The sequence below is a fragment of the Panthera leo genome, chromosome E2 (assembly GCF_018350215.1).
Source record: "Panthera leo isolate Ple1 chromosome E2, P.leo_Ple1_pat1.1, whole genome shotgun sequence".
Lineage (NCBI taxonomy): Eukaryota > Metazoa > Chordata > Mammalia > Carnivora > Felidae > Panthera > Panthera leo.
Window position 1 is genome coordinate 30,594,883 of NC_056693.1, and position 1,077,354 is coordinate 31,672,236.

The 1,077,354-nt window shown below is 42.9% G+C and overlaps 6 protein-coding genes, 2 long non-coding RNA genes, 2 other non-coding genes and 2 pseudogenes across 40 annotated transcripts; 7 read left to right on the forward strand and 5 right to left on the reverse strand.

Annotated features, from left to right (window-relative positions):
• Nucleotides 1-23,157: 23,157 nt before the first annotated feature.
• CHD9 (chromodomain helicase DNA binding protein 9) lies at nucleotides 23,158-256,205 on the forward strand. Of its 12 annotated transcripts, none has more exons than XM_042920638.1 (39): nucleotides 23,158-23,510; nucleotides 100,894-102,516; nucleotides 147,702-148,033; nucleotides 160,826-160,937; nucleotides 164,597-164,743; nucleotides 165,706-165,774; nucleotides 165,853-165,908; nucleotides 166,797-166,914; nucleotides 170,225-170,311; nucleotides 170,502-170,639; nucleotides 179,592-179,713; nucleotides 183,155-183,398; nucleotides 187,758-187,934; nucleotides 189,073-189,216; nucleotides 189,336-189,591; nucleotides 190,901-191,111; nucleotides 193,163-193,358; nucleotides 196,635-196,802; nucleotides 197,512-197,691; nucleotides 203,727-203,837; nucleotides 208,476-208,672; nucleotides 209,142-209,341; nucleotides 213,974-214,133; nucleotides 214,572-214,661; nucleotides 219,335-219,438; nucleotides 219,912-220,029; nucleotides 220,654-220,711; nucleotides 224,202-224,244; nucleotides 225,430-225,649; nucleotides 228,193-228,395; nucleotides 231,448-232,356; nucleotides 233,351-233,514; nucleotides 234,862-235,134; nucleotides 235,875-236,043; nucleotides 242,106-242,245; nucleotides 242,526-242,747; nucleotides 246,792-246,920; nucleotides 249,867-249,971; nucleotides 252,704-256,205. In XM_042920638.1, exons 2-39 carry the CDS (start codon nucleotides 101,059-101,061, stop codon nucleotides 253,580-253,582), a joined length of 8,709 nt encoding a protein of 2,902 aa, XP_042776572.1. In that variant the 5' UTR covers nucleotides 23,158-23,510; nucleotides 100,894-101,058; the 3' UTR covers nucleotides 253,583-256,205. The 12 variants fall into 12 exon arrangements, with proteins under 12 accessions (XP_042776572.1, XP_042776578.1, XP_042776571.1 ...); XM_042920644.1 differs by lacking the exons at nucleotides 23,158-23,510; nucleotides 252,704-256,205 and adding exons at nucleotides 98,728-99,159; nucleotides 249,283-249,337 and having other exon boundaries at nucleotides 249,867-249,946; XM_042920637.1 differs by lacking the exon at nucleotides 23,158-23,510 and adding an exon at nucleotides 98,729-99,159.
• LOC122209272 lies at nucleotides 247,029-247,132 on the forward strand. The gene has a single exon (XR_006197544.1). It is a non-coding gene; the product is annotated as a U6 spliceosomal RNA (small nuclear RNA).
• A 17,720-nt stretch (nucleotides 256,206-273,925) lies between the features above and the next one.
• On the forward strand, nucleotides 273,926-336,530 carry RBL2 (RB transcriptional corepressor like 2). 7 transcript variants are annotated; one of them, XM_042920796.1, is made up of 23 exons: nucleotides 273,928-274,260; nucleotides 276,474-276,604; nucleotides 279,229-279,429; nucleotides 282,620-282,684; nucleotides 286,203-286,331; nucleotides 290,718-290,878; nucleotides 290,968-291,032; nucleotides 291,671-291,857; nucleotides 295,773-295,939; nucleotides 299,455-299,564; nucleotides 300,272-300,375; nucleotides 302,852-302,989; nucleotides 304,219-304,383; nucleotides 304,901-305,012; nucleotides 307,617-307,886; nucleotides 308,074-308,354; nucleotides 308,445-308,621; nucleotides 316,251-316,322; nucleotides 316,962-317,067; nucleotides 317,669-317,874; nucleotides 318,968-319,132; nucleotides 327,957-328,128; nucleotides 336,447-336,530. In XM_042920796.1, exons 1-22 carry the CDS (start codon nucleotides 274,021-274,023, stop codon nucleotides 328,125-328,127), a joined length of 3,423 nt encoding a protein of 1,140 aa, XP_042776730.1. In that variant the 5' UTR covers nucleotides 273,928-274,020; the 3' UTR covers nucleotide 328,128; nucleotides 336,447-336,530. The 7 variants fall into 7 exon arrangements, with proteins under 7 accessions (XP_042776732.1, XP_042776730.1, XP_042776728.1 ...); XM_042920794.1 differs by lacking the exon at nucleotides 336,447-336,530 and adding an exon at nucleotides 332,487-333,058; XM_042920793.1 differs by lacking the exon at nucleotides 336,447-336,530 and having other exon boundaries at nucleotides 327,957-329,427.
• LOC122209125 lies at nucleotides 288,076-289,345 on the reverse strand (annotated as a pseudogene).
• LOC122208776 lies at nucleotides 296,335-299,440 on the forward strand (annotated as a pseudogene).
• LOC122209124 (AKT interacting protein) lies at nucleotides 329,627-336,567 on the reverse strand. Of its 2 annotated transcripts, none has more exons than XM_042920803.1 (9): nucleotides 336,479-336,567; nucleotides 334,734-334,939; nucleotides 332,478-332,542; nucleotides 332,290-332,390; nucleotides 331,712-331,800; nucleotides 331,536-331,634; nucleotides 331,336-331,443; nucleotides 330,454-330,514; nucleotides 329,627-330,287 (listed from the first exon to the last, which is right to left on the reverse strand). In XM_042920803.1, exons 1-9 carry the CDS (start codon nucleotides 336,518-336,520, stop codon nucleotides 330,180-330,182), a joined length of 879 nt encoding a protein of 292 aa, XP_042776737.1. In that variant the 5' UTR covers nucleotides 336,521-336,567; the 3' UTR covers nucleotides 329,627-330,179. The 2 variants fall into 2 exon arrangements, with proteins under 2 accessions (XP_042776737.1, XP_042776736.1); XM_042920802.1 differs by having other exon boundaries at nucleotides 329,627-330,290.
• A 2,982-nt stretch (nucleotides 336,568-339,549) lies between these two features.
• Nucleotides 339,550-342,411, forward strand: LOC122209126. The gene is made up of 3 exons (XR_006197459.1): nucleotides 339,550-339,644; nucleotides 341,762-341,900; nucleotides 341,995-342,411. It is a non-coding gene; the product is annotated as an uncharacterized LOC122209126 (long non-coding RNA).
• Nucleotides 342,412-387,783: 45,372 nt separating this feature from the next.
• RPGRIP1L (RPGRIP1 like) lies at nucleotides 387,784-510,761 on the reverse strand. 9 transcript variants are annotated; one of them, XM_042918165.1, is made up of 32 exons: nucleotides 510,677-510,756; nucleotides 507,930-508,081; nucleotides 507,723-507,814; nucleotides 505,968-506,112; nucleotides 502,358-502,656; nucleotides 498,424-498,526; nucleotides 496,921-497,064; nucleotides 487,629-487,734; nucleotides 485,180-485,326; nucleotides 483,785-483,858; nucleotides 477,402-477,541; nucleotides 472,432-472,538; nucleotides 472,074-472,124; nucleotides 471,212-471,391; nucleotides 470,553-470,670; nucleotides 465,757-466,209; nucleotides 462,007-462,158; nucleotides 457,191-457,569; nucleotides 453,920-454,104; nucleotides 453,715-453,798; nucleotides 450,435-450,536; nucleotides 449,830-449,989; nucleotides 448,052-448,125; nucleotides 435,158-435,341; nucleotides 427,840-427,924; nucleotides 422,077-422,210; nucleotides 419,918-420,063; nucleotides 416,290-416,367; nucleotides 415,680-415,715; nucleotides 409,647-409,768; nucleotides 404,327-404,450; nucleotides 387,784-388,094 (listed from the first exon to the last, which is right to left on the reverse strand). In XM_042918165.1, exons 3-29 carry the CDS (start codon nucleotides 507,805-507,807, stop codon nucleotides 415,713-415,715), a joined length of 3,918 nt encoding a protein of 1,305 aa, XP_042774099.1. In that variant the 5' UTR covers nucleotides 507,808-507,814; nucleotides 507,930-508,081; nucleotides 510,677-510,756; the 3' UTR covers nucleotides 387,784-388,094; nucleotides 404,327-404,450; nucleotides 409,647-409,768; nucleotides 415,680-415,712. The 9 variants fall into 9 exon arrangements, with proteins under 9 accessions (XP_042774099.1, XP_042774100.1, XP_042774097.1 ...); XM_042918166.1 differs by having other exon boundaries at nucleotides 416,290-416,371; XM_042918163.1 differs by lacking the exons at nucleotides 387,784-388,094; nucleotides 404,327-404,450; nucleotides 409,647-409,768; nucleotides 415,680-415,715 and having other exon boundaries at nucleotides 415,839-416,367.
• Nucleotides 510,762-510,828: 67 nt separating this feature from the next.
• FTO (FTO alpha-ketoglutarate dependent dioxygenase) lies at nucleotides 510,829-900,334 on the forward strand. Of its 5 annotated transcripts, none has more exons than XM_042918172.1 (9): nucleotides 510,829-511,084; nucleotides 622,318-622,395; nucleotides 640,295-640,919; nucleotides 655,422-655,565; nucleotides 687,798-687,877; nucleotides 694,244-694,387; nucleotides 702,343-702,462; nucleotides 743,813-743,937; nucleotides 900,011-900,334. In XM_042918172.1, the coding sequence occupies exons 1-9, from the start codon at nucleotides 511,040-511,042 to the stop codon at nucleotides 900,162-900,164; spliced, it is 1,515 nt and encodes a 504-aa protein (XP_042774106.1). In that variant the 5' UTR covers nucleotides 510,829-511,039; the 3' UTR covers nucleotides 900,165-900,334. The 5 variants fall into 5 exon arrangements, with proteins under 5 accessions (XP_042774106.1, XP_042774111.1, XP_042774109.1 ...); XM_042918177.1 differs by lacking the exon at nucleotides 900,011-900,334 and adding an exon at nucleotides 857,849-858,165; XM_042918175.1 differs by lacking the exon at nucleotides 900,011-900,334 and adding an exon at nucleotides 821,046-822,320.
• A 57,193-nt stretch (nucleotides 900,335-957,527) lies between these two features.
• On the reverse strand, nucleotides 957,528-957,631 carry LOC122209241. Its single transcript, XR_006197521.1, has one exon. It is a non-coding gene; the product is annotated as a small nucleolar RNA U13 (small nucleolar RNA).
• A 54,854-nt stretch (nucleotides 957,632-1,012,485) lies between these two features.
• Nucleotides 1,012,486-1,014,209, forward strand: LOC122208793. Its single transcript, XR_006197354.1, has 3 exons — nucleotides 1,012,486-1,012,676; nucleotides 1,013,362-1,013,437; nucleotides 1,013,806-1,014,209. It is a non-coding gene; the product is annotated as an uncharacterized LOC122208793 (long non-coding RNA).
• A 25,061-nt stretch (nucleotides 1,014,210-1,039,270) lies between these two features.
• On the reverse strand, nucleotides 1,039,271-1,042,441 carry IRX3 (iroquois homeobox 3). The gene is made up of 4 exons (XM_042918716.1): nucleotides 1,041,749-1,042,441; nucleotides 1,040,443-1,041,562; nucleotides 1,040,194-1,040,260; nucleotides 1,039,271-1,039,721 (listed from the first exon to the last, which is right to left on the reverse strand). Exons 1-4 carry the CDS (start codon nucleotides 1,042,013-1,042,015, stop codon nucleotides 1,039,667-1,039,669), a joined length of 1,509 nt encoding a protein of 502 aa, XP_042774650.1. The 5' UTR covers nucleotides 1,042,016-1,042,441; the 3' UTR covers nucleotides 1,039,271-1,039,666.
• Nucleotides 1,042,442-1,077,354: the final 34,913 nt, after the last annotated feature.

The window sequence follows — 1,077,354 nt, forward strand, 5'->3', positions numbered from 1 at the left end:
AGTAGGTCAAGTGTCCAGCTTTGGCTCAGGTCATGATCTCACGGTTCGTGGGTTCGAGCCCCGTATCAGGCTCTGCACTGACAGCTCAGAGCCTGGAACCTGCTTTGGATTCTGTGTTTCCCTCTCTCTTTCTACCCCTTCCCCACTTGTGCGCTCTCTCTCTCACCCCCGCCAAAATAAGCTTTTTTAAAAAGAGTGTGAAAGCATTAATGTAATGTTTCTTTTTAAAAAAGGAAATTAGAAGTTTTTATTTTACGTTTACTTAATCCTTCAATGCTCTTCCTTGCTTTGTGAAGATCCAAGTGTCTGATCTATATCGCTTTCTTTCTCTCTAAAGAACTTATTTTCATATTTCTTGCAGTGCAGTCTACTGGCACAAATTATCTCAATTTTATTTTTTTAAATACTTAACTTTTCTTTCTTTTTTACTTATTTGAGAGAGAGAGAGAGAGACAGAGAGAGACAGAGGAGAGAGAGAGTGAGCAGGAGAAGGGCAAAGAGAGGGAGAGACAGAATCCCAAGCAGGCTCTGCACAGCACAGAGCCTGATGCAGGGCTCAACTCCTAAAAGGTGAGATCATGACCTGAGCCGAGATCAAGAGTCGGATGCTTAACTGACTAAGCCACAGAGGCACCCCACAAATGACCTCAATTTTAGTTTATCTGAGAAATACTTTATTTTTCCTTCACTTCTGAAGGATAATTTCACAGGATTCAGAATCTTTGGTTGATAACTTTTTTATCTCAACACATTAAATATTTCACTCTCTTCTTGTTTGCATGGTTTCTCGGAAGAACACAGATATAATTCTTATCTTTGTTCCTCTTATAAGCGTGATTTTTTTTTTCCTCTGTCTTCTTTCAGGATTTTTTCTTTATCTTTGATTTGTTGTAGTTTGAAAAATGGCATACTCAGGTGTAGTTTTTTTGGTATTTATGCTGCTTGGTGTTCTCTGAGATTCCTGGATCTGTAGTTTGGTGTCTGACATTTATTTAGGGAAATGCTCAGTCATCAAATATTTCTTCTTTTCCTTCTCTCTTTTTTCTCCTTCTGGTATTCCCGTTATGTATATGTTATAACTTTTATACTTGTCCCACAGTCCTTGGATATTTGTTCTGGGGTTTTGGTTTTCGGCCTCTTTTCTCCTTGCTTTTTAGTCTTCAAGATCTATTGACATATCCTCAAGCTCGGAGATGATTTCTTCCAGCCAAATTCCAAGTGGTAATAAGCCCATCAAAGTAATAAGCCCATTTTTCATTTATGTTATGGTGGGTTTTTGTTTTCTTTTTTTTATCTCCAGCATTTCTTTTTGGTTCTTTCTTAGGATTTCCACCCCTCTTCTTACATTGTCCATCTGTTCTCGCATGCTGTTTATTTTATCCACCAGAGCTCTTACCATATTGGTCATAGCTGTTTTAAATTCCCAATCTGATAATTCCAACATCCCTGCCATGTCTGGTTCTGATGCCTGCTCTGTCTTTCCAAATCGTGTAGAGATTTTTCCTTCTTCTTTTAGTATGCTTTGTAGTTTTTCTTGATAACCAGACATCATGTATGAGGTAAAAAAGGAACTGTTGTAAATAGGTTTTTAGTCATGTGACAGTAAGGCGTGGAGAGAGGGGAATCATTTTATAGTCCTATGACTACATCTCAGTCATAGTATATGTACTGTCAAAGCAAGCACTAGGTCTCAATCTTTTAGTGATGTTATGCCACTGAACTATGTGAACTTCACAAATGTTTCTCAGGCTTTTTTTCCTTCCCCTTTGAGTGGGACAGGATGGCTAGCATGGGCTGGAGTGTTTCCCTTCTCCCAAGTGGAAGGCTAGAACTGACTGGCATTGGGTATTTCACTTCCCCAAGTCAGTTAGGCTCTGGTAACACCCCAACAAGTTAGGTTCTGGTCAGCCAGTTTCCCCTGAGGGTACACTGGCCAACAGAGTACTCTGGCACATTTCAAAATGGTTCCTTTCCTCCCTCCCCCCTACAAGAAGCATGAGGGGATTATTTTTTTTCTCTGATATTTACTCTGAGAACCTAATTGAGTTCTTGGAGGTAAAACTCATGAAGTGGGAGGGTCCCCAATAACTGACTTCCTCTAAAGTTGTTTTTTTAAGTTTATTTATTTATTTTGAGAAAGAGTGAGAGAGAGACAGAGAGCAGGGGGGAGAGGGAGAGAATCTCAAGCAGGTCTGACACAGGGCTCAAACCCACGAACCATGAGATCATGACCTGATCTAAAATCAAGAGTCGGGGGGCGCCTGGGTGGCGCAGTCGGTTAAGCGTCCGACTTCAGCCAGGTCACGATCTCACGGTCCGTGAGTTCGAGCCCCGCGTCAGGCTCTGGGCTGATGGCTCAGAGCCTGGAGCTGTTTCCAATTCTGTGTCTCCCTTTCTCTCTGTCCCTCCCCCGTTCATGCTCTGTCTCTCTCTGTCCCAAAAATAAATAAACGTTGAAAAAAAAAAATAAAAAAATAAAAAAAATAAATAAAATCAAGAGTCGGATGTTTAACTGACTGAGCCATGCAGGTACCTCTTTCCTCTAGAGTTTTTTTAACTTTCAGGTCTGCCCACATTGAGCCTCAACAACTCATCAATTATAAGTTCAGGTTTTCCTTCCCCAGCACTGGTTTCCAAGGCAGCTTCCATCCATAAGTCTCTCCTCCAGGTAAGCTGTGACTCCCTGTGTAAGCCGTGGCTCTTTGCAGCTGCAGCTCTGTATCCACCCCTCTTCTGCATCCAAGGAGTTGTTGATTTTTCAGTCTTTTTTGGTTTTTACTTGTGGTTAAGACAGAGTGGCACCTTTCAAACCCCTTGCATGTGGAACTGGAAACCGGAAGTTTATATTACTTTTAATGAGAAAAAAATTAATTTCATGGAGTAATAGAGAATTTCAGCCATTTCATCAGCATAATGAGGGTGTTTTCTCATGGTTTCGTTGGGTGCTGTTGGGAGTTAGGAAGAGGATGGGGTCACAGAGTTTTCCCAAAAAGATTCAGAGGAAGAAAAGAAGTATCAGGAAGTTGTTTGAGATTTTCAAACAATCTTTTTTTCAAAGTCTCAGTTTTGATGCTCAATTTTTTTGCTGCTACTGCTTGATTCAAGATGTTACCCAGTCCCTGGGCACAGTGACATTTCCTGTTTACCCTTTCAAAATATGACAGGGATGGGAGGACACAGGCAAACTCTCTGGGCAGAAACCAATTGGCCATGGAGTCCAGAAAGGGTCCGGTGGAATTACCCTTTTATGGGAAGAACTTGTCCTGATTATCTTCCAGCCCTCCCACCAGCCCAACCACAACACTCCCCCACAACACACACACACACACACACACACACACACACACACACTGGGAAAAGCCTGACTTGAGTCTCTCCATCATAGATGATGCTCTCAAGGTGAGCTGAATGCATGAACATGACACATTCTTATCACACTCAGTGGCTAGTGACAGCCATAGTGTGGAGAGTGACAAAAACTCTCTCTTTGACCTAACTAATCAGACTGCTCCAAGCCCTCAAGTCCTGACCGTGGGTTCTGTCATTGTCCATTTAGTCCAGTTTTAGCAAGAATCTTGCTTGGTTAGTTTAGCAAAAATCCCCCACTCACTCTTGATATCTGATCAAATTACTCAACCCTCACTCTTAACACCCTTGTCTGCATTCAGCAAACAAGGGTGCTTATTGATTCAGTCAAACAAGAATCTCCCCAGCCTTGATGTTTCCTCTTTTACCCATCCACTAATCCTTACCTTACTACTTGGCAATAAATTTCCACTTGTCTTTGGTATATTCAGAGTTGAACCTGATCTTTCTCTCCTACTATAAAACCCCACTGTAATGGTCCCCCGAGTAAGTCTGCCTTCCCACCTTTAACAAGCATCATGAATAATTTTCTCCTTAACAAGAGGAAAAGGAATGAGGCTTCTCCAAATCAAGAGAGTGAGCCATGCATACCTTGGAGAAACCCCAAGTGTGATTCAGAAACACACCTCTTACCCTTCCCCAAGCCCAAGAATCCATCCTGCCTCCTAGAATTCACTGACATCACTCTCTTTAGAGTCGTCTACACTAAGAAAGCCAGTGAGATCGTAGTGGTTGTATTGCTTTGCTAGGGCTCCCATAACAAAGTACCAAAAACTGGGCAGCTTAAAACAACAGAAATTCATTCTCAGTTCTGGGAACTACAAGTCCAAATTAAGAGCTATATTCCCCCTGAAGCTTCTAGGAAAGAATCCTTCCATGCTTCTTCCAGCTTCTGGCGGCTCCAGATGTTCCTTGGCTTGTGACAGGATCACTCCAGCTTCCACCTCCATCTTCCCCCGCCCCCACACCCCGTGTCTCTGAATCCAAATCCTCCTCTCCTTTCTCTCATGAAGACAACAGTCATCAGATGTAAGGCCCACTCTAATTCGGTATGACCTCATCTTAACTTGATTATGTTTTCAACCCCCATTTCCAGATAAGATTACATTCTGAGGTTCCAGGTGGACCTCAATTTTGGGAGGACACTATTCAATCCACTACCATGGTTAAACCATGGTCCCTAGAGTTCAGATCCTTACCCTGCCATTAACCAGTTGGATGAATTTGAGCAATTCAGCCAAGCCTCATAAATGTCTCACCCATAATGTGTGAATTTTACCTGCCTTATGGAGCTATTATAAACAGCAAATTAAATAATATTTGTAAAGTCTTTGAGCACAGTGCCTGGCACTTGGTAAGGGCTCCACGCATGGAAGCCATTGATTGTTACCTACATCTGTCTGACCTTTTGTCCCTCTCTTGTTTCTTTGTGGTTTTCCAGCCCACTGCCCTTTAAATCTTGTTTTTTTCCAGAGATCTTCCATTGATAGGTGCTCTTCTGCTATAGAAAGGTCCTCCCCTCAGGGTATCTGTGTGTGAGGGGAGGGTTCTGGGAGCTAATCTACTCCCGGGCTTTAACTGAAAGTGTTCTGATGACTCTGTTGGGAGGAAAACTTTACCTCTCCCAACTTGGGTCCAGTGGTTGGGGGCCTGAAAATAAATTCATTTATTCATACATTCAATTTTATTTTTTGAGAGAGAGAGAGCCTGCAACCCAGAGAGGGAGAGAGAATCCCAAGCCGGATCCACACCCAACCCAGAGCCTGAGCAGGTGCTTGATCTCACAAACCATGAGATCATGACCTGACCCGAAATCAAAATCTGGACGCTTAATCCCTGAGCCACCCAGGCACCCTGGGCCTGCAAATTTAAATTAAAAAAAAAAAAAAAATACAGGGGCGATTGGGTTGCTCACTCGGATAAGCATTTGACTTCAGCTCAGTCATGATCTCACAGTTCATGAGTTAGAGCCCCATGTAGGGCTCTGTGCTGACAGCTCAGAGCCTGGAGTCTGCTTCAGATTCTGTGTCTCTCTCTCTCTCTCCGCCCCTCCCTTGCTCACACTCTGTCTCTCTCAAAAATAAATAAACATTAAAAAATATGTATGTATGAAAAATAAAATTAAATAATAAAATTCAATTCAATTTTAAAAAATACATGCTGGGGCACCTGGCTGGCTCAGCCGGTTGAGCCTCTGATTTCGGCTCAGGTCATGATCTCACAGTTGGTGGGTTCGAGCCCCACATCAGACTCTGTGCTATCAGCACAAAGCCTGGAGCCTGCTTCAGATTCTGTCTCCCTCTCTCTCTGCCCCTCCCAAACTCATACTCTGTCTCTCTCTGTCTCTCAAAAATAAATAAACATTATAAAAATGAAATAAATAAATAAAAATAAAAAAATACAGGTTAACAGGGGCACTTTGGTGGCTCAGTCGGTCAAGCAGCCAACTCTTGGTTTGGGCTCGGGTCATGATCTCAAGGTTCATGGGTTTGAGCCCCATGTCGGGCTCTGTACCGACAGCGTGAAGCCTGCTTGGGATTCTATCTCTCTCTATCTGCCTTCTCTCCCTGCTTGTACTTTCTCTCTCTCAAAAATTAATTAATAAACATTAAAATCTTTTTTAAAAAATACAGATTAGATTAAAAAATTGTATTTAAAAAATACAATTTACTTTCACATTTACATGCAGGCAAGCTCCCATTGATGGAAAAGTCATGGAAAGAAAAGGTGTCTGGATACCAATTTTTTTAAAAAAGTGTTTTTCTGGGCTTCAGTGAGAGAGTATGGAAGTTTCAATTGGGCTCTTTGATGTTAATGAGAATGGACAATCTGTCTTCTTGGCAAACAAATTTTCAGGACACTCCCAAGGAGGGGAGTTAACAGCAGCTGTATTTTCAGAAGGCTAAGCTTTAGACAATAAGGGAAGTTCAGATAAGAATTCAGAGGCACCTGGCTGGCTTAGACAGTGCAGCATGTGGCCCTTGATCTCTCGGGGTCGCAGGTTCAAGCCCTAGGTCGGGTGTAGAAATGACTTAAAAATTAAAAACATAATAATTTTTTTAAAAAAAGATTTCTGGGGCGCCTGGGTGGCTCAGTCGGTTAAGCGGCCGACTTCGGCTCAGGTCATGATCTCGCGGTCCGTGAGTTCGAGCCCCGAGTTGGGCTCTGTGCTGACAGCTCAGAGCCTGGAGCCTGTTTCAGATTCTGTGTCTCCCTCTCTCTGACCCTCCCCTGTTCATGATCTGTCTCTCTCTGTCTCAAAAATAAAATAAAAACGTTTTAAAAAATTAAAAAAAAAAAAAGATTTCTTGGAGCACCTGGGTGGCTCAATAAGTTAAGCATCAACTTCAGCTCAGGTCATGATCTCACAGCTCGTGGGTTCAAGCCCCACATAGGGCTCTGTGCTGACAGCTCAGAGCCTGGAGCCTGCTTCAGATTCTGTGTCTCCCTCTCTGTCTGCCCCTCCCCCACTCATGTTCTGTCTCTCTCTCACTCTCTCAAAAATAAACATTAAAAATATGATAAAATAAAATAAAAAGGTTTCTTTCTGCATTTTTCTGTGTTCAAATGTTTTCACTTCAAAACAATCTTGGGGCACCTGGGTGGCTCAGTCAGCTAAGTGTCTGACTCTTGATTTCAGCTCAGATCATGATCTCATGGTTTGTGAGTTTGAGCCCCACATCAGGCTCTGTGCTGACAGTGCAGAGCCTGCTTGAGATTTTCTGTCCCCTTCTGTGCCACTCCCCTGCTTGCTCTCTCTCAAAATAAATAAATAAACTTTAAAAATAAATAAAAATAAATGAGTAAATCTTTATACTAACCAAAAGGGTTCCCACAACTCCCAAATAAATTCTCCAAATCTCAGCCCCCAGCCAAACTGCCGGGTTTTAGCTTTGTCCTTGACAACTAAAAGACCTGGGTAAATTATTTAATTCTCTGTGCTTTAATCTGTAAAGAGAGGATAGGGTAGTTGTAAGGATTGAGTGAAACCTATATGTAAAGCATTTGGAACAATGCCCAGACGTAGTTAAAGTGATATAAATGTTTGCTATTTTTTTAATTGAGGTAAAACTGACACATAACATTATATTCATTTCAGTCGTACAACATAATGATTCAATACACACACACACACACACACACACACACACACACATATATATATATATCATGAAATGATCACCGCGATAAGTCTAGTTAAATTAGTCATTATTTATTATTAAATTATTAATAATTTATTATTACTATTAAATTAGTTATTATTTTTGTCGCAGGAGCATCTTAAGCTCTACCCTTGCAACACTCAGGTCCTCACCCTCCCTCTAGACCTATCTCTCCTCCCAGAATCCCTTTCTTATATTGTGGCACCATCACCCCAGCAGGAACTTTGACTCCTCTGGCTCTCTCAGCCCCGAAGAAAAGTCAATCACCAAAGCTGGCTGATTTTACCCCCTAAATATTTCTTTAAAAAAACAAAAACAAAAAGCATTTATTTATTTTTGAGACAGAGAGGGATAGAGTGTAAGTGGGGAGGGGCAGAGAGAGAGGGAGACACAGAATCTGAGGCAGGCTCCACGCTCTGAGCCCTTCACTGGATCTCTTTTGTGTCAGAGTAGATTATTGTTTAGCAAAGAATTTGCTCCCGCACCCTCCATGCAAAAGGATACTTCCTTGAACTCAAGTCTCTTATGCGCCTGTAGTTTGTCACGTGAACACTCCTCAGGTAGCCTGATCACCTGAATCACAGTGACCCACACACACAAGAGCAAGGAGAGAAAGTTTATGCTTATGTGCCACTGAGATTTTGTGGCTGGTTGCAACATTGCAATTAATAGTAACAGCTACCAAATGTATCTTTCTTAGTTCAGGCAATTGTCTTCTAATTTGTATTCTCGCTTCTAGCTTTACCCCTCTCACCAGCTCCCAAGTTACTTCACCTAATATGCAAATTTGAGTTGATGGAATGTACTCAGAACTCTTCAAAAAGGACAGAAGCCAAATTCAAACCATTCTCAGCAAGAAAAAAAAGTGAAAATATATTGTCTTGTGTTAATCATCTAGGGATAGTATTAGCTTCTAGCTCCGATGGATCCAGTTGCCCAAACAAGTTCCTCAGGACTAAGTCTCCACCTGTCTCCGCCCCAATCTCCTCTATGGCTTAATTCTCAGGGAGGCCTCTCCCAGTGGCAGAAACATGCCACTGAGAGACTCCAGACTTAAATCCTACAATTTTATTAACTCCAAAAGAAAGTGGATACTTCTTTGCTAATTACTTCAACAAAAAATCTAGACTGGTTTGGATCAGATGACCGTCCCTGAACAAATCACTTTGACCAGGTACAAGCAGTGCTCAGCCTGGAGACTGAGAAGAAATCGTGCAAACTAAGAGTGGAAAGAAAAGGGTCCTACACAGGGAAAAGATGGGCTTTGTTACCAGAAGGCAGGATACCAAGCAGTCAAAAGCAGTCGATGTCCAGCATCGTTCTTCTGCCCAAAGTCCTTTGGTGGACTCCTCATCGGCATCAGGATGAACTCTCAGCCTCTTGATATAAAATACAAGGCCCTCCATGACCTGATCCTTTTTACATGTCAAGCTTCACCCCCCTGTTACTGTCTCACATGCCCTTCAGGCTCCCACAACACTGCACATCATGCCCCAGGCAGCCTCCAATCTTGGCTCATACATTCATCCCCCCTTCTCCTGAAACACCCATCTTCTCTCTCTAGCTAATTCCTACTTACTCTGGAAGGCTCAACTCAGGCCTCACCTGGGCTGGAAAGATTCTCTGGACCACGTTGTTCCAGGCTACGCTCCCACAAAGACACACTTCAACTTTCTATTAACACCAAGGAGTTTGGCATAGAGCAGTATGAGCTGGCATAGAGCACCCAGTAACTGCTAAATTAATGGACGAATAAAGAAAGAAATGAATGAATGACTGATAGTAAAGAGTAGAAACCCAGTAAGTATTTCCTTAATAAATGAATGTGGTTTGAAATGGGAAAGTTATTGCCTCATATAACTGGAAAATCCCAGGAAGAGCTAAATGGATAGATCGATAGACTGATAGACCAATAGATGGATAGATAGATAGATAGATAGATAGATGAGTGGATTGGATGGAATGGATGGGTGGAAGGAAGGAAAGAAGGAAAGCTGGGTGGAAAGACACGTGGATAGGTAAGTTGTCTAGTAAACAAAATCCTCCTCTTCCAGTAGTTCAGGAAATGGGCCGGAGCAATGGCTTTCAAGTGATGGGCAGAGTCTATGCAGACCTGTCTTTCAAAAGGTTAAAGTTATGTCCGAAAGGACCTAAATCTGATCACTTTCACCAGGCACTTGATCACTCACAGGGAGACAGATGAGTGATACCGGTTCCCATGGAATAATTGGAACGTCTTTAAAAAGAAATGGGGTCGGGGCGCCTGGGTGGCTCAGTCGGTTAAGCGGCCGACTTCGGCTCAGGTCATGATCTCGCGGTCCGTGAGTTCGAGCCCCGTGTCGGGCTCTGTGCTGACAGCTCAGAGCCTGGAGCCTGTTTCAGATTCTGTGTCTCCCTCTCTCTGACCCTCCCCTGTTCATGCTCTGTCTCTCCCTGTCTCAAAAAAAAAAAAAAAAAAAAAAAAAAAAAAATTAAAAAAAAATTAAAAAAAAAAAAAAAAAGAAATGGGGCGCTTTTTCCCATTACAGATAAACTTCCTGGCAAAATGCAGCATGTCTGTGACAACGGAAGATGGTTGAAGAATCTTGTCTTTACAAACCCTCAGGGGCGCCCCGGTGGCTCAGTTGGTTAAGCATCCAACTTCAGTTCAGGTCAGGAGCTCATGGTTGGTGAGTTCAAGCCCCGCACGGGGCTCTGTGCTGACAGCTCAGAGCCCCGAGACTGCTTCGGATTCTGTGTCTCCCTCTCTCTCTGCCCCTCCCCCGCTCATGCTTTGTCTCTCAAAAATAAATAAATGTTAAAAGAAATAAAAGAAATAAAAGCCCTCAGAGGTCTTGAATTTAATGAACTGAGCATTTTGCACAATCCCAGGAGGAAATAAACAAACCATCCCGTTTCTGAACTTCTAAGAAGCTGGAGCCTCCCTCCTTGATTTGGTAAGAAGCCTAAATTGGAGTCCCACCTCTCAGTAGGACGAGCACCACCCAGCCTCAAACCTCACCACCAGCTGAGAATTTTTTCCAGGAGTCCTGAGGGTGCACCATGAGCAGCTTTTTTCCCAAACAAAGCTGTTTTGCAGGGTGAATTTCCATTAGGAGGGAGGAGGGAGGAAAACAGTATTTTCTAAAAAAAAAAAAAAAAAAAAAATTGAAAGCAGTTACCCATAGTTTGGCCTATCCCCAGTAAGCTGTAGAAAGAGGCCCCAAACTTCCGGATCCCCAGCTGCAAGCCCAGGCCTGTTTCCTGGCCCACTGAAAGTTTTCCACCCTCTGGGACAGAGCAGGGCCCTGGGCCAGCTGCTGAGGCCCCATCCCTCCTGCACTGTCTTTGGAAGATATCAGGCTCTGCTGAAGCAAAAGGAACCTTTAGTCATCAATTTCAGACTGAATTGCTTTACTTCTTATCCTTCCTTCTTTTCCTTCTCTTTAGCCTGGTTGCCTTCTCATCTCAGAAGAATCCCGTTCGGGTTCTGAGGTTTCTATGGCCGAAAAGAAGGGTCATTTCCAATAGCTCACAATCTCTCTCTCTCTCCTTTCTCTCTCTCCCCCTCACTCTCCCATCTCCCTCCTCCTCCCCACCTACCCCCACTCCCCAGCACCACGTGTGTAAGAACAAAAGCCCCTCCAGGCATCATCACCGCACCTGCAATGCAGCGACACCTAGCGGACCAGCTGCCTACTTTTTCACGGGCAGGTCCATCCAAATGAGGGAAGAGAAATGGTCCCCACTCTGCACGGGCTGTCGTGGAACTTGGATTTCCGTGGATGCACACAGGAAAGACCCTCCACATTATTTGTGTTTTTTTAAATATAATTTATTGTCAAATTGGCTTCCATACAACACCCAGTGCTCATCCCAACAAGTGCCCTCCTCAATGCCCCTCCCCCACCCGCCCCAACCACCCTCAGTTTGTTCTCTGTATTTAAGAGTCTCTGGTGGTTTGCCTCCCTCCCTCTCTGTTTGTAACTATTTTTCCCCTTCGCTTCCCCCATGAAGACCCTCCACTTTAAAACAGGACGGCGGTGATGAACAGCATGAATTCAGGAGCCACACTGTTGGACTTCAATTCTGGGTCCTGCCCTCTCCTGAATGGCCAAGCTCAGGCAAGTGAACTAATTAACCTCTTGGTACCTCGACTGTCTCATCTCTAAAATGGGAGCAGTTGTGCTAGTCACAGTAAAGCACCCCGGTAAACTTGTCTGCACGGCGCTCGGCACAAAGAGAAGACGCTATAGCCCCTCGCCTCGCTTCGGTTTCACAGAGTTACACCCACCCCTTCCGGCCAGCCGGCCCTCTACTCTCACATCCCCAGTCCCGTCTTTCAGATGTGTTCTGTCACCATTTATTTGCAAACACGTCCATTTGATTTCAAATTAAAATACTTTTGCATGAAAAACAAAGCACGCGGCGGGGTTGGTGCGGGGTGGGGAGGGAGAAAGGCTGACAGGCATGTTAGTAAACAGCGAAATATTTTTGAGGGCTGGGTACAGATAGCTCAGATGCTAGAAGGTCCAAACTGACAGACTTCTGATACGAGGAGACGAAGGGATATCCGCAGAGGGGCATTTTTCTGGGGACTAAACAGCGAGGCACAAGCACCCTCCTCCTCCCTTCTCACCAGCACTCCAGGCTCCACTTCCTGGATGACCAGGCCTCGCTGCCTTCCATTCACCCCCATCACAGTCTGATCCTGATCGTTCCCATAATTCATTAACAACTCTCCCAGTTAAATATTAAATTATTCATACAAACAGTGTGGAGTGAGCCAGGCGAAAACGGCCCTGCTGGGGATGTTGGCGATCCAGCCAGCTCTCGAAGAAAAGGAGAGAAAAGAGAGCAAGCGTGAGGCAGGCCGGGGGTCCCTGGACAGTCACAGCTCGGCAAGCACATAGATGTGCCCTGGATCCAGGACCACCTGCCACCGAGGCTGTGAGAAAGTCCCACGATGTGTGAAGGCTGCTTTTGTCCTCTCCACGGAGAGCTGGGCAAACGGGATTCCTCACAGCTCCAGAGGGCCAAGCCTGAGGAGGGTACCTGGTGAAGGCAGAGCTTTCTCGGGACAGGGCTCGTGTCGGGTTTCATGGGCCAAAGGCAGTTCCGGGAAGGAGGTGAGGGTCCAGCCCCACTCTAGACGAGAGCATCTCGGCTCTTGGGCGCAGGGCCCCCATCCTTCGCTGAGGTGTCTTTGCCATAGGCCGCCTCAGTGCCAGCCTCCGGATCCGGCTCTTCCCCCGCAGGCTGCCCTTCGGGTTTCTGGGACGCCCCCACCACCTTGGTGCTCTTGCTCGTGTGGCACCCCATGTCACGTGGGGGCAGAGGGCCCGTGCTCTGGGCTGTTCTGAGGAGGGTCTGGGCTGCGGCCACGGCTGCAGGGCCAGAGTTAAATAACCCTTCGTCAGAGCACCGTTGAAAGAGAGATGGTGGGGTTTCTATGGTCACAGGGAGAGGCCGAGTCTAATCTGCATAATAAACCCCTTACCCCCCTCCCAGAGGTCCGCCCTCCCTGCCAACGCAGCTAGTTCCCATTCATCTCACCGGAAGAATTCCCTTTGTTAACCCTCAACTTCTTTACACGTTATAACCCCCCACCTAGTTACCTGTAAACAGCAGCCTGGGTCTCCACACACAAAGCAAGCCCTGTTACTCCGCAACTAGCTGTGACCTTCTTCCACGTCCGGGGTCACATTCAGTTCCAGGACTCACAGACCCCCTGCTTGGAGACCATCCCCTACCTCTGAATGCCAGCTCCACCCAAAGAACGGGGAGTCCTCAGACCATAGACTCCAGGGGTTACCCAAACATGTAATTGAAAGAAATAGCAAGTCGTGTGCTACCCTGGGCCAAGCAAAGTTTACATTCATCACCTTGCTTAGTCCTCACAACAAACCTAAGAGGCAGGTTATGTTATTTAAACATCATTTAACAGATGGAGATACTGAGACACAGAGATAGTGAGTAATTTATGTAAGGCCAGAGCTGGGATTTGAACCCAACTCATCTGGATTCCAGCCTCTCTATCACTGTGCTAATGGTATCTATTTTTTAATTTTTTAATATTTATTTGTGTGGTGTTTTTTTTTTTTTTTGAGAGAGAGAGAGACAGACAGACAGAATGTGAGTGGGGGAGGGGCAGAGAGCGAGGGAGACACAGAATTTGAAGCAGGCTCCAGAGAGCCTGATGCAGGGCTGGAACTCATGAACCACGAGATCATGACCTGAGCTGAAGCCAGAAGCTCAACGGACTGTGCCACCCAGGTGCCCGCCCCTGTTTATTTATTTTTGAGAGAAACTGAGACAGAGCATGAGTAGGGGAGGGGCAGAAAGAGAGAGAGACACAGAATCCGAAGCAGGCTCCAGGCTCTGAGCTGTCAGCACAGAGCCCGACGCGGGGCTCAAACTTACGAACTGTGAGATCATGACCTGAGCTGAAGTCCAGTGCTTACCCGCCTGAGCGAGCCACCCAGGCGCCCCGAATCGTATCTATTTTAAAGACTCCATCAGGCCATCTTCACACACCATCCTAGACATCATCATTTTGTAAACCAGTCGTTGCTTTTTTAATCTGAAACACACAAGTAAAGGTTTTCATAGTGATGAATTTTAGGGGTGATGGTGGAGTGCTCCAAAGGCCCATGGCCAAGAAAGAATTCTTAAAGACGTCTTTGGTGCATAAAGGTGATTTTATTAAAGCACGGGGACATGGGCAGAAAGAGCTGCACGGGGGTTGTGACGGGTAACTGATTATATACCCTCAGGTTGGGAGGGGGGTTAGGGATAGAGTAAGCCTCTAAAGAATTTTGGAAGCAAGGTCTCCAAGACCTTGAGGGGCTGGCTGCTGCTAGGAAAATGCCATTTACTACCAGTTAGTAAAAATCTCAGTCATGAGACCCTTCAGATGTTTATCAGGGGGCCATAAGCTTGGAGTATGATTGCCAGCATATATCCTGGGGGATTTGAGATAAAGGAAGTTTCCAAAGAAATTTTTACACGTTAAAGTAGACTTACAGGATCCTGGGCAGTGGGGGGAGGGGGGTCAGGATAATGTTAAGCCAGGATTTCCTTTTGCCCCTAGCAAAGTGTCATCATGGAAGCAGCTGAGATCCTAGAGAAAGGTCACTCTGCCGGTTTCAAGGACTTCTCAGTGGGCTGTGGGCAGTAAGGGAATTTAATTTTTCATCCGCCTTCTTTTCCCACATCACCATGGCAAGCACTTAAAACCCTTTCCTTTGTTTTTGGGTATCCAGGAGTGTCCAAGGGATATCACACATATCCCACCTGGGGGCAGGGGGTGCTGTTGGTCTGTATTTTGCCCTCAGCTTGCCCCACGCTCCCTCATCAGAAGCTGTGAGTGAACGATCTCAGATGTAATGCTTCTTGAGTGAAGCCTCACATGGTATGGAACTGAGGTTAGCCACTCCAGTGCTCTATATGTTTTTTTAAGTTTATTTATTTTTGAGAGAGAGATAGAGCAAGCAGGGGGGTGGGAGCAGGCAGAGAGAGAGGGAGAGAGGGGATCTCAAGCAGGCTCCATGCTGTCAGCACAGAGCTCAACCCAGGGCTCCAACTCACGAACCGTGAGATCATGAACTGAGCCAAAATCAAGAATTGGACGCTTAACCACCTGAGCCACCCAGGCGCCTGTCTATATTTTTTTTAAATGTTTATTTATTTTTGAGAGGGGGGTAGGGGCAGAGAGAGAAGGGGACAGAGACGGGGGCAGAGAGGCAGGGGGGGCAGAGGGGGACAGAGGACCCAAAGCTTGCTGCTGCAGAGCCCGATATGGGGCTCGAACCCATGAACCGTGAGATCGTCACCTGAGCCAAAGCCGGACACTCAACCCACTGAGCCACGCAAGCCCCCCAGCGCTCTATATTACTCCTAGTTTATTTTTGATCACCTAGCCTTTCCTTTTCCTAAATCTAAAAGGAGCCTGATAATCCTGACCCAACTCCTAGGAAGCTGGAAAAAGGATCAAGCGGGTCTGTGAAGTGGCTTTTCAGAGAAGTACAAAATTTATTCTTTCTTGGGTTGGTGCTGAGCCCTTCAAAAGGACATCAGCTCCGTTGTGCTTATGGAGGGTGGATGCATGCTGGTCTCAGGCACATGACAGAGTCTTCTTGTTGACTCCTCATGATCAAATTGTCCTGTGGGGAAGTATCACTAATTCCACTTTAGAGTTGAAATAATTGAGTCCAGAGTGCCTTAGGTCACACGCCTGCACGCTCAGCAGCCAGCTCAGGGTGCTGCCTCCAAAGACTGTGACCTCCCCATCGCCTGCCCCTCCCACCCTTGCCCTCAGTGCCTCTGGTTAATACCATTCATCCTCCTGGACCTGAGCATTCAGTGATCTGCTTAAAGGTGGTACAACTGTCCATAAATCACCTTTCTTTGAATGAGCTTCTTGCCAACTGGGCTGGCAGAGAGATGATGAAACGATATGATGACATTGTTGATCTATCTCTCCCTATACGGGAGAGTACAGTTTGGGGGTGTCCGGGTGGAAGAGGGAGGTTTCATTTGCCTTCCAGTCAAGAGGCCCTAATTAAGTCAAGTCCTCATTGGATACTGGGATCCTAGGGGAACAATCCTTTTGTGAAGCCTCCAAATTAATCATGGCTAACCCAACTCAGCACAAGAGACAGGCCTCAAGGGCACCCAGGAGCCAGGTGTAACCCTCAGGTTGTGTTTGGGTTAGTTTAGAGGCGTGGTCAGCAAGAAATGAACCTGGTGAGAAGCCTTGTCCTGCCTGTGACCTCTTGCACCCAAAAGAGGTTACATAATTTGTGGGGCCCAGTGTAAAATTAAAATGTGGGTCCCTGGGTGGCTCAGTTGGTAAGTGTCTGACTCTCGATTTTGGCTCAGGTCATGATCTCACGGTTCATGATACGGAGCCCTCGTGGAGCCATGACAGTGGCAGAGCCTGCTTGGGATTCCCTCTCCCTCTCTCTCTCCCTCTCTCTCTCTCTCTCCCCTCTCTGCCTCTCCCCTGCTCACACACTCCCACTCTCTCTCAAAATAAGTAAATAAAACATTTAAAAATAAATAAATAAGGGGCACCTGGGTGGCTCAGTCGGTTGAGCGTCCGACTTCGGCTCAGGTCATGATCTTGCAGTCCGTGAGTCCCGGCCCCGCGTCAGGCTCTGTGCTGACAGCTCAAAGCCTGGAGCCTGCTTCGAATTGTGGGTCTCCCTCTCTCTCTGCCCCTCCCCCACTCGTGCTCTGTCTCTCTCTCTCTCTCTCTCTGTCAAAAATAAACATTTAAAAAATTTATAAATAAATAAATAAAATGTGGATCCCTTGTTCAAAAATAATTGAGAATTTGGGGGCACCTGGGTGGCTCAGTCGGTTGAATGTCCAACTTCCCATTTCGGCTCAGGTTATGATCTCACAGCTCCTGAGATCGTGCCCTACCTGGGGCTCAGCACTGAATGTGGAACCTGCCTGGAACACACTCTCTCTCTCTCTCTCTCTCTCTCTCTCTCTCTCTCTCCCCCTCCCCCACTTGCACATGGTCTCTTTCTCTCTAAAACTAACTAAATAAATAAAAATATGATAAAAATAAATGAATAAATAATAAAAATTATTAAGAATTTCAAGATGGTGACCGCAGGACTTTAAATGATGCACAGGGCTCCTGAAGCCAGCCCCGCTTCCTCAACTCGCTCAGAAATAGATTCACCTGCAATGAGGGCTATAATTTCCCAGACCACTAGCTGGCTCTGACTAGGGGACGTTGCCCTAGAGACAGAATGAGGCCAGAAGAAAGACAAGAAAAGAGAAATGGGGTATGGATGACCCAAAGATGGACAGGACTTCAGAAGGATACTTCCAAAATATTTTCAGCTTCAAACTGCTTCCTCAGCTATTACTACCTACAAAACATAGCACATGAAAAATATCAACACAAATAAAAGCTACCGACAATGTCCTATGTCTGCAAGGTTGCAGAGCCTCTGGTGTGGGGAATGCAAAAGGGTGCGGCCATTTGGGAAACCAGTTCGGCCGTTTCTTACAAAATTAATCATGTCACTTACCATAGAATATCTACCTGCATGAATCTGCTAAAGCTGCCATAACAAAATGCCACAAACGGGGTGGCTGAAACGATAGACATTTTCTCACAGTTCTGGAGGCTATAAGTCCATGCTCTAGGTGCTGGAAAACTTGATTTCTGGAGCTCTCTTCCTAGCCTTCCGATGACCTCCTTGATGCATTCTCACGTGTATGGCCTTTCCTTTGTGTTCACAAAGAGAGGAAGTCAAATTTACTGTATACTAAGTGAGGAAAATAAAAAAAAAATTTTTTTTAAAGAATCATTCAAACAAAAAAACAAATAAAAACTGTTTGCCAGGGACCTAAGGGCTTATTTGTCGTCTGGTCCTAGTTCTGAAGATCACTGAAATCCTTTTTCTCCCATTTCTTACTCATTCAAACAAACAGATGAACCTGCCCCTAATTTAGCTCAACAGCTGTTTATTGAGTTACATGGTACAAAGTTCCTTTTTGGGTGTTGTATGGTTTCTAGAACCTTAGTGAATTGTACTTAAGGAGGCGTGAACATGGAGGCAGAGAGGGCTACGTGCAGAGCATCACCTTACAGCTATGACTACAAGGTCAGAACAGTGGCCAGCCCAAGGCACCCTGCAGAAAGGGAGCTGGGGGCATAAGCACCCCAACCTACTCTCCCTCCTCCCTCTGGTCTCTCCCAGGGCTCTCACTGGCCAAACCCAACTAGAAGCCAGTGGGCAGAGAAGCCTTTGGTCTTGCCCATTTAGATCAACCTCCCAGAACTAAGACCAGGGTAGAGAACAGTAGAGAGCAGATGTGGAAAGGCAAACAGAGCACCATCTAGCACAACCCACATGCACCCTGCTCTAGAACGGCATTGAATCCGGTAGGGGAGGCAATATCTCCACAGGGAATTAAACTATGAGGTAAGCGCTTTGACACAGGGAAAAGGTTACACTGGAAAGAAGGAGTAGGGGAGGGCTTCCTTGAGCTATACCTAGAAGGATGAGCAGAATATTAGCTGGCAGAAGAGGGAGAGGTCATCGTGGCCAAAATGAAGAAATGCAAGTCCCTCCCTAGGAGTTCAGTTTAATTCACATTCACTTATGGAAAGACAGCTGATGGTCATGGTTAGAAGCGCCAGTTTCAGTATGAGAGAAATCTGGGATTGAATACTAACTCTACTGTGTACATGCTATGCGGTCTTGAGCAAGTTACTTAACTCTCTGGCTCTTGGTTTCCTGGACTTTGGGAAGCCAATGGGACTTGACTTGTCATAACATCTGGCAGGGTTTGTAGGTACAGTGCATGAGCAGAAAGAGACCAGACTTACTCCTGCCAATCATAGATACACTGTGACCCCAAAAGCCAAGCTGCCATTCAGTCCCACAGGGCCAGCCTGAGAAGACCAGGTGTCCTTCCTGGGATAGGCACCCAGCTCCTTTCCCCTTGGTCTCTTTAGCATTCCTGCCTCCTTCCTTCTCTACCCCTCCTTTGCCACCCTGCCCATGCCCCTACTGCCCCCCTGTGTGGGTCCTTCCTCTTTGGATTCTCACCCTCTTTAATGGAACATCACTCTGGAAGATAAATATGCCCTTTCCTACTAAAAGTAGCTTGTATCTCATAACATGTAACTATGAAATTATTTTTTAAAAACAAAAGAAAACAAAATTCTTCCTTTTTTTTTTTAAAGTAAATTTTCTGGAAGAAAGTTTCTTGCTTGCTTGCTTGCTTGCTTGCTTTCAGAAAGAGCACGTGAGCAGGGAAGAAGGGCAGAGGCAGAGAGGCAGAGAGGGAGAATCCCAGCCAGGCTCCGCTCTCAGCACAGAGCCCAACGCGAGGCTCAATCCCACGACCTTCAGATCATGACCTGAGCCAAAATCAAGAGTCTGATGCTCAACCTACTGAGCCACCCAAGCGCCCCCCAAAATTCTCCTTTTGAAGGAAAGCATGGACAGAGCAAGAGCACAAGAGGGATTAAAAACGAGAATGCTGGGGCGCCTGGGTGGCGCAGTCGGTTAAGCGTCCGACTTCAGCCAGGTCACGATCTCGCGGTCTGTGAGTTTGAGCCCCGCGTCAGGCTCTGGGCTGATGGCTCGGAGCCTGGAGCCTGTTTCCGATTCTGTGTCTCCCTCTCTCTCTGCCCCTCCCCCGTTCATGCTCTGTCTCTCTCTGTCCCAAAAATAAATAAAAAATGTTAAAAAAAAAAAAAAAACGAGAATGCTTTGTCCATCCTGTACCGTATCTAAAACAGTGTCCAGCACGTAGTAGATGATCTCCAAACAGCAGCGAAATGCTCAGAGGCAAATATTCTGCAGTTGGGGCAATCCAAATAGAAGTCCTGGCCACCCCATTCGCTAACTCCTCCACCAAAGACAAATGACAACATGAGTCTCAGTTTCTTCATCTATAAAATGGGAAACCTAATAGTGCCTGCTTCACAGGATTGCTGAGAGATTTCCAGGAAATAGCCCATCTGAAATTCTTAGCGCCAAAGCCATTGCCAATCGTAATAATTATGATGATTAGGGACACTACCTCTCCCTGTCAGACGCTGTGCTGTCCCTCACAGAGACCACCGATGGAGAACCCATGCACACAACAGATTTGTGGGTAACTGCAGATTCCAAAACACTGCGATTGGTGGGGTGAGAAAAACGCCAGGAGGACCCAGAGGGGAAAGTCATTTAGAAAACCTTTAACCTCATCAGGTGATGCCCGACGTCAGAATCCCAGAGGTTGTAATCTAGGACTTTGCCCAGGCATGCTTTGGGGCACAGTGGGGTGAGGTGGGGGAGGGAGCTCTTGCTAGGACTGGGGAGAGAGAATGGCCTGGAAATGACTCAGAGGCACTTTAAAGCCAAAGAATGGGAAATGTCCCTGTCAGCACTTCTCTGACCGATTCACCTTCAACAAGGCACCAGCCTGCCATGTGCAAGCTGAGGCTGGGCCCTATCAGTCTCTCTCTGTCACACACACACACACACACACACACACACACACACACACACACTGCCTCTTGCCCTTCCAGGCAGTGCCCACAGGTGATACCTCCTTCTCCTCTTCCTCTGCCCTTGATGGTCACTTTGACCAGATTATATCAGGACAGAGAGGCCGAAGACACCTAGGGGGAGGGAGGGTTGGCACAGACCTCATTTTGACAAAGTGTCGCTAAATATTTCCACTGGTGATGTTATCTCCAAAAGTCTTCACACAGATAAATTGCCAGGATAAGATTAAGACATTTCCCATATAACTTTGTAAAACTTGTATCCGTCCCCCGTCCACTCTGCCTCTGGTGTGTGTGTGTGTGTGTGTGTATGCATATATGTGTATGTATATGTGTATGTGTGTACACACACACACACACATATATATATACATATATATAAATGTGTGTGTATATATATAGTTCTTTTTGTCCAGAGGGGAAACTGAGGAACTGAGGCCCAGGGAGGTCAGGGGACCAGTACGTTCTGCGATCGTCTGGTTCCTCCTATTCCTCCCCCATCGCAGGCCGACTGCTTCATCCATCCATTCATCCACCCAGCCGGCCATTCATCCACCTGACCCCACTTCCCCCTGCATGGCTGCTGTGGTCAGGTCCAGGGTCAGAAGAGGGTCAGGCTGAGGGTGAGGTTGAGGCACTTCACAGCCTTTCCCTGGAAGTGAGGAGGGGTAGGGTGGCTGCTGTGACTGGGGAAAGGCAAGGAATTCACTTTTCTGAGAACTAAGAAAGGTTCAAAGACAGGAATGGTGGAAGAGGAGAATGGACAGGTGGGCCAGGACCCGACCCGCTGGGCATTGTGGGCTGAGGTTAGGATCTTGGTCTCTATGGGGGCCAGTGGTGAGCCCTATGAGGGCTTGGAGCAGGAAGGGGAACATCAGAGGGTAGGGGGGGAACATGGAGGGTAGGGGGGGGGTTGGGAGGGGGTATGAAGATGGGGGAGCCAGGGGGGCAGCTGCAACTTTGGGGTGGGGGCAAAGGACTGAGGGCTGGATCTAGAGACTGAAGATCTGAGGACACCCCAACCCCACCATTTCTCAGGAAGCCCACCTCTCCTCTTTGTCCTTCTGAGTTTGAAGGATTGATACCCCCACATGGGATGGACCTGTGCCTTTTTTGCGGGGGGAGATGCATGACCCCCCCCTCCCCAAATGTTAAGTACTTGGCCTATCTATCTTTCACCTTCTCCCCGGAACAAGTAAATTCACTCCCACAGCTGTCACATCTTAACCCTGATGGCATAGGCTCTTGTGTCTCCAACCCAGCCCTAAGATTCCTTCTGGGTGCCCCTAGGCAGAGACATCTTTCTGGAGCTCTGTATTTATTGTAAATCCTGTACTTATCCCATAAAGAGCTCAATTACACCGCACTGTGTTTCTGTGTGTGCTAAAAGTGTTGTGTTAACTTGTTACATTAAATGTGAACTCAATGAGGACAGAGATTTTGGGGTGTTTTGTCCTTTATTGTATCCCTCATGTGTAGAAAGTGGCGCATTATAGGTGCTTAGTGAACATTTGCTGAGGGAAGAAATAAATGAAATGTAAACACTTTCAATAGTCCACCCTCTTTGTAACCCTTCGCAGGCCTTTGTAAAAAAATAATAAATACTGGAAGCGTGGGGAGTGGGGTGGGGAAGAGAGGTGGCCGAGGGTCTCCATTGCCCTCAAAAATCCTCACAGTGGGACTTCACTGGTCATTGCTTAATTACCAGCTAATTAGGTTTTCAGCCTGGGGCAATGTTACTTTCCCTCTCTCCCAGTCCCCCACTGACTAAGCAGTGGCTACTGGCATTTAGTATCAGGGAATGTTAGATCTCCTGCAGTGCCAGGAGAGCCCCAACCAAAAAACGCCATTGGCACCCGGCCAAGAAAGATGACCTGGTTTGCCAACTCCTAAGGGACCTGACCGTGTCTCCCAAATCAACACAGGATCTGACACGGACTAGATGTTTAATAAATGTCAGCCAAAGATATTGGAGGGACCAGGTAGGTGGGCGAGGGCGTGGAGGGGGTGGGGCCGTGGCGAGAAGAAAGGGTTGCCGAGAGGGTAAAGGCCTCCCTGCGCTTGAGAGAAACCCAGTCCCTTGCATCTTCAGGTGCTCCCAGAGTATTTTTAAAAGAGGCTATGCCAAATTGGGATGTACCGAAAGCTTTCGGATGAAAAGAAAGATCCCTGAGTGCGGCCAGGAAAATCCCAGGATGGCTCCCAGGCCGGGAGGCAGGGCCTGGCTGCCCCGCCGTGCCCCCAAGGGGAAGTTCAGCAAGTTCAGGTCCCAGTGCGGGATCGGGAAGGAAGGTGGTCCGAGCCGGCCGGGACTTGCGCCCGGGACTCGCTGCGACCTGGAGAGCCGCCCACGTGGGCAGCGCGGCCGCATTTCCGCCCGGGCCGCGCTCCCACCTCCCGGCCGCGTCCCCCGCGCCGCCTCCGCGCGCCCACTAGGTGGCGCCTGCGCTCTAGTGGGCGCCTCTCCGGCGCAGGCGAAAGGCACCGCGGAGCCGGGCGGCGGAGCGAACCCGAGCCCCAGGGTTCCGGGGACTGGAGGGCAGCGCCGGCAGCCTAGGTAGGATTCCGGAGCCTCGGGCGTTTCCCCCGAGCCTCTGAGGTCGGGGTGGGCAGCGCGGCGGCCGCGGAGCCCCGCGCGCGGTCTGCACAGATGAGCGGAGAAGTCGGAGCGGCCACACGTGTTGTTGCCTAAGGGGACCCGGAGCCCCGCAGTCTCCAAGCTGGGCCTAGGGGCAGCGCAGAACAGCAGGTCGCTGGCACGCGGACGTCCCCTACTAGCCTGTGCCTCTGGAAAGCGTGCCCGAGTCCCCGAAGGGCAAGTCCAAAGAGAAGAGAGTTACCCGTGACCAAGGCTACTTGAGCTTTGCAGCTGAGTACGGAAGCACCGTTCTCAAACTTGGTCGCACATTGGAAGCTCTTGGGGAGCATCCTGATGCCCCCGTAACACCCCCAGAGACTCAAAGGTAAGTGGTCTGGGTTGGGACCTGGGCATTTGGATATTTAAAAGCTTTTCAGGAGATTGCAACTAGCAGCTAAGTTTGAGGACTCTTGATCTAAGATTGCACAAAACCCAAGGACGTTTGTACATGCTGATTCTTCTTCTCCTCTCCCCTTCTCCTCCTCCTCCTTTTCCTCCTCCTCCTCCTCTTCCCTGCTTTTGAAGCAGGAAATATCTCCCCCTTTGAGCTGTCAAACCCAAGATAACAAACCAACACCTCCCCCTCCCAGTAGGACTGGTTCTGAAGGGGTTAAACAAAAAAATGGGCAGAGAACAGAAAGACACTGATGTGGAATGTGAGAGAAGACTCACCAGGGAGTCTTCCTCTTGATCCAGATCCCCTGGAAGTTCAGGGGCTGGCCAGAGCTGCCCCATCATTTGGTAAATGTCACTGAGCAGGCAGAGTAAGATCCCCTGTAGCTGATAAAAATGATCCCTTGTATTTAGGTAACAGCAAAGTGGTTACCAGCATGGGCTTGGAGTCCCCACAGTCAGCCCGTCCCTCAGGAATTCATGGAACCACTTGTAGCCTCAGTTTCCTCACCTGCAAAATGGGTATGATAGTGTAAAAACACGTAGACTTGTTGTGGGAATTATTAACAATTAAAGATAATGGGGGGGCGCCTGGGTGGCTCGTTCGGTTAAGCGTCCGACTTCAGCTCAGGTCATGATCTCGCGGTCCGTGAGTTCGAGCCCCGCATCGGGCTCTGGGCTGACAGCTCAGAGCCTGGAGCCTGCTTCTGATTCTGTGTCTCCCTCTCTCTCTGCCCCTCCCCCGTTCATGCTCTGTCTCTCTCTGTCTCAAAAATAAATAAACGTTAAAAAAAAAAAATTTAACAATTAAAGATAATGGTTACTAAGGGCCTACCTGTGCCTGGTGCTTGCCAGCTTTCTGTGCATTGCCACATTCGACTCCTCATATGGCCCACAAGGTAGGACTATAATTACCCCCTATGATGGTTGAAGAAGCTGGGCCTCAGAAAGGCCAAAGAACTTGCTCAGGGTTATATAATTAGGAAGAGGCACATCCCTGGGAATCTGTCTCTAGGGCCCATGTGCGGAAGTAATCTGCTGTTTCCCTCATTGACTGGGAATGTGGACAAAACACTTAGCACAGGGCATCTCAGTGGCGCATTCCCATAAACAACAGTTATCGCTGCTGCCAGCAAAGCACTTTCACTGAATTGACTCATTCGTTCATTCACAATATATTTGTTATTGAGAGCCCACTATGTGCCAGGCAGTTTCCCAGATTCTAGAGCTAAAACAGTGAGTAAGAGGGAAGCCAAGTCTCTGTGAATTCACACTCCGCTGAATGAGGGAAATGGGAGAAAGTATCATGGATCCTCGTTTTTTTGCAGATTCTGTAGTCGCGAATCCCCCTACTCGCTGAAATGTATTTGTAACCCTGAAATCAATACCTGCAGCACTTTTGTGGTCATGCATGGACATGGGCAGAGTGGCAGAAAATTGGAGTTGCCCAACATGCACGTTCCCAGCTGAGGTCAAAACGAGGCAACGCTGTGCCTTCTGGTTTTAGCTCTCATACTGTAAACAGGTGTCCTCTTTGTGGTTTATTTTGTGCCATGTTTTCTGCATTTTTGTGCTTTTTCTGTTGGTTGGTGATTTCTGTTTAAAATCACCCCCAAGCATCATGCTCAAGTGCTGACTAATGCCCCTAAACACAAGAAGGTTGTGAGGTGCCTTACAGAGAAAATGTGTATTATTAGATAAGCTTTGTTCAGGCATGAGCTGTCCTGGGTTTGGCTGAGTTCAATATGAATGAATCAACAATATTTATTAAATAAGGTGTCTTTAAAAAGAAACACACATGGGGTGCCTGGTGGCTCAGTCAGTTAAGCGTCCGGACTTCAGCTCAGGTCATGATCTCATGGTTTGTGAGTTTGAGCCCCCGTGTCAGGCTCTGTGCTGACAGCTCAGAGCCTGGAGCCTGCCTCGGATTCTGTGTCTTCCCCTCTCTCCACCCCTCCCCTGCTCATGCTCTGTTTCTCTCTGTCTCTCAAAAATAAGTAAATGTTAAAAAATAAATAAATTTTAAAAGAAACACACATAAAACAAGGTTAGGTATTGATTGATCTGTTGATGAAAATGTGACCAGAGGCTCACAGAAACCTAACTTCGGTTTTTTCTTCCCCCCTGGGAACAATGGTTCAGTATTTGCTAATTCCATATTCATGGCAAATTTACAGAACATAGCCGCTGCGAATAATGAGAATTGACTGAAATTACACATCACTGCACATGCAATGAAAGAATCAAGGTGGGGAGGCATACAGAAGGGGCCTGCCTTAGACTGGGTATCAGAAAGGTGTGAAGCAGCCAAGCACAGGATGAGGAAAAAGTGTTTAGGCAGAAAAAGTAGCATGTGCAAAGGCCCAGAGGTAGTCAGGAGCTTGGCAAGGTCAGGGAACTCAAGGAAAGCCAGTATGCAGGGAGTGTGGTAGGCAAATAGAACAGAAGTACGATAATGATAATATGCTGGAGACAGAGGTTGAGGCCAGGTGGCACTGTGTTTTGGGGACAGCTCTCATTTCATCCGATTAGCACAGTAATCCTGGCAGGCTGGGCAGGATGGTTTCCACTTCTGACAGATGATGAAATTGGTGTCCCATGCAGTTAAATACCTTGTCGTATGTTACACAGCTGGTGAGCAGCAAAACTACCTCCAGCACCTCCCTCTTAATCTGATGTTGAACAGACATCATCAGATGTTGATGAGAGATCTCAGGACACAGTCGTGGGCTGGAGATTTGGTTTGGTTTGGGGAGGGATCACTAAGCGGTTGCAGAAGCCCTCAAGCATGGATGAAACTACTTGGGACAGTGGGTGGAGTGTGGAGAAGACAAATCCCATGCCCTTTAAAAATAAAACTATTCCTGGTGTAAAACCAGTAATGCCTCAGTAGAAGAGTCCCAGTTGCCTGCAGGGGCAGAAGGAGGAGTGAGGATAGGCACAAAGTTGTAGACTGAGAAGGTCTGATGCAAGCTACCCCCTAAATTCTAGGTCTGGCACTGGGCCTTCCCGTCCATGGGATAGCCAGGTCTCAATCTGCCTCTTGTCCCTGCAGGATGGTGATCTTGAACAGGGGTCAGCAAACGTTTTTCTGTAAAGGGCCAGGTAGGAAATACTTTGAGCTTTGCGGATCATATGGTTTCAGTTGCATATGCTCTCACCTGTGTGTCTGTAGAGTAAAAGCAGCTGTAGAGGGTATGGAAATGAATGGGTGCAACTTTGTTCCAATAAGACTTAATTTACATGCACTGAAATTTGTGTTTCATAGGATTTTAATGGGTCACAAAATGTTATTCTTATTTTGATTTGTTAAAACTGTTTAAAAATGGGAAAAACATCCTTAGCTCACAATTGTACAGAAACAGGCAGTGGGCTGGCTGTGGCTCATGGGCTGTAGTTTGCCAACTCTTTATCTAGAGTCATGGGACCTGAGGATCATAGGAATATTAAATGTCCATCTAGCTAAATCTTTACCTGACCCATGAATCCCCATGGAGGGTCCTCAGCTATTTCTTGAGGTCTCCAATGACGTGGCGTTTACTCACTGGGCACCTCATTCCAGGGTTAAAGTTTAAACTTTGCCATGGTTGGGGTTTCCCCAAAAGCAGATCATGAGACAAGGATTTGGGTGCCAGGACTTTAATTGGGAAGTGATGGCAGAAAGCCCGGTGAGAGTGCAGTGGACCTGGGGAAGAGAGGAAAGCCATGTGGACAAGGGGAAAGGGTGTGTTGGTAAGTGAGTTACCACTGGGACAACAGCTCAGTCTCACTGGGGACCCTTGGAGAGATCATATGTCCCATGACGAGGCAAGGAAGCTGGGGTATTTCCCTGCCTTCGCGCTTCTGCTCACCGTCTGTGGTATACACGATGCAGCCAGAAAAAGCCTTCAGGCAGGAAAAAGGCCAGCAGTGCAAGAGTCTGCAGGTCTGCAGGTGACCTCTGGGGGGCGGTGACGAGTACGGGGGGGAAGCTACAAAGTGTTTCAGATTTGGGTGTTTTGGGTGTGCCGTGTATACGCCACTGGGGACCTTGTGAGATGATCTGGTGTGGAATAGAGTCGTGGCACTAAAGAACGTGAAGCCTCAGACTAGGATAGATGTTCCCTTTTAAGCTGCCTCTTTGATCCTCTCCAAGCTGCTGTCTGTCCCCAGACCAGAAGCTACAACCACACGGGCCTTATCCTTCCCAGAGCTCACCAGACTCTCCTGGCTACAGTCAACAAAAGAAGTCTCAGTGTAGTACTCAACTGGCTTGTCTCTCCTTTTTATGGAAAAGATGGCAGTCCTCACATTCAGGTCGTGGAACAGGCAGTCTTCATTAGCTAACATTTCATAACATCGTGTGGTTTATTTTTTTATTTTTATTTTTTAACGTTTATTTATTTTTGAGACAGAGCATGAACGGGGGAGGGTCAGAGAGAGAGAGAGAGAGAGAGGGAGACACAGAATCTGAAACAGGCTCCAGGCTCCGAGCTGTCAGCACAGAGCCCGACGCGGGGCTTGAACTCACGAACCGTGAGATCATGACCTGAGCCGAAGTCGCTTAACTGACTGAGCCACCCAGGTGCCCCACGTGTTGTTTATTTTTATAGCTCCCACCTCTACAGGGCAAGTGTTTGTCTCTCTACATTTACAGTAGTAATATAGAGAGCTTTCTTTAAAATAAATTTACATAGGACCGCCTGGGTGGCTCAATCCGTTAAGCGTCTGACTCTTGGTTTCGGTTCAGGTCACGATCTCACAGTTTCATCAGTTCGAGCCCCGTGTCGGGCTCTGCACTGGCAGCACGGGGCCTGCTTGGGATTCTCCTCTCTCCCTCTCTTTCCTTGCCCCTCCCCCATTCACACTGTTTCTCTCTCAAAATAAATTAAAAAAAATTTTTTTAACTTAAAGATAAAATGGATTTACATAAATTTATTTCTACTTAAAGAAAAACGTGAAAAATAGTATAGATAGTATGAGAACATGATAAAAATAATAGCTGCCACTTACTGAGCACTTACTATGTGCTACATGTTATTCTAAGCCCCCTTCTCGCATAATTTCATTACTCCTCACCACAGTCACATGGGTGTAGTCCTATTTGAGGTAGGTACTATTATTAGCTGAGAAAACAGGCCCAGGGAAGTTATTACATAACTTGCCCAAAGTTATATAGCTAGTAAGTGACAACTAGAAAGTGAACCTGGGTTGTCCTGCTCCACAGTTTATGTTCTTAATTACAGGTTTAAACTTCTCACAATTTGACAAAAGGAAGAAAGGAAGTGAAGATATTATTTGAATTATTGGTAGTAGAGGAAATCTGCCGTTGAAAATTTCCTCTTTCTTATCCACTTGGAATCCTTCTCCCTGAATCTGCTGGCCCTTGGTTGTCATACTTTCTTCTGGAGCCTCAGGGAACAAATCTGTCCCCTTTTCATTGCGACAGTCCTTCAGATATTTGATGACAGGGAACCTGCTGGCCCTACCAGATCTTCCCTGTTCTAGATTAAACATTGCCAGCTTCTTCAGCTTATACTCTATCGTGTGTTCTTGGCATCATACCACACCCCCCCCCTCCCCCAGCAAAGGGCCTCTCTCTTCCTTAATTCTTTTTTGTCCCGTGGGACTCATAAAGTTGCTTTTGGTGCTGCATGCTTTGTTTTCAGGGCCCCCACAGCTCACTCTGGGCACAGGGTTGATAGCTGTGGTTGGGGTGATTGATGTGGCAAAGAGCAGCTAGACTGTGACGTCCAGGGAGAGGCTGTCACTGAAAGAAAGCCCCCTTAGGGCCAGCATGGAGGGGGCCTGGACACTGGTGGAGCTCATTCTTCACGGGCCAGGGATGAGCTTGGTGCACCATCCATAGTTCGTTGATTCCTTGGTGCACATGCAGCTAATCAGGCTGAAAGGGACAGACTAACCAAATTCACAGGAGCCTGGTAAGGAAGCCAGACCACAAATATATTAAATCACAATGGGACAAGCACTGCGAGGCAGCCTGAAAACTTTATGTCAGCTTGTCAGCACATTCCTCCATCTGTAGGGAAGCCCGCATGGGAAGCCAAGGTCTAGTTAGAAGATTGGTATTCACAGAACCAAAACAAGGTGAGCAGGATGGATGATTTTTAATAGGACAGCCTAAGATGTTTGTATCCTCTGAGGGGTACAAGGGTCCACACTGACAGCGCGCCTGATCTAAGCCCCCGTCCCTGTGCCCACGGCAGACGTGACTGAAATCAGTGACCAAATCGTTGCCTTCCTCCTGCTCCCTGGACCAACCTTACGATTCTGTCAAGAGAGTATTCCAGGAAGCTCTGGCCAGCCCTCTGAGCCGCCTGTAACGTTCAAGAGTTTCCAGCAACCCCACTGCTCTGAACAACGTGGGAGATAAGACAGACTCTCAAAGCCTTCTCTTTTGTACCAGCTTTTCTGAGCTCCTCGCACTCCACCATTTCTGTCTACCTAATATTCCTTCAGCTTATGTTAATACAATCGGCCTTTTTCTCCCCCTCATTGTCACGTCTTGATTTGATTTCCAGGCCTTGCTCTTCCTGCTTTGTCCAGAGGCGCATCCTGTCCTGTCTTGAGAACTTCTGCAGATCAGTAATTACAGATACTGTGTGTGCATTCTGCTGATACACTGTCCCACATTTTGGGGTCACTTGCTGTGCACCTTCCAACAATAGCCTCTTGAAGCTGAGACACCGTTTCCTGGGATGCTGAGTTCCATTATAGAATTGGCAGCAACCCAGTTTTACACTGTTGCTACGGGGCGCGAGGTAAGAGGGGCGCCAGAGAGGAAGCTTAGGGTCCCAAACCCAAGAGATCGTTGAGCTTGCTGTTATGAGCACCGATTGTGCTTCTCTGAGTGTGTTGGGAGACCTATTATTTTGGAACAAGCCGAATTTGCCAGCTTTGAAAAACGTATGTTTTGGACATGGCCTCTCCTCCCACCCATCTGAAGAACCTTGACTTACCTAAAATGAAGACAAAATGCATATGGAGAATCTGTGGCCCCTGGGGCTACTAAGGGAGGCCTTCTTGAGATCCTCAAGAGGAAAAGCGGTCCCTGCCCTCAGGGGCCACCAGGCTGCCTCGCCTGAGAGGGGAGATCCAGTTCTCATATGAGGAAGGCTGCCAGTCTAATGAGAGAGGCGCCATCCCTAACCTCAGGGAGTCCGATGGAGGAGGGCATACAGGGAGTCCGATGGAGGAGGAGTCCAATGGAGGAGGGGTGAACTGTTCCGCCCACCCTGCCGATATCACTGTATCTGCGGCTTCTCTTAAGTCCATCAACAGGCAGGGAATGGGGCCAGCTTCATTCACAACTCTGATACACTTATGCAAAGTCACAGCAGAGGGCCAGAGGTTCCGAGGGTAAACCTGGGGATTTTTTAAAAATAGATTTTATTTTTTTTAGACCAGTTTAGATTTACAGAAAAATTGACATGATAGCATAGAGAGTTCCCACATACCCCACACCCAGTTTCCCCTATTATTAAGAGTAACAAATGTGCTATGGTACATTTGTTGTAACAAAATGAACTAATATGAATACATTGTAACCAAAGTCCATAGCTGATTCAGTTTTTCTTAGTGTTTACCTTGATTCCAAGAACTCATCTAGTATCACATTTAGTTGTTACTTCTTCAGTTCCTACTGTCTGTGACTGTATTAGAATTTCCTTGTTTTTGTTTTTAAGTTTTTTTTAATGTTTGTTTTTTGAGAGAGAGAGAGAAACAGAGTACGAGTAGGGAAGGGGCAGAGAGAGAGGGAGACACAGAATCTGAAGCAGGCTTCAGGCTCTGAGCTGTCAGCACAGAGCCCCACGCAGGGCTCAAACCTATGAACTGTGAGATCATGACTTGAGCCAAAGTCAGACGCTTAACCGACTGAGCCACGCAGGTGCCCCAGAATTTCCCTGTTTTTGATGACCTTCGCAGTTTTGAGAAGTACTGGTCGGGTACCCCTCTATTGGAATTTGTCTGATCTTTTTCTCATGGTTAGACTGGTGTTATGGGTTTGGGAGAGGAAGGCCGCAGAGGTAAAGTGCCATTTTCATCACTTCATGGTCAACATGACCTATCGCTGTTGATACCTCGATCACCTGACTGAACGTTTGTCAGGTCTGTCCACTGTAAGGTTACTCTGTTCCCGTCCCCCCCCCCCCCCCCCCCCCCCCCCGCCACTCCATTCCATGCCGTACTCTTGGAAGGAAGTGATTATGCACAGCCCATGCTTGAGGCACTGGGAGTTCTATCCTCCCTTCTTTAGGGTAGTATATCTACATTATTTATTTGGAATTCTTCAGCACAGATGATTTGGCTCTTCTCTCCCATTTATTAATTTCTCTTTTTATTTATAATAATATGGACTCATGGGCTTTATTTTATACTCTGGGTTATAATCCAATACTACTTAGTTTTGTTGTTCAAAAGATTCCATCTTTGGCCACTGGGAATGGAATTTGTGTTTTTAAACTAGCTCCTGGGGCGCCTGGGTGGCTCAGTCGGTTGAGCTTCCAACTTCGGCTCAGGTCATGATCTCACGGTCTGTGAGTTCGAGCCCCACATCGGGCTCTGTGCTGACAGCTCAGAGCCTGGAGCCCGTTTCAGATTCTGTGTCTCCCTCTCTCTCTGACCCTCCCCCGTTCATGCTCTGTCTCTCTCTGTCTCAAAAATAAGTAAACGTTAAAAAAAAAAATTAAAAAAAAAAACAAAAAAACAAAAAAACTAGCTCCTGAGGCATTTCTTCTGTGTATTAGAGTTTGAGACCCATGTAGTTCTGGGTTGATAGCCCAGCTCCACCATTACTGGCCGTGTGTGTGTTTTCGGCAAGTTGCTTAACCACTTGGGCCTCAGTTTCCTCAGCTGAAAATGGAGCTCATGTTGTTCCCTACCATTTAGGGTTATTGAGTAAGACGCACCATAGTAAGTCCTCTGTACACAGAAGTTGTTGTTATTGGGAGTTTGGCATTCAAATTCCTTCTGGATCTGCTCCAGAAGGTTACAGATCAAGGCCAAATATGCCTTTATAATACTTACCTTCCAAGACAACAGACTTGTGTGGCACATGTTCCTGTCATCTGCTCCCTGGTCACCTCCTCTCCCTGCTGAACTGGCATTCTCTTTAGAGACAGACAGACAGACAACCCACCTGAAGTTCCCTCCCCCAGTTCACACACACGCACATCCTCATTCTTTCAAAGCCCCCTGAAACACCACTTCCTCTGTGATACCACCTGCCAGCCAAGCAAAAGTCCCCCTCTTCCTCTCAGCTGCCAGAGTGCCCACTGTGCCCGCTCTTGCCTGACAGCCCTTATCACTGGAGACCCTGCATCAGAGCAAGGGGACTGTCCTCCCTGAACAGTCCTCATCTCCATTCATCTTTCTATCCCGCCTGCACACAAGGGGATCGCCACACCAGCCTGTGGTCTTGTTTCCACCTCTGTAAGTTTTGACAAGGGGAAAGAACCTATCCTGGGTGCTGACTGGGCTTAACTGGACAGACAGCCTGTGAGGGCAGAACTTCGCAGAAGTCAAGAGGCTGACTGTGTGTTATTTACACACACACACACACACACACACACTGATTGTGGGAAAATATACATGATGTAAGGTTTACCATTTTAACCATATAAAAATGTACAGTTCAGTGGCATTAAGTACCTTACATGGTTGTGTAACCAAACATCACCACCATCCCTCTCTAGAATTTTCTCATCTTCCTAAACTCAGTAAACAAAGACTTCAATTTTCTGATTAATTTTAATTTCCTCCCCATTCCCTCCTTCCTCCAGACTCTGACAGCCACCACTCTACCTTCCATCTCCATAATTTTGACTACTCCAGGTACACTGTATCCGTGATATCATGCCATATTTGTTCTTTTGTGACTGGCTTATTTCACTTGGTATAATGTCTCCAGGGTTCATCCGTGTTGTGGCAGGTGTCAGAATATCCTTCCTTTTTAAGATGGAATCGTATCCTGTTGTATGCGTGTATGGTATTAGGTTTATCCATTCTTCTGTCCACGGACATGTGGGTTACTTCTATGTTTTGGCCATTGTGAATAATACTGCCATGAGCCTAAGTGTACAAATACCCTTGCTTTCAGTTCTTTTGGTATATATCCAGAGTGGAATTGCTGGATGATAAGGTAATTCTACTATTTTATTTTTTGAGGAATTACCATACCATTTCCTCAGTGTCTGTACCATTTTTCATTCCCATCAGCAATGTGCAGAGCTTTCTATTTCTCATATCCTTGTCAACATTTGTTATTTTCTGGGTTTTTGGGTAATAGCCATTCTAATAGGATCTCATTGTGATTTTGATTTGCATTTTCCTGATGACTAGTGATGTTGAGCATCTTTTCATGTGCTTAATGGCCATTTCTATATCTTCTTTGGAGAAATGTCTATTAGGTCCTTTGTCCATTTTTGAAACAGGTTGGGTTTTGTTTTGCTTTGTTTTTGCTGTTAAGTTGTAGGAGGTCTTTATGTATTCTGGATATTCATCCCTTATCAGATGTATGATTTGCAAATATTTTCTCCCATCCTGCCTTTTCACTTTGTTGATAGTGTCCTTTGGTACACCAAAGTTTTTAATTTTAATGAGGTTCAGTTTATCTAGTTTTTCTTTTGTTATCTGTGCTTTTGTTGTCATCTGGAAGAAATCATTATCAAATTCAATGTCATGAGGCTTTTACTCTGTGTTTTCTCATAAGAGTTTATAGTTTTAGATTTTATGTTTAGGTCTTTGTTCCATTTTAGTTAATTCTGGTGTAAAGTGTCCAGCCTCATATCTTTTGCATGTGGATATTCAGTTCTCCCAACACTATTTGTTGAAAAGACTATCCTTTCCCCATTAAGTGTTTTTGGCCTCCTGTTAAAAATCATTTGACCATACACATGAGGGTTTATTTCTAGGCCCTCTATTCTATTGCTCTATATGTCTGTATACCAATGTCATGCTGCTTTGATTACTATACCTTTGTTGTGACTTTTGATATCAGAAAGTGTGAGTCCTCCTACTTTGTTCATCTTTTTCAAGATCATTTTGGCTATTTGGGGTTTCTCGAGATTCCATATAAATTTTAGTATGGATTTTTCTATTTCTGAAAAAAAAAAGTCATTGGGATTTTGATAGAGATTGCACCGAATCTATAGATTGCTTTGAGTAGTAATTCCATCTTAATGTTAAGCTTTCTTATCAATGAACATGGGATGTCTTTCCATTTATTTGTATCTTCTTTAATTTCTTTCAGCAGCGTTTTACAGTTTTTAGTGTATGAGTCTTTTACCTCCTTGGTTAATTTTATTTATAAGTATTTTATTCACCTTTGATGATTATTTCCACTTTTTAGAGTCTTGATATATTGAAAAACGAAGAAATACAGCTTAAACTGTATGACCCTGTCAGTGTTTCTCAGGGACAACATGTATAGACAGTGATAGAATTGTATAGTGTCAAAAGCCTAACTTTGAGTCCCTTTGTGAAGGTGAGGTTCCCCTGTCCACTCACCCCCACCATGATGGGAGGAAGGGGGCTGAGTGGTTCCTCTTACTGGGATAGGAGTGAGAATAGAAAAATATTCCTCCAGGTGAGCCCTGCTGAAGGATCCAGCAAAGACCTGAAGTCACCATAAGCCTAATCAAAACACGTCCTCAGCATGTGATGCTGAGAACATTCAGACTCCTTTGAAGCGTCAGGCTAGAAGAGCCTCAAGCCCCTAGGTCATGCAGGCTCTCTACCTGGAACGGAAACAGTGACCCAGCGATGCAGATGAAACAGAACCACCAGCTTGCCCACTCCCACAGTCTCACTAACCCCGCGGGGATTTTGTTGGCTGTGTTTCTGGCCCACATCAGTTTCAATTTGAAGAGTTGTGTGAGGACAAAAGGTGAGGGAGCACAGAGTGCGAGGGCCGTCCCTGCTCAGGCATTTGCTCATCCCCTGGAAGTCTTTGAAACAACAAGCCTCTTCTCTTCTGTCACTCAACTGTCTTAGGGCTTTTTTGACCTCAGAGTCTCCAGTGAAGCTCTGTTCTTCCTCAGGCAGTGATTTATTTTGCTTCTCTCTCTCTCTTTTTTTTTTTTTTTCTTCTTTTGGCCTGTGGGGATGTACATGCAACCCCCCCCCCCCCCAACACACACACACATGCACACGCACACACCATTCTCTATCACTCTACGTGTCTGCAGAATCCATAGGCAGCAGAATCTGTCTCCTCTCTCTTCTTCCCTCCTCCTCCTCCCTGCTAACGCCTGTTGTTGTCTTATCCCCAGCCGGAAGCCCCTCTGTCACAGGGCCAGGTTCCTGGCCACTTGTTCTACTCCAGCTGCTGCTCCCGCAGGCTCCAGCCAACTCCTATTTCCATAGCAACTGAAACTCATTTTTCCATCCCTGCAGTTCCACTTTGGAAAGGAAACCCATAACAGTCTCTTAAAAGAAAAAAAAAAAAAAATTGAGCTACATCTGGCATAGTCAACTTGGACTATACAGAATTCCCAGCTTCCCCAACTCCCTGGTCCCCTAAAGACCCCGCCTTCCCTCCATCAGCCTCCACCCCTCTCTGACTCCCCAGAGCTCCTGACTCAAAAACAAGACGGAGAAGTCTGTGTGGGTCCTTTCTCTCTTTAAATCAATGCAAGATGACTTTGTGCTTTGGCAACCCAAGAAGAGGAAGAAGTTAGAGGCTGTATTCCATTGTATCAGGTGATGTTAGCTTGCATCATCAGGGATGCCTGTTTATTCACCCTCACCTTGGCCAGAGGGGTCGGACATCGCCTGAATATGTCATATCATCTCCGAAGATGAGGTTCCCACTCTCCGACTCTCAGGGCGGCATGACTGTAGGTTGTTTGAGCAAGATGTGAGGACTGTATTCCCAGTGTGGTGATTTGGCTGGCATTATGCCTATGGAAGCCTACCAGTGTGATGTGAAGGGGTCTCTCCCCTCTCCTACCCCCAAGAAGACTTCCCTTACTCACCTGGTGCATATCTGATGCCCCAAATTCCACCAGTAGCTGTGCATAGCATTGGGCTCACACTCTGTTTTCTATTAAAAATGTGAAGTGCATGCTCAGTTGTGGTCCATTTGGATACTCCCACCCCTAGCACTGAACCTCGCACATAGTAAGTGGTCAGTTAATGTCTGTTGGATTGAAGTACTGTTTTAGCATACAGTGGTTCAGCAGCCAACTTTCCAACCTGACATTTGGCCAGAAGCATGTCTGGAGCTGAACTGTGCATAGGCACATTCTGGCAAGAAGGTTTTTGTTTTTTGTTTTTTAATTAACCACTTTTCCTGCACCTTATCCTCCACCACTGTCAATATGGATAACTGAGAGTCACATGCCAAGTGCAGGAATCAGGTTTTAGAATAGCAGTTTGTTCTTACGGCTCCCCAGAAAACAATGTGGGCTGGGCAAATAAGGAGTGTTATTAAATGCCTCCAAGGGGGAGACACTGTTTGTCTAAATGTGGGTCTTTATCTCTAAAACATTGCTACCCCCACCCACTCCTGTTGCCCATATGAGCTGGGTTTTTTGAGTCACTGGTGATGTGTTTTTGAACACAATGTGGGGGAAGAGCCCCCATGGGCTGTTCAGCTCTGGCTACGAAAAATACAAGCTGCGTTTGACTGAATGACAAAAAGAAATCTGTTGAGCCAGGAAGCGTAGTAAATACCGTGACTCTCTGCAAATGTGCACAGCCCAAACAGCTTTTTCCAGTCTGGAAAAATGAAGAGATTTGTCTGTGTGAAACCAGCCAGCACTCTGCCCCTCCTCCCTTTCCACCACTCCACCCCCACCTCCTGGCCCTGCCTCCCACCCTGCCCCAGACATTCAGTCATCAGCTTGCATCCTTTGTGACTTGCTTTGCCCCAGGAAATAACATTGCCCAGGCTCCGGGGAGATACACCCGCCTCTCCCAAACGTCTTTGAGAGATGTCTGTCTGGTCGGGTTTTGCCAGTCATTTCTGACCTTGGCCAGCTATGGCTCAGTAGAATTATCCAGGGGGCAGTGTGTCTGGTGTGTCCTCTTCCTGTGCTTTCCCCTGTTTTGTCCTCCTCCTCTCAAACCCCCCCCCCCTTTTCCTTTGAAAGAACCTTTACCCCATCCCTACTCCTGTAGGACAGTGTTTAGAGGGAAGACTTGCCAAAGGTGAGGGTTTACTTTATTTATTTTTATTTTTATTTTTTTGAGAGACAGTGCATGCAAGTAGGGCAGGGGCAAAGGGACAGTGAGAGAGAATCCCAAGCAGGCTCCAGGCTCAGCACAGAGCCCAACATGGGGCTTGATCTCACGACCACGGGATCAGGACCTGAGCCGAAATCAAGAGTCAGAGGCTCCACCGACTGAGCCACCCAGGCACCCCGAGGTGAGGGTTTTAAAGCATTCTCTTTAGGCTAGTACAGAGGGTGGAGGTGGAATAGGAAAATTTTCAGTGACTCAAAGACAACCAGAGCCTTGACAACCATTGGTAGGTAAGGTTTCTATATGGGAGGGGCTTCCAGAGAAAATCTGGTCTGCACCTTGCCTTGAAGATACATTTGCATAGCAGCTATGCTGTGTTTTCTTTGATGGTATGTTTGCAGGGGTGGGTGGAGGGTTGCTGACAAACACTGTGAGGCTGTGAAGACCCACCCACTGCAGCACTACCCCAGAGAACACATATCCAACGGGCTGTTCAGTGTATTGGAAAGGGCACTGGGATTGGAATCAGAGCAATGGGTTTGAACCTTGGCTTCTATGAGTAGGGAGTATTCGTTATTCACCATGTCCACAGTGCCTAGCACAAGCCTGCCAACAGCAGGAGCTGGGTTAATGTTGTGGAGTCAGTGAGTGAATGAAGGAGCCAATAACCTTGGATACTTTCCCACTTGGAGCCTCAGTTTCCTCCTCCATAAAAAATAATATAAGGGGCGCCTGGATGGCTCCGTTGGCTGAGCATCTGGACTCTTGATTTCAGCTTAGGTCACGATCTCATGGTTTGTTTGTGAGATCCAGCCCCACGCTGGGCTCTGTGCTGTCAGCGCTGTGTCCCTCTCTCTCTGCCCCTCCCCCGCTCTCACTCTCCGTCTCAAAATAAATAAATAAAAACTTTAAAAAAATAATATAAAAAATCTGACATTCTACCTAGCCCATCAGGTGTGTGTGTGTGTGTGAGAGAGAGAGAGAGAGAGAGAGCAAAAGTATGAACGTTCTTTGACCTCTGTAAGTTGGCATTTCGAAGTGAGTTTGTCTCAGGTTCTGTGCTTTACCTTTAGTGTTTATGTCCTTTATCAGGAGGAAGGGCCGTACTCCAGAGTGTCCCCTGAACACTTCCTGTTCCATCCTATCATCTGAGGACCTTAAGGACAGGAGGGCACTTTGGATGCTTTTAATGAAGCAGTTTAAATCTGACAACAGTGACTTTTAAGGTTCTCAGCCTTGGCTGCTGGCCACTGCCATATCAGTCCCATGCTTGGGCCCAGAGCTCCCGGGAACCTCTCCCTGGGATGGCCTGTGCCTGAGCTCAAACAGCAGATTTTCATCAAGCGCTGGGGCTGGTGGGAGAGAGGGAATCTGCCCCCAGATCTTTGCCCATGCTAGTTCCTCTGCCTGAAACACCCACCTTCCCTTTACCTGGTCCAGTACCAACTCAACCTTCAGATCTCAGCTTAGACCTCATTTCTTCCAGAATGTGGTCCTGGACTCCTCCCCTCTGCCTTTCAAGCTTGGCCTCCTCCGTGCCCTTTCCACGTCCACTCCCGCTGTCCAAGTGCTTGCCCGCTGATGTGCAGTCTCCCATTCTCCTGTCTGCCTCCATCTTAAACAGTGGGCCCCCGGAGGACTAGGACTGGGCCTTTCCTGTTCATTGATATCATCTCGGTGCCAGTCCCCCGAGAAGGTGCTCTGTAGACATATAATGATGAAATGAACAGCCGTGGTGTGTCGGGGAGATGGGAGACAGAGACTGAAGTCAGGAAGGTTCCCCTGGGAGGTATTTCCTGAAGCACAGAAACACTTCTCAACCAAAATGGCTTGCATACAAACTAAGCATGCACATCCGCACACACCCAGAGGTGCAGACACACACCCAGCTGCAGGCAGTTGCTTGTGCAGAGCACTTTCCCTTGCTCTGAAACGTCTCTTTGCCGTCCCCTCCCACCCATCTGCCTCACTCCCTGGGTGGAGGGAATTACGCGAATAAAAGAATCTAAGTGGCAGAGTAAAGGTGATGCCAGGGAAAGAGATTCGATGATCGTACCTCGGCCTGTGACCTTCCTCATCTCTCAGTGTTCTAGATTGCATCCCATTGTAAGGCAGTTCTACTTCTCTCTTTTAGGCACTATTCGGGAAGACCCCCTAAGCTTTTAAAAACAGCTTAGTACGTGGTTCTCCCAGCTCTTTGGAATCCTGCCAAATACGTGTATCTTTGACAAATAGCTTCTAGGTCTATGCCTCAGTTTCCCTCTTATCTCTCCCACAGCGATGAGGAACAGAAGCTACCCTTGAAGCGCAGTATGTTTCTTGGGGGGTTGGGGGAAAGAGCTTCTTAAGTACCCAGAGTCACTGGTCATGATTTTGTCAAGTATGAGAGAAAGGCAGGTGCTATTTGATTCTTCTACAGGCAGGTGAATTTTAAGTTGTTTTGAAAGTCGACTCAAAGGCACCCCTGCGTGGCTCAGTCTGTTAAGCTTCTGACTTCAGCTCAGGTCATGCCCTCTCAGGTCATGAGCTCTGCGTCGGGCTCTGTGCGGACAGCTCAGAGCCTGGAGCCTGGAGCTTGCTTCCGATTCTGTGTCTCTCTCTCTCCCCCTCCCCTGCTCGCGCTGTGTGTGTGTCTCTCTCTCAAAAATCCATCAACATTTTTAAAGGATTAAAAAAAAAAAAAATTGACTCAAATTTGGTCAGAGGTGGTGGGAATGGCTTGCCTTACCCAAAGAGAGGGTTCTGAACTGCCTCATGAACTGGCCTTGGAGAGGAAGAGAATTTCTGAAGTGGGTTAGAGGGCTGTTGGTAAGGACCCAAGTGGCAGCAGACGCAGCGTGATAGGATGACAAAAGTCGGACAGTGTTTCCTGAGCCCCGGGAATGGCAAGCAGCCTCACCTCCTCAGTGCGCCCGCCCCACGCAGCATCATCTGACCTCCTCCCTGACCTTCCCTGCCACGTGGCACCTGTTGAGGACCTGCCCCCTAGGTCAGGGCTGCACACGGGGCGTTCAGGTGAGCTCTTAGATTATGTTTGGCTGATACTGTCAGCCTTTGCAGTATTTTTCCTTTCAGTCCATTCTCAAGTTGGGAGACTTCGTGTAAAATCCAGATCTCCCCTTCCTGGGAAAAATGGAAGATCTGGCAGGACAGAGCTCACCTTCTTCCACAGCAGTAACCAGCCCGAGGTGAGTAGCTGCAGCCCCTTGTCAGAGAGGACTTGTCGTCTCCAGTCCCCACCTGCCACCACCCTTTGCTCTTTAAGGCTGACCGGTGTCAGCTGCCTTTTATGACCTCAGCCCCCAGGCCATTTGTGTTACCTGCTGGGTGGCTGCAGGTGCTAGTGGTCTGTGACCTCTGCCTGGGTGAGGACCTTCTGCCCCCCAGGCCCTAGATGGTGCATCGAACTGCCTCTCCCCCCTGGCCCCCGTCCATGCTGATGTGTACAGTTTCAGTGCTGAGGGTTGGGCTTTTGCTGCCTGCAAGGAGTAAGGTGCCATTATTGTGAGGAAATATAAGGCCACGGGCTAAGGAGCAGGCCAGGACCTGTCCCTCCCTCCCCAGATAATACACTCCCACTTGAGCAGTAACCTTCCGGGAATCGTGCCCGCTCGTGACTTTTCTTTTTTCTATTCTATTAGTGACTTTCAGAAAGGACATTTCAGCCAGCTAAAGGGAGCAGATGGTCCTATACCAGGCCTCCTGCAGGCTGAGTACTGGGGGGGGGGAATCAGGGCTTTCCTGTGATTAGTTCTTGTACCTGGTAAGCTTTGATCTCCCAGGCTATTGAGGTGTGTTCTCCTAAGGAAGGAATCAGGCCATGCTTAACCTTGATCACTGAAATCACTGTTCTCCTTGCCCTTCTTTTATAAACAAGGAAATTGGAACAGAGCTAAGAGAGGCTTTTTCATGCACTTTAGGAAAGAATGAGCAATGGAAAAAGGAAATTGAGAGCTTTGGGGAGTTTATAGGAGAGGAGCATTTGAGTTTGAAATAGGAGCTGGGAATCCATATGTTCGGAGGAAAGGAAAGAAAAGAACAGCCACACGCACAGAGCTTCAAGGGTAAGTGCGGAAATAGTTATGGGAAAGGGGGCAGGGAAGCCCACGTGGGTCTCCCTTTATCAGACCCAGATGTTCAGGCAACAGTTCTCAGGATGCCCATGAAAGGGTCCAGAGCCTGCTGTGCTAGACTCAGTGTTTTCTTAACTGCCAAGCAGCACGTGAAATCGGTGGCCAGGAGCTTTCCACTGCGCACTGCACGACTCCCTGAGGCCCTGCAGGGTCTGCGCCACACCAGTTACACACAGACTGGGCTACCTCTGGACCTGCCAGTGGACAGCCCTGGTTCACCTGGTTCCCCCCTGCCTGCCCACCCCCATCGAGCAGGGGCTGCCCAACCTGCCTGTGTTGACCTGTGGCCCAGACTGACCTTGGAAGGCAGGACTTGGAAGGTTCGGGTCCACCTGCATAAATGACAGCCTCTCCAGCCTTTGTCTTACCATCTTTATTTATTATTATTATTATTATTATTATTATTATTATTTTAATTTATATATGCTGAGAGAGACAGAGACAGCATGAGTAGGGGAGGGGCAGAGAGAGAGGGAGTCAGAGAATCCCAAGCAGGCTGCTTCATGGCCAGCGCAGAGCCCCGCACAGGGCTTGAACTCACGAAACTGTGAGATCATGACCTGAGCTGAAACCAAGAGTTGGATGCTTAACCGACTGAGCCACCCAAGTCCCCCAGTTTTACCATTTTTAAAATGGGGGTTGGGGGGGGGGATCATTTGTGAGGTGCATACAAGATATGTGTAAAGGGCTCTGGAAAGAATAAAACACAAAACATGTTTTTTAAGTTATTCATTATACTTTTAAAAATTACTATGGAAAATTTCAAACATATGTGCAAGTAGACAGAATAAACCCTCACACACCCATAACCTAGCTTCAATAATGATCAGCTCATGGCTAATCTTAGGTCATCTATGTCTCTATCCACTTTCCCCATCCCCATGTTATGCTGAAGCAAATATGGAAGGTGTTTGAGAGATATTATTTTATCTCATTATCCAACATAGATGGCTGACTTGCTCCCTCAACCTGTTGAAACTTATCCAATCATGAGATGTCCCCTTTTTCCCCTTCCAGAGTGCCACATCTAGCATCCCATCATGCACTAAGTTCCTCTCAAAGCCACCATTCCTACAAAACTCATATGACTGGTAGCAACACTGGTTGTCAGCCCCTGGAGGCCTGGGATGTATTTGTGTTTTGCCAGACTCCAGTATCTTCAGAAAGAAAGAGCAGAACTCTAAAAGGTGGATACGGAAGCATCGATCCCTGGAAGTAGAAGAAGATATTGGACCATTTCGAGCCCTCCCAGCCCTTGACATCAAGTTTAAGCCCTACAGGAATTGACTAAACTCCTCCTCCTATTGGTGCTTTTCTTCCAGGGAAGGGGTGCACGGGGCAGAGAACACCAGTGGATTATGTCTTCCCCTCAACCACTGGCTGCAGGAGAATCAAGGCTCTCCTCTCCCAGCAGATGCCCTACTGCTGACTGAAGTATATGATGCAGCTATGAGTGTGTCGAGTCTCACTCCTTCTCAAATCCTGGAGTGGGTAGAATGCAGGCTCTAGAGACCAGGAGACCTGGTTCAAATTCAAGATGAAATAAGATAATGCCATATCCATTAGGGTTCTCTTGGTAACAAGGGACAGAAAATCCAACCCAAGATGGCTTTGAGAAAAAAGGGAATGTGGGGGCTTACCTTAAACTGAAAAGTCCAGGTGTGGCAATGGGGATCTGCACCCAATTTCCAACGTGTGTGTGTGTGGTCAGGGGCGTGGGCTTCCCTACATCACCAAGGAATTCTCTGAGACACCAGCTAGGCATCCAGCAATTCACCCGCTTCTGACTGATCAGCTGTAAATTGGAGGTTCCCATGCCCCTCTCCTTGGGTTTGATGAATTTGTTCGAGCGGCTCACAGAACTCAGAGAAACAGTTTATTTACTAGATTACAGGTTTATTATAAAAGGATATAACTCAGGAACAACCAGGTGGAAGTGACCCATAGGGCAAGGTATGGGGAAAGGACACAGAGCCTTCATGCTCTTTCCAAGCTCACCAGATTTCCACATGTTCACCAGTCTAGAAGCTCTCCAAACCCAGTCCTTTTGGGTTTTTGTGCAGCCTTCATTACATAGGCACAATCGATTATACCATTGGCCGTTGGCGATTGATTCAGCCTTCAGCCTCCCACCCCTGTAACTTTCCTGGAGGTCAGTAGTTGGGACTGAAAGTTCCAACCCTCTGATCACAAGATTGGTTCTGCTGGCAACTAGCCTTTCCTCAGGTGCTTTCCAAAAGTCACTCATTAACATAACAAAAGACCCCTCCTCCCCACCCCCCTTTTTTTCTGTCATCTCAGGAAATTCCATAGGTGTTTTAGGAGCCGTAAGCCAGCAACCGGTGGCCAAATACCAAATATATACTTCTTATTATAAATCACAATATCACAGGTGGACATGGCTGGTGTTTGGGGTTCAACTGTTAAAATCAGGACTTGGTTTCACTCTACTTCTTGGCTTCACATTTGTTTCAACTTTAGTTTTGGGTTAGTGGGGTAACAAGACAGCAGCATCAGGCTTAGCCCCTGGACCCTTTTAGGATTTCCACAGAGAATCTCTTTTCCAAAAGTCCTAGCAAAAGTCTCATGGACCTGGATTGGGTCACATAGCCATCCCTGACCGCAATCACTGTGGCCCAGGAGCATGAGGCGCTCATCTGCTTAGGGAGTGTCACTGGATCTATAAGGACAGAGAGGGTGGGGGAGGGGTGGTCCCCTGGAATGAACTTGCAGAGGGGGTTGGGCATAGTTACACAAATGCAAAATGCGGGTGGGTCAGTACTGGTGACAAAACTAAAGACCTTGAGTGCATTATGAAAGCTCATAAAATGATAATTCCCTTCTATCTCATGGAGACTTTTTTTATTCCTTTTCAAATAAGTTCTACATATTTGATCTCCTGTCAGTCCTGTGAGGCCGACAGGAGTACAGGTAGTATCTTCCCACATTACAGATGAGGAAATCAAAGCACAGAGCAGGTAAAGACTTTGCCCACAGTCACAAAGCAAGGTAGTACGCACTTGCCCTAGAATCCCACAGAGACACAGAGGGCTCTGAATTGCCTGCCAGATCCAGTGGAACTGGTCACTGGGATATATAGGGTCTGACATGGGGTTTATTTATATCAGCTGCCTGGGTTTTCCCCTGAGTTAGCCAGCTAGACTGGTAGCACTGTGGGTGGTCAAGTATCCATTGTCGGTGCCCTCCCAGGTGGCTAGGGAAAGAGCTGGTGCCCAGGCCAAGATACTACCACCCACCCCAGGGAAACCCTCTCATAACTGATTCCCTTTACACTGGGCAACTGTGTGCAAGACTTGGTTTTCCTCGTCCTGGCAAAAAAAAAAAAAAAGTCAGTCCAAAAAAAAAAAAAAAAAAGCGTAAGGTTGGGGAGGCACTGCTAGTGACAAGGGAAATTGATCCTCAAGCCAAGAGGTGGAGGGAGAGCAGCATCCCCTGGTCAGATGGGAGTGGTTTGGCCAGAGTTGTCAGGGTCGTCCTCAGTGCTGTTGGGATCTCCAGAGCTTTCCAAAAAACAGCACGCCTCTCCCGCATCCAGGTTCCTAACACAACGAATAAAAAGACAAAGGAATGGCAGAGAGCCAAAGTACCGTCTTAATTGTCACTAAAGCCAGCATGGAGGATGTAGCTTAGTGTGAGAACAAAAGTGACTTCCTAAGGGAGCCTAGAAGGATGGAGAGAGCAGATCTTCACGGACAGCCTTCCCGTTTTCCCCCCATCAGGCAAGTCGTTCCATTGCCGTGGACAGTGAGAGTAAAGATAAAAAAGTTTTAGGGAAAATCCCTCCTCGTGGAAACCAGAAGCAGGGAAAGACACGGGACTTTGGCAAGTTATTAATCTCTCCGGGCATGGTCCTCTTCTTGGGTGAAATGGGCATAGTAACAGTATCTCCCTCGCAGGGAGGCAGTGAGGGTTCAAAGCGGTAATGTGTATGGCCGCCGTGGCGTGTGGAAATCCCTCAACGAAAGCTGGCTGTTTCTGTGTACAGGCCAGGTTCATGGCAGGTGGCCTTGCTTGTCTCTCCAGCATGAAGCCCAGGGCCCCTGGGCCCCACTGTGCTTGTGCAGCTCTCTCCAGCTGTAAAAATTCACGCGAATCTAGGTGAGCAGCGGCTTTTCAGTTCTTGGCTTCTTCCCAGGCTGTGTTCTCCCACTTGGGGGTGCAGAAGGGATGGCACACATCCTCTTCACAGTGGTGAATGCCACTGCCGCTACCCCATGCCCCGTTCCAGCAGATCCTGGCTCAAAGTTCAAAGCCAAGGTGGCTTTGTTGAGTAATTCGGTGACACCGCCTGCCCACCCGCCATCTGAGGGTAGTCTCCCTCCCACACACCCATTTGCTAAGCATCTGCTGCCCTGTGTTTTGTGGTGTGGAGGCTGGGAACAGGCAGGCCGCCCCAGCTGACCGCGGTGAGGCTGAGCTTCCTTCCTCCCCACGCCCCCACCCCCTCCCCTGCTGCCCTTGGGCTCAGTCGCACACACTTCTCAGTCCCACGAACTGGGGTTTCAGATCCGCTCCCAGGCTGGTTGGCGTTGACTGCATCTGGATTCACACCAACCTCTTCCTCCTGGGGGTTCAGAGTGTTCTTGGAAGGAAGCCTGGGAAGGGAAAGGCCTTCCCCAGCATTCCCCATGCCGCGGCTGGCTGACAGCATAGACGGGAGCTGCCAAGAGCTGCAGAGGCAGACAGACCTGAGTTCAAATCCCTGGGTGACCTTGGGCAGGCTGCTCTCTGCTTCAGTTTCCTCATCTGTAAAAAATGTGATAGTGACAGGACCTGTCTCATGAGATTATCGTCAGGATTCAGTGAGATACCAACTGTGGAGCATTCACCCCACGTCTGGCACGCGGGACGTGCTCAAGAGATCGTAACCCTTGACCATCGGTGGGGTATCCCCTGACTTCCTGTGGGGGTACTCACGGAGAGGAAGTGGGTGCCATCTCCTTGGGCCCGCCCCACTTCCCACATTCAACCCCTACCGTAGTTACTCCAGTGGGACCAAAGAGATTTGATTTTATGCAAAATGTCTCATTTGTCTAGTAACTCCCATGTCTGGTGTGGTGCCTGGCACCTAAACACTAAATGTTTGCAGTAGAAGAAGCGGAAGATAAAGGGCAAGGGAGTGTCTGGCAGGGAGCGTCTATTCTCGGACTGCTTTCTGAGCCCTAGGCTGTTCTTCTTGCCCCTTATCCATCCTTCCTTCCTCCTTCCTTCCTTCCTTCTCTTCTTCCTCCCTCTGTGCGCCCTTCCTTCCTTCCTCTCTTCCTCCCTCCCTTCTTCTCTTCCTCCCTTCCACCCTTCCTTCCTTCCTCCCTTCCTCCCTCCCTTCCTCTCTTCCTCCCTTCCTCCCTTCCTTCCTTCCTCCCTCCCTTCCTTCCTTCCTTCCTTCCTCTCTCTCTTCCTCCCTCCCTTCCTCCCTTCCTCCCTCCCTTCCTCCCTCCCTTCCTCCCTCCCTTCCTCCCTTCCTTCCTTCCTTCCTCCCTCCCTTCCTTACTTCCTCCCTCCCTTCCTTCCTTCCTCCCTCCCTTCCTCCCTTCCTCTCTTCCTCCCTCCCTTCCTCCCTCCCTTCCTCCCTTCCTTCCTTCCTTCCTCCCTCCCTTCCTTCCTCACTTCCTCCCTCCCTTCCTTCCTTCCTCCCTTCCTCCCTCCCTTCCTCTCTTCCTCCCTTCCTTCCTTCCTCCCTTCCTCCCTCCCTTCCTTCCTTCCTCCCTCCCTTCCTTACTTCCTCCCTCCCTTCCTTCCTCCCTTCCTCCCTCCCTTCCTTCCTTCCTCCCTCCCTTCCTTCCTTCCTTCCTCCCTCCCTTCCTTCCTTCCTTCCTCCCTCCCTTCCTTCCTTCCTCTCTTTCTCCCTCCCTTCCTCCCTTCCTTCCTTCCTTCCTTCCTCCCTCCCTCCCTCCCTTCCTTCCTCCCTCCCTTCCTTCCTTCCTTCCTTCCTTCTTCCCTTCCTTCCTTCTCATCTTCCTCCCTCCCTCCCTCTCTCCCTCCTGACCTCCCTTCTTCAGACCTTTCTTTTTTCTCAGAAGGAGCTAGCTTCCTTCTTTCCTTTCTTTTTGTAATATCCAAGCTGCGAGAGCGTCCCTTGAGAGCCCTTCACCCAGCAGAGAGCTGTGATTCCTCTTTCAAATTGAGTCTGTCCCCTGACTCATTCATTAAAATGCAAAGGGCATGTGACCAAACTGCATAATGAGTCTCTCATGAGGAAGGCTCCGAGGGAAGAGGCCGGCAGATGCTGCCAACTGCAAGGCAAACGTTACCCCCCGCCCCCCCCCCCCCCCCCCAGCCGTGGATCAGGCTCATTGGCCGCCATGCCCTGGGAAGGCTGGGGGCTGCCGTTCATCTCCAGTAAATCAGCCAAGCCCTGGAGAGCTGCAGCCTGGCGCGAGCTGTGCAGTCTTGGAAGCTGTGTTGCTTTGGAGAGTCCAGCCCATGACCTTTTCTCAACCTTCCCCCACTCTTGCTGTTTTACTCTCCCATTTATTTCAATATATTTTTTTAACTACCCGAGTAATATGTGAATATGTTCTAATCATAAAAAATTCAAACATACAAGCAAGCCCCCTTTAACAACTCCTCAATCCCGCTACCCCTCTCCAAGACAGCCTTCCCGTCGTGCCCCTCTTTGCCTTCCAAGGTTTTGGCTGCTCCATCACAACCGCCCCAGGAAGGTGACCTGGGGGCCCAAACACCCTTTCGCCCTCCTGAGGTCCTAAGCCAGTTCTCTACAAAGCTGTCAACATGCATCTCAGACACCTTATCAGGACACCTTATCAGCCTGCTTCGTGGCCAAGTCCCCTGTCTGCCATGTCACTGCCACTCACCCAGGGACCCCGCTGAATCCCATCCCTGCAGAAGAGCCTTACTGTCTGCACCACGGAAGCCAGATTATTCCCTGATTCGAAAGTTAGGTTTAACTGCTTTCCAGAGGCATCTGCAATTTCACATTGGAGTCCAGAAGAGTGAAAAAGGTGGCAAAATCCAGTGATCCTCATGGCCGCCTCTCAGGCGCTAAGACCTCTTGAGCTCCACTTTTGGGTGGTGAGCCTCTCTGAACCCACCAATTCATTTCCCTTGGGTAACAGCCTATCCCACTGTGGCCTTGGGAAAATCACTAACTTCCCTGAATCACGTTAACTCACCTGCAGAATGGAAATAACGCTAGTACCTCCTTCATTGGGTTGTGAAGTTTAAATGGAATTATCTACATGAAGCCATCAGTGGGACGCCTGGTGGCTCAGTCAGTTAAGCAGCTGACTCTTCATTTCAGCTCAAGTCATGATCTCATGGTTTGTGAGTTTGAGCCCCGTGTTGGGCTCTGCACTGAGGGGACAGAACCTGCTTGGGATTCTCTCTCTCTCTCTCTCTCTCTCTCTCTCTCTCTCTCTCTCTCAAAAATAAATAAATAAACTTAAAAAAAAAGAAGTCTTCAGTATTTTGCCTGGCACATGGTCAAAGATGCAATTAATGTTAGTAATCGTCATGACCATCATGATTTTTACTCTGATCTGTAATACTCCCAATTCATTCATTCAAGTATTTTTACTGAGTACCTACTATGTGCCAGGCACTGTTCTTGATCCTGGGAGTATAGCAGTGAATGATTCTGACACATTTCTGGCCCTCAGTGGGTTTATTCTAGCACAAATGTATTGCACCCTTCTGTTTGATAAGCACTTTGCCTCCTATTATGTCACGTGGTCCTCACTAATGTCTTCAAGTCCGGCAAAGGCAATATGAGTGTCCCCAGTGTACAAATAGAAAGCCACAGGAGAATTAAGCTAATGGAACAGCTAGAAACTGAATCAGCTACGACCTGATTGGGGGTCTTTCTGACTCCAGTTTTTGTGCTCTCTTGCAGTGGGCACTGATGATTATTCTCGGGTGCAGAAATAGGGGGCATGAAAGCAGTTCCCCAAGCCCTGACTCCACCAGGAGAAGCACAGAAAAGAGGTGGAATTACCCTTCGTGTGCCTCCGAGAGCCCTGGTTGGTTCTGTCCACGAGGTGAATCAGTCAACTGGGCCTAACCAAGTATCCCTCTTGCTGCTGCTAGTCTCAGAGGCCTGGAGGAGATTTTTTTTTTTTTTTTTCCCCAATGAAAAAGCACTTCAGCCTGTAGCCTATGGGGCCTGGCTGTGACAGCTGGCTGCTCAGAGGTCTGAGAGCACTTCCCCCTGGGGTCCTCATGGCAGGAGAAGATGGCTCGGACTGTGGGTTCAGTGACCAAAATGCATCTTCCTGGGGAGGCACCCGGAACTCCTAGCTGTAACAGGGTTCTCTATGCATACCCAGTGTCCTCCCCGGTCAGAGCTGGGCAGAGCAGAACTGGCCCTGTCTGAGAACACCATGCAGAGGAACTGGAAGTCTGTCTTGCGGAACGTGGCAGGGGTAGGCCTGGCAAAGATCCCAGGGAGAGGGCACTGTGGGCCGGCCACTGTACAGAGAGACCCATGACCTAAATAGGGCTCAGCCAGGGCATTTCCCTGACCCCATCATGGTGACAGCTCACCCCTCCCCTCTGACCACACCTGTGGTCTATAGTACTGTAGACCTGTATAGACTATACACAATATTTAGTACTATAGTACTAAACCTATACAGCAACATGTGACTGATGAAGGGGTCCCTACCTCCAAGGTCACCTCTGCCTACTGCTCATGGGAACACACACACCCCTGCCCTTCTTTAGAGGTAAATCCCCTTTACCTGCCTTCTCTTTGGACATGCCTACACCCTTCTGAAGTATACTCTGTATCTGTCCCAAGACTAGGTTTCTGTTCTCTTTCTTAATTGAATCTACACACACAGGATTAGTCATGCTCTGATAGAGGACATCCTTTCATCTTACGCTGGACCTTGCACAAGGTTATTTATTATTTATCTATGTTTCCTTATTTGTTTACAGTATAGTAAACACCATGAACCCACCACCCGTTCTTCCACTGTGTTCCTGACCTTCCCTTCACTCTGCCTCCCTCACCACGTCCTGAATCTTGAGTTTACCATTCCTTTGCTTTTCTAAGAAGTAATCTTATTATATTTTTCTAAAAGGTGTATTGTGTGGATTTCATGTTTTTACCTTAAGAGAATATCCTGTTCTATGTAGCTTTCTGGAATATACTTTTTTCTCATGATATTATATTGCTAAAAGTCACCCATACTGTATCATAGAGCCATGGTCCATTTGTTTTCACTATTATAATCATCTCTGTTATGTTCCACATGTGTCTATTTATTCTCCTGTCCCTGGACATTTGAGTTGTTACCAGCTTTCCTCTACTTCGAATGTATAGAGCTGAACATTCTTGTACATGTCTCTTGGAAAACAATGTGAATGTAGCAATTTACAATCCCACCACCAACAAGTATATAAAGATCCTATTGGTCCATGTCCTCTCTAACACTTGGCATTATCAGACTTTATAATGTTTTCCATCTGAAAGGTTATTAAGTGGTATCTCATTGTGGTCTATTCATTTTTATTGGCTATCCAGATATGGTTTACAATGATCAATGGTGAGGTGCGGATCATCCCACAAGGGATCCATGAGGATTTCATGAAGCACACAGTATGCTTGCAAAGCCTCTCCCAATTAGGATCATGCCATTGTCTTGTCCAGCTCTGGGTCCCTGGTAGCCAGCAGAAGGCCGGGTACCTCATCATTACCATCATTATCATCATCAAAACAACAACAAAAATAGTAGGTCACACTTACTGTGTGCTTACTAAGTGCCAGATGCTATGCTAAAAAATACCTTTCTTTTATTATCTCATGTAATTGTTCTGGAAACCCTAGAAGGTAGATTCTGTACTACTCCCATATGAAGACGAGAGACTAATATTAAGCATCTTTCCCAGAGTCACACAAGTGGTAAATGATGGAGCCAGGATCCAAACCTTGGCATTGGACACCTGAGCCCTTAGCTCCTCTGTTACAGGTGTCCAATAAATACTTGAACGAGGCACCTTTACTTGCCCATAACCAGAAGCAGGGTCAGATGCCATAGCACATTTTAATTTCCTGTCAACTATATTTAAAATGCAACCACATTTCGGTTATAAACAAAGCTTAATGTTTATAATTTTACTCCAGTCGAAGATAACTCATTTAGTTTATGATTGGTGAAAATTTCTTGGTAATCATTACCCAGATGGAGAACTCTCACTGTGAGAGAGATCTAAGGTACAAATTATTCTCAAATATCATGGGATGCTATGAATTCCTCCTTTCCCAACAATTCCCCTGAAATTGTTGCTCTGTTTTTTCTCTTATCAATCACGCTTATTATCTCTAACATACCATATAATTTGCTTATTATTGTGTCTTACTATTGACACCCAGGGCAGGAATATTTGTCCACTTAGTTCTGTCTGTATCCTTAATTGACTTAGCACTTGTGTATCCCTTGTGCCTAAAATTGTGCCTGGCACAAAGAAGCAGTTCAACAAATATTTGCTGAACGAATGGAATAAATGTATGCTTCCAGGAATGAATGAATGAATGGATGGATGGATGGATGGATGGATGGATGAATGAATGCATACTAAATTGAACAGTTAATGAAGATTGACTCTATGATTTTGTTTTGTGGTTTTATCTTTTCATTTTGGAGCCAATAATTTTTTTCAGGCTTCAGGTTTCAAACATTTCTGTGATCCTAGGAGGCCTGAGATTTCATGCCCAGTATACCTAAAGGATAAAAAGATCCCGAGATCCGAAACAATGTTTCATTGACTTTTCCTTTATCTCTTAGAAACCAACATCAACAACGAGCAGCCTGCCTCAAATGAGACTATTTGGCAATGAGGCAGGAGGCTCTTAAAAAGAAAACAAAGCAAAACAAAACAAAAAATTCCTGTTGGCTTTAATATAGCAATTTTTCTAGCAATGTACATGGATGCTTAGGTCCAGAGCATCTGACATATGTGTAACGGGTCCGAACCCCTGGCTGTTATTCTTATTTCCAAACTGGGGTGCACTAGATAAATGCAGGAATCAGGAACCATCCCTCCTAGTCAAGCGTCTGTGGCTCGGTTCCCAGAGCCGGGCCAAACGGGTAATTATAGCTTCCCTCTGTGGTGTACAGGGCAGGAGGCTGATTTAGTAAAGGAAGCCTGCTGTCTGTCTCCAGCCTGGCTCTGACTCATGGAACCAGGGAGTCCCAGAAGCGCTGCCCACAGAGGGTGGTGAGCAGCTGGGGGGTGGGAGGTGAGGGTGGCCAGCGAGCAAGGCTGAAAGCCCCGAGAAGGAGGAAACTCCCTGCTTGGCCTGGAAGAACCTGCAGCTGGAGCCAGAGGAAGTGAGGCTCAGACAGAGCAGCTGCTGTTCCAGCAACCGCTCAGCCGCTGCTGTGCCCTGGGAAGGAGGCCCCTGCCGTGCAGAGATGTAAAATAAAATGGGTTCGTAATTCTCATATTCAAAATTAATTGGGGGGAAAACCCGAATTGCCTCTGACTAGAGACGGCTGCCTTTTGTTCCATATACCAGCGGCTTTGGTTTCTTTTAGGGGGGCTGGGCCTTTGGAGTCTGGAGTGATGAGCATTCTGTTCATTTGATTTCCCTCTTTGGCAGCCGAGGCAGCTAATTGGGTCTTTACAAGCCACAGAGGCAGACTGACCTGGGAGAGGCTTCAGCTACACGGAGGGTAACAGGCCACTCCGGCGTGCACGTAGATGCCACCTTAGATAGGTCACCAGAGGTCATTTACCCTTCCTTCTGTCTCCAGCAGCTTCTTCCTCCTCCCCTGACAGGCAGCCAGACCTGACAGGCAGCCAGACAGAGACAATTTGACCTCCTCCTGCAGGCCCCTGGGCCAGGAGATTCCGGGTCCCACCCCTTCCCTTCCCGCTGAGTCACCCACCTCCCAGTCAGGTGATCCTCCCCTGGGCCCTTCTGAGAGCACCTTGACCTATATTGCAAACACTCCATTACAGCAGATTCTAATTGTCCCACGAGAGGGCCCGCCAGGCCAGCGGGCACGGGGCCCGAGTTTCGCTGGGGGCAGCCCCAGGCTGCAGACGAGGCCCCCGTGGGCAGTGGGAGGAGGCACTCCCACTCTGTGAACAAGAACAACGCCAGACAGGCCTGAAAATGGAAAGTTGGGAGGTTGGAGGCTGTGTGCAGAGCAGGGGCAAATGGGGTGGTGATCTGGGCCAGGCCCTGACTGAGCAGACTGCTGGGGACCAGGGGTGAGGGACAGATGCAGTCCCCCTCCGGGGCTGGGGGATGTTGCGCCCAGGGAAAGGGGAGAGGTGAGAAACCATGCAAATCGAGGCATAAACCTAGATGACTCATCCAGATCGTCCCAGCCGAGAAAAAGCTCCCCTAGACAGGGAGGGAGTTCTTGCCCCAAAATTAGCCACAAAGTGGCCTCTACTGATGTTGTCTATGGGTTCTTTGTGCCGTGGTTGCCTGGGCAGTCTTTGTGTCCTTCGGATGTGAGGGTAACGGGGAGGGAGTGGGGGAGCTGTAGGAAAGGAATTAAAAGGGAACTGTTCAGAGTCAAACATTAAGCCTCATCCTTGGGCATCAAGCCTGTACAAAGTGGTATTAAGTGAAGATTGCAGTTCTGTGGAATTAGAATGGGCGCTGAACTTGGAGCCTTTCTTCAAAGCCTGACCTTCTCGATTCGTAGCTCTGTGACCTTGGCAAGGCACTCTAGGCCTCAGTCTTCAATCTGTCTTATGGGGGTTTTAATAAAACCGCATTAGATCAGATGGTTATGAGCATTCGCTCAGATGATGTGTGTAAACATATTATATCAATTATATGTAATTGTGCGTAGCTATGTGATATTCTTTTCTCTAGATTGTTAAGCCCCTTCCCACTCCCATCTGAGAGGATTATTTTATTTGTTGACTGTCCCGAACATAAAAGAGTCTGCTTCTGGGTATGTTTACAAATGTAAATAGCAAACCCTAGCCCCTGGCTTCCTCCTGTGGTCTGCCTGAGTCTAACAGCCCCACATAGCGTGTTTATGCCTCACCCACAGGTTGGTTATACATGGTTTTATCCTTTTATATCAAGAAAAGCTATGCATCTGTACAGTGGAGTAAAGTCCTATTTTTAAACCAGACTGTAAACATATAAAGTTACTGCCTGGTGCACAGTGGATGCTAGTTATCAGGGTAGGTGCCAGTGAGATGGATGGAAGGAAAGAGGGGCAGAAGGGGGGAAGGGGTAGAAGGAGGAAAGAAGTTAGATAAAGGTATAGGAGGAGAGCTGGATTTACCAAGACGCTAATTATGCTTGAACTTCAGGACGCTTCACTTACATGTGTCCCTTCCAAGGCCTGGTACCTAATTTTTAATTCATGTATTCCTTTCCTAAAGAGAGCCCTTTGTACTGTATTCTCTTCAGGCCCCACCAAACCTGGATCTGCCCCTTTACAGAAGGTCTCTGAGAGACCCACCCCTTGTTCATGTTTAAGATTCCTAAGCACAAAAGAGGGGCGCCTAGGGGCTCAGTCGGTGAAGCATCTGACTTCGGCTCAGGTCATGATCTCACAGTTCATGGGTTTGAGCCCTGCATCAGGTTCTGTGCTGACAGCTTGGAGCCTGGAGCCTGCTTTGGATTCTGTGTCTCCGTCTCTCTCTGCCCCTCCCCATCGCACTCTGTCTCTCTTGCTCTCAAAAATAAATAAATAGAAACAAAATGAAAAAAAGAAAGATTCATAACACAAAAGAAACACAGGTGGTGTAGGGGATGTGCACCTTCAGGTTGTCTCCACCATGAACCCCAAATCTGGAATTTGCAGGACGATCCCCATATAGCCAGGCAAGAGGAACACCATAAGGAATGACATGGAGAAAGAGGGTGGAGGTCAGGACTGGGCAGAATTATAGGATCAATTCCAACTTCCAGAATCTACTCTGGTGCTTCCTGGGCTCCTCAGTTCCCAGGCCTTCTTGAATCTGGTTGCACAGCATGGGGCAGTGCAGAAATGGTGGCTTGCAATCTGGAATTCTCTCCCCAGTCCTGACTAGTCTTCCCTCACCCTCCTCACTAACCAGCTGAATCTCTTTGGGCCTAAATCTCTCTACATTTAAGATTGTGGCAGGTGAGGGGCACCTGGGTCGCTCAGTCAGTCAAGCGTCCGACTTAGGCTCAGGTCATGCTCTCACCATCCGTGAGTTCAAGCCCCACATCAGGCCCCATGCTGACAGCTCAGAGCCTAGAGCCTGCCTCAGATTCTGTGTTTCCCTCTCTCTCTGACCCTCCCCTGTTCATGCTCTGTCTCCCTCTGCCTCAAAAATAAACAAACATTAAAAAAAAATTTTTTTTTAAAGATTGTGGTAGGTGATTTCAGAGCACCTCACTTAAACTGCCTGTCCACCACTGTATTCCCATGAGTAAAGTGTCTAATAATCGTTGTTTTATATTAATGGCAAGAATTTACATAGTGCTTACAGATGGGAAACCTGAAGTGCCAAGCTGTTGCATATGCTGCCCCAGGTCAGCTGACTAGTAAGTGTCAGAGTTGTGATTCAAACCCAAGCAGTCTGGCCCCATAGTCCCCCATTCCCAATCACTCTACTGTATGCTCAATAAATAACTAATAGACTTTACTTTTTAGAACGGTTTTAGATTTAGAGAAAAATTGAGATAAACACAGTTTGATGAATGAAGTCAGTCAACGAATGAAGAGTCCCTTGATTGAGACCATGATTCATCACCCAGAGGACATGGGTAGGTACATGCCCAGCATTTTGTACAGGTTGCTCACTTCATTTTCATTGTTAAGTAGGTAACATTCACCCTATTTTGCCATGAAAAAACTAAGGCCCAGAGAGGTTCAGGGGCTTGCGCTAGGTCACACAGCAGATGAAGGGTTAGGACTAGAACATTCTGATATGTCTGACCCTAAAGACCACATTTGCCCCTGTGAAAATTTCATAATCATCATCAAAAGATATTTTGTCTCATATTTATTAACCTAACAGTCGTTTCTAGTGCCTTGCAGTTTTAAAAATACTTTGTATCCTTTTTTTTGTGGGGGGTGGGGGGTTGCTTTTGGTCCTCTCTACTGCCCAGGAAGGTAGGTGAGGCAGTGATCACGATTCTGTTTTATAAAGGAAACTATAAGGTCATATGATAAGTGTTGAGATAGGATCAGGAATGAAACACAAATATATTGACTCTTAATACATGGTCCTTCCTTCTCACTGAAGCTTTCCTCCATTATAAAGCACTTCATTATACATCAACTCATGCTAAGCCCTCACAGAGGAAATACCTTCCTTGTTAGATATGAGCCCTCAAGGGGTTGCCCCTCTTCCCAGGGGTCTGTCAAGAGTGTTTTTCCAAACTCTAACCTTTGACTGCATGTAAGTCCTTTCGTACAAGTTTGGCATTTTACCTGATCTGTTGCCAAAGCATGGAAGTAATGGGTTGACTGTGACATTTTCTTTTTTTCCCCCATGTATTTAAACAACACAAGGGGGAGTTGGCCATTTTCAGTTAAAAAGGCTGTGTCTTTTCTTTTTTTAATTACTAAATGTTTTTATTTATTTTTGAGAGAGAGAGAACGCACACTCAAGCTGGGGAGAGTCAGAGGGAGAGGGATAGCAGAGAGCCTGACGTGGGGCTTGAACTCACAAACCACGAGACCACGACCTGAGCCAAAGTTGGACGCTTAATTGAGTGAGGCGCCCGGGTGCACCAGGTTGTGTTTGATTCTGATGACAGTCAGAGGCTGCATTGCCAGCGTTGGAAGCCCACTTCATGATGGCAGCAAAGAAAGGATTTCCACTCTGCCCTTGACTCTCAGGCCAATGTAACTATACCTCTGAAGCAAGCAAATTATCTTTGGCACTTCCCATTACTTGACAGCCTCTACCCAGAGCCACCCAACTTATTACCCCAGAGCAGAGGGTCATGGTGGTTTGTTTGTTTGTTTATTTATTTATTTATTTATTTATTTATTTATTTATTTTTGTCTGGGGTCCGGGGGTGGGGTGGGGGGGGGGGGGGCGGGGGTGCGGGGGTTGGTGGTTTTGTTTGTTTGTTTTGGGTTTTTTTTTTTTTTTTGTAATTTTATTTTGAAAAACTTTCAAACCTACAGAAATGGTACAGGAATGTTACAATGAGCTCTCTTTTCTTATAGCCCCTAGATTAAGCAGAGCTTAATTTTTAAAATCTCATTAATGAAATTTTCTTTTAAAATACTGATTTTATCGCTTTTGAGAAGGAATTACATTTGTTTGACTCAAAATTCCAAAGGATTATACAGTGAGGAATCTTCCCTAAACCTTGTTCCCCATTACCCAGAGCCTTTTTCTAGAAGAAGCCAATGCTTCAGTTTCTTATGTACCTGTCCAAAGAGATGTCATATGTACACAAGGACATATAGTTGTGGGGCGCCTGGCTGGCTCAGGCCATAGAGCATGCAACTCTTGGTCTCAGGGTCGTGAGTTCAAGCCCCACATAGGGTGTGGCGCCTACTTAAAAAAAATGTTTTTAATTTAAAGAAAATACAGTTGTATGTATGTATGTATTCTTGTTTTGCCTTTCCACACCCCGCCCACCCCATACTTTATTATTCTACACCTTGGATTTCTCATTTGAAATAACTCTAATTCAGATCAGAAACAGTGTTCTCATTTTAAAAAAAAATAATTTTATTGTGTTCCACTGTGTGGGTGTTCCCTTAATTTGGTTAACCAGGCCTGGCCTCCAAGCTGGCCACTGAGGTTGTTTTCAAACATTTGTTATTGCTGCCCAGTAGTACACCGAATGACCTTTGTTATTCTTGAGAATAGTTTGCAACTTTGAGTAAAGACCAGAATTGAAATGCTATGAGATTATGTCTGGGGAGTTTCATCAGTTCAGGTGCTTAGAAGGTAGATCACTTCCTCATCTCTGTGCTACACTCCTTTGATCTGGGGGACTGGTAACCCGATCTTACATGCTCTGGACCCTAACATCTTCACTGGTGATACCTCTGGTCACAAAGGTGATAAAAACTTGTCTCAATAGGTTATTTTCTGGTGCTGAAATGGCCTGTTTGTCACTGTTCTCCTGAGCCCACTTTTGGCCAGCACATCGGCCTGTTAGTTCAGTCCAGGTAGCACATACACTTTGCCACTGTCAATCGAACCTGGTCTGGGATCCATCAGTCCATTTGCGTTCTGACCTTGGTGCTGGGTTAGAACACTTGAATGAGAAGTTCAGGTTTCATAATGTTTGCATTTGGGAAATAAACCCACGTTTCCCACATGTGCTGTTTGAGGAATCCCAAGAAGCATAGCAAAACGGTATAAACACCAACCAAAAAACACAATGCGGGGCTCTTTCTCCAAGGACAGCAAGAAGGCGGGGCTGCAGAGTTAAGTAGCCAGGAACATCTGCTTCGTTTTCAAATGATGTCTTATTGCACGTATTCACGAGGACACGTTTCAGATAAAGGACTGAACTCCATCATTGTTAGCTCAGAGGAAAAGAAGAAAGCTCAGAATCTAGTTAAAGATGCACCTGCTTTACTACACACACACACCACCACCACCCCACACCCTACACCTTACGTATGGTGTGGCTATACTGTAGCATTTTGGGGGGGGGGGGAAGGGGGGGAGGTCATCTCATTCAGTGTCCTGCTTCCCAGATGGGCCGCTTGACATCTATCCTAGATTTTTTTTTTAAAGAATGTATTTCACATTGAAAAATATTGAGGACAGGAAATATATATGTCCGTTCCAAAATAGATGTACATAAAGGAAAGGCAGCATCACAACTTTTGAGATAGATCCCTTCCAGCTTTTAAATCTGTAGTCAGTCTCATCATTAAGAAATGCTACTTCCTGTCCATTAACTGTTGAAGTAATTGTCACCCTGGGGGCTTGGGCCCAACAGATTCACTTATTTAACAGACCTTCAGTGAGCATCTGCTATGAACCAGGCATGGCCACAGTACGGAAGATGTAGGGGACAGACAGAAATCCTTATCCCATGGAGCTTATGTTTTAGTGAAGGTAGAGGAAAAAAGTAAGTAAAACATAGTAAGCCTATCATGTCGTGCTATGTGATATGGAGGAGAAAAAAGCAGGGAATGAATGCACTAGGGAGTGTGGCGTAGAGGAAAGAAGGTAACAATTTTTATTTTATTGCATTTTAATTTTTTTTTTTTTTTTGAGGGAGAGAGTGTGAGCTAGGGAGAGGCAGAGGGAGAGGGAGAGACAGAATCCCAAGCAGGCTCCACACTCAGTGCTCGATCTCACTAAACCATGAGATTGTGACCTGAGCCGAAATCAAGAATCGGAGGCTTAACTGACTGACCCACCCAGGCGCCCCTGGAGGGTCACAATTTTAATTTAAGGTGGTTAGGGAAAGCCTCATGGAGAAAGTACCATTTGAACAAAGTCCTGGAGGAGGGGAATGAGATAGCGGTGGCCCTTTGGGTAAAGTAAATAAACCTTTTGGCAGTGATTTGAGGGTAAGGCCTTTTACATCTCCAGATGTTCTTTTCACCTACTAATCACAATCCCTAGAATTCTTTTATTGGTCATATGTACTTTTATGTTAAAATGCTAAAATAAAAATACACAGTTATCAACTATTGAAAGCTCCCTGTGAACTAGTTTATCCGATGCTTTTGTAAAGTCTAAGGAGGAAAGAGAGTAAGATGGCAGGACAAGAGGAGGTGTGTGTGGAGGTAACAGATGTGGGGAAATAGAAAGGAAGAGCCTGCTGGGAGAGTCTGGATTGCCAGGCTGGAGGCCAGGGTTGAGCCAGCTCCTTCTCACCATAGTGCTGAGTGAGGTGCCCTGGGATGCAGGAACAGGCCAATTTGGCTCAGGTCATGATCTCACACTTCGTGTGTTCGAGCCCCATATCTGGCTGTGTGCTGATAGCTTAGAGCCTGGAGCCTGCTTCAAATTCCATGTCTCCCTCTCCCTCCCTCTCTCTCTCTCTCTCTCTGTCCCTCCCCTGTTCACGCTCTGTCTCTGTCTCTCGCTCTCTGCCGCCCCCCCCCCCCCCCAAATAAACATTTTTTAAAAAAATACTGCATCTCCTGAGGGGCTTGGAGTGTTTGGGGTTGTGCTATAGATAGATGTAACTCGGGACACACAGGAAAGCAGTGCAGGGACTTGTAACACTATTAGTCTCTCGGTTAATTTAACAGGTCTCAGGAAATAAATGAGTCAGGAAAACTGTGAAAGTTTCCTCTTTAATCGGTGCAGGAAAGCAGCATTACTTATGATGACATCCACCTCATCTTTTGAAATTAGATGGCCCCCTGTATCTGCATTCTAGGTTCACCATGGTTCCTAAAAGGTCAATTCTCAAAAATGCTTCTGTAGACATAAGCTTTAGACCCTGGGTCACAAACTCAGATGCCTATACGGAGCAGACACCGGTGGCCACAAGTAGGTGTGGACCAGCAGGGGACTAGGACAAGTGGGAGAAGGCATGCCTCCCTCCGCTGAGCTCGTGGGGTTGTTACCAATGGATTTGGAGGGCTCAATGTTGCTAGAACTTCTCATTTTCGACAGAAGGTGGAAATCCAAAGTTTTAGACAAGACCTTCTGAGTTTTAAATGTTGACAACTAATTCAAGGTAGTTGGATACACTGTGCAGGCCAATTTATGATCTCTGATGTAAAGATAACTTTGGTACATCGTGGAACATGATAGGAAAGGTGGGCAAAGGAGGGACATCTGAGCAACCTGACAAGGGCGAGAAGGTAAATTGTTTTAGGGAGTCGGCCTCTGCCAAGTTGACGGCTTTATCAAGGTTCCGCCTCATCTATTTAACCACTGCATTATTTGGGGAAGACTTGTAACATCTGAGTAGTGTTGGTAGAGGGGGAGAAAATGCTGAGCTGACAGACAAGCCACAGGCCCAGGTCCTAGTATTGGTTCTCTCACAAACTCACTGTGCAGCCCTAGGCAGGTCCCAGCCCCTCCAGGTTTAATTTCTTCAGCGGCGGAATGAGAGGCTGGATTTAAGGGTTTTCAAAATGGGCCCCTCCCAGCCTAGGAAGGCTTCAGAGATGCCTTTGAGGGGTGGGGAAGGGTGGAGCATCCCGGGGCTTGCAGTAAGACAGCTCAGCCTTTGTTCTGTTTTCTCTTTGGGGCTTCTGCTTTTCTGTGTTTTACATCTTGAAATTCTGCCAAAAAAAAAAAAAAAAAAATTTCTTGAAGAGACAGTTTTCCCACTTTCAAAAAAGCTTCAAAATCACCAAATGAGCTTATCGGCCCTGGTATGAGAGTCATTAGTAGAGGTCTGCAGCTGATCTGAATGAACGAACACTAGGTCTTTTCCTCCATTTGCTGCTGTCCTGTCCACTGTCTGTCTGGTTACAATTGCTCCCGCTCCAACCTCAGGCGTCGATCAAATCAACAAGCAGCCGACAAATATCGGAGGGATTCTGACACATTACCCAGTCTCATAGCTTGTTTGGGGGGGATTTTCTTTCTGTGTTTTGGCGAACACATGTGTCCTTTTTGTGGTAGTCTTGATCATATTTGCTACTAAAAAACTTTTCCTGACTTACAGGATTTGATTAATTCTACCGACATTTCATAAGTTTGAAAATCACTCAACTGACTTTTATTTTTTAATTAAAAAAAATTTTTTTAATGTTTATTTGTTTTTGAGAGAGAGAGAGAGAGAGAGAGACAGATAAACTGTGAGCAGGGGAGGGCCAGAGAGAGAGAGAGAGGGTGTTATGCCCAGAATTCCTGATCCCCGAAGACCGCCAGGGAGCCGAGTCCGATATAAAAGCAAAAGAGCCTTTATTCGAGCTAGCTCAAGCTCAGTCCCCTACCTGCACCGATGCAGCGGTGAGATACCGGGGAGAGAGAGCGAGTTTCAAAAGGACAAAGGTTTTATTGGGGCCTAGAGGCAGTTGGTGAGGTAATGGCTGTGGCCTCAGCCGATTGGCTGGGGAAGGGTCCGAGTCCTGTTAGGCAGGTGAGGGGGGGGGGGGCATTACTCAAGGGGAGGAGGTGTGGTCAAGGTGAAGGACACAGAACAAGATGGAGTCGGCCGGCGTAGGCCCACCTTTTCAAGGGAAGGCACAGAATCTTGAAGCAGGCTCTGAACTGTTAGCACAGAGCCCGACATGGGGCTTGAACTCACGAACCGTGAGATCATGACCTGAGCCAAAGTCAGATGCTTAACCAACTGAGCCACCCAGGTGCCCCTATTTTTTAATTAAAAAAATTTTTTTTTAATGTTTATTTTATTTTTGAGAGAAAGAGACCAAACACGAGCAGGGGAGGGGCAGAGATAGCGGGAGACACAGAACCCGAAGCAGGCTCCACGGTCTGAGCTGTCAGCACAGAGCCTAATGTGGGGGTCCAATCCACGGAACCGTGAGATCTTGACCTGAGCTGAAATTGGATGCTTAACCAACTGAGCCACCCAGTCGCCCTAGAAAATCACTCAACTGACTTTTAAAAATTAGCTATAATTTATTGATAGTCTCATATGTGCTGACTTTATGTATATCACCTCTAAGCTTCAGATGATTAACCCTGCAGGGGAGGTATTTTTGTGTCTGTTGTACTGACAAATAAGGAAACTAAGGCTGGATGAGGTTAAAGGCTTACCGGGATCACATAGGTTTTCAGCCCATACCTGTCCCAGCATATTCTCAACCAGACAATCTCTCTAAGGTTGTTTCTAGCCTTGAGAAGTTAGGAGGCAGGAGTTCTGCTGTCTTAAGCTGCCCTACAGTCAACTGCAAAACTGCTGTCAATTTTCAACTTTCCGGAACCCATCATCTACCCACAAACCTTAAATGGAAGCTTGTTGAACTCACAGCTATTCAAGTTTGTTGCCCTAATCTTGACTGATAGAAGGGTCTCTCAATTTGAATAGTCTCTTCCATGGTCTGGACCTCATCATTGGGAAATGAGAGAACTTTAGGTCTGGGGGTGGAAATAGACTTTTGGGGATGAATAAGTGGATTTTCAGTGTTATTTCTGCACTTGGCTGAGCTGAGTTTCTCCTGCAAAGGAAATTGCTTTCCCTGTTTGTTGATCTGCCTCAAGTTCTGGTCCAATGGATTCAGTTACCCTAGTGGCGGGTGTAAGCCAAGCATGTGGCACAAGGCAAGCATTGACTGTGGACAGTTGTGTTTTTGTTGTTGTTGGTAAGCACTTTGCTGGGCACATAGTATATCCTAGATCAGTGTTTCTAATTGCTGTAACCACAGGATTTTTTTTTTTTTCTTAAAAGCTCACCACCAAGACGGTAACACTGTAACATTTTCAGAGAATGTTTGTGAACATTGTAAAAAACAACAACAACAATGTGAAACAGGCAGAAGTGTTATGATTCTCTTTGCACAGGCAAGAAAAGTTTCTGATCATTCATTCAGTTGGCAAGTGGAAGCGCCTGCATGGTAACTCGGATATTTCTACCATAAATCCTGTGTCCTCTCCATTTTATTAGAGTCATTGGCTTTTCTGACTGGAGGGGAAACCAGTGGACTTTCAGGATCAACCTAGTTTTTGTTAACATCTCTGATGGTGATTTTGAAAAATAAAGAAAAAAAAGCCAGTTTATTAATCGCATGGCTTGAGAAAAACACGAATAACCATTGTTTTTCCATTAAAAAAAAAGTAGAGGTCCCAATTATAAATAAGGCTGAAAGTTTAGAGTTTGCCATGATAAAAAATATGGGCAAGTGTTTTTTTTTTTTTCTTTAAAAAATTTTTTGATGTTTATTTATTTTGAGAGAGAGAGAGAGAGAGAGAGGCCATGAGCAGGGCAGGGGCAGAGAGAGAGAGAGAGAGGGAGAGAGAATCCCAAGCAGGCTCTGTGCTGATGTGGGGGTTCCATCCCACAAATTGTAAGGTCCTGATCTGAGTGAAATCAAGAGTCAGATGCTCAACCAACTAAGCCACCCAGCTGTCCCCCAAATATGGGCAAGTGTTTCTGGGCCCACTCCTACCTGGCCTCTGTTTCCTGCAGAGACGAGAATGGAATTTGGATACTGCCCACTTCTGGGAACATTGTTTTTTGTTTGCTTTGCAGCTCAGATGCTTGAATGATTCATTGATTGATTGGCTGCCTCTGACATCTACAGCCAAGTGAAGAGGTTTGTGTATGTATGGCTTTCTTTTACGAAGGAAAAGAGAAGAACGCTGGAACTCGCTCCCTTTGCTTGGAGCTTTTCAGAGCCCATACTAACAGATGAGCCTAGGTTACCTGGATGCCTTTTCTCTTTCCTTAGAGGTTAATTCTTCAAATGGTTTGTGCCCAATTCTGCCCCTCTGTGATAATAGGCAGGTATTTAGAAGCCGCAGGAGTAGTCTGAAGAACGCTTTGGGTCGCCCTAGACAGAGGGGACACAGGAAGGGCTCACGAGGATGAGAACTTGGTAGTCAGGTAATCATTCCGTTTCCTGTCACTGAGAGCCGCGCTTTGGGACCTTGGCTACACAAGTGAATTATACAGAGAGCTTTTCAAACATACTAATGCCTGAGACTCATCGCCCCTCGGTCAGGGCAGGGTCTAAGCAAAGGTCATTTTTAAGCTTCCCAGGTGATTCTACATATGCACTGAGGTGTGAGAATCTCTGGTGGCGGCTTCCAGTGTCTTGTTGAAAACCAGGTGGGATAATCCCAAGTGACAGCAGCTTGTCCTGCCAGGACGTTACAGGTATGTTGGGTGAACAGTTCCTTCAGTGTAAAACACACATTTATTGAGCACCTCTGTTCTAGGTGCTGGGAATACTTCCAGGAACAAGACAGCCTGTGTCAACAGATGCTTTCTTTCTAGTGGGCGGAGACAAATAATAAACACACCGACAGGACTGAGAGGAGTGTCAAGAAGGAAACAAACCGAGAGATTAGGGGTCAAGGAAAGCCTCCCTGAGAAGCTATTTTTGCAGGACTTGAAGGAGCAGGGGTACCTGGAGCCAACGATAAGGCAGAGGGACTAGAGGGTGAAAAAGTCCCGAGACAAGGAGGGTGGTGTGTTTGAGGAGCAGAAAAGCCTGCAGTCACTTTCCTTTATCTCGAAAGAGGAGTGGCAGATAGTGAGCAAGTGCCAGCCTGACATTTCTTGCAGTTCACACAGATCACTCAGTATGCTCTTGCCAAATAGGACACACTCTGCCAAGGAAACACAAAGGGAAGTATCCTGCCGGAGCCAGGGTACTGGGTGCTGGACAAAGAAGTCTCCGCGGTATTAGCCAAAAATTGCTGACGATGAGAAAAAAATTCGGCAGTCCTACGTGGCACCGAGATAAGCTATGAAAAGGAAAAAAAAAATGCAATTATACATTTGATATCCAGACGATTTGGCCTCATTCTTTAGTCTTTTATCTTGTTGCTCACCATCACTTTGAATGCAGCCTATCAGTGGGGCAGAACTGGCCTCATTTGAGAACTCATTCAATTCTCTGACACGCTGCTTTTGAGGCCTCCCCCCAACCAAACTTTCTGGACAGGGGAATGTTTGTCAGACATGTATAAGGTCAGAGCCATCGGCTCTATGCCTGTAGGAGACCCTAAATATTTCTGTGCATCTCTTGTTGTTGAGAAACACAGACCCAGCTCCCTTCCTTGTTTTCACACAAGACTTCTACTTAAATTGTGGAGGCTCACCAACTGCTTAACATCTCATGGCAACCAAAGAAAAAAAGCTACACTGATTTATTTTTAAAGGTTGTTTTTCTTTTTCTTTTCTTTTCCTTTTTTTTTTTTTTTTTTTTTGGAATCTCTACACCCATCATGGGGCTCAAACACACAACCCTGAGATCAAGAGTTGCATGCTCCTCCGACTGAGCCAGCCCAGGTGCCCCGACACGTATTTTTAGCCAAACTTTCTGAGGTCCCTCTCCTATTAAATTTAAATGGTTTTTTTCAATCACGTAACCTGGAATTAATTTTTCTGGTTGGCATGTTGTTACTCATACTCTATAAAACAAACCATGGGGTTCAATGCAAAGAAAACAACTGTAATTAATATATATCCTCAACCAGAACATCCAAGAATTCCAATAATTTCCAACTGCTTTTGCATAAGAGATCATAATGATGCCCGGGTAAAATAGGAGTGCTTTAAAAGATGATTTTAATGAGAAAGATAGCCCTTCTTAAATTCTTATGAGGCGAGGAAAAACTTACCCAATTATTGAAAGGAAAAAAAAAGGCTGTGGCAGTTGTTAAAGGATTTCTTTTATTTCTAACAATAATATAGGGGTTTTATAAGCTCTTCCCATGCCGTAAGTAGGAGTGTGAAACTTAGCCGATGGGATCATGGAAAGAGGGTGACTGAATTATAGTCATGGCTACTACTAATGAGGAAAAACAAGTCAAGAGGAAACCTGGGACAGTTTTCTCTTTTTCTGAGGCTTAAACAAGACAAGATGGATTTAAATTGCATCAGGATGGGTTTCTTCTTGAAATAAAATGCCCGTAATGCCTATAAAACAAGCCAGTTGGTTAGAAATATACATGTCTATGGTTTCCATCAATTCTTATGTTATGTGGTATAGATCGTACATGGTTTTTGAAGCACTACAATTATGGCACCTGGAAGTGAAGGTTAAGTATTACCAGAGTTAGTAAAAATAATTAATTGGTGGGTATTTACATGGCAAAACAATTGGCCATGAGGCCAAAGGACCATGTCTGTCTTGTTCATTGTATTCCCGGCACCTAGCACTTCGTGGATACTCTTCAAATATTTGTTCAATGAATTCATTTTTCAAGTAGCAGCCGCACTACACGCATTTGATCCCTCCAAACTTGATTAGAAGTAACTTCTCCAGGAGAGCTTATGTTACCCAAAGACAGCAGATGCACCAAGAGAGCAAATGAGATGCTCAAGGATGAGCAGTGATGTCTTATCAAGGAAAACAGCAAAACCTCTTTTTTCCTGAAGACCTTTCACCATTAGGACAAGCAACTGTTGGTAAAAGCGAAACAGCAGGAAGATTTGAACTGCCAAGCAGGATCATGCTTTCAAGTATATTCCTGGCTACAAGCAGGAGATAAACTGGATAAAACGTAGAAGCCCTGAGATCTGTCCCTGATTAACTAGGCCTAAGAGTAAGAGTCTAAAGAACGGCTGCCTGGCTGAACACATCCTTTGGATATTGTTATCATCAGCAGCCTCTAGATTTGAAAACAGTGCTGAACACGCTTTCAAATGATCTTTGAGGTACTTTAAGCTACAGCTGAAAGCTTACCTCGCCTTCTTTTCTATTTGCTTGAACAAGAGCCTGAAAAAGAAGGTTAAAGAGCTCTCTAGTGATGTCCTTCACTCCTGTCCTAAAAAGAACCTCTATTCTTTACTGAGTTAAGGGGATTTCACAACTCCCAGAGGATAATGTGAAGTTAGTTTTCACTCACTGCTGAACCAACTAAAGTTCCTTTCAAATTCTTTTCCTAGACTGGAAAAGTGTCTGAGCTCTTCAAGCTAGTATTCGTTATTGCAGAAAGATGGAGATTATGTTATATTCTATACTATAATGGGGCATAAAACGTTTAAATCATGAAGCTTCATAAAATGTGTAAAAGGTAAAAAAAAAAGCATACCTTAACATTTATAAGTACTTATCACTGGTCTGTGAAAGGACATTTTCTTAGTGCCTCAACCTGTAAGTGAATATCAATAAAGATGAGTGGGAAGATATTTTATACACTTATTTTTCCATATTTATTATACGAGGTATTTATTAATAATAATTTATATTTATATGGAGATAGTAATCTCTTCCATAATTGACACTGCACCCAGTCCTGGTGTAGCTATTTAAATGCACGTAAATTAAGTAAATTATAGCAAAGTCACAAAACTGACAAGCCCAATATGAGAACAGCAGTCTTCAGATTAAAAAAATTTTTTTTTCATGTTTATTTTTGAGAAAGACAGAGCGTGAGTGGGGGAGGAGGAGAGAGAGAGGGAGACACAGAATCGGAAGCAGGCTCCAGGTTCCCAGTTGTCAGCACAGAGCCCGACTTGGGGCTCGCGTTCATGAACCGTGAGATCATGACCTGAGCCGAAGTCGGACACTTAACCGACCGAGACACCCAGGCGCCCCTCAGTCTTCGGATTTTAAAAAATTATTTGCTGGGGCACCTGGGTGGCTCAGTCAATTAAGCGTCTGACTCTTGATCTCAGCTCATGTCACGATCTCACGGTTTGTGGGATTGAAGCCCCTGTCAGCTCTGTACCAACAGTGTGCAGCCTGCCTGGGAGTCTCTCCCTCCTTCTCTCTCTGCCCCTCCCCTGCTTGCACTCTCTCTCTCTCTCAAAAAATAAATAAATTTAAAAAATAAAATAAAAAAAATAAAAATAAATTAGTTGCCGCTGATAATTTGATAAATATAATTAAAATGTATCTGTTGGATATATATGTTGGATTTCATGCATATAATACTAAAATACAAAGTTGGAAGCTGCTGGCTAGACATGACTTTCTTAAACAGCTTTATTGAGATAGTATTCACTTAGCATAAAGTTCACACTTCCACAGACTTGTGCAGCCATCGCCAGAAACTAATTTTAGAGCATTTTCCCCACCTCCCAAAACTACTGTTAGCAGCCACTCTCCACTCTTCATCCCCTTTCCCCCAACTCAGCTCTGGGCAACCACTAATCTCCTTTCTGTCACTATGGATTTGCTCATTGTGGACATTTTACATAAATGGACTTGTACAATATATGATCTTTCGTATTTAGCTTTTATCACTCTGCGTGTTTTCAGGGTTCAATCATCTTGTTGCATGTATCAGTGTACTTAATCCTTTTTATGGCTGAAAAATCTGAAAAATATTCCAGTGTGTGGATAAACCATTTTTGTTTATCCATCAGTTGATGGACATATGGTTTGTTTTCACTTGGGGGCTATGATGAATAATGCTGCTGTGAACATTTGTGTGCAAGTTTTTGCGTGAACATATGATTTCATTGCGGGGGGGGGGGGGGTTGCTGGGTCATTTAATAACTGTTTAACGTTTTTAAAAACTGTTTTCCAAAATGACCGCACCATTTTACATTTCCACTAGCGATGTGTGAAGGTTCCAGTTTCTCCGCATTCTCATCAACACTTGTTGCCTGTCTTTCTTCTTAGAGCCATTTAATGGATGTCAACTAGTATCTCACTGTGATTTTTGAGTTGCACTTCCATAATAACTAATGATGCTGTGCATCTTTTCGTGTGCATATTGGCTATTTGTTTATCTTTCTCGGAGAAATGTGTGTTCAAAGTATTCAAAACTACTTTGACTCTTTTTCATCTGGGTTATGTATTTTTTTATTGTTGAGTTGTAAGAAGTCTTCATATGTTCTGGATACTTGACCCCTATCAGATGTATGATTTGCAAATATTTTCTCTCATCCTGTGAGTGAGTGGGTGTCTTTGCACTTTCTTAATGGTGTCCTTTGACTCAGGAAAGTTTTCCTAGTTTGATGACCAATTTATTTTTTCTTTGGTTGCTTGTACAAAACTTTTTAATTTTAATGAGGCCCAATTTATCTCTATTTCCTTTTGTTGCTATGTTAAGGTGTCATACACTATATAAGAAACTATTGGCTAAACCCAAAACCATTGCCTGAAGATTTACTCCTATGTTTTCTTCTTAGTGTTTTATAGTTTTACCTCTTACATTTAAGTCTGTGATCTCTTTTGATTTATTTTTTCTGTATGGTATAAGGTAGGGGTCCAGGTCATTCTCTAGCATTTGTATATCCAGTGGTCTTTCTCAATTTATATGTCTTAGCCCTCTTATTGAAAATAAATTGACCATAAATGTAAAAGTTTATTTCTGGACTCTCAATTCTAGTCCATTATCTATATAGATCTGTCCTTGTGCCTGGCGGTACAACCCTGTCTGGATTACTGTAGCATTGTAGTAAGTTTTGAAATCAAGAAGTGTGAGTCCTTCAACTTTCTTGTTTTGAAGGAATTTTTTAAATTAAATTATTATTTAAAATTTTTTTTTGATGTTTATTTATTTTTGAGAGAGAGAGAGAGAGCATGAGCAGAAGAGGGGCAGAGAGAGAGGGAGACACAGAATCTGAAGCAGGCTCCAGGCTCCCAGCTGTCAGCACAGAGCCCAATGCAAGGACTTGAACTTACAAACTGTGAGATCATGACCTGAGCTGAAGTCAGACACTTAACCAACTGAGCCACTCAGGCACCCCTATTATTATTATTATTATTATTATTATTATTATTATTATTATTATTTAAGTAACTCTGTTCTCGATATGAGGCTTGAACTCACAACTTTGAGATCAAGAGTCGCATGCTCTACTGACTAAGCCAGCCAGGTGCCCTAAAGGAATCTTTTTTTCTTTTTTTTTTTTTTTAAATTTTCAATCTAGTGTAGTTAACATGCAGTGTTATATTTATTTCAGTCTTCTTCTTCCCCCCCCCCCCCCCAAGGATCTTTTGACTATTCTGTGGGCATCCCTTTTGCAGGTCTCACTGAGATAGGGTCTAATCCTTAGTTTTGCAGTTGTAGGCCTTTAAAAAAATTCTCGAGGTATAACTGACATGGGCTGGTTTCAAGTCTACCACATAATGATTTGATATTTGTATATACTGGGGAATGATCCCCACAATAAGTCTAGTTAACATCCATCACCATATGTAATTACAAATTTTTTCCCCTTGGGATGCAAACTTCTAAGATTCTCTCAGCAACTTTCAAATATGCAATACTGTATCGTTAACTATAGTCACGATGCTGTACATTACATCCCCATGGCTTATTTTGTAACTGGAGGTTTGTATCTTTTGACCCCTTTCACCCATTTTTCCCACCCACTACCCTCTCCTCGGACAACCACTAATCTGTTTTCTGTATCTGTGAGGTTGGTAGTTTTTTTTTTGTTTTTTGTTTTTTTTTTAATATTTCATACATAAATGAGATCATGTGGTATTTGTCTTTCTTGGTCTGACTGACTTCACTTAGTCTAATACCTTCAAGGTGCATCACTGTTGTTACAAGGGCAAGATTTCATTTCTTTTTATGGTTGAATAATATCCCATTGTAGATACATATACCACATTGCCTTTATCTGTTTCTCCATTGATAGACACTTAGGGTAGGGCACCTGTCGAGAGCCTGTGGCTCTCGATCTTGGTGTCATGAGTTCGAGCCCCATTTTGAGTGTAAAGAGTACTTAAATAAAGAGACTTTTAAAAAATAGGTTGTTGCCATGTCTTGGCTATTGTAAATAATGCTGCAGTGAACAAGGCGGGGGGTGGGGCATGTATCTTTTCAAATTAGTGTTTTGTTTTCTTCAGATAAAAACCCAGAAGAGTTGCTGGATCATTTGGTAGTTCTATTTTTAATTTTTGAGGAACCTCCACACTGTTTTTCTATAGCGGCTGCACCAATTTACGTTTCCATCGACAGTACACAAGGGTTCCCTTTTCTCCATATCCTCTCAACACTTATTTCTTGTCTTTTTGATAATAGCCATTCTAACAGTTATGGGGTGAGTTTTGGGATCTTGAGTACATCAGTTTCCCCCAAAAGTGAACAGGTGACAGAGCAGGAGTTCATATTCCTCAAACTTGCAAGAAAATGTCATCTGATGGCTACATTTTGTGATATTTCCTGTTTGGCGCCCTGACCCAAAAATGCCAGTAGGGAAATTCCCCCTTCTAAAATGCCAGATTAGTTGCCAAGAGGTTGCTTGCTAAACATGGAATTGGAAACTAGACAGAGAGGAGGGATACAATGTAATGGTTAAGAGTTACAGGCTTTAGGACCAGACAGCTCTAAGTTTGAATCCTGTCTCTGCCACTCAATGATTGTGTAACCAGGGCAAGACTTTGGACCCTATTCATTTGTACAGGGGGAAAAAGAGTCCTTTCCTCATACACTGGCTGTGAAGGTAAAATGAAACAGGGAATGTAAACCCTTAACACTGCCTATGACTAATTAAACTTAAGTACATGGTACCTATTGGATGCACTTGTAGAATGTTTCCTTCAGAGTGTGAAGAACTGGTCTTTGTCATAGCACAGGCTTTCTGGTGACTTGAGTCATTGTGTCTGCAAATAGGGGGACGGACCTTTTTGGTTTGAAAATCATTGGCCAAGACTGGGGCCATTTATACTCTAGAGTGGGATAGAGGGACCTGGAGAGCATTGTCACCACCTGCCTCTGGACATTGCATTGCCTGATGGAAATGGTAGGCCAGTGTCGTTCGATTTCAGTGTTGTTGATGATACTGATTTTTGGTCATTTAAATTGCAGAGGGTAGGAGCACCTGGCTGGCTCAGTCAGAAGAGCATGCGACTCTTGATCTCAGGGTCATGAGTTTGAGCACCACGTGGGGTGTAGAGATTACTTAAATAAATAAAACTTTTAAAAATTAATTAATTAAATTGCAGAGGGTACTATTTACTGATCTAGCCTTTTAAATCTGGGATTTGGAGCCTTCCTTTGCAATGGCTTTTTCAGAGTCTGTATATTCAGAAACCTCAGTTACCAAGAATACCACTAAGATTTAAGAAATAAATGAAAACAGGGGCATCTGGGTGGCTTAGTTGGGTGAGTGTCCGACTCTTCATCTTGGCTCAGGTCATGATCTCACAGTTTGTGGGTTTGAGCCCCGTGTGGGGATCTGTACTGACAACTCAGGGCCTGGAGCCTGCTTCAGATTCTGCGTCTCCTTCTCTCTCTGCCCCTCCCCCATTTGCACTCTGTCTCTCCCTCTCTCTCTCTAAAAAATAAACATTAAGAAAAGAGAAAAAAGAAAAAATAAAAAAAAGAAAGAAGTGAAAACGGGCGCCTGGGTGGTTCAGTTGGTTAAGCGTCCGACTTCAGCTCAGGTCATGATCTCTTGGTCCTTGAGTTCGAGCCCACATTGGGCTCTGTGCTAGCAGCTCAGAGCCTGGAGCCTGCTTCGGATTCTGTGTCTCCCTCTCTCTCTGCCCCTCCCCTGCTTGCGCGTGTGCTCTCTGTCTCTCTCTGTCAAAAATAAACATTAAAACAATTTTTTTAAAATAAGTGAAAAACCACTCATTGAAAAGTCAAAATAAATGTCGCAAAAACTGATGCGCTTAAGAGAATCCCACAGAAGATCTTTACTCAAAACCCAAGAGTCTAATGAAAGTTTATCAGTGTCTAAATTCATAGTAAATTGAAGAATAAAAAAAAAAAAAAAAAAAAAGGAAAGAAGGTTGTCAGCTAGAAAAATAGAGAAATGTCAGTCTGGTAGTGAGGAATGAGACATACAAAAAGACAGATGTAAGTTTAAAGTAACAGCTTTCTAGAGGCCATTTTTCATTAGGACAAATAGCTCTGCATCTTTTTTTTTTAAATTTATTTTATTTATTTTGAGACAGAGAGAGAGCGTGGGAGCAGGACAGGGGCAGAGAGAGAAGGAGAGAGAGAATGCTAAGCAGACTCTGTGCTGTCAGCACAGAGCCCAACATGGGGCTCAGACCCAAAAACCGTGAGATCATGACCTGAGCCGACATGAAAACACCCCTCTACATACTTTTGAAGGCATCCACTGATCATAGTAGAATACAATGATGTTGATAATGATAATGATGCTTTTTAATCACTGAGTGTAAGTACTTTTTCAAAGATTCAAGAAAACCTGAGTTTTCTTGGGGAGAAACGTTCTGTAAAAAGGAGCTAAAGTTTTAGGCAAGATATGGGATATCTTATTCTCTTGTTTGATCACAGATAAATGTTACTGGCCTTAAATTCTATTCAACAGGTTGAATTTGCAAACTAAAGGAGTATTCAAATAAGTAGTGTAGGGAGCTTGGGGTTGAACTGTTTCTGTGCATTCTCAGCCTAGTATGTGGTTGTTATTAAGTATCCTTGAGGGGAATCAAAGCTGTAATTGTAACTTCTCCCTCAGCAGGGTTTCCTCCGAGCCCCTTCAATATCTGAGCTAAATAGACTTGTGTTGATCCACTCTGGAGGGCCTGCATGGGGAATATGAAGAATGAAATTACCTGGCAACTAGCACTCTGTATACCGCAGCCATTCCGTTCCGGTCAGGCATAAACAAGCACAGTGACATTGCTCTATGCTTCTTTTGTGGAGTCTGCAGCTCAAGAGATTTCTGTCAACTGGAAGGTGAATGCTGAATATCGCCCACACTGGATTTGAACCGGTAAACAGTTTCGAACAAACATAAGGTAGACAGACTGAAGTTCTAACATCCCATTATTTTGTCTACCACCCGTTCTAATGTGGATTTTAAAGCTTTAATTAGGCATGGGAGCCAGCACAGAGCCTGAAAGAGACCCGTTAGAATTTTAGTTACAGCTGGAAGGCTTTTGGAAAATTTGGCCCAGCCTCTTCATTTTACAGAAGGGAAAACCGAGGCTCTGGGACATGTTATGATTTAATGTAGGTCACACAGTTAATTAGTGACAGAGCGAGAGGGAACCCAAGGTGTCCCCACAACTCCTTCGGCCAGTGGTTTTCTAGTAGGCCACCTACTCCTAGACCGATGTCCCTGTCTCCCTCCTTTCTTTCTTCCTTCCCCCCCCCCCCCCCCCCCCGTCTGTTTGTTCTTTCTTTCCCTTCATCGCTGTGCAAATCAGAACGTGGGCCTGAACACCGGGAAGACTAGGTGTCAGCCCCAGCTCTCCACCACTTGAGGTGCGCGCTCGCTCGCTCTCTGCATCAGGACTTGGGGCTGGGTCTCTTCTCTCCATGGCAGGTGCTTAGCACCTGGGCAGAATCGCTGCATCATCGCGGCGCCCCTCTCCCTGCTCCCGATTTTACAGCACGGGCGTGTGTCACGGCGGCGGTGGCCGAGCAGGAGAAGGACGCGGGTCCGAACCCACGCCGTTTGAAAAGGGAGGCTCAGGAAACCCTCTCGGTTCCCGGCTGGCCCCGGGCTGGCGGAGAGATGCCCAGCGCGTGAGTGACCTCGGCGCCGACCCCGCCACTGGTCAGCTCGCGGCCGGGGCGTGCCCGCCGGGCCTGACGTGGCGGCGGGGCCGCGGGGAGGGGAGAGGCCGTCGCGAGGGCGCGGCCTGACGTGGCGGCCGCGGCGGGGCGGCGAGGGGAGCCCGGGCCACTGCACTGCCCCGCGCTCCGGCCAGAGGGCGCCCGGCGCCAACACTTCCCCGCCCCGAGGCCGCCCGGGGCTCCGGGAGTAATCGCACCGGCGATTGGGTCGGCGGCGCGGCGAGGCCATGTTGGAGCGGGGCGGCGACCCCGCCTCCCGCCGTCCTCCGCCCCGGGTCGGGCCGGGCCGCGGGGGGGGAAGCGGAGCGGCGAGAGGGATCCTCCCTCCCGGGTCGCCCGACGCGGCAGGAGCGACGGCGGGAGCGGCCGCGGTCACGGCCGCCCCTCCGAGCCCCGGCCAATCAGCGGCGCGGGCACAAATATGCAAATGGCGCGCCGGTGCTGCCGGAGTGCCGCTCGCAGGGGCTGGTGGGGTCGCGCTGGGGGAGTGAACTGGGCCAATCAGGCGGGTGCGTGGCGGCGCGGGGGAGGCGGTGCCCCTTCACTCCTCCCTCCTCTCCCTCCCGGCCCCGCGCTGACAGGGGGGCCTGGCCGCGCCGCCGGTAAGTGCCGCCGCCGCCCGCCGTTGCCACCCGCCACCCCAGGCGTGGGGAGCAAGCCCGGGGGCACCGCGGGGCGGCGGTCGCTGTTCAACTGGTGGGGAGAGGCGGGGGCGGGTTCTGTCAGCCGGGTGGTCGCCTGAGGCCGCCCCCGCCCGGCCAGCCGCGCGTGTCAGTCTCGGTCGAGGCGGGGGGCGGCGGGGGCGCCTCAGTCATGGCGAAGCCCGAGAGCCAGCGAGCGGCGGTGAGTACGTGCCGCCGCCGCCGCCGCTCGGCCGGGGGTAGGGAGGGGGTGGTGGTGGTGGTGGGGGCGGGGGGTGGGGTGGGTCGGGGCAGGCCGGGCCGCACCGCCGCCGCTGGAGGTGAGGGGCCCGCGCCCGGGGACGGCCGGGCGCGCGGGGAGGCCGGGGAGGGGGCGCTGCCCGCACGTGCGGCCCAGCCCGCCCGCGGCCCGCCCCGCGCCTGTCATGGCTGCGGGCTGCTGCCCCCGCCCCCCCCACCCCCACCCCTCCCCGCTGCCCGCAGACCCCGGGGTCGGGACCCGGCCGCCGCGCCTGTTGCGTCGGGCGGAGGTGAGGGCAGGGTGGGCAGGGCCCGGCGTCCCCGCCCCGCGCGAGGTCGGGGCCTCCCGGCCCGCCCGCTTCCCCTCCCGAGGGTCGGGCTTCCCTCCATCCTGCAGCCTCTTCCCCCCGCCCGCCCGCCCGCTCTCTCGCCTCCGTGACTCATGACAGGGCGTCCCGCGCGAGCTGGGTGCCCCCGAGCCCGGGACGCCCCCGGCGCTTTCCCGGGCCCTGCCGGCCGGGTTCCGACCGCACTGCCCCCACCCCCACCCCGCTGGGATCCCTCGCCCCGAGCGGCAGCCTCGAGGGCCGCTCCACGTCTGCAGCGGGGCCCGGAGCCCGCCGCCGCTTTCTTGGGCTCTGGGTGTGGGACGTGATGGGTGGTTCCAGGGCTGTCTTCGCGGACATCCATCCCGAAGCCAAGCACGACCCGGAAAGCCTGGGTGTCTTACTGGCCTGGCGTCGCAGTCGCCAGCTCAGAGTGGTTTCTGTTTGTTCCTTTTTTAGTTCTGTTTTGCCTTTTTTTTTTTTTTAATTTTTCAGAAAAATAAAACTTTTCAGAACAAAGTAGACCAAAAATTTCTTAAATTGTGGTATTAACAGTGTTCCATAGTTAACTTTTCCTGGGAGTCTGGGATTGACACTACTGTGACTTTTACCCATTGTGTGAAATGCTCAGAACTACCTCAGAATCATCCCGTATTGAATAAAGTTTATTTTCGTTAATAAAATCACTATCACATTTTAGTTTCTCAGTTTTGCATGCTACTTTTCACCTTTTCCCTTTCTCTGATTTCCAACTCCAGTTCTACTTAACCAACTACCATCTTGAAGGGGGGGAAAAGGGCTTCTCCTGTGTAGTATTACTCTAGCTAAACTGTGCATAATTGCACAGGTACTTTTCAAAAGAATGGCTAGGTCCACAAACACTTTAATGTACAGAAGGTGAACTTACCTGGGGTGGGTGGGGGTGGGGGACTCCACATTGCAGAGGGAGCAGTGTGTAGGTGGGCACGAGTGTGTGTGTTTTGGTCTTTTGGGGGAGGGGGTTTCAGTGCAAAAGGATGAACATAGCGTTTCTTCATTTCTGTTAGATTTACAGAACTTGAAATTAAGTGGGACTTTTTGCTAATAGTAAAGAGTCTTCCGTAGGATACATACTGGATAAATATTTGTTAACTGAAAAACATCTATTGCTCTAAGCAAGTTAAACATGCATTTTGTATCTTCCAGGACTTGGCCTTTGCTTGTATTGCTTAGACACTTCACATTAAGTAGTTACAGTGTACTACAAGGTATTAGCAGGTCTCAGCCCTTAGTGAGTTTCCTGTAAACCACAGATCATATAATACAGACATGAAGTGCTTTGGGAGAAAAATTTTAAAAAATTGCCTCCCAGATTAGATTCAGGTATCTTTGTCATTCTGGACGGTTTTAGGAGAGTGGTTGTTGTAGAATTAAAAAACAAAAACCTTGTGATTGAAGAAGTAGGAGAAAATATCCTAAGGACATAAGAAATAGCATTAGGAAAATACATTGTTAAGCCTTCTTGATTTAGAAGGAGTTCTGACTGGAGAGAATCAGGTTTTGTCACTTTACTAGCTGTGTAGCTGTACTCAAGTTTTGTAACTTCTGTGAACCTAAGTTTTCTTGAGTTTTATAGTTCTGTGATTCTGAGTGTCCCAAGAGATATGTCCTCTGAAATATAAAACTTACGCCTGGGTTGAAGTGTATGGAAAGGCAGAGGTTTTGAAACAAATAGTGGTATAGTTGGCCTTACCTGAAAATGAAAAAGAACATTTTTAAAAGAGTAAGGTCACGTGGGAGGCATGAATAAAGATAAGAAAGCAGTGTTGTTAAAAAAAAAAAAAAAAATCCCATGATATAAGATTAATAAAATCATAGAATTTTCAACTTGGAAGTATCTTTAGAAACTTTTAATTCCAAACCCATTTTCTGATGTAACCGAATGCCTTCTATAAGACATCGAACTAGACGTTGGCACTTTACCTATGGAAACAAGGTAGAAGTCAAGGAGGGGCTTAATGTATAAAATTAAGAGTCAGAAACTGAAGAAGAATGACAGAAGTGAAATCTATTGAAGTTTCAATAGTAAAATAAAAATTTTGGTACATGTGAACATTTTAGATATTATGAAGGGTTAGATGTGTTTGTCACTGATACAAATGTAGTAGAAGTAAAAGTCAACTAAATACTTTGACAGAGAAGACAAAAACGAAATCCTAGAGAAGTCAAAGTATGAAGGAAAAATAAATATGACTGAAATAATATATACGCTGGGGAAATAAAGACCATTGGTAAGAATATGGAAACTTAAGGCATTTGGTTAGACTGAAAATGAATTATGAAACTAATAATGAAAGCTTGTTGTCATAAGTGTTTGAAAAACTTTGAAAGCCAAAAATTGGAATCAGAAGAGATTTATGAACACTGAGGAGATAGACCGATTTTACTGTAACCTTTTAAATGTTTTGTAGCTGTCTTGGTGTTAAGATGATTAACATGTCTTAACCATATTCAGATTTCTTACATGATAGAAGATTTAGCTTTTTTACGCTAATTTACTTTGTGAATATAAGTTGCCACATTCCAGTTTTATAACTGTCTTCTGACACTGTATTTCTGTTTACTTGTTTGGGCTTTGCTCCCCTACATTCTGCCCCTGAATTTTACCAGTCTGAATACTCAGGTCAGATTCCACCCTGTGAATAAGGTCATCTTTTGTCATTGTGGCCCTTAGGGATTTCTCCTTCCCATGACCATAGCATTATAATTTGTCTCACTTATTTGACGTATCACATACAACTTCCTGACATTCCCCCTACTGAATTGGTTTTAATTTTGCAGGAACACCTTTGGCTCTTCCCTTTTAGAAACAGTTGGGTGCACTTGGCTCCATAGCTCAGGAGTTAGAGCACTGGTCTTGTAGAAACAGTTGGAAAGCTGATCAAGTGATTAAGGGGAAACCCAGAGAAGCGGAAGCCACTTTAAGCTATAATTTATTCTTTGAACTCCAGGTCACTCACATGCATTGATTCATTAAAAAGATTTATTTATTAAGAGATTCCTTTATTTAGTTATTTATTATATTGCATAATAAATTTATTTATCCCTGCCTTTGTAGAATTTACAGTCTAATAGTGGGAACAGTCTAATAATGGGCATGTAAATAACAAATGTAAAGTTACTGTTTATGATGAATTCAGTAAAGGAAAAAAATGCTATGAGAGAAAAATGGGGAGGGTTTGAGATTGGTCAGAGAAGGCCTCTTTTAGGTAGTGATATTTTTTAAGTCAAGACAAAGATTAAGAAGCTAGATAGGGAAAGGGTTTCTTGGAAGAGAAAAGAATATGAAGTCAAGAAAGAACTTAATTATGTTGGAAGAAATGAAAGAAATTCAAAGTGGCAGGAGTATAATAATCAAGGAGAACCATGTAAGATGAGAGATAGGCAGAGTGCAGATCATACAGGGCCTTGCAGGGCACATTAAAGACTTGGGTTTTACTGAGGATGTTACAGTGAGTCATTGAAGATTTTGAAGCAAAGATTTTGAATGCCTTAGATTTTAAGACTAATACTAGTTAAGAATGAATTAGAGAAAGGCAAAATGGAAGCAAAGACTACTACGTACAGTCGTTGAGGTAAGATGATGGGAGCTGGCCCTAGGGTAGCAATATCATCTAGTTTGATAGAGCTGAGAGTCGCAGGGGAGTTGACAACTTCATGACAGATTGGAGGTTAAAGGAAAGGTGTCAGAGTGACCTCCAGGTCCCTGGCTTGAGGACCTAGAAAGATGGTGGTGAGATTTTCTGAGTTGAACATGAGGGGAGAAAGAAGTTTGGCAAGAAATTAAGTTTTGAACACCATTCCAGGCAAGAGCTTTAGAAGGCAGAGTGAGGGGAGAGGGACTACCTTTATCTGACCAATCCGTGCCTCTGCTACAGTAGGTTTAGCTGTATACGCAACACCACACCATCACCGTACTCTTAGCGTGTATGTTGAGAAGAAAAAGCAAGCTTCATATTTATGTTAGAAGAATTAGGAACTTGAAATGATCTTAATTTTTAACAATACACTTTAGTTTTTGAAAGTTGATTTGTGAAAAAAGATTTAATACAGTTCTTTGTAACATATAATAATACAGACTATATTAGATAAGAAGGTTTGAGAAAAAAAATTAACCTGAATGTAGTATCAGATGGGTTTCGATATTATTTGGGTGATGGCACAGAATACAAGTCTTGTAATCTTGATGTTCTCAAGAAAGTTGCACTCTTTAAAGTTATTAGCTTGTAGGCAGTCTGATATTAATCATTTTTAATGAGGCTTCTGGTGCTTATGAGTAAAAATCCTAAGTGCAGGCCATTAGGAGCTATTATTTATCAAATAACTGTAGATGGTGATATTTCTTATAATTTGTCATTACTAACTAAGCAAATAGTAAGTTTTTTAAAAAAAAAACTTTAAAACTTAAAAAAGATTTTTTTTTAATGTTTATTTTTGAGAGAGAGACAGAGCGTGAGGTGGGGAGGGGCAGGGAGAGAGAGGGAGACACAGAATCCAAAGCAGGCTCCAGGCTCTGAGCTGTTGGCACAGAGCCCTATGTGGAGCTTGAACCTGCAAACCATGAGATCATGACATGAGCCGAAGTCAGACGCTTAACTGACTGAGCCACCCAGGCGCCCTTAAAACTTTTTTTAACCAGCAATTTTAAATATTGTTATTGCCTCCAAGGGACACAGTTTGAAATCTGAAGGGAAAAATAAAGATCATTTTTCTTGTTCAGTGGTTATTTCAGTTTAGTTTACTTGACTAAGCAGCAGCAGTATAAAGTATATTGAATTTTATTCTCTTAGAAATCAATGGCTATGCTTCTGAAAGATAACTGCTAATATATCTTATTCTTATATAAGAAGAAGGAAAAAATGGTTCAGATAATGGTTAGGTTTCATATATTTTACATAAATTTTGTTTTATCTTAAAATTTTGTGCTTTTTACACACTGAATAAAAGGTACTTTTTCATGGAATTAACTGGAATTCCATATATTTATGTATTTTGTAGTTATCTTTCCAGTGTTTATCTTTAGGCGATTAAATATTTATTCATTAACATTTTTTCTTCCAGTCAAGGAGCTGGACAGCTTTACCTAAAACAAACCTAGAAATTAAAGATTATAGATTTGGTGTACTGATTCAGTCTGTTTTATCGATGAAGAAATTGAGCTCCAGATAAACTGAGTTGCCTGAGGTTTCTAGTATTAAGGAATATTTTATTTCAGAGGTTGCTTAAGTTAGTGAATTCACTGACTACACTTAGTTCTAATCTGGTGAGCACATGTTAAAATCAGTAGTATACAAAGTTTACTTGAGTCCTTGCAGAGACCATCCTATATTTGCTTACCAATATTGTTTTGAATGACATGTACTCTAAATAATGACACAAATACTTATGTTTCATCTTGTTTCCGTTAGGTTTTTTATTTTTATTTTTTGATAAGTTATGACATTCAGAAACCTGTATAAGTCATAAGTTTATAGCTTTATGATTTATTACAAAGTAAACACATCTCTGTGACCACTACCCAGGTCAAGGAATAGAATGTTATGGGCACTCCAGAAGCTCCTCTCTTACTCCCTTCCAGTTATCACCCTCTTTCAGCCTCCCAGAGGTAACTGCCATGCTGACTCCTAAAACCAAAGAGTAGTTTTGGCTGTTTTTGAGCTTTATGTAAGTGAAATCACATGGTATGTGTTTTTTTGCTTAATATTATGTCTGAAACTAATTTGTGTTTTTCTGTGCAGAAGTAGTTCATTCATTCTCATTGCTATTGATTCTAATGTATGATGGACATGTTTTCAGTTTGGAACTGTTATGAATAATACTGATACGAACATTTCTGTACATGCCTTTTGGTGGGCACACATATGCACACATTTCTGTGGCGTATATATTTCTAGAAGTGGAAAAGCTGGTCATGGGTATGCATATATTCAACTCTACCAATAAAGCCGTATCATTTTCCAGATTTGTTGTTCCAGTTTATACTCCTTTTAGCAGTGTATGAGAATGCCAGTTACTTTATATTCAGTTATGTGGTTTGATTAAAATACTATTACATGGTATTTGAAAAATCTTGTGCTATTTTTAAAAAATCTCCAATGGTGGATATTTGGTGATGAATAGCTATTTCTACCTAAATGAGACATAGTATAAAGAAATATGAAAGAGCAAATCTAAAGATTTTCAGTCCACAAATGAGCACCTATGGTGTGCCTGTTGGATTACAGCATATTCAAACAAAACATAGTTTTTTGTTTTCAAAGTTATAGTCAAATAACTTCTGAAAAATAACTTCTAATATATCTTATTCTTTTATAAGAAGAGGGAAAAAGTGTTAGGATAATGATTAAGTTTCATATATTTTGCATAAATTTTTTTTCCAAATTTTTTTTTTAATGTTTATTTATTTTTGAGAGAGGGAGAGACGACAGAGTGTGAGCTGGGGAGGGGCAGAGAGAGAGGGAGACACAGAATCCGAAGCAGGCTCCAGGCTCTGAGCTATCAGCACAGAGCCCGATGCGGGGCTCGAACCCACGAACTGTGAGATCATGACCTGAGCCAAAGTTGGACGCTTAACCGACAGAGCCACCCAAGTACCCCAAATTTTGTTTTATCTTAAACAGTGTCTTTTCTTGATCCTTAAAAATATTTGGTTGTGAAATACAGTGAATAGTACAGCATTTTAGGGGATATCGTTTGGAAAGAATGAAAAAATAACATGTGTCTATAACTTAAAGAAATCTTGAAGGAAATGGGAAAGAACTTTTGGTCAAAGTGAATTTGGTAACTATTAGGTGAAATGTACGTGATACTTTGAAAGATGGCCCTGGGGAAGGAGGAGGGAAAGTATTATAAGGTTGTGTATTATTCCTGAGACGAATGCTGGGTGTTGTGTCAGGAATGACCAAAGCTCAAAGTGCTACTAACAGGGACATGCATCATTAGGTAAATAGGGACCCCAGCTATTGCTTCCTTGGTATGCTTGTGGTCAGATACTTCAAGGAAGGCAATGAGATGCTATATCGTCTCATTAAAGTAGTGGGAAATTGAGTTTTATATCTTTATTTTATATCAGTAGTAAGAAAAACATTTTATATAATTTATAGTATTCCAAAAAAAAAATGGAATTGAATTTCTGAAGGATTTGAATGTGAAATCGCATTTTAGAAGACATGTTGACGAAGATGTGTCAACATTTGACTAAATTCGAAATGCTAAGTGGATTTGATAGAAATAAAGTGACTGCATAGAAACTTAAGTCTATTACACTACCTTAAATGAATCAGAAAGGCAAGGGAAGCTATAAGAAAGGAAATCCAAGATAGTGTGTGTCATAGAAGCTGAAATAATTTCCAGAAGGCAGAGGGGTTACTTGAACTGAGTTCAGAAAACATTTAAACAGCTTTTGTTATGGGCCAAGCAGGGTCATAGCTGGTACCATGGATGAATAAGTCACGGGCCTTGTTCTTTGAGCATTTGGTGCCTAAATAGTATATGATAGATGCAGACGCATGGATGATTGGAGGCTTCTTATAGAAGGTTGCGTTTTTGAGGTTAGCTTCTGTCACTTGGTTAGTGGTAGCAAGTGTTTCCTCGTGGTCAGAGGGATTGAGAGAACATTTGGATTTGTCTAGGAACTTATTAGTCGCCCTTCAAAGTATAGTTGCAGTATTTTTATGGGAGCAGAGACTAAAATACAAGAGGTTAACAGGTAAGTGGGTATTTGGAAAATGGAGGCAGTGGATCACCTATTCTCAATATTTGTCACTGAACAGAAGGAAGGATAGACATGAGATGATTTTGTTTGTACCTTTTTGTTAAGGTAGGTCTGGAGACCCACTGCTGAGTTAAAAAGGAAGCAGGTAATTGAAAGGGGATGATTAAAGATCCTAAACAGAGTTGAAATGTATGTGGGTATAAGTTGCTTAAAAGCTAGTTGGAATGGTAATAAGAGGTGAAAGGTTTACTGACTCTTTGGAAAAGAGTCAGTCATACTTCCTCTTCTGAGAATCACTAGAAGAAAAAGACCAGATGCAAAGAAAGATACATGCTTCTGAAAAGATGATTGGTGAGTTTCAACTGGAAAACCTCCGAAGACTAAAGAAGAGGCAAAATTATCCTTGGGTGAGATTGGGGAAGTTCCAGTTGAAGGCTTGGGGAGAGAAAACATAGAGATGGCCTAGAAGCATAGGGAAATGAATCTAGACATTTCTGAGCAAAAGAAAGCATGGACCATACCGAAGGTACAGGTTGGTATTAGAACTGTACCAGGCATATAATAAATACTATAAATATGCAAAATATTAATTGGATTGAATTGGACTGAGATCTAGAGGTCAAATTACAGTGGTGTTAATATAGTATGGTGGGTTGAGCAAATGGTCATGAGAATATTGAAGATGAGGGGGACAGCATGAGAGATTATTAGCGAAGAATCTGAGTAGGTGTGGAGAAGCTTAATGGTCATGGGAGAGTTTGACTCTTGGGAAATCAGAAACGAGTTGACAGGTATCAGAGGGAAAGCTGCATCTACTATGTGCCTACTATATTTTAGGAACTTTGAATGTATTTCTAAACCATGCAACAACCCTGCAAATTAGGTGATAATAATCAACTTGGGTCTCAATTTTTAGTGTCTTTTAAACTTTAGAAAGTTGTGCGTTTAAGTCAATTTCCTGTTTTTGATATTAAATGAAATTTATTTGGCTTTATAATACATATTTATGCTTAATTTGATTAGGGATATGATTGATGTTTAGGACGACTTCAGTTAAACAACTTGACTTGACTCCGTGGCATCCGGGAAATTTATAATCTGTTTTCAATATCAGCCCCGAATTATCCTCAGTCACCTTTTACCAAGAGTAGAGATGAGATTATGTTTCAAAGATTTCCCTTTCTGTAAGATGCAAAGCAAGACTAAATTAAGTGTGAATGCCAATAAAGTAAGTAATTGAATTTAGTAATTCATTATCTGCAGACGGAGATGTTAACATAAACATTAAAATGAATGCTATCTACATTACTGATTTTCAGGTCTTTTAAAGCAAGGAGTCCCCCCCCCCCCTTTTTTTTAAGATTTTATTTTTAAGTAATCTCTACACCCAATGTGGGGCTCAAATTTACAACCTTGAGATCAAGACTCCATGCTCTACCAACTGAGCCAATCAGGTGCCCCTGAATCCCTTGTTTTTTAAAAATCCTACTAGAAAGCTCAATCTGTAAGATACATAAAAACAGAATACTCAGGGTGAAATCTTTTATTGGTGGGGTAGTGGGGGAGAGGGAGGTCCAATCTCTTACTTTCAGTGACTAAAGATTACCCAGTGCCCTAAAGAGCACAGATTGCAAACTGTTTACAGTGTTTTATGTGGATTATTATACAATAGTTCTATGAGATAGTACTATTAGTATCCCCATTTTACAGGTGAAGAAACTGAGCTTCAAAATGATTATGTGATTTGCCTAAGATTACACAGCTAGTAAATGATAAAGCCAAGATTTCATGCTTTCACTAGTCTTATTTTCAGAGCCCGTACTTTAACTGCTGTGCTATACAGAACCCTTTGTAGAATCACTTCTCAATGAAAATAGGATTCTTTGAGGGATAATTGGGAATTAAACTTTATTTTATTTTTTTTTAAATTTTTTTTAATGTTTATTTATTTTTGAGAGAGAGAGACAGAGACAGAGCTCCAGAGGCAGAAGGGCAGAGAGAGAAGGAGACACAGAATCAAAGCAGGCTCCACGTTCTGAGCTGTCAGCACAGAGCCTGACGTGGGGCTCGAACTCACGAACCATGAGATCATGACCTGAGCCGAAGTCGGCTGCTTAACCGACTGAGCCACCCAGGCGCCCTGAGAATTAAACTTTAAATTGGATCACTGAGGCATTTTTTATGCTAAAATATACATAACATAAAATATACTATTTTAAACATTTTTAAGTGGACAGTTCAGTGCGAGCTTCTTAAGGCCATAAAAAATGATATGTTGTTGCTTAAAAGAATGGTTTTGAATCTCAGCTTTGGAGTAACTATTAAGGGTTGATGAGTTTTGTTTTATGTTATGACATTATTGAATACTTGAAAGCATTTGAGTATTTACTGTGTGCCAGGAATTGTGTGGTAGATGCTAGGGATATAAAGATGAATAAGAACTAATCTCTGCATTCGTCTTTAGTAGACAAGACAGACTTACTAAATTAGACCTTCTAAAGTAGACATTCTAGGTGTACTAGACCCAGAACAGTAATACGGTGTGTAAGTTATGGGAAAATGAGTGCTTACCAGTTCGAGGAGAGAGAGAGAGAAAGAGAGAGTGTGCGTGTGTACACGTACATTTACATACAGGCTTCCTAGAAATAGTAGAACTTGAGTTTAATCTAAAAGACATTACTTATCAAGTGGAGGAAGGTGGGAGGTGGGGGTCAGTGTTGTAGGTGTAGAGAACTTCTTGTACATATTAATGGAGATAGGAGAAAGTTGAATTCAGGCCAACATTTCAACATGGTTGAGCGTGGATTACCTATGGGAGAAGAGAAGCAAATAAGGGTGGAGGGGCATTGATATCTTTAGGAAGAGAATAAAAAGAACAAGTATATATGTTAGGGCGAAGGCAGATATAGGCATATGATAATACTGTTGATTTGTATAAATATTTTTTAAATCATTTGGAAACTAAGTACAATCAGATATAACAGGCTTGGATCTTAGCAGTTTTCGAGCAAATTAATGTAGCGTCATCAGTTCTTAGTTCTGCAGGTCAGTGAGAGGGAAATACATATCTGTCGAGCATTTACCATGTTTTGGGACTTTGGATTTGTTCTTCTGAACTCTGGAATAACCCTGTCAAGTAGATGATCACCTAAGGGAAACAGACTGAGAGGTTCCAAGAACTGCTCAAGGTTATGCAGTTTAGAGAGATGGCAGTTGGAAACCTTGGGGTCCTTCAGCTCTACATTTGCTGCTGACTTACCTTTGCCACATATGGTCCTAATTGACTAGTGGATCTATTTTATTATTAAACAGTTGAAGTTAGATATATTGCAGTGAGATTAATCCAAAACATGTTGATGATACATACAGCAGAGTTAAGGATGGGATTTAATAGAACAGTATAAACAAATACAGAGATTGGCATATATGACATTAAAGTCTTTTATTCTATGGGCTTCTTTCATGATTTTGTGTATTGTACATTAATAGAACAACCTCAGGATTTAATTGTTAGTTAGCTGTTGAAAATAATTTAGAAGGATGTCCTTCTGGATAACTTTCAAATTGGTGTATATTTTTGTTGGGTTCTAAGTTTTGCTAATTCTCTTGTTGTTATAAGTTACGGTCATATTAGCCTGAAAAATTAAAAGATGAGGATATTTCTACAACTTAATAGAATGACTGTCTTTCACATAAATTTTTAAAGGAATTTTACACATAGAAGGTAATAATTGATGTCTTCAAGAGGAGGAAAAAGCATGGTCTTTTTAAAATTAAAAACTTTTAAAAATTTAATTTCAGTAAGTTTTTATTTTAGAATATGGGGCCCCACCACTTTAAGTCTTCCTTGCTTTTTTTCCTTGATGAGAATTTTAAGCTTTTTTTCCTGATGGAGCTTACATCTCTAGTTTGGGGTAATTTTTTAAAAATTTCTTTCTTGGAAGTCTATAGAATTTTTATAACTTTTGAATATGTGAATGGAAAGTAAACTACAGTATACAATGTTGAGTTATAAGATACCTTCACAGGCATCTTATCGAAACCTGTCATTGATGAGGAAACTGAAGTCCAGAGGGCTAACTGTGTTGTCACACATTCAGTTACTGTCAGAGATTAGAATTTTGGTCTCCTGATAAGGGAAAAACAAATAATACTAATAGGTTTTAGTCTATAGTTCGGGGTAATGAATTTTTTCTTTTGGATCCTGTTAGCCTACTTTGAAAATGTCTGTGTAGGCTTATAAGTAACTGTTAGGTAAATTAAGAAGAGACATACTTAATATCCATATTAAAGAATTAGTTTCAGAGTACTTTGGGTAGAAGTTTTCTTTTTTTATTTTCTTTTATTTTTAAAAATTTATTTATTTTTGAGAGACAGAGACAGAGAGACAGAATCTGCAGCAGGCTCTAGGCTGTCAGCACAGAGCCCGACTCGGCTTTAACCCAAGAACTGTGAGATCATGACCTGAGCCAAAGTCAGACACTCAACCGACTGAGCCACCCCCAGGTGCTCCTTGGGTAGAAGTTTTCTAACCATTTGAGGGCTGAAAATTGGGTCACAGTTTGTGATTTGCTATCCAGATGTCTTTTATTACTGCACTTCCCATGTAAAAAAAGCTGAACATACTACCAAAGGGTAGATTCTACAGCATGTCATGCTTCTTATTCAAAAAGAACTTGAGAAATACTTGGGGGGGGGAGGGTGGGCAATAAACAATAGGCCATAATACACATGCACTGGAATATTATTCAGCCTTTAAAAGAAGGGCAATTCTGACACATACTACAAAATGGATGAATCTTGAGGAGATTAGGCTAAGTGAAATAACCCAGTCACATGCAAATACTGTATGGTTCCACTTATGTCAGGTATCTAGAATAGTCAAATTCCTAGAAAGAGAAAGTAGAATGGTGGTTGCCAGGGATGTGGGGAGGGAGAAATGAGGAATTGTTTAATGGATGCATGGTTTCAAATTTGCAAGATGAAAAAGAGTGTGTGCACAATGTGAATATGTGTTAAAAGGTTCTGAATTGTACCCCTAAAAAATGGTTAATTAAGGTTGTAAGTTTTTTGCTTATATATGTTTTACCGTAATTAAAAATAAAAAATATTTTTTACATGGACCATAAACTCCAATGTCCAGGTAATCAGTGTTGCCATTTTTAAAAAAAAAACTTTCATGTAAGATTTTTTAAAAGAACAAAAACAATTTCTGCCTTATGTAGCATTCCCTCTCCCCAACCAAAAAGAAAAATTGGTCCATTCCATGAGTATTTATTGACTACTTACTATATTTTATATACTTATTATATACTTATATAATAAGTACTAGGGATACATCATATAAAAATTTTTGACGTAGAACTTACATTTTATGGGAAGCATAAGCTTTAAACATGATAAATACGTAAAATATATAGAATGTTAGCCAGTGCTAAGGTAGAAAAATAAAGCAGGGAAGGGGAATATCCCGTATTGGACAGGAAATGGGGACATTTCATTTATTTATTTTTAATGTTTATTTATTTTGAGAGAGAGATAGAGAGTGAGTGGCGGGCAGGGGGTTGGGGGGGTAGGGGCAGAAAGAGAGGGAGACAGAGAATCCAAAGCAGGCTTTGCACCGTCAGCATGGAGCCTAATACAGGGCTCAAACCCACTAGCTGTGAGATCGGGACCTGAGCCAAAATCAAGAGTAAGCGCTTAACCAACTGAGCCACCCAGGCTCTGGAAATGGTGACATTTTAGATAGGGTGGTCAAGAAGGGCCTCAGTGAGAAAGTTACTTTTGAGGAAAGAACTGGATGAAATGAAAAAAGACTGTACATAGCAAGTGCAAAGCCTTGAGGAAAAAACATGTCTGGCTTTTTTAATTAAAAATATTTTTTAAGGGGTGTCTGGGTGGCTCAGTCGGTTGAGCGTCCGACTTCGGCTCAGGTTATGATCTCACAGTTCACGAGTCCCGCATCGGGCTCAGAGCCTGGAGCCTGCTTCTGGTTCTGTGTCTCCCTCTCTCTCTGCCCCTCCCCCCTTGCGCTCTGTCTCTCCCTGCCTCTCAAAAATAAAGAAACGTAATAAAATTGTTTTTAATATTTTTAAAAGTTTATTTTGCAAGAATGAGTGAGCAGAGGAGGTGCAGAAAGAGGGAGAGAGAGAATCTCAAGCAGGCTCTTCGCCGTCAGTGCAGAGCCTGACGCAGGGCTCTATCTCACAACCATGCCCCGAAATCAAGAGTTGGTCCTTTAACCAACTGAGCCACCCAGTTACCCTTAAATAAAAAATGTTTTTAAATTTAAATTAAATTTTTAATGTGTTATGTGTAAAATTCAGTGGCATTATTTCCACTGACAATATTGTGTAACCTTCACTACTGTCTTCCCTTTCTTCCCTACCTCCCTAAACAGAAACTACTCATTAAGAGATAACTTCTTATTTTTCCCTCTCCCTAGCCTCTGGTAATCTCTAATCCTTTTATCTTTATGAATTTGCCTATTCCACATATTCTAAATATTTTGTATAGTGGAATCATATAATATTTTCCCTTTTGTGTCTACTTATTATACTTAGCATAATGTTTTCTAGGTTCATCCACATTGTAGCAGGTATCAGAACTCTATCCCCTTTTTATGGTTGGATAACATTCCATTTTAGGTATGTACCAGATTTTGTTCATTCATCTGTTGATGGATACTTGGACTGTTTTCAACTTTTGGCTGTTGTGAATAATGCCGCTATGAACGTTTGCATATAAACATTTGGGTCTCTGTTTCTAATTCTTTGGGGTGTATAGTTTATATCTAGAAGTAGAATTCCTGGGTTATATGGTAATTCTTTAACTTTTTAAGGAACAACCACACTTTTTCATAGTGGCTGTGCCATTTTACATTACTAATGGCAATGTAGGAGTATTCCAACTTGCCCACATCTTTTCAAACACTTGTTACTTTTCATTTTTAAAATAATATTCCTAGTAGTTGTGAAGTGAAATCTTATTGTGATTTTGATTTGCGTTCTCCTAATGACTGATGTTGAGTATCTCTGTTAATTGGGCATTCCTATATCTTCTTTGGATAAATGTTTATTGAAGTCCTTTGTCCATTTTAAAATTGGGTTGAGTATAGTAGTGAGTTTTTGGGAGTTCTTTATAAATTCTAGCTATTGGGGTGCCTGGGTGGCTTAGTCGGTTAAGCGGCCGACTTTGGCTCAGGTCATGATCTTGCGGTCTGTGAGTTCGAGCCCTGCGTCGGGCTCTGTGCTGACAGCTCAGAGCCTGGAGCCTGTTTCAGATTCTGTGTCTCCCTCTCTCTAACCCTCCCCCGTTCATGCTCTCTCTCTGTCTCAAAAATAAAAATAAACGTTAAAAAAAATTTTTTTTTAGAAATAATAAATTCTAGATATTAAACTTTTATCAGATATATGATTTGCAAATATTTTCTCCCGTTCTGTGGGTTGTCTTTTTACTCTGTTGATAGTATTCTTTGGTGCACAAGTTTTTAATTTTTATGAAGTTCAATTTATCTTTTTTTTTCTTCTTTTATTACCTGTGCTTTTGATATTAAAGAAACCATTGCTAATCCAAAGTCATGAAGATTTGCCCCTATGGTTTCTTCTAATAGTGTTACAGTTTTAGCTCTTAAATTTAGATCTTTGATATATTTCAGTTAATTTTTTTTATGGTGTAAGGTAAGAGTTCAGCTTTATTCCTTTGCACGTGGCTCTTCAGTTTTCCCAACATCAGTTGTAGAAGAGATTATTTTTTCCCCATTGAATGTTCTTGGCATTCTTGTCAAAAATCAGTTGACCATGTGAAGGTTTATTTTTGGATTTTCCCTACTATTCCGTCAGTCTATATTGTCTATCCTTATGCCAATACCACATGTTTTGATTACTGTAGTTTTGTGGTAAGTTTTGAAAGTGGGAAGTGTGGGTCTTCCAACTTTGTTCTTTTTCAATATTGTTTTGGCTCTTCTGGGTCCCTTGAAATTCCATATGAATTTTAGGATGAGTTTTTTTGTATATGCAAAAAGTCATTGGAATTTTGATAGAAATTGCATTGAATGTGTAGATTGCTTTGGATATTAATGTCGTCTCAACAATATTAAGTCTTCCAGTCCATGTACACAGGATGTTTTTCCATTTATTTAGATCTACCTTCATTCCTTTCAGCAGTGTTTTGTCTTCAAAACAATGTATAGTCTTCAGTGTACACATCTTACATGTCTTTCATTAAATTTATTCCTAAGTATCTTATTTTCTAATGCTATTGTAAATGGAATTGTTTTCTTTCTTCCTTTCTTTCCCTTTCTATTTTATTTTTAAGTAATCTCTATGTTTAATAATTTCCTCTTTCTTTCTTTCTTTCTTTCTTTTTTTCTTTCTTTCTTTCTTTCTTTCTATTTTATTTACACCCAATGTGGGACTTAGGCTCACAATCCTTAGGTCAAGAGTCACACACTCTACCAACTGATCCAGACAGGTCCTCCAATGGAATTGTTTTATTTCCTTTACATAGTGTTGATTACTGTCTCACAGAACTACAACTGGTTTTTCTGCATAGATTTGTATCCTACAATTTTGCTGAATTTGTTTATTAGCTCTAACAGTTTGTGTGTATGTTTTCTACACACATACAAGATCATGTAATCTGTGAACAGAGATAATTCTACCTTTTCCTTTCTAATTCAGATGGCTTTTCTTTTACTTTCTTGCCTGTTTTCTCTGGCTAGATCCTTCAGTCTACGTTGAATACAAGTAGTGAAAGTGGGCATCCTTGTCTTGTTCCTGATTTGGGGACAAAAGCTTTCATTCTGTTACTGTTGAGTTTGATGTTAGGTGTTAAGTTGTTTATATAGGGCCTTTATCATATTGAAGAAATTCCTTTCTATTCCTATTTTATTAAGTGTTTTTATAATGAAAGGGTGCTGGAAGGGTAGTAGATTTTGTCATATGCTTTTTTTGCATCAATTGATATGATGATGTTCTTTTACCTTCTTTCTATTCGTGCAGTGTATTATATCGATTGACTTTTGTATGTTAATTACCTTTACATGTGTAGGATAATTCTCACTTTTTCATATAATACACCATATATGTACATATATGTATAAAATGCTGTGGGATTTGGTCTGCTAATATTTTGTTGACAATTTCTCCATCTATGTTTATAAGAGATATTAGTCTTTAGTGTCTTGTTTTTTGGTTTTGAGTTTTTTGCCTTGTGATGTCTTTGGCTTCATTATCAGGCATAATGTTGGCCTCACAAAATGAGTTAGAAAGTACTTCTACCTTTTTATTTTTGTGGAACAAGTTGAGAAGAATTGGTGGTGTCAATTCTTTAAGTATTTGGTAGAGTTCATTATTAAAGCCATCTGGTCCTGGACTTTTGTCCAGGGAAGTTTGGGAAGTTTTTGATTACAGATTCAATCTTACTTGTTATAGGTCTATTTAGATTTTCAGTTTCTTTTTGAGTCAATTTTTGTAGTTTACATGACATGTAATTTGTTCATTTCATCTAAGTTTATCCAATTTATTGGTGTGTACTGTTCATATTATTCTTATTTAAAAAGGACTTATTCTTATATAAAAAGGACTTATACAGTCCTTCTATAGTCTTATATGTAATATCCTCTCTTGTTTCTGTTTTTAGTAATTGGGATCTTCTTGTCAATTTTGTTGATCTTTTCAGAGAACTAATGTTAAATTTAATTGATTTTCCTCTTTTGTTTTTCTCTTCTTTATTTCATTTATCTCCGCTCTATTATTTCTTTCTGCTGCCTTTGTGTTTAGTTTGCTTATTGCTTTAAAAAAAAAATTTTTTTTAATGTCTATTTTTGAGAGACAGAGTGTGAGCGGGGGAGAGGCAGAGAGAGAGGGAGACATCGAATCCAAAGCAGGCTCCAGCCTCCTAGGTGTTAGCAGAGATCCCGAGGCGGGGCTCAAACCCACAAACCTCAGGATCATGACCTGAGCCAAAGTCAGGTGCTCAACCTACTGAGCCACCGAGGTGTCCCAAGTTTGGTTATTTTTTTAAGGTGTACAGTTAGGTTATCGATTTGAGATTTTTTTTTAATGCGGTTGTTTACAAGTATAAATTTCCCTTAGACCATTGCTTTTGCTGCATCATAACTTTTGCTTGTGTTTTCATTTTTATTCATCTGAGGGTATTTTCTAGTATCTCTTTATTTTTTATATAGGATTTTTCACATTTCAATAAGCTGGAAAAATTTTTGCTGATAGCTTTGAAAAGAGAAGCTGTAGGGGAGACATAAGTCTTCAAGAATTTGAAGGTTGTCATAATTAGGTTTGTTTTAAACAATCCTAGGAAGGCAGGAGGAAAATTGAACTTCTAAAGACATTTTTAACAGATATTCAAGTAGTTTCCTTAACAGGAACTGTTCTAGAAGTTAATAGATCTTTTTTTTTTTTTTTTTTTTTTAATAAAGAAATGGTGTTGAAGTTTGCCAGCTTTTTATTTTGCCAAGTAAAGATATTCTTTAAAATGACAGATAAATATTTCTGGGTACAACTTAAGTGTTTTGGTCACTGTTATTGAGAGAGTTGCTATTTGCTATCCAAAAATAACTTCAAATTTTACCACAGTAAAAAAGTTAATCAAGTGTTAGGCCAGAGAAATTTTGAACAGTGAAATAGCTCCCTATTGCCTCTAGGATAAAGTCCAGATTTCTTAACATGGCTAATTTAAAGCCTTAGATATCTGACCTCTGCTTGCCTCTCAACATCTCTGTTTTGGCTAGTAGTATGCTCTGGCCACACTACACTATTGAGTAGTTCTCTAAATGCTAAGTCCTCCTTTACCTCTGGGCATTTCTTGTAGTGTTTCCACTGTGTCCTTGCCAGTTTTAGGAATAATGCAAGAGAGTGAAAGGATTGTAAAACACCTGTTTCCTATTTTAATAGGGGTTACCGCTTCCTTTATTTAATACAGTACTTTATAATTCACCTTTGAGGCAGACAGGACTGTAGTTAATAGTTTGTGTTGTTATGTGTTATTTGTTTTCTGTTTTTTGGGTTTGTTTTTTGTTGTTTTTTTTTTTTTTTACAGATGAAAACAAATAGTATGTGATCTTCTCAAAATCATACAGCTAGGAAGTGGAAGAGGCAGGACTCTGGTCTATGTTTCGTTTTAGGTATCATGTTCTTTCTAATTCTTATGCAGTCATCCACTGATTCAGCAAAAATTTATTGTGTGCCTACTAAGCTAGGCAACATACTAAGGATACGAGGATGATAAAGGTGTTCCTTTTTTTTTCCCGAGGGTATATAGTCAAGTGGAGAGAAAATAAAAAGAAATATAATACAGATTTATAATGGAGTGTTATTTGTAGTATGCACAGGTTACTAGACAGTTGAATCAGGTGATTCTGAAGCTGAATTTTCTCCAAATATAAATTTGAAATAGCTATGAGTAGCTCATAAACAAAGTAAAAATTAATGTAGCACAAATTTAATGTATAGAAATGCTGAAGAGATGACTAATAGAAAACGAATAATTTGGTAGGGATCAGTGCTCTTAGTATTAAATGGAATGAGACTCTTAGTGTGTAGAATTTACTGGGAAGACTAATTCATTTAGTAGAAAAATATTGAGAGATTTATTTGGAGAATACAGAGATGTCTTGGAAAGAAAGCAACTGTTAGATATTGAGGAAGTCAACTTACAATTGAAGTATGTTTATATACATAAATCCTGTTTCAGAACACATATTCAATGATTTTGTTTTTACTCTTAAGGCCCAGTTGAAGTGTTAGCTCATCTCTATGCCTTTGCCGATCTTCTCCAGAAATAATTAACTGCGATCTAATCTGTGCCACCATAACATAGTGCTGTGTATACATCTCTGCTAAGGCATATATCACTATGTGTTTATGTGTTTTCTTCCCCTCTGGATTATGAACTTTGTGAAGGCAGGGATTCTGTCCTTTTGATGTTTGAATCCGTTTTGTTTGATCCTCAGGTCATTGGCATCCAGTAAATATAGAAATGAAGATAGAGAAGTAATTTTATTTTGATTCTAAATACTTGTCTCAACCTTAGAAGAATTCTGTCCCCCAAATGTATTCTTTTAATGTACTTAATCCATAAGGCCCCCTACAGCAGTACTCCCAACTTACATTTCTGCCTTTATTTTCTACTTTTCTTCCTTTGTATATACCCTCTGCAATGGTCATACTGTACTTACTTCCTTCATGCTATTTCTTTATTCCTGAATTCTTTGACCTTCCCTTCCAGTCCTTTTCTAATAAGACTTCTTCAAATGCTAACTGTTCCCAGAAGTTTTTCCTGAATAACTTGCCAAAAATGTTATTTTTATAAATTATCTTCTCGATGAACCTGTGCCTCTCTTAGGACACAATTACCATATTTTATTCAATATGTACTGTGTTTTTCTCATGCCATTCCCCCCTTTTTACTCCATTTAAATTCTGAACTTCCTGAGGGCAGAAACTTTTGCAGTTTCTACAAAGTTGCTTTGGATATAATAGACAGTCCATAAATATTTGCCTAATTAAACAACAAGTTAAAACAAGCTTGATGTGATATTTTCATAAAGTTAGAAAATGGTACATTTACAGAATAAATTACAACACTAGATCTTAAGAACTTAAATGAGCCTTGTGTCAATTGTAGAATAAACTGTTCAAATCAGAAAACATGGCTTTATTAGATTTTTTGTGCATTTTTTCATAGTTCACCTTCAGTCTCAGTTTTTATAACTAAGGTCGACTACTTACATATGTCTTATCACATATGGAATCTGTATCTTCTTAGTATAGTATCGGTGTTTATGTTCATTTTCTTCATTATTAGATGTTCCTCTTATGTACTTTTAGCAAAGCACAAGTAACGTGCTGATAATGTTCTATTTACATGTCTAAATTCCCTCAGGTATCAATTACTACTTATCATCGAGTTTGTGTAGGTTGTTGTTTATCCATAAATGTTTATTGGATGAGAAAATGGCAAACTTGTTCTTTTTTTTTTTAATGTTTTATTTATTTTTTTTTAATTTTTTTTTTTTAATGTTTATTTTTGACAGAGAGAGAGACAGAGCATGAGCGGGGGAGGGGCAGAGAGAGAGGGAGACACAGAATCCGAAGCAGGATCCAGGCTCTGAGCTGTCAGCACAGAGCCCAATGCGGGGCTCGAACTCACAGACCATGAGATCATGACCTGAGCTGAAGTCGGACGCTCAACGGACTGAGCCACCCAGGCGCCCCTGTTTTATTTATTTTTGAGAGAGAGAGAGAGAGAGACAGAGCGTGAGCAGGGGAGGGGTAGAGAGAGAGGGAGAAACAGAATCCAAAGCAGGCTCCAGGCTCTGAGCTGTCACGGTAGAGCCTGATGTGGGGCTCGAACCCATGAACCATGAGATCATGACCTGAGCCGAAGTTGGATGCTTAACTGACTGAGCCACCCAGGTGCCCCCAAACTTGGTTTCTTAATTAAAATGTCTACTTCTCCCATATTTTTGTTAAGCTTCAGGTTATATAAATGTAGAAAACACTCTGCTTTAGCATAATTTACCATCATGTACAAAATTGCAAAGACTGTACCAGTTCTTTCCTGTATGGACTGTTTTGTTACTGCTCTGATACATATTTATTTCCAGAGCAGTTTCCTAAAAATACTTTAACTGTTTTTTTTAAGAACAAATGTTTTTTTAAGAACTGTTTTTTAAGAACAAATAGTAAATCTGTATAAATTAATAATGTTTTATATTTATTTATATTTAAGTTCACTGTTATCACAGTAAATAGAACTATATGAACTAATGTCATATCTGTCAACATTCAGTTGGGCAGTAGATTTTTATAGTTCTGGGTTCTGAACTCTTGAAGTAATACATTCTCATTATTTAAGAAGTTAATCCTAAGATGCATATTTTTTCCCCCTTTTAATATCTCTGAAATTGGGATGTGTCTCAGTATTTCCCAGGTGGCTGTCATGGAGTCGTTGTCTGTGTGTACACAAAGTTAGTCATGGTTCTTTATCTTGCCATCGCTTCAGTTGGGCTACGTTCAATAGTACCACATGTGTTTGTTATTTAAAATATCTTTACAAATATACTCTGTTTTTCAGTATTTAACCAAAAAGGCATTGATTACATAGAGAGGCACAGAAACAGAGTAGCAGAGCATAAATTTAATATTAGTGAAGCAAATATTTGTTGAAGAAATGACAGCAATTCCACATTTACTTACAGAGCAACAATCAAGTGCTTTATGGACCAAGCAGAGTACCTCAAGGCAGAAGAAATTGTCAGATCCTTTGGAATAAGACTAAGTCTAAAAACCTTTAAAAAGGTCATTTCGTTCATTATAAAATAAAAATGTGAAGTGGTATAGTGCCATAGTTTAATTGACGGCATTTTTTTTTCTTCATGTTATATCAGGTAATGATGTATCTCATATTTGATGATGTATTGGATTTGGTAACTTTCATTGTATCTCATTTTATGTTCCTCTTGATAATCATACATCCATATAAAAGCATAAGACATGGATTTCCTGATTAATGACTTAGGTATACATAAAAGTTCCCTAGTCTGGAGTCTGAAGCTGAAAATAAGATATGCTCCAGAGAAGTGATTTAACCTACCTTATATTTTTCTAATGGCTTTGTTCATTGCAGACCACATAGCCCTTCATCTGTTCCATCTCACAATTATAAAATCAAGAAAAATAATTTTTTTCTGTATTTCACTTCTAAAATCATATATTTGTTAAAGCACTTGGATACCATTGTGCTTAACAATGAGTCAATTTCTAATTACAATTAATATAGACTTTGGTAGGTTTTACTTTTCAGAATTTTTCAAAAGTATTTCTACATTAAAATAGCGAACATTTATTTAGGAAATTTGTATTTCCTAATATGGACCTCCCAAAATAGAAGTTCTGGAAAAGTTTCTTAGGCCTTTGCTAATTTTTTTTTTAAGTTTCTTTCTTTTTTTGAGAGAGACAGAGATAGCGCAAGTAAGGGAGAGAATCCCAAGCGGCCTCCGCACTGCCAGTGGGGCTTGAACCCATGAAGCCATGCGATCATGATCTGAGCCGAGAGCAAGAGTTGGACACTTAACCAACTGAGCCGCCCAGGCGCCCCTGGCCTTTACTAATTTTTAAATAAACTAATATGTAGAGGAGCAGGAACCTCCATTTGTGGTTCTCTGTGCAAGACAGTAGGGCAGAGCTATAAATTGCCTTTATGAAAAAATGTTTGGAATAATACAGGCCTAGAAGAAAATTAGCTAGCCATTTCATGTTAATGAGTAACCCATTAGATCCTTTCCACACAGAAGTAGCGTGTATGTGTGTGTATATATATACATATATTTACATAAATGTAATCATTTTTTCCTCTTAAGACTATCATAAGACTAATTTATTACTTAGCTCAAGCTGCTACTGTTTATTTTTGCCTTAGTTTGATTGTCACCACACATTTATTTGCACAGTTTAGTAAGTAAGCAATATTTGTATTCCAAATGATCTACTGGGACAAGGGGGGAGACTTAGGGACAGAGTAATGAATATGACTATTAACAGGAAGGTGCTTGCTTTTGCTACATGGATATCTAAATCAGTTGGTTCTTAGGAAGGCTCATCTTCCATGGGGGTGGGCAAGGGGACCATGGTAGCAATATGTGGGAACATCCCCAACCTATCACCTGTCTGCATGGTCTGTCAACTGACCAGATAGCTAACTCATCTCATTTGGGCCAATCTGAGAAGGTCTGATGTCAGCTATCTTAACATTGCTTTCAAGTGTAATACATACATTTTTTATGCATGCCAGGGCTGCTAGGGAGTGATGCTAGGGAGTGATGGCCATTTCATGGTCTACATGAAAGTCTGACATACCATTCTCAAAGTTTACATTCTATCAAAATATATGAACTTCAAAATGAAAGTAATATGCATTATTACTTTTAAATGCATATAGTCATGTCCCATGCACCAGCATTTTTTTTTCCTTGTAAGGAATATTAATGAGCTTTTTGCAATGAATTATTCTATAAAAAATACTGTACACTGAGATTGTAGGTTTTTAAAATCATTTATAAACTTTGTAGAACTTTAATGAATACTCATCATTAAACTTTGATTGCTTTTTCTTATTTTCCTAGGATTCTGACACTTCATGACATGTCATTATCTAGAGCAATAATGAACATTGACCTGTTTCGGATTAGTTGATGACCTTTGGAAATGATCCAATAGTATCTACTACAGAGAAGCTGAATATACTTCATTTGGAGTGAACAGCTCAGATCGTCACTGGATTTTTCAAGATGACAGATCCAATGATGGACTTTTTTGATGATGCCAATCTTTTTGGTGAGACCTTAGAAGGTTTGTCAGATGATGCATTTGTACAGCCAGGACCTGTTTCACTAGTCGATGAATTGAACCTGGGTGCAGAATTTGAACCTTTGCACATAGACTCACTCAACCATGTTCAAGGTACTCCAACACATCAGAAGATAACTGATTATGAGCAGTTAAATCAGTTTGATTCAATGAAATTTCACCAGGTCAATCAGCCTTTTGGTAGCCCAGCTGAACATGTGTTATCTCCACACTCTCAATTTAATTGTTCTCCAATCCATCCCCAAAACCAACCCAATGGTTTGTTTCCAGATGTAGCAGATGGCAGTCCAATGTGGGGCCATCAGACAGCTACCAGCATTTCAAATCAAAATGGGTCTCCTTTCCACCAACAAGGACATTCTCACCCTATGCATCCAAATAAAAGCTTTGTGGTACACCATGACTTTGCCTTATTTCAGGCCAGTGAACAACAAACACAGTGCACTTCACTACGCTCACAGCAAAACAGAAACAGTCTTAACCCAGGGCAAAATTCTCTTAGCCAGTCTAAAAATTTTATGGATGTTAATGTTTCTGGTCCACACAGAGTCAGTGTTAGCCACCCATCACAAATTACGAATGCATCTACGTCGCAACAGTCTCTTTCAATGCAGCAATTTTCTCAAACATCAAATCCTTCAGTACACTTCCTCAAGTGTAGCAATCACCAAGAAGGGAATTTTAATGGACCTTCTCCAAATATGACTTCTTGTTCTGTCAGTAATTCACAGCAGTTTTCTTCACATTATTCCTTTTCCAGTAATCACGTCTCACCCAACAGTCTTCTGCAGTCCTCTGCTGTTCTTGCACCTAATCATACAAATCAGGCTTTATCAGATTTTACTGGAAGTAATTCCTTTTCACCTCATAGGGGAATCAAGCAAGACTCCACTCAGCATATGCTAAATCCCAATACATCGTTGAATTCAAGTAATTTCCAAATGTTGCATTCATCACATCCTCAGGGTAATTATAGCAATTCAAAATTATCTCCTGTGCACATGAACTTCCCAGATCCTGTTGACTCAGGAACTCAAATGGGCCATTTCAATGATCACGTAGAAACTAATGGCTTTTCATCTTTAGAAGAGAATTTACTTCATCAAGTAGAGTCTCAAACTGAGCCATTCACGGGACTTGACCCAGAAGACCTCCTGCAGGAGGGTCTCCTTCCCCAGTTTGATGAGGCAACATTTGGACAGGATCATTCAAGTCATGTTTTAGATCATGACATTGAACGGCAGTTTACTTCACATCTGGTAACTCGGCCTTCAGAGATGGCTCAAACTCAGTTGCACAGTCCAGCTCGCAGTTGGCATTCATCACTTTCGAATCATCAGCATTTACATGACAGAAATCGCCTATATTTACAGCGACAGGTTTGTAGCTCTTTTATTTTGATGATTTCGGGTAGGATGGACTTTTACTCATTGAGTTAATTTTATGTGAGACCTATCCATGGTTGCTCAAACTCAGTCATTCTATTATGTGAATATGCATATTTTGACACAGGTTTTGTTGCTTTAACGGACTTACATTTGGAAATTATTCATTGATGTGCTCAGAGCAATACGTTAACTTCTATATTTAGAAAATAGGTTTTAAGACCTTTTTGTAACTTTCAATTATAATTGCCTTTAATGAAACAATTTATTATCAAAAAGGAAAACTTAACCATAATTAGAAGGAAAACAGTAGACTGGGAACGTTTTATCGCAATGTTTATCATGTTAATACTCTTATAAAGGGCTCATATAAATTTATAAGCAAACTTTTAAGACCTCAGTTGATAACTGGATAAAGCATAGGAGCTGAAATTTCATAAAAAGGTAAGTTGAGCTAATAAAACATTCAGAATAATATACAACTTTAATAATTCAGTTTGCAGTGTGGTTTCATTTTTATGTATTAGAAAAAAAGTTAATGCTTAATGCTGGTGAATTTATGGTGAAATTGGAACTTATAGACCTTTGTCAACTGATACAGATATTTTGGAAAACAATTAGGTTGTATGTTTGAATATAAAAATACTTTATTACAATACCCCAAACGTGGCAAAAGTAATATACCCAAAGATATTTATCTCCTGCTATCTATACAGGACAGTTGGAAGCATCATAGTTTATTATCATAGTGTATTAGGTGGACTATCACAAACATTAAAAAGACTTTGAAGACTAATACCGAATACCATGTTAATGATGTGGGAAAAGTATAATTCAAAATTAAGATCACAGTAAAGTGGTTAAGAGTACAGGCTCAGGTACCAAACTACCTGGGTTAGAATCTTAGCTACTGTTACATACTAGCTGTGTGACTTTTAGCTAATTGTAGAATTTCTATGTGCCTCATTTGCTTTACCTTTCAAATGTGGAATAATAACAGGATCTACGTAGTAGAGCTTTGGTAAGGATTTAAAAAGTTATAATATGTAAAAGTACTTAGAACTATGCTTAGTATGTAGTAAGCACTTAATAAACATTTTTATAATTATGCTTTTTCTCATAGCAGTATGAAAATATGCATATGAAAAAAATATTAAAATAGATTCTTTCAGTCAGGGTAGTACAATTATACTTTCCTTTGTTTTCTATAGTTTTTGTCATGCTACCATGTTGCTTTTATAATAAAAAGGTATTTAATGTAATATTTTATCATTTGTCTGAAATCACGTTAAATTAAGGATTTCTAAAATGCTTTAGTTCCTTGGTTACCTGTGAGATTTGGTGGACAATGTAATATATCACAGTATTTAAAATTAAACATGTAGGGACCATTCATTCCTTTCAGAGCTTTCAAGTGTTTAAAGAAGATAAAATCTTTATTTTTTTCCCTTAGCTTGATTTTATTTGTTTCAAGTGGTATTTTCAGTACATTTTTTTGAAATGTTTAGGTAGATTTTAACATATTTAAAAGGCACTCATAAACCCTCCCTTCTCTTTTGTAGCCTGAGTAGAATATTATGATTTTGCTCCCTCTACTGGAAGAGGACCAAGCATCCTCTTTAGAAGGACCCTGGGAAAAACCTCTACTGCTTGAACCTAGGGTCATCTGTCCACTTAATATGCAGATTTCTGACTAGTTGGACTAGTCATGTTGTCTAGTGTATACTTGTCGTTATGAAGCCCAAAATTTATTTACTGTTTACTTTTATTTTTCTAGGGGCCTTGTCATCAATTTTTTTTTTAATTCATGTATTTCTAAACATTTCTGTTGGCTTTAAAAGAAGTTATAGATCTGGAATGAATAAAGGGTAATTATAAGTAACTAAAGTAGTCCCTTTTGCTAGCATGTAGATAGTATTGTCTCAGAGAAATTTTTTTCAGACCCATTCAGACCCATCCTTTCATAAACCATCTTCCTCTACTGATACATTCATAAGGCTTTGTTTAAATCCATTCACCTTTTTGTTCCAGAGTTTTTGTTTTGCTAACCTCTCATTCTTTATGTTAGGTGTTCAAAAACAGGTAAAAGGCAGTTGGTTTGGAATATTTTGTTGACTTATCAAAAAGCTGTTCTCAAGTTTCCTATTATTTCTTAGTGTTAATAATATTTGGGAGTTGTTGGTTGTGGGGGTGAAGACGAGGGATGGATTTGGTAGAGAAGGTGGAGGATGATTATGACTGAGTTTTATGAAATGTATATAGGTTTTATATGTACTGAATCATAGGTCACATATCCTAAATATGTGAAATTTGATTTAATATGTAATTTTAATAAATTTTGGTGGAGATTACAAGTTTTTTTGGCTATGTAATTTTCAGAATGTTCTGGATGGTTATGGTTACTACATAGAAAAATTGCTGTATTAATGAGTAGTTCTTCTTACGTTATTATGGTCTTTCCCCAGATTCTTTGGAAATAAATTTTTTTCTTTTAGATTTTTTTTAACTGTCTCTCTTAATTGCAGTAATTTAATTTCAGACTAAATTAGCATAGTTGAATGTATATAGACATTAGAGATTAAAAAATAATCTCTTATTTGGTATAACTTTTGGCTTATCCAAATCAAAAAAATGAGATTCATTTTATTATAGCCAAAACAAGATATTCTTTAACCTAATGTGTGAAAATTCATAATGGCACTCTATTCAGAATTCTAGAAAGCTTCAGTGAGAGTGTTGGATATGTAAAGAATACTTCTAAGCCTTGCTTTTTCTTATGTCCCAACTGAGGTCAGGTGGTTGTGGATATAATTTCAAATATCTTGAAGTAAGTACTCTGAGGTCTGTGTCAGTCATTAAAAACAGTGAATATTGCTGAGAACATTTCTTATATAATTGACTCTAGAATTTTACCATGAGAAAAGAAAAAGGGTAAGAAGCTATAGCAAGTGTTCCTAAATGTAAGTACTCACTAAACATAAAGAAAATACTAGCTTATTTTCCTGTGTAATTTTTAGAGCATAGGAATTTCGAGAAAAAAATACTATAAACTTTTCATTGCTCTCTTATGACAGACACCTTCTGCTATTTTGTAACACAAAATCTTTCATTTTTGTCTTCTTTGTAAAGTAGAAATCACATTATGTGATCTCTCAATGTTTATAAATTCAATTTAATGTAAGTTTGATAGCCGTGTAAAATACGTGGGATAGCTGAAATAGCATTCAAAACAAAAAATATAATTTTAGGATGTACATAATTCCTTTTTGGTTTCATACTGTGATGAATTTATTACTTTATTTAGTACCTTGAATTTTTCATTTTCTTCCCAAGGATAGGGAAACTTACATTACCTATAGGTTTTTAAAGAAAGTAGAGAAACACCTGTTTGAATAGCCTATGTCAGACACATTTTAAGACAATGAATTTTTTTGTGATAAAAAATTTAATATGTGGTTTTTAAAAAAATTGGACCATATAGAAAACAAACAAGTTAAAAATAAGTTACTTGTGGGGCACCTGGGTGGCTCAGGCAGTTAACCGACTGACTTTGGCTCAAGTCGTGTTCTCACAGTTTGTGAGTTCAAGCCCCCATCGGGTTCTGTGCTGACAGCTCAGAGCCTGGAGCCTGCTTCAGATTCTGTGTCTCCCTCTCTCTCTCTGCCCCTCCCCTGCTCACACCACACACACACACACACACACACACACACACACACACACACACACATTTTCTCTCTTTCTGCCCCCAAAATAAATAAACATTAAAAAAAAATTTTTTTAATGTTACTTGTAATACCACTACCAAAGATGCCATTGTTGACATTTTGCTGTATGAGTTTCCAGTGAGATCTGTTGTTTGTCTCATCCCTGTCCTTCACCTACATATTTTTGCATTTTTAAGAAATAAAGTTGAGGTCATTATAGTTCATGCTTTTTGGCAAGTGGCTCTTTTCACCTTCCAATTACTATGTTGCAGACATTTTTCAAGTTATTAACTGTTTTTCTGAAAATGATTTTGAATGGCTGAATAGTTTAACCATTACAAGATTGCTAAAGCACCACATAAAAAATAAGGTTATTATTGAGCACTGGAAAAATCTGGATCATGTTTAATTAAAATGTATTTATATTTTTCTTGCATATATTACCATTACAATTCAGTTTAAAATAGATGTGTAGCAATAGGAAATATTATAATGACTAACATGTAGAGTACCTACTTTGTGTTAAGCAGTATTCTGAATACTTTAGCATACATTAATACATGGATCCCTCACAACACTCCTTTTATTAGGATACGGTTATTTCCTTGAATTTCTGTGGGAGGAAACTGAAGTACAGAGAAATTAAATAGTATATACCCCAAGTGACACACACAGCTAGTGTGGAGATAGCCAGTGGCCAGACTGGATTCAAACCAAGTTTAAACCCATTATATTGTTGTCTTACCCACTTTTACTTTCCTTCAAAGTATGTTAGCACATTGTAATATGTAACAATAATATACTAAATGATTTTTCCCTACTTATCCCCTCCCCCTTTCAAAAATCTACCCTACTGATGAGGCAGAAACTTGCTTTAGAATCTTTAAGTGGAAAAGAGCATGCATCTCATGTTTTCTGGCCATGTTGGCAAATAGTTTATCCATTACCAAAGGGAAAAACACTCCCAAAACAAAGAGAAGTAAACCAAAATAGCTATTGCTTCCAAGAGTGTTGAGACATTTTTAATAAAACTGTATAATAAGAAGGTAACAACAAATGCTCTAAAGATAAATGTGATCATTATCTTCAAGTGTTTAAAGAACGTTAGAGGTCAGAATTAGGCCTGCTAAGTGAAAGTCACAGAAAAGTGGATTATCATCTGATACTAAAGAAGAAGTTTGAAGTTCCTTTCAGTGAAAGCAGGTAAATAGAATGGCTCAGATGTGTCACAGAAAGAATTCCTATAGTGGGTGTAAGATGGACTAAATTGGTAGGTTCTTTTCAACTCTTAAGACTCTGCAGTTGTAATTTTGGGTTTCATTGCAGGACATATTCATATTGCCTGTTTAGCTCGTGAGTGGTGATTACAAATAATGAAGAAAGATAAAGAAATATGACAGGTTCTCTGCTATCCAACAATGTCAGGGAACTTATTAAACATGAGTAAATTTCCAGACAGTTAAAATGTATTCTATTAAGCATGAAAATCTTTAATTATATGGCACCCTCTCCCACCCCCAGAGGGCGATGATGATGGTGGTAGAATGCTTGGTTAGGAAAAGATGAAGAGAAAGAGAGTTTTATATGGAGGTCTTGTATGTTCAAATATGTAATGGTTATTTTTACACTTAAGTAAGGATCCCCACTTAAGTAAAAATCTGTTGGAACACATTTCTTAAGCAGAAACATAGCTAATTTTGTGTAGAAGGAAAGGTGTTTTTAAAAAAGAAGGGGGGGTGCCTGGGTGGCTTAGTCGGTTGAGCGTCCAACCAACTCAGGTCATGATCTTGGGGTCTGTGAGTTCGAGTTCTGCATCGGGCTCTGTGCTGACAGCTCAGAGCCTGGAGCCTGCTTCAGATTCTGTGTCTCCTTCTCTCTCTGCCCCTCCCCCGCTCATGCTCTGTCTCTCTCTCTCTCTGTCAAAAATAAATATTAAAAAAAACTCATAAACTATGTTTAAAAAGAATGGGAAAAAACCTATGTAAAACTAAAGGGATTTGCTATATGTTGTTATACTCAATTGAACTCAGAGGATCCCAAGCTCTTTGCTAGGTTTTTTTTTCTCCTAGTGGTAACTTTTCCTAAGTCAAAAAACCCAACATATATATATATATGTGTGTGTGTACAATTAAAAAAAAACTTGTCACTCCACTTATACTCTGGACAAAAGGAAGAGAAAAAACTAAGAAGTTTTTAGATCGTCTCCTTGAAGTGATTAAAAATCTTATACCATCCTTCTGTTGATCAGTTTGCTTAAATCTTTATGCATTTGGTGTGGTATATTGCCTATAAGAAGTTTCAGAATTCCTATTGTCTAAGCCAGAACAAAAAATAGAAATTATGTATAGGAATTTCCCTTTTAGTTCCTTTTTTTTCCCCCAGTTAAAGTGGACTAGTTTTTGGCTTTGACATTTCTGTCATGTCTTCAGGATTAAAATATTCTATTTGAACGGAGAAATTCATGGACTATTAGCTAGTTCTAAAATACGATCTTAATAACTAAACTCTGTACTGTATTGTAGAAGAGTTGAGCTCTGCACAGCCTGCGAAGAATCAGAGTAACAGAAACTCCAGTCGTTAACAGTAGCTTTAAGGCCGTTGACCTCTAACATGCATACTTAAGGGTGAAAGGTGAACAGGAAGTGAATTCCAGGGGTGGGGAAGAGGCAGCAGTTGGTGAGAAATTTGTGGATTAGTGCAGTATGTGAAGAGCATGAGATCCAAGCCAAACTTCAAAGTAGGTCTAACAAAATTTTGTTGTGTTTAATTTTATTGATGAGGCGCACTTCCAGATAGCTTAGGACTACTCCGTCATTTACTTGTTGTTAATGTCTGAAATGGAAAACAATGTGATAGGGCTACTGAGCCATCCAGCTTTATATCTATTATGATAACATGAATACACAGTTGTTTTGGAATACATCAGTGTGGGTGATCAGGTTTCTTCATTTGGGTATTTGGGCTGAAATTATTTTAAATTAAGGAAATATTTTAATACAATGTAGTGTGGGTAATATAGGAAAAGGGATAGTAAGCACATAGTTGGGAAATGTGGACTGCAGTTTCAGTTACATAAAATCTGGTAATTTGCTATGCTCAACTGTGCAAATAATACCTTGCACATTTATGATGCAAGTAATACCTTACAGATTACGAAAGGACAGTCTTTAAAGCAAGATTTTTTCCTACGTGAATATGTGTTTGTGTACCTGAAAGCAGTACAAGTTTACATTGACCATTTCATGGAATTTCATAGGATTTTTGATCTGGACAAGATTTTCCTCCATTCTCAAATACGAAAAAAAAAAAAAACCAGTGGTAGCGAAGTCATAATTTGCTTGCTAACTAATTATCAGATTCCTTTTGTAGTTTAAACTCAGAAATGAAAGTGATACCATACGATAGTGAGACACTTAGGTTCCTGTGTTGTGTTATAAAATGCAAATATGACTGGTTGTCTCCAAATTGGGAGATAAGTTAACTTTTGGAGGGTTTTGTTTGTTAGGTGTATATAGCTTTTAATGTGTCATAAGGTTTTAACTATATCTTTAGTCTTTAAAGAAAACACCCTTATTATTTGTCAAATGTAGGTATAAGGTGTATATACTGAATTTTATATAACATCTGTGTTTTGGAAATGTTGCATTTTTAATGCTTTTATTCAAAATTTACTAGTTGTCCACCAGGTATATGAGATTATGCTGGGCAGTGAGGTTGCAAAAATGAAGGATCTGGTCCTTTGCCTTCGAAGAACTCAAATTGAAAAATCATACTTTCCCTCTGATCCCATTATAATTTCAGAGCTGTTCTCTTTTCATTTTTTTTTTTTTTTTTTTTTCAACGTTTTTTATTTATTTTTGGGACAGAGAGAGACAGAGCATGAACGGGGGAGGGGCAGAGAGAGAGGGAGACACAGAATCGGAAACAGGCTCCAGGCTCCGAGCCATCAGCCCAGAGCCCGACGCGGGGCTCGAACTCACGGACTGCGAGATCGTGACCTGGCTGAAGTCGGACGCTTAACCGACTGCGCCACCCAGGCGCCCTCTCTTTTCATTTCTGATTCAGTTTCGATTACAGTGGTTTCCAGTACTTTTCCTTAGCTGTCCAGCTGAGTGATTAGGAATGAGTGATTTACAAACCAAAAATTAATTTCTTTGACCTATCCTGTTTAAAGGAGGTATTGTAGTTTCTAGGTTGTCTCTTTGTTTCATGACTTTTTAGCGATCTCCCATTATGTGATTCTTCATATACATCTATTAATATATGAACATCTATTATACAATTGTCTAAGGTCCAGTTGCTTTTGTGAATGGCAGAGCCAAGAAAGCAGGCCCTTTTCTTTTGAGCTTCTAATCTACTTTATTACAGACTATTTACAAAACTCTTACAAAGCTGTGCTATGTACTCAACTTGAAATACTATTTTTTTGTGTGTCAAAAAAGAAATAGTGGGGCGCCTGGGTGGCTCCGTCAGTTAAGCACCCAACTCTTGATTTCGGCTCAGGTCGTGATCTCGCGGTTTGTGGGTTTGGGCGCCACATTGGGCTTCGTGCTGATGGTGCGAATCCTGCTTGGGATTCTGTCCCCCGCTCTGTTTCTGCCCCTCCCCTGCTTGCTCTCTATCTCTCTCTCAAAGTAAATAAACGTTAAAAGAAAAGAGAAGAAAAAAAAAGTTACTGAGAGATATACTTGTGATATTGCTAGATAAATTTCCCAGGGCTTTATTCCCCTAAATACCTCAAATGAATGTAAGACTTTTAGAAGTAATCTTTAAAAAATTAAAATAGTAAACGTTAAGAGTATAATTAGAGATAGAAATAGTAATAACTTTTGCACAGTATTTTGAAAAGTGGTTTTTTTTTTTTTAACATTATTTGAGTCTTTTGGTAATATTGTGGGTTGTATGCAAGTTAGTAATATTTCCCAGAATTTGCAGATCAAGTATTTGAAGTGTCAGGAAGGGAAACAACCTGTCTAAAGTCAAACAACTACTAATGGCTTAGCAGAAACAGCACGTGTTCCTTGAGCACCTGCTATTTATCTGTCAGGTGCTGTGCTAAGTACTAAAAGTACAAAAAGGAAGATACTTCTAAGGCTAGGCCTGTGTTTTTGTTATTTTACAAGAACAAAAATGGGTCCAATTCAGCGTAAGTGATATTAGAAATGTCAATATTATGAATGTGTTCAAACTGTAGATTTTGAAGGTATCACTTATTTTTTTCTAACTTTATTTTGGAAAATATTTTAAACTTACAGAAAAGATGAAAGAATTATATAATGAACACCCATATTCCCATTGATGTAGACTCACGATCTGTTAATTTTTTGCCACATTTGCTTTCTTGTTTTATTTTTATTTTTAATAAAAGGTAACTTTTACTAAGTGTTAAAACTTAGTATCACCAGTAATGGGATATCATGACACTATATATATATATATATATATATATATATATATATATAGAAATATAGAAATATATATAAATGATATAAATAATATCATTTATGATATATCATGATATATATAAATGATATATATATATCATGACACTATATATATAATTATATATAAATATATATAATTATATATATATTAATATATATAATTATATATATTAGTATATATATATATAATTATTATTATTTTTTTAGAGAGAGAGAGACCACATGAGCCAGAGAGAGGGGCTGAGAGGGGGAGAGAGAGAGAATCCACACTGAATGTGGAGCCCAATGCGGGGCTCAGTCCCACGACCGAGGGATCATGCCCTGAGCTGAAATTAAGAGTCAGACGCTCAACCATCTGAGCCACCCAGTTGCCCCTACCCCCAATTATTTTAACATGGCTCTTCTTAGAACAGGTATATCCTCCTACAAGAATACTTTTATCACAATCAAGAAATTAACAGATAGTAACAATAAATATCATAGTGTATAGTCCAATAAAATCCTATACGAATACTATGCGAATTTCAATTTTTTTAAAGAAGATTTTATTTTTAAGTAATCTCTACACCCAAAGTGAGGCTCGAACTCAAAGCCCTGAGATCAAGAGTCGCACACTCTACCAACTGAGCCAGCCAGGCAACCCCCCCACCTCCAAATTCAGATTTCTTAAGTTACCCCATAATATTCTTTAGAGATGTTTGTTTTAAAATCCAGGATCCTGTCAAAAGCCAGGCATTGCATTTGTATCTCCTTAACTCTCCTTTAACCTAATACAGGTTTTCCAGGCCTTTTTGTTGTTCTTTCCTGGCATTGACATTTTTTAAAAGTCCAGGCCAGTTGCCTGTATTTGTCTAATTGTTTCTTCATAATACAGCTTAAATTTATTTATTTGTTTGTTTGTTTGTTTGTTTATTTATTTTGGTAAGAATGCTGCAGATGATTTTGTGTATTTCCATTGAATTTCAATAGGAGGTGTGATATTAGTTTGTCCCATTATTGGTGATACTGAGTTTTATCACTTAGTAAAAGTACCTTTTCCCCTTTGGAATTAATAAATAAATAAAAAGTGGAATTGTTTTCATCAAGAGTTGGACCCAGGGATTCAAAAAAACATTAAACATGTTATAAGTTATTATCATTTTGATTCTTTTTGAGCATTTGGCTAGTGGGAATCCTTTTAAGCTAATTCCATGCCCTATTAATATGTCCTCATCAATCTCTAATTACTTCTCTACTTTCTGGTGCAAGAAGATGTTTTTAATTTCCCTTAGACCTGGAATCAGCCTTTTTTGCTTGTTTGTTTTTAAGGCACTCATTTAGTTTGTGAACCCTATGTAATAACACAACATCTCAGTACCATTGTGTAGTTTCTGAGCTTTGTTTCATGTTGGATGCTTGTGATTATATGAACAAATTCTGGAAATTGTTTATTCAGTTTCATAAGTACTCCGTCAACCTGTGTGATTTTGCATGGTGCTGTGCTGTGTGTGAAATAAGAAGTAGTCCTTGCTTGGTATTTGATTTAGGTTAAATTTATATTGAAGAGAGGGATTTAAGTTTTTTTAAAAGTTGGATACAAACTTTTGAGAACATACCATGTACTAAGCACTAATGTAGTTATAATTTTTAGATGGTTTTGTCTGTAAGATATTCATTTGTTGATAAATTCAACAAATATATTTTTAATACCTGACATATATAAGACAATATGGTAGGCATTCTGCTTTTTTGTAACTCACAAGGGAGATAAGACCCATATAACAAATATGCATGAACCAGCCTCCCGAATAACGTATTGTCAGCAGTATATGCCTAGACATGATATATAAATAATCGAAAATGGTGGTGGATTCTAAAATATTGGTTTATGTAGCATTGTGTTTCTCCTTTGGGGATTTGTAATATTTCAGATCTCTTAATGAAAATGATTTATTTCAAGCATCTACTGACTGCCTAATATATGAAGAGACCTAGACATTTGACAACTACAAAAGTAAACATGTTCATTGCAAGTATTCAGAAAAAGTTTAGAAAGCACAAGCAAGGAAAGTCACTCCTCATCGCACCAACTAGAAACAATCCCTTTTTATATTTGGGAGATCTATGTTTTCAGTCTTTTTTTTTCTCTATTAAATATAATTTATTGTCAAATTGGTTTCCATACAACACTCAGTGCTCATCCCAACAGGTGCCCTCAATGCCCATCACCCACTTTCCCTTCCCCCCTACTGCGCATCAATCCTCAGTTTGTTCTCAGTATTTAAGAGTCTCTTATGGTTTGCATCCCTCCCTCTCTGTATTGTCTTTTTTTAAATGGTAGTATAGTTCACATGCATGTATGCTTTTAGTCTTATGCTCTGTATCTGTTTACCTATTTGTTTTGTTCAAATTTTCAGCTTTATGTAGATATAATTGACATGTAATGAACCGAACATATTTAAAGTGTACAGTTTGCTAAATACACACACACACACACACACCAGTGAAACCATCATGACAATCAGGATAATGAACATACTCATCACCCTAAAAAGTGTCCTGTGTCTCTTTTCTTCCATTTCCCACTCCCCCCGCCCCACAAGGGCAACCACTAATCTGATTTCTGTCACTATAGATTAGTTTGCATTTTCTAGAATTTTATACACATGGAATAATATAGTGTTTACTCTTTTTATCTGGTTTCTTTTATTTGGTGTAATTGTTTTGAGATTCATCCAGTAGGTACAGGTATAGTAGTTCATTTTGTTTTTTATTCCGAAGTAGTATTCCTTTATATGGATATACTGCAATTTGTTTATCTGCTTGTCTTTTGGAAGAAGATACTGTTTCTAATTTGGAATTATCATGAATAAAATTGCTATGAACATTAGTATACAGCCTTTATGAGGACATACACTTTTTGTTTTTAAGAATACGAGTATTTTTATTTCATCTACAAGATTCACATTTTTCATATTTTAAGACCTCTGAAACTGGATGCATCTTTCGATTGATGGCATTTTATAATACCTCTTAGGGAAGCAGCAGTTATGAAGAGGTTGGAATTACATGCACTTGCATTCAAAGTGTCAGGGTGTCAGCAGATGGAAGGAAATCCAGAAGACAGGAGCAGAGGGCACTCTTAACTGGTAGAAAGCAATTTGTGTTCAAAGTACTGGCAATGTTTCTGGAGCCAGAGTCAAAGAAAATTAGCTCTGCATAATTATAAAACCATGTTTGGGAGACTCTCAGCCTTGGCTTTTCACATTATGGATTATATTAGGAAATGCTTCATCACCAGCACTTTTCATGGCACACAGGATAATTTTATGGGGATGAACTTGGATATTGGATAGTGATAACTCTAAGTGGAAAATTGATGAAGATTAGGTCTCTGAATTTTGAAGCAGTTTTAGGAATACCTTAACTGATTTATTTCACTTAGTTTTCCTTTTTTTTTAAGTTTTTTTTTTTTTAATCTTTTTACATTTATTTATTTTTGATAGAGTGAGACAGAGCACGAGCAGGGGAGGGGCAGAGAGAGAGGGAGACGCAGAATCCGAAGCAGGCTTCAGGCTCGGAGCTGTCAGCACAGAGCCCGACATGGGGCTTGAACCCACAAACCGTGAGATCATGACCTGAGCCAAAGTCGGACACTTAACTGACTGAGCCACCCAGGCACCCCACTTGGTTTTCCTTTTTATGTATGCACAAAGGTGTGATTGATGACTAAAAAAAAAAAAAAAAAAAAAAAAAATCTAAGCCAAAACCTTGCCTTTCATTTTGGATTTTTTTTTTTTAAGTTTATTTATTTGAGACAGAGAGAGAAAGTGCAAGCGGGAGCGGCGGTGGTGGGGAGGGGCAGACGGAGAGGGAGAGAGAGAATCCCAAGCAGGCTCCACACTCAGCACAGAGCCCAGTGCAGGGCTCAAACCCACAAACGGTTAGATCATGAACTGAGCTGAAATCAAGAGCTGGATGCTTAACTGACTGAGCCACCCAGGTGCCCCCTGTTTGGATATTTTGTTGTTCTGTTTTTGGATAATTTTTATTAGTATGTATTCACTCTTTTCTTCTGTTGTGTAATCTCCCCATCCAGTGTGTTTCTTAAATCTCATTTTCATTCATTTTATGCTTTACACGTCTCTGCCTAACATGCTCAATCTTTCCTCTAACGTACTGAACATTTGGAGTATAATTATAATAGCTGTGCTACTGTCCTTGTCTACTACATCTATCATCAGTGTCATTTCCGAGTCTGCTTTTGTTGATTGATTTTTCTCCTCAGTGTAGTCTGTGTTTTCTCCTGCTTTGAATGCCTGATAATTTTTGAATGGATGCCAGACATTTTGAATCTTACCTTGTTAACAGTGATGGAAAGTTTTACATTCCTATAAATATTCTTGAATTTTGTTCTGAGATACAGTTACTTTGAAATCCGTTTATCTGTATAAGATCTGTTTTTGGGCTTTGTTAGGCTGGACTAGAGCAATCTTTAGGGTTAATTTTCCCACACTCCTGACACAATAGCCTTCTCTGTCCAGTACCTTGTGAAATACAAGATTTTCCACTATGACTCTGATGGGAAGATGAACTATTCTTGGCCCTAGTGAGAAGTCAGCTGTTTTCAAGTAGTTTGTTCTGGGCCTTGGGTAGTTTCTCCACAAACTAGTAGCACTAATCCATACTTACTTAAAACCTTATGAAGATCTCTAGAGCTGTTTCCCTGTGAAGCTCTCTCATCTCCAGAACATTCCCCAGCAAACTAGCTGCCTTGGCTTTCCTGGACTTCCAGCTTTGTCTCAACTCAAGGAGGCTGTAAGATTCCATGTGGCTGCCTCTTTCCCTGTTCTGCAGTGTGGAAACCCTCTCCTTGAAGTAAGTAAGCTAAGACAGGAGTCAATCTTAGCTCATCTGTTTCCCTTCTCTCAGGGATCACTGTCATGGGTTACCTGATGTCCATTGTTTGAAAGCTATTGTTTTATGTATTTTGCCTGGCTTTTCAGTTGTTTCAAACATGAGTGTAAATCCAGTTCCTATTACTCCCACCTTGACCTTAATTGGAAGACTTATACTGCTATTTTAATGACTTTATAATAATTTATAATGTAGAAGTGCCATAATTTTTTAACCAGTTTGTTTTTGGATAGTATAATGAACATCATTGTAGATAAATTGTTGTGTATACCCATGATTAGACAGAGCCCTAGGAAATCAAGGTAAATGTACAGACTTTCCTTTGAAGACTTGTATAATTATGAATCACAATAAAAACACAAATAGCCAATAAGTTCGGAGCAGTTATAGTCACGTTCATGACTTTACATATATTTTCTCATTTAACCTTTGAAACAACTATGTGAGGTAGATCTTACCACCTATTCATTTTACAGATAGGGGTTTGAAGCATAGAATTGTTAAATAGCTTGCTCAGGGTCATACAGCTAGTAAACAGCACAGCAAGTTTTCAAATGTAGGCAGTAGGACTCGAGCCCACGTTACCCTCTGTTGCTTTAGGGTTTGGGAATATATAGTCATGTATCAATTTCTTGTTGTTGCTGTAAAAATATCACAAATTTGGTGTCTTCAAACAACAAATTTATTATCTCATAGTCCTGGAAGGCAGAAGACTAAAATGGATCTCACTGGGCTAAAATCAAGGTGTTGGCAGGGCCACATTCCTTCCTAGAAGCTGTAGGAGAGAATCCATTTTCTTGCTTTGCCAGTGTATGGAGGCTAACCACATTCTGTGGCTTGTGGCCCCCTTCAGCAATGACTGGTTGAGTCGTTCTCTCATTCATTGTATGACCATCATCTACCTCTTTCTTCCACTTACAAGGACTCTTGTGATTACTCTGGGTCCTTGAACAATCTAGGATAATCTCCCCCTATTTTAAGGTCAACCTTAATTTCATCTGCAGTCTGAATTTTCTTTTGCAGTGTTAACATATTTACAGATTTGGGGGATTAGGAGGTTGATATCTTTGGGGGGGGGGGTCATTATTATTCAGCCTTCCACAAGCCATGAGGCCAATTAGAAGATACTCCTTTAAAGAATGAATTTAATGTTTTTTTGTTTTTTTGTTTTGTTTCTGAAAGAGAGAGAGAGAGAGACAAAGCATGAGCCAGGGGTGGGGCAGAGAGAGAGGGAGACACAGAATCTGAAGCAGGCTCCAGGCTGCAAGCTGTCAGCACAGAGACTGATGTGGGGCTTGAACTCAGGAACTGTGAGATCATGACCTGAGCCAAGTCAGATTCTTAACTGACTGAGCCACTCAGTCTCCCCTAAAGAATGAATTTTATAAGGACCTAGTTTATGACTTTATGACTTCTCATTATGAAAAGCCTGTTTGAGTATCTTATCCTTATTTTCCTCTTTAGTCTTTTCTATCTGCTAGGAGAGACTCATGCTAGGAGTCATCTAGTGATCTAGAAGGTAGTGATTTAGAGTTGGCTATCCAAAATTTACAGTTTCACATTTCCCAATAATGCATATTTAACTGATTTAAATAAATTCAACAATTTTCAAAAAAAAAAAACCCACAATTTTTATTCATTCAGTAATTATTCAGCAAGCCCCTGTCCTATACCAGACATTGCAGAGGGTACTTTCTATAAGTATCACGTTTTATCTTCACAATGATCTTATGATGTTAACAGCGGCATCTTAATTTATAAATGAGGGAACTGGACTTAGGATAGTTTATAAATCACAGACCTAAGGTTGAACCCAGATTTGAGAAAAGTAGGTGTTGAGAACAGATAAAGAGGTTATGATTTTGTAATACATAATCTATTTTTACTTGTTTAAAAAATTTTTTTTAATGTTTTATTTATTTTTGAGAGAGACAGAGGCAGAATGTGAGCAGGGAGGGGCAGAGAGAGGGGAGACACAGAATCCGAAGCAGGCTCCAGCTCTGAGCTGTCAGCACAGAGCCCGACATGAGGCTCGAACTCACGAGCTCTGAGATCATGACCTGAGCCGAAGTCGGACACTCAACTGACTGAGCCACCCAGGTGCCCCTTAACTTGTTTTAATAGTTTACATTAATATTGATTACAGAATAATTTTATGTAATTCCAAGCTAAGTCATTAGATATTGTAATACTGCATGGATCAGTACTATTTTTTTCCCCAGATAATCTGATTTCCAAAGTGTTGTTGTATTTTATTTTGTAAAAATGCTCTTATTGACTCTTTTGCTTTATGTACTTTTAGCACTTTCTTAATGTTACTCATGTGGTTGTATGTTACTGAACTGAGGCATAATACTAGAAAGTAGAAGCCATGAAGTTTTGTCACCAGAAAATGAAGCTATTTATGAAGGAAAAGAATAAGATCGTTTTCATCTTGGTTCTTGGCATCAGTCACTTGTTTCTCAGTTCTGGTGTCAGACAACAAATATTTTGGAGGTGAGTTTTCAGATGTAAGTTTCTTTGATAAAGTGGAGAAAGCATTGAATTTAGAGTCAGGAGGACTAGGTTCAAGTCCTGACCCTGTTATAATTGGCATAGGAGTCTTAGGCAAATTACCTTCTCTGCAGTTTTCTTGTCTGTAATATATGAATGTAGATTTTTGGAATTTCTGATTAATAAATGTGACAATGAATTTGAAAGTGCTTTTATAAATTGTTAAGTCAGCTTGTTGTTTAATAATGATTCCTTGCTTTAAGGATTTTTTTAAATTTTGGGAACTAGAAGTAGTTTTCTTTTTTTTTTAAGTGTATTTTGAGAGAGAGAGCACAAGCAGGGGAGGAGGAGGGACAGAGAGAGGGAGAGAGAGAATCCCAAGCAGGCTCCAGGCCGTCAGTACAGAGCCCAAAGCGGGGCTCTATCCCATGAACAGTGAAATCATTACATGAGCTGAAATTAAGAGTTGGGTGCTCAACCAGCTGAACAACCCAGGCACCCCAAGAACTAGAAGTAGTTTTAATCATGAATCAATTTTTTAGAAGTTTGCAGTTGTAGGACCCAGATGTAAAGTTTACATAGCTTTCTAGTGGTATAATCTAAAAAAGATTCTCTGATCCTATTTCCTTGTTATTGTTTGTTTTTCTTATATAACCATTTTTTTCATATGCAGGCGTGTCTCTGATATTTGTGGGCCCCAGGGAAAAGAACAAATAGAAGCTCTCATTGTTGTATGTGAGAATATTTAGAAGTTGTAAATAGAACCAATAAACTGGTAAATATGTTCTGTCCTTCTTCCTTGACAAACAGAAGCACTGGTTTGAATTCAGAAATCTTGGACTGTAGAGTTCCAAATCCAGAATATGGCAGAAGTGAAGCATTCTACTTCTCTTTCCACCCCTGGTTTCATCCTGCTTGTCAGAGGGGCTTCACATACAAGTGTGGACTTCGCAGCCTCCATCTACAACTCCACCTCCCTCTTCACATCTCTTTGTCCTAAGCACGTACATACTGGCCATATATGTCCCTTGCCCTACAAGGAATTCCTTGAGAGAACAGACCTAGGGAATAAATGGAGGTGGGCTCTGCAAGTAGGTGTGAGGATGTTTTAGGTAGAGAATTCCTGCATACCTGGAGCACGTTTTGCAGAGGGAAGAGATAATGTATCTTTTTGGCCCTGAGGAGGGATGTGGCAAAGGAACCAGACCCTCTACATCGGGCTGCCCAAGGAAGGGACCCCTCTTGCCTGATCTAAAGGAAAGCGTTTTCGTTATGAGGAGTGACATAGATGTGCTTAGTTGGTGAGAGCCAGTAAATAATGAGGGATGTGAATAGCTTGTCTATGACCAGGAGAATTGTTTTCTCTCTGGAAATCATTATCTATACATTGGGCTCTGTATCCATTAAAATATTGTCGACTTATGAAATACTTTGAAGAGTTGGTAGATGACTGTACAGTTTAAATTTTTTCCCCTAAAAACAAAGCTTTCTATGTTCTTGGGATTCCAGACTTTAAATTGAAATTGTCTTATGGAAACATGTGTATTTCCAGTTAATTGAGTTGTTAGTGTGCAGTAAATCAGGAAAGTTACTTTTCGGGTTTTTTTTTTTTAATTAGAAATATTCACTATCCAGAAAAGTAAACACATGAAGTAAATGAATGAAAGAAGAGTAAATAAGCGACTTACACTTCGATAGTTGTTAACATTTTGCCATACTTACTTTATTTTTATTTATAGATGAGTACATACATTTTGTTGGTTTTTGCTGTATGATTTGAAAGTATATTGTAGTTATGAGACTTTGCTTCTACATACTTCTTCATACATCTCCTAATTACTAATAATTAATAATTTCACATATCATCTGAAATCTCATTCATGTTCAAGTTACCCAAGTTGTCAGGACAAGCCACTTAATTTTTTGATAATTTTCATTTAAAATATCATCCCAAAGAAATGTTTTAACCCTCTAGTTTTGATCATGAGTGAGAATTAAAAATATACCAAGTCTTATTGTTTTGTCATTTAGAAAAAATTTCTAAGCCTAGCATACAGATTTTTATGTATTTTCTCATTGCCAGGATGTCCTTTGAGCAGTAATGGTCTATAAATGACTGAGTTCCTCTCTGAAATTCTTGAGGTCTGCTCCTTACCTTTGTTTTAATGTACTTTCTAAATTTCTTTTTCTTTCAGGGAAAATTTTGGCTAAGATTGGGATAAATTAAAGGGATTTGCATAATTTGAGGAAGACAAATGAGTTGCTAAGGATCTCTTAGATTTATTTTACCTTGAAGGGAGAGAAGAATGAGAGAGATATGTATCTGAAAACTGTTTTAATGATATATTAAAGAGAAATATAGATGACATACTTTTGGTGGGGGGAAAGCATCTAGAGCTGTTGGAATGTACAGAAGAGATAACATTTGTTTTTCAGCACTGTGGATTTCTTAAGTGTATAACAGCATCATTCTAATATTTATTAATAATGATATTAATGAAATGGGTATCTTTAATGAGTATGAGAGCCACAATTTCTCGAGTTTCTTATTTTAGAATTTTAATTTTTGGCTGAAGGTGGATATAAGTAAATTATACTTGTCATGTAGATTTTTTTAGAAACAGTAATTACTGTCATGTAATAACTCCTATAATAAACTTAAGCAAAAGTTGGAATGACAGGTATAGGAATAAGCAGAGCAATATAGACATTAGAAAAGATTAAAAGAATATATATGGGGCTCCTGGCTGGCTCAGTCAGTTAAGCGTCCGACTTCGGCTCAGTTCATGATCTCACCATTTGTGAGTTCGAGCCCCGCATCAGGCTCTGTGCTGACAGCTCGGAGCCTGGAGCCTGCTTCTGATTCTGTGTCTCCTTCTCTCTCTGCCCCTCCCCCACTTGTGCTCTGTCTCTCTTTGTCTATCAAAAATAAATAAGTGTAAAAAAAATTTTTTTTAAAGATTAAAAGAATGTGTATCTTTTGCTCAGTTACTATGTAAACTAATTTTTTATAGTAGCTCAGATACATTTCTGAGTATTAAATTGGCTTAATGGAGGAGGCAAAATGAAATGCTTCTTTACAAACTTTTCCTATATGTAAAATAAGCTTAATATCTCAGCATGATATTGGAGGAGTTAACATCTAAAGCACTGTTTAATTCTTTTAGTTGATCCTGAAAAAGTTGTTGAGGAGTGGTATCTCTAATTTAAAATAGTGAAACAAATATTTTACTATGCATGATTAATTAAGCACATGCACCATCATTATAATTTGTTACTTTTGTTATATCAAGGTACTTGCTATTGTGAAAAATTTAATGGATTCATAAGGCTTTGTTTTTAATGGCTCATTTTATCCCTAGTGGATTAGCTGATTTATTGTAACTTCAGAAGATAATATCTTTTTAATGTTTATTTGTTTATTTTGAGAGCGAAAGAGAGAGCAAGTGAGGGAGGAGCAGAGAGAGAGGTAGAGAGAGAGCAGGCCCTACGCTGTAAGCATAAAGCTTTACGTGGGGCTTGATCCCGTGAACCGGAGATTGTGACCTGAGTGGAAATGAGGGGTCGAATGCTTAACCAGCTGAGACACCCAGGCTCCCCTGGAGGATATTTTGGAGACACTTTCATGGAAACTGATGTTGTCTCAGAAGAGTATTAAGAAGCACTCTCCATTTGGGTTTAATGCAATTTGTGTTGTCATTTCCATAATATATTTAAGTTAAAGCTCCTTATATTTTTTTACATTTTACATTTCTAATTTTTAGAAAAGCCCTGAATTAATCAGTCTTCAATACTTATTTAAATGTACATGGGAATTTCAGCTATGAAGAAGAAATCTGGCTTAATTTAAATGGGAGAAGAAAGAGTTTATTTTTTATAATTATTTAAAATGAGATTTCATACATTTGTGTCCTTTATTAATAAAGCATTAAATACATTAAAATGCCTATTTTTCATTAACATTTATTATGTGGGATTGTAAATCCCCAGTAAGATTATTTTAAATTAATATAGTGTATGTGTGAGAATATATAAGCTCGCTTTCTGTTTGTTCTGTGAACACAAGTCCTTTCATCACTGCGTTTAACAGCCATCCACCTACCACGTGATACTTTTTTTTTTTAACTGTTAGGATCAAAGTGATGTACCATTTAAAAATATCAGTTTCTAGACTAAGCCTTGAATCAGCATTATCCTATGTTTTGGTACATTTTAGACAACTTAGCTGTGCAAAAACATAAAAGTATAGAAGCAGTATACAGATGCCTATAAGCCTACCACCTAGGTTTAACAAATGTCGTATTTGTTTGAAATCTGTTTGTTTGCTTTTTAAGAATAAAAAAAAATGATGGATAACCGTTGAAATTCCCAGTCCTGTTTCCCTCTTTCCAAAGCAAACCACTATTCTCACTTTACCATGTATCTTTTCAAGCTATGTTTCTGTAACTTCATTGCAGAGATAGATATATATCTATAAACATCTGGAGAAGGAGGGGGATAGGAGAGGAAGACAGAAATTTAAACTAAGTAAGGCAAATATTACTATCTATTTCATTTCATGGGTATTAGTTTATTTTCTCTATGTTAGAAATACTGTATAATTCAACGTTAACAATAAAACAAAATAGCAACTTTGGAGTTAGCTTTGAGTTTAAAGCTTCTTTCTGCAACTTACATGCCATGTGACCTTTGGCAAGTTTAAGTTTGTTCATCTTTCTAGACTTCATTACCTTCATCTATAAGATGTGGAAAATATTGGTACCAACCACATAAGATTGTTTTCAGTGTTAAAATAAGCTAATCCATGCAGTGCTTAGTGTGATACTTAGTTAATGTTTTTGTGCCTATTTTCTAAACTCTTTACAGATTATTCTATTTAACCTTATATTTATCACTCACTAAAACATGTATGGAACTAAAAAGATATGCATGTGTGTATGTAGTAATTTGTGGTTAGATTGTTATTTTTAAAGGAAGGGACATATCTTTATTTTAGTGAATGAGTAGTACTTATAGCAGTGAGAGATGATTTGGGAAGTTATATGGGTGTAAGGTCTTGACTGCCAGGCTGAGTGAAGACATTGGGTAGGGGAAAACTACAATAAAACCTATACCAGATGAACCTAGTATGAAGTGGAACACAGCAGAAGCAGTTAGATTACTTCAGGTGAAGAGATCTACACTGGATTGAAAAATGTAACACTAGATTTCAGAAGATCTTTATTTTGCAGGTATCCACTACACAGTGATAGTTTGAAGGTGTGGGACATCGTAAGATAACTGAAGTAGAAAGTATAGAGTGAGAAGACAAAGAGTTTTGGCCAGAATCTTGGGGAACCTGCATTTGTGGGACAGAGGAAAAAAGAAGAGACAAAGAATTAGAATAATTAGATCTAAGACTTTGTAGTGTTTCTGAATCCTTAGAAAAAGTGATGAGCCACACGTCAAAAATTAAGATACTGAAGAGGATAAAAACAGATTATTGAGTGACTCTGAGAAGTAATTGGTGATATGAAGAAAGGATTTTTTTATGAAAAAGGATGGAGGGACAGAAACCAAATCAAAAGGAATGTATAAGTGGTAAGAAAATTAAGGTATCATCTGTAGACCACTCGAGATATTCAGGTATGAAAGGGAAAAGAAAGAAGAGAGTATTCTTGAAGGCTGAAAAGATGAAAAAAATAGAATGAGTATTTTAAATGTTAATATATGTATTCTAAACTTCCAGGAATATGATATATAGCGTACTAAGTATTGAAAGCTTCTAATTACTGTTTGGGGAAACTGAGAAAATACATAATGATATATTTATGCAGAAGAAATTAATCCTGGTATTTTCTGCAGTCTTACTTCATTTTACCATATACTTGAGTAAGTTGCAACTTTTTTTTTTTAATGTTTATTTATTTTTGAGAGAAAGAGAGTGTGAGCAGGAGTGGGGTGGAGAGAGAGGGAGATACAGAATCTGAAGCAGGTTCCAGGCTTCTGTGCTGACAGCTCAGAAGCCCTGATGGCGGGGTTTGAACTCACGAGTGGTGAGATCATGAGCTGAAGTCGATGCTTAACCGACTGAGCCACCCAGGCACCCCATGTTGCAACTTTTAATTTGAGATAAAGGTTATGTAGAAAGGCCCTGGAAATAGTTTCTTTTCATTAACAGGATTTGCTTGGTATTTAAGTGATTAAGTAAAAGAATACATTAGAAAAAAGAAAGATGGTTATTTAAGTGACCATACAATATTTTATAACAGTAACAATGTAAATTCAGTGTAACTTTGCAATCCTCAAGAAAGTAATGAGAGTAAAGTTGTTTTACTTCCAGAGAATTCATTATTTTAAAAAAACATAGCCCTATTGAAGTAGGGCTCATCATGTAATTCATGTATTGTACAGTCTACCCATTTACGGTGTAGAAATAAATAATTTTTAGTGTAGTCATAGAATTGTGAAACTGTTACTACATGATCAATTTTAGAACATTTTCCTCACCCCCAGAAGAAACCCTATACCCATTAACAGTCACTCCCTAGTTCTCCCACCACTCTAAGTCCTAGGCAACCACAAGTCTACTTTGTGGATTTGCCTGTTCTGGACATTTGAAATAAATGGAGTCATACAACATGTGGTCCTTTGTGATAGGCTTCTTTAATTTAGCATAATGTTTTCAAAGGTCATCTACAATATAGATGTATTGGTACTTCTTTTGTTGTTGTTTTGCCAAATTTCAATTGTATGGCTATACCACATTTTGTTTATCCATTCCTTCATGATGCATAGTTGGGTTGTTTCCACTTTTTGGCTGTTATGAATAATGGTACTACAAACATCCATATGTTTCCATTTCCCTTGGGTATATGTCTAGGAATAGAATTGCTGGGCCATACCATATTCTATGTTTAACCTTTTGAGTAATTTTTAGACTATTTTCCAATGCAGTTACACCTTTTTACATTCCCACAAGCAGTGTATGAGGGTTACAGTTTCTCCATACTTGCCAACACTTACCTGTCTTTTTTGTTATAGCCACCTCGTGGTTGTGAAGTGGTACTTTAGCGGAGCTTTGATTTGCATTTCCTTGATGGCTGATGATGAATATCTTTTCATGTGCTTATTGGTCATTTCGATTTCTTCTTTTGGAGAAATGCCTGTTCATATCTTTTGCCCATTTTTAAATTGGGTTATTTTTCATTTTATTATTGAGTTACAAGAATTCTTTATATATTTTAGATATAAGTCTCTTAATCAGATACGATTTGCAAATATTTATTTAGGTTTTTTAAATTATAAAAGGTCTTGTCTTCTCCATATAGTGTTGCTTCTTGCTTTCCAGTCTGTATACTTTTTCTTTCCTGATTGCCCAACTAGAATATTCAGTACAATGTTGAATAGAAGTGGAAGAGCAGATATCATTGTCTTGTTCCTGATCTTAGAGAAAATATTCAGTCTTTTACCATTAAGTATGATACTGGCTGTGAATTTTTCGTACATGTCTGCTACCAGGTGTGGCTGTTCCCTTCTATTCCTAGTTTGCTAGTTTTTTTTATTATGAAGAGATGCTTATCTTCAACATCAAAGGGTTTTTCTACATTACTTAAGATGATCCTGTGGTTTTTATTCTTTATGCCATTGATATATCATGTTATATTACTTGATTTTCAAATACCTTGCATTCCTGGATGAATCCCGCTTGCTTATGATGTGTATATTTATATATATTTGCTATTATTTTTTGAGGATGTTTGTGTCTATATTGTAAGAGATAATGATCTATAGTTTGAAATCTTTATGCCAGTGTTTGCTGTTTAAAAATGTTTTTGGTTTTAATAGGTCATCTTGGAAGATTGCATTGTTTTTTTTTTTTTTAATGTTTATTTATTTTTGAGAGAGAGAGAGAGGGAGGGAGAGAAGGAGGGGCAAAGAGAGAGGGAGACAGAGGATTAAAGCAGGCTCCATGCTTATAGCAGATAGCGGCAGTGTGAGGCTTGAACTCACAAACTGCGAGATCATGACCTGAGCCGAAGTCAGATGCTTAACCGACTGAGCCACCCAGGTGACCCTGGAAGATTGCATTAAACTGAACAATTAACAAATGTCTTTTACAGTTTTTGCCAGAATATAATGCAAGTGTAGATGTTGCATTTTATTCCATGTGTTACAGGATGATGAATAGGAAAGGAAGGTATGAAGATAAATTCATTTTTCTTTTTTTTTTTTTAAACTTTTAGAAGTTTATTTATTTATTTTGAGAGAGAGAGAACAAGCAGGGGAGGGGCAGAGAGAGAGAGGGAGAGAGGGAGAATCCCAAGCAGGCTTTGTGCTCTCAGAGCAGAGCCCTCATGGGGCTTGGTCTCACAAACCAGGATATCATGACCTGACCCGAAATTAAGAATTGGTCGCTTAATTGACTGAACCATCCAGGCGCCCCATAAAATTCATAAATCTTTAAGTATTTAGGATTAATAAAATAGATTAAAAATTAATGTTGAGGATGTATTGTGACTTCTATTTTGTTATTTTTGCATTTTTATTATAGGGATATACTTTAAAATTTTTATTCCCTCACCCTCTTATTTAAAACACTCTTGCATGTTCTCAAAGTGCCATATTGAACTGTGGTTTATATTTCCTCCTCCCCTGTGCATACACACACAATCAGAATACAACCAGCAAACTTCTGGTACACATTGGTCCCCAAACTCATTCTTCAGGCTTCCTTCCAATATGGGAGGATGAACTACTGATGAAATCCCTTTATTGCTGCTAAGGATTATAACATTTTATAATATAATATGGCTTTCTATCTCGGAGGGTGGAGATGGGTGGGGCAAACCTAATTTCCTTCTCAGCTTTTAAAAATGTTTTGTACTGTAAAAAAAGCTTTTAAGACCATGGGGGAGGAGAAGGAAAAAAAAAAGTTAGGGAGGGATCCAAACCATAAGAGACTCTTAAAAACTGAGAATAAACTGAGGGTTGATGGGGGGAGTGGGAGGGAAGGGAAAGTGGGTGATGGGCATTGAGGAGGGCACCTGTTGGGATGAGCACTGGGTGTTGTATGGAAACCAATTTGACAATAAATTTCATATTAAAAAAAAATAAATTTAAAAAGCTTCTAAAATATATAAAAGGGTTGTTACTGTCTACCCTGAGAATCAAAGTTTTTTCATAATTTTGCCCACTGAATTTATTCAAGGTTGATTACTACTGGCTTTCTGTGGACTTCTCAGAGTGAGCTTTTAATAAGTTAAACTTTATTATAATGCTCCAAGAAGGGGAAAATGCAAGGCAGCATCTCAGAATCTTATATAAATATGAATGTCTGAACATTTTACATTTCTTGGAATATAGCTTGTGGAATGATGCTCTGTGCAAATCTTATTTCACTTGTTATGCCTTTGCTCATGCTCAGCTCCCTCCTTTGACCATCTTCTCATTATCTTTCATTATAAAACTTAACTTATTCCGGGGCCTGTGGGTAGCTCAGTCATGATCTCATGGTTTGTGTGATCGAGCCCTGTGTCAGGCTCTTGCTGTCAGCATGCAGTCTTCTTTGGATTCACTTTTCCCCCCATGCCCCACCCCTCCCCTGCTCATTCTCTGTCTCTCTCTCAAAAAATAAATATTTTAAGAAATTGAGTTATTCCTAGACAACACAGACCCAAGTGTCATTTTCCTTTGTGATTCTTTTAGCTGTTCCCCCAAACATCTGATTATTGTTTTGCTTCCTTTTCACATATATGAAGTGTTATTTATATAATTTCTACAATAAGAATACCAACTTTTTTGTGGATGGCATTCAATCTCCTATTTCTGTTTCCCAGAGAGTCTCTTGTTGAATATATTACCTGTATGTACCAACTATTTTCTAAATCGGTTATCTATCACACACCAATAGACTAGCATAAATTATAGAAATTAAGATAATATAATCTAATTTTAGTTTGTAGTGTAGTAATTAATTAAAACTAATAAAGGAAGAGGGGCGCCTGGGTGGCTCAGTCGGTTGAGCGTCCGACTTCGGCTCAGGTCATGATCTCGCGGTCCGTGAGTTCGAGCCCCGCGTCGGGCTCTGTGCTGACTGCTCAAAGCCTGGAGCCTGTTTCGGATTCTGTGTCTCCCTCTCTCTCTGACCCTCCCCCGTTCATGCTCTATCTCTCTCTGTCTCAAAAATAAATAAACGTTAAAAAAAATTAAAAAAAAAAAAACTAATAAAGGAAGAGGAATTATTAAATAGATAAATGAGGGTAAAATTAATCCTTCATTTACGTTCACTTGGTAAGTACATTTTAAAATTAATTTTATTAAGATAATATTTACGTACGAGAAAATATACCCATTTTGAGTGTAATTTGATGTGTTTCAACAAGTGTATGTACCTTTGTAATCAGTACCACAATCAAGATAAAGAACATTTCCATAATGCCCCAAAGTTCCTTTTTTCCTCTTTGCAGGCAGTTACCCTCTCATCCCTGGTCCCCGGCACTCACCTTTGTCACTATAGATTAGTTTTGCCTGTTCTAGATTGTATATAACTCTAACCATATTGGTGTGTATCCTTTTGTGTCTGACATTTTTAACTCTGCATAATATTTTTGAGATCTACCTTTGTTAGTGGTTTGTTGTTGTGGTTTTTTTTTTGAGGTATAATTTAAATATTAAAAAAAAAAGTCATTCTTGGGGTGTCTGGGTGGCTCAGTCAGTTAAGCAGCTGACTTCAACTCAGGTCATGATCTTGTGGTTCCTTGAATTCAAGCACTGTGTCAGGCTGTGTGCTGACAGCTCAGAGCCTGGAGCCTGTGTCGGATTTTGTGTCTCTGTCTCTCTCTCTCTGCGCCTCCCCACTCATCTCTCTCTGTCTCTCAAAAATGAATAAATTGTTAAAAAAGAAAAAAGTCATTCTTTTTAGTGCATAGTTCTGACAAATAAATATGTAGGTGGAGTAACCACCACCACTAATCAAGTTATAGAATAATTCCATGTCCCTCCCGAATTCCTTTATCCTATTTTGTAGTAACCCTTCCCCCAGTCTCCAGCTGCTGACACCCACTGATTTTTACCCTTATATTTTTGCTACTTTGAGAATGGTGAAATGATGTAACCTTTGAGTCTGGCTTTTACTCAGTATAATGCATTTGTGATTCAGTTATATTGTTGTGTGAGTCAGTAGTTGGTCCTTTTTATGGCTGACTAGCAGTCCACGTTATTGTCCATTTACTTATTGATAAACGTGTGAGTTATTGCTAGTTTTTGACTCTATGAATAAAGCTTCTGTGCACATTCAGGTTCAGTCATTTTGCATACAAGTTTTCATTTCTTTTTGGGTATATACTAAGATAATGGGTCATATGTTATGCATATATTTAACTTCATAACAAATTACCAAACTGCTTTCAAAAGCAGCTACACCATTTTACATCCCTACCAGGAGGTCCAAATTCTCCCTCCTCTTCAATCTTTGGTATTGTCAGTCTTCTTAATTTTAACCAATTGATTGGGTGTGTACTGTATCTCATTGTTTTAATTTGTATTTTCCTGATGGATAATGATATTGAGCACCTTTTCATGGGCTTATTGGCCAAAAGTGCATATCGTCTTTAATGAAATGTCTGTTGAAGTTTGTACAGTCAGCCATGGAAAAGATGAATGTCTCTAATGTGGTTAAGACCTGGAAAAGAGGTGTGTGTCCCATGTGTACGTCATGTTGTGTTTGGGACAGGAGAAGAGGGCGAGGTAGGAATTGTAAGATCCAGCAATAGTTTATAGAATGAAATCTAATTAGGCAGTTGTGTGGGATTAAGGAGGTCAAGCCACATATGTCACAGGCTCCTGAAAGCAGATGAGTGAGAAAATAGCATCCAGAAATCTAAGAGTAGGCACTATTTAGAGACAGATAACAGTCATAGGAACAAGGCTTCAAAGACAGCTACTGGCATTAGGAGAAAGGAATCTTAAGACTTTAACCTAGATTTAGAGGTCTAGTCTATTAGCCTCTTAATATGTAAATTGAAGCCTAAAGAACATAAATCTTTTTTTATGCAGGTTTTTTTTGAGACATAATTTACATCTGGTAAAATTTCATCTTTATTAGTGTACAGTTCTATGAGTTTTGACAAATGAGTGCATCGTGCAAAACCACACTACAGTCAAGATAGAGAATTTTGGGGGTGCCTGGGTGGCTCAGTAGGTTGAGCTTCCGACTTCGGCTCAGGTCATGATCTCACAGTTTGTGAGTTCGAGCCCCACGTCGGGCTCTGTGCTGGCAGCTCAGAGCCTGCTTTATTTTCTGTGTCTCCCTCTCTCTGCTCCTCCCCTGTTCACACTTTCTCTGTCTCCCCCTCTCTCAAAGAAATAAATAAACGTTAAAAAAAATTTTTAAAAAGAGAATTTTGTAATCCTTCCCCCTCCCCACCCCCCACCCCGGCCCAAAATATTCTCTCATGCTTCTTTGCAGTCAGTCTTTCCTTCAAGCCCTACCCTGGCAACCAGTGGTTATTTTTTTTCTTTGTAGTTTTGCATTTTTGAGAGTATTGTATGGAATGGAATCGTGGCACATTGCCTCTTTGGTCCGGCTTCTTCCACTTAGCATAATGTATTCTTTGTTGCATGTAAGGGGTAGTGTGTTCTTTCATGTTACTGAATAGCATATCATCATGTGGATGTTCCATAGATAGTGTATGCATTCACGTTGTTTCCAGACTTTGGCAATTATGAATAAAGGCTCTACAAACATTTATGTACAGGTTTTTGTATCACTAAATATTTTCTTTTCTCTTGGGTAAGTATATCAGTGTGGGATTGCTGGGATCATGTATTAAATAATCTTAAATTTACCTTTTTAAAAAGCAACCAGTTTTCCAAAATGCCGGTACTATTCTGCATTCCCACTGGCAGTGTGAAAAGAGTTCAGTTGCTCCATATTCTCTTCACCACTTAGTATTGCTAGGTCTTCTCTTATTTTTTTAACCATCGAAATAAATGTGTAAGTGGTATCTCATTGGGGCTGAATCTGCATTGCCCTAGTAGTGTCTGACAATGTGAGCATCTTTTCTCGTGTTTACTTGCCATCTGTTTGTCATCTTTGGTAAAGTGCTTAAAACGTTTGTCCATTTAAAGAAATATTTGTTTCCATGTTAATGGAGTTTTGAGAATTTTTTATAAAAAGACCATTATCTTTATCATAATAATTAACAGTAACCTTCACTGAATGCTTTATATATGTCAAACACTGTTCTAAGATCCTTTATTTGAATTGTCTCATTTAAATTCATAGCAACCTAGTTCTATTAGGTTAGAAACTATGATTATCCTCATACAGATGATGGAATTGTACCAAACAGTGGCCAGGTTTCAGAAATACAAATTGAATATGACCTTTATTGGGATGAACCATGGGAATCTATCCCCAAAACCAAGAGCACACTTTACACATTGTATGTTAGCCAATTTGACAATAAATTATATTAAAATTTTTTTTAATTAAAACAAAGTTTATGTTAAGAAAAAAAGAATATGACCTTTATAAGTGACTACAGTATACTTTGGCAAATATAGCAGCAAAATGACATATTGTAAAAAGGAAGTGATATCTACACTGAGCTTTAAATGGACGTTTCCTAGGCTACCTTTTAGAGGAAGGGCACACTAGACTAGGACAGCAAGTGGGGGAGAGGGGAGGAGGGAGGGAGAGAGAGAAAGAATATCTTAAGCAGGCTCCATGTTCAGCATGGAGCCCAATTCAGAGCATGATCCCACAACCCTGGGATCATGACCTGAGCCAAAAGCAAGAGTTGGACACTTAACTGACACAGCCAACCATGTACCTCTTGATTGTGGGTTTTAAAGAGCTTCCTTTGCTCTAGTCCCACCATTCTTGTCACCAATAACATTGATAAAAGTAACTCTCAGGACTCTTTTCGAATTTTGTGGAAGCTACTGGAAGAAATATGTAATATTATATTTCACTTTTACTGTTTTCTTTCTGAATAAAACCATCTGAAATGCCATGTTAATATGACAAAGAAAATTAGTTTGTCTTTTGTAACAAGATATCTTTTTTTTTTAAATTTTTTTAACGTTTATTTATTTTTTTAAATGTTTATTTATTTTTGAGACAGAGACAGAGCATGAACGGGGGAGGGTCAGAGAGAGGGAGACACAGAATCTGAAGCAGGCTCCAGGCTCTGAGCTGTCAGCACAGAGCCCGATGCGGGGCTCGAACTCACGGACCGTGAGATCATGACCTGAGCCGAAGTCGGACGCTTAACCGACTGAGCCACCCAGGCGCCCCTAATGTGTATTTATTTTTGAGACAGAGAGAGACAGAGCATGAATGGGGGAGGGTCAGAGAGAGGGAGACACAGAATCTGAAACAGGCTCCAGGCTCTGAGCTGTCAGCACAGAGCCCGACGTGGGGCTCGAACTCACGGACCGCGAGATCATGACCTGAGCCAAAGTCGGACGCTCAACCGACTGAGCCACCCAGGCACCCCCAAGATATCATTATATTTTACTTAAATATCTGCATGTAATGAATTGTCGTTTACTCCGATCAATAAGAAGATTAAATAATAGTCTTAAATTTGAGTTATAATCTTTTAATGTAAACTTTATTGAAATATGACATACATACAGAAACATACACAGTTTAGAAGTGAACAGTTAGATAGATTTTCAGAGAGTAAATGTCCTCTGCGTAGCCAATATCCAGATCAAGAAATAGAATATTATCACAATCATAGAAGCCTCCTCAGACCTCCTTTGAGTCACTACTTGCCCTCCCCCTAAGAGTGATCACCATTCTGACGTAGAACTCATAGATCAGTTTTGTTGGTTATTAAACTTTATATGTATTTCTCTTATGTATCTAGGAATGAAATTGTTCAATCGTAGGATATATGAATGTATTAGTTATGCTGTCTAGTTACAAATTAGCCACACATTAGTGGCTTAAAATAGCACCCATTTATTATCTCATAGTTTCTTGGATCAAGTGGGTGGGCACAGCTTATGTGGGTGCTCTGCTCAGGGTCTCACAAAATTGTATCCTCCATGTGCATTGGGGCTGTGATCTCACCTGTGACTCAGGGTTCTTTTCTAGGCTCACAGGGTTGTTGGCAGAATTCATTTCCTTGCAGCTGTAGACCTCACTGAAGCTCATTTCTTCAAGGCCAGCAGGAGAGGGTCTCTGAGCTTAGGAAAGGCCTAACTCCCTTTTTTATAAATTAAACTTTTTATTTTAAGATAATGTCAGATTTGCATTCAGTTGTAAAAAATAATACAGAGAGATCCAGGGTATCCTCTACCCAGTTTCTGGTTACATGTATGTTTTGCTGTGTACAGATTTTTTTTTTAGACTTTTGTATAGGGATATTTAGGGAAGTACTTTTCTTAGCTCAGATTTCCTATAGATAAGCCTTAGGTAGAATGAAATCTTTACCAATCTTAGTTTTCATGCTTTTATGAGTCTTACAAATATTTTGAAAATCTTTTTAATTGAAGCTAACATTTGAAGATACTTTTCAGATCAAGATCTCTTTACTTGTTCATCAAACTTGTTTTTTCATTGAATAGTATTACTCAGGAGTTAGTCACACTGCAAAATTAACACAATCCCCAAACTGTCCTCTCTTCTGACACTAACTGCAAATTCTCGGGGTTCCCAAAGCTACCCTTAGTCTTAATAATATGTTAGCAATACTTACAGAACTCACAGAAAGCTATTATACTTGTGGTTATGGTTTATTATGGGGTAGATTACAGGTTAAAATTAGCCACAGAAAGAGACACATAGAGCTATCTTGGAAGGTTTTGAACACAAAGCTTTCCCCATGGAGTCAGGTCCCAGCATTGATATGTGATGTTAGGCAGAGTATTGTCCCCCAGAGAAACTCACCTAAATGTCAGTGTCAGAGTTTTTATTGGAGCTCCATTAAGTAGACATGATTGATTGCCCACATGGTTGATCTCAGCCTCCAAGTTAACTAATAATAGATGACTCAAATAATAGATGACTCAAAGCCCCTCACCCTAAATCACGTGATTGGTCTTTCTGGTATGGCCAGCCCCACCATATGATCTGAGATGGACAGCTCCTGGCCTTAAACAAAGACATTCCTATCAGGTATGACATAAGTTATCTCCCAGAAGCTGAGGGCAGAGACCAAACCTCTCTTTGGACAAGGCCAAATTCTTTACTTTAAAAGCATACTTACTGTTGTTAGAAAAATAAAGCTTTTTGGAACTTTATTCAACCTTTGCTCATTCATTTATTCATCAGATGTTTTTTTTCCTGTGTGATATATAGTGTGTTTGTCTCCAGGTAGATATAGACATAGTCCCAGTTCTATAGAGCTTACTTACTAGTGTATGTTTAGGATTTTGTTTCTTTGATTCAGTTAGTCAACACCTCCACAATGGGATAGACCAAAATAATAGTCTGGGTTGAATTTTCCTATGGAATGAAATTGAAGCATTTGTTAACCTCTTTTAATAGTGTTTTTCAAACTTTTTTGACTGGGACTCAGTATAGAAGTGTCTGTTTATGTTTGTGAATATATATTTGTAGCAGTGTGTGCATTTTAAGATGTAACAAACATTTTACAAAACTCTGGTCTACTTCACTTATAAAGAATGTTAATGACTATCTACTGAATTAATGGCTCAAAATGAGATTTCAGCTCACAGTTCAAAAAACACTGTCTTAGACAGTAAGACCATCGAGAATAGTGTTGGCTTGTTATTAGAAGGAAATCAGCTTTAAAATGTAGGACCTGAACAGATAAGATCTGAAGAGGAATTGTGGTGCAAGAGTACTCCTTTCTATGCGACAGTTTCTAGATGATCACCGGGAAGTACAGTATGGCTAGTACAAATGTTATTCAATGGGGAAACTTATGAGGACATAAAACCAGTATGTTGTTCATTTTGCTTTGTAGCTATTTTCTCAGACCTGCTTAAGGTGATTTCTGATTCATCTTTCCTCTGATCTTAGTTTGGCTAGTCTTTCTTTTCATTCAGATTTCAGTATAAATGGCCTCCTCCATTATACCTTTCCTGAATCCATTCTAAAATCGTTACCCTACCACTTTGAATCACATCATCCTATTTTCATTCTCTGTGTAGCCTTTACCTTTACCTGATGTTTTCCCTATTTTCTTCACTCCTCTAAAATCTTAGCTATATTAGAACAGGAACTTTGTCATCTTGTTTATTTACTCTTTTATTCCCAGCACATATAACAATGTCTGGCAGGTAGTATATACTCAAATAATATATCTTGTATGAGTGATGTAGCTCATGTTCCTTTTAAATCCAAGACAGAATACACTTCTCTTGGTGAAACTAGAGTATACTGTAATTATCTTGTTCATTATACCACATTTTTGTTTGTGCAGTCTAAGATTGAATTTGCTTTTTTGGCAAGCTCATTACACCATACACTTATTTAGCTTACAGTGAGCTAAAATTCCCTGGTATTTTTCACATGAGCTGCTGTTAAGGCATGTACCACTTATTTTTTACTTAAGTAGTTGTTTTGTGTATGTGTGCAAGCATGCCCATTTATAGATTCAGCCTCATAAGATTTTTTTTTTTAATCAGTATTTTTGGGGATGCGTTAAGAGGGAGGCTAATTAAGAACTAATGGTAGGGTGGCTGAAGAGAGATTAAGCTGAAATGAAAGGCCAGTAGGAACCCAAGAGATTGACCAGATGGCACCAGTTCACAAATTTAAACTGAAAATATTCATTTGGAGGGGTTTAGTGCAAGCTGAGGAAATAGAATCTGTTTGATAAATTTTGGAAGGTCTCACCTGACAGGATTAGGTTTGCTTCTTTCTATTCTTAAATGCAGCATGACTGCACCAGGTTCAGACTCAACATCAGGGTTACACTCTTTACTATCTGAATGATGTTCTCTGTCATGTTTTGCCTCCTTCCCTACCCTTCCTTTCCCATCCATCCCACCCCTCACACACTGTACCCTCAAGATCCTAGCTGTTTTTCAAAACAGTCAGGGGAGCATTTTTAATTGTCCTTCGTCATTTATCAAACCTTAAATCACTGTGGCCTTCACAGCACTGTTCTTATAGGTCAGTGCCTCTCATGCTGTTACTAATTCTGTCTTTTGTGCTCTGCCTCTCTGAAACCTGTATGGCTGCAACCAGTGTGTTTAGAGACAGTTTTGTTTTTTGTTTTTTGTTTTTTTCCCCCCTAGAATAATTTCTCATTGTAAATTTTGGTTTCGAGTCTCCTGACTCCAGGTACTACATTTCCTACCTTACTGATCTGTCCATCCTTTTTTAGTTTCTGGTCATATGATGATACTTTTTTTCTTCCTTTAACTTTAAAAGTTCTATCTTTATAAAGTCAGTGACACACAACTGCCATGCCTAGACTGTCATAAACACCAAAAGGGCATATTTAACATTCGTATATGGTTCTCATCACTTCTGTTTCCACAAATAATTTTTTTCTTGTGGTTAGAAGTATATCCAGAGATGCGGTTTCTTTCATTACTGTCTTTGCATTATGCAAGATGAAATTCTAATATGGGACAATTACATATATTTTGTGATTTTTGAAATGCTTTTGACTTTTTATGGCTATTCTTCATTATCTAGTAAAATTATATTTCTTTTGCCTACAACTGCATATCAAGTTTACATGCCTTATTTTGTCTTCTTGCAAATGTATTTATTTTCCCCTACTCTTAATGTCATTTATGTTTGTTAATAATCACTTGAGTATTCTAACAGGTTTTTAGAAATTATCTCGGAATTCTGAAAATCAAAATTGGTTTTTCATAATGCATTGTATGGAAAAAATAAGTTGTCTTTCAACATAACTGATTCTCAATGCCTCCTTTAAAAGACTTGAAAGAGGTTTTTTCCTTGGTATTTTATCAGTTCGTTTGGAAACACTGCCAAGAGAATTGCGAGTGTGATGTTAGTGATATCAAGCCAATTATGCAACTGCTTGGTTAATTTGCTTACACTATTGCCCTCCCACTCTATCAGGACCTGTCTGTCGAGGCTGTAAGAGTGCACTTCACCTTTGGGTTCTGTCAGAGTGCCATTGCCACACTCCAGTTTCTCTCTTAGTCTGGGGGGAAAGAAAACCCAATGATGGCAACTTGATAAACTGTTTTGGAGAGGTTACTGATTCCTAATAGAGTATCATAAATTTAATGCTCTATGAACTTTGGATCAATAGTCACCTGTATGGGAATGGTAGGCAATGGCAATACTTAGGAAGATGATTTTGTTTTTTAAGAGTTGAACTCTGCTGTTGTGTCATTGTGTTAGGTACTTGTCTCATCTGTGCCTGACCTCTTTCATCTGCAAAGTTAGAAATAATATTTGATTTTATTTTTAACCACATAGGAATATTGTGAAATGAAATAAGAAAATACACCAGAAATTATGGAAACTTTTGGGCTGGAAAATGGTTTGTGAATTAACACATTTAAACATCTTCAAAAATTTTTTTCCTGTGGTGCCTGGGTGACTCAGTCATTTAAGCATCTGACTTCAGCTCAGGTCATGATCTCACAGTTGGTGGATTCGAGCCCCGTGTCAGGCTCTGTGCTGACAGCTCAGAGCCTGCCTCAGATTCTGTGTTTCCCTCTCTGTCTGCCCTTCCCTCACTTTCTTTCTCTCTCTCTCTCTCTCTCTCTCTCTCTCTCTCTCCCTCTCTCTCTCTCTCAAAAATAAGTAAACATTAAAAAGAAAAAATACTCCCCAAGAAGCATTTTAGAAAAGGTGCTATGGGAAGTTAATATTATTTACCAAAGTGATATTTATATATAATATTTTAATTTTTTTATTGATGTGATGTTTTGAATTGTTGTCTGGAAATGGCCAAACGTCCCCTAAATGGCCAAAGCTGGGACAATTTAAACAACAAATAAATAATCATAGTACCAGATTATAATCCATAGAATAAAATAAATACCCATGAGTTTATACAATATATAGTGTATACTATATATAAATAATTGAATGAGTAAATAGAAGAGACAGCTTCTTTTTACAGTAGAATTCCAATTGAAAATGTGGGAGGAATGATAACAATAGAAAATTTGCATTAGGCAAATATATAATAATTGTTACAAAACAAATATATAACAATTGTTACATAAAAAACATAATAATTGTTACAGGCAGGAACCATCAATGCATGTTAAAATTACTAGGCAGATGTATATGAGAAATAAGGTATTTGTATAGTCTTGTATAGTAATAAGATACATATTAATTCTAAAAGGACAGGTTTATAGTAGAGAATCATGGTAGATACCACTTTAACCAAGGAATCGAAACAACATCCCTAGTAAGTGATAAGATATACTGACATCACATATCCGATATGATTGATACGCTGAGGTGGGCAGAGTGTCACATTACAGTAGTAACGATGGTAATGTCGGAAGTCTCTGAGTATTTGTTTGCCAGCCACCATAGTAAGCACGTTATCTGTTAGGTCTCACTACAGTCCTGGTATCACAAGGCAGATACTGATATATTTCTCTTTTACAGATGAGGAAGCAGAGGCCCAAGTAAATGCTGAAACTGGGACTAAAACCCAGGTCTGGCTGACTTCAGAGCCAATGCCTTAATCACAACATTATGTTGAGAATAGCTTGTAGTGTCATGGCTAATTTATAGACTGATGAATTTAGTATATTTAATGTTAAGGAAGTAGTAAACTTGGTGAGGTTTTTAAAATACACTTTTTGATTTATCTGGAAGAAAAGGAACCTTTTTTTTTTTTTTTTTGAGTTTATTTATATATTTTGAGAAAGAGAAAGCACGAGCAGGGGAGGGCAGAGAGAGAGAGGGAAAGGGAGAATCCCAAGCAGGCTCCATGCTGTCAGCTCAGAGCGCAACGGGGGATTCAGTCTCGTGAACCATGAAATCATGACCTGAGCCAAAATCAAGAGTCAGAGGCCTCATTGACGGAGCCGCCCAGGTGCCCCACAAAAGATGAACTTTTAAACAATACAGCATTGAAAAAGGAGTACACACTAATATAAAATAAAAGTCAAATATTACTTGTTTTCATATCATGAATGGCCTTTTTATAAATAAATTTTTCATAAATAAATAGACTTTTTCATCAAGTATTCAGGTATTTTTATTGAAACCACTTAGCAACCCTAAATCTAAAACTTGGATCCCCTTACTTCTCTGTATGTAATCATTTATTGATTACCTCATTCCTTCAGCATAAAGACAAAGTCCAGATATTTTAGCATTAACTTGTAACACCTTTGATGATCTAACCCATTACCTTTCAGCCCTTGTTGCTCATGATTCTTCTACACGCACCTCCTTTTCTTGTTATGCCACGCTACTTGTTATTCCCTGAATATAACTTTTTAAATTTCTTTATTACATAACATTTCAAGTGTGCACCAAAGTAGACTATGCATCACCCAGCTACAATAGCCATCAATTTATAGGGCACTGTTTTATCTGTACGATCCTCTAATTATCATTCCCACCTCCTACATGGATTATTTTGAAGCATATCTCAATCATATCACTTCAAGGGCACCTGAGTGGCTCAGTTGGGTAAGTGTCTGACTCTTGCTTTCAGCTCAGGTCATGATATCACTGTTACATGGGTTCAAGCCCCGCATCAGGCCCTGTGCTGACAGTGTGGAGCCTGCTTTGGATTCTCTGTCTCCCTCTCTCTCTCTGCCCCTCTCCTGCTCACTCACTCTCTCAAAGTAAATAATAGATAAACATTTTAAAAAACAAAAATAAAACACCATTGCAAAATCAGTTTAACACCTAATAAATAACTGTAATCAAATGCCTGGTCAAAGTTAAAATTCCCTACTATAATAAATTTATTTTTATAATTTTTTTTATAGGTCACTGTCAAAACAAGGGCTACTCATTACATTTGGCTAATATGTATTTTAAGTGTCTCTTTTTCTCTCTTTTATCATTTAGCCTGAATCTCTTTTATTTATTTTAAATATTTTTTAATTTATTTATTTTTGAGAGAGAGAGAGACAGAGACAGACTATGAGTGGGGGTGGGGCAGAGAGTGAGGGAGACACAGAAGCCGAAACAGGCTCCAGGCTCCCAGCTGTCAGCACAGAGCCACTCATGAACCACAAGATCATGACCTGAGCCGAAGTCGGATGCTTAACTGACTCAGCCACCCAGGCGCCCCCTTAAATCTCTTTTAAATTTGTGGTTCCCCTTCATTTTGTTCCTTTGTGGAAGAGATGGAGTCATTTGTCTATAGTTTCCCACATTCTGGATTTTGCTGATTGCACCCCCGTGATAGCCTCTAACATGTTCCTCTCTCTCTGTGTTTCCTGTAAGTCACAAAACAAATTTTTATTTAGAAAAAAAAATAACTTTTATGAATATGTACTATTTGCCTGAATTGCTATGTGGATGATTAAAATAAAGGCAATACTTTTAATAGTATTACCTTTTCAATGTAAAATGCAAGATTTATGACACTAAAAAAAGAATGTTGTGGTTAGCTAAAAGTGGAGACGTAGGTACTAACACAAGTCACAAGATAAGAGTAGGCCTTTTTTAGTTTGTGAACATGGCACTTCACAGATGTGAGGAAAAGCAAAGTAAAATAATTGCTTCACTTCTATCAAAAACTCTGAAAACAGATTTAAGGGTAAAACTCAGAAAAAGACTTTAACAGATTATAATTTGCTTTTATGTCAGTTTTTCCCCATTTCTCTTTAAAAGAAACTATCAGTAGCTTGCGGAAAAAATGTTGTGTATAATAAATAAAAAGACCAAAAGAAGTCATCACATTAATGTTTGATACATATTATACTAAAATTTACTTTAAATTTATTTTTAGAATGTTGGTTTTATATGAATATTTAAATAATTATTATAACTAGCAAACTGGCTTATCATAAACAAGTTAAGAGAACTAAAATGCCTTATAAATTCTTTATAATATCAAATTACTATATTATACTTTCCTTTTGACAGCAGAATTTTTTTAATGTTTATTTATTTTGAGAGAGACAGAAAGAGAGGGGAGAGGGGCAAAGAGAGAGGAGGAGAGAGAGAATCCCAAGCAGGCTCCGTGCTGTCAGCACATACCCCGACATGAGGCTTGAACTCACAAACCATGAGATCATGACCTGAGCTGAAATCAAGAGTTGGATGCTTGGGGCACCTGGGTGGCTCAGTTGGTTAGGCATCCAGACTCGGCTCAGGTCATGATCTTGCAGTTTGTGGGTTTGAGCCCTGCATTGGACTCTGCTGACAGCTCAGAGCCTGGGGCCTGCTTCGCATTCTGGGTCTCCCTCTTTCTCTGCCCCTCCCGTGCTCACTCTCTCTCTCTCTCTCAAAAATAAAACATTAAAAAAAAAAAAAAAAAAAAAGAGTGGTATACTTAACCCAAGTGCCCCTTGACTGCAAAATTTTTAACTCGAGATCTCTTGGCTTCCAGGACACCACTCTTCTGCTAATACTTACCATTCTTGTAGTTTCTTTTTGTTTTCCTTCATTAGCTCCTCTTCATCCACCAACCCCTTGAACTTGGTGTTTTGGGGTTTCCCTAACTGCCTCTCTTCTGTTATTTCTACATTGTGTTTCTAGGCAATAACATTCATTTTTGCTCAATACTTGCTATCTCTATTCTATTTTATATAGTCTTCCATTGGAACCTCCATCCACCCTGACCCCCAGTTCTGAAGCCTAACAATCCTCTCTTCTGAGAAAGGTTGGAAGATTTTTAGCTATAATGCAGTTTTGCCTGTGTTGTTGAAAAATTCCTTGTTCTGTGTTTTATTCTTAGTAAGGAATTGTATCTGTTTTATTATTTGAGACCTTTTATTCCTTCATACTGTTTTAAAAATATATGAAATAGAAATATATGTATTTCCTCCAATAAAGGAGCCTGTGTTCTGTAGTACATGCAGAGTAGCCATGTGACCATTCTCCCCTTCTTTTTTGGAAATTTATAATTTCCACTCGCGTCTACACACTGGTAATTCAATAATCTAAATTATTTATCTACAACTAAAATATTTGAAATGGAAAAATTCCCATTGGAATGTGGGTTGGGTGAGTGTTTGGGAAAATCATTCCATCAAGAGAGGAAAGATCTGACTCCCCCACCCCTCAGATTTTAATGCCTCTAATTTCTGAACAAATTCTTCTGCTTCTTTCTCTCAGGAAGGAAAAAGATGTAATAGGTGGTATGAAAACTTTTAAATTTTGTAGCATGTAGCATTCATAAAGGCTATACGCCATACTTTTTCATTCTGTTCTATTTCATCTGGACCCACTAAGTTTATATCATGAGTTGATATTAGCTAATGACCTGTGGTTTGAAAAACACTCATACCGTAAATCCTTGAGTTTCCCCAGTACTGAAATATGATATACAGGATGCTCCATATATTCCTTTCAGTTGCTATCAGCATAATATATCACATATGAGATCATCTTTATGTTTTGCTATGACTTCTTTGTCTTATAAACATTTAGATATGATATTAGTATATGTGCCTTCTTTTTTATGTTTTTTTGTCCTTTACCATATGGATTTTGTGGGAGCAAGATCTTTGCCTTTAGTTTTGATTTTTAAACAACTTGTGTTAAAAAAATATTTTGAAACTATGACAAACTTACAGAAGAATCACAAGTGAAATACAAAGAAATTCTTTGACTTTGTAAAGAATTGGAGAGTAGATTGCAGACCTAATGTTTCATCATCACCAAAGATAAGGAAGATATTTTTCTGTATAACTACAGTGTAACCATAACAAGTGGGAAATTGATACAGCAAAGCTGTTGGGATGAGGAGGAAAATAGAACAAAATATAATTAAGTGGACTTGACAGAATTTGATGAGTGCCTATATAAGGGAAAAGAGAAAGACTGTATGACATTAAAAAAAGCACATCAGCTATCCTTTTGTATGTTTGTGTATATGTGTGAATTGAGAAATGACCTACATTAAAAATGTTCAGTTACTTAACACCTCAGTAATTGATGTTCTGTGGGAATATCATTTTAAAATATTGCATTCTAATAGCAGAAGAAATATATGACCATGGACTTCTCTATTACTGTCCACTGTTAAGATTTATTGTTAAACAATTGGGATTTTGAGTCAAGGAATAGAATCTGTTGAAAAACTTTAATGGGAGAAGTGATATATTTTGGAAATCATCTTAGGTTCTGAGGATAGTGTCAGTGAGTTAAAGATATTGAAAGAAAACAGAGAGAGAATTGACATCATCTTTTCCAACCCTACCCTCTCTGAGGATCCAGTCTCAAATTTTCAGTTACTAGAGCTTTTGAACTTAACCACACACATCTACACATCCTTTCTTGCCTAGACTTCCTATTTCTTTTACCTTCTCATACCTTGCCTTGGTCTAGAAGCCAAGCACTGATCCTTTCTGCTCTTCACCCACCCATATCTGGTTGATCTCTACGTCTTGGAAAGGGCACTGGGAAAAATTAATTTCATTCTAGCTTTATTACTAGTGTCTCTGCAATTTTGAGAAAGTCACTTAGTTTCTTTGTATTCAGATTAATCTGTGTAAATTATGATATTTGAACCACATATGATACCATATAGTGGTTAGGAGTATGGTTTTCCTAGTGAGTTCTTTGCCTTTTGATCCCTGCTTTATCAGTCAGCAGCCGTGTGATCTGGAGGGAATTATTTCTTCATGCCTCAGTATCCTCAGCTGTAAGTGCATGGCTCACAGGGTTGTTTTGAAGATTAATGGAGTTGCTATATGTGTAATATGAAGAGTAGTGCCTGGAACACAGTAAGGATTAAATAAGTGTTAGCTCTTACCATTACTGTTACCATTATGATTTTTCTTGCTTGCTCTCAGGTCGTTCTAACTTTTTGCGATACTGCTCTAAGAGTGTATCTATCATTTGCTACTCCTCTCCTTTCCATTATCACTATTACCCTACTATTGTTCAGGATTAAGTTAGTTGTTAGGTGAAAGATGCTTAGAGTAGTGCCTTGAACTTAGTAAGCACTCAGTAAGTAATAAGCCCTTACTGTTGGTCATTGTGATTTTTGTGTAGATGACTCCTCAGGGCAGTCAGATCCTCTCCTTGCCTTTCCTGGTTCTGTAAACCTTAATTTCCTCCCCTGCCTTCCAGTTGGTCTTAATTCGTGATCAGTCATATAATATTACTCTGTGTTGAGACCTTTGGTTTAAAAGGGAAAAAAACAAAAATTGTTCTTTGATAGAAATATCAGATAACTTGCCAAGACCGACTGAAAAAAAAAAATGGTATTAATGAAAGAAGTAAACTTGAATTTTAAAGCAGTGAAAATTTTGTTTTAGGTTATACTTAAGGGCATTTCTTGTTATTTCAGCCTCAGTTTTTTATAGAAAGAGAAGCTGTATTGCTGAAATTCAGGAAGACTTGTTATTTATTTTTAGCAAGGGACTAAAACCAAAATTTAATCCAAAAAACTCAGCAGTTCATTTAAAATAGAACATGAGGAGTCAAGGTCAGGAATTTCGTGTGTTTTTGATGTTAGAAATATTCATTAGTATATTTTTCCAGGTTTAAATACGGAAAAAATTTAAGTGTTGTTATTTGCTCTCTGTGGGCATATAGGCAGCTCTCGAGTGTTCTTTTCAAAATCTTAAACTTCTCTTTAGAATTTAAATGAAAATAGCCTCATTTGTCTGTTTTAAAAATCACAGTGTTAGCTTTTGTTACAAGAATCCGAAGAGAACTCACCTAATTTCTTAACGAGAAGTCACTTGTTATGTGTGACCTGCTCTTTAACCCTTGCTGGTCTTTAGCTGTTCTCCTAGTTCCAGTATTTTATGGTGTCCTGGAGAAAAGTATTTTTCTCCAGTAAAAATTGCATTGGATTCTTTTTTTTTTAACATTGATAGCTGCATAAAGCCATTTCACCACAGTTTGAGTTTTCAGATGTCCTTCTAAAATCAGCTTTTACGTATATTTTCTAAAACTTTACTGCAGGAAATGGCAGAGTGAGAGTTAATGTGTTACATGGAGGGAAGAACAGTCCATTGGGGGTTAAATTGCAGAGTCTAATGGAATAATAACTGGTAGCACCATCTGCTGGCCTACTTCCGCAGAAGGAGTCAGTATTTTTAACGACATCTCTAATATTCATGCTGATGCATTTTGATGCTTTGTGCATTCATTTCTTTCTGTGCTTTGTTGGAATCTGGCTATCTGCTTACAGCTATTGAGGAAACCCAGCTTTTTAGGAGGGGTTTATAGCCTTTTTCATATCTAAATAGGATGAACAGTGGATATAAACTTGCCAAGGCAGAAATGTGTTGATAAATCACAATGTGTGTTTGTGGAGGGTTGTGCATCTCTTGGTTGCAGCTTGCTAAATAGGCCATTTAGGAATCTTCTTTCAATGCTTTTTTCTTGAGCACTGCCTGGGGTGGTGAAAAAGCAGAGGGCAAGCCTTTGTCTGACGCCAAAAATGTCTTCAGTGAAGAGGCCAAGAGGAAGGGTAAGTGAAAGCCTGAATGAGTGGGAGGAGGAGGGGTTCTTTGGGCTAAAAGGCTAATGGGATTGAATAACCTTCCTTATTACTGGCTGCTGCTGCGGGAGTCGTACTGCATCGCCATCTTGAGCTTGTTGCTGTTTTCTCGAGTCTTGGTTATTTGTTATAGCCTGTAGGCCTTAAGGTGGCATTTTAGTGAGCGTTCTAAACCCTCCTTCCTTTCCCAGTGCTGCAGCACTGCTATGAAACCTTTGATGAGGCAGGTATAGAAAAGATATCCAGTGAAGCACACTGGAATCAGCATGAAAATGTGTTTGGAAATTCCTGGTGGTTTTTTCCTTTGCTATAGTCAGAGGCATGTTTACGGGTAAGAACATAACAAAACTGTGATCTAAGTATATGTGGATGAATGCGTGTTTGAAGAGGATATTCTTTTTTTAAATGCTGTTGATCTGCTTCCTGTGATACTGCTAAAATATTAATAATTTTAACGTAAAACTGTAAAACTTGTTTTTTTTTTCCAGAATTGCTTGAGCAAAATAATTATGATATAGAGAGAGGAAAAAAAAATCCACATTTAACTCTTTCACGGAAAAACTAAAACTTTCTCTAATTTTAAGTATGGGAATGTCTGTTTACTAACTAGCTATGTTGCTGCATAGATTGCACATTAAAAAATGATTTAAATGATTTTGGGTTCTAGTTCTAATTTCTTGTAAAGCAGAGAAGCTTTGTATTTCTAAAAATAATAATAAACTATAAGGAGTATTCTAAACCAAAATTGCTATTTTAAATTTATCAATAAATTCCACAGTTCTGGAGTGAAAAGGAAAGAAAAGACTTTTATTTCAAATGTACAGAGTATTTACAGGACAAAATTTGAATCAGCTAACTAATCAAGAATGCTGTGAAAATATCAGTGAATCTACGTTTTCCTTCTTTAACCGTTTTTAAAAGCAGTAGTGGAGCTTTTTTATATACCAACACTAATTTCTAGATCAGCAAAATGTTATAATTTTACATTTGTTTGTAGCACTCACATGTCGGCTCACGTATTTTACTTCGTTGAGCATAACTTTAAATGTTCAAATATTTATGTTAATCGTTTAGCTGTACTTTGGCATGTTGTGTAAAAAGTATTCTGATTTCTCTAGCCTCCATCTTCCAAGAAGAGTGACGGTTCTGGGACATACACTAAGTTGCAGAATACCCAGGTGAGGATCATGTCTGAGAAGAAACAGAGAAAAAAAGTGGAATCAGAAAGCAAGCAAGAAAAGGCTAATCGGATAATATCAGAGGCCATAGCAAAAGCAAAGGAGCGTGGGGAACGCAATATTCCACGAGTAATGAGTCCTGAGAACTTTCCTAGTGCTTCAGTTGAAGGAAAAGAGGAAAAGAAAGGTAGACGGATGAAATCCAAGCCAAAGGACAAAGAGAGCAAAAAAACAAAAACTTGTTCAAAGTTGAAAGAGAAGACAAAAATTGGGTAAGTTGGTTTCGAGATCAATGTAATTCCTTTGAATTTTTTTGTCAAAGTGCAGTCTGTCTCATCTTTTACTTTTGATTTGCGTGTGATGTATTTTACTCCTACTTTGAAGTTTTAAGTGGTTAGATACTATGTGTACCTTATTTCCTTTTTGAATGAGTTGAGTAATTAAGACTTACTGCGTTTTAATCTTCTCTCAACATAGCTTTCTGTACATTAATATTAGTAAAAGAAATTTAAAATAGGAGAACATTGCATACATAGAACAGAAAAAGGAAAACAAAACCAAACCCATTGCTGTGCCAGTTCCAAAGTCACTTCCTTAGTAGGAAGTGCACTGAAATATTTTTATCAGTTTTCTTTACCTCTTGGTTGTACTTCATTGGGCACCTTATAGATTGGAAACGTGAAATACAGTATTTTCTCAAAAACCCACAACTTTGGACTAAATGGAATAGCAGGAAAACCAAGACCACGTAAATCAACGATGAGCAGTGTTCAGCTCTCCCTGGTTTACTCCCTCACTTTCTCTCTGATTTACTTTATGTAATAAAGAGGCCAGGTGAGGATTAATGCTCCAAGAGAATTATAAGGACAAGGAATTGCTCTAGGAGGGTACATTAATGCTCAGTGTTTTTATCTGATGACTTATCTAATACATTTTCAAAAATAAAATGTAATAAATGTTAATATATGTATTATACGCAAGTTTTTGCATGCAAGGGTAAAAATAACCCAGGGCCAACAGTTTAGAGTTATTTTTGCAGAAACATTTGGTCATTTTTGAAGGCTTTATGTGAAATTTTAGATAAGGTGTTCAACCTGTTTTCTTTTTTTCCACACAAAAGAGTACACAGTAAAGAATTTGTTTATTATGAAAATCTTCATTTGCGTAAGAAATTACTGATACACTGTATAGATACCGAGAAGTGACAAAAATTTGGAAGACATTGATTCTCAGCATTTTAAATGCTGTCACCAAACTGAATTATATTGTTATGGCTTGATGCCTTTCCATCCCAACCATTAAATAACATGGGCTCTCTTGCCGTAATGGAGCAGTGATTAATATTTGTGATTTTGCATTTTATTTGCAGACAGCTAAAATGAAATTTGAAAGTTAAATATTTACTCCTTTTATATTTAGTGGTTTGGGCATGAAAGCAGCTGATTTTTCCAATATTCTGTCTAGTTTTAAATAGGAAACCCTGTATTTAATCGTTCAATGCATTAAGAGTTAGTATAATTAAAGTTTTTCAGTTTTAACTTAAACAGATACATAGGCAAAGTGGTGTACTATTTGGAAGTGCATTCAAAAAATAATGCACAAACCAAGAGAAACTGGTAAAGAAACTTCAAAAGTTACAGTAACTTTAAATTTAGGAGGGAATAGTATCTTTTAGAGGCAAAAGATACAAGAAGTAAATCTGGTTCAAGAAAAGCAATGTACATAAGGGGACATTAGGAAATAATTATAATAGAGAAACATGGATTTTTGGAAAATGTAATGTGGTAGGGAGTAGTAACATATCACAGTAGAATGCTTGACTTATCCTGGGGTATTTATATTTTTGTTAGAAATAGATTATTAAATGATTTTAATACTGCACAGCATTGATCAATTTAGTAATTGTTTTTAGAGATAGCATTCTTGAGAAAATAGGTGAGAATTGTACTGAAAAGATAAGTACGTGGCAAGACACTGAGGAGTTACTAGAGAAAAACTTGTTGAGAATATAAGAACATCCTTTTGATAGAGGAATTTATAAGTTGCAGCCAAGTAAGTAAAATGGAAGCTTACCTGTTCTAGTCAGCTGAAATATTTTCACTACTGTGCTTTCCAGTAAGCTGCTATTTAAATTTTGAATTTGCCAAGTTTTTAATTTCTGGTGAAGTCATCATTTAAGTAGTTTAGTTGCAGAATTTTAATTAACAGTATTTCATGATATATTAAACATTTGCTTGAAAAAGTTTTATTTTTCTATTAGTTTGAGAAAATTAGCTGTTGCTAATATCAAATGATAGATATCAGATGAAGTTGAAGGGAATGTGTGCTGGAGCTTAACCACCAGCAGTGTGAAATAGAAACTTTAAGAGTAACTAAATTTGTAAACAGTAAGTTATGGTTGATATATAATCAGAATTGGTGTTTATTTAACCCATGCGTGTCATTGTTTTGCTTCTGCTTGCTTGCTAGTGTGCTTGAAACCTTTTTATTATTTCTGCTACTTTTGTCGATGAATTTTTTAATACAAGGAAAAAAGTATCCTTTTCAGAGCACTTTTGTAGAGTCTCATTTAATCTTCACACCTCTGTGAGTTAGGCTGGTGCACAGTGGGCAAATTTGATTAAGTTCTTTGACTTTGGAGCCAGGAACATTTGTACAAATTCCCGTTTTGTCACCTATAAGCAGTGTGACCCTGGACAGATACTGAACTTCTCAAGCTTTAGTTTCCTCTTGTGTGAAAAGGGGATAATGATAGTATTTGCCTCATTGTGTTATTTTGAGAATGAAATAATTTAATAACATTTAAAGCATATGGAGCAGTACCTGGAATTTAATAAATGTTAGCCATTATTGTTTTCTGAAAGCATAAATAGCACGTAGCTATTTAGGGAGAAGGCTGTGGCCATGAGCCACGCCCCTTCTTTCAAGCCTAAACTTTCACTCACCTGCCTAGATTCTCTATTAAGGCTCTGAGACCAGTTAAATGAGACCAGTTAAAAAATCGAGCAGAGAGTGCTCAATCTAGTAGCACATATACTTAAAAAAAAATCAAATGGACAAACAAAAGCAGTTGCTAATTTTTAAGAGGGGTAATAGGTTACTAATGACTGTTTCATATGAGCATGCTTCTTCTGCTTATCAAGTAGCTAGAGTAGCATTTAGGAGGGGTAAATTTTGTTTGAAATATGCTTGGAGTTTGAAAGGTTGCCCACACTATTATGGGGAAGGGTGTGAGTTGAAATGGAAATGGCAGGTGTGAAATAAAGAGTGAGGTAGGGCAGGAAACAACCTTTTTCTATTTTAATGTTGTTCATGATCTTGGCAGTCAGGTTCTAACAAGCTCCCTTTCATGTAGAATATCAGATTTTTTTTAGTAATAGTAGGCACATAATAGATGCTCCATGAATGGAATAGAATGAATTTTGTCGAATGGATAAATGAGTGAAAGGTTAAGTATCAAATGGCACCAAATGGATGAATTTGATTTGTTAAATCAAAAACAGAAATGGCAAACTAGTCCTTCACTGAAACCACAGGAATATAACTAATGGCTTAGTAACAGTAGAAAGTTAAATTATAAAATAAATCCATTCTAAGCCTTCAAGTAGAATTTTCTTACGGCTCTATTTGTGATTTGAGATTGTGTGGTAGAATATCACATGATTTGGGGCACCTGGGTGGCTCAGTCAGTTGAGCATCTGACTCTTGATTTCGGCTCAGGTCATGATCTCAGGGTCACGGGATCAAGCCCCATGACAGGCTCTGCCCTGAGCATGGAGCCTGCTTAGGATATTCTCTCTCTCTCTCTCTCTCTCTCTCTCTCTCTCTCTCTCTCTCTCTCTCTCTCTCTCTTTCTTGTTCTGCTCCCCTACTGTGCTTGCTCACTCTCTCTCTCTCTGAAATAACTTTTTAAAAAATTTAAAAGGAATATCACATGATTTGATTGAAGCATTTTTAAATTTGTGGTTTGTAGTTTTGACATTTAAATTATGTTTATGTGTTGCCAATTAGGATACTTCTTTATATTACAGATTACAGATTATTGGACTGATATAGGTAGAATGATTTTGATACTTAACAATGTTTGTGGCCCCATAGTTTTAATCAGTAGTAGTCCTTCATGATTAAACTTTCTGTCTTCTTTTTTGTGCCGTCCATAGTTATTCTTTCTGTATGCTAGATGTTAGGTGCTAGAAGTAGCCTTTCTCTTTAGTTAAAGCAGAAAACATCTAAATATTCAAGTAGAAATTAAGGATGTCATGTTATAAAGGAAAATGAACATAATTAAATTCTGAAATTATATTGTGCCCTTTTTTGCTATAGTTTGAAATTCCAAGAAGGAAGGGGGAAAATAACATTTATTAATTACCTAATATCATATATATATATATATATATATATATATATACACACATATATGTATGTATGTGTTTTTTAAACAAAACTAAATGTAAGTTTGTCCATATGCATGTCTATAGAGATGTATTTATATCTAAATAACAAAATATATAGAGGAAAAAATGAACAAACAAAATCTGAGGGAAAAATACAATGAATCATCAGAAATTGAGAATTATCACTTTATAGTCCATGTTATTAATAAAGTGACAAGACCCTGATTGAATTTATTCAAAATAGTAACAATTTGATATGTTTGGATAAAATATAAATGTATTAATTAATTATTTTTAGGCATATGAAACTTTGAAAAATGTATGGTGTACATTTATTATGTATTTTTATTATTAATCATATACCATTAGTAGTCTATAGAAATTCTATAGTTTTTAAACGCCAAGCAGGTAAAATGTTTTGTTGATTTCACTGTTTAGATCTAAACCTAAACTCAGTGAAAATCTGAAACATTCATCTGCAGAAAGAATTGATACAGTATACATTATTTGTTATCATGAATTTAATGAAGATTTACAGTTCCATTTTTAAGAAGTATACCTTTATGTAAAATGTAAGACCTTACTAAGGTCTGTTCTTACCAAACAATGTGTTGTATGTATTTCATTGAATCTAAGATGTCATTGATTAATAAGACACACCAATAATTTATGTGTAAGAAAGAAAAAAAATATTGCAAGTTAAAACTATGGCATATATTTGATTATTAAATGAATCGATTTCAATAGATGTTAATATGTGGGAATGTATTAGATGTGGGAATCAATAGATGTTAATATGTATCTTAGAACAACTAAAGTAAAGCTTTTGATTTAATGCTCCTACTCTGTCAATGTTTTTTTTAGCATAAACACCATTTTCTTTTTTTTTTTAAGTTTATTTATTTTGAGAGGCAGAGTGAGTTCATGTGAGTGGGGGAGGGGAGGAGAGAGAGAGAGAGAGAGAGAGAGAGAGAGAGAGAGAGAGAGAGAATTCCAAACAGGCTCCATGCTGTCAGTGCAGAGCTGGACATGGGGGGCTTCATCTCATGAACCATGAGCTCATGACATGAGCCAAAATCATGAGTCCGATGCTTAACCAACTGAGCCACCCAGGCGCCTGCCTTTTCTTTCTTAAAAGCAAAGTATTTTTTAAGAATAAGAAACTATGCTGGTACATATGTGGACTATGATTAATATTTAGCTAATACTTATATCCTAAGTATATGAAACAATTCAGTGAATTCAATTAAAAAAAAAAAATCCTTTCTGTCCTTAAACACGAAGTCTTTTATAGTCCCAAATTAACCAAGAGCATACAATACAATGTTACTTTCACAAATTAAAGGATTAACTAAAATAAAGAATCCTTTTAAAACTTAGTTTTCCCAAAGGAGTTTAAGCTGGAGTCTTGCATTGATCCTAAATTGGAGAAATTTCACCAGATTAAGTGTTTCTTAAAAAAAAAAGTTTATATTTTATGACTTTCAAAATAGTCACACTGCCTTTCAACATTGTAATGTGAAATAGTATTTTTGCTTCTTTCCTTCACTTATGATGAATTGGATGCATTAATTACAACAAATGGACTAATTGGGGAAGATTCATTGTTTGTCCAATTATTGCAGAGAGAATCAGCAGGGGGCAATTACAGATTGACACTGTGTAGAATGCAACTTGTTACCAGCCTCTACTAATAAACATGTGGGCAGGATTCAGATGAGTGCATAAATTACATCTGAAAATCAAATATAGATGTCAAGTATAAACACTGAGGTTTTGTAGTGCCTATACTTATCAAATGAATTAACATTTCAAATTTATACTTAGTTTGAAATTGCCCTTTGCTGTCTGAAACAAGCAATGTTTTGATATTTAGTTCTTTCACTTGCCTGAATATCTGTTGCTGCAATTTGCTAACATTGATAACAGATTCCTTTAATGAAAAATTAAAAAAAAAGCTTGTGAAAAGCCTTTATTATTAATATATTCTGTATTTGGCACTTTACTTTGGTGATATTTCTAAGAATAGCAAACTGTCAGTTTATTTGAAGAATGTGTCTATAATGAAATTTTAGTTTCATTTATAATGAAATCTTATTTTAGAATTCATACAGTAGACTCTGATCCGTGATTGGGTATTTTACTTGTCTGATTTCATTTTATTTTTTCTACTTTTGGATCATCTGATTTCCCTCACATAATATTTATGGGAATCATTTGTTATTATACATGCAGTAGAGATTTCTGGTTGTTTGAAAATCGGATAAATTTTAACCATAATTACAAAATGACAGTAATAGTTTCATATTTCTCTGTATCCATTAAACTATGTATGTATATTTATTGATATTAAGTATCTATTGACTGGTTGAAGTGTAATGTCATTTTATTTTAAAATCAGTAAGATGTGTTCTTAAAAAGTAGACCAGGACTAAAGAGACCTTTATTGTCTTTTACTAAACTTATGACTTGGGCAGTTTATTTCACCTTCTGGTGCTGAAGTTTCCCTATTAGTATCATAGACCAGTACCTTATCTATGTCAGAATTTTTCTCAGGATCAACTGAGATATTGTAGGCGAAAGCACTTTGGTATTTTAAGTGCTCTATGAATATACAATAGTTTTATTATCCTGAATACTTGTTCATAGAGTTTTCAATGACAATAACTCTGAACCAGTGGTTCCCAAACCTAGTGGAACATCAGAATCTCTTCAGGAATTTTTTAGAAGTCCGATTGGAGTCCCACTTTATTAGATCAGAATCATAGGGTTGGGACCAACAAATCAGTCATTTTTTTTTTAACTCTTTATTTTGAACTAATCTCAGACTTGCAGAAATAGGTCAGAGTTCCTTTAGACTCTTCACCCAGCTTCCTCAAAGGTTAACATCTTATATAACCAAAGCACTGTTGTCAAAGAAAACACACACACACACACACACACACACACACACACACACACACACACACACTGACACGATTCTATTAACTTAGAGACCTCATGTAAATTTTGTCAGTTGTTCCATTTTTTTAGCCAGGAATCTACATTTCATTGTGTTGTCATCCCCCCTTACACCACCTCCAATTCAGGACAGTCCTCAGCCTTTGTCTTTTATGGTGTTTTTGGTTGTAAAGCTTACTAGGCCAGTGATTTTGTAGAATGTCTCTCCGTTTGAGTTTGTCTGAGGTTTTCTGATTAGGAGTCTTTATTTTTAACAGACAGCCTTCCAATGAAGGCTGCCTCACACATTTAGGAGTTACTCATCAATACCAACCTAATTTTTGTTCCCCTTTGTAGTATCACCTATATAACTGTTTTAGAACTTTATAATAAACCAATATGACTTCATTGTTTCCAAGAATCAGTGTTCTGTGTAAGTAACCCTAGTTTTTAAATCTTAAAATATATCTATATTTTACTCAGAAATATGTCAGTCAAACATGACTTAATGTTTTAGAATCAACTTGTCTCCTACCATGGAAATGCACCGTTTTTGAACAGAAAGGTCATGTGTAGATATTTAGAACTTTGAAAGGTTTATGTGGAAAACTACTATATTTGAAATATCTGTTACAAAGTTAGGATTTAAAAAAAGAGTTTTTCCTGGATTAAGAATGGCTAATGAGTTCGTGGAAAAAGATACCTGTACCAGGCCTATAGAACAACATTGGAAGAAAATACAGAATATACAGAAAATAAAATTTAAAAGGCACTGTTTTGTTTTGAAGAATATGTTTCAAGTAGGGGCACCTGAGTGGCTCAGTTTGTTAAGTGTCCAACTTCAGCTCAGATTATGATCTCACGGTTCGGGGTTCGAGCCCTATGTCATGCTCTGTGCTGAGAGCTCGGAGCCTGGAGCCTGCTTTGGATTCTGTCTCCCTCTCTCTGCCCCTCCCCCACTCACAGTCTGTCCCTCTCTGTCTCTCAAAAATGAATAGATGTTAAAAAAAAATTTTTTAAGAACGTTTTTCAAATAATTAATATAATGAAGGCTTATCTAAGTTATTATGGAAAATATTTTTATCTGACTTACCCTTCTCAGCCAAAAAAGGGTGGATGTCTAAAGTTGATCTGGTAGCAGTTATTAGTATTTCTTTTCTAGAGATTTAGGCAATACTTATCTATAAACTAATGTTTAAGCAGCCTGGTACACTGTCCTGAGAGAGATTTCATTTCATTACGTTACACCGCCACAAAGGAACAGTGTAACCTCTTCATAGTAATTCATAAATACAAAATATTTAAGTATCTCTGCTTTTGATTTCATTGAATTTTTTACTTTTGGGGTTTGGGTTTTTAAGCAACCTTATAGATTTGAGTTTTTAAGCAACCTGTATCAGAAGATGCATTTCACATAATTCAGTTAGCTTACCCAACATTGAGAAAATGCCTTTTTATGCAATATATTGAAGGGTATTAACAGGCCTTAGTTTGCATTTCATAGGAAATTGTTATTTAAGTAGCTAAAGTGTCCTTTTTACTAGTTTTGGTCTCATCTACAAACTAGTCTGAAATATGCATTTAGGTTTGGAGATGGATAGCAAATGGGGGAGTGCATCAAACATATATTTCTGCTACCTGATTTTACTTAGTTATCCCTGACTTTGCCACTGAAGATGGGCTGCTCAACTGCCTTAGGTTGTATTGTGTAACCACAAAGAACAACATGCTCACCCTTTGGAGGAGATTTTTACTGGACGAGGAGGCGCTAGAGGAGACTTCTGGGAAACTAATGATGTCTTGTTTCTTTTTTCTTTCTTAATGTTTATTTATTTTTAAGAGAGACAGCCTGTGAGCGGGGGAGGGGCAGAGAGAGAGGGAGACACAGAATCTGAAGCAGGCTCCACGGCCCGGAGCCTGATGCGGGGCTCGAACTCATGAACCAGGAGATCATGACCTGAGCTGTAGTCAGATATTTAACTGACTGAACCACCCAGGCGCCCCTAATGTTTATTCATTTTTGAGAGGGAGAGAGAGAGAGAGAATGAGAATGAGAATAAGAATGAGAATGAGTGGAGGAGGGGCAGAGAGAGAGGGAGACACAGAATCCGAATCCGAAGCCGGCTCCAGGCTCCACACTGTCAGCACAGACCCCAACACGGGGCTCAAATCCACAAACTGTGAGATCATGACCTGAGCCAAAGTTGGACACAACTGATTGAGTCACCCAGGTGCCCCAATAATGTCTTGTTTCTTGATCTAGAAGCTGGTTACACATTTGTGTTCATTTGAGAAAATTCATGAAGCTGTTCTCTTTTGATGCGTGCACTTTTCTGAACTTAACTTTATTATTAGTAGACTATTAGGTTTGGGGAAAGGGGTTGCATTTGGAGCATTTTGAGATTGTGATATCAGTGGGATATCCATGTGGACATGTCTAAGTAACAGCTGGTTTTATGAATAGATTTCATCTCTCAGGGACTGTCGATAGAAAAGAAGGCTGAAGACCCTAATTTGAGAAACAACAAGGTTTACAGGATGGATAGAAAAGGGTTGTCGAGGACTGAATCATGCTGAAAACTACCAATAGTAAGAATAGATGGAGGAAGAGGAGCCAAGGAAGTTTAGCAAGAACCAGGAGAGTATTGTGTCCCATGGCCAAGGGTATAGAAAAGGAAAAACTGATTCGTTATGCGTTGGTAGTAAAGCGTTAAAAATTCCCTTTGGGTTTGGCATTACAAAGGTCCTTTGTGGCCTCAGACATTAGGAGTTCAAGCTTTAGAATGAGGCCTACTTAATGTTTATCTCTATTCTTACTATAGGTGAGACTTGGAACAAGTTCTTTAACTTCGCTAAGCCTCCATTTCCTTTTATAAGATGCTGGTATTTGCCCCTTGGAATCATACGAACATCAAATGAGAGAATGCGTGCAAAAGTCAGCAGAGGCTGCCTCTGCTAGATAAGTGGAAGCTTTGAAAATGAAAAGTAGTTCCAAGAGTTCAGATAATGGCCGGTTGAGGAATGAAAATGAAACCGACCGTGTAGACAACTTTTTTAGGAAGTGTGGATGAGAGGGAGGAAGAACAGGATCATGTGGTATCTAATCGTAGACATGACCTCAAGGGAGAGTTGTATTTTAGGAGGTAAACCAACATAAGGAAACGGCACCAGACAGGGGAACACATGACCAGTGAAAGTAGTGAGAAGGAATGAAGTACAAACACGGCTAGTTCCTTCTTACTGTTTCAGAATATCTTTTTGGACTTTCTCTGATTTCCTGCTTCCAACATAAGCTGTGTTTGTACCTCTTGTCTGCTTTCTCCACGTCATCAGAAGAGTGCAGGTGACATACCAAGTCAGAGTCATCCTTCTCCTGTTGAAGGTGGTAATCATGCAGTACAATACAAGAGTAATCTGGGAATAACTCTTCCTAGAATTTTCTTGCCTCACATGTGGGCAACCAGTCATTGACCCCGTTGCTCTCACCATCTCTCGCTTTAGTTGTCATTTGCCTGATTGCTCCTTTCCCTGCCTTGCATTTTACTTCTTTGAGTTGCATTGCTCTCTTGTTGGAAATTCCTTTTGCCACCAATTTTATTGAGATATAATTGACATATAGCATTATATTCGTTTAAGGTGTACAACATAATGATTTGGCATATGTACACATTACAAAACTGTTACCACAATTAAGTGTAGCTAATACCCATCCCCTCACTAGTGACAGTTTTTTTCCTCACGACGAGAACTTTTAAGATTCACTCTCTTAGCAGTTTTCAAATAGACAATGCAGTATTGTATTTAACTAACATCACCATGCTATATTATTAAATCCCTAGAACTTATTGGTGTAAAATTCTCATATCTCCCAATTGGTTTATTATTTGGTTGTTTTCATTTATTCAGAGTATCTCAGAGCCATTTGTTGTCAGTGGTGAACAAGACAGATTTAGATTGTTTCAATTCCCACCCTGTGGAGCTTAAAATCTAGCCTTAAACTAAAATATTAACTCCTTACATGTCATACAAGGATCTTCTGTTCACTCTGTCTAGATGACCATCTCTCCATTTCCTCCTCCCGCACTACTTTGTATATTTCTTTTTTTTTAAGCGTTTATTTTATTTTTGAGAGAGCACGAGCAGGGAAGGGGTAGAGAGAGAGGGGGACAGAGGATCCAAAGTGGGCTCCGTGCTGACAGCAGACACCAGGGCTTGAACTCAAGAACGTGAGATCATGACCTGAGCCAAAATCAAGAGTCCATGCTTACCCAGCTAAGCCACCCAGGTGCCCCAGTACTTTGTGTATTTCTGACACACCCTTATCTCTGCACATTTCTCTCATTCTTCTGTAATATCACCCCCTACCTGGAATGTACCTTCCCCTTTCTTTCACTAGCAAACCCCCTTTTATCATTAGTTTCCTATCTCAAACTTTACCTTTTCTCTGTACCTCCTTTATTCTTCAGTAGACATAAGCACCTCTTCTTTGGTGTTCACATTACATCTGGCACTAACTTCCACTTTTGCCTTTTAACTGTGTTCATATTCTAACAGTGACACTTTAATGTTGGGGACTTTGTCCACTTTATCTTCAAATCCTAGAACCTAGGAGCACCTGGCATATAATAATTAGAGGTTAGTTCAGAAATTACTGTATCAGGACTTTGCCAAGAGCTCATATGCATTATCCCACTTAATGCTCAACAACAGTAGAGGTAGCTATTAGAATATCTCTATTTTCCAGGCAAGGAAACTAAGGCTAAAAGAGATCAGGTAATTTGCCAGGTGTCTTACAGATAGGTAAGTGGTGGAATCAGTTTTAATATTTTTGATGCTATGATTTCAAAGTGTGTGCTTTTAACCTCCAAGTTGCCCCACGTTGTTAAATAATTGTTGAAGAAAATTCTGTTTCTGATATATCACACTTCAAAATATTTTGGGAAGTTTTCTCTCTTTGAAATATGGATATCTAAAATAGAATTTCCCTGATAAGCAATTAGCATGATTTGTGGTTAGTATGGTGCTTTAAAATCATGCCCCCTTATCTGTTGAACGAAAAATAAGGAAATGTGGGAGCTCTATAATTTCTATACCTCTGATCAAGAAAAAAAGTTGAAAACACATTTTCATTTTAAACATTTGTATTTAATGGGTGTGTATAAATATTAATATACACATGTACACATACATATGAGAGAGACAGGCAAACTGTGGAAATATAAAAGAAGAGTTTTTAACTTTTTAGGAACATACAGTACAGCTAAGATAGGCCTTAACATAAATGAAATAATGAAAGAGCAATTCATTGTTAAAGTGTTTTAAGTAGGGGAGAAGTGAGGAGTTTGAATTCAGTAAGAGGTAGAAAGGGGGAAAAAAACCCTCATTCCAAATCTACAAGATAATAAATGGATTATTTTAATTATTAACTACAGTTCTATCACCTGACATTTTTCCCATGAAAAATGATTTTGAGCCTGAGAAACAAGTGCTAAAACTTGGCTGCCTTTCTATGCTTAGAAGTATGTTAACTGTAATATTGGCTTGTGTTTGTTCCATTAGAATACAGTTCTTGTCTTGAAAATGTCATTATGGATTTCATGATAGTTATCTTTGGTTGAACATTCATGTGATACAAAATGGAAAAAAGTTTATCATGCCAATCTTAATATGACCAAAAATAGAAATAAGGCAAAAGAGTTCTTACTGTTGGTTCCTTTCCTCTTGAAACAGCAAACTCATTATTACGTTGGGTAAGAAACAAAAAAGAAAGAATGAGTCTTCAGATGAAATATCTGATACAGAGCAGATGCCACGGCACACACTCAAAGAGGAAGACCCTCAAGTGAGTATTACATTTTTTCTGAGAAATGAAGCACTGGTAGAATTATTTAGATAGCATAAAACTGCTTTATGGTTATTTCTACTTTAGTTTAGTAGTAAAACTACATTGTATTACATGGTAGAACTTTAAGACAGCAAAATGTGCTTCTAGCAGTATTGCCATAGAACGTTAGATCTGGGAGGGAACCTACATATCCTCTCTAAACCCTTCATTTTTCAGATAATGAAACCAAAGCCCAGAGAGGTTAAGTAACAGTCCAAAGTCCCTGATGGCTTTTAGTATGGAGAAATATCTAGTGATATTATCCTGTACTTATGGAGTGCTTTTGAGTGAACTTAATGATGGAGATACTGATTTTTAGAATCACATAGAATGATAGAGCAAGTGGATTGAATCGTTCCTAGAGATAATTCCGTTGGTCTGCTTCTGTCAAAGAAAAGATAACCAGTTTTATTAAAAATCCCCTAATGTGGACAAGAATACTGTGCATTTTGCCTTTTTTTTTTTTTTTTTTTTTGAATAGGTGGATATTCAAAATAACCTTGTGAAGTTAAAAAGTCTATATGTAGTGAAGGTCATAATAATTCAGGCCACCCTCTGCTCTCTAATAATTAAAGTACAACTCTAGGCCGTATGGGTGGTGGCAGTTGTTGAATTATGGGGCCAGAAAGCCCCTGAATGGCCTTTCTTCTTCCTTATGCAGCTTCTTATCCAATGGGAGAGTAGTGGCTCAAGGCTCCTGGGCTGCTGCAAGAGTTGAGGTAAGGGCAGTGACTGAAGCTCCTAATATTATATGGCCTGGCTTTTTCTTCACATGTTATCCTTAACCTAGGCAAACTTACAGTTAACTTATTCAACATGAGAAAATTCAGTTGAATTTTTGCTAGGATACTGCTGGCCATTTTTCCACTATTGTTATTGCCAAACAACGAAATGGTAGAATAGGTTAACATGCGCATTTCTTCCGTGCTTTTCGCTGTAGGTTGCTGCATTGCGTTAACACAAAAATATAAATGGGGAAGGAAAGAAATATTTTCTGATAAATGATAATAAATCTATATTATTGATATATTTAAGTGTTCCATTATATGAATGATGGAAAGAGCCATGTAGCTTTCACTTACAGTGGACTCTCAAGATTTGAAGGCGTGAAAACTAATTTAAGTTTTAGGTTTAGAGTCAGGTGGAATAAAAATCTAAATGTGATATTTAATTTTTTTACCCTTAATCTTCATATAGAGTACTTCAGTAGTCTGACTATGTTTGCAGACTTAATATTTTTAAAAGCGCATACAGTACATTACGTTAGGATTATTATAGGACACAAGTGACATGTTATCGGAATGATGTGTTGTTTAAAAGCCTGTTTCTGACCTCTTATGTAAAGTGTTGTAGTTTGATCTTTTGAAGCCTCTAAGAAAAACCTAGAAAAATATTCAAAAAAAGAATTTGTCACCATTTTAAATTGTGCTTTCAAAACACTATAGAGAAATAAAGCCAGACAAAAGCACGTTAGCCAAAAATGTGCACACCAAATTAGTTTTTGTATTTTTAAAGTAGTAGAGATATTACATGACAGAGAAAGATAATTTGTTGAGAGTGGCACCTCATTTGGCTTGGCCTGATGTGTAGCTGTGTTCTCTAGTGGAATATAATTTATTCCACTGTAATGATTCCAGCTATAATCTTATAGTATCTATAATAATCTTATAATATTCCAGCAATAATCACATAACTCACACTTTTTAATTCATCTTTTAGATTGATAAAGTCTTCATAGGATGAGTATGCAGCTTACGATACGTGCCTCTCATGTTATCTTGTGAAGAATTATCTAAATGTGCACTTTTGTTAGTGCAAAGGATTCTTTCAGGCCACTCATTTACAATTTACGAAAGACCTAAATGAGGCATTTCAAAGTACTAATAGATACCTAAGTGACCAGAAAGGAAACTTTAATGCTGAAAACATCAAATGGAATCTTCTAAAAGTATATCGAATTACTCTTAAACTTCACTACCTAGAAGATTTGTGCCCAATGAGACATAACATTGGTAATACATGTTATTGTTAGAATAATAAATGTCACTGTTGGTTTATTAATTTAAGCTATTCTTGAGTATTCAGAGCTATATGATGCCTGTAGTAGAACTCTAAATATTCCTTCAGCCTAGTGTTAGATTAGAGATCCATAGAATTTTTCCCTCAAGTAATAGTAATTTTTTTTTCAAAATAAGATGTGGGAAAATTTGGGTTTCTAGAAGTTCCTTTTATTACAACTTTTATATGCCACCTTCCTGTCTCCCATATTAGCAACAGTGTTACCTTGAGTTTTGAAAATGTGTATGTCTTCATGGCCAAGAGATGGTACCCATCCTACATGAGTCATGAGGTTATCTACTGTATTTGGCTAACCTAAGTCACCATATTAGTACCTTTCTTTCTCTCAGTATTCCACAACTCGAGAAAGAGGCAGAGGCACGTAAAAGGCCACTGCAATTTTTTGAATGCAGTTTGTCCTCAGCCTGCTGCACTGATTGAGGCATTTTTGTAATGGCTATGGAAATACGAAAGGCCTACCAAATTGAGGATATTCGCGGAAACCAAAAGGAAAATGCATAGGTCATTTTGCTGGTTATAATGTGGGGGGATGTCATGGGAGTTACTAAATATATAAAATGGCATAGAAAAAGGAAGGAAGAAGGGGTAGATTTACCAAATATTGAGCAATAGAAAAGTTGGCTGAGATGCTTCCACCCATGAGATTTTAGGGATGTGGGAAAAAAAAGCAAACCTAGGTTCTTTGAAATTTTCAAGCCAATTTGAGATTTTGATTTTATAGTGGGGAAGATCAAATATTAGATATGTAGGGAGGTAAGTAAAGCCATGTGTATTATACCTGATTTTAAATCACTTAGATTACTTTAAAATGTAATACTTTTCAAAAGGCTTACTTCTGCTTTTGATAGTGTTTTTTATTTTTTAAGGGAAGCTAGTAAAGTCAGTAAAAAACAGCTTCCTCTTTCATATACATTAAATTATTTGGTAGATTTACTTGATTATTTTGTGTATCTCTTTTAAAATATTTTACATTATTTCATTCTGTTTTAAACAGAAGTTTGTGGGTTTTGTGGTAACAATTATTTAATATCTTGTTCTAGTTTTATGTCCCCGATTAATTATTTAACCAGTATACATCTGATGCACTTTTTAGGTTTGAAGCAAAAACTGCAAAAGTATTAACAGTTTAAAGTGTGTGTTGCCCAAAGTGTGAAATAGCTAAATAAAACATGTCTTTACTCTTCTCAACAATAGTTTCTAAAGACAGGTAATAAAGGTATTACTAATAAAATATATTTTGCCCAAGGTGTGAAGTGGTTAAATAAATCTTTTTTAATTGTAATAATTTCTAAAGAAAAGTAATAATGGTATGACTATTCTTTGTTATTTGAAACGTTAGGAAGTAGAACAAGATTCTGAGCCTGTGGCAAAGGGAAAATTATAATCTTCCTTTAATTAAAAGGAAAAATGAGAAAAGATGGATGTTGAAGACAATTTCAAAAATTTAATGTACAAAATTGCCACACTAGGAGTAATTATTTTTAAAGTCTTTCCTTTAAAATCTGTCATATAAATATGATCCTTATGGTTCATTACAGAAAAGAAGATCAAATCGTCAAATTAAAAGAAAAAAATATGCGGAAGATGCAGAAGGGAAACAATCTGAAGAAGAGCTCAAAGGTTCTATGAAAATAAAAAAGAATTCAGCTCCTTTACCTGGTGAACAGCCTTTACAGTTATTTGTGGTAAGACAGATCTGGGATTATAAGTACAAATCATTTGAAGTCAACATACATTCTTTAAAATACTCTCATTATCTTTCCTCCTAAAATCTGCTCCAACTTTTCCTCCTGGATTCCATATTGTAGTTAAAGGAACCATTAATTATTCAGATCAGAAACCTAGAGATTCATCCTTTCTGTTTTCTTCCTTTGCTTCTTCATACAGTTTATCACCTTGTTTTTCACCCCTTACATATGTATTTCTGAAACTCCTCCAAATGCTATCCTTTTTGCAGAATATTTCTGAATTATAGTCCTGATCATAGTACTTTTCTACTGAAACCTCCTCTAATAGCTCCCCAAGTCTTACAGAATAGAATGATGTGTTTTTAGCCCAGTGCACAGAGCCCTTTGTGTGGATTTTTTTTTTTTTGGGGGGCGGGGGGATGGGAGGGAGGCCTTACCTCATGCCACTTCTTCACAAGCACTGACTCCTCTGGCCTTATGAATATGGGTGCACGCTCTGTATCTCTGAGCGTGCATCTTCCTCTCTGCGCGTTCTTGTCACCTTCCTTGTCTGGATTGTGGCCCAGCCACTCACCTGCCAACTGAGTGATCTGACACCTTGGGCAAGCACTTATGTTCTCTGTGCTTGAGCTTCCTGATTGGTACAGTGGAGACAATAATGGTACCTACCTTGTTGTGTACTTGTGAGGGTTAAATGAGTTAATATTTACATGAAGTGCTGATGATCATGCTGAGCCCATTAGGCACAGTACGTGTCCGGTGATGAAGACGCAGGTGCTGACCAGGACAGTAACAACAGTGATGTTTTTCCATTTTTATATTCCTAACATTTAACACCACACCCGGCACGCATGCTCAATAAACATCCGCTGAATTTTAGTGTGTTCGTAAACCTACAAAGTAGCAACTAAAGGAGTTTTTAAAATGTGACGTCGTATTTTCTTTCTTCCCTCCCATAGGAGAATCCAAGTGAAGAAGATGCTGCAATCGTGGATAAAATCCTGTCTTCTAGAATTACAAAAAAGGAAGTAAGTAATCTCACATTACGTTGCACACTTTACGTGGCCTGAGTGTTACACTCCTAAGTGTTGATTTTATTTCCTTAGGTATCACCTGGAGTGATGATTGATACAGAAGAATTTTTTGTAAAATACAAGAATTAGTAAGTATCTGAGATAGAAAAATAATAGAAAATACTGATTTAAATATAAATTAACATTTAAATATATTAAGTTAAATTATTTTTATTTTATCTGCATTTTAAAGTGTTTAATTAATGCATGAACTTAAAAGGCTGCAAACCCTTTATGTTAAAATTTAAGGGAATTTGGGGACACCTGGGTGGCTCAGTCGATTAGGCGTCCAACTTCGGCTCAGGTCATGATCTCACGGTTCGTGAGTTCAAGACCCATGCCAGGCTCTGGGCTGACAGCTCGGAGCCTGGAGCCTGCTTCAGATTCTGTGTCTCCCTTTCTCTCTGCCCCTCCCCTCTCACTGTGTCTCTCTCTCAAAAACAAATAAACATTAAAAAAAAAAAAGTTTAAGGGGATTTTCTTCCAGAAAACACTAATTATTAACATCAAAATGAAAGAATAAAATATTCTTTTACAAATTATAGACGTTACTTGTTATGTTGTTGAACTTTTCAGATTTTATTCCACTTTTTCCTATACTTATGTGACAGAAAGTGTTTTAAATAAAATTACATTGGCTTTGAAATAAGTTAGCTTTCTGATCATAACAAAACTAATACAGTGAAGAAGTAACTGATAAATCACATCTCGTTGCCCTGATGACTTGGTTTACCATTCTGTCTTGTGTGGCAAATTGCACGTGTTTATACTACAGTCTCCTTAGGATATAATGATCACAGTGGCTTTATTTTAGAAATTGTACGGAGTCTGTTGGCATTAAATGAAATGATGAGCTGCCTATTCATAAAGTTGAATATTTTGTATTGGATGCTATGATTAAAAATAAATCTAAAAAAAACAAAACAAAACATGGTTTTCTCTGTCATTCTAATATATTGCTTTTATAAACATTTTAGCTCCTATCTTCACTGTGAGTGGGCCACAGAACAGCAGCTTTTGAAAGATAAAAGGATCCAGCAGAAAATCAAACGATTCAAACTGAGACAAGCACAAAGAGCACATTTTTTTGCAGACGTAAGAAAAGGAAATAAATGAAACTATTATGTGTTGAACTCTGAACACATTTAGTGTTATTCATCAACAATTTAAGTCTTATTCATTTTAATTCTTAGGCTTCCAAGTTTGATATTTGAATACAAATGCCATCTTCATATAGTAATTTTCTCTCCCCAAATGTAGCTTGGAAACTAGCTGCAGCAGGAGCACTGATAATTCAGAGTGGCAGATAACTCTTCTATTTTTATTTTATTTTTAGTTTTTTCTTGTATTTTTAAAGTCACATGTATTTCAGTACTTAAGAGTTGAATATGAGTGGGTTAATGTCTCAAAGAATTTTATCAGCAGAGTTATTCAAGTAATGGAAATGGTAATGTGGCAAATAAATGGAAATTTAAGATTTTTCAGTACATGAAATATGTTGCATATTTTCTATGCCAGGTGGTGTGTGTATGAACAAAAACATCATAGGAATAATTCACTTGAACGGTCTCACCTATTAGTTGATGGCCTTTTCTGCTCTAAATTTTTTTTCTTTCTTCTTTTAATGGGCTTATTTTAGAGCAGTTTTAGATTCATCTAAATTTTTTTTTAACTTTTTAATTTGAAGATTTTTTTTAGAGTTTCTATTTTGAAAATCTTAAGTTGTAAAAATAGTACAATGAATTCACATGCGTATATATCTGTATCTATATCTATCTTTATACTTGAAGTATAGTTGACATACAATGTTATATTACTTTCAGGTGTACAACATAGTGATTCCACTAGTCTGTATGTTACACTGTGCTCACCGCAAGTGTAACTGCCATCTGTCACCATACAGCAATCACAGCACCATTGACTCTATTCCCTATGCTGTACATTTTATTTTCCCACATATATTTTAACACGATTCCCTAAATGTTAACATTTTACCATGTTTGCTTTTCATTCACATTCGTTCTCCCTCTGCCTCAGTCTCTGCCTCAGTCTCTGCCTCTCTCCCATGAACATTCCTTTTTTCTTAAACCATTTGAAAGCAAGTTGCAAATACATCAGTATTTAAGTTTTCAAGAATTCTGTTACATAATAATATAATTAACATTGATGTCATATTAACCCATCTGCAAACCTTTTTCATATTTCACTAACTGCTCCACTATTTTTATAGCAAAAGATGTGTCTTCGTGTTTGTTAAACTGGTCCAGAATCCAATCCAGCATCATATGTTGAATTGTGTTGTCATATCTCTTTTAATTGGTCTTTCTTTGTTTTTCATTACTTGAACATTTTTAAGAGTATAGGTAATGGCGCCTGAGTGGCTCAGTCAGTTAAGCATCTGAATCTTGATTTCGGCTCAGGTTATGATCCCAGGATTGTGGGATCCAGCCCCGCATTGGACTCTGCACTGAGCGTGGAGCCTGCTTAGTTAGGATTCTTGTTTTTCTTCCCTCTGCCCCTCTCCCTGCCTTGCTCGCTCGCTTGCTATCTCTCTCTCTCAAAAAAAAAAAAAAAAGAAAAAAAAAGAAAAAAAAGAGTATAGGTGGTAAATTTGGTGGCGTCTGATGCTTCCTCGGGATTCAAGTCATGTTAAAAGAACATTGCTATATTGTACACCTGAAACTAATGTAACTCTGTGTATTGACTCCACTGGAATTAAAGTAAAAGACCACCACAGAAATGATACTGTAGCCTTCTCAATAAATCATATCAGGAAGTGCACAATACCTATTTGCCCCATTACTGGTGGTGGTAACTTTAATCACTAGATTATGGTGGTATCCGGCAGATTTTTGCACCATGAAGTTACTCTTACTTCCTTTCTAATTATAAAATCGACTTTAAAAATTTGATGATTCTAATGACCTCCTCAGTTTATGGATGCTGGGAGGTCAAAATTTTTTCACCTCCTCACTCTAATACAGAAATTTCTAATGAGCTAAAGATTTTAGAAATAATAATCTTTTAACTTTTCACAAAGGCTAATTTTTCTCACTTGACTCAGGTACAACATAAATTGGAACTATGCAGATTGTCTTAAAGTACCTCGTTACCATTCTGATGTTGGGCAGTGTCTTTGTTATCAAGAGATCCCGAGATGATACCATTGTTCAGGAAGGATTTGAGACAGTGAAGAGAATTAAAGACAGAACCATGGAGCACTACAGTATTTAAAGGTTAAGCAGAGGAGGAGAGGCAGCAGAGATAGTTGAGAAGGGCTATTGAAAGTAAGGCGTTGAGGAATGAGTAGGAAACAGCCAGGCAGACAAGAGAAGGAACAACAATCCATTCAGAAGGGAGAAGAACGAGTATAAAAACATGGAGGTGTGCCATAACATGGAGTTTGAAAAGGCTGTGTTTTTGTACTTTGGGAGCATGAAATCTGGGGTACAGCTGTGCCAAGCAGTAGGAGGTGAGGCTGGAGGAAAAGGTACGATCCTGTTTATTCCGCACAAACCAATGTGGGCCTGATCCCCAAACAAGGGAGGGTCACTGAAGGATTTGAAGCAGGGGAGCCATGGGTAAGATTTATATTTGAGAAAGATCACCCGAGGGTCAATGTGAAAATGGATTAAAGGGAGGCAAGAAGGTAGTCGAGGACTAGTTAGGAGGTTGTCAGAGTCCACATAAGAAGTGACGAAGCAGGGAGAATGAGGAAGGAGGAACCAATCTGAGCTGTCATTAAAGGCAGAATCTATAAGAATTGATGACTTATTAGATGTGGGAGATTAAAAAAGAGAAAGAATCTGAGCTGACTTCTCCATGTCTGACTTGTGTAACTGGGAATAAGGAGGCGGGGGCAGTGCTGTGTTATCACTAGCCTAGTAGGAAACTGCAGGAAAGAAGCGCACATAGGTTGAAGAGTAAATGAGTGCAATTTGAGGTCACTCAGATAGAGAGTCCTCATTCATTTAAGTCATTGGGTCCTGGGCCCAGGAATCATCAGTAGATCAAGAATGTTTGATACAACTGATAGATGGGCCTACAGGTGGGGTGGTTGGCCTCCAACACATAGACCTGAGGAAAGTGGCAAAAGAAAGGTACAGAGACCCTTTATGGAAAATTTTAAGGAACGTGTCTTCTAGAGTAAGCTACTCGTCCAAGGTACCTTATTTTTTAGTGTTATTTGGTTGCTTTTATTATATGTAACATGCTGATTCATAGTATAGACAAACATCGTAGGTATCTTTTGGAAATTAAAAGGGAAGTATCCCATTCATTGAAAATTTAATTGAAATCAAACTTACGTTTGCTGTATAGAAAATAGCTAGTTAAATTGTGTTTGTAATGCTTTTATCTTTCTACTTCTTTGTCAAATATCGATCAAGTTACTTTTTAATTATAGATGGAAGAGGAACCATTTAACCCAGACTACGTTGAAGTAGACAGAGTGTTAGAAGTCTCTTTTTGTGAAGATAAAGACACTGGTGAGGTAAATATTTAGTTAAAAAAATTAAAAACCTAAACTTGCCAAATGTTAAAACCTACTGTTCTTGAAAAATTAATGACCTAAAAACACTGAAAAATGTTTCCTTAGTTTTTATGGATGTAGGGTGAGTATATTGAAACTGTTTCTAGCTACTCTTTTTCAAAATGGTAAAATGAAAAATTTTTTTTTACAGCCTGTTATTTACTACTTAGTAAAGTGGTGCTCATTACCGTATGAAGATAGTACTTGGGAACTAAAAGAAGATGTAGATCTTGCAAAAATAGAAGAGTTTGAACAGTTACAAGCTTCAAGGCCTGACACAAGACATTTGGTAAGAACTGCGTCTTAGACAACTTCATAAAATCTTAACACTTCTCTGTTCAACAGGTTTTATGTAGTCTTTGCATTTTTAATTTCGTTTTTGGCACACAGTGAATACTGTATTTTAAAAATTGCTACATAATATCTTATGTATGTTAATTTATTCCTCTAAAAACTGGGTATTCCAGTTTTTGGCTGTCATAAACAATGCGAACATTGAACACGGAGCCCTTGTACGAGTGTCTGTAAGACAAATCTGAAGTGTAATCACTTGGTCAGAGCATATGTGCATTTATAATTCTGATGACTATTGCCTTCAGATTTCCCTCCAGAAAAGTTGCAAATGCTTCTACCTTATCTCTGAATTTAACAGTGTCCCACTACTTTTTCTCTCAGGTCATTTATAAAAATATCAAGAATAGGGGCACCTGGGTGGCTCAATCAGTTAAGTGTCCAACTCTTGATTTCAGCTCAGATCACGATCTTACAGGGTTCATGAGTTGGAGCCCTGTAATGGACTTCGCGCTGGCAGTGTGGAGCCTGCTTGGGATTCTCTCTCTCTCCTTCCCCCACTTGCTCTCCCTCTCTCTCTAACATAAGTACATAAACAATAAAAAATACATCAGGAATATCAGTTTCACTGGCCCCTGGGTGGCTCAGTCAGTTAAGTGTCAGACTCTTGATTTCAGCTTGGTCATGATCTCACAGTTGATGAGATGGAGTCCCGCATCGGACTCTGTGCAGATGGTGCAGAGCCTGCTTGCGGTTCTCTCTTTTTCTCTCTCTCTCTGCCCCTCCTCTGCCCACACGTGCGCGTGCGCACGCACACACTCATTCTCTCTCAAAAATGTATCCGTTTCAGCTCTAGGTGGAGTTATTAATTCTCTGTATGTATAAATTAAGGAAAAAATCCTTATTACACTCACCTTTTCCTTTTCTATAAACCAGTTAATTCTCTATAACTAAATAGTTCATCTCTTTCAATAATAGCTTTATTTTAAAAGAACCTTTTAGGGTCACCTGGGTGGCTCAGTTGGTTGAGCATCTTACTTTGGCTCAGGTCATGATCTCACAGTTTGTGGATTCAAGCCCCGCATCGGGCTCTGTGCTGGCAACTCAGAGCCTGGAACCTGCTTCGGATTCTGTGTCCCCCTCTCTCTCTGCCCCTCCCTGTTCACATTTTGTCTCCATCTCCCTCAAAAATAAATAAACATTAAAAAAAATTTTTTTTTACACTTAAAAAAATTTTTTTTTAATTTTTTTTTTTTAACGTTTTTTTATTTATTTTTGAGACAGAGAGAGACAGAGCATGAACAGGGGAGGGGCAGAGAGAGAGGGAGACACAGAATTGGAAACAGGCTCCAGGCTCTGAGCTGTCAGCACAGAGCCCGACGCGGGGCTCGAACTCACAGACCGTGAGATCATGACCTGAGCCGAAGTCGGACACTTAACCGACCGAGCCACCCAGGCGCCCCTAAAAAAATTTTTAAAGAAACTTTTATATGGAATGTTGGTAAAAAGCCTACATAAATTAAGTACATTGGTTTTTGTTTGTTTTTTTGTTGTTGTTGTTGTTGGGTTTTTTTGTTTGTTTGTTTGTTTTTTTTGGCTGGGACAGTACTAATCTCTTCCCTGGTCAAAAAAAATTAAAAAAACTTGAACAGGTTACTGACTTTTCTAATACAGAAACTAGAATTCTAGAAGGCTCTGGCAAGTTGTGTTATTGCTAATAATTCTATAATTTTTTACTTTGATTTATTTTCTTTTTCTTTTTAAATTTTCTTTTTATAATTTACTCCAAATTCATTAGCATATAGTGCAACAATGATTTCAAGAGTAGATTCCTTAATGCCCCTTACCCATTTAGCCCATCCCCCCTCCCACAACCCCTCCAGTAACCCTCACTTTGTTCTCCATATTTAAGACTCTCTCCTGCTTTTTCCCCCTCCCTGTTTTTATACTATTTTTGCTTCCCTTCCCTAATGTTCATCTGTTCTGTGTCTTAAAGTCCTCATATGAGTGAAGTCATATGATATTTGTCTTTCTCTGACTAATTTCGCTTAGCATAATACCCTCCAGTTCCACCCACGTAGTTGCAAATGGCAAGATTTTGTTCTTTTTGATTGCCAAGTAATACTCCATTGTATGTATGTACCACATCTTCTTTATCCATTCATCCATTGATGGACATTTGGGCTCTTTCCATACTCTGGCTATTGTTGATAGTACTGCTATAACCATTGGGGTGCCTGTGTCCCTTCGAAACAGCATACCTATCTCCCTTGGATAAATACCTAGTACTGCAATTGCCGGGTCATAGGGTAGTTCTATTTTTAATTTTTTGAGGAACCTCCATACCACTTTCCAGAGTGGCTGTAGCAGTTTTCACTCCCACCAGTAGTGCGACTTGCACCAGTACTGCAAGAGAGATCCTCTTTCTCTGCATCCTCACCAACATCTGTTGTTGCCTGAGTTGTTAATGTTAGCCATTCTGGCAGGTGTGAGGTGGTATCTCATTGTGGTTTTCATTTGTATTTCCCTGATGATGAGTGATGTTGAATAATTTTTTACTTTTAATTCCTAAAATTGTTTATTTCAACTCTAAAACATAAGATTATTCTGTGAATCCAGTTTTGGGGCCAACCAAAAGAAATTCACAATGAGACCTATTATGATTTTATTAAATATTTTGTCCTGTCCTCTTTCAAATGTAATTTGGTCACAGAAATTTCTTACTTCACCGAAGAGGGAATTTATACATGGAAAGGCAGGCACAGATCACTTTTCAGTTAGCATCACAGTGAGGAAGGCTGCCATGAAAAATGTGGAGATATGACGTAAGAGTAGGAAATAAATTAATTGTTCATGGAATAGATCATATTTTTATAATAACTCTTTTCTGTTCTTCTTAATTTATCTCTCAGTAATATCCATCATCTGTTACCAAGAGAACAGCAGCCTTACCCCCATTCCTTTGACTACAGAATGCCTTCCCTTGTACTGGGAAGCAAAAGTGTTAACTAGTTAAGGGAGGGGTGGGTCAAGGGATATAATGGAAAGGAAAGATTTTCTTTTTGGAACTGGGGACTGTGCCTCAGTGGTAACCTAGTTTTTTAGCCTCATCAGTCAGTGATCCTCAGTCAGAAGTGCATATCAGAATCACTTGGGAACTTTTCAGAAATTCAAGATGCCTGGTTTTCTATTTCCTGGCTTCAGAATCAGAATGTCTCAGAGCAGACCCCAGGCAAAAGTGTTTTTAAAAAAGATGATTTTGATACACATGACTGAGAAAAGCACTGCCTTAGTCCTTGATAAAGGGAGATTAGCCATTAGAAACAATCCCCTTAATTCATGTACCACATGCATTTGACAGTGATACAAGCATAGTTAAATACTGTAGGAGGTAAGTGGATTTTTGCTAGGTTAGGTTATTATTAAATAAAACAACATATAAAACATGTAAAGTGTTTTTAGAGATTCTGGAAATTCAAGTTCACTGGATACCATTTAAGAAATGTTTTCTTTAGTAAAACCCTGATTGTATTTAGTTCCAGCAGAGCTTTAATTGCCAGCTGTTTTCAGATTACTAATAGCCTATTTTGTTTTTCTTTCATGATTACCATATGCTGACCCTGACCATCCTGGTAATTTTTAGAGGTGTCATTTTGTTGATTAGTAACAATATACTCTCACTTGCAAGTGGGAGACCATAGGAAACCTTGCATTTGTTTCTCAGAAATGTATTTATCCTCCTGAGACCTAGACCCTACTAGTTTGGGGCTAGAATATTGTTCTCTCTCCACCCATCCATCAGTCTTAAGAAAGTTTATGTCTTGGCTATCCAGAATAAATTCATGACAGAGCTTTTTATTACTGGGGAAGAAAAAATATATTGAAAAGTGGGACTAAAGTATATATGTAAATGATTTTTTTTTTTTGCATACAGTGTTATGCTTCTAGATTTTTTTTCAAAGAAATTCGTTGTACCATGAATATCAAAAGTGGTATAGAGAAGTATGGTAGATTTAAAATATGAGTGAAAATTCGATATACATCATCCTTTTTAGTCGGCTGCCTCTGCACTAGTCCTGGGGTGTAGCCAGGTGAGTCCACGTGAGCACCTGAAGAAGAGTCTCTCAGTTAGCTATGTAGCCTTGTGGGTTTCATGGATGCAAGCCCTATTGGGTTTCAAAGCTAGATGTTTTGGGGGCTCATCTCTCAGGTTCAGATCTTAAAAGTTGGGGTACCAATATACAGCATTTAAACCATTTGCTTCTCAGGGAGAAGCTTAGAGTTGTAAGTTCCTTCCTGATTATGGGTCACTACACAGGGCACTGGGTTTATGGCGACATTGTGTCTCAGCCTGTCTCACCTGTTTTTTTCTCATTTGCCTGATGTGTAGGAGTTACTCAGCTAGTTTTGGAGTTGCTTTCAGAGGAAATTGTTGCATACGTAGTTGTAGATTTAGGATGTCCGTGGGAAAAGGTAAGTTCAGGTTCTTCCTCTGTCATCATCTTGAACCAGACCCAGCTACATCATATGTCTAAAAGATAGTTTGAGTTTGAAGCAACATGCACTAAATTGCATATTTGAAGTATACGGTTGGGTAAGTTTTGATGTCTGAAACCATCACTATTATCAAGATAATGAACTATCCATCACTCCCATATTCTCATGCCCCTTTGTAATCCCTCCCCCCAAAATCTTCCTTCCTCTAACCCCATTCCCCACCTGTAGGCAATTACCGATCTTCCTTATGTCACTATGAATTGTTTTAAATGTTCTTATACTGTTCTTTTTGTATGACTCCTTTCATGTAGCATTTGAGATTCATGTTATTGCATGTATTGATAGTTCATTCATTCCTTTACATTACTGAGTAGGATTTGTTGTAATATCCCACAATTTGTTTATCCATTCGTCTGTTGATGAATACTTGTGTTGGCTACTAGAACTAAGGTATTATGGACTTTAGTATACAAGTCTTTGTCTAGACATGAGTTTTCATGTCTCTTCAGTAAATACGCATGAGTAAAATGGCTGGGTCATATGTTCGGTGTTCTGTTTAATTTTTTAAGAAACTGCCAAACTTTTTCCTAACTGGTCATACCATAATACATTCTCCACAGCATTGTATAAGAGTTCTAGTTGCTTCACATCCTTGTCAACACTTGATATTGACAGTCTTTTTAATCTTAGCCATTCTAATATGTATATGATGGTACGACATTGTGATTTTATATGCATTTCCTAATGATTAATGATGTTTAGGATCTCCTCATGTGTTTATTTGCCGTTAGTGTATTTTCTTTAACAAAGAGACATTTAAATATTTTGCCTATTTTTTATTGGCTTGTTTGCTTTCTTATTATTTAGCTCTAAGAACTATTTATGTGTTCTATATATAAGTCCTTTATCAGATATATGATTTGTAAATTTTAGCTCCTAGTCTGTGGCTTGTCTTTTCACTTCTTACCAATGTCTATAAAAGAGCAAAAGTTCCTAATTTTGATTAAGTCCAGTTTATCTGTCTTTTCCTTATGGACCATACTTTTGGTATTATATCTAAGAAATCTTTGCTAGAAATTCTTATTTAGTTTTAGGTAACATTTAGGTCTATGATGAATTTTTTTTATGCTTTATTTTTTAAATTTATAATCCATGTTAGTTAGCATATACTGCAAAAATGATTTCAAGAATAGATTCCTTAATGCCCCTTACCCATTTAGCCCATCCCCCCTCCCAAAACCCCTCCAGCAGCCCTCTGTTTGTTCTTCATATTTAAGAGTCTCTCATGTTTTGTCCTCCTCCCTGTTTTTATATTATTTTTGCTTCCCTTCCCTTATGTTCATCTGTTTTGTATCTTAAATTCCTCATATGAGTGAAGTCATATGACATTTGTCTTTCTCTGATTAATTTCGCTTAGCATAATAACCTCTAGTTCCATCCACATAGTTGCAAATAACCAGATTTCATTCTTTTTGATTGCCGAGTAATACTCCATCGTATGTATATGTGTGTGTGTGTGTGTGTGTGTGTGTGTGTGTATATGTGTATGTGTATACACACACCACATCTTCTTCATCTGTTGATGGACATTTGGGCTCTTTTCATACTTTGGCTATTGTCGATAGTGCTGCTATAAATAACATTGGGATGCATGTGCCCCTTTGAAACAGCACACCTGTATTCGCTGGATAAATACCTAGTGCAATTGCTGGGTCATAGGGTACTTCTATTTTTTGAGGAACCTCCATACTATTTTTCCAGAGTGGCTGCACCAGTTTGCATTCCCACCAGCAGTGCAAAAGAGATCCTCATTCTCCACATCTTCACCAACATCTGTTCTTGCCTTAGTTGTTTATGTTAGCCATTCTGACAGGTGTGAGGTGGTATCTCATTGTGGTTTTGATTTGTATTTCCCTGATGATGAGTGATGCGAACCTTTTTTCATGTGTTGGTTGGCCATCTGGATGACTTTGGAGAAGTGTCTATTCATGTCTTTTGCCCATTTCTTCACTGGATTATTTGTTTTTTCAGTGTTCAGTTTGGTAAGTTCTTTATAGATTTTGGATACTAACCCTTTATCTGATATGTCGTTTGCAAATATCTTCTCCCATTCCATCAGTTGCCTTTTAGTTTTGCTGCTTGTTTCTTTCATTGTGCAGAAGCTTTTTATTTTGATGAGGTCCCAATAGTTCATTTTTGCTTTTGTTTCTCTTGCCTCTGGAGACGTGTTGAGTAAGAAGTTGCTACGGCTGATATCAAGAGGTTTTTGCCTGCTTTCTCCTTGAGGATTTTGATGGCTTCCTGTCTTACATTTAGGTCTTTCATCCATTTTGAATTTATTTTTGTGTATGGTGTAAGAAAGTGACCAGGTTCGTTTTTCTGCATGTCGCTGTCCAGTTTTCCCAGCACCACTTGCTGAAGAGACTGTCTTTATTCCATTGGATATTTTTTCCTGCTTTGCCAAAGATTAGTTGGCCATACTTTTGTGGGTCCATTTCTGGGTTCTTTGTTCTGTTCCATTGATCTGAGTGTCTGTTTTTGTGCCAGTACCATACTGTCTTGATGATTACAGCTTTGTAATACAGCTTGAAGTCCAGGATTGTGATGCCTCCAGCTTGGTTTTCTTTTTCAAGATTGCTTTGGCTATTCTGGATCCTTCCTTGTTCCACATAAGTTTTAGAATTGTTTGTTTTATCTCTGTGAAGAATGCTGGTGTTATTTTGGTAGGGATTGCTAGGTCAATGATGAATTTTTAGTTAATTTTTACATATAGTATATGTAACGATCAAAGTTCATTTTTTGCTTATGGGTATCCTATTGTTCTAGCATCATTTTGGGGGGAAAATAATTATTTTTAGTCCACTAAATTGCCTTTCCTACTTTGTCAGAAATCAATGGATTTCATACATGCGGGTGTATTTTTAAACCCTCTGTCCTGTTCCACTGACCTATTTGTTATCTTTACAACTGTTCCACCCAGTCTCGATTCTTTAACTTCTACAAGTCTTGAAATCATTATAAATCCTCCAACTTTATTATTTTTCAAATTGTTTGGGATCTTTCTAGTCTTTTGCATTTACATATGGTTTTAGAATCAGCATGTCAATTTCTACAAAAACATTGCTGGGATTTGGTTGGGTTATGTTGAATCTGTTTTTCAGTTGGAAGGTATTAACAATAATGTTGAGACTCAGTCTCTGAAAGTCCATTTATTTACCTCTTTAATTTCTCTCAGCAATGTTTTATAGTTTTAAATATACCACTCTTACATGATTTTGTGAGATGTATTCCTAAATAGTGCATATTTTGGATGCTGTTATGATAATTTTTAATGTGTTTGTAATTGTTTCTATGATGTAGAATATTGTTTTCTGTATATTGATCTTGTGTCATGCAACCTTGCTAATAAAATCACTGTTTAGTTTATCTTTGTTGTAGATTCCACAGGATTTGTCCATAGACAAATCATGTCTTCTTCGAATTTAGTTTTACCTCTTCATTTCTAATCTTAATGCCTTTTATTTCTTTTTCTTGATTGATTGCACATGTTAGAACCTGCAGTACAATGTTGAATAAAAGTGGGGACAGTGCACATGCTTACCTTTTTCCATTCTTTTTTTTTTTTTTTTTAATTTTTTTTTTAACGTTTATTTATTTTTGAGACAGAGACAGACAGAGAATGAACAGGGGAGGGGCAGAGAGAGAGGGAGACACAGAATCCGAAACAGGCTCCAGGCTCTGAGCGGTCAGCACAGAGCCCGACGCGGGGCTCAAACTCAGGGACCGTGAGATCATGACCTGAGCCGAAGTCGGACGCTTAACCGACCAAGCCACCCAGGCACCCCACCTTTTTCCATTCTTAAGGAGATAACATTCAGTCTTTAATCATTAAGTATGATGTAAGCTTTGGCTCTTTTCGTAGATGTACCGTATCAGGTGAGGAAGTTCCCATCTATTCAAAATTTAATGAGAATTTTTATCAGGAACAGGTATTAGACTTTTTAAATCCCTTTTCTGCATCTTTTGAGATTATCTATTTTTGTCTGTTGATCAACATTGATTAATTTTCATATTTAAACTACCTTCCATTCCTGGGAAAAATTCACTTGGTCATGATGTATTACCCTTTTCAATATTGGATCCCATTTGTTAAAATTGTGTTATGAAATTTGCATCTGTATTCATTAGAGATATTGTGTGTAGTGAGTTTGTGTAATATCTTTGATTTTAGTATCAGGGCTTCATGGAATGCGTTGACATATGCTGCCTTCTTCAATTTTCTGGAAGAGTTTGTGCAGAACTAACTTGGTCTCTAGATGTTTGTAAAATTTTGTCATAACACTATGTAATGTTATGCTTCTATAATTACTTTAAAAGCAATGCTTTTACCATGTATGAGATGTATGGAAGATTAAAAAACTCTGAAATACATCATTCTTTTTTTTTTCTAAAGGATCGTCCTCCCGCTAATATTTGGAAAAAAATTGATCAATCCAGGGACTATAAAAATGGCAATCAACTCAGGGAATATCAACTGGAAGGACTCAACTGGCTCTTATTCAATTGGTACAATAGGTAGGTAGTACATCTTAATAGAAAAAAATTGTGTTGTTTTATTATTTGTGTCAAAATATGTTAAGTAAAATAGGTACTGATGTTGCTGTATTGTTACTGTCATGGAGTTTTTATTATTAAAAGTGAGATTACCTCAGGAAAATATATAAATTACAATTTAGGATTTTGACTTCAGTTCCTTCCTTTAACGGTATGCCAATCAGATGATTAATTAAGATGATTAATTAATTTAAATGATTAATAATAAAATTTGAAATACTTTTCTTACCATCATAAAACATCTGTTGTGTTACAAAGTATTTTTCAGTTTATCAGCTTAGACTGCTGTCTGCCAGGAATTGAATCTGGTTAGTAAAGTGTGAGCAATTATACCAGTAAGAATTAGGTAGGTTTATTATTTAAGTCTTCAAGAAGCAGTTTGTCAGCAGTTGATGAGGAGTAGAAATCAAAATATAAGGGGTGCCTGGCTGGCTCAGTCAGTAGAGCATGCAAGTCTCTCAGTCTCAGGGCCATAACTTCAAGCCCCACGCTGGGCATGGAGCCTACTTAAAAAAAAAAACAAAAAAACAGAAGCAGAAATCAAAATGTAAGAACCTAGTAATGAATTTACCCCTTTAATTATTTTCCATGTTGTTCAAAATGCTGTGTGGAACATTATCTCACTTTTTTGCTGAGAAGAAAATATAATTGCAAAAGAAGTGAAAAACAGACCCATGACTGAGAAAGTGTGGTGGTGTATACAAAAGAGCAAACAATAAGGCATTGTTATTAGTAATAACAGCAAAATTTGATGATGCTTTTATTCAGAATCATTCTTCTGTGTTTTTACTTCTCACTTGATTCTTCTGAGTTGTTACACTGAGTAATGGGGAGTCATGAGATGCAGTCATATGGAGTTAGGGGGGACTTGTTACCTCACACAGCACTCTTCTAGTTTATATTTTCTAAATATTGACTTTCATTTTTCTCAGGAGAACCTTCCGGGTAAAATAGTTAACAAAATATTGTTTTACTTGTATTCCCTCATCAGTACCCTTCCCATGGCCTCCACTGCTTGTTTTAAACTTTCAGCACTTCCCTCACAGCCCTCTATCACAGCCCAGCCCTTCTCACTGCCCATGTGACTGCTCCGTAGAGGAGCCCAGGGCCCACAGGTGAGCTTGTTCAGATTCCTGCCTGCCTTCAGAGCCAGGCCTATAAACGTAGCTCCGTTCTTAGCTTTTCTTACCCCATCCTCATGTACCAGAAGTTAAAAGGTGCCTCCCCAGGACCAAGACTCAAGCTGCTACCTACGTTCTTGAGATGCAGCACTTCGATCAACTCTCACACCTCTGTCACTTCTTCAAGCCCTCTCAAGAGTAGTGCTGTCCCTTCACTCTGCGAACAAATCTGGGTTTAACCTGTTGTAAAAATACAAGAAAGAAAAGAATAAACCTTCTCTTCTTGGCTCTGTTTCTCCTTCTGGCTGCCTCGAGCCCTCTTTGTAATTTCTAGGAAGAACAGGCCATATGGTCTCTTCCCATTTCCTCATCTCCAGCTCTCTCTAAACCTGTTGTTTGGATTTGATTCTCTATCTTTGTAACGCTCTGTTTCCCAATCCATGAGGTATTTTTCAGCCCTAATTTGCTGTGTCCCTGCTGCAAATTCTTGATTTGTGATTTGTGTAGTAATTGCTCCTTCTGTAAACTTTCCCCCATTTTCGCCCCCAGCAGCTTCCATAGTGTGACTCTGTCCAGACTCTGTGACTTTCAGGTCTGCTGGTTTTCCTTCCTCTGCCTGCCCTTTCAGTATTGCTTTTCCTCCTGAAGTTCCTCTGTTGCTCTCTTCTTGTACAGGTTTGTTCTCCACCCCCCCTTGTGCCTTCACTTATCAACAACATCCTAATGGTCTCGTATCTTTATCTCTAACTAAGACCTTGAACTCACTCCAAGCCCATATTTCCCTTTGCCTCTTGCTACCCTTAAAGTCTATCTCACCAATTCTTTAAACACAAAATTCAAAATTAACCATATCACTTCCTGTTTCCTCCATGCCAAACTTCTTGTTCTTCCATATTTTGTATTTCAGTTAAGAATAACACCGTTCAGGGGTACCTGGCTAGCTCAGTCAGTAAAGCATGCAACTCTTGATCTTGGGGTTGTGAATTCATGCCCCATGTTCAGTGTGGAGCCTACTTAAAATAAATTAACAATAATACAGTTCGTTTAGTCAACCAGACTGAAATCTGGCTGTCATCGGATACCACGTATATCTGGTTGGTCACTAAGTCTAAATCGTTCCGAGTCATAATTAACTTTCTCTCCTCTTTGCCCCCCTTCCTTAGTCCAAGTGCCCATCATTGTTTCCTGCATTATTACAGTACTTCACCAATTAGTGTCCCAGCTTCTAGTCACCTCACCTTCTAATAACCACAGTGGAACCGGAGTAAACTTCAAAATACAAACCCAATCTCATCAGGTTTCTTTAAAACTTCTCACTGACTCCCATTGCATAACAGAATGATGTCTAACCTTCTTCATTTATGACCTCTTCATATCTCAATAATACCCCCTCCTTTTACCCTCATCTCAAAACCATATTTGTAGTCTCCCAGTTGGTCATGTTCTTTACACCTCTACTCCTTTGCTGTGCTCTCTGGCAAAATCCTACCCATTACTAACCTCTTCTCTGAAAGAGATCTCTTCTACTCTCTCTTTTTGCCAGAGTTGGACACTTACTCCTCTGAGCTTCTTAATAAACTTAACTCTGATGATTCTCAACTGGCCTTATAATCATCTGTGGAACTTTTTTTTTTTTTTTTTTTTTAAATTATAGCTGCTTTTATCCTACTCCATACACATTGAATCATAATGTGTAGGGGAAAGCCCTGGGTATCTTGTGTTTCTTTCAGGCTTTCAGGTTCTTCTAATGCACAGCCAAAGTTGAAAAACAGTGCTTTATTTGTGCTTCTGTGATAGCACATTGCATAACTGTCTGTTTGGTTGGTTGTTTATTTATTTATCTATTTGCATGTCTGCTTTTCTAATAGATACAAGCCCCTGGAAGGCAGAGAACATGTTCTATTTCTTTTGTATCCTATCTTCTCATACTGTCCCTGAGATAATAGAAGGTATTTAATAAATGCTTCCTGAAAAAATAATATATTTAGTTTGCCTTACTCTTGCCATTTCATTCTTTAACAAAATCATACCTCTAACGGGTGATATCTTTATTTTGGAGCTACAAAAATCTACAGTTTTCCCTCATCAGGATTATAATAAAATTATAACTTTATATATATAAATAATGATATGCCTATTCTGCACTTCAGCAACTTTTATTTTTTATAAATGCAAGTATTTTAACTTGATCTTTGATTATTTCTGAATATTTATCTTTAAAGACATTGTAGTGTACAGAAAAACCCAATGTATACATGGATAATATATTTGTTTATTTCAGACGAAACTGCATTTTAGCTGATGAAATGGGTCTTGGCAAAACCATTCAGTCAATTACATTCCTCTACGAAATCCTTCTGACTGGTATAAGAGGACCTTTCCTGATTATCGCTCCACTTTCTACTATTGCAAACTGGGAGAGAGAATTCCGTACATGGACTGATATTAATGTTGTGGTTTACCATGGGAGCCTGATTAGCAGACAGATGATACAGCAATATGAGATGTACTTCAGGGACTCACAGGTGTGTTGCTGGTGATTTTGTTGGTTGTTTGAAAGGTCAGGTTTGAAAAAGCTAATTACTACACATTCATTGTTTTCAAATTAAGGATGCATATTATTTGCCTACAAACGTCTTTGTTCAGGCTCTATTCATCATATCTATTTTCCAATAAATTTTAGTAGCTGAAGAGAACAATGACAAGGAATTAGGTTCATGTTCTAGTTCACTATAAAGTGTGACGATTTATACAAATGTACTAATTTGATTGTATCCCTAATATTTCAACTAGAATAATTGTTTTACTGATTGCTTTTAAATGCACATTAAATTTATTTTTAGAATAGTATTTGTTTCTTTGATCATCCTCCAGTTTTCTCCCCTCCATTTTAAAAATTTAAATCTTCAGTGAACACGATGGGTTTAAATGCCTATTCAGATAAAACCTAGGTTCTCTTTCATGTTCAAAGGATTTTGATTTTTAGACATATTTTAAAGTTTGGTTTGTTTGTTTTGTATGCAGATACAAGCACACTTCTATATCTTTTTCCTGTTTGGATTGGTTATTCCAGTACTGTGGTGATTTGGTGGCTTTCTTCTCCCCCTAAATCCTAAAGGCACATTTTCTGTTTTCCTTTGGCCTCTTACTCTTGAGTAGGAGATTTCTTATTTTTCAGCTAAATACACACATCATAAAATTAAGAGATGACATCATAATAAAGAATTTTCTAGCAGAAAGTTAAATCTAGAAAGCATTAAGTGCTAATTGCAGTTCTGAGTGGTAGGTAATAGGACTCTTTTAGATTAAGAATTTTATTAAGAAATAACAAAATCAATAAAAACATAGTTCACACAAATTATACTTTTTAATTGGAATAGGTGTATTGCCTGACACTTTGCCTCAGTAGCACCTTAACATTTTATTTTTCTTTCACTGATTCTTTTATTTTATAAGGCTCATTATAACACATGGCCAGGTCAAGGGATATGATACAGTTTGAAGTAAGGTAATGTGCCCAGCCTTCTACTGCTTTTCTTCCCAAGTGTAACTGATTTTCTACCTATTGGAGGCTGAAAATGGACGGATTAATTGATTTAGTTCCTTCAACCTCATTGTCCTTCTTTTATGGTTGAAACAATTACATCTCCTATGAAATAAAGCATCTGTTTAACCCTTTAGTTATTCCTCAGTTATATTGAAACTGTCACCTTTGTACCTTTCAAGCCTATGACATTTCAGTTAGATTATAGTTTGATTTCCTTCTATAGTGTTTTATTCTTCCCAGTCATACATTTGTAGAATTTAAGAGCTGCATGGTATCATAAAAATGATTATGATTGACTTAGTTCTATATATACTATATATGTATATAGTTCTATATATACTATATATGTATAGTATATATAAAAGGCATAATTAAAACTTTGGGAGCTTAAGAGATGTTTAACAGGGTTGCAATTTTAATAGATGTCTCATGTGAGCTTGGTATGAACATGAGAGCCTAAAAGCTAAAAGATTCTTGATGTGTTATAAACTGAATAGTATATATAAAATATTATATTTTTGTAGTAAATGTTATACATTCTGGAAAAATACTTTCTGACAGGTTTAAAATTTAAAAAGGTAAAAATGTCTCCTTTAAAGATGAGATAAATAGATTTGTGCTTTAAATACAGATTCAAAGGGCACCTGAGTGGCTCAGTCGGTTAAGCAGCTGACTTCAGCTCAGGTCATGATCTCACGGATTTGTGGGTTTGAGCCCCGTGTCAGGCTCTGTGCTGACAGCTCAGAGCCTGAGCCTGCTTCGGATTCTGTGTCTCCCTCTCTCTTTGTACCTCCCCTGCTCGTTCTTGTCTATTTCTCAAAAATAAATGTTAAAAAAAAAAAAAAATCTAAAAAATAAATAAATAAATACAGATTTAACTATGAGCTCTTTCAGGTATATTTTAATATAAATTAATTGAATATTTACCTTCTATCATAGTAGCAGTAAAATTATGCTAACATTTTCTGAATTACCCTGAAAAAAGTAACAGAGATAATAATACTAATAATCACAAATATTTATTGAGTAATTACCATGTGCCAGGCAGTATGCCATACATTTTAGAGACAGTATTTTGCTTAATCTTTGTAATGCCTACCTTGTAAATAGGTAATAACATTAGCCCCATTTACAAATGAGGAAACTGAAGTATAAAGAAGTTATATAGTTTCCTCCAAAACCCCACCAAAACTGGGATTAATAAACCCAGGTCACTTAGACTCCAAAGCTCTTATTCTTAAACATTGTGATGTCAATTTAACTGAAAGCATCCTATCCTAGGTTGTTAGAGCTGTGTAAATGCCATGGACTTACACTTTACCCCTATTCTAATAATATTCTACTGGATCAATTTAATGGCCACTGTATATGATCAATAGTAGGAATTAAACCCTAAATCAGAAAGATATACAATCTTTCTTAACCCTTCATTTCTCCTAATCCCTAATAATGTATAGTTTTCAGTCCCATTTAAACATTCCTTTGACTTGGCTTCTAGGTTGTCGTGCTGTCCTATATCATTACCCATTCTTTCTGAAGCCCCTTTTACTGGTTCCTTCTTATCTTCCCTATCTGAACTTGGGGGTGACCCAGAGCTCCACCTTCAGACTCTTTCATATCCGTACTTACTCCATCAGAGGCTCCATTCAGTCCTACAACTTGAGTACCATCTGTACTGCTAGAAGCTCCCAAATCTTATCACCAACTCTAACCTCTTTCCTGAATTCCAGAGTCCTATCCAAATGCCTGTTCAGCTATTCCACTTGGATATCTAGTAGTCGCCTCAAATATAACATGTCCAAAATCCTGAGTTTTCTCTTTGTAGCAAATAGCAGCACCACCTTCTAATTGTTCAAGATAAAAAAATTCTGGGGGCGCCTGGGTGGCTCAGTGGGTTGGGCGTCTGACTTCGGCTCAGGTCATGATCTCACGGTTCGTGAGTTCAAGCCCCGCGTCAGGCTCTGTGCTGATGGCTCAGAGCCTGGAGCCTGTTTCAGATTCTGTGTCTCCCTCTCTCCCTGACCCTCCCCCGTTCATGCTGTCTCTCTCTGTCTCAAAAATAAATAAACGTTAAAAAAAAAATTAAAAATAAAAAAGATAAAAAAATTCTGCAGTTAAGCTTGAATCCTCTTTATCTCATTCTATACCTATCCATTAGGTAGCTCTCCTTTCAAATCCTTTGGGATCTCCTTTCAAAATACATCTAGAACTGAATACTTCTCATGACTTCCCATGATGATCTCTTGCTTGGATTACTATGGCAGTCCCTTAATGGGCCTCTATGATCTGTCCCTGGCCTCTTTCAGACTATTTTTACCATAGAAGCCAAAATTACTCTTTTAAAATACATGTCAAACCATGTTACTCTTGTCCCAGAACCCCCCAATAGCTTCTTGCTCAGAGAAAGAGCCAAGTCCTTAGCACACTTTCATGTCCCAGCACAGCTCCATCCCCTTCACACTCAGCAGGTTTCAGCCACTCTGGCATTCTTACTATTACATGAAGACTGCCAAAGATATTCCCACATGAGGACCTTCATGCTTGGCTACTCCTTCCAAGAATGCTTTCTCCTCTAGATCTCTAGGTATCACCTGGGTTTCTCCCTCATCTTCAGGACTTTGCTCAAATGTCACTTCTTAGTAATGGCCTCCCAGCCAATTCATAACATTACAGTGGTCACCTCTGACCCTACACTTATTATTTATCCCTGTTTTATTTCACAGCGCTTATCACTTTGTAACTTTTTAAAAAAATTTTTGTTTTTTTCTCAATGGCTGTGTCCTGAATTTGAATCATTGGGATGTAAGTTCCACTTGGATAATTATTTCTGTTTCATTTACTGCCATATCTCCAGCATCTGGAGCAGGGCCTGGCACATAGACACGCAATAAATATTTGCTGAATACATGACTCAGGTGGTTAATTTTGATATCAACTATTTATTTGCCATTGTATGTGTGAACTCATGGATATAAATGATAAATGTTAAAATTGAAATTTCACTGGCCAGATTTTGTAATGGCCATTTCTTTCTTGATCTAAAATTGTTACTATAACTCTTAAAAACTATAAAACATTTTATCAGGGAATACTTACTTGAATATAATTATAAATTAAATAATTGTGTTGGTATACATTTTTTACATTATTCTTGAAAACACTATAATATAGTTTTAATGCTAAATGTCCTCATTTAAAGAAAATATATGCATATGTAAAAATTTCAGTGGAAAATGTAGCAGATGTCTTTAGATGTATTTTTATGCAATTTGACAGGAATTAAAAATTGTGATGAAGACATTCTAGCAAATTATTGTATTTGATAATAAATTTCTAGGGGCGTATCATTCGAGGAGCTTACAGATTCCAAGCCATCATCACCACTTTTGAAATGATTCTTGGTGGCTGTGGAGAGCTAAATGCAATTGAATGGCGATGTGTGATTATTGATGAAGCACATAGGTTAAAGAATAAAAATTGTAAACTTCTTGAAGGTCTGAAACTCATGAATCTGGTAAGTAACTTATCGTTATTTTGACTTAATTCAGTTTCTTAGCTACGTAGTGAAATGCAAAGGCAGAGAGCTAATGCTAAATGTACTCCTTTTTAAGTTTTAGAAGATGGTTATATCTGATTTCTGTCTGGTAATTGAGGTTTTTTCTGTTTTCTCTTACGGTTTAATTACTAAGGAACAAAATTTCACATGCTCAGCATATATTGGTTACAATTAATAAATGGCATTTTTTAAAGTCTTCTTGCTAGTGTGTTTGCTTATTTCAAATCAGAGTCTTTTCCATTTTTTTAACATTTTCATTTAATTAACATCACATAATTAGTACACGGACACTTGAACAAGTCACTCCAGTATGCGGAACTACATACAGGAACACATTGAAGTCCTTCTTTTTATGCCCCATTGATGCCCACCCACTAGTTCCACTCTCCACTCCAGTGTTTATAGATGAGTGTATATCTTTCTAGACTAAACATTTACTGGCGTATACCTACATATGCAGATATACAGATACATATACAAATATTTAGCTTGGGGATTTAGAGATACTGTCAAATCAAATTTTAAATGATAATTCATACTATCATCAGAAATATCTTGTCTATTTCCTATTACTATTATGTTCAGTTTGTAATGCAACTCTAGTTTAGAAGCATATTCCAGTCAGCTCTTCATATTGTTGCATTGTAGTCTTAATGATTTGAGGCTTGTTCTTCTGTGAAAAGTCCAGTGATGTTTAGCCAAATGATAAAGAATGAGAACCATTTTGCATACAAATTACCATGCCAAGAATGAGTACTAAAGAAACAAATAGCTTCTTTGTTCTTGAAAGTTCTATTTCTTTGAGAAAATATAAAATATGCTTGTTAATTATTTAGAAATTTTCTTTTAAAAGCATGAATAGGTAAAAATAACCTGTAAAAGGGAAGTATTACAAGAATGATAAGAGTTTTTTAAAAAGCAATTGAAAAATTAGTGAAGATTTGTGGGTAGAGATGTATTTTGAGTTGACTCTTGAAAATTATGGTTGGGAAAGATACTTGCTTTTGAAAAACATTGAACATTTGATAACCTATGTCAGCTTTCATATAATTTTAGTACTGTGGTATGTGACATGAATTATTCTTGCTTCATGTAGGAACACAAGGTGCTTTTGACTGGTACACCTCTCCAAAATACAGTTGAAGAACTATTCAGTCTTCTTCACTTCCTAGAACCTTTAAGGTTTCCTTCCGAATCAACATTTATGCAAGAATTTGGGGATCTGAAAACAGAAGAACAGGTATCCTCATTGGTCCTTGTAAACAAAGGCATCAAATCTCTTATCACTGTGATTGTGTTTATGTATTTGTAACTAAATGCACATATACGTTATGTATCTTTTCATCATTTTTTATGCAGGTGCAAAAACTTCAGGCTATCCTGAAACCCATGATGTTGAGGCGATTGAAAGAAGATGTGGAGAAGAAGCTGGCACCAAAGGAAGAAACCATCATTGAAGTGGAACTTACTAACATTCAAAAGAAATACTACCGGGCTATTTTGGAGAAGAACTTCTCCTTTTTATCCAAAGGGGCAGGGCAGACCAATGTACCTAATTTGGTCAATACCATGATGGAGCTCAGGAAGTGCTGCAATCATCCATATCTTATCAAAGGTAGCTAACAAGGATTGCAAACAAATACTTGTTTCTTTGAACGAATGCTCGTGAATTAACGACAGCAACACCACCACCACTACAGCTGCAGTGGCTGTTACGAGGAAAGGCAGTGATGTACCACTCTTGGTGTTTCAGCATCAGGGTGCCCCATGATTGCATGCTAGGTTACAGGAGCAGGACTTGGTTCAGTCTAATGTGGACTGGACTTCCTCCTCCAATAGAATCCTCCTCATGGGCAAAGACAGCAAAGCCTACCTTTGGGCCTCTGGGTTTACATTTTTCTTTTCCCTCGTCCCTTTGCAGTCCAGGTCTCCAGTTAGTGTCTGTTTTTGTGCTGTAATCATGTTGCTTTTTAAGGTCTTATTAAGTTCTCTACTAATATTCTCTCTGTACATCTTTTCACTTATTTCTGGGAATATTATCCCATCTTTATCTAAGACATATGGTTTCTTAGCCCTATAATTAACTCTCTTTCAATCCTGTTATTCTTTAATGATCAGACAGGCAGAGGGAAGGCAAAGAGCCTTTAATACTGATTAGACTCTCTGGAGGAAGTATGCATCACAGAGACCTATAACTTGACTTCCCTCTTAATTGTCCTTGTTTTGATGGCCAGCAAGGATACCTACCCATAGACACATCCAGATTAATTGTGATCACCCTCGATGATCACTGTCGTATTGGTATTTAAATAATAGATGTTTGTTTAAAAATACATGTTTACTCACCTAAGGTTAAGACCACATTTTCATTAATTCTTTCCCTGATAGCATTCATTAAACATTTAGCAAACATGTGGGGTACCTGGGTGGCTCTGTCGGTCGGTTGAGCATCCAACTTCGGCTCAGGTCATGATCTCGCGGTCTGTGAGTTCGAGCCCTGCGTCGGGCTCTGTGCTGACAGCTCAGAGCCTGGAGCCTGTTTCAGATTCTGTGTCTCCCTCTCTCTCCGACCCTCCCCCGTTCATGCTCTGTCTCTCTCTGTCTCAAAAATAAATAAATGTTAAAAAAAAAAAAAACATTTAGCAAACATAAATTTATATAAGGCATTATGCCCGGGGTCCCGACAGATAATAAGATGCTTTAAGACATTGCCCATATCCTCAATGAAATTATAGTCTAGTGTTGATGGGTGTTTAGCCACAAACATAAATAATACTAATAAAAACAGTGTACCTATCATCAGAAAAGTATAATGTGTTACAAAAGCACAGAGGAACACTAATTTTGATTTGTTTTTAAAAGAGAGCAACTGGGGGCTGCCTGCATTTGTGCACTGAGGCTGTCTTCTTACGTGTCTTTGACAGGTGCTGAAGAGAAAATACTTGGAGAATTTAGGGATACGTATAATCCAGCTGCTTCTGATTTTCATCTTCAAGCAATGATCCAGTCTGCTGGTAAACTGGTCCTTATTGATAAATTGCTTCCCAAAATGAAAGCTGGAGGTCATAAAGTGCTCATCTTCTCTCAGATGGTACGCTGCCTTGACATCCTAGAGGACTATCTCATTCATAAAAGGTAAGGCGTATTCATCTACTGAATTATACTATGAATTACACTAAATACATGCTGCTAAGGATTTGGCATCAGTGTACTGTAACCTAGCTCTACTCACATCTTTCTCTTGATCTAAGAATCCATTTAATTTGTAAGGATTGCTTAGGATGTTCAGGATGTGTCAGGTGTTCTGTGTATGTTGTACATAGTCGGAGGGGCTAAGGAGACTGATTAAGTAAACTTTGTACATTGATGGGTACTTGTTGACCTAGGAATGGGTTTTTAGTTTACATTTTATTGATTTGTAAATTTTGGGGTAATGACTCTTTAAATGGACTTATAACCATCTTCAAAAATAAAAGAAAATGGTTCACCTTTTCAGGTCTTTCATTTTAATTAGAACCTGAACTCGCTGCACTTTCACTCTTGCCATTTACCATATGACATTTATTCATGCTTTAATCCTTTCTGATTTGTTTAATGTGGAATTTTGTTTTGGTTCGTGACAATAAATCTTAAATAGTGTCTAATCAGTATTTAGATGAAAAGGATATTTATCATAAGGATATGTTCTCAGAACATTCATGGTCTAGTCAGATATCAACATATTTCCATAAAAGGGAATCTGAAGATGCAGCTGTAGATTTTAGTTCAGCAAATTTTGACTCTTATATATAAGTAAACGCCTAGCTAGTTGAGATTATCGGAAAGTGTGTAGTTCGTTTTCGTTTTTTATTTTATTTCTAGTTCTATTTTTAGTTTCAGTGTTACACTCCTTTAGTCTATTTTCAAAATACGTATTATTCTCAACTTTATATCATATGAGATAAAGTTGCAATATTCCTAAGAATAGCTATTCTTACATTTTCTTTATCTTCTTACACAAAGAACTTTATAAGATAAAGATGAATCTCATGGAAAACCCCAAATTTCTTTAATGTCACAAGTCATGTTATTGAAGTCACACCCCCATTTCACAGGTAGTAGAGACAACAGTGAGCTCCTGCTGAGACTCTAGTAAATTACATGTATAAAGAAGTGCCTTGAACCACAAGAGGTGTGGCAAATGTGTGTATCCCCCTTCTAGTTCCTAAAGTTTTGTATATTTTAATTTTATTGATGTCTATGATTTTCTGAATTTTATGTGAATGAGAAAAGATAAAAGAAGTGAAAAGTTAATTGCTTAATAGTAATGACTCTAAAGAATTAGCATTCAAGGCATCTGGGTGGCTCAGTTGGTTAAGCATCTGACTTCAGCTCAGGTCGTGATCTTGCAGTTCATGAGTTCCAGCCCTGCGTTGGGCTCTGTCCTGACAGCTCAGTCTGGAGCCTGCTTTGGATTCCCTCTCTCTCTGCCCCTGCCCCACTCATGCTCTGTCCCTCTTTCTCATACAAAAATAAATGAACATTAAAAAGTTTTTTAAAAAGAAAAGAATTAGCATTTTACAGAATGATTTGGAATGATCCAGAAAACTTTGGATTTTTTGAAGCAAATTCTTAATGTTTCATATTGTTAACATCTTGAAAATTTGTTAAATGTTGAAAGCTGTATTATTATTTTCAGATCCTTTTAATAAACAGACTTGTTTAAAAAGATGAAAAAGAAAAGAATTAGCATTGTAGTTTGCCCTTGATAGATACATAGTTTGCGATCAAGTATATCTTGAGAGAATAACATGATTGAGACAGAGAAACATTGGGAAGTTTCCTGAGGTTTTATGAAAGTCTTTGATTTTTGTTTTAAAAAAAAATTTTTTTTTATTATAATGAGATTAGCAAGGTAGTTTTTGCATGTTTTTTTTTTTTTGAATTCCAACTTCTGAAAATGATATTATGATGGTATTTTAGTTATACATCAGGAATGCAGAGATTTTGTGTCTTTATATTACTTTGTATTTTCTCCCTACCACCAACACCAAGAGTTAAAAAACCATAGAAACTGGTTGGGTGATATTGCTTCTTAATTTTATAGTAAATATAATGTTGCAGGAGAACTGACTTTACATCTGATAGAATGTATGTTTATTTTCATTATATTCATCTAACTAAATGTATGCCATTTCATTTGATAGATATTTATATGAGCGAATTGATGGAAGAGTCAGAGGGAACCTGAGACAAGCTGCTATAGATCGATTTAGTAAACCTGATTCAGATCGATTTGTTTTCCTTCTGTGCACCCGAGCTGGTGGGTTGGGCATCAACTTAACTGCTGCTGATACATGTATAATTTTTGATTCTGATTGGAACCCTCAGAATGACCTGCAGGTAAATACATTCCTTGGCTAAGAGAATTAAATTTCTTATTGGCAGGGGGGCGGGGCACCTGGCTGGCTCAGTCAGTTAAGCATACAACTCTTGGTTTCAGTTCAGGTAATGATCTCACGGTTTGTGAGTTTCAGATAAACATCGGGCTCCATGCTGACAGTGCGGAGCCTGCTTGGGATTCTCTCTCTCCCGCTCCTTCTGCCCCTCTCTGCTCACGCTTGCTCTCTCTCAAAAATAAACTAACTAAATAAATTTCTTTTTTCATTCCTATAACTATTCTTGATACTCCACCTCTTGTATTTTTATCTGAACAAACTACCATGTATGTTTCCCTAATAGGTTAAATTATCTTAATTTTAATTTAATGATAACAAAATATACTTATTTAGATTATACATTTAGGTTATATATCTTCTAAATAGGTTTACTGACTTGAGTACAGTATTTGTTTGAAGTCTGTTATGTAAATTGGAGAGAGCTTTAAGAATAACGTCTTTGCAATAAATAAAAATCCCAGAATCTTACTTTCTGAAAAATAAGCGCTTATCCTAATTTCACCTTCTCAGTCATCATATAATGTAGTACGCATAGAATTAAGACCTAATAGACCATGCCTTTTTATGAAATACAGAATTAAGGTATACGTGTAAGTTAGGACAATACTTGGATCTCATAGAAATAGGAATATTAACAGAGTGATCAGATAGCATCAAAGTATGCAGAAGATAAGCATCGAGGAAAGATATGAAAACATGAAGTTTAAGAGAAATTCTTTTATTGTTCATGGTAGTCTTTATTGTATTGAAATTAATATTATTATTACTTTAGGTAGTTATAATTCCAAATTGTTACTGAGAATAAACCTGGCTTTCTAAAAAATAAGATTTTAACTTCTTATTTGTGTAACTATATGTATTCTAGTTCAAAATATCAAAGATCCAAATTTAACAGATGAGACAAACTCTATAGAAGGCCAGTTAGTAAATATTTTGGGCTTTTGTAGATCACATAAGGTGCCACACATTCCTTGTTGTTTGTTTCTATAGTCACTTAAAAGTGTACAAGCACTGGGTGGTTCAGTTGATTGAGTGTCCAACTTTGGCCCAGGTCACGATCTCACAGTTTGTAGGTATGAGCCTTGCATCAGGCTCTGTGCTGATAGCTCCAAGCCTGGAGCCTGCTTCGGATATTGTGTCTCCCTCTCTCTCTGCCCCTCCCCCACTTGCATTCTGTCTCTCTCTTTCAAAAATAAATAAACATTAAAAAAAATTTTTTTTTAAAGTGTAAGCCATTCTTAATTGGCAGGCCAGATTTGGTCCACAGGGTGTAGTTTACCAATCTGTAGGATAAACCCCAATCATGATTATTTGCCTGTTGGGTACATATTTATATTAAAATTGGGGCGCCTGTGTGGCTCAGTCGGTTGAGCATCAGACTTCAGCTCAGGTCATGATCTCACAGTTTGTGCGTTCGAGCCCCATGTGGGGCTCTGTGCTCATAGCTCGGAGCCTGGAGCCTGCTTCTGATTCTGTGTCTCCCTCTCTCTCTGCCCTTTCCCCACTCATGTTCTGTCTCTCTCTCTCTCTCTCTCTCTCTCTCTCTGTCAAAAATAAACAGTAAAAAAAATTTTAAATTACAGTGCATGTGATGTTCTAAAATAAACATCTAAAATAAAATAATATAAGTACATTATAGAACCTGGAAAAACTGTATCAGAAGTTGGGGACAACTTCTCCCTCTCACTTGGTTTTTCCTACTAATATAGATCTACTCTTTATAGGCTAATGAAAAATTTGGCCTCTTATACTTTCCCTAGACCTAGAGCAATGTTGTTCACTCGGAATTCTGAGTTCTAAAGAGCATGATAGAATAAAGATGTCAAAAAGAGTATAGTATCAATGCCACCTATAAATTGTAATGCCACAATTTATGACAGTCTTCTGAAGATAATGGGAAGGTGATTAATAATTTGGGAGAAAGACCATTGATTCTGTGGAACCCTTAGAGTCTAAATTTATTACATAAATTTTAAGTTTAGGGGCGCCTGGGTAGACTCAGTGGGTTAAGCATCTGACTCTTGATTTAAGCTCAGGTCATGGTCTCACAGTTCATAAGATCGAGCCCTGCGTCAGGCTCTATGCTGACATCATGGAGCCTGCTTATGATTCTCTCTCTCCCTCTCTCTCTCTGCCTGTTGCCTGGTAATGCACACACTCTCCCTCTCAAAATAAACAAATATTGGGGCACCTGGGTGGCTCAGTCGGTTGGGCGTCCAACTTCGGCTCAGATCATGATCTCACAGTCCGTGGGTTCGAGCTCTGCATCAGGCTCTGTGCTTACAGTTCAGAGCCTGGAGCCTGCTTCGGATTCTGTGTCTCCCTCTCTCTCTGCCCCTCCCCTGCTCAAGCTCTGTCTCTGCCTCTCTCAAAAATAAATAAACATTAAAATAAATAAACATTAAGAAATAAATTTTAAGTTTAGTAAGACTTCAAGATAAAATATGAAGCTCTTATGTAATCTCTGATGTCTTTACTTCCAATGTATCTACATATTAAATAATTTTTTTCTTTGTTTAAGTAAAATTTAGGTCTCCAGAGGTATTCACTTTAAGTTTTTATCCCCCCCCAAAGTTTTTATCCCCCCCCCAGCTTTACTAAAGTGTATTGAAAAGTTTATTGATAAGGTAGTAGAAAAAAAATTGAGAAATTTAGGGTTAGATTTTAAATTTAAAGCTTGAGTTGCCAGCAGTTAAAAATAATGTTTGTAGAGCTTATATTACTGTCTAAAATTATATTGATGGTACCCTCTTTAAAAAACAAGAATTCTGAGGGCGCCTCGGGGGCTCAGTCAGTTAAGCGTCTGACTCTTGATGTCGGCTCAGGTCGACATGGTTCATGAAATGAAGGCCTGTGTGGGGCTCCGTGCTGACAGCATGGAGCCTACTTGGGATTCTCTCTCCCCCTCTCTTTGCCCACCCCTCAAAATAAACAAATAAACATTTGAAAAATTAAAAATGATTCTTCATGGATTTATATGATCTGAAATAAAAGCTTAAGCTTTAACTTATTGCTGATTGTGGAATCCTTTCTCATTTTAGTAAGCACTGTCTTCATTTCAGAAAAGGATATAACTAATTCAATAGCAAGAGTTTCTAAAAATTCTTCCATACTTTTGTATTCCATTGAGATAGTCTGTTGTTAAATGCCTTTTGTATAATGCATTTTGTGCTATTTTGTAAAATAAATTGAATCTATAACTTTTTTTTTTTTTTTATAGGCCCAAGCTCGTTGCCACAGAATCGGTCAGAATAAAGCAGTTAAAGTTTACCGACTAGTAACTCGAAACTCCTATGAGAGAGAGATGTTTGACCGAGCCAGTCTGAAACTGGGTCTAGATAAGGCTGTGTTACAGAGCATGAGCGGAAGAGAAAGTAATGTTGGTGGTGTATGTATATTTTCTTTTTACTTGGAGCTTTTATGTTCTTATTTGCTTTTAATTTAACCTCAAGTTGCGTATCATTTTATTCTGGTCCATCCTGAACACTAAATAGATGCTTTTATGTAAGGAGGCATTTCAGAATAGACCCATATTTAGCTAATGCTTGTGAATCATTTTCTGTCATATTGCTACAGGCCTTGTGAACTCTGAGAATGTGTTTTCAAGGTAGAAAGTCTTTGCTGTGCTTTTAGGTTGTTTGTATCATGGCATAGCAAAACAGAATTGGTGAATTTTTCTACATTATTTCTATAAACAGTTTTTCAGCTTTTTTTCGGTGTCAAACTACTGGCATTGGCTTTGTTTTGTTATAAGTAAGGTTTTTTTGGCATTTTTTTTTCCCTCAAGATTGTTGTCTCATATCTTATGCTTGTAACAACTGTAGAATCCTACTACTAAAAAGAACATTGAGAGGTTACCTGCCCTATAGGCTTTGTTGTAACTGAAGCTATTATAGGTACAAGGCAAATCTTACTTTAAAGATAATAAGGAAAAGTCAACAATTTCAATGTATTCTTTCAGAGAATTCTTTCTTATTTATACTGTAAACCCAAATGCAGTTTAAACATGACTCTTTGTATTTTGAAATTTTTTAGGGGTGCTTTCTCATTTTATGAATTTCAAAATAATATTGTTACCAAAACTATTTTCTCTTTAGATTCAACAGCTTTCCAAAAAGGAAATAGAGGATCTGCTTCGAAGAGGTGCATATGGTGCTATTATGGAGGAAGAAGATGAAGGCTCTAAATTCTGTGAGGAGGATATCGATCAGATTTTACTACGTCGTACAAAAACTATCACAATTGAGTCAGAAGGACGTGGGTCAACATTTGCCAAGGTAACAGTGAGTGATATTTTATAAATATACCAGTAATGTTTACTACTAAAAATAATTCCACTCTTACTCTACTAATCATTTGCAGAGTACCTACTTAATGTTTAGGAAGTAAATAAAATGTTCTTTTCCTTCATTTCTTTTTTCTGATTTCTCATATCAAATTTCACATATACTGGAGTAAGAGTAATAACCAGGAATAGTTCTATGTATTAGAGTAGAACACTTAAAATAAGATTTAGAAATTAAAGAACATCTATGCTGAAGTCAGAGCAAAATGTAAGAATGTAGGTTAAATCATCTTACGTTAACTGACAGTAATTTCAAGTACTTAAAGAAGAGAAAGGATTTCTAATTTCATCTTAAATATTTAAATCTAATCTGGGGAGGGGAAAATTTGTGTCTGGAAAGGAAGTGTTAATAACTACCTTACTTGGGGAAAACATTTCAAAAGTTTACTAAATTCCTAGATTCACCTCTACCCCCCCCCCCTTTTTTTTTTTTTTTACAAGGAGACATGATAAACCTATATCTTATATTCATCTGAAAAGTTTATTATTGCAATATTCTGTGTCACCTGCACTGATTCATACAGGCTTTCTCCTTTTCCCTTTACTTCCTTTCTGTATCCCCCTGTCCACTTTCAACCTGGAAGTCTATCTTTATCTTTATGGAGAGCTCTGTGTTACAGCAGGTAGTATAGAGACTATATCCAAAATAATATCAGTCTTCAAATGAAAATTTTTCTCTTATATTCCTTCAGCAAAAATGAAATCATGTGTCAGGTACTTTGCTAAATACTGGGAATACTAAAATGAAAGCGTTCTAGTTGCTGAAAAAGTAGAGAAGAAAATGATTAATTTTGCATAAAATTGAAGAGCCAGAGAGTCAGGAAAGCCTTTGCAGAAAAATAACATCTGAGTCTTGAAGGCAGTGTGAATTTCATTGTGTTACAGAGAACATCACAAGAAATGAATCCTGTGTTGCTAAACTATAAGGAAGATTTCAAGGACTATGCATAGGCATGTGTAGATGCACAGGGAGATGAAAATGAAAGGATTAGGGAAGGTTAGATCCAAATTGTGAAGGGCTGAAAAAATTCCATTTTGAGGAATTTGAACTTGATCCTGAGGCAGTTAAAAAGCTTTTAAATCCCTTCAAGCAGAAAATGGACAAAATGAATGCAGTTTAGAAATTTAATGCTAGCAGCAGTGTAGAGAATGAGTTTGAAAGGAGGAAAAACTAAAGGCAGGGATACCGATTAGAGGCTTATATAGGATACAGTGATGGGTGAACTAGGGTAGCGGAGTGCCACTTGAATCAACAGGAGTTGATGACCAGTTAGGAATGTATGGAAGGGGGAATCAAAAAGGACTTGAAGATCTCAGGCTTAAGTAGCTAGAAGGGTCATGGTATCCATAAGTAAAATAGAGAATGCAAAAGAAGGAAGTTTATGTGGAGAAAACAATATACTGGGCCTTTACAGGGGATCCAAGAGGAGGTGTCTGGGAGAGTTGTTTAGGATACAGATAGAGATTTGAGAGTTCACAAAGAATAAACCTGAAAAAAGTAGTATTGTGGAAACAAAAGGAATAGTGCAGAAGTATAAGGCTGAGAACTACAACTGGTCACGATTGGGTAGATGTACCATGGCTTTGGCTTCTTTCCTGAGAAATCTTGTTTACTCTGGGTTCCTCGGCTCTACCCAAGTTGTCAACACACTGCGTCCAGCTACTACAGAAATCACCATTGTTGGTTATTCCATGTCTAGAGAAAATCTTAAATTTGTTTTATTTTTTAGTTAACGTAGGCATATGTAAAGTGTTTAACGACCACAGGAGATTCCCAAGTTTACCATGCTAATGAGAATCATCATGAAAGTCAGAATACCAGAGTTTGAATTCTGACTCTGAAGCTGAGTGACCTTGGACAGTTAACCTTTAGGAGTCTTTCTTGTCTTTAAAGAGGAGAGCATAGGGGCATCTGGGTGGCTCAGTCCGTTAGGCTTCCAACTTTGGCTCAGGTCATGATCTCGAGGTCTGTGAGTTCAAGCCCCACATCAGGCTCTGTGCTGATAGCTTGGAGCCTGGATCCTGCTTCGGATTCTGTGTGTGTGTGTGTGTGTGTGTGTGTGTGTGTGTGTCTCAAAATAAATAAATAAATATTTTTTAAAAAGACAGCGTAATAGTCTTGGCCTTTTCTACTTTATAATAAAGTGCTAGACGAGTATTATTTTACTCAAGTATACTCTAGTCATAACCAGCTGTGCTCTAAGAATGTGAAATACTTAAGCATTTAAATTTCTATTTGAAATCCTCAGACCAGGGAGTAACTTGTATTTGAAAAAAGAGCCGGCTGAAGAGGTGCTTAAGTAGCTGAGCGAGTCCAGAGAATTTGCCTGTAGTTGTCCTAGAATTTGTTCATTTCCACAGTTGTGTGGGAATGCCACTATGTAGTGGACATTTGGCATATTAGAATATGGCACCAGTATGTAGTGGCACCAAAGGTGCAAAGTTAGTAGTATTTTATACTTTTTCCTGGAATTTCCAGACTTCCTCTGTGCTCAGTTATTCTTAGTGGTTTGGATAAATGAAGTAATTCCAATCCATCTCTTTGCATTATCAAATAATTTTTAAAAGAAGCCATATATATGGAGCAGAGTGCATAATGAGACTATTCAGACTTCGTACATATCCATCAAATAAAACTCCTTATTGGTAACTTGAACTTTATTTTGAGGTAATTTTCATAAGGGCAATAAGGTGGATCCTAGAAATAGAAATGTTCTAGTCTGATTTTTTTTTTTTTCTGGTATCGAACAAGACTTTGAATTGCTTAATTTACAAAAACAAACCAGTCTGTATCAAGCTTCAGTGGATTGCTTCCTTGTAAAGGCCCTTCTGTGCACCCACTATCTTTCTGCTACTTTCTAATTTAGAAAGATGGATTTCAGCATATAAAATACCTTCCTTTGTAAATAATAAAAGGATTTAATGACTAGAGGAAAACATTTAAGGAAAAATATTTTTGGAGGAATAAAAATGTTAAGATTTAACATTTGGAATTAATCGGTAAACCTATACCTGATAACATCTTCTACAACAGGCATTTTATTTTTATAGGCATTAATTCATTAAAATCCTTCAGAATTTTGAAAGTCATCTTGAAAATAGGCTATATGTCATTTGACAATAGCATCTAAAATTATTTAGAAATATTTTTTAATTTTATTTGAAAAGTAAATTTATCATTTTTCTTACAATGAATATAACAAAAGCTGCAATTGTGAAGGATAGTTTCTTCCAGGTAAATTATTTTAATTATCAACAGTTACCTGGTAGCAGAATAAAAGTGATCATCCACAGTAACATAGGACTTTTTTTAAGATTAGCAATCATAATCTAATATGTGCCAGAAATCTAATTGTTAATTTTTAATGGCTTTTCATATTTAATGTCTTTTCCTATTAAATGTCCATGTAAAGCAGATGCTCATTTGCTAGCTTTGTTAAATCTCAAGAAGCATGTTATCAGTGAAACTATATAGTACAAAATAAAACCCAAAGAACCTCAGTGAACTTTTCAGTGTTCCTGGAAGTTGATGAATCTAATTAATGAAGATTTGAAAGTATGGATATCATATGTCCTCAGTTATGAGAAATTCATTTCTGAATTAACAAGTAGAAGTCCCCTCATAGTTTAAGAATTACTTGAGCAAATTTAGATATCTCTTCCTTACACTCGTTCATAATACTTTGTCATCAAATACATCTATGCAGATGATGATGGCTACTACTTTTCATTTTATCAAGTTGGTTAGCCTGTGCTGTTTTAAGTTGGATATGGGTTTTTATAATATGTATTTTATCATGAAGAGGAGTCTGGCTGTACTATTTCTTGTTGCCACTGTGACAAATCACCACAGCACACATTTATTCTCTTATAGTTCTGGACGTCAGAAGTCCAAAATGAGTCTTTACAGGCTAAAACTCCAGGTGTCAGTAGGATGGGTTTTCCCTGGAGGCTCCAGAGGAGAATCTGTCCAGCTTTTTTGAGTGCCTACGTTTCCTGTTTGTGACCATATTATTCCAGTCTCTGCTTCTATTGTCACATAGCCTTTTCCTCTTATAAGGACAGTTGTGATTACACTTAGAGCCTACAAAGCTATAGTTTTAGAGCAAGCAAAAAAACCAAAAAACAAACAAAAAAAACCCCATAAAATTTAAATTCATTTCTTTTTTTTAAATTTTTTTAATGTTTATTTTTAAGACACAGAGAGACAGCGCACAAGCAGGGGAGGGGCAGAGAGAGAGGGAGACACAGAATCCGAAGCAGGCTCCAGGCTCTGAGCTGTCAGCACAGAGCCCGATGCGGGGCTCAAACTCATGAATTGTGAGATCATGACCTGAGCTGAAGTTGGACGCTTAACCAACTGAGCCACCCAGGCGCCCCTTAAATTCATTTCATTAAAATATTTATTGCTATCACTTCTGTTTCATAAGTATGCCAGCAAAATGTACATTTTAAACATTTATAATATTTCAACACTTCTTATATAGCATCTTAATAACCCAGCCTCAAAAGAATGTTTGATGGAATGAATATACTTAATATTTGGTAAGTAGTGTCATGAACAGAATCTTTTAAGTTCATAAGAGGCATTTAGGATTTTAATTTTGTTTCTAATTCATTTGTTAGACTCAGTCTAAAGATTCAAAGTACAAATATAGACAGTGGTATAATAAAACCTGTATACTTATCACTCAGCTTCAATAAGTATCAACTCATGCCAAACTTGCTTCATCATTACCTTATCCATCCTTCATATTATTTTAAAGGAAATCCCAGATAGTATATATACAGGCATATGTATAATATATATGAAGATTTCTTTAACACACCCACAATACTTACCATTACATTCAAAAATCAAATTCACAGTGATTCCTTCATATCATTAGTGTTCCACTGTTCAAACTTTCAGACTTGCAGACTTACCTTGAATGTCATAAATGGCTTGTTTGGGTATAGCTGCTTTATCATCTCTTTAATGTGTAATTTTCTTTTAAAATGCCATCAAGATGGGTTTTTTAATGAAGATTTTTATCATTTGATTATATCCCAGATAATTAAGCATTATCTGTAAGCCATTTACCAATTATATTCTCTTTTGAAAATAATTTGACTACATTCTTCCCTTTAACTCTTGTAAGTGTTCCCATGCATTTTTCAGGCTCTTTTCTTTTTTAAAGCATCACGTATCTTTACTGTTTGTTTCATTTTTATAAAGCACTTTGATGACTTCCTTTGAAGTGGCGTATCTATTTTCAGGGACTTAAGTTTCAAATAACGGTTATTAGTTTGTAAGTGACAGTGTTGAGCTGCAATATCTAAAGTTTGTTCCAACTAAAAGATTGTATGATTTCTACAATATTTAAGAAAGTAAATCATCTGTATTTTTTTTTTGTTTTTCTGTAATCTCTTAAATTTTTACAATGACTATGCAGTATTGTTGTAAGGAAAAGCATTTTAAGGTAAAGACAGACTGATTTTTTTTTTATTTCTTATATCCTGTATTGCATTTTCTTTAGGAGATCTATCTCTTTAAAAATATGATGGAAATAAAGTAGGAGTATACCAGAAAATGAACTGTATAGGGCAAGCAGTTTTGAAATTCTTGTTCTAACCTAATTTCTTAATATTCATGTAGTATATCTAGAAAGCGTATCTCTGTCCTGTGTAGCTTCTTGACCAAAGAGATTTGATCCTTACTTATCAAAAGCTTGAGTTAAAAACAGTAATAACTTACTTAATCCTTTCCTAAAAACTCCAGCCTATGTTGGCAGTGAGCCTTTTGCCGTGAGCAGATACTGTGCTGTTTCAGACCATAGCATTTGGAGTATCCTTTGAATGTATGTGTGTATGCTGAATTCAAATTCTATCCCCAATAAATGTGAGGAGATAATGTTGTAAATATACTTTGATAGATTTTCCTCTAAACTTCAAAACATTTTGAAAAACTGCCATTATGTATTTCAGGCGAGTTTTGTGGCATCTGGAAATCGGACAGATATTTCCTTAGATGATCCTAACTTCTGGCAGAAATGGGCTAAAAAGGCAGAAATAGATATAGATGCCATCAGTGGCAGAGTAAGTATTTCTTTCCCTTTAAAAAATTATCTATTAGGATACTTTCTCATATTATTATAATATTTTAAGGTATTCAACTGTGTACTTACTGAAATAAATTTACTTCATAAATAAATTGATGTGGAGTATCTGAATGATCATATATTGAGTTAGGCACTGCTTCAATTTAATACCTCTGGTATCTATCATGATAGGTTGTAATACAGGGAAAATTTAAGTTTGGATACTCATATTCTTAAAATTGTAATGTGTTTTTTAATTTGTAAAATGTTTTCAAATCATCAGTTATGTTTATTTTGCTCTTTAACTTTGTTTCCTTGGAGTCCGCTCCCATTAATGATGATCCAGTCAGATACAAAAGGAGAAAAAAAAACAGTCAAGAAAGTGGCAAAACTGTTTCTTTTTTAACTTTACTTAGAGCTAAGAAAGGGCCAAAAAGCTAAAATACAATTTGTAGAACTAATAATAACATAACTGTTTACTTCATAAGACACCTGTCTAATTATGTATAGGAATCAATGTTTGTGAATCTTATCTATTAGCAAGATAACTGCTAAATGATTAAAAGAATTCTATATTAAGCATTGGTGCATGGGATCTATTTTAATAGATAGTCTTTTTAATTAAAATGTAAAACTTTACAATGAGAAATAATACCACTGCCATACACAATCGTTACTATTTAATGTGTTTCAGAAATATGTGTAATTGTATGTGAAACAAATAAGTAAATTTGAAACGATATTTATAAAAACATCATTATTTACATATGGCATGTTTATATGTCTAAAAAGGCAATGGAGGGGCACGTGGGTGGCTCAGTTGGTTGAGCATCCGACTTGGGCTTGGGTCATGATCTTGCAGTTCGTGAGTTGGAGCCACATCGGGTTTGCTGCTGTCAGCCTATCAGCGCAGAGCCTGCTTCAAGTCCTCTGTCCCCCTCTGTGTGCTTTTCCCACACTTGAGCTCTCTCAAAAATAAATGAGCATTTAAAAAAAATAAAAATAAAAAGGCAGTGGAATCTGGAAGCAATGGAATTTTTTACTCATTAAAAGTATAGGAGTGCCCTGATGGCTTAGTCGGTTAAGCCTCCAACTCTTGATTTCAACCCATGTCATGATCTCACGGTTCATGAGATCAGATCCCATGTCTGGCTCTACACTGATAGCACGGAGCCTGCTTGGGATTCTTTCTGCCCCTCTCCTCACTCGCTCCCTCTCACTCTTTCTCTCTCTCTAAAATAAAATAAACATTTAAAAATAAATAAATGAGTTTAATGAATTAACTGGATAGAAGATAAATACACCACTTAGCCTTCTTAAATATTGGTACTAACAGAAGTAGAAAAATATAATGGAAGAAAACATCTATTCACAGAAGGAAAAAAAGATACCAAACACTTAGGAGTATACTTACTGACAGATATATGTGATTTAGTTAAGTAAATTATCAAATTTAATTGGGAGATTTGTCAGTTGGCAAGAAAACTACATATTTTAAGCATTTTAAGAGTTTGTAAACATAGGGGCACCTGGGTGGCTTAGTCGGTTAAGTTTCCAAGTTTAGCTCAGGTCATGATCTCGTGGTTCATGGATTCGATCTCTGCATTGGGCTCTGTGCTGACAGCTCAAAGCCTGGAGCCTGCCTCGGATTCTGTGTCTCCCTCGCTTTCTGCCCCTCCCCCACTCGTACTCCTATCTCTCTGTCTCTGTTAAAAATAAATAAATGCATTTTTAAAAAATTTAAAAAAAGAGTTTATAAACATAGAAACGCAACCAAAATCAAAATGTTAACAGTTTTTTCATATAACCAGACAATATGTAAAGTTTCCCTGGAAAAATGAATTGTCAAGAATATTAAATGTTTATTTTAAATGCACTTTTAGGAACCTGTCTTACAGCAATAATCATACAGGTACAATGATAACAACAGTACAGTGATGTTCATTGCCACATTTTTTTGTTTTAGAAAAAACTTACAAACTAATTAAACCTCTTACGATAGAGGATTAGTGCATGCATTACTGTCTAATTCAATAAGTAAAAATAATCATGTAGATCCCTATGTACTAGTGATATAGAAAGAGCTCCAACACAGTTAAATTTAAAATATGAGGGAGATACAGAACACTGCCTATAGTGTGATATTTGTGAGTTTTCAAAAGTCTCTGTTGGGGATCCAGAGACACTTGTATGCATTTATGCATTCATCCAACTATGAGTCAAGTGCCATTCTCACATTAGGGACAGTGTGCCCAAGACAAAGCAACCACTGCTTTTACACAACTTATGAATTCTGGTAGGTGAGACAGAAGTAAACAAGTGCATAAGATAGTTTCAGAGAGGGAAGAAAATGAAACAGATGGCAGAGAATGCTGGGAGGTGTAGAGACAGCATTAAGCGACGTGGTCAAGGGAGGTCACTCTCAGTTGTGCTGAGATTGAATGACCAGAAAGAGCCAATAATGTAAAGACATGAGGAAAATCTTTCAAGGTACAGGGAATGGCAGTAAGCCATTGGTGGAAATAAGCTCTGGTATTCCAGAAATAGAAATGACATGGTAGTGTAGACAGTGAGGAGGTGATAGGCAAGGTCAGAGACCATAGATATGGGTCACATTATAGGGCCTTGTATATTACCTTGGGGAGTTAAGCACTTTATAAGTAAACTTTTATAAGCACTTACTCATTTAATACTTGTACAGTTACATTTTCTTATTTATGCTTTGAAAAAGACATTTAAAGGTTTTCTGAAGATGAGGTACAAAGAAGGCAGACTAGCATTATTTACTATCTATTAAAACATAATGTATTATAAACATGATTAAAACAGCATGCTACTGAGAAAAAGATATAAAGAATAAGAACAAAATAACAGAAAAAGATCAAATTATAAGTTTTAATAAAGAAATATTAGAGAAAAAGGCATTATATAATAATCATGACTAGAATATTGAGTTAGCGTTGGGGGGAACTTTATAATGATATACTCTATACCAAGTAAACTCCAATTTGCAATAAAAAAATTTTTTTTAATTCTTCGAAAGTATGAAAAAATGGAAAAACTAGATTTCTGTTTTATCAAATACTTGGTGGGAAAACATTCTAAATTAGAAAGAAATCACAAAGGAAATGTTTGGCATATGCAAATACATAAGACTACTTAAGTACTTTTTCCATTAAGTACTCCAGAGTACTTAATGGAAAATAAAAGGGCAGTTAGACTGGTGAGACTTATTTATAGCAGAAATTTATATCAAAGTCAATATTGTTATTACACGAAAGCTCATATAAGGTGATCAAAAATACATCAAACCTCAAAAGATTGTGGGCAGAAGACTTGAAAATTTACTCAAAAAATACAGTTAGGGTTTTTTGGGGTTTTTTTTGTCTTTAAAGAAGCTGGGGTGGGGCAAAAGGACAACTCTTTCTTACTGAAAAAAGGCTGATTAACAAATATAGAAGGAATAAGAGAAGAGTTCTACCATGTATTGCCCACAGTAATAATTGTAGCAGACAAGACCCATTGATGAATTCTAAAATTAGTGGGCAAAATTGAAGGAGAAACAGACTTTTTACATGTTCTCAAAGAATATCTTCCTAACTTGGAAATATTTCATTGAAGGTAAAAAACATGTCAACTTAAGTTGTTTTGAATGAGTTAAACTGAATTAAACACGGTGAGGTTCATACACTTAATTACCTTGCTTTTTGTGTATTAATATAACTCTTTTGGAAAGGACTAAAACATGTTTTTGGGTCTATAAAATATTTAAATCCTTTGACCAGTATTGGTATTTCTAGATATTTCCCTTTTTTGGATTTATCTTTAGGATAAACTTAGATTACAAATATTTATTTTAATGGGGCACCTGGGTGTCTCAGTCGGTTAAGCATCCGACTTCGGCTCAGGTCATGGTCTCATGGTCTATGAGTTTGAGCCCCGTGTCGGGCTCTGTGCTGACAGCTCGGAGCCTGGAGCCTGCTTCAGATTCTATGTCTCCCTGTCTCTCTGCCCCTCTCCCATTCATGCTCTGCCTCTCTCTGGCTCAAAACTAGGTAAACATTAAAAAAAATTTTTTTAACAAATATTTACTTTAGCATTATGTATTTTAAAAATTGAAAACGAAGGCTCTTGGGGGGCTCAACCTGTTAAGCATCCAACTCTTGATCTCAGCCCAGGTCTTGATCTTAGGATTGTGAGTTCAAGCCCCTCTTTGGGTTCCACGCTGGGTGTGAAACCTACTTAAAAATAAGGCGAAAAAAAATTGAAAACAATCTAAACTATGAATTAGGTAAAGAAAACTAAGATGCATAAATATAGTTTAAAAATATATTATGGTTATTATATAAAGCATAACACAATAACTCTCATATTAATGATAAGACCAAATACCAAATTCTTTTCATCCTATGACTGTGATGTCACAATATTATATGTGTATGGTAATAAGCATTTTAAAGGAATATAAAAATTTTTAAGTTGATCTGGTAGGTTGATGAAATTGTTAGTAATTTCTTTTTCTGACTTTTTGTAATTATTTTATTGTTTGTACAATTTGAAAGGTGAAGATATAAAACACTGTTATAAACAAAATAGTAAAAGGACCTTTAAGTAATAGCTGTTAACAATTTTACAGAACAGCTTGGTTATTGACACTCCAAGAATTAGGAAGCAAACAAGACCCTTTAGTGCCACAAAAGATGAGTTGGCGGAATTATCTGAAGCCGAAAGTGAAGGGGATGAAAAGCCCAAACTCCGGAGACCCTGTGATCGTTCCAATGGCTATGGAAGAACTGAATGCTTTAGAGTAGAGAAAAATCTTCTAGTTTATGGGTAAAAAAAATTTTTTAATGTTTCTTGTTAATAGTCTATATAAAGTTACAGAAAACGTACACTGTATTCTAGTGTATTTTTTCATCTTGTTAGAATCAATAAAAATCTATTTTAAGTAGATTTAAAATACCCTACATTTATATGCTTAACATATATTTAATAGCAGAATGATGGAGTATCCTTAAGTTTTAAATTATAAATGTATCACTGAAGTCAAATTCCTTGTTTTTCTGAGATTTGCATATTCAATAATATAAAATGGATAATCTTGTTATCCATTACTGAATAAGACACATTTGAAATCACTATACCATGGTTCTGCATTTTACACTCAGGGAAAAAAACTTTATTAGGTAAATCCTATTCATGACAAATGTGTTTTTTGTAGTTTTCAAGCCTTTTATCCATGAGTTCTGTTTTTCTCTAGAACTTGACTAAATATTAATGTAAGTTTACCTTTTTTAACCAGATGGGGCCGATGGAGAGAGATTCTGTCTCATGGCCGTTTTAAAAGGCAGCTGAATGAGCATGATGTAGAAATAATTTGCCGAGCCCTCTTAGCTTATTGCCTTGTTCACTACCGAGGAGATGAGAAAATTAAAGGCTTCATATGGGATCTCATTACTCCAACTGAAGATGGGCAGACACGAGAGCTACAAAATCATCTGGGTAAGAACATTCTTTCTTATTACATTTGTGTTTAGTTATATAGGTGGCACCATAGTACCCTGTAAAGTGTTGAAGCACTGTACAGTTAACACTAATGAATCAGTTCAAGTTCCAACTTAGAAAATACCAGTGTTACCAGTTTGGTTGGGTTTCACATACAGGTTTACGTGCAGTTTGGTTATTGATCCAACATAAATCCGTTTGCAGGTTGTTGTCTCAGCAGTCTTCCCTCATCCGTGTTCATATAGATCTATCTCATTTTTAAAACTCCTTTTTAGTAGTTCATAGTGTTGCTATTCCATAGTTTATTTAGCATCTGCTTTTAATGATGGGCACTTAGGCCATTTCTCACTGTAGAGAATTAAAAAACAAGTTTCAGTGAAGATCCTTCTGCGTTTATCCTTGTTCATGTGAATAAACCTTTCACTAAAATAAATACCATGAATTGGAATTGTCGAAGGATAGCTTATGTACATCCTTAGTACCTAAAATGTGGTCTATGGGTTAATAGCGTCAGCATCTCCTGAGAGCTTCCTAGAAGTACAAAATCTTGGGCCTCAGACTTACTGAATCAGAAACTGAATTTTAACAAGTTCCTTAGCAATTAGTATGTATATTAAAGTTGAGAAACACTGATGTATACATTTTAAGTTTTCATAAATACTTTAATTTGCCATCAGATATGACTATACCAGTTTACAACTGTAAATTGTATATATAAGGTATATATAAGTCCCTTTTTCTCCACATCCTTTCTAATAGAACATTCTTTTCTGCATAAAGTAATTCTTTCATAGCATAAAGTAATTGATTTTTCTGTAAAGATAAAAAAGATTACTACGCCCTGAAAGTTGTGTTACAATTTTGTTCTATTTAATCAACACATACCTGTTATAGTGTCTACTGTGTGCTTCTCATGCAAGGTAGTGGGAAGATAAGAAGAAACAAGATCCCTGAGCTCATCATGAACTTTGCATTCCGGCCAGGTAGATAGACATAATAAGAAAGGAGATAAATAATTACAGAATGTGATAAGTACTGTGAGGTAAATAAAATAACTTCTGAAATGGAGAAAACAGAAAGCACCTATTTTAGATTAGGGTGATCACTGGAGGCTGTCTTAGTTGTAGGCAATTAAATCAGTAACGTGCAGAACTGACTTCAGGTAAGGATGGAAGATGGACACAAATATAATCTCACTCTTCCTTGAAACCCCACTTACATGTCAGTGAAGAGAAAAAAAAAAATTAAGGCATTACACTTGATAAATTCCACAGACAAAAGTCCTAGTTTCTTCAACAAAGTGGGGGCAGGCAGGTAAAGAGGCTATCCAAAACCCGTGGCTCTCAGCCAGACATGATTCTGTGCCCAGTCCTGCCACCATTTAGGATTGTCACTGCTTTGAGCATGTCACTAGCATCTAGTAGGTAGAGGGCACGGGGATATAGACAGCCCTGCACAATAAAGAACTATGCAGTTCAAAATACCAACAGTGCCGAGATTGAAAACCCTGCTGTAACCTAAAAGATTTAAGAGTCCTTAACTGCTTGCATTGTGGGGGTCTTATTTCATTCCTGGTTGAAACAAACAGCCCAGGGGATTTTTTAAAATTATCTTTTTTAGATAATAGTAAATTTGAATATCAAGTATTAAGGAAGTATTATTTGCCTTTCTTGGGGCTGATAATGGTTATTTTTTTAAAGGAGGCTTTGTCTTTTATATATCGCTAAAAGAGCCCCACATCGAGGGTAGAGATTACTTAAGTAAATAAACTTTAAAAGGGGGGTGGGTATCTGACTGGCCTAGTCAGAGGTGAGTACAGCTCTTGATCTTGGGATTGTGAGTTTTAGCCCCACGTTGGTGGTAGAGATGACTTAAATAAATAAATTTTAAAAATTAATAAATAAAAGATAGTCATATTTGTTCATGAAATGATTGGTGTCTTAGATTTACTTCAAAATAATATAGAAGAAAAAAAATAATAACATAGAAGGTTGGGGAGTGAACAGGGTATAGATGAAACAAAATTGACCATGAGCTGATAATTATTAAAGTTGGATGACAGGACATTGTGATCCTTCATATTTCTCCATCTGTTTTTGACTATGCTTAATTCCATAATTAAAAAGTAAATAGGCATAAACCCTCAAAAGAAGAGAGAGAATGGGAGAGGAAATAGCAACACAGTTTTGGAACCTGGAAGCAAATAGGTGAGTGGTGACTAACTCAACCAACCAGAGAGAGTTGAATCTTAGGTCAGCAGTAGGAAAAGGCAACGACCGACTGGTTTGCTGCACAGATTACCCAAAAGTTTCAGCTTGTGACATATCAGGAACCTCTGAAAGTAGGTGTAAAGGACAGAGGTTTTGACTACAAGTGGTTTAAACAGAGTTCAGATTGCTAAATATCCTCTTCAGTTCTGTGTCATCAGGATGAAAAATGACTTAAAGTTTGTTCTCTAGGGAGAGTGAAGTGGAGGGTCTCTGGGTTGCATTGGTAGTTGAGGTATGGAGCTCCTAAATGGGGACCGAATGAATGTATGTATATTGAACAATGTCATACTCAAGGAAGAAAACTAAAGAATTTTCTTTGCGGAGTCTGATCAGGGCAAAACCTAACAATATGAAGGATAACAGCAGATTGCCCTTCAGTGAGTCCCGTCAGACCATCTGTGTCAACTTTTTGGTCTGTCTCAAATATGAGCAAACAACCAAGGATACCAGACACCCGAGGAAAGTTTCCAACATGAGAGGTAGAGACGAGAAACAGACCATCTAAATGAACTCGGAGGAAATAAGGACTATGCAAGGAAAAGAACTTTTTTAAACCAGCATTAATATCTTTAAAGATACTTCAAATATACTGTGATTTTGGAGGAAGAATAAGGTGCTGTAGAAATAGTCAAGCACAACAGATCTCGTGTAAATTATAAATTAGCATGTAGCAGAAGTGAAAAAGTAAATAGGATTATGTGATGAAATCTGAAGCAGTTTTGTTAAAGAGAAGTTTATATGGAATATCTACATGTTTTATTAGGAAAACTTAAGTATGTATGTTTTTAATTATGCACTGGTTTCCAAATCAGAGTGAGGAGGACTCTGGAATATAGAACAGTATTAACATAGAACAGAATAGCAATTTAAGGTGGAGGGCATTAATTAGTACCAACAAGAGATACTACACAGTAATAAAATGACTGATCCATAAAAGGAGATATAACAAGTATGAACTTTATACACCAAACAAAACGGTCTCAAAATATAAAGGCAAAATTGCCAATATTGTCAGAAGAAATGGACAGGCCACAGCATGCTTCTGTTTACCGTTGTGGTAAGATTCCTGGCTGGTAGAGGACAGCAAGGAAAAGAGATACGAGATAGAAATTGAAAGGAATCAAAACTGTTTTTTTAGTAATTGTTAAAAATTGTAAGTGAAACAACTCAAGCATCATTGAGTTTAATAGGTAGGTGGTGGTATGCAGTGATACTCATACAGTAGATTTTTAACAGCAGTTAAAATGGATAAATTACAGCCTTGTGAGTCGGCAAGTATTAACTCTCAAAAAAATACCAAAGTAATCAATAATTTGCAGAATTGCATGTGAAATACAATGTCTGTAAACTTAAATATTTCTCCGACCTATGAATACAAAGAGGCATGGAATGAAAAGACAAATTCAGGGTAGTGATTATCTCTGGGAAGGAAGGAGTGAATTGAACTTCAACTATGCGTATTCATTTCCTTTAATAAAATACTGACCAAATATGGAATATGCTAAGGTTAAGAGTAGGAATATATTTTCTGTAGTTTTGAAATATTTCAGGGGCGCCTGGCTGGCTCATTCAGTAGAGCATGTGACTCTTGATCTTGGGGTTGTAAGTTTGAGCCCTCCGTTTGGTGTAGAGATTACTTTAAAATAGTAAAAGAAAAAGAAATATTTCACAACAAAAGTATCACATAAAATGAATATAGCTCTCTTAAACAGGAATCCACAATGACTAAACCTAATGCAGTTTTGAAAATCAAGAGGCCAAAGCTTATTTTGTAACTAAAGAAACTAAAAGCAAAGCAGAGGTACAGGTTTTAGCTTTTGGTTTTTACATTTGGAAAACAAATAATGTGTTTTAGAACAAAATGGAAATTACAGTGATTAATTTCAGATACAGAATTATTGGGTGTTTGTGGGGAACTGTTAATATGTGTGTATAATCATCATGTTAACTTACCTTGTGATTGGGTCAGTATTGTTACCATTAATATATATTTTTTTAAACATTTTTTTTTTTTTTTTTTTTGAGAGACAGAGAGAGACAAAGCTTGAGCAGGGGAGGGGCAGAGAGAGAAGGAAACATAGAATCTGAAGCAGGCTCCAGGCTCTGAGCTGTCAGCACAGAGCCCGACGCGGGGCTCGAACCCACAAACCATGAAATCATGACCTGAGCCGAAGTCGGAGGCTTAACCAACTGAGACGCCCAGGCGCCCCATGTTACCATTAATATTTTAAAGATCTCTATACAGCCTGCACAGACCTCTGAAAGTCTCCAGAAATTTCTTGTGTTGAAAAAAATGTGCCAAATTGCAAATCTTTCTACAGATTATCCCTGATATCACGTGTCCTTCTCATTTTAACAGGCCTGTCAGCCCCAGTACCCAGGGGTCGAAAAGGGAAGAAAGTAAAGACTCAAACAAGCTCATTTGATATACAGAAAGCAGAATGGCTTCGAAAATATAATCCTGAGCAGCTACTTCAAGATGAAGGATACAAAAAACATATAAAACATCACTGTAATAAGTAGGTAGTAGGGTATTTTTAACACAACTCTTTAGAAGTTTATATTTCTGAATTTATTAAAAATCTTAAAACATGCTGATTTTGAGTACAGAGACAGTGTGGTCTAGGACCAATCCTAATCTTAATCTTACAGGGTATCCTTCAGCAAATCATGGTATATACCTCTTGTGTCACTGTTTTCATCAACAGAGAGAGAAATAAAACTGGCCTCCAAATGATCTCATTATATCTTACTTGGATATTAAATAATGATGATTGTGAAGATTTTGGAGAAACCTATTTTATATATATGGTAGTAATGAGATTTATTTAATCAGAAGTAATTACTTAATTACAAAAATTCTGTGTACAAATTCTTTTCCAATTTTAACCTCATGGATGAATTTTCTTTAATGATTAATATCTTTGTGTCTTTTGATTTCCTTTCCCTCATTTTAGGGTTTTGCTTCGTGTAAGAATGCTGTATTATCTAAAGCAAGAAGTCATTGGAAATGAGTGTCAGAAAGTATTTGATGGAGTTGATGCAAGGTAAATTAATTAAATAACCTGTTGATATTTTCAGTAATATACTGAAAATAGCAAAAATTCTATGACCAGAAAACTGTCTATCAAAGTGGCTGCTTACTCAGTGAAGTTCACAAGAAGAAAATTCTACCAAATTTACAGAATTCACCCTTGCCAGTTTGTTGCCTTTCCTCTGTTAGTCTCAATCTGGCTCTGTCACTAATAGCAGTATCAGTCATCATCATCATCATCATCACCATCATCACCATCATCATCTGGCTCTGTCACAACAACAGCAGCAGCCGCAAGCTTCCTGCCACCAAATCTAAAACTGAACCTTCCCTGTGTTCATTCTTTCTTTTTCCCTCCTAACCCAGTGGAAGAATGGTGACTGACTTTTATCCACATATGATCTGTCCGACACCCTGGTCTCTTTGTTCCTTATTCTACTTCTCTCTTCTTCCTGAAATGCTGTCTTCTTTAATTTTTTTGTAATACTGTCTTCTGTAGGCATTCATGCAACTATACCCACCCGGTTGTCCTTTTTCCTCAGCGCTCTGTCCCTCACCCACAATGCTGCAGCCACACTGGTGTTTCTGTTCCTCCAGCACGTCAGGCTCACTCTGTGCTGTGCCTCCTGGTACACTCTTACACCTCAGCTTTCCCAGAACTGTCTCTTCAGGTCATTCAGGCCTCCATTCAGCGTCTACCTCCTCAGATAGGCCTTCCCTGGCCTCCCTAGCTAAAGCAAGCCTAGCAGTCACTCGCTACTACGTAACCTTACTTTATCTCATTCATAATGCCTATGAAATGCTTATTAGAATCATGTTTATTTGTCTGTCTTTCTCTTCCCACTACAGTTTAAGCTGCTTGAAGGTTAAACATGCTATCTGTCGTATTGATCATTTTTTCACAGCCCCTAGAATCTGGGACATAATAACACCCAATACATATTTGTTGACCAAGTGACCCCTCTTTTCCCTTGGCCTCCACTTGTGGAGAAACTGTGATCTGTGAATTATCCCTACATTTCCTCTTTCATTAATCTCCCCCTGGCCCCCAACTTCTCATTTGGATTTTAACATATTTGTATCTCCCTCAGCATAGATCCAGGCACACACACACACACACACACGCACGCACGCACACACACACACACAGTGCTTTTGGACCTGTGTCTCCTCACGCTACTGTATTATCACTCTCCTTGATTTCTGTGTTGGTGTCTCCTTTTTCTGCTCTCCCATTTCCTACGCACTCCCCCACAGCTCAGCTTCCACCCCCTCTCTTCTGCCTGCCCACTTGTCCACTAGTAAGCTTGCTGCTGAACACACGGATGTACCCTACTGCTTATCTGACTTCACCTTTGTTGGCCACTGCCTCCTTAAAATGTGTCTGTAGCAGCATTCACCTGGATGTGTTCTTTCTAGCTTCTTTCTGCTTATTGTTCTGCAGGCTCCTCTTCACCCCTCTTAAATGCCTTCTCATAGGCCCTCTTGTTGTCACCTCCTTTTCTTGGATGCTGTCTCTCTTCTGTGGTGTCAGGTGTTTTTTAAATTTTTTTTTAAGTTTTATTTATTTAAGTAATCTGTATGTCCCATGTGGGGCTCGAACTCACGACCCCAAGATCAAGAGTTGCCCACTCTTGCAACTGCCCCATCAGGTGCCCCATCAGTTTTTGTTTTTATACTGAGGGTCTTCCAGATCTATCTCCAGTTCACATCTCTCTCCTGAACTTCAGGTCCACAGTTCTCACAGGTGCCATGATTACCAACGCCTCCAGGCTTTTGCACTCTTGCTGGAACATTCCCTTTCCCCCTTTCCTCCATTCTCCGGGCTCTTCCTGCTCAGCTGGCATCACCTCAGCCTCCAGGTCAGGCACGTACCCAGAGGACCCTGTCACACCATTCACCATGCAGTAGTGCAGGTACCTCTTCATGAGGGCAGGAAGTGTCTGCCTTATTATTGCTATTATTGGCACTTAATGAGTGCTGTTTAAATATATTTTGAATGAGTGATCTGGCCTGGGGAAGTTAAAGACAGTTTTATGCAAGAGACAGCATGTGAACTGAATCTTTAAAAACAGAAATCAACAACAGGAGCACATGCACCTCATTATGGTCCTTTCCCTAGCAGTTAACAAACACTTAACATCCATTTGTCCCTTAAAATCAAACACAGGGTAGGTATATGCTCTTTACAAGTAGGAAATCTTTCTACCTCGGATGCTTGTCACAGTGTTCTGAGCTTAGAGTGCCACCTGATGGTTGGTGAGGGGAACTACCTGACCCTCTTAAATTCTTTCCTCCTGCCTTCATCTTTTGGTTCTCACACTTTTTAGTCCTGGTCAGGAAATGAATCAAAAATAAATATCTTCTGTAACTGTATTTTTCCTCATCGTTTTTTCAACTTTGACCAAATCACGGGAAAATCATTCTTTCTCTATTTTTCTTCATTAAGCTAGAAAATACTGTGATTGCAGCCCTTCTGGGTTTTTTTAAAGAAGATTAGAGGTAATAATGTTACTTAAGTGCAGATAATTTCCTTTAAGAATCTAGAGAAAGGTCTACATCCTTTTCTCCATATTCCTTGGGTTAAAACTTTTTTCTGCTGGCAAAAGATTTATGAAAAATAAAAAGTAATTTCCTATCCACTTTTCATGGTTTTTAAAAAATGTTTTTGAGAGAGAGAGCCAGAGCATGAGGTGGGAGGGGCAAAAAGAGAGGGGGATAGAGGATCCAAAGTGGGCTCTGTGCTGACAGCAGATAGCCTAACGCAGGGCTCAAACTCACAAACTGTGAGATCATGTTCTGAACCAAAGTCAGACACTTAGTGACTGAACCACCCAAGCACCACAGAAAATGGCAAGTTTTTGATTCATAATTTGATTAAAACATTCAAAGTGCTATTTGTATGCTATATATAATTATCATGCCTAAAAAATGACAATATAATAAAGGACTAAAAACTATAATAAATCCGTTCCGTGAATGCTGTGGTAATATAGCTGTTTTCAGGAATATGAAACAACTACTAAAGAGCATTTTTAATTTTGCAAACATAATTTCCTTTGCTTATCATGTGAAATTACTACTCTCCCAGAAACCTTTTATAAGTAATACATACAACACCACTAAAAAGGAAAATCTGCCATACATGGAAGGACTAAAATGTTTACTTATTTACCATAGTGATTCAAGCCATTGTCTCCCTTAGCCTAACATACAACTTATGTCTGACAGGAATTAGCAAATAAATGTCATTAATTTTCACACACAAGCATCATTCTTGTATTTTATTCAACAAAGAAGATGGAGATTGGATAGGATAAATTATTTCAGGAAATCAAATAATTCTAGTTGAGAATTTCTCTGTTTGACGTTCGTCATTTATCAGTTTTCAAAGAATCAGAGATACGATAAAACGTAATGAAAATGAAGTAGAATTTCATCTTGTCTCGGCACCAAAATTTCATAAGTTAATTAACAAAGACCTATATGGATATATTTGAAAAAGTGAGGAGTTTCCTACTTACAAATAATTTGTGTAGCCCAAGGTCATTTGTAAGTTGGTTGTCTTTGGAAACTCAAAATAACTTTTCATATAGAAATAAATTGATAGGGGCTTCTGAGTGGTTCAGTTGGTTAAGTGTCCAACTCTTGATTTTGGCTCAGGTCATGATCTCACAGTTTGTGAGATCAAGCCCTGTGTCAGGCTGTGTACTGACAGCATTGAGCCTGCTTGGGATTCTCTCTCTGCCCCTCTCCTGCTTTCTCTCTCTCTCTCCCAAAATAGATAAATAAACTTAAAAAAAAAAAAAAGAAAGAAACTGATAAATGGTCAATATGTTCCCGGGCTAGTTCACAAGAACCCAATATTTAACCACTAATATAGTGGAAATAAAGGACAATGGCCATGAAAACAAAAGGCTTCTAAGTCTTATGAGTAAATAAAACATGAAAATGGGGGCACCTGGATGACTCAGTTGGTTAAGCATCTGACTCTTAATTTAGTCTCAGGTCATGATCTTGCAGTTCTTGGGTTTGAGCCCCACATCGGGCTCTGAACTGACAGCATGGAGCCTGCTTGGGATTCTCCCTCTCTCTTTCCTTTTGCCCCTCCTCTGTCTCTCTTTCAAAATAAATAAATAAATAAATACTTAAAAAAGAAAAAAAAAACAACTTTCCATTTTCCTTTACTTGTAAGCAATGCTTAATTTTTCAGTGGGATTTTCTTACCAATAGCAGTCCAGAAGAGATATGACTTGTTTTGCAGCCCAAAGCAATTAATTTGCCCTTCTAGGGCCTCAGTCTGCTGGTGTACAAAATGAAATACTTGAGCCAGCTGATTTTTGTCAGGCTGTTTGCTGACATAAGATTCTACTTTCCCATAAAACATTTTGTTTGTATCTAAAGGAAATCAGTGGAAAGAATATGCTTCGTTAAGAGTAAAGTAAACCTGTTGAAACATTTCTTCTGTTGAGTTTAGGAATATTAATTCATTTTATGCTAACTATGTTGTGCGATTTTGTAATTTTTATCGGTGGCAATTATGGAAAACAAAAAGATCAATGAAATGAAATCTTAACATCTTTTCCTAAAAACCATAATGCTGTTTACAAACTAGGTAAAGTTTTGCCTCCTCTTTAACTTGTTTGTAATCATTCATAGTGCCATATCGTGATTTCTTTTTTAAAGTGACATTGATGTTTGGGTCCCAGAACCAGACCACTCAGAAGTTCCTGCTGAATGGTGGGATTTTGATGCTGATAAGTCCCTTCTTATTGGAGTTTTTAAACATGGTAAGTGAGAAGTAAGGTAGGTAGAGTCGTCTTCTGTGTATAATATAATTCAGCTAGTTCTCAGTTTGATTTCCACCTACAGCTTTATTCCAGAAACACTCATATTATTATCAATATCAGGTACAGCATACACCACCAAATTATGTCTGTCAGTCACTACACTTCTTCATGAAAGGGTGGCAGAAGTCTCACATAACTTCCCCTCAGGAAGAGTTCTTAGGTCAAGTGTGTTCTGTGTGATCAGTTTTCCTCTTTTCACTTTAACTGATAAATTTAATCTAAAGTTTTAAATATACACATGCCAGATCATGTAATTTGTGATAATTTCTGGAAAACATGCTTAATGTATATCATTTTAATATATGGTCCATTTAGTCCAGGAACATTATCTACCATAAATGTGTGGAATGCTTATATTTATACATCTTTTTTCTTTTTATCCTTTTTACTTTCACAATTGGTGATCCCTCCAGGTTATGAAAAATATAACACTATCCGAGCAGACCCAGCATTATGCTTCTTGGAAAGAGTGGGAAAACCTGATGAGAAAGCAGTTGCTGCAGAACAGAGGGCAAATGATTATATGGATGGGTATGTGCACTTCAGGGTCTTGGTTTCTCCATGCATCTCTATCAACATCACATATTCTGTCAGTGATGTTTATCTTTAAGTAAGTAAACTTTCCGAGTTTACAATTGGAAAGAACTAATGATACTCTGATAAGTTAGTGCTTATCCAACAGTATGATCAAGGAAGAGGCTGGACCTGCCCCATACCCATTCTTGTGATGAGTCCTTCATTTTTCCATTCTTAATGGTCATGGCCATTAAGGCCATAAAATTCTGAGGGCTTAAGAGGAAAGAAGACAGCTAAGAATATTACAGTTGAAGAGAAATATGATGTTGTTCATTGTAACAAGTAAGGGCCTTTACCATCTTTGTTTTCTTACCAAAAGAGAAAAGTAAGAGACTATGTTGAGGTTAATATTACCACATTTAAAAGTGAACTTGGTAGTAAGAGTCCATTAGAGGTAGCTTTCTTCTGACTTGCCATAGAACCACCTTCATGCTGTGGCTTCGAGTCCTCAGGCTAAAGAACAGAAATTTCAGTCTGAAAACGCACTAAAAGGTCCTTGCAACAAGACTCCCATTTGTCCCATCAAGAGAAGTTTTAAGTCCAGTACAGTAATTGTGGCATCTGTTGGTATTTTAACAGGGATGTGGAAGATCCAGAATACAAACCTGCCCCAGCTATCTTTAAAGATGATATGGAGGTACGCTTTGGATCCTATTTTAAAATCCTCAATTCTAGTTACTCCATGGTTTCTTTTGTTTGCTGTTTCTTTCTTTCATGTTTTCCTTATACCTAATTCTGTTCTTCAGAAGAGCAGCTAAGTTAGTGATCCACTTAGGTTGACAGATATCACAAATAATCATTCAGAATTTGCCTGATCTCCCTTCTAGACAAGCTGGAGGCTGGCGTGGACGTGTGGATGAAGTGGAGCTTGCCCACGTGCTGCAGTGCTAGGAACTAAGAAGCACGGTGTTGGGGCAGAAATCCCAAAGCAGAGAGTGACAAGTAGATACTAAAAGTACACGGCAACAGATAGAAACTATACCCACATAAAGGGTTTAAAGTAGAAGGTAGAGAGGAGAGGAATTCTGAGCTGGGAAAACATAGTTCTGTGTGTTCTGTTTATAGAAAGTCAAAAGGAAGAAGCAGAGTTGGTGAAAATACAGAAAAGAGTCTGTGGATTGGGGGAAGTGATGTTAAAAAGAATGAGGAATTCTGTAGTACTTAACAAGGGCATGGTAAAGGACTAGATGGTGTGGTAACTGTCAGGTAAGGTGTGTTGGTCTTTGTGGCCAAGGGGCTTGGATATTGATGTCAGTATGAGGACAAGTGAGAGTGAGGGCCAGAGTGTGGCAGTGAGAATGGAAATCCTATACTAAATGAAAACCCTCAGAGGAAAGCACTCTCTGACAAACAGCACCAAGAAACAGTGTGGACTCTGGGTAGGGAAAAAAAAATTGTTTCCCCTGAGAATTCATTAGCCATAGGCCTGCTTTCTCTTGAGTTTATGGTTTGATTTCTTTTACATCACCTGCATGGTCCAGGAACTCTCGAGCCAAAAATGTGACATAAAAGGATCCCAAGCTGTAATACCCCTGAGATACCTAGTAGAAACATAAAGAAAAAGAATTATGGAAAAAAAACAGCTTCAGTGTAGACTATACTTGGTCCTGAAGATAAAACCCTCTGTGAAATGAGGTCAAAATCCAAAAATTTTAAAAATATGAGGAACAATTTACCGGGAGTAAATGTTAGCAAATACAACAAAGAACAGGATTAGACCTCTAAGAACTTCTGATATAGATCTATTAAAATAGAAAATAAGTAATTTTTAAATGGTTAAAGACATTAAAGAAAGATCCAAGAATAAAAGAAAGATGGATCTGATTTTAAAAGAATAGGGACATATGGAAAAAGAATTATGTAAAACTTGAGAAGTGGAAAATACAGTCATTAGAAGTTAAAACTTAACAAATAGGTTAAACATTGTGCTGGAGAGGCAGATTAGACCCAGATCTTGAGAGAAGACATTATTTAGAAAATAGATATGAGGAAAGGATCCACAGTGTAGCACAATGGCTCAGTTTAGCCCAATCAGGAGAGAGAGACCACATAGCAATTTGAACAGGGAAGGTTTGTAGAATGATTGACTAATCGGTGGATTAAAGTGATGAGAGATTGGCTGATAAGAAGTAAAGAGAATGCTGAAGAATGGAGGAGTGGGTACTCTTCTGAGGGCTGATGCAGAGCACCTAGGGAAGAGCCCCATGTCCAGCAGGGCTGAGATCCTCACTTTTTTGGGAGGGCATGGCCACACCTCATTGGTGGCGAAACTTGCTGGAAATCCACCCTCTGGAACTTGCCGAAGTCTACCCTCCAGGGTTGCCAAGGGACCTTTTCCTGGGGAAGTGTCTCACTGGAGGCACTTCACTAGACAACCACCCAAGGGCGAGGTCACCAGGGAAAGCCGCTAGCCAATAGGCACTTAAAGAAGCTGCTTGAACTGCAGAGGTGAGCACGGGAGGAGTTCACCCAAACCAAAGAAGAAAAACCCTTTTCCTCATACTGTGTCTCTGGCTGCCAGTACTGACAAAGCTTGACATCATACAGGCTGGTGAAACATAGTATTTAAAGAGCCAGATCCATTTTCTTAGGGCCCGTAAAAGGTATGAAAGGTAATGAATTTAGGGCTGAGAGGCAATAAATCAATACGAAAAACTCTTTTAGAGACAAGGAGGATAGCATGATGATGTCTGGTTGGTATATGTCCAATCAGTATTCCAGAGGGAGTGGCCAGAGAGCATAAAGGAGAAGACCTGTTTTAAGAGAGATACCAGCTGAGAATTTTTCAGACTTAATGAAAGACATGAATCCTGAGATTCAAGAAATAAAGTGAATCTTGGCAGGATAAAAAAAATTAAGTCCACTCTAAAAAAACATCCTAGTGAAATTAAAGATATTCCGAACAAAGAGAATATGTTAAAAGCAACCAGAGTTAAAAGACCCACTTGAGGGGCGCCTGGGTGGCTCGGTCGGTTAAGCGTCCGACTTCGGCTCAGGTCATGATCTCACGGTCCGTGGGTTTGAGCCCCGCGTCGGGCTCTGTGCTGACAGCTCAGAGCCCGGAGCCTGTTTCAGATTCTGTGTCTCCCTCTCTCTGTGACCCTCCCCCATTCATGCTCTGTCTCTCTCTGTCTCAAAAATAAATAAACGTTAAAAAAAAAATTAAAAAAAAAAAAAAGACCCACTTGAAAAGGAATGACAGTGGTTCTAATTTCAGTCTTCTCTAAAATAACAACAGAAAATAGTAGTCATTGGTAGCACCTGACTGGCTCAATTGGAAGAGCGCACAACTTAGGGTTGTGTGTTCGAGTGCCACATTGAGTGTAGAGGTGACTTAAATAAGTAAGCAAACAAATAAACAAACTTTAAAAAGATAACAGTTGGGGTGCTGGTTGGCTCAGTTGGCTAAGCCTCCGACTCTTGATCTCAGTTCAGATCGTGATCTTATAATTCATGAGATCAAGACCCACGTTGGGCTCTGTACCAACAGCACAGAGTCTGTTTCAGATTCTTTCTCTCTCCCTCTCTGTCTCTCTCTCCCCCCCCCCACCCCTCTCAAAAAATAAATAAACAATAAATTAAAATAAACTTAAAAAAATAGTAGTCATTGGAATAAAACCACCAAAGTTATGAATATGTTTACAGTAATGTTGGAATACCTAATTGGAGCTGCTCTGTTGACAGATAAAGATTAGATATACACCACAAGCAAACTGTTCAAGGCTGAAAGAAAAAAGATTTGCTGGCTAATAATCAGATATGAGAATGAATAAATTATGGAAGTTGGTATATAGAACGAAAAAAAAAAAACAAAACAGCAAGAAAGCCTGGGGCATATTTGCAGGTAGAGGAAGGGTGGGGGGAAAGCAACTGGACCAAAAGTGGTCACGGAAGAGGAAAATTGTAGTGCAAAATAATTGGTCTGAAGTGTAAAAGGCAACAGAGAAGTTGTAAATGGGTGGGAATTTAGAACAAGAAATTAAAATTTTTAATTTTGATAAATTAATCATTAAAAACTCTATTACAAAAAGTTCTCTACTACTGTATTAAGAAACCTGATTCTCTTTTCTTCTTCAGTGTATCTTGACCCAATTACCCTGTGACAAATTTCTGTTTTCTTTTAAAAGGATGATGTTTCTTCACCAGGAGATCTTGTTATAGCAGATGGAGGTACATTGCATTTATCTCTTTATTTAGTATTATTGAAAATTCACATTCTCATGATACCATGAAATCAATAAACTGTTCCACTTTTGTGATGTTTGATGCATATGACATTTTTATTGAAGACAGTTGTAATCATTATAAGACATACTAGTTGATTGGAAATGTAACAGTATTTTTAGTTACAAATAGTTACACAGTGACTCACTAAGCTTTTATGGAATCAAAGCTTTGATGATTTTATGGTTACATTACTAAATTTGCGTATGAGATTTCATCATTAAAGTGTTAGTTCAGTAACCCATCCAACAACTTATTAGTTCCATATGCACGTTAGGGTCCATTCTTTCTCACACCCCTTTTCTACAAAGCCTTCCTTTGCAGGGTCTTCCTTCTACTTCCTTCTGGTTATCAAGATAGAAACATACTGTTAGAGTACACTCACTCCCACCTGGCACCCAAGTGGAGTCGGGCCTCATCTTTTCATAGTTTGACTAGGGAAGAAGGAATAGCATTGGCTTAGCATGAATGATTACTGCTTAATTATGGTGTATGTAATTAGAAGATTATTCCCTGGAAACAGAGAGCTAGGTCCTGCACTTTATTAGGTGAATAAGAGCATAAAAGTGACAGCATTGTTATAGGGAGTTTTTTATAATATATGTTCCTCACTAATGGCCTTTAAAATGTTTTGGTTCTCACATAAATTGAGATAGATTTAATACAGAAGAAGGCATTACTTAAAAGTGTCTACAGTATTCAACTTCCCAAAGATTTCAGTTTGATTTTTAATTCATTTAAATTAAGGCAAGTGAGTATTTGCCAGGCAGTAAAACGTATTAGGCCTGGAAATGCAAGAGTTGTATTTTCTGTGCAAGCAAAGTTCAATAGATAATATTGTGGTTCTTTATTCCACTGTGACCTACTTTTTTTGAGCTGCTGTAAAAACTTGTTGTAATGTTTTTACAGCTGTAGTTAAAAGAAAACCTTTTTATAATGAGAGGTTTGGTTTGTGTGGGTTTTTTCCCCCACATAATCAGATTGAAAGAAAAAATATTTTAAGTAAGGAAATTTTGCTCTTTTTGTGAGCTTCATTTCATTCTCTGTTTAGTTTGGTGGAGGGGGGGAGGGTCAAAATTGTTTTCATTTTTTAGTTTTTTTTTTTATTGATATGAGTTTCTTTAAATACAGATGGTCAGCTGATGGAGGGTGATAAAATTTATTGGCCAACTCAATCAGCTTTAACCACACGTTTGAGGCGTCTCATCACTGCATATCAGCGTACTAATAAAAACAGACAAGTCCAACAGATACAGCCCACGTTCTCAGTGCCTGCCAGTGTCATGCAGCCTCTTTATGAAGAAGCCACTCTTAATCCTAAAATGGCAGCCAAGATAGAAAGACAGCAGAGGTAAGACAGTAGCACTAAATTTTTAATGTTAGTATCTAAATGTAGTTTTTCATTCCGAAGCCTCTTAGAGTGTGATTATCTCACTTTGTGAAAAACATATATAGGTAGAGAAGTTGGTCAAAGCAAAGTGCTTTTATGCATGCACACAAATATATCAAACAGATAAAGATCATTGCATTTTATCGTTTCTTGCACTCTTCGTACTTAATCATTATTCTGTTATTTATGAATACTGAGGTATTAAAAAAATGAAATTGCAGAGCAAACTCAAGAATTAAATTCTTAATAAAGCATACATTTAAGTTACATGAAATAAAGTCCATTCTACCTTACTTTATATTGACATTTATGAAATGTAAGAATGTATGGAAGACAAGTCCTTATCTGTTTTATACAGAGGATGAACCCTTGCAACCACTCATATCAAAGGAGAAAAAAATAGTATACCTTTCTGCAAAAGACCTTGTTAAGAAGACAGTCATGCTACTCTCCCCCCAAAAGCTTTAACTTCTTAAAGAGGATAGACTACACTGAAAAGAATAGCAATGTTTAGCAGTAGCCTGGCCTCCTTGTTAAACCTGGATCCTTGGATCTTCTCTGGAAAATATATCTTGTTCTTTGGTATTTATTTGCAGCACATCCATCATAACCAGAGTTTAATTCATCTGAAACAAGATTTTCAATGTTCTAGATCTCTGTAAATACACTGTTTCAGTTACCTACAATTGCATCATAACCCACTCCAAAATGTGGTGACTGAAACACCAGTTGTTTTTTTTTTATTTCCCATGATTCTCTTGGTTGACCAGGTGGTTCTTCTGCTTCCCGTGTTTTTGGCCAGCAGGTAGGAAGTGGCCTCACTCAAACACCTGGCAGTTGGTGCTGGGCTGCCAGCTGGGAGCTTGAATGAGGGAGCATTCCCAGTGACAAAGACAATAAAAGCTGGAGATTTCTTAAGGCCTAGTCTCAGCAATTATAAAGCATCACTTCTGCCACTTTCTATGGGTCAAAAAAAGTCACACGGCCAATGAAGTTTAAAAGAAAAGGGAAAGAGATTATACCTGTCCACGGGAAGAGCGGCAAAGAATTTATGGCCATCTTTAACCACATACATTTTCCCTTGGTCTGTCAGATCTCGATCAATCTTCCTAAAATACTAGTTTTCTCTTGATATTCAATGGCTCCTTATTTACTGTAGGTATAAAGTTTAAGTTCTTAAGCCTCAGTCCAAGAGTCTCTTCAATTTAGATGTCAGCATGCATTTCTAATTCTATCCAGTACTATTTCCTCTGCCATAATATCCTACGTATTCTTGACTCAGTACCCTAGCTTATGTTGTTCCTATCACCTGGGATACCTTTCTTCCTCCTCTTTAGTTCATACCTAGCCCATCCTTCAGAGCCCAACCCCTGTCCTGTCTCTTATATTAATTTTTTCTCAAACAGGCCAGCTCACAGTATTGTTTCCTGTACTCATATAGCACTTATCCAAATAAATTACTCATTATCACACTAATACAAGATGTTATAAGGACGTTTTTCTTTTCCCTGTCTTGTCTTCCTAAGTTGTAAGTTCTTTGAGGGTAGACACTGTGTCATATTTTTGTGTGTTCTGTGTAGTGTTTTAACTCATCCTTTCTATTCTATTCCTACTTCCATCACCCAGGTGTAAGCTTTATAAGATTTAATTGGTTTCCCAGGCTATTTTTGCAGCATTATTACATGAATCTTCTTAATGAAGCACTATGATAAAAATGGCCTGTTGATGTTTTTCAAAGGTCTCATACACTCTTTCTCGTTCTCACAATTCTATAAGTTAACTAGGGAAAAGTGTCTATAAGTTAGACTGTGTTTGGAGATTTGTGGTATGTGAAGGTAATATTACCCTCTTAAAATATCTTTAGGAGCTTTCAACTGAATAGAGACTATTTTTAGCCAGGCATATGGAGTGTTTCATAATCAGACCCCATTTCTGCCTCCAATATGAGCCATATCCTTGTCAAACTGGAATGCTCATCATCTCCCCCAAATGTAGATTACTTCCTACTTTGCTTATACTGTGTCCGCTTCCTAGAATTCCCTACCTGATCTTAGCCTTGTTCCATCTTAAAAGCCACTTACTTCTGTGATGCTTTCTTGATCACTCAGGTCTGAACTGGACCTCCCATCTTCTGCACTCTCCTAAAATCCTTGCTTCCTAGAATGCATACAGCTACAACATACCACCTTATACTAGGGATATGTTTGAAATGTTTCACTGTTTCCTTAAAGGTAGGGTCATCATGTCTTACGTAATCTTGTATCCTCTGCATATTTTCTTACGTAGTAGATGTGCAAAAAACTATTATTTTCTGAAGGAAGAGAAGCATGGTTGGACAGATGAGTCAACTAGCATATATTTGCAAGGCAGTAGTACCCTTGCATTTAATCCTTTAAAGTGTTAGGTATTTGAAATGTTTTAAATTTTATTATAGTCATTATATTCAGCATTAATATTTATTTTAATGACCAGTGTGGCTCTTTCTTTAATCTGACTCAAAATAGATGGACAAGAAGAGAAGAAGCTGACTTTTATAGAGTTGTGTCCACATTTGGAGTGGTATTTGATCCTGACAGAGGCCAATTTGACTGGACAAAATTTAGAGCTATGGCTAGGCTGCATAAGAAAACTGATGATAGTTTGGAGAAGTATTTGTATGCATTCATGTCCATGTGTCGGAGGGTTTGTCGTCTTCCTTCCAAAGAAGGTAGGTATAAAACTTCTTTTTTTCCTGGTTTTGGTCAAAGAGGCAAAAATCCCTAAAATTCTGAAATTTCCAACTTTTTTTATGTCAATACTGTCTAATTCAACACATCAGTTATTTTTCAAAATTGTAAATTAACTATGTTCAGAGATTCCCCCTATTTGTTAATTCTGCTATTAAAGTTAGATCAAAAGAGAATAAAGTTGCACCTTGAGTTTTGAGGGATAGCCAGTGCTTATTCAATATTAGATTGATGATCGGGGGAAGGTAGAAGATAAATAGTAGCTTCAGATAAACAGAACTAACCTGTAGTTTTAGTCCATCTCATAGGAACTGTTTTACAGGGTTTATTCGGTGAATAATTTTGCAAGGAATGAGGCCTCCTCTCTAAAGACATTTCAAAGAGTTTTAATAGGGGAAAAAAAATCACCCAGAGCCTTCAAAAAAAGGAGAACAACAACCAATCAGAGGTGCTAATGCTCAGCCAAGGCACTGGCAAGGCAGATTCACCCAGGAGAGTGACTTTCATCGTCTTTGAAGCCCAGAGAAATCACTCATCCTGTCAGCAATTCCTCTCAATCATGCTATTATAAGCAGCTGTCTCCATTCTTTGTTGAATATGATTTCTGACTGCTAAACCCAGTGGCTTCCTAATCCTATTTCGTAGTCAAAATATAAATTGCTAATAAAAGGACGTAAATTTCATGTGGGTTGGTTGGTTTGTTTTAATTTTATGTCCTAACAGATCTGTTGTCAGTCTACTGAATAGAGTAGCCCATCACTTGATTACCCAAATACCAGATAATCCAGAGTAGTCTACTTAAAGGTCTTTTGAGAGACTGTCCATGGGTTTAAAGAGATAAAGCAAAGTATTGTGTCTTCTATTATTTATGGTTACTGAGAGGCCCTCATTTCTTTTTTTTTTTTTTAATTTTCTTAATTCCCGAACGATATAAAATGTGATGAATAAATTAACCACTTTGACTCCAGTTTTTAAAAAGAAAGGGTTAATTACTGACAATCAATAATGATCGAAAAGGTAGTTTTCTTGTTAGAAATGTGAGTGAGGTTTTACTTAGATCAGTTTTCCAGACTTCCTCAGCTCATAGATCCCTTACTGTCTCAGTAATTTTTCACAGCACCTGAGGCCAGAAGTTCTGTTTAATGAATAAGTAGATCCAAAAAACTTAAGTATTTGTTTCCAACAATCTAGTAATTGTTTGAAAACATAATAGAAGCTGAAAGAAAAAAAGTACTACTTTTCTTTCTTAAATAACCTCAGTTACTTACTAATGAGATGTATACACCTGTCAGGGACTATACAACTGTCACATCCTAGAGGTAGAATGGATATGCCCACTCTTGTTTCCTGTTCTACACTGATGTCTGCATGGTCTTTTTTTTTTTTTTTTAACTTTTTGTTCTAAACTACTTTCAGACTTTGAAAAAAGTTGCAAAAAACCACAGAAGTTTCCATGCATTTCTCACTTTGCCTCCCCTAAAGTTAAAATCTTACATGACTAATTACAGTATAATTATCAGACTAGGAAACTTAACAGTACAATGCTGTTAACTAAATTGAATGCCTAGTCAGATCTTACTGGTTTGTCCACTGATGTCCTTTTTTGTTCCAGGATCCCACATTGTATTTAGTTGGTCTTTCCCCTCAGCTTCCTACAGTCTGTAACAGACCCTCAGTTTCTCTCTTGTCTTTCATGACCCGATTGCATTGAGGTTATGCATTTTTGTCAAGAGTACCAGAGAAATGATGTGTCCCTCTCAGAACATATCAATGGGTTCATGATGTCAAGATAGCTAACACTGATGGTGTTGCTCTTGATTGCTTGGTTACAGTAGTTTATGCCATGTTTCTCCAGTGTAAAATTGATATCCTTTCCCCTGCAGTTAACAGATACCTTGAGGAGATACTTTGAGACCACACAAATCCTGTTTCTCCTCAAACTTCCACCCATTGACATTAGTATCCATGAGTAGATCCTTATGTGTAACAGCTTTTAATGTGGAATTCTGCTACAAGCAAGAACTGTTGTTTCCGTTTCATCTGTTGATCAATTATTTACTTATTCATATCAGAATGAACTCATATATATTTATTTTACTCTATAGGTTAGAACCCAATACTCTCATTATTTTGATACTCAAATTGTTCTAGATTTGGCCACTACCAGCTCCTTTAAGTGGGCCCACATTATTTCAACAAGCCCCTGTCGATTTCTGAACTGCCAGTATCTCTGCCCACAAAGATATAACCGCATCAAAAGAAATACAGCAAGATCTAATGTTGAAACTGAGCCAGCTCAAGCCACTATTTCACATAGCCTTTGACAGTGTTCCTGCACTTCCCTGAAATTTTAAGAAAGCCTTAAGTGTTCCTGTGAGTTCACCACAATGCCCTGAATTTCCTTGGTGCAGCTAGAAATATGTGGACTTCTGTTTGTTTATCGGCTATGATTTAACAGTTTTAATTTGTATTTATAAATGAGTTCAAGTAAGTGTTTGTCTCTTTGATTAAGACACAGATTAGTGGGGTACCTGGGTGGCTCAGTCGGTTAAGCATCCAAATTTGGCCTAGGTCATGACCTTGCTGTTCCCCAGTTCAAGCCCGGCATCGGGCTCTGTGCTCCAGAGCCTGGAGCCTGTTTCAGATTCTGTGTCTTCCTCTCTCTCTCTGCCCCTCCCCAACTTGTGCTCTGTCTCTCAAAAATAAATAAACATTAAAAAAATAATAAAAGACACAGATTAGTAAGGACATAGCTCATAGGGAATTTTTTAAAAGTAAATTCATAGTTATATTAACATATTTCCCAAAAACATTACGTTTTCCCCACTTTCAGAAGATCCAGTGTTATACACTGTATGTATGGATTTTGGTACTTTTAAAAACTTATATCTTTCCTCACTTAAAAATATTTTAAAAATTCTGGAAACTACACAGTGATATCGAGTAGAGTTGCATTTTAGAAGTTGCATTATTTGTTTAACTCTGTAATAAAGTGTTTCCAAGATTAATGTTTTTGTTCTTGTCTTAACATAGAATTGGTGGATCCAAATATTTTTATCCAGCCAATCACAGAAGAACGTGCTTCAAGGACTTTGTATCGCATTGAACTTCTAAGGAAAGTACGGGAACAGGCCCTCCGACATCCACAATTGTTTGAACGCTTGAAGCTTTGCCATCCAAATCCAGACCTACCAGTCTGGTGGGAATGTGGCCCTCATGATAGGGACTTGCTCATTGGAGCTGCGAAACATGGGGTGAGCCGAACAGACTATCACATTCTTCGTGATCCTGAACTCTCCTTTATGGCAGCTCAAAGGAACTACAGTCAAAGTAAGATGGCTCCTTCAAGGACTTCTACCCCACTTTTACAGCAATATCAAGTAGCACTTTCTGCTTCTCCTCTTACCTCTCTACCTAGGCTCCTAGATGCTAAAGGTATTATTCTAGAGGATATGAAAGTTAAAAGTGAAAATCTTAAAGAGGAGCCTCAGTCTTCTGAAGAAGAATCTATGTCTTCTGAGGAAACCAGGACACTAATAAAGTCTGAGCCTGTAAGTCCAAAGAATGGTGTTTTACCGCAGGCCACTGGAGACCAGAAATCTGGTGGAAAAGGTGAAACAGACAGACGCATGGTTGCAGCCAGAACAGAACCCCTAACTCCAAACCCAGCTTCTAAGAAACAGCGAGTCCACAAAAGAGGATCCGAATCTAGTTCTGAGTCTGACTCTGATTCTGAGAGATCATCCTGTTCTTCCAGATCATCTTCTTCCTCGTCTTCCTCCTCCTCTTGTTCCGACTCTCGATCAGGCTCTAGTTCCTCTTCATCCTCCTCCTGTTCTTCAGCATCGTCTTCATCCTCATCCTCATCCTCTTCCTCATCATCCTCCTCCTCATCTTCATCAGAAGAAAGTGACAGTGAAGAAGAAGAAGTCCCAAAGCGAGGTATATGCATAAAGTGCTTTTGCTGTTTTAAGACATTTCAAGTGAAAATGAAAACGAATTCGGTTCACATAACTTAAGCATGCTTAAAATTGTTAACCTAAGTCTTATATGTACAGATTTTCTTAGAGAAGCACTATCGAAAAGGAAACTCATGTTACTGGTGCACACTCCCTATTCAGTACTCAAGGCATTGCAAAACGGGTTAATCAAACAGGAATTAGACATTTTGTACAATAATGGGTTTCTTTGTGATCACCTTCAGTTTAGTGTTCCTTTTTTTCTGAACATGCTGATCAGTGAACACATCAAGATCATATTCTGTAACAGCCAGCAGGGTTCTTAGATTAAGCCGTCAGACCAACAAGAGTATCATAGGCCCTCCTTGGCAGCTGTCTCCTCAGAATGACACAGGAACTACAGTTTGCCTGTAGAGGAGTGTCAGGTGGCTCTGTCCTTGCTGCAGCCCACAGTTCAGGTGCAAGGCAATGAGTTGATGGCGAGCGGGTGCAAGAGCCAGTCTGGCCTAAGGAGCTTCAGATCCTGCAGAAGCCAGCGTCTCTTGTGACGGCTCTGTGAGCACAAGTTTCAGGGTTGCCACAAGGACATGCCCCGGCGTACAGGTCCCCTCCTGAGAGGATGTCAGTGTACTCCTCAGGTTTTTATGGTCCCCTCAGTCCAAATGCACTTTATCATTCTGGAGTTTATATGTGTCCAGGGAGACAGACCTACAGGGTTAACTGAGGGTCAGATATTTATGCAGAAAGGGATATTGTGTTAACCCTTCTCCCTCAACCTCTTTAATGCCACTTATTTTGCTTTTGTGATAATTTTTTTAAACAGTGGGCACCGCATTGTATTCTAGGTGGATTTTTTTTCCTTTTTGGCCATTTGTTTTTACTTCTAACTTTTTCCTTTGAATAGTTATATAAGATTTGAAAAGTATATATAAAATTGTTTTATGCAGTCTTTTTAAAACAGTTATAATTGTTCTCAGCAGAAGGTACCCCTCACGTGAAAGCCTACGATGAAGAAAGTGTTGCGTCACTGAGCACTACCCAGGATGAGACCCAAGATAGCTTCCAGATGAACAATGGGACACCAGAGTCCGCTTATATCTTACAAGGAGGATACATGCTAGCAGCCTCATATTGGCCAAAGGTAAATGAGTAATGTCTTACCAGAACAGATCATTTTTTGAGTATTTCTCTATGTTGCTTTCATGGTAGATAACTTACTGTGCGGAGAAATAGGTCACTATAAAACATAGGATGGGGGCGCCTGGGTGGCTCGGTCGGTTAAGCGTCCGACTTCGGCTCAGGTCATGATCTCACGGTCCGTGGATTCGAGCCCCACATCGGGCTCTGTGCTGATAGCTCGGAGCCTGGAGCCTGTTTCAGATTCTGTGTCTCCCTCTCTCTGTGACCCTCCCCCGTTCATGCTCTGTCTCTCTCTGTCTCAAAAATAAATAAACGTTAAAAAAAATTAAAAAAACAAAACAAAAAACATAGGATGGCATTTTGGTGTTAGCATCAGAAGTATCAACTACTGTTACCAAGTAAATAGGTGTACTTGAATATGTTTATTTCTCAACATAACCTTAGAATGTTTAGAATAAGAGATAATGGATGCTGACATTCACATACAATATTCAAGGGCTTGTTTATGAATGGGTGCTTCGAGCTGAGTCTCCTTGAAGAAATTTACCATAGCCATTTATGACTTAAAAAAAAAGTTCACTTGGGGCACCTCGGTGGCTCAGTTAAGCGCCTGACTCTTGTTTTTGGCTCAGGTCATGATCTCACACTTCATGAGGTGGAGTCCCTCACTGGGCTCTGCGCTGACGGTGCGGAGCCTGCTTGGGATTCTCTCCCTTCCTCCCTCCCTCCCTCCCCCCCTCCCCCTCTCCCTCTTTCTCTCTCAAAAATAAATTAATTAAAACAACCATTTTTTTGAAAGTTCACTTAAGTGTATATACTTTCAGTGGTAGAAGTTCAGATCGGATTAATGCAATTCTGTCAGTGTGGCTAGACTAGTACAAGAGTACTTACCTTTAGGAGGGAGGTTGTGAAATGGGGAGGTGAAGAACTCTACTCTTACCTGCTTCTGAGTTGATTGAATTTTTCCAACGAACTTGTATTACTTGTATAATTATGAAAATAACAAGGCTGAGATACCTGGGTGACTCAGTTGGTTAAGCATCCAGCTTTTGATCTCTGTTCAGGTCTTGATCTTGGGGTGTGGGTTCAAGCACCGTGTTGGGCGTGAAACCTACTTTATAAATAAAAAATGAAATTACAGAAGACTATCTGTCATATATTTTTGGACTCCAATGGAAATTTGTACTTGAACTCTTACGGAATTACATATGTATGTGAGAGCATGTATACACACCAAATGCACATAGGTTGTACCAGGGTTAAATCCATCAAGGCCCTGAGCCATTTTATCTCCGAAGGGCTGGCCTGACTAGGAAAACCACACTTAGATGTTTGCATGCTTTTCCAGGATCGTGTGATGATCAACCGGCTGGACAGTATTTGTCAAACAGTTCTGAAAGGGAAGTGGCCTTCAGCTAGAAGAAGTTATGATGCCAACACAGTGGCCTCTTTCTATACCACAAAACTGCTGGACAGCCCTGGCGCAGCTACAGAATATAGCGAACCCAGTGTACCCACACCCCCAGGCGCCGGTGTTAAAGAAGAACACGATCAGTCAACACAGATGTCAAAGGTGAAGAAGCATGTACGAGAAAAGGAGTTTACAGTGAAAATCAAAGACGTATGTTTATTTTTATTGCCCTAGGACCCGATTGCGATTGCGTGTGCAGCATGCTTTTTCTGCAAGTGGCTGCCTGCTCTCACTCTTACTTCCTTCACATACTTGTTTTCTGGTATTTGGATTGTTTTCTTTTTGATATCCAGGTTATTAGACTTGAATATCCTACTAGAAGGATCATCATTAAATGTTTCTCTACCTATACTTCTGAAAATAGTCCTGCCAATCAAGAATGCTTTCTTAAACAGTCTGACAAATGCTAATTGTTTTGGTTCTTTTGTATAATATTTAAATGGTATGTCAGTGCACTTTCTCTTTTAAACATTTAGCATGCTCTGTTCTCAGTAACATTTCATTTTTCAGTATGATTTTTGAAGCTAAATTGATTATTCGGTGTCTAATATGTGGGTTACGTCCTCTGAAATGTCCTATGAATAATGTACATAGAGAAGTATGTCTCAAGCTGATAGTGTTCCAATGTACCAGTCACATGTAAAACTTTGTTTTGCTCAGAAAAGTGTATGTAGTACCTGTTTTTTTTTTTTCATTTAAGACAGAAAACATAATATTCATTATAGAAATTGGTTGACGTTCTTTTTCTTTAGTTCATTTCTGAATAGGAAGATGATTAACGTTTCAGGGTTTTTACTTCACTTTTTCTAAGTAAAAAATTTCTCTTACTAACCTGAAATGGGTTCTTTTTTTTTAATTGTTTCTTTCTTGATAATGGTGTTTGTTAACAGGAAGGTGGTTTGAAGTTGACGTTTCAGAAGCAAGGGCTTGCTCAGAAAAGACCGTTCGACAGCGAAGACAGTGCCCTGGGGCAGCAACAGTACCTTGCTCGGCTTCGGGAACTGCAGAGTGCGTCGGAGACCAGCCTCGCCACCTTTCCCAAATCCGTGCCAGTATCAGGTGAATACGGTCACAATAATTGCCTCAGTAGGAAATATTCCTGCTGTCGTTTCCAAATCCTCTTTTATTTATTCTTCTAATAAAAAGTCATCTATCCTCTAATGTCGGGGTCTCTTTTAAGTCTGTAATCAGTATAATTTTAGTTCTTAATAAATACCTGTTGAGGCGTTTAATATGACATTTTAAAGCAGGGTGCAGTTTTATTTGGGGGATTTAAATATTTGGGTGGAAATATTCTGTCGAGTCCCTTTATGCAGGTAAAAGCTCAAACAGCATTTCAATATAAAACCAATGATGAATTTGAAAGCAAACACCTGAACCACAAATGAATGGTGATTTGTAGAGAAGGTTAAAATGAGAAGTTTTAGAAAGACTTTAGAGACAGTGTAGTCCAGTCGTCTATAGGATACAGGAATTGTCATGACTAGTCCCTGAAAGACAATCTTTCATTCTCGTGGAATATTTACAGGAAAAAGATTGTTACTACCTTAAACAGCCCTTTATATTACTGGGCAGCTCTAATTACCACAAAATTCCTTCTTACTTAGAAGAAAATTTTGCTTGCAATTGTTTTTTCTCAGTGATTGAGATTCTGACTTTAAAGGCGTCACAAGGGGTGCCTGGGAGGCTCAGACGGTGGAGCGTCTGCCTCTTGGTTTCAGTTCAGGTCATGATGTCGCAGTTCATGAGAAGGAGCCCTGCATCAGGCTCTGTACTAGATGTGGAATCTACTTAACATTCTGTCTCTCCCTCTGTCTGTCTGTCTCTCTGCTCCTCCCCCACTGGTGTGCACGCTTGTGTGCTCTCTCTCTCTCATAAATAAATATTTTTTCTTAATATTTAAATGTCTGACTCTTAATCTCAGTTCAGGTCATGATCTCACAGTTTGTGGGTTCAAGCCCTGCATCAGACTCTGTGCTGACAGCATGTAGCCTACTTGGGATTCTCTCTCTCCCTCTTTGTGTTCTCCTCCCCACTTGTGCTCTCTTTCTCTCTCAAAATAAATAAATAAACTTTAAAAAAAATTTTTTAATTATTAAAAAAGTAAAGGCATCAGAGAATTAACCTGTTCCTATGTTTGCATGATCATCTTAACATTTTGAAAGCAATGATCATATCTCCTCCTCTTTGGGACTGTATCTCTTCTAACCTTTTAACAATTTGAATCAATAGTGTTTGTTAGATACCAAATTGGTGCCACATGTTGTGTGCTCTGTAGGTGCTGAGGTCCATAAGAAGTTTTGTTTTGTTTTGTTTTGTTTTTTCTTGATCTTGGTCTAGTGTGCTTTAATTTGTCTGTGTCCCGTTTAAAGTGCAGTATCAGAAATTGAGAATTTTACTCATGATCAGCTGCGTCTTTACAAAATGCAGGTTTTCAATTAAAGCAGATTAGTGACTTGAATTTCCATTACACCTACCATTTACATAAGGCTGAGGACCCTGTTTCAGTATTCTACTAGATCTGGTTGCCATGCAGTATTTGAAAACATTTCAGATCTCCTGCTGTGCATGAGCACAGTGTGTGGGACTCCTACGATTTGGGAAAATAATGCTTTGTTATAAGTGTTAAATTGGTTGCTATTCCCAATTGCTGCTGTGATGACTTTTTAATTATAAATCATAGTTAAATTACAAATTAGTACCGTCAGTATTACTTACAGATTCATTAACCATTCATTGTAATTCTCTAGTTCCTGGACTTTCAGACATGTACAGATTGCAGTTCAAATATGAATCAGCCATGCTTCTACTACTGAAGTATAAATCCCCAAACTGTGCTTTTCATTAACGGTATTGTATTAAAGGAGCTCTGTGTTTTTAGGGGAAAAATGGGAACAAATGGGGAAGATAAGCTGTGGGCTCTTTTGACTAACCTAAGTGGGGTTTAGAAATACAATTTCTTGTACTCTGATAACTCCACCATAAAATGGGATTGACACTAATATCATCTGACCATTTTATTGCTATTGCAGCTGAATTGTACAGTGTTCACCTTTAAGGTTATTTAAAGGTTACTTTGGCAAATATTACTATTTTTAATAGTATAAGTAGTAATTGTGACACTAATCTGCAGCTATGTAAAATATTAAAAAGCCTCAGACATTAAAACTAGGAAGAGTTATTATCTGAGCATTATATCTCATCCATCTTACTAATTTGAAATGTGAAATCTAGATTTGCCTTCCTATTCGACTCTTAGAACATCTCTTAACAATTTTTTCCCTTTTCTTGTTTATGAAATGAACGGTTGGGGTAGGAGAGAGTTGTTGGGTGAGATAAATAATATGTGTAGAGTGGCTAATACAGAGCCGGGCACATAATTAGATGCTAAACCAATGTTAAAATTGGTACCTCACAGGTTTTAGAATTAGATGCTGAATAAATACTATTATCATAATTCTTAATATTCCAAAGCCTAGGCCCTTTTTATGTTTATATGGGTCCCTCTGAATTTTATCTGAAAGTTTCCAATAAAGATACAGGTTGTAATGTAATTTAATTAATGAAGGGGATAGTAAAATAGCATAAATTACAATAAGACAAAACTAAAGAGCCCATTCCAGAAACTACCTAGAATAATGAACAGAGGGTGTTGATAGAGCCAAACAGCCTAGGGTTTAATTCTGTCATTTGCCAGCTGTGACATTAGGCCAGTAACTTAATGCTTCTGAGCTCATTTATAAAATAGGCCTCATATTACTTCTGTGTTGGGGTGCCTGGGTGGCTCAGTTGGTTGAGCATCCAACTCCTGATTTCTGCTTAGGTCATGATCTTGTAGTTGTGGAATCAAGCCCCACACTGGGCCTCGTGCTGAGTGTGGAGCCTGCTAAAGATCTCTCTCTCCCTTTGCCCCTCCCCCACTCTCTCCCACATGAGTGCTCTGTCTTTAAGCAGAAAAATTTTTCTTTAAAAAAAAAAAATTTTTTAATGAAAAAATAATGATACCTCTATGATTTTATTGTTTCGTTTTTGATGATTTAAGAAAACACTGTTTAAACCGCGTTCAGTGTGTGGCACCTCGTAGACATTTAGCAGAAAGAAGCTATTTTTAATAGTGTTATAATTGCATCTATGACAAAGGCAATACAAGCTTTATAAAGGAGATTAAGTTAAATTTTCCATTTTGGATTCTAGCTTAAATCAGTAACGTTTATAAAAATCACCCTCAGAAATAACTCAAGGTGGCTCAGTTTTTTTAAGAAAGAAAAAAAGGAAGGAAGGGCATCACAGTAGTATATAATTGGCCAAAGAAAATATGTTTATGAATTGTCAAATAGGGTATGTTTATAAATGCACACTTTGGTGTATATGCAGTTGTTTTTCCAGAGATAATTAAGTACTTTTTTATATTACACCGGAAATATAGTAAAGAGAAAGTAAAAAGAAACATAGACACTGTCTGCCTTTCAGTTGCTTGGTAGACTAAGACCTACATGTTAAAATATTAGACAAGACTTTGGAGCACCCGTGTGGCTCAGTCAGTTAAACATATGACTTGGCTCAGGTCATGATCTCCCGGTTCATGGGTTCAAGCCCCGAGTGAGGCTCTGTACCGACAGCTCAGATTCTATGCTGTCCTGCTTCAGATTCTGTGTCTTCCTCTCTCTCTGCCCCTCCCCCTCTTGCACTCTTATTCTCTCTCTCTCTCTCTCTCTCTCAAATCTAAACAAACATTAAGAAAATTTAAATATCAGACAAGACATTAACAAAAACAAGATAATATGTTTTGCCACACAGCACATTATAGTTACTAAATACCAGAGAAGAGGGGAGCCACTGCTGTCTAGAAACTTAGGCAGAGTCCTCTGGAAGAGGTAGAATTGAAAAAGATGTATAAGAGGCAGATTAGATAATGGTCTTTCTGGAAAGTGACCTTCCCGGGAGAGGTGGAAGAGAAGCAGAGAATAGCATGAACCAGAGACTTGATAGTATGGTTTTGTGATAAGATTGACATAGCTAGTATGTAAATCCCTACTGGAGAGATATTTGTATGAAATCAGAGCCTGCTTAGAAAAGGTGAATCTAGGTTATACACAACATAAAAACTGAGCTGGGGCAGGGATTGAGGGTTGGGGGTCATGCTGGAAAGGGGCTGATACAAGGTATTTCATTCATATTAGAATAGGAAGTCATGGGGCACCTGAGTGGCTCAGTCAGTTGAGCGTCTGACTGTTGATTTTGGCTCAGGTCATGATCTCATGGCTTGTGGGTTCGAGCCTTGCATCAGGCTCTACACTGATGGCACGAAGCCTGATTGGGATTTTCTCTCTCTCTCTCTCTCTCTCTCTCTCTCTTCCTGCTCCACCCCCTGCTCACAGTTTCTCTCTCTCTCAAATAAATAAACGAAAGAAAAGAAAAAAGAAAAGAATAGGAAGTTATGAGAAGTTCTTATAAAAAAGAATAGTACTTTTGGGGCGCCTGGGTGGCTTAGCTGGTTGAGTGTCCGACTTCGGCTCAGGTCATGATCTCACGGTCTGTGAGTTTGAGCCCCGCGTCGGGCTCTCTGCTGACAGCTCAGAGCCTGGAGCCTGCTTCGGAGCCTGTCTCCCTCTCTCTCTGCCCCTCCCCCGCTCATGCTCTGTCCCTGTCAAAAATAAATAAACATTTAAAAAAAAATTTTTTTTTAAAGAATAGTACTTTAAAAATGGTACTTTGGGAAAGTTTATTGTTATAGCTGAAATGTGCTAGGGGCACCTGGCTGGCTCAATTGGTTGAGCATCCGACTTCAGCTCAAGTCATGATCTCAAGGCTCATGGGTTCAAGCCCCACATCTGGCTCCCTGCTATCTGTGTGGAGCCTGCTTCAGATCCTCTGTGCCTCCCTCTCTATGCCCCTCCCCTATTGCTCTCTCTCTCTCTCTCTCTCGCTCTCGCTCTCGCTCTCGCTCTTTCTCTCTCTCAAAAATAAGCCTTTAAAAAAATAAAGTAAAATGTGCTATAGTGAAAGTATTTCCAAATCATTTATAATGTTTTGTGAATCTGGTTATAATGAAATTCACTAGGTGGATAATGAAAGCTTTTCTTTATAAAGTTATGTCACATTCCTAGTGTACTTTTTTATATGCAAACCTACTTTTTAATCATTGTAACTAGCAATTCCTTACCATACGATTTAAGGTACCTTTTTGAAGCTGAGATGTGATGAAGGTAAGTGGCTTCCATAAGGTTGCACAGCCAGCCAATGGGCAACTCCTTATTCAGGGATACCCTGGACTTGCTCTAAAAATTTTCCTTGAATTGATTAAAAATGCATTTCTCACTATAAGCTGTGAATTATTTTAAACAAACATCTCATCCTTAACAGTATTTTAAGGAGAGCTCTAGATTATGTACTTTTGAGGACAGGAACACCATTTAACTCCTCTTCGAACCATTGTAGGACCTTGTACCTACGTACAAGCTATTCGATAAGTATTTATTTATTGGAAAAAAATGGCTGAATGCATGGAACTTTAATTCATACCACTTAAGACATTTTTATTGAAATGTGGAACAATAAAGGTCAGTTTAACTTGGCAACTAAAAAGTTAGTGGTGATCTTAAAACCCCTGCCAAAAGCTGGCACAGGAACGGACTGTGGGAAATTGAGGAAGGAGCTGGTCGTGAAAAAGAGAGCACAACAAATACTAACCTTTCGAAGGTTTGGGGAATTATAAAAGGCTGAAAGAGGTTTATTTGTTGTTTGAGTTAGGCCATGTTTTTAAGTCAGGGAAAAGAATCTGATATAGAATGGGTATTTTGGCACAAGAAAGTAGACTGATAAAACAAGCTTTCAGAAAAGGTAGGAATTAGTGGCTGCAGAGGAAGGAGAAGGATTTGTCTTATCCGTGAGAAAGACACACTTCCTCCTCTAAAAGGGAGAGGAAGATAAGATGTGTGAGAATCAGGGGGGGAAATTTGAAGAGACAAGTCAAAAAGTTGATTATAGTTTTCCAAATTTTCAAATGAGGAATAGGGGTGGTGTAAAATAAGAACTAACACTTCCATATATTTAGAAAAATTATTGCTTTTAACTGAACATCTAGATTCTGACCACTGTTTTGCATTTTTTTATTTGATTAGGTACTTCCATTCAGTCAACCCTTGGTGCCAATGGAGTTAGATTAGACAACCAGCCTATAGTCAAAAAAAGGCGGGGAAGGAGGAAGAATGTAGAAGGTGTTGACATCCTCTTTTTTAACAGAAATAAACCACCTAATCATGTAAGTAAAAACTACTGATCCTTGAGTCCAAAATTCAGTCCTAGTAAATATACATATTGCTGTTCTGTGAATGTTTTATAGCATAAAAATATTAATTAGGAAATTAGATTGTACTTTGGATTCTATTTCAGAGGCATCCAACACTGCCTAAGATTCATGAAAATTTTAAATTTGAAACACTTACTTTTTTCCTCTTCAAAAACAGTTGCTTCATTGGACTTTGCAAAGAATTGAATGATAAAGCATAGCAATACAATTTTCATTTGGTGTTTTTCTACAGGTAACTGTAGGCCTAACCAGCTCCCAGATTTCTACAGGGATAAATCCAGCACTGTCCTACACTCAGCCTCAAGGAATTCCGGATACAGAAAGTCCGGTTCCAGTTATTAACCTGAAAGATGGGACAAGACTTGCAGGCGATGATGCGCCAAAGAGAAAGGATTTGGAAAAATGGCTTAAGGAGCACCCAGGTTATGTGGAAGATTTAGGAGCTTTTATTCCTGTAGGTGATGCCTTACAAATCTTGGTATTGATTTTATTTCTGTGACTTACCAAATCTGTGCTGATGAAGCATAAATTTTTACCCACTTATGTAAATACACGTTCTGCCCAAGATTTAGGAAAGCTAACAGAAAAAAATACCATTTTCCCCATGAGTGCCTTTTTCCATTTTTCCATTCTGTGCTTAATAGTAATATATACAGAGTACCATGTAAGACCATGTTACCATGTAACAATATACAGAGTACCATGTAAGACCCAGTGAAGGTTACAAAGGGATAACATTTCCAATCCTTTTCCTCAAGGAGTTTATTTTAAAATACTAATGACCAGGGGCACCTGGGTGGCTTAGTCAGTTAAGTGTCTGACTTCAGCTCAGGTCACAATCTCACAGTTTGTGAGTTTGAGCCCCGCGTGGGGCTCTGTGCTGACTGCTTAGAGCCTGGAGCCTGCTTCTGATTCTGTGTCTCCCTCTCTCTCTGCCCCTACCCCTCTCACACTTTGTCTCTGGCTCTCTCTCTCTCCCCCTCTCTCTCTCTCTCAAAAATAAATAAACATTAAAAAGTAGTAATAAAAATAAAGTAAAACACTAGTGATCACATTAAGGGTGCCTGAGTTGCTCAGTCTTGGTTAAGCAAGACTTGATTTTTGGCTCAGGTCATGATCTTACCGTTCTTGAGATTGAGCCCCATGTCAGGCTATGTGCTGACAGCGTGGAACCTACTTGAGATTCTCTCTCTCTCCCTCTCTTTCTGCCCCTCCTCCACGCACACACATGCTTTCTCTCAAAATAAATAAATAAACTTAAAAAAAAATACTATGATCATATTAAACATGTATTGAGATTTAGCTGTGTACCTGGCATCATAATTAGCACTTAACGTATATTATCTCATTTAACACTCATGACACCTTTATCAGAATGGCGTTATTATAACTTTTTTAGATAAAGAACTTAAAATACTAAAATTTTAAGTAAATATTACAAGCTACAGTCTTAAATCCAGTGTCCAAACTACTACTTTTAAGCTCTTCTTCAGGCTATAACAGTATAGCTGTGTCTCTCCAGATGCACATTGAGTTTACATTAATCCAAGTGAGAATTGTTACATTTCATTTGCATTTTTACATCCCCTGAAATACTTTGTGCGCGCTATCTTATAGGCATATGGCTTTCTTACTCATAGAAATCTGTTATTTCATTTTGCAGTATTTTTTTTTAATTTTTAATGTTTTATTTATTTTTGAGACAGAGAGAAACAGAGCATGAGCAGGGAAGGGTCAGAGAGAGGGAGACACAGAATCTGAAGCAGGCTCCGGGCTCTGAGCTGTCAGCACAGAGACGGACGCGGGGCTCGAACTCGTGGACCGCGAGATTATGACCTGAGCCGAAGTCAGACACTTAACTGACTGAGCCACCCAGGTGCCCCTCATTTTGCAGTATTTTACTATTAGATACTGATTACCAAAATTTGTGCCACATCCTCTATACAATGAAGCTAGCAGACCTATTGTATCTGCCTTCATTATGAAGATTAAATGGACAGCCCAGTGAAGCTGTCTTAGTACTCTGTGAGCTTCTTAAGGACCGTGTCCTAGTTACCCCAGGACTTTGTATCCCCAGGACTTATTTAGTACATAATTCCTGATACATAGAATAGTATCTAGCTTTCTATGAATATTCACTGAGCCAGTGATTAAAAACTGAAAGTCTTTTGAAGATTAAAAAATTCTATATAAAGGTAAAGTTGCTATTTTATTAACAGAAAAAATTACTTGTTATTTTTTTTCATGAAAACGAACTACAAAAGCTCCAGTCCCTACAGTGGTCTTTGTGTCTGTAATATGTACTTAGTCTAGAATTTTACATTGCCATTATTGACACCAGGAAATAACCAAGTGCCTCAGTCTTGAGTTTCACATGCCTTTCACATCCCTGGTTTTCTCAAAGGATGCCACTAATTCTTGAATAAGCTTTAAATATGTTTGATTTTTTAAAAGCCAAATAGGGATGCCTGGGTGGCTCAGTCAGTTGAGCATCTGACTCTTGATTTCAGCTCAGGTCATGATCCTAGGGTGGTAGGATCAAGCCCCACATCAGGCTCCTCACTGAGTGTGGAGCCTGCTTGAGGTTCTCTTTCTCTCCCTCTGCCCCTCTCCCTACTCACACGTGTGCTCTCTCTCTCTCTAAAAAAACAAATTAAAAAAAAAAAAAATGTTTTAAGCCAAATAAAGCTCTTATAATTATGAGGGGAGGAATTTTCCCTAAATATGATGGATAATCTTAGAATGAATACTACAATTCTAACAATAATGAGAATCATTAGTTTAACCCTATAACTTAACATGTTAGAAAATAACATTTATCTAGGCAACAGATTTTTATTGAGTAGCTACTGTGTGCTAGCCCCTCTTTTAAGGGATGGAGTATAAAACCATGAGCAATATAAAGTTCTTGCCATCGTGGCATGTATACTGTAGTCTGTAAAGGATTCTCCTGTCTGTCTCTCATCGCTGCAAAGGAATCTTTATTAATTTTTTAAACTTACAGCCATTCATCATTTTCACTGCAAATAAACTTTTTATCGTAATGTTTTAGATAACGTTACATACTATTATTAAGATTTTAAAATATTTTTAAAAGCAGCATTGTGATAAAGAATACAAGATAACCGTTAGTTTGATTTCTGAAGGATACTTCACATTAATGATTTTTTGGCTCTCATACTCTATTGGGATATGTCTAGAGCTGAGTAACTATAACATGATAGATACAGATATATAATAACAGGTATGTATAGAGTACCATAGAAACAGATAAAAGGAATATGAATGACTCTGCCTAGGCCAAGTGTCTAAGGAAATGTGGAAAGAAAAGAGAGCTGACATACGTGACTGATGGATGATAAAGAATAAGTAGATTTGACCAGGTTAACCCAAGAGGAGGCTATTCTAGGCATTATAAAACAATTATGAAGAGTTGAAAGAGGATAGGATTGTAAGACACATTCATAAAACAATGGCTAGCCTGATGTCACAGGGTGTGTGGGGGACCGAGTGGGGCAGTAGTAACTAGACAGAAAAGGTGAATTTAGGCCCAGGCTGTGATGGGACAGGTATGCCTTGCAGAAGAGTGTGAGCATTCATCTCTTGCAATGTTCTCGTTGGTCCGAAACAGCTATAAACATCAAGCCCTGCTTTGCTAAGCTGTACACGTAAGCAGCATGGCCTGATGCAAAGAGTTTTATTGCCAGATCCTGCCACTTGCTAGCTGCGTGGCCTTGACGAAGGTAACCTCTCCAAAGAGATAAAGACTATTAGTGAGATGAGATAAAAACTCACTCATAAAGACTATTAGTGAAGAGATAAAAACTATTAGTGAGATGACGAAAGAGGAGAGCCACAGCTAGCACAAGTACAGATTGTATCAGCACAGAAAAAAACCCGATGTGTCAGGAGAAAAAGTAAAGAAGTGTACAATTTACAGGAGGCTGCTCCAGCATTATTGGTAACTCTAAAGCCTTACTTAGTATTTTATTACACAGCGACCCTCAAACAACAAGGTTTGAATTGTGCATGTCCCCTTATACATGGGCTTTTTACAGCACAGTATGGAGAATGCATTTTCTCTTCATTCTGATTTTCTTAATAACATTTTCTTGAGCTTATTTTGTGGTAAGAATACAGGATATAACACATATAACATACAAAAGATGTGTTAATCAACTATGTGTGTTTTCAGTAAGGCTTCTGGTCAACAGTAGGCTATTAGCAGTTAAGTTTGGGGGGGAATCAAGATATGAGGATTTGTGACTATGGCAGGGGGGAGCACCCCTAACCCCATGTTGTTCAGGGGTCAGCTGTATTAAATATAAAAATATTTAAAGTTTAAGTCTTTTAAAGTATAACTAAAGGGTAAAATCTTCAATGTTAGATATAGATATCTAATATGTATTATACAGTATTACAGGATTAAGTAACTTGGTTCAGCTCTTTTGTACTGTTCGCACTGTTTTAAAGCTATTTCTTTGCTTATATATTTTAGAGAATGCAGCTCCATGAGGGGAGGCCCAAACAAAAGAGGCATCGGTGCAGAAACCCTAATAAACTCGACGTTAATAGTCTTACTGGAGAAGAACGTGTTCAGCTGATTAACAGAAGAAATGCCAGAAAGGTATTTATATATTTGTGGTTAATCCTTTGTATTGGTTCAGTGCTTAGGATTTCTCCAGAACCCTGTTTCATTATGCACAGTTTCCTAACAGACCTGGACAGATGTATTGTGTTCGCTTCGGCAGCACGTAGAATGAAACTGGAACGATGCGGAGATCAGCATGGCCCATGCACAAAGATGACGCACAAGGTCTTGAAGCGTTCCATATTTAACTAGCAGATTTGTGAGAAGAGACACGGGCTGTGGTTTTATACGGTCTAATTTCAAATCCCGCATCTTTGGCTAAGCTGTGGAACGAAATAAGCAAGTCACTTCACATGTCTGTGCCTATGCAGTGTGGCACTGCACAGGAGCACCACATCCAAAGCAGTGGCTCTCACTGGGAGCAATTTTGTCTTCCAGAGACATTTGGCCATGCCTGGAGACAGCTTTGGTAGCCACAACTTGGGAGGTGGGGTGATGGTAGGCAGGGGAAGGATGCTGCTAAACGTTCTCCAGTGCAGACGATAATCCCTTACGGCACCAGCCCACAATGTCCATGGTGCACGGGTTGAGAAACTCTGATGTTCTCGTCACAGCCATCATGGATTTATATATTTATCACTCATTCCCTGTCAGATGGTCATAAAGTGATTAAAATCAGCATATTGCTGGGATGAGCACTGGGTGTTATACGCAGGAGGTGAATCCCTGGAATCTACTCCTGAAATCGTTATTGTACTATTATGCTAACTGATTTGGATGTAAATTTAAAAAATAAATAATTTTAAAAACTGGAAAAATAAATAAAATCAACATATTGCGTAATTTTCTGGTAGATGAAAATAGAATGTCTTAAACAAAGGTCCCTTATAGAATAAAGGCACTGCTGTGTTTGTCTTAGTGCTTTATTGACTGATGAATGGCAAGAGTCAGGTTTTTCCAAATTCTAATTCTAAAACCAAAGGTGGCTCAACATTTGTTTCCCCAAATTGTTTTTGTTTGTGTTTGGATTGGTAGGTGTCTCTTTCAACTCACAGCATAAATGATACAACACTTGGACGCCCTTTTTGGAATCTTATAGCTCCGGTATTTTTATTCTGTTTTTTTTGTTTTGTTTTGTTTTTGTTTTTGTTTTTAATACAGCTGAACATGCAACAAAATAAAGAAAAAGATGACCTCAGAATAAGAACAGCAGATTTTTCATTGAGTTCCTTCACTCATAAATTAATTTAACAACTGTTTTGATATTGTTATGTGTGCCAACTCATTAAAATTAATACAGATCTTTCCCCAATTTTGTAGAGATCGCTTATTCAGCTTTTGTTAGTACTTTAAAATGATGTCATAGGTGTATTAGGGAAAGAACAAGATGACATTCTAGTAGCATTTTGCTTAATTTTGTGCTTATGTAGATTGTGTTACAAATCTTTGCACTTCATCTTAAAACAAAAATTAGCATTACTAGCTATGGATAAATTTGTCTTAGCCAGTTTTAAGGAAATGGAACAGTTTTGTATTTTTACTTGTTAGGTATTAAACACTCCTAATCTTATTTTAATTTGTGGTAACCTGATAAGGGACCTATTCATTTCCCTTAATTTATAGTTAGTTCTTGTTCAGAGTCTCTAGAGTACAGGCCTAAGGCTTGAAAAGAATCTACCTTCTAAATCCCCATAAACCACCCAGAGGGCCTCCATTTAAATTGGAACTTAATGAAGGGAATAAAGAGAAGGAGAGTAGGACAGAAACTGCAGAGACTAAGTAAAGACTGTAGGAAATACTAGAAAAGGTTACATACGGGTATTATACCTGGCCACATTAAAATCCTGTCTGTGTCCTGTCAGGAGATAATATATATTCGTCCAGAGAGGTATGGAAAAAGGACTTACGAAGTATCTTTAGGCTCCAAAGGAACATGAAGTTGATAGGTCCAAATCATTTTGTTTTAATTTCATACTAACTATTATATATAGGTTTTAAATTTTCTCATATTGTGATTACTTGGTTGGTTGTATCGCTTTTCACATTCAAAAAATATGTATATTTTTTATAGTTAAGGTTTCAATTTACGTGACAGATAAGAGCGTGAGTTTTTGAGACCCGAGGTTGAAAGTTGACCCTAACACTAACTAGCTAGCTTTGGGCGATTTATATAACTTCTCTGAGGCTTAATTCCTTCATTTGAAAAACAGAAATAATACTGTCTCAAAGGATATAGTGAGGACTAAAGTAAGTCATATACTTAAAATCCTTAGCGTACTTGGCATATGATAAAAAGAATAAAATATTTGTTATGTGCGAGATGCTAAAGCACTTGAGTTGTCTCATTTTTATCCTCATAAAACCCTATAAGGGAAGTATTGTTATCCCCATTTTACAGATCAGAAAGCTGAGGCTCAGAGGGATTTATTGATTTGCCCCAGTTCACATAGCTGGTAAGTCTGACTCCAAAGGGTATATATGCTCTTAACCAAGCGATATCACCTATCCAGCATAGTAAGTGCAGAGTAAATGGTGGTTATTTGTTTTACTATTCTAGTCACTTAAAGCATTTAAAAGTTACATTGCCACATGTCTATATGTTATATTAATAGTGCTTCTGGGGACGCCTGGGTGGCTCAGTCGGTTAAGGGTCCGACTTCGGCTCAGGTCATGATCTCGTGGTCCGTGAGTTCGAGCCCCGCGTCGGGCTCTGTGCTGACAGCTCAGAGCCTGGAGCCTGTTTCAGATTCTGCGTCTCCCTCTCTCTGACCCTCCCCCATTCATGCTCTGTCTCTCTCTGTCTCAAAAATAAATAAACGTTAAAAAAAATTAAAAAAAAAATAGTGCTTCTGGCCTGTGGTAGTCCTTTTTAATAAAGATTGTCAAAGGTGGTTCAAGAAATAAACTGTACAGCACAGAATAAAAGCAAGAAGTGTCTTCATATTTAGTATCTTTATCTAACCGTCTGTTTTTCATTTACAGGTTGGAGGTGCATTTGCTCCCCCTTTAAAAGATTTATGTCGATTCCTGAAAGAAAATTCAGAATATGGAGTGGCTCCTGAATGGGGAGATGTTGTTAAGCAGTCTGTGAGTATTTCATACGTACTAACTCAGGCATCATCTCAAAAATTAGACGCTGTTTAGTCGAACTGAGAAAGACAGCTACCATATGATTCCGTTCATAAGCGGAATCTAAAAACAAAAATCAAAAACAGAACGGAACAGAACAAAAAGCAGAATCAGATCTTTAAATACAGAGGGGAGGTAGGTGGAGGCAAAATGGACGAAGGGGAGCGGGAAGTATGGGCTCCCAGTTACGGAATATGAGTAAGTCACGGGAGTAAACGGCACAGCATGAGGAATACAGTGAGTGACACTGTAACAGGACGGACGGTAGCTGCACAGCATAATGTATAAACTTGTCAGATCACTAAGTTGTACGCCTGAAATTAACGTAACATTGTGTGGCAATTATACTCAAAAGGGAAAATTAGATGCCATTTAATTATACCAGAGATTAAGTTTTAAGAATTAAATATTGCATGAACGTGTGACAGTGTTTTTTAGTTCACATTTTTATTTTGCAGCACATGTTACAAATTTCTCAGATGCTTGTTGAGTTAGAATGCAGAATCAACATAGGCTGATCTGTTTTCATTTTAACCTCTAAGATAACTATTTGAGCAATGCTACCAAGATTAATCAAAGATGTGAGGAAAGGTGTTTAAGTATATTCATCATAGTATAGTAGTAAAAAATTGGGAATATATTAATGGTCCAGCCATCTATTGGAAAACTATGCAACTGTTTTATTTCATTTTATTAAGTTTATTTATTTTTTATTTGAGACAGAGAGAGAGGGTGAGCAGGAGAAGGGCAGACAAAGGGAAAGAGAATCCCAAGCAGACTTCGCATTGTCTGAGTAGAGCCCAACATGGGGCATGATCTCAAGAACTGCGAGATCATGACCTGAGCCGAAATCAGAAGTCACCTAACCAGCTGAGCTACCCAGATGTCCCTTTGTGCAACTATTTAAAAAATTGTATCAGGGCACCTGGGTGGCTCAGTTGGTTAAACATCCAACTCTTGATTTCAGCAATCAAAATACAAAGCTATTTTTTCTACAAGTGTCCAAATGACAAGGGCAGGCTATAAAACTAGGTTCATTATGATTCTATTTATTTTAGAAACAGAAGTGGGAAGAATTGTAGAATCTGTAGATATGCACAAGGGAAAAATGGAAACACACATCCTGAAACGTTAGCCATGGTTTTCTCTGAATGGTGAAATTATGGATGATTTTTTTTTCTTTGTATTTTTTTGCTGTCTTATTTTCTGCAGTGAACCCTAATGCTTTTGTAAAGAAAACAAGTAAGTTGATCAGTTCAGAACACCATTTAAAAATAGTACCATGAGTGTCTTTGAAGCTGCTGTCGGGAGCTGCACTGTCACAAACGGTCGTCACCAAGCACGTGTGGTGATTGAGCGCTTGGAATGTGGCCAGCCTAAAACAGAGTGTGTGTAACGAGTGTAAAACACTGGGCTGGAATTTTGTTTTAGTATAGTTGACACACAATGTTACATTAATTTCAGGCGTACAACTTAGTGAGCTGACATGTTTATACATTATGCTGTGCTCGCCACAGTGTAGCTGCTGATGCTATCACAACATCACTGGGCTATATTCCTTATACTGTGCCTTTTATTCCCATGACTTATTCATTCCATAATTGGAGCCTGTGTCTCTCACTCCCCTTCCCCCATTTTGCCCATTCCCCTACCCTGGTTTGGGTCTTTAAGACTGAGTTTGGAAAAAATAGAAAATATAAAATATCTTTATTTTCATATATTACATATTGAGATGATAATATACTGGTTAAATTTTATAAACAGACTATATTACTAAAATTAATGTCACATGTTTCTAATATTTTTTCTTTATTTTGAGAGGGAGAGAGAGAGTAAGCAAGGGAGGGGCAGAGAGAGAGAGAGAGAGAGAGAGAGAGAGAGAGAGAAAGTCCCAAGCAGGCTCCGCATGGTCAGCACAGAGCCTGATGCGGGGCTCGATCTCACGAACCATGAGGTCATGACCTGAGTCAATATGAAGAGTTGGATGCTTAACCAACTGAGCCACTGAGGCGCCCCTAACGTCACCTATTTCTGTTTTACCATTTTTAATGCATGCAGTTACCAGAAAATTTAAAATTACATTATGTGGCTTGTATTTCTCTTGGACAATGCTGGTCTAGAGATTCTAAACTCCTATGACTTCTAAGAGTTTCTAAGCCCAGAGTCATGGGAGAATCACTTGAATATCTTTTTCAGCGTGGCTGTGGCTCTCCCTCCCTATTCCCAAAGTGACAGAAGATTTGCATGAAGCCTCTCATTTAACCTTTTACTTACTTTCTCTGTCCTTTTCCTTATCGTTCTTCTAGACTGCAAGAGAGGCACTTCTTTATTAGTCTCTTAGAGTCATTGGTGATGTGAGACATGTAAAGGTGTGGAAGCAACCCTCATGAAAAAATGTCTTTGGACCTTCTTTTTTCCAGAACTGTTGCACAAATGTGTGCCTCACAGTGTGGAAGAAAGCTAGAGGCCTCCTTCTGCTCTCTTGCCCTGTGAAAAAAATGATAAGTGGAAGAACTATTTCAGGCCACCACTTATAATGTGAAATTAGGCTATGTCTTTCATAATTGATTATGTTCTATCAGCACAGACTAAGTTTCTGAGTAATTATGGATTTCATTTGATAGCTATTGATTTTATTTTAATACAGCTGTTGTTGCTGATTTTTTTTTTTTTTTTTTTTTTTTTTTTAGGGGTTTCTTCCAGAAAGTATGTATGAGCGTATTCTCACTGGTCCCGTTGTGAGAGAGGAGGTCAGCAGGCGGGGGCGGCGGCCCAAAAGTGGAATTGCGAAGGCCACGGCAGCGGCCACAGCTACAACTGCCAGCGGTGTTTCAGGCAATCCTTTGTCGGCCAACGGATTACTTCCAGGTGTGGATCTCACAACTCTTCAGGCCTTACAGCAAAACCTACAAAACTTGCAGTCACTGCAAGTCACTGCAGGGCTGATGGGAATGCCTGCCGGCCTTTCTTCTGGAGGAGAAGCTAAAAACGTGGCTGCCATGTTCCCCATGCTGCTGTCAGGAATGACTGGATTACCAAATCTGCTGGGCATGGGAGGGCTCCTGACAAAGCCTACCGAATCTGGAACAGAGGAAAAAAAGGGAAATGACCCTAAGGAGCTAGAAGGAAAAAAAGAAAGGACAGAGAGTCAAAATTCAGAGAACGGGGGAGAAAACTCTGTGTCAAGTTCTCCTTCGACATCGTCTACTGCTGCATTAAATACAGCTGCAGCTGCCAACCCGTTAGCTCTTAACCCACTCCTACTCTCCAATATACTTTATCCAGGGATGCTTCTCACTCCAGGCCTTAATCTTCATATTCCAACTTTGTCCCAGTCCAATACTTTTGATGTACAGAAAAACAAAAACAGTGACTTAGGCTCATCTAAGTCCATAGAAGTCAAGGAGGAGGATTCCAGAGTTAGAGATCAGGAAGACAAAGGAGGAACTGAACCCAGTCCTCTCAACGAAAACAGCACAGATGAGGGTTCAGAGAAAGCCGATGCTTCATCTGGATCTGATAGTACATCATCATCATCCGAGGATTCAGATTCTAGTAATGAAGACTGATTCCCAGACTGCACTTAAATTATGAACTGATTTTGGATTTTTTTCTTTAATTATTAATTGTAAATACCCCAGTGTTGAGTGCATCAATAACTTACTGACCGAACATTTCAGTTCTTTGTTTAGAAGTGCAAACTGCTTTCAGAGACGTTTTGCATGTAATATTTCTTAAAATTCCTAAGTTTCTGAACTCGTATGTACTATCAAATACATAAAGGTGTAAAATTGCAACAAAAGGCATTATAATTTTGTTGGGGGTTAATTTTATGAAAATGATGCTCAATAAGAGTTGTATATTTAATATATTTGCAGTGAACACAGAATACTTTATGCATATTACTGATTTAATTTGAATATAGTTTTACAGCCTCCTTGACACCTATAATTTACAGATCAAAACTCAGCAATAATTTGGGCAGCTAATGAATGTCATGAAAGCTGTAGAATCTACATCGCCATCCATTGCTTTAATTACATGAAAATGCTCTAGTGTTGTGACGCACTGCTGATGCTTCCAATTCAGGTACAAGTGTGTTTTCAAGAAGAAATAAGTTTCCCAATCAGCCAATTTAACTGGCTACCTGTTACCTCAGCTGAGTTAGTTTAGGAAGTTTACATTCGTTTCTAATTCTATACTTGTTTTCAGGGGTTTTTTAAACACATCCTATATATCATGTTAATCTGGCAAGAACTGTGACTTGCTTTTTGCTGAGCTTAACTCTGCTGTCGGTAAAATCAAGTCATAAAATAATCCTGTGTCACGTGACTTTGGCACCCTCTAGACATACTTAGTTTCACTTTTTCCAAGTTTGGCCTCCTCTTAGAAATAATTATGTCTCAGATGAGTAATGTCTGTTTCCAGGGTTCAGAAAAGGCAAACTCATGAAATGCCACTGAAAAGAACTTTCAACACAGCATACTTCATGTAAAAGAAATTGTTTGTTTGCTTTATTTGTGTAGATTTCTATTTGTGTTTTATGTCATGGAAATATTCCAGAATTAACAGAGGATAGTGGTAAAGTAATATGCAGAACACTCTGAATTCATTTTGAGTTTCTAGGTAGAAGCAGATGAAATGTTGCCCAGAATCAGTGTTGGGTTATCAGTTTATATTAAATATACTGAGTTGGCCCATTTTGAATATGCACTTTGAATAATCTCAAAAAATATATACAAGTTATACCTGTAAACCACAAAAACGAAGCCCAAGGCTTCTGATCAATTTCTTAGAACCCTTTATCATGCAAAATCTGTCTGATATTTGATTTGTGATACAGTTTCTCCTGCTAAAGCTGCTATTCCGACAAGATGGAGAGGTCCAGTTTCACTTTCATATACATTTAAAACAATTAGAACTGAATTGGAGTAAAATAGCATTTACATCCTAAGGAGAGAAAGATGTTAGCATTTTCTGGTACTTGAATAAGTCAGTGATAAAGTTTGCGAGGGGATAAATTTAGGGGGAAAAAGTACCCCACTTCTCTCCCAGAGGAAAAAAATAACTTTCAGTGCGTTTTGATAAAACTCTGTTGTTTTGTCATGAACCCAGCAATTATATTGGATTTTCCAAGATCTTTACCAGTAAATTATGTTTCTGTGTGTAAAATAACTAACCCCTTATTAGAGAGACAGTGTTACATGTATTTACAAAATCATATAACTTCCATTGGGATTGTATTGATTTTTGTATTTTCCCCAAAATAGTGCTTTGAATTGATAGTCCTTTATGCAATGTCTTAGCAATAGTCACTCTAATGCCCATCCAGGAGAAGTGGGTAGTAATTCTTCATCATGAAAATGATATATTACATATTTAGTATGTTCCCTTTGCAGTATTGCACTTTTGTTTAACTAGAATACACCTATGAGATAGCCAAAGTTTCTCAAACACAGTTAACCTGGTTTGCCGGTGAAAGTATTTCAACAGCATCCACATTTCCCCCTCTCTCCCTCTAGTTCTACCCACATGATCTTTATTCCTTTCTTTCCCCAATTAAAAAATAAAAGGAAAAAAAAAAAGCCCTAGATCTTATCACTAAAAATCTAATTTATATCAAATTTATGAGATAAAGTATTTTCCTAATTACGGTCAAATGAATTTGGTTAACATCTTAGTGATTCTCTTTCTATGTAATAAGGCAATTTGCAGTTTTCAAAGCATTAATACTAACTTTAAATGTTCTCTTGGGTTTCAAGACACTTCTACTTAGTATTGATTGGGGAAAAGTCGTCCAGCTATCAGCTTAAAAAAAAATGCATAAATATGGTTGTGTAAAGTTAAGGGTTATAAGGAAAAAAAAAAAAAAATCAGTAGAATTCCATAATACTAAAGTTGCAGTTGAAAGGATATCCAAGTATGTGTTGGTAGTTACTAAAAGAATTATAGCTGTTATTGCCTTGTATTTATAGCTCTTGTTTCAGGTTTCATGATTCAAGTCTTAGTCTAATTTTTCTTTTGGACATTTGCAATATTTACCAGTTGTGTTTTGTGTAGTCTGAATTTGCTTTCTGTAGTTGAGCAAACGTCTTAAAAAGTCATTTGTAATTTATTAAATTACTTTCTATGATGTTCTATAGAGCAAATGGAAGTTTAATTATTTTTTATTAAACATATTCTTTGACTACCCATGATGTCAGCCTCTGTACATGACAATACTCCTTTTTTTTAAATTGACTTTTGTATATAATTGATCTTAATCCAGTTATAAAAGAAACCATAGTCCTAAATCTTTAAAAGAAAAGGATACTTTGGAAGAATTTTTAAAAGGAGAAGTTGGCTATAATTATATCCACAATATCGTTATTTCCTTAAGTTTTCTTCCCATGACCTTTAAAAAAAAAGTCCAGAAAGACTCAGAGCTATACCTAACCTCTTCACGGAGTACGTTTTGGAAATCAGTAATTTTTTTTTTTTTTCCCTTGTTCTGAAGAGTCTTTCCTAATTCATCATGATTGTTTTGGTGTTTTTATAAACATGAAAGAAATTTAGTTTTCCTCTAATTAGAAAAGTAGAACAGTAGAGTCTCATCATACATTCATTTAACTTGGAAGCCATTCAACTATACTTTCATGCTTAGAAAACCCTTCTTTTTCTTTTCTGTACAATGTAGCATGTAAACAAACCCAAGCCAACTGCTTCCTCTAGTGCTCATCAGAGGAACAGTAATCTACACAGTGCTAGAGGAAGAATTGGCTATGTTAGATGTTTTGGGGAGACAATACACTATGTACAAAACGGTATGTTCTGTATTTTGTGAGCTATAGGAGGGAGAGTGATTGTTGACTACAAGTAATGTTCACCTTAACAAATTTAGAACTTAGTCTCTACGTAAATACAACTCCAGTACATAAGCTATTTATTTTAAAATGCAGGAAAGCACAAAGAAATATATTTAAATCGTCATAAACCCACCCCAAGATAAATGCTGTTCATACAGATACCCAACGTGCTTAATATGTATGTTACATACATGTAGTGGGTTGAATCGTGTCCAACAAAAATTTATGTCAAGCCCAAACCTCCAGAATGTGACCTTATTTGGAAATAGGGTCCTGGCAGATGTAATTAGTTAAGATGCAGTTATACTAGATTAGGGTGGGCCCTAAATCCAATGACTGGTTCCTTATAAGAAGAGGAGAGGACACAGAGACAAAGGGAAGAAGGCTATAAGACAACAAGCAGAGACGAGTGACACTACTACCAGCCAAGGAACACCAAGGAATGTCAGCCACCACCGGAAGCTGGGAGAGCGGCATGGAACAGATTTTGCTTCAGAGCCTCCAGAAGGAAGCGACGCGGCCAACACCTTGATTTTGGACTTCGGGCCTGAATTGTGGGAGAATAAATTTCTGTTGTTTTAAGCCACCCCGTTTGTGGTAATTTGTTATGGTAGCCCTAGGAAACTTACGCACTTTCATATTAAATCAGTATTATATTTACTGTTCTGCCCTTAATATACTGACCTATGTCAATAAGTACCCTGTGTTGTGATGTTTAACACCTAGTATTGTCTCATACAGTTGGAATTTATTTAACCATGTATGTACAAGTGGACGTTCAAGTTTATAAATGCATCTTTGGCATCCACCCCTGTGACTTCCTTAATCCCTAGAAGTGAAAATACTTCCTCTGTTCTTGAGGATTTTGATTTGTGTTGCCAAGTTTACAATGATGCCATTAGGAGCAACTTATACTACCACAGCAGCATGTATTTTGTGCGTGCTCACCCCAAAATCTTACCAATACTGTGTATTGTCTTTTGAAGTAATCTTTGCCAAATTAATAGGCAAAAATAACATCTTGATGAATTTTTAAAATATTCTTCCCTTTTCTTACTAAAAAAAAAAAAAAAAAAAGACGTACATATTCTAGAGAATTTGAGGGGTGGGGGCTCGGGGAGGAGGAGTTGGGGAAGCACAAAGTAAACCAAGACCCCCATAATGTTAAATGCTCAGAGATGAAACTGTTAAGCTTTGGGTCATTTTTCTTTGCATATACATATATATTATTTTAATAAGAATGGAGTTATACTGTACATACCATTGTGTAACTTTTTTCGTTTATTATATCATGATAATTTTTCCATGTCATTAAAGAATCTTCCACAGCATTTTTAAGGACTTTCTCATTCCACTATATAGATGGAACGTAACTTATTTAATGCCCAATTATTGAGCATTGAGATGTTTTTCAGTTTGGGACTACTTAAACAATGGTACGTTTGTAGTTAAGTCTTTTCAAATACTTAGATTTTTTCATTAGAATAAATACCTAGGCATGAAATAGTTATGTTTGAGTTTTAAGACCAGGCAGACTGTATTATTTTCTACCCCAACAACAGACCATGAAACTACTTCCTTTCCCCATGTCTCTTTAGCTAACCCTGGGCATTAGAATATTTTTTAATCTTTGCCAATTTGATAGACATTTAGTTCATATTTCTTTGATTATTAGTAATATAAAGTCTTTCATATCTCTTCATAAGGCCATTTGTATTTTGTGCATTAACTGTCCTTGTTCTCTCTGCAATACCTGTTATACAAGTGGTAAATATTTTTCTCAATTTGCCTGTGAATTTTGTCGGTTTTTTTTAATGTGAAAGTTTCACATGTTTATGTGGTCATGTAGATACTCCATTTCTTCACGTTTTAAGTTTCTGATATTTTTCCACAGAAAAATCTTTTCACACCCAAATTCTGTACATGTTTGCTTTTTTTAATATTTAGTGCCTTAATTATTATGCATTGTCCCAGCATTATTTAGTATATAGTGTTTCCGCTGATGTGACATGCCTGCATTGATCGTAATCTAAATCATGTTAATGTGAATTATTTAGATATATCTGAATTACTTAGATTGTATCATAAATATGCATGATATATCTATAATATATCATGTAAACAGTAAATATAAGAAAACTGGAGTGGCTGTACTCATAAAAGATAAACTTTAAAACAAATGTTGCTAGAAATGAATGAGAATATTTTATAATGATTTAAGGGTCATTCTATCAGGAAAATATAACACTTTTATAGGCACTTAACAGAGCCATAAAATACATGCAGCAAAAAAGTAACAAAATTGAAAGGAAAAATAACTCCTAGATAATAGTTGAAGACTTCAACTTCCCACTTTGAATAACAATAGAACAAATAGGCAGTCAACAAGAAAACAAGATTTGAACAACAGTAAAATAGCTAGACCTAAGAAGCATTTGTTGAACGCATCACCAAATAATAGGAAAAAAAAATTCTTCTAAGGCACATAAGACCATTCTCCAAGATAGACCATGGAACAAGTCAAATTTTGGAAATAGGTAATTATACAAAGTAGCCACAATAGAATGAAGTTTGAAGTCAGAAATTGTGGATATTCACAACTATGTACAAGTTAACACACTCCTAAATAACCAATGAGTCCTAGAAATCTCAATCTCAAAGGAAGTTAGAAAATATTTTGAGATACATGAAAACAAATACACAACATATGAGATGCAGCCCAAATGATGCATAAAAGGAAATCTGTAAGTGTAAATGTCTACATTTAGAAAAAAATCTCAGTGCACTTGGGTGCCTCAGTCAGGTGAGTGACATTTAGAAGGGGAGAGTGGCAGAGGGGTGAGAGAATCCCAAGCAAGGCACATGCTCAGCGCAGAGCCTGCCACAGGGCTGGATCCCATGATCCTGGGATCATGAACTGAGCCAAAATCAAGAGACAGATGCTCAACTAACTTAGCCACCCAGGTCCCTTGATCTTTGGACTCTTGATCTCAGTTCAGGTCATGAGTTCAAGCCTCGCACTGGACTCCACACTGGGCATACAGTCTACTTTAAAAAAAAAAAAAAGAAAAGAAAAAAGATATCACATCCAAAAGCTAGTTCTTTTAAAAGACCCACAAAATTGACAAACCTTCAGCTAGACTGGCCAGTAAAAAAAGAGAAGCATCAAATGACTAGATTCAAAAATGAAAGCGGACATTCCTACCATCCTTCCAGAAATAAAAAGGATCATAAGGGAACATTATGAATAATTGTATTCCAATAAATTAGATAAACCTGGATGAAATGACAAATTCTGAGACACAAACTAGTGAAACAATCAAGAAAAAATAGAGGCGCACCTGGATAGCTCAATCATTTAAGTGTCCAACTTCGGCTTGGGTCATGGTCTCATGGTTCATGGGTTCGAGCCCGCGTCGGGCTCTGTGCTATCAGCTCAGAGCCTGGAGCCTGCTTTAGATTCTGTGTCTCCCTCTCTCTGCCCCTCTCCCACTGTGTTCTGTCTCTCTCAAAAATGAATAATAAGAAATTTGAAAAAAATAGAGACTATAATAAAATAAAGAGTATAATAAATTAACAGATTAAATTACTAACAACAACAATGACGAAAAACATGATAAAATCCCTGGATGAGGTGGTCACTCTGACAGGAGGGGGGAAAAAGCACTTACTCATCACATATTCTTCCAAAAATGGGAGAGCAAATATTTCCCATTTTGTTTTATGAGGACAGTATCATCCTGATACAAAAGCCAAAGACACCACAAGGAAACTGCCAGTCGATAACCCATAGGACTATAAAATGCAAAGTTTTTCAACAAATTGTTAGCAAACTTAATCTAGCAACATATGAAAAAGATTATACACCATGACCAAGTTGGATTTATCCCAGGATTACAAAATTGGTTCAACATACAAGAAACAATCGATGTACTATTAACAGAAAAAAGCAGGGGGGGGGGACCACATAATTATAATTATCTCAATAGATGCAGAAAAAAACATTTTGTGAAATCCAATACCCTGTTATGATTTAAAAACAAACAAATGAAAAGGGTGGGGATAGAAGAGAACTGTCTCCACCTGATAAAGAGCATCTATAAAAAACCAACAACTAACATCATACTTAATAGTTAAAGACTGAATATTTTCTTTTTTTATTTTTTTAACGTTTATTTATTATTGAGAGACAGAGAGACACAGAGCGTGAGCAAGGGAGGAGCAGAAAGAGGGGGAGACACAGAATCTGAAGCAGGCTCCAGGCTCTGAGCTGTCAGCACAGAGCCCGAATCGGGGCTTGAACTCACAAACCGCGACATCATGACCTGAGCTGAAGTTGGACGCTTAACACACTGAGCCACCGGGAACCCCCAAAACTAGACTCTTGATCACTCCTCTCCATACCTTTAGTTGCTCAGATCTAACATCTGTGTCATCCTTAACACCCCCCCACCCCCGCCAGCCGATCCCCAGTATCCAAGCCATTAACAAATCTGTTCTGTATTCCCATTTTCTAGGTAAAGGGAATGGATTAAACATATCCATATAATTCTGCATTCTCAAAAAATCCACGAAACTTGGTAAAGGGAATTCTGTCTTTCTTTCTTTCCTTCTTTCTTTCTCTTTCTTTCTTTCTTTTTTTCAAGTAGGCTGCACACCCAGCAAAGAGCCCAGTGTGGGGCTTGAACTCATGACCTTGATATCAAGACCTGAGCTGAGATCAAGAGTCCAATACTTGAGGGGCACCTGGGTGGCTCAGTCAGTTAAGCATCCTGACTTCGGCCCAGGTCATGATCTCAAAGTTTGTGAGTTCAAGCCCCGCATCAGGCTCTGTGCTGACAGCTCAGAGCCTGCAGCCTGCTTCAGATTCTGTGTGTCCCTCTCTTCTGCCCCTGACCAACTCATGCTCTGTCTCTCTCTCTCTCAAAAATAAAAAAATAAAATAAACATTAAAAAAAAAAAAAGAGTCCGATACTTGAGCCAAAAAGGGAATTATTTTAAAAGACAAACCCATAATACAGGGAGAATAGGGGAAAAAACAAAAACAACTGTGAAATTTTGGAAACTGAAGCAGACCAGTGAAAATTGACAAGTCTCCAAAAAAGCTGAATTCCAAATTGGCAGGAAGAAAAGCTGAAAACCGAGAGCTCCTTTCTGTTTACTGAATGGGATGCTGCCAGATTCATGCATTGCTTAAAGAAGGTAATTAGATGTGAAAGAGGAGAAGGAAGGAAGGAAAGAAGGAAGGAAGGAAGAAAGGTGAAAAAGAAGGAAAACAAGAAGAAAGAAAAAAGAAAAAGAAAAAAGAAAGGGAAGACGAAAACTAATCCCAAGTTGCATTTCTGGATCCTGAAAAGATTTAGGAACTAGCAGCACTGAATTCATCTATAACTAAGGATGAAAGATCAGCTACTAACGGAAAAAATGAAAGTCCTTGGATCCCTCCCCACTCATTGCCACTGACTGTCCTTCTCTCCTCTTCACAGGGGTCTCGAGGTCTATTACATGGAAACTGTTTCTGCACGGGGGTGGTGAGGGGCTCCTGGCACAGGCAAGGACGTGGGTACCATATGGAAATAAAAGGATTAAGTGACTGATACTAAAGCCTAATTACCCTGAGCCATTTTCCGCCAGTTGGCTCCCAGAATTCTGGCATCCAACATTTCTATTTTGCAGCCGGAGATTATAAGACAATTTGCTGAAGACTCTGACTAATTTTTTCCTGAGAAAATACTTCAAAAACTATTTTCAGGATAGTTCCCCAACAAATAACACCCTTTGATGACCGCACACAGTGTTTCTCAGTGGCGGGCAATTTTTCCTCCTCAGGGGACATTTGGCAATGTCTGGAGACATTTTTGGTGTCGCAGTTTGACAGTACGTGTGTGTCCCACTGGCATCTGCTGGGTAGGTATCAGTGGTCCTGCTAAACATCTTACAGAGCATAGGACGGTCCCCACCTCCCACCCAACAACAAGGAATTATCAGGTGCAAAATGTCAGTAGCCCCAAGGTTGAAAAAAACTGTCCTACAGTCATCAGGCTTCACTTATGTACTGAGAGCTTCCTATTAGCTTTAAAAAAAAAAAAAAGCTTTATTGAGATATTTATATACCATAAATCCACCTATTAAACACATACAATTCAATAGATTCTAATATATTTACAGTTATAGAATCACTACCATTATACAAACTTCAGAAGGTAAAGCCAGACCATGTCCCTAAGACCCTGTTCAGCATCCCTGCTCCTGGGAGCCTGTATCCAAGAAGGTAAGGCATCACTACCCTTTCCAGACACCACTATGCTTGTGCTGGAAAGTCCAAAATCTGCAGGTGGGCCAACAGGTTGAGGACCTAGGGAATAGCCAATGGTTTCTTCAATGGGTTAAAGTTCAAAGGCTTTCTCTAGCAGAACTCCCTTTTGCTTGGGGAGGTCAGTCTTTTTATTCTATTCAGGCCTTCAACTGATTGGATGAGTCCCACCAAGATTATGAAGGGCAATCTGCTTTACTCAAAGCACACTGATTTAAATGTAAATCTCATCCATAAACACCACACAGAATCAATGAATAATGTTTGGCCAAGTATCGAGGCACTATGGCCCAGCCAAGGTGACACACATAAAATTACCACCCCAGCTTCTATACTGAGAAGAAATTGATTTAGGAAGGACAGAAGCAGGGAGACCAGATGGGAGGAAATTGCAACAATGCTGGTAAGAGATGACAGAAGCTTGGGCCAGAGGATTGGCAATGGAAGAGGTGAGGAGTGGTTAGGTTTGAATAATTGAAGACTGCATTGGCAGAAATTGCAGATGAATTAAATGCAGAAGGTGAGAGAAAGGAATCAAAGATAACTCCAAATTTTTTTGGCCTGATCCACTGGGAGAATGATGTTATCATTTTCTACAGGAAAAATGGAGACAGTGGGCTTAAGGCATGGCTTCGATGACATGAAGGGTGAGGGTCTGGTGGGCACAGTGGGCAGCTGACAGGACGCAGCCCCTGCTCCTGGCCTTGAAGTCTGAAGGATATAAGGACATGAGGAGGGTTCCAGAGGGCACAGCGAAAGGGCGGATGATAGGAGAGGAGAGGGAGATTTCATCCTGGCTGAAGTCACTCGGAGAGAGAGAGATTACTGGAAGGGTTTACACTTTTAATGATGGCAGAGGAAATCAATCTAATCAGCATGATCAGTCTTGTCTTGGGAGCAATGGGCTGAAAGTCCAGCTAAGTGTTTAAGTTCATTAATATTTATTGAACACCTATTAAGTGCTCAACACTGTAATACTGTTCTAAGTTTTAGGGATATGTGAGTGTCACTGCCGTCCTTAACCTAACACCTTAAGCAGCTTCACCTTTATTTTTTTCAAATGTTTATTTTTGAGAGAGAGAGAAAGTGCAAGTGAGGGAGGGGCAGAGAGAGAGAGAGAGGGAGACAGAGGATCAAAGCAAGCTCTGAGCTGTCAGCACAGAGCCCAGCTCAGGGCTGGAACTCACGAACCGTGAGATCATGACCTGAGCCAAAGTCAGATGCTTAACTGACTGAACCACCCAGGAGCCCCTGGGCTTCACCTTTAGAATCAAGTCCAAAAATCTTTCCTAGGTCTTTGACTTCATCCCTATCCACACATCATGGCTTTTCTTCTCCATCTTTTCACTTAAACCACATTCATATTCCTGCAATTCCCTGCACTACCCATGCCTTTTCCAGATTCAAGTTCTTTGTGTAAGCATTTTTTCTCCACCAGAAACCCACCCTTCTTCCCTTCCTCTAGCTATGATTTGGTATATGTATATAGAATAAAACCTTGGATTGCGAGTAACTTGTTCTGTGAGTGTTTCATGAGACAAACAAACATTTCTAATAAGTTTTAACCTGAAAAATAAGTGAGGTCTCACAATACAAGTACTACCTGACATCAAACATCACTTGATCACAACTGAGCCAATGGTTTTTATTTCTCTGTCTCTCTGTCTCTGTCTCTCTCTCACTTGCTCACTCACTGTGGAATTGTGGGTGATTGTTTCCCATGCTCGGATGTGTCAGGCCATGGTGTTTGGCAGAAATCAGTGATTTTTCAGGACATTGGAAGGTGCCCGCGACTGGCAGTAGTGTATTTTTTGTCACTTCGAAGCACCGATGGACGGTCCTTTGCTTTTCCATACAAGAGTAAGGTTAGGAATTGTTGGCTTCCTTCTAGGTCAGTCTGCCTGTGGATATAGACCCTTTCCTCCGCTGCCTTATTGCCAGTTACATTAACTACAATAAATGACAAGTGTTTATTAATACTGTTCCGTCCTCAACATCTGTGCGAGCGTATACAGTGGCCCCCATGCAGAAGAAGATTCCATCGAGCCAACAGACAGCAGTGATTGCGTTAGTGATAGTGAAAGTCGTCCTACACGGTAACCCTCCTCTCTCTGGTCTCCCTCACACCAGCCACGAAGGTTTTCCAAGCTAAGTGCCGGTTAATCTGTTTATTTTTCTTTATATTTTGTATTTTATTACTTTGTATTATATTACAGCATCGTAATCATTTTTATATGAATATTTTGGGGTTGTGGAATGAATCATCTGAGTTTCCATTATTTCTTATGGGGAAATTCGCTTTGATATACAAGTGCTTTGGATTGCAAACATGTTTCTGCAATGAATTATGCTTGCAAACCAAGGTTTTACCGTATTATGGAATGAGTAACACCATAAGCTTAGTTAACATCCCTAACCATACATAGTTACACTTTTTTTTAAAGATATCTCTTCAGGGGGGCACCTGCGTGGCTCAGTCAGTTGAGCATCTGACTCGATTTTGGCTCAGGTCACAATCCCAGGGTCGTGGGATTGAGCCCCCACACTGGGCTTCGTGCTGAGTGTGGAGCCTGCTTGGGATTCCCTTTGTTTCCCTCTCTGCCCCTCTCCCCTGCACGTATGCTCTTCTCTCTCAAAAAAAAAAATTTTTTACTTAAATTTTTACTTAAAATTTTAAGGTAAATAATTAAAATAAAGATTTCTCTTCAGGGAAATGAAAGGGAAGAATGGAAAGCCTTTGTCTACCTCCAAACACTCAGTCACCAGCACCCCAACCCCTGCACGTGTGCCTGCACACAACACACACAGACACACATGTGCCTGAGGTCTTCTGTCATGCACCCATAACTCCCTGAATTTCCTTTTCATAACATATTTATACTTGACAATTGTTTGTTCTGGGTCTGTTTCCCCCATGAGACCACAAGCTCTTTGAGGACAGAGACCATGCTTGTCTCATTCACTACTGGATCCTCAGTTGTTAGCAAAATACTTGACATATAGTCAAGTAAGGTGGTCAGTAAACACTTGTTGAGTATTTGAAAGAATTGATGGTAGACTCCCTGGCTAAGTGAATAAACGAATGAATGAATGAATGAGTGAGTGATCAGACCCCAAGAAAACCTTTGAACATTGAAGATTGATTTTTAAAAAAGATTTTTTTTAAGTTTATTTATTTATTTTGAGAGAATGCAAGCTTGAGCCAAGGAGGGGTACAGAAAGGGGCAGAGAAAGAATCCCAAGCAGGCTCTGCATTGTCAGTGCGGAGCCTGATTTGGGGTTCAAATTCACGAACCATGAGATCTGACTTGAGCCAAAATCAACAGACAGATGCTTAACTGGCTAGCCACCCAGGCACCCCAAGATTGATTTCTTTTTAAATCTGTTTTTTTTTAATTGAGGTATAATTGACATATAATGTCCTATTATTTTAGGTGCGTAACATAAGGATTTGATATATGTGTATATTATGACAGCAAGTTTAATTAACATCCATAACTGCACATAGTTACATTTTTTTTCTTGTGATGTGAACTGCTAAGATTTACTCTCTTAACAACTTTCAAATATACAATACAGTATTGTTAACATAGTCATCACGATGTACATTGCATCCCCAGGAATTATTTATTATTTATATATTTATATATTAATATATTATATTATATAATTATATTATATATTATATATTATAATATATAATATAATTATATATTATATTATAAAATATATAATATAATTATATAATATAATATACTATGTTAATATATTATATTATATAATATATATTATATATTAATATTTATATAACTGGGTATTTGTATCTTTAGACCACCTTCACCCATTTTGCTCACTCCCTACCCTCTGCTTCTTGCAGCCACCAAGTTTTTTCTCTAATTTGTGAGTTTATTTGTTTTCAGATTTCACATATAAGTGAGATTATATAGTACTTGTCTTTCTCCGCCCTCTCAGCATAATGCCCTTAAGGGCCATCCATGTTGTTGCAAATGGCAGGATTTCCTTCTTTTTACAGCTGAATAATATTCCATCTTACATGTACATAGACATTTTCTTTATACATTCATCTATCGATGAACACTTAGGTTATTTTCATGTCTTGGCTATTGTAATTAATGCCGCAGTGAACATGGGGGTGCAGATATCTCGTCAAGATCCTGATTTCAATTCCTTCAGATAAATACCCAGAAGTGGGATTGCTCATCATATGGTAGCTCTATTTTTAATTTTTTGAGGAACCCCCATTACTGTTTACCAAAGCCGCTGCACCATTTTACTTTCCCACCAACAGTGTGCAAGGGTTTCCTTTTCTCTACACCCTTGCAAACACTTATTTCTTATCTTTTTGAGAATAGCCAGCCATTTTAACTGGCGTGCAGTGATATCTTGTGATTTTGATTTTCATTTCCCTGATGATTAATCATGTTGAGCACCTTTTCATATATTTGTTGGCCATTTGTATGTCCTCTTTGGAAAAACGTCTATTCAGATCCTCTATTTTTTACTGGAATTGTTTGTTTCTATTGAATTATATGAGTTCTTTATATATTTTGGATGTTAATCCCGTAGCAGATATATGAATATGATTTGCAAATATTTTCTCCCATTCCTTAGGTACCCCTTTCATTCTGTTTGTTTGTTTGTTTTGCTACATAGGAGCCTTTTAATTTGATGGTTTTTTATTTTGTTTTATTTTGTTACTTTTATTTTTGCTTTTGTTGCCTTTGCTTTTAGCTACAAATCCAGAAAATCATTGCCAAGACCAAAGTTGAGGTGATTACTACCTATGTTTTCCTCTAGGAGTTTTATGTTTTCAGGGCTTATGTCCAGGTCTTTAATACATTTTGAGTTGATTTTTGTGTATCATGTAAGATACACATGATCCACTTTAATTCTTCTGCATGTAGCCATCCAGTTTTCTCAACACTATTTATTGAATAGACTATCTTTCTCCCAATGTATATTCTTGGCTCCTTCGTTGTAAATTAATTGACCGTAGATGTGTGGATTTATTTCTGGGGTTTCTATTTTGTTCATCGATCCATGTGTGTGTTTTTATGCCAATACTGTATTGTTTTGATTACTATTGTTTTGTATAGGAAATTAGGAAGTATGATGGCGCCAACTTTATTCTTCTTTCTCAAGGTTGCTTTGGTTTTGGGGGACCGTTTTTGGTCATGATTGATTTGTTTTTTTAAATACATATTTATTGGGGCGCCTGGGTGGCTCAGTCGGTTAAGCGGCCGACTTCAGCTCAGGTCACGATCTCGCGGTCCGTGAGTTCGAGCCCCGCTTCGGGCTCTGGGCTGATGGCTCAGAGCCTGGAGCCTACTTCCGATTCTGTGTCTCCCTCTCTCTCTGCCCCTCCCCCGTTCATGCTCTGTCTCTCTCTGTCTCAAAAATAAATAAAACGTTAAAAAAAATTTAAAAAAAAATACATATTTATTTTTGAGAGAGAGAGAGAGAGAGAGTACACAAGCGAGGGAGGGGCGCACACACACACACACACACATACAGAATCCAAAGCAGTCTTCAAGTTCTGAGCTGTCAGTACAGAGCCTGACATGGGGCTCGAACTCACAAACTGTGAGATCATGACCCGAGTCAAAATCAGATGCTCAACTGACTGAGCCACCCAGGTGTCCAGGTGAGGATTGATTTCTTAAACTGACTCAGTTAATGTCCATGCTCTCAATGAGGGCTCAAAGCAAGGCCCTCATTTATGGCCTATTTGTCCTTAACTTGACATACGTTCCCAGCCACCTCAGTTACTGTTTGCAAGTACTCCTCCCCCCTCCCCCCGAAAAGAAAGGAGAACAAAGGTTATCAACAGGTCCTATGGTGACCTCAGTGAAAAGAAACATCTTATAACCTGAAAGCAAGAAGGAAGATGAAAATAAACAAAGCATTTGAAAACTCAGCAGTACAAACAGTGGAGGGTATGTAGCCCAGTACCTGCTCCACAGGCCTCATAGGCACCATGAGGCAATAATTGTTCATAATCGTTTATTGAAGGGTAACAGGACATGTATTCCAGATTGTCAAGGCTTCCCCGTGTATCAGATGTAGTTTTCTTTTAATTTTTTTTTTTAACATTTATTTATTTTTGAGACACAGAGCAAGACAGAGCACGAGTAGGGGAGGGGCAGAGGGAGGGGGGCGGGACACAGAATCCAAAGCAGGCTTCAGGTTCTGAGTTGTCAGCACAGAGCTCCACGCGGGGCTCCAACTCACGGACTGCGAGATCATGACCTGAGCCATAGTCGGACGCTTAACCGACTGAGCCACTCAGGCGCCCCTCAGTCTAGTTTTTGTAGTTTACGCTTGGATTGGGTTTTTGGCAGGCAGATTCTCATTCATAATGGGGAAAGTTGGTTTAAAGAAGAAGACCTGCTTGGCTTATAGTAGCAGTCCCTAAGGGACCCAAATACCTGACTAGAATTCATCAGGAATACAATGTTAGTTAACTCAGGTCTCCAGATGAGACTTTTCATATCCCAGCTGAAATAGAAAGCCGGCTCAGCCTTGCCTGAGTAGATAGCACCCCCGACTGGAAGGTGAAAACTAAGGGTTTTTGCTGGTACCAACACATGGTTCTTTGAACACTTTTGAAGACACGTAAACACAGTGCAAACACAGTTGAAGCCACAGTCGCAGTAACAGCCACCTGATCGCTCAATCTGAAAGGAAGACAACACTTCTAGCTTCAGACCATAGGACATATATTTAAAATGTTTTTCAGTATAAGAATAATGACATACAATATTCTATCAGTTTCAAGTGAACATCGTAGTGATTCAGTATTTAATACATTAGCAAAGGGTCCTCATGATGTCTAGTGACCATCTGTCACCATACAAAGGTATTAGAATATTATTGAGTATATTGCCTATGCAATACATTGCATCCCCATGACTTATTTATTTTGTAACTGGAAGTTTGTACCACTTAATCCCCAAACTTAAATTTCAGTGTGGGTGGGAATGTAAAATGATAGAGCCACTTTAGAAAAAAAAATTGGCAGTTTCTTATACAGTTTGCTATGTACCGTATAACCCAGTAATACCATTCCGTTTTGTCTGCTAGGTTGACTCCTCCCTCTTTGTTCACATGGCCTTTCTTCAGTCTGTGCATGTGGCTTTCTTACAAGACCACACATTTTATAACCTCATTTAACCTTAATCACTGGCTACAAGCCCTATCTCCAAATACAATCACATTGGGGGTTAGGACTTCAGCATATGAACTGGGGAAGAACACAAACTTTCTGTCCAGAGCACACTCCTAGGTATTTACCCCAGAGTCATGAAAAACTTGTGCTACACAAAACCGTTTACATAAATGTTATGGTAGCTTTTCTCATAACCGCCCCCAAATGGAAACAACCAAGATGTCTTCAGACGTCTTCAACTTTTGAATGAATAAATAAACTTGGGGACATTCATACAGTAGAATACTACTTATCAATAAAGGAACAAACTACCGGCACATGCAACAACTTGCAGGAATCTAAAAGACATTTTGCTAAATTGAAAGATGTCAGGCTCAAAGGCTACTTATTGTGTGATTCCACTTACATGACCTTTTGGAAAATAGGAAGATCTATGGGGACAGAAAATTGGTCCGTGTTTTCTAGGGGCTACTTGATGAGGGCTTTACTATAAAGGGGCAGTAGGAAACTTTTCAGGTGATGGAAATGTTCTGTAGTTCCATTGTGGTGAACACAACTATATGTATTGGTCAAAATTCATAGAACTGTATACACTTACAAGAGTGAATTTTACTGCATGCAAATTATGGCTCAATGAATCTGCCATAAAAGAATAAACAGAAGGATACTTGAAAAAATTCATTTGTATGTATGGTCTTCCTAAAAGTAAATATGAAAGAAACAATAAAGAACTTTCAAGCATAAAACATATTAGGATAAAATTTTGTTGGGATGGGAATATGAGGTAAAGGAGAGAAAAGAACGGTATAAACTTTCTAATTGTTAAAGAGAAGTTTTGTTCATGTATTTTTAAATGTTTATTTATTTTGAGAGAGAGAGAGTTTGTGTGCAAGCAGAGGAGGGGCAGAGAGAGAGAGAGAGAGAGAGAGAGAGAGAGAATTCCAAACTGCTCCATGCAGTGAGGGCAGAGCCCAGAGTGGGGCTCAAACCCACAAACTGTGAGATCATGACCTGACCTGAAATTAAGAGTCAAATGCTTAACTAGCTGAGCCACCCAGGCGTCCCTTGTTCATGTGTTTTTAAAGTGGATGCTAGTGAGTATCAAATTGTTATGATACATACAGTCCATTGGATATGTTTAACGATTAGTAACAGTTTTATTTTAAAAGGTTTATAGTTACATGTTTGATATTACACCTGATCAAACTTTTAATGAAATGTCTTATATGTCAACCTTAAAATATGCTAGAAGGTAATCCTTTTAGGAGGACATGATCAAAAAGTTTCAAGATCACACACACATTATTTAAACATTTTTAATGTTTATTATTTATTTTTGAAAGAGACAGAGAGCATGAGCAGGGGAGGGGCAGAGAGAGAGAGGGAGACACAGAATCTGAAGAAGGCTCCAGGCTCTGAGCTGTCAGCACAGAGCCCGACGTGGGGCTTGAACCCACGAACTGTGAGATCATGACCTGAGACGAAGTTGATCGCTTAACTGACTGACCCACTCAGGCGCCCCAACACACACCCATTTTTGTCACATAAAAGCTTATGCGAAGTTTCTCAGTTAAGTCATGTATTTTAAGGTCATATACACAATGCAAAAATAAAGGTTATTTTTAGATGACTGGTATTTATGATCTTTGAAATTCTATTGGGCTATTAGATCACAGCATAAGTAAGGATGTTACCCGTGCAACATTGAGGAGTCAATAGAAACAATTGATAGGTACATGTCTATATTTCATAGGTGTTTGCTTATTGCTGCATAACAAGCCATCCTCAAACTTTGTGACTTGAAAGAATAATAATCATTTCTTTTGCACACAAATATGCCATTGGGTAGAACTGGGTAGGGATCAGAGGCAAGGTTCATCTTTGCTCTGTGCAGCATGAGCTGGACAGTTGACTGAAGGCTGGACGATCTGCTTTCACACTGGCTCATTCAGTATGGCTGGGGCTGAAGGCCAGGGGCCTCAGGTCCTTTGCACATGGCAGAACTTTTCTCCAAACCTCTACACTATGAGATGACCACACTAGAGCATAGCTTCCAGTAGCATCAGGCTGTGCCCTAGGATGACTCCAGCACTGCATTAAAATGCCTGTCTGAGAAAACTCAAGGCTCCCAGTGTTTATCATTTGTTCTAGCCAAAACCTGATGATAGGTCCCAGACCTCCCTTTTCTTATAGCATTTACCCAAAAGGGCTTACAACGGTGACTCCTTCTTCTGTCCCTTTCAGATGTGTATGTATCTCTTGCCATTTGAAGTGTCTTTCTCAATGATCTGAGAGCCATATAGGGCCTCTGTCTCCTAGTCTCTGTAGGGAAAAAAAGAATCCTAACTTCAATAAATCGCCTGCTGGCAGCTACAGCTGGCCTGATCACATTTACACTCACCAAACGTTTGTAATTTTTTGGTTCAGCTCCACTCTCTCCCCTCTCTACTCCTTCATTCGCACTTTAAATCGTCCAGTCACTTCTGCATAGATGGGAACGGAGTTCAGCTCTTTACCTTACTGTCAATGGTGTCTGAATAAAATCTGTTTTACCCCTTTAACTAACGCCTGGCTTTGTCTACCACTGATAAGAGGCTTCTCCAAGTGACCTGGGCTTCTTCACAGTGTGGTGGCTGGGTTCAAAGTGTCAATGAAGACAGAAGGAAGTGATCCCATAGCAGACAGCAATGTGTTATTGGCTCCTCAAACATAAAAATGTTTTACACCATGGGGGCGCTTGGCTGGTTAGGCATCTGACTCTTGATTTCAGCTCAGGTCATGATCTCACTGTTTGTGAGAGCAAGCCTGAAGTCAGGCTCTGCACTGGCAGCACGGGGCCTGCTTGGGACTCTCTCTCTCTCCCTCTCCCCTGCTCAGCCTCTATTTCTCTCTCTGCTTCTCAAAATAAATAGACATTTAAAATATGTTTTATACTATGCCCACTTACAAATCAAAAAGGATTGTTAATAAAGTGATTCAAGTCTACTATAGGTATGAAAGAGAAAGCAAAATAAAAATAAAGGAATAAAGTTAAGCCATTTGGGTGACTGAGGATAATACAAATGCATCACTTACAGAAAACATAAATTTGCCCTTTGGGAAATAAAAGAATTACTGCTTTTTAAAAAATCCAAAAATTATTTGAAAGGCTCACATAAAATTAAAACACAGGAAAGAACAAGAAATTAGGTGCGATGCTGAAATTTGAACTTAGGCAGACAGGCCGCCCTTGCTTGCTATTACGCTTGCCATTATCCTTATTTTTGAGATAAGGACACCCAGATATTGAGTATTCATTTTGGAGACACCTTGAACACTAAATCGTCACGAGTCGATGTTTTTTCTCTTCAATACGGTCCTGCTGAATGGTCCCAACGTGGGGGCCTACTTAAAACGTAGCGAAGCCTGTTTTATTTTAGCCCAAGGAACACTACAGGAGTTTCTTTTTTAAATATGATTTTTGACCTCCGTGGGCTTCCGGCCCGAACTACACTTCCCAGCAGGCCGTGCTCAGAACTACGGGTGCCTACTTGAGGTCTGGCTTCCCTGGTGGCGGCGCAGTCGCCGTGCGGACGGCCGACGGGCGGGCGCTTCGCGGTTTGAATGGCTGCGGGCCCGGGCCCTCAGCTCACCTGAGGACCGGCCGCCCAGGGGTGCGCTATGCCGTCGGGAGGCGACCAGTCGCCGCCGCCCCCGCCTCCTCCTCCGGCGGCGGCAGCCTCGGATGAGGAGGAGGAAGACGACGGCGAGGCGGAGGACGCCGCGCAGCCGGCCCGCTCGCCGGCCCCTCAAACCCTGCAGCGGTTCGAAGAGCTGTGCAGCCGCCTCAACATGGACGAGGCGGCGCGGGCCGAGGCCTGGGACAGCTACCGGAACATGAGCGAGAGCTACACGCTGGAGGTGCGCCGCGGGGGAGGAGGCGAGGGGCTTCCCGGGCCTAGTCGCCGCGCCCCGCCGCGGGAATGGGCCCCTCCCCTCCCCGGGTCGGGCGCCCGGCGGGGACCGTGGGGCCGGCCCCGGGTCTCCGGTCCCCAGCCTGGAGGGCGGCGGGGATCCTCCCTGCGCGCCTTAGTCCTGGGGACCTGGCTGACGGCAGGCTCCTAGCGGCCCAGAAAGTGAACCCCGTCTCGCAGCTGTTCCCTTTCGGGTTCCGAGTGGGGGCCATTTCTTGCCCTAAAGTGGCATCGCGAGGCCGAGGTCGTGCCGGGGTCACGATCGCAAAGATACAACCACCTTGTCGGCCGAATGAACAGGTGCAGTTGTTACGACCGTCAGGAGAAGGGGAGGGGACTTGGCTGTGCTCCCACGGAGATTAACCCGCGTTTAGCGCCGGGGCCGCTAGGCTTCTCTCTCAGTTCTTTTCCTGCTGTGCCCACTGCCTTTGTCCCGGCATTGCATCCGTGGAGTAAACGCGTTGTTAAGTTTCGGGCTGTGCTTGTGTGTCAGCTGTGTTCCTTTCCCTCGGGCAAATGAAACGGGCTTTCTGCCCCCCCCCCCCCCCCCCCCCGGATATAGACACACGCCCGCATTTGTCCCTAGGAAGCTGGCACTGCGACGACCTTGAGGACCTTTTGGTCACCCCAGACGTTGCCCAGGACCCCGTAGCCGCTGTGATTTCGGCTTGTTGTGTCCCTTTCTTCGGATGGGGCTTGCAGATGAGAAAAATGGCCATTCCAGCCAGTGAGGCTCAACCCTGTAGGCACCTCCCCTTTATGGACCAATGGGAAGTGACACGGAAGTCGGGATTGTTTATCAGCTGTTAGCTTGTGTGTGGCGTTGAACTGGAGGCCATATGATTTTCTTAAGCTGTTTTACGGTTTGTGGAAAGAGAGGGCAGATAGGCTCAAACTGGGAAGGCCTAACCAAAGTATCTTTAATGATAATAGTAGGGTGTTTCTGAGTACATGTGACTCACTGAGGTTACTTTGTATTCTTGCCTTAACAGGATTGTATTTCAGTTCTTCCCCCGTAGTTATATGTGCAGGGGCGTGGGGGACAGGCCTAGTAATCTAGTGTCCATAGAACTTGACAGACCTAGGTGACATTGGACAATTTACCTAACCACTCCAGCACTCGATTTTGTGATACGTGAACTTGAGATTCTTTGTACCTGCGTCACAGAGTTGTCTTGCAGGTTTAATAAGGGAATGTGGAGTTTCTGTTGTGGACAGTGCTTGTGCTGCAGAGTTTGCAGAGCTCTTTCCTGTTTGTAGGTGATGTGGCCGCACAGGCCACGTTCCTATTTATTTTTCAGTGGTTCTGTGGTCAGTGGTTCCTGTGGTTCCTTGGTTATGGGCAGAAGTGCTTCCAAATAAGCTATAATCACGATAATCTTTTAAGTTACACAGAACAAGTACTATCACCATTCAGTTGAGGTGTCTCAACTCATGGGATTAAGTTGTATGAAGTCCAGTGTTAGGTAAGCAAGCGGCTAATAATGGTTAAAATTATTTTTGAAAACACGTTTGATTAGCTCAGTTTACCCAGTTAGTGAATGAATATTCATTTATCAATTTTTTTTTCCGCCTCTTTTTGGCCAGATACTGTTGCAGATGGTGGGGACAGAGCAGTGAGCAAAACTTAAAAACCCCCACCCTCGTGGAGCTTGTTGTCAGGGATGATGTGAAATGTGAAATAATGGAGGATGTCAGGCTCGTGGAAAATAAAGCTCATATGATGTTTAATACAGAGTATCGGTTATAGAATTTTATCTTCTGATTTCTTGTGTTTTCTATGCTTTCATTCTCACAGCCCTCAGATAAGGAAGTTGAGGCTCTCTGTTCATTTGTCCCACATGGGGACCCTCAAAGCACATGTCCTGAGGGAGTGAGGCAGGTGGAATCTTTATTGCCTTTTATGATCTTACAAGTTACCTAGCATCATCTGCATCTCGGTTGAGATAGTTCAAAACGAGGGCATAGAACACAGATTCCTGTCTCCCAGTGTGAAAATGTCAGCGTCACAGTATGAGAACACTCGGGATGGAGCCGTCATTGAAAACACAGCTTCCCACAGACATAAAAAATTAAACTTTGTTTAATCATAAAAGTTTTTTCATATTGAAATGTATATATAGCTCATTAGGTAAAAATCAATATTCCTTTATTTTACAGGGGAATGATCTTCACTGGTTAGCATGTGCCTTATATGTGGCTTGCAGAAAATCTGTGCCGACTGTAAGCAAAGGGACTGTTGAAGGAAACTATGTATCTTTAACTAGAATCCTGCGATGTTCCGAACAGAGGTAACTATGTCAGAGTTGGAAAAGTAGAGTGTGACAAATGTAAAAGGTCAAAAATCATAGTGATAGAATTCTCTGTTTATCATTTCCAGGGCATTTTTGTACCTGTAGAGTGCTGAATTTAGAGACTAGGTCATGGCTTTCCTTTACCGCATCTAAGTTGGTAGCCATTATTTTTTACTTCTTTTGTGAAAAGTATTGAAATGTTAATGTATTAAGACTTGTATGGGAGCACCTGGGTGGCTCGCTCAGCCGAGCATCCAACTCTTGATTTCAGCTCAGGTCATGATCTCACAGTTCATGAGTTTGAGCCCCACATCAGGCTCTGTGCTGGCCTGCTTGGCCTGTGTGGTGCCTGCTTGGGATTCTTTCTCTCTTTCCCTCTCTCTCTGCCCCTTCCCTGCTCACTCTCTCTAAAATAAATAAATAAACTTAAAAAAAAAAAAAAAAGACTTGTTTGTATGAAGAGTACTATTAAAGGTTAGGACTTGTTATTATGTGATATTGGAGGAATTCTAAATAAGGATATTAGAGAAACTTTAGGAAATATTCTAAATTGTAAAGGTAAATAAAATATGGTATTAAACTTAGAACTACATGCCCAGGATTTGTATCTTTATATATAAATATATGGAATGTGTAAATACTTCTCCATTTGCTGCTTGGGGGGATATGCAACACTATTACAATCAGTTTCTGAAAGGGTCAAATAATGTTTTAAAGAAGAGGCAGAAATTGCTCTTTCTATCTGTTGTGTAATTGAATTGATTATATTTATTTGTGCCTTTTGGGTGAATTTTCTCTTATGGCTTATTAAAGATTGGTGGGAAAAAGGATATTTGGCAGTTTGTAGGGGGAATACCACTGTCAAAATTTATGTACCTAATGGTTTAAAAAATCACTTACTATTAAAATAATTAACAAGAAATGTAATATTCTATCTGTAGCCTATTTATTAACCTTGAACTCCATCCTGAGTTATATTTAGGCCTAAGGACAAGAGGCAGTGCATAAAGAGTTGAACACCTGGTCTGCAAACCTGCAGAAGTGGACTTAAATAAGGTGCAAAAGTATAATCATTACGGAAAAGCAAAGTGGAGACAGAGTAATCCAGTTAAGTGACAGACAAGGAACTTTAGAAGCAAAGGTCAAATTATGGAATTATCATAAACCATAGTAAATTGAATTCATCCAACATTTTAATGCAAGTAATCTAGTTCTAGGCTTCAGTTGTGTTTCCATTTCAAAAACTCAGTTTCTGTCTTTAAATTTTACCTCTGGGCTCAGATTATTTACTTTTTTGCCATAATAGACTAAAACGGGTTAAAAACGAAGAGTATGTTGGGAGAAGATATTTACAATGTGTATAAATAACAAAAGATCAGTGTCCAGAAGTATATAGAGAACGGCTAACAAATGGTTGCATGATTGACAATGGGTCCTAAAAAATGGGTAAAGAATATGATTTCACAAAGCTCAAAACTCACATAGCTAATAGATGTATGTAAAGAAGTTCAGTCTCACTGGTAATAAGGAAGTTCAAAGTAAAAACAAGGTAACTGTCATTCTCATCAGATTGGGGAAGTTTGAAGGCTGATAAAACCCGCTCTAGTCACTATGTAGGGAAACAGGAAGTCTGTATTGCTGGTGTGCATTGGTGAGAGTATAAATTGGCACGACCACTCGAGTGGCAAATTGGCAGTCTCTAGTAAAGTTGGAGATGCACCTTCTCTGACTCGGCAATTCTTCATCTTTGCCTAGTCCCTAAAGAAGCTCTTACATACAGGTGCAAGAATGTGTTCATTACAGCCTTTTCGTGTTATAATGTAAAATTGGAAACCTCAGTTTGCACTGGTTGGGGAATGAATGCAAAAAATCATGGTAGTTCATATGCAGGAATATCTTTAACATTAAAATTAATGAATTAGATCTGTACATATTAATGTTAATCTCAGAAACATTGAATGAAAAAGCAAGTTGCTGAATGCTACTTACAGTGTGATACTATTTATATAAAATCTTAAAACCACACATAAAGATGATACTACTTACTGTTTATGGATACATATAGACCCATATATGTGTAGATACAAATGTATAGATACATATAGATTCGTATATGTATAGATTCGTATAGATGCCATATAGTAAGGATATTAAGTAGTAAGTATATAAAAGCAAGGATGGGAAGGATTCGGACTCACTTGAGAATGGTGGTCATCTTTGGGGAAGAAGAGGGGGCCATGGGTTTGGGGAGGAGTACAAATGAGAATTTGGCTGTTTCTGTTGTACCTGAAGCAAACATGGCAAAATTTATTCAATATGTTAATGTTTGTTAAATCTGGCAGTGGGATACATAAGTCTTGGTTACATTACTCTGGCTGATTGTTTTATATTTTTATATATTTCATAATTTAAAAAGTCAGGTCATCTCAGAAAAAAGGTAGATTAGGAAAATCAGAGACATACACCAATCTGTAAGACAGGAAGCTAGTCAGAGGCATGAGTTGTGATTTTATATCACTGTCTAAAAGTAATTTAACAAGTTCATTTTGATTTAATTATATTTGTGTTCTCTCCCTTTGTGTTAATTTTGAAAATGTCTCATTGTTTATTTTTAATATCAGCTTACTTGAATTTTTTCACAAGATGAAGAAGTGGGAAGACATGGCAAACCTACCCCCACATTTCAGAGAACGTACTGAGAGACTAGAAAGAAACTTCACTGTGTCGGCGGTAATTTTTAAGAAATATGAGCCCATTTTTCAGGACATTTTTAAATATCCTCAAGAGGAGCAGCCTCGTCAACAGAGAGGAAGAAAACAGCGGTATATACATATACATATTTAAAAAATTTTTAGTGTTTTATTCGTTTTCTGAGAGAGAGAGAGAGCAGGGGAGGGGCAGAGAGAGAGGGAGACACAGAATCCGAAGCAGGCTCTGAGGCCCAGAGCCTGATGGGGGCTCAAACTCACGAACCATGAGATCATGACCTGAGCTGTAGTCAGACGTTTAACTGACTGAGCCACCCAGGCGCCCCGCGGTATGTTTTTTTTTTATATTTGTTAGTCAGGACTACACATTTTTAAAATCTGTGCTGCAGTTTTGATCCCTCGGTTTGTGTCACTTAGCTTATTTTGCTAGTCTTAAAAAAACAAATGTGATTTCATAAGTAATCTTTCTTTCCGATGGCTCTCTTTTAACAATAATTTCTTGCTTTTCATTGTATGTTAGCCATAAAGAATTTGGCTTCCTTCATATTGCAAAGTGTATGGGATTATTGTTTCTGTAAACTTTCCCTTTTTATTTAAGCAACCCAAATGCAAAAGTCAGAACTTATGTATTTTCACCAGTTAGCCACCTGGGTATCGAATTTGACTCCTTAATTTTCTGTTATTGGCTATGTTGACTATTACTATTATTTTCTGTATATTATAATATCAACTATTTCTCTTATTTGACTTCTATGTCCTACTTAGAAATCGATAATCCCCTCTGAGCTGGCTTCTATATGTATTTTGATGTTTATAACTAACCAAAAGTAGACAAACTGGATGGAGGGAGAATAAGGGGACAGAAACTATTATGAATATGTGCTTTCTGATCATGTCTTCAAAATCTGTAACCTGACTCTGGCTCAGTGTTTTCCATCTTTCCTGATAGGTAAAGGCAGTCATGGGATACACATTCTCTACCTTTACCATGAACACTTTTTCATAAAGTAGAAATGGAAATTGTTCTTAAGATAGAACTAGAAAAATATTGACAAGAAAAGTGGGGGGAAAGGAGTTACTACAATTGAATGAATAATGGGTGCTTCTCTTTCAATATAAAAATTTTTCCCAAATTGTGAAGGATGTTTGTAGTAAGTGAGCAGGTTTTAAAAATCAAACAAACTATGTATTTTCTTGGATAGTTGACCCCACTGTTATGGAAGCAGCTGGTCCAGTTTGCTTGTAATTTGGGGGGAGTTGACTATACACAATGAAATAAAGTTTGGATAGATGCTTTGTTGTAAGTCTGAGCGAGGCTGATGTGATCATTCACAGGAAGATATAGAATATCTTCTTTCTTTGGAGTGTTGTAGGAAATGATTTTAGGTTGTGCTTGCTTTGATATTTATTAGGGTATGTATATTACCTAATTCTGGTTAAGAAAATTGTAAGATAATTTTAATTTTAAAAGCTTAAAATATACTGTATACTTTTATTAGTACTTTTGGCTAATAGTAATAATCATGTATACCATTTACTGAGCATTGTTATGGAGCAGGAACTGTCCAAGATTTAAACCTGTATAACTTGAATGAATCCCTATGACAACTATATAAGATTGATGCTGTTGTTACAGGCGGGGGAACATAACCCCTTGAGAGGTTAAGTGATTTGGTCACAGTCACACAGTAAGTGTGGAGCTATTATTGACACTGGTAGTCTGCTTGCAGAACCCATGTCCCTTACCACTTCTCTGTACTGTGCCCCACACATACCAGTCTCTGAAAGTTTGTCATTGGGTATTTATTGAGAACTTACTGTGTGAAGTATGTTGTTAGGTATTTTATATAGGACACAAATATTGAAGAAAAAAAAAAAAAGCCCATAGCCTCTGTCTTTTGAGAGCTTACAGTATAGTTGTGGAGAGGAGGCATGTATGAATGCAAAAGATAACAAAAATATACAACTTCTGAGGCAAAATTAAACCACTGGGCATGAGCCAGTCAGGTACGGTTCCATGAAGTAAGGAACGATGGGTAGGATTTTGATGGGTGAATTTGGAGATGTAGATAGAGCCTTCTTTGTACAGGATGTGTATGCGAAAATAGCAAAGAGGCGATTGGCTGAGTAGGTTCAGTAGGTCAAGTTCTAGGGTTCTCAAGTCATAGATTCACTGTTGAGAGTGGCTTGAGTTCTAAGCTAAAAAGCTTGACTTTAAAATAATTAAATTAATTTAAAAAAGAGGCATGTCTGGGAGGCACGTTGGTTGAGTGTCTGACTCTTGACTTCGGCTCAGGTCATGATCTCAGGGTTGGGGAGATGGAACCCCCATCGGGCTCTGTGCTGAGTGTGGAGCCTGCTTGGGATTCTCTCTCTTTCCTTCTGCCCCTTTCCCCAACTCTCGCACTCTCTCTCTCTCTCTAAAATTAAGAAAAAAACGTTTAAAAAAAAAGTTTGACTTTTATCTTGGTAGGCATCAAAACTGGATAGTTATCATGTGCCTAGGGTAGGGAGGCCACTTCTAAAAGCAGGGCACTGACATTTAATCCTTGCCACGGACTGGTGAATTAAGTACAAAACTCTACCCAGGAGACTAATTGTTCAGCAGATGAAGAGACTGGGGCACATGGGGGGCAAGTGTGTGTAGCTAAGGACCGTGGGGGAACTAAACCCTAGTCTCCCGATCTTCCCTTCAGAGCTCCTTGTTGGGATGTGGAGACAACAGATGTCTTATCTGAATATTGGCAGAGGTTTTGGTAGAAAAGCCAAGGGCGTAAAACAGGTCTGAAACTCCCTTTAGCAGACAACTTGGCAAAGTATAATGGATAGTCTTAACGATAAAGAATAAGGAATTATAGCAAACCCAGGATTTACCTTAAGTAGTCCTTTTGTGACTTGATACAATCTGGAATATCTTTGGGGAGGGAGGGTTTACAGTTCCTTAGCTATGATGAAGGGAAAAAAATAGAGAAATACCTGATTGCATACATGGGTCCAAAAGCAGCATGAGCCTCTCTGGTGTCATCAAAACATCTATGGTCACTCATTTTCTACCTTACCTGTCTTGACCTTGAAAGCCTTTTATAGTTCTTCAGAATTTTCTTCTTTCTGAGGTGAACTCTTTCCCTGGCTTTGTCCTTGCCAGTATTTGGTTGGAGCAGAACTTCTTGTACATTTTCCACGTGAAATGAATCTGCTGTCACTCCCTTCAACTGTGGGTTTTGTTTCTCACCTGATTTATAGTCATTTGTGATGTCTTTTTCAAATTCTTCTGTTATCTCATGACTTTCTTTCTCCCCTGAAGGCGACAGCCCTGTACCGTGTCCGAAGTTTTCCATTTTTGTTGGGTGCTTTTTATATATGCAAAAGGTAAGACAGAGCAATATTTATCTAGATGTTAGCTTATGTAAATGTCCAGGTACTACTTTTGTCAATCTGTATTGTGTATCAGGAAAAGATTCTCAACTGAGAACTTTCTCAATGACTTTAATCTCAGATTCATTTTTAAGTATTGCCTTTTTGTAAGTCTTTTGAATGTCTGTAATGTCCAAATCTTATATTAAATGGAAAATCCTTTTATTTTGTTCTTCCATAACATCTTTTCCATCCAGAGCTATTCTTCTGAATTATGGACCAAAAGCACATTAGTAGTTTGTATTGGTGTCTTGAGCTGTATTTTTCGTGAGCCGTGTCTTATTTTGTTGAGGGTGACTGCTCATCCTCAGTGTAGTTCAGATGACTTTTTGCATCTTGTTCAGATAAATACATTTGCTCAAATGCCTTTGGATACAATTTATTTTCTCTCCCTTTTCATCTCCCTTAACTTACCCAAGGTCTGTATTCAGGGAAATACGTTACTATTTTTTTGTGTCCTGTCTATATTTCTGTGTAGAAATGATTCTTAGTAATCTAAAGAAGAAGAAAAAATACAATTACATTAATTACATAAACTATGTAGAATGCCTTTGCTATTAAGAAAGCCCAATAAAATGCAAAGTTATCATCAAAGAGTCATAGAGCTGGGAGGAATTTCATAAATGTAAGAGATTTTCATTATTAGATCAAGTAGCCCAAATTATTTACTTTTAAGATTAGGTAACTGAGGCCCCAGAATTAGCTGCTAGAAACAGAGCTAGGATTTGAACCCAGATCTGGCTCTTGGTTTCATGCCAGATGTGAAGGCCCTTTAGCAAGGATGTATCACTCCATTGGTCTCTGGGTTTGGTGTGTCGGATTATAGCTGGTTCTTTCTAGCTATTTAGGTGAGAACTCATTCTTCCTCCCTGAGCTGTGTGGTTGATTGAAAAGAAAAGTCTTTCTTCTGCCAAAAATAAACTGTTAGTTATTTTGCTGCCCATCACACTGGTGTGTTTCTTTAGTGGAGATAAAGGTAATATGATAAATGGCACAAAATGGAGGTGTAGGAGCATATAAACGGCTCTCACAGTAGCCAGTAACCCCTGCTGCTGCTTTTAGCTTGCTGTGGCTGGTATTATTTATGACACTAATCTTGTCATTGGATTGTGGGCAAGTGTATCTGACTTCTGGGATTTTATCTGTTCTTATGCTTTTTATGGTGTGTATGTATCTGGGAATGAATGTGTTTGATACTATAGAAATTATTTAAAAATTTTATTGTCCTTATTTACATTTTGGTCTCTCTTGATCAACTGGGTGTCATATTTTTGTCTCTGCAGTTAACTCGGTGTTGGAGTTGTGTTATTAATTCAGTCTGTAATTATTTAATCTGAAGAGTCTTTGTTTCCTGACAGTCCAACACCGTGATCTTTTATGATTCAGTAAGATCTTTTCTGATAGAGTTGTTTAATTAGTTTTATTCAGTTCTTGATTTAGTTATTTGGGGGAGAGTTGTATTGTACTCTTTTATAGCCACCTTTCTCATGACTTTCTCTGCAGCATACGGGCATCCCAGATTATGTTGTTCCTGATAGATAAGCCATTTTTTTTGCCTGTTATCTTTGTTGACTTCCTATGGCAAGTACACCCTCGTGACAAGTTTGGGCTTGTCATCCTGAAGGGCTTTGTGGCCCCAAGACCAATTTGGTGCCACTTCCTGTTTTACAATCTCCAGTCTCTTCATTCCTGATAAATCAGCCAATTTCGGAGTTTCAACAAGTTATCTTTGTTGTTGGAAAGATAACCTACCTCACAAAGTGAGATTTCTTTCTGAAGTCAGGATTTGAAACTCGAAGTCTGTCACGTTGGGACAGTCCTGGAGTTTAAATTAGATTCTGACCCGTGGGGCATTTTTTGTTAGAAGTTACTGTGCTGCTCTTTTTTTCCTTTATGGCAAGTACACACCAGTGACAAGTTGAGGCTTGTCAGTGTGATGGGCTTTGTAGCTTGAAGCCGTAGGTGCCACTTCCTGTTTTACATTTGAGAAACCGTCTGCTTTAATATTAAACATCTTTATAGTGGAGCCAGGCAGGTTAGTTTGGTTCTATCAGTGCAGAACTTAACCACCTATTCTCATTCGCCTTTCTGGCAACAGAAAAGCATTTTCTCTCTTTAACTCATTTAAATTGATTTGTTGAATCATCTGTACGAAAAGAGAATTATCCTGCTATGCAGAGGTAAGTGGTAACTTTCTTTGGAGGAAAGGAGGAAAAGGGGGGAAAAGAGTCTGAAACAAAGCAGTATGAGAGAGAGAGAGAGAGAGAGAGAAGAGAGTGCGCGTGTGCGCGTGTGTGTGTTTGCATGCATTTGGGTAGGCATTAAGTGCGAACATGTTTAGAAATAATTCCTCAGATGTATGTTAGCTGTTTAAATTGAATTCATGTGATATAAAATCACTAGGAAGACTTTACATGCTGTGTTTCATGAGAAAAGAGATATGCTCAAAGTTATTTAAAAAATCTAGAAATATTTCTTAATTTCCAAGAATAAAACTGTTCAACTGCCTATAAAAACTGATTTCAGTGTTAGACTTAAACTAGCATCGCAGAAATGACATGTTTCTCTAGGTTTGAGCCTGGGTTTCTTTTTTCTTTGTTTACTAAGCATCAACATTATTCCCAGGATATTGGCTCTAGACTTAAATATCTTTCATTGTGGTCCTGTTGTTAATTTGTAGGAGTTTATATTATTATTAGAAAATATTTCAAATGTTACCATTAGCAGCCTGATTATATGTTCTGGTCTTTTTAAACTATATACATGAAAAAATCATTGTTCAGCTATTCCTAAGTATATCTACTAATCTTTTTTTTTTTTTTTTTAAATAAATTTCCCTTTTAGAACTGCTTTTTGTACATCCTAAAGATGTTGGACCATTGTGTTTTCATTTTCATTTGTCTCCATGTATTGTGATATTTTAATTTTTTTGGTTTTTAATTAATTAAATTTTAACTAATAGTTTAATAGTTTAATTAGTTAAATTTTAATTTCAATATAGTTACCATGCTGTTAATATTAGTTTTGGGTATTTAATATCTACTAATTTTCTTTTTTTTAATTTAATTTATTTTTTAATTCATTACTAATTTTCTTAACAGAAAAATATTTTCACATGAAAGAATTTGCTGCAGTTTGAGATAATTTATGAAGTTGTTTAGAATTTTCAAAGAAAAAAAACAGTGATAAAATTTTAGTCAGCTACTGGGGAGTTAATGCTTATTTAATGAATATTGATTGAGTGAATGAATGCCATTTTTTGTAAAGTTTTGGTTTTAATTACACTCTCAGAAATTTATTAGACTTTAAGAGTAATATTTCAAAATGTAAATTTGCCAGAACACTTTATATAGCTTTTGAGTCAGGTTTGGTACAGTGTTTGTGTAATGTCATTTTAATTAAAAAGAGAAATTATGTCTAAAATATCGTAACATGGATGCAGATTTACTTGATAACTGTTTGTATTCCTGTAGGTAATTTCCCCATGATTAGTGATGATTTGGTCAATTCTTACCATCTTCTTCTGTGTGCTTTGGACTTGGTTTATGGAAATGCACTTCAATGTTCCAACCGTAAAGAACTTGTAAACCCTAATTTTAAAGGTAAGTTTGTAAATCAAAGATTATTGGACAACTCACATTTCTACCTTATGTTTATTTTTGGGAGCTGTACACATGCCACAGGTTTCCTAGCATCAGAGAGCGTTAAGTGCTTTGAAAAGCTCCATCATCATAATCCAGAATACTTGCAATTACTTAAACCCAGGAGTTGAGCTCTCTGTAAAAATATTTATGGAAAGTGCAATCGCAAATATTACAAAGTGTGAAGTCTTACATGACAACTGTAGAAGTTTCTGAAACAACAAGAAGGAACTTAAAAACCTATAGTAGCAAAGTCGCATTAAACTGATGTTGTTTTCTGCATTGCCGAGCTTTGTGCCTGACACACAGTAGGAGCTCAAAATGGATTTATTGAAATAATCTTCATTCAGGTTTTTTCCTACAGAAGAGGAGTAGTTATGGTTGTAAATAAGTAAAATGAATTTTTAGCTCTTAAACTAAAAGATGGATAGAAATGATTTTGGCAATGCATTTAAGCAGGCTTTAAGGCCATGTTATTTCTATGAATGATACACAGTAAGAGGCCAAATTATAACTCACAGACAATATTATAAATATTAAACAGTATTTATAGAGGTAGTATATAAACTGTTGACATTTGAATAATACCATGGTAGGATTCTGAGTGATTTTCAGTTTTGGGGTGGTTATCGTTAAAATTTTAGCTTGTCTGGCTCTGAAGTTTTTTTTTTAATGTTTATTTATTTTGAGAGAGAGCGTAAGCACACGTTTACACGTAAGCGGGGGGGGTGGGGAAGTGCAGAGAGAGAGGTAGAGAGAGAATCCCAAGCAGGCTCCTCACTGTCAGCACAGAACCTGACACTGGGCTTGATCCCACAAACCGTGAGATTGTGACTTGAGCCAAGATCAAGAGTCAGAAGCTCAACTGACTGAGCCGCCCAGGTGCCCCTCAAGGTAGATTTTTAAAGTTACTAAAGTTACTTAGTTGTTCCTGCTTCAGTACATTTAATGTTCTTCGTATTCTCTCCTTTCCTTCCTAACTCCCTTTATATTTCTATGTAGTAGCTGCTTTTCATTTTTCTCCTCTTATTTATTTATCCATTTTGTTTGATTTTAGTTTATTTATTTACTTTTGAGGGAGAGACAGAAAGACAGAGAGATAAAGAGAAAATCCCCAAGCGGGCTCCGTGCTGTCAGTGCAGAGCCTAGCATAGGACTCGAACCCACGAACTGTGAGGTCATGACCTGAAGCTGAAATCAAGAGTAGGATGCTTAACCAACTGAGCCACCCAGGCCCCCCTTATTTATTTATTCTTATACTGAGTCTTGGGTAAGAATAAACCATAAATCAATATGTTACCTACATCCAGTATGATGAAATGAAAATATATAAACAGTATATACTTTGAATAGTAATTTTTTTCAAAGTTGTATTTTTTATTTGAATGTCAGACTTATTTGCAAAGTTTTATTTTTTTATGTTCTTTAGATCTTATTGCAATATACTAAAATTGTTATCTCAGCTTTTTTTTCTTTATTTCCAGATAAATAATTAACTGAAATCTTTTGAGTAGTGATGTACTTTCTCTGTATTTGCTGTATATTTATTTTTATTTAAGTATAATTAACATACAGTGTCATATTAGTTTCAAGTGTGCAACATAGTGAGTCGACAACTCTGTACATTACTCAGCGCTCACCACAGTAAGTGTAGTCACCATCTGTCACCATGCAGTGTTCTGACAATATTATTAACTATATTCCTTATGTTGTACTTTTCATCTCCATGCCTTATGTATTTGATTTTATTTTAATTTATTTATGTTAGCTACTTGGTCGATAAGTTTATTATTGTCTTTGAAAAATCTTCATAAAAATTGTGGTTTGATTTAGCTCTCAGTGGCCCACTCCTGAGCTCTAAAGAAGCTTGCCTTCTTCTGAGCTGCCCAGTCTTTCTTCTGGGCAAGAGACATTTTGGGATAGTTCCACCTCTTTTTAACTTCTTTCTTAGGCTTCTTCTTCTAGACTGGATTCTCTCCTAGAGCAGTGTGAGCTTTACACATCTCCTCCACCATGTCTGGAGTTATTTTGTTCTTTTTTTTTTTTTTTTTTTTTTTTAATTTTTAAAAATTTTTATTTACTTTTGAGAGAGAAGGAGAGAGACAGAGGTGCAAACAGGGTATGGGCAGAGAGAAAGGGAGACACAGAATCCGAAGCGGGCTCCAGGCTCCAAGCTGTCAGAGCAGAGCCTGACGTGGGGCTTGAACTCATGGGCCGCGAGATCATGACCTGAGCCAAAGTTGGACACTTAACCAGCTGAGCCACCCAGGTGCCCCCTGGAGATACTTTGTTCTCTATGTATTAAGAGAATTGTTTCTTGTAAGCGTCTTCATCTTCTTCCATTAGGTAACGCATACAGTCTGCAACTTTTTGACCCATGATGTACTGCCCGTGTCCTTCTGCACTCAATTGTTTGCTTTCCAAATCATAACCAGGGAATCATTTGGTACCATTAGGGACAGAGAAGGCACCATCTACAGCTCTCTTGAGGGCCCCCAAAACTTTATTTTGAGGAGTGGTTGCATCCAAATAGTAGGTGAAGGTACCAGGTTGACCCTCAGTGCTTTCCACAGTATTCATCTCCTGTCACCTCCACTTGGCCTTCTTAGATCTTGTCCAGGCCTGCTACAGTACACTGCAGCCTAATTTGTCACGCCAGCCATCACACCTCTCTTTGGGAGTTCATAAGCACGCGCTGCACAAACCGTCGCATTTCCTTCTATACGGGCATTAGCAGTCTGACAGATGATCTCTCTGGTCTCTCTGTGGACTATCATCCTGTATTTAGATGTGTTCTACTTATTTTTATCCTGAATTACCAAGCGTTCCCAAGCATAGTAATTAGTTTTGCCCTCTTGTCTTCTTCTAAATTTCACTTGGTATCTCTTGATGCAAGCCTTATTCTTGACAACCTTAACAAACCCCATCCTGTAGAACAGAGACTGGCATCCATGGCTCACCACAGACAAGCAGGCCCAGAAATACTCCATTGGCGGGGGGGGGGGGGGGGGGGGGGGGGGGTGGCAACTTACTATTTTATAACTGGAAGTTTGTACCTCTTAATCCCTTTTATCCATATTGCCCATTCCCCCATCCACCTCTCCCCTGGCAACCACCAGTTTGTTTTCCATACTTAAGAGTCTGGTTTTTTTTTGTTTGCTTTTTAAATTTCACATGTAAGTGAAATCATATGGTATCTATCAACTGTTTGATTTACTTCACCTGGCATAATACCATCTAAGTCCATCCATGTTGTTGTAAATGGCAAGATTTCATTTTTTTTTTTTATGGCTTAATAATATACCTGTGTGTGTGTGTGTGTGTGTGTGTGTGTGTGAGAGAGAGAGAGAGAGAGAGAGAGAGAGAGAGAGAGAGAGAGAGAAAGGGAATATGAGAAAATGAGAGAGAGATCTATTCATATATTGATGGACACTTGGGTTGCTTCCATATCTTGGCTGTTGTAAATAATGCTGCAGTAAACATGGTGGTGTGTAGGTGTTTCCAAATCAGTGTTTTCATTTTCTTTGGGTAAATACCCAGTGGAATTATGGGATCATACGGTATTTCTGTTGTAAATTTTTGGAGGAAATTCCACACTTTTCCAAAGTGGTTGCACCAATTTACCATCCCACCAATAGTGTATGAGGATTCCCTTTTCTCCACATCCTCCCTAATGCTTGTTATTTCTTGTCTTTTTGATTGATAATGGCCATTCTGACTGGTATGAGGTCATATCTCATGGTTTTGATTTGCATTTCCCTGGTGATTAGTGATGTTGAGCTTCTTTTCATGTGTCTGTTGGACGTCTAGATGTCTTCTTTGGGAAAATGTCTATTAAGGTCCTCTGCTCATTTTTTTATTGAACTGCTTGGATTTTTTTGGTGTTGTGTTGTATAAATTCTTTATATATTTTGAATATTCGCCCCTTATTGGATAAATCATTTGCATATATCTTCTCCCATTCATTAGGTTGCCTTTTTGTTTTGTTGATGGTTTCCTTTGCTGTGCAAAATCTTTTTATTTTGGTATAATCCCAGTAGTTGATTTTGTTTTTGTCTCCCTTGCCTGAGGAGACATAGCCATAAATATGTTGCTATTGAATGATAGCAACATTCAATATTGAATGATATTGAAGAGGATGATATTGAAGAGATTACTGCCTATGTTTTCTTTTGTCTTTGCTATCTTTGAGGTATATTTAGAGTCAAATTATGCCCCTCTACACTCTTTCCTATGTACTTATACACTAACTCATAGGCTGATTAGATTATTTGTATTTTGGTTTATTACAGTTTGATTTATTGAATGCTACCTGATCTCTCTGTTCTGTGATTCTGTTCATTATAGGCCTGTCAGAGGATTTTCATGCTAAGGATTCTAAACCTTCCTCGGACCCACCTTGTGTCATTGAGAAACTCTGTTCCTTACATGATGGCCTCGTTTTGGAAGCAAAGGGAATAAAGGAACATTTCTGGAAACCCTATATTAGGAAACTTTATGAAAAAAAGGTTTGTAAGTAGTAAAGTAATGTGAAAATATTTTCTGTGGAAAGATTTATTTTAATATGATGACTTAAGGATCTTTTCTTTCATCATAGCTCCTTAAGGGAAAAGAAGAAAATCTTACAGGGTTTTTAGAACCTGGGAACTTTGCAGAGAGTTTGTGAGTATTTGTATTATCAGCCACTTTAATATTTTGTAAACTATGTACTTAGGAAACCTCAGAGTTTAGTGTCTTTATTGTTTGTACCCTGGAAACTTAGAATATGTTTTGTGGGAGAACATCAGAAAGCAATCAAAAGTTGTGTCAACTGTTACTCTAAGCACACAGGTTAAAATTTATTGGAAATTGTATGGGCTGTTTTTTAAAGTTTTAATAGTTAAGCTTTTGGATCATAATTTTTGAGATAAAAGAAGTTCTTTGGGAACTGTATGGGTTCAAATGATGATGTAGAAGTAGCGAGATCTTCAAAGGTGCCTAGAGCAACTGGGAAAGATAATTAAGCATCTTACCAGAAACTGCACCTCCCAGGTAGATCGGTACAGGGTTCCTCCCCTCCAATCCCCGCCAAAATACTGTCAGCAAGATACACTCGCTGTATGACAGGTGAGCCTAGTGTAGCAAGCTTGCATTTTATACAGCTCAGATGTAAGTAACCGTGATCTGAAATTTAACTTTCACAAAATTATTAGAACTTGGAGTAAATAAAAAAATGACCTAATTAGGTGGCGTAAAACACTAACTGAAACGGCAGTCCTGTGAGTGTACATTTTGCCTGTCTTTTTTTTTTTTTCCTATAGTAAAGCCATCAATAAGGCCTATGAGGAGTATGTTTTATCTGTTGGGAATTTAGATGAAAGGATATTTCTTGGAGAGGATGCTGAAGAGGAAATTGGGACTCTGTCACGGTGTCTGAACACTGGCTCGGGAGCAGAGGCTGCTGACAGGGTGCAGATGAAAGCCATCCTCCAGCAGCATTTCGACAAGGTGAGCTGACCAGTGCCAGGAAAGCAGACATGCCGGAGTCTCTGTGTTATTGTGGTAATTGTGTGTGTGTGTGTGTGTGTGTGTGTGTGTTATACTTCTTCCAGTATGAAAAGGGAAATTCTTGTCCTACTTAATTGAAAAAGTGGTCTCTGTGTCTACTGACTTAATTTTTGTTAACATCAACTTTCCAAGTTTTCGGTTGGATCTGAGAGAAAGAGCCTTTGATATAAATTTAAATGAATGTATCATGCTGATATAACTGTTGGTTTTAAAAAAAAAAAAATGGGCCAGTAATGTACAGTCTTTACATATTGAATGTAGTAAGCATTTTAGAAAATGTCAATTGATCTGAATGGTACCTTCATCTAGACACTAGAGAAACTGATCATCTATAGTCTTTAGGAAAATTCCGTTAAATTGACATTCAGGATCATTGAATTTCAGGTGTTATTTCATGCATACAGTTAGGATGATGGAGACTAAGAGTTTGTCTTCTATTGTGTGATGTTCACAGAAAATACACAGCTTCTGACAAGTGCTTCCAAAGGCAGTGTGTATATTTCCAAGGGGTAACTCACCTGTAAGACCAGATTTAAGCCTGGTTTGCTTATTCATTCAGTAAATATTCTAAAGGTATTCCACACGCCAGATTGTGTCCTGCATACTGGTGATACAGCAGTGAACACAATAGCCATGAATACCTTGTTTTATATTTCAGTGTGGGGAGATGGACAATAGATAGCCAAACAAGTGAATATATTGGACGTCGGATGATAGTGTATAAAGAGAAGTCAAATAGGGTAGTAGTTCAGAGCGTGGGGAGAAAGGGAGAATGGGTGGGCCTTGGGCTGCTATGGATAGGGCGGTGAGGAAAGACATCTCCGAGGGGGTAACATCAACAGAGACGTGAAGTGAGGAAGCAAATCATGTGACTAGCCGAGGAATGTGTTTGAAGCCCAGAGAATAGCATGTGCCAAGGCTTGTGGTAGGAGCTCGACTGGCTTTTTGGAGGAATGATGAGAGAGCACTGTGGTAGGAATTGAGTGAGAGAGTGGTTGAAAAGTGAGGTGGGGGTGGGGGCAGGGTAGACCTTGTACGGCTTTGGAAGCTCTGGTAAGAATGTTTGCTTTTGCTCTGATAGGAAAGCCATTAAGAAGGTGTTATGGAAAACAGTGACTGAATTAGTCTGATCTGCATTTTTCAAGGTCTTGTAGGGGGTGTTTGGCAGGGGCCAGGGTAGAAGTAGGGAATTAAGAGGCTGTCGCACTGGTTCTGGTGATAGCTCATGGTGTTTGGATCAGAGCAATGGTGGTATTGGGGCTGTGTTTTGGAGACAGGACCCACAGGATTTCCTGATGGCTTGGATCCAGGGTGTGAGAGAAAGATAATGGTGATGACTCCAGTTGCATAAATGGTATAAAAGCTGAAGTCCTTCCAAAGGCCTCTGAGGTCTTTAGTGATGTAGCCCGCTGCCTCTCTGAATTCATCTCCTACCACTCTCCTCCTCACCCATTGTGCTCGTCACATTAACCTCTGTTCTCCTTCTTCAGATATGCCGAGCATACCCCAACTCAAAGCCTTTGCTCTTGCTGTTTTCTCTGCCTAGAACATGTTTCTTCAGGATATTCATGTGGTTTATTTCCTCACTACATTCAGGTCTCTGATAGACTGACCACTGCATAGAATAATAACCACTGACATCCTCCCCAACCTTCAGCACTTCCTTCCCCTTTTACTCTGTGATTAGTGTTCCTCTTAGTATTTGTCACTGTCTTAAGGTAAGTGGGTGGGTAGAAAGAATTGTTTGTCTGACAGTAAGTAGATAGATAAATACAAAGATGGGAAAAAAGAATCGTTTGTTATGGGTCTCCTGCATTAAAAAGCATAAACTTCATGAGGGCTGTGACCAGTGCTGTGTTCAGTGCCTGGCACATAGTAGGCATTCCATGAACATTTATTATTGACATTTATTCAGGGAAAAAACTCAGAGATGGGGTTATGATGGTATGTTATTTGAGATATCTTTTTAGGCATCCTCGTAGACAAGTGGAGTCGGCAGTTTGGATGTACAAGATTGGTGTTCATAGCAGAAGTTAGGGCTGTGTGTGTGTGTCTACTCTGGAGACATCAGGATATAGATGGCTTTTAAAGCCATGAAGAGTGACTATGTGAGTTGATAGAGAATGGAAGAGGTCTAAGGACAGAGCTCTGGGGCACTCCAAAGTTTAGAAGTGTTTACTTGGAGAAGGAAAGTTCTGAAGTTTCAAAAATAGCAATATTTATACCTGAGTCAAAGAAAGACTCCTCTTGATCAGAATGCCCAGGAAGTTTTAAGCCAAGAGCTAAACAGTGCTGCCGAGAAGCTGTATGCTGACCTTGAGAACTGTGGGCAGAAAGCTGTTTGTGGCAGTCATACCTCGTTCCCTGTGTGGAAGCATTGATGTCTGTGGGCAGTGGGAGATGCTGCTGTTGCTTTTGCTGTGCACGTGTAAGGTGTTTTTCCCTCCCAGCAAAGCACTGGTTTATATACAGGGAAGAAGCTGGCTGTAGGAAAAGACGTGTTAAGCAGGGAATAGCCTTCTGAATGTAGTTAATCCACCCAGATTGTCTTATTGACCTAAAAAAATTGTAGAATTAATTTCTTTGAAACCAAGTGGAAGTCTTGGCTCTCTCCTGTTTAAGTCACAGAAAACATGTAGATTTATATCTGTATGTGTAGAGGTATATCTGTATGGCAAATTCCTCTGCGTATCTGTATCTCCTTAAACTTGAGTAGTCTGTTTTGCCAGGTGAAAATTTTGCTAGGTGTTTTTATAGGTATCTCTAGAATTAATATACTTAGCTACGTGGGGAAACACAGTTTGTCTTGAATGTTAAAAAACACTCCTGGGGCACCTGGGTGGCTTAGTTGGTTAAAGTGTCTGGCTCTTGGTTTCAGCTCTGGTCATGACCTCACGGTTCTGAGTTTGAGCCCCACATCGGGCTCTGTGCTGACATTGCAGAGCATGCTTGAGATTCTCTGTCTCCCTCTCTCTCTGCCCCTCCCCTGCTTGCGCTCTCTCTCTCTGTCTCTCTCTCTCTCTGTCTCTCTCTCTCTCAAAATAAATAAATAAACATTAAAAAAATAATAAAATAAAAGACACTCTTAAGCTCTCTTAACCTTTCAGAGTTTATTAGAAGAAATAGAAAAGATGTTTTATTAGCATTTGTAGTCATGCTTAAATTCTCAGATATTAAGTCCTATCTTTTTCATATTTATATTCAGGAATGTTGACTTAAATTTATTTCCCTGAAGATCTGTAGACTTGAGTGGGGGGAAACCGATAGATTCTAGTAACTAGAGGTAAAGGAGGGGCAAGAAGACTGAAGGCCATTCTGTGTCAGGCTGGTTTCGCATCTAGGAATGTTTGTTTTGTTCCATGTCTCTGAAGCAGATCTGATGATTTAGATGGGCTTTTGTTAAATCATGGAATTCATTTGGGCCGGGGTTAGTTCACAGCTTTCCTTTGTCAATCTTTGAGTAGTTACGAAAAAGTGGTGGGTGGCAGCTGTGAAATTCTGTTTCTCAGCGATGCTCTTTACTGTATATTCCTTGTTTGTGCCTTCAGGTTTAGGCCTAAAGTAGGGATGACAGGGAAGTACGGGAAGTATGCCTTGTCTTAGGGTTTAATTTTTAAGAGACAGACTTTCTAGTTGGCTAAAATACAAATTGTCCTTTCACACGTCTTCACATGGAGGGTGGTGGCTCCTAGTGGTGTTATGTTCAGATTCCAAGAATGGAGATATTTGAATCATTAAAATTTATTGATGAAGTCTGATTGGTTTGAATTCTCATTTGTGAAGTAACTGAAAGTCATTCTAATCTAAAATAGTCTTCTCCCCTCCCCCCCCCCCCCCCCCACCGCCCCCATTTAGTCTAAAGCACTTAGGATCTCCACACCACTGACTGGTGTGAGGTACGTCAAGGATAACAGCCCTTGTGTGACCCCAGTTTCTACAGCAACACACAGCTTGAGTCGTCTTCACACCATGCTCACAGGCCTCAAGAATGCGCCAAGTGAGAAATTGGAACAGATTCTAAGGTGGGTTTGAGCCCTTCTTGCCTTCTAAGATTTGATTGTTGACCATTTTCTATTTTAATTTTTTTTTTTTTTTTTTTTTTTTTTTTTTACTTTTTAGTGGCTTAATTCACCCATTATTAATTTTATACCAGTTGCATGCTCAGACGTGTTTTTAGTCTGTAGAGGACATAGGTCACCGTCTATGTTGGTGATCATTTTTCCTCAGTGTGTTCCTCAGTATCTCAGTGTGTTCCAGCTGTTATCACAGAATACCATAGACTGGTGGCTTATAAACAACAGTAATTAATTTTTTACAGTTCTAGAGGCTGGAAGTCCAAGATCAAGGTTCCAAGATTCAGTGTCTGATGAGAACTGCTTCCTGGTTCATAGACAGCTGTCTTTTTGCTGTCCTCACAATGAGCGAGGAGGCAAGGAAGCTTTCTAGGGCCTCTTTTATAAGAGCACTAATCCCATTCATGAGGGCTCCACTTTCATGACCTGATCAGCTCCCACATGCCCCACAGCCAAACACCATCACATTGGGCATTAGGTTTCAACATAGGAATTTGGAGGCGGAGCACAAATATTCAGTCCGTAGCACTCAGATTTCTTCTGTGTAGTAGAGGAGACAGTAATTAACAACACTAGACACTGTAGAATAAGGCACCAAACTGTTACCAAATGTTCTATCTTAAGATTTCAGGAAGCAGGGCGGGGGGCGGGGATCAATAAAAATAGCAGTTGTCGAAGGACTTCATGAAGAAGATTGGACCTGAGCAAATTTCTGAGGGGTAGGTCAGATTTTAAAAGATAAAACAGTTACATTCATAATCAGTGTCAAACCACCATAACTTTTGTAAGTTGTGTAAAATACCCTTAGTGTGAAAAGGAAGTTAACTGCTTTTAGTCCTTTGATCTGCCGGAGACTGGTAGAAATATCAGTGAGCCCTAGTGAAAAGCCTGATAGACTGGATTTTATTACCTGTGCACAGTTTTTTGCAAGTTTATTTGAAAATATTACCTCCAAGGCCCCTCTGTCCTAAAAAGTATCGGATTTGATGACATAGATCCTATAGGGGCCTATTTTATTTCTGGTGGTATAGTATAAGGAGGCCCAGTATACACTAGTAATTTCCTACTCACAGCTAGACTTATTAAATACCAAGGTTGACTAATTTCCCTTCACATTTTCATGAAGTCTGCTTTATTCATAACTTGACTGTGATTAATACCCAACAGGCTGAGTCTGTATGGCCTCTTCCGCAGATGGACCTTGTTGGCCTAGAATACAGAAGCATTTTATAAATACATTTTAGAAGACTGACTTTATAGCGTCCAGATCTCTTTCCAGGTGTAGGAGCTTCTTTAATCTTAGACACCATTAGTGGGGTTAAATATTTCCAGTAAACGCTAAGTAAAACCAAAGACTCCTATTTTCTGTAAAAAGGTACCTGTGAGTGTGTTCATAAATAAAATTCTGTTTGTGTATGATAGTCAGTAGCTACCTCTAGCAGGATTATAACTGATTTTTATTTTCTTTACAATTTTCTAAACTTGCTACAATTTTATATTTGTGATCAAAATAAAATCACAGTTGCTTCTACATAGCACCCACACCTGGAATTGGGCCGGGCCACAGCCTCTGGCCTATGGACCCCCTGCAAAGTGAACGAACTTCAGGCCTTCATGAAAATGTGTAAGCAGGACCTGAGTGTTCTGCACACCAAGGAAATGCACTTCCTGAGAATGGGTGGTGAGCGTGGCGGGTTAACTACCACCTGCTACAGTGAAGAAAAAACAGCTAGTAAGAAGGTGGAGGAAAACATAAGACAGATGAACCATCAAGCACGGAAAGTCATCTAGAAATTGACAGTGAAGGTGTGATTGAACCAGATAACAATGCCCCTCAAGAAATGGGAGATGAAAATATAGAGATGAGTGGGGAAATGATGGATCCAGCAAATGATGAAATAGTGGCTGTCATTGGATGCCCTAAATGATGATGAGTTGCAAAAGGCCATTGATTTGTACCCAGATGCCATCAAGCTGAATCCTCGCTTGGCCATTCTGTGTGCCAGGAAAGCCAGTGTCTTCATTAAATTACAGATGCCAAACACTGCCATCCAAGACTGTGATAGAGCTATGGAAATAAATCCTGACTCAGCTCAGCATTACAAGTGGCATGGGAAAGCCCAGGCTTCTGGGCCATTGAGAAGAAGCAGCACGTGACCTTGCCCTTGCTTGTAAACTGGACTATGATGTAGATGCTAGTGCGATGCTGAGACAAGATCAGTGAGGGCCCAGAAAATTGCCAAACATCAGAGAAGGTATGAGTGAAAATGTGGAGAGTGAAAACACGAAGAGCGAGAGATCAAAGAAAGAATAGAAAGTAGGGTTGAGAAGGCTTGGGAAGAATACGAGAGAACCTGGAGAGAGGAAGAAGCTAGATGACAGAAGCTCAAACTGGCTCTTTTCTAGGTGCTTTCCTGGGGGCAAGCCTGGAATGGCAGGAATGCCTGGGCTCAGTGAAGTTCATAGTGATCCAAAGGTTCTTACAGCCATGCAGGATCCAGAAGCTCCGGTGGCCTTCCAGGATATGGCCCAGAATCCAGCAAATGTGTCAGATATCAGAGCAACCCAAAGGTTATGAATCTCCTCGGTAAATTGTCAAATTTGGAGGTCAAGGATAATGCCTTTCTGACAAGTAAAACCCTTGCTGAAGGAAAAGCAACTTAGATCACCTCATGGGCGTCACAGTAGTACAGACCTGTGTACTGACCTCGTGGAGCTGGGGTGCTATGAAGATGGTCTCTACCCCTCTGCCCCACATGCAACCAAAACATTTTATAGTGGTTTGCCACTGGCTATTCATTCAGGTGGGGTTTTCCTAGTAGCAATGACTAGGAATCCCTACTAGGAATTTTACGCCTTAAACATATTTAAAAACGAGTTTTAAAAGGATGTGTTAATTCCTAAAAAAAAAAAAAGAAACATAGTTGTTAACAACTGCTGATAATTTGTTTACTGCTTCTGCATTGAATATATATTGCCTTTCAAGTTAAAAAAAAGTCAATGAAATACACCTCGCTTTGGAGGAAAAAATGAAAAGTGCCAGTAATGGTTTCTATGAGTCTGTAGTATAGTTTATACACCCCTTCATTCTGTTTTCTTCCAGGAGTTCCTAATGGGACTTGTATTGCCCTCTGAGGAAACAATTGAAGGCAGTTTTGTTTGTTATCAGTGATTGTAGATGTGTAGGGTAGATGGGGGCCAGTCAAGAATGCTAAATTTAACTGCATGCAGCTCCACACAAGATACATTTTTTTCATGCAAAACGGGAGTACCAGCACCTGCGATAAGGAAGTATGGCATCTCCTAGAATACTTTGGGAGGTGTAGTTTCTGTTCAAAGTATTTTATATTTATAGGTTAGTAAAACTACAGAATTATACACAGTTTATTTGTGACTCAGCAAGACCTTTAAGTTGGATACTTTTTTTTTTTTTAATTTTAAAAATTTTTTTAAAAAAATTTTAGGACATGTTCCAGGGATCCAACACAGGCTATTGCCAACAGATTGAAAGAAATGTATGAAATATATTCTCAGCATTCCCAGCCAGATGAGGATTTCAGTAATTCAACTAAAGGTACAGCTTAATATTGTCTGTATTGTTCATTTTTGAAGTTTAACTACAGGGTCCTTTCTTGGTAACTAAATCAGAAAGATGAAGAAAGGATTTATGACTTTAGATTGAGGTCTGAGATATGGATATCCATTTTTTTTTTGTCAACCAAGTAGTTTCTGGGCCTTTCTCCATAAGAGAAATTTTAGACTGGTTGGACTTCTGGTACTTTGTTTGCAAAATCTTTAGTTTCACTTGTAGACTAGATACTATTAAATATAGAAGTATAGTGATTCTTTAAAATATTAAGAATAAGTTCAGAAGATATAGCTGTTTCATGCTCAGACCTGTTCTAGAAGTTGTTTGATGTTATGAATTAGAACCAAGTATGAGTAGAATAGCAAACCAATTGTATACCTCCTAGCATACAGCTGTTCAATTCAAACTTACAAAAAAAAAAAACAAAAACAAAACTCTTAATAGAATGCTATTACAGTTTTCTCAGTGCAAATTTCATTTCATAATTTTAGAAAATTTTGAGCGTTAGTATGGTTACCATGAAGAAAATTAAGAAATCTTAGGAATGATGGGAACAGCAGGTGTAAGAAGTGCATGTATAGGAAGTAATTGGTTGGTTTTTATATTTTATTTCATGGGCAGGGGATGGGATAAACTCTCACTTTCTACAATAATTTCTTTGCATGTGACTGTTTCTTTTATTATTTATGCAGAAATTGCCAGCAAACATTTTCGTTTTGCAGAAATGCTCTACTATAAAGTATTAGAATCAGTTATTGAACAGGAACAGAAAAGACTGGGAGACATGGATTTATCTGTGAGTAAATGACCAGTGTATTGATCAGCACAATAAAATTTAATTCCCTTTTGGCCCTACCCATACAGAACCCAAACTAAACAAAACAAAGACAAAACCATGGCTCTGAGGGAGTGATTGGCACCTAAGGAAACTTGTGTTCTGAGTCTCCTTACCCCACTTAGTGTTTCTGAGTGCAGTAGGCCATGTGCTATAACTCATGGTTTCTATGGGCCGTAAGACTCTGTAGTCAAGGATTAAAACATTCAGGAGCTTCTGGGTGGCTCAGTCAGTGAAGCATCCGACTATTGATTTTGGCTCAGCTCATGATTTCACAGTTCGTGGGTTTGAACCCTGTGTTAACCTCTGGGCTGACAGTGGGGAGCCTGCTTGGGATTCTCTCTCTCTCTGTCTCTCTCTCTCTCTCTCTCTCTCTCTCTGCCCCTATTCCCCAATAAATAAATAAACATTTTAAAAAAAGGATTGAAACATTCAGACTTAACCTGAATTGAGTTTTTAGAATACATGAACTTATTAACCTGTATACTCTCCTGACAAGCCTTGTGTAGCAAGAATAAGTTGAGTGTTGACTCGATAGGACTTTAGCATCAACATTCAACCAGTGCTCTTTGATGAAGGTGATTACTTTTTGTAGATTTTACTAGCCAAATATAAATTGATTTTGAAATAAGTGGTATTTACTTAAATGACATCAATAAAAATTTTTAAAAACTTTTTTTTTTCATTTGAGAGAGAGAGAGCAGAAGGGGCAGAGAGAGAGGAAGAGAGAGAATCCCAGGCAGGCTCTGCATTATCAGTGCAGAGCCTGAGGCAGGGCTCCATCTCACGAACCTTGAGATCATGACCTGAACCAACATCAAGAGTTGGACACTCAACTGACTGAGCCACCCAGGCGCCCTAAAAACTATTTTTTAAAGTAACATTTTAGGAAAATTTTAAAATTGATAATTGTTCTGATTTCTTGTAACTATTTACATTTCTTTTTTATATGTAAAATTATGACTGTTGGAATTTAAAAGTTGTTAATGACAGATTTTTAAACTTTGAAATATACAGAAAGGTGTATAAAACATAGCTGCAGTTTAGGGGGTGATAATAATTATTGGATACGTGTATACTCACTTAAGAAACTTATTAAAACAACTTTTTTATTGTAAAATATACATAACATTTAACATTTTAAGCATTTTAAAATGTATAATTCAACAGCATTAAGTACATTCATGGTGTTATGCAACCCTTACCACTAGCCATCTTTAAAACTTTTTCATTATTCCAAACTGGAAGTCTGTACCCATTAAACAGTGACTCCCCATTCACTTCTCTCTCCAGCTCCTGGTAATCTCTACTTTGTCTCCACGAATTTACCTATTCTAGGTATAATCATACAATATTTATTCTTTTGTGTCTCATTTATTTTACTTGGCATCATGTTTTCAAGGTTCATCCATGTTATCATATGTGTCAGAACTTTATTCCTTTTTAAGACTGAATAATATTCAGAATATTATCCATAATATTTAGTAGTATTGTCTGCCTTTTGTCAAGTTGCAGGCGTTCTTTATATAGTCTGGATATTAATCCCTTATCAGATACACGATTTGCAAATATTTTCTCCTGTTCCGTGGGTTGTGTTTTTACTTCATTGATGGTGTCCTTTGATACAGAAAAGGTTTTAATATTTTTAAAAATGTTTATTTTTGAGAGAGCGAGTGAGTGTGCACAAGCAAAGGAGTGGTAGAGACAGAGAGGGAGACACAGAATCTGAAGCAGGTTCCAGGCTCCATGCTGTTAGCACAGAGCCCAACGTGGGGCTCGAACTCATGAACCATGAGATCATGATCTGAGCTGAGGTTGGATGCTCAACCAATTGAGCCACACAGTCACCCCCAAAAGATTTTAATTTTGATGAAGGCCAGTTTATCTGTTTTTTTCTCCTGTTACCTATGTTTTTGGTGTCTAAATAACTTTTTAATTCAAAAATAGTAAATGTTTATGTATAGAGTTGGAAAATTAATAAGCAAAAACAAAAAGGAAAATGTGATTATGTGTCCTGAGATAAACGTGTTGACTTTTGATCCATGACGATCTAACCAGTCACCTGCCTTCCTTCCAGCTGTCTTTTTATGAGAGTGGCCTCTAACTATAAATACTGTTTTGTAACATCTTTCCATATTATTATTCCTCTAAGCAGCAGGGTGTATGTATATTTTTATTAGGGATGTAATTTTTTATTACCTATATTTTACAATATGTAAGATTTTTAAAAGTTCATATACATTCTTTTAATACTTGTTTTTGCTAAAACATGGTCTTATTTATAAAGTTAAGAAAAGTTTTATAAGGAAGTTAAGCACATACTTCTCACTAACTCAGAAAATGACATGCTTTGGTATTTTTATTTAACTTGACTGGGGAAGAAATGTCTTGTTAGAGTAGGCTTATGTTTCTAAATGTTAATAACTTTGTTTTGTAGGGCATTCTGGAACAAGATGCATTCCATAGATCGCTTTTGGCCTGCTGCCTTGAGGTCGTCACTTTTTCTTATAAGCCTCCTGGGAATTTTCCATTTATTACTGAAATATTTGATGTGCCACTTTATCATTTTTATAAGGTATTTAAAAAAATATGACACTTATGAGGAAATTATAGATGAGATGAACTTCCTGTTGTTCAGCAGCTAATTCATTTTGCTACCTACGTACATTTCTTCTCTTTTCTTTTCTTTTATTTTTTTTCAATTTTTTGAGAGGGAGTTTGAGCAGGGGAGAGCGGTAGAGGGAGAGAGAGGGACAGAGAGAGAGAGAGAGAGAGGGAGAATCTTAAGTAGGTTCCATGCTCAGCATGGAGCCTGACCCAGGCTCAATCCCACAATCCTGGGACCATGACCTGAGCTAAAGTCAAGAGTGCAGTGCTCAACTGACTGAGCCATCCAGGCACTCCTTTCTCTTCTCTTTTTAATTACATATTTAGTAAGTTCTACTCTATTTGGAGAGAAGAAATAGAACAGTCTTAAGAGCCATTTAAATTCTTTTAAGATGGTATGAAGACTTGTTTTTGGGCAAAACCTTCATTTGATTCTTCCTTTTATCTGATAAAAGCTTTTAGAATGCTTTCATTTTATTAGCTAAGTAGCCTTCAAAAAAAGTGGCAAGCATATCAGTAGCTAATCTTATATAGCAACCTTTTTTATTTTATGGAAATAACAATGAAAGTATCCTTCAGAAGAAAATAAAAATTATCTTTCACATGTTATATAGAGGTGCAGAGTGATAGCATTGATTTGGTAGTTGTTTCTGTCTTGATATTGATTCAGTATATGAATTTATCTTAATTCTTTCTAATATAGTAGCAAAATCAGCTTTTATAATGGTATGGATTGAATGTTTAGAGTTTTTATTTGATTACTTTTTTAAGTAATCTCTACCACTCAACGTGGGGCGGCTCGAACTCATAACCCTGAGATCAAGAGTCAGATGGTCTACTACTGAGCCAGCCAGACAGCCCTAGAGTTTTTAAACATGAAGTTTTGAGAGTAGTATTTTTCAACTTCAATAAGTAGGCATCTTTTTTCTTAGAAAATTGTTTAAAATATACTGTTATACCAAAGATTTTATATAATTCCCACGTGCATTTTATATAATAATTATTTATAAAGACAGTGAAAGGAAGACCAGCTATTTCAAAATAGTACTATTCTTTAGGCTTCGAATTTTGATGAATTAATGTATCTATAAACATGTATAAAGCAGCATCTGAATAAATGTATCCATTTTACTTCACACTTAAACAAGTTTGTGGTGAAAAAAAATTATTAAACCAGAATATTTTTTGTTATTTCAGGTGATAGAAGTATTCATTAGAGCGGAAGATGGTCTTTGTAGAGAGGTGGTAAAACACCTTAATCAGATTGAAGAACAGATCTTGGATCATTTGGCATGGAAACCAGAGTCTCCACTCTGGGACAGAATTAGAGACAATGAAAACAGGGTTCCGACTTGCGAAGAGGTTTGTGAAAATACCTTCGCATCTTTCTAGAAGAAAAGTATATCAGTATCAGTCTATTTATATTCCTGTTTCACCGAGAGCAATGAAACTTAATGTCTTTCTTATTTATGGGAAGTGGGAGGGTGGCATTTAGGTTTGATGTGGTATAGTCACCCCTGTATCTAAGAAGAAACCCCTAAAGCTATGACTCAGAAATAATTTGTGATTGTGCCAAGGTTTCAGTGACAGAGTAAGAATGCAGTATTCTCTCTTAATTTTCTGTACATTAGAGTGATTGATATTCTAATTCTCTAAATTGGTAATGAAGATGGATTTGTATTTAGTATTGTTATTAGTTTTGAATTTTTTAAGCCTGCCAGAATTTTTGTCCACTTCAGTATGAAAATGAAAAAGACAACTGATTTTATTTAGGTTGAATAACTGATGAGCCAAGTTTTCTTTTGCCTCAGATTGTTACTGTATTCTAATTAAAATGCTTTTTTGAATAATGATATTCTGTGCATATAATTCTTTATAGGTTATGCCACCTCAGAACCTGGAAAGAGCAGATGATATTTGTATCACTGGCTCTCCTTTGACTCCCAGAAGGGTGAGTGAAGTTCGTGCTGATACTGGAGGACTTGGAAGAAGTAAGTTTAAAATACTAGGGGGGGAGGGGTGCCTGGGTGGCTCAGTTGGTCGGTTCAGGTCATGATCTCACAGCTCTGTGAGTTCGAGCCCCACATCGGACTCTGTGCTGACGACTCGGAGCCTGGAGCCTGCTTCGGCTTCTGTGTCTCCCTCTCTCTCTGCCCCTAACCCACTTGCATTCTGTCTCTGTCTCTCTCAAAAATAAACGCTAAAAAAAAAAATTTAAAAATAAAAATAAAATAAAATACTCACGGGGAGCATTTGGGAGCCTCATATCTGGGAATTGAAATTCTGTAAAACTACAAGTGAAGTTAATAGGGTTTATATAGAAGATAATATTCTGTGCATTATATAGTACCACATGGATCACTTAAAAGTTAATGCTCTTGAAGAATATTTAGGAACACAGTAAGATGCATGAAATAACGAATGGCTTTACAAAGAGAATACAGTATATTAATGTGATTACTGTATTTTAAGTGTGTGTTTATATATAAGCATACAAAAGGGCTGAAATGGAAAAACCAAACTGTTAAGAATGATTATTATTGGATGATAGAATTCCAGGTGCTTTCTATAAATTTTTTAAGATGAATATGTATTACTTTCAAAATCAGAAGAAACAGCAAAGCTTCTTAAAGATAGAGCTGTATGGTGCAATTAGGTGTAGGCAAGCCAGTGAGTTAAAAGTACTGAATGGCCCGAGTGTGTTCAGCTTTGACTCTTGTCAGTTGAGCTGTGCTACACTGGTTAATACGACAGCAGTGCTGACCCAAGAAGTACAGAAAAGAGAAGTTTTGCTATTCATAAGGTTGTATTTAGGCAGCTTTTTTGGTTTTTAAGTAACTTCTTTGCCCATTGTGAGGCTTGAACTCACAACCCCAAGATCAAGATTGCATGCTCTACTAACCAAGCCACTCAGGCTGCCCCACCAGGAAGTTCTTTGTAACATCTTCCAGGTGTAAGCTTTAAGCTTATGTTCAGAGAGTTCTAAATCCTTGGATGCCATTAGAAGGTATTATTGTTTCTAGGTCAACCTTTTAATATAATTGATAAGAAGAAAGATCAGTTTTAAAATTAGACATCATTGGGTGCCTGGGTGGCTCAGTCGGTTAAGCGTCTGACTTTGGCTCAGGTCATGATCTCATGGTTCATGAGTTCAGGCCCCATTAGAGCTCTGCACTGACAGGAGCCTGCTTGGGATTCTCTCTCTCCCTCTCTCTCTGCCCCTCCCCCATTTGCTCACATTCTCTCTCTCTCTCTCTCTCTCTCTCTCTCAAGATAAACTTTAACAGAAAAATAATAAAGAATAAAATCAGGAATCACTTTATATCAGTGCATACTCAGTAAATAAGGATGATCTCTATGAAAGTTTCCTCGTTTTTTGGAAGAGGAATCATAATGGCTTAACTGTTTTTCTGCTTCCCTGATCTATGGGTTAGGACTTGCCTTTAAACTTCATTTTCTTTATACTTACCACTTCTCCATTTTCGTGACGTTTCTTAATACTTTACAAGATGATGATCATAATGCATTCCTCCCAACTGCACTTTGTTCCAAATACAAATCTGGTAAGTTTGTTCGCTTCTGTGCCATTAGAAATTGAAATGTTAACCTATGGTCTGTCAGGACTGCTCCTGTCACTCCCCTTATGGCACTCCCTACAATATATTTTTAAATTTAAAAACCCACTGATGTGCAGATTTTATAGCCAGACATGGAAGAGGGTGGGATTGCTGCATAAACATTAAGCCACTAGTGTGAATATTTAACAACAGACTGAGCCATAATAGTTCAAGTTTGTTTCTATTTGGGATGATTAAGCTTCAGAAAGAGACAGTGGTGATGGTTGCACAACATTGTGAATGTAATTAATGCCACTGAATTGTATACTTAAAATGGTTAAAATGGCAAATTATACATTATATATATTTCTGTTAAAAATGAATTAACATAATATACCAAAAACCATTGAATTGTACAGTTTAAGTGATTAAAATGTATGTGAATTACATCTCATTCAAGTTTTAAAAATAAACTAAGCTTGAGTCCAACTCACATATATCTGTTCTTGCTGAAGAACATTATTGAGTCCTAGTAATTTTCTATATGTGGAAAAACACAAAGATGAAAATTTATAAAACTGGGGAAAATGCTCCCAGATGATACCACAGTAATATCAAGTCCATCATGTCCCCTTATCGAGTAGTGGCTTCACAGTGAAATCACATTGCACTCGAGTGGCAGGTAAACATTGAATATAGTCAAAAGTATCCTAGGAAGATAGAGTAATTCTTTAAACTGCCCCTAAATCATCAAGGCCCTGTAGCACTGGAGGGCAAAGTTTGGTTCGATGCAGCAGAAGGTGGAATGTAGGAGGGAGCACTGTGGAACAAATAGAGAAGAATTCCTGTGTTTAAATTTTGTTCTTAATAGTGTTCGGTTGAACTTTCCTTAGTTGAACAGAGCTATGATATGACCCCTGTGATGTTTGTTTATGAAGTATTTCAAACACTGATTAGTTTTGAACATAACAGCTTGGATGTAAGATCTCAGTTTCCTTGAGTTAAACTGTTTTTTGTTGTTTTTTTTTTTGACCCTAGGCATGACATCTCCAGCCACATTATATGACAGATACAGCTCCCCGACAGCCAGCTCCACCAGAAGGCGGTTATTTGTCGAGAATGATAGCCCCTCTGATGGAGGGACACCTGGGCGCATTCCCCCACAGCCCCTAGTCAATGCTGTCCCTGTGCAGAATGTATCGGGGGAGGCTGTTTCTGTCACTCCAGTTCCTGGGCAGACTTTGGTCACCATGGCAACAGCCACTGTCACAGCCAACAATGGACAAACAGTGACCATTCCTGTACAAGGTGAGGAAGGCAGAGTTGGATGTTGAGTTCTTTGTCGGGGGCCTTTATTGGAAAGTTACCTGAGACTTGGCTGGAATGACCATATGAGATAAGAGTGGAGAGGGGAAGGAGGTTGGGAGGGGAGAAATTGGAAACCCGTGCCTGGAGAACCTTTCATCATCATCGTTTTCTTCCTAACACATTATAGGTATTGCGAATGAAAATGGAGGGATAACATTCTTCCCAGTCCAGGTCAATGTTGGAGGGCAGGCCCAAGCTGTGACTGGCTCCATCCAGCCCCTTAGTGCTCAGGCCCTGACTGGAAGTTTGAGCTCTCCACAGGTGACAGGAACAACTTTGCAAGTCCCTGGTCAGGTGGCCATTCAGCAGATCTCCCCAGGTGGACACCAGCAGAAACAAGGCCCACCTTTAACTGGCAACAGTATTAGGCCCAGGAAGACCAGCTCTTTATCGCTTTTCTTTAGAAAGGTAATTTTTCATGTACCCTTCCCAGGGCAGAGCTTGGTAAATAGAAGTGTTAGGTAAACAAAGTTTGAAATGTTTTTGTTTATCTACCAGGTGTACCACTTGGCAGGTGTCCGCCTTCGGGATCTTTGTGCTAAACTGGATATTTCAGATGAACTGAGGAAAAAAATCTGGACCTGTTTTGAGTTCTCCATAATTCAGTGTCCTGAGCTTATGATGGACAGACATCTGGACCAGTTGTTAATGTGTGCTATTTATGTGATGGCAAAGGTGAGTACCATTTGGAGTATAAGAGGGAAAAGTAAAGAAGCTACTTCCTTACTCTCAGAACACTTTTAACAGTTTTATTGGGATAGAATTCACCTACCATATATTCGCTCATTTAAAACGTACAGCTCAGTGGTTTTTAGTGTATTTAGAGAAATGCGCAACCATCCCTACAAAATATTCTGTTGTATGAATATATGATATTTTGTTTATCCATCAATGGCCACCTGGGTGTTTGCACTTTTTGGCTATTTGACTAATGCTGCTGTGAACATTTGTGTACAAGTTTTTGCATGGACACATTTTTCATTTCTCTTTGGTATATACCTAAGAGTGGATTGCTGGGTACGTACTGTGTTTAACCATTTGAGGAACTGCCAGACTGTTTTTCCAGAGTCACTGCACCATTTTATATTTCCACCTGCAGTATGCGAACGTCCTGATTTCTCTACATTTTTGTCAACACTTTTTGTTATCAGACTTTGTTTTTCAAGATAACTTACTGAGGTGAAATTCACATAATGTAAATTAGCCATTTTTAAATGAACAGTTCAGTAGCATTTAGTACTTTCCCAGTATTGTACACTCAACCTTTATCTTGTTCCAAAACATTTCTATCCCTGCAGAATAAAACTGCTTTTTTTATTAAGTAGGTTCTCTCTATTCCCCATCCCCCTAGCTCCTGGCACCCACCATTCTACTTTCCGTCTGTGACTATTGTACAATATTTGTCTTTTTGTGACTTCATCTGTGTCATCGCATGAGTTGTAACTTCCTTCCTTTTTAAGGCTGCACAATATCCCATCATATGGACATACCACATTTTGTATATCCATTCATCCATTGATGGCCCCTTGGGTAGCTTCCACTTTTTAGCTGTCACTCCTGTGGACATGAGGGTACGAATGTCTCTTCGAGTTTTTGGTTTCATTCTTTTGTGTTTATGCCCAAGAGGGGAATTGCTGGGTCATATGGTAATTTTGTATTTAATTTTTTGAGAAACTTGCCATATTTTACACAACAGCTGTGTAATTTTACATTCCCACCAGCAGTGCAGGAGAATTCTAGTTTCTCTACATCCTTACCAACTTATTTTCTATTTTTTGTTATAGTCATCCCAGTGAGTATTGATATATTATAGTGGTTTTGATATGCATTTCCCTAATGACTGATGATGTTGAGTGTCTTTTATTGTGCTTTATTGATCATTATTTGAGTTTTTAATTCTGGCCATCCCAGTCAGTCATTCGCTTACTGGTCATTTGTGTATCTTCTTTGGTGAAATATCAGTTTAAATCCTTTGCCTATCTTTGAACTGGGTTGTTTGCTTTTTGTTTGTGGTTGAGCTGTAGGAGTTCTTTATATATTCTGGATGCAAATGTCTTGTCAGATATTTGCAAATATTTTCACTCATCTGTGTGTTTTTTTTTCACTTACTTAATAGTGTTATTTAAAGCATAAAAGTTTTTAATTTTGATGAAGTCATTTTATCTATTTTTTCTTTGTTGCTTATACTTTTGGTGTCCTACGAATACATTGCCAAATCCAAAGTCATGAATATTTATCTCTGTTTTCTTCTAAGAGTTTTATAGTTTTATCTCTTACATTTAAGTCTTTGATCCATTTCTAGTAATTTTTATATGTGGTATGAGGTAGGAGTCTAACTTTATTCTTTTGCATGGGGCTATCCAGTTGTTGTCCCAGTACTACTGTTGAAGAGAACATTCTTTCTCCACTGATAGTCTCAGCACCCTTGTCAAAAAAAAGTCAGATGACTATAGACACATGGGTTTATTTCTGGACTCTTAATTCTATCCTTGATTACTATCTACTGTAGATCTCTCCCCCCCCCCCCACCCCCGATTACTATTACTGTTAATTTGACCTAAGTTTTAAAATCAGGAAATGAGAGTCCTTCCTCTTATTTCTTCTTTTTCAGGTTTAGTTTGGCTAGTCTAAATCCCTTGACATTCTTTATGAATTTTAGAATCAGCTTGTCAATTCTGACTTCTTGTCTCAAAGAAGTCAGCTAGCATTCTGATAGGATTGTGTTGAATCTATAAATCAATTTGGGGAGTATTGCCATCTTAACAAATTTTCACCGTCCATCTGTGAATATAGGTTATTTTTCCCTTTATTTAGATCATCTTTAATTTCTTTCAACAGTGTTTTATAGTTTTCATAGTATAACTTTTACACTTTTTTTTGTTGACTTTATTCCTGTATGTTCTTTTTGATGCTATTACAAATGCAGATGTTTAAATTTGATGTGCTCATTGCAAGTATAGAGAAATACAGTTGATTTTTTGTGTCCTGCAACCTTGCTGAACTCATTTATGAGTTCTAATTTGGTAGATTCCTTAGGATTTTCTATGTATAAGGTCATGTAATCTGCTTACAGAAAGAATTTTACTTGTCATTCATACTGCATGCCTTTTCTTTTTCTTTCCTAATTGTTCTGGCTAGAACCTCCAGTATAATGTTGAATCGAAGTGTTGAGAGCAGAAATTCTTTTGTTTCTCATCTTAGGAGGAAAGCATGTAGATTACACCATTAAATATGATAGTAGCTGTGATTTTGTTCATGACTGAAAAAACTTTATCAGGTTGAGGAAGTTCTGATATTTTTTTTTAAGTGTTTTTATTGTGAAGGGTGTTGGAAATTGTCAGATACTTTTTCTGAATCTATTGAGAAGATTGTGTTTTTTTTATTCTACTGGTCTTTAGATATCAATATTAGATATAAGTATTATAGATATAATTTGGATATATTAAATATTTACTAATACTTAAATGTGTATTATATTTATTTTCGTACATTACCAACCTTGCATTTCAGAGGTAAATACCACTTGGTCATGGTGTATAATTCTTTTTTTATGTTACTAGGTTCACTTTGCTGGTATTTTTGTTTAGGAATTCTGTCCTATTTATTTAACAAAATATTTTTTAACATTTTTGAGAGACAGAGCGTATGTGGGGGAAGGGCAGAGAGCCAGAGAGAGGGAGGCAAGAATCTGAAGCAGGCTCCAGGCTCCATGCTATCAGCACAGAGCCTGACGCAGGGCTCAAACTCACGAACCGTGAGGTCATGACCTGAGCTGAAGTTGAACACTTAACCAACTGAGCCACCAGGAGCCCCAACATTTTTTTTTTAAGTTTGTTTTGAGAGAGACAGAAACAGCAGGAGTGGGAAAGGGACAGAGAGAGAGGGAGACAGAGAATCTCAAGCAGGCTCTGCGCTGTTAGCACGGAGCCCAGTGCAGGGCTCAAACTCATGAAATTGTGAGATCATGACCTGAGCCGAAACCAAGAGTTGGACAGGAAACTTAACTGACTGAGCCACCCAAGTGCCTCTGTCCTATTCATGAGAGATACAGTGTTTTTTTGTCATGGTTTTGTTATCAGGGAAATATTAGAGTCATATAATGCATAGGGAAGTTTTCCTTTTCTGTTTTTTTTGGAAGAGTCTGTGAAGAATTGATATTGATTCTTCTTGAAATGTTGTATAGACTTCAGCAGTGAAGCCATGGGAGTGGGCCCATATTTTGCTCTGTGGGTGGTTTATTGATGAATAATTCTTTTTATAAGTCTATTCAGATCATCTATTTCTTCTAGAATCAGTTTTTGTAGTATGTGTCTTCTAGGAATCTGCCTATTTCATTCATGCTGTGTAATTTGTTGGCACACAGTTGTTCATAATATTCCCTTATAGTCCTTTTTATTCTTTGTCACTAGTAACTTGAATCTTCTGTTTATCTTGGTTTGTCTAGCTAAAAGTTTGTCAATTTTGTTGACTGTGTCAAAGAACCAGCTTTTGGTCTCATTTATTGATATGTATTCAGATCTTTATTTCCTCCTTTCTGTTTGCTTTAGGCTTAGTTTTTATCTTTTTTCAGCGTCTTAAGATGGTTAGGTTATTGATTTAGTATCTTTATTAATGTAAGCATTAATTAAGCTGTAAGTTTCCCACTAAGCCTCCTTTTAGCTGCATCTCATAAGTTTTGGTATGTTATATCTTCATTTCACTCAGTGTTTTCTAATTTCTCTTTTGGCTTAAGACATTGGTTATCTAGGTGTGTTAATTTATTTCAGTCCTTTAAAATTTATCAAGGTTTGAGTTTTTTGTTTGTTTTTTGAGAGCATGAGCAGGGAGGGGCAGAGGGAGAGGGTGACAGAGAAATGTCAAGCAGGCTTCAAGGAGCCTGATTTGGGGCTCGATCTCACAACTGTGAGATCATGACCTGAGCCAAAATCAAGACTTGGAAGCTTAACTGACTGAGCCACCTAGGTGCCCCTATCAAGGTTTGTTTTCTAGCCTAGCATATGATCTGTCCTGATGAATAGTCAGTGTGCCCTTGAGAATGTATATTGTTTGTCCTTGGGTAGAGTGTTCTGTAGATGTCTGTTAGGTCTAGTTGTTATATAGTGTTGTTAAAGTCACATCTGTGTTGATCTTCTATGAGTTGTTCTGTCCACTGTTGTAAGTGGGGTATTGAACTCTCCAAATATTATTGAATTATCTGTTTCTCCCTTTCTTTCTGTTTTTATTTCATATATTTTGATGCTGTCATTAGGTGCATTAATGTTTACAATTGTTATAGCTTCCTGATGGATTGACCCTTGTATCATTTATGAAATGTTGCTCTATATCTCTAGGAACTTTTACTTTTTGTTCTAAAGTCTGTAGTGTAATATTTGCATAGCCACCCAGCTTTTTGGAAGTTGCTGTTTATATATAATGTAGCTCTTCTCATCCTTCTTTCAAATGTGTTTGTATTTTTTTAAGTTCATTTATTTTTGAGAGAGAGCAGGGGAGGGGCAGACAGTGAGGGAGAGAGAGAATCCCAAACAGGCTCTGTGCTATCAGCACAGACCCCAATGCAGGGCTTGATCCCACAAACCATGAGATTATGACTGAGCCGAAATCAAGTCAGATGCTTAACCGACTGAGCCAGCCGGCGCCTCAGGTATATTTGTACAAGGTATATTTCTTGTACAGAGTATAGTTGGATCTCTTTATTTTATTTTTTAAGTTTATGTATTTATTTTGAGAGAGAGAGAATCCCAAGCATATGGAGCTCAAATTCACAAACCATGAGATGATGACCTAAGCCGAAGTTGGACACTTAATGGACTGAGCCACCCAAGCGCCCCTAGATATCTTTTTTAATCCAGTCTGACAGTGTCTGCTTTTTGATTGTGTTGTTTAATCCAGTCACACTTAGTGTTATTGTTATAACTGTCATTTTACTTTTTATATGTATCTTTTTGGTCCTCTGTTCCTCCTTTACTACTTTCATTGCATTAGATGAATATTTTGTGATATAGCATTTTTTTCAGTAGTGACTTTTTCCATTTTTAAAAATTATTTTCTTAGTGGTTACTTTTTAAAAAATTTTTTTTAATGTTTATTTATTTTTGAGAGAGTGTGAGTGGGGGAGGAGCAGAGAGAGAGGGAGACACAGAATCTGAAGCAGGGCTTGAACTCATGAACCGTGAGATCATGACCTTAGCTGAAGTCGGACGCTTACCGACTGAGCCACCCAGGAGCCCCTCTTAGTGGTTACTTTAGGGCTTACCATATACATCTCTTTTCTCTCTCTCCCTCCCTCCTTCTCCCCCTAGTTTTATTGAGATAAGTGTTGTACACCATAGAGTGTACAATGTAATGATTTGATACATGTATATGTAATTGCATTTCAGTTACCATAAAGTTAACATCCATCACCTCACATTTAAGATCAACTCTGTTACCAATTTTCAAGTATATAAATACAGTATTGTTAACTATAGTCACCATGCTTCATTTTAGATCCCCAGAACTTACTCATCTTATAAGTGGAAGCTTGTACTCTTTGACCAGCATCTCCCCAATTTCCCCACTCCTACATATGCATCTTAACTATATCAAGATCAGCTTTAGATTTATACTAACTTAACTCTGGTGAGATACAGAGGTGTTACTTGTTTTTTAATTTTTTTTGAATGTTTATTTTTGAGAGAGAGAGACAGACAGAGACAGAGCATGAGCAGGGAAGGGGCAGAGAGAGAGGGAGACACAGAATCCAAAGCAGGCTCCAGGCTCCGAGCTGTCAGCACAGAGCCCGACGCGGGGTTCGAACCCACGAACTGTGAGATCGTGACCCGAGCTGAAGTCGGACGCCCAACCGACTGAGCTACCCAGGCGCCCCACAGGGGTGTTATTTGTATATAGCTGTTTCCTTTTAATCTTTTGTGATATATTGTGATACATATTACATCCATAAATGTTACAAATCCAACAATTACATTGTCATTTTAGAATTCTATGACTTTTAAGGAACTGAGAGAAGAAAGGAGTATACTTAATTTATAGGTTTTGTTATATTCATCTTATCATTTCTGATCCTGTTTATTCGTTCCTGTGGTTTCAAGTTGTCGTCTGGAGTCATTTCCTTAGCCCAGTACAGCTTTCCTCCTCCTCTTGTGCTGGTTTTGGCAGATGTATCACATTTTGGTATGCTTTAGGTCCAATAATACATTAATTATGTATTGCTTTATACAGTGGCTTTTTAAATTAGTGGAGAAATATATATGGATTTTATCCTGTCTTTACAGTCACATAATTATCTTTACCTGTGATTTTTTTTAATGTGTGTTTGAGTTACTTAAGTCACTTTTTATTTTTGTTTTTCGAGATTTTATTTTTGTATCTTCACCCAATGTGGAACTCAGACTCACAACCTTGAGATCAAGAGCTGTGTGCTGTACCAACGAGCCACTAGGCTTCGCATGGGGTCACTTGCTTTTAGTTTAAAGAACTGTTAGTATTTCATGTAAGATAAGTCTGTTAGCAGACCTAACACTGTTGTTGTTTTATCTGAGATTATTTTTCATTCATTTTTGAAAGATAACTTTGCTGGACACTGAATTCTTAGTTTTTTACTTTAAGCACATTCCACTGTCTCTCAGCTTCCATAGTTTCTGATGAGAAGTTGCCTGTTATTTTATTGGGGTTTCCTAGTAAGCAAGAAGTTGTTTTTTGTCTTGATGCCTTCGAGATTTTCTCCCTTTGGCTTTCAGCATTTTCACCATATGTCTGGGTATGGATCTCTTTGCATTTATCCTACACTTGGAATTCTTAGAACTTGTTGGATATATAGGTTACTATTTTTTAAATAAATTTGGGAAGGATTGAGCCTTTATTTCTTATAACATTTTTTCTGCTTCTCTCCTGTGTATGTTTGCTGAATGCAACAGCTCCCTGAAGCTCTGTTCATTTTTCCTCCTTCCTTTTTCTCTGTTCTTCAGATTGCACAGCCTATCTCAAGTTTGCTAATTCTTTTTTTCTTTGCCAGTTTAAATCTGTTTTGTCCCTCTGGTGAATTCTTCATTTGTTAACCGTACTTTTTTAGTACAGGTTTTTGTTCAGATACCACTTACTCCCTGTCTTGGTATTGAATTTTAATAGGTTTTCTTGAATAGTAGTTCTTCATTTTTTATATGCCCTTAGGACCATTTCCAGAGACTTGAAATGGCTGTTTGTTTATATGATTGTCACCACTTTCACTGGGGAGCAGATTCACAGAGCTCTTCAAAATATTTTGCTTGAAGTCAATTTCTCTCTCAGGATACTCTCATTATTTGCCAGGTCACAAAAGAAGACAAGTCCTTCCAGAATATTATGCGTTGTTATAGGACTCAGCCACAGGCCCGGAGCCAGGTAACTATATTTTCTCTCAGGGCTGAAAATAAAGCTTAAAGTGTTTGATAAGTATAAAAAAATAACCACAGTTGATTCTAAGGCCTTTTTTCCAGGATAAAAACTAAGATTCTACTTTAAGAAAGTCTTTTCTTTAATCTTCTTCCCATCTTGATTAGTTTACGCCCTCTTTTCTCCGAACGATGAGGTGAAATATTTGATTTCTTCTTAGTTTGGATAATCACAGGATAGATGGCAGTTGAGGAAGTTGTTTGGTTTCTGTGTCACCTTGGAGGCTGGTTTAGCTCCACTAAAGGTAAAGCTCACTTTACCTTTAATGCTGCTCGTTTATTTCAAAGGATAGGTATGCAGGATCTTTGTATTTGACTTAGAATAACTTGATTTCATGGTTCGGTGCTAGCACTGCTCTTTGTATTATCCTTTTATAGGCCTGTATTTGGAATTTGAGGCCAAACAGGCCCTAATGTAAGTCCTGGACCTGTTATTTAATAGATCTTTGACCTTAGCTGCATTTATTAACCTCCCTGAGGAGGACAACTATACCAAATGGAGTTGTTGTGAGATTTAAAGAACAAGTCAAGGTCATATCATCTAGGATATGCTCAATGAATCTGTCTCCTTCTTGTGGTCTCTCTAAAGGTGTATAGAAGTGTTTTGATAAAAGGGAAAAGGAAAAGAAGAAATTCTGGCAGCAGTGACAGCAGAAGCCATCAGAATTCTCCAACAGAACTAAACAAAGACAGAAGTAAGTGTTTAAGATCTTTATGAACACTTACAAAGACAAAATTAGGAGCTTCTCACTTTTTAGGCCTAGAGACTGAGGCTTACTAAATGGAATTATGACTAGAGAAACTGAAAATATTGGCAAAAAACTTAACAATAAACAGAATTCTGAATTCAGTGGCAAAGTTGTTTGTCCTTCATCCCATAGCCTGGAGGCACATTGTGTGTAACATTTTTCTCCAGGGAAATTAGACAAGGTTCCCGGCAGGAATTTGTTGGCCTGAGTTCCAGAAACATCTGGCATGCTAACTGAAACCATGCTATGGAAATACCACCCTTAATTGTTGATTTGTATCACTGAATGAAGGGCACAGGTCCTAGAAAATTTGGTGTAACTTATTAACGAAAACTACCCCGGAAGCTTTTACTACATTCATGGCGGGGGGTCAAGTTACTACTTAATATTCTGCGCTTTCTCCCTGGGATGAAGAAGAGAGTGCCCGTTGGCTGCCATTAAACAAGTACAGAGGGTAGCTATTCGCCTTTATCTTCCTGAATTTTCTTTTTAAAGACAAGCTGCATGAGCAGTGTCTGTTTATCATCCTGTGTTCTACCTGCTGCAGCCAGCAGAGACTCCAGTCCCGTCATGCGGTCCAGCAGCACCTTGCCCGTTCCACAGCCCAGCAGCGCTCCTCCTACACCTACTCGCCTCACAGGCGCCAACAGTGACATGGAAGAGGAGGAGAGGGGAGACCTCATTCAGTTCTACAACAATATCTACATAAAGCAAATTAAAACATTTGCCATGAAGTACTCACAAGCAAACGTAGTAAGTGTGACGGATTATTTCATACTTTCTTCACCTGTGACAGGGAGGAGGAATCACATAGGTTGAGCTGCTCTGTATGTAAACTGGTCTTATAAATCATTCATTTGTTAAATAAAGCTGAGGAAATCTCTAACAGAAATCATATGCCCAACCAACAGAATTTCTTTTATTGTGAAGCATTAAACAAGAATTAGATGGTATTTGGATTCCCTACAAAGTACTGTAATACAAGAGAGAAACTGCATGCATTCATAGTGTCCAAAACTGATCGGCTCTGGTGCCCTTCCAGGTTACTTAGCTTTCTTGTTTTAAAAAAATGTTTGATGTTTATTTTTGAGAGACAGAGGCAGAGTGCAAGAGTGGGAAGAGCAGAGAGAAAGGGAGACACAGAATCCAAAGCAGGCTCCAGGCTCTGAGCTGTCAGCACAGAGCCCGACGTGGGGCTTGAACTCAGGGACCAAGAGAACATGACCTGAGCTGAAGTCCCATGCTCAACTGACAGAGCCACCCAGGTGCCCAACCTACTTAGCTTTCTCTCTGCCTTTTGTTTCCTCATATATAAAATGGCAATAGGCGTAATCCCTAGTTTATAGGGTTGCTCTGGGGATTAAATGCTATAATGTATTAAAAATGCTTAAAACAGCGACTGGCACAAAGCCAGCACTTACATGTTATTTGGGTGGTTTTCTTTAGGTGTAATTGTTGCTGCTAATAATTACTGTTTGCCATTCATAAAGCTACTGGCTTATTATATCTCTCTACTCTTTCAGTAAAAATAACCATTTTTAGGGGCACCTCAGTGGCTCAGTCGGTTAAGCATCCAACTTCAGTTCAGGTCATGATCTCTCATTTCATGAGTTTCAATCCCGCCTTGGGCTCTGTGCTGAAAGCTCAGAGCCTGCTTCAGATTCTGCCTCCCCCTCCCCCCTCTAACCCTCCCTTGCTTGCTCTCTCTCAAAAAAAGAAAACATTAAAAAAATTGTTTTAAATAAAATGTTTTAAATAAAAAATGTTTTAAGTTTTTCATAAAAAATACCTGATTAGAAATTTCATTACCTTTCTTAGGAATGCTGACTTTTTCTCCCCCAAACAGATGGATGCTCCTCCTCTTTCTCCCTATCCATTTGTCAGGACAGGCTCTCCTCGCCGAATACAGCTATCTCAAAATCATCCTATCTACATTTCACCACATAAAAATGAAACGATGCTTTCTCCTCGAGAAAAGATTTTCTATTACTTCAGCAACAGTCCTTCAAAGGTGAGCCTAACATAAATCTTGGCCTTTACTAACCCCAGAATGCCTAGGATGCTAGAACTGGGGTTGATGGAAAACACTCAGCACTCCCATGAGCGATGGGAGCTACCAGGGAAAAGTCGGTCCCAGCAAAGCAGAAATCAGGGGTTTGGGGGACACGTTAAGGCTGGAAATAGAGTAAAGGATTTAGATTTATCTTCATTCCTTCCTTTTCCTGTTTGTGTATTTACAGTTCACTCTCCTGTAGATCTGGAGTTGGGGATTTTTACTCCATTTAAAATTCCAAATTTTTGTTAAGAAAACTTGAATTTCTAAACTGATTATTGAATATCTATTTCTGGGACAGGTAGCATCTCTGTCTAAGGGGAGCAGTGGACGTTTTGTACAGTGTGGTGTGCTAGTCCTGTTAGTGCCGATTTGTGCGGCCGCATCTGCCTCTGTCTGCGATGGGGAGAGAAGCTTGCATCAGACCTTGATGGAAGAAAAGTCAGCAAGGTGCTGACGTGTGGGAGGAAGGGGTATCCAGGAAGCAGGAGAACAGGGAAAGAACACAGTGTCCTTGAGGCACCGGGAATCACATGTGCTGGGTTTAGGAGGACAGTTCATTCCTAAAGGCCCGGATGCAATACTCTTATTCATAAAGATTGCTTAGAAAGAAACACACACAAAAAAGGGCCTCGACTCTTCAAAAAAACATGTCAGTATAAAGAGAGAGAGTAGATGGGGGAGGGTAGTGTTCTAGAGTGAAGAGGATTAAAGAGACAGGACACTCAATTTTAGTATATGTGCTGCCGAAGCGAGCACGAGACAGGACACTCAAATGCAGTACATGATCTTTGGATTCTGCACAGAAAAGCACAGTAAAAAGGACATTTTGGGGACAAGTGGGAAAACTTAATGGGGGAGTTGAATGTTAAATTTCTGTTAAATTCCTTTGGTATTGATAGTACTGGATTATGTAGGAGAATATGTTTAAAGTAGGCACAGGTGAACTGCCTCGGTGTGAGCAACTTATTTTCAGATAGTTCAACTAAAAAAAAATTATAGAGAGAGAACAAATGTGGTAAAGTGTTAATGACTGATGATAGGGTGTTCAATGTATTATTCTTCCAACTTTTAAAATAAAAAGTTGGAGGGGGGCGTGTGGGTGGTTCTGGTCATGATCTCACAGTTCATGGGTTTGAGCCCCATGTTGGGTTCTGTACTGGCAGCATGGAGCCTGCTTGGGATTCTGTCTCCCTCTCTCTCTGCCTTTCCCCCACTCACGTTCCCTCTCTCTCTCTCTCTCTTCCTCAAAAAATAAATTAAACAAACATTAAAAAAATAAAAATAAGTTAGAGAAAACAAAGATAGCAGCAAAAATCTTAGAAAATGAAAAAACTTTTACTACAGTACTAACATACCTTGGAATAATCTTATCCCTTGTAGAAAAATCAGTTAACTTTGAATAACAAAGACACACTAATGTTTAGTAGACCAAATATTGAAAAGATAAAGTTTCCTCCAGCCATTGTGTAAGTTTGATCTAATTCCAGTGATATTGCCAGTGGGATTGTGAATGCTGGAAACATAAATCAGCAAAGCCCTAAAAGCAGTTGAAGGGATACACAGCTCAGAGATACTGTGGGTTCAGTTCCAAACCACTACAGTAAAGCCAGTCAGATGAATTTTTTGGTTTCCCAGTGCATATACAAGTTATATTTATACCACAGTCTATTGTGCAATAGCATTATATCTTAAAAAAAATGTTCATACCTTAATTTAAAGATGCTAACCACAGATTCATTTATCTGAGCAGTGAGTCATAATCACTGATCAAAGATCACCATAATAATGAAAAAGTTTGAAATATTTAGAGATTTACTAAAATTTGGTAGAGACACAAAGTGAGCAAATTCTGTTGGAAAATGGCACTGATACACTTGCTCAACTCAGGGTTGCCACAAAAGACACATTACCTGCAAAGCACAATAAAGCAAAGTATGCCTGTGTTAGATTTTCACCCTCTAACCAAATAAATTCCATTTAGATTAGAATTAACTGAAACAAAATGAGTAGAAGTCAGAATACCCAATTCAAAAGGCCAAAGTAACAAACAAATAGCAATTAAATGTAAATGGTCTAGGGGCACCTGGGTGGCTCGGTTGTTAAGCGGTCCACTTCAGCTCAGGTCATGATCTCTTGGTTTATGAGTTCAAGCCCCACGTCGGGCTCTGTGCTAACAGCTCAGAGCCTGGAGCCTGCTTTGAATTCTGTGTCTCCCTCTCTCTCTTTTCCTGTTCCCAGCTTGCGCTCTGTCTCTCTCTGCCTCTCTCAAAAATAAACATTGAAACAAATTTTTTTTAATGTAAATGGTCTAAATACACCAATTAAAAGGCAAAAATTTTAAGACTGGACAAAACAAGACCCAGCTATTTACTGCTTATAAGTAACCCATTTTAAATATAAAGTCACAAACAGTTTAAAGTAAAAGGATGATAACTGAGATATCCAATTAACTGACGAATAAAAAAAAAAATGCATGTCCATACCATGGAATATTACTCCAATAAAAAGGAAGTACCACACAGGCTACAACAGGGATAGACCTTGAAAACATTATGGTAAGTGAAAGCAGACACAGGATAAGTAAATACTGTACGATACCATTTCTATGAAATGTCCAGAATGGGCAAATTTATAGAAGCACAGAGTGGATTAGTGATTGCCTAGCTTTGGGAGGGATGGAGGGCTTCTGTCACTGGGCACACGTGGAAATGACCACACAATGAACTGCATGATGAAATGTGATAATGACTGCACAACTCTAGGAGCACAGGGAAAGCCATAGATCTGTGTACCTCGAGGGGTTGAACTGTATGGTATGGAAACTATATCCCAATGAAGTGGTTTTTAAAAAAAGTAAAAGGATAGAAAAAGTTATCTGTACTCTACTGACACTAATTAATGCAGCCACGCCAGCTTTCATGTCATTATCAGCAATGAAGTCATTTCCCAGCACAGGACATAAAATCCTTAAATAGAAAAAAAAGATTTTGCGATGATTGACAGAACAAGTAGACAGAAGTGAACAACCAGACTGGCTGACATTTCTAGAACACTCTAATAGCATCAAGTGCACATGGAACATTTACCAAGAGAGACCACATTCAGGACCATAAAACAAGTCTCAGTAAATTTTAAAGGATTCAAATAATGTATTTACTCTTACCACAACAGAATTAAATCAGAAATCAGTAACAGAGATACCTGGAAAACCCCCAAATATTTGCAACTAAATTGCATATTTCTATGAGTCACAGAAGAAATTTTAAAAATTACAGAGTATTTTGAAAATGAAAACTTGACTTACCAAAATTTGTGGGATGCAGCAGCAAAAGCAGTATTAAGAGAGGGAAATTTATAGGACTAAAATACTCAGAAAAGAAGAAAGGCCTCAAATTAGTGACCTGTGATTTCACCCCACACAACTAAAAGCAGGAATCAATGAAATAGACGACTTTGTATATTTTAAGACCACTAAAAACTAGGGTTTTTTTGAGAAGATTAAAAAAATTGATCCGTCTGTGCTAATGAGGATAAAAGAAATGATGGATTACTAATATCAGAAATGAGAGCTATCAGTACAGTTCTTACAGATATTGAGAATATAATGAAGGTTAAAAAATAACTTTTTGCCGATAAATGCATGATGCAGATGAAATAGACCAATTCTTTGAAAGACGTAAACTTCCAGAGCACAGTCAACAAGTAGTCTCAATGGCCCTCTGTTAAACTGAATTTGTAACATAAAAACTTCTTCTCAAAGGAAACTATAGACCCAGATGGCTTCACTGGTAAATTCTACCAAATAAATATTTAAGGAAGAAATACAGTTGACCTTTGAACAACATGGGGAGTTAGGACATCCTATCCCTGTGCAGTGGAACATCTGTGTATAACTTTTGACTCCCCCAAAATGTACCTACTAATAGCCTGTTGATGGGAATCCTTACCAACAACATAAAAACAGCTGATTTACACAGATTTTGTATATATACTACATACTGTATTATAATAAACTAGAGAAAATATTAAAATCGTAAGGAAAAGAAAATGTACTTTATTGAAAAAAAGCCATGTGTACGTGGACCCATTTCAAACCCATGTTCAGAAGTCAATTGTACTGCCAGTTCTATACAAACTCTTCTAAAAAGTGAAGATGATAAATCATCTCAGTAGTTGAAGAAAAAACATTTGACAAAATACAACATTCATTCATGATAAAACCTCTCAGGGAACTTAATCGGATAAAGAATACATACTAAAAAAATCTATAGCTACCAATACACTTAGAAGGCATTCAGTCTTCCACTATTTTTTTAAATTACTTTTTAACTATTTATTTATTTTGAAAGAATGTGGAAGGGGCAGAGAGGGATAGAGAATCCTAAGCAGGCTCTGCACTGTCAGCACGGAGCCTGATGTGGGGCTCAATCCAATGAACCTTGAGATGATGACCTGAGCCGAAACCAAGAGTCAGTTGCTTAACCAACTGAGCCACCCAGGCTCCCCAGTTGTCCACTATTAAGATCAGGGACGAGGTATCTACTTTCACTATTCCTATTCAACATTATAACCATATGCAAGGTCATATATGATAAGGCAAGATAAATAAGGCATACAGACTGAAAAGGAAGAAATAAAGCTGTCTTCCATATAACAACGTGATTTTCTTCATAGAAAAATCACAAAATCTAAAAAACGTTAGTGGAATTAGTAAGATTAACAAGGTTCTAGGGCTAATATACAAAAATCAAATTTACTTCTGTATACTAGCAACAAGTGAGAAGTAGAAATTTTCTAAAGCACTGTAACATTAAAAACTGCTTTGGGGAAGTCTTGACGAAAGATGTACAAGATTCATATCCTGAAAACTACAGAACATTGGTTAAAGAAAGATGGAGAAAATGGAGAAATATCATGTTTATGAATTGGATGACATTTTCAAGATGTCTGTTTTCTTTCACTTGATCTATAAATTCAACCCAATTCCTGTCAAAATCCCAGAATTATTTGTGTAAGGTAGCAAACTGGTTCCAAAATGTATATGAAAATGCAACTAAAATAATTAAAACAATTATGAAAAATTCGGAAGACTTACATTCTCTGATTTCAAGACTTAACTATAAAGCTGTGGTTACCAAGACAATGTGGTATTGGTAAAAGGAGAGACATACAGAGCGACAGAACAGAATAAAACACAGAAATAGATCATACGTACATGGTGAGTGGATTGTCAACAAGGTGCAAAAGTAAGTTAGCGGAGAAAGAACAGCCTTTTCAGCAGATGGTGCTAAACAACTGGGTAACCACATACAATAATAATAGTAAACCTACATCCATACTGTGCATCCAGATCCAAAAATGAATCAAAATGGACCACAGACCTAAATGTAAAACTTATGAAACTCCTAGGAGAAACCATAGGAGAACAAAATCTTTGTGAACATGGTATAAACAAAGATTTCTTAGATAACAGCATCAAAAGCACAATCCATAAACGACTGATAAATTGGACTTCATCAAAATTAAAAATATCTGTTTTAAAAGATAGAAAAAAGCCACAAGCTGGGAGAAAATTTTACATACCTCTTATCTGTACCTACAAAACATAAAGGATTTTCAAAATTCAAAAGGAAACCAACCAAATTTAAAACTAGGCAAAAGACTTGAACGTGCTTTATCCATTAGCCCAAATCTAAAAAATAACATGAACAAATTCTGGCAATGATGTGAGACAACTGAAACTTTTATGTATTGCTGGTGAGAGTGTGAAACGATACAGCATAGCTGTTACACCTAGAAAATAGTTTGGCATTTTCTTATAAACATCCCCTTACCATATAACCAGTAATTTCACTTTTGGGTGTTTACCTAAGGCTCATACAAAAACATGTACATGAATGTTTAGGACTGTTCCTAATTGCCCAAAAGTGGAAAACAACCCCCATGTCCTCCAGCTGGCTACTGGATAAACAAACCTGTGGTACACCCAATAAGGGGCAACTCCTTTGCCTGCCATAAAGGGGAATAAACTGATAAACTCAGCAATATAAATGAACCTCGGATGCATTGGTGCTTAAGTGAAAAGTACTAGATTCAGTAGGCCACTTACTATAGGGTTTCACTTCTGTGACGTTCTGGAAAAGGCAAAACGATAGGGACAGGGAACATCATCAGTGTGTGGGGGTAGGAGCTTAACTAGCAGTGTGGGAACTTTTTGGAACAAAGAAACTTACTGTAGTTACATACGTTTGTCAAAACATGCAGAAGTGTACGCTTAAGAAGGATGAATTTTACTATATGTAAAGCTTTAAAAAATGACATTTTGTGGAAAAAAAAAGTTATGTTAAGCACTTAGATCAGTGACTGTCCTATCACCACCTGGGAAGTTTAAAAAAAAAATTTTAGCACAGAATTAGGAGTTTCTCCATTAAATAGCAAAATTAGACTATTGGTTAAAGAAACATTTGTCATGATGACTTGACAGACAAGAGCTGAGATCAGAAGTACCTTGAGTCGGGGTGCCTGGGTGGCTCAGTTAAGCATCAGACTTCGGCTCAGGTCACCATCTCATGGTGTGAGTTTGAGCCACACATTGGGCTCCGTGCTGATGGTGTGGAGCTTTGCTTGGGATTCATTATCATTCTCTCTCCACCCTCCCCCTCTCCCCCACCCCCACCAAAGTAAACTAAAAAAAAAAAAAAAAGTACCTTGAGTCTAGAACCAACCTGTATTATCCTAACGTTTAACAACCATGAGAAAAGAATTCTAGAATACCACACAAGATAATTAGCATGATTAGGAATCATTAGTGACACCTGTCAGGGCAGTTTCAGTGGATTGGTACAGCCTGTTGAATATTACGTTGCTTACATTTTTAAACAGTTGGGAGGAAATAATACATCAATAGGGGATTAAACTAGGATACAGACATACTGTAGAATACTGTATAGCAGTTAAAGAGATGTGATGCATATATACTGATATGGGAAGATCAAAGACAAAATGTTGACTGAATATTCCAAACAGCACATAAGATATACCATTTCATTTTTTTTCCCAAAAAACCACGTAATAATTACATTTGTATTGAGAGCATTCCTAAAGAGCTGAAGGCTATACAGTAGCCTGATTTGTTCAGTGAATGAAAGATAATAGTAGTTATCCTGGGGATTGGGTGAGGACAAGAAATCTAGGCATATGCTGTGTGAATTTTTTGTAATCAGTATTTGTGTTTTAAATATGTACATATTGTATAAAATTGTGATGTGTGAGATACTGGGTATCCTATATAAATTATATGTAATATATTTAACACTAGTATATAATATAAATGTATGGTATGTATTGTCTTATGTGTATTAAGTTATACAGTTGTACACTGTGTAATATATATCCTATAATGTATTCATTATATACAAATAACATTTATACAATTAACAATTTAAGGAATATTCAAGTAAACGGTAGACTAGAGATTAGGAACGTAAGAGGGCAGAAGTCAAAAGAAAGCTTTCTTAAGATGGCTAAGATTTGAGAAGGTGAGAAAGTGCATACGCTAATAAAGAACATGTGATTTTATTTAAAGCATCAGAAAAATTTGTTCAAAATAAAATATTATGAATAAAATATGTCTAGGATTAGCTTTAAAACAGTGTGGGGACTGGGAAATGAATGAGGGTATGTAGATCAAGTCAGACTGGCCAGAACTGGTCAAGTGGGTTGATGGCCATGGGAGGATTTCATTACACTCTTCTCCCTACTTTCCTGTTTGAGGTTTCCTGTAACAAACACAGGTGAATAACCAGAGTATATTTTCCATAAGGAAACATGGACAATGAAGTAACACGTGAAAAAAGAATCTGTAACCAACAAACTACCAGAAAATGACGTGGTAACTGACTTTTGGGCCTTTGGAGAAACAATGCTGAAGGCACTCTATGTCGGTCCAGTCTCCCTGGCATCCTGGTAGGTCCTCTCAGTCAGGGTTCCTCATGATCACCACATAGCACAGAAAATAATTTGCCTAACTTTTCTCTATTCTCCCAGGGATGGGAGTACCTTCTAGATCATACTAATAAATTACTTACAATGGATGCCTTAGGGAAGTAAGGCTTACTTGTCCTGTGAAATTCCAGTTGAGAATAGCTACTAAATGCATAACACTGGACTGAAAAAAGGCATAATACAGTGTAAAATTACACTATTTTTTTAAAAAGGACAATGGAGAGGGGCGCCTGAGTGGCTCAGTTAAGCGACCGACTTTAGCTCAGGTCATGATCTCGCAGTTTGTGAGTTCGAGCCCCGCGTCGGGCTCTGTGCTGACAGCTCAGAGCCTGGAGCCTGCTTCGGATTCTGTGTCTCCCTCTCTCTCTGCCCCTCACGTTCTGTCTCTGTCGCTTGGTAAAAAAAAAAAAAACCTTAAAAAGGACAGTGGAGATGTAGGGAGTTGACTAAATATGGCATAGCAAGGTGGTGCTCCCTATTGTAAAAAAAAAACAAACAACCCACAAATTTGCAATCTCTCACTTTTGGAAAAGTGTACATCAGAATCACCCCTGGAGCTTGTCCACAATAGAAACACTCTGCCCTCCGACCCAGGTAGTCAGGAGAGTCAGCCAGCTGAGGGGTGAAATCGGAAGGATATACGGCTTAGTTCTTTTCTTTATAAAGAGGTTCATCCTCTTGAAGGTAAGCTCTTCATTCAAAGGTTCTTGGACTGAACACCGAACTATGTTTATTAGCATTTTAAAGTTTTGTTATCTATTTTTCCCCACTCTAGAGACTGAGAGAAATTAACAGTATGATACGGACAGGAGAAACTCCAACCAAAAAGAGAGGGATACTTTTGGAAGATGGAAGTGAATCACCCGCAAAAAGAATTTGCCCAGAAAATCACTCTGCCTTATTACGCCGTCTCCAAGATGTAGCTAATGACCGAGGTTCTCACTGAGGTTAGTCTGTTGTATTGAAATTATCTTTTCACAAACCCTGTCCAGCAGCACCATTTAATGCATGCTCGCATATGGGGCTCTTTTCCTAATCTTCCAGTATCCTCTTTGGATATTTCTACTCATCCCAGCTGCCTTTTTCCTACCACTCAGTGCTTGCCATCAAGACTGCTTAGAATCCAAATGTGGATTTTTTTTTAACTCTTCGGCAAAGCTTTTACAAGAGCTGCAGAGAACAGAGCGTGCTCACCTCTGTGTAAGAGGTCTCTGTGGATGTGCTCCAGCAGAGGGACTGTATTTCGGTTCATTCCCACCTGTTTCATGGTCAGCTTCTGGCCCTCACGAAAAGCAAAACAAAAACTTAGGTGTTTGTCCCAAAACGCCTGGTAGGAGTGGGAGGTTTTTGCATTCCTGCAACAGAGTGAGGGCAAGAGCCCCGATCCGGAGGCCCTAGATTCTTACCCCAGTCTCCTGTTCCTGTGGTGTAACTGTTCCCTCTCCCCTTTAGGTGTGGTGGTGTGGGAAGTGCTGGGTTGTTTGGTGTGCAATGTGTGAGTGAACTTGTATAAGAAGTGGCACTTTAGGGCTGTAAAAAGCATGGTTTTGTAACCCAGATTTTGCTGTATATTTGCGATGGCACTTTCTATAATGTGAACTTTATTAAGTACAAAACTTCCAGGCTAAACATGCAATATCATCTTTGATGCTTTTGTACTTTTTTTAAACTGTTAAAGCCCCAGTAGCTGCCTTTGGGCATGTGTTTTTAATTCTCCAGTGTTTTGTTGTTAATAGGGATCAGTTGGCTAAGTAAAGATTTTAAATCAAGTTGAATTAAGGGAATATGAAAAATTCTGACCTCTTCTTTAAGAGGTAGTTATCCTGAAAGACACGTGTCTATTAAGGTGATAAACTTAAAATATCTTTGGGTGTGTTCCTGGCAGTTTAAAAAATAGGTTGGAGAATTTAGGTTTTTATTAGTACATAGTACCATTTATAAAAATTAGAAATGTTATTTAACAGCTGTTGAATTATCTCTATATACCTTTATTAATCACTATCGTTCCAGCAGTTTTAAAGTTGAATGAATAATCTTATTAGGGAGAAAATTCAATTGTAAATTGAATCAGTATAAACCAAGTTACTGGGTAACTTCATATTGCTCTGAAAGAAATATGGAACTTACACTGTTCAGTTAGAATAGTGGTCTGCAAAAATATTTATAAAACCTCTTCAAGATACTTACTGCTACTGTAATTTTATATGAAAATAAGTGTATTTTTCAATAAAGCATTTATAAATTAATCTTTGTTTAGTTATATTGGGAAAGGGGTAGCTAGTTTCCTGCATAAATGACAAAGAGCAATCATTTATTGGTTTATTTTGTCTCTACAAAACACATTAGTCATTCATCATTTAAATATCTGACTTCATTAGAAACCGTTTTAACACTTTCTCTCCCTTCTGCCATAAAAATACAGTAAGTAATTTGCTTAAAAAAAACAAACAAATAAACCACCATGAACAAGTGTTCTGGTTTCCTCTCCCTCACCTAACATGTACCTCAGTGATGACAGGGGCTGGTAAACCAGGGAGACAGTAGGCTGAAGACTGAGGTTCAGATGATCTTCCACTTACAAGTGCTAATAAGCTATGGAACCTGCTCTCTCTCTACCTCTTTCCCGCGTCCTAACATATGTACAACTGAAACCATGGGGGTAAAGCCACTGGATAGCACGCCCAACTGTCTACTCTATTAGTGTAAATGAATGTAACTTACCTTTAACATTATATTCAGAAAAATACTTAAGCCTCGAGGTCCCCAATAATTTGGAGTACTGAACTAGTTAACCACCCTAAAGACACTTCTGACAGAAGTAATGCATTACTTAAAGAGAGGTTTCCAAAACTTGCTGTTAGAACCTAAGCATCCATGGACACAGATAGCAGTCCTTGTTCGCACAGTTTTACTCTTCTGGCGGCCCTCTGCCACCGGTCAGCTCTCACCAGGCCCGCAGCCGGCAGGAAAGTGCACGGGGCACCGGATTCACCAGCGCTTAAGTTGCTACGGTTTTCTCTTCTTTACTGAAAGGCTGCACCGAACCAGGCTTTACCCATGACAGGCCAGCAACGTGAACGCTTTTATTGTGCTGTTCTTCCGGCTTCTTCTAGGCATAATCAAGAACAGACATTAAAAATACGCCTGAGGAGTTTGTACCGTGCCAAAATCTCCATTTCCCAAAACGTTATTTGTATTTAGGATAAATAGTCTCCAATGAAGACCTTCAGAGAGGAAACAGTTCACTATTTCAAAAATGGTTATGTACTTACTTTCTGAGTCAGCATCTTCTCTCTGGCCTCATCATGTACAGAAGGATTCCACGGAGAAAAGCTTAAGAGAAAAATATTAAACCGCTCTGATTTACTAAATATGTATAACATCCATTTTTTAATACTGAAGTCAGTCCCCTTAACAAAACTTAAGGAATGATAACCCATTGTCGAACATGTAAGTTTTAGATGTTCATCCAAATGCTTCTCTCACAGGATGACTATCCCTTATAGAGCCCTTTACATGGGTTAGCTCATCTCAGTCTCTCAGCCACCTCTGAAGTACTGCTGTTTACAGGTGAAGAAAGCGCAGGAGTAAAATTAAGTAATTGCCCTGGGTCACCCAAGCCAGTAAGCACAAATACCAAGCATGCGGTCTGCAGAACACAAGCCCTTAACCACTGTGCCACGCGACCTTCCCAGCAATATCTGTTGCCAAAGAGCTAAATCACGAACTCCTCAGTTCTCCATACTTCAGACGCTTCCAAGATTAAATACCATAGTGCTAAAGGAACACACGATTTACACTATTCAGTTTCCCTCCTTTCCCCAAACCTGAATGTCAGTGGGGATACGGCAGCTGGGCTCCAGCTAAAACTGCCAACTGAAAGAAAAGTGTGGATTTGAACGTGCACATTACAAACATCCTTAGGAAATCAAAGTCACTCAATAGCTTACTATTGGCACGATATGCCAGTCGATATAAAGCTTTCTATTTTAGGGAAAGCCCAAGAGGTATCAGAAATCGAGTTGCCAACAAATTATAAAGGTTGTAGGCTAACAGATTATACACTTTCCCTTCAAATCCTCATTCTACAACCACCTGGAAAATGGAAGTACAAGATGGCAAAGTGCAGTTTATCTAGATCACGTACCACTTACCTGATTGCATAGGGGTCTTCTATTTTAGGTTGGTCGAACAGACGAGCAGTGCACATCTTAACACTGTCAACCACTTTACTTTTGAAAAGCTGAACATCTTTTTCATACCTGTGTTAAAAGTTTCAATCAGAAAGTTACCAACGTAGTCTACTTAGCTGTTTTTTCAAATTTATCTGACATAACAAAGCAGAGTAACATACAGGACTGCAGCCTCTGGGTTTAGGGGGCTTGCTGTATCAATCTTGTAGAAAACTCTTCGTGCGTACATTAAAACTTGCCAAATATGATTATGGTTCCGCCTGAAGAGAGACATACATGATTACTGAAGCACCTTCTTGCTGACCTAGATCACCAAAGCAAACACTTCTTTACTAACCTCCATTTGGCAAATGCTCTCTTCACATCCAATTCACCTGAGGTGGGATCGACGAGTGGGTGAAAGACGGGAATATCAAACACCAAGTGCTGTATTTAAAGAGAGATGTGTCCTTTAATGGAAGCAAGGAGCTTATTAGACCCATACAGACAGCTGTAAAGGGAACTTCAGGCAAGGCAGTCCTGCTGTTTTAAGTCAGAGAGCTGCCTCAAGAGGCGTACCTAACAACCTCCACCATTTTCCTATAAAACTCTATTTTGCAAGCAAGGCGGTAAAAAGTCACTGTGCTACAGCACAATGGTCACCATGCACACAGTCGGTGCTATAGCACAGCTCCCAGCCTCCCTTGCACACCCTGAGCAGAGAAACAAGGAAAGCTCATGGCAGGGGCTGGCACGGCAAAAGATAACAACAAAGCACAAAAATTCCCTTGAAAGTTGACAGAGTAGACAAAACATTTTAGGAAACTGAAATCATAAAATCACGAGCTCAGGAAAAGAACCAAGAAATCTTGCAAGTCCTTAAAGCCCCCCCCTCTCAGACCCAACAAATGAAGCCAGACTTGATTTCTTACTTACTGGACAGTCACCATCTGGGTAGTTATCAGGGATGTAAACTGTAAACTTAAATACACCATCCTGATAAAGTCCATGCCGTATGAATATTACTCCAAACCACACTGTAGGAAAAAGTAAAAAACAGTTGAGGCCTAAGTTTCTGTCAGAGGAACCAAATACGCTACGTATTAAGAGTGAATCCTTCTTACTTAATGCAGAGCGGTAAGATGGCTGCACGTAGACCCCCGGGAGCTTCTGCTTCACAACCAAGGTACTAAGACAGAAGCAGAACAGTGAAATTGTACAGAAGGAAACGACACACACATATCAAACAACCCTACGTTCACTTTTCAAGAGAAGGAATAGTCCCTCGAGGGGCAGCTGACACCTGACACAAGCCACGTCACCACGATCTCACGTGGCCCACACTGTGGCCCATTCCCCAGCTTTATAACTCAAGCTCACAGAGAGACAAGGAGTCAGAGAGGGCCCCGGACTAAGAACGTCAAGCCAAACAAGGATACACAAAGATTCAAGTTTTCCTCCCAGAAGTCAACGTTTCCAAAACATCATCTTGGAAACCGGCTGGTAGGTAATTCTGAACGAGACAACCTGGTTTCATTTCTGGACATTAAATTTTCGGTAAATGAGAGAGTACAGTTCTTGCTTTTGTGACTGTGGACGACAGATTTCACCCACACACATTCAAAAGCCATTTGAAACACGGTTTTAGGTAATTAGAAAGAAAAATCGCACAGGCTTGCCGTCACTGAGGCCTCAACCCCAGTCTTCGTGGCAGAGGGCCGTGCTTACATGTGCAGTGTTCTCGCGGAAGGCAGGCATCGATACCAGGTGCTCATGCTATCCTCTACTCCTACACTGACCCCACCACGCAGACACCTGAATCCCGTGGGCGCTGTGGCAAGGGAACACCAGTGCATGGACAGTGCTGATACTGGCTCTCCTGGGAGCCCAAGGAAGGAAGGCAGGGACCAGACCCTGAATGATGCTGACCGAGGGCCTTAAAATGTGTTTCACCCGCCAAGCCTGAATTTTGTTAGAGAAATAACTTCGGGACCTCAGTCGACTGTTCTTGTTGCCTACTTGCCATCACGCTTCTTTTTTAACATTTTTGAGTAGTTACTCCATTTTTAAGTCACTAAAATTTCAGCGTGTCAACAGCAGTAGGGCCGGCAGATGGGTGTACCACAGTGAAGCCGCGCTGTGTTCTAATACAGACAGCAGATCTGAGGCCACAATGGAAGCCTGTCCGACTTGCTCCAGCCTCAAACACAAGGCCTCCATTATAAAGCTGAAGGGACCACTGCCACCAAATCACACTCCGCCAACTGTGCTGGGGCCTCAGACCCTCTGACCGTGACACAACATGAGTACAGTGAGGGAATGTGTGGGGATGCTGTACAAAGGGACTTAAAAATGACAGAAGTGAAGAATTCATTCTCCGTACTTTGGCCCCAGGAACAAATGAGCAGACCCAATGCTGTGTGAGCCCCTGTGGCGGGCCAGGCGCGGCCAGTGCTCCTGGCCGTCTGTGGCCGTGCTCCTCTCCGCCTGTGACAGACGTGCAACCTCAGTCAGGTTCTTACCTGCACGAAGCCCAAATCTTTCGAACTCCCCTGTAACTGCCTACTTCTGTCTTTGTGGGTCGCAGAACTCAAACCCCCTTTCTAACAACAGGCCTTCAAATACACGAAGGCAGTGTTAACGAGGACTTCCTAAGTTTTCTCTAAGGTAGTGGTTCCAGTTCCTTCAATTGTTGACTCCTAAGGTCTGATTCCCTGACCCTCTGACTGGGACCCTCGCCTCAGCCAGTCAGGATGCCTCTTACGAGGTGACCACCACAGTGAAGCACACGCCTCCAGCTGGAACTGACCCAAGGAAGAACAGATTGCTGCCCTCCCGCTGCCCCGCTCTCTACAAGCACCTGTGCAGGAGGGGACTTCCTCACTTCATATAAAGGAACACCAAAATTAAATTACTCAGTTCCTGACCTGCTTATTAATCTTAGTCTCTTCCTCTTGCTCTCCAAAACAGACATGGAAACGCAAGCCCACATTTGCCTTTGCCTTTGTTTATTTAAAAAAAATTTTTTTACTGTTTTATTTATTTTTGAGAGAGAGAAAGCATGAGCAGGGGAGGGGCAGAGAGAGATGGAGACAGAATCAGGAGGCTCCAGACTCTGAGCTGTCAGCACAGAACCTGATGCAGGGCTTGAACTCAAGAGCCATGAGATCATGACCTGAGCCAAAGTCGGACGGTTAACTGACTGAGCCACCCAGGCGCCCCCCACGTTTGCCTTTAAATCTTATTTATCTGATATTGGAGGGTAATGCATTTGAGCTTTAAGATTCAACGACGCAGCCATTTATAGAGTGCACCAGAATAATTTTCATTTTCATCCTCAAAGGTCATTCAAAATTTAACCGAATAGTTTAAGTACTTACAATTCTGCAAGAAGGGAGTATTCCAGGTAGAAGGGTCCATAAGAAGCATGTGTGCCATTTGTGGACTGTGCTGCTGGCGCGGGGGATGTAGGCTTAGTAATGGGCAAAGCGTTTTTGGGAATACAAGGTAGCTGTTTCTTTGGAGCGGCGCGTGGAGGGCTGGTTACCACGTCCCCTGTTAATGCCTTCTCTTCACCATCCGATCGCTATTCAAGATGAAGTGGTGAGAACATTTGTTAGCATGATTCTTTTTTTAAATGTTTATTTATTTTGAGAGAGAGAAAGAGAACATGCACAAGTCAGGGTGGGGCAGCGAGAGAGGGGGAGAAAATCCCAAGCAGGCTTTGTGCTGTCAGCGTAGAGCCCAGTGTGGGGCTCGAACTCACGAACCGTGAGATCATGACCTGAGCCGAAATCAAGAGTCAGACACTTAATCAACTCAGTCAACCAGGCACCCCTGTTAGTATGATTCTTAAACCATGAAAGTACATGTGATGCACTTTTATCCTTGACTTAAAAGCTGGAATGGCTCTTTCACAAGGACGTTCCAGCACCATGATCAAGGTGACTTGAAAGTCCTCTGAGCAGGCCAACCATTAGAGAACAAAACTGAAGGAAGACTAAAGCAACAGAAAACTTTTTTAAAGCTGTACATCCTATAAAAACAATAAAGCCAATATTTATTTACAGGATTTATGTGAAACAGGAAGAAATGGTTTCTTCTGGGGACCCCAAAAACAGGGCAAGGCGTTACTTAGCAAACAGACAACTGTACAAGACTAGAAAGTCCCCTGGCTCTTAGGTGCTGTAGAAGGTCAGGTGCAAAGCAGCTCAATAGTAGTAGGAAACCAGTCACCACCTGATGTTAGCACCTCACTTCAAAACAACGAGTGACTCTATGCTCTCACTTGTGCTGCTCTGATTCTGATCTTGTCTCTGATGGATGTGAACCACGTGTGCACTATCCCCTGTCAGCATACACTGTCAGCCGGTCAAAAACATAGGTCTAAATGAGTCAGAGATTAAACCATCACCTCATAGGCACTTCCTTGGCTCAAGTACAGCCAGAGGCTTTTTAATTCGCTTCATTAAAAATGGATATCGTGTGCATAGAAAAAAAGATGATTAATGGTGGTGTCTCCTAAAGGTGGAATTATGGCTTATATTCATTCTCTTTTTGTCTGCATTAAGCTTTCATAAAACGTACTGTTCTTGCAATTTAAAAATAGACATTCTGTTTGGAAAAATTAAACCAGTGCCCACAAGTCTGAGTTGAGCACGGTGAACAGGTCCTTTCTCAAGGCTTCTCTAATGGAATCCTGCAGATTAAGTAAAAAGACTACCATAATGTGTCACAAATTTCATCATGTGTAAATATAACCGAAGTCAAAATAATCTTAGAATTATGATTACGAGAATTGACTTCTATTTGAGCCATGATCTCAGTCTCAGAAACTGACTTTAGTCAGCTAACTACTTATTTCTCAAAGTAAAACCTAGTGGTGTCTGACTGGCTGGGCCAGAAAAACGTGTGACTCCTGATCTTAGGGTTGTGAGTTCGAGCCCCACCTTGGGTGTAGAGATTACTAAAAATAAATAAATAAACTTAAAAAAAAAAAAAGTACAACCTAAAACCAGGAAAGCAGGTAATTTTGTTAAGATTATAGGCAACCTTGGTACGAACTATTTTGACTTCTACTTTGACTCGAATAGGTTTCCTCACTAAATTTATCAACTACACCTACTTTGCGGACAGAGCTTGCAGACATGCTCCAGAAAGGGTTCATAACGTGGACTCCAAACAAAGAAATTCAGTGGTCTTGTGTCATCAAACTCTTCGGTCCTCAGAAGTCACTTTACCTAAAGATGAGATGGGAAAACACAGAAACATACCAACACCAACAGTTAAGACTTCCAGAATAGTTAAGAACTAAATCTGACACTCTAAACAGAAGCTCAACCTAACATCATATAATAGTTATAAAAACTTAAGGGAACAAAGTCTTCAGAAAGTTTCCTTCAATACCCTCCTCCCTCTTCTGACTCCAATTTCTTTCCCAGTTTTATTATTATTACTTTTTTTTTTTTTTTTTTGACAGAGAGTGCACGCGCACTCAAGGCTGGGGAGAGGGGCAGAGGGGGAGAGAGAGAATCTGAAGCAGGCTCACACTGATCCCATGACCCTGGGATCATGACTTGAGCCAAATCAAGAGTTGGGACACTTGACTGAGCCACTTCTTCCCACCTGTAAATGCCTACAGGAATCTGTGTACCGAGTCCTTGGCCAGGATTCAGAATATTCAGTGATACAGTTGAGCTTTGGTGCCAGAAACGCAGAATGTATGGCTGGACCACAACAGCTGCTGCCGGCATCACTTGTGGGCATCGGGCTACAGGGAGAGCCAGGTGTGGAGTGCTGTACCCACATACACACAAGGCCTGTCACTGCAGTTACAGGAGCTAAAGAGCCAAGGGGGCTGATTTAAGTGCCTTATATGAGTTGTTTTAAGTACAAAATGATTCTCCCCAGCAAAACTAGTAGCCAAAGACATAACAGAGAGAAGACAGAGCGTCTAAGAGGGAAAACTGGGTCCTGTCAGGACCATCCTCAAGAAATGGTCTCTTTCAGCTATTTCCAGTAATAAACACGCAAGAGAGGACTGCAAAACGTCTCCGGAACAAATCTTCCAGCAAAGCTTCAAGTAACGGACAAGAAAGTATGCCTCAAAGGTCACAAAGTCAGTGGGTCATCTACTAAAAATACCGAGGAAGAGGCAGAGGAAAAGCAGTGAGCCAGGCTGGAAGAACAGCAACTCCTCAGCTCTGGTGATCTGCCCCAGGCGCGGTTATGTTTAATGCAGATCTCCTTCTGTGGGCACAGGCTTACCCGCACCAATCAAAAAGGCTGAAGGTTAAAAGGGACAGAACTCTGCAACACTCGACTAAATTCATAAGAAGCAAATCATTAGAGAATCACGTACCAAATGTCCCTGACAGCAAACATTTGTTTTATGACAAGCCGGCGATATCCACGGGTGGGTACCAAGTCTCCCCTATCTCCTGGGTGCCAATTACTGCTGTTTTCCTTTCCAGGGCATAATGCCACCCAGTAATTAAGTCACAGGAATGAGGATCCTGGTTCTTCCACTAACCTGTTGACTTACATCCAGTAAATAGCAATATTGCTGAGATCTCTCCACAAATCTGCCTTATTTAAAGGTGACTAGGACACAGATGAAAATGGTTGGGACATTAAAAATGTGTGCTGGCGTGTTCCTGTTTGACCCAACGAAAACAACAGTGGTTTCCAGATCCAGAGTAATGTACAGCACCCCGCTGTCATCTAGGACAGATCTGACTTAACAGGGGACCCCCTCCCCTTGGGACAACAGTGCTCACTACCATATAAGTTTATTGAGGTGAATCATTCACCTGTATGGTCTCTTCCAAGTCTAACATGTAATGATTCTATGACTTTGCCTTTAAGAATCGAAACTTGCTGCCAGTGTCTCCTGTCCTTAAGCTGAAGGTATTTTCTACTGCTGCCAATATTTCCAATAGCACCATAATCACCTGGAAAAATTGTCACCTTTAGAGAATACCTACACCGTTTATTAGATGTCTAGTCTACCCAGGCACGGTACAGCATTTTCCAACAGGAGTGACACAAATGAAAGGAAGCCCTAGGACACAATTTGAAAATTTCTGCTGGTTCGTATGCTGGCCATACGAACCAAACACATTGTCTGTCTTCCTTTACGTCACAAGCTGAGAAATCAGTACCTCGAAGCTGTACGAATGATCTGAACATGACATGAGTCAAAACTTAGAAAAAGGAGCTGCTTTCCTACGTGCCTTAATCCCTAAATAGGCACTAACTTAACACATCACCCGAACAGCTTTAAATTCCACGTCAAGAGGAGTCGAGAACAGCCCCGGCCCTGGCCCGGCTTCCTGCGGACAGCCGGGACGGGCACCCTCGCCCAGGGCGGAAATCCATCTCCACACACTCACGGAATCTGGACAAACCTGTCTCGAGGTGATGCAAGGCAGGGGCTGTGTCCCAGCCTCCAAGGTAGCTCGAGGCCGGCCCCGGGCCCGCGAGCCCCTCCGGTGGGGAGCTGAGGGCCTCCAGGGCTCGGGGAAGCCCCCCCACCCCCGCCCTCAACCAGGGCGCAGGACCGAGGCGGGGAGGGCGGGACGCGGACGGGGCGAGCCGGTGGGGCCTGCCTCCCTGCCTCAGGCCGTCCGGCCGGGCACCCGGACAGCCCCGAGGCCCGCGGCAGCCGGCGCAGCAGGTGCCTGCAAACGCGGACAGGTGCCCGGCCCCGCCCCCGTGTCCCAGCGCGGCCGCCGTCGCTACGAAGTCCAGAGAACCGGGTAGGACAGACAAATACCCGGCCGAGGACGCTAGCGGCCCAGGTTGAAGGACTCCACGGCCCTCACAGCCCTCACAGCCGGCTCAGCAGTGCACCTCACCTCGCCGTTTTCAACGTAGCGCTCCCAGCTGCTGGGTGCCGTCGCGGCCCCACAGCATCTCTGGCCGCAGCACCAGCCCGGCCCCTGCCTACTCCCCGCCCCGCCCTGCTCTCGGTGTCAGGCCCCGCCCCCTGCCCCACGCCCCTGAGCCCGGACGCTTCCGCCCAGCTTCCCGGTGCCAACTGGTTCCCATACCTGTCCGTCAAGGACGTTCTTCCGGGGGCGTTAGGATGACAGCACTCCGTCCTACCAGTCAAATCTGCTCCTCTCGGGTGGGGCAGCGCCTGACCCTCCCCTTACGTAACAGCGCCGGGAGTGAACTGTCCTTCACGGAAGTGTCGGCCCCTTGGGAGGGAGGGGGGAGGAAACAAATAAGCGCCTGAACGTAATTGGCCGCGGCACGCGCCAGTCATAATAAAGACCTGCCCACAGGTTAGTGCGTGGCCATTGCCTCCTTTTAGGGAGGCTGTTGTGATTGCTGCCTTTCGAAGCTGGGGCCAGGGCAGGGCCGGGGTGGGGCCGGCGTCCCTGAAAGTACGACCTGCGGACGGGCGGGGCCCGCGGCGTGAGCGTGCCGCTTTCAGGGAGCCGCGAGCCCCTCGTCGTGCCCTCTTGGTCCTCGGGGAGTGGCTATCAGGTCGGGGGAATCTGCGGGAACGTTTTATGTAACGTTGACAGATGCCCGTGTTCTTTCAGAGTAGGAGGAGCCCATGGTGGGAACTAAACTCCCCAGTCATCGCTTGGCAGTAGCTTCTGCCAGAAGAGCTTTTAAAAAATGTGCCAATCAGACTGAGCCCGTAGAATCCGCGTGGGGGGGGGGGGGGAGGTGAGCAGCAGGAAAGTACATTTGTCACAACCACCTCTGGTCATCTGGCTCAAAGTGAAGTTTGAGGATCTCTTTCTGGCCCCTTGACTCGATTTCTTTTTACCTCCCAAAGCCTCCCTTCGATCCAGAGCACCTTTAGCACATCCGACCCTTTACTGCTCAGAAGTTTTCCACGGAAGCCCTTTCGGGCTGAATAAAGCTGAACTCGGCCGGGCTTAGAGGGCACACCCCATGCTGCCCTCCTTCCCATATTCCCATCTCATTTCCCACGTCTGTCTCCAGCCGTATTCCGTGATGGCTGCCCTTGGCTTTCACACCGCCAAGCCTTTTCTTACGATGGTGCCTTCTCCCGGGTTGCCGTTCCAATCTCCACCTGACTCAGTTATCTTACACTCAGAAGAGGAGAAATATTGTCTGACTAGGCTGTACCATTTTTGGTTGCCTTTGAAATTCTGGTCATTTTAGACCTTCTTGAGTGGCAGGCAGCCAGACTCTTGTTAATCCCCTGGGCTGGTTCTGAAATCCAACTTCCTCCCCTAGTTGAAAACACTCTTCAGCCACTTCCTTTGGTCCAGGCCGAATACCCTTAGGAATGCTGTCATGTCCTTAATATTAGTCTCACTCAATATAAAGAGGAAGGCAAGCCGGAAATCCTTTGGCCACAGGTGGTCTCCCTTGGCACCTCTCTGGCCCAATCCCTCCCAACCTTGTTTGCAGGTTCATCATCCTCTCCCAAACTTCTTTTCCTGGAGTCACCCTCCTTGGCGAGCTCCTTCCTTCCCCCAGGACTCCCATGTGTTACTCCAGCTCAGACCGCTTCACTGAGCTTCAGTTGCTTATGTACAAGTGTCAGCTTCGCACTGGATGCCTCAGACACGCCATCAGTTAGAATCCTTACGGTGGCATATGCCAGAAAAATCAGGTCAAACTGGCTTATATAGCAAGGGGATTCATCTCACAAGGTAGGGCAGGCTCCGGGGGTGGCACCCTGGGCTTCAGATATTGCTTCCCAACAGTCCCTGGAATCGTACTTTCAGGCTGGAAGCAAGATGGCTGCTGCCATCCCAGGCACACCCAAATGTTACAGTGTCCAGAAAAATAAAGAGGATCCTTTTCTTCCAATGGTCTTTTCCAAAGAGCAAGAATATCTTTCCCAGAAGCCCTTCAGAAGCAATGCCCGAGTTCCAATGACCAGAAATGAGTCACTGGGACTCTGTCCACACCGAAACCAATCAAGGGCAAGTGGAAGGAGTCTGCCATGATAGGCTAGGGCCAATCAAGATTTACCCTGTATCCCTCCCTAGAGGGAGGATACTGACATAATCAGATTTGTATTTTGAAAAGGCCACCAGAGTAGGAGAGCATTTGGGAAACCATTGCAGTCACTGAGCCAGAGATGGCTGCATGAATGTAATGGTGGGATTGAGAAGTGAATGCATTGCAGAGATATTTAGAAGGTGGATTGGACAGGACTTGGCCATGGATAGGACCTGGGGAGTAGGAGTACAAAGACAAAAGGGTGTTATGGATGCCACCTAGACTTTTGGCCCGAGCTACTGGATAGATGGTGAGAACATTCACTAAGATGAGAAACAATAAATCATGCTGTTTGTGGGAGGGTGGGAAATGGGAGGTTTCTGTTTCAGATCATATTTGGGGTGTTCCTAGGAATACTGTCACTTGTGTAGTTGATATCCGTGTCCTCCTTCTGCATTGCTGACAGGGCTTCAATTTTTGTTGAGGAGTCCAACCCTTCAGTGGTTTCCCACAGCTCTTAGGACAAAGACCAATGGTGTGGCGGGAAAACACCTACCTGTCCAGCCGCATTTGTCCCAGACTGCAGTCACTTGCATTCCTCTGAGGTATGAGGCACTCCCACTTCATTTCACTGCAAGGTGGGGCCTTTGAACGGGTTGTTCTCGTTGCCTGGAACATTCTTATTTCTACCCTACACAGATCTCAGCTGAAACACCACTTCCTCGGGGTGATGTTCCATTGCTTTGGGAGAGGACTTATTGGTGTCTTTGTCCCACACTATATGTAAGTGCCATGAGGCAGGGACCGTGTGTTTCTCTCTTCATGGTCTCCCCGACAGCCAGTCCAATGCCTGGATGTAGTAGGTATGCACCATGTATTTGACAAATGAAGGACGGAAGCGGCTAAAATAAATTAAAAACACCTACCAACCTGTACGCCCCCAGCTCTGCAGTTAGAAAGCAGTTCATTATGAAAACAAAGATGATGGACTCCAAGGGAAATGAGGCAGCCTCAAGGCACTTTAAGATGAAAATAGATGCTCTTCAACGTGATGTTGGGAAAACTGGACAGCAGTATGCAGAAGAATGAAAATGCTCTACTTTCTTTCACCGTACACAAAAATAGACTCAAAATGGATTAAAGACCTAAATGTGAGACCTGAAACCATCAAAATCCCTAGAAGAGAACACAGGCAGTAATCTCTCTGACATCGGCCATAGAAACATTTTTCTAGGTATGTCTCCCGAGGCAAGGGAAACAAAAGCAAAAATAAACTATTGGGACTACACCAAAATAAAAAGCTTCTGCACAGCGAAGGAAACAATCAACAAAACTAAAAGACAGCCTACTGAATGGGAAAAGATATTTGCAAGTGGCATATCCGATGAAGGGTTAGAATCCAAAATATATAAAGAACTTATAAAACTCAACACTCAAAAACCCAAATAATCCAATTAAAAAAGAAAAGAGTAGAAAACATGAACATTTTTCCAAAGTAGACATCCATATGGCCAATAAGACACATGAAAAGATGCTCAACATCCCTTATCAACAGGAAAATGCAAATCAAAACTACATTGAGGTATCACCTCACACCTGTCAGAATGGCTAAAATCAAAACCATACACAAGTATTGGTAAGGATGTGGAGAAAGGGGAGCCCTCACACTGTTGGTGGGAACGCAAACTGGAGCACAGTATGCAGGTTCTTCTAAAAGTTACCAATAGAACTGCCCTATGATCCGGTAGTTTCACTACTGGGTGTTTCTCCCCAAACTACAAAAACACTAATTCAAAGGGATACAGGCACCCCTATGTTTATGGCAGCATTATTGACAATACGCAAACTATGGAAGGAGTGCAAGTGTCCATCCATAGATGAATGGATAAAGAGGTGGTATAGATACACAATGGAATATTATTCAGCCATAAAAAGGAATGAGATCTTGCCATTTGCGACAACATGGATGGAGCGAGAGAGTATAATGCTAAGCGAAATAAGCCAGAGAAAGAGAAGTACCATATGATTTCATTCATACGTGGAATTTAAGAAACAAATGAGCAAAGGCAAATAGAGAGACAAACCAAGAAACAGACTGTTAACTATAGAGAGAGCAAACTGTTCCCAGAAGGGAGGTGGAGGGATGGAAAAATAAAATAAAAATCGTGATAACCACATTAGCACTCAGAATAATACTTAATGTTCTTGTCTGTGTTATAAGGCTTTGGTCTAGTGCATTTTTGATTTATGTGTAAATCAAGGAAACATAAGGAGACATGAAAAGAAAAATAAAATATATAGGGGCTCCTGGCTGGCTCAGTCGGTTAAACATCCGACTTAGCTCAGGTCAAGATCTCACAGTTCACGAGTTCAAGCCCCACGTCGGGCTTTGTGCTGACAGGTCAGAAGCTGGAACCTGCTTCAGATTCTGTGTCTCCCTCTCTCTTTGCCCCTCCTCCGGTAGTGCTCTGTCTCTGTCTCTCTCTCTCTCAAAAATAAATAAACATTAAAAAAATGTTTTTAAAAATAACATCTGTAAAGTACTGAGGAAAAAACCCAACTGATTCTTAAACCTTACCTATAGGACATTTTCAATTACTTCATTATTCTAAATTTTTAGAGCATATCTGATATTTGTATCAAAACATGAATTATTCTTGCATTAGGACTTAATAGATATGTGATCTCTACAAGTACTTGGGGTTCCTGCTCATATTCCAATCAGCAAAATAGCCACTGAATCTATTCTTCTCTTGGTCCTTGGGAAATTAATTGTACAAAGCCTTTAGGCCACTGATGGACTACTAAAGGAGGGCCTTAACAGAAGGAAGGGGTAAAATAACGAAGCCTGGTTGAAATATGTAGGTGTTTCATACAGGTGCACGCACGAGCCAGTTTTTAGCTCAACCCCTTTGCCCCTAAGTCCTTTCCTGAAAGGTGGATTCCTATTTAGGGTACTACATGTATCGCTGATTGTGTATGTTATTCAAGACATAGGAGATGATTATTTAACTATACATTTTATTTTTTGTTTTTATTTTTTTAATGTTTATTTTTGAGAGAGTGCAAGCAGTGGGGGTGGGGGGAGCAGAGAGAAGTGGACAGAGGATCTGAAACAGGCTCTGTGCTGACAGCAGAGCCTGATGTGGGGCTCGAACTCATGAACTGTGAGATCATGACTGGAGCCGAAGTCAGACGCTCAACTGACTGAGCCACCCAGGCACCCCCATAGCTCTACATTTTAAATAGGCCTGCAAAAACATGTAATCAACACATCATAAGTATGATTTTATGAATAGTAACGTTTAGTATGAAACATTTTTTATTTTAGTTATTATTTATTTATTTAGAGAGCGCACAAGTGGGGGAGAGGGGCAGAGGCAGAAAGAATCTTAAGCAGGCTCCACACTCAGGGCAGAGCCTGATGCAGGGCTCAATCCCATGACGCTGGGATCATGACCTGAGGGAAAATCAAGAGTCCCACACTCAACCACCTGAGCCACCCAGGTGCTCCAGACATTTTTTTTAAGGTTTGTTTATTTAAGTAATCTCCATACCCAACATAGGGCTCGAACTCACAACCCTGAGATCAAGAGTTGCACACTCTTCTGACTGAGCCCGCCAGGTGCCCCCAGAGTAGGCATTTTTTTTTAAGTAAATGGATTCAAGGGAGGATATTAATAATACTATAATTCATAATGATCCTTAGATATGGCAGAAATCATGAATTTTTGGCAATTATTGAAGTTTGACAAACACTGCTATGGAGGGATGTTTTTGTCTCCCTGGCTTTTGTCCTAGGTCTTCACTGATCATCACAATTGTTGCTATAACATCACAAATGTGCTTCTGGTTTTTGCTTACACTGTATCTTTTTCCCTGCCCTGGTCCCCATAACTCGTTCCCCCATAAGTTACTGAGTGGCTGGATGGATAGGTGGACAGATGGCTGGATGGCCGGTAGGTAGATGTAGGATGAATTTTACAAACAGACTACAACATATTAAAATGAAAATCAGAGCAGCCAATGGATCACTCTGAATATTGACGCTTCAAGGAAAAGCCAGCTACATACAACACCGCAGCTCACGGAAGGCTGGAAAAGAATAGATTTCCTCTTATAATCAAACAGCGTTTTGAACATGGCATCACACTGCAAATAACCACCCACTCTCTTCTCTTGCTGCCAAGCTTACCGCCAGCCACAAGAGCAATCTTCTCTTTGATTGGCGTTATCTTTGCAAAACCACCTTACTCTCTGGTTTCAAAGTATTTAGAAAGATGATAAAGGCTTAAGCTTAGTTTAGCTAGAGTGGCAGATTCAGACAAAAAAGAGAGAGAGAGGAGAGAGAAAGCAGTATTCCTCCACTGGTAAATAATTCAGGGTCGACTGTGGGCAAGGTACTGTTCCAGAAAAGACACCCTCCTTTCCTACATTAGGTAAATAGGGATTCATGAAGGACACCTTATGAATCTTGGTGATTATGAGAGTTTGCCACTCAAAGAAAGGACACTGTCACCATCTCCACCTTTTTTATTACTAAAAGTTTATGACCATCGTTCTGTTCATCACCTAGATTCAACAGTGGTTAATGGCTTGCTGTATTTCTTTTTCCTTTTTTTCCCCTCTCAAATCACTTAAAAATAAGTGAAAGTCATCATGACGGCCACTCCTAGATACTTCAGCACGTATGTCCTAAGGACAGGGCATTTCCCTGCAGAACTATAGTGGCGGAATCACACTAGAGAAAATTCTCTCAATCCCTTGCCTCAGTCCATGCCCACACCTATTTAAATCACCCTGATTGCCAGACATCATTAAAAAAAGCTTTTACGTAAAGTTTTTTATTTTCCTAAGCCAGGATTCGAACAAGATTCACTCATCACAGCTGGTTGGTAGGTCTCTTTACTCATTTATTCTAGAAGTCCTTCCACATCCCCCCTCCCCTGCCGTGACATGGACAATCTGAACACAGACTAGGATGTTTTACATTCTGGATCTCTTGTGATGTTGTTTAGCTTGGTCCTCTCTCTCTGTATTTCTTGTAAACAGTAGGTCTGAAGACTTGATTAGATTCACCATTTCTGGCATGGTGTTTCATGCCAGAGAAGCTCACAGGACTCCACAACCTACCGATTTGGTAGAATTGCAACCTAGTGATTACATATGAAGGACTAAAAACAGAAAGATGTTCTGTGCTAACACAAGTGGCTCAAATATCTGATGCTGAACTACCAACAGTAGCCAAAGTATGGAAAGAGCCCAAATGTCCATCGATGGATGAATGGATGAAGAAGATGTAGTGTATATATATACAATGGAGTATTACTCGGCAATCAAAAAGAATGAAATCTTGCCAATTGCAACTACGTGGATGGAACTGGAGAGTATTATGCTAAGTGAAATTAGTCAGAGAAAGACATATCATATGACTTCACTCATATCAGGACTTCAAGACACAGAACAGATGAACACAAAGGAAGGGAAGCAAAAATAATACAAAAACAAGGAGGGGGACAAAACCTACGAGATTCTTAAATATGGAGAACAAACTGAGGCTTACTGGAGGGGTTGTGGGAGGGGGACGGGCTAAATGGGTGAGGGGCATTAAGGAATCTACTCCTGAAACCATTGTTGCACTATATGCTAACTTGGGTGTAAATTTAAAAAAGAAATAAAATAAAAATAAAAAATAAATATCTGATGCTGAAAATACTAGTAAATTTTGAAGTTTTCAGTTGGGTATTTTGGCCATCCCTACACTTCCCGCTCTTAAGGCTGACTTAACGTTGATGACTTTGTTCTCACCAATACCGATGGGTCCGTAAATCAGACTTGCTCTTATGGCCTCTTGCTGGGTACCTAATGCTAGTGAAGCTGAATCCATTTGAAAAAGAAACTGAGCGTGGTTCAGAAGACGCTAGGTGGCAAGCTGTCTGTGCTAGCAAATGGTAGTGAGGGCAAGCAGGACCCATGTTTATGGATTTCCCCCTTCAACATTTACCATCCTTCCTGTAGCCAAACTCAGGTCTCAGGTCCCTGCTAACTGGCACACTGTAAGCTTTCAAAATATTCACTTTTCTTGCTCTCTCTGATGTGACAAGGTACCAAATATTCTCTCACGGTGGAGAAGAGAAAATAAAGGCTGCTTGAAGGAATATTAAACCCAGGGACACCAGAGCTTTCTCCGGGAATGGGAATCCACACAAATGTGACAGCAGAGGCTGTTACTGAATATCCCAATGGGTTCATATCAATGGATTTTTATTTTCCCCAGTAACAGGCAGCAGTTTCTCCTGATACCATACATGGCCCTTCCCTTTCAACTGACACTAAAAAGCAAGCCATCCCTGTTCTAACTTGGCTCTCAGCCTGGCAAGGCGCTGGGTGAGTTTAAATAACCAGAGGGGAAGGACCTGCACTCCTCCTAGAGGATGGTCGAGTGCCCTCTGGTGGGCAGTGGGAAGAATGCATGCAGCAGTGCGGAATTAATTTACCTCTGTCTCAGAGTATATTGAACCTTCTAACCAAACACATTTCTTAAAAACAAAAACCTGCCTCTACATTTGCATTCCTGAAAAACATTCATGCCTAAAAGAGTTATATTTCCCGTAGACAAAGTCCTTATTAGTCTCCAGCAGGGTAGTATCCCTGTCAGGGGTTCAAGTACACAGAAAAGAAGGGTGGAGTCAAAAGGAACATTCTTACCGACGCCTTCATCCAAGATACCTTAAACGTCCTGTAAGTATTACATTCCTCAGAAACCATTCCTCAGGGCTGCCCCGCCTATGAAAGCTCATGCCTTTAGTCCCCAGAGTCTCTCCTTGGACCCCCTCCTCACAATTGGCTTTACCTCTCTGCACCCATGCTCCCACCCCCACCCCGCCCTAAAATGGAAACGGCTAGCCACAATTTAACACTTCCGCACATACTTGGGGCTCATAGTCTGAAAGAAGATGAAGGGCTGACGGTAATTTCCAGCATTGAACCAGAGCACAGGGAGAAGTCTGTGCTCCACGGGGAGATGGTCTGGGGCGTGAGGGGACAGGGATGGGACTAGGAGGAGTTGAGGGCTGGGACTGAGGAGGCAATCACTGTCACCGCCTCCCCAAGGCTGCACACTCACGCCATGCCGCTGCCCAGTGGGAGGCCAGCCCCGAAAGCGCCCACTAAGGACCAGGTTAGTAAAGTGCAGTATGGGGTCCCTGACCACGTATTCAGGTTGGCGTCCCCAGGCAGCACCCTTGGTGATCCAAGTTACTCCAGAGTCTGGCCGTTACCCGAGGGTCACGGGATCGATCCAGCCTTGCAGGACACTTACTTTAATCACGGATCAGGTCGAAGCTGCAGGGGTTGCACCAGGCTGGTGGTGTCAGCAGGCTCCTTCCAGACGGCAGATTAGCCCTGGTGACGAGCCCTGGGGTTAGCTGGGAGATCCTCGCTACCAAGAAGGTTCGGGAGAAGATCTGCAGCCCCCAGCCACCGTCCGTCCGGATCCTCATGACCAGCATCCCCGTGCACTGGGATCTTTCTACCTTAAATCACACAGCAGGGGGACGGGGCCCTATCTACCACCACCTGGGGGGTCCTCCTCTTCCTCTTCCCTTCCGGACGGCCACAGGCGCTAAACATGGCCACTCGGGCCCAGTGCAGCTCTTCAGAAACTTGACTGTTCGAGAGTGTGTCACTATTGCTTTGAGCTAAGACGGCATGTAAATATCGGCTGGCTGACCGAGACCTTCAGGCCTCAAATGGCTGCCCTTGTCACAGCTGTGGACGGGCATCTTTATTTCTCTCCCTCCCACATTGAGTGTCCACTATGCAGCCCTCAGTCCTAGAGGTGGGGCACAAGCCATCACTTAGCATCAATCAACGGATGCCAAGAAAACAGGAAACGATAAAATGAAGTGTCCAAGCTCCTGATGGTCACCACCTCTCCATGGGTAAAAATGGGCCCCAACATCTCTCTCCCTGGACTCTAGGACCCCCCTCCCCCTTTGCCAACAACACGTTAACAGAATTCTCTAAGCCTCTGGCCCAGCAAATGGCCTGGTTAGGTTGCTTCTAAACCAATACGGGCCAAAGAACAAATGACCAAAAATGGCCCCAGGCTTCCAGTTTGCAACCCCTGAAAATAGCAGCTAAATATTGCCCATTTGAGCTAGATGCATATGTTCCTAGAAGAATTCTAGACACCTGATCATCATCAATCTCTATATATTTGGGTGGTGGCACCAAGGAAACAGAGGCCTAGAAAATATGTCCTTTTTATGTGATGGACAAAGAGTAGATAGAGCATTTGACTTCAAAAAGCAGGCAACCTAGTCAAAGAGAGGTGACAAATCCAAGAGAAAGTGGTCAACGCAGCCTCCTTGGATGGGCCCCAGCTAGGTTCTATCAAAGGTACAAGAGGTACCAGAGGCAGGTGGCCACAGTGGCCACTTTAATAATGTGAGGGGACACCTGGGTGGCTCAATCGGCTGAGCATCTGACTTCGGCTCAGGTCATGATCTCTAGTTTGTGGGTTCAAGCCCCGCGTCAGGCTCTGTGCTGACAGCTCAGAGTCTGGAACCTGCTTCGGATCCTACGTCTCCTTCTCTCTCTCTACCCATCCCCCGCTCACACTCTCTCTCAATAATGAATAAATGTTAAAATAATAATAATAATAATAATAATAATAATAATCTGACACATGAATCTTACACTGGTGAGCAACCCGGGACAGGACAGGAGAGAGATTATGATTATGAAACACAGCCTCCCACAGTCCTCTTGCTTTGGCTGAGTGGCCCCTCAAGGAATCCATGACCTCTCTATTCAGGAAAAGGACACATTTTACTGCCACGTAGTACTCTGCAAACCCGTGGGCAGAGTGCCATCACCAGCATTTACAGCACAAGTTATACAAATGAGAGAGGGGCACCTGGATGGCTCAGTCGGTTAAGCGTCTGACTCGGGCTCATGTCATGATCTCGTGGTCTGTGAGTTCGAGCCCCGCATTGGGCTCTGTGCTGACAGCTCGGAGCCTGGAGCCTGCTTCGGATTCTGTGTCTCCCTCTCTCTCTGTCCCTCCCCTGCTCATACTCCATCTCTCAAAAATGAACATTAAAAAACTTTTTTAAATAAATGAGCCCAAGCTACGTGGAGAGAGACGGCAGGGGGATGTGGTCCAGGAACCCATCTCAGTCCCCCTCCTGACATGATTGCCACTACTAGCCGAGACCTGGGTCCCACCTTTTTTTTTTTAATTATTTTTTTTAAATGTTTAGTATTGAGACAGAGAACACTAGTGGGGGAGGGACAGAGAGAGAGGGAGCCAGCATCTGAAGCGGGCTCTGTGCTGACAGCAGAGAGCCCAATGCGGGGCTGGAACTCAAGAACCATGAGATCATGACCTGAGCTGAAGCTGGATGCTTAACCCACTGAGCCACCTAGGTGCCCTGTGGGTCCCACCTCTTGTAGGAGAAGCCTCGGCTTCCCAAACTGTGAAATGAGGAGATTGGTTTTGATTTCCTCGTCCCTTCCAGCCTTCAACCCTTTGATTCTAAAGATCTCAAGTCGGAAAGGACTTGAGGGAGAAAATAGTGCAAGCCTCCAATGTTGCAGCGGGAACAGAAGCCCGGGAAGGTGGGGGGGGGGGGCGGTTTACAGTCTTATGGCTCATTAGCTGCATGTGTGGTGGTGTGGGAGGTGTGTGGGGGTCTGAGTGTGTGTGCACACACGTGTGTGGTGTGCGTGCATGTGTGTGCCCGTATGAAGGGTCAGAGAGCGGGGGGGGGGGGGTGGTGAGCAAGGCAGAGAGAGAGTGCCTCTCTCCTTTCACAGATCACCCCAGAGATTTTCCTGACTTTACAGGTGGAACTGAAGATAAATGGATTAGCCAGGTGAATAAACCTGTATTAAAAAACCTTCTGAAAGAAATCAATTTGTGAGAGAAGATTTGGGAAAATAAAATATGATCAACTGTGTCAGATAGCTTGAATAAATCGATGCCTGCAAGTCTGGTAAACAATTTCTGATCTACGGCTCCCACGGTATCCTCACTGGTGGTAGTTACCTCAGTAATTGGACCGTGGGATGAGGCCAGGCCAGAATGAAAGGCATTAAAAATGATGTTTCTTCAAGTGAAAATTAATTTACTTGCTGACCAACAAAGACCAAGGTAATTTCAGAATTTTAAGGATGGCAAGACATCATAACATTGTTTACACTTTTCACCCCCCCTCCTTAAATCAGGCACGGAACCTGATTGGAAACGAAGAAGAAACCAGCCTCTTGGGCCCCACGCGAGATATTCTGAGCACAGAGGTCATCGGCGGACTCAGAGGGCACAGTTGCCTGGCAGCTTTGGGGGCAAGGGGAAGGAGGGACAGGCGGGACCCCGCACGTGCTGGGGAGAGCCGTGTCCATGCCTGCGGCAGGAGGGAAATCAGAACAACATGGGAAGCCAGAGGGGGTTTGCTTTTCTGCCCTGGACCTTCTCCACACAAGCGCAGAAGTTAACGCAGGACCTTTTGGTACCGGCATGAGTCAGTGTCAGAGAAAGCTAAGTCCGTCGTTGAAACAAAAGCAAGACCTAAGGCAGAAAAGGAAGGCGAGATGTGAGGAGGAAACGTGCAGGTGGCCCCGCAGGGAAGGTGGGGTGGGCGTGTGTGTCTCGTGGGGCTCCGAGAGACCCCCGCGGCGGCCAGCATGATCTTCTTAGCGTGCCATCAAGGTGGATCGCGCTCCAGCCTGAACCGCTGGGACGCGCCAATTAGCGGCTTGTTAAGCTCTGCTTCCTAAGATGCTGTCTAAGGGTGGAGAGCGGAATGCTTGCCATAGAACAAGTCCTGAGGAGCACGGGGCTCGTCTTCACCCACTGGATCTTCTGTCTGTGGTCATCTCTTTCCAATTCCACGTCCAGTGACCTCACTGCAGCAGTGTTTTTGAAATAGGTGCCGGTGGGAGTATTCGCGGCATCGAAACGCGAGCCGATCCGTAGTGTTTGGCCAGTGTGGTTGAACACTTACCAGCTCACCGTTGCCCTCCCGGGGCTCAGACTGCAGTCATCGAAGACGGTCTCCTCCCGCACTGTGGCTGCCGCCGTCCAGATTTCTCCCCATCGCCCACTCTGCCCCAGCTCGGGCGCCTCACCGTGCTCCTCGGATGTTCCCTTGGACAGCCTATTCCTCCTGCCGGGAATGCTTCTTTTCCAGATCTTTGTGTGACCATCACCCCCTCTGTTAGGCCTCGGCTGAAAGGTCACCTCCTCGGAGGGCTTCTCTGACCTCATCCTCTTCAGTCACTGTCACATTGGCCTATTTTATTTTCTTCGCAGGACCCACTATGCCCTGAAATCCTCACTTTGTTTCCCTGGTCTGGCCTCCTGCTAGACATAAGCTTCCTAAACGTGGCCATCTGAACTCCCACACGCCTCAGTGTCCAACCCAATGCTCGGCAGTCAATAGCTGTTGAATTGAATGAATGAATGTGCGGGTGGGTGATTGAGCCGATGAGCGGGTAAGTGGGCGGGTGAGCGGGTGAGTGGGCGGGTGAGCGGGTGAGTGGGCGGGTGAGCGGGTGAGTGGGCGGGTGAGCGGGTGAGTGGGCGGGTGAGCGGGTGAGTGGGCGGGTGAGCGGGTGAGTGGGCGGGTGAGCGGGTGAGTGGGCGGGTGAGCGGGTGAGTGGGCGGGTGAGCGGGTGAGTGGGCGGGTGAGCGGGTGAATGGGCGGGTGAGCGGGTGAATGGGCGGGTGAGCGGGTGAATGGGCGGGTGAGCGGGTGAATGGGCGGGTGAGCGGGTGAATGGGCGGGTGAGCGGGTGAATGGGCGGATGAGCGGGTGAATGGGCGGATGAGCGGGTGAATGGGCGGATGAGCGGGTGGCTAAATGAGTGGGCGAATGAGCGGGAGAATGGGCGGATGAGCGGGTGGCTAAATGAGTGGGCGAATGAGCGGGAGAACGGGCGAATGAGCGGGAGAACGGGCGAATGAGCGGGAGAACGGGCGAATGAGCGGGAGAACGGGCGAATGAGCGGGAGAACGGGCGAATGAGCGGGAGAACGGGCGAATGAGCGGGAGAACGGGCGAATGAGCGGGAGAACGGGCGAATGAGCGGGAGAACGGGCGAATGAGCGGGAGAACGGGCGAATGAGCGGGAGAACGGGCGAATGAGCGGGAGAACGGGCGAATGAGCGGGAGAACGGGCGAATGAGCGGGAGAACGGGCGAATGAGCGGGAGAACGGGCGAATGAGCGGGAGAACGGGCGAATGAGCGGGAGAATGGGCGAATGAGCGGGTGGCTAAATGAGTGGGCGAATGAGCGGGAGAATGGGCGAATGAGCGGGAGAATGGGCGAATGAGCGGGAGAATGGGCGAATGAGCGGGTGGCTAAATGAGTGGGCGAATGAGCGGGAGAATGGGCGAATGAGCGGGAGAATGGGCGAATGAGCGGGAGAATGGGCGAATGAGCGGGTGGCTAAATGAGTGGGCGAATGAGCGGGAGAATGGGCGAATGAGCGGGTGGCTAAATGAGCGGGCGAATGAGCGAATGAGCGGGTGGCTAAATGAGTGGGCGAATGGGCGAATGAGCGGGTGGCTAAATGAGTGGGCGAATGGGCGGGTGAGCGGGCGGGTGAGCTAGTGGCTGAATGAGCGGGCGAATGAATGAGCGGGCGAATGAATGAGCGGGCGAATGAATGAGCGGGCGAATGAATGAGCGGGCGAATGAATGAGCGGGCGAATGAATGAGCGGGCGAATGAATGAGCGGGCGAATGAATGAGCGGGCGAATGAATGAGCGGGCGAATGAATGAGCGGGCGAATGAATGAGCGGGCGAATGAATGAGCGGGCGAATGAATGAGCGGGCGAATGAATGAGCGGGCGAATGAATGAGCGGGCGAATGAATGAGCGGGCGAATGAATGAGCGGGCGAATGAATGAGCGGGCGAATGAATGAGCGGGCGAGTGGGCGAATGCGTGAGTGCGTGGTGGGTGCGCGAGTCATAGCCTCAAATACCACCGAGGACTAGTCACCTTTTTTGGTAAGTATTGCTCCTCCATTTCTGTTCTGAAAGTAAATAATTCCATTTTTAAATTTTTATGTATTTACTTTTTCAATAAGCTTTATGCCCAACATGGGGCTTGAACTCCTGGCCCTGAGATCCAGAATCACACACCCTACCAACTAAGTCAGCCACGCGGCCCTGTCAGTAAACAATTTCAGAGACAATCCCACTTCCAATGATTAAGATAAGTTTGTCTTTCCTCCAGGCAAAGGAGGCCAGAAGAGCCTGGACCAGTGGAAGAGGTCAAGCACAGAAAAGCCCACCAAGTACAGACTTTGCTCATCTAATTCTGCCGAGTGACATTTCTGGATGCCGTGTGGAGAACTACAGGCAATCCCACCTATAATAAGAAAAATACAAACTAAAACTCCTTCTAAAGAAGTCTCCCTGGGCACCTGGGTGGCTCAGTCAGTTGAGCATCTGACTTTGGCTCAGGTCATGATCTTGGACTTCATGAGTTCCAGCCCCATGTCGGGCTCTGTGCTGACAGCTCAGAGCCTGGAGCCTGCTTCAGATTCTGTGTCTCCCTCTCTCTCTGCCACTCCCCACCTTGTGCTCAGTCTCTCTCAAAAAATAAAAAAATTTAAAAAATTAAAAATAAAGAACTCTCAGATGGATAAAATCAAACAATTTGGTAACAGGCTCTGTTTGAAATTCATCAGAATAGACACTCCCATGTATGGCTTGTGGGTACCTCCTTTGACACTATTAAAAATCCAAATGCCGTGCCCTTTGACCTAACTATTCCACATCTAAAAAACTGATGCAACAGACTTCTGTTCATACAGGTACAAAATTTCGAGGTTACCAGTTTAGTAATTGTGGCAAAAGATTAGCAACAATGTAAGAGTCCCTCAGTGAGGGGCTAGTTAAGCGAATTACAGCATGTTCAGAAAATGAAATATTCCAGAAAAGGTACAAGGCAGCTTTTTATGCGCAGGCATGGAATGTTCTTCAAGGTATATTAGCTGAACCATAGGTGTATCCTTGCAAGATGGGCAAAGTGCTTTGAAACAAGGCCAAGAAACAAGAGGAAGAAGAGGTCTTTTTACTGTGTTGTGAATTTCAACCACGTGAATTGAGAAAGGCCATCTCTTACACACACACACACACACACGTCAAAAAAAACCCTAAGCGATAGATATGGCACCAGAGCACTTTAGAGAAAATTCTGTGTTTAAATCCCATTGCTAAGTCAGCAGAACTTTCCCACCCAACTTTCCTTGCTATGAAAGATGAACTAGATGGGGAACCACTTCTAGTTTGGGGGGCAACTGACCAGCTGTCTTTCCCGAGTGTCCCTGGCCTCAGGCTCGGACCTCTTCCGCTCTGTCTACACTCGCACCCTTCGCGAACCCGTCCCGTCTACACACCAAAGATTCCCAGCCCGTGTCTGCCGCATAGACCTCTCTCCCGAGCTCCAGATTCATGTTACCAGCTGCTGACGCCACGTCTATGCTCAGACACTGTCATCTCAAACACCACGGTATCAGCCACAGCACACGGGCCCTCCACGGGCCCCCATGTCATAAACGGTCACAGCCTTAGGGTTATCCCTCTTCTCACCACCACCACCCCCCCCCCACAGTTAACCTGTCGGCAAACCTGGGTCACCCCTACACCAACCATAACCCGAATCCACCCATGTGTCACCACCTGGTCTCCGCTACCCTCACTGCTCACCCGGACTGTTGTCAAAGCCTCTTCCGTGGTCTCCCCCTGACAGCCCTCCAAATACAGCCAATTGGACCCTGTGAAAACCTAATTCAGAACATGTCTCTCTTCTGCTCAAAACTCCCAATGTTTTCCCATCTCAAAGTAAAACCCAAAGTCTTTGCAGTGTTCCCTAAGACCCCCTATAATCCCTTGTCCTCACCCATCACTCTGGCCTCATCTCCTACCACGTTCCCTGTCATTTGTGCTGTTCTGTCTACACCAGCCTCCTTGCCCTTCCTCAAATAAGCCAACCACAGGGCCTTTGCACTTGCCTTTCCATCTGCCAGACAACAACGTGGTTCACCTCCTCTCTTCCTTTGGCCCTTTACTCAGACATCATCTTCTGGCTGGGGTCTACCTTGGCCCCTCCATCTCTAGTTACGATCCTCCTCCCTCCATCTCCACGAACACCCCCCCTTCCCCTGCTCCGTCCGCTCCCTTCTAATAAATCATGTATTTTACTTATATATCTTCTACATTACCTATTTCTCCCTTTTGAATGTCCACTCCACTAGGGCAGAGATGGTTGTTTCCTTTCTGGCTGTGTCCCCGGAATTTACCACAGTGCCTAACACATAGTAGATACTCAGGAAATATCTGCTGGACAAATGAACCATCTACGTGCTTGGCTCTGGGCAGTGTTTGTCAGCCTCCTGGAGTCTGGGTGATATTGCATAAGGACAGAATTCTCAGCAACTGCTCAGATGGACTCAAATAGCACCTCTGCTTATCATGTTGGTTTCCCATACGTCACCTTCAGCAGAGAAACATCTGTTGCCCTGATCGTACTCAGCATGCAGAGGCCTGTGTATTCCTAATCCCTGCTTTTTGGTGCTACATTGACCTTACCATAGACCATGGGCCAGAAATCCAAACGCCCACAGATGCCCAACAGGACATGGAAGTGAGGGACATGGGCCAGGCCTGGGCTGGGGGGAGGTGTAGGCCCAGCCAAAGGGACAACCGTTGTCTAGCTCTGGCCGGCCAGGGCCAGGCCAGGATGTGGCTCACCGCTGTCAGGTCTTCTGGTCTTTCCAGGGAAACTGGAAATTTGGTGTTTTCAATGGGAGGCCTCCTAGAAAATGCTCAAGCACTGAAGGTTTGATCAAACCTATCCTAAGAGTCACTAGGTGGAGACCTATGCACAGGCCCTGGACCAGCAGAGAGCTGAAAAGGAGAAGTCCCTGGGACAAGTCCTATCTGCAGCTATAACGCGCTGGGGAAAGTTGTATTTCTTCTCCATTGTTCTCTAAGGAGGGTAGGTTCCCGCAACCGAAGGATCCGGTTTACAGACTTCAGCTGTATCCCCCTCGCCGTGTGGCCTTCAACGGCCTTGGCTCTGCTTGAAGAGGGTGTTCGCAAGTTTATGTGGGCACGCAAACTGAAAGGATGGGCGACTCCACTCAAGTGCCAAGCGCATCAGAAAGGAGCAAAATGAGGGGAGAAGACAGAGGTGGGGGGAGGAGAGGCTGGAGGGGCCGACAGAGAACAGGGAGGCCAAACGCGGTGTTAATTCATCAGGAACTGTGGGGCATTCATCGTGGACTCCTTCCTTGGTCTGTATATAAAATCTTTACTCGGTACATCTGTGCTAGTGAAGTTTGTCTCTGCCGGGAGGAGTTTAAAGGAGGAGGAAAGGAGTGAATGGACGCGAGTCTCTGTGGCCAAGATTAGGTGGGGTTTTTTTTTCCATTTATTTATCTATTTTGACAGAGAGCGAGCACGTGCACGTGAGTGGGGATGGGGAGGAAGAGAATCCCAAGCAGGCTCCACCACAGGGTGTCAGCACGGAGCCCGATCCCATGAACCGTGAGATCATGGCCTGAGCCGAAATCAAGAGTGGGCCAAATCGACCGACTGAGCCACCCAGGCATTCCCCGCCGCCCCCCCCCCCCACCTCCCAAATTTGCTTTAAATATCAATCAAAAGTTGGTGGCAAGGACCCAGGGGATTCTACTCGTAGCAATATATGCATATATACACAAGAGAATGAAAAACAGAAGTTCCAGTAAAAACTCGCACCCAAATGTTCATAGCAGCGGTATTCACAGAATGCAAAGGTGGAAACAACCCAAATGCCCATGAACGAAAGGATGGATAAAACAGGCACGGCACACCCCTGCAACGGAGTGTCATTTAGGCATAAATACGAATGGCGCTCAGGTCAGGCTGCAACACGGGCGCGCCTTGACAACATTCCGCCGAGCGGAAGAAGCCAGTCGCAGGAGACCACGTATTACCTGATTCCGTTCATCTAAAATAACCAGGACAGGCAACTCCATAGAAACAAAGTAAATTGTGGTTGCTCAGGATGGAGCTGGGTGGTGGGGAGGGAGCGACAGGGCTGATAGCTAAAGAAGGCGATGACGATGTTCTAACATTGATCGGTAATGTTCGCACAACTCTGAACATGCTAACTAACATCCGTTGGGTTGTACACCTTAAATGGGAGGATTCTATTGGTAGGTGAATTACATCTTTAAAAAGTTATTTAAAAATAAAAAAAAGTTGGGGCGCCCCGGTGGCTCAGTAGGTTAAGCGTCCAACTCTAGATTTCGGCTCAAGTCATGATCTCACGGGTCGTGAGTTCGAGCCCTGCATCAGGCTCTGTGCCGACCGTGCGGATTCTTTCTCTCCCTCTCTGCCTCTCCCCTGCTTACGCGCTCTTCCTTTTTCTCTCTCAAATAAGCTTAAATAAAATAAAATTAAAAAACTAAAAATTAAAAAGTTGGTGCCACACTAGTGGAAGATTCACAATCCACCAGGTGCCACGACTCATCCACCAAAAACTACAGCCAGAGACGTGCTTGGGCAGAAGGGGAATATGGACGATGGGGCCGGACTGGGTGGGCTTGGAGTATAAGCCCCCTTAAAGTAACCCCATCAATACAACAAACCCAACCTGAGAAAAGAACACCAGCCTGCTTGCGACGCCCAAGTCAGAAAGGAGCCAAGGACCATTCGCAACTACGTGGATAGAACTGGAGGGTATTATGCTAAGTGAAATTAGTCAGAGAAAGACACATATCACATGACTTCACTCATATGAGGACTTTAAGACACAGAATAGATAAACACAAGGCAAGGGCAACAAAAATAATATCAAAACAGGGAGGGGGACAAAACAGAAGAAACTCATAAATATGGAGAACAAAGTGAGGGTTACTGGAGGGGGTGTGGGAGGGGGGGTGGAATGAATGGGTAAGGGGCACTAAGGAATCTACTCCTGAAATCATTGTTGCACTATATGCTAACTAATTTGGGTGTAAATTAAAAAAAATAATAATAACGTTAAAACAAAAAAGAAAGGAACCGAGGAACAAAGAAGTCATCAACTTCCCTTCCTGCCGGGGACAATCCCCTGAACCTTCCATCAATACTACAGTGGCTGTGCCCCCTGAGAACAAGTTTATTTCATAAACTCAAGCCGGCACCCAAGACAAAGCGTGCACATTAGAATTAAGGCCCTTTTAATACTAGAGATTAAGGGGATCAACCAAAGGAAAAGGAGGAGGGACCCGAGCGCTCTGTCTTCTCGCCTTGCAGAGTGGCTTGAAACCTGGGGACAGCATCAGAGCAGCCATGGGGGCCGTCTCAGCAGGGACCGGCGACGGGAGGGGCACAAGAGTTGGCATCTTCCCGGTTTGTTTCCAAGCACTGACGCTTTCTGAGGGCCCAGAATGCATGTGAAATGGACTGACAAGGGCAGTCCTCCTTGGGCTCCTTGGGCTCTATCTGCGCTCCTTGGGCTCTATCTGCAATGGGCTTCCTTGAACACGGGGCCTTCTTGGAAGGCAAAGGAAGCCCAGGGCCTTGATGGCACATGGCGACATGACTGTGGTCCCCAAGCTGCTGGTGGCAGCCGCCTCTCTCTCCCAGCACGGGCTTCCTCTTGAGCCTCCTCCTGGCGAAGCCTCTTCCTTCTCCCCACCTTGGGCTAGATCTGGTGGTTCCAGATCCTTCTTTGTCGTGGCCTCCTTCCAACTCAGCATCGTCATTTTTCATCAGCAGGACAGGCATGATACTGACCCCAGATGGCGTCTTCACGGCTGCTTAATGAGCAGATTCCCGTCAAGCACATTTTTGCTTCCCCTCATACTGGACGTGAGCATGTGCAGTGGGGGACACAGTCCCCGGTGTGTAGATGCCCACATGACCAGGCTTTCTAGCTGAGCCAGCAAGATAAAGTCCCAGAGCCGGTAAGATAAAACTGACAAACGTTTGTTTGTCACACACACACACACACACACACACACACACACACACACACGGCATCCTTTGTGGGAATACCCAAGCAAAACCATAGACAACTTTAAAATGAACGGTGGCTTCTCCCCAGCCACACTCTGGGAGAGCCGAGCCTCCTGGGGGGGTTGGTTACACAGCAGCCCCCAGGCCCAACGTCAGTTCATTCTCTGCAAGCCTGCCTTAGCCGGCCACGCAGGCCCCACCTGCCTCACCCCAAGATGCCGCAGACCCTCAAGGGCAGCTTGCAGAGGGGCTCCCGGTGCAGCCGGGGCCTCCGCACGCCCCTCTCCCTCCACGTGCGCACCTCGCTGTCCGGCCACCATCAAGGTGATCGCCAAGTACTAAAGCCGTGCGCTTCCCTTCCCACAAAAATAATCACCGGGAGCCCCTTTGATTTGCAGGGAAATGGGGATTTCTTGCTGCACTTCCTGTCAGGCCGGCCCTTTGAACAGGCTGCCTCCATAATTTAGAGTTGGAATCTCGTTTTAAATGGCAGTTAAAAATTGTATGTGGCAGTTCACAATGAAATTTAGCTTGACAGCTTGGACATAAAACTAAAAATAAATGACTCCACATCCAAATAATAAGTAATAACAATGTTAGCCTGCATAAGAATAGCAGGGCTGGATTCAAATACAATATTAATTTTAGGAATATGAGTGACTGGGGAGAGACAGAGGCAAAGAAACAAATCCTTCATATAGCAACGGTCTCCTCTTATCCCCCAGGCAACTGGCTTCCCTCGCACCTCTGCGGCACAGCAATTATGTGGTGTAATGGAGCCGGCGCAAATAAGCAGAAAGATTTTATTAAACCAAATGAGCAAATCATCTGCGTATTATTGCGATTTGATTGACACTGACAAGTGTCGAGCAGACGCGGATGCGAATATGATAAAGAAGCTTGCAGAAAAGCTGTTGATAATGTTACTCTTGATAAAGTTCCCCGGCCACCCTCTCTAGGTAAATAGAAGGGCGAGGGAGAGGACGCATATTAATTCACCTAGTTGGCAGCCCACTGGAGGGGTGGGAAGGCAGGGTGGGCGGGGGGGGGGAGTTGCCAAGGGTTCAGCGTATGGCATTTTATATGAATACCAAAATTGCATTCATGATTCGCACAGACTTTACGATAATATATTAATATTAAAACTAAAGGTCATTCCACATAACGCTTAAGCTGCCTGAGCTTCAACCTTTATGCCAATAACAGACTCTGGAAAGTAAGTGAGAAATATTTGAATACTCAAAAAAAAAAAAAAATTTTTTTTTTTTTTTTTTTCCTTTGGGAGGCTTGCTGGCTAACGCCAGCTCAGGTGGCCCCTCACCCACCTGCCTTCTCCGGGGACAATTACAGGGCTACCTGGAGGATGAGACAGCTGGTGCTGCCAGGGCGGAGAGAGGACTAATTACCACAAGCCTCGGGCCCTCCACACTGCTGCGTTGCACTAATGATTCCCTTATGAACTGGAGCGTGCTGCCACCGACGCTGCCCCACGGAGTCAGCACAAAACTTCACGCGGCTGCTCGGGGCGCTCGGAGCAAACGGGCCATGCACGAGGCGGGCTCTGTCGAGGACGATTTAAGGGGAGACCCGCCTGGAGGCAGGGGGCCGGCCGTGATGACCTCTGGAGCTCCCTCCAGGGGGCGCTTTGCTCTGATTCTGTCGGTAGGGCTGGCTGGCGCAAGAGAGTGTCGTGGCCGGCCCGGCCGGCTTGGCGGGTGGGTGGGCTCTGAAGTTTTGCTAGAAGAGAAGCTTAGAGGAGAAAACCAGGGATTGGGAGACCTGCTGAACTGGGGGGACGTCCAAGTTGAACGGGCGTCCAGAGAAGGGGATTCTCAGGGCTGGAAGGCTGATCTGGCCCTGGGTCTCCGTCGGGTGGGCAGACTGACAAGGGTGGTCTCCTAACTCAAGGTGGACAGAGGGCCTGACCTGCTGGAGGCAGCCGGGTCAGGCTGATCGGCTTCCTAACTCCGCCTGTGGCCTCCCTGGCTGCTTGAAATTGACCGCCCCCCCCCCCAGGAAGATTTCCCCCACGGAAATTGGCAAATGCTTTAGATCAGGGCTCCCCTTCCACCAGCCAGTTTTAAAACACTTCACTGACTGGCGCAGGGCAACATATGGGAGAGATTCCACTTCCCACGAGCCCCTGGCCTGCGATCACTGCTTATCTAGCAAATATCTGGTCTTCACGGATCCCCATTTGGTGCAAAGCAAGAGGAAGAAAAAAAAAAAAAAAGGCTAAATTAAATCCAACCTAATACGATAATTCCGGCAACTTCTCTTGATACTTTTCTACCTTTCCTGGGAAAAGAAATCAGACTCCCGCCTGCCCGGCCAGCTCCATTGTGAGGCAGCCCTGGAGTGAACGGGACGGGCTGTGCTAGGATGTGTGTCTTGAAGGGTCTGCCTCTCCCTGAAGGTGTCCCTCGACCACTGGCTACGCTCACCTTGCTGACATTTTGGTGTTGGAATTAGCGATCTGGGCCCCCTGGGCCTGGCCAGCCTCATCATTGGCAGGTAGATGCCCCTCCCACCCACAACATCCTGGCCTAGGCAGGCCAGTCATCTTCTGCCGTGGAGCGTCCTTGCCCTCCTGGACGGGAGAAGCTCCTGGCTGCGTCTACTCCATGACAGAATGGAACGGAAGGCTGCTGTGGAAAGCGGTGTTCCTCTGCCTGACCACATACCCCCCACTTCACTTCGCTGTGGCCTCATGCAGGTCCCTCCAGGGGCAGGTGGGTCTTCCGGGGAACTGGGGCAGAAATCGCTCTTCCTTTGGCCTCCCCCTCGTCCTTTTTGCCACGTTCTTTCCCTCTCAAGGCTAAAGTCTGGAGCAGGAAAGTAGAGACGCATAGACTGCCTCCTTCTTTCTCTCCCTCCTCGCACTTCCAAAATCTGCCAAGGCCAATTCCTCTGTCTTAGTGTTTTTCAAATGGGGAGTCATAACCCATTGGCGGGGGATGACATAAAGTCAGTGGGTCATGACCAGCATTAGTTTAAAAAAAAAAAAAAAAAAGACAATTTTAAATTAAAAAGATGTTTTGATGTTTATTTTTGAGTGAGAACACAAGCGGCAGAGGGGTAGAGAGAGACAGAGACAGGACCTGAAGCAGGCTCCAGGCTCCAAGCTGTCAGCACAGAGCCCGACGCAGGGCTCCAACTCAAGAACCTGAGCCGGAGTCAGACGCTTAACCAACTGAGTCACCCACGCACCCCAGGAAAAGACAATTTTAAAAGTGAGAACATACCACATATAATAAGGCTAAGAATTGTTCTGTGAAATGTATTTTGCTTGTGTGTGTGTGTGTGTGTGTGTGTGTGTGTGTGTGTGTGTGTGTGTGTGTGTGTGTTTTCTGGTTAAAAATGTAAAATGAGGGGCACCTGGGTGGCTCAGTTGGTTAAGCGTCCGACTCCGGCCCAGGTCATGATCTCACGTTCATGGGTTCGAGCTCTGTGTCAGGCTCTGTGCTGACAGCTCAGAGCCTGGAGCCTGCTTCGGATTCTGTGTCTCCCTCTCTCTGCCCCTCCCCAACTTGTGTGCTCTCACTGTCTCTCTCTCTCTCAAATAAATAAACATAAAAAAAATTGATATTTTAACTGTTCGGTAATGTTAAATACCATTCTAATCTTAAAAACAGGCAAGGGACCAGATTTGGCCCAAGGTTTGCAGACCATGCTATATACAAATTTTAACTTGAAATAATAAAAATATCATTTAAAATAGTCACAACAGGGGCACCTGGGTGACTCAGTCTGTTAAGCATCTGACTTCGGCTCAGGTCATGATCTCAGGGGTTCGTGAGTTCAATTCCCGTGTCGGGCTCTGTGCTCACAGCTCAGAGCCTGGAGCCTGCTTCGGATTCTGTGTCTGTCTGTCTGTCTGTCTCTCTCTCTCTCTCTCTCTCTCTCTGCCCCTCCTCAGCTCATGCTCTGTCTCACTCAGTTGCTCAAAAAATAAAATAAAATGTTAAAAAAAAACAAAATAAAATCTTTTAAAAAAAGTAAAATGAATTTCTTACTGGCATCACAGAAACCATGTTTGAAAGTCGCAATTCTGCCTCATCTTCTCTCATCCCAGAGCAACAGGTGGAGGGCCACAGGGATATCACCCCCACACTGGAGGCCCCCCGACACTGCTGCTTCCAGGCCTCATTCTTGCTGTGCTCACCAAGGAGGCAAAATAACCCAGAAAATCTCCCCAAGACAAGCCTGTCTTGCCACACAAAACCAACTGTGAATATCGAACATTGGGCGTGACTCCTGTTTCTTGCATCTTTTCTGTAAACAATTGTGACTTCTCCTTACGTCCTGAGTAGGACTGATGCCTCCCTCCAACTCCTTCTCCGGAGCATCCCATTCACAAAGGCTGAAGAAAAAAGGTGATTCGTATATTTAAAGATACTTCTTCTGTTACACACTAATTGTCTAAGAGACTGTTTTGCCCGCCTGCTTCGGGGCCCTCCACTCAGCCAGCTGCCCGTGGACAGCGGTAGGCCCTGAACCTCACACTTTCTCGATAATTACTCAGAACTAGGGGCATCTGGGTGCCTCAGTTGGTTAAGCATCTGACTCTTGGCTGCAGCTCAGGTCATGACCTCACGGTTTGTGAGATCGAGCCCCTCATCAGCCCCTCTCTCTCTGCTCACACTGTCTCAGAGTGAATACGTACATACATACATAGACAGATAAATAAATAGACTTTAAATAATAATAATAAGATCCACCAGGACCAGGTTGGCACGGTCTGTACTTTAGACTGCAAACTTTAGGAGGGCAGAGAACACATCTGTTTTATGCACAACGTGTCCTCAATCCTAGCAGAGTATCCGGGGCATGGGGTGGGTAGGCCCTTGCTAAAATTGTGTAGAGTAAGTATGGACTTATGTGGGAGAAAGGCCAAACCTCCCATGTTTCTTTGAAATAGCTTCGTAACGGACTGCTTGGGTGGCTCAGTGGTTGAGCATCCAACTTCGGCTCAGGTCATGATCTCACGGTTCGGGAGTTTGAGCCCCACGTGGGGCTTGGTGCTGACAGCTTCGAGTTTGCTTTGGATTCTCTGTCTCCTCTCTCTACTGCTCTCCCACTCATGCATGCTCTTTCTCTCTCAAAAATAAACACTAAAAAAAAATCTTTGTAATGGGTTACAGGGAATACCGTTAAATGGGATACTCCAAACAGGTCACATCACTGTATTAAAATAAAAAAGTAAGTAAAAAACACCTTCTCTGTATTCTTTTGCAGATTTGCTAACAGGCAGAAATCTAAGATGAATTAAGTGATTTCTGCTTTGTCTATTAATCATTGAACAAAACATTTTTGATTGCTATTGTTCTCGAAGAGTGTATATTAAGAGCCCATCATTTAAAATAAATTCATGGTTTATGGGGGGATATACCAGAGTGTTGCATGCTGTTTGTGTCTTTACACACACACCCTTACTGCTAATAAAAGTGAGATACACACCCATCAGTGTATTTTATGCCCTTCTGTTCCAGAATACACTCAACGATAATATCATTCCCTATTTAATTTTGAATACTGGTCAGAGGGAAAAATAAACAAGGCTATATATTTTTTGGAATAATAGGTCTTTAAATTCTCAGAAATTTCGAGGGATAAAATCAGTCAGATATATCTTAAATGTTAACATAAGAACACAGGGAAATGGCAGTTAACGGAATTGGAAACCACATTGTAGGCTATTCAATGTCTATAAGATATATGTATACTAATCCTTGCTTTCTTTATAGCCCTCTGTAACCAAAACTATTTTGAATGAAGCAAGTTTTCTCAAGATACCATTTTCAACCCCATTTTTCCATTGCCTGCGCTCAGAGCAAACTTTGTAATCGGGCGCTCAAGACCTCTAGAAGGTAAGCCTACGCTACTTTTCTGGTTTCATTTATTCACTCATCCAGTCATTCCATCAGTAAATATCTATTGGATACCAGAATATGTGCTAAGACCTTGGAAAGGCATACAGGGCCTCTCCCCTCCTAGAATTTATATTCCAGAAGAGGAAAGCAAGAAGTAAACCGGCAAATGATGACAGATGGTGATAATGGGCTGTGAAGGAAGCACAGGTGAGGTGATGAAAAGCACCTGCTGGGGAGGGTGACTTTGGGTCCAGGTGTCAGGGAAGGGCCCTGAGGAGGCATGGAGAGCCAGCCACGGGAAGTGCCACGTCAAAGGGAAACACCCGGGCCACTGACAGAGTAGGGCAGGGTTGAGGGGAGCCCTAATGGAAGTCCGGGTGCCCAACGTCAGGGGTCAGCCCACATAAGGCCTTGAGGATCACGGGGAGAAACCTGTTTCACGCTAAGAGCAATCTGAGTGCAAAGATCCTCTACCACATGATGGCTTCATTCATAAATAACAAAAAAAAAAAAAAATCAGGAAAAACTCAAATGTTCCTCAACTGCTAATGGATAAATAAATGGCACATCCATCTAGGGCTCCACTACTCAGTAACAAAAGGGAACAAGCAGCTGGTACCAGATGGATGCCCTGCAGAGACATTACCCTGCAAGAAAAGAGCCAGACTTTGTATCGGGTACCCATTGCTGGGTAACAAATTATCCCCAAGCCGAGCAGGGGCAGGGAAGTACAGTCTTCCATGTGTCTGAAAGGAACACTGGAAATATCTAATAAGCAGAACCGCGAGTTACAGAAGTGACGATGTTGTCGTCTAGAGAGAGAGGAGAACTTTCTATCCTTCGTCACAAGTGATCCTCATCCGCGGAGCTTTGTCAAGTGGTAGAGACAGAACCATATGATTCGCAGGGCTCGTTAGTCACATTCCTAGAAGCCCAACGTACGATTTTATCCGATCGGCTGGGAAAAGAGAATGTCCTAGGACCTGACCTAGCCACGATATGCCTGGGCCAGCACATGACTCATATGACCTGTGGCAGCGGACACACCGCCCCAGAGCCCAGGGCTGCCCCCCTGTGGACACCAGAGTGACCCCAGAACCTCCAAGCTTCGAAGCCTCAGTTTCCCTTCCCCTGTAGAAATTGTGGCTGGGACCTAATCTCTAAGGCCGCTTCCACCTCTAGGTTCTTAGCCATCGTTCTTTGATTTAATGGCACGCTACTTGTTTGCAGCGAGAGCTGGGGGCTCCCTCAGCTCTTTGAGCACACCCGTGCGTATTGCCCAGGGCCATTTGGACGCCACCTTCAGGATTTCTGCCACATCTCCTGGCCACCTGCTCTACTGTGGACTTCATCTTTTCCTTCAAATGAACTCACTTTTTATAAACTCAAACTTAAGTATGTTTATTTTAAAAGCAAACTTTATGTCGTGATGGTGGACAGAAAAAAAAAAAAAAAAAAAAAAAGAGGTCCAAACTTTTCCACCAATGGAAAAATAAAATCAGTGAGACTAGTCAATTAGAAGCCAACGACGAAATAAATACAGTGAAAGCCGTGTTTCCAGTTTCTGGTTCAATAGCATTAGGGCTGGAGACTTGGGTCTAGGTCTGTTTTTATTTTTTTAAGGGGCAGGATTGAAGAGAGGTGTTGCAGCACCGAGCCGAGCCATTCTCCTTGCTTTATCTGAAGGCTTAAAAGAGGATTGAAAAGGCAACAGCTTTGTCCTTTGCCAAGTGCGTTATTTAATGCTGTATCTGCACATGAGGGCACCTGACGCCATTCCCATCTCGCACCCACGCGCCTTCCCCACTTTGGGAAACGTTGAATTTGACGTGCGTTCTATTTGTTTCAACGGTTGGTTCCCTTTCTTCCCCTAAGTTCCCAGAGACCAGGTGGCTTCCGGTTTCTCCGTCTCTGCGCCCCTGCCGGACATGCCTTGTTGCCCCCTCCAGACGGCTTGGTGGCTCTGGCACCGGGTCATGCCTCGAGGAGGGGTAAAAGTGAGCAAGGGGGAGACATGAGGGCAGCGGCCATCACGGTTACCATCATCACATCAATGAGCTTTGTGTGAAGTTCTGAGGGGAAAGGAACACACCACAGGGAAGAGTTGGGCTAAGTATGGTCTTGAGACGATTTTGAGAGATTCAGAGCCTCCTCCAGCAATCAAAATTTTGGAGAGGATTTTTTTTGTTTGTTTTTAAATTTATAGACATGGGAGGGGCGCCTGGGTGGTTCAGTCAGTTAGGTGTCTGACTTTGGCTTAGGTCATGATCTCACAGTTTGTGAGTTCGAGCCCCGCGTCGGGTTCTGTGCTCCTGGAGCCTGCTTCAGATTCTGTCTCTCTGTCTCTCTCTGCCCCTCCCCCACTCATTCTCTCTCGCTCTCAAAAATAAACACACATTAAAAAAATAAAGACATGGGATTTAGGATCTCCAGTTTTTTTTTTTTCCTTAAAGAATTAGAGCTGGAGTAAAGAAAGAGGTACCTTAGAAGGCTGGAAGGTCCACACAAAAACTTGTACAGGGGTGTTTGTAACGGCAGCATTCACAACAGCCAAAAAGTGGAAACACAAATGACCACCAAATGATAACTGGCTAAATTAAGAAGTGGTCCCCATTCATGCTGTCTCTCCCTGTCTCAAATATAAATAAACGTTTAAAAAAAAAAAAAATTAAAAAAAAAAAAAAAAAAAAAGAAGTGGCACGTCCATATTCTAGAATATTAGCCATACAAGGGAATAAAGCACCGACGTATGCTACAGCAGACCCGGGAAACACTACACGGAGTGAAAGAAGCCACACACAAAAGGCCACATCTTAGGATTCATTCACAGAGAGCTCCAGAACAGGCAAATTCATGGAGACAGAAAGCAGGTCAATGGCAGTCAGGGGATGGGAGGAGGATAGGACCGGGGAGCGGATGGCTAACAGGCTTGGGGTTTTCTTCCTGGGTGATGAAAATGTTCTAGAATTGATGTGGTAGGTGGGTGATAATCCAGTAAACCTGTCTCTCTCCCTCTCCCTCTCCCTCTCCCTCTCTCTCTCTCTCTCTCACACACACACACACACACACACACACACACAGCTTGGAGGAGGGCAGTTTTGTGAACCAGTGGAGAGAGCGACAGGTGATGCCTGCTGAGGAAGTTTGCTTAGAGCAGTGGCTGCTCATGAGAATCACCTGGGGAGCTTCGGGAACCTTTGATGCCAGCCCCACCCAGACTGCCCAGGTCAGAAGCGCTGGGGTGTGTGACAGGTCTTCATAGTTTAAAAGTCTCCTCAGGTGATTCTGAGAGGCACCTGAGGCCGAGTACAGCCGTTCAGAAAATTCAGAAATAAAGAGGTAGACTTGGCCTAGATGTATGCCTTTGCTCATCACCACAGTGGCCCCCCCCTTTCCCCAGATAACTTTCTGTCCTGCAAAACACCCCTCTCTTCTGCATTTTGTGACCTTTAAGAATAAGTCAGCTGTTGGGCACCTGGGTGGCTCAGTGGGTTAAGCGTTTGACTTTTGATTTCGACTCAGGTCATGATCTCATGGTTGGTGGGATCGAGCCCCATGTTGGGCTCTGTGCTGTTGGTGCAGAGACTGCTTGGGATTCTCTCTCCCTCTCTGCCCCTCCCCTGCTCAGGCTCGCTCTATCTCTCAAAATAAAGAAATACACTTAAAAACTAAGCCAGCTTCATGAGAACTACATGCTCAACATCATTCGTTATGAGGAAAACACAGATTGAAAAACCACAGGAAAACACAAATCAAAACTGGAAAGTCAGTGTTGGCGAGGATGTGGAGGAAGTGGAACCCTTGCACCTACACGGTTGGTAGAAATGTAAAATGCTGCAGCCAGTGTGGAAAACAGCCTGGCAACTCCTCCAAAAATTAAACATAGACTACTATATGACCCACAGTCCCACCCCTAAGTACATGTCCAACAGAATTAAAAACAGGTACTCAAGCAAGAACATGCAGACGTGTTCATAGCAGCACCATTCACGAGAGTCAAGAGGCAGAAATGACCCAGTTGCCTATGAACAATGAATAAACAAAAATGTAGCATATCCACACGATGAAATATTATTCAGCCTTAAAAAGGAATGCAGTTCCGACTCCTGCTACAACATGGATGAACCTTGAGGATACTATGCTCAGTGAAACAAGCCAGACACGGAAGGACAAATATCGTAGGATTCCACATTACGGGAGACACGGAGAAGAAGCGATTTCACGGAGACAAGGTAGAATGATAGGTTACCGAGGGCTGGGGGAAGGAGCGAACGAGGAGTTATTTTTGAATGAGTACAGAGTTTCTCTTTGGGAAGATGAAAAAGTTCTTCAGATGGATAGTGGTGACGGCTGCCCAACACTATGAATATATACTGAATTTCACTGAATTGTATACTCAGTGGTTGAAACGATCAGTTTGGTGTTGCGCGTAGTTTACCACAACTGAAAAAATTAAGAACGAAGAAAAAACAAAAAAAGCTACAATGGCAGGCATGGGGAGATCTTTCCATACCTCACAGGGAACAGACCGATTAGAAGCAGTGGAGGGGAAGACCCCACGCCGCCCTAGGATCCAATCTCACGATGATGGGCCATTCACTCTCTCTCTCCCTCCGCACCTCAGTTTCCCCACGAACAAAAGGCGGATAGCATGGCCCACCCGTCTGGGGTGTGATGTAGATTGAATGAAATCCATAAAGCACCACGCACAGTAGCCGGTATACAGTAAGCACTCAACGAGAGCTGGGAACACCATCATCACCCACACTCACAGCGTGTGTCTACTCTGATCTCCATTCAAAAGGTAAGGGTGCATTTTGGGATCATGAAAATGTTCTGGGATTAGCGGTGATGGTTGCACAACATTGTGAATAGACCCCCACTAAATTGGACACTGTAAAATATAAATATTTGTAATAATAATTTATAATTTTTATTTATATAAATAAAATATATTTTATTTTATATAAAAATATATTTTATTTACATACATTTTATTTTATTTACATATATAAATATATATATATTTTAAAGGCGGGCATATAGTCATGTGGTTGTCTTTATGCGGACGCACAATTGCGTGCAGCTGCACACATTGGCTAAGCGGCAAAGTCATGACCACCAAAGCGCAGAAAGGTCTGAGAGCCATTTTGTAAGGGTCTCCTCGCCCCATGGTATGAGTGACCAACTGGGGCTGCACCCCCTGGGAACTTCGGTCACCTCTGTTCTCTCGGGGTAAGGAGAGGCCACAGCACGGACCCACCGTCCCGGAGCACCGGTGACAACCTGCTCAGAAGTGGGGCCGGACCTCCAAGTCTACCACAGAAGATGTCATGCCTCTTTAGCCACCCGGGGCGGGGGGAGGGGGGGTGCCAGTACCTGCTACAGCTGGCAGGGAGCGTGGTCCTGGGAGATGGGAGCCTCCCCCCAAAGAGGCGGTGAGGAGACCTGGGCACTTGCTACCCCCCGAGATGGCGACACCCACTCCTCAGCAGACACCGTGCAGGGCAGGTGACCCCTTCTAAGGGCAAATCCAGAGACCTGGGACCAGCCATCTCCTGCCGGGAGCCACCTGCGCCAAAGTCTTGGGGCCAGCCTGATTTGGCCCTTTAGGGGCATACGGGGCAGGAAAGAAGTCTGCACCTACCAGAGGCAAAACCAAGGCAAACCCCCTGGCTTCCCCCTGGGGAACGGGGCTGGGGCTGAAACAGACTCCGGTTCACAGACATCCCAGAGTCCACAGTCTCCCCACCCCCTTCCAGGCTCACACTTACCGCCTGCAGCTTTCACGTCGTCTCCTTCTTGGAAACTCTCTCTGCCTGGGTCTCGGGACAGGCCTGCAGGGCCAGAGGGAGGGAGGAAGACGGACGGCCACTCACCAGCAAACCGCCAGGAGAGGGCCTGCAAGCACCAAAAAATACTCACGGTGACACCTGCTTCCACGTTAACAATCATGGGCAGCACCTGCCTGGGGGGTCGGTGCTCTCTGGGCTCAGTGCCCGCCCTCGGCAGCAGCGGCCCCAGGCGGCCCCAGGAAGGAGTCTCCCCCACCCAGGACTCAGCAGCCCACGCCTGGGACCCAGCTGGAGGGAGGATGCGGAATCAAGCACTTGGCGGTGTGGTGGGAAGAGAGGAGCTGGGAGCCAAGGGCTGATTCTAAGATTTCTTGAAAGAAACTTGGAGCCTCTGGAATTCTGGGAATGGGCTTGAACAATTTCCTTCCGGGGCCGCGAGACAATCTTGCCCACGATGATTGTGTGACAAGGTGGAAACCTGGCAGCGGCCGCCCTGAGCCCATCGACGGTGGATGGAAAACGCGCAAACTGTAGCGGCAAAGTGCACGTGTGGGCTCTCAGGAAAGAACAAGGCAGAGAACCACCAATATTCCAGGCTGGAGGATGGCTCCTGAGGCCCAGAGATAGGAATCCGGGGGGGAAACTGTCCAAAATAATGAAGAGTTCAGCGCTAACGATTATTTAGGGAAAACAGAATATACTTTGAGTATCTCGAGGCATTTGAACTTAAAAGGCGAGCCATGATACATCACCTGACCCTCATAGATGACTTATCAGGTTTCCTTTCCTTCTCGAAACAAGGAGAAAGGGCAGGCATTGGCCACATCTGAGGGGGCCGAGGCTTATGGTATGCAGGTGATTTGTTGGGGGCCAGGCAGCCAGAGTGGTAGCACTGGGCCTCTGATTCCAACCCCTGTGAACTTTCCACACACGTTTACGAGACTTTTCGTGGGCTGGATGGGGGCGGGGGGGAGAAATGTCAGAAAAAATTATAGGGAGTGTTTCCATGTGGGACTTACCTTCAACTTGCTGTGTAACCCAGACCCGCTGACTTTTCTCTGAGCCTGGGTCTGAAAGACCCTCTTTTGCTCTGGGAATCCAGCAATGATTTGTGAATAGTTTTTCTAATTTCGGAAGCAATGGAGCCTCTCCTTCCCACCTGCGTATTGGAAAGAGAGACTCACCCTTTTCCTAAGCTAAGCGGCACTTTTTTCCTTCCAAATGTAACTTCGATTTTGTTCCAAAATCAGCTTCCTACTTCTCTTACTCAGGACCCCCCAAATTAGGAGTTTCCTAATTCCAATATATTAGCGAATTCTGTTTATATGAGTCACGGTGTGCTTTTTGGCTTTGAGACTAAAAGGTTTAAATATCTGTGTTTTTGTGTTTTTTTTTTTTTTTTTCAGAAAAATGACGGATATCAGCCCTTAGAAAAATCAGCTCACTTTGAGACCTCCGTGGCATTATTGCCTCCTTTAATATTGCTGACAGTCTCTTGCAAATGTATCACAAGTTGGCATTTATTAGTGCGAGGCACAAGTAAGGGGCATGTTATTTGATTTGAATAACAGCTCGGAGCTACAGTTTGAGTCCAGAAATATATTAGTCAGAAACAATCTCATTTAATAACACAGAAACTAATAAAAGAAAAGTATTCCAACTGATTCAGAATTGAATTTATGAATATTGCTTTAGCAGGATTAATGATCAAAACCTCAACCTGTTTGTCACGTTATAACTGACTTTTCCATTTAAATGCAAAACCAGAAGTCAATGAGTCCAAAGGATTGTATATTGCTTTGAAGAAAACCAGTTCATTTTACATGTAAGCTTCCAAATTGGCAATAAACTTTAATTACAGGGTCAGATAATCAAATTATAATCAAATAGCCTCCCATAAAAATCTATGTTTGAAATTAATGAGATACAAGGCAGACGCTTGGTATCTCTGCACCCCTGTAACTTACTAACAGACATTTCATTTTCAGTTAAAAGTCACCTTAAGGACTTTCTCCTCAATTTCCACTATGTAGCTTAATTTGATTTAGAAAACATTTCATTCTTAGACCACACAGCCCTTCGGATTTTCATACTCCATTCTTAGACCATACAGCCCTTCGGATTTTCATACTCCTCTCTGCATTCTCCCTCCTCTCAGCGCAGGGTAGGGGCGGGGGTGGGGGTCTGTTTTACAATTGACGGTGGGATTTCCAGATTGGCCCTGTGTCAGGCCACATACGTACCCATCCGTGCCTGGGAGGAGCCTTCAACCTGGTGTCAGGTGTCATCAGACAGAGGCACGTCCACACCGTGGGGCTGAGTGGCCAGGGTATTTTGCCAGGGGGGACAAATGTGTACAGCTTAAAATTACTGAAATTATTTTGAAATCAACAAATACATCGGCCAGTGAACAGCGTTAATGCACAGATGGTCCTTGACTTGTAATGGTTCCACCGAGGATTTTCCGACTCTAAGGTTTTGCAAAAACCTTATGCGTTCAGTAGAGCCTGGACTTGGAATTTTTAATTTGGGTCCTTTCCCGGGGCTGGCGGTATGTAGTAGGATCCTCTCTCGCGATGGCGGCAGTCCCGCCACCATGAGGGCAAACAACCGCTATGCTTTCAGCCACTCTGTTCCCCTACAACCATTATATCGAACACCTTATGGGAAAATAGGCTTTGTGTGAGATGATTTTGCCCAACTGTGGGCTAACGTGGGTGTTCTGAGCACGACTAAGGTGGGCTGGGCTGAGCTGTGATGCTCTGTAGACTGGGTGTATCACATGCATGTTCAACTTATGGTATTTTCAACTTACCGTGGGTTTATCAGTGTGAGTTGGAAAGATCTGTACCCACTCCAGGTACAAGAAGAATGCTAAGTTGTTTAATACAGAGTTACAATCTTTGCATTTTATCTTTAAAAGCAGTTTCTTTGCCTTCTTCAGTGACAGTAGCTCTTTCTTTTCTTCCTTTCTCTTTCTTCTTCCTTCCTTTCTCTCTTCCTCCCTCCTTCCCCCTTTCTCTTTCTTTCTTTTTCTTTTTTTCTCTCTCCCTTCCTCCCTCTCCTTCCTTCCTTTTTCTTTCTTTCTCTTTGCCCTTTCTCCCTTTTTCTTTCTTTCTTTCTTTCTTTTCTTTCTTTCTTTTTCTTTCTCTCTCCCTTCCTCCCTCTCCTTCCTTCCTTTCTTTTGTCTTTCTTTCTCTTTCTCTCTTTGCCCTTTCTCCCTTTTTCTTTCTTTCTTTCTTTCTTTCTTTCTTTCTTTCTTTTTCTTTCTTTCTTTCTCTTTCTCCCTTTCCTTTCTTCCCTCTCCTTCCTTCCTTTCTTTTCTCTTTCTTTCTTTCTTTCTCCTTCTCTCCCTTTTTTTTCTTTCTTTCTTTCTTTCTTTCTTTCTTTCTTTCTTTCTTTCTTTCTTTCTTTCTTTCCCTCTTCAGAATGATGAAGAGCCAGAGACCAGGGCACCCTCTTGCTGGCAAGCAGGAGAGCTGGGTAGAAAACTGAGAGGTTTAGAGACTGGAATGTGAAAAGGACACTCTTCTATTACTGACATGCTATCTTTTGCTAACCGTTAGATTTTTCTTATGCTTTTCCAGATTACACAATAATGAGACACATAGCATCTGACAGAGTTGCCAGATCAAAATAATTTTTTAGTATAAGTATACTCGAAATATTACATGGGATATACTTATACTAAAAAAAAATCATTCCTTGTTTATCTGAAATTCACATTTAACTGCACATCCTGTGTTTTCGTTTGTTAAAGCTGGTAATCCTAGTCTGAAATAATAGCAGTGATAAATGCACCTCTGAGTGCTCAGAGCTTGGTACCTTGAAACACTAAAGGATTTCGTGGTGATTACCTCAGTGTTTCCCAAGCTTGCCTGAACACGCAGTCAGAAGCTCTTTACAACTATAGATGCCCAGGCCCAGGCCCGGGCTGGAACCGCTGACTTCGTAAATTCAGGGTTTGGCCTGGGAGTTTGTATCTTGACATGTTTTCCAGGTGATTCTTGGCATAGGACAAGTTTGGAAAACACTGCAACTATCTCTTGTCACTACATCTCTGAGAAGCAGGGATGTTGGAGTATGGGAGTTAAAGCGAAAATGATTAACCTTCATTTCCTACTGGGGAAATTGTGGCCCAGAAAAGCATGGGGGAGTGGCTCAGCCGTATTCAGGACCTCGGACCTATTGAAATGTCAGCCCCAAAATATTTTATTTCACTGTTGCATGAAGTGAAAGGGCCACTTGGTTTGGAGACGGACAGGTAGAAGGTATGTGACCATGTAAGTTATTTCTGTCAGTGTAATTAGATCTTTGCTGTTTTGTCTGGCATTACCCAGGGTCTCCCTGTGAGCTGCTGAAGTGTGGGGTATTGATCACTTCTGTTTCGGGTTTGTTATCAGTAATAAGGAGATCCTCCCTGCTTCAAGCCTTCCCCCTGGTTTTACCTCTGGGAGCAGAAACAGACAGATGAACCGAAGCTGAGGAGAAGTCCCAGCCATCAGGGGCCTGCCCTCAACGCGAGGAGGAGGGAGGGTGCCAGGCGGAGACGCAGTGTCACCTCCCAGGTGCCACGCCGGCCCCTGCTCCCCCGCCTGCCCGGGGCCCCCGGGACACACGGATGGTGCTGGCCCACATTCCAGAGCAGGTAGGAGAGCACCATTTCGGTGAAGCACAGCCCAGGCCTCACCCACACTCTCAGCAGGACACAAGTGCAGTAAAGGGCATTGCCGGGATGTCAAGGTGGTGAGAGCATTCAGGAAAAACAGAGAGGCCCTTGGGTGACGCCCGCGTGGCCCTGCTCTGCACTGTCACTGCCACAGAGGGCAGGCACCGTGGGCTGGAAGTCAACCGTTCAGCTCCTCCTAAGAGAGGAAGTGTGACTCAGACAAAAAAAAGAGCAAGGTCAAGGTCGGGTTCCTCGGGCTCCCCTTTTGGGTGTCTTCTTAGTCCCTAATGACTTAGTATCCTCTTTTGCTCACACAGAATGATGACCTGGTGAGCGGCTGAAAGTCAGGGCTCCGTCCCATCCCTCCCCCTCACCCAGCCCCTGACCTTGGGCAACCCTGGTTTCCGCATCCCCTTCCACTCAGAGGTGACGTACATCAGGCTCTAACGTTCTGGGGTTCTCTGCTACATTCTTCCCTTTTTTTCCCGACTGATGAGAGACAGTCAATTAGGCACCCTGTAAGATCAAAGAAATACAATTTAATTTCTGCTTTTCACCTGAAGCTCGTTCTTTCTGCCTCTTCTCCTTCCAAAATTAGGCCCCAAATGAGATTTGCTGGGCAGCCCTCGGGTACGGCCTGCCTTCCACCATCCCTCAAGAGAATTTATGAAAAAACATTCTGAACTGCCCTCGCTGTCTCCGGCTGTGGTGCCCTGCAAAGGTCCCCTCCACACGCCATTCCCCATCACACTGAACTCTTTCCAAGGTGAACACTCAGGGCTCCTAAAGGGAGATTTGGGCCCCAACGTGATGGGAAATTCCAGGAGATCCGCCCCAGATGGCAATTTGATATATTGTCTCAGAGGCCTCAAAGCGGATGTGCCCTGCTGACCCAGAAGTCCGTGGCTAAAGGTTCATCTTCAGGAATATCGTCTGTACAGAGCTTTTCACTGTGAAAAATTGGGGGGGGGGGCGCGCCTGGGTGGCTCAGTCGGTGAAGGGTCCGACTCTTGGTCTCGGCTCCGGTCATGATCTCACGGTTCGTGAGTTCGAGCCCCACATCGGGCTCTGCGCTGACAGCGTGGGGCCTGCTTGGGATTCTCTCTCTCCCTCTCTCTCTGCCCCTCCCCTGACCCCCCCCCCCCACTCGATGTCTCTGTCTCTCTAAATAAATAAATAAATAAATAAATAATAAACGTAAAAAATTGTGAAAAATTGGGCATCTTGCATGGGGTAAATAAATTATGGTTCATTGATATGAAAGTCGTTTAAGATCATGCAGAAGCACATGCAGTGACGTGGAAGAATGTTTCTCTCCTGTGGGTTTGAGAATATACGGTACCCTTGCTGGAAAGACAAAGTTAGTGTAGGGCCATGTTAAGCTGTGGATGGTCATCTTTGGCTGATAGGGTTATGAACGTCTTAGACTTGTTATTCCTTTTCGTCCTGTTTTTCCAAGTTTTCTGCACAAAGCAAATAGCTATTTTTGTATTACTCAAAAATTTTTTTCACGTTTATTTCTTTATTTTGAGAGAGAGAGACAGAGAGTGCACAAGCCAGGTTGGGGGAGGGGGCAGAGAAAGAGGGAGAGAGAGAGAATCCTGAGCAGGCTCCATGCTGCCAGCACAGAGCCCGACGCGGGGCTTGATCTCTCAAAGCGTGAGATCATGACCTGAGTTGAAATCAAGAGCCGGACGCTTAACCTACTGAGCCACCTAGACGCCCCTGTATTACCTTTTTTTTTTTTTTAATAGGAAAAAGCTAATTACACTTCTGAGGAAAAAAAATAGAAAAGGACAAAAATCTTACCCTTATGCAACTGACTTCCAGCTTCCATTTTGTTATGAGTCAAAGGATTTTTCTGTCGCTATGTTTCAAAGTCCTTCCAAGCCCCGGATACACTGGTGACCTTGGTCTTTGTCCTTGCTTTTTTCTTGACCAATGTGGGGGGTTCCTGCCAACAAGAGAAAGTAGATGTTCTCTGATGAGTCAATTACGGAAGGTATTCAGACCTGACTAATCACTGTGCTGATCACAGAGACCCACACAGGGAAGGTGCTAATTAAATGTTTGTTCAGTGTAGGAAAGAGAATGTGATCTTGCTATTTTAAGGGCTTTTATTTGTTCTGTTGTTAGAAAAGAAAAGAAAAAAAAAAGGTGGGAAACAACCCCATTTAATTCAATTCATTACAAACAGTGGTTGAAAATAGAAACTCCAAACCAATTTTGGCTAAAAGGGTTTCTAGTATATTCTGAACAGCTGCTGTCGTAGACACGGTCTGAAATAAATAACTTCCAGCACAGTTCCAAATCTGCACTGAATAAAGGGTGCAGTAGGGAGGGGAAAGGGCTTTATTAGCATTAATTGCAATGAAACTGTGACACTCAAAAGGCCTGGCTGCTGCTCTTTGAGAAATCTAGCAACCAGGTCCCTCCTCAGGCTGTAGATGGAGCCATAACATCACTAAATGGCATCCCAGCAGGCGCGGTGGGGGTTTTGTGCTGTAAAAGCCAGATGTTTGCAAGTTCTTAGGCTTTAGTTTCTGAGTGTGAACAACCAGAAAACTCAGACCTTCTTATTTTCTCCAAAGCAGACTGGGCTCCTAGAAGCCAAGATACTGGCTGGGTGGATGGTGCTTTCCTTCCCCCCCACAATTATCACCTGCTCTCACCTCCTTCTCTGACAATTTCTCTGCTGGAGGGCATCCCGGGGCTGTCGGTCCCACCTCGCCCGGTGAATTCATTTAGAAAATCAGCCCTCCTCACAGGAGCCCGGAACTCACCTGGCGTCCTGGCCTGAATGAAGCTCGGTGGGTTTCACCCCCACAAACGGGGGGGGGGGGCCTCGGAGAGTTGCACAGGAGGGGGGACCCCTCCTGTTCCCACCGAAAGGTCGGCGGAGGATCCCTAAATGGTCTGGTTTAGGAAGCCTCCCCGACTGGGCACATCCCTCATTTTTCTCTTGTCTCTCCTGCCTTCTCTGCCACGGTGTTTCCACACACAGATCCCTGAAGTTAGAGTCTGGTGGCAAAGGCCATCTCACATCCCACTGGGCCACCACAACTTACCACATCACTCCTCCCCTTCTGAATATGGCTTCCTCCCTGCCGTCTTTCTAGGGATGTCATTCTGGGAAGTCCCACCTTGGCCTGACATTGCAGGGGTATATAGATCACCTCTGTCCCTGCCCAGTCCGAGTGCCTTAAGTGCAGGCCCAGGTAGGTGAGGCTCCCGCTTCTTTCCTGCAGACTTCCTTGCTTGCCTCCAGAGGGAATTTCTCTCCGTCTCCCGTGGAAGGACTTGACAATGGCACATACTATATTCACCCTGGGTTCTGGCTACTTGGGTGCACATCTGTGTGATAGGAATCGTTTGAAGGGTTTCCTTTGTTTCCTGGTACACAGCGGCCTTTCCCATTCACTCCAGACACTCTCTCTAGGCTCACAGTAGTGAGAGAAGGGGGTGGGTGTGAGGCGTCTGGGTGGCTCAGTCAGTTAAGCTTCTGACTTTGGCTCAGGTCATGATCTCCTAGTTTGTGGGTTCGAGCCTTGCATTGGGCTCTGTGCTGACAGCTGGGAGCCTGGAGCCCACTTTGGATTATGTCTCTCTCCCTCTCTGCCCCCCCCCCCCAAAATAAATAAACATTAAAAAAAGAGAGAGAGAGAAGGGAGGGTATATCCAGGGACAATGAGCTGCCAATGTGACTTCCTATCCTTTTGGGGACAGGAAAGTCCCCGGCAAAAACAAAAGCTCCAGGTTGCCTTGTGCTGGGGCTGGAGGACGTCTCAGGCAGGGTGGGGGGAGGGCAGAGGGAAAGCTGAAGAAGAGGGGGTGCAGATGCCTGTGTTTCCTCAGAAGGGGCAGCATCCCTGCCCCATGGACCTAACCCCGACCCCCAGACAGCTTTTCCATCTGAGAACAGAGGGTCCCTGTGCCATGCTTCCTGGGTAGGACTTGGAGGGGTGAAAGGAGCCTGGTGGCAGCCCAGCTCAGGATGGGTCTGGGCCGAAGAGGCTTTCGTCAGCCTTGTAGAGTTTCCAGTCTCCCAGCCTGGCATGGGCAGCCCTCGGGGACGCACAGAGTCAGGCCCTGCCGCAGAAGCCAGGGCTCACCCCACCCCTGAGGCCCCTGGGCGGCACCTGCCTGTCGGGGCGAGGGGGGCAGATTTCTGTAGCCGCTCTGCCCTCGCACGTGGCAGGCCAGAGTGCTGGGACACTGGTGTCAGGGCAGCCCTCACCTCAGGACTGACAGCTGGGGGATCAAGACCCCAGATCCCTCGCCCCTGACACGGAGTCACTGTACACGGTTTCTGGGGAGACTGAGCTCCAGTCACCCCCTGGGTCACATGGACTGCACTCTCGCTCTCATTCCTCTCCTCCCCTGCTGGTTTTGTGGGATCACCTCCAAATAAAGGATCTCGTGGCCTGATCTGGGGGGAACCCAAACTCCAAAGGGGCTCTTGGGAAGAATGAAGCCATAGGAAGCCACAGAGACTGACATCTGCCTGGGAGTGAAACTCTCTCTGCTGCTTTCATCACAGACAGGCGGCAACAGGGACCAGATCTGCACCCCCTTCCCAGAGCCTGTCTCCTAAGCCCCACCCTCCCTCGAAACACCTGACAACAACCAGGGAGAAAGGGGAGGGGGGATTGTGCTTTAAATTATGTTGATTTTTGAAGGAGGAAAATTGAACGATGTCTTCATCTGAGTTTGTGGGTGCATCCCCACTGGTGTTCCTGTTCATCTGCCCCCCTCTCTGTCTTAGCTGTCTGAGGGCAGGGAATGTGCCTTGCTCAGCCTGTGGCCTCCCGAGCACCAGTATGTCCTACAAGGCTGCCTTGCTGAGCCAGATTCAGTCCCCCTGGGAATGCGACAAGAAATGCAGATGGCCTTAGAGTGGCCCCCAGCTAACGGCCAGCAAGGAGCCAGGGACTTCCGCCGCCAGCCCTGAACTCTACCAACAGTTGGGAAGAGCCTCGAAGCAGATTCTCCTCTGGGTCTCTAGATAAGAAGCCCGGCCAGCCGACGCCTTGATTTTGGCCTTGGGAGACCCTGAGCAGAGGGACAAGTGAATCCTACTAGGGAATTGTGACCTGACCATGAGACCATGAATTTGGGCTGTTTTAAGCCACTGGGTGTGAAGTAATTTGTTACAGCAGCAACGGGAAATTGGTAAATGGGTGCTTATGGCCAGTGAGGGCCTAGTTAAAAAAAAAGAAAGAAAAAGAAAGGTATCTTTCTGTGATCGCACGCTTGCTCCCCCTGCCCCCCTGTCTCAAAAATGCGAAATTGCAATCTCTCTAGAAATGCCCTTTAGGGCTTCTGTCCATCCTACAAAGCACACAGGTCAGAAGTGGAGAATTCCCTATCAGGATGGCTTGTTAACCATAATAAGTGAATGAAGAAAGCCATAAGCTCCTTCAAGCCCTACGTGGTGAGACACAGCTTCATATCCAGGGTGGCTCTGGGTGGCTTTGGTATGATGTGGAGGAGAGGTGGGACATGAGGCGACCTCTGGGGAGGCCTTTGCATCTTAGAGCTTGATGATCTCTCCTCATCCAAGCAAAGGGTAGTTGGAATCCAGGGTTAGACTTTGCTTTTCTTTTCCGATTAAACTTCTCTGCTTCCACAGATTTTCAAGCCAAGGGTGGCCGTAGCTGCCAACTGGAGCTGTTCATTTCTGTCCTGGGGTTGTGGCTGGGACAGGAGTTCACACTGTGATCTCTGCAGAGGGTGGGGAGCGTCTTCCAGCCCCCAGAATGAAGGAAGTAGGGGGTGGTTTCCTGCCTGCATCATGGAGCCCTGCGGAATCCACTTCTCGTCTTGGGTAAAAAGCCCTCACGCTTTGGGATTGACTTTCATGTCTCTCACTGGTCAATATAGAAAGACTGGAAGGGCGCCCGGGTGGCTCAGTCAGTTAAGGGTCTAACTCTTGATCTCGGCTCAGGTCATAACCTCACGGTTCGTGAGATCGAGCCCTGCATCAGGCTCTGCACTGCCATGGCAGAGCCTGCTTGGGATTCTCTCTCTCTGCACCTCTCCTGCTCTCTCTCTCTTTCTCAAAACCAATAAACATTAAACAAAGAAACAAAGACTGGAACAAGGGAGGTAAACAAGTGTGCATTTTGGAAAACCACCTCCCCTGAAGGGTTCAGAGGGGACTGTGGGGCAGTGGGATGTGGTCACCCATCTCGTCCCTGGCCCTCAGCTCCCTCACGAGTGAAGACACTAGACCTCCTTAGATAGCTTCCGAGGTTCTTTTTGGCTTTAGAAAGCTAGGATTAAAAAAAAAAAAATCAGACACCAGTTGTTTGTGGCTGTCGTCTCTGGTGGGAGGGAGGGGAAAGGCTTGTAGAAGACTAATTGTCCAGGTCAAATATTTTTTATAGATTTTAGATATGATGCAATGAAAACATATTAATTTTTTAAAAGTGATCTTACTGTTTTCCTTTCCTAAATAAATACATCCTGTTATGGAAAATTGCAAACACGTATCAGTACAGACTATGGGATACGAACTCCCATGTGCCCATCACTCAGCTTCCACAATAATTAGCTTTTAGCCCGTCTCATTTCATCTGTATCCCTACCTGGTCTCCCACCTTCGGTAGTATTTTATAGCAAATCCGAGACATTACATCATTTCATCCAGTAAAGCGTTTCACTTTTGTAATTAGAAGTAAAAAGAATTACCCGAGTCCTTCTGAAACTAAATGCCCCATTCTCTCCTGCAGAACAGAAAAGGCTGGAAAGGAGGTGTAACTCTTAGTCTCCGGGTGCTTTGGAAGAAATGTTCCCCTTTCATGATTGTTGAGAATGTTTAAGCCAAAGGAAAGAATCTCTAAGAGTGGCACTTGGGGGAGAGGCTATGTTTTGAGGCCGGGGATGAGAGAATATCGTCATCTACTCTACTGTAGGATTGCTGGTCCTGGTAGGGAAACTGCTGTCCATCATCTTCCCCATCCTTTTTTGCACTTTGTACATCAAATCCCCCAGTAAGCACTGAGAAGATTGTTTTAAATGATCTCTCAGAACTTCACCAGCCTCTTTCCTCTCATCAAACGATGGCAAGTTTGGGATTCCTGTGACGATAGCACGCTATCGTCCTCATCAAGTTGTGTTTTATTAAATGTCCACTTGCACTCACAGCCCCACCTGTTACCCACTGGGATCTCTCTTTGACTCAATTTCAGGGGTGAATTGTTCTGCTTTGTTCATTTGGATTAGAGACCCCATGACGTTCAACCTGGCTCGCATTTTTCCCTTTTCTTTTTTCAAAACCATAAAACTGTTTTGGAGGGATTCTGGACTACATTAGGTGATCATTTTCAATTTTCATGCAAGACATATGGAAAGACTCACCTCCACTTACAGCTTATTCCCTGAGACTGGCTGACCCGCGGTCGACACTCCAAAATGGAAAAGACCTTCCAGGCAGTCAGCCTTGAAGCACATTTCCCTTGTCCCGCACTGACCTCAGCTCCAGTCAAAACTCACAGAAATGCAGGACGTTGACGATCCGGGCCATGGACACGTTCCGTGCAGGGGTGCCCCCCTCCCCACTGATGCTGGGGCTCCCAAAACTCCGTGAGGTGGCACAGGTGTTTCTGTTCTTTGTTTTCTTTGGTGGAGCGAGAAGGACCAGAGGGAATAGCTCTATCTGGCAGCCGTGCTTCCTTTTTGCCTACTTGAGTTGATGGAGAAAAGCCATAAAATGCTGTCTACCGGCCTCGTTACGTGTTCCTTGCAAGTATGAATGTAAATGACTCTAACACAGGGAATTTTAATGGCTGAGTAAATGTTTGACCTTCAGTGAGTTTCCAGAATTGAGGTGTTTGGGTCTTTGCATCCCTAGAAAGCACGTGCTTGCACATGACAAGGGGTGACAGAAGCAAAGACAGACAGACAAGATCGCCTAAGGTGGGACGAGAGGTCTACAGGGTGCACGGAGAGGAGGACGGGGAGGCCTAAGGCTGCCCTGGAGTGTGGGGGCTGGGGGAGGACAGGGAGGGGACATTTCGCCGTGGATACGCCGGAATCTCTCCGGCCATTGCCCCGGAGCCTCTGATGAACAGTTTACTTTCTTCTCCGTTGCTCGGGGTTGTTGCATGGGAGGGACCCCGACGATGGGTTGGTTGTGTCACTGCTGGAAGCATGGGGCCTGAGATGATGCAGAGAGATTTGGGGTATCGATGTTGTGATGGCGCCCCCTTCAGCAAGAAGGGGGGAAAGCAGAGTGCAGCCCTGCGAGACGGCGGTTTTCCCCTGAGAAATGAATTATGGCCTGTGGTTGGAAGGCTAGTCCCCTCCTTCCTTTTGGCCAAGGAGCGGGTCAGGGCATGGCTGCCCCCGGCCCACCTCCTGGCACATGGATCCAGGACCGTTGCGGGTATTCCCAGCAGTGTGTGGAAAACGGGCCCTGCAGGATACCACTGACCAACTGGGGCTGGTTTTCCCAGCCTTGTGCTAGGAGCCCAGGGCACCCAGCTGGCTGTGCTCCGCCAGGGTGCACTGTGGGGCGGGGCGGTGGGGGAGCCGAGCCATGAAGGACAAAGGCACATGTCAACAAGTCCTCTATCCCTCAGTCCGGGGGACTTGGCGGGCCAGCCAGAGTTTCCTGGCATTTGGTTCTGTAGTAGGTAAGGCCAGCTGGCTCCAGAGAATTTTGTAAAGCTTATGTCAGCCTGTGTCTTGGGGTCTTGCTTGCTGCCTGGGAGGTGATGGTGCTGGCTGGCTGGCTGAGTCCCAGCCGTTCCTTTGGGGGCCCACGTGGAGGCTCTGGACTCCGATAGGATCTTTCAAGCCAGTAAAGGATGGGGGACAGGAGGATAGGGCCGGGGGTGGAACTTGGGGCAGGTCTAACAGCCAGGGCTGGTCTCCAGGGCTCAAGCGAGCCGTCATCCCTGGAAGGGAAGAATTCTTATGGGCCTGGAGGACCCATGGGGAGTGTTGCTTCTTCCCTCCTACTGTGAAGTATTCTGTATGAACCCAGCCCTCCCTGGGGGCCTTCTTCCATACGGGGTGTGAGACATGCTTTGAAAAGGCATTCTTGACCCGCTAGATCCACAAAGGCTTCTTCTCTGGAAACAAACAAACAAATGCTCTAAAGCTCAAGTTTTATGCAAGCTTAAGAAGGCAGTCTTCCTGCCTCTTTACATCACTATCACCAGACACACTCCATTCTAGGCCCCGCCTGGGTCAGGGGAATTTTGGGGGGTTGCCTCTGAAGCCAGGGATGGGTGCGCCCTCTTGACTCCCACTGTTCCAGCCTTCAAGGTCATTTACACTTAAAAGCCTTAAGTTTCTTGGGGCGCCTGGGTGGCTCAGTTGGTTAAGCGTCTGACTTTTGGTTTTGGCTCAGGTCATGATCTCAGGGTTTGTGGGTTTGAGCCCCGTGTCCGGATTCTGGGCTTCTGTCTCCCTCTTTCTCTGCCCTTCCCCCGCTTGTGTGTGCGCGCGCACTCTCTCTCAAAATAAATAAATAAACTTCAAACAAACAAACAAACAAACAAACAAACAAACAAACACTTAAGTTTCTTCCTCTTTGGAGCAAAGGGATCTTTTTCCAGGGGCTTCCCAATCCCTCCAGAGCTTTGGGAATGAAAGGGTCCAGGGCAGCCTAGAGTGAGTCTGAGAACGTCCTCTGCCCAGTGTCTCGGGCACACTGAGATGACCATGACTGCTCTGTCTGCCTTCTCCACCCCGAAGAGTAAACGCCCCCCAGGCCAGGAGGTAGTAAGAGTGGCTGATGGCCACTGAGTGCTTAGCATGTGCCAGACCCTCTTCTAAGTGCTTAGCGTGGAATAGCTCATATGTATGACCCTCACTCTGCAGAGGGAGAAACAGGCCTGGCACATACACAGGGGCCTGTGCTCACCAGGGAGCACCGGGGAACTGGGATTCAAACCCTTCTCTCCTCACCTATATACACTCAGGGGCTTTGGGCTTGTGCTGTGGAATCAGGAGCTAAGCACCTTTTGGGGAGGGGTCTTGGCAATCCTCAGGGAAGAGGGGGTGGAACCAGATGCTTCCCAGAAGCCCCTGGGGCTCTGGAACCAGAAACTTAGGTGGCTGCGGCAGCTTTGAGCATCCCCGCCCAGCGTTTGCTCCATGCCAGGCCCAGCGCTCAGAGCCGAGGACAGGGATGAAAGCAACAGGTGATCCGGATCTTGCACAGGCGACCGAATCCCACATATGACGTGGGGTGGGGGAAAAAGGCTACTGGGAAAGCCGGCCCCTTAGCAGAACCGCACACAGAGGGAAGACACTTCTGGTATTTGGAGAGGCCTCCTCCGTGCGTCTGCTGACTGTGAAAGGCGTCTGCCCCATGGGCATGACCTAGAGGAAGAGGTTTGGCAAAGGCGAGCCCAACTGCGCGTCATGGAAAAGAGAAGGACTTTGGCCTTATCTGTGAGACCTTGAGAAGGAGTTAGGGGTCCTGGGGAAAAGGTGGCATTGAAGGACCCCCCCCCCAATACTGTCTTATGTTGGCAGTTCCTGCCAGGGTCTGAGGCAGGCTGCCTCTGGCAAGGACTAGAAGCTACCGGTTTAAAGTTGTTTCCTGCCAGCGCAGTAATTACTGTGGCCCCATCCTCTCTCCTCAAGACCAGAAGTAAGACTGGGCCCCGCACAGTAGCACATGGGCAGCGGTGGTGCACGTCAGGGCAGTAACCTGCAGCAGAGGCCAGAGGCGGGCTGGCAAGACGTCGAGAGAGGGACAGGCTGAGTGCCCGCTGACCCAGGAACAGATTCCTAACAAACCCGGTCTCCCCTCACCACCTGGGAAGGTGAATCTTGAAAGTGTGGGAGGGCGGCTAGGGGGCTGGGTCCCGTGAGTTCCCAGCACAAGGATCAGGGTTGGGATGGGGTAAGGCGGGTGAGCATGCTGTTAAGCGTGGTGCCCAACGCGGGGCTCGAACTCAGAAACCGTGAGATCGTGACCTAAGCCGAAGTCGAATGCTCAACTGACTGAGCCACCCAGGCGTCCCAAGAGAAACCATATTCCAATGCAACATTAAAAAAACCAAGATACAAAAACCTGTGATGAACGAAACACCAAAATTTTAAATAAAGACAGGGAATCAGTACATGACTGATTTTTCCTTTTGCCTTCGGCTCTGATACAACTGAGCAATGCACTGTTTTGGATCCTGCCTTTATTTGTAACATTGGGAATTTACTCATGGTGGATTTTCTGCATGAATTTTGATTCTTAAAATTCTGCATTAACGTCTGATTCCTGAGGCTGAGCTTTTGGCACAGCCTGAACTGTTGTGACCGGGCTAGTGTCTCCTGGCCCTGGCTGGGGGCTCGAGACATTTCATTTGGCTTTAAAGAGTAACCCATGAACCTGCAGGAAGGACAACTGGGCAATTCTCACTCTTGCGGAAGACCTTCAGAGACTCTTGAGTCGGCACGGACAAATGTCTCTCCTCCAGCCTGCCAGTGCTGACCAATGACAGAAATAAAACAAGTTAGTAATGACTTTGATGTCCTCTCTTCACGAGCAAACAATCCACACAGTGGGGGAGCACCGTGCCTCACAGGCAGCGAGGTGCTCTGCCCGAGGGGTTTTGAGCAACAGGGAGCTTTTTGGAAGGTGCAGGAAGAAACACAGAAGCGGGGCAAGATGGGCTGTTTCCTTACAAAGCTGGCAGGTCCGCCTTTTCTAGGATAAGGTAAGCACGCTGAGCTGGAGGACTGCGATTGGGGTCTGTCAGGTTTCCCCGGCAGTGAGGCATTTATTTCCCACGCGTGCTGGCTGACTTAGGTTTGGACCCGTAGTGGTGTGGGCCAGGCCACTGGGGCCGCCCCTGTTCTGTGGGTCCCGATATATGAATCGCCTTTATCAGCGCCCTGACTGTGACAAACCCGTGTTCACACATCACTGCTGGCAGCAAGGCTGAGGCCTCCCTGGGCACAGATGGTGGGCCCAGAGCCAAGGGGCCTCCTGATCCAAGAGGGAAGTGTTTGGTGGGGGGGGGGCGGTGGGTTGATTTGATTTTGTCTCAACGGGAACTTTCTTTGGATCTCTTTCCCTAACTTCACTGCACATTTCAAAACAACATTCTTTTATGAACAAGCACCAGGACATCAAATACTTCCACACCCTATGCTAGAAGTGCTTCAGGCCATGTTGTTCTTTTCCTTTTAAATAGTTCCATGTAAAATCAGATGTTAACTCTCTCTGAATAAACCCAAGTGGAAAGCGGGTTTTTTTCCCCCTTTAATAACACCAATGACAATCAGAACAGGTGGAAAGAATATGTGCCCTTTAACGCACAGAGCACAGTGGTTTAGAAGGAAAACACTAAGTTGTTACATATGTAACAAACAATTCTTATTTATTGATGGTGAGAAGAAGGAACAACAAAGCTCAGAGGGAAAGTATGGCAGGAAATGTATTCCCAGGAAGGATGATTTATGTCTTTGAAAGGGGCCTACTTCTTTCACAAATGGGTTTTGCTTTGCATCTTGGGCAACACCAGCTTTACCCCACTTTTCAATCAGTGAGGCTTGTTTGGGGTCCATCATTTATCACGGCTTTTTGAAACCCCTCTTCAGCCAACAAACCGTGAGACGGACAGTATTTCCAGGATTCGGGACTCAGGTTCTATAATGTTGGAGCCTGTCAGGGTTTTGGAGCTTGAGGGGTCCCACATTACAGGCCCCACCTTGGCCACCCCTGCACAGGGAATGAGTCTGTGAGAGAAAGGAGTTCAGGCAGGATTCCACAGTTGGCTGATGGTGGAAATAGATCATTTGTAAGAGATGCTTTGTAAGGGGGACTCAGGACCGGGAATTCTACACTTGGTTTCTTTGTCTCATTTTTTTTTTTTTTTTTTTTTCCTAATGTGCTGCATGAAAGGACAGCTTCATTAATTGACATCGAGTATGATGTGGGTGGTTTTGACTATAACTCATAAAATACCCCAGAGCGTTCACATTTTTGTTTCGCGCAGAACCTTGAAAATTTCATGCTAACCAACTTGTAGTAACACATCCTCTTCTCTTGGTAAATTCGCAGGACCAGGGAAGGAAAAGTCCCTGCCTGCATACTTACAGAATTCTCTCTGCGTTCACGCTCAACGTCTGTGTCCGCCAGGCCACTCTGCGTAATACTGGCCTTGTGCCTTTCTCCTAGATGTTGATCATTTGATTCCTGACTTTATTGACTTGTTCTCTCCCAAAGTTTTGTTTTTGTGGTTGTCGCATTTGCATTATGTTTTTTTTTTAAGTTTTTATTTCGCAAATACTGTATTCATTTTAGAAGAATGAGCGCGTACAGGTGAAGAAAAGAGAAATGGAGGTCACCTCTAATCCTAGGGGTAGTTAACTGTTGACGTTTTGGGATAGAAATTTCCAGACTTTTTTTTTTTAATGTTTATTTATTTTGAGAGAGAGTGAGGGAGGGAGAGAATCCAAAGGAGGCTCTGCACGGTCAGCACAGAGCCCGATGTGGGGCTTAATCGCATGAGCTGTGAGATTATGACCTGAGCCAAAATCAAGAGTTGGACGCTTCACTGACTGAGCCATCCAGGTGCTCCGGACATTTCTAGACTTTTTGTATAAATGTGTACACACTGAAGTATATCTTCTTAACAACAAAGATGGGATCACACAGTATATAACTATATACTATTATACTCCCTGGGCTTTCATTGTTTTAGAACCTGCCAATATTAGCAATGACTCTTTCTCTGGGACTAGACTTTTGTTTGAATTCTTTTCAATAAACAGAGAGAATTGGCAGGGTATCAGAGTTGGGAACCCACCAAGTGGATATTCCTCTGCCCTTCACTCTTTGTCTAGAATAACCCTAAGCATAGATTTCAGCCTTTTGCTAGAAGTAGGAATATTTTCCATTTATAAGTAGCCATAGATGTTCCCACAGTCCTGGATCGTCCACCTGCTTGTGCTCCATTGGTGAAAATAGAGTGGTTTGCCTGCCAACCACGGCCATACCCCATGAGCATGACTGGGGGCAGTGGTAGTGGCACATTTTGTTATCTGTTAAAATGGGTTGACTTCTGTTACAACAACAAACTTCCAAATCTCAAGGTCTTTAAAAAAAAAAAAAAGGTCATTTCTCATGTCCACACTATTCCATATACCCTCACTTTGGGACAAATGCTGACAGCATATCCACTTTCTTGAACATTGTCCACTGGATTCCTTGTCAGAAAGAAAGAGTTTTGATTGGACAAATTGCCTACCTTCCAAGTTATCACAGGGATGGTTTAATCACATTTTGCCATTGCAAGCCTGAATCATACACCTTCCAGGCACCAACACAGCAGTCTCTCTGCAGTTGAATGCTTGCCCCCTAAGCCGTGCCATATATTTTCCTTTGTGGTGGTGTTACCATTTCTAGGTACTGCTTTCTGTATCAGGCAGGATAGGCTAGGTTATGCTGTGGTAACAAACAACCCCCCAAAATCTCACTCATATTCTATTATCCATCAAAGATTGCCCAGGGTCTATACCATCCCTGTGGTTGCATGATTATTAAGGCCAGAAAAAGGAAATGAGACAAAATGTACACTCTAATACATTTTCTGCCCCATTGCATTGACTAAAGCAAATCATACGGCCACACCCAACCCCCAAAAGTAGAATTGGCAATTCTATCATATGCCTAAAATGAAGAAAACCAGAAATACTTTGTAAACCACACTAATGATTACCTAATATTTTATACCTCCATCGGGAGAGAAATGGGTTCCTGGTGATATTTGGTCATAACTGTTTTACAATGTTAGTGGCAGGTTTAATGGGGAGTTCCTAGCCAGTATGGTTTCCCTTCAGCCTGAAGAATTTCCTTTAGGATTCCTTGTAGTGCAGGTCTGCTGGTGATATTTTCTTACCTTTTGTTTATAGAAAATGTTTTCATTTTGCCTCATTCTTGAAGGATATTTTTGTTGGATATACAATGATGAGTTGACAATTTTATTTCCTCTAAGCATTTGAAAGATGTGGTTCCACTGGCCTCTGTCTTTTTCAAGTGGTAAGCCAGAGGTCATTTGTAGCCTTGCCCCTGTACATGTATTATGTAATTTCTCTTTGATCAAGATTTTCTCTGCATTTTTAGTTTTCAGCAGTTTGAGTATGATATGCCTAGGTACACTTTACTTTCTACATATTCTGTCTTGGTTCATTAAAATATTTTTTTCCATTTTCTCTCTCTTCTCCTGGCTTTTTCACATTTTCCCACAGACCACTGAGGCTGTGTTTACTTCTGTAATCTTTTTTCCTTTGTGCTCCCTATTTATTGATACATTTTAAACTCAATAACTCTTTTGTTATGTACAATCGGCTATGTATTTTTTACTTCAGACTTTAATTTTTGGTTCTAGAATTTCCTCTTGGTTCTTTTAAATTGTTTTTATTTCACTGCTCAGATTTCCTATGTGTTAGTTTATTACAAACATATTTTTCTTTACATTATTAATCATGGTTATAATAGTCACTTTAAATTTTTTTTTTTTAACATTTATTTATTTTTGAGACAGAGAGAGACAGAGCATGAACAGGGGAGGGTCAGAGAGAGGAAGACACAGAATCTGAAACAGGCTCCAGGCTCTGAGCTGTCAGCACAGAGCCCGATGCGGGGCTAGAACTCACAGCCCTCACGGACTGTGAGATCATGACCTGAGCTGAAGTCGGCCGCTCAACCGACTGAGCCACCCAGGCGCCCCTATAATAGTCACTTTAAAATTCTGTTTGCCAATCCCAATATCTGGGTCTTCTTGGGGTTAATGTTTCTGTTGGTTACCTTCTCTCTTGAGTGTGGATTACATTTTCTTGTGTCTTTGTATGTCTAGTAATTTTGGATGATATCCTGGATTTTGTGAATGAGATGTTGTAAAGACCTTGGATTCATTATATTTCTCTGAAGATTCTTGATTTTGTTTTTATACTCTTTATTAGCAGTGAATTAAGTGAATTCAAACCCTGGGATGCCTGGGTGGCTCAGTCAGGTAAGCATCAGACCTTGGCTCAAGTCATGATCTCACCGTTCGTGTTTGAGCCCCATGTCAGGCTCTGTGCTGACAGCTCAGAGCCTGGAGCCTGCTTCGGATTCTGTGTCTCTCCTCCTCTCTCTGCCCTTCCCCCAATCTCAAAAATAAGTAAACATTAAAAAAATTTAAGTGAATTCAAACTCCAAATTCTATCTCTTCTGTGGCAGGCAGCAACTGAAATCTTAGCTGTGTTATTTTATTCTTCATTGGACTGATTAAAATCTGCTCTGTGAAACCACAGGTCAGCGACAGCCAGAGATTAAGCAGAGTTTATGTAGATGTAGGGCTCTCCCTCTGTGGATCTCTTCTTTTCATGATGTCCCTGCCTCCACCCTGTTTTTCAACTGCTTGGTCACCCTAAACTCCTCTTATTCATGCCTCCTAGATTGAGGTTTTCTGAGTTATCACTGCTTGCGTGGTGGCTGACTAAGGCCTGCCCTCAGGCAAAAAGTTGTGTGTGTGTGCATGTGTGTGTGTGTGTGTGTGTGTGAGAGAGAGAGAGAGAGAGAGAGAGAGTGAGAGGGAGAGAGAGATTGAGATATTACAGAAAGAGAACATTTTTGTCATTGTTGTTAGAAAGAGAACATTAAAAAAATTTTTTTTAATGTTTATTTTTGAGAGTTGGGAGAAACAGAGGTGAGGTGGGGGGGGAGGGAGAGGGGACAGAGAGAGAGAGGGAGACATAGAATCTGAAGCAGGCTCCAGGCTCCGAGCTGTCAGCACAGAGCCTGATGCGGGGCTCAAACTCACAAACAGTGAGAGCATGACCTGAGCTGAAGTTGGACGCTTAACCAACTAAGCCACCCAGGCGCCCCTAAAGAGAACAGTTTTTAAGTTTCTTCCTGCTTTGGGACTTTCTCCAGCGTGTCCAAATATTTGTTTTTTTAGATTTTATCCAGAGGTTTTAGTTGTTATTCTGCCATTGCCACAAGTGCAATCCTCTCTTTGAAAACTGAAGTATAATTAACAAAGAGTGTTGGATTCGTTGCAGGTGTACAATATAATGACTCAACAATTCTATATGTCACTCAGCGCTCATTAAGATAAGTCCTCTTGATCTCCTTTATTTTTTTAACCTATCCTCCCATCCACCCCACCTCTGGCAATCACCGATTTGTTCTCTGTATTTAAAAGTTAATTTTTGTGTTTGTTTCTTTTCCTTTGTGTCTTAAATTCCACATACGAGCAAAATCATAAGGTGTTTGTCTTTCTCTGATTGACTTATTTCACTAAGCATTATGCCCCCTAGGTCCGTTCATATTGTACAAATGGCAAGATCTCATTCTTGTTTATGGCCGAGTGGTATGCCATTGTGTATACGTACCATATCGTCTTTACCCATTCATCTCTGGGTGGAAATTTGGGTTGCCTTCATATCTTGACTACCGTAAGCAATGCAGCAATAAACATAGGGGTGCACATGTCTTTTCAAATTTGTGTTTTCATTTTCCTTGGGTAACTACCCAGTAGTGAAATTACTGGATCATAGGGTAATTCTATTTGTAAGTTTTTGAGGACTCTCCATACTGTTTTCCACAGTGGGTGCACTAACTCGCATTTCCACCAACGATGCACATGTGTTCCTTTTCTTCCACATCCTTACCAACACTTGTTGTTTCATGTTTTTTTGATTCTAGCCATTCTGACAGCTGTAAGGTGATATCTCATTATGCTTTTGATCTGCATTTTTCTGATGATTAGGGATGTTGAGCATCTTTTCATGTGTCTGTGGGCCATCTGTAGGTCTTCTTTGGAAACACGTCTATTCGTGTCCTCTGCCCATTTTTAATTGGATTTTTTTTGGTGTTGAGTTGTATCTTTTTTTAAATGTGTATTTTATTTTGAGAGAGAGAGAGAGAGAGAGCAAGGGAGGGGCAAAGAGAGAAGGAGAGAGAGAATCCCAAGTGGACTACATGCTGCCAGCACAGAGCATGTTAAGGGGCTCGAACTCACAAACCATGAGATCATGACTTGAGCTGAAATCAAGAGTTGGGTGCTTAACTGACTGAGTCAGCCAGGAGTTCTGAGTCAGCCTGTATGAGTTCTTTATATATTTTGGATATTAACCTCTTATTGTATAAATAACTTGCAAATATCTTCTCCCATTTAGTAGGTTGTCTTTTAATTTTGCTGATGGCTTCCATTGTTGTGCAAAAGCTTTTTATTCTGGAGTAGTCCCAATAATTTAATTTTGCTTTTGTTTCCCTTGCCTGAGGAGACATATCTGGAAAAATGTTTCTATGGCCAATGTCAAAGAAATTAATGTTTATTTTTTTCTAGGAGTTTTGTGGTTTCAGGTCTCACGTTTAGGCCTTTAATCCATTTTGAGTTTATTTCTGTGTATAGTGTAAGAAAGTGCTCATTTCATTCTTTTGCATGTAACTATCCAGTTTTCCCAGCACCATTTGTTGAAGAGACTGTCTTTTCTCCATTGTGTGTTCTTGCCTCCTTTGTTGTAGATTAATTGACCATATAAGCAGTGGTTTATTTCTAGACTCCCTATTCTGTTCTATTGTTCTATGTATCTATTTTTGTGCCAATACCATACTGTTTTGATCACTACAGCTTTGTACTATATCTTAAAATCTAAGATTGTGATACCTCTATCTTTGTTCTTCTTTCTCAAGATTGCTTTGGCTATTTGGGGTCTTCTGTGGTTCCATACAAATTATTTGTTCTAGTTTTGTGAAAAATGTTGCTGGTATTTTGATTTGATAAGGATTGCATTAAATCTGTAGACTGAGTTGAGTAGTATGGACATTTTAACAATATTGATTTTTCCAATCCATGAGAATGGAATGTCTTTCCATTTGTTTGTGTCATCTTCCATTTCTTCATCAGTGTTTTATAGTTTTCAGAGTACAAGGCTTTCACCTCCTTGGTTAATTTTATTCCTAGGTATTTTACTATTTTGGGTACTATTGTAAATGAGACTGTTTTCTTAATTTCTTTAAAAAAAATTTTTTTTTAAATCTTTATTTACTTTTTAAAAGAGAAAGAGACAGAGTGTGAGCAGGGGAGGGACAGAGAGAGGGAGACACAGAATCCGGAGCAGGCTTCAGGCTCTGAGCTGTCAGCACAGAGCCCAATGTGGGGCTTGAACTCACAAACTGTGAGATCATGACCTGAGCTGAAGTCGGATGCTTAACTGACTGAGCCACCCAGGCACCCTGTGTTTCCTTAACTTCTTTCTCTGCTACTTCATTATTAGCATATGGAAATGCAACAAAATTTTGTATACTAATTTTGCATTCTGCGACTTTACTGAATTCATTGATCAGTTCTAGCAGTTTTTTTTGGTAGAGTCTTTAGGGTTTTCTATATATAGTATCATGTCACTTGCAAATAGTGGAAGTTTTATTTCTTCCTTACCAATTTGGATGCTTTTTATTTCTTTTTGTTGTCTGATTGCTGTGGCTAAGACTTCTAGTACTATGTTGAATAAAAGTGAGAGTGGACATCCTTGTCTTATTTCTGATCCTAGAGGAAAAGCTCTCAGTTTTTCATGATTAAGTATGATGTTAGCTGTGGGTTTTTCATACATGGCCTTTATTATGTTGAGGTATGTTCCCTTTAAATCTACTTTGTTGAGTGTTTGTTTTTTGTTTTTTTTTTTTGTCATGACTGGATGTTGTACTTTGTCAAATGCTTTTTCTGCCTCTATTGGGATGATCATTTGTTTTTTTAATGCTTTCTTTTATTAATGTGATGTATCACATTGATTTGTTAATACCGAGCCACGCTTGCATTCCTGGAAGAAATCCCACTTGATTGTAGCAAATGATTTTTTTAAATGAATTGTTGGATTTGGCTTGCTAATATTTTCTTGAGGATTTTTGTATCTATGTTCATCAGAGATATTGGCCTCTAGTTTTTTTCTTTTTGTAGTGTCTTCAACTGGTTTTGGTAGCATGATAATGCTGGCCTTGTAGAATGAATTTGGTAGCTTTCCTACCTCTTCTATTTTTGGGATCCTTTGACAAGAATAGGTATTAACTCCTCTTTAAATGTTTGGTAGAATTCACTTAGGAAGCCATTGGTCCTGGGCTTTTATTTTTTGGGAGTTTTTGATTCCTGATTCATTGATTTAATTGCTAGGAATCAGTCTGTTCAAATGTTCTATTTCTTCCTGATTCAGTTTTGGAAGGTTATATGTCTGGGAATTTATCCATTACTTCTAGGTTGTCCAATTTGTTGGCATGTAACTTTTCATGGTATTCTCGTATAATCCTTTGTATTTCTGTTGTTTCGTTGTTATTTCTCCTCCTTCATTTCTGATTTTATTTATTTGAGTCATCTCTCTTTTTTTCCTGATGAATCAGGTTAATTTGTTTATCTTTTCAAAGTATAATCCTCTTTTTACCTCTTAAGAATATAAAATCTGGTAAGTGTCCACAGCTCTTTTTCATTCCATCTCATAAATATCTTCTCCACGTGTCTTCTGTTACAGCCATGTCCCTTCAGACTGAATCATTTGATTCTTCCCATACTGGGGGGAAATCTGTCCTTGAGAACCTCTCTGGGTGAATCACAATGGATGCTTCATCAGCTCTGGATCTTTCCTCTGTGACGGACAGAGTAGTACCAAATTTGCTGGGTGATGTCTCTTGGATCATTACACGTTTTTTAAAAATGTAAGTCTCTAGTCCTGCAACATCTTTCCTCGTATTTACCTAATATAAGCAGCTGCCTGACTTCCAAAGTACATTCTCTCTAGAATTATTGGGTCCAGTGTGACGGTGACCCTGAAACCATACCACATTTTCTCTGGATGTAAAAAATGGAAAATGAAAATAAAAGAATCACCATTTTGAAATGCGGCTGATTTTAGAACTGTGTAGCCCAATATGCTCACATCAGGTTAAGGTGAAAGATGCAAGGAAGTTGGTTTGATTATGGATATGCAGTCAGGTAGTAGTAGAACTAGTCAGCCTTGGGCGCGCCTGGGTGGCTCGGTCAGTTAAGCGTCCAACTTTGGCTCAGGTCATGATCTCACAGTTTGTGGGTTCAAGCCCCACATTGGGCTCTGTGCTGACAGCTCAGAGGCTGGAGCCTGCTTTGGATTCTGTGTCTCCCTCTCTCTCTGCCCCTCCCCTGCTTGCACCTCTCTCAAAAATAAGTAAACATTAAACATTTTTTTAATAAAAAAATAATATTGTTTAAAAAATAAAAAAGAACTAGTCAGCCTTGGTCAGTGGACTCAGCTGTCGCTGACTCTTTTCATATAGTTTGAAGCTATATTTTTCTACTGTCACCCAAGAATCTTATATGAAAGAGCTTCTTAATATCTAAACAGCCCCAGGGCCTCAAAAAAGCAGGAATGTGAAGATAAAAATATAAGCCTCTTCTGCAGTTTTTTAAAAAAGACTTTATTTTTTTTTTAGAAAAGTTTTGGGTTCATAGCAAAATTGGGTGGAAAGTACAGAAAGTATATAAATCTCTTGCCTTCTGCCATCCCCCACTCACCTCACAGGCACAATCTCCCCCACTATCTACATCCTGCACCAGAGTGGTACATTTGTTACAACTGGTGAACTTACACTGACACATTATTATCATTCGAAGTCCATAGTTTACGTAGGGTTCACTCTTGGTGTTGGACATTTTATAGGTTTGGGCAAGTGTATAACAACATGTGTCCACCATTACGGCACCTTACAGAATACGTTCACTGCCATCATTATCCTCTGTATTCTACCTATTCATCCCTCCCTCCTCCTAGCCCTGGCAACCACTGACATTTTTCCTATCTCCATGGTTTTGTTTTTGTAGATTGTCATATAGTTGGAATCACGCAGCACGTAGCCTTTTCAGATTGGCTTCTGTCACTTAGTAATATGCACTTAAGTTTCTTTTGTATCTTTTCATGGCTTTTGTGCCGAGGGGTATATTCCACTGTCTGAATGTACCACGTGTTATTTATCCATCCACATGTTGAAGGACATCTTGGTTGTTCCAAGTTTTGGCATTTATGAATAAAGCTGCCATGAATGTCTGTATGCAGGCTTTTGTATGGACGTAAGTTTTCAGCTCATTAGGGTTAATATCAAGGAGCACAGTTGCTGGATTGCTTGGTAAGAATATGTTGAGCTTTGTAAGGAACTGCCAAACTGTCTTCCAAAGTGGCCATACCATTTTGCACTCCCATCACGGATGTCTGAAGAATGGCTATTGTGCTACATTCTCGCCAGCATTTGGTGCTATCCTAATGTTCCAGATTCGGGCCATTCTAGTAGATGTGTAGTGGTAGGTCATTGTTGTTTTAATATGTAATTCCTTCATGACATATGTTAAGCATCTTTTCACTTGCTTATTTTCCATCAGTGTATCTTCTTTGATGGGGTGTCCAGATCTTTGGCCCATTTTTTAAATTGGGTTGTTCATTTCCCTATTGTTGAGTTTTGAGCCCTTGGCATATTTTGGATACCAGTCCTTCATCAGATATTTTCTCCCAGCGTTCTTACTCTCTTGACAGTGTCTTCTGCACAGAAGTTATAAGTTTTAATGAAGTCCAGCTTCTCAATCATTTCTTTCATGGGTCATGTCTTTGATTTTGGGTCATTAGTTTTAGTAACAAAAACAGGGACAATAACAAGACTAACCCAGAGTGGGATGTTAATTGCCATAAAAGCAATAATATAGTATTGACTAGAGCTGGATGGTGATGTTTTATTTTCCATTTAAGGAGTCTTCCATGCAAATCATTCCCACATGTAATATGAAAAAATATATATATTTACAATTATTTTGTTTATCGGTGTAGCTATTTCAAGTGAAATGTCTGCAGTGGAAATAGAGCAGGCTGCACATGTCAATCCTGATTTGAGATTAGCAGGCAGCAACCATTCCCCAAGCTGCTGCTCCTGACACCTTGCTTGAACTCAAAGCCAACTATTATCAACAGAGGTGTTTTTCCATTCCCTGGGAAGTTAGTAATGGTGTTCCATAGAAGAATGCCTTCCTTCACTGTTCCCAGTAGCAGAAACCGCAGCTGCTAATGACTATAACTCTGTGGACATGTTAAACATCAGAATTTGTTAAACATCATGGCACAGGAATTGCTATGCTATGGCAAAAAATGATAATGATAGTAACGAGACAATCACACTGCAAGGAGCTGGACTCCAATGAAATATGTATCAGGGAGATCTTTGGGGAATGATATTGGCAGTCCTGGTCTAAGAGATACCACAGCCTGTGTGTTTATCGGCCAATGAGCTCAGATGGATAGATAACTGAAAAAGAGCTTAAAGGAAATAGGGGACTTCTTGAAGGGGATCTCAGGGGCTAACATAGAATCTCTTCCACTGTATTCTCTTGGTCAAAGTAGTTACAGGCACAGCCCAGATCCAAGGGGGAGGAAAAATAGATCCCACCTCTTGACGGGGGCAGTTTGGGCCATCATTAATTCACCACCTATAGTAATTTCTATTTTTTCCTTGCCTCTTAGTCAATTGGCATGAGGAGCGCAAAATGATGATGCACTAATTGTGGCTCCTGTGGAACTCTCACTATGTTCGCTTAGGTGAAATGATTCCCCTCTTTGGAATAAGGACCTCACAGAACCTAAAATTGTAAGGATGGGAAGCACATATTCTGTAAGCGTGTTACTGGGAGTGGTGTGGAGGGCACTCCTACTTCTACCTTTTGGTTTCTGGACCCACATATTTTAGCTATGGGCACAAAGTGCTTGCTGTATTAGCTATAGACTCAGGACATGAATTGCCTCTTGGAAGACAGCACTTCAAGTTGCTCAGTTGTCTCTGTGCAGGCACTTCAGCTGAGCCCACAGTAGGACATCCCACCATGTCTATGAGGATAGCAATCGATATTGGGCACTGCAATATTTGGTAGAAGCAGTCATATCTCTTCTTCCATAAAAAGGCGTCCCTTGATCTGAGGCAAAGTCATGGGGGATGTCATTTGGTAAATCAAACATGTTATCCATCTGATGGAAATACCGATGGGGCATTGTGGATGGGGCAGGCAAAGATATATCCAGAGGAGGTATTCACTGCAGTAAGAACGAATTACTGCCTCTTCCAAAATAGAAGTACAGTGTATCTCAACTTGCCATTAATGGCTGGCTGGTCTCCTTGAGGGATGGTACCATACTGAGGGCTCAGTGTTAGTCTGTGCTGCCATTAGGCTGTGAATTGAGCAGGGCAGGAGCTAGGACCAACCTTGATGGGAGGGAGTCCAGCAATGGGCCATGCATGACCTCCATCCCCATCCTTTGGGGCCATCCTTAAGTGAAAGTACAGTGTGGCAGCCATCTGTTTTGAGCTCACACCAACAAACTGGGCCTACTGACCCATAAAGCAATCTAGAGACTTCTTTTTACTTCCTCCGGTCCCCAGTTGTAGTGGGTAGCCCACCTGTCCCATGGGACCACAGGGGTGAGTTTAGGAAGAGGCACTGGTGGCATGGGAGTTTGGGCCACCGGTTTTGGAGTCTTACTGCTGCTCTCTGAATTGCTGTCTGGATAGGACTGTTGGGCCTGATCCCAAGTGTACCATTCTATTATGCAATAAATTGCTATTGCTTGTCTACAGGCTAAGTAAACTCCTACTGGTACAGGCTAAGTAAACTCTTCCTTCTTTCTGGAGAAATTGCAGAGCTGAAAGCAAAGAACACAATACGCCCCTCGGGCAAGATGCTGTTAGAGTGAAGCGAAGTGAAGCTATCACAGAACTGGCCACCAATGCCACAGCTGGAATCTGACATGTGGCAGAAAGGACATGAGGTAGGGCCCTACAGGCATCCCGATGCACCCCATCTACGTTAGTTCTATTATTCCAAACTGGTTTAGAGTCTCTGGCCCTGTCTCTGTCGTCATGGGGAGAAAACACAATGATCAGACTTGGGAGACATCTCTGAGCGAGCCATGTTGGAGGATCTCCAGTCTCTGCGAAAACATGTGACACCATTGTACATTCCCCCGGTTAAAACACTTCATTCCCAGTTTTATTGTGTTGCCTGTGGCCCCTTACTTTTGAGGCTTTTCTTTTTGTATATATGCCATGTTCTCCCCCCTCTGTATTCCTGTAAGATGGTTTTGGAGCTCCAAAGGGTCCTTTTTGTAGTTCCTACTCAAGTTTTTAAAATGGGAACTCTGTTCCATTTACTGTAGATCATGACACGGATATAGACCCAAAGACATTCAATGGGTTCCTGACATCAGTCTCTGAGTCTCCAATTCCTCATTTTTAAGAAACTGATAGTAACTCCAGTGTGTTTCACATTGGCCTTGTTCTACTCAGTGCATGCTAGAATGTGTCCTGCTTTCTAGGCTTAGTTTCTGAGTCCTTAGCTGTTGTTTTAATGACTGCATCACCATTTTATTGCCACCCCTCCCCCACTCAGCCTTGTCTTCTTCCACCCTTCCAAAGCCTTGTTAGCACAGGGGTGTGCACCCTTCCATATGCTTCCTCCTGCTCATATAATTATCTTTCATTTGCATGTACAGAGTCTCAGACAGTGGTCCCATTCTTCCTTGCTAGTGGAATCTTGACTTTATTTGCAATGCAGTATACTTAGTCCTGGCATTGGGTCATGATTGGTCCAAGCCATAATGATAATCCTTTCTCTGTGTTTCCCAGCCTACCCTGAAGCTAGAGGTGGCCACGTGACCCAGTTTGGGCCAAGGAGATGTTAGCTACGGGTGGGGGTTCCAGGAAAACTTTTGATGACTCATTTAGAGCCCTTCTTCCTGCCCAGAATGCTCATAAGATGTCTGTAGGTGCTGTAGGCATCTTATGGCTGTCCAATGAAAAAGATGGAAGAGTAGAAATATAGAAAGGGTCTAGGTCTTTCAGAGCCCTACTGAGCTGCTGAAATGAGCTAGAAACTGTCTCTATTCACACTACTACTCATGGAGGAAAAACAAACTCCTTTGTTTAAACCACTGCTAATCTGGTGTATTGTTATCTTGCATCCAAAAGCATTTATAACTGATACGAGTTGCATATGCACCCGCACACAAATTTTTTGGTCTTCAGTTTACAAGTGTAATCATATTATACATATTTGTCTTCGTTTATGAAATTTGGCTAATATTATACAAATATGTATACATATACATATACATAATATGTATGCACATTATACATATTTTTTCTTAGTTTATGAAGTTTAGGAAATTTATATCCTTCATCATACACAATGGAAATTTCTCCAAGTCAATGTGTACAGCCCTAACTTATTTAAAAAATATTTTATTAATTGTTGTGGATAGGTACTACTAGCACATGGTTCAGAGTTCAAAATGCATAAATGGAAAATGGTGTGGTCACTCTGAAACATTAGCAATTCCTTGGGGTGCCTGGGTGGCTCAGTTAAGCATCCGACTTCGGCTCAGGCCATGATCTCACAGTCCATGAGTTTGAGCCCCACGTTGGGCTCTGTGCTGACAGATTGGAGCCCGGAGCCTGCTTTGGATTCTGTGTCCCCCTCTCGACCTGCCCCTCCCCCACCTGTGTTCTGTCTGTCTCTCAAAAATGAATAAACAGTAAAAAATTTTATATAAAAAAAGAAACACCAGCAATTCTTCAAAAAGTTAAATATAGAGTTACTATAAGTTAAAAAATTCACTGCTAGGTATATACCCAAGAAAAATAAAAGCATACATCTACACAAAAACCTTTACATAACTGTTCATAGCAGGATTATTCATAATAGCCCCCAAATGCCTTTCAACTTATGAATGAACAAAAATGTAGTATATTCATATAATTGGAATATTATTCAGCAAAAAAAAAAAAAAAGAAATACTGATGCATGCCACAATGTAAGTAAACTTTGAAAGCATTAATGCTAAATGAAAAAAAGCCAGTCACAGCAAACACAATATTGTATGATGGAATTTATGTGAAATGTGCAGCATAGGCAAATCAATAGAGATGGAGAATAGATTAGTGGTTACCTGGGGCCAGGGGTGGGGAAGCTAGAAATGGGGAATGGTTGCTAACGTGTAGGTGGTTTCTTTCTGGAGTGCTAAGAATGTTCTAAGTTTTCATTTTGGTGATAGTTGCAGAGCTATGTGAATATAGCTGAACTGTATACTTCATTTTTTTAAAGTTTATTTATTTATTTTGAGAGAGAGAGAAAAAGAGAATGCATGTGCAAGCGAGTGGGGGAGGGGCAGAGAGAGAGAGAGGGAGAGAGTCCCAAGCAGGTTCCACACTCTCAGCATAGAGCTCGACTCGGGGCTCAAACCCACAAACCGCGAGATCATGACTGGAGCCCAAACCAAGAGTCAGAGGCTTAACTGAATGAGCCACCCAGGTGCCCCTGAATTGTACACTTTTAATGGCAGAATTTCACGGTGTGTGAAATGTATCTCAACACAGCTATTAAAAATATACAAACCGAAATACAGTAAAACATGAGGTTTTTTTTTTTTCTACTTCTTCCCCAGCTACCCAGTTCCTATTCCAAGAAGCTACCACTTACTGACTTCTTGGATGTACTTCCGAAAATATTTTGTTTATACTCAAGCACAGGCACATGTTTTTACATAATTCATTGCATATACCACACACTATTATTTTACCTTTTCACTTAGAAATGTGTCTTGAAGGCACAGGCACAGAGAGGAGAACATCTTGCGAAGACAGAGGGAGCCTGGGGTTATGTGCCTAGAAGCCAAGGACTTACCAGCAACCACCAGAAGCTAGGAAACAGGCATGGAACAGATCCTTCCCTAGAGACTTCAGATGGACTATGGCCCTGCACCTTGGTTTCGGACTTGTAGCTTCCAGAACTCTGAGAGCGTAAATTCCTATTGTTTTAAGCAAATAAATAAATGAATAAATAAATAAATAAATAAATAAATAAATAATAATAATCAGACAAATACGTATCTTGTGGATTACTACATACTAGCACATCTAAGGTTGACCCCTTCTTTCAAACAGTGGCATAGTATTCTATTTCATGACTGTAACATAATTTTTTAATGAGTTCCCTATTTGATATTTAGAGTATTTTCCATTTGCTTTTCCACACAATGATGAAATAAATAATCTTGTCTGTACATCATTTCCTATATTTGCAAGTGCATATATGGGGTGAAATCTTAGCGGTGAAATTGTTGGATTAAAGGATAAATGTATTGGGGAGCCTGGGTGGCTCAGTCAGCTGAGCATCCAACTCTTGGTTTTGGCTTAGGTCATAATCTCATGGTTCATGAGTTTGAACCTCGTGTTGGGCTCCGTGCTGACAGTGCGGATCCTGCTGGGGATTCTCTCTCTCTCTCTCTCTCTCTCCTTCTCTCTCTCTCTCTGTCTGCCTCTCCTCTGCTTGCATGCGTGCATGCACTCTTTTTCTCTCAAAATAAACAAACCTTAAAAAAAAAGGATAAGTGTATTTTTTATTTTGATGGAATTGCCAAAGTGATCTGCACAGTGTTTGTGGGAAGCTACCCTTCCACTGGCAATGTGTGAGTGTGCCTGACTCCCATCGTCATGATAGCTCCACATATCATAACATTTTTGATCTTGCCAATCTGGTAGTCGAAAATTATATCTCATTGCAGTTGTAATGGGCGTTTTTGTTATTATGAGCATGTTAAGCATCTTTTCCACATCTAATATCATCGCATTCAATAAGTTTAATGTTATATTCATTAAATCATTTGAATTTTCTCTAAATTGTTCACATCCTGTACCCACTTCTCCATGGATTGTTGGTCTTTTTCTTCTTTAGGAGCTCTTTATAGTAAGGAAATTAGCTGTTTGTTTCATTGCTAGCAAATATTTTTTCAAGTTTTTCATTTTTCCTTTGATTTTATGGTTTTTTTTTTTTTGCCATTAAGAAAATTTTACTTTTGTGTAGTCAAATTTATTACTATTTTCTTTCATAGTTTCTGGATTTTGTGAAATGGTAAAAATAATTATTTGTTTATTTCTAAAGCATTTGTGGTTTCATTTTTACATGTAAATATTTGTAGGATTTATTTTGCTTTAAGGAAGGAGTAAGGATCTAATTAGTTTTTTTTCTAGATGCTTTTTTAGCAGCTCTGGCATCATTTATGAGTAGTCTGTTTCTCTCCACTAACTCGATATGCCACCTTCGATGTTCCAACTTCTTCTTTGTTTTTGGCTGTGTTTCTAGACCTTCTGAGCCATGTTGCATTCTTGGAATAAAAACCTCTTGATCATGACTTGTTATAGTGTTTTTTAAATGTTTCTTTATTTTTGAGAGAGAGAGAGAGAGAGAGAGAGAGAGAGAGAAGGGGAGGGGCAGAGAGAAAGGGAGACACAGAATCTCAAGCAGGCTCCAGGCTCTGAGCTGTCAGCACAGAGCCCCACGCGGGGCTCAAACACACAAATCCCAAGATCATGACCTGAGCGGAAGTTGGACGCTTAACTGACTGAGCCATTCAGGCACCCCGATATATACAGTTTTCTTTCTTTCTTTCTTTCTTTCTTTCTTTCTTTCTTTCTTTCTTTCTTCCTTCCTTTCTTTCTTTCTTTCTCTTTCTTTCCTAATATGAAATTTATTGTCAAATTGGTTTCCATACAACACCCAGTGCTCATCCCAACAGGTGCCCTCCTCAATTCCCATCACTCACTTTCCCCTTCCTCCCACCCCCCACCAACCTCCAGTTCATTCTCAGTTTTTAAGAGTCTCTTAGGTTTGCCTCCTTCCCTCTCCCTCTCTAACTTTTTTTTTTTCCTTTCCCTCCCCCATGGTCTTCTGTTAAGTTTCTCAGGATCCACATAAGAGTGAAAACATATGGCATGTCTTTCTCTGTCTGACATTTCACTTAGCATAACTCTCTCCAAAAGGCCATATTTCATTCTTTCTCATTGCCAAGTAGTACGCCATTCTGTATATAAACCACAATTTCTTTATCCATTCATCAGTTGATGGACATTTAGGCTCTTTCCATAATTTGGCTATTGTTGAAATTGGCTGCTATAAACATTGGGGTACAAATGCCCCTATGCACCAGCGCTCCTGTATCCCTTGGGTAAATTCCTAGCAGTGCTATTGCTGGGTCATAGGGTAGATCTATTTTTAATTTTTTGAGGAACCTCCACACTGTTTTCCAGAGTGGCTGAACCAGTTTGCATTCCCACCAACAGTGCAAGAGGGTTCCTGTTTCTCCATATCCTCTCCAGCATCTATAGTCTCCCGATTTGTTCATTTTAGCCACTCTGACTGGCGTGAGGTGATATCTCAGTGTGGTTTTGACTTGTATTTCCCTGATGAGGAGTGATGTTGAGCATCTTTTCATGTGCCTGTTTGGCCATCTGGATGTGTTCTACAACAATCCAAATGCTTTGGGATGCAGCAAAGGCAGTCCTGAGAGGAAAATACATTGCAATCCAGGCCTATCTCAAGAAACAAGAAAAATCGCAAATACAAAATCTAACAGCACACCTAAAGGAAATAGAAGCAGAACACCAAAGACACCCCAAACCCAGCAGAAGAGAAATAATAAAGGTCAGAGCAGAAATAAACAATATAGAATCTAAAAAAACCTATAGAGCAGATCAATGAAACCAAGAGTTGGTTTTTTGAAAAAATAAACAAAATTGATAAACTTCTAGCCAGGCTTCTCAAAAGGAAAAGGGAGATGATCCAAATAGGTAAAATCATGAATGAAAATGGAATTATTACAACCAATCCCTCAGAAATACAAGCAATTATCAGGGAATACTATGAAAAACTATATGCCAACAAACTGGACAACCTGGAAGAAATGGACAAATTCCTAAGCACCCACACACTTCAAAACTCAAACAGGAAGAAATAGAAAACTTGAACAGACCCATAAGCAGCAAAGAAATTGAATCAGTTATCAAAAATCTCCCAATAAATAAGAGTTCAGGACCAGATAGTTTCCCTGGGGAATTCTACCAGACATTTAAAGCAGAGATAATACCTATCCTTCTCAAGCTGTTCTGATGTATACAGTCCTTTAAAAGATTAGGGGAGTTTTCCTTCTTTTTATATCTCTGGAACACTCTGAATAGCATTAAAATGATCTAGTCTTTGAAGGCTATTAGTATTCACTTGTAAAACCTTCTGAGCCTGGTGCTTTTTGGAATTAGTATTATAATACTTTATTTCTTCTGTGGAAATTGATCTTTCAAGCTTTCTTTCTTTACCAGGCTCAATTTTGAAAAGCTGTATTTTTCAGAAAATTAGCTATATCATCTAGATTTTCAAAATATTTTCGAAGAATTATGCAATTTAGACTCATGATGTTTAAAAATAACTCAAATAATCTCCCATTGTCCTATTTTCTTTTTAATATTTATTTATTTTTGAGACACACAGAGAGAGTAGAATAAAAGGGGGGGGGGCAGAGAGGGAGGGAGACACAGAATCCAAAGCAGACTTCAGGCTCTGAGCTGTCAGCACAGAGTCCGATGCAGGGCTTGAACTTAAGAACCGTGAGATCATGACCTGAGCTGAAGTTGGACGGTTAACGAACTGAGCCGCCCAGGTGCCCCATCCTATTTTCATTTGTACTCGTGATTTCTCTCTTTTATAATGATTAGGTCCAGTTTGTTGATTATTTCACAGAAGTATTTTATTTATTAATTCTACTTTTGGTTTTTAACTCATTCATGCTTTTATTTTTACTATTTCCTTCTCTCTACTTTCATTAGAGTTACTTTTTGTCCCCCTTTTAACTTTTGAGATAGATATTTCATTTGTTACACTTTTGTTTTCATTCTTATGTTTAATCTATGCATTTTCTTTGCTTTAACTGTATCTCAAAGATTCGGATATACAGGGTTTTTCATAATCATTATTTTTCTAAGAAACTGTTCAATTTCAATTTATATTTCTCCATTGACTAAGGAACTGCTTAATAACATTTTATTTCCAGATGGAAAAGAATTTGTGCCTTTTGATTTTATTTTCCATTTTATTACATTGTGATAAGACAATGTTGTTGGTTTGCATTATTTTTATTTGAAAGAATTTATTGAAAATTTCTCGGTGATCTCACATATGGCCAATTTTCATGAATGTTCCACATGTATTTGAAAAGAAGAAATATTCTCTTTCATAAGGGTAAAGGGTTCAATATGTATTCATAAGATCTACCTTGGGATTATGTTGTTTAGATTATATATGTGTGTGTGAGTGTGTGTGTATAATTTCTTTTCCAATCTGCCCTGTCTTGAACTGAGAGTTGATCTATAGTCTGTTCTAATTAATGTACTTCCGTGTGTTTCTCTTATCTCCTGTATTTATGCCTTATGAAGGTTGCTGCTGTGTTATTTGATGCACAGTTATTGATACCATTTGTATCTTCACGGTGAAGTACGGCCTTCACTATTATTAAAGTGTCCTTCTTTGTCTCATTAAGCACTTTTCCCTTCACGAATTTCGTCTTGTCAGATATCAAGTTCACAATCCTGGCTTGCTTTATGTGCACTTGTCTGGCATAGTTTGGCCCATCATTTAAATTTTATTGCACTTTGTTTTCGAAGTATCTCTTATAGTATAGAGTTGAGTTTTGTCTTATAAGACAATCTGAAAATAGTTTTCTTTTCACAAGTTTGTTCAGACCATTCGCACTTATGGTTACAACTTAAATACTTGATCTTAGCCCTGTCTGATTATCTTGTGTTGCATTTACTATGGATATTTACCATGTGGTTTTCATTCTCTGGTTTGTTTTCTTTGCTTTTTAATAAAAAAAAAATGTTGGTGATTAAAATGACTTGTGTTTTTGTTTTAGTAGTTATCTAATATATTTATATAATGCTCATGTTTTCTTTATTTAGGTTTCTACTATGTGGTTTGTCTGCTTTACATGGTGTCTTTGGTCCTTACCTATAATCTATGTGAAGTTAATGAGTTTATGTTACTTTTCCATTTTTTCCCCTTTTTCTCTAACTAGAAAAAATTATCTACTTCATCAGAGCACATAACTTCTATATACTATTCTTGGTATATATATTGGTAGGTAGAAGATCTGTAGTAAAATATAGTTCATGCTTACCACTAGTTCTAACAGTTTCTTCATTCACATCTTAGTTGGATGAAGGTGTTCTTCTAATAGATTCCTCACAAAGAGCTCGAGTACAATATTCCCTGAATTCTTGCATGTCTGCAATTGTTTTTCTGTAAACAAGCACATGAAAAGATGCTCAATGTCATTAGGGAAATACAAATCAAAACCATGATGAGATACCAATTCACACTCCTAAGAATGGCTATTAAAAATGGAAAGGGGAGAGTAACGCATGTTGCAAGGATGTGGAGAAATTGGAATCCTTGTATACTGCTAGTGTGAATGTAAAATGGTTCATTTCTTGTAGGAAACACATCCTCAAAAAGTTAAACATACGATTATCACATGACCCGCTTTGACCTACACCCAAAAGAGTTGAAAATAGGTACTCAAGCAAATCCTTGCACCAAAAATGTTCACAGCGGCACTATTCACAGTAGTCCAAAGGTAGAGACAACCCAAGTGTCCATCACTGGAGGAATGGGTAAACAAATTTTGATTATCCATCCAATGGAAGGTTATTCAGCCATAGATAGGAATGAAGTACTGATCCATGCTCCAATGGGGACGAACCTTGAAAACCAGTATGCTAAGTGAAAGAAGGCAAACAGGGTTACATATTGTATTACTCCATATTGTGTGAAATATGCAAAATAGGCAAGTACATAGAAACAGAAAGCAGATTGGTGGTTGCCAAGGGCTGGGGAGGGGGCTGATAGGGTATACAGGGTATACTTAATGTATACAGGGTTTCATTTTGGAGTGATGAAGTGTTCTAGAACTAGATAGAACAACATTGTGAATATACTAAATGCCACTGAATTGTTCCCTTTAAAATAGTTAATTTTGTGTTATATGAATTTCACCATGATGAAAATTGTTCTTCTATAGCCTTGATATTTGAAAGATTAGCTGAGTTGAACTAAAAATCGTTGGTTCACACTTTACCTTGGTAAGACTATTTCACCAAGGCATTGCTTCCTAAGTTGCTCTTGAGAAACCTAATGCCAACCTGACTTCATTTTCATTATAAAAGACTTGTTCTGATTTGTTTTTCCCTGATAATGAGTGATGAGATACCACTTCACACCTGTCAGAATGGCTAAAATTAACAGCTCAGGAAACAACAAATGTTGGTGAGGATTCAGAGAAAGGGGAACACTTTTGCACTGTTGGTGGGAATGCAGACTGGTACAGTCACTCTGGAAAACAGTATGGAAGTTCCTCAAAAAAATGAAATAAAGAACTACCCTACAACCCAGCAATTGTACTACTAGGAATTTATCTAAAGGGTACGAAAATGCTGATTCAAAGGGGCACATGCACCCCAATGTTTATAGCAGTGTTATCAATAATAGCCAAATTATGGAAAGAACCCACGTGTCCATTGATGGATGGATAAAGAAGATGTGGTATATATACAATAGAATACTACTCAGCGATGAAAAAGAATGAATCTTGCCATCTACAACAATGTGGATGGAACTAGAGTGTATTATGCTAAGCGAAAGAAGTCAAAGACAGATATCATATGATTTCACTCGTATGTTGAATGTGAGAAACACAACAGATGAACATAGGGGAAGGGAAGGAAAAATAAGATAAAAACAGAGAGGGAGGCAAACCATAAGAGACTCTTAAATACAAAGAATAAACTGGGGGTTGCTGGAGGGGCGGTGGGTGGGGGGATGGGTTGGGTGGGTGATGGGCATTGGGTAGAGCATTTTTTTGGATGAGCACTGGGTGTTATATGTAAGAGATGTATCACTGGGTTCTACTCCTGAAGCCAAGACTGCCCTGTATGTTGACTAACTTGAATTTAAGTTTAAATTAAATACATACATACATACATACATACTTGCTTTTTTTGCCTAGAGGACCAGAAAGGATTATTTTGTCTTTATTTTGGCTTTAATGTCTAGTTGTTTTATTAAGATACATTTCAGAGTTGACTATTTAGAAGCAATTTTCCTCCATGGTGGGCCCTTTCAATGTGTAGATTCAGGTCTACTTTTACTTCAGGAAAGCTTTCTTGAATTATAGTATTATATATTTGTCCTACTTCACTATTTTCTCATTGGCATCTGTAACTGCACTTATGTTTGCCTATTATCTGTCTCTCATTTTCTCATGGGATCTTTTTGCCTCTTTCATTTTCTTGGCTCCTTCCATTTCTACCCATTACCTTCCATCGTCGACTTTCAGCCATATTTATTTTCTCTCAGGTACCTTCTAGTTCAGTCATTTCAAGGTTAAGTTTTCGTTTCTTTCCTAACATCAGTTCCCATTAGTTCCAGTTTGTCAGTTTCTATTTTGGGTTTTTAAATCCCTGATCTACGTCTTCTCCCAGCATCTGCAATTGCTTGTTTAATGGTAATTAATTCATGTTGGAATATGGTATTATATTTTCTTTTGCATCAGGGCTGGTTTTCTTTATGCCTTCTGGAGTTTGTCATTTACTGAAGTTTTTCTTAAGCTTAAAAAAAAGTTGAAGTAGCACGTAAATTTAGTAAAGTAGATAAGCTGATAACCTGATGCTTCACTTTCCCCTTGCTCTGACCTTAATCCACTGTCATCAAGAATCTATCACATACCAGAGCTTATCACACCATTTGCCATAAATACTGTCATCCTTTTTACCATCTGATTAGTCAGTGACCCCTTTTCAGAGTCCCATCCTAATGTTCTGCTTTCTAGGGCCACTCCTAGTACTTACTTTCAGCCTGGGTGCCCCCAAAGCAGGGCCCGGAACAAGGACTTGGCATGTGGGAATTTTATTTGGGAAATGACCCCAGAATTTAGGAGGGACTGGGAGAAATGAAACGGAAAAGCCAATGCAAAGTTGTATTGGCAAGCTGATCATTTCTGTGAGTGATGGGGCTTGTTCCTGCCGGATCCCTATAGAATGTACTTCAGAACTGTCTGCCAGAGGCATGGAGAGGGGAGTATTTATCCACTGGTTCCTGGCTCCCATTGGTCAAGTCCCCTGGGGTGGTTTGTGAATAAAGGAGGGAGAAGAGGTAGGGCCCAAGAAGGGTTTAATACCATTTTCTAATGGCTTCCAGAGTCTCAGCTAAGTCAGCTCTCAGTCTTAGTGTTGTCTTAGGTCTCCGACTGCTTTTAAGACTTTTTTTTTCCTTTGGTTTTCAGCAGTTTTTCAAGGATGTGTCTTCAGTGATTTTGTGTTTACCAAGCCTGGGCATACAGAATGAGGTCATTCTTGTATCTGTGCCTCATATGTATTCTGAAAAAGTCTTAGTCATTATCTCTTGGAATATTGATTCTAATCCTCTTTTTCCTCTCCTGGGACTTCAATTATAGGTACAACTTTCCATACATTCCTATGTCTTGTAATACCCACCCTCCCCTTTTTTGGTTACTTTCCATGCATCAGAATGGATTTTTTAAAAATTTCTTTTAATGTTTATTTATTTTTGAGAGAGAGAGAGAGACAGAGTGTGAGTAGGGGAGGGGCAGAGAGAGACAGAGGGAGACACAGAATCCGGATCAGGCTCCAGGCTCGGAGCTGTCAGCACACAGCCTGACATGGGGCTTGAACTCATGAACTGAGAGATTGTGACCTGAGCTGAAGTTGTACGCTTAACCGACTGAGCCACCCAGGTGCCCAAGAATGGATATTTTTTTTAAAAAGATGAAATATCTGTATTTTTCTTCATGTTTATTTGTTTTGAGAGAGAGAGTGAGAGAGAGAGCGTGCACATGTGCGTGTGTGGGGAGAGGCAGAGAGGGAGAGAGAATCCCAAGCAGGCTCTGTGCTAAGAGCACAGAGCCTGATACAGGGCTCGATTTCATGAACCATGAGATCAGGGCCTGAGGCAAAATCAAGAATCAGATGCATAATTGACTGAGCCACCCATGTGCCCCGGAATAAATATTTTTTTAAAATAAATTTTTTCACAGTTCAATAAGTCATCTTTCAGTGTCTGATTTGCTGTTAGACTCACCTGGTGAATTCTTAATTTATTTGTAATTTTCATTTATAAAATTTCCAGTTGGTTTCAGTCAAGAACATCCATTTCCATGTCAAATTTCTTAAGATTGTCTTTTAACTCTATTAACATATTAAACATTTTTTTTTTTGAGGTTCATGGATGATGACTCCTTTTTCTGATTTACTTGAGGCAATTTCACTTGTTTGTTGTCTTAGTCTTCGGTCACATGATCTTGTCTCTTCACGTGCCTAGTTTTTTTTTTTTTAATGTGTACTAAACATTGTACGTAAAAAATGCAGGAATGATTTGAGCCTGAAGGATTTACTGGGGGCTCTCAATTCTTGTCTTTGGTGGACTCTAAATTTCCAATTTTTGTTCTTCAAAGTCCCATGAATCTGTTGAAAGCTCTGTTCAGCTTCTCACTCATGCTTTCAAATTGGCAGATGCCTCTAGAAGCAAATTGGCTTTAATGCCTGGCTCACCTTCTGGTTTTCCTCTGTTCCCACATCTTGTTCCTGTGAGTTCCTATAGCCGAGGTAGCTGGTGGCATTTTGATGTTTCCAAACACTTCATATATAATATGTGTGTGTGTATATAAAGTCAGATTTTCTACTTGTTCTCACAGGAAGGCTAATCCAAACCATCAAATTCATCATTAGGTTTCTTTTTCTCTTCTCATGCAATATGGATACAGGGCAGTTTAAGTAAAACTGATTTGTTTCGGATTTTCCTGGACAGGCCAGAGAGGATAATCCAATAGACCGGGAAGAGGTTTGGGTAGCTTACAGGGTTTCTTAGCTCAAGACTATCCTCTTCTGTGGCTGCAGTGAAGCTTCTTTAATAAATTATTTCTTTTTAATGATAATACCATTTAGTGATACTATCTTGTTTCATTGGGGCCCATAGTTTCAGCTGGTTCTTTCTTTCATTTCACTATCACGTCTCCAAGGATACCTCCCCATGTCAAAGTGCTTCCCTCTCTTCCAGATGTCTTCCCAAGGTTACTACCTCTGGTCCTATGTACTTCTCAAGCACCTTTCTTTCATTTTTCCAGTAGCTAATAACTGCCCCACCAGGCCTTGGACATGTTCTCAGCATTTCCCCACTCAGCATGCCCTCGCCCTACTGAGGGACCTTGAGTTGATGCTGTCTGAGTTCTGCTGCCACTAGAATCCTGTCACACTCACTTCTCTTATGCTCAGCCCTTGCCTTGCTCCTCCTCTAGTGTGGGCTTCTGAGCTGAGGTTTATTTCCTCCACTCACATGTAAGGTGAAGTCCGTAGAACTTTCTTTCTCCTAGTTATGTAGTAGGAACGGGTAATTTCTTGTCCTATTAGGATGCAGAACAATAATAACACATCTTTTTAACTTTTTGATAGGATTGTGTTTTAATTATCCTTTTACTGCTTTCTAATTTTACTGCATTTGCTTAGAGAAACAGTCCACAAGATTTCAATTCTTTGGAAATTGAGACTTCCTTTGTGGCTGAGTACATGGTTGATTTTTTTTTTTTAATTTTCCATTTGCATTCTATATTTGCTTGAGGTTGGCAAACATATTAAGCACATCCTCTAGACTTAAAAAAAAAAACACCACCTTTTTTGATTTATCACTCTCTGAGAATTAAAATCTAGTAAAACTCATGTGGCCGCAATATTTTGTCCGCAGTTTCGTCAGGTTGTTGCTTCATATTTTGAAGCTGTACTGTTAGGTGTGTAACTGTTCAAGTTCATTATATCTTTGACCTGTTTTCCTTTTACCGGTATAAATAGTCCTTGTCTCTCGTTTTCCACCTTGAATTCTGTTTTGTGTTACCTGGCCTCGATGTTTACACAAGACATCTATCTCTTGTTTTATAGGTTGTCTTTGCTCTCTTGGTTAGAAAAGCCTCCCTAATCTTGGGTTGTGTATAGTCTCTTCAGGTTTTTCCTTAAATTTATCTAATTTCCCCTATGGTTAATGATGGCACGTGTAACTAGGACAAAACACATTTATGCCACATAAAGCTTGATTTAATGACACATTTCCTTAAAAAAAAAAAAAAATTCCTTATGCTTCAGCTCCTTACCAGTGATTCCAGAGAGTTCCAGCCTCTGTTACTTCACTACAAAAGCAAAGACACAAAAATTAGCTTGCTGTTTGCTCAGTTTCATAATGGTTGATTAAAAGTGCCCCCCCACCCCCCCCCATCACAGTAAATTAAGAGAAGTCGTCACACAAGGGCAGGTTTTGGGAATGCCATTGGAGATGTCACAGATGCTGGTATCTAAAGAAGTAGCACCAAGAGAAGAGAAAGGAAAAAAAATGTGACTTGACTAACTAAAAACGAGTAGAGGGAGACAGGTGGGAGGAAATGTTTAGTTGAATGAATATGTGTAAACAGAACAGATGACAGAAATAGAAAGATCAAGAGGGTGAATTTGATTTATAAAGGAAACTAATGGTGCTCAGTAAAGAGAGGGGTGATGCTGTTACAGGGATGAGGAAGGTGAATCTCAACAGAGTGAGGAGGGGCAAAAGGCAGAAGACAATGCCGTCCACCACAGAAAAGAGGCCATATTCTAAGTCTGAGAGAACCAGATTTTACTTCAGAACAACTGGAGGAAAAACACAGTTTAAAGACATGAGTCAATGTTACATGGGAAACGAAAGGGTAAGAACAAAAGGTGTCACAATACCAGAGCATGGGCCCAATTTTCCAGGTTAGACTGTGAAGTGCAGTCCGCTGGTGGCTCTTCGAAATGGACGTGAAAAATCTATCTTGCAGGATAAAAGAGATTAGGATGAGGAGATGTTTTCTAATTCTGTATTTTCAGTTTTTAAAACACTTGTTTCTACATCTTTGATATTTTGGAGCTTTCCGGTTGACCTGGAGGTTGTTTTTGTTCTGAACAAAGGGGATGTAGAGATGTTTGCTCCCATTCAGGGATCTAATTAGGCATGTTGTCCAATCTATAATAAGTCACGGGTTCAGTTTTTCTTTGTCAAGGTAGTCAGAGGCCTTCAGGCATGAGTGACTTATTGAAATGTACTCTCATAGTTAGGGATGAATTATTATCCTGATATTGTCAATCACTCAATAATTTTATATCCCCAGAGCTCTCCCTTGGTTGTTTTGTACCACACAAAGACGACACTTTATTCTCATATTTGTTCACAGACATGATAACACATTTTTGTATCCAGTGAAGAAGGAAATCCTTCTAAATGCAGCAAGAGTGGCAGTCTGACTAAAAAAAGTTATTTTCCATATCCACAAAAATGTTAATCAGATTCTTGTCAGAACATGTGTAAGAAGTGGTTTTCATTGTCACAGCTCTTGATGTCAGATTACTAAAATAATTTATGTTTTGTTGCAGGGAACATGGGTGTGAGCAGAAACCCCCAAGTCACGTGACCACTTCTGAGCCTACTCTTCTTCCCAACACATAGAAATGATCTGTGTTTCGTGGTACCGAGTGAACGGCGGGAATGGCGGAATTTCAACATGGCTGTTCTTTATTTGATTAAATATATTCTCTATTTATTCTTAAAAAAAACTAATTTAAGTTAAATGGCAATAAACCATGATAATTTGGAAAACATGTTGAAATTGAGAGTGAAGAGAAATGTTCTGTATGTCAACCACACTGTAAACCATAAAACTTATTTTTGTCAACTGCTTCTCATGACAGTGGCTGGGAATTTGACATTTCTACTACAGTAGGCAGAAAATCATGTAAAAGACACTCTCCCACATACCACATCACATCTCTATTTATATTTCCAAACTAAAAGCATTACAGCCCCGGAAAGTGCTGAGTGGACTGTGTACGTTTACACCAAGGGCTGGAAGTTCACAGAAGCGTGGCCTTAAACTGGTGTATTTGTGTGGCAAGGCCCGTGTTGGCACCCCTGCCCGCACCCTGTCCCCCAAGCCATACTGAATGGAACAGGCCTGGCTCGCCAAGAGAAAACCGTTGCTCCATAATCCAAAAGGCGATGAACTTTTTTCAGTGAACTCTGGTCAGTGCGAGACAGGATAAAAAACTCTTCTCGAACTGATTCCGAAACCCACTTGAAGCACCCCCATGATGGCATTCAGTACGACTTACCCACTTGAAAATGTGTCAGCAGCTATTCAATTACTTAAGAAAAGGAGACTTGTAAAAATTTACGTGGTTGCAAGGTGAAATTTTTTAAGGCTAGAAAAGAGACCTTTGATAATCTATACAAGCAAATGTGAATGTGACAGAAACACGGCTGGTTCTCTAATCGTGTCTGAGGTATACATTCCACCCGACTGACGAGGTCTCAGAAGATTCCTGATAAAAACTCCCCCTTTCCACTTAAAGATCATAAGAAGTCAGCGCGGTCCGGTTCTTTTCCCCGCAGAAAGGGTATTTAGTTTGGGATGTAACGTTTTAAAACAATAATACAAACCTCCTGGGAGAATACCACAATAAATGTCTCAAAAACCACTCAGTTAATCCCAGGGTATAATCCGGCTGTTTTAAATTACTGCAGGGAATATTATGGGCCTTAATGACACCGTAACTGCATGAAGCCAAAGAAAGCTAGAAAGAGAGGCCAAAAAGATGAGCTCAGAGCCAGCTGAAGTGACAACAAACATGTGGCTGTTTACTAGGATTGGAGAGGTTTAGTCTGCAGATGTTTGCGGTCTCTAGAAGGTTCCAGAGGAATGAGTTATTATGAAGATTTGCAGAGTCTGATGAGAGCAAGATTCTTCTTGGAGATGGCGGGCCCCAGACAGGGAGGCCCAATGGTAGAGACAGAATTTATAGATTTCTGCGGTCAGATCGTACTCTACTGGTCCCACAATGTACATCAACAAATTAATATTGTACGGATGTCATTTCAAAGCCTCCTAAAGACGAGAGTCATTATTGAAGCCATTAGAGCACAGATGGTTCAAACTATATGCAGATATTCATACTTGCATTTTTGCATTATAGCTGCTTTTTTTTTTCTGTTGAACTGTAATGAATTGTCTCATAATCTATTCCATCTTCTTGCCATTAGCAGGCTTTGAATGTTCACAAATAGGAGCAAAGAACTCATTTTCCAGAGCTTTAATCACACAAAGAGGGAATGCCTAATTCTCTAAATGAAATGGTCTGTGATCACTGAAGCAGAGATTTAATATATCACGGCAAATTAGGTAGATTTTAATAAATTACTTATCTCCCTGAATACTTTACATATGCTTAAGAAGGAACATAGCCTGTTTGCAAACAGTGAAAACCCACAGCCTATAAAAATCCTTTGAAGAAAATGACAAATAAAAAAGTAAATTAAAAAATGAAATGCATTATATCCTAGACCTCTAGAGACAATTCCTTTGCAGCATTGATTCACGGCTCCATTAAAAATATCAATTAAATCCTTCAGTGAGATTGGGTAAAAGCTAGAAAATTAACTTTCGGAGCGGCTTTTCGAGGATCTGGTTATCCAGATCCACCCCACCTTTGTACAAGGCTTGATGTAAATTTTAAAAAATGATAAAAAAAAGATATTCCTTTCAGGTCTAACTAAGCATATCAGAATGTGAACCATACTTTTAATAATTTTTTTCCTATGTCATAAGCTAAGTTTTCAAAGTATAAATTTCACGTCCCTGGATCCCGTATCACCATCGTAAATACATAAAAACCATACAAACGGGAAGAACTGTGATTTTTAAGAAAGAAAACCAAAAACTTGAAGTAATTTCAGAAGTTGGTGCCGAGTCTCCTTCTTTATATTTAATTGATAGAAACTGCATGCATCAAAGAAAATGCATACTGAGCTTTAATGTGCATAAAATGGATATTAGCATTTTAAAGAGGAAGATTAACACATTAATCCAAGTAATTTTCATATATTGCTTCTAATAAAATCTTCACAGTATAAAACTCTTAATGAGGCTAATCGTAGGCATTCCATTTAGTGGGACGATTAGGGATAACATAAAAGTGTGTCTTTTTCCTAGGTTTTCTCAGATTTATCCTTTTTGCTTATTACAAATAAAAATGGGAATTGCATGTCAGTTCTTCATAAGAAAGTGTTGAAAATGCAAATGGGCTTTCTCATGCTATCATGTAGGTATGAATTATTGAGGAGGCACTGCCCATGGTGGAGAACTGAAGTCCCGAGGGGTGGCAGTCGTGGGAAGGAGGGAGTAGCAAAATAAACAAATGAAAAAGTATACAAAACTTGAACACTGCCGACCCGGACCTCCCCCTCCCCGCGTCCCATGAATTATAGATTATATACACCAGAGTGATTACAAAGATCTCATCTCAGGGCTTTCATGTGAGTGTTTACTCGGGAGGAGGAGATGCCTCTGGAGCGGCTTCTTTCAGCCTCCAGGTCCTCTCTGTGCTGCTCGTAGACAGACCGTAGGGCCTGGAGTGCTTCGACTGTGACCCTGAGCTTGCCAATGCCTCCACCGTCTGCCCGTGCATCCAGAACTAGGGAGAAAAATAGCAGAAGAGTATGAATATCACTCACCCGATTTTTTTCTTCAGATAGGCCACATGAGACAGGAGTTGAAAAGACGAAAACAGGGGCGCTGGGGCGGCTCAGTCAGTTAAGCGGCCGCCTCTCGATTTCGGCTCAGGTCATGGTCTCAAGGTTCGCGGGATCGAGCCCTAATAGGCTCTGCACTGACAGCGCGGGGCCTGCTTGGGTCTCTCTCTCTCTCTCTCTCTCTCTCTCTCTCTCTCTGCCCTTCCCCCACTCATGCGGCGCACACCCTCTCCCTCTCTCTCAAAATAAACAAACTTAAAAAAAAAAAAAAGAAAAGGCGAAAACAGCTTTATAAGAGTCCAAAGTTCACTGGCATCTCAGAAATCTAAAACTTAAAGCCTGTCATGTGTGTCTGAAGAGACACATTTCAGGTCTATCACATGTGTACATACATGTTGTTTGTGGACTTAAGACTCATGATCTATCCTGAAGTTTACCTAGTGGAAAGGCTGGAAGAAAACGATTCGCACATAGGATCGGAATTTCTAAGCTAGAATAAAGAAAGCCTAAAAGGGATAACATACGACAATTCCAAATCCTTGTTTTGAGGAAACCTTTAAACGCAACTTGGTATACAAAGCCTCAGGTTGACCTGAGCAGACCGGGAGGTCACAGGGCCCAAGCGGTCCCCAGCTCGGTCCCCTGAGTTTACACCTCTCCGTTGGGACTCCTCGCTGCTTTGTCTGGCACAGAACCCAGCGTTAGAATCCTGACCTGGCCAGTGTTTAAGGGTTTGCCTCTCTTTCAAAACATGGCCACAGTAGCTGCGTCAGATGAGTATGGCCATACGGGGACTCTCAGAATGAGAGGATGGGTCGCGAGACAAAACTGACTGCAGAAAGGAGTAAGAACATACAGCAGAGATAATTTTCCTCATTTTTGTCAGACTCTCTTGGTTCTGGTTGTCTGTAAGAGGGTTTAGGGCAACATTTTAATCTTCTCATCCTTTTTTTCTTTTTTTCTGTGCTACACGAAGTTGTGACAAACTGTCACGTGATATGTGTGGTTTATGAGGATTTCCCAGGATAGGTTTCCGATTCGGTTAATTATTTGGCTTGATCTGGACTTCTGATCTTGATCTTCTAGCACATTCTCAGGACAGGCGGCCTGACGTGTGAACCGCAGATGAACTCTGGTGTAACAGAGTGTTTGGCACTTAAGAGGTGCTCAAATAAGTGTTCATTTAATGCATGAATAAAGGAGTAAACAAGCCACGGACAGCTTCCCAGACATGGCTCCGCTAACGTGACCAAGGAGACCAGAGCTCGGCCTCCGTTCTCCATTTACCGTGAACAACCCAGGCCATCCTCGGTATGGTTTTTAAAAGTCTGATTCATAAAGCACAATTCCTTCAGCATGTTCTAAATACGTTCTGTAAGGATACAGAGGGTAGAAAGTAAGCACCGATGGGACTCATGCCTCTGAGGTGAAAATCCAGGAGAGTACATTTTGTCAGGAATCCTCTCCGCCTCCCTGAATCCTGCTAGGAGATAAGTGACTGGTACCGCTTGGAGTTATCTGCAGTGGCTCCATCACTGGATTGTGACAACGAATTAAAGAGAAGCCTTGCAAAAGACACCATAATGATGACTCAGAATAACATGCCTTGGCCGAAATAAGGCTTGACAGCAGGAAGCTTCCATAAACAACACTAAAAACATCCAATGGCCACATTGTTGTCACACACTCACCCCTAACACTACCAAAATGAGTAATTCCTTGTGAAGCGCAATTAATTATTTTAAAATTTCTGTTGATTGAAAGGAGGGCAGAGGGGGGAGGGGAAGGGAGGGATTGTAGGGAAAAGCTTCCAGCTTCAAGAAAAAGTCAGCTTGGGTTGCAAAGGATTCAACCAGCGTGTGACTCAACGTCCCTGCAGCCAACTAAAAAGAAGGTTTTAATAAAGAATTTGGATTTCAGCAGTTGTACAAATTGAGCAATCCTTCCACCCATACCATCGATATTTTGCTCGATGATGTCTCTCCCTTCCTGAAACATGTCAGCGAGGTCAATGTCAACTATGCCAATGTCCTCACACTCCAGGTCCTGCTCATCCTCTGGAGGGTCGCTGACCACAGTGAAGCGAATGCTGAGAAGGGACAAAACGGAGAATCACCACACGGTGCGAAAAAAATCACCATGAAACACAACTCCCAAATGGGGCTTTATCACTAAGTATGAAATCTCAAAGTTTCCAATTATTCCAATAAAAAGCAAATTACATGAGGTTAGATAAGTTATTGCGTGAACTATTACAATTATTATAGCACACCCAGCCTTCAAATGAACACGAGTCCACTTTTCCAAGTGCTGATTAACACTTAACTCTAGAATCTGAGAAAATTACTAGGTAAAGAGAAGAACCAGATGTTCGCTCTAATATGCACTATCTGATCATATTTTGACACTTTTACTTTTTTTTTTAATGTTTACTTTTGAGAGAGAGAGAGACAGACAGAGCATGAGCAGGGAAGGGGCAGAGAGAGAGAGGGAGACACTGAGTCCAAAGCAGGCTCCAGGCTCTGAGCTGTCAGCACAGATCCTGACTCGGGGCTCGAACCCGCGAACCGTGAGATCACGACCTGAGCCGAAGTCGGATGCTTAACTGACTGCGCCACCCAGGTGCCCTGACACATCTATTTTTAAGTTAGAAAGATCAAGTGGAGAAGGACCAAGGAGATCAGGGCCCCGTTTTCAAAAGAAATGCAACATTTTCTATAGAAACGTACACCTTCAGAGTGACTACTAAGCAGTCTCTCCAACCATATGTGTCCGCGAAACGCAGACACGGCGCTCGCCGGGTAACATCCTGAGTCACGTCAGGTAAATGTGGTAGTTCTGCCCAAGAGCTACATGAAGTGTTTGTGTTACTTCAGCAATGTTTTAGTTCACAATCATAGCATCCAAGTTTTATTTTACTTTTAGACACATAATTGTAAGGTTCTGATGGAACTGATTTGAATTAGTGGCTTGTGCTGAGGCCAAACACACTTGGATTGACCAAATGACAGGAATTTACAGTTAAGTACTCTTTGGATATGTCTTGGCAGCATAACTTAAACCATGGATGCTCGTAAACTACCATTTTAACCATTTTCAGACCGTATCCATCCCAAATCAGATACAAGACAAGAAACTTGTTTCTTAGGTAACATTTTTAGATGAAATTCTAAGTCTCCGAGAAATCATGCCTTGAAACATATGCACAAAGAAAATCTTTTCCAAACGCTTATAGGTAAACATGATAGTATTTAACTAACTTGCTGAAAATAAGTATTCAACGTTTAATTCCTTTATGGAGTCCCTGTTATCAGTCAGCAATACATTTTGATTACGAATCCCTTCGGTTGAAATCAAAGGCAGTACGTATTCACACAATAATTGTCAAGAGTGCAGATGCTGGTCTGTTAAGTGGATACACTGAATGCTTTACATGATGCATAAAATAGAGGGTATTAGGATGGAGTGGTTAAGGGCACCCATTTTGAGTTCCGGTTTCTGCTTTCCTACTATTAACTTTGTGACCTCGGACACATTGCTTAACCTCTCTGATCTTGTATCTGTAGAATGGGAAGAGTTATGCCTATCTCAGGGCTCTTGCGGGCACTCAAATGAGATGATACATGTAAAGAGTGCCTGGAACATGGTAAACACAGTGTTTCCACTTTTATGACTATCATTATTAATCTACGTAGGACTGCTTAAGCTTCTACATTTCTAATGGAAGAGAAGAAGAAGACCTGGGGAATGCTCGTTTCTGTTGAGAACTGAAATTGCCAAATCATACGATGACTGTATCAGTCAAACAAGTTGATGCACACTGTACATCCACAAGGCTTACAGAAAAATAGAGGTTGTACAGATCGCACTAATATTGTTAAGTGTTATCCTCCTGTACTGTCTCATATTTAAGGATCATATCTCTATCGCTTTACAAATGCAGACCTTTACCTCCACTGAATATATTAGAATTCTGAGATAAAAAGGAAGAAAAACGAACCCTTCTAGATGCCAGAGAAATGGCTAGAAACCCACATTCAGTATTTCTTGTTTTGAATTCTACAGAGAGCCAAGTGAGATGTCAAATAGGAAATTAAGAAACTGCGAAGTCAAGCTTTAAAAAGGAAAGAAGGTGCACTAATGTAAAAGCCACAGTCTGGCTTAGTTTAAACTGTACAGAAGACATCTTACGTCTCAGCTTTAAGCCAAAACAGAGTGGACACCTTGTTTTGCGTCCCGAAGAGGACCCAGTCTGAGGACCGGGACAGACACAGGGGGGAGATGCCAAGTACCCACGTGGAGGTGAGACGGGAAGCGACACACGGGCTGCTTCTGCCTCTTCTTCCTCCCTCTCCTCCTGCAAAACTCTCCCTTTCCCAGCGAAATCTGCCTTGCTAACCCCTCTGCCGGGTCCTAGACGCAGACCTCTATGTCTTCCTGTGTGCCTGGAGCTCCCTCTGCCTGGAATGAATGGTGTTCCTGAGGCTGTTCATGACCTGACTGGGTTCTCTCATCCCTCACTATCCAGCTTTTTGTCACCTCCTTAGATCTGCCTTCATCGTTCTATTCTAACTTGTTTAACTTTCTCTTTGTACTTATTGTAATATGTAATCGGTTTACTTGTTGGTGTCTGCCTTCCTCAGTGGGATGTAAACTCTGTTTAAGTTCAGGGACTTCACCTTGTCCAGCATTTAGCTCCTGACACCTATATAGGAGATTATAAACGGTTTTTGAATTACTACATGAATTGCAAAATGGACGATCCTACTGAAGGCTGGCTCATCTGAAGAAGGCTTACTGGAGAAGGCGGGCCCTGGGCTGGACATCAAGATTTAGACCTCAAATGTCACTTGCTGTTATTGAGGAAATCAGAAAGCACTAAAGCTCCTTAAATCGTGTAATATTTTTGATTCTTTCCTCATTCTGAAATAATTCCTTTTTGTATAAAACAGGATAGAGGGGCTGAAGGGTTACCTGTGAGGGTTACATATTAGAATTCTGATGTCATGTTGGAGCTGCTCAACAGAACAGCTGAAATGAAGAAATGAAACCAAAAAAGAACTTGAAGTCAGTGTCAAAGCTAGGACTTCAAATAAATACTTTCTCTCTCTCTCTCTTTTTTAAATGTATATTTATTTTTGAGAGAGAGAGGGAGAAAGACAGAGCGTGAGTGGGGCAGGGTCAGAGAGAGAGAATCCTAAGCAGGCTTCAAGCTGTCAGCACAGAGCCCAACGTGGGGCTTGAACTCTGAACTGCGAGATCATGACCTGAGTGGAAGTCGGATGCTGAACCGACTGAGCCACCCAGGCGCCCCTCACATAAATAATTTTTAAAGTCCCACTTTAATGTGTTACCTCCATATTATTTATTTATTTTTATTTGAGAGAGAGAGAGAGAGAGAGAGAGAGAAAGAAAGAGACAGAGCATATGCATGTGGGTGGGGGGCGGAGGGGCAGAGGGAGAGAGTGAGAGAATCTCAAGCAGGATCCACGTGTGGAGCCCGATGCAGGGCTCAATCCCACAACCCTGGATCTTGACCTGAGCTGAAATCATGAGTATGACACTCAATGGACTGAGTCACCCAGGTGTTCCATTTTAAAATGACGGAATATATGCAAATATGTATGCAAATATATGCATATATATTGTATATGCAAATATAGCATGGGGCAAGATGCAAAGGTGCTGTATGTAATTCATCATCAATGTACATAATTTTATGTGTGTCAGGAAACCCTGGCCAAACTTCTCTGACTGTGGCTTTGTAAACTATCTCCAAAACTCAAGAGGGTTGCTGCTTGAGAAAATGAATTCTTATAAACTAGCAGATACTTTAAATAATGTGGGGTAATGTGACCTGTATTTATAAAAGGTGGGAACATTCATTGGAATGACAATGGTCTTTTGGCTGTGGAAACATGTAAACACAAACTCCTCCTTTTTCCTGAAGAAAAGGATACCGTCAGGGAGAAAAGTGGGCCCGGCCATTCTCTCCCATCATGGCCCCATTCCTGCCACGGAGGTTAGTGGTGCACACTTCAGAGCTGCGGGCATTTGCTGTGCCACCGTCAGCCCGCCATCACTCTGCACCCACAGTGCCTCTCTCGGTTTTTCTCAAAATGACACGAACGTTTGTGTCTCTAGGGGTCATTTAGAGAATCTGGAGAAACAAGGATGGGTCATTGGGAGTCATTACATTTATTGTGGACTTAAAAAAATTTTTAATACTATTTTGGTTACAAGAAGGTCTTCTGAGGAAAGGCAGGTCTACATTTAAAGCAGAATCTGTCTTTTAAAAAATACACACTTTTGAGGAAACACAATCGCTCTCCCCGGCTGAGGGGTGCTACTAATAGGTTCTGACATTCCAGAAACAAAGTGAACACAGAGGTAGACAAGTGAGACGGAAAAGATCAGGAAGTCCAGCCCAGGGCTTGTCTGCGGGAACAGAGCTCAGTCCTGGTCAGTGATGACCCAGCTTGTTGACTGCAGAGAAGCAGATGTCATGGTCAGTGCTATGTAACCACTTGGGACCTGGGATAACCCTGGGAGACTGATGGTATGTGAGGGGCTTTGCGAGGGGGCTCTGCAAGAAGCTCAAGCAGACAAAGTAAATAGGTAAAGAATGATTATCAACCGCGCTGGGAAAAAACGGAGCTCCAGGCTAATTAACAGGGTTGTTTTTTTGTTTTGTTTTGTTTTGTTTTTTTTTAGCACCGCTTCAGAACTGAGATCCAAAGAATTGACATGTGTGTTTCAAGGAGTTAATGAAAAAGCTGCGATCACATCCTAAGAACTAAGAATTCCAGTCTCCTTTCTTAGAAGATCAAATGCTAGTTTGGAGGCTCTTTTGAAAAATAGAATGTCTTTAACATTCACTTCATGCCCTCTAGGAAAACAGAGAACTTGAGCCTCTTTCTAAGGTGGGCAGGGGTGAGTTCCGTTTCTGAGGCTGTGTCATCTGTGGACCACAAAGGCAAGGAGAAGAGGACAACAGAGAGATAAAGGGCCCACCCAGACCAAGGGAGGAGAGCCAGCAGAGGGGTTGATGGGCAGCACCTCACGTAACTCCTCAAACTGTACAACGTGGGAGCTCACGCAAAAGCAGGAAGTTAGTGACATCAGGGTGCTTCCTTCTTAAAAGGGTATCACTTCTCTCCCGAACCAGAATTGCAAAGTATTCTGTTCAAATTTGTAAAAACAAACAAACAAACAAACAAATAAATAAATAAATAAAATAAATAATAAAAATAATAAAATAATAAAGTAAAATAAATAAATAAAAATAATAAATAAAATAATAAATAAAAATAAAAAGACATTACAAAATAACATGAAGTGAATTAAACAATGATAGGAAGGTAAAATTAGTCTGAAAGGCTGATGAGCTATTCCAAATAATAATATTGATATTACTCCCACTTCCATTGAGGACATCGAACACTTATTGCCCACTGTGTTGTCAGGTTCTATTCCGGCCATCTCACTCATATGATCTCATTTAATCCTGACAACAACCCTATATGGTATTATTACCGCCATTTTACAGATGGAGAAGATATGAGGCACAGGATACTTATCCAAGGTCAGACAGCTAGTAGGGAGTGAAATCAGAGAAGTCAGGTTCTCTGATTCCTCGTACATTTTCTTTCGCCACGCCGTGCCACGGAGATCTACGTTTACAGAAGCCATGCGATAATTCAGAATGCTAAAGGTACCTTCTATTGGGCATCTCTTGTTTCAGTAGGATAGCTTTTAAGATGTCTCTCTTTGCTTGGTTGTTTTCTTTATCCACGTAGATCACTATACCAAAAAAAAAAAAAAAAAAAAATCCACAGGAGGAAGTCACTCAGGAATATGCCACATTAGTACCATTCTGTATTTGTATAAATAGCTGTTTTTCGAGACACAAGTCATGCCACCTCACTTGTATGCCTGGGAAAAGAAAGCGGCTCTGGAAACCAGAGTCAAATCCGAATAGTCATGTGATCTAATGTCATGTCACTGGCAGGTTTATGTGCACACTGTCAGAAAAGATACAAGCAACATCTAAGAGTGCCACATCGCTGTCACTGCCTGTTAATGGCACTGGCAGTCATGACAGTAAAAGCCAGCGGTCTTTATTGCTTTGTATTTGAGGGATTTACTGCATTTTCTTTCACCCAAGAAGCGAGTGATAATGATAATGTATGGCAGAGAGCTTGTCCTTTCTGACAGCCTCGGTAATTTAATCCTTCTCTCCTGCCACAACATGCAATAAAAGAGGCATCTAGCGTATTGGGTTGAGGAAATCCATAGGCTGACGCTTACTGGTGTTTGGGTGGGGGGTATGGGAGAGAAATGTGGAGGAAGGGAGAGAGGCTTTTTAGGGTAGGAAGTTTGTCTTTGGTTTTGAAAGGTGCATGTCGGCCTGCAGGGATGTGGCCAGACTTTACTTGGCTGAAATATGAGGGGAGATAGCTGATCTAAAGTCCCACCAGGAAGAAGGCAGTGAGCACTTGAACCTGTAAATAAGCGTCTGCAGTTTGGGAAAATGGCATCTCAGAGTGCGAACTCTCCAATTTTCAACCTGATTATTTTTTCTCAGCTCGGCAGCCTTTCAGCCATGCCTTAGCTTCTGAAGACATTTCTTTTTCACATGCCATTTTGGAGGTAAAGTCTCCCCTGTGACCAGCTCTCAATTTAGAGACTATCCTGATCAAAAGTACACAAAGGGTGAAAGATACCATGACAATTCCAAAGCCAGACTCCGCTGGGAAAGAACATATTTCATACTGAGAATGTTTCCCTGGACAATTTTAGTCCAATCTCAAAGTATGATGCTATCAGTTCATTTAGTCATTTGGCTCCGTTGACGTGCTGGGCACTGAGGCACACAGGGTGGGAGACACATAAGTGTCTGTGTAGGGGTGGGTTAAGGATTTAAGAGAAGTGAGAACCAAGGTCAAAGAGTGGCTCTTGGTTTACTGCTGTTTGCATAATGCAATATCAGTGAATGTGACTAATTATATAGGTTACGGAGATTTACGGGAATCAAAAAAGACAAAAGGTTCAGAGTATTTTGTGAGTCTAGTGCTTTGCTTACCAGTGCTAAAAAGGCTTGCTAATGGATAAGTACCACTAATGTTGGGAGACTGCACCTCATTTTGGCCACCAGTACACCAAGCCAAATGGGAACTTTTTTCCCCGAATGGGAATTTTTTGTTTTTGCTGTTAATCACCACCAATTCAAGAGACGGTTGAGCATATTTTTTTGACTTCAGAGTTCTAAAACTTAAAAGCCATAATGGTCTGCATAATTTGGGGGGTTTTTTGGTGATAATTTTTTGGATCATTTCCTCCCCCCCCATTTTATTGAGATATAATTGACTTTTAACATTGTACTAATCTTGTGTATAACATAATGATATATGTATATATTGAGAAATGATTTCCACAATAAGTTTAATTAATATCCATTACCTCCCTGAGTCACACATTCTTTTTTAACTTCTGATAAGAACATGTAAGATTGACTCTTGTAACTTTCAAATACACGACAGAGTCTTTTTTTTTTTTTTTTTTTTTTTTTTTTATTTTTGGGACAGAGAGAGACAGAGCATGAACGGGGGAGGGGCAGAGAGAGAGGGAGACACAGAATCGGAAACAGGCTCCAGGCTCCGAGCCATCAGCCCAGAGCCTGACGCGGGGCTCGAACTCACGGACCGCGAGATCGTGACCTGGCTGAAGTCGGACGCTTAACCGACTGCGCCACCCAGGCGCCCCTGACAGAGTCTTGTTAACTATAGTGGTCTATGTTGTTTGAAGATAAGGGTTATCTCAGTGATTAAGAAAAACGAAAAGGAATGGGTTCAGACTCCAGCATCTAGCTAGTCTTTCAATTCAACTAGGCCAGTTCTGATAAATCTCAGTAGTTGGAAAAAAATTTTTTTAATGTAGTACAATACACGTAACATGAAATTGATCATTTTAACCATTGTTGAGCATACGCTCAGTGGCATTAAGTCCATTCACACTACCATCCACCTCCAGAACGTTTTCATCATCCCAAACTGAATCTCTGTGCCAGTTAAATAGTAACTTGCCACCTCCCTCCTCCCCACTCCTTGGTAACCTCTATTCCACTTTCTGTCTCTATGAACTGGCCTGTTTTGGGTGCCTCTTACAAGTAGACCCATGCAATATTTGTCCTTTGGTATCTGGCTTATTTCACTTAGCATAAGTCTTTTTCAAGGTTCATCCATGGCATTTACCCAAATTTCATTCCTTTTTAAGACTAAATAATGTTGCATTGTGATATATAGATTTTCTTTACCCATTTGTCTGTTGATGGACATTTGAGTTATTTCCACCTTTCCACTATTGGGAATGATTCTGCTATGTATTCATCATAAATATTTGTCAGAGTCCTTGCTATCAATTCTTTTGGGTAGGTATCCAGAAGTTGAACTGCTGTACTACATGGCAATTTCTACATCTTAAAAACAAAACAAAACAAAACACCTTTACCATGGAAATTGGTGAAAACATGGTATAGCAGGGATACCCCTGCTTCTGCTCCATCCAGTTGGCCAGCACACTGTATTTCCTATTCTCTCAATGATAAAAATAGTGACAGCCATTATTTGTTGAGTGATGCTTATGTACTAGGTACTGCACTCAATACCTTTCTTATGTGTTAAGGACCATGCTGCCCCACATTTGACAGATGATTAAATAGACCCAGAGAAGTTAAGTAATTTGCTCAGGCTCACCTAGTTAGAAAGTGGCAGAACCCAGCAAAGTCTGCCTCCAGAGTCTGCCTTCTTAACCTCCACGCTATAACGTCCCCTTCTTCCATAGGAAGTCAAAACTTTTCCTGCTGTTTAAGCTGCAACCATGTCATTAGCACAGACTGCAGTGTGAGAGAGAATTCCGTACCTGTATCACGGGAGGCCATCTCATTCTCCTTGAACTCTCTCAGGAAAGGATATTGCTTAGGTTCAGCTGCTCCAGGGGCCTTCACTCTCTTGGGGTAAACAGCTTTTAAAATTCCTTTTCGAAAAAACTCAAGCTCTTTACCGATAAGCTTAGTTCTCTGAAGGTTTACCAAATGCGAAGTCCAGCTCTTCTGCTTGCACGAACAAGGCCTAGAAGGTGGGCATCTTAATCTAGCCCAGAGGTTCTTTGCCTTTTAATGTATGCCAGCATCCCCTGGAGGGCTGGTTAAAATGCACATTAATGAGCTCACCCTGAGTTTCTAATTCAGCAGGTCTGGGTTAGGGCCTGAGAATTTTTCTCTTCCCAGCTGCTGCTGCTGCTGCTGCTGATTGGGATGTCCCACACAGAGAACCACGGCTGCAGCTCAACATCCCTTTGCCAATGAACACTTCTGTGTTGAACACACGGGACATCGGAACACTGTGGCCACCTCTAGGTCATGGTCCCAAGGACATCCATGTGGTGTTATGGAACCAGATGGTTAAAAAAAAAAATCTACAGTTTCAAAACTTCAAATGTGTCTTTTAAAAAGCAATTCTGGGGCGCCTGGGTGGCTCAGTCGGTTAAGCGTCTGACTCTTGATTTTGGCTCAGGTCATGATCTCATGGGTCGTGAGTCTGAGCCCTGAGTTGGGCTCTGTGCCCAAGTGTGGAGCCTGCTTGGGATTCTCTCTCTCCCCCTTTCTCTACTCCTCCGCTGGTGCTCTCTCTCTCTCTCTCACTCAAAATAAAGTAAAAAAATAAAATAATCAATTCTGGTGATTTGAAAAATATCAGAACTCTCTAAAAATTAAGCTATTTTTGCCTTTAATTCTCATTAGAAGTCACATTTGTTTAAGACTTGCTAGATTTTCACATGAACTTATTGAAAGCATATGTCTCAAAAAGGTTCCAAATAGTAGTCTAAATATCTAAGCTGATCTTGAATTGTCTACCATTAAAAACTTATCCCTCACTTATGCAGGTTGGAAAGATCTTTATATTCTTATCAGTGTCATTGGCAGAAGAAATGCAGATGGCTTAATTACAAAGGGCTGATAACCTTGAATCTCAGAAAACTTTTTGTGTTGGCGTGTTATTCCCCTAATCCTCATCTTTGCCAAATTTCTCTTCCTATTAGTGACAGAATGTAAAGTCCGCATCATTTTCATCTTCTGAATTAAACTTTAAGTGTTCTAAAACATAGGCTGTTCAATGCTCACAGACTAAGGGCCCAGATCTGTAGAAGTCTCATAAAAACTTTGGACGATTTCATTAATCTTTTTTCTTCCCACTGTCAATTCCCTAGAAGGCTTTATTCAGCCCAGACAACATTCTTCAGACCTACCATCAATCTTATTTTTTCCAAACTATTTTCCTGCTTTGTCAGCATTCTCTGAGCAAAATTTTCAGGCCCAACAAAATACAAATGTTTTCTTCTTGCTACAAATGTTTAGCAAGTGAATTCAACCTTGATTCCCCACCCGCTCCCGCCAGCATTAGGAACCCTAAGAAGATCTATTTTTTGTGTAAGTGAACCTGGTATTAACACCTCTTAATCAAGACCGAATTGGGCTATAATCATGCGGATCACTAGACTAAACCTCTCATTTTATGTACCCAACTTAGGCCTCAGGATACAAATCCCTTTTGAAAAGATTCAAGCCATTATATAGGGTAAAAATCATTGTGAGGTTCAGTCCACCTCTCAACTGGTATGGCGTTCAAACAGAAGACAGCATGTACTAATTGTCCTTTAGATTTTCCATCTGAATTAAACAGTTTGGAAATAAAATTACTTTCATTAACATTTAATATGATTTGGGAGATGTAAGGCTGCATTATATTGACCTTTTACTTCAAGTCGCAAGTGAATGGCAAATCATTACAATAATTAGATGAGATAGTTACTTATTAACCAAGGATCCAAGGAGATTCTGCAATGAAGGTGACGCAAATATAATAATTTAAAAATAAACACTTTCAGTAGGTCATAATTGAGTGAAAAATAAAATAAAGCCTTCTACAAGGTTAATTTTCATGACTTCTCAGAATTTGCTGACGACCTAAGACTACAGTTTTTCAGATATAGATTAAAAAAAAAAACAGCATTATTTTGCTTGGAAGCACAAAGTACGGTCCTCTCCCCTCCCACCACGAAGGGATTTAAATATCCTTAAAATTTGTTTCAATCAACTTTGCAAATACTACATAGTTGAATCTCAATAGGTAGGAAGAGAAGCTGAAGAAAGATACAGTAAACACTTCTACTGAGTTCATTTCTAATAAATTATTGGTTCTCTTGTTGCTTTTGGAGGACTGATTTTTCATTAGAAACATAAGCAGCTCTTAAAATACCAATTAGATAGTAGGTGTATCTTGCAGTAAAAGGAAAAAATATACCTGAACCAATGCCAACCAACCAATGAAAACCCCGCAAAGCCCTAGGTTACTATGTGGGAACGATACAAAATTCAGGACACTTGAGGATGTGTTAACAGGTTGCATCCCCAGAATGATTTGCATTGCTTCTTAAGCAAATAAAAACAATCTGTTCTGCAGCAGGCCAAATTTCTCCATGTACAATGTCTAAAAAGCAATTTTGTTGTCAGTCCAACCAAACATTCTACTGCTGACCTTTAAGAAGAATAACACAAAAGCCAGAAGAGTTTGTCTCTTTTCTTGGGGGTATTTCCATTATAATTAGTTGTCTAAACAGTTCTCTCATTACTAATAATATTTGGTGTGTTTTACTTTTCTGACACTTTGCAGGTAAAATATCTCTAAGGAAGTTTGAGAAAATATTTTTGGAAATGTTTCTGTTATATCAAGTCAACGAAAGGAAGGAGGAATCAGATTCTTGTCCTGACTATATTATTTGCTTCCTAAGTGATTTCTCAACCTATCTGTCATTATAGAATTATAGAATTTGAGCTGGAAGAGATCTAAGAGGGTGCCTTATTCAATAGATAAGAAAAAAGGATCCCCTGAAATTTAAATAGCTTGCCCAAGTTCACGTAACTAGTAAGAACTGTGGATCCAGGGAAGACTAGAACAGACCTTGGGATGCTCATGGTTACTGTCTCAAGCAATGACCACATTTCTAAAAATAGGTGTGTGCACATGCGTACATACACATAGAAGTAACCACGGCCATCTGTATTTTTACCGCATGACCAGTAGCTGATATACATACGATCAACAGCATTATTACACATGTTGATTAAAATACAATTTATGAAACTGGGGAGTAAAAATATTAGTGTTCAATTAGCATAAGATGGCCTGTTTTTGCTAAAGATAATGCAACACTCCATCTTTATGGTTTGTTTGTTTAAATATAGGGCTTTAGAACTTCATAAGCAGTTTTATCATAGGGTCATGTCAGCTTGATATGATATTTTTACTCCTCATTAATTATATACTGATATATACGATTCTCTAAAACATCTTAAAGTCAGCTGATCTAAGAATTTACAGGGTACCAGGCGGGTCTGACTTAGATGGCAACCAGCTGATAGGTAAAGCCCTAAAAGAGACAACCTGCCTGCAGCTTTCAATGCATGTGTGGACTAAAACATGAAAACGTATTCTAAGAATTTAGGTCACTCAATTAAAATCCTGAACATATAGACACTGGGAGACAGGTGTATATATATATATATATATTGTAAAAACATCTATGTGAGGACATTGATCAGAAAAGTAGAAAAAATTAGGCCACAGAATTGTTTGGATCATGATTAACAAGATAGTAGTTTTTTTATTCCCCTCGAAACATTATACGTTTTGATTCAATTGTAGACCCACGTGTGACATTTTTCTTTTGATTCTGTGATATAGCGGGAACACCTAGAGAGGTTGTTTTCCTACCATTTTTGTTTTCTCTTAACTTTAGTGTTACTTCAAATTGAATTCTTAATCCTGATGCTACCGACCTGACTTGTATTAATCTATTCTGATGAGACTTCCATGACTTTGTGTGAACATTAGAGAATCATACTTTGTCCTTGTTCCTACAGCTACCTTCACCGTAAGACAAAAACAAAAGTCTGTATTATAAATGAACCATACATACCATTGCTATAGTTATAGTAGACCCACTGCCCACTCTTGGGTTTTGGAAGTGACACAGGTGTCTCTTCAGCAGGAAGACTGTAGAATCTGCATTCAACGAACAGCCGTTGGATAGTGTCATCTTCAGTTACTCGAGAATCATTAAGGCTTAGAGCTATGATCTCAATCCGAATTTTTTCTGATGGCTGTTTCAAGAGCAGAAACAAAAAACAACAAAGAAACATAAAACAAATGAGCAGAAACCCATTTCCTCTTTTTCACTATCAATTTTAAATAAAACATGAAGGCCAATGGGTTTCTTTTTTGGAACACATTGTACACGACTGTGTAGTTACACATGATAGATTATTCACGACAGAGAGAGAGAGAATGAGATTCTAATGCCCCAGGGTTTGAAGTTAACGGTGTCATGGCAATAGTCTCCTGATTTACATTTGAGGCTATAAATACCCCACTAGGAGTCTATCAGGGCCGAAGATTATGAGATCTTCATCTCCGATTGCTTTCAGAATGACAAGTATCACTTGGCCTTGTTTCAAACTATGTAATGAAGTACATGTTTATCACTGCTTTTATTTAATCTATTGTACCTGAGAAAGTTTCAGTTATTTAGAGATCAAAGCCTGTTGAATACTTCATAGCGATTATGCTAGTATACGTTGCTATATGAATCCATATTAACTAGAGCAGAAACTATAGTCCATTTTCTTATATATTCTGCCACAACATATTTCATTCAATAAGTAATGTTTTCAAACGAGAAAAACAAACTGTCTACCTAATTTAACACAGGTTTCCTTGTGATTTATTTTTTTTACCTCATTTTTACAGATTTAATAATTACAAATAACAGTTTTACTGGGTAATTTTCATTTCAATCCTTACTTAATACATTTTGGTGTCACAGACATTATTATACAAGCCATATATGTTTCCTTGAGTGATGACTTAAAACAAACAACAGTCTATGACTTAAAAATTAGATCACACCAAGGTAACTCCTCCCTTAGAACTGTAAAATTTTTTACAATTTTAAATTTATACTTCATTCCCTTTTACTAAACCCCTCTTTACTAAATTCAGAAGCACGCTAGAAAATCCTGAAACCAGGACCTGTCTATATGGCCAACTTTTTAGGAACTCATTGTCAAACATAAATCAGTTGTGCAAATTCACCATAGTGACTACTTAGATGTTTCAAAGCATATAATATAATTAATCAAACTGAAAAGCATAACTATCCTATTGTAAAAATATCCCCATAAAGAACAATTTCTATTGCTGTCAAACCCCCTCAATATTTGATGAAGTAATTTTGCCCCATTCTTTCAAAAGACATTTTCTTTTATTATGTATTCTAAGACACTTTAACTAAAAACCCAAATCTGAATATTTCAATAAGGTTATTTTATTATTCAGTAGATTCATGGAAATTTTACTAGGATGACAGAGAAAATTCCACACCATTCTGTCTCCACTAATACAGGTACAAGGCTGCAGCTGGCAATATTACTAGGATTAGCATAGTATGATGAAATATTTAAAGGAAAATTTTTTCTAAAACCTAATAAATCAAATGACTGCCAAATGTCATTAAAGTGATGGTCTTTGACTTGAATATGCTTTTCATATTCAAATTTGAAAAGAAAGAGATGGAAGCCTGGAAAGGTTACTCGGTTTCAACTAATAACCTCGAGCCCTCTCCGTTCACGTGCATAAAAAATGAAGTTGGCTCTATTGTCTAACCTCACTTCAGAAAAGCCCTTCTCTGCTTGCTGAAGACTAACATGGGAAAGAAAATATTTTAAGTGATATTATTTTTTCCTTAAAATGCATCGTGGTTGTCAGAATACCACATGCGCACACACATTTTATAATTCTGGTTCAAATGGAGCACCGTGCATAATTAAGTCTTTTTACATGCCTTGTAATTTGAAAAACTCAGAATTGTTATAACAATAACATCTTATAAAATATTCCTGCCTCGGCACAAAAGAATTAAAGGAAAATAGCCACCGAGAGGCAAAATGGTTACCTCTACGTTGTGCAGAGAAGAATTTAAAGTTGTTTAGCACAGAACCCAATGAAGAGACAAATGAACTTATAAATAGCAGGGGAATCAAATTTATTTAACCGGTTATTTTATTAATAATATATTAAGTGTACAATCCCCATATAAAAACTTGCATTACTGTAAGGACAAATTTAAGTTATCAAATAAGACTATATACAAAAATAGAATTCTAAATGAAAGTAGATTACAGCCAAAGAAACAAGCAAAAACATCAATACCAAACAAACCAAAAGAAAACCCATCATATTCAAATAAATTTAAAAGAGCTTTAAAATTCCTTACATGGCATCATCTCCTTTCTGGTCCAGTTTTTTATTGTTATTCCCCCTTGAGCCTCATTACCTCTATCCCATGTCCCTTAAATTTTCTAATATTATGTATAGAAGTTATTAGTTACCATTTCTTTGTTTTTTTTTTTTTTTTTAATATGTATTTATTTTTGGGATAGCGCAAGCGGGGGAGGGGCAGAAAGAGGGGGACAGAGGATCTGAAGCGGGCTGTGCGTTGACAGGCTGACAGGAGCGAGCCCGATGTGGGGCTCAAACTTACGAATGGTGAGATTTGAATAACTTGAGCCGAAGTCGGACACTCAACCAACTGAGCCACCCAGGTGCCCCTTTTGTCTTTTTAAAAAATGTTTACTTATTTTGAGAGAGAGAGGAGACAGCAAGTGGGGGAGAGGCAAAGAGGGAGGGAGAGAAAGAGTCTGTGTGGCTCGATTCCTTGAACTGTGAGATAGTGACCTGAGCCGAAATCAAGAGTTGGGTGCTTAACAGATTGAGCCAGCCAGGCGCCCCATCTTTGTTCTTTTTATGCTACATAAATCAACTTAAAATAAATTAGAAGACGGATAAGTTCCAAATAGTATATATCCAGGGAAGCATGCTCTGTCTGAATAAAGAATTTTCTAAACATTATACCTTTTGGCTACTGGGGCTAGCCAATTTATTTTTCAACATTGGAACAATTCTGGTTGTGTTTTTGCCTCTGTGAATCAAAAGTTCAACTAGATTGTAAATAAAGATTTTGAAGATTAAGAAGTATATCAGCTGTCTGATGGTTCAGTCAGACAACTTCGTGTCAGAAATGAACTCATACCCTCTCCCCTGATCCCATTCATCCTCCGATATTTCCCATCTCAGGTGACATCACCAGCCACCTGGCCACCCTACAGCCAGGAGACCTCGGAGCCACGGTTGCCATTTTCATTTTTCATACCCACCACATCCTGGAGATCACCCATCCCTATTCATTCCACTTCCTGAACACAATGATTCATCAGATTATTGAAAGCTTGTGTTTCAACATTGTATCAGCTATTGGGGATAAAAAGACAAAACAGGATGTGGCTTCTCTTTTCATTTTTATCTCTAGAGAAATTTGTTTAGGTTCTCATCTGATCTGGGGGAAGGACCCACTCAACAGCTGCCTAGTGTTAGCATGCAGTCTGACGGAGTAACAAGGGAGAAATGAGAAGAAATCATGAAAGAGAGCTGGTCGGCAAAACTGGACGCAGATGGACGGTACCAGCCTATAAACTCAGGGATGCAGGGACTCGAGCTACCCTGCTTATGACATCACTGCTGTTGGCATGCAGCACACACTCAGAAACGAAGGGATCTACTCTCACGGCTAGAAGAGAGGCGAGGCACTCCTGCCCCTAATCCCTGGTCTGGAGTCTCAGCTGCTCTTCTTGTGGCTGAATTCTCTCCCTAAAAACAAATCAGGTATCACCCTTTCTGCTTGAAAGCCTGTTAACTTACACTCTAGCCATTTTCTGGGACCAGTGGTGTGCTGTTTATATAGCTCAGGTTTTTTGTATCTGAAATCTTCTCCACCAGACAAAATTCTACTTATTTTATGTCCTGGGCCACACATGCTGTCCTTTTAGGATAGCATTTCTACTCTCCAAGGGTGAGCTGGTTCCTCCTCTGGGTCCTTACTATACTTTCTAGTCACGTTATACTTAATGGATTTTTTTTTTTTTTTTTTTTTTTGCCTATCTGCTTCTCTGTAGACTGTGAGCTCCTGGAGGCCAGAGCCTTGTCTTATTAATCTTCTGCTATTTAACATCCTATCTGGCACACAGTAGGCTCTCAATAAATACTTAAAGATATGGAGTCAAGGGAGGCTGAATATTTTTTATATATTCAGAATATCTTTTGTATATTGCCAGTAAAAGGTGTAGCTGCATTTTTTCTTTTTTTTAGGTTTTCTTTTTTAACAAATATTTGTCTCCCGTGTTTTGGTAAGTTGGTTATTACTAACTGTTGAAAAATATATAGAAATCTTGCTGTTTAAGGTTTCAGTTAAATAAGAGTATTTCAAAGACAGGTCAATATTGTGGAACTGAGATGGGAGGTTACTATTTTTTGAACTTTTCCGATTTTTCATAATAAAACAATGAAAAGTTCCACTAGGAGACTTGCAAGGGATAACCATACACTGATTCAAACAAGTCTTTGCAGTCAGATGCATCATAATGTCTGTTTAGGATCTCTAGAACAAGACAATTGTACTTCTGTAGGGTATTGGTAGCCTTCACATGTAGTAAGTTGGCCACATGGTATAGGCTTTAGGCTTTTCCTGTCTTCTATTCTGTATGTGTGAACGTTTGTTACTAAGTATGATGTTACTTTTGTCTTGTTCACCAAGTGCCCTATTTACATCTCTAGTTAGCAAGATGTTGATGTTAGCATATAAAAAAAAGCATTTAAAAGTCGACTGTGGTGAACAGAAGTAACAGAAGTCACTCAAGTAAGAACTTATTTTTACTTGCCTGTATAGATGGACACACCATACTGTGTGATTGAATGATCTAGAAATGTGATGACAGCTTGTATTACTCGCAGAGAAAAAAAGTTAAAAGTTCTCATGATTTTGGCTCAATTCCACCATTGCTTCCTGACTGATGCTAATTCACTTTTTAGGCCATATTTTTCTACAGTATTTACTTAAGCTTTTATTGGCATGCTTAAATTTTTTATGTTTTACTTCAGAGGATCATGCTGAATTCTTCCTCTGGTTTCAAGCATCAGAGCAGTCACATTGGAGTTGAATTGTTAGGCTTCTAAAAACTAATTATACTTGACAGTCCTTAAACATCGTATCCCTTAACTGAGGATGGCCTATGATAAAAGTTTTCAACTTGGTTTAGTCCATTAGATTTAACTCTAACTCTGGTGAGATTACATGTGAGTTTTATTTCATTCTAAATTTCTACAGTGAATGAGCATTTCCGTAACTTTAAAAATGATAAAGTATAGAAAATAATTTGGCATATTCAAGTATTCAACGTCTAAAACAGATGTTACCATTTTGCTGTATCTGATTCAAACTTTTTTTGTTATTACTGTTGAAGAAATGAAACATTTCAGTTAGATACAGGTAAAGCCCCCACCTCCTAGTTCCTTTCTTTCCTTTCTCATCCCCCCATAGGTAACCACTATTCTTAAGTTGGCATGTATCACTCCCAAACACGCTTTTATATTTTCTACAACATAGGTATATATCCATAAACGACACAGAGTATTTTTCTGTTTTTAGGCTTTATATCAGTGGTATCAGCCTCTATTAATCATTTTGCAACTTGTGTTTTTTTTCACTGAATGCTATATATTTTTAGATTTATTCATGTTTATAATTAAAATCCAATTCCTATATATTAACTGTTATATAGAATTCCATTTATATTGCATATATAATCTATAGTCCACTTATTTCTTTACTGATGAACAATCCAGGTGTCCACAGTTTTTTGCTATTACAAACAATGTTGCATTCCTTTATGTTTTCTTGTGTATGTGAATGATTCTCTTAGAAGAATTGCTAAGGGATAGATGTGAGAAATTCAAATTACTCCCCAAATGGTTACATGAATTTACATGGGTATTACATTTATCACCATAAAAATGTGTTACATACGTATGTGTGTATGTGTGTAAATAAATATAAACAAAGCCTACCTATAGGAGTAGGCAGAACTTGGTACTATATAGCAAACTGATAAGATATAAAATGGACATGGAAGGTTATAATCTATGTCTATGCCCTTTAAGAGAAAAATTTTAATTGGGGTGAGTTCTAAAAAAAGCTCACCATTGGTATTGACAGAGCCATAGGTAAACAGGGTAGGAATGCACACTGATTAAAAGTGATTCTTACAACTTCCTTCTTCAGGCTGGGGGTGGGCAGAGTCATCTCAAAAAAAAAAAAAAGTCCTCCCAGGGGAGCCTGGGGGGCTCAGTCAGTTAAGCAACCAACTCTTGGTTTCGGCTCAGGTCACGATCTCACGGTTTGTGAGTCTGAGCCCCACATTGGGCTCTGCACTGACAGTGTGGAGTCTACTTGGGATTTTCTCTCTCCCTCCCTCTCTGCCCCTGCTTGTGCTCTCTCTCTCTCTCTGAAAATAAATAAATAAACTTAAAAAAAAAAAAGTCCTCTCAACTCACACTAGGCTCTAAAACTTCCCCTTATTAGGAATCATATCCATTCTTCATACATGTTTTGATGGAAAATATTTGGTTTCTTAAAAGCTCTTTGGGAGAAAGAAGAGTAAAGAGAAACTCAAACTGTCAAGACAATAATGTTTTTAACAAACAAAAGCAAAAAAAAACCCCAGCTTTCATCAGTGGCAGTAACTTATCTTTTCTCATGTGTTCTGTGAAAGACCCATATTAAACAATTAATGTAAATACCGAAACTTCAGTGATGGAGATCAAAATGGTGCTAGAGTTAAGAGGGCTTATTTTTAGAATACTGTCATGGTCTCCCTTATACACCATGAAAATTACTGCATCTATAATGGTCAGCAAATTACAGAAGCTTGTTACCACATGTTCTAAAGCAATGGTTGGAATATTTTTTCCTGTCCTAATACACCTGAGGGATATGACACATTTCCATCATTAACTGTGGCTTACTATGGCAATAATGTGAAGGAAGGAGAGAATTTTAAAAATTACCCTCAATTTCAGGTGATTTTGATATGGTATTCCACTTTCACCATCATTGAAAACAGATGTTATAGTACAGTGGTTCTCAATTTTGGCTGCACATTAGTATCACCCGGGGAGCTTTAAACAAAATTCGGATTTAGCTGATCCGGATGGAGCCAGGCCCTGGCATTTAAAAATGCTCTCTAGGTGATCTGAGTGTGCAGTCATGGTGAGAAGTACCACTTTTCCCTAAAGTTGTTCTTAAACTCTTAGCATGCCCCAGAATGACCTGAAAGGCTCAATAACACACGGATTGCTGGGCCTCCGTCTCTGAATTTCTCATTCATGAGGTGTGGGGTGGGGCCCAAGAATTTGCATCCTCACAGTTTCTGAGGTGACGCTGACGCTGCTGGTCTGGGGACCACATTTTGAGAATCACTGCTCTGAACCAAGAAAGATTCAACGTATATTTTTGTTGTCCCTTTCTAAGATATTTACAAAAAAGCTTCTATGATATTCATATGAAACTGTTCTCTAGTTATTATTTAACATTTTAGTACAGACTTAGCTTACAAATTATTTCCTTTCTAGAAGGAGTCTATACTCATCATTAAACATAATCCAACAACAGGGGCACCAGGTTAAACGCCTGACTCTTGATTTCGGCTCAGGTCATGATCATGGTTTGTGGGTTCGAGCCCACGTTGGCTCCGTGCTGATGGTGTGCGGGCCCGCTTGGGATTCTCTTTTTCCCTTTCTCTCTGCCTCTCCCCTGCTCACTCTCTTTCTCAAAATAAATAAATATACTTAAAAAAAATAAGCCAACAATATAAATCCCAAAAGTAAAATATAAAAGTTCCTTGTTTTCGGCAATTTTTTGCCAAAGGGGTTGGCAATTACTTTTTGTATAATTTTTGCACCACAGGCCATATGGTCTCTGTTGCAAACACTCAACTCTGCTCTTCTAGAGTGAAAGCAGTATAGACAATAGGTAAATGATGGGTGTAGCTGTGTTTCAGTGAAACTTTATTTACAAAAACAGGTAGAGAGAGGGCTGGGATTGACACATTGGCCATAGTTTGCTGACCCCTGCCCTGACCATGTCCCAGAGATACTCACTGCTAATGGTGTTTGGACTATATATTTCTAGACATTTTCTTTGTTTACATAAACCTAAATGTTGTGTCTGTATGCTCATATAAAAATGTGTACGTATGTGTATATAAATATTCCTCTTTCTTGGCTTCTTTGTAATGGAATTTTCAGTGAGGTGTAATTTCTTCACCATTGGTTTGGCAAAGGTGTGATGTGAGGAAGCAGGAATTTTTAGACGTTGTTATTGTAACCAGAAATGTTTGCATTAGCAAAAACTGAAAGAAACCTGAGGCTCCATGGGACACTCAACCAACTGAGACACCTAGATGCCCTCACCTAAAGGTCCTTCAAAAGGGGCTTATTTAAATAAATATGGTATGGCTATGCATTGCAGTATTATGCATCTGTTAAAAGAAATGGGAATATACTACTATGGAAAGATGTCCATAGTATATTAGTAAGAGATAATTAAGTTGCAAAACATAAAAAATAGTTTTGGAAGACTCTACCAGCAGAGTAATTCAACATTTCTGGTTTCACCTAAAATATATTTTGAAACGTATTCTATCTAGCTGAAGCATCCATATGTAAAACAGCGGGAGGGGCTTATTTTACACATTGACAGGATATCATGTTTGATTCTGAAATCATTTAATAAGTTTTTTAAAGTTTACTCATGTATTTTGAGCACGGGTGCGTGTGCGGGGAAAGGGCAGACAGAGAAGGAGAGAGAGAGAGAATCCCAAGCAGGCTCCAAACTATCAGCTCAGAGCCCGACTCAGGCCTTGAGCCCGTGAACCATGAGATCATGACCTGAGCTGCAACCAAGAGTCAGACATTTAACTGACTAAGCCACCCAGGTGCCCCGACTTAATACTTTCTATTTTTATTCATTTTTAATTTTTTTTAACGTTTATTTTGAGACAGAGAGACATACACACACGAGCAGTGAGATCATCACCTGAGCCGAAGTTGGATGCTTAACCTAATGAGCCACCCAGGTGCCCCCTGATTTAATACTTTTTAATACATGAATTCTAAAAGTAGTGAGTTGCTTTATGCATTTTGCCTTTCAAATCTTTAAAGCATATTTTGCTGAACATCATTATTGCAGTCACCTGGGAATGCCAGCTCATATTGTTCAAGAGGACCTGGTTTCCAGGTGGAATTGCAATTTCGCCCAATTGAATATGGCAGTTTTTACAAAACTGCCATTAGTAGAAACAGAGAAAGAGAACGATGTAAATACGCAATGCACAGAAGAGTCCGTTGCTCTTTCAGAGTGTGACTTCCCATTCTTACCTGTGGGCGCACTTTAAGAAATCTGTGAATTGATGGCCATACATTTCGTAGTGAAAATGGAAAGCTGCATTGCTTAAAAGATAAAACTAGAAACACTGTGAAAGGAGGATTGTTAATTCTTTTTTTTAGTGTCATGGCAGATGCAAATTTTTGGTTTTGATGTCTATTTTAAGGACCTAAAACAAGGCTTTTAATCAATGTATTATACATCAAATTGATACTGTTAACTTCTGATTATTCAAATTAATAAAATATTCATAGAGAAATGTCCAAAGTTTTACATTTCTCAGACTCCCCCCACCCCACTTAATTATCATGCCTAGAAGCTTTTTAGTAAAAGAATCAGTCGTCAGGCTGACGGAATCTGACAGGCCAGCAAGGCCCAATTACACTGGTGCTCTGTGGCCCTTTGATGTCCTGGAAACGAAGAGCGATAGGGGCAAATTGGGTAGCACATTATGTTAATGACTTGATTTAATCCAGCCACTAAACTTTATGTAGCCTGTTAAAAAAGATGCTAACACTAATTATGCCACTTTGGAAAGAAAAGGAGGGGACAAGCATTTCACTCTGACAAAGTGAAGCTCATAAATGTTGTAAATGAAATGAAACAAAATGAAGTAATCTATGATTAATTATACATCACAGACATAAGAAAAGAGGAAGAACCAAGTAATATGTCTAAGTCCTGGGAAATCTGTTAGATTCCTTTTAAGGATCAACATTTCTAAGAAATAACTGTGAGCTGAGAGATTCTGAAACACGCAAGGAGGAAACTGGGTGATCTTCAAGTGCTTATACAGTGTAGCAGGTAATTCAGATTCACAGTGTAATTGGCATAAATGATACTTATCTAGGATACTACTTTAGTCTCAATTCTGTGACATGAGAGGGTAGAGGCAATTGGTTAAAAAAATCTCATCAAATGGGGGGAACCAGAGTAGGGTTCTCTAATTACTTTTTAATTAGTCTCTGTGCCTCTCTTCTTTTAAAATTGAATTCAAGAGTGTAAACTCCCTAAGAGCAAGAGGATTATTTCTCTTATTCACTGCTATATTCTCATGGCCTAGAACAAAACTTGGAATGCAGCAAATACTCCCCAAATATCTGTTTAATGAGTGAGTGATCTTCCCCCTCCCTTAAAAGCCCTTATTGGCCGCTCACAGAACTTTAGGATAGACTTCAGCCTCCTTCGATGATACACGAGAGGCCTCAACGCTGAGGACATGTCTACCTTTTCAGCATATTCTCCCGGGGCCCTGTAGGTGTGCCATAGATGTAGTCCATCCTAAAACCATTCTGAATTTCCAGAACAAGTTATGCTCCACATTCTAATTTTTATGCTATCATTCCTCTGTCCTGAAATGACCCCTCTATGGCTCTCACTAACTCCTCATCACCCTCAACACTTGGCTCAAGCTTCACTGACTTTTGGAAGTCATCCTTGATGAGGGTCCCTCATGCTGTTGGGTACCTGCTTGAATGCTCCTATAGCAGCACCCTGTGCATTCTGTTCCCTAGCTCCGACCACCTTACGTTGTGACTGTGTTTGCTTGCAGACTGTGACTTCTTTGAGGCCAGGGATTGCTTCTTTTCTGACACAGAGTAGATGCTAAGGAATATAGGAGTGTTGTGATAATTAAAGGACATGTTACGCAGGATGTGCTGAGGTCAGAAGCACCATTCAAGTCGTCCTTTCCTTCTGATGAAAGCCATGTGTCACTGTCCTGAAAGTGCTACCTGAAGCAGTTCTTAAGGAAGATGTACAGGAAGAAATGTCTGATTCCAACATGCATGCTTACTGTGCTCGGTGTAATGAGAATACATTCTTCATAAAATGATGTGATAGTTCATTTTATCTGTCAACTTGACTGGACCACCAGCTATTCAGACATAGGTCAAACATTGCCTTAGGTGTGTCCTTGGAGTGTTTCTGGATAAGATTAACATCTGAGGTGGTAGACGGAGTAAAGCAGACTGCCCTCTCTAATGTGGGTGGGGCCTCCTCTAATCAATTGAAGACCTAAACAGAACAAAAAGGAGAACAAAAAGAACTCCTCTTGCCTGTTGGCCTTCACATGCAACATTGGTCTTTTCCTGACTTTGAATGTGATAATGGAACACAGTGACTCTTGTTGGGTCTCTGCCTGCCTGCTCTCCAGCTCGAATTTGTACCACTGGCACTCCAACTTTTACGGTCTTCAGACCCAGACTGGAGCTACACCATTGCATTTCCTGGGTCTTTGCCTTGCTGAATGCAGATCCTGGGACTTCTCAGTCCCCACAGTCATGTGGCTCAATTCTTTATAATAAATCTTTCTATATGTAGACATTTATACATATATATCCTATTGGTTCTATTTCCCTGGAAAACCCTAATACAAATGGCTATCCACACAAGGGGCCCATTTTCCCTTTAATTCCCATTATCACAATTTTCTAATAGACAGCATAGAATTTCTATTCATCAGTTTGATAAACAATTTCAGGTTTGATAAAGCAAAAAAGCTAAATTTAATTGAACTAAATGCTTTATCAAAAATGTCCAGGAAACCATACTCAAGATTTCTTCCTTGATTTATTGATTTTGAAGAAAAAAGACTCCATATATCAGGATGCATGGGTCAGGTGGTATTATAATTAATAACAATGGTAATAAAACTTTGGACAGATGAACTATTCTGTTTGCATTTGGGTTTGTTCTGCAAAGAGGTTAAGCTGAGAATTTTAAGAGTTGAAAGAAGTATTCCAATTCTTACCCAAAAAGTAGAAATTCTAAAAAAAGGTGTACAATTAATCATTTCAGGAAAATTAATGTAGATGAACAGAAAAAGCTAGAGCCTTTTTACTTTACTTACACTTACTTTATAAAAATGCCCCCCCCCGTAAAATAAAAAATGCCCTGCTAAGTGGTATACTTCCCATGTAAATTAAAGTACAATTTTCTTTTCAAAATTTGAATTTACATACTGCTTTTCATCAATATGCTACAAAACACGTAAACACTATACAGGATCTAACAGGGTTTAATTTTTTGGCAGAAATGAAATAACTTTAATAGTTTATCAGTGGACATATTTAGATATGAATAGTGTATGAATTCACATTTGCAAGCTATTATAGTTTTGAATGCAATATCACATTTTGAATTCTTAAAGTTGAGATGTGATTTAACATACCTTTGTACAATGGTTCTGAAAAGGAGTCAGGGAAGTCAACTGGTTTTATCAATTAACTTTTAAAGCTACTATTGTTAGGTATTGTTAACATGTAAGCCAAACTAACTCTAGAAGTTATCACCCATCACATTATGAAACTACATATAAATTTATTTTGTACCAGACGATTGTATGGGTAAGATTGTGAAAATACATTAGCATTTTCCCAGAAATATTTTTGTCGGAAGATTTTCATACATGAAGACTGATACACTACGAATGAAAACAACTTTATTTCACAATTTTCTAGCTGGCATCAAGTTACTGACCTGTTTGATATTCTCGGAGACAGGACCAGGAATAATACACTCATCACTGTCAGACGCTGATCTCTCTTCCTCATCTGTTAAAAAATAAAACTCAATAGTTTAAGTCTATTAAAGCAATTATACCTTGTAAAATGGACAGAAATAAGCATATGTCATAAGGACAACCTTAAAAGAACAATATGATAATTATGTCTAGACCTTTTTTTAGCAGCAAAGATATTTACTTTTACATTTTATTTCATTTATTTTAAAGGTTTATTTATTTATTTTGAGAGAGAGAGAGAGAGAGCAAGGCAAGGGAGGGGCAGAGGGAAAGGGAAAGAGAGAGAATCTCAAGCAGGCTCTGTGCTCTCCACGCAGAGACTGACATGGGACTTGATCTCATGAGCTGTCAGATCACAACCTGAGCCGCAATCAAGAGTAAGACACTTAACCGACTGAGTCACCTAGGCGCCCCTAAATTATATTTTAGGAAAGAGAGAAAAAAAAAAAAAACGACTGAAAATTCCAAGTTCAGTTTTAGTAGAAACAAAGATAATAAAAATATAGCTTGTTGTGAAATTGAAAAATAATCTTTAAAAAGATTTTTTAAAATATTTGTTTATTCTTGAGAGACAGAGAGACAGAGCATGAGCGGGAGAGGGGCAGACAGAGAGGGAGACACAGAATCCGAAGCAGGCTCCAGGCTCCGAGCTGTCAGCCCAGAGCCTGACGCGGGGCTCGAACTCACGAGCTGTGAGATCATCACCTGAGACGAAGTCAGACTCTCAACTGACTGGGCCACCCAGGTGCCCCTAAAAATAATCTTTTTAAAGAGAACAGGGTAATAGGTGTTTTCTAACAGCCTAACCAATTATACTGTGCAAAAAATCAAGTTAGTATTTAAAAGCATCTTTAAAATTTTTTGCAGTCTTATTGTGGCACAATTGACATACAATAAACTGCACATATTTAAAATGTAAAATTTGATATTTTGACATATACATAATTCTGTGAAATCATCACAATTAAGATCGTGAATGTATCCATCACTCCATAAGTTTCCTCGTGCCCCCGATAATCTACTCCTATTTTGCATCTCTCTGTTCCTATTTGCCCTTCCCCAGGGAGCGACTTCAATGCTTTGTCACTATAGTTGCCTGTTCCAGATATTCATAGAAATTAAATACTGTCATGAGTTGTCTTTTTTGTCTGACTTCTTAGTTTTAATTTTTAAAAAGTTCATTTCTCTAGAATAATCCAGATGATAGTTATAACACCCACAGAGAATATGAAGTTATTTAAAATATAAACTGGACACGTGGTCAGCAGTTCTACTTGGATGCTAGTGGGGCACTCCAAGCCGAAATAAGAAGGTGTGCAGTCGTTCCCCCGACCGTAGCTGACGAGACTGAACTCTGTCCCATCGTTTCTGTCGAGAGATAGGTATCATGAGGTAGATCCACTGTTAAATGAAGATGCCCTGTAGGCATACTCTTCTAAAAAAAAAAATTTTTTTTATGTTTATTTATTTTTGAGAGAGAAAGAGAGAGAGCACGAGTGGGGAGAGGGGCAGAGAGAGAGGGAGACACAGAAACTGAAGCAGGCTCCAGGCTCTGAGCTGTCAGCACAGAACCTGACGCGGGGCTCGAACCCACGAACTGTGAAACCATGACCTGAGCCGAAGTCGAACGCTCAACTGACTGAGCCACCCAGGCGCCACAAAGGCATACTCTTAACAGATTAAATAAAGCAAAGAAGGAAATAATGTTAACTTAAAAAAAGGAAAAAAAAATCACCTTCTGGTTCTAGTTCCTCAGTTATTTCTGTTTCATCTTCTGAAGAAGACAAACTTCGGTCTGCAAGCTGACCCTCAGAGAGACAAGACACATCATCATCTCTTCCTTGTATTTTCTCAGTATTCTCTTTTACCTTCGTTACACTGCTTCCTTGAGAAACCTGAAGAAATGAAAGCACACTGATACACTGTTGCTTAGATCACATGTATACATACTTGTTGAAGCACTGGATTAATAAAGCATGCAAGCTTGAGACTTAAATATATAGACAAGCATTACACATAAGTGATTCGTTAGAAAACAATCACCAAAATTGTACAAATGATAATATGCGGATATATGAAAACGTTATTATAAACCAAGAATGAAAAATGCATTAACATCAAAATGACTTTTACAGATTACTCTAATTCATATATCTATTTACTACCTGCTAATATCAGCATAATTGTAGCTGTTACAACCCTTGTCATATTTTTGGTCCTTCTATTCCCAGGAAGTTGTACACAAAAATAGGATAATGCTATGATTTCTTGATCCTGTTAATACAAAGTCTTTTAAGAACCAAATAAACCTTTTGAAAGAATTTTAATGCAAATACATACCTCAGGAATATGTGAAAGAGTTGGCATATTAATTTCTATTTCTGGTGTATGCTCCACTTCTGATGAAATTTCCTTCCCATCTTCAGGAGAAGTAGTTATCTCCTTTTATTGATGTAAAAACATGCATGTATGTTATTTTGCATTTATTACTAAATCTCAAATCATCATCATCACACACACACACACACACACACACACACACACACACACACACGTATATACATATACATGTGAGTAAATATCGTAGGTACCCATCTGTCCCTAAATTTAGTTAATGTATTTCAGTACAATGGTTGCTATTCATCATGGTATATACACAATTTAAGAATGGCAAGTGTAGTTCACTGAAGGACTGTTTATAACTGAAAGTCATGCAAATGTCCAACAGTAGAGGGCTAGTTAAGTAAGATACGGTACATCCAAATACCTGAGTTCTTTGTAACCATGAAAAAAATAATAATGTAGATCATTATTAGTACTTACCGACACTCTCACTGCCACTGACATTGCACAAGTGCACTGACACTGACAGAGTGGTACTTACTAACACCGAAGAGAGTACGCAACACAGTGTTGGGTAGAAAAGCTAGCTACGGAACAATACATATAGTTGTACATGCTTTTGTTAAAAAACAAACAAGCCAACAATGTGTATACTCCCATGGGAATAAGTGTGGAAGAAAATTCACCTAAATTCCATCTCTGACATATAGATTTGGGGAAACTTAATTTTATTTTTAATGTTTTTAAATTTTCCTTTGTATTTTTTAATATTTCTATAATGATTATACATTACTCATGTAATTAAAAAACTGCATGTACTAGGATAGATAATGTACTTTCTATGATCAACATTCTTTTTTAACTGTATCAAAAATCAATTTATAATCAATCATTTTCCAGGATTTATAAACTGATGTGTATTTTTAAAGTACAGCTTATCATTTTTGCTATTTTAAAAGTAAACATGTCCAATATAGAATATATGAAAGATAGGGGTGCCTGGGTGGCTCAGTCAGTTAAGCATCTGACTTTGGCTTGAGGTCATGATCTCATGGTTCATGGGTATGAGCCCCGTGTCAGGCTCTGTGCTGACAGCTCAGAGCCTTGATCCTGCTTCAGATTCTGTGTCTCCCTCTCTCTCTGACCCTCCCCTGCTCACGCTCTGTCTCTGTCTCTCAAAAATGAATAAACATTAAAAAATATTAAATAAGACAAAATGTGAAAGATAAACAAGAAAACAAAAGAAATTAATACAAATCCATATTTTCATTACCCAATGATAGTATCTGTTAATAATAGATTTCTTTTTATTTTTTACCTTTTTCTTTATGGTTAATTTTTAATGCAAATAAAGAAATCTCTTGGTTACATAGTAGTAATTACATTATAAATACAATATATCCTGTTACATTTAAAAAACCCTTAATACCACAACATAAAATTTTCTCTTGGTATGAAACTTTGGGTAAACATAATTTTTAATAAACCATAATATTAAAATAAATGAGTGTATCATAATCTAATGAACCACTTTACTTTATATATATAACCACAACACTTTATAGTGTTGGACATATAACTGGTTCACCATTTTTAGCTGTTGTGATGAACGCTGCAACAGACATCTCTATGCACATCTTTTTTATATTTATGATCATTTATGTAGGAATCAGGCTACCTGTGTTCGAATCCCAGATCTAATACTTTGACCTTGAGCAAGTTACTTAAGCTCTGTAAACATTACCTTCCCAATCTTTAAAAGGGAATAATTCTAGTATGATCCTAAGGTTGTTGTGAGAATTAAATGAGTTCAGTGGCCATAAAGCATTTAGTTCAGTGTCTGACACATAATAAGCACTCAGTAAGTATTAGCTATTAAATACTGCCTGACTAGTAATTATTGAATTCATTTATTTAGCACATATATATGAAATGCACTGTATATGCCAGGTATTTTTTAAGCTCTGGGTGGTGGCTGTGTAGCTATTCACTGAGCTGTGTGCTTAAGATTCATGTCCTTTACCTATGTGAGAGATATGTCAACTACAAATAAGTTATTATTTTGTTAAAGTCCAAAAGACATGATGATGGTAACTCGAGTGGTGACAGTAGAGATGACTGACTACGGGATATGTTTTGGAAGTATAGCTGACAGGTTTTGTGGATGAACTGGATGTGGGATGTGAAAGAGGAAATGCCAAAGGGATGACTTTGAAATTTCATGACTGTGCCACTGGGTGAATGGTCAGTCATTTATGAGAATGGGAAACAATGAAAGAAACATTTTGGAAGAGGGTTGGTGAGATGACATCTGGGTTTTGACATGTGAAGTTTAGGTTTCTACTAGACGTCCAATGCATATGAAATAAGCAGGAAGAAAATAAATCTGGAATTGGGCAGCGAGATCAAGAGTGAAGATGCAAATATGGGAGTATCAGCATCTAGATGTTGTTCCAAACTGTGAGATTGGTGGTGACTGGGTGGCTCAGTCAGTTAAGCATCTGGCTCTTGGTTTCGGCTCAGGTCATGACCTTGTGGTTCATGGAACAGCGTGGAGCCTGCTTAAGATTCTCTCTCTTCCTTTCTCTTTGCCCCTCGCCTATGCTTTCTCTCTCTCAAAATAAATAAACATTAAAAAAAAAACCCAAACTATGAGACTGGATAAGACCTCTGAATGTAGATACAGACTGAGCAGACGTCTAGGTCTGCAGTTTAAATGTTGAGGCACCTCAATCTTGAGAGATTTGGTCCAAGGGAATGAGAAAAATAACTGGTAAAGTTGGAGGGCAAGAAAGGCACAGTGTTCCAGAGGCCAAGTGAAGAGGAAGCGAGTATTCCACTGTGTCAGATGTTATGGGGAGATAAAGATGGGACTCAGAATTGACTATTGGCTGTGGCAAAGTCAAAGTCATCATGACCTTAGCACGGGTGGTTGAAATGAGGATGAATCAGCCTAGAGTGAGTTCAAGAAACAGTGCGAAGAAAGGATGACAGAATTAAGACAACTTTTTGAAGAGATTTTTTTTCCCCATAAATGAGGACAGAGGATTAAAGCAGTAGCTGGAGACACAGATGGAGCCAAAGGAGGGTTTAGATCAAAGAGTAAGAAGAATTAACATTTCTAAACCGTGCCAAATTATTAAGCTAACATTTAAAGGAAAAAGAAGCATTTTATTCACTGGTTTCCTTTGAAATCAGGTAGAGTATAACTATATCATGTATTTCAAATACTTATTATGGGAGAAAAAAATTAGTATTTTCAGTGTTTACTACTTACAGAACTCTGATGTGGTGTGATATCCACAAAAGATACTTTCTTATCTACAGGTGTTAAACGCTGTCTTGGTTTAGGTGTTGGTGCCTAAGATAAATCAATACATTAAAGTGAGTATGATAAACATACACTTAGATAAGACTTTAGCTATTTTTTTCTTTCTTTCTTTTTAAACGATTTCTTTAGTGCTAGAGTCACGGTTACTCACAACTATTGTGCTAATAGAGGATGTTGGAGGTAGTTTTTGAACAACTTTTGACTCTTCTTTGTGTATAAAATTTCCTAAGTCTTCAGTTATAGATCCACTTGGTGGAAGGTAAGCAAATTTCCATTTCAATATAACATGGATGGTTCCTGCAGGATGCTTTTTATGATCTGTTAACTCAAATATTCCTGTCAAGTTATGAAAAAAATTTTAATTAATGCTAGAGTGAAATTTTGTTACCATAAGAATTAAAGAAGAAGAAAGAGAACTACCCACGACTTTAAAAATAATTTTGGTTTTTACTCACACCTCAAATGGCTTAGAGAATAAAGACAAAATAATCTATGATAGGTTCATCTCTCAAGCAGACTGCTTTCAGAAGTTAAGGTCTCAGTGATAATACTGACTCCTAGATGAGAAAATTAACTTATAAATATTTTAATTCAATGAAATTAAATTCGGAGATTATTCAGAGTTCTTAGCCTTCTGCTAAGATATTATCTAGGTTATAGTTCAAAAATCAACCTTCATCTTGACTTGAATATTCTTGCAAAAGACTTGTCTCTATAGAAAAATATATTAGAACTTCACAAATTCAAGTAATTTATATATCAAAGGAAGACTTCATATTACCATATAATTTTATGATAACTTTTATCATAATTTAAAATATATTTTACTGGGATTTGTTAAATTATTCCAAATTAATAGCAACACAGCAAACAAATGTCCATAAAATAAACAAACCATCTAAAATAGTAATTTTAAAAAGTATCACCTAGCTGTAACTGTAATATAGAGTCACAAATTTTAGTCAGACTGAAAAATCTTGGACTTGAAAAAAACAGAACTATATTTCAAGTATAACTTTTTTCAGGGGTATCCTTCCTTTACTTACTAGAGTCTGTTCTGACTCAAGGGTTTCACACATCTTTTAATGGCTGGCTGGGAAAGAAAAAACAAAACAACTCTAGACCTTAGAACCAAAGAATAAAGATGATAGATGGAATAGAAGGAGATAATAAACTTCTATTACAGGCACAGGTGGGACTTCTAGAATGACCGAATGAAGAGCTCAGTAAATCCTTTCCACAAAAAGAAAGAAATAATAAAACTGGACCATTTAACGGCTCTGGAAATTAAACAAAGGTGTACAACAAATTGAGAAGCATTTATTTAAGAGAATCTACAGAAACTCAGTAACAACAGTAAGAGTCAGAACAGACTCTAGTAAGCTACTTCCCTGGCTGAACACGAGACTTGTAGACTGCCTGAAGTTTGAAAACCCCTTACCCAACCCATTCCTTAACTCATAGACAAAAGGTGGGAAGCCAACCAGCTCAAAGTGTTTAAGTGCAACCTTTCACCAATCAATGACTGACCACTAAACTATGCTGACTCAAACTTAAAATTAAACAAACAAATAAAACCTTACCAGAGACATCAGTGGGTACAATGAGGGAAAGATACAGATTTAGTTCAGGCAAGTCACCAAACAAAAACAGCAAGAGAACCACCCTGTGGAGTAGGGGAGGGTTGAAACCTAGAGTTGCTATAATATAGTATCCTAAATGTCCAATTTTAAAGAACAACAAAAAATCATGGCACCTATGGATAAGCACGAGTGTATGCTGCAAATATAGGAAAAAAGCCATCAATAGACACATTCTGAGAGTGTCTAGATGTTACACTTAGCAGACAGAAACTTCAGAACAGCTGTTATATGTTCAAAGAACTTAAAAAATTGACATTTAAAGAATTCAAAGAAAATATGACAATGACTTATAAAACAGAAAATATAATAAAGAGATAGAAATTTTATAAAAGAGAGAACATAATAGAAATTTTGGAGTTGAAAGTATAATTACTAAAATGAAAAAATTCAATAGAGGGGCTCAATAGGAGATTTGAGCTGGCAGAGGAAAGAATCAGTGAACTTGAAGACTAACCAATAGAGATTATCCAATATGCAGAGAAAAAAAAAATGAATAAAAATGAATAAAACTTCAGAGAACTGTGGGACACCATTAAACACACACATGTATGGTTCTGCCCACACATTTTCTGCCCAAGAGGGAAGAAAAGGCATAACAAAAATGAAGAAACAGAAACTTCCCAAATTTGGTACATAAGGTTACCCTACATATAAAGAAGCTCATATAAAGAAGCTCAACAAATTCCAAATAGGACAAGCACAGTGGGATCCACATCTATACACATCATTGTCTGTTTAAAACCACACACACACACACACACACACACACACACACACGAAAAATCTTGAGAACAGTATCGAGTGCAAGGAAACCATAATAATATCAATAGCTCATTTATCATCAGAAACAATACATTCCAGAAATTAGTCATCTGATATACCCAAAGTACAAAAGAAAAAAATAACTGATGACTAATATTATACCCTGCAAGACTATCCTTCCAAAAATAAAAGCAAAATAAAGACATTCCTAGATAACAAATGAGAGAATCATACCAGTAGACCTGAGTTACAAGGCATAGTAAAGGAAGTCCTTTAGGCTGAAAGGAAGTGATACCAGATGGTAACTCAAATCAACACAAAGGAATAGAGAATAATAAAGGTAATTACATAGGTAATTATGTATTACAGTATAAATATGTTTTTTGAGATTTCTCTTAACTGATTTAAAAGACAAATGCATAAAACAATAATAGTAAACTCTTATTGTTTAACTTATAAAAAACTAAAAAGTATATGATAATAACAGCACAAAGGAGAGGGAGGCAATGGAGCTACATTGGGTAAGGAAACAACACCAGACAGTAACTCAAATCTACAGGAAGAAATAAAGAATACCAGAAGTGATGAATACATAAGTCAATGTGAGAGTCTCCTATATATATTGTCCCTTCTCTTAATTTCTTAAAAGACAAAAAGTTATACAAAGCAATAATTATAACATTGTATTGTTGGGTTTACAACATATATAGGCATTCTATATATAAATATATGACAATAATAACACAAAGGACAAGGGAGGAAATGGAATTGTATTGGGGCAGTCTTTCTATACTTTGAGGGGAACTGTTAGTATTAATTTTAGACTGTGATAAGTTAAGACACATATTGTAATCTGCAGAACTACTAAAAAAAATAACTAGAAAAAAACCCCATAGGCCCAAAGTTGAGGATTATTTGAGAACATTAGGAAGATTAGTTATAGACAGACCATATCCATAACTAAAGTATAATTTAGGTTTGTTTTTACAATTTCATACATTCAAGAAATACACTTACCTGAGATACACCTGTCATGTGCCAGTGAAATCAGAGGCACATTGGCTTTTCCTATGTAAATATTTTCTTGAGTGTCACTATCATCAAACACATAAAAACTCAGAGACTCTGACTTAAGGTATCGGTCCAAATCCATATTCATTGGCACTGGGAAACACATATGATCATCAAACTGTGGATCATTGCTACTGGGAATGATGGCTGTATCGTGGTCTGCAAAATCAAAAAACTTGTACACAACATATGGGTGTGGCTGAAGGTGGTTTGCTCGGGACTGCAGACAGTTGCAACATCTTATTGTAATATGAAGTTCATTTAAGTTGCCCTCTGTGGAATCAGTAGAACTGAGCTGAGCAGTTTTGGGCGCCTGCTGACTTGACTGGAAAAAATACATATTTATATTATAATAATAATACAGTGACAAGATCAACAGCAGCTGCCAAACCCCAAACAAAATAATTTTGTAAATGTACAAAGAACTGCATATTTGCAACTTCACAGTGAATTGCTCAAAACTAATACTCCCTAGAACATGTGTGAACAGGTGATCTTAAGTGATTTGCAATAAACATAGAAGACTGGGTATACATGGAGAGACTGCTGTTAAAATAAAAAATAAAAAAAAAAAAACAACACCTGATATTCTTTAATTCTATTTAATGACTAACGAGTAAAGTTAACAGATGGGTCCAATGACAAATGTCCTCTAGTTCACTATTAAGAGCTAATTCTTCAACCAATCCAGCTATTCAGATCATATCCCACTCTTAAGTAAGAATCCAGTGAACCTGATGGAGCCCACCTAGAGAGATGATTTCATTACATTTGGATTGGCCCTCATCCTCAACCAATGGTGTTTGGGGAAGCAGATATATTAGCCCAAGACAGCAAGTATAGTGAGGTTCAACTGCTATAACAACAAGAGAACAGGGTGAGAGATAAATCTTAGAGGGCAGAAAAAGCTAGAACTGGGAGGACATTCCAGAAGAAAGATGAGTGAGAGGAATTATTAGGCAGAGCTAGAAGTTACTCTATGGCCCCTTTTGGAACTATAGTTCAGGGAGCCTGTGCATAAGTATTTTAGCAAACAAATACACTAATTAATTGTTAAGTCCACCATAGTTGATGACCTGGGACAAAGAAACGTTACTGTTCCAGGGCCTTGTTCAGTTTAGTGTTGGAAATTTCTCTACTTTTCACAAAGAGGCTCCTCTTTCACAGCATTTTTGAATCTGGGTTGAGCATCTGGAACCTCTGACTCCAGAAAAGTTAACTGGAGAAGGTAAAATAGAACCAAAGTCATAATGCCCTTGGTAGAGACATAGGTGATGTGGAGAGAGCAAGCCTGAAAAGGGAATCACAATACTGCTTTCCCAGGGCTGGTTTGTATTCAACTATAGAATGTTGAGTGGAATGATTTAAAAAGTATCCCTTCTTGGGGTACCTGGGTGGCTCAGTCGGTTAAGCATCTGACTTTGGCTCAGGTCATGATCTCGCGGTTTGTGGGTTCAAGCCCCACATCGGGCTCTATGCTGACAGCTCAGAGCCTGGAGCCTGTTTCAGATTCTGTGTCTCCTCCTCTCTCTGCCTGCCCCCCCTCCCCCATACTCATGCTCTGTCTCTCTGTCTCTCAATAATAAATAAATGTTAAAATTTTTTTTAAAAAGTATCCCTTCTGCCTCTCACTCCAAATCTACCCACAAAAGTTGGAGTTCCAACAAATGACTCACCCAAGCCAGAAAATGGAAGTATAAAAACAAACTACAAAACTAAATAAATAACCTGGTCTCTCTATTTTTAATTCCTTTTTCCATTACAGCACTTTCTAAAGTATGTTCTGAAGAATACTAGTCCAGAAAGATAATCTCTAGGAAATAGGTGCCATTCTTTCTTAAGTTCGGGAATCTGTCATATTAGTCATAGTTCTTTAACTGAAAATTATAGAAACAAATTCTGTCTAGCAAATACAACAAAAGAGACTTTAATGTAAGCCCATATGGTTATTTCATCGAACTATAGGGCACAGATGTGGGTGGGCCTTAGGAAGGTAATAGGACTGGAAAACCATCAGAATTTCCTCTCAATCCAGTCTTCATTTTTCTCTGTGTGTTTGCTCATTATTCTCTTTCTCCAGTCCCATTTTCTTTCCTTTGCTGCTTAACAGCAAGAAGATGGCTGCCCTATGGCTCCCAAGCATGTTCCAAGCATGGAGAGTCTTGCTTTCTCTTGAAAGGAATCTGATAAAATACCTAGGAATAAACCTAACCAAAGAGGTGACAAATCTATACACTGAAAACTATAGAAAGCTTATGAAAAAAACTGAAGGAGACACAAAAAAATGGAAAAATATTCCATGCTCATAGATTAGAAGAACAAATATTGTTAAAATGTTGATACTACCCAAAGCAATTTACACATTCAATGCAACCCCTACCAAAACAACACCAGCATTCTTCACAGAGCTAGAACTAACAATTCTAAAATTTGTATGGAACCAAAAAAGACCCCAAATGGCCAAAGCAATCCTGAAAAGGAAAACCAAAGCTGGAGGCATCACAATTCCGGACTTCATGCTCTATTACAAAGCTATAATCATCAAGACAGTATGGTACGGGCACAAACACAGACACACAGATCAATAGAACAGAACAGAGAACCCAGAAATGGACCCACAAATGTATGGCCAACTAATCTTTCACAAAGCAGGAAAGAATATCCAATGGAAAAAGGACAGTCTCTTCAGCAAATGGTGTTGGGAAGACTGGACAGCAACATGCAGAAGAATGAACCTGGACGACTTTCTTACACCATACACAAAAAAGAAACTCAAAATGGATGAGTGACCTAAATGTAAGACAGGAAGCCATCAAAATCCTAGAGGAGAAAACAGGCAATGACCTCTTTGACCTAAGCTGCAGCAACTTCTTCCTTGACATGTCCCCAGAGGCAAGGGGAACAAAAGCAAAAATGAACTATTGGGACCACATCAAGATAAAAAGCTTCTGCCCAGCAAAGGAAACAATCAACAAAACTAAAAGGCAACCGACGGGATGGGAAAAGACATTTGCAAATGACATATCAGATAAAGGGTTAGAATCTAAAATCAATAAGGAACTTCTCAAACTCAACAGCCAAAAAAACAAATAATCCAGTGAAGAAATGGGCAAAAGACATGAATAGACACTTTTCCAAAGAAGACATCCAGATGGTTAACAGACAAACCAAATACTCAACATCACTCATCATCAGGGAAAAACAAATCAAACCCACAATGAGATACCACCTCACACCTGTCAGAATGGCTAAAATTAACAACTCCGGCAACAACAAATGTTGGCAAGGATGCGGAGAATACAGGAGTGCTGGTTTGGAGGGGCATATGCCCCCCAACGTTTATAGCAGCACTACTGACAATAGCTAAAATACGGCAAGAGCCCAAATATCCATCAACAGATGAATGGATAAAGAAGATGTGGTGTGTGTACACACACACACACACACACACACACACACACACACACACACTGGAATAATACTCGGCTATCAAAAAGAATGAAATCTTGTCATTTGCAACATGGATGGAACTAGAATGTATTATGCCAAGCGAAATAAATCAGAAAAAGACAAATATCATATGATTTCATTCATATGAGGAATTTAATATTTAAAATAGATGAGCGTAAGGGAAAAGAAGTGAAAATGATATAAAAACAGAGGGAGACAAACCATAAGACACTCTTGAGTACAGAGACCTGAGGGTTGCTAGTGGGGTGTTAGGTGGAGGGAAGGGCTAAAGGAGCATTGAGGAACACACTTGTTGGGATGAGCACTGGGTGTTATATGTAAGTGATGAATTACTACATTCTATTCCTGAAAAAAAAAAAAAAAAGCAGAATCTGATTGGCTCAACTGGGTTCAGGTGGATATCCCTGAATCATTAGTAATAGTCGGGTGGATAGTAGGAGAGAACAGGATCACTTAACGTAAATCTGGCCCCTGGAGGCTCAACCCCATGGGTTGGGAGTGACGGCAGTCCAAATGAAAAAAGATAACTATGACTTGAGCAGACATTCCAAAATGTTTCAACTATATTTTATTCCTTTGTTACTCAACCCAAGTGCATACTTTATGCTTTCCTCTTGGGATTCTTATTATACATGAGAAGTCAAGGACTCTATTTAAATTTGCCTACTTTAGTGTTTTCTGCATTCATTGGATCATGGCATTCTTTTGGAAGTATGGCCAGTAAGGCTCCATAAAACATAGTTTGGGAAATGCTGCTCTGAGGAATTGCATTTAAACTTCCAATTCACAGAACTGCAATTCTATTTTTCAAAAGTGCCCTGGGTAGCACAAGGGAGTTCTTTTGTGGTATTAGAAAATTCTGTACCTTGGTTGTGGTGGCAGTTACATGAATATATACACATGATAAACCTGCACAGAACTAATACTACACACACACACACACACACACACACACACACACACACACACGAGTGCATATAAAAACTGAAAAGTCTGAATAAGGTCTGTAGCCTAGTTAATGGTATTATACCAATGTCAATTTCCTGGTTTTGAGAGCGCACTGTAGTTATTTAAGATGTTACAACTGGGAGAAGCTGGATGAAGGGTACATAGAACTTCTCTGTACTGTTTTTGCTACTTCCTGTAAGTCTATAATTATTTCAAAATAAAAAGTTAAAAAGAGTCACTTGATGGCTATGAAAGAAAATGATTTTGGTTTAAAGCATGACATATAAAGACATATTATAAAATTTCTGTGTCATAAAAATGTCTTAAAGTCCAACCAGCTCACCCAATGCATTTGCTCTGGCCCCTTATAATTTGATGTTATATATCCCAAAGCTTTTGCTCGTTCTCGATAAAGTCGAATTGCTTGATCCATGGGAATTCGTAATCTGAACCAGTATTCCACTATGCCAAAATTTGGGATGTCTCCTTTAGTTCCTACAAACCAATGCATAACTCACTGTTAAAATTTTATACTGAGTAAAATAATATATGACTTGCACGAATGACGTGTGATTGGCAAAGAACAGAGCTGAAGAAAATAAAGTTACTTCTGCAAGCATGAGTTTCATTGTATGTTAAGTATTATTAAAGAACTATGTCAAATTATGCTTGAGATATTCCAATTTATACTGTTTCGATCCTTCTAAAATATAAAGAAAAAACTAAACACTGTATTAAATACTCCACAGATTCTTTCTGATGCTACAGTAGCTTGTTTTTAATAAGTTGCACTCAATGTAGACTGACAGATACAATATGAAAGCCCAAAATTATAAATGTGATACTCCACATTGTGATTCAACTTCCAAGAGATCTTTGGCACCTCTCCACTTCTCTACTGTGCCACCAGTACAGGGATAAATGCCACAGCTGTGCCAAATATATGCAAGCCATGCTTGCATGATGTTTGTCCCCATACACCCTCCGTGCTCCTTTTGACTCAGGCAGCTCTTCATCACTCTTCCTCTGTGAAGATTTCCCCTATAGCTCCTGGGGGACTTAAGAACTCCTTCCCAGAGAAGAAGGATATCCTCTCATTAGAACATTGACTCTTTTCACATAACTGTCCATTCACCAGCCTATTTCTCTACCTGCACTCTTAAGTTTCTTGAGGGCCAGGGCTGTGGTTTCCATTGATACATTCCTACCAGAGGGACTAGTACATAATGAGTACTCAATATTTGGTGAACAGAGGATATTCTATATGTAAACTTTCCTAAACATACCATATTATTAACATTATTTCCCCATTCTCTTCATTGGTTTCTTTCTCGCTAATGGATCATCCTCATCAACATATAATACTTTATTCGAATCTGCTATCATTAAACAAAAAAGTCCTAAAACAAGAATATCTATGGATACACATATTTGCTTGTATATGCTTAAAATTTCTTTGTTAAAATTTGTAGCCTTTGGTGAGGGGGCCTAGGGTAGCTGAGGGACAGGAGTGGGAGAGAGATTTTATGGCAAAAATTTTCACTTTTTTATTTTTTGACTTTGATTTTTATGTTACCCCTGTGATCAATCAATAAAATAAAATCCTTCCCCGGAAGCTAAGTCACCCTCTTATCATTCTGAAATGGTTTCTTTACTTGGCCTCTAGGATACTGTATACTCTTGGTTTGCCTCCTAAGTGACTGGCTACTCTTTACTTTCCTCTGCTGGTGTTTCTTCTTCCTCCTGAACTCTAAATTCTGTGGTTTTCCAAGGCTCAGTCCTTGGCCACTTTCTCTGTTTTCTGTACATTCATTGTCCATGTGTTATAACCTAGGCTAAAGGCTTAAAATATATTCAATATGGTAATGACTCCCCCTTTCATATCTTTATCCCTGACCTTTGGGCTACTTAGTGCAGCCCATATGCCATTTCCACTTGGCTGTCCAATAGGCAGGTCAGTCTTAACTTGTTCAAACAGAATTCTTGATTTTCTTCCTCAGGCCTTCCTTTCTCAGGCCTACCTCAATAAACGGCCTCACAATTCTCCTTGGTGTTCATGCCAGAAATCTTGGCCCTCCACTTCTCTCATTACCTTACATACAATTGATAAGCAAGTCTTAAAGGAACAGTTAACTAACTATACATTGAAAATAATCATTTGTCAATGTTCTCATTACCTTCTTCTTCTTCTTCTTTTTTTTAGAGAGAGAGAGAGAGAGAGTGTGCGAGTTGGGGGGAGAGGGCAGAGAGAATCTCAGGCAGGCTCCAAGCCCAGCTTGGAGCTCAATCCCACGACACTGGGATCATGACCTGAGCTGAAATCAAGAACCTGAAGCTCAACTAACTCAGCCAGGTTGTACCAAGGTGCCTCGCTCATTACCATCTGAATCCAAGCCACCATCATCTCTCCACAGATTAATGCAATAGCCTGATAATGGTCCTATTTTCTCTCTTGGCCCCTACAGACTCTTCTCCCTACGGCACCCAAGGCAGCTTTTCTAAAACCTACATGTGGGAGCACCTGGGTAGCTCAGTTAAGCATCCGACTCTTAACTGTGATCTCACGGTTCATGGGTTTGAGCCCCAGACCTGAAAGCATGGAACCTGCTTGGGATTCTCTCTCCCTCTCTTTCTGCCCCTCCCCTGCTCGCTCGCTCTCTCTCAGAAATAAATAAATAAATAAACATTAAAAAAAATAAAATCTATGTGTGATCATGTCACTTCCCCCCTCAAAACTCTCCAATGACTTTCATCACCGAGAGATAAAAACTCCACGTTCCTCACCATGACCTACAAGACCTACAAGTTTTTACGGCATGATCTAGTCCTTCCATAGTTTTTCTCTTTTATTTAAGCTTATTTAGAGAGAGAACGAGCGAGAGAGCAAGGGAGGGGCAGAGAGAGAAGGGGGGAGAGAGGGAGGGGGGGAGAGAGAGAGAGAGAGAGAGAGAGAGAGAGAGAGAGAGAGAGAATCCCAAGCAGGCTCCGCACTGTCACAGGGCTTGAACTGTGAGATTGTGACCTGAGCTGAAATCAAAAGTCGGATGCTTGACTGACTGAGCCACCCAGGTGCCCCTTGGTTTTCTGTTTTTCTTTTTATAGTGTATCTTCAAAAAAGTTTTTATTTAAATTCCAGTTAACATACAGTGTAATATTAGTTTCAGGTGTAGAATTTAGTGATTTAACACTTCCATACAACACCTGGTGCTCATCACAAGACGTGCCTCCGTCACACCCATCTCTTATTTAACCCCCCCCCCCAAACCTCCCTGCTGGTAAACATCAGTTTGTTCTCTACAGTAAGGAGTTTCTTGGTTCGCCCCTCCTCCTTTTCCTTTTGCTCATTTGTTTTGTTTCTTAAATTCCACACAGGAGTGAAATCATATGCTATTTGCCTTCCTCTGACGGCCTTATTTTGTGTAGTCATCCTTCTGTTGTTTTAATCGCTTTCCTGCTTTAGCCGCTGGCCTTCTCGCTGCTCCTCCAATATGTCATGCTTGTCCCTCCACCTTGGTACTTGGTGTTTCCACTGCATGAAACATTCTTTCCCCGGATCCTGTCATGGATCTTCACTCAGGTCTCTACCAATGTCACTCATCAGGGATGCCTTTGTCTGAGCTCGCCATCTTCTCTCTCTCTCTTTATCCTGTTCATTTTTCTCCATCTGATGAGATATATATTTGTTTTATGGCCTGTCTTCCCCTCTAGAAGGTAGGCTACACGATGGCAGGGGCTCTGTCTTATTTAGTACCGACCCCTGTATTTCCAATGCCTGCTAACAGTGATAACAAATGATCTTACAGAATATTTGATGAATGTACTACAATTAACATTTGATCAAAAAAGGGTATCGATACGGTAAATAAATACATGTACTTAGAAGCTTTTAAAAAAGTAATAGCCATCGCACTGATATCCTCAATGACATTTAGGATAGTCCAGTCTATTCTGGGCAGCTCAGTTAGAGAACACTGTCCAACAGCCTCAAGGGATCTTGAATCCGTACGAGAAAAGATACTAATGTAGAGCATCATAGTAACCTATACACCAAATTAGTGACTCACACATCCAAAGCTTATAAGATTGTACTTACCAACCAAACTTGCTGTGCAAAATATTCGACCACTTTTTTCTAGAATTTCATGGAATCTCAGCTGACAAGCTGCAAGTGTTTCGTAATCTGTGCTGTAAGCTTGGTGGACCTCAAGAGTGACAGTATTCTTCTGAACGTATTGTAAAAATAAGTCGTCAACATGAACAAGATACTGAGAAGTGAAGTTATATTCTGGGTGGAGGCCTTGCACTATGGGAGAGGTCTGTAGCTCAAAATCATAGAAAGCATAGGTACAGAAAGTGACAGGCTCTTTATCTCCAGACGCCTGGAAAACTTCAGAAGAAAAGGTTACTTTGTTGATATGGATTTCAAATAGGTTTTCGCCTCGTTCTAAGTGAATGGTTTCATCAAATTCATCAACAGAGTCATCTGGCATGATTTCTGGTTTAAATTTATACTGCTTGGTGCCATAGGCAATATCCTTTAATTGGGCTGCAAGAGAAGACACACAGTTTAGATATTTTTAAATATTGACATATGAAGATACAAACTGGCTTTTGAAGTGGTAGGAAGCCGAAGTGCTTTTGGTGAAGAGTCTCAATCTTAAATTCTGTGACCACACTGTTTTTCTGTGAGTAATACTGTATCATACAAAAATTCGTCCTTGGTTTTGACATCACTTATTAACAACAAAATTACAACTCAAGTTAGAATATAGCCTGTACCAGGGAAGAGGAAAAATAAAAAAAGAAGAAAAGGCTTTTGAAAGTACAGCTGAGGTAAATATTTGGATTCTTCCTGTTCCTCTGCTTCTGCTTTATTACCTTCTCTCCTTTAAAGTTGATTTCTCTTTCTGCTGGCTCCTTCCCTTCAGCTTATTGAAATACATACTTTCCTACTTTTAGGGGTGATGGATAATGTTTATTGTCTTGATTATGGTGATGGTTTCACAGTGTATCCATGGGCCCAAAACTCACCAAACTGTATGCTTTGAACACGTGCAGTTTAAAGTATGTTAATTATACTTCTACAAAGCTCTTTTTTTTAAACAGATATATCTCTTTTTTTTTAAAGTTTGTTTTGAGAGAGAGAGAGTGCATGTGCAAGCACGTGAGCGGGGGAGGGGCAGAGAGAAAGAGAGAATCCCAAAAAGGGCCCCTCACTGTCAGCTCGGGGCCCCACGGTGGGGCTCAGAGTCATAAACTGTGAGATTGTGACCTGAGCTGAAATCGAAAGTCAGACGCTCAACCAGCTGAGCCACTCAGGAGCCACAGATGTATCTCTTTCTAGATACACATTTTATCCCCATGTTATATCCACATTTCTGGAAAGAATAATGTATACTGGAGTCTACAACTCCACATCTAACAGACACTCTTCTTCAACTTCTTGCGAATAGTATCTGCCTTACTTTTCTTAGGAAACTGCTCCAGAATAGGTCACCAGGAATGAATTAATTGCTAGATTGAATGGGCTTTGGTCCTTGTATTAGGTGGTTTCTTTCCTTCCTTGACACTGATGATCACTTTCTCTTTTTTGAACCTCTGTCCTACCTTGGTTTCCATGTCATTCATCATCAACCCGGCTTCTCCTTTTACCTCTCGTGTCATTCTTTTAGGGTTTCTTTCCTTTTCTCATCATTTGCTGGAGTCCTGTTTTTATCCTCTCCTTAGATGACATATTCTCATGGGTAATCTCCCCCTTTTATGACTTCTGCTACTATAAATATGCTGAAGACTCTCCTCTTTCTATTAAAAAAAATTTTTTTTTAGCGTTTATTTATTTTTGAGAGACAGAGAGAGACAGAGCAGGAGTGGGGGAGGGGCAGAGAAAGAGGGAAACACAGAATCCGAAGCAGGCTCCAGGCTCTGAGCTGTCAGCACAGGGCCCCATGGTGGGGCCGAACCCATGAACCCCGAGAGCATGACCTGAGCCGAAGTCAGACGCTTGACCGACAGAGCCACCCAGGCACCCTAAGCTTTCTATTTTTAATTCAGATTTATTTCCTGAATTCCAGACCCAGAGATCTGATGCCTTGCTGGGTCCTCTGTCTAGATATCCCCTTGGCACTTCAAACTCGATATATCCAAAATAGCATGCATCTGACACCGAAGAGTAGACTCTTCCAGTTATTTCTGTACTTTGAATCTCAGGCGCTGATGTCAGCATCCATCCAGTTGCCCAAGCTTGATACCACGGGATCATTCTAGTTTCCCTTTCTCTTAATTCTCCCCACATCACTGGTATTCAACAATGTTTCCTAAGTCGTTACAAATTTGCTCCTGTTCATTCTCTGTCCACTAATGCTACCTTTCTTACACTCCCAGTGTTTACCACCCAGATTATTATGGAACCCAAAGTGCTTCCTTCCTTCAGATCTTATTCACTCTTCCTAGTAACTACAGCATAATCTCCCAAATGCAGTTCTGGTGTATTACTGTCTACCTTAAACACTGCTTAGTGGTTTTCTAGGTAGGTAATTAAGGTTAAAATTCTTCAGGGGGGGCAAGGGCACCTGGGTGGCCCAGTCGGTTAAGGGTCCGACTTCGGCTCAGGTCATGAGCTCACGGTTTGTGGGTTCAAGCCTCGCGTCGGGCTCTGTGCTGACAGTGCAGAGCCGGCTTGGGATTCTCTCTCTCTCTCCCTCTCTCTCTGCGGCTCCATGACTTGTGCTTCCTCTCTCTCTCTCTCTCTCTCTCTCTCAAAATAAATAAATAAATAAATCATAAAAAAAAATTAAAAACAAAAACAAAACTCCTCAGGGTGGCAAGCAGGGCCTGGGTGACTTGGTTTTCTCCAGCCTTGCCGGGAGATCCTCCTCCCCTTATTAACCAGGAGCGGTGCCATTCATTTGCAAATGAATGGCAGCCCTTCACATTAAGGGCATTTTTACCTGCCTCCTCTACTTCCTGGAAGGCCCTTCTTGCTTTTACTTAGCGGTGAATTCTCTAGCCTTCGGAGACTCCAAACCTACTGCGTGGCAGTCTTCCCCGAGTCTTCAGGTGTAAGTAGGCATCTCTCCTCAACGTTTCCTCCGCATCTTTCGCGTTTCCTGGCTTCCCACTCTTCCCGGTAAGGGATACTCTATTTACTTGCTCCATCTTCTGAGTTCGCTGAGGGTGGGACCCGAGCTTTCTTTCCTATTTGGCTTCTCACTGACCAGCACTTTGCTTAGCATGCAGGAGGAGCTTGAGCAGGTTTATGGGATGAATCAATGAATATTGGGAACTGATAATACATACTGGTGAAGATTTAGTGAGACCAAAAGGAATGAAAATCCCAAGCTACGTGACCTCTGTGTGATTCAGGAGAATTCTATTAAGCAAATTTTTATTGAGTACTACTTGAAATAAAAGGTACATACTGCTCTTTGACTGCTGGAAAACCCTGTTCAGGCGGATTGAACCCTTCTGCTTACAGCAGTGGTTCTCAAAGTGTGGTCTGGGAATGCTGAGGGTCCCTGAAACGGATTTTGGAGGTCTGTGAGGTCAAAACTATTTTTAAAACAACCCTGACATGTCATTTGCCTTTTTCATTCTTATTCTCTCACAAGTGTACAATGGAGTTTCCCAAACTCTACATGATGTGTGATATCATAACAGATTGAATGCAGAAGCAGGCTTAAAAACCCAGCTGTTTTCTATTAAGGTATACACCAAAAAGTTTGTAAAAATGTCAAACAATTAAAAAAAAAAAAGGAAAACAATTTAAAACAGTGTAACTTTTCTTACTATTTTTTTTTTTTTTGGTATGGAAAATACAGCTTTTTAAAAATAAATACCGTAATTTATGTTAACATGTAACGGATTTACTACTGTTATTTTAGCATGACATAAAATAAATATTTTCCAAATTTCTCACTTTTAATTCTTACTAGAAGTATAGTAAGTATGACCCATAGAAGCAAGAGGCCCTTGGGATCCTCAGTGATTTTTCAGAGTGTAGAATTATTGCTGGCCTAGATCCACACATTAAACATTGTACGGCAGGGGACATGAAAGAGAGACAGAGTACTTGGCATGGAAGAACGTATCCTGCCATCACAGGGAACATGCGAAACTCCAACACTAAAGAACACTTCCATAATACAGTCCCCAAACACACTTTCCGAGTACATAAGAGGAAGGATGGGGAGTACCGAGGCAGTGTTTTTCAAAGTGTGGCCTTGCACCTGCGTCTGAGTCGCTTGGATTTCTAAATATAGCAGCATCACGGGCCTCTGGATCTCCAGGGATAGGGCCCAGGAAGCTACATTTGAAACAAGTTTCCCACATGATTTTCATACTTGCCTAAGTCTGGAAACCACTGTAAGGGCATTTCAAGTAGAGGCATGAATGGTTAGGAGTGATGAGAGCCAGCTTCCTGGCAGAGGCGTGCATTGCATTTGGTTAGATTTCGAAGCAGGGTAAAAAGGGCGTACGTTGGCTATAAAGGAGGTTTAGGCGGGACAAAGATCCAGTGGCAGGACCAAGAAAGGTGAATCTGACAAAGAGCAAGCAGACTTGTCTGGCTGCGAGGCATCGCTTGCTGAGAAGAGAAACTCGAAATGAGGTGGTAAAGTTAGTTCTGCCGTGCTCCATAAACTACTTTGAAATCTTGCAACAATCTTGCAAGCCTGCAACACTGGATCCAAAAAGCAGTAGAAAGTTACTAAAAATTCTTGAGTGGAAAAGAATCAGATAAAAACAACCTCTCTGGTAAATTCTCCTTACAGCTATGAATTGGAAAAAAAAAAATAGAGCAAAAAGAAATCGTGAGTGTAGATTTGGACGACATTTTCAACTGTCGTAAACTCTACTCGTCTAGTTACTGTAGACGAATTGTGCGCATCGTACCTTCTAGTTTCTGAATGCGTGCAGCTCTGATATCGAGAAGATGAACATACTGTTCCACTTTGAGTTCATAATCTTGCTGCAAATTTTCCATCTTCTGGGTCACCGCTTCAACCTCCATCTAATAAAGAGGAGATAACAAGTCTCAATACTTAGGATTAGTTCCATTTTCATTTTTTAAAGTGACCATGACAAGCATTTTCCTAGATCTTGGAGATACCAGGAGCTGTAAACCATGGTTTTCTGAAACAGCTCACGGTTTAGAAAATTATGCTTGGCAATGTTCATAAATCAGAAGTAAAATTAACAAAACCCGAGATCTCTTCCCATGGAGGTGATTTTCCCGTTTGTTACAGGCTACAATCACACGTGGTTGTGGCAGGACTTCAGGATAACTATAACCCATTTGCAGAATGTGCTAATACGAGCAAAGGTGAATTCGTTGCTGGTGTTTGGTCTCTAAAACCAGGGACTTAAAGAAAACATAGTTTGTTTTTCAACTACTGACTCTGAGTACCTAGTTACGAGGCCACATTCCAGGCATGTGGTAATAAATGATAAGAGATTATAACAGATGATAATACATAACACTGCTTAGAGAAGTAAATCATCAGTTGATCATTAAGGAAAATCTATTTTCCCGAGTTAGTGTTGCACCTTACCTGATAATCTTTATTAATTTTATGTTGCATAATTAGCATGTTTCGTGTCTTTTCAAGTTCTTGCACCGTTTCTGCATGAGTTGCTTGTAGCTCTCTCATGGAGCGTTCTAGATCTTTGTTAATTTTATTGTCTACTTTCTCTAAAAAGGAAAGGTCTCCATTTTTTTGTGACTTTTGAGCCTAAAATAGAAACATGTTTTCTTACTGAAATAAGAGTTTCTAAAATATAATCATGTGAATTAATATAGATATGGCAAGGAAAAATCATTAATTGAAAGCAGATATATTTCCATTTTCCATCAGGAATAAAACAATCCTGATACAGAAAATATATTTAGATAGACATTTGGAACAATTACAGAGAATTCAAAAAACAGTTTATTACTTCATGACATGAAGAAGAATCATGTACATTTATTTCTATTTCTTCAATTGATTAAATGCTACACAGTGTTGATCTAAAGGGAAAGAAATGTATTTTCTCGTGTCTTCTTATAAATAACAGAATATCCTAGAACTGAAAAAATATCTTCTGGTAACATTTATAATTCAATATTTTACTTAAGATAATAGGGTGTACCAAGGTCTCTTAGGACAAAATTGTTGATTAGTTTTATAGTGAGGTGTGTAAAAGTGAAATATTTGTACAGTTGGAGAAAGTGCTTTAAATAAGAGTTTTTGAGGTCTATTTTAATGTAATTTTGATGTCATTATGAAATATGTATATGCTGTAAGTAAATGTCACCTGACCACTTTCCTGAATAATTTATTCTCCAAGTATAAGGGTTACAGACAAGGGTCATCATTATGCTGAAACAGTTATATGTAGACATGAAATTCATGGTGAAGTTCAGAAAGTTACCTTTATAAGCAGGAGAGCTTCACTCAATTCATCAGCATTAATATCACTGTCCTGCAAAAGACAGAGTGAGTAAAAGCTCACAATGAGATATTAATGGAAAGTACAAGAGACATTCCAACTATGCAGATTATCCTCACGGAACATAAGCTGCCTGATAGCATGAATTAATAAACTAAGTAAAAGAGACATTCCGACTATTCAGAATCTCCTTCTGAAATGCAAGCTGCGTAATAACCATGAATTAATAAACCAAGTAATATATTTGTCTTTTTTTGCTTTGTAGTACAGTGTTTCCTCTGTGTATAAAATATTTAGATACAGATTTGGAGTTTATCTCCCAAATAAGAAAATAGTTCACCTGGTTGTAAAACTTCATGCGGTTTTTAAGTTCGTCAAGTTGTTGCTTTTGTTCCAGATACTGTAACTGTAGTTCTCTATTTTCTTGGATGAGTTTCTCATTTTGGTCTTAAAAATAAAGTCCATGCCATTAGAAAGGTAAGAGAGCATGAGGTAAGAACACATTTAAAATTAATTTAATTCCTGATACACACCAAGCTGGATCTAGCATTGCTCTGGTCAGAGAGGAAATTATGCTAGCACCTAGACAAAGGCAGCAGGAGAATGAGGAACAAATGAACACGATCATGTGTCTACCATATGATCCAGTTTCTTATCAAAAACTGAAGACTGAAGTTCATAGTATTAATATAAGGAAATTGGGGCCTCTGGGACTTCAAAGGAACATTCTATCTAAAATACCTAAGAAAATATGTTTCTAAATCTATGATTTTTACTTACTTATTAAGGGTCCTGAAAGGCATGCAAAAAAAAAAAAAAAAGTGTGTGTTTTTTTTTTTTTTTTTTGTCTTTTAGTGTTTTAATTGACTTCCTTGAGTTTTCTTTTTCCAATTTAGCATTAAGTCTTTTTAGTAAAACAACATAATTTCTTTGGTGATAACTAAATCTGTAATTCTAATCAACCACACTTTGAACAAATCTGCTAAGATAGGAGGAAAGGATTCTTAGCCCGGGCATGGTAGCATCAGTAATAATTCATGTGTGTTCTTTATTCATTGAGTTCATGCTGTTAATTAGTAAGACATGGACTCAGAGCTCTCGTTAAGGAATAGAGATAGGTTATTTTCACCTAGGTTCTCATTTGCCTTGACCCACAATCAGGAGCACAGAGCAGAGCTACAGAAAATAGTAATAAATCCATGAAGAGACGAATTTTTTACTCCCTGCATTCAACATACGCTTAACTTAAAAAAAAAAAAAAAAGCAAGCTAACAAATGTATTCTTTAGTCTCATGTTCTTAAGCGTACTCTTCAACAGAGTTCATTGTCGGGGTCAGGTGTCCTCCTTTTTGGCTCCCCGTTCACTAACTCTAAACCATGTCATCCAAAGTGTCTCCACTAATTTCATCCTAGTTTCAAAGATTTGTGTTTATCAAAAGTCTTCAAGTTGTACATTTTTGTTTCCTTTTCTTAAAAAAAGCAAGTCAACACATTTGCCAAGAATTCTTTGCATGAATACATTTGCACGCTGAATGCATGTTATACAAAAATACATTTCTGACTTTTATAATGCTTTTGTGTTCCCAAGATTTAACTTGGGATATATATACTACATGTAAGTAAAAATAGTAAATTACATAATTAAGAAGAAATGGACTGAATTTGGATATTTTTAATGTGACATATTTCCTGGAAAACTAAAAAGTAAAAAAAAAAAAGTGACTCGAGTATGCAGAGACATTTTAATATCAAATATATAAACATTTTTATCTTATCGATGAAAAGTTAAAAGGTTATCCTTTTGTTAATATTTAGTGACCTAAACAAGAGTTCACAAGTGTGAACAGTACTTGGAAATTTTGAAGGTAAAGGTCAACTATTTGTCTTTCAACTCAAAATTAGGATTAATGGTAAATATGAATTATTAGAGGAGATAAACAACTTTTTCAGTTACAGAGTACGGTAAGAATGCAGAACACTTTATTTTCTGTTGATTAGGTTAAAAAATCTACATAGAAATGGTTAGGTAACAGAAAAAAGGTAAATATAGTAAGAAAAATATAAAACTAAAGGTAGTTTCCTTCTTGGCCTGCAAACGGGTTAGGGGTTCTGATGACGAGGTAAAGTGTAAAGGACAGGACTATTGCCCCTTCCCCCAGATAGAGCGTTTTCTGATTACTATTTTCATGCTCTTGCTTCTCTCTTCTTTCAATATTTCAGAGCAGGGTTCTGAGAATGAAATGCTAGTAGGTATACATGAACTTATTCAAATGTTTCTTCCTTTGCTGATTTCTGTGTCAACAATGTCCCCGTTTCATGGATATTTTTAAAACTAGGGTGTTAGTAGTGGGAAAATAGCTTATTAGTGGGGGAAGACATTACTGAATATGAGTAACTTTCTCTCTACTAGATTTTATGTAGAACTATCCACAGTATTTTTCCTTTCTCAAACTGTTTATTGGGGATACGACTCCTGGGTCTTTAAGAAGCCCGGAGACGCTGTAGTTCAAACAAGAGATAGCCTTGCTGGATTATAATAAGAAAAATCAAAGCATCCTGTACAAGATGAAAAATAACCTCCTTACCTTATGATTTGACAAAAAGCAGGTTAAGCTAAACAGCATTTTATTCAAATGGGATAACATTTCACTCTTTTAAAATTATGTTCTTCAAGCACACCATTAATAAGCAGAGTGCGGAGAACAATCCAACTAAACAATTTTCAGAGCTCCTTTGTGCTAATATCTTCAGCTGTGATCAATATAACCATATGCATTATGCTGAATTATGCATTTCAGCTAAAGATAGAAAGGAACTTTCAAAAGCAGGGCCCTTAAACACATGCAGTTAATTTAAGCATTAACCAAATGCAAACTGCATTTACATATTCTTCCCCCACATATTCACACAATCTGAAACTAATTTGTACCTTGAATAAAGAGGTGAGTATTCTCTAAAAATAATTTGCCAGTTAGATGAATGAGTCTAAGAAGCCAGGGAAACATCTTCTGGCAAAGAACACTCGACAAATGAAAAGGTAAATGTGTGAAGAGACTTCAAAGTGGAATGAAACAATTTCAAAATCTGTAAGACAAAAAGGAACTTTCTACATATTGAAAGATTTCCTTATAAAGAGATTTTCAATTTTTTTTTGTTTGTTTAGTACTTCCCAGAAAAAAAATGGTTCAAGGCTGTAATATTTTTCTTATAATCCACTGTAACATATTCACCAAACGATCCCAAACTTCAGTCATTAGACTTATAAACTTCGGGTATTCAAGCAAAATAACTAAAATAACAGTTGACTTAAAAATAAAGATTCAGTACTAGCAATTCTTCTTAAGAAAACAACTGAATAAATGTGTAAAGATTTGTGTAGAAAGATGTTTATGATACTTAACAAAACTGAAACTCTTTAAAAATTCATCAGTAGAAGATTGTTAAGCAATTTTTTGTACATCCTCACATGGAAAACCAGGACAGACATTATAAGTGATGATGATGTGGGTTTACACTTATACTCAAGGAACGATTTCATAACATAGTAAAGACAAAAAGCACATTATAAAAACTGTACCTGTGCACATACAAACAACTCTGGAAGGACAAACATAAACATATTAATAGTGATTATCTTGTGGGGTGTGGGAGTGAGTGACTTCTAGAAATTTTTTTGTTCACTGGATTTTTTTAATGGTATACGTGAATTATTTTTAATCTTTCAAAAAATCCAAGAAGACACAAAAGCTAGTGAAAAAAATAAGAATGGATTCGGTGGATTAAAATAACTTTGCAACTGTAATTTTAATAATTTAAAAGAATCTTTGGAAATCACTAAACAACAACAGGTAGGTCTTAAAAAAAGACCACCAAGATTCTATTCCCTTAAGAGTTTCTTTCCAGAGACCAATGCAGATGTTTAGAGATAAGAGTTTTGAAATTCTTGATATTTAGGGAAATACAGAAAGCACAGAAATAAGACAGGTTGTTTTCATTTCTCTTCTTTTCAGAGCAGTTTATATCTGTTTTTGGAAAAAAGCGGGGAATATAGAGTGCTTCTCCTTCCTTCAGTCAACAAGAATTTACTGAGCAACTATTAAACAAAAGTACTCGGTTAAGTACCACATTAAAATCAGGAACGATACATCTTTGACATCAAAACTTTTAAATACCTGCCCGGTCACCAATCATGTCACCATTTCATTCTCCTCACAATATTCTTGAGAAAAATTCACAAATAATTTTTCATGAAATTTAACCACTTGGCAAATAAATACTGCACATATGTTTCATTGAAATTAAGACTACATCTATTGTAAGAAATGTTCTGATTACAGTCTTCCTAGAGTGTTGGAAAAAGTCAGACCATAATTTTAAAATGTTATCATTTATAAGATGCATCCCAATTTCAGAGATGTCAAAATGGGAAAAAAACTCTCTCTTATAGTTAATAAAATATGGCATTGTGAGCTAAATCAATAAATAGAGTACTGACTACATTTGTAATTTGTTTGTTTGTTTTTTTTTTTTTTTTAACAGAGCCTGCATTAAACTTTGAAACGCTTGCATGCAACAGAATTACAAATGTTCAAAAGAAGCAACCTTATTATCACATCACTTGGTTTGCGTAGTGGATGAACAACAGATACAACATTTGAAGCAAATAATTCAATTCCCCTGTTGTGCACTTGGGTGTATAATCTAGTAAATCAGACATCTACTTTAATTATGATTATTTTATTTCCCTGAGATGAGAGGGGTGAGATCTGTGACATGAAACTTATTAATGATCATTATTTTAGCAGGGACATCTTGGCAAGTCTTCCTGGTATTTAAGTTCACTGTCACAGAGTAGATTTAGATATCTCATTATCACAGAGATCGTCCCTGTTTGACCTATCAAAACCAGTAAGCAACTATTTCTCTACTCTGTCATCTTACACTGCTTTGTTTTTGTTCCCACTGCCCTTGCCACCACCTGACATGTGGCATGCTTGTTTAATTACTGTCAGTTTCTCTCTGTAGAATTTATGTTGCGTGAGGGCAAGGCCTTGGCTTTGCTCATTGCTGTATCCCCAGAACTTAGAACGGTGCCTGGCTCAGGAAATGCTTGTTGACTGCTGAACACAAGAAGGCTCAACAAAAAAATTAAAAGACCACCTAAATGACAGTATCTCTGACCAAAAAAAAAAAAAAAAAAAAATTCCTTGGGCTTCTACGCGAGGCTGAGTAAATGGAAATTTCAAGTGACCGCGAAACGCATGGAAGTGGATGGCTGTTGAGACAAGTCAGTAGTGGTTTTGTATGTACCTCTTTCGGTTTTGACTCTGTCAAGGATTTCAGTTTTGTCTGCTAGGTCAGACTTTAAGGCAGTCTCGAGTTGAGCGATCTGCACTTTGAGCTGCTGTTCCTTTAGCTTCCATTGCTCTTCGTGGGCAGCACTGAAGGCACTGCAAAACACACATGACATGCAGAGGAGAGCCTGGAGATCAGCCTCGACCGAGAACGCGAAAGAGAAAAGCTTTTAGTGGCACAGAGACCACTGTCATCATGTCTTAGGAATTAAGTAAACATATGCTGGTCTGCTGCTGTTGAAACCAAGGCGCCTCTCTCAGGCTGCGGTTAGGAAACATGAAAGGCTTTGTGGGATGAGCAAAGGAACTGGCCTTAATTTAGAGCTCTCCAGTCAGAAAAGTTGGCAGCGTGCAGCTTTTGTGGGACTAGTAAAGGAATTCAGATACTGTACATACTCCAGAGGAATCCGCAGTTCCAAACCTCAGCCATCAGCCTCGGATAAAACTATTCTCTCCCACATACAAACCCTCTTAAAACCGAGAAAAAGGGGCTCGCCACCTGATCTCTACTTCTAGAATCTCAAACTTTTACAGAGTCCGTGCTAATACCATATTCACGAAATTTCAGCCATGAAATGATAACACGCCGAAATACAAGACGGCAACTCTGCTATTATGAGGTAGTGATAATGGAGTTTTTGTCCTAAAAAACTAAACCGCATTAACAGGCTAAGAACAAAGTTTTACTTGTAATGTGATTGGGATGAAAACCTGGTAAGAACACCCTGGTAAGAATGATGAAGATTTTAAACCAGTGTTAAAATCCACTCATGATTAAATCCCAACATTCATTTATGCCAGTGGTTTCCAAATGCTGATAAACTAAACACTGGTGCTGGACCAGCTATACTAAGCACTTGGGGAGATTTAAAAATGAAGATCTTGGGGCCCAGGAATCCAGAGTTTTATAAAGCTTCTGCAGGTGATAGCCAGGTTTTGGAAAAACTGATCTTGATCTGTATTTCAGCAGAAAACTATTATCTGTGAAGCTTGATATGACTGAATAATTATCAGCAGCTTTGACCCTTCTCCTTATTTTAAACCCAGTAAATGAAACAAAAATTTATAAAATCTGGTTTTGTACTGATGATGAAGCAAATGGAAGAAAAACTTATTATTGAAAATTGCCCTTAATGCTGCTCCCAGCTAGTCTTGAGGTTTTATTCCAAAAGAGATACTTTTCTGGGAGGCATAGCTTTCAAAGGAACAGAATTATGTATCTATTTTACATTTTGAATGCTTTTATTGCATTTAAAATAATATGAACTTAAAAATAAATGAAATTCTAGAAGTTTCTCTAAATATGACATCTGTTTCTTCTATCAATGTTCTCATTTCACATATGGAACCTTAAAAAATGCATGAACCTATATACCAATATTTTAAGTTAATTTGATCAAAGGTACAATTACCTAGACTTAAATGAAATCCAAACAAAATATGCACTTTAAATATTAAAGAATATTCCTTTACATTTTCATTTTTAAAAATAAAGACCAAATATAATTTCTGTGTCTAGTCAAATTATATAAACCAAACACACACATATGTATGTATGTGGGTATATGGGTGTGTGTGTATGTGTGTGTGTGTGTGGGGGGGGTGCGCGCGCGCGTGTGTCTTGTATTATTAAAAACATGTACTACCCGGAAAAAAAAATTAGCATGATGAAATAGGCACAATTATACATTATATCAGACGCCAAAAATTAGAAACAGTAGTGTTCCAATAGCATTAGTACCAGCAAAAAGATCACCAACAGTTAATCTGGCAGAAACATCAGAAGCTGTATGTGTTTAAATTAAGAACAATTTAGCAGCCTGGTTTTTCCAAACCCACAAAATACTAGTGTAAATCAGCATAAGTCAATCTGAATTTAGTCCACTGCTATCTTCCCTCTAAATTTAGGATTACATTCCACTGGAGTTTCATGAGGAATTCCTTTTGAATTTACTGTATTCCTCTATGCTTGGAGCCATCTGTGTAACTATAAATGGTGAACCACATCTGGCTCCATTTTCTTTGTAAAGGCTGTGTACATGATTAAATCTGCATATGAGAACAGTCTTTGAGAACCTTTTATTCATGAAAATGTTTTTGTATATTGCCTACAGTGACAACTGGGGGTGGGGTGGGGGGGGATATCATAGTTTGTCTGTGTGCACATTTCGTTTGTTACATTATGTTGCTGAAGTGAGAAAATGTCCATCCACAGCTGAATGTCCATTGGTGCCTGTGCTCACTGGCACGTCCACTGGCGGTCATGGGTCAGCTTACACACTCTTGATCAACAACATGATCAGACTGAAATAAGAGCTAAAGAATTCATCTCCACCCTAAGGCTTTTTTCTTGCAGAAGAAATTCTATTTATTCCCATGTTTAAGGGCACCCTAATGTGAAAGAGAGGGAAGAATAAGCTCTAAATCATCCATGAAGAAATCCACAGATACTTTAGTTAGGACCTAATGGAAATTAAACACATATTTACATAGGGATAATTCACTTACTGAAAGAAAATAATGCCCCGAATGTACTCAGTTTGATTTCTGAGAAGCACAAAGTGCTCATATTTGATCATATGGGCTTTCATGATTCCTAGAAGACTGCAGGGGACAGGTGCTCACTTTACAGAAAGGGAGCCCAGAAAATCTACGGGTGGTCAGCAGGGCTCCATTGAATTTTGGATATTAGATGGCTACTAATTACATTGTAAAAACCTGATTTACCCAATTCTCAAAAATGGTTAATACCATCTTCAAAAACTAGACCAAGTCTTTTTTTTCTTAAAATAGGTATTAGTGTCTCTCAGGGAGTTAATTCCTTAAAACCACCTCTAACAGATTCTCTGGATCCTGTCCCAAATTGACTAAATCTGAATTGGATGGTGATGGCTCGAGGCTGGGGGAGGGAAGTTCCAAAGGGGTGGTAAAAGCTACATTTTGCTGTTTTCCAGGTTATTCATACATAGATACTACAGCTGAAGGACTATTGTCTTCATGAGTGCTACCACCCTAAAACTATACTAACTTCAAAGATGGGCACAGCTTTGCAATATCGTAGCATAGTTTCTCTCTGACCACATAGATTTAATTGCAAAAAAGTTTATTCTGAATTTTCAAATGGAGTATTTCTTAAATAAGGTTATACTTACTTCTTGGCATTGTATCAAAAATGTTTTCTCATATTAAAGGGGCTCATTCCAAATACTAACATGAGGGTTTTATCTTACCAGATGATTCTCTAATATGTCATATGTCAAGTAATAAACACATTCAAAATTTCATTTGGGAAAGGAAGATGAGAATGTAATCTGCAAATCATATTTTTCTCCTGAAAACTAGCCAGTTTTGAATAACAAACAAATGCTCTCCTTTTAAAAACACGCTATCACTATGACTAACCAAACGGAGTAAATTTTATTTAGTTTTTGATGAGCACTAGTTGTTGGCAATGATGGTAACAGTGCCATGGAATACAAGAGCTTTAAAGAATTTTAAAGATGACAATGATTTTTGTAGAAGTTTCTCCAACTGTTTCTGAAAGCATATTATATTTTAAAAATTTGTATTAGAGAATTTTACAGTTCTGTTTGCTATCATGTGTGCTTGCTGGGTTTTGTGCTTAAGTGACATTAATTTTTTTTTGGACACAAAATGTTTTGACACTCATTACACACATTTACTTCCATATACCTCACACAAAATTCAAGTGTAAGCAGCATAATGAAGTCTGTTTTTAATGTGACAGGAAAAAATGTAGCTCAAGCATAAAACATTAAAAAAAAAAAACCCTTCAAAGTCAGATTTACCCTCTCAGATCATCTTCTAATATGGAAAGATAAAGTTTCACGGTGAGAAAGTAAATATGAGAAAAACATGTTCCTCTCAAAATTCCAGTTATGCATTATTCCCAGCTAAGTTTAATGTTTTTTATTCCCAGAAGGTATGTTCAGTAAATCCTCAAATAGGGAAGTAGGAAAAGTATAAGTAACGGCCAAATGGCACTTATTTTCTTGTATTAAGACCATGTTAAATTATTTGAAATTACAAGATGTTGAAGATAAATATAAATCAATAAAAATTTCTGGATGTATGGTAGTTCTATTATTCCATGAATGTTTCCCTTCCACAGAACCAGTTTTCCAATGCAATTAAAATTAGAGAGATAGTGAAGCACAGGGGGAAAACAAATCAAGTTTTAGAGTCAAAAGAATTGGGTTTGGGTCCTTTACTGGAGTCTCAGCAATGCTGTGTGACTCCGTACAAGTCTCTTAATTTAAGTTTCTTGAGTCTCGATTCCCTCATCTCTAAAATATGGGGATAACATTATTTTCTCTGCCCTACAATGCAGTGGTTGTGTGATCTATATACTGAAATTTGGAAATTTCAAACACGTAACTACCAAATCCTTAGATATATATCAATATAAACCTTGTATTGTTCTATAGAAGTGAGAATATAGGGGCACCTGGGTGGCTCAGTCGGTTAAGTGTTGGACTCTTGATTTCAACTCAAGTCATGGTCTCGTGGTTCTTGGGTTTGAGCCCCACATCTGGCTCTGCACTGATAGCATGGAGTCTACTTGGGATTCTCTTTCTCCCTCTCTCTCTCTGTCTCTCTTCCTCCCCTCTTCCTCTCTCTCAAAATAAGTAAACAAACTTAAAAACAAAAAGGAGGTATAATAAATGCTTTAGGTAAAATTAATCAGGGTTGATGAGAGAGGGGCCAGAACAAAGCCATAGGGCCAAATGATTTGGGAGGGGTCCAAGGCAGAACCACATAAAGGTTTTTAACCAGTCTATCCTTGCTAGAGAGCCCCAGATATTATTTTAACTGATGTCTGAATCTGTTATTGATAACTGTTTTTTATTTTTTTATTTTTTAATGTTTGTTTATTTATTTATTTATTTATTTATTTATTTTAACGTTTATTTATTTTTGAGACAGAGAGAGACAAAGCATGAACAGGGGAGGGTCAGAGAGAGGGAGATACAGAATCTGAAACAGGTTCCAGGCTCTGAGCTGTCAGCACAGAGCCCGACGCGGGGCTCGAACTCACGGGCCACGAGATCATGACCTGAGCCGAAGTCGGCCGCTTAACCGACTGAGCCACCCAGGCGCCCCAATGTTTGTTTATTTTTGAGAGTGAGACAGAGTGTGAGTGGGGGAGGTGCAGAGAGAAAGGGAGACAGAATCTGAAGCAAGCTCCAGGCTCTGAGCTGTCAGCACAGAGCCCAACATGGGGCTCGAACTCATGACATGCGAGATCATGACCTGAGCGGAAGTCAGATGCTTAACTAACTGAGCCACCCGGGTGCCCCTGCTATCGATAACTCTTAACATCATGAGCCACTTCGTGTAAGGACCATCAACACTAGTAGGGAAACAACATAGATGATCCGTGCCACTGGAATGATGCCTAACATTAATCTGTGTATCTTTTCAAAGTAAAAACAAATAACAGCCTATCTCTATACTCTTTAGGTATTTGTTTACCTTATAAAATGTAAATTGAGTTACAAAACATAAAAAAAACCCCACAGTATTAAAAAGTGTATCGGTACATCAGATGGCTCTTTTGTGACGTTTCAGAATATTATCAATAGAAGCAACCTTTGAATATCTGCTCTAACATACATCTTCCAGTATGTATACTAAATTTACTTTCATGTAAGCCTGTATTTACCCTTTATCAGTTATCACATACTGAAAAGACTTAAAAATACACATATATACCTAGACATGCACACAGATAGATATCTGTACCACTTAACTAAACTTAGCTGTGGTACAGAATTTTGTTTCTAAAATTATCAGAAGGGATTCATTTTTAAAATACCATAATTATGAAGCAGATTAAAAGACAAAATTGAAGTAGCTCTTAAAAATTTATCTTGAGGGGCGCCTGGCTGGCTTAGTCGGTAGAGCATGTGATTCTTGATCCCAGGGTTGTGAGTTTGATCCCCACGTTGAGTGTAGAGGTTATTTAAATAAATAAACTTAACATGGGCATTTACAATACCCACATTTCCAGGTTGCTCTGAGAAACTTTTAATATGAAGAATATTTAGCAAAGTGCCTGCTCACTTACGGTTTACGCTCAATAAATGATACAAACTGATAACGGTTTTCTAGTCGTAGATTACTGCTCAGGTTAAAGAGCTTATTACAAACGCTCCCCAAAAGCTTATTTTTCTATTTTTCTTTTATGATACATATATATTTTTCACAATCACCCATTGCTAATTCTTTAATCAATATTAGATATTCTGACATCTACTGCTTTGATATAAAACATCTTAAAGAAGAGAACAAGAGAACACATGTATCATGATTTACCTGTTATAAAGTTTATCACAGTTCTCCTTTAAAAGTTCCCGTTCCTTTTCTAAGTCATTAATTCTATCCTGCAACTAAAATGAAAAGAAAATGACACATTAGGTGATTATCGTATCAAAACTACATGGGGATAAAATAACACGAGAGGAGGCTAACATGTTTTAGTCTTGATTTTTAAATTGCAGCTGCTAACTACTCAACTAATATTGTCTGCATTTAATTTAGCACTGATTTTTTCTAAGTTGTTAAGTAAACACGAAATTAATATTTGTTTTAATTTAGTAGAAACGTATGCACTGCTTTATGCTGACATGTGCCAAAACTCAATAAAGAATGTGTTAAAAGTTTGCTATGAAGTCTGGGAAACATATTTTTTTACTTCCCTCCCCAATGAATTCCATCATTGTATTAATTTTGTGTTAATTTCTAATTGGCCCATTAAAAACAAAAGGATTAATCTTTCTTTTGGTTTGTGGTTCAAATAAATTGCGTTAAGCACAATTTACTCTGAAGACCTAATTTCTTATGTTACCTGGAATTTACAAAGAGCTGGCAGCACATCTTTTAAATAAATGAATGAATAAATAAAATTGTATACCTTGCTTTATCCTGATGAATGACATTTTTAGAAATAAACTGAGGGTTATCATTAATACCTTTATGACTAAAATGTAGCTCTCTATATTTCTTTCTAGCATTTATGTTTAAAGTTTTATTCACCAGTATATTGTGTAGTTACAATCCTTTCCCATGGATCAGAGTACTCTTAAAATTCATTTCCATTTTCATAATTCCCTTTTGATGCAAGTATGAGACACAGTAAAGATTCTCCCAAGATCAGAACAGAATGTAAGCATCTTATTTCATTGCTTTATTTCATTCTTTTCAAGAACAAATTTAAGAGAACACAGAAAGAGATTGTGCTCGCTGGGAGATGTGAGTCGTGATAATAATAGAAAGATGAGTTTTCAAACAACTTCCTAGGAAAAAAATTAAATAATTTCACAAAATTGCTGATGTTGCGGAACAGAATATCCCTCCTTCTCCCCAGAAACAGATGTGTATTCCTTTGTCTTGGTGTCTCAAATGGCTAATAAGATGTTAAGGCTGAGAAAGTTAGGTTCCACAGGTAAGTTTCAAAATGTGTTTTCTTTTTCCTCAAGAATCAACCCTTTAGGTGAACAGTGGATATCAGCATGTTGGCACATATTTTTAAGCACTGATGTGCCTTGCACATAACAAACGGACTATATTTTGCTGTGCTCAAAGCACCGTGTATGTAGTTTGGGATTTTTAAATAAATATGCTGCTTAGAATGTCTCTACTTTACTTTTTCAAAACAGTTACAGAGAAGTTTTAACACAACTAATGGCTAATAACCTCTTGGGAGCTTACCTCTTCTATTTTTCTTTCAGAAAATGTCACGGAATGTAACTGCTTCTCAAGGCTGCAGCATTTTAAACGCTGCTCTTTGAGTTGCATATTTAGCTCATCTCCATTTGCCATCAAGGCGTCATGGCTGATCCGGAGACTTCTCTGCTTCTACAAAACAAAGTCTTTTCGAAATTATTTTTGGATTCCATGTTAAATAAGTGATTGCAATTTTATAAGTGAATTTACTCCTGAAGTTCACATTACACAGTTTATTCTTCACCTCACAAACAATGTATATGTGCTACTTGTCCGTGGAGACACTCTTGACCCAAGTAAGTGTATAGTTAGGAAAAGAATATAGTTTTCTTAGCACAGAGTCACATAATGCAAACTTTTTGTCCTTTATTTTACTTCCTTCTAGTTTTTGACTGGTTGATTAGTGACCAGTGAGTAAATTGGTTTTGGCAAATTTTTTTTCTTTCTGTTGTGGTTACAGTGGTTGGACATGCTGTCTAAAAATGCTGCCGCATGGGTCAAAAATAAATGCTGACCACAGATAATGAAACTTGAAAGGATTTGTCACCACAGCATATAAACAGCCTAACAGAAGGCTAGCTTCTAATTTTAATACAATTAGGTTAAAATTTTCAATTCAGTAAAATAGTTACTGAAGTTTTTTCAATTAAAAATTTTTTATTCTTATTTTAAGTCATCTCTATGCCCAAAGTGGGGCTTGAACTCACCAACCTGAGATCAAGAGTCACATGCTCCACCGACCATGACATGAGATCATGACCTGAGCCGAAGTTGGATGCTCAACCGACTGAGCCACCCAGGTGTCCCTACTTTTTTTTTTTAATAAATAAAACAGGTGATGATATTAAAGTCTTTTCATAGAGACCATAGCCATAACATGTAATGGTTCATGTGCCAATTAAAATCACTTAAGTTCTGGGGCACCTGGGTGGCTCAGTCGGTTGAGCATATGACTTTTGATTTCGGATCAGATCATGATCTCACAGTCGTGAGATCGAGCCCCTCATTGGGCTCTGTGCTGGAGGTGGCCATGCTTAAGATTTCTTTCTCTGCCTCTCCCTTGCCCATGTTCATGCACAGCATCTCTCAAGAAAAAAAAAAGGATAAAATCTGAAGTTCTTCAATCATTTAAAATAAACATAGCTATTGAGTAACTGAAGTTCAATTTTTGTTAATCTTGGTATTATTAATAACACATTATCTTTAACCAGCTTTTCCTGGGCTTCCTACCTCATTCATTGAAGCTGTTGGTCTGAACCTGTCAAACCTTTCTTTACCCAACATCAGTCCTCAAAAGAGGAGCCTGTGCTATAACAGACCCTTAACAATTGTTGGTACTGGAAGAAGTACCTGGCATCACTGTTAAATGGAAGTTAGGTGGTCAAAGTGACAGAAGGTAATATCATTGTTTTTTTTTTCTTTCCTAATTCCCCATGTTAGAAATGGCCCTCAGCTCCATGTTTTCTGAATTTCCCTCTTGTATCTATAGGTAGACAGGGCTATTGTCTCCACTCTGCAATTAGCCTTCTTTCTTTCATAAACCCTCATATTCACACGGAAGACAGTTATTACTTTGCATTTAAGGAGGTTCCTGCAGGATGGAAAGCACAAACCAGAGTACAAGTTTAAAAATATTTATCTAATTCAATAGTAAATTTAGGCTTCCGATGACCCTATGCTTTCCATCAATTTACTGCTTTCCTGGTCTCAGTACTTCAGAGAAAGTACTGTTTAATACTAATTGTGTTCATCTGGAATGTTTGGGAGTTCATTAATTCCAGAACCTATGCTAATTATGCAGTGCCAATCAATAGGAACCTTCTGATGGCACATTCATGCAGGGCGACAATCTTGGTAAAGCAACCATAGGGATGAAGGGTCCCAAGTATTGTCGACCTGAATGATCAAGAATTAAAAGAAGTACACTGATAGCTGCTGACATGACGGGTCTCAAATATTTTGTGATAATGGGAGACAGTGACAAAACAAAACACATCAAAGAAAGATTGAACAAAACCTGGTTACTGACCTATTTATAACTTGGTCTGTCTTGGCTATTTCATAAATGCTTAGAACTGAAGATATATGCAAAAACGTCTAACCCTTCAGTGCTATGTGCCCATATGAACTCAGAGAAGAGGAATTAAAAATAAATTTTCTTGGCATGAGATAATTTATGATAAATATGTTTATTATTTTAAGATGACACAGATATTTATAAACAGTCCCAACCGGTTAGTTATTTCTTTAGCTATTAAGTTATAAATTACAAATAACACATGAAGTGAAATAATACATGTTTAAGAATAAAAAGAGCATCTTTAAAAATAACTTTTTAGTGTTACAACCATTCTATTTAAAAAGTATAACCTAAACACTCTCTTTGAACCTTTGTGTCTATGTATCACCATAATAAGATAAATGATCACAGTACCTCTTGAAGCTGAATAAATTTTCCTTCCAATACTGAAAGAGCATTGCTTTTCTCCACGAGTTGTTTATGAAGCTTAATCATTTCTACATTGTCCCGAATGTTTGACCTTCAACAATGTGTTTAAGAAAAAGAGAGACAGAGTAAAAAATGCAAGGCAAAAGAAAACAACCTGTGGTGGAATCATAATTTTTCACTACAAAGTTACCTAGGAAAAATTTGCACACTTGCTTATCAGTCACAGGGTTTTTAGCTTAACATACACTTAGGACAGATGCATTATTTAAAGCCAACCAATCGTTGCTCTTGAACTTTCATAAATTCATAGATTCTCAGGATTTGAAGGGAGACCCAAATTTGATGACTTGGGTCACCTCTCCGACATCTTGTAATACGCGCTTAAAACCATTTTACGGCATCCTGAAAGATGGTGCAAAAGGACGTCAGTCTATACAGCACAGCGATCGTGCCGCCCTGCACTTCGGACTTATTTGAAAGAGGACTATCCTACTACCACTTTCCCCTAAGACAAAAATGCGCAAGACAGCCACTCATCTTCCTACCACTCCCTTGAAACAAATGGTATCATAAGATTACCATTTATTGGAGTTTCCTCCTGGAGTTTCAACCTTTCAAAATATTTCCCCAAAAAGTGACTTAGCATTTTATACTAATAATGCCCAAAGCTGGCATTTAAATATGTTGCAGATGTGCCTTTAGCTGTAAGAGATCATTTAACGTCCACAGGGTATATAGAAACTCTATATGCTGCAATACTAGTTTGTATTTTTCCTACTGAGATTAAAGCAAATGTAGAATTTAACAGGAAGATCTTGTTAAAGGTTAATCATAGACCTAAATGAATACCCGTTTTCAAAAGGCACTTATTTGCCTGACAGAGAAAGGTTCTTTAATACGTTTTATATTCAAAAGTATTTCAAAAATTGTGAGGCCCAGTTTTAGACTTCATTCTTTTTTTTAAAAAAAGTAAACATAAAAATTTTAGATTCAGAAAATTATTTCAGGACTTCAAGTAAGTAATTTTACTTCCAAAACTTTATCTAGTGTACACATATTGGAAAAATTGTCACAATGCCCTACTGGAACCAGAAAATGGACTACAAAGCTCACACATCTGTAAACCAGCTGAGGACTTGAAATACTTAATTTTCCTCTTTGATATTTGAAAGTTCATTGTATTTTGGCATCGGACAGTTAGTTGTCCTCACACAGAAGATAAACAAGTCCAAGAACCTGGATCGTACCCAGGATACAGTCTTAACACAATGTTAAAATGATTCTGTGCCGAAAACATGCTAACTAGTAGAGTTCTGAGCACACGTTCAGCAGTACCCCGCTATGATTCCCCACTACGTGATCTGTACTCGCCAAAAACATCAGAACACGAAGGAAAAATATATTTTAAACAAGTCTAATAAAGACAGTATCCCCCCGCCTTTTTTTTTCATAATTAGAAGTCAAAACATAGCTTAATCTGTTTTCCTCAGAATTACTTGGTTTGACCACTCGACAATGAGTGACAGTTATTCTATGCAAGGACAGAATCTTTTTCAAATAATTTCAAATCTTTTCTTATATTTTCAGTTGCCTCTGATATTTTATTCTTCCGGTTTTTAAGAATGTTAATATTTTCAAGAAAATATACATATATATGTTTGAGTAATAATACTTGCTTAATGATGTTAGCAAGAATTAAGTCCCAATAACCCATTCAGCCACCTAGGGTCACAGAAAAATAGCAGGTTTTAATTTTGAATTTTCCTTGCAAGGCCAAGGCTGGTAAGCATCTTCCAAAAACGCTCAGGGTGGTTTAACTGGTGGATGCTTCCTTGAATATTTTCCTTAAACTCCTTGAAGATCAAACTTTTCATTCAAAATACTGCCAAGAAAAGTGACTTAGTACTTTATGCTAGTAATGCCCAACAGGTGGGCACAAGGATGACCGAACTAGTTAGAAAACAACAATAATCATGTGGTGCTTTACACAGAAATCAGTTTGCGTGCAACACCTGCAGATGTCTTTAAGAATTATTTTCAAGTGTCAGTTTTGGGGGCTTTATCCAGGAGTGATTATTATGATTAGATATTTCTGAGGCTAACAGGGAGAAGGAAAGGACGACTGGCTGTTCAGCTGCAAGCGCTAAGACATAAAAGATCAAAATCAACAATGTGATAAATGTGGTCTGGCCTCTAGGAAGGCGTATGATGAAAAATCGTCTCCAACCTGACAACTGACTCAACATCCTTACACAGATGAAATGTGATAAAAGAATGAGGGTGGAAATGAGAGGGACAAGAGGGAAGGGAACGTCACAAAAAGCTGACAAGGGATGTGAGGATGATAAGAGGCAAGAGGGGGCCAGGGTCGGTGCTTAGAGGCTTGTCCTAGACCTCTTTGCACTAGGAGGAGGGCCTCAGGTTGGCTTCCTTTGAAGCACAGAGATGGGGCTCATTTTATAAGTGGTGTTTTGAGTGGCCACCACATCCTACTTTCTTGCTCTGTTTCACGCACTGTGATGGGAACATCACATCTTCAGGAGGATGACGTTCTAACAGAAAGAACAATCCACGGTAAAAATATTCAGAGGAACTCTTGACAGTCCTGAAGCGATTCATACATGCTGCATTACACATGCTGAAATGATCTGCAAACAGATATCAAGCAGACTAATTATGTGCTTTGTAAAAATAAATTTCTCAAATTTTTCAACAAGGATTTTGAAAAAACCTTGGGCAATTAAGTTGGAAAATGCGGTTTCTTTTCTTTTTCTTGTTTTTTTTTTTTTATAGACATATTATTTAGAATTATGATCAAATCTTCTACAACGGTTGGAAGAGATGTTGGCCCATCTCTAGATTAAAAACAAACTGAAATAAATTAGATTTTATGTTGAAAAAAGTAATCCAGTTCAACAACCTATGTGCCAAGTTTCCCTCATATAATTGGAAACAGTCAAGCAATAAACTCTGAAAAAGGAATTTCTAATGGAAGCCTTGAAAACACTTGACTCCGGCTTTGCTACTGGGTGCCATAATAAATCCAGAAACTTAAAACCTCAGATATACTGGAGAAGGAAAAACTTTCAGTGGAGCTATGTAATGTATAGTCTAATATGAAATCTTAAGAGGCAAAAATCTCCTCCAGTGAAAGTTTCTTATACTTCATTCCCCAGGCACATAATTCTCTCACTTCACCCCCCCGAACCTCCATTGCCATTTCACTCTGTTACAGTAAAGATTATGAATGCTCAAGAAAGCCTCTTGGTTTTTTTGACGCAAAAATGTTATAATGTAGTATTTAACACCATTTAGAAGAGAGGGCTATAGAATACAGAAGCTAGGCTATGAGATTTGGGACAGTAGTTGAGTAAAATATTTATGACAGAATGGAGAGGCTCTTTTTGAATAATAGTTTTAGGCTGACTGAACTTGGGGGATAACAACCTTAGGTTGGTTGAAAACAACCTTAAAATTAAAACACCTCTACGGTACATTTTTTTTTTAAACGGTGGCAGACATTATGTAAGTTTATTGTTACAAGAAATGTAGGTCATTTATAGCTTTTACTAGGGATACACAGACAACCATCACTAGCAAAGTAACAATACTGAGTAAGATTACAGAAGGTTGCTAGTAAACTAAACGGAATGGCTTTACTAAAATAGCTGAGGAAAGTCTATTTGAAATGCAACCGTTTTTGCTCTAAACTGCTACCTGCCTTCATAGGTGAAAATAGTGCTCTCTGTTTTAAGATTGCATAAAGGAAAAAATTCATCTGTGTCTATTTGCCTCTGGATCATACCTTTCTCGTGGTGGTGGGTCAAAATATAAATCAGATCTGGCTCAGTGTTTTCCCACTCTTGACACCCACAAGGAATGGAGAGAAACATTACGTCAAGCTCCACATGCATATAACCACTCTTTTATGAAAATGGAGGGAGGACTCTGAAGGACCGGTTGGAGGCGGGAAGACCTGAAATCCTGGCTGATTTTCTTAAAAGGATCATTTTGAAGATCAAGTTTAATGGATTCCAGCTAGTAATGGGAATCTGAGAATTATATTTAATATATCAAAAAGCCCAATGGGAAATAGAGATTCACCAGCAACTAAGTTGCAAAAGTGAAGGTTTTGTATTGTTTTTTATTAAAAAAAAATTTTTTTTTAACGTTTATTTATTTTTGAGAGACAGAGAGAGACAGAGCGTGAGTAGGGAGGGGGCAGAGAGACAGGGAGACACAGAATCCAAAGCAGGCTCCAGGCTCTGAGCTGTCAGCACAGAGCCTGACGCGGGGCTCGAACTCATGGACCACGAGATCATGACCTGAGCCGAAGTCGGATGCTTAACCGACTAAGCCACCCAGGCGCCCCTGTTTTTATTTTTTGATAGAATTATACCAAGTCAGTTCAATAAAACAGGTTATCTCATAATTATCAGAAGCAGTGATTGGCATGATATAGGTCTTTGATGAATAAAAAAAAAAAGCACACTGAATTGATTAAATTAATAAATGCTGCTTATTCGGCAGACAAAATCTTTCAGAGACATGAGTTCCCTAGGGATAAAATTAGCTGCCGTTTAAAAGGTAGGGAAGAACCACTTGCCCGTTTCAATCGCTTCATTTCACAGTTGAGGTAGCTAACTGAGGCTTAGCGAAGTAAGGAATTTGGCCAGAGTCCTTATGTGAGGGAGCCGACAGTCAAATCCAATTCTAAAAGATCAATTCTTCCCACTCTTCTAAGTGGTCTCCTTCCTCTGAGATGTTCCTAGTTTTAGCTTTCTCTCCACTCTCAACTGTGCACTAACACATTGGTTTTACTATTAACTGTGACAATTTCTGTGGTTCAGATAAAGGGCTGAGAAAATACGTCAAGCTGCTATCACAGGACAATCTTAGATAATATTAATAATAAAAAACATGGGGATGAAAGAAATGGTATTTGAGTGTGATACTTTTCATTGGGCAAATTCTAAGGTATTCAAACAACAGTCCAAGCTTGGTGGATATATTTTTAAAAAATGACAGATCACCTGCCTGTAATAATAATGTGTGCGTGGTTATCCCCGGCCCCAGTTACCCTTCCATCCAAGGACCAGATGTGCCCTCTAAATTAGGGGGCTGGGCAATCAGACAAATACAAATTGAGGGGTGTTCTGCAAACAACTATCAGTGGGCTGGAAATGGGGAACCACTCCAGAATAATGGAAAGCTAAAAGACAGGACAATTAAATTCAATGTATGATCCCTGAATGGATACTAGATCAAACCAAAGCAAAACAAACCACAACCAGCTATTGGGAAAAAAAAAAAAAAAAAAAAAGAGTTATAAAGGGATACAGTTGGGAAATTTGAATGTGGACTGTGTATTAGGTGATGCTACTGTATTGTTGAATGTCTTGAATGTGATAGCCATACTGTAGTTACGTAGGAGGATATCTTTGTTCCTAGAGGATACTTAGAAGTGTACACAGGGTGAAATGATACATGCGTCTAACTCAGATTGGGGGTGGGAGGGAGGGAGAGAGAGTAGAGAGGAGGAGGAAGGAGGGAAAAGGCCTCACGTGCAGGATGCAGAAGAGGCTTGTGTCATTCACAAATATGCGAAGGGGTGAAAGGTACGTGTGAGTGTTCACACGACTATTCCTAAGACTTTTCTGTAGGTTTGTAATTTTTCAAAATAAAAGGCTGGGGAAGAACTTAAGAGAGCTAGGAAGTAATCCTGCGTGTGCCTAGAGGGGAGAGATGGGGCCCTTAAAGCCAAGTTGTTTCTGACACTGCATGGCTGCAAAAGGATTCTCTGTTTTGAGATTTGACAGTCCGCTGTCAACCAAAGGGAAGAGGGCAAGTCAAGAGTGTTTGGAACATTTATAGGTTAAATTTCCTCCACTGGGATATTAGGGAACTTACATGATTTTTAATTAAGAAGGTAAACACTGTAACATTCACTTAAAAAAAACTACTTGGTACAAACTAGTTACACATTTGGTAAGAGTATAAATATTTTTGGAGTTGAAAAAGCCAATAAAAGGTAAAATCATTCTGATTTTAATGTTCACATACATGTGTTCACTGGTTACTGCTTTGCATTTAATTTAAGACGGCCTTTTTAATAAGCAGAAAATGTGCATTTTTATATTGTTTAAATTTTAATATGGATTTTTGTTCAAAACAACACAGACATTCAGGCTACTTGTAAATGATACAAGATTTTTTGCTAATGAGGCATTATGTAGAACATATGCAAAAATCACAACTCAGTCTTCCAAAATAGACCACAATCACAGGAAAAAACATGATTTTAATAAAAAACAACAGCACTGGGCTTTTACTTCAAAGCAATTAAGGGCTTTGGATAACCAACAGTTTATGTCAAGTTGATGCCAAACCAAACTGGTCTATTAAACACATACTACGAAGAGTTTCTGTAATATTCTATGAAAAGGCTCTTTGCCATAAATATCAAGCACTGCACTCTGAAGATTACAACTACGTTAGGTTCATGTTTGAGAACAAGGAGCCCAACATCCTGATCAGACTTCTAGAATTTCAAATTTGAAATAATGTATCCGTGAAAGAGAAGTTTAAATATGTTTTCCATTTTGTGATTTTTCTTTACAGTAAATTATACCAAGTTTTATATTCTCCCCAACATTTTTTTCAACAGTTTTCCATTAGTCTCAAAAAATTGCTGTGACACATAAAATTTTGAGCTATGTGTAAACATACAAGAAAAAAAGACTTAAAGACCTTTATTGGAAGTCATTTCTTCAGTTTTCAACAACTGTATTTCAAGGAACAATATGCTATTTACTAAAGTTTATTTCTTTGGCCTCTGCAGCAAAAGTTCCTTTACCTGTAATACTCATTTTGTTTCTACTTCCAATTCTTTTTTTTTTAATTTTTATTTAAAAAAAAAATTTTTTTAACCTTTATTTATTTTTGAGACAGAGAGAGGCAGAGCATGAACAGGGGAGGGGCAGAGAGAGAGGGAGACACAGAATCTGAAACAGGCTCCAGGCTCTGAGCAGTCAGCACAGAGCCTGACGCGGGGCTCGAACTCACAGACCGCGAGATCATGACCTGAGCCGAAGTCGGACGCTTAACCGACCGAGCCACCCAGGCGCCCCACTACTTCCAATTCTTGATGTGACAAAAGAAACTGCTACTGAGGGAGGGCCATAGTTTAGTTGTTAAGGTAAACTCGTCTAGGTGCATATGTTGGTGTCTCTTGCTGACAATATTCGTAGGAGAAAACATGCATACCTGTCTATCACTCTATTTCTTCCGCTGTTCTAGTCCTAGGATTGAAGGGCTTTTGGATTTCCATTTCAATGAACTGAACACTCAAGTTCCTAGGTGATCATATCCCTTTGGAAGAGGGAAATGGCCAACACAGTATCCATCCTACTCGTTGGGAATTTAGGAAGTATAACACAGAAAGTGGTCTCTGATAACCTTGCTACTCAGCTGTCGAGTAAAGGTGGTAAGGATGGGCTCCAAGCTTGGGCTTTTGGTCTAAGTGTAGAATGTTCATTTTTAGCTACTATCTTAAATATGGTTGTTGGCAATTTATTAAGATCATATTCAGGGTTGGGGTCTGGTCCTTCAGCACTGTTCCTCACAAGGAATCATGTCTTGGTTTTCCAATCAGACCAAGTCTAAACCAGTTCTTCCTGGGGGAACATGGATGACTTCTAGGTATTCAAGCTGGTTCAGAATCAGGGTTCACATTACATCCCCTAATATAATTCTCAAAAAGACTCATGTTTCTTTTGCCCTGCCCTTAGAAGGGTATATAAACATCACTAAACATATAGAATTTCATTAGATAATTTAATTAAATTTTACACATAACTTTTTAGGAACAGAAATTAACAGAGAGAATACTAATCTTTTGAGTCTCTGAAATATAAAGCTTCTTGTATATTTTCAGCCCACTTTATTGTTTTTAAAACAAGTCTCATAGGCATATTTTCCTAGTTTTTTTCAAATATTACCGTGTCAAGTTAGTTTGTTAAAGGAGGACTAAACTCTGAATCTGAAATGAAAGACTAGAAAATCATACTGGTGTTTCTAAATGAGAACTTAGCCACATAAGCATGACATCATATACACTGGAGAGGGGAAAAACGAATAGAGGCTCGAGGTCTGGTTTGAAGGACACTAAGAGAGAAAGAAGAGACCTAAGAGATAGCAAATGCAATGTGTAGACCTCATTTGGATTCCAATTCAGACAAACAGGACAAGACAGCTTCAGGGAAGTTTAAATAGGGACTGGGTACTAGAGAATACTAAGGAATTGCAATTAATTTTGTTAGATGTGATAACGGCATGGTGCCATGTTAAACAAATTCCCTATCAGAGATTTATATTAGAGTATTCCTACGTGAGATGACATCCCATCTGGCTGAGGCTGATTAATTCAAGAAAACAAAGTTGAAGGGATAGGTTAAACAAGATCGGGATCATGGTAGTGATCATTTAAGCTAAGTGATGGGTACCTGGAAATTCAAAATACCACTCCCTCTACTTCTAGGTCTCCTTGGTCCACAAAAAGAAACAGAAAGGAAAGAAAAGGAAACAAAAGGAAAAAAAAAAGGAACAAAGGGGAGAAAATAATTCAAGAAAGAACATGGTAAGAAGAGTCTTGCTGGAAACACAGTGTGGAAATACAAAATGAGGGAGAGGAATTAGAACCAAACCTGACAAAGGAGGATGGAAAAGAACATTGTAGACATTATAAAACATCAACACTGAAGGGGCAGCAAGTAGACTACTGAAGGGCTCCACTGTCATCCATGACAATCAACAGAATTTGAAGCAGATTTTGAATATTAGGAGAGGTGACAAGCATCTTTTTGGGGTAAAACAACCCCAACAACTTGGTACCGTATTACAGAACTCACTTTTAGTGCTGAAAAAAAAGTCAAATGAGGCTGGACTTATTCATAAGACATGCCAACAGCTGGGTCCTTGTCACACACCTTTCTCTCGGTGGGTGCAACTGGACGGCATCAGAACTTCCTACAGTTATGGTAAATGCAGCAAAAGGGGCCAAAGAGTGGGGGAACAAGGTGAGCCAGAGTAGGTTAGGGAGAAACATCCTTATACAGAGTTGTTGATAGCAGTTAGTAGGTCTAGAGCGGCTTCTATGAAGAACGTTAAGTGAAAACATGATTTTTAAAATAGACTAGACTTATCCTTCCATGGCATATGATAAAGTATTTTAAACTAATTTTGACCTTATCAAAGTGAGATTTCTGTTTTAACATACCTTTGATCTGTAGCCTGCTGTTCTCGAAGCTGAAGAAGAGAGAACTCAATTTCATTTTCTTTTCTCCTCAACTGAGTTTTCAGGATCTCAGCCAAGTGCTCTAACTCTTCTATCTGGCCTCTTTGTGACTGAATAACATTTTCTCTGAAATAAAGAACGTTTACAAGAATTTGTAGTTTGAGGAAAAATCTGCGGTATTTAAGATCAGGACAAAGAAAGTCCTTCATAATAAAGAGCAAGTAAGAGTTAAAAATTTTAGCTTAGGTGCCTCTGGACATAGTGAATAGTAGATTAAATGTGACGAGTTAGAAGTGCATATGGAACAATTCAAAATGTTGCTTTTTATATAATAATATCCTACGCAATAACCTGGACTTTGGTTCACTTCAATTCAGTAAGTATTGTTATTGGGTTACCTACTTTGTCCTCCACAACCTGGTCATAGATAATTTATATGCTTTTGTTCTATCCTATGTATATATGCATAGATCACTCAAATTAACACTTCAGAGAGAGAGAGAGAGAGAGAGAGAGAGAGAGAGAGCTCACAAGAAATTTGCAAAACAGAACAGAGGTTTTTTGCATATATTTATTTATCTCTACCATGGGTAGCAGTATCCCAGCGTAATGAGCCTCAGGAAACTGGTATGAACCTGGTTTTTCAGACTATTAGCAGGTAACAAGATTAGGTATAATCTTTTGGTTTTATTCCTTTACAGGATAGTCATGGCCGTGACTGGTATTTAAAATATTCAAAATAAAATAAAATAAAATATTCAAAAGAACTAGTTTGAAGCCCACACTATTCTTAAGCAATGGTCTAAAGTGTGATGCTTTGTTTTATGTTTTCTTTCCTCATTTAGAATGGTTACTTTTTGATGATCCAGGTAAAGGCCTGTCGATAAGGTGGAGCCTTATCTTCATTGCTGTGACTCACAGACACTGAAGCCATGAGGCTTTCATTAACTGGAGAGGTAAGCTAAATGCGGCAGAAGTAACTTTTTCAAAACCAGAGTATGATGAAGAATGCAGTGCTATAGAATCACAGTGAAACAAAATCTGAAATCCATATGTATTTGATAACTCCAAACTTTTAAGCCACTCCCTCCAATTCTTTTTTTTTTTTTAACTGCAAAAAGGCTAATTTGGGATTAAAAAAAAAATTACCTGTAATTTTTCTGAGCATGGAAATGCTGCCTCTAAAGCTTATACTATTCTAAATGACTGGGCTTTACGCCATTCCTTTGGGGAGAAAACTGTAATACAGAGACTATTCTATAAGCCCCTCCATTGATGCAGTCGGTTAAGTTGCTCATTTGCCTCATTTTATTGGAAACATGTTCTATAATATCTGTTCTTACCCCACGGATCAAGATGTATTTAGTGGAGCAAATTATTTGTACATAAGCCAATTGTGTTTAAAATAAAGGAAAGGGAGGGATCAAAAAAGACATGATCAATCAATAAATAAAGCTCTAAAATGACCATAAAAAGAATACATACAAATTTCTTATTTCTCCTCTGGCTTCTTCAAGTAAACTGCTGCCATGTTTTGTAAGCATGGGTTGTAGAGTTTCTGCTACGTCAATATCTTGGAAGCGAATACCTAAAAGTCAATCAGCAAGATTATAAAAGTGAAATTAATAAAGAAGGACTCTTGATTTGCTATCATAAAGGAATGTGTATATAAGAAAATTTCCTAAGTACTGAGATACAGGAGCTCTATAGTGCAGAGACTTAGAAATCCATTGCCCAAGGGAGTATCATTGGCATCAAGTGCACACAGCAGTAAGTATTGCCCATTAAACAAATTCTGCTATGGAAACCAAATGACCTAGAAATAATTTGACTCCACTTAGATTTATAACTCCTAAAGTCATTCTGAAAGAACCAAAGTCTTCAATTCAGGGCTTTACGATATAAACTCAGGTATGAATGAAGGAAAGAGATTTCAATGACTTAACTTCCCCACCCCCCCCATATTTTGGCTAAAGACTTTTATTTTTATTTTTTTATTAAATTTTTTTTTCATGTTTTATTTTTTTGAGAGAGAGACAAAGACAGAATGCAGGTGGAGGAGGGGCAGAGAGAGAGAGAGACACAGAATCTGAAGCAGGCTCCAGCCAGGTTCTGATTTGTCAGCACAGAGCCCAACGTGGGGCTCGAACCCACAGACTGCAAGGTCATGACCTGAGCCAAAGTCGGACACTTAACTGACTGAGCCATCCAGGCATCCCTGGATGTAGATTTAAAAAATGTTTTATCCATTAGCCATTCACATTCCTTGCCCTTACATTTTGAACCTGATCTTCATTTGTGTGACTCACAGAGACTGTGAGTGTGAATCAAAATGTTCTACACTTTGGTTTATTCCATCTCAATAAGAAAATTCACATTTAAACAAAGGTAAGTCAAGAAGTGATCATGAATGAGATTCCTTTAAATAAAAAATTTTGCTGCTGCCCTAAAAATATAGTTTTTCTTGTAAAAGTCATTACATGCAACTTCACAAGTCTAGTCCCGTTGTTAAAAGTGAGACATGATTTTAATTACATGATTGGATTACACTTACAAAATAATTAAGTAACTAGAGTTTCAAGTAGATTAAATATGACAAATAATTTAGATTTTTAGTGGAGCATAGTCTCAGATACGAGGTATAGATAAAAACTCTTTCTTGGGGCGCCTGGGTGGCTAAGTCGGGTAAGTGTGCGACTCTTGATTTTGGCTCAGATCATGATCTCACGGTCGATGGAGCCCCGCGTTGGGCTCTGCAGAATCTGAAGCAGCCTCGGGGCTCTGAGCTGCAAGCACAGAGCCTGATGTGGGGCTTGAACTCACAGACCATGAGATCTTGACCTGAGCTGAAGTCGGCCTCTTAACTGACTGAGCCACTTAGGCGCCCCTATCCTTAAAATAATCTTTTTTTTTTTTTTTTAATTTTTTTTTTTAACGTTTTTTATTTATTTTTGAGACAGAGAGAGACAGAGCATGAACGGGGGAGGAACAGAGAGAGAGGGAGACACAGAATCGGAAGCAGGCTCCAGGCTCTGAGCCATCAGCCCAGAGCCCGACGCGGGGCTCGAACTCACGGACCGCGAGATCGTGACCTGAGCTGAAGTCAGCCGCTCAACCAACTGAGCCACCCAGGCGCCCCAAAATAATCTTAATACTTATGGTGTGATAGTGGTTTGCCAATGGTTACATTGTAAAACATACACACTTGATAAAAATCTTTGTTCCATTGGTTCTTCACAGTAAGGATTCTTTCTACATTACAATGATCACACGTTAAACCAGTACTTTCCATGCTTTATCCTGACAAGGCACGCATAGAAAAAGGTAGTATTTGTACAGCAGCTGGAGGGCAAGGCTGCTCATAGCCAGAGAGGATCTACTGTTTGCACCTGGCCACCCTACGCTGTGATATTTCTGACAAGTGTGGCCTAAGTCCCAAGCTCCAAGGCAGTCTTCGAGAGTCTATTCAGATTACTAAGGTATCAACCTTGATAATGGTGCCTGGAGTTTACTCAGAAAGAGAACGTATTCGTCATCAATTAGCACTTTGTGCAGCTTCTACCTCTTGGACTCTGTACCAAGCAGTGAAAAAGGTTTGAATTAGTATGATTTTTTTTTAACGTTTATTTATTTTTCTGAGAGAGAGAGGGGGACAGAGTGCAAGTGAGGGAGGGGCAGAGTGAGACACACAGAATCTGATGCAGGCTTCAGGCTCTGAGCAGTCAGCACACAGCCTAATGTGGGGCTTGAACCCACGAACCGTGAGATAAACGACCTGAGCTGAAGTCGGATGCTTAATCGACTGAGCCACCCAGGTGCCCCTGAATTAATAAACACAAGGAGAAATTCAAGCTATGTAGTCACACTGTAAAGACTGTGCAGCTCTTTTTTTTTTCCTTCCATAAGAGAAAACTTCCATCAGACTCTTCTTTTTAAACAGCAATTCATAGTACTAGATTAGTTTGCCATATTCATCTAAAATCTGGGTGTTGCTTTTTTATTTAGTATAAAAGACCTTACAGACCTTAGAGATCATCTTGCCCAGCTATAGTCACAGATGCCAAAACTACGTTTTGGAGTGGATAGGTGACTTTTGAAAGGTAAAATATTTTACCATGGCGTTATCATCTCTTGACTCTTTGGCTAATCTGCTGTTATCACTCCATTCTACAGATAGGAAGAATGAGGCTCTGAAAGGTCAAGTGCTCTCTTCCATGTTAATTAGCAGCAGAATAATTTTCTAATTTATAATTCATTATGATTGCTTTGGTTATTTTCAGTCTGTTGCCAACCTCACAAGCTAGAGTAGCTAAGCCCTGCCATCCCGCAGCTGTCTCCTAGGTGGAGGCCTTGGTGACTTCCAGAGAACTCTGCCTGGGGAAGAGATAGTGTCAATAATCAGTCTGGAGAAAAAAATAGAACAAAATTTTCTCCTTTTCTGTTTATATGGCATTTTTTTCCTCTCCTCAATGAATTGAAATGAAAGTTTTACATGATTTTTTTGTGTCCCTCAAAACGTTTGGTCTTGATGTGAAGCATGTTCCAAACAAAGATCAATTATGGCTATCATGTTATTTCCTTCCCTAGTTGATGAAATTTTAAAAATGTTACTTAAAATACTTACTGATCTTTCGCTTCATCATAAATAAATAAGTTCATCATGGGCGGAGAGAATTGGGGATTTTTATTAGAAGTATTTAGGTTCTTTTCATATTAAGTTTCATCTATGCAATTGAATTGCTTTGTAACCTGGGTACGTTTCAGGGGACTCATTTTCAAAACGAGGAAAGTGATTGACCTATGATCATTTTTGGAGACAGAGGAGGCCTTTATGGTCACTTGCTTAAATCCTTTCATCCTACATGTAAAGATCAAGGTCAGAATGATCAGATGACTTGTCCAAGGTCACCAGACAGTAAGCAGAGGAGCAGGAACCCAGTTTTTGTAACCCTTAGTTATACCCATATTGCACTGTCATGCTGCTGCCATACGATGAAGGATTTAAACAATTCTGCAAATTTTATAAACAGCCTTCTGACGAAATTAAGTGCGATCATAAATAAGCAAACTAGCTGGTTTCCTCGTTTGCCTGAATCAATGCGATTTCCGTCTGCAACACAGAAAACCAACTCAAACTAAACTTCTATTTTACGGTTGCACATGTATCTCCCGTATCAGGATAAAGAGTTACGTTCAAGGTGTTACCTAACAAATTTGGGTGTGATCTAGGGATTCTTGAATAAAAGGATCTTCATGTTAATATTAACATTTTGTCAAAAAGCAAGTCAAAAACATTTTTCTTTCTAAAGTTACTCAAAACCATGAAAAATATGGACATAAAACTCTGTGTGTGTGTAAAACAACCTATTAAAAGAGTTACATTTAGGATCTAATGTAAGTCAATATAAGCTTATTTTACCTTTCCTGGGGCATTCCTGTGAGCCTGCATTTTCATTCACTTTTCTACGCCCCGTGTTAACACGAGACTGCACGTAATTGTACGGTGTTTGCCTGTAACCCTGGATTTGAAGTTGCTGTTTGGTTGAAATGAGTCTGTTTTTGAGGACTTCATTCTGTCTTTCAAGCTCATGCACTTTCTCTTGCAGCCGCTCAATCATTTCTTCCATTTCCACATCTCGTCCCAGCCGCTTGGGGCCGCCACCACCCCGCTCATATCTTTTCTTGTCATTAACTAGCCGTATTAACTTGGTGGCCATTCTAGGGAAATAATAAAAAGATGAAAAGGAATGTGAGAAGTCAGCATAAAATGCATTCTGTTGAAAGGAACATAATCACTGTGAGGACTTCAGTGCAGAACCTGAATAATAAATTTCAGGTTTTGATGTAACTATTACTGCCTGTGAAGAATCCTTTGATGATAATTGAAACCACTGGGCAACAATCTGCTTTATAGCACTGACAAATAACAGTTTCCTAAGGCTTATCATTTAAGGTTAGTAAAGAGAGGACACATATTTACTCCATATGTTCCTCAAATGCAATTTTTAACGCATGACCTTATGTAGGAATGCTGTATGCACTTAAATGTAGCTACAGATTGTGGATGTGGTGGGTTATAATATGCAAGCCACAGTAAGTTACAGTTTTGAAAAGTGTTAAGACTATGCAGCACTGCTAAGTTTTAGGTGGACTGTTTTCAGTTTCTCTAGAATTAAGACATATTACAAATACAAGAAGGTTAGAATGCACAGGTACACATTTATAAAAAGCCCAATGAAAAATTCAGAGGAACCAAAATGTGCCACTAAATGCTGCTTGGAACAAGAAATCCTCGTGTTTGATGGCAGAAAGTAATCAGATGCAAGAAGCGTTATTTTAATGCTACCTTTAAATTTAGACATAAGTTGTGCTTTTGACATCTCAGGAGTTTATACCTTTCATTCTTTTAAGTTTTGATAAAAACTGGTTAGACAGAACAAAAGACAGAAAGGGCACATGGGGGTGATGTAATATACACGTACGGAAAACATGCCTGACAGTGAGTGGAAAAATGTTGGCAGGACAAGAAAGAAAAGGTGGCTTTGATGAGAGACACAAGTTCAAGACTTTACAAAATTGGTCGCACATCTTCAATAGCTGATTCTGGTTTATAGTGAATCTATTTTTATAAAGAGCCAGACGGAGATTGAAAATAAAAACTCACTTCATTTTTCTTTAAATGGGGTTTGCTTTATTTTACCATGGTTATGGACAGAAGCTTTTACTTAAGAGAACAAAAGTGAAATAAAAAAATCCTTAATAGCTTTGGGATGTCATAGAACAACCTTTTTTTGCCCTGAGCAGAGTCCTCTGTAAGAGCGGTAGTAATACAGGTCTATCTACACTTCTGGCTACCCGGCCTACAGCATGTGGCATCAGGGAGAGCTATGCATAACATAATCAGTTAAGATTGTTTTCTCTTTCCCTTGAGGCAAATCCATTAAACATGCTTTATAAGGGATACAGGATAATAAAAACCAAGATCCAAGAGTACCACAAACACTCTAGTAAAATAATCAATGGATTAGTTCCTTTTCCACCTAATCCAGAGAATGATATATCATTGGGAAATTGGGGCAGGTATCATAAGCCCAACAGAGCCACACACTCTATCTATCCCTTTAATGAGTTTAGCATCCTTAGCCCCGCCCAGTGGCTTAGCCACAGAAATATGGTAGCCATCCAACTGAGATGTCAAGCTAAATATCTGAATCTTTTGTTACCAAGAGACTTTCACAGAGATAGAGATTACATCCAAAGGACACAGGTTTAATATAAAAAGTCAGTCAACATGTGGAGAATAACAAATGACCCAAATTTTGAAGGAAAGAAAAGCACATCAATAGAGTGGCTTTAAGTTCCTTCAAGGATGTACAAATAAACTTTTTGTCAAGAAACCTAAGATCGCATGTTTGTACAGGAATAGCAATAATTTTCATTTGTTTCAGATGATTATTTTGTAACATTAAAGAATCATAAGTGATCTGGTAAAGTTTGAGTACTTATTTAAAAAGGTGGTTTATCAAATCTACATTTATACCAACGTGATACTAATTCCATCTTAAGGATAAATTTAAAAGCAGTTCTGGACCGCCTGGCTGGCTCAATCGGTAAAGACGTGACTCCTGATCTTGGGGTTGTAAGTTCGAGCCCCATGTTGGGTGTAGAGATTACTCAAAAATAAAATCTTAAAAAAATAAATAAAAGCAGTTTTACACATGTTTGTAGGTAGTGTCAGTGGCATAAAATTCAGAAAGGATTTAGAGCTTTGGGTCATAGTGGTCCTTGGTTCACTACTCTCAGGGCTATATAAAATAAAATTCCAAGAGCTTAAATGGCTTCAGCCTAATACCATAGGCTAGTGGCAGAGAAATAATAGAACACATGTATACAACTTGACTCCTAGCCGAGTCCTTTTTCTATTAAACTACATGGCTCGTTATTAGGTTGTTTTATATTTTCTGGCTAGGACAGATTACTAATGAGGTCAAGGTTGTGAATTCAATTATTTAACTGGCCAATTAGGCTTACAAAGGAAAAAAAATGGTTCTGTGGTCATAGACTGCATTCCTCATTCTGATAGGACATGTGTGTGTTACTGGTCAGAAAAGGAATCAGGTAAGCGAATCACAGGTCTTGAAAAACCATGTTATCAGGACTCAAAAATGAACTCAAAAGCCCCCCACCCAGCAGGTCAGTGAGTCATTAAAACAAAGCCCACAGAGTACAGATAAATTCTTAGCAGGATAAATTCTAATCAGAAAAGACCTCCCCCTGCCCCCCCCCCCCCCCACCCCATACCATCATCTTTCTTCCATGGCTGTCCCACCTTTCCATTTAGCCTAGAACATGAATGTGAATACAGGCCTGTGCAAGCTTACAAATGGGAATGTACTTCTTTGTTTTTAAGGTCATACATTCCAAAGATAGTAATGGTGTTTGTGAACAAGAAAGAATGAAAGAAAGTCTACTCTTAAGAAGTTATCCCTGTAAAAATTTCTTGCACACAAATCAAGTGACAATGTTTCTTTAGAAACAGTAAGGACTCTTTGAAATATAGGTTCTAGACTAATCCAAGCAAAGTTAAATATGTTCCAGACATTGAAGTGAGGTTTTCATTAGTAAACCCCCAATCTTAAGGGAACGTGTATCCTAACAAGTTAGAATAGCTAATTACTTTTTCAAACTTTCATTTTAAAACCAAGACATTTAAAAAACAGATGCTTTGGCCATTTGCTTATTAAACTATAAATATTAAACCAGAAATTATTTATAGATATGATACACTTGTACTCTTAGTTATTAGCTCTTGCTTTCAAATAGCAACTTCAGACATAATAAACACTCATAATCTTTTTGGTTTATTATTCTATTTTGTAAGATTTTCCATTTTTAAAAATTGTATTTATTTACAACCTGCCTTGTTCCAAAAAAGATTCCAGGTGGAGTTTTCAATTAAGTTTATAAAACAGCATATCCTCCAAACTTTACAGAGTCAGGAAAAAAAGCTAAAAGCTTTTTATCATAACCTTTTAATTTTATCCTCTTGCTTGTGGGCATGCTGTTTAAGTAAAATGTTCTCATCATGCAAACGCAAAAATCTGTCTTCCAGTTCCTCACGACTGATACGTGACACTGCCTGGCGAGACTTCACTGTCCGTGTTGTCGAAGTTTCTGTAAAAATGCCAAGGTAATTAACACTGGGATTACTTAACATAGTCTCTAAAAAGATAACAGTTGATATTAATATAATCTCTGATGCACTCATCTTTGTTCCTTTCTGACATATAATTAAGATTGTTGTAGAAAATGTTGTAACATTGTTTATGTCACCAAGCAGAGGGGAGAATAAAAATCTTTGCTATTACAGTTTATGTGCAATCTTAAGGATTTCAGTAATAATAATATCCATTCAAATGATATTGAAATGACCATTCTTTAAGACTGTAAGAGAATTCTGATCGAATAAGATTTTTCAATTTATATGCTCAATGTTGAAAAAAACAAATTAAAAGTCAAAGTATCTGAAAGTTTTTTTTTCTTTGTTTTTTTTTTTTTTTTACAAAAGAGTTGTAACAATAATTTGGTGAACACAGGATATATTTCAGAGGTATGTATGTGTTTTGGGTTACAGAACATAAACTGTAAAATTTGCAAGTCCACACAACAAAATCAACCAACCTTTACAAATTTATAAGCTATTTTACATATTTTAAAAGAACTTTTATATCTTTAAGCATGTGTATGTTTTTTTTTTTTTTTATATATGCTTAAATTTGGTATTTTCCGTATCACTGGCTAATTTTCATCAATCATCCAAAAGAAACAAAGAACAAACAGACAAAGATTAAAGCCCCTACGGTGCGTTCCTGAGGGCAAGAATTGAACTTAAAGTAGCAAATTCCAATAAATAGCTTTGCACAATTAAAATTTATTGGTATTTGGATACTTGGTACTCTACCAAAGACCTAAAACAAAGCTTATACATACTTTTCATTTTAAAAAATAAAATTTGTAGACTTGGACTTATCTTTTTCAATAAAAAGCATACTGACCACCTTTCTGTGGTAGTTCAAGGTGGCCACTTGAACTGTTGTAACAAACAGGTGTATGAAGACACCTCAGTGGAGTGTATTTTACATCACAGCCATCTCAATGACAAATGCACTGGCACGACATGCTGTATACACCAAAACATAGCTCTATACTCTCAACTGTTCCTCAAAGCAGTTATTTTATTTTTTCAATTTTAGAGTGCTTTTTGAGCTCTCTAGCAACCACTAAGTGATAAAAGGATACAGAAAACCTTTAATGTATATTAATTTGATAAAACAAAGTCAATATCGCTTGGATAAACAAACCATTTTGAGGTACTCTACTTGAAAGGCAAAAATTTTTAAATATGGCATTTCCTGCCATATAAAATTTCAACATAAAGAAACATTTTAATGGTGAATGTGATTTAAACCAGGCAATTCGGTTTGGAGGCTTGATGCTCTCTGTGTAGTTCCTACTGATGTGTGGAATTTTAAAAAGATGATTTATAACAATTCTTTATCAGAACAGAGGGGGATTTTACAGTTTCTATGAGCTGTTGATAATTGATGCATGCAGTAAAATACCATATGTTGTTCTAAACTCTCCGTGTGCCTGTTTAGTCCAATCAAGAGCTATATAGTTACTTAAATGGCTTCATTGGTGAGGATATCAGAAATACTTTAAATTAACAGAAAAGAAGTTACTGATCAAAGTTCATAACGATAATAAATAACAGCTGGCCGTACCTTGTAACCCTCCCATTCCAGAGAGGTTTAGACCTGTATCTTTCACAGGCAGGTCTCCTGCCGTCTCATCAGTTGGACCAGACATGGCCTGTCTGTGGAGAAAAGAAAACGCAAATAAAATCTTCTCAACATACAACATTATGCAATGGAATGAACCAAATAAAATGAATAAGGCACTATGACTTTAATGGACTTCTTAATGCTCACATGTGCTCTTGAAGAAGATGAAAGCTTCATTTTAAAAGTAATACTACGTTCAATCATGGAGACAGTGTTCCTTTCAACAGTGCATTTCCTATAGTTTGCTTAGGAAATGAGGTAAGATTATCATTCTTCCTTCTCTCTTCTTATTTCTCTGTCTGAAACAAAAACAAACTCCCCCCTAATTTAAGAAATACTTTCCTCTCCATCCCCCTTTCCCTTTTGTGCCCCCCAAAGCAAGCAGGTACCTTGAAAAAAACCAGTCAGAAACTTGATTCAAATGGTTGTTCTATTATTTACTAGCTGGTGAAGTCACCTAATCTGAGTTTCAGTTCTTTAATCTCAGTATTTCTTAAAAGGTCATCTTACTTTGTTTTACACACACACACACACACACACACACACACACACACACACACCCTTACATAGTATATATGTATGTATACAAGTAAACTCTACCCCCAACATGGGGCTCAAACTCATGACCTGGAGATCAGGAGTCACATGCTCTACCGACAACTGAGCCAGCCAGGTGCCTCAGTTCCTTAACTTCAAAAATGGAGAAAATAATACCGATCTCATAGAGTTATTCTAAGGGTGAGATGGTAAATTAATAGCAGTGAGCACATTTGCCTGGGAGGTCAATACTACTTGAATATTAACTTCCAGTTTGGTGCACAAATGAGTGGGTAGGTCCAAGTTTTGCAAAAAGATGCTTCATAAATTCGCCCACTGAGTTTTTGTTCTGTCCTGTCTCTGTCGCCACGAGGCCTAGTCCCAGGGCTTCCTACCTCAACATACAAGCTGTCCAGTTAATTCTGGCATCTTTACAGTTTCTATTCTTCACAGAGATGCCCCACAGTAACTCAGTTTTGTATGTGGATGTAAACGGTCCGTGCAATGTCTAGTATGCGGAAAAAGAAAGATTGCGTATTTTCATTTCGAATTACCTCGAAAGCCAAATGCAAACTACCAGTGAGATGCCCTAAGGCAGAGGTTCTCAATCTCTAGAACGGCGGGCCTAGAATGGAAAGTCCAAGAGAGTACCAAATGTGTCCTGTGCACCTCTGTCCTGTACTCTCAGAGGCTAGCACAGAGCTTGGCACTAGCAGGCATTTGCTAAATCCTTGTTGAATGAAGGGAATCCGTGGAGCTTTAGGGTCTGGGGACCCAAGAGATGGTTTATCAAATCTTGTATGCATATTTGTATATGCACACTATCTTTTAGGGAAAGGGCTCATAACTTTTACTGTAACTTACCGAAGGCTGAGAACCACTGCATTCAGTTGTGACACAAACAATTAACAGAGAGATTAATTAACCTGAGAGATCATCTCCTACTTCTGGAAACACTACTACAGAAAAGGTGGATTTTAGGAAGCAAATCATCAACAGTTTAAACATAGGACACTTGTGAAAATGCTAACGTTGCCATAACAGAGTTATGGTAGCTTTTATGATCACGACGACGATGATAGTTAACGTTTACTTACTGAATGCTTACTAAAATGTGCCAGACACTCTTCTGAGTGCTCTGATTAGGAATTAATCAATTATCTCACAATATCCCTGTGAGGTTGTGACACAAGTGGTTCTTACTTTACAAATGAAAAAACCTGGACACATCCTAGGGAGCTTGCCTAAGGTCACGCACCTAAGAAGTAGGCGTCTGGTCACAGGTTTGTCATGGTTGGGAAGGTGGAGGGAGGGCAGTGTTACTGGCATCCAGAGGCCACAGATGATGTTAAACATCCTACAGTACACGGGAACCACAGCAAAGAATTAATTACCTGGCCCCACAAGTTAACAATGTCGAGGCTGAGAAATCCTGTACCGCCTGTAACGCTGTAATGCTGAGAAATCCACGCTGTAACGCCTCTGCATCCCATCTCATGTCATCCCTCCTCGCTCACCATGCCCAGTCACACTCCTACATTAGGTTCCTCAAATCCAGGGTCCCCTTCGCCTTGCTCAAAGCCTTTGCATTAGCTGGCTCCTCAATCTCTGGGGCTCAGCTCAAATGCCACTTCCTCAGAGACGTCTTCCCTGATCATCCTATGGTTACTTTCCCTCCGGTTTCATCACTGTGTATTTCTGTTGTAGCAGTCATCTCTACCTAAAATCGTCTTGTTTACTAGTTGACTACCAGTTTGTCGCCTAGTAAATAAAGCAGAAGCATCTTGAGACGGGTATCAGTCCTGTTCACAGCTGTAGGGAACAGTACCTGTTGCAAGGCACTGATGCAAGACCGACATTAATATTTACTGAATGTTTAAATGAAAACCTGGCTTTGAGACTAAAATGGTAAACAAAATCCCCGCCTGTCTGTAGTTAACAGGCTATGGGGTAATCAAACAGTAAACAAGTAATTATAAATCACTAAGCCAACAATAGGCCATTTAAGAGGCTAAAGGGGCTACCAACCAACTCTTAACCCAGGGTTAAGGAGCGAATTGTGTTTATGTGCCCTTCTATATGAAGGAGGACTTGGAAAGGCACGGCAGGCAGCATCAACTCTCATCAGCCTGGTTTAAGGCTGGGCTGTAAAATTTCAAACCGGTGCTGGTCGTGGGGATAATGGGCGGGCTGTGATTCAGGCCTGAGGATGTGGTGTCTCGTGCTGGGCTGCTTTTCACGCAAGCAGAACTCTAGGGCCTTCTCTAGGCCGTAGAGCGGATCCCAGGACCCCCACCCGTGCTGTAGGTAGAGGGTGGGGCCACCTCCGTCCCCCTCACCTCCCCCAGAGTACTCACCGCCACTGTCTCCCCGCAGGTAGCTACCGTTGCTATAGCGCCGACAGCGTGCTGGGCTGCTGGCCGAGAGGAGCACGGGAAAAACATGGCAGGCTCCGTTGCCTCCTGGGAAATGTAGTTTTCCTCCGGCCCTCGCCCGCCCTCTCGCTGCGTAGCTGCCGGCCCTGGGAAATTCTCCTGCCCCAAACCCCGAGGCGCTCTCGGCCGTCGCCGCCTTGCATCCTGGGAAGGGTAGTTCTCGAGGCTCTGAAGGAGAATGGAGCTGGGCGGAAGCAGGACGCCGAGAGAACTACATGCAGGAGGCGGGGTCCAGAGCGAGGAATCTACGCGGCTAGCAGTGGCGAAGGCGGCTGTAGCGGCAGCATGAAGCGGACCCCGACCGCCGAGGAACGAGAGCGCGAAGCTAAGGTATGTGGGCTTCTCCGGAGTCTGGGATCTTTGGTGCACGTATAGGTAGGGGCCGGGAACCGGAAGGGCTTGGCTGCCTGGCGAACGGACGCACGGTCTTAAGCCAGGGGATGACAAGGCCTTGTCAGCAAGGGAACCAGAGACATTGGGGTATATTACATTCGTGCTGCTCAGGATGCAGGCCTAGCATCCTGTTGGATCAGCTCACCAATGAGAATCACGACACCCATTTCCTTTTCCTGCTTCTGCACTTCATTCCTTGGTCAGCTTTGTAGCTACCCTGTGCCTCAGTTTACCGGACTCTCAGATGACTGATCGTAACAGTTGTGCGTTCTCTTCGGTAATGATTTCTGAGGACGAGATTGGTTCAGATGAAATATCTGTGCGGTCAGATGTATTTTTTTGGAACAGTTGTCTCAGTGGTTGCTTGTTTTGTTCTGTGTCTTCAGCACAGTGGGTATGAATCTAACTACAATCCTATTTTCTACCTTTGGGGTTCAGCCTCAGGTAGTTGCCGTTCCATGGGATGGCAATAATAACATCTATAGCGACGTTTTGTTTTGTCATTTGTTACATGCATTTATTTATTGTCATTTATTACAAGCATTTATTACATGTCAGTTTCTGCGTTAAGTTCGTAAAATTTATATTTCATATTCTTACTGCGGCAGATTTCAAGATAGATATTATGCAGATGGAGTATCAACAGCCCTGTTTTACAGGCGAAGCCTTGAGGTTCAGAAGAATTGAGTGTTTTTCTCTCTCATTCCCCAAATCAAGTCCTGTTGATTTGTTTAAATACGTCGGTAAACCGGTCCATTTTTTCAATCTCTGCCACCTTGGATCAAGCTACCATTATGTCTTTAATGGATTGTTGCATCAGGCTCCTTATTGGTCTGCACTCACTCTACACACTAACACTCCTTTCTCCCCTCATCCCCTTTCTCCCACACAGCCAGTCTCTTCTGCACACTATGGAGTGTGATCTTTTCAAAATGCAAATCTGATCATCTCCCTTTCCTTCCTCCCTCCTCTGCCAACCACCTGTTTAAAAGTTTTCCATGACTTCCTGTTGTTCTCAAGAGAGAGACAGAACTTCACATGGCCTATGATGGTCTGGACATCCCACATGACATTCTGCCCACTCTTCGCCCATCAGCCACGTTGGCCTTTTTAAAAGGCCCTCTTTTCTGCTCTCTCTGGTTACATAGCCTTTACACATGCTATTATGTTGCCTGCTCTATATTAGGCAAATATTAGAAGTGAGAACCAATTATAAATATAACACACAGTTCTTGCTCTTGTAGAATTTCAAATCCTACAAGTGAGTTTGTCTTAGGGAATACTTCTATGGATTTAAAATATAAAATCTGCCCTATAATGACCTGAGTTATGACCAGGTTGCACTGGGGACCTGAAGTTTCCATGCTAGGGTCTGCCTGTGATATGGACAGAATACTGAAGATGGGTTCCACGGGGGGAAAGGGAGGGGAAGGGAAGATTCTTTTGCATTAGTCCGCAACAGTGTAAAGGAAGAGAGAAATGTCATCCAGTGGCATTGTGTATGATATCTTTCTCACCTTTTAGCTTTACATTTGTGTTATCCATCTATTCTGTTAAGATTTATTGAGCACCTGTTATTTATTTGCTAGACACTGGGATTATGACTTTAGCTAAGATAGAATCCGTGCACAAAGAAGCTTTTACTCTACCGAAACCATAACCGTTGCCTGTGAGATAGTTATTCATGTCTTCCACATTTTACAGATGTGGAAACCAAGGCTTAAGGAAATCATGACTTGCCCAAGGCCACTTGGTTGCTATGTGGAACTAGGGCTCAGAACCAGGTCTATCGGACTCAAAGCTTTTTTCCATTTTCTGCTGGTGAAACATGTTGAATTGATACAGCAAGTTGTCTTCCCGTTTTCTTTAAAGAAGTTCTTTGAGGGGCGCCTGGGTGGCTCGGTCGGTTGGGCATCCGACTTCGGCTCAGGTCATGATCTCACGGTCCGTGGGTTCGAGCCCCGCGTCGGGCTCTGAGCTGACAGCTCAGAGCCTGGAGCCTGTTTCAGATTCTGTGTCTCCCTCTCTCTGTGACCCTCCCCCGTTAATGCTCTGTCTCTCTCTGTCTCAAAAATAAATAAATGTTAAAAAAAAAAAAATTAAAAAAAAAATAAAAAAAATAAAGAAGTTCTTTGATATTTATTTAAAATTTGCTTATGACAGTATCATCGGTTAGAACAAAGTATAGGCAATTGAGGTTTTTTTTTTTAAATTTTTTTTTTTTAACGTTTATTTATTTTTGAGACAGAGAGAGAGCATGAACAGGGGAGGGTCAGAGAGAGGGAGACACAGAATCTGAAACAGGCTCCAGGCTCCGAGCTGTCAGCACAGAGCCCGACGCGGGGCTTGAACTCACGGACCGCGAGATCATGACCTGAGCCGAAGTCGGCCGCTTAACCGACTGAGCCACCCAGGCGCCCCTAGGCAATTGAGTTTTAAATCTTAAATAGGAAATGTTCAGTTACTCATGACCTACTTTCTCATTTTCTAATCAACTTTATTGAGGCGTAATTTACGTACAATAATTTGCACCCGTTTATAATGTACAATTTGATGAGTTTGACAGGTGTATACACCTGCAAAACCACCATCATAGTTGACATAGAGAACATTTCAGTCCCTTCTAGAAATTTCCTCATGCTGATTTGCAGTCAGTGTCTTCCCCCACCTTGGCTCCCAAGCAACCACTGATAATGTTTTCTTTTGCTGTAGATGAGTCCATATTTTCTAGAATTTCATACCAATGGAAACATACGGTATGAACTCTTGAGTCTGTCTATTTTCACTAAGCATAATGATTTTTGAGACTTATTCATGTTGTCATGTATATCAATAGTTCATTCCTTTTTATTGCTGAGTGATAGTCTACTGTGTGGATTTACCACATATTGTTTATTCATTCACCTGTTGCCGAAGAACATTTGAATTGTTTCTGGTGTGGGGCTGTTATGTAAAAAATGCTGCTGTGACTATTCCTGTATAAATCTTTGTCTTTCTTTCTATTGGGTAAACACTCAGAATTCCAATTGTTGAGTTCTCTGTTTAGCCTTCTAAGAAACCGCCAAAGTGATTCTGCCATTTGTGTTAGTTTTCTAGTGCGGCTGGAACAAGTTACCACAAACCTGGTGTCTTAAAACAAATTAACACTCTCTTAGTTCTAAAGGTAAGTCTGGATGCAAGGTTTTGACAGGTCATGGTCCCTCTGGAGGCTCTAGGGGAGAACCCTTCCTTGCCTCTTGTAGCTTCTGGTGATTCCTGGCATTTCTTGGTTTGGGCAACTTAACTTTATTTGGCTTCTGTGTTCCCCCGGCCACCTTCTCTGTGTTTCTGTGTGTCAAATCTCCCCCCACCCCCCTCCTTTCTCTAGTAAAGACACCAGTCATTATATTTAGGGCCTAACCCTAAATCCAAGATGATCTCAATCTCAAGATCCTCCATTTAATTACATCTACAAAGACCCGTTTCCCAGAGCAGGTCACAGTGACAACTACCATGGGTTAAGATTGGACATGTCATTTTGGGGAATGTTATACACGCCCAGTACACCATTTTATATCTCCATCGGCTGTGTACGAGAATTCTGGTTGCTCTGTGACCTCCCCAATGCTTAGTGTCGTCAGTCTCTAAAATTTTAGCCATTCTAGTGGATGTGTAGTGGTATCTCATCGTGGCTTTAATTAGCATTCAGTGATGACTAATGAGGTTGAGTATCTTTTCTAAAAAGCTATTGGGGTACAATTTTTGTACTGGCAAAACTCACCTATTTTAAGCGGACGATTCAGTGATTTGTAGTGTATTTACAGAGTTGCGCAACAGTCAACATAATTTTATTTTAGAACGTTTTCATCATCCCCTAAAGAAGGTGTGTATTCGTTTGTAGTTAATCTCCATTTCCACCCCCCCGCCCCGATCCCTAGGCAACCGCTAATCATTTATTCTCAAGATTTGCCTTTTCTGGAGATTTCCTGTGAATGGAATCAGGCAATAGGTGGCCTTTTGTGTTTGGTTTCTTTCACTCAACACGATGTTTTGAGAGGTTCATCCATGTTGTAGCACGTATCCGTACTTTGTTCCTTTTTGTTACCGAATAGTATAATATTCAAGTGTATGAATACACTGCATTTTGTTTAATCCATTCACCAGTTGATGGATATTTGGGGTTATTTATACGTTTTGGCTATTAGAAAAATGCTGCTGTGAACATATACTACCTTTTTTATATGGACATATATTTTCCTTTAAGCTCTTGGATAGCTGCCTAGGAGTGGAATTGCTGGTCCCATGGTAAATCTATGTTTAACATTTTAAGAAAGTGCTGTACTGTTTTGGTATGAATCTCGGAGTCCTCCCCAATTTTTATGTTGAGATCCTAATCCCCAAGGTAATGGTATTAGGAGGTAGGGCCTTCAGAGGTGATTAAGAATGGGATTAATGCCCTTATAAAAGGGGCCTGAGAGAGCCCCTCACCCCTTCTGCAGTGTTAGGACACAACCAGAAATTTGGAGTCTGCAACCCAGAAGGAGGTCCTCGCTAGAACCTGACCATGCTGGTACGTAGATCTTGGACTTCCAGCCTTTGGGACGGTCCATCTCTGCTGTTCATAAGCCATCCAGTCTGTGGTATTTTGTTACAGCAGCCTGAATGGGCTAAGACATTGTTTTCCAATACGGACACACCATTTTATGTTTCCATTAGCGATGCTTGAGGGTTCCAATTTCTTCACATACTTGTCACCTCCTGTTACCGTCGTTTTGATTACAGCCATCTTAGTGTGCAGTGGCATCTCATTGTGGTTTTGATTTTCATTTCCCAAACGTCTAACGATGCAGAGCTTCTCATGTGTTTATTGACTATGTAGATACTTGTTTTTGTGAAGTGTCTGTTCTAATCTTCAGCTCATTTTTTTTTTTTTTTTTTTGGCTGGATTGTCTTCTTAATATAAAGTGTTAGGAGCTCTTTATATTTTCTAGATATAAATTCTTTGTCAGCGATATGTATTGTGAACATTGTTTTCCAGGCTTTTAGTTTACTTAATGGTTTTTTGAGGAGCGAAAGTACTTAATTTTGATAAAGGTCCAATTTATTGGTATTGCTTTTTATGATTAATGCTTTTTGTGTCATATCGGTGAAATCGTTACCTATCCCAAGGTCACAAAGATTTCTTGTTTGCTTTTTAAATTAAACTTTATCATCCCCATAATGGGTAATTACTTTTGGTTTTTCTTTTTGAAATAGCTTAGATTGTATTTTCTTCTTGTGATTGCTTATGTACAGGCTTTTATACAGTTTCCAAGTTTGGAGGGTGAATAAAAAGGCTGGACAAATGTTATCTAGCTTTTCATGATAACATTTATTTAATCTATGTTCGAGGGTAAGAGAACAGCAAGGTATATTCATGCGTTTTTCTCGTAAGACATACAGTGGTATGGTCCAGATTAGTATTTGATAGTCTGAGTTGGAACCACGGCCTTTAAAATTTCCTTGCTGTTGGGAGGGAGGGTTGGCATGTGCTTCAGTTTCTCCTGACAGAAAATGGAGTCAAGAATGGTTGCTTCTGTCCAAATGGCTAACAGACACATGAAAAAATGCACAACATCACTCATCATCAGGGAAATAGAAATCCAAACCACAACGAGATACCACCTCACACGTGTCAGAATGGCTAAAATTAACAACTCAGGCAACAACAAATGTTGGCGAGGACGCGGAGAAAGATTTCGCGCTGCTAATCTTTGCAGTGCAAGCTGGTGCAGCCACTCTGGAAAATACTATGGAGGTTCCTCAAAAAATTAAAAATAGAACGACCCTACGACCCAGCAATTGCACTACTAGGTATTTATCCAGAGGATGCAGGGGTGCTATTTTGAAGGGACACAGGCTCCCCAATGTTTCTAGCAGCACTATCGACAATAGCCAAAGTATGGAAAGAGCCCAAATGTCCACTGATGGATGAATGGATAAAGAAGATGTGGTATATATATATACACAATGGAGTATTACTCAGCAATCAGAAAGAATGAAATCTTGCCATTTGCAACAACACGGATGGAGCTAGAGTGTATTATGCTAAGTGAAATTAGTCAGAGAAAGACAAGTATCATATGACTTCACTCAAATGTGGAACTTAGGATGGAGAGCAGATGAACATAAAGGAAGGGAAGCAAAAATAATATAAAAACAGGGAGGGGGACAAACAATAAGAGACCGAAATACGGAGAACAAACTAAGGGCTGCTGGAGGGGGTATGGGTGGGGGATGGGCCAAATGGGCAAGGGGCATTAAGGAGGACGCTTGTCGGGATGAGCACTGGGTGTTATATGTAAATGATGAATCACTAATTCTACCCCTGAAATCATTATTGCACTATATGCTAACTAACTTGGATGTAAATTTAAAAAAAAAAAAAAAAAAAGAGGAAAGAAAAGAATGGCTGCCTTTGCGGGTGCCGTGAGGGTCCAGTGTGATTAGGTTTGGTCACTGTGCCAGGGACACAGTAGGTATGGCCTCAAATGAGTTTGGTTGTCCAGAGAGCCCTCTGCTAATGCAGAGCTGCCCCCATGCTTTTGTTTTTTTTTTTTCAGATGACATAATTTATTATTTTACAACGATTTAAAATTTATAGAAGAGCTGCGAGAGTAGAACAAAGAGCTCTGCTAGGCCTGTCGTCCGGATTCACGGGTTGTTAACATCTTGCCACATTTGCTTTTCACTTTCTCTCACCCTATATAGACACACAGGAACCACTATTACTATTTTTTTTAATGAGCCATCACAGAGGAAGTTGGAAAACCTCAATCCTCTTTACCTCTGAATACTTCAGCATCTATTGACTAAGAACAAGGACATTCTCTTACATAGAAACATAGTGAATTGTCAAGTTCAGGAAAGTTAACATTGATAAAATACCCCATTTAATCCAAAGTCCATATGTAAATTTTGCGAATTGTCCTAATAATTTCTTTTATAGCATTTTTTTTCCTGGCCCAGGTTCCAATCCAGGAGCACACACTACTTTTCATTGTCATGCATCTGGTTTCTTTTAACCTCCTTTAATCTGGTCTCCTTAATTTGGTTCCTTACGCTTTTCTTTTTCTTTCATGACAATTGACATTTGTGATGAGGAAGGCGTTGTTGACATTTGTGATGACTACAGGATATTTGTTTTGTACACTGTCTCAGGATTCTTATTTGATATTTCCTAATGAGATTCAGATTATGCATTTTTGGCACGTATGTTTTTGCGGAAAGGTAGGGGCCATTCGAGTTCACACATTTACAACTCACGTATTCATCCTGCCTGTAGATGTGTTTTACTTGGCCCAAACTGTGTTTGAAAGTTTCTGAGTTATTTTCTAATACAAAGTTGAGATAAAAATCTGGATGTCTGGCTCTCCTGAAAGCTAGACTATCTGGCAACACCTGGCCTGCACTGTAGTAACTACAGCTGAATATTGGCTCCCCCTTTAGATGGGAAATGGATTTTCCATTTTGCTACACTCCCGCTTTGCCCATTAGCAATAAAATTGTGGTGATAGTTACGGTCATGGTGAGAATTAAGTGTGATATATGTTAAGCACCTGGAACATTCTAGCATGTTTTCAAAGTAGATGTTGTTGTTACCACCATCATGTCATTGGCATCATCATTTCCACCTGTCTGATCCCCATAGCTGTTTTAGCCTATATTCAGAATAGTCATGCGGTAAAAACTTAGGTCAGCTAATTGGACAGATTTTTCTCAACTGGGGTTCCACTAACTTCTGTCCTATGCATCTCAAATGGTATAAAGTGTGTACCACCTTTGGAGGAATTAAGAAAATAGTCATTCAAACCATTTTCTGCGTTCTGTGGTTCAGATGAGGAATCTAGTTAAGTACCAGATTTGGTACTTTGGGGGCACATGGGTAAATACGGCAGATTTGGACCCATGGAACTGGCCGCTTTTCCATGAAAGGTAATAATTAAACAGGTACCAACAGTGGAGTGCTGTGTTTTGTCATGGGAGCAGGACATGGTAGCAAGGAGGATCTATTGTGCTATGGAGGTTTTGGAATCCCTTCCTCAGGAAGATCTATTTAACCTGGTCTTGGCATCACGGAATTCCTTCCTAAGATCTGTCTAAGGATGTATCCTTATAAGACACCTGAGACTCCTTTTGAAGTTGTCCAGAAATATTAGAACTGTTGTTTTTTTTTTTTATATTCCAGTTAACGCAATGTTGTATTCTTTTCAGGTGTACAGAACAGTGATTCAACAGTTTTATACATTACTCAGTGCTCGTCATGATAAGTGTACTCTTTTTGTTTTTTGGGTTTTTTTTCCCCCATAATAGCTAAATTAACTGCTTTACTATTATTTTTTAAAATTTTATTTAAATCCAAGTTAGTTACCACATAGCATAGCTCGAACTCACAAACCGTGAGATCATGACCTGAGCCGAAGTCAGATGCTTGACTGACTGAGCCACCCAGGCGTGCCCTTCTATCTCTGTTTATATCTCATTTTTCTTTCCCTTCCCCTATCTTCATCTATTTTGTTTAAAAAATTTTTTTTAATGTTTATTTATTTTTGAGAGAGAGAGGCAGAGCATGAGCGGGGGAGGGACAGAGAGAGAGAGGGAGACAGAGAATCCGAAGCAGGCTCCAGGCTCTGAGCTGTCAGCACAGAGCCCGACACGGGGCTCGAACCCACAAACCGTGAGATCATGGCCTGAGCCGAAGTTGGATGCCCAACCGGCTGAACCACCAGGTGCCCCAATCTGTTTTGTTTTTTAAATTACACATGAGTGAAATCATAAGGTATTTGTCTTTCTCTGACTGATGTATTTCATTAGCATAATACTTTCTGGTTCTATCCACGTTGTTGCAAATGGCAAGATTGCATTCTTTTTGATTGCCAAGTGATATTCCATTGTTTATATATATGTATATCTATATGTCTATATATCTATATATCCATATCTACATCTATGTCTGTATACCACATCTTTGCCCATTCATCAGTTGGTGGACATTTGGGTTCTTTCCATAATTTGGCTAATGTTGATAGTGCTGCTATAAATATTGGGGTACATGTGCTCCTTCGAATCAGCATTTTTGTGTCCTTTGGATAAATACTTAGTAGTGCAATTGCTGGGTCATAGGGTAGCTCTATTCTTAATTTTTTGAGGAAACTTCATACTGTTTTCCAGAGTGGCTGCACCAGTTTGCATTCCCACCAATGATGCTTAAGCGTTCCACCTTTCTCTGCATCCTTGCCAACATCTGTTCTTTCCTGAGCTGTTAATTTTAGCCATTCTGACAGGTGTCAGGTGGTATCTCATTGTGGTTTTCATTTGAAAATGAATGATGTTGAGCATTTTTTCATGTGTCTGTTAGCCATCTGGATGTCTTCTTTGGAAAAGTGTCTATTCATGTTTTTTGCCCATTTCTTGACTGGATTATTTGTTTTTTGGGTGTTGAGTTTGAGAAGTTCTTTATAGATTTTGGATATTAACCCTTTATCTGATATGTTGTTTGCAAATGTCTTCTTCCATTCTCTAGGTTGCCTTTTAATTTTGTTGATTGTTTCCTTTGCTTTTTGTCTTGATGTGGTACCAGTAGTTCATTTTTGCTTTTGTTTTCCTTGCCTCCGAAGACCTGTTTAATAACTTGTGGCCAAGGTCAAAGAGGTTGTTGCCTGTTTTCTCCTCTAGGATTTTGGTGCTGTCCTGTCTCACATTTAGGTCTTTTATCCATTTTGAGTTTATTTTTGTGTATGGTGTAAGAAAGTGGTCCAGGTTCATTCTTCTGCATGTCAGTGTTTAATTTTCCCAGCACCATTTGCTGAAGAGACTTTCTTTTTTCCATTGGAAAGTCTTTACTGCTTTTTTGAAGATTAGTTGGCCATACATTTGTGGGTCCATTTCTGGGTTCTCTGTTCTGTTCCATTAATCGATGTGCCTGTTTTTTGTGCCTGTACCATACTGTCTTGATGATTACAGCTTTGTAATACAGCTGGAAGTCTAGAATTGTGATGCCTCCAGCTTTGGGTTTCTTTTTCGACATTGCTTTGACTATTTGGGTCTTTTCTGGTTCCATAAAAATTTTAGAATTGTTTGTTCTAGCTCTGTGAAGAATGCTAATATTATTTTGATGGGGATTGCATTGAATGTGTAGATTGCTTTGGGTAGCATCAACATTTTAACAATATTTGTTCTTCCAATCCATGAGCATGTAATGTTTTTGCATTTTTTTGTGTCTTCAGTTTTTTCCACAAGCTTTCGGTGGTATTCAGTGTGTAGATCTTTCACCTCTTTGGTTAGGTTTATTCCTAGGTATTTTATGGTTTTTGGTACAATTGTAAATGGGATCGATTCCCTGATTTCTCTTTCTGCTGCTTCATTATTGGTGTATAGGAATGCAACTGATTTCTGTGCATTGATTTTATATCCTGCGACTTTGCTGAATTGATGTATCAGCTCTAGCAGTTTTTTGGTGAAATCTTTCGGATTTTCCACCTAGAGCATCATGTCATCTGGAAAGAGTGAAAGTTTGAGCCCTTCCTTGCCGATTTGGATGCCTTTTATCTCTTCTTGTTGTCTGACTGTTGAGACTAGGACTTCCAGTACTATGTTGAACAACAGTGGTGAGAGAGGACATCCCTGTCTTGTTCCTGACCTTGGTGGGAAAGCTCTCAGTTTTTCCCCATTGAGGATGATATTAGCTGTGGGTCCTTATATATGGCCTTTATGAGGTTTAGGATGGTAAGTGTCTCTTAATCCCCTTCACCTGTTTCACCCATCCACCACCTACCTCGCCTCTGGTAACCGTCTCTTTGTTCTCTATAGTCATGAGTCTGTTTTTTGGTTTGTCCTTTTTTCCCTTTGTTTCTTTGTTTTGTTTCTTAAATTCCACATATAAGTAAAATCATGTTATTTGTGCTTCCCTGACTTATTTTCACTTAGCAGTATACGCTCTAGCTCCAACTGTGTCATTGCACAAGGCAAGAGTTCATTCTTTTATATGGCTGAGTAATATTTCACTCTCATTATATATATATCTCATCATCTTTATCCATTCATCTATTGATGGACACCTGGGCTGCTTCCATAATTTGGCTATTGTCAATAATGCTGCAATAAACATGAAGGTGCATGTATTCCTTTGAATTAGTGTTTCTGTATTGTTTTGGTAAATACCAAGTAGTGCAGTAGCTGGATCGTAGGGTAGTTCTGTATTTGACTTTTCGAGGAACCTCCACACTGTTTTGCACAGTAGCTGCACCAATTTGCATTCCCATCAACAGTGAGAGAGGGTTCTTTTTTTTCCCACATCCTTGTCAACCTTGTTGTTTCTTGTGTTTTTGATTTTAGCCATTCTGAGAGGTATGAGGTGATATCTCATTGTAGTTTGGATTTACATTTCCCTGATGAGGAGTGATGTTGAACAGCTCTTCCTGTGTCTGTTGGCCATCTGGATGTCTTCTTTGGAGAAATGTCTGTACTTGTCTTCTGCCCATTTTTTAATTGGGTTATTCGTTTTTGGTTTTTTTTTTTTTTGGGTATTGAGTTTTATAAGTTCTTTATATATTTTGGATACTAACCCTTTATTGGATATGTCATTTGCAGATACCTTCTCCCATTTGGTAGGTTGCCTTTTGATTTTGTGTATTTTTTCCTTTGCTGTGCAGAAACTGTTAAGTTTGGTGAACTCCCAATAGTTAATTTTTCCCTTGCCTCAAGAGACGTATCTAGAAAAACGTTGTTATGACTGATGGCAGAAAAATTACTGCCTATCCTCTCTTCTAGGATTTATATGGTTTCAGGTCTCACATTTAGGTCCTTAATCTATTTTGAGTTAATCTTTTTTTATGGTATAAGAAAGTTGTCCAATTTCACTTCTCTGCATGTAGCTATCCAGTTTTCTCAATGCCATTTGTTGAAGAGACTTTCCCATTACATATTCTTTCCTCCTTTGTCAAAGATTAGTTGACCCATATACTCATGGGTTTGTTTCTGTGCTTTCTGTTCTGTCCCATTGGTCTGTCTATATGTTTATTCTTGTGCCAGTGCCATACTATTTTGATTACTACAGCTTTGTAGTATAACTTGAAATCTGGAATTGTGATGCCTCCGTCTTTGTTTTTTCTTTTTCAAAATTGTTTTCACTATTTGGGATTTTTTGTGGCTTCATACAAATTTTAGGATTCCTTGTTCTAGTTCTGTAAAAAATGCCATTGGTATTTTGATAGGGTATTAGAACTGTTTTTCAGTCATGGAGTGAAAAGGTGTAGATGTTGAATTCCAAGTTAGTTTCAAAGGTTCCTATGGATAAGATCATCTTTTTAAAAAATACTGAAAATATAACTAGTTAAGATTTATTACTGAGAGGGCTGTACACTTATTAGGAACATGATAATTTTGTTTAAGTAATGTACACTTTTATCAGTGAAGGAACATATCCAGAATAAACTTGCTGTTTCAAATAAAAATCATTAACAAAGTCTTCTGTTTTGGTGGCTATTTTCTTGATATCATTTAATAAGATAAACCTTATGTTATACTGTCTAGTGAGTTATAAATATGATAGTGCAATAAAAGGAAGTTTGTGGTTTGTGTATGTATTCATTGGGTCTTTTTAGTTCAGTTTTATTTTATTTTTTTTGCAGTTTGGCATTTTAGTAAGGTTCTGGAAAGGTTCTTTTGGTCCCTACCTTCACTATGGACCATCCTGGATTATATTGCCAGTTTATCTGTCGCAGATTTAGGAAACTGAATGTAGAACATTTTTGGTGGTGGCCAATGACCAGCCGACTTAAAAAATTAAAACTTCTCCTGCCGTATTCCAGTGTGTGATTCCCCGCCCCCCCCCCCCCCCCCCAAACGTCTCTCTTTATCTTTTGCTTGATCTCTCTTCGAGTGTATGGATCAACCTTTAATCACTATTTAGTAGTTTGGATTGCCTTCTCTAGATAGAAGGGTTAGTTTATTCATGGTTTCCAAAACACTTTAAGTATTTTTCCTTGAAAAGTTAACTAGCTAACCCACTGAGTCACATTGAATTCTTGTTACTTTGTATTACCATGTTTGTGTTGGTTTTGAAAACTACGCTTAGACGCTTTAGACAGCTTCTCTGAAGACTGCATTGGTGTCTTTCTTATTCATCCTTCCTTCTCTGTATTGTACCCAGCAGAGTATCTTGCACATATGAGGCATTTGTAAGTGTCTGTTGAAGATTGAATGGTTGAGAGCCTCCAGTATCTGATACAGGTTACATGTGACCCTTAATAATGATCATATTGGCTCCCTGGCTGCCGATTGGATTCTATTGTGGTCAAGTCTGGCAATACAGGTATTGGCATTTAGAGTGTTTGCTTCGAGAAAGTAGAGACCGTGGGTAGTTTTGTTCTTCACCATTGTATCCCTGGCACTTCACACTGTTCCAGGCACGTAGTAAATATCGCATACATATTTATCAAAAGAATGAGTGAATTCCCCCAAAGCATCACCTGTTATTATTGGTCATTAGGCTTTGCCCTACTGAGAGCTGAAGCTGGAACCTGAAAGAAAGAATGCAAAATGGTTAAATATGGATTTTAAATTACTTGACACACCATAGGTATAGGTATTAATGTTGAGAAATAGGATTCTTCTCTTCGGCACATGCTTTAGCAACTGCCAACAATTGTTTTCTAGTGCTCCCTTTAAATTTAAGATGCTAATTTACCCTGGAGGATTGGTGTATTTTGTTGGTGCTAGTTTATTATGGCAGATTTCTTGATAAAGTTACATTTAAATTATGACTTTCTAATCTCTAGAAGACGAGAACTTTATAGTTGAGGTGGTACTTTTGGAACCTTAAAAAAAGGTGCAGTTCAGAGAAGGTAAATTTAGAGTTCTGCTAACCACATTCATGTGACCTTCTGTTATATACTCACTGATTTTGTATTATTTTACAAAACTGTCTCACCAGTTGATTTTCCAGTGGAAGCTGGGAGGAATCTTGGGGATTTTTGGGCCGGGTTAGGAAACGTTCAGGAGACTAAGATTGGCATCGGTAGGAAGTTTCCACACCCTTGGCCTTGGCATCGTGTTTCTCCTGCAAGGCCAGTGCATGTTTGAAAGCTGAACCTTGTATAGGTGCTCTAGGCTCGCATTTTTGTTTGTGCTATGAGCATCTGTCCTGTTGCCATTATGATCATTTATTTCCTCTGTAGTTTTGGAAATGACCTGCTTGCAAAGGGACCATGCCTTCCTTTATGTTAAAGAACTGCCATATGGATAAATGGCAGTTGAGATCCTTTACAGCTGGTAGAAACGAAGTAGAAAAAAAACTCAGTCTGAAGGACCAAATTGTGTTGCAGCTGATCTGAGGGAGAGAGATGTTGCCAGTGCATGAGTGTTTTCATAACCGTTTGTGATCAGAAAATTTGGTGCTCTGATTTCTGCATTAGCCCTAAGTCTGCCCTTTGGCGCCTTCGTTTAGTGACTGGATCATTCAAGGCTGAGCCTCAAGGGCCAGCATTTCTCTAATAATCATATAAAATGGGCTGATGTGGCAACCTTAACTCACTGTTGAATTGGGCATGATTAAAGTCTCAAGGCTGTATTAATATGGATTTTCTGTTTCTGTGCACCGCAGTCCATTATCTCATTGTTTTCCAGTTTGCCATTTTTTTGAAAACAGAGATGGAACATTTTGCTGACGATTTTTTTTTTCTTCCCTGTCAGCGCGAACGTTCTGTTTTTGTTTTGTGTTTGGCTAGAGACTAGCATCAGGCAAATGAATGAAAACATTCCAGTTTATGTGGACTCTAGCCTGTTGTCACGTCAATCTTGTTATTTAGGTAAATAGTTGGCAGTTTTTTGCAGGATCAGCAGCCAATATGCTGCGAGCGGTTTTTGTTTTAGTCACATTATTGACTGGTAACACTATTAATGAGACAATAATTGGCAAATCGTACCGTGGCCGTTGTTCTCATGAAACACGATCCTCGTGTTGGAGGCAGCCAGGCCGAGGAGTTGCCTCTGCAGCCTGGAAGGAGAGGAAAGGATGAGTAGCCAGTGTGCCCAGCTTTTAAATTCATCAGACCCCTGCTGCTTAAATTGCCCCAGCTGTTAATGCTGGAACCATTACTGTAATGGACTCAGCAAATGAAGGAGAACGAAGACACGCACACTTTATTACCAGAGGGGCAATTTTCTCTTCATCTGTAATGGCAGCGGTGCCTCATATTGATCAGACCATCAAGATACTAATCCTCTGTAAAATTACTTGTTATAACTGAAAATGTGTTAATCCAAATCAGTCTGTGTCCTGACTGTCTACTTACTATTGAATACAGACTATCAGATGGTTTATTTTTCATGATTTAAAGCCTCTGCCCCGAAAATGGTTGGCGTTTCCCTCGCAACACTGAGTGCTTAATCTTAGCTGCAGCCCAGGGTTGTCTTTTTGTTTTAAACAGAACATCACCCACTTAATTAAGGAGTGAGTGTCTGTCTTGCTGTCTGAGTTATGCTGGTGTTTTATGTTCCCCTGGATTTATTAAGCGTCTTGTTTTACATTCAGTCTGTGGTTTGTGCTGTAAATAAAAATAGACCCATCTTGCACATATTAGAAATTTGCAGGTAGCAAATGTCAATAAGTACCAGGGATGTAAGGTGCTTTGATTTATATTTCAGACACCACGTTGTGCTTTGTCGATTGAACCCATAGGCAGGATGCATCCTGGTGTCTTCTGTGTAGCAGATGTGTTTTTGCATCGTTGTCTGAGAAAGTTTATGGTTATTTCTGCATCCTTGGTTCAGTAGATTGCTTTTTAGACAATGAGGCATATCTACTCCCCCTCCTTGTGTTTTGTGAAATGACTATAGCTAGGAATCGTCCTAAGAAGACCTGTGAAAAACTCAGTTTTATCTTTCTTAATATTTAGAATTGTAAGAATTACTCCTTAAAATTTCCATTGTAGTCTACCTACATTATATGTTTACCTGTACACAGGCTCAGATGCTCTCCTTGTGGTATTTTTATTCATTCTTCTATATTGTCATTGCTCAGAGCACTTGTATGTATGGCATTCTCTTTAGAGTTCATTCAGAGATACTTAACCAGTACTCTTTGTTGTGCCAAGAATTGTGTTAGAGGCTGGAGATGCAAAGATGAGTAAGATATAATCTTTGCCATGGAGGACCTCGGCTCAGTGAGCAAATGATTACGGTAATTGCAGGGTAGCAAGTGGTGAAAGCCTCCTGTGAATGTAGTTTCTGGAAGCGGATACCAGGTATGGGTGCAATAGTAAAATCAGCCTCATCGATTTTTCTTATGTTACAAAAAGCAGAACTGTGCAGTTTAATCACACTTTAAGACCCGCGGCTGAATGATTCCTAGCTGTTTGATAGAAATCTCATCTTTTCTCACTTTTACTGCCCCCTGGAGACCGTCAGAGGAAGGATTTCCAAAAATGTTTTGATCAGTGACCACATTTTTGGGTATGTATAGTTTCCCACGGAGACTACTTTAAAGGGGATAGTGCTTATTTGATTGTTTATGTTCTGACATATATATTGTAAATCAGTCTTGTTGCTTTATAGTATAGTTTATCAGGAGAGACAGTAGCCTGTTGTGTGTTTCAGAGTATGGATTTTGCACGCAGTCGGCCTTGTTTTCTCCCTAGCTTCTCTGCTTACTAGCTGAGCGATCTTGGCCAGCTCACCTCATCTCCTGGAGCCTCAATCTTCAACTGTAAAATAGAGATGATAATAATAGTCTAAGGATGAAATGATTTAATATATAGAAAGTATTTAGAATAGTGTTGGGTAAACATAAGTGTTTTGTAAGCATTAGCTGTGATTAATATTACCATGGATGTGACTTTAGGTAGTGAAATTATTTTTAACATGCGGCTAATGAAAGACAGCTTTGTAAATGTATGACAATAATATGTGGGGCACAGATAATTAAACATTTATTTAAAACATTATTTTTCCCAATTACATGATAGTTTGTTATATTAGAAAAATTTAAAAATACAAAAAAATACCAAGCAGGAAAAAAAAAAGCCTATAATTTTCCAGGGATAACCTCTGTGTTAGTATATTGGTGTATTTGTTAAAATACTATATTATTCTTATTATGCCTATTATATGCCCAATATATCACTGTGAGCCCAGTTTTATCTACAACGTATTTATATAAGATATTTTAAACAAAACATAAAGTGTTTCATCCTATGGATTTTCATTATGTACTATTTCATCATACGGATTTTTTTTTCCTGCTATTATAAATTATCTCTCAGTGACCATTCTTGCACATAAATCTTTGTGCAAACCTCTGGTATTTTCCACAAGGTAAATTAAAAAAAGGCAAATTGTCAGGTTAACATTTGTAAAGAGTTTTAGTTTGCACTGTCAGATTGCCCCCCAGAGAGGTGATGCCAATTTCTACTGTAAGAAACACTGCCTGAGAATACACGTTTGTTATGTCCTCTCCAACCCTGAGAATTAGCATAAAGTAAAAATATATGCCAATTTGGAGGAGGTGAAGTAGGAGCTCATTGTAGCTCCTACAATTTGAATTTTCTTCCCCCCCATTTGTATTTTCTTAATTACTGAGTATATGGTTGAATTCCCTCTCATCGTGTTTATTGACCAAAAATATATTTCTTTTGTGATTTGCTTGTTTATATAGCCTTTGTCCATTTTGGTAATGTGTGTTTGTCTTTTCCTGTTGATTTGTAAGACTACTTCGTAAATATTAGGGATATTATTTTTCGTTAATCAACTGATGGAAATACTTTTCATAGTTTGTTTGTTGCCTGCCTTCTACTTTTGAATTTTTATTATTCAAAAATTTTTTGTTCTTTATGTATAGGGAAACTTTTCCCACCTAATTATCAGTTGAATTAGTCACTTATATGTCCTAGGTATTTTGTGTTTTAATATTAAAAAAAAGTTTTTTTAATCTGTATTTATTTATTAAAAAATTTTTTTAATGTTTTTATTTATTTTTGAAGGAGAGGGAGACAGAGCATGAGCGGGGGAGGAGCAGAGAGAGAGGGAGAAATAGAATCCGAAGCAGGCTCTAGGCTCTAAGCTATCAGCACAGAGCTTGATAGGGGGCTTGAACTCACGAACTGTGAGATCATGATCTGAGCTGAAGTTTGACACTTTACCGACTGAGCCACCCAGGCACCCCTAATCTTTATTTATTTTTGAGAGAGAGAGAGAGAGAGGAGCAGGGGAGGAACAGAGAGAGAGGGAGACACAGAATCCAAAGCAGGCTCCAGGCTCCGAGCTGCCAGCACAGAGACTGACGTGGGGCTCGAACTCACGTTTGTGAGATCATGACCTCAGCTGAAGTCGGACCCTCAAACGACTGAGCCACCCAGGCACCCCTATATTTTTATATCATTCTTGTAATCCATCTAGAATTTAGTTGGTGTATGAAATGGAGTAGCTATCTAACTTTTCCTCCCGGGTGGTTCACCAGTTTCCACCTCGGAATTATGCAAATTAATTGACTGATTTGAGTGCTGAAATACTCAGATCTGCTTTTTGTTTGTTTTTATTTTGTTTTATTGATTCTTTTGTTTTGTCTCTTGTTCTTGATACACCATTTTAATTACCAGAGTTTCATGATGCCTTCCAGTTTCTAGCAGTACAAGACCTGCGTGACTGTTCTTTGTTTTTAGAAGTTCTTTGGCTCTTCTTTTATAAGGAGGAGACAACTTAACAATTTTTCCAGATAAACTTAAAAAATCACTTTTTTAAGTCTCTTGGGTACATCATCCCTTTAGTATTTTAATTATTATTGCATTAAATTTATAACTTAACTTGGAAAGAACTGAAGTAGGGGCGCCTGGGTGGCTCAGTCAGTTAAGTGTCCAACTTCAGCTCAGGTCATGATCTCATGGTTCGTGAGTTCAAGCTCCGCATCAGGCTCTGTGCTGACAGCTCAGAGCCTAGAGCCTGCTTTGGATTTTGTGTCTCCCTCTCTCTCTGCCCCTCCCCTGCTAGCACTCTGTCTCTCTCTCAAAAATAAACATTTAAAAAAAATAAAAACAAAAAGAAAGAACTAATTATGGCAAAAAATTTTTCTCATCTGAGTTGCCTAGGTGGCTCAGTCGGTTAGGTGTCTGACTCTTGGTTTCAACACAGGTCGTGATCTCGTGGTTAGTGAGTTTGAGCCCTGCACTGTCAGTGTGGAGCCTGTTTGGGATTTTTCCTCTCTCCCTCTCACTCTGCCCCTCCCCCACTCTCACTCGCTCTCTCAAAAATAAACTTAAAAACATTTTTTTCTCATTCCACAATGTTATTTGTCTTTATATTTATTTAAGCTCTCTTTCATGATCCTCATAAAGTTTTGTAATTTTATTCAATTAAGTACTATTTATTACCTTTTGGGTTTATTACTGTATATTTTACATATTTGATTACTATTTTTGGTTACTATTGCAAATGGGATATTTTTAAATTATATTTTTAGAGTGGTACATGGGAAAGCTTGTTTTATGTGTTGTTTTTGTAATTGGCCACAATATAGAAATATTCTTATTCTAATATTTTTTGTTTATTTTTTTGGGTTTCTAGGTGTATACTAGGCATATAATTTAATCATCTGCAAATAAAATTTGGTCTTTCCCCCTTCAGTAATTATATCCTCCTCCCCCTTTTTTTTTTTCTTGTGTTATTACTTTGTCTGAAACCTTTGAATAGAGGTGATAGTCATGCTTTTACTACTTATGTTTCAGGATTCTGGTATTGAGTGTAATGGTAATTACTGACAATAATCTTTGATTTTTAGTTTATTTTTTTCTAGGGACTGAGGTTGAATTCATGTTTAATATATACGTGCATATATATATGCATATATATTAAAAATGGCTTTTTTAGTTTTGAGAGAGAGAGAGAAAGAGCAAGCAGGGGAAGGGCAGAGTGGGGCAGGGTGGTGGTGGTGGTGGTGGTGGTGGTGCAGACAGAGGATCCGAAGCTCTGCTGTCAGCACAGATCCTGACTCGCGGCTTCAACTCACGATTCATGAGATCGTGACCTGAGCTGAAGTTGGACGCTTAACCGACTGAGCCACCCAGGTGCCCCTTGTTGAATATATTTTTGACATTTAGACATTTATTTAGATGGTAATGTCTGACTTTCACTGATAGAATGTAGCCTATTAATATAGTTTCTAATATTGGTTTCTTGGCATAAATCCTACTTAGTCACATTATGTCTTAACATACTACTGAATTCAACCTTTTAGTATTTCAATTAGGAAAGCAAGATGGGTCTATAGCAGTGATTACCAAGGAAGCTGGATGGTAGTACCCCCAGGGTATATCAGAATCTTCAGTGAGCCATATTTAATATGCATGTTATAGTCATAATTCAAACCATAGTTAGTAAAATTTAATAAAACTCTTTTGGCTGATCCTCATCAGCAAATGGTAGAGGGAAGATAATTTACTTGTTAAAATACTGGGAAACATTCCTTTTTGTGCTTTCTTTTGTCACGTTTTGCTATCATAGATAAGCCTGTGTCATAAAATGATTTGTACCATTTTCCTCTTTCTGTGCTCTAGAGCCTTTTAAAAAACATTGGAATTATTTTTCTCTTGGATGTTTGAACTAAATTACTTGTAAAACTCTTCATGTGATGTTAGGGAAGGTAATTTTTGGATAACTGTACCAATATCTTTTCTAGTTAGTGGGCTATATAGTTTTTTCCTTTTGAGTAAATTTTGGTCATTATGCTTTCTCAGAAATTGAGGTTTCATATTTACCAGCACAGCACTGAACATAACATTCTCTGGCTTATAAGATAGAGTTGTGCAGTTTTATAATAAAAACTTCCATATTTTTTATTTTTTCTTTTTAATTTTAACTTTATGTATTCATGTAATGTCTTCAAAGCTTGATTCTGTTTGCTTGTGACCTGTTTTTTTTTAAAACGATCTCTTGACTTTGTTATGCTCATTCATTAATTTTTACCTCAATCTTTATTGTTTCCTTCCTTCAGTTTTGCTTAAACTGCTTTTGTTTTTATTTTACTGAATTCTTGAGATGAATACTTAGTTCATTTATTTCCTTTTTGTAATATGAAAAGCATTTCAAAATCTTAAAAATAATTTTCTTTTCTGTGTTCCTGTAGCAATTTGTGCATGTTTTTGTAGCGTTTATCACTTAGTATTTCTTAGTTCTACAGACTGTATTTTGGTTCTGTGATGCATGCAGAGTCGTGAGCACAGCACTAAAAATGCTATGTAGATACAAATATGATTTAAAATAGAAGGCTTTTAGTATTCTTGTCTTATCCACTACTCCCCCAGCTCTATCTCCCAACATAGTATCAAGTTCTTTGGAGGAGAAAGTATTAAAAAATATGTGTATATTATATACACACATATATATGTATGCACACGTCCTCTGAAATGTGTCACACAACTTTGTTGACAGATATACGGTAAATATTTACTGATTGTTTTCTGAGACTTAATTTTCAAATGCTCATTATCGAGAGAGCCTAAAGTACACTGAGACCTAGGAGCCCTTCACCCACCTATGGAATTTCTAGTTTACTAGGATAAAAAAAAGCTTCTAGTTTATGTGGGGTGTCCTAGACTGCCGCATCACCACACGGTTAGCGAAATGGATGTGCATTGCGGGAGGGTTTTAACGTTGTGGTTCAATTGCATTTCCTCTGCAGAAGAATGCTAGAGACATTATTATACTCTTTTCCCAAAACAAAGACTAAAAAGCTAGTGTAATTTATATAAACTGATAATAAATTATACAATTGATAAAAATTCTTTTCCATTTTTATAGGTCTTAGAGCAGCCCTTTAAAAAACGTATTTATTATTTGTTTTGAGAGAGAGAGAGAGAGAGAGAGAGACTGTGTGCACATGTGCATGCACACATGCACCAGTGGGTGAGGGGCAGAGAGAATCCCAAGAAGGCTCTCTGTGCTGTCAGTGCAGAGCTGGACGTGGGGCTCAAACCTGAGATTGTGACCTGAGCCAAAATCAAGAGTCGGATGCTTAACCGACTGAGCCATCCAGGTGCTGCACAGTTTTTTAACAAAATTCTTATTTGGAGGAAAAATAAATATGTAGTTATTCCTTCCCTTTCAGTTATAGTTACATTACAATTCCATTGCTTCTCTAGCACTGAGATTTATTTTTATTTTTAACATGTTTTGTTTATTGCTATATAGGGGTGTAGTATTGTATCATGGTCTGTTAAGATTTCCCATGGTTTTTTTTTTGGAAAATGAATGCCATCTGATAAGTCAGTCCTAGATTAACAGGTTGATTTTATTTTATTTTATTTTATTTTATTTTATTTTATTTTATTTATTTAATTTTATTATTATTATTTTTTATTATTTTTTATTTTTTATTACTTTTTAGCAGGTTGATTTTAAATTGCTAAATGTGGGGCTCCTGGGTGGCTCAGTCTGTTCAGCGTCCGACTTCATCTCAGGTCATAATCTCATGGTGTGGGTTCAAGCCCCGCTTCGGGCTTTGTGCTGACAGCTCAGAGCCTGGAGCCTGGTTCGAATTCTCTCTCTCTCCCTGCCCCTCCCCCACTCGTGCTCTGTCTCTCTCTCAAAAATGAATAAATGTTAAAAAAGATTAAAAAAATAAATTGCTAGGGGCGCCTGGGTGGCGCAGTCGGTTAAGCGTCCGACTTCAGCCAGGTCACGATCTCGCGGTCCGTGAGTTCGAGCCCCGCGTCAGGCTCTGGGCTGATGGCTCGGAGCCTGGAGCCTGTTTCCGATTCTGTGTCTCCCTCTCTCTCTGCCCCTCCCCCGTTCATGCTCTGTCTCTCTCTGTCCCCAAAATAAATAAAAAAAACATTGAAAAAAAAAAAAAAATAAATTGCTAAATGCCATACAAATGCTGAGTGATCGTTGTTTTCTGTGTAATTATTAAATATTTTTTTAGAATAATATTCATTGAAGGGCTTTACATAATCCCTGACATTTCAGTGTTGTGGTTTCTGGTAGAGCACGCCCCCCACCCCCATTTTTTAGCAGTTCATTGCTAGCAGGGAAAAAGGAGGTATAACTTTTTGAAAACAAAAATACCCTTTAGGCTATTTTTAAAGATTCCTGCGAGACTTTATATCTCAGATAATTGATGGTAAATTTTGTTTGGTTGTTTTTAATCTCAAACTGTGGGGATTTACAAAGCAAGTTTCATCTCCGCGAAATGAAAACTAATTCGATGATACTGTATAAGATCTACCAATCCCTGAGGAATTGCCTCAAGTTCTCCCTCTTTCATGAAGCTTTTGAGGATTATTTCTTTCATCTCTTTCCTGCTGCCCTTATTTCCTATGTCAGAATGTATGGTAACAACAGTAAGTTTGCATATGGTACACTTAACTGGGGTACAATACCGTGCATCTTGACATTTGGTCATAATAGGTATCGCATCTTATTATTGCTCACATCTAGTGGTGTTTCCTGTAATTCTCTTTTCCCTAGAGAGATTATAAGCTCCCTCTGGCCAAGAGCCATGTTACAAATTTGTTTTATATATCGAGTAAGGTGCTAAAGATCTGGTTGCCTCTCACTGTTTCCGGTGAAATGGAATTGTGTATAAACCGAAAGTTGAGCTTTTTGTTTGTTCGTTACACTTGATAGCACATTTATTTGTCCTCGGCTCTCTATTTGTTCTCCATCCACAGCAGAAAATGCTTTATTTAGAAATGTTTTGTGTAAAGCCATATGACGAATAGATCTCAGGAAACTGGATTTGTGGACCATAGGAAAATCTTAGGTGTTGGTGGCCCTTTGCCTATCGCTGTGGTTTTTAAAAGCGCTGTATCTGAATCGCCTGTGTGTGTCCCGGTTCATTTTGCCGTTTCATCCACTGCTGTTCCTCCTGTTTTTATTTAAGACTATAAAGTTACTTTAGTGTAACTGCTGCTGTCACCTTTGCCCTTAGCTAATCAAATAGTTTACCTTGAGGGAAGCATTTATCTCCCACTTTCATTATTATTATTTTTGTAGCTGTAAAGATATATATTTTATGTCTGCAGAAGGCTGTAACAGTGAAACGAGGTATTGATCTGCTGTATTTAGCAATTTCTTTCCACCTTGCCATCAATAGCATGTCAGCATCTGTCTGTACCGTGGTTGACCTCACAAATAGCTCTTTATGCTCCCATTGGATTCAAATGATAGAGTATGCTGAAAACTTAATCAATGAATGATTATAAAGTTTTTAGTATTATTTCATGACCCGGAGGCAGCCGGTACTCCTTGCACTGAACAGTTCCGTGTACAATGAATATGGTAAAATGAGTGTGTCTGGCTTTTGTTCGGCCAAGAGCAGGGCACCTGCTTGGGTTAGCTGGTACTTCTGAACTGATGATCTCAAAGCACTTAGGCACTTCGCCGCAGCGTCTCGCCTTGCAGAATCGGACACAGAGAAGAGCAGTCCCTCCATTTGGCTTTGTTCCCCACCCTCCACCACCATGAGCATGCAGCAATATTTCTACACTCCAACAGTAAGCATCAGGCCTTTTGGCTTCATTTACAGAAGAAAGGTAAACAAAATTAGTTGCTGTGTCACTATATCACCGAGGGCCTGATAAAAAGCCGCATGTTAAGAGGAGGGAGAATTATCGTCGTCTCCATCTAATGGTCTAATGGGACTTTCTGGAACAACTACCAGGCCCAGTTGTTGAGACCACGTTCTGCATCCCAACTCCCACTGTGGGAATTCTGTTCATCTCCACTGATCTGTGGAACACTGAAATAGCAGGAGTCATTGATTTGACTGAAATCACATTTGACTGAATGTAGCAACATTTTTTTTTTTTTTTTGAATCTTGCTGAATGTATATACATGTGGGAGAACCTTTTAGATAGTGAAATTTGGGATAAATGGGGAAAGTGGAGCGCAGTGGTTGTCCTCCTGATCTCTCCAGGATATGTGTCCAATGTTTCTCTCCAAGAAAATGCTATTCTGGTGCGTTCCCCTTACGTATCAACCGAGTAGAAAGTTTGACAAGGGGTATTGAGTATTCATGTATCAATTCATTCCTCAGACATTTATTATCTACCGTGTCCTGGGTTGGAGAGACTGGATATGAGGGTTGGCTCTTCCTTTTGAATGTTCATGAAAAACTGACCTGCTCTACCTCGAAATGAACGTGCCCACCCGCCTTATTCCTACCAACTGCCGTTATCTCGGCCCCCCTGCCTCCAGGATATTTTGAAGAGGGGAAACGAAGGATGGATTTTATGACCACAGGTTGATGTCCAGCCAACTTCTCCTTCTCTTGTCATCTGCATGAAAGGATCAAGTGGGGACCCCTTCATGCAGAGTCACAGAGCAGGAAGGCCTGAGGAGGGAATTTAGCCGAGCTCTCGGATCTGAGGGTGACAGAACAGATTTAGGCTCCACGCCCTCTTTTTCCTCCAGTATAATAATTCGAGCATTGGACTTAGCCATGTAAAATTTTTCTTGGGATCTGCCGCTCCTAAATTCTTGGTTTCCTCTCGTTACCCCTTATGAGTCTGGGACTAATTAATCAGCTAGCCTGTTTTTTGAAGCCATTTAAGTTTTTGTTCTGTGTTATCCCGTAGGAATATGAATGGCATTAGTAGATTCTAGGGGTGTCTAAAAGGAGTACTTTCTTTTATTTGTCCTGTATTGGTTCACATTAAGCTTTGATGTTTGCAACATCAAAGGTCTAAATAAAAGGTCTAAAATAAAAGGATTTGGGGAAGAAATGCCTGTCTCTGAATTCAGTCTTTGTGATTTCGTGGGCCATATATGCCTGAATATGAAGTAAAGAATTTTCCCCCTGAAATTATCCCTCAGGAAAGAGACGTCATTTCATATTCACATTCTGACCAAGTCTCTTACATTGCAGAATGCTCACTTAGCTATTTTGTTTTGAACAGTGTTATTTAAGTAGTTGTCCCAATAGTATGTGAATCAGTACTTGCGGCTTGTGAGGTTTTTCTTGATCAGAACTACGTATAGTAATCTGGGTTTATACACCGTAATTTCTGGTTTTGCTTGGGAATGGCAGGTTGATGCGTGCTCATACATTACTTAAAATAACTTGCGTTTGGTTTTCTCCATCTCTGTGTCAGAAACTAGCTGTGTTCTTTCTTATTGCTAGAGCATAGGGCAATTAGTTGACCTCAGCCTGTACAGGCTTTAATGATGGGGTGTTCTGGCTTTGTTCCTTATAGTTGATAGGTTATCTCCTCTCCCCAGGCTTACTTAAGGAAGAGTGGGTGATAGTGATCAGGGCTTAAAGAGTGACTTTAGTGCTATAGTTGGTATAGACCAACACCTTTATAGAAGGCTCATTTTCAAGTTCATTCCGCTAAAGGCTGTCTCTGATGAGGGCCACTTATGGCTCTATTTGTGGATAGAAATCCTATTGTTGGTGAAAAGGGTATAAGAAGACCTGTCCAACTTAATTCTTAATCCTAGCCGGTCACTTTTAGTGACAATCATAGGCTTCTAAATAAGATGAGACATTTCTTTTTACTCAATAAAGATGAAATCTCTTTGTTAATATATATTAACACACACATCTGAGTGGGATCATGTCATTCCATTACAGAAAAAACAAGAAGATTGCAAAGTTAGAATTAAGGAAGGGTGTATTTCTGTCACAGGTAAACTGAATAATCTGTGAGTGATATTCTCGTAAAAAATTATAAAATGCATTGATAAATTACCGCATACTTAAAATTCTCTTGCTTTCATTAAATAAAATTCCGCATATATAGTTATAGTCTTATGCTCTCCTGGTTATATGGTAATAAGATGAAATCATTCCTTTTTAAGGTTATTTTCTTTGGTACACAATTTGTGAACTTTCCTAGAAAACTGTCATCTGGGTTCTTCTGCGCCATGTGGCATTATATACTTTATTAGAAACTCCCTGAAGAATAAATTAATTTTGTGTTTTCTTTCCTTTTTTTAGGATCTGAGATTGTGTATGTGTCTGAGGCTACGAATGTGTCGAAAAGCATAGCCTGCTTAAAACCATGGCTGAGGAGTTATGCTTAACTGTATACTTTGCATGCATTTGTGATTTGAAATAGGAAAAAAAGTCAAATCGGAGACAGCTTGAATGGCATGCTGTCAGTTTGGCGCTTCATGAATTGGCGATGGTCTCATTTAGGACCTTCAGATGTGTCTCTGCCTGGACAGAATGAGAGCGTTTTGCATGTTCTGGAGGAGACAGCCACTCCTTGCTGCTTCACAATAGGCAGTGGTGCATGACAGTTGCCCTTCATCGCTGGCTTCTTGGAGCTTAACCTCTGACCCTCCACTTAGTCGCTGTGCAGCAGTTGGAGCAGGTTGGAGATGTTGGTGAATGACGGGCATTGGCCTGCAACGTGCTTGTCATTATTGGACTGTCAAAAGGAGCCTGCCATTGGTTTCCATCAAGGTTTGAAACCTCTGTGCAGCAGTCCATATTACTTAACTTCCAAGGCTGTCAGCAGCATGATCAAATGTGCATAAAAAATCAGAGTGCTGAATATATCCTCAATCAGAAGATAGGAAGTTTTCCCTCTTCCTTCCTTTCTCTCTCTCTCTCTCGCTCTCGCTCTCTCCCTCTCTCTTTTCATTTTCCTTTTGGTTAAATATATTCAGATGGCTTCCACAGGGCCAAGAGGTTGAATCTGTTGCCACGGTGAAAAAAGTGCACTCTTGTCTCCTGTGGTCTGAGTTTCAGATAGCACAGGGCAGATCTGAGCACCTCTGCCAGTTAAACTCAGTCTTGTCTCGCATATTCTGTCAGCTTCCGGCCATTGGTTTAAGGGACTAGACGCGAGCCCGGTGGTACCTGGGGTTAGCTGACAGGATGAAACGTTTATTCTGGTCTTTGTGGGATGTTGCAAAGGGACGGGGAGGTCCGTTGATGCGAGTTGTGAGGCGTGAATTGAAATTTCAAATAAAGAACGAAGGGGGCATAGCGCAGCGGTGGATGGTGATTATCTCATTTAAGACTTTTTTCTTTTGGTCCTCCTTCTGGTAAAGAAATTCCAACACAGCAAGTGTAATTGGCCGGGACTAAGTCTTAGAGACTTCAGAGGTCAGTCTCAGGCAGTACGTTCCCTGGATACAGAACACGATGGCAGTGGAAGCCATCTTTTCTCATAAATTTGAAACCCTGAATTAAAAAGCATCCCAACGTGGAGAAGGATGAGGGAAAGCCTAATAGTGTTCTTAAAGTATATGAAAAGTTCTGGTCACTAACTCTGGTTTGCTTCTACTGTTGTGTAGTGGATGGGGGCGCCCAGAGACTTGAATTTTCATTTTGCTTCTGCCATTTTCCAGCTTGTGCCACCTTGGGGAGTCAGCGAACACCCTCAGCGTCAGTGTCTTCACATTATGTTCGCACTCGGAACACCCAAGAAAGGAGACCCTGCTTGAAAAGTTGCTCCAGGACCTCCCCTGCTACCCCTTGATTTCTCTTTTGCCTTTTTTTTTTTTTAAAGTGGGAAGGATTTATTAATGACTTCTCACGGTGCCATCCTTGGCCAGATGAAATATTCTAGAACTCAAAACAGTCCGTCTTGGCTTCTCTCATCTTCCCTCCCCGCCCCCGCCCCACCCAGTATACTGATGTCAGTTCGGTAACATGACATTTTAGTCAGGTACTCAAACCACAAATCTGAGGGGCCTGCCTGCCTTCTCCCTCCCTCCTTCCTTCCTTCTCTTCCAGACAAGTGTCGAGCCCTCACTCAACAAATATTTTTTGAGCCCTTCCTGTGTGCCAGGCCCTGTCCTAAGTTGCCGAATCCGGCCATGAACCAGGCAGGCAGCCCCTGTCTTCGTGGAGCTCCAGTGCTGCAGGGAGAGACAGAAAATAAACAAGTAAACACGGGTCTACCGTTGGTGGTTCTAAATGCTCTGAGGAGGAGTGAAGCAGAGTAGGAGGGCAGGCGTCCCCTGGGTTGTCAGCGCAGAGCTCTCAGGGGGCGATTCTTTCCAGCAGACAGGACGGACTGAGGGAAGGAGCGAGAGGGCGCTGGGAAGACTTGAGGAGAGGCTTCCAGAAGAAGGAGGGCAGCGCTTCTGCCTCCCGCGCCTCATCCGGTTGGTTCCCATGCCTGGCCCCCGTCCCCACGTCTTCCCTTCTCTCATCTCTTCATCTTGGCGCCAGCCCTGTGTTCGGGCCCTTTGGATTTCCTTAGGCTCTCGGCCTGCTGTTTCCCTCCCGTCAGGTTGTTCCTTGCCACCTTGCAAGGTGTGAAGTGGCCGTGTCACTCCGCTGTTCACAATTTCTCAGAGATTTACTCCTGGCTGCGTGTTAAAATTCCGACCCCTGGGCTTGCCAGATGAGGTTCCTCTTGTTTCAGTGTCATTTGTTATCTGCGGCCGACCCTTGCCCCCACCCTCTCATCTCCGCCACCTCACGCCTGGTCCTCCTGCTGTGACCGGGGGCCGCTTCCCTGAGGATGCCAGCCTCAGTGCCTTTCCAGCTGTCCTTCTCTCCTCAGACCCCTCTCTTCCCGTCTCAGGGGCACCCAGAGAGGGAGAAAATGACAGCGTTTGCAAGCCATTTCCGCAAATGCCTCTTCCTCTGAGACTCCTGTGCTCTTCCCGTCCTCAGTGTTTTAGACACTTCTTAGCTTTTACCTCACTATACCTGTTTATCTGTTCGCTTGACTGGTTGGCGAGGGCCTCGAAGACAAGGTCCGTGCTTCTATTCATCTGTTGTAGTCTTAGTATCTGGCACCGAGTAGACAGTACATCGTCGCCTGTTGTGGCGTAGTCTGTGGAAATATTTAGAGACTCAATTTATCATGGAGTTGGACTTTAATGAGAGCAGGCATAGACCTTTGGAAGAGCTCTTGAAAGTCTTCCATTATTTCTAGTGGGACTTCCTCCCATAGGCCCACCTTAAGTCACCAACGTCATGGTCAAGGGAAAAGGAGGGTGGAGCATGAGCACGTTAGAAAATAGAAGTATTATACTGACTTCCCAGTAATTATGGTAATGCCAGGATATAGTGTCTCCCAGCAAGTTAGCCTCAGATAAACTTTTATGTTGCCTTTCTTAGGATACAACATGCTATGTGTCTTCTGCCCAGGAAGGTGGTACTAAATTTAGTGTTCCAGTTCAGTAAGTAAATTTTGTAATTTGTCTATCAATCCATTTATATTGATATTTTTCTAGATAGTACTATATAGAGTTGTCACAGTTTTTTTTATTTTTTTATTTTTATAATTTTGTTCTATTAGAAGCATTGTAGGGGGCGCCTGGGTGGCTCAGTCGGTTAAGCGTCCGACTTCAGCTCAGGTCACGATCTCGCGGTCCGTGGGTTCGAGCCCCGCGTCAGACTCTGGGCTGATGGCTCGGAGCCTGGAGCCTGCTTCCGATTCTGTGTCTCCCTCTCTCTGACCCTCCGCCGTTCATGCTCTGTCTCTCTCCGTCTCAAAAATAAATAAACGTTAAAAACAAAAATTAAAAAAAAGACAACAAGCGTTGTAGGGCCAAAGCACAGGAGATGCCATCATATCTGTACTAACTTACTTAGCAGTCCCCTTTTGTTGACCATTTAGCTTATTTCATTTATTTATTTATTTTAGTTTATTTATTTTGAGAGAAAGAAAGCGTGCACAGCAAGGGAGGGGCAGACAGAGAGAGAGAGAGAGAGAGAGAGACAGAGAGAGAGAGAGAATCCCAAGCAGGCTCTGCACTGACAGCACAGAGCCCGGTGCGGGTCTTGATTCCACAAACTGTGAAATTGTGACCTGAGCCGAAACGAAGAGTTGGGCGCTTCACTGACTGAGGCATCCAGGCGCCCCTTCATTTACCTTTATTAGCATAAATAATGCTGTGGTTAAGTTTGTTCAGACATCCTGACGTGCACTTTTTAGGAAATTTTTTTATGAGTAGATTCCTAGAAAGAGAACATAAGGTCAAAACACAGAACTATTTTTTTTTTTAAGGCCCTTTGATGCATATTGCCAAATTACCTTTTGGAAAAGGTGTGTAAATCTTTGTCAGGGTAGGTTGTAGAAAGTATCCGGTCTTTTAGTGTGTTTCTTAGATTATCTGCAAGTGAATTTGGGATCTCACTGGGGACTTTACATGTCAGAGGTGATCCTGAGGAACTAATGGCTGTCAAGAGCAGAAGAAAGGAGAGAGAATGAGAGAAAGAAGAATAAAATCTCAGGTTTTGCCCTTGAAACGGCAGAATGGCTGGTAGGGTCTGGTGCAGTGATTTGCACACGTGCTTGGGACCTGGGCACCACATGGGCTCTGCTGCGGGAGCTGGGCGCCTGAGAAGAGCTTGGCCCCTTTTGTGTCCTTTATATGCGTATACCTTTGGGTAAGAGTTCTTTCAAGTTAATTATTTAAATCTTGAAAAGTTTTAAAGCTACTGATTAACGGGTCTCTTAGTTTGCTGGGACTATTTTTCAGACTCGTGGTTTACCATGGATCTTGCTCCTGCCTCTGCTGGTTTTTTTTTTTTTTTTCTTTTAATTTTTTATTTTTTAAAATTTACATCCAAATTAGTTAGCATATAGTGAAGCAATGATTTCAGGAGTAGATTCCTTAATGCCCCTTACCCATTTAGCCCGTCCCCCCTCCCACACCCCCTCCAGCAACCCTCTGTTTGTCCTCCATATTTAAGAGTCTCTTCTGTTTTGTCCCCCTCCCTGTTTTCATATTATTTTTGCTTCCCTTCCCTTATGTTCATCTGCTTTGTGTCTTAAAGTCCTCATATGAGTGAAGTCATATGATATTTGTCTTTCTCTGACTCATTTCGCTTAGCATAATACCCTCCAGTTCCATCCACCTAGTTGCAAATGGCAAGATTTCCTTCTTTTTGATTGCCGAGCAATACTCCATTGTGTGTGTGTGTGTGTGTGTGTGTGTGTGTGTGTGTGTGTGTATATATACCACATCTTTTTTATCCATTCATCCATCGATGGACATCTGGGCTCTTTCCATACTTTGGCTATTGTGGATAGTGCTGCTATAAACCTGGGGGTGCATGTGTCCCTTCAAAACAGCACACCTGTATCCCGTGGATAAATGCCTAGTAGTGCAATTGCTGGGTCGCAGGGTAGTGCCATTTTTAGTTTTTTGAGGAACCTCCATACTGTTACCCAGAGTGGCCGCACCAGCTTGCATCCCACGCCTCTGCTGGTTTTTTGAGAAGTCAGGGTCCTCATTCGTCGTTGCCTCCGTGAAAGAACTGTCTTGCTCGCCCAGAGGAGAGCGGAGTGATCGCCAGAGTTAGGCGCCTCTGCTATCCCTGCTGCACTTTACAACTACCCTGTTACCTGCTTGAGGTGTGTGCGGTTAAGGCACTGTGGCGTCAGATCACTTTCCAGCTCCAGCTGCGGTGCAGGAACTGTGAAGTATCTGTTTTAGGCCGGGTACAGGCTCAGGCACCTTAAGGGCAGCCGCTTCTTATCTCGCTTTTATTAGCATTGGTGTCAACATGCTCTAAACCCGATGAGCTGCTCTCGTTTCTGATAAAAAGAAAATGACCTGCCTGGCATGGATGGAGAGAGAGGTGCCTCAGGCAGATTACATTGTCACCTCTCATAATATAACAGCATGCGTTAACACACACACACACACACACACACACACACACACACACACAAAGGCCACTAGATTTCTGTTTACCCATGGAAGTGTTTGACATTTTTGGCTCCTGATGAAATGCGCTGGGTCCAGAGGAAGGAATGAATGAGTAAGGGGAAAAAGGAGTCTGGCTTCTTAAGAGAGATTTTGAAGACACAAAGGGACTTAAATCGCAACCCTGGAACCGTCTGTTGGCAGAACCCTAAGACCTGAAACCCTAGAGGAAGCTCCTTTTTCAGGCTGTTTTTTATCCTAACCTACGTTTATTTAGAGCCAAGATCTCTAACATGGTTTGGCTGACTTCTCTAAAGGTGAACTAAACATAGGGCTACCTGTAGAGTTTAGAGTCTCTGAGGAGATGCCAGCCTGGAAAATTAGAGAGGTAATTACCCACCCCTCAGCAAAGTAGGATTTTCTTCTCAGTTAAATATATTTACTTACATGCGTTTAAAGACAGAGTCTGAGAACTCTTGGAAGAAGTTGTAGGCATTTTGAGATGTTTGGGGTAATTAAGTCTTTTTTTTTAGACAGCAATTGTGTGGTTTAACCTGTCATCTTGAAATATAAATTATATAGGGGTTGCATAAAAAAAGCTGTCTGTGACACTTCTAGGTGCCTCAGAAAAAGTTTGAGTTTGTCTCATGTCTGTTATGGCAACACTGAGTTGTTACACAGAACGTCGTGTAAGGATGTTCTCTGCAATTTTAAATGACAAAATGTGACTTCTTTAGCCAGAACCGAAGTGTTTTATGTTAATGGAAAACTGATTGGCAAGAAGGTAGAACACACATAACAATAACAATAAAACAACAAAAGCCGGTTCTACAAATTGCAAGTAGTTTTGAAGATTTGTTTAACTTCATCATTTGAGTCAACTCATGACAAACCATTTTTCAAAAAGCATACGGATGGGGCGCCTGGGTGGCGCAGTCGGTTAAGCGTCCGACTTCAGCCAGGTCACGATCTCGCGGTCTGTGAGTTCGAGCCCCGCGTCAGGCTCTGGGCTGATGGCTTGGAGCCTGGAGCCTGTTTCCGATTCTGTGTCTCCCTCTCTCTCTGCCCCTCCCCTGTTCATGCTCTGTCTCTCTCTGTCCCAAAAATAAATAAAAAACGTTGGAAAAAAAAAATTCAAAAAGCGTACGGAATGGAACCAATACTTAAAAAGCACTTCTCAGTCTAGTGGTATTGTCGAATCTTAAGAGTGAAGTTCCTTGTCAGACCTTTCTTTCTCCTTAACATATGAAATTTTGCACTTGTTAACATAATTTGCAAGTGATAAAAAAGCTGGATGTTACCACACCTTCAGTTTCTGGATTCTTGTCTATTATTTAGGTTTCTTATGAATACGAGATTTAATCTCTTATTTTTTAAAGGAAGTAATCTGTATTTCTCGCTCTTGTCTATTCTGTCCTGCAATGTTATGTATGACCCCTTGGTACAAAATTTGAGAGGAATAGAAACTCTCTGGTGGTGTAGGGACTCTTTAATATTTCCAAAACGACAGGTGTCTTCTCCCAGAATAGAAAGAGTGTTGTGTTCCCTTGATTGCAAATCCCCACTGTCTACAATTCTGGTTGGGTGGCTGGATCACATTAGAGTGGGTGTGCATTAAAGCGTTTCATGCATTTTGCTCAGTGTGAGTTTGAAAAGCCCTCCTACGTGTAACAATTCCCATTTAACAGTGGGTTTGAACGTGACTTTTCTCACGTCGTAAGCTGCCCGGAAGAAGGACGTTCTTCCGGAACAGTGGCTTAATAATTATAGCCCAGGACACTGGTACCTTCAAGTTTTCTGCTCTGCTATCTTTAGCACGTGGGCTTTTTGGTCACTGGCGGGTGATCACGAGACGGTGGGAATGGTGCCAGACGCCATGTGCTCATAGAGCGGTGTTTAGGGCAGGAGGAAGAGGGTGGGAGGATGCAATATTATGATTTGTAAGAAAAACATATTCTTGGTTTTCACCGTGTACTCTTGGCTCACAGCTCCCCAGATTCTTCAGATTTCCTAAGTCGTGAGAGTGTCAGGGTATCTTTTGTAATGTTAATGAGGTGACCTTTGGAAAGCACCAAAAGATGGGACTGATTGTGAGTGGGGTGAGCCTATGGTCAGAGGGTTGGAACTTCCATTTGCATTGTCTCCCCCCCCCCCCCCCCCCCCCCCCCCCGACCAGGAAGGGCAGGGGCTAGAGATGGACTTCCATCAACAGTGACCCATTGTTTCATCAGTTATGCCTGTGTATTGAAGGCTCCATAAAACCCCAATTCAGAGAGCTTCAGGTTGGGGAGCATCTGGGGATTGGGGAGAGTGGCGTGCCTGGAGGGAGGGTGGAGGCTCCGGCCCCTTTCCCCCTACTGTGCCCTATGCGACTCTTCCATTTGGCTGTTCCTGAGTTCCATCCTTTTATAATAAACCAGGAATCTAGTAGGTAAACTGTTTCCGGGTTCTCTGAGCCATTCTAGCAAATTAACTAAACCTGAGGAGGAGGTCGTGGGAACCTCTGCTTTATAGCCCGTTGCTCAGAAGTACAGCTAACACCTGGACTTGTGGCTGGTGTCTCAAGCCCAAGGAGGTTGTTCGAACCCTCCGATCTGTAGCCGGTTGGTCAGAAACACAGGCAGTAATAACCTGGCCTTGTGACTGGCATCTCAACTGGAGTGGCCAGTCTTGCAGGACCGAACCCTTAACCTGTGGGATCTGAACTTCTCTCTAGGTAGTGTCAGGATTGAGATGAATTCTCGGGCACCCTGTTGGTATCTGGAAAATTACTTGGTGCTCTGTGGGAGACCCCCCCCCCCCCCCGCCCCCAATAGGAATTGGTACTGGAACCAAAAGAGAAGATAAGAGGGAGTCTTTGTATTAGGAGACTCTTTCCCCCAGGCCTCTTGGCAGACTCCTCATTATGTCCTGATGGCCAGGCCTGAATTACTTGGCCATTCCTGGTCGCAAGGCAGGCTGGGAAATGTAGTATTTGGCAAAAGGGAATGAGATTTCTATGTGCTACAGGCTGAATGTTTGTATCCCCTCACATTTGTATGTTGAGTCCTAACCCCCAATGTGATGGTATTTGGAGATGGGGTTTGGGGGGAGGTAGTTAGGGTTAGATGGAGTCATGAGGTTGGGGTCCTCGAGCCGAGATTAGTGCCCTTAGAGACATCAGAGTGCTCGCTCAGTCTGTCTGTCTCTTTCTCTCCCTCTTCCTTTCTCCCTCCACAAATACAGAGGTCTTGTGAGCAGGTGCAGTGAGACAGGGCTGGCTAGAAGCCAAGAGAAGAAGCCTCAGAATGAAACCTACCTTATCAGCACCTTGATCTTGGCCTTCCCAGCCTCCACGCCTCCGAGAAATAAGTTTGTGTTCTGCCATCCAGGCTGTATTTTGTTATGACAGTCTGTGCTAAGATGCCATGGCTGGCTTCGAGTGCTCATGGCACATTCCTTAGAATCGTGTTCGTTGCTGCCCTGTTCATAGGAGAAGGAAGAGCTGGTGAGTAGGTAGCCAGTGGTTTCTGCCACGTTCAATTAATGTACGACTGGAAAGGGGACTTTTATCTCCTGTCCCAGGATGACCAAGGAATGTGGCCTTTGTTAACCATATAATACAACCGCTTGACACAAATACATATAAAAGCAGGATTAGAACTTGGAATCATTCATGCACCACATTTAATTAGCACATTCAGTGTTCCAGGCTGTTGCCCGAAGCTGAAGATACTGCGCTGAATAAGAGGGACGACCCCTGAACTCGTAGGGCTTATAGACAAGTTGGACGCAGAGATTACGGGAGAGACGCTTACACAGTAGTGGCATAGCTTAGAATGGGGGAACACACAGTTTGCTGTGCAGTGAATGGACGCCAGCTAACACTGACTTGGGGGGGTCCGAGAAGGCCTCCCGGAGGAGGTGGCATCCTCACCCACATCCTGAGGCAGGGCTCTGTTCGTCTCTGAAACTGATGCGTCGACCACCCTCTTTTTTGTGTAGGTGCTCTCGAAAACTCCAGGCCAAACCAAGTCTGCTCTTCAAGTGGGGACTGGCCGTGGGGATTCCACGTACTTCTTGGAGCGCAATTGAGTCAGCAGCTCCGGAAGCGGCACAGCACAGGGCCAATAGCATCGTCTTTGAAGACAGGCAGATACAAGTTCCTGCCTCTGACTGGCAGTGTAAGAGACAGGGTTTTCCTGAGCCTCAGTTTCTTATTTTATAAAGCGGAGGGAAATAATACATCGCTGTGTAGACATGTTAGTGGAAACAGCCAGCACTGATGGGGCGTTGAATACCCGCAAGGCTCTTTTCTAAGAGCCTTTACTTTAAAGGCTCTTACTTTAAAGTATATGTTACTCCCGTGAAATAGATCTTACTGTTATCTCCTCTTTTCAGGTGAAGAGACTGGGGACAGAAAGGTTAATAATGTGCTTGGAGACCTGCAGCTAGTAGCTGGGAGAGCTAGGTTGAAACACAGGCTGCCTCGCTCCTGAGTCCGTCGTACCGAGGAAAGTCCACCAGACTCTTCTTCTCGGCTCTGCTGTGATGGGACAAACCAAGTCAGGCTCCTGGCTTCGTGTCTCTGAAATACTGCACCATCAGTGAACAATTTCTGCCCGTACCCTGGTCGGTGCGGAGTCCTTTCTGGAAATCTTGGGATCATCCGTTGTGTCACCATCTCTCTTCAGTCAGGCACGCGTCTTCCGGTCTGGGAGCAGCTCTAAAATCTGACCCCTCATTCCTGCCGCCTCTGCTTCAACTCAGATCCTCTCAAAATACCTCCTTCCAGCAAAATGGCAGCAGCCTCCTAGCTGGTTTTCTCATCACTCTTCTTCCCTTCTCCCCCAGCATCTGCCCTCTTTGCCGGTCCATAGTCTACTTAGCTAATAAGATGGCTTTTCTTATTATTGGGCTGCTCTCAGTTCATCGTGGGTCTTAGTTAAATGTGATCCTATTGCCTGTAGGATCAAGTGCAGGTGCCACAGGTGCGTAGGTGTCCTTTTATTTCCAGGCTGATATCTAACTTCCCTTTCCCTTCCCGGCCCTGCCCCCACCTGCCCTCCCCCTCCCAGGTCCCTCTGTTTATTTTGTCAGGGACACCCCTTCAACTTCACTTCATCCCTCCAACCCACTGTCCTCCTCCGCTCCTCCCCCCCCCCCCCCACGCACTGGGGGGCAAGTCCAGCTCCTTCTTGAGATTTAGCTCTAGAGTTTCCGCCTCTGCAAATTCTTCCTTCCGTTGTGCCCATTTACCAGTTCACTTTGTGCCTCACTGTTGCATTGGTGTCCTTGGTCTCTTTGGTGGCACGTCCCTGGAGAGCAGGAACCCTGTCTGCATCTGTCCCTGCAGTGCTGAGTGCAGTTCGCGCCAACAGAAGGCCTCTCGTGATACGTATTTTTAATTTTGCACGATGGACACATTTTCCTGATGTCTGTGTGAGGGAGATTCATGTGTGCGCGTGCACACACAACCACACACATTCACACCCGCTCCCTCGCACTTATGTGTGTATTGCTGGTGCTCCTTGTTACCCAGCGGCAGTATGAGCCTTCATTTATTTTGCCTGCGTGGTGCCCTCTAGGGAAACATACATTGGTTCTCTCGGGCTGACTTTATGAGGAAAGAACGTGTATTCATTGCGGTCTGCGCAGTTTTGCGGGTGCTTTTTCCAGCAGTTTTTTAGCCATGTTAATAACATGCTAGAAATCATCCCATTACACGGAGGGATTATAATGGAAAATAGCAGCTGTCCCCCTTATTCCTCCTCAACTTCCCCACTTTGAGATGACCACTCTTTCTTTTTCAAAAACAGCTTTATTGAGGGCGCCTGGGTGGCTCAGTCGTCTGAGCGTCCGACTCTTGATTTTGGCTCAGGTCATGATTTTATGAGCCATGAGATCAAGCCCCACTTTGGGGCTCTGTGCTGACAGTATGGAGCCTGCTTGGGATTCTCTCTCTCCCTCGCTCTCTGCCCCTCCCCCACTCTCACTCTCTCTGTCTCTCTGTCTCTCAAAATAAAACTAAATAAACATTTAAAAAAGCAACTTTATTGAGATGTGATTTACATACATAGTTTACCCATTTAACATATAGAATTCAGTTTTTTTCAGCTTATGCAGAGTTGTGGGACCATCACCACTGAAATCTAATTTTAGAACATTCGCATCTCCGGAAAAAAGACCCTTGTACTCATCAGCTGTCACTCTCCATTCACTCCTATCAACCAACACTCCCAGCCCTAAGCAACTGGGAATCTACTTTCTGTGTGTATAGATTTGCCTATTAGAGACATTTTCTATCAATGGAGTCATTTAATATGTGGTCTCTCGTGACTAGCTTCTTTCACTTAGCATAATCTCTGTTTTCAGGGTTCATCCATGTTGTCGAATCTATCAGTGCCTTATTTTCATGGCCGAATAATACTCCATTTTTTGGATGTACCACAGTTTGTCCATTCATCACTCGATGGACACGTGGGTCTTTCCACTTTAGGGCTATTCTGAATGATGCCGCTGTAAACATCCGTGCACAAGTTTTTGTGTAGACACATGTTTTCATTTCTCTTGGGCATATGGATAGGAGCGGAATTGCTGAGTCATGTGGCAACCGCTCGTTTAACTTTTGGAGGGACCTGCTGGACTGTTTCCACAGCAGCTCTGCTGTAGTACATGCCCAGGAGTAATGTAAAAAGGGTTCCAATTTCTTCACTCCCTTGCCCGTACTTGTACTTGTCCTTCTTTTTACCTCTCCGATTTAATTCTCACAATTCCTCAGTGTAGTCGAAGAAAAACATTCTTACTCTTGTTTCATAGATGAAAACTCCCAAGTCATCAGACAGATGAAACAAGATGCCTAGTATACATGTAAATAAGAGGTGGAGAAGAGGCAGGGATAGTTCAAAACAACAGGGCATCCAAAAAGAATGAAAGAGCTTTGCCATCAGATAGTTAGAGCTATGTCAGGGATATTTCCCATCCCCACATTTTCTTTTAAATCAGTGTGATTTTTTGTTTGTTTGTTTGTTTGTTTGTTGGCCTGCATTAAAAAAAAATCGAGGTATAATTCACGTAACATAAAATGAACCATTTTATGAGATGACTGCTCCTTGTCCGTGGGCTTTTCTAATGGTTATATTGTCTTGAAAAATATTTGCATGTGTTTAAAAGTACTTTGTTTATTTACAAAAAAAGAGGAAGAAATACAAATTTGATTACCAGAGAGCTATCGTAGATCTTACAGGAGGAACAAGAATATAAGGACCAGAGGGCAAACCGAAAGTCACTTGCTTTGAAGGAATTAAGATAATTGGGTTGCCTTTCTTCCATACTTTAGATATAGTCTTTTCAAAATTAGAAAGATATGCCTGCCTTGTATTCTGACATGAATATTTAGCAGTGTCATCTGTAACCCTAGGATCATACGGTAAATGTTAACAAGAAACACCAGAACTTGTGTTTTTCCTGTCGTATTGTTTTTCTACAGGATTGGTGACAGCTAGAACGGCTTTATGACATTGTGCCTGCAAAGCTGAATATTACACGTGTAGCTACCTGGGTAGGTGTAGAGTGTATTTTTTTAAGAGCTGGACATACTGACTGGATGTCATCGGTTACATCTGTTTTATAACCCTGAAGAATTTTACATATACTTGGACAAAAATTGGAGATTAGAATTTTATAATGAATTATATCTCCAGGGTGCATTTCTGCTAAGTGAATAGAACACATTCTGAAGACATGAACCTTCTGACGTGCACACACGATGAAGAAGTGCTTTATATAAAATTTTCAGTTTTTGGTGTGTGTGTTTCTGCTCATTGTGGCGTAGTTTTATTTTTTTGTGCGGAAACATGCACATTTCACAGTACGGTTTCTCAGTCTGTTTCGATTCTCCATCTCATATTGGCTTGTTTTCAAATAGATACATGGTTTCTGTCCACTTTGGAGCATCGTGAGGACCACTGAAAATGTTATCTGTGGCTTAGCTGACAGTTTTTATTGCTGATCTGGTGGTTACCTGGTCTGTCACTTTTTCAGTGCATTTCAGAGTCTCCGTGTCTCCGTAGACACTTTTCCTCAGTCCCCTGCCCATGTCAAAGTGAACACAGTTTCCCTGTGTATTCTAATTATAAAATACATGATGATACATTCAGACAGTGCCGAAAGGTTTGAAGAGAAAGGGAAAGGCATCCTTAGTCTTACTTCCCAGATAAACAGAACCACTGTGAACATTTTGGCCCTAGCCAAATGGGGTCAGTCACCTAGCTACGTATAGCCTGTAGGGCAAATCTGGCCTCGACCTGTTTTCTTATGGCCCCTGAGCTAAGAATGGTATTTATGTTTTTGAATGGTTGCAACGAAATCTAAAGGAGAAATACTATTTTGTGACATGTGAAAATAATAGGAAATTTAAAATGTAGTTTCCATAAATAAAGTCCTACTGGAATGCATTCACGTTTATGCTTCTCCATACGGTATATGCCCACTTTCATGCTGAAATGGTGGACGTGAGGAGCTATGCCAAACCGATGGTCTCCAAAGCCTGAGGTTATTTACTCTCTGGCCCTTTACAGAAAAAAATTTGCCGATCCCCGGTCTGTGACCTTCAAGACTTTTTTTCCCTGTGCATTTATGTGAATATCTTGTGTGCATGTGTTTTAAACAATGGAGTCATCCTGTGTGCTTTTGTAATCCACCCTTTTTCATGGAATATTATGCTTACCAGGAACTTCCGCTAAATTCTTTTTTGTTTGTTTGCTTATTCCACTGAATTGAAATCTGAGGACCGTTGCTTTCTTTTTATGTTTTCGTTACATAAACTCATTAGATGTTACGCAGGAATGGTGATCATAATAGTCATAACTTATCACTTAGAATTGGTTTTAACTGCTTATGAATTAAGAACTTTTTTTTTTTTTTTTCACCTGACTCATGAGACAGGTAGTGGTGAAACTGCCCAAGGAGGTCACGAGGAGCCAGGATCTTTTTAGCATCCTGCTCTGCCATTCTCCGCATAGAATTTCATTGAAAGATGGCAAATAGACTCTGTCATTGCTATGTGACAGATTACCACAGAACTTCTTGGCTTGAAACGACAAGTATTTGTTATGTGACATGTTCTGTGGGTCACACAGATACAGCTTAGCGGAGTGCCTCTGGCTCAAGGTCTCTCATACGGCTGCATTCAAGGTGGTGGCTGGGACTGCGGTTATTTTATTTTTTAAGTTATTTACTTATTTTTATTTATTTGAAAGAGAGAGAGAGAGCGAGCGAGCATGTGAGCGGGTTTGGGGCAGGGGAGAGGGAGAGGGAGAATCCTGAGCAGGCTCCACGCTCGGCACGGAGCCTGACATGGGGCTCGATTCCACAACCGTGAGATCATGACCTGAGCTGAAATGAAGATTCGGACGCTTAACCGACTGAGCCACCCAGGCGCCCCAATTATTTTAAGACCAGAGCGAGGTAGGAGGCGATCTGTTTTCAAGCTCACTCTTGTGGCCGTTGGCTGGCCTGTTGGCTGCAGGAGACATCAGTCCCTCGCCACACGGGCCTCTCCTTAGGGCAGTTTGCAACGTGGCAGTTAGCTTCCCCCATGTCTCTGTGAGTGTGTGTGAGAGAGGGAGAGACAAGAAGTTTCAGTCTTTTTGTAACCTAATCTTGGAAGTAACATCGCGTCACTCCTGTAGTATTTTTTTTGTTGTTGTTGTTAGAAGTGAGTCACTAGGCCCAACCTGTGCTCAAGAGGAAGAATTCCATGAAGGGTCTGAACACCAGGAATTAGGAATTATTGAGGGCTATCCTAGAGATGGCTTACATCAGTCAGCATGAGGTTTCACTTAAAGGTGATGGGTAGACCCTCAGCCAGTGGTCCAAGGTCCATGCAGGAAAGAGAGGGTAGAAAGGCTTTTTTTTGTTGTTGTTGTTGTTAGGAAAACAATAGTAGGTTTACACTTGTGTTTCATCAGCTAGAACTATGCCACAAAGCTACCCTAGCTGCCGGGCAGTCTGGGAAGGCAAACTTTTTAGGTGGGCCCGCTGTTGCCCGAGTCGAAATCAGGATTTTGTTGATGAGAACAGTTGTCAAAATAGATGCTGGGTGGGCACCAGGGGGTATATCTACTATACCCACCATCTAAGGTGGTTGTAACGGGTTCAGTGATGTAACAACCGCACACTTGTCTGGTTTATAATATGCACTCAATTAAACAGTAGCTATGCCTATTGCTATTACTTATAAATTATAATGTCGCTTTGGAAGTTGGCTTGTTGAGATAATGTTCTCTTGCAATGATACTGAAAGAAGTAGCATGGAAAGAAGAAACTAAACATTTATTGATGGCCTGGTATGTGCCAGGCATTTTATTGATACGTTATCTGATTTAATTCTCACAGAGAACTTGCAAAGTGGGATTATTTGCCCCATTTCACAGATGAGGAAACCAAGGCCCAATAACGTTGAGTGGATTGTTCAAGGAGCACATCCCACTGTTGTGCCTTGAATGGGTCAGAGACTGTAATGATCTGTAGTTTGGCTCTTAGCTCTTGGAGTGAGCAGGTAAGGATTGGGGCAGCTGGATCCTTTGGGCCCTTCAGCTCCAGCCCAGCAGCCTCTTCTGGTTACAGCACCGTGCCCTGCAATTATCATTTTTTGCATGCTGCATGATGCGGCACGGGCTTGAAAGTACTGCTCTATCGGCGAGTAGGGAGCACAGCTGGAACTTGAACCCAGGCGTGTTTAAGTCCAGAAGCTGCCCTTCTTTCCGTGATTGGGCCCTCCCCTATGTCTAGAAGCAGTGAATCTTAGGCTAACATAGGAGTTCAAATCCAGCTTCATTGAATACATAATTCAATGTATTGAAGAAATACATTTCTTTTGTACTTACATGTCTCTCTTCCTTATAATTCTCTTTCTCTCGTGTTTCTCCCTCCCTTGTTCTCAATATACCATCACATGCTTAAGAGGGGGTTTAAAAAGAGATTAGGGTTTCAGACGATAAAATTAGTTAACATTATTTGCTATTAAACTGTAACCTGCATGGAAACTGACTTGGCCACTAGGTGTCTCCTTTTGGTTCTGTTCTGTGTCCTCTTAGAAGGCACCTAAGACGTATATAAGGAAGATTAAGCAACAGAAGATTAAAAAGTAAATGGGATCTGTACTCTGAGGATTCCAATTGCCTTTTTTTTTTTTTTTTTGGTCTTTTACTCTCTACTTCTGTTCCTCCTTACTCATGGGCTGATGTTTAGGGAATAGATCAATTCTCTGGAAACTTAGATGAGTCTTTGATAACCTCCTTCTCGCTTATTTAACTATTGTAAAGTGGGCAGAAAGAACTTCCGGGCTCATCTAGACAGGTAGTAAAATAACCAGATTGTGTTGCCCTAATATTTTAGGGACAATTTTAATAACAATTTATTATCATGGGAATACTTGTGTTACGAGGCAAATAATGATTGTATTATTAATATTAATTTCCCTGTTCTGTAATACAGTAATATTGGCTGTAACCTACATGTGTTATTTTCTGCAATTCTCACGGGAGCCCTACATCGTTGCCATTTTCCCCCTGATGTTAGAGATAAAGAAGTTGAAGCTTAGAGATTGGTTGATTTGGCTTCAAGTTTAATAGAGTTTGGTTGCTTTCATATCGTGTCTCCCCTCCATTTGGAAGTGGTTAATTCATTATAGTAGTGGGGAGAGTTCAATTTGAGTCAATACAATTTAAAGTACTCAAGAAATAATTCCACCAAGAGCACTTCCGGAATCATGGTTTGGTTGCGAGCGCAGAACTCCTGTTTTCCGCAAGTTGCCTTGTAGAAGTGAGCAGTGTCTCTGGATGTGGGCTCCCTTCAGGAAGGCTACAGGCTCTTTGCAGAATTACAAATTGTGTACACTCAGGGATCACTTCCTTTCACTTGCCTACAAATGCGGCACCCATTATCATAGAAACAGCAGGGCATTTGACAGCTCAGGTTCAGACCCCGAGCTTCATAGAATGGAACATTCTTCTTATGCAATTAGGGGCACACTAAAAAGATGGAAATGCAGCTGGGCCTAGGGTTTTCTGAGACTGCTGGCTGATAAGCTCTCTTTTACTCGAATTTCGATTCTGCATTAATTTCCCGCTTTCTCCAATCGTCTTAAAAAAAAAAAAATCAGCTCACGCTAGGTTTTCTTTAGTCTCGAGTAATTTAATTGTGCTTAGTATCTCTCCAGTTGACTCCCCAGTTGTGGTGGTGATTTCTGCAGACCACAGGAAAATGTATAACAAATGTGAGATGAGAGAACGTTGTCAGGCAGGTAGCATTTTCTCTGGGAACTTGGAGCCCGGAGAGGGAGCAGTCCCAGCGCTAACAGGCACACCCCCAAGATTTGCCTCCAACACTGTCAGTTCTCTCTCTTTGTTCCCTTTCCCGACTCACTTTCTGCCAGGGATTTGTGACATATTTTGTAGCAGATCAAATGAGCCCCTGACACCTGATTGCCGAGTGCTTCTTGTTTACAGTTGCTTTCCAAGGACACCTCGACAAGATGGAAAGCTTAACGCACAGTAATTAAATTTGCATCTGCTCTGTGACAGGACTCAAAGGAATTTTTTCCCCCTCCACATATGAATCTCATTGTGGAGCTCCTACTGTCTTTGACCATACAGCATCTAAAAAGGCCAGATGTGGACAGGTAAACAAACATTGGTTCAGTCTCCTGCCTATCATTATAATGACGAATATTAATTAAGATCGCTGATACCCCTTTCTTACTTGATTTCCTACTCTTCACCTACTTGTTTAGCCAGATTTATAACCGGCCCTAAATACAAGAACTGTGGCTTGGAGGTGAGTTTCTCTTTTTAATCTTTTTAAAGGAAAACAAACATTGCTGAACAATCCGGATTGGTTTAACACCCTTTGGATTGTACATTTCTCACAAATGCTAATGAATAATTCAGTAAAGCCAAACACAATCTGCTGGTGGTATCCAGTGTTATTCACACTTGCTAATGAATAATTCCCTTTGGCTTTTAGAGAGCAGCTCTAAGGAGTGACTTCTGAGACTCAGATGGGTTATTATTGGGCTATTTGTCAGTGTCCTTGGGGCATTGTGAGCCAAAGTCCAACTTGGCTATCCACTCCACATCCCTTCTCTGATTCTTCTGGGAAACATGCCGCTATTTCTGTCCCAGCCTTTTAGCCCTCAAATGTTGCTGTGAAAGAGGCAATGCTATAACGGGATTCAGCTCCACTGTAATTTCATTGAGTCACTTCCTTCATTGTTTCATTCAAAGAGAGAAGTTCTTATTGAACACCTTACGAGGCGCAAAGTACTGAGCATGACATTGTGTATGTGCAGAGGTAAAGATAGATTTTATGTGATAGGCCCTTAAAAGAGAGTGTAGGGCATATAGGAGAGGCATGGGGTCTTAGAGGAAGATGCACAGGGTCTTTTTATCAAAACGATCAGTTACCCCTTTCTCAGTGTGTTCTCAGGTATGCATTTCAACGCATATTTGCTATTGATGGTGTTGTAAGAGGGTTATGTTGCTTTGGATAAGCCTAAAATTTGATTAATCTTGGACCTGCTCATAGGATAAGCCCTATAACATGATACCAGAGACAACTGGGTAAATCTTGTTCATTTCTGCTGCACCGAAGTCAGGAATGTGGTATGTCCTAGTTTTATTAGCCTGGAAAGTGTAAGGATGTTGAATGTAGATTTATTTATGCCTGAGTTGTCTGTATACCTCACCTTAGCAATCATGCTGCATAACGTAAAACGTGAGATCAATGAGGCACACCTAGCCATAGTGAGATTGTCTCTGGCATCCCTGTATCTGCGTTAGCTTTTTCGGTTCAACTCCTAGTTTTTCCTCTTCTTCCTGAGCACGCTGGAAGATTATAACTCCTGGCTTTCTTATAGTGAGGTGGGATCATGTGGTTACTTCAGACCGATGAAATGTAAGGGGAAGTAGCAGGTATCATTTTCTGGTCAAGACATTTAAGAACTGGGGTACCGTTTGCATATATTTGCTTTCCCTGCCACAGTGACCTTGGGGGCCATGTGTTCTAGATTGTGGAGTCTACGTTAGGTTGGGTCCGTGAATGACTGTGGGGCAGAGCCCATCCCCTCCCCCACTGGCCCATAGTGGACACGGAATTTGAGCAATGTGGACCTTTGTTGTATAGACCCCCTGAGATTTGAGAGTTTACTCCCAATGGAGACTGGACCGTTTTTACTAACACAGAGGGATTAGTGCAGGAGAGGGTGTGTGTGTGTGTGTGTGTGTGTGTGTGTGTTATCCAGTCCCTGATATTCTGCAAGATTTCAGCTAGCTTTGCAGAATGTAGTTTCAATTGGGAATTGGAGGATAGACCTAATATAGGGAGAGAAAGAGTTTATTTCATCAATGACCGAGGAATCTCTGGGAGAAATAACTTTGGTATAAATAGACTCATGGAAATGAGAGAATAATTAGTAAGGAAAACCAGAGGTGAGGCTATTGTAATTCATGTAATTCAGAAGTAATGAATATTTAATTGTATGTAGCGTGTTTAATTGGTAAGATTATAAAACCTGTAATTTTTCTCTTTGCTTATAGTTTATACCGGAGGGTGGCCCTCGAGCTAAGAAAGGTTTTTACATTTTTAATAGATTGTAAAGAAAAGAAGAAGGAGGGTATTCAGTAAGGGGCTATATGTGGCCTACAAAGCCTAAAATATTTATTGTATGGTCTTTTGCAGGAAATGTTTGCTGACCCCTGTTTTAAAATCTCCATACATACACTATTACCAAAAAGTATCACCTTCACTAAAATGTGAGTTCCTCAAGAACCAGAAGTCAAAGGTTTTATTAATCTGTGTAATTAATTTGTAATCTGTCTTTCTGCCTAGCATGGTGCATAACACGGCACAAGGCAGAAAAGTTAGGTGATTCAATTTCGTACAGAACATGGGAGATATGACATTTTAGAAGATGAGAACTGAGAAGAAATCACGGAAGGCCATAGGTTTGAAGAAATAGAAGTTTTCCTCCTCTGTTCTCTTGGCTGGTGACAGTTTTGGATTTTTTTTAAACCTCATAGATATGGACATTCATTTCATTTTATACTCATTTTCAAAATAAATGTCCTATTTTGAAAGGTTTTAAAGGTATTAACTTCTGCTCTGGTATCACAGTATCGTAGAGCCTTTTTGTAAATCTATTCATTGTTGATGTTTTCTCCTTTTCCCCGGGCAACACCCAGGTTTCTTTTTCTTTTCTGATTATTTTCATGAGAGTTTCTATAGATTCACTCACTCATTCATTTGCTCACTCACAGATACATACCCATGGGAAATGAGGGCATGTCCACACAAAAACGGTTACACAAATGCTCAGAGCAACATTACTCATTATAGCCCGGAGTAGAAACAACTCAAAATATCCATCAACTGATGAATGGATAAACAAAATGTCGTGTATCCCTATGATGAAATATTATTCTGCAGTAAAAAGGCGTGAGCTACTGATGTGTGCTGCAACACTGATAAACCTTGAAAACATTATGCTAAGTGAAAGGCAAACACAAAAGCCCACAGATTGTATGATTCCATTTATGTGAAAGGTCTCTAATAGGCAAATCCACAGAGACAGAAAGCAGATTAATGATTGCCTGGGGCTGGGAGTGGGGCAAGGCAGGAATTGGTGGGGGGGGGGATGGGGGTGGAGGGGGATGGGGGGTGGGGGGTGGAGGGGATGGGGGGGACCACTGGTGGGGGCGGGGTTCTTTTTAGGGTAATGGCGAAGTTCTAAACTTAGATTGCCATGATGATTGCAAAACTGTGAATATACTAAAAACCGTTGAAGTGTATGCTCTAAATGGATGGATTTTATGTTTTGTGAATTATATCTCAATAAAGATATTAAAAGTAATTACACAGTGGATTGCTCATTTTTTGGTTTTGCTGCTGATTATATACCCTCTTACTCAAGTAGCAGTTAAGATTTGAATCTCTTCTGTTGTTTCTTCTTGAATAAAAATTTTTTGGAAACAAATTGATTTATATTCAAATTCCCTCTGACCCTATTCTACATGAATTTATTCCACTTTGTATACTGACAGGTGCACAAGGACATATGCACAAGAATATTCACTATGGCATTATTTATAGTGGCAAAACATAAGAAACAGCGTGAACTGTCCATCAGAAAGGGACATGTTAAAAAAATTCAGGAAGACATAGCTGGTGAACTGCCCCAGTACCTTTAAGAAGAGACACTTGTACGTGTGCCAATACGAAACCGTCTTCAAGATATTTAAATTAAAAAAGCAGGATGCAGATTACTTGTTACTATTTATGTAGAATGCTTGCGTAAAGATAGAGAATCTCTGGAAAGATTCAGGTACAGGTAGTTACCTTTTTAGGAGGAGAAGTTTGGGTAGGTCAAGTCATAGGAGAGAGCTTTGTGCAGGGTTAGACCTTTTTTATACACTTTTTTTATAGCAGCATTATTCATAATAGTCAAAAAAGTGGAAACAATGCAAATGTCCATCAACTGATGAATGGTGAGCAGGGTATGGTATATCTATCTATGCATCTAAGTAGAAGAGCTGGGTCAAAGGGGAGTTGTCTCTAAATCAGTTTTGTTTTGGGGAATTTTAACTCAAGAAGACAGTCTTCAAATATTTACAAAAAAGAATTGTTTTTAAGTTAAGTTGATTCCTATACCACAGCTCAACAACCAATCTAGCCCATGTTTATGCTTTATGGATTATGTTTATAATCCCTTTTCAATCCACGTGGAATAATTTGTTTGGAGACTCATCCCTTCTCCAGCAGCAGTACCGCCCCCCCCCCCCCCCCCCCCCCCCCCCCGCCAAAAACTAATGACGGAACAATTATGTGGTTCCACAGTAATTTTAACACCATCTTCTAACCCGGCTGTGTGGTAGCAGTCTATCTGCAGGGCAAGAATGTGGCTTGCAAAGGACAGTATCACATTGCCCACAATTATTTTAATGTCTCCTGTGAAATGATAAATGAAGTTTTATAGTTATAATAAAAGTAAACGCATTTCCCCCAAGGTATAAAGAGTTTGCAAGTAAAATTTGCATAGTCAGATGTGCTTCTTTTTTTAAAGAATCCTTCTTTGAGGGCTTTAAAAAAAAAAAATCCCAGGATAGGTTTTCAATGCGGGCATTTATTTCATCAGACCCTATAAGGATGAATGAAGTACGAAATGTTATAAGAGTTGTATGAAAACGTTCTGAGATTTATAGCTGCCCCTCTAGGAACTTACAGTTTTTTGTTGGTGGTGTCATTGAAAAAAGCCTTCCAAGTTTTGTGTCCGGGTGCATGCTTCATAACATTAACTTCATGTAATTTGCAAAATACCGGCTGGGATTTTTCATGGTCCTAGGAGGTCCCGTAATTCGACTGTAACTCCTGCTTCTTATTATTTGATGCCACTTTGGTTTGCGTCTCTCCTAATTATTGTAAAGCCTCCAGCCTACGCCCCTCGTTCCTCAGTGAGACCACCACCCTGAGAGGTGAGCAGCTCTTGTTCACGGTGTTTGACACAGTGCCCCCTACTGTAATTCAGAGGTCTCTTTGCAAAAGAGCTCACTGGGCTAAGTGTGGGGCTGTAGAAGCAACTCCCCTTCTCCCTACTTGTGCAGCTTTCTGCCGTCACATGAAGCTAGAAGTCCCAGGCTGTCTTTCCAACCGCTGGAGACCTGGCTGCTGTGTTGTCACTTAAGAGTCTCCACTTTCTTCCTGTTCCTGCCGCTCACTACTGCGTGACCCCCAGCCAGCGGCTGCTCCTGTTTGCTCACCGTTTGTGTGACAGGGCACCTCGCTTTGTGCAATTTTGTCTTTGTTTAATTTTTATATCTTCTGTGCCTTGGCCGTGAAACTTGGGTTTGGAGATGTCTATGACTTAAACCCTGCTGTGAATCCTCCCATAATCCCCCCAGGTAGGTCCTCCACATGAGTTTTAGAAGTTGAGATCGATGATGGTGATGATGCGATGCCACTTACTGTGGCTTTGTGTAAGCCCGTCCATTTGTACGGTTAACCTGTGAAGAACCATATGACTTTTTCTGAGTCAGTTTCCCTGAGTACAGCTGAGCCGTGGTGAGGCCCAGAGAGTTTGTTGGCTTCTTCGAGATTACTCAGCTGTTTAATTTGAGCTGAATCTGCAAGTTAGAATTTCAGGCCCGAAGCATTTTCCATAAACGAAACTGACTTACAGGCTCAAAGATACCTTGGACTCCAATGGGGGGAGGGGGCGGTGTCTAGAAATTGCTGGTGAGTCAGGACATACTACGCCCCATTAAAATACCTCAACAGTGAAATACTTTGGGAAAAAAAGTAATGCTTAAGTGTTTAAAATTTTATCCCCCTTCATTATGATCAAAGGAAGTAAGAGATCTTCTTGGAAAATATTCCCGATTGTCTTTAGTCTTCCAGGTGCTTCTACAGCTTACTGACAGCATGCCAATATTGCTGATAGTGATTCTTCCTCTTGATGGTATTGTTCGGTTAGCCTGAAGAGAAGCTTGTGCTGGCACAACTGTGCAGCCCGTTCTGATGGCTGTGGGCAAGCCAGGGGCCATGTCTTCTTGCCCAGGTAGAAGGGCTGACCTGTTACTGTGGCTAGTTGGCATGTACAACATGTGTTAGAAGAAGTAATTATTTTTAGCCGACTGACTATGACCAAGATTAATAGCTCTTGAAAGAGCTATAATGAAAGACTGCCCCAACTGGCTTCCACATTATTCTTTATTTATCCCGCTCTCATCCCTGTCACCTTTGGGCATCAGCCAAATGTCATTTATGTGAGATTTGCCCCTTAGATGTGAGAGGCTCCTCTTTCTTAATGATGGGAGGTGATTGGGCTGCAGGGCTGAGGCACTTGGGCAGTTGACATGACCCGGAGAGTCCCTCCAGGTCTGTGGGAGTCACAGGAACAGGACACTCACTCCCGAGGGAGGAAGAACATGAGAATGTTCAGCTGTCTGATGCAGATCATTGAGGTATACTTGAGGATTATAGGGAGTAGTTCAAGGGCTCCATTGTCAAGTCTCCATATGTCTGTGGCTCTTCTGTTTGGAACATTTGCAAGTTTCCTATTCTGAATTTTTTTTTTTTTTTAAGTAAAATCATCAACAATTTCCAGTTCTATAAAACTTGGAAATCTCCTCATGGTAGGGACTTTGGAAAAAACCCCAAGTCCCTGTTGCCTTCTCCTGTCATGGTTTTTCAAGTGTACTTAGCTACCCAGAATGCAGGCTGCATTTCCCAGTCTCCTGCACAGCTTAGGTGTGGTCATGTGGCTAATAAGACAATGCATCCTCTGGTAGTTTCTGGGATGTTCCCTTAAGAGAAAGGTGCTGTGTATGCCTTCTGCCCTTTTCTTCCTAGGCCCTTCCTTTTATCTTGCTGCCTGGGGTGTCGGTGCTGCATTTGGATCTTGGGAGCGAGGGCCAGTCCTTAGGGGTAGCGGAGGGGGTAAGCGGGCGGCGGTGGCTTGAGTCTCTCCAGACAGTATGAGAACTAACACCCCAGTCTGGCTGAGCCACTGTCATTTTGAGTTTTCTGTCACTTGCAAGCCAAACCTTATCCTAGGTGATACATGGTTTGTACGCACTGCAGCAGAGGAAAATAAATCCCGAGCCCTTGGACTCCTGCTCTCATTCTAAATCACACTGTCAAAATCGAAAGCTCCCTCACTCTTCCTTCTTTCAATCCCGCAAATTAAAGCAACCTACCAAAAAGATAATGCATTCATTGATTTAAGAACTAAAGACATGAGAGATACATGAAAGATACATGAGAGGCAAAATAGCCAGTGGGCTGGACCAGGGAGTAACTCATTCAGGGAAATGATCACCAGTCTTAGTGGCCGTCTCTAAGACTTAGGTCAGGGAGCCCTCACCACTTTCTAGTGTTGGTGGCAGCAACAGCCTCTTTTCTCAGCTTAGTAGAGTGCCTTAAGGATTCAGCTTCATTTGTTTTCGTAAGGACCCGGGGAGCTTTTGAAAATTTCAGGTTTCAAATGTCAAGTCTTTTCAGTGCTTTCAGTTCCCTTGTACGATAGCGCTGTTTATATTTTGCCTGATTCTGGTTTTAAGCCACAAGGTTTGCATGGGGCTATCCTTTCTCTAATATTATCCATATTAGATCAAATGTACTATATTAGCTACAGTGGGTTGCCAATTATTATTAACACAACCCTTTTAAAAGAGATGCTGAGACATGTAATTATTTTTCATGACTTGAAAAACTTTAGAAGGAGAAAAGCAGCTATTTGGTTCACTGTTTCATTAGCATTTGTAAAGTGAACCAAGAGAGAGGTTTTCTGTGCAGTGTTTTTCCTTGCTGTTTCTTGCCTTTTAATTTGGAGAATAGCAGGACCTTGTCTTTTGTTCACACACGGAAAAGTCCATTCAGCTGGAAAACAGAACAGTGTGCTCTTTGTGTACTCAGAGCCTTTGAATGCTTGTGGTCACACACTAGTTGCTGTTTAACTACAATAAAATTGTGACCAAAGGAGATAAACATTTAAAGGATAAATGACAGGGCTGTTAATTCAAAAGCAAGTTTTGTAGCATTGTTATTTTTAGCTAATAGGTATATAGCCAGGAGTCATGGGGATGGCTTTTAAGTCTGAAACTAGTGAAATCCTAGTTTCTATCCAGTAAAAAAAAAAAAAAAAAAAAAAAAAAAAAAAAAAAAAAAAAAAAAAAGTCACTGGATATTTTTAATGGCTGATCATTCTGAGTTTTAGCAAGTCACTTAATGCGTCTAAACTGTCTTTAGAAACTTCTAGGAATTTAATTTACCTGATGTGTTTGCTAAGCTTGGTTGTGTCATATATGAGTGTGTGTATGTACACACCTATATGTACATATTTATATAATGCCAAGTGTATAATTTAAGAAAAGAGCCTTCAGGGCTTTTATAAGTGTATGAATTCAGAACTTGATCTGTCTTCATGCCTCTAAAGCATTATAATCTGCCTGCCCTTTTGTGGAAGAAAAGCATCTTTGAGAATTTCCTTTCCTTATAGGTATATAAAGGATAAATCTCTGTTTCTGCCTTTCTCCTCTGTGTGTGTGTGTGTGTGTGTGTGTGTGTGTGTGTGTGTATATGTCTTGCAGCTAAAATCTGGGTCTTTGGGATATGACCCTTTGAAAAGAGCTGATTTGGGTTGTAGTGAGGGTATTGAGGGGTTGGACTGCTATTTATTTCCTGAGACACGAAATATACAAGGTCCCTTTTTGTTGCCTAGTGCTGGGATGTATTTTACCTAATCTTACTCTTCCTTTGGATTATCCATCCTTTTTCCACGGTACCCCACAATAAAATAAATCTAACTATATTTTGCACATGTCTTTTCCTTTTATGAGTTCACATTTCATTATAGCAGGGATCTTAAACTTTGCCCACCTACATGGGCCAGATAAGGAAGATGATTAATGAAAGTGGCAACTCTGTCTCAGTTTAGGAGAGACCACATGACTGGTGGTGCCAGTGGGGAAACCAGAAGTACATACACTGCCTAGGGGCCAGCTGTAACCTAGCTTTGGTGTGTCAATGTGGGCCTGGTATTTGCAGATACTTAACATTTTTTTTTTTGAAAGAAGCTCAAAATGTGGATTTTTATTTGAAAGCTCTTTATTGTAAAGAGCTGTTTGTGAATTGAATTGTAAAACTTATGTGGTCCAGAGGTGCCAGGGTGGCTCAGTTGGTTGAGCGCCCAACTCTTAATTTTGGTTCAGGTCATGATCCTGGGTCATGGGATCGAGCCCTGCTTTGGGATCTGCAGTAAGTGTGGAGCCTGTTTGAGATCCCCTCTCTCTCTCTCTGTCTCTCTGTCTCTCTGTCTCTCTCTCTCCCTCTGCCCCTCTACCCCACTCATATTCTCCCTCTCTTTCTAAAATATGAATAAAATAAAATAAAAAAAAGAATAAAATAAAACTTATATGGTCCAAATAAGCCACATTTACTTCCGCAGGCTGGAAGCAGCCTAGGGCCTGCCCTTTATGATCTCTGTTATTTAGAGTAGTTACATTGCTAATGTAATCAGAGAAGGAAATGTGCCGATTCCTCTTCAAGGAAGTTGAGCGGCCTGAAGAAAAATATGCAGGTTGATATTTGGGGATATCTAAAGAAAAGGATAGGCTTCCATCATATCACCCTACAGCAAGGCCCACCAATTGACAAACTCAGTTTCTGCACATATAGCTTCCAATTCCATTTGTGTGGTGTGGCCTCACTTGAACTTATAATTGATAGGCAAGGATCATCAAACATGGAAGATGCCTCCAAAAAATAGGACAATACAAAGCAAAGAAGAGAAGGAAGGGAATACAGAGAAGCAGTACGATGTAGAGAGTAGAAGACAAAACTTCAAAACAAGTTACGATATTCTTAGGTGAGGAAAGGTACTTCATGAAACCGGAACAAGAAGTTTGTAAAAAGGAATGTTCATACTGTTAATTATGTTGTGATCATGTATTATGGTGATATTTTTAAAGAAAGGTCGTCTTTATATATTAGAGGTACATACCAAAGAACTATAGTGGAAAGCTTATGATGTCTGAGGCTTGCTTTGAAGTAATTCAGAAAAAAAAGGTAGGATTGGAGAACAGGTGAGTTAAGATGAGTAAAATGTTGGTAATTGTTGAGGCTGTGTAATGAGTACACGAGGGCTTACTCTACAGTTCTCTGTACTGTGTGTTTAGAATTTCCCATTGTAAAGTATAAAAAAAAAGAACATTTAGAGAGCAAGAAAGAACTCTCAGAAATCCAAAATATAATAACAAAAATCAAAACTCCAAGAGGATTAGAAAACAAGTAGAACAAAAAAGTAACGCAATGGAAAAGAAGAGAGGAAGGGTATAAAAATAGAGAATCTGTCCCGGTGGTCCAGTATCTCACTCTACAAGGTTGTAGGATGAGAACCAAAATATCAGAAGAGAAGAAGTGATCAAAGAAATAATACAGGGTAATTTCCTTGATCTAAAAGATAGGAATGATTTTTGAAATCAGAAGGGTCCACTGAGTGCCCAGCACAAGGGATGAAAACTGACACCTCCAAGTCCTTCATCATGAATGTTTGGAGCCCTGGAGAGAAAAAGAAGGTCTTCTTAGCAAGCACGGAGCCCTCACTTCTGTTCTCAGCTGGCTTGGGTACTCCAGGGTCCAGACTTCTGTGCGTCTACTGCTTTCACACCGTAAACCATTCATTCCTCCCTTGGTCAGGGTTGTGCTGGTTGCCTGGCTATTGGGATTGAGGGAAGGATGTGAGGTCTAACTGCTATTCATAGACTTCTGACCAGGCTGTCTGTTTTCACCTCTACTTCTGAAATGCACTCGCCTCCAGAGGTCCCTGGTTCCTGTGATTCCTGAGCCTTTCTGGAGATGGTGGCAAAAATCAGCTCACTATTTACTGGTCTTCCTCTTATCTCCCCCAATCCCTGCCCTACCAACAGGCTTCAACTTTTCCTGTTCTGTTGCGCTAGCTAGCATTCCCTTTCTGCCTTCCAGGATGTGGGGTTGACATTTTTCATCCACTGATATCTTCTCTCTCATTCTCTTGGTTTTGGGAGGGAGCCAAGTGTATGTTTTATATCTGCCATGTTTAAATGAAAGGCAATTTGTTGTGTTAATCATTAATTTGGGTGTCAGAGTTTCTTTTCCTACAGTTGATTTGGAAATCAGAACAATAAAGCAAAATTTAATATGTAGAATATAATTTCTTCCTTAACATCTTCCTCGACTACTGTCCCTCAGATATATCTGTTCTGCCTTCTCTGAAGTACCGTGGCCCTCAAAAACTTTGGCTCAGTTTAGCAATGAATTCTATACCGTTTTGGGTCTTATTCTGAGCATTCAACGTCTGCTTCGTCACCCAACTAGATTTTGTAGCTTGTGAACGTAGAGTGATGTATTAGTCTGCTTATGTATTCCCCGTGGCTCCCGGCAAATCTGAATTCAATAAATACTCGCTGATTAGAGTGTACTACTCAAATTTTTATTACTTTGCTTGTATATGTGTGCGGTGTATTTCTGTTTCAGTGTCCTCAGAGCTTTAATGCTCAGAGATCAGTAGGAAGGAATAAGTATAACGAGTAGGCTTTGGGAGTAACATTGTTAAGTAAAAAATGTCATGGGTGTACGGCTTCGAAAGTCCTTTACTGAAATTGTAAATTCTCAGCTGTATTTAGAAAGAGAAGAAAAGGAGACCTGAGTAGTCCTATTGAGGAAGGGCCTGGAACTTGATTTCTGGCTTTGGGCTTGTGTAGATGGCCTGTTTCACAGTGTGTCTGCTTCCTGACTGTTCCCTGTAACAAGTCCTTGTGTTTATTTTAAGTTCTTGCCTCTTAGCACAGGATAGCTTCCGTTCGGAGTATGCCACTCTAGTGTAAGCAACAATGCTGTCACTTTCTCTAAAGTCACCTTCTTTATTAAAGAAACTCTTTAATAGTTCCACATATTCTGTAGTTATGCATTTCTGTGAGTGCTTACCGACCCCAGCAGTGTTTAATAAATTATTGAACTTTGAAGAACCTTTGAGAAGCAAGGGCTTTATGTGACTGAGCAGCAGACATGAAAAAACGCTATCCTCCAGAGTATCTAACAGACAGAAATAGAGGCTTGATCAGACAATATAAGCACCGAGTGAATGATGGTAATACCATGAAATATTTACATCCGTAGAGCATGCTAGGGTGGGGAGGAGAGAGAGTGGGGTTTTATCGTTTTGGGCTGAACCTGACGCCACACCACGCACCATTCTGTGATCTTAAAAGCAAAACAGAGAGAAAAAAAAAAAAGAGAGAGAGAGGAAGGAAGAAAGGAGAAGGGATACAAAGAAGGGAAAGAAGAGTATTGATTTGGTGGTATTTTGTTGTTTTCAGGAGCCTTTCACAAAAGCGAGCCTCCTTTTGTAGACAGCCTTACTAAGAGCCAAGTTTTAATCAGTCCTTAAGAGAGACTAAAAAGTCCTGGTTTCTTGCCACTACAAGTTTAGAGTTTAATTTAATCAATATCTCATGATTTAACATGCCTCGAAAGCCCTCATTTTATTATCTGTAAAAACAGAGGCTTGACTAGCAGAAGCACCAAATAGCCTGATATGTTCTGACTTTCAAACACAATATGTGATGTATTTATTTTTTCATGCTGTGCCATTTTAAATTGGCTTGTGGTGAATTTATTTAATAATGATCCACAGAGAAAATTAATATAATGGAAGAAGTGTCTGGCTTACTTAGGAAAGATCTGGAAGATATTTATGTGAGCTGATACAGTTGGAGAATTTCTAATATCTTCCAGTATAGAAAGGGCTAAAATGAACATGTCAGACCAATTTGTTTTGCCCTTCTACATGGAATTTTGTATGTAAATTTTTCTTTTAGAAATAAACCTTTTTAGATTTCATGGTATTATGGAGTGTTTTTGAAAATATGTGTTGTTATGATGAATAAAGTTTGACAAGAAATAATTTGATTTATTAAATTTAGTTTTACCTGTGATTTATATACAAAACTCACAGATTGTGTTGGGAAGGTGTTTTAATGTAATGTTTTTGCTTTTGCTTTTTTTTTTTCAATTTTTTTTTTTCAATTTTTTTTTTAACATTTATTTATTTTTGAGACAGAGAGAGACAGAGCATGAACGGGGGAGGGGCAGAGAGAGAGGGAGACACAGAATCGGAAGCAGGCTCCAGGCTCTGAGCCGTCAGCCCAGAGCCCGATGCGGGGCTCGAACTCACGGACCACAAGATCATGACCTGAGCTGAAGTCGGACGCTCACCCGACTGAGCCACCCAGGCGCCTCTTTGCTTTTGCTTTTTACTGGTAGTAGAAGGGATAGCATCGTGTATTAATAAGGAAGCTCAGATTGACCATGGACCTCGGCCTGTCAAGGGGATCATCTGACCTTGTGGGCTTTGGTGTCTGTCATGAAAGCCCTGGATGCTTGGCGCGTGTTATGCTGAACTAGGTTATTTGTTCCCCTGATCACATTGACCTAAAATTGATAATTTTCTGTCATTTGTAAAGTCAAGGTAATAATGTTGGAAGGGAAACTTTGGTGAGACACTCCTTTGCACCTGTAATATTTTGTCTGTAGATTATAAGAAAAGGAACTTTTTTTTTAATGTTTGTTTTGAAAGAGAGAGAGTGCATGTGCACAAGCAGGGGAGGGGCAGAGAGAGGGGGACAGAGGATCTGAAGGGGGTTCTGTGCTGACAGCAGCTCGGGCTTGAGCTCATGAATCACGAGATCGTGACCTGAGCCAAAGTTGGCTGCTTAACCGACTGAGCCACCCAGGCGCCCCATAAGTAAGGGAACTTTTAAAGGAGTTTACTGTTTGTAATGTAGGAACCCGTTATATACCAAGTTTATGGTCTGAGGACTCAGTATCAGTGAAATATGATATGGATCCATTTGTGAAGGGATGTATATATGCCCAAATCGAAACAGTAGAAAGAAGATAATATTGGTATGTTTCTTTTTTTGTTGTTGCTGAAAGAGTAAGAAGACATGGAAAGAGTCAGGATTTTCTAGTTTGAATGGTGTAGATTTAAATTCTGCCTCTGCCACTCACTGGCTTCACTTCCGGAAAGTTATGGACCTAAGGCTGCATTTTCTCATCTCTAAAAATGGAGCCAAATATAATTTACTTCTTAGTGAAAAAAAAAAAAAAAAAAAAGAACCTTTGAGCATTCAGCACAATACTCAGCATATGGGAGTCACTAGATAAATATTATCTCTTTCCCCTTCATCTTCACATAGACCAAAAAGATTTTATCTAGGAAGTGAAACTTTTAGCAGCTCTTGATGGATGGAGTGAGGGAGGCAATGAACCAGAAGGGCATTTCAGGCCCGTGGACAACTACGTGAGGGTTGGTGAGGTGTGTGTGTGTGTGTGTGTCATGATGGACAGAGAAAGGAAGGATTGAATCCATCGATTGGTAGAGGCAAGTGTGATAGTGGTGATTGGAGACCTCATCTGAGCTTCTGCCACCATTATTGCTGCTCAGATTGGGAGTGAAGATCCTATGCAAAGCCAAAAATTTATTTCTTCTTATTGTTTAAAAGAAATTTTTTTTTTTATCGTTTATTTTTGTGAGAGAGACAGGGGAGGAACAGAGAGAGAGGGAGACACAGAATCCTAAGCAGGCTCCAGGCTCTGGGCTGTCATCACAGAGCCCGACGCGAGGCTCGAACTCACGAACCGTGAGATCATGACCTGAGCCGAAGTCGGACGCTCAACCGACTGAGCCACCCAGGCACCCCCTACCCCCTGAACAGCACAGTTTTCAAATGGAAAACGTTAGAAATGTTTGATCCCATATAGGGCAGTTCAGAGGTTTCTCTGTTCTTCAGTTCTGTCTCTGACCATAAGACTCTGAGTAGAGAGACTTTTAGCCTGACTGGTATCAGTAACAGATTTCCAGGTGCCACCGGGTATTCATTCAGTGGGTCTTAACTGAGGCCTATTATGTGCTCAGTGCCGTACTATATACTCTGGGGATTTAGTGGTGACAAACAGACCAAAGTCCCTCCTCTCATGGAGGTTAACATTCTCTCAAAGGCAGGAAATAAGTAAACAGTGTTAAAGATGATAAATACAGAGGAATAGTGGAGTAATAGTGGTAGGATGCCATGCTTTGATAATGACTGAGGGGAGGGGCTGCTGTAGATGGAGTGGTCCGAGGTGGCTTTCCATGTGAGATCCCAGGGGTAACGAGGATATTCTTTCCAGCCACGGGGACAAGGCTCTGAGGTGCCGATAAGCTTTGCATGCAGGAGGAACAGAGAGGGTCAGTGGCCAGAACTTAAAGAGAAAGAGATAAAAGGGAGAGAGAAGGAGGCCAGGTCATGTTAGGGCCTTCTAGGCTGTGGTAAAGATTCCGGTTTTATTCCAAGCCTGATGGGAACCCACGGAACGGTTTCAAGATGTAGAAGTGCCCGCATCGGATTTGCATTTTTGAAAGCTCACTCTGGCTGCTGTGTGGAAATATTGGAGGGTCAGCGCACAATAACAGGGAAACATCAGGAGGGTGGCTCATGGCTTGGCCCAGGTGGTGATTATGGACGTGGAGAGAAGGGGAGGGATTTCTGCTGTACTTGGGAGGCAAAGCTGACAGGGTTTGAGAGAGTTTTGAAAGAACAGAGGAATCAAGGATAGCTTCCACGTTTTTGACGTGACCCACTGGATTGTGACCCCGTACTGAGACCAGAAGGCTGAGCAGGGAGCAGGTGCGGGTGCGAAATCAGGTGTTCTCCTTTGGACGTTCACACACCTGCCCCCTGTTTGGCATCCGAGGGGCTGCTGAGAGGCTGTGGGGTAGGGAGAATCTGGAGCTCCGGGCTGGAGATCTAACTTTGGAGAGTCACGAGCATGGAACTGGTGGGAGCTGGTGGGTTTAAGCCTCGGAGCTCCTCTCTGGAAGCTTTGCTGTTTGTTCCGTAGGTTGTAATGTATTTTCAGGCCCTCGCCTTTTCTGAGCTAAAGTGTTACTCCTTCACCTCTCTTATTTCTGGGTTGCAGTGCCAGACTGTCTCCAAGCCCCACAAAACGAGTTCCTTGCAGGCAAAAACAGAAGATGACACACACCATGAGCCAGATTTTCCATGACAGACTTGTAAGGAACAAGATAATCTCATTGTTCCTCCTGCTACTTAAAATAAAGGTAATATTGATTTTATAGTAGCAGTTCAGGTCCTAAGGCATGATATTGATTAAGCGTCTGGCGAGAATTTGCAGGGTAGCCTTCTAGACCTACAGGCTACAGGGTATCCCCCCGCTGGGTCAGGCCTCTGCGCTGACCTGCTCTGTTATAAGTGGTGTTTTGCTTAGGAATTCTTGACCCTGGTAAGTCTAGGCACTGTCCAGAAGCATTTATTTTATTTACCTGATAGATGGCTCAATCCAGCCTATTACCTTAATCTGACCTTAAAGATGGGAACCCTTTTGTTCTCAGTAAATACAAAGACTAATTTTGACACTGTTTAGAATTATTTTCTTAATCAGTAAGCAGTGGATTTCGTGTTGAACCTTTAGATGTGAAACTTCAATTAAAAGGCTATGATCTGACTTTCCTTTCCTTTTTTTTTTTCAGTGCTACTTTGGAGCAAGGCTCACTTTATGGATTTTTTTTTTTTTTTTTTAACAGGAAGGTACCTCTTTTAAAGGTACCATTATTAAGCCCATGGGACTCCTCAATTTTAATGATGCATCCAGGAAAGTAATTTCCTTGTGGTTATTGTGATATGAAGTGTTCAGCATAACTCCATTTACAGGTTAGGTTTTATAATGTTTACAAGTCAGGGTCTGAGGATATTTCGAACAATTTAATAATAATCAAGGGATAAATTGTTTACTGGCCTAAAGTATCCCCAGACATCGTCCAAAAATAACAGTTTCATGGAAAAAGTTTTGACTTTCTACTGTAATAAGACTCATATATCCACCCCCTGCCCAATGCCATGCCGAAGTTCTGGCTGGATTGTTCACGGGGTTGATTTGAGGTTAAATGAGTTGATACAGGTTAAGGCACTTAGTATAGTGCCTAATACATACTAAATGCTCAAGCGATGTTATTGTTAGCTGCTGTGGTGATGGTATTACCACATACCCAGTGCTGGCCTAGGCACATAGTGTATTTGGTAGATTTCTCAGTGACCGATATACATCTCCAACATTTGGGAGTTCCTTCCACACTGGCGATATCACAGTCAGTTTTATGCCTTTTCTAAAATGGTCTAAGTACATGACATCCTTTGATCCTTCACGTGGTTAGTCTCAGAAGAGGCTGCGTGAATTTTGACCATTTCCATATCTGCCTGTCTTCTGATAGAGCTCAAGTTTTAACTTCTTTGCATTTAGAAGAGGTAATAAATGTTAACATTGCTAGTACAGTACCAGGCACAGGTAAATGCCATTTGACTCAACAACATGACCGCTGGGCATTTCTACCCTTCCGGAGACAATGCTGAGACGTGGGGTTGTGGCTCCCTTTTAGGTAGAAGGGGAAATGGTTATTTCCTAAGCCAGACGATGATGCCAAGGGCATCTTGCGCTTTTTTTTTTTTTTTTTTTTTTTTTTTTAGATTCTCTGACTGTTTCCCAGAGGGGCAATTCTGTGTAGTAGGACCCTGATGGAACGGGTAGGCGGCTTTGTAAATGGAGAAATGGCCTCTGTTTGGCTCATGAGCAAAGTCATTTTGGGAGTGGTTTATGAGTCATCCGAAATACGCATTTAATCTAGACTTGTGGCCTGCTGGTGAGGCTGTTGCTTTTTTATGATCTCGGATGTCTTGTCCATGTCAAAACTTGCCTTGTGTCTTTGTTTACTTTGAACCAGGAAAATGGTCACGACCACATTTGGAGCTCCTCCTCAAGTGTGCATTTGTTCACATCACCCCTGGCTACCACCAGTACATGACTGTTTATTTTGGATGTCCTTTTCCGATGTTCAGCTAATTTAACCCACAATGAAGTTAATCCTTGCTTCTTTGGAAAAGTACAGATTTACTTATTAGCTGCTCTCAGAGACATTTGCATTTTCATGAAAGTGCGTATATAATTCCACTGACTTTTGGACCCATCGACCCACATAATGCAGGGGATGCCTTTTGAATCAGGATTAGGGAGAGCAAGAGAGCATTCAATCATAACTGTCCTGAGTTATCTGAACTTCTCTCTAAGGTTAATAATGAACATGTATATGACAAACACAGGCAGGTATTCCATTTGATCCATGTATCTTGCCTTCTTGTGAATGAAAGAGAAGAATCTGGGAATTCAGGTTAATACCTCTTTCCTTGTATGTATATAGCACACTGATTAAAAAGCACGGAGGCCACATCCATCCTGCTTGGGCTTGAGTCCTGGCTCTGCGACTTACTAGTTGTGTAACCTTGGGCAGGTTACTTAATTTCTCTGTACCTCAGTTTCATTATCTGCCAAGTGAAGATATGTATAGTAACTAACACTGAGAGTCATGAGGATAAATGCATTAATGTATGTAAAAAGCATTTAGAACCGATGTTAGCAAACAACTAGTAAGTAACTAGTAACTAAATAACTAGTAACTGCTCTACAGTGTTAGCGGTTATTTTTATTACATATTAGTAATGGCACAGATCAAAAGGTCTGAAGGTGTCCTTTATCTGTGACATACTAAAGGCATTGTGTCTAGCCCTTGGGTTTATATAAGGTAGGGTAGGTTACTGCTGTAAAAAAAAAAAGTCATATCAAAATCCTGTATAATGGCTTGAACATAGTAAACATTTGTTTCTTGCTTATCAAACAGCAAGAAGTGTGTAAGCAGGTTGCTGGGATGGCCTCCTCCATGCATGCGTGTAGGGTTGCAGATCGAAGCAGGTTCTGTCTGCTGTGTCCAATACCTTGCTTGTAAGGTCACCTTAGGTTATCTCCATTCCGGCCAGCCAGAAGGAGAAAGGAGCATGCAGAAGTGTATTTAGGAGTTCTTTGTGGGCCAGACCTGGAAGTGACACTTAATCACCCTGGTCCACATCCTGGTGGTCAGAACTCAAGAGCTACCAGGCGCGGCCACAGTTTTTCTAGGCTCTGTACAAATGTGTGAGCCCTGAGAAAAATGTCTTGACTCCAAATCCAAACAGAAAATTGCAGAATTGAAACGCATAAGTAATGAATTAAATGTTTATAAGATGTACTCTTATAGCGGTCCCCATAAGTTATTACATTTAGTATTATTCTTACATTTGAAATTAATACATTAAGTTAGGTTTTCCGACTTCTCAAGGATTTCCAAGTATGCCCAGTGATTACTGAGAAATTACAGTCAATCGTAAATGAGTTTCTTAAAGCCAAATACATTCCAGTGCAAAATTATATAAATCCACTCAAGTTTTTCTATTGCAGAGAAACATTTTAATGTGATGTGGGTTCAATTTAATGTTTATTTTGATGTTGAGTGGGGCCTTCAAAAGTAGCCGTGATCCTGGCTTACAAAAGTCTTAAAACAGCTCTGTTATTGAGTCTTAGTAGGTGCAGACGCATTTTGGTTGCTTTGAAAAGGTAGGTGGTGGGAGTGACTAAACACATTTTGCATTTTGAGCTCAGAGCCCTCCCTACCCCCCCCCCCCCCCCCCCCCCCCCCCCGCCCCGGGTCCTCTTTTTATCTCCTTCTCCTCTCTTAGTTTCCTTTTTAAAATTTTTTTAAACATTATTTCATTTTTGAGAGTGAGAGAGACAGAGCACAAGTGGGGGAGGGGCAGAGAGAGGGAGACACAGAATCCAAAGCAGGCTCCAGGCTCTGAGCTATCTGCACAGATAGACGCAGGGCTCGAACTCACGGGCCACGAGATCATGACCTGAGCTGAAGTCAGACGCTTAACTGACTGAGCCACCCAGGCGCCCCTCTTCTCTTAGTTTCTTATGGAATATTTGCTGCTATGATATCTAAGAACATAAAAAAGCCAGGTTCTTGGGCTTGGAGATACTGGAGAGGAAACGTGCCCTCTCCTTTCGCCTGTCATGTTTGAAGGCCAGGGTTTGATTGATCCTTTTTTTGAGCCACCCCTGGCCTCTTCGACCATGGTTTCTTCTTCCTGAATTCTCCTAAAATGAGATACTTCTGACCGGGCATTTGGGAAATGTAGTGTCAGAAACCTCTTTTTATGATGGATCTCGTCAGGGGTTAATAAATTATAATAGCTTTTGGTTCTTCTGTGTTTTTTTGGTTAGCCCTGCCAACTGGAATTTGATTTGTTGACTACAAAAGCAGAATTTTGATGCAGGTTGGGGCTCTGGTACAGCCTTTCTTGTAAAGAATAGGCAAAATAAGAAATCTGCCAATTGCTTTTGCTTCAGCACTGCAGGCGTCCTTGAACGTAGAGAGAGGGGAGCCTCCAGAGTGGTCCTCTACACCCCCATACGTGACCACTTCATCTTTCCAGTTGCCCAGGCCGAAAACCTTAGACACATCCTTGACTTTTCCTTTCATATTCACATCTCACCTGCCAGCAAATTCTGTCCCCTCTATCTTCAAAATATATTTAGAATCCAACCGTTGCTCATGACCCCTACTTCTACCATTCTTCTTTAAGCTGCTAGCATCGCTCTCCTGGATCATTGCAATCTCAACTAGCCTCCCTAGTTGCCTTTTTCTGTATGCAGCAACCAAGGGAATCTTAAAAAAGTCAGAGCATGTCACTCCCCTGCCCAAATGCTCTTACGGTTCCTCAAAACATTAAACATAGTCACCCTCTAACCAGCAGTTCTACTCCTAGTTACCCAGGACAAATGAGGACATGTGCCCACAGAAACCTTGTACATAAATGTTTATAACAGCATTACTCATAATAGCCCTCAAGCGGAAACAACCTACATGTTCATCAGATGACAAACGGATAATCAAATTGTGGTATATCCATTCAACGGAATATTATTCGGCAAGAAAAAGAGGACGTGGTGAGGCATGCTGCAACGTGGATGAATTTTGAAGACAAAAGAGGCTACTACTAAGTCAAAGAGGCTGGTGACAAAAGGCCGTGTGTTGTATGACTGCATACCCAGAATAAGTAAATCCCTAGAGGCAGAAAGTACATGAGTGGTTGCCAGGAGCTGGGGAGGGGAGGGTGCAGAGTGACTGCAAATGGGTGCAGGGTTTCTTTTTGGCGGAATGAAAATGTTCTGAAATTAAGTTGTGGGCATGATTATATAACTCTGAATATACATTCTGAATCGTGTACTTTAAGAAGGTAAACTGCATGTTACGTGAAGTGTGTCTCAATAGAGCTCTTAGAAAAAAAACACACCCCTCTGATCTGTCCCCCAACGTGTTCTCTGACTTCCCCTCCTGCCATATTCCTGGTTTCTCAACCACCCATACTGGCCTCCATTCTGTTCCTTAAACAAGGCAAGTGCTTCCTGCCTCAGTGCCTTTGTACTTGCTCTTGGCCTTTGTTAGAACTTTTTTTCACCCCAGATACCTACAAGGCTGGTTCCCTCACCTCCTCTGGGTCTTTTGAAACATTACATTCTCAGGAGGGTTTCTCTGATTACCTCAAAATAGCACTCTCTATTCTCATTGCCTGTTGGTGCCCTGTATTCCCTTTGCCCTGTCTTATTTTCGTCTGTCACTTACCATCATCCGATATAGATCTTCTTGTTTGTTTTTTTTGTCTGTCTTCCCCTATTAGAATGTAAATTCCAGGAGGTGACTTTGCTTTTGTTCATTATGGTATCTGCAGCCATGTAGGCCAGATCTCTTTTCACCATACATACCATGAGCATGAGAAAGCCGTGGGTTTCTGTGGCATTGGTGCTATTTGGGGAATACAACCGAATTTGTGTGGAATGTTCAGTGTATCTATCTGATGCAGCGTTAGCTATCAGCAGCCTGGAAACAGTCTCTGCGGGAGGGATAATTTTGGTTCCAAGGTTGGAATGGAACTTCTCAAGTTTCCTACTTTTCTAACCATTTGCATTATGCTAAAGGGTGCAATATGCTAAATATTATGTAAAGGGTGCTAATTTTCCTCTATGCCTTGTAGATTCAAAGCCTTTAGTTCTATTTGGTCTTTTTTTTTTTTTTAATTTTAATTTATTCATTTATGTAAGCAACCTCTATGTTCAACATGGGGCTCGAACTCATGACCCCAAGACCGAGAGTCACATGCTCTTCTGACAGAGCCAGCCAGACGCCCCTAGCTCCATTTAGTCTTAATTTACCACCCCTCCGCTATCTTATGTTGAGACCCACCGACTCTTATTTCGGAATGCCCATAGCTATATATGCCTTAAAAAGCAAGCACTTAGTTTGACGAGCCGTCAAAATGCCATTCCTTCTGTTTCCTTTTCCTGCCTCCAGGCTTAGGTTAAAGATAACGGTCAGTTGCCCTCACTCCGCGAGTTACAATGTGTAAGTCACTAGGTGGCACTGACGCGTCACCGTCGAGCTGGAGAACACTCGTCTTGCTCCAGCTGGCTGGATTTCTAGGTGTCAGGGAAATTGTTTTATTGGTAAAGGGCATAGTGTAATATATGCATCTCCACCCTAGGCAGCTATTTAATGCCCTGATACATGCCCCTCTTGTGGCCATGGCCTGTTAACTATGCTTATTTGGTGTAATAATTAGCAGGATTTCTCACTAACAGGGGTACTTACCAACACCTCACATCTTCACTGTGCTTTCGTACGTGATGGATCGTACATTCTGTGGAAAAAGTTGGGAAGGTCGAAGCTTAACCTCTGTCCACCAGGGCTCCTTTCTGCACATTTGTTCGGAATAGGTTTATATTAACTTGCTTTTGAGTTTCTTCAAACCAGAGCCGTGAGTAGTGTAAACATATTTGAGCTTTTACGTAATGGCCTCGTGAAGGTTTGTAAACACAACACTGTTAATTTTCCAACTCCTAGAATGATGGGAAAATAAATGAATAGCTGCCCGAATAATTGGATGACACTTGCTGCTCGGACTGTGTGTGTTGGAAGCGTGTCATAGGAACAGTGGGTCCGCCACAGGCACCGCATTTTTGGGTTAAAATCGGAGAAGAAAATTACACATGGAATTTTAATTTTTTTCCATGGTTGTAAGTCCAGCCCCATTTAATTCTTTGTGGTTTTACAAGCCCTCTTAAGCTCCTAATATTTCTGTACCAACAATTTTAACATTTACTTTAGAACATGGTTGGAGTTAACTGACAGAAGACCAAACAGGAGAAAATAGGTTTAAAGCAGGAAATACTTTAGTCGGACCACCAGCTTACCCTCTGTGACCTTAGGCAAATTGTTTACTTTCTCAGTGCTTTGGTTCTCTGATGTCTTAAAATCCACTCTAGGGTACCCACCCTTTTGGTATGCGATGCCAGGTAAAATGAAGTGAGGACTCTTCAAAATACCTTTGTTCGTATTCAAAGCTCTAGATAAATGACGGAGGTTGTTGTAATTACTTAAGAACGCTAAAAGAGTTTTTCTTTGTTGATTCCAAAATGAGTGGTGGAAGTTTTAGGGAATGGATTAACATAGTTTGGGGTCTTTGACTGCCGCGTCTGTGAAGGTAATACCTATTTTTCCCTGCGCTCTGTCCTGGCTTTGTTTCCAATTTTTACGTCCATTCTTTTTTTCGCTATGTACACGTAGTTTCACTTGGTTGGTCTGCCTTTATTTAAATCCTCTTAGGGGTGCCTGGGTGGCTCAGTCGGTTAAGCGTCCAACTTTGGCTCAGGTCACGATCTCACGGTCTGTGAGTCCAAGCCCCGCGTCAGTCTCTGTGCTGACAGCTCAGAGCCTGGAACTTGCTTCAGATTCTGTGTCTCCCTCTCTCTCTGACCCTCCCTCACTTGTGTTCTGTCTCTCTCTCTCAAAAATAAATAAACATTAAAAAATAAAAAAAGAAGCCTTTTATATGTCTGGATTTAGTTGCAAGAAACAGAAACTATAAAAGATAGGAAAATCGAATCTTACAAAGTCATTGGGAGAAATGGGCTCAACGCCGAGCCTCTAGAGGTGGGCTTAGGAAGCAGTGGTACGGACCGGACCGCCCTAAGTTGGCCAGTAATGTGTCGCACCCAAGGCGGACAGGAACCAGGAAGCCTTTACTAGAACCATTGATTTTTTTAAGGACGTAGCACAGTAGCTGCAGTCGGAAGAACAGGAAGTTACCACCATCGCAACCTGCATTTGATAACCTCAAAGCTGATAGCCAGATCCTTGGGAGATTGGCGAAGAATCTCCAATGTTTCCACGACTGTGTTGCCTACGGAAAAAGTTTAAACAGCAAGAAAATGGTCTCCATTTTATTTCTGCCTTTTAAATCTCACATGTGGCCATTTAGTGGGCAGAACCTAGTTCTCACCCAGAGCCCTAACTGCAGAGGGGTCTGGGAAATGTAGTCTTTAACTTTTCATCTTCAGCAGCGTAGGAAGGCACAGCAATAGCAGATTGGAAAGATCCTGAGTTCCAGTCCATCACGTCCACCCCTTTCCCTCGACATGTGTAAAATCACATACCTGTCTCCAGATGAGTATATCATTTACTGCCTAGCACAGCAACAAGCTTAGTGGGCCCTCAGTAGATGTGTTGTTAACGACCTTGACTTCTTTACTTCTGTGTATTGTTCCACTTTTTTTTTTTTTTTTTTTAAACAGTTTTGGCACCATATTAAATTCCAGATCTATCTACTGGTGTAGCTCTCGATTCTTTTTCATTTCCATCACCATCTTCTTGTTCAGGCCCAGCTCATGTCTGCTCCAGCTTTCTAGTAGTCTCGGTATGTGGTCCCTTGATCTCTAACCTTGATTTCTTTTAATGCCGCCATAGTATTAACAGATTAGTATTTAAAAAACAAAACAACATAATTAAATAGCATACTTCCATTATGTTCTCATCCTTCTCAAAAGCCTTTGTTGGCTCCTCGTTACATTGAGGATAGAATTCAAATTGCTTAGCTTGACTTCCGGGACCTTCCATAACCAGGGTACAATCTATCATTCTGGCGTTATCTTTCATTTTCCCTCTGCGGAGACTGATTTTTAGCCAAAAGGTCTAATCGCAGGTGACTGGGAGTGTCTTGTCCTTTACCAGTTTTTCAGCTTTGCTCCCCTTACTACCTGTGTTTGATTTTCGATTTTATTCCCATTTGGTCACGTTGGTGCAAAGCTGTTTTCTCCGTTCTTCACACTTCTATAGCACTGTTTACTCGGACATTTTTTTTTATTACCTGTATTGTTAGTTTTCCTTTTATGACTGTATATCCTCTTTTTTTCACATAGACAGTATAAATATTTGTTATGGACTGATTGACCCGTTGATTCTTCATGGTGTAGACATTCATGCTTGGGAAAAAGGGGCATGTTGGGAGGGCGAGGGGAGAGGTTGAAGCAAAATCCTAGCTATGTGATTTTTGTCCTTTTGATTTCTGGTGAAAGGACAAATTAACTATTTGCTTTGAGCAAGCTAATGCCCTGTTTTGTGGATTTTCGTGTTTGAAAAGGGCCCTTGGCTGGAAAACTTTGGAGTTGATCTTCGTGTCCCTGTTTGCCAGGCTGGATGAGCTCCATGTCTATACCACTACGTTGCAGTTTGCTTAAGAGCGGGTTGTGAAATAGCAATGGAATTTGTCTGTGGTTTCTTGCCAGAGAGGAGGAGGAAGAAAGGATTCTGAGTAAATCAGACATGCAAATTAGCCAGGCCCCTGGGCCTTAAGTAATTTACACAATAAACCCAAAGAAATTCAGTTTGTCTTCTTTCTGCTCTTGCTTTGTGTAGGGTGTGTGTGAGAAAGGTAGCTATTATGTATTTGCTTTAAGCCAAAATTCTCAACTTTTTGGCTCCAGGATTTTTTTTTTTTTTGATTTTTTTTAATGTTTGTTTATTTTTGACAGAGAGAGAGAGACAGAGTGTGAGAAGGGGAGGGCAGAGAGGGAGACACAGAATCCGAAGCAGGCTCCAGGCTCCGAGCTGTCAGCACAGAGCCCGACGCGGGGCTTGAACTCACAGACCGCGAGATCATGACCTGAGCTGAAGTCGGACACTCAACCGACTGAGCCACCCAGGCGCCCCTTCAGGATTCTTTTATACTTACATTGCTAAAAATTATTGAGGACCCCAAAGAGCTTTTTTTTTTATGGGCTGTATCCATTAGGATTTACCATTAATTAATATTTAGGAACTAAAATGAGGAATTTAAGAATATTCATTAATTCATTTAAAAATAGCAAAAAATGTCCACCACATGTTAACATAAATAATTTTTTAATGGAAAGTAACTTTCCAATACAAAAAAATTACCGAGAAGAGTGGCATTGTTGTTACATTTTTGCAAATCTCTTTAATGTCTAAGTTAATAGAAGTTGGCTTCTCATACCTACTTTTGCATTCAGTTGTTGGACTCTGTTGGTTTGGTTGAAATATATGGACAAAATTCAGCCTAATGCAGATCGTAATAGAAAAAGAGACTATTTCAATTGCTTCTTCAGCTATTAAATGTGGATATTCTTCTTTGATGTTACACCGGAATTCAACACATTGTACTTTCTTACAGATTAGTTGCAGTGTAGAATCTTAAACCATATCAATTGTCTTCTCCTACGCTGTTATTTTATTATCTATTGATCTAGTTTGTTCTCTGAGTGGATCTCCTACTCATGCATGATTTTATACCATGCTTTTGTCGTTTGGAAAATTATTGGTTCACTGAGTTATTCAGATTTTCTCAATGTTGACATTTCATTATACAGTGGTCAAAAATCACATTCTTTAATATCGTCAGTGATCTTGTCAGAAAAGTCTTTAAGTATTAGGTAACTGTCGAGTGCAAGGTCTCAAATACAGATTTTCCAGATTTTTAATTTTTGACTGAAAACTCAAATTTTATCATGGGCAACAAATATGGGGAGTTGAAGTGACAGGCTCACTTTATTAAGTGAGGGAAGGGTGAGGTAGGGAAAACGTCTACCATATACCAAAGTCTGATTAACTATATATATATATATATATTTTAAAACGGTATTCCATGAAAAAAGTGGCTAGTTCAGTCTACAACGTGAATAACTGTACAAGTGCTCTCCTTTGAGACCATTTTACCTTGATATTTATCAGAAGTGCTTTATACTTCCCATTTTGTCACACAGGATAATAAAAAGACAGCTACTTAACATTTGAGATTTAATAAAATTAATAATGTTTACTGCTTCATCAGGGACATCCTTAAGTAAAACTGACTTTTTTCTTTTTTTCTCTTTTTACCGGAATGTGTGGTAGTGAAGAACTTGTGACTACTAGTACAGTTTGGTGCCTCTGGCTCTAGTGCCAAATCACTTGCAATTTTACCCACCATCTTTCAAACCATCAGAGCAAATATCAACACAATGAAAAAAGCGAATAATAGTATTATTATGAAAATAATGTTGATCTTGCAGATCCTTTGCTGAACCACTACCCTAGAGCCGTTAGGAACATTTGAATAGTTAAAAATTCAAAGAATGGAATAAGAGTTGTATTGGTTGTATCTTCGGGGCCAATCTGCTTCAGTGAGGCAATCCAGAAGAGGAAATTTCTTTCCTATTTTGGGCTTGTTCCTGGCCGAGGGTCTTATTCCTGGGGCTTAGTGTTTTTTCAGTTAGGGAGCACGGGAAAATGCTCTACCAGCTTTTAAACGATCGTTAGTGTTTAACAGATCACTTGCTTATGTCTTTGTTTTGTTGTTGTTGCTGTTGGTAGAAAAAAACGATGAGCGGGGTTGTAATGACCGAGATTACCACGGGACCCCCTGTGTAATGACGCGGGCGCCACAGGACCACCTGTTCGGGACATTAGTGAGGAAAGGCTTCTCTAAAAAGAACCTTTTTTGGGGCACCATGAAAATGATTTCAGTCCGTGGGCCGCAATGTACAAGCGTTTGATCGTTTTATTAGTTTGGTTAGTTTTTGTGTTTTTTTTTTTAAGATTTGGAAGGCGAATCTCCTTTCTGCTGCTTCACTCGCTGCCTGGCTGTCGGCTCTCCCAAAATAGCATCACCCCTTCACTGATGTGACTAGAGCCTGGACTTGAGGCAGCAATTAACTGATCATGTAATAGAAGAATCCCAATTTTCCCGTTTCTTTTTTCCCTTTTGTAACTTCTTGGGTGGTTGGGGCACACCATTGAAACAATTATTACATTTACTCAAGAGTTTGTCTTTTCTATTAAAAAAAAAAAAAATTCCATCTAAGTGCCTCGCGGTGAAGAGGAGGAGATTGTGTAACCAGAGTCTCCTCTTAACTGGTCTTTATTGTTGAAGAAGACTGATCCCTTTGTGTCTCAGCTTGGCACGCAGAAACGGTTTTAATTGAACAGCCCCGCTCCTTTAATAGATCAATTCTCCATTGTGTTTTGACTGGTGCATTCCCAGTTTAGTCTCTAAGCTATGGGCTTCTTTGGAGAAATTGGGCCGGGGTGTCAGAGAGGCTTAGTCCTTCTGGGTATGATTTATAGTTTCATCCCAAGCCTCTTCTTAATTGATGGTAGACAGGGAAGGTAATTAACATTTGTAAGTGCCTGTTGTGTGTCAGATGCCCTGCCAGGGGTTTTGTCCATCCTCATCGGATCCTCAAGGTGACCCTGATGCGTCCCGAACCTTCTCGCTTTTCTCCACCTCTGTTAATGCTACTGCCATCGGCCACGTCACCCTTACTCTTGACTGGGCGCCCACACTGTCACTGGACTCCCTGGTTCGACTTTCCACAGCCCCTTCCTCCTCCTCACCCAGTCACATCATTTGGGCTCATGTTTTAAAAATACAAACCCAACTGTGTCACCTCCCTCCACGAGGCCTTCCGTGACTCTGCAGAGAATGAAATCCTTGTGCTCTGGCCGCACAGGCCCCCCACGACCTGCCCTCTGCCTGTATCTGAGAACTCATCGGCCGCACTCCCCCAAGCCCTTCCGCTGTGCTCTAAACTCGCCAGCCGTTTTGCTATCCCTGGAAGCCACCAGGCTGGTTCTCTCTCAGGCCTTTGTACCAGCTGTTCTTCCTACTTGGAGCACTCTCCCGAGATTCTTAGTCTGGGCCCGGCTTGGCCTGGCTTCTCCTTGTGGTTTGTGTCTTACCGAAAATGACACCTGCCAACCAAGCTACAGCAACCTCTCTCTGCCTGTGTACCACTCATTTCATTTTCATTAGGTCACTCAGTGCTCTGTGGAATGAGGCTCTGTTATCCGTTTATCTGGGTTTCAGTCTTTGCCCTTCCACTTAACTTGCTGTGTGCCTTTGGGCAAGTTTGCTTAACCTTCAGGGGCTGTAGTTTCTCCTCTGTAAAAAGGATGTATGTAATAATGGTTTGTCCCTTCCTTATGAGAACTAAATAAGTTAGCGCTTGTTCCTCATAATAGTTTCTGACACATTGTTTATGTTCAAGAACCGTTTGTTCTTATTCTTTTCATGGGATTGGTGTTATTAAAGCTATTTTATATTTTCTTGTTTATCTGGCTGTTTGTGTCTTCTATCTAGAATGGAAGCCTTATGAAGGGAGGAGCCTTATCGGTCACATTCACAAATGTATCCCAGAGCCTAGAGCAGTGCTTAGGCCTTCCCTAAAAATTTGTTGGCTATTAAAATCTGAAGCATCAATATCTCTATTTTAGAAATAGAGCAATCAGGGTTCAGAGCGATGAAGTAACTTGCCTAAGGTTCCAGAGCCACGAATAGCAATCTTGGGATTTAGACTGAATTCTGATTCCAAAGACCATGTTGTTTCTGTTACACCACAATATATTAGTGGATGTTTCTTTGCTTCAAATTCTGTCATGTTCGACCCATGATTTAAGTAAAAAGGCAGTCTTTTTATATAAATCCTGATACGGCTCATGAAATGGAAATAGCCATTTGTGTGACGTTGAGGGGTCAAGGTCAAGAATTAGATCCAGACGGAAGTTCAGAAAGTGAGGTAACACCAACCCACCAAATTCAAGAGGTGGAATGAGAGTTCCCCTGAGTCCTGCCTCGGGAATGGGTAAGATAGTGACCTTGGGGTTGGGCTGCCTGAGGAGATTCATGTACTTGGACTTCTGGAGGGAAAGGATCCCTGAAAGGGATCCCTAGCTTGGGTTCTTGTATTTCTGTCATCTTACTCTAGTGGGGTAGAGGCAGAAATGGAGAAGTTGAAATTTTGGCTCTTGTAGCTTCTAGGACATAGGAGCCTTGAGTCTGCCTTTGTCACTGACGGCACTTGATAATGGTCCTTGGTCTGTGGGGGCTTCACTGACTCATTCTTTTCAACAGCCATTTTTTTTTTTAGGGGGTGGAAAGGTATGGAAACAGTGTGAGAGCACATGATGAAGGAGAAAACACGGGCTTTGGAGGTTGGCAGATTGGGGTTGAGATTTCTGCTGTGCCACTTTTTGGCTGTGTCTTTGGCACATAACTTCTCTAAACCTCAGTTTCCTTGTTTATACAATGGGGGTTTGTATGGGAAGTGAAAGAGAGACTGGCCTAGACTATCTTTTGTGGTGTCTCCAGTTTGGATCGTTGACCCTTTAGAAAATTTAATAAAAGCTCTGGATTCTCTCGCCAGAAATGTGCTCACGCAACCAGAATTCGGCATTTAATTTTGTGGGGTTCTCAGAGCCTCTGACTCAGGTTATGAATACCCACACCTTTTCTTCTTATGGGAAAAAACCTGCTTTTTTTTTTTTTTTTTTTCTTTCTTAGGAACTAGACTAGTGCTTGGCTTCCTGTGGTCTCTTATTAATGTTTGTTGAATGAGGGAATTTAACTAATTTCTGGATTCCTTAATCACCTTGAGCTTGGTATTTGGTTTCCTTTGCTGTGGGGCCCGTGTCCGTGCCAGCTTCATAACTTAGTCTGGGCTTGCCAGTAGCCAAGGCACTGTGGCAATAAATATCTGAGCCTGTGGTTTTGTCTTAGGTCAGCCGTAGAGGCGGGCTATGAAATGCTCGGGAAATGTTTTCAGTTTATAATAACTGAATCATTGAGGGATGGGGACCTCGGAGCATTTGGACACTTAGGTTGGGCATGACCATCACAGCGTGCGAAATTTTTGCTATGCGTCTTTACTAATAGATCATAAAATCTTAGGGCCAGAAAGTCTTAGAGGTTGTTGAACTGAATTCCTCCAGATCGATTAAGTGATTTGTCCAAGGTCATTCCACTAGTATAGTGGCAGAGCTCAGGGCATGTAACTCTCAACTTAAACTCCCTCTCTACCCGCCATCAAATTATTCTTCAACTCCTCCGAAACCAATAACTTCTCCTCACTTCTCCTCACTTCCCCAACCTCAGAGACGCAATGTAGCCATTTTAATGCTGAATAACTTTACTCTCTGAAGTTGGCTTATTTATTTATGAATGTTAATACCCTGTGTCCTCTTCTGACCTCTCCAAATGTAAACCCCATATGGAGTCCTGTCTATCTTACTCAACGTAGTGTCCTTAGAGCCTTCTATGTAGTAGTTGTGTGACAAACTTTGCTTGAATGAATGATTGAGGAGTGTTCCCTGCCAGGCAGTTCCCTTAATAGTGTCAGAAGGGTTGAGATTTCCCCTTATTTTTTATCAGTAATTTAGCAACCATTGATTGAACCTGCTGTATATCAGCCACTATACTAGGCACAGAAATGAGTGAAATGTGGTGCCTGACTTCAAGAACTTATGGTCCAAATAAAAAAATAATAAAGTCAAGAGGAGCTGATCAAATCTGGTTTACAGTATATTTTTAATTTTAGTCTGAATGCACACGTCATTGATTCCTTTATCTTTTACCCACCTCCCTGCTCTGCTCTCTCAAGCGCCTAGCTTCCGATGGGATGTGAGTGCGAATTTTAGGTTCTGTCCAGCAGTGCTGTCTGTATATGGTTGATCATCACGTCACCTCAGGGGCTTTAGAAATGATGCGCACACACTGGCATCTCTAGGCCCTACTCCTAGAGATTCCGAATCAGTAGGGTTGGGCTGGGGCATCGGAAGCTGTACTGTAACTCCTTAAGCAGTTGTAACGAGCAGTCGGCTCTAGCAGGGTACCTCTGCTTTTTAGGTGAGTACTGAGCATGAGTTTTTCCTTGGTCTTAAAACCTGGGCTGGATATTCTATATCAGCACATTCCTCTTCCTCAAAAACATTTATGTTCTTTCCCGTACATGCTTCTTTTCCAGGGGGCTCTGCAAGTCAAGCAATGTGTCTGCTATCTATACACATACACTCTGAAGGCATCCTGAAATCGTGTAGGTAAATGAGTGTGAAACCTGAAACACATAATACCTGAACTTGTAATAGTCCCATTTGGCTCTCCGTGTATCTTTTCGTGTGTGCGCACGCGCGTGTGTGTGCGTTAACTCTTTTTTTTTTTTTTTTTGGAACAAGGGAGATGGATTTGTGTTTTTCTGGGATTCCTGTTCCTAGACTTGGCAGAAAGATAGCCAGGCGTATCTCAGCAGACCTGAGAATAGGTGAGCTGTCAAGGTGTTGGCGGCGATAGGCTTCTCTGGGCGGGACTCAGGGCATCCTACCAGCAGAAAGGAGAGGCAGCTTAAATGATTTCACATTTGGGCTTTACTTACTATAATTGCTTCAAGTGCTAAACTGGGTGTGACAAATCTAACAGGTAATTGCCAAGTAGGTTTCATTACCAGCCCTTGACTAGATAAATGATGTTCCTTATGTTAAAAAACCAAACCAAACTAAAGGGGGAAGAAAAAAGGAGACCGTATTTGGAGTTAGAATTCAGATATTGCAGATATGCTCACACGTATCAAAATGGTTTCAAATTCAGTTTAGATAGCGTTGTCAAGGTTGGGGAGCGCAAAACAGGGAGGAAACAGGGAGGTGTTGGGATTTATGAGAAACTGTGAAAGAGTTTAGGATTGGTAGGCAGAATTTTTTCTTACAGGAGTGCTATATATTAAGTGGCCTTTGGACAACACTCAGCTCTAAATACCTGTGTTAGAACTAAGATTCTTTTTTTTTTTTTTTTTTGTAGAAAGAGAACGTACAAACGTGTGTGTGCAAGGGAGAAGGGCAGAGGGAGAGGGAGAGAGAAATCCCAACCAGGCTCCACACTCAACGCAGAGCCTGACATGGGGCTCAATCCCATGATCCTGGGATCATGACCTGAGCCGAAATCAAGAGCGGGGACACTCAGCCAACTGAGCCACCCAGACGCCCCAGGACTAAGATTCTTGACACTGGTGTAGACTCCATTGTACTTCCTTATATGTCACCGGTCTCAACACATTTCATTCATTAGTAATTTGGTGATTTTTTTAAAGTTTATTTATTTTGAGGGAGAGAGAGAGAGAGAGCGAGCACAAGCAGGCATGGAGCAGAGAGGGAGAGGGAGAATCCCTAGCCGGCGGGAGCCCGATGCGGGGCTGGAACTCATGAACCATGAGATCATGACCTGAGCTGAAACCAGGAGTCAGATGCTTAACCAACTGAGCCACCCGTGTCCTCTTGATTATTGTTATAAAAAGATTTGTAAAAGGCATTTTGAACCACACCCGTAAACCTGAGGGTTGCATCACTGCAGTGTTCGATTCATTCAACAAATACTTGTTGAGTGTGTACTTAGTCCTGGGGATTGAACAGGCACTGACAATAGGCAGGAGAGCAGGGCAGAGAAAAGGGATTTGTGCCTCCTTGGTTTACTACTTAATCCTGGTAATTAGGTGCTTTGCACAAAGTAGACACAAAGTAATTACTGAATGAAAGAAGGAAGGAAGATATACTTGATCTCCACTTTCATGGAGCTTGCATTCTTGAGGGGAGACAAACAAGTACAAACAGGAGAATGTATTTGAGTGAGTGTGACTGGAGTGAGGTCCCTGACTTAGATAGGATGGCCAGGGTTGGGCTGGTCTGGGCTAATCGATAAGAGGTTGTCTTGCAAAGCTGGGGGCAGGGAGAGTATTATTTAAGGAACCCAAAGAAGACTTGCCTGACTGGAGAATGGTGAGCGGGGGGGGGGGGGGGGGGGGGGGGGGTTCTTGCTGGGCCTGGGGAAGGTAGACTGGGGCTGGGTCATGCAGAAGAGTTTGGATTTTATTCTCTGCACATTGGGAGTCCATTAAGAAGGTAGATGGTTTTAAGCAACAGAATGACACAACCTTATGTCCTTTTTTTTTTTTTTTTTTTGAATGTTTACTTATTTTTGAGAGACCGAGAGTGAGCGGGGGAGGAGCAGAGAGAGAGGGAGACACAGAATCTGAAGCAGCAGGCTCCAGGCTCTGGGCTGTCAGCACAGAGCCCGATGCCTGCGGGGCTCGAACTCATGAACTGTGAGATCACGACCGGAGCCGAAGTTGGATGAGTAACTGACTGAGCCACCCAGGTGCACCAACCTGGTGTCCTTTTTTAAAGAGGTTGTTCTGACAGCTGTGGAGAATACATCATAGGCAGGGGAGGGGAGGAAGACCAGGAGGAGGCTATCAGAGCATTGTAGGGGTGAGGTGATGGTGGGTTGCCCCAGGGGATAGCATTGGCGAGGGAGAGAAGTGGAGGGATTGAAAATGTATCTGGAAGAGGGAAGAACCGGTTAGTGATCTCGGAGAGTCGCATTCAGAAAGGTGACACACACATAAAACACACACACACACACACACACACACACACACTCTTTTCATGATGAACCTTTTTAAAAAAGTCTTTGTTGGATTATGAGATTATGGACCATAAATGAGAAAACCTCTGTTTTTGAAGCCTGGGGAGCACCAGGAGAGGAGGAAGTGCGACGTTGCGTCCCTCAGGGGGCCGCACTGCTGTGGTTCTGTGGTTCTAGGCATTTTTGACGGCGTGGGTTTGAGGCAGAATGGCAACACGCACCGTATATCTTTTGGCAAATCAGAGCATAATGAAAATAAAATCAGAGAATTTGGCTCCACCTCCTGAATGAAATAGGATTCAGAAGAGATCATCTCAAATCTAGTTTATGAAATAATGTCCTCTCTTACAAACGCAGGCATCAGTTACGCATTTAGAACATCTGATTTATTCTTCCGGATTCTTTGTGACTACCGTGAATTCAGTGATCCACTTGGATAATCTCTGTTACTGTGAAGTTTTAATAGGTAACAGTCAGAAACAGAGAGGAGAACATGAAAACAAACCAAAATGCTAATAGCTGGTACTCTGAAACCATTAACTTGAAGCCGGTTATTCCTGACCTAATGTGGGAGCATAAGATGGCCGAGAGGCTGAGCGGGGCTGAACACTGGTTCTTTAGAAACGTCGTCCTGGTGCAAAGCACACACGGTCAGTTTCCCGGGCAGCGGCATTTGCCGTATAACCTGTATGTCTTCGTGAGGAACTTGCTGTCCACACTGCCGTCACCTCACAGATCAGAGGAAAAAGTCAGGTGAACCTGGCTGTAATGTTGGAAGAGGCGAAGCAGGACAAGGGGTTCCTTTAAAGGAAAAACACAACCCATTATTCACTACCTTATTTTGATTTTGGTAGTCATAGGATCACCCCAGCAGCGACCCTGTCTAGAGACCATCTGCTACCGTGCATTTTACACATAAGGAAGCTAAACATTTGCCTGACATTAAACACCCATACCTGTTGGCCCAAGGAGAATCAGGCAATTAGAATTTGAAAAAAAAAAAAAAGAAAAAGAAAAATTAACTTTCTTTTGTGTTAGGTTTCAGAGTAATTGTTAGTAGGAGACACCTGCTTGTTCATTTCAGACTAACTCGTATAGTCAGAGCAGATTAAATTTGAGACCTGATGTTGAACAGACAGGAGAATGACATAGGTGAGAATGGATGAGATTAATGCTATGCTGGCAGGTGAAATTTCTTTTTTTTTCCAGGCTTTTTTGAATCCCCCCCCCCCCCCCCATTTTATCTCATCTGTCAGTCTGGTATATTTAACTGATCCTGTAAGGATCTTTCATCTTAGATTATATAGTAATGTCCCTGGCAGACTAGGTGAGTCAAGTGAAATTATAGGTGAATCAAGCCAAAAACTGGAATATCAGAGAGAAGGCAAACGAGCCTAGACTCTAGAGTGAGTGGTGGAGTTTCAGAGCCGTCTAGGACACGCAGCGATTCACCGATGCCGGTTTATGATGAAGCACATCCAGACGCGTGCTTCCCTGATTCTGTGCGACTGGGTAATTCCAGGGCTGGTCCCTTTGCATCCTGTCGCACGCAAGTCCCCTTCCTTCCTGTAACCATGAATTGTGGGTGCTCAGAAGTGCCATGCTGTTGTTCACAGGGGCGGGATCAGTGTGAAGAGTAACAAGGAGCAACATGGGCCCTGTTCCTCTCCCAGGAAATGATGTTCTGTCCACGTTTATAGAATATGTGCACTGAAGTAGAATTAGGACGATACTGTATAGATTCCTGAGTTTAGCAAATTATAACCTGAGGGGTCTTCTTCAGATGTAAGCCTTAACTGAAGTTTGTAAATTCCTTCTCTTCCATCTCTGCTTTTTCTTTACCCTTGACCTCCTATTCTTTTTAAAACCACGTGGGCTGCGTCCTGTTCTGCTTTTGATACAAAATGGACATTTTCGTGCTTAACCTCTATTTCCATTTTTCTCTCTTTTGGGAAAATACTTGGTACCAGATGCTGCTTTGGTCTCATGGGGGCAGGTCCCTCCCGGGGAGTAGGGAGATCTTGGGTCAGTTCCTCTCACCTGTCCATACATGCTGCTGTATTAGTTAACTGGGCAAGTACATTGTATTTTCCCATTCCAACGTATCATGTGAGTACGAAGAACCACGTGTTTGAGTAAATCCATCACAGGCCAAATTTCGTCTTGGAGATGAAATATTTTAGTTGAAGGCTGTGGTACATTTGTAAAAGCCACAATATATTTCAGTGATGAAAGCGTCTTAAAGTCTGTCATGGCTGTGCATCTTAAAATTATCATTACCTGTGTTTTGTGTGTGCGTGCTCATTTACGTACATATAAATATATGTGTATATATCTGCTCCTTTATGTACATGCAGATATAAAGATAACTGTCTGGGCCAGGACTCTGCAAGCCAGATTTTAGCCCGAATTGGATTTTATGGGCGAGAGAGATACCCTGAAAATGAACCATTGGCGTAACCTTGTGTATAATCTAACTAGCAGGCAGAACCATAATGGGCTGCAGCTTGAGCTCAAGATCCACAACGGATTCAGAGAACACAGACAGAAGCATTTTTTCCCCCTCCCCTTATTAGCTAGGTTGTATTCCAAAAGCAACAAGCACCACTTATCTTTCTGAGGGCTGTCGTGGAGCCCTGAGACTCTTTTTGGTTCAGACTTCATGTGAGTAAGACTCCTCTCCACCCTCGACCTAGAAAAACTTTACAATGCTCTTGGAATCCGATGAAAGTCTCCTAACTTTGAAGCTAGAGAAGGCTCTCATTTCTGATTAGACAGTTGTTAACATTTTTTTTTTTTCTGGTCTGATTCCGTGATGCCCCCAAATCATACCTGGTTACTTTACTTGGGGAATAGTATATGACCTCAGACTCTTAGGATCACGTCTAGTTTAGAAATCAAGGCAACTGCATGTGTGTGTTTTGGTCTTTTTTCCCCCAGACTTTCTCAACTTTTCGATTGCTTCAGATTCTCCATGTTCTTGTTTTGCTTTCTAACTTTGTTCATAGCTTTTTTTCTTTTTCAAATGTTTATTTATTTGTTTTGAGAGAGAAAGAGAGAGAGAGAGAGAGAGTGAGCGAGCCAGCAGGGGACAGGCAGAGAGAGAAGGAGAAAGTGAGTCACAAGCAGGCCCCTCACTGTTCAGCGCAGAGCCCGATGTGGGGCTTGAAGCCATGAACTGCAAGTTCATGACCTTAGCCGAAACCAAGAGTTGGACACTTAACCGACTCAGCTACCCAGGCGCCCCTGGAACTCTTTACAAAACTTGTGGTAAAATACGCATAACTCCAAATTTACCATTTTACCTGTTTTGCAGCATTCAGTTCAGTGGCCCCAAGTACATTGTGATAGTAATGCAACCATTACTACCCTCAATCTCCAGAACTTTTCCATCATTCCAATATGGAAACTCTTATACCCGTAAAACACTAACTTCCCATTTACTTCTCTTCCCAGGCCCTGGAAACCACCATTGTACTTTCTGTCTCTGTGAATTGGACTAGTGTCTGTACCTCATGGAATTGGAATTAGGCATCTAATTTGTCCTTTTGTGTTTGTCCTTTTGTGACTAGCTTATTTCACTCGGCGTAGTGTTCCTCAAGGCTCATTCATATTATAGTATGTGGGAGAATTTGCTACCTTTTTAAGGATGAATGATATTCTGTTGTGTGGAATGTACCACCATTTTTGTTTGTCCAGTAACAAAGAGAGCTTGCTTCCAGGGCTTCCCCTTGGGTTGCTTCCACCGTTTGGCTGTTGTGAAGAACCCTCCTGTGAACGTGGGTGTACAAGTGTCTCTTTGAGACCTAGCTTCCCATTTTGGGGGGGGTGTATACTCAGAAATGGAATTGCTTCCGTTTTTGAGGAACGGCCAGACCCTTTTCCATTAGTGACTGCCCCGTTGCACATCCCCACCAGCAGTGCCCCAGGGTTCCAATTTTGCTACATCCATGCCAACTCTTTTTGTTGTTGTCGTTGCTGTTGTTGTTGTTAATAGTCCTAATTGTTGTGTGATAGTATCTCTAGAACACCTTTGGCCAGTGTTTCTCTCTGCTTGGCTCCTACCCACTGAAGTTGCAGTTCTCAGTTTAGATGTCACTTCTTATGGGAAACATTCCCCAAGAGCTCCGTATCCTATCTCTTAAGTCAGTTGCCACATTAGCCCTCTTTGCTTCCTGTATCATGGGACTTCGGCATTTGATTGTAGTTCGCTTGTTTAATTGTCTGATGCTTCTCTCCGGTGTTGAATTCCATGAAAGCAGGAATCTCTGTCTTGAAATGTCTGTCGTGATCACTCTTCTCTCCTTGGGACCTGGCTCTGAGTAGAGGCAGTGGTTGGAATGTGCACCTTTAGGTTTAAATGAGCATTCCCATTGTACTGGAAGGTGCAGCCTGGGCTTTCTAGATAAAACGTGTGAAATCAAATCCCAGGGATGAGATGTACTAGCTTCTGGATTTTGAACCAGGTATTTTATTTGTCCCAGTCTTGATTTTCACTTCTTTAAAATGGGGATAATGATATCTGCCTCGTCGTCCTAAGACTTTTGTAACAATTGAAAGAGCATAGATTGAAGAGCCAGTTCTAGCCAATAAACGTTAATAAAATGAGTGAGAAGAAACGGGGACAGAACTTTCAACATTGTCAGTCTGGTTGGCAATGGCATTGATTTAAGATTAAAAACAGGAGAAACAGACTTCAGGAAGTTCGGAAAGGAGAATGTTGACTTCGATTTGGGGCTTATTGAAGGCCAAGTGCTATGTGTGTGGGGGGGTGCTTTCATGTTGTGATATCCTGGAGACAGTTTGAAATGTAGGTTTGGGCTGGAGATGAGGATTTGGGCGTTATCTTTAAGGAGGCTGTTATAAGAAGATGAGATTGCCTAAAGAAAGACTGCTTTAAAGAAGTAGGAAGAGGAAGAAGGGTTGAGAATGTCTGCTATTAAAGAAAGGCCTGAAACAGACTGGGAAGGAGGGAGCAGAGGCTAGAGGAATATAAGGGAGGGGATGTTATCAAACCCAAGGGAAGAGAGGATTTTGAGAAAGAGGTGCAGGTAACTATGCCCACTGCTTCCCAAAAGACCAAAGAGGATGATACTGCATTTTAGTAGATGGAGTTGGTCACTGACCTTGGGAAGAATCGTGTCAGTAGAATGGCAGCGATAGAAGCCACAGTCAGAGTGGGGGTCAGGGCAGAAGAACCGTCGGACTTCTCGGCATTTTCTTCTGTGGTTCATCAGGAGGTTTGGTAGGGAAAGGAACGATGCAATGGGACGATAGATGGAGTGGGAAGTAGGAAAAGCCACGGAAGAGTTTTAATAATTTTTTAAGGTGGCAGGATTTTTTTTTTTTTTTAAAGTCTGAGATAACATAAACACACAGGATGAGGAGAAGAGACCCAGGAAGAGAAAGAGGTCGCTTGCAGATGTAAAATAGAACTGTGGTGGCTGTCGCATAACCCCAGGGACGGCAGGAAGGAATGAGGCCATGAGGACAGGCAAAATTATGTGTCTTTTTCATCTATTTGCAAACTTTGGTTAAGGTGTAATTAAATAAAATGTATCAGACACCGATGGGGTGTTTTGTAATTGCACACACGTTTATTTGTCTACAACTCATAACCCATTTAATTTAAACTTCGAATAACCTTGTGAGCTGGGTACGATTACTCTATTTTCTAGATGGGGAAACTGAGGCACAGGGAGGTTTAAGTGGACACAGCTAGTAATTGGTAGAGACAGGATTTGAACCAGTGAAATCTGATTTTAGAGCCTGAGCTCTTAACCATTATTTTAGCCTATGTTCTTTTCCCCCTGTGTTGGGAGGCTAAAGAGATACCTAGTTCATCTGCAGATAAAATCTGAATAAATAAGTGGAAAGCCTGATCTTCTGGTTATTGCATCTTGGATTGGAGTTGTGTATTTTACAGCATAATGAAATTATACACTCGATGCTTCAGTTAGGTTGCAAGACTTAGCATATTTGTAGAAGAAGAATAACTTTATTAGAATTATGATTCCTTTTTAATCAGAAAAGCCAGCAATGGTGATTTTTTTATTAGTGATCTAATTGGATGAGGAACCTTGTGAACAAACAATGCGCATATTAAGATAAGAGTAAATACGTGCTGATGAAGTTAGAGAGTTTTATGCAATGCCTCAATCAGGAAATTTTGATAATAAAGAGTGTGTATTGTGCTTTCCAGAATCCTGGGGATGGATAAATGAAAACATAAAGAAACATCGGCTTTGCGTTCTAAAACTCTAAAAGAGTTATGAGATAACTTATTCTTTCAGGTATTTGTTCTTTAACTTTTCATAACTGTTAGGCAAAACTAATAGTTGATATAGCTCTGTCAGCAGCTAAGGGATCTTTCTTGTTGTTGTTGTTGTTAAAGAAATATATCGTGTCTTGTATAATTCACTTGTGGCTCCACAAGGGAAAGTATTTAATGTGTGATTATGCAGCACTGGCTGTGGAAACAGCGGAGAGTCAGAAAGGGACGGTAGAGAGCTAAGTATTATTAAATGGACAGTCACAGAGGTCACTTACTGATGTCTTTACTGCAACATTGTGTACATCTCCTTTCCCATGGCAGGTTGTTTGATCATGGTTTAATGGCTAAAGCTTTGTAAAATTACAAAGAAGTCAGAAATCCTACTGGTCTCAAGTGTTATTATTTACAATTGGGCTGCTAGCAAGAAAGTGCTTAGTTTGATCATACGGATGCTAAGCTGGGCAAGACACAAAGTGAAATCTCATGGAGCTCTGTCCTCTAACCTTTGAGTAGACTGGTAAGGTGTAAAATTTCAAGGTGGAAAGTTCCTTGAAGATTGAAATATGATTGAGGGAATGTGACTTTTTCATCTAAGCAGGTGGAGAGGGGAATTGCTCTCCTCTTGGAAATGTAAGGGGTAAATTATTAGGTCCTTGGAGCTAAGAATGTGGGTACAATGATGCTAAAGGAGTCTTAATTAATCTGTTACCTCTCTTTTGTGGTTTGGATTTGTACTGCCTTTGTTCTTGCATTCACCTACAAAATTATGGGCAGGATTTTGATTGTGAAGTAGGTTATGGTAGATTATATATATATATATATATGTATATACATATACATATATACACACATATATGTATGTATATACTGAAAATACATATGTATATCCATATATATACACACACACATATATATACATATATATACACATATATATGTGTGGATATATATATATGTATATATATGTGTATATATAGACACATATATATACATATATATGTGTGTATTTACACACATATATATACATATATACACACATATATACATATATATACACACACATATATATGTATATATATACATGTATATGTATATATATGTGTGTATATATATGTATATACATATGTATTTTCAGTAGAATATATATGTGTATATATATGTATATACATATGTATTTTCAGTATATACATATATATATATGTGTGTATATATATATATATGTATATACATATGTATTTTCAGTAGAATACTTGGAGGTGGCTCAAGGAAACTATAGTTTATAAGGTAGTTCTTTTGAAGCCAAAGGAAGTTAGAATTGTTCTTTCTAAGCCATTATCCTAGAGGAAAGAGTCCAACATTTTATTTTGTTAGAGGTACTTATTGCTTTGATATTAATAATTTATTCTTTAGGTGTGTAAACTGCTCTTCTTCCAAACTTCCAGGCCTTTCCACAGTCAGCCCCCAACCTTTATTCCTTTTTAGGTCTTGTTAGCTGATTTTCATCATAGGAACTTTTTTCTTCATGAAACTTTCTTTTCCTTTTGACACTTGGACTACATGCTTAAAATTGCTGATTGTAGGTGGTTGGAACTTAAGATCAAGTTGGTGAGACAAATAGGTTTTGATACATATCTGTGTGGAATACTTGAGAAAGCATGAATTATAGTGAAAGATGCTGTCTTAGGGAGGACAATTTAAAAGTGCTGAAAAGCATAGTGTTACAGCTTGATGCAAGGACCAAGTGATTTGTTAGAAAGGTGCTCATAATAAAAGAGTGAAAGAGAAGTGAGAATTCTAATTAGTGAACTTGCATAAAGCCCAGATTCATCGTCAGTACAGATTCTTCAATCTAGAACAGGCAAAGATAAATACTCCAGCAAAAAAATGGACAAAAGTCATGAACAGGCATTTCACAAAAGAGCTACTGCAAATGGCAGTTAACGTATGAAAAGTTATGCAACCTGATTAATCAAAGAAATGTAACTTAGAGTGAACTTGGTTTTTCATTTATCAACCTGTCAGAGATTGAAAAGTTTGATAATAATTGATGTGTGAGTAAATTAAGAAATGGGTATTGTCTGTTAATGGGCATGAAATGGATACCGTTTCCCTGGAGGGCAATTTCACAATATGAATCAAGAGTCTTAAAAGAGTACACCTTTTGACCTAGTGAATCTCCTGCTAAGAATTTTTGTCATAAAGAAATCATCTGTGCCTTCTTGTCAGATGGTGCAGTAGGCTTATAGCTTGTATATGCCTTTTGCTCCAAATACATGTCAGTGACTGATAGCACATTAAAAGAATAAAAGATAAAAAAGAGTCATAGTTGGGCTTACAGACAGGATATTGTTGTGGATCAGAAAGAGTACCAAACGAAAAGCAATAAGCTGGCTTGAAGGCATCGTCCTTCAAAGCCTTCAGGTATGGAAATAAAAAGCAGCCATTTGTGAATTTAGGTCCTGTGGGGTTATGGGAACTAAAAGTTTACTCCTTGAGGCGGAGTCAGAACTAGGTTCACGGTGTGCAGTGGGGGGTGGGGGGTGGTGGAGAGGGGGTGAAGTTGTATTTCTCATAAAAGGAGACTCAGAAAAGACTAACATGTCGGGGGTGGGGGGTAGCTTAAATGGGGCTTTGGGTGTTGAGCGGGAGAAGACAGGTAGACCTTCAAGAATAGAAGGTTTGGTACTTTACTCAGTGTGGTCATGAGTAATGGGGGAGGGAATGTGGTGCTTCAAATCATTATATGAACTTGGTCTTGGCCTGGTGGTGTTAGGGGTGCTCGTGGAGGCAACTACAGAATCACTGTGAGGGAAAGGTGAACACAGATGGAGAGAGAGAGGAAGGGAAGAAAGAGCAAAGACAAAAAAAGCCATCCATGGAGAATTAGCCCTCCAATCAAAGAACCGAAATACATACAGACAACAGATGCTACTAAAGATAGCTGATAGATGCAACAGTGAGGGCACAAAATTCACTGCAGAGGAGGTTAATTTTATAGGAAAGTCAATGACTAAAATAAGCATGTTCAGGAAATTCAAAGAGATAAGTAGATGCATCACATTAATGAAAATGAAGATCTGTAAAGCTCCCAAATATGGAGAAATGGAATAGGAACAGCTATACATGAAAAAGAGCTAGTTCTAAAATTTGGAAATGAGAAGTAATGCCCTAGAAGTAATAAATGCAATAGATGGGGTGAAGTTTAGATAGAATTAAAACGAGAATTGGTGAAGTGGAGGAGAGTACTAAGGAATTCACCCAGAAGATAGTATGAAGAGACAAAAGATTAAGAGAGGGAGGAAAGGGAGAGAGAGAGGGAGGGAGACGGACAGATAGGACAGAGAGAATGAGAACATGAGAACAACACATTTAGGAGACTTGCAGGATATAGTGAGAGGGTCCAACATATGTCTATTAGGAGTTCCAGAAAAAGACAGTGAAGGTCATGATGGAGAAGCAAACTGTGTAGAGCTAAGAGTTGAGAATTTTCCTTATATAAAGAAAGACATGAGTCTTCAGATACTTTGAAGCAGGACCATCATTTTGAAACTGTAGAATATAAGAGATATAAAGAAAAAAAAATCCTTGAGATTTGCCACGCCCCCCCATCCCCAAATTCAGGTTCTTTACAAAAAAAAGATTCATATTAGAAACACTAGAGGCCAGAAGACAGGAGAACAAAATATTCAAAGTGCTAAGGGAGGATTATTGTTAATTTCAGTTTTTTTTTTTTTTTTAACTGAGGTAGTCTTTGATTCAAGAATAATGAAAAGAAGATAATTTTGGTCATAAAAAAGCTGAGGAGAGTTATGGTCCATGGACTCTGACTAGAAGTGTTAAATGTTACAATTTAGTAAGAACAAAAAAGCCAGAGGGGAAGCTTTTGATACAGCAAGCAAGGGGGAGCATAGAAATGGATGGAAAATTCATTGACTTATTGATTTAAAATACTACTTCCCTGTTTTTAAAATAAACACAAAACTATAACTTGAGATGACAATAATTGATGAGAAGGTAAAAAAGGAAGAAGTAAGCCCTGTGTGATCCAGCATTAGAGACTAAAAGAGGATACATTCCTGATTTCTCTGAATGATTAAAAAAAGATACATTTGAGAGCTAACTTAGGTGAAATGGATACATATTTAGAAAAATGCAAACTACTTAAATTGATCGCCTCAAGAAGCAGTAGGACGTTTCACTAAAATGGTTTGTGAGTGAGATCGAGCCCCACGCCGGGCTGTGTGCTGACAGTGCGGAACCTGCTTGAGATTCTCTTTCTCCCTCTCTCTCTCTGCCTCTCCTGGACGTTCTCTCTCTCTCTTAAAATAAACTAAAACCAAACCAAACCAAAACACCAGTTTATTGAGGTATAATTGACATAAACTGTACACATTTAAATTATGCAACTTGACACGTTTTGACACATGGATACATTTGTTACTCCTCCACAAAAATCAAGATACTGCACATGCTCCTTACCCCTGTGGTTTCTTTCTGCCTCCTAGTGATGCTTCCTTCCCTCTTCTTCCCTCCAGCCCTGGCCCCAGTCAGCCACTCATCTGCTCTCTGTCACTATCGATTAATTTACACGTTCTAGAATTTTACATGAATGCAATCATATAGTAAGTACTTTTGGTCTGGCTTCTTTCACTCAGCGTAGTGAGTTTGAGATTCATCCATGCTGTGTACAGCGATAATTCATTCTTTTGATTGCTCAGCAGTGAATTTTTGTATGGATACACCAACTTTCTTTTTCTTTTTTTTCCCAGTATACTCCAGTTTGTGTGTTCACTTGTTGATGGACATTGGGCTATTTCCAGTTATTGACTATTACAGAGAAAGCTGCTTTAAATATTGATGTACACATTTTTGTGTGGACATGTGCTGTCTTGTAGATGTGTGTCTGTTTAAGAAATTGGCAGATTGTCTTCCAGAGTGGTTGGACCATTTTATTCTCAGGAGAGTAGTGTGTTAGCGTTCTAGCTTTGAGGGTTTTGAGAGTGGAAGTTCTTGAATTTGATGAAGTTTAATTTATCATTTTTTTAAATAGATTGTGCTTTTGGTTTCATATTTAAGAAAATTGCCTTGCCTAACCTAAAGACTCAAAGAATTTCTTATGTTTTCTTCTACTAGTGTTATAGTTTGACTTTTGTATTTATATTTATAGTTGTGTTTTATATTGGTATATTTACTCATTTAGAGTTAATTTTTATATATGGTACAAGATGTGGATTAAATTTCTTTTCCTATTAGTTTATTTTTTAAACATTAAGTTAAAAATTTAATGTTTATTTATTTTTGAGAGAGAGACAGAGAGAGAGAGAGAGAGAGAGAGAGAGAGAGAACGCAAGCGAGCTTGGGTAGGGGAGAGAAAGAGAGAGACAGAGACACAGAATTCAAAGCAGGCTCCAGACTCTGAGCTGCCAGCACAAAGCCCAACATGGGGCTCGAACTCAGGAGCCACAAGATCGTGACCTGTGCCGAAGTCAGAAGCTCAAAGGACTGAGCCACCCAGGCGCCTCTAGTTTTTATTTTTTTATTTTTTAAAATTTTATTTTAATGTTTGTATTTGAGAAAGGGGGGGGGAGGGGTAGAGAGAGAGGGAGACCCAGAATCTGAAGCGGGCTCCAGGCTCTGAGCTGTCAGCACAGAGCCTGGCGTGGGGCTTGAATTCCTGAACCGTGAGATCATGACCTGATGTGAAGTCTGGTGCTTAACCAACTGAGACACAGGTGCCCCAATAGTTTTTTGTTGTTGTTACTGTTTTTAATATGAATATATTCTTCAAGAACTGTTTGTTGGAAGTATTTTCTTCCTGCACTGAAATAACTATGAATCTTTGTCAAAAATCCAATGACCACTAATAGATGCGTCTGCTTTTGGATTCTGTTTTATTCTATTTATCTATTTGTTTGCCTTTATGCCAGTACCACAGTACCTTGATTTCTAGTTTTGTATAAGGATTGGGGGGTAGAATGAAGTCCTTCAAGTTTATTTTTCTTTTGCAAAGTTATTTGCCATTTTAGGTCTTTGCATTTCCATATAAAATTTAGAAGTATTGTGTCAATTTTTACAGAAAAAGCCTACAGGGATCTTGAATTGGGATTGCATCATTTTGGGGACAGTTTGACATTTTATTGAATCTTCTGACCTGTGAACATAGCGTTATCTACACATTTATTTAGAAATTCTTTAATTTCTTTTAGCAATGTTTTATTTTGTTTTGTTTTATTTTATTTTATTTTGTTTTATTTTATTTTATTTTATTTTATTTTATTTTATTTTATTTTATTTTTTTCTTGTATACATCTGGAAAACATTTTGCCTGATTTATCCCTAACTAGCTTTTAATTTTTGATATTATTGTAAGTGGTATTTTAAAAAAATTTCAATTTTATGTAGCTGGTTAGTAGTTTTCTAGAAATATAATTGACTTTTGTATGTTGATCTAGCCATCTCATCCTGCAGCTTGTATCCTGCAACCTTGATTAACTTATTAGTTGTAGTTGCTTTTTTTTTCTTTATAAAACCTGTGTGATATTCTATACAGGTGCTTATGTTATATGGAGATAAAGACAGTTTTATCTGATCTGTATTCTTTCTAGTCTGTGCCTTTCATTTCTTTTTCTGGCCGTACTGCACTGGCTAAAAACCTTCAGTACAATCTTGAATAGAAGGATGACAACGGACATCCTTACCTTTTTCCTGATCATACAGTGAAATCATTTAGTCTCTCATTGCTAGGTACAATGTTAGCTCTATGATTTTACAGATTCTGTTATCGGGTTGACGAAGTTCTCTAGTTTGCTGAGCATGGTTAGCGGGATGGATGTTGGGTATTGTCTAATGTTTTTACTGTATCAATTCACATCACCATGTGGTTTTTCTTTCTTTGCTGTCAGTAAAGCTGATGATTCATAATATGAATTATGTCAATTTTAGAATGTTAAACCTCTGGCATTTCTGGGCTAATGCTTGCTTGGTGATGATGTATTTTTTTTTATGTGTTGTTGGATTCAGTTTGCTTTTTTATTAATAATTTGTATATTCATATTCCTGAGGGATACTGGTCTGTAATTTTATTGTAGTAATTCTGCTTGGTTTTGGGATTGAATTTCATTAACGTTTTGGATAAGTTTGTAAAGAATTGATATTTCTCTATGAAATGTTTGGTAGAATTTGACAGTGAAGGTTCTGAGGTTAGAGTTTCCTTTGTGGGAAGTTTTTAAAATACAAATTCAACTTCGTTATTAGATACAATGCTATTCAGTTTACCTTCTTGACTGAACCTGGGTGATCTGTGTCTTTTTCAGAGTTTTTCTGTTTTGTTTAAGTTTTAGAATTTATGTTCGCCAGTTCATAATATGTCCTTATTTGCCTTTTCATTGGCATGTCGAGACTTAAGTGGGCTTCCCCCCCCCCCCCCCCCCTTTATCGGTATAGCTAGAGATTGTAAGTTTTCTTTCCTCAAAGAACTGGCTTCAGGTTTCATTGATTTTTTTTTTTTTTTTTTTTTTTTTTTTTTTACTTCTCTGTTTTCTATTTCATTGATTTCTACTCTGGTCTTTTATGATTTTTCTTTCGTCTGCTTACTTTAGGTTTCATTTCCTCCTCTTTTTCTATTTTCTCCAGGTGGAAGCTGAGGTCATTGATTTGAAACCACTTCTTTTTTTAGTATAGGCATTTAGCTACAGTTGCATCCCAGAAATTTTGAATTTTTTTTTTCATTTTTATTCCATTTAAAGTAGTTGCTAATTTCTTGTTTGGTTTCTTTTTTGACCCATGGATTATTTAGAAGTGGACTATTTAGTTTCCAGATATTTGGGGAGTTTTTAGATCCATTTCGATTATTGTTATCTAGTTTCATTTTGTTCAAGCACTGCAGCCCCCCTCCCTCTCCCAGCTTTATTGAGTTATAATTGGCATACAACATTGTGGAAGTTAAAGGTGTAAACTGTGCTGATTTGATATATGTAAATATTAAAAAATGATTACCACAATACAGTTAATCCAAACCTCCAACCTCTGTATCTTACGTAATTACTTTTTTTATTTTTCCTTTGGTGAGAATATTTAAGATTTACTCCCTTAGCAACTTTCAGTATTGTTAACTAGAGTTGTCATGCTATACATTAGATCCCTAGAGTTTATTTGTCTCATAAGTAGAAGTTTGTACCCTTCAACTAACATTTTCCCATTTTCCACCTCCCCACCCCAGCCCCTGGCAACCACCATTCTGCTCTCAGTTTCTATAGTCTGGCCTTTTTATGTTCCACATATAAGGGAGGTCATACAATATTTGTCTTGTATCTTCCTGACTTTGCATAATGCCCTCAAGGTTTATCCATATAATCCCAAGTGAAAGGATTTCCTCCTTTCTCGTGGCTGAATAATATTCCATTGTGTATATATATACACCACATTATCTTTACCATTCATCCATAGATGGACACTTAGGTTGTTTCCATATCTTGGTGATTGTAAATAATGCTGCGGTAAACATGGATGTATAGATACCCCTTTGAAATCCTGATTTCATTTTGGATTTTGTTTGGACATGTACCTAGAAGGGGGATTACTATATCATATGGGAGTTCTATTTTAAAAAAAATTTTTTAATGTTTATTTATTTTTGAGAGAGAGGAGGAGAGAGAGAGAGAGAGAGAGAGAGAGAGAGAGAGAGAGAGAATGAATCAGAAACAGGATCCAGGCTCTGAGCTGTCAGCACAAAGTCTGATGTGGGACTCAAACCCACAAACCATGAGATCATGACCTGAGCCCAAGTCAGATGCTTATCCAACTGAGCTCCCAGGCGCCCGGGGGAGTTCTATTTTTAATTTTTTGAGGAATCTCCGTATTATTTTCCATAGTGGCTTTATCAGTTTACATTCCTGCCAACAGTGCTTAAGGGTCCCCTTTCTCGCCAAGACTCATTATCTCTTCTCTTTTTGACAGTAGCCTTTCTCAAAGATGAGAGGTGATACCTCATTGTGGATTTGATTTTCATTTTCCTGATGATTAGTGATGTTGAGCAACTTTTTATGTTCCTCTTGGCCATTTGTATGTCTTCCTTGAATAAGTTCTGTTCAGGTTCTCTGCCCTTTTTAAAATCAGCTAATTAAAAAAAAATTTTTTTAATGTTTATTTACTTTTAAGAGAGAGAGAGAGAGAGAGAGAGAGCAGGCGAGGGGCAGAGAGGGGGAGACACAGAATCCAAAGCAGGCTTCAGGCTCTGAGCTGTCAGCACAGAGAGCCTGACATGGGGCTCCAACTAATGAACCGCAAGATCATGACCCAATCTGAAGTCAGATGCTTAACCAACTAAGCCACCCAGGCTCTCCAAATCAGAGTTTAAAAAAAAAAAAAAAATTGCTATTGAGTTGTATGAGTACCTTATATATTTTGGATGATAACTCCCTATCAGAGAGATGGTCTGTAAATACTTTTTCCCATTACATAGGTTGACTTTTCATTTTGTTCATTGTTTCTTTTGCTGTGCAGAAGCTTTTTAGTTTGATACAATCCCACTTACTTTATTTTTTATTTTTGCTTTTGTTGATGTTGCTTTCGGTGTCCATACTCCCAAAATAATTGCCAAGACCAATGTCAAGGAGCTGTTTCCTGATTTTTCTTCTGGGAGTTTTATGATTTCAGGTTTTATTTTTAAGTATTTAATCCATTTTGAGTTAATTTTTGTGACCTGTGTAAGGTAGAAGTCCCAATTCCATCCTCTGCATGTGATTATCCACTTTTCCATTAATTGGTGATTATCCAGCACCATTAATTGAAGTGACTGTCCTTTCTCCATTGAGTATTCTTGGCTACTTTGTCAAATATTAATTGGTCACATATAGGAAATTTTATTTCTGGGCTGTTGATTCTTTCCCAGTGCTCTCTGTGTCTGTTTTTATGCCAATAACATAGTGTTTTTATTTCTGTAGCATTGTAGTATGGTTTGAAATCAGGAAAAATGAGGCCCCCAACTTTGTTCTTTCTCAGGATTGCTTTGACTGTTTTCCGGTCTTTTGTGGTCCCTTGTAAGTTTAGGATTGCTTTTTTGTTGTTGTGAAAAAAGCCAGTAGAATTTTGACAGGGATTGCATTGAGTCTGCAGAAGGCTTTGGGCTGTATGCACATTTTAGCAGTATTCTTCTCATCCATGAACATGGGATACCTTCCATTTATTTCTGTCTTCATTTTGTTTTATCCAAGTCTTATAAGGTATACAAATCTTTCATCTCTTTGGTTAATTTAATCTTAAGTATTTTATTGTTTATGTTGTTATTATAGGGTTATTTACTTTTTCCCAGTATTTCATTGTTAGTGTAGAGAAACATGATAAATTTTTATGTGCTGATTTTGTATCCTGCAACTTTACAGAATCTATTTATTCTAACAGTTTTTTGCTAGAGTCTTTAGGATCTTTCTGTTCATAAGATCACACCAGCTACAGCAAGAGACAACTTTGCTTCTTCCTTTTTGATTTGGATGTCTGTTATTTCTTTTTCTTGTCTAATTGTTCTGAGTAGGACTTCCAGTAATATGTTGAATAACAGTGGTGAAAATAGACAGTTTTGTCTTGATTTTAGAAGAAAAGCTTTGAACCTTTCTTCATTGAGTATGATGTTAGCTGTGGGCTTGTCCTGTATGGCCTTTATTATGTTGAGGTACATTTTTTTTCTATATCAAAACTTTTATCATGCCAAGGGTGTTGTGTTTTGTCAGATGCTTTTTTAAAGCATTTTATGGAAAGATCATATGATTTTTATCTTACATTTTATTAATGTGGTTTTTTAACTTATTTATTTTTACTAAATTTCCGTGTATACATGGTATATATACCACTTGATTATAGTGTATGATTCTTTTAATGTGCTGTTGAATTTGGTTTGCTAATATTTTTGGTAGAATGTTTATGTCTATATTCTTCAGGAATAATGGCCTGTAGTTTTTTGTTGTTGTTTTGTTTTCTTGTAGCATCCTTACTGGGCTCTGGTATCAGGGCAGTGTTGACCTTGTATAATGAGTTTGGGAGTGTTCTTTCCCTTTTAATGTTTTGGAAAAATTTGAACAGCATTTACATCAATTCTTATTTAAATGTTTGGTAGATTAACCAGTGAAACCATCTGATGCTGGGCTTTTCTTTGTTGGGAGGTTTTTGATGATTTATTGAACTTTTTACTTGTTATTAGTAATGCTAGATTTTTTGTTTCTTCATGATTCAGTCTTGGTAGGTGACCGTTTCTAGTAATTTATGCATTTATTATAGATTATTCAATTTCTTGGCATATAATTGTTCATAGTAGTCTCTTATAATCCTTTCTATTTCTGTGCCATCAGTTGTAATGTCTCCTCTTTCATTTCTGATTTATTTGAGTTTTCTTTTTTTTTTTTCTAGTTGGTGAGCTAACGTTTTGTCAATTTTGCTTGTCTTTAAAAATAAATAAGCTCTTAGGTTTGTTGTTCTTTTCCATTGTTTTTTTGGACTCCATTTCATTTATTTCAGCTCTGATCTTGGTAATTTCCTTCTTTTGCAAACATGGACTCAGTTCTTGTCTAGGTGTAAAGTTAGGTTGGTTATTGAAGATCTGTTTTCTTAATGTAAACATTTATCACTATAAATTTTCTTCTCAGAGCTGCTTTTGCTACATACCATAACTTTTGACATGTTGTTTACATTTTTGTTTGTTTCAAGATATTTTTGAAAGTCCTTTTTGGGGGTGCCTGGGTGGCTCAGTCGGTTAAGTGTCTGACTTTGGCTTAGGTCATGATCTCGCTGTCCGTGAGTTCGAGCCCCGCGTCGGGCTCCATGCTGACAGCTCAGATCCTGGAGCTTGCTTTGGATTCTGTGTCTCCCTCTCTCTACCCCTCTCCCTCTAGTGTTCTGTCTCTCAAACGTAAATAAACATTAAAAAAAATTTTTTTAAATCTTTTTTGATATATTCTTTGACCAGTTGGTTGTTCAGGAGTGTGTTATTTAATTTGCTATTTGTGGATTTTTCAGCTTTCCTTTTGTTATTGATTTCTGGTTTCATACCATTCTGGTTGAAAAAGATGCCTGGTATCATTTTTTTTTTTTTTTTTAATTAGCTAAGACCTGTTGTCTAACATATGGTTTGTCTTAGAGAATGTTCTATATGCACTTGAGAAGAATGTGTATTCTGCTGCTGTTGGATGGGATGTTCTATATATGTTAGGTCTATTGGGTTTAAAATATGGTTCAAGTTTAATGTATTCATATTGATTTTCTAACAGGATGATTTATCCATTGTCGAGATGGGGTATTGAAATCCCCTACTATTATTATATCGTTGTCTATTTCTCTCTTCAGATCTGTCAGTATTTGCTTAATGTATTTAGGTGCTCCAATGTTGGGTGCATACATATTTATGGTTGTTATATTCTCTTGATGAGTTGACCCCTCTATCATTATACAGTGACCTTATTTGTCTCTTGTAACAGTTGAATTAAAGTTTATTTCTTGTATATATAGCTTTCCCTTTTCTTTTTTGGTTTCCACATTGCATAGACTATCTTTTTCCAACCCTTTGAGCCTATGTGTGCCTTTAAATCTTTAGTGTGTCTCTTGTAGGCAGCATATAGTTGTATCTTTTTTTTTCAAGTCCATTTAACCACTCTATGTCTTTTGATTGGACAATTTAATCCATTAACATTTAGAATAACTATGAATAGGAAAGGACTTACTAATGCCATCTTATTAATTGTATTTTGGTTATCTTGTAGTTCCCTTGTTCCTTTCTTCTTCTCTTGGTGTCTTCCTTTGTGTATTGATGCCTTCCTATAGTGGTATGCTTTGATTCACTTCTCTTTATGTTTGTGTATCTATTATAAGTTTTGGCTTTGTGGTTACTGTGAGGCTTCCATAAAAGATTTCATAGATATAATAGACTGTTTTATGCTGATAACAATTTAACTTCAACTGGATACAAAAACTCTACCCTTTTATTCTTCCTTTTTTATAAAAGTTTTTGATGTCACAATGTATCTCTTTTTATATTGTGTATATATTAACAAATTATTGTAGCTATAGTTATTTTAATGCTTTTGTCCTTTAGTCTTTTTGCTAGAGATCACTGGCTAGCACAAATTAGAGTTATATTACAGTATAACTGTAATAAACTTCTGAATTTTACTACGTACTTTAATTGTATGTTGTATATTTTCATGTTACTAAATAGCGTCCTTTCATTTCAGCTTGGAGTCTTTATTTAGCATTTCTTGTAAGGCATACCTAGTAGTGATGAACTCACTCAGACTTTGTTTGGGAAAGTCTTTGTTTTTTCTTCATTTTTGAAGGATGTCTTTGCTAGGTAAAGTATTTTTGATAGTTTTGGTTGGCATTTTTTTCAGTATCTTGAATATAACACCCCACTTCCTCTTGGTCTGTAAGGTTTCTGCTAAGAAATTCACTCATAGCCTTGTAGGAGTTACCTTGTAGGTGACAGGCTTCTCTTGCTGCTTTTAAAATTCTCTCTTTGGGGCACCTGGGTGGCTCAGTGAGTTAAGTGACTGATTCTTGGTTTGCTCAGGTCATGATCTCATGGTTCATCGGTTCAAGCCCTGAGTCAGGCTCTGCACTGATAGCAGGGAGCCTGCTTGGGAATCTCCCTCTCTTTCTCTCTCTCTGCCCCTACCCCATGTTCTCACTCCCTCTCTCTCCCTCTCTCTCTCAAAATAAATAAATAAACTTAAAAAATTCTCTCTTTGACTTTGACTTTTTGACAGTTTTATTATAATGTGTCTTGGATTAGACCTTTTTGATTTGAATCTGTGTGAGGACCCTAAGAACATTGTGAATTTGGATGGATGGCCAAATCCTTTCCCAGATTTGGGAAATTCTCAGACATTATTTCTTGGCATATGCCTTCTACCTACTTTTCCTCCTTAGAGTCCAGTAGTTACAGACTGCTTCTCTTGATGGTATCTCATGGTTTACATGGGCTTTCCTCACTCCTTCATTTTTTTTCCCCTTGTTCTCCTTTATTTGGATAATTTCAGAGATCCTGTTTTCTCCTTCACAGATTCTTCTGCTTGATCCGTTCTGTTGTTCATACTGTTGTTGTTGGTTTTTTTGTTTGTTTGTTTTTTTTAAATTTCATTCATTTTGTTCTCCAGCTTCATACTTTGTTTGGTCCCATATCATTTCTGTCTCTTTGTTTAACTTCTCATTTTGTTCATGTACATTTTTCTTAATTTCATCGAATTATCTTTCTTTGTATTCTCATAGCTTATTGAGCTTGCCTAAAACAGCTACTTTGAATTCTTTAATGGGCATATCACAGATCTCCATGTCTTTAGAGCTGGTTACCCGAAAATTACTGCATTTCTTTTGATAGTGTCACGTTTCCCTGATATTTCATATTCCTTGAAGTCTTGCATTGCTGGATCCTCCAATATTGACTGACTGACTTCAGAGAGAAATACTTTCTGTCAGCCCTACTAGGGATTCTGAGGCTTTCTCGAACCTTCTACGGATACCCCTGTACACTTATTGGTCTCTCTTGTGATGCAATTGTTGGTCTTGTATGTCTTCTCTCAATCCTGCGAAGCACCGGACTGAGTACTGACTGCTTCCCTTGTGCTTTTTCAAGGGAAGTGCTAAATACTCAGGTTTGTGATCTCTCCTTGATCCACAGATTTGGAACGGCTTTCTGTGCATACTCCCCAGCTGTCTGGAATGGCTTGTTCTTGTCACTTTTAGGAGTGTGCACAGGGAGCGTGCAGAATGGAGGTTTGTGGGTGAGGACTGTGGAGCACTGTGGGTTCCCATGGGCCAGTTGGAGGGATCAGATCAATGGGTGGGGCGACCCCAGCACCTGTGGTTTGGCCTTTCACACTTCCACAAAGGTTGTCTTTTCTATGGATAATTGTCTAAGTCAGCGTTCTTCAGGGTTTCCTGGATCTTGGGCTAAAGGGACTGGAGCCCATTCATGGGCCACATTTGGGTTTATAGTGAACCCAGGTCTGTACACGTATTACTTGCTACACAGGTGGGCGAGACTCCTACAGGGAGTCTTGGTGTATGATGAGATCCTATAGCTCTCACAAAGGCACTTTTATTTGTGGATGGATGCCAAATTGTTTTTGTTCAGGGGGTGTATACAATTGAGTGATGTCTTGCTCAGCTATGTTCTTGACATCATTCTCCCCCAGAGAGCATTTTTTTAAATCTTAAAGTTTGTTTATTTTTGAGAGTGAGAGTATGAGCAAGTGAGGGACAGAGAGAGAGGGACAGAGGATCCCAAGCAGGCTATAGGCTGGCACAGAGCCTGTTGCGGGGCTCAGACTCACAAACGGTGAGATCATGACCGGAGCCGAAATCGAGAGTTGGCGTGTTACCAACTGAGCCACTGAGGTGCCTCAAGAGAACGTATTTTTTAATGGCCTGATTCAAAAATATATATTCATATTTAGACATGGTCTATCTTGCCAAATGTTCTGTGTGCATTTGAGACAAATGTGTATTTTTCCATTGTTTGGTTAAGTGTTATGTAAATGTCAATTAGGTTAAGTTGGTTTATAGTGTTGTTCAAGTCTTCTATATTCTTACTGAGTGTTCTGTCTGCTTGTTCTACTGAGTGTTGAGGGAAGGGTATTTAAATCTTTGACTATAATTGTGAAATCACCTATTTCTGTTTGCTGTTCTATCCGATTTTACTGCATGTATTTTGTAGATCCGTTGTTAGTTGCATAGATATTTAAGATTACTATGTTCTCTTGATGAATTGACTCCTTTGTCGTTATGAAATAACTCTCTTTACCTCTTCTAACATTCTTTGCTCTGAAACTCATTTTGTCTGGCATCAATATAGCTACTTCAAATTTCTTTTGATTAGAATAACTGTGGTAAATATTTTTTCTATTCTTTTACTTTCTTAAATCTTTTATTGTCACAAAATATGTGTAGCAAACATTTTAAGTGTACAACCTAACATTTTTAAGTTTACAGTTTTGTGGCATTAAGTACAATCATATCGTTGTAGCCATCCTTTTACTTTATATTTACTTTATATTTGAAGTCAGTTTGTTATAGGCAGCATATAGTTGGACATTAACTTTTTTATTTTGAAAATTTACACCCAAGTTAGTCGGTGTATATTGCAATAATGATTTCAGGAGTAGAATCCAGTGATTCGTCCCCTACGTATAACACCCAGTGCTCAACCCAACAAGTATTCTTAGTGCCCCTCGCCCATTTAGCTCATCCCCCTACCCATAACCCTCCAGCACCCTCAGTTCTCTGTATTTAAGAGTCTCTTATGTTTTGTCCCCCTCCTGGTTTTTATATTATTTTTGCTTCCCTTCCCTTATGTTCATCTGTTTTGTCTCTTCAATTCCACACATGAGTGAAGTCATGTTATTTGTCTTTCTCTGACTAATTTCACTTAGCATAATATTCTCTAGTTCCATGCACATAGTTGCAAATGGCAAGATTTCATTCTTTTTGATTGCTGAGTAATACTCCATTGTATATAGGTACCACATCTTCTTTATCCATTCATCCATCAATGGACATTTGGGCTCTTTCCATCCTTTGGCTATTGTTGGTAGTGCTGCTATACACATGGGGGTGCATGTGTCCCTTCGAAATAGCACAACTGTATCCCGTGGATAAATGCTTAGTAGTGCAATTGCTGGGTCATGGGGTCGTTGTATTTTAATTTTTTGAGGAACCTCCATACTGTTTTCCAGAGTGGCTGCACCAGTTTGCATTCCCACCAGCAGTGCAAAAGGGTTCCTCTTTCTCTGCATCCTCACCAACATCTGTCGTTGCCTGAGTTGTTAATTTTAGCCATTCTGACAGGTGCGAGGTGGTGTCTTATTGTGGTTTGGATTTCTCTTTCCCTGATGATGAGTGATGTGGTGCATTTTTTCATGTGTCTGTTAGCCATCTGGATGTCTTTGGAAAAGTGTCTATTCATGTCTTTTGTCCATTTTGTCACTGGATTATTTGTTATTTTGAGTATTGAGTTTGATAAGTTGGATATTGATATTTTTAAAACATAATCTGACAGTCTCTTCCTGTTAATTGAGTTGTTTAGACTGTTTACATGTAATGTGATTATTTATATGGTTGGATTTAATTTTACCATTTTGCAATTTACCCTTTGTTTTTTTTTTTCTTGGTTTTTCCCTTTTGGATTGATTTTTCATGATTCCATTTTATCTCCCTTTTTGGCTTATTACTTGTAACTCTTTGTTGTTATTTTATGGTTGTTTTAGCATTTCTAGCATATATCTGTATCTTAATAGAATATATTTTTAAGTAGTACTATTGCACTTCAAATGTAGTTTAAGAATCTTATAACAAAATACTTCCATTTTTCTTTGACCATTGTGGTATTGTTAGATGTTTCATTTCTACATATATTATAAACCCCACAATATACTATTGTTTTTGCTTTAAATAGCTATCTTTCATAAAGATTTAAATGGTGAGGATAAAGTCATTTTATTTCCAATGTAGTTTCTATTTCTGATGTTCTTCATTGCGTCAACTCAGCTTTCTATCTAGTATCATTTTTTTTTTCTGCCTTTTTAATCATTTCTTACAATGAAGCTTTGCTGGTATTCCATTATTTTTATTTTTCTGTATCTGCAAAAGTGTCTATTTCATCTTTGTTTTTGAAAGACATTTTGGCTTGGTATAGAAAGCTAGTGGGCAAATACTTTTGTCAGTTATTTGAAAATGTTGTTTTCACTGTCTTCTGGCTAACATTGTTTCAGTAGGATATTTCATTTTATGATGTGTTTTTGTGTATATACGATTTCTTTGACTGCTTTTAAGCTTTTCTCTTTTCACTGAATTTAAGTAATCTGATTATATTATGCTATAGTGTTATTTCTGTATGTTTTTTGTGCCTAGGGTTCTGTGAATACCTCTCTTAAATCTGTGGATTTATAGTTTTCATCAAATTGGGAAAATTTTTGGACAAGTCTTTTTCCTTTTCCCGTTCTCTTGCTTATTCTTTAGTGACTCTAGTTGTATGTATTATACTGCTCAAAGTCATCTCATAGTTCGCCGTGATTTTTTTTTTTTTCCAGTGTTTCCTTCTGGATAATATCCACTGATATGTTTTCATGTTCACTCTTCTGTTCTCTGTGATATCTAATCTGCTTTGAATCCTATCCTTTATATATTTCATCTTGAACATTGAGGTTTTCCTGTCTAGAAGTATGATTCAGTTTTCTTGATTTCTTCTGTTTCTCTCCTTACCCTGTTCAGTCTTTCCCCAACGTTTTGAACTTATGAACTACAGTTATATCGCTTTTTAAATGTACTTTTCATTTTGTCATTGTACCATTTTGTTTTTTTTTTAATTTTTTTTTTTTTTTTTTTTTACGTTTATTTTTGAGACAGAGACAGAGCATGAACAGGGGAGGGGCAGACAGAGAGGGAGACACAGAATCGAAAGCAGGCTCCAGGCTCTGAACCATCAGCCCAGAGCCTGACGCGGGGCTCGAACTCACGGTCTGTGAGATCATGACCTGAGCTGAAGTCAGACGCTTAACCGACCGAGCCACCCAGGCGCCCCCGTCATTGTACCATTTTGGAGCCAGTTTCAATTGATTGATTTTTCTCTCCATTATAAGTCCCATTACTTTGTCTTGCTTCCCATGGTTGTAATTTTTGATTAGACACAGTTTGATCCTTTTAGTCTGATCTAAGATTTTTAAAGAAAGAACAGTCTGGGACCAATTTTGTGTTATCATTGAAACAAAGTCCTCCTGAGAATTTTTCCCGATGTTTTGTGGATTATGTGATTTTTTACTTTGGCTGGATTTTTGGTCTGCAGTGACATTGGCTCCCATTATTGGCAACAACAAGACATCCTCAGAAAATTTCTTAAAAGAATTTCTTGGCGCACTGTAGAGCTACCGAAGCAGCTAAGACTTGAGTGTCTAAAAGTTGTGGCAAAAGCATTTGTTTTATATTAAAAGAAAAAAAAAAAAGGATGGCTTTTAATTAAAATTATTTAAGATTTGGTGTTTATATGTTCTTTTTAAGGTAAAAATTGGACAATTCTTAAAAGATAAAATGTTTGTTGCCTCTGAATTGATATGGTGGAGGATAGCAGAAATGACCTTGTACTTGAAAATGAGAATGTGAGTTGTGATTTTCTCATGATCAGCCGTGTAATCTCTTGCCAGTCACTGTATATCCCTGGGTGGGTTTTTGTTTCTTCATCTGTTCTAAAATTTTGCAATAATTTTTATTTCTGTCACCAGTATAGCTAACTGAGGCATTGTATATGTGTGTGTGTGTGTGTGTGTGTGTGTGTGTGTGTGTATACACATAAACTTTTATGAAGAGTTTTTATATGTTTCTGCTGTAGTTCACCCAAGCCAATTAAGATCTGAATTTCTCATGTAGCATTAATCTGTGTCATAAAGTATAATTTGATGGGTTACACATAGGTTCTTTTATAGATAACTCATAACTGGTACATAAAACGTATTTCCCAGAGATGAGCAAATAACAAGTAGTTGTCGAAGTTTATTGAAGGTTTTTTTTTTTGTGCTAGGCACTGTTCTTCGATCTCTGGATATGTGTCTTCATTTACACCTCACATGGAGCTAAGAGACTAGTTCCAAACCATTTACCTAGTTGGGTAGAACTGGTATTAGAACTAACTTGTGGCTTCTTAGCTCATGCTTTGTTATGCAAACGCCTCCCCCCATTTGAATGCCATTTCCCAAATATCTGCATAGGTTATTGCTTGTAAAACACACTAATACAAGCAACTGATTTTATTTCCTCTTCACAACACTCGGTGAAACAGCGTTTTACAGATGCGTAAACTAAAATCCGGAGAGGCCGATTCGGTGTACCCCGTGTTGGAAGTGATGAGTCTGGATTCAGATTCTCTTTTCTCCCAAATTCGGTTTATTTTCACCATGCCATTATTTTCAGTGAGGATAGGAAAGCGAATACTAAGTTTCTTCAAGTGGTTGAACTACGGTTTTTTCCCTTGCAAGTATGGCATATGTGGATATGAAATATTTATTTATGCTGCTTTCGGTTTAGCTCTTTCTTACTTGTCTTTGTGGTATTAGTTTTGATGCGTCTTCCTCAGGGAGGTTTTACTTACTCATACCCTGCGTAAGGACGAGGTCAATTTTCCCACTTTTATTTGAAACCCGCAGAAGATCGGATGATTATTTTTACACTGAACTTTCATAAGCCTTTTATTTGTGACTGCATTTCGAAAAGAATCAGAGAGCAAAATTAAATTTTTATTGAACCTGATAAAATATGATTCACAGGTTGAAAATTACGTGGAAAATGAAAAATGGATAAAGAGTTAAGAGTCGTTAGCAGCATAATCTGACGAGACTGCAGAAAATACGCTTTATTTGTAGGTGAGACACCCCCTCATATCTGGTTCATCTTTTTATGTAACTATTGTAAGATTCTCAAACCATAGCTCTCTAGAACAAGATTTGCCAGCTCAGATACAGCTTCCCTTTTCACAGCGAGTCAGAGGCTTCGGGTTGAAGTTCGACCTCCAACTTAAAAATTTTTTTTTATAATGTTTTTTTATTTATTTTTGAGACAGAGAGAGAGACAGAGCATGAGCAGGGGAGGGGCAGAAAGAGAGGGAGACACAGAATCTGAAACAGGCTCCAGGCTCTGAGCCGTCAGCACAGAGCCCGACGCGGGGCTCGAACTCACGAACTGTGAGATCATGCCCTGAGCCAAAGTCGGACGCTCAACCGCCTGAGCCACCCAGGCGCCCCTTGAGCTCCAACTTTAAATCTTGGTGGTTTTGAGTTGCAGTGTGTTTTACCTAAGGCCTTGTGTTCGCGTTGTCTTTACTGGCTGGAACGGTGGAAGTGGGTGTAGCCCCTTACAGAAAGGTCTTCATACGCTCCTCCTACCGGGTGGGAGCGCTTGGGTTTTGCACTCTCTGGCCTTCCGTGTGGCATTTGTGAGCCGCCTGATGCATTTGACACCAGCGTGACAGCAAAGAAGCTTGTGAGCCGAGCGGTGTGCGGTCGGGCCCAGCTGTGTGGATTTATCTGTACATCAGGCCGGGGAGCGGCAGTTAGCCAGATCTGACAGTCAGCCAGGAGCACCCTGTTCGTCCACTCCAGAGTGCATTTTAATGTGTGTGCTCACCGACTGGTTGGCATTTGACACAGAGAAATTGTCAGAGCCGGGTGGTTTGCTTTTGCCTCTTTACTCTTTGGTGTGCGGGGCTGTGAGAGTTTCCTCCCCGTATGCTTCATGTGCATCACAAAAATATGCACTTTCTAAAACAGAGTAAAAAAATTCAGGGCATCATGCCTTTTCACACTGAATTTTACGTTAAGAATCAGTAGGCAGTATGTTTGAGGTAAGAAGAGGTGATAGGTTGAATAGGCCACCTATTTACTTAGTTCAAAAATCAAAAACAATGCAAATGGACTATTTGGAACAGTCTTGCTTCACCCATGTCCTCTCGTGTTCATTTCCCACCTCTGCCCCGACAGGTAACCACTTGAATAGTTTGTCACGTATCCTTTATGTTTCTGTATGACACACAAGCACATGTCCGGCCCGTTGCCTTTTACTTCCCGAGATATTCTGGAGAGCTTTTTATTTCACTAACAGGCGAACTTCCTCATCCTTGCTTACTGTTGCATTTTATCTCATTGTGTCGATGTACCATAGTTTAGTTAACCATTCTCTGTGGGTGGATCCTTGCTTTAGAGCTAATCTTTTCGTTTAGTGGAGCTAGAACATACATATCAAAACACTTATCCTTTTAAAGTATACAATCAAGTGGTTTTTAGTACGTTTCTAAGCTTTTGTTCTACAGATAGTGATCCAGTGGGTAAACTTGGACATACATTCTTCCGAACCCCACACAAGTACAGTAAAACCTTGGTTTGCGAGCATAATTCGTTCCAGAGACATGCTTGTAGTCCAAAGCACTTGTATATCAAAGTGAATTGCAAGAACCATTGGCTCAGTTGTGATCATGTGATGCTCGGTATCACGTACTACTCATACTGTAAGGCATTGCTCATTTATCAAGTTAAAGTTTATTAGAAATGTTTGATTGTCTTGTGGAACTCTCACAGAACAAGTTACTCGCAGTCCAAGGTTTTACTGTATATCCATAGAAAAGTCCTTAGAAGTAGGATTTCTGAGTCAATGGGCAGATGCATTTGAATTTTGATAGGAATTGTCAATTGCCATCCATTGATTGATATTGTACTCATTTGCACTCTTGAATATGAGAGGACTTTTTTTCTCCATAGTCATGCCCAGAGTCACTTTGCCTTTTTATAAAGCAGTGTTAACTTTAAAAGATTTTTTTCATGTTTTATTTATTTTTGAGAGAGAGACAGATCATGAGCGGGGGACGAGGGGCAGAGAGAGAGGGAGACACAGAATCCGAAGCAGGCCCCAGGTCTGAGCTGTAAGCACAGAGCCTGACACGGGACTTGAACCCGTGAACCGTGAGATCATGACCTGAGCTGCAGTCTGCCACTTAACCAACTGAGCCACCCAGGCGCCCCGCTAAAGCAATCTTAATTTTTAAGGAATGTGTGATGTTCATGAATTACCAGTTGAATCTAATATTAATTCCTGATTGATTTCACCAAGGCAGATAGGACCAGAATTTTTTTTAAGTTGATAAATGTTATTTTTAATTGATCTCATTAGTTAATTGGTAAAATGGTAGGCTGTGAATGTACAGAGCAGATTTCATATGTGGGGTCTTAAGTTCAGTGATTGCTGGGACCTTCATTCTCTCCTGTCATATAGATATGATGATGCTCACAGTATCAAAATTGAAATTTCCAGTGGATGGAGACCATTTATATTCAGCTTGCTCTGTAGTAGGCACATTCCTATAGAATTTTACCCTTTTGATACAGCCCTTCCAAATTCTGATGTTTTATACCTGTCTGATACACTGGACTTCCACTGAGCTGGGAAATGGTTATTTTTATAACAGAGCTAAAGTATTAATTATAAACAGAATTTCAGCTTCCACCAATCCTTGTTGACCTACAGGACAGGTCTATTGCTTTTTAATCTCATTAAGGTAGAATATTTAATTCCTTAGAGGTATTGTGCCTCTGTCCTCCTTCTTATACACAAATTAGCTTCATAGACTCGCCTGCAGAGATCTTAAGGTGGTATTTCCAAGATGGAGTCATTTCAAGGTTTGAGATATCATATGCCTTTGAATTATTCAAGGCTTTTAACAATGGGTTAATTTTTTTTTCTTTTTTTTTTTGGCATTTAAGTATTCTATCTATAAAAAGGACTGGTAAAAGATTCATAGGAAAATGCAGGCTTTCCTGAGGTTGAAGTGAAAATTGAGGTATGGATTTTGATTAGATCTGTGGTGAAGTCATAAATGTGTAAGTATATGCCTGGAAATATCATTAGTTCTTTCCGTGTCCCAAATAATGGCTAATGTTGAAAATAGATGAACCACTTAACCAATGATTAATCTAATGGTTTGTGTTAGTAGATGGGTTCTTCATAAAGGAAAACTGTTCCTTGTTTAACTGATAAACCTGTCTTATCATTATGGATGAGAATAAAACCTACAGTCCAAGCAGAAAGCTTTCACTAAATAAATAAGACTAGGATTTTATATGAGTAAGATTTAGTGTTTTGTTTCTCTTAGATCAACTGGTTGCTATATTTTGATTCCTTTTTTCTTTATTTACCTTGGATAATTTGCAAAAGATCCAAAAAGAATTTAAGTTCTGCCCTATGGGTGTTTTCTCTGGACTACTCTGTGATGGGTTTGTGAGAGAAGGCTGCTTTCCTGGGAGAGGGGAGGGTGATAGTCAGGGCCCCCAGGTCTGGTTGAGCAGGTTGGTCACTGCATAAAGATAGTGTCCACTGGAGCAGGTAGGGGCTAAATTCCAGTTAGTGTTCACCAAGCCATGCCCTGTGGAATAGGGCTGCAATGAGTCAGAGCAAGGCGTGCCCTTTTCTAATTCTTTTTTTAATTTATTTTAATTTGAGAGAGAGGGAGAGGGAGAGGGAGAGGGAGAGGGAGAGGGAGAGGGAGAGGGAGGCGGAGAGGGAGAGGGAGAGGGAGAGGGAGAGGGAGAGGGAGAGGGAGAGAGAATCTTAAGCAGGCTCCACACTCAGTGCAGAGCCCAACGTGGGGCTTGATCCCACGACCCTGGGATCATTACGTGAGCCAAAATCAAGAGTCGGATGCTCAATCGACTGAGCCACCCAGGCAACCCCCCCCCCCACCCCATTTTCTAATTCTTATAAAGGTGCCGATAACAACCAGAATATGCATTTTATTGCAGTTTTATTTGAAAATCTTTTGTTTTTCTTTTCTGTTTTTTTTCCCTTTGAGAAATTTTCTGTAGTATGTAGATAATTCCTATGTGTATGTCTATGTGTATACACACACATATAATGCCATTTAAGCATACACACATACACGACACATACCCTCCATATATATTTGAATATAACATTCAAAAAAATCCTTCAGAAGGAAGCTGTCACCTTATATGTCTTTGATTCTTTATAAAGCACTTTACAATATGGGGTCTTCTCTTAGTTACTTTGTTTGAACAGCGTAGTACTATTTGGGAAGACATAAAAATGGCCTCAGACAGGGCTAGCTGTGGATGCTTTACAAATGTTTGCCATAAAATTGGGAAAGAAAAGTGAGGATGCTTTTATTAGTAATTAGTCTAGAGGTGAAAGATTACTTTCAAAAAGTAATACATAAGTAGATATGATATCAGATTAATGTTTATAGGATGAGTACATCTTCCAAATATCCTGACACTATGTAAATGGATACTATAGTTTGGTTTGGTATTTCCAGTGTTTAGTGTCATAGAAGGATTTTCAGAAAATTCTGTGTCATTATACAGACAGGAAGATTTGCTTTAGAAAACTGTATTGGATGTCTCAAAAGGTGATTCCGGTGATGACAAAGACCTTGAGTTGAAGAAATATGTCAAGATTGGTGAATTAAATTGTTTCATGGAATATTAAGAGTGAATAAAATCATGATTGCTAAATTAATGCTTTATCCAATGTGTCATTTAAGTGTACGTAATTAAATTAGTACATTAAATAATAGGCATTCAGCTCATTTCTGTCTGTAAAAGTTTACACATTCAGGTTGGCTAAGTTTTCTGGGTATTGTTTTACTGGCAAAACAAGGGATTGTCTTATATTTTGGTCACTTTATATTCATTCACCTACAATCATTATTATTTTTGAACAGAAACTGAGGCTTCTTGAGGAGCTTGAAGATACCTGGCTTCCTTATCTGACCCCCAAGGATGATGAATTTTATCAGCAGGTAAGATTTTTTAATATTTGTGTCAATTTGTATTTATTCATTCTGGTCTAAGAAGCAGCTGTGGTCTGGAGAGGTTAAATGAGAAGCGAAATGGTCTGATCTGGTTATGCAGTGACTCCTTATCATCCCCAGAACGTATAGACTCCTTCACGATCTGCTCTCTGCCGTGAACTTAGGGCTTTAGCACAGTGGACTGTTTTTTCTTCCCCAACGTTCCATGCCTTTTGTACTTCCTTGCCTCTGCTCATTGTGTCTCTTCTGCATAGACTATCCTTTTTGCGCCTTTCTTGTTGCCAGACGGCTAAGTCTTCAAGACTTCACTTAGGGGCGCCTGGGTGGCTCAGTTGGCTAAGCGTCCGACTTCGGCTCAAGTCATGATCTCACGGTTCGTGGGTTCGAGCCCCCGCATCAGAGCCTGGAACCTGCTTCAGATTCTGTGTCTCCCTCGCTCTCTGCCCCTCCCCTGCTTGTGTCTCTCTCTCTCTCTCTCTCTCTCTCTCTCCTACTCTCTCAAAAATAAATAAACATTAAAAAAAAAAAGACTTCGATTAAACATCCCCTTACCTACAAGTAGAGTTGACTTTGCTTTGTTGTTCTGAGCTTCTTGTACCCTGTGGGATACCTCTGTGGTGCCCATCGCATTGTGTTGCAGTTACGGGGTTCTGTGTTTCTCTCCCTGACTTCGTCAGTACTCTTTCAATTACAAGTGGCAAAACCCCAAACAAACTCATTGCAGCAAAAAAAGGGAATTTACTGGCCTTCTTGACGTAGAGGCCTTGGAGTGCCCGGCTGAATCCAGCCTCTCAAAAGATGGTATCTGATCACACTGCTTTTCTCTGTGCCGTGATTTGGTTCTGCGCCCCTTGTGACTTCATGCTGGATGGGCTCTGACCTGCTAGCAGAGGAGGACTCTCACAGCCCGAGGGGCATGTGGTTTGAAGCACATGGGATCTTAGAAGAAGGCAGTAATTTCTTTTTTTTTTTTTTTTGGGGGGGGGGTCCATCCAGTTCTCCTGGGAGTGATCTCGTTGGCCTGGTTAGAATCCTGTGCCTATTCCTGAACCAGTCACTGTGTTCAGGTGGGTGAGACGCTCCTGTTTGCACAGCCCAGTTCATGCACCCACTCGTGGAGTTGGGCTCAGAGAGGACCATTTCCACTCAAAGTGCATGGGCTGTGAGTCAGAGATGGATGGTTTCCTTAGGGGACGATCGGAGTCCCCGTCCCAAAGAAGGAGGGGAAGGCGTTCTGGGCAGGCACTGATAGTGCACGGTCACCTCTGCTTTCCTCCTAGGATGTAAGCTCTTGGGGTAAGAATTTGACCCCCTCATCTTTGTTTCTCCAGCATCTAGCGTGCACTTGGGTGTGGCTGATTCTCAGTAGCTGCAGAAGGAAGACAGGAAAGAAGATATTTACCCATCTAGAATCCAGGTCCCTTGGCTTCCAGCTCACTGTCCATTCCAGGACGTTTATCTGTCATCTCCCTTCTCATTAGATCTTCGCTGTCTTTCACCGGATGAGTCCTTTTATGGACTAGTTTTTCCTCCGTGCGCCTCTTTCTTAATCCTTAGAGCTCTAGCACATTTTCTAACCAAGACATCAATCTGCGCAGGCCAACCCCCTGCTTCAAACCGCGCGGTGGCCGCTCGTTGCCTGGGTCTTGCATTTGTAGCCTTATCTCTTAGTCTCTTTCATCTTGTTACGTACGCTGGACTTTTGTCGCAAGCACCTCAGACCAGCTGCGCGGTCTCATGTTTTGGGCCTTCTTGCTCCATCCCCGGCTGACGTCCCTTCGTTGGTGAACTTCTGTTACCTGTGAGTAACGTGTCCTCTCTTGTAGGGTGCTTCCCTGACACCTCTACAGCGCGGAGAATTGTCTCTGCTCCCTGTCGTGTGCACCCGTCGGACTTTGCGTGCACCTTTATCACCTCCGTGTATCTCACTGATTTTATTTATATGCTCGTCTCCCTCATCCTTCGTGCTTTGTACAGGGCCTGGCACCTAAGTTAGGTATTTAAATAATTTGCTTGGCTGGATGAATGAATTAATGCACCAATTAGTTAATTCCAAAAGCCAGTCATATCATAATGTTTAGTGTGATTTTAATTTTGTTTTTGTCCATGCACGCTCCTCTCTGGGGAGGTGGGATCTGGAAAGGTCTGCAGGATTTATGCAGAAATGTTCTAGGCCGGCGTGGTAGGGTTTTCGATCCTTTGAGTGTTTCTGGTTTTCCAAACTATCTTGAATGAGCACGTATTCTTTGGTAATCAGAAAAAAAAAAATTTTTTTTTTCCAAAGCACTTTCCTTAAAACAAGTAAACCCACAAAATGCAATCAGTTCTTAAATCCCTATTGCTATTTTCGGAGACATGATTACGCACGTTGCCGTAAAGCAGCTGCTGAGCCTTTCGGCTTTGGCATGGTGCGAGCGGTGCTGGTACACGACGAATTAAACACAAAGGTTATCAGCCGCGGTGCTCGCAGCCAGCCCAACACTGGGGGATAAAAGGAAACTCAGAGGCAAACAGAACAACTACCAAGGTGGCCCTTTTATCTTTCCAAGACCCACAACAGACCCGATAACAGGATCTAATCACTTTAAGTGCGCCTTATAATAAGGGCTAGTGCTTCAGCAAACCCTTCCTAAAGCAAATCTTTTCCCTTCGAAGACGAAGTATAAGGACATGAATAAATAGAAAGTTCTGACCCGACTCCGGGTCTTTTAAACAGGCCCTGGCCACAAGAATGCCAGTCCAGCTGCCAGTCCCCAAAGCAAGGCTTGCTGTAGCTTCTCTGTTGGGTCCGCGCGTTGACCCCACACCCTTAAGTGGGCCGCGTTCTTGCATTCTGCCCTCACAACCGCCCCGTTCACTTATGCCACAAAAATGTGTGCAGCAGTTACTCTTCTTCAGGTTTGCGGTGTTGGGGGGGGGGGGTAGGTATTATCTTTCTCTTTTAGAAATTTCTCTTTAGGGGCGCCTGGGTGGCTGAGTTCGGCCCAGGTCATGAACTTGCAGTTTGTGAGTTTGAGCCCCCCGTCGGGCTCTGGGCTGACAGCTCAGAGCCTGGAGCCTGCTTGGGATTCTGTGTCTCCCTCTCTCTCTGCCCCTCCCCTGCTCACGCCCTGTCTCACTTGCTCTCTCTCTCTCTCTCTCTCAAAAATAAGTAAAGATGAAAAAAATTAAAAACCAAATTTCTCTTTAGATCCAGACCAAGCTCCGTATCTGAGCAGCAGAGGTGGAGTTCAAGACCACATTTATCTGCCTCCGAAGGCCCACGCTCTTCCTGCCATGCGGTGCGCCTCCCAGTATCCCATACCTTGCTCAAATTTGAAACACCTTCAGAGATGGTTTTTGGTGTCTTCTGATTGGACCAGAGAGAAGAGAAATAAAACAACAACACACTCAAAGGAGAAGCGGAGGGAACTTCTGTAGGTTCACTACAGAGGATAAGGAGAGGAGGGGCTACGTAGTCTGAAAATAAACCCTGGCTTCTTACCCCTGGTGGCGGGGGGGCACCTGGGGGGCTTAGTCGATCAAGCGTCCAACTTCGTCCCAGGTCACCATCTCACGGTTTGTGAGTTCGAGCCCCTCTGACAGCGCAGAGCCTGCTTGGGATTCTGTCTCTCTCCTTCTCTATGTGCCCCTCCCCTGCTTGTGCTCTCTCTGTCAAAACAAATAAAATAAACTTAAAAAAAAAAATGTTTAAATGTTACCCCTCTTATCCAGAGAAAATGCCTCTCCCGTCAGTATGCCCCCTTGCTTTCATTTCCTGTGTCCCTTTCCGTGTGCCAGGCTTTTCTGGTACTGTTTGCTGTTCTCTTTACGTGTATTTGCTTCTTTAACTCTTAACCCTCTGAGGCAGGTTTTTGTTTTTTTTTTTTTTAAATCCCATTTTACAGATGAGAACACTGAGGCACAGAGGGTTTTAAAACTTTGTTCAAGGTTTATATGATAAGCAAGAAGTGTCAAGACCAGGATCTGAGCCCAGGCTGTCTGACTCCTGAGTCTGAATTTTAGTATCGTCCTACCGTAGCTCTCGATGCTTCTGGGGAATTGCTCTGCCTTCATCCCCACGATCGCAAATCTCCGTCTCCATCCCTGCTCTCCCTTGCGACTTCCAGTGCTCTGGTCCCAACTGCCTATCGGGTGGCTGTGCCTGAGCGTCTCACAGGAACATCTAACCCGACATGATCTGTATTAGTTCATTACCGACTTCACTAAACATGTGTATTTAGCTCCCTTACTCTATGCAGGAAATGTTTTAGGCATTAGAGATGAAGTTGTGAAAACTGACAGAAGATTCTTCCTTCTTTGAGCTTATTTCTTATGGGGTGGGATGGGAGTGGGGAGGGAAGAGAAATAAACAGGAAACTGAAAAATAAATGTTGGACGGGAACACTGGTATGGAGATAAAGTCCGTGAAGGGGCACTGTAGGTGGGGGATTGCAAATAAGGGGATTGCAGAAGGCCTTCTCGTAGTGACATTTGAACAAAGACCTTCTGGAGGTTTAGGAACAAGCCATTCCAACATTGCAGGAAGAATGTTCTGGACATAGGGAACAGCAGAGCCTCGGTATGTTTGAGGGGGAGCCCCTGACCCCAGCATATCTGGAGCGGAATGAGAGAGTTGAGAACAGAAGAGACGAGGTCAGAGAGCCATGGCCCCATGATACGGGAACTTGCTGTCTATGCTGGCCGTGCTGGCTGTGACTCCGAATGACTTGAGAGGCCATGAGAGGGTCTGGGGCACAAGTAGGACAAGCTACGACGTACATTTTGGTGAGGATCCATTTTAGGGGATCCCGCCGTTTATCCTCTTCCCTAGTGGCCGTCCCCTTTGGCCCGTTCATCAAGTCAGACACCTTGCCGTCCTCACTTCCTGCCCGTTGCTTCGAGCCCTCATTCAGGCGCTGGGCCCTGGCAGTTCTGCCTCTCTGTACTCCCTCAAGGTGTGTCTTCTTTTCCATTTCCACCGACATAGTCTTCATTCCGGCCCTCGTTTATCGTTTTCCACCAACACAGTTTGGGGGTTTTCCAACTTGGAAAACCTGTTCCCTCTCCGGTGCCATCAATATTGCATTCCTATTAACGTGTCTGACCTGTCACTCCTTGCTTGATAAATTTTGCTCGGTCTCGCTTGCCTGTAAGGTCAAGTTCACCCTCCTCAGCGTAGCCTATAAGGCTAGCGACTACCTCTCTGGTCGAATCTTTGCCCATTGCCTAACATGGAATCCATCCAACCTTAGACTCCTGTCCTGCGGGGTTTCTTGCTACACCCTGGATCTGCTGTGTCCTTCCGTCCTTCCGTGGCCTGGTGCCTGTTATTCCCTGGGTGTGGAGTACCCTTATCCCCTTTTCTGTCTGGTGAGCATCTACTCACCCTTGAAGACCTTGCTTAACTACGACCTCTTCTGTGAAGATACCGGAAAATCCCACTTGTTTTACTTTCAGGGTGTATTAAAAATCTAGCCACTTCTTACCACTTCTGTCTTCTACACAGTCGCCAGGCTACCGCCCTCTCTTTCTCAGGTGGTTGCAGAGAGCTTTCTGTCTGTTTCAACACCGCGTCTGTAGCCCTGCTGTTTCTGAAGCTTGAGTTGGCTCCTTATGCTTTTCATGCTCAGAGCCCTTACATCGCTCCCCGCCTTGTTCGGAGTGAAAGCCTGGGACCTGACATTTGCCCACAAAGCACCCTGAGTTCTGGCCCCGGAGCTTCTCTCTGCTCATTTCCTGCCTCTGCCGCCCCTCCTCCTGCCACTCTGGCATTCTCGCCCTTCGGAGAATCAACCCAAGCACACTGCTGCCCCCAAGGCTCGCACTTGGTGTTCCCTTAGTCTGGAACTCTCTTCCCCGCCCAGGCGCCTGTGGGGCTTGGGTCCTCATTTCTTGCATTCTTCTGCTCAGATGTCACCTTATCAGAGGCCCTCTCTGACCAGCCCCTGTATAATAGCATTTCTCTCCTACTTACCTTGGATTTCTTTTTTTCCATAACACTGTCACAATCTAAATAAGTGAATACTAAATCCGTAAAATACTATGTATATTATGGGCCATAGATACCAGGTGTTTATATGCCGTATGTATATATGGGAGCTCCTGGCTACCATATTGAAGTTTTGTCCTCTTCGTATTCCCAACACCTAGCGCTTTGCAAATAGTATGTGCTCAATAAATATGTGCTCAACAAATGAAAAATTTCCAGAGTCCCTTCCTGCTCGTTTATTCCTTGCTCCCATAGTAGTATATTCATATTTCCATGATGATGAGCCGTTCTTTAGCTAGCGGTTTTTATTTCTATCTGTACTGTTAAACTACGAGGTGCTATAAAACAGGAGCTACCTTGTTTTTATCTTCGTACTTATGGCACCTTGTATGGTGTCCGGTACATAGCAGGTATCCAGTCATTTTAAATTAATACCCAAAAGACGAACCATGCAATGAGTGAACAAACACCTCTGAGCCGCTTTGTAGCAAACCACACGTCATCACAAGACCGGTCGCGAAAGCTGTGGCAAAGCCTATGCAGTAACCTCAGAAGAGAGCCTCCTTTGGGAGACTGCTCAGCATTGTGCAGCGGGAGGTTGGGCCAGATAAGTGTCCACCCCATTTGTCTCAGGATATGGTTGCCCAGTCATGAGCATGTTACAATGAAAATTATACAGAAAATATTATGACTGGTAATGTGTATATACATTTCTGTCGAGTGCAAAATACAAAGTGTTACCAGCAAACTCTACTAACAGCCAGATTAGAAATACAGTCACTTGGCATCACAGTATCCTAACACTTTTTATTTATTTTATTTTTTTTTTATTTTTTTTTCCTTTTTTTTTCCAATATATGAAATTTATTGTCAAATTGGTTTCCATAAAACACCCAGTGCTCATCCCAAAAGATGCCCTCCTCAATACCCATCACCCACCCTCCCCTCCCTCCCACCCCCCATCAACCCTCAGTTTGTTCTCAGTTTTTTTTTAATTTTTTTTTTTTAACGTTTTATTTATTTTTGAGACAGGGAGAGACAGAGCATGAATGGGGGAGGGTCAGAGAGAGGGAGACACAGAATCTGAAACAGGCTCCAGGCTCCGAGCTGTCAGCACAGAGCCCGACGCGGGGCTTGAACTCACGGACCGCGAGATCATGACCTGAGCTGAAGTCGGCCACCCAACCGACTGAACCACCCAGGCACCCCTGTTCTCAGTTTTTAACAGTCTCTTATGCTTTGGCTCTCTCCCACTCTAACCTCTTTTTTTTTTTTTTTTCCTTCCCCTCCCCCATGGGTTTCTGTTAAGTTTCTCAGGATCCACATAAGAGTGAAACCATATGGTATCTTTCTCTGTATGGCTTATTTCACTTAGCATCACACTCTCCAGTTCCATCCACGTTGCTACAAAAGGCCATATTTCATTCTTTCTCATTGCCACGTAGTATTCCATTGTCCTAACACTTTTTAAATGAAGTACCTTTCCCAAGTCACTTGAAGACTATCGGTTTAATTTCACTCTACCGAAGGTTCAGTTCCATTGGCTTCGTTTACGTGAGCCTCCTGCAACACTGGTATCTTCTTCATTTAACAGCAGGTCTGTCCTCTCTGTAGGACGACATCCTTTCAGAACTGTCCCTTGATGTGAGAGGAGAAGCAGTAGAATTTTCACATAATGGTGTCAAATAGGTGGAAAATAAAGCGTATTCTCCAGAAAACCTACCATTCATTCTGCATCTGTCGAAGATTGATAAAAGCCCTGGCATGTTGGCAATTTATATCTACGATGCCTTTCCAGCTGCTTATTAAACTATATAATTGTCATTTAGGTGACGGAATCTTTTGTAGACCTCAAGAAATATATTAGGTGACCAGACAACTATTAATATAATTGCATGACTGCATACTCCCTGGCAAAACTTTCATGGGATTAAACAACAAAAAAATTCTAACATACCTGAAAATCTGCCGACGGCAGTTCCAGATCATTGTGTGATATCTGATGTTTTACACGTACCTGTCCAAAACGGAAAGTAAACTTGCTTGTTTGGCAGAATGAGTTAATAATCCATTATTTAACGTTGAGTTCTTTCCCAGAGTTACTTGCTCTCGTTAAAGAAAAATTTAAGAAACACTCCGTGGTGTTTTTATGTGTCAGGCACTAGCCTAGTTACTTTATAAATAATTAGATCAGGCATTTAGGATGGAGGACTTTTCCCTTGGATTTTTTTTTTGAGATAGTGACCAAATGAGCCAGTTCGAATATATTATTTGTATTTATTGCATTAAAATCATAATTTTCTAGAGCCTTCAACAACGTTTTAAATCAGATCTAAATTAGTGCAGGAAGTTACATTGAAACATTTTTGAAAATTCAGGGTCATCATTGGGGCGCCTGGGTGGCTCAGTCAGTTAAACGTCCGGCTTCGGCTCAGGTCATGATCTTGCGGTCTGTGAGTTCGAGCCCCGCGTCGGGCTCTGTGCTGACAGCTCGGAGCCTGGAGCCTGTTTCAGATTCTGTGTCTCCCTCTCTCTCTGCCCCTCCCCCGTTCATGCTCTGTCTCTCTCTGTCTCAAAAATAAATAAACTTTAAAAAAAAAAAAAAAAAAGAAAATTCAGGGTCATCAAAAAGAATCTCTTGGCAAATATAAGAAATGTCATGAAAATTAAGAATTTTTGAACACGACATTTTATCCTTGATTTTCTTTTTTCTAAAGTGTATTTATTTTGGTGGGGGAGGGGTAGAGAGAGAGAATCCCCAGTGGGCTCCACGCTGTCAGCACAGAGCCCGACACGGGGCTCAATCCCATGAACCGTGACATCGTGACCTGAGCCGAGATCAAGAGTCAGATGCTTAACCGACGAAGCCACCTGGGCACCCGTTCCTTGCTTGTTCTAATTTAAAAGGTATTTTAGATTTATTTTGGCAAATCTGAAAAATATACAGATGTCTAAAGAAGAAAATTAAAATTATGTCCAGGTTCACCACTTAGAGATAACCACCATCAATTTGTGACCGTATTTTCCCCTAATTTTTTTTTTCTGTATTTACATGTCTACATTTGTTTTCTGTTAAAGCTGAGATCGTATTGTCTAAATATCTGGTTATTAAATTTCTTGTTTAATAGTATTTTGTTATGTACGTTTTTCACAAAACAGTACAGATTTTTTCCTAAAGTGTGTTACTTTAGTATTCCATCTTGTATGAATATACCATTTCACCTCTAATCCCCTGTTGGGCATTTGGTGGTTTTCAGCTTTTAATCATAAATAATAGTATGATGAATATCCTTATAATCTTGGTACGTTTCTCTAATTCTTTCCCTATGAGAAATTCTTAAAAGTAGGAAAACTGGATGGAAAGATATGAGCATATTAGGTTCTGGTAAATTTTGTCTAACTGGCCATAGCAAAGTTGTAATAGTTTGCATTCCTGATTGCAGACTATTAGAGTATTTGGTTTTGCCTCACCAGCAATGTGTATTACTATGATAAAATTTTGTTTTTTGCAAATTTGATAGGCAAAACTAAATTAAATATAATTTAATACAAATTATGTTAATTTGTATTTTTTTCTGACTTTGGGGCAGTTCAATATTTTTCTGAATTGAAGAGCCTTTTCCATTAATTTATGTGATTTTCTTTATTGATATATATATCAATATATATAGATAGATAGTTGTATGTGTATATATACATATATTTAAATTTGAAAGATTATTTATTTTATTTTTTTATTTTTTTTTAACGTTTTATTTATTTTTGAGACAGAGAGAGACAGAGCATGAACGGGGGAGGGGCAGAGAGAGAGAGGGAGACACAGAATGGGAAGCAGGCTCCAGGCTCTGAGCCATCAGCCCAGAGCCCGCAAGATCGTGACCTGAGCTGAAGTCGGACGCTTAACCGACTGAGCCACCCAGGTGCCCCTGAAAGATTATTTATTAAGAATATTGTCCATTTTTGCCAAATAGATGGCAAATAGTTTTTTCCAGTTAGTGTTTGCCTTTTTATTTTATAATTCTTTTCATGTAGAATTTAAAAAATTTTGCATATTCAAATGTATCCACCTTTTATTTTTTTATTTTTATTTTTTTTAAGTTTATTTATTTTGAGAGAGACAGAGAGAGCGAGAAGGGGAGAGGGACAGAGAGAGAGGGAGAGAGAGAATCCCAAGCAGGCTCTATGCTGCTGGTGCAGAGCCTGACATGGGGCTTGAACTAATGAACCATGAGATCATGATCTGAGCCAAAACCAAGAGTCTGACACTTAACTGACTGAGCCACCCAGGCGCCCCCAAATGTATCCATCTTTTAAAAGCTGCTTATTGATGAGCTGTGTATATGTACAATTTACATACCATACAATTCACCTTTTAAGATTATACAGTTCAGTAATTTTTGGTAAATTGGCAGAGTGGTGCAACTATCACCATGGTAGTTTTAGAACATTTCCAGAATGCCCAGAAGATCCCTCCTGCCTCTTTGCAGTCAGCCTTCTTTTCCACTCCTAGCTCAGACCCCCGCTAATCTGCTTTCTATCAGTCTCAGACCTTTTCTTCTTTTACTCTTAGAAACAAGTCTTAAGCACTTATATTTGAGCCAGCCAAGGGCTTGGAGATAAAGTGGAGAATAAAGCCACTACCGTGTCCTTCTTCTGGGAGATTCAGGCTTGCAGGAGAGATTTTAAACAAATAATCCAGTGAAGAAATGGGCAGAAAACATGAATAGACACTTCTCTAAAGAAGACATCCAGATGACCAACAGGCACATGAAAAGATGCTCAACGTCGCTCCTCATCAGGGAAATAGAAATCAAAACCACACTCAGATATCACCTCACGCCAGTCAGAGTGGCCAAAATGAACAAATCAGGAGACTATAGATGCTGGAGAGGAGGTGGAGATACGGGAACCCTCTTGCACTGTTGGTGGGAATGCAAACTGGTGCAGCCGCTCTGGAAAACAGTGTGGAGGGTCCTCAAAAAATTAAAAAGAGATTTACCCTATGACCCAGCAATAGCACTGCTAGGAATATACCCAAGGGATACAGGAGGGCTGATGCATAGGGGCATTTGTACCCCAATGTTTATAGCAGCACTCTCAACAATAGCCAAATGATGGAAAGAGCCTAAATGTCCATCGACTGATGAATGGATAAAGAAATTGTGGTTTATATACACAATGGAGTACTACGTGGCAATGAGAAAGAATGAAATCTGGCCCTTTGTAGCAACGTGGATGGAACTGGAGAGTGTTATGCTAAGTGAAATAAGTCAGACAGAGAAAGATAGATACCATATGTTTTCATTCTTATGTGGATCCTGAGAAACTTCACAGAAGACCATGGGGGAAGGGGAGGAAAAAAAAATAGAGAGGGAGGGAGCCAAACCATAAGAGACTCTTAAAAACCGAGAACAAACTGAGGGTTGATGGGGGGTGGGAGGGAGGGGAAAGTGGGTGATGGGCATGGGGGGGCACCTGTTGGGAGGAGCACTGGCTGTTGTATGGAAACCAATTTTCCAATAAATTTCATATTAAAAAAATAAAAATAAATAGTAGTTCAAATAAATAAGTAGTTACGGATTGGCACGTGCTGTGAAAGCAGAAAGAGAAGTATAATGAAGGGGAACGGGGATACGTACGTGAGGGTGGAAGTTCAGGGAAGGATTCTTTAGAAAGTGGCCTGGAGGATGAGAAGGTCCTGGCAGGTATAGATTTGGGGGAAAGGGCCTGTCCGAAGGGGGTTGCCGAATGCTGGCCCCTTGAGACCTGTAGGAAAAGAGGCAGATGTGGTTAAAGGGGAAAGGCAGATGAGAGATCAGTGCAAAATTTGGGGGGGCGGGGGATACTTTCGCACGTCATTTGTACTCTTATTTTTGGAATGCTTTTTTTATTGTCAAGGTATTTACATGTGATACGCATATGGTTGTGTGAGTTTCCCAGGTCTTTAGAATTATTATTCTCCTGTGTTCAATACCTCTTCTGGAGTCTCCAGCCCCACTGTCTATTTGAGCAATGGCAGCTGTAGGTAGATGTAGATGTGTGTTTGTGTATTATTTCCAGCCTTCCTCCTCTCCCAGTCCCAGAGTGGGTGTGTTCCCAAATAAAGTTCTTGGGAATTCTCTTATTTTGTTTCATATCTTATACTGAGGGTTGTTTAGAAGAACCCCAGAACCGTTAAGACAGTATAGAGAAATTTCCTTCTGAACCACTGCTGTTGGTTAGATGTGCTTCGAACATACCGAGTGTTTGGGGACTTGCTCAGAGAATAGTTAGTTTAGTGATAAAATTGGAGTGACGGCTCTTGGCTCCAGAATATTCTGTTGTTGCTTACTAGCTTACATTGCTCCCTTCACGAGCTGCATGAACAGAAAGTATGAGATTTCTCTTCTTGTTTTGCAAATGGAATAAGTGAGTATAGAAACTATAAATCCTAAATGCATCCCTGACAGTCTCAATGGCAATTCCCAGTGGTGTGCCCCATAAGTCTGCTCTTTGTCAACTTTAAGTTTATGATCCCCCACCTCAGATAGGCCCTCTGAGAAGCAGGGCAGTCCTACTGTCCCTTCCTAGTAAGGTCATTTTTCCGTATGCAGACTTGACTAATTGATTTTTCTTCCGCATACTTCCTCAGACTTCCTCCATACCTTCTGTTCCCTGTGTTCTGGATTAGGCAGAATAGGCTAGATAATGCTGTAGTGACAAACAACCCTCAAATCTCAGTGGCTTCCCCCAACAATACTTCTTATTCACTTTACATATCATTTGTGGGTTGGCAAAGAGTCACTACCCATTAAAGTAGTAACTCAGAGATCCAAGCAGCCACTAGCCGGTTACTGTGCCAGAAAGAATGTTCTAGAGGGTCTGGCACCGGCAGTGAAGTGCTCCAGGCTGGAAGTGGCAGCCAGCATTTTTCACTGGGCAGAAATAGTGACATGTTTCATCCAGCATGAGGCGGGCTTGGAAGTGTAAGTTCACATGGGCCCCAAATCCTGGATGATAGGGGAGAAATCCAGAACTATTTGGCAAACAGCCCAAATGACTGGCACACATTCTTAGCTAGTGATTTGTTTGGCATTTTCACTGTGAAAATTGGAAGTGCTCCCCTCTCCCCCCCCCACCAAAAAAAATCCCAAAACTTAGTCGTTTGCATATTATCAAGTTTATGGCCCTATCTGAATTTACATCTTCTTTCTCCCAGTTTATTCCGATATAGGAAATATCTTTCCTCTGATCCAAATGTTTTCTGACCACGTACTCCTGTCCATAACGCATTTCAAGCATACACAGTGGTATCCTACTAAATGTTTAAGAATTGGTTGTCTGAAGGGGCGCCTGGGTGGCTCAGTCGGTTGGGCATCCGACTTCGGCTCAGGTCATGATCCCACGGTTTGTGAGTTCAAGCCCCGTGTCGGGCTCTGTGCCGACAGCTCAGAGCCTGGAGCCTGCTTCGGATTCTGTGTCTCCCTCTCTCTCTGCCCCTCCCCTGCTCATGCTCTGAGTCTCTCTCTCTCTTTCAGAAATAAATATTAAAAATTAAAAAAAAAAAGAATTGGCTGTCTGGGAAAACAAAACAAAACAAAACAAAACAAAAAAAACCCTTCAGCTTTGACTCAGTGTTTCCTGATTTCTGTGGTGTAAATACTTCACCATGGCCAATTTCAAGCTACCGGGGCGGCATTACTGAACACACAGTTGGGAGGAGATGTATGCAAGAGCAGGCTTTCTCAAGAGGGATATGAAATGACTCCAGCCCTGGGAGGAGGACGAAGGTCTAGATTCGGATAGGGCTGTAAACTTGATAACATGCAAATGACTAAGTCTCAGGGAGTTTTTTGGTGGTTACTCATAAAGTAGACATAAGTACTACTTGTATATGGTGCCTTTTTTTTTTTTAATTTTTTTTTAACGTTTATTTATTTTTGAGACAGAGAGAGACAGAGCATGAATGGGGGAGGGGCAGAGAGAGAGGGAGACACAGAATCGGAAGCAGGCTCCAGGCTCTGAGCCATCAGCCCAGAGCCCGATGCGGGGCTCGAACTCGCGGACGGCGAGATCATGACGTGAGCTGAAGTCGGACGCTTAACCGACTGCACCACCCAGGCGCCCTATGGTGCCTTTTTCATCACAGTACTCATATTAAACGTGTGTATGTGTGTCCATCTATCACACGTACGTGGACACATATTTTGGTGCAGCTCAGTTTTTGCTTTTTTCAGGTTAAAAATAAAACAGTGCCACCATCTTCCCCCCACCAACTCCAGTGGGTTGCCCCACAGGGTACGTTCACACCCCTCACCTGGGAGGCTCCTGCCCTCGACACCCAAGGCCTTTGCTCCTGTAGTTCGTCACCCTGTGTTGTGCAGCAGCATCCTTCTCCTCTCATTTTGTTCCCGGGAGTATCCTCACGAGCCCTGGTTGTACCCTCCCGTCTTCCAGTCCGGAAGGTTGGTGCCTCGAGCGGTATCGCCCTTCATCAGCCGCTGTGTTTTTCTGTTCCCCTCCGTAGCACGACCCTTGAGACAGACCTTCATACGTGCCACCTGCTTTCATGCCACCACCAGCCAACTCTCTTCGGACTCTTATCGCCAGCGCCCTGTTGAGATTGCTCACGTCACGGGCATCGATGATGGCCGTGCTGCCGCATCTAGGGGGTACTTTCTGGCCTCATCTTGCTTGGCCCCCCGGGGGCGGCTGCCTATGCCATCCTTCTTGAAATGCTCCTCTCTTCTGACTTCTGCAGTAATACCCTCTCCTGATGTTCTCCCCCAAAAGTCTCTTTTGCTCCTTTGCTCTGTGGCTCAGGCAATGGCTGCGGGCCCCCTTCTGCATTTGTGCTGTTTCCTTGAGAGAGCTCATTCATTTCCAGGTGTTTCAAAGCCAAAGATGTGCCGGGAGCGCCTCCCGCTCTTGATTTTGGCTCAGGTCATGATCCCAGGGGTCATGGGATCGAGCCCCCTGTCGGGCTCTGCACTGAGTGTGGAGCCTGCTTGAGATTCTCTCTTTCTCTTGCTGCCCCCCTTTCCCCACTCGCGCACACACTCTCTCTCTCACATAAAAAAAATCAAAAATTAAAACCATTAAAAAACAACAGCAACGAAGGTGTGCCGACAAATGCCACCTGGATTTCCCTAGCTCCACTTGCCCCTCTGAGCTCTGGGTGTGTCTGTGCAGTTGTCCCCTTGCTATTTTTACCTCAAGATTTCATAGGTATCTTTTTTTAAAAAACTAATTTTTAATTCTATTTTTTATTTTTTTAAATTTACATCCAAGTTAGTTAGCATATAGTGCAAGAATGACTTCAGGAGTAGATTCCTTCGTGCCCCTTCCCCATTGAGCCCATCCCCCCCTCCCACAACCCCTCCAGTAACCCTCAGTTTGTTCTCCATATTTATGAGTCTCTTCTGTTTTGTCCCCCTCCCTGTTTTTGTATTATTTTTGTTTTCCTTCCCTTATGTTCATCTGTTTTGTCTCTTAAAGTCCTCCTATGAGTGAAGTCGTATGATATTTGTCTTTCTCTGACTGGCTAATTTCACTCAGCATAATACCCTCCAGTTCCATCCACGTAGTTGCAAATGGCAAGATTTCATTCTTTTTGATTGCCGAGTAATACTCCATTGCATATATGTACCACATCTTTATCCATTCGTCCATCGATGGACATTTGGGCTCTTTCCATACTTTGGCTGTTGTTGATAGTGCTGCTATATACGTGGGGGTGCATGTGTCCCTTCGAAACAGCACACCTGTATCCCATGGATAAATGCCTAGTAGTGCAATTGCTGGGTCATAGGGTAGTTCTCTTTTTAGTTTTTTGAGGAAACTCCATACTGTTTTCTGGAGTGGCTGCACCAGCTTGTATTCCCAAAGATTTTGAAGGTATCTTAATGGCTACGGCTCCAAAATAGAGCTCCTCATTCCTTCCGATTCTTCCACCTACTATTCCTGTTTTGTCCCAGTCTTTCTTATTTAAAACAAAAAATGGTAAGTTGTTTATTTAGTCATTAAATCCAGGAATCTACTAGTCGCCTGTAATTGCTTTCCTTTCTTTGCCCCTCACATCTAATCCATAAGCACTTCCTTTTGCTCTGCCTATGAAGTATGTATTTTACCTGTCCATTTGTCTCTGTCTCTAATTCAGACCATCATCTCTTTCCCCTGGGATGGCTGTGATAGCACCTAATAGAATTTCCGCTTTCACATTTACCTCTTTCCAATCCATGCCCGATATTTTAACTAAGAGTGATTTTTATAAAAGGTCGATCAAATTACTCTTCTCCCCTTGAGCCCTCCAGTGCACTTTGAGTAAATCACGGTTCCCTACCTTGACCTCCTAGGCTTCCTGTGGTCCAGCCTCTCTGCCTTCCCTTCAACCTCACCACGTCACTCTGCTTTGGCTCTTTGGCTCAAGTAAAACTTGCCGCCATTTTGTCTCAAGATTGGGCTGGTGTCCTCAGCGCCAGTGTAGTTTTTGGTCTCTTCCCCGGGAAGCTCTCTCCCCAGCTTGTCACATGGCTGACGCGGCCTTTTCCTGAAGATCACAGCTTAAATGCCAGCTCTTTAGAGAGTCTTTCCTCATCTAATGATATCCCAGTGGTTTGTTTCTGTCCTAGTACTTCATGCATTTTGAGATTGCTTTTCCTTATTTATTACCTGTTCTGCTAGAAAACTCTGTGAGGGCAGGAACCTTATCTCTGTCTCATGTGCTCTGTAGACACATAATGAATGAAAAAATGTATGGAGGAATAAGTGGTCTCACCCTGTTTATCACATAAATGGTCATTATTAAATGAAGATCTAGAAGAAATGTGTTTCAAAACTGGTTAGCTGTACAGTAGTGGGAAGGTACCGACCAGATTAAACTTTACAGGGGTAAATGTAAAATCCTGTGCTTTGGTGAAAAAAAAGTTCATTGCATTGTGTAGAATCCGGGATCTCTGGTTTGTCACCCGTTCATAAATCCTAGAAGCCAGAAGTGGTGGCTGACAGGGTAATGAAGTCCTCTACTGCATCAATAAATCCATGCATTTCCATATTAGAGGAAGGATTATCCTACAGTATTCTCTCCCAGTGACCCCAGTGGAATTATTACAGCTTTCTGAATCGCAGTAGAATACCTCATTTATTCACTCATTCATTCAACATTTACTGAATCCATTCTGGGCACTAGTAATATACTTGTAAACAAAAGTCTCATGGTTCTAGTGTTCATGGAACTTGTTATCTAATTCCCAACGAGAAGTGATTTCTCTTTCAATGAAAGTACTAAAGCAGAAACCAGTCTGGCACTTAGTGGGAAGCAAGGCAGTCTCGTCTGCCCTGGAACCAGACTCTGGAGCCTCGGCCTTCAAATCCCAGCTCCAACACGTATCAGCTACGTGACTTTGGGCAAGTGTTTAAAATGTCTCTGTGCTTCTGGATTCTCATCTAAAAACTGGAGATAATAACGGTGCTGCCACATAATGTTGTGAGCAGCGAATGAGTTACTGTGTATACATGATTTAGAATCGTACTCAGCATTTAGCTGGCACTTAATAAATAGGTGTTAAAGCGGTTAATTAATAAAATCATGTTGTCTGGAGGGCCAAAGGTCAGAAGACAGGTTGAGGGCAGGGAGAAGTGACCGTAGAGGGACCCTGGGGGATCAAAGCACAAATTATTATTATAGTACTTTATTTATCTTAACAATTGTTTTGAGCTTGGTCTTGTGGAAGCTAAAATCTAGACTGGACAGCCGATGGTAACTGTTTTATTTAGTCTTCCGCTTGAGGCTGGAGAGACGTGAGTCCTGTTTAGAAAGGCCACCCGCTACCTTGTGTTGTTTTTCCTCCTGATGCTGCCGACAGAGAAACAGACTTCTGGAAATGATAGAATCATAGCTATCCATGAACACGTATTTTTGCTTTGGTTTTGTTTTAGTGGCAGCTGAAATATCCTAAACTAATTCTCCGCGAAGCCGGCAGCGTCCCCGAGGAGCTCCATAAAGAAGTTCAAGAAGCCTTCCTCACACTGCACAAGCATGGCTGCTTCTTTCGGGACCTGGTTAGGATCCAGGGCAAAGATTTGCTCACTCCGGTGTCTCGCATCCTCATCGGAAACCCAGGCTGCACCTACAAGTACCTGAACACCAGGCTCTTTACGGTACCCTGGCCAGTGAAGGGTGCTAGTACGAGATACGAGGAGGCTGAAATAGCGGCTGCTTGTCAGACCTTCCTCAGGCTCAATGACTACCTGCAGATAGAGACCATCCAGGCTCTGGAAGAACTCGCCTGCAAAGAGAAGTCGAATATCGATGCCGTGCCAGTGTGTATAGGGCCAGACTTCCCCCGGGTCGGTATGGGGTCCTTCGATGGGCAGGATGAGGCGGACATTAAGAACAGAGCGGCATACAACGTAACTCTGTTGAATTTCATGGATCCCCAGAAAATGCCCTACCTGAAAGAGGAGCCTTACTTTGGCATGGGGAAAATGGCCGTGAGCTGGCATCACGATGAAAACCTCGTGGAGCGCTCAGCAGTGGCGGTGTATAGTTATAGCTGTGAAGGTACAGTCTGCCCTGTGAAGTCGCAGCTCTGAGTGTAACACGACCAGAGTTGTGTAAGCTCTGGAGGTGTGCGCGTGAGCGTGTGTGCGCGTGAGCGTGTGCGTGCATCTGTGTGTACACGGTGTTGCCTGCCCTCTCGAGGTTTGCCGCACCCATGTCTCCGCAGAACATACCTCTTTCTCGTCTCGGGGCGCTGCCCAACTCTCTGTTACACGGACGCAGATGGAGTATTTTCGCGTGTAAGCACTACTGTCATTCCGTCTTTCTCATGCCCAGGAGAACAGATCTTGGTTTCATACAGCCAACCTCCTTTCTCTAAAGCTCAGAGTAGACGGTACAGTTGCTATAATTAACTTGCTGATAAAGGGCTGGGAAAACAAAAATCTGTCAAATCTTTCCCGGTTCCCACAGGTGCACGTTGCCCGTCTTGCCAAACTCCTTTATTGTGGTTGACATCACTGTCTTGATGGGAGTGATTTGTCAAACATGGACTTGTTCTCGGCTTCATACGGATTTGACTACTGTCCTTCCTTGCCGGAAGCGGTTGGAGTAGGTTCTGTAAGCAGACAGTCCTCTATTTTTAGGAGACTCTCCAGTCCCCTGTAAGCGCTGCTGCAGTTCGAGTCCTAAAAGGGGTGCTGTGGGTGAACTTGTTCTTGCAGTTTCCGAAACCTGGTCCCCTTGGAACAGAGACCCTAGGCTACCTTTTCTCAGCCTACCGGCACTTTCCTTCCTGTGTTGTTCAGTTGCTCTGGGTGCAGGGTCTCCGCTGGTTTTCAGCACAGGCTCCTAAGACAATTGGGCAGATCCAGGATGGCGTGACCACGCTGAATTCGTTCTTTGCCTGGTCATTTGACAGAGGGGTACAAGATGCAGTATTAACCCTGTTGTCTATCTCTTCGACCTGTTTACTGGAAGATGCTTGCAAAAGCAGAGTTCTAGATGTCCCATCAGGGAAAGACCTGGAACTTTTAAGGGTCAGTGCTTTCTGAAAACTATTTTTTTAATTGGATGTCGTTATCGCCGTATGCTTTTCGTTTACTAACATGGCCATTTTTGGAAAAGGGATCTTAAAAGGACGTTCTCGTGGTTCTCTTCACATTTCTTCCCACTTCCCATCCTCAAACACTGCCTCGGGGTGGCTAAGACATTTTCCAACTTTTACCTTACGTCTTCAGCCCGGAACAAGGAACTAGTTGAGCATTTGGAAATTTTAGCAGTTTCTCTGGCATCGTAAATAATGATGCTGACCTAAGAAAATTGCTTGAAGGGGATTTGATGCTGTCCTAACGGAAGGAATGGAGATCCTCTGATCTTTAATAAGGCGTTGCCAAGGATTTAAGAATGATCACATCCAAGAACTCTGATGTGAAGGAACAATGGAGTTTGTTAGTTCCCTTCTTAAGGAGGCAACTCTCTAAAATTGAGGCAGAGGTATGTGATAGCTCAGGCTGCTACAAAGGTGTCTTTGTGTTCCCACCTCCTCTCAGCCCCACAGTTTTAATAGTCCTTTTGTGCTCCCAGAGCGTGGGTGATCAAGTCTTTTTTGAAGCCTAGAATGTCGTTCAGAAAGGAATTTAAATTTTTAATGAGCAGTTTCTGTGGTCGGGAGTAGTTAAGACTGATAAAGTATACAAGTCTACATAAACATATGAAGGTTTAGCCTTGCAACTGACTGTCGTCTGGAGGAGGGAAGTGCAGAGTTCAAATCCGTAAGAGCAGAGGGATTCCTTTGTTCTCTTAGCCCCCCGAGAATCCCAGAGCTCTCATGATTATAACAGCAGTAACACCAGGAGCTCTCATTTATTGAGCACCTCCTGTGTGCTGGGCATCGGTATAAGCATTTGACATGTATTGACCCATTTTATTCCTGTAACAACCCTGTGAACCAAGTGCTGCTGTTCTCCTCATTTTACGGATGGGGAAACTGAGGCACGGGAGGATGATTAACTTTTCCACGGTGGTACAGCTATTAATGAGCAAAGGTGGGATTTGAACCCAGACATTCTGGCTTCAGAGTCCTAACAGTGAAGGCCAAGTGCCTTATGAGCAGATATTTTCTACCCTTGCAGTACAGCTCCCTCTGGGATTTGGGTTTCTAAAGTGTCCACCAATGGAAAAGTGAAGGGAATATTCTACATGCTCCTCCTCGCAGATCCTGTCTCCTCTCCTCTTCTTCCCGCCACCTCACTTCTCTCCCCCCACCGCGACATCCGCTATAGCTTCCTACACATGCTCTCAGGTGATTGGAATGCATTAGATAAGCTTACTCTATGAAATGGAACCTCTGTCTAGGTCTCCAGCTGTGGTGTTGGGTCAGATGGCTTACAAAGCATGTGCCTTGAACCTGTTTTTGGTGGATGCATTTCTTCCAGACGACTTTTGCCAGGTGACAAGGGATATGTTTACTTCTCTGGCCTCCTTGTAATCCTGCCAGAAGTATGGGAAGGGTGGACTTAAAGAGAGCCACTTGGGTTAAAATCACGACTAGGGTTAGAAAAGGCTTTAAGGGAGTGAAGAGAAAGGAAATTTCAGCCAACTGTACTGTTTTCTGGATCCTTGGACACGTTTGTCAAGCCGCTGCTCAAGGAGGTTCAGTTAACTGTTCTAGACACTGCAGAGGATGCAGAAGTAAATCAAATGCTCTTCTTGTGTTGAAAAGATGGGTGAAATAAAGTGTGCCCTTTGATTATAATTACGAAATGAGGAAACGTCAGGTCTGGAAGAGACTTTTGAAGTCACCTAGTTCAAGTGTCTCATTTTATACATGAAGACACTGAGGCAGGGAGAATGGCAGTGACTGGTCCAAGGTCACATAGCTACTTAGTGATAAGAGAGTGTTTCATGCCATAGGAGCTCCTGCAAATGCATTAGGAGTTCAGAACAGAAGTGATTACTTCCTGCTGAAAATTAAATTCAGGTGCAGCTTAAGATCCTTCAGGACTTTGTTCTCAATGCCTTTTCCTAGAGAAATCTTCATGTGGATTTATAATGAACCAATCATGCCTCTTTGGTTTATTTCTGTGAGTAGAGGTCATCGAGAAGTAATTTGTATAGGGTACGTGTAATTATATGATAAATTCATTGGCTTCACAAGCAGTCCTAGTTAATAGATATCCCCAGTAAGAAGATTGAAATGGTACAATATTTAATCAGGAATGGCTTCAGGGAATCATGTGTAAATAGGCAGAGTATTTGATTTTCCTATGCTAGCTTTGCTGGCAATTGCTTGTTACTCCTAGATACAAACACACACACACACACACACACACACACACACACACACAGTTTAGCAGGGAAGGCATTAACAATCTATTGTTTAATTGTTCTCCAACGGGAATACCTTCAAAAAGATCAGGTAAATAATTATTTGTTACTGTTTTTGGTCATTTGGAAGGAAACATTTTCTGCAGCGTTGTCTTTATAAAAAAAAATTCTTAAGAATTTTATTTTATTTATTAAAAAAAATTCTTTTAGTGTTTTTTTTTTTTAATTTTTGAAAAAGAGAGAAACAGAGCCAAGTGGGGGAGAGGAAGTGAGAGAGGGAGACACAGAATCCCAAGCAGGCTTCAGGCTCTGAGCTGTCAGCACAGAGTCCGATGTGGGGCTCAAACCCACAGACTGCAAGATCATGACCTGAACTTCACCGACTGAGCCACCCAGGCACCCCAAGAATTTTAACTCATGCTACGTATTGCAGATTCCTATTTTCCAGATTCCTGGGAAGGAAAGGTGAGGAAGAAAAGGAAGAGAGACCAGTCCATGATTCCTGTTGAGTATGTGATAGACTAGAAAGCAGGGACTTTGTAATACTTATCTTAGAATTCTAGGATTCCCACTCATGTCTTTGACTAGGAAAAACTGAATTCACTTAAGGATGGAAATTGGTTGCCATGATTCTCTCTTTTTTAAAAGATGTTATTTTTAAATAATCTGTACACCCAACATGGGGCTTGAACTCACAACCCCAAGACCAAGAGTCACCTGCTCCACCAAATGAGCCAGCCAGTCCCCCCATGTTGCTGTAATTCTTAAATCTTTACTTTTAAACGAGTAGCTTTGTCTTCCTTAGCTTGTCTTTGGGAGCATGAAAGACTAGACTGTAATTGAAGCTAGGAGCTTGGGAGCATTCCTAATTTTTTTTAAATGTTAGGATTTTTCTTTCTTGAGAGAGAGATCGTGAGCATGCAAGCAGGGGAGGGGTAGAGAATCCTAAGCAGGCTCCACCCTCAGCGAGAAGCCTGACCTGGGGCTCCATGCCACCAGCCCGGGATCATGACCTGAGCTGAAATCAAGAGTCAGATGCTCAACCAACTGAGCCACCCATGTGCCCCCCAAATGCTATGATATTTAATGTTTGTCTTAGTCTTCCCCCATTCCTATCTGAGATCTCAAAGCTCATTTGACTTTGTTTGTTTCATTGTATCATGCCATGTTTGTTAGTTTTGTTGTTGTTGTTGTTGTTGTTGTTGTTGTTGTTGTTGTTGTTTTTAAGTAGGTTTTGCGCCCAGCACGGAGCCCAGTGTGGGGCTTGAGCTCGACCCTGAGATCAAGACCTGCGCTGAGATCAAGAGTCAGCCACTTAGCTGCCTGAGCCATCCAGGCACCCCTGTTGTTAGTTAGTTTTGAAGTCACTTCTACCGCTCAGTAAAACTTTTTTGGTCTACCAAGTCCTATTTTTTAAAATCCCCTTGGGGCGCCTGGGTGGCTCAGTTAAGCGTCTGACTTCAGCTCGGGTCACGATCTCGCGGTCTGTGAGTTCGAGCCCCGCGTCGGGCTCTGGGCTGATGGCTCGGAGCCTGGAGCCTGCTTCCAATTCTGTGTCTCCCTCTCTCTCTGACCCTCCCCCATTCATGCTCTGTCTCTCTCTTTCTCAAAAAAAAAAACAAAAAACAAAAAAACGTTAAAAAAAAAAAAATCCCCATGGAATTATTTATGCACTTAACAGTAAGCATCTACTGTTTGCCAACCACTTTTCTAGATGCCGAGCATCTAAGCATGAACAAAAATCCCTGCCCTCATGGAGCTTATATTTTAGCAAAGAGAGACAGAAAACGAACAAGAAGTTTGTACAGGGGTGAGGCACAGGTGTACCGTTTTAAATAGGCTTCCTTCAGAAGGTCACATTTGAGCCAAGGCTGGAAGGAGTGAGCGGGAGAACAGCCTGGGTAGAGGGAATATTGAAGGCCTAGAGATGGAACCCAATGTTGGGATATTTCAGAAGCAGCAAGTGCAGACGCAGTAGTGGAGTGAGAGAAGAGGGAGAGTAACAGCCGTGAAGACAGAGAGGAAAGACGAAGAGCCGAGAGTGGGCAGCAGCTAATACGGATGTAATACTGTAATATGAGGTAGTGGGCTTGTACACAGTGTGGCAGGAGATGGGAGCCATTGTGGGTTTGAGTCGAAGGAGGGAGGTGGCACTGGAAGCAGCAGAAAGAGACTATTGCAGTAATCCAGATTAGAGAAGTGGGGCCAGATTAGAAGAGGCAGAGGTAATCCAGATTGGAGAAGAGGGGCCGGATTAGAAGAGGCAGAGGTAATCCAGATTGGAGAAGGGGGGCCGGATTAGAAGAGGCAGAGGTAATCCAGATTGGAGAAGGGGGACCGGATTAGAAGAGGCAGAGGTAATCCAGATTGGAGAAGGGGGGCCGGTTTAGAAGAGGCAGAGGTAATCCAGATTGGAGAAGGGGGGTCGGTTTAGAAGAGGCAGAGGTAATCCAGATTGGAGAAGGGGGGCCGGTTTAGAAGAGGCAGAGGTAATCCAGATTAGAGAAGGGGGGCCGGATTAGAAGAGGCAGAGGTAATCCAGATTGGAGAAGAGGGGCCGGATTAGAAGAGGCAGAGGTAATCCAGATTGGAGAAGGGGGGCCGGATTAGAAGAGGCAGAGGTAATCCAGATTGGAGAAGGGGCGCCGGTTTAGAAGAGGCAGAGGTAATCCAGATTGGAGAAGGGGGCCGGATTAGAAGAGGCAGAGGTAATTCAGAATAGAGAAGGGGGGCCGGTTTAGAAGAGGCAGAGTTAATTCAGATTAGAGAAGGGGGGCCAGATTAGAAGAGGCAGAGGTAATCCAGATTGGAGAAGAGGGGCCGGATTAGAAGAGGCAGAGGTAAGGAGAGGTGTTTGTATGATGGCACCCATCTTTTCCCTGGAGAAAAGGGGCAGTGTTGAGTGCCGGTGAGAAAAGAGGACCAGCAGTGACATCTCCTAATTGTCAAGAGAAGACCAGCCAACAAAAATGGCTGATTTTTGCCCCCTTCCCTCAATAGTTTTACTGAGGCATAATTTACATACAACAAACTGCACATATTTAAAGTTTACCTTCGTAGGAGTTTTAACACACCTGTGAAACCATGACCACACTCAAGATAGTGAATTTTCTACAGAAGCTTCCTCGATCCCTGATGATTAATGATGTTGAGCTTTGTTTCATGTGCTACTTGGCTATTCGTGTATCTTCTTTTGAGACATGTCTCTTCAAGGTTTTTTTTGCCCATTTTGAATTGAGTTGTTGTTTTAGTTGTTGAGCTTTAGGAGCTCTTTATAGGTTGTGGATGTTAACTTCTTAACAGATAAGTGATTTGCAAATACCTTCCCCAAGAATGGCTGAGTTTTTAATGATGTATTCATGTGATGTGCAGGGAATAAGAGGACAGGTTAGAGTGGAACAAGTTTTATTGTCTAAGACAATTTAATTCTGTATTACTGAATGGCATCATTTATATTAGCACCTCAGAAATGCTTCCTTCCAGTGTATTTTCCCCCTTGAGCAGTAACCACTGTCTTGCCTTCCAGGGCCATACATTAGTTTTGCACATACTTGAACTAGAATTGTAAGCTCCTTAAAGACATGGTTTCTGTCCTTCTTTGTGCAGATAATGGTAGAAGAGTAAGTATTTGTTGCCTAAAGTCAGTATTTCTAGTTTTGAGTAGTTTATGCTGTTCATCTACATTCTGGCCACTGCCCAATAACTCTGATTTCTATAACTACAATTTCTGTTTAGTATTAGGATTCTTTCGATTGCAAATAGCGGATACTTGACCTAAACAGACTTCATTTAAAAAGATAAGGAATTGTCTTACTTAATACTAAGCCCAGCGACCTCACTGGCTTCAAGCAGTTATTTCAATAGTTAATAGTGTGGTCAATTTCCAGTTTCTTTCCCTTCATCTTTTGGCTCTTCTTAAGCTGTTGCTTTCCTCTCTTGGGACAAGCAGTCTCATGGTCCCCACATGCCTGCCCCTTGCTGTTGTGGCCACTCCCTTTCTTTTTCATGAACTTTGAGAAGGAGAAAAACTGAGTCTTGGACATGTACTTTGAACTCTGGATAAAGCTTTGCCTGAAGCTAGACGGACAACTAATTATCGTCTTTTGATTAATCCAGTTTTGGTTCTGATCTTCTATGTTGTTTACAACGTAAAGCTTTCCTATAAGTCTCTATGACTCTTTGTCCTTTCCTGAGACTGTCCAGGGAGTTACAGCCTCTGGTGTTAGGTCTGGTTTGGAGAATGTATTGTTTGAGAAGTATTTCTGCTTCCTTTCCCAATTTCGTATTATACTTCAGATAATGGAATGGTTTTGAAGCTTTAGCCAAGAGCATTCAGATCCATTTTTCTCTCCTTTTCTCACTTTTACTTTTTCCCCCCAAGCCCATGAAACATGATGTAATGAGGTTCTCCTGTGTATGTGGATATTTATATGTTAAATTTTTTTTTTTTCAGACGCTCAATCTGAAAGCTGACAGAGCCAGACATCATGTTGAAAGGCTTTAGATTTTTCGGTAAAGAGTTAGCAATATTTCTCCTGAAACCCCAGATAATTTATAATTAATTTTAGAATTCATCTGTGTCAAGGGACTACGTTTGTCCTGAATTGCTTGTTTTGAGGCATCTGAGAGCAGGCTCCAGCTTCTTATAGACTCTGAGCTGGGACTGATTTGGTACTCCCCGGTGCCCCCCGCCCTTCAAACTTCTCTGAATTCATTTCTTCAGACCATTCATTCCTCAGTGGCTGGGAAGGAGTTTGCTCTCTGTCAGCCCCAGGTTTGACTGCTCATTCCTCACGACCAACCAAGGACTGTGTCTCTAAGTTGTAGAAATCTTCCAGGGTGGCTTCTCCTTGGCTAACCCTCCTTTCCTAGGGAGATGCTCTTGAGGAGTGTTTCCCAAATGTTCTCTGGCTTATGCCATTCGCCATCACAGTGGAAACTAATCCAGAAAAAGTATGCAAAGACTGCACATAGAAGTATCTACCTTTCAGGGGGACCACTCTGAACAACGCATCTGAGCTATGAAAAAGTCGTTAGTGTCCGTCATTGCCCTCAGTCTTAAATTGCTTACCATGGTTCGCAAAGCCATCCGTGTCCTGGCCTCTGCCCACCTCTCCAAACTCTTCGCTTGCAATTCCGTGTCCTTCATTTGCTACATTGCAGCTCAGAATTGCACCCATCTTGTACATCCATCATGCCTTATCCCTCCCAGAATGTATCTTCCCAACCCCACATCTTCCCCTCCCCCCTCTGACTCTCTCCCTTTTCCAAGACAGATTCTCCATCCCAGACACTGCAGTGTCACAGATCAGCACGGGACAGAGAAAGCACCATGAGCTTTTGTATACCAGCTGACTAGCTGCAACTTCTGGGTTTCTCCTGCCTCAAGATCTAGGACGTGGATAGGAAGGAAGGGACCTGCTGCTTAAGCCCTTCTGGGGGTGGGGTTAAGGAAACAGAATATAATTGCCAAGGCCAGAGTCATAGAAATCTTAGTACTTGGCCAAAGGAATAGAGAATAGGAAATATATTTGATGGCATTTCTCTTTCACCAAATGGGAATTAATTGTTCAAAACCTAGTTAGCATAAAAGAATCAAATTGGCTAATTTGGGAGGGGGGATGTTTTAGAATTTTAAACTTGACGTTTACACTTAGCATTCTTTCGTATTTTGTCACGTCTTTGACTTCTTGAACGGTTTGGCTGGTGGGAGCCAGGAATGCATGAGACACGAGACACTTGCAATCCTCTCAGCGTTCCTGGGGTTTAAAGGCAAGTAGGAGCCGATTGCCTCTGCTTGTTTCCAGAATAACATGAGGCAGAGTAATCAGCTGCAGTTGCTATAGATAATTACGAGTTGATTTTATGGAGTAAGTGAGCAACGCTATACTTACACAGTAAAAAATTTATCAGACACAGAGCTTCCCTTCCTCCTCCGGACCCAGCCCAAGGGGGAAACAAACCTTCCAAGAAAACCTTATTTTAATGAGCACATTTCAAAGGTGCTGGATTTATGGGAGACATCAGGAAACACCGACTGCAGTGACTGTCTCTGTTTGTCGTTCAAGACTTTATTGGTGCCATACTGGGATGAGTGGGGGATGGCAGAGAGAGGGGAGAGTTGTCAACTAGCCCATTAGCCTACAAAGACCACCACTTAGAAGAATAGCCATATTCACTGGCTTGAAGCCACTATAGCGTCACTGTCACTGTAGTTTAAAAATCATTTCTTTTTAAAGTTCAGTCATAGTGGATTTCACGAGAGAGAGAGAGAGAGAGAGAGAGAGAGAGAGAGACATATGAAAAGCCTTCATAGAATATTTCTATTCTTTCTCCATGTGCTCCTTGGTACATCTATTATCATTAGGGCTCTCTAGAACGAAGCCACTGAAAGCCCTAGGGTATCACAAATATAAACATACGATTTCTCATATCAGTATTCTTTTGCTAAATGGGTCTGGTTATCAAATAATTTAGCATTAATTACTTTATTATGTCGTATGCTGGTATTCATCACGTGACATCATCATTATTTTATAAAGCCTGGCTTCCTCACTAACGTGCACAGTAGACATCTCTATCAAATCACAGATATCAAGACTCCAGAGCAGGGGTTGGCAAACATTTCTGAATACGGGGCTGGCCGGATGATGAATATTTTCGGCTTCGTGGGCCTTATGCTCTGTGTCTTTGCTACTCAGCCTTGCTGTTTTAGGTGAAAGCAGCCTCGGACTGCTGTGTGAATGAATGGGCTGTGACTGTGTTCCAGTTACTTTAAGCAGGTGATGGGCCTGGTTTGCCTGTGGACTAGAACAAAGTTCAGAGACTTGTAAGTGGCTGTAGGGGCCAGGCAGCTACTGCAAATAGGTGAAATGGCTGACGGGGACTGCCACTAGCAGAGAGGACATGCCTTGTCTCAAAGGGGCAGTTACTTCTTCGCCTGTGACTGCCTGATACCAGATCTTGTAATTCAAGAATAGCTGGACATTCGTATTTTTATGCAAAGCACCTGTATCAGTTGGCAGCTGACTTAGTTTTGTTTACAATTTTTTTGATGTTCATTATTTATTTTTGAGAGAGAAACAGAGCATGAGCGGGGGAGGGGGCAGAGAGAGAAGGAGACAGAATCTGAAGCAGGCTCCAGGCCCTGAGGTGTCAGCACAGATCCCAAAGTGGAGCTCGAACCCACGAACTGTGAGCCCAAGTCAGACGCTTAACCAGCTGAGCCACCCAGGCTCCCGCTAACTTGGTTTGGTTAAGAGGATGTCGTGCAGGTCAAGTTGTACGCCTTTCGTGGGCTCTTTTCTGGTCCATGAGCTCTAGTTTTCTAGCAAACTCTAGAATTTTCAGGTGTAACTATTATGTATAAATAAGACATGCCTAGAGAGTGCCATCAGACGTGTATAGCAAATAATCTGTCTCTGCTGCTGCTAACGACCCCTTCTAGTGCCAGTGACAGACATCAGTAATTGATTATACCACTCTTTCTGCTGAGCTTGGAGAGAAATTCAGAATAATTCTGTACCAGGGGTCACAAAAGCCACAACCGATGAATTAGTTGTGTCCTCTGATATGTAAGATATTTGTCATTCCTGTTCTAGAGGGTTCTCTTTTAAATGGTTTTGGGATTACCCTAGAAAAATGGCTTTAGACTTTTTACTCTATGACTTTATTCGTAAAGAAAACTAGCTTAGAGTTGCTCCTAACCACAGAATGCTTGAGAAGACATTTATCAGAAATAACAAATAGGAAAACAAGATAAGATTCTGTTCTTATGGCAGTATCAGATTTTAGATTCAAACTTAAGGAATTGAACAATATCTAGAGCTGGACGGGCCCTTGGAGGTCATTTAGCCGCATTCCTTCCTTGAAGTTGGATTTCTGGTCCGGTTTCTTTCCCCACCATTCTGCAGAGTAATGTGAATTAATAAGTATAAAGGGGATTTCTTCCCCCTTTCCCCTTCTTTCACTGCCTTTGACCCTTGCGCACAGTCACCGCAGAGTGGGGTGTTCAGAACGAGGAATTTCTGTGGATGGGTCCGTGCCCTCTGGGATGCATGTACTTTTGGGCTCTGGATGTGACACGCACCTGATACAGCCTGCGTGAAACCCGCTTTCTTGCCCGTTGTGACCACATGACACTTTGCATATTTTTGTCTTCCTGCGTCATTTCCTCCTCTACCCGCTGAGACTCTGTACTTGTCTTTCACATTTGATCTTCTCCAAGAATTCTGCTCTACCCATTCTAACCCTCACCGAACCCGTCTCTTCTCTCAATTTCTTCACTGTTAAGAACAGTACTAACTTAGCAGCGCCACACTTTATTATGTTATTTGGTTTAATTCGTAGTGTTTCCTACTCCCCCCACCCCGGAATTAACATTTTTTCCCTGCCTTCTAGTCCAGTAAGGATTGTGAATGGTGTGAACTGAAAGAGCATTTTTTTAAAAAACTTGTTTTAATGTTTATTTATTTTTGAGAGACAGAGACAGAGCGCGAGTGGGGGAGGGGCAGAGAGAGAGGGAGACACAGGATCTGAAACAGGCTCCAGGCTCTGAGTGGTGAGCACAGACCCTGATGTGGGGCTTGAACCCATGAACTGTGAGATCATGACCTGAGCCGAAGGCAGAAGCTCAACCTGCTGAGCCACACAGGCGCCCCTGCATTTTGTTTTTTCAGTAAGCACTTAAGTACAGCCATTCACTGAATGCCTTCTATGTGCTACTTAGTAGGGCTCTAAATGCAGATGAAACAGGAAATTGGACCCTCCCCTTGAAGACCAGAGACTGGTGTCTAATGGAATTTAAAATGTCCTTTGAACATTTACAACTTCACTAGAAAGAAAGCTCCACTAGGGCAAAGCTCTTTGATTCATTCATTGGTAGATCTCAAGTGCCCAGGTCAGTGCCTCATGTATAATAAGTGCTCAATAAATATTTCTTAAATGAACTTTTATATATCGGGCCATCCCTGCAGGACTGTTCATGTAGGCAGATTATATTCCTTGCCTTTCACTTCGTTTATGTGTTTCTCCCCTCCTGGACCCCAGCCATGTAGTTTTCCCAGCCACATGTAAAAACAAATCTTGAGTATCCTTCTAGAAATATTACCTGTACATGTATACACACGTGTGTGTATGTGTTTGTATTTTACACAAACTGTGGCCTGTCAGTTTCTTTCCCTTAAAAATATATCACATAGTTCTGTGTCAGTGCATAGTCATTTTACTTTTAGTGGCTACAGAATATTTTATTGCCTGGACATTTCATAATTCATTTAACCAGAAATTTATTGATGGATATTTGGGTTATTTCTGATCTTTGGCTTTTCCTAAATGGTGGTACAGTGTGCATCCTTGCTGTAAAGTCATTTTGCAGCCTTTGCAGGTAGGAATTTGAGGATACATTTCTGAAAGTGGCATTGCGGAACTCCTAGAAGTTCAAAGTGTTGAAGCATTTGTAATTTTGATAAGGATTGCCAGATTTTTCTCTACAGAGAGTGTGAATATGCCATTTTGCCATACTCTTACTGATACCATATTTTATCAAAGTGTTTGATCTTTTCTGATCTGATTAAGTTACCAAATATCTGTTGTGGCTTTAATTTGCATTTCTCTTATATGAGTAAGTTTGTACATCTCTTAAATGTTTACACACTTCCTTTTACGTGTTCTGTCTTCATAACTTTGGTCTGTTTTTCTGTTTGATTATTGATCTTTATCTTATTGATGTGCAGGAGCTCTTTATGCATTAAAAAAATTCCCTGGCTATGCTTGCTTGTTTATATTTCCATGTGATTTGTCCAATCAGCTTGTCTAGTTACCAGTGCCACTTAACTAAAAATCAGTCCTGTTGCTATTTCTATTAGGTTTGTGTTATAGATGAGTTTAGGGAGAACGGACATTCCCATGGTGTTCAGTTTTATTTCCCCAGAACATAATAACATCTTTACATTTGTTTAAATTTTCTTTTGTGTCCTTCAATAATATTTTAAAGTTTTTTTTTTTCTTATAGACAGTATACACATTTAAGAATCTTGCTGGATGTTTTAATATGCACACATTTGTAACTAGCATTTTTCTTAATTTGACTATCACTTGGGATATATGTTTCCTGGTCGATTTGCACGCAAATAATAACATTATTTGTAAAAATGCACTTTTTCTTCTAAAAAAATCTTTTACTTCTTTGTTTTCTTTTGGTCTAATTAGGGCTCCTCTGTTAGGCAACTCCAGAGACCACCCTTGTGTTGGTCATTCCTTCCAAAATAGTGATGAGTTGTGCTGATAAAGGACATTGTTTCCTAATTCTTAACTTTGGGAATATTTTTAATGTTTCCCTATTAATATATGATGCTGGCTTTGATTGAGAGAGGTCTGTATTTATCGTGTTAAGGAACTGGCCACTCGTTATTTTATTGATATTTTGGTTTTGAAAGGATGTGTTTTATTGAATACTTTGTGTGTGTCTGGTGACTCTTAGTTTTCACCTATGAATATGATAAATTTTAAGTATAACACTTTGCATATTGAACTATCCTTGTATTCCTGTGATAAGTTCAATTTGGTCATGGAATGTTATTCTTTTAATATGCTGCTAGATTTAATTCTATTTCCCTATATTTAGGAGTTGTGCATTGGTTCTCAGATGTGAGATCTGTGTGTGTATGTGTGTGTGTGTATGTGTTTTCTTTTTGGGTTTTGATACATATTATCCTATCTTCATGAAAAGAATTCAGAAACTTTTCTTTTTCTATGCTCTTAAACAATTTAAAGTATATTGAAATAACCCATTCCTTAATTGTTTGGTAGAATTCTTTGAAATTCTTGACACATATGTTTTCCTAAGAGATAGTTCTCTGACTTTATACCTTTTATGGTTTTGTTAACTTTTCGACCCCTTCTGGGGTCGATTTTGGTAGTTAATATCTTCCTTAAAATCTACCCATTTAATCCACATTGTCTAATTTATTTGCATGGAATTAATAAAATAGTCTTTTATTCTCCTTGGTATCTGGGGTTATTCCCTTATCATTTAAAGATATTTCCTGAGTAAAAAATAAAGGACATGTTAAAGATATTCTAAAGAATGTTTTTTTAAGAGACGTAAAAGGAGGATATAGTTCACTTACTATGCATATTTTATTAAAACTTAATTATTCCTGAGATCACGTTGATAAAGCCCAGAAGTTGAGATGAAACATTTCCTTCCTGATCCCTCTCTTCTCTTTTTGACAGGCCCTGAAGAGGAGAGTGAGGATGATCCCCAGCTTGAAGGCAGAGATCCTGATACTTGGCATGTTGGTTTTAAGATCTCGTGGGACATAGAGACGCCTGGTCTGGCAATACCCCTTCACCAAGGAGACTGCTATTTTATGCTTGGTAATTAGGAGGGTTAAAACTATATTGATGCTCTGGTGTCTAAATTTTAGACTGTTGGCTACCTATTTTGAATGTGTCTTTTGGAATAAGCTTTTCAGGTATTTTATAGTGATAATGAATCTTCTACATGTAACTAGTTTTTTTCTGTTTGTTTTTATTTCCTTATTCTTTTTTAGCTATCGCTCATTTTTAAAAGCTGCTTTTTTTTTTTTTCCTCCTCCCATTCTGATTGTTTTTGGAGTTTCCCAAATGTGCTAAAACAGTTTTCAGGACTTTCCCTGAGTTACTCCGTCATCCAAATCAACTTATCAGTGTGAAGTATTCAAATGATTTCCCTCTCCACACTGGGAGTGGAGGCTACTTAAAATGATTTCCCTGTCTGTATAAGTTCTTAGTGAAAGTTTTTTTTCTAGTTCTGAATTTAGTTTCTTCTCAGGAGGAGCTGACCTGACAACGTGGCCTTTCTGTGCACTTGTCTTTGAGTTCTTTTGGGGGGGCAGCATCTCAGGCTTAGGCTAACCGGAGAAGCTGCAGGATTTGAGCAGCTTTTGCTCTAAGTTCTTTGTGTTTTTTTTGGATTTTCTGCTTGTCTTCCAATGCATTGCATGTAAACTGTATCCTTCTATACTCACAAAGCTTCCCTGGGTTTATTCTGTCACTGGCTTTAGCTCCTGATTATCCAAGGTTTATCTCACTCTTACCTGCCTGGGGGAATCTACTCATGTATTGACTTTAGAGCTGGGGAGCCCCAAGGCTCAAAGCCGGTATTTATGATAAGAGTTGCTTCTCAATCAATTGAGTATTTATAGAGGGCCCGTGATGTCCTCCATGCTGTGTAAGGTTCTGGAGGAGATGCTGGAAATAGGTAAAACTTGGTCCTTGCCTTCTGGAAATTCAGAGTTTGGATTAGCTCTTCAGGGCATTACCTCATTAAGCATTCTCCAAATTTCAGGCATCTACACATCAACTTGAAGATTCTTGCCATATCCCTGTGCTACCTGTACTATTACTTATGTAATATTTTTCTCTCAATAGGCTCACTTTCTTTGTTTCACTGAGATGGGTTCATTTTAGAAGGAGATTCTCTATCACTATCTTAAGTGGAAGACAAGTATCACTTGGCGTAATTAGAAGAGGTTTATAAATATGGAAAGTAAAACAGTATTAAGTGCCTGCTGCCTTTGGTTGCTGCAGATCCTGAATCTGAGTCCTGTTCTGTCTTTATGAAAAAGGGACACGTGTAACTGTTAGAAACGTATTAACTGTACAATGGTACCAACCTGGACTTTCTCCTTGTCAGCAACAAGATGGGAAGGTCATTATGTAGAGAATGACTTTCCCGTGGTGCGTGATTTGCTGGTGCTTAATGCTGTGTCCCTTCACCTCTTCTCATGGGGTGATTCCCACATTTGCCCAACACTGATCGAAGTAAGCCCTAAATCTCTTCCCTGCCATTTGCATGTTGCTTTATAATTTACAAATCAGTTTCACTTAAGAGTCTCAATCACTCTCCGAACAAGTTTGTGAGGGAGATCGTATAGAGATTGTTCTTTTCTTAAAGGATGGTTTGCAGGTTGCATATACGGTGCTCTTCCTGCTCTAAAAGGGACAATTTAGTTTCAATCCCAATACACTGAAATCTCTATGTGGGCACATTTTTAGGCTGAAGGTCAGCTCTTACTGAGAGAGCATCCCCTGCTTGCCTCAGGAACTGAGTTTCTAGTTTGAAGTCTCTGCCCCATCGACAAGCATCATTTGTAGGTAACAGATTATTCCTCATTTTTAATGTACAACCCACACATGGGTATTTACCTTGAGTATACATGGGTTTTAATTTCAGCCAATAAACCACTTTCCTCTGGATGCTTTGTTCACGAGTTTCTATTCGCAGTTTGTATCTTTAAAGGAAGTGAGAGTCAGTTGGGGCCGTTTTAAATTGCCATATTAATTTTCTGCATTTAGAAATTGTAAAGATACATTTTAAAAGTTCAGCTAGCTTCCATGTATTTAAGAACAATCTTGTGTGTTCTTTTCTGATTATGAAAGTAAAGTACATGTTCATTGTAGAGAAAAGAAACGCTGAAAGGTATGAGCGATAGAAGAATATAAAAGTCAGGTTCATTGCTGTTTTCATATATTCCTTTTCAGTCTTTTTTCTATACATACATGCATCTGGGAAAATAGTAGTATGGGAATGACAGCCACATTTAGTGGGGATTAATGACAGGTCAAGCATTCTTTTAACTGTCTCCATAGCCCTAAAAAGTAGATGTTAGTTATATAGGACAAGAAATGATTCAGGTTAAATTGATGTAGTGACATAGCCGTGGTTACACAGTTAGTAGGGCGTGTGGATTATAACTTGTCCTTTTATCCCATTTGGGCTCTGACACCCACATGAAACCCGCCCTCCTCTCCCTCCTCACTGACCCCTGCTCTGGGCTCCTGGGCCCCCCTCTTGCTCCCTCATCACAACGCCTATGCTTCACCTAAAGGCTTTAGGACTAGATTGTTCAGGAAGGAAAGAGAAGATGATGACAAGGGTGTTCTGGGTGCTTCCTCCTTTTCCTTTTCTTTGTAAAGTTCTGTTTCTCTTGCCCGGAAATAGATTATAATGAAAATATTAAGTAATTACATTGCCCCCTTTACCTATATGTTGTAATGAATATACATTTCAAATATACATTTGTCCCTTTAGCTATTGTAGGTGATAAACAGAAGTGAGCGTTATTATTTTATTTATTTTTATTAAAAAAATTTTTTTTAATGTTTATTTATTTTTGAGACAGAGAGAGGCAGAGCATGAACGGGGGAGGGTCAGAGAGAGAGAGGGAGACACAGAATCCGAAGCAGGCTCCAGGCTGTCAGCACAGAGCCTGACGCGGGGCTCGAACTCACGGACCGCGAGATCATGACCTGAGCCGAAGTGGGACGCTCAACCGACTGAGCCACCCAGGCGCCCCACGTGTTATTATTTTATAGGAGCTGATATCCAAGACATAGTATCTATTCCTGATTTCCCGACTCCTGCCTTTAGCTCTAGGCGAAGTAGCTGGTACCCTATGGACCTGGGCCAGCCACAGCACAACGTACCCAAAGCGCACCGTTAGAATATATTCATGTAGAATCCACTTATTCCTTATTATTTATTATTACTCAGGCAGATTCTTATTGTCTTGATTAAGAACGCATGTTCAGAATTTTCTACAAATGAACGTTGCCCCGCCGCCTCTTAAGCAGCATAAAACAAAACTAAAAGCAGCCGCGGTCTCTTGCTACCTTTTCTCTTCACTTTTTAAAATCCAAATCCTATACGGAGCCCTGCCGAGGGACCTCAGCCCTGTGCCGATATCTGAAATCTGAACTTCATAGCACTTATGAAAAGGAAACAGTTTAGCTCAATTTATAATAATATATTGGTCTGCAGAGGAAGTGCAGACTGAACCCTGCTGTCTCAAGCAAATACTCCAGGGGTGTCTGATGGGGAACGTGTCGGGTGCCTGTAATAAATCCACCGCCTGTGGAAGTGAGTGAAGGCCCTGCTGGCAGTGCCTGAGGACACGCTTAACTGGGGTTGTCACGGTTTACTTTTAAATTGGAATCTTTGCCCTAATCTCAGAGTTAGACATGACCAGATTTGCAAACAGATTTACAATTTTCACTAATTTTCCAACCAGGACTTCAAAACACACTTAGAGGGGGGACAAAAAAAACACACTCTGGTCTTTCTCAGGGTAGGATGATTTACTTTGCCACAGATGTTTTCCATAGACTGAATGTAACCAGGGCGTTAGGGACTTAAAAGTGGCTCGGAGACAAACTGCGGGTTTGTTTTTTGTAGAAAAGATTATACAGTTCAAGGGACATCAACCAAATTATGTTCATTAACCAGGAGCCGGGTGTGGAGATGGGATGTTTCGGGACAAAGGTGAGGGTGCTGGGTAAACATTTGGGGCAGACCTCCTCCCCTGCCCAACCCTTCATTTATCCTTTTGTTTTTTACATGTTACTACTCATGACTCTGTTCTGTCTGGTCTCTTTATTTTTGTTTCCTTCAATCCAAACTCAATTTCATTTTCAAATAGCTATCTCCAAGCTTCAGTTACCAAGTAAAATTTCCATGGCGAAAAAAGAGAGAGAGAGAGAGAGAGAGAGAGAGAGAGAAAGCAACGTCAGTTGAAATGCACGCTGTTTCTCTTTCGTTTTTCTTTTCGGTTTTGCTTTACTTCACCAACAGTTTAGGGTAGAATGATGAAAAGGCCATTTCCTGTCAGGTGACCAGGTTCCAGACTCACTGCGGTGACTATTGGCTCTGCCTTGTTAGTGTTTGTCTGAGTCTCTGCCTCCCCTGGAAAACTAGGGCTTCGTGGTACCTGCTTCTCAGGGCCGGTGGGAGGCCAAAGAAGAAAGTGCTTTGTATGTGGGGGCCAACCAAGATTGGGAGCCGGGCCCTGGCGTTCCAGGAGAACCAGTGAGGCGGGCGGGTGACAGAAGAGCACAGAATGTTGTGTTCTTATCCTGCTTCAGGCCCCGAGTTTTGCTAGCTTCGTACCTCCCTGTCCCATACATATCTTTGCACATAAAGGACCTGCAAGACGGGGACAGCTCACCAACTGACTCTTGAGGGGGAGAAGAGTTGCCGTCTGGTCAGGGTCGAATCGGAGCTCTGTGGGAACCATGCTCTTGCCGTGGTCGAGGGCCGAGTTTACCTGTAGAGCCTGGTCAGTGGTGTTTTCCAGATCAGGTTCACCTTCTTTAAAATACCTCTGGCTTGGTATTTCACAGAACACTGTGAACGTCTGATGTGGTCTAACCCGAAAATGTACCATGCTTCTATTTTGGGCGTCAACATGAGCGCTCCAGTTGGAGTGTGTCGCCTCTAGCCTTCTAGAACAGAGGCTTCTAGGAGTTTAAAGCCTCTTAACTGGGGTTCCTCTGGGACTTAACTTGGAGACTGTGGTATCTTCGTAAATCCTATTGGTGTCCCTCAGTCCTGCCCCGATTTAGACATTTTATTCCAAGGAAAAGGCTTTTGTTTTTTCTTCCTCTGACCCCATTCCCTTCCTCCCCCAACTCTTGACTGACCAACCGAAGTTAAAAAGTTCCTGTAATTTATGGCTTAATCATAAATTCTAAATAATTATACTTTATTACCTCTCATGGGCCTTGAAATGTAGGTGCTATGTTCTGCTTTCTGCCGAGGCAAGGGAATAATACAGAAACAGTAATAAATTATAACTTGAGGCTGCAGTCGGTAAGCTTGAGGAATTGCCATTTAAGTGGAAAGTGCTCGAACAGCCAAATGAGCACCTGTCATGTTTGTTTTCACTTTGAAAAGTAGAAACATGACAGTATAGTTTCAACTGCTCATCCAATACGAACTCGTGGTGTTCTTCTTACCTTCTCAGCAAACTACATTATTTGCCCCTTGCTAGTCATGTTTTTGCAGGATGTATCTGTCCTCCTGAAACTTTCACTCTAAACCGTGCCCGCAAATGCTGACATTTTCAAACTTGTGCTTTTTGTCTTGATAGCCTGATTCTTTTGTATTCAGCGGAATTAGAGAGAGGGCCACTCTTGCGGAACTTACCCTGTGGATAGGATTCCTGGGTCCTTGAAAGGGTTTGTCTGTCTCTTACACTTTCTTATCATTTCCATTCTTTGTGCTTATTTTCGGTCATTGATGTCTTGAACTTTACCTGAAATGCATGAGTACCTACTGAGGGCCAGGCACCGTGCTAGAGGCTTTGATATATTTTCTTTCTTTCTTATAAGTAAGTCCATCAGGTAGGTAGTCCTCTCTCTCCAATCCCTATTTTTGCCAGAAAAGAAAATTGATGGGGATTGCCTGCTAATGGGTATGTGGGTTTTGTATTTTTTTTTAGGAGTCTGAAAATGCTTTAAAATTCATTTGTGGTGATGGTGGCACAATCCTGTGAACACACTAAAATACATTGAATCATATGCTTTCAATGAGTGAATTGTTTGGTATGTGAATTATATGTCAATAAAGCTGTTTTATAAAAAGGAAATAGAGGCGTAAAGAGGTAAAATAGCTTCTTTAAGGTGACGTACCTAGTGAAGCTTGCGTTTGAATGCAGGTTTTTCTTTTATTTCTTAAAAAAATTTTTTTTTAATGTTTATTTATTTTTGAGAGAGAGAGAGACAGAGAGAGACAGAGTGTGAGGGAGCGAGGGGCAGAGAGAAAGGGAGACACAGAATCCGAAGCAGGCTCCAGACTCTGAGCTGTCAGCATAGAGCCCGACGTGGGGCTCAGATCCATGCACTGTGAGTTCATGACCTGAGCTGAAGTTGGACCTACTGAGCCACCCGGATGCCCCTGAATGCAGGTTTTTCTGAGACCAAAGCTGTTCTTCCTTCTGCTGAATCATGCAACTCTACTAATTATGTAATCATGGGATCTTTCTTCTTTCGAAATGTGGGAAAAAGTAATTGAACTGATCAATACACACATCTTCTCATTGTAGAGGACTCAAATAGTATGGAATTATATAGACTAAAACTCGGAACTTCTTTTATTTTCCTGTCAGGTCCTTTTGTCGACATTAACGTAAATATAGTTATGCCAACATATTTACATATATATTGCTGCTACTTTATTAAAAAAGCAGACAAATGCAACCTTTTTATTCTAGTACTTGCTTTTTTTTTTTTTCTTAATATATCCTGGAGATCTTTCCCTGTCAGTACCTCATTCGTATTGTTATTGTTATTATAAAACAATATCAAACTAGGAAATAAAAATTCAAGCAGTTGAGGATGATCTAAAATGGAATGGAAAGGAAAAAAACTCCTTGTCATGTCACCTGTCCCCAAATTTCATTTCTTCTTAAAAACAATTTTTTTTTTAAATTTTAGAGAGAGAGAGAGTGCATGCAAGAAGGGGAGGGGCAGAGGGAGAGAAAGAGAAGTTCTTAAGTAGGTTCCACATTCAGCATGGAGCCCAACATGAAGCTCAGTCTCACGACTCTGGGATCATGACCTGAGCAGAAATCAGGAGTTGGACACTCAACTTACTCAGCCACCCAGATGTTTACCCCAAGTTCCATTTCTTAAAAGTGACCACTTTTTAGCATATTTGCGTTTTATTCTTTAAGTGATTACCGCCTTCACTTTTATTTATTTATTTATTTTATTTAAAAATGTTTTTAAAAAATGTTTATTTATTTTTGAAGGAGAGAGAGAGACACAGTGTGCGGGGGCGGGGGGGCAGACAGGGAGGGAGACACAGAATCCGAAGCAGGCTCCAGGCTGTCAGCACAGAGCCCGATGCAGGGCTCGAACCCACAAACCATGAGATCATGACCTGAGCCAAAGTCGGACGCTCAACCGAGTGAGCCACCCAGGCGCCCCACTTCCTTAACTTTTAAACACTTGCTTAATACTTCTCTCTCTTCCTCCAGCAAATTGAGGCATTGGCTGTCCCTCCATTAAGAAAAATGTGAAGAAAAAAGAAAAATGGGGAAGTGGCTTTCTTAAACTCCCTCACTTTGCTGAGTTTTATTACATAGCATTTACGTGTGTGTGTGTGTGTGTGTGTGTGCGCGCGCGCGTGTGTGTGTGTTTGTAGTTGATTACCTTATAACCAATATGTAGATAGACTCTTGACTTTTAGAATGTAAAATGGGGGGTGTAAGTTCCCTTTGAGCCATATCATTACTCTGACATCATTAAGGTTTATATCGTTTACACACTAATCTATAATTTTGATAAGATGACTATGCTTTCTCTGTACACTGAACCTGAAATTTGAAAGCCGGTACATACCAGTGCTTATGTATATGTGTCCCTTATTGTAGAACCAAATAAAGTGACTGGATCCCGTAAATAGAATGTGGAGTCCACAGCAATCCCTGACGTTGTTCCATTGAAAGGGAATGTTACAAATGTCAGGTCAAGATTTTATACTTCATCAAAGACCCAGAATTGTGCTCCATTTTAGCCTACTTTGTATTTGAACCATGGCCTTCTTGTGTGGCTCTCACTCTCCCCCTGGAATTCACAATTGCCTTTCCTGATTCTTATTGAAAGAATAACCATGCCATAGTGCTATCTCTGTGTCACTTGATGTTTTGTCTTACTACCAATTTCATGTTTTGATAAATACTGACTTCTTCCAGTTATCATACTGAGATTTCCAGTTATCATACTGAGATTTCTCCTCCTTGCAGTCCTTTGCTATTCCATTTTTAAAAATCTGGATCTTATGTCTTTCTCTTACTTGGAATTTTCTAAAAATGTCTTCTATCTACCCTCTTTCAGGTTTCTAAAAATGTGTAACCTCTGTGTCACCTAACACAGTACTGTGAACATGGTAGGTGCTTTAATAAATAATTATTGAGTTAATGAGTGAATGAATAAACCAAGGATTGGTTCCTCCACCTCTACCCCATTCCATGGCAACCACGGGCAAAAGGAAATATATAATCTGTCCTAGAAAGCTCCTGATTGGAGAGTTTTTGAAGTCCCTCCCCAAAATAGGTGGCCATTCATTTAATACTTGGGGATCTCCAAGAGATAGCTTTTAGAATCTTCCATGGTAGTCCATTCCTTCGGTGACCCATGCTTTGCTTTCTAATATCTAGTCCAAGTGACCATGTGATATCACAGAATTGTCTAAAGTGATGCAGTGTTCAAATCAATGTGTACATTCTCTTCCAGATCTTTTATTTAAAAAAAAAAAAAAAAACTACTAAAGACAACAGAAATGTGTTGGTTTCTTTTAAGCTGAGGATAGATGTGTTACTATGAGTTTTGAGATCCTTGTATTTTTTCCTATTTTATGCAGTCAGGGTCATGCTGTATTGGGGTAAATCTGCATCTGGGTTGGTTGGGTGGAATTTTTCCTTTTGGTTGGCTGTCTTAATATGCCTTCTTTTGCTCTCTGTCTATATAACATAACTCCTAAAAGCATGAACTGTGGGAAAAAATTTTCAGACTTTTAATTTGATTGCATATCCTATGTGCATTCTTTGCCACTTCTGTAAAGATAGGAAGAATAGCCATAAAGGAAGTTTTTTAAAAATGTTTTTAATTTAAAATTTTAATTTTTAATTTGATTCTTGTTACGGGTTTCAGTTCAGGATCAGCCTAGGAATAAGTTTCACTTTCCTAAAAACAGTCAGTCCCTGAAGCAGATTTCTTCCATGATGGGATGTTTTCATTAAACTCTTCCTGTGCAATTATTCTTCTATCCATAAATATTTAAAATTTCAAAAAAGATCTAAATTATAGTCCTCAGTCAAATCATTGTCCTAAAACTCTCCCTTAAAATTGGTTTTGGCCCAAACATTTTTCCTTTTCTTTGTTCACACTGTTCCCTCCACCTTGTGTTTTTCTCTCCATCTATGTATATGTATAACACTTATTTAGGATGATGTTAAAAACTTAATACCACAATGGCAGGGGCACCGACCAATCAGTGTGGATGCCATAATTCTTTTTTCCCTCTGGACTATAAAGATTGGCATAGAGGTCTTATCTACTGGAGTTAAGTTTTTTTGAGAGCCAGTACTATGTGATATATATTCTTGCACTACACAGAGCACTTAGTGCCTTGTACGTAACAGGAACTTACCGTATATTTGGAGAGAACATCCTTTTTTCCTCCCGAGGTTTTAACCAGAAACCACAGCCATCTTTCTCAGTTGCCAGGGGAGAATTAGATGTGAGATAGGAATGAGTCAAGCGGGAAGGCAAAAGGTATATGGAGGAACAGAGCCAAGAGGTTTAAGTGGCTGGTTCTGTCTCATTGATTAACTTTATTCGGGCAATTCCAGTTCCCACCGTTCACTGAAGCAGCGGGCAGAAGTGATGGGTCTGCATATTCGGAAGGGGAAAAAGAAGAAAACTACTTCATTCAAGTTTTCCGTCCACCTGACCTCCGTCCCTTCTCATCTTTCTCTTTCCCCAAGCCTCTGCCCTCCAGTTTGTCGGGAAGTGTTACAATCTGGAAGATTAAAGGCAGGCCTTGCCAAAGTGGGATTAAAGTTCATTTTGCGTATTTAGAAAGTGAACAAGAATGATTAACCTCAAGAATCTATTCTCTTTTCAAGCCAACAACAAACTGAGCATTCCATAAAAGTTAATTTAGAAACAAGAGGGGGAAAGTCGCATATCCCGAGGCCATCTTCACCTCTGTGCTTGTTTTTATAGAAGAATTTTCACTCCCAGGGAAGATTGTATGTGGGGGAAGGTTTCCAAAACTAACCAAAGCTCATACCGCCTTCACTGATGGCTGTGTGCCATGCTTTTCATTTGGGGAATGAATGCCTCTTTTCTGAGGATCTCCTCATTGAATGTTATCTGTGGGATCTTTCAAAAATAATGATACTTATTGTTTTCTTTTTTATTGCTACGTACAAAAGTAGTAATGTATGCCTTCCAAAGATGCCGTCTTAGGATGTAGTCCAATTCCAGAGATAAATAAATATGAAGAAAAAAACGTATGCCACGGAATTGATAAAATGTAGTGTATGTCCACTTTAAACAATTTACAAACTATAGGAATGTGCAAACGCAAACAGATCATATTATCCCCATGCAGAGATATTATTCACAACTATTTGGTCTAACTCCATCTAGTATTTCTTTCTATACTTGGAAATACATATAATTTTTTCTTTTTAGAAAATTAATATCCTGTTAGATATGATGTCTTTTACCCTTTTTTCAGTACTTTTATATCTTGAGCATTTTTTCTTATTAAATATTCCTTGAAATGTGATTTTTAAAAATGGCTTATTTGTGACCCAGTATATGATCTATTCTTGAGAATGTTCCATATGCACATAAGAAGAATGTGTTTAGGATGAAATGTTCTGAATATATCTGTTAAGTCCATCTGGCCCAGTGTGTCATTCAAAGCCATGGTTTCCTTGTAGATTTTCTGCTTTGATGATCTGTCCATTGCTGCAAATCAATCAGCATGATTCACCACATTAATAAAAGGATAAGAACCCTACGATCCTCTCAATAGATGCAGAAAAAGCATTTGACAAAATACTACTAGTATCCTATCTTGATAAAAACCCTCAAGGGATAGAAGGAACAGATCTCAACACCATAAAGGCCACATATGAAAGACCCACAGCTAATATCATCCTCAATGGGGAAAAACTGAAAGCTTTCCCCCTAAGATCAGGAACATGACAGGCTGCCCACCCTCACCACTGTTGTTCAACACAGTACTAGAAGTAGTAGCCTCAGAAATTAGACAAAACAAAGAAATACAAAGCATATAAATTGGCAAGGAAGAAGTCGAACTTTCACCCTTCGCAGATGACATGATACTCTATGTGGGAAATCCAAACGACCACAAAAAGACTGCTTGAATCTATACATGAATTCAGCAAATTCACAGGGTATAAAATCAATGTACAGAAATCAGTTGTATTTCTATGCACCAATAACGAAGCAGCAGAAAGAGAAATCAAGGAATCAACCCAATTTACAATTGCACCAAAAACCATAAGATACCTAGGAATAAACCTAGCCAAAGAAGTAAAAGATCTGTATGCTGAAAACTATAGAAGGCTTATGAAAGAAATTGAAGAAAACCCAAAGAAATGGAAAAACATTCTATGCTCGTGCATGGGAGGAGCAAATATTGTTAAAATGTCGATACTGCCCAAAGCAGTTTACACATTCAGTGCAATCAGATAACATCAAAATAACAAATAACACCATCAAAATAACACCAGCATTCTTCACAGAGCTAGAACCAACAATTCTAAAATTTGTATGGAACCAGAAAAGACCCCGAGTAGCCAAAGCCATGTTGAAAAAGAAAGCCAAAGCTGAAGGCATCACAATTCCAAACTTCAAGCTGTATTACAAAGCTGTAATCATCAAGACAGTATGGTACAGGCACAAACACAGACACATAGATCAGTGGAACAGAATAGAGAACTCAAAACGGACCCTACATGGACAAAGCAGAAAGAATAACCAATGGAAAAAAGTCTCCTGAGCAAACGGTACTGGGAAAACTGGACAGCAACATGTAAAAGAATGAAACTGGACCACTTTCTTACACCATATACAGAAATAAATTCAAAATGGATGAAGGACCTAAATGGAGACAGGAAACCATCAAAATCCTAAAGGAAACCATCAAAATCCTAAAGGGGAACACAGGCAGCAACCTCTTTGACCTTAGCTGTGGCAACTTCTTACTGGATGTGTTTCCAGAGGCAAGGGAAATAAAAGTGTAAATGAATTATTGAGACTTCATCAACATAAAAAGCTTCTGCACAGCAAAGAAAATAATCAACAAAACTGAAAGGCAACTGATGGAATGGGAGAGAAGATATTTGCAAAGGGGTTAGTATCCAAAATATAAAGAACTTATCAAACTCAACACCCAAAAAACAAATAATCCAGTGAAGAAATGGGCAGAGGACATGAATAGACACTGTTCCAAAGAAGGCATCTAGGTGGCTAACAGACACATGAAAAGATGTTCAACATTACTCATCATCAGAGAAATACAAATCAAAACCACAATGAGTTACCACCTCACACCTGTCAGAATGACTAAAATTAACTCAGGAAACAGCAAATGTTGGTGAGGATGCAGAGAAAGGGGAACCCTTTTGCACTGTCGGTGGGAATGCAAACTGGTGCGGCCACTCTGGAAAACAGTATGGAGGTTCCTCAAAAAATTAAAAAGAGAACTACCCTAGGACCCAGTAATTGCACTATTAGATACTTATCCAAAGGATACAAAAATGCTGATTCAAAGGGGCACATGCACCCCAATGTTTATAGCAGCGCTATCAGTAATAGCCAAATTATGGAAAGAGCCCAAACGTCCATCGACTGATGAGTGGATAGAGAAGATATGGCATATAATATATATATGGCGTGCGCACACACACACACACGCACACACACAATGGAATACCACTCAGCAATCAAACAGAATGAAATCTTGCCATTTGCAACAACATGGATGGAACTAGAGTGTGTTATGCTAAGCAAAATAAGAGAAAGACAGATATCATATGATTTCACTCGTATGTGGAATTTAAGAAACAAACAGATGAACCAATGTTCAGGGGGAGGGAAGGAAAAATAAGATAAAAATAGAGAGGGGGGCAAACCACAAGAGACTTATAAATACGAAGAACAAACTGAGGGTTGCTGGAAGGGAGTGAGTGGGAGGACGGGCTAAATGGGTGATGGGCATTTTGGAGGGCACTTGCTGGGATGAGCACTGGGTGTTATATGTAAGTGATGAATCACTGGGTTCTACTCCTGAAACCAGTACTACACTGTATGTTAGCCACCTTGAATTTAAATAAATAAATTAAAGAAAGAATGAACGGAAATGGCTTAAATAGTAACCCCCTACTTTTGGTTGCTTAATTCATTTCTAGTGTTTTGATATCAAACATATTGCTCTCGTGAACATCTTTGTACATGTATCTTTGCTGCTGTGATTTCTGTGGAAAAAATTATCAGTAGTGGAATACCTAGGTGAGACGAGAGTGCAGCTACTTTAAAACTGTACATGTTATATCGTCAGACTGTAACTTGTAAGGTTGTTTTCATTGTACATTCCCAGTGCAGTATGAGATGTGGTTACCAGGTACTTCCTCCAGCCTCGTTTACCTTACCCTCGATAATCCTGGGCATTAGAATTTCAAAGTATTTTGCCACTTTAATGAGTACAAATAACATACTGCTGTTTTAAATGCATTTTTAAATTTATTGAGAAGGTAGAATCTTTTCCATGTTTGTTCGCCATTTGTATACTTCTATTACTATCCATCATCTGATCTTCATTTGCCCATTTTTCTGTTGAGATGTGGTTTGTTTTTCTTCCCAGTTACTTTTTTTAACCCTTCTGCTCGCTTCCCAGGTAGTTTTTAATATACTCTTTTGGATTTTGACTTAGATATTTAATGTATATTTATTTCTCAGGTGAGGCATCATTACCTGATGATGATGATGGCAACGATGATGATTTATTATACTTGGTTAAATAGCCATATTTGAAAGTATTTACATTTACACTCACTGGTATTTTCATAATGTGGTTTTTTTTTCTTTAAAAGATTTATTTATTTAATTATTTATTTATTACTGTTTATTCGTGAGAGGGGGCGAGAGCGTGCACACAAGCAGGGGAGGGGCGGAGAGAGAGATTGAATCCCACGCAGTCTCTGTGATGTCAGTGCAGAGCCTGACGTGGTGCTCGAACCCATGAACCATGAGATCATGATCTGAGCTGAAATCAGGAGCCAGATGCTTAACCAACTGAGCCACAAGCTACCCCTAAAAGTTTATTTTTTAAATTGAGGTATAATTGACAATGTAACATGTTAGTTTCAGGTGTATGACATAACGATTCAATATTTATATATGTTTGAAATGATCTCCATAGTAAGGCTGGTTCACATCTATCACTTTATGTAATGTGAAACTGAATAAAGAAAAGCTCATTTGTAATAGAATTGGGAAGAGACAGAAATGGGAGCTCTCATGCCCTACCAACTCATTCTCAAGTACCAATGCCAGCGGGAAGAAGTTACTTGACTGCCCCAGCAAGAGTGAGGAACATTTTCCCTTTGCTCCACAACAGCCCAGCCAATGAGAAACTGCCACAATTGAGCCAGTGAGAAACTGTCACCACCCTGAACACCTTCTTTCAGTGGACTTTTGTTCAAGCAGCCCCTCCCACCTCCTTTCCCTCTATAAGGTGGTATGACTCTTTGTTTTTTGAAACCCATAGTTCATGGGTCCCAAGTTGCACTTCCTCTGCCGTTCTCAAATAAACTACTTTTGCTGGTAAAATAACTGGCTGTTTTACTTTCAAGGTCAACAGTAGTTATAAGGAATATGTATTTTTTGTGATAAATATACAGATCTACTTTCTTAGCAATTTTCCATTACATTACATCCCCATGACTTCTTCATTTTGTAACCAGAAAATTCTGTCTCTTGACCCCCTTTACTCATTTCTGCCACTCCCCATGCCCCATCTAAGGCAACCACCAGTCTGTTCTCTGTATTGTTGAGCTTGTTGTTTGTTTGTTTTTGTTTTTGTTTTAGATTCCACATATAAATGAGATCATATGGTATTTGTCTCTCACTATCTGACATATTTCACTTAGCATAATGCTCTCGAGGTCCATCTGTGTTGTTGTAAATGCCAACATTTCATATTTTTTTATGGTTAGAGAGTGTTCCATTGTATATATGTCTGTGTGTGTGTATATATATATATATATGTATATATATATATATATATATAGACATATATGTGTATACACACACACACACATATATATATATACACATAAACTGTGGTGTATATATATGTGTGCGTATGTATGTATATGTATATGTATATGTGTGTATACATATATATAAATATATCTATATACACATACACACACACACACACACATATATATACACCACAGTTTCTTTATCCATTCATCCATCAGTGGACAGTTAGGTTGTTTCCATATCTTGGCTGTTGTAAATAATCCTGCAGTGAACCCGGAGATGTGTATGTTGTCTTGAGTTAGTGTTCTCATTTTCTTTGGGTAAATACCAAAAAGTGGAATTCTTGGATCATAGAGTAAATCTATTTTTAACTTTCTTTTTTTTTTTTTTAAATTTTTTTTTTAATGTTTATTTATTTTTGAGACAGAGAGAGACAGAGCATGAACAGGTGAGGAGCAGAGAGAGAGGGAGACACAGAATCTGAAACAGGCTCCAGGCTCTGAGCTGTCAGCACAGAGCCCGACGCGGGGCTTGAACTCACGGACCGTGAGATCATGACCTGAGCCGAAGTCGGACGCTTAACCGACCGAGCCACCCAGGCGCCCCTATTTTTAACTTTCTGAGGAACCTCCATACTGTTTTCCATAGTGGCTGTACTAATTTACATTGCCACCAACAATGCAAAAGGTTTCTCTCTACAACCTGGCCCATACTTGTTATTTGTCTGTTTGATAATAGCCATTCTGACACGTGTGAGGTGATAGCTCACTGTGGTTTTAATTAGCAGTTCCCTGGTGATTAGTGATATTGAGCGTCTTTGCTTAATTTTTTTGCGTGTTTATTGATTTGGCGGGGGAGGGGCAGAAAAGGAGACAGAGAATCCCAAGCAGATTTTGCTCTGTCAGCACGGAGCCCGATGCGGGGCTTGAACTCACGAACCGTGAGATCACGACCTGAGCTGAAATCGAGAGTCGAATGTTCAACTGACTGGCCCACCCAGCTGCCCCTTCAGCATCTTTTCATGTACCTATTGGCCATCTGGATGTCTTCTGTAAAGAAGTGTGTATTCAGATCTTCTGCCCATTTTTAATTGGATTGCTTGTTTTTTTTGCTTTTGAGTTGTAGGAGTTCTTAATATGTTTTGGATATTAACCTCTTATCAGATATATGATTTGCAAATATTTTCTTCCACTCCGTAGGTTGCCTTTTCATTTTGTTGATGGATTCCTTTGCTGTGCAGAGCTTTGAAGTTTGATGTAGCCCCACTTGTTTCTTGTTGCTTTCGTTGCTTTTGCGCTTGGTGTCATATTAGAAAAGCCATTGCTAAGACCTCTGTCAAGGAGCTTACTGCTGTGCTTTCTTCTTACACTGTGGTTTTAATTATTTAAATAAAGTATAGATTGTAACAAGTTTTTCCTGAAGGCTAATGGCAAGGGAACGAATGGTGGCATATTCTCTGAGTTTTTGTACTCTCTCACTTACTTTCTGTGCCTTCCATGCTGCTATCTCTGGAAGTAGCTGTAGGATTCTTGCATAACAGACTTCCCACCTTAAAGCTCAGGATATTGTCCCCTCGAACTCTGATATTTGATGTTAGAGAGATATCTGAGGTCATCTTCATTTTGAGTCTATTGTGGTAGATTATGTTTTTTCTTTGAACATTCGTCATATTTTATATTCAATGTTTTGAAAGTTTATTTTGAGAGAAAGGGAGAACATGAGCAGAGAAGGGAGGGAGGGAGGGGGGGAGGGAGGGAGGGAGAGAGAGAGAGAGAGAGAGAGAGAGAGAAAATCCCAAGCAGGCTCCACACTATCAGCTCAAAGCCCGACGCAGGGGTCGATCCCACGAGCCATGAGATCATGACCTGAGCTGAAATCAAGAGTTTGATTTCACCTGAAATCAGGTGAGTCACGTGAGCCACCCAGGCACCCCTATATTTAATTGTTGAAGAGAATATGTTTATGTACTTCAAGAACCATTTTGTAGTATAGTCAGGCTCTTTCACAGTTTTGGAAAATATTCTTCTGTTTGATTGTTCATGAAAATGAAAATTTTCATTTTCCCTCCAGGTTTAGGAGAATGTTTTGGGTCCTCTCCTCCCCTTCAATAATTTGAGTTTTTTGTAGCATGTGTTCTGCTGTTCATTCCATCTTCCATCATTTTAAATGAAGTAATACTATTAAAAAAAATCAGCTCCAGGCGATCTTTCCTGCCCTCACAGTGTGCCCTCTTCATGTCTGTTTGCCCCATTTTTTACAGATACAGTGCCTTCTTGAATCAAGTGTCTTCTTAAAATATTGAGAATTTTATGAAAAAAAAAAAAATTGTCCTGTCGGTTTGAGTCAGACCTTTGCAGCAGAGACAGTTTCAAAGTGGTTCCTTCCCTTTGAACTGCAGTGTTTTCACATGAGCGATTTTTCCAGGTCTGTTTCTCCTCACCGAAGCAGAACAGATCCTATCTCCTAGGCAAACTGGCATTGCAGTTGTTTCTGGAAAACTGGGTGCACATTCCCGGCCAAGTCCTTCATTTGAAAAGAGCAAGAAAATGTACCCTACATGGCCAGATAAGAGATTGCATTAACTAGAGCGTCCTAAGCACCTCATTTTTGTCTCTTTGTGGTATGGATGCTTTGCAGTCTGGGCAAACCATGACCCCTTTTGACCTGTGCTCGGCAAACCCACTCTGTACAATTTCTTACCCCACCGATGCCCGGCCTTCTCCTCAAAGTGGCAGCTTGTCCCAGCAACATGTTCTGGGGGCTGCGAGAAGCACGGGTTGTGTGCATTTAAGGCTGCCCCACAGGAGGCAAGCGGCCTGCCCTCTCGATGCCCTGTAGCCCATCATACCTTCCTGTTGTTTTGAGTTTGAGGGTGAGCGTTGCCCTTGGGATCCACTTGCCATATTGACCAAGACGCTGGTCTTTCCAAGTAGACACTCACGGGTCGCCCTCTCTGCCTCTTCTTTATTTAGTCTCATCCCACTTAAACGTATCCAGCACAGACCCTCGCAATTTCTGGCATACTGAGCACCTTCCTCTTATATTTAGTGCTGACCAAAGTTTTTACCTCATTGAATAGTGCCCTGATCATCTCCTTGGGGAATCTAGGAATGGGGCAGATCGAGAGGCCCGGGTCTGTACCGACATCTTGCCAGGAAGCTTCCCCTCCCCCGTTTTGCTGGCTATTATATTCTGAATATGTTCTCAGTCATGGATGTCCCCATGTCTAGGAAAAATAAGGTCATAAATATTAAGATTGAGCGATGAGAATGGACAGGTGAGTAAGAATGAAAAGCTTCAGTGACTGCGTGAAGCTGGGAAGATTGGATTTCAGTATTGGGCCTGTTTAGCTCAGGAGTGTGCCTTTAGTGAAGCTCCTGATTGTTACTTTAAGAAATTTAGGATGAAATAGCCCCGATAGCACACTGGTCAACAAAACCGAGGAAGTCAGGGCTGGGTTAGATTTAAGATGACCAACCATCCCAGTTTGTCTGTGCGGGAGGGGATCTCAGCAGGTGGGATTTCTGGCAAAGTCCTGGGCACGAATTGGTCACCCTCGTGGAAATTATGCCTTTGCATCTGTGGTCTTTTATGTATGAGATGAGATTTCATGCTACAGTGAATGTCCAGAGCTCTCCTGACCCACTGACAGAGCACGCAGCATTTAGCCAGAGAAGAGCGAGAGCTTCTTTTCTGTTTGTTTTGTTGACTAAATTCTACAAACTCTGATTCCACTTGAATATAGCATCAGTTTTTTTAGCGGTATTCTGAAACAGCGCTGGCAAATAGACATTCTGTCATGTTTTCTTTTTAAAAATTATGAGGAGTCGTCTTCTTTAAAGCTAAGAATGGTCTTTAGTATATCCTTTAAGGTGTATAGTCCATGAAGGTGGGGCCACGTTTACAGACTTCGAGGTTTAGATAAATTAGAAGCTCTTTGGTGAAAATCACAGGGTTCTTTCTAGAAGCCACAAAGGATTAGGGACAGTTGGGAGCATTTCAGAAGGGTTGTTTGATTAGGAAGTTGCCAAGGATTTGAAAAAAGGTACAGGCCTCAGAGTATTACTTCTAACATTGCGTTTGTCACTTGGCCTGCATCAGACTAGTTGCCCTTCAGCGGAACAAAAACACTTAACAAATGCTCATTAAGATGTTTTCTCTTTCTTTATGATGTTCGGGAATGCTAGTGTTAACAGCATAGGAGCAATGAGGCTTTTGTTTGGGTAGATGAGAGGGGCATTTATGCATTTCACCCTTTTATGGGAATCTGGCCTAGGGAACCTCCTCTAACCTCTGCTGTTTGTTTTGTTTTGTTCTTTTGATTCTGAAACTCCCTTTAGGCAAAATAGTCCAGGTTAACCAGAAATTCTCAGGTGCGTCCTTAACCAGAGGCCTTAGAGGGGGCAAACTGGAAAGGAGGCTGGTCATTCAGCCTTCTTCGTCAGACCTTAAGCCACACTCTCAGCCCATCTGCCAGGGTGGGGTCAGCTTTGATCCTCTGTTCCTGCCTTGTTGTCCTTTTCTTTGCATTTAAAACCCCGTGTTGGGGGCGCCTGGGTGGCTCAGTCGGTTGAGCGTCTGACTTCGGCTCAGGTCATGATCTCACGGCCCGCGAGTTCGAGCCCCGCGTCGGGCTCTGTGCCAACAGCTCGGAGCCTGGAGCCTGCTTTGGATTCTTTGTCTCTCTCTCTCTCTCTCTCTCTGCCCCAACCCACTCGCATGCTGCCTCTGTCTCTCTCAAAAATAAGTAAATATTTTTAAAAAATTAAAAAAAAAAACCCATGTGTATCACTGACATCTCCATCCTTACCTTTCATTGCATTTTGTAATATTGTTTACACAACATCTGAATGTTTTGTGACCTACTCATCCTCATTTTTTTCTGTGAAAACCCCTAAAATTGCTCTTAATTTTGCTCTCTCCCCTGCTTTCCTTACCCAATCCACTGGCAGGTCTTCTGGTTTTTCTCTAAAACATTCTGAATCCGGTCACTACTCACCACGTCCCCCTCTGTCACCGTGGTCCGAGTCACTGTCAGCTCCCACGTGGATTATGGTGGCAGTTTCCCTGCTCATCTTCCTGCTTCAAAGCCTGCCCCTTTCGGTCCTCTCTCTTTCCCAACAAGCTGCCAGGGTGGTCTCCTCAGACTTGGATCACATTTTTTCCCTGCATAAAAGTTTCTAATGGTTTCCCATTGTATCTGGAATTAAACCTCAAATTCTGACCATGACCATCAGAGACCCCCTTTAATTGTTGAACTTCTGCTTCCATGCTGAGCACCATGGTACTGTCTCGAGTACAGCGAGCTCATTCCCACTTTGGTGCCTTGGCCTCACCTCCTTCTTCTGCTTGGAATGCTCTCGTCCCACATGTTGGCATTGCCAGGCTCCTCATTATTCAGCTCTTGAGTCACCTTAACTGTCCCCAGCGGTAGTTCTGTATAGAGTAGTGCATTATTCCTGTGTACCCCCACTGACCCTTACGCTTCTTAAATTATCCTGTATTTTCTTCATAGCACCTCGTATCTGAATTTCTTGTTTACTTACCCATTATGTGTCTTCCCCAACCAAATGTAACCTTCATGAGAGCAGGGACTTTGTTTTGTTCACTGTGCCTAGGATAGTGCTTGGTGCATGGTAGTTGCTCATTCAAATATTAAATTAAGTGATGCAGATGAGTATTTTCCTTTGCTATGAGAACACTCTAGGAGAATAACTATATAATTTTATAACTGTACGTTGGTCTCAAGATGGCAAACTACAGAGTCTTACAGAATGAAGAATTTTCAGTTCACATTGTTTTAAAAAAGAGGGTTTACTTTTCATAGCATTTTAGGCTCACAGCAAAAGTGAGCACAAAGTAGAGTTGCCCTACACTTCTGTCCCCCTGCGTACGCAACCTTTCCCACTGTCTACATCATGCATCGGATTGGATGTTTATTACAGTTGATTAGCCTACATTGACGTGTCATTATCACCCAAGTCCATACTTTATATTCGAGTTCATTCTTGGTGTTGTATATTTTATGGATATATTTTATGGATTTAAAAAATGTATTATGGCCTATATCTCCCATTATAGTATCATGCACGATAGTTTCTACTCTAAAAATCCCCTGTAACCCTATTCATCCTCTCCCCTACCCTCAACCCCTGACAGCTTTGTATTTTCTCTATAGTCTTGTCTTTTCCACAATGCTTTATGGTTAGAATCTTACAGTATGCAGCCTTTTCAGACTGGCTCCTTTCGCTTCGTAGTAGGTATTTAAGTTTCCTCATTTCTTTTCGTGACTTGATAGCTCACACCTTCATAGTGCTGAATATTACACCGTTGCCTCAATGGGCCACAGTTTATCTGTTCACCTACTCACAGACATGTGGGTTGCTTCCAAGTTTTGGCCATTGTTGATAAAGCCGCTGTCAGCATCTGTTCATAGGTTTTTGTGTGGACATAAGTTTTCAACTCATTTGGGTGAATATTAAGTAGGGCAATTGCTGGTTCTTATGATGAGAACAGGTTTAGTTTTGTAAGAAATCACCACGCGGCCTTCCAAACCACGTGTATCCTTTTGCGTTCCCACCAGCAATGAATGCGTGTTCTGTTGTTCCATTATTTTTGTCAGCATTTGGTGTTAATCAGTTATCAGTGGATTTTGGCCATTCTCACAGGTGGGTAGTGGTATCTTGTTTTAATTTGCAATCCCATGACAAATGATGATGAGCATCCTTTCATACGCTTATTCTCATTATATCTTCTTTGGTGGTGTATCTGTTCAGAACTCCTGCCCATTTGTTAAATGAAGTTGTTTGTTTTCTTGTTGTTGAGTTTTAAGAGTTCTTTGTATTTTGAATTACAGTGCTTTATTGAGCCTGCCTTTTGCAAATATTTTGCCCCAGTCTTCAGCTTGTCTTCTTATTCTCTTGACTGTGTCTTTCACAGAACAGTTTTTAATTTTTATGAAGTGTAGTTTATCAATTATTTCTTTCCTGGGTTGTGCCTTTGTTGTTGTATCCAAAGACTCATCGCCATGCCCAAAGTCATCTAGATTTCCTCTTGTGTTATTTTCTAGGAATTTTGCACTTGCCCATTTTATGTTTAGATCTAGGATCCATTTGAGTTAATTTTTGTGAACAGTGGAAAGTTTGTGTCTAGATGCATTCTTTTTTTTTTTTTGCATGTGGATCTCCACTTGTTCCAGCACCATTTGTTGAAGAAACTATCTTTGCTCCATTGTAGTGCCTTTGCTCCTTTGTCAAAGATCTGTTGGCCATATTTAAATGGCTGTCTTTCTGTATACTCTTTTTTTCTGTTCCATTGATCTTTTTTTTTTTTTTTTGCCTATTCTTTTGGCCAATAAAACTTTGTCTTACTTGCTGCAGCCCTACAGTAATTCTTGAAGTTGGGTAAATCAGTCTTCCAGCTTTGTTCTTCTTCAATATGGTGTGCTATTTTGGGTCTTTTGTCTCTCTGTATAAACTGTAGAATTGGTTTGTCAGTATCCACAAAATAACTTGCTGGGATTTTGATTGGGATTGCAGTGAATCTATAGGTCAAGTTGGGAAGAATAGACATTTTGATGATATTGGTCTTCCGGTCTATGAACATGAAATATCTCTCCATTCATCAGTTCTTTGATTTTGTTCATCAGGAATTTTTGGTCTTCTTTATGTAAATTCTTATATATATTTTGTTAGATTTTATATCTAAGTATTTTATTTGGGGGAATACTAATGTAATTGGTAATGAGTTTTTACTTTCAAATTCCACTTATTTGTTAGGAAAGTGATTGACTTTTACATGTTACCCTTATATCCTGCAACTATGCTAAAATTGCTTATTAATTCCAGGAGGGTTTTTTGGGTCAGTTCATTTGGAATTTTTTACAGACAGTCATATCATCTATGAAGAAGGACAGTTTTAGGGGTGCCTGGGTGGCTCAGTCGGTTGAGCGGCCGACTTCGGCTCAGGTCATGATCTCGCAGTCTGTGAGTTCAAGCCCCGTGTCGGGCTCTATGCTGACAGCTCAGAGCCTGGAGCCTGTTTCCGATTCTGTGTCTCCCTCTCTCTGACCCTCCCCCGTTCATGCTCTGTCTCTCTCTGTCTCAAAAATAAATAAATGTTAAAAAAAATTTTTGAAGAAAGACAGTTTTATTTCTTCTCTTCTCTTCTCTTCTCTTCTCTTCTCTTCTCTTCTCTTCTCTTCTCTTCTCTTCTCTTCCCTTCCCTTCCCTTCCCTTCCCTTCCCTTCCCTTCCCTTCCCTTCCCTCCCCTCCCCTCCCCTCCTCTCCTCTTCTCATCTCATTGCATTAACTGGCACTTCCATTGTGCTATTGAAAAGGAGTGGTGGGAGCACCTGGGTGGCTCAGTTGGGTAAGCATCTGACTCTTGATTTTAGCTCAAGTGATTCTCACAGTTCATGAGTTTGAGCCCCACATTGGGCACTGTGCTGACGGCACAGAGCCTGTTTGGGAATCTCTCTCTCTCTTTCTCTCTTTCCCTGACCCACTTGCATGTGTACATTCTCTCTCAAAATAAATAAATAAATATTAAAAAAAAAAAAAGGAGTGGTGAAAAGACACATTCTTGCCCTGTTCCCAATCTTATTGAGGAATCAAATTTAAGTATGATGATAGCTACATCATACTTTTTTTGTACATGTTCCTTATCACATTGAAGAAGTTACTCTTTAATCCTAGTTTTTGTTATGAATCCTAGGTTTTGTTATGAATTTGTGTTGGATTTTGTCAAATGTTTTTTTCTGCACCTATTGGTATGATCATGAGATTTTTCTTCCCTAGCCTGTTGCTGTGATGGATTATATTAATTGATTTTCTGTTTTTTTAATATGAAATTTATTGGCAAATTGGTTTCCATACAATACCCAGTGCTCATCCCAACAGCTGCCCTCCTAAATGCCCATCACCCACTTTCCCCTCCCTGCCACCCCCCCATCAACGCTCAGTTTATTCTCAGTCTTTAAGAGTCTCTTATGGTTTCGCTGTCTCCCTCTCTAACTTTTTTATTTCCTTCCCCTCCCCCATGGTCTTCTGTTAAGTTTCTCAGGATCCACATAAGAATGAAAACATATGGTATCTATCTTTCTCTGTCTGACTTATTTCACTTAGCATAACACTCTCCTGTTCCATCCACATTGCTACAAAAGGCCAGATTTCGTTCTTTCTCATTGCCAAGTAGTATTCCATTATGTATATAAACCACAATTTCTTTATCCGTTCATCAGTTGATGGACATTTAGGCTCTTTCCATAATTTAGCTATTGTTGAGAGTGCTGCTATAAACATTGGGGTACAAATGCCCCTATGCATCAGCACTCCTGTATCCCTTGGGTAAATTCCTAGCAGTGCTATTGCTGGGTCATAGGGTAGATCTATTTTTAATTTTTTGAGGACCCTCCACACTGTTTTCCAGAGCGGCTGCACCAGTTTGCATTCCCACCCACAGTGCAAGAGGGTCCCCGTTTCTCCACCTCCTCTCCAGCATCTATAGTCTCCTGATTTGTTCATTTTGGCCACTCTGACTGGCGTGAGGTGATATCTGAGTGTGGTTTTGATTTCTATTTCCCTGATGAGGAGCGACGTTGAGCATCTTTTCATGTGCCTGTTGGCCATCTGGATGTCTTCTTTAGAGAAGTGTCTATTCATGTTTTCTGCCCATTTCTTCACTGGATTATTTGTTTTTCGGGTGTGGAGTTTGGTGAGTTCTTTATAGATTTTGGATACTAGCCCTTTGTCTGATATATCATTTATAAATATCTTTTCCCATTCTGTTGGTTGCCTTTCAGTTTTGTTGATTGTTTCCTTTGCAGTGCAGAAGCTATTTATCTTCATGAGGTCCCAGTAGTTCATTTTTGCCTTTAATTCCCTTCCCTTTGGAGATGTGTCAAGTAAGAAATTGCTGCAGCTGAGGTCAGGGAGGTTTTATCCCTGCTTTCTCCTCTACAGTTTTGATGGTTTCCTGTCTCATATTCAGGTCCTTTATCCATTTTGAGTTTATTTTTTGTGAATGGTGTAAGAAAGTGGTCTAGTTTCATTCTTCTGCATGTTGCTGTCCAGTTCTCCCAGCACCATTTGTTAAAGAGACTGTCTTTTTTCCATTGGATACTCTTTCCTACTTTGTCAAAGATTAGTTGGCCATACTTTTGTGGGTCCAATTCTGGAGTCCCTATTCTATTCCATTGGTTTATGTGTCTGTTTTTGTGCCAATACCATGCTGTCTTGATGATTACAGCTTTGTAGTAGAGGCGAAAGTCTGGGATTGTGATGCCTCCCGCTTTGGTTTTCTTCTTCAATATTACTTTGTCTATTCGGGGTCTTTTGTGGTTCCATACAAAATTTAGGATTGCTTGTTCTAGCTTCGAGAAGAATGCTGGTGCAATTTTGATTGGGATTGCATTGAATGTGTAGATAGCTTTGGGTAGTATTGACATTTTAACAATATTTATTCTTCCAATCCATGAGCATGGGATGTTTTTCCATTTCTTTGTATCTTCTTCAATTTCCTTCATAAGCTTTCTATAGTTTTCAGCATACAGATCTTTTACATTTTTGGTTAGGTTTATTCCTAGCTATTTTATGATTTGTGGTGCAGTTGTGAATGGGATCAGTTTCTTTATTTGTCTTTCTGTTGTTTCATTATTAGTGTATAAGAATGCAACTGATTTCTGTACATTAATTTTGTATCCTGCAAGTTTGCTGAATTCATATATCCGTTCTAGCAGACTTTTGGTGGAGTCTATCGGGTTTTCCATGTATAGTATCATGTCATCTGCAAAAAGTGAAAGCTTGACTTCATTTTTGCCAATTTGGATGCCTTTGATTTCCTTTTGTTGTCTGATTGCTGAAGCTAGCACTTCCAACACTATGTTAAACAACAGCGGTAGGAGTGGACATCCCTGTTGTGTTCCTGATCTCGGGGAAAGCTCTCAGTTTTTCCCCATTGAGGATGATATTAGCTGTGGGCTTTTCGTAAATGGCTTTTATGATGTTTAAGTATGTTCCTTCTATCCCGACTTTCTCTAAGGTTTTTATTAAGAAAGGATGCTGAATTTTGTCAAATGCTTTTTCTGCATCAATTGACAGGATCATATGGTTCTTATCTTTTCTTTTATTAATGTGATGTATCACATTGATTTGCGAATATTGAACCAGGCCTGTAGCCCAGGAATGAATCCCACTTGATCAGGGTGAATAATTCTTTTTATATGCTGTTGAATTCGATTTGCTCATATCTTGTTGAGAATTTTTGCATCCATATTCATCAGGGATATTGGCCCATAGTTCTCTTTTTTTGCTGGATCTCTGTCTGGTTTGGGAATCAAAGTAATGCTGGCTTCATAGAATGAGTCTGGAAGTTTTCCTTCTCTTTCTGTTTTTTGGAACAGCTTGAGAAGGATAGGTATTATCTCCGCTTTAAATGTCTGGTAGAATTCCCCAGGGAAGCCATCTGGTCCTGGACTCTTATTTGTTGGGAGATTTTTGATAACTGATTCAATTTCTTCACTGGTTATGGGTCTGTTCAAATTTTCTATTTCTTCCTGTTTGAGTTTTGGAAGTGTGTGGGTGCTTTGGAATTTGTCCATTTCTTCCAGGTTGTCCAGTTTGATGGCATAAAATTTTTCATAGTGTTCCCTGATAATTGCCTGTATTTCTGAGGGACTGGTTGTAATAATTCCATTTTTTATTCATGATTTTATCTATTTGGGTCCTCTTCCTTTTCTTTTTGAGAAACCTGGCTAGAGGTTTATCAATTTTGTTTATTTTTTCAAAAAACCAACTCTTGGTTTCATTGATCTGCTCTACTGTTGTTTTAGATTCTATATTGTTTATTTCTGCTCTGATCTTTATTACTTCTCTTCTTCTGCTGGGTTTGGGATGTCTTTGGTGTTCTGCTTCTATTTCCTTTAGGCGTGCTGTTAGATTTTGTATTTGGGAGTTTTCTTGTTTCTTGAGATAGGCCTGGATTGCAATGTATTATCCTCTGAGGACTGCCTTTGCTGCATCCCAAAGTGTTTGGATTGTTGTATTTTCATTTTCATTTGTTTCCATGTATTTTTTAATTTCTTCTCTAATTGCCTGGTTGACCCATTCATTCTTTAGTAGGGTGTTGTTTAACTTCCATGCTTTTGGAGGTTTTCCAGACTTTTTCTTGTGGCCGATTTCAAGTTTCATAGCTTTTTTCAAGCCCAGCGATTAATTTTATGAGTATTATTCTAAATTCTTGTTCCATTATATTGGTTAAATCAGTTTTGATCAATTCGTTAGCTGTTGCTGCTTCCTGGAGTTTCTTTTGAGGAGAATTCTTCCGTTTCGTCATTTTGGCTGGTTTTCTGTCCCTTATGCATTTTAAAATGTTGTGTGCTCTGCACCTGCGAGCACTGCTATATTAAAGGAGGGTCATATGCTGTCCAGGGTCTGGCCCTTGAAGAGGTGTTTTTTCGGGGATTGTTATGTGCTCTCTGTTGTTGTGACTTTGGTTATTTTATTACCCTACTCGTAGTAATATTTTGTACCCTGCACCAGGTGTGCTTTGATTTGTTCTTTGGAGTAGCCCTTGTAAACGAAAACAGATGGACAAACAGGAGACAAAATATTAATTGATTTTCACATATTGAGCCAGCCTTGCATATGTGGATACATTTCAGTTGGTTGTGGCATATAAGTGTATAAGATATATATAAAAGTATATAAAATATACATTGTTGGATTCTGTTTTCTAATACTGTATTTTTTGAGGATTTTTGCATCCATGTTCTTGAGAATATTAATTTGTAGTTTTCTTTTCTTGTAATATCTGTCTGCTTTTGGTATTAGGGTTTCGCTGGTGTCATAGCATGAATTAGGAAGTCTTCCTTCCACTTTTTTCTTCTGGAAGAGTCTGTAAAGAATAGGCATAGTTTCTTCCTTAAATGGTTGGTAGAATTCACCAGTGAACCCATCTAGGCTTGGAGCTTTCTGTTTAGGAAGGTTAGTAATTTTGATTCGTTCTTTAGTACAAATAGGCCTATTCAGATTGTCTTTTTCTTATGTGAGTTTTGGAAGATTTAGTCTTTCAAAGGAATTGGTCTGTTTCATCTCTGTTATCAAATTTGTGGGCATAGAGCTATACATAGTATTACTTTATTAGCCTTTTAATGTCCATATGATCTGTAGTGATGTTCCCTTTCTTGTTTCTGGTATTAATAATTTGTGTTTTTCCTCTTTTGTTCTTAGTCTGGACAGAGGCTTATTGATTTTATTGATCTTTTCAGAGAACCAGCTTTGTTTCATTGACTTTCTCTGTTAGTTTTCTGTTTTTGATTTCCTTGATTTCTATTCTAATTATTTTTTTCTTTTTATTTGAGATTTAATTTGCTCTCCATTTTCTAAATTCCCAAGGTTGAAGCTTTTATTACTGAGTTTGGATCTTTCCTTTGTAATATATGCATTCAGTGTATTAAATTTTCCTCTTTGAAGTGCTTTTGTTGTATCCCACAAATTTTGATGTTGTATTTTCATTTTCATTTAGTTAAAAATACTTTAAAATTTCTCTTGAGATTTCTTCTTTGGCCATGTAAATTAGAAGTATGCTGCTTAATCTCTTAAGTATTTTGGGATTTTCCAGCTGTCTTTATGGTACTGATTTCTAGTTTAATTCTTATGGTCTGAGAGCAGATATTGTATGATTTCTATTCTTTTAAATTTTGGTGTGTGTGTGTGTGTATGTGTGTGTGTGTGTGTGTGTGTGTGTGTGTGTGTGTGTGTGTTGTGTCCAGAATGTGATCTCTCTTGGTGAATGTTCCATATGAGCTTGAGAAGAATGTGTATTCAGCTCTTGTTGGATGAGGTAGTCTGTAGAAGTCAGTTATATCCAGTTGATTGATGGTATTCTTGAGTTCACCTGTGTCCTTACTGATTCTATGCCTGATGGATCTTTCTGTTTCTGATAGGGGGTGTTAAAGTCTCCAACTGTATTAGTGGATTTGTCTATTTCTCCTTTCTATTCTATTAGATTTACTTCACATAATTTGACTCTGTCTTATAAGGCAAATACACATTAAGGATTGTTGTATCTTCCTGGAGGATTGACTCCTTTATGTAATGCCCTCTTATTCCTGATAATTTCCTTGTTTTGACGTCTACTCTGTCTGAAATTCATATAGGTACTCCAGCTTTGTTTTGATTAGTGTTAACATAGAATATTTTTTTCTCCATCCCTTTACTTTTAATCTGTATGTGTCTTTATACTTAAGTGAATTTCCTGTGGACAACGTATAATTGGGTTTTGTTTTTGCATCCACTCTGATAATCTCTGTCTTTTAATTTGTGTACTTACTCCATTGACATTGAGAATTATTATTGATATAATTTATTTATTTTTTTAATGTTTATATATTTTTGAGAGAGAGCACAAGTGAGGAGGGGCAGAGGGAGAGGGAGACAGAATCTGAAGCAGGCTCTAGGCTCTGAGCTGTCAGCACAAAGCCCAACGCAGGGCTGAAACCCATGAACCATGAGATGATGACCTAAGCTGAAGTTGGACACTCAATCAACTGAGCCACCCAGGCGACCCTAATATAATTGATTTAATAGTTACCTTATTTGTTAATGTTTTCTGTTTGTTGCCCTTGTTCTTTGTTCTGATTTTTCTCTTTGGCCATCATTTCTTCAGATACATATTTTTTTCTATCATTCTCCCCCTTCTGAGAATCCAATTACATTTATGTTAAACTGATAAATAGTATCCCAGGTCATTGATGCCTTTTCAGTTACCTGTAGTCTTTTTTCTCTCGATGCTTCAGTTTTGGATGGTTTCTATTTCTGTGTATTCTAGGTCGCTGATTTTTTTTTTTTTTTTTTTTTTTTTTTTTTTTTGCAGTGCCAGAAGTGCTGTTAATCTAATTCACTGTGGTTTTTTTTTTTTTAATTCCAAAGACTACATTTTTCATCTTTATAGCTTCATTTCATTTATTTCTATATATATGAAAGATATATATGTGAAAGAAAAGAAAGATATGTGTATTTCTTATATATACCTATATAATATATACCTATATATGCCTATATATCTTATATGTACCTATGTGTCATGTATGTCTTTCATTTCTCCTCTCCTACTTTTTTTTTTTATAGGGTTTTACTCTTAAGTCATCTCTACACCCAACGTGGGGCTCGGACTTACAACCCTGAGATTGAGAATCGCATGCTCTGCCAACTAAGCTAGCCAGGCACCCCTCTTCTCTGTTACTTTTTGAATGGATGCCGGATATTGTGAAGTTTGTTTGGTGTCTGATTTTGTTAAATTCTTTTCAGTAGCGTTGGACTTTGCTCTAGTGACTAATTAACTTATTTGGAATAACTTGAATCATTTGGAGGCTTGCTTTTAAGCTGTCAAGTGGATCTTTGACACAGAACTAATATAGCCCTGCTACTAAGGTGATGCTTCTCCAAGGACTCTATCCATTCTCTCACGTAGCAGGAGCCATTCTAGCTGCTGAGAACACAAAACCTCCCCAGCCCTGTGTGAGCTCTGACATTTGTTCAGCCTATTGTTTGCTGCTGCTTCTTCTTCTGTCCTTGGGAAGTTTTCATTCACACACGCCCTTGTCAGTGCTCAGCCAGAGACTTGAAGGAACCCTTCGGCCGATGTCCGCTTGTTTTCTGTCCGTGCAGGTTCTTCTATTCCAGTGTTCTGTTGTACATATCCTCGTTGCCTTGGGCTTCCTAAGCTCCAGTTTCTGTCCTCGCAACTCAGCAAGAAGGAAAGCTGAAAACTCTGGGTTCTGTCTGACTCCCCACTCTCTATTCTGGTTTCGAAACTGTTCCGGGTAGTAAGCTAGGGCAATTTTAGGGCTCACCCATTTTATTTTTCTATCCCGGGGATTATATCTTTCTCTGTTTTCCAGTGTCAGAAACCTTTGTTTCCTAGTGTTGGTCCCTTTAATAGTTGCTTCAGGTAGGAAGGCAGACCTTCTCACTGTTCTTCCAGAATGTTCAGAAGCAGGAGCCCTTCAGTTGACATTTCACATTTCTGTTATTTTGTTTAGAAGTTAATTTTCCTGACACATAAGGGGTGTGGTGGTCTTTGTCTTTTAGTATAAATCATTGTGGGTCTTGGTATCTTGGTAAGAAGCCTCTGTTGCCTATCTGGGAAATCATACACTGCTGGGGAATAGTACTGTTCAGTTCTCTTTGTAATAGAGGGAGTGATGTCCTAAGCAGAGGTGATAGAGATTTTTTGCCTGACTTGTGGCATCATTTCTTAGAATATGCAGCAACTTGGCCATTGGTTTTCTTCCACTGCATGTGGTTTTAAGCTTATTTTTCAACTGATGAATTCACCACCTACTCCATTCTTGGGTTGTGAATCCATAGGCTTGAATTCTGTTCTGAGTGCCAAAACTTTGCAACTGCTGAGTTGGTTGGTTTTTTGCCTGGAAAATTGTTAGGGCAAAATTGATATTTTGATTGGGGAGAGAAAGAGGTAGATTTTCAGATGAAAGCTGTTCCACCCCAAATAATGTAAAAAAAAAAATTGGCTTATTATCTAAAGGCATGGATAGAATTTGATGTATCATGAGAAAGAGAAAGTTCATAAATAGTAAACTTAGTGGTGGGAGGGCATCATAAGACCACACATAAATAGGGTAGCCACATGTACTGTTTGCTAAAGACCGTCCTGGTTTATACTTGTTGTCCTCGAATAATTAACATCCCCTTTTACTCTTGGGCATGTCATGGTTTTGATGTCTATCCGTAATACTTATGCACATACAAAGTCATCCCAGTTATAGCTAATGGTTTAAAGAATTCAAAGTAGGTGTTAATTCCTTGGCTGTTGTTGTTGAATAACGGATTTACTGTTTATGTTGTATTTTTGTTGAATGGTTTATGATAGTGACTAATAAATGTGTGTGTATGTATGCGTGTGTGTATGTGGTTTTATTTTCTTTAATTTTTGGTATTTTTCCTACAGATGATCTCAATGCCACCCACCAACACTGCGTTTTGGCTGGTTTACCACCTCGATTTAGTTCCACCCACCGAGTGGCAGAGGTAAGTGTAAATAAAAATGTGTTTCAAACTTAATTGGATGTGACAGTAGTGGTTGGAATGAGCAATTTCACATAGAGTTTTGGAAGAGTAGTTGATAGGAAAATTGCTTCCATCGAACTTGACTTGAGCCTTTATTTACTTGCTTTTTCAGCTTTGGGTTGTGTTGGATACAGTTTTTAAAAACAGTGTACTCACAGCACGGGATAAGTGTATTTTGCTTCTTTGGGGTTATGTTTCTTGGAGAAGGTAAAACATCATCGGCAGGTGTTCCTAGTTAGAGATTTTCTGAGGGGTTTGTATCTGTCAAGGTCAAGGACAGGAGATGGCCAGCAGGAAATGGGGTGGATTTGTGTGCTTGTGCATGTGTTAGCTGTGACTGGCTCTGATGGTTGGGAATTTACATTTCCCTTAACTTTTCGGTCAGGCTTCTGGGCATGTGAATGTAAATTAAGGAGAAAGTTACAGTGTGCCAAGGAATTTCTGAGCTCCCCAGTTGTGTTCCTAACCCAGACTTTATTGCTCAATTCTGCCACCACTTGCAGTGGCTGATGGTCAGCTGATTAGACCAGTTCAGAATGGTAACCTAAGAGGTGAGGAAAAACTCTGAATAGTCACCCTGGGGTACTAAGTGATCAGTTAAGAAGGGTTCCATAGAGCAGGAGAATAATCATGAGAAGGACGACAAGTTGACCTTGTATCCAAACTTGTTATCTATGCTTTTGCTTTGTAGGTTGACTTTTCATCCTACCACAGGGGGATCAGGGTGCGAAGTTGGGCAGAAGGGATACAACAAAGTAGCAGGGAAACACAAGCACAAGACCTTTTCAGTCCTGAGACTGAGTCTGCAAGGCAGTGGCACGTCTTTTGTTAAGTCCATAGCTTTTCTCGTGAACTGGTCACGTTGTTATGGGACAGAGAGGGCACGAGTGTCTACTCAATCAAGATGCCAGCCAGCCTATCAGACATTCTTTCCTGCCTTCCTCATGTCCCTTTCTCCTCTCTTCTATTCACTCAGCTAAATATTGGAGTGCCAAGGGGCACCTGAGTTGAGCCTCCGACTTCGGCTCAGGTCATGGTCTCGCAGCTCGTGAGTTCGAGCCCCGCGTCGGGCTCTGTGCTGACAGCTCGGAGCCTGGAGCCTGTTTCGGATTCTGTGTCTTCCCCTCTCTCTGCCCTTCCCCCGCTCATGCTCTGTCTCTCTCTGTCTCAAAAATAAATAAACATTAAAAAATAAACATTAAAAACATACATACGTACGTACATACATACATACATACACACATATGTACATACTTGGGTGCCTGTTGTGCATTCAGCAGCATTCCAGGCTTGAGAGATGGAATCATCAGCATGACAACCCTGGCCACTACCTTTGTTGAACTTGCATGTGAGTCGGGGAGACAGATACCAAACAAAAAGACACACAGGTGCTTATCTTAGAGACCTAAAAGTAAGTTCTCTCAGGAAGTTGCGACGGCAGGACTGTCTGAGTGGAGGGAGGAACATAAGAATGAATGCGAGAATGAACGAATTTACTCTTTATTCGATGCTTTCCCTGTGCCAGGCTCTTGGCCAACTCTCAAGCCTGGGTGATTTAGGGATGCCGTTACCATTAGTAGAAATGGCAGTTGAAGACATTAGGGGAAGACGATAGTGCATTCAGTTTTGAACAGGCTGGGTTGGAGCTGCCCCGTGGAGCGGTCCAGCAGGCAAATGCAAATAAGGGACTAAAACTCTCCTCCTCCACCTCCTGCCATAAAAAAAGTCCGTACCTACACAGACCTCCAAAAGGGGCCTGCCAGAGTACGGTTTGCACAGTCCCCCTGCAGCCTTATTTCCTTTTTTCCAGGCAGACCAATTTTATTAGAGTAGCAGTGCTTTCAGAATATCCTGGGGTTTAGCATTTTCTGCTTAGTCACAGCTGTATTTGTATCTTCTCATTTTTAGGCAACATCGCGAGCGTTAATTCACTTTTAAATAGGGAGGTGGATATATATGGTAACGCTATTGGGAGAAAACCAGTATCTCAAATCTAGGTCTTTTATAATCTCTGCACTTCAGTTCAAGCCACAAGATATATTTTTTTTACTAATTAGACACATCCGATGTGAACGATGTGACTATCTTGCTTTCTGAAGTATAGATCAGGTCAGCAAACCGTGGCCCATGGGCCGTAAGATCTTGGGGCAACTGCTCAGCTCTGCCATTGTAACTCCAGAGAAGCCAGAAACTATATGGAATCAAAGGAGTGTGGCTGTGTTTCAATTCACATTTTATTTATAAACTCATCATTTTAAGGTGATTTTTTATTTCCGTGGAAAGTCAAAACTGCTGATGATCAATGCTGGTAAAGTTACAGTGAAACATACATTCATATAGTTCTGGAAGTTTTTCTAATTGGCATACTTTTTGGTGAACTATGTGGGGATGTGTTCAACTACCATAAAAATACTCATATTTTTGATCTCATAACACTATTTTTTTGGACTCAAACCTAGGAAACCATTCAAAAGAAGTATATATGTATATGTATGTATGTATGTATGTATGTGTATGCGTATTTGTATGTATGTGTATATATTTATATGTGTATATATGTTTATATCTATATACATACAAAGATGTTTAGAGTGATTAAGAGTAGTGAAAAGTTGGGCAGAACTTCGGTGCCTTTGTAGCACATGACTCCTTAATTAAATTATCAGCTCAATGAGCAATCATTGAAAATGGTAGTTTTGAATACTTACATACAGAGAAAAACAGAATATACACTGTTGTGTACTGACTGGTCACAACTGTGTGGACAAAGACTCACGTGCAATGAAAATAATAAAAATAGGGAAAGATGACAGGATCATGTTTTTATCTTACTTAGAAATTCTTATTTCATGATATATTATTGTTTTCAGTAATAAAAGAGGGAAAGACTTTTTTTCTGACATGAAAGTTACATTGCTGTTTCCCTCGATAGAAGAGGGGAAAATCCATGCAGCATTATAGCCCTCACTTACTTTATAAAAATGTCTTCTTTCTTGTTTCACCTGTTGCAAACAAAATGATTTGCAATTTTCTGCCTATTCAAAATATGTAGGAAACAGACTGTCTTAAGGAAGCGATGTTCTGAAATTCGTTTTAGTTAATCGGAGAAGAAATCTATTTAGTTTTTTGGTTACATGTGACTAGATTATGTCTGATGGCTCTTGACCTTTATCTGATTTTAGTTTTCTTCCGGTTGGAACAGAAGAACTCCATTCTCCTGAATATCTTTTTTTTTTTTAAGTTTAAATTTTATATATCATTATATTTTGAATAGGTAGTTACTCAAATGGTTCAAAACCTAAAAAGAACCTAAGAATAAATAGTTTCAAGTCTCTCTCTTTCTTCTAAAGCCAACCAGCTCCTTCTCCCCAGAGGTACCCAGTGTCATCAGATTCTTAGTTTTCTTTCAGTGATGCCTAATACATATACAAGCAAATATGTGTTGATATTTTTTATACAAATAGTAGCCTACTCTATATACTATTCTGCACTTGGTTTTAGTAAGCCTTGGTGATAACTGCTTATCAATATATAAGTCTTGGAGTAGACAATGATTTTTTTCCGATATGACACCACAAGAACAAACAACCAAAGAAAAAATAGATATATTGGGCCTCATCAAAGTTAAAAACTTTGATACTCCAAAAGGTTCTGTCAAGAAAGTGGAAAGAGATACTGCAGAATGTGAGAAAGTAGTTTCACATGACTTGTCTCACAAGGTATTCGTGTCTAGAATATATAAATAACGCTTACAACCATTAATTAAAGAGATACATAATCCAATATTTTTAAATGACAAAGGATGTAAAGAGACATGTCTGCAAAGCAGGTCTACAAACGGCCAATAAACACATGAAAAGATGTTGAACATCATTAGTCATCAGGAAGATGCAAATGAAAACCCCAGTGAGATATCACTTCACACCCACTAGAATGGCGATGATTAAAATCACAGTAACAAGTACTGGGAAAGATGTGCAGACATTGGAACCCTCACGTGCTGCTGGAGGGAATATAAAATGGTTCAGCCACTTTGGACAACACGGCGACGCTTCCTCAGGATTTTCAATACCGTATGACCCAGCAGTTCCATACCCAAGAGAAATGAAAACTTCTACATGAATGTTCTTAGCAGCTTGATTCATAATAGCTGCTAAAAAAAAGGAAACATGAATGTTCTTGGTAGCTTGATTCATAATAGCTGCTAAAAAAAAGGTTGGCAGAAAGGGGAGGAGAAGACACAGAGTTTGTACAGGGGTGCAGAGTGTGTTTTGGGGAGATGACAAAAATATTCTAAAATTAGTTGTTAAAACGGTCACCTAGGGGAGCCTGGGTGGCTCTGTCAGTTACATGTCCGACTTCGGCTCAGGTCACAATCTCACAGTTCCTGAGTTCGAGCCCCGCGTGGGGCTCCGTGCTGACAGCCCGGAGCCTGGAGCCTGCTTCGGATTCTGTGTCTCCCTCTCTCTCTGCCCCTCCCCTGCGCACTCTGTCTCTCTCTCTCTCTCTTTGTCAAAATAAGTCAACGTTAAAAAAAAAATTAGAAACAAAACAAAACGGTTGCCTAACTGTGAATATACTAAAAACGATAAATTGTATGCTTTCAATGTGTGACTTCTATGACATGTGAATAATGTCTCAATAAAATTGTTCCCCCAACCTCTGCCAAAAAAATAGGCCTCATTGTGGGCTCTTTACAACAGATAAAGCTCTGTCCACCCAGGAAAAAAAAAAGTCCCCCATGTGGCTCCACCATAGTTTATTTAAGGGGTCCCCTTTTGATGGGAAATGCAGGTTGTTTCCAGTCTTTTGTCGGGATAAATGCATTGTAACCTCTCATGTAGGTCACTTGATACTTGGGAAAGTAAAGGTGTGAATACAACATGTTTATAGACAGAATGTCTTTTAATAAGAGGTTGTAGGAGTGGCTCAGGGACAAAAGTGAGTGGTGACTCAGCGCCCCTTTTTGTTTTTTCTAGGTAGCAAATTGGAGCTGCCTGCCGATGTGCTCCCGGCACTTTGAGGTCTTCATATTAAAATACATATTAGTCAGGCTTCTGTTTTTGTCACCGTAACTTTGTTTTTCCCAGGCTTATACGTGACACATTGCGTAAAATGGCGGTAGCCGCCCAACTGATTTTTATACCAGGGCACTAGAAGGTTCTAAGACATCTGTTTGAGTTATACGTATTCAAATAAAAACACTTGCGTGATACCTTTTCCTCACCGGGTCTAAAGGACATTTGTAGCTCTTTATCATTCTAGGAAATCACGTTGCCACCGTCCGCATCCTCTTTTTTTCTGACATATGTCATTCAGAGGAGGAGTTTGTCCATTTGACCTCTGCTTTTCTCCCACAGACACAGAGAGGGACGAACTAGCTATCTGCCCCTGCCCACACCAAGCTACCAAGTGAGGCCTTTGAACAAGCCCTGAGGGCATGAGCCATGTGTTCTCCATGATTAGAAGAACCTGTTCTACCAAGGACTTGCGGCCGTGAACTCTATGGTTTTTGCAGAAAAGGAAAATGAGTCCTTTGCCCTGTGCTTATAACTTCACTTTTTTGTGTGTGCCGTTACCATTCCATTTTGTGGACCGCTGAACTGATCAGGCTGGTTACTTTTCTTTCCCATTGTGAGGTCCAGGGCACTTATACAATGAAGTCAGTGTCTTTGACGTATTGGTTAATTAGTGATTCGTCCAATAACTACTCACTAAGTTTCTTTTACATTTAGTACTTGGTTCTAGATGCTGCAATATGCGTAGAAATAAATATATAATAAGGGGCTCCTGGGTGGCTGAGTCAGTTAAGCATTCGAACTTTAGCTCAGGTCATGATTTTGTGAGCTCGAGTGCTGACAGCTCAGAGCCTGGAGCCTGCTTCCAATTCTGTGTCTCCCTCTCTCCCTGCCCTTCCCCTGCTCGCGCTTTCTCTGTCTCTCTCTCAAAAATAAATAAACGTTAAAAAAATGAAAAAAAAAAAAGAAATATACAATAAAAGTGTGTGTGTGTGTGTGTGTGTGTGTGTGTGTGCGTGTGTGTGTATACACACACATGGCTTTAGCCTCAGGGAGCCCACTGTTTTGAGATATAAGGCCCATATAATGAAAGAAAACCAGCCAGAAGAGTGGCCCAAGTGAGGCCAAGCTGGCAACACAGAGCCCAGTGAGCCGGCCACTATAGTATTTCTTAAGTTGAATAGGGGCTGAGCTGTGGGGGCAACAGGTGAACGTAATGGACAAGGGACAAATGTGGATACCCCTAGGACGAGTCGATGGTGAACTGGAATTTTGCTCCTCATCTTGATTGCTGGTTCTGTCTCTGCAGTGCTCCACCGGAACCTTGGATTATATCTTACAGCGCTGCCAGGTGGCTCTGCAGAATGTCCGTGACGGGGCAGACGGTGGTGATGTTTCTTTGAAATCCTTTGAGCCCGCGGTTCTGAAACAAGGAGAGGAAATCCACAATGAGGTGAGGACTTTCAGGAACCGGGAAACTGCCTGCAAGCTAACAAGTTGATCTGCCGTAATTTCATATGGGTATAAGACCTGAAATTCCTCAGTGAGAGATAAAGAATAGTTTATTACTTACAACGATAGCAGCAGCTGGAGTATCAGCATTTTTGTGCCAGTTGTACAAGCCTCTCTTTCCACGGGGCAGCACAGAGCAGGCCCGGTTACATATGCACCTGCAAGGGTTGGGTTATAGGAGAAGAACAAAGGGAACCCGAATCTCTTATAATAGGCAGTAAGCATGGCTGACATTTGTTCCAAACAAGACACCGTCTTTATCCTCCAAGTCTTTTAGCATCCCTGCCCGTTGTTCTGGAGATGAGCTATATCTTCCAAGGCTGTTCTCTATACCAACCATTCTTGCTGAGATAGAGGGAAGTCAGTATCTTGCTCACAGGTGCACAGAAGCACAAGACCCATGAAGAATGGTCTTTCTGCAAGGACCAAAGGGAAGGGTGGGCGGACCCCAGGAGCAAGTGTCCGTACCTCGCTTTTTGTTTACAGAATGAGGTGTGGGTCTGCAGTCTGTGAGACCAGCAGCTCTGGATCCCACCAGCCAATGTTCCACCAATTGTGCTGCTCTCAGGAACACCCTCTCAGCTTTTTGCTTTATCTTTGGACTGTGCGTATTGTTGTCTACTTAATACTTCTAAAAACTCGGCTCATTTTTATGTAAATAAATTTTCTTTGAAAAGGAACCTTTGTATTACCACTTTAAGAAGCGAGCCAGTATCACTAGCCAAAAGAAAAAGGAACCAGAGAGATCTCGCCAGTGTAAACAGAGCAGTGTTACTACCTTCCAGCAGATTCTCTCGCCGGGAGAAGGCTCTGAGCCTGAAGTCTCCATTATTCATGGGAAGCAGGGAGAGCAGCCTACAACTCCTGTGTTTTCTAACAGTCATTGAATTCGACGTTGAAAATGGATGAATTTTGTGGCAGGCAAATTAGATCTCAAAACAAAAAAAAACTTTAAAAGGAAAAAAGAGGTTCCCGAGTCATGGAGAATTGTTGAAGGTTATCACCAACCCGAGACTCTCTCTTTGTTCGGATTGGAAGGATCGGCGGAGAATTTGGAACACAAAAATGTTCTCTTTCATCCTTCCAGCAAGTAATTACTGATTGCGTGCCTGGCACTCTTCTGTGTGCTTTAGGATGTAAAGTTTACGGTAGTTTACGAGAGTAAACTAGGCATCCTAGGCCAGGGAGAGGACAGATAATAAACTTAATACACCTGCTCATCATATAGTAGGTTCTTGAGATAACTAGAAAACATCCCCACTGAGAAGATGTGCTGTGAGCAGGGACTTGAAAGAGATGAGGAGGAAGCCACGTAGATATCTGGGGAACAGTATTTCGGGTGGAGGGACAAACTGCCACAAAGACTGTGAGGTAGGAAAATGCCTGGTGTTTCCAGACTAGGTAAGGGACAGTCTAGTTCAAATGGCAGGAGCAAGGCTGTGAGTTCGAGGACATGAGGTCACAGAGGTGGTTCTAGGGGCCTGGGGAATAGCACATTGTATCAGTCCTTGGAGCTCCCCATGAGGACAACCACTTTCCTGTTTACTCAGAGGGAAGTGGGGAGCCACTGAGGGCTTTGGAGCAGAGGAGAAACCATGTCTGCTCCCACGAGGTCATACAGTGTCTTTAAAGAGATATTTAGGATCTTGCGAACTGCCCCATACCTTGTGAAACATTGCCACAATCTCTGGAACAAAAGGCAAAGAAATTCTTCCTTTCAAGGAAAGAATAACCACTTCTAATGCTAATAAGCTGCACTCAGGACTGACTTTCTTCCCTTCCCTGTACCTGATAAGTGCCCCATTTTCTCTCCTATCTGTCCTTAAGTAGAGACACTGCTGATAGCTAGAACCTCAAGAAAGATAAGCGTTTTATGGGCCCGGTGACCTCACTGAATTAGACTTGGGAGCAAAGTTATGTCTTCCTCCATATTTGCAGTAAAGAAATTCTGGTCTGTAGTAAAGAAATTCCGATTTTTTCCTTCTCTACAAACCTTGCAATGTCAGGATTCAGGCCAGCTGAATGGGTGCTCTTTTCAACACTCAACATGAGTTATTCCCTGCGCCGCCACCAACCCCCCCCCCTCGCCCCACCATATTGGTCTTCTGTGACTGGCCGAGATGTTTTGTTATCATCAACGGGCGGGGGAAATCTGTAAAATCACACTGTTTATCTAATAGTAGAATATTGTCATCTGAGCCCAGTAGCTTCAGCAAGTGACTGGCTGCTTTTGACACTGTATACCTTAGCAAAGTGGGATAGATGTGTATCAGAAGCCTTAGCCCCCTGAAGCTAGTCTAGAAATCGAAGGCAGAGAGAGATCATGAATCTAAATATGGTGTGTGCTCACCTTGCCCAGCCCCCCAGTCTTTGATTCTTCAAGGCCACCTCCTTCATATGAATTCCATATGCCAAAGCACGTTATCATATACTGTTTTTTGGCCCTATGTGCTGGCCTGGGATCGAGCACTGACATGATCACTTTCTACCATGTCCTGTTGTGAAACAATAGCATCATACGTGGTCCATGATCGTTCCCCCTGGGTTCTTTATTGTTCGATTTCCTCTATCTTAAAGGCCATGTGCCTTTGCTGCACCAATTACAGGATGAAGCCCTGGGTTTTATGTGTTGCGGGCCTTCAGGCTCTGTGGGTGTAGATGTGGCTTGTTTCCTTTAGATGGTTTCTAACTAAGCAGTTTGGGAACTGTGGGGAATAGACCTGAGTACCTTTAGAAGGTATTTTTTTTTCCTAACTAAAGATGCTTAGCAAAGGTTTTTGTTCACTGATAAGCAGAACCCTCCTGCATGTTATTATGCTGTTTTCCTTCTTAAAAATGGTTTGGTCTGGGGCACCTGGGTGGCTCAGCTGGTTAAGCGTCCGATTTCAGCTCAGGTCATGATCTCACGGTTCGTGAGTTCAAGCCCCACGTCGGGCTCTGTGCCGACAGCTCAGAGCCTGGAGCCTGCTTCGCATTCTGCGTCTCCCTCTCTCTCTCTGCCCATGCTCTGTCTCTCTGTCTCTCTCTCAAAAATAAATAAACATTAAAAAAAAAAAATGGTTTGGTCTGGTCAGACCTGCATCTTCCTCGGAGTTCCTGGGAAAGAGCCTTCATGGGGTAGCTCTTAGTAGATTGGACATTAGCATCTCTCCCTCATCTAACATCTTGCTCAGTGAAATAACTTATTTCAGGTGTTGTGGTGAGACATTAACCCCAGCGGGCATGTTCACGCATCCCCTGAGGGACCTGCGTGAGCTGAGCTGGGACCAAATCAAGAGCCCCCCACTGACTTGGCAGAGAAAAGTAGATGACAGTTGCCTACCTGTGGAAGTGATGGAGGCGTTTACAATGAATGGTGAGGTAGCGTCTCATAAGTCACGATTTTGAACTTTGCTGTTGAATGCCCGAGGTTTCAGGTAGGTGGGTGGATTCCGTTTATTCTTCCCCTTCAGACTTTTCCTAGACATTTTTAGGGGAAAAGTTTTTCTTGACTGATCTTCTCTGAGACCGTTCCAGGTACAGATTAGTTAAGAGGGTGATGAAGGACAGTTGTCCCAGCAGTCCCTGTTGTGAAACGGACACTATTGTGAGCATGTTTTCATTTTTCACTGATGATTGAGAAGGCCCTTCAGGAACCTGCAAGGCCTCTAGGTTGTCAGTAGGCCTTGGCTAATTGCTCATCTTTGTATTGTAGCTGCTCAAAAGATTGAATAATTGTGAATTTCCTTGAAGGGCCTGTCCAGAAGGTGGGAGTTTGGTGTCTAAGCATCGTGAGCTCTGAGAGAACCTCAAAAGAGTTGCTATGTGTTGTCTCCTTGACGCTCCCATCTCTGGGGGTCTGCATCACCCGTGGAGTGTTCGTGGCCCCAAGGCAGCCATTACCCTCCTCAGGGTTTGTCTCTAGGTTCTGCTCTGATAGTTCTGAGCTTCCCGGTGCGGGGAGGGAGAGAACCCTGGGTGCACCCTGGAGAAGGGATGAAGACCCTACTCCTTTCATGCTTAGAACTTTATTGGTCAGTCACTACGGTTGACCTTTGATTGTTTTTTCAACCCCGGAAGCGATAAGGCTTCCATTCTATTCCGAGTCCTGACGCTTCAGCTTTCGTGGGGTATCCACCCTGCAGCTTTCTTTTCTTAACCCCGCGGTTTAGGGGAAAAAAAATGAAAATAACTTTTTCTTGTTTGTTTGTTTGTTTTTGTAACTCAAACTCTGAATCAAATGGCTGGAAGTATTCTATGCTTCCTTAATTAATTTTAAGGAAGCAGCCAACGACGTCTGTTGGCAGTGGGGGAAATGGCGAGGGTGACATTTGTTTAAAATCCTGTAATGTTTTTTTTTTTTTGCCCACAACATTGAAATGAAAAAGTCAGGTTATGGAACCGAATAAAATACATGCCAGTGGATTTGATGCCCAGAAAGATTGTATCTCATGGGAAGTACTTCAACTCATGAATAAAACTCTGCCGGGAGTAAGTGCTCAGCGTTGAACTTTACTGACTGGCCTCTCTGGAAGGGGGGTGGCCATGAATTGACATGGATGTTAAAACTTTTCTTGCTAAGAAAATTTTATCACGTTGTGAGATCCTTGGGGACAATAAGTTGTAGGCCTTGTTCAGTTTGCTTTCTTAGCATCTGGCAAGTGCCTGGCATATAGTAGCCCATTCATTATTAACTCACTAGTCCTCACTCTAAATCTATGTGGTTATTATGTGATTGTCTTTATTTTACGGGTGACATAGCCATTTGGTACTGGAGTCCAAGTTTGAACTGGCTCCAGGGCCCTTATTCTTTTTTTTTTTAATTTTTTACAAAGTTTATTTATGTAATATTTTTTGAGAGAGAGAGAGAGTGAGCAGAGTAGAGGCAGAGAGAGAGGGAAAGAGAGAGAATCCCAAGCAGGCCCCACACTGTCAGCGCAGAGCCCGACGCAGGGCTCAAACAAACCATGAGATCATGACCTGGGCTCGAATCAAGAGTCGGACACTTAACCAACTGAGCCACCCAGGCGCCCCGCTTCCTTATTCTTAATCATGGCACCGTCTGCTTCAACTGATAGCTGGGCACCTAAGGAGGAAGCTGAAGTCCTGATTTATTAAAATGGATGGGGTCCTCCTTTGTATTCTCGTCTCATAGCAGAGTCTCCAGGTATGCCCCTCTCCTTCCTTCTGTGGCTTTAATTTACTGAAATCTAGACCCTAGTGTACCCCAATAGGTTGAATAAACTAATTACATATGCTGATCTGTTTTATTTCTTGGGATACCACGATTGCCAGGGCTTATAAGTTTTGTCTTCACCAATGAAAATAACCAGCCCCCAGATAAGAAAACCTTTTGAAATCTTTGCAGCTTGCCCTGACATCGGGCGTGATGCTTTGCTAATAGGCTGTTCCCATAATGGGAACCAATTTCACACAAAATCTATTAAATAGAACTCTTCTTGTAGTGAGTAATATGAAACCTGCATCTTCAGAGAAGTTGAACTGCCCTGTGTTCGCTCTCCTCTCAAAGCAGTGTGGTTTACTGCTGTTACCAACTGTCTCTAAATACCACAGATAAGTTTCGGCAGCTATTGTCTTAATATTGTCCACATTCCTTTTTTTTTTTTTTTTTCTGTTTAAACAGCTTTAACTGAAATCAGTTCTACATATCAAACAAACATTTAGTTAATGTAAACTGAAACCCTTTCATATGACTGGGTGTTCTCAGGTTAGTTATTTGAGCCATTTTCACCATTGGTAAATCTTCACAAGTTGCTTTTGTTTGCCTCGCGAAAGTTCAATATGGATAAATACAGAAATTCTTTGTGGTAACAGGTAAAGGTTGTACTAGTTGGACTGTCTAGGGAACACGATTACCGTAGCAAAAGTCAAGACGACCCAACATTAACCTCTAAGCTGTGAAAGCTCAACATTTCTTTAGAGGGCAGAGGTCAGAAGAGTTGTGGGGATAAATAGAGTTGTACGTTGACAGTAAAATTTGATTAAAAAAAATTTTTGTTAACGTTTATTTATTTTTGAGACAGAGAGAGACAGAGCATGAATGGGGGAGGGGCCGAGAGAGAGGGAGACACAGAATCTGAAACAGGCTCCAGGCTCTGAGCTGTCAGCACAGAGCCCGACACAGGGCTCGAACTCACAGACCGTGAGATCATGACCTGAGCCGAAGTCGGACGCCCAACCGACTGAACCACCTAGGTGCCCCTGTAAAATTTGATTTTTCAAGGTGAAGATAAGTTTTAGAAGATTTGGAAAGTGGATAGAAAACAATTTCTTACCCTTCCAAAGCTTTACTCAGCCTCTCCTCTACATACATTGGGGTTATTTCATTTGCAAGGGACAAAAAAAACCTCAACCTGAATTGGCTTAAGTATAAAAGGCTTCTGGGACTCCTGGGTGGCTCAGTTGGTTAGGCATCCGACTTCAGCTTAGGTCACGATCTCGCGGTTTGTGAGTTCGAGCCCTGCGTTGCGCTCTGTGCTGACAGCTTAGAGCCTGGAATCTGCTTCAGATTCTGTGTCTCCCCCTCTCTCTGCCCCTCCCCTGCTTGCACTGTCTCTCTCTCTCTCTCTCTCTCTCTCTCTCTCTCTGTCTCTTTCTTTCTCAAAAATAATAAATAAGCCTTAAAGAAAATGTAAATAGGTTTAAAAAATAAATAAATAAATAAATAAATAAATAAATAAATAAATAAATAAAAGACTTCAGGAATAGCTTGGTCAAGAGCCAGGTGGTATCACCAGCACCTGGTTTTTATCTTTTTATCTTGCAGTTGCTTCCTACTGGGTTGTCTCCATTTTTCCCATTTGGTGGTGACATGGATATAGAATGCTTTTCCTGGATCTTCTCATGGGATCTAGACTTAACTGTGATTGAACATTCCGCAATTGTCTCCATACCCAGTTCTGTGACTAGAGAGATGTGGGGGGCTGATTGGCTGACACTTGGGTCACACACTGCATCCCTGGTGTTGGGGCTGGAGATCTACCCGGACCACGTGGACTGAGACTGGGGAAGGGGGTCGGTTACCAAGTGAATAGTGAGGTTTTGCTAGAATAGAAGGAGGAATGTTAAGGAGGCAAATAATAACCATAATAATAACCCTATAGGTTCATAGGAAGGAAAAGCAATTGTTAATGCCTTCACTGTTCTTTCTACCTATTGACATGTGCCCTGACTTGAAAAGTAACAATTTGAATGGCTGTAGGTTTAATGGATGCCCCATAATTAACTTTGCATTGTTTAGTTATAAGGGCTAGGACTCTCACCAGCTCCTCCTGGTCCATGGTAAATTCTGTATTTATTTTAAATCTAAGAGATCTTGAAATTGGCTGTCTCATAATATATGTCTGTTTTGCTCTAAATATCAGTGTTTAATAAAGATGTTTAATAAAGATATATTTTGATTCTATCTTCCCTGTCCCACATTGAGCAGGCTGCTATATACTTCAGGATCTCAGTATTTGTGTTTTGTCTTGCCTTTTTGTAAAATTTATTTTATTTATTTATTTATTTATTTATTTATTTATTTATTTATTTAGAGAGGTAGAGGGTGCAAGTGAACCAGGGGCAGAGAGAGAGAGAGAGAGAGAGAGAGAGAGAGAGAGAATCCCACGAGCTCACCCCGATGCGGGACCCAAACTCACGAACCATGAGATCATGACCTGAGCTGAAGTCCGACGCTTAACTGACTGAGCCACCCAGGAGCCCCTTACGACTGCTTTTCTCTTGGCTTTGCAGAAATGCTCTGGAGACTCCCCAAGTTCTACTGGAAACCAGTTAGGCTGAGCTTTTCTCACCCTGTGGCGATTAAGTTACTGGAGGAGAATCGGGTGACAGTGTTGTCCTTGATTGCCCCTCATGAAGGCATTGTAACAACTGCCTTCTCTTTATGGCCCACAGGTTGAGTTCGAGTGGCTGAGACAGTTTTGGTTTCAAGGCAACCGATACAGAAAATGCAGTGATTGGTGGTGTCAGCCCATGGCCCAACTGGAAGAACTGTGGAAGAAGATGGAAGGTGTGGTAAGTACCTGAGGTCCGGGGCCACATTTTCTGGGACGCCGGGCTGTGTGACCCCTCTGCTGCCTCATTTGCATAGGCAAATACATAATTCATTATCCCAAATTATTGAGTTAGGTAACTGTTCGCCAGGAACAGCCAGGATTTTGCCAGGACAAGCTCCCTTGAGTTCAGTGGGCGTTTTCTTGAGTATTTCCCACATATACGGCACCATGCCGGACGCACGGTAGGAAGTGACGAGGAGGGAACCACGATGGAACGGTAAGATTTAAAATGCCTTTGCATTTTTAGATGCACCGGGCACTGTTCTAAGGGCTTTCCCTGTATTAACTTCTAAAGTTCGTACAGCAGCCCTACGAGGTGTAGAAACCCTTATGAGCCTTAATTTATAGATGTGAAAACTGAGACATTGAGAAATTAGGTGCCTCGCCCAAGGTCACAGAGTAAGCAGCAGAGCAAGATGGAGACCCTGGCAGTCTGGCTCTGTAGCTTAACTGCTGCATTCAGTTTAACAAGGAGAGAGACATGAATATAGCCAGGTGTTACATTAGCTAAAATGAAAGCCTGTAATAGAGATTAAAAAAAAAAAAAAAATCACAGGCCAGAGGAGGGAGTATTAAATTCAGGCCACTGGACCAGGACTGTTGTGAAACAGCAGATGTTGCCTTTGGGGACTTTGTATGGGGAGGCGTAGGGTCAGATAGGGCATTGGGAGAGGAGCATTAGGCTCCAGGAACTGTACAAACGAGACTGGAAATGGGGCAGTCCAGCGCGGCCAGAGCAAGGGATCGGGGTGGGGGGGGGTGGGAGGGGGGAGTCAGAAGCATAGCTGGAAGGCGAAATTGAGGCCACTTGCCAGTTTTGAATTAAGTCTCAATTTAAATAATAGCAGTAATGGCAGACCCTTATCTGATACTTATTAAGGACCAGGCACTATTCTGAATGTTTTATGTATCACTTATGTAACTTTTACGGCAACCCCATAAAGTAGGTATGATGGTTCTCCATTTCATAAACCAGGAGACTGAGCCACAAAAGGTTTCCATAACTTCCTCAAGATCACACGGCTCATAAGCGGGGGAACGGGGATTTGAACCCAGGAAGGCTGGCTCTAGGGTCACGCCCTTCACTGCCTCGCTGCTCTGCCTCCAGACCGTTGAACTTGAAATGTAGTGGAAAAGTGGTAAAAGCCTGCTGCACCCTGGAGGTGGTGCCCGCACAGACTCAGACTTGTTCTGGAAACAAGGATCCGATCTGCGCAAGTGGGGAGCTGTGGCCAACCTCTGTTATAAAACCGAGGTTTTATAATGAAAATACCAAGTCACCACCCTGGAGGGGTCTTAGTTTGAAAGTCCAGGTCGGAATCTGGACCCTAGCTTTCCAGACATCTCTTCGGATGTTTAAATCATGCCTTTCGATGGATCTGTGTCTGAGGAAGGAATGTTAATAATCCTTCTTTTATTGTACTAAGAGTATCACAAAAATGGATTCCGCCAAAGACCTGAACCTCAGTATAAAACCGAGCATTGTAAAACTGAGCTGGAAGTAATGAAAAGTCCATGCTTAAATCTCCTTAGTTCTATTCCTAAAACTAGCCTGTGTGGAGTATGCTACATTTTTATGGAATGTATATATAAAGGCAACTTCATTTACAGGGCATATTTTTTTTACGATGTTCTTCTCGGCTTGTCCATTTACATATGAGTTAGAAGAACCTCTTTATTTACCAGACTTTGAGTCTGAGACATCAGGTGGACTTTGGGATTGTAACTTGACGACTCCACGTATTAGAATTGGCAAATTAATAAGAAAAGAACTCACTGATTTTGTAAAATAAATAAATACGTCACTAAATAAAAATTTATTTTTGCACCACTTTTGTTCAAGGGTTTTTTGTTTTTTGTTTTTTTTGTCTTTTAAAGAGAAGTCTTGGGTATTGTGAGCTTACTGATTATATTCATTATGAATTCATTTAAAAGATTTAGTTGTCATTTTTTTTTTTTTAATCGGACCATGGCACATCAGTTAGATGGAATATCTTCTGTTTACTTTATAACTCTTGTGTAAAAAAATACCCAGAAGAAGAGCAGTCTTGGGAATTCTCCAGAACGAGCTTCCTTGCAGTTGGTGTGGCATTACTGAGTGTTCCGAGTGAAATCAATGGTCCCAGTGTCTCTCCTCAGCAAGCCTCAGGGTGATCATTATCAGCAGAGTGGAGGTTTGGGCCAAACATAAAAGGGATGATCCTTCTAAATTAAATTTAAGCATGGCTCCAAGCCTCTTTAAATGACTTTTAACAAATTCATAATAATTTATTTTTGCTATTGGAAGAGACAGAAGACCATAGTCATTGGGCAAGCCTATGGTTCTGTGGCTCTGTTAGCTCAATGCCATCTGGTATTTGTGAACTGGCCCGGCCAGTTCAATTCCTGCTTTGTACCAGCCCACCTCATATGTTTGCACTTGCAAGCAGTAGGGGGCAATGTTGAGCTACCTGTTTGAGGCCTCAAGATGCCGGCCTTTCAGGAAAATGCATACAAATGTACCATTAACTGTCAAGAATTATCCCTGTTGCTTCAAGTTAGCTGTAATCTCCAAGATTCCATAACACAGGAAATCAGTTGTGGGTTAACAAATTCAACAGCAATTTAACATAAAAAGTGCAGTTTTGTGCACATTTGGAGTCTATAGAATTAGACTAATCTGAACAGCGTTTCTGAATGTACTCCCTTTGCTTCCAGGGAATGTGTTACTCAAAATCGTTCTCCTTCTCGACAAATGATTCTTCTTTATCTCTGTGCTTTTTTAAAATGGTAAAAGCATGTGTGTCTGTTGTGGAAAGGCTTCTCTAATTAATGCATTTTGTCTGTGCTGCCCCGTAGCGTGGGTCTCTTTCGGTGAAAACAAAACAAAAAAACCCCAGGCGATCCGCACATCACTTTTCCCCTTTTGCTTATGAGTAAAGCAGCCTTGGACGGCCCTCGTACCAGGACTTGTGTTGCGATTTCCCTCTGTCTCTGTGTTGCCTTTTTTCTTTTTTCTCCCCCCACTTTGTGGTTGGGACGTGTAGTCTCAGGTTGGATGCAGAAGAACGGAAAATGCGCTTTGAAATCGCCTTTCCTCCATTAATGGTAATTGCTTCACATGTCATAACCAGTCGCATATTTCAAAAAGTTTAGTCCACTGCCTCTAAAACTCCTCCAGCCTTTGCTTCCCATTCCCTGTCCCAGCAAGCACTGTTTTTATCACACTGTTTATTCTTGCCATTTCTCTCCCCGAGGATAGTTTTACCCTGTGCTTGCTCTTGTGATGTAAATGTTAAACCTTATATTTGAATGGCATTCTGATAAAATATCGTATTTTCCCTGAATATTACCTCATGAATTTATGAGCCATTGAGCCCGAAGCAACACAACCCTTTCTTACAACCCAAGAAGTTAGCCTTGCCTTTTCTCTCTTCTTTGCTCCCTCTTCAGGAAGGCACTATAATGCCAGAACACTGTTCAAATGTGTGTATTTTATTTTATTTTATTTTCTCCGGCCAGCCCACCACCTCACAACCAAGATTAGCGTCTTAGGAGGAGACTCTCCAGGATAAGAGAGAGTTACCATTTGAAAGAAACCGTACAAGCTTTGCTTTCTGGGTAAAGAGAAATATGAAAAGCCGAAGTCTCCCGTGAGGTGAGGAAGTCTTGCTGTAGCCAGAGATCCAACGGATAGGCCATGTGTCTCTTAGGGTCTGGTATCGCGCTTTGCAAAACTGACATTTATTTTACCCATAAAAACGTTTTAACACCATCAAATTCACAATGAGACGGAAAAGAATGCTAGGTGCGATGGCCTCTTAAATTGACGACATTTATTCATTTCCTTTTGACCTTAAAAAACAAAAGGTCAATTTAGTGTAATCCGATGGAAATATTCTAGGATAATTTCCGGAGTCGACATTTTCGGAAGTACTGATGATTGATATACTGGAGAGAAATTTCTTCATGCTTTTCCAGGTCCTGATCATTTCGAATGTTTTGAATTGCATTTCATGTCTTGACAGTTCTTGCTGGGGACCACAGTGCATTTATATGGCAGTTGGCCTTAATAACCTTTATTGACTTTAGTGGGTAGGAGCCAAGATGGGATCATTTTAATATATCCGTTTTGAAACGGTGTAAAACACAACATGTAATTATGTTAGGTAAGCTATAGGTAACTTAAATTCTACCCATTTGCGTTAAAATTTTGGCACAGGAGAGCAGAGAGATGTGGAAAGTGAGTAGGTGTTTTATTTAATTCTGTTACCAGTTTCTTGTTGTTGAAGTCTTAAGAGAGGAAATGGACTTACGGACGTAAAGGTTGTCCTTTACAAGTCAGTTATAATAGTTTAATTTCAAGATGAGTCATGTGTTTTTCCTTGTCATTTTGGCCTGTGTAAACCATCTGGGAGAGTTCATGCCAGGTGGCTGTCCACTGCTGTCTGGTGGAGCCTTTCTTGGTATAGGTGACACAGTCATAGGCAGTGATTGAGCTGAAGAGCAGTTTTTTGGTTTTTTTTTTGTTTGTTTGTTTTTGGAGAGATTAATGACCCTATCATCACAGTGTGTTAGATTAAATTCTTTGTAGCTGAGTAGAGGAACGAGGCTGCTTTCTCACGTGCTGAAATTATACTGAGTGTAGTGGTATTTGCTATTCTATTACAGTTCCATTAGCTAAGTTCATTTTAAACTATCTTCTAGGATTAAAGATTTTGGGGGGTATGAGGAAGAAAGCGATATAAATGTTAACTTTTTGTCCTTGTTGATAGTGAAGTCACCAACTCCTATTTGTGTGTGTGTGTGTGTGTGTGTGTGTGTGTGTGTGTGTATCCCTTATGCCGTTGATGTATATACTAAATTACATTTGCACACATCACCCTGTCTTTCATTTTTCAGCATTAGCATTTCTGATCTAGGAGCAGAGTATATTATAGTAATTTAGGAATTGGTAGGAGATGTCTGGTGGTTTTAAATGAAAATTTAAGTTCCCTTCTCCCCTTTTGGACTGGTACAGTGCTGAGTGGCTCAGAATAAGCACAGATTGGAAGCAGGTAAACAGTCACAAGCACCCAATAATTCAAATTATGTACACAGACACTGAGTTTGGGGACCCCTGTATTTATGTGGCTTTGGAAATTTGGGGAAAAAAGAGAAAGAAAAGGCACTTTTCAGCTACAGGGGCTAAAAGTCCATGGCTCCCATTTTTTATTATCTTAAAGGTGTTCATTGAAGATTGGTTCTTTCCATTCTCCTCCCTCCCCACCCACCCACTGCTATTCCCCACAGCTGTATTGTTCTATTAAGAGTAAAATATCTGAGGGGAAATTGTACGTGTAATTCAGCAATGAATTTCTAACAGGTTTTGGTTCCTTCTTTGATTGCCTTCTAAATTTCTCACAGAGTTTTCCAGGTTTTCCCTCAGTTGCTGCAGACTTAGTAATGAATTAAAAAAAAAAAAAAAGCATTGTGTCTCCTGTCTTTTTGGGAAAAAAATTTACAATTCCAAGAGAATTCAGGCTTAAGCTTGAGAAACAGAATGTGCATCGAAAGCACAAAGGAGTATGTTTATGATTCTCTTTGAAGTGTTTTTGCAAGTGGATAAGGAAAATTTTAGAAACCGTCTGATAGTGTTCAGGGTAAATACTTAAACCCCTTTAGAGAATTTCACACACAGATACTGTGCAGCAGAAAAAAGGGATACTTATGTTTCTTAAAGCTGCTACAGCCTACAGCTTTGTACTTAAAGACAGAGGTGTTGAATAGAATTCTACTGAGGATACATCCAGTGACAATATCTCCAGGAACATCAGAGCGAACCAGTGGGTAGGACTTTCTGTTTTTAACCCTTACATGAGCTGTGTGAGACTTGAGCTCTATTGGTACCAAGTACTAGGATGTGCCTGTTACATCCCCGGCATGTTAAGAGGATGGCTCAGGTGCCTCTGCTCTGCACACAATAGGAACAAGGCGAAAAACACCGAACATGGTGAGACACAGTGACGGGAGCCTGGAAATTCCAAGTGAAAGGCTTGCCATTTCTCTTCACTCTTGTTAGCATGTGCAGAGAAAAACTGGAATAAACAACCAAGGTTGCTGTTTTAGCCTTGATTTGATTCCATAGGCTTTAGCTCCATTTTGCTAGCCTGTGTTAGATACACACACACACACACACACACACACACACACACACGTCTGCGCACGCACACATGCACCTTTCACATGTGTTCTGTTTTCTTTCCTATAGACAAAGGGGGTTGTTTTAAATAATTTTAGCAACACTAGGATTCAGATTGATGTGTGAAGATCCTGCTACTTTACCCTGGGGTGCTGTTGTAGCCTTGGCTGCTGGAATTTATTTTGGATTCCTTCGACTAGCAGCCCATCACAGCATTTCAGATGTGAATCGGAACCCCTGGTCTCAGATGGGAGTGTCAGTAATTTCCGTCTTGGTTTGTTTTTTCCTGGAAAAGATATGGCATAAAATAATTGTGTACCTTATTTGCTCTAGTTCGTTTGGCCGGGGGTGAGGTGGGGAGGGGGGCCTTACCGTCAGCTCTAGCCTGTCCTTTATCTTATTATAAATACCTTTGAGATATTCCAGAAGAATCTTTGTCTAGAAGAAGGAAGTTGTGTTAGAAACAAGTCAGCAGACCTACAGTTTTGAAAGAAAAGCAAGATTTCCCAAGGATGTTGTGCCAGCTGTTGGGAATATTCTCAAGATTATAGGATCTCTTTTTCGCCAGGTTGGTTCGTGAATGGTCCGTAAAACTGTTAACCCTTGAAGAAAATTATTACGATGACCAAATGAAAAAGTCGGTAACATATAAAATACTGCACACACGCAAGGCGTCACCGGTAGTGATTTTAGAAGGAAGCGTAGACAGTCCTCAGTTTAGGAGCCCTTACTTAGAGGTCATTTGACTGAGTTCCCCTTAGTGACAAACCCTCTTCCTTTTCCTCATTTCCCTTCCTTTACAACCGGGGTCAGTCTTGGAGGTAGAGGGACTCAATGAATCGAAGCTTAGTGCTACTCTGGTAATGTTTCTACCCCACTGTGGGCTAAATACTTTGGGAAGCTTGGCTGGGAATCTTTCCATATTTTGCAAAAATGTCTCTATGGAGAAATGTGCTCCCAGTGCCAAAATCTGACTTACCAGAGAGCTCTGGGAACACATTAAGTCGGCTCTTCCGTGCATTAAGGGTAACATAACCATGATCCTGCTCTCTTTTTGTTGACATCTGCAAAAGAATGACCTTTTTTTTTTAAACCAAGGGAAACTTGATACGTTGCCCTTTCAGTGTTTCTGAAAGTATCTCTGTGATCATTTGGAGATGATGTTTTTAACACCATCGTTCCCCTAACACGTAAATTATGATGGACTTTTTTTGTATTTCCTCTACATGATCTCAGCCCATCTGGAACCACCTGTGACAATCTCATTTGTAAATTTTTCCTTGATGTGTATAAAAATCTCAGATAACATCCACCTTGTTTTGGACTGATTGACAAAATTAGCCTTCAGATAAAAATCTGGAGTATTATGGAAATATTCAAAATTAATTTCTACTGTTCCAGGCATATCTGCTCTGCTTGTGAGGACTTGGAACAGGTGGTAGGCTGATATTACACATCCCTTTACTTTAAATATTATTAATTTAAATGTGCAATTATGAAATACCCAGAATTATGCATCAGATCTCTAACAGATGTTGGGGGATTAAGAGGGCTTGTATTTTATTTAATGTCATCAACTTTTCATGCAGTTAACAGTGAATTTTTTAACGGATGGAGTTGATGGGATGTTCTAATGTCTGCAGTAGGGTCTCCTGTCTTGGAGACCTGAACAGTAGTTGGGCAAGGTGGGCTGTGTTTAGCTGTCTAGTAATAATGTCTCAAATTTAACATACCTCAAACCAAACTCTTGATTCCCATAACCCCCCAGCCTTTCTCCCAGTATCACACAGGGCAGTAATTTGCACTGTCCAGTCGCTCAGCCTATAACCTTGGGGTTCTTTTGGTTCATCTCTTGATTTATCGGCGAATCCTGTTAACTCTGTTTTCTAAGTATTCATGATCTGGCCACCTTTCACCATCCCCTGTGCTGCTGCCTTGATGAGAACCACCATCATTTATAGAAATAGTCTCTCTGCTATTACCACCCTATGTCCATCCCTGTCAGAGTGTTCCTTTAAAATACAAAGTCTGGTGTTTCACTCCCCCGGCCCAAACTCACTATCATGTGCAGATATCCAGCTTCCTTGCACCGGGGCCCAGTGCCCTGCAGGGTCTGTCCACCCCCACCCCGTACATTATTTCCCCTCCGTCCCAGTCCTCCACTCGCCTTCTTACTGTCTTTAGGAACACGCCCAGCCTCCTCCTGCCTCATGGTCTTTGCATTCGCCGTTGCCTCTGTCTGGAATAGTCTGCCCTCTGTTAATTTGCATGACTCACTTCCTCCCTCCATTCCTGTGTCTCTGCTCATGTCACTCCTTGGAGAGAGCTTCTTACGGTAGAGAATGCCTTGCCCGATTCCACCTTGCTTCCCATCGCTTCCTACCATCTGCCAGGATACTTGCTTGTTATCTGCTTCTACCTAATATGGTCCCTGGGAGAGAAGGACTTTGTTTTATCCGCTGTAATGTCTCCAACTCTTACAACAGTGTCTGGTACAGAGTTAGGTGCCCGACACTTACTCGTTGAAGAAATGAATCGATGTTAGGTCCACGTATGAGTCGAGCCATTTCCTCACACCCACGTGAAGCAGCATGGTCTTTAATAAATCCCTTTTAACTCTGTACATTTCCCTAAAATATTAGGTCCTGCTTCGTAGGAATATTCTGGGGGGGGGGGGTCAGTTTTATTTTTAAACACATGTAACCCTCCCGACAATACCCCCAAACGCCTTTAACATTTAAAAAATAATAATATCGAGAGTACAGAGGACGCATGAGAATGTCCTGTTTTATGCCTTTGGCATTTACACGGAGAAGACCGAGCGGCCGCTGGCAGACAACTTACGCAAATATGAAGGAAAAAAAATGTTTTAAGCGTGAGACGTAAGTAGGTTATTAGCAACACTGCTCCCAGAACTTAGAATTGTGGTGTTTTGTCTCGCTCGTCGGCATCCCTCATATTTTAGATTTCCCTCTTCTTGGAAAACTTAATAGAGTCAAACTGTCAAGAAATTAAATGAGTTCTCCCACAAAGCTTGGACTTTTTATTACCAATTTCCAAAAGTTATATAGGGAAAGCAGTATGTGCTGGACAGGTTTTGGGCACAGAACTAGGGAAATCTCTGAGGAGTAAACTGACTTCCGCCAGACAAGCTGAAAACTGATTAAAATATTTATCATCCTTTGGGTATGCAACAGCTTTTGATGATGGAAGGCATATTAATATTCATCTTTGCTGCTTGTCTACACTTCAGACGGATCCCAGGAAAGGATGTTCAGATGACCAGTTTTCTTTCCTCACCAGGAGTCCTTGAGACCCAGTACAACTTGGAACCAAGAAATGCCTTGTGATGTGATTGAGTGAGCTTTTCCTCTGGGGGCTGGGGATGGGGGAATCCAAACCAGGAGAGACCTTTGGGCTGGAGAGCTTTAAAGGATTACTGCTTTCTCACAGGAAGTCTTTTGCTGGAACAAAAGGAAAAGTTTGGTCGTAATTTCACAAGCAGGAGAACTGCCGTCGCTGAGTCCAGGAGGCAGAACCTGGCCCTTTGGGTGAAGTGGGGGGATCGGAGCCTTACACAGGATTTCGGTGTGGATGCCACTGGGGGCTGAAGATTTCGCCTCTCCTTTTGCCTACGCTTGTGAAGCAAGAAGGAGAGAAGTAGGTAGTGTTCGCTGCTGACCCCAAGGTCTTCTGACTGGTTGCTCTGGAGTGTTCTGCCTGACTCTTGTCTTGAGACAGAGTAAATATATAAGGTATCCGCATAGCTAGGCCTAACTAGCATAGGATGACCTGCTGTGGTTCTCAGGATCGGTCTTTAAAAGTTTTTTTCCGGGGCACCTGGTTGGCTCAGTCAGTTAAGCGTCTGACTTCGGCTCAGGTCATGATCTCTCAGGTCCGTGAGCTCGAGCCCCGCATTGGGCTCTGTGCCGACAGCTTGGAGCCTGGAGCCTGCTTTGGATTCTGGGTCTCCCTCTCTCTCTCTGCCCCTCCCACCCCCCCCTCAAAAACAAATACGCATTAAAAAAACTTTTTTTTTAGGTTTTTTTCCTTTGACGGGAGAAAGAATCCGGCTTAATTCGTTTAGTTAGTTAAGCAGTGTTGTTTTCTGTCTAGATTAGAATAGCCTTGATTACATTTTTGGGTGGGGGTGCACATAAGACCTCTGAAAGAAACTGACCCCTTTATTGAGCGGTCTGCAAAACCTGGAAATTGAATAGAATGTTCTCATAAAAAAGGGTATGGTGTTAAGACCCTTACTTTCTATCTTTTAAATCTGAAACGTCAGAATCTGCCCCTTTCGCATTTTTGTTTTTATCATTCCACACTGAGACATTTCTATGGGCTGTACCTTAAAAATATTTGGACAGCAATTATATTTGCGACCTATTTCGATAGAGTGGCATCAGGAAAGAAATTGCCATTCTTCATTCTAGTCATTTCCTCATTCGCCTGCTCCACTTTGTGCAGATAAGTGTGAAGTTCTACAAAAAGCCAGGACTTCTGTCTCCCAGGTTGATAAAGCACAAGGCTGTAAGTAATTCAGAGGAAGCAAAATCAAAGGGGAGAGTGGATTCCGACATAGGCCTTCGGGAATACGAAGGGTTTTGATAGATGGAGATGGTTGGAGGATATTCAGAGATGCGAGAAGCAGAGACATTGTAGTGGGAAAACACAAAATCTGCTCCCAAACTTCATTAGACTGGATGGAGAGTGGTCCTTGTGAGTCCAGTAGCGAGAGATCAGATTAGGAAGATTAGCAAGGACCCGTTTCTAATGCATTTCTTGGCAAGATACGGGGCCTTCCCCCTTTCATGATGCCTTCCTGTCATAGTCCTGGAAGGCCAGTCGTAATCACGTGCAACTAAAAATAGAAAGAAAACTATTTTATCATCTTCATTGGCAAAGGGGACACAAGTCAAAATTCGATTATTTGCACTAATGTCAAGACCCGTCTGCATCCCGAGGACCCGAAATAAGCAACTCTGTGCATTTGCACGAGACCTTGCAGAAGACCTCATTACAGACGAGTGGATGTTTGCCCATCAAGCTCTTTGTTTCTCACAAATGGAACACCAGCCGAATAATTTTGGATTTCCGTCAGGGGCTGGTTCTCCCCACGGGCGAACCATTTAAGATTCTCTTCCGTTTCGGAACCTTAGGTCCATCTCATTTTATTACTCTTATTATCATTATCATTATCATTATCATTATTATTATTATTTTTGGTACGGGAATTGTATTCTGGAGGAAATGACAACTCCACTGTCTCTTGTAGAGGCGGCAGTTTTGAGGACTGAAATACGTGCATGAAAGTATTTTGAAATACAGCCAAAGTGTCATTCATGAGTTATTCGATTTGGTGCAGGATAGCGGGTGTGGTAATCTATCATTTCCACTGCTGAACTAGACTAGTTACTTCCCCACGCATATCTCCCCATTCTTTGGCTAATGGCCCCACATTAGTGCTTGGACACTCCATGCTGTCCCCTCCTCGCCACCGCATTTTGGCACGTCAGCCACACCACTTGAAACACTGAGTAAACGTTCGGAACGTAAACGGTGGCTGTTCACTCGGGTCTCTCCCACCTTCATGTATAGATTTCTGCTGGACCCTCATTCTTTCCCTCTCTGTGACGTTATTATTTTCCAGTGACCGGTGTTATCACTCTTGAGTCACTGTGCGCTAATTCTTGAGTGATTAATAACTCTCTCTTGAGTTTGTTCGTCGGACATGGGCTTCTGCGGGGTTGCCTTGACTCTGATTCTGTTCAGGAATCTCAGGTCTTAAGTTAACTTAGAGGCCACCATTCCCTCTCCATCTGAATGAGGTGAAGAAATGCCGTTCTGGGGCTACCGTTTCATTTCACGAGAGACCCTTCTGACAGTCACCCCCAAGTGACGCTTCGCCGGCGAAACAAACGGGCTTCGTGGTTTTTAAAGAGGCTTCCCCTCTGATATCTCTTTATTCCTCACAAGAAACTGGCCAAAAAAAGAGGGGCGCCCGGGTGGCTCAGTCGGTTGAGCGTCCGACTTCAGCTCAGGTCACGATCTCGCGGTCCGTGAGTTCGAGCCCCGCGTCGGGCTCTGTGCTGACCGCCCAGAGCCTGGAGCCTGTTTCGGATTCTGTGTCTCCCTCTCTCTCTGACCCTCCCCCGTTCATGCTCTGTCTCTCTCTGTCTCAAAAATAAATAAATGTTAAAAAAAAAAAACTTTAAAAAAAACATTAAAAAAAAAAAAAGAAACTGGCCAAAAAGAAACTGCCAAAAGAAACTGGCAGTTCTTTGCCAAAAGAAACTGGCAGTGTTTGCCACCATTCCCAAATCTCCCGGTGGCCATGCCTTCTCTAGTGCTCCTACCAACTTTCAGCTGAACGTGCCCGTAGCAAAAAATGCGGACGTGAATGTTGCTCTGGACCCTTTCCTCCGCCGTGGGCTTGGGCCCGACGTGTCAAAATCGGGCTCTTTCATGTTGAGGAGGACACGCTGTTTCTGCCGTCCGGCATCGCTTTTCCCTCCTCCGACAGCATCTGCGCGTTACGTTGTGGACGCACTCTCCTAGCTGCTGTAGGGTGAGGTGCGTTGCCTTAGCCGGCCTGCTCCATGCACATGTGGTGAGCTCTTTCAGGACTGTGTGCCGGCACGTGTCCATGGTGCAGGATTCCCAAAGTATAGAAGCACAGAAGTCCCCACTCATTCCCACTGCCACCCTTTTCCCTTCCCTGGGGCCTAACACCCTTCACGATTTTTTTTTTCTGTACCTTTCTAGAGATATTCTCTAGATAGTAAAACCTTGGGTTGCGCACAACTTGTTCTGCACGTGTCCCCTAAGATGAGCAAACCTTTCTAATAAGTTTTGACTTGATGAAGGAACAAGGTCTTGCACTATGAGTAGTACCTGATGCTGAATGTCACGGGATCACAACCGAGCCATTGTTTCTCCTCCCTGTCTGTCTGTCTCTGTCTCTCTGTCTGTCTCGCTCACTGTGGGATTGTGGGTGATTGTTTCCCATGCTCAGGTGTCTCAGGCCACGGTGTTTGGCAGAAATCAGTGATTTTTCAGGACATTGGAAGGTACCCACGACTGGCAGTAGTGTATTTTTTGTCACTTCGAAGCACTGATGGACGGTCCTTTGCTTTTCTAAACAAGAGTAAGCTTAGGAAAGCTTGGCTTCCTTCTAGGTCAGGCTGCCTGCGGATATAGACCCTTTCCTCCGCTGCCTTATTGCCAGTTACATTAAGTACAGTAAATGACAAGTGTTTATTAATACTGTTCCGTCCTCAACATCTGTGCGAGCGTATACAGTGGCCCCCATGCAGAAGAAGATTCCATTGAGCCAACAGATTGCAGTGATTCCGTTAGTGATAGTGAAAGTCGTCCTACACGGTAACCCTCCTCTCTCTGGTCTCCCTCACACCAGCCACGAAGGTTTTCCAAGCTAAGTGCCGGTTAATCTGTGTATTTTTCTTTATATTTTGTATTTTATTACTTTGTATTATATTACAGCATCGTAATCATTTTTATATGAATATTTTGGGGTTGTGGAATGAATCATCTGAGTTTCCATTATTTCTTATGGGGAAATTCGCTTCGATATACAAGTGCTTTGGATGGCAAACATGTTTCCGGAATGAGCTGCGCTTGCAAACCAAGGTTTTACTGTACCTACAAACATTTGTGTGTTGTTTTTCAAGTGAATAGCACTCCGTCTTAGAGGTCTTTCCATATTGGTACATTCTTATAAGTGATGGCATGGTTTTTCATAGTGTGGCTTCATAATTTAGTTACTCAGTCTCCTACTGTTTTCAGTTTTCTGCTTTCACAAATAATGTTGAAATGAATACCCTAACACATGAGATTTTCATGTATAATATCTACAGTAATGTCTAGGAGCAGAAATGCTGAATCAAAGGATATATGTATTGTTAGCTTTAAGAGGGACAGTCAAATTGTCTTCCGTAGAGTTTGAGCAGAGTGTGTGTGTGTGTGTGTGTGTGTGTGTGTGTGTGCGTGCATGTATATGTATACATATGTAGAGTTGATGTGATCTAGTGTTTGTCTTCCCTACATCCTCACCAGTGCAGTATATTAACAGACTTTTCGCAACTATGACTGTGTCTTTCAGTTTTCATTTACATTTCTCTCATCCCTGTTTTGCGCTCAGAGAGACTGAGGCTCAGAGAGATTAAGCGACTTTGCCAAGGCCGCAGAAGTAGTCAGCCACAGAGCCAGGGTTTGTGGTTTGCAGAGGCGGTCTGGGCCCAGAGTCTGCTCTCTTAATCACTAAACTCTTAGCTAAAGTTCCATTCTGTTACTTGCATCCGGAGAATTCTGATAGAGGTAGAGGTTCTAGTGAGGAACACTCCTATTTCCTTGGCAGGCAAATGTGGCAAACGTTCTTTTTTATCACGGAGTTGTGTGCCAAGTCAGCTGAATGAGTGCGGGTGATCCGAACAATGGCCCTGACACCGGGGGACGTTATCACGTGGTGGAACTGTATTCCATACGGATGTACGTGGCCCTTTACCCTGCCGAGTCTTAGGGCTTCCTGCTATAGCGGTGTGCGTCAATGGGAAGGGAAGGCGGGGCTCCTTACCCCTGGAGACAAGGTACGTTGCTGATTTGCTGTTTAAAGTTATGTTCTTGTTGGAGTCCATTCAGGACTGAGTTTCGGTTGTGTTCCGACAGGCCGAGCCTCCTTGGCCTCCCCTGCCCGCCTTCATTCTTCTTCCACCTGTCAGTCTTCAGTGGGTCATTTCAACAGTGCTCGCTGTCTGTTTCAGAGCCTTTTTCTGCTTGGCTCCAGAAACGTGGGTTGAAGCCTTTAGCCTGCACGTGCAGTTCCTAGGTAAGAGTTCATTTCGGGAAGGCCCTGGAGAGTACAGAGATGAGTGGGGAGTGGTTGGGATTCTATTTTCAGGGAAAGGAGAGGACTAATCGAGGTCTCAGGAGGGGTGGAGAACTTTCCTTTGACCCCCTCGGTAGACTGTGTCGGTAGACTGTAATTCTTGGGCTAGGTGAGGGCTCCTTTACCACTCTGGGTTCTCCTGGGTCTCCCCTCTTGCCGTGTTCTCTCTTGCTGCATTATGAAGTCAGGTTCCATGGCTGGCTGTATCACCAAATCAGTTCGGTTTGAGCCCCCATCACCTCTGAAGTCTGCACGCTTAGGTATTTTGGAGTTGAGAGCTTGAGCTCTCAAGTTAGGCTAGGGTTCGAGCCCTGCCTCTGTCCTTTAACTGTGTGTGATATTGCAGTCACACCGGGAGTCTCAGGTTTCCCCATCTGTAAAATGGGGATAACGGAAGTACCTCGCTTAGGGGGTCATTGTGAGATTTGCCCAAGGTGGATGAAACATGGAGTGTTTTGCACCTTGCCTGGCGTATTTTTAGCATGACTGTTTTGAACCTATCCTCTTTGTTCATTCCTCCGGCCATCTGCTCATTCGGTGTCCCCTTTTCTCTCCCCTGAGTCGTTCCTATAGCTTTCTGAGACTCTTGTCCCTTCTTACATTGTGTCTGCACATAACCTGTGCCTTCCATTCAGGTCCCTATTCAGAAGTCCTCTCAGAACGGCTCCTTGTCTGTCTTTTTACTCCACTTAATTTTTCCTCAGAGCATTTATTAATATCTGAACTTTTGTCTTACATACATGTAAGAACAAAAGCACCTTGAGGGCAGGGGCTTTGTCTTGTATAACCGCTGTGTCCTTGGTGCTCACAGAGTCAGAACCCAACAAGTGTTTGCGGGGCGGGTGAAACGCAAATGCTTTGTGGGTACAGGCTTTCTCTGAAGTACCTCTTCTTATGCTGCTGGGGCTCTGCACATATTTGTTGAATGGCCTGCTGTCTCCCTTCTTTTTGATCCAATCCATTTTGCAAACTGCCTTCTTTAAAAACGTTTAGCAATTATCCATTACCGACTGCAGAAGCCTTATCTCTTCAACCTTCTCTGGAATATAATTTGTCTGCGTTAGAGGTGTTCCGCATCAGGATGTACCTTAGAGCCCCTGGTGCAACTCTTTGAAGCCATGAGGACCATCTGTCTCCAGGGATTTGGGTTGGTATCTATAGCTTTCGATCTTGGCTCTACATTCGAATCATCCAGGATTAATGTTTTGAATGTATCCTGTGGACTCCACCTCCAGTGATACTGATTTAATGGGTCTAAGCCGTGGCTCTCAGTTGGTTGCCGTATGTTTCGAAAGCCTTGGAGGTGATTCTGACACGTGGGCAGGATTGAGAAGTCTTGTGTTCATCAGGTACCTGACCTCTTACCAAATTAGCTTGGTTGCGTGGACGGATACAGGAACGTATCAGCAAATCCACGGGCAAGCGGTCTTACTTTCAACCAGCACAAACGTACTGAGTGGCTGCTACGTTTCCTAAATTCAGTGGAGAACTCAGGAGGGAGATAACCATATTCAGAACTCACATACAAGGTGGAAGTCAATGTTGATAAAAGATAACAAGCCGAACCGATGAAAGCTTGGAAGACGATGGCATACATCTGGATGGGTAGGATCTCTGAAGGCTCTGTGATTGGCAGGGACTTCTGAGTTAAGTCTTATAGGATGGGCAGGATCCTGGCAGGTAGAGATGGGGATGGGAAGAGATTGCTGTGGAGGGAATAGCATGTGTAGGGTAGACACAGGGACGGTGCAGGCTGTATTCAAGGCCCCTAGAGGAGGGGCCGGCAGTCCCCCAAAGCTAGTCTCCTTCTAGAGTTCTTGATCTCGGGAAGTGGTACCACCACCCACCTGTAGGTCTTCACGGCAGACGTCAAGGAATCATCCTTGCAACTCTCCTCTTCCCATCCCACGTGCTCCAGTCTGAGAAATTTTTACCCCTAAAATATTTCATGAGTGTGTCCACTCCTGTTCATTTCTGCTGCTGCTATTCTCGTCCAGCACACCACCTTCACGCCCTTGGGCTGTTGCAGTAGCTTGCTGTGTGGGTTTCTGTGTTCTTCACACAGTTACCAGGGCAGTGTTTCCAAATAGAGAGCTAATCATGCCCCCTCCCTGTGCAAACCCAATAATGGGTTCCAGTTGCTATTAGGATAAGGACTGAAATAATTGTATCCTCCGTCAACCTTTCCTGCCTTACATTCCTTCTAGGCTCTTTTTTGTCCATACTCCTTACCTTACTGGCACTTTCTCGATGAATCCAGCCTGCTCCCTTCTTTTCAAGGCCTTCACACACGTTGCCTCTTCTTTGAATGTCCTCTCCCACCAAAACATACGTATAGATTATTTCGACTGATTGCTCAGATCTCACCTCAACTTGCCACTTCCTTAGGAAAGCCTCTCTTGCCCTGTCTGACTAGGTCAAGTCCCTATGCTGTATTTCCCTGTGACCATCATGAAAGCCGTGTCCGGGGGCTCCAGGTTTATTCTGGAGGCACTGGGTATTTATGGCAGATAAAACTTGAGAGCGCTTATCTGTTTCATGGAGATCCAGTGTTGCTAGACGCAGTAAAACAGCAGAAGTGACTTGGGGTAGTTAATTTATGAATCTCGTTAACCATCCCTTGACAAAGAACAGGGAATGGTTGATCACGTTGTAAAATAGAATGTGAATAGCCATGCTGTTTCTTTGTACAGGTTCCTTCCAATTATCGGACAAGCCAGTTCCACACTATCAATTTGGGTACTGTTATCTGCGGTAAGATAGCCCGCATCAGATTTTCCTTGGAGGAGGCGAGTCCAAAATGCATGATCATCCCATGTAAGCCTTATGATGTGGCTGGTGCCCAGCTTTTTATAGGCTGTGAGCCAATGAGTGAATTGGTGAGGACGAGCTGTCTCTGGTGGAACCCTGAGATACCCTCCGGATGCTCCTTTCCTAATTTCAGTGTCTTTCAAACGTCACTCACCTTGGACTTCAGGAAAGGCCAGGGTTCCTGGGGTGGTCATATTTTTCTTTCCCTTGCCAGGTAGAGGCAACCCTAGGAAGCTTGGCCACCGACTTTTCCTGTCAGAAAGGTCAGAATCCATCGTCCTTGTTACTGCCATATGCTTGTCTAGGTTGGGAGTCATGTGACAAAGCAGGAACTATCAAGGCCTTGTATATTTTGCCACCTGGGAGCCACGCAGAAACCTGGACAGGGGTTTCGGAAGTGTCCTTTAGATGCCATTCTTTCTTACCCTTCTTGTGCTATGCCCAGAATTGCCATTCAGCTTGAAGGGACCAGGACGTTTTCCGGCCCAGCGTCCCCCTGGCACACGTACAAGAACCCCCACCCTGACTGAGCTGGAATCTCCTGGTGAGAAGTGATTTGTTGTCCTGATTAGAATGTAAACACTTGCCGAAGTTGAGTTTTGTCTCTCATGTGAGTTTTATTAGAGCCTTCTGTGTTTATAAACATGTCTCGCACATGAGGGAGAAATGTGATAACCTCCGGGCCCCCAGGAGCGTATCCATTGGTTTTCTCTATAGGCTGAAATCAGGATAACTTACTATCCTCCTCTGAGAGTCCCGTAGTGCTCTTGCCTTTACCAGCCGGCCTGGGACGGTGCCCAGATTGCCATCTCGTAACCGTTCCATCTTCTTCTAGTGGAGTTCTTGACGTCTTCTGACAGAATACACTTCATATTCATTCAGCTGGCATCTACTAAAGGGCCGCCAAGTCCAGGTAAGGCTTCGGTTCCAATCCAACAAACAGTCACTGAATTTTGGTTTGTTTTTTTTTTTTCGTAAAGATTTCATGTGTCAGGGATTGGAGAAAACCAAGAGTTGCTGTACCTGTGGAGCTTAACATGCCTGCAAGGAAATAGGTACACACATAAGGAAGGCATGATGTGGAGTGTCAAACGAGAGGTTAAACGAAGTGTTGCAAGAGTGCCCCAGAGAATAGAAGTCAGATTGAAAAAACTGGAGAAGTCTTCATGGAAGTGAAGGTGCCTTTTTTTTTTTTGTTAAAGGAGTCACCTTTTAATTGTGCCTTGAAGAAGGAATAACTTTCAGTAGGCAGAGTTTTCACACACATTCATAAGAGGGACAGGGCCCATTTTAGGCACAAGGGCACGGCTCCAGAGAATACCAGGGCATCTTTACAGAAACGATGTAGTACCTTGTAACCTGTGCATCAGGTACCTATCTGGGGTGAAATGGAAGAGCAGGGACAGGCACCTGGGAACTAGAGAACAAGTGGAAAGAGGAGAATGGGGCCAACTCAAGAAGGGCCTTGAACGCCATGCCTAGAAATTTGGCCTATGTTTCGGAGACATTCGTGGCATTTGGATTCAAAGACTTTGCATGGGAAGGTGGGGCAGTCAGACCCATTTCCAGAACTGTACCTGGCGGCAACACAGGGGATAGACTGTGGCGAGGTGAGGCTGGGGCCACAAAGGCCTGTTGCAGATACTCTGATGAGAAGTAATGAGGTTCCGGACCAAGGCGGTAATGAAGGGAAGAAAAAGGCGGGCCGAATGCCAGAGCTCTGATTTTAAAGAGGTACATACAACTTCACCATCATTTGGAGGTTGGGGTTGAGGGGTGAAGGAGAGTTCACAGGCAGTTTACAAGTAAATCTGGTCGCGGTTACCCGGTGGATGATGGTACCGTTTACCCAGCTAAGGAACAGAAGAGGAGGAAGTTTGAGGGCATATAGAGTTTGATGAGTCCAGTAGAGCATCTAAGAACATCTGGAAACAGCGGTGTGGAACTTGGTAGAGACATCAGAGCCTAAATGTAGATTTGGGAGTTTGGTTTGGGTCTTCAGTGGGCGGTCCTTCCGTGCCCGCCGTGCACCGGGCAGGCGTCTCCACTGTGTTAGTTTGTGCTTGAAGCATCTAAGTAGAGACGGAAGCTCAAGAAATTGATGTGTGTGAGAGAGAATGTAGGTTCAAGAGTCAAGAGCATGCAAGGCAGAGTGTAGGATGACCTAGGACAAGTGTAGGAGAGCCCTTGAGAAAACCTGAGATGTCAGTCAGAGAGGTTGAAAGAAAACCTGGGCCCGAGGGAGATTAGTAGTGTCAGACCCCGCAGAGAAGTCCATGGGGTCAAAAGTGGCCTTCCTGGTGCTTTCATCATGGAAGGAATCTTGGTCGGGAGACGGTAGGTGAACCTATCTGTGCATTTCTGTGATCTGAGCTGATGGGGGCGTTGCCCCTAGCTGTCTTCTGACTTCCTCCAGAAATCAGCCCGTAGACATTCATCTGCCTGGTAGCCGGCTAAATAAAGGCCGGCCTGAAGCCGTAAACATTTTAATTTGCACAACCATCGTTGTATTAAGTCACAACTGGGAGGCAAGTTAGCAGTGCATCTCCAAAATTGCACTGGACGCTGGCTGTGGTTTTGCAATTTATGTTGAAAACTAAAATGGAACTCTCGTGGCATAAAAACAGATTGTTGATTTTGTGATTAATTTGGTCTCTGAGGCCAAGGAAACTGTTAATGTTGTATATCAGTTATAAAGTGGTGGTAGTATTTGCGGAGCAAAATGAAAAATCAATATCGTAAGTACAGGATGGCTCTCTTAAAATCCAGGGTGGGTTTTGTTGCAAATTGCAGGGAAGGAGACGACCCCCAAAGGGACAGCCGTACCTTCATTATTGCAACCGTGTGCGTCTGTTGTGGAAAAGCCAAGGAAAATGGTTGGGCATTTGTATGGTGTCAGGAGGGTGGGGGAGATGTGGAGAACCATCAAATGGTTGCAGTTTCGAGTAAAACCTCACTTACAATTATGTGCATCCTAGGGAGCGTCGAGCCATACCTTCCAGAACGGTTGTGTGGTCAGAAGCGAGGATCCCTGGGTTACATTTTGGCCTCTGCTGATCACATGCTGGTGTTCGATCTGTCCCCTCCCTCATGTGTTTTGTGGATTTGGTGTGTTAGTGCTTCAGAGACGCGTTGGCATCCTTCAGTGAGAAAGGACGGTCTTCCCTTAGCGTCATTATGAGTAAGACACCTGAGGGGTTTGTTTAAATTTTCCATTCCTAGAAGTAGAAATGAATATACTTCTTACATATTAAGCCTGTGCATTTAGGAGGATGTAGGGGGGAGGGGAATTCCTTGCTCGTCTTGCCTTTTGTTTTCGCAGCAGGGAACGAACCCTGCTGGCCACAGCAAAAGAATCGTCATCAACAGGCTGCTTTAGACGCATAGAATGTCGAGGGCAGAGCCTTTTATGGATTGATCGGGGTGCATAGAACCAGGAACGACTTGGTCACCGGTTCGTTTCCGTTGGCCGTGGTATCATGGTGAAAAGCCGGGCTCAGCAGCCAAGCAACGATTTATTGTGTGATCCTATGTGCCATTTTCCTGAGTCGAGCGGGGAATTCCTTAAGCACGGTCCCTGATCCAGTTGAAATTTACTACCAGCTTCTCAGCCTAGTACATTATAAAGTTCTGTCCTCATAGGTCAAGTCTCACTTGGGTTCAGAAGAGTAAGATCCAGCTTAAAAAAAGCAGTGTTAGTGGAAATGCTCAAAGCCCCTTCCAGTGAACTCTACCTCAAGTGGCCCTTTGAAACCACTTCTGTTCTACGTGGCTTACAATTATGTGAGTGTCACCGCATGTGGGGGGTTGCCCTTGATGTAATAGGCAGAGGTGGTGATTCACTTCTTTCTTTCCTGTCTATTTTGCTTCTCCTCATTTCAACTCCCGAAATGAATTGTGTGGTCTTTTATAATATAGAGATTAGTGTAGCCATTTTCAAGTCACTTTTTTTGTGATCTCTCTTAGGAGCTGACTCTTTGCAAAAGAAACACTCCTGTCTTGTCAGAGTGACAGTGATTACCCCACGGTTTGGATCATCTCCAGCAGCTTTGTTCCCTGAAAAACGAACTTGATTTGATGAATAAAAGTTTGGTGTATTTGATGAGTCAGAGGGCAGGAAAATGTCCTTGTCTCTGATGAGGCTCTTACAGTCAGACCCATTGAACATCAGGGATAAAATAAACCTTAATCTCCAAAGGGAAAACCCTGGAGCATGAAACTGTTCCCACTAGAAATGCTGTAAATCTTGCAAACCATGTAGGTTTTCTGTTTGGGGCAACATCAAAGCGCAGTGACTTTAGAGATTAAAGTGTGTTTGACAAGCCAAACTTTCCCTGTGCCCCACTCTTTACGAGATTTGGCCTGTCTCTTGGCTTTGTCTCACCTCGGTATGACTTCCTTCTTTCCCAATAAGTGGGAAGTCCCGGCCCCTCCAATCCAGAGCAGGCTGTGATGGTTTCTTCCTTTAAAGCTGGCAGTCCCTCATCCTTCTAGCATCTTCTAGCCCCTGTTGGTGGACAGCGCCTACCCACGGTCCCTTCCCAGGGACCCTCTTACTTGTGGGGGGATTCCAGACCCTTTACCTGACTGCAAACAGATCCAGCAACAGGAAGGCAGCGACTTCCCTCAGCTTAGAAAAGGAGTTAGTCTTTTACCTTAGAATTTCTGTTTCTTTTGAAACCATGTTCTCTGCTGGCTCAGAAGACATGCTCAGGTGTTTTGTTTTGTTTTGTTTCGTTTTGTTATTGTTTTGGTTTTTTAATCTGTTTCTAACTGCATTTGGGATGTCTCAGGGCTTTCTCTTTTGCGGACTAGAGATAAGCGACCGTATTGAGAGAAATCCTTTTCAGATAAATTAGATTATCGTTTAACAGAGTGAAAACTTTCCCTCAGTAACATCTTTTTTTGGAAAGCGAGGCGTAATAAGATTGTGCTTGTTAAAAAAGAAAAGAAAAAAAAAAGGAAACAACTCTTTTACAAGAATTGTGCTAATTGTGCTCTCCAGAGTCAAACGTTCCCGCCTCCCACCAAGTCCCCGTAAGATCTGGCCTTCGGCTGCTTCTCAGGGTGGTCAGATAGCAAGAGGAGGACAGCTTGAGGAGGCCAATGGCTCTGCGGGTAAACCCCAGCGCGTAAAATCTCATTACTGGAAACGCGCTTTGTGTTTCAGGGTAGGTATTCCCAAGGCGAAGGATGGCAGCGGTGAATGGGGAAGGGACTCACTAAAATACCTTAAATTGTCTCCGTTAAACATGTAGCATCCTTAGAGGTCAGGCGGAGCCGAAGCTCGAACAGCTGTACAACAAGCATCTGAGATTGTTTTTAATTGTGCCCCCTTTCTCCAACAGCAGTCATTCGTGTTTATATTGTCAAGAACCTTTCCACCGAGCACAAGTGCACCATACTTGAAGGTCAAATGCTTAACCCTTCTGCATGGTTACAATGAAAATGGACCCTTTTGTTTTCATTAATGCATACCCCGGCCGCGAATACGGGGCGAATGGGGGGCCTCACGCGTTCGCCCAGCTGAAGTAACTTATTGTCAGAGTGCCACAAAGAGCATATTTTTGTCTCCATGCAGCAGTTGCTTAGCCTTTCTTTGCCTGCGCGCCCAGCCCCAAGACAGTATGCCCATTTATCAATAGGCAGAATTTTTTGGGTACCATTTTGTTCCTTTGACCTGTGTTGCTTTTTACTGACCCGACCAAATTGCTTAAAAATTTTCCCCTTTCTGCTGTCAGCGTTTAAAGCTGCTTAATGTGTCTGAAGTGGTTCCCCACCCCCACTTTCTTTTTAACACTTCACATTCCTGTTTCCCCCAGCACCTGTTACTGTACGAACCATGAAATCACAAATGTTATGCGGCTCTTAGTGACCGATAATACTTTCTTAAATAGAAATAGAGGATCTGCCGACTCTGGGGCCATGTACAAAGGTAAGCAGGCAGCGGCACATGTGGTCATAGGTCCACGTCCGTTTATTTGTGGGGGCCGGTCAGGAAAGTGTGTTGGTGTCTTTATTTGCATGTCAGGCAAGAAATATTTCTTTCTCTGCTCCTGAAGAGTTAACTAAAAAACTCAAGGGGCCGGTTCGGCAAAACATTAAATATGAGCCTCAAACATGAAGGCTTCTTTGTTACCGAAACAAAAATGCCGCAGCAGGTGGTTGACTTGAACACAGGAGGGAGGAGGAAGCTCAGTTGTTGCCCATTTTTCTAACCCTTTCAGAACAGCCATTGTCTAAACCCCCAAGTTAAAGTGTTCCTGCTCTGTCTCACGGAGACCGTTCCAGCATGAAAGGCCTGTGCCCATCACTGGTTTTCTACAACGGTTTAATCTCTGGGTCTGGAATGTATAACCACTAAACAAGGCAAGAGAGGTAATTATCTCTAGAAGATGAGCCAATAATATCTGCCTATCAAAGCATAAGACCGTTCTGACTGCAGCGAGTTAGAGTTCAGCGGGAATTCGTGCCAACAGCAGTGGTGTTTTTGCAGGCTTTGGATTGTATTACTCCAAACAGAAATGTGGCTTTTGTTGCCCTTGGGGCCCTCAAAGCAACTTTGTGGTGACCGCCCTGGCTGCTTAAAGCTGAGGTTAAACTCTGCACAAGGTGTTGCACTGGGGGCAGAGCTTTTAAAAGAGATTAATTATTGAAGTGGGACCTGCTTGCTTTCCTTCCCGGGAAAAGAATGAACTGTAGTGAGAACTCTCGATCTCCAAGCACCCTAAGCAGGAGGTGGTGAAGGACAAAGACAGACCGCGGGCAGCTTTGCACCACTGTTCCTGGTGAAGGGCACCAAGTATCGCCTTCGTGTGTCAAGTCCCCCCGTGTTCTTGTTGAGGTCTCCTGGTTGTTTCTTTTGTTCCAAATCGCAGTTGGAATGATTGAGGCCAACGCATGCGGTAGTGTGATAGTTTTGTTTTATTAATTCCTGAGCCGTCTGGAGTTGAAAATCTTGTTTCTGTGAACTCCAGACACAAATTCTGTTAAACGCACCCATGCTCCTTTGGTGGCGTTCTCACTCTCATCGCTCATGTGAACACTGGATATCTTCCTAACTAGAAAGAAGCTACGTTTCTACTGCTTAAGCCACGCATTTAGGTCTAATGACCACTGCTCGCCAGTGGTACTAATCCTATCAACAGAATAGCATCTGAGAGTCTGGAGGACTTTTGTCACCTTCTGGATAATGCTAGCATTCAGAAGTTAGTGTTTCCATCTGCCACTCAGGTTCCTTTCATAGGTAACATTCATAAGTGTGAGAAAGGGCGAAAACCAGATCCTAAATGATACTGTCATTCCCCCCCCACCCCGCCCCCTTGGTTTGGGACATCATAGCTGGGAAAGAGCTGAGGTGTCCAGAGAGGATCTTGGTGGACAGATAGTTTGGTATCATTTGGTGGTTGTCTTGTGTATCACAAAATGATTCTGTTCCCTGTGACCTCAGGTGCCCTGTTCATATGTCCAAGGAGGACTCTGGACAATCAGGGAGTGAGCCGCTGTTGTTTCCACAGGTAGAGACCGTCTCTGAACCGCGGTCTGTTACTGAAATCATTGTCAAGAACCCAGCATCACTTTGGTTTTGCCGACCACCCTTCTTCTGCCACCCACTGTTAGTGAGATCCGGGGCCAGATATGAAAACACTTGGAACATAAGTTTGCTGATGATACCAACCAACCCTGTCAGGTCATTGGAAGGATTCAATGACGTGCTGTGTCCCCAGCTCACAGAAAGTGCTCTGTATATGATTAGTCATTACGTAGTCTGGTGGGTAAGAGAGTGAACTCTGCCGTCTGACTGCCTGGGTCTGAATCCTGGCCCCATCACTTACCAGTTGTGTGATTTCAGGCAAGTTAAGAAATGGCTTTGTGCCTTGATTTCCTTATCTATCAACTGAGATCATAATAAATAAAACCTGTTTCAGTGGATGCTTATGCAGATTTAACGAGGAATGTGGGGAAAGTGAACAGCAGAGCTTGGCACGTGATAGAGGTTCAGTAAGTGATAGTTTTTTAAAATTATTATTGTTATTAATACTTTTTGATTATATTTTTATAGCCACTGCAAAGTGTTTTTCTTTTTATAGTTACTATTAGTGCACTGGTAGGTGTGTACTTAAAGTGCTGATTTAATAGGCACTTAAGTGGGTCCTGAATGCTTATTTGGGAGCTATAGCCCAAAATTACCTGTGCGCGTGCGGGTGTGCATGTGTGTGTGTGCGTGTATGTGTGTGTGTTCATCTCCTCTGAGTAGATACGTGCCAGATAGCAAGTAGCGCTGGCATTGAGGACTTTGTAGACAGTCGTGTTTACAGAAAGCGTCCTAGGCAGGGACCGCATTTCTCTTAGGTAGATGTTATCAGAGGACAAGCACAGCAACTCTGCTCATGTGATTTTTCCCTGAATTATCTTTCCCTACCAGATTGCTACTTCATTTAGAGTTTAATAGTCACATTGTCAATAGCATGAGCTGCTTCATTATAGTGAGATGTAACTCCGACCTCAGGAACCTAAAGAAAAGTAAGATTTTTTTTTAAGGGTGGGCAGATGTATGTAGTGAAACTTACTAGGTCTTACAGGCCCTCCTTTTAGTTTTCGTTTTCTCAAAATGAAAAGGATAAGAGTACTTAGCTTGATGGGTGTTAAATGATAAGGTTATGACAGACAGTGAACAGGCCCATCTAGGAGGGCAGCTGTTTTGTGAATGACTCTTGTAAATCAAAATCAATTCTAAGGGCTATGTTGAATTCCACGGTTGTTTTGTGTAACCCCCTTGGTCACCCCAACCCTGTGTATATGTTTTATCTCCCTACTTAGATTGTAAGCGCCTAGCGGCCAGGTATGGTGACCTTGACTTCGTGGGTGTCCGCCAGATGGCAGAGACTCAAATTAGTTGACTTACTACATGGGCCTTTGCCCTTAGTAATTCCGCCCTGTGAGTTGAGTTTAGATGTGCCGGCCCTGGAGTTAGAACACCGGATTGCTAAGTCATAGCTCAACTCCTATACTGATTTTGATATCGAATGAGTTATTTAGTTTAGCTGAGCCTCAGATTCCTTATCTGCAACAATGTGGTTAATAACACTTGCCCTACCTGACTCACATGGTTTTTATGAGGATTAAGTGGGATAACATTCTGAAAGGACGTTACACCACCCAAGTCGGTTTACGTATACGTTAGCTTCCTTCACTGGAGCCGGGGGCCGGGGTTAGATTTGGCTCCGTTGCTCACTAACGGTGTGGAATTTGGCAAGTTGTGTAATAATCTTTCTGTAGCTCTGGTTTCTCATCTGCCAAACGGAGATGATGATACCTTTCTCTCACAGACTTCGTCTTAGGACTCGGTGATATGACGCGTGTGAGCGGTACCTAGCATGTCGTAAGAGCTGGATGATGTTAGCCGCCACGGCACATCACCGCCACCAGCAGCCAAGAAGGGATCCTAGTTAAAAGAGACTGACTTCTCTGGTGTAGACGCACGGTTAACATGAACGGAGGAAAGGGAGAAACAAAGACCTAGGTTAGTGTAAAAACAATGATCGAGTTTAGTAACTTTCCTGTGGCTCTCAGTGGGACTGGTACTCTAAGGTAGCTAATAACCCTTACTGCCTGCTCCCCGTGTGTCAGGCACGACTCTAAGGACCTTATGTGTAAAGACTGAATGCTGTGTGCCCTCAAGTAGACGTTAGAAACGCCCTCATTTTACAGATAAGAACACTGAGGTACGGAGAGGGTAAGTAACTTGCTCATGGCCAGCTCTGAGCCACTAAGGTATTCAGACCCCGGAGCTTGTGTTTGTGCTCCCCGTGGTAAAGCCCACAAGGACCAGAGAGAGACCTGGAATTTTCCCTTCACTGCAGCCAGGAGTAAGGAAGCCTGCCCATCTGCTTTGCTTGACTCTGAGTTCTGCAGCGCCCAGTTCCCAGCTCAGATGCTGTGACTTTCAGTGAAAAGGGCAGAGTGGGGTGTGTGTGTGTGTGTGTCTAAATTCTCGCACATTCTCAAGTCCTACATCTACATTTCCCTCTTACTTTGTGCCCGGTTTGATAAGTGTCCCCAAAGCATTGCCAGTGCTACATGCCTAAAACTGAAGTCTCCCCTTGTGGCGTTGGGGGTTATTGACCCTCTCGGGCCTTAGTCTCTTCATCTTTAAAATAAATGTGCCTTGGGGGCACCTGGATGGCTCAGTCAGTTAAGGGTCCGACTTCGGCGCAGGTCATGATCACGTGGTCCGTGAGTTCGAGCCCTGAGTCGGGCTCTGGGCTGACAGCTTCGGATTCTGTGTCTCCCTCTCTCTCTGCTCCTCCCCCACTCACACTCTTGTCTCTCTCTCTCCCCTTCAAGAAAATAAATAAACATTAAAAATAAAATAAAATAAAATAAAATAAAATAAAATAAAATAAAATAACGGTGCCTCCTTTTACGGTGACTGCTGGACTAAATGAGATAATGTTGATAAAATGCTTATCGTGCTGATACCTAGCACATAGTAGGCACTAAATAAATGTGCCTCTTGCTGGTACTGCCACTGCGAGAAGAGTGGTTCTCTAGGACTGGGGGGCGGTAGAAAGGTCCCCCCTGGACGCTCTGGCCTCACTTCCCAAGCAGTTAAAGTTTCCACTAGAGCTATGGTTTGGATGTTACTGAAAAGAGGGGATGGGCAGAAGGGGGGTGGGGGACAGATATATACAAAGGAGTGAATTATAACAAAGAGCCTTTTCTGCTTCACTTCTTGTGTAGAAAACATATGTTCAGTGATGCAGGCAGCAGTTGGGTTAAAGACACACTGTAGGGCTGCAGACAAAAGGCCTGTGCTCTTGCTGCATTCACAATGTTTCCAAACATATTCACTTGCCTCACTTGTTAGGGACTGGGCTGTCAGCTGGATCCTCTTGCAAGTGTGATTTCTTTTTCCCGTTCCCTTTTCAAAGGCCTCCCCTCCCCTTCCCCTCTCCCCCAATGTTTTACACTTCATATAATCCACTGTGCATGACAGACCACTTCAGCCTTTGTGCTACTGATGTCTGGGGGGAGGGGAGAGCTGGTCTGATGGAGATCTTGGGTAACTTCTCTCTCTCGCCTAAGGATGGGAAGCAGCTGAGCCACTTTTAGGGCAAACATCATCACCGGATCAGTTATTTGGTGCTCATAGTTTAAACCTTTATTTTTTTTTTTAATGGTTACTTATTTATGTTTTGAGAGAGAGAGAGAGAGCAGGGGAGGGGCAGAGAGAGACGGTGAGAGAGAGAATCCCACGCAGGCTCCTTGCTGTCAGCGCAGAGCCCGACCCGACGCAGGGCTTGAACTCATGAGCCTGGAGATCATGACCCGAGCTGAAATCAAGAGCCAGATGCCCACCCGACTGAGCCCCCCGGGTGCCCCTGCACTTTAAACCTTTGGATTTTCCTTACTGAAACTAGACAGCTAAAGCAGGGTTTATTTCCACGGATGAAATTTCAGCAAGATATTTTTCATATGTATTTCTTTTTATCTCCTATGGGTATGTAGTGTACTATAATACTATTGTAACATAATAGTAGGACATAGAATACTTTTGTGTCTAACCAATGAGAGCTTCCATTGCAGTGAACAGTCAGCTAGAAGTGTAAAGAATTAGCATGCCAGTCCTTCTGCCCCGGAAGTGTATTCCTCTCGGGCATTTCACCTTTCCAGCCTCAGTTTTCCCATCTGTAAAATAGGAATCACAGTATCATGGTGCCCCGCAGAGCATACCATAATACAGCAGAGTAAATATCTGTCACACGATGGTCAGCGAGAATGCCTTCACGTCTTCCTAGAAATCCTGTATTGTGTCTTCTTTGCTGCAAATAACTGAGTCCATTTCAGTGCCTCTGTTTCTTTTTTTCTTCCAAGCTCTCATGCTCTCTGCTTCATGATTCTGTTGACCAGCTGGGGTGCTCATCCTGGAAAGAACCGGCATATTCCGAGGAAGGAGAGGCAGCAGGGAGGCAGAGAAATTCCCGTTGGCGTGGAGCTCTAAATGGATCGTTGGTTCGCTTCAGCAGTAGAGACAGTTACAATCCTGCTAATGAATAGGCACTCGAGTGGCATTTCCCGTATACGCTGTCCTCCGGTGTGAGGATCGTTTCAGCACCTGAAAATCCTCAGACCTAAAACACTGTGTAAATATTTTCTAACGAAAAGTGCCAACAAAGCCATCCCCCTGCCAACACACGTCAGGACTGACAAAGGGAACTATGGATGGTATTACGGTTTTTAGTGCTGTCACTTGAAAATCCTTGAACGGAAAACGTCGTGGAAATGTAGATGTGTTCTCCTCAGACCGAAAATACCAGTCTGCAAAGATTTTAGTGACGGACAAAGCTCACAGGCCACCAGTCGCCTGAGGTGGCACCTTCCCCCTTTGCCTGGCGTGGAGTGTCAGCCAGGGCCAGCGGTAGAGCAACCGGAAAATAAATTGATACTTTTTTCCGCACATCGAAGGGATTCAGTTCCCAGAATGATGGGAAGGGGGGAGGGGAGGAGGGGAGGGTGATAAGAGTGTGTTCGTGAGGCTTTCCCCCCTAGTGTCGTGCTTTCGTTGTTTTCTGGCTTTTGAAGAAAGCTAGCGCTTCAGAAGCTAGACTGATTCCTGGGCTCTCTTGGTAAGAATAATTATGCTATTTCTTCCACCTCGGTGCGAATCAGCTTTGTTACATAGACCGCACGTGATAGTGACGAAGAGTAGACTCTACAGGAGCAGACGAATCTATTAAGCTACTTGGAAAACCAGGGGAAAAGAACAATGATTTTGTAAAGTCCATAAAGGTCAGAAAAAGGCTTTCAGTAAGTATGCAGAGACTAGAAATCAAATCCCATTTCCTATCATAAGAAGCCCGTTGTTTTAGCCACAGTAGTTAATGTACTGTACGTGAAAGATTTAAGACTAGTTGGAAAGCTTTGCTTCTGTTTTATTAGGCTGCTATTGAAAAGCCAACAGCATAACTTCGACTAGGTGCTTTGAGATTTCTTAATGGGCTGTCAGGGGCAAGACACCAGGGCTGTGCTATACTGGCTCTTTCCTGTACATTAAAACAACAGGGCCAAGCGATCACATACAGAAGTATGAATTACTTGATGCTTTCTCTGTTCCATATGGCCAGCCATGTCTTTGGCAATTAATCATGTACAAAATCAGTCGAGTGCTCTCTGAAGCATTGAAGTCAACATTTAGTTGTACCTGTGCCAGTGGGGGCAGCGGGGTTGCACGCGTAAAATAGCAGGATGAAGGGCCTGCTGGCGCCACGGCCCAAGCAGCTGGCTTCTATAAACAACGCTTTTTTTTTTTTTTTTTCCACTCTCCACCTTTCTCTCTCTCTCACCTTGCTTCTTTCCTTCTTTTCCTCTTTCTCCCTCCCTCCCTCCCTCCCTCCCTCCCTTTCTTTCTTTCCCCCCCTTCCTTGACATCTACATGGTTGGTTTTTCGCCATCACCTGGGACACCAGCATTGCCATCTGGAGCTCCGAGGTCCAGCTTCCAGGCAGGGCCCCAGCACCCCGTTATTTACATGCGTCTAGTAGGCTGTCTTTCCCTCCAGCAGCCTGGGCGTACCGGCAGTTACCTCCGCGACTGTCCCAAGAGTTCGTGCAGTGCCAGGCAGGCTGCTGGGGTTCCGCAGCTTTTAGTGCAACACGGGGGGGTGTGGTGATTTCTGTACTGATAGGAGGAGAAACACGGGAGGTCCTGTGAAAGTGCTTTGGGGGAAAAACTAAGTAATTAAGTGTTCAAATGCATGGCAATGGTGTTTTTGGATTTTTAAAAATTCATATCCATATCTTCTGGGACCTTTTTGTCCCCAAATCTTTTTTGCACAAAATGCTGCTGCTGCTGCTGCTGCTGCTGCTAGATTTCCGGCATTCACGGAGCAGTTTGTAAGTGCCAAGCATTGTGCAAAGTGCTTTAAAAGCAGATTGTCTTCACGTAATCTTCCCAAGAGCAGTTGGTGCTGTTATTAACATACACCTCTTCGCAGATGAGGAAACTGACCCAGGAAGCATTTTCCCGGAATTCCTTCCCCACAGGCATCCTTGATTAACTCTCCGTGAGCTCCCTTAGTTCAGTAGCACATGATGGGAAAAGGCTAACGTCTGTCTTACTAGCACATTTTTGAGGATCATTTGGTAAACTCTCTTGAAACACTCCATTCAAATCAAGTGGGTCTTTGGGATGAACTGAACCAAGCGTATCCGTAGGTGGGAATAAAAGGCTGCTTTGTGGGCAGACTCTTAGAGACTAACGCCTTTGTGCCTTCCGTTTGGGACAGCCTAGCCCATCTCCTGCTCTCCTGGGTGATCCCCACGTGAAGGGTGGGGGAGGGGAGGGGAGCGGTGGAGACAGCAGAGTGAAGTAACCCAGTGGACGTGGTGGCCAGCGCTGCCTCGGTGTTATCTCTGCAGCCGAGGTCATCCAGGATGTGTCTTCTCAAATTCAGGAAACAGGGGAAAGAAAGTTTTAACATTGTGTAAACATTAGCACCCCCAAAACCCTCCTGCTCCTGGAGAGGGAGATAAAGTAGGCAAAAAGGCCGAGAGGCGTGTTTATTTGTTCTGCCGGGCTGTGGATCCAAGCGTGCGGGGGATCTTTGGTGGTGCCCAGTCCGGTTTAGCAAATGCGAAGGCATCACTCAGCATTGAGCTCCCGAGGCCTCACAAAAGAGCCATCTTAAACTGACAATCAGTAAATGAAGGAAGACCTGAGATCGACCTTTCTTTGATGGGACTGAGGCTATCTCAGTGGGTTCTGTGCCTTTCTTCTTTAAAAAAAAAAAGGGGGGGGGGGAGAAAGAAAGGAAAAAAAAAGTGTTCCTGGACTTTTGAAGAGGGGAGCCCTGGTTGGGTTTTTTGACAGCCTGTGGCAATGTTGATGTGAGGAAATAGCTTTCCCAGCCGATAACATCTTAAACCAAGTTTCTTCACAAGTTGAACCTTTAGCCCTCATTATCAGTCCGAGCATATCTTTGCAATTTGTGTGTGCAGAGGGGAAATACAACCCTAACACGAGGCAGCTATGTATATAAAAAGTGTTAGGTAGGGCATTTTCCCCATAATGACAGCATTGCTTTTCTTTGCTTTTCTTTTCTTTTTTTTTTTTTTTTTTTTTTTTTTGGTGGTGGTGGTGAGGATTGGGAGATGGGAAGGTGGGAAAGGGGACGAAGTCCTGGCATCCTGGTATTTGTATGGCTTTTGAAATTGGAAGAAGAGCAGCCGACATTTTTCTTTTCTTTCTTCTTCTTCTTCTTCTTCTTCTTCTTCTTCTTCTTCTTCTTCTTTTTTTTTTAATGAACTGAGCAGAGGGATTACCAGGCACATTTGTGGAATGTCTCCAGTTTCTCTGCATTTCCTTAGACAGAGTTCTCTGATTTGCAAGAAGGAGAGATTAAATCTGAGTTTCAGAGTTAAAGGTCTATCTGAAGCTGTTACCCTGTATCAGAAAGGCACCAAAAGAATTTAAAGACTCCTATAGAATTATTAGTAGGAAGTAAGTGCCGTCATTCTCCTTTTAAATCTCCGCTGTGATTCCTGTCTTAAAACCTTGCATGCTATAAATACTGCATTTCGCACGTATGTCCATGCGTGCTTTCCTTGTGATGCCCCAGAATTAGGACATACGGAGAGTTGCCGCACGTAAAAACACATCCAGCGAGAATTAGGTGAATTGCTGAGTTTTAACTGAATAAATTCAGAATTGGGAGACTTTTCCCAAGAAACATGTTGAAACATAAGCCTATAAGTCGAGGCTTCTTAGTACCTTAGAGTTTTGGTTTTTCTTTTCTCAATTCTCAATCAGTCAACCTCTCTGGGTCTCCTTCCCTTCCTTCCTTCCTCCCTCCTTGTCCTCTCTGGTCGTGGGTTTTTCCCTTTGGCTTTACGCATAAAGCTTTGGGCCCGGGAGAAGCTGATAACACTGGGGGACTCTCAGAGTGGGTTGCCAGAGTCCCAAGTAGTTTTTGCTATTGTAACGGAGAAAGTGAGACTCCTCCCTTTGGCTTCTTAGGAGGGTCTGCAAAGATTACACGTGATCGTGGCATAACAAAGCTCTGCCCTTTTACATACATCCTGCCAGAGACGCATGGCCCTTCCACGGAGGCACCTAGGGATCGCACATGCGTATTTTTCTTGATGCTGTTGTTTAAAAGCAGTTTTTGCCACTCTTTTCTTAGAATTCGCACCAGGTGTAGTTTGCGTCAAACCAGACCACGTTTCCCAGATCGCTCTTGGGCTCGAATAGCACTCTGTGGCTTGATTGTTCGTCTTCTTTCCCAGACGTGCTCCGGCATGCCATTTGGTTTCATTTATTCAGCAGGCCTCTATGGGGAGTCTGTCTTCGTGACCTAGTGCCAAAGGAGGCACGTTGGAGGGTATTGAGAAGAGACGGGTGTGGACCCTCCCCGCTCTAACAGAGCCCACGCTCTGGAGGAGGAAACCTCTAATGAATAGGTGAATACAGTGGAGGATGACATAGTTTGCGAGATGTTCGGGAGTGGCACGGAAGCCGGGGTGATCAGCCCTCTGTCCTTTGGTGGAAGGATGTGGTTCATGGAAAACTTCACAGAGGAGGTGCTATCTGAGGGTGTTTCGTGAAGAGTCAGTAGTTACCGGTCAGTTGTGCAACAAGTAAATACACAGCGTGGAACAGCCACGTATTTTCAGGGAACTGAAATTAGCTTTAAATGGAATGGAAGAGGGGCGCCTGGGTGGCTCAGTTCGGTTAAGCATCCGACTTTGGCTCAGGCCATGATCTCGCGGTTTGTGGGTTCGAGCCCCGCGTGGGGCTCTGTGCGGACAGCTCAGAGCCTGGAGCCTGCTTCGGATTCGGTGTCTCCCTCTCTCTCCGCCCCTCCCCCCCTCACTCTCTGTCTCTCAAAAAATGAATAAACGTTAAAATTTTTTTAATGGAACGGAAGATGGCTGGAGATAAAATTTGAGAAGTGACCAGGATCTATGGTAAGAGGGGGTGCTGTTTTGTTTTTGTTGTTTTGGTCAGGTCGAGAATTCGGGCTTCTAAGAAATGTAAGCTTTTTGATCTCTCACATGCCAATAAGCGAAGTATATGTGAACAGAGCCGCTCTGGTTTAGGTGAGGATTTGGAGGCTGAAGCTCCTTGTTTCCTTTGACCCTGAGATAGCCCCCTAGTAGGAGGAAGATTCATGAGGGGGCGATTGACGTGGATGCCATGGTATGGTCCAGACAAAAGATGGGCCTGAACTCAGCCTGCAGCAGTGGGGAAGAGAGAATTCTGAGCCATATTGAACAGAGAGGAATGCCAGGATTTTTTATGGAAAGGAAGGGCGGGGGGGAGAATAGGATGAGCCCTAGCCATCTGGGTTGGGCGACTGAGTTGATGGTGATGTCATTCACCATTCTCAGGAAATACAGGAGCAAGCAAAAATACCTCACATGTGGACAAGTTGAGGCTGAGACTCCATGTTTGAAGTGTATCTTCAAGGAGAGATAGGCGGTCATGGGCTATATGGGGCTAGAGCCCAGTGGAGAGGTCTGCTTGAAGTCATCAGTCTATAGCAGAACCTTAATAGCCCCTAGAGGGGAGATCACCCGCAGAGAAAGCAAACAGAAGACATGGGATGAGAACCAAGGGTCTTTTCCTGGGTGGGCAACAATTGAGCGTCTTGAGGGTCCCACAGTGAGGAACCCACATAGGAGTCAAAACAAGATCAGGACACGTAATGGGTGGCGGCCTGAGAAGAGAAAGGTGTCACGTAGAACCTGGACTGAGTCTAAAAGTAAAACCCACGATCAGAGGGTAGAGATTCTCTACCCCTAGGGAGATTCGAAATGGTATGCCTCGGGCCCCGGGTAGAGCCTTCTGGTGGTCGCGATTGCTCGGTGGTTGCCTGATTTCCTTTGCAAGATTTTCATTTTCGGTCGTAGACTCTTTCAGGAATGTTGTTGCTAACACGGCACAACCTAGCACGAGTTTGATTCATGAGCTCTAAACAAAACCCATCATCATGGCATATATCCTGGGCACCTCCTCCGCACAAGAACCCGTGGAGAAGTTCTGATGTCATCTCCGGTTGGCAGCCGGGGTGGGGGTGGGGAGGCCCACAGCTAGGATTTGAACAGCTGGCAGCCTTAAGAATATTCTTCGTCTTTTTCTGATAGGCCAGCATGTCCATCAATTTCCGTTGAAAGAGAGTTGCTAATGAAATGAAATTCAGCCCCCCCAGAGCATGATTTCTAAACCTGTGGTTTGCTTGCCCTCTATTTTGAGGAGAGGGGAGGGAGACTGTGTTTTTGGTAATAGGAGACTATTTAAAAATCGGTACTTGTTTGAAGAGAGCGCTGCCGTGTTACTACGGATGGGAAAATGGGCTATTAACGTTTCCCGCATAAAGTCAACCCTTGAGGAGCCAACACTAAGTATAAGGAGAAAAATATCACTGTTAATTCTTGTCAAAAGAATGCTCTTTGACACTCTGAAATTAACTTTTATGTAATGAATTCTTTTCACTCCAGATTTTATGAAATGCTGTATTTTAGGGTCCGAATGCTCTATCTAAATTCTCCCATCCTTTTCCAATATCTTGGGAAGATTTTTTTTTTTTGGTAACAGAATCTGGTTCGTAGTCTAGCTCTATTTCTTTATATTTTTACTAACTGCTTACTCAGATGTATTTATGACACTTGTTATCTACGTTCTTTCTTGTCCCCAAATGATGATGAAAATGAAATGAATTTTGACAATTAAATTTTATAAGCTTTTCATATGATGAAATCGACTTTGGGGGCTATGCAGGTCTGTGAGTTTTAATGTACGTATGAACTCATGTCACCACCACCAGTCGGGATACAGAATAGCTCCCTCATCCCCAAAACTGCCTTAGGCTGCCGCTTTGTAACCAACTCTCCCCCATCCTAATCCTTGGCAACCACTAATTTGTTCTCTGTCCTTGTAATGTGCCTTTTCCAGAAAGTTAAATAAATGGGAGTCACACAGTGTTGAATCTTTGGAGACTGGCCTCTTGCACTCAGTAAAATGGCTTTGAGATTCAGACAAGTGGCTGCATCTGTCGGTTGGTTGTCCTTTTTTACTGCAGAGCAGTATTCCACTGTATGGATGTACCACAGCCTGTGCCAGAATGGCAGTGTTTTGCATTCCCGCTAGCAGTGTGCAAACTTTTAAAAACTTGAATGCTGTTTTAAATGCTCTGGGGTTGACGTTGGCAAATCGTGTTTCACAGTTCCTTGGGGTTTTGAAGAGATGATGCCCCATGACAAAGGGAGGGCTTCTAGGTCTTCCATAGCAGCCTCAAAGAGAACTGATCCAGTTTTGCTTTGTTTATGTATTGAGTTCCATGGAAAAATACATCTGGGGAGAAAAGAGATCTGTCTGTGGAGTGTTGGAAAACCATTGTAGCAGGGTGGTGCGTCCAGAGCTTGGGATGTGGATCGTGGGTGTTTCCGGGGGTGGGGGACGCTAGGGGGCGCTCCAGGACTCTGCACATAGTGGGGACTGCACTGGGAGAAAGTGGACTCCCTCTTCAGCTCCTTTTCAGTCCATGCGCTTGGGTCAGGCGGTCTCCACATCGTTAACATTCACTCGTTAATGACGTCATTTACGGCTCAGAGCCTTCAGCAAAGCAACTTCTATCTAGAATGAAATCAACATGTGGCTTTGTTTTTAATATGTTCTTTTTATGGTTATCTGTTCATTGATGCCGAGTACCACAGGTTTTCCATGTTTCTTTTGAAGCGAATTTATTTTGTACTTTAAAGTACGGGTCATTGGAAATAAAAATACCAAATATTGTGTACCTTACACTCAAACGTGGCGAGAATCATGGGACTGTGCTAGGATGGCTGAATTTTGGGGAGACTCTACACTGGGGGGGGTGCTATTTATTTAAATAGACCTTGAAGTGAATCCCTTTGTCAAGTGAAGAGAGCTCCTTGGTAAAGCACATAACTGTCTCTTAATTTATTTGATGAGTTTATAAGTTTATATAATAGTAAAGCCTTAAAAGACAGCCTTCTCCTGCTCTTTGTTTTTGCAGTACTTGTTTTCAAGCTCCTTCTTTATTTCCCGACTTGACAAATATTTATTAAAAATCATTAGACAAGCACTGGGGTGAAGTAGTGAAGTAAACAGACAGGGTCCAGCCCCCGTGAAACTTATTTTCTTAAATCCTTCCTCCTTTCGCCTCTTAGATGCTGATCAGGGAAAACAAGGGCTTCTGGATAAAATTTAAATGACACAAAAGGCAAAGAAGAGATAAATGACTTTTTAAAAAAGTTATTTGAATGCAGTCACATAGAAGATTAATTTTATTTTATTTATGTCTTTGGAGTCAAGTTAGATGTGTACCTTGTCTTCTGTTTGAAACATTTTGCTTATTACTTTGGTAAAATAATATGGATCTGCAGACATAATGATAAGCTTGGGGACTCTTTGAGGTTCCTTCCAACTTTAAGTATACGAGGTGGGGCAGCACAACCAAGAAGGAATGCTGTTTTCAGAATACCCACCGATGCCAGGACGTCTCTGAAATTAGACATCTTTTACATCAGAGGCCACAAATTAGCAGCTGAGTTCCATACAGCTGTTGGCATTTCTTGTTTGGCCACACGGCATTTAAAAAGTCAAAAGAAAGGGGACGCCTGGATGGCTCAGTCAGTTGAGCGTCCGACTTTGGCTCAGGTCATGATCTTGCGGTTCGTGACTTCGAGCCCCGCGTCAGGCTCTGTGCTGACAGCTCAGAGCCTGGAGCCTGCTTCGGAGTCTACGTCTCTCTTTTTCTCTCTGCCTCTTCCCCGCTCATGCTCTGTTTCTCTCTCTCTCTCAAAAATAAACAAACATTAAAAAAAGATTTAATAAAAATAAATAAATAAATAAATAAATAAATAAATAAATAAATAAAAAGTTAAAAAAAAAAGTTTCCAACACTTAAAAATCAGAAGCTTTCACATTAAAAAAAATCAAAACAGATTTCTCATTTTGAAAATTCCTGCGTCTGGCACCACGGCAACAGCCTCTCTGAATGGGCGAGTTGGCTGTTGCTGAAAAGGGACTGCCCTTTTGCACAGAGCATATGCTCTCGTCAGGTAATCTTGTTTAATTCATTCACGTTACCTCTCTGACTCTGGTAGGTATTTGAATTTGCAGCTCCTGCTTTAGCCACTTGGAGCCTGGGCTTCATGTAGGAGAAGCGCCTAGTAAAAATGAGCATTTCTCCCTGTGCCCAAAGGCTGAAATTGTCATTGCCCTCAACGCTCACAGAGTTGCCAACTGGGTATATCATCTGATGTTGTAGATGTAACTCTGGACCCAGGAGGCCGAGATCAGGGTCGTTTTCGTGGCGAGGGCTAGTCACGTGATCTTGGATCCTTTAACAGTGGAGTTACTCGCTCCTGTCTTATCTGTGTGTATCCGTGAGGCTTTTTGATTGTAAGCAACAGAAACGGATTCTGGTGAATTTGAGCAAAATGGAACTTGGCTGAAAGGAGAGTGGATAACTCAAGGTCTCGAAAGAAGAACAATGATCTCTACTCAGAAAGTTCAGGAAACCAGGAATACTTTGAGGACCATGGGTGGTAGGAACTAAGGAAATTGATAAACCGCCTCCAAATTTTTCCCCTCTCTTTGTCCTCCTTCTTAAGTGTCTGAAGTCCCGGAAAAGCGAACCAGGTTGGCCTGGGCCACATCCTTCATGGGAGAGAGTGGCACACTTTCACTGGCAAGTCCCTCTAAGACTGCATGCAGTAAAAGACTTCCCCAAGAGAAGATTTGTGTTGTCACAGGAAAAGGGGGACCGGGCCCGGAGAGAAGGCAACCACACAACAAATGTTCACTACACCTCTTCCCAAGGTTGTCAGAAGGCATTCAGTACACGCTGAATCGTGTACAGTGAATCGCTGTAGACCAACAAGGAAGTGGTATTTCAAGTTACAGGACAAAACCGTGAGCATGCTTTCTAAGCAAATGAAGGCATTGGCATCAGTTAGATAGGGAATATGCACGGAGAGACTAGTACAAAGAAGGTCAAAGTCTCATTCCTTTTAGCGGTTGCTTTGGTTACAACATCTCCAAAGAAGCCACACTAACTTTAAATGAAAAACATTTATAAATTCTCAAGATTTCTACTCCAGTTACGTGAAGATAAGTACGTGTGATGAAAAATTCTCTCATTAAAACTCACCAGGCATTCGCTCACTCAGATTTCAGGTGCCAGTAGAATACTCTTTTGTTTTCTTAATTGTTTTCTATAATGTTACATGAGTTTGCATGTTTAAAATACACGCATATAAAACCGGCATACAGGAGTGAGTTGTAGATCAAATTGAAGCAACACTTTCAAATTGGAGTTTTGATGTCATGCCCCTTCTTAGAAGGATGTGCCAAGGCTTCAAATATTTCTTTTATGTTTTTTAATTTTTTTTTAATGTTTATTTTTGAGAGAGAAGCAGAGGATGAGTGGGATGGGGGGCCAGAGAGAGAGGGAGACACTGAATCCGAAGGAGGCTCCAGGCTCCGAGCTATCAGCACAGAGCCCGACGCAGGGCTCAAACCCACAAACCATGAGATCATGACCTGAGCCAAAGTCAGATGCTCAACTGACTGAGCCACCCAGGAGCCCTGGACTTCAACTATTTCCAAAAGCAACACCCAACATTTCTAACACTAGGTAGAGGCTTGAGTGTTTTTCTACTCACCTGTGAGCCTAATTTCTTTTAAGGGCCATAGCCATGACTGTAGAATAAACGATTCTTCCTCAAATTATAAGTCTGCTGTGCCCAAGAGTCCCTGTACACAGTATTTGAAACATGTAGTGGATTTTTAAAGCTGGAAAGATTCATCGAGAATGAATTTGATTTTTGTGCTTTTATTGTTTCTTTCTTTGCAAGATCTTGATTTGCAGCAAGCGAGGAAAACGAGTGAACCAGAAAAAAAAAAAAGAAGAAAAGAAAAATTTGCTGGCATGGCTGGAAATAGAAATTAATGATTCAAATACGAGTGGCAGTGCAGAAATCCTCAGCTGGGTGGCAGGAAACAGAGAGCGAAAGTCAGAGTCAGAGACTGCTCTTTTTTAAAAGGCAAAACAAACAACTCACAGTGAAGTGTACGTGAAAATCATTTCTAATAATAGCTCATGGGAGGCCGTTCCCAGGAAAAAGACCTTTGGTGCACTGAGGAAATTGAGTGAGAACACACAGTATCTCAATGTGTTACTTAAGGCAATGGGGCTTTTGGAGTTTACCTTATGTGCTTGGTACATTGATTAAATACAAAATATACGCTGGCCATTTTTGACCATCATTTACTGTATTGATTTGTTAGCAGGGGGACTGTAATAAAAAAGCCATTGATTTACTGTCCTTATTTGCTTATGGGCTTTTTTTTTTATTATTAATTTTTCACTTTTCCTCTTTTTTGGACCATTTCTTCTAGACAAATGCTGTGCTTCGTGAAGTTAGAAGAGAGGGGGTCCCCGTGGAACAAAGGAATGAAATCTTGACTGCTATCCTTGCCTTGCTCACCAGCCGCCAGAATCTGAGGAGGGAGTGGCATGCCAGGTCAGTTCTGCTTCTGAAATGGGATTTGTGGCCCCTGAAAACCAAGAGCTGTGTTTGGCTAAGCCCTTCCTTCTACCACTGGCCTCATCCCTGTCATTTGGGGAGCCATGAACCATAAGCAAGGTGCAGATGCTTTCAGCCAAAGTTAGCTCTCCCGTACATGGTACCTACATTAATTGGTTATGAGCCATGATGTCATCTGTAGGTATATATCATTTATCCCTGAGTGCAACATTTAGCATAAATGTTTGCATCTTGAGCGTAATATAATAGCGGTGCCTGCTGCTGAATAGAAGCACCCTTTTAATCAACAGTCTAAAAGACCAACATTGCGGTTTAGCACTGGGAAATTCACACAGTGCTCTCACATCACTCCGTGAGAGGCAGATTGCTTGAAAGTGGTCTGTTTATCAACCCCAGTTTTAGGATTGGCCAAGTAGGAATTGCGGTGGCTTCAACCTACTTTCTTTGCCCGTGGACCTACCTTTGGGTTAGAAAGCAGTTACCGGGAGAAAGTTCCTACACATTATCAGTTTTTACAGAACTGATGCTTGCATACCACAGACTCTACTATCCTGCTCTTTGAAAAAGTCTTGATGGGTGGAAGGCTGGAACCAGTTCCCCAAATGTCGGGGTTACCCTTTTAGATCTGCAGTTGGTAAAAATGGTTGGCTTATCGTCTGTCTCTCAGCAATAGAGAGAGGAATCCGGGAGATCATGCTGTATTTTTGTCTCGGAGTCTTATTTGATACTGAAAAATCCTATGTGCCTGGGAGTTCTCCAAATGAGTCCATGCAACAGAATTTGTAATAATTTATGGCTTTACTAGTAGCAGTTATCGTAAAAATAGGTTTGTCTGAACAACGCTGCAGATGAGCACTTTCCAAGAAAGGAGACAGTAAAGACCGTGAACTGTCCATCTCAGCTGTTGGAAAGCTGTTCCCCAAGTACGTGCATTCTCTCTAAATTCACACTTGCGCGAAAACAATAATTTTAAAATTCGCCCTGTTATTCTCCCTCTCCTCTCTCTTTTGTAGTATGGTCTGATAAGAGTAAACGACAGTTTCAGCAACAGTAATTAAATGATCTCCAATTTAACTCTGCTTGTACTCCACTTTAAGCACATATATTCATTAAAGCATGCATATTTTATTAAATACTGGAATATCCATGCAGGGACATCTGAGCTGTGTTTCCCTGTTTAGCCTTATATACATTTCCCCCCTCCCTGGTGATTCTTACTAAATAGGAAAGAAAGAAAAGAAAAGAGAAAGAAAGAAGGAAAGAAAGGGAAGGAAGGAAGGAAGGAAAGAAAGAGAAAGAAAGAAAGAAAGAAAGAAAGAAAGAAAGAAAGAAAGAAAGAAAGAAAGAAAGAAAGAAAGAAAGAAAAAGAATTTCCCTGTAACCTCTCTCCCACCCCCACCCCCCCTCTATCCCTCCAAAGACAGCACAGCTCCGAGACCAAATGTTGAGGCTGGATGTCTTCTGCTGAGTGCATTCGGTTTGTTAACAATAATTTCCTAGTACACCAAATCATCAGACAACAAGGCCAAGATGGCCTGTTTAAGAGGAGTCTGGTTTCAGCATTTCTGGCCCTTACTGCTAACAGTTTAATCAGGAGCTGGAGCCAGTGTTGAAGTTGATGTAGTCTAGCATCTGAAACAAAAATTCTCAAGTCCTTTGTGGTAGGGGAGGAGAAAAGAAAGAGCTTAGTGGCTGACACTGTGCAGACCTCCTTCAAACTAAACACCTGAAAGAAAATTTCAAGAGGGTCACGTCTTGAGAGCTCAGAAGGAAAAGTGTCTTCAGAGTATTAAATAACCATAATCCTTCCCCCCCCACCCCTTCTCCGCCCCCATTTGATGTTTCCCATCCCAGTGACCTATCTAAAAGACTCATCCATATGATCTGTATAAACAGACTGTTACCATACGCCTCTCTTTTCCTCATCAAAGCTTCCTCTGGCCGTCTGGAATCAGGCACTGCCCTGAGTCGCCATCAGGCCGGTGATGGTGAAAGTCACAGAGCATCCACTGCCGTGCTAACCGAGCCGGCTGGGTCGTAGACATCGGCCCATTGTGTACTTTGGAATTACACGAGGAAAAATGCACTTTGACAGAAAAGAATTAGCGCTTGCCAAAGGCCAGGCAATAGGTTACCGTATTTTGCTTTCATCAAAGCTATCAGGGGATCAGTGAGATTAGATAATAGAAATTTTTTCCTCCGAAAGTTAAATACAGATGACTCTAATTACCTTATATTGCACGTTAGAGAATGCGTGATGAATAGTACAACTTCCAAGAAATGTAGATCGGCGACGACGCTACAGCTGGCAATGAGTTTAGGAGAGGTCTATTGTAATAAAGGTTCCCCCCCCTTCGCCGCCGCACCCCCCCTCCCCCCCCCCGCCCCCACCTTCCGCTGGTTCCTTTGCAATAATGATATTAGGAAGAATATTTTTAAGCAGAACCTGTAACTAGGTTTTAAAATATTTGTATCTCTCCCCGGCCAGGAGCCGAGCCATTGTTTGGGACTCCCTGAAGTCTCTTAAACTGAAAGCATATGTTCCCCGTGATTTAGCTTTTTGAGGAAAAGTGTCAATTCTGCATGACTCGGGGTAACCGAGTTTGTCACAGTGTCATACAACCCTGCGATTCCAGAGGCACATCTGAATGCTGCGGGTTTCCTTCCCGAAGCTTGGTAATCCCATAAACAACCCTCTCCAAATAGGCTTATTAGGGCTGTCTGCTCACTTCCCCCGAGCTGAATGATCCAAAGTACATCAGGAGAAGCTGTGTGAATGCAGGGTAAGTGTTAACAGAAGCGGTACAGAATTTCTGAAGATTTGGCTTTGTTTATACAGTCCACTCTGCCTGATGGACAGCTTGTTATAGCTTTTAAAGAACTGGGCAAGCCCTCTGATCTGACCCCTTCTTGACCTCCGCAGCCCAAAGGTCGGTCTGCAGCTAATAAACTCTGAGGTTCTTAGGGTCTACTGTAGGAAAAGGCAGGAAAAGAGCAGCTGCAGGGACTGGGTGTCCCAGGATAGGCTGCTTTCGGGTCACTCTCTGATAATGAAAATGATTACCAAATTATATGGAAGTTTAACCGCAATAGTGAGTGAGGGGAGGGTGGAGCCCCGCGTATTAGGTTTGATAAATGAACTGTGAAGGGGCCCATCTGGCTCTCAACATCTTTTCTCCCCCTCTTTCCCTACCAAGGGGAAACATTTTAAAATAACAGCAGTACATATAGACTCAATGACCCATGCAAGGAGCTGGAATGGATTAAGATTTAATGGTGACAGTGGAAGAAATTATCATTTGAAAAGTGCGCTGAAGAAAAGGTACAGTTCCGTGTCCGTGCCCGGCTTGTTTTTCTAAATAAAATATAGCAAAAAATCAGTGCCTTTGTTTATGTTCCGCAAATCCCCAGCGCCTTTCCTAGACTGGTGAGAATTTTGAGGGCATGCTTACTGTGGAGTAATTATCTGTAAGTCCGCTGAAGGAAAGGAATGGGCTTCCTTTGCCTTGAACATGTCGGAATGAGAATCAGATATTTTATTTCAGCTTGCTTGCTCAGTTGAGAGGACGTGCGTCAATCAGGTGTTAGAGCAAACATCCTCAAAAAAAAAAAAAAATTGTGATCCACTTCAGCCTCTGGCCACTGAATGTTACGCATTTTTGGATGCTGAATATACTTGTGGCTCTCCCACACTGTTTTGTTGTTACCACAACTTTGCAGGTTTTGTTTTGTTTTGTTTTTCTGTAAAAGGAAGCGGAAATCGCGTAACGTTAATTGAGTAGATAGGTATGTTCCTTTCTTGATTCCTCTTTCTAAGAACCATCAAAGCGATGCTAATTATTGCCAATAATGGGCGTGTCACACGTATGTTCTCTTACTGTGAATTGATCAGAATAATCTACTTAAAGCTGTCTCCCAACTCCCTGTGAACATAGAATGTCCCGGTTTCCGGCCAGTGACGTTGGGGTGCGCAAAGCTCCGTGCTCTCGTTCAGAGACAGCGGACCCAGCCTGTGACTCTGTGTTCTGAGAAAAGAATGAATTTATTTCGTCATCATTTTTGTATGTTTTGTATACCTGCCGTGCACAGAATATTGCCTGAGCTGCTGTGCAGGAGGGAACGTGTTCGGCAGCCAGTTTAAGAATGGACCCGGGGATGAGGTTCTAGCAGGTTCCCAGAAAGGGGCCGTGAAAAGGATGGTGGTAGAGCCGTCGATACCGCAACGGAGGGGCAAGTCGGCTCTGACCCACTCAGGAGAGTATTTCACGGTAGATGTCTTTGAAGACTAGCATTGCTGTTCTGTTGAAAAAACTCCTCTTATGTTGAACGACACGGCCTACGTATACAAGTCTCACCCAGACAATAATTATATTGAAAATAGAAACCCAAAGCTTCTAAACATTATCCAAATCAGTGTGTCCCATCTTAGGTTTGACTCGTCTGTGGGGATTCATAGTAAGCCAAGAGCTAGGTGAAGGCTAACACAGGGAGGTGAGGAACACTTGCAGAATTAACTGTGCTTCCTAACTTTGAAACAGTGCCTTTACATTTTTGCTGAGTAAGATGCAAAGACAAAAACACATAAGACGAGAGCCAGGCCATTAGGGTTTTGTTTTTTTTTTTCCAACTGAGATATAATTCACAAGATATAAAATTTCACGTGAACGTAAAATTAATCATTTTGAAGTGTACAATTAGGTGGGGGTTTTTTTTGTTTTGTTTTTTTTTTTGTTTTTTTTTTTAGTATATTCACAAGATTGTGCAGCCATCACCATTATCCAATTCCAGAGCATTTCCATTATGAATGAACCCCTGGGCCTGTTAACAGCCACTCTCAATTCCCCCTTCTCCCCGAAGTCCCTGGCAATCATTAACCTACTCTCTGTCTCTGTGGATTTGCCTGTTGCCGACATTTCATGTAAATGGAGTCCTACAATATGTGGCCTTTCGTATCTGGCTTCTTTCACTTAGCATAATGCTTTCAAAGTTGATCCATGTTGTACCGTATCAGTACCTGTTCCTGTTTATTGCCAAGTAATATTCCACCACATGGAGAGACCCCATTTTGTCTTTCCATTCATCGGTTGGTGGACACTTGGGTTGTTTCCACACTGCTTGGCAGCCCTGAATAACACTGCTGTGTACATTTCTGTGCGGGTTTTTGAGTGGCGTCTTTTCTGTTCCACTGAGTGTTCCATTGAGTGTAAATCCAGGAATAGCACGGCCAAGTTGTACAGTAACTCTGTGTTTGACTTTTTGGGGAATTGCCAGACTGGTTTCCACATCTGCTGCATCATTATATATTCCTGTGGCTTTTCCACAACCTCACCAACATTTCTTTTCCTTTTTTTTTTTTTTTTTTTTTTTATATTGTAGATATCCTGGTGCTGTGGTCGTGGTTTTGATTTCCATTTCCCTGATGATGCATGATGCAGAACATCTTTTCATGTGCTTAAGACCATTAAGTTTTTATTAGGAGATTTAAACACATGGCTAACTTAAGCACTTACCCCCCTCAAATGGGAGAGAACTCACGAGCCCATGAGGGGTGTTTGGCTTATTGCAGGAACGGAGTGCCACTGTGAAGCTGGCATGAGAATACGCTTGTGTCTATTTCCCCATTCCCGTGGGTAGGGCTTTGTTTATCTGCCTGTGGCCCAGCTTCTGTGTTTTGGGAGATCCCCTACTTAGTCCTTAGCCCATTCTCTTACATTTCTTTCCTTACAGCTTCGCTGAGCATTGCACACCAGGTAGGAATGTAACCTGATGAACTAGAAGCTCTGTCTCCTTAGAGCGCCTCCATTCTGGGCTCAAACGGGACTTTCCGCGGTCCCACAGTAGACGACTTCATTTGGGTCCAAGGAGCCTTAAGATGGTGCTGAGAGCAGTTTTAAAAATGTTTATGGCAGTTTCTTAGAAAAGCTTTTAGAACCAGTTTCTCCCAGTTAAAATGAGCTCTCTGGATCGAGATGGCTCCCTATACATGTCTTCCCCGTATTGGGCTTTGCCAGCTCATGCTATTGCCAAGTTAGCCCTTTTTCTGGACAAGAGAACCATCTTACTGTTGACCGCCTTCCATTCGCCGTAACTGTCACCATCACCACCTACCTCCAGGACGGATCCACTCTGGACATCTTCTTAGGGCTCCAAGATCTCGTAGTTCTAACCTTTTCTAAGCCAGTCAGCTTCAGAACTCTGATCTGGGTGCAACAAATAAACTAGTTTGTGTCAGTTACTTCTGTGGACCAGCGCTAGTCCTAAGACAAGCATGTTGAGGTTTTCTCCGTGGATATGTGGTCTCTGCTTTTGCCTCCTGGCGGGCCTGGATTAGATGCAGAACCAACGAGTTGGCCCAGTCCAGTTTAGCAACGAACTCTTATTTACTGAATGTTTGTTATGTGCAAATAACTCTGCGAAGTGCCGTGGGAAATACGAAGAGGAGTCCCGTAGAGTTTCAGTTTTGAAATAATGGATAGCTTCATGCGGGGGAGGGCAGGTTAGTAGGAACACCATCTCGTGCAGATTTTCCTTCTTTCGTCGCGGGATCCGGGAAGATGACTTAGCCATGGACTCTGCTGCAAGGCCACGTCCAGTTTGGGGGAAGCTTATGGAAAGGAATCACCTGACATGTACCATATAATTACTTGACTCTGTGTTTACATTTTGCTTCTGCTGCCGGAATGTGAACTTCATGAGGGCAGGGGATCTGCCTGTTCACCAGCTGTAAAACCTGCCGCCCGGATCACAGTAACATCAAGCTGTCTCCTCCGTGAGAACCATGCCCTATAACGAGCAGGGACCCTGTCGCCTGGCATTCAGATCTGTTCGGTGGCTGGCTGAATAGAATAGCTTTCCTCTCAACCCATCCCTATATTTATAAGTACTTTGCCTTCCTTCCTAATTTTGAAGAGGGATGACCACTGGGGATGCTGGCCTGTTGGGATTTTTTTTTTTCGGGGTGGGGGTGGGGTACATATTCATCTGATCTTGCCAGAGGTTGGAAAACTTAAGGTTGGATGTAGGAGATCTCCGCTAATGTGGTTCTTTGGCATTGGAGCCCCAAGACTGCACCCTGCCCCCTGCTTCCGTCCTGAGGGAGGAAGGACACTCTGTGCACAGGCTGATTCGGCTACTTGAGGAGGAGTCCAGAAGTGAACACCATGGAACTGAGCTGGGACCAGGACGAAAAGGCGCGGTCTCGTCCCTGAGGCACCCATTCCTGATCCCTTGCCATGCCCAGAAGTGAACTAGGGCTGGGGGGGAGAAAAGGCCTCCCTAGAGTCATTCCTCTGGATGGGAGGATGGCTTTCAGGCCGGGAGGGGCGGAGCTGAGTCTAAACACGGCTTCCCGTTCGCATCTTACCTGCTCCGGTTAGTCGCAGGCTACCTGCTAATATCCTGATGTGGCTTTAATGATATCAGCGCACAGTGACCAGCATCAGCCTTGGTGACCTGACATCTGGGCCAGAATTTGTGTGGCGCCCTCGGGAACTCTGGTCACCAGAAGTGGCGCCACCAGCCCTGAGGACGGGCTATGAGATGAGGCTGATATAATTCTCTTCTGAGCCGGCACGTGACGGAGTCCTTTGAACGTGTCAGCCACTGTCGCTCGCGTTAGGGAGGGGGGCTGCTGCTCCTGGCTGAGTTCGTCGGGAACTAGAAGTTGTGGCATCTGGGGTTCCGTAGCCGTCCCCTGCAACCGGCTGACTTGGTCAGCAGGGTTGGGGTGGAATAAACGAAGGAGCTTCCAGGGAGAAACAGGGAGGCGCTAGCCTGCTAGCTGACGTCTATGCCTTTCCCTTCTAGTGCATCTGTCCCTTCTTTAATAATTGCAATCTCTGCTTTCCGTGGCCCTTAGCAGAAGCATGTCCTGTGTGTATCTGAACCCGATTGCTCCATAAAACCCAGTAACTCCATAAAACCTCCTCATAAATGTGTAGGAATTGAAGCATTGTGTAAATTTAGAGCGAGGATTAAATGCGTCTAGAGATAGGGTTACCTTTTTTCCCAGATACAGCAACTTATCTTAAGGAGGCCAGTGTTGTTGATGTTATTACCATTGTTACTGTCATCATTTGAACAGTTTTATGGGAGACAAAAGCCAATTGACTTCTGCGCATCTCATTTGTAAAATCGACACATAGGCTTCGGTATGAGCTCTCCTCCTGGCGGACCCTGACCGTGATCGGTTGCCGACTTATTTCTTACAGGCAGTGCTTCTTAAACTTTTCGAGAAAGCATCGATTGATTCATTTATTTACTCAACAAGTACTTATTAAATAGGGCTTGCTCTTTGTCGGGCACTGTTCCGGGTCCTGGAAAGGCAGCAGGGAACAGCACTGTTGTGAGTGTTTGTCCCCTGGAGCTTGTGTTCTCAGTGGAAGGAGAGACCAGAACTGTTTCCCTAAGTGGAGCTCTGAAAATGTCTTGGGGGAAAGGTACCGAAACTCCCATAATCCTGCGTCTTCAACAACACTCAGTAGAACCAAAATAACGATCCTGCAGTCGAGAGAAAGATCGAAAACGTCCTTTTCTGGATCTTCGTCATAAAACGATCCCTTGTTGTAAAACTTACCCTTCCGGTTCTGGCGAGTCACATTTGTGAGCTGTTCGTGGGATACCGGTTTCTAAGGAACACCATAGCATTCATTTCTCCTTAGGCAGTCTTGCACTCTGGTTCCCAGGGACTTTTCAAAAAGATGTGTCACCTTAAAGGCCTTCACTTTGCGAAGGCTCACATGCAGGCTGTGTTACACCCACAAATATCTCTTCAGAGGGAAGCCGTCCCTGCCTGGTAGGTGTTGGGGGAGTGCGTGTGTGTTAATGGACTCGGGCACGTAATAAACGGTGGTTATAGTTAGCGTGAGCAAGCTGTCAGTCACGCATTGATTCAGCAAATATTTATCGAGTGCCTGGCTGCTACCAGACTCTATCGTAGGCCTTGGGGTTATAGAGATGGGTCACACTTGACCAGGGGAGGTACATTAGGCGGTGCAGTATCCTAAGTGCTGTGAAGGAGTTTAAGTCAGGATTCTGGGCGAAGAAAGTGGAAAGAGAGGGGCAGTGGTTCTTGTGTGACTCTCACTTGTGTGCCCAGCCATTGTGGGGAATACCGCTCCGTTGTGAAGTTGTGTTGGCCGCGAGTGGGTAGGTAGCACTTGGTCTCCGGAAGGAGTGGGAAATAGGCGAGAAATCTATATGTGGTTATGGGTCATGGGATAAAATCTGGGCTGCGTCTTTCTAGACAGATCTGGTTCTCAATGATAAATGGTGTGGGGGGGGGGGCGGGGGGTGGTGTGGATTTCCTCTCAGAGCACATTTCAGTAACGTGGCCTAGAGGTTGGGAGCGTAGATCCTGAGCAGGTTGTTTGGGTCTTGGATCCGTGTCCATAACTCCAGGCAATTATAGAGACGTTACATAACCACTCTGAACCTCAATTTTCTCATTTGTAACTTGCACAGGGGATAATAACAGAGCTTATTTCATAGGGCTGATTGACAAATTCCGTGTAAAACACCCTGAGCAAGTATCTGGAACATATTAGCTGCTCAGTAAAAAGTACCCATCACCTTTAGATCAAGACAGGAAAGGCTGTATGAGCCCAGCCACGTTCATCCTTTGAGAGCAAGCCCCCGTGTAAAATCCTAGCCTCGTGGGAGGGGCCCCACATTGCTGAATCGGTGTGAGCATGAACACTAGCTGCATCTTGCCCCGTGCCAGGCTCTGCTCTAAGCACGGTCACATAGAACTGACCGAGGCCTGAACTCCAGCTTGGCATCCTATCTCCAGCTATGAACTCTGGGCCAGGCACTCCGTGTCTCAGCAGCTTCACCTAAAAGAGAAGCAGCGTGATCCAGGTGGCCCGATGGACAAGGGACAAGGCGCGGTTCTGTAAGTGAGACCCCCCCCGGGGGCAGCTGCGGGTAGGGGAGGTGTTCCCCCTGATGACTTCAGTTCACCTCCCTCCCTCTGTCCACTGTCCTTGAGATGCACAGTTGTGCTAATTCTAGTAGAGAGAGCTGCTAACATTTGTTGAGAACCCACTAAGGGCTCGGATTTTTCATGTTTTACGAGATGAGAGGCTAGAGGCAGAGAGGTACAGAGAAACTTACCCAAGGCAGCACAGCCAACAGTGGAGGTGGCAGAAGGGAGCCGCAACAAGGCCTTGCCACCACTCCTAGGTGCACCCGGCACTTTGAAGTGGGTCTCCCCATATGGGGCTTCGGGCCCTTCCCGGATCCTTCCCAGTGTGGAGAACAGCAGGTGTGCATTTGTAAAGGTTTATTTCCTCCAGTAGCTAAACATGTTCGGCACTTTTTAGTTGGCGGGTGCCTCGCTCTCTCTAAAGAAATAATTTGCAGCCCGCGCTTTATGAAGTAAGCCTTTTCAAGGAGAGTTATTACCTTTATCGCTATGCCATTCTTTTATATTGGTTACAATCTTTGAGAAGGAGGGATCGGGGGCGCAGATGAGAACATCAAAGTCTAGCCTCAAGAATCTGTAAATCCTCTAAGTGGAGTAATTTTGAGGCGGGGTTGGTTAGCCAAGGCTGATTTGAGTGGGTTCCCTTTGGGTGATCGGATAGCATTTATCTGCTGTACGACGGGTCGCTCACCGGTTCTACGGTGTGTTTATGCCTAGAAAACCATTTACCGCACGTGGAGAGTCATGCTCTTATTCTATCTTGGGATGTCCCCAGTGTGTTTGACAAATTTACGCTGTAATGTATATTCCAGGTTATAGATAAAAGTTTCACTCCGCTTCCGGTTGAGGCAGTAATCGGGGGTGAGGGGTGGTAAGGCACAGCTCCGGCGGCCTGTAGGGGACACTGTTGCATCGTGGATCAGAATGAGTTTCAGCATCTTGTCCCAGGACAAAAAACAAAACAGATCACAAAACAAAAATAGGTCAGTCCCCTTCACGTTACTAGTTGAAATGATCTGAATGATTCCAGTCTGTTTTCAGGTATTGATCAGGCTGTTTAGTATCTGCCCGAAAGGAACAGTTGAGCGTCACTTTCCAAGATGGGAGTGATTGACACTTTCCTGATTAGCTTTCTCTCCATACTCTTCCTCTGGACAGGGTACTTTTTTAGTTCAATAAACCTTCAGGTTTAGCGGACTTATCGTCATTTTTCGCGAAGACATGCCCCCGTCAGGTTGAAATGCTTTAGTTCTGTCGTATTCTAAATAAATATCGTGAGCCTCCTGAAGGGCATTCTGGAAGTTCTGAGTCTCTTCTCATCCATATCTTCTTCGTCGCCGAAAAAGATGCTATTGACTGAGAAAATGAAGTCATGTCTGTCAGGCAGACCTGTGTAGGGCTCAGCCCGAGCTCCAGGAAGCCCACACTGCCAGATGCTCTCGGTTCGGATGTGTCTCTCCTTCCAGACCAGACCCGGCCTCCATGCCCGTCCGGGTGCCCCGGGGCCTTGCCGGCACAGCCTCCACCCCCTGCCGCCCAGCTCTGGCCTCTTCCCCTACTGGAATATGGGCCCTGGAAGGCGATTGTAATTAACCCTCCGAAAGCAGAGGTTTTGCTAAGGCAGCGCGCACCGTAATGATTTTGTTAGCTTGCTTCATTTCCAGTCTTACCATCAATTATGCCATGTGTTTCGTCCAGTTGGTGCTACCCTCCCAGTGTTAATTATAACCTACAAGACTGTTACAGTTAATTTTATGGCAAGCATATTGTCTCTTCAAGGCTCCAGAGCAGCTCATAAATTATCTTGAAGGTAAAATGTAACTTGGGGAACTAGTTAGGAAAATTCCATCCATCTCGCTTAGGAACCGCAGCTGCTCCTGTCAGCTGCCTCGCTGCCGCATTGTGAAGGAATTAGGGTGGGTCAAGTTGAAGAGGGGAGGCCCGGGCTGTCACCGAGGAGGAAGGCTGTCCTGGCCCTGTCAGACAAGTACCTTCTGCCAATCCCTGGTGGTTTCCCTTCGCAGGCAGGAAGAGGCAGGCAGCGCAGGTGGATGGTCCCCAAGCTGTCTGTATTCATTACTTTACAGAAACTTGTTGTAGGTAGGCAGGTCCGGAGACCTTTCCTCTTCTCTGTTGTCATGATGTTAGGCATCATCTGCAAAGTGTGAGAGAGATAACTCTATAACTGACTCCGGGCTTGGGCCGGGAGACAGCAGAAGGCCGAGGGGCGGGGAGCCGGCGAAGCCTCCCTGCAGCCCCCCGGAAAGCCCTGCGCTGAAACGAGCATTTTATTTGCCATTGTTATTGTTCCCGTAATCTGATAAAGTGAGATTTCACCGTGAACGAATGTACTCTAAAATTGCCTACTAAATAAATTAGCAGGTTATCTTATTGGGATAATAAACACACTCTTTCTTTCTTTCTTTTTTTTTTTTTTTTTTTTTTCCCCCTGCCTCCTCACACGAAGTGTAAGCTTTACATTCCAGCCCTCGGGGCCCTTAGCATTATTATTTTTAATGACTGAACACCAGTCTTTCATTTAGCTTGTTTGTAGAGTTACTGTAAATGATCTTTCTGCTGTTGGTTCTTCATTTGGAATTCTGCATGTTACGCTCGCTTGGAGAGCTCTGGGGGGCCTCTGAGAATCGGGGGGCTGTGCGAAGCACAGTATCTTCCAGCAGCATGGCAAGCAGGCTGCGGCAGGGGAGGCAGAGAGGGTGTATTGAGGACGCCCGCACGTGTAAACCTACGTCCGGGCTGGAGTAGAGTGACACACACACAGGGCTCGGGAGCCCAGCCTCGTCCCTGCGCTGGCAGTCTCTCCCTGAATATTCCGGAGCATTTTCCTGTCTGCCCCGAGGCACGTGAGGCCGTCACCTCTGGGCTGTGTCACGAGGAGAATGACACCGATTTTGAGGGGGTGAGGAGGGCCTACCATGCAACAGTGAGATCATGCCCTAAGAGGCACTGGACTTTCCCAAGGAAGCGTCCTTTCGAGGTCTTAACGACAGCAGCACGGTACCTGGGAATTTGTGACTTTTCTAGTGAATGTGGACGAAGGGTTGCAAGCCCAAATGCCCGCAGGGCCTGGCAGGTACCCCAGGTGAACGAAGGCGCAGAGGTGGGGCTGAAGTGAATGAGAGGTGCACACCCAGTCCAAAGTAGGCGGCCCCTCTTCAGCCTTGCCAGGAGGCCAGATCCTTGTTACTAGGTCCTCTACATTTTCAAGAGAAGTGGAAAAAAGAGAGAGAGAGAGAGAGAGAGAGAGAGAGAGAGAGAGAGTGTTTATGATGTCTTCTAACTGTTTAAATGTTAGTTATTTAATGTTAGTTAGTTAAATGTTAGAAATTCAAATTATACAGGCTACTTAATCAATACCTGCCTCGAGACCAGATGGTGTGGATAGGAATCTGATAGAGAATGGAAGTCTTGCCCGCTCTGTAGGAAAACTCTTCTCCGCTATCTCACGCTTCTCAACAAGAGAGACGATGACCCTGGCCAGGAGACGAGGATGCTATCTGGGCACTGCCTTCTGTGACCTTGTAACATTGTTCTACTCTTTGTGGGTTCTTGCTTGGAGGAAATATATATATATATATACACACACACACAGACACATATATACACGTGTATATGTATATATATGTATACACGTGTATATGTGTATATACGTGTATATATGTATACACGTGTATACACACACACACACACACACACACATATATTTGCCTCTAACTCAACAGTCTCTTTTCTTTTACAGAGAAAGCATATGAGAGTTTTCAGAAGTAAATGCGCTATATGTGGTGCTCCTTGTCACCATAAAAACGGTGTCTGTAGGATTGTTGGCAATTTTGAATCTGATGAAGGGTCTGATTCGCAGGGGTGAAGGGCAGGGGCTTCTCTGCTAGCGATCACCATTTCTCCTGTTGCACCCTCAAGTTTATGCCTCACCCCGGCTCCACCTTGGGGGAACCCAGCTGTTCTCTCATGGCTCAAAGATGTCATGTGGTCGGAATAATCTTTCGGTCTCACTGATCCGGACCAATGCCCACATGGAGGTGTGGCCTGGGAAGCTGTTAAATACATGTGGGTTTGATCTTCTGGAGAAGAGGAAAATATAAAAACTATTTCTTCCCTTTAATAAAAAGAAAAAGGTACGCATAAACCTTGGCTGCCGCTGAAGTCAGCCGTTACGCATGCGTGGCTAAATTTCATTGTAAATATTTCATAAGGGCTGTTAGAATGCAGCCAGGTTGACATCACAGCCCCAACTGTACCAAAGGAACCATTTCCCTAAAATAAGCCAACATTTCTAAAGAAACATGAATTTCTAATGTAAAGTTAACATCAGGTCAGAAAACCCTCTGGAAGAAATGTCTGTATCAATGTTTATAATCTCTGCATTTATGGATTTGCAGTTTGTGCAAAAAACTCCCTAAGAGACTTTATTTTGGTTAAATAAGACTAGCTTGTGAAACAGTCTGTATATCCAAATCCATCCTAACCCAGGGTCTTGGCAGCCTTTTGTATAAATAATGTCTTTTCCAAAATGTGTGTATTTGAAAAAGGAAGAGGGAAATTAAGTGGCACACCGTGTCTCTGGGTTCCCGTAAACTCACAGAATCCTAGAAGCAGAACGCAAAGGCTGACGGTTCATTCATTCTTAGAGCAAATCACAGAGCCATACGTTAATTTATTGGTTTAATTGAGGCACGGAAGATTGCAGTGAGGAGTAAAATGTTTATCCTCCTTTCCTCTTCCTTTTATTTTATTTTTTTTGTAGTGAAAGTTTAAGCATGCCTTTTGTGTGTGTGTGTGCGTGTGTGTGTGTGGTTGTTGGTATGTCACACAGAACCCGTATGAGATTTAGAGGCATTTGGCAGAAAAGAAACGAAAAGATATTCGCATTTTGTAAAAACTTAATCCGCGTTCGCAGATGGTCCTGTTCAGGTGCTATTTTAATTATGAGGTAAAGAACAGCTCCACACAGTAGGAAGTCGTCTTAATAAATGGAGAGGGGCCTTTGTCTTCAAGCAGTCAGAAAGCCTTGTTACCGAGAAATTTAAATACTTTGTGTTGTAGGGGAGAGTCTCAAAATGACCGGGATGCTTGGAGGAAAGCAAAACGATGGGCTCTTCTAAAAATCAAATGAGTTCACTAGAAAATGTCTTACAGCGTGTGCGGCTTTAAGCTGCCTTAACCTTGGTCGTTTCAGCGACGGCTTGTCCGGTGATACGTGTGCGCCGTAGATGTGTTCGTGTGATCCGAGGAAAAATAAACCGAACAAACTGCAAGTAGCACTTAAAAAACATTTTTAGCCCCAAATGGAAGTATTTCTTTATGGTTCTTAAGCTCAAAGGGCTACTTTGCCCTTCAAGCGATGGAGTGCCCAGAAGAACTAACAGTAATTCAAACGCTGCTGTAACTTACAGCTTGCATTAATAACACACAAATAGAACAGTCGTCTTATTAAACGTTAGTAATATAATAATGTCTTACTGTCTTTCCCTTAGTGGGGAATTATGAGGACCTCGTGTTAGGACCTCAGTGTGGTGACATAGTTAATTATCCATGGATAATGGTTTTCAGCCATCGCGGGTCTGAGTGACGCAGCTTTGTTGTTGAGGGCTTATTAAGTGTTTGCAGACTCAGGTGCAGGGCACCTATGCACTTCCCTACAGAAGCAAACAGCTGTGTTTTCTTTACCATATTATACATCACATAGAGCGTCTCATTTATTACAGCTGAGCTAATGATGCAGGTGCAAACCTCTATGTCCCGTGCTCTATGGCGATGATATATTTGCTGTAGAGATGTTAGCTTGTTTTTCCTAAGTAATTAATCTTTTCTTGTACCCACTGTATCACATGAAAATGGGTTCACGCAGGGCTCAGAATACATTTAACCCGGTCTGCAAGAGATGGGGCGAGACCTCTGCGTATAGTGGCATTTTTTTCGTTCACAAGGGCCTCCCCCTGTCTGCAGTCTCCCCACAACATGAGGCTCCCATTACTAGGAACTTAGGCTAATGAAAGGGAATGGTTTTCAGTCCTTTAGCACCGAGACAGAATTCAGACCTGAGTATGTGCTAAGTGAAAGTAAGCCTAGTGACGGTCACGCAAGTTCGGTCTCTCGACGAGGCTGCGTATTGTCCACGCAGAGAGTCGTGGGCGGCGGGTGTGTGTCGAGTCTAAAAATGCCTCCCGGTTCATGCCCAGGTAGGCCCTTCTGACACGTGCCAAGGCCTAGCTCAGACGCTCCTGGGGCGTAAAACCCATGCACTGAGGGCGCACACGATGATTTTGTCATACCCGCACGAACATGTTTTAAGTTTAAGGGTAATGTATTTTGCTTTAGATTAGAAAAGCATAATCAGCATTTGGATCCATGGTTCTCAGGTGAGATTGTTGAGGACAAGAGTGAAGTCAGTCTTTAAGTTTTGGGGTTAAAAAAAAATTTTCTTTTAAGTTGTTTTAAAGAAAAACGCTAGACGTACAATGTAAGTGGTCCGTGGCTGTCGCCACGAATCATGACGGTGGATCGCATCATCAAAGGTTAGGAAGCACTGGCCTTACAAACCAAAGGGGTCAGGAATGCTGTGTTTTACAATCATCATGCTCTTGATTATGAAGAAGATGATGATCATCATCCTAATTAATAACAGCAGCTAACCTCAATGCATCTTCGTTGCATGCCACGTCGTCCTCTAAGTGTTTTACCCACGTGTCTTTATTTACTCTTCGTGCCAACCCGAGGAAGGAAGTGCCACTTTCATGTCCACCTCACAGTTAAGGTACATAGGACCCAGGACGGCTAGGGAATTTACCAACAATAACAGAAAGGTTGTAAGTGGCCGAACTAGGACTTGAGCCCCGGCAGTGAGGGTCTTGTGTCCACTTTTGAATCGCTGCATCTTTCTACATCTCGATGGGTTGAGAAATGTCACCTTCTGTCTGCCCTCTAAAGACGAAGCAGAAGGGTGGAGCAACATGAAAATATACAGCACTGCGTGTGAGAGTATATATATTATTTATGTATATAAATAACAGAGTATTTGTATTTATATTATTCGTATATATTACATAGACTCAAGTATAATCTAATAATGCAGTAAGCATCCATGTGCTCTGAGGGCTCTGACCTGCCTCAGGCCCTGCTGTGACTATATTCTGAGTTCTTGGCTTCCTTAGAGAGCATCCTGGATGTATACTGGAACAGATGCCTTAGAATTTGAAATCCTTTATTCGAGTTGATGAAAAAAGGCAGGGAGGCAGGGAGAGTATCATCGTATTTTTTTTCAGTCACTGCCACAGAACCCTGCAAATATGTACTACGAGGGCAGAATTGCAGAATTAACACTTACTGTCCAGGGACCTCTGGATAGTGAGAAATGCACAAAATCGTCGGCAACTTCTATATTTCTGCACTTAGAAGAGCATCATAATTCTTTTCCCGAGTCACTTCAAATATATAGAAGAGTGTTTACTCGTGTCTGAAACGGTAAGTGAAACTCTTTAGCCAATAGCAAGGTTATATTCCCAAAAAGAAAAGACAGAGAGTTAACCTCTGAAAGAAAACTAATTGCAACTCGTAACAAATGCTCTGAGATGAATAAAAGAACATGGCCCACAGACCACGACATAGGTGGGAGTTAGGTCTCCCAGGTCCCAGAGCAAGACCAAAGGCACACATTTGAAGCTGTCTCCTGACTCTTGGTTTATCTTGATTGAAAGTCCCAGAAAAATGCTCAAGCAGGCAAGCATTCGCATCTGTCTTTCTCATCTGATGTTTTTCTAAGCCAAATTGCTTCGTTTTCTTCAGTAGTATTTATGACTAGCTCCATTGCACAAGGAAGCCTGACTTGGGTAAGGCGTTAAGGTATGGAGAAATGGGTAATTGGGCCACTTAGAAAACCTGTCCGGTGCATGTTTCCAAGCCAGCCTCCCCATGGGCCAGAAGTCATCACGAACAATTACTGGAGAATTGTGAGGCGCTCAAGGAAGAAAATTGCAGAACAAAATGGGTTGAAAGAATTTATACTTCTGTCATTTCCAGCCGAAGCCGAGGGGGTACAACTCGTGTCTCGCACCATTGTAATCTACAACCATCTAATTTGCTAACAAGACTTAAACTGATCAGGATTTGCAAGTCTCCTCCACCAGTATAATCAAAACAAGAAGCATTTGGCTCTGGAGAGTAAATGTTGTCGATCTTTTCTTCTGCAGCCCCACCATGTTCTTTCTGGCAGGCTGAGATGAAACAGAAAGCTGATATTTGGAGCCACTGGAATTGCAGGCCTTGTAATTTTGAAATATCCATTTTATCCCGTGTAATTTCTTCCCTAAGATTCCTCAGCCTAAATCTGATACAGGTAGGAGCCAAGACAAACAGTAACCATTTATAGTCACCCAGACCAGTTTGAATTTCAGTCTAATGTAAAGCAAAGAGGGTTTTTGGCTTCATTTCAGGTGTGTAACAGGGGTAGAAAATGCATTTAAAATTTAGCAGCAAATGTTACCATATGTTTCCATAACAACTGCAAACTTTTATGTTCGAGAAGCAATAATATAAACACGTAGGAATCTTGGAACAGTAAACTATTAATTTACCAAATATAAAAAATCCAGCATGAAGGGGCTTTTATGGCCACAGAAGCCACGAGGGGGCCCGGCATCCCGTGAATTTCTCCATTATGTGGCAGAAAATACTGCCGGTCGGTTTAAATGAGCAAATCTTTTAAAATTGTAAGTACAGTGTCAGTTCTCCACAGTGCATTTTTTTTCTGAAACAACGTGTGGTGGTGCCAGCTATGGCTGATTTCTTTTACCATCTTGAACTAGTAAAATGCCCTCGAGTAGCTGCCCCCAACGCACATCCGTAGAATAAGTGCATTTTTGTTTTCTTCGTCCATAGCTTTAAACTCAGTAATGGAGGCTGGAGTCCTGCACAAAGGGCAGTGCCCAGGAGCCGGCGCTGAGGCTTGTCAAGGAAGAGGTGTTCACAGATTGTTGATACATAGGAAGAAGGTTCACGGTTTTCTACTCCCCATTTTGAAATACAAAAGAGACAAGGGGCAGAGGGGGAGAACGGCTCTACGTGACCACATCTTAAAAGAGAAGAGTTAGTAACTAGACTTGGTGGGGGAAACTCAGTGTTCTCTGATGTCTCCGTAGGGAAAAGAAATTATCTTCTTTTAAGATGCATATTAGAAACATGGCAGTCTGCAGCCCCACCATTCTTTGCATTCGAAAAGAAGCACGGTTTTTTTTTTTTCCCCCTAAACCTACCCCAGCGTGTGGAAAGGGTTTGGAATCCTCTCCTAGAACAAAACGACGTTACCTTGTCATTTAAGGTGAGGTGATGCACCTTGGCCAGCCCCAAAACGTGGGTTCATGTGATGGCTGTCATTGAATATACCGATCCATGAAGGTTAACGTCAGATAGAAGAGAAGGTGAAAGGAAGGTTAACGTCAGATAGAAGAGAAGGTGAAAGGAAGGTTAACGTCAAATAGAGGGTGAAAGGGAGGTATCGGCTGCCCTAAATTGAAGGGCAGAACTCCCGAGAAGGCCGTTCAGGAAGGGCCCTGGTATGGTTACAGGTTACAGAAAGGGCTACAAGTCTCTAAGTTTCAGAAAGTGGAGTAAAGAGGCCCCACCGTTCCAGCTGGGCCAGCGTGTCCAACCGGGCCTCCCTGCAGCCTTCACAGTGGAGCCCCCAGGCTGCTGAGCCAGAAGCGACATGGTGGGGACATCGGTTAAAGCCGGGCTCACGTTGTCAGTGGGCAAAGACAGAGGCTCATGTTTAACGTACTGAGGAAGGCTGGTCGGGCGGGAGTGAGAGCGGGAAGCACAAATGAGGGTAGAAGAGATGTTTTGTAGAAACTGGTTCATTACCAAATCCTCGGTGGGCCTCATTTTAGGGCAGAACCTTAATGGACCCTGGTTATTGCTTTCTCTGGCAGCGTTAGTAAGAAAGTTTCTTGTGTTTCCGTCTGCACGTGGCCACTCCGAAGCATCATCTGGGAACTTTATTGAGATTGGAGTCTGGCATTAATCTTAAGGGTCCCTAAGTTGTGTCTGACTCCCCACTAGCATGAAAAATGGGTGGGTGGTGATGAGGATACCCACTAACTAACGATATCACCCAGGCTTCTGGGGCACCTGGGTGGCATAGTCACTTGAGCATCTGAGTCTTGATCGTGGCTCAGGTCATGATCACATGGTTTATGAGATCAAGCCCCACGTTGGACTCTGTGCTGACAGTGCTGAACCTGCTTGGGATTCTCTCTCTCTCTCTCTCTCTCTCTCTCTCTGCCTCCCTCTCTCTCCCTCTCTCTGCCCCTCTCTCTCTCAAAATAAATAAACATTTAAAAAATTATTATAGGCTTTTGAATAGCCCTATATCTCCATACCCGGTTGATGTGCTAAAATGTCAAAACCAAAGGATCTGGGTTTGTTTTGATGGATGTGGGGAAGCAAGAGGACTCTAGGGAGCACGTGGCCTATCATGAAGCCCGTCTTGGGGAGAAAATCAGCTCCAGTAGAGGAGGCAGTGCAGCTACTGAGTGGCAGGAACACCAGACCTAGCCCCTTGCGGAGGAAAGGAGCATTCATGGAAGAAGAAGGGGCCGGGTGCGACCTTGCAGGGTTGAGGAGGACACCAGGGGCGGGAAGACCCCAAAACCATTGGAATTACTTCCTGGAGGCAAAAGCAGAAGTGTCATGAGAGGAGGCGTAACATACCCACGAGCCACCCCCCCCCCCCCCCCCCCACACACACCATTTTCCTCTCTGGTCTTGGAATCTCCAAACAAGCCTGGCTGAAATTTGCTTCTGTACCATTCAGATCTTTGCTCCAGGGGTCTTCTCCTTAGATTGTCTTTTGAGGGATGGCCCTGGATGGAGATGGGTCAACTTTAAGGTGACCTTTTTTCAACGGAGGCCATCTCCCACTAGAGGTCTTCTTCTCCCCTGGCTTCAGCTGGGCTGGCATCTGACAGACGTGTAAACAGATGCAAGCATTGTTGCTAATGACAGGTGATTATAAGAGGCATGGGGGCCAAGGTAATTAAACCGCGATTTGACAGGCACATTTGGCAATGTAAATTTCAGCATTAGAAATATCTTTGCGGTGTGCTTTCCCCACTTGGTTTGGCGAATAGGATCCATTCTTATTCTTGAGAGTGTGGCGCTTTGAGATCTGAAACTGTGCTGTCTGAAGTGTGGGGCTCCAAAAAACGGTTACCAATGGACCGTGTGGGGAGCTGGGCGGTATCGACTCTTTCCAGGATCTGCTCTAGAGTGGGAATAGTGGCGGGAATGGGGCCTGTGCCCGTGGCGCAGGGATTGTATTTGACGTAGTATCATGACTGATTTAATAGTGACAATGCCTTGGAGAGACACGTGAATTATTTTTATGCCACCGTGGTTTCAGCTTCTGTCCCTCTTACCTGGGTTTACCTGATGTCGCTCCCATGGATCAATCCAAAGATAGCTTACTCAATTCTCTTGTCCCCTAAATTTCTACTGCTAGAAGTAGGGAAAAAAATCTCGCATCGTCAGTAACCTGTTGTTACACGGAACCACGGTAGAAACAGTCATCAAGGTCATGGAATTTGTCCACTAGATTTAAATGTAATATTTAAAAAAAAAAAAAAGCAAACACTACATTGTTTTTGCTGTCAGGATCATTAGAAATGCCTGTTTAGACACTTAGAGACTATTTCCTGCTAATGGCGGCAAGCTTGGAATCATGTGTTTGCCGGAATCCTGTCTTCTATTGGATAAATAGCAGACCTTCCTAGAGACGTAATATTTACGGTTTTGACTACTGGATTAGCTATATGACTGGCTGTGTGCCTGTACAGACTAGCTCTTTTATAGTAACTGTGGGTAGCATGGTCTCTCCTAATACAGTGACAGGCAACATTTATTATTTATCACCTCGTCTAAGGGGGAAACTCCTCCCAAACAGGTTAGTTCATTCCTCTGCTGCAAAACCAGCTTTTTAATACTCTTGGTGTTGTGCATACCTGGCTATTTGAAGAGGTCAGTGAAGCAGACCCTTCAAAGGCGGCCAGCCACTGGCAGGCGAGCGGTGTCTTTTCCTCCGCCAATTTTGATTTTCTCCAGGGAGGGGGTATAGAGGGAGATGAATTTGTGAATATGGTTTGGTTTATGCCAGAGGAGTGCCGAGCGATCGTGCCTCTTTGTGGGATTGCCCCCCTCCAGCGTGGAAAGCTCCCGGCCGGCCTTTACATTCTGCTTCAGGCTGCAGTCAGTTCCGAAGCTGAAGCTTTTTTAAAGCTTTGTCAGGTAGGTTAAAAGGTGTCCCACCCCCGGTGTATTAAAAGAGAGAGAGAGAGATTAAACTCGCTAAGCCTGCCATGTTCCCTCTAAAATATCAAGTCAAGATGATTTTTAAATCCAAAGTTACTAGGCTTGGGGCGTGTGACCTTTAGCGAAAGGAGCCTTGGAACTGGGGAGGAGAGATCCGTGCAAAAAGACAGTCGGCCCACGGGCTGGTGGCCTCAGGAAAGCTGCGGAAGCCAAAGTGAATCATCCCTGTTTCTCTGCCTTCCGGCCAACAAAGGCACTAACCCCAAACAAGTGCCCAGCCTGACACCTGGGTCTCTGGATTTGCCACAGAGGCCCAGGTAGCAGACCGTTTCTCAGAGCCACCTGTTTACGGCACCGCCTCTGGTGAGCTCCGGGGGGGTTATGGATCAGGAAGGCAGGGCCCTCTGCCCTCAGGAGGCTTGAAATCAGATAAATACGACTGCTAATAATAACTCTTCATTGAACTTTTAATAAGCACTCAGGTGCTTCTCATGTATTATTTACTCAGTTAATCCCAAATAATTACAGTACTAGCTGAGGCTTTATTGAGTGCTTCTCCGTGCCAGGTACTTTAAAGTGCTTAACGTGAATTAACTCAACTATTACAATGTGTGTTGTTTTTTTTTTTTTTAATTATCCCCTAATTTTAACAGGAGAAAAAGCAAGGCAAAGAGATGTTGAGTAACTTTCGCAGGGACACCGGGGCCCGGAGGCAGAGGAGCTGGGATTCCAGAGCAGGAAGTCAGGTCCCCAAGGCCGAGGCCTCTGCCGTCTGCCGCCCGCCATCCACGGAACCCATGTTAGGATCACCTTGCGGGAGTGTGAAACTCAGACTGCCGGCCTTCCTCTGGACCGTTCACATTTCTGACAGATTCCCGGGGTGGGGGGTGCGCTGATGCCCACTGCTCTATGCCAAGGAGAAGAGAGCCGTGGAAAGCAGTCACCCTAAAGCAAAAACAAAGAGAGAGACAGATGTCATATTATTAATATAAACAGGGTGATTTGAGAATGCGAATAGCACTAATCATATTATTATTTTATTACTGTCACTGTAGCAGGCACTTAGTGAGCAGTTACTATGTCCTGGGCACCGTTCCATTAGCCAGGGAACCATCGTAACTGGTACTCTGGGCTGTGTCATTTACTCCTCACGGCAGCCCTGTGAGGCAGACACGACTGTTCACCCCATTTTATGGCTGAGGAAATGGAGGCACAGTTTACAAACTTGCCAAAGTGCCCGAGCGAGGATTCGGTCTCGGGTTCCCCCCCCCCCCCACACCCTTCCCCCCGGTGTAATTCTGGAGCCCACGCTCTTGACCGCGAAGAGACCTGCGGACAGCTAAGGGGACTCAGAGCCACATCCGTGGAGCAGGCGGTGTGTGAGCTGGCCCCGAAGGAGGAGGGAGCGGAGGAAAGGCTGCCCAAAGGGAAGGGAGAAGTGCAGGGGACGGGGTGGGGGGCGAGGACCAGCGAAGTGTGATATGTGCGCACAGCGTGGGGACTTCCCCGCGAGCCGCTTGGAGGAAACGAAGGATGCTGCTGGAAGAGTACGTTGAAGGCTTTGAAGGTCAGGAGTCGATGGTCCTCAGGAGCAGACTCTGTGCCCCCAGGCAGCCGTCGGAGGCACACGCGGACTCAGAGCTCGTCGTGAAACTTCCAGACAGGACGGTGGAGCCATTCTTTGTCGGAGGCGCTCTCGGGCCGTCTCTTCTCTCTGCCTTTCATGGCCGGAGAGCGTCAGAGCCCGTTCAGAGGACGGTTTGATTTCTGAGGTTAGCGACCGTGTGACAGTGACTCATGCCCTGCCGAGGGAGAAGTGAGGGATTTTTTTTTTCTTCTTTTTTGGGACGCAAGCCACGTCCCACACAACCGGGGACGTGTGTGCACGTCGGTGCGCGTGTCCGTGCGCGAACCCACGTGCTGGCCTCGGAAAACGCCTGCCGTGGCCCTGGGGCGGCGGGTATCGTTGGAGTTGCCAACTTGTTTTATTTCTGATATTGCCTGGCAGCCCCCGAAGGAGGGAGAGGATGAATTTTCATCTCCCATTTACTAGACTTTCATTATATCGTGCTTACAGACACAGTGTCAGCACATAAAATGTTAAACATCACTGGTCTGAAAGAGGCTCCCATTGTCTTACCTCTGGTGCTGGGGGAATCTTGCTAGGCTTTCTGCAGTGGTTCTGTCAGTGTAATATGACATGAAGCGTTTCTCAGTAATGACAGACATTGAATATGAGTGACAGGAACCTTGACCGCGAGGAATGGGTTCAATTACCAGAGACGGGGGGTTACCTGAGATAAAACCAAAGGGCCCAATTGTGCTCGGTTTCGACCCCTTGACTCCCAGATCCAGAGCAGCAGAGACAAATGGCTGATTAACCAGCCCCTAGCCCCCCCCCCCCTCTCTCTCTCTCTCTCTCTCTCTCAATCTCTCTGCAGTGATAAACTTGTTTGGATTTCCCTGTCCGGGGAAGAAGAAAAAAAAAAAAAAATCTACGGGTGGCAGGTCTCTAAAGGAAATACGATCAGAAAACAGGAGGGCTGGTGCTAGTCACTTCTGTCTCTTGCAAGCACAAAACCAAAACCCGTCGTTCTATCTGGGAGCGGATCTAGGACACGGTGTCCGGAAATCAATACAAGATCAATGGTTGCTCTCTTAACCCCACCTTCCTTTTGCAGCTGCAGCACACTGCTCAGTTCACCTGTAGCCAACCTGACGCCAGTGTCAGCGAGAGCTCCTGCCATCAGACGCCCTCCTTTTTTTCTTTCCTCCTGCAGGCTGCTCTGCTCAGCATCGAGCACAGCTTTCTGCTTGTTTATAGTCCACTGCTTATAGCCCCCAGATAGAGTTCTAGCAAGCAGCCCAATTAAACTGTCGCGGGCCGCCCTCACTTGACTAGCTCTGCGGAGTCATTTAGCCAACAGACATTCCTGACTATTACAGCTGGTAGCAGCATGTCTCCAGCGCTGGAGATAAAATGAATGAAATTTGTTATCCCGGGCCGACACTTGATCCCAGCTGTTGAACTAATGCTGTTGCACCTGAAGTTTTTCTTTATGGTAATTGCTGTCTGTGTTATTATTTCAGATCCTAAATTGGAGAAAATTGCAACAGGTATTAAATTCTTGGAGCCAATTCACGGGAGTCCTATTGTGCATTCTTCCAGGGTAGATTCCAACTTCTGTTCGAGGCAGGGAGGACAGATTTTGCTAGCCAGACACACTGGCTTGTGTTTCATTATTATCAGGGACATTCCACTTTGAGGTCTGGGCAGGCTTTTATCAGCTTTACCTGAAATCTGCTTTGAAATCTACTTTGGGTACTAATTCAGTCAGCATATGTTGGGACTGGCCCTGGGGAATTCGGTGACGATGACCAGCGCTGACAGTGATCAGTCTGGTTGACCCATGACACATCCTTGGTAGAGCAGTGAGTCTCCTGCATTGTATAGGCTTAGGCAAGCGGGCAGTGTGAAATAAGACTTCCCACAGGGCCCCTTTGGAAGCCACCGCTCTGGGTGGTAGTTCTCGAATGCACCACTTCACTGAGAGCCCATTGAATATGTATGTCACGGGTTTGAAGGCTCTCGGCCTCCCGGAGGCCGAGATCACTGGGCCTCACTGCCGGTTACCGTTCACTGTCTCCTCATTTCTGTTAACCTCCTTCACCAGGTCTCATCCTCGAGTTTGGGGATTTGGAGACTTTCCAGAATAACATATGAACCATATTCGGAGGAGAGAGCAGCCTCAGGAAGCTTGTAGCAGACAGCATGGGAAAGCATGTCTTTTGCAGCATTCGCCTGTCTGCTTAGCTTCTGGTCAGCACTGACGGTGAAGGCTCCGGGCGGGATCCGGAGCGAGAATTCGGGTCTGGCTGGTGGTGCAAGCACTATGCTCGCCTTCAAGCGAATGCTCTGGGGGAAGGTGACCCCACCGATGCGGTCGCTTCCGTTTCTATCTGAAGACCGCACCTGGCAGCCATCGTAGCACTCCTTCAATGTCAGGGGCATACTCTCACCTTTAGAATCCAAAGGGTTTGTTCCTGTGCACATTCGGAAGCTTTGACAGGCTCTCGTCTGTATTTTGATGAGAAGCAACTGTGAGAAGCTCAAACCTCAAAGTAAAGGAAGATAGACATAGGGCGTGTGCCGATGCTCGAGCCATCCTTTGACACCTCCCCCCCCCCCCCCCCCCCACCGTACCTGGGCGGTCTCCCGACTGGTTCACGGTCCCCTGACGTGAGGACCCCTGGACGCCTGCAAGGAATCATCCGAAAGTCCTACTCAGGTGCTTTCTTTGCCGCTGTGCACATCTGTGCTTTGAATGCCAATGGCTAGTATCGGACTGTCGATGGTGGAGGATTTGCATCGCAAGTTGAAGTCCATAGAGTTTGTGGGATTTGCAACATACTGAACGTATGGTGGTCTGCATTACTTTCTATACTCAGAGGCCTTCACGCTAATTTGCTAATAAGATACTTTGAAAACTCAAATCTGTTGAAGTTGAATTACCGTAATTTATAGCAAAGCTCAAAATGAGAAATCTGTATTTTCTTTGCCCACCGAGAAAACGAAAGATTCGTCTTTCGTTTGTATATGAAGGGTAGAGAATATGTATAGAGTATCAAGTATAGAATATGTTTTGAAATCCTGGGAGATTTATTTCCCTACTCTCAAATCCAGTAAGAAAAACCAGCCTTTTCTTCAAAACCGAACCAAGACTGATCTGCCTTGCATTTTTTGAAATCATGAAATTCCCGGCCGTTTTAGGTATCTTTAAACAATAGACTCACAAGCATACGTTGACTTGCTCCCAGAGGTCCTTCAAACAAAAGCACATTCATTCTTGTCGTTGGTATTTGAAGATCGGAAAGATACCACAGTAACACAGGTAAAACTTGTTACATAATAACTGCACGTGTGCATTTCAGACCCAGCACGCACGCACCCATTCTCCATCATGTTTCTGCCTCTGGATTTCACCAGCATGAGCCGTAAGCGCTTCTCTCCAGATCTTACCTGGACTTCGTGTTTTCTATACGTTGAGTTACTGTTAGGGCGTAGATTGTTTGACTCATTTGCTGTGGGATTGCGTGGAGAACAGGGTGGTGACCTCAGTAAATGAGCCTGGGCAAGAGCGTGTTTGGCAACCGGCCATTATAACACTATATATAAAATAGGAGTCAGAATTTGGGAGATCCCTAGGATGGAGACAGCGGAGAGGATGACGGAGATTTGGGCTCTCAAAAGGCAAAAATAAAGGAAAACAGTGACCCTTCTCGGTGGCACTGGGTATTCGTACGCCTATAGCCAGGTCAGTGTAGTAAAAAGATTCTTAAGATGGCAAATGTTTGGGTGAGGTGAGAGTAATGCGTCGAAAGGACGGACTCCTGAAAGTTTCTGCTGCAAATCCTGAAATAATTCCTTCCTTCTCTTAGGCTCACATTTAGAGAGTCAGACCTTGCATTAAGTGCCTTGTACCCACTGTAACCTTCTGTCTCGTTCTCCAGAATTCATTGAGGTAGAGTGTGTCCTCACCAAGGAAGAAAGTGGGCCCCCAGAAGCGAAAGTGGTGGTTCCCACTGAATGTTTTCTACATAGTTTTAGAAGTTGAGACTCAAACCTGGGGCAGTTGCTGGCTAGAGCCACGGTACCAAGTTTTGGATTTGGGTCTCTGTGAGATCAGTTGCTCTTATCTTGGAAAGCAGTAGAACTTTCAGCAAGGAACTTCAAGCAGATGGCTAAAATTCCTCAGTTGTTCGTGATAGGCTTTTGTCCCGATGCTAGGCTTTTGTTCACTGCTGTGAAAAGTAAACCCTGCTGGCATGTAAAACAAAGTATACTTCTCAAAAGCTAAATTTTAAATTTTTTTTTCAACGTTTTTTATTTATTTTTGGGACAGAGAGAGACAGAGCATGAACGGGGGAGGGGCAGAGAGAGAGGGAGACACAGAATCGGAAACAGGCTCCAGGCTCTGAGCCATCAGCCCAGAGCCCGACTCGGGGCTCGAACTCACGGACCGCGAGATCGTGACCTGGCTGAAGTCGGACGCTTAACCGACTGCGCCATCCAGGCGCCCCTCAAAAGCTAAATTTAAACCAGTTTCCATAAGGGTGAATTACTTGGAATTGGTTGAGTTCGCTGACTCATGGGTCATAGTAGGTCTTCGTCTAGACCAGGGGTTGGTAAACTTCTTCTGGAAAAGGGCCAGACGGTAAATATTTTAGGCCCTGTGGGCCACACAGTCTCTGTCACAACTGCTCTGCTCTTCCAGCACCAAAGCCACCATAGGCCATATGTAAACGAAGAAGTGTGGCTGTGTTCCAATAAAACTTTATTTACTAAAACAGGTGGCAGGATTTGGCCTGCAGGCCGTAGTTTGCCAACCCCTGGTACCACACCTTGAGGAAGAGTTATCTTTAAGGGAACCAGAAGACAACAAATGTTTTCTTTTCCTTTATTAGTTGTTTATGTAGATTGCTGGTGAGCAAGCAGTGCCTTCTCAGCATAATTTGAAACCCTTTTCATTGGCTGCGATTTTAAAGTTGGGTTTTTTGTTGTTGTTTTTTTAATCTCTTGTTTAAGCACATGTTAAATGTGTCCGTGTTCTTTCCATTATATATCTTGGTTGCCTTCCCAGACTTCAAATTGCAGTGAATTTATCCCCAAAGGATGTTTGGTATCACTTCTCAAGATGCAATTTGAGTGTCGTCTGTTTCTGTAGTGGAAAAGGATTCCAAATCTTCATTATTGAAGTTTCACAGAAAATAATGAATCATTAAGATAGCTGTTACTCCGCGCTGTTAAGGTATACTGCATCGTTTGCTGTCTTGTCTTACAGCCTCACATCAGTCCAAAGAATAAAGTGGTATGAAGATTTAATTTTAGGGCTACGCATGAGGCATTGGATTATGATTTCTGGCCAAGTCCTGCCGAACTCAGATTACATTATAATGAAACTGGTTTTTCAACTAAGAGTTTTCCAACGGGTAAAACTGCAAACAGACAAACAGAAGCCCAATAAACAGTTCGAGTCTCAGAATTATTTGCCACAGCAGCTGTAGAAGTGTCCTTGTTGTCATGCTATTTCTGTATAAATAGTCCCATCACGGGCCACCAAATCATCGGGAAGAGGGCATCAGCTTCTTTTACCGAGGGAATCCGTGGAGGTACTCGACAGTAGTATTTAACTTTGATGCGCTTTTTTCCCTCCTTACAACTCCCCCCTCCTCACGGGCAGCTGTGTTGGGGAAGAGGGGAGGTCCCACCAGAAATTGCATTCTTAACACCTCGGCGTCTTTGCCACCTGCTTGAAGGTGTGCCTACTGATCCCTACTCTTACTGTCACGTGAGATACCTGTGTTCTCTTGATTCTCCAGCTCCCTACATGTGAAATACTCAAGTTACCTCCATGCTGTCGTCCCTCTGTGTTTTCTAGAGCAACAGCCCGGGGCAGTGGGAAAACTATGACTCCTGTGGTCCAAAACCCTCTTATCTTCAATGGGCCGCTTCACTTCTCTGACCTTTCAGTTCCCTCTTGTGTAAAATCAGAAGAATACCAACCTTACGTTATAATCTTAAAACTTGACAAGGAAATATGTTTAAGTGCTTTGTAAATTACGCTGATCATGTCTGAGTTATTTTCCCTGTTTAGCTAGCTAGCTGGCCTGGCCTTGTTCTGGAGGCTCCTTTGCCATCGTTAAAAGAACCAAATCCATCGCCCCGCTCTTCTTGGAGCATGACACGTAGAGTCGCCCATGTGAGAAGCAGCTTAATTGCAAATCAGCTGCGGTCGCTATACAACAGAATGCCAGTGGGCACTGTTCCCATTGTGTTGAATAAATGTTCCCCCTGCAAACACAACGTCAATACTAAAGTCAACGTGTAAAATTTCTACCACCTGCCTTTGCACCTTCTGACTGGGGGCTCCTATTTGACTCTACTGTTTGTCTCGTCAGGGTACAGCATTTTAATACCTAGGGCAGATCTCTCTGTATTAGCAGTCTGGGCAGATCTTTTGTTGATTTTGATTTCTCTTAGCTCGGGAGAACAGTTGCCTTCCAGAGCTCCCTAAAGTAAGTGCATATGCCACTAGCCTCTCTTTAGAATCGGTGCAAGCCAACAACAGCCTCTTAAGTTCGGCGACCGTCTTTGCTGTTACTTACATGTGATGTAATCACAAACAGAAAGAAACTTTGCTTTACGTATGTAACTATGAGGGACAGGTGGATGTGAGTGTGAGGCACTGGTAACTCCTGCCCATGTCAAATGAGCTAAATCCTTCCCCCCAAACCAGCCAGGAAAACATATGATACCATTTGCAATGGTAGAATGTTGCACGCTGTTCTCCTGTAATTATAATGGCCTGATCTGTGTGGGGTGGGTGAGGCTTACTTCACAGTCATTAATCTACTGAATCTTAGTATCAGTGGCCCATCTTGAGCAGCAGCGGTACTTGGCTGGAGGAGCAGGGCTTTGATTTCATTGTAATAAGGATAGCTTTGTTAAAATTCTGCCGCGCGGTGGTGCCTGAGGATTCTGGGAAGAGAAGGTTTTTCTCCCCCCCCCCCCCCCCCCCCGCCCCTTTTTCTCCTTTTCTTACGTGGTGGGGATGAATTGTTTCTCTCTCTTCCATCCCCTAGGTTACTATTTATGCTCTCCCTTGATCTCCTGCTTGTCCCTTTATTTCTCCACGTTGTGAAAGTTTCTTTCTGTGTAACCAGGAGTCTGTTTAGCAGACCATATTGTGAGTGAAGGGCCAGCGTTTGTTGCCTGATTTTGGCAATGCTGGGCAGTCAGCTGGGATGTAATTAAGACTCTGAGAACAGGCTGTCTTCTCCACGGGAAGGGCATGTTAGATGGTGCTGGGATTTGGGGCTGTCAGTTTGGCCAAGGCTGGAGACAGAGAGCTAGGGACAGAGATATTTCCTTTCATTTATAATCCCTTTATGTACAGTGTATGCACTTGGCGAAGTTTACATATAACCTAGTGGCGAGAGCTTACAAGCCAACGCAGTGAAATTAGCATATGTTACATGTATATTTTAGCGATGTTTTAAAGCAAGCGCGTACTTCCAAAGTGAATTATGCATGGACGACAGCAATAGGGTTGTGTTGCGCTGGGTGTCAAATCCCACAACTTTTTGTCGAGACCGTGGATTTTACACTAAAAAGGCAGAAAGACTAAACGAAGTAAAACAGTTTTAATTTTTAACAGTTTGGTTCGGCCCAAGGAGCCAGGCTGTGACAGATATAACTGACATTTGAATAATTGGATTAATTTAGAGAAGGGCAAATCCAGTTTTGACGGTTGTGCTTGTGTGTACGTCTTCTTTTCTTTTCTTTTCTATTTATTTATTTTTATTTGCGGGGATGGCGTTGTGTGGTGTAGGAACGCAATTTGTGGGATGCCGAGCAGAGCTTGAGGAAAGGTGCACACGATGTATATAAAACCGTCATCTGGTTATCTTACTGTTAATAAGTATGCGTGTGTGTATGTGTGTGTGTTCACACGGTAGTAAGCACTCTCTGCATTTTCTGCAAAACGAATGCACGGTGTGGGCTTCCTTCCGCTCTGTCAGTGACACATGTATCGCACACACAAGCACATCATACATGCTCTTGGTAACAGAACCGATACGGCTGGAGGCAAATGTCCGCCCCTTCACAGGCCATATAGAGAGCGTGCAGGTGGGCCAACTCGCGGTGACATGGGCAAGCCCTCTCCGTCCCTATGTCGCTGTGTTACAAAACATCACAGCGCAGCAGAGGGGAACGCCTAATTTGGTATCTGGGGTGGCAGCAGCCAGATTCCCCGTGCTTGAGTCCTCGCTCCTCCATTCCTTCAGGTTTATGGGGCTGTTTTAGCTTCTGGTGTGAAGGTCATCTCAGCAACTTGAGATTGAGAAACCCAAGCACAACACCCTACTACCGCCTCCCCCCACCCCTTCAGAAAGCCCCGTAATTAAACATGCCAGCCAAACACCCCAAGACTAGAACTTGCGGCAGACGGTCTTGAACTGTGGCTCTGGGCAGGCTCTAAGAGCCTTTTCCCCAGCAGGACATTAATAGACATTAACACTCGGGCAAGAAGTGTTGATGTGTGGTTTATAATGTTAGCACCCAGTTAGGCAGGTACAACACATGCTGTAGGAATCTTGTACCAACACATGTGTGGGTTGAGTCAGATTAATGAGAACCATAAAAGGAGAGACGTTCTCCTCAAGCCGGGACTTCATGCTACCTTCCTCTTACCCAGCAAACCTGGTGCCCAGCTGGGTGGAAATGTCCCAGTTGGACGTTCGTCGAGATTAGCATAAAGAGGATGTTTGAGAGTTTTGTTTTGCTCCGTCGTTAGGTGGTCACGGAGCCCCATGTGTTAGTCAGGACTTCGCATTAAAACCCCTTTTCATCTAGTGCCTCTCAGGCCGAGAGGAAAGGAAACTTTCATGCCACGACCTAAGTGCCAGGCGAACGTTATCATTTTCCTCCCTCGGCTTTCTCCGGCTCTTCTTCAAGTGGTTCTGAATGGTTGTGAGACACTTTCTGGTTTACTTTGTAAATGGGGCAGCGAAGCGTTCTTGTCTCCTGACTGGCTCTCCTCAGAGGATTCTCAAAGCCTTTTAAAATTGTGGGTTTTTCTGGGGCAGCCTTCAAAGTCCCAGGAGCGGAGGACCATCTGTCCTTTATATTAAAAGAATCTTCTGTATTGTGTACCTGATGTGCTTGTCCCAGAGATAGATGTTGTTAATTAAGGGACAGCATTTGTCCTTTATGTGAAATAAATCTTCTCACTTGCCCAGAGAACAGTTTTGCAAGCTTGAGGAAACCATTAGGGACGCTCAGCCTGGAGTTCCGGTGTCGGCTAAAGGTCCACAGCCCAGTGTGTCATTCAGCCTTTGCTGTAGATCAGACATGTAGGACGTGGGGTGTTTTGTTTTGTGTTGTGTTTTGTTGCTTTCTAGTTAATTCGTCTACCAAGATTGTAGCCTTTTGGAAAGGCATATGTGAGTGAACGTAACATACAGTATTCGGGGTGGTTTGTGACTTTTCTGGGGAGATTTACACGTAGCGAGCTCCCAGTCTCATCCACTGTGTCTTTCCGCAGTGGATAATGACGGTGCTCCTGTCCTCCAGTGCCACGTCTCCACTTTGCTGTTACACGGTCTCTGTTCCTATACCCCCTGCCCCTGGGAAAAGAATCATGCAAACATCTGCCCACAGCAAACCGAGCCAGAGTTCTGTCAGCTCATAGAAGACACCTCCCTTAACCTGCTGGATCTCAGTCTCAAGAAGCCCAGAAAATGGTTTGGATTTGGAATGTGGAAGGGCAGCTAGGGTCATACGGCCCCGAAGGGCTATCTAACAGCGGTCAGCCTCCGGTTCTGCCAGGCACGGAGGAGGAGGGTGGCCAGGGCCTTGTCGGGGCCTAGCTTGGAGGAAAGATTGCGCCAGCAGGGACCGTTGACCCAGGACCACTTCCAGGGCAGAGGGGACGAGATGGGCCACACCGTCCTTTTGTTGGTAGGAAAGACCTGGAACGGGCTGTGCCGGGACCGGGAGAGTAGTGGATTGGTGCGTGATATTCTGGGGGTGGAAGAGTCCAGACCGAAGGTCAGCTTGAATATGCAGCCATTCACCTTCCGAAGAAGAATCACGTCAGATGTCATTCTCCACCATCCATTTTTTTTTTTTTTTTTTCCTTTTTCCCCCTCGTGATCACACAGACGAGGAACCGGGCAGGTGGCACGAGAGCGTGAGGCAGGCTCGGGTGTTGAGCCAGCAGGCGTGATGGCGGCGGCCATGAAACACCGGCCAGCGCCTCCACCGCCTGCGAGGGCCGTTGCTTCTCAACGCCAGCCCGTCACCACTTTGCGGACCTGTTTCCCATCCTCTGATTCGCCGGCAGAAGCTGTGGATGTGAAACTTGCTAGCGCTGGCAGATGTTTCACTGTTTCAAAGCAGTACAGGCCAGAGAAAGCTCATCTGTAGGAAAGATGTGCTTTGCGGACTGCCGGTTTGCACACACGGACGTACACAGTCCAGTAACGTCGTCAGAGCGGGGATATTCCGGACGATAAGCTGACAATGTGGAAACAGTTTCGTGAAATATAAGGAAACTCAGCCTCAGTGATTAATATTTGGGGGTATTTCCCTTTGAGTCTCTGTCTAGTGCGTATATATTTTATATGCATGCTTTAAAACAGTTGTAATCCTAGGAGCCTGCGTTTTTTCCACCTACCATTATAGGCAGTTTCCTTATATAATTTATAATGGCCGCGGCGCAGTCAGGGAAATGTATTGCGGTATGCAAAATCGTCCCCCGATTGCTGGACATTTAGGTTGCTTTTGAGTTGACAGCATGGTAAGCAGTGTTGCAATTACACATTTACTCGTAGCACTTTTTCCCTGTTTGGGATGGTTTCCTTAGAACCCGAAGGATTGCTAAGTCAAAAGATAGGAAATTTGTTATGGCTTTCGGCATATATAGCCAGCCCACTTTCCAAAAGTGTTGTACCAATTTACACTGCATTCAGGAAAATACGAGTATGCGAGCTTTTGGTGTATCCTTGCCAGCATTATTATCTTGTAAGATCCACCCCCGTATCGGTAGGTGAAAATTGGGCTCCCATCCTTTTTTGAATTTACATATATTTGAGATGTGCCCATAAATCCGTTGACTGATTATACTTAGTCTCATAACATCTGTATTCACTGAGGCTAAATTTTGTTGAGGTTTTGCTTGCTTTTTACGTGTGTGTGCGTTTTTAAAGTTCTCTCTGTTAACAATTGATAGGTAATTTAGGAAGCGCCTCCCTCGCAAGGCCCTCCTCCAGGGGACCCCCTATCTCAGGATTGCTGCAGCTGCTACTTTTTACCGTGCATTAACTTGGAATTGGGCCAGGGCCCGCGCAGGATCCCCTTCCTGAAGAGGGGCTCTTGTGCGTCTGGTGAACCACAAGCTCAGGGCTGTATCTGCCAGTACGTTTTTGGCAGAGACATCTAATAAAATCTCATCCGCACCATTCTGCGAAATACAGTCACAAATTTGGATGGTGATTACCTTACGCCATTTCTTTGTAACCGCTAATCTCCACGTCCTAGATGATTTTTGTCCATCGCCTCCCCTGACCCCTGTCCCTCCCCCATCCCTCCTTCCCCACCGTGCCTGGTGCCTGTTCTAACTACGGTGTAGATGGTACCCAATCCGGGTTTCTTGTAGCGTGGTCTAACAGAAAAGGCACGAGCCATTAATACGGACACAGGGGTTCTATTATTGGCTGTGCCCTCTGTTTAATAGTAGCTTAACAACAAGAACTTACCGAGTGCTGAAATACCTCTTAGCATTCTTGATAGATTATTGTGTCTTCGTAACCCTCCTCTTAGATAGGAGATGTTCTTTTACCCGTATAGGTAAGGACACCACAGCTCAGAGAGATGCAGTGTTTGTCCAGTGTCATACTTTGTTTTTCTGAACTAAAGTGAGTTTTTTGTTCCTCAACCTCTCAGTCTCTTCAGCTGCAAAATAGAGTTCCTTCGCTTTACCCGCAGGGATGGCATGGAACTGAAATGGTGTCATGTGTACCTTAACTTGAGGTGGGTATTAAAATTCAGGACGTGTAATAAATTGTTATTAACCAGTGCACCTCTCTGCCCCCCCCCCACTTCTTTGCTTATAAAACGTCGGTGCTGAAGCAGATTATTTTCATTGGTTAGTTTCAGCTATAATGTTTTCTCATTAGCTACAGACTCCTGTCCTAGTGAAAAAAAAGCCAGTGTGATCGCCCTGGCCTGCGTATACTGCATAGGAAGTCTTCTCTGCCTTCCGGGTACCCCTGTCCCTCTGAGCTGGCTCTTTCTCGGGAAGTAGGTGCACACTTTTAGGTAGTTGGAGTTTTATGCCTTGGTGTGCACGGAGAGCACAGGGAGGTTCTCATAATGGGGTACTTGAGATACCAGCATGCACTGGCCACTTTAAGGCCACGTGGAATTGCTTGCTTTGGCTCTGAGGATATTGTGACCTCTTAAAATATAAAAGTGGGAATAGACTTTATCTCTGTTTTTCCTCGTACCTTACCCTCAGCTGGGAACTTAATTAACCAAGGTGGTTAATGGAGAACCAAGGTGGTTAACAGAGTCAGCTCCACACAGACATGCACTCAGGCTTAATTTCATACATCTCTCTCTCTCTCTCTTTTTTTTTTTTTTTTTTCCCCAAATAAGGATCCAGGATCCCATATGGCACTTAGCCTCCTAAACAAAGATCATCAGCCCTAGACGAGAAGCAGGTGGCCTGGCACAGAGAGCAGAGGTTATTTTTGCCGCTGGGCTCCTGCCATTTCAGAGTTTAATAATGGCAAGGTTGCACAGCGGGAGGCTGACCCCAGATGCTCTCCCTTTGGTGGGGATAGAGCAGTCCCACCGCCTCTGCAGGGAGTAAACTTGATCAAATCTAGGTCACAGTTACTCTCCCAGAAACGTCTCCGTCTAAACTTCCTCCCATTTGCTACCTACTTGCTACTTCCAAATCTGATCCATTTGGAGTGAAGTCACCAGCGTTAATTGTTGACCTACCCTGGTGTCTCGTCAACGCCTGTGACGAGGAGATCGTGGCATTTTCTTTCGGGTCGACCCTTGGGCAACAGGTTGGAAAGACTTTGTTTTAAGGGTGGTATTAAAGACCAGAAGTTGGAAGCCTTTACTGTACTCCTGGCTCCGCCTTTCCGTAGGGTTTGGCTTCCCTGTTTATAATCCGAAGAGGAATTTCAAGTCCGAACGCAGGAGACAAAGATGAGTAAGAAGGAAAGAGCAAGGAAGAGGGGAAGTAACTGGAAAGGAACAGGAGAGAACTGTGAGGTCGGGTGACTGTTACGCAGGCGTGTATATCTTTTACAGAACTCATTGAACTTGTACTTTTGAGATCCATGTGTTTTACTGTGTATAAAACATATGTATAAGGAGTGAAATGCACTGGTGGTGAACCAGAGAGTGCATACTTTATTTAATTGGTGAGCTATAGCCAGTTGCTTCCCCGCAGGATGTGGGCCCAGTGTTGCTACGGTTTCAAGGAAAGCCTGAAATTCAGATATATTTTTAAAATTTGTTTATTTATTTTGAGAGAGAGTGAGAGTGTGTGCACATAGGCGCGTGCATAAGCACAGAGGAGGGGCGGAGAGAGGGAGAGAGAATCCCAAGCAGGTTCCGTACTGTCAGCGCAGAGCAGGACTGCAGGCTTGCACTCACGAACCATGAGATCGTGACCTGAGCCAAAATCAACAGTCAGATGCTTGACTGACTGAGCCACCCAGGTGCCTTCAGAAACTCAGATATTTTTATAAAGATACGTAGACCTGTGGGCCCTATTTGGTCAAACAGAACACCAGTTTGTGATCTCCAAACTGGAGGCTTCTTTTTAAAAAAGTTTTTTTTTCAATGTTTATTTATCTCTGAGAGAGAGAGAGAGAGAGAGAGTGAGCAGGGGAGGGACAGAGAGAGAGGGAGACACAGAATTCGAAGCAGGCTCCAGGCTCTGAGCTGTCAGTGTAGAGCCCGACGTGGGGCTCGAACTCACGGATTGCGAGATCATGACCTGAGCCGAAGTTGGATGCCCAACCAACTGAGCCACCCAGGTGCTCCCAAACTGGAGGCTTCTTAATTCTCCCCTAAGGATCATTACAGTTGCAACATTGAATGATTCTGGCTCGCAATGAGGCCTTGAACCAAAAAACAAACAAACAAGCAAACAAACAAAACAAAAAACAACCTCGCTTATCTCTCAGTTTTCCTCTCACCTATAAGATGTTGGGAAGTCATAACTAAACTTTACAGGGATCTGGTGAGAAGCATGAGGTATCGTGTACAAAACAACTTGGAAATACAAAGACGCAGCACATAAACACAAGTCTCTGTTACCTTTATTATTATTATAAAGAATTATTGACATTTTCAGAATTACCAGTGTTGAGAGTAGGAGCACCGAGCTTTTCCAGGACGGCTGATAGAAACATCAACAATTCACCATGAGTAAATTGCATGCGTGCAAATGAACATGCAGACTTTTCATTATCCTTGGAGGGGGATGTTCCCGTGTGGTGTGTGACAAAAAGAGAAGGCATTTCATTTGTACAGCTGCTCATATAAATTGCAGAAACTCTGGGAGCCAAAGTCCAAGGTACGGCAGTAGCATATAAGGAAATGAAGCTGATGCTATATTAAAGATTCCTTGTCACATGTACTCACTGCCTGGGGACGGGGTTGCTCCAGCCTTGTCAGTGACATTTTGTGAACAAGCAGCCTGTATTGGATGGTGATAAATGGATTATCTTAAATGTCATTCGGCAGTGTTTTAGAGTTGCAAGGAGAGTTTTGATATTGAGTTGTTGGTTAGTATATTCTGCACCAATCCTTTATGATGAAATAATCTCCTGAAGTTACATTCAGAAATGTCAAAGTTGCTTATTTCTTCAATCACCCGTAGCAGTTTCTATTACAAGATATGCAGAGAAGATTGTGTAATAATGTCAAACTATTTATAGCCCCGTTTCCTAGGACTCTCGACTCTCCCGGAGTTGTTTGTGTATTTAATACCAAAGATTTGTTTTTATATTTATATAAATTTTTCTATTTCTAAATTGACTTCAGCTGAGAATGTTTCACGAGTTTTTATAGAGAGTACATTTAAAAATTGATACTGGCATTCAAAAAACCAAGGCCAATCTAACCCTTTTTAGATACAGACATTCCCTTAATTCGGTTTTAAATATTATAGTAGTCTGTGTGTGTGTGTGTGTGTGTGTGTGTGTGTGTGTGTGCACGCATGTGCATGTGTTAGAGCTGTGTCATTAACATTATATGGGTGTTATAATTATAACAAATTTAAGACATGCTGTTTATTTAGGATAAAGCAGTATGTAATACTTTGGCAAAAGACGTTTTATTAATTATTTCATGCTAAGGTATACATTATTACATTTTAAATATTTCTTTGCAATTCCAGGTTTCATAACATTACTGTTGCACGGAATATAGTCATCTGTATAAAGATTTGGTCCAGTGGGTTCATATGGAAATAAGCACAAAATAGATTTTGAAAGCATGTCTCAAATTTTACTTGGCAAAGTTATTCTAAATATTGGCTTTCCTCCCGAAAGATAAGCTCTTTCTAGACACAGTATTGAGATTATTTAATATCTCTCTGCACACAGTGACTCCCTTCAGCCCCTCTCTACTAATCTTACCCCCATCATTGCTTCCCCACAGTTTTTTTTTTTTTTAAAGGCATGTAATGTTTATTTTAAAAAATAAAAGCAATATAAAGAACATTGACTTGGACCATATGAAATTACTATTTCTATAGATCAAAACAGCCACATAGCAGCAATTTTATACAGCTCATCCTAACAGCTAATATTTCTGTCCCCCTAATAGTTTACTGTATGCTAGACACATGCTTGATGTATATTAATTTGATGTAACCCTATGAGTAGGTACTGTTACTACCCCAACTTGCAGATGAGAAAGCTGAGGGGCAGATTGATTTAAGTAGTAGTAACTGAAATCACTCTCTAAAAGAGCTTTGCCAATTTACATTCCCATCAACTGTGTATGAAGAACTGATACCAATTTATCCCTCTTGATCATTGTGTTTTGGCCACTTTGATAGGTGGTGTTAGTGGACCTTTTACTTTTTCTTCTCGTTTCATCTGTTCACATCCTTTATGCAATTTTCTGTTAAGTTGTTTATCTTTCTCTTTTTGATTTGTGGTTCTTCATGTGTTCTGTATTTAATCCTGTTCCTTGATTTATATTTTGGCCCGATTACCCAAGTTTTATGTTTTGAAATGGAGGGCTTATTCCCCTCTCATTTTCTTTTTTTAAATAATCTTGTTGCTGTTTCCTGCCTTTTACTTCCAAACGAACTTTAGAATCAGGTGGTCAGATTCCATTTTTTTAAAAATGCTGTTGGCATTTTTATAATGAGTGCATTGAATTTATAGATTGCTATGTTAGAGAACTTTAAAACAAACTTTTTCCTCATCCATTAAAATAATGTGTGTCTTCATTTGCTACTGTTACCTCTTGTGTCTTTTAAGTAGAGTTTTAGAATTTTTCTTCACATCCTTTTACATTTATTTTTAGGTATTTTAAAGTGTCACTGCTTTCAGTGGAATTACACACATGTAGGATAGCTGCTGAGTGTTTATCTTTATTTGTATACCTTATTAAATCTCTTCTCATTTCTAGTAGTTTTTCAGTTGATTTCCTTGGAATTTCTGGATAGCGAATGATGTAACATAACAATGATGTTGCCCTTTTCTCTCCAACACAGATACTATTTTATTTATCTTTCTTCCTGTCTTAGCTGAGATTTCCAGAAAAGTGTTGAATAGTAGTAGAGTTAGTAGGCATCTTTATATTTTTTTATTATTAACTAGGACAGTTCCAGTGTCGCACAAGTCAGTTTGAGATTTCTGGTCCATACTTTTTATCAAGTAAAGGAATTTTTATTCTCTTTGATGCATATTGCATTCAATTGGATCCTAATTTTTTAGGAGAGAGGTTGTCTACTGAGATGACCGTATGGTTTTTTTTTTCCTTTAATTTGTAAATGTGATATATTACATTGTTAGAGTTTATGCTGTTGAACCATCTTTGCATTCCTGGAATGGGCTTGACTTGATTGTGATGTAATACACAGATGGACTTGACCTGCTGGCATTTTATTTACTATTTTCCTATTCATTTTCACAAGTGTGACTTCCCTGTAGAGGTCTTATCCCTATGGACACCCTACTTAACAGGTCTCAGTAGACTTCATTCATTATTAACTTTTTTGTGAAGTGGACACTTTTGAAATTTCTCCAAGGCTTGATTGGTTTCGGGCTTTTTTTAGCATCAAGACTTGCATGCAATATCCCTCACGTTTTTGAACTTTATTTCAATTTAACACTTTCCAGAGGAAAGGCATGCATTTACGCTTTCAACTTTTTTGCTTTTGCCTCCCAGCTTCTTTGTGTGGAGGGAATATAAATATTTCCTTGAAGCATGATGCTGCCCCTTTATGAAACCTGGGATTGCCCCTTTTCAATCGGAAAGTATAAATTTTCCTCTTCATTCTTAGCCCATTGGAGCCATAATTGTGTTTAGTCCTAATTTATATCAAATGTTCCCCTAGAAATAGACATTTACTATTTCTAAAAACTGTTAATGTTTATTTATTTTTGAAGGAGAAAAAGAGACAGAGCATGAGCTGGGGAGAGCAGAGACAGGGAGACACAGAATCCGAAGCGGGCTCCAGGCTCTGTGCTGACAGCCCAGACGTGGGGCTCGAACTCACGAACCGTGAGATCATGACCTGAACCGAGGCCGAACGCTTAACCAACTGAGCCAGCCAGGTGCTCCAACATTTACTATTTTATAGTGACAAACACCTGGTTTGGAGAAGACAGTATTTTGTCTTTTTTTTTTTTTTTTTTTTTTTTTTTTTTTTTTTTGCAGAATGTCATGTATGAGGCATGCCTACCAACACTCCCCCTTCTCTGGCCCATGCAGATGTCACTAATCTGACTGCCTCTTCCCTCCTGAGCTCCTATATAGTCTTCTCAACAGAGCATAGTGAACAGCTACCACCATTTGATTGGCACTTAAAATGTAGATGGAACCTATTGCTGTCCCTAGTGTCATGGAAAAGGCATAGATTGGAAGCCGGGCACCCTGGGTCATTGCAATACTTGGTCTTTGTTGCCACAACTATCCAATGAAGAGATTAAGCTGGGACATCTCTGATGGATCTTCTGTTTTGAACCTTTACCGCTTCTGTTTACATAGGCTCCTTCAACATTGTTTCAGGACCCCAAATTTGCATATCTTCAGGATTTGTAAATCTCCACTGAAGGGTACATTTGGAGTTTTTACGTCCCCATTTTGCTGTTTTTGTAAAACAGCAAATACGTCTTGCCCTTCAGCGAATTCTTTTGTTGTTGTTCAGTACTTCCTCCTATTTTTAAAATTAATAAATTCTCCTTGTAGAATATTCGAAAACTACATAACAGTATAAGAAAAAGACAAAAATTACCCTCAATCTTACAGTCCAGAACTGTTAGCATCGAGTGTATGATTAGAAAGATTTCTGTTTTAAAAAGTTTTTGTATCTTTCTTTTTCACAGAATATTATTTTGTGATTATTTTCTCATTAACTACATTTCATTCAAGAATAATCTCCCTCAAAATATACAATCTGTTTAACTATATATCTTTTTTCACTTTAAAAAAAATTTGTTTAATGTTTGTTTATTTTTGAGAGAGAGAGAGAGACAAACAGAGCATGAACAGGGGGAGGCGCAGAGAGAGAGGGACACACAGAATTTGAAACAGACTCCAGGCTCTGAGCTGTCAGCCCAGAGCCTGACGCAGGGCTCGAACTCACAGACTGTGAGATCAGCACCTGAGCTGAAGTCAGACGCTTAACCGACTGAGCCACCCACGCATCACCTTTTCACTTTTAAATATTATGACAGATATCCTTTTATATAATCTTTGAGCCTTTATTGAATAAATTTCTAGATATCAAATTACAAGGTGAAAGGAAGTATACTTTGTAAGTTCACAACACATTGTAGTACTTGATAAATATGTGTGCAGTGAGTGTTTGAATAAAACATTACCCACTTGATTTTCAGAAAGATGTTCCAATTTACATTTTCATCTACAGTTTTTGAGAATGCCTTTCTCTTCTCATGTTTGGGAGGATGGAATATTACCGTTTAAAAAAAAATCTTTGCCAATTTGATGGGCAAAAAGTTACCTCTCATTTCATTTCTTTGTCACTACTATGGTTGGACATCTTTCATGTTTCCTGGCTGTGGGTATGTATGTGAATTTCTTGTGTCTTATGTCAATCTCTGCCCCCCCCTTTGGAGGCATACATGTTAATTGTTAATAGCTACAAAGTCACAAGCTCATTATCAAGGTGTCACTAGTCTTTGACAATTATAACTAACTTTGGGGGCAGAATCCCAATATGGAGGTAAAGAAGAGAAATAGGAAGTCTCCGTACATCTGACATGACTCTGCAGTCACTAACTTTGCTTTCCTAGGTCCATGCTAAAATTGAGACGTGCCAGCTCATTTGGTCATTTCTGAAGCTCTTTTCGTTGGCCTTTGGTTGCTCCCTTCCCGTTGGCCTTCATTCAGTTTGCTCCGTCCTTGGAGCTCTTGGCTTGCACAGGAAGCCTGAAGCCAAAGCATGCGAGCTCAGTAACTCTCATCTCTAGACTTGAAAACCCCGCTTCCAAGCTTCTGCTGCTTACCAGCAGGCCACGCACAGCCCTTCCTACCAGTGAGGGAACCAAACCCGCTGCTCCCAGCTGTGTGTGGCCTTCACGAGTCGAACTATGAAGAAGATAGAACCAGTCCCACCCTTAAGTCTAGAAGAACTGGTTAATCGTGTCGTGAAACCACATGCCTTTGCACTTTTCTGTTGCGACTCCTAATTATTCCTGACTAGAATCCCTTGATTTATTCCTCATCCTTCTAACTTGATGCTCCCGAGGCCATTTTATCAGTTGTGAAATTAGTCCCTGACCTCTGTGTTCTGGTGAGATTATTATTTTTTTTAACTTTTATTTATGTTTGAGAGAGAGAGAGACAGACAGAGTGCGGCCGGGACCGGGGCGGGGGTGGTGCAGAGAGAGGGGGAGACACAGAATCTGAAGCGGGCTCCAGGCTCCGAGCTGTCAGCACAGAGCCCGACGTGGGGCTTGAACTTGGAAACAGGGAGATCATGACCTGAGTGGAAGTCGGATGCTTAACTGACTGAACCACCCAGGCACCCCCTGGTAAGATTATTTAGCAAAACTTTTGCTACATGGAAACCAGAGTGGCTGAGAAAAAGCCCCGCTTCTGCATCTGTCACGTTCAGGACTCGCCACACAGGTTACACTCTGCATATGGGCTCCTGGGTAAGGGAGCCGCTGTGAAGAAGAGCTAATGTCCAGCCCATGCTCCAAACCGGGAGACTTTGCTTGCCCACACGGGGCACCTTTTTCTGATTTGCCCAAAGGTGCTGGAGACGCTTGCTGAGGCCCCGATCAACAGCGTGTATGTCCTACAAAGTGCCTCTCCTTCCAAGCAGGTTAGGATCCAAACAGCTGTCTGTAAGACCTTTTGCTTGTAAATCCGAAGCAGCATTGAACAGCCAGCTACTGACAATTCTGTCCGGCGGGGGCATACTCCTGCTCTAGGAGTTAGGCTTGTTCTTATCATAAATCTAAATGGGAAGTTCTTGGGTAAGAGAAAAGATTGTATTTAAATAGCTCGGTATACAACAGTTTTCTTTTTCATTGCAACATAGTTGGGTTTTTTGTTTTGTTTTGTTTTCCTTCCTAGAGCAACCATAACGGACACAGGATTAGCTGCAAAAACCACTTTGTCGTACTTTGGAATTACAGAATTCTACATTCCCACAGATTCACGTTGTACACAAGGCTAAACAGGCTTTAGCCAGTTTTCCTCAGAGAGGGATAGCATGGATTCTACACAGTATTTCAGGCCTAGTGAGCTGTCGTCAAATTTGGAGGGAAGGTCGTGTCAACGATTCTTACATTAAAAAAAAAAAAAATGTTTTTAAGTGGTTTTTCTTTTTCAGTTGGAGGTAAAGTTCAAGTGGCATATTCCTTTGTGTTCCCCCAATCATTGCACCAAAAACGCAAAGCAGTCTCCCCTCGTAAGTAATGTCAGCAGCCATGAAGGAAAACCGAAAGCCCTAAATGGCTTTTAAGAGCCATTCTGAGCTTAATTTTAGTATCTGGATCCTGGGCCTCCGAGAAGGATGAGGCAAAGGCTCACCCCACCACACTTTCTCATTGGCAAACACTGCAGAGGAGGAGCTGGGGGGCTGTTAATCTCAACCTCACTGCCCGTGAAGGTGGAGGGTTGCACGCTCGTGGAAAGGCACGGCACGCCTCACCTGCACCTCCCCCCTTTGGCCTGCCCAGTTTTGCGAATATGATGCAGGGAGGGTGCCTTACGTGAGATTTCAATTTTCCTTTTCGTGGTGGAAACTAAAGTCTAAGTGACTTTTATTAGGCCTTTCATTCAGATACCATGATCAGTGAGCGGATAAAGAGAGCCTTACCCTGACGATGTTCCTGTGTCCTAATGTCACAATCCAGAGGCGTTTTCAGTGGCATCGCTTGTTTGCCTGGAGGGTTCAGAGAGGTTTCAGCCTCTCCCACACCTCGTCCCGAAAGTTGCCATTACAATACCTGCTCGTCAGAACTTGTTCATCCGCACTGGTGATACAAGCCCTGTCTTCGAGTGACAGAAGGCCCAGAAATACTGCTCTCGTGGCGGCTCTGCCCAAGAAACCTAGTTTTCTAACTGGGCTTCCGAGCTATGGAAACTTGGTCACCTTTCACCTGAATCTCTAATATGCTTTGCAAATGAGGAGCTGGTGAGAAAAATATGCAGCTTGAAGCTGGCAAAGTTTTAAGTGGGTAAAGCTTGTAGTGTTCAGATCATAGCCCCAAATTACTTAAGGGCTTCTGCTAACATGGAAATAAGACTCTTTTCTGCTGAGAGATTGGATATTCAGATAGATTTTTTTATGAAGGAAATAAATATTTCAACATGCAAACACTACCCAAGCGGGTAGTGATGCTTCAAAACAGGGTCAGAGGTCAGGTGTTTTTTGTTTTTTTGTTTTTTTCCTGTTTGTTTTTTGGGACAGCTCCCAGTTTAAACGTATTGCACGTTACTACCTACCCTGAGCCTCACATGGTAAAGTAATTACCGCCAGCTAGCACAAAATATGTACATTCATTTTTATTTCCAAAGGTCCTGAGATTCCTCTCTGCATTTTTTGGTGGTCCTCATTATAAAAAAATAGATCACGAAGAATGGATGGTTTTTCTCTATCGTAACTGTAAAAAAAAAAAAAAAAAGTGGGGCTGAAAAATGCATGTCTGATAGGTCAACTTTGAACAGACTTAATTTGTAGTAATACGAGTCAATAAAAATAGAATGTGGTGGTTTTTTTTTTTTTCCTTTAGAGAATAGTGTGGTTCATTTTCATAGTTTGTCCACAAAACATGCCACAGACCCCCTAGTGTATTGGATACCTGGAGGAGAGGCTGACCGCTAGGTTATCTGAGCGGATGGGGGTCGAGATGTCTTCAGGCAGGCACAGGGATGTGTGGCACGCGTTGTTCTGAAGCTCAAACACTGAGTGGAATTTTGGTCACAGTTGGAATTGTTCGGTGGGACTCAGGTCTTCTGCAATCTCCCCCCCGCCCCCACACCCCTTCAAATAGGGAATTTGCAGAGCAGTTAATTAGTAGTTATGCAAAACAGCAGAAACAGCCCAGATCCGCACAAGAGCCAGCAGGTAATGTCAGCGAGGGAGGTGGGCGAGGTACAGTGTGGGAGAGAGCTGAGGGCACCAGACAGAACCAGAAAGCACACTTCAGCCGAAAGAGGACAGCCAGCCAGTCCTCTGCTGCAGCCCGCGGTCGCCGTGACCAGCCCACTGCCGGCCATGGGGCCAGGTGATCCCGTTGTGATACACCCACCAGATCTCTTTTTTCCGGAAGAAGCCAGAAATCCAGATTTTTTTTTTTTTTTAACGAAACGTACTTCCGTAGAAATGTTGACAGCTAACTTCTTTTTAAAGTTGAAAAACATGTGTGAGGGCTGGGTTTGGCCTCTAAGCCACGGTCGTGACTTCAGCTTGCACAAAATGGACAGAAGGGGAGCTGGGTGCTTCGTGGCCGTACCTTCTCATTCTCCAAGGGAGGTGTTCATAGGTGGGTGGGTTCTGAACAATTACTGAACAATTCTGTAGATTCCACCGCTATGGTGAAGAATGTAGTTACTCTGAAAACGAGGGCAGCTTCTCACATTTATGTCATTTTTTCGTGCTTTTGTTTTGTTTTGTTTTAGAGTCATAGATCCTTTGTCAAGGCTGACCTAACTAAGAGAGTAGAGTTCCAGAAAAGTTGGTAGGACAGAGCCGCCCTTAGCTTTCTTTCCTTGCTGACTTTTAACCCATCACAAAGTAATTACTTCTCTCTCCTCCCCGCCTCTGGCATCAGCCTTTGGAATGTGGTTATTCTTTAAAGTTCACTGTGAGGCAGGACGTTATTCACACACATCTCCTTTCCCAGAGCTACTAAGCCTCAGTAGAAGACAGCGTTCGTGCCACGGTCAAACAGATGAATCATCACTCAATGTGTGCTTTTGAGTAACTGCTGGTTTAGTAATGATCAGATAAGACTTTGACGAAGTCCGTGATATTGTAATATGATTATTTTAATATTGTTTCTTTGGGGCCGTCCTTCACCCTTTCTCCTGGCATCTGAGTTTCTTGGGTAGAGAGTGGAATGATGGAAATATGTTTGTTCTTCAGGGCAGAGAGGCGTGGTGGTGAGTAGAGAAATTACAGTGTGTCCTCAGCCGCCACTGATGTCCTTCCAAATAGGTGAAGTTTAGTTTAAAGCCTGCCATTAATTCTTGGCCCCTGGCAAGAGTGGTACAAGGTTGCCTGTTTGTTCCAGTGGGGGGGTGGGGGTGGGTGGGGAGGGGGAGGACAGCAATTAGTCAATGACATTTATGACCGATTTATAAAACACAAATGAAATAATTGGTTACAAAATCATGACAAGCCTTCACTTGTCGTTTGCAAACTTGTTCTCAACACATTGTGAAACTTTTATTACGAACACCCTTTGCAGAAAGCAAACAGCAGCCGATCTGAAGAGACCAAGCCAAAGCCCTTGGCTTTGGGAGTAGCTGTGGGAGGAGAAGATTCTTGAAGTTATGTTTCCTGTCCCCTTCCCAAACAAGCCCCCTTGTTACTAGATCCAGAGACCGTTTCGGGCAGGGAATCACCACGGTTTGGGTGTAAGACGCCCAGGTATGAAAAAGCAAAAGAAAATCTTTGCCACCAAACTTAAAAAAAAAAAAATTTTAATGGTTATTTATTTTTGAGAGAGACAGAGACAGAATGCGAGCGGGGTTAGGGGCAGAGAGAGGGGGAGACCCAGAATCCGAAGCAGGCTCCAGGCTCTGAGCTGTCAGCAAAGAGCCCGACGCGGGGCCCGAACTCACGAGCTGTGAGATCACGACCTGAGCCGAAGTCGGACGCTCAACCGACTGAGCCACCCAGGCGCCCCTTTGCCACCAAACTTTGAATGCATGGGAGCCCTGTTTGGTCTTTGATGAGATTTAAGTACAGGCTGTTTGTAGAATAGTTAAGGGAGAGGCAGTATGCACACTTCCAGCCCTTTGCTTGCCCCTTAAAATACCGTCTCGGGGCAACATCAAGGAAGGAGTGCCAGTGTTGACCCCAGATGCTGGCCCCAGGTGATTTTTCCGTTTCCACATCTTTCAGTGCCTCACCTCTGATCCTTCACCTCCAGAGAGAGGACATTCGCCAAATCGGACGAAAAGGGGAGCCAGGAGCTAACTGTACATGTAAAGATAGGTATCCTGGGATATAATTTAAAGCTAATTTTTAAAAGAGTTTGTCCATGTCTTTGATAAGGACGTTCTCAGTTTGAAACCCATAGTTTTAGGAGAGATGTTCCCTTTCTTTCTTTCTTTCTTTCTTTCTTTCTTTCTTTCTCTCTTTTTTTCTTAATTCCTCTTAAACGTTTCAGACCCGTGATCCGATAGGGCTGGCTAGATCTAAGTCTTTTATTTTTCAACACTTCTTTGCAAAATTAAGAAAAACTGGCTGGTCTAGTTTAGAGAAGAAAGCGAATGTGAGAGTATTTTCATGAGGCATTCCAGCACCAAAGCCTTTGCTTTTGGTGATAGACTGCCGTAATTTTGAAATCATTTTATACCACGCTAACGCTCTCAATGTCCAGTTTTCTTCTCAGACTGCTTAAAACAACAACCACTGCCACCCGCTTTTGTGAAAAATGCTATCGGAATCAACAAAAGGAAAGCTGGCCGTGGACGTTACTCAGCAAGGCTAGGTTAAGCTGGTCTGTGTTCTTCCAGAACATACCGTTGAGGATTTCAGCCATCTCAGCCTGGCAACATGGGGTTGCCTTGGCCTCCTTTGTGAAGAGCAGCCACGCGTTCCCTTCTCCAAAGCTGAACATCGTCCCAAATGCACTGGATCCTTCTGACGGGCCTTTCTTTGTGTGGCACACAGGAAGGGACGGGCCATGAATATGCAATGGCTCACATGTACTGTTGTCTTCTGCAGAAAATCCCAAAAGGGTGCTCTGATCTCAGGATTGGGAGCCCATTTCTGATTTCAGCCTAGACAGGTCTGCTGAAAACCATAATCAAGCTGATTGTATTGCCCTGGAATTCTAATTTCCAATTTAGGGGTTTGCTATATAATCTCTAGTAGAGTGTGTCTAATCTTCATGAAACCCAGAGTCTTTATATAAACTCTATGGATTTCCTTCCATGTGTCTAGGCCGAGTGGAGCTGTGTCTTTAGGCTGAGCTGGAGAGACATTAAATTACTGAGTTACATGAAGGCAGCGTTGTGAAGTCGCTCTCTTTTTGAAAGACCAACTCAAATTCTATATGCTGCAGCTTTGATCCTTTTCATTCAATTCTAAGTACACTTGTTATTATAGTAACTGTTGTTTGTATGTTATTTTAGCTTTTCACTTAAGTAGCTATTTAGCAATTTAAATGAAAATGTAATTAGGTTACATCTGTTTTACATGCATGTAATACCACGCAGATGTAAACTTCTATTAAAGCCATATTTTCTTTTTGGCAAGAAAAGGCAAAAACAAAATTGCACCCATCACTGGAGTACGTCCTGCTCTTTAAAAAAAAAAAAAAAAAAGTATACACAAAGCGCCGTGCTATTATTTACGTGGTGGTGAGAGCGTATCACTTCTATTTTTCAAAAAAGTAAAAGAACCAACAAGTGCCTTATAATTTATCTGGATGCAGAGTTGAAAAGGACAGTGTCCTGTGGGTTTGTGCAGACAGGGGCACATCCATCTGTACGTCATATTCGCTGGCTCTTACAACCCACGCGCGGCGGGAAGGGCCACGGGGCCACCTGGGGCCACACCTAGGTCTGCTTTAACCTGACTTCGACAAAGCCACTTTACTTTTCTCTGTGCTTGTTAACGAGGGTGCAGGTATTTTGAACAGTGTAAAATAGAATGAATGGTGAGTGGATCTGGCTGCAAACAGCCCCTCCCCTCTGCTCCCCCCACCTTTTGTAGGCACAATGGGGATTGAACTCCGAAATTAGTTCTCCTGTTTTGGGAACCACGGCCTCCCTTATAGCCTGTTAATAGGATTTATAAAACATCATTTCAGACAAAGTCACTTATCTTCTTTGCTAACGAGACACAAAATTTGGACTGTCTGGAACCAGGTAGTATTTTAAGAGCTGCCCATTTGTCCCATACATGTTGAGTATTTCAATGCAGCCATTTTTAATGGTGGTTTTTATGGTGTCAGTAAAAATATTTTCATATAATTCTTCCTTGTAAATATGGTTAAACTTTCAGCTTTCTGCTACTTGGTGACCTGTTAAATGACTTAATGTACTTTCAAATTGATCGTTCAGCACCAAGACAATAAGCAGCCAGGAGGAGCCAGGTTTATGGCATTTTGCTCTTTTGTGTCGGGGCCTTAAGCTGAGCTATGAGACACACACACACACAAAAAAAGTCTAGCAGAGTTTGCAATATTCAACTTCTTAGAGTTTTTTCATCTTGGATTCTCAAAGAGAGAGCATGGACGATAATGCTTCCTTCTCTCTTGTCCCTGTTTTAAGAAGCTAGTGTCTTAGATGTCAAGGAAGGGAAATATTCCCTCCACGTAGCGATAGACCTGCCATCCATCCGACACTTACTATGTGCCAAGTGCTGTTCTAAGTGCTTCCTACATTGTTTAATCCTTTACGGCAAATTCACGGGGTAGCTAACATTGTCATCCCTCATGCTTGCGGTAAAGAAATTGGACCCCCCCCCCCGCCACCCCGCTGAGAAGTTAAGAATCTTTTCCAAGGTTATAGAGCTAATAAGCGGTAGAAGGAGGATTTTTAACCCGGACAGTTTGGCATTGATGCCTAGTGTTACCGCGTGTCATACTAGGGTTTGTTGTGGTGGTGGTTGTTATTCCTTTGTTTTTGTTGTCTGCTATCACCTGAATCAAGCATCTGTGACCTGGAAAGAATCTTCAGATACTCTTTCTCCCTGCCTTGCACTTTTCCAAGTTCAGAAAAATACACGTGGAAGCCCTCGGTACCCCAGAAATGAAACTAAATACTAAGCAGTACTCATGATACTTGGAGTTTAGTTCATGGGGGCTTTGGGTGAGGAAGTCTGGAGGAATAGAATGCCGAGGAGGATGAAATACATACTAAATAAAGATTTGGCTGACGGCTCTGGGAGCACAGCCGAGAGAGTAGTCAAGATCGGGGGGAGAAGCTTCTTTTGACCTGGGCATGGAAGAATGTAGGGGATCGTGATGCGCGAAGGAGGCAGGCGGTATGTCAAGCTTCGGGAACGGAGTGAGCGAAGACGTGGAGAAAAGAAACCACAAGCTGGCCTGTTGCACTTGGGAAAGCAAGATGTGGCGAAACCTCACGTGGGCACTGGCAGAAAGAGCGCCAGGCCGGAAAGAGAGCGACATCACCCAGGTAGGGCGATGAGAACGGGCAGTTGGTTAGCAATAAGGAGGGAAGGGGTAGATTTGAGGAGGACACTGGGGGCTCTAGCCCAGTAGGCTGGTAATCACGTTAGTCATAAAAGCCAACTCCAGTTCAAGAAAGTCATGTATAGGGAGAGAGAATCAGGTCCGTGAAGAACACAGACCCTGTGTTCAGCGTCCTAGGTCTGAATCTGGGCTCTACCCAGCTGTGAGCAAGCTACTCGTTTAATTCTTAGTTTGCTTACCTGTAAGATGGAAAAGCATCTAACTCTTGATTTCAGCTCAGGTCATGATCTCACGGATCGCGGGTTCGAGCTCCACATCGGGCTCTGTGCCGACAGTGTGGAGCCTGCTTGGGATTCTCTCTCTCTCCCTCCCTCTCTCTCTGCCCCTCCCTCACTTGTGCACATGCTCGCTCTCTCTTTCTCTCTCTCTCAAAATAAATAAATAAACTTAAAAAAAATTATGCGTTAATTTTCTCGGAGTTCTCTTGGGCACACCACGGGGAGCTGTATCCTTCTGTGCGTGCCCTGCAGAATTCCGTGGCATTATAAACTTGGTGAGTCACTAGTACAGGAAGGCCACCCAAAACGTACCCTCTTCTATAACCTAAATCTCAGTGTGCGTGTCCTTTCTTTCTCCTTTCCAAAGTGCCCAAGTGAAGCTATTAAGTAGGTAATACGCCATTAAACCCAGATCATGGCGTTTGGGAAAATCACACCCGAGCCCGGTGAATAGCGCGCACTGTTAATTGTTAAGCTGCTGATGCCGGGCGCCTGACCCCACGGCATTTGTGTTGTGACGGCCCTTTCGCACTGGTGAACTAAATGAATATCCGCCACGATGCGAGGAGTCAGGGACGGGTCTGGGAAGCCCGGACACAGCATCAGATTGCGTTTCACCGAGAGAACAAGATTGATTTATTGTGTTACATGGGGGTGAGGTGGACCCAGCACAGGCACCGCTGTACCACATGCTTTGTTATTCCCTTGTCTGCTAAGTATGCAAGTACAAACAGCTTTCACACAATTTTTTACCTAGAAAGGAGCCCGGGGCTGCATCCAAGTACATTTAACATATGAAAATTGAGCTGCTTTGAACTTGTATGTTTTTGATAACTGCTTGGTGTGCTTCCTGGAGGATCACCTGTAGGCTTTTCTTTCCAAATCCTCATCCCTTTGATTGAGTGCCAGGACAGACAGCCCTCACTGAATGACTCTAGCCTCGTAATTCTTCCTTCATTCAGAGTTGAAAGGGAACAGCTCCAGATTCAATAGGCAAATCCTCAGATTTAGCTAAAGTCATTCAAACACTTTAAAACTGAAATTGTTTTGTTCTAAAATAGGGTTCAGATGGGCTACCGAATGTTTACACAAGCTAGTTGCCGCCTTGAACTACAGGATGAGGAAGAAAAACACATGGCCCTCCTCCCCTCCCCCCGCTCCCGCCCCGGCTCCTCGCCCCACCTCCTGCCTGCCTTGCTTTCCTCCTTGCTGTCTCTGTGTCCCAGGGGTAAAAGGAGGACCAGAAGTTTGAGAGTCAGAAGTTTCAAAGCAACATGGCCTGGGTTGTTTTTTTTTTCTTTTTTTTTTCTTTTTTTTTTTTTCAACACAGGGATAAGAACATACTTGACTCTTGTTTTCTCTCCTCCATAAGGCCCGGCTGAACGTTCCTGCTCTCTCTTCCCTGCCCCCTTTCAGAGGAAGGAAAACAAGCGTGTTCTTTTTATCTTTACAAATGTGCCTGGTGGGGGCTAATCTAAACCAGTTCAAGATGCCTTTATTTAAAGCTGTCGAGAGGAACGGAAGGTGCTGCAGAATTAGAAATGAGGTAGCTTCTGGGCCTCTTTGCCATCCTGCTCCTGAAACTGCCCTCCCCCACCCCGCCCCGCCACCCCCTTTCTGGCACCAACCTGGATCTCTGCTGAGATCTCTGTTTCCGAGTCTTTTCAGAGATCGTGTATACTAAAAGGTTGTTCCTTTCGGTTGAACATCCTGTGTCTGTCCTATTTGGCCAGAGAGTGCTTCTGTTGGGAAAAGCCATCTTCCCTCTGTGCGCCTAGTGCCCTATTTCAGAAGGAAGCCTGAAAGAGCCATTTCCACGTTCTGTGTGCGGTCCCGCCCTGCGCAGCCACTGTTCCTCCTGAGTGAACAATCCTTGCCCTCTTCTCGGCCACTGGAAGAAGAGAAGGACTGTAACCCCTTATCAGGGCACTGGGGATCTGTGTGCCCCACTCAGGTTGAACTTGAGGCGAGGCTAGGAGATCGATTCTCTCCTGGCCGGTTTCCCACTTACGAAATGGGGCGTCTTTGCTAATCGTTGATACCAAAACTTTGGAAAGAATTTGGCGTATCCGTCAAGTGAAAGGTGTTACGTGGTTATGAAAAAGACCCCAAGACTGGGGGGCAGGACACAAAATGACGCAACAGTGATCCATACAAATCTCAGAACTGTACCAGGACTTGACCCTGTTGGCCTTGTGAATTTTGACCTACTGATGCTATATATGAGTTTATCAACCGCCTCGTTCATTAGATCCTTCCCCTGTTTCTCCTTTTCTGTTTCTCTCCTCGGAAGGCTTTTATAACTTTGTAATCATTTATAATTTTAAAATGCCTCTCATAATGCTTAAAAACAGCACTTGATTTTAATGAGTGCTGCTTAACCGTAGCAGGATCGTATCTGCATTACCGTTGATCCTTACAACAATACTTTGGAATGAAAGTAGAAAGTTTATGACACATTTTATTATATTCCTAAATGTGAAAGAGGATTCTAATTTAAAAATAAGTGGCTATACTTTTTAATTCTTATTTAGCCTCTGTAGCTGTTTTAATATCCCTTTTATGGTTGACTGGTCAATGTTTTAAAACAAGTTCTTCAGGGACTCTATGCCCATTAGTCCCTGGCAATAAAATCTGAACTTTACTAAAATAAAACATGATGCCATGGGGCAATTAAGAGGAGAACTTTCAGAGATGACTGCGAATATGAAATACAGTGATTTATTTTATTAATGGATAAGGGGAAAACCAGCCCACCTCTTTTAAGCTCAACTATGTGTATTTGGGTTTTTTTTTTATATTTTTAATTTATTTCTTTGTTTCTCTCAGGGCAGTAGGGGGTTCCATAGTAGGCTGTTAAGGTACACCAAACCTCCTTTTGTAGCCTGCCACTTCTGAATATGAGCCTTTATTTTTTTTCATTTTATATGGAAAATGGGGTGATGTCACTTAGGAAAGCATTTTTCCCCAAAGTGGTTTTGGGAACCAGAATCTGGTGATGTGTTATTTAAAAGCGATAATGCAGTAAAGCTACGCCTTGTGCTTGAAATAATTGTAGGATTTATGGGATATATCCCTAACCTGTTCAGTTTTATGGAAGGACAAAATACAGGTATTCATTTCCTCGTAACTTTCTTAAAAACTCAGAAGCGCAGTTGACAGTTGTTTCCCGAACGTTATAATACCTTCTTTGTTTATTAAGTAAGAGTTGGTAGTAATTTAGGACTCCTGCAATTTAGGAGTTACTTAATTTGCAAATGGGATTGGCCTCTCTAACCTTTGAAGGAATGAGTTACTGTTAATGTTTTTAAATTTTCATTGACTCTCCATTGCCAGCTAAAGGATAAGGCTCAGGTTTTTTAAAAGCCTTACCTGACTTTCAGCCTCCTTTCCGTTACGTGCCCCCCTCCGCCACCCCTTTCCCTCAATAGTAGGTCTGCTCCACAGCGTCGACTACATCCTGAATTTTCCATCGATTGTACTTTTTTTCCCCCCTTCTCTCTCCAGGGACTCTTCTTCACCTTGTCCTACCTGTAGCCTTCCTCTGCTTCCTCTGCCAATGTTTCCTCCCTTCAGAGGGCTTCTGGACTCGGTAGCCAGGGCGTCCACAAACGCAAGATGTGCAGAACCCGCCTGCACGGCCGTGTGTGGCGGCCCCCTTGGCATCCTTCCCCCCCGCCCAGCAAATTGACCTCCTTCCCTGGTCCCTGGCACTTTCTACAGATCTTAACTATTGCACTTGTCACGTCCAGCGTAGCTGTTTGTGTAAATGTCTGTCTTGTTCACCAGACAGTGAGCCTCTTGAGGGAAGAGGTTGTCTTAACTATCTCTGTGCCCCAAGGTGCCCCAAGGGAGAGGCACAGTGACTGTCAGACGAATGCATGGACCACTGTTTTCCTGCATTAAGAAATGTCAAGAGATACCTGACTTAAGAAGTTGGATGAAGAGAAGCTTTTTTTTTTTTCTGTTTTAAAAGTCATTAATCAGCTCACACGATACACTGAGGAATCCTCCTCCTGTTAGACCAAGGAACACTGAACTCAGAGATCACCAGGAGCCGGCCAAGGGCCTGTGGTTGGCTAGTGAGACGCCTCATTCTAGAAACTCGAATCTTTTGGTTCCACAGCCCTGACCACCATACCGATGTTATCCTGGCAGGCACACGGTGTTGCCCACCCAACAGCCAATCTTATCTCTACCCTGCCTTCTTCATCCCCGCTAAGAGAATCCCAACTGGGCTCAGCCCCTTGATTTCAGGGAGGTTGGCCCCTCTTGCAGACACACGTGGTGAATCACAGTTGGGTTAAGCCAGCCAAGGGGTTTCTATTCCTCTGGGCTAGATGCTCACTTTTCTCAGCCTCCCTGGCAAGCTCGGGTGGGGGCGGGGAAGAAGGGGGTGCGTGACACAAGTTCTGACATCTGTGCGACATAAGGCCATGTGGGCTAGGAGCTTCTAGAAGGGATTTTCTTCCTGATAAAAAGACCAGCCTCATGAAGGCATCCTACTGTGGCTCACAGTTAGGGTGGGGGTGGGGGTGGGGGCAGGATTCTGGAGCTGTGCAGGCAGCTTTCAACCATGACATGACACGTATGAGGGCAAAAGCTAGTGCACTGATGCTGGTAGAACAAATGGAAAGAAAGCCTGGATCCATGATGGCCAGCCTCAAAGCCTTTCACTTCCAGACCTCTTAGATGGCTTACCCTTTTGAGAGTTAGTTTTCTGCTACTCAAAGCAGAGTACATCCTAGCTGACTCACTTGCTTGGAAAGGGAAAAATGAAAATGGAGACAGCATCCTAAGAGGAAAGATAGTGACTGGGTAAAATGTATAGAAGTCCGGGCAACAGAGTAGTCAGGAAATGTGGTGACTGACTTGTACACTTCTGTTCAGCCCAGGGAAGACCCACCACGAAGCCCCCGCAACATTCATCATTCGAGAAACAGTAAGTTATTGGTGCGTCTGGGTAGCCCAGTTGGGTTAAGCATCCTGCTCTTGATTTCGGCTCCGGTCATGATCTCGCGGTTCACGAGTTCGAGCCCCGCGTCGGGCTCTGTGCGGGAAAGGTTTTCTGGAGGCGGTGAGAGTTGAGCTGAGTCTTGACTGGGAGTAGGATTTCTCCAGGCAAAGAACAGTGGGGGTAGGAGAGTTGGGGTATTCAAGACAAAGGGAATGTGTGTTAAGATAAAAAGGCACAAGAAAAACAGAACAGTTGGAAACTGTAAACTTGTTTGCCATGTCCGGTTTAGATCTTTTTCATTAAGATTTGGCAAAGTTGGTGGTAGCTACAAGTGTGTTATATTATGCTGTATACTTTTGGTATTTAAAAAGTTTCATAACAATTAATAATAACTTCAAGCGGATCAATGAGAGACGAAGGCATTGCGTATAACTATCCTTTCAGAACTCTAGATCTTCGGGATTATTAAATAATTTTAAGCAGATCCTCAGAACTCTAGATCCTTGGAATGTTAAATCATTTTAAGCAGAATTAAAAAGGGGGTGGTTTCCATGGTCAAATAAGTTTGGGAAACATTGGCTTAAATAAAATTGAATAGTCTTCATCTCCGTAAGAACTCCTAGAGCCTCGAATACTCTCACATTAATTGTTACTGTCCAAAAGGAAGCTACCACCTAGAGCATGTCCCACAATATATTTGATTGTATACTCTTTTTTATGTAACTATCTGCAGAACCGTGGCATTGGAAAGGGTTGGTATAGACTACTTCCGAGAGCTTGACTGAGAAAGAAGATAGAGTTATAGGGTGACAGCTAAAATGGCGGATGAGTGAAGGGGGACATTTCATAAGATGGAAATGTCAAGAGCATGTGTGTATGCCAAGGGCAGAAAGCAGTGGTGAGGGAAGTTAAAGACACAGGAGCAGGGTGCCTGATTATTAGGGCAAGGGCGGTGCTTCAGGTTACAAGAAGGAGGCACGTTAACGGACCTCTGCCAGCATCGCTGTTGAAGACGTCAAGATTGTTATAATACTGTGTTTCCATGTTCTATGAGAGAAGGTAGGACTCCAGGTCGGAGACTTGATAAATACACTGGAGGCTACTTACTGAATTTGAGTATCAATTACTATTTTTCCAGCTGCAAGAGACAAGAAACCCAACCCACATAGACTTAAGTAAAAAGAATGTATTGGTTCATGTAATTGAAAAGTACATGGTGGGCACCTGGGTGGTTCAGTCAATTGAGCGTCCAAACTCTTGATTTCGGCTCAGGTCATGATCCCAGGGTCGTGGATCGAGCCCCTCGTTGGGCTCTGTGCTGAGTGTGGAGCCTGCTTAAGATTCTGTCTCTCCCTCTCTCTGTTCTTCTCCCCTGCTCTCTCTCTCTAAGAAAAAATTTTTCTTTAATTTAAAAAAAAAAAAAAAAGGAAAACTACATGGTAACTGGCTTCATGCATAGCTGAATCAAGGGAATAACCATATCACCGGGACCCGTCTCTCTGCTCTTAGGTTCTTCTTAGTTGGTTCCATTCTTCCCAGCTGCTGGGAGCTTTAGCCTCTTCTGGTTCCAAGACGGTTGTAGCTCCAGACTTCACGTCTACCATCACAACACTAATCCCATAAGAGAAGAAGTTCACTTCTTTTTCTCAGAAGCCTCAGATTCTTACCATGCCTCCTTAGTCTGAATGAATTATGTGTCCATCCCTGAAGCGATCCCTACAACCAGGAGATAAGGCATATTCTGATTATCTTAAATCAGTTAGTCCCCAAGTACCCTCCCTACTCCCTCTGCCCCCCGCCCCCGCCAACCTCCAAGTAGTGGAAATCCCCAAAGGAAAATCAGGAGTTCTATATCTCAGGAGTGAAACGTGTTAATAAGGTAATGTCTTCCCCTCTCCAAAAACGGAAACTCCCGAAACAGGGCCCTTAGATTTTACCCAAGACGATTTTAAATTCTAAATGGTAGGACGTTTAGGGTCCCGGATCGGACAGCATGAATTAGATCCCTTCCATTTGGGGCACCCAAGTAAACGAAGGCTGTTGACAGCCATCACTGTGAGGGCTGTTGCTTACCGAGGAAGTCCTGCAATAAATCCTCTTCGGAAATAAACAAAAAGCAGTTTTTGAGAACCCAGCTTTCACCGAAGACCAGAACCTGTCAGCCACGGGCAGAAGCCATTAACAGGATTTATATGTGCCCGTATCCAGCACTGAGTCAAAGGGAGATATGCAGAGGGGATTTCTCTCTTCTGGAAACCCGGCAGAGGAATGAGGAAGACTTTCTGGGTAAAGTTTCAGGGAACCTAATGCATAAATCCCCTTAACAAACACTGGGATTTGGGTTTGTAACTCATCCCTCTCAGCTTGGGTCCTATGGAGACAAGCTGCCAGAGGGCCAACACAGCCAGAGCCAGGAAGAAAGGGGTAGAATTTACGGAGAAAACAGGGACACTGCTTAAAATGGTGACATGTCCACAGTGTGGCCCTGGGCACATTTTTGCTTTGAGGACACTTGGTGTAGTCCAGGAACTGTTGCCTGAGACCCCACAAAAGCAGCCAGTTGCTGGCTGGTCGGGGGTTGTCCCCTCCCTCGTGATCTGCAGCCTGACTGACCTTCCTTTCTTCTTTCATTTAGACTGTGCCAAAAATGGGTTCTCCCAAACTGTGTGACAAGTTAGAACAGGAGAGTCTGGGTTCTCTCCTGTCTGCATCACAGAGGGTATCATTAATTGGCTAAGTTTCTACCTCACAGGGAAATTTAAAAAACAAACAGACAAACAGCACACATTCTTTTTCCTCCTCTGAATATTCAGATATCCTTCCCATAGGTACCTCTCTGGCTTTGAGTGAGGAAGCCAGAGTCTATATGCAGACAGCATGCCATGATCTCTCTTTACCTATTTGTTGCAGTAGCTATAAAGCCAGAGCAAACGGTGAGTCGCAAAAGGAAAAGATCCAGAATGCAGCCAGCTGAAAAAGAGAACAGGAGTGATCTGGTATGATGATAAATGCTGTGCTCTATTTACACTTTGGCCGTGGATTTGGCCACCACTCAACAGCCTCCATGACCAGCTCTCCACTTTCTGCTTCTTTTCTCCCTCCTGTTCGGTGGCAAACTTACGTTGGCTGAGGATTTACTTGTCACCCCGCATTGACATTTCAAGTTATTGCATTAAGAAAAACACAGGAGAAAGCAAACAAGCAAGTATATTCTAACAGGTCACCAGGCAGAGGAGTCCTACTCAGATTTCAAAGAAAAGGAGGGGGTTTGGGGTAGAGAATGGAGAACAGATATATTTGTAAGGGGGAAAAATCCTCCTAGCTTTTTGGGCCCAAGTAAGATCTTAGGTTGTGATTATTATTCTCAGCTACTGGTGATTCCTGGGGCTGCTAAGGGGGATTCTGGCCCAACTCCATTTGCTGTGTAATTCTACGGAACCATGCTAACATTCTGATTTCTCTGCTTATAAGTGACTGCGACAACAAAGACCATAACTCCGCTTTAAGAACTGTCTCCACAGTGTCTCCAGGGGACAGGTTTGCTTTGGTCTCTAAATTCCCCAAAGGCAAGCTGAGACTATGTAAATTAAAGAAACAGAGCCAATGACAACCAGCTCTGTGGTTTTATTTGATTTTCCACAACACATGTCCATCAGCATGTTGTAGACAACACAATATGATTAAAGCACAGCAATCGTCACTCGTATATTGCATTTTAATTGCTATAATGTGCGATGAATAGTGAGGCTGGGACCAGGTATACTTTTCTTTCTTTGATTCATCAGGATTTGTAACAACAGAAAACAGAAGTCAGTCAGTGGGTACCCTGGGCTGGGCTGGGCTGCTTATCAGCCTTGTGACCCTGGATAAGTCACTAAGTATCTCTGGATCCCATTTTCCTCAACTCCGAAATGAGGGGTTTAAACCAGATACGATCTAAACAGCCTTCCACTTCTGGCATTGACCACTGCAAGGCTTTTTCTGGTCTCTGGAATTCGATTTCTGAACCCGGTGATCTTTCAGCCCTTTGGCAGTTGAATCCCTTCCTTTAGGATCTATGACAAAGATGACTTCTGTCTAAGCTTTGGATTTCTGAAACTAATTCCAGTGAATTGCATCATACATATTTTTAACTAGCTTACATTAAATAGAGAGAGAGAGAGAGAGAGAGAAATAGAGATAGCAATTTAAATAGTTCTTTCCTTGCTGTTCCCTTCCATGAGCATTTGCCCTGGAGTAGATGTGAGACAGAGTCTGGAAGCTGTGCCCACCTCTTCTGAGGGTGAATTTCTTCCTACTCTGAGTGTCATTCTATACCTCCAAGGTGCTTTGTTCGCAATATGGCCCTAGGACATAAGGTGACTTAACTGATCATTTAGTGTTTCCCTGAAAAAAATAGATCTCTTCCAGTGACGGAAGAAAACCTAGCTGGGTTGGACTTACTCGAAAATGTGGGTGCCTGGGTGCTCAGTCAGCTGGGCCTTTGACTCTTGATTTTGGCTCGGGTCATCACCCCCAGGTTGTGGGATCAAGCTCCCTGGCCAGCTCCGTGCTAAGTGTGGATCCTGCTTGGGATTCTGTCCCTCCCTCCTTCTGCCTTGCTCTCCCTCTCTGTCTCTAAACTAAATTTTTAAAGACTGCAGAATCTCAGGCCCTCAGAGTTTTTGAGTGTAGCTTTGACTCTGCATAATTTTTGCCTTCTCGGGCGACTTCAGGATTTGATTTGCCTGCCCCGCGAGCGTAAGATAGGACTCGGGTGTGAAGGTCACTGGATTTCGTGCTCGTGCCCTGCTTCTAATGGGTCTGTGAAGCGATGAGGGTGGAGTTGGGCGAGCATGTTAATCCGCCCGTTGTACTTTATGGCTTTAAGACCGCTGAACTGGTTGCCCAGGACTCACTCCTTCCCGGCACCCCTTGGGAACTTGCCTTTTGGCGTGAGATCCTGGGGTTGTGCTCTCAGACAGCAGGCAAGCTGCCAGTGTCAAAGTCAGCCTTCCTACCCCAGGAGGCTTTAGCACCAGAAAGGGCTTCCTTTGGGCCATGTGATGGGTAACATTGTGTTCCAAACACTGCAGGGGAAAGACAACACATTTCTACTTGAATGCTTGCTTTTTGCCACCTAAAAACCAACAAGTGGAAGAAGACTGGGAGAAAACTCTGACAGGAGTACGGTAGTCTCTCTATCTGGTAATGAAGCTAGGTGCCTTCTTAACAAATTCTAAGCAAAGATATGGAGTCTGCTTCTAGCCTCTTCATCCTTATTTGCCGCATGGTGGCGGTTCTCGGAGAGAGATCTCTACTTCTCCTGAATGTCACATTACCCTTTAGCATTCCAGAAGCACTTCAGATCTTCAAAACTCTTAATAAGCAATGACTTTTATAGTTATTTTTAAAAGCAGTGATACTTAAATTCTTATCTTTTAAAAACATGCTCAGGGCGCCTGCCTGGGTGGCTCAGTCGGTTGAGTGTCCGACTTCGGCTCAGGTCAGCATCTCGCGGTTTGTGAGTTTGAGCCCCGCGTCGGGCTCTGTGCTGACAGCTCGGAGCCTGGAGCCTGCTTCGGATTCTGTGTCTCAGACCTCTCTCTCTGCCCCTCCCCTGCTCACGCTCTCTCTCTCTCTCTCTCAAAGATAAATAAACATTAAAAAAATTTTTTTAATAAAAATAAAAACGTGTTCATCATAAAGACAAGAGCAAGTGCTGATGATGATAGGGAAAAATTAGAGCCTTCATACATTGTCGGTAGGGATGTAAAATGGTGTAAGCTCTTTGGAAAACAGTTTAGAAGTTCTTGAAAGGACTAGAATGATCCAGCAGTTCCACTCCTGGTTACCCAAGAGAAATGAGAACACGTATCTACACAGAACTTATATAGACATGTTCACAGCAGCGTTACTCCTGAAAGCCAGAAATGGAACCAACCCAGATGCCCATGAAATTGAGTGAATTATCAAAATGTGGCATATCCATACAGTGGAATATTATTTGGCAGTAAAAAAATGAAGCATTGATACGTGCTACAATATGAATATTGAAAACACTGTAGGTGAAAGAAGCCAGTCGCAAAGCACCACATACTATGATAACATTTACGTAAAATTTTCAGAATAGGCAAATCAGTTGAGACGGAAGTTACATTTGTGGGGGTCAGGCTGGAGTGGGCAGAAAGGAATATACTAAAAGTCACACAAGTGTACTCTTTACATGGGTAAATCATATAGAATTTGAGATATATCTCAATAAAGCTGTTACCCAAAATCTGTTTAATTAAAAATGATGGATCACTAAATTCTACTCCTGAAATCGTTATTACACTATATGTTAACTAGCACGGATTTAAGTAAAAACAACAACAATACCTTACGTGAGATCATGTCATTTCCCTGCTTCTCTGTCACATCTAGAACAAAACCAGTCTCCTTACCAGCACGTGGTTCCTGCCCACCCCTCCTTCGTCTTGCCACAGTGGCCTCTGTTCTGTTCCTACACTTTGTAAACTGTGTGTTTGTCTCCAGGCCTCTGGGTTTGCTCCTCCCCTGGCCTGATGCGCTCTGCCCTTCTGACCTGCACATTTTTGTCATTCATATGTCACCTTAGGTCCTCCCTGACTACCTTCAGTAAAATTACCTCTCCATCCTCTGCACAGATCGTTGCGACATCCTGTTGTTTTCTCTTCGGAGCACCCAGTTGTATCTGAAATTCCTATTCGTTTTTCTGTTGATTCATCCTACATATCCTGCTCTAAATGAAACCTTTCCTCCTGAGAGCAGGGGCACAGAGATCACCCGGGCCTGGCCCAGTGCCTGACGCATGGGCATCAGTACCTGCGTGATGGACAAATGAATGAGCATTATAGCGTGCTCTGCTTGTCAACCGAGAGTGGACACCCCAGTTTGGTGACAGTGGCTCCCTGTGTGGGGAATTGCTCAAAGCCATTGACCTGGGCACCTCTCCGTCCTTTCTCTGTTATATCCTCAGATAGAGGGCAGGCTAAGATGTAGCATCCTTAATTGCCAGAGGGGACCCAGAGGCCTGGGAAAAAACTAATGGGCCTTGAAACTGTGATCTAAATGGAGAGCTTGCAAAATATTGTTCACGATTCAGTCTACTCACTCCCATGCATTCAGTCTCTGAAATGCTCTTCTTCTTAGCACTTTTGTAATTATACGTTGCATTTATGTTGACTTAATTTTCTCTTTTTGTTTATGACATCGTATTGGAAGCTCCTTGAAGGTAGGAAACGTGATTATTCCTTATCCCGTGCCTTCACACACATATGTCAGGTTTGTCTTAGGCACACCGTGTACCTTGACTGCCATTTCTAGCCTCAGCTAACTCAGACATTAAGATGCCGAATTAGATTTTAGGGAGTTTCGTTCTGGGAACCTGATACTGTTTTCCATGTCTGTTGTAAGAGTAATTGCACTTTCAGTTCTTCTCTAAGGTCTGTGAAGTGTTTGAAGAAGGTTACCTGCATAGCAACTGGTTTGGGGGCAAAGTAAACATAGGGTTGGGTTGACTTTGCTCAGGAAGCAAGTGGGCTCACCTTGGTGCATTCTCCCTTGGGCGGCTCTCATGTGGAAAGCCGCCTACCATTTTACGCACAGCCCTGGCTGGGCCCTGGAGGAAGGAAGAAATACCATGAGATACACAGGCCCGGGCTTTCCAGTGGTGACCCCTTATGGAATGCTAGGAAAAAACTAAAGGGATTGTGGTGTCTTTTCCTGCCTTTTATCAAATCTGGAGGAAGGCTTTGAGACCGGCTTGGGACTGCCCACCCTGAAGAGTTGCTGGCCAACTACTGAAGCCAGCAGGCAGACATTGGTGAGAGAAGGCTCTTCCAAGAGCTGTTGGCTTGGTCCCCAGATAGGATCGTGAGGTCCTAGATGTGGATATATGGGAAGATAGGATCTAGCCAACATTGGTTACTATGCTTGAACAAAAATAAGGTCATTTATTGACATCAATTGCCATCTGTTTTCACCCACTTACATTCAATTAACCCTTAAGCCTACAGTAGAGAATTGAGCTTTATGTTGATTTTCTTGGTGTTGCATTTCCCTGGCCTTACATCTCCATGTGGAATTTTCTGTGGAGATACTGTCCTGGGAAATATGATAGAAATAGTTCAGATTTTTAAAAAGAGGACTCTCTGTCTTGTCTTCTCTCCCCCTTCCCCTGCCATGTCCATCCTATGTTTGAGAGCCTTGCTATAAAAAAATTATCTGAAGTCATTTTACATTTTATATTCTGACATCTTTTTAGTGGGTGCCATGGTTAATGTTATAACTTCCTTAGAAAGAATATAATTTCTCAGAGAACATTAAGCGATATTACTCTGAAACAGAGAATGGCCTCTGTACCTTAATTCTTGATAGGATAAAATAAGGTCATCTTACATGACTCATATACTACCTTACATTTGTATAACACTTCACAGTTTTTAGAGACTCCCCTCCAGAGTTTTGTGTTGAAACACAAAAGACATCGTACCAAATCTGATTTTACTTTTGACTCCAAGTAATAGATCATTATTATTGTGTTGTAGCCTTTAAAATAATGATTAAGAAAAATAAATAAAAATAAAAATGATAATCAAGAAATAGGCTGAGAAAACGCGTAATGAGCTTTACTTAGCACATTCCATCTTTAGGGAAAACACTCTTAAAATGTTCACAAGTAAGGCAGAATTTCCCATGTTGGGTTATTCTGTGGATACAACCGTCTCCCGAATCAAACTTAAGTTGATGTTGCTCATTATTACTATGAGCTAAGGGACCCATGGAAGTAGGGTGTAACTATCAAGATTATGAAACAACCGTGTTAGACACCGCGTGCCATTTAATGAGTCTACAACCGTAACAAAAGAAGACAGATACAACACAGGATATGTCACACCTACAATGAGAAGGTCCCATCCCATAGGCCAGATGACCCCTCTTTTGGTTTTGATATTAGGTGCTGACTCTACCGTGATGAAGCTATGTAGTCTGATGACATGGAAATTCAGTGGAACACCATAGCATTATGGGGTATCTCCAGGCATCACCAGCTTCCTTGTCTTCACATCAAGGTCGATGTAAAAGGGAGGAGAACTTTCTTCCATCCCATTTTTCAATGGCCTTCTTAGGACCTGGCTTAGTATTTTATTTATCTACAAACCGTGCATATAATGATTGCATTCGTTATATTATTAGCTATGTAATACAGCTGTGTCCTAAGTAGTATTACTTGTAGTGTCGCATTTAATCCTCATGAGAGTTCTTGGAGGAAGATATTATTATCCTTTCACAGGTAAGAAAACCGGAAGGGAATAGAAGGTGAGTCACGTGCTATGCTTACCTTGCTAGCTCCCATTCGTTCACTCATGATTCATGAAGCATTTATCAAGCAACTACCGTGTATTAGCATCGATGATACAAGGAAGGATCAAACCCAATCCTTGCCTTCAAAGAGCTTAAAGAACTGGGTTGGAGCACAATTTAGTTGTCATTTCAAAGGTAAAGGAGCTCAAATGGAGGAGTTTTCTGGCATCTGCCTTAGGACTGTGCGGCCAAGATAAGTGTGATGGATAGATGTAAGCATCAGTGCGCGAGTGGGAGGAGATGTCCCAGAAAACATTTTTTCAGCTATGTCTGTGACTCTTGGGAACTCTTCATTCATTATGAAGTTCTTTGATGACACCAACCATTGCGCAGGAATCTCTTCCCAGAGCAATTTATAAATATCAAATAATTTTTATGATGGATAATTCCAGAAAGGGTTAAAGTTGGCTTCTCTGGGACACATAATGGGAAAGTAGCTGAACATGATTTCAAAGGGATTTTTTAGGAGAGAATTCCAATTACAGAGAAGTAATTTCCCTTTCTAGCTTACTAAGCTCTATTTCAGACTAATGCAGTTTCAAGATCCATATCCTTTCTTCCCTTATTTCAACAGATATTTTGAATATGAAAATCTTATGTCAAAACTTAGCTGAAGCCTTCATCAGGCTTTTGAAAGGCTAAGTAAGAATTCTGTTTCTAGGAATAAAAAGATGTGGATCAGAAAGATTCTTTGCTGGCTAGAGTCCCTTTTCGGATGGTAGTTCAAGCAGTCTTTAATCATATTTTTGTTGATTATTTATTAGTTTCCCTGGGAAATCAAAGACTCGGCAACGTAAAATGTGTTTTCCTGAAGATATTTTATGAATCAGAACCCGGAGTAAAGAAATAATGGAAAATACATTTCCTTTGCCGATATGGACTAATTGGGAATTAAAAGACCTTTCTCCCTAGTCAGTGCCCCACATGGAAATGCTAAGTGACCTAACTGGCCCAATTGTACCGACCGCAGTTTCTGCCCAGACAAAACTCTTATGCCCCAAGTAGATAAAGAGAGCGCTTTGTCAGTAAATCAAAAGTGTGGAACACTAGAACTAATTTAAGTAAAGGGATAGGCTCCAAGCCAGCTGTTTGGGTAAACCCACATGGAACCAAAGGGGGAAACTGATGTAACTTAATATGTGTGTATTCCAGCCATCAGCCTAGGGTGTGTGTAACGCAAGCTTGTGGTGTTTGCCGTCGTGAGAGGCACGAAGGCAGACTCCCGTCCTCAACTGCGTGGGGCTGCCAGCTTGCGGCAGCTTTGGTCGATACTGGGCTTGCTCTTGGGGAGCCAGACTTTGGCTGGTTTCCTGATGAAGGGTAGGGGAACTGCGTGAAATGTGTTTACTCATACACATCGTCCTGGTCAAGTGAAATCAAAAGGCATCTGAAAAAAACAATCGGCCAGAGCAAAACACAAAGAAAATACGAATGCGTTTTGTGCTGTTGAGGCCAGTATAATTTTGGGGGATATACAGGATCAACACACACGACAGACTGGAACACGATTGGGAATAATGAAGTATGGCTGTGTAGCAGAAACAGCAGACTATGGTGGTGAAGAGCGTTAAGAGCCAGATGGTCTGAGTTCGAAACCCACCCTGCTGCTTAGTAGGTACAAGAGCTGGGGCAAGTTAGTTAGTCCTTCTCCGCTTGGATCCTCGTCTGTAAAGTAGAGATGGTAAGAACACCCACCTCAAGGTCACCCGGGTGTCATTTGGGACATACGTAAGAACCACGTGACCTAGCGAATTAGGTCAGAAGGCCCTGAGGATTTTGCTTCTCTGTGTTTTGAAGCCCTTGGTAGAAATGTCTTCATGAAGTTGAACCAATATGCGAATATCTTTGACGCTATGAAAACATGCCGATTTCTTATAGTTCAGTCTACTAAAGAAGGGCTCGGTATGACAGCATGAATGGAGAAAGAGATTGTTCTGGTTTTCTGGAAAAAAAAAAAAGAATACCCATCTCATAGGATTGTTACGGATTCATAAAAGTAAAGGTGTTTAGAATGGTACGTGGCCCACAAGAAGCATTCTATAAGTTGGTGATTGTTATCATAGATCAGAAGTCAGAAGCTCAGGTGCCCAGGGGCGCCTGGGTGGCTCAGTCTGTTGAGCGTCCGACTTCGGCTCAGATCATGATCTCATGGTTCGTGAGTTCGAGCCCCGCGTCGGGCTCTGTGCTGACAGCTCAGAGCCTGAAGCCTGCTTTGGATTCTGTGGCTCCTCCTCTCCTTGCCCCTCCCCTGCTCATGCTCTGTCTCTCAAAAATAAATAAACGTTAAAAAAAAAATTTTTTTAAATGCAGAAGCTCAGCTGCCCGCAGTGCCCAGCATGGTGACCACTGGCCACAAACACCAGTGGTGTGCAGATGATGGCAGTCAGGACAGTGGCACCTGCTCCTTAGCTACAGCCGCCACTCTGCTCTGCACTCGATGTGGCCCTAGGGGGATGCTGGTCCAGTGTCACCATATCTTCTGAAATATCAGAATTGGACATTCGGACATTGGACATTGGACAGCTGGACTTTGCTGAAAATCTCTGAGCTCTTAACTCTTGCTGATTTATTTTAAAACCTTCTCCAAGCCAAATAAAACCCTGTCTGCAGGCTATGGGCCACCAGCTAATGACATCTGTGGTCTAATAATGGAACGCTGACATGTAGCTTACAGAAGTCCTTGTGATGAATTTATTAGCACACTGTGAAACAGAGATTCATTTTGATTCTGGAAATATTCATTGAGTTCCTACTATGTGTCAGACCCTGTGCTGATGCCGAGAATACAGTAGCGACCAAGATAGACAGTCCAAGGGATGTGCACACTTTATAAGACTTTTGAAGAGAAAGCAACACCTGGTACCTAAAAGATACTCAGTGTTGGTTCCCAGCTCCTTCCATTACCTCTGCTAAGTCTAGACCCGATCCCGTGAGTATTTGAAAGCTGATTTAGGGTTTTGAAGAGTAACAGCATGGTGCAGAGTAAAACTAATAAATCTACCAACAATATTGCAGAAATATCCGACTGAAGTTCTGTTCCTCTTAGTTTCCTGCTTTTTCTCTGATTAGTCCCTCTCTTTTACGCAGAAGCACTTCATGACTTAGGGACATGAACTTGGGCTATGATATGTTGCCACCGTTTGCATATTGCTTCCTACATTTTTCTCAATTTGTCTTTGAGAGTGTGAACTTCCTTCACACTTGCAAAGGTGCTCAGTGGAACACTAATCCTGTGAGCTAATTCACCGTCATTTGAGAAACAGGGAATATTATGTATCCCCTCCCTTTCTTGGTGATTCACAAAGCCCGTTAGCAAAGCCCGTTGAAGGCTCTGCAGACAAAACTTCTTGCTAAACCTCGTCTAAATAAATGTTTCCCAGATGTATTTGACCAAGGTGCACCATCCCCCCACCCTTTTCCCCACTTAGTACACTTAAATATACTGATTTACTGTAGTTGTTTGGCCCATTTGGAGAAATACTGGATTCCCCAATTCTGCTTCCTACTAGGAACCATAGTGTCTTTAAAATTTCTTCCCTTCCTGAGTAGTCACAGCTAAAGATATCTCCCAAGAGCTCAGACTTTATTCTCAAGGAGTCTAGCAAATTGAGTGTGGCAGTGGCCATCTTGGTGGTGCCTGACCATTGAACTATAAATCTTGGAGGAAAGAGACTGTCATCCCTAGTTTTTCTGCTGCACTATGCACGGGGTCGTTCTGCAGTGAGTGTGGAGTAAATGCACATTAACTGGCCAGTGAATGCCCTCACCAGAAACATTCCAGGAGGTTCTAACAGTAGATGAATTTAGATAAAGCACAGTACTAGTCCTATGACTTTTGGGGTACTAGTCCTATAACTTTTCCGCAAGTTCAGAATGATTTCCCAATTTAAAAAACTTCTTTTTAATCTATCGAACCATGTTTCTAAAATGTGTGAATCATACCTCACCTTGAAAAACATTTTGGGGCGCCTGGGTGGCTCAGTCGGTTAAGTGTCCGACTTCGGCCCAGGTCATGATCTCGCGGTCCGTGGGTACGAGCCCCGCGTCGGGCTCTGTGCTGACAGCTCGGAGCCCGGAGCCTGCTTCGGATTCTGTGTCTCCCTCTCTCTTTGCCCCTCCCCTGCTCACGCTCTGTCTCTCTCTCTCTCTCAAAGATAAATAAACATTAAAAAAAACTTTTTTAAAATATATTGCAAGGCTTGGCAAGCCTGAGAGATGAGAGCAAGAAGGAAAAAATGGAGGATGCTCGTAGATAGGTCAGGAAAAGGGAATGAAGAATTAAGTGAACGACGCAATCAGCAGGTTTGGGTTTTCCCAAAGACCAGTGGCTGATATTGGGTCTCTGATGGTGTCTCCTACGAGCCCAGTTCCCACGCTGCATTCCAGATTGGGTCTGCCCAGGTCTCCCACCGAGTCTTGTGGCCATGGCATTTGCTGGCACATTCTGCCGTCCCGACGGCTGACTCCCCTACGACCACCCTGTCCCACCCGCCTCCTGTGTAGGTGGCACGTCGGGCCCCTTCGCTTTGGACCCAGGCCTGGGATCTCCTCCGCCATCATGTAGTTTTCCTGCAGGCCTCACCCCACCCAGCCACGCTGCTCAGCGTGGCACGGCAAGACTCAGCCTGACTCTTCCTCGGAGAAAGAGGAATTAGCTTCGGCGTTGGGGGTTCAGCTGTAAAGTGACGTTTCCCACACTCATAGACTTGCATACTGATGAGGAATTCAAGTTTATTTTAGACTGTTGCTATGAGCAGGCCCCAAATGACAAGGGAGCACGGAGCTCATTAACCATCCTCGTAAGCCTCGGGAGCTCTCACGTGTCTTCTTGGTTGTGGGCACAGTGCTAATTCTTTGGCTTTAATACAATTCCTTTCCAACCAGCCCCTCACATTTGTAAATCTTCAGTAAAACGTATGTGGGAAATCAATAGGACACGCTCCAACCCCGTTTTCAATAGTCAGAGGAAGACCATCCTGGCCTTTAACATCGGTCCCGTTGACGCTAATGTTGCTACAGCCAGTCCCTGTGCCCTCAGCCCCACCCCCCGAGTTTTATGAAGGTGAGCAATTTAGGACAGTGAGAGTCACGGGATTTTGAATAACTTAGTTCCTAGGTGTGTTTGGAATGGAAACAAAGATAACCCTGTTCAACAGTGAATTTGTGCCTCTGGGTGAACGGCCAGGTGTTCTCCCAACTGAACTGTGAGACTAATTTCTTCCTGGCCTCTGGAAACCAGCTGAAGCAGTGGGCCAGCTGGTATATCTTCAATCTTGCATACCAACATCTTTCTCTGATTCACAGATTTCCTTTATCCCCAGCACTTCCTCTGGTATGTGCATCCCCGACAGTAAGCGATATCTCTTATTGGATTTGGGCATTTTTAAATCGTTGAGTCTTTGGGTGGGGAGGGTAGAGGAAGGAGGGTAGATGGTTACATTCGAATATTTCCAGTGGGAACCGTGCTTTAATCTCATCCACCTCTGATTCTTTTTTTTTTTTTAATTTTTTAAATGTTTATTTTTGAGAAAGAGAGAGAGAGAGACAGAGTGCGAGCAGGGGAGGGGCAGAGAGAGAGGGAGACACAGAATCCAAAGCAGTCTCCAGGCTCTGAGCTGTCAGCACAGAGCCCGACGCGGGGCTCAAACTCACAAACCGTGAGATCCTGACCTGAGCCAAAGTTGGACGCTTAACTGACTGGGCCACCCAGGTGCCCCTCACCCACCTCTGACTCCTGTGCATCAGATGGTCTCCACATTCATGAGAAGAGGACGCTAAAGTCATTGAGGGTGGCATTATGAGCATTACCTTTTTTTTTTTTTTTATGTTTACTTATTTTTGAGAGAGAGAGCTCAAGCAAGGGAGGGGCACAAAGAGAGGGAGACACTGAATCCAAAGCAGGCTCCAGGCTCCCAGCCGTCAGCACAGAGCCCAACATGGGGCTCGAACCCACAAATGCAAGATCATGACCTGAGCCGAAGTCAAACATTTAACCAACTGAGCCACCCAGGCGCCCCTGAGCATTACTCTTTTTCACATTGAAATGATCTCAGAGGAAACAAAGTTAATGTGTATCCCGTTGTTCCAACACCCGCCATGACTAGAGTATACAACAAGAAGCTCTGGAGATTTTTATCTAGAGGAGAAATTTCCTGGGGAAACGGAGAACTTTCGTTTGCAAAGCACAGCTTTTTCCGTATTAATCGACACACACTTTTCCGCGATCTGAGATTTGGAGAAGCCCAGAGATTCGCCTGGTGAGGCACAGGGTAGAACTTGACCCTTGGAAGCGGCAACCTATACCTGATGGTCTGGCAGTTCTCAGGATATATCAGATCATACCCATAATCTATTTCCCCAAATAGCTGTGACATGCAAGATTCTCCACGCACTAAAAAGGGTATTTGAAGGTCACAAGTAAGTTCAGGGGACCTTTGATGACTTGAACGTGCCCACTTTCGGCAGCCTGTGCATGCTGGCGCCTTCTGGTATAATCTGGACCTACCTTACCCAGGCGTATTTAAAGGGAAACGAATGTTTCTTCACTAGTATTACAGTTTTCAGGAGGCTATGGCGCCTCGGTTGAAACTCTCCCTGTCTGTTTTTGAGATGAAACTTCCGGGAGCGCCACCACCCCTCCAAGGTGAACTTGACCATGATGCAAACCATGAACCCCCTTTGGTCTGGTGTGTGTGCGTATTTTGGTGGACCGGACCAAGCCGTCACAGCGAGGGCTCAGCCGGCAAATGCCGTTCTCAGCCATTCACACAAACCTAGCCTATGCCTGAAGGGTGTGCATTAAAACACACGTGGCTTTTCAGGCACACTTTTAAACACACTGGATACTTCAATTGCAGATGCCCTTGAACTGGATGCTAGTAGATCTTTACATATTGCAAAAACAATAATGTAGTAATTAAGTAATAATCTGGCAAAGTACGGTAACAGCTTTCACCCCTAAGAACGTATGTCACCTGTACCGTTGACACACGGAGTTGTCTGTTGCAAGATTTCTCCGCACTTGGTAACAATTGTAACAGTTGAAGTTACAACATGTTGCCTGAAAAAGCAACATAGGTGAATTTTCAAAGGGGAATTTCTCATGGTTCATAACTAATAATAAAATAATAAAGCTATGCCCATGACAAAAATGCCCGCAGGAGATAGCACAGGACATGAACGGGGAACCCGGACTAGCTTTTTAAAGAAGATATAAAATTCTAAGACTTCGGAAAAATTCAGCTTAAGAAATAGCGTGAATAACAACTATTAATATTTGTTGCGTGTTACCCTATGTCGAGCTGTGTGCCGCGTGCTTGGTGTCGATTTTTAAATTTCATCCTCACGAGTCTCTCCGAAGCAGGTGTTTTATTTTCCCTATTTGTTAGACAAGAAAGCTGTGGCTCCAGAAAGCGTCTTGCAAGGTCATTCAGCCTCCAGCAAGTGGGGAACACTGGATTCCAGCTCACGCGGTCAGCCTTCAAGCCGTTGTTCGTGGCCATGTCCCTTGCCTCGTACATCATTTCTTCCCACGGCAGAGGTCACAGCAGGCCAAACCCAGCCTTAGGTGACAGTGGTCACTGCCGAGCAGTTACTCAGGATTATTTTACGTACCTTCGGGTAGTCTTTCATGTCATCCCCAAACCAGCTCCACGATGTAGGTGGCAGTGATCATCCCCATTTCACGGATGAGGACAACGGACATTCAGGTGGAGCAGTGTGTCCCAAATGCTGGCAGGGCTAACGTCCCACTCCAGGCAGTCTGGTCCTGGAAGCTACTCTCTCAACCTTTAGGCTAAGAAGTGCGGCTGGCCGCCGCCATTTTAAAACCAGGATGTTTCACACTATGAATAAAGATGTCTGACTCCTCTTAGAAGACAAAACAAGGTGGGACGATCGGACAGTACTGGTTCCCTTCCACCTGGCAAGGGTCGCTTGGCCGCCGTGGGTAGCTGCTCGCGGTAGACGGCTGTCTCCCTCCACTACCCCTCCCTTTCACTGCTTTCCTTCCTGCGTCCTCACTTTGGGGGGCATTTAATTTGCAGTTTGGGCGTGGGGTCTCCCTGGTACCGGAGCTGCTTCCGCAGGGGTCTTTCTGTTGTATGTGTCGGTGCGAACGGCATTCCCCACAAAATAATGACAAACTCCTCCTCGAGGGTCTTCCTCGGTCCCCTTGCCCCTGCATCTCAAGTGTTGCCACTCAACCAGGCAGGGAGCATGGGAGGCTTACAACCTTTTCTCTCTCTGCCTGGTTGGTAGCAGTTGGCCGGTGTTTGGTCGGCCATGACCAAGGTGGCAGCAGCCTCTGCAGGCTTTGGCACACAGCTTGGTAGGCTGTTGTGTGACCCAGAGACCCCCAATCTCTGTACGCGTTAGAGCAAAATACAACTATAACACCCGGAAGTGAAGAGAAATATTTTGGCAGGTCCATGCCTCCTCAGCAAACTAGAGCATTCTGTCTTGAGGGAGGATTTTCTAAGAGCTCAGTCTTGATTATTTGTTCCACGTTGGGCCAAACCAGTGTATTATTGGTAAGATAATGAGTGGCATTCACCCAGGGGTAATCCTTGCAGGGATTTTGATGATGCAGTAAATCATGAGAGTAAAGCCCGAGTGGTTTATGCCATTAAAACCTTGGGATAGAATTAGACTTGTAATCACCACTTGCCCATGTTTTGTCATTTATGATAATTATAGTAGTAATAATCCGTGTATTGTTGAGAAGTAGCAGTCAGAAGCATCCATCAATTTTTTATCGACACCAAATCAAGTTGATACTTCATCTTTGCTGCAAAAATGTAGATTGCACCAATTAGTCTAAAGAAATTGGGCAGTCATTAGCAATGAAGTAAGCAGTTAATCTACAGAATATTTCTGGTTCCTCTGATGCCAACAATCCCTCTTAATTATGTGGAATATTGCGAGCGTCTCTGGGACTCTGTCGATGGTGCCATTGTTGGCTTAGGTTAGAGGGAGCATCCGCATCCCTGCTTTTATTTAAAAGAATGCACTGTTACCTCCCAGCCCCCTCTTGTACCCTTCTGAGCTTCCAGGCAAATTTATTCTGAAGCAGAACACTCAAATCAAAGCAGTTGGCGTTTTCTTTTTCTTATTGAGAAATAGGGATTTTCCCCAGTGGGCTGCTTTCAGGGATGGTGTGTTAGCTCCCCATCCCATACTTGTTACCTCTTCTTGTTCACCTTACCCAAATCATGGAATAATCATCTTGAAAAGAAAGGAAGGAAGGCAGGAAGGGAGAAAGGGAGGGAAGGAGAGAGGGACACACACAGAGAGAAGAAAGACCGAAAGAAAGAGGCAGAATTTGAAAGAAAATCCAACCAGTTGTGAAGAAATCCTGGTGCTAATGAGCTTTCTACGTCTGCCTCAAGTCTTTTCCCCAGGCTATCCTGATCTCCCTCTCTAGACATTTTCAGTCGGCATTGCCCATAAATTGTACTAAGCAGCTGAATAATGTAGTGTGGAAATTTCAAATATATATATATATATATATTTTTTTTTTCTATTTAGGAAGTTTGGAAAAGCAAGACTAGGAAAGAAAGAACTCACCCCTAACCCCCCACCATGACACCAACCTCCATAACTATCTTTTGGTAGATTTTATTGCGATCTCTTAAATGTACTCCTATGTTGAGTTTTGTTGTTGTTGGTCTTTTGGTGTTATTACTAAGTTGACCCTTGAACCATGCAGGGTCAGGAACGCTGATCTTCTGCACAAAAATCCCCATATAACTTCTGACTCCCCCCAAAACTTAACTGATAGCCTCCTGTTGAAGGGAAGTATTACCAGTAACATAAATAGTCGATTAACACATATTTTGTATGTTACATTTATTATATACTGTATTCTTACAATAAGGTAAGCTCTAGAAAAGAAAATACTAAGAAATCATACAGAACAGACTTAACAGTATAGTACTGGATTTACCAAAAAATGAACCGTGTATAAGTGGACCCGTGCAGTTCAAACCCATTTCTGTCCAAGAGTCAACTGTATTCTCTTTTTCAGTTGTCATAATAATTTTTTCACTTTGCTAACAATTTCAGTAATCATTTTCCATGTATGAATAGTACTCCATCAAATATGGAGTGTATATTTATCCAGGTTTTAGATTATTTCCCTGAGATAAATTGCCCAAAGTGAAATACTGGATCAAAACTGATAAGCTTCTTTAAAACTCCCAATAGAAATGGACAAACTGCAACCCAAACGGATTGTACCAATTTCAAAAAGCCCACCAGTAATTTTATACACGTACCAGTTTCATTTTAGTGAATGAGATTTGAATTCAGATGTGTTGGCATGCTTGTAGCTAAACTGAAAATATAAATCGTACCCCTCCGTATATGGTGCTCTGACTCAGATTGGCTTTAACAGGGGCAATTATTATCTCATGTTACAGGAAGTTCAGAAGTAGGACAGCTGTAGGTGTGATACGATCAGAGGCCCAATGATGTCACTGATGACATAGATTCCTCTCTTTTAAGCTCACCATCGTAACCTTTACCCTCGTGCCGGCTTCCTTCATGTTTCAAATGGCTGCAGCTGCCCCAAGCATCACATCCAGATGTAGAAGCAACCAAGATGGAAAGAGATCAACTCTTCCAGTGCCTCCTTCTCAAGAGTGAGGAAATCTTCCTAGAAACTCTCAGTTGACCTTCTTTCCGGTCTCATTGCCCAGATCTGGGTCAGTCGTTCGCTGCTGAACTGAAGATTGCCAAGGGAAATGGAAACAGCATTATTGGCTTTATTAACCAAGATTTTCACTTGAGCTGGCGGTGGCGTCCATTTTCTCGGAGTGTTGAATGCGTGAATAAAACAGGGGTTCTGTTAGCAACGAAGAAGAAGGGAATGGTTGTTGGGGAGAGAACCAGTAGTGTCTCCCTGATTTTTTTTTTTTCCCTCATTCTCTGGCACACTCTTAGAACCAGTTAAAATTCTGTAGTTCACGCGTTTAACAGATATGCGCAAAATATACGTTAAGTCCTGGGCTTTGGCCTCCGTGTAAGGTCCTCATGTACTGTGATCATGCTTCGTGTTTCCTTCACGTTTTCCTAAAAACCTGCCTTGGTACAGCTCCCCAAATTTGGAAATCGGGACCTCCTCTATTTTTATAAACTTTTGGCATAATATAGGTCTCCTAGGGAGAGACTTAGCACTGGCTTTTCGGTTAGAGAATTCCTGTTTGGTAGAGATTTAACATCCACTACTGACACTGTGAGGGCTTCTGCTGAGACCCAGGGTTTACAGCCTGATGAAACAAGCCTCGGTTGCAGTCTGAATTACTCAGGCTCAGGAAGTCTTATTCCACCGCACAGCCCGGCATTTGGAACGTTCCACTGCTCATTAGCCCCTCCAGCAAAAGACCAGGAGAGGGGAGGGTGGGGACCGAGGAATTCCTTTCAATCAAATACTCTTGTTTCATGTAGTTGGAGAAATGGCTGAAATTGCCGCCTCAAAGAGTCTTTTTGAAAATAATCTAGTTTATCTCTCCACTCATTTTGCCACTAACTGTACAAATTATTAGTGTTACGTTTTATTTAAAAAAAAAAAAAAGGCAGCAAGGTAAGAAAACACGTCCCTGGGTTGAAGAAACCAGCCTGGTTACTCCATGGCTCACAAATTCAGTACTATTTTGCATTTCTTACACCCAGTTGAGTCATAGGGTACAGACACCATCTTTTTATTAATGCCTGACTTGCAGGTAACTTTTGGCACCAGAGATATCGAGGTGATCTTGGATCAGACCTGCCCGTTCCTGGGGCACCTGGGTGGCTCAGTCGGTTGAGTGTCTGACTTTGGCTCGGGTCATGATCTCGCGGTTTGTGGGTTCAAGCCCCGCGTCGGGCTCTGTGCTGACGGCTCAGAGCCTGGAGCCTGCTTTGGATTCTGTGTCTCCCTCTCTCTCTGCCCCTCCCCTGCTCACGCTCTGTCTCTCTCTGTCTCAAAAAGAAATAAAACATTAAAAAAAAATTAAAAAAAAAACAAACCCTGCCCGTTCCTTCAGCCAAGTAGATGAAAGCCCCAAAAAACACCCATTTCCTACCTCACCATGATGGATGATGGAGTCATGACTTCTGTTGTTATTCTGGGTGGAGACAAACACAAAAAGCAAAAAAAACCCCACCTACTGTACTTGTATACTTTTTGTTTTACAGTTTGTAAGAATTTTTACAACGTAATTACATGTTCTAATTATGAGATTACATACATTTCTACCACTTACATAATCAAGTGTAATTATACCGACTACTTGAACAGACAGTGATAAAAATTACTCGAAGCAAAAATTACACACCAAAAAATGCCGTTTCACAAAAGCTTTTGGAGCATATACTCCACAGCCTCCCAGAAGGTGGGTCGTGGTGAATACAATAAAAAGCCTTCAGTAGCTTAGTTGTCCTCGGTAGGGCACGACGGATGACTCGTATCATTTTGGAAGCCTCGTCTTTTTAAAACTGTTTTTCAGACATAGCACCCGTGATACATATCACCGCTACCCGTGCAGAAGCTGATTGAATTCCGGGTTTGTCTCCTTCTTCCCCTTACCTCCTGTGATTCCTTCCCTCTCTCCCTTCCATTCTCTTTCCTCCTCCCTACCGCCTGACTTTTATCTAGGGGCCTGGAGAAGGATTTGAAACAGTAGGCTAATGGGGACAAATGAACTTGGATTCCTGGGACGTTATTTCCCACTCGAGTAATCCTTGGATCAAAATGTTCGAAAGCAACTGGCTTATAAGAGTTAACGTTATGCTGAAAATTTTCTACCTTACTCCTCTGACTGTGGACGAGATCGGAAGTCAAGATCCATTGGGTTTCATGGCCCTTAGGAGCATCTGTAGCTTGGCGTCGTTGTGGAAGAGAAGCAAAGTAGAGAGAGGAAAGTAAACACAGACCACAGTGTAAGCAAAATGAGGAACCTTTAAAATGAAGTATGATGTTACAGACAGTTCCCTAGAAACAGCATGCTATTTCTTATAATTGTTTCTTTCATCACTGAAAACAAAGTGTATTGAAAGGGTCATTTTTCTGCGAGTCAAGTCCTTTCCCTCCGGTGTTTTTTTCAAGACATTTGTTTTAAGCAAAATGTTCTAAAATACAATTTTAAAACTTATCTATTTGCGACTACCATTAACACCGCTAGGGTGTCTCCAGAACCTTTCCATCACTTCCCATGTTAAGTCATCTCTTGATTAAAAAAGAAAATAAAATCCCTAATCACCTGTCCCGAGTTTACAATTCAAAGCAGTTGTTTTTGGACTAGCCAGTCATGTTCTCCTAAGGACAACATCTCTTAGGTGTGCCGTTCATCGTCCATATGGAGCAAATTAGAGAGAGAAGGAGGGGAGCTGCCACTGTTTCTGATTGGTTACGGTAGTATTAAAAAAAAAATTGACTCACCCTGCTCTGGAGAAGAAAGATGGATAAAATGCTCTTTGAACACACTAGTCTTTTTTTTTTTTTTTTCTTCTAAATGTCGGTACAGAAGGGTTGCATTTATATTTGGCTTTCCAGACCTGTCTCTTGACCTTCTAATTACTTTATTTGAAACAGCACTGAGGGTATAATAAACCTGGAGGTTGCCTCTCCTTTGCTTTATCATAAATTAAAGCTGCCGGTTTGTCGAGGTGAAAGTGGAGGCAGAATGTTCATTACCGCTCAAGTGATGGCTTGTCAATAGCAGTGCTTTTTAGTTTGTTCTAGTCAGCACTTGCTGTGCATTTTGTTGGACCACTGGGAAATAAATACAACAAGATTATACGTTTGGAATACCACAAGAGTTCACAGAAAAAAAAAACACACAAATGATAAATTATACACTGGGTAGAAAGTGACATGCTATCTTGTGCTATTAACAACCAAAGATAATTGCAACGAATTGTAATTGCAGTTTGCAACTTACAGTACAGTGTGTCCAACATCAATCTTAATAGTGAACAAAGCAATTTATATTAAAACTTAATTCACTTGGTAACTTTCTGCTGTATACACGGGAGCTAACAGATGTAGCTTTTCAGAAAGTTCAAAGGCATTTGAAACGTGGCAAGAAATGCTAATGCAGTAAGCCTTGGAGAAATATTGCATTACTACTTGTAATGAAAACAAATGTATGTCATTATCTCCTACTTTGTGTTTATTTAATAAAATATGCAGTTTGCATGTTGGTGAATTCAGTGTTTCTGAATGGATATGGAACGATGTTCTATTTGGAATCAGAGGCCATACAGGACTAGCAATTATGCATCCAGTATAAATAGTCTGCTTTACGATTTTAGTAACATGCCCCTTAATGCTTCACCGGGTTTTGTATGAGGTGTAACAGCAAACTGGAGTAACTTTATTCATGACTTTCCTTAGATTGGATGTCTTTGAAGCAAGAAAGGGAGATCTCCTGGAATTACTTAAGAGAACAAGCATATTTGTTTTGTGAGCTTGACTGATGGCCAGTAGAGCAGTTGAGTGAAATCTCTAAACTGATTAGGGCTTTAGTTCAAATAATCTTCTACCTTTTTCATTAATTTATTCCTTAATGCTATTTTGCTGCTCTTCTACCAAGGATAATAATCTCACACTCGCTGACCTCCATGAGTGGATGAGACCTAGAGCCCATAACTAATCTTATTTATCTCCTGACCAGCCGAACTTCATTTACCTTGACTGGATAAAGAGCCTTGCAAGTTCCTAAGCTTCCCCTCCTTCATAGCTTTCTAGTTAATCTACAGTAAAGGGAAAGATGATAGGCTTTCCCAGTCAAGATCCAGAAGCATCCGGGGACAGTGGAAACTTCTGGCCATTTCTCTTTCTTTCTTGAGCCCTACTCTCCTAACGCAACGACTTTCATTTTGAAAGTCAATTTCCAGCCATGGGCCATATGCACACGTTGTCGAATTTAGTTTTAATTGTTGAGTACACGTACATAGAATTTTATATTCCGCTTTCTTTTGTTTAATACCAAAGTGTTGCCCGTGTTTCATAATTTAATAATTGTGCATTTTAGTGACAGTAATTCATTAAGTTTCTATACTGTGTTTTTCCTAAGCATTCCGCATTATTAAAATTGTTGGGTTACTTCCACTCGGTTTCACTATTACAGATACTGCTGCAATAAAAATTTCTTTCGCTGTTTTTTTTTTTTCATTTAGATTATTTCTCTGGAAAATATTATTAAAAGTGTAATTATTAAGCAAGCGATGTAAACATTTGTGTGGCTTTTTGCCTTATTACATTACTGAAGTAGGTTCCCGGACTACTTTATAGTAGTTTATATTGCCTCCGGCAATGTTGGAGGACTACATAATTTTGTCACGGCAACACTGAGATTTAGCCTGGTTCTTTCATTTATAAAGGAAAGGATGTTGAGCAAGTTACTTAACCCCTCTGCCTCGTCTGAACCCTCGTTATTCCCCATCTGAATGAAGGTGATAATAATGGAGCTAAACTCACGGATCGTTAAGAGTATTACAGTGCTGTGCATATGTAAAATTTTGGGGACGGTGTCTGCCGCATAGGAGCGCTCAGAAAACATCGGCTGTTATTATTCTTACTAAAATCTAATTTTTCTCCTTATTGAGTATCACCTTCTATGTAGGCTGCAGTCTTTAAAGGAAATGCTGTAGTAGCCCATTGAAGCTTAGTGGTCAGTAGACTCCATAAGCAACCTCCGTCTGTATTGAGTGAGCACTTTAGCGTTGCTTAGGCAATGAGCCACGAGGAAGAACTCTGCAGGAGTGAACATGCTGTCTGTAAAGGAGAGGCTTCTGGAAGCTCCTTCTCTTAATTTGTAATAACGAATAATAAATGGCTCTGATTCCAGAACAATCTAAATGGGCCTTGAAGCCCCAGGGTTCTGGGGTGCTGATCCTGTGATTCTTGCATTCCGTGAGAACCCAAGCCCTCCCCCCCCCCCCCCACTTTAAGGAACTGGCCTCTGCATTAAATAATGGCACTTATTTGTTGGTTTTTTAAGTAAGACAAAGAACTGGTCTCCTGGATTCCTTAATTCTGGAAAATTGACTTCAAATTTATAAATTTTCAAAGAAAAACTGTAACTAATTTTATTATTCCACGAGATGATGTTGATGAAATGCATCTGCTACACCTCACTGAGATGAGAACGGCACCTTCCGAAGCAGAGAGTCAGAGCAGCGAGCCCTGGGTGACCCCCGAGCCCCCCGAGCCCCCGGTCAGGCAGCATTTGCTGCCCACAGTAGAGGCTGGAGATTATTCGTTTCTCCAGACCTTCTTTTAAACCAAAAGAATGTGGATGCCTCATGTTCCCTTCTGATGAGAACTTCTGTGTTAGAATTCTGTGGTTGCGAGCAACAGAAAGAAATGCTGGCTAATTTAAGGAGAACAAAAAAAAAGCAAGAGGGTGGGAGGTTCTCTTTTGAGAAGGATACAGGGTTATTTACAGTACCACGAAGAGTGCTCAGCAGGACAGCCGGCAGCCCCAAGCATCCAGGCAGGAAGAAAACACAGACACCCATCGGGGTCCTGCCGTTGGAAGGAGTAAGCTCTACTCCACTCAAGAATCAAAGTCTAACAGGGCCCAGCCTGGATCTTGTGCCCGCCGCCCAGCTAGGGGAGGCCACAGGACCTTGATGATAGTCCCACTAACACCGCACACTCCTGGGGGCTCCTGGGCGGCTCGGTCGGTGAAGGGTCTAACTCTTAATTTCAGCTCGGGTCATGATGAGATCATGATGAGATCATGGTTCGTGTGACGGAGCCCGCATCGGGCTCCGTGCTGAGTGTGGAGCCTGCTTGGGATTCTCATTCCCTCTCTCCCTAGCCCTCCCCTACTCAAGCCCCCCCTCCAAAGAAATAAATAAACATAAAAATATTATTAAAAAAGAAAAAACAAAAGACTGCACACTACTGGAGGAAGAAATTTCCTAAAGCAAGATTGGAGTCCTATTGCTCGAAGAAGGGGAAATGGAGGCTGGGCCACTAAAAATGACAAAGGTACACTGAATTTCTTAAAAGACTATATTGCTCTAGTAATTCCTCAGCAGTAATGATTAGGAAAACAACTAAATGGCTTACAAACACCAGGAAGTATTTGGACCGCTCAGTGGCCATTGTCCAGGACTTTAGCCCTGGAGATAACTAACAGATTTTTTATTACTTGGTATGACACGGAAGGCTCACATCAAAAGACATTTTGTGGGAGAAATGTCTCACATTTGGCTGCAAATATCACAGGCCTGAACAACAGAGGGATTTATATCCACTTCACGTGAAAGAAATCCACAAAGAGTAGGACCATCATGGCAGCCGTACGACATCATCAGTGTTCATGGCTCCTTCCGTGTTTCTTTCCGCTCTGTCCTTCTGGCATGGCTTCTGTCTTCAGGTCTCCTTCATGATCACAAGAGAACCACGGCAGCTCCTAATATGTCATGTACGTTACTGGTAAGGAAAAGGAAGAAAGGGAGGGAAGCCAAATGTGCCTGACCCTTGAGTCACCCCCATCCCCCTTTTAAGGAACTTTCTCAGAAGCCCTACCCATCAGTCACCACCTCCGTTCCATCAGCTGAAACGTGATCACCTAGTCACCCCTGTTGATAAAGGAAACAGGACTGTTTCTTAGCCAGGTACATTGCTACTCCCAACAAGGTCAGGATTCTCTAAGGGAGGGAGAAGAGGAGCATGGGTGTCGGGAAGGCAGCCAGTAGTTTGTGGCTCAGACCCTTGCCAAAATGGACAGTCTTCAGCTCCGTGAACTCCCCTGCCAGTCCTGGTATTACCAACAAGAAGCCAGGAGAGTAATAATGAAGAATTTTCTAGGGTAGGGAGAGGAGTGGATTGAATGATGAAAACTTTAGGTCATTAAATAAAGTTCCAACATTTTCTTCTTGCCCAAAACATTCACAACAAACTCTGTGGAACAGGAATTGAAGGGAAATGTACCACGCCATTTTTCTTTAGCCTTTTTGCAATGCAACAGGACAATCAATACAAATCTTTGCAGTAATCATATATTGATTTTCCTAGAATATAACTCCATTTAAAGCACTTTTATCCCCAAGAGTAGAAACATTGGAGGCTATCAAAGGAGGAAGTAGGTTTCCTTGACCCCATCTGCAGTGCACAATTGATTAACAGAGGATAGTTATGAGCGAGAGAGAGAGAGAGAGAGACAGAGAGAGGGAAGAGAGAAGTCACCGAAAGGTTAATACTAGCTAAAGAGAAACACGATTATAGGACATTAGGCTTTTGGTAAAATCATAAGGTCGGGAAAAGATAATGATGCTCTCTAAAATTGCATGAGATTTTGAGCCCTTCGCATCCTCTTCCTGTGACCCCCACACCGCCAAGAGCCACCACAGCTGAATTTGGGGGGATTGGCAAAGCTGTGAATGATTGATATGTTTAGGTTCAGGGCTGGTAAGCTGGCTTGATAAGGGAATCAGTGACACTGTTTCAGTTTTTCGTGAGTCACTTAGTTATTAAGTACTAAACTCAAACTCTAACGTAGGCCAGATTGAATGTGCCTTTGCTTCAGACAAAGCTAAAAGAAAAAGAAGAATTTATGTTTTAGAAAAATTGTTTTAAAAGTCTCATTTTTCTTCTGCTTTGTAAGAAAACAAAATGCTAAAAGAAATTTTTTTTTACTAAAAATAAAAAAAAAAAACCTACCTTCGGCAAATCCCATGAGTTTAGGTCAGCTGACTATTTCTATTTTTTTCTAATTTTTTAAAGATATTTATTTATTTTTGAGAGAACGAGAGAGACAGAGTGGAGCAGGGGAGGGGAAGAGAGAAAGGGAGACACAGAATCCGAAGCAGGCTCCAGGCTCTGAGCTGTCACCAGAGTCTGATGTGCGGGGCTTGAACCCACGAACTGCAGGATCGTGACCTGAGCCGAAGTCTGACGCTTAAACAACTGAGCCACCCGGGCGCCCCTACGTTGGCTGACTATTTCTGTGTGTAGATGTCGTCCTCCCAGAGACAGGAAAGTAATTGGATGGTAACGCTGGGAAAAGACACGCAGGTTCCACTCCGCCTCCGGCCCGAGAGGCTGGGATGTCGCCAAAACTGAGGATGACGCCTCCTGAAGCAATCCTGAGTCACCCTGTCTCCCACACTCCTTACGGAAAAGGCAAGAGGGTGGCCTGGCATGCGCTTGTTTCCAGTGTACTGTCCTCAGTGTACTTCTCTCCCTAAATCCCTCCTGTTTTTTTGTATCACAGCTGGGTTCGCACGGACTCTTTATTAAATTAGAAGGTGTGTGCGGCCTCATTCTCCTCCACAAAGTCTTGTGCTTGATACTGTTTATTTTACTAGCAACTTCTTCGGGAGTTTGTGTTTTGCTTTGGTGGGTTTTTCCCCCCCCCCCTCTTTTTTTTTTTTTTTTTTTTTTTGGTTTGGCTTCAGGCAAACCAACCAGCACACATTGTCAGATAAAGTATCTTATCTGTCAGCAGCACCCTTGTGAATTAATCATAATTCAATAGGCTTACTAATCAAGATTCGAGATGAATGTTTTGATAGAGCAATCAGATTTGTCTAATCTATCATTAGTTGACAGTCGCTGCAGGCAGGGTGTGAACTTGGCCATGGCAGCCCTGTTTCTGATCCCTTTGGCTGGGGCCACCGGTTGGGTAGCTGGTGGTAAGTGTGGTCCCAGGCCTTGCAACGAGTGAAGTTCCATTTCTTACTCCCCTCAGTCCTCTCCCCGCCCACCGGTTTTCAGAATAACATGGGGTGGAGTCCTCTTGTGAACCCCCTCCCCAGGTGATCAACAGACTTGGGGACATGGTGTTCCCTTTGTCATTTTTACCGGTAAACAAAGGTGTGCCAAGCCCCGTGACCAGCCTCAAAGGTGATCGATTTATGGGGTCACTTGCAAATAGTGGCCAGAGAAAAAATAAACATAACAGATTATTAAACGTGGTTGACTGCAGCCCTGTGTCACATGCCTCTAAAACCTATACCCCATTTGACGGAGTTGCCTTCTTGGGCGGGGGGGAATTTACAGCATAGCTTATACATTTATCCCATATGATTGTATAAGTGAAAGCTTTTGTTGTAGATCCATACTTCATTGTACCTAACGTTTCACGTTCTGGGATAAAATTCTGAACTAATATACACTGTGTATATTACTTGGTAGTCGCTCGTGTGAGAAAAGTAAGGATGGGGTGATTTTGTGGGGGAGTCTTTTACCAGTTTTCCTTCTCTTCCTGAGGTTGCTATTAGCATGAAGATTGTATTACTATAGAAAGCTTGGAAAGTCCCAGAAAAATCCAGATTCCTACAATCCCGTCAATATTAACACTATTTCACCCTATTAAAACTCGATAAATACTGGCATGGATACCTCAGCGGGTCATTGCCTGACCCTGTCATCCCCAAAATGTAACTCCGCCTGGCATGCTCTTCTGGCATCTGTGGACCGCGCCGGAAGGAAATCCAGAGGAATCCAGGAAGATGCTGCCGGTCTCAAGGTTTCAGTTTCTGCGAGAAAAGCACCGGGGGAAACTCGCTTAGGCTGTTAGTGTGTCTGACGTGTTGGAAGTGACAACTTTTCGATTTCACAGGCATGTCGCAAGCCTTACTAAATGAATGCTAGCCACACTTCGAGAGATTTGTAGCTTGGGTGATTCAGACAAGGGCCGGTGGAGAGTTACCTAATTAGACTCCAGGTGTAATTATGTAAGGCGTTCCAGGCAGTAGCAGGCTGTGTGTTAATTAACTTTCATGCTGAACATGCAGTAGCACCTAAACAAAGAATGGTTCACGGATGAAGTAAAGCTCCTTACTTTGCCCGAGCTGTATTCACCGTCTCCCAAACCTTCCTTCCCTGTCCCCTCTTTTTAAATAACTTAAAAAAAGAATTGTTTTTATTCTAGAGAGAGAGAGAGCACAGGAGCAGGGGAGGGGACAGAGAGAGAGAATCTTAAGCGGTCTCCAGGCTCGGCGCCGAACGTGACCGTGGGGCTCGATCCCACCCCCCTGGGATCATGACCTGAGCGAAATCAAGAGTGGGGATGCTCAACCGACTGAACTACCCAGGCAGCCCCACTTTTTTTTTTTTCTTTTTTTTTTAGCTGAGACATGAGGCATAAAGGCATGTTGTCTCGTAAGAAGCTCATCATCTGTCCCTACAACTCCCTTCCTACTTTCCTCCATAATTCCAGCACATTCTCTGGGATCTTTTACAGGGCTAACCGTGTCTGTATTTATCCACGTATTTCTCTGTCACTGGTTTGTAAAATCCGTATGATTTCCCATCATGATTCTTTGGCTGTCCATGAAACTCCACAGGTCTCTTTTTGTGCTGAAGAAAGGAATGATACCCACTGACCCGCAGGATTAGCTCGCCTCCCGTCAGCAGTCTGGTGCCATACGAGTCCTCCTTGGCCGCTCCCATTTCTGTCTCTAACGAACAACAATGGGAAAGGCATCGGTTAAAGAATATTCTCTCTTCTATTGGGGCACCTGGGTGGCTCAGTCGGTTGAGTGCCCAACTCTTGACTTTGGCTCAGGTCATGATCTCATGGTTTGTGAGATCGAGCCCCATGCCGGGCTCTATGTTGAAAGTGTGGGGCCTGCTTGGGATTCTCTCTCCCTCACTCTCTCTCTCGCTCTCAGAAATAAATAAGTAAACATTAAAAAAATATATGTTCTTTCCTCTAGTAAATTAATCCATGGCTTCATTTGTGCTGCTTCTGCTGTCACCTGCTGCCTGAGTTCTTAACTAATGCATTAAAGTAAACTTTGCAAAGCCATATAAATCAACTCTCCGTGCTTGCATGAGGAGAGACTTGAGGTCATCAAGTAAGCACTCTGTGTGGATAATGACCAAGCAATTTTCCAGGCTTCTCCCTGTTCTCAAGTGGGAAAATCCCATTTTGAGTTTCCCTGTTCCTTCTAATCCCATCTCCTTGACATCTCCCTCTTCATTTTGCTACTAATGAAGTCTGGGACGACACACAGGACCACTCTGTTCATCCGGGAGATGAAGCTTCTAGAATTCTAATTCTACAATTCTGTCTATGAAAGCATGAAATTAACATAGATTAAGGAATTGCCAGAAACATTAAGAATAGATTGGATTCAACACCCTTTTTTATTCTAGTACCTCTTACCAGTTATGAGAAAGAAATGTTTCAATTTTACTGCCTAGTACTAATAAACAGGCGCAGGTGTTGGAAGAAAGGAATAATAAAAACCTTTGTTGGATGAAGAGCATTATTTCGTGTGACATTACAGGGAAGGCCTTCACATAATGCCACCTTAGGGATAATAAGGGACATCGGAACAATTTTAGTGCTACCTTTGCATAATTTTCAGTTGGGTGAAACTCAGTCTTCATTGTCTCCCTCTACCCACCGCCATCCAATGTGGATCAGATCAAGCCCTCATAGTCAAAACGAGAGCAACCAATTTTGACCAGTCACTTGCTCTTTGCAAGATTATGTTTGCTGCATTGGGAGTAGGCTTAGACATCATTCCTGTCCCCAGAGAGTTTACCATCTGTTGGTGAAGCCAAGACATAAAAAACCTGAGAAGTCAAACTCTAATAAAGAATCTAAAATACAAGTTCAAGACGACACTAGGGAAGATGGGTCACATGACAATACATGACCGTCAGATGCATTTACAGATTTCTTGTAGAAGAAAAATCTTCAACCCTTCTGATAGCAAGGGTTCATAGATACCAGTTGTGAATTCGGAGCTGAAGTATTATTCTGCAAAAATGCTTTTCAATTTTGAAGGGCCAGTGCAAAAGAGACACCTAGTCTTTGTAACTGGTAAAATAGTTACTTGGATTATCATTGAAATAAAGGCATAAAATTTTAAAATTCTCGTAAAACTCATGGGCTTCTGAGAAAATGCCGGTGGTACCTCACAGACCCAGGACAGGTGGTCATTTCATTAGCGAGTTCCAAGCTCAAATGGTAGGTTCATTTCAAGTTACATAGGTAATATTTTAGGGAAAAGATAGAGTTCAGGTAGAGTTAAGATGGAGACAGATGTATGGGAAGAGGTCCTTTCAAATAGGTAAAATTTCTGACGAAGGTCAGAATAGGATTGTATAAACCAGGTTCCACGTGTTAAGACTTTCAGGCTGAAACAGAATGTTCAAGAAACGGAGACCAAATATTTGGGAAGTACCAAGAGACGGCTGTTTTTGGAGGCCTTCAAAAGTTTCCAAAGCTGAGAAGGGACATGATGCTGGAGATATTTAGGGAAGATTAGTTTGGAGGCTGGGTGGGCAATGGATATGGGCTGTTCTCATTTAAAGGGTTGTGTTTAGAGAAAAGCCCTGTTCCTGCAATGAGGTGATGTGGCCATGCATTCAGGCGGAGTAGTGGTAACAGAAGAGTATGAATTTCAAAGGACCTCTAATGGAAGAGAACTTCATAACCAATTGGTTATGGGGATGAAGAAGAGGAAAGAGTCAAGGGTGGTACTCTGATTTCAAACTTGGAAGGAAATGGACATTTGGGAGAGGGGGCAGTGTGCCCCAGCACTAGCACAGGGAGAAGGATACAGTCCCTTAAATAGCTGTGGCTAAGACCCAAAATGCAAAGAAGGAAGCACAGCCTTGATGTTTTCCTGGTTGTGAAAATTACAAAATTACCCCGCGAGGGATTATTTGATCTTTGCGTCAGCTCAGTGACCTGGGGTACAGTAATACCTAAAGTAGAAAGCCGGCAATGGAAAGGAAGAGATTTCCAAATTTTTTAGGGATTCTGCTATTTTAGTGTGGGTTAGTAATTACCTTGACTTTCTTCGTACAGGGCTTTGTAGTTAAGGACCTGTTCATGCCCTCACCAATTGACAGCCAGATTCCCCCTTCGTTCTATTTAGGTTAAAAGATTTTTATATCACCTTGGTTTTCAGAAACTGACAAACTGCCAGTGGCCTGTCAATTCCGGACTGACTTTTTTTTTCACCTGCTCACAGAGATACTATTGTCTTCGGAGAACTAGTGCTTTTCTCCAGTGATGTGACTAAGCCCATGTAATCTTGGAAGAATTGGCCGCTTTATGTCTAACAGAGACACGAAGGTGAGGCTGTGATACTGGGAAATCTCAGGGTAACACCCTCAAGTTTGAAGAGTGAGGGGAACTGAAGCAGAAAGCCCTGTACATTTTGTCAAACCCATTGCCCAGATGTAGATCTCTAGATCTGGGCAGAGGTTGAGTTGAGTACATTCAGGTCCTAGTATACAATCGTCTTTAGAAAACGTGCACTCGGGGCCCCTGGGTGGCTCCGTCGGTTAAGCGTCTGATCCTTGATTTCAGCTCAGATGGTGATCTCACAGTTTGTGAGTTCGGCCCTGCACTGGGCTCTGTGCTGATGGCATGGAGCCTGCTTGGGATTTTGTCTCCCTCTCCTCTTTCTCTGCCTCTCCCCTGCTTGTTCTCTACCTCTCTCAAACAAAAGCAAAAACGTGCATTCATCCCATTCAAGAGAATTGGAAAAGCCCCGTGTTGGTTGGACACGACTGAGTCCCGTGAGTCCCAAGCAATGCGACTTTTTAACAGGCAAATCGCCTTTAAAGTCCTCACAACTCTTCGAGCGTCCGACTTGTGACGTGTGCCATATTTGTGTTGCCCTGCCCACGCGGTAGCTACCTCAGCATCCCGGCAGAGCGGCGAGGTATAAAAGGGTGCTTCTGGGCCCACTGCCTCTTCGTGAGGGCCTATAGTCACGCTTGCCAAGTTTTGAAACCAGTTACAAATCAGAAAATAAAAAATTAAAGGCGTTCATCATTTCCCCTATTACTGAATGCTATACGTGAAATCTTGCACTCACCTTTTTATTTTTTTTTATTATTATTTTTTAACGTTTATTTATTTTTGAGACAGAGAGAGACAGAGCATGAACGGGGGAGGGTCAGAGAGAGGGAGACACAGAATCTGAAACAGGCTCCAGGCTCTGAGCTGTCAGCACAGAGCCCGACGCGGGGCTCGAACTCACGGACCGAAGTCGGCCGCTCAACCAACTGAGCCACCCAGGTGCCCCTTGCACTCACCTTTTTAAATAGACTTTGCGATACACATCGACTTCCCTCTCTCTGGGAAGGCACGTATTTGTAGAACCAGGAAATAAAGCTGCTCTCAACAGCACTTTTCTAATAAAAGATCTCGTTGCTTTTCCATCTTAAAACTCAAGTTTAAGAGCTTTTATGATTCTGAAACGAAAGGAATTTCCTTACTATATATGTATATGGTATATTAATAGGTATGTATTAAATGTATATAGTATATTAGTTTATATATAGTACATTTTATATATATACTATACTATAATATACTATAGAATATATATATTAAAAGAGTGATGGAAATTTTTTGCCAAAGAAGGTACCTTACCTTGCCATCTCAACATAGCCTATTGGCATGAATGCGGTGAAAGGAGGAAGATTTCATTAGGAAATAATCATTTCCAGGGCTGCTACAGTCCTCATCCAGAAACTTTTCCTCAAGGCTGAGGACAGTACTGTACCCTGGAACCTGTTTAGCCACAGGTGGGGAATGTACTGAGCTGTTGAGACCAATAGGAAGGTAGGACCCTATGACCAGGTCAAAGAGTTGTTCTAGTAGTTTTAGGATCTTGAAAAGCGTCATTAACTCTTCCAAGCCCCTAAAGTTTCTTTAATTCTTCTGGCTCTATACTTTACAATCGTATAATCGTATTTCCCATTTGCACATAAATTAGCTTGAATGCGTTTTTCATAATAAGCTGTTGGTCTGTAGCTCTGTATATTAGAGTCTCAGCCCCCATCAGCAGTGTGTGATTTCAGAATGAGGTACATTCAGGCACCAGCACCACATAAGTGGAAAAATAAATCCTTTCCAAAAAGTATATGGTCACCATTGGCTACGTGTAGAGTTTGGGATCAGCCATTTCAATAGCACGCTTTGTATTACTTTGTAACCACAGAGTTTAGAAAATAGAGTGGCTCCCAAGTTTTTCCTTGTCATTCAAAAGAATGCACACGTCTCTCAAAGTGACTGATATTCAGCAGGAAGTGCCTTATTGACTGAAGGGGATAGGATCTGTCAGTTTTGTTATTTTCGCTCTAAAACAAGACACTGTCTTTGGTCGCGTCCTCTGCTTTTATTTAAAGGTATTTCTTAAACAAACTTGGAAGATAAGGAGCCATACCCATACTTTGTGGGTATAAAACTTAAAGCATCAAGAAAACGGATGTCATTTCCAAGACCACATAGTTCTTCAAGTCCGGAAATGAATGAAATGAGACTCCTAGGAGGCTTCTTCATTTTGGCGGGGGGGGGAGGGGGGGTTCACTGTGGCTCTGCCCTTCAATCTGGCTTATGGCAACGTGAGGGGAGGTCTGTGCTGAATGCGGAGCCTTCATTAGACGTCCTGTAACTATGTCTAAATGTGAGTTAACAAAGACCTCTTAACCAGACACTGGCTAGAATGACTCTTCCCCTGGGAGCAAAGGGTCTTTAAGATATTTTGAGGGGAGGAGGAGGGTGAAGAGGTCTAATCCATAGCTCTAAATTCTCGTGCTTGGGGGAGCTCATTGACATGGTAGGTTTTAAGGGCTTCATTGGAGCCATTATGGTTTGTCATGCAGAGGCCCACTGGAGAACACTTAATTGGAGATTATTGTCCCAGTGTGTTACAAGGCCATTTCGAGCTCTTTAACAGAGCGGCTTGCTACCACTTATGGGAGACCTTGGGAAAGTTTCGATGCACCCAACCCTAAGAACATACGTTAGGTTAGGTTTGTGCCTTTAAGTCTAATAACTGGACGTATCAGGTGTTTTTAAATCTTCCCCTCACCTCCTTCGTCTGTAAATCAAACCTCAATTGCACATAGATTCCTGGGTGCTGGATATGTGTTGAATACACTTCTTTCCCTTTTTAATTTCTTGGTTTTGAGGTTGGGAGTTTTGGTGGTGGTGGTGATAAAGATGATCTAATGAACAAACACGATTATCACATCCAAGGGCTGCAAAGCTTTGATTTAGAAATGCAATAGAGATCACCTTGTTTCATATGGAACCAATTCCTTCTTGTCTCTTTCCCCCCAAGGAGTGAAGGAAATATCTCTGGCATATGGTTAAAAACCTGATAGATTAGACCTTCAGATAGGTAGGTGGATTAAGGCAAAGCCCAAAAAAAAGGCTCATGTTTTCAGTTGTCTATCCTATTTTAAGGTTCCTATTGCCTCTTAGTATTCCGAATTTACCAGATTAGTCCTAATCTAATATTTAGTTCTGTAATGTTTTAAACATTTTGGCTGAACTCAGTTCCTAGCCTCCATGTTGCCTATCTCCGTTAACATCTCTGCATGCATAAGAGGGCTTTCATTAGGGCTGAGTTAAGGGAAAACCACCAAAAGACTAGACCCCATTTCTTAGGGCTTGGAAATGCAAGACCATAGCATTGAGAGCACATAGCATCGAATTGAGAGGATCCAAGGGTCAAAATTCAAAACCTTGAGACTTTTTTTGCCCAGAACTCCAAGTACTTTCAAAAGCGAGTTCCTTTCTGAAAACACTGAAGTTTGGAGATCTCTAGCTCCTTCTCGTGGTTTCCCACACTGTAAAGCAGAAATGAAGCTATAGGGTTAGAAATAGTTAGCAAGTAGAGTCTTTGTGCCAGAGAATGAGGATTTCTATGTGATTTGTGTTTTTACGAGCTCAAAGCCTCAGTTCCTCTTCTATAGATAGAGCTAATATACTGCTTTGTTTCTTTCTTTCCAAATTACCAAGGGATACAGATGTGTAGTAATGCAGGGGACATTTAATGAAGGCTGTTTAACTATGAGTGCTCTTTGCTATGCGAGACATACCAGTGAAATAAGGGACATGACTGTTTTGGTAGAACGGTTCTGGATACAGGATATCTCAAACTTGATCTTAGGAATAGATTGGGTGGTCATCTTGACTTTGATTTCTCCATCTCCCTGCATGTCTGCTTGCTCTCCTCTCTCAGCACACCAACTTCTGTATCTTTGGTCCACACGGCTGAAAAATGGCCACCACTTCTGGGGCGGTCAGCCCTGGCCAGGGGGCAAGGCCCCACTGAACAAACATGGCTGCCTGCTACTGAAGCCATGACTGTTGGAGAGGTCAGTTCTCAAACCTGGGACACGAAGGACACAGCCCAGTAATTGTCCACTATACCACTCCTTTAAGGAGTAAGTTAAAGTACCCGTGGTTCTTTGTATCCTACAGAATAAAGTCACCTTAAGGAAGGAACATAAGATGTTAGAGCAAGAAAGGATTTTGAAGATTTAAAAAAAATTTTTTTTTATTTGGAGAGAGGAAAAGTGCAAGCAAGGGAGGGGCAGAGAGAGGTGGGAGGAGAGAGAATCCCAAGGCTCCATGCTGTCAGTACAGAGCTTGACGCGAGGCTTGAACTCATGAACAGTGAGATCATGACCTTAGCCGAAATCAAGAGTCAGGCATTTAACCGACTGAGCCACCCGTGCGCCCCAGAGCAGGAAAGGATTTTAAAGTTCACCCGATCCTACCTTCTGTGTCTCGTTGAGGAAACTAAGGCAAAGGGAAAGTGATTCATTTTCCAGAGGTCCTCGCGGTAGTTAACAGCATCCCGTGCTCATGCTTTTGGGTAAGAGCTTCTAATACGTCCTTTCTTCCATTTTCTTCTGCCATATCCCAGCTTGCCGACAGATTTCCAACATTCTTTTTCCCTATTGCCTAGAAGTTTTTGAATTACAAGGGATTTTTTATTTCCAGTCCCTCAGCTAATAGACGGTTTTAAGTTTAGAGACTCTTCTACTCTAGAAAAATGCAGGTAATGTTTATGAAGACTGCCTAGAGATATGGGGAAATGCTTCTGATGCACCATCACATGAAAACAGCAAAACAGTAGTTAGCCCTTACATTCAAAAAACATGGAAAAATTATGTATGCGTGTGGTTGCCAAGAAGATTTGTTAGATTGGCGGTTTTGTGTATAACTTTAAATTTTCCTTAATACTGCCATTGAATTACTTTTAGAGTTTTAGGGAACATATTGAATACAAATACCTCCTACTTTCCTTCTGCTTATCCTCGAGCTACCTGAACCTGTGTGCCCGATGTTCTTGCTCGTGGAAATGAACTCTCACCAGTGTAAGGCGTATGTATTTTGGGCACACCTAGAACATTCATTCCAGCTGTTAACACGCTGAAAATGAAATCCTCGTAGCTGTGGCTACAGCTGCGTTAAATTAGGGCCTAAGCAGATGCTTGGCCCCAGAAAAAATGACCCACGGAGGCAACCCAAGGATAAGAAGTTCTCAGGCACAAATAGAATCAGCATCTAGGAGCCGGGAAGGACGTCACGTCATAGAACCTGGCCCCTGCGGGCTTCAGAATGGGCCATGGAAGCATAGAACTTTTCTGATCCGTAGAAGCACCGCTTGGTTAAAATCTGGGCAGAGGACTCTCAGCGAAGTTCTTGCTGCAGCGACACCAGATGTACCAAGTTTGTGCTCAACTTGGAAAGGGCCTGTCCCACTCTCTAGCCTCCCAAGTTTCCCTGTCTACTGCAGACTGCAAGACCAGGGGAGAAAATGCAGTCCCTTCGATGCCATCTGATTTCTAACCTGCCCTCACGGCAGTCCGTACAAAGAGCAGGAAGGGACAAGAGCAGCCAGCAGGGCTTGGGAGGCCAGGAGGACCCACTGTGAACAGGGGGGCCTTCTGGTTGCCCTGCTCCTTCTAGTTAAAAAGGGCGAGCTGGGTCTTCTAGGAGGATGAGAAGCAGAGGGAAGGGATCCGAGCCGACCCTGCATGTGCCACACCTGTCCGGTGCCTTTAGACCGTGAGCGCCCGGCCCCCGGGAACCTGCCCTTTCCAGCTTCTTGTACAGCACGGAACAGAGCACCGTGCAGTTGTGGCTTAATTAAGGTAATGTTTAGTGAAGTTGACGAAGAGGACAGGTTGTCAGGAGCAACCTCCGAGGTGCCTCTGCTCCTCCAAAAGCGGGAGTCTTGGTTTCCAAGCTGATGCAGAGGGGTGGGGGAGAAGGAAGAAAATGCTGCCGAGATTGGGCCGGAAACTTGGGGGTGGAGGCGCGTAGCATTTTCACCTCTGCAGGATCATCAAGGGTTTATCCTACTCGTACCCGCTCCAGAGATTTTGCTCCTGTCTTTAAGTCACTTAGTAGGCCTCTCCCTTCCGGTAAGAATTTGCTTTCTGTATTGAATCCAGATCTGCCCTTCTCATTTAAACTTCCTTTCCTTTGGCCCTGGGCCAGTCCCCAGGGTGCAGGATTGTCGCTGGCCGCCCTGGCTGTTCAATGCCCTAGCGCTGGGAGCCGGTGATTCTTAGCTGCTCCTGTCTGAAGCTGCAGTTAGCAGGGATTTGGTGGGGCCTCTGCAAACCTCAGTTCAAAGCCGAGTGCAAACCTAGTGAGCGAACCGCTTTAATACTAACAGTGAAATAATGGGCTGTAAAATAATCCTGTTAGGGACACAAGATGTGGTGGCTTGACCTTTTATTAATATTCTCTTTCTTTCCAACAATAACGGTTCTAAGTCAACAACATGTCTTCAAAGTTGGTTAATTTCATTAGGCTCACTCCAAAGGAGAGGATTCCATCAGTGGCTTTGAAATCCAAATGGGATGAAGAAAACTCATTTACACGGTAAAAACGTCAGTTACCCTAACCAAATTAAAGACTTTCTACTGAATGAAAGAAAAATTTGACACATCGATCATTTGAAACTAATCGTAGATATGTTTAAACATACGGAGACATCTACCCTGAACTTGTAGTATTTCTCAGAGCTTACATTCCAATGCAGGGGACCCCTGTTAAATACGTAAGAAAGATCTATTTAGAAGGTGAATTAAGAAATGTGTAGAAGCGGAAATAGTGATTCGAGATGTCAGAGAAGGCGTTTCTGAGAGGTGACATTTAAGCTGGGATCTGAAAAACAAGAGGGAGACAGCCCCGTGAAGACATTAGCGTTCCAGGCAGACAGACAAACAGCAAGTGCCAAGTCCCTGAGGTGGAAATGGGCTTTACCCCAGGGAGGAACAGGAAGAATGTGGGAGCAGCATTGGCAGGGGGGGTGGGGAGTAGAGGAGGTGGGAGGATTCAGAATGGAAGGCAGGGCCGTAAGAAGCCACTTAGATTGTATTTAAACGACAGAGAATACTTCAGAAAACGAAATGCTGACTTTTCTAAGCCCTCAGCAAAGGGAAAATGTGCCTGACGTGGGCATTTTATTTAAGACCGAAGAAGAAAGGGCTACAGTTACTTCCCTATTCTACTTCCACATTGAGTTACACAAATATTAGCAAAATGAAGTAATATTTACAAAAGCACTTTAAAAATTTTAAGGCACTGTAATTTAAGGATATTGTTACTGAAGTATTTAACATAATCGAGGGTATTATTACTTTATTGTGGGAGAATCCCGCTAAACTTGAAACGAATTCTCTTGGCAATTCCCTGAGATCTACGTTGCTATGAGGGCCCTGTTGCCTTTTCCCATATCTTGTGAAGGTCTAAGGGCAGAGGATTCCCACTATGTAGACCGCAGATCCTCTGGAGAGAATTGCTTTTTGGTGCCCTGGTCTCCTGTGAGTCCACGGGGTCATAGGTAAGGCTGTCCTGAGATTACGAATCCCAGGACGTCTCCACTTCTGGGGCCACAAAGCTGCACAGAAATTATGAAAATGTCCAGGGCCAGAAGCTAATAAATAGGAAGTGACAGGCATCACATATTAGGGGATTATCACATACACTGACTCTCCTGCAAGACGCACGATGAAGGTAGAGGGTGTCTAATGACCCCCCTCAAATGTGCTGCCCAGGGTGCTGGTGCTACAAAAGGAAATCTGCTTTCTTGCAAGAGCAAGCCAGAAGATTGATGTCCTATGGATGACCGTTCTCTTTGACGTTTATCTGCTTTTTTGTGACCTTTGGTTTCTAAATGTAGCTCTTGGCTCTGACCTCCGGAAAAGCTAAAGCAATAAGTTCCAGGTTTGTTCAGTGGTACCAGGAATGACTAAGATTTTGAGTTTCTCCGCTGGTGGGGGTACAGGATGGCCATCACCACTCATGTTAGCCGTTGTCTGGCCATGGCGGCCCCCGTGAAGGGCCCGGCAGGGATGCTGGAATCAGGCGCTCAATGAAAGCAAAAGCCACTTGGATATCTTTTTATGACATAACCCCTACCAGCACCGCCCAAGCCATGGAAGCGTAGCTCAAGTTAACTGAGCAAAAACAGTGACTTACATGCAGTTAGCACTTCCGCTCTTATTACGATCGGAGAGAACAATTGGACAGAGATCATTTCAGGAAAAAGAAAAAGGCGTATGTTCCTTATTGTTTGGGGTGAACGTTTTTACGAGGAAAGGGGATGCCGCGCCATTAATGACTGTGGCACGGCGCACCAATTCTAGTCGGCCTGATAGATGAAACATTAGCCCTCTCTCATTATGCCAGCAGCATTGGCTTTGCCCCCAGCCTGATATGTATTCCATGCACAGTCAAGCCTCTGAGTTGACATCTTCTTCTAAAATTGTTTGGCTGTAATAAATATAAAACTTTCACCGCTGATCTAAAGCATTGCTGGCTGGCATCATTTCCTACCCCCTTTTAATTATTCCTGACACTGTGGAGAAACATCTAATATAAATCTGTAATGTGCACTGATGACAAACTACACGGTTGGAGGACCATGTAATTTCTCCACAATTAATTAAAGTGCATGGAGATTTTTTTTTTCCTCCCCCTCTTTCTTTCTTTCTTTTCTTTCTTCTTTTTTTTTTTTTTTTTTTTTTTTCCTTTCCAGCAGCCAGATGCCACTGACTGGCTCAAATAACACTGCTGTCAACTGTAAAAAATTAAGATCCAAACCGTAAGAAAGGTACTCAGATAAAGAAACCAGATGCCGGGTTATTTGCGATCCCCCGCGTACATCTCGCTGTAAGCCCCCATTGTTCGTCTGCGGCTCCGCGGCCCCCATCACGCGCCGGACTCCGCCAGTCCGTCAGCGGCCTCTTTCCACAAGTATCGTCGCTTGTGTAACTCTTTTATTAAAAATTGAACACTGCCGATCAGCGCGGGGCGGGGACACGAGACACCGGAGGGGCTTTGCGCCGGAAGAGACGGCGGCCTGCTTCCACCGGTGCCGCCTGTTGGTGTTTATGGGCACGTGCGTGTGGTCAGTCGGAGAGCGAAGGCTCTGCTGCCGTTGCAGGCGGATCTACCACCTGGAATTGATCAAAAGCAAATTAATTTTCATTTTCAATTAGGAATACAATTAAATCCAAAGTGTGGTGAAGGGGGGGGGGGGTGGGGGGGAGTGCAGTGTTTACACACAGCCCGTGCAGCGGGAGGGCTGGCGGTGCCACCAGATGAAATGAAATACATGCCTTTGTGTCTTTGCATTTAATTCATTAAAGTGTTAAGGTGGTGGCTGGGGCAGCTGCTGCTACCGCGTTTTACCTCCCCAGGAGCTGCCCCTCAGTTTCCTCAGACAGAATTTTAGGAAAAGGGGAGGGGGGGGGCCCTTCGGTGGGGGAGGAGGGGTAGAAACTGCAAGCTGTCCTGGGGGCGGGGGGAGGGGCTTTTCCCAGGGTTCTGCTGCGCATCAAGGAGGTGGGTGTTTTAATGGAGAGCCTGAATTAGGAAACAGGAATTTGGCTTTGCCTTCTGCCTCCAGCTTGCTGGCTCTCAACGTCCAAGCGATACCTGGCAAGCGGATCCCCCTTCCAAGTCTGGCCATCATCAGAGATATTGAGTGATTGTGTGAAAACAATCTGGCTGGTGAATGCCCCATGTCACAGGATCCTCACTCTTTTCACTTGACTTTTTCTCTACATTCAACTGCTGCCTTTTGTTGGAGTAACTGAGCGGGGGCCTGTGGGGCAGACAGGATTCCTCCCGGCTGCCTGGGGAACAGTTGGCCCAGTGTGTTCATCACCAAGGGTGGTAATTTGGGGAGCTTTGACCCTGATTTTAAGGAAAGTCCATTATTTGTCAATTATGAGACCTAGAAATCCAGATAGAGGACTCGGATGTTAAATGCCCAGCTCTCTCTGATTTGGGAGGGACAACAGCGTACTGGTGGATATGAATATGAACACAAGTTTCCTCTCCGTACCTACCTGTCTCCCTCCCAGAGCAGCCACATTTGGCTTGCCGTAAGCACGTTGCTATGCTGATGGGAGTCTTCTGACTATCCATCTCTGGGATGAGCTTCTTTGAAAAAACAGTGGGTGATAAATATTTTGCCATATGAATAACAATGAAGGTAGCCTCCGATAATAGCTTACATCTCTCTGCAATCCTTTAGGTGATGGATTAAGAGAAAGAGAAGGTTCTGGGTCATGGAAACAGCTGCTTTTGGTGAAAGATTATCCAAAGTAGTGTGGTTACCGCAAATCCTCTATGTTCCAGCCCATATTTTACTCCATACCACCCCCCCCCCCCACCTTCCTTGTCCCAATGCAAGGGTTTACGTTTCCTCCCTGCGTGGTATTTGTGCTTTAAAAGAAGATTTTATTACTTCTGCTACAGTGGAATTTCTCTTTTTACTAGACAGTTGGCATCACCACAGCCCGAAACCGCGATGGAGTTGTTAACACGCTGGGATCAGTATTTCCCCCCTCTAAAGCTATTCTTTTCTTCTCTTTATTTTTTTTAGAGGAAGGGGGTGGGGGAAAGGCTCCAACAAATCAACATAACTATTAACTTTCTGATTTATTTGCTACAGAGAGCAAAAAAAAGTCAATGTGAAGTGACAGAAACACCAGAACCGACAGTAGGAAAACATTCTCCGTGAAAGTTTCCAACTGAAATCCTACCACAGCCAGTTGGTTATCTGGAGATAGGCATCTTCAATTTCCTGATTGCATAATAGAAGTGGGATTTCTTTTTCCTCTTAAAAAAAAAAAAAAAAAAAGCATTATCCATAACATCAACATAAAGTTGTCTGTGCCTTGGGTTGCAGAAAGCCCCTGTCTCAGGAAGAGGCCTGTAATCTCCTCAGTTGCCAACAGTTTCCACCCTCTCTCTTCCTTCGAGGGGAAAGGCAAGTGTTCGCAACATGGTGATGGCCAGAAGAGGTCTCCAGGAGCCTGCCCGATTACCCCTGCCCACCCAGCAGACACCATGGCCCTTAGTAAGTGGCCCCATTCCTCCACCATAGAGCGGAATCGCGCCGAGAAAATTCATCGGGATGTGGATTGGCGCTCTCATAGCTGCACAGCCGGTACCCGTTATTGCTTTACGGGTTGCTCAAGGGTAGAAGTTTGTAAGGATTTGAGACTGTGCTTTGGACAGTTGTCCTGGTCTGGGGTCGGGCCACGCTTTACGGTTGACCTGCCCCCACCCCCACGAATGGCACCAGCGATGTGTGGCCTTCACACTGGCGGGTCTTCTCAGTGCAGCTGGTGACAACGTGCTACGCTTTCCTCACTCCCGGGCTCCTGATGACCCATTTCTGAGATGGGAAATTCTTGGCTCTGGCCTGCAGCTTACGTCACTTTTTGCGCTTAAAAACGCCCATGATCTCAAAAGCAGCCCTCGTTTTTAAATCACTTTGTATATCAACACTTCATTTTATTTAACACGGTGTTTTAAAATTATATTTAAAGGGCAGCCTCTTTTGTCTCCTGTGCCCTTGGCTGGGAAACAAAGGAAGTCGCTTTTTAAGAGGTGTTTTACACTTTATGACTACTGAGAGAGAACATAGTCCTTTAATAGGTGTATATGTAAGAGAGTTCCACGTTATAGGTTTTCAGAGATTAAAAGCTCTGGAACGGAGTTGTTTGATAACATCTTTGAAGGGCAGAGGAGCAAATGGAAGCCTCAGAGATTCGGATGCCAAAACAGAACACTCCCTAGGCTTGTGGGCAACGGGAACTTTCCTGAGATCGTATTATTCTCACCGATAATGGCATTCTGCCTTGAGTGCGGGTGAGGGCTGTGCAGGGATGGATCATTCTCGTCTTATACTTCATGGTTATGGGCATGTAATATGTTCTTCATTGAGCCAGGCAATTGACGGAGACGCCAGTGCATTTAAGCCTTGAGTCTACTGGAAATGAGACTTGCATTCTTGCCAGAAATGGATGCTTTTCTGTGTCCACCACTATCACACATCTTGACTTTTTTTTTTTTAATCCTGACTCTGAAAACAATAATATCAAACAACTCCAGGGGAAAAAAAGTTAAATATTTCCATATGAAGAGCTGATTAAATTTGTATGGTTTTCTTTTCAGTAAAAATTGATACGTGATGAAACACAGTGCAGCTGGATGGCGGGTTTGGGCCGATACGCCGCCCGCGTCCTCTGATCTCTGTACCCGGCCCCGAGAGCCAGTGCCCGTGATCCAGTGATCCTCCGCACTGTGGCCCAGGTTCAGAAATGCCCATTCCCGGGGGGGGGGGGGGTCTGGGCTGCAGGATGTAGGCCCTAAACACCATCAACGGTCACCTGGCTTAGGTCGTTTCCTCTTAAGTCACTTGGCCTTTCAGGGGCAGGCTGAGTCCATGCAAAGCATTGTGGTCGAGAGGGGACGTGGGACGCTCCATCAGTTAGGATTCCTTCGGTTGAGATGGGGGGAAGAGCCCGGCTGGGATGTGGGGGAAAGTAGTGGAGAAAATGACTCCTTGGCTCACGTGTTAGAAAAGGACAAGAAGGGGCGCCTGGGTGGCGCAGTCGGTTAAGCGTCCGACTTCAGCCAGGTCACCATCTCGCGGTCCGTGAGTTCGAGCCCCGCATCGGGCTCTGGGCTGATGGCTCAGAGCCTGGAGCCTGTTTCCGATTCTGTGTCTCCCTCTCTCTGCCCCTCCCCCGTTCATGCTCTGTCTGTCTCTCTCTGTCCCAAAAATAAATAAAAAACGTTGAAAAAAATTTAAAAAAAAAAAAAGAAAAGGACAAGAAGATCTGGCTTTAGCGCAGTGTGATCTTGGGTTCAAATGAGGTGGCTGTGACCTGTGTCTTTTTGCTCCACGTGCTGAGGCGACCGCCTTCGTGAGTCCCCCGTAGACTCTCCTCACTGGGCCACAAGATGGCTGCCAGCAACTCTCAAGGCTCTGTCCTTCTGCGGTCACATCACGTGGGGAGAAGCGAGCAGCCCTGCCCTGGCGTTCCCAGCACAGGGGCTCACCTGCCTTGATGGTAGCCCGGGGAGTGGGGTACTACCAGGGCTAGCGTGGATCGTGCCAGAACCCTCTACGCTTTGTCTGGGAAGGAGGGGTTTCCTGGCGGGAAACTAGGACAAGGTTACAGACTGAGTTGGTGACAGAACAAGAATGTCCCTCACTTATGCCAAAGGCCATTCCCCCCGACTCTTTGACCAGGAAACTTGAGTGTTGGGGATGGGGGAGAATCACATTTAGTGCTTCTGTTTTCATTCCCTTTAAATATGAGGAGTAAGAGGAAAGTTATTCGTGTGGAGGTACAGGCTTGACTTTTGCTTTGCCCAGTGTTGAGGGTCGGGGGGCCTCTCCTGCTGCCGCCGTCAGAGGTCAAAGGTAGCGGCAGCATATTTTTGTTCAGCCCACTCGAGAGAGATGAAACCGTCCCGCCACTCCCATGCTTAAAAACGGTGCCCATCCTTCCTCTCTGCAGAGAGGAGTTGCCAGCCAGTCAGGACTCTTCCAGGCTCGCTTTCGGCCTGCTTTGGCCCTTGCTTGTCACAACTTGTTGGGGCTCCCCTGAGCTCTACGGCAGGATGGCATCTCCTGTCTTTCAGCATTTATTCTGTTGCGTCTCACCTCTGCCCACCCTCCATTTTTCTCTCCCAGAAGCCTGATCTCGCTCCTCATGGTTAACCGTGATCAGGTGTCCCCTTCTCCTGGTCTCCAGAGATGGCCTCCTGTTGGGTCTTACCTCAGAGCCATCTTGGTTCTTCCTGTGGGCTACCAGAAGCGGAAGTGCCCAGCACTGCCTCTGTCGGTAGTGACTTTTCCTGAGTGAGGTCAGGCAGGGAAGAACTGATAGGGGACATTCACTGTGGGGCTTCTCATGTATATTCCTCAGTCGGGGATGGTGGAGGTTCCCCCCCCCTGCCCCCCACCACCTCAGGGACTTCCATTCTGAGATAGACGAAAAAGACAAATTTGACTCTCAACATTTGTTAGGCTCCAGGGAAGTCCTACGTGTCACCGAGCTATTATAGATCTCTATTTGTCAAACCGAGTGTTTACCCTGGGCTCCCTTACAACACCCCTACCCCTCCCCGCCCGCACCAAGAACCAGTCTACAAACAAAGCATCTACCCTCTGAGGATTCCTTTCTAATTAAAATTTTACATATACTAAATAAACAAGGGCACTTTTGAAATGTAAATGTGTCATTTTCTTGAGCAACTTAAATCAGCCCCACCTACCTGGAGACTGGGCTTCTCCTTCCGCACAAAGCCTCACGTTCTTAGTTCGCCTTGACTCTTGAGCGGCTCACATTCCCTGTATACTTAGATCCTGGTGTGGGTTGTTGTTTTTTTTTTTTTTTTTTTTTCCCTTGAACACTTTCTACAGTTTAGTTATTTGTTGTAATTATCAAGTTCATTTTTCTCTAATAGATGTGATTAAGTATATTTAGCACTGTGTAATGAGTTTTCTGCCTGGTTGCATCTTAGCTAATAAAGAATTCCTTAGCGGCATCTTTGACAGCTGCTGCGGATCCCAGGCCTGTGCTGCCACAAGAGACCTTTTCCATGAACTGCTAGCATTAGAGAAATTAACTCCATTACACTCACCATAAAATTGAGGCTGAAATTTGATTACTAATAGATCCTCCATTCAACCAGAGACGATAGAAATGGGGTGGCCAGCGGGGAGGAAGGTGAATGTGTGTGAAATGTCGGCGTCCACATTTTCATCAGTGCGTGTGTTCAGATATTTCCAGCCTCACCTCCGGTTTCATTTCCTGAGCACGACCGGAGAACGGTGCCCGGCTGATGGGTTTACAACGGTGCGGTTCGGTAGGCATCGGACTGGAGGTCTTGGTGACTGCTGTGACGGCGGTACCTGGTCATTGGTGCCTCTGTCCATACTGGGCTAAGAAACCCCTGGGTATGTTTTTGGCCACGGAAACTCCTGGCCATTGTTGCAGGCTGTCCGGATTTGTAAGGCTAAAGTGCTGAGGACAATTAGTGATCGGCGAGTGGCTGCTATGATGTATAGTTGCTTAGCAACAGTCTCTGAATTAAGTCTCTGGAAGGGGGCTACAGGAAGAGACCAGACAGGAAGATGAAATAGGTAACCATTTCAATGTGGAGGTGAGTCGGTAATGAAAAAAGAGTAAAAGATATTTGTAATCGTAGAGACGGCTGAGTGGAAAATTGGGGATAAGGGAAAGAGAAGACAGAATGTACCTTCTCTCTCGCTAAATAAAGTAAGTGGCAATTGAACCAACCCCACTGATAGAAGAGCTCGTTCTCTTTCTTTGACGCCTGACTATGATTCCCACGCAGGCACAACTCAGGGAACATTACCCGAAACGCGGCATGAACATTCAGGGAAGGAAAAGATGGAGAACAGAGTTGGGTCTGATGGTTGAAATCCTGTAGAACAAGCCTAATTTAGTGTTAGTCAGTTCATACCGGTGAACCAGGATTAATTGGAGGACAGGGCCCAGTTTTCATGAAGCCCTGCTTGCGGAACCGAGTAGAATGGGCGCTCTTATATACACTGATGTTCAGCCTTGCTCCATTTCAAGTAAGGAAGCATCTTGAACAAGCCGGGAACAGCATATCCATTTCAATAGATTCAGCTGAGTTTAGACTCTCCGCTGACTAAGATATCACCCTGAACTCCATGATTTAGTGAGCTGGTTTAGCCTCTGGAAGCCCAGATGAGCCAAAGAAAGTGGAAAAGCAGTAAAAGACCTTGATCCAGATACTGAGCCTTGTTAAGGGGCTGCCTTATCTATGCACCGAGCTCTGTCTGGAGGTCTGCAAAGGTCCAGGGACTCATTACCGTTAGTGAGGGCTGTTTTGCAATTAGTGTTGAAACACTGAGATAAAGAAAGGATATATAGGAATTAAAAACAGATAACGTAAACACTAACAAAGAGTCTTAATCCCCTTGGCTGAGTGTTTTGCATGTTTACCTCTGATCAGAATTCTTAATAATATCGAGTGTGTTGCAATTCAATAAAGATCCCCTAGGAAGAGAAGAGTCGATTCTTGGGATTAAAAAACAAAACAAAACAAGAAACACAGAAGCAGAAAAACTTATGCTCCCATCTTCCACTACTTTAAAAACAAAAATTAGGAAAATACAAAATAGCAAATAAATTACTCAGGAAGATTCTGTTTTGGGTTAGTTTGGCTCAGGTCATTTATGGGCATAATTCAGGTTCCCATTATTGAGTGATTAGAAGGGTATCTTCAGGGCCCAGAAAACAGATTTTCTGTCTCCACCTCTGACTTGTTTTCTGTCTGAAGAATGAAGGTGGCAGTCAAGAAAGTCTTTGCCCTCCTGGCCCAAAGTTCCTCGTTGGAGAAAGGAAGCTGATAACCACCCCTGATTCTTGCCTCGTACCTATAAAGGGCTCACCGTCACAACAGAGCACTGTATTTTCAGGACAATGTATAATTATTTGGGGAAAAGCCAAAAATGGTGGCTGGTGCATAATAATGGCACGTATAATAACAATTCTGTCTAATGGCCTACGGTTCCAGTTTAGGTATCTTAAGCTAGGAGTGCTCTGTGTTCCTGCATTCCCGCCCCGAGCTCTCATACTCTAGTGGTGTAGCCCCCACCTTCAGGGGCCACATACCTTGCTTTCCACAGACCATTGCATCCCTGGTACTCAGCGCAGGGTCTGTTCCATAGCGGGAACTCAGTCATTGTTGGTTGAATTTGTTCCCTTAGAATCTAGCTGTGGCAACTAGCCTCCGGGATGGTCCCCAGTGATCCCTACCCCCCTGAAATTCACAGCCTCCCTTTCAATATGGGCTAGACTTGGTGACTTGCTTCTGATGGACATACCAAGGTGGGGGGGGGGTGATTAATTAGTGAAAGGCAGTGTGGCTACTTGCAATCTCTTTCTTTCTGGACCACTTACTCTGAGGGAAGCCAGTTGCCATGTTGTGAGCAGTTCTGTGCCAAAAGCCTCATGGTAAGCCGCTGAGGCCTTCAGCCAACGGCCACACCAGTGACCTTAGAAGTATATCTTCCAGCCTCAGATGACTGCAGCACCAACTGATAGGTTACTCGTGTCCTTCCAAGAGCCACCCAACCCCCAAATTCCCGAGCCCCAGAAACTGCTAGATAATAACCCTCATGATTTTAAGTCCTTAATTTGGAGGGTAACTCATGGCACAGCGATAAATGACGAGTGTAATGGCTGATTACCATAAGCATCACTTTATTCAGTAGGTATTTGTTGAATGTCAGCTCTGCCAAGGATTATGCTAGATGCTGGGGATACCAGGACAAATAAGGCAAGGTCCCTGCCTCTGAGGAACTTAGAGTGCTCAAGGGCCATTCACGTAAGTGCAGTGGGCGTGCAAAGGAGGGAGCCAGAATGTGGGGAGGGGGCCCTAAAACTGAGAAAGTAGTCTTTTACACAGCCTCCTGGCATCCCAGTATATATATGTATGTCACAGAAAACACTTTTTTCTCTAACTGTACCTTAGCTTCGTTTAGTTTCAGACAGTTCTAGCACACTGTATTCAGCACTGCCCCATATCGCATTGACTCATTATGGAACTGGTTGGCCATTAGAGAAGAGGGAAGGTGATCTCAAGTTCTTGGCCCTGGGCTATGAGCATCCCATTGCTGAATCTGACTCCCATTTGAGTGGCTCTTTTTAGTGTGGTGCTTTTCTTTATTTCTCTGCAGCCTCTCTGTTAGCAGCAACCCTATTATCGAGGGGTCCTTTGATTAAAAGCCAACTGATTGATTGTCTCCAAAAGAACAAAAAAACTCACGAGATTATTTTAATGCTGTGTATACTTGCTGGCTACATAAATGCAGGTTTCACTCTGGCTTGAGGCTGAACATGGCCGGGGGATGAGTCATGTCTTAGGCCTAGCGTTGGAATGCTTCTAGGAATGTCGAGAAGATAAAGACGCCAGCCAGTAAAGCGCTAATACATATTGACGGTCAGTCGCGAATCACAGTGGAAGGAACCCATCTTCAGAGGGACCCTGCTATCATGGCGTGTGCAGAGACTGATTCATTAACAGACCTATTTCCAGGACCTCATCCTCTAGGCTAGACTTCAGGCTGAACTAGAGCTTGCCCCGGACACAGGTGGCCTTGGGTGGCTGCCTAGGCCCTGGGGATGAGAAGCAGAAGTTATGGAGGGAGAAATCCACTTTGTAACAAAGAAGCATCTCTGCTTGGGCCTGGGTCCTCCACCCTTTAGGGGACGGGGCTCAGGAACAAGAAGGAACGGGACCAGGCACCCAAGAGCCCCAATAACACTGTCACGATGCTCCCAGGTTTAGAGCTGACTCCAAGGAGGAAGAAAGCCAACACGTTGTTTTTCCGTTTGCCGCAGGCCGCAGCGGGAAAGCAATAAAATGCTGATACCAGCCTCTTGCCGGTGTAACTGATTTAAGTGGGAAAAGGGAGACAGTCTAGCAGAGACATCAGGGATTATTTGGCTTTCCCCCAGCTCCCGTGCGCAAACAGGAGAATGACGGAACAGTTGGCTGCGTTTAGCGCCTGGATTGGCCTCCTCTCCTCCCCTCGAAAAAATGTCTTCCTTTGTGGCGCTGCCACTGTGTCGACTTTTGTGGTGGTGGCGTTGGTTCCGAATAGGAAAACTTGTGCGGTGACACTGCATAAAAGATGGACTTGTTTTATATATGGGGGGGGGGGATATTGCCTTCCTTCAGATCTATGTGTCTCGCTTATGGAATGAACCAAAGTAGGACAGATAAACTAATATTTTGTATAAGCTCAGCCAGACAATACCGATGATAAAGATGTTTCATCTTCTTATGCATGCAGAAAATATGAAAAATCGTGGTTTACACATATTTGCTCAATTCAAGTGTAAAATTGGGCCCCTCGATTGCCCTGGGCCACAGTGGCTGTGCGAAGGAAGCTCGATTTACCTTGCAAGCCGAGTGAAAAATGATCAGAATATTAGACTCATCTAGCCCACATTAAGGAGCCATTGCATTTCCCGACAATTTTATGCTATCTCAATATGAAAACAGAGCAATTTCAACTCATATCAGGTTATGATCGGCAATTACAGTTGCATAATTCACCTAGTCTCTGCGCATGGGCCTTTATTTTCCCTCTTGGTGACATTCCTGAGAAAGTGCCTGATAAAAATGTCATATATCATCCCAGCTTTAGAACTCGTGAGGGGGTAATCTGCTATGCCTTGCTGAGCCCATATTCATCACTGGATTTTTGACTTGGAGGGGTCATGGCACTCATAATTTCCTGTTTGATATTGTCCTCACCAGCTCTGACAAGGGCTGTAAAAGCTGGGTTGCAGGCAGTGGTTAAGCGCCGTTCCGGTGGGGCTCATCACCAGCAATAACTGTGGCTCGTGCTGTACTTGGCCGTTTCGAAGATAATTAGATTTGATGTCAACATTTCTTTATCACCTGCATCCTTTTGTGCATCTGTATGTCAAGTTGTTATTTCCGGATTTATTAGCACCCTCCGAGCTACTCTCTATCTGTCAGCCTGTGTGCTGTTTGTGTTGACAGTTGTAAAGTTAATTACTAGTACTAATGAGCATCGGGCTTTTGGTGGACATGGCGTTTTGGACATTTAAAACTATAATTAGTTTTTTTTTTTCCTTTGTGTCGTGCTTCAGTACAGAAAAAAAGTGTTGGGGGGAAAAATACCTTCCTTCCCCTCCATTTTGACATTCTGTGTGCAGTCAACTTATCTTTTATTCAGAGGCTCCAAAAACTCAGTTCTGTTTATGTTTAAAATAGACTTCTTTGCATTGTAACTCCATGAATAATTTCTTTTGTTCCTTATTTCTCTTCCAGCTTGATAATGTGACCGTTTCTTGTGCCTTGAGAGTTAAGGATGGTGATGGTGGGATGATCACACAATGTACTGGGTGAATGTTGACCTTCACCCAACCAGACTGCAAAATTTCCACTTATAACTCTTCCCCTTTTCAGATCTTACTCTGGGCTCAGCTGAAAGATTCAGTGGATGGAGAAGACTGGATAAAAATTAAAAGATTAATATATAGTTCCCTGGGTTGGCTGGTCCCTGACTGATAGTAATGGCGAGTATTTACATGGTGTTAATTCTGTGCCAGGAATCACGCCAGGCTCTTCAAGCCAGAGGCCCTCGCCTACTCCTTAACCGCCAACCTAAGAGGTCGCTACTGTCGTCTTCGTCTTACAGATGGGGAAACTGAGGTTTGGGAAGGTTCGGGAACTTCCCTGAGGTCCAACAACCAGGCAGTTGTGTCGGAATTTGAATCCATCGATGCAGCGCAAAGCCTGTGCTCGTAACTGCTACTCCGTAGACACCAAGTATGCTTTCAAGAAAAATTAGCAGACTCCTGGGGCATGTATTCTAGAACAACAAAGAGCAATCACTTACTAAATCAGATGGGCTCATTTGTATTTCACTCTCAGTCATATAGGGATTCTAGCTTCAGTGTAACGGCAATTATCTGTGGCATGTACTTTATGGAGGGATTTTGTTTGGTCTATCGCGGCGGCAAAACACCACTCCCTTGCTGCTATTCATATTTACTTTCTATTCATCATTATCTGCCATTTTGCTAAATAACTATCCTTCCCAGACATAAATCATCCATAAAAATACTCTGGCGCAGAGAAAATTTCGCCCTGGCACTGCAATGATGAGATAACCATTTTCATCTCTTGTTGAAGCATTGAGATTTATTGGCTTTCGATGGGCAACAGACCAGGCATCACTCTCTGCTCAACAGACTCCCACTTGCATTTATTCTTATTGCATTTAGTGATTCAAAATGGAGCTCTCGGAATCCCTCGAGGGTCCATTCCCAGCCTGGGTGGGGTGTTATTACTTTATATTAGATAAGGGAAGGACACACAAAGAAACATGCGGTGATTCGGACGATTTTTTATTTCCGTTTAGCAGTGATGACAGAATGTCATAGTGAAATGACTTCAAAAGTCATTTTTCCCCCACTGCCCTGGTTCTGCAGCCTTGTCCCTTGAGGGCTGTTCCATTGTACAGTGTTATTAATTCTGCTAACTTTCAGCCTTCATTGCTGACAACAGGCCTCTTGGCTTTCGCAGCCTATTACATTAAATTTCCCATCAAACCATGTCAGCCTCTGAGGTCACAGATTTCGAGAGAAGCTTTAGATATTTTGCCATCTGACTTCACGGGCAGGTGTTTTCTAAATTGCTTTTAGGTTTGTTTTTCCAGTGTCAGAAATCAGATTGAACCTATTTAAAAAAAACTCAGACAGTGAGTGCTCATCAGGATAAGAACAAAGCAGAGTTTGAGGCACGCCTGAACTGGCGCGTGTTTATGTGTGCATGCGTGTGTGTGTGTGTGTGTGTGTGTGTGCGTGCGCGCACTTGTATCTCGGTTGACCTTTCAAAGGGAAAGCAAAGCCTTCCAACCAGACTTCATCCCCGACCCCACCTGGTGAGTAGAGTGTCTTGTGGACTATCTCTTTTCCTAACACTTACTGAAGCCCCCAAATACAGCGCAGATGCCCTGGTGAACAGAGTTGTGCTCCGCCGACCTTGATTTTGGAGGGATCTGTGAAACTGTGAGCGGCATTAGAAGGTCACTCCGGGCAGGCCAGTGGAGCGATTGCGGGCCTGGTTTAGGACTAGCATGCCTTAGCGTGGGATCCTCAAGCAAGTTTCTGGTGGCAATAAAAATTCAGTGTTTCTTTTGCCGCGTTAGTTTCGGCATGCCGTGGTGGGATTAAAATAAAGGGAACGCAGGAACCTTCCTTCCAAGTAACATGGCCACAGGCACCGCGTTGCTGTCAGAATCACATTTGGAAGGAAGCCTGTGGAGGAAAATGGAACGGGGGGCTCCATTTAAGACACAAAAGAAATGTTGTTTTTGAAGCCGTCGGCTCATGAAAATGATTGCAGATCATTTGGCAAACCCGGCGCAGCCTTGCAATCAATATTGATTATTAGTTCCAGTTAATATTTCTGCTCTGGAAATGACAGCGTTAAAAGCTGGCCATTGCCCTGCAGATTTACGGGCTTGGCACTTCACGGCCTTTTCGGTCCCTTCCCTGTGGATCGTGCGTGTGCTTGGGAGGGTGGGAAAGTGACAGGCCTTGGGAGTTGAAGAGAGGGAGGACTTACTCCCTGGCTGCCTCAGTGATAGGTGTTAAACACTCGGGTGCCTCACCTCCGAGCAGCGGGCGACAAGAGCTTGGGCGCCTCGCAGGAAGAGCCGTGCTCCGGCCCTGCCCCCTTTTTCTTCTTCATTTTTAGAGACCCTGCAAGGCTGCTCTTCCCGAACCCATCAGGAACCAGCTCTCCGTGCAGGGGGAGGTGCTGAACCAGGGCTGGGGCCCGGAGAAGGATGAGGGAGGCGAGGCAGTGTCACTGTCTCCCCTGCTAGCAGCCAGAAGGAGAGAGAATCATTTGTGGCACTCTGGGGACAGTTTTGTCACCCTGACAGTAATGCTGTTATGCGCTGGCTTGACACACAGGATGAATCCATAAAGACAGATAAGTAACTGTGAAAGTGGCTGGGGATCAGGCTGAGTGCCACCACTCACCTGCAGTGACAAATAGATAGTCATGAAGGATTGGAAACCCTGCCCAACACGGAGATGTGTCAGCAGAGAAATGGACTACAGCCCCAGTGACACCGGCGGCTGGAGGAGAGCGGCCGTGTGCACGTGCGCGCCCCCGCGGGGTGCGCGAGCGGGGGGAATCTTCAGAACCTGGCTTCCCGGGGGGGGGGGGGGGGGGGGGGGGGGGGGGGGGGGGGCGCTCAGGCTTTCCTGGGGGGGGGTGTTGGTGAAGGAGCGGGGAAAGGATTTCAACTCGGTTTTTCCTTGTGAAATGGAATGGCGGGTGTTTATTGGTAAGATCAAGGGTGTTTGGTTCGGAAGGCTGCGTTCCATTTCCATTTTCCCCGGGATTTTTTTCATACCAATAGGGGTCCCCATCTGCAAATGAAATGAATCCAAGTTTTGATAGTTAGCAAAATATTACTCCTAAGTGTCAGAGGCACCAGGCAAAGGGCAGACGGAAGCAGGGGGCCTCGTATTTATCTTTTCTGTTGGAAAGGTTTGTTATTTCTGGTTGGGAATCTGCTTTTCTTCAAGGAAAGAAATTCAGAGGGACATGGTTTGAAGAAACGAGCCATGTGCCAGGCGGCTCTGCCCTTTCCCACCCGGGCCGCAGATCCAAACAACACCGTGTTCTACACTCGTGAATCTCCTTGTTGATATCATGCAGAGTACGCTTTGTTTTAATTACTCTTAAGGTCATGAATGCCTGGCTGTGCTCTCGGAGATTCCTGGAAAGTTATGGAACACATACGAGGTGAAAATAAGCATCACGGCGAAGAGTAAAGCCTCCTCCGGTCCCTGTCAGGGATTGGGACAGAAGCCTTGAGATGTTGTACAGCCATCTAGAACTCTCTGCTTTCTTTAACCTACAAAGAATATTTTGGCCCGAGGGATAAGCCTAAATGTATCGAGGACCCAGACGTTTCTGCACGATGGGTCCTGTGTCTGAAGCGCATGTTAGTAGGAGGTGGGAATGGAAGCAAACCGATATTCAAGTATGTTTTCTAGAACAGTGACCACGATTGTTAGCATTAATAAGCTGGCTCCATGCAGGGTGTGGAGAATCATCTACCAAGTCCTTGTTCGGTTTTTAATGTAATAATTAAAAAAAAAAATAACAGTGCTAAGTTGTTTTTTTTTTTCCTCGAATGAGTCCTCTTGTCGTGTTCCTTTGCTACCTGCCTTTGTCATAGGTAGATGTGCACTTAATCCCTCTCCACCATACTTAGCTGCTTATTTTTACTTCTGGGATCTTAACGCAGGGCACTTGTGTTTGAGAAGCTCTGTTTCCTGCAAGGGGTTTTGTGTAGCTCAGACTCTTACAACTCCTGTTCCTCTCATGACTTCTGTTTGCGGGCTGTGTACTTTAGCATGTGTTTCCCTGCCTAGGCAGGTCCTCACAACTTTGTGCCTCTTTAGAAAATCCTGGGGCCTGTTTGTTGGTTTTAAGATACCGTATTTTAGTTTCAAATTTTTGGAGGCTGAGAATGTTTTAGAGTAATTCGGCGATAATGAAAACCTTTTTTTTTTTTTTTTTTCTGACCCTGGGTTCTGGGTTTGACATGTTCTGTCTGACCCTATCGTTCTAACCATGATTTAAATTCCGAATTTCCAGAAGCCTTATTAAATATGTCAATTTGTGCACCAGCAAGGTAAATGTTCCTGTGAACTTTGACTCCTAAAGGAAACTCTATTTGAAAAGAATAAAAGATTTCCCTGATAAATATGTTCCTCATTTCGGGCTAATACTCTCAGTCGGAACGCTGGAATGGGGAAGGGCCAACCCATTGCCTGACCCCACTTGCTACCCCATTCTGGATCCAGCCCTATTTTACAACCCACAGCATTAGATTTTTATTTTGCCAAGATCACTTTCTCCAGGGGATATAAATCTCTCGAGTGCACACCTGATTAAATAGGCCTGCGTGGGGATAAAACAAAAAGGCGGGGGGGGGGGGGGGTGGCGAGCCACTTGCCGCCACGGGGCTACAGGTAAGCGTGCCAGAGACTGGCGCTCAGGTGGCTGACTGGAGCTCTGTGGCCGTTTTTATTAACTTGGGAGCTGAGGTCACAACGCTTCCCAGGGCCTTTGCGACAAGATGCGAGCCAAGGGCCTTGCCCGGCTGCACATGTCCTCACTTTGATCCACACAGGCTGTGCCCGGCTCCTGCCCACCTACCCCGTGGCTTGGCCGCGATGTGAGGGGGGCACCGCAGGCAAGGGGCACCGACGCCGGGGAGAGCTGAGATGTGCTAACACTTGTCACGGTTACTCTTTCCGTCGTCCTTGGCTGCTCATTTGCTGCCATTCCGCGAGCACTGACCAACTTTGTGGTCAGTTCCCTGCGCACCAGCCCTTGTCCATTAAACAAATGTCCCATGATGCCGCTTCCCTCCGTCTCAGCACCAAACCCACCTTCTCAACGAAAGTGCCTTGGGAGAGAAATGTCTTCTGTAGCGTTTCACTGATCCTTGTCACCGGCTCTCCCTTTGTTCACCGGGTCAGACTATTCAGAGAGAAAACTGAGCTGCCTTTAATACTCCCCCAGGGATGGAAAAATTATTTTGGTAATGAGATAACAATTTTTAAAAATTCATGTTCCCAGCACATTTGGCATCATGCCCATCAACGCATGGCGTTACCTCAGCACCTCCCCCCCTCCCCCCCCCCCCCCCCGCCAGTCCTCCTCACCATCCGCCTCTGGTCTGAGGGGTTGTGAGGACCTTTGGTGTATTTGGAACCCATCCCGTGGGCCAGCAGCAAGCAGCGCTTGAAACTCCCAGGAGGACACCTGGCTCAGGTAACTTACCCGGTAGCGCCCTTTCGAGTGGACAAAGCACTTTTGCACACGTTATTTCTCTTTATCTTCTTCACTGGCAGATAGCAGTGGCCCCATTTCGCAGTGGGGGATCTCGGGGGTGGAGAACCCCCCCCCGACCCCCGCCAAGTGGCTGGGCTAGAATTCACCATGGCAGTTTTGCTGTCCCGGGAGACTTTGTGGGCACCGTGTCCCTGAGTCCTCAGAGCAGTCCGTGTGCACTAGATGGGACAGGGGATGGTGTCCCACTTTGTAAGCGGGGAGGCTGAAGCTTAGGGAGGCTGACTAGTTCTCTTGGGGTCACAGCAGATGTTGAGTGACACAGCTGGGAAATGTAGCCCAGACCTTCCGACTCTTAGACCAACACCCTTTCCATTACACCAGGATTAACTCCACAGTCAAGAAAATCTCAAGAACAAAGCTACTCTTAAGTCTCTGTATAGCCTCACCCTTTATATGACTCCAAATCCCCATGCCAGCCAGCTGTAGCTTTCTGGGGAGATCTCCAGAAGGGAAGGTCTCCCTCGGCTGGCTCTTCGGACCAGGCCAGGGAGGGCTTAGCAGAGGGCCCCACACGTAGGGCATGCTCACCACCCAGCCGGCATCGGAGATGCTGACCATCTAGACCCACCTTCTGGGACGCCTTGCCTTTTGCTGACTCATGGCCTGAGTGTGTGCCAGGTGCACAGGCTGTATCACAAAGATGGAGTGGATGTACGGAAGAAGAGTGTCAGGTGTTGCTAAGGACCAACAGGCAAGGTGTCCCTGTCAGTGGGGACAGAGAGCAGACACTGAAGGCAGGCGACTGCGCTCTGAAAACCTCCCGTCCCCGAAGCCTGTGCTTGGATCACAGGGGAAGCTGCCACACGTCAGCGTGTGGTGCATCTGCAAAGGTCAGCCTTTAATTACATGCACAGTTAAATGGAAATACTGTAGAGAGGTCACACTCGTATTTCTTTGGCCTTCATTAATGTTATTGCTCTGTCACATTCTCTCTCCTTGGGTTTGTAAATGAAAGTTCCTTTAATACATTTAAAAGGATTATTTATTTTTAATTGTTCTACCTCTGGAGGGAGAGGTTACTTTCTTTTTCTTTTTCTTTTTTTTGTGGGGGGGGGGGGTAGTTGAAAAAAAAAAGACTTTGCCGATGCATTTCTTGCTAATTTATTTCAAACCTGGTGCTTTTTATAGTCTTATCTACTAATGCTTTTGATTAAAACACAAGCAAAAACCAGCCAACACGAACAGGTTGAATGCCACATCTGTGCAGAAGATAGCAGCTCACTTATTTATGGCTCCAAGAAATGGAGCCTAAATTAAGCTAGCTATTGCTGGAGAGTGGATAAGCGGCCATTATGAATTATCCTTAATTATAGCGATTTCCTAAACTAATAAACCTGCTAAATCTTTATTGCAAAGGTTAGTTTACGCAGTGCATATAAAATCCGCATGTGCTCTGCATCAGCCACCAGCTGTTTGACAGTGTGTTGCTATTTCAGTGAGTGCTCACATAAATTTTATGTTGGTTATATTAACAGTCAGTCCATATCACTACCCACAGATGCCAGTAGACATAAAAATTGCTCTCTAGTGAGCCTAAATATCCCTAGAAGCTAGTTGTGTCTAATGTTCCATGTAGTATTTGTACGTGAAAGCACCAGATTGGAGGGTTATTTACAGATGAATATTTCAATCCAGTTAGTTCATATAGGCCTACTTAGCCTTCTTTGCTGGTTTATTTGTATGCTAAATAATTCACCAAAGGTTCTTGTTTACTTTCTATAGTAGTTTCTATGAAATGCAAACAAGGGAGCCAACTTTAGGTGTTCAAAAGGCTAAGCAGCTCTGTGTTTAAATGCAGGTCAGAGCAGCAAATGCAGTCTTGCCCACGGGCTGTCACTCAGTTTTACACATCCTTCTTTTTTTTTCCTTCCTCCTCCAGATATAACTGGGGCTTGCTGCTTTCATAGGAATTTTTGGCTGGACTATCTTTATTCTAAATTTATCTTTTTCAATACCTGCTATATGCTACCTTCTGCTTGCACAATTAGCCACCCAACGCCAGCAGCAAAGAACGCGTTCTTGGCTCTGAGAAACCTCCCCACAGTCCTCTGGGCTGACAAGAATAGGTCAATTCTCTGCTATTGAAATGCCCTTGTTTTCTTCCTTCTTTTTTTTTTTTTTCCTTTTCTTTTTCTTTCTTTTCTCTCCCGTGATTTTTTTTTTTTTTACCCCCTGGTGCATTTCCAAATCTCAGGATTGGAAAGGACAGCAAATAGGACCTTTTCTCTTTTCCTGGAAAGCCCTGAGCCAGCCCAACCTCTGTCCCCCTGAAGGACAGAGGGGCAAAGTCCAGCTCTAAATGATGTAGTCTTTGGCAGCCCTCAAAATATCTGTTCACCTGGGTGGGAAAGATCATTGTTTTCTAGCGAGGTGACAGTTACCTGGCCCCATTGTTCACACGCCCCCGCAGCTCTGCTTCTACGTGAGAAAGATCTATCTGCCCCTACAGTTTGCAAATGTTTATGATCCTAAACATTTGCCCCTAAAGAGATTGGAAAATAGCCTCCTTCATTTTCAGCCAGGCGCTGCTAAGATCATGAGAGAGTTCAATAGCAGTGCTAACTTTTTATTTAATAATATTGATTTTATCATTTTTACTACTTACAATGGGGATTGGTCGGCTGATAGTTATTTGACCTCCCTTTGTGCATGGCCGTGGAGTGCTTCGTGAAAGCTATTGACATATATCTCTCTTCTCCCACTCCTCTTCCAGTGGCCCATCTCGGCAAATAATATTGAGATGCAGTAACTGTTCCCTGATATTGATTTCAGATTGTGTTCATCACACCCTTCCCGGGGCCAGGCAAAGAGCAGCAGCCCTAGTTCTGTAAACCCTTGACTGCTGCGGGCTGAGGTATCATTTCCATCTTCCGAGCAAGAATATCCACCATACGTGTTTCAAAAAAGGAAAAAAAAATTACCCGAGAAAATGAAAGCATGTTTTGATCTTGATTATTTCTTATGCATACATAATTAAACTGATCTCTTCGGTTTTATGTTGGGCTTTTTTTTTTTTTTTTTTTTTTTTTTTTAAGGAATACTAGAAGATCTGTGGGTCCCTGAGCTGGTAGGAGGAACTCTGATTACATTTTAAGCTTCTGGGATTCAGAGTTTGACACACTCAGCCAGACCCAGGGCCTCTTTGACCTCCGGTTCTCAGCCAGCTGGGACTGTTCTCAGCACCTGGGCCTTAAAAAAAGTTCCATGTTTTGCCTCCATGGAGTCTGTTGAGACAACAGCACATTTAAAAGAACCTGAGGTTTAACATTCAGGGAGCAGCCAACCTAATCTAGTGATCATAATCACATTTATCCATAGGAAGGACACAACACGTAGTCTAGGTGGATTTGCATACTCATTGAGAAAAACACCAAGCTCAGAGCAAATAATACTGGAAATCCTAAGTTTTATAGGCCAAAAAAAAAAAAAAAAAAAAAAAGGGCAATAGAGAATCTGCACCAAGAATGATTATATATGGGCAGTGGGGTTGTGGGTTATTTATTTTGTCTTCTTTGGGCATTTCCACAATTCTCTAAATTTTCTTTTGTAATTAGGAAAAAAAAAAAAAACAACCCTATTCACAAGCGTTATTTTTGAAAATGGAAAAGTTAGTAGACGGATTGGAATTCTCCAGAAGATCCCTGACCTCCAAAGTGAATGCATTGGCCGAGGTGGAGATTGACTCACTGCCATGCTAATCTCGACTCGGAGAGAAGCAGGACAGACATCGCCCTTGTCGCGGTGTGCCTGCCAGTTTTTATTTTGTGAAGCCACCGGGGACTGCACTAGCCTTCGCCACCGAAACCTGAGTGCAAATGGTTAGGAAGAAGGGCTTTGGAATCAGACAGGCGCGGGTTCGATTCTCAGTTCTTTCTTTCACCAGCCATGACTTTACAAGCAAGTGACTTCACTTTCTCGGTGACTCAGTCTGCTTGTCTGGAAAATGGGTTGTCAAGAGGATTAAATGGCGCAGTGTATGTAAGCTCATAACATCCTGCCTGGCATCTCATAAACAGTAAGTAAATGGTAATTGACATTGCTGGCATCTGTATAGCAATTTCCTCATCAAACCGGAGCCATAATGGGAATTAGCATAGTCACAGTCCACAGAATGGTGATTTTTTTCTTTCTCCGTAAGCCCAACTGGGACTCAATTAAGATCTATCCAGTGTCTAATCCATGTCAGATTTCCAGGACAAACCTGATTTCATATAGCACTCTTCGATTAAAGGCAATTCATTTTTAAGCGCACATCTACACGAAAATTTTGGCTTAATAGCGTTGTGCGGATTTTTGAAGAAACAAATGTTTCTATCAGGAAAAGAAGTACAGGGCTTTCGTTATGGTTCTGAAAATAGGATCACCGTACTGATAATTCTTTAGCATAGGACGTACGCCTCCCCCGAACACAGGCACATGCACAGACACGCACACACACCCCTCCTTCCTCCAGCAAGACTTCTTCCGGAGCAACGCCAGAAAAAGTAACAAGAGCCTTTTAGAATATTACCTTATTTCTGTTGTAGAGTCAGTTTTGCTATTCTTGAGCCTTTTCCATTTGTGTGGTCAGAAACGCTTTCAGATATCTCGGGTCGCGTTAGGATTCTTCCCTGCAGGCAGCCATCTTCAGGGCTGAAAGCAGAGTATAAAAAGCAGCTAAATTAGAGCCTTTACACAGTTGCCGGGACTGGCTTTAATGAGAGACAGCGAACATTTTGCAGGCTACTGAACTTCTGAAATGTGACAATCCAAGCAAATGAAATCATGGTACCTTTCATTGTAGTTTAATTGGACTCAAACTTGGCACGAGGGGCCGCTGAAAGCTGTATTCAGTGAGATAGACAGGAATTGTACAACAGCTAATTCAGCCCACACAACACATCTTACAACTGTCCGAGCCCCACGCCGCTCCCAGGACTGACTCTTGCGGTCAAGAGAGATAGAACCACCGTGAATGAAAGCAGAGATTAGAAGGCAGACCCAATACTGGCATAGTGAATGGCATACCTGTCACCCTGAGTTATGCACTTGAAATAACTCAGCCTCATGGCAGCCAGTACAGGCCAATTTATTTTAAAGAGGCAAAAAGAAGTGAGACAAACTTAGGCCCTCTCTTCTGCCTGCGAGCATGTCAAGATATCAGTGTCAAGGAGCCCTCTTACCAGAAGGGTGAGGATGAGTTGAGCATAAACACTAACAAGGAGAGAACTAAGCATGGGCCTCCTGTTGAGTGGAGCTAAATGGGAATCCCAGTCGAGTAACCCAAAAAGCAGGAAATTACCATAGCTGTCAGGAAGGCGACCAAAATCCTGTCAGGCAACTACACGAGGGCAAGATACGTTTTGAGGGGGAGTGACGTTGAAGAAGCAGATCGTTTTCGGATGGGCATGTCTGGAGCTAGGAGGCCCCTTGAAAGTTCGGGAGGGTATCTTGGCTTCCTTGCTTCATCCCTGTATCGTGTCTGAGTGCCCCTGGGTGGAGACCGGCTATGTAATCTCAGCCTCTTCTGGCCTACCCATCCCACCTGACCACTTGAGTCCACGTCTGCTGTTATTATGGCCGTAGGTTGAGCCAGTAAGGCTAGGAGAGTGGACAAATTGGGTGCCTGCATGTAACAGGCCATCCTGGACATTGATTTTTGAAGGTTCATTAGATAAATGCTGACATCACAGATTGATGTCTCTTTAAACCAGTACCTAGTGCAGGACCATCGAGGGAATCAAAAATATTGATGTAACATGTTTGAGCAGAAGGCTCGCTGGAGAATTCCCCTGCCTAAATGGGATCCATCAATTTAGGCTTTCTTTAATTATTCTAATTTCTGTGCATCGCATCAGAAGGGGCGTTTGCCTCCAGAACTGGTGTTTGTGTGGAACACTGCTCCCACTTGAAGGGCAAAGGACGGCCAGACAGGGGGCGCAACGGTCTATTTCTCGTTGTTGTTTGAGCTGCTGTTTCGTAATGAAAATTTCTGATCATAGCCTAATTTTCCCATACAGTGTGGCCATGGAATTGACAAGGGACTGATTAATGGGCCGACCCCGGGGCCAGGAGGCTGCTGGGTTGTTCTCTTGTGGAAGGCATGCTGGCAAAATAAAGTTGATGGTTTTGTTTGTGTTTAACCCTTCACCTTGGCACCATCAATACATTGAAGACATCATTTGTATCTGCAAGTGTTTCTTTAATTAAGACCTTCTAAAAATCTTTCCTATTGATTCATTCCATTATCCTATTGATTAGCTGCAGTGGATCATGTACTTGGTCGTCAGTGGAAGGCAACAGTCTCCGCCGTCTGTCATGACTACAGATGCAGACCACAGGCAGCTAGCATGCGGCGCCCAGGGCTGGCAGGAGTGTCTTGCGTTCTAATGAGGCATCGGCGGTGGCTCGGTGGGGTTTGCTGAACACCAACGAGAAAGCCCGTTGTCTCCTGCTGGAGGGGTGGTCAAGCATAAAGCATCCCCTCCAGTTATTTAGACCGCAGCCGCTTAGTGAACAGTATGCAGAGATGGGGTGGCTCGCGTCGGCGGGGGGGGGGGGGGGGGGGGGGGCAGGATTCTGCTCTGCATCTGAATTTGGAAATCTTGAGCCTTGAGACAAAAGCAGACTCAGAAATCTAGATGCAAGGCTTGGTTCCGAGACAGGCTGTCCATCTTCCTTTGCCCAGGCTACAGCTTTGTGCCCCCTCCCTCGTGGGAATCAGCCTGCTCACGAGACCGGCGACAGGTGCCACGATGGGCTTCCTGTCTTAGGAGGGAAGAGCTGGCCACCTTTGTACGTGCTGCCATTGGTCGTGGATCTAAATCACCCCCTCGTTTTCAAACTGAAGAAGCCTGTGGCGAAGTTAGCTCTGAAACCTGGTGTTTTGAAATATTCCTTAATATTGACAGTCACCAAGAGTCACCCTGGCTGGGGTTTGAGGATAGAAGGACTTTGGTGTTCTAGGATACTCAAAGTCAGAGGCGATAAGGCACTCACAAACGAGTTAAAGCACCCAGCACCGGGGAGCTGCTCCCTCAGGACATCAGTAATTGCTGACCTGCCGAAAATTCCTTTTTCTCCTTCTTGTACATGTACTGTTGCACCCCCCCATGCCTTCATCCTTCAAATAAGCCAGAGCAGATGGCTTTCTTAAGCGCCCGGATGCCTTTCTGCCCAAGTGGAATCCAGTAGAAAAGGAAAACTGTAGAAGCAGGGAGGTTAGACCCGAGGCAGGTCAAGTCAGAGAACATGATGTCTCTGCTCTGACTCTTGCGGAAGCAGATGAGTTCATTTTTTACTCTCAGAGTGAGAATTCCCAAGACTTAGAAGCATCTCACCTCAGCAAGCTCACAGCGGTCTTCAGCTTCCCGGTCAGACTTGGCCTGGGTTTGCAGTAATGTGTGTGGTCCCCGAGCTCATGCCAGTGGCTCCTTTGTCCTCAAGAAAGGAAGCAGAAAGTCCCCCAGTGTGGGTGTTGGGGATGAGAAGGTGGGAGTAGGAAAGCTGGCGGTGGCTGGCAGGAACTCTTTTTTTGAAAATGAGTATTGAAAAGAAGAATTTCCGCATTTATAAAACGTTTAAATCAAAGTGGAGTGCAAACGCATGGCTGATTTGGGTGTCTCCTACCCACTGTTATTAATAGCCAGTTGTCCCTACCAACCCAAATGTTCAGTTTCCCTTGGCACCAAATGGCCTGTTTTGGGTGTCCTACATTCTGTCCGGTGGGTTAACATCGTAGAACGAACGAACTGTTTTCTCAGGCCAGGGACCCGACCATCCAAACTGCCAGCTCTACCCTTGTAAACTTTCGTAAATGTCTTCTTTCCACATTTCTGTAAAATCTGTCATTATGTAGCTATCTCCCAGACTCTTCTCCAAAAGAAGAAGAAACTTATTTAGATCTACGTGTACTTTCCATAAGGTGAATTGTTTAGAAAAGATAGTAGGAAACATTTGTAAGGCTCAGTACGTCTGAGTTTGCTTCTCCAATGAGTATGTTTTAAGTTAAGCTGCAGTCTGTGGTAATTAAAATCATTTTTTGAAAATTCAGAGCGGTATCAGACAGAAAAGAGAAGGCTCCTATAATCCCACCCCCTTAAGGTAACCACTAAGAATATTCTAGTGTACTAAGTTTTTTCAGTGCACACATATGTTCACATATACTTTTTAAAGCAAAATTAGAATCATAGTATTTTATAACCTGCCTCTTTTCACTTACTATATCATGAGCAGTTTTTCATATCTTTACACATTCCCTGGGAACATGATTGTTAATAGAAAGTTGTATAAATATGCCATCTTCATTTAATTTTTCTCCTCTTGTTGGACACTTAGGCTGTCTGTTTTTCCCCACGTCGTATAAAATGCTGGGATGAATCCCCTTGTCTGAAAATTTCGTGAGAATATTTATCACCTTAGGATAAATTCCTAGAAATTGAATTACTGGGTCAAAGGCTATGCACATTTTTAAGGCCTCTGACACGTATTGCCAAAACGTTCTTCCAAAAGGTTGAACCAATTATAGTCTCCCCCAGCAGTCCATGAGCAAAACCCATGAGTCTCCCCCAGCAGTCCATGAGCAAAATGCCCGTACCTTTGCCGGCATTGGAAACTGTGTGTGTGTGTGTGTGTGTGTGTGTGTGTGTGTGTGTGCGCGCGTGTGTGTGTGCGAACTGGGTGTGAACTGCTTCATTTTCATAGATTAAGAGAACAGTGTCTCCTTGATTTTATTGACATCATTTTGATCACTGTTGAGGTAGCAGTATTTTCTCATATTTAAATATCTATTTCTGTTTCTTGTGAAATATTTGCCTGTGGCTTGGCCCATTTTTATTGGAATGTTTGGCTTTTTTCTAATGGATTTGAAGAATTTTTTCTTTTTAATTAAGAACTGTCAACCCTTTTCACAGATAATCAGATTAGATTCTTACAACCAGATTGAACGTTTCATGTGGACGTTAAGTTATACTTGGAATATCTTTGATAATGGCAACGTGATTAAGGTACTTTTTACTTTTTAAGAAATAGCTAGTTTTTCGCTGATAAAAAAGATATTGAAAAAGAATATGACGGTGTCAATCCAGTTTGAGTTAACTATCCCAGGACACTACTGGCATTTTATTACAGTTGTCAAAAAAAAGAAACCAACAATTTTATTGTTTTGATTATTGAGATCCAGCCACAGATCAACTGAGCAATTAAAATCTCTAAATAACACTCTCTGAATTGTCAAACAAAGGATTGGTTCCCAGTGGAAAGGACTTTTTTTTTTAAAAGAAGATAGTTTTCTCTGTAATGTCTGTGCCAGTAGATGGTTGCGCTAATTGGAATATACAGAAATATTTTACCAGTTTAACAATGCATGACATCGTAATAAGATTGTGCTGACAAGCTTTTCTTTTTATGAAAGGTGATGTTACTGAATGCCTCTAATACACATGGCCCCTGTGTCTTTTTATGACATGTTAGAAATGAAATTTTTCGCAGAAATTAATCTGCTTTCCTAAATCTATTCTGTATATGAAATGATTTTTTGAAAGCAGGACAACAGAATCTCGGTTTCTGTTGTTTTTATTTAAGTCCTCGGAATAATATATTTTAAGGAATCCTAGAGGTGAACAGAAAGGGATCACTATTAAATGCATATGAAACTGCTCATTCCAAATCCCACTAATCTGCCACGAGAATGTGTGAAGCCAGGTTCCCTGACTTCCCCTAGCTCAGGTGGCTGGCTGAGTGCAGGCTTGGGACAGTTAATGACAATCTTCCAAGATAAGCAGACTTAACATCAATATCCCTCTCCCTGATAATCTATATACTCTGGAGGTGGTGAGCTCTGGCAGGGTTTTGATGATTTTATGATGGCTTGTGCGTATTTACAGTGTGTTTAAAATACTCTTTTTAATTATCATTTGAGTGACAAAGCTTAATCTTTCGATCTTTATCTGCACCTCCTGCTGATGTATGTTTGTTAGGTAACTAAAAAGCGGAAATTTAGCAAAGCCAGAGCTTTCGCCAGTAATAAGGCTGAGGAGTCAATAGATGATTAACCCGCCTTTCTCCTCTTCATGAGAATAAAGGAGTCACTTTATAAAATCTTTGAAGGTGGCCCAGATTTTTCAAAGCAGCATCCTAGAAACATGTAATAGCTATACAGAAATGAGCAACATCTGAACTGCACAAAGCAAGCATGTATGGAAAAGAGTATCAGAACATCATTTGAATACCGTCCTTCAAACACACGGATATAACTGTTGATGTCCCATTACACAGACCTTGAAACTGGCCATGTCCTATGTATTTTGCATACACATATATGTTTGTTTCATATATATATACATATATATACATATATACATATACATATGTATATATATATATATGACATATGCAGTGTATATATTATATATATATAAATTACCATGTGGAATTAAGCAGCCTATGTCATTAGATACTGATATTTTGTTAGACTTTAGAGGGTAAAAAGGACACAATCGTTATTTAGCCTATCATAGCCACACCTTAAGATGCCTCATTGGTATTATTTCATTTGAAAGAGGATAAAAGGCTAAGATTATTATTCCTTGCTGCAAATAAGCAAAGGTGTGTGTGTTAATAATAGATGCTTGGGATTTAGAATTAAATATGGAAACTCTGTCTTGATTTTTCCAGAATGATGAGGCACAACTACTACCCTTTTTGAAAGCCCTTGTTTCTTACAACAATAGGTCAAAAATCGTAAGCAAAAGCAGAGGAAAACAATCCCAGTTAACTAGCTTATGTGGTTATTGACATGTGTGATTATTGGCATATGTGATTAACTGATATGAGTTATGGGCATCATCATCGTTATGTATAAAGGAACTCCAGGCTGCCTAAGACTCCTCTCAAGGAAATCTTAAAAATCAGGGATTGATTTGCAGATTTAGGAGGATATTAAAAGCTGATGTTGTGCCTGAATAAGATAAGCATTCTGTATTAGACCGTACTGGAGAAGGCCCTCACGTGGCCAGGTGATTTCATTGACATCTCAGAACTAAAGACCATAAATTCTGCTATCAGGCAACATACTGTCCTGAGAAATGGACATTACAAATGGTGAAGGGCAAGGGCTCCTGGGTGGCTCAGTAGGTTGGGCATCTGATTTCAGCTCAGGTCATGATCTCATAGTTCGTGAGTTCGAGCTCCGCGTCAGGCTCTGTGCTGACAGCTCAGAGCCTGGAGCCTGCTTCTCTTGTCTCCCTCTCTCTCTGCCCCTTCCCTACTCGCACTATCTCTCTCTCTCTCTCTCTCTCTCTCTCTCTCTCTCTCAAAAATAAATAAAAACATTAAAAAAAATTTTTTAAACAAATGGCGAAGGGCAGCCCAGTAGACACGACATGGAGTCAAATAAAGCATTAAACCCCAGACCAAGCCCAACACCTACAGACGTTGTTACCTATTTTAGCTTTGATACTGGTAAGCTTGGCTGCCATTAGTAAATCACCCATTCACTTGAGCGAGCAGTTTTTCCCTGGTATCACCTAAGACCAAGGATGCAACCCTAGCCACCTTCCCCACCAAGCCACTAGCATCAAAACTGATGCTTTTCATGGGATTGCCACTTTGAAATTTAGGTAACGGTAGGACAGTGTGGAGTTTGTGCCAGGAGTTCAGCTAGACGGGGAAGAAAGCTTACCGAGTTCCCGTAAGTCAGGCAGGCAGGTTTTCACGATCGGAGAAACCATCGAAGTCAAAGGATGGTGAGCTGTAAAAAAGCAATAGCAAGGGCACAGGTAGGTAAGGGGTCTGGTGTGGGGAGCTGAGTCAGAAGGAAGAGGCAAGCACGGTCTGGAGGCCAGAATGGCAGGCGGTTGGATCAAGAATCCAGATTAGTGGACTTGGGAAGAGAAGATCAAAGACCCAGACCAAAGTTCTGGGCCAAAGGGGGGGTCAGGAAACCAAAATGTCTTAACAATAAAAAGCAGAAATCAAATTAAGAGATGGGCAGTGACGTACCAAGAGTGGGCAGTGGGAACGGTCCACCCAGCTCTCCCTCTCCCCACTCCGTGCTGGCAGTAAAGGCTGCATGGTCTATAGAAGATCTAAAAACAACAATAAAACTGACAAGAGTCAGTCTGCTTTTCACTGCCACCATTTTCTGTGAATTCCGAACAACGTCAGGGATAGAGTACTCCTCTCTACAAAAATCTTCCATTGATCTAATTTCTACACACTTTCTGAATTACTCATGAAGTTTTCTGATACAAACATAAATAAATCATGTCTATGCGTGGCGGGCTTCAAATTAGCACATTTTAGTAATGTATCCTTTAATAAACATAGCATTCTGCATGGACATTGATTCAGAGAATTCTCAGTTATATTATCAGCAACCGACGCACAAAGACTCAGCTACACCTGTCCATTTCAGAGTAAGTCCATTGCCATTTGGAATTGTAGGAGCTCGCCTCATGTGTAGTTTATGTGTCCAACCCCATGGCACCACATACTCCTGCATCTAAACAGAACGTGAAAATAAACTGTGCTTGGCCGTGATTAAGGCAAAGGAGCCACAGTTGGGGTACTTCAACTCTGCCAGACTATGTGACCCCTGAAGTTTGTATTTTTGTTTAAAACAGTGAACTACCCTTCCCTGCTCATACTCTCTCTTTCTCTCAAAGATAGGTTAAAAAAAAACCCATTAAAACAATTTCTTTTAAAAAAAGGGGGCGCCGGGGTGACTCAGTCAGTTAAATGTCTGACTTCGGCTCAGGTCATGATCTCACGGTTTGTGAGTTCAAGCCCCGCATCGGGCTCTGTGCTGACAGCTCAGAGCCTGGAGCCTGCTTTGGAATCTGTGTCTCCCTCTTTCTGCCTCTCCCCTGCTTGCTCGCTCTCTCTCTCTTTCTCTCTCTCTCAAAAATAAATAAATTAATTACAAAAAAATTAAAACAGTGAACCAGTTTACAAACTACTCTGGGTAATAATTTTATATTTAGTGAATGAAAATTTAATTCTCTGCACAAACGATTTGACTGAATTTGAATAATATTTTTCAGTTGGAATTTCTCCTTTCATTGTTAATTAAACTAGAGAATAATCAAGACCATAATTATTACTGATTATTATCGGATTGTTCCTGAGAATAATTCTGTTATATAGAGGAAGAGGGGTGTAATAAATGGCCTGCGTCAGCTGTCAGATATGCTAAGTATGTCCCTGGAGATGGGGGAGTGTTAACGAGTGAATTCAGTGTCTGCTGACACAATCGATGATAATAGAGAGATATAGGAAGAAGATGGCCAAACCAAGAATGAAGCTGGATTCCAGGCTTTGTGATCTGATACTTTCCCACGTTCTCTAGATCTGAGCTGGCCTCAAAGCGAAGCCAGGGCTGACGTCACAGAAGGAAACGTGTAAGTCAATTTGCCAAGAGTGAGGAGCGAAATGAAATGATGGGCACCCTGGGGAAAGCATTTAGGTGCCACCCAAGGAACTACTGTGGAGTGGGGTCAACATGAGACAGTACTGAACCAACTCCAACGCCCTTCTGAACTAAAAATTCAGAAAGCAAAATGGCAGAATCGTGGCAGTAGCCAAATAGGCAACCAGCGGGTGGCTAATGGTGACAAAAGTGGGCTGGCCCTTCTACAGGAGAAGGACCTGGTAATAGAAATGCATGAAGCAGGCCAAGCGTGGGGAGGTGGGATTTGTTTCAGACTGGAGCATGTGCATCCCATCTAAAGGGTGCAACCATTACTCCACTCCGACCAGTAATATTGGCCCCAGTAGGCGGATCTTCCCATTCTGAAGCAAAGACCGAAATCTTGATTTTTTTTTAACCAAATCTCTGCATTTCTCTTTTCTTTTCTTTTCTCTAAATAACGAATTCACCTTTTAAAAAAAAAAATTCTAAGAGCCATCCCATCTGGGTCAAAATAAAAACGAGCTAACGGTGGCCTCTGAGGCACCATTTTGTCGCCTCTGTGCCAGAGCCTGAAACTGTTTCAGGTGGCTGTCGTTACCAACCATAGGATGGTTTTCATGCTTTGAAATGCTAGAGAGGGCTAATCATAATGCTCATAAGAATAGTAGAAGCATTCCTGACTGCTAAAGACAGTGATGGAATGACTGTCACGAAAGAGTCACAGCTTGTAGTCCCCAAGTGCCAGGGAAGATATTACACTAATAATAAAGGCTGTCGTTGATTGAGCCAGTTACTATGTGCCAGACTTCGGACTGTGTGCTTTATGTCCATGATCTCACAGCCCTCCTAGCAGCTCTGTGAAATAGATATGTGTAACCCCATTTAGAGATAAGGAAACTTAGCATGATTTTGTCCTTTTCCCAAGGTCAGTCACACAGTCAGGACTCTAACCCGAGCCTCTCTTACACTTCAGAGTTCAGGACCTCAACCAGCGAGGCTAACCTGCCAATGGGTAAGGGCTTATGACCCCCCCACCAAGAACACCTTGAAGCTGGGTTGCCTTGAATATCAGTCTGAAGGGCCCAACGCCCAAGAACCTTGGCGACGTCCCAGCAACACAAAGGTGATAGACACCTTAGGTGGCTTTTATGGTTTTTATGACCTGCTCAGTAATTGTTGTCTGAACACCAAAGTTTGCCATCGCCCTGGTCCTCTTAGGGAGCATTCTCTTCAACGAACCCATGGGAGAAAGGACCGACTTCTGTGCAGTTTGGCCTGAAGCACTTGCACCTGTGTTCTCCTGGAAGCGTGTACTTTGACTTAGGCATTGCTTGCTTAATAAACCACAAAAGTCAACATCCCGCTGGAGGAACAGCTCGTGCTTAGAGGCGTCACGGGCTCCAAAAGATCCTGTTGAGGCAGGATGTTGTGTGAAACCCACAAGCAGAGCAAAAACCTCCTGTCTCCTAATTGTAATGGTAACATTTGAAAAAGCTTCTGAGACTGCCTCTGTGCTTTATACCCAAAAAGGGGATTGAGATTTCTCTTTTTGCCCTTTTGGCTTTTTGGAGCTAGGAGCACATCACCGTGTGTGTGTGTGTGTGTGTGTGTGTGTGTGTGTGTCTGTGTATTTCCAACAGAAGAATGTGTCTCTTGTCCCTGGGAATGGCAAGGCTACAAAGCAGGTGAAGCCAGCTTGGGGAGGGGAGAGGGGAAGTGACTGACAAGTTAGTGGCACACTGGGAAGAGAAAACCACAAGGCTAGTGGGGCAGCCTCACCCCCTCTCCCCACCCTGCCGAAAGGGGGCAATTAGATACTGTTTCAGATAGTTTTCTTAGCACGTCCTCCTTCCGTTTTCCAGGAACCCTGTGGCAGGCCCCCAATTTCGCTTATAGTCCAGCCCCGTCTGGGGTTGAACTTGTATGAGTGGCTAAGTCAGCCATGTGCGTATTGGCATGGCAGACACAGAAAGGAAATCCAATCTGACACCCAATTGGGACACATTCTTGAGTGGCCGCGTGGCCCCGGAGTGGCTGATAGATTCCCACTGGCTACCTGGACAATATATCTCAGTGAGCACTGGCCATGTCCAGTCTGTGCTGAGCCCTTGTGTCAGTAGCCAAAGAGGAGTTCGATTTGAACCAAAAATCACCAGCGCTATAAATCATGAAATGCCCCCCAAACAGTGTGGCATTGTTTGGAGATTACGGCATGCGTAGGATAGTAGGAGGCATCTAATCAGAAACTCAAAATGAACAGCCTCGTGGAACAGATGGGCAAACTCCATGGATTTCCTTCCTTCCGAGAGGAGGGGCCATTATTTAAATTTATATACAGTGGAAGCCACTGGAACCCCATCCTGATGATTAAATCGGGATGATCACAACATCCAGATGCATTCAACAGTGACCTTCTCAAGTCAGACATGAGCGGGGATGCCACATGGCCCTGGCCAAGGACACAGAGTTCATTCAATAGGCATTTTAGTTTTGGTGCTAGGTCAGGAGAGACACAGCAGGAAAACAGGTTTCCACCAGCTTTTCACGTGCCCCTTCGGACCAGGGATGTTAACTCCTTCTACCTCAGTTAAGTCTCACCCCTACTGTTTATCTGAGAACTGACTCCAGTCTGATTCTTCTACCTGAATAGTCGTGGGAGAGCTATGGAATATTGATGAAAGGGACATGGCCAATAGGAAATACAATCTGAACTGGTGAGTCCGGGGTGATGCCACTCCCTCCATGCTGTTCACTCTCTTCCAATAGACCCGTGAAAAGCAGACCACCCAATGTGTCAAGCAGTTTGGATCTCAGTTCCATTTAAGTCTTGTTCCAGAGGCTGGAAACTTACGAGCAACTTCGCATGGAAACCAACATTCCCGCCAATACCGAAGTACAAATGTAGGAAGCATGACCTCTAAGAATTGGCCATATTGAGTGGACCCTGGGGCTCAGGATGTCCAGTCTAGAATTCTGCCTTTGGTCAAGATATTAGGGATTAGGAGTATATACACAAAATGGCCTTAACCTCACTTTCAGATGTGCTAGGGGTCACTAATGCTCTGTTAACTTGTTCTACTCTTTTGGATTTAGGCAGGAGAGAGCCTTATCTTCACTTTCAAGCTTGCAGATAGTCTAGAACAGAAAAATAATGGCTCGATTTAGCAAAGGTCGGGAACCATATTGTTTCTCATACAATTTCGGGAATCCTTAAAAGTCAGTGTCTCATGATAAGCAAATTTTAGTTGAAAATCTTTATGAGGTGAGTGGGATCATTCTCCGTGCCTTCATTCAGGTTCAAGGAACCATTTTGGTTGCAAATGACAAGAGAAAACTTTGTTTTTTGAAAACAAACTTTACGTGATAGGAGAAAAGGGTTGCAGTGTGAGGCTGGTTGGTTTGTTTTTTTTACTGGGTTTACTTTCTTGGCCCTTGAGTGAAAAACAGAACATGTCACATATATATTTTTTCTTCACTGTAAAAAGTAAATACTCTAAAATGTATTTTTTAAATTGTGATTATATTACAGTGGTTTCTATGTACCATAGATTAGATTTTTATTAAGGGTTTTATTAAATAACTGGTGTTTCACCAACATCTAATTAAATCTTCTATCTAAATTGAACAGAAAATTATGGGCGAAAAGAAAGCATTTGTAGCCGACTTTATTACAGATAAGACTATTATTTGTTCATCTTAAGAATTTGAGATCAAATTTACAAGCAGCATCCTCATCAAATTTCTTTTCTGGGCTGCTGAGCCGGGCCCCTTGAAAGCAGCCCATTATCTGCACACACCCCCCCTCTTTTTATTATAGTGCCCTGGTTGTTGGCAACACGCCCGCTGTTTAAGGTTACTTTCATTAATTAACCGAAAGTTAATTTCTTTGCAAGCAAAATCTCTGATCTCATTATGTTGTCTTTAAAGCTGAAAGATTCAGGTTTTCTGGTCTCCTTTGATGGCACAATAAAAAGCATGCTCTTTATCTTAAGGGAGACTGTCTCCAGGGTTTAATTTAATAGTCCTTGAAATAGTTACAGCAGAGCCAGGAGGACTACAATAATATGCCAGTTTCAGAAAACCTTGGCTTTGTCCTAGTGGGAGCGCCCAGTGACTGGTGCGCGTGCGGACCATGAAGCATCCGCGTCCAAATAAGTTCTGCATTTTACCCCCTTGATTCTCTTGTTTGCACCCCCCCCCCCCCCCCCCCCCCCCCCATTATATAGCTCGTCTGAGAATAGGACAAACACCAGCACCAGTGTTCCTTCCAAAGGGTGCCACCATCCGGCCATCTGATGCTCTGGGATTTCAGAAGTTTTGTGGGGTTGACATTTCGACTGTTAGCCTTTACTGCATTTGGGAAGCGGCCTTTTGTTTCTCTGGTTGAAACAAGGCAAGCTAGGTGCTACGAAGAGTTGTGGGTTGTGGTTTGGAGCCTGGCACACCTGGATTTGAATCCCGATCTTTCCTCAGACTGGCTCTTCCTTGGATAAGTTATTTCAACTCTCTCTCTCTCTCTCTACACCTCAGTTTTCTTATCGGCAAACTTTGAACTAATTCTGGAGAGTTAGGGAAATTAAATAGGTTAGCCGGTCAATACCAGGTACTGAACAAATGTGGGCCCCCTTCCCTGGAGAGCCTCGTCTTGTTCTTGTCTCTACCAACTACAAATGCGTTTCTAGATTCGGGGTCCTTTCTGGTATTTGGAGGCTGGCCCCCAGATTGCTACACCAGAAGGAAGCCTCTGGGGAGATGGCCGGACTCCACAGAGCATGTTTGGTGTGGGTTGGGCCCGTTGGGTGCCGTGTTGTCCCAAATACTCTTTTATAGACCCGGGGACACGAAAAGCGTATTCTCTTTGTCTCTCTGAGTTAACTTCATCCTCACTGATGAAATCTGGTTGCTTTCTGGAGCATTAAATTCACTGAGTTGAGGGTGGCCAAAAGCCGCCAGGTGTAGATCACACAGAGGGGACAGAACTCTTCAGGTAGCTCAAGCCTCAAGAGCCATCCAGCTACACGGAGAAGCTATTTGTATCCCACTGAGTCTGCCGCCGTTGCACACACACAGCTGAGATTTACAGAGTCTGGCGGGGAGGGCCGCCGAAAGCGGGTAATAGCATGACCCGACATGCTGCTTCAGATGCCTGGGAGACTGGGTCTGTGCCATTTGGATATGTCACCTGTACCAATTCCTAATGAAGGATGCAATTGACTGAACTCAAGCAGGTCAAAGTTACTTAGGCAGAAAATCCCAGGTCTTGGGAAGAAAAGTCATGTGCCTCTGGGGCCCGTGGCAGGAGTCAAAGGTCCAAGGTAATGTATTGGCAAAGATCGTGTCTGCTTTGGTACCTTACTTTACTGCTCCCCCATGCTTTTAGGCAGAAATATTGTCAATGCTATCGATTAGTTGATCTGATAATCCAGCAGGCTCCCTGATGTGTTAAATTTCCTACTTTGGGATGACCGTAAGTGTGGGCAGAATGTACGCTTCAGTTAGGGGGGCCTCTCAGTGGACCTTGCTTAGACACTGCTCCTACAGTGAGATTGCTCCAGGCATGACAATTCCAATTATTCTTGTGGCTGTCACAGTTAACCCTTCCCAAGACAGCTTTTCCCCAGTTATCCAGATTTTCCAGCCTTGCTTGAGATTTAGAAGAATATTTTGTCTTCTGCATTGGGCCTGTAGGGTCTCTTGGTTGATTAGCATGTATTACACTGATGTGTTTCGATTTGTATTTTTTTCGTTTCCTTTTTTCTGCTGCGGGTACACGCCACCGTCTACGTCTTCCCTCTGTTGCAGGCCTCTTCCGTGGCAGAAGTCGTGTTTCTCTCTATCCTGTGTGGATCTTTACACATTCCACCAGCCGTATCCCTCCTTTGAAAAACACATAGCAACCCTATGAAAGGTGTGTAATTCACAATAGGTAGGCATCCAAAGAAAGGATGACCTCAGGTGAGGGCAATGGAGTTTTCTAGAAGGAGCGTCATGAAGCCAAGTAAGCTGGCTCCCTGCTGTGGACATGTGTTTCTACTTACCGAGAGCCTGGTCTGGAATAGCTAGAAACTTAAATGCCCTCTGATTTGTCTTCCTTTAGTTGTTGGGTATTCATCCCACCCTCCCTCTGGCCTCAGTCTTCAAGCTCTTCAGCGTGGCTGGAAAGGGCATAGAGTTACCCCTGGAAATGCAAACTACCCTTTGGGTAAATTATGCCTTTTGCTGTTTGGGTCAACCGAGCCATTTGTCCTACATCCCAGCTTACCGGCCTTGACATCAATTACACTCTCTGCCTCGGTACAAAGAACGTGGGCTGACCGCTTTAATCCCCTTTGCAAAATAATAATAATAACAGCCCCAACAGTAAGGCCCTCTGAGCAGAGAATGGTAAGCCTAATTCAGAATTTGTGAGGGTGGAAAATGAATCATAAATACCTGAGCAACGAGGTTTATAAGGGAAGCCCCAAGAAGCCCTTTAACCTGGGCAAAATCCTATAACACAATTATAAACAATTTCACACTTCACTGGAGCCGTTATTTGAGCAAAACGAACCATTTTTCTGCCTGCACTAAATGAGCCACGGGGTCCGTGTATCCAGCTACAGGATCACCCACTCGGTCTGCATGTAATCAGCGCACTTGATGGCAAGGGCATCGTAGGATCAAAAGAGTTAATAATTGGATCCTGCCCACAGCAACCACACAATTAAGGGCAAGATTAGCAGAGATGAAAAATTTATTGTGAAAATGCAATGCGAGTCTGAAACACAAAATGATTTCACTGCACATTTGTTCTGTTGCCGTAATCCTACTGATCAACTCTATTACACTAATAATAGGAGAAAAACTAATTGCAGGGAGGACAGGACAAATCTTTTTTAATCTGCGTTGTCATCCCAACTAAGTCCCAACCCATTTGTATTAACCTTTGCTGACAGAGTCACATGATGGACATAATTTCTTATAATTTACCAGCTATGGATCTAACCTTTCTTCATCAAATATTCATAAAGGCAGGATTCTCAATGATTTTCTGTCTCTCTTCATATTTACAGCTTGTTGTCTTCCTCCTTTTTGCAGTAATTTGGACACAATTGAAGTCAAATGGAATTAAAGTTAAATGCCTTTAGCAACTAAGGTGCCTAAAAGCAAAGCCTTAGGGGAGGGGGTCGTGAACTGAAAGGGGAGAGCGTGTGTTCCCAAGACCCTTCCCATCGGGCCGCCCTTCCCCAGAAGGGAAAGATGAACTCAGCCGGAGAATAAAATGCCATCACCCTCTGTTGGCTTGCCAAGCGTGGCTCTCAGGCCCATTTTGGGGGGCTTGGAGAGGGAGGGGGGGTGCTGGTGGCTCCGAAGCCGAGTTGAGACTGAGAGCCCCAGGCCTTCCTCTGTCTTCAGGGCTTGCTGGAAAGCTAGGCTGCGGGGGCCAGGCCCTGTTTGAGCCTGTGTACCCGGAGGGGCCCAAGAAGCATGCCGGGGGCTGTGGTGGTGGACAAGAAAGTCAGCTGGTACAGTTACTTAGAAAACAAACACGAATATCTAAAGCCATTCCCGAGAGCACTTTGGGCAGAAAAAACATCTGTTTCCACTTTGCGTCTTTGTTACTTTGACAGTTTTTCCTTAAGAGACCTGTAGTTGAAAGAAGTTTTAGAAAGCTGAGGTGTTTAAAGTGAGTATAGTCGCAGGCCCTTCATTTTCACTCTGCAAGGCCTCAGTTTTCGGTGGGATGGCAGAGTTTGGAGGAGGTGAGATAGACAGTCATTAAAAAACCCACTTTTTCGACAGCAATCCTCAGATGACCCTACCTTTACTAAAGCAGCTAGGAACGTCGTAGGCAAATCCTCCCTTAAGATACAAAGGAATTGTTTTACCTGGTTGACTTCAAAGTCCTATAATGACCACGCCAAGAATTTCCTCCTTGCTGAGTTCCCAGAATTCTGACTGGTAGAAAGGAAATTAGAGCTGAAGGCACTTATATGCTTTAACAACTGATTCACATCCCTAGCTCTGAGGTATTTTGTTTGCTTGGCCATCAGTTAGCATCTTTCTGTTTTTACTGCACAGGTAATAGACAAATACAGTCACCTGATTCAAAAATTAAAACTTTATAAAGTGCTCTTAGACCACTATCCCCAGTCTCTGACCTTCTTGACCTCCTAGGTGTTTTGCTGTGCATTTACGGATATATAGATGTACTGTGGACACATACATGTTTTCTTTTTTCGTTTCCATAAATGGCTGTTATGCTAATACAAATCAGTACCGAACTTGGTTGTGTTACTTAATACGTCTCATGTTTGGAAATCGTCCCATGTTAGAACATATAGTATAAATCCGTTGTATCTATTTTACTTAATTGTTGCAGAGAAGTCCATAGTATGGCTATACCGTAGAGGAGTATCATTCCCGATGGATATTTAGGTTGTTTCCCGTTTTATTTTATAAGCAGTTCTGCAGAACATCATGATCTGTTTGGAACTGAAATAGTTCAAACAATTATCTGAACAGTGTGCTAGTTTTGAGAATATTTATATTGATAGGGGAAAAAGTGACAATCAGCTGTCAGAAATGCCCAAGTAAAGCTGGTTATTATGGTAAGTTTTTTTGTCACACGGATTCAGATGTACAGAAGGTCAGACTACATATTGGAGGGAAGCCCTTATGGTGATAGCATTCTTTTGCATGGTATGGTGTTTTCCATTTCCCTTATTGGCTAATGCTCACGTTATAAAGAGGTATCACTGATTATGTAAAGGATGGCTTGCTGATTCGGATATGCATACATGCATATAATAACCATTCCTCAGCCTCTCACAAATCCCATAGAAGGTGTCAGGAAGTTCTTTCAATGGATCAGCTAATTTTGCCAGAAGGTTGGGTGGGGGCGGGGACGGCTCATGAGAAGTTCTACCTACTAGGGATCGCAAATGCTGTCCTTCCTCTGGACTGGAATTGGTAGCTGCTGAGATGTCCACCAGTTCCCTCCGGGTTGGTGGAAGAAATGAGGCATATACATGCAGTCAGATGCATTCGTAGAAGGGCAAAATGAAAACTTCCAATCTGAGTAAGTGTATATTAAGGATTCTAGACGACGATTTTTTAAATAGCTCCCATTAATTACTGTCAGGTTTGGGGAATAACTCAAAGTTCAGTTACAGTGCTATCGAGTAGAGGTTTGCTTTGGTGAAAACCAGCAACTGACCCGAGACTAGCACGCCTCTGGAAATTATCCTTCCAGAGTACATGAAACATTGGGTATTTCACATTCCTTCAACTTCGTTTCATTGGATTTCTCCAAAGCTAAAAATGTTTGTGCATCAAAGAACATTATTAACAAAGTGAGGAGACAACCTTGGGAATAAGGACAAAATATTGCAAATCGTGTATCTGATAAAGGTTTAATGTGCAGAATATGTAAAGAGCTCCTGAAACCGAACAACAAAAAGACCGTCTAACTTAAAAATGGGCAAAGGACTTGATTAGACATTTCTCCAAAGAAGATCTACAAATGGCAAATAAGTACATGAAAAGATGTTTAGCGTCATTCGTTATTAAAAAAAAAAGTTAGTGGAATCAGATATAGAATGTAAGCATATCATCGACAGTTACAGAGGGATCCAGGTAAGGAACTAAAAATACAGAAAACACTATTTTTGGTTATTCGTTGCATAACAAATCACCCCAGGACTAAGCGGCTTAAAACAGCCACAGTTGTTATTTTCTCACAGAAGGCTTTCTGTGTGTTGACTGGGGCCCAAGGATAGAAGCTGCTTCTGCTGGCCTCACTGGGGGTGTTCCCTCACTCTAGTCAGGTCTGTAGCAGCTGGGGCAGAAAGGCCGGATTCAGTGAGACTCTATGTTTTAAGGCCTCTCTCTCTCCAAGTGGCCTTTCCGTGTGGTCTCTGTAGCCAAGATACAGCCTTCTTGCATTGAGGCTTAACTCCAAAAAGCACGAGGGTCATGCCTGGAGACTGGTTTCCACAGTCACCACTCACACATACGCAGAATTAGGACAAGCCAGATCCTCCTGTACCATTGCAGGAGGCCAACAGATAGTATCTGAAGTTGACAGATCACGAAATAGCAGCATTAGAAACAAGTCCAAGGGTGAGATGGACTAAATGGGAGACTTTTTTTTTCCCCAGTAATTTCTACACCCGGCATCGGACTCGAACTTATGACCCCAAGATCAAGAGTCACAGGCTCTCCCGGCGGAGCCAGCTGGGCAGCCCTAGATGGGAGACTCGTGCTTTTTCATTATATAAACGCTTCTGTATCATTAGGTGTCAGACTGGAAGCGTACATTGTTTCATTAATGTCAGAGGGTAGTGGTTTGGGAACATGGCTCTGAGGCCAGAGTGCTGGCGTTCATATCTTGGCCACATCACTCACAACCTCTGACCTTGGGCAAATTACACAAGCACCCAGTGCCTCGCTGTTCCCATCTGTAAGATGGGGATAATAATCGTGCCAGCCTCGTAGGGTTATTAGGATTATGTGAAAAAGACACGGAGAACCCCACCTGGCATAAAGTAGATCCTTAAAAACTGTTTGCTACTAACAGTTACGACATTAAAAACGAAAAAAAGCCAACAAGCCCACAGTGAACTAAGGTTCCCGAGACGTGGATTCGAGTCTCCTGACTCTGGCACAGAAGTGTTGAGCTCATGTCTGTTTAACCTGAGGCAATATGAGGTAAGGATTAGCTCCTAAGAACAGAGGTTTGTCAAGTATGAAGTCTCCGAGAGCTAGCCAGGGCTGTCAAAAATTACCTTGGCAAAAAGAGAACTCCCTCCCTTCTTGGAGAGAGTTTCAGGTTCTTTACGGTTGAACTTGCTCCTTCCTCCTCCAACTATAACCACTACGGAGAAATAATTCACGGACTCACTCACTGCCTGTCCAGAGACCTTTCTCCTGGGAAAGAACTTTATAAATCATGTTCAGTTAGTGGCCATAACTCCCAGGTGCTTACACAAGACCCAACTGGAAAAGGACATTAACTTGGAACCAATTAAATGGCTTCTAGTCTGCATTCGCCGGCCTCCCAAACGAATCTCTCCCAGAAGGCTGTTCACGTGGTCCACCCTAGGTGAAACCGTAAAGGAGCTAAAAATGGGCTTTGGAGACCCCCACCTCTCCCGCTCGCCCTAGGGAACGCAGAGCTCACGTGCACCAAGAAGCAGCGTGATCTGAGAGGCGACTCAAAATACTCTCCTCCTTAGAAGTAGCTGCGCTGCGAAACGCCTTCCCCGCTTTTGTCCCCTTTCACCTGCGAGAAGTGAATTAATGGTACGCTTCCTGGCACTGGTCGGGAGCCAGAGTAAGCCCACTGTGCTGTCCTGGTACCCCTCCATTCACACCACACAGGCAGGCCGCTTGCCGATGGCACCTGTCCATAGGACCCCAGACTCGTAACTTACCAGTGGCTGCCTTTGGGCACCAGAACCTTCATGAGTCAATCTCCAGCTAGGAAGTGCAGTTTAAATGAGGGACAGCGGGTCTCCCAGGTCCCGTGGTCTCACTCGAGCTAACCTGCCAGCTGGTGCTGCAGAGAAAGCATAATGGACCCTCAGTCAGGTATTCTGTGCCGACTCCCAGGTGGCCTTGACTGCAGAACCATTCTTCCAAAAAGTGTAAATTCTAGCTTAGCAGTCCGCCGAGAAGCGGGGCTCCCTGGCAGGCCAGGCATGGGGGCAGGAAGTTACAGCAGCTAATCAAGTCCTTGCTGTGCTGTCCTGACTCACTGGCGAGCCCTGGCCCGGTCCCAGCTGACCCCACTCCTGTAATGCTCAGCGAGGAGCCGGACTTCTCCATTAATCGGCCTGCCTTCAGGAACTTGTAACAGGCCTCTTGTTCCCAGACTCCTCTATAATGACATTCTGCACAAGCAGATGTCGTCCTTTGATTCCTTCTGACCTTCTGAATTTTGGCAAATGAGAAAGCACCCGGGATCCACAGTGAGGGCCTTACGGGTGTCTTTCCTGCGCAAAGACTCTCTCGTCTTTCCACGCCACCCCCTTCCCTAGCTGGCACGTAGCAAGGACGTGGCCCCGCTCCTCTTCCCCGCTGGTAAAAAGCCTTCTTCCCCGGAGCCAGAGGGGGCTGTGAGATGAGGTGGCCAGTACTGGTCCACGCGTGAGTATTTACCAGATGTGACTCCGGGGCCCTGGGGCTGTCTCCGCTCGACAGATGAGCAAATACTGCCTGAGTGCCCTTCCCAAGGTCACCCTCCAAGTGAACACTGGTGCTGGGAGAATGAGATCACCCAGACAGCGAAGGAACCACAGCCCCAGCTTTCAAAGCCCTGAAGTGTGAGATTTTTCGACCTCCCATTCAGGTCGCGGGAGTACAAGACCGTTAAGTAATGAATAGATCACGGCTCATCTCCCCACTTGCTTTCTCTGCAGAGATGCCCAGGCGGGACAGTTATGGCTGTGATGATGAATTAATAAGCCCACCCAGTTAACCTGAAGTTTGGAGGCCACACTACAACCCTAAGGCAGTCTCCCTGGCAGCTCAGCCTTCCTTCCCGAGGCTCCGAGAGCACTGGCGGTGTCTCGGGCGGTGCAGCAAAACCGGGCTGGGGGGCTTCAGAATGTGGTCTGCCTTCTATTGAAGTGCGAGTTTTAAAAACCCCTTTCAAACCAAGTCACTTTAGAAGCAGACCCAGCGCTGACTCAGAGGCCCGTTCAGTGTTCCGTGGCTCCCAGCGTATAGGATTACCCTGCTTCCTCAGCCTGAATCCACAGCCCCCAGAGAAAAAGAGGAGCATAAAATGGCTGTGAGTTGAGTTCCGAAGATACACATCGGGTGAACTTGGGAGTACGGGAGGTTTCGGCGCTCCTTCGTCTTTTCTGTCCCACGGCAAGGGGAACAAGGCATCAAAGCCATTAGGACAGTCAGGTTCAGGGTGGGGAGTAGCCTGTCAGCCTGGAAAGAGTCTTAAGGAGGAGATTTTGCTTCATCAAGCCAACGCTGCGTGTGGGTCAAGCAGAGGGGTTTACTCATGAGACGACCCGATTCCTAAAGGAGTTCTAGAGCTTTCTGCAGAGTGCGGGGCCAGAGATCCTATCACTCCCCTGCATGAAACCCTCCCGTACTTTCCCATCTCGCTTACAGTAAAATCAGTCTTGACGGTGGCTTCCCAGACCCTGGACTCCTCTGATCCCCTCCCCTCCTTCCCTTCATCACCCTCCCTCAGCCACAGCAGCCTCCTTGCTGTCCCCTAGAACATGCCCAACTTGTCCCCTAAAATACTCCCCCCCCCCCCGGAGAGATACCTAGCACAACCCCTGTGGCCAGCACCCTTCCCCCACCTTTCCAGAGCAATTGTCTCCAGCAGAAACCGTCTTGGGATCTGTTTGCTTCCGTTGTGTGGCAGAGAACCGTTCTCATCTTGCCCCCGTTCTTTCCTTCTTCCTTAGTGTAGAATCTTGGTTTTGACAGAGGAGAGAAGAACACAGGGCATCCAGCTAAAAACCTACACTCCCAGCCCCTTCTGGCTTCTAGTCAGTGAGATCGAGGCAGGCGTGGCTTCCTGTCCTCCCTTAAAAGGAGGCGGTAAACACACATTTTACCCCTCTGCCCCTTCTCCTGCTCCCTGGGACTGGAGATACGGTGGCCGGAGTGCCCTGGACCATGAGGTGACCTCAAGGGTGGTAGCCGTCAGCTGAGAATGGCGGAGCAGAAAAGTGGAGGGAAGGGTCTGGGTCCTGGATGTCTCTGGACTGCTGTCCCATGACCTCCCCAAACTCCTTTAACGTGAAAGACTTCCATCTTCTGTAGGCACCGCGGTTTGTAGTCCCTCTTGCTGGCAGCTAAATGCAAAGTCTATAAGCAATGCACGTGTTTGTTATCTGTCTTCCCCCACCGGAACGTAACCTCCGTGACACTTGGGATGTTGTCCTAGTTCACTGCTATCTGTAGATCCTGGTACCTCATAAATATTCGTTGAATAATGAATGAATGAACGAATGAATGAATGCACAGAGAAATGACAATAGTCTTTCTGCCCAAATCTGGGCTTCATCAGTAGGGCAGGCACATAGTAAGCTACACTGTCATCCTTCATCACTGGAGCCAGAAGCATAGAGATTTATACGGGCAAGATGATTTTTACTATCTAAAGGTTTACTATCTAAAGGTTAGCCCCATTCAGTTCCTGGGGCTGTGAAATGGGGATTTGCTTTGGGTTTAAGACTAGGATGTCTCCAGCATCTCTGGAGTCCAGACTCCTCGTTAGCACAGCCGCCTTGAGGCCACAGTTGCACGGACGTCTTGCCCTTCGACGGGAGAGCTGCAGGGAAGTGTGATTCTCTTCCGGTCACAAAACCTCCCTAAGCAAATAGAGCGGTGTCATACCTCCGATCTTCCCTTTGATCTTGGAATGACATGGCAGCTCGGAGAATCCATGGATTCTTTGGCTAGAGCAGAAGAGAGCCCGGTGGAATCTCTGACCCGCATGGATATTACCTCTGAGGGGATTAGGACTTGCCTGAAAAATTGGTTTATGCGTCAGAGTAACAGTGACTGGTAAAACTTTCAATTCTACCAGTAGAGGAAGTGCGGTTCAAAAGAAAGATGCTGGACTACCGAATGACCTCCGTTCTGGGCCCAGCATCGTGACTTACGGAGCAAGCGTGGCCTCGGCTTCCTCTGTCTCCCCAAAAGGGTAACACCTGTCTTGCCTACCCTCATCGTGAGGGTCACGTGAGATAAGGTGTCTGGAGGTTAACCATGTTGGTATGTAAAATCCCCGTTTTCTAGAGATGGGAGGAACCTTAAGGATTGTCTCACGCAACCCTTCACTTTACAGACCTGAGCACCGATGGGCCGGAAGTCACGGGGGTCTTGAATTCCCTGATCAGTGTTCTTCCACTAGCAGTGGCCCCTGGTGGTATGCCTCCTTTGATTGCGCCTTGTGCTTTTACTGTTGTTACTGTAACATTGGTTATGTAGCGGGGAAATTCTAAAGAAGTAAGGTTCCGATGCAAGTTGTTTTCAATCGTGTGTGCTTTCCACTGTGTTTACTGTGGCTCTAACAACGTGCCAAAGTCTGCCGTAGGCTTGGAGGGGACAGCAGTGGGCAAAGCAGACAGAACTCCCTGTCTTCAGGGAGCTTATTTTACACACACACACACACACACACACACACACACACACACCCCAAACGGTATTCAGTGTTGTGTAGAAAAACAGGGCAGGGAAAGAAGATTGGGAGCACTAGGGTAGGAGTTGGAGGGAAGGGGAGATGTTTCTGTCGTAAGTGGGGCAGTCAAGATAGGCCTCACTGATTGGATTATGTTTGAGCAGTGACCTGAAGGCTGAGAGAGCAAGCCACATGGATGTCTTTAGGGGAAGAATTTTCAAGGTAGAAGAAACAGCGGCTACTAAGACCCTGAGAGTGTTCTTTGCCTGTTCCAGGGAGAGCAGACGAGCCAGTACAGACTGGCACAAAGGAAGTAGTGGGAGACGGTGGAAGGCGTTGAGGGTCAGAGAGCGGCACGGGGAAGGGGTAGGTCACAAAGGGACTTGCGGACCGTTGTAAGAATTTCGACTTTGACTCAGCTTTGAAACCAGTGCAGAGCAGAAACTCATCGGAAGGCTGGTATGCCCTTGATGAATCGGCATTTCGCTTTCGCCCACCATTTTCTACTTCTGAGTTTGCCCCACCCTGTTGGTGTTGGGCTGCCCCGAGTTTTCTACTGTGAGTGCTCTTGACCTGTTCATGAATGTTCTTTAAGGAAGAGAAGAGAAACAAAGGCCCAGTAGCCTCATGTCCGGAATAAGGTTAAAATAAATTTCGGAGATGTTTCTCGGCCTCCCAAAACCAATTAAGCGGGTTACACGGAAGTATTTCTAAAAACAGCCGTACAGTGGAGATAGACTGACAGGTGAGCAGATGGGGGAACCATCAACTCAAATTTATTTCACAGCTTACAACTCAAATGAGCATTCCAAAGTCAGAACAGCTGGCCCTTTATTCTGTAAGCCATTGTCCTTTGCTTGGCTCATCTCTCAGGAGTATGAGTGGATTATGCTCCAGTGGCTGTCTGTCTGTCGGTCTTTGACTTTGCAGGGAAAAATCCTTTGTAGAAACCAGGCTTTTGACGTAAATCAGATTTCTCCGTAATGCCTGCTTCTTGCATGGGTTATGAAGTTTCTAGATTCTGCAAATCAGTGACATTGGCCTGTCAGCTTTCGTTTTCAGAAGTGTATCCATAACCTACGTGACTGTTATTGTCAGATTCTGAGTAAATGGAATTTAATCAAATAGTCAAAAAGCAAAATCTTCAGATTTGTCAGAAGAAACATATATATATGTACATATATATACACACACACACATATATATACCTATGTATGTATATACATATTATGTGTGTGTGTATATGTGTGTGTGTGTGTGTGTGTGTGTGTGTGTGTGTGTGTGTGTATATATTATGGTATGGCTAAAAATCACAGCTGCCTTGAATTGATGGTCATAAGTTATTCTGGAACCTTTCTGAAGTTTGAGACTGTCCCATGCAAACTTGACTTAAGTTTCAAGCAGCGAGGAAGTCCTGAAATTTGGAAAGGGTTATCTTTGGTCAATCACGGTCCTTTGTGGGATACTGTGCTGACAGGACAGCAGAGAAACTGTATTCTCTGGCAGAAAAGAGGGCTTGATGCTAGCCGGTGGGGATTTTGTTCCAGTAATTGCATCAAATTGGACCTTCTGCCATGCTGCAGGGATAGCATTAATATCACTCATTAAGTCATACGCCCTGTATGCTTCCCTCCCAATGGCAGAGTCGCTGGCAGAATATATTTTCTTCCAAAGTGTTTGTTTTCATTGTTGCCCTTTAAAAATAATGAGTTCATTCTATTCCCTTGCAAGGAAAGTTACTCTAGACTGCTTTGAAATTGTATATCTTTTGTTGGGCACATTTCTGCAATGATTCCATAGCTTTGTGTGCTGGGGAACCCAACCCGGCCTCTCTTAAAGCTCCTGACCAAGCTGCCTCAGACTTGATACATATAATCGTCCAGCCTATTTGACCTTTATATTGTTACCCTTGGCCAGGTAGAAGTCATGCAAGTTTCAGGTGACCCTATCATGTGACCAGAGACCAAAGGTCAGCAGCTCCTAAATGTTGAGCTGTCAAGGTAGCCCATTCATCACTATCATTATATAACTGACAAGCCGACAAACGAACCTCGGGATGAAATTGTTCTCAATCCTCTGCCCCCTGGGTTTACACCCCAGCGGTAGGCCAAGCAGTCTCGCATGTTAAATGGTTCCATGGGCCTATCGGAGTCCCCGGAGTAAGGGAAGGACTCCAAGAGACCTGTTCTATGTGCCAGACCCTGCAAAGTCACCGGTTGTTTGCTCAGGGAGCCATGCTGCAAGACTCTAAGAGCCAAGCCTGAGTCCCGTGTCCTCTGAAACGGACGCGACTCTAATGTGAGCTCTTCATGGGCCCAGACACACCCTCATGGCCCCCCTCCCACGTTCCACCTGAGCATCTTTGTGGTCTTTTGTGACAGGTTAACATGTTCTCACAAACTGGCCCGATCTGAAGAGTCCCTTGTGAAAATTGCCGATGGACCAGACCCTCCTCTGGAGGGTCTGACCTGGGGCTAGATGCCTTTGGAAAACTGTATTTTCGACAAGGACCCAAAGTGATTCTTCTGATGTTGGTATTTTGGAATCATACAAAGAGCTTGAGATTTGGAGTCAGGTGGTTTTGCCAAGTCCTGTCTCTATCCTTTGTTTGGCTGTGGAATCGAGGACAAGTCCATTAATCTTCTGGGCCTCAGTTTCCATTTTGAAGACAACTCTTTATTTAAAGAGACGTATGAAGTGCCAGGCACTCGGTATTTATTATGGGCTATTTGTAATGTTTTTATTAGCATTATTACTCCCCCTTTGGTCTGAGGGGAGATGTCACTGGAGGGCCACTGGCATAAGATAGAATTTCTTTATAGTTCTCTCCCCTAGCAACGAGAACGTCTGAAGTTTTAAAAGAAGCAGTCTCAGAGGGGTAAGGAGATGTGAGGGTAGCACAGTATAGTCACGGGCTGAGAAGAAGCCCCGGGGGGAAGCGGAAGGTGTTAGCAGTAGAAGGGAAAAGGGCAAGGTACTCCTGGACCTGAAGGAAAGACTGGAGGGGCCTTCGAGCCATTCTTTTGCCACAAAGCGTCCCCGACTTTTATACCAGCAAGAGGCTCTTTTGACCCATTTCTCTTCATCCCCTGACTTCCCCGAAGTACGAACAGGACACCGTTATCCCTTACCCCAGATTCTTCCCCTCTTTGGTGGAGTCCGCCATTAGCCAGGGGGGGCTCTTAGCAGTGACGTAGAGCGGGAAGAAGCCCCGGGTCCGTGCGCCAGGGGGCCGGGAAACCCTTTTCAAAAGAACTCTCTCCTTGGAGTCCCAAGTTGGAACTCTGGATGGTTTTTTTCCTTCACTTCACAAAATAAAACCCCAAACCCTAATGTTCATGGTTATTGGGCTCTATAGCGTATTCGTGTTACATTTCAGAGAAATCGTAGGCAGTAGAAGAATTGGGAACTGTGAAAAACACCGTTTACCTGCAGAAGGCCTTTGGAGTCCCAAACAGATGTGGAGAACACAAGTCCTTGGCAAGAGCTGGGCCTTGCCAGTACTGTTCCCTTCGCTTCCCAGTGGGTAGACGGACCCCGCGAGTACGCTGACTGATTGCGGGTAGACAGCAGCCTTATCCGTGCTTGAAAAACGGCTTGGTTAGCCACGTGGCGTTAAGCACAGGCATTCCAAGGCATCGTGGGGACATTTGGTTTTTAACGCACCTAAGCAGACTCTTCTGTCAGGCTTTTCACGTCTTCCCTGAAGTGTGAACCCCCCGAGTAGACTCTTACATGACCAGAAGTGAAGCCAAGCCTACTTTCTCAAGTGGTTGTGGTTGAAAAATACCACCAACAAAAAAAAGGGTATATTGATCTGAAAAAAAGAAAAGAGGAAAAAAAAAAAAAAAAGCTGACCCATGGGCCAAAGTTTGGCTTTTCCTCACTCTGATGTGTGTTGACTTTACTGATCTGGAAACATTAACATGTGGTACAGAGGCAAGAGGTTAAAAGCCTTTCAAAGAGAGGGTGAACATGCCCTTTGTTGAAGCTCATTTAGCAATTGGATTTGCTTGGTGGTTCTGCAGTAGGTAAACTGAGTTATACAGATTTAAGAAGCTGATTTTATAAAACCAGCTTTGTCAAAGTAGACCATTATGGTAGCTATGACAGGGCAGCTCTTTATTTTCAGAGTTGTCCACGGTGCTGTGATGGCAGTGACGGAAAGTCCGAGAAGACAAATCCTGAATTTGTCAGCTCACTCGCTCTTCTTTCGAAAAGCGTCACTTATGATAAACTGGACCGTGTGTTCTTCTCATGACTAAGACAGATTATTTGGAGCAAAGCCTAGTGAGCCCAGCAAAACCAGTGCAGTGGACTGGTCTCTTACTCGAGGTTAGATTTGAAATGTGGTGTTTAAGGTAGACATCACGGAGAGTGAGAATTATGCGTGAAAATCCCTGAACTTGTACATAAGGTACTGTCCAGGATTTAGATTGTATGGTATAGGAAAAATACTTCTGTTTAGACACTGGAATCACCCTGGGTGGCAAGATGCTGTAGCACTCTTGGTCCCGTCGAGAAGGGGAAGAATGGAGAACTTTCCGATCCTGTGTTGGTCTCTTGCTCCCTCCAAAGCATAAGAGGCCATAGAGGAGATTGTTGCCCAATTATATCCTTACTTCCCGCTATTTTCATGCTGATCCAGGCCACTGGGTTTTGCAAGTTAAATGTAGATTTGATGGGAAGCCTCGCATGCTGGCTTATATCCTTTGAGGGAGTGCGTTCTGATGTGGCTGATATCCTAAAACAGACTCCTGTTTAACATCAGCCAGAATGACTGTCAACTCCTCGTTGTAAATTACAATTCTGGAAAAAACTCTGACTTGAAGAGAAGTGTACTCTTTTCGTCACTGTGTATTTCCTGGTGAAGTTGTTAGTTTAAAATTTTTTTAATGTTTATTTTTTAGGGAGAGAGACAGACAGACAGACAGAGCACGAGCGGGGGAGGGGCAGAGAGAGAGGGAGACACAGAATCGGAAGCAGGCTCCAGGCTCCAAGCCGTCAGCCACAGAGCCCGACGCGGGACTCGAACTCACGAACCATGAGATCATGTCCTGAACCAAAGTCGGACGCTTAACGGAATGAGCCACCCAGGCACCCCTGAAGTTGGTAATTTAAATCACTCTCACCTTTAGGAATGTGATCTCTTTCATTTTTATTTATAAGCGTTACAAGCGCCTCTGGCCAACATTGAATAATGAGTTGTATTTTTTAAATAGGACCTGTATTTTGGGGCTCCTGGGTGGCTCACTGAGTTAAATGTCTGACTCTTGATTTTGGCTCAGGTCATGATCTCACGGTTGTGAGATCGAGCCCCATGTTGGGCCCCGCACTGGGTGGGGAACCTGCTTAAGATTCTCTCTCTCCCTCTGCCCCTCTCCCCAGCTCACACTCTCGGGCGCACGCACTCTCTCTCTCTTGCTCTCTCTCTCTCTCAAAAATTAAAATAAAATAGGACCTGTATCTATACATAGAGGAAAAGGAGGTCGACGCATAATTATACATCTGTGTGACATTTTACCTATTTTAAAGGGCTTTCGTATACATATTTGGTTTTATCTTCACATAATCCAGTGAAGCAGAGAACCACTAGTTTCCTGTAACATCTAAGGAAACTAACAGGTTGAGAGATTTTTCCCAGGAGCACAATCACAAGTAGTTTATGCTCTTAGAAGATGAACACGTGTCTTTCATTTCTGCAGACTTTATAGATGCTTATGGCGAAACTCAAAGTCATCAGAACGAAAAGGAAGTTTTGTCAGTCATTTGCTATAATAATAGTCCTTCTAGAACTTGAAGGGGAAAAAAAGCTTTGTTCCTCCTTCCCCTCCTTGAAATGGTTTGGAATCTCCTGAATATGTGAGTTTGTCAAGAACGGCTAAGTAGTCAGGGGACAGGGCCCCTTTCGTCCACATGGAAACGCATGACAACTGTGGAATGTGGTGGAAGGGGCAGCCAGCCAGATGCCCAGGTCTGGCCCAGGCCTGGCTCTCCCACTTTCCGTCAGTTAACTGTGGGTGAGGCAGCCCTCACAATGGGGATCAAATACCCACCTCCCGCATCTCCCTTAGTTTGTAAAACTCGAACTAACACAGCGCTGGGTACTAAGAGTCTTTTGGACATTTAAACAATATACAGAATGTAATTCTTGTAATCAGGAGCTGCTCTCTTCTTTCCCACTAAAAGATTCCCTCTTAGGAGTTTATTTTTCTTGTCCGCTCTGCAGTGTGTGGCTAGTAATATTTCCCCATCAAGTTCTGGGTTTTTCTGTATTTTTTTTTTTTTTTTTGAAGCTGGCTTATCTTGCCGAATCTTCTAGCAGAAACCATTTCTCCTGAAATCTTTATCATGTCACCAAGAGTTATGTAAATGCTACCTGTCCTTCTTTATTTGTTGCAAAATTTAGGGACAAGGAAGAAGACCGTATATGTTTTCTTAAAATCAATGGCCAGCACATTACTGTAAAACCTATTGATTAAAAACACAAAGTATAATGTTAGTCATTTAGTCTGTGAAGTGATGCAATAAGGGAAGAAATTTATCCTTTGACTTTTGCATTAACCTTTTATTGACTGCTTGCATACCCATAATTAACACACACTTTAGCTAAAGTGGTTAATTTTAGCACGGTGACCAGTGCTCGCTAATGTAGCTGAAATCCGGATCACCCAGATGTAAGTGTGGCCCTGGGGGAAATCAGCGGGGCTGAGGCCCTGTGTGAGTTACACCTGTGGGGAGAGAGTCTGCTCCCATCGGCCAGCCAACACTTTTCCGTTGCGTCCTGTCGTGTCACCAGGTCCTTCGGGGCGATCCATTCCTAGTATCGAGAGGTTTTGGGGGTGGCTCATAGCATCCTTGGAATGAAAATAAAGTGCATTCGAGAGGGAGAGAGATGCCATATGTGTGATTTTCCTTTGCTCTCTTGGTAATGCTTCACAAAAGGGGCCAGGGGGCTTCTGGGTAGCTTCAAGTTCATTTGCTCAGCAAGAAGCATTAAAAACAGGATTTGCGTGGGGCGCCTGGATGGCTCAGTCAGTTAAGCATCCAACTCTTGGTGTCAGCTCTGGTCATGATCTCACGCTTCGTGGGATCAAGCCCCGCCTCGGGCTCCACGTTGACAGCGTGGAGCCTGCTTGAGATTCTCTCCTCTCTCTCTCTCTCTCTCTCTGCCCTTTCTCTCTCTCTCTCTCTCTCTCTCTTTCTCTCTCTCAGTCTCAAAATAAATAAATAAACATGTAAATTTTAAATAAATGAATAAAATAGGATTTTAGGATGCGAATAGAGAGAACAAGGTTGAAAGGGGAAAAGATCATTTTCTTACTGTTTGAGTGGGTCCAGAATGATCTACTCTCCTTGGGAGCGTGGAGTTTAAGGAAAATTTTTTTTTTTCCAACCTTCTTGAGAGAAGCCATCCAGCTGTGGTCATTAAAACCAGCTTATCTGCGTGCAGAGACCTATTTGGATGACAGCAGCACCCCCTTGTTTTCTGGGTAGAAGTTTGTCTCAAGTAGAAACACCATTTGAACCAAAAACAAAAGCCAGCGTTTTCATGCCGTCATACCCGGATGGTCCCTGCACACACTACACAGTGTCGTCAGCCGCATCTCAGTTTGGAGGCAAGACCGTCCACATCCCCTTGGCAGGCAGGCCCATGGCACACGGATGTTGTAGTAAAAGGCGGGGGGGTGGGGCGGGAGTAACTGACAGGTGGCGAGCATGGCCAGCATATCAGCCAGGACTCTTTGGTCGCAAGTGACAGGAAACCCTAACTCAATAACGAATTGTGAAACTGAAAAAAGTCTAAGCATACCCGGCTTCAAGTGAGGCTCGATCCAGCTGTGAACAGTATCACCCAGGAGCCAGCCCCTTGCCGCGCGTAGCAAAATGACCGCGGCGGTCCCAGAGGGTGCGCCCTGATGGCTCACAGGAGATGAGAGAGGCTTTTGCCGCAGCCCCCACACCAGTCCTCTGGTTTAGCGTCTCACTCTGGCCCTGGATTGGGTCACGTGCTTCCCTGTGAGCCTCTTCCCGTGGCTGGGTGAGTGTGGTGTGCTCCTTGGGTGGAGCCAGTCAAGGCTCTCCCCTGCTGTAGACATGAAGCCGATCCCACCAGACCCCGTGGCCAAGCATGGGGAAGGGACAGGTTGCCTGCAGGAAAAGTCCCGTCTTCTTGGTGCGGGAAGGTAGGGATAGACACAGGCTGCAAACGTTCACCGGGGTCAGCATTCCTAAAACACGCCCTGAGAGAACTTAGGGCCCCTTTATTTTGCATACCGTAGAGCGTTTGTGCCAAGCAACAATCCGACTTTCTCTCCCGCAAATGCCAAGTCAGTCTGGGAGAGCCGCCGCTCAGAAAGTCGGACGACGGCGCCTTTTGTTAATTCTAGGTCTTCGGGAACAACTGTTGGGTCTTTCCGAATCTGAGCGTTTTCGCCCGTCGCTGGAAAGCTGTCGCAGCTTGGATACGTACACCTCAGCATCCTGGAGCATCACATTGCGATAGGATTCAGCCACGGGCTCCATTTGGCTCGAGCCAGAAAGAACTGCTTCCGAATCTCCAGAGCTTCTAGAGAGAGCCGGTCCGGAGGCCCCCCACTCAGCTGGTATGAAGGGAGGGCACTGTCACAGGGACCACAGGCAGCTCGCTCTACGCTTGACTTTACCAATTCTGTCCTTCGCTCGTGCTCATAGTAGACGTAACGGCAGTGGTAATAATATGTAATATCTGCTGAGTGCTTCCTGCATGCCCGGCAGTGTTCTGAGCACTCCGCATGTATTAATCGATTTAACCTTTGCAACAGCCCCGTAAGTAAGTGTTAGCATCATCATCATCATCCCCACTCGCTCACCGTTAACCACGACGCTTCGACCTCCCTCCTGCCCCGTCTTAGGAGATGAGCCAAGAAGAGGCAGAATGAGTGATCTGAGCAAGGGAAGTTAAAACTGAAAAGGGGCTGTGGCTTCAAGCAATTCTCAGTCCCCTCTTTCTCAGAAAGTTCCACGGTCTGGCACGGTGTCGACTCAGACAGTTCGATCTGAGGTGGCCGTGACCGTCCTCTCCTGTGGGTCAACGCATCACCCGAAACGGCGAGCCCTCTGCTGGGCCCCATCGCCACCTTTTGGAAATTGGCCAGGAGCACTGGTATTAAAGGGAGTTTCAAAGTGACCTGGAAAAATCTGAATTAAGACCGTAAAGAAACCCAACCAAGGGCTCTACGTTTAGCCCAGAGGGAGGCAGTGAATGTACACAGCTCCTAGGCTCTCAGGGCCTGGATGGAAAGGAGCTGGTGCCCGCACCAGCCAGGCTTTGGGTTGCAGAAAATCGCAGAACCAGAAGAAAACCTTTACCCAGAAGAAAAGCTGGTGGGAAGCTTCTAGAACGCGGCCGAAGCCAACCTCTGCAGCAGAGGATTGAATATTTGTAACGCTTTCTCAAAGTGAGGGGGCAAACCCGCTTGACAGGTGAAAAAGCATCTCTATTGACTTTTTACAAACCTTATGATATTCTAGGTGGATCGACACTTATCATAGCCCTTTAATCTGCCAGCCAGGATAATGTGCGCGCAGATAATTTATCCGCTGAGAGGTTGAAATGCTCAATTTGGAATAACTTTCCCTACCTAGTAAATTGAGCATCACTCTGTGATTCTGAAGCAGAGAGAAAGCACAATTTGCAAAGCTGTGCCGAGTCCCTTTGTAATTAGTCGCAGCTTCCCCTGAATATTAATTCCCTCCCATGCCTTTCATGTGATTTAGAGACTGTCTCTAGAACTACAGAGACGCACCCTCAGAACCACGACAGCAAGCGACAGAGTGTCAAACACCTATTATTAAGTAGCCTGCAGAATGCACCCTCTGTTCTTTAGTGCTGTGTGGGGCTTATCAGTGCAAACAGTTTAATATTTATGCTAAGAGGATTGTCAAAAGCAGCTTCTGTTGCTTTAATTCTTGTTTTAAATAAATAATGAGAACATTTAAACACATTACTCTTCTTGGGGCCCTGAGGTCAGCTAATCTTATTATTTATGAAGTGATGTGCTACATAATAGTACTTAGCGCATGTTAACAGACGCTATTATCAGGGTCTGATGCGGGGAGCCGAAGATATATTGGAATGTTATGTGTAATGTACGACGAATTGAGTGCATAGGATGCCGGTATAGCAATTAACCACGCGAGAAAATAGGTGTAAAGTTGAAGTATGTTTTCCCGCGGGGATCCCCTCACCATTAATAATTCCCCAGAGAAGACGATGTCTTTTCGTCACGAACCGTCTCTACCACCGCGCCCGGAACGGGGGCCAAGGAGATGCCGTTCTTTGCTCTCTTCGCAGCTGGCCCCACACGGAAGGCAGACCGTGGGCAGGACCACTTTTTAACTGATTTAGAGAACAATGCAGAGGCGGTGGGGGCGGGGAGGAACTCTTGCAGTTCTTTCAAGTGGACTCACGGTACTTCTTTTGAGTGTGTACCCTTCCACCGCCTGCGCTCCCAGACAGCAGGGAAACTGTTCATTTCGCACTGCAATTTGTTGCATTCTCTTATTACATTCTCTCTGATCCTCGTTTTTCAGACAAATAAAGCCAAAGCCACTGAGCTTTCCCAGACCAATTTTAAATAAGCTGGTCTCTCTGAGAGGTAGATGCCTGCCGGGGGTGATGGTGTCGCCCCAACTTTTTTTTTTTTCTTACAAGGCTATAATTTAGTTGCATATGATAATTAATTTCTCTACTATTGATGAATAATCCATTTAATAAAAACTGTGATTTAAGTGTTTTCCTTAGGGAGTAACTCTTGCTAGCCTTTTAATTTAATTTTGTGGAAGTTTTCCCCACCTATTCATCAGTGGAAATGATTATTAACCTCTATTTGCATATATCCTTATAAATCGGTCTCTCCTTGGAGTGCCTTTTTCTGAGCACAGCAAGCTGGGACACTTGTAAATCTCTAGAATCTCCAAAGTCAATCCCAGCCTGTAATATTGTTTAATCTATTCTTGGACGTTTTAATGCAGTAAATTCAATTTAATCTTTCCCAGTAATCTAGTAATACATCGAAATCCCACAAACATTTAAATCTGATAATGGCTTAATCACACACTTTAAATAACAGTTGAGATAATGAAAAAATAATTCACCATTTTAAAGGCAGAGTAACTGAATTTCCCTGGTGATTGGCTTCTGTGGAGGCCACTGGAGATAATACAAAGCAGGGAATTGAAAAAAGAAAAAGCAGTTCCGGCACCATGAAGAACAATCCTTCTGTCTTAGAAGCACCTGCTTTCTGCCTGGTGAACTCATGATCCTTTCGTCTCATCACCACCACCACCGTGGAGGATTGTCTTTGGAATGTTTGGCAGTGTCGTTCCAAACTGCACACGGGTTTGAGTTTTCTAGGAGTTTCTTCCCGTGGATTAATTACCTCTTCCTATTCTTCCAGGTGCCAGTCCCGAATTGCCCGAACTTTACCTGTGGATCAGAAGCCAGAATGTCGGCCATATTGGGAAAAGGATGATCCTTCGATGCCTCTGCCGTTTGATCTCACAGACGTCGTTTCAGAACTCAGAGGTCTGCTTCTGGAAGCAAAACCCTAGAAGGAGCACAAGTCTTAGGTGGAGGAGGAAAAGATATTTTTGGCTTCCTTCCTCCAACCATGTCATGGGCTTGGACAAGGGTAGACTTGGCCTTTAGATTGTAGAACCTGGGTCCCAGATGGAAAGAGTAGGGAGTGGAGCCCATGAATATTAAAATGTTTAAAAAATGACGCAGTGTTATAATCTGATTCGGTATGAAACAAGAACCTGCCCCCAAACTACTGTTCCCCTCTTGGATTTTTAAGGTGAGGCCTTCATCTCCCAAGGGCCATGGTGACCATGAGGTGAGCCCAGCCTATGACAGAGCCCATCCTCCTTTCCACCTTCCCAAACCTGTTCAGAGACTCTAGAGTAGAAGACTCTGAAGTCATCCAGGGGAAGATGGAATCTAGATCCGTTCTGCCCAGTTTCTCATGACGCCATCTAGAGGCTGTGCTGTCCAGTAGGTAGCCGCTAACTGGGTGTGGCTTCTTAAATTCAGTTTCAGTTGTAATCAAAACTTCAGTTCCTCGACTGCCCCAGCCACATGTCAAGTGCTTAATAGCCACATGTGGCTGGTGACTAGCGTATTGGGCAGCACAGATGCAGGACCTTTTCATCATTGTAGAAAGTTCCGTTGGATCACACTTCCGTAAAAAGTTTGAGAGCAGGAGAGTCTCTTCTCCACGGTCTGTAGTCCCTACCCCCATGGGCGGAACGAGTCGTTAAAGAGTTGCCACTTGCCCTTCTGTGAGACAGACCTCCATAAAAGCCCGAGTTACGAGTTCTCTATCTGCCCCCAGGAATGAAGACGTGTCAGAAATTAAAATGCACTCGACATCTGTCGTGAGGAAGTTTCCCTGATCTAATGAAGGAGACCCAGTCCTGTTTGCATTGCTTCATGGATGTAGCCTGCACATGCATTTTTCTAGAATCACCCCCATTCATAGGTGGTAGGTCGAGGCCCGAGGAGCCCCGGGGCCCCGTCCTGATGACATCGGTGCATCAGAAGGGTGATGGATAGTAGAGGTTAAAATCTGGGCTCCGGTTTCAGAGTGCCTGGGTCAAAACACACACCGGCTTTGTGACCTTCGGCACGTCACCGTGCCTCAGTTTCCTCACCTGTATGATGGAGACACGAAAGGCACCGACTCACGAGGGGAAGATGAAGTGGAATAACCTGGCTACAGGCGTAGAACGAATTCTGACAGGTAGTTAGATTACCCAGTGCATATTAGTATTATTATGTGTCAGTAAAGCTGACCTGATGTAGACGTTGTCCGTCCTTCCCACGCCCATGTACCAGTTTTGTCCCTTTTTGGCTTGGCTCCTGCCCTTCGGTGACCCTGGAAATCGCGAGAGTAGTTAGCCCCTCTCCCCAGCCCATTGCCTTCTCTTGTAGTGGTTTACAGCGGTAGGTTGGAAGCTGAGCAGCTGTTCGGCCCATTGAGAGGCGCACGGAGAACCAGACTCCGTCCCGCCATTAGACCCTCCCTGGTTCAAGGCAGCGCCCCCTTCTGCGGAGATAACCCCTGCAAGGCCGCGTTCCCCAAAGAAGCCAGGGCTTCATCGTCTGGAGACTCCGTTCTCTCCGTCCTCAGTCTCCTCATCAGCAGACGAGAGACAGGGTGCCGCCTCCCCGGGCGCTTGTCGAGATTAAATGAGATCGCGGAGGTATGGAGCGTGTGGCGCATAGAAATCGCAGCCCGGGGAACCCAGGCCGTGTAGCCTCCTGTTCTATTTAGTCCCAGCGCTTGTTCTGTGTTAAGGTTCCTTAGGTGCCAGTATTTAAAAATTGGGAGATTTCGTATAAAGTAAAAGCGTGTGTATTCTCTTCAGAAATTCCGAACATCTGGCAGTCCTGGGCCTCCATCCTGGCCTGGCCATGAGCTAAGCAGTGTCTTCTCGCTCTTAGGCGGGATGTGAGCCCTCCATGGCCCCTGGTGCTCCCTATTAGCATTGATCCTAAACCCTACCCCTGGTGTCGGCACTCTCCAAACCCGCTTGCTTGCACCCCTGCCTTAGCAATAGATAATCATGCTTAGTGCTTAACCCCAATATGTGTGATGACTGTTGAGCTATATTTGTGAACTACTTTGTAGTAATATGTCTTGTACCTCATAAAACATTCATAAACAATAAAACTATTAAAAGGATAAGATAAGAACCCGAGGGAGGCGCTCTGCTCTTTCCTCCGTGCACACTGGTGGCTGGGCCTGCTTCCTTGGCTTGGGTGGGGCTAGTCGGTGGAGATGGTTCAAGTCCTCCAGGTGGGGCCTGTGGTGCACAGCCAGGGCTGGAGGAACCACTCCCTGGAGCGAATCCAGAAGGGGAGATCTCGTTTTCGCGGAGGAAATGATGGCTTTCAGCAAGCAGGAGCTCAGCGCGTTTGAGGCTGACGTAGTCTCCACCGGGAGGTTTCGGGTGGGCAGAAGGAGGGATGGCCAGAGACGATAAAAAGTGGGTTGCGGCGGGCACTGGCCATCAATTCCGTTCCCGCGGGGCCAAGGGAAGGCCTGTTTCTCCCCCGAGAGCCAGGGAAGGACTTACCTGGGAACAGGGGCCGTGTGCGCGGTTGAGCGAGTAGGAAGCCTGGCCCTGGGACCACCTTGAGTGAGCTGTCCCCCCGTGCTTCCTGACGGCTTTCCCACCCCCTGGGCCCCAGCCGTCCTGAGAAAAGTGATCTGACGAGATCCCTGTGCACTGAGGTCCTCCTGACTCCCTCTCCCTTCAAACCTTTCCCTCGCTCCCACAAACCTTTCCTGACCACCTCGGTGGCAGCGGTGAGCCCCGAGCATCCAGGGCACGTCCCTGCCTTCCAAGGGCTCCTCTGTGCCAGCCCCCGTGCCGACTGCCAGGGATACGCAGGAGCCTATCGGGGGAGACGGACGGTAAACCAGCAAATAAAGAGCAAGATGGTCCTAAGTTCCAGGAAGGGAACCCACTGGGTGCTGGGGATTGATGACAGCTGGCTTAGATTAGGCGGTCAAGGAAAGAAGGTGACAGGTGATGGGGAAGAGCTTTCCAGGAAAGGGAACCGTGGTCGCGAAGGCCCTGAGGCAGGAAAGCACCGCTTCCTAACTGGGACCCCCACACCCGAGGCGCAGATCTCAACAAGGGGCAGGTGTCCTGCAGACGCCTCCAAGTGCATGAAGGGGCGCCTCGCCCTGCTGCCTCACTGCAAACAGCTCCCCCCCCCTTCCCCCGCGGCCTCCTCAGCAGCCTCCCACCCAGGGGAGCTCGCTAGACAGAAAAGAGCGGGGTCATGGCATCGCTTGTGACACAATTTTAGTAATAAGCTTCTAAATCCATCACCAACTGAATCGAGGGATGCTGGAAATGAGATTCCATAGGCCCTAGTTAATGGACACCCCACATGCAGCAGAAGGTCTGCGTGTTTCAGGGGAAGGTAATTTCGAATGCGACTGTTGTTTTTTGGTGGTTTTCTTTCCCTTCTCCTGCTCTAGTTAAGGCTGATTTTACCACTGGGCAAATTGCATACATTTGGATCCATGCCACGCTAAATACTGTTTATTTTGGAGATCTGTCAGAGGCAAGTGCATGGAAGACGGGGGGGATTCTTATTTGAAAAGGCAATTCTCATCCAAGCAGATTGAGAAGGAGAGGAGAGAGCGGATCTGGATGTGCTGAAGTGGTAATGCCATTTATTCAGTTTGCCTTTGTTACTTTGTGATTAAATGGTATTTTTAATTAAGTCTCATTGAGAGCCATGGGTGCCGCGGTGGTGAAATCAATTTGACAACCATAAAGGGGGAGGAAAGGCCCAGGAGTGTTGTAACGATGACGATGGGGGCTGCCGGAAAGCCGGGCGGCTTTAGAAGCTGGAGTGGGGAAGGGGAAAGGCACTAGTAATGACTTCCTGCAGGATGGGGCCACCTGCGACTGCTGGGTCCCGGAGGCTGAGGCCGGCTTCAGAGGATGCCAGGAAAAGGATCCCCCCAGCCCGGCCCCCGTCCACACAGGACAGTCCCAACTCCTATGCTGTCCGTACCGTTTGGAGGCAAGACGTCCTTCCAGATAACCTGCCCAGCCCCTTCCCCCGTGATTGAAAACTGGTCCCCTCTGCACCCCTGTTGTATTTAGCCCGTGACCATCAACCAGATTTCCTTCTGATTCCTGGGCAGCCGTCGAGGCTTCTGGCTGCGGACCTCCCCACCCAGTTTGAATCCTGGCCCTGGGTCTGGCTCTAAGGCTGCCATCCGTTCAAACCTCTGTTTTCTTGTCCACAAAATGGGAATAATGGTAATGTATCTCCCCCCCTGAGATCGCTGGCAAGATCGAGGAGTGGCACAGAAACGGCCTTCACGGTACTGCCGTCTGTAGATCTTCAGTGAGGTGTGAGCTACAACGGTCATCCTCCCAGTTTCCTCTGATAGCAGTTGTCGCTTCGTGACGTAGGCAAATCCCTCGACCTCTCTGTGCCCCAGTCGTCGTGTATATAACAGGGATGCTGGTAACGCCTCGCTCGCTGGATTGCTCTGTCCCCGCGACCGTGCATGTTAAGTGATCCACGTCAGGTCTCCTACCTCGTGCCGGAATCATCCGTGACGATTTATAGTCTCCCGTTTGCACCTCACGGCTCCTGGTTTTGTTTTTGTTTTGTCTTGTTTTGTTTTCCTAGGCAGATGGCATGGAAGTTTTTATAAATGAGATAACTGTGAAAAATGATTCTTCAGTGTTCCCATTTCTCCAGCGGGATGAGATCACCCGTTGCAATTTTAGATTTGCGTAAAAAAAATAAATAAATAAAATTCTTGCCGCCACCTTCTAATGGATGATCTGTGTACAACAATTGCTTATCGACTCTGAATGTCTAAGCACCAGGGTCAGTCTGTTTCGAGGGGAGGGAAGCATTAATTAACTTCCAGCATTAGATTCAGTGATTCTTTTCCAATGATGCAGTGCGCGACTTTGCCCGCGTTTAATTTTCATCAGTCGTGAAAGAATCGAGGGAAAATAGTTCCTCTGCACATGGGTGTCAAGCTAAATGGATAACAGCAGATACAGATCTGTTTGCCTGTCTGCACTTGCCTTTAGACAAAATTCATCAATTTTACAAAAGCCACTCACTAAACATGGCACCAATACAAATGAAGTGCTTCTAGCACGAAGGTTTTCCTGTTGCTTTTTAATCTGGTAAGTGCGGGCGCTTCCTGCGGAGGGATGGGAAGTGCTGGCCTAGGACAGCACTGTGCCCCCACGGATGGGGACACAAAGGTCAAGGCCATTCTCCCGGAAGTTCAGGAAAAGCCCGGTGGTTCCGGACCCTGTGTGCTCAGAGCAAGTCCTACCTGCTTCGTTAGTGTTCGTGATTGGCCGCAGGAAGTCTTTCCGCAGCCTTGCTAGCTATTAACGATGAAATAAAGACCACAGATTAGCATGCCCTGAGTGGTGCCCGTTTCAAAGACCTCCTACTTGCCCTTCCCAGCTTCTGAGCCAGGGAGAGGGTCTGCGAGCTGAACGGGACCCCACAGGAGAAAGTCCTCACCGCACCCCAATGGAGACGGCAGTGGAAACGCTTGTAAAACGCGGGAGCCCCGTGCAAATGCAAGGAAGCAAGATTGTGATTATTTATTTTGTGGGACCGGTTGCATTTGGGTGGGAGACGGAAGGATCGGCGTGCATTTTGCTCACTTCCCATCAGGCGAGGCCGGTGTAAGGCGGGAGCTGTACACGGCTCTCGGGCGAGGCCCCAACAAGCGGCTGGAACACCGGGGGAATGTGAAACAACTTCTGCCCAAGAGTCGTGTCGGGGCCCCTTTTAAAAGTTTTCGCGCCCCCTGCGAAGATGCCCGTACCTGCGGAGAGGTAGGTGCCATGCTGGGGGGCACACCCGCACAGAGGGAGCATTCTTTCCTTGGTTTCTGGGCAAAACTGTCGTCGCCAGCTGAAAACCCTGCTCGTCCTTCCAAAGAGGGAATCCTGTTTTTCACTTGGGAGCACCCACCGTTAACCCAGCAGCCCCAGGGCCCCGGCAGGGCTGAGTCAGTTTCTCAGAGCAGCTACAGCTACCACCCCCCCCCACCCCCGTAACTCATCCCATACAGAACACTGGACCTCCGGTCACCCTCCTGCCCCCCGCCCCCCAACGCTTCAGACGGAGATTTCCAGTTGATTATGCCTTGATTAGGGTCGGGGAAAAGCAAGCCAGGTATATAGGATTCCCATTGTCCCCTCTGCTGCTCCCTACCAGGGTCAGGCTGAGCGGCCCCTCGGTGAACATGTGAACAATCAAGGCCTGTTTACCATGGACGTTTAGGGGTTTGTTTTTCTCTCTTTTTTTTTTTTCTCAAAATCAAAACAGAGTTTCGTAGGCAGCGTATTTCATACATGCCTCTTGATCAATGGAATGATCTGTCAGAAGCCATTAAAGCCCCCATTAGCTTGAATGCATTCAAAGCTAAACTATTGGATCACTGAAGGGCCGCGGTGATTGTTTTTAATATACTGTACATTGATTTCTCCCTGTGAGCAGTAACATAAGTTTGAAACTAACTGTGTATGACTAAGGCTTCATTTGCTGTCTCCAGTCCTCTGCGAGAAGCATGGTTTCACTTCGACCAGAAATGTCTGTGTATAGTTTTTAAAGAGATACAGGCCTTGTTAGATTTCCCAAGGTTTAGGCTGGGTCGGGTTGGTCTTTTTGTTTGGTTTGGGTTTTTTTTTTTCCCCGAGCTTTCTCCCGTTTCTTTGTGCCCATTAAGCGAGTTGTGCGTGCAGAATGAGACAGGCATCCCTGCCAAGGACCTCAAGTGAAGGGCGGTGGGGGAAATTTTTCTGAAAGCATGAAGCCCCAGCTGAGGCCAAAGTCGAAGTGAATTTGACAGCCTTGGGCCAGCAAAACTCTGCCCACACAAAACAACAGAAGTGTGGCCGTGTCAGGGGCCTACTGGCTGTGGCACAGGGAGGAGGGCGTGAAGTTGAAGGTGGAAAAGCCAGGTGGGGAAGCTGGCCGAGGCCCCTCCCCCGCCGCCGCCTGCCTGTGGCTCCCATATTATTGCCAACCCTTGGGAGTGTTGGTTCATCTTCTCGGCCTTAGCCAAAATGGATTCTTCTAACACTCATGGATCCCTCCCTAAATACCAGACGCTGTGCTAGGATCACCAGGTCCCTCTCTTCAGAGCCCTGCTCCTACTTAGCATTTCTGCTCTCGGCCCCTTGCCCATTTTAATGCAGAGCCTGAGAATAAGAGAGCAGTTTGGCCAAAGCAGCAAGAGTTATCACATTTGCAAAGGCCTGTCTCCCAAAGAGGAGTTTTTATACATCGTACCCATTTTACAGATGAAACAGTTAAAGCCCAGATGGGAGAAATCAAGTTATTTAAGGTGAATTATAGAAACTGGGTTTCAAGTTGCTGGTATGTCTTAAGGTGCAGGAAGAATATAAACATTCTCGGACCCAGCTCGCAAATACACCTAAAGTATGTGGAAGAAGAAGAAAGTTCCAGATTGCTCCCAAGAACAAGAGCAGCCTACCCCTCCGATTCCAGCCCAGAAAAGAAGAAATTCTGTTAGTCTAGAAAATAGTTTGTGTGCCATTAAGTCTTTTTCCCTTGGGCTGCAAGTTCCACAAAATGTTGGGGATTTTTAACTACCCAAACAGGCCATCGGAATTTATGGTGCAGGATATTAAAATCAGGCCAGGATTCATCACCCCAAACACACGGGTCAAGCAAAAGTCACAATAGTAAAATCTAGAGCAGGAGTCAGCAAATTACAGCCTACAGCCAAATCTGGCCCATCACTTGTTTTTATAAAATAAAGTTGTATGGGAACGCAGCCACACGTCTGTTTCTGTATCATCCACGGCTGCTTTCTCACTCCCATGACAGAGGGGAATGACTACAGCAGAGACCACAGGACCCACAAAGCCTAAAATATTCACTACCTGGCCCTTTACGGAAAAGGTGTGCTGACCCCGAGCCTAACACCGAGGAGGGGCTATATCATCAGCAGTCGAGCATGTTAGGTGATTAACATCTTGTCTAGTACTTACTAATGACTCAACACGTATTAATGACGACGATGAATCTTATTATGGTATCCCAATCAAAACACTCAGGCCTGGGGCGCCTGGGCGGCTCAGTCGGTTAAGCCTCTGACTCTTGATTTCGTCTCGGGTCGTGCTCTCACGGTTTCGCAGGTTCCAGCCCCTCACCGCGCTCTGTGCACTGACCTCGAGGATCCTGCTCGGGATTCTCCCTCTCTCCCTGTCTCGCTGCCCTTCCCCAGCGCAAGCTCTCTCTGTCTCTCTCAAAATAAATAAACTTAACACACACACACACACACACACTCATGCCAAGACGCCTCTCTGTACAGCAACATGGAAAAAAAACATTCGAGGGCAACACTATTACGGGACAAAATAGAATCAAGAGCCAAACCTAAGGCTCTCCCCGAGTTACAGAAGCCTGAGCGATGTAGACAGGAGAAGCCATCCCGAGGCGGATGGTCCAGGCGTCTTGTCTCACGGTGGACAGGTCTGCAGGGAAGCAAGCCTGATCTTCTGAGTCCAAGTGCTGAACAGATAGGCAAGGGATCTTTCCTGAGCCCTTCTGCTCCTGTAGCAAGACTGAGAATATTCTAATGCCTCATTAGGAGAGGTGGGGATCTGGTCCATGATTTTTTTTTCCCCCAAGGCGGGCGGGGGGAGGGCGCATGTATGCTCTCTAACTCCTAGAGCTGACTAACTTGTCATTAAAAAGGGTCAGTAGAACACGGCTGCTGCTGCTGTGGTTAACTTCCTACCCAGGAGCCTCTGGTTCTTAGAGTTTCTGTTAAGGAATTCCAAAGGGCTCATTTACGTTCAGTTCAGGCCGTGTAGTTGTAATGAAGTTGCAAAGCGTCCGTTGATTTTTTTTTTTTTTTTCTCTATCCCTTGACGTGCTGTTGGGTTCATTTTGCCTCCCAAAAGCCTCTGCGCTGTGCCTCTGCTATCCAGACTCGCCCAGAGCGCCTCGGGTCTACACTGCCTCTCTCGCCACCTGAACCCTTGAGTCGCTTATAAGTCACTCTGTGTGGATCATTTTTGCTTGTCCCGTCACCGGAGTGTTTATGAACATAACTTCACCTGTCAGATTTGGCTTCCATATTGGACTCTCAAATCCTAGAGGGCACAGAGCTCACAGCATCTAACCTTTGCTTCCATTTTAGTACATCCCATAAAACCCAGAATGACACCCCCGAGTCAGTTAATATTTATTAGCTATCAATCCAGCGAACTTTTATCTGACACGTAAGAGGTACTCGAGAAGTGTTTGTTGGCTGGCTGTTAGGGTGAAATTAACCTGATAACACATCGGATCTCCGCTGGCAGGATCGCCACTAAGATTTTCTGGCCACGGCTTACAAGGCTGCTTGGAACCTACCCCTGATTTCTCTCTCCTACTTCACCTCCTAAAACTTGCTTCTCTTCTTCGTTCCGGCCCCACCCGAGGTTGCACAACATCCCGAATCCTTTCGTGGCTCTGGTGCTGCGTGCTGTGTGCGCTGGCCAGCAGCACAGCGGACTTAGCGGCAGGACGGAAGAAGGAACTGAGAACGGGTGGGGCCAGGGAGGCCTTGCCCGACGCGGTTAGTGTCCCCAAGAGGCGTTTGATCAAGGAGGCGCCGATATGAGAGCCAAGGCAACTGAGCCGGTGGCTGGGGCTTGGCGGCAGGGGTCGGCAAGAGGTCTCGGTTCTGTCTGGGATTCAAGGGTGGCAGAGAAGCAGCCCAAGAAAGGAGCAGACGAGGCCTTCTCCAAGCAGCGGGGCCTTCAGCGGAGGGATCCCGGCTCAGCACAGCGCCGGAGAGCAAGCTCGCAAGCAACCAAACTGCCTTGGCCAGTGGAGGTTGAGGGAAGGCTGGAAGACCTCGGTGGACGTGAACTTGGGCACTGGGCTTGGACTGGCAAGACAACGTCAGATCCCACTGCCCGGGATCACACGTCTACTGAGCCCCCACTGTCACATCACGAACATTTAAGTCAATTATGTGTGCTCAGCAGACACATACACACACATAAGGGCAAAACAGCCTAATGATTCCATCCCCAAATTCTACGCAGTGAGTACACAGCCTGGAGTATGGGGGATGGGACCAGACTCTGAGTTCCCTTGTTCCAGAAGTTACCGCATGGCTTGAATCACAAGCCGGCTGTTATTCCCGGTGCTCGGCTCTAAAACCACAGCGTGTCTTAGCAATGGAGGGAAAACTGTGCAAAGAGGACATACAGGTGGCAAATAAGCCCATGAAAAGATGGCCAGTGTCATTTGCCATTAGAGAAAGGCAGATGAAGGCCACAAGAGGTAGCCCTAGGCATCAATGACGCGGCTGTCATTTTTTTTTTTTATGTTTATTCATTTTTGAGAGAGAGAGAGTGGGGGGTGGGCACAGGGCAGAGACAGAGGGAGACAGAGGATCCAAAGTGGTCTCCATGCTGTCAGCACAGAGCCCGAGGCGGGGCTCAAACCCACGTACCGCGAGATCATGACCTGAGCCAAAGTTGGACACTTAACTGACTGAGCCACCCAGGCGCCCCGACGGCTGTCATTTTGAAAGTAGTGGTAACACCTCATGCTGGCAAGGGTGTGGAAGAACTGGGGTCACTTACCGATTGATGTAAAAAGGCACAGCCGCTCTGAAAACTACTTGGGCAGTTTCTTGTGAAACTACACGTACAATTAGCACGTGACGCAGCAATTGCGCTCTTGCCCATTTGTCACCGAGAAAGGAAATCTCTGTTCACGCAAAACCTATGCACACGTGTTCATAGTAGCTTGGTTCATGATAGCCCCCAAATGTACAGACTTGGGTGCGTGAATAAACATCAGTGCATCGGCCGTGGAATACTACGAAGCAATAAAAAAGCAGTAGACTGTCGATACGTACGACAACTTGGATGGATCGCTCAAGGGACTTACACGGAGCAAAAACGTCCAATCTCACTTATATGCTGGAAATGTGTATAAAATGAATAATCCCCTTTATCATATAACCTTCTTGAACTAACTGGAGTATAGAGCTGGAGAGCAGATTGGCGGGGCCCAGAGGTGAGGGGTGGAAGGAACTGGCTTCTCAGCAGCAGCATGAGAGAGCCTCGTGGTATCTTGATTGTCGGTGGGGGGGGGGGGGGGGGGGGTCACATGAATCCACACGTACGACACAGCTGTAGACAACTGTCTACACGCACGCACACACACACACACACACACGCACCTGTGAATTTGGAATCAGCTCAATGGATTGAGTCCTGTCTGAGTCTTGGTTTTGATGTTGTGTATCAGTTCTACAAGATGTTGCAATCTGGGAAAACTGGCTGGAGCTTCCTGTACATTTTTTTTTTTTTTTGCAACTTCCTCTGAATCTGTAATTCTAACAAAATAAAAAGTTAAACAGGGGTTAAACTGAGGGCTGACTCCGTGGGTTAAGCGTCCGACTTCGGCTCGGGTCATGATGTCACGGTTTGTGGGTTCGAGCCCCGTGTCGGGCTCTGCACCAACAGCTTGGAACCTAGAGCCTGCGTCGGATTATGTGTCTCCCTCTCTCTCTGCCCCTCCCCGGCTTGCTCTGTTTCTCTCTCTCTCTCTCTCTCTCTCTCTCTCAAAAATAAATAAACACCAAAAAAATTTTTTTTTTTTTAATTTAAACAGGGGTGCCTGGCTGGCTCAGTTGGTAGAGCGTGGGACTCTTGATCTCAGGGTTGTGAGTTCAGTCCTCCTGCTGAGCCTAGAGCTTCCTTAGAAAGAAAAAAGTTAAGCAAAAAGACAAAATAGGAGAGAGTGTGCCATTTTCCAGCATGGCACCTTCCTAGGGGGCCCTTAGGAGTAACTGGACATGATTTCAAGCATAGACACCCTCGTAAGAAGGGGCTCGACTCCTGATACCCAAAGCTCGCTCATTACACCTCAGGACAAAGCCCGCCTTACAGGAACCAACCCTGCCCCCCCCCCCCCCCCCATTGCTGCCATATCCTTGTGAATCCTGCCGGAAGGAGACCCATCTCCCCATTCACTGGCATGAGACTTTGACCTTCGGTAATCTGAAATGGCTTACCTGGCCTAGACTGCTCCCAGGTGCCCTTCGAACCCTGTGGATGGGAACCGTCTCACGGCATTATCATAGCAACCCCATGCGATAGTTATATTCCATTTTCCAGGTAAGGACATTTAGGCCCAGAGGGGCCAAATAACTTGCCCGAGATGACAGAGCCAGTAGCTGGCAGAGACGGGATTCAAACCCAGGCGGTCTGGCTCCAGAGCTAGAGCCCTTAACCTCTGTCCCTCCCAGCTTGACCTTAGCACCATTTTCAATTCTGCCCAGGTGCTTGGTTCCACCAGACATAAAAGGTTCCAGATCTGGCAAAGGCAGGAGACAGGGTTACTTCCAGCCGCTGCCATTTGAAGTGAGTGGTTAGAAACCTGAGCTTTGGGGTAAATCTGACCCGGGTTCCAGTCCCAGCTGACCTTCCCTACACACACACACACACCACACACACACCAGTGTGACCATGGGTAAATGGCTTAACCTCTCTGGGCCCCAATTTCTCTTCTTTTAAATGGGACTGCTAGTAGCTCCTATGACATAGGGTTGTTTGAGGGTTAAAAAGGAGAGAAGCTGGGGCGCCTGGGTGGCTCAGTCGGTTGGGCGTCCGACTTCGGCTCAGGTCACAATCTCGCAGTTCGTGAGTTCGAGCCCCGCGTCGGGCTCTGTGCTGACGGCTCAGGGCCTGGAGCCTGCTTCGGATTCTGTGTCTCCCTCTCTCTCTGACCATCCCCCATTCATGCTCTGTCTCTCTCTGTCTCAAAAATAAATAAACGTTAAAAAAAAATTTTTTAAAAGAGAAGCTACACAAAGCTTTTAGCATAGTGCAAGACTCCTAGAAATTGCTCAAAAGAGAGAAAATCTAGCTTTTCAAATGAGAAACTTTGCTCTTTGGTGCTGGGTGGTAACTTGGGTGTAGGGGCAGCTACTTTGTGAGCCCTGTTGTATAAAAAAGGGCAATTTCTGATCTCTGATGAAAAACCAAGGCACCGTCTCATGAATCCTGCAGTTCGAAAGCAGTCCTTGCCCTTCATGGCTTGGAGGCAGTCAAATGAACATGTCCCCTCCGAATGAACCGGACAAGTGAACAGCTTTCAAGCATCACGTCTTCATGGGAAGGGGGATCTTGGAGGAGGATCACCTGTAAAGATAGCAGGGATGCTAAGGCACATCGATTCTTAAACGATTCTAGAAGCTACTCCTGTAGGGTTCGGGAGTAAAATTATGGATAACACTACCACCACCCCCCCCCCCACCAAAGTTTTTTAAAGAATATTTTAAAATTTGTGTTCGACTTCACAGAAAACTGGAGGAAACCTTCAGATGTGTTCTCACCTTTCTGATCTCGTCTCCTATGACCCTGTCCACCCCCATTCTCAGCCCCTGCCATCTCTCTCTGCGCCATTCACTCTGGCTTCCCCGCACCAAGGACTCACCCACCTCAGGGCCTTTGCACTCGCTCTTTGCTCTGCTGGAACTCTCTTCGTCCAACTATCTAGGCAGCACCCTCAATTTCTTGGGTTCTTCCTCAACTATCACCTTCAAGCGAGGCATTTCTTGACCACCTTCTACATAGTTATGTTTTCGGATTTTCAACCTTAAGTCCAGAATAACATTTTTTCATAAGAGTTTCATTCAGATGTAACTCATATACCATAACCAAGATAACAGTTTTGAGACTGTTAATCTTTACCTCATCTACTATTATAGACTGTATAGTCAGGATTCTAACATGCATTTTTTTTTTTCAGTTTTACTGTCCCTGACATCGGGATGCATCTTACAGTGGTGAATGCATGTCCCAGTTTCACTGACAGTGTTTTGTTTTTTTCTGTCTTCGTGATACATAAAATAACGGTGTACCTTATAATCGCGGGCATCTTTGAACTGATGACATCGGGTGTTTAAGACTTCCACCACCATTTATCCTAAAGCACAGGTTTCAGCAGCGCCGTTGGTAAAGATACAATGTACACTCTTGAACTAGGGTAGAAGGGTTCCATTTGGGGCCAGAGAAAACTGGGATGGGGGGTGGCGGGCATCGGGTCAGCAGGTGGTGCTAGGTTCATCCGTGCTGGAAGGAAGGAACTGTTTTCATTTATTTACGATTCTCGCTATCCTCTTTAGAATCTTCTCCTGCTCTTCTCTCCGGTTTCTCTTTCTCTAACGCTTGCTGCGGGGATATTCCTTTTCTTTCGCGGATGTTAAAAACAACAATAATGCAAAACTTCACAGTGACTCGGTCTTTGAAAACTGACATCAAGGTGCATGTCTAGAGGAAATTTGGGGCTTGCCGGGCTGCCACGGGCAGTTTGCATTTAAATAAGTTGTGACTTTGATTTAAGAACTTGACTTGATGGGTAATATATCCAAAGCAGGAGATGCCGTATATATACTGTTTCCATCAGAAATATCAGGGTTCGGTGTGTGATGTGTTTACTTCTCTGAGTGGTTATGTATTTAATAAATAATGTGTTTCAGTGGGTATTATTTTCATTTCAGTGTTTAATACCTCCACAATATGTCTCAGATTCGGGGTTGAATGGCACCTCATAAATTATGAGCTGTTATTAGCTGCTTTCTCGTTGCATCTTAATTATCAGGCTGAAAAGAGAGGGCAGACTTTTATAAGCATTCATATTTTCTGTTTACAAGGCTTTTACTGGCGTCTAATAAATTTAATTACCTCTAATAAGAAGAGGAAATGAAGTTCTATTTAGCAAATTCATAGCTTTGAAATGCATCTCGTAGCTTTATGAGCATGGCAAGTTCCAGGAAGGTGAAAGCCATTTAAGGAGCAGTTGCGGGGTTAAACTAACTGCAAAACTGGTAAATTATTTTTTGTTTCCATTTTATTGCTTAACCTCCAGGGTAAACTTCAGGCTACCTGATAAAGCAGCCTCTCAGGAACCTAAACTTCACAGGCTTTACCCCCACGGGGCTGAGGCAGATCCCTGTATTAAAGGTGCATTTTTCAAACATAATGTTAAATTTGGGGAATTGATCGTGTAGCTGACCTACTTATTTCCAAGAGCGGTTCATTCCCAGCCCCTTTGTGTTGCTCGTAGTATGAATCCATTGTTCTTTTAGGAGGGCTCCCCGCTGGTGAGGGGGTGGAGGGAGGAATCAGCGCCAGGACCACTATCATCTGAATGAAAGCCACAATTACCTGGATTCAGGCTGCAGAAAAGACAGGTGACTCGGATAAACACTTGCGACAGAGGGTGGGAGCATGGAGGAGGCTGCGGCTCATAGGGATCGTGTTTGGGGGAAGAGGGATCCTGTGAAATACTGAAGGGCTTACTTGCAATGGGGCATCAGCTGGTCCATTTGGATTTATTTTTTGGTCAGATGTCTTCCCAAGCGACCCTGCCAGGCATCTTGATTTTCATTTATTGTAGTGTACGGGCAAGGCAGGCCCTTGGAAAAACCGTTCTCCTCAGCGCGAACTCACGCTTTCTTGGCCTTTCTTCAAAGACCCCCAGACAGTCCTGGCCTTAATAGGAAGGCCCTGTAAATGAGTGAGGGTCTCTGAGAAGTGTCCCCGGGCCTGGAGCCCCTGCCCGGCTGTGACTCGGCCGCACTGCTCGGAAGCAGCCTCGCCGTTCACACTCCTGCTCTCGTCTAGAGTCCGCGGCCTCATCGCTGCCCCAGCGTCCTGTCCTTTCTCTGTTTGTCACCTCCCTCTTCCCGTTCCTGTTATTTCCACTGGGACAATGACAACAGCTGTCCCATGGGTCCTTCCGTTTCCAATTGGGCCCTCCTAGACTGTCACCCACGGCAGTGGCCACGGCTAGCTTCCTCTAAAAGAATAAACATCGCTGCACAGCCCTCGGGTCCCAGAGCACCTGTCTCACTCCCACCCCACACCCCACTCCTCTTCGTCCTCAGTCCCACCAACCCTCTGCTCCCAGCAGAGGACGCTCACTAGTTTCCAAACACACCCAGGCTTTCCGGGGAGCTTAAATAGCTTCCATCGGTGCCTTTGCCAGAGAGGTTTTAGTGATTTTGGAGTCAAGGCTGGATTGCGATGGATTAAAGAGTGAAGACGAGGCCTCCTGGGTGGCTCAGCCAGTCAAGCCTCTGACTCTTGCTTCGGCTCAGGTCATGACCTCACGGGTTGCGAGTTCGAGCCCAGCTTCAGGCTCTGCGCTGACACTTTGGGACCTGCTTGGGATTCTCCGTCTCCCTCTCGCTCTCCGCCCCTCCCGCACTCTCACTCTTTCTCAAAATAAACATTAAAAAATAAAAAAAAAATTTTTAAAAAGGGTGAAGACAAAATGGCCACGATAGGTAGACCACTTCCCTGTTTCAATAACCTATATTAGAAAGGAAGAAAAGAAGGGGCCGGATCTCTAACCTTAATTTATATGCATACTGGCCATGTCTAATTTATTCTGTCCTATGTATTGCCTATTCCTAACCTTTGTCATTAAAAAAAATTCAGTCCTTTTTTTTTATTGATTTCTGAGAGCTCTTTGTATATTTTGGACATTATCCCTGTCTTGTATGAGTCACCAGTATGGTTTTCCAGCTTATAATTTCTTTTTACATGTTGTTTATGGCTTCTCTTATCATACATGGTCTATTTCATCATAAATAAACATTTGGATTCTTAACATAGTCAAATCCGTCAATATTCTCCATTCTTGTTTCTTGTTTCTGTCTGTAAGCTCCCCCTATTCTACTCAGGCTTTTTTGTCGTGTTTTATGTTTGTACCTTCAAGTCTATAATTCATCTTGCATTTGTCTTGGTGAATGATGTGAGAGAAGGTTCTGACTCTTCCTCCCCTCCCCACAGTGTGTCCAAGTGCCTTATCACCGGCCAGGGGACAAATGGTGCTTCCCAAACTGATGTGACAGTTCACCTTCTTAATATTCTACATTCTAATTTTTAAAGGAGAATCATCTTGAACATGTTTCGAGAGATGAAGGGAGGATACACTAGACAGCATGAGATTGAAGAATTAAGGAAAGCTCGAAGTTGCTGGAAGAAGTCTTGGTCCTGGAAGGGAGGGAGCGGGCTGAACAACAGAGGTTCCCCTTCAGTGGAGACTGCGGTGTCCACAAAGGTCACGTGAAGGCGGCACAGTAGGAGCCGGGAACGTTTACGTCGGAAGGCCTCCATTTTCTCCGCGAGGGAGCGGGCAGCCATTTGCTGAGAGCAGCAATAGAGTAGGACATTTGTCGGAAGCGACTCATTACGCAGAAGGTTTTGATTAAGGCAACGTGGAGGGGACGCCTGGGGGGTTCCGTGGGTTAAGCATCCAACTCTTGACTTTGGCTCGGGTCATGATCTCACGGTTTGGGAGTTCGAGCCCCGCGTCTGGCTCCACGCTGGCAGGGCAGACCCTGCTTGGGATTCTCTCCCTCTCTCCTCTCTCTGGCCCCCCACCCCCGCTCTCAAAATAAATAAACTTAAAAAAAAATAAAAGAAGGTGGAGGAGCGTCCAGAAGAATGGTGGAGTTTGTCCGATGCCTCCGTAGTCTAGGCACTTCCCATCATCCCCACCGCTGCCCCACCCCAGGGCAAGCCCATCTTCCCACGTGGATTATGGCAATAGTTCCACAGAGGCAAGGACGTTTGTCTGTTTTGTTCGCTACTTTATCTCTGGCACCTAGAACAGTGCCTGGCACGGAGGAGACATTTACAGAATAAGCGAATGGATGTTGGGGGGCTCGTTTGCAATAGAAAGAAGCCCCCCAGCCCCGAAGGCACAGGAGAAGGAGCTGAGGGGAAGGAAATGCAAGATGTGAGAGACCAGACGGGGAAAAATGAGGATGAAATGCCTGCTGGGACCTGCTGGTCTCAGTGTACCAGGCAGAGGCAGGACAAGAGCCCAGGTGCTGCCACCGTCCTGGGGAGCGAGAGATGTGTTGCCCCAGCTCAGCGTTCGCTCGAGAGTCCAACCAGAAGTCTGCTGGACGGGGTTCTTATACCCTGTCCAGTGGGGGCAGAGGCTCGCCAGGGCCGGTGCAAAGTTTCACCCTCCCTGGGTGACCAGTGCCCCCTCAGAGCTCGGCCGCCTCAGTCATCACAGGAAATAGCTGGAGATGATCTTAGGTGGCAAGAAGTGACTAGAGCCCTGAAGAAACCCTCGCCCGGGTGACTGAGGGGAGAGGATTGACCACCAAAGACCGTGCACCCCTCTGTGGAATTAGGCCTTGATGACCAGGCGACTGAGCCTCTCCTTGGAACCAGAAACCATCTGCGATGGTAAGAAGTGATCAGGCCCACAGAGAAGGTCCTGTCCATATAGCAGACTCTCAAAAAAGATTGGAGCAGACAAGAGATCAGATGAGTGATATGGCCAGGTGGACGGTTGCATATCAGAAGGACATTTTCATTTTTTTTTTTATTTAAAAAAATTTTTTTAACATTTATTTATTTTTGAGACAGAGAGAGACAGAGCATGAACGAGGGAGGATCAGAGAGAGAGAGAGAGACAGAATCCGAAACAGGCTCCAGGCTCCGAGCTGTCAGCACAGAGTCCGACGCGGGGCTCGAACTCACGGACCGCGAGATTGTGACCTGAGCCGAAGTTGGATGCTCAACCGACTAAGCCACCCAGGTGCCCCAGGAAGTTTTCAATTTTAAGAGCAATGGGGGGTGTTATTTCCCCTGGACTAGTCTGGTTTATTTTAGTTTTTTTTTTATTTTTTGAGAGAGAGAGAAAGCAGGAGAGGGGGGCAGAGAGAGAGAGAGAGAGAGAGAGAGAGAATCTTAAGCAGGCTCCACACTCAGCACAGAACCCAATGCAAGGCTCGATCCCACGACCCTGGGATCATGACCTGAGCTGAAATCAAGAGTCAGGCGCTCAACCGAATGAACCACCCAGACACCCCTGGTCTGTGTACTTTTAAAGAAATCATTGGTATTGTTTGCCTAAGACTTCAGACCCTCCACTTCAAAAGAACATGGTCATCGGACTTCCCAGCCTTAGGTAGAACCAGGTGATGAATTCTGGCCAAAGGGTTTTGAGTGGAAATGTCACATGTAATGTTCAAGCCAAAGCATTTACTTATTTGTGCAAGACCCATTGGACATCTTTTTCCTTCTGGCATGTGCTACTGCATCAGCTGGAGTCCCCGAATGAGTAGGATAAGCAGAACCCCCCCTGACACCCCCACGATGAATGCAGAGCATGAGTGAGCTGGGGGGGATGCTTGTTACCTAGCAATCACCTATTCTGACTGACACACTTTCAGCTCTAATCTGAACCCTGATTATAACTGTATCTCTAGAAGAAAGGGAAGGGAAGCCTACCTCTCAGCTACTGAATTTTTTTCTCTCCTTAAAAAAAAAAAATGCATACGTAGTAAAACACACATGACGTAAAATGTACCATCTTAACCCTTCGAAGTGTGCAGCTCAGTGACACGAAGCACATTCACACTGCTGTGCGACCATCACGCGCGTCCATCGCCAGAACTTTTTACCTTCTCGTACTGAAATTATGTCCCCATCAAACAATAAGTCCCTATTCTCCCCTCCTCCCTGGTAACCACTCTTCTATTTTCTGTCCCCATGAAATCAACTGTTGGAAGACCTCATAAGAGTGGAATCACACAATATTTGTCCTTTTGCGTCTGGCTTATTTCCCTTAGTATAGTGTCTTCAAGGGTTTGTCCGGGTCGTAGCCCGCGTCCGAGCTTCCTTCCTTTTTCAGCTGACTAACGTGCCTTTGCACGTGTGTACCAACATTTCGTGTAGCCATTTGTTCAACAGTGGACACTTGAGTTGCTTTCACCTTTAGGCTGGAGCGTGAATGATGCTGTGATGCACGTGGAGATACGCAAATCCATTCAAGTGCCTGCCTTCAGTTCCTTTGGGCGTATGCCCCAGGGCGGAATTGCTTGCTGGATCATATATGGCAATTCTATTTTTAACTATCTGAGGAACCGCTCTGCAGTTTTCCATGGCAGCCATCTTGCGTTCTCACCAGCAGGGCACAAGCGTTCTGAGTCTCCAGGTCCATAGGTGCACATACCATTCTTTTTTTTTTTTTTTTTTTAATGTTTATTTGAGAGAGAGACACACACACACACACAGAGGGGGAGGGGCAGAGAGAGGGAGACAGAGGATCCCAAGTGGACTCTGTGTTGACAGCAGAGAGCCTGACGCGGGGCTTGAACTCACGAGCCCTGAGGTCATGGCCCGAGCTGAAGTCGGACGCTTACCTGACGGAGCCCCCCAGGCGCCCTTATATATGTACCATTCGAATGGGCATGACCTGGTATTTCACTGCGGTCCATATTCCTTCTCAAGCCATTCTTCGTCAGGTGGGAATGAAACCATGGCTGTCGCTGTCCCTACAAATCGGAGAAATGCATTCAGGTTGCCTCCAGGTCTGAAAACAGCCCTTAGCAAAATTACGACAGGGATGAATTCTGTCTTGTCTACCTTTTCTTCCTGCGGCTTAGGCCCCTTTGCAAATGCCCCCTACTTACAGCCCCTCTTCCCCCCTGAAGCGCACATTTACATCAGCAAGAGAGTGAGACCTCCCAGGAGTCTTTCCTGTTCCAACAGAGGGAGGGTTTCACCCAGAGGAAAATGTTGCCGATGGCACAAGTTCGAAATTCAGTGAGGAGGCTGTGCTGGGGTGGGGGCACCCCTGAGACGAAACCACACAGACAAGAGTGCCTCATAGAGAGGATGTCCCATTCCCACAAGCCACATCCAGAATCGCGGCCGCATCTAGTCTCCGTGCCGTTGTTCTGTTTACTGCGTTTGGAACTAGGCTCTCTTGGATGTTAGATGACAGCAGGATTACATGACTTTATCCAGAAGTTTCCCTGAGAACACAGAAAGCACAACTGTAAAACTCAGCATCTTTATTGGAACTAAGCCTTTCACAGGACTGAAATGGAACCGTCACGTTCTGGGAGGTTCTTAAAGCCCTGCCAAGCGACGGGTCTGTGCGGACTGATGTGGGCACTGCGGGCAAGGCTCCGCGATGGGGACCCGGGCTGGGCGGGCCTGGCCCGCCGGGCCTTCAGATTCCATCTTCAAACGTGATGCCCAGTGGCTCTGGCAGTGCTCCAGAGCGACAACCAGGGTGGCAGGGTGCCTTTGGCCCTGGACACTGGGGCTGCTGCTTACGACCACCGCTGGGAGGTCGAGGGCTTGGAACTGGAGGAAGGTTAGGCTCCCCAGCTCCAGCACGCAGCTCCTGAGTAGCTCTAAACGCCATTGCTTTCTGTTCAAAAGCCAGTTACGGGGGGGGGGGGGGGGGTGACCCTGTGGATCTAAGGAGTGAACGCCATGGGGCTGCCTCCATAGCACCGTCTGTCACCAGGATAGACAGGCTCCTTACCTCCCTTTTCCTCTAGAGTATGCCTCCACTCCACTCCACTCCAGATACGTCTTGCTTTGCTTTTAGGCACCTCCTGGGGTCCCAGGGCTAGATCTCCTCCTGCTGCAGGGGCCATCATGGGCAAGCACACTTTCTTTTAAGTCCCTGCCCAAAAAGGAAGCCAGGCTCCATCTCACGGGTCCTCATAAGAAAGCCAAGATCACACAGCCATGGTGCACAAGGGTGGCGTCAAGGTTGATATTGACTACGAGACATACACTAAAGAGGAAGACCTAGCACTGAAATGTAGGCTCTGTCCGCCTAGAAACCAGCAGTCCATCCACTTAACAAGGGAGGCTCCACCTGCCCCCCCCCCCCGCCCCTTCCACACACACCTTGTCGCCATATTGCAAGAGCTAGATTTTCTTCCCAGGCAAGAAGCTCCTTCCTAAGGTTCTTTCTTGCCTGACTTCTGGTCCAAAGGCCTCACTGCATACCCCTTTTAAGACCAAGTTGGGTTTTTAAAATCAGTTAATATAATTTCCTGCAAAGAGAAGCCCTGTACTCCATGACATTAGCCTTCAACATGAAGAAGCAGACATCTTAGCATCTTGTCTAAAGCATGTGTTGCCAGGTGACCCCATTCCCCCGGCACAGCAAGGAGGGTCTTACCTAATCTCTGCATTATAAACTCTCCCAAAGAACAATCCTGATGTCCACCTCTGGAACTTCCAAGGGTTCAAAAATGTTGGGGTCCAGTCTCAGACCAACAATGTTTCCTAATCCTCAACCTACAGGGTGGCCAGTCTTTCCATAACTGCACAGAGACATGAACCAGATCATCAGCTTGGATCCCAAAGAAGATTACAACCCATTATCTAATAAATATTCATTAAACACCTACCACAAGCTTCCCCTCCTTCTAGGTCCTGTGGGGAGTCAAGACTCTAGCCGGGCAAATCTCCAGCCCAATTTGAGTAGGAAAGAGGAATACGATGGAAATCCCGTGATATGATTCATGTCAAGCCTGATTTCAAAAACAAGACTTCATTAAGCAGGAGAAGCATCACTTGCTCTGGGAATTTTGTTACAGAATCCTGGAATTCTAAGGCTAGAAGGATCTTGGAAATCAATTGTTCCTCATTTGACGAAGGAAGTTGAGATCCAAGACAGTTATATGACTTGAGTTATATGACAGCTAGTAAAGTCAAAACCGGATCCATCACCCAGCGTTCCTGACTTCCAGACCTTAGCGTGTGTCATGGACGAAACTAATGCTCTCAGAGGGCCCTCAGTGCCTGAGCCTTTAAAGGACACAGAAGCATTTGTTCATCTTCCTTGAGCTCACTGGGGCTTATTTTAGTTGGAAGCAGAAGGAGCTTCCTTTGCCTTTAAAGACAACAGGCCGGACTCATTTATGGTTGGACCACTTGTCTGGGAAGCCAGCAGCATCCTGGTCAACCCCCACCTCCCCTCAATCCACCAGCTTTTTCCTTGCCAGCTCCAGTCACCACCACACCTGCTCAGGGGGACAGTGGCTCCCTTCGCCTTCTCTGGATTAGCTAAAGTTAGTAGGTGCACCCTTCTCGAGGTTAAGTCTTCATTTGATCCCTGTAATCACTGCCAAAAGAGTTTGTTTTCTTAATTTGAGACAGAATTTACGTACCATAAAATTTCACCCTCCTGAAGCCAACAGTTCAGTGATTTTTAGTGATTACATTCTCGAAGTTATGCAACAACCACCACTGTCTAGCTTTAGTACATTGTCATCACCCCAGAAAGAAACCTCATATCCATTAGAAGCCACTCCCAATCTCCGCTCTTCCCAGTCCCTGGCAACCACTAATCTATTTTCTGTCTCTATGGATTCACCTATTCTGGACAATTCATATAAATGGAATCCTGCCATCTGTGGCCTTTGGGCCTGGCTTCTTTCACTTAGCATATTGTTTTCAAGGTTCACCCATGCCATAGTGTGTAACATGTTTCGTTCCTTCTTATGCTGAATAATATTCCATTGTGTGGACGGACCACATTTTGTTTACTTATTCACTAATTCACGAATATTTTGGTTGTTGCCACTCTTGGGCTCTTATGAATAATGATGCCATGAATATTTGTGTATGAGTTTTTGTGTGGATGTGTTTCAAGTTCTCCTGGGTATATACCTACAGGTGGAATCGTGGGGTCATACATACATACATACGTACATAAACTATATGTTTAACTTTGTGAGGACCTGCCGGGCTATTTTCCAAGGCAACTGTACCATCTTACATTCCTGTCAACAGTTTATGAGCAGTTTATTCCTCCACACCTTTACCAACACTTAGCACTATCCATCTTTTTGATAATAGCTGTGCTAACGGGTGTGAAGTGATATATCTCATTGTGGTTTGGATTTACTCTTCCCTAATGACTGATGGTGTTGAGCATGTTTTCACATATTTATTCACCATTTGTAGTTTTTCTTTGGAAAAAAATGCCTATTCAAATCCTCTGCTCATCTTTTACTTGAATTCTTTCTGTTCTTCACTGTGGAATTGTAAGAGTTCTTTATATATTCTGAATACTAGTCCTTCACCAGATGTTAATTCACAAATAGTCTCCACATTCTGTGGGTTGTCTTTTCACCTTCTTGCTGGTGTATTTGGAAGCACCAAAGTGTTTAATTTTGATGAAGTCTAGTGTATTTCTCTTTTCCCTCTCCTTCTGTTGCCTGTGGTTTTGGTGTCATGTCTGTCCAAACGTTATTAATGAGCCCCCTTTAATTTCTTGTCCAAGACAACACTGAACAACATTCACATGGTAACTGTACCTCTCTGTTTTAAAGAGTGGTCTTTTTCTGTTTGAGTTGACCAGGGCTCTCAAAGTGTTCTTGATGGGGAACATGGAGGGATTGCACGGTGGACACAGCTGGGAAAATGTTTCCAGGGGGCAGAGTGGAAGATGTTTGAGGACTAAATTGTGGGTTAGGGTGATGATATCCAATTATTAATGTCTTGGTCCTCATTTGAGAGGAGCAAGGAGTTCATATTTGCTTTAAAACTCTTCAAAAGTTAGAGACAGATATTAAGCTCTCCTCTGCAATTTTTCAAGTCCTCTGCTGGCCTCTTGGCTTTTGGCCAAGGTTTGACCAAGTGACCATATTCTCCTCCATGAAGCAGACTTTTCATGGCAGAGAGCCCTCCCAATTTGGCTGTCAATCCGGTTCTATGGTAGACTCTACTACTCTTTTGGGTTGTTTTTTTTTTAAGTAAACTCTACCCCAGTGTGGGACTCGAACTCACGACCCCAAGATCAAGAGTCACATGATCCACTGACTAAACCAGCCAGGCACCCCAATTCTGCTACTGTTGATGGCTCAGGGGCATCCCTGCTCTCTGCAGGACAGATGGTCTGAGCCATAGCAGTTCTCACCTCTTGGAAGGACCAATTATGGTTTTTGCCCTCTGAAAAGCTTGTGATTCTGACAAAGCCCTGACTCTGGGCTCTGATGGAATTCACTTGTAGAGCTACTTGGAGTCCCCAAAGGATCCTTCAGGGACCTACTCTGTCCCAGAGCAGGAGGGACCATCAGGAGTCCTGGGCAGATCAAGGCACTGTGGAGTTTGGGAGATGCCTATGGTCTGCTTGGGGAGGTCACCTTGCTCTCCTTATTTGACAAAGAGCCCTGAAGCCTGATGGGTGGAGTCTGAAGTCAGATTGTTGCTTTTCTTCATCTCTGCCTTCATTCTCTCCTACTTGGCCCCTTCCTTCTGCCAGCTTCCAACCAGCAGCCTGGGCACAGCCAGAGTTCTAGATCTGTAATGGAAATAAATGAAGGAAGGCCTTCAAGCAGGGACCTTCAAGCAAGCGAGGCCTTTGAATCCACTACCGCCGGGCTTGGCCAGCCGACGTGTCACTGAGTAGATGGTAGTAACAGAGAGGCAAGGCAGGGGTGGCTGAGAAGGCACTTAGAATAGAGATGGGAAGTTGATGAATTTGCCCCCTAATGAGAGGGATCCATCATGCTCCCAGCCTCACGGCCGCATCCCCAGGATGAATCACACAGCAGATAAGCAGGAGATGAGACTCCCTGCCTTCCTTTCATTTATTAGGATTTAGAGAAAATGAATCTGATTTGGAGCTCTCCGGGGTCGGCGATAGGCTGGATTCCCTTTTAGCTGGGAGGTGGAGGGTCCGGAAAGGTTAGCATCTTGTCCAGCTCAGAGGCCCGGGAAGGGGTGGGGCGGGGGGAGGGTGTGTGACACCACAACATTAGGGAATGAAGTTCGCTGTCTGACCCCAGTGGCCATGAAGGTTAAGGAGCTGGTGACAGCTGATGATTTCTCAAGGGCGTTTTGTTTGCAGATGGCTTTCTAGTGATTTAGGCGGGTCGTTAGCGGATCAATACTTTTCTCAGGAGTCTCTGAAATCCCCGGCTGCTTGATAGTTGAGGCTAGGCAGTTATTTCTAATGAGCAATGGTGCCCAACGGCAAGGGACACCCCCCCCCCCATGCTATTTGTTGCCGCTATCTGACGGCCTATGGGTGCCGCTCGGTGCTCTGGGTGTTTGGTGAGTTTGTGTTGTTTGTTTGTTATCACTGTGTAAGTGAGTCACCTGAGACTCAGGGGATTAAGTGTCTTGACCGCAGCCATACGGTCAAACTGTCCAAGCTGGAATATTCTCTCTCTCTTTCTCTCTCTGCTTGTGAGTTTACACAATGTACTCAAGCTTCCTAAGCCTCGGTGTCCTTATCTGTTACATGAAATCACACGGGCTAAGTCGTTGGCCCTCTGACTGGCACATAGTTAGTCCTTGATGAATGACAGCTGAGGAGCAGACCCAGGCATGTCTGGCTTAGAAGTTCATGTTCCTTTCATAATATCACAGGAACCTTGCAACGGGGTGCAAGAAGGTGGAAGAAGGTGGAAGAAGGGTGGCCGCGTTTTGACAACATGTATAATTTTCTCGGGACATGTGCCGACTGATGGTGTCATTTCTGGTTGAGCGTCACTTGGCCAAGTCCCGCCAAGCCATTGATCTGGTCAGGATAACACTGTAGTTAAGTGTCCAGGCTCTAGAGGGAGGCTGCCTGGGCTCAAATCCCAGGGCCACCACTCCCGAGCCGGGGGACCTTGGCCAAGTGAGATAACCATTCTGTGCCTCAGATTCGGAGCCTTCTCCTATTAAACGGAGAGAATAATCGTCCCTCCCTCATGGGTCTCTGAGAAGATTAAATGAGTTAATACGTGCATGCACCTAATGAATGTTAGTTGTTACCTACTCAGCAAATTCTATCAAGCACCCACATGCCGGGCATTGGGGAGGCGTCAGAGGAAAAGACAATTGTCCCTCTTTCATGGGGATTATATTCTAGCATGGGGTGTAGGGGTAGACAGAGAGCCAAAAAGTTACAAACGAGATAATTATAAATGCACTGAAATTGACCGGGGGTCGGGGAGCCGGGTCAGGGAAGAAGTCTCTGAGGAGGCTGCATATGTCCTGCTTCCTAGAGAGGTGGCTAGATCTGGGGAGAACAGTCCAGGCAGGGAATCGGGGGACAACAAAAGAATTGGCATGTTTGCAGAAGGCAGAGGACGCCCAGGAGGCGGATGCCCAGAGAACCTGGCAGAGAGAAGGATGAGCTGCCACGGAAAACTGGGAAGAGCTTGGTCACACGGGGCACACGCGTGGGTCAGGAGTCGGACTTTTCTCGGAAAAAGCTTCGAGAAGTCTTGGAAGGTGGTTGAGGCACGGGCGTGGCCTCGTCTAATTGCTGCTGCTTGACATCCTGTCTAGCTGCGGGGCCCGGGGCTGGAGCCGGTGGTGGCAGGGATGGCCTGACTTGGGGTATCCTGACGTGGAAGCTGAGGGAAGGAAGGAGGTCAGGGGTGGCCCCCGAGTTTGGGGCCTGAGTTCTCCTGATCTTCCTGAGCTATGCTGCAGCTCCAAACAGAATCTCAGCAGCTCCTAAAACAAAGTTAGGTCCTGCGTTGGCTGTGGGCCGCTGTGGGCCGCTGGTGGGATCCACTCCAGAGATGGAGGGACCGGAAACAGGGAAGAGAACTGGCAGGAACACACGACGGTTCTTCGGGCTTCCGCCCACTTTACGTCCTCCCACATGCCATTGGCTAAAGCAAGCCACGTGGCCAAGCCTGATGTCAGGGGCAAGGGTCAGAACACGCTGCAGGTGTCAGGCCGTGAGGAGGACAGCAGAATCCTCCCACGGCAGGGGAGACACAATCTGAGAGCAGGACAATATTTGCCACAGGGGCCTGGGCTACCGGCGAGTGCCATTTATCGAGACCAGGCTGGGGAGGCTGGAAGTTTGGGGAGACACCATCAATAATCGTCCCCTTCACCTCTGGACATCTGAGTTCCCAGCAGGGGCTTTGAGCCAATGTTAATTGAATGAGTCGGACGCGGGCCAGCCTGGAGAGGGCCTCCGAGGGGAGGCAGACTGGATGTTCTAGGGACCAGAGGGCATCCAGGTTAACTTCCCTCAAGAAAAAGGCGGTAACCCAAGCCTTTCTTCTTTGTTCAGCCACTCGCTTCAGTCTGGCCACCGAGTTCTCGGGAGTGAGCCGGGCCCCCCTTCTTTGTTCTCTCTCCTCTACTCCAGGCCCGGGGTCTCGAGGGCCTCTGGGGAGGTCAAGCGCTGGTTCCCTGCCCTCCTTTTCAGAGATCAAAACATGGTCCTCCGGTTGAACAATGGCCCGACCATCTGCGATATGTTAACTGTATAATGGAATGTAAGTCGAAGGGCTTTTAAAAACACGAAGAGAGATTTTATTGTAACTAATCGTGATGGATGGTGAGTGTGGTCACAGTAGGAACATAAATCTTTGTGCCAAGCCTCGAACTAAAAAGCCAACCAAGTCCGGAGTTCAGAGAGCCCTGTCCTCGGCCACGGGCAAGTCACATGGGAGGGGGGGCCGAGGCCTCACCCGTATGAGGAAGGCAGCCGCCCTCCCTCTCTCCCTGGGGCCCTGCCCACCCCGGGGCCCGGACCGATGCGGGGGGTGGGGGGCGGGGGTCACTCTGGCCGCCGCGGCCTCAGGGACGGACTGTCCCACTGCCACCGCCTGGTCTGCCCATCAGCGGACAAGCAGCCAGGATCACCGCAAAGGGACAAGACAGGGCCCGCGGAAGCCCCGACCACTTTCCCATTTCATTAAAGAGAAGAATGAGGCAAAGAGCAGGGTGAGAGCTCAACAGAAAAGTTCATGTGTAATAGCTGTTCCTGTTAGCTACGCTCACCCTTTTAGAACCATCTTCGCTGCCTCGAGTGTGGCTTTTATTTACTCGTGAGACAGGTTGAGGCCCTGCGGTTGTTGGTAAAGGACCCTGGGCTTAGAGTCGGGAGTTCCGGACTCAGGAATCGGCTCCGCCCCTCTGTGACTCCGGGCCAACCAGTTAACTTCTCCGGGCCTCAGTGTTCTCATCCATCCTCTGTCAAATGGGCACAATACTACCCAGGCCACCGAATTAAAGGGTTAGTAGGAGGAGCTACAGGAACAATGTATGTCTCAAAGCACTTAGAAAACCTTAGAATGTATCATTTTTACTCCATTTAAATCCGGAAAACAACTCAAAAGGTTTGCATATATATATATATATATGTATATATATATATATATATATATATATATATATATATATATGCATGGAATTTTTTTTCCTGGAAAAAACAAACAAAAGGGTGAGGAAAATGAGAAAACCAGGTGGGCCTTACCTCCAGCATGGAGATGTGGCTCGGCTCCTATTCCCAACCCCACCTCCAGCTTTCTTTTATCTCTCAGCTCAGCATTTTGGAATCAGGGCCTCTACTCGAGTCCCCATGCTGTCCTCACGCTGAGCCCTGCCCCTTCTAATAGGAGGGGTTCTCCCCGGCCTTCTCGACTCTCCAGATTCTTCTCGGGGTTTCTCCATGCCCGCCATTAAATACAGGCTCTTTGTCACTTGTTGGATTATTTTTCACTTCCTTTTTTTTTTTTTTTTTAACGCGTACTTATTTTTGAGAGACACAGAGAGCACTAGTGGGGGGAGGAGCAGAGAGAGAGGGAGACACAGAATCCGAAGCAGGCTCCAGGCTCTGAGCTGTCAGCACAGCTCGAACTCACAAATCGTGAGATCATGACCTGAGTTGAAGTCAGACGCTCAACCAACTAAGCCAGCCAGGCACCCCTTCCCTTTCTGCAGCTCTTAGAAGAACTATAAAATGTGGGTCCCTTGCTTGCTTTCCTGTCAGTTTTCTAGAATAGCTGCAGTTTGTTTTGTACCATCAAATTCCTTCCAACATTTCTATGGGATTGGGGAAATGAAGGGGAGAGAAGAATGGGCTCAATTTTCAATCTTAAAACCACTTGTCAGGAGCAATGGAATTCTTTTTGAATTTATTAAGGTCATCCTTGGGAGCGAAAGATAATTTTTGTAAAGATCCTATGGAAAATGTATTTATTTATTTGTTTGTTTGTTTAATGTTTATTTATTTTTGAGAGAGAGAAAGACAGACAGACAGAGCATGAGCCCGGGAGGGGCAGAAAGAGAGAGAGAGAGAGAGAGAGAGAGAGAGAGAGAGGGAGACATAGAATCCGAAGCGGGCTCCAGGCTGAGCTGTCAGCACAGAGCCCCATTCTGGGCTCGAACCCACATGCTGTGACATCATGACCTGAGCCGAAGTCGAACGCTTAACTGACTGAGCCACCCAGGCGCCCCGATCCTATGGAAAATTGAAAAGAATTTGGTCTTCTCTGTGGGGAACATGGCTTGATATGTGCATATTAAATCAACTTTATTATATTACTTAATTTTTTATATCCTTATTTAATACTTTTGAGCCCTTCTCTTTTAAGATTATCCAACTAAATAGCAACTTTTTTTTACTCTATCTGAAAACTTCTAAACTTAATAGTGTTAACTCATTTATATGGCTTTATATTTAATAGTTAATCTGATTATGGACTATGATAGTAATATTTGCTTTCTATTATTTTGTTTTCTTTTTTAGGCTTGTTTGATTTTTCCCTCCTTCCTTTAAAAAAACCCATACAGATTAAATTTACTTTCTTCCTATTATTAAACAAATATTCTAGAAGGACATACTCCATTTTTGCTCAGTTAGTGGCAACCTTTAAGTTTTTGAAATGCGTCTTTGGTCATTTTTCTCTGTCACCGTAAATCGGTATCTATCAAACGTCCCCATGTGTATAATGGAAGATGTCTTGAATTTGTCTCTTACCTCATTAAATTGATTTTCTGCAGTATCCAACCTGCTGTTCAGATGATGGTTTTTAATTAATCAATTGTGTTTTCTCGCCATTCACTCTTCCCTTATCTCAGATTGTTTCTTTCCCGGCCTGCTTGCTCTCATTTCTGGCTTCAGTGTCCTCTTGAATATTATTGAAAAGGCAAATCAGAAATGTCCTAAAGTGGTCTACTTCTCACAGTAAGTCTCTGTGGCAAACGCAGGGCTTCTTTTTTAATTTTTAAAAAAAAAATTTTATTTATTTTTGGGGGAGAGAGAAAGCAAGAGCAGGGGAGAGGCGGGGGGGGGGGGTTGGACAGAGGATTTGAAGGAGGCTCTGCGCTGACAGCTGTGAACCCGATGCAGGGCTGGAACTCACCGACCATGAGATCGTGACGTGAGCTGAAGTCAGAAGCTTAATGGACTGAGCCACCCAGGTGCCCCCAAAAGAGGGGCTTCTTTTGCCCTTCAGATGCCCTCTTTCCTCAGGCCTGTAGGAGCTCCTATGTGCACAGAGCCCTCCCTGCCCACTCTTCCTGCCATCTCCCAGGTGGGAAGCGCCCATGGGCTTCTGTGAAGGTCTCCCCTACTTCCTCCCCAGGCAGACTGCCCTGAAATGGGAAGAGGGACGGGGGACTGGTCTCCTGGGCCCCTTCTTCCATGTTTAGGGGTCACCCTTACGAAGAACGGTGGTATTTGACAGACACAACTGATAGCAACCAACTCTTCATTGGCTCTTCATTGCAAAAATAAAACAAAATAAAGCAAATGAAAATTACGCACGAAATAGACCACATAACGCCACTCAATCAACGTTGGGCCTGTCCCTAGGCCACGGGTTTCTCTCATCTTACACAAAGATGATAATAACGGGTTTCTTTCAGTGACAAGTTTGATCTTAAAAACAAAAATACATTAGTAGATAGCTCAGCTCCCGTTCTTGCAATTGATTCATCAGCAATAATTACGGCTGTGTACAAAGATTCGGTCCATGATGAATACACAGTTGTCTTACATTAACAGACAACTGGAAACAGCCTGGAGGTCAGAAATACAGGACTGATTGATTAAAGCTTGGTGATGCAGCCCTTAAAATAATGCAGGAATATTTAATGACATGGTAGCATTCTCATTGGTGAACAACACTCACAAAACCGTGTTTGATCTCATTTTTGCAGAAGGGGTGTGTGTGTGTGTGTGTGTGTGTGTGTGTAAGGGAGAAAGAGAGAGAGAGAGGAGAGAGAAATAATGGAATCAGCAGTTCCCCAACATGTTAATCCCTGGGTGAGGTAATTATAGGGATTTAAACATTTTTATTCTTTTTGCTTTCCTGAATTTCCCTGCATTCTTTTCCTTGCCTGTGTAGTACTTTCGTACTAAGGGAGAAAAGATACTTTTTAAAAATTGGTTCCGTCGAGGATTTCTGGGAACCCGCATAGAGGTTATCTCCCCGTTAGAGGATTTTGTTATTGTCTACCTTCGTCTTCCCCCCTAAAAGAACAAAATGAGAAAAGCTGGATGTTTTGGACATGCTATTTATGCGAAATCATATTAATATTCATCGCTATAGTCCTAGAGCTGGTCGGAGGGGGCTGGAGGCATCTCTCTCCAGCTACGCGTGGAGTCCAGCTGGCTGCCTGAAATCAGCCACCGCAGGAGAATTTACACCATGGGACCAGGCAGAAACTACCAACCGGATCTTCTGCCTCCAAGAACTGGTTGTTTCTCTCACAATTACTTTAGGGAAGATCTAACCCACCAAGGAACGGGGGCTGGAAGAAGTGCAGTGATGCGCCCAAGATCACATGACCGCCTGAGGACAGAGCTGACCCCACAGGGGAGGACTCCTGACTCCCCCCGGGTTCCGGCTGTCCCACTAGGGCTCTGCTACAAACAGCCCAACTCAAGTTTGTTTTTTTTTTTTTTAATTTTTTAAAAAGCTCATTTGTTTATTTTGAGAGAGAGAGAGAGGGCAGGAGAGGGGCAGAGAGACAGAGAATTCCAAGCAGGCTCCGCACCGTCAGCACAGAGCCCAACGTGGGGCTTGAACCCACGAGCCCTGAGATCATGATCTGAGCTGAAACCAAGAGCCAGACGCCCAACCGACGGAGCCACCCAGGCGCCCCAGCATTAACTCCGGTTTTTGCCAGTGCTGAAGAGGAGAGTGTGTTCTTTTCGTTGAGGCGCAGGGAAAACCTCACTTCTAGAGTCTAAAGAGAAATGAACAAGGTGCGCACGACCATTATTTTGCTTTATGTGGATTCACAGAGACGGAGAGTGATAACTAAAGACAATTTATCTACACGTGAAACTAACCATTTATCAGATAATTGAAAAAAAAAAAAAAGAGCTCAAATCCCTGCATTAGACAACACAGTATTCTTACCATTTGTGCAATGATTTGTTAATTAAATTGCTGCTAAAACAATATTTATTTTTCACCTTAAAATCAGCTGACTATCAATCTACAATCAATACAGTATTGCCTGGAGGCACCTCCTGCTTCAAATTTGCTTCACAAATCTGCTGCAGGTAATTTATACCCAGTCAATAAGACATGTTTCAAAAGCCACTTTTCGCTCCCAACAGGCAACCCTGGTCTAATTTACAATTGGATAAGAACTGGCAAACTATACACACGTGAGTTAAATGTAATTTGTAATAGGATTTTTTTTTTTTTTTTTAAGCAGTGGTGAAAGATTTGATTTCGTCTGTTCGGTATGCAAGTAATCATTGGCTATTTCTGGGACGATAACTGGAAAACATAAATTGCTTTTGTTTCCCCTTTCAGGCATAATTTTTTGCTGTTGTTATTTGGGTGGGGAGGGAGGGGCCTTCGGGGACCCCGAACACCGCAATCACGTTTCCAGCACATGTTTGCAGAATCCACGGGTAGTGGCTTGAGAGGCAATCATTTATTGTGTGGATTTATTTCTTTTAGAGGAACTCTTTATTCCAAGACACATCTCTCCCTTGTTCCCTTAATATTTTGGAGGAGGCCAGGGCAAGACAAGAGCTGTCAAATTTTGGCTGCACCTAAGACTTACAAATTAATCCCAGGGCTTGAAATCTCAGCAAAGGTTGAAATCTCCAATTAGCGTCAGAAAGTGCAATTAACATATCAGGAAGGCGCGCACAGGTTGGACGCATGCACCCCCCCCAAACCGGCCCCCCAACCGGCCCCCGGAACCCCCGCCCCCAGAAAAATCCTCCAGGAAGAGTGTCTCTGCCCTCGCCCTGCCCGTGTGTGCACCAGCTGCCAATTTGATTGGCTACGTAGTTTGGGCTGCACAATCCTCTCTTTTTCTTTTGGATTGATGTGTTTATTACTTTTTGTGACAGTGGCTCCCAAGGCAGATGTTCAATAAAGAAAAAAAAAAAAATCTGATACAGACCCAAGTCGAGGGAGACGCGGTGGAGATTTGCAGAAAATTGGGAAAGTTTATAAGCATGGCGCTGTTATTGGAGATTTTGCTCCCAGGGTTTGTAGCACTGGTGTTATTTACTCTTCCGCAGACGGAAGCCTTGCAGGGAATTATTGAAAGCCGGGATTCCTGAGTTTTAAATTGCCCTCGTTTTGCGCACATCATGCCAGCCGCCCATCAGAGGGTGGGTGAGATTGAAGCTTTGAGGAATGGGAACTGTTCTGTCTCTGTCCGTCTCTATCTCTCTTTTTTCTAGAATGAGAAGAGCCTACTTAGCTTCTTAATGAGGGGGTGGTGTTTATTTGGTGGCATCAGGGAGCAGGGTCAGGCTTGGACACACCTGAATTATGTAACATTTGTCTTCAGGGCCCTTTGGGGTCCCAACTCCACACCCCCACCCGCTTCGATGGCTGTGCCAGGCCCCAATTCTCTGCTCTACTGGCTGGTCTCCTTCCTCGTCCTTCTGCACCCCTGCTCGTTCCCCCGTCCCCCCCAAGAAGACTCCCCTGCTCTAGACATGTGCCGCTCTGCTGGGGACTGGGTGACAAACGCCAGCAAACTGACGTCGTTCTCTCCCAGCCCTGATGTCACCAAAACACGTTGACTCAGGCACATTCTGGAGACAGCGCTTTCCGTCAGACTTTCCCTCAAATGGGCCTTGAGGACCTTCGGGATTCCTGTCTACACAGCTGCTTCTCAAGTCCCCCCAAAGGCCACTTTTTATCAGGCTTACACCCCTCCACATCCCCTTTCGTGTCCTCCTGGAGCAGGTGAAGCTCTCAATCTATAAAATGACTGCACCATGGGACACAGGTAGCTTGGTCAGGTGGTTACCTGCACTTGGAAATTATTAACCCCAAATAAATATTTGCAGAGAAGCTCCCTCGCTTGGCATGTCCCAAGCTCACCAAAGCTCTGAGGAGGCCCGAAGGAAGAAAGCTCCCTTCATTTGGCTTTTGGTGCTTCCCAGACATCTTTGACCGTCTAACCACCACCCTCCGTGGATTCATAGAATATGCTGTGTGGCAGTCCTCAGGCCAGGATCTGGGAAAACAGTGTGTAAAACAGAATGTAGTGTCCCTCCCTTCCCTTAACTCCTCCTTGCCCTCCCCCCCAAGTATATGAACTTGGGGTTTCACAGAGCCCACTTTGAGCAGTATTTCTTTAATTCAAAGGAGTGGCTTTAATGGTGGAATTTGGAGGCCCACGGTCTTTCAGTGCCCTTAAAATCATACCATTCAGAGAACAGCTTAGTTGGCTCGCATAGCCCTGTCCGTGAGAGTGAACGAAGCTTGCAATGGTAAGAATTTAAAGCACTGGCCGATGGGGCGCCCGGGCGGCTTGGTCGGTCGAGCGTCCGACTCTTGGTTTTGGCTCAGGTCACGATCTCACGGCTCATGGGATCGAGTCCCGCGTCGGGCTCTGCACTGAGCGTGGAGACTGCTTGGGATTCTCTCTCTTCCTGTCTCTCTCCGCCCCTCCCCTGCTCACGGTCTCTCTCAAAATAAATAAACTTTAAAAAAATGTAACGGACTGGCTGATGGGTATTGTAAAACGCCAGAACTGACCCTCCTCTGGGCCTCCTGGCCTAATGGGTGTGCCTGGGGCTCTCCCTTGCATCCTTCAGAAGGGGTAGGGGAGGGGTGGGGGTGGGAGAGGCAAGAGCTAGGGCTGGCAGGCCAGACAGTCATGTGATGATTATTGCTCACATGCTCTCCAAGGGGAGGTGGGACACGTAAGCCCAGCAGGATCAATCTGGCTAGCTTTGGGTATTTATCACAGGCTGGAAAGAGGCCTTGGAAATTTACAGCAGAAACTGATGGCTTTTCTCCTGAGAACACCGGATAATTTGAAACTTCAGTTTCAAGAAAGAGGTTGAAACACAGCAAACCATGGGGGCTACCCACGTTCCCACCATTCATAATTGGCCGATTAAACAGTTAATCCCGTTAACTTCTTTTTCTATCCGAAGGGGTTCTGTAGTTAGAGAAAAGTGATCCGAGAGAAGGGAATGTCTGAGGGCACATGCACATAAATGAGATATTTCACAGCTGGGAAGTAACAGGAATGAGGGTAACGTGACAGTCTAAAAGATGATTCGCACATCATTGTGTCTCTTACTGTGGAGGTTTGATGCCCCTGGCATTGGCCAAGCCCCTTCTGCCCCACCGTTTGAGCAAAGACCCTCCTTGCCAGTGGAACCCTTGGCGTCTAGCTGGGAGGGCATCATGGGCTGAATTTTGGCACCCCAAGTTCAAATGGTGAAGCCCTAAGTCCTCGTACTTCAGAACATCACCGTAGGAGGTAGGATCTTTAAAAGGGAAATTAAGGGAAAAGAAAGTCTTTAGACTGGACTCTAATCGGACTGGTGTCCATCTGAAGGGGGAATTTAGAGACCAGACACGGGCACACACCTGGACAAAGACCACACGAGGACACAGCAAGCAGGTGGCCGTCTGTAAGCCAAGGAGAGAGGCCTCAGAAGAGACCAGGCTTACCCACACCTTGATCTTGGACTTCCAGCCTGTGGAACGGTGAGCAAATACATTTCTGTGGCTTAGCTACCCCATCTGTATCACTTTGTTATGACAGCCGGAGCACACTAACGCAGGAGGGGAGCCAGACTTGGGGCAGAAAACAATTACAATTAAATTTCCAAACTGTTGCAGAGAAAGTCAACGTCCGGACAGCGAGGAAGGAGAGAAAGGGGAGGGGGCTTGAGCAGACATCCAGGAGGGAGGGCGGACTTTCGCTGACCATCCCCGAAAACCTCTGAGCGGCCCAGGCTCCCCACTGGCACCTGAGAGATGCCAGCTGAGGGAGAACCAGCCGGGCAGCGGGAGAGAGGAGCGTGTGGGCGATGCAGTGTGTTTCCTGAGTGAGGGCAGTGGGTCTATTCACTGCTTCTACTGCTTTATTTTTTCAGATGAAAAGTGAATTTTTTTAAATAAGCTTTTAAAAGTTTATTTTTATTTATTTTGAAAGAGAGATAGGAGAGCAAGTGAGGGGCGGTGGGCAGAGAGAGAGAGGTGGACACGGTGTCCCAAGCGGGCTCCACACTGTCAGCACAGAGCCCAGTGCGGGGCTCAAACTCACAAACTGTGACGTCATGACAGGAGCCCAAGTCGGACGCTTACCTGGCACCCCAAAAAGTGAACGTTTGCACCTGCCCATAGCCTTAGCCAACAAATATATTCCGTTATTTCCAACCTTTGTGTTTGGCTGCTTCAGGCTCAGAAATATTGGTGCTGGTTTCTGTGGAGAGGAAATGTTGGAAGGGAGATGGAGACTCTCAGGTGTTCGTTTCAAAAAAGTTTCCATTTTAAAAATCGAGGGATTGCCACACAGTCGGAGAACCTAGAGATGGAATGGGTATTTGGTTGAGGCAAGGAAAAACATCTTCTAAATAGTGCTGGGAAATGACGATTTTTTTTTTTTAAACAAACCTCCCTTGGATGTCTGCATCATATAAATCTAATAAGACAGAGTAAAAAATATTGGATTTATTTTTACAAGTTAGCTATGACCTCCCGACCTTCTGAATGGATTCACTTCGCCCGGTTTCTCTTAAGGGCCTTAGGGTGATGACTAACTCATAAAAATAAATCCAATATTTTCCCCTTAGCCATGTCATAGCCAATGTAGGAATTCAGATGATGGGGCAAGGGAGGTGGGTTTTCATTTCTTTTGACCTCCTATTATGAGAGGAGCTGAACCCTCAGCCCTGGTGGGGCCTCCGGCTCGCCAGCACTCCCCGCAACCCGTGTACAAAGGAAGGAAAACAAGGCCCCGCGTTGGGGCCAAGCCCAGGGCAGGGCCTTGTAGAAATGTGGTGACCAGTCAAGGGGCATGGCCTACCTGGGGAGAGACACATGCTTCTGGGCCTGGGGTAATGGGCAACGGGGAGGTGGGTTGGTAAAATGGCCCACTGTTCTCCAGTGAGAACAGAAGTCCCGCCCTTGGAGGAAGGTCTTCACAGGGGAAGGAATTTGGTCTCAGAGGAGTAGTCTATTAGGCTAGAGTCCCTCGGAAGCCATTCATGGCGGGACCCTGATGCTGGGTGGCGGGGAGGGACGGTCCCACGGGACTTGCCTGAGGAAGCCATGTTTGGGCTGAGAGAGGACAGGGAGGTCACGGGTGGTGGGAGGTGTGGAGAGAGAAGGGCCAGCACTCATGAGGCCGGCTGAATGGGGGGGGGGGGGGGGCTGTCTCCGTGTGAGTGCCGCTGAGCCCGAGGACCCGGCTAGGCCGAGCCAGGATACCCGACCTGGGATAACAAACGTTTGCTGTTTCAAATGCTAGGCTTGGGGGTACGACAACACCCTTGTTCCTTGAACTGAGGTGACGTAGAGGATCCCGTGTGCTCGGGCCCTGTCTTACTAGTGCCGCGTGACCTCCGATAACCCGGAGTGTTTGCCAAGGACAGGGTCTGACTCCTCCCCCTGAGCCCAACTTCGCAGGGCGGGCGGAGCCCAGATTCGCTTGCCGCCCTCATGCCTCTGATGCTTGGAATGATGCCCACGGCCCCCCTGTGCCCGCTTATTATTTTTTTTTGCCAACACCACTCTGGACTCAGGGAGCCCTGGAGGCGTATTCGCTACCTTGTGAAGGGAAGGAGTGTTTGTCCTCCTCCTTGGGACTGATTTTTCCTCATGCGCCACGGCCCTCCTCAGAGAACTGAGTCTGGTATGCTCTCCTGGGCGAGACCGGTTGCCTTCTCCTCACTGTGCTCTTTCCTGGGTGTGGCAGCAGCTGTCTGTCTGCAAGAGGGCTCAGGGAAGCCGGCTTGGGGGTGGGAGTGAGGTGACAGGAGGTGAAGCTGGGTCTGCCAGCACTCGATTGCAGCCTGAGGAAGTGTCAGCTGCACAAGCCATAGAATGGGGGGCCGCTGAGTTGGGGGGGGGCGTCAGTCTGGGCCCTGTCCGTAGGCAGAGGCCCCACCAGCCTGCCTAGTGGGGAAGCAAGACCGGCCATCTTGTAGTTCCCAGGTAGCTCTCTGGAGTTCTCCTCATGACCATGGCTCCGTTTAAAGTCTCCCCCCGACCCTTTAGGGTGTAGGAGAGACACATAGTTTGCGGGGGACGGTGTGGAAAGACTCCCCAGCACGGTCTTATGTGGGTAACGCCCCCACATAGCCCCTTCCCAGCCTCGGGGGAGCCCCTCCTGCGGTCCTACAGAGTGAGTTACTTGGTATTCGCCCAGCTGCACATCTTTGGATGTTTCCTCCTTTGACCCTGTCCTGATGACACCTACTTTGGGGTCTTTTCATCCAACAGAAACCCCTTGGCCTCTGGGCCTTCCCTGCCTCCTCACCTGTTGGGCTGGATTTTTTTTTTTTTTTTAAGGTCTATCCTTTTTTTAATTCTAAAAATGAAACACTTTTTTGTTTTGTTTTGTTTTGTTTTTTGCTTTGTTTCAATAAATCTTGAGATAGTTCAGGAGTGTATAAACCACAAAAAGGAAAAGTGATGCCTGTCCTAGAGTAGACGGTGAGAATCGCACATAACATCCATCCGGGGCGGAGAGGGATTAGGGTTTCCCGCAAGGCAGGGCTGCTGAGAGGGCAGCGTGGCCCAGCGGTGAGCATCACAGCCCTTGTGTCTGAGAGGCCTGTCGTCAAATCCCGGCCACCCGACTTCTCCAGCTGGGTGGCCTCGGGCAAGTTACAAACCCTCTGAGCTCCACTTGGAAGGTTTGGTGAGGACTAAATACAATCACGGAGGGGCACCTCGGTGGCTCAGTCTATTGAGCGTCGCAGACTTCGGCTCAGGTCACGAGCTCACGGTTCGTGAGTTCGAGCCCTGCGTCAGGCTCTCTGCTGTCAGTGAGGTGCCTGCTTCGGATCCTCTGTCCCCCTCTCTCTCTGTTCCTCCCCCCGCTTGTGCTCTCTCTCTCTCTCAAAGGAGAAGAAGAAGAAGAAGAAGATGATGATGATTTAAATAGTCATGGAGGCAAGCCTTGGGAAACAGTGGAACCGGGTGAGCACTCTGAAAATATTAATATGTCCCAAACTGAACTCACGGTCCCCATTGGTAGGTCCACCTCTGCCAACGGTACTACCCACACCCCCCACACTCCCCAGCCCCAAGCAGAGTCCTTGACACCTCTTCTTCTTCTGCTCCCCAAGTCAGTCAGCAGCCAGCCACGCTGGCTTCACTGTCTGCTCCGTAGGTTCTGCACGTGTCCCTTTAGACCCCTCTCCCTCCGGCCGCCCTGATGGGTGGCTGGTGGGAATGTTTAATGGGTTACTGTTTGGGAAGATGAAAAAAATCTGGAACTAGAACGTGATGGTGGCACAAGAATGCCACTGAATTATATATATACTTCAAAGTGGTTAAAATGGTAACGTTTACGTTTCTTGTATTTTACCATAGTAAAAAAAAAAATTACGTGGCCTTTGCTCAATACCTCCTCATTTTCCGGTTCCTGGCAACGGCCATTTGCCTCTCTGAGTCTATGAGTTTCACTATTTAAAAAAAATTTTTTTAATGTTTATTTACTTTTGAGAGAGAGAGAGACAGAGCATGAGTTGAGGAGGGGTAGAGAGAGAGAGGGAGACACAGAATCCGAAGCAGGCTCCAGGCTCTGTGCTGACAGCTCAGCGGGGCTCGAACTCATGAACCGTGAGATCATGACCCGAGCGGAAGTCGGATGCTTAACCGACTGAGCCACCCAGGCGCCCCCGTATATTATAACTTAAATCTCAAGACACGCACACAAATGGTAACTTTGTAGAGGTGATAGCTTGATTTCTACGTCTACATCTTACGATACATCTCTGGGGGCTCCTGGGTTAGCTTAGCTGGTCAAGCATCTGACTCTTGACTTCAGCTTACGTCATGATCTCGCGGGTCATGGGTTCGAGCCCCACGTCGGGTTCTGCGCTGACAGCGTGGATCGAAGATAAATAAATATTTTTTCAAAAGGCACATCTCTACATCTTAAATATATACACTTTTTATATTCAAAGACGTCTCGATTAAGTTGTTCAGGAAACTAGGTGTTATTTCCCTGAAATCCAAATCTCACTGGGCCTCCAGTATTTTATTGGGCCGCCCTGTTTCCAGCACACCATACTTCCTATGGCTGCCTTCAGAAGTTCTAGTATCTTCTTCCTGGAAGTCCCTCTCCACCAAGGCAGCCTCTCTCCTCCTTCTGCTCCACCCTGGCCTTCAGCCGCAGCCTGGATAGGATGGAGTATTGCCTGAGTGATGCCCGAGTATTGCCTGAGTGATGGTCCACAGTGACCATCTTGCCCAGTCTCCTGGGCTTTGCCTGCAGGCAGAACCCCAACGTTGCTGAGAACCTTCCGCGATACCTTTTGGACCAGTTAAGTGGCTCATCCGGGAGGTGGGGTGGCGGGATTTGAACTGCCAGAAGCCACAGGCTCTCCCTCAACATCCTTCCATCCGCTTCTGCAGATCAGAGCTGGTTTCCCACTCTGTCCTCATCTTTAACATAAGCAATATCCTCCAAGGCTCTGAGGTCAGCAGTTTGCCTTTGGGAGCGCAAATTAAAGTGACACCACCAAGGGCATTATTGGTCTTAGCAGAGTCAACATGGAGAGCATCCCCTATGTGATATTAAGAGTGAGTAAGCAGAGGCACTGCCCTTCCAGCCAGGCCTGGGCTGAGTCCCGGAGGCTCCTCTGGGAGCTGGCAGGGAGAAGGAAGAGGGGAGGAGCTCTGAGCTGTCAGTCACCTGCCGAGACAGCTCACATCACGGCCCTGGGGGGGCCGTGGGACAGAAGGTAAAGGTCAGAAACTCTCAGCAAATATTTGGAGGTCTGTTCCCACACTCGGTGGGTTTGGACATAAGGTAATCCTCTTCTGGAAGGGGCCCAGTAATCCCTGAGCAAATGCCTGGCCTAACTGGTAACTCCAGGGCTGAGCCAGCCCCTCCCCCAGGGGGATAGTCAGGAAGGGAGAAGGTGAGTGCCACACCCCAGGTCGAGGCTTGAATGGGAACACGGCCTGTTGCTGAATGCGTTAGCGTGGGACCTGTGGCATTAGCCTGTACCATATTTTGTTATCTATAAAAACACGGGGCATGCATCGTACACTGGGCTATGAGCCGGGGATGGGGCTTCAGAGATGAAAGACGTGGTCCGTGTCAGGAACCCAGACTCCGATGGGAGAGTAGGTCTGTAGGCTCCCTGAGGACACGCAGCATCTCTCGTTTTGCTCCCTGTTGGATCCTCAGGAACTAATGCAATAAAGTGATTGAAGGAATGAATGAACGAATGAATGAATGACTTCTAACACAGTGGGGCTTCTCACCCCAATCCCATGGGGCTTCTCACCTCATCCCATCCCAAAGACTCAGGATGACCTTCCGGAGAGAGACTTCGAAGTCAGAGAAAGCTGGACAGAGAGGGCATGGAAGGGTAGACCCAGGCAGAAGGACCAGCATGTGCAAACACTTTGGGCTAGAGTCCCCCTCAGGATCCAGGTCTGGAAGGACCTTGCAGGCCATGGGGAGGAGCTTGAGTTCCTTCTTGAAGCTCCGGAAGGATTTTAAGCAACAAAGCAACAAACTCTGATGTGCCTTTTACTTCATGTACGTGGAGGATGGGATCACTCTATTAATGTATATTAAAAACAACCCCCGGTGCATACCAGACATCACACTGAGTCTAGATGAATACTGTCCAGCAGAAACATAATGTGGGCCACGTGATAATTTTCAATTTTCTAGTAGCCACATTTTAAAAAGTAAACAGAGGGGTGCCTGGGTGGCTCAGTCGGTGAAGCGTCTGACTTCGGCTCAGGTCATGATCTCGCGGTCCGTGAGTTCGAGCCCCACGCCGGGCTCTGTGCTGACAGCTCGGAGCCTGGAGCCTGCTTCGGATTCTGTGTCTCCCTCTCTCTCTGACCCTCCCCCGCTCATGCTCTGTCTCTGCCTCAAAAATAAATAAACGTTGAAAAAAAATTAAAAAGTAAACAGAAACAGGTGCTATACTTAATAATTTATTTAACCCAATATCACTGAAATATCCAGGTACATTTTACATTATTCCACTGTTGTTCTACGTCTTGGAAATCCAGTGTTTATTCTTATCTCAATTAGCACCTTCTCAATAGCCACCGTGGCCACCGTGGGCACAGGTGTAGACGGTGTGTAGGAGGCGATCATAGTCTCTGTCCTCCCAGAGCGTCGCACCTGGAGGAGGAGATCCACAATTCAATGAGCAAACAAAATAGTACAAGGACAGTGACAGTGACGGTGAGGGGTGGAAGGGAGGATCCTGACACCCAGGGAGCATGGCAGAGGGACCTAAATCAGGGTAAATTAGGTGGAGTCCTTAAGGATGAATGGGGGTCAGTTAAGGGAGGGGGGAGGTGGGAGGGGTGGCCTTCAGCTATGGGCTCCTGGCTGGCGGCTACATTTGCTTAACTGTCCTAAGCCCCAGGACAGTGGCTTGAGGTGAGTCTGATGCTGGGTATCTGGGCTTCCTTCTAAGAGCAATGGGAACCACCTGAGGGTCACAAGGAAGTAGAGGAGTGACCACGACCAGAGCGTTTACAAATAGTCACTGTAGTGGATGGAGGGGCAGAGCTGAGAAGGACAGCCTGTTGCCTAATGCAGTTGTTGTAGCAACCAGGGGTCCCCCTTGAGAGTACCCCCAAGCCTTGGTTTCTTCCTCCAGAAAATGGGTGCGCGATGGTGATGGGGTGAGGAAATAATAAACTGGCACATAGTAAGTGCTCCAATTAGTGGTAGTTACTGTACTTTCATTTATCATCTCATGGCCGGCTTGCCTATAAGCTACTCTTTTGTATCCAGTCCACCCCGCCGAAATCCTACTGAAAACAGGACAGGTGTTTGGGTGGGGTCTCTGGCTGCTCCCTTACCTTGCAGATAAAGGCCAGCTAGCTGTTTTCCAGGCTGTCGATGTGAAAAGCACCCTATTTGTGAAGCACAACCTTCCTCTTCTCTCACCCCCTCCCTCCCCACCCCTGCTTCCCCCAGGTTTCTCTTCCAACTCATTCGGGTCCTTTGTATTAAAGATTACTACTCCATTGGTAAGGACCAGGTCCTCTGGCTCATTTTCTTTTTTTTTTATCAGACCAGGAAGCAGGAAAAAAGGCACCAGATTGGAATCTCTTTGAGGACCAAGGCATACCAGACCCTTTCAAACCCTCTCACTGAGATTACCCAGCAAAGGAGGGTAGACTTGGATTACCCTTCACTCAGCCTCTCAGCGTCCGGGGTGTGATGAGAGCATGGGCTAGGCATTCTACTCCAGGGAAACATTTTCTTTTAAGTGTCTCCTGTTTCATCTTTAAAAATTAATAAATTTAAATTCTCATCCGTAATTTATCACTGTTCGTTTTAATATAATCATAAAATTTTACATTCTTTTCTAGCTGAGTTACATGATCTCTCTCTACCCCATTAGTTTTCCCAAGACTCTGAGATGCATGCACCACCATATAACCCCGGGAGGTTTGGAGCGCCTCAGCTCGAGATCAAGTCGCACTCGATCCCCATAAACACCCGCATGCATTCCTTGGGTACCACGTACCTCCCGGACGTTTGACAGATTCCTAAAGATGCAGGGTATGCTGAGCGGATGAAGGTGAACGGCCACGGAGCACAAACTTCTGGAATAAAGTAATCCCCCGGGGAATGCGAAGGTTCCCTGAATTCTCCACAGCTCCAGAGAGAAGATGGTTTTATTTTTCCAGCTTGTGGAATTTTGCTAACTGGAGCTTTGGTGGCTAGCAAAAAAAAAAAAAAATGTTTCCAACTTACTGGAGGGACCTATTATTGAAGGTGTTTGATGTAATTTCTGTTTGGCAACGGCTGGGCCTCACAGGTATTGAAATTGGAAGTGTTTTTTGCATTTTGCAAAGCCATCCATTATAGACACCCTCTATGTGAGCGGACATGGCCACGCAAACTGGCTGTCAGAGCCTCCCAAGAATGATGCCAGGAGAAATGTCAAAGACAATGTCCTATTCTTTGTCTCTTGAGAAAGAAGTCATCGCCAGGTTGCTCAGGCATGGATGGAGTTGACTCTTCTCTGACACATCACTCACATCACAGTGAAGCTTTCAGAGATTCCAAACAGGGATTACAGTTCCCTCGAAGAAAAACACTGTCTGCTTATTTTTTGCTCATATGAACAAGATGGCTTCAAATTTACATAATTAAAATTCTGTCTTTCAGATCGTAACAATGGGTAATTAACACTGTTACTTGTCAGCTGGGAGATACCTCGGGAGGAGGCTATCAGAGCCCAGGCGTTTTATTTTGGGCCGCATCTCATGGACAATCAGGGCTAATTGAATCACCCCCATCTCATCGGCAATGAATGAGAGAACACTGAACGTTGCTAGCCCGGCTCACGATCAGCTCAGAAAGGCTGCTTGCTCAAACAAGCCTGCGCGAGATCAGAACCTCAACCCCGCGTCGAAGACAGCAGCCTGACAGTCTAATTTAGAAGCGTTGCTTAAAATCTTAATCAGCGCGTTGAAATTAACAGAGGCGAGTTTCGACACCATGTTTGTTGTTTATGGTTATCATTTTTAATAAACGTTAAAATGTTTTTACAGGTGTGGAAAAAAGGCACATCCTGTGGCCACCGCTCTCCTACATTCGTACTCTCTACCGAGAGAGAGAGAAAAAACAAAACATATGTCATCGTCAAGAATGAAGACGTAACATATTCATCAGAGCTTGCCTTGCTTTTATTTTGTGATTCCCTGAAAGCTATCTGCAGCCCTAAGCCCGGGCCCGTCTTCCCTGCCCAAGTGATATCTTGATTGACACATCTCCAAATAAGCTCGCGAATAGCTTTCGTATTAGCCTCAGAATAATTCAGATGTCAAATTACGGCACGCAGACTCCCTGACTCCTCTCGAGCCCCAGAATGATTTTTTTTTAAATATTTGGGAGAAAATATTAAATTTTATTTGGGTTGGGTCAAAGTTCATATCATTTGGTAATAAAGAGCCGCAGAGGGTGTTTGCACAGTGTGGGCCGCGTTGATTTTATTTTGTGCCACAGCTGCAGGTCAGGCTGACCCTTGGCCGGCAGTTTGGAGCGTGCAAGCCTGCAGACTCCCGGTACCTTTGCAGTTGGCCGTGGCTTTCCTCCGGACAGAAAAGGGAATGAGAAAAGAAGGAAGGGAAGGAGGAGCAATGCATGTCCCTCTCTGCACAGGGATCCTGGCTGATGTCATCTCTAAATATGCAGCTTTAATTGCTCCTCTCTGGAGCAACAAGGGAAGCGGAGATCTTAGTTACTTGTCTTCATCACAAATGAAACCAGCACAGCCGACCCAGCCCGGATTCTCGTCCCGCAGACCATACAGAAGCATTTCTGGCAAGCAGGAAGGCAAAGCAGTGCGTGCCGGGCTGATAATGACCACTTTTCATAATATTTGTTGGATGCTCTGTAACGTGTGGCTGAGAAAACTCTCATTATTACTGGCTGTTGACGCAGCTGTAAATATTTAACCAAGGACGCTACCTGCTTTGTGGAAAGACTTGCTAATTACACCTGCTTCTCTCTATAATTACATATTGTTGTAAAATTCCGTGATAATGACACAACTGTGTCTTCCTCACGCAAGAGGTAAATTTATACCAAGTACGGCACCTGAATTTCCATAAGCAATTAGCCTACACATTTATATCCCTGTGTTTTCCTGTGATTTTATTGAAATGAAAGATAATGAATTAAATCCAATTACAGCAAGAAGACAGCTCGCAACTTGATGTTCATTTTGAGCCGCAGTTGTACTTCATAAGCAGGGTGAAGAAGAGAACTATATTGCCGGCGCATACGTTTGAAGCATCCCGATAAATTCAAAGTTTCAGCCTGGTAAGCACGGACCCTGATAAACAGCCCGCATCGGAGACTGGGGTTCTCTTGACAAAATGCTGCTCAAAAAAGGTGCACATTTCTAGTTTGAAGGAATGTGAGGCGCTGCTCTTGGCTTGTAGCCTGATTATTGATGGAACAAGTCTATAAAAAATAAGTTTTCCCAGATGCCATAATAAAGCTCAAGACAATAATCCGGAGTTCACAGGGTTTGTCGAGGAGCGCGAGAGACAGAGCCCTGGAATTCAGGAAATAGACAAATAATACCCTTATCTTATTACTTTAAAACATGGGCATTCCTATTTTTTTGGAAATCTTGCCTCACCAGGAGACTGAGAGAGACCTAGGGAGACACAACCCCTATCTAGGCTACAAAAAAAAAAAAAAAAAAAAAAAAAAAAAAAAAGGTTTACCTGCATTAATCAGGAGGATGTTCAAAGGTGCAGAGCCTGAGAAACAAAATGAATGGCATCATACAGACACTTTCAAAATGATTACGTCTCGACATCTTTATTCTTTTCTTTTTTTTTCCCCCTTCACTATCTTTTTTTCTCCACCCCTCTTCTTCCTCTGTATAAATGCAAACATCTCAAAATGTCACAAGCAGAGAAGTGACCCATCCTTTCACGGCACAGGGGACGTTTATGCTCTGATCTCTGCGTCATTTCAGACACAAATATAATTCCCAGGGTTATAGACTCTCCAGAACAGTTTTAAACCTGATGATGAATTCACTTATTTATTTAGTGGTCACGACTATTCCTATGAGCACTTTAGTAAATAGGAAGGTGATGGCGTAATTACAGCAGGCAGGGAGGGCATGATCAGTGACAGCCTGGTCGGCCGGGCCCCGGAGCTGATAGGTTGTCCTGCCCAGCCCAGCCAGGGAACTGTTCTCTTCGATTTCCTCTCCGTGGCGAGGCTGGAGTGTGCTTGCCTAATGGTCTGCTGTCGATACAGTAAAAATGCTAACCCGTCTTTACATCTAATCCATTCTGAGAGGGCTCTTTACATAAATGGCCTCTTCCATTTCTTCATTTTCAGAAAAGCCAATCAAGTAAGATTGAACCACATAGGCCATTGGTACAGTGTTTTTGTAAGTGTGTGTGTGTGTGTGTGTGTGTGTTTTAAAAGGCACAATGATTAATTCTGAGACACAGCGTTTTGTGTTAAGTTGTCTTTGACTATTTTCTTCCTCGCCTCTTTTTTTTAAGGGCTCTGAAAATCAATGCTATGCTCCACTACCATCCATCTTTATATAGTAATAAATTAAGTGGGAGGTATTGATATTTTTGACTGAGCTTTTAAAATTTACATACTAATGACAATTATACCCTTGTGACTGTTGATTTCTGCTGGTGTTTACTGTTTGTGATTCGGGAAAGAGGCAGCTGAGTTTCGCCTGTTTGCTCTGATGTTCCTGAGTGTCTCAAAGCCCCACTCCACGTCTCAGATGGAGATTGAGGTCAGCTGGAAACTGGGTCCCAAGGACAGGAGAGCTCAGGAAAGCCTCACCCTCCAGAAGTTCTGTAAAAACTCAACCAAGCGCAAGGTTGCAGGACCTCAGGCTTGGCAATAAATGCTGTGGAACTGAGTAGAGTTCTATCAAAATACCATACAATGGTGAGCAATGGCCCTCGCCAATCAGCACTGGACAGGGATGTCCTGGGGGTCCTTTTGCCTTGCCAGATGTTAACTCTTTAGGCGCTGAATTATGGGAAGGGTGGAAGCTCTGGGGAAAGGCCAGGGCAATGAGCAACCGGGCGTTGAGGGTAATGGCTGTTTAGCAACTGGTGGAGAATATCTCGATACTTAATACTGATGCAGACTGGGTGCATTTTAGCTCTGGATGTGAACCCCCCCTCCCCCCACATACACACCACCACGGCCACACACATGGTTAGAAATCTTGAGGTCACAGAAGTATTGTATGCCCTTTCCATTCCTTAAGAAAAAAAAATAATAAATGAGAATTTTGAAACCCTGACATGGAGTGCCTTGCTTGCCTGGTACTTACAAACTATTTCTGGTAAATTCTGGGTTTGGACAGAAATGTAGACAACCACTGCCTGTCCCCCACCCCCCCCCCCTTGCCTTCTCCCTCTTTCAAGATAGGCTAAGGGCATCTTCTCAGCATCTGGCAAGTGTTTGTTGTGAAACAGAGACAAAGGCCTAGTGGAGAGAGAATTAAAGGAGCAAGGTCAGGGCCACTGTATGATTTTATCTGATGAGGCCAAATCCCTCGGGCCAATCGGAGCACTACCCACAGGGAGAGATGGCCAGGAAAAATACCAACAAACTGGCATAAAGGCCCCAACTTCATTTAAACAATTATGTCGGGCACCGGGACAGCCTTGAAGCTAACAAGTTTATTCGCAGAGATTAATTTGTCAGTAATATTGATTGTTGGAGGCCTGTTTCATTCTATTTAAGATTCCACGAGGCACAGAAAGCAGCCACTCGTGCGTGGTTTTTCCCTCTAGAATTTCCAGGATGTTGGGGAGGCAACTCCGGGAGATGCCGGCCGAGCAGCAAGTTCTGTCAAATTAGATAGGCCAAGCCGATCCCCAGGGCAAGGTGGGTGGGTTTTGTTTACATTTCGCGGAGGCAGCAATAAATTGTTTGTTTACACACGGGGGTCCTTTTCTCCCCCCCCCTCCCCTCCCTTACTCGGGTCACCCAGCGGGCCAGGCGCCTAGCATGGAGAGGAGCCCGTGGAGCTTTCCAGATGCAACCCTGAAGTCATTATGCAGGATTATCCAAATATTAAGGCTGCTGAAAGTTCGCCTTCTCTGGTTTCCTGCTGCATGGAGATTGCTCTGTTACATCCAACTGTCCAGGAAGTGCCTTTGCAAGAGTGTCTGCAAAGAAAGGACAGAACACACGAGAGGTGTGGAGGAGAACTCACTTTCATCAGAGGATCGGCTTTCAGGCTGGTTTGGGAGCCCAGAGCATTATTGTATTACACGCTGCACTGAAATGCGCCTTGTTCCGCTTCCTTCTTCCCCCCTCGCCTTTCTTTCCTTTGAGTGTTTTCGAAAGAAAAGAGGTGTTTTTTTTTTTTTTTTCCTTCCAAATTGCGCTGGGAGGCAAATTCTTGAACGGTGTAATAGAAAATGTTAGACAATATTCCTTACCGGAGCTATTGACATTTTGGATAGTTGTGACGCTTTGATTTTTCTCAAAACATATGGATCAAGCCTGGCTGCATTATTGGACAGGAAGTCCTGATGAAAGGCCTTCCTTTATCTTTCTTTGTATTTCCCCCCCTCTGTTTGTTCATGGCTTTCTCTCTGAATATAATCGTGGTTTTCTTAAGCTGTCCGGGGAGTCGTTATTGCCTTACTAAATATTTTATGGTTCACAGCACACCATACCTGCCAACTGCCTCTTATTTGCTGTCAAAAATAAAGGGTTCATCCTTCGGAGTGGGGAAGAAAAAGAGAGCCGGTTTATTCTATTGTCTTTATTTTAAAGTTTCTCATATGCACCAAATGCATGGAGACACTGGAAATCCAGGAGTGGTGCCTTTCATTTGCCGGGGACACGGCTGGCCATTTATTTATTTATTTGCGGCTTATTTATTTATTTGCCGCGCACTCTTTTCTATGATTCCCAGCCCTTGTTTCTTTGCAGTTTCCCGTCCTATTTGTTCAAAAGGGAAAAGTTCAAAGCGACTCTGTCAGCTGAGGGAGAAGCCTGCTGAATACTAACCCTCCAGCGCCCGCCTGCGCTGACCTTGAGAGAGGAGCAGTAAACGGTCCCATTGCAAACCCGCATGTGTGTTTTGTTAGACCAGGTCGGGAGGGGTCAGGGCTCACCTGAGGCCAGCCGAGCCGCCGACCTGCCCGAGCAGCGGGGTAATGCATTTTTAAAAGGGACATTCTCGACTCTGAATGGGCCTAATATGGTCTCTGTTTAAAACCCTGTCAGAATCCCAAGCACACACTCCATAAAATATAAATAAGTACTTACTGTTTGCAGATGTTGCTTGTTTTTCATAATGTTTGTATTTGAAGTCTCGAATCCTCACTTCCTGTCAGGTTCCCCCATGCCTCTCTCCTCCTGTTTCTGAAGGAACAAGGGAGAACTTCAGATCGCAATTTCTCAATGAAGACACTTTCTGCCAAGTCTGTCAGCGTCCCTGGTACAATTAGCATCCTTCTCTCTCTCCCTCTTTCTCTCTGTCTGTCTGTCTCTCTCTCTCAACACTGAGATTTATTTCTCGCCAATTTTACATGGGCCACGGAGAGCCACGTCTCTTGTTGGTGCCTTTGCAAGGGGCTCCAGGCTCAGGAAGGTGTGATTTTTTTTTTTTTTTTTTTTTTTTTTTTTTTGAGGCCCAGAAACGCGAGGCTGTTAAGTCAACCGGCCTGTAACTACACACTTGGATTAATTGGAGAGAATTAGGGAAAAGACTATGGGGAAGCGCCATCATCGTTCCTGGGGAAATCCGGAGATGGGGCCTCATATGTCTTTGCCATGTTCATCCCGAGAGCGCCGGTGATAAATTCAGTGCAGGTGTCTGATTAATTTATATGTGCGTTTGGCCGCGTCTGCGCCGCCCGGCCCCTGAACCTGACCCCTCGATTTTTACCAGGGTCCTTCTCAGGCCTTTCCGGAGCTGCCCCGAGCTTACCCCTGCTCCCAACCCGCTCTGAAGGGCCCGGATGAGAGCCCGAGGGAGGTTCCATCTCTCTCTCTGTGCCCGTGGACCCCTTCTGGGCCTCCTGTCTCCCTTCCCGTTTCCTGCCTGCTGCCCCAGTGGGGGTGGTGGGTGACAGGTGGGACTGGCCGCATCTTTTTGCATGACAAAGCCAGCTGGCCGTTTATTCCAGAGTCCCCGGTGGACAATGCGTGGAGAGGGCTGGGGAAGTCGCTTTTTGTTGCGTAGCCCTCCCACGATCCAGCTGAACATTTTAATAACCCACTCTCTGCACCCCCCCCCCCCCCATGAGAACTTGGAAAGCAACGTGTGAGCCCTCCCCGCAAAGCCACGGACTTGCAGAAATCAGCATTTAGGCATATGTTTATTTACTTTTTTTTTTTTCCCACCGTGTAGGGAGTCCTCTGGTTAAAAAGGCGAGCACAGCCCTTCCTCTCCAACCCCGTCCGTTCTTTGCTTACAAAGTAGTAGTGTAGAAGGGCCGCTCTGTGAGGTCCCCGCTGTGCCTTATTTCTCAGGTCCCCAGTTTTGAAGCCAGTGGTCATCTGCGTCCTTAAGGACAGAGCCCAGATAGATCCCTGTTAAGGATCAGAGACTCCCCTTCGCCCACTTGGCCTGGAGATTGAGCACTATGCTGTTCACCTGCAATTTGCTGTAGTGTCTAGTATTTTAAGAAAAGAAAAAAAGAAAGGAAGGAAGAGAAGAAGAGACACACACCAAGCCTTCCCTAGCCTCTCCGCGCTTTCGGGAGGATCCGATTATAAACACGTGCCCGGGACGGCGCGCCCCCCGGGGGCTTGAATCAGGTCAGTGGGGCTTCTTCATCTCTAAAGCACAGAACCCATAAATCAAGATGAAAATCCTTCAGCCCCAAAGCCTTACCAATTGATACAATTTGAAAATGGGCAGCGGAGAGGCTGGGGAGAAGGCTGACACGATGACTTTTATAATAGCAGAACGTTTAAGGTTCTAGAAATAAAAGGAAGAGGAGGAAATCAGGCACGTTGGTCTCTGCCTGCAGGCTCTCTCAGCTCGCTGGAAGCTCCCGCAATTATTTCTGCTCCGGCTTTCCCCTCCTTTTTTTTTTTTTTTTTTTTCTGCAGTCTGTTTGAAATGAAGCAGAACCGGGCATGGCAAGCTTATCAGTGTCATTAGCTGACAGGGCGCCCCGCACACCTGCTTTTGCTTGCTGCCACTCCAGGCTCTAATGCCACAGAGAATGTTGCTTGGGTCCTTATAATGTGTAAAGATTCATTTATTTCACCTTTTGAACCTGCCTGACCCCCTGGGCTTGTGTTGGGGAGGGGGAGGAGGGCTGGAGAAGGTTTTTTCCTGGCACTTAGAAGAAGCTGACAATTAGGGGTCTGGCCCTGGGGCTGTACTTATGATAGAAGCTTAAGAGAGAGGTGGAAACTTAGCCAGGGAGGCGCTGGGAGCCGGGCAGGGCTTGGGCCACCGGACCAGGGACTGGGGGATGGTGTGGAACAGCATTCCCCTGGCAGCTGTGTCCCTGGGTCTGCCTTGGTGCCCCCCCCCCCCCCTTTAGGGCTGCTATGACACATGGGCACCCTTTCCTTCGGAGACCCCGCCCCGCCTCAGAGCACACCTATCAGAATGCCCCCGCCGCTCGCGTTCCCAATGATTGTCAAAAAGGGTTTTTCGACATCATTTTGCCTTTGAAATGATTTGGCTACGAGTACCTCATTTCGTTTGCGATGGTTGAGGTTTCTTGGCAATCGTGCGCACCTAAGAATTCCTGCGAAGGGAGAAATATCTACCCTTCAAACTGTTTTTCAGCGTAATGGAATTTTTATGAATACTAAACTTGGCCATTCATGAAGTTGCTATAATATTAACTTTTGCAGACATTTTAATTAAACCCCTATGAATTTTAATGTTATGGTTTTCTTTGCATATTTTGGAATATAAAAACATGTCCAACATGTTAATAGCTCCTGAAAAGGAAAGACTGGTAGCACCAAACCTGATACCCTAGGTGTCTAATTACACTTCCCCAACCCCCCGCCCCCCGCTACCCTGTTTTCTTCTTCTTTTTTTTTTTTTCTTGCTTTCCTTTGGTATGGGTTGATTTATACATTTGCCCCTTTGGAAGTATTAGCGTAAGGTCTTAATTTTCTAGGAATAAAAAAGTAGTTCTTGTGGGTAGACATTCTTTTAGGACTTTGATTCTGGTTCCTCCTAGTTTGCATCTCCTGACTAGTATGAGACAGAGTCGGGTATATACAACTTCTGCCTGGAAACCTGGGGCTTCCTTCACTTCTGGATTTCTCCTTCTTTTCAAGAGGTTGGCTGTGTACGTCTGGTATTTCTGCCATATTAGTATTAAGATGAGCTCTTTCTTAGGAAACCCCAGGCCCAGGAAAGATCCCCCCCCCTCCCCCTGCCGCCTTGCTCTCTTGAAGCCAAGTTGAGTTTTCTAACTGAGGACATCACTGCTCTAGGTCCTGGGCTCTCTTGAAACTTGAAAAAGTCTGTGCTGGAACAACATCTGCCTTCACATATAAAATACACTCCTTTGGGAATGCAAGCTGGTGCAGCCACTCTGGAAAACAGTATGGAGGGGCCTCAAAAAACTAGAAATACTCTCTGACCCAGCAATTGCACTGCTAGGCATTTATCCACGGGATACAGGTGTGCTGTTTCGAAGGGACACATGCACCCCCAGGTTTATAGCAGCAGTATCAACAATAGCCAAAAGATGGAAAGAGCCCAAATGTCCATCGACGGATGAATGGATAAAGATGTGGTATCTATATACAATGGAGTATTACTCAGCAATCAAAAAGAATGAAATCTTGCCATTTGCAACTACGTGGATGGAATTGGAGGGTATTATGTCGAGTGAAATTAGTCAGTCAGAGAAAGACAAAAATCATAGGACTTCACTCATAGGAGGGCTTTAAGAGACAAAACAGATGAACATAAGGGAAGGGAAACAAAAATAATATAAAAACAGGGAGGGGGACAAAACAGAAGAGACCCCTAAATATGGAGAACAAACTGAGGGTTACTGGAGGGGGTGTGGGAGGGGGGATGGGCTCAATGGGGAAGGGGCACGAAGGAATCTACTCCTGAAATCATTGTTGCACTATATGCTAATTTGGATGTAAATTTTTTAAAATAAAAAATAAAATAAAATAAAATAAAAAGACTTCTTTGTTATTCCCTGGGTTAATGATTTCAAGGGTTTAGCATCTTTTGGGAGTGCATGGCTTTCCAGTGGTTCTGTTTTCTACTCTTGGTGGCAAAGTAGTCCTGGATTTGTGACAAAATTTATTTTATTTTTAAAAGCTGCAAATTCCAAGTGAAGCCATCCGTCAGTTGACTTCTGTCTGAATCCGTTTCCTGGCGGGAATTTGATTCTTGCAGACACCGCATAGTTCAAAGTTCATATGCTTGAATTCTAAAGATTCTTTGGGATGAAAACATCTTAGCCCCCAGTACTGGGAAGTGAGTATAGCATCATATAATCTGGGCATGTATATGACTGCATGGTGAATTAATACTTGTCAGACCTTGTTACTGTGAAATAGCTGTGGCAAGGTAATGACCATCATTCATTTTATTTTATTACTTTTTTTATTTGATTTCATTTAGGCTTTGGCAAAGGTGAGGGGACAGACTCGTATGTCCTGTTTATGTCTGATATCCAAAGCCCCTGGGGCGGGGGGAAGTGATGCTAGCGGAAATTATGTAAATTGAAGAGGAAATTTGCGAAGACACCTTGACAAACTCAGAAATGAAAATATCTTGCTTTAAACTATTTGGTCATCCCGATTCTTGGCTCTTGCACTCACAATTAGTGGAGGAGGCCCGGAGAGGGCCTGGGGGAGGTATGACTCTCATCGTGAGTGGCTTTCTTATTTGCAGATGAAATGGTGGCTGAGAGTTAGCATTCAAAAAAAAAAGGAAAAAAAAAAGCAGCTAAATCTGTCTTAGCTAATTTAGAAGAGGAAGCCAAATGAATGCTGAAACTTCTGGTTTTCTCAGCCTACAAATCCTCCCTAGGCCTATTAAAGTACTTTTAATTATGAAGGGAGCCCATCGTGGTGGGGCATCCCCTGGGAAAGAGAGCATTCTAAGTGAAGGGAAACTCTAGCAGGCAGTTGATGCTGGACGGAAGGCAGCATGGTGTACTGGGAAGCAATATAAAATCAAATCCCACTTCTGACACTTCTTAGGTATGGGACTAACTTTAATACAGGCTGTTTTCTCTGATTACAAATCCAAAAATATTTAAAAAGTACTCACCACACAACATTACTACGGTGTTACTGACTAGATTCCCTACGTTGTACTTTTCATGTTAGTGACTTATTTATTTTATAACTGGAAGTTTATACCTCTTAATCCCCTTTATCTGTTTCACCCATCCCACCACCTCCCCTCAGGAAACCACCAGTTTGTTCTCTGTACTGAAGAGTCTAGTTGGGTTTTTCTGTTTGTTTGTCCATTTGTTTTGTTTTTTAGAGTCCACATATAAGGAAAATCATGTGGTATTTGTCTTTCTCTGTCTGACTTCTTTCACTTGGCGTAATGCCCTCCAGATCCATCCATGCTGTTACAAATGGCATTCTTTTTGATGGCTGAGTAATATTCCATTACACACACACACACACACACACACACACACACACACCATATCTTTTTTATCCATCCATCTACCAATGGACACTTGGGTTGCTTCTATATCTTGGTTATTATAAATAATGCTGCAGTAACATAGGGATGCATGTATCTTTTTGAATTAGTGTTTTTCTTTGGGCAAATACCCAGCAGTGGAATTACTGGATGATAAGGTATTTCTATGTTTGATATTTTGTGGAATCTCCACACTGTTTTCCACAATGGCTGCGCCAATTTACATCCCCACCAACGGTGTAAAGGGTTCCCTTTTCGTCACATTTATGCCAACGCTTGTTATTTCTTATCTTCAAGATACTAGCTATGCTCACAGTTTTTTATTCTTAATAGAAGCAAAAAGAAGAAACCAAAACACATCCTCAACCTGATGCATTCAGAAAAAAACCTACTCTTCATTCTTTCACGGCTATCTTTCCAAATCACGTTTCACGTATAGACGTACATACTTACAGTACAAAAATAAGATTGCACATGGCATTTTATAAACCCTCTTTTCTCTTCATGTTCAGTTCCAGACAGACATCGTTGTTAACCTTCTGTAATGACTGCACCGCGTCCCATCGTACAGATATATTTTATTTACCCAAACCTCTATTGTTGAACATGCAGGCTGTTCCCAACTATTTATAATTATAAAATGGCTCTGAGAAGTCCTTGCAGCTAACTGTCCACCCGGGTTCAAGATTACAGTATTTCCTTACGGAAAAAATTTCTCAGAAGTCAGATTTTTGGATAAATGGGCATGCATATTTTCCTTTGAACAAACCTGAAGGTTGTTGGATGGGTACAGTTATGTATTTTCTAAAATTTGGGACTCTGGGCCATTATTTCTTCAAAGCTCTATTCCTTTCTCACCCCCTTCTCCTTCTGGGACTGCCTTGATGCATAGATTAGCCTGTTTAATGGCCTCTCATAGGTCCCTTTGTCTCTGATTACTTTCCTTCATTTGTTTTGCTCCTCAGAGTTAATAATTTCAAAGGACTCCTCTTCCAGTTTGCTGATTGTTTGTTCTAATCTGCTCTTACCCACTCTAGTGAATTTTTCAGTTCGGTTCTTCTATTTTTCAGCCTCAGAATTTCCTTTTGGTTCTTTTAAAATAATGTCAATCTCTTTGTCGATATGTTAATTTGGTTCATATATTGTTTTGCTGGTTTCTTTTCGTTCTCTGTGTTTTCTTTTAGCTGTTAGAGCATATTTAAGATTGGTGGGGTTTTTTTTCATGTCAGATGGGTAATGCACCAAGGTCGTAACAAAGTTTGAGGGAGACCCACATCACACGACAGCATAAACACCTAATCATCATGCTTATGAGCTACAAAGGGATGTTTGAGATAGTTATTTATTTTTATTTTTTAATTTTTTTTAATGTTTACTTATTTTTGAGAGAAAGAGAGAAAGAGACAGAGCACGAGTGGAGGAGCAGCAGAGAGAGAGGGAGACACCGAATCCGAAGCAGGTTCCAGGCTCTGAGCTGTCCCCACGGAGCCCCACGTGGAGCTCGAACTCACAAACCATGAGATCGTGACCCCCGCCGAAGTCGGACGCTTAACCAACTGAGCCCCCCAGGTGCCCCCTGAGATAGTTATTATTTTTTTAAATATTTTTTTAACGTTTATTGATTTTTGAGACAGAGAGAGACAGAGCATGAACAGGGGTGGGTCAGAGAGAGAGAGGGAGACACAGAATATGAAACAGGCTCCAGGCTCTGAGCTGTCAGCACAGAGCCTGATGCGGGGCTCGAACCCACTCACTGCGAGATCATAACCTGAGACGAAGTCAGACGCTCAACCGACTGAGCCACCCAGGCACCCCGAGATAGTTATTTTAAGGTTTTGCCTGTAAGTCCAATGCCTGTGTATTCTCAGGGAAAATATTCTGTTCCTTTGTGTGGGCCATGTTTTCCTGTTTCTTTGTATGCTTTGGTATCTGTTGTTTAAAATGGGGCATTAAAAAAATCAACCACGTCTCCCAGTCTTTGCCGACTGGAGGTTAAGACCTTCACCAATTAGCAGGGCATCTTTTGAACCTTGGGATGAGCTTCATGAAGGCTTAGGTTCTTCTTGGGCCTTTTCTAGACATAGGTTTCCCCTGGCCTGTGTACTGCTCCATTATTCGTGGCTGCTTTTAAGTGCCTTCATTTTCCTGAGTTTAACCCCTGTTTCTTCTTGGGCTTTAGCTGCTCTGTTATGTTCCCCAATCAGTAATCACTTGCCTCAGGAGTCCGCAGGTCTATAGTCCCCTTGAATTTTCCTGAGCCATGACGACTGCCTCCTGCCTGAGATCCAGGCTGTGGTGCTTTTGGCCATGTGAGCTCCAGGTCAGATGCCACAGGAAGGGAGTGGGTAATTCGGCCACCGCTTCCCCCAAACTGTGCCATGTTGTGCCAGGGAAGGGCAAAGGAAGGACCAGTAAAAAGACCAACTGTCCCACCAACCGAACGCGACTTTTCCTTGGTTGGGCGTTTGCTTGGTTACTGTAGATCTGTGGCTGATTTCCAGAGTTCCTATAATGTCATTTTAGCATGGAAGTGATTATTCAAGAGTTTGCTGGGAAGGTTTCACAATTTTTTAATCTTATTTAATTTTATTTTTATTTTAGAGAGAGAGAGAGTGCACGAGTAGGGGAGAGGGCAGGGGGAGAGAGCAAGAATTTTAAGCAGGCTCCATGCTCCCCGCTGAGCCTGTGGCAGGGCTCCATGCCACAATCCTGGGGTCGTGACCAGAGCCCAAGTCAACAGTCGGACACTTCACCCACGGAGCCACCCTGCAATTCTAAAGAAAATCTTGGGAAGCCCCTCCTCCCTCCTTCGGTCTGCAGCACCAAAGTGAGTCATTCCTGAAATTCTCCGGAAAGCTGCTGCAAACCTCCCGTCACCCTACGCACTTGGCTGCAGCCGCCTCCAGAGAAAGAGGACTTCTTATCCTCCTTGCAAATCCCACATCCGGGCTTCTCGCCGTTCTAACCCCCCCTCCCCCTCACGAGGAAGGGGATTCTGGGAAATGTAGTCTCCGGCTTCTCTGGGCTGCACAGGAACCCTGGGAAGGAGATTGCGATGGTGGGTGCTGAGTCGGCAGCTGACAGCAACGGCACAGCCGGAACCACTCTATACAGTCGCTGGCACTCTTTCCTTGATGGAAACAGACGTAGAAGTAAAGGCACTGTTTGTAATCATACGTGGCCTGTTGGATCCCTCTCTCCAAACATCCCTGTCTTGATGGCCATCTGCACACCTTTGAATGCTATGTAATTATTTCCTTAATCCTTTCCACCCAAGGGATTACTCTTCTATTTAAATAAATAGTGTCAGAGGAAATGATATGAATTCCACAATGGGAAAAGCAGGATCATTTGCGGTATATAAAAAATACCCATTGAAGAAGCGGAAGCAGGGGTGTCTGGCTGGCTCCGTGGGTGGGGCGCGGGACTCTTGACCTCCGGGTGGTGAGTTCGAGCCCCATGTTGGGGGTAGAGATTACTTAAAAAAAAAAAAAAAAGAAAGAAGTGGAAACAAAACCCTGTCGCCGTGTCTACCTCCACACGGCTCCCCTCACCCAATCACCACCCTCTTTGACCATGACCCGCCCCCGAATTCCCCTCTCAACTGAAGCCGGTCCTCTTTTGTCTAATTTATGTCCTTGGGATCCCTCCTCAGCTGAAAATGCTGCTGCCACTATTGACAATGACTAGAAACATCTGAGCCCCAGTCACTTTGGTCCATTTGGAGATGCTCCACTGGAGTCGCACGAAGGAAAGTCGCTCCTGGCTAGAGCTGGAAGGCAATGCTTTCAGGTGAACCAGATGAAGAAAGTGGCTCCGTGCTGTCCTTAAAAGAAGAGGACACTGTCTTGCGTAGCACCTGCTCTAAACAGGTGTTGGGATCTTGGCAGGGAGAGATTCCGTGAAGAAAATCCCAACCTGCCCGTGGGACTTTCCCCTCCAGATGAAACCATAGCTGTTACAGCATCTCAGGGTGGCAAGTGTGGCCACATCTTCGCTTCTGTGGGTGGGAAGGAAGGGCGTGGCATGGAATTTCCTCACCCTTCCACCTTCGCATACACTCAGGTGAGGTAATTCATCCAGCTGGCAGAGCTAGCAAGGGACAGGGCTGAGATGGGAACCTAGGCTTATCTAACCACCGCACGGGGTGGCCCCTTTGTTTGAGAGCTTCTGGAAACAGTGAGCGTTCCCCATAGGGTCAGCTCAACTGGAGGGAAGAATGCCAAAAGAGAGCACCTCTGCGGTTCTTTGACAAGCTTTAGGGCACCAGGCAAAGCGGAGTGACTATGACCTGAACTCCCCAGCTTCTGAAAGTGGGCTTCACAAACTGGTCTTGGGAGAGACCCTTTGCTTCCTCGTGGAAAGTTGAGCCCCGAGCTTGAGGCAGCAACTTGTCGCAGAGAGTTCTGGCCGGGGAACCCTTGATTCCTAGGTCCCTCCTGTCTCTGCATTTGAAGTGGTCACTTCTCCTCAAGGGGAGAGAGGAGACCAAGGCCACAAATGGAGACAAGTGTGTGATATGTGAGTTACCTGGAAAAGAGGAGAAGGGACAGATGACTGAGCACGTGCTTTGACCCTTTGGAATCCATCTTTGGGTGCCAAATGGAGTCTTTGACTCTTGAGCCCATGACTGGCCTTCAGTGTCCTTCCCTCCCAGTGACAGTAGCTTGAGTCAGAGCTTTACATTATGAAAGATACCAGCATTCATGGAGTAGCTACTATGTTCTGGGCACCCATAACTATTTCCTTGGCCAATAATGACAAGAGCCATAAGAGGATGAGACTTACACACTCCTTATCCATTAAGTTGGCTATTATTAAAAACCAAACGAGGGGCACCGGGGTGGCTCAGTCGATTAAATGTCTGACTCTTGATTTCAGCTCAGGTCATGATCTCGCGGTTCATGATTTTGACCCCCGTGTCAGGCTCTGTGCTGACAGTGTGGAACCTGCTGGGGATTCTCTCTCTGCGTCTCTTTCTCTGCTCCTCTCTTGCTTGTACTCTCTCTGTCTCTCTCAGAATAAATAAAATTAACAAAATAAAGACTAAGGTAAATTTATATGCACTAGCCTGGAAAACTAAAATGATTAGTATTCTCTTAAGTTAAAAAAAACTCACAAGTTATAGACAAAGAGGTAGACTACAGTTCCATCTATGTTTTCAAAAGGTATATGTGAGTATATGTAGGGAAAAGTTCAGCATGAAATGTACAACACAACTAATAGGTGATGACTTCAGGGCAAGGTGATGGTAGAGGGAGGGAAGTTTAGAAGAGTGAAGGTTGTTATACACACATACACACACACACATTATGGATCATTTATTTTGTGTTCATACATATTTTGTAGTTTTTAAAGTTTATTTATTTTTAGAGAGATAAAGACAACATGAGTGAGGGAGAGGCAGGGAGAGAGAGAGAGGGAGAGAGAGAATCCCAAGCAGTCTCCATGCTGCCAATGCATAGCTCGATGTGGGTCTTGAACTCACAAAACCACAAGACCATGACGTGAGCCCAAATTAAGAGTCGGGCCCTTAACCAGCTGAACCACCCAGGTGCCCCTGTGTTAATATTAAAAAAAAAATTCTCTGAGAAACTAGAAGCTTTCCTACTCAGATTCAGCACAAGGCAAGGATGTCCCCCACTCATCCCTCCTTTTTGGCATTATAGTGGATATCATAGCTAATGCAATAAGACAAGAAAAGTAAACAAAAGGGAAGAAAGAAATAAAACTGTCTCTATTTGCAGATGACATGATTATCTATGTAGAAAATCTGAGGGGCACCTGGGTGGCTCAGAAGTGGTAGCACTTCAGACGTGCAGGGAAGTGAGGATGGTGAAGAGGTTCAGGGGGGCTTTATGGTAAGGAGCAGTAGGATGCTGATAAGTAGAGTTGGAGAGGGGATTCCGGGAGGAGGATATGATGTTAACAGAGTGACAATACTGAGAATATTAATAGCACTTCCTCCACTCCAGGTACTGTTCTAAGTACCTGCCATGTGTTATTTCATTTTGTCCTCAAGACATCTCAGAGAGGCAGGTACTTTTAGTAACCGCATTTTATAGATGAGGAAAGAGAAGCCCAGAGAGGTTAAGAAACCTGTCACCCAGCCCTTTCTAACAAACACGCAGCCTGCAGGGAGTGGATGCAACCATCCACATTTAGGGATTTTTAGGTCATAGAAGTTGGCAGGAACGTAGGGTGGTGAAAGGAAAGTGGTAGACACAAGATAGGAGAGGGTATCAGCGCCCTAAATACAGAACGAAAGGATGGGCACTGTTTCCATAAATGAATGAATCAGTTTACAATCTCTTCTGTTCCAAAAGGAACTTGGGAGAGGATAGCAAGTGGGAATCTTTGTAGGGCAGATGAGGAGGGGACTGGAGGCCAATGGTGAGCTGGGGCAGGTTATGGGGTGGTGGTGCTCAGTGTGGCTGAATATGAATATTAATTACTGGGCTAGTCAACCTCCAAGATGGCCCCCAGTGCTCCCCGCCTCCTGACATTCATGCCCTTGAGTAGTCCCCTTGCATGCTGAATAGAAATGACTTGTGTAACCAATAGGATGATGTGCAAATGGTGGCGTGCTACCGCCAAGGTCAGGGCATACAAGACATTGTGGCTTTCACCTTACTGGAGTCACTTGCTCTGGAGACAGCGGCTGCCATCTTATGAGGATGCTCAAGCAGCTCGGTGCTCTCCGATGAAGAGGAACCGGGGCCTCCTGTCCACAGCCACATCCATGTACCGCCTGGGATTTGGAGTTTCCAACCCAGTCAAGCCTTCTGATGACCACAGTCATGGCTGACATCCCGACTGTGACCTGATGAGGAACAAGTACCACTCTGAATCCCTGCTCTCAAATTCCCGACCTAGAGAAACTGTGTGAGATGACAAATGTTTATTGTTTATTTAAGCCATGATGTTTTGGGCTTAAAACTTAGCCTGAGGTTAATTTTATATATATATATATATGTATATATATGTACATATATATATATGTATATATATATATACATATATATATACACATATATATATGTACATATATATACATATATATATATGTATATATATATATATATATATATATATATATATAATAAATAGTGAATGTAATAGCCAAAATGACTCCTTCTGTGGCCCCTGTCTAGGCTTTGATGTTTCCTTCCAAAGGGAAGCACGTAATGGTAGGCTGAACGTTTAGCCTAAGGAACGCTTCGATTCAGCAAGGCATAAAGGAAGCTGGCAGAATAATTCTCACATGTGGATACTGTGTTCTTCTTAACTGGGGACACTTCCCACAGTTGCACCTACTTGGCTGCCAATTGCCCCACGTGGCTGTGGTTGTGCCCTCTGGGTGAGGGGAAACACCAGGGGCCAGAAGAAGGCGTCAACAGAGAAAGCCTACCACACACAGCTGGAGAGAGCCGGGGCAAAGGAAGGAAGCACCTTCCCTTTTCAGAACTGCGGACATGTTGCTCTCAGTCTTGCTTAGCCTACCAACATGGCCGCCCTCCTCCCTGGCCTGTGAGCAACCTGGGGGTAAGGGCAGAGTCTCACTGTCTCTGTGGCCCCACCCCATGCTTAGTTGTCATCTCTGGGCTACATGAACTTGCACTCTGCCAGGCCCTGGTGATGGACAATAAGGTTGTTTGTTTCTAGCCGCTTGGCGGTTATAAGTAATGCTGCAAGGAATATGGAAAATGGCATATCCATAGGTTAAATTCCTAGTAGTGGGTATCTACATCGGATGCTCCGGCTCTGAATTTTCTAAATCCAGGATATCGCCCTATGGCAGGAGACCCAGGAGTTGTAAAGGGAGGGTGAGCAGGTAGATCCGTTAGTCAGAGGGATGCCCTGAGGCAGGATGATGTAGGAGGAGCTTTCTGGAGTCCCTTTCCTATCCCAGACTCCCAAATTTGGGTCACACTGTAAGTAAACAAAGGCTATTGGGGGGGGGGGGATGTGGCCAGAAAGAGGGGTCCGTGCTACCTTGGCAAGCTTGTCGGCCACACTCTATTGCCCTTGGGTCTGTCTGTGTGTGTGCTTGTGTGTGTATGCACTCGTGCACCCCTGTGTGTGCGTGTGTGCGCCTATGTCGTGTGCGCGTGCACGGGTGTTTGTGTGCATGCCTGTGTGCCCTGGTGTGTGCACATGTGGGTGCCTGTATGCGTGTGGCTGCGTGTGTGCGTGTGTCCTTCACATGCTGTGTGCCAGTTTAGAGCCCTCCCCCTAGCCCAGTTCTGGGCTTTCCCTCTGCAGTGTCCCTGCCTGCCTTGTGGTGTCACCAGAGTGCACCCCGCCCTGGTGGGAAGGCCCACGGATGATGCTGACAGAGAAGGAGGCCTTGAGTCAGGCAGGCTGGCCTTCCAGGGGCCTGGCGGTGGGCTCCCTAAGGGATCCTTGGATCTTTCTCGAGGGCAGCTAGTGAAAGCCTGGGTGGGCCCGGCTTCCTCTATCACCTGGAAAGGGCTGTGGGACGAGCACCCTGCGTCCATGCTGCTGTGCCTTGGAGGGTGCGAGAAGAAATTCAGGCTCAAGGTCATGAGCTGTTACCTCTTCTCCGTTGGACTGAGCTTGGAGAAGTCACTTGTTGTCAGGAGCGAATAAGGGGAGACAAACTGGGCTGCGGGTCACAACGTTTCCGACACGGAGGCCAACTGCCTGAGCTTTTGGGGTATTGCATTTTCCCTTGCCCTCCCCCTCCCCCACCCATGTGTGTCACTCCGGCTTTCCAAATGTGCCTTCAGCCCCCAGCAGACGGCTCTCCGCCTTCCCGTCTGATTCTGGTTGCTGGTGGGCACATTGCGCTAGGAATGGGAACCAGACTTGGGCAACCACCGTGCCCAATGCCGTTTGCACAACCGGGAGCCTCTAATGCACACAGCATGGTCCCCAGGCGCCCCAGACGGGTGTGGTTAGCCCAGCCAGCCACAGGGGCATGTCGAGGAACGGCCGCCCCTCCCTAACCAGCAATTAAGCCCGGGCTGTGACAGCAACAAGGGAGCCGTGGGTGGGGTGGGTGGGGGCTTTCTTCCTGGGTGGTGCGTGGGCCTGGGGCTCTGGGGCAATCTGGGATAAGGCGCTGGGGGTGCCGCCATGGGAAGGGCTGGGGCCCGCGGAACTGTTTCTCCGAAACAGTTTCTTCCCGAAACCGTCCTAGGCAGGAGGTCCCGCCCCTCGCTCAGCCCTGTCGTGGTTGCCTGTGGGACCCACTCCCTCCTGTAAACCTGCAGGTGAGCCCAGCCGCTGACCACAGATCAGGGAGCTTGAGGCCTCTGTGGGGCACGGGGAGGGCGAGGGAGCCGAAGGCCAGGCAGGGCCCATCTCTGTCCTCCGCACGGCCTCTGAGGCTTCTGTTTGGCTCCTGTGGGGGAAAGGGCATCGTGGGGGAGCTGTGAGGGTGTTTCCAGAACAGAGTGACGAGGAGGGGGAAGAAGAAGAGGAGGAGGAGGAGGGAGGGCAAACGAAAAGGAGGAGGGGGGAGTTCGGACAATGTGGGCTCAGTGGGGGAAAGCGTACCCCCACGCAAGGCGGTGGCCTAATGTGAGGGATGCCTCGGTGGCTCATTTGGTTGAATGTCCAGCTCTTGGTGTCCCCTCAGGTCATGATCTCGAGGCTCCTCGGATCGAACCCGCATTGGGCTCTGGGCTGGCAGCACAGAGCCTGCTTGGGATTCTCTGTCTCCCTCTCTCTCTGTGCCTCCCCCGTGTGCATTCTCTCTCTCTCTCTCTCTCTCTCTTTCTCTCTCAAAATAAATAAATAAATAAAATTTAAAACTATGTAAAAACTCTTTTTTTTTTTTTTTGCAAGGTGCCCATAGTTGGGTCCCCAGAGCTGCTCCTCCCGTGGGCTGAGATCCGTCTTTGGCCCAAAGTGGCTCAGGGACCCCGGGGAGGCCAGAGCCCTGGTGGCGGCAGCCCAGGGAGGGGCAGTGGCGGGGAGCCTGAATGAGAAGCCTGGCCTGCCCTCTGGAGGGACCCCCCCACTGTCCCAGGGGAAGAAGGGGATGAAAGCTGGCGGGGCCGTGGCAGGTGTGGGGTAGACATTTGCAGCAAGGACGTCCCAGGGGCTTGCCGTCCACGTTTGTTTCTGTGCCTCTGCCCGTGTGTCCGGCCTCCCCACCCACCCAGGCCACGCCCAGAGATGGGAGACGACCCATCTGGCAGCCGGCCCCAGAGGCCCTTTTGTGCTCTTCGGCTGGAAAGGTCTCTCGTGCCGCTCAGAGAAGGGGATTTGTTCCTTTAATTGATAATGAATATCAGAAAGGTCATATTTACATGAGGAGCTGGGTGGGGGTCGTGTGCGCCAACAGGGAAAGAAACCCACAAAAAGGAATGACATCCAGCTCTTCTGCGAGAGGTGCCCAGAAGGTGGGGGGCGGGGGGGAAGGCCAGGGAGGCTGAGGAAGGATGAGAGGCAGAAATGAAGAGTGTTGAGAAGGGGGAGAAGGAGAGAAGATGGGGAGGACGGAGAGAGGGCACAAGGAGGGGACGGGGGGCACAGAGACGCAGAAGAAGGAGACCCGACACCAGCCCGCACACGGCAGCTGGGTCACCCTAGTTTCAGAGCTGGTCACGGGCAGGGACGCCGGCCGCTGGCAATCGCAGGGGCCGAACGATCCTCCTCCCCCAGGGTCGTTCCTTAAATTCCACACGTGGCCAAAGTGAAGGGCGAGTCGGATCACATCACTGCTGTGGTCACAGCTACTGGATGGCTCCCCCACGGACCTCAGGAGCAACTCCTTTTTGCGGCCCCCCCAGCCCTGGCCCATGTGCCCTGCCTACCCTCTGCCCTTGCATTTCCCCGCCAAGCCCCGCCTCTTCCCCAAAGCCTCACCGGATTCCTAAAAGCTCCATGTCCGGCACCCCTGGCCTGCCCCGAAGCCGGACTTCCCAGGCCGCGGCATAACCACGTGCTGCCGAGTCGGGTCCCCACAGGGCTCTGTGCTCCCTGAGCGGGGAATCCTGCCTTGGCCACCATTGCACGTGCGCGACATACTCACATCTGGGGCATATGTGTCGAATCGTGTGGCACGTTCTAGTCTCTTCTAGTAGAGTCCCCAGGAAAGGGTCTTCCTCCTTAGTCTCCTATGTGGGGGCTTTGCAATCTCTTGGGGCAAAGGCCTGATGAAAGGGCGCATCTGGTTTCTGTTGGAGGCTCCATGGGGGGAGGGGGCAGGCCAGTTAAGCCTCAGTTTCCCTCTAGCTGCATTCTGATGGGAAGAGCAACCACAGGAGAGGTCCCCTGTATCTTGGTCCCCCAGAAGAGTCCCCCCCACCACACACACACACACACACACATACCTTTTCTCCTGCTGGCATCACTCATGACACTGGGCAGGATGGAAGGACAGGAAGCTGCCCCAGGGGTAAGCCTCTTGGTGGAACGTTTACAGAAAGCCCTGCCCCCCCCCCCCAACCAGGGCTGAACCAGAGCCCCGCCCCCTGCCCCCCTTGTGGGCTTGATGTGCTGCTTCATGTCCACACAGTTGGATGCCTCCTGAGGTCACTGACAAGGAAAGGTTAGAGTCAGCGATTTGGGGACATAGCTTGCAGCTGGTCCCCTGGCTGGGGAGTCCATCCACCAGGGCATCAGTGGGGTGTGATGGATGGCAGGGGAAACCCAGTGTCCATCCACACGAGAAGGTGGGGGATTATCAGTGCAGGAAGAGCCGTGAGTGTGTGTGTGTGTGTGAGAGAGAGAGAGAGAGAGAGAGAGAGAAAGAAATGGGGACCTGGGGTTGGCGGTAGAGGGATATATGAGGGCCAGGGGCCTTATCATTTTCCAGACAGAAGAGGGAGTTATTTTTATTTTTACAAATAATGTTATCATGTTTTTTTTGTTTTCAAGAATATACAATCTAAGAACTGTTCTTGTGGGTATCCTTTTCCAGAAATGGTATCATCCGGGAGTCATTTGTCCCTGTCGAAAGTCGAAAGGAATTTAGTAGCAGGAGAGAGGGGAACCCGCTGCCACTCTGGGCTTGCCCGGCGAGTGGGCCTTTTGGGGGACACTTCTGCAGGACAGCATGGGGGCCGAAGGCCCAGAGAGGCACGGCAGGGTGATAGAGGGGCGAGGGAGGTTTGAGCGTCATGTAAGTGACCATGTTTCTTTCTTCCTTCCCTCAGAAGGCAGTCAGGGAAGGAATGGCGTTTACATGTGCTCCTGTGAGCCGTTCCCTCTGCCTGTAAGAATTCATTCTCTGAATTGTGAAATACGTCCTGTGGGATACAGTGATTAAGGAGACTGACTGCTTATTATATTTTACAATAACTTTCTAAAATTATAAAAACGGGGGCACCTGGGGGGCTCAGTCGGTTAGGTGCCCACCTCTTGATTTCGGATCAGGTCATGATCTCACGGTTCCCGAGATCAAGCCCCACGTTGGGCTCCGTGCTGACAGCACGGAGCCTGCTTGGGATTCTCTCCCTCCTCTCTCTCCGCTCCTCCCCTGCTCACGCTCTCTCTCTCTCAAAATAAATAAATAAGCATTAAAAAAGTATAAGTGTGTAGTCATATAGTGTATATAAATAGGATATAATCTATGAAAAAACATCTGCTTTACTGTTACATGTTATAATTAATGTCATAATGAAATGCTAATACCCACTCTCATTAACTGACTTCTCCCATGATCCAGGCTTGACGTGTTTCACTTGATTTATTTTTCACAGCAGCCTTTTATGTGGATGGTTCATGTTTCCATTTTTAGATGCAGGAAAACTGAGGCTCCTAGAAATTAAGTGGCCAGCATTGAGGCTGGAACATAGGACCAGTCTTTGGCTCTAAAGCCCACAGTCTGAGCCTTGCATTTATAATATGTCAAGGGAACTCAGGGTGCAAACAGCAGGCTCCCCTGGACGGTGCTGGAATTTCCCAGGTTTGGGGCTTCAGATGGCACGGGCCCCGGGAAAGGACAGAGTACATAACAGGGAAGCCCGATTCCACGTGAGATGCCCCACAATTAGTCAGTTCCTGCTTTTTTTGATTTAATTCTTCTCCTAATGTGTGTTCATCATGTAACTCGGGAAAGATTGGTATTCAGGGAAGAGGCATCAAAGGCAGTAATTAAACTGTCTCCACTGACGCGCTCAGTCTCTGAGAACAGACCTGTTTGATTCCGCAAAGGAAATCATTGGTATTTTAACGGCAGGCAGGAAACTTTTGATTAGCAAGTGATAGATAAACAGATCGATGCCTTTTCTGGCGACCGTTTTCAGCTCCATTATTGTCACTGGAAAAGAGAAGGGGGTTGGGGAGGGGCGGGGGGAGGGTAAGATGAGAGGAGATGGCGGTGAGTCCTTGGGGGCTTGCATCAGTGGGGTGCTGGGGAAGGGGCGGAGCTGGGGCCCCAGGACGAGGAGGCTGCCCCCCCCCTCGGGGCCCCAGGAGCTTTGTCACCCCCTGGGGATGGCAGGTGAAGCCCCCGCCCCTCCCTCCCAGCGACAGGGCGTTGTGATGCCAGCCGGGCCTGATGAGATTCCCCTGGCAGCCGGCCTTCCCCCCAGGCCCTGCAGCCCCTGTGCTTTATTGCCGCTCTCTCAAGGTCAGAGGGAGTTAAGACCAGAGATTATACTGTGTCAGTTGTGCCTTTTTGAAATATGACTCGGTGTAAGCTCTTTCCACACCAGAGGAGAGATGCCAACATCGCACTTCAATCTCTAGCTCGCAATGGGCTTATTGGGATTTTAGCAGGGCTCTGGTGAGATAAGACTGTTTCTTCTCTCAGGGTGCCCTTTCACAAACTTTGGTTAAGCAAGGCCCTAACTTCGCGAGGGCAGGCTTCCAGATGGATCCAGCGCCCGGCAGATGAAGCAGGGCCACCCAGCGCCCGGTGCCCGCCCCGGATGGAAATGCGGGCTCCTTGGCGGCCACCTTGGCGCCTCCACCCACGTGCCTTCCAGCTGGGATTTGGGTATTAGCTACTCCGGGGCTCAAATCACAGCTCCTCTTCCTCAGCCTCAGTCTTCTCATCTGTAAAATGGAGACAGCATGACATCCATCTCTCAAGGTTCTCCTGAGACTGAGGGATAATGTAGGAGAAGCAACCTGGCCCTTAGTAGGTGCTCAATAAAAATGGGAAAGCCATTCTGCTTTCCCTGACTTTGGGCTCTTGTGTTCTAAGATACCCGGTGGAGGATGGCGGAAGAGTAAAAGGCAGCCGGAAAACTCCAAGATATCATCTGGGACATGCACAGCTGTGAATTTGCCAACCCCTTCCTTCCCCAGGCTCATTAGAGACGTTGGCCACTGGTGCCATGGCCCCCGATGATCTTGGATCTTTGTGGTTCACTCCCTAAATGTGAGACAAGCCTGCTGCGTGGGTACCAAGATCCCAGGCCTTGGTGTCCTTCTTCAGCCCCGTGGTTCCTTGAGTTTTCCTCCGCCCCATCTCCTCTTGCCTTTCTTTCTCCTCCTTGTCATTTTCCCCCAATTTCCACCCCCCACCGATGGTCCCCTTCTGCCTCTGAGGATCTGCGGGGCATTGCCATCTATCCCATGGGCTTTGTGCTGACAGTTCTCCATCAGGTCCTGGCTCTGGGAGCCGTGAGTGTGGGCGCGTGCCTTGGTTGAGCACCGTGGCTGGGCCTCGGGGTCCTCATCTGCAAAGTCCATCGCCTGGTGTGGCTGTGAGGATGTGAGAAGAGATCAGGGGTGCAAAACACTCAGCCGCTGCTTGGTCCAAGGTGAGGACTCCATAAACGTAGCCCCAGCAGCGGCTGTTCCTCCTGACCACCTCCCCACCCCCCGCCCCCCTTCTGGGTCAGCGCTTGGAGAGATGCTTTCTTTTCTAACCACCTGACGGAGCATACGTAGATTCCGAGCATCTCTGGGGAAATAACCTCGCCTGAGCCTGAGCTTTACCGACCCTTGCAGTGGCCATTTGGTGTTTTCTTTGTCGTCGCTCCCATCCATTTCCGGTAAGACCTCCGGGTTTACTTCCGGTGAATGACCGCTGCCCACTGGGGTTGCGCTTGGCCTAACTGTCAATCAAGGTGCTCGGGCAATGGGTGGGGCAGTGACTCAATTTCAGCCAATGAGATTCTCCTATTGTTTGACACCGCCCCTCTCTCCTGGCCAATGGGTGGGCATGTGTCCGGGGCTCAGCCATTCACGTTTACTCTCTCACGACGTACAATGGCCGGAGCTGGATTCGAGTCTTAGGGGACTTTGTACAGGCCCCTACCCCTCCAGGTCCCTCTTCCCTGCCCTTTTAAGCCTAGTTCTTTGCCTTTTCCTTTGATTCTGAGAGCCACCCGACACCTTTCCGGACAGTTCCCCTCCGTGTTTACACCAGCCAGCGTTGGCCTCTGTTGCTTGTCACTGAAGAACCCTGACAGGTCTAAGCTGTCTCCCTCGGGTGTTAAAGGAGCCAGGTGGAACCAAGAGCGAACATCCTTCAGTTATCCATGACAGAAGAAGGGAGGACAGCCGGCCATCCCCAGTCTCCCCCATCCTGCGGAGCCGGACTGATCCAACATGAGCAGGGGTGAAGAAACACCGTACGAGCAGCGTCAGCCTGACCTCCCTGACCCCAGGGGCGCTCTTCGAAGAGGGGTCCTTGGCTTTGCCCTCTTAAGGAATCCCCTCATTCTCTGCGGCCCAATCCGTTACTCGGACTTTGGTGCTCAAATCCATCTCAGCTGTCTTCCTGCCTTTGCGTGCACCCCCACCCTGTCTTCTGCCCCGGTAGCCCTTTCTTAAGACTTGCTGAATTTAGCCATCAGTCCCTCCTTGCAGGAGCTACCCCTGCTTTGGGGAAGGGGGGGCTACCATGGCCAAGGGGACTCACTTTGATTCTCCTCCCCACATGTCCTTAGGGGCAAGTGAAGGGTGTGTGTCTGCCCCCGTGTGGTGGGGGGACCCCTCCCTCCCAGCCTCCACAGGGGCTCGCGCCATCAGCCTTAAACTCCTCCTCCCTTGGGTCGGCGAAGATCCTCAAGGTGCCCAGGCCCTACCCTGGGTCATCGGCTCTAGTCCTGACCCTGGCCCAGAGTGAAGCTGGGGGCTGAGAGGAGCCCATCTCCATTCTGATCGCCCACTGACCCCTGATTCATTATCTGCTTGGAATCAAACATTCCTGACCAGGCGGCTCTGGTGGGCACACACCCATGAGATCAGTCAGGCTTGCCTGGTGTATCTCTGGCCTGCCTTACCCCCAGGCAATGCCATGTTCCTCTCAGATGGAGGCTCCTGGTGCTAGTCATTGATTTCTGGGCCGTGAAGAGCCCAGTGCCTCCAAACTGCGATGCTGAATAACCCATTGTCTTTTTTGGTCCAGCTTGGCTGATGGTATTTCTCCCCACTTCTTTGGGGAGTACTCTAGAATATAGAATATAGAGAGAAATGGAATACATTCCATTTCTAGAATACAGCTCTGGCTAATGCTAGAGCTCCCCATGACAAAGAAGGAGAAGGCATGACTCTCGTCTCCAGCAGGTGGGAAAAACCGAACGCCTCTAACCTACTCAGAATTTCTAATTCCTGTATCTTCCCTCTGTTCTGAAGGTTTTCTTTCTCTTTCTTTCTTTCTTTCTTTCTTTCTTTCTTTCTTTCTTTCTTTCTTTCTTTCTTTCTTTCACACAAATCACCAAACCCAAGTCAAACTAGCGAGAAAGGAGCTATTATGGCTTGGAATGTCTTCAGGCACAGCTATATCCAGGGGCTTAAACAATGTCATCGGGACTCTATCTCTCAGCCTCTCTCAGCTCTGCTCTCCTTTCTTTGGCTTCGTTGTCATGGCAGCCAGAAATAAGTTCTGTACCCTCAGAAATAAGTTCACTGAGGAGAATGTCTCGCCTCTGATTATGTTCATGATAAGCCTGGAATTGACTCTCTTTTGCTCTGCTTTGCCTAGATTTGGACATGCGCCCGTCCCTGAATCAGCTATAGCATCTAGAAAGATGTGATGCTCAGATTGGTCAGAGCGAGTCACATGATCCGAGTTAGCCCCATGGACAGAATGTGTGATGCATGGTTCCTGGAAGCAGTACCAGATGCTGTTTCCAGAAGAACAGGATGTTGGCCACGTGCCTCACCGCCCGAGCCTCGATATGGGGCGGAGGAGGCTCCTGGCTCTTTCGGACACAATTAGAGCAGGAACCTCATTTGGCTCCGGAGGGGACAGGCAGAGCCCCGACGACAGGAACCAGTAGCTGTGGCTGTGTTCTTTTCCTCCTCCCACCTGACCGAGCCTTGCAAGCAGGTGATACAGGATCTGGAAAGGAACCAGAGCGGAGATGTAGGATTCGGGGGGGGGGGGGGGTATCTTCTCCAGCTCCATGGGCAAGGGCTCCCCTGGGCTAGGCACCCAGCCGATGCCCACAACCTGACAGTCTTGGCTTCCCGGCCAAGCAGTGTGACACTTTCCCTAGTGTCCAGAGGAGTGGCCATTGGTCAAAGAGCACTCAGGGGGTGCTCAGCAGGGGGTCGGGAGCCCCTGCCATCTGGTGGGAAGAGCCAAGCACTTAGCACCTGGTTACAGCCGTGTGCTTGGAAGTCAGACCAGTCCTGGGTTCAGGTCCCGACTCTGCCACTCTGGGCTCAGCATTCTCATGTGAAATGGGGTATGGTGGCCGTAATAACAATGGGCAACACTCACGGAACATGTTTCATGCCTGTTGCACAGACTGAGTTGTGCACCCACCACCCCCCACCCCCCGCCCCAGTTTACATGTTGAAACTCTAACCCCCGGTATGACTGTGTTTCCAGATCCGGAGGGAAGGACACAGTGAGAGGCGATTGCAAGCCAGGAAGAAAAGGCTCCACCAAGAACCGAATCAGCCGGTGCCTTGATCTTGAACTTCTAGCCTCCAGACTCAGAAATAAACTTCTGCTGTTTAAGCCACTGGGTCTGTGTATGTTATTACGGCAGCCTGACCAGGCTAATACACTTGGCTTTGTTTTAAATATTCTGTGTATATATTATCTTATTGGAGCTTCATGGCAACCGTATGACGTAAGGTGCTGTTATTTGTATTTTACAGATCGGTTGCAGGCACATGAGGCTCAGAGAGGTTAAGCCACTTGCCCAAGGTCACACAGCTAGTCAGTGGCAGAGCAGGGATTTGAAGCCAGGTAGCCTGGTTCCAGAATCCAAGCTTTAACCGCTAACGTGCACCTACTTGACTGGCTTGGTGTGCAGAATCAGTGAGGTGCTCTATGCCAATGGCTCGTCCTGGGGCCCGGCACATGGGAATTGACTGAGATCCCTTTCTTTCCCTGCCAACCTGTGACCTCACGGGCGGGGTTGGCCATCGGGCTGCACAGCCACGTGAGCGGATCAGTTGCATCAAGGGTTTCCATGGCAGGTGCGGCCGAGAAGGCCCCAGGCAGCCCTGTTGTGGCCCCAGCTCCCAACAGCACACATCAAAGACCTGCTACTGGAGGCTAGTGTTTGCCCATTTCACCCATCACCAAGCAACACGGTGCTGGGGGGAGGCTGAGTAAGCACATGGGAAATGGAAATGGCTTTTGGAAACAAAGAGCCAACTTGGGAAAGGTGTTTGTCTATTGGGCCTGGTGATTTGTAGGTGCCTGGCGGCGGGGGAGGGGGCGGGGGAGCGGGCAGTGGGAACTTATCACCAGGGTCCGAGGCCGATGACCGCCCTACCCGCTCGCAGCGGCTTCAGCCCCAGAGTGTCCCCTTGTCGATGGCAACTCTGTCAGCGGCAATGGGCAGCAGGGGCGAGGTTGGCGATGCGAGAGTGGAGCGTCTTGGGGACGAAGGCAGAGCCGGGGATGGGGGAGTGGGCAGAGCTGACGGCTCAGTGAAGGCAGGGCTGGGACGCACCCACGGGGGTCCCGATGGACAATTCCAGCTCATGCCACGGAGCCAATCTGCAAAGCACTCTCAGGGTACGGAAGCTCCAAAGGGACAGTCCGTTTCTGAGACCATCTTCCATGACCTAGGGAGGACCCGGGCCGGAAAGAGACCCCCTCAAAGGCACCCACCCTCCTTTCCCAAGGTGACCCTGGCCTGGAACGGACGCTCTGTCTCATTCTACCCGTGATGGAGGGTGGTTATTAACAAAAGTAGGACTCACTGTTGATTACCTTCCCCACCCCATTAATTTTCATTTCCCCTGGATCCCTCAAGGCGGGCTGCAGCCGAGGTGGTGGGACCCGTGTGCGTGCGTTCCGTGGAAACGCGCCGAGGGGCTCGCTCCTGGTTTCTGAGTTAGAATGTCCTACCCCTCTGCCAGTGGGCTTTTTGCTCAGTGTTCCGGCTGCACATCCGTGCTTACCAGTTAACTCTTCTCTTTCCTCCATATAACACAGAGTGCGCTGCTCCAGCCGCCGTGCCGGGAACGTTGGGAAACCATCCGGAGACCGGGGAACCCTTCTCATACCTGGCCAGCGGCCACCGCCAGCAGAGAGAGCTCAACCGGCTGAAACCAGTGTGGCCCCCAGTCCGAACAGCAGCTCACTTCTCCTCGGCCATCAGCTAAGTCCAAGTGACCAACTGGGTGTCCCCTGGTACCTTTCTTGAAGGTTTGCCCATGGAAGTAGTTACTGGTACTCACACGGAATCAGAACAACCTGGAACCGTGTTTGCTAACTACAGATGTCTGGGCCTTGTCTCCAGAGACTTAGTTTCAATTATTCAGGCGTGTGGCCCAGATAATTCTAATATACACCAGGGTTGAGAACCACTGATCCGTGGCCTCCTCCCCTTTACACGGGTGAATGCATGACTTATGGACCTCCCCCAATCTCCCCACTAATCTGTATTTTAATACTGCATGTGGTCAGCACAAAGGAATGAATCCCTAATGGTGAAGTGTAGGGAAAGTGGAAGCGGGGTTTGGGGAAGAATGGTGATGGTATGCTTTCTCGAGAGGTATAAATTCCTCTGCAACTCATAAGGCAAGTCCTCATTGCCATAATCCGCACTGTTGCCTGTCTTTAGAGGGAGCGCCCTGCTCGGGATTAAAATCGTGTTCCCCTTTGCTTCATTAGGAAGAGTTCCCAGGTACAGGGACAGACAGCGTCCTTGGATTCCGCGAGAGTAGCCTCTCCAGAAAGATTGGGGATGGATACCTAGGCCGACTGCCCTGAGAAAAGAAGCAACCAGCCAGAGTTGGGGTGTTGATATGGGGAAGGGGGTGGTGGTCCTGAATCTATGGGTGTCGATAAGGGAGATAGCCCAGCTTGGAGCTGCGTGGGTGACATTCCAGTGGTGGCAAAGCCCGGTGCTCGGAGCGCTGGCCTGAGGGCTTCTTCGAGGTTGTGTGGCCCCATCGGAGCCCGGGCGTCACATCACAGGCTCAGACTGTGGTGCCTCCCCTGTCCAGCCTCCCCCTGGCCCAGCTTTGAGTCCTTTGTTTTTGAGGCGTCCTCTTCGGTACGCGGTGGCTGTTGATTTGGCCCCTCTTTCCTCAGGTTGCTGAGGGTTCTTCTCTCCGTCTGTGATCGGTGTGATTGATCGCACGTCGTCTCCTGGGCCTGGAAGGGTCAGCAGTATGCAGCTCGGGGGCTCTAGAGCCCCTCTAGAACAGAGGCGATGCCTGGGCCGATGAGGCTCCAGAGAACGTACTTGTTTCTGTCTCCTTCCAGGCAGCTGGGTCCTAGGGACTATCCAGAAGCAAGACTAGTCCCCACTCTTATGACCCTGCAGTCCGGCTCCCCTCCACGTGGGGACTGTTCTCGGTTCCTCAGCTACCCCAGCTCTTTTCCCCTCGCGGCCTCCTCACGTTGAGTCCCTTCATCGGAAACACTTTCCCCTTGGCTCTTGTCATGGCCGAAACTCTTTCACTCCCTTCTCGTCCTTTCTTTGACGTCACCCCCTTAGAGGGGCCTCCTTGAGAGCTCTGGGTAAGTATATCCCCCGTCCGGAACCGACCCTCACTTTGGTCTCTGCGCCCCACGCAATCCCTTCACGACGCACAGCCCATCTGTAATGACATGTTAATCTGTTCCCTCGTCGCCTCTCTGTCCCCCCCCCTCCCCCCCCGCTTGACTGTACACTCTCCAAGGGCAGAAACCAAATCTGTTACATTCCCCTTTGTATCCCTAGTACCTAGCACCAAGCCCCTGGATAGGCCCTCAGGATATAATTGTTGAATAAATGGATGAGTGGTTGAAACCACGAGGAACAATTCAAAGATTAAAATGCTATTATGCTAACATCTGATCCAATCGCCACTTTCCTTGGCATTTACCCAAATGAGTTGAAAAACTATATCCACACAAAAATCTGCACACGGATGCTTACGGTACCTTTACAAATACTTAGTTTTGTGCTTTGTAGGGCAGAGTTATTTGAAGAAATGTTCCAATGTCTAAAAGCTCCATAAAGTCTTAATCTCCACTCATGCCATGCAGTGGTCGGTTTTATATAATGCATAATAAAAAGCTTTTAAAACCCCAAACGCACCAAGTACTACATAGTTTGATCACTAAGTCATCAGTTCTCAAGGAAAAGGTCACAGAAGAGCTTTACCTCAGCCAAGAACAAAACTTGGAGGCAACCAAGAGGCCCTTCGGTAGGTGAGTGGATAAATAAACTGTGGTCCATTCACACAATGGAATATTATTTAGCACCAAAAAAAAAAAAATGAGCGATCAAACCATTAAAGGACATGGAGGGACCTTAAATACCTATTGCCAAATGAAAGAAGCCAATCTGAAAAGGCTCCATACTGTATGGGTCCAACTACATGGCATTCTGGAAAAGACAAAACTATGGAGACAGGAAAAAGATCAGTGGTTGCCAGGGTTTAGGGAGGGGGGACGACTAGGCAGAACACAGAGGATTTTGAGGACAGTGAAAATGAAAATGGTCTCTGTGATACTGTAACGATGGATACACGTCTTATGCATTTGTCCAAACCCATAGAACGTCCAACGGTAAGAGTGAATCCTAATGGAAACCATGGACTTTGAGCGATAACGATGTGTCAAGGTAGCTCCATCAATGGTAACAATGGACCACGGCTGGTTGGGGGCGTTGATAGTGGGGAAGGCTGTGCATGTGTGGGTGGAGGGGGCATATGGGAAATATCCTTTCTTTCATCTCAAAGTTGCTGGGAACCTAAAAATGCTCTAAAAAAAAAAGTCTCCTTTTTTCTTTTAATAAAGCAGATTACCAAGGAAAAAAGCTATAATGCTAAAAAAAAAAAAATGATGAATTCATAGCTGTAGGGAAGTGGGGAAAGAGCTCATTTATATGGGGGATCAGATAAGACAAACCCATGCTAACAGAAGAGAATAACAGAATTCGTGTGTGTGTGTGTGTGTGTGTGTGTGTGTGTGTGTGTGTTTTCCTTTCTACTGGGCAGTATAATACGTCAGGCATTTTACAAACATCATCAAAATTAACCTCATTTAAGTATTAGATTAGAGACCTTAAGTATAAGATTAGCGATTAACCTCTCTGCTTTAGACAGGCTTAAGCCACTTGACCAAGGTCACGCAGCTAGTAAGTGGTAGGGCCACGATTGGACCTCCGCTTGTTCTCTGACTCCAGAGTCCATGCTCTGAACTGTTATGCAATGGAGACATCAAGTCTGGATTAAAGGGAGCTGGAGAAATGGCTCTTCTCCCTGGAAGCTGTTTTTAGTTGTTGTGTTGACTGGTGACCAAAAATGCTGACTGCGTAGGACAGTCCCCTTGAGAGACCCTGAGGGATGCCAGGAAAGCTCTGGGCTGGTGCAAATGGATAAGAGGGGATGGAAGGAGCCAGGACGGGGGGAGGAGAGGGCCCATGGAATACTCTGTGTAGGGTCTCGGGATCTTGGGGGCCAGGCCTCCTTAAATGGACGGACACTTTGGCGGTGCAAGTGATATGGGAGGCCTCCTGGGTCTTCTTCAGTTGGGCCTCCAAAGAGCATAGGGGTTGAGCCACCAGAAGGAGATGGAAGGAGTCAGGGCCAGGAAACAGCAGAAGGAAAGGCCTGGCCTCAACAAGGCCAGCATCTCTGATCAGGCAGTTTCACGGGAGAGGGGTTCATAATTTTGCAGATGAAGAAACTGATAATCAAGTAGGTGGAACGAGGGCTTAGGGCAGAGGGGTATCTAGCCACCACGCTTCCTTTCTGGAAGGAAAGGATTCATTCCTTCCTTCCCCAGATATTTCCTGAGCACCTAGTGTGTGCCAAGCGCTGCTTGAGATGCCACGGTTGGGGCACTGAGCAGGAGAGACCAGTCTCCGCTCCCGTGGAGCCAACATTCTGGGGTGAAAGAGGGATGCACAAATGAGACCATGCTGTATCATATCGTATCATATATATTATATTATGTCATGCCATGTGAAGATACAAGGGAGGCACAAAGAGCGGGCCAGGCAGACGCTGCCGCCTGAGCAAAGGCCCTGGGGTAGGAATAAGTTTTGTGTGTTCAAGGAACAAAAAGAAGGCCACGGGCTCTGGAGCCGAGCGGTTGAGTGGGAGAGGTGTGCGGGAGTCACGCCCGCAGAGCCTTGTCACTCCAAATGCAAGGGGAAGACACGGCGGGTTTTAAACACAGGTGTATCAAGACGTAAGGTATAATTTTTCAAGGGCCCCTTCGGTTGTGCTGTGGCACACGGATTAGGGTGGCACAACGGAAAGAGGGATGGACTGGGGGCCTCTCGGGAGGATTCTCAGCAGCCCGGGCTCAAGGTGAGGGGGGCTTGGGGGAGGGGGCAGCCTGGACAAGGAGGGAAGTGGGCACGTTCCGATGAGCTTTAGCAGCGGAGTTCTAGGATTCTTCCCCTCTAGGAGGCTGTCATCAAGAGGAGCATTTCTAAGAGGGTCCCCTGGGGTAACTGCCTCCCTCACACCCCCACACCCCCCGGCACAGGCCCCCCCCCCACACACACACACACAGGCCCACAGCTCCAGAACTGCCTTTGTTTTCAATCTGCTCTGGTGTTTGTGATTAAATTGATCTGCATGTAATTGATGTTGCTTCTCGCCAACCTGCAGAGCGACCGTATCAATGGGGCCGCATTGTTTTTCGGCAACAAAATCTCCTCCCTTCCCCTTACCAGAGGAAGGAATGGGGTGGGGGGAGGGTGAGGGGTGCAACCAGTAAGGAAAACAAAAATCTTGGCCCCTATAATCCTTCTGATTCCTAAAGAGTGTCAGCCAGGGTTTCAAGACAACACATGTTCCCAGAAAACAGCCCTGGCTTGGAGACAGGCAGTATCCCATTCAAATCCCAAACAGATAAATCACCGCTTCTCACCAGCTCTAGTTAGTCATGTCAGAAATTAGAAGAGCTTGCATATTCACCGCGGTTGGATTCTGTCACATTGGAAATGCTTATGATAATCGAGATGCAGCCTAAATGCGAAGTTGTGGTGTGTGTAAATAACCAATTATAAGGGTTTTTAAAGGAGAAGCTTGTTTGCTTCTGAGAGACAGATTCTCCCCAGTGGAACTCGCTTTTGCCTTTGCACGATATGGATGTAATTTCAAGTATCCCTGGGTGTTCTCCTTGTGCTATTTATTTAAGGTATTTATACAAGAATAAACTCTATCGAGATGAAGCAGGGTAGATTGAGAGAGGCTCTCGAAGCCAGAGTGATATTGATTACAATTGCAGAGGATTGTGGTGTCGGGTCACCTTCCCGCCATTGATTGTTGATTGCTCTATAACACCCTCTTCTCCAGCCCCCCCTCCCCTCCCCTCTGCCAATCACAGACACATTAATTGTGGGGACAAATTTAATCACTGCTCCCTTGCAGTACCGTTGTGATTCCCAGCCATTTTTCACACACAGTAAAACTGCGGTCCGGCTGCGGAAAGGGAAATCTGAGGGAAGCAGGCCACTGCGGAAAGGCACAATGCTTATTTCCATCATTTAATGAGGAGAGCGGGAAGGCTAGTTAATACTCTCTGATTAAGCCAGGGCTCTGTCTGAGTGTTGGGCTGGGCAGAAGAATGCAGGATCGACTCTTTCAACTGCTAGGAAAATTCTCCCGTCTTTGTCAATAATGAGGGGCCCTCCACCCTCAGGGGTGGGGGTGTATGGCAGAAAAAACAGGCATGTAGATTAGCTACCTGCCTGCTTAACCAGGACTAATCACAGAAGGGCCAGGCCAACAATTACCCACTGTGGTTGGTGTTAATTTCATTCTCTCTGTAGCCTGTCTTGAAACAAACAAACAAACAAAAAGCCAAAAAAAAAAAAAAAAGAAAAAAACCAGACTAAACAGTTTTGGACCGCAAAGATTTTCGTCTTGCCAATACAGATAGTTAAATGAATCCTGAACTAATTTTGCAGAGTAGGGTCTGAATCCTTACCGGTTCAGGTTTTCTTAACGTCATGGCAACAGCATCAACGTCATTCTGCCAGCTGTCATTCATTCATCCATTCATTCATGTTATAAGTACTTTGGTGCTAAGTGCTGGGAATACAGGGGTGAACTCAACTTGCCTTCGTGGAGTTTATATCCTAGAAAGAGCAGTACATTAAAAAAAAAATTATTATTGTCGTAAGAACACAACATGAGTTCTATCTCCTCAACAATTAAAAAAAATTTTTTAATGTTTATTTATTTTTGAGAGAGAGAGACAGAGACAGAGACAGAGCACGAGCAGGGGAATGGCAGAGAGAGGGAGGGAGACACAGAATCCGAAACAGGCTCCAGGCTCCGAGCTGTCAGCACAAAACCCAGCGCGGACCTCGAACCCGCGAACTGTGAGATCATGACCCAAGCCAAAGTCGGATGAGCCACCCAGGTGCCCCTCAACAATTTTTCAAAGTGCAAGATGTAATTGCGGGCTGTGGGTGCAATGCTGGACAGCTCTCTAAAGCTTATTCGTCTTACTTAACTGAAACTTTATGCCTACTGATTAATAACGCTTCATTTCTTCCTCCCTCCAGCCCCTGGTAACCACCATTCCAGTCCTTGATTTTATGACTTTGGCTATTTTAAATGCCCCGCGTAAGCGGAATCATGCAGTACTTGTCTTTCTGTATCTGGCTTACTTTGCTAGCACAACATCCTCCATGTCCATCCATGTTGTTGCACATGGCGGGACTTCCTTCTTTCCTAAGGCTGCGTGGTATCCCACTGTGTGCATACACCACGTTTTCTTTATCCCTTCGTCTGTCTCCGGGCATTGACGTTGTTTCTACATCTTAGCTGCTGTGAACAGTGCTGTAGTGGGCATACGGGAGTATACGAACGGTCAACAGGTATATGAAAACAGGGTTGTCGCCAATTATCAGGGAAATGCAAGCAAAAACCAGGATGCGATGTTACCTCCCCCGTGTCAGGATGGCTTTGCCAAGAAAAACTAAACCAAACAATCCCAAGAGACAAGTGCTGGTGAGGATGTAGAGAAAGCAGGACCTGTGAGCCCCGTTGGTGGGAGTGCAACAGAGTGCAGCCACCTCGGAAAACACTACAGCAGTCCCCCCCCCCCCCCAAGTAGAACTCCCGTGGGATCCAGCAATCCCTCTTCTGGGAACAGATCCAGAAAAACGTTGAAACCAGAATCTCCGAGAGACGTTAGCCCGTCCGCGCGCGCGACGTGTCGGAGCTTTACAACGCACGTCCGATTTACCTGGAGGGGGTCGTGAAAACGTCAGTTGCCAGGCTCTGTCCCCCTCCAGAGCTTCTGATGCAACAGGTCTAGGGTCGGGCTCCGGAGCTGGCATTTCTCACCGGTGCCCAGGGACTGCTGCTACGGGTCCGGGGAACCCCACTTTGAGAACCACTTTGCACCCGTTGAGAGCAGTGGGGGTCAAGTCTGGTCGCCCTGTAAAAGCCACCTTTTGGAAGCTTTTCAAATATCCCAGTTTCCCGGGGGCCCGGGGAGGGGGTGGGGGGGTGGGGGAGGCGGGGGGAGGTGCCCACTGGCAGCGATTCTGATTTAACTGGTCCGAGCTGGGGTCTTTGCTTTCTGCAAAGAGCGCCCCAGGTGACTGGGCGCGGTTGAGTTGGAAACCACTTTGCTTAATAATGTGAATGTGAAGAGTGGAGGCTAAGAGTCTGATGGATCTCCTCGGGCCCTCGGCTCCAGCCCTAGCCCCGGCACATGGCTCCGTCTTCCTGCCCTCAGTGTCCTCATCTGTGACGTGCATTGTCACAAGGAGCAAGGGAAGTAACAGCGATGCCCGGCGTGTAGCAAGCCCTCGGTAGGTGCCGGTCCTTCGCCTTGCGTTTAACTGGGGCACTCAGTGGGTCTCTGCCAATTTTCACTTAATTACGGACTACGTTTCCAGTTAAACACCTTGCCTGTTAAGACACCACAGAGGCTCACCCTGTCTGCCTCCCTCCGATTTGCCATTTGCCCTGGTGCCTTCCAGAGGAATCCCTGCCGTCTTCCCTGTTCGTTCAAACACCAATAATAAGGTCCTCATGCTTTTCCAGCAGCCCCAACTTCTTAGCGAAAGGGTCTTGTTTGCAGCTGTGGAAACATTCCACATCCAGGGTAACTAAGCAGAACACCCCGCCCTGGGACGTGTCTAATACACGTGCTGGAGATGCGGTGCCAGGAAAGCAAATGGTACCCGAGAATAATTCCTCAAATGAGCCCCAGGCACGTAGTGAAAGCTGTCGGAAGCCAGAGGACCCATTAAAAAAATTGTTGATTGACGGTCAAGTTTGTCCCTCTTTCTATTGCTTTCTCATGACCTCCCGTGGTTTGTGCTGTGCGAATTTTTTTTTTTTTTTCTTAAAGAGTCATTCACTTCAGGGTGGGGGGGTGGGGAGAAGATGGAGGGGCCAAAACAAGAAGTTGGGGCGAGAGACTAGGGGTGTGTGCACAAGGGCGAAAGGCACAGAGAGAGGGTCCTGGGCATGTCTGGAAAGGTTTGAGATGCCGAGGCCAGGAATCCGGAATCGTTTCGGGGTAGGGAAAAGCAGGAAAGTGGTTACAGGGTCGGTTGCCCAGAAGCGCTGAGAAAACAGCCCGACTTGCCTTTTATAACTCAGGTTATCTGGGGAGACGTGGCCTCCTCCTTGTGGGTCATCCACAGATGGAGACTGGGTAGCTGGCTGGTCGAGAATGCCAGCTCTGGGATCAGAAACAAGCCCGGGGGTGCCAGTCCTCACCGCCAACTCTTGCCAGGTTGTGTGACCTTGGATAAGTGCTTCACCTAGTTGATTTTGATTTTTCGTCTGTAAAATGGGTATAAATATAGTCTGGTGGTCAGAGCACAGGGGTATCACAAGGATTGAACATGAGATCAGGTCTGTGAAGTATTTATAGGCTGCCTTGGGCATGGTACCTTCTGCTTTCCATCCATCCAACAACTGTTTATTTAGTAAGCCTGACTTTGTGCCTGGCCCCACTCAAGGAGCAGGTAGACAGGCGTGAATAAGGCAGGCAATGCCCTTGCTCTCAAAAAACATATATCCTATTACAGAAAGGCTGAATAAACAAGGGTAGTGGGAGAAGCAGCACTAAATGCTTTGCTGAAAATTAAAATAAGGTGCTTCTTGTTGCTACCAAAATAGGGGTCTCTGTTCCACTGGGGGGGGGCAAGACAAGGTCTCTATGAGAGGGGGACGTTTACACGCACATCTGTATGATGAAGAGGCGGCCATGCAAATATCTGGAGCAACAGCATTCTGGGCAGGGGGACCAGCATGTGCAAAGGCCCTGCGGCCAGAGTGCAGAGAGGGAGAGGCACAGAAGGGAGGCCGGGGTGGCTGTCGCAGAATGGACTAGGCAGACGGTGCAAGGAGAGAAATGGTGCAAAGAGGCAGGAACCACATTGTGGAGGGCCTCGCGGGCTCTGGGAAGGATTCGGGCGTTCTCCTGAGTGCGGTAGGAAGCCCTGGGAGGGCTTGAACAGGTGGCAGAGTGACTTGGTCTGATTGCTCTTTGGAAGTGATCTGGGGCAGGGGTGAGACCGGAAGAGGGGGAGCAAGCAGGGAGGGAGCCCCAGCCATCTCGCAGGGTGGGTACTAGCAGCCTAGCTGGCCTGCTGACTAGTGGGGGCGGGGGGCAAAGCCTCTAGTTGAACCCCGTCCCCCCACCCCCCAGCCCAGCTGCAATGCCTGGAGCATGGGTGTGACCCTCCTCGCTGGGACTCCTCCTGCTTCAGTGAGTTGAGCTGAGATGCACCAGAGAGAAAACCCGCCCCCCCCCCCCCGGTTCCTGGGTCCCTAAGCACCCCGCTTCCCCCCCTCCGCCACCATTCCCTGCAGGGGAGCAGCGCACTGGTCTTCAGCTGGCCGGCCGGGAAGCGGCTCTCTGAAGGGACAGGTTTGCCCGGCGATGGTGCTGGGCGGTTTCCAGGGGTTTTCTGGATCACTCCTGCTCTTGGAAGCAAGTACCTCACCAACATGTGTCGGAAACATGCGCTCTCTGCCTGCTGGCTGCACACCCGGCCAACTGTTAGGAAGTTGCTTGGAATTTGCACCTCCCTCTTGCCGGGCCCATCTGGTTGGGACCCCAGAGGGGCCCGAGCCCTGACGGCTGACCGGCCCTCTCACAGGCCTGGGTCGAACTGAAGGCCGCAGGCCTTTGGGGTCAAAAGGAATTAGGGAAAGAGGGAGAGGAAGTGTGGCTCTGCAGAAAGGGTCCCCCGTCTGTGCAAGGTGGCACGGAGTCCCCTGGCAGGTGACAGCCCGGGTCTATCGAACCAGGCTTCTGGGAGCCCCCGCTCCCCAGCCTGTTTCACCCAACCAGAGAATTAGATTTTCCATTAAAATAAATTTCTCCTCCTTGGCTGACGTCTTAGCTCAGCCCCCAACCTGAAAATCACTCCCGGTTCTGCGCTCTTTTTTTTTTTTAGCTACCTTTGTATTCCTTCAATTTTTATAGCCGATCATTTTATACGTGAACCAAGTACTAAACAAGCATTATTACTGCTTTGCGCACCGTGCACCACAGAGGCATAAATCCCACATTAACCTCATCCTAAGGAGCGGCTGAGTGCATTTTAATAAATGTCCCAAATGGTTTTAGTGTCTACTAGTCAAACGGAATAAAAAATGCACGCGCGTTACGGGATGTTATGAACCTTTCTATCAAAAGTAATAATAAACAGACTGCTTGTTGAGCTTGGTGATTGGGTTACATTTTTAAACAGTATATTGAGAGACAAATCAAGGTAGAGCCGAGATGATTATGTGATATGATCCAAGGCGGGGGGGGGGGGTGTGCTATTTGAGCAGGTAGACCTCCCTCCCGCCTGGCGATGTGCGTGCATTCCCAGTCTCACCCCAAACGGTACCAAGAGAAACGAGCAAATTAAGAAATCTCTGCTGCACCCGGATCTTTAATATAAGCAGCCAGATAAAGGCAGGGACGCACATCATTTGTCAGTTGAATAAAAATTCAGATGAGGTATTTTCCTGACGCTGTGCCAGGCACCATTAGGAAAGCATTTTATTTTCCTGTGTCAGTGACGGCATGCGGTCGGGGCCAAACTTCATCAGCCCACAAGGTGTTACTTGAAATCACGCACAGCGCGGACTTCTAGCTTGGGTAGCACGTCCAGATGCATGTCCCCGGCCTGCCTTTCTCCCTTCCCTCTATGGGCTTTCCACCCGGAAAGCTCCAGAAGTTAATTAGCCATTTTGGTCATCAATCCAGAGTAGATAAAGGGTCACGCCGGTGGCCGCTTTGGACGTGCAGATGTTTTGGTTTGGGCACATCTGTAGGCAATCACGCTGCTTTCTGGGCAGGAACGGTGTTTTATTATGGGATTATATGTGTAATCTTGGATAAATAGTAGAAATTGGAGTACTTCAGTTGGAAGGCTTGTTTTCTCTCCCAGAGAGCAGTGTAAATAGCAAAGCAGAAATCATTCGCTCGTTATTGAAGCAATAATCGAACTGGCCAGTCTCCTTCCTTCAGGCTGGATCAGGGGGGTCAGTGTGAAACTCGGGGCGAGGACGTTGTCCAAGGGGGTCGGGCCGGGCGCGGGGTGGGGCTCGTCCCGGGAGGGGGCTGGCTTTTGCTACCTGGCCACCAGGGGATCGGGATCGTGTCTCAGAGCCTCATTGCGGTTTTGGAGCTCGGTCTCTTCTTCCACCCCTGGCCCCAACGTCTTCCCCACCAAGTGTGAGAAATGCTGAAACGTGGAGCCAGGGCAGAGGCGGGCTGGGCTGTTGTTACCGATACGTTTCTCCAATTCTGGTAATGCACATAATGATGCTACTCAGTTTTGTTTTACATTTCCAAAACAGATGTACCAAATCCCTGTAAAGCGATCTATGGTAATGCACTTAATTTTAATCTTCAATGTTAAAAGTAAAAACCGATCACTCAAAGCAGAAACATGTGTCACTTCTCTGTAAGTTGGCCCTGGGACCCAGCCTCCTTCTTGCCACTCAACTGTTTTGGCTCTGTTGTTGGCCTTCTCGTCATTCTGTCCTTCTTGTTACTGTCCCTCTTCTCTCTCACCATAAGGCGTTTCTCAAGGGGCTTCCCCACTACTAAGCGTCCTCTGTAGCTCGCACGCACTTCTAACCTTGGGTGTTTCCCCGTATCCCAGTGCTTGTTGCTCTGGGCTCCAGTGACTAGACTCTGAAAACCGCACGCCCACCATATCTAGGAAAGGTGGAAAAAGATATCTCAAAGTCAGGTTCGATTGTAGAGAACCACTGTAATAAACGGTCCGTGACAAAGGAGCGCTCCCTGACCAAGATGCTGGCCAAATCTTAAGGCAAGTTGGGTGATGATTACCAAATATCTTTGCCCGTAAGGGCTCGAGTAAAAGCCCTGAGTTTTTCTTCTAGAAAATGGGTTGTGGCTTCTTAACGTCTAGGTGAATGCTGAGGCTCAACAGAGGTGGCGATCGGTGGGGGGCCAGTCTGCAAATAACAAAGGAGTCTGGAATGTAAAAAGAGGCGTGCCCTAGTGATGGTCAGAAGGGTTTGAAATGGTGGGAGGCAAGGTAATAATTTCTCTTCCAGTGCCAGACATCAGATCCCCAAACTTCGCTCATTGCCAGCTGAGTGTCCCACACCACGCCAAGTATTTTCTGTGTACTAGGGCTCTTTGACAGCTCTGTGGGCGGGACTGGAGGCAGAGGAGATGTTGGTCCCTTTCAGTTCTGACGCTCTGTCCGTTGCGCGGCTTCCTGGACGGTGGCACTGCTGAGGCATCGCGTCCCGACGCGGGCCTCCCCTTCTGCTCCTCGTGCTTTCTGTTCCATCCTTTTCTTTCTAAATGCGTCTGCATCCAAGATTCAGATGACTCCTTCCCCCCTTCTCAGATCCCACGTTCCTTATCTGGGCCAAAATCTGGAGAGGTCTTTCCTTCCAGCGAAGCCCGTCCGACGAAAGGGCAGAAGGCCTTGTGGGACGAGACCAGCAGCATCAGAATCTCCTGGAGGACTTGTGAAAACACAGTTTTCTGGGCCCCACCTGCAGAGGTTCTGGTTCAGCGGGCCTGGGGTTGGGCCTGCGAATCTGCACTTCTAACAAGCTTCCAGGTGTTGCCGGTGTTCTGGGGACCGTATAAGGAGCAGTGATAAGACTCTTGGTGTCTTCAGGCCCTCTTCATCTTGACTGGTAGGTTCTGGAACGTGGAGAGGCCGGATGGCACCAGTGGAGATATTTTCCTAAGGGAGCTTTGGAAATTAAAGGCGGAGGAAGGGTCCTGTGGCCCCCGGAGAGCCTGTGTGCTGCTCTTGGGCTGCTGGGGGTAGAATCATCTCGGCTCTAACCATACACGGAGGGTCCCGTTCACCGTCCAAAAATAACACGATGAACAAGAATTCAATTTGGCAGGGGTACTTTCTGTTTAAGCATACTTTCTCTTAATTTGATCACCCATGCAAGAGCCTTCCAGACATTTGGATGTTAGTTTTTAGAAATTCTGCTCATTTTCTCAGATAGTTTCACCCTTCAACATTTGGTTGGGGGAGGGCGGCTGAGAGGTAGAGACATATACATTCAGACGGACATTATTCAACTAGAAACTGGAATTCCCAGCTAGTAGTTAGAAAGATTCTGGAAAGACACAGAAACGGAATTGTGGAAAGACACGCATTTGGGAGCCACACCCACCTCCCTGGCATTTCCAGACCTGCCGCTCACGGGTGTGTGGTGCTGGGCCAGTCATCTGAGGCTCTCAGAGCCTCAGTTTCCCCATCTGGAATGTGTAATCAACAGCTACCCTGCAGGGCCGCCGTCAGGGTGAGAGGTGATGCACGGGCAGCTGAAAGCACATGCTGGAACCCCAGGGAGCCCTCAGTGACTGTCATCTGCCATCAGAATGTTGTCCTCACTATTTTTCTTATCATTTTAACATTTGCCCACCCAATGTGAATTCATTTATGTCACGGAGTACTGAGAGAATAAGAACATCTTAAGACTCATCCATTTTTCTCTTTAAGATAATTGTGTCAAGGGGCCCCTGGGTGGCTCAGTCGGTCCAGCTTCGGCTCAGGTCATGATCTCACAGTTCATGAGTTCAAGCCCCGTGTCGGGCTCTGTGCTGACAGCTCAGAGCCTGGAGCCTGCTTTGGATTCTGTGTCTCTCTCAATCTCTCTCTCTGTCTCCCTCCCCCACTCACATTATGTCTCTCTCTCTCTCTCAAAAATAAAGAAATATCAAAAAAATTTAAAATAATCTGTGTCAAGAGGCCACATGAGTAATCTCAACCTGGGATAATTCTATCCCTTGGACGGGGGGGCATTTGATAAGGTCTGGAGATGTTTGTTTGTTTGTTTGTCATACCTGAGGACTTGCTATTGTTATCTAGAAGGTGGAGGCCAGGGATCCTGCTAAACACCCTGCAGTGTCCTGGGCAGCCCCCAGGACAAGGGACCATCCAGCCCAAAATGTCAAGAGTGCTGCTTTTTTTTTTTAAATTTTTTAAGTTTATTGATTTATTTTTAGACAGACAGACAGCGAGCGGGAGAGGGGCAGAGAGAGAGAGGGAGGGACAGAGAGAAGCCAGCAGGCTCCACACTGTCCGTGCAGAGCCCGACGTAGGGCTCGAACTCACAAACCGTGAGATTGCGACCTGAGCCCCAAACCAAGAGTCAGACGCTTCACCCACTGAGCCCCCCCCAGGCGCCCCAAGAGTGCTGCTTTTGAGAAGCCCTTGGCTGTATCTTTATGGTTCTAGGGTGTAAAAGAAAGAAAGAAAAAAAAACCCAAGCTATTACGTATTGAGCTTTTTCTATGTGCCAGACATTGGGTTTGGTGTTCTACTTGTTTAATCTGTACAGAGACTGTGATGTGGGTGTTGTGACCGACCCTGGTCTGTAGAGGAGAAACCTGTACTCAGGATGGACCGCTGGGCTTGAATGTACGCCCTCTTCCTTCTCCCGTCCCTGTGCCCGTGTGTTTCCGTTCTGCCAGCATGCTTGGGCCGCCTGCTTTGTGCCGGGCTCTGCCCTGAGCCACAGGGACAGAGCATGAGCAAGATGGGTTGGGTGCCGGCGAGGGAGGGGTCCCCATCCCGGCCTGGTGTGGGAGACAGAGGGTGACAACTGCCGTGATCTGACCCTGTGAAAGGGAACCGTGGACCGTCCCGCCTGCCCCGAGTTTGGGAGGGAGGGGTCCTAGGGAGGGACACCCCAGCTCATTTCTGGACACAATCCGTTTCCGGGGACAGCAACATGAAATGAAAAACACTGTCTAGGCTGAGAAAAAAACACTCTTTCCTGCCTTCCCAATGCGCATCCCCCGCCACCATGACTCCGTCTGCATGGAGGAGGGTGGATGAGAAGGGTTGCTCTGCAGTCACACAGACCTGTGTTGAACCGCCGGGTAGCCCTGGGCAGGTGGTCTGACTTCTCTCCGCCATAGTTTCCTTGTCCGGGCAGCGAAACAGACAAGGTTAACATGGTGACTATAACCACAGCTCACAGCGTCAGGGGCTGGCGATCCTGTGCGTCACCTCATTTAACCCCTGCAGGGCACCCATGGGACCAGACGGAAGCCAGTGAGACCCTCGCTGCAGATATGAGATTGAAGGAGGTGCCAAAGCACTCAATAATCAAGAAAATATTTTTCGATGTTTATTTATCTATTTATTTTGAAGGGGGGGAAGGGGCAGAGAGAGAGAGGGAGAGAGGATCCCAAGCAGGCTCCACGCTGTGAGCGCAGAGCCCGAGGCGGGGCTCGATCTCAGGAACCGTGAGATCACGACCGGAGCTGATGCCAAGAGCTGGAGGCCTCACCGACTGAGCCACCCGGCTGCCCCAAGAAAAAGAATATTTTCGCGCAGTTTTTAAACAGCAAATGCAAAAAAATAAAAAATAAAATAAATAAATAAATAAACAGCCAAGGCAAAAAGAAATCCGTGGCGAACAAACTGTCGCTATGTGCAGACGGCCCTGCTGTTGATTCAGCCTCACCCGGATCCTGGCTCTGCGTCACCCCATCCATTCACGGATGAAGAAACTGAGGCTTTGGGGGACGACGTCTCCTCCTGCTTTATAATTGAGGAGCCGTGACAAGGCAATGGCCTTCAGTCTGCTCCCAACAGCCCTCTGTGGGCCTCCGTTCACTCACTCTTCACAGGGGATCAGGAAAAGAGACGGTAACTTGCAAGGAAGCAGGGGCCGCTGGGCCGCTGGGCCGCAGACAGCGTCACCACTTAACATGCATCAAGAACCCGCAGCCTACTTTGAAATCGAAATGTACCAGGAAGCCTCCTGGTCAACTTAGCTCTTTCATCTTTTGGGGGCACCTGGCTGTACTTCAGACAGAAATCGGACGAAGCAAAGACAAGCCCATTGTCAGCGAGCACAGATGGGAAGGAACGGAGAATTGGACACCAGAAGGGAGCATGTGGCTACTTGAAAGACATCACCCGGGGAAGGAGGAAGGAGCGATACATAATCGTATTTTTCTTTTTCTTTCTGTTTTTTTTTTCTTTTAATGACTTTCACAAACATGAGTTCATCTATTCATGGCAAGATAGAGATGGGTTTTTTTTTTTATTATTTTTTTATTTTTATTTTTATTTTTTTTTTACTATTTTTATTTTACTATTTTTATTTTTTTATTTATTTTTTTTTACTATTTTTTATTTCTATTTTACTATTTTTTTATTTTATTTTTATGTTTATGTTTATGTTTATTTTTATTTTTTATTTTACTATTTTTTTTTACTATTTTTATTTTACTATTTTTTTTATTTTTTTTTTACTATTTTTTATTTTTATTTTACTATTTTTTTTATTTTATTTTTATTTTTATTTTTATTTTTATTTTTTTTTACTATTTTTTATTTTTATTTTACTATTTTTTTATTTTATTTTTATTTTTATTTTTATTTTTTATTTTACTATTTTTTTTACTATTTTTATTTTACTATTTTTTATTTTATTTTTATTTTTATTTTATTTTATTTTATTTTTTTATTTTACTATTGAGAAAATGTAAGCACAGGGAGGGTATGGAATTAACCTCCAGGGGTGATATGGCTGCTCCTTCTTTCGGAGTCAGGGAGGCTTAGGACTCAGGTCCTCTCCTCCCTTTCCCGTAGGGTTTGTTTCTGGGCTGGTCTCGGGCTCGCTTAAACCTACACGACGTGGCCGAAGAGAGGCTGAATTATTCACAACAGCCCAGAGGTGGAAACGGCCCAAGTGTCCTCGGACAGCTGAATGGATGAGCGAAATGTGGTCTGATCATTCAATGGAATATTATTCAGCCTTAATAAAAGGGAAGGAGATTCTCACACCTGCTACAAAAGGGATGAACCTTAAAGGGCTTATACTAAATGAAATAAGTCAGTCACAAACGGGCAAACGTTTCCCCTTCTATGGGATACCAGAGTAGTCAAATTCCCGGAGGCGGACGTGAAATAGCAGCTGCCGGGAACTAGGGGGGAAGGAAAAAGGGGGGGGTAGTGTTTTATGGGTACAGTTTCCTTTGGGGAAGGTGGGAAAGTTCTGGAGATGGATGGTGGTGATGGCGAGAGGGCCACTTGAATGTACTTACTGGTCACCGAACTCTACCCTTAAAAATGATTCAAGTGGTAACTTCCATGCTTATAAATTTCATCACAATAAAAATAAATTGGGGGGGACTCCTGGGGGGCTCAGTTGGTTAAGCGTCCAGCTCTCGATTTTGGCTCAGGTCATGATCTCATGGTTCGTGGGTTCGAGGCCCATGCCAGGCTGACAGCTCAGAGCCTGCTTGGGCTCTCTCTCTCTCTCTCTGTCTTTCTCAAAATAAAGAAATAGGTAAATAAACTTTAGAAGAAGAAAATGTTTTTTTAAAAAAGCAATAAAAATAAATTTTTGAAAAACTTGAGGCCGGGGAGTGGAGCCTGGGCCTGAAGGGGCTTGCAGTTTCTGCCTTGGTTCTCTTGGCCCCAAGACTGCCACGCAAGGAAGCCGGTCCAACCTTCCAGAGGGTCAGGAGCCACTCAGAGAGGCCCTGAGGCACCTAGCGGACACCCAGGGTGAGCGAGGTCAGCGGGGACTTTCCAGCCCGGCAGGACCTCCCGCTGATTGGTGTCAGCATGACTGAGTCCCGGCAGAACCCGAGGAAGAAATGCTCGGCCGACCCACGGGACCAGGAGAAAGAAGAATATTGTTCCTTTAAGCCGATCCGCGTGTCTTTCCTTTTAGCTACTAAACATCGTTCTCCACTCCTGTGTCCGTGGTTTTGGGGAGGACACATATGGCGCTACTCCCTCCAGCTCCTGTTGGGGATTATATGTTTTCCTTTTAAAACACAAAACAAGACCATCCATTCATTGTCACACTGTAGCCAGGAATTTCCATCCTACCAAATTTAGTGATTGCTTGGAGGGCCAGAAAATAAAATATGAACCTTGAGTTTCATACCACCCTAAAGGCTCATGGGTGTCACATGAACACCTGTCTCCAAGCTGAGGGCTCTCTCCCCTAGGAACCCCCACCCCCCCAAATCCTTCATTAACTAAAGGTAATCGTTTTCCTATTGCCCCAGAGGAGGCCAAGCTCCTAGGAAATCCATTGTTTACACTTCTCCAGGTTGAACAATAACTTAACAGAGGCTTTCTTAACCGATTAAGTTAGAGTTTAGGTCGATGAAACATGGAGCCTCACACACTGCTGAAGGAGAAAGTACGTGGGACGACCTTTCCGGGGACAGTGTGGCAATCTTGACCAAAAGAACAACAAAAAAATACACATCCCAGGTCCCCCCACATTTCGCTTTTATGGATTTGTCCTAAGTAAATAATTGTGGATATGAGCTAAGATTTAGCTGCACCAAAGTCCATCACGGTATCGATTATATTAATGAAAACTTGGAATAACCTGTATGTCCAGCAAAAAGGGATTGGTTAAGTATTTTAAGCTACAACCATAGTGGGGAATGCTATGCAGCTGTTACAATTCTGTTATAGAAGACTACCCAGTGTTATAACTCACTTTTATGAAAAAATGTGTTTAAGTGAGATCACACTAAGTTGTTTTATTGAGATATTAGTTCACAACAGATTATGAGCATCTTTTTATAACACTGGGTAGTTTTTTTTTTTTTAAACATTTATTTATTTTTGAGACAGAGAGAGACAGAGCATGAACGAGGGAGGGTCAGAGAGAGAGGGAGACACAGAATCGGAAGCAGGCTCCAGGCTCTGAGCCATCAGCCCAGAGGCCGACGCGGGGCTCGAACTCACGGACCGTGAGATCATGACCTGAGCTGAAGTCGGCCGCTCAACCGACTGAGCCACCCAGTCGCCCCTGGGTAGTTTTCTATAACAGACCTTTAACAGCTGCATAGCTTTCCCCACTATGGTTGTAGCTTAAAGTCTTTAAACAATCCCTTTTTGCTGGACATATAGGTTATTCCAATTTTTCATTAATATGTCACATACGTACGTATACATACACGTACATATACATATATGTGTATATATACATACATATGTATGTATAAAGTACAGAAAGATATATACCAAAATGTTAACAATGGTTGCCTCTGGGAGACAGAATGAAGGTTGATTTTAATTTCCTCCCCCCCCCCCCCGATAATTCCATAACTGAGTGTAAAATTAAACATTCTACACTCCGTGGTTATTACTTTTGCATTAGGAGGAAACCCAATAAAAGAGACAGTGACACGCAGCTGGAAATACCCTTCAAACAAAATACGTAGTTTTAATCATGGACGAGAAGCTGGGAAAATGTTGTCCTTCTTCCCTGGCCCAATTTTTTTTTTTTTTAAATACGCAATTTGGAAGCCGTGAAGCCAGGCGGCCGAGACCCTGCTCTGGAGCAGAGGAGAGAGACGTTGAGGACGCGGTGGGATCAGTAAGGGACATCTGTCCACGCAGCTTCCCACAGATCCTTGTTTAGGGAGCACGGCTCAAGGAATCTCAATGTGGTCTCCATCTGGATGGCCCCGGGCAACTGGATGAATACAGCGGCCCATGGAGCCAAGTTCCCGGATTGGAATCCTGGTTTTGCCTGTTACCAGCTTTGGGTCTTAGACAAGACGGACTCCAGACTTTTGTTTACATGAAGTAGGCTCAGTCACCATCTTGTATGTAGTGGTCCATCAGTCAGTGAGAGAATTGAAGACAGACGTTTTCTGGGCACCTATGATTGATGTGTTTTCCCAGAAGAAAGCACTGGAAGTAATTTAAAAACACCCAGGACCAAGGAAGACTCTTCCTGGGTGAGTCAGTGGTTCACCCTTTCCTGCCCTCACGGGAGCCTCAAGTGGGCTCCCTGGGCATTCCCAGGCTGACAAAGACCCGGCGCCCTTAGAACGAACTCATTCAGTCAGCCTAGACTCTGTGTCAGGTGCTGAAACCCCAAATGGCTTCTGGAGGGGTCAAGGCGTAGAGGGATAGCCTATCTGTGCCCCACATGGAGAGGCCAGAAGGAAAGACAAATGTTTTAAACTCCCAGCCACCCAGCCTCCTGTTCTTGATATTTCCCTAACATATGCTAACATATGCTTTCCTCAAGAACTTCAAAAACCTGCTTTTAGCAGCAATGAAAATAGGACCATGCGTCCAATTCAACCCGAAGCTTCAAAGTTCCCCTCTAATACCATTACCTCATGTACAGAAGAAAATGTAAATCTAAAATATGCTGGTGATTATAACCTTTCTTCCTGACAGACATTGTAATATAAATGCACATAAATTGAATTTCTTCTTTAAAGAAATTTGAATACCTTTGGAGCATTTTAGCAAATCATCTGCAGCCCTCGTGGCACCACATCAATGATCTGTGGAAAAGTGATCTGTCTGTAGCATGACTTCTGCAATAGAAGGATGGAGCGGGGCCGGAACATGCCAAGAAAAATAGGACGTACTTTATTGATATTCAAAATTTATTTTATTAAACTTGCACAAAAGACAGAGACGCGGGGAGCTGGTGCTACCAGGGGAGGAACTTCAAGTATTAACTCCCTACGTCCTGCTCCTATCACCCGCCTGCCCAAATTGGGGAGAAAATGGAGAGAGGAGGGCAACTGCAGACCTGCCGTCCTGTTTCACTTCGACTCTGCCGCCGGGCTGCGTGCTGGGGCCCTGTGTTAACTGTGAAATCTGAAATGGTAATGGTGGTGAGTGGGAATGGGAGGCTCTGATGCGTCTGATAAGAGTTCTCGGGCCCAGATGTCCCTGGGGGGGGAGAGGGGGGAGGGAAGGAATGTTTGAACCGTGTGTGCTTACCAGCTTGCACCCAGATGGGAAGGCAGCGGCTCTGGTCTCCCGTGCTCTCGGGGGGCTGAGCTCGGCCTGTCGGGGATTGACGGCTGATGGTCACCGCTAGGCTGGCAGAGCTGAAAAGAATAATAACCAAAACATGCGTCCAGCCCTCAACCCTTCGCACCCACGGCCGGGGCTCTGGTCCTGTGCCCCTCCGGGTTCACCGTTCAACTCTGGCTTGGCATTTGAAAGTGACCAGAGCGCTGCCCCCAGTGCCTCTCTGGGTGTGTGCCCAGTGGGTCCCCAGGGCCGCCGAGGCTGTGGTTTGGGTGCTCGGCCTTGGCTCGGTGGCCTGAAGTGACCCACCGTCGAGAAACCTCTGGGATGTTAGGACAGTCGCTGGTGGATTGGGGCTGGGGGGGGGGGTGGAGTTTCAGGTTAGAAACGTTGTTTGGTGCACCTCATCCGAAAATGCCGGGGCTGCATTTGCAGAGGACCACTGTCCTCCAGGAGCAAATGTGGTGTATTCCCTGTGGGCCCTGTGCCCCGAGGGAGCCACCAGAAATAATGAAACGAAGGTGGGTCCACTTTCTCCAACACCTCCGGCTCGGGGGGCCCAAAGCTTCACCAGACACATTCCTGCAGCCCAGAAGCCAGCTGAGGCTACAAATCCTTCGGGCTGCCTGGAGGAGACATCGGGGCACCTCATTCTTGGGCTGCCGGCCCTACGTTACTTCAGGCTCCTGGGCAGCTCTGCTTGGATCCATCGGGGCGGGTACCCGAAAATAAAGCCACCAACCCCGATCAGGGACAGGACTACTATGAGGGTGAGAAGGTCTGCAGGGGCAGCAGGAGAGGAGAGTGATTCAGAGCAGGGCCTCTTACCCGACTGCCCAGGTTAGAATCTCACCTCAGTTTGCTTGTCAGTGACATGGGGATAATGCTACGAGGCCACACCACACGAAATTGCCATCAGAGTGGGTCAGAAACAGCCATTTCGTGGCAATTGCATATGGTTCGTGCTCAGGGTACCCACCCACAAGTCATGGTGAAATTAATGAACAGGAACAGGCATAGCACCTAGAAATGTGCAAAGCACATGGTAAGAGCCTAGTAAGTGTTAGTTGTTCTGGTGTTTACTCCGACCTGTCACTCTCCTGCCCAAGGGAGGATTAGTCCTCGGAGGGGCTCATTTTCCTGGGGATCGTCTAAACTCATGGGATTCGGGGAGGAGAGAAGATCCAGATGACCCAGATCCGCTTCTCCTCCTGTCCCCTCCTATCCTGCTCAGAGCACTGAGCCCAGCAGCCCTGCACAGATCATCTCGTGAAGAATGAATTCATTTGGCCAGGGCTGAGTCAAGGGTGAGGTAGGTGAGGCAAAATTTACGTGGGGACCGGAAAACCCAGGGATCGAGATAAATGATATTTTATTTTGTTGTCAAAAAAAATTTTTTTTTAAGTTTACTTACTTTGAGAATCAGAGAGAGCGGACGAGGGGCAGAGAGAAAGGGAGAGAGAGAATCTCAGGCAGGTTCCGAGCCGTCAGCGCAGAGCCCCAGGTGGGGCTCAAACTCACAGACCGTGAGGTCATGACCTAAGCTGAAGCCGAGTTGGATGCTCAACGGACTGAGCCACCCAGGCGCCCCAAGATAAATAATATTTTAATGCAATATTAAAAAAAAAACAACTTTTTTAATGTTTCTTCTTTTAGAGGGAGAGAGCAAGCCAGGGAGGAGAAGAGAGAGAGGAAGAGAGAAATCTCAAGCAGGCTCCGCGCCGTCAGCGCGGACCCCTGTGCGGTCTCGAATTCACAAACTGAGATCGCGACCTGAGTCGAAACCAGGAGCTGGGCTCTTCACCGATGGAACCCCCCGGGCGCCCCATGAATGCAATGTTAACAACAAATCAAAACCAATGCCAAAAAAAAAAAAAAAAAAAAAATCCATGACGAAGAACAACATAGCAGAGTTTAGAACAGCACCCGACAGAGCAGGGGTTGGCGAGGGAGGTGAGCCGGCCGTGGGCAGGGGCGAGGACAGTGCAGGGGAGAGGCTGTGGGGTGGGGGCCGGCGAGGCCAGCCCTCCCCCCCCCCCCCCCCCCATTTCCTCTGGAGTCAGCAGTATTGCCGCTGCGCCTTCTTGTCTGTCTGTTACTTCCAGGTGGGGCGCTCATGAATTTTGAGAATTTATTTTTGTTTGAAAAAGATCCAGCGCCCCAACGACAGGTCACGTGACGCCGGGGCGGCCTGTCGGGCCGCGGTCTGCCCCCGCTGACAGCGCTTATTGCCATCACATAATTGCTTGTTAGACTGAACTGTACTGATTTATGGGGGATCAATCTTTCTGCCGGTCTCCGTTCCACGGGGTCCCTGCCAGGAGGTTGTCAGAGAAGCTCATTTTTACCGGGAGACAGCAAACAAACAGGGAAACAGGCACTTGCAGATGTGGAGGCCAGAGAACGCTGTTGTCCCCCACCTCCATCCCCCCTACCCCCCCCCCCCCCCAGCCTCCTATACCTTCCAGCATGAACAGCCACACGGGCCACAAGTGAGCAGAGGAGCTCTCCAGAAGAGCCCGGACTCCTGCCCAGGCCACCTGACTTGTCCCTGCACCCTGCCCGCCCCCCCTCGTCTGGAACACATCAAAGGACGTGAAATAAAGGACGTGCAGCTTCCCCGAGTTTCTGCTCCTTAGCAGACCCTGAGGGAGTTTACTAAGGGGAATTTGTAAAGCTCTTGACCTTAGAGGAGGCAGGAAGGCTCCGGTGGGGGCCGGTGGGAGGCAGCTGGTCTGCGGAGGCGGTGCACCTTGAAGGCTGAGACAGCGTCCGAAGTCAGACGGCGGATGCGAATCCAGGCTCGCGGGCTTTCTGGCTGTGTGGTCCTGGACAGGTCCCTGCACCTCGCCAAGCCTCAGTTGCCTGATCTGTGAAATGGGACTTCTTCCGTGAGCTAGTTACCAAGAGAAAAGTTGATGTGTGTGAAGCCATGGGCACCGTGCCTTGCATACAGTAAGTGCTTAATAAATGCTGGTGGCCTACCCCCCCCCCCCCGGAAGGTCACAGTGCTACAGGGAGAACCACAGGTGTCTCCCTATCTGTACTGCTCTTTAGCGTGAACTCTGGGAAACGGGGCACATTGTCTTCTGCCTCCAGCCAATGTCTGCTCTCTGTGAAGTTCAAAACACAAAGGTTTCTAATGAAAGGATGGGATGGGGAGCTGGGAGGTCTGGCTCCCAGTCCCCGACCTTGAGCGGGTCCCTTTCCCTCTGTGGGACACAGATTTCTCACTGGTGAAACGAAAGCTTGCCTGGAAACAGCATTTCTGGAGGTTTGCCCCAGGACCCTAGGAGTGTTGCATGTTTTACAGCTCAGCGGGGCAAAGGAAGAGGGAGGAAGGTATCTGGGGTCAAATTCATTTAGGAAAAGTTATCAGCAGGCAAACCAAGCCCCACACAGAACTTCTTCAGAGTCCTCGCGTACTCAGCATTTCCGGGATCTGTCTGCCCTCGGAGCCCATCCTTGGCAGAAGGGATGGGGAAGCCACTCTAAAAAGTGCTGGACTGAGGTCTTTTGTAAGTCTGTCTACACCCGGGTGTGATTCACGAGGCTGACCCAGGAGCAGCTAACTGCTTTGCTGGGCTCTTTCTCAGTCTCCTGTGTGGGCAGGAAGGCAGGGTGCAGCCCGGAACTTTCCAGGATGGACAGAGTCCCTGGCAGGAACAGAGTCCTTCCCCGTGACCCAGCGGTCTCTTCCAGCTTCGGGCCTGGGGAAACGTCCGGGCCCCTCAGTTCAAGGTCTCAATGCAGAGGTCTTTGTTCAGGGTAACGTGAGGGCCCAGGAAGTTATGCCAAGGACTGTGTTAGGTCCATCAGAAAGGCAACCCTCCCCCTATCCTAAATGGAAACCCTCTCGGGGAAGCTAACATCCATGATTTTCCTAAGACTTTGAAGAAGATGGGGTGACTGAAGACATCCACCCCGTGCTGTGGAGGCTGGCAGACTAGGTTTTGTCTACTTCCTTAATCAACAGTTCACTCATTCATTCAGCACGTTTATAATGAATACCCAGTATGGACCAGGCAGCGTCCCAGGCACTGGGGATATAGCAGTGAACATATACAAAGTCCCCGGTCTCTCTGAGCTTATGTTTCTAGGCCAGGAGAGAGTAAACAAAGACATAATAGGTCAGGAGAAGGTGATACATGCTAAGAAGAAAAATGAAGCAGGTTAAAGGGACAGAGGAATTAGGGGCATATTTTCAATAAATGGAAAGCCCTGTAGAAAGGACTCACCATTCTAAAATGTTTTTAATATTTATTTATTTTTCACACACACACACACACACACACACACACACACACACACACACTGTGAGCAGGGGAGGGGCAGAAAGAGAGGGAGACACAGAATCTGAAGCAGGCTCCAGGCTCTGAGCGGTCAGCACAGAGCCCAATGTGGGGCTTGAACTCACGATTGGTGATCATGACCTGAGCTGAAAGTCAGATGTTTAACCGACTGAGCCACCCAGGTGCTCCTAGGGAGCTATTTGAAATAAGGGATCAGGAAAGGTCCCTCTGATTTGGTGACATTTAACAGAGATCTGGATGGAGTGAGAAAGCCATGTGCATACCTGAGGGAGTGTTAGTTCAGGGACAGCAATCAGTAAGTGCAAAGGTCCTGAGGCACAAGGGCACTTGGTATTCAAGGAACAGGAAGAGGCCAGTGGGACTTGAGTGGAGTAAGGAGGAGAAAAGTAGAAGAAAACGATCAGAGAAGCATCTGTAGGGCCTTGTAGGCTACACAAGAACTTTGGGCATTAAGGACATTCCCGTTGTTGTACAGCTATCACCACCATCCATTTCTAGAACTTCTCCATCACCCCAAACTGAAACTCTGTCCCCATAAAACACGGGTTTCCTATTCCCCCGCCCCCTCCCCCCGCAGCCACCATTCCGCTCTCTGTCTCCGTGAACTTGACTTCTCTGGCTACTTCATATAAGTGGAATCATCCGGTATTTCTCTTTTTGAGGCTGAAGTGTAGTCTGTTGTATGTATTTACTATATTGTGTTTATCCATTCCTCCCTTGATGGACATCTGGTTGTTTCCACCTTTTGGCTACTATAAATAATGCTGTTAGGAGAACTTGGGTGTGCACATCATTAGAATAAAGATGGGAACGGTTACTTATTTGACACAAATGTCCTGAGGATTCAATGTAACTATTCTCACAAGTGCTCAGCACAGGGCCCGGCCCACAGAAAGTGCCAAATGGACACCACTCAATAAAGATTCAGGAACAATTGAGCTGTTATTATCCGTGATGATCTGCAGCCAAGCATTTGATAGAGAAATAGCACAGGACTGAGAACCAAAAGAAAGGGCAAAGGGAGTTCTCTCTTTAAAATACAAACACGGTTTCCGTTACCAAAAAAAAGATGATGTGGCCATAATTTTTTAAATTAGGATACAGTGGAGAAAAAAATCCCACCCCTAATCCCACCATGTTAACCGAGTTTCAGTTTCCTTCCAGTTCAGAGGGATTAAATAGACTGCCTTTCAGTAGGACAGAGGGCAGCTGGAAGGACCTGGGCTTTGGGGGGCTGGCTGGGGGTGGGAAAGGAACCCCACAGAAGATCTGCTTTGAGAGGAACCACGGTGGGGGTTTTGCTTTCAAAAACCTGAGGCCTGGCTGGCTGGTTCAGCCAAGCTGGGATGCATTTTTTGGCTTCAGCGTTGGGAGAGAGAGAGGAATCAAAAAAAGGAAATATCATTTCCTTAACTACTAGGTATTAATATCCTGTTTAATTTAATTTCGGCTTTCTGCGCTGGTGAGCTCTTTTCCCTCTAACATACAGTGTCAGCTTGGCAGGGAGTTTCTGACAGTATCTAAAGAGGATTTAGCTCTGAATCCTTGCCATGAAAGTGTCTCTATCTGCACCCAGTGTAGGCTTTCAGAAGCGAGCATTGTGTCCCGCGAAGACGGTAATTGAGTGAATGAGGCCTGGCACCTGGGCCTGCCGCAGAGCACTGATAAGGACATAAAGACAGGCTGAAAGGGCCTGCTTGCCAGAGGCAGAGAGGCTGGCGTGTCCCCGGGAGGAGAGGAGCCCATCATTCCCGCAGAGAGCTGAAGGTGGGGAGCTTGGCCCCCTGCAGCCCTGCAGAGAGAGAGGGTCCTGGGCAGAGTGGAGGCCAGAGTGTTCTGCACCTCAACGCAGTGAACAGGCACTCGGGGGGAGATAAGCAGGTGGCAAGCGAGGTGGGGCTGGCCCAGCTGGCTGATGTGCCTTCCATTTCTTGATAAACACCGTAGTCATCTTTGGTCAACCCTCTTCCAGCTAGCTGTGTAAGGACAAAGATCCAGCTGCAGTCCTCTGGGCGTGTATGTGTTTGGTCTTGTCTTGCGAGGCAGTGCGTTCTACCATGTGGAAGACTGATTCAGGACTCCTGTGAGTCTGAATGGTTAATTTCCCTACTGATTCCAATGTGCATCCACCTCCCCTTGGTCTGGCCTCACAACCCTGAACAGGACTGCCCATCTCTCTGAGAGCTCTGGGCTGATCACAAAGCTCCACGCTCATGAAAAACAAACTCTTTCTGGCTCTTCCCCAGTGAACTGAAGACAATTTAAAAGACACATGACTATAGGGTTATTGCTTACCCATCCATCCACCCATCCACCCATCCATCCATTTGTCCATCCAACCATCCATCCATCTGTCCATTCACCCTTCCTTCCTTCCTTCCTTCCTTCCTTCCTTCCTTCCTTCCTTCCTTCTTTCCTTCCATACATCCACCCACTCATCCACCCATCCTTCCATACATCCATCCATCCATCTATCCATCCTTCCTTCCATCCAGCAACCCATCCACCCATCCATCCACCCACTCATCCACCCATCCATCCATCCTTCCTTCCATCCAGCAACCCATCCACCCATCCATCCACCCACTCATCCACCCATCCATCCATCTATCTATCCATCCACCAACCCATCCATCCATCCATCCATCCATCCATCCATCCATCTATCCACCAATCCATCCATCCATCCATCCATCCATCCATCCATCCATCCTTCCTTCCATCCACCAACCCATCCATCCATCCACCCACCAGCCCATCCATCCATCCATCCATCCATCCACCCACCCACTCACCCACTCATCCATCCATCCACCCACTCATCCACCCATCCATCCATCTATCCATCCATCCACCAACCCATCCATGCATCCATCCATCCATCCATCCATCCATCCATCCATCCACCAACCCATCCATCCATCCATCCTTCCTTCTATCCACCAACCCATCCATCCATCCACCCACCCACTCACCCACTCATCCATCCATCCTTCCTTCCATCCAGCTAACCCATCCACCCATCCATCCACCCACTCATCCATCCATCCATCCATCCATCCATCCACCAACCCATCCATCTATCCATCCATCCACCCATCCATCCATCCATCCACCCACCCACTCATCCACTCATCCATCCATCCATCCATCCACTCATCCATCCATCCATCCTTCCTTCCATCCACCAACCCATCCATCCATCCATCCACCAGCCCATCCATCCATCCATCCATCCATCCATCCATCCATCCACCCACTCATCCACTCATCCATCCATCCATCCACTCGTCCATCCATCCATCCATCCATCCATCCTTCCATCCTTCCTTCCATCCACCAACCCATCCATCCATCCATCCACCAGCCCATCCATCCATCCATCCATCCACCCACCCACCCACTCATCCACTCATCCATCCATCCATCCATCCATCCATCCACTCATCCATCCATCCATCCATCCATCCATCCATCCAACTATCCATCAACTTTGGAGATCCTGTTATGTGTCAGGCACTAGTGTACAGCATATTTTAATAGGCCTTTAATGGTGACAGCCTTGGACAAGAGACTGAAGCTTGAATCCTTAATTAGCTATGTGAACTTGCCAAGGTCACTGCTTTAGAGTTTGCCACAGTTGGGAGTTACACTAGTTAGGGGCGGGCTGACTTTTTGAACCATTGCTTCCAAATTTCAGTGGCTTAACGTAAGTTTATTTCTCATGCATGATCCAAAATAGATGTTCTTGATTGATGGACAGCTTTCCTCCATGTAGTGACCTAGGGACCCAGGTTCCTTCCATCTTGAAACTCAGCCCTCCTATAGTTCACGGAGCCCTTTCCATTCTGCCGGTACGTGAGGAAAGAGAGAAATCAGGGCTAGCTATGTGACTTCTGGAAGTGGTGCACATTACCTCTGCTCATAGGCTATCTGCCAGAACTCAGTCTTATGGCCATAGCCCGTTGTAGGGGTGGCTGTGTGCCCAGGAAGGTGAGGACAACACAGACACTGGGAATGCCAGCGGGATCTGCCATTGGGTCTCCAGATGGTTTTTGATCACAAAGAAACAACAAAATGTTAGATAATAACAGAAAAAGGTGGGTCAAATCCTTCCGGATTTCCCTTATGCCCTTGGCAGAAAGTTAGCTATTACCTTTGCTGCCAAAGGGGGAGATTCTTCAACTGTGCAAACAGCCCGAGGCATCAGGACTGGTGTATGCGGGAACGGAGAGTGAAGGAGTTTTTCCTGACATCTCAACCCAGAACCTTTCCAATATGACCAGGACCCTGTACCAAAATGGAGGTGAGAAGGTCATGCTCTGACGTCTTTAAGTATTTGACACTGGAAGAAATGAAAAGCCCACAGTTTCATCCAGTTATAATCTTCTTTGATCTGGACTTCTGATGAACAAGTTGATACCTAGTTTTTTCTAGAAACCTATCCAAGCATATATTTCAAAATCATCATCGCCATCACCATGAATGCTAACATTGACTAAGTACTTACCATGTGCCAGGTACTGTTCTGAGAGTTTTATATAACTATGTGATTTACCTATCCTTCCGGGGTAAGTACGATTATTGTCTCCGTTATGGAATTCTATGACGGGAAGGCATTTAGCTAAGACCACACAGCTCTTAAGTGGGAGAGCAGGCAAGAATAACTTGGGTGACTTTGCTTGAGCCCAATGGCATCGAGGTGTCCCGGGGACCTCAGGCCCAATGCGGGAGATTTTCCTGAAGGTCTTTCCCAGGGCCGCTTAAACATGTATGTCGGTTTTCTCATCCATAAAATGGGGATGCCACAGTCCCTGTTCCGCCTCCACGGCAACTTTATTGAAAGGATCACAGAAGAGAACAGGTGTGAGGCACTTGTCCGAGCACACGATGGCACACAACGAGCAGAATCGCTGCTGTGGCTGTCCTATCATCTGTTTGCAGGCTTTTTCTCTGCCTTTGGCCTCAAAATTGCCTAAAAAGCATCAAGCGGCTTATTCAGCCAAGTGAAGGCTAATGACAGAACATGCTGTTCAAACGCAGTCCTCGCCTTTGGAATATTAACCTCGAGAGGCTAGGGGGAGCTGGGAAGTCTAGAGCCTTCCCCTCGGTCCCTGGCAGCCCGCTTAGCTGCGCGTGTTTTTCCAGCTCCAGGAGAGATGAGCCTCTTCTCCACACTCCAGATGTTTCCAGGCCTGCAGAGCCGTCCTCGTCTGAAGCAGGCCGTCGGGCCCCGGCTCGTGGGGTTACGTCCTCCCCTGGGTTCTCTCGAACAGGCCTGGCTTCGCTGCGGGGAGTGCTGAAGAGCCCCGTGTTTTTGTTTTCTCTCTTAAAAACAAAATACAGAAGCGGTCATCTGTGTTACATCTGGGTCTGCCTGTCGAAAGAGCAGGAGTGGGCGGGATGGGGCTTCGGGAAGAGCCACCGCCCCCCTCCGCCGACAGCCCACCTGTGCGGGTGTGACAAACCACTCCCCGTGCAGAGAGTCTAAGAAGACACGAGGCCCCGCCGGTTGGGGCTGGGGGAGGGGGGTGTTTTTGTTTTCTCAGTGATGCCCAGCTCTTCCCCTCTCGGAGCCTTTCTGGTTCTGTCTGGGCTTTCTGGAAGCAGTTAGAAGAAACAGCTGGATATGTGAGGGAGAGTGTCTAATGTGCTTAACGTCTTTATGAAGCCGGTTCCCATTTAGGGAGAGGATTTGTTCGAGTCGCTTCTCCCCAAGCCAGCTCTGTTCTCTCTGTGCAAAGGCTTTCCTGAAACTTCCAAATGTTTATAAGGTGCATTAAACAAGCCAGAGGTCATAAAGTACAGCTGCTATTTAAATATAAGCACCTAGGGCCGAGGCATCTGATTATTGATAGGTGTTGAGTGCCATTTGCGAAGTGTGCAGCCGGCCTGCCTTAAATAACTCTAACTAGGCCCAAACAGTCCTGAAGAGGTTTCTAGGATTAGATCACAGGCTGGCAAGAGCAGAGAAAGTCTGGAAAAGTCCTAAGAGGATTTAAAAAAAAAATTTTTTTTTTCTCTTTTGTTTCACATCTAGCAGATCAAGCAGCTGATGCAAGCTTTGGACCAAATGAGACATTTCAATAACTCGTATTGTTAAATCACAATCAGCTGGAAGAATTTTGATTTGCAACTGGCTCGGAAGAACATTCTTGGGGATATTTTGAAAGTATCACCAACAGCAAATTACTGCCATTGTTCCTTGAGGAAAGAAGGATTTGTTTCATGGCTAACAGGCCAGTCCGCAGGGTAACTGGCGGACAGAAAAAGGCCTAACCAAGTGTCTGAGTCAGCCTGGGCTGCTCTGACAAAATAGCACGCACTGGGTGGCTTAAGCAATAGAAATTTATTTCTCAGAGTTCTGGAGGCTGGCAAGTTCAACATCAAGGTGCCGGCTGATTCGATTCCTGGCTTGCAGGTGCTCTTGTACAGCAGAGAAGACGGCTCCTTTTCCCCGTTTCTCTTCTTATAAAGGCACTAATCCCATCCTGAGGATTCATTCTATCCTCAGTGACCGAATCACCTCCCAATTGCCCCCCATCTCCAAATACCGTCACATGGAGAATTAGGGCTTCAACAGACGAGTCCTGGCGGGGACACAGCTTATTCCGTGGCACCAAGTTACCCCTGGGACCGTCAAAACATTTAACAAACCAAGATACAAATGCCCCCCGAAATGATGTCTGTTCGAGACGCTTCTGCATTAACAAGCACAAAGGAGGCAAATGTCCTAATCGTCTAGGCAGGTAACGCTATCAGGCGGAAGGTCTTGCTGTGAGCCAGGCAAGGTTTACACAGGCAGGCCCGGAACCGAAAGAAAGTGCCGAAGGACGAGCCAGCCGTTTACGGGAGTTTCCCTCAACGTTTACTCTGAAAGACGGGTTTTGTCCTTTGGAGCATGGTGTTGGAACTAAACTTGGCCAAGCAGGTAAACTCTTAAGAGGCCGGCTGATGCCGGGTGATTCAGCGTGTGGAATCTCAGCCTCTCACTTGGCCATATTTTCAAAGGAGAAGACAGCTAATGGGAATAAGTTCCTTACATTAAAAATATACTTACAGTTAACAGCACCAAACCACTTAAGTTGGCAGAAGACCAATTATTAATTAGATGAATGGCCTTTTATAAATCCCTCTGTGGCCTCCAGACAACTGATGGGTTTATGGTCCGTGCATTAGGGAACGTGGTTCCTCCGTGGTTATAATTATCCGCAGTTGCTGGCAGTTTGAGGGTCATCACAACAAAACAGCTGCTCCGTGGACATGTTGTCCTGCGATGCCACAGGGGTGACGGGGAGAAAGCAGAAATAGGAGGGGATGGTTACTTCTATTGCCCTTCCTCGCTGTGTGATCTTGCCAAAGCCCCTGGAAGTATTTTCCTTAGTTTTCTCTTCTGGATGTGTGTGTAATGGATCCCTCTAGTTTCTACCTGTCATGTGACCCGGGCCCGGACCATCAGAACAGTGCATCTCTCTAGCCCCCGCCATTGGTTCCCGTCCAATCAGAAGCAGAGCAGCTCAGCTCGCTTGCGCCCGTAAACAACTATTGTTCCCGGGGAGCAGCTCTGACTGTGTTTTCCTCTGGGGCCCTGCCTTGTTCCTGTCTGTGAACGTCTGTAAGGTTTAAGTTTTGGAAGCTGGTCAGTTTCTGTAACTCTTTAAAATATATTTAGAAGCTGGCAGGGGGAGGGGGATGCCATTGCTTTTATAACAGAGAACTGCTCGAGATCTTGGCTGGAAGGGCTGAGGTGCGGGGATTTAATGGGGACCCCCCGTGGGCATATATTAGTCAAGTCCAACTAGTGCTATAAAATACATGGCACACACAGTGCAGATTTCATCCAGTTCCTGTCCCGCAGACTCTCTCCGCCGAGTCATTCAGAGTCCAGATTCTTTCCATCCGCTGGTTCTGCCATCCCCTGCACCTGCCGAACCCGCCTTCCCCATTATTTGCATTCTGCCAGCAGGCAGACGCAAGAGAAAACAGGCAGCATAGTGCTAAGGTTTGATACACCTTAGCCTGGCAGTGAGGCACATCAATTCTGCCCACTTCCCATTGGCCAGAACTCAGTCACATGGCCACCCTAACTGCAAGGGAGGCTGGGAAATGTAGTCTACCTGGGCGCCCAAGGGGAAAAGCAGAGGGGGCGGAGGTGAGGTGGACAGCAGCCAGCTCGCCTCTGTCTCGCCCCAGTAACACGACTGCAAGTTGGTGGTTCACTTGACCACATGTTTTATTCTTGTGAATACGGATATCACAGGTGCGCTTTTTTTTTTTTTTTTTTTTTTTTTGGAGGGGGAGACTGAGAATACAAAAGAAAATAACAAAAACTCAAAGCCAGCCATTTCTCAGACTTTCTGGCTCCAAGAGATCTAAAACATTTAGATGCCAGAGTCTTCTTTGTTCACGTTGAATGTCACATTTGTCCTAAGTGATTTGTTTGACATTGGGTAGCAGAAGGATCCCATGCCGCCCTTGTCAAAACTGGGTGTTCCTTTACTGCCTGTTGGCTTGTTTATTGCTACTGTCTTGAAACCTAGTTCCCCCAAAAGCCTGAGTTTCATGTACGCCCAGTCACCTTAAGGCTCCACACTAGTTGGATGGGTGACATTATGTGTGTTCATGAGAAAATCATTTCAAGGGCTACAAATGAGTCCTTTGGTAATACCCAGGAGTCATAATGTCTGTGACATAATGAACCTTCGTAAATTACAACCTACACTAATTAGATCACTTATTGCTACATTCCAGGCCCTGAAACAATTTGCTTAAAGTGATAGTTACCTCTAATGAAAAGATACATAACGGAAAATGTCAGCAACCTTTTAAATCCTTCACGACTTTATCACGAGGACTGTCTCGTGCAAAGTGCTCATGGTGGAGCAAAGTCTTTTGTCACCATTTCCTCCTAAATTAGGTGGGTATTTTATGATCACATGGAAATAGAGAGAATTCCCTGAGGTAGTGAGATTAGGTAAGGGCTCGCTGTCTCCTTCAGACCTTCTCCAGAGTGCGCCCCACCCGTGTTCACTGTGGCAGAAACACCCTTGGAATCTTGCCTAGAAAGATCTATGGTTATCAGCCACTTATGGAGTGGGTTTTCCTTGGGTGCCTGGGGTTCCTGACCACCCGGCCGGGGTGAGGTTCCCCTTCCCCACGGGGGCATATTTTCATAGCCATCTGTCTGATGAGGTTCCACCCTCATCATGAGGGCATTGTCAATCATGGAGGCTGATGGAAACCGGGGTCTGGAGAGGACTGGCAGTGTCAATACCAGGTCAGGCTTTGCAGCAGGCAACAGTCAGGATCATTCGAGGAGGCCTTCAAAAGCCCCGACCTGCAAAGATGTGGGCAGGATGCAGAGAAACCCAAGGCTAAACCCAAAGGGACAAGGTTGGGGGCGGGGGGCAGTTATCAAAATCCAGATGAGAGAATCCTATAGAAAGGGCCTTTGTGGGCCATCTGCTGAGGCCCACAGCCTGTCCCAGGTGCCCCACAGGGAGGGAGCTGGGGAATAAATGCCCCAACTCATTCTCCTCCTTTCCTCCCTGCGTCCCTGCCTCTAGTCCCCTGCCGGGCCCCCTGTTGACCCGGATCTCCTATAAACTGGGGTTTAGAGGGAGAGATGAGCAGGGAGGGCGTGGGAACTCTTTGATCCTGACTATTTGAATCAGCCTTCTGGGCCACGGAGCAGGGAGAGGAGAGTGGGAAGCAGCTGGGGGGGGGGGGGGGTAGGGGTGGGGAGGGGGGAACGAGGCACACAGGGGCCCAGCACAGCCAGGTTCTGCCTGCAGCCCTGTTGTTCGGGAAACCGTCTTCCCTGCCTGCAGTGGCTCCTTGCCCTCCGTTGCCTCCAAGGGCCCTGAGCTGCATCGGTGCCAACAAGCACACTGGTCCACCTGGCGTCTCAGCCTCGGCTTGGCTCCTTCTGGGGATCGATGGCTGCCTGTCAGGGACATCTAATGACCCCTGCAGTGATGCTCCTGTGCCAGAAAACAGCCAGAATGGGAGGCTTCCTTGGGGTTAAGGGCCCACCTTCTAGCCTGAGGGGGTGTCCCCATGAGAATGAAGGAGTCAGGGAAAGAGGTGAACAACCACATCTACGTAGAACACGGGGTCTCTTGGCCACACCCCTCCTTCTTGAACAGAAATCTGGAGCTGAAAAGGACTTCTTTGATGCCAGAATCTTCTGGCTCCCGGAAAGCTTATTGGGAAGCCCCCGGGAGGTGCATGGCATGCAGTAGGTGCTCAATGGGTCTCAGGGGAATCTGCGTGGCAATGCCTAACGGGTGGTCATCGGAGTTTGGAGTTCCGGTTAAAACCTTCCTTGATGCGACCATCCCTTGGAAAAGAACGGAATCCATTTTGCAACTAAAAGCCATTCTGGGGGGGGGGGGGGGGGGGCGCCCAGGTGGCTCAGCCAGTTGAGCATCTGACTTTGGCTCAGGTCATGATCTCGAGGTCTGTGAGTTCGAGCCCGGTGTCGGGCTCCGTGCTGACAGCTCGGAGCCTGGAACCTGCCTGGAACCTGCTTCCAATTCTGTGTGTCTCCCTCTCTCTCTGCCCCTCCCCTTTCACGCTCTCTCTCTCTCTCTCTCTCTCTCAAAACTAAACAAACATTTAAAAAAAATTTGTTGTTGTTGAAGCCATTTATTTGCCTTCAAGCCTGAGCGTCAATAATAATTGGGATGATAGCAATAGCCCCTTTGAATGCCTTTGCATAACTTACTTCTGTTTTCCCTTCGGATACTCAGAACAGCTCCATGGATCCGTTAGTGACGAGGAAACAGTCTCTGGGAGCTGAAGGCACCGGCCCAAGCCAGCAACATCTCGGTATGGCTGGAGGGGACGGTGCAAGCCAGCCCTTCCTGACACGGAAGCTGGGGCTCCCTCTCCTTGGCTTTGGAGGTCCTCCCGGGGGAAAGAAAAGTCCAGAAGAATTCTAAGATATCAATTTTGCTCTCAAGAACCCAAAGAGCTACTTGAAGAGCTAGGGAAAACCCTCAAGGAGGGGTTGCAAGTGCTGTGGGGTTCAGACGCCAACGCCTGCGCGTGCGGGCGCGTGCGCGTTCACGCAGACGGGTGAGGCTGCCCCCACTGCTCGAGCTGTCCCCCTTTTTCCTCCCATCTTCTGTGACTCCGGTCAAGAGGCAAGGTCCCAGGGAAGATTCCGATCGGGTGCCCTGGGGTCATATGCACAGCCGGGGGTGGGGGGGGGTGGGGGGGCGGGAGAGGGCGGGGGGGGGGGGCGGGGGGGGGCGGGAGAGGGCGGGGGGGGCGGGGGAGGGCGGGGCATCCCCACAGACGGTCCCACCCACACCGCGCACCGTGAGGAAGAAGTAATGCGCACGAAGGAAGACAAGTCGAGTTAGTAAAAGAAGGTGGAATTCATTATGGGAGGTCGAAAAGTCAACAAATACCCACTGTGCCGGACCCTGTCATGTTTCTAGATGTGCCCCTAGCCACCGTCTACATCCCGCGCACGCAGCGAGTGGAGCACGTGGCACGGTCTCCACGGTGGATGGAGGTAAGCCGGTGCCTGGAGAGGGAAGTGGTTTGCCCGGGTAACAGAGCATCCAACTCACTCTCGTGCTGCCACCGGCCCCACCCTGGCCGTCCTTCGTGCCACGCAGCCTGCACACGCCTACTCAGACCACCTGGGGCCTGCCTGGCAAGGGAGCGGCCGGGTTGAGTCCGGGACAGGGTGGCGGCAGAGGGAACCATGGGTCAGGGCAAGGGGCAGATGCCTTTTTCTAATAGCTTCTCACCAGGAAAAGGCCGGCACCAACTCTCGCCTGGAGAGCGGGGGCCTCCGCCCGGCCACGGCACGTGCTGTGACCGTTTCTTGCTGGAAAAAGAGTCTGGAGCGCATAGGTGGGGGGGCTGGGGGGGGGTGTGCGGTGGGGAGGTGATGGTGGGCTAGGGGTTTCAGCTGAGCAGCGCCGTTTGGGAAGGTCTGGTTCTGGAACCCAGGGGGGAAAAAAAGTAAAGCTGACCCTCCTCCATCCTGCAAAATGGCCAGCAGCCCTGAAACGTTGGCTTCCTAAAACCTAGGGAGTGAAACTGCCAAGATCCCTGCCCGTTTCAAGCAAAACCAAAACAAAGCACCACAAAAAACCCACACTAGAAACTTCTTAGTCTTCCTCCTAGTTGCCAGAGTGGGTCAGAGGCCAAGAGAGTTCTATGCCAATTTTCGTTCCGCCTCCTACCAGCTTTAACCTTGTGTGAGTCACAGATCTCCCTGGATCTCATTTGTGCAACTGGGAGATGGCGTTAAAACACTAACAGGTAAAGCGATATTAATATTAATGAGACACAGTATACTAAGTGCTTGTGGCAGGCGACGGCCACTTGCCTACCAAACGTTTGAGCTCTTCCTGTGTGGAGCTCTCCCTGGGAGGCAGCAAACCCAGCCTTCCCCGTGAAGGGGCCGGAGGGCAGTGTTCCAATAAAACTTTATTTGCAAAAACAGGTGGTGGGGTGCATTTGGCCCATGGGCCGTAGTTAGCCTCTGGTATAGACCGTATAGGCAGTGTATCCTAAATTTACCAGCTAGCAACCTTTACTAATCACCTGTTAAGTACCATTCACTAATCTGCACCTGCCGTGTGCAGGAATGTGGCAAGGTTCGGGATTTTACTCTTAAATTCTTCCAGCCAGCATCTATTGAACTGCTCTCAGGTGCCAGGTGCTAAGGTCCTCTGGAATTTGGCTGCGAACAAGAGGCTCCCGTTCTCCCTACAAAATTACATTCCAGCGGATGTGACTGATACAGATGAGCACAGGTGCCGGGGAAGCATGTAGGAGGACCTCTAATTCAGACTAGGAGGTAAAGGAGGGCTTCTCAGAGGGGGTGACACTCGCACGGAGCAAGGCGACTGCTGCCTTCACTGATCTTCCAAGATGCGTCCTCAGCACCTGGCACGCGGGCTCTTCCCCTTCCGGAGACGGGGGGCGGAGGACTCTGAAACCCTAGCAGATGGTATAGCCACGGGATGGAGGGATCCTGAGCCCCCAGATCATCACGGGGAGAAAAACCAGGTACAGACTACAAACACCTTCCTTGGATCGTCACATGAGTGAAAAATAAATCTTACTGTGTCACGATGCTGAAATTGTAGGGGGTGTTGATAAATACATCTAGCGCTATCCTAATAAAATGCCTCACGCACCCCATCTCCCTTAAGCATTTGAGCAATCCTATGAAATACCCCAATTTTACAGGCAAAGAAGCTGAGTCTCAGAGAGGTTAAGTAGCTTGTCCGAGGTCACACAGCTAGTCAATTAAACCGCACAAAGTCTACCCCAGAGAAGTCTGTTTCCAGTGCCCATGCTTCTGAGCACTGTCCATATCTCTGATTCTGATTGATACATAACCCAGCCCTCCTGTCCAGTCCAGGCAGCTTAGCCCGGAAGAAGCAGGGGACGGTCCTGTCCTGGGACTTGCATTAATGGGATGAGACAGGATTTCCCTTGGGCAGGGACCGAAGGCCAGAGGCCAGACAGAAAAGGGCAGCCCTCCTGCCTTGGGGAGAGCCAGGTTTTGCAGGAGTTTGGAGACGTCTGCCTGCAGACTTGGACGGAGAGCTGCGTGCCCCAGACCCTGTCGCTCTCCTAGACCGTGGGAGAGACATGGGAGGCAGGCTCCAAGCCTGAGGACCCCCAGGATCCCTTCTCAGTTCCTGCCCCCTTGAAAATGTTTTCCTTCGCAGGCCAGTGAGGTACCTTTCTCTTTGTAGCCAACATGTCCAAGGCTGACAGGCTAAAACTGCTCGCTTGCTTTTAAGTGTCAGGAGATGTAAATAGTTTTAGTCTTCAGTGGTTTCTGATTGAATCTCCTTTTGAAGTAATGATAGCTATAATTTAAAGCAACAGTTACCATATTTTCCTTGCTGGCTGGCCTTCTTTGAAGCACTAAGTATAAATCTGCTTAAAATCTTAAAATAGCTGTAGCCCTGTCTCAATATTCTACCAGGAGCCAGGGAGATTCGGCCTCTAATTGCCATCATCTGTAACTAATATGGGCAGCACAGCAGGCTCGTGACAAGGTGGCCCTCGGAATTGCTCTGACCTGGACAGGAAGGTGGAGGCAGAGACATGGTCTCCCTTGGGGACCCTTGACTTCGGTTGGAGTTCGGAAGAAACCCGTCCTGAAATTAGGACCAAATGGGCTCTGGGCTGTTAGGAGATTTTTCAGGACGGTCGTTTGCAGACCCCTCCAGGAGTCTGGGATGGAAATGAGAGGGGCCTCTTTGCAAACTCGAACTCAGCATGGTCAAGGGTGGGCAAGGACTTGGTCCCAGCTGATGGATTTCCCGGGGGCAACTTCCATGGCCGGGTTAAGGCATGATGTCCTTGTTTTTTCATAAGAAGGGGGACAGCTGTAGAGATTTCCAGGATGGCCTGTCACCAACGGGAGTCGTGCACAACCCTTTCGGCTGCACTTTGGGAAGCCCATTTAAAACGCAGCTCCAGTCGTAACACGGGCTGGCGCATTTTCATAGATTCACAAATCTGAGTTTATTCGACACACACTTACCGCATCCCTACTGTGTGCAGGGCGGCGAACAAAACGGCGACACCAGCGTTCACGGGGTTTACGATACACGCCATGGGATATTCAGCACCAGGGAGCCAAATAAAGGAAGGGAAGAAGGGAGTGCCGGCCTTGCACTTTTAGACAGGCCTGTCACCAAGAAGGTAGCATGAAGCGGCATGACTATCTTTGCAAAGAACTTTTCAATGGGAAGTACACTAACATGTATCTACGAAGCCAGGCTAGAGGATCCTGGTGGGAAACGTTCAGAAAAGCGTGCTTAGCTTTGAGTGCCAGGACCCCGGGTGGGTGTTTTTCACCTTTTCGTTCCTGCGCGGGCATTTTCTGAATGTCTCATGATAACTGTGCGTGTGTTGGGGGCGGGGGAGAGCTGTAATGGAGTCTGACAGCTCCCCGATAAATCAAACGGAGAATACCGTAGGACCCCACAGTCCCGCTCTTGGGTCAAGACGCCCGAAGGAACCGGAAGTGTTCAAGCAGAAACTTGCACACGCGGACTCACGGCAGTGAGTGTTCCCAGTAGCTACGAGGTAGAAACAACTCGAATGTCCCCCAAGGGATGGATGGATTCGCTACGTGTGGCACGTCCATAGGGTGGAATATTATTTGGCCACAAAAAAGGAACGGCGAGCTGAAACACGGGGCGACAAGGATGAATCTTAGAAGCAGTATGCTCAGGGAAAGAAGCCAGACGCAAAAAAGCCATATGTTGTTGGATTCCGTTTACATAAAATGTCCAGATTAGGCAAATCCATACAGACAGAAGGTGGATTTGTGGTTGCCTAGGCCTGGGGGTTAGGGAGAGAGCTTAAAGGCTATAGGGTTTTTTTTTGGGGGGGGGAGGGCGGTGACAAAGATATTCCCGAACCCAGGTGCTGATGACGACTCTAACACCACGAATATTCTAGAGGCACTGCGCTTTAAACTGGGTGAAATGGTAACTTTTATGTTATACATGTTTTTCTACAATAAAGAAGCAGCAGCAGTTGGGGGAGTTTCTGGAAAAACTCAGTGGCTGTGTACGCCCATGAGAGGCCTGACCCGAGAGGGCTTTGTCAGGTGATCGAGGGAGAGGTCAGGTGCTGGGGGACTCGGCAGAGGCCCCATTAGAAAAAGTCGTCTCTTCTAGTAGCTTACCGAGCACCTCCTAGAGGCCAGGCAGTGAGGAAGGCCGTGATGCACATCTGTGAGCAGAGGTGAGGGTCGGAGGGGGGTGGGGGAAGGCTGTTTGTGTGGGGCTGAGCTGTGGATCCGGTGGCTTCTTCTCTGGCCCTGACACTCTTCTCTGGGTTGAGATCCCGAAGGAGAGGCCGGACAGACGCTCTGGGAGGCCACCCCAAGTGCACCATGGGAGCCGCGAAACAAGCTGGGCAGCTCTGGAGCCCATTAAGGGATTAACGATTTTCCACAGACGATCCGAAGAGAGGGCAGTCTGGACACAAATAATTGAGAAAGAGCCTGTTTTCCTAAAACCTGGCCATTCCGGTCTCAAGTTCCCACGCTCTGCAGGACGGCGGAAGTGAAGATGTTCTCAGGTGGAGGGTGAGGGAGGTGAGGTGAAGGACCAGCTTCTATCATCGAGGACCGGGGCCGCGCCCCGTCTCCTTGCCTTGACCTCCCTCGGCACCCAGAGGCCAGCCCCTGCAATCCCACCTCCCATGTGCACCCCTGGGTCCCTGCCTGTGCCTCACGACTCACTAGAACTTTCGGGGTCATGCTTTAGAGCTGAGTGCTTCTGTGCCAAAATAAAGCAGAGAAAGATGGGAGCGGCCCGAGGGGGCTTGTCTGCTTCTCTCGCTGTTTCTCCAGGGAGAAAAGGCACAGGGCCTGCTGGGGTGCGAGGCCCACAGGTGTGGGCAGCTGCTGGCAAACACCACAAGGTGAGGCCCTCCCACCCCGCCGCGGGGGACCCCTGCGTTGGCATGCTTTTCCTCCGGGGCCTCCCCCCCAATTCCCTTCTGGGCGCTTGACCGTCTAGTCAAACGTGACCACGCTGCCCTGGAACAGCCCCCGCCCTTGCCCACCTCCGGGCCCTGGGACTTCCTGTTCCCTCCCCTGGGCACGACCCCCGGGGTTCCGTCTCGACTCAACTGGGGCCAATCACTTTACCTCCCTGCCCCTCCGTTTTCCCATTCGTGAAAGGAGACCATCATCACCGTCATCATAACACAGTTGACCCTCCAACGACTTGGGTTTGAGCTGTGCAGGTGCACTCACACGAGGGTTTCTTCTGATACATACAGTACAGGGCTCTCAGTGTATTTTCTCTTCCCTATGATTTTCTTAACAACATTTCCTTTTCTCTAGCTGCCCTTATTGTAAGAAGACAGTAGAGACTACATAAAACATACAGAATATGCGTGGTCCACAGTTATCGGTAAGGCTTCAGTCAACAGGAGGCTGTGAGTAGTTAAAGTCATACTTGAATTGTCGATCATAGAGTGGGGGGTCGACGCCCCTAAGCCTGGCATTGTTTAAGGGTCAACTATCCTCTCCTGCAACACAGACTCCCTCTGAGGATTAAATAAGATATATGCAAGCAGGGCCGGGACTGGGGTGGGACCACGGAGCTGCCTCGGGTACCACATTTCAGGAGGTGCTCATGACGTCACGAAGGTGCACAGCGCCTCTCTTCTTTCACTGGTCCTGGCCCCGGTGCAAAGTTCACGGGCCAGCCTAGAATAATACCCGTGAGAGTCTGCTGAGTGCATAGAGCAAATATTCAGAAGCAGGTGCATAGAACAGTCCTGGGTTAGTACACCTGCTTATGTGTGTGGGAGTAGGTGGTGGATGTACAAGTGTATATAGTATTTATCCACATATACGTGTTTATATATACGTACCTTTATAAGTGCATGAAAGTACCTAGAAACATACAATGTCAGTGATTTCAGAATCGGGACGGAGGCATTTTGCCCTGAGGCTCTTTAGTACTGTTTGGATTTTGTAAAAACACATTTGTATTACTCTTGTCGTTAAAAATGACACGTTACAAAAAATCCAGTGAAGCCACGGACTCACCGTAGAGTGTTTATTCTGTCATTAACTCGCTACGTGACCTTGAGAAAGTGTCTCTGCCTCTCTGAGTCTACCTCACTGTAAAGAAGGGAATAATCATAGTCGTTACCTCACAGGATAGTATGAGGATTAAATAAAAGAGCACCTTGTCTTTCTACTCTGTACGTGTCTCTCTTCAGGGTCAGGATCTTGTAGGTGCTCAGTGAATACTTGCTGAATTAAAATCTTATTTTCCTTGTCGTGTGTGTTAGAAAATTTCCATAATGAAAAGTTTTACAGCTCTCTCCAGATCTTTTATTTATTTACGTATTTATTTATTTATTTACTCTTTTTTAAATGGTTTTTTTTTTTACAATTTAAAGTCTTTTAATCTCAAGTGTTTTTGTTTTTTAGTTGCTGTTGTTACATTTATTTTTTTAATATGTGAAATGTATTGCCAAACTGGTTTCCATACAACACCCAGTGCTCATCCCAAAAGATGCCCTCTTCAATACCCATCACCCACCCTCCCCTCCCTCCCACCCCCCATCAACCCTCACTTTTTAAAATGTTTATTTATTTTTGAGGGAGAGAGAGAGAGAGAGAAAGAGGAGGGGAGGGGCAGAGAGGGAGGGAGCCAGAGGATCCAGAGTGGGCTCTACTCTGACAGCAGAGAGCCCGACAAGAGGCCCAAACCCATGAACTGTGAGATCGTGACCTGAGCCGAGGTCGGATGCTTAACCGGCTGAGCCCCCCCCCCCTCCCCAGGCACCCCTCTCTCTCCAGATTTTTTAGAGCAGGGTGGAGAATGGACTATAGGGGACAGAGGAGCACCAGCCCTGCGTCAGGCCCAGTGAAGGTAGACACAGATGTGCCAGGCCAGGCCTTCAGCCTGGAGAAATTGGCCATCTCTTGGGGGTGAGGGAGGACTCTGCTACAAGGCAGATGGGGGTGTGGCTGGGAGTGGAAGAAAGGTGTTGAGCAAAGACTTCATGATGACACCGATGCTGAGGAATGTCCCCACACTCCACCACAGTGGCTGGCTCGGCACGGATGAGGCAGGAGGTACCAACAGGGCTACTGGAAGGCCAAGGTAGCCCTCTGGGCAGTCTGTGAAGGGAGGTGGCGCCATGCAAGGGGGGAGCACTAAACTTCTGGTGCCATATTGTCCAAACCTCACATCCTCTTGCCACCATCGACTCCGTGAGAGGCTTTAGGAAGGTTACTTCTCTTCTCCCTGCTGCCATTTCCCGATCTTCAAGATGGCGGCCAGCATCACAACAAAGCAAGCGCTTGGTCAACGTCGTCCACGGTGATGGCGCTGGGGATGTATTGTTTGAGCAGGCGAAGGACGGAAGCACATCTGTGCGTGGAGACGTCCCTCTAGTCACAGTGGGCAGGATGCATTAGGGAGGAGTCAGGGCAGGGAGGCGCCTGAGGGACAAGAGGCCCTGCTTAGTCCTAATGGGAAGGGGCAGGGTGTGAAGAGATTAAAGACGTAACTGAGATAAAGTATAGTGAACTTGGCAATTGATTGGGTGGAGGGGCCAAGGCAGTGGGGGTGGGGGAGAAGTAAGGGGTAGGAAGGGGTGGGCGGAGTGAAGACAGCTCTGGAGCCTGGAAGGAGATTGGTGGTGTTACAGATAAGTGTTCTGGAATGCAGTTGGGTTGGGCATGTTGAGTTTGAGGGACCATGGGAATCCAGGTTGGAATCCCGGAGAGATTTGGGTGTGGCCCTAGTTAAAAGTAATTGATGTAAGCCTTCTTGTCACCCTTGTTCCTGATTTGGACATCCTGAGGCCTCAGAACTGGTTGTTAAGAGGTAATGTCACAAGGACACCACAGCTGCCTTTTCCTAAAGATAATATAAGGGATTGTGCTTGACTCTTTGGGTCTTATTTCCCAAAATACATTCCACCACTGGGTGTTCTATGAAAAAAAAAAAATTATTCTAAGGGTATTATTTTCCAGAATATATTCCACCACTGGGTGTTCTATGAAAAAAAAAATGTGGTCAAATACATTTAGGAGGCACTCAGTTAAACAAGAAAAGTAAATGTGTCCTTATGCAGGACTTATCAGTGCCTCTAAATGTGCTGAAATGTAAAGCAAATGTGTCCTTATGCAGGACTTATCAGTGCCTCTAAATGTGCTGAAATGTTTGTTGTACTCCGGTGAGGAACTTGGAAAGTAATATTTCTCAAAGTCATCTTCCTGCAGAGATATTTATTTGTTTGGCCAGGTACTCAGCCCTGAAGGCAGAGGTGTCTGGAGCTGGGGTGGTGGTGACGGAGGCCTACAGGTTCTCGGTATCTTAGAGCAGAGTTGCACTGCCTTTACCGTGTGAATGCGGAGTGTGCATGTCCAACGAGCTCCCAGGTGATGCCAATAACTGGGGGTCCACAGACCACACGTTGAGAGGGAAGGTCTTAGAGGACCACCTGCCTCAGTTAGCCAGTCCCCAAGGGGATTCAGACCAGAGTGGGCCATTACAGCTTTATCAGTGCCATTATTAGCGGTCTCCCCCCCCCCCCACGTGTCCCCCCCCCCCCCACACACACACCTAATCCCATCATGGCAGCCAGAACCCTAGTTTCTCATGAGTTATAATTGCCTTCCAGTCTGGATCACGGAAAGGACGAGGGGACAGTCGAAATCCAAAAAGGCAATCCATAATAGGAAGGAGAAGGAGAAGGGCCCTGGGGGCCACCTCTGCACGAGCTGCCCCTGAAATAACACGCGGTGACCGTCCCCAAACCCTGTGGAGGAGCGGCGTGCGGCCAGATGCTTCTGTGGCCCCAGGTTGGCGTCAGAGCGCATGGCTGGGGACGATCCGCCGGGTCTGCCTAGAGGGGGTGTGCAAGTGTGTGTGTACATGTGGGTGTGCGTGTGTGTGCATGTGTGTGCAAAGTACTGCTTTCAAAACTGGCCGATCATCTTAATTAGCTTGAACAGTCCTCCAATCCCTTATTTAGAATGGAATGTGGAGCCCAAGCCCTGCTTTCCTTTAACATGGGGAGGGAACGAAAATAAACTTTGGTTTTTACTGCGGCCGAGAAGCGAAGGGAGGAGACTGGGTTTCAAGCCGTGGCTGCCATTGCACGGGACAGTGAAGGCTGCTGGGGACACCCACAGCAGACGATGCCCGCCCCACACCCTCCCTTCTAAGCCCCACTTCTGAACCTCTGAAAGCCCCTTCTCCAAAGGACCTTTTTTGAGAGTCTAGGCTTGGAGTGATGGAGCACTAGGTCTGGATCCCAGCTCTGCCATTTACCGGCTCTGTGACCTCGGACAAACACCGTCACCTCTCTGAATCTGTTTGGTCTTTGGGAAAATGAAGGTGATATGAGCTGCTTCCCACACCCACGCGGTGGTTGTAAGAATGAGACGAGATCATGCACATAAAGTAGAGGAGAGTAGGCGCTCCGTCCATGGTAGCGTGTGTGTGTGTGTATGTGTGTGTGTGTGTGTGGCTTATCCAAGAGTCTAACGAGTAAGAATTTATGTGCTTTTTTTTTTTTTTTTTTTTTCACAAAAGCATGTTTGTTTTCTGGGCATGAGCACTTTCTGATACTCAACCATTGGGAGCTTTTGTTGGCTTTCTCAAAACACCCTGAGGGGGAAGGGAGGGATGTTTCCAAGGGCCGAGATGTGTCCAGGGCGCTGTGTCCAGGGGACACTGAGCCAATACTAAAGTCCAGGTTGACATCCCTGGAGTCCTGAATATGAGTGAAGTGATTTCCTACTGAACAGCGCCTCGGGGATGCAATTCCTTTAGAACCAGCGTGTTGAAGCGGGAAACAGGAAGCCTAAAAATGTCCCGCATCTTGGGGTGGATTGGCCTCTGTTGGCCCCTGAGGCCATCTTGCTTGGGCCTTACCTCGCAGGGGGTAACGAGGCTCGACCATGAGGAAGGTGGAGAGTCCCTGAACCGTGTCCCCAGGGAGACGAGGGACTCTGGCCTCCCCCAGGAAGGTGTTTTCTGATGCTCTAATGTTCCATCCCAGGGGAAGAGGGTTTGGTGACCAGACATTAGCACCTGGTGGGGGACTGACCGAGAGCCCACCTACGACACGATAGGATAGAAGCTATTAGTGATAGTCAGCGCCTTGCTGGGTCTCTCATCGATCACTTCGTTCTTCCCACACGTTCCAAGCTAGCCTATGACAGTCCCCCTCCCCCTGGGATAAACTGGGGGGACTTTTCAAATGTCTCTTGATGCATTTGGTTCTCTGGGTAACATTGAGTACATTGTTCCGTTCCCCTCTGGTGAAAGACAGTGACATCTGGCTTCTGGGCTTATCTCCTATGCTTGATGAAGGATCACTGTATTTCCTCTTCCCCTGAAAACATCTGACCCTCCTCGTGGCTCAGATAACAGGTGGTCCCCAGTGGCTGCTTTCTCTAGGGTACTTGTGGTCCCCACGAGGGGAGGGCCTTGCACTGGCTCAGTGCTATGAAAACGCTCCTGAAATTGTCCCGAAGTACTCTAGGGAGAGAGGTGACTTTTTCTGTTCACTCTTGTTAACAAAAGATTTACAGGTTGTAAGTAGAGCGGAAGGGCTGGAAAGTTAATTGTAGTAACACAGGGGAGAGATGGCTAGTCGCCCAGCCAATCACCATTCTCCCCTGTTTCCTCAGCAAAAGAACCCTAATCACTGAGGACAGTAGTGTGGCCCGCTGTAAGACTCTTTTCCTCAGTGTCCCTTGTGGGTATGCGACTCAATGCTGGCCAATGAGATGCAGATAGAAGTTGTTAAGAGATTCTTCCAGAATGTCATCATAAAAGGGTGATCCCTGAGGAACGCCCTTTTTTTCCCCTTTCCTTCCTTCTTCCTGGGGCAAAGATGTGATGGCAGGAGATGAGACCCACTTTAGATCACGAGGTAACTGTGGGGATGGAAACAGAATGCTAGGAATGGAAGAAAACAATGACAGAAGGAGCCTGGGTCCCCAACGACCACGAAGCCAATATACCAACCCTGGACTGTTTCCCTCTGGATTTCTTTCATGTATATAGGAATAACCCATTATATATTTCTGTTATTTGGGGTTTTCTGGTATATGCAGCTGGATCTAATCCTTACTGATACATAACACTTAAAAGTGGATGGCATTCTAATAATGTGAAAATAGGTGTGCACAGGGTTCTTTGTCGCTGCATTGTTTGCAACCGCAAAATACTGGAAACAATCTAGAGGCGCCTGGGTGGCTCAGTCGGTTGAGCATCCGACTCTCGATTTCGGCTCAGGTTCTGATCTTACAGTTTGTGAGGTTGGACCCCACGTCCGGCTCCACACTGAGCATGGCACCTGCTTGGGATTCTCTGTCTCCCTCTCTCTCTCTGCCCCTCCCCTATTCATGTTCTTTTTTTTTCTCTCTGTCTCCAAAAATAAAAAAATATCAGAGACAATCTAAATATACACATACAGGAGATTGGTGCTGTCCATCCAATGGAGTTCTGTCCGGGGGTATTGCTCAAGCGGGATGCTACCTTTTGTGTAGGGAAGGAGAGGGGGGAAAGAAAATATTTGCGCAGAGGAAAAACCAACTGCTAGAAGGATAAAACAGAAAATGAGATTGGGTAGAAAGAAGTGCGTGGGAATGGGGTTGAAAACAGAAAGAATGGGAGAAAGCAAAGCCTCTCTAATATATTTTTTGGTATCGTTCTGACTTGGGGAATCATGATAGTATCTCATGCACTCCAAAAAAAAAAAAAAAAAGGAGTAAAATCATCACGGTTGGGGGAAAATCTTAAAATGAGATACAAGTGGAAACAAATGACCTGAACTATATTTCAAATGAAACATGCAACCACCCTGAGAGGAAGGGGCCGACCCCTGTGATTTGGGGACACAGCATTTGGGTGAGAGACAAAAGGGCTCAATGCGAGTCTTTAACTCTTGAAAGTTGGCTTCTCTTTTGCCGTTGTATCGGTTAGCCATTCTGAAAATACTTATTGGGTATTCTGGAATTGAGCAAATAAGGAAATAAATTGTGCACAGTGGAAGCCAGGTCGCTTGCTAACAGAGAAGGGGGTTACATGTATGGAGAGCAGAAGTATCTAATGAACTCTTCAGTGCTGGATTGGAATTGGAGATACCAATTTATATATATAGGTTGTGTGTGTGTGTGTGTGTGTGTGTGTGTGTGTAGTATATATATATATATATATATATATATATAGTGTATATATATAGAGAGAGATAGAGAGAGTAAATACATATGTACTTGAATAAATACACATATAGGGTACATATATGCTTGTATATATGTACTGTAGAATATGTAAGTATTTTTATATGTAGATATTTATATTTACATATATGTTACTTGCATAAATATAGATATATATCTATATAGTTATAAATATATACTATAAATATCTCTATATAAATATATACTTTTATATTTATACAAGTATTTATCTTATCCCTGCATGTCTATATTAAGATGCGAAAGAGAGAGAAATATGGTAAAATGTTTACATCTGGGGCATCTGGGTGAAGGGTTTATGGGAATCCACTACACAAATCTTGCAGTTTTTCTGTAAATTTAGAAGTATGTCGAAACAAAAACGTTAAAAGTAAGAAACCAAAGTGGACGGCTTGTTAGAGTTGCTTGTGAGGCGGGAACCCGGTCTGCCTGGCCGCGGTTGGTGTTCTGTCTTGCCCTGTAGCCTTCTTACCTCTTACTGTGGTTCAGGTCGACGCTGGGCAAATGGGTTTCCGAAACCCCTTTTCATTCATCTGTGGGACAGGTCTCGGATGTGGGTACAGGGGGAAGGAAAAGAGAAGGAGGACGTGCCCTCTGTGAGAGAATGCTGAAGCAGTAGATAGGAGGCGTCTACCTGGGCCCTGGTGGGGTCAAGGGCAGGGGGCTGGCCCAGCCTTGGAGGGCGCCTCTGTTCTGCTGTCTTCCTCACTTACCCACTGCTCCTCCTGTCTTCCCTGAACACGTGCAGGAAGACTTTTTCAGTGTAATATAACCCCCCCCCCCCCATCTACCCTCTCCTTGTATCTTGGATTGGGCTAGTTCTCTTGTACCCTTTCTTGTACGCCGAAAGGTTGCTTCTCGAGAGTTTCCACAGTAAGTCAACAATGGATTCTGAATTCAACAGTAATTCACAAGGGCCAAGGAAAGACAAGAATGAGCTTCTTCTCTCCTCTGCCGTCCTTCCCCTAATTATGAGTTTGTGAATGTCAGAGCGCCTGCCCTTGACGCATAACTGATGAGCAGTTTGGCAGGGGCGTTAGGCAGAGAACTGGGTTCAGAACTTCACTCTGCCCCTTACACCTCAGTCCTCCGCCTGCAGAGAGGGCATGATGAGAGCTTTGACCCTAGTGAGTGGCTTTAAGGATCGAAGGAGATAAGCATGTAGATACTTATCATGGCGCTCAACAAATGCTAAATAGTACTCGTCACCATAGCAGAGTGCGTGGTCGTGATGTCGTGCAGCAGTATAAAGGACGAGCCACTGAGAAGGCCACGTGGCTTTCCCCAACCGGGACACATGTCGTCTGGAGTTGCGTTTAACACGTGAGTGTATTTGATGGCTTGAGGGGCCCCTCCTGATAGAGACACGGGTTTCATCCGCTTGGCAAGCAGCTTTTCCCAGCTTCCCCACAGTGTACAACCCGGGCTCCCCTGCCCTGGTCCTGGTGTGTGTCACAGAAGCCCCCATCTTCCCTGCACACAGAACCACATCCCTGCACTCTAATTCCTGGAACTCCCCTTCTCCCATCGCCTCTCTTCGGTTGGTGTTAGGCAGGAGCAGTTTGCTGGTGTGGGGGGAAAGTCGTCTGCTTTTTGAGGGGGAGACGGCACCAGACTTTTAGAAGCCCCATGTGGGTCTCCCTTCAAATACTGTCCCATGGAATCCTGTCCCTGTACCCAGGATATGGGGACAACTCAGGCAGCTTGCCATATAAAAAAGTTCCAGAACGTAATTATATATTTGAAGTTACAAAAGCTTTTTATTATTTTGGGGAGGTAAAATTATATGTGTTTTCAGCAGGACTTCTTATGCCAAAACTTTGAACAAAAATTCACTCTCCATTACCAGCCTTAGAGGAAAATATATTCACAGCTCTTTATGTCACATCAGTTTCCTCCTTCTTCTTGTATTTGCTTGTGTGTGTGTGTGTGTGTGCGCGTGCGCGTGTGTGTGCGCGTGTGTGTGCGTGTGTGTGCGTGTGTGTGCACGTGCACACACGCATATCTGAACATTTCGGGGGCTGTCTGTAAGTAGTATGTTTATATGTTGGCCAGTGGGGCATGTCTAATGACTTTCTTGAGGTATAACTCACATGAATTGTAGTTCACCTATTTAAACTGTACAATCTTCGGTTGTACTCACAGAGTTGGGCAATTATCATACCATCAATTTCAGAAGAGATTCATCGCTCCAAAAAGGAACCCTGTCCCCATTAGCGGTCCCTCTGTATTTCTTCCCAGCTGGAACAATCCTAGGAAATCAGTTTGTTTCTATAGATTTGCCTATTCTGAATATTTCACGTAAGTGGGATCATGCAATATGTGATCTTTTATGACTGCCTTCTATCACTTAGCACAATTTTCCAGGTTCATCCATACTGCAGCCCAGATAAGTACTTCATTCCTTTTAATGGCTAAATATGATTCCGTTGTATGGATAGACCACATGCTGTTTACCCATTCATCAAGTGACGGACATTTGGGTTGTTTCCACTTTTTGGCTGTTATGAATAATGCTGCTTGTGAAGATTCATGTACAAGTTTTTGTGTGGATGTGTGTTTTCATTTCTCTTGAATCCGTAACTAGGAGTGGGATTGGGGGTCATTTAAAGACTATGTTTAACTTTTTGAATAACTGTCCATCTGCTTTTGAAAGGGGTTGTGCCTTGTTACATTCCCACCAACAGTGTATAAAGGTTACAGTTTCTCTATGTCCTCACCAACACTTGTTATTCTTCGACTCTTTGATCACAGCCGTCCTCATGGGCACGAAGTGACATCTCATTGTGGATTTGATGTGCATTTCTCTGATTATCAATCATGTTGAGCATCTTTTCCTGTGCTTATCAGCCATTTATATATCATCTTTGGAGAAATGTCTATTCAGAGACTTTGCCCATTTTTAAGTTGGGTTATCTTTCTTTTATTATTGAATTGCAATAGGTTTTTTAAATATTTTCTAGATACAATTCCCTTATCAAATATATAATTTGCAAATATTAAATTCCATCCATTCTGTTGGTTCTCTGCTTTCTTCATGGGGTCCTTTGTAGCACAGTTTTACATTTTGATGGAGTCAAATGTATCTATTTTTTTTTCTTTTGTTACTTGTGTTTTGGAGTCACGTCTAGGAAGGCTTTACAATACCCGAAGTCGTGAAGATTTATGTCTGTATTTGCTTCTAAGAATTTCATAGTTTTAGCTTTTACAGTTAAGTCTATGATACACTTTCTAGAGACTTTTTAGGGGCGCCTGGGTGGCTCAGTCGGTTAAGCGGCCGACTTCAGCTCAGGTCACGATCTCGCGGTCCGTGAGTTCGAGCCCCGCATCGGGCTCTGGGCTGATGGCTCAGAGCCTGGAGCCTGCTTCCGATTCTGTGTCTCCCTCTCTCTCTGCCCCTCCCCCGTTCATGCTCTGTCTCTCTCTGTCTCAAAAATAAATAAAACGTTAAAAAAAAAATTAAAGACTTTTTAATCTTTAAGTAATCTCTATACCCAATGTGGGGCTCAAACCTGCAACCCCAAGGTCAAAAGTGGCATGCTCCACCAACTGAGCCAGCCAGCCACCCCCAATGACACATTTTGAGTTAATTTTTGTGTATGGAATAAGAAAGGGATTCAACTTTATTCTTTTGCGGGTGGGTATCCAACTGTTTCTGTCTTGAAAATATGGAAATAGTTCCATGCCAGTTAGTAAACAGTGCCACCCTGAGATCCCCGAGTGTCCCCTCTTTTGCTCCGGCTCTTTTCTGGGACCTCCCAGACATTCCCATGACTCACAAACTGACCTGCCAATGCCTGGCACAACAGAAGGCCTCAGGACCCTGCCAGTTCTGATGCCAGTGAGGTCCCAGGTGTTAAATAGTTTCAATGTCACACCTACGTGTTGGTGTTATGACACGTCCTCAGGGCTGGCGATACTAATATCGACACAGGGAGGCCCTATAACTTGCTATTAATAATCCTGTAGCGTAGCTCCAAGGAATGTTGCTGGAGTGAAGAGAAATGCCAGTGTCCTGTAACAATCCCGCCAGTGAGGACCAGAACAAGCGCAGGTCCTGACTCAGAATCAGCTTAGCAGTTGCTTGAAAGCCTGTGAGCCAAAGGTCTCAGAGGCAGCAAGGTAAGAACATTCCATTGTGGTTTCTCCCCAGGCAAACGTGTAGCCCACCTTTTGCTCCCATCACAAATGTCTCATCTGAGGACCCGGGAGATTATCTGGGTGGGTTCCTCTAGGAGGGACTCTGTGATTCTCCCTTGGCAGAGTGAGTTTGACCATCCACAACTTTGCAGGATGGAAGGGTCCTCTTTCTTGGACGGGTTGTATAGTCAGACGGCTTCCTTAGAAGCTCCTAGTTGACAGACCAGTCTACCCCAGCTGTGGTGTCTCCTACTCCTTGGTCACAGGTTGCCACTGACAGAGAGGGACACCGCCCACCCATCAGACCGGCTCTGTCTCTGCCCGCCTTCCACCGCCCTTCTGCTCAGCCCCTTTCTCCTGCAGTGTCTTTGTTCCACATTTCTGGATAATTATATTTTTTGGCAACGGCCCTTCTGCGTGCTGCGGAGCAAGCAGTCGAGCCTATGGCCTTTTCCCAAGTACTATTTCCAGCCGGGCCATGCCATCTTGTTATTCTGCTGTGTTCCAGGACACAAAAGGTCAGGAGCCTTGCCGGGAGGACAGACCCCGGTGTGGAGACCTCCTGGCCTGGATGGTATGTGGATAATAAAGGAGCATCTTAGGAAAATTAGCGAGAGCATGTGACAGTGCTCCCCAGCCTTGTCTGCCCTCATGAACAGTCCTGACTGCACCCTCAGGAGGTGTATATCTAGGGTGCTCAGGTATGGCAGGGAGAGGACACGGGACAACTACAAATGGAATGACTGTTGCCTTCAAGCCATATTCTCTTGCTGACTTTGCATAGAAAAGCTGAGGACAAGTCCCTATCACGTGGCAGAACTGAACAAAGGGCAGCTCTTACCGTCTTTTTTTTTTTTTTTTTCATTTTTTTAACGTTTATTTTTGAGAGACAGAGTGACAGAGAGCGAGCAGGGGAGGGGCAGAGAGAGAGGGAGACACAGAATCGGAAGCAGGCTCCAGGCTCTGAGCCGTCAGCCCAGAGCCTGACGCGGGGCTCGAACTCACGAACTGTGAGATCGTGACCTGAGCCGAAGGCGGACGCTTAACCGACTCAGCCACCCAGGCGCCCCGCTCTTACCATATTTGATAATGATTATACTTCAGTGCTTGCTTTGGGACCACATGTATGAAAATGTGGTGATTGTGCTTTATAATTAACTGTGTTTAAACTTGTTATATTTTGTAATTGTTAAAATATTTTTATAAAATCACATTTGCATTTAGACAGCTTAATGATTCTCATCTTATAAAATATTTGCACAAGATTTCCCTAACGACCAGAAGGGAAGTGAGGAAAAGCCTAACGGTATCACAACAGTGCAAAGCAGCAAGGCCGTCAGTGACTATTTCCCGAGTGCTCACTAATCCGAGGCCCTGGGATGCACCCAGGGCCAAGAGAATCCCCAGCCAGAAGGTGCGTCTTCCAGCTCAAGTTCAAGTATAAGAGGGGAAGAGAGGTAGAGGGATAACGGGGGGAAAAGGGGGATGCCAAGCCCTAAAGTTATATCAACTTTAAGCAAAACATGGGTCCCCAGAAGGTCCCCCAGGCCAACCCCATTCTTCTGTCCTTTGTTGCCCTCCCAAGATGGTGGAACTCCCCAGGTTTCTTTCTTTTCTCTCTCTCTCTCTTTTTTTTTTTTTTTTGAGAGAGAGAGAGAGAGAAAATCCCAAGCAACTTCCTACTGGCAGTGCAGAACCCGACTTGGGGACCAAACTCACCTGGGAGTTCAACCATTGTCTGCCCTTTCTATGAAGGGAACACCTTCATTTTCAACTTCCTGTTCCTGCCACGCCCCTGGCCATTGTGATTGGCCCAGCAACAAACACATGACCGAGTTGAGCCAATCAGAGCTCTTCCTCGGGTTTTTACAACGGAACAAGCAGAACGTGCTTGTTTCATGCCACTGTGTTTTGGGGGTGACTTGCTATGTGGCAGTAGATGACAAACACAGACCTTCATGTGGACTCTCCCCTCTCTTCAGGAGACGCACCCGAGTTTAGTGGGGATCAGCGGCGAGGCACGCTGCAGGAAACCAGCTATTAACAAAACCCACGTTTTCTAGGTATATCCCCGTGCTGTGAAGTATGTGGAAGGGCTTGTAGGCAGAGGCTGTGGCCGCGAGGAGCCCAGTGTCACTCACAGCCAACCTGGACCATGCTTAAAGATAGAAGAAGGGGCAAAATATGTCTTCACTCCTGATAACTTCAGCTGCAGGTCAACCCCTGGCCTTGACCTCTCTCATTTCTTCCCATCCTCCTCCTTGCCCCCCCCCCCCGACTCTCCTTCCCAAATCCTCCATCCTGCCCCTCCCACGGAGGTCCGGGTCCCAGAGAATGTTCGAGAACATTCCATTCTGGAAGGGCCACATGCTTTAGCAAAGAGCTCATGGACTGGCGCTTCTCACACTTCACTATGCACACCCATCACACACGGAATCCTCGGAAGGTGCCCATTCTGATTCAGTGGCCCTGGGAGGGGCCTGGAGGTCTGCACGTCTAACAAGCTCCCCTGTCGCTGCTACTGTAGAAAGTGCTCAGTAGAAAGCGCTGGAAGGAGGACTATCCTTTCTTTTGCTAATATGGATGGCCGCTTCCAGGAAAACGCTGGCTCAGAACTCTACAGAAAACCCCTTTCTACCAGGACAGAAGGTGAGAAGGAATTGAACGAGTGGACAGAGATCCTCATCCTGTCCTGTACTTACTTCAAATTCTTACGTGTTTCTTTTTATGTATTTCTTTTTAATTTTTTTTTCATGTTTATTGATTTTTGACAGAGACCGAGACAGAGTGTGAGCGGGGGAAGGGCAGAGAGAGAGGGAGACCCAGAATCCGAAGCGGGCTCCGGGCTCCGAGCGGCCGGCACAGAGCCCGACGCGGGGCTCGAACTCGCAAACCGCGAGGTCATGACCTGAGCTGAAGTCGGAGGCTTAACTGACTGAGCCACCCAGGCGCCCCCCGGGTTTTTAACTTAAAGACAGCAGGTTGCAAGGTCCTCCCTGGGACACAGCCACTCACACCCCCTCTCATTTCACTGGCTCCGTGGCAGGAACGGTGGGCCGCAGTGAGAGGGGGGCATACGGGGGCTACAGAGGGTCTCGGCCCACCCAGGACAGGTTCAGGCCCAAGCGAAGCAGGGGGGCTCGTGGCGCAGGAGCAAAGTGGTGTCACAGCTGAGGGACAGACTCCAGAGCTAACGAGCATCTCGATCAGAATGCTGGCTCTCCCTTGTTGAACGGCTGAGTTGGGGTTTACCTAGCTAGAAAACGGGGACCCTCATACCTATTGCCCGAGGTTGGTGGGATAATGAATACAAATAATATTTGTAAATTTATTAGGTAACTCACATGCACGAGGCAAATCCTTATGCATGGCGCATTGTCCCAAGTGCAGATTAACTCCTTTAATCCTCTCAACAGCCAGCGAGGGCGGTAAAATTATAATTACTCTTTCTGTTTTATGAGGGAGCAAAGCTCAGAGAGGGGCAGTCCAAAGCTCGGGGTCACCGTCGGGGAGCACTGGAGCCAGGCTCGGATCCAAGGCAATTTGATGGCAGGGACCACCCGAAGGGGCACGGTCCCCCACATACAGGTACTCGAGGACTATCTGGGGGGGGGGTGTCAGTGAATGAATGAATGATGTAAGATCCAGGGAAGCTGCTTTCTGTCTGTCTGTCTGTGTCTCACACACTTCCTCGCTCTCGCACATGTCAGTTATTTAAAAACCAAAAAAGCTTTCTGAAGAACTGACACGTTCACACGGTTCAAAGGGAGCAAAGGGACAGAGACTGAAAAATATTCCTGCTGTCCTTGACCCCCAGCTGCTGGGGTCTTTTCCTTGAGGCAACCACACCAGCCCCTTGTACATTCAGACAGGAGCATACCCTATGGAATGTTCTGCCTGGTACCAGAAGAGTCTCTTAAGCTGAACTTCTCTTTAAGCCTTAATTTCTTCACTGGGTCCCCCCGAGGTGGGGGGTTGTGAACATTAACTAAAATTCATGGAAAGTGGTTAGGGCAGTGAGGGGTCAGGCCTATCAATTAGTAAGCACTGGACTCCATTTCATTTGTTTTATTGTATTTTACTTATTTTTTAATTTTTAAAGTTTATTTACTTATTCTGAGAGAGAGAGAGAGAGAGAGAGAGAGAGAGAATCCCAAGCAGGCTCCGTGCTTTTGACCTGTTTAAGTTCCTGGGCTGGAACTCACGACCTATGAGATCATGACCGGAGCCCGTGTCAGACACTTAACTGACTGAGCCACCCAGAGGCCCCATTTATTTTATTTTTTGAAATAAGGTAAAGGAAACAGGAGGTGGAAAGGCCCCCACTCTGGCCGCTGAGGCCGACGCCCAGCTCTTGAAGGTGATGAGACTTCCCGTTGGTGTTTGTATACAGATAATGAGCCACTCGCCCCCAAAGACAAGAAGGGAGGGAGGGAGGGAGGAGCAAAGAAAAATATGGACAAAGAAAACTTCAAAGCCACTCGAAAAAATAGAAACCGAGGCTCCCACACACTGAGCAGGCCACATTCTCCATCGAAGGCCTCACGAACACGGAGGACAACACCATCTGGCCTCAGACACTTTTCCTCAACACCCTTGCGTCAAGTCAAGCAAAGTGGGGCGACAGAAGAGGAATAAGTTGGGTTGGTTCACACGGAGCCTCCAGATTCCGCGCTCCAGTGATAAATAATGTACAAAGCCCAGAAAACACAGCCCTGTTGGGTCTGGGCCTCTTACTCCTGAGGTGTGAGGAAAGGGGATCAGGGTGTCCATCCTGTTAAATTTGTGGAGGGATGCATTCCGGGGGCGCGGGGAGGGGGGGAGCCCCAGGTGGCTGGGCCAGTCTGCTGGCCAACCAGGTGGCCTGCCAGGCTGCCCTGGGCCTCCCCACTCCAGGCCTCAGGCTGGCGAGACTGTCCCCGGCCCACAACCGGGGCATGGGAGACCTGTCTCTTGCTATCATTAATTCATGTTTCCCCGCCTGGCCATCAGAATCCCATTAAAACAAACACACACACACACACACACACACACACACACACACACACAACCCATAACGTTAAAATCAATAGTAAACATCATTTTAATCTACACACATTTTTATCACTGTTCAAAAGATGTTTTTCAAATTACCCCTGGAAACTCCCGCTATCTAAGAATTATCAGAAAAAAAAGAGAGAGGAAAGAGAGAGAGAGAGAGAGCAGGAAAGGGAAAAAAAAAAAAAAAAAAGCCCACAAGAGGCAGGGAAGTGCTGCTTTGTCAGGGAGAAGAAAATAAAGAGAAATCAGCCCAGCTTCAAAGGGCGCATTTCCATAATTGCCCTGTAACTTTAGCAAAATAAATCTGAGCGGCTGAGAAAAGCCCAATCTCTCAGATGAGTGAACTCCAAAGGCCCCGGAGGGCTGTGGGCCCACTTGTTAGCGGCCCGGAGCAGTGAGAGATTGCGGGGCTCGCCAGGGGCACAAAAGCCATGAAATCACAGCCTTCCCGGCCTAGACGGGCCCCAGCCCCCCGAGTAAGACTTTACCCTGCCTTTGTCTCCTTCCTGCTCCCTGACACGGGACACACACCCACGCACACAGGCGCACACACAGGCACACACACGCACACAGGCACCCCGGGGTAACATAAGCGAGTAAATAAATAGACGCGTTTAAGTGCAGGAAAGGCTGGCAGCAGTTAAGAGGTGGCAATAATTAGGAGGCGAAACCACAGGAGTTGGGCTTTCATCTGTGAGAACATTCCCGTAACCTGCTCCTGATATAAATATCCAGGGAGAAAGGCCCCAACTTTCCAGACACACATCCTCTTTGGAGATGACTCTGTCTCCCTCTCCCTCTCTCTCTCTCTCAATCTCTCTGTCCTGAGACGGCCCCACCTCCAGAGGCTCAGGGAGTTGAAACCCACTTTTCTTTTTCTCAGGCTGGCAAAGTTTCCTGTTGATGCTTTCTCATCCCCCTTGCCCCCTTCCGGGGCCAGAAGTTTTTCAACAGCAGAAAAGCGGCCCCACTCCTTCTTTAACGTGTCTTTCCACAGAGCTGTGGTTTCTGGGAGAAAACATCTGCTGTAGTTGCCCTCAGACACCTCTCCCCTCCCTCGGGTTCTAGGTTTCTCAACGGCGGCGTTGTTGACATCTTGGGCCCCATCACTCTCTGTTGGCGGGGCTGGCCTGTGCCTCGTGGGACAGTATCTTTGGTGTGAGCGGCTGTCAATAGCACCCGTATCCAGGCGTGACGATTGGAAAATGTCTCCACACGTTGCCTTGTGTCCTGGGAGCGTGGGGACCGCCCAGTGGAGAACCACTGCTCTATCTTAGGACCTCTTCCCCATCTTGCCCTGGGTACTCACCCCTTCTGCCATCAGGGAGAGATGCCGCAGGGGCGGGGGGCGGGGTTCCCATGCAAACAATCAGGATGATCTTTGGAGGGGCTGGAGCCTCCATTCTGAGGGGAGCAGGTGCATTAAAGCTAGGCTGGCCATGCAAGAGACGGACACTTTCGACGTGGTCACATTGGCTGGCTGGATCCGAAGACAGTGGCAAATCAGGATCTGGAGACAGTAGCTGGAGAGGTTATGGGCCCCCTCCATTTACGCCTCATACTAGAGACCTTTGGCTTGGAACAAATTCGTCTAATCCGATCCCCTCTATGTTGCAGACAGTGAAGTTGGAGGCCCGAGTCGGGATGGCACTTTCCTCCACTCGAGTCGGAGTTATCTCTGGCCACAGACACAATTGGTACACACCTGCCATTGTCCTTTGTCATTTGGTAGAGGCAGGGGTACGTGCAACCGGGAGTTACAGGACGCAGAGAACATTTCTCGAAGGATACAAATAATGAGGCCCCATGCTGGAGTTCCTGATGGAAAGTCCCAACAAATCAGGGAAGGCGTCTGGCATCCAATTTCTACCCAAGCCTTTGATCCCTGCTGCTGAACCTTCCACAACTCAGGCCTGAGACAGGGGACCCTCCAGGTGGCCTGGAGACCACCAGCCCTCTCCTCGCTCCTCACCTCGGACAGGTGAGTGGCCGAAGCACCCTCTCCCCTCCGGGAAGCCTCTGCTGCACTCACTTTTCCATATTGCCCTCTGCCTGGACCGGGCTTCCTCCTCCCTGTATTCCGGTGAAAATAAATTCAATCGGAAACCGCGAATGGGCCATCACTTAGGGAGATAATTTTATTCTCCTCTGGCTCGCTGGCCCGGTGATGCACCCCCACCTCTGGCTGCATGCAGATAATGAGGGACGTGGTGACATACACTCCTTCCTCTGACCTAATTGATTATCCCCACACACCTTGGCGTGCTTTGCATAACCAGCCACGACAGCCGGCACCCCTTCCAGGCGGAGTGATTGACATATTTTATTTCTAATTGAAGCTTAATCAGGACCCACGGTAAGATTCCCATGTATTCTCTCTCTCTTCTCTCTCTGGCTTCCTTCTCTCTCTGTGTGTGTCTCTTTCTCTCTGGGAGCCCTGCCCTTCCGGCTTCCTTTCCCCTTTTAAAATTTGAGGGCCACACAATAAAGGATGGATGGAGGCAGTGTCTGGGGTCCCTGAAAAGAGGGAGAGGGAAGGGACGAGGGGACGGTTCGGGGAGGAGGACCCGGAACCAGCTCCCTGGTGAATGTGGAGGGGAGCGGCCTCCTCTCCCCTTTTTTAGGTTTCTTTGTTTGGACGGCGTTACCTTTTGGGGGTCACTTTGGGGCCATTTGAAGGGCCTGTGTGTTCCGTGCGACCGAGAGGCTACAAATACACGGGAGTGGCCACTCCCCACTCCCAGGTTTTCCCGGCTCTCCTCAGCACGTCCACACACTGCCCCTTCAGGGGGGCGGGACTGGTCTCATCCAAGGACCATTATCCTGGGAATGAGCCGGGCTGAAGAGGTGAGCAGGCCGTGGGGTTTTCATGGCACAGCCACCGAGGACGGGGGGTCTGACCTCCGCAAGCTCGGCTTGGCCTCTCCACACCCCTCTCCTTGTGACCAGATGCATTTTCTCCTCCTTGGGCTGACGTTCCGTGTGGAAAGGCTGCCGGACTTCTGCCGTCACCCCTCTCCCCGATCACCCCTGCCCGGGGAGTTTCCTTTCTCCCTGGGTCGAGCTGGGTCCTGAGATGCCTGGAGGCAGACGCCTCACTGTTATGGCTGATGGGAGCGGGTGAGCTGAATCCCGTCCAGAGTCGAAGAGAGGGGACTGAGATTCTAGAATAGAACGTTAGTGATACTAAAGCTATGTCACCCTCACTACCACATGCCAGGCCTGGACAGTCTCTGTCTCTCGTGGGCACATCCACCTGGCGGGGTAGGCATGATTATTCCCATTGCACAGATGAGGAAATACAGCACAGCGAAGTTAATTATCTGCTCAGAGATTCACGGGACATAGACTGGGGAGCTAGGTCTGTGAGACAGAGAAGCTTGTGAGGCCATAGCTGACAGGCTATCAGGCGTGCTGTCCCCCTAAAGACACTCATGCTGATTAGCGGAGGCCTCTGCCTGGCTCCAAGGCCCTGGCCTCTGAGGTTCAAGTCCCACCCAGGCAGTTGAAGCCTGTTCCACGGGGCCAGTGCCTGAGCTGAACCACAGCCTGTATCTAAGTCCTGGGAAGGAGTCTGGACCTGTAAACACCATTAATAAAGAGCTGGGAGAGGAGGGAGCCGGAGAAACATCTCCCACCTCTGGGGAAGGGGCCGGAGGGGGAGTCCCAGCCTCAGAATGTCTTTGCCCAGATGTCAGCCTCTGCTTCACCAGGCCTCTGTGAAAGGCCACGGACTAACACACTGGCCACCAACAGACCCACTGGCCCCTGGAGGGCCCACCATACCCCGCCTATCCAGCCTCGCTGGGGTTTCCCGGGGGGGGTGCCCGCTGGCAGCTGTCCCCACTCCCCCCCAGCCTGGATGGGTCCCCATGTGGACCAGGCTCCTGCGGAACCTGGAGCTGTACACTACATACAATTCCGTGCTTTGTTCTGTGGCTTCAGACGTTCGAGCCCTGCCCAAACCTCCCAGGGGAGCCACGAGACTGTCACAGGCTCCACACGGGACGAAACTTACTAACCACAAAATTTACTAACTAAATTGACTAACCAAAGAGGAGGAAAATTAAAAAAAAAAAAAAAAAGGTACCCCCCACTTCGTGCCCAAGGCGGCACTCTTCCAGTGCTCCCTACAACTTGTTCAAATCAAAGTTGGGCAAGGCTGTTGGACTGAAAGAGAAAACAAGAGGGCGAGGACGGGGCGGTGGCCAGCGGGCGGCCAGGCCAGGCCTGGCTGGAGAGGCCGCCGAGGCAGGCGCTGAGTGGCCCTTTTGTCCTGTAGAGGGAGCTCCAGCCCCAAATTTCCCGGCTCCCTCCCCCCGGCGCGCCCACCCCCTGACAGGCCCCAAGCCGGAATCCTGGCTGGATAGGTACACAGGCCCCAACACCCCCGCACCCCCCACCAGCACCCTAGAAAGCTATCCTTCCAGGGCACTTGGGGTAAAACCCGCTGGGGTGCCAAGATGCACAGAGGCCACCGGGACTCAGGTCCCCCCACTCTCAATTCGGGCTGGGCACGGTCACTAAGAGGAAATGCTGTGCATCCCCGGGTCGCTGCTCCTCCGTAGGCAACCCCTATTCACCGCCACCCCTCACCCTCGCATCTGTAAGGAGGAGTCTGGGGGTGCAGCGAGGTTGGAAAGGGCTTGAACTGAACTTGCACATGCCCTGACATAAGACTCAGAGAGCCTCAATTGTGCCTATCTAAGAATGGGGGCGCGGGACTGATGAGAACCCCCCAACCTAACCTTTTTGCATCCAGACCCTTCTCTGGGTCTTTCTGCCATGCCATCCGAGCAGGCCCCAAACCCCAGGGTTGATCCAGTGGACCGACCGGGTGGGCCCAACTCCCCAGGCTCCTCGGAGGGCATCTTCTCCGGTTTCCCCCCAGCTGTCTCCTCTGCCCTTTCCCTGGGGCACCCCAGCTACTTCTCCAACTGCCTCACCTCCAGCGGTGCCCCCAGCCCCGCCACCTCTGTGTCTCCTTGGCTTCTGCACTCTTGTGATCACACGGTCCTGGGTCCTGACTGTCGTTCTTTTCCCGCTGATTCCGGCGACTCTTCAAACATGGGGAGCGGGGGCAGCGGATAAAACAAAACAAAACAAAACAAAACAAAAACCAAATAGATCCGTCCGTGGAGGGGGGGGGCGGGCAGACAGGCAGGTTATAGTCAAAGTGGCAACAGCTCATTTATTTAGCCAAAAATAGATACTTTCTTGTACAATTTGGTTCACACATATGTACATTTTTCTGTATATACAAAAAAAAAAAAAAGTCAGACACTCTTATTCTCACGGCAACTCCACCTCCCAAAATCAACCGAACAACATCAACCAGAAAAACCCTCACAAACTCAGCTAATGTGGGGTACAGAAGCCACTTGGGGAGGACTGAGGGAACTTGGTTTATTTCTTTTTTTTTTTTTCTTTTTTTCTTTTTGCTTAGTTTTGTTTCTTAGGTATTCATACACGGACATGCTTACAAGTCATAACTATACAGAGAGTTTTGTTTTTTGTTTTTTGTTTTTACAATTATTACAACGATTGAAAATTTTTAAAAATAAGTACTAGGAGGAGGAGAGAGCCGATAAGACCAAAGCGGCATCCAGGTGGTTCTGGGGCCTGGAAGAGAGAAGCAGTGGTAGCAAAGGAAGTGAGAGTTCGGGGCACCGACGCTGCCTAGGATTTGGGACACCCAACCTGGGACTGAGGCCGGGGGACTGGGAGGTGTCTCAGTGTCAGATGATGTCCAGCTGTAGATGTTGGGCTTCCGGTTTAGCTAGAGAAGGTTGGGAAGGAGTAGGGACCCGAGGTCCCGGCTCGAAGACCGCCAGGTGGGCTTCCCAGAGTCGCCGCTGGCCCGGCGGGGGCCCGGGTTCCTACCGCGCCGTACCCTGGGCCGCGCCCGGGTGCCGGGCTGGGATTGCCCGAGGCCTCTCTGGGCCCGCGGGCACTACGGAGGAGTGTGTGTCTGGTCCCCTTTTTAAAGCACGTCCCGGCTGCATTCCCCGGGGGCAAAAGCCTCCAGTGCTCCGCGTTCGTTCCTCCCCCACTTGCTCGTCCCACCGTCCGCCCCTACCGCGGGGTCTCTTACCGCCTGGGCACGGGCTGGAAAGCCGTCTTGAGTAACTTTTTCTCCACTTCCAAGGCACTACAGCGATCTAAGGCAAGCGGGGAAGAAAAAGGAGGGCCTTTAGAGAGCTCCACGCCGGCACTCAGGGCCGCGGGAGGCGGGCGCCGGGTGGAGAGCGCCCCGCGCCCCCCGGGGTCCTGCCATCTCCGTCCGCCCCGGCGCGACCCCCAGAACCCACCCCCTTCCTCCGCTGCGGCGCTCAGTAGTCACCTGTTCCGCCCTCGGGCTCCGCCGGCCGAGCGAAGGCGGCAGCGGCGGCGGCCGGGTGGCCCGCGGCTCCGGGAAGTCCCAGCAGGTGTGGAGGGGCCGAGCCCAGCAGGGAGAGCGGGTGCGGGCGTGGGCCCGGCGTAGGGCCTGGGAACGGCCGATTGGTCCAAGCGGGGAACTTGCCCAGCGGCGCCGAGACGAGTCTGTGAGCCGCGGCGGCTGCCGCGGCCGGAGAGAGCTGCAGGGCTGGGGGCGCGACGGCTGCCCCCGGGGGAGAACCTCCCGCGCCCGGAGGCGAGCGGCGCGGGTTGTCCGGGCTTGTGGCCGTCTCGGCCAGGGACCAGATCTTGGGCTTCTGCAGGGCTGAGGCGGGCGGTGGTGCGGGAGCGCAGGGGTCCAGGCCTGCAGGAGGCGAGGGCGGAGACGGCAGAACCGCGGCCACCGGCGGTGGCGCCGGGGCCAGACTCAACACGGGCAGCGGACGCTCCTCCAAGCCCTCCGAGCTGTCGTCCGAGTCGCTATTCTTGGAGTCTGAAATGGGTCTCAGGCCGAGGTCGCCGTCCCTGTGTGCCGCCCCAGACAAGGCCAGCTCAGGCCCCGCGGTCGCACCGTCTAAGTTCTCCAAATCGATCTCCTCGTCCTCGTCGTCGTCCGCCAGGCCCTCGCCCCCCGTGTCCTCCTCCTCCCCCACGAGCTCCTCCTCCTCCAGCTCCAGCTCGCGCTTGCTGTCTTCTTCGTCCTCCTCCTCGTCTTCCTCCTCGCGCTCGCTCCCGTAAGCGTTGCCCTCCTCGTCGGTGCGGCTGCGGGGCGCCCAAGTCATCTTGTTCTCTTTCTTGAGGCGCCGGCGCGCGTTGGCGAACCAGGTGGACACCTGGGTGAGGGTCATCTTGGTGATGATGGCCAGCATGATCTTCTCGCCCTTGGTGGGGTAGGGGTTCTTGCGGTGCTCGTTCAGCCAGGCCTTGAGCGTGCTGGTGCTCTCCCGGGTGGCGTTCTTGGGACGGGACGGGTCCCCGAACTGGTACTGGCCATACGGGTAGAAGGCGGGGTGCGGGTGCGGAAACGCGGCGGCCGCGGCCGGATGCTGCACCCCCGGGCTGTCTTTCAGCTCGTACTGCGCGCCCTGTACGCACATGGAGAAGGAAGGGACACGCGCGGAGGGAGCGCGGGTGAGCCCTAGCCGCCCTGGCCGTCGCCGCCTCCACCCTCCCGGCCTGGGCCCCGCTAGTCTACTCCCGCGCGCTCCACCTCGTCCCGCGCCCCAGCTCCAACCCTCCCCCCGCCCCACTCCGGCTCCCTGGGCGCTTACCAGCTGCGGGAAGATGGGCAGCTCGGCGGCGTAGGGCAGAAAGGCACCGTAGCCTTGGGCGGCGGCGGCAGCCGCTGCCGCCGCGGCATAGGGCGCCCCGTACACGGAGGAGAGCACGTTGGACAGGGACCCCGAGGCGGCCAGCTCCGAGGCTCCGGCTCCTGGGCCGCCCCGGGCTCCAGCGCTGCCGCCGCCGCCGGCGGCCCCCGGGCGCTCGGGTGGGTAGAGCGGGCGGATGTACTGGTATCCGAGCTGGGGGAAGGACATGGTGGCCCGCGGGGCACGGACGGAGAGGGGGCCCGGCCCCCTGGGCCGCCCAGCTCAGCGCCGCCCGCGGGCTCCTGCGCGCATCGGGGTCTGGGCCGGGCTGGGGCCGCGCTGCCTCCCGCGCTGCGCAGCGCTCCGCGTTCGCCTATTGATCTGCTCCGCGGCGGCGGCGGCGGCGGCGGCGGCGGCGGCGGCGGCGGCGAGGAGCCAGGTCAGGTCCGAACAGATTGGCGGAGATTCCCGGGGCTCCGGGCTCTGATTGACATTTCTACGGGCCCGCAAGCCCCTCCTCTCTGCGCCGCGCTCCCTCCTCTCGGCAGTCCGAGCCGCCTCTGCCCGCGCCTCGCTCCTCACTGCCCTCCTCTCCCCGAGCAGTGTCGCGCCTCGCTTCCTTCACCCTCCTCTAGTTTGTACTCCCCCTCCTCGCCCTTCCTCTCCCCTCCCTCTCAGCGCTCCTCTTCCCCCTAGGATCGCTTCCGCTCCTTCGGGCTCCTTCACTCTCCTGGACGATCGGAAACTCTTTTCTCTCTCCTTTCCCGTTCTCTCTATTCCTTTTGCTCTTCTCCCTTTTCTGCTCCCTTCACTCTTTCTTCACCCCTGTTTTTATCTCACTCTCTCTACTCCCACGACACTCCCCCCCACCCCCACCCCCAGCCCTGGCTTCGGCGCCCTGGGCTCAGGCGGCCTAAAGTTGGGGACACTTAGGGTGCTGTGCGGGGGGTGTGAGTCCGTGGATCCGTGTCTAAGTCTGTGTGTCCGTCCCCGCCCTCACCTCCTCCCTTGCCCTTCCCCAAATCTCGGGTCTGACGTCGCGCCCTCTTATTCGACTTTTCCTCGCGTCTCCTTCCCGAGTCGCCAATCGCCTGGGCGCCTTCCAGGCGGGGCCGCCCACCCCGGAGGATACGGCGCGCTGGGCGGGGCGGGGCGGGGCGGGGCCGCGAGCCCGGGCGCTGGGAGTCCTTGCCCGCCCCCTCCGGCCTGCGCGGGGAGGGGGAGCGGGAGGCGCTGGGGACGCGGGTTAGGACGGGGTCAGCTCGCCCCTCCCCGCTGCCCGCCCTCCGTACCTCTCCCCCCGCCCCAGCGCGGGGCCTGGGTCGGGACCAGATCCTGGTCCAGGGCAGGCGCTGGGGCTTTCCTCGGCCCGGACCCTTTTTCGGCTCGCACCTCTGGACTCCAGGCACTGTCCGCGGCGTAGGAAAAAAGCTAGAAGAATTCGCGAAGGGTGAAGGGGTGCGCCCCGGTCGATTCTTCAAAGGCCATCTCATTGCCCAGGGGAGCGAAACAGACCCCTACCCAGCCACTTTAACGCCTCCTGTGTCCGGGTGCGAATCTCTGATTAGAAATGGCGGGCTCTGCCTTTGCCGGGACTGAAGTGTGGACACCCGCCTCCCCCCGCCCGCCCCGGGGATCCTGGGGAGCCACGACTGGGAAGTGGCGCCTGCCGGTGCCCTAAGCGGGTGTGCGATGGTGGAGGAGCAGAGAGCCGGTGGCTGAGGCTCCGGGAACTTTCCCAGAGCGCTCCGAGAAGTTTGTATGTTGGAATTTTCGGTCTGTAGACATCCTTGCTTTCACTACCCCTTCCCCTGCTCCCCGATCACCGTGCCGACACGTTTTCTTTCTGTAAGGATCCTATCACCGTCTCGGGTGGGGATGGGAGGCAAGACTTTTGGTCCCACAGTGCAATATTTCCTAAATCAAACCTGAAATCCCAGTATCCGAACGCCCACCTTCACGGGTTAGGGCGTGCAGCCGACAGCGGGATTGAAATTCCCGGAATCGTAGAGGCTCTGGGCTAAAAGCTTTAGGCCGCGGCTGCGACTGACGCGCAGGCCAGACCTGCAGCGGTAGCGCTCCGGGGACAACACGGAGGCGGTGACTCTGTCCTGGAGTGGCCAGTTCGGGCTTCGAGGCGGAAACTGGCCGCCGCGCGCTGATGGAGAGGGCAATTGAATCCGAATTCCATCAGAGTGAGGGGCCCGGGCTATCTTTGGTCCGAGCAGCTTTGGGTCAGAGCAGCAGTCTATCTTTTGGTCAGAGCAGCAGTCCAGTTGAGGAATGAACTCCCAGTTTTGACCTCGCCCATCACTCCCACGCACCCCCCCCCCCCGCCTTCTTTCCACGGGGCTTGGCACCCAGCGGCGGCTCCAGAGAAAAATGGGGTGGAAGACAAGGGAAAGTTTGGGGGCGGCCAGGTTTGGGGTTCAACTGGGGAAACTGACTTGTGTGGCCTTTTCAAATTCCTCAAATCCGGTCGAGCTCTTTCCCATATCCTCCCCCCACCTGCTTCTCTTCCAGATACCGGGCGTTGGCCTTAGCTGGAGTCTCCCCAGAGGAGGAGATACCAGGGGAAGCTCTGGCTTTGAAATGTTTCCCCGGAGCCTGATTTCGTTTACAGTTAAACCTCGAAGCCAAATGGCGTAGGGAGTCATGGGGCTCACCTTCTCGCGGAAGATTTCAGGGGTGACAAAATTGAGGGTAACATTATTTCCCGGACTGTTTCCTAGGTGTCAGACCTCGAGCCTCGACGCCCCTGAACCCTAGAGTTTGTGCAAAGTGGTGGCGCCAGACCGGAGCGAGCCAAGAGCTAGGTTCCGAGGTGGGGACTCTGGGGCTGCGCTGTAAATGCCCGGATGAAACGCTCGCTATTTAACTCAGCACTTCCAGAAGGCTAAGAGAAAAACCATGAGCCCCGGAGACGCTTCTTCCGCATTAACCAACTATTGACCTGGCAGCGTGGAGCCAGGAGGGAAAGAGGCCAGGAAGGGGACGAGGTTGTTCTCAGTGACCCAACCACGAAGGTCTAGGGGCGCTCATAGCCCCGAAGGCACCCCCCTCCAAACCCATACGCGTACTCAAGAAGGCGCCCAGGTCCCGGGCGGAAGCGGCCTCTTCGCTACTCTAGTGTCCAGCAGAGATCAGCCCCGCCCTGGCCCGGGCGATCCGCGCTTCACGTCGGGACTCAGCGTCGTAGGCGGCCGAGCCCCGACGTGGCACTGTTTCCCCAACTCGACCGGGCCAACGGAACCCGGCTCCGGACTGAACTCTGGGGTTCGAGGACAGCCGAACCATTTCCAGAGCTTTTTAATCCAAGGGATGAGGTCAAAGTGGCACACTCGCACAGGGAGGAAAAGCAGGTGCACGGGAAGCTGATTTGGGAAAGGCACGCGCGCACAAACGTGCCGCACACAAAAGCTTCTCCGTCTTTTCGCCTTCTTCCAACGTCCCCGGCGCACAAAGCGCTTCGGAGTCTTGCTGTAGGCGCTCTCTCTACGCGGCCCAGAGTGTGGCAGTGCACGGAGAGGGTGTCCCTAGCACACGTTTGGTGCACGCAGCAGCGTTCGCTGGATTCGCACCTGGGGCCGCGCGGCCCGACGTACGCCCAGGGGCCGCGCGGCCCGCCAGGCTCAAGGGCAGCGCCGCGCGCTGAAAGCCAGCAGCTAGCCACCAGGCCCACTTCCCGCCCCCTCCTCGCCCAGCCCCACGGTGCGCGCGCGTCCCCGTCGAGGGGCGCCGCTGTCGCCCTAGGTCTCCCCGCCGAGGCCCATCTTCAGTCCTTCTCTCCCAGAACCGAAATCCCCGGGCTGCAGTGCGGCCGGCGATCCCTCCGCTTCCTGCAGACGCCGCGGCGCACGCTCCCACCGCTCCCTCCCCCCGCGCTCGGGTTACAGGTTAATGAAATGCTCGTTTTCCTCAGTCATTTGTTTTGTTTTCCTGCAAAGTTCTGATAAGTAGCTAACCAACGAAGCTTGTAATTACAATCTTACAGAAACCGGGCCGATCTGTATATAAATCTCACCATCCAATTACAAGATGTAATAATTTTGCACTCAAGCTGGTAATGAGGTCTAATACTCGTGCATGTGATAATCCCCTCTGGATGCTGGCTTGATCAGATGTTGGCTTTGTAATTAGACGGGCAGAAAATCATTATTTCATGTTCAAATAGAAAATGAGGTTGGTGGGAAGTTAATTTCTCTCCGCTCTGTGAAGCGTAGACAAGAATTTAATGATTTAATTACAGTTGTAAGCCCTTTCCATGAGACTTAAATTGAGCTGAGAATATTTTTTTCTTCTCTCTCTCTCTCTCTCTCTCTCTGTTTCTCTCTCTCTCTCTCTCTCTCCCCCGCATTCTCTCTCTCCGCTATTAGCAGCCCTGCAGACACCCGGAGTGCGTGGCCTGGCGTCCTCACCGGGAGCGATTTGCATCAGGCCAGAATCCGGACCCCGGGCATCCCAGGAGGCGCGGGCCGGCGGCCTCCAGAGCCGCCCCGGAACGGGCTGCCGCTCCCCACCAGCCGCCAGGGCCTCGGAGCCGGTCCCTGCGTCCCGAGAAGCGTCGGGGAAACTTTGGGAGAAACTTTGCCAACTTTGCTCTCGGCGAGGGAGAGGCCGCCTGGCCGGCCGCGGCGGCTGCGGGCCGCGACGCGCAGAGTGGGCCCCAAGTCAGCCCTGGGCACCCCGGAGCCTGCAGGGCAGCCCAAGGAGGGGTGCGAGGCCGGCTGGCGGCCCCTGGCTCCCCGCTGCGCCCCTGCGCGTCCCCCACCTGGCCCTCGGCCCCTGTCTCCGAGCGGCCCGCGACTCGCAGCGCCCAGGATGGCCGGGATCGACAACCTGGCCTTCAGCGCAAGTGATCTGATTTTTCTTTACCTCTCCACGATCATCCTTTTTCCACCTGACTTGAGCAGTTTCACTGCCTCCCTCTCCTTTGTTTTCCTCTCCCCGTCTGTGTCTGTCTGTCCCACTTTCTGGGTATTCGATTTCTAACTCATTCATTTCCATTCTTTCCTCCGCGCGCTCCCCATTTCGTGGTTTTATCCGCTCCTCTGGACCACTTCGCAGTTACTTTTCTCAGTTTTGCTCCTTGCCCCTTCCCTTATTTTGTCTGTTTTTATCCCTGTCTGCCTCTGTGACTGCCCCTCGCCCTCACCCTCATTTCTCCATCCACCTTTCTTTCTTTCGTTCATCCTAATCTATTTCCTTCTCCGATTCCTTGGTCTGCGTCTCAGGCTCTGCTGCGCTTGTATTTTCTCTCTTCTCCTCTTCCTCCCCGGGACGTGTCCCCTCCCCCCCCCCCCCCCCCCCCCCCCCGTGGATCTGCCCTCCCTGCGGCGCCCCCTCCTCATCCATCTTGGGAGATGAATATGTCGCCTTATTGGATGCCGAGGCCGGAGCCGGGTGATGGGGCTCGGCCAGCCTAGTGCATTTTCTTCATGCATATTGAGGAGATGGTAATGAGCGCGTTTGCATTGTTGCATGGAAATACTCCGTTTCCGGCCGCAATTCGGGGCCGGCGAGGGTGGCGCGGGCCCAAGAGAGCCCGCAGCGGGCGCCCGGCCTGGTGGCCGCAGCTGGCCCTCAACGGGATCGCGGGTGCTCGGCCCCGGGGAGGAAGTGACCTCTCGGAGAGCTCGGCCCGGCCGCCGCCGCCTCCTTGGGCTTCTCCACAAAGGCGGGCCGCGCTCCCCTCATTAAAGCCTCGTTACGGGAACCCCCGCCTCGCTCGAGAAGGTTCCCTCGCGCCCCAGACCCGTGGGCCTCTGTCCCTCCCCCTCCCCTGATGCTTCGAGGCCTGTGATGGAGCGCCACCAGGAAATTAGTGCCTGACAACGTCGTCGTCTAGTGGCAATGAATTGTTTGAAATGAGTGACACGTCGCGGGATCAAACACAGCCTCATTGTGTCCCCGGCTCCACTCACTCCTTAATCTGGAAGGGCGCAGCGGCTTCGCTGGGCCAGGGAAGGTTGCCACAGGCCCCTGCCTTGTCCCTGCCGGGCTCCGGCCTGGGCTCAGCCTGACAGCCTGACAGAGCCGACCTGGAGGACCCAGTCCATTCTAGAGGGGGCATGTCCCTCTCTGAGAAGGTCCCCAGAGCTCAGGAGACAGGACCGGGCCTGCCTCTCAAAGAGGTGAAGGTGTATGAAAGTCAGGACTTGCAGGGAGCAAATTCCCAGTCGAGCTCAGAGGGAACCGACTGCTGGAACAGTCAGAAAGGCCTGGATGCCCAGCTCCAGACGCAGCGGAGCGGGGAACCTCTGGGTGTTGGACAGTTTGCCCTCATCCGCCGGCCTCCTCCCAACTCGAAACTGGGAAAGCTGAGAAAACATCAGGATCTGGGCTTGTCTGGAGTCAGCGGTGTTGAGTTTCCCAAACTTCAAGCCCTCCGCCACCACCTCTGCTATTGTTTAACATTTTTCCTTAAGTTGACTCATTTTAAATACTTAAATACATGTTTTGGGAAAGAAAACCTGATACGGCTACTGTAAATTGAAAAGTGGGGGTTACTCACCATAAAGGGAAATGGGAAGAGATAAAAAACAACTAAAAGCAAGTGATCTAAAACATTTGAGCCACGGTGCTTGCTCGGGAATCACTTCGAGAGGGTGCGTGCGTGTGTGTGTGTGTGTGTGTGTGTGTGTATTGATTAGCAAGTGTTGGAATTATTAAATACTGGATCTTTTTTCAGAAGAGATGGGAGAATTGAAAAGGGGATGTTTCTTATTCCTCAACAATATTAATTCTCTGCCTCTAAGAGAAATCATACTGAGGACCCCAAAGGCCACAGCACCGTAGGGTTTAGTTAATATCATTCTCTGTTGAAGAGTATGTAAAAAAAAAATTAGGATTGAATAAAAATGTGTTGCCTTATTATAATTTACCCAATAATTGTGTTAAGGATTGTCACAAATAATGAGTGTTAAACAGTATCACACATAAAGTCTACAAAGGAGAGACTATCCAGGGTGGCCCTGAATGGTTGTGCAGGTTGCTCACTGAACAAAGGCACCCGGCTGAGGGGCGAAGAGGGTCCTGAATTCCAGTCTTTCTGTGCTCATCAAGCTGGTGCCTTGGCTTGGGGCTGCACTGGAAAAGAAGTGCCTTTCTCTAATTTGTACAAACCTGAGGTATGACCTAGCCATTACCTTAGTGATGGGGAAACTGAGGCTTAGAGAACTTGGCCAAGTCCCGACTGGAACCCCATCTGATATTCTTAACTATGATTTGGGAAGGTGGTGCTGGGAGCTTGGGAGGGAGGTATTTGAAGACTAGCCCCCGGCTTGAAGGAAGGGAAAGGGCAGCCAGGCTGTAGGGTTTTCCCTTCACCTCGATCCTTACAGTTCATGTAAATATTTGGAGAGGATCTGGGCAAAACTACAGCTGAGGTCAAGGATGCTTTATCCCTGCTTGGGAATGGAGAGAAGGTGTCTGCTTTGCATAGGCCTAACTGTAGGTGTTTGAACCTGTTCCTTGCCTCTTTTTGGTTCAGTCTTCCCCGTATGAGTCTACGGACCAGAGTTCCATTTTGCTCCCACCCACACTGGAAATTTCCGATTCTTAAAGACACTCCGAGGAGCTGCGTTCCCCAGAGGGTGGGAATCAAGGGTTACCTCTGGTCACAGGCAGCCTTTTGGTGGTGGTGGCAGGGGCGGGGAGGTGGGCCTCTGCTGAGCTTTTGGAAAATTGAATTGATTGCCCACACTTGCTAGTGAGATAATTTTCTTAAAAAATCCAGGTCTCAGTTCGTGTGAAAAACTCGAAGGCTAGGAAACACAGGACTCTCCTTTGTGAGCCCCGTCACCCAGCGTTCATGGCTGCTACCCGTTTACCAAGCATTCCGGTTTGCTCCGGTCTCCAGCTAGCCCACTTCTGTGAATTGCCAGTAGGCAGCTGAGCGTCCTTACTGCTTTGCATTCTCAGTTGCAAGGCGGGTGCACCCTTGCGGGTGCACACCCCTCCTCCAAAGGGAAGAGCGTGGCACGAGACGTGCCCTGGGCGGGAGTTGTGAGTGTCTCCTTTTTCCTTTTTTCCGGTACCACCCTCCTGGCTAGCTAGGCACCCTCTTTTCTGTGGTGGGATAAGACTGAGGGCAGGTTCCTAGGAGGTATGGGAATGGATAGCTCTGAGAGGCCATCCAGGAGCCCGAGCTGGGCTTATTCTAAAGCTTCTGGGAAGAGAATAGAAAGACTGGTCCCAAGCAGCCATTTGTAGGAAGCCCCCTTAGCGTCAGCCCTTTCTTGATTCCCACGCACCATCTTAAAAATGTCAAAGCAGAAAGTTTCTTTCTTCTTTGCTCCCTCCCTCCATTTCTCTCTGCAGCCAATATTTCTTGAGTGCCTTCTGTGTGCTAGAAACGGTGTTAGGTGCAGAATGATGAGATAGCTGTTCACATGGAGGTTCCGTTTTACTGGGGGGCAATCAGAGAGCAAACAGGAAAGCAAGTAGGACAAGTTAAGATAGAATCAAGTACCATAAGCAACACAGTGATACCGGGTGTACCCGGTCGAATAGTGTCTTCCCCAAATTCGCCTCTTTCCCGGAACCCCAGAATGGGACCTTATTGGGAAATAAGGCCACTGCAAACAGAATTCGTTGAACTGAAACTCCTCCTGGAGTTTTGTCTCCCACCGGAGTGGCATGGGTTCTTACTCCAGGAAAACTAGTGTCCTTGTGAGAAGAAGAGAAAAAGACACAGAGATAGACACCGAGGGAGAAGCCACGTGAAGCCAAGGCAGAGATCGGAACGATGTATCTGCAAGCCAAGGAATGCCAAAAAGTGCTGATTGTCACCAAAGGCCAGAAAGACGCCAGAAAGAATTCTCCCCTAGAGCCTTCAGAGAGAGGGCGAATAGCCCTGCCACCTTTCAGACATCTAGGTTTTAGAACCATGGGAGAATACCTTTCTGTTGTTTCTAAGCCCTATAACTTTTTGCAGCAGCCCTCTGCAATGAACTCTAGCAACGGTCCCCGAAAGTATAGTCTTTCCTAGGAAGCGAAAGTGATGTTCCTAGGATAGTCGAAGTGATATGATGGGGGTAGGAGAGCTGGTCCTTTATTTATTTATTTTTAAATTTTTTAACGTTTATTTATTTTTGAGACAGAGAGAGACACAGCATGAATGGGGGAGGGGCAGAGAGCGAGGGAGACACAGAATCGGAAGCAGGCTCCAGGCTCCGAGCCATCAGCCCAGAGCCCGACGCGGGGCTCGAACTCACGAACCGCGAGATCGTGACCTGAGCTGAAGTCGGACGCTTAACCGACTGAGCCACCCAGGCGCCCCTGAGCTGGTCCTTTGGAAAGCGTAATCACAAATCTGTGGGGAGGTGATGTTGTGGCGGAGACGAGGCTACGACCGAAAGGTCCGGGGCAACTGTATTTTCAAGGGGCTCTATCCACTATGGTAGCCACTAGCCACATGTGGTTATGGAACACTTGCAATGCAGCTGGTCCAAACTGAGATATGCTGAAAGCATACGGTGCCGGCATAAAGGACGCAGAGCAGGGTCACCTCCATCAGCTTCCTTGTCTGCCCTTGGTATTACGGTATCCAAGCCAGGATATTATGGTATATAGCAGAGAGAGACCTCCCTTCCCCAAATCCACAGCTTGCGAAGTGAACCTCAAGTCCCACGTTAGTCCACTTATGGCGCTAGAATTTGGTTCTTCTAAGGCGGAGGTCACAACACGGTGTCCTGAGGATAATGCCCGTAGGCTCTGATCGTCTCGCAAAGTTTTAAAAGTCCAAACGATCCTCGCGTCCCCGGGGGGCTGGTGAGCACCCAGGCTACAAGTGATCATGACATCTGCGTGCCAGGACCCGGGGTGACAGAGGGGCCTCCATCTGGAGAGCACGGTGAATCACACAGCCTGGCTCTTGAAGCTTCTGCCTGAAAGCGAAGGCAGGCTACTTCGGCTCACCTTCCGTTGGCCCGAGCCATCTCGTGGCCGAGCTTGAGTTCAAAAGCAAGAGGCTGCATGTGCCTCCGGCAGGGAGGGCGGCTCCGAGGGACATCTCTTGGGCCCACGTCAAATTCTTTCCACCCTGTCCTATTGTGGCTTCGACAAGCAGGTTCAGCCCCCACTCCAGACCTCTTGCTTCTTTGATGTATTGACCTGGGACGGCAGGAGGCACCTGTGGGCACCCACCTGTATGCCGCCTGGAAGTGCCGGGGAATTAGCACCTGTGGGGCTGCCCTTGACCTGTCGGGGGAGCGGACGGATAAAGGCTTCCCCTTCTGTTCTGGAGCAGGCGGTTCGGAGACGCAAGCCTTAAGTGCCTCGGAAGGTCCTAGCAGCATGGAGCTCCCATAGGGACAGTCAACCAAGAGCGCGGCTTTGCTCTTGGTGGTTTTCCTTCTCCCCCTTTCACTTCCTGGTCCTACCCCCTGGGACCATTTCCCATGTAGGCCACCTGCATGCAAGCTTTGGCCTCAGGGCCTGATACCAGGAGAAACCAGGCTGAGACACACACAGAACAGGAGAAGGGAAACACAATCTCTCGCCATTGCCCATATTTACTAGGGCGACTTATTAGGAGACTTCATATAAAATCCCAACGCTAGGATTTTCTCAGAAAATCAGTTCAGACCCAAATTCTGGCAGCGTCCCACAGGCTGGACTTGAATGGGGGTGGCACCTCCCTTGCAATGGGGACCCAAGTTCTCTGTTGAGCACATTTGCTCTCTGAGGGGGACGGCCGTCACTTTTTCATGCTGCCTGTCTGGGTCCCACAGGAAGTTAGTTAGGGGAGTTAGTTAGTCCCGTAGGGACTGTTAGTTGAGCTAGGTAGACATCTATGAGTTCTTGGAAATCTTTTGTATTATAGCAGTATCTTCCTCAATTTTTTTTTTTTTTTGTCTTTTCTTAGTTTTCTCTTTCCCTGTTATATTTCATTTATTTATTTATTTATTTGTTTGTTTATTTATTTATTTAATTTATGTATTTTTTTACTTATTTATTTATTATTATTATTTTAACATTTATTTATTTTTGAGACACAGAGAGACAGAGCATGAACGGGGGTCATGAGAGAGGAACACACAGAATCTGAAGCAGGCTCCAGGCTCCAAGCTGTCAGCCCAGAGCCCGACGCGGGGCTCGAACTCACTGACCGCGAGATCATGACCTGAGCTGAAGTCGGACGCTTAACTGACTGAGCCACCCAGGCGCCCCTAAGTATTTTTTTAAAGTAGGCTTCATGCCCAGCGTGGCACCCAATGCAGGGCTTGAACTCGCGACCCTGAGATCAAGACCTGAGCCGAGATCCAGGGCCGACCATTTAACCGACTGAGCCACCCAGGTGCCCCTCTTTGTCTTTTATTGTAACACAACCAGTTCTAAGAAACACGGGTGCTGACAGGGCCAGGAGGGTAGGGGCAGCGTGGGGCAGCTCGTGCCTTGTCGCCACTGCATTCCCGGAGCTTCCCCTGCGCGTGGTGTATGGCAGGTGCGGGTGCGTCTAGAATGTTTGCTGTGTGAATGACCAGATGAATGACCGTGTCATCCAGCCTCCAGGGTGACCCCCAGTGGTCCCCAGCTCCTGTCCTTGTGGAGAGCCCTCCCCTTGAGAGTGGGCTGGACTTAGTGATTTACTTTTACTGAATAAAATATGGCACAAGTGATGAGATGCCACTTCGGAGGTTAGACTCGGTCACCAAAAGACTATGGCTTCTGTCTTGGGCACTTTCTGTCTCTGTCTCACCCATGACTAGCTCCCATGTTGTGAGGTCACCCAGAGAGCTTATGGGGAGGCCCACGTGGCAAGGAAGGGAGGCCTGCCAACAACCACGTGGGTGAGCAGGGGAGCAGATTATCGAGTCCCGGCTCTGTCTTCAGGGGACTATAGTCCTAGCCAACCACTCGATCGCAACCTCATGAGAAACCCTGGGCCACCATCATCTAGATTCCTGACTCACAAAAACTGTGAAATCATCAGTGTTTATTGTTTGAAGTTGGGAGGTGGGCCGGCCATCTGTTTTTGCAAATAAAGTTTTATTGATACAGAGAAATGACCATTAGCGTACGAATTGCCTATGGCTGCTTTCATGCTCCAACCACAGGGGTCATTGAGTAGTTGTAGTGGAGACCATATGGCCCACAAATCTAAAATATTTACTATCTGGGGGCGCCTGGGTGGCTCAGTCGGTTAAGCGGCTGACTCTTGATTCGTCTCAGGTCATGATCTCATGGTTCATGGGTTCAAGCCCCGCGTCAGGCTCTGTGCTGGTGGTGCGGAGCCTGCTTGGGATTCTCTCTCTGTCTCTTTCTCTCTCTCTCTCTCTCTCTCTCTGCCCCTCCCGTGCTCTCTCTCTCTCTCTCTCTCGAAATAAATAAATAAACTTTAAAATATTTACTGTCTGGCCCTTTAAAGAAAAGTTTGCTGATCCCAGTTTTAAGCTGCTATGTTTTAGGATAATTCTTACGTGGCGATAGATAAGTAATCTAAGGACTGACACATCTAGAGCAATGGGTCTAACTGGGCTTGAATGTCTTGAGTTTGGGCTTCTGATTTCAGTTCAGCTCAATTTAATAGGTATTAACGGAGCATCTGTGCACCAGGCCTGGTCTCGATCATATTCCAGAACGCCACATTCAGTCCTTTGTCTACTGTCCTCTCAGGCACTTGCCCAGCCCATGGTGCACTGTAGGTACGCCAGATGTCTGACTGTAGATTTCAACCGGCTTTTCGGCACTGGAATTAGCAGCGTGCTCTTTGGAGCACGCTGGAAGGACTCTGTAATCCTGAGGAGGTGAGCAGAGCAGGCAGGTATCCAGCTGTTCTGTACATGCATGGTTTGTTGTTTGTTCGAATATGGAAACCCTCCTACGGCCTGTTGACCTAGCTCTCCCTGCCGCCATCTGGGAACAGTAATAGTTTCTACTACCTGGCATTTTCACGAAGACAGACTGACGCACGGAAAGTGCTAAGAATGATGCCTTGGACCCAGTGAGCACTCAGCAAATGGAAAAAAAAAAAAAATGTTTAAACTCCAAGAGTCAAAAGAATAGGCTCAGAGCGGTCATGACAATGGCAAGATATGTATTCAGTTAGCGTTGACTGAGCACAGATGAGGTACCTATGTGGACAGGGCTGGTTTCATGGGCATGTGACCTGTGCACCATGCCCCGTGCTTAGAAGTGCCCCGCACTTGGGGTGCCTGGGTGGCTCAGTCGGTTAAGTGTCTGACTTCAGCTCAGGTCATGATCTCACAGTTCGTGAGTTCGAGTCCTTGCATCGGGCTCTGTGCTGATGGCTCGGAGCCTGGAGCCTGCTTCGGATTCTGTGTCTTCCTCTCTCTCTGCCCCTCCCCTGTTATTTCTCTCTCTCTCTCTCTCTCTCAAAAATAAATAAACATTTAAAAAATATTAAAAAAAAAAAAAAAAGAAGTGTCCTGTACTTAGTTTCATGCTCTGCTATTGCAATCTTGGAATTCTTAGATAACTTTCAAACAAGGGACTCACCTTCTCATTTTGCACTGGGCCCTGAAGATTGCATAACTGGTCCTGCACACAGAAGTGGACGAGGTATCGGTCCGTCCCTCAGGAGCCCTGCAGGCGTGCGAGGTGGGCACATGGACCCACCGTAATTATATTTCAGAGTTACGCGCATCCTGGGGGAGTGTTGGGCCCATGCGTGCGCTCCCGTGCATCTTGGTTGGTTGGAAACAGCCAAGAAGACCCGCCTGAAGCCGCAAAGGCACCACACAGCAAAGGCGAAGCCTGCCCTCCACCACCACGGAAACCCAGGGAGGAAAACCAGCCGGGAAACCGGCTCCCATGAGGCATCCGCTCAGGGAATGTGGCTTGGGTTTATCTTCCGCGAGAGGAATAAGCTCTTGAATTCTGAAATATTTTTGAAACCTTTGGAAAATCCCACTTTAATCACTGATGACAGTTTGACATTTTTCCAGCTGTTTAGAAGCAGCAGACAAGTCAGGTTGCTCGGCAGGGCACAGGCTGGCATGCTGGGATATGTGTGGGCTCTCGCCTCCCTCCCGATCTCTGGCTCCTCACGGCTTTGAGGAAGAAGGAAGGGGAAAAAAAAAAATCAACCCAGGCTCTTGCAGCGTTCGCACCATCCTGTGCCATCTGCATTTGGGAATTTACTCCTGCAAGTAAAATCTTAATTGGGTAACTATTCCTTTCCTCTCCCCAGATCCGTGGACTCACCTCCTTCTCGCCAGCACACGGTTCTGTGAGCTTTGGTGTCTTTCCTCATTAAATCTGCCCCCTAGTTGGGAGGACTGTTTCATTGGCTCACTGGCCACCAGTGACAACCCATTGTCCCTTACGTGAGTCTCCCACGTGCGTCTGAGACACGGATGTGGATTACAAACCAGGTTACATGGATTATTGGTAAACAAACAAACAAACAAAAAATATGTGCGGGCTCAAATCCCTAGCTCCGCCTTTTGCTCTCCGGGGAATCTTGGGGAAGTTTCTTGGCCTCTTGGTGCCTCAGTTTCCCCATCTGTGAAAGGCCGTGGGGAAAAATAAATTACTTAATCCGTGTAAAGTGCTCAGAACACATAATGGAACGCTTAGGTGTATAATGATGAATTTAACAGATCTTAAAGGCATTCTTCCCATTTATCATGCAGGGATATACTATTAACCTCCGCCATCATATTCCCCTCCATAAAATGTGACACACATGTGACACTACGGGCAGGTGAGGTTTTAAGCCCTTTACAAATCTTCCCCCGCTGAAACCTCAAAACGATATCATGAGGTCAGGACCGCGGTTTCTCCCCTTGTACGGATGAAGCAAAGTGAGGCACAGAGAGGTTAAATAACTTGCCTGAGGTAACACAGCTAGTGAGAAGCACATCCCAGCTTTCCTTAATTTCTGCAGGATGCCCTCTTCCTGTAAAGTGGGCCGAAGAGGGCAAACCGTGCAGGTTTCACGATGCCGTTGTTGCGCGGGAAAGCGAAGAAGGCGGCCGTGGGCGGACGCTGAAGCCGCTCCCAGGGAAGGTGTGAGCTGGACCCTGAGCCCATCTCGCCCTCCGAGCCCACCATTCGTGATCTGGGGCTGGGGGGGGGGGGTGCAAATGTTGAGCATGTGCTCCATGTGTGGCCTGCCTCGTGCTGGACACTGGGTAGAGGGGGGACACAGTGGCATACGAGCTGGCCAACCCCTGCCCTCTGGAGCTTATATTCTCCTGGGAGGATAGAAACACGGACACACACAAACAAATTAAAAAAAAATTTTAATGTTTATTCTTGAGAGAGAGAAACAGAGCATGAGCAGGGGAGGGGCGGAGAGAGAAAGGGAAACGCAGAACCCGAAGCAGGCTCCAGGCTCCGAGCTGTCAGCACAGAGCCCGACGCGGGACTTGAACTCACAAACCACCAGCTCCTGACCCGAGCCGAAGTCAGAGGCTTAACCGACTGAGCCACCCAGGCGCCCCAGGAACAAATTTAAATAAGTATTTTCCGAGCTTGATAAGAGAATGAGAAGGACAAAACAGGAGGGTGGGAAAGGAAGTCATCGGGGAGGGAGGTGGCCTTGGAGAGAGCCCAGGGAGAGCCGGTTTGAGGACATCAGTCACTGGCTTAGAAAGAAATACCAGTCAAGTGGGACGGGCCTCATGGGAGGGCAGACCTATGCACTTGTTTTGATGCTCTGTTCTGGCTGTTTTAAAGTCTGAATAATTTTTTTAAGTTTATTTATTTCTCTGAGAGACAGAGCGAGAGCACGTGTGCAAGCAGGGGAGGGGCAGAGAGAGAGAGAGGGAGAGAGAGAGAATTTCTAGCAGGCTCCGCACGGTCAGCCCAGAGCCGATGCGGGGCTGGAACCCAAGAGAAGAGCACTTTAAAAAGAGAGAGTGTCCAAGTGCTGGGCCCTTGGACTTCAAGGTCCCCAGGAGGGAATTTAACCCTTCAGCGTAGGGTTTGCTGGAGTAGCTCCAGGGAGGTGAGTGGGCTGCTGGTGACCTGGGTCAGGTTGTCGGGCTGTGACCCCGGGTCATCCGGGTCGTGCTCTGATGATCCAGCCACCGAATGGAGTCCATGCTGGGGCGTTGAGACTCAGGCAAAATCCAAAACGGGGCTAGTGCACTAGAATGTTCCAGCACGCCAGAAAATCCGATGTCCCAGTCACGCCGGCTGGGCCCCGGGGCAGGCAGGGCCCCTGGGCGTCCGGGAGGAACCCCAATTTCTATTCAGTGAAATCCTCGGTCGCAAAGAGGAAAGAGACATCAAAACAAGATGCCAAAAGATTGTGCTTCGTTTCCGCATCTGGCACCAAGAAACGAACGCATGTAACAGACAGGCCGAATATCATGAGACGTGATTCTGTTAGACAAGATGTTTGCATTCCCATTCGCGTTTATGTTCATAGTTACAATTAGCTCATCGACGAGCGCCAGGAGCGTGTGGATAAATACACCAGGCTTCTCGTCCCTTCGTGGGATGATTCTGAGGCAGGCTCTACGTGGTTCCTCTGAAGGCCCCAAGGGGTTGAGGCCCGGTGGGAGCCTGTTCGTCGACACTCTCTTGAATGGCTTTCCTCCCTTTCCTGCCTCATTTTCCCCATCGCCCCAATGAGCTTCCTGGCGTCACCTCCCTCAGAGAGTTCCTGTACCCGGATCCTTTGCTCGCCGTCTGCTTTTGGGAACTCAGATGAAGACATGGCTCCACTGTGCCAGGCCCGGATCGACACAACTCGACTTCAGATTCTCGACTTGCCATTCGAAACAGATATGGAAATACTGACAACTTGCCCTGTGACCTCAGGCCAATCACTACCTGTCAGGAGTCTGGGTTTTCACCCATCACGTGAAATCGTGGTCAGGGCTCCACCTTTCCAATATGGCTGTAAACGCCAGAGGCCGTAATGCCTAGGAAAAGAATAAAGACGAGGGATGTATACCAAGCTGGGTGGCTGACCCCTGCTCTCGTGGAGACGTGCGGTCGGTCCTGTCCACGATCCCCTCCCGCTCCTGAGGGCAGCCTCCCTACCCTCTTGAGGAACAACATCTCTCTCAACCCCAGGCCTTGTTCTGGGATGGCTCAGATCCCGCCCTGGCTTCAGGGGTAAGAGTGTGACCCTGGCCTTGCTAGTAAGTGTATTTATTGCCAAGAGACACAGTGATGGGTTCAAGACTGATACAAGACTCAAGTTACGTCCGTGATACTAAATTCTGTTGCTGTCGCTTTTTCACCCTGCAACTATTGAGAAAAAGGGATTCTGTTTCTGTCAGGGAAAGCCGAACGTATGGGTTATAGACATGGGGATGTGGATGGTCATCTTGCCACCCCAAAGGGAAGATTCAAGTAGGCAATGGAAGGAACACGGAGAAAGGCAGAACGGAGACACGCAGGAGGGACCGGGGAAGGAGAGGGAGAAAATGAGCCTGATGACGTTTCTTACACACGGCTGGAAGTCCTGGATCCAACCACGCCTGAAGTCCACACAGTTGCCTTCTTTGCTTCAGTCGGTTCGAATTGGGTTTTTGCTTCCTGTGACCGAGAAGCCCCCAAGATATATGTACTCAACGTGAGATGATTAACAATATTTGAGGTCTCTTTCAGTTCTGCTTTTCCAGCCAGACTGTAAGGTCCCCAAAGGCAGGAAGCAGGCTAGATGTTCTGCGGTCAGCAGGCTGAGAGATCTGTGTTGCCTGGCGGCCGAGCAGAATGTCGAATACGGGGAGCCAGGGACCAAAGGCCTGGAGAGCTGGAGGAAGGGAAGGGAGCGCATGGAGACAGGGCAGGTTGATTGCGTGTTCAGTCCCACATTACTCTCAGGAATCTGTGCCAGAGGCTTGAGGCTAAGTTACGGGTAGTTCAGATACTTCATGGAGCTCGTAGTTGAGTGGAGAAAACGGGTATGAAGCAAAAGTCATCACGGTAATAACTTATGATAGATACGGACGTGGGGCGTGCGTGCGTGTGTGTGCCCTCCTTTCCCCTCGAGGCTCTTGAATTGTCGCAGGAAGGTTAGGGTCACCCAGGGAGAAGTCTGGAAAGCTGGTTGGGGGCTACCTGGCAGTGTTCAGAGCAACAAGACCATGGCGCTCCGGCCATCGGATTGCTTCCATGGAAGGACGCGCGCCTGGTGCCTTCAGAGTCATTTGCTTGTGATGGGAAACGGGGAGAACGCCACCAGAGTGGGTCAACCCACTCCGACGGTGGCCTTGCCTGCACGTTTCCCCCTACGGTTGCTCTCTGTAGGGAGTGGAGGGGGCTGAGGCTGATAGGAGGTGAACGTGCTGGACGATCAGGTGTGGGTTTTCTTTCACGTTGGCACGAGGCCTGGGAGAGGAATGTGCTCTGCGGGGTGAGCATGAGGGAGGGCATCTCATGCCTCGCTAATAACTGGCCTCCCAGAGTGGGTGTCTGTCCCCATGGGCACAGGCCACGTGTCTAATTGCTGTCCTAATAAACTGCCCTCCCAGATTAGCTCCATCTGTGCTGGAGAAGGAACATGGCCCCCAGTGGCTGGAGCCCAGGATGCACCAGAAAAAGATGGGGGGGGGCGGGTAGGGAGATTCGGAGCAGGAGTTTTGGGGTCAGACAGACCCGGATCCTCACTCTGTCCCTTACTACCTGGGTGACACTGGAGAAGCCACTCAGCCTCTCTGGGCCTCGGTTTCCTCGCCTGTAAAATGGGCAACCTCTTGCAGGGTTTTCCCACCAACATGGTAGCTGATGGTGGGACTAATCCCAGAGCAGAGGGATTGGATGGTGTTGCTTTTTGTTGACTTTTTCTCATTTTCTCTCTCTTTTTTTTGTACCACAACTATGTAGATCTTTTGAATGAAGGGTGAGCCAGTGAGTGGTTTAGAACACGAAAAGGTTGGGGGCGCCTGGGTGGCTCAGTCGGTTAAGCGTCCGACTTCGGCTCAGGTCATGATCTCGCAGTTCGTGGGTTCGAGCCCCGCGTCGGGCTCTGTGCTGACAGCTCGGAACCTGGAGCCTGCTTCGGATTCTACGTCTCGCTCTCTCTCTCTGCCCCTCCCCTGCAAAACTAAACATTAAAAAAAAAAAAAAAAGAACATGAAAAGACTGAAAGACTGGTAAAGGGAAGAGGGGAACAGACAGAGTGGAATTTAGAGGCAACCAGCAGTCATTTTGGGGACACTGGGTCCAAGGATCGGTGAGAGAAATACCAGTCTTCTTTGGGAGCAACTTGGGAGCCCAAAGGTCTCAGGCAGGCCACAGAAGCCGGGGCTGGGGCGGGAAGTTCCATTCGGGGCCACCCTGCATGAGGGAGAAGGGGCTGGTGCTATATTTGCCGTCAGAACTGGAGCAGGACAGCAGAAGGGGAGAAGGATCTCGAGGAGCAGGAGAAGGTCTGGCCACAAGCCATGGAGGAAGGTAGAGGACCGGCCAGGACAGGCACCCACACCAGAGGAGGGCCCCGGCTCACCTGCATAGTCCCTCCTTTGTAAAAGGGGAAATAGAAAGAAACTGTATTTTTTAAAATTTATTTTTATTATTTATTTATTTTGAGAGAGACAGAGACAGCACGAGAGGGGGAGGGGCAGAGAGAGAGGGACAGAGAGAGAGGACCCCAAGCAGACCCCACGCTGCCATCGCCGAGCACGACGTGGGGCTCGAACTCACGGAACTGTGAGACCATGACGTGAGCTGAAACCAAGAGTTGGATCCTTCACCGAATGAGCCACCGAGGAAAGAAAGAAATGTATTAATCTCAGACCCTCCCCCCCCCCCAAGTATCTCTATCCAGCCCCGTTTCCTGATTTGACGAGAGAGCCCTGCGGGGAGGGACATCGCTGTCTCAGGTTGGCAGTAAACCCAGCGCCTGGCACCTACCGAGGTCTGAAAAATATTACCATTCACCCAGTTTAACCCGAATATAAGCTGGGGCCCTATGTGGCTCAGTCTTACTTTGCTGTTGTATTTAGAGGAATAGAGTCCGAAATTAAAGCAACAACAACAGAAACCACACAGGGTTTTAAAAGGATCCTAATCTTTACTTGTGGCTCTTAAAATACTTCCATGTGGATTCAATTCGTGATCCAGAGTGCCACTTCCTAAAATCCCCTTTTCTCCTCCCTTCCTCACACCCCCCCGCAGCTGCCATGGAGATGGTCGTTCTCCAAATGCTGTCCCCAAATCTGTTCCTCATCTCCAGCCTACATGGCATTTCCTCTTCCTCCTTTCCACATGTCACACGTCACTGCCTCTTGCCAGATGTCCCTGGAATTTCTGCTTTGGCCAAAGAACGTGCTGGAAGGGTTGGAGAACACATGAGCTCTTTGCAACAAGCTCTTCCTTATTCTCTTCAAGGGGATTCACGCAGACATCAGTGATCGAATGAACAGACAGGGGAAGACTTGGTTGACAAAAGGATCTGGGTTTGGATCCTGGATCTTCTTCTTCTTTTTTTTTTTTTTATTTTTTTTTAATGTTTATTTATTATTGAGAGAGAGAGAGACAGAGCCTGAGCAGGGGAGGGGCAGAGAGAGAGGGAGACACAGAATCCGAAGCGGGCTCCAGGCTCTGAGCTGGCAGCACAGAGCCCGACACGGAGCTCGAACTCACGGACTGTGAGATCATGATCTGAGCTGAAGTCAGATGCTCAACCGACTGAGCCACCCAGGCGCCCCCTGGATCTTCTTCTTGTTCACCATGTGACTTTGTACAAGTTATGAAACCATTCAGAAAGTCAGTGTCTTTGTGAGCAAAACAGGGTAAGATACACTTACCCCAGAGAATGTTTAGAATTCAATGAGTTAATTCATTTAGACGCTATACCAGTGCCCAACATGGAGTTAGCATGAATAAGCGTGGGCTAAATCATCACCATCACCATCCTGAGATTTTTTTCCCCATCGACAGGAAGAAAAATGCTGACCCTCTTCTGCTCCAGGGGAGAGGGCTCGGTTTCCCTTGACACCTCCTCCCTCCTTCCCCTCCTTCTTTCCTCCTTTTTAAAAAATTTTATTCACTTATTTTGAGAGAGAAAGAGAGAGGATCCCAAGCAGGCTCCACACTGTTAGCGCAGAGCCCGACGTGGGGCTCGAACTCATGAACAGTGAGATCACGACCTGAGCCAAAAGCAAAAGTCAGATGCTTAACCAACTGAGCCACCCAGGCATTCCCTCTTTCCTCCTTCTTATTTCTCTTCTCCTTCCTCTTCTCCACCTTCCCATCATTATCATTATTGTCACCATTATAGGGCTCTGGAACCAGGTTGTCTGAGTTCAGATCTTGCCTCTACCATTTATGGGAATCCAGGGAAACGACTTAACTTCTACGCAACTTCTCGCTCTTGAAAAAGGGTTAATAATGATACCTACCTTATAGAATTGCTATCAGAATTACAGCTAATACCATATACAAAGAGCTTAGAAGAATATTTTCCTACGGTAGGTACCCAACAAGTGTTATTTTGTCGTATATGGAGGGTAAAGGCAGAATCCGGGTTTGGAGCCAGTTCTGACAGCGAAATCTACCTTTGTGACAACTCTCCTGCCTCCTTCCTTAGTTTTGCTCTGGGGCCATTGGTAGTGACAAGAACGTTCCCTCCCTGTATGCCCAAAGGTATTGAAAACAGAGTCTTGAAGGGATATTTGTAGACTCACATTCAAAACAGCGTTCTTCACAATAGCTAAGGGGGGCAGGAACTCCCATGCCCATGAGTGGATAAACAAAATGTGGCCTATGCGTACAATGGAATATTATTCAGCCTTAAGAAGGAAGGAAATTCTGACACCTGCTATGACTCGGATGAACCGTGAGGGCGTTATGCTAAGGAAATGACCCAGTCACAAGAGACAACTGTTGCATGACTCTACTTCTCGGAGGTACTTAGAATAGTCAAATTCATGGGGACAGAAAATAGAATGGAGGTTGCCGGAGGAGGGGAGAGGGAGGAGGGAGTCGGTGTTTAATGGGGATAGACTTTTATTCTTTTCAAGATGAAAAGAGTTCTGGGGATGGATGGTGGTGACGGCTGCCCAGCAATACGAATCTACTTAATGGGGCTGAACTGTACAGTTAAAGAGTGATGATGGGAATTTTTACATTGCGTGTATTTTACCGCAATAAAAAAAAAAAAAAAAGAAAAAAAAAGTTGCACCCCCCCTTCTGCTCCAGGAAAGAGGTGACGGGACTCAGTTTCCCTTGAGTCCCTTTGTTGCTTACCTGGCGGCTGTAGTTAACCTCACTAGTGACTCTATCTCTCGCTTATGCCCTGAGCCGTGGACGTCCTACCGGGAGGGGTTCATGGCCAACAGCTGTCCTCGCTCTTCCTTGAGAAGGGCCAGCAATGTGAGGGGGGCCAGCCAGAGGCCCAGTCAACCAGGGGGTCTTTAAAATGGACTCATTTCAGCGTGCCTGGGTGGCTCAGTCAGTTGAGGGTCTGACTTTTGGTTTCAGCTCAGGTCGTGATCTCACGGTTTGGTGGGTTTGAGCCTTGCTTGGGATTCTCTCTCTCTCTCTCCGTCTCCCTCTGCTCCTTCCCCGCTCACGCTGTCTCTGTCTCTCTCAAAATAAATAAATAAATACACTTTAACAAATGGATGAATTTCAAACTCTGAGGGAAAGGTCTCATTTTATTTTCAGTGTGTCGGAGAAAAGGAGAAATCTTGTGGGTGTTGCTACAGAGACCACAGTCTCCTCCTTTGTCACAAAGCTCCCAGCCACGTCCCAACTGTGTTCTCATTAGGGTCCCGCTGGTGAGCGAGCCCTTCGAGTCAGATGGGGCACCCTGTGCAGTGACTTGTGGAGAGGTTTTTTTTTTTTCTTTTTCCAGTTGATTTGCTAATGTCTGCTGGGATTCTGTGAAACCAAAGTTTTGAGATCTTCTCCTGGGTCAGGAGGTGAGGGGACCACGCACTGGAAGAAATTGCTTCCTCTGGAATAGCCTTGATTGGAATTCTGAAAAAATGAAGGCAATTTGGAACACAGAAAGGGAGCTAAGCTGTGGGCTAAGCAGCAAATTGAGCTTTTATTTTCTTCCCTCCCTCTCTTTCTCTTTTGGCTTAATTTTTCTCCCTGTCTTTCCGGTGTTCCTGGTCTCATTCCTCTCTGCCAAGCTGTTTCTATTTTCTACTTAAAAACCCCGTTTAAACCGCTGGCCCTGTGGGAACTCTGATTATTTCTGATTAAAACCTTGTCTTCACCCAGACTCCCCCAGGAACAGATCCTAAGGTAAAGGCTGATGCGCAGGTGGTTTATTTGGGAAGATCCCGGGGAGCAGGAGCCCAGGAGGGAGCAGGGGTGTTGCGGGGGCCGGTGGGTGAAACGGGGGGGGGGGGGGCAACACCCTGCAAGGGTGCATCATGAAGTCAGTTATAGGTACTATCTACCTGGGCAACAGAAGTTTTTTCCCATCACGTTCCACCCCTGTGGGTCAAGGATGGCCCCTGGTGTCTCTGGGGTACACATGCCCAGTGAGTGCTGAGTCCTGAGAAGCCCCAGGGTATCAGAGGAGTCTCAGGACAAGAAGCCAGACGAATCTGGCGGAGCCTTGACCTTGCAGGGGGCTCTGTGCTTGTACCTTCAAGAGGCTGGCCGAAGCCCGTATGGCACCGATGTCCGCAGAGGTGGCTGGAGTCAGAGGGGGGCCCAGAAATGCCCCGTTAGAGACCTTTAGACCCCCGAAGCACAGAAAAGCTCCTGGGAAAAGTGTAAAAGAATTCAACAGGGGCCCCGGTTCAAATGCCTGCTTCTGTGATTTCTGGAACAGCGGCTATTGACTGCCTTAGCTGTGTTCTCTAGTTTGGGGGGCTCCCACTCTGCCCCTGCCTGAGCTCGAGCTCAGTCTCCTCGTCGGGGATGGCCAGTAGGCCAGACCACAGCTAAGACCGCAGCTGCTACTGAGGGCTTGCTCCTCACGCGTGGGCTCTGAGGGTTAGATCAGACCATGGGTGGCAGGTCGGACACAGATTCACTGCCACACAAGCATGGTCACTGGCTTTTTCACATACGTTATTATTGCCCCTATACTGGAGTCTCGGATATTATTGAGAATCGAGGGAAAGAGTGGGAAAAAAAAAAAAAGCCAAAAAACCAAAACCCTTTCTTATTTAGGAGGTGGGGCGTTCCTAGGCTGGTGGAAATGTCTACATATGAATAACATTATGATGATGATGATTATATATTTAATATATATGTTTAGTTGGATTCATGGCACATTTCCTGGGTCCCTCGTAGGTGCTCGGCACTGTGGGGGACACAGCGGGGCCGGAGGGGAAGCATGCCGTTGGCAGCCCCCCCCCACCGTGTCCCCGCTGTCCCCCCGAGAGGTCCCCCGTCGCCTCCGTGGACCGTTCTGTGGACCACGGCTTCCTACGTGGCTCGGTGGTTCACATCAACAATGCAGCCATCGTGCGTCTTTCCTGGGCTTTCCTTCCTGTCTTACTTCTCACTCCCCTATGCTTCCTGGGGTCATAACGCCCACCCAGGATAGTTAAAACTCAATTCTTTTCTTTTTTTGAAAAAACTTTTTAAACATTTTATTTATTTTTGAGAGAGACCGAGAAAGACAGAGTGAGAGCGGGGGAGGGGCAGAGAGAGAGAGAGAATCCGAAGCAGGCTCCGGGCTCCAAGCTGTCAGCACAGAGCCTGACACGGGGTTCAAACTCATGAGCCGCGAGGTCATGGCCTGAGCACAAGTCGGGCGCTTAACCGCCTGAGCCACCCAGGCGCCCCTTACAACTTAACTCTTAAATTTTGTTCTGATTAGGGGAGTACTTCTCGCTCACGGTAAACAATTTTGACAAAACGCATAGCACAGGAAATGATAGTTTTTTGAGATCTCAGACCTGTGCCTCTTGAACTCTCACGACTCCTAACAGTTTGGTGAACATTTCTCCGCATCCTTTTCCTTTTGTTAACAAAGACAACCGTTTTTATCATATTAAGAAATGGAATCACGGTATAATAATGTTCTCTGACTTCTTCCCATTTGAGGTACGTATTCCCAACGTGGTCCCTCCAGCTCTGCCCCATTCCCTTTAGTCGTCGCTCCATGAATTGGTAGGAGAACACATGATATTTTATAAATCTAAGACCTTGCTGGTGAACTACTGGGTGATAACCAGTATTTTGCTATCATATACAAGGTACAGTAAGTTTGTTTGCACGTGTTCTTTGCACCCTGGTGTTGGCATTCTTAGGGGATAATTTCTTAGACACAGAATTGCTGGCTAAAGAGAACCTACATTTATTTATTTATTTGTTTATTTTGAGGGAGAGAGAGACAGAGCGAGCATGAGCGAGCAGGGGAGGGGCAGAGGGAGGGAGAGAGAGAATCTGGACCAGGCTCCACACCCAGTGCGGAGCCCAGTGTGGGGCTCAGTCTCACAACCTTGAGATCATGACCTGAGCCAACCGAGCCACCCAGGTGCCCCAAGAGAACCTACATTTAAATTCTAACAGATCTTGTCCAATTATGCTCCAAGATCATGGCACTGACTTACCCTCATGAGGTTTGCTGTCACCAGCAAGAAGGTTGGGGTGCTCTTAGGGTGGTTATGAGCCAGAGAGAAGAGCAAATTGGGGGGGACAGGGTTGGTCACCCAAATATCTACTCTTGCCACCCTGTCCTTACTATGCAGTTCACAGCCTGTAGCCCTCCCAAAGCTCCATTAGAAGGTCACCCTCTTTTCTCTTTCAGGGGGGCCCTGGAGAGTGGGCAGTGGAGTTTGGTAATGCCTGGAAGACACAGAGGTTCTAGAAATACTTTTCTGTTCCTGGTCTGTGTGTTTCTGGCCAGTCAGCAGGAGAGATGGTCAGATGCGAATCCCAGGTCGGCCGCACCCAGAGTGTGCAACTTCGGGAAAGTCGCCTACCTCCCTGGACTGTTTGTTTCTTTTTGCTTTTGCTTTTGTTTTGTTTTTTCACCTGAAAAATGGAGGTCAGGATACTTGCTTTCTGCACTTGTGATGTTTGTTAGGTTCATGCTTAACCTGAATGCTGTAATAGAAAGTCCCTCAATCTCAATGCCTTAACCCAACAGATAAATTTCTTTCTCACTCAATTATATCCTAAATGGATGTTTCTAATTGGCGGGGGGCGGGGGGGGGGGGCTCTTCCTCAAGCGGAGGGCCAAGTTCCTTCCATCTTTGGTTCTTTGACACACCGCTCCTAGGTCCCCATACTTGCGCATGTCAAGTAAGTGAGGAGAAATGAGTGTGTGAAGAATGGCCGTGGGAGGGTTGCTAGGCCGGGCCTAGAGGAAGTGCACATCAGTCCTGCCCACATTCCATCAGCCAGATGGTGGGGCAGCCATGAAAATGCGCCTCTCAGGGCTCCCACCATGGGGAGAAAAAGTGCCTCAAAGCCCCAGCTGCTGTCCTGGATTTACCATCACATTCAAGCGAACAGAGGCCATGCTTCTCCTGGGCTGCTCCCAGCTGATGACTAAGCACGGCAGAAGTCTTTACCCAGGCTTCCTCCCGCAAGGCCAGGGCCTCCCCCAGTGGGCAACTAGGACTCAAAGACAGCCCGTCGGCCTGGCCCAAACTTTCTTGGAAGCATGACACAGTTTGAGACTTGTTCTACTCAGTCCTTTCTCCCCACTTTATTCCCGCAGATGTCAGACCCTCCTGTGGCCTGAAAGCTCTCACCTTTTTTCTGTGCCCCCCCACCCCCACCCATAAAACCCTTACTTGTCTAGTCCCATCTTTCGCGTTCACTTCTCAACCAACCTGAACTAAAGCACGTGACCGCCCACAACTGCAAGGGAGTCTGGGAAATGTAGTTCAGCTGCGCGTCCAGGAGGAAAAGGAAGCGGGTCTGGTGAACCGGGAGCCTGTGCCTGGCACGCAGCGATGCAGTAATGGCTCCTCTTGTCGCTACGGCCCTTTGTACCGAGGTGTCAGGTCCCCGCCAAGCACGTGGTGCATCCCTTCATCACGACACGTGGCCTGGCCTAGCCGGCGGTCTGACCCGTCCATGGGGGTTCCTCTAAGTTAGAGCCAAGAAAGACACACAGGCAAGTCCCAAGATGGGGGGGGGGGGGTGTCATCCTTAGAGAAGCCACCTCTGGGGACATCTCTTCGGCAGTCGCCCCAACTCACCCTCCGGCGCTACTTTGCCCGGCTTGTCCCTCTGATGGAAGCCAGGTGCCGTGGGGTGGCCGAGGCCGGCCCTTGGGAGACACCGTACATCTCCCAAGGAGCCCCTTTGCCCATCACCGGCGCCCCCCGCCACGCCTGCTTCCAAGGGCCGCCAATGCTTTAAGAGCCCCATAAATGCTGATAATTCCCGCATTAAACTTCACTTTATTATTTTCTCTGGGTGCAGGTATGCGGATGATATGAGGCCTCGCTGCATTTACATACAAATTGAAGATTTTTATTAATCAGTCCAGTACCGGGGATCCAACGCTAACAGTCCATCAGGCCCTTAAATACATTTGGTGACATTTTTACCATGCATTAGCATGATAGGGCAAGGCGAATATAATGTACCAATGATTGCTTTTCCATTGAAAGCACAAACGGTTTCATTTTTCCTGTCATCTCAAATAAGTGTTAAAGAGGGTTTGGAGGCTGTTGTGTCCGCGCCGTATGCTCAGGACTTACAAACACTGATGAGCGCATTAAATAACCATTAGCGTCTCGGCCTGGACCACAGGACCGTCCCTCCTCTTCAGAATTTATTCTTTGATTTAAAGTGAAGGCAATCTGTGGTCGCTTTCATAAAGTCCTGCGGCCCCTCCATTCTCCCTCCAACAAAATGCATTACAACAGTAATTTTATGACTGTTAAAATAACTGTCGTTAACAAGCACTTAATTAAAATGTACAATAAATAGCCGACTGCAGCCTTATCTGCTCTCTGGAGCGGCCACGGCCGAGACTGCAAATGCCCAGGCCTGCTGTTGCCCAGCTTGTTTGCAGATTAATTGCTTTTCGAGCTGGCAGGAGCTGCCTCTTCAGCAGCCAGATCGTAAATGACCAGATAGGGACTTTATCAATCAGGCGTGTGCGTCTGTGACCGCTGGTGGGCAGGCAGGAAGGGCTGGAGGGTGGGCGGAGGGCAAGCCTCGGGTGGGTGGGCGGCAAGGGAGGTGGCAGAATGGGGGTGATGGAGAAAACCTGGTTGACGGGACTCCCTGGGGGGGCTGGCCTGCTCCAGCCCCCACTGGGACAGCCCTGGCCTAACAACAGCTCTGATGATGGTAATCATAGCCAGCACTTAACTGTGGGCCGATCCTTTATTTCTATCACCTTATTTAACTCCAACAACAACGGCGGTGAGGTGGTTATTGTTAGGATTCTCATTGATGCACGAGGAAACAGAGGCTCAGAGAGGTTAAGTGGCTTGCCCAGGGTCACACAGTGCGTAGCGGCACATCTGGGATTCGAGCCCGGGCGCGATTGATCATTCCGCGGGAGGGGCGCTTAACCCCCATCCCGGGCCGTGTCCTCGGAGATGTGAATTTATTGCGTGCCTGTCACATACCTGCAGCTGTGCTGAAGTCTACATTTATTGCTTCACGTGGTTGGAGGGGGTGTCTTTAATAAACGCATATTTATGAAGTGCCTACTATGTGTCCGGGCCGTGCTAGACGCTAGAGGTGCAAAGGGGAGCCCGAAGAATCTGATCTGTGCCCTCAGCTCGCAGGCCAGTGGGAAGACAGCTGTTGAGCGGGTAATGGGATCACAGAGCAGAGTACCTTACAGGTTTTTTCTTTTCAATGTTTGCTTATTTTTGAGAGGGAGAGAGAGAGAGAGAGAGAGAGAGAGACATAATGTGAGCAGGGGAGGGGCAGAGAGAGAGGGAGACACAGAACCCAAAGCAGGCCTGACGCGGGGCTCGAACTCAAGAGCAGAGAGCTCACGACCAGAGCTGAAGTCGAATGCTTCAACAACTGAGCCACTCAGGTGCCCCAAGCAGAGTACCTTAAAAAGACTGTGTGTGTGTGTGTGTGTGTGTGTGTGTGTGTGTGTGTGTATACGAGTGGGATCAAGGACAGCTTCCAAGAGGACGTGACTTTTAAGCTGAGCTGAGGAGAAAGAGAAGCAGGGGCCAGCCAGGCAAAGGGCAGGGGAACAAGGGTTCCGGGCAGGGAGACAGTTGAAGGCGTGGAGGACAGCGTTCACGCCATGTCCCAGCCCCTGGCGGAAGGACGGAAGTTCCACGTGGCTGGGCTTTGGAGGGACACGTGTAAATGGGAAGGGATGAGACCCAGGGAGTCGGCGGTGCTAGATGGAGGAGAGCCTCGGGAACCCTGCGGGGTAACCCGAGAGCTGAGTGTGTTTTCCAAGGGGCCTCACTGAGGCTGGGCCTTGTCAACAACATCCTAACGTAGGTATCACGATTCCCGTTTTTACAGCAAAAGACACAGAGGCATACCCGGGGACGGGTAAGTGGCTCCCCCCGAGGTCACCGGGCCAGAGGCAGCTGGGGCAGCTGACGGGGGGCAGGAGGCCATCTGTACATGGGTGCCCAGAGCCTGCTCACATCTGCTCGCTCCCTCCCCTGTGTGATTCTTGTCACCGTCCAGGACGGGGATTACTTTGGGGTTTGTTGCTGGTATCTTGGTACCACCAGAACTCCCGAGTCACAAAAATGATTCTCTTAAAATTGTGGACTGCGTCCCTTTAGAATTCCAGGTTGCTATGGTTCTTCCTGGATCCCCAGGCAGGAAGATAACTATGGACAGGTCTGGGAACAACGGGTAGGAATGCTTTCCCCTTACAAACAGCAGAATAACCTAGAAGACCCAGCCAACCAACCCAAGCAACCAGTTACTCACATGCTTTGACAAGAGGTCTGGAGGAGGGCAGCTCCAATTTTGGTGAGGAGTCCAACCATATCGCAGAGGACCTTTTCCCTCCATTCTCCTCGGCGTGCGGGCCTTTCACTCTTAGACTCTTGCACACTGGTCACAAAATGGCTGCCAGATGAAAGGTAGGAAGGGAAGGTGTTGAGGGGGGAGAGATTTTCGGAAGGCCGGCAGCACACTCCTCTATGTGTCATTGGCCAAGTCTAAGTCCCATGGTCCTCTAGTCGAAGGATGTGTTGGAGAGAGGCTGCCCAACGGCTGGCCTGCTGTGGTTGGTGGCGTGTTGGGCGCACAGCCGCCCTGAGTGACATGGGAGATCTCCCAGCAAGCAGGAAAGGGGAGGGTGGATGGTGGAGGGAAGATATCATCATGGGACCCGGCGGTCATTGTGTGTCAGGAATTCGGCTGACGATTGGCTTTGAATCCTCACCGTTCTCTCAGAGAGCCTCAAAACAGAGGCTCTGGCTCAGACTTGGAACCGTCTGACCCCAGGCTCCCCGTTCTCAAACTCCAGGCCATAGTTCTATAGCCACTGTAGCCCCTAGGGGGTGAAGGAGGCCCGCCCAATCCCCAGGCGGTTTGAGGGGCAGAGAGCCCCCTGTCCCCTTTGTGCCAGACACCCCAAGCCTTCAGACTCGAGGCTGACTTTGGGGTCTCTCTCCCGAGGGCCACCTTCACCCACCCCATCATCTCCTGACCACTTGGCAGAGAACATTCTCTCACCACCTGGTGGTGAGCTCCTTTGGGGCGAACCATAGATCTTGGACTCATTTTTAAAAACTCAGCTTTGGGGCACCTGGGTGGCTCAGTTGGTTAAGCGTCTGACTTCGGCTCAGGTCACGATCTCACGGTTTGTAGTTCGAGCCCCGCGTCGGGCTCTGTGCTGACAGCTCAGAGCCTGGAGCCTGTTTTGGATTTTGTGTCTCCCTCTCTCTCTGCCCCTCTCCCACTTGCACTCTGTCTCTCTGTGTCTCAAAAATAAATAAAAAACATTAAAAAAAACCCTCAGCTTTATTATGTTAGGAAAATCTCCCCCCTCCCCAAATAAAGGATGGATAAAAAATAATGGTAGATTTTTTTTTTCTTTTAAGGAAAGTTATCAAGCTCTTTGCAGTGTTTATGTTTGTGATGTCTACAATCCGTCTCACGCTGCGGGGGGGCGGGGGGCGGGTCGGGCATTGGTAACAAAGCGAATGCAGGCAGCTCAAGGGTCAGGCAGGTGCCTGGTTGCATCCCTGAGCCTGGAAATGCATGAGACTGCTACTAATGTGCAAGCTTTATTCATATGGACCCATCCCCAGCCTCACAAATAAATGGAGACCGGCCAAACACACAGACTGGTGTCGAGGGTGGGGTGGCGTGCAGGGAAATGCTTCCAATCTTGGCATCTGGGAAGATATTCAACCGAGGTCTCTACCTGGCTGTTATTTAAACAAACACAAAAGATGGAGGTAAGGAGTCCAGGGAGGATGCTGGAAACCATCAGCAAACAGGGGAGCTCGGCTGGGAGGGGGCCGTTCCATGTAGGTGTCAAATCCGTTTGCATCAGAATCCTGCAGGGGCAGGAATGCCCAAATGTAGAGTGAGTATGCACAGCCATTTGCCAGGCAAAGGCCCTGGAAGGAGCAGGGTGGGCTCCCCCTCGGGGATGTGCAGAGCCTCTCCTGTGTGCATTCATTAAAGGGCCAGCTTGGTGGCCCCATGGTCACAGAGTGACAGAGCTCCTTATGCACCAGGAAGAGTGTCGCCCAGGCGTGCGCCATTCTGATTGATTCTGATTAACTTGTTAGGAGTCCGCTTGCGGAGTGTGGACCATGCTTGCAGGGCCTCAGGGCGGCGTCTTTGCTGATGGTCTCTGTCGTTCTCCACGTTCTCCGGCCTGGCTACTCTGGAAGCTTGCCCCTGGAGATCAGTGTTGGGGGGGGGGGGTGCCTGAGAAGAGCAGAGACACGTAGTTGGATCAAAAGACCCTGAGGTGGGTTAATTGTGCCCCCTGGGAAAGTTATTGTCTTGATGAGCTATTGTTTCCTCTTTGGGAAACTGGGGATCGCTTTTCTCAGCCTCGTTGGATTATTAAGGAGAATCAGGGTGGCGGTTCCCTTCCCTTCGCTCTCTTTTTGAGTGTTAGATTCAGATTTTATGGCACGCTTGCAGGAAGACCACAGATCCGGAGGAGAGAGGCAGGGATCACTCACGCAAGGTTTGCAGGGGCTGTGGGATGAACACCACAGGTGTAGACCGTGCGTGGGGAGGCGCTGGCCAACACCGTGCTGTGGAATTCCGCAGACTGAACCCTGTTGCCCGTTCAACCCTCTTTCAATCGCAATTAAGTCAAAAGGAGAATCTCGGTTGGTGCTAAAACGTCCTCAACACCCCTTCAGCTCTTTTTAATCTCCCTTTAAAACGAAGACAGATCTAGAGACAGAGAATAGGTGCGGGGGGGGGAGGGGGGAGAAGGGGTGGAGGATGCGAAGCTAGTGTTTGATGGGTATGGAGTATCCGTTCGGGAAAACGGAAGGAGGATCCAGAGATGAATGGCGGCTAATAGTTGCACAGCACGAATGGACTTAACGCCACCGAGCTGTGCCCCTAAAAATGGTCATAGTGGCACATGTTTTTACGTTATGTTTTATACATTTTCCCATGGTAAAGGCAAAAAGGCAAAATCTAAATCGGAAGCAGAAGAGGCTTCAGGCACAGAGCATCTAAACAGACACTAGTAACGTGACTTTAAAAAGTCAGTGTTACTCTCAAGGTTGCCTTTTATCCGGGACCAGGAGTAGCAGTTTTCCAGCTCCAAACAGCCGCTGGATACAAAGCTTTCTTTTGAAATGCATATTTTTATTTAACGAAGCAAGGAGAAATGGTAGGTAAACCAAAAACACGGGTAGGACAAGACGGTGAAGCTGTAACTCAGCGCCTGTGTCCAAGTTTCAGGCGTCGCACCCGAAGCCTGGAGGTCAGCAAGGTGGCGGGGGGAAGGTCCAGGCCTGCGGCACAGCGAGGGGCTCCTCTGCACCCCTCCTGCCTCTTCCCTGTTTCCCCCGCTTCTTCGCCCGGATGGCTTCCCTTTGTACCGCTTCAGCCGGCAACTCTTCGTCATGACAGAAACGGCGGAGTAAACTGTTGTCTCGCCCAGCCCGAGGCCTCTGGGGTAGTTCCTTTGTCCTGAGGTCACCCCGTGACTGTTCTGGGCTCTGGGGGTAGATCCCAAGCATCCTGGGTGCAAAATGACAGGCTTCTTGGGTGACAAATGGGTCATAGTCTCCAAAGTTCTGATGGTAACTAAGGATGGACTAGAGCAGGAGTTCTCAAACCTGACTGCACTCTAGAATCTTCCAGGGCTCGTCTCCAGCCCAGGATCAGGATCTCTAGAGGGGGAAGCTGGGATACCCGGGGTTTCCTTTCCTTTCCTTTCCTTTCTTTCCTTTCCTTTCCTTTCCTTTCTTTCCCTTCCCTTCCCTTCCCTTCCCTTCCCTTCCCTTCCCCTCCCTTCCCTTTTCTTCCCTTTTCTTTCCTTTTAAATGCTTATTTTTGAGAGAGAGAGAGAGACAGCGAGCAGGGGGTGAGCAGAGAGAGAGGGAAACAGAGGATACCAAGCAGGCTCCATGCTGCCAGCACAGAGCCCAATGTGGGGCTCAGACCCATAAAGCACAAGATCATGACCTGAGCCCAAATCAAGAGTTGGACGCTCAACCGACTGAGCCACCCAGGAGCCCCAGGGATATCTGAGTTTTTCAAAGCTTCCCAGGCAATCGTGATGCGTGACAGGTTTGGAACTACAGATTAGAGCAAAATTGCCATTGCTTATAAATGCTTTGTACCCTGTCCGGAATGGCTCTTTCTTCCTCCCAACAAGTTCCCAGATGTGTTTTAAGACTCAGCCGATGCATTGACACCTCCTAGAAGGCCTCCGTGATCTTCCAGGCTGAGTTGTCTCGATAGTAACACTTACCACACTGTACTGTAATCAGTAGATTTGTGGGCAATTTCTACCGCCGGGTAGGGAGCTCTTTGAAGGCAGGAACTGTGCCCTATTCACTGTTGAGTCTCACGGCCTGAATATACTAAGTGTTCAATATATGTTTGGTAAGGAGTAAATGGATGGTTTGAAGCACACAGCAGGAATTCTAGGGGACACTTGAGCCCTAAAAAACATATTCACGTGGGCAGATAAACAGGTTTCCTTTGAGGTCAGTGAGGGTTCCTAGGGCCTGCCCTGCTTTGGGCCATGGTGGCTACAGTCCAGACTTATCCTTCTTAGAACTTCTGCCTACTAGGGTCCCTCAGACGTCCCTGGTCTCACCTAGAGCCACTGTCCTCCAACTCACCAAATTGTCTGGCCACAGTGGCCTTCTCTCCCTTACTTTAAAGTCTCAGGTGTCTCTTCCTTCCTTCCTTCCTTCCTTCCTTCCTTCCTTCCTTTTTTCTTTTTCTTTCTTTCTTTCTTTCTTTCTTTCTTTCTTTCTTTCTTTTTCTTCTTCTTTTTTTTTGAGTTGACTTATTTGTTTTGAGAGAAGGAGGGAGCACAGAGAGAGGGAGAGACAGAATCCCAAGGAGGCTGTGCCTGTCAGCCCAGAGCCCCACGCGGGGCTCAAACTCAAGAACCGCGAGATCATGACCTGAGCCGAAGCCAAGAGACGGACTAGGTGGTGGGGAGAAAAGACTTATGACCTCCTTCCCTACTAAAAGGTTGAAGTAAGTGTCAAAACGGTTATCTCCGAACCTCTGGGCCTTTGTCAAGTGTTGAAAGACGTTACTTGCAATATCTGTGGAGCAGATTCGGTGGGCGAAGGGGACCAGCCTGGGGTCAGACAGTAGTTGTGCCTGCCCTAGGCTGGGGCAGGAGGCAGGGGTTTATCCTGGTCGTGACAAATCAGCTCTAAGTTGGAACAAAGCACCCCCCCCACCCCCGCCTCCAACCGCCCCGCCCCCAGTTAGTTACCACAGCAGCGATGAGGGCATTTCCACTTCAACCTGGTCTAGCGAAGGATCATGTTTTGATGTTTTCCTCTGCAGCTAAGTTTTGTCTCTAATTTTAACATTTGGACTCTGTTCCGGTCAGACTGGAAAGATCTGTCTGCTCATCTGCGGAAAGGACATGCTATTCCCACTGAAATCTAAGTAACAAGACGCTGCCGTTTCTGAGAAGCCTCCCCCTCCTCCACCCTCCCCTACCGCACATAACTTCCAACGATTGCCAGAGTGTGGGAGACCTGAGATCACCTCCTGCCTCGCCTGACTGGCCCACTTACACCAGTCAGGGGAGGCGAGGTTATAGTGCCGAAACAAACAGCCCCAATGTCGTCGCGAGCAAAGGCTTTATTACTCACTCATACTTCCCGTCCAACGTGGTGTGGTCTGGAAGCTGGGCACGGGGAGGGACGTAAGCCCTACTTTATCACTCGGGGCCTCAGGCTGAGGGAGGGGGTCCTTTTGTGCCCCTGGAACCTCCACACAAAGGGGCAGACACGGCCAAGAGCTGAGCCTGCTCACGTCTCACGGGCCCAGAGACCAGGCGTTGCAATCCTCCCAGGGTCCAGAAGTAGAAGGGAGGCGAATCCTGGTGGCGGCAGGAATGTTTGCTGCCCCACCACAGGCCCTTGGCCTTTCGGTCCTTTCCATAGGGCTCTTCTCCAAGCCCGCATACTTTTATCCTGCTTGGAATCGCCCCCCCACCCCCACCCCCCCGTGAGTTTTCAGGGGAATCCTCTTTGGAGCACTTGTCTTGAACTCTATCCAGATGCAGTGTGGCACAGTGGTTGGTTAAGAGTGAAGATTCTAGAACCAGGCTAACTGGGTTTGCAGCCGGCCAGAGCAAATGTTCCAACACGTCTGACTGC

Coding starts and splice junctions, on each gene's coding strand:
- CHD9 (XM_042920638.1), top strand. CDS start 101,059: ATGACAGATCCAATGATGGACTTTTTTGATGATGCCAATCTTTTTGGT. Junction 197,692..203,726: donor GTGGGTCAACATTTGCCAAG/GTAACAGTGAGT, acceptor TATGTATTTCAG/GCGAGTTTTGTGGCATCTGG. Junction 214,134..214,571: donor ATAAAACATCACTGTAATAA/GTAGGTAGTAGG, acceptor CCCTCATTTTAG/GGTTTTGCTTCGTGTAAGAA.
- RBL2 (XM_042920796.1), top strand. CDS start 274,021: ATGCCGTCGGGAGGCGACCAGTCGCCGCCGCCCCCGCCTCCTCCTCCG. Junction 279,430..282,619: donor CAGAGAGGAAGAAAACAGCG/GTATATACATAT, acceptor TCTCCCCTGAAG/GCGACAGCCCTGTACCGTGT. Junction 308,355..308,444: donor TATCGCTTTTCTTTAGAAAG/GTAATTTTTCAT, acceptor TTTATCTACCAG/GTGTACCACTTGGCAGGTGT.
- LOC122209124 (XM_042920802.1), bottom strand. CDS start 336,520: ATGAACCCTTTCTGGAGCATGTCTGCAAGCTCTGTCCGCAAA. Junction 332,543..334,733: donor TACTCCCTTCTTGCAGAATT/GTAAGTACTTAA, acceptor CTTCTGTCTTAG/TACCTTGGTTGTGAAGCAGA. Junction 330,515..331,335: donor GAAGACCCCTATGCAATCAG/GTAAGTGGTACG, acceptor TTTTCTCTTAAG/CTTTTCTCCGTGGAATCCTT.
- RPGRIP1L (XM_042918164.1), bottom strand. CDS start 507,807: ATGTCTGGTCCAACTGATGAGACGGCAGGAGACCTGCCTGTGAAAGAT. Junction 462,159..465,756: donor TTGCACAGCAAGTTTGGTTG/GTAAGTACAATC, acceptor ATTGGTTTGTAG/GAACTAAAGGAGACATCCCA. Junction 420,064..422,076: donor CATCGAGCAAAATATCGATG/GTATGGGTGGAA, acceptor TTTTCTCCCTAG/TTCTGGATGCACGGGCAGAC.
- FTO (XM_042918172.1), top strand. CDS start 511,040: ATGAAGCGGACCCCGACCGCCGAGGAACGAGAGCGCGAAGCTAAG. Junction 640,920..655,421: donor GTATAGTTATAGCTGTGAAG/GTACAGTCTGCC, acceptor TCTTTTTGACAG/GCCCTGAAGAGGAGAGTGAG. Junction 743,938..900,010: donor AGGAGGGAGTGGCATGCCAG/GTCAGTTCTGCT, acceptor CTATTCTTCCAG/GTGCCAGTCCCGAATTGCCC.
- IRX3 (XM_042918716.1), bottom strand. CDS start 1,042,015: ATGTCCTTCCCCCAGCTCGGATACCAGTACATCCGCCCGCTCTACCCA. Junction 1,041,563..1,041,748: donor TGCCCATCTTCCCGCAGCTG/GTAAGCGCCCAG, acceptor ATGTGCGTACAG/GGCGCGCAGTACGAGCTGAA. Junction 1,039,722..1,040,193: donor TTCCAGCCCGTGCCCAGGCG/GTAAGAGACCCC, acceptor TCTCTCTTCCAG/GCCCCAGAACCACCTGGATG.